The sequence below is a fragment of the Hoplias malabaricus genome, chromosome Y (genome assembly GCF_029633855.1).
Source record: "Hoplias malabaricus isolate fHopMal1 chromosome Y, fHopMal1.hap1, whole genome shotgun sequence".
Lineage (NCBI taxonomy): Eukaryota > Metazoa > Chordata > Actinopteri > Characiformes > Erythrinidae > Hoplias > Hoplias malabaricus.
The window spans coordinates 36,480,981-37,436,401 of NC_089820.1; the positions used below are offsets into that span (position 1 = coordinate 36,480,981).

General features: G+C 40.2%; 2 protein-coding genes across 4 annotated transcripts; one reads left to right on the forward strand and one right to left on the reverse strand.

The window, feature by feature from the left end:
• Nucleotides 1–415,191: 415,191 nt before the first annotated feature.
• Nucleotides 415,192–925,120, reverse strand: LOC136679069 (otogelin-like). The gene is made up of 58 exons (XM_066657350.1): nt 925,045–925,120; nt 924,568–924,625; nt 924,101–924,155; nt 920,998–921,061; nt 919,419–919,520; nt 918,920–919,077; nt 918,282–918,403; nt 886,807–887,015; nt 886,020–886,150; nt 877,440–877,546; nt 877,041–877,150; nt 876,081–876,206; nt 874,991–875,099; nt 844,924–844,970; nt 843,186–843,331; nt 841,653–841,785; nt 841,356–841,533; nt 834,336–834,460; nt 833,857–834,069; nt 721,996–722,161; nt 695,843–695,917; nt 695,691–695,734; nt 690,298–690,463; nt 666,976–667,083; nt 636,364–636,502; nt 636,145–636,279; nt 635,135–635,278; nt 611,663–611,782; nt 609,773–609,889; nt 609,517–609,673; nt 548,657–548,683; nt 548,362–548,529; nt 547,665–547,940; nt 547,111–547,228; nt 545,638–545,717; nt 544,019–545,135; nt 542,782–543,949; nt 542,071–542,248; nt 539,685–539,833; nt 538,740–538,829; nt 538,392–538,578; nt 533,318–533,538; nt 532,896–533,034; nt 531,176–531,364; nt 519,747–519,956; nt 516,096–516,200; nt 491,991–492,095; nt 491,256–491,357; nt 491,047–491,145; nt 466,722–466,762; nt 465,138–465,213; nt 464,747–464,925; nt 462,906–463,010; nt 458,268–458,387; nt 458,040–458,085; nt 456,624–456,695; nt 454,946–455,025; nt 415,192–415,392 (listed from the first exon to the last, which is right to left on the reverse strand). Exons 1-58 carry the CDS (start codon nt 925,118–925,120, stop codon nt 415,192–415,194), a joined length of 9,288 nt encoding a protein of 3,095 aa, XP_066513447.1.
• On the forward strand, nt 658,070–666,461 carry LOC136679796 (uncharacterized). Of its 3 annotated transcripts, none has more exons than XM_066658473.1 (7): nt 658,070–660,492; nt 660,948–661,179; nt 662,185–662,453; nt 662,560–662,707; nt 663,551–663,660; nt 663,948–664,083; nt 665,157–666,461. In XM_066658473.1, exons 1-7 carry the CDS (start codon nt 660,277–660,279, stop codon nt 665,378–665,380), a joined length of 1,335 nt encoding a protein of 444 aa, XP_066514570.1. In that variant the 5' UTR covers nt 658,070–660,276; the 3' UTR covers nt 665,381–666,461. The 3 variants fall into 3 exon arrangements, with proteins under 3 accessions (XP_066514570.1, XP_066514571.1, XP_066514572.1); XM_066658474.1 differs by having other exon boundaries at nt 662,188–662,453; XM_066658475.1 differs by having other exon boundaries at nt 665,146–665,333.
• Nucleotides 925,121–955,421: the final 30,301 nt, after the last annotated feature.

A 955,421-nucleotide genomic window follows, 5' to 3' on the forward strand; every position in this document is an offset into this window, starting at 1 on the left:
CAGAATTGTATTGAAATGTCCACATCACAGGCCAAAAGAGTCTTAAAAGCAAAAAAAAGATGGCCAATACATTTTAAATACCACCTTAATAAAAATTCCACCTTAAGAAACCCACAGTTGTATTGACACGTCCACCTTTAAAAATGACCACTTGAAATAAAGCTTAAAATGTCGAAAAGACAGGCAGTATATTGTGAATGAGGTATTCTTAAAAAATTCCACCTTAAGAAACCCTGGATAATTAAGACGTCCCCCTTAAAAATGACCTTTAAAGTGTTACAGACTGCCTGTGTATTTCTGTGGCCCTCACAGCTCTTCCCCTCAGTCTCTGCTTCTGCCCCTCCCCCTCCCCCCTCTGTCTCTCTCACACGCACGCTCACAGAATACAACTGACAGACTCATGATTCAATGAATTTCGACCGGGGAGCACCCTCCAAAAAATGACCCGTAGCTCGAAAACTTTTCCCAACCAAAATTGAACGAAGCATACCGTAGCGACAAGGAGAGTCTGGCGCTCGAGATGGTGTAAAAATTTTTTCAGTTTGAGCGAGAATTGATGGTGTAAAAATGAGTTAAAAAAGGGCAAATTTGAGAAAATTTGGCTTTCTGAAAATACATTGAACTCTATGGGAGCCGAAACGTCCTACTGCCAAACAAATCTTCATAACTCCAGAACCGTATCTTCAAATGATTTCAAATCTACATATTTTAGAAAGGAGAAGTTTCTCTACCATTTGAAAGTAAAATGAAGTCTGTAGGTGAAAGTATAAGGAAGTTATGGCAAAATGTTCGGCTAAAAGTTGAATATCGAAAAAGGACAGGCATATTCATTTCAATGTATTCCTATGGGAGCGTACCCACCCTCCGAACAAATGCTTATAGCTCAGAAATGATATCCCAAATGGCTAAACTGCATATACCGTTGCGACAAGGAGAGTCTAAGGAAGAAGCTGGTATAAAAAATTAGCAGTTTGAGCGAGAATTGACCGTGTTATGACGAGTTAAAAACAGGAGAAAAATTTAGAAACCGCACTCTGAGCCGCTCCAAAAATACATTGAACTCTATGGGAGCCAAAACCCTCCCTAGTGCCGAACAAAAATTCATAACTCAAAAACCGTATTATCGATTATGTTCAAATTTACAGATGCTAGAAAGGACAAGTTTCTCTACCATTTCAAATTTAAATGAAGTTTCTAGGTGAAAGTATGAGGACGTTATGGCGAATTGTTCGGCTGAAAAGTGAAAAAACGGTTTTGGCCAGTGAACCCAGAGTGTCTATGATGTCACCCACTCTAAATGTCTTCCATACAAGTGAATGGAGGGATATTCAAGGAGGAATAGAAAGAGAAGGATGAGTCCGAGAGGTCCAAAAACGGAAGTGACGGGTCACGGTGCGCCCGGGTCCGACCGTCTGAAATCTCGTGTCCGTAGCTTGAAAATTGACCGAGTTAGAGCAGTTCGAAAATTAATTCCATAGAAATGACTGGGGAAAAACGGAGCGATAAACGAGTGTAGCGGACGAACGAGTGCGGGTATCGGAAAGCTGTATACAAGCCCACATCGTCGCTATAGGACGCACGATTTCCAGGTGGAACGGAGTCGATAGCTCGAAAGCTGCGGGACTAGTTAGGCGGACAAGGAAACGCGGAATAATAAGAATAATAATAATAATAATAATATGACTTAAGAAGAACAGTATATTGCGCGCTGCTGAAGCAGCTTGCGCAACATAACTAGAGGTCTGCATTTCCAGGAGGAAACGTGAGATGTTGCGCCGCCTAAACCCCTGCCCCCCGATCCGCGTCTTTCCCGCTTAAAGCGAGGTCCTCGACACGGTAAACCCGCGTGGGTCACTAGGCGACGCTTATGGTGAAGGAGTTTACTGCTAAGCTGTTGGTAGTGGGATGTTAAGAGAGCACTCTCCCACAGCAGTTTACATTGGACTATGTGGAGCTGTGTAGGCCGTGAATGGAAAACGGGGTCAAAGGTCATGAAGCGGGTGGGCTATCGGCCCATAATTTCACGTGGTGGGACCTTGGACTCTCGGGTCTGCCCGTTTGAGTTCTGGTGTCTCTAGCTCGAAAACTGAGCGTGTGACAGTAGTTTGAAAGTTTGACAAAAGTTTATGGACATTTTTCCATTCATTCCTATGGGAGAAAAGATGAAACTTCAAATGCTTACTGTGCGAAAACTATGCAAATTTTCCAAAAGCTGTATACAAGCCCGCATCCCACAGGGAAGCTCTACGAATGAAACTTTGAACGGAGTCGATATCTCGAAAACTGTGGGCGGAGTTAACCGGACAAGAATGAACGATCCTCAGAATGAAGGGCAGCAAACGTAACACTAGAGGTCTGCATTTCCAGGAGGAAACGCGAGATGTTGCGCCGCCTAAACCCCCGCCCCCCGATCCGCGTCTTTCCCGCTTAAAGCGAGGCCGTCGGTAGGTAAACCCTCGTGGGTCACTAGGCGACGCTTATGGTGAAGGAGTTTACTGCTAAGCTGTTGGTAGTGGGATGTTAAGAGAGCACTCTCCCACAGCAGTTTACATTGGACTCTATGGAGCTCTGTAGGCCGTGAAAGGAAAACGGGGTGAAAGGTCATGAAGCGGGTGGGCTATCGGCCTATAATTTCACGTGGCGGGACCGTGGACTCTCGGGTCTGCCCGTTTGAATTCTGGTGTCTCTAGCTCGAAAACTGACCGTGTGACAGCAGTTTGAATGTTTGACAAAAGTTTATGGACATTTTTCCATTCATTCCTATGGGAGTAAAGATGAAACTTCAAATGCTTACTGTGCGAAAACTATGCAACTTTTCCAAAAGCTGTATAAAAGCCCGCATCCCACAGGGCAGCTCTACGAAACAAACTTTGAACGGAGTCGATATCTCGAAAACTGTGGGCGGAGTTAACCGGACAAGAACGAACGATCCTCAGAATGAAGGGCAGCAAACGTAACACTAGAGGTCTGCATTTCCAGGAGGAAACGCGAGATGTTGCGCCGCCTAAACCCCCGCCCCCCGATCCGCGTCTTTCCCGCTTAAAGCGAGGTCCTCGATACGGTAAACCCGCGTGGGTCACTAGGCGACGCTTATGGTGAAGGAGTTTACTGCTAAGCTGTCGGTAGTGGGATGTTAAGAGAGCTCTCTCCCACAGCAGTTTACATTGGACTCTATGGAGCTGTGTAGGCCGTGAATGGAAAACGGGGTCAAAGGTCATGAAGCGGGTGGGCTATCGGCCCATAATTTCAGGTGGTGGGACCGTGGACTCTCGGGTCTGACCGTTTGAGTTCTGGTGTCTCTAGCTCGAAAACTGACCGTGTGACAGCAGTTTGAAAGTTTGACAAAAGTTTATGGACATTTTTCCATTCATTCCTATGGGAGTTAAGATCAAACTTCAAATGCTTACTGTGCGAAAACTATGTAACTTTTCCAAAAGCTGTATACAAGCCCGCATCCCACAGGGAAGCTGTACGAATGAAACTTTGAACGGAGTCGATATCTCGAAAACTGTGGGCGGAGTTAACCGGACAAAAATGAACGATCCTCAGAATGAAGGGCAGCAAACGTAACACTAGAGGTCTGCATTTCCAGGAGGAAACGCGAGATGTTGCGCCGCCTAAAGCCCCGCCCCCCGATCCGCGTCTTTCCCGCTTAAAGCGAGGTCCTCGATACGGTAAACCCGCGTGGGTCACTAGGCGACGCTTATGGTGAAGGAGTTTACTGCTAAGCTGTTGGTAGTGGGATGTTAAGAGAGCACTCTCCCACAGCAGTTTACATTGGACTCTATGGAGCTCTGTAGGCCGTGAATGGAAAACGGGGTCAAAGGTCATGAAGCGGGCGGGGTATCGGCCCATAATTTCACGTGGTGGGACCGTGGACCCTCGGGTCTGCCCGTTTGAGTTCTGGTGTCTCTAGCTCGAAAACTGACCGTGTGACAGCACTTTGAAAGTTTGACAAAAGTTTATGGACATTTTTCCATTCATTCCTATGGGAGAAAACACGAAACTTCAAATGCTTACTGTGCAAAAACTATGTAACTTTTCCAAAACCTGTATACAAGCCCGCATCCCACAGGGAAGCTGTACGAAACAAACTTTGAACGGAGTCGATATCTTGAAAACTGTGGGCGGAGTTAACCGGACAAGAATGAACGATCCTCAGAATGAAGGGCAGCAAACGTAACACTAGAGGTCTGCATTTCCAGGAGGAAACGCGAGATGTTGCGCCGCCTAAACCCCTGCCCCCCGATCCGCGTCTTTCCCGCTTAAAGCGAGGTCCTCGATACGGTAAACCCGCGTGGGTCACTAGGCGACGCTTATGGTGAAGGAGTTTACTGCTAAGCTGTCGGTAGTGGGATGTTAAGAGAGCACTCTCCCACAGCAGTTTACATTGGACTCTATGGAGCTCTGTAGGCCGTGAATGGAAAACGGGGTCAAAGGTCATGAAGCGGGCGGGGTATCGGCCTATAATTTCACGTGGTGGGACCGTGGACTCTCGGGTCTGCCCGTTTGAGTTCTGGTGTCTCTAGCTCGAAAACTGACCGTGTGACAGCAGTTTGAAAGTTTGACAAAAGTTTATGGACATTTTTCCATTCATTCCTATGGGAGTTAAGATGAAACTTCAAATGCTTACTGTGCGAAAACTATGTAACTTTTCCAAAAGCTGTATACAAGCCCGCATCCCACAGGGAAGCTGTACGAAACAAACTTTGAACGGAGTCGATATCTCGAAAACTGTGGGCGGAGTTAACCGGACAAGAATGAACCATCCTCAGAATGAAGGGCAGCAAACGTAACACTAGAGGTCTGCATTTCCAGGAGGAAACGCGAGATGTTGCGCCGCCTAAACCCCCGTCCCCCGATCCGCGTCTTTCCCGCTTAAAGAGAGGCCGTCGGTACGGTAAACCCGCATGGGTCACTAGGCGACGCTTATGGTGAAGGAGTTTACTGCTAAGCTGTTGGTAGTGGGATGTTAAGAGAGCACTCTCCCACAGCAGTTTACATTGGACTCTATGGAGCTGTGTAGGCCGTGAATGGAAAACGGGGTCAAAGGTCATGAAGCGGGTGGGCTATCGGCCTATAATTTCACGTGGTGGGACCTTGGACTCTCGGGTCTGCCCGTTTGAATTCTGGTGTCTCTAGCTCGAAAACTGAGCGTGTGACAGCAGTTTGAAAGTTTGACAAAAGTTTATGGACATTTTTCCATTCATTCCTATGGGAGTAAAGATGAAACTTCAAATGGTTACTGTGCGAAAACTATGCAACTTTTCCAAAAGCTGTATACAAGCCCGCATCCCACAGGGAAGCTCTACGAAACAAACTTTGAACGGAGTCGATATCTCGAAAACTGTGGGCGGAGTTAACCGGACAAGAATGAACGATCCTCAGAATGAAGGGCAGCAAACGTAACACTAGAGGTCTGCATTTCCAGGAGGAAACGCGAGATGTTGCGCCGCCTAAACCCCCGTCCCCCGATCCGCGTCTTTCCCGCTTAAAGAGAGGCCGTCGGTACGGTAAACCCGCATGGGTCACTAGGCGACGCTTATGGTGAAGGAGTTTACTGCTAAGCTGTTGGTAGTGGGATGTTAAGAGAGCACTCTCCCACAGCAGTTTACATTGGACTCTATGGAGCTGTGTAGGCCGTGAATGGAAAACGGGGTCAAAGGTCATGAAGCGGGTGGGCTATCGGCCTATAATTTCACGTGGTGGGACCTTGGACTCTCGGGTCTGCCCGTTTGAATTCTGGTGTCTCTAGCTCGAAAACTGAGCGTGTGACAGCAGTTTGAAAGTTTGACAAAAGTTTATGGACATTTTTCCATTCATTCCTATGGGAGTAAAGATGAAACTTCAAATGGTTACTGTGCGAAAACTATGCAACTTTTCCAAAAGCTGTATACAAGCCCGCATCCCACAGGGAAGCTCTACGAAACAAACTTTGAACGGAGTCGATATCTCGAAAACTGTGGGCGGAGTTAACCGGACAAGAATGAACGATCCTCAGAATGAAGGGCAGCAAACGTAACACTAGAGGTCTGCATTTCCAGGAGGAAACGCGAGATGTTGCGCCGCCTAAACCCCCGTCCCCCGATCCGCGTCTTTCCCGCTTAAAGAGAGGCCGTCGGTACGGTAAACCCGCATGGGTCACTAGGCGACGCTTATGGTGAAGGAGTTTACTGCTAAGCTGTTGGTAGTGGGATGTTAAGAGAGCACTCTCCCACAGCAGTTTACATTGGACTCTATGGAGCTGTGTAGGCCGTGAATGGAAAACGGGGTCAAAGGTCATGAAGCGGGTGGGCTATCGGCCTATAATTTCACGTGGTGGGACCTTGGACTCTCGGGTCTGCCCGTTTGAATTCTGGTGTCTCTAGCTCGAAAACTGAGCGTGTGACAGCAGTTTGAAAGTTTGACAAAAGTTTATGGACATTTTTCCATTCATTCCTATGGGAGTAAAGATGAAACTTCAAATGGTTACTGTGCGAAAACTATGCAACTTTTCCAAAAGCTGTATACAAGCCCGCATCCCACAGGGAAGCTCTACGAAACAAACTTTGAACGGAGTCGATATCTCGAAAACTGTGGGCGGAGTTAACCGGACAAGAATGAACGATCCTCAGAATGAAGGGCAGCAAACGTAACACTAGAGGTCTGCATTTCCAGGAGGAAACGCGAGATGTTGCGCCGCCTAAACCCCTGCCCCCCGATCCGCGTCTTTCCCGCTTAAAATGAGGTCCTCGATACGGTAAACCCACGTGGGTCACTAGGCGATGCTTATGGTGAAGGAGTTTACTGCTAAGCTGTTGGTAGTGGGATGTTAAGAGAGCACTCTCCCACAGCAGTTTACATTGGACTCTATGGAGCTCTGTAGGCCGTGAATGGAAAATGGGGTCAAAGGTCATGAAGCGGGTGGGCTATCGGCCCATAATTTCACGTGGTGGGACCGTGGACTCTCGGGTCTGCCCGTTTGAATTCTGGTGTCTCTAGCTCGAAAACTGAGCGCGTGACAGCAGTTTGAAAGTTTGACAAAAGTTTATGGACATTTTTCCATTCATTCCTATGGGAGAAACGATGAAACTTCAAATGCTTACTGTGCGAAAACTATGCAAATTTTCCAAAAGCTGTATACAAGCCCGCATCCCACAGGGAAGCTCTACGAATGAAACTTTGAACGGAGTCGATATCTCAAAAACTGTGGGCGGAGTTAACCGGACAAGAATGAACGATCCTCAGAATGAAGGGCAGCAAACGTAACACTAGAGGTCTGCATTTCCAGGAGGAAACGCGAGATGTTGCGCCGCCTAAACCCCCGTCCCCCGATCCGCGTCTTAAAATGTTGAAAAGACAGCCAGTATATTGTGAATGAGGTATTCTTTAAAAATTCCACCTTAAGAAACCCTGGATAATTAAGACGTCCCCCTTAAAAATGACCTTTAAAGTGTTACAGACTGCCTGTGTATTTCTGTGGCCCTCACAGCTCTTCCCCTCAGTCTCTGCCTCTGCCCCTCCCCCTCCCCCCTCTGTCTCTCTCACACGCATGCTCACAGAATACAACTGACAGACTCATGATTCAATGAATTTCGACCGGGGAGCACCCTCCAAAAAATCACCCGTAGCTCGAAAACTTTTCCCAACCAAAATTGAACGAAGCATACCGTAGCGACAAGGAGAGTCTTGTGCTCGAGATGGTGTAAAAATTTTTGCACTTTGAGCGAGATTTGATGGTGTAATTACGAGTTAAAAACAGGCAAAGTTTTGAAAATCTGCGTGCCGACCCGCTCTTAAAATACATTGAGCTCTATGGGAGGAAAACCCTCCCAAGTGTCAAACAAAAATTCATAACTCAAGAACGGTATTCTCAAACGGTCTGAAACTTACAAGTTTGAGAAAGGGGAATATTCTCTACCATTTAAAATTTAAATGAAGTCTGTAGGTGAAAGTATAAGGAAGTTATGGTGAAATGTTCGGCAGAAAATTGAAAAAGAAAAAAAATAATTTCAATGGGTTCCTATGGGAGCGTACCCACCCTCCGAACAAATGCTTATAGCTCGGAAAGTTTTCCCCACATCACTTAACCGTATATACCGTTGCGACAAGGAGAGTCTGGGGATCGATATGGTATAAAAAATTTGCAGATTAAGTGAGAATTGAGCATGTTATGACGAGTTAAAAACAGGAGAAAATTTTAGAAACCGCACTCTGAGCTGCTCCAAAAATACATTGAACCCTATGGGAGCCGAAACCGTCCCTAGTGCCGAACAAAAATTCATAACTCAAAAACCGTATTTTCAATAATGTTCAAATTTAGAGGTCTCAGAAAGGACAAGTTTCTCTACCATTTAAAATTTAAATGAAGTTTCTAGGTGAAACTATGAGGAAGTTATGGCGATTTGTTCGGCTGAAAAGTGAAAAAACGGCTTTTTGCCACTGAAACTACAGTGGATGACATCACCCCCACTCTAAGAGCCTCCCATTGAAATGAATGGAGGGATTTTGAAGGAGGAAAAGAAAGGGAAGGATGAGTGCAAAAATTCCGAAAACGGAAGTGATGGGAGCCGGTACGCCCGGGTCCGACCGTCTGAAATCCCGTGTCCGTAGCTTGAAAAATGACCGAGTTAGAGCACTTTGAAAATTAATTCCATAGAAATGACTGGGGAAAAACAGAGCGAAAAACGAGTGTAGCGGACGAACGAGTGCGGGTATCGGAAAGCTGTATACAAGCCCACATCGTCGCTATAGGACGCACGATTTCCAGGTGGAACGGAGTCGATAGCTCGAAAGCTGCGGGACTAGTTAGGCGGACAAGGAAACGCGGAATAATAAGAATAAAAATAATAATAATATGACTTAAGAAGAACAGTATATTGCGCCGCTGCTTAAAGCAGCAGGCGCAACATAACTAGAGGTCTGCATTTCCAGGAGGAAACGCGAGATGTTGCGCCGCCTAAACCCCCGTCCCCCGATCCGCGTCTTTCCCGCTTAAAGCGAGGTCCTCGGTACGGTAAACCCGCGTGGGTCACTAGGCGACGCTTATGGTGAAGGAGTTTACTGCTAAGCTGTCGGTAGTGGGATGTTAAGAGAGCACTCTCCCACAGCAGTTTACATTGGACTCTATGGAGCTGTGTAGGCCGTGAATGGAAAACGGGGTCAAAGGTCATGAAGCGGGTGGGCTATCGGCCTATAATTTCAGGTGGTGGGACCGTGGACTCTCGGGTCTGACCGTTTGAGTTCTGGTGTGTCTAGCTCGAAAACTGACCGTGTGACAGCAGTTTTAAAGTTTGACAAAAGTTTATGGACATTTTTCCATTCATTCCTATGGGAGTAAAGATGAAACTTCAAATGCTTACTGTGCGAAAACTATGTAACTTTTCCAAAAGCTGTATACAAGCCCGCATCCCACAGGGAAGCTCTACGAATGAAACTTTGAACGGAGTCGATATCTCGAAAACTGTGGGCGGAGTTAACCGGACAAGAATGAACGATCCTCAGAATGAAGGGCAGCAAACGTAACACTAGAGGTCTGCATTTCCAGGAGGAAACGCGAGATGTTGCGCCGCCTAAACCCCTGCCCCCCGATCCGCGTCTTTCCCGCTTAAAGCGAGGTCCTCGATATGGTAAACCCGCGTGGGTCACTAGGCGACGCCTATGGTGAAGGAGTTTACTGCTAAGCTGTTGGTAGTGGGATGTTAAGAGAGCACTCTCCCACAGCAGTTTACATTGGACTCTATGGAGCTGTGTAGGCCGTGAATGGAAAATGGGGTCAAAGATCATGAAGCGGGCGGGGTATCGGCCTATAATTTCACGTGGTGGGACCGTGGACTCTCGGGTCTGACGGTTTCAGTTCTGGTGTCTCTAGCTCGAAAACTGAGCGTGTGACAGCAGTTTGAAAGTTTGACAAAAGTTTATGGACATTTCTCCATTCATTCCTATGGGAGAAAACACGAAACTTCAAATGCTTACTGTGCGAAAACTATGTAACTTTTCCAAAAGCTGTATACAAGCCCGCATCCCACAGGGAAGCTGTACGAAACAAACTTTGAACGGAGTCGATATCTCGAAAACTGTGGGCGGAGTTAACCGGACAAGAACGAACGATCCTCAGAATGAAGGGCAGCAAACGTAACACACGAGATGTTGCGCCGCCTAAACCCCCGTCCCCCGATCCGCGTCTTTCCCGCTTAAAGCGAGGTCCTCGATACGGTAAACCCGCGTGGGTCACTAGGCGACGCTTATGGTGAAGGAGTTTACTGCTAAGCTGTCGGTAGTGGGATGTTAAGAGAGCACTCTCCCACAGCAGTTTACATTGGACTCTATGGAGCTCTGTAGGCCGTGAAAGGAAAACGGGGTCAAAGGTCATGAAGCGGGTGGGTTATCGGCCCATAATTTTACGTGGTGGGACCGTGGACCCTCGGGTCTGCCCGTTTGAGTTCTGGTGTCTCTAGCTCGAAAACTGACCGTGTGACAGCAGTTTGAATGTTTGACAAAAGTTTATGGACATTTTTCCATTCATTCCTATGTGAGAAAAGATGAAATTTCAAATGCTTCCTGTGCGAAAACTATGTAACTTTTCTAAAAGCTGTATACAAGCCCGCATCCCACAGGGAAGCTCTACGAAACAAACTTTGAACGGAGTCGATATCTCGAAAACTGTGGGCGGAGTTAACCGGACAAGAATGAACGATCCTCAGAATGAAGGGCAGCAAACGTAACACTAGAGGTCTGCATTTCCAGGAGGAAACGCGAGATGTTGCGCCGCCTAAACCCCCGTCCCCCGATCCGCGTCTTTACCGCTTAAAGCGAGATCCTCGATACGGTAAACCCGCGTGGGTCACTAGGCGACGCTTATGGTGAAGGAGTTTACTGCTAAGCTGTTGGTAGTGGGATGTTAAGAGAGCACTCTCCCACAGCAGTTTACATTGGACTCTATGGAGCTCAGTAGGCCGTGAATGGAAAACGGGGTCAAAGGTCATGAAGCGGGCGGGGTATCGGCCTATAATTTCACGTGGGTGGACCGTGGACTCTCGGGTCTGACCGTTTGAGTTCTGGTGTCTCTAGCTCGAAAACTGACCGTGTGACAGCAGTTTGAAAGTTTGACAAAAGTTTATGGACATTTTTCCATTCATTCCTATGGGAGTTAAGATGAAACTTCAAATGCTTACTGTGCGAAAACTATGTAACTTTTCCAAAAGCTGTATACAAGCCCGCATCACACAGGGCAGCTCTACGAAACAAACTTTGAACGGAGTCGATATCTCGAAAACTGTGGGCGGAGTTAACCGGACAAGAACGAACGATCCTCAGAATGAAGGGCAGCAAACGTAACACTAGAGGTCTGCATTTCCAGGAGGAAACGCGAGATGTTGCGCCGCCTAAACCCCCGTCCCCCGATCCGCGTCTTTCCCGCTTAAAGCGAGGCCCTCGATACGGTAAACCCGCGTGGGTCACTAGGCGACGCTTATGGTGAAGGAGTTTACTGCTAAGCTGTCGGTAGTGGGATGTTAAGAGAGCACTCTCCCACAGCAGTTTACATTGGAATCTAAGGAGCTCTGTAGGCCGTGAATGGAAAACGGGGTCAAAGGTCATGAAGCGGGTGGGCTATCGGCCTATAGTTTCACGTGGTGGGACCGTGGACCCTCGGGTCTGCCCGTTTGAGTTCTGGTGTCTCTAGCTCGAAAACTGACCGTGTGACAGCAGTTTTAAAGTTTGACAAAAGTTTATGGACATTTTTCCATTCATTTCTATGGGAGAAAACACGAAACTTCAAATGCTTACTGTGCGAAAACTATGTAACTTTTCCAAAAGCTGTATACAAGCCCGCATCACACAGGGCAGCTGTACGAAACAAACTTTGAACGGAGTCGATATCTCGAAAACTGTGGGCGGAGTTAACCGGACAAGAATGAACGATCCTCAGAATGAAGGGCAGCAAACGTAACACTAGAGGTCTGCATTTCCAGGAGGAAACGCGAGATGTTGCGCCGCCTAAAGCCCCGCCCCCCGATCCGCGTCTTTCCCGCTTAAAGCGAGGTCCTCGATACGGTAAACCCGCGTGGGTCACTAGGCGACGCTTATGGTGAAGGAGTTTACTGCTAAGCTGTTGGTAGTGGGATGTTAAGAGAGCACTCTCCCACAGCAGTTTACATTGGACTCTAAGGAGCTCTGTAGGCCGTGAATGGAAAACGGGGTCAAAGGTCATGAAGCGGGCGGGGTATCGGCCCATAATTTCACGTTGTGGGACCGTGGACCCTCGGGTCTGCCCGTTTGAGTTCTGGTGTCTCTAGCTCGAAAACTGAGCGTGTGACAGCAGTTTTAAAGTTTGACAAAAGTTTATGGACATATTTCCATTCATTCCTATGGGACAAAAGATGAAACTTCAGATGCTTACTGTGCTAAAACTATGCAACTTTTCCAAAAGCTGTATACAAGCCCGCATCCCACAGGGAAGCTCTACGAATGAAACTTTGAACGGAGTCGATATCTCGAAAACTGTGGGCGGAGTTAACCGGACAAGAACGAACGATCCTCAGAATGAAGGGCAGCAAACGTAACACTAGAGGTCTGCATTTCCAGGAGGAAACGCGAGATGTTGCGCCGCCTAAACCCCCACCCCCCGATCCGCGTCTTTCCCGCTTAAAGCGAGGCCCTCGATACGGTAAACCCGCGTGGGTCACTAGGCGACGCTTATGGTGAAGGAGTTTACTGCTAAGCTGTCGGTAGTGGGATGTTAAGAGAGCACTCTCCCACAGCAGTTTACATTGGACGCTATGGAGCTCTGTAGGGTGTGAATAGAAAACGATACATTTTGAATTCCACCTTTAAAAACAATTCCACCTTAAGAAACCCAGAATTGTATTGAAATGTCCACATCACAGGCCAAAAGAGTCTTAAAAGCAAAAAAAGATGGCCAATACATTTTAAATACCACCTTAATAAAAATTCCACCTTAAGAAACACACAGTTGTATTGACACGTCCACCTTTAAAAATGACCACTTGAAATAAAGCTTAAAATGTCGAAAAGACAGCCAGTATATTGTGAATGAGGTATTCTTTAAAAATTCCACCTTAAGAAACCCTGGATAATTAAGACGTCCCCCTTAAAAATGACCTTTAAAGTGTTACAGACTGCCTGTGTATTTCTGTGGCCCTCACACCTCTCCCGGTCAGTGTCTGCCTCTGCCCCTCCCCCTCCCCCCTCTGTCTCTCTCACACGCACGCTCACAGAACACAACTGACAGACTCAGGATTCAATGAATTTCGACCGGGGGGACCCTTCAAAAAATGACCCGTAGCTCGAAAACTTTTCCCAACCAAAATTGAACGAAGCATACCGTAGCGACAAGGAGAGTCTGGCGCTCGAGATGGTGTAAAAATTTTTTCAGTTTGAGCGAGAATTGATGGTGTAAAAATGAGTTTAAAAAGGGCAAATTTGAGAAAATTTGGCTTTCTGAAAATACATTGAACTCTATGGGAGCCGAAACGTCCTACTGCCAAACAAATCTTCATAACTCCAGAACCGTATCTTCAAATGATTTCAAATCTACATATTTTAGAAAGGAGAAGTTTCTCTACCATTTGAAAGTAAAATGAAGTCTGTAGGTGAAAGTATAAGGAAGTTATGGCAAAATGTTCGGCTAAAAGTTGAATATCGAAAAAGGACAGGCATATTCATTTCAATGTATTCCTATGGGAGCGTACCCACCCTCCGAACAAATGCTTATAGCTCAGAAATGTTATCCCAAATGGCTAAACTGCATATACCGTTGCGACAAGGAGAGTCTAAGGAAGAAGCTGGTATAAAAAATTAGCAGTTTGAGCGAGAATTGACCGTGTTATGACGAGTTAAAAACAGGAGAAAAATTTAGAAACCGCACTCTGAGCCGCTCCAAAAATACATTGAACTCTATGGGAGCCAAAACCCTCCCTAGTGCCGAACAAAAATTCATAACTCAAAAACCGTATTATCGATTACGTTCAAATTTACAGATGCTAGAAAGGACAAGTTTCTCTATCATTTAAAATTTAAATGAAGTTTTTAGGTGAAAGTATGAGAACGTTATGGTGAATTGTTCGGCTGAAAAGTGAAAAAACGGTTTTGGCCAGTGAACCCAGAGTGTCTATGATGTCACCCACTCTAAATGTCTTCCATACAAGTGAATGGAGGGATATTCAAGGAGGAATAGAAAGAGAGGGATGAGTGCGAGAGGTCCGAAAACGGAAGTGACGGGTCACGGTGCGCCCGGGTCCGACCGTCTGAAATCTCGTGTCCGTAGCTTGAAAATTGACCGAGTTAGAGCAGTTCGAAAATTAATTCCATAGAAATGACTGGGGAAAAACGGAGCGATAAACGAGTGTAGCGGACGAACGAGTGCGGGTATCGGAAAGCTGTATACAAGCCCACATCGTCGCTATAGGACGCACGATTTCCAGGTGGAACGGAGTCGATAGCTCGAAAGCTGCGGGACTAGTTAGGCGGACAAGGAAACGCGGAATAATAAGAATAATAATAATAATAATAATATGACTTACGGATAACAATATATCGCGCCGCTGCTTACAGCAGCAGGCGCAACATAACTAGAGGTCTGCATTTCCAGGAGGAAACGCGAGATGTTGCGCCGCCTAAACCCCCGTCCCCCGATCCGCGTCTTTCCCGCTTAAAGCGAGGTCCTCGATACGGTAAACCCGCGTGGGTCACTAGGCGACGCTTATGGTGAAGGAGTTTACTGCTAAGCTGTCGGTAGTGGGATGTTAATAGAGCACTGTCCCACAGCAGTTTACATTGGACTCTATGGAGCTCTGTAGGCCGTGAATGGAAAACGGGGTCAAAGGTCATGAAGCGGGTGGGCTATCGGCCCATAATTTTACGTGGTGGGACCGTGGACCCTCGGGTCTCCCCGATTGAGTTCTGGTGTCTCTAGCTCGAAAACTGACCGTGTGACAGCAGTTTGAAAGTTTGACAAAAGTTTATGGACATTTTTCCATTCATTCCTATGGGAGTAAGGATGAAACTTCAAATGCTTACTGTGCGAAAACTATGCAACTTTTCCAAAAGCTGTATACAAGCCCGCATCCCACAGGGAAGCTCTACGAAACAAACTTTGAACGGAGTCGATATCTCGAAATCTGTGGGCGGAGTTAACCGGACAAGAACGAACGATCCTCAGAATGAAGGGCAGCAAACGTAACACTAGAGGTCTGCATTTCCAGGAGGAAACGCGAGATGTTGCGCCGCCTAAACCCCCGCCCCCCGATCCGCGTCTTTCCCGCTTAAAGCGAGGTCCTCGGTACGGTAAACCCGCGTGGGTCACTAGGCGACGCTTATGGTGAAGGAGTTTACTGCTAAGCCGTTGGTAGTGGGATGTTAAGAGAGCACTCTCCCACAGCAGTTTACATTGGACTCTATGGAGCTCTGTAGGCCGTGAATGGAAAACGGGGTCAAAGGTCATGAAGCGGGCGGGGTATCGGCCTATAGTTTCACGTGGTGGGACCGTGGACCCTCGGGTCTGCCCGTTTGAATTCTGGTGTGTCTAGCTCGAAAACTGACCGTGTGACAGCAGTTTAAAAATTTGACAAAAGTTTATGGACATTTTTCCATTCATTCCTATGGGAGTAAAGATGAAATTTAAAATGCTTCCTGTGCGAAAACTATGTAACTTTTCCAAAAGCTGTATACAAGCCCGCATCCCACAGGGAAGCTCTACGAAACAAACTTTGAACGGAGTCGATATCTCGAAAACTGTGGGCGGAGTTAACCGGACAAGAATGAACGATCCTCAGAATGAAGGGCAGCAAACGTAACACTAGAGGTCTGCATTTCCAGGAGGAAACGCGAGATGTTGCGCCGCCTAAATCCCTGCCCCCCGATCCGCGTCTTTCCCGCTTAAAGCAAGGTCCTCGATACGGTAAACCCGCGTGGGTCACTAGGCGACGCTTATGGTGAAGGAGTTTACTGCTAAGCTGTTGGTAGTGGGATGTTAAGAGAGCACTCTCCCACAGCAGTTTACATTGGACTCTATGGAGCTCTGTAGGCCGTGAATGGAAAACGGGGTCAAAGGTCATGAAGCGGGTGGGCTATCGGCCCATAGTTTCACGTGGTGGGACCGTGGACTCTCGGGTCTGCCCGTTTGAATTCTGGTGTCTCTAGCTCGAAAACTGAGCGTGTGACAGCAGTTTGAAAGTTTGACAAAAGTTTATGGACATTTTTCCATTCATTCCTATGGGAGAAAACACGAAACTTCAAATGCTTACTGTGCGAAAACTATGCAACTTTTCCAAAAGCTGTATACAAGCCCGCATCCCACAGGGAAGCTCTACGAATGAAACTTTGAACGGAGTCGATATCTCGAAAACTGTGGGCGGAGTTAACCGGACAAGAATGAACGATCCTCAGAATGAAGGGCAGCAAACGTAACACTAGAGGTCTGCATTTCCAGGAGGAAACGCGAGATGTTGCGCCGCCTAAACCCCCGTCCCCCGATCCGTGTCTTTCCCGCTTAAAGAGAGGCCGTCGGTACGGTAAACCCGCATGGGTCACTAGGCGACGCTTATGGTGAAGGAGTTTACTGCTAAGCTGTTGGTAGTGGGATGTTAAGAGAGCACTCTCCCACAGCAGTTTACATTGGACTCTATGGAGCTGTGTAGGCCGTGAATGGAAAACGGGGTCAAAGGTCATGAAGCGGGTGTGCTATCGGCCTATAATTTCACGTGGTGGGACCTTGGACTCTCGGGTCTGCCCGTTTGAATTCTGGTGTCTCTAGCTCGAAAACTGAGCGTGTGACAGCAGTTTGAATGTTTGACAAAAGTTTATGGACATTTTTCCATTCATTCCTATGGGAGTAAAGATGAAACTTCAAATGGTTACTGTGCGAAAACTATGCAACTTTTCCAAAAGCTGTATACAAGCCCGCATCCCACAGGGAAGCTCTACGAAACAAACTTTGAACGGAGTCGATATCTCGAAAACTGTGGGCGGAGTTAACCGGACAAGAATGAACGATCCTCAGAATGAAGGGCAGCAAACGTAACACTAGAGGTCTGCATTTCCAGGAGGAAACGCGAGATGTTGCGCCGCCTAAACCCCCGCCCCCCGATCCGCGTCTTTCCCGCTTAAAGCGAGGTCCTCGATACGGTAAACCCGCGTGGGTCACTAGGCGACGCTTATGGTGAAGGAGTTTACTGCTAAGCTGTCGGTAGTGGGATGTTAAGAGAGCACTCTCCCACAGCAGTTTACATTGGACTCTATGGAGCTCAGTAGGCCGTGAATGGAAAACGGGGTCAAAGGTCATGAAGCGGGTGGGCTATCGGCCTATAATTTCAGGTGGTGGGACCGTGGACCCTCGGGTCTGACCGTTTGAATTCTGGTGTCTGTAGCTCGAAAAATGACCGTGTGACAGCAATTTGAAAGTTTGACAAAAGTTTATGGACATTTTTCCATTCATTCCTATGAGAGAAAAGATGAAACTTCAAATGCTTACTGTGCGAAAACTATGCAACTTTTCCAAAAGCTGTATACAAGCCCGCATCCCACAGGGAAGCTCTACGAATGAAACTTTGAACGGAGTCGATATCTCGAAAACTGTGGGCGGAGTTAACCGGACAAGAATGAACGATCCTCAGAATGAAGGGCAGCAAACGTAACACTAGAGGTCTGCATTTCCAGGAGGAAACGCGAGATGTTGCGCCGCCTAAACCCCCGCCCCCCGATCCGCGTCTTTCCCGCTTAAAGCGAGGTCCTCGATACGGTAAACCCGCGTGGGTCACTAGGCGACGCTTATGGTGAAGGAGTTTACTGCTAAGCTGTCGGTAGTGGGATGTTAAGGGAGCACTCTCCCACAGCAGTTTACATTGGACTCTATGGAGCTCTGTAGGCCGTGAAAGGAAAACGGGGTCAAAGGTCATGAAGCGGGTGGGCTATCGGCCCATAAATTCACGTGGTGGGACCGTGGAGTCTCGGGTGTGCCCGTTTGAATTCTGGTGTCTCTAGCTCGAAAACTGACCGTGTGACAGCAGTTTTAAAGTTTGACAAAAGTTTATGGACATTTTTCCATTCATTCCTATGGGAGAAAAGATGAAACTTCAAATGCTTACTGTGCGAAAACTATGTAACTTTTCCAAAAGCTGTATACAAGCCCGCATCCCACAGGGCAGCTCTACGAGACAAACTTTGAACGGAGTCGATATCTCGAAAACTGTGGGCGGAGTTAACCGGACAAGAATGAACGATCCTCAGAATGAAGGGCAGCAAACGTAACACTAGAGGTCTGCATTTCCAGGAGGAAACGCGAGATGTTGCGCCGCCTAAACCCCCGTCCCCCGATCCGTGTCTTTCCCGCTTAAAGAGAGGCCGTCGGTACGGTAAACCCGCATGGGTCACTAGGCGACGCTTATGGTGAAGGAGTTTACTGCTAAGCTGTTGGTAGTGGGATGTTAAGAGAGCACTCTCCCACAGCAGTTTACATTGGACTCTATGGAGCTGTGTAGGCCGTGAATGGAAAACGGGGTCAAAGGTCATGAAGCGGGTGTGCTATCGGCCTATAATTTCACGTGGTGGGACCTTGGACTCTCGGGTCTGCCCGTTTGAATTCTGGTGTCTCTAGCTCGAAAACTGAGCGTGTGACAGCAGTTTGAATGTTTGACAAAAGTTTATGGACATTTTTCCATTCATTCCTATGGGAGTAAAGATGAAACTTCAAATGGTTACTGTGCGAAAACTATGCAACTTTTCCAAAAGCTGTATACAAGCCCGCATCCCACAGGGAAGCTCTACGAAACAAACTTTGAACGGAGTCGATATCTCGAAAACTGTGGGCGGAGTTAACCGGACAAGAATGAACGATCCTCAGAATGAAGGGCAGCAAACGTAACACTAGAGGTCTGCATTTCCAGGAGGAAACGCGAGATGTTGCGCCGCCTAAACCCCCGCCCCCCGATCCGCGTCTTTCCCGCTTAAAGCGAGGTCCTCGATACGGTAAACCCGCGTGGGTCACTAGGCGACGCTTATGGTGAAGGAGTTTACTGCTAAGCTGTCGGTAGTGGGATGTTAAGAGAGCACTCTCCCACAGCAGTTTACATTGGACTCTATGGAGCTCAGTAGGCCGTGAATGGAAAACGGGGTCAAAGGTCATGAAGCGGGTGGGCTATCGGCCTATAATTTCAGGTGGTGGGACTGTGGACCCTCGGGTCTGACCGTTTGAATTCTGGTGTCTGTAGCTCGAAAAATGACCGTGTGACAGCAATTTGAAAGTTTGACAAAAGTTTATGGACATTTTTCCATTCATTCCTATGAGAGAAAAGATGAAACTTCAAATGCTTACTGTGCGAAAACTATGCAACTTTTCCAAAAGCTGTATACAAGCCCGCATCCCACAGGGAAGCTCTACGAATGAAACTTTGAACGGAGTCGATATCTCGAAAACTGTGGGCGGAGTTAACCGGACAAGAATGAACGATCCTCAGAATGAAGGGCAGCAAACGTAACACTAGAGGTCTGCATTTCCAGGAGGAAACGCGAGATGTTGCGCCGCCTAAACCCCCGCCCCCCGATCCGCGTCTTTCCCGCTTAAAGCGAGGTCCTCGATACGGTAAACCCGCGTGGGTCACTAGGCGACGCTTATGGTGAAGGAGTTTACTGCTAAGCTGTCGGTAGTGGGATGTTAAGGGAGCACTCTCCCACAGCAGTTTACATTGGACTCTATGGAGCTCTGTAGGCCGTGAAAGGAAAACGGGGTCAAAGGTCATGAAGCGGGTGGGCTATCGGCCCATAAATTCACGTGGTGGGACCGTGGAGTCTCGGGTCTGCCCGTTTGAATTCTGGTGTCTCTAGCTCGAAAACTGACCGTGTGACAGCAGTTTGAAAGTTTGACAAAAGTTTATGGACATTTTTCCATTCATTCCTATGAGAGAAAAGATGAAACTTCAAATGCTTACTGTGCGAAAACTATGCAACTTTTCCAAAAGCTGTATACAAGCCCGCATCCCACAGGGAAGCTCTACGAATGAAACTTTGAACGGAGTCGATATCTCGAAAACTGTGGGCGGAGTTAACCGGACAAGAATGAACGATCCTCAGAATGAAGGGCAGCAAACGTAACACTAGAGGTCTGCATTTCCAGGAGGAAACGCGAGATGTTGCGCCGCCTAAACCCCCGCCCCCCGATCCGCGTCTTTCCCGCTTAAAGCGAGGTCCTCGATACGGTAAACCCGCGTGGGTCACTAGGCGACGCTTATGGTGAAGGAGTTTACTGCTAAGCTGTCGGTAGTGGGATGTTAAGGGAGCACTCTCCCACAGCAGTTTACATTGGACTCTATGGAGCTCTGTAGGCCGTGAAAGGAAAACGGGGTCAAAGGTCATGAAGCGGGTGGGCTATCGGCCCATAAATTCACGTGGTGGGACCGTGGAGTCTCGGGTGTGCCCGTTTGAGTTCTGGTGTCTCTAGCTCGAAAACTGACCGTGTGACAGCAGTTTGAAAGTTTGACAAAAGTTTATGGACATTTTTCCATTCATTCCTATGGGAGAAAAGATGAAACTTCAAATGCTTACTGTGCGAAAACTATGTAACTTTTCCAAAAGCTGTATACAAGCCCGCATCCCACAGGGCAGCTCTACGAGACAAACTTTGAACGGAGTCGATATCTCGAAAACTGTGGGCGGAGTTAACCGGACAAGAATGAACGATCCTCAGAATGAAGGGCAGCAAACGTAACACTAGAGGTCTGCATTTCCAGGAGGAAACGCGAGATGTTGCGCCGCCTAAACCCCCGCCCCCCGATCCGCGTCTTTCCCGCTTAAAGCGAGGTCCTCGATACGGTAAACCCGCGTGGGTCACTAGGCGACGCTTATGGTGAAGGAGTTTACTGCTAAGCTGTCGGTAGTGGGATGTTAAGAGAGCACTCTCCCACAGCAGTTTACATTGGACTCTATGGAGCTCTGTAGGCCGTGAAAGGAAAACGGGGTCAAAGGTCATGAATCGGGTGGGCTATCGGCCCATAGTTTCACGTGCTGGGACCGTGGACCCTCGGGTCTGCCCGTTTGAGTTCTGGTGTCTCTAGCTCGAAAACTGACCGTGTGACAGCAGTTTTAAAGTTTGACAAAAGTTTATGGACATTTTTCCATTCATTCCTATGGGAGTAAAGATGAAACTTCAAATGCTTCCTGTGCGAAAACTATGTAACTTTTCCAAAAGCTGTATACAAGCCCGCATCCCACAGGGAAGCTCTACGAAACAAACTTTGAACGAAGTCGATATCTCGAAAACTGTGGGCGGAGTTAACCGGACAAGAATGAACGATCCTCAGAATGAAGGGCAGCAAACGTAACACTAGAGGTCTGCATTTCCAGGAGGAAACGCGAGATGTTGCGCCGCCTAAAGCCCCGCCCCCCGATCCGCGTCTTTCCCGCTTAAAGCGAGGTCCTCGATACGGTAAACCCGCGTGGGTCACTAGGCGACGCTTATGGTGAAGGAGTTTACTGCTAAGCTGTTGGTAGTGGGATGTTAAGAGAGCACTCTCCCACAGCAGTTTACATTGGACTCTATGGAGCTCTGTAGGCCGTGAATGGAAAACGGGGTCAAAGGTCATGAAGCGGGTGGCCTATCGGCCCATAATTTTACGTGGTGGGACCGTGGACTCTCGGGTCTGACCGTTTGAGTTCTGGTGTCTCTAGCTCGAAAACTGACCGTGTGACAGCAGTTTGAAAGTTTGACAAAAGTTTATGGACATTTTTCCATTCATTCCTAAGGGAGTTAAGATGAAACTTCAAATGCTTACTGTGCGAAAACTATGTAACTTTTCCAAAAGCTGTATACAAGCCCGCATCACACAGGGCAGCTCTACGAAACAAACTTTGAACGGAGTCGATATCTCGAAAACTGTGGGCGGAGTTAACCGGACAAGAATGAACGATCCTCAGAATGAAGGGCAGCAAACGTAACACTAGAGGTCTGCATTTCCAGGAGGAAACGCGAGATGTTGCGCCGCCTAAACCCCTGCCCCCCGATCCGCGTCTTTCCCGCTTAAAGCGAGGTCCTCGATACGGTAAACCCACATGGGTCACTAGGCGACGCTTATGGTGAAGGAGTTTACTGCTAAGCTGTCGGTAGTGGGATATTAAGAGAGCACTCTCCCACAGCAGTTTACATTGGACTCTATGGAGCTGTGTAGGCCGTGAATAGAAAACGGGGTCAAAGGTCATGAAGCGGGTGGGCTATCGGCCCATAATTTCATGTGGCGGGACCGTGGACTCTCGGGTCTGCCCGTTTGAATTCTGGTGTCTCTAGCTCGAAAACTGAGCGTGTGACAGCAGTTTGAAAGTTTGACAAAAGTTTATGGACATTTTCCCATTCATTCCAATGGGAGTAAAGATGAAACTTCAAATGCTTACTGTGCAAAAACTATGCAACTTTTCCAAAAGCTGTATACAAGCCCGCATCCCACAGGTAAGCTCTACGAAACAAACTTTGAACGGAGTCGATATCTCGAAAACTGTGGGCGGAGTTAACCGGACAAGGAATGAAGATCCTCAGAATGAAGGGCAGCAAACGTAACACTAGAGGTCTGCATTTCCAGGAGGAAACGCGAGATGTTGCGCCGCCTAAACCCCCGCCCCCCGATCCGCGTGTTTCCCGCTTAAAGCGAGGTCCTCGGTACGGTAAACCCGCGTGGGTCACTAGGCGACGCTTATGGTGAAGGAGTTTACTGCTAAGCTGTCGGTAGTGGGATGTTAAGAGAGCACTCTCCCACAGCAGTTTACATTGGACTCTATGGAGCTGTGTAGGAAAACGGGGTCAAAGGTCATGAAGCGGGTGGGCTATCGGCCTATAGTTTCACGTGGTGGGACCGTGGACCCTCGGGTCTGCCCGTTTGAGTTCTGGTGTCTCTAGCTCCAAAACTGACCGTGTGACAGCAGTTTGAAAGTTTGACAAAAGTTTATGGACATTTTTCCATTCATCCCTATGGGAGTAAAGATGAAACTTCAAATGCTTACTGTGCAAAAACTATGCAACTTTTCCAAAAGCTGTATACAAGCCCGCATCCCACAGGGCAGCTCTACGAAACAAACTTTGAACGGAGTCGATATCTCGAAAACTGTGGGCGGAGTTAAGCGGACAAGAACGAACGATCCTCAGAATGAAGGGCAGCAAACGTAACACTAGAGGTCTGCATTTCCAGGAGGAAACGCGAGATGTTGCGCCGCCTAAACCCCTGCCCCCCGATCCGCGTCTTTCCCGCTTAAAGCGAGGTCCTCGATACGGTAAACCCGCGTGGGTCACTAGGCCACGCTTATGGTGAAGGAGTTTACTGCTAAGCTGTCGGTAGTGGGATGTTAAGAGAGCAGTCTCCCACAGCAGTTTACATTGGACTCTATGGAGCTCTGTAGGCCGTGAATGGAAAACGGGGTCAAAGGTCATGAAGCGGGTGGGCTATCGGCCCATAATTTCACGTGAGGGGACCGTGGACTCTCGGGTCTGCCCGTTTGAGTTCTGGTGTCTCTAGCTCGAAAACTGACCGTGTGACAGCAGTTTGAAAGTTTGACAAAAGTTTATGGACATTTTTCCATTCATTCCTATGGGAGAAAAGATGAAACTTCAAATGCTTACTGTGCGAAAACTATGCAACTTTTCCAAAAGCTGTATACAAGCCCGCATCCCACAGGGAAGCTCTACGAATGAAACATTGAACGGAGTCGATATCTCGAAAACTGTGGGCGGAGTTAACCGGACAAGGAATGAAGATCCTCAGAATGAAGGGCAGCAAACGTAACACTAGAGGTCTGCATTTCCAGGAGGAAACGCGAGATGTTGCGCCGCCTAAACCCCCGCCCCCCGATCCGCGTCTTTCCCGCTTAAAGCGAGGTCCTCGATACGGTAAACCCGCGTGGGTCACTAGGCGACGCTTATGGTGAAGGAGTTTACTGCTAAGCTGTCGGTAGTGGGATGTTAAGAGAGCACTCTCCCACAGCAGTTTACATTGGACTCTATGGAGCTCTGTAGGCCGTGAATGGAAAACGGGGTCAAAGGTCATGAAGCGGGCGGGGTATCGGCCTATAATTTCACGTGGTGGGACCGTGGACCCTCGGGTCTGCCCGTTTGAGTTCTGGTGTCTCTAGCTCGAAAACTGAGCGTGTGACAGCAGTTTGAAAGTTTGACAAAAGTTTATGGACATTTTTCCATTCATTCCTATGGGAGAAAAGATGAAACTTCAAATGCTTACTGTGCGAAAACTATGCAACTTTTCCAAAAGCTGTATACAAGCCCGCATCCCACAGGGAAGCTCTACGAATGAAACTTTGAACGGAGTCGATATCTCGAAAACTGTGGGCGGAGTTAACCGGACAAGAATGAACGATCCTCAGAATGAATGGCAGCAAACGTAACACTAGAGGTCTGCATTTCCAGGAGGAAACGCGAGATGTTGCGCCGCCTAAACCCCTGCCCCCCGATCCGCGTCTTTCCCGCTTAAAGCGAGGTCCTCGATACGGTAAACCCGCGTGGGTCACTAGGCGACGCTTATGGTGAAGGAGTTTACTGCTAAGCTGTCGGTAGTGGGATGTTAAGAGAGCACTCTCCCACAGCAGTTTACATTGGACTCTATGGAGCTCTGTAGGCCGTGAATGGAAAACGGGGTCAAAGGTCATGAAGCGGGCGGGGTATCGGCCTATAATTTCACGTGGTGGGACCTTGGACTCTCGGGTCTGCCCGTTTGAATTCTGGTGTCTCTAGCTCGAAAACTGAGCGTGTGACAGCAGTTTGAAAGTTTGACAAAAGTTTATGGACATATTTCCATTCATTCCTATGGGACAAAAGATGAAACTTCAAATGCTTACTGTGCTAAAACTATGCAACTTTTCCAAAAGCTGTATACAAGCCCGCATCCCACAGGGAAGCTCTACGAATGAAACTTTGAACGGAGTCGATATCTCGAAAACTGTGGGCGGAGTTAACCGGACAAGAACGAACGATCCTCAGAATGAAGGGCAGCAAACGTAACACCAGGAGGAAACGCGAGATGTTGCGCCGCCTAAACCCCCGTCCTCCGATCCGCGTCTTTCCCGCTTAAAGCGAGGTCCTCGGTACGGTAAACCTGCGTGGGTCACTAGGCGACGCTTATGGTGAAGGAGTTTACTGCTAAGCTGTCGGTAGTGGGATGTTAAGAGAGCAGTCACCCACAGCAGTTTACATTGGACTCTATGGAGCTGTGTAGGCCGTGAATGGAAAACGGGGTCAAAGGTCATGAAGCGGGTGGGCTATCGGCCCATAGTTTCACGTGCTGGGACCGTGGACCCTCGGGTCTGCCCGTTTGAGTTCTGGTGTCTCTAGCTCGAAAACTGACCGTGTGACAGCAGTTTTAAAGTTTGACAAAAGTTTATGGACATTTTTCTATTCATTCCTATGAGAGAAAAGATGAAACTTCAAATGCTTACTGTGCGAAAACTATGCAACTTTTCCAAAAGCTGTATACAAGCCCGCATCCCACAGGGCAGCTCTACGAGACAAACTTTGAACGGAGTCTATATCTCGAAAACTGTGGGCGGAGTTAACCGGACAAGTATGAACGATCCTCAGAATGAAGGGCAGCAAACGTAACACGAGATGTTGCGCCGCCTAAACCCCCGCCCCCCGATCCGCGTCTTTCCCGCTTAAAGCGAGGTCCTCGATACGGTAAACCCGCGTGGGTCACTAGGCGACGCTTATGGTGAAGGAGTTTACTGCTAAGCTGTCGGTAGTGGGATGTTAAGAGAGCACTCTCCCACAGCAGTTTACATTGGACTCTATGGAGCTGTGTAGGCCGTGAATGGAAAACGGGGTCAAAGGTCATGAAGCGGGTGGGCTATCGGCCTATAGTTTCACGTGGTGGGACCTTGGACTCTCGGGTCTGCCCGTTTGAATTCTGGTGTCTCTAGCTCGAAAACTGACTGTGTGACAGCAGTTTGAAAGTTTGACAAAAGTTTATGGACATTTTCCCATTCATTCCTATGGGAGTAAAGATGAAACTTCAAATGCTTACTGTGCAAAAACTATGCAACTTTTCCAAAAGCTGTATACAAGCCCGCATCCCACAGGTAAGCTCTACGAAACAAACTTTGAACGGAGTCGATATCTCGAAAACTGTGGGCGGAGTTAACCGGACAAGGAATGAAGATCCTCAGAATGAAGGGCAGCAAACGTAACACTAGAGGTCTGCATTTCCAGGAGGAAACGCGAGATGTTGCGCCGCCTAAACCCCCGTCCCCCGATCCGCGTCTTTCCCGCTTAAAGCGAGGTCCTCGATACGGTAAACCCGCGTGGGTCACTAGGCGACGCTTATGGTGAAGGAGTTTACTGCTAAGTTGTCGGTAGTGGGATGTTAAGAGAGCACTCTCCCACAGCAGTTTACATTGGACTCTATGGAGCTCTGTAGGCCGTGAAAGGAAAACGGGGTCAAAGGTCATGAAGCGGGTGGGCTATCGGCCTATAATTTCACGTGGCAGGACCGTGGACTCTCGGGTCTGCCCGTTTGAATTCTGGTGTCTCTAGCTCGAAAACTGACTGTGTGACAGCAGTTTTAAAGTTTGACAAAAGTTTATGGACATTTTTCCATTCATTCCTATGGGAGTTAAGATGAAACTTCAAATGCTTACTGTGCGAAAACTATGTAACTTTTCCAAAAGCTGTATACAAGCCCGCATCCCACAGGGAAGCTCTACGAGACAAACTTTGAACGGAGTCTATATCTCGAAAACTGTGGGCGGAGTTAACCGGACAAGAATGAACGATCCTCAGAATGAAGGGCAGCAAACGTAACACTAGAGGTCTGCATTTCCAGGAGGAAACGCGAGATGTTGCGCCGCCTAAACCCCCGTCCCCCGATCCGCGTCTTTCCCGCTTAAAGCGAGGTCCTCGATACGATAAACCCACGTGGGTCACTAGGCGACGCTTATGGTGAAGGAGTTTACTGCTAAGCTGTCGGTAGTGGGATGTTAAGAGAGCACTCTCCCACAGCAGTTTACATTGAACTCTATGGAGCTCTGTAGGCCGTGAATGGAAAACGGGGTCAAAGGTCATGAAGCGGGTGGGCTATCGGCCCATAATTTTACGCGGCGGGACCGTGGACCCTCGGGTCTGCCCGTTTGAGTTCTGGTGTCTCTAGCTCGAAAACTGACCGTGTGACATCAGTTTGAAAGTTTGACAAAAGTTTATGGACATTTTTCCATTCATTCCTATGGGAGTAAAGATGAAACTTCAAATGCTTCCTGTGCGAAAACTATGCAACTTTTCCAAAAGCTGTATACAAGCCCGCATCCCACAGGGCAGCTCTACGAATGAAACTTTGAACGGAGTCGATATCTCGAAAACTGTGGGCGGAGTTAACCGGACAACAATGAACGATCCTCAGAATGAAGGGCAGCAAACGTAACACTAGAGGTCTGCATTTCCAGGAGGAAACGCGAGATGTTGCGCCGCCGAAACCCCTGCCCCCTGATCCGCGTCTTTCCCGCTTAAAGCGAGGTCCTCGGTACGGTAAACCCACGTGGGTCACTAGGCGACGCTTATGGTGAAGGAGTTTACTGCTAAGCTGTCGGTAGTGGGATGTTAAGAGAGCACTCTCCCACAGCAGTTTACATTGGACTCTGTGGAGCTCTGTAGGCCGTGAATGGAAAACGGGGTCAAAGGTCATGAAGCGGGTGGGCTATCGGCTCTTAATTTTACGTGGTGGGACCGTGGACCCTCGGGTCTGCCCGTTTGAATTCTGGTGTCTCTAGCTCGAAAAACTGACCGTGTGACAGCAGTTTGAAAGTTTGACAAAAGTTTATGGACATTTTTCCATTCATTCCTATGGGAGTAAAGATGAAACTTCAAATGGTTACTGTGCGAAAACTATGCAACTTTTCCAAAAGCTGTATACAAGCCCGCATCCCACAGGGCAGCTCTACGAAACAAACTTTGAACGGAGTCGATATCTCGAAAACTGTGGGTGGAGTTAACCGGACAAGAATGAACGATCCTCAGAATGAAGGGCAGCAAACGTAACACTAGAGGTCTGCATTTCCAGGAGGAAACGCGAGATGTTGCGCCGCCTAAACCCCTGCCCCCCGATCCGCGTCTTTACCGCTTAAAGCGAGGTCCTCGATACGGTAAACCCGCGTGGGTCACTAGGTGACGCTTATGGTGAAGGAGTTTACTGCTAAGCTGTCGGTAGTGGGATGTTAAGAGAGCACTCTCCCACAGCAGTTTACATTGGACTCTATGGAGCTCTGTAGGCCGTGAATGGAAAACGATACATTTTGAATTCCACCTTTAAAAACAATTCCACCTTAAGAAACCCAGAATTGTATTGAAATGTCCACATCACAGGCCAAAAGAGTCTTAAAAGCAAAAAAAGATGGCCAATACATTTTAAATACCACCTTAATAAAAATTCCACCTTAAGAAACCCACAGTTGTATTGACACGTCCACCTTTAAAAATGACCACTTTAAATAAAGCTTAAAATGTCGAAAAGACAGCCAGTATATTGTGAATGAGGTATTCTTTAAAAATTCCACCTTAAGAAACCCTGGATAATTAAGACGTCCCCCTTAAAAATGACCTTTAAAGTGTTACAGACTGCCTGTGTATTTCTGTGGCCCTCACAGCTCTTCCCCTCAGTCTCTGCCTCTGCCCCTCCCCCTCCCCCCTCTGTCTCTCTCACACGCATGCTCACAGAATACAACTGACAGACTCATGATTCAATGAATTTCGACCGGGGAGCACCCTCCAAAAAATCACCCGTAGCTCGAAAACTTTTCCCAACCAAAAATGAACAAAGCATACCGTAGCGACAAGGAGAGTCTTGTGCTCGAGATGGTGTAAAAATTTTTGCACTTTGAGCGAGATTTGATGGTGTAATTACGAGTTAAAAACAGGCAAAGTTTTGAAAATCTGCGTGCCGACCCGCTCTTAAAATACATTGAGCTCTATGGGAGGAAAACCCTCCCAAGTGTCAAACAAAAATTCATAACTCAAGAACGGTATTCTCAAACGGTCTGAAACTTACAAGTTTGAGAAAGGGGAAATTTCTCTACCATTTAAAATTTAAATGAAGTCTGTAGGTGAAAGTATAAGGAAGTTATGGTGAAATGTTCGGCAGAAAATTGAAAAAGAAAAATAATAATTTCAATGGGTTCCTATGGGAGCGTACCCACCCTCCGAACAAATTCTTATAGCTCGGAAAGTTTTCCTCACATCACTTAACCGTATATACCGTTGCGACAAGGAGAGTCTGGGGATCGATATGGTATAAAAAATTTGCAGATTAAGTGAGAATTGAGCATGTTATGACGAGTTAAAAACAGGAGAAAATTTTAGAAACCGCACTCTGAGCTGCTCCAAAAATACATTGAACCCTATGGGAGCCGAAACCGTCCCTAGTGCCGAACAAAAATTCATAACTCAAAAACCGTATTTTCAATAATGTTCAAATTTAGAGGTCTTAGAAAGGACAAGTTTCTCTACCATTTAAAATTTAAATGAAGTTTCTAGGTGAAACTATGAGGAAGTTATGGCGATTTGTTCGGCTGAAAAGTGAAAAAACGGCTTTTTGCCACTGAAACTACAGTGGATGACATCACCCCCACTCTAAGAGCCTCCCATTGAAATGAATGGAGGGATTTTGAAGGAGGAAAAGAAAGGGAAGGATGAGTGCAAAAATTCCGAAAACGGAAGTGATGGGAGCCGGTACGCCCGGGTCCGACCGTCTGAAATCCCGTGTCCGTAGCTTGAAAAATGACCGAGTTAGAGCACTTTGAAAATTAATTCCATAGAAATGACTGGGGAAAAACAGAGCGAAAAACGAGTGTAGCGGACGAACGAGTGCGGGTATCGGAAAGCTGTATACAAGCCCACATCGTCGCTATAGGACGCACGATTTCCAGGTGGAACGGAGTCGATAGCTCGAAAGCTGCGGGACTAGTTAAGCGGACAAGGAAACGCGGAATAATAAAAATAATAATAAAAATAATAATAATATGACTTACGGATAACAATATATTGCGCCGCTGCTTAAAGCAGCAGGCGCAACATAACTAGAGGTCTGCATTTCCAGGAGGAAACGCGAGATGTTGCGCCGCCTAAACCCCCGTCCCCCGATCCGCGTCTTAAAATGTTGAAAAGACAGCCAGTATATTGTGAATGAGGTATTCTTTAAAAATTCCACCTTAAGAAACCCTGGATAATTAAGACGTCCCCCTTAAAAATGACCTTTAAAGTGTTACAGACTGCCTGTGTATTTCTGTGGCCCTCACAGCTCTTCCCCTCAGTCTCTGCCTCTGCCCCTCCCCCTCCCCCCTCTGTCTCTCTCACACGCATGCTCACAGAATACAACTGACAGACTCATGATTCAATGAATTTCGACCGGGGAGCACCCTCCAAAAAATCACCCGTAGCTCGAAAACTTTTCCCAACCAAAAATGAACAAAGCATACCGTAGCGACAAGGAGAGTCTTGTGCTCGAGATGGTGTAAAAATTTTTGCACTTTGAGCGAGATTTGATGGTGTAATTACGAGTTAAAAACAGGCAAAGTTTTGAAAATCTGCGTGCCGACCCGCTCTTAAAATACATTGAGCTCTATGGGAGGAAAACCCTCCCAAGTGTCAAACAAAAATTCATAACTCAAGAACGGTATTCTCAAACGGTCTGAAACTTACAAGTTTGAGAAAGGGGAAATTTCTCTACCATTTAAAATTTAAATGAAGTCTGTAGGTGAAAGTATAAGGAAGTTATGGTGAAATGTTCGGCAGAAAATTGAAAAAGAAAAATAATAATTTCAATGGGTTCCTATGGGAGCGTACCCACCCTCCGAACAAATTCTTATAGCTCGGAAAGTTTTCCTCACATCACTTAACCGTATATACCGTTGCGACAAGGAGAGTCTGGGGATCGATATGGTATAAAAAATTTGCAGATTAAGTGAGAATTGAGCATGTTATGACGAGTTAAAAACAGGAGAAAATTTTAGAAACCGCACTCTGAGCTGCTCCAAAAATACATTGAACCCTATGGGAGCCGAAACCGTCCCTAGTGCCGAACAAAAATTCATAACTCAAAAACCGTATTTTCAATAATGTTCAAATTTAGAGGTCTTAGAAAGGACAAGTTTCTCTACCATTTAAAATTTAAATGAAGTTTCTAGGTGAAACTATGAGGAAGTTATGGCGATTTGTTCGGCTGAAAAGTGAAAAAACGGCTTTTTGCCACTGAAACTACAGTGGATGACATCACCCCCACTCTAAGAGCCTCCCATTGAAATGAATGGAGGGATTTTGAAGGAGGAAAAGAAAGGGAAGGATGAGTGCAAAAATTCCGAAAACGGAAGTGATGGGAGCCGGTACGCCCGGGTCCGACCGTCTGAAATCCCGTGTCCGTAGCTTGAAAAATGACCGAGTTAGAGCACTTTGAAAATTAATTCCATAGAAATGACTGGGGAAAAACAGAGCGAAAAACGAGTGTAGCGGACGAACGAGTGCGGGTATCGGAAAGCTGTATACAAGCCCACATCGTCGCTATAGGACGCACGATTTCCAGGTGGAACGGAGTCGATAGCTCGAAAGCTGCGGGACTAGTTAAGCGGACAAGGAAACGCGGAATAATAAAAATAATAATAAAAATAATAATAATATGACTTACGGATAACAATATATTGCGCCGCTGCTTAAAGCAGCAGGCGCAACATAACTAGAGGTCTGCATTTCCAGGAGGAAACGCGAGATGTTGCGCCGCCTAAACCCCCGTCCCCCGATCCGCGTCTTAAAATGTTGAAAAGACAGCCAGTATATTGTGAATGAGGTATTCTTTAAAAATTCCACCTTAAGAAACCCTGGATAATTAAGACGTCCCCCTTAAAAATGACCTTTAAAGTGTTACAGACTGCCTGTGTATTTCTGTGGCCCTCACAGCTCTTCCCCTCAGTCTCTGCCTCTGCCCCTCCCCCTCCCCCCTCTGTCTCTCTCACACGCATGCTCACAGAATACAACTGACAGACTCATGATTCAATGAATTTCGACCGGGGAGCACCCTCCAAAAAATCACCCGTAGCTCGAAAACTTTTCCCAACCAAAATTGAATGAAGCATACCGTAGCGACAAGGAGAGTCTTGTGCTCGAGATGGTGTAAAAATTTTTGCACTTTGAGCGAGATTTGATGGTGTAATTACGAGTTAAAAACAGGCAAAGTTTTGAAAATCTGCGTGCCGACCCGCTCTTAAAATACATTGAGCTCTATGGGAGGAAAACCCTCCCAAGTGTCAAACAAAAATTCATAACTCAAGAACGGTATTCTCAAACGGTCTGAAACTTACAAGTTTGAGAAGGAGGAAAAGAAAGGGAAGGATGAGTGCAAAAATTCCGAAAACGGAAGTGATGGGAGCCGGTACGCCCGGGTCCGACCGTCTGAAATCCCGTGTCCGTAGCTTGAAAAATGACCGAGTTAGAGCACTTTGAAAATTAATTCCATAGAAATGACTGGGGAAAAACAGAGCGAAAAACGAGTGTAGCGGACGAACGAGTGCGGGTATCGGAAAGCTGTATACAAGCCCACATCGTCGCTATAGGACGCACGATTTCCAGGTGGAACGGAGTCGATAGCTCGAAAGCTGCGGGACTAGTTAAGCGGACAAGGAAACGCGGAATAATAAAAATAATAATAAAAATAATAATAATATGACTTACGGATAACAATATATTGCGCCGCTGCTTAAAGCAGCAGGCGCAACATAACTAGAGGTCTGCATTTCCAGGAGGAAACGCGAGATGTTGCGCCGCCTAAACCCCCGTCCCCCGATCCGCGTCTTTACCGCTTAAAGCGAGGTCCTCGGTACGGTAAACCCGCGTGGGTCACTAGGCGACGCTTATGGTGAAGGAGTTTACTGCTAAGCTGTTGGTAGGTGGATGTTAAGAGAGCACTCTCCCACAGCAGTTTACATTGGACTCTATGGAGCTCAGTAGGGTGTGAATAGAAAACGATACATTCTGAATTCCACCTTTAAAAACAATTCCACCTTAAGAAACCCAGAATTGTATTGAAATGTCCACATCACAGGCCAAAAGAGTCTTAAAAGCAAAAAAAGATGGCCAATACATTTTAAATACCACCTTAATAAAAATTCCACCTTAAGAAACCCACAGTTGTATTGACACGTCCACCTTTAAAAATGACCACTTGAAATAAAGCTTAAAATGTCGAAAAGACAGGCAGTATATTGTGAATGAGGTATTCTTAAAAAATTCCACCTTAAGAAACCCTGGATAATTAAGACGTCCCCCTTAAAAATGACCTTTAAAGTGTTACAGACTGCCTGTGTATTTCTGTGGCCCTCACAGCTCCTCCCCTCAGTCTCTGCTTCTGCCCCTCCCCCTCCCCCCTCTGTCTCTCTCACACGCACGCTCACAGAATACAACTGACAGACTCATGATTCAATGAATTTCGACCGGGGAGCACCCTCCAAAAAATCACCCGTAGCTCGAAAACTTTTCCCAACCAAAATTGAACGAAGCATACCGTAGCGACAAGGAGAGTCTTGTGCTTGAGATGGTGTAAAAATTTTTTCAGTTTGAGCGAGAATTGATGGTGTAAAGATGAGTTAAAAAAGGGCAAATTTGAGAAAATTTGGCTTTCTGAAAATACATTGAACTCTATGGGAGCCGAAACGTCCTACTGCCAAACAAATCTTCATAACTCCAGACCCGTATCTTCAAATGATTTAAAATCTACATATTTTAGAAAGGGGAAGTTTCTCTACCATTTGAAAGTAAAATGAAGTCTGTAGGTGAAAGTATAAGGAAGTTATGGCAAAATGTTCGGCTAAAAGTTGAATATCGAAAAAGGACAGGCATATTCATTTCAATGTATTCCTATGGGAGCGTACCCACCCTCCGAACAAATGCTTATAGCTCAGAAAAGATATCCCAAATGGCTAAACTGCATATACCGTTGCGACAAGGAGAGTCCAAGGAAGAAGCTGGTATAAAAAATTAGCAGTTTGAGCGAGAATTGACCATGTTATGACGAGTTAAAAACAGGAGAAAAATTTAGAAACCGCACTCTGAGCCGCTCCAAAAATACATTGAACTCTATGGGAGCCAAAACCCTCCCTAGTGCCGAACAAAAATTCATAACTCAAAAACCGTATTATCGATTACGTTCAAATTTACAAATGCTAGAAAGGACAAGTTTCTCTATCATTTAAAATTCAAATGAAGTTTTTAGGTGAAAGTATGAGAACGTTATGGTGAATTGTTCGGGTGAAAAGTGAAAAAACGGTTTTGGCCAGTGAACCCAGAGTGTCTATGATGTCACCCACTCTAAATGTCTTCCATACAAGTGAATGGAGGGATATTCAAGGAGGAATAGAAAGAGAGGGATGAGTGCGAGAGGTCCGAAAACGGAAGTGACGGGTCACGGTGCGCCCGGGTCCGACCGTCTGAAATCTCGTGTCCGTAGCTTGAAAATTGACCGAGTTAGAGCAGTTCGAAAATTAATTCCATAGAAATGACTGGGGAAAAACAGAGCGAAAAACGAGTGTAGCGGACGAACGAGTGCGGGTATCGGAAAGCTGTATACAAGCCCACATCGTCGCTATAGGACGCACGATTTCCAGGTGGAACGGAGTCGATAGCTCAAAAGCTGCGGGACTAGTTAAGCGGACAAGGAAACGCGGAATAATAAAAATAATAATAAAAATAATAATAATATGACTTACGGATAACAATATATCGCGCCGCTGCTTACAGCAGCAGGCGCAACATAACTAGAGGTCTGCATTTCCAGGAGGAAACGCGAGATGTTGCGCCGCCTAAACCCCTGCCCCCCGATCCGCGTCTTTCCCGCTTAAAGCGAGGTCCTCGATACGGCAAACCCACGTGGGTCACTAGGCGACGCTTATGGTGAAGGAGTTTACTGCTAAGCTGTCGGTAGTGGGATGTTAAGAGAGCACTCTCCCACAGCAGTTTACATTGGACTCTGTGGAGCTCTGTAGGCCGTGAATGGAAAACGGGGTCAAAGGTCATGAAGCGGGTGGGCTATCGGCTCTTAATTTTACGTGGTGGGACCGTGGACCCTCGGGTCTGCCCGTTTGAATTCTGGTGTCTCTAGCTCGAAAACTGACCGTGTGACAGCAGTTTGAAAGTTTGACAAAAGTTTATGGACATTTTTCCATTCATTCCTATGGGAGTAAAGATGAAACTTCAAATGGTTACTGTGCGAAAACTATGCAACTTTTCCAAAAGCTGTATACAAGCCCGCATCCCACAGGGCAGCTCTACGAAACAAACTTTGAACGGAGTCGATATCTCGAAAACTGTGGGCGGAGTTAACCGGACAAGAATGAACGATCCTCAGAATGAAGGGCAGCAAACGTAACACTAGAGGTCTGCATTTCCAGGAGGAAACGCGAGATGTTGCGCCGCCTAAACCCCTGCCCCCCGATCCGCGTCTTTCCCGCTTAAAGCGAGGTCCTCGATACGGTAAACCCGCGTGGGTCACTAGGCGACGCTTATGGTGAAGGAGTTTACTGCTAAGCTGTCGGTAGTGGGATGTTAAGAGAGCACTCTCCCACAGCAGTTTACATTGGACTCTATGGAGCTCTGTAGGCCGTGAATGGAAAACGGGGTCAAAGGTCATGAAGCGGGCGGGGTATCGGCCTATAATTTCACGTGGTGGGACCTTGGACTCTCGGGTCTGCCCGTTTGAATTCTGGTGTCTCTAGCTCGAAAACTGAGCGTGTGACAGCAGTTTGAAAGTTTGACAAAAGTTTATGGACATTTTTCCATTCATTCCTATGGGAGTAAAGATGAAAGTTCAAAGGCTTCCTGTGCAAAAACTATGCAAGTTTTCCAAAAGCTGTATACAAGCCCGCATCCCACAGGGCAGCTCTACGAAACAAACTTTGAACGGAGTCGATATCTCGAAAACTGTGGGCGGAGTTAACCGGACAAGAATGAACGATCCTCAGAATGAAGGGCAGCAAACGTAACACTAGAGGTCTGCATTTCCAGGAGGAAACGCGAGATGTTGCGCCGCCTAAACCCCTGCCCCCCGATCCGCGTCTTTCCCGCTTAAAGCGAGGTCCTCGATACGGTAAACCCGCGTGGGTCACTAGGCGACGCTTATGGTGAAGGAGTTTACTGCTAAGCTGTCGGTAGTGGGATGTTAAGAGAGCACTCTCCCACAGCAGTTTACATTGGACTCTATGGAGCTCTGTAGGCCGTGAATGGAAAACGGGGTCAAAGGTCATGAAGCGGGCGGGGTATCGGCCTATAATTTCACGTGGTGGGACCTTGGACTCTCGGGTCTGCCCGTTTGAGTTCTGGTGTCTCTAGCTCGAAAACTGAGCGTGTGACAGCAGTTTGAAAGTTTGACAAAAGTTTATGGACATATTTCCATTCATTCCTATGGGACAAAAGATGAAACTTCAAATGCTTACTGTGCGAAAACTATGTAACTTTTCCAAAAGCTGTATACAAGCCCGCATCCCACAGGGCAGCTCTACGAGACAAACTTTGAACGGAGTCTATATCTCGAAAACTGTGGGCGGAGTTAACCGGACAAGAATGAACGATCCTCAGAATGAAGGGCAGCAAACGTAACACTAGAGGTCTGCATTTCCAGGAGGAAACGCGAGATGTTGCGCCGCCTAAACCCCTGCCCCCCGATCCGCGTCTTTCCCGCTTAAAGCGAGGTCCTCGATACGGTAAACCCGCGTGGGTCACTAGGCGACGCTTATGGTGAAGGAGTTTACTGCTAAGCTGTCGGTAGTGGGATGTTAAGAGAGCACTCTCCCACAGCAGTTTACATTGGACTCTATGGAGCTCTGTAGGCCGTGAATGGAAAACAGGGTCAAAGGTCATGAAGCGGGCGGGGTATCGGCCTATAATTTCACGTGGTGGGACCTTGGACTCTCGGGTCTGCCCGTTTGAATTCTGGTGTCTCTAGCTCGAAAACTGAGCGTGTGACAGCAGTTTGAAAGTTTGACAAAAGTTTATGGACATATTTCCATTCATTCCTATTGGACAAAAGATGAAACTTCAAATGCTTACTGTGCTAAAACTATGCAACTTTTCCAAAAGCTGTATACAAGCCCGCATCCCACAGGGAAGCTCTACAAATGAAACTTTGAACGGAGTCGATATCTCGAAAACTGTGGGCGGAGTTAACCGGACAAGAATGAACGATCCTCAGAATGAAGGGCAGCAAACGTAACACCAGGAGGAAACGCGAGATGTTGCGCCGCCTAAACCCCCGTCCCCCGATCCGCTTCTTAAAATGTTGAAAAGACAGCCAGTATATTGTGAATGAGGTCTTTTTTAAAAATTCCACCTTAAGAAACCCTGGATAATTAAGACGTCCCCCTTAAAAATGACCTTTAAAGTGTTACAGACTGCCTGTGTATTTCTGTGGCCCTCACAGCTCTTCCCCTCAGTCTCTGCTTCTGCCCCTCCCCCTCCCCCCTCTGTCTCTCTCACACGCACGCTCACAGAATACAACTGACAAACTCACGATTCAATGAATTTCGACCGGGGAGCACCCTCCAAAAAATCACCCGTAGCTCGAAAACTTTTCCCAACCAAAATTGAACGAAGCATACCGTAGCGACAAGGAGAGTCTGGTGCTCGAGATGGTGTAAAAATTTTTGCACTTTGAGCGAGATTTGATGGTGTAATTACGAGTTAAAAACAGGCAAAGTTTTGAAAATCTGCGTGCCGACCCGCTCTTAAAATACATTGAGCTCTATGGGAGGAAAACCCTCCCAAGTGTCAAACAAAAATTCATAACTCAAGAACGGTATTCTCAAACGGTCTGAAACTTACAAGTGTGAGAAAGGGGAAATTTCTCTACCATTTAAAGTTTAAATGAAGTCTGTAGGTGAAAGTATAAGGAAGTTATGGTGAAATGTTCGGCAGAAAATTGAAAAAGACAAAAAATAATTTCAATGGGTTCCTATGGGAGCGTACCCACCCTCCGAACAAATGCTTATAGCTCGGAAAGTTTTCCCCACATCACTTAACCGTATATACCGTTGCGACAAGGAGAGTCTGGGGATCGATATGGTATAAAAAATTTGCAGATTAAGTGAGAATTGAGCATGTTATGACGAGTTAAAAACAGGAGAAAATTTTAGAAACCGCACTCTGAGCTGCTCCAAAAATACATTGAACCCTATGGGAGCCGAAACCCTCCCTAGTGCCGAACAAAAATTCATAACTCAAAAACCGTATTTTCAATAATGTTCAAATTTAGAGGTCTTAGAAAGGACAAGTTTCTCTACCTTTTAAAATTTAAATGAAGTTTCTAGGTGAAACTATAAGGAAGTTATGGCGATTTGTTCGGCTGAAAAGTGAAAAAACGGCTTTTGGCCACTGAAACTACAGTGGATGACATCACCCCCACTCTAAGAGCCTCCCATTGAAATGAATGGAGGGATTTTGAAGGAGGAAAAGAAAGGGAAGGATGAGTGCAAAAATTCCGAAAACGGAAGTGATGGGAGCCGGTACGCCCGGGTCCGACCGTCTGAAATCCCGTGTCCGTAGCTTGAAAAATGACCGAGTTAGAGCACTTTGAAAATTAATTCCATAGAAATGACTGGGGAAAAACGGAGCGATAAACGAGTGTAGCGGACGAACGAGTGCGGGTATCGGAAAGCTGTATACAAGCCCACATCGTCGCTATAGGACGCACGATTTCCAGGTGGAACGGAGTCGATAGCTCGAAAGCTGCGGGACTAGTTAGACGGACAAGGAAACGCGGAATAATAAGAATAATAATAATAATATGACTTACGGATAACAATATATTGCGCCGCTGCTTAAAGCAGCAGGCGCAACATAACTAGAGGTCTGCATTTCCAGGAGGAAACGCGAGATGTTGCGCCGCCTAAACCCCCTTCCCCCGATCCGCGTCTTTCCCGCTTAAAGCGAGGTCCTCGACACGGTAAACCCGCGTGGGTCACTAGGCGACGCTTATGGTGAAGGAGTTTACTGCTAAGCTGTCGGTAGTGGGATGTTAAGAGAGCACTCTCCCACAGCAGTTTACATTGGACTCTATGGAGCTCTGTAGGCCGTGAAAGGAAAACGGGGTCAAAGGTCATGAAGCGGGTGGGTTATCGGCCCATAATTTTACGTGGTGGGACCGTGGACCCTCGGGTCTGCCCGTTTGAGTTCTGGTGTCTCTAGCTCGAAAACTGACCGTGTGACAGCAGTTTGAAAGTTTGACAAAAGTTTATGGACATTTTTCCATTCATTCCTATGGGAGTTAAGATGAAACTTCAAATGCTTACTGTGCGAAAACTATGTAACTTTTCCAAAAGCTGTATACAAGCCCGCATCACACAGGGCAGCTCTACGAAACAAACTTTGAACGGAATCGATATCTCGAAAACTGTGGGCGGAGTTAACCGGACAAGAACGAACGATCCTCAGAATGAAGGGCAGCAAACGTAACACTAGAGGTCTGCATTTCCAGGAGGAAACGCGAGATGTTGCGCCGCCTAAACCCCCGTCCCCCGATCCGCGTCTTTCCCGCTTAAAGCGAGGTCCTCGATACGGTAAACCCGCGTGGGTCACTAGGCGACGCTTATGGTGAAGGAGTTTACTGCTAAGCTGTTGGTAGTGGGATGTTAAGAGAGCACTCTCCCACAGCAGTTTACATTGGACTCTATGGAGCTCAGTAGGGCGTGAATAGAAAACGATACATTTTGAATTCCACCTTTAAAAACAATTCCACCTTAAGAAACCCAGAATTGTATTGAAATGTCCACATCACAGGCCAAAAGAATCTTAAAAGCAAAAAAGATGGCCAATACATTTTAAATACCACCTTAATAAAAATTCCACCTTAAGAAACCCACAGTTGTATTGACACATCCACCTTTAAAAATGACCACTTTAAATAAAGCTTAAAATGTCGAAAAGACAGGCAGTATATTGTGAATGAGGTATTCTTAAAAAATTCCACCTTAAGAAACCCTGGATAATTAAGACGTCCCCCTTAAAAATGACCTTTAAAGTGTTACAGACTGCCTGTGTATTTCTGTGGCCCTCACAGCTCTTCCCCGTCAGTCTCTGCCTCTGCCCCTCCCCCTCCCCCCTCTCTCTCTCTCACACGCACGCTCACAGAATACAACTGACAGACTCAGGATTCAATGAATTTCGACCGGTGGCGCACCTTCCAAAAAACCTCAAATATCTCAAAAACTTTTCCAGGTCCAAAAATGAACGAAGCATACCGTAGCGACAAGGAGAGTCTGGTGCTCGAGATGGTGTAAAAATTTTTGCACTTTGAGCGAGATTTGATGGTGTAATTACGAGTTAAAAACAGGCAAAGTTTTGAAAATCTGCGTGCCGAGCCGCTCTTAAAATACATTGAGCTCTATGGGAGGAAAACCCTCCCAAGTGTCAAACAAAAATTCATAACTCAAGAACGGTATTCTCAAACGGTCTGAAACTTACAAGTGTGAGAAAGGGGAAATTTCTCTACCATTTAAAGTTTAAATGAAGTCTGTAGGTGAAAGTATAAGGAAGTTATGGTGAAATGTTCGGCAGAAAATTGAAAAAGAAAAAAAATAATTTCAATGGGTTCCTATGGGAGCGTACCCACCCTCCGAACAAATGCTTATAGCTCGGAAAGTTTTCCCCACATCACTTAACCGTATATACCGTTGCGACAAGGAGAGTCTGGGGATCGATATGGTATAAAAAATTTGCAGATTAAGTGAGAATTGAGCATGTTATGATGAGTTAAAAACAGGAGAAAATTTTAGAAACCGCACTCTGAGCTGCTCCAAAAATACATTGAACCCTATGGGAGCCGAAACCCTCCCTAGTGCGGAACAAAAATTCATAACTCAAAAACCGTATTTTCAATAATGTTCAAATTTAGAGGTCTTAGAAAGGACAAGTTTCTCTACCATTTAAAATTTAAATGAAGTTTCTAGGTGAAAGTATGAGGAAGTTATGGCAATTTGTTCGGCTGAAAAGTGAAAAACCCGTTTTCTGAGAAGGAATCTACAGTGTATGATGTCACCCACTCTAGGAGCCTCCCATTGAAATGAATGGAGGGATTTTGAAGGAGTGATAGAAAGGGAAGGATGAGTGCAAAAATTCCGAAAACGGAAGTGATGGGAGCCGGTACGCCCGGGTCCGACCTTCTGAAATCCCGTGTCCGTAGCTTGAAAAATGACCGAGTTAGAGCACTTTGAAAATTAATTCCATAGAAATGACTGGGGAAAAACGGAGCGATAAACGAGTGTAGCGGACGAACGAGTGCGGGTATCGGAAAGCTGTATACAAGCCCACATCGTCGCTATAGGACGCACGATTTCCAGGTGGAACGGAGTCGATAGCTCGAAAGCTGCGGGACTAGTTAAGCGGACAAGGAAACGCGGAATAATAAAAATAATAATAAAAATAATAATAATATGACTTACGGATAACAATATATTGCGCCGCTGCTTAAAGCAGCAGGCGCAACATAACTAGAGGTCTGCATTTCCAGGAGGAAACGCGAGATGTTGCGCCGCCTAAACCCCTGCCCCCCGATCAGCGTCTTTCCCGCTTAAAACGAGGTCCTCGATACGGTAAACCCACGTGGGTCACTAGGCGACGCTTATGGTGAAGGAGTTTACTGCTAAGCTGTTGGTAGTGGGATGTTAAGAGAGCACTCTCCCACAGCAGTTTACATTGGACTCTATGGAGCTCTGTAGGCCGTGAAAGGAAAACGGGGTCAAAGGTCATGAAGCGGGTGGGCTATCGGCCCATAATTTCACGTGGTGGGACCGTGGACCCTCGGGTCTGCCCGTTTGAGTTCTGGTGTCTCTAGCTCGAAAACTGAGCGTGTGACAGCAGTTTTAAAGTTTGACAAAAGTTTATGGACATTTTTCCATTCTTTCCTATGGGAGTAAAGATGAAATTCAAATGCTTCCTGTGCGAAAACTATGCAACTTTTCCAAAAGCTGTATACAAGCCCGCATCCCACAGGGCAGCTCTACGAAACAAATTTTGAACGGAGTCGATATCTCGAAAACTGTGGGCGGAGTTAAACGGACAAGAATGAACGATCCTCAGAATGAAGGGCAGCAAACGTAACACTAGAGGTCTGCATTTCCAGGAGGAAACGCGAGATGTTGCGCCGCCTAAACCCCCGCCCCCCGATCCGCGTCTTTACCGCTTAAAGCGAGGTCCTCGATACGGTAAACCCGCGTGGGTCACTAGGCGATGCTTATGCTGAAGGAGTTTACTGCTAAGCTGTTGGTAGTGGGATGTTAAGAGAGCACTCTCCCACAGCAGTTTACATTGGACTCTATGGAGCTCAGTAGGGCGTGAATGGAAAAGGATACATTTTGAATTCCACCTTTAAAAACAATTCCACCTTAAGAAACCCAGAATTGTATTGAAATGTCCACATCACAGGCCAAAAGAGTCTTAAAAGCAAAAAAAGATGGCCAATACATTTTAAATACCACCTTAATAAAAATTTCACCTTAAGAAACCCACAGTTGTATTGAGACATCCACCTTTAAAAATGACCACTTGAAATAAAGCTTAAAATGTCAAAAAGACAGCCAGTATATTGTGAATGAGGTATTCTTAAAAAAATCCACCTTAAGAAACCCTGGATAATTAAGATGTCCCCCTTAAAAATGACCTTTAAAGTGTTACAGACTGCCTGTGTATTTCTGTGGCCCTCACACCTCTCCCCCTCGGTCTCTGACTCTGCCCCTCCCCCTCCCCCCTCTGTTTCTCTCACACGCACGCTCACAGAATACAACTGACAGACTCATGATTCAATGAATTTCGACCGGTGGCGCACCTTCCAAAAAACCTCAAATATCTCAAAAACTTTTCCAGGTCCAAAAATGAACGAAGCATACCGTAGCGACAAGGAGAGTCTGGTGCTCGAGATGGTGTAAAAATTTTTGCACTTTGAGCGAGATTTGATGGTGTAATTACGAGTTAAAAACAGGCAAAGTTTTGAAAATCTGCGTGCCGACCCGCTCTTAAAATACATTGAGCTCTATGGGAGGAAAACCCTCCCAAGTGTCAAACAAAAATTCATAACTCGAGAACGGTATTCTCAAACGGTCTGAAACTTACAAGTGTGAGAAAGGGGAAATTTCTCTACCATTTAAAGTTTAAATGAAGTCTGTAGGTGAAAGTATAAGGAAGTTATGGTGAAATGTTCGGCAGAAAATTGAAAAAGACAAAAAATAATTTCAATGGGTTCCTATGGGAGCGTACCCACCCTCCGAACAAATGCTTATAGCTCGGAAAGTTTTCCCCACATCACTTAACCGTATATACCGTTGTGACAAGGAGAGTCTGGGGATCGATATGGTATAAAAAATTTGCAGATTAAGTGAGAATTGAGCATGTTATGACGAGTTAAAAACAGGAGAAAATTTTAGAAACCGCACTCTGAGCTGCTCCAAAAATACATTGAACCCTATGGGAGCCGAAACCGTCCCTAGTGCCGAACAAAAATTCATAACTCAAAAACCGTATTTTCAATAATGTTCAAATTTAGAGGTCTTAGAAAGGACAAGTTTCTCTACCATTTAAAATTTAAATGAAGTTTCTAGGTGAAACTATAAGGAAGTTATGGCGATTTGTTCGGCTGAAAAGTGAAAAAACGGCTTTTTGCCACTGAAACTACAGTGGATGACATCACCCCCACTCTAAGAGCCTCCCATTGAAATGAATGGAGGGATTTTGAAGGAGGAAAAGAAAGGGAAGGATGAGTGCAAAAATTCCGAAAACGGAAGTGATGGGAGCCGGTACGCCCGGGTCCGACCGTCTGAAATCCCGTGTCCGTAGCTTGAAAAATGACCGAGTTAGAGCACTTTGAAAATTAATTCCATAGAAATGACTGGGAAAAACAGAGCGAAAAACGAGTGTAGCGGACGAACGAGTGCGGATATCGGAAAGCTGTATACAAGCCCACATCGTCGCTATAGGACGCACGATTTCCAGGTGGAACGGAGTCGATAGCTCAAAAGCTGCGGGACTAGTTAAGCGGACAAGGAAATGCGGAATAATAAAAATAATAATAAAAATAATAATAATAATATGACTTACGGATAACAATATATCGCGCCGCTGCTTACAGCAGCAGGCGCAACATAACGCGCCGCTGCTTACAGCAGCAGGCGCAACATAACTAGAGGTCTGCATTTCCAGGAGGAAACGCGAGATGTTGCGCCGGCGAAACCCCCGTCCCCAGATCCGCGTCTTTCCCGCTTAAAGCGAGGTCCTCGATACGGTAAACCCGCGTGGGTCACTAGGCGACGCTTATGGTGAAGGAGTTTACTGCTAAGCTGTCGGTAGTGGGATGTTAAGAGAGCACTCTCCCACAGCAGTTTACATTGGACTCTATGGAGCTCTGTAGGCCGTGAAAGGAAAACGGGGTCAAAGGTCATGAAGCGGGTGGGCTATCGGCCCATAATTTCACGTGGTGGGACCTTGGACTCTCGGGTCTGCCCGTTTGAGTTCTGGTGTCTCTAGCTCGAAAACTGAGCGTGTGACAGCAGTTTGAAAGTTTGACAAAAGTTTATGGACATTTTTCCATTCATTCCTATGGGAGAAAAGATGAAACTTCAAATGCTTACTGTGCGAAAACTATGCAACTTTTCCAAAAGCTGTATACAAGCCCGCATCCCACAGGTAAGCTCTACGAAACAAACTTTGAACGGAGTCGATATCTCGAAAACTGTGGGCGGAGTTAACCGGACAAGGAATGAAGATCCTCAGAATGAAGGGCAGCAAACGTAACACTAGAGGTCTGCATTTCCAGGAGGAAACGCGAGATGTTGCGCCGCCTAAACCCCCGCCCCCCGATCCGCGTCTTTCCCGCTTAAAGCGAGGTCCTCGATACGGTAAACCCGCGTGGGTCACTAGGCGACGCTTATGGTGAAGGAGTTTACTGCTAAGCTGTCGGTAGTGGGATGTTAAGAGAGCACTCTCCCACAGCAGTTTACATTGGACTCTATGGAGCTCTGTAGGCCGTGAAAGGAAAACGGGGTCAAAGGTCATGAAGCGGGTGGGCTATCGGCCTATAATTTCACGTGGCGGGACCGTGGACCCTTGGGTCTGCCCGTTTGAGTTCTGGTGTCTCTAGCTCGAAAACTGAGCGTGTGACAGCAGTTTGAAAGTTTGACAAAAGTTTATGGACATTTTTCCATTCATTCCTATGGGAGTAAAGATGAAACTTTAAATGCTTACTGTGCGAAAACTATGCAACTTTTCCAAAAGCTGTATACAAGCCCGCATCACACAGGGCAGCTCTACGAAACAAACTTTGAACGGAGTCGATATCTCGAAAACTGTGGGCGGAGTTAACCGGACAAGAATGAACGATCCTCAGAATGAAGGGCAGCAAACGTAACACTAGAGGTCTGCATTTCCAGGAGGAAACGCGAGATGTTGCGCCGCCTAAACCCCTGCCCCCCGATCCGCGTCTTTCCTGCTTAAAGCGAGGTCCTCGATACGGTAAACCCACGTGGGTCACTAGGCGACGCCTATGGTGAAGGAGTTTACTTCTAAGCTGTTGGTAGTGGGATGTTAAGAGAGCACTCTCCCACAGCAGTTTACATTGGACTCTATGGAGCTCTGTAGGCCGTGAAAGGAAAACGGGGTCAAAGGTCATGAAGCGGGTGGGCTATCGGCCTATAATTTCACGTGGCGGGACCGTGGACCCTTGGGTCTGCCCGTTTGAGTTCTGGTGTCTCTAGCTCGAAAACTGAGCGTGTGACAGCAGTTTGAAAGTTTGACAAAAGTTTATGGACATTTTTCCATTCATTCCTATGGGAGTAAAGATGAAACTTTAAATGCTTACTGTGCGAAAACTATGCAACTTTTCCAAAAGCTGTATACAAGCCCGCATCCCACAGGGAAGCTCTACGAAACAAACTTTGAACGGAGTCGATATCTCGAAAACTGTGGGCGGAGTTAACCGGACAAGGAATGAAGATCCTCAGAATGAAGGGCAGCAAACGTAACACTAGAGGTCTGCATTTCCAGGAGGAAACGCGAGATGTTGCGCCGCCTAAACCCCCGTCCCCCGATCCGCGTCTTTCCCGCTTAAAGCGAGGTCCTCGATACGGTAAACCCGCGTGGGTCACTAGGCGACGCTTATGGTGAAGGAGTTTACTGCTAAGCTGTTGGTAGTGGGTTGTTAAGAGAGCACTCTCCCACAGCAGTTTACATTGGACTCTATGGAGCTCAGTAGGGCGTGAATAGAAAACGATACATTTTGAATTCCACCTTTAAAAACAATTCCACCTTAAGAAACCCAGAATTGTATTGAAATGTCCACATCACAGGCCAAAAGAATCTTAAAAGCAAAAAAGATGGCCAATACATTTTAAATACCACCTTAATAAAAATTCCACCTTAAGAAACCCACAGTTGTATTGACACGTCCACCTTTAAAAATGACCACTTTAAATAAAGCTTAAAATGTCGAAAAGTCAGGCAGTATATTGTGAATGAGGTATTCTTAAAAAACTCCACCTTAAGAAACCCTGGATAATTAAGATGTCCCCCTTAAAAATGACCTTTAAAGTGTTACAGACTGCCTGTGTATTTCTGTGGCCCTCACACCTCTTCCCCGTCAGTCTCTGCCTCTGCCCCTCCCCCTCCCCCCTCTGTCTCTCTCACACGCACGCTCACAGAACACAACTGACAGACTCATGATTCAATGAATTTCGACCGGGGAGCACCCTCCAAAAAATCACCCGTAGCTCGAAAACTTTTCCCAACCAAAATTGAACGAAGCATACCGTAGCGACAAGGAGAGTCTTGTGCTGGAGATGGTGTAAAAATTTTTGCACTTTGAGCGAGAATTGATGGTGTAATTACGAGTTAAAAACAGGCAAAGTTTTGAAAATCTGCGTGCAGACCCGCTCTTAAAATACATTGAGCTCTATGGGAGGAAAACCCTCCCAAGTGTGGAACAAAAATTCATAACTCAAGAACGGTATTATCAAACGGTCTGAAACTTACAAGTTTGAGAAAGGGGACATTTCTCTACCATTTAAAATTTAAATGAAGTCTGTAGGTGAAAGTATAAGGAAGTTATGGTGAAATGTTCGGCAGAAAATTGAAAAAGAAAAAAAATAATTTCAATGGGTTCCTATGGGAGCGTACCCACCCTCCGAACAAATGCTTATAGCTCGGAAAGTTTTCCCCACATCACTTAACCGTATATACCGTTGCGACAAGGAGAGTCTGGGGATCGATATGGTATAAAAAAATTTCAGATTAAGTGAGAATTGAGCATGTTATGACGAGTTAAAAACAGGAGAAAATTTTTGAAACCGCACTCTGAGCTGCTCCAAAAATACATTGAACCCTATGGGAGCCGAAACCGTCCCTAGTGCCGAACAAAAATTCATAACTCAAAAACCGTATTTTCAATAATGTTCAAATTTAGAGGTCTTAGAAAGGACAAGTTTCTCTACCATTTAAAATTTAAATGAAGTTTCTAGGTGAAAGTATAAGGAAGTTATGGCGATTTGTTCGGCTGAAAAGTGAAAAAACGGCTTTTTGCCACTGAAACTACAGTGGATGACATCACCCCCACTCTAAGAGCCTCCCATTGAAATGAATGGAGGGATTTTGAAGGAGGAAAAGAAAGGGAAGGATGAGTGCAAAAATTCCGAAAACGGAAGTGATGGGAGCCGGTACGCCCGGGTCCGACCGTCTGAAATCCCGTGTCCGTAGCTTGAAAAATGACCGAGTTAGAGCACTTTGAAAATTAATTCCATAGAAATGACTGGGGAAAAACAGAGCGAAAAACGAGTGTAGCGGACGAACGAGTGCGGATATCGGAAAGCTGTATACAAGCCCACATCGTCGCTATAGGACGCACGATTTCCAGGTGGAACGGAGTCGATAGCTCAAAAGCTGCGGGACTAGTTAAGCGGACAAGGAAATGCGGAATAATAAAAATAATAATAAAAATAACTAGAGGTCTGCATTTCCAGGAGGAAACGCGAGATGTTGCGCCGCCTAAACCCCCGTCCCCCGATCCGCGTCTTTCCCGCTTAAAGCGAGGTCCTCGGTACGGAAACCCTCGTGGGTCACTAGGCGACGCCTATGGTGAAGGAGTTTACTGCTAAGCTGTCGGTAGTGGGATGTTAAGAGAGCACTCTTCCACAGCAGTTTACATTGGACTCTATGGAGCTGTGTAGGCCGTGAATGGAAAACGGGGTCAAAGGTCATGAAGCGGGTGGGCTATCGGCCTATAGTTTCACGTGGTGGGACCGTGGACCCTCGGGTCTGCCCGTTTGAGTTCTGGTGTCTCTAGCTCGAAAACTGACCGTGTGACAGCACTTTGAAAGTTTGACAAAAGTTTATGGACATTTTTCCATTCATTCCTATGGGAGAAAACACGAAACTTCAAATGCTTACTGTGCAAAAACTATGTAACTTTTCCAAAAGCTGTATACAAGCCCACATCCCACAGGGAAGCTGTACGAATGAAACTTTGAACGGAGTCGATATCTCAAAAACTGTGGGCGGAGTTAACCGGACAAGAATGAACGATCCTCAGAATGAAGGGCAGCAAACGTAACACTAGAGGTCTGCATTTCCAGGAGGAAACGCGAGATGTTGCGCCGCCTAAACCCCCGTCCCCCGATCCGCGTCTTTCCCGCTTAAAGCGAGGTCCTCGATACGGTAAACCCGCGTGGGTCACTAGGCGACGCTTATGGTGAAGGAGTTTACTGCTAAGCTGTCGGTAGTGGGATGTTAAGAGAGCACTCTCCCACAGCAGTTTACATTGGACTCTATGGAGCTGTGTAGGCCGTGAAAGGAAAACGGGGTCAAAGGTCATGAAGCGGGTGGGCTATCGGCCTATAGTTTCGCGTGGTGGGACCGTGGACTCTCGGGTCTGCCCGTTTGAGTTCTGGTGTCTCTAGCTCGAAAACTGACCGTGTGACAGCAGTTTAAAAGTTTGACAAAAGTTTATGGACATTTTTCCATTCATTCCTATGGGAGTAAGGATGAAACTTCAAATGCTTACTGTGCGAAAACTATGCAACTTTTCCAAAAGCTGTATACAAGCCCGCATCCCACAGGGAAGCTCTACGAAACAAACTTTGAACGGAGTCGATATCTCGAAAACTGTGGGCGGAGTTAACCGGACAAGAACGAACGATCCTCAGAATTAAGGGCAGCAAACGTAACACTAGAGGTCTGCATTTCCAGGAGGAAACGCGAGATGTTGCGCCGCCTAAACCCCTGCCCCCCGATCCGCGTCTTTCCCGCTTAAAGCGAGGTCCTCGACACGGTAAACCCGCGTGGGTCACTAGGCGACGCTTATGGTGAAGGAGTTTACTGCTAAGCTGTTGGTCGTGGGATGTTAAGAGAGCACTCTCCCACAGCAGTTTACATTGGACTCTATGGAGCTCTGTAGGCTGTGAATGGAAAACGGGGTCAAAGGTCATGAAGCGGGCGGGCTATCGGCCCATAATTTTACGTGGTGGGACCGTGGACCCTCGGGTCTACCCATTTGAATTCTGGTGTCTGTAGCTCGAAAACTGACCGTGTGACAGCACTTTGAAAGTTTGACAAAAGTTTATGGACATTTTTCCATTCATTCCTATGGGAGTAAAGATGAAACTTCAAATGGTTACTGTGCGAAAACTATGCAACTTTTCCAAAAGCTGTATACAAGCCCGCATCCCACAGGGAAGCTGTACGAAACAAACTTTGAACGGAGTCGATATCTCGAAAACTGTGGGCGGAGTTAACCGGACAAGAATGAACGATCCTCAGAATGAAGGGCAGCAAACGTAACACTAGAGGTCTGCATTTCCAGGAGGAAACGCGAGATGTTGCGCCGCCTAAACCCCTGCCCCCCGATCCGCGTCTTTCCCGCTTAAAGCGAGGTCCTCGATACGGTAAACCCGCGTGGGTCACTAGGCGACGCTTATGGTGAAGGAGTTTACTGCTAAGCTGTTGGTAGTGGGATGTTAAGAGAGCAGTCTCCCACAGCAGTTTACATTGGACTCTGGAGCTGTGTAGGCCGTGAATGGAAAACGGGGTCAAAGGTCATGAAGCGGGTGGGGTATCGGCTCATAATTTTACGTGGTGGGACCGTGGACCCTCGGGTCTGCCCGTTTGAGTTCTGGTGTCTCTAGCTCGAAAATTGACCGTGTGACAGCAGTTTGAAAGTTTGACAAAAGTTTATGGACACTTTTCCATTCATTCCTATGGGAGAAAATTTGAAATTTCAAATGCTTACTGTGCAAAAACTATGTAACTTTTCCAAAAGCTGTATACAAGCCCGCATCCCACAGGGAAGCTCTACGAAACAAACTTTGAACGGAGTCGATATCTCGAAAACTGTGGGCGGAGTTAACCGGACAAGAATGAACGATCCTCAGAATGAAGGGCAGCAAACGTAACACTAGAGGTCTGCATTTCCAGGAGGAAACGCGAGATGTTGCGCCGCCTAAACCCCCGCCCCCCGATCCGCGTCTTTCCCGCTTAAAGCGAGGTGCTCGATACGGTAAACCCGCGTGGGTCACTAGGCGACGCTTATGGTGACGGAGTTTACTGCTAAGCTGTCGGTAGTGGGATGTTAAGAGAGCACTCTCCCACAGCAGTTTACATTGGACTCTATGGAGCTGTGTAGGCCGTGAATGGAAAACGGGGTCAAAGGTCATGAAGCGGGTGGGCTATCGGCCCATAATTTCACGTGGTGGGACCGTGGACTCTCGGGTCTGCCCGTTTGAATTCTGGTGTCTCTAGCTCGAAAACTGACCGTGTGACAGCAGTTTGAATGTTTGACAAAAGTTTATGGACATTTTTCCATTCATTCCTATGGGAGAAAAGATGAAACTTAAAATGGTTACTGTGCGAAAACTATGTAACATTTCCAAAAGCTGTATACAAGCCCGCATCCCACAGGGAAGCTCTACGAATGAAACTTTGAACGGAGTCGATATCTCGAAAACTGTGGGCGGAGTTAACCGGACAAGAATGAACGATCCTCAGAATGAAGGACAGCAAACGTAACACTAGAGGTCTGCATTTCCAGGAGGAAACGCGAGATGTTGCGCCGCCTAAACCCCCGTCCCCCGATCCGCGTCTTTCCCGCTTAAAGCGAGGTCCTCGATACGGTAAACCCGCGTGGGTCACTAGGCGACGCTTATGGTGAAGGAGTTTACTGCTAAGCTGTCGGTAGTGGGAAGTAAAGAGAGCACTCTCCCACAGCAGTTTACATTGGACTCTATGGAGCTCTGTAGGCCGTGAAAGGAAAACGGGGTCAAAGGTCATGAAGCGGGTGGGCTATCGGCCCATAAATTCACGTGGTGGGACCGTGGACTCTCGGGTCTGCCCGTTTGAATTCTGGTGTCTCTAGCTCGAAAACTGACCGTGTGACAGCAGTTTGAAAGTTTGACAAAAGTTTATGGACATTTTTCCATTCATTCCTATGGGAGTAAAGATGAAACTTCAAATGCTTCCTGTGCGAAAACTATGCAACTTTTCCAAAAGCTGTATACAAGCCCGCATCCCACAGGGCAGCTCTACGAAACAAACTTTGAACGGAGTCGATATCTCGAAAACTGTGGGCGGAGTTAACCGGACAAGAACGAACGATCCTCAGAATGAAGGGCAGCAAACGTAACACTAGAGGTCTGCATTTCCAGGAGGAAACGCGAGATGTTGCGCCGCCTAAACCCCCGTCCCCCGATCCGCGTCTTTCCCGCTTAAAGCGAGGTCCTCGATACGGTAAACCCGCGTGGGTCACTAGGCGACGCTTATGGTGAAGGAGTTTACTGCTAAGCTGTCGGTAGTGGCATTGGACTCTATGGAGCTGTGTAGGCCGTGAATAGAAAACGGGGTCAAAGGTCATGAAGCGGGTGGGCTATCGGCCCATAATTTCACGTGGCGGGACCGTGGACTCTCGGGTCTGCCCGTTTGAATTCTGGTGTCTCTAGCTCGAAAACTGACCGTGTGACAGCAGTTTGAAAGTTTGACAAAAGTTTATGGACATTTTTCCATTCATTCCTATGGGGGTAAAGATGAAACTTCAAATGCTTACTGTGCGAAAACTATGTAACTTTTCCAAAAGCTGTATACAAGCCCGCATCACACAGGGAAGCTCTACGAATGAAACTTTGAACGGAGTCGATATCTCGAAAACTGTGGGCGGAGTTAACCGGACAAGAATGAACGATCCTCAGAATGAAGGGCAGCAAACGTAACACTAGAGGTCTGCATTTCCAGGAGGAAACGCGAGATGTTGCGCCGCCTAAACCCCCGTCCCCCGATCCGCGTCTTTCCCGCTTAAAGCGAGGTCCTCGATACGGTAAACCCGCGTGGGTCACTAGGCGACGCTTATGGTGAAGGAGTTTACTGCTAAGCCGTCGGTAGTGGGATGTTAAGAGAGCACTCTCCCACAGCAGTTTACATTGGACTCTATGGAGCTCTGTAGGCCGTGAAAGGAAAACGGGGTCAAAGGTCATGAAGCGGGTGGGCTATCGGCCCATAAATTCACGTGGTGGGACCGTGGAGTCTCGGGTGTGCCCGTTTGAATTCTGGTGTCTCTAGCTCGAAAACTGACCGTGTGACAGCAGTTTTAAAGTTTGACAAAAGTTTATGGACATTTTTCCATTCATTCCTATGGGAGAAAAGATGAAACTTCAAATGCTTACTGTGCGAAAACTATGTAACTTTTCCAAAAGCTGTATACAAGCCCGCATCCCACAGGGCAGCTCTACGAGACAAACTTTGAACGGAGTCGATATCTCGAAAACTGTGGGCGGAGTTAACCGGACAAGAATGAACGATCCTCAGAATGAAGGGCAGCAAACGTAACACTAGAGGTCTGCATTTCCAGGAGGAAACGCGAGATGTTGCGCCGCCGAAACCCCCGCCCCCCGATCCGCGTCTTTCCCGCTTAAAGCGAGGTCCTCGGTACGGTAAACCCGCGTGGGTCACTAGGCGACGCTTATGGTGAAGGAGTTTACTGCTAAGCTGTTGGTAGTGGGATGTTAAGAGAGCACTCTCCCACAGCAGTTTACATTGGACTCTATGGAGCTGTGTAGGCCGTGAATGGAAAACGGGGTCAAAGGTCATGAAGCGGGTGGCCTATCAGCCCATAATTTTACGTGGTGGGACCGTGGACCCTCGGGTCTGCCCGTTTGAGTTCTGGTGTCTCTAGCTCGAAAACTGACCGTGTGACAGCACTTTGAATGTTTGACAAAAGTTTATGGACATTTTTCCATTCATTCCTATGGGAGAAAAGTTGAAACTTCAAATGCTTACTGTGCTAAAACTATGTAACTTTTCCAAAAGCTGTATACAAGCCCGCATCCCACAGGGAAGCTGTACGAATGAAACTTTGAACGGAGTCGATATCTCGAAAACTGTGGGCGGAGTTAACCGGAAAAGAACGAACGATCCTCAGAATGAAGGGCAGCAAACGTAACACTAGAGGTCTGCATTTCCAGGAGGAAACGCGAGATGTTGCGCCGCCTAAACCCCCGTCCCCCGATCCGCGTCTTTCCCGCTTAAAGCGAGGTCCTCGATACGGTAAACCCGTGTGGGTCACTAGGCGACGCTTATGGTGAAGGAGTTTACTGCTAAGCTGTCGGTAGTGGGATGTTAAGAGAGCACTCTCCCACAGCAGTTTACATTGGACTCTATGGAGCTGTGTAGGCCGTGAATGGAAAACGGGGTCAAAGATCATGAAGCGGGTGGGCTATCGGCCTATAGTTTCACGTGGTGGGACCGTGGACCCTCGGGTCTGCCCGTTTGAGTTCTGGTGTCTCTAGCTCGAAAACTGACCGTGTGACAGCAGTTTAAAAGTTTGACAAAAGTTTATGGACATTTTTCCATTCATTCCTATGGGAGTAAGGATGAAACTTCAAATGCTTACTGTGCGAAAACTATGCAACTTTTCCAAAAGCTGTATACAAGCCCGCATCCCACAGGGAAGCTCTACGAAACAAACTTTGAACGGAGTCGATATCTCGAAAACTGTGGGCGGAGTTAACCGGACAAGAACGAACGATCCTCAGAATGAAGGGCAGCAAACGTAACACTAGAGGTCTGCATTTCCAGGAGGAAACGCGAGATGTTGCGCCGCCTAAACCCCTGCCCCCCGATCCGCGTCTTTCCCGCTTAAAGCGAGGTCCTCGATACGGTAAACCCGCGTGGGTCACTAGGCGACGCTTATGGTGAAGGAGTTTACTGCTAAGCTGTCGGTAGTGGGATGTTAAGAGAGCACTCTCCCACAGCAGTTTACATTGGACTCTATGGAGCTGTGTAGGCCGTGAATGGAAAATGGGGTAAAAGGTCATGACGCGGGTGGGCTATCGGCCTATAGTTTCACGTGGTGGGACCGTGGACTCTCGGGTCTGCCCGTTTGAGTTCTGGTGTCTCTAGCTCGAAAACTGACCGTGTGACAGCAGTTTGAAAGTTTGACAAAAGTTTATGGACATTTTTCCATTCATTCCTATGGGAGTAAAGATGAAACTTCAAATGCTTACTGTGCGAAAACTATGTAACTTTTCCAAAAGCTGTATACAAGCCCGCATCCCACAGGGAAGCTCTACGAAACAAACTTTGAACGGAGACGATATCTCGAAAACTGTGGGCGGAGTTAACCGGACAAGAACGAACGATCCTCAGAATGAAGGGCAGCAAACGTAACACTAGAGGTCTGCATTTCCAGGAGGAAACGCGAGATGTTGCGCCGCCTAAACCCCTGCCCCCCGATCCACGTCTTTCCCGCTTAAAGCGAGGTCCTCGATACGGTAAACCCGCGTGGGTCACTAGGCGACGCTTATGGTGAAGGAGTTTACTGCTAAGCTGTCGGTAGTGGGATGTTAAGAGAGCACTCTCCCACAGCAGTTTACATTGGACTCTATGGAGCTCAGTAGGCCGTGAATGGATAACGGGGTCAAAGGTCATGAAGCGGGTGGGCTATCGGCCCATAAATTCACGTGGTGGGACCGTGGACTCTCGGGTGTGCCCGTTTGAATTCTGGTGTCTCTAGCTGGAAAACTGACCGTGTGACAGCAGTTTGAAAGTTTGACAAAAGTTTATGGACATTTTTCCATTCATTCCTATGGGAGTAAAGATGAAAGTTCAAATGCTTACTGTGCGAAAACTATGTAACTTTTCCAAAAGCTGTATACAAGCCCGCATCCCACAGGGCAGCTCTACGAAACAAACTTTGAACGGAGTCGATATCTCGAAAACTGTGGGCGGAGTTAACCGGACAATAAGGAACGATCCTCAGAATTAAGGGCAGCAAACGTAACACTAGAGGTCTGCATTTCCAGGAGGAAACGCGAGATGTTGCGCCGCCTAAACCCCCGTCCCCCGATCCGCGTCTTTCCCGCTTAAAGCGAGGTCCTCGATACGGTAAACCCGCGTGGGTCACTAGGCGACGCTTATGGTGAAGGAGTTTACTGCTAAGCTGTTGGTAGTGGGATGTTAAGAGAGCACTCTCCCACAGCAGTTTACATTGGACTCTATGGAGCTCAGTAGGGCATGAATAGAAAACGATAAATTTTGAATTCCACCTTTAAAAACAATTCCACCTTAAGAAACCCAGAATTGTATTGAAATGTCCACATCACAGGCCAAAAGCAAAAAAAGATGGCCAATACATTTTAAATACCACCTTAATAAAAATTCCACCTTAAGAAACCCACAGTTGTATTGACACGTCCACCTTTAAAAATGACCACTTTAAATAAAGCTTAAAATGTCGAAAAGACAGCCAGTATATTGTGAATGAGGTATTCTTTAAAAATTCCACCTTAAGAAACCCTGGATAATTAAGACGTCCCCCTTAAAAATGACCTTTAAAGTGTTACAGACTGCCTGTGTATTTCTGTGGCCCTCACAGCTCTTCCCCTCAGTCTCTGCCTCTGCCCCTCCCCCTCCCCCCTCTGTCTCTCTCACACGCATGCTCACAGAATACAACTGACAGACTCATGATTCAATGAATTTCGACCGGGGAGCACCCTCCAAAAAATCACCCGTAGCTCGAAAACTTTTCCCAACCAAAATTGAACGAAGCATACCGTAGCGACAAGGAGAGTCTTGTGCTCGAGATGGTGTAAAAATTTTTGCACTTTGAGCGAGATTTGATGGTGTAATTACGAGTTAAAAACAGGCAAAGTTTTGAAAATCTGCGTGCCGACCCGCTCTTAAAATACATTGAGCTCTATGGGAGGAAAACCCTCCCAAGTGTCAAACAAAAATTCATAACTCAAGAACGGTATTCTCAAACGGTCTGAAACTTACAAGTTTGAGAAAGGGGAAATTTCTCTACCATTTAAAATTTAAATGAAGTCTGTAGGTGAAAGTATAAGGAAGTTATGGTGAAATGTTCGGCAGAAAATTGAAAAAGAAAAAAAATAATTTCAATGGGTTCCTATGGGAGCGTACCCACCCTCCGAACAAATGCTTATAGCTCGGAAAGTTTTCCTCACATCACTTAACCGTATATACCGTTGCGACAAGGAGAGTCTGGGGATCGATATGGTATAAAAAATTTGCAGATTAAGTGAGAATTGAGCATGTTATGACGAGTTAAAAACAGGAGAAAATTTTAGAAACCGCACTCAGCTGCTCCAAAAATACATTGAACCCTATGGGAGCCGAAACCGTCCCTAGTGCCGAACAAAAATTCATAACTCAAAAACCGTATTTTCAATAATGTTCAAATTTAGAGGTCTCAGAAAGGACAAGTTTCTCTACCATTTAAAATTTAAATGAAGTTTCTAGGTGAAACTATGAGGAAGTTATGGCGATTTGTTCGGCTGAAAAGTGAAAAAACGGCTTTTTGCCACTGAAACTACAGTGGATGACATCACCCCCACTCTAAGAGCCTCCCATTGAAATGAATGGAGGGATTTTGAAAGAGGAAAAGAAAGGGAAGGATGAGTGCAAAAATTCCGAAAACGGAAGTGATGGGAGCCGGTACGCCCGGGTCCGACCGTCTGAAATCCCGTGTCCGTAGCTTGAAAAATGACCGAGTTAGAGCACTTTGAAAATTAATTCCATAGAAATGACTGGGGAAAAACAGAGCGAAAAACGAGTGTAGCGGACGAACGAGTGCGGGTATCGGAAAGCTGTATACAAGCCCACATCGTCGCTATAGGACGCACGATTTCCAGGTGGAACGGAGTCGATAGCTCGAAAGCTGCGGGACTAGTTAAGCGGACAAGGAAACGCGGAATAATAAAAATAATAATAAAAATAATAATAATATGACTTACGGATAACAATATATTGCGCCGCTGCTTAAAGCAGCAGGCGCAACATAACTAGAGGTCTGCATTTCCAGGAGGAAACGCGAGATGTTGCGCCGCCTAAACCCCCGCCCCCCGATCCGCGTCTTTACCGCTTAAAGCGAGGTCCTCGATACGGTAAACCCGCGTGGGTCACTAGGCGACGCTTATGGTGAAGGAGTTTACTGCTAAGCTGTTGGTAGTGGGATGTTAAGAGAGCACTGTCCCACAGCAGTTTACATTGGACTCTATGGAGCTGTGTAGGCCGTGAATGGAAAACGGGGTCAAAGGTCATGAAGCGGGTGGGCTATCGGCCTATAGTTTCACGTGGTGGGACCGTGGACCCTCGGGTCTGCCCGTTTGAATTCTGGTGTCTCTAGCTCGAAAACTGAGCGTGTGACAGCACTTTGAAAGTTTGACAAAAGTTTATGGACATTTTTCCATTCATTCCTATGGGAGTAAAGATGAAACTTCAAATGCTTACTGTGCAAAAACTATGCAACTTTTCCAAGAGCTGTATACAAGCCCGCATCCCACAGGGCAGCTCTACGAATGAAACTTTGAACGGAGTCGATATCTCGAAAACTGTGGGCGGAGTTAACCGGACAAGAATGAACGATCCTCAGAATGAAGGGCAGCAAACGTAACACTAGAGGTCTGCATTTCCAGGAGGAAACGCGAGATGTTGCGCCGCCTAAACCCCCGCCCCCCGATCCGCGTCTTTCCCGCTTAAAGCGAGGTCCTCGGTACGGTAAACCCGCGTGGGTCACTAGGCGACGCTTATGCTGAAGGAGTTTACTGCTAAGCTGTCGGTAGTGGGATGTTAAGAGAGCACTCTCCCACAGCAGTTTACATTGGACTCTATGGAGCTCTGTAGGCCGTGAATGGAAAACGGGGTCAAAGGTCATGAAGCGGGCGGGGTATCGGCCTATAGTTTCACGTGGTGGGACCGTGGACTCTCGGGTCTGCCCGTTTGAATTCTGGTGTCTGTAGCTCGAAAACTGAGCGTGTGACAGCACTTTGAACGTTTGACAAAAGTTTATGGACATTTTTCCATTCATTCCTATGGGAGTAAAGATGAAACTTCAAATGGTTACTGTGCGAAAACTATGCAACTTTTCCAAAAGCTGTATACAAGCCCGCATCCCACAGGGCAGCTCTACGAAACAAACTTTGAACGGAGTCAATATCTCGAAAACTGTGGGCGGAGTTAACCGGACAAGAACGAACGATCCTCAGAATGAAGGGCAGCAAACGTAACACTAGAAGTCTGCATTTCCAGGAGGAAACGCGAGATGTTGCGCCGCCTAAACCCCCGTCCCCCGATCCGCGTCTTTCCCGCTTAAAGCGAGGTCCTCGATACGGTAAACCTGCGTGGGTCACTAGGCGACGCTTATGGTGAAGGAGTTTACTGCTAAGCTGTCGGTAGTGGGATGTTAAGAGAGCACTCTCCCACAGGAGTTTACATTGGACTCTGTGGAGCTCTGTAGGCCGTGAATGGAAAACGGGGTCAAAGGTCATGAAGCGGGCGGGGTATCGGCCTATAGTTTCACGTGGTGGGACCGTGGACTCTCGGGTCTGCCCGTTTGAATTCTGGTGTCTCTAGCTCGAAAACTGAGCGTGTGACAGCAGTTTGAAAGTTTGACAAAAGTTTATGGACATATTTCCATTCATTCCTATGGGACAAAAGATGAAACTTCAAATGCTTACTGTGCTAAAACTATGCAACTTTTCCAAAAGCTGTATACAAGCCCGCATCCCACAGGGAAGCTCTACGAATGAAACTTTGAACGGAGTCGATATCTCGAAAACTGTGGGCGGAGTTAACCGGACAAGAATGAACGATCCTCAGAATGAAGGGCAGCAAACGTAACACTAGAGGTCTGCATTTCCAGGAGGAAACGCGAGATGTTGCGCCGCCTAAACCCCCGTCCCCCGATCCGCGTCTTTCCCGCTTAAAGCGAGGTCCTCGATACGGTAAACCCGCGTGGGTCACTAGGCGACGCTTATGGTGAAGGAGTTTACTGCTAAGCTGTCGGTAGTGGGATGTTAAGAGAGCACTCTCCCACAGCAGTTTACATTGGACTCTGTGGAGCTCAGTAGGCCGTGAATGGAAAACGGGGTCAAAGGTCATGAAGCGGGTGGGCTATCGGCCTATAATTTCACGTGGTGGGACCTTGGACTCTCGGGTCTACCCGTTTGAATTCTGGTGTCTGTAGCTCGAAAACTGAGCGTGTGACAGCACTTTGAACGTTTGACAAAAGTTTATGGACATTTTTCCATTCATTCCTATGGGAGTAAAGATGAAACTTCAAATGGTTACTGTGCGAAAACTATGCAACTTTTCCAAAAGCTGTATACAAGCCCGCATCCCACAGGGCAGCTCTACGAAACAAACTTTGAACGGAGTCAATATCTCGAAAACTGTGGGCGGAGTTAACCGGACAAGAACGAACGATCCTCAGAATGAAGGGCAGCAAACGTAACACTAGAAGTCTGCATTTCCAGGAGGAAACGCGAGATGTTGCGCCGCCTAAACCCCCGTCCCCCGATCCGCGTCTTTCCCGCTTAAAGCGAGGTCCTCGATACGGTAAACCTGCGTGGGTCACTAGGCGACGCTTATGGTGAAGGAGTTTACTGCTAAGCTGTCGGTAGTGGGATGTTAAGAGAGCACTCTCCCACAGCAGTTTACATTGGACTCTGTGGAGCTCTGTAGGCCGTGAATGGAAAACGGGGTCAAAGGTCATGAAGCGGGCGGGGTATCGGCCTATAGTTTCACGTGGTGGGACCGTGGACTCTCGGGTCTGCCCGTTTGAATTCTGGTGTCTCTAGCTCGAAAACTGAGCGTGTGACAGCAGTTTGAAAGTTTGACAAAAGTTTATGGACATATTTCCATTCATTCCTATGGGACAAAAGATGAAACTTCAAATGCTTACTGTGCTAAAACTATGCAACTTTTCCAAAAGCTGTATACAAGCCCGCATCCCACAGGGAAGCTCTACGAATGAAACTTTGAACGGAGTCGATATCTCGAAAACTGTGGGCGGAGTTAACCGGACAAGAATGAACGATCCTCAGAATGAAGGGCAGCAAACGTAACACTAGAGGTCTGCATTTCCAGGAGGAAACGCGAGATGTTGCGCCGCCTAAACCCCCGTCCCCCGATCCGCGTCTTTCCCGCTTAAAGCGAGGTCCTCGATACGGTAAACCCGCGTGGGTCACTAGGCGACGCTTATGGTGAAGGAGTTTACTGCTAAGCTGTCGGTAGTGGGATGTTAAGAGAGCACTCTCCCACAGCAGTTTACATTGGACTCTGTGGAGCTCAGTAGGCCGTGAATGGAATACGGGGTCAAAGGTCATGAAGCGGGTGGGCTATCGGCCTATAGTTTCACGTGGTGGGACCGTGGACCCTCGGGTCTGCCCGTTTGAACTCTGGTGTCTCTAGCTCAAAAACTGACCGTGTGACAGCACTTTGAAAGTTTGACAAAAGTTTATGGACATTTTTCCATTCATTCCTATGGGAGAAAAGTTGAAACTTCAAATGCTTACTGTGCTAAAACTATGTAACTTTTCCAAAAGCTGTATACAAGCCCGCATCCCACAGGGAAGCTCTACGAAACAAACTTTGAACAGAGTCGATATCTCGAAAACTGTGGGCGGAGTTAACCGGACAAGAATGAACGATCCTCAGAATGAAGGGCAGCAAACGTAACACTAGAGGTCTGCATTTCCAGGAGGAAACGCGAGATGTTGCGCCGCCTAAACCCCCGTCCCCCGATCCGCGTCTTTACCGCTTAAAGCGAGGTCCTCGGTACGGTAAACCCGCATGGGTCACTAGGCGACGCTTATGGTGAAGGAGTTTACTGCTAAGCTGTTGGTAGGTGGATGTTAAGAGAGCACTCTCCCACAGCAGTTTACATTGGACTCTATGGAGCTCAGTAGGGTGTGAATAGAAAACGATACATTCTGAATTCCACCTTTAAAAACAATTCCACCTTAAGAAACCCAGAATTGTATTGAAATGTCCACATCACAGGCCAAAAGAGTCTTAAAAGCAAAAAAAAGATGGCCAATACATTTTAAATACCACCTTAATAAAAATTCCACCTTAAGAAACCCACAGTTGTATTGACACGTCCACCTTTAAAAATGACCACTTGAAATAAAGCTTAAAATGTCGAAAAGACAGGCAGTATATTGTGAATGAGGTATTCTTAAAAAATTCCACCTTAAGAAACCCTGGATAATTAAGACGTCCCCCTTAAAAATGACCTTTAAAGTGTTACAGACTGCCTGTGTATTTCTGTGGCCCTCACAGCTCTTCCCCTCAGTCTCTGCTTCTGCCCCTCCCCCTCCCCCCTCTGTCTCTCTCACACGCACGCTCACAGAATACAACTGACAGACTCATGATTCAATGAATTTCGACCGGGGAGCACCCTCCAAAAAATGACCCGTAGCTCGAAAACTTTTCCCAACCAAAATTGAACGAAGCATACCGTAGCGACAAGGAGAGTCTGGCGCTCGAGATGGTGTAAAAATTTTTTCAGTTTGAGCGAGAATTGATGGTGTAAAAATGAGTTAAAAAAGGGCAAATTTGAGAAAATTTGGCTTTCTGAAAATACATTGAACTCTATGGGAGCCGAAACGTCCTACTGCCAAACAAATCTTCATAACTCCAGAACCGTATCTTCAAATGATTTCAAATCTACATATTTTAGAAAGGAGAAGTTTCTCTACCATTTGAAAGTAAAATGAAGTCTGTAGGTGAAAGTATAAGGAAGTTATGGCAAAATGTTCGGCTAAAAGTTGAATATCGAAAAAGGACAGGCATATTCATTTCAATGTATTCCTATGGGAGCGTACCCACCCTCCGAACAAATGCTTATAGCTCAGAAATGATATCCCAAATGGCTAAACTGCATATACCGTTGCGACAAGGAGAGTCTAAGGAAGAAGCTGGTATAAAAAATTAGCAGTTTGAGCGAGAATTGACCGTGTTATGACGAGTTAAAAACAGGAGAAAAATTTAGAAACCGCACTCTGAGCCGCTCCAAAAATACATTGAACTCTATGGGAGCCAAAACCCTCCCTAGTGCCGAACAAAAATTCATAACTCAAAAACCGTATTTTCGATTATGTTCAAATTTACAGATGCTAGAAAGGACAAGTTTATCTACCATTTAAAATTTAAATGAAGTTTCTAGGTGAAAGTATGAGGACGTTATGGCGAATTGTTCGGCTGAAAAGTGAAAAAACGGTTTTGGCCAGTGAACCCAGAGTGTCTATGATGTCACCCACTCTAAATGTCTTCCATACAAGTGAATGGAGGGATATTCAAGGAGGAATAGAAAGAGAAGGATGAGTCCGAGAGGTCCAAAAACGGAAGTGACGGGTCACGGTGCGCCCGGGTCCGACCGTCTGAAATCTCGTGTCCGTAGCTTGAAAATTGACCGAGTTAGAGCAGTTCGAAAATTAATTCCATAGAAATGACTGGGGAAAAACGGAGCGATAAACGAGTGTAGCGGACGAACGAGTGCGGGTATCGGAAAGCTGTATACAAGCCCACATCGTCGCTATAGGACGCACGATTTCCAGGTGGAACGGAGTCGATAGCTCGAAAGCTGCGGGACTAGTTAGGCGGACAAGGAAACGCGGAATAATAAGAATAATAATAATAATAATAATATGACTTAAGAAGAACAGTATATTGCGCGCTGCTGAAGCAGCTTGCGCAACATAACTAGAGGTCTGCATTTCCAGGAGGAAACGTGAGATGTTGCGCCGCCTAAACCCCTGCCCCCCGATCCGCGTCTTTCCCGCTTAAAGCGAGGTCCTCGACACGGTAAACCCGCGTGGGTCACTAGGCGACGCTTATGGTGAAGGAGTTTACTGCTAAGCTGTTGGTAGTGGGATGTTAAGAGAGCACTCTCACACAGCAGTTTACATTGGACTATGTGGAGCTGTGTAGGCCGTGAATGGAAAACGGGGTCAAAGGTCATGAAGCGGGTGGGCTATCGGCCCATAATTTCACGTGGTGGGACCTTGGACTCTCGGGTCTGCCCGTTTGAGTTCTGGTGTCTCTAGCTCGAAAACTGAGCGTGTGACAGTAGTTTGAAAGTTTGACAAAAGTTTATGGACATTTTTCCATTCATTCCTATGGGAGAAAAGATGAAACTTCAAATGCTTACTGTGCGAAAACTATGCAAATTTTCCAAAAGCTGTATACAAGCCCGCATCCCACAGGGAAGCTCTACGAATGAAACTTTGAACGGAGTCGATATCTCGAAAACTGTGGGCGGAGTTAACCGGACAAGAATGAACGATCCTCAGAATGAAGGGCAGCAAACGTAACACTAGAGGTCTGCATTTCCAGGAGGAAACGCGAGATGTTGCGCCGCCTAAACCCCCGCCCCCCGATCCGCGTCTTTCCCGCTTAAAGCGAGGCCGTCGGTAGGTAAACCCTCGTGGGTCACTAGGCGACGCTTATGGTGAAGGAGTTTACTGCTAAGCTGTCGGTAGTGGGATGTTAAGAGAGCACTCTCCCACAGCAGTTTACATTGGACTCTATGGAGCTCTGTAGGCCGTGAATGGAAAACGGGGTCAAAGGTCATGAAGCGGGTGGGCTATCGGCCCATAATTTCACGTGGCGGGACCGTGGACTCTCGGGTCTGCCCGTTTGAATTCTGGTGTCTCTAGCTCGAAAACTGAGCGTGTGACAGCAGTTTGAAAGTTTGACAAAAGTTTATGGACATTTTTCCATTCATTCCTATGGGAGAAAAGATGAAACTTCAAATGCTTACTGTGCAAAAACTATGCAACTTTTCCAAAAGCTGTATACAAGCCCGCATCCCACAGGGCAGCTCTACGAAACAAACTTTGAACGGAGTCGATATCTCGAAAACTGTGGGCGGAGTTAACCGGACAAGAACGAACGATCCTCAGAATGAAGGGCAGCAAACGTAACACTAGGCGACGCTTATGGTGAAGGAGTTTACTGCTAAGCTGTCGGTAGTGGGATGTTAAGAGAGCACTCTCCCACAGCAGTTTACATTGGACTCTATGGAGCTCTGTAGGCCGTGAATGGAAAACGGGGTCAAAGGTCATGAAGCGGGTGGGCTATCGGCCCATAATTTCACGTGGCGGGACCGTGGACTCTCGGGTCTGCCCGTTTGAATTCTGGTGTCTGTAGCTCGAAAACTGAGCGTGTGAAAGCAGTTTGAAAGTTTGACAAAAGTTTATGGACATTTTTCCATTCATTCCTATAGGAGAAAAGATGAAACTTCAAATGCTTACTGTGCAAAAACTATGCAACTTTTCCAAAAGCTGTATACAAGCCCGCATCCCACAGGGCAGCTCTACGAAACAAACTTTGAACGGAGTCGATATCTCGAAAACTGTGGGCGGAGTTAACCGGACAAGAATGAACGATCCTCAGAATGAAGGGCAGCAAACGTAACACTAGAGGTCTGCATTTCCAGGAGGAAACGCGAGATGTTGCGCCGCCTAAACCCCCGCCCCCCGATCCGCGTCTTTCCCGCTTAAAGCAAGGTCCTCGATACGTTAAACCCGCGTGGGTCACTAGGCGACGCTTATGGTGAAGGAGTTTACTGCTAAGCTGTCGGTAGTGGGATGTTAAGAGAGCACTCTCCCACAGCAGTTTACATTGGACTCTATGGAGCTCTGTAGGCCGTGAATGGAAAACGGGGTCAAAGGTCATGAAGCGGGTGGGCTATCGGCCCATAATTTTACGTGGTGGGACCGTGGACCCTCGGGTCTGCCCGTTTGAGTTCTGGTGTCTCTAGCTCGAAAACTGACCGTGTGACAGCAGTTTGAAAGTTTGACAAAAGTTTATGGACATTTTTCCATTCATTCCTATGGGAGAAAAGATGAAACTTCAAATGCTTACTGTGCAAAAACTATGTAACTTTTCCAAAAGCTTTATACAAGCCCGCATCCCACAGGGAAGCTGTACGAATGAAACTTTGAACGGAGTCGATATCTCAAAAACTGTGGGCGGAGTTAACCGGACAAGAATGAACGATCCTCAGAATGAAGGGCAGCAAACGTAACACTAGAGGTCTGCATTTCCAGGAGGAAACGCGAGATGTTGCACCGCCTAAACCCCTGCCCCCCGATCCGCGTCTTTCCCGCTTAAAGCGAGGTCCTCGATACGGTAAACCCACGTGGGTCACTAGGCGACGCTTATGGTGAAGGAGTTTACTGCTAAGCTGTCGGTAGTGGGATGTTAAGAGAGCACTCTCCCACAGCAGTTTACATTGGACTCTATGGAGCTCTGTAGGCCGTGAATGGAAAACGGGGTCAAAGGTCATGAAGCGGGCGGGGTATCGGCCTATAATTTCACGTGGTGGGACCTTGGACTCTCGGGTCTGCCCGTTTGATTTCTGGTGTCTCTAGCTCGAAAACTGAGCGTGTGACAGCAGTTTGAAAGTTTGACAAAAGTTTATGGACATATTTCCATTCATTCCTATGGGACAAAAGATGAAACTTCAAATGCTTACTGTGCTAAAACTATGCAACTTTTCCAAAAGCTGATATACAAGCCCGCATCCCACAGGGAAGCTCTACGAATGAAACTTTGAACGGAGTCGATATCTCAAAAACTGTGGGCGGAGTTAACCGGACAAGAATGAACGATCCTCAGAATGAAGGGCAGCAAACGTAACACTAGAGGTCTGCATTTCCAGGAGGAAATGCGAGATGTTGCACCGCCTAAACCCCTGCCCCCCGATCCGCGTCTTTCCCGCTTAAAGCGAGGTCCTCGATACGGTAAACCCACGTGGGTCTCTAGGCGACGCTTATGGTGAAGGAGTTTACTGCTAAGCTGTCGGTAGTGGGATGTTAAGAGAGCACTCTCCCACAGCAGTTTACATTGGACTCTATGGAGCTCTGTAGGCCGTGAATGGAAAACGGGGTCAAAGGTCATGAAGCGGGCGGGGTATCGGCCTATAATTTCACGTGGTGGGACCTTGGACTCTCGGGTCTGCCCGTTTGATTTCTGGTGTCTCTAGCTCGAAAACTGAGCGTGTGACAGCAGTTTGAAAGTTTGACAAAAGTTTATGGACATATTTCCATTCATTCCTATGGGACAAAAGATGAAACTTCAAATGCTTACTGTGCTAAAACTATGCAACTTTTCCAAAAGCTGATATACAAGCCCGCATCCCACAGGGAAGCTCTACGAATGAAACTTTGAACGGAGTCGATATCTCGAAAACTGTGGGCGGAGTTAACCGGACAAGAACGAACGATCCTCAGAATGAAGGGCAGCAAACGTAACACTAGAGGTCTGCATTTCCAGGAGGAAACGCGAGATGTTGCGCCGCCTAAACCCCGCCCCCCGATCCGCGTCTTTCCCGCTTAAAGCGAGGTCCTCGATACGGTAAACCCTCGTGGGTCACTAGGCGACGCTTATGGTGAAGGAGTTTACTGCTAAGCTGTTGGTAGTGGGATGTTAAGAGAGCACTCTCCCACAGCAGTTTACATTGGACTCTATGGAGCTCTGTATGGTGTGAATAGAAAACGATACATTTTGAATTCCACCTTTAAAAACAATTCCACCTTAAGAAACCCAGAATTGTATTGAAATGTCCACATCACAGGCCAAAAGAGTCTTAAAAGCAAAAAAAGATGGCCAATACATTTTAAATACCACCTTAATAAAAATTCCACCTTAAGAAACACACAGTTGTATTGACACGTCCACCTTTAAAAATGACCACTTGAAATAAAGCTTAAAATGTCGAAAAGACAGCCAGTATATTGTGAATGAGGTATTCTTTAAAAATTCCACCTTAAGAAACCCTGGATAATTAAGACGTCCCCCTTAAAAATGACCTTTAAAGTGTTACAGACTGCCTGTGTATTTCTGTGGCCCTCACACCTCTCCCCGTCAGTCTCTGCCTCTGCCCCTCCCCCTCCCCCCTCTGTCTCTCTCACACGCACGCTCACAGAACACAACTGACAGACTCAGGATTCAATGAATTTCGACCGGGGGGACCCTTCAAAAAATGACCCGTAGCTCGAAAACTTTTCCCAACCAAAATTGAACGAAGCATACCATAGCGACAAGGAGAGTCTGGCGCTCGAGATGGTGTAAAAATTTTTTCAGTTTGAGCGAGAATTGATGGTGTAAAAATGAGTTAAAAAAGGGCAAATTTGAGAAAATTTGGCTTTCTGAAAATACATTGAACTCTATGGGAGCCGAAACGTCCTACTGCCAAACAAATCTTCATAACTCCAGAACCGTATCTTCAAATGATTTCAAATCTACATATTTTAGAAAGGAGAAGTTTCTCTACCATTTGAAAGTAAAATGAAGTCTGTAGGTGAAAGTATAAGGAAGTTATGGCAAAATGTTCGGCTAAAAGTTGAATATCGAAAAAGGACAGGCATATTCATTTCAATGTATTCCTATGGGAGCGTACCCACCCTCCGAACAAATGCTTATAGCTCAGAAAAGATATCCCAAATGGCTAAACTGCATATACCGTTGCGACAAGGAGAGTCAAAGGAAGAAGCTGGTATAAAAAATTAGCAGTTTGAGCGAGAATTGACCGTGTTATGACGAGTTAAAAACAGGAGAAAAATTTAGAAACCGCACTCTGAGCCGCTCCAAAAATACATTGAACTCTATGGGAGCCAAAACCCTCCCTAGTGCCGAACAAAAATTCATAACTCAAAAACCGTATTATCGATTACGTTCAAATTTACAGATGCTAGAAAGGACAAGTTTCTCTATCATTTAAAATTTAAATGAAGTTTTTAGGTGAAAGTATGAGAAAGTTATGGTGAATTGTTCGGCTGAAAAGTGAAAAAACGGTTTTGGCCAGTGAACCCAGAGTGTCTATGATGTCACCCACTCTAAATGTCTTCCATACAAGTGAATGGAGGGATATTCAAGGAGGAATAGAAAGAGAGGGATGAGTGCGAGAGGTCCGAAAACGGAAGTGACGGGTCACGGTGCGCCCGGGTCCGACCGTCTGAAATCTCGTGTCCGTAGCTTGAAAATTGACCGAGTTAGAGCAGTTCGAAAATTAATTCCATAGAAATGACTGGGGAAAAACGGAGCGATAAACGAGTGTAGCGGACGAACGAGTGCGGGTATCGGAAAGCTGTATACAAGCCCACATCGTCGCTATAGGACGCACGATTTCCAGGTGGAACGGAGTCGATAGCTCGAAAGCTGCGGGACTAGTTAGGCGGACAAGGAAACGCGGAATAATAAGAATAATAATAATAATAATAATATGACTTACGGATAACAATATATCGCGCCGCTGCTTACAGCAGCAGGCGCAACATAACTAGAGGTCTGCATTTCCAGGAGGAAACGCGAGATGTTGCGCCGCCTAAACCCCCGTCCCCCGATCCGCGTCTTTCCCGCTTAAAGAGAGGCCGTCGGTACGGTAAACCCGCATGGGTCACTAGGCGACGCTTATGGTGAAGGAGTTTACTGCTAAGCTGTTGGTAGTGGGATGTTAAGAGAGCACTCTCCCACAGCAGTTTACATTGGACTCTATGGAGCTGTGTAGGCCGTGAATGGAAAACGGGGTCAAAGGTCATGAAGCGGGTGGGCTATCGGCCTATAATTTCACGTGGTGGGACCTTGGACTCTCGGGTCTGCCCGTTTGAATTCTGGTGTCTCTAGCTCGAAAACTGAGCGTGTGACAGCAGTTTGAAAGTTTGACAAAAGTTTATGGACATTTTTCCATTCATTCCTATGGGAGTAAAGATGAAACTTCAAATGGTTACTGTGCGAAAACTATGCAACTTTTCCAAAAGCTGTATACAAGCCCGCATCCCACAGGAAAGCTCTACGAAACAAACTTTGAACGGAGTCGATATCTCGAAAACTGTGGGCGGAGTTAACCGGACAAGAATGAACGATCCTCAGAATGAAGGGCAGCAAACGTAACACTAGAGGTCTGCATTTCCAGGAGGAAACGCGAGATGTTGCGCCGCCTAAACCCCCGTCCCCCGATCCGCGTCTTTCCCGCTTAAAGAGAGGCCGTCGGTACGGTAAACCCGCATGGGTCACTAGGCGACGCTTATGGTGAAGGAGTTTACTGCTAAGCTGTTGGTAGTGGGATGTTAAGAGAGCACTCTCCCACAGCAGTTTACATTGGACTCTATGGAGCTGTGTAGGCCGTGAATGGAAAACGGGGTCAAAGGTCATGAAGCGGGTGGGCTATCGGCCTATAATTTCACGTGGTGGGACCTTGGACTCTCGGGTCTGCCCGTTTTAATTCTGGTGTCTCTAGCTCGAAAACTGAGCGTGTGACAGCAGTTTGAAAGTTTGACAAAAGTTTATGGACATTTTTCCATTCATTCCTATGGGAGTAAAGATGAAACTTCAAATGGTTACTGTGCGAAAACTATGTAACTTTTCCAAAAGCTGTATACAAGCCCGCATCCCACAGGGAAGCTCTACGAAACAAACTTTGAACGGAGTCGATATCTCGAAAACTGTGGGCGGAGTTAACCGGACAAGAATGAACGATCCTCAGAATGAAGGGCAGCAAACGTAACACTAGAGGTCTGCATTTCCAGGAGGAAACGCGAGATGTTGCGCCGCCTAAACCCCTGCCCCCCGATCCGCGTCTTTCCCGCTTAAAGCGAGGTCCTCGATACGGTAAACCCGCGTGGGTCACTAGGCCACGCTTATGGTGAAGGAGTTTACTGCTAAGCTGTCGGTAGTGGGATGTTAAGAGAGCAGTCTCCCACAGCAGTTTACATTGGACTCTATGGAGCTCTGTAGGCCGTGAATGGAAAACGGGGTCAAAGGTCATGAAGCGGGTGGGCTATCGGCCCATAATTTCACGTGGGGGGACCGTGGACTCTCGGGTCTGCCCGTTTGAGTTCTGGTGTCTCTAGCTCGAAAACTGAGCGTGTGACAGCAGTTTGAAAGTTTGACAAAAGTTTATGGACATTTTTCCATTCATTCCTATGGGAGAAAAGATGAAACTTCAAATGCTTACTGTGCGATAACTATGCAACTTTTCCAAAAGCTGTATACAAGCCCGCATCCCACAGGGAAGCTCTACGAATGAAACTTTGAACGGAGTCGATATCTCGAAAACTGTGGGCGGAGTTAACCGGACAAGGAATGAAGATCCTCAGAATGAAGGGCAGCAAACGTAACACTAGAGGTCTGCATTTCCAGGAGGAAACGCGAGATGTTGCGCCGCCGAAACCCCCGTCCCCCGATCCGCGTCTTAAAATGTTGAAAAGACAGCCAGTATATTGTGAATGAGGTCTTTTTTAAAAATTCCACCTTAAGAAACCCTGGATAATTAAGACGTCCCCCTTAAAAATGACCTTTAAAGTGTTACAGACTGCCTGTGTATTTCTGTGGCCCTCACAGCTCTCCCCGTCAGTGTCTGCCTCTGCCCCTCCCCCTCCCCCCTCTCTGTCTCTCTCACACGCACGCTCACAGAACACAACTGACAGACTCATGATTCAATGAATTTCGACCGGGGAGCACCCTCCAAAAAATCACCCGTAGCTCGAAAACTTTTCCCAACCAAAATTGAACGAAGCATACCGTAGCGACAAGGAGAGTCTTGTGCTCGAGATGGTGTAAAAATTTTTGCACTTTGAGCGAGATTTGATGGTGTAATTACGAGTTAAAAACAGGCAAAGTTTTGAAAATCTGCGTGCCGACCCGCTCTTAAAATACATTGAGCTCTATGGGAGGAAAACCCTCCCAAGTGTGGAACAAAAATTCATAACTCAAGAACGGTATTCTCAAACGGTCTGAAACTTACAAGTTTGAGAAAGGGGACATTTCTCTACCATTTAAAATTTAAATGAAGTCTGTAGGTGAAAGTATAAGGAAGTTATGGTGAAATGTTCGGCAGAAAATTGAAAAAGAAAAAAAATAATTTCAATGGGTTCCTATGGGAGCGTACCCACCCTCCGAACAAATGCTTATAGCTCGGAAAGTTTTCCCCACATCACTTAACCGTATATACCGTTGCGACAAGGAGAGTCTGGGGATCGATATGGTATAAAAAAATTCAGATTAAGTGAGAATTGAGCATGTTATGACGAGTTAAAAACAGGAGAAAATTTTAGAAACCGCACTCTGAGCTGCTCCAAAAATACATTGAACCCTATGGGAGCCGAAACCGTCCCTAGTGCCGAACAAAAATTCATAACTCAAAAACCGTATTTTCAATAATGTTCAAATTTAGAGGTCTTAGAAAGGACAAGTTTCTCTACCATTTAAAATTTAAATGAAGTTTCTAGGTGAAAGTATGAGGAAGTTATGGCGATTTGTTCGGCTGAAAAGTGAAAAAACGGCTTTTTGCCACTGAAACTACAGTGGATGACATCACCCCCACTCTAAGAGCCTCCCATTGAAATGAATGGAGGGATTTTGAAGGAGGAAAAGAAAGGGAAGGATGAGTGCAAAAATTCCGAAAACGGAAGTGATGGGAGCCGGTACGCCCGAGTCCGACCGTCTGAAATCCCGTGTCCGTAGCTTGAAAAATGACCGAGTTAGAGCACTTTGAAAATTAATTCCATAGAAATGACTGGGGAAAAACAGAGCGAAAAACGAGTGTAGCGGACGAACGAGTGCGGGTATCGGAAAGCTGTATACAAGCCCACATCGTCGCTATAGGACGCACGATTTCCAGGTGGAACGGAGTCGATAGCTCGAAAGCTGTGGGACTAGTTAAGCGGACAAGGAAACGCGGAATAATAAAAATAATAATAAAAATAATAATAATATGACTTACGGATAACAATATATTGCGCCGCTGCTTAAAGCAGCAGGCGCAACATAACTAGAGGTCTGCATTTCCAGGAGGAAACGCGAGATGTTGCGCCGCCTAAATCCCTGCCCCCCGATCCGCGTCTTTCCCGCTTAAAGCCAGGTCCTCGATACGGTAAACCCGCGTGGGTCACTAGGCGACGCTTATGGTGAAGGAGTTTACTGCTAAGCTGTTGGTAGTGGGATGTTAAGAGAGCATTCTCCCACAGCAGTTTACATTGGACTCTATGGAGCTCTGTAGGCCGTGAATGGAAAACGGGGTCAAAGGTCATGAAGCGGGTGGGCTATCGGCCCATAATTTCACGTGGTGGGACCGTGGACTCTCGGGTCTGCCCGTTTGAATTCTGGTGTCTCTAGCTCGAAAACTGAGCGTGTGACAGCAGTTTTTATGTTTGACAAAAGTTTATGGACATTTTTCCATTCATTCCTATGGGAGTAAAGATGAAACTTCAAATGCTTACTGTGCAAAAACTATGTAACTTTTCCAAAAGCTGTATACAAGCCCGCATCCCACAGGGAAGCTCTACGAAACAAACTTTGAACGGAGTCGATATCTCGAAAACTGTGGGCGGAGATAACCGGACAAGAATGAACGATCCTCAGAATGAAGGGCAGCAAACGTAACACTAGAGGTCTGCATTTCCAGGAGGAAACGCGAGATGTTGCGCCGCCTAAACCCCCGCCCCCCGATCCGCGTCTTTCCCGCTTAAAGCGAGGTCCTCGGTACGGTAAACCCGCGTGGGTCACTAGGCGACGCTTATGGTGAAGGAGTTTACTGCTAAGCCGTTGGTAGTGGGATGTTAAGAGAGCACTCTCCCACAGCAGTTTACATTGGACTCTATGGAGCTGTGTAGGCCGTGAATGGAAAACGGGGTCAAAGGTCACGAAGCGGGCGGGGTATCGGCCTATAATTTCATGTGGTGGGACCGTGGACCCTCGGGTCTGCCCGTTTGAGTTCTGGTGTCTCTAGCTCGAAAACTGACCGTGTGACAGCAGTTTGAATGTTTGACAAAAGTTTATGGACACTTTTCCATTCATTCCTATGGGAGAAAACACGAAACTTCAAATGCTTACTGTGCGAAAACTATGTAACTTTTCCAAAAGCTGTATACAAGCCCACATCCCACAGGGATGCTCTACGAATGAAACTTCGAACGGAGTCGATATCTCGAAAACTGTGGGCGGAGTTAACCGGACAAGAACGAACGATCCTCAGAATGAAGGGCAGCAAACGTAACACTAGAGGTCTGCATTTCCAGGAGGAAACGCGAGATGTTGCGCCGCCTAAACCCCTGCCCCCCGATCCGCGTCTTTCCCGCTTAAAGCGAGGTCCTCGATACGGTAAACCCACATGGGTCACTAGGCGACGCTTATGGTGAAGGAGTTTACTGCTAAGCTGTCGGTAGTGGGATGTTAAGAGAGCACTCTCCCACAGCAGTTTACATTGGACTCTATGGAGCTGTGTAGGCCGTGAATAGAAAACGGGGTCAAAGGTCATGAAGCGGGTGGGCTATCGGCCCATAATTTCACGTGGCGGGACCGTGGACTCTCGGGTCTGCCCGTTTGAATTCTGGTGTCTCTAGCTCGAAAACTGACCGTGTGACAGCAGTTTGAAAGTTTGACAAAAGTTTATGGACATTTTTCCATTCATTCCTATGGGAGTAAAGATGAAACTTCAAATGCTTACTGTGCGAAAACTATGTAACTTTTCCAAAAGCTGTATACAAGCCCGCATCCCACAGGGAAGCTGTACGAATGAAACTTTGAACGGAGTCGATATCTCGAAAACTGTGGGCGGAGTTAACCGGACAAGAACGAACGATACTCAGAATGAAGGGCAGCAAACGTAACACTAGAGGTCTGCATTTCCAGGAGGAAACGCGAGATGTTGCGCCGCCTAAACCCCCGTCCCCCGATCCGCGTCTTTCCCGCTTAAAGCGAGGTCCTCGATACGGTAAACCCGCGTGGGTCACTAGGCGACGCTTATGGTGAAGGAGTTTACTGCTAAGCTGTTGGTAGTGGGATGTTAAGAGAGCACTCTCCCACAGCAGTTTACATTGGACTCTATGGAGCTGTGTAGGCCGTGAATGGAAAACGGGGTCAAAGGTCATGAAGCGGCTGGGCTATCGGCCCATAGTTTCACGTGCTGGGACCGTGGACCCTCGGGTCTGCCCGTTTGAGTTCTGGTGTCTCTAGCTCGAAAACTGAGCGTTTGACAGCAGTTTGAATGTTTGACAAAAGTTTATGGACATTTCTCCATTCATTCCTATGGGAGAAAACACGAAACTTCAAATGCTTACTGTGCAAAAACTATGTAACTTTTCCAAAAGCTGTATACAAGCCCGCATCCCACAGGGAAGCTCTACGAAACAAACTTTGAACGGAGTCGATATCTCGAAAACTGTGGGCGGAGTTAACCGGACAAGAACGCACGATCCTCAGAATGAAGGGCAGCAAACGTAACACTAGAGGTCTGCATTTCCAGGAGGAAACGCGAGATGTTGCGCCGCCTAAACCCCTGCCCCCCGATCCGCGTCTTTCCCGCTTAAAGCGAGGTCCTCGATACGGTAAACCCGCGTGGGTCACTAGGCGACGCTTATGGTGAAGGAGTTTACTGCTAAGCTGTCGGTAGTGGGATGTTAAGAGAGCACTCTCCCACAGCAGTTTACATTGGACTCTATGGAGCTCTGTAGGCCGTGAAAGGAAAACGGGGTCAAAGGTCATGAAGCGGGTGGGCTATCGGCCCATAGTTTCACGTGCTGGGACCGTGGACCCTCGGGTCTGCCCGTTTGAGTTCTGGTGTGTCTAGCTCGAAAACTGACCGTGTGACAGCAGTTTGAAAGTTTGACAAAAGTTTATGGACATTTTTCCATTCATTCCTATGGGAGTAAAGATGAAACTTCAAATGGTTACTGTGCGAAAACTATGTAACTTTTCCAAAAGCTGTATACAAGCCCGCATCCCACAGGGAAGCTCTACGACACAAACTTTGAACGGAGTCGATATCTCGAAAACTGTGGGCGGAGTTAACCGGACAAGAATGAACGATCCTCAGAATGAAGGGCAGCAAACGTAACACCAGGAGGAAACGCGAGATGTTGCGCCGCCTAAACCCCTGCCCCCCGATCCGCGTCTTTCCCGCTTAAAGCGAGGTCCTCGATACGGTAAACCCACGTGGGTCACTAGGCGACGCTTATGGTGAAGGAGTTTACTGCTAAGCTGTCGGTAGTGGGATGTTAAGAGAGCACTCTCCCACAGCAGTTTACATTGTACTCTATGGAGCTGTGTAGGCCGTGAATGGAAAACGGGGTCAAAGGTCATGAAGCGGGTGGGCTATCGGCCTATAGTTTCACGTGGTGGGACCGTGGAGTCTCGGGTCTGCCCGTTTGAGTTCTGGTGTCTGTAGCTCGAAAACTGACCGTGTGACAGCAGTTTGAAAGTTTGACAAAAGTTTATGGACATTTTTCCATTCATTCCTATGGGAGAAAAGATGAAACTTCAAATGCTTACTGTGCAAAAACTATGTAACTTTTCCAAAAGCTGTATACAAGCCCGCATCCCACAGGGAAGCTCTACGAATGAAACTTTGAACAAAGTCGATATCTCGAAAACTGTGAGCGGAGTTAACCGGACAAGGAATGAACGATCCTAAGAATGAAGGGCAGCAAACGTAACACTAGAGGTCTGCATTTCCAGGAGGAAACGCGAGATGTTGCGCCGCCTAAACCCCTGCCCCCCGATCCGCGTCTTTCCCGCTTAAAGCGAGGTCCTCGGTACGGTAAACCCGCGTGGGTCACTAGGCGACGCTTATGGTGAAGGAGTTTACTGCTAAGCTGTCGGTAGTGGGATGTTAAGAGAGCAGTCTCCCACAGCAGTTTACATTGGACTCTATGGAGCTCTGTAGGCCGTGAATGGAAAACGGGGTCAAAGGTCATGAAGCGGGCGGGGTATCGGCCTATAATTTCATGTGGTGGGACCGTGGACCCTCGGGTCTGCCCGTTTGAGTTCTGGTGTCTCTAGCTCGAAAACTGACCGTGTGACAGCAGTTTGAATGTTTGACAAAAGTTTATGGACACTTTTCCATTCATTCCTATGGGAGAAAACACGAAACTTCAAATGCTTACTGTGCGAAAACTATGTAACTTTTCCAAAAGCTGTATACAAGCCCACATCCCACAGGGATGCTCTACGAATGAAACTTTGAACGGAGTCGATATCTCGAAAACTGTGGGCGGAGTTAACCGGACAAGAACGAACGATCCTCAGAATGAAGGGCAGCAAACGTAACACTAGAGGTCTGCATTTCCAGGAGGAAACGCGAGATGTTGCGCCGCCTAAACCCCTGCCCCCCGATCCGCATCTTTCCCGCTTAAAGCGAGGTCCTCGATACGGTAAACCCACATGGGTCACTAGGCGACGCTTATGGTGAAGGAGTTTACTGCTAAGCTGTCGGTAGTGGGATGTTAAGAGAGCACTCTCCCACAGCAGTTTACATTGGACTCTATGGAGCTGTGTAGGCCGTGAATAGAAAACGGGGTCAAAGGTCATGAAGCGGGTGGGCTATCGGCCCATAATTTCACGTGGCGGGACCGTGGACTCTCGGGTCTGCCCGTTTGAATTCTGGTGTCTCTAGCTCGAAAACTGACCGTGTGACAGCAGTTTGAAAGTTTGACAAAAGTTTATGGACATTTTTCCATTCATTCCTATGGGAGTAAAGATGAAACTTCAAATGCTTACTGTGCGAAAACTATGTAACTTTTCCAAAAGCTGTATACAAGCCCGCATCCCACAGGGAAGCTGTACGAATGAAACTTTGAACGGAGTCGATATCTCGAAAACTGTGGGCGGAGTTAACCGGACAAGAACGAACGATACTCAGAATGAAGGGCAGCAAACGTAACACTAGAGGTCTGCATTTCCAGGAGGAAACGCGAGATGTTGCGCCGCCGAAACCCCCGTCCCCCGATCCGCGTCTTTCCCGCTTAAAGCGAGGTCCTCGATACGGTAAACCCGCGTGGGTCACTAGGCGACGCTTATGGTGAAGGAGTTTACTGCTAAGCTGTCGGTAGTGGGATGTTAAGAGAGCACTCTCCCACAGCAGTTTACATTGGACTCTATGGAGCTCTGTAGGCCGTGAAAGGAAAACGGGGTCAAAGGTCATGAAGCGGGTGGGCTATCGGCCCATAGTTTCACGTGCTGGGACCGTGGACCCTCGGGTCTGCCCGTTTGAGTTCTGGTGTGTCTAGCTCGAAAACTGACCGTGTGACAGCAGTTTGAAAGTTTGACAAAAGTTTATGGACATTTTTCTATTCATTCCTATGGGAGTAAAGATGAAACTTCAAATGGTTACTGTGCGAAAACTATGTAACTTTTCCAAAAGCTGTATACAAGCCCGCATCCCACAGGGAAGCTCTACGACACAAACTTTGAACGGAGTCGATATCTCGAAAACTGTGGGCGGAGTTAACCGGACAAGAATGAACGATCCTCAGAATGAAGGGCAGCAAACGTAACACCAGGAGGAAACGCGAGATGTTGCGCCGCCTAAACCCCTGCCCCCCGATCCGCGTTTTTCCCGCTTAAAGCGAGGTCCTCGATACGGTAAACCCACGTGGGTCACTAGGCGACGCTTATGGTGAAGGAGTTTACTGCTAAGCTGTCGGTAGTGGGATGTTAAGAGAGCACTCTCCCACAGCAGTTTACATTGTACTCTATGGAGCTGTGTAGGCCGTGAATGGAAAACGGGGTCAAAGGTCATGAAGCGGGTGGGCTATCGGCCTATAGTTTCACGTGGTGGGACCGTGGAGTCTCGGGTCTGCCCGTTTGAGTTCTGGTGTCTGTAGCTCGAAAACTGACCGTGTGACAGCAGTTTGAAAGTTTGACAAAAGTTTATGGACATTTTTCCATTCATTCCTATGGGAGAAAAGATGAAACTTCAAATGCTTACTGTGCAAAAACTATGTAACTTTTCCAAAAGCTGTATACAAGCCCGCATCCCACAGGGAAGCTCTACGAATGAAACTTTGAACAAAGTCGATATCTCGAAAACTGTGAGCGGAGTTAACCGGACAAGGAATGAACGATCCTAAGAATGAAGGGCAGCAAACGTAACACTAGAGGTCTGCATTTCCAGGAGGAAACGCGAGATGTTGCGCCGCCTAAACCCCTGCCCCCCGATCCGCGTCTTTCCCGCTTAAAGCGAGGTCCTCGGTACGGTAAACCCGCGTGGGTCACTAGGCGACGCTTATGGTGAAGGAGTTTACTGCTAAGCTGTCGGTAGTGGGATGTTAAGAGAGCAGTCTCCCACAGCAGTTTACATTGGACTCTATGGAGCTCTGTAGGCCGTGAATGGAAAACGGGGTCAAAGGTCATGAAGCGGGTGGGCTATCGGCCTATAGTTTCACGTGGTGGGACCGTGGACTCTCGGGTCTGCCCGTTTGAGTTCTGGTGTCTCTAGCTCGAAAACTGACCGTGTGACAGCAGTTTGAAAGTTTGACAAAAGTTTATGGACATTTTTCCATTCATTCCTATGGGAGTAAAGATGAAACTTCAAATGCTTACTGTGCGAAAACTATGTAACTTTTCCAAAAGCTGTATACAAGCCCGCATCCCACAGGGAAGCTCTACGAATGAAACTTTGAACGGAGTCGATATCTCGAAAACTGTGGGCGGAGTTAACCGGACAAGAATGAACGATCCTCAGAATGAAGGGCAGCAAACGTAACACTAGAGGTCTGCATTTCCAGGAGGAAACGCGAGATGTTGCGCCGCCTAAACCCCCGCCCCCCGATCCGCGTCTTTACCGCTTAAAGCGAGGTCCTCGATACGGTAAACCCGCGTGGGTCACTAGGCGACGCTTATGGTGAAGGAGTTTACTGCTAAGCTGTTGGTAGTGGGATGTTAAGAGAGCACTGTCCCACAGCAGTTTACATTGGACTCTATGGAGCTGTGTAGGCCGTGAATGGAAAACGGGGTCAAAGGTCATGAAGCGGGTGGGCTATCGGCCTATAATTTCACGTGGTGGGACCTTGGACCCTCGGGTCTGCCCGTTTGAGTTCTGGTGTCTCTAGCTCGAAAACTGAGCGTGTGACAGCAGTTTGAAAGTTTGACAAAAGTTTATGGACATTTTTCCATTCATTCCTATGGGAGTAAAGATGAAAGTTCAAAGGCTTCCTGTGCAAAAACTATGCAACTTTTCCAAAAGCTGTATACAAGCCCGCATCCCACAGGGCAGCTCTACGAAACAAACTTTGAACGGAGTCGATATCTCGAAAACTGTGGGCGGAGTTAACCGGACAAGAATGAACGATCCTCAGAATGAAGGGCAGCAAACGTAACACTAGAGGTCTGCATTTCCAGGAGGAAACGCGAGATGTTGCGCCGCCTAAACCCCTGCCCCCCGATCCGCGTCTTTCCCGCTTAAATCGAGGTCCTCGATACGGTAAACCCGCGTGGGTCACTAGGCGACGCTTATGGTGAAGGAGTTTACTGCTAAGCTGTTGGTAGTGGGATGTTAAGAGAGCATTCTCCCACAGCAGTTTACATTGGACTCTATGGAGCTCTGTAGGCCGTGAATGGAAAACGATACATTTTGAATTCCACCTTTAAAAACAATTCCACCTTAAGAAACCCAGAATTGTATTGAAATGTCCACATCACAGGCCAAAAGAGTCTTAAAAGCAAAAAAAGATGGCCAATACATTTTAAATACCACCTTAATAAAAATTCCACCTTAAGAAACACACAGTTGTATTGACACGTCCACCTTTAAAAATGACCACTTGAAATAAAGCTTAAAATGTCGAAAAGACAGCCAGTATATTGTGAATGAGGTATTCTTTAAAAATTCCACCTTAAGAAACCCTGGATAATTAAGACGTCCCCCTTAAAAATGACCTTTAAAGTGTTACAGACTGCCTGTGTATTTCTGTGGCCCTCACAGCTCTCCCCGTCAGTGTCTGCCTCTGCCCCTCCCCCTCCCCCCTCTCTGTCTCTCTCACACGCACGCTCACAGAACACAACTGACAGACTCATGATTCAATGAATTTCGACCGGGGAGCACCCTCCAAAAAATCACCCGTAGCTCGAAAACTTTTCCCAACCAAAATTGAACGAAGCATACCGTAGCGACAAGGAGAGTCTTGTGCTCGAGATGGTGTAAAAATTTTTGCACTTTGAGCGAGATTTGATGGTGTAATTACGAGTTAAAAACAGGCAAAGTTTTGAAAATCTGCGTGCCGACCCGCTCTTAAAATACATTGAGCTCTATGGGAGGAAAACCCTCCCAAGTGTGGAACAAAAATTCATAACTCAAGAACGGTATTCTCAAACGGTCTGAAACTTACAAGTTTGAGAAAGGGGACATTTCTCTACCATTTAAAATTTAAATGAAGTCTGTAGGTGAAAGTATAAGGAAGTTATGGTGAAATGTTCGGCAGAAAATTGAAAAAGAAAAAAAATAATTTCAATGGGTTCCTATGGGAGCGTACCCACCCTCCGAACAAATGCTTATAGCTCGGAAAGTTTTCCCCACATCACTTAACCTTAAAAATTAAAAATTCAGATTAAGTGAGAATTGAGCATGTTATGACGAGTTAAAAACAGGAGAAAATTTTAGAAACCGCACTCTGAGCTGCTCCAAAAATACATTGAACCCTATGGGAGCCGAAACCGTCCCTAGTGCCGAACAAAAATTCATAACTCAAAAACCGTATTTTCAATAATGTTCAAATTTAGAGGTCTTAGAAAGGACAAGTTTCTCTAACATTTAAAATTTAAATGAAGTTTCTAGGTGAAAGTATGAGGAAGTTATGGCGATTTGTTCGGCTGAAAAGTGAAAAAACGGCTTTTTGCCACTGAAACTACAGTGGATGACATCACCCCCACTCTAAGAGCCTCCCATTGAAATGAATGGAGGGATTTTGAAGGAGGAAAAGAAAGGGAAGGATGAGTGCAAAAATTCCGAAAACGGAAGTGATGGGAGCCGGTACGCCCGAGTCCGACCGTCTGAAATCCCGTGTCCGTAGCTTGAAAAATGACCGAGTTAGAGCACTTTGAAAATTAATTCCATAGAAATGACTGGGGAAAAACAGAGCGAAAAACGAGTGTAGCGGACGAACGAGTGCGGGTATCGGAAAGCTGTATACAAGCCCACATCGTCGCTATAGGACGCACGATTTCCAGGTGGAACGGAGTCGATAGCTCGAAAGCTGTGGGACTAGTTAAGCGGACAAGGAAACGCGGAATAATAAAAATAATAATAAAAATAATAATAATATGACTTACGGATAACAATATATTGCGCCGCTGCTTAAAGCAGCAGGCGCAACATAACTAGAGGTCTGCATTTCCAGGAGGAAACGCGAGATGTTGCGCCGCCGAAACCCCTGCCCCCCGATCCGCGTCTTTCCCGCTTAAAGCGAGGTCCTCGATACGGTAAACCCGCGTGGGTCACTAGGCGACGCTTATGGTGAAGGAGTTTACTGCTAAGCTGTTGGTAGTGGGATGTTAAGAGAGCATTCTCCCACAGCAGTTTACATTGGACTCTATGGAGCTCTGTAGGCCGTGAATGGAAAACGATACATTTTGAATTCCACCTTTAAAAACAATTCCACCTTAAGAAACCCAGAATTGTATTGAAATGTCCACATCACAGGCCAAAAGAGTCTTAAAAGCAAAAAAAGATGGCCAATACATTTTAAATACCACCTTAATAAAAATTCCACCTTAAGAAACCCACAGTTGTATTGACACGTCCACCTTTAAAAATGACCACTTGAAATAAAGCTTAAAATGTCGAAAAGACAGCCAGTATATTGTGAATGAGGTATTCTTTAAAAATTCCACCTTAAGAAACCCTGGATAATTAAGACGTCCCCCTTAAAAATGACCTTTAAAGTGTTACAGACTGCCTGTGTATTTCTGTGGCCCTCACAGCTCTTCCCCTCAGTCTCTGACTCTGCCCCTCCCCCTCCCCCCTCTGTCTCTCTCACACGCATGCTCACAGAATACAACTGACAGACTCATGATTCAATGAATTTCGACCGGTGGGGCACCCTCCAAAAAACCTCAAATATCTCCAAAACTTTTCCAGGTCCAAAAATGAACGAAGCATACCGTAGCGACAAGGAGAGTCTGGTGCTCGAGATGGTGTAAAAATTTTTGCACTTTGAGCGAGATTTGATGGTGTAATTACGAGTTAAAAACAGGCAAAGTTTTGAAAATCTGCGTGCCGACCCGCTCTTAAAATACATTGAGCTCTATGGGAGGAAAACCCTCCCAAGTGTCAAACAAAAATTCATAACTCAAGAACGGTATTATCAAACGGTCTGAAACTTACAAATTTGAGAAAGGGGACATTTCTCTACCATTTAAAATTTAAATGAAGTCTGTAGGTGAAAGTATAAGGAAGTTATGGTGAAATGTTCGGCAGAAAATTGAAAAAGAAAAAAAATAATTTCAATGGGTTCCTATGGGAGCGTACCCACCCTCCGAACAAATGCTTATAGCTCGGAAAGTTTTCCCCACATCACTTAAGCGTATATACCGTTGCGACAAGGAGAGTCTGGGGATCGATATGGTATAAAAAATTTGCAGATTAAGTGAGAATTGAGCATGTTATGACGAGTTAAAAACAGGAGAAAATTTTAGAAACCGCACTCTGAGCTGCTCCAAAAATACATTGAACCCTATGGGAGCCGAAACCGTCCCTAGTGCCGAACAAAAATTCATAACTCAAAAACCGTATTTTCAATAATGTTCAAATTTAGAGGTCTTAGAAAGGACAAGTTTCTCTACCATTTAAAATTTAAATGAAGTTTCTAGGTGAAACTATAAGGAAGTTATGGCGATTTGTTCGGCTGAAAAGTGAAAAAACGGCTTTTTGCCACTGAAACTACAGTGGATGACATCACCCCCACTCTAAGGGCCTCCCATTGAAATGAATGGAGGGATTTTGAAGGAGGTATAGAAAGGGAAGGATGAGTGCAAAAATTCTGAAAACGGAAGTGATGGGAGCCGGTACGCCCGGGTCCGACCGTCTAAAATCCCGTGTCCGTAGCTTGAAAAATGACCGAGTTAGAGCACTTTGAAAATTAATTCCATAGAAATGACTGGGGAAAAACGGAGCGATAAACGAGTGTAGCGGACGAACGAGTGCGGGTATCGGAAAGCTGTATACAAGCCCACATCGTCGCTATAGGACGCACGATTTCCAGGTGGAACGGAGTCGATAGCTCGAAAGCTGCGGGACTAGTTAGGCGGACAAGGAAACGCGGAATAATAAAAATAATAATAATAATATGACTTAAGAAGAACAATATATTGCGCGCTGCTGCTTAAAGCAGCAGGCGCAACATAACTAGAGGTCTGCATTTCCAGGAGGAAACGCGAGATGTTGCGCCGCCTAAACCCCCGCCCCCCGATCCGCGTCTTTCCCGCTTAAAGCGAGGTCCTCGATACGGTAAACCCGCGTGGGTCACTAGGCGACGCTTATGGTGAAGGAGTTTACTGCTAAGCTGTCGGTAGTGGGATGTTAATAGAGCACTGTCCCACAGCAGTTTACATTGGACTCTATGGAGCTCTGTAGGCCGTGAATGGAAAACGGGGTCAAAGGTCATGAAGCGGGTGGGCTATCGGCCCATAATTTTACGTGGTGGGACCGTGGACCCTCGGGTCTGCCCGTTTGAGTTCTGGTGTCTCTAGCTCGAAAACTGACCGTGTGACAGCAGTTTGAAAGTTTGAGAAAAGTTTATGGACATTTTTCCATTCATTCCTATGGGAGAAAATATGAAACTTCAAATGCTTACTGTGCAAAAACTATGTAACTTTTCCAAAAGCTGTATACAAGCCCGCATCCCACAGGGAAGCTCTACGAATGAAACTTTGAACGGAGTCGATATCTCGAAAACTGTGGGCGGAGTTAACCGGACAAGAATGAACGATCCTCAGAATGAAGGGCAGCAAACGTAACACTAGAGGTCTGCATTTCCAGGAGGAAACGCGAGATGTTGCGCCGCCTAAACCCCCGCCCCCCGATCCGCGTCTTTCCCGCTTAAAGCGAGGTCCTCGATACGGTAAACCCGCGTGGGTCACTAGGCGACGCTTATGGTGAAGGAGTTTACTGCTAAGCTGTCGGTAGTGGGATGTTAAGAGAGCACTCTCCCACAGCAGTTTACATTGGACTCTATGGAGCTCAGTAGGCCGTGAATGGAAAACGGGGTCAAAGGTCATGAAGCGGGTGGGCTATCGGCCTATAATTTCAGGTGGTGGGACCGTGGACCCTCGGGTCTGACCGTTTTAATTCTGGTGTCTGTAGCTCGAAAAATGACCGTGTGACAGCAATTTGAAAGTTTGACAAAAGTTTATGGACATTTTTCCATTCATTCCTATGAGAGAAAAGATGAAACTTTTCAAACTTTTTTTTTTGGTTGGAATCACAGGGACAGCCCTATTATGGTTCAAATCTTACTTAACGGAACGTTATCAATTCGTAAAAGTAAACAATCTAAATTCAAATTATTCTAAAGTAAGATTTGGAATTCCACAAGGCTCTATTTTAGGACCATTATTATTTACATTATACATGTTACCGCTAGGCACAGTTATAAGAAACCATGACATTAACTTTCACTGTTACGCAGACGACACACAATTGTATATTTCAGCCAAGCCCGATGACAAACACAGATTAAAGAAAATAGAGGACTGTGTAAAAGACGTGAAAGGCTGGATGTTGCGTAACTTCCTCCTTCTAAACAGCAACAAAACAGAGGTCCTGCTTTTGGGTCCAAAAGTGACAAGAAATAAATTATCAGATTTAATTTTAGATCTAGCTAACTTTCCAGTTAAACCTGGTTCAGCAGCAAAAAATCTTGGTGTCATAATTGACCCGGATTTATCATTTGATCAACACATAGGTAGTATCACTAGGACAGCTTTTTTACATCTTCGCAATATTGCTAAGATTAGAAATGCCTTATCCCTCCAGGACGCAGAAACATTAGTACATGCCTTTATTACTTCAAGGCTTGACTACTGTAACGCACTACTGTCAGGATGCACCAGCAGCAATTTAAGAAAACTTCAACTAGTTCAAAATGCTGCAGCTAGGGTCCTCACTAAAACTAGAAAATTTGAACATATCAGCCCAGTTTTATCATCACTTCATTGGCTGCCTGTTAAATTCCGCATTGACTACAAAATTTTGTTATTAACATATAAAGCTCTACATGGGCTTGCTCCTGAATATCTTCAAGATACAATTTCCTATTATGAGCCTCCACGTTCACTCAGATCACAGAATACTGGATTTTTAAATGTTCCCAGAATTCAGAAGGCCTCAGCTGGGGGAAGAGCCTTTTCTTATAAAGCCCCCCAACTCTGGAATGATCTTCCAAAAAATGTTCGGGACTCAGACACAGTCGCAATCTTCAAATGTAGGCTAAAAACTCATTTGTTTACTTTATCATTTGGTAGCTAATGCTCCCCCATAGATAAAGGCGGCAGAGCCGGGGGGTCCATGGACACAGGGAATTATAGTATACTGAGAGGCTGGTGCTGTCGTCCCGCCGCTTTTCGCGATCACTCAGGTTTGTTGACGGTGGAGCGGAGGGATGCCAGTGTTTCAGGATGCTCCCGTGTCTGTGTGTCCTTCTGGTTCTCTCCTTTTAGTTAATGCTGTCATAGTCAGATCTGCCGGAGTCATTAGCCACACTCTGGAAATTTTCATATTTTCTACTTTACAAACACAAAACAGTTCAAAACTAATTCCATCCCTTTACATCTTTCCGAGTAAACGACTGCCCACCTGTCTGTCTGGACACTGATGGATGACTGTCGAGATCCTCCTCCACGCTTCAGACCAGCTGCCCACGCTCCAGCAACCACCAAGTGCCTTGAAGCTGTCCCTACACTGAAGTTCTCATGGACTACTAACTATCATCACCAGTAGATTGACCAGAGGAGGATGGGTCACCCCTTGTGAGCCTTGGTTCCTCCCAAGGTTTCTTCCTCAGCTGGGGGAGTTTTTCCTTGCCACTGTCGCCCCTGGCTTGCTCACTTGAGGGTTTTACATTTGTCTTTACATTTCATGTCAAATCTTGTCTTACTGGAATTCTGTGAAGCTGCTTTGTGACAACATCAGTTGTGAAAAGCGCTATATAAATAAATTTGATTTGATTTGATTTGATGAAACTTCAAATGCTTACTGTGCGAAAACTATGCAACTTTTCCAAAAGCTGTATACAAGCCCGCATCCCACAGGGAAGCTCTACGAATGAAACTTTGAACGGAGTCGATATCTCGAAAACTGTGGGCGGAGTTAACCGGACAAGAATGAACGATCCTCAGAATGAAGGGCAGCAAACGTAACACTAGAGGTCTGCATTTCCAGGAGGAAACGCGAGATGTTGCGCCGCCTAAACCCCCGTCCCCCGATCCGCGTCTTTCCCGCTTAAAGCGAGGTCCTCGATACGGTAAACCCGCGTGGGTCACTAGGCGACGCTTATGGTGAAGGAGTTTACTGCTAAGCTGTTGGTAGGTGGATGTTAATAGAGCACTGTCCCACAGCAGTTTACATTGGACTCTATGGAGCTCTGTAGGCCGTGAATGGAAAACGGGGTCAAAGGTCATGAAGCGGGTGGCCTATCGGCCCATAATTTTACGTGGTGGGACCGTGGACCCTCGGGTGTGCCCGTTTGAATTCTGGTGTCTCTAGCTCGAAAACTGACCGTGTGACAGCAGTTTTAAAGTTTGACAAAAGTTTATGGACATTTTTCCATTCATTCCTATGGGATTAAAGATGAAACTTCAAATGGTTACTGTGCGAAAACTATGTAACTTTTCCAAAAGCTGTATACAAGCCCGCATCCCACAGGGAAGCTCTACGAAACAAACTTTGAACGGAGTCGATATCTCGAAAACTGTGGGCGGAGTTAACCGGACAAGAATGAACGATCCTCAGAATGAAGGGCAGCAAACGTAACACTAGAGGTCTGCATTTCCAGGAGGAAACGCGAGATGTTGCGCCGCCTAAACCCCCGTCCCCCGATCCGCGTCTTTCCCGCTTAAAGCGAGGTCCTCGATACGGTAAACCCGCGTGGGTCACTAGGCGACGCTTATGGTGAAGGAGTTTACTGCTAAGCTGTTGGTAGTGGGATGTTAAGAGAGCACTCTCCCACAGCAGTTTACATTGGACTCTATAGAGCTCAGTAGGGCGTGAATAGAAAACGATACATTTTGAATTCCACCTTTAAAAACAATTCCACCTTAAGAAACCCAGAATTGTATTGAAATGTCCACATCACAGGCCAAAAGAATCTTAAAAGCAAAAAAGATGGCCAATACATTTTAAATACCACCTTAATAAAAATTCCACCTTAAGAAACCCACAGTTGTATTGACACGTCCACCTTTAAAAATGACCACTTTAAATAAAGCTTAAAATGTCGAAAAGACAGGCAGTATATTGTGAATGAGGTATTCTTAAAAAATTCCACCTTAAGAAACCCTGGATAATTAAGATGTCCCCCTTAAAAATGACCTTTAAAGTGTTACAGACTGCCTGTGTATTTCTGTGGCCCTCACACCTCTTCCCCGTCAGTCTCTGCCTCTGCCCCTCCCCCTCCCCCCTCTCTCTCTCTCACACGCACGCTCACAGAATACAACTGACAGACTCAGGATTCAATGAATTTCGACCGGTTGCGCACCTTCCAAAAAACCTCAAATATCTCAAAAACTTTTCCAGGTCCAAAAATGAACGAAGCATACCGTAGCGACAAGGAGAGTCTGGTGCTCGAGATGGTGTAAAAATGTTTGCACTTTGAGCGAGATTTGATGGTGTAATTACGAGTTAAAAACAGGCAAAGTTTTGAAAATCTGCGTGCCGAGCCGCTCTTAAAATACATTGAGCTCTATGGGAGGAAAACCCTCCCAAGTGTCAAACAAAAATTCATAACTCAAGAACGGTATTCTCAAACGGTCTGAAACTTACAAGTGTGAGAAAGGGGAAATTTCTCTACCATTTAAAGTTTAAATGAAGTCTGTAGGTGAAAGTATAAGGAAGTTATGGTGAAATGTTCAGCAGAAAATTGAAAAAGAAAAAAAATAATTTCAATGGGTTCCTATGGGAGCGTACCCACCCTCCGAACAAATGCTTATAGCTCGGAAAGTTTTCCCCACATCACTTAACCGTATATACCGTTGCGACAAGGAGAGTCTGGGGATTGATATGGTATAAAAAATTTGCAGATTAAGTGAGAATTGAGCATGTTATGACGAGTTAAAAACAGGAGAAAATTTTAGAAACCGCACTCTGAGCTGCTCCAAAAATACATTGAACCCTATGGGAGCCGAAACCGTCCCTAGTGCCGAACAAAAATTCATAACTCAAAAACCGTATTTTCAATAATGTTCAAATTTAGAGGTCTTAGAAAGGACAAGTTTCTCTACCATTTAAAATTTAAATGAAGTTTCTAGGTGAAAGTATGAGGAAGTTATGGCAATTTGTTCGGCTGAAAAGTGAAAAACCCGTTTTCTGAGAAGGAATCTACAGTGTATGATGTCACCCACTCTAAGAGCCTCCCATTGAAATGAATGGAGGGATTTTGAAGGAGTGATAGAAAGGGAAGGATGAGTGCAAAAATTCCGAAAACGGAAGTGATGGGAGCCGGTACGCCCGGGTCCGACCGTCTGAAATCCCGTGTCCGTAGCTTGAAAAATGACCGAGTTAGAGCACTTTGAAAATTAATTCCATAGAAATGACTGGGGAAAAACGGAGCGATAAACGAGTGTAGCGGACGAACGAGTGCGGGTATCGGAAAGCTGTATACAAGCCCACATCGTCGCTATAGGACGCACGATTTCCAGGTGGAACGGAGTCGATAGCTCGAAAGCTGCGGGACTAGTTAGGCGGACAAGGAAACGCGGAATAATAAGAATAATAATAATAATAATATGACTTACGGATAACAATATATTGCGCCGCTGCTTAAAGCAGCAGGCGCAACATAACTAGAGGTCTGCATTTCCAGGAGGAAACGCGAGATGTTGCGCCGCCTAAACCCCCGCCCCCCGATCCGCGTCTTTCCCGCTTAAAGCGAGGTCCTCGATACGGTAAACTCGCGTGGGTCACTAGGCGACGCTTATGGTGAAGGAGTTTACTGCTAAGCCGTTGGTAGTGGGATGTTAAGAGAGCACTCTCCCACAGCAGTTTATATTGGACTCTATGGAGCTGTGTAGGCCGTGAATGGAAAACGGGGTCAAAGGTCATGAAGCGGGTGGGCTATCGGCCCATAAATTCACGTGGCGGGACCGTGGACCCTCGGGTCTGCCCGTTTGAATTCTGGTGTCTCTAGCTCGAAAACTGACCGTGTGACAGCAGTTTTAATGTTTGACAAAAGTTTATGGACATTTTTCCATTCATTCCTATGGGAGTAAAGATGAAAGTTCAAAGGCTTCCTGTGCAAAAACTATGTAACTTTTCCAAAAGCTGTATACAAGCCCGCATCCCACAGGGCAGCTCTACGAAACAAACTTTGAACGGAGTCGATATCTCGAAAACTGTGGGCGGAGTTAACCGGACAAGAACGAACGATCCTCAGAATGAAGGGCAGCAAACGTAACACCAGGAGGAAACGCGAGATGTTGCGCCGCCTAAACCCCCGTCCCCCGATCCGCGTCTTTCCCGCTTAAAGCGAGGTCCTCGGTACGGTAAACCCGCGTGGGTCACTAGGCGACGCTTATGGTGAAGGAGTTTACTGCTAAGCTGTCGGTAGTGGGATGTTAAGAGAGCACTCTCCCACAGCAGTTTACATTGGACTCTATGGAGCTCTGTAGGCCGTGAATGGAAAACGGGGTCAAAGGTCATGAAGCGGGTGGGCTATCGGCCTATAATTTCACGTGGTGGGACCTTGGACTCTCGGGTCTGCCCGTTTGAATTCTGGTGTCTCTAGCTCGAAAACTGAGCGTGTGACAGCAGTTTGAAAGTTTGACAAAAGTTTATGGACATTTTTCCATTCATTCCTATGGGAGTAAAGATGAAACTTCAAATGGTTACTGTGCGAAAACTATGCAACTTTTCCAAAAGCTGTATACAAGCCCGCATCCCACAGGAAAGCTCTACGAAACAAACTTTGAACGGAGTCGATATCTCGAAAACTGTGGGCGGAGTTAACCGGACAAGAATGAACGATCCTCAGAATGAAGGGCAGCAAACGTAACACTAGAGGTCTGCATTTCCAGGAGGAAACGCGAGATGTTGCGCCGCCTAAACCCCCGTCCCCCGATCCGCGTCTTTCCCGCTTAAAGAGAGGCCGTCGGTACGGTAAACCCGCATGGGTCACTAGGCGACGCTTATGGTGAAGGAGTTTACTGCTAAGCTGTTGGTAGTGGGATGTTAAGAGAGCACTCTCCCACAGCAGTTTACATTGGACTCTATGGAGCTGTGTAGGCCGTGAATGGAAAACGGGGTCAAAGGTCATGAAGCGGGTGGGCTATCGGCCTATAATTTCACGTGGTGGGACCTTGGACTCTCGGGTCTGCCCGTTTGAATTCTGGTGTCTCTAGCTCGAAAACTGAGCGTGTGACAGCAGTTTGAAAGTTTGACAAAAGTTTATGGACATTTTTCCATTCATTCCTATGGGAGTAAAGATGAAACTTCAAATGGTTACTGTGCGAAAACTATGCAACTTTTCCAAAAGCTGTATACAAGCCCGCATCCCACAGGGAAGCTCTACGAATGAAACTTTGAACGGAGTCGATATCTCAAAAACTGTGGGCGGAGTTAACCGGACAAGAATGAACGATCCTCAGAATGAAGGGCAGCAAACGTAACACTAGAGGTCTGCATTTCCAGGAGGAAACGCGAGATGTTGCGCCGCCTAAACCCCCGTCCCCCGATCCGCGTCTTAAAATGTTGAAAAGACAGCCAGTATATTGTGAATGAGGTATTCTTTAAAAATTCCACCTTAAGAAACCCTGGATAATTAAGACGTCCCCCTTAAAAATGACCTTTAAAGTGTTACAGACTGCCTGTGTATTTCTGTGGCCCTCACAGCTCTTCCCCTCAGTCTCTGCCTCTGCCCCTCCCCCTCCCCCCTCTGTCTCTCTCACACGCATGCTCACAGAATACAACTGACAGACTCATGATTCAATGAATTTCGACCGGGGAGCACCCTCCAAAAAATCACCCGTAGCTCGAAAACTTTTCCCAACCAAAATTGAACGAAGCATACCGTAGCGACAAGGAGAGTCTTGTGCTCGAGATGGTGTAAAAATTTTTGCACTTTGAGCGAGATTTGATGGTGTAATTACGAGTTAAAAACAGGCAAAGTTTTGAAAATCTGCGTGCCGACCCGCTCTTAAAATACATTGAGCTCTATGGGAGGAAAACCCTCCCAAGTGTCAAACAAAAATTCATAACTCAAGAACGGTATTATCAAACGGTCTGAAACTTACAAGTTTGAGAAAGGGGACATTTCTCTACCATTTAAAATTTAAATGAAGTCTGTAGGTGAAAGTATAAGGAAGTTATGGTGAAATGTTCGGCAGAAAATTGAAAAAGAAAAAAAATAATTTCAATGGGTTCCTATGGGAGCGTACCCACCCTCCGAACAAATGCTTATAGCTCGGAAAGTTTTCCCCACATCACTTAACCGTATATACCGTTGCGACCAGGAGAGTCTGGGGATTGATATGGTATAAAAAATTTGCAGATTAAGTGAGAATTGAGCATGTTATGACGAGTTAAAAACAGGAGAAAATTTTAGAAACCGCACTCTGAGCTGCTCCAAAAATACATTGAACCCTATGGGAGCCGAAACCGTCCCTAGTGCCGAACAAAAATTCATAACTCAAAAACCGTATTTTCAATAATGTTCAAATTTAGAGGTCTTAGAAAGGACAAGTTTCTCTACCATTTAAAATTTAAGTGAAGTTTCTAGGTGAAAGTATGAGGAAGTTATGGTGAATTGTTCGGCTGAAAAGTGAAAAAACGGCTTTTTGCCACTGAAACTACAGTGGATGACATCACCCCCACTCTAAGAGCCTCCCATTGAAATGAATGGAGGGATTTTGAAGGAGGAAAAGAAAGGGAAGGATGAGTGCAAAAATTCCGAAAACGGAAGTGATGGGAGCCGGTACGCCCGGGTCCGACCGTCTGAAATCCCGTGTCCGTAGCTTGAAAAATGACCGAGTTAGAGCACTTTGAAAATTAATTCCATAGAAATGACTGGGGAAAAACGGAGCGATAAACGAGTGTAGCGGACGAACAAGTGCGGGTATCGGAAAGCTGTATACAAGCCCACATCGTCGCTATAGGACGCACGATTTCCAGGTGGAACGGAGTCGATAGCTCGAAAGCTGCGGGACTAGTTAGGCGGACAAGGAAACGCGGAATAATAAAAATAATAATAATAATATGACTTAAGAAGAACAATATATTGCGCGCTGCTGCTTAAAGCAGCAGGCGCAACATAACTAGAGGTCTGCATTTCCAGGAGGAAACGCGAGATGTTGCGCCGCTGAAACCCCCGCCCCCCGATCCGCGTCTTTCCCGCTTAAAGCGAGGTCCTCGATACGGTAAACCCGCGTGGGTCACTAGGCGACGCTTATTGTGAAGGAGTTTACTGCTAAGCTGTTGGTAGGTGGATGTTAAGAGAGCACTCTCCCACAGCAGTTTACATTGGACTCTATGGAGCTCTGTAGGCCGTGAAAGGAAAACGGGGTCAAAGGTCATGAAGCGGGTGGGCTATCGGCCCATAATTTTACGTGGTGGGACCGTGGACCCTCGGGTCTGCCCATTTGAGTTCTGGTGTCTCTAGCTCGAAAACTGACCGTGTGACAGCAGTTTTAAAGTTTGACAAAAGTTTATGGACATTTTTCCATTCATTCCTATGGGAGTAAAGATGAAATTTCAAATGCTTACTGTGCGAAATCTATGTAACTTTTCCAAAAGCTGTATACAAGCCCGCATCCCACAAGGAAGCTCTACGAAACAAACTTTGAACGGGGTCGATATCTCGAAAACTGTGGGCGGAGTTAACCGGACAAGGAATGAAGATCCTCAGAATGAAGGGCAGCAAACGTAACACTAGAGGTCTGCATTTCCAGGAGGAAACGCGAGATGTTGCGCCGCCTAAACCCCTGCCCCCCGATCCGCGTCTTTCCCGCTTAAAGCGAGATCCTCGATACGGTAAACTCACGTGGGTCACTAGGCGACGCTTATGGTGAAGGAGTTTACTGCTAAGCTGGCGGTAGGTGGATGTTAAGAGAGCACTCTCCCACAGCAGTTTACATTGGAATCTATGGAGCTGTGTAGGCCATGAATGGAAAATGGGGTCAAAGGTCATGACGCGGTTGGGCTATCGGCCCATAATTTTACGTGGTGGGACCGTGGACCCTCGGGTCTGCCCGTTTGAGTTCTGGTGTCTCTAGCTCGAAAACTGACCGTGTGACAGCAGTTTGAAAGTTTGACAAAAGTTTATGGACATTTTTCCATTCATTCCTATGGGAGTAAAGATGAAACTTCAAATGCTTACTGTGCGAAATCTATGTAACTTTTCCAAAAGCTGTATACAAGCCCGCATCCCACAAGGAAGCTCTACGAAACAAACTTTGAACGGGGTCGATATCTCGAAAACTGTGGGCGGAGTTAACCGGACAAGGAATGAAGATCCTCAGAATGAAGGGCAGCAAACGTAACACCAGGAGGAAACGCGAGATGTTGCGCCGCCTAAACCCCCGCCCCCCGATCCGCGTCTTTACCGCTTAAAGCGAGGTCCTCGATACGGTAAACCCGCGTGGGTCACTAGGCGACGCTTATGGTGAAGGACATTTTTCCATTCATTCCTATGGGAGTAAAGATGAAAGTTCAAAGGCTTCCTGTGCAAAAACTATGCAACTTTTCCAAAAGCTGTATACAAGCCCGCATCCCACAGGGCAGCTCTACGAAACAAACTTTGAACGGAGTCGATATCTCGAAAACTGTGGGCGGAGTTAACCGGACAAGAATGAACGATCCTCAGAATGAAGGGCAGCAAACGTAACACGAGATTTTGCGCCGCCTAAACCCCCGCCCCCCGATCCGCGTCTTTCCCGCTTAAAGCGAGGCCCTCGATACGGTAAACCCGCGTGGGTCACTAGGCGACGCTTATGGTGAAGGAGTTTACTGCTAAGCTGTCGGTAGTGGGATGTTAAGAGAGCACTCTCCCACAGCAGTTTACATTGGACTCTATGGAGCTCTGTAGGCCGTGAAAGGAAAACGGGGTCAAAGGTCATGAAGCGGGTGGGCTATCGGCCCATAGTTTCACGTGCTGGGACCGTGGACCCTCGGGTCTGCCCGTTTGAGTTCTGGTGTCTCTAGCTCGAAAACTGACCGTGTGACAGCAGTTTTAAAGTTTGACAAAAGTTTATGGACATTTTTCCATTCATTCCTATGGGAAAAAAGATGAAATTTCAAAGGCTTACTGTGCAAAAACTATGCAACTTTTCCAAAAGCTGTATACAAGCCCGCATCCCACAGGGCAGCTCTACGAAACAAACTTTGAACGGAGTCGATATCTCGAAAACTGTGGGCGGAGTTAACCGGACAAGGAATGAAGATCCTCAGAATGAAGGGCAGCAAACGTAACACTAGAGGTCTGCATTTCCAGGAGGAAACGCGAGATGTTGCGCCGCCGAAACCCCCGTCCCCCGATCCGCGTCTTAAAATGTTGAAAAGACAGCCAGTATATTGTGAATGAGGTCTTTTTTAAAAATTCCACCTTAAGAAACCCTGGATAATTAAGACGTCCCCCTTAAAAATGACCTTTAAAGTGTTACAGACTGCCTGTGTATTTCTGTGGCCCTCACAGCTCTCCCCGTCAGTGTCTGCCTCTGCCCCTCCCCCTCCCCCCTCTCTGTCTCTCTCACACGCACGCTCACAGAACACAACTGACAGACTCATGATTCAATGAATTTCGACCGGGGAGCACCCTCCAAAAAATCACCCGTAGCTCGAAAACTTTTCCCAACCAAAATTGAACGAAGCATACCGTAGCGACAAGGAGAGTCTTGTGCTCGAGATGGTGTAAAAATTTTTGCACTTTGAGCGAGATTTGATGGTGTAATTACGAGTTAAAAACAGGCAAAGTTTTGAAAATCTGCGTGCCGACCCGCTCTTAAAATACATTGAGCTCTATGGGAGGAAAACCCTCCCAAGTGTGGAACAAAAATTCATAACTCAAGAACGGTATTCTCAAACGGTCTGAAACTTACAAGTTTGAGAAAGGGGACATTTCTCTACCATTTAAAATTTAAATGAAGTCTGTAGGTGAAAGTATAAGGAAGTTATGGTGAAATGTTCGGCAGAAAATTGAAAAAGAAAAAAAATAATTTCAATGGGTTCCTATGGGAGCGTACCCACCCTCCGAACAAATGCTTATAGCTCGGAAAGTTTTCCCCACATCACTTAACCGTATATACCGTTGCGACAAGGAGAGTCTGGGGATCGATATGGTATAAAAAAATTCAGATTAAGTGAGAATTGAGCATGTTATGACGAGTTAAAAACAGGAGAAAATTTTAGAAACCGCACTCTGAGCTGCTCCAAAAATACATTGAACCCTATGGGAGCCGAAACCGTCCCTAGTGCCGAACAAAAATTCATAACTCAAAAACCGTATTTTCAATAATGTTCAAATTTAGAGGTCTTAGAAAGGACAAGTTTCTCTACCATTTAAAATTTAAATGAAGTTTCTAGGTGAAAGTATGAGGAAGTTATGGCGATTTGTTCGGCTGAAAAGTGAAAAAACGGCTTTTTGCCACTGAAACTACAGTGGATGACATCACCCCCACTCTAAGAGCCTCCCATTGAAATGAATGGAGGGATTTTGAAGGAGGAAAAGAAAGGGAAGGATGAGTGCAAAAATTCCGAAAACGGAAGTGATGGGAGCCGGTACGCCCGAGTCCGACCGTCTGAAATCCCGTGTCCGTAGCTTGAAAAATGACCGAGTTAGAGCACTTTGAAAATTAATTCCATAGAAATGACTGGGGAAAAACAGAGCGAAAAACGAGTGTAGCGGACGAACGAGTGCGGGTATCGGAAAGCTGTATACAAGCCCACATCGTCGCTATAGGACGCACGATTTCCAGGTGGAACGGAGTCGATAGCTCGAAAGCTGTGGGACTAGTTAAGCGGACAAGGAAACGCGGAATAATAAAAATAATAATAAAAATAATAATAATATGACTTACGGATAACAATATATTGCGCCGCTGCTTAAAGCAGCAGGCGCAACATAACTAGAGGTCTGCATTTCCAGGAGGAAACGCGAGATGTTGCGCCGCCTAAATCCCTGCCCCCCGATCCGCGTCTTTCCCGCTTAAAGCCAGGTCCTCGATACGGTAAACCCGCGTGGGTCACTAGGCGACGCTTATGGTGAAGGAGTTTACTGCTAAGCTGTTGGTAGTGGGATGTTAAGAGAGCATTCTCCCACAGCAGTTTACATTGGACTCTATGGAGCTCTGTAGGCCGTGAATGGAAAACGGGGTCAAAGGTCATGAAGCGGGTGGGCTATCGGCCCATAATTTCACGTGGTGGGACCGTGGACTCTCGGGTCTGCCCGTTTGAATTCTGGTGTCTCTAGCTCGAAAACTGAGCGTGTGACAGCAGTTTTTAAGTTTGACAAAAGTTTATGGACATTTTTCCATTCATTCCTATGGGAGTAAAGATGAAACTTCAAATGCTTACTGTGCAAAAACTATGTAACTTTTCCAAAAGCTGTATACAAGCCCGCATCCCACAGGGAAGCTCTACGAAACAAACTTTGAACGGAGTCGATATCTCGAAAACTGTGGGCGGAGATAACCGGACAAGAATGAACGATCCTCAGAATGAAGGGCAGCAAACGTAACACTAGAGGTCTGCATTTCCAGGAGGAAACGCGAGATGTTGCGCCGCCTAAACCCCCGCCCCCCGATCCGCGTCTTTCCCGCTTAAAGCGAGGTCCTCGGTACGGTAAACCCGCGTGGGTCACTAGGCGACGCTTATGGTGAAGGAGTTTACTGCTAAGCCGTTGGTAGTGGGATGTTAAGAGAGCACTCTCCCACAGCAGTTTACATTGGACTCTATGGAGCTGTGTAGGCCGTGAATGGAAAACGGGGTCAAAGGTCACGAAGCGGGCGGGGTATCGGCCTATAATTTCATGTGGTGGGACCGTGGACCCTCGGGTCTGCCCGTTTGAGTTCTGGTGTCTCTAGCTCGAAAACTGACCGTGTGACAGCAGTTTGAATGTTTGACAAAAGTTTATGGACACTTTTCCATTCATTCCTATGGGAGAAAACACGAAACTTCAAATGCTTACTGTGCGAAAACTATGTAACTTTTCCAAAAGCTGTATACAAGCCCACATCCCACAGGGATGCTCTACGAATGAAACTTTGAACGGAGTCGATATCTCGAAAACTGTGGGCGGAGTTAACCGGACAAGAACGAACGATCCTCAGAATGAAGGGCAGCAAACGTAACACTAGAGGTCTGCATTTCCAGGAGGAAACGCGAGATGTTGCGCCGCCTAAACCCCTGCCCCCCGATCCGCGTCTTTCCCGCTTAAAGCGAGGTCCTCGATACGGTAAACCCACATGGGTCACTAGGCGACGCTTATGGTGAAGGAGTTTACTGCTAAGCTGTCGGTAGTGGGATGTTAAGAGAGCACTCTCCCACAGCAGTTTACATTGGACTCTATGGAGCTGTGTAGGCCGTGAATAGAAAACGGGGTCAAAGGTCATGAAGCGGGTGGGCTATCGGCCCATAATTTCACGTGGCGGGACCGTGGACTCTCGGGTCTGCCCGTTTGAATTCTGGTGTCTCTAGCTCGAAAACTGACCGTGTGACAGCAGTTTGAAAGTTTGACAAAAGTTTATGGACATTTTTCCATTCATTCCTATGGGAGTAAAGATGAAACTTCAAATGCTTACTGTGCGAAAACTATGTAACTTTTCCAAAAGCTGTATACAAGCCCGCATCCCACAGGGAAGCTGTACGAATGAAACTTTGAACGGAGTCGATATCTCGAAAACTGTGGGCGGAGTTAACCGGACAAGAACGAACGATACTCAGAATGAAGGGCAGCAAACGTAACACTAGAGGTCTGCATTTCCAGGAGGAAACGCGAGATGTTGCGCCGCCTAAACCCCCGTCCCCCGATCCGCGTCTTTCCCGCTTAAAGCGAGGTCCTCGATACGGTAAACCCGCGTGGGTCACTAGGCGACGCTTATGGTGAAGGAGTTTACTGCTAAGCTGTTGGTAGTGGGATGTTAAGAGAGCACTCTCCCACAGCAGTTTACATTGGACTCTATGGAGCTGTGTAGGCCGTGAATGGAAAACGGGGTCAAAGGTCATGAAGCGGCTGGGCTATCGGCCCATAGTTTCACGTGCTGGGACCGTGGACCCTCGGGTCTGCCCGTTTGAGTTCTGGTGTCTCTAGCTCGAAAACTGAGCGTTTGACAGCAGTTTGAATGTTTGACAAAAGTTTATGGACATTTCTCCATTCATTCCTATGGGAGAAAACACGAAACTTCAAATGCTTACTGTGCGAAAACTATGTAACTTTTCCAAAAGCTGTATACAAGCCCGCATCCCACAGGGAAGCTCTACGAAACAAACTTTGAACGGAGTCGATATCTCGAAAACTGTGGGCGGAGTTAACCGGACAAGAACGCACGATCCTCAGAATGAAGGGCAGCAAACGTAACACTAGAGGTCTGCATTTCCAGGAGGAAACGCGAGATGTTGCGCCGCCTAAACCCCTGCCCCCCGATCCGCGTCTTTCCCGCTTAAAGCGAGGTCCTCGATACGGTAAACCCGCGTGGGTCACTAGGCGACGCTTATGGTGAAGGAGTTTACTGCTAAGCTGTCGGTAGTGGGATGTTAAGAGAGCACTCTCCCACAGCAGTTTACATTGGACTCTATGGAGCTCTGTAGGCCGTGAAAGGAAAACGGGGTCAAAGGTCATGAAGCGGGTGGGCTATCGGCCCATAGTTTCACGTGCTGGGACCGTGGACCCTCGGGTCTGCCCGTTTGAGTTCTGGTGTGTCTAGCTCGAAAACTGACCGTGTGACAGCAGTTTGAAAGTTTGACAAAAGTTTATGGACATTTTTCCATTCATTCCTATGGGAGTAAAGATGAAACTTCAAATGGTTACTGTGCGAAAACTATGTAACTTTTCCAAAAGCTGTATACAAGCCCGCATCCCACAGGGAAGCTCTACGACACAAACTTTGAACGGAGTCGATATCTCGAAAACTGTGGGCGGAGTTAACCGGACAAGAATGAACGATCCTCAGAATGAAGGGCAGCAAACGTAACACCAGGAGGAAACGCGAGATGTTGCGCCGCCTAAACCCCTGCCCCCCGATCCGCGTCTTTCCCGCTTAAAGCGAGGTCCTCGATACGGTAAACCCACGTGGGTCACTAGGCGACGCTTATGGTGAAGGAGTTTACTGCTAAGCTGTCGGTAGTGGGATGTTAAGAGAGCACTCTCCCACAGCAGTTTACATTGTACTCTATGGAGCTGTGTAGGCCGTGAATGGAAAACGGGGTCAAAGGTCATGAAGCGGGTGGGCTATCGGCCTATAGTTTCACGTGGTGGGACCGTGGAGTCTCGGGTCTGCCCGTTTGAGTTCTGGTGTCTGTAGCTCGAAAACTGACCGTGTGACAGCAGTTTGAAAAATTGACAAAAGTTTATGGACATTTTTCCATTCATTCCTATGGGAGAAAAGATGAAACTTCAAATGCTTACTGTGCAAAAACTATGTAACTTTTCCAAAAGCTGTATACAAGCCCGCATCCCACAGGGAAGCTCTACGAATGAAACTTTGAACAAAGTCGATATCTCGAAAACTGTGAGCGGAGTTAACCGGACAAGGAATGAACGATCCTAAGAATGAAGGGCAGCAAACGTAACACTAGAGGTCTGCATTTCCAGGAGGAAACGCGAGATGTTGCGCCGCCTAAACCCCTGCCCCCCGATCCGCGTCTTTCCCGCTTAAAGCGAGGTCCTCGGTACGGTAAACCCGCGTGGGTCACTAGGCGACGCTTATGGTGAAGGAGTTTACTGCTAAGCTGTCGGTAGTGGGATGTTAAGAGAGCAGTCTCCCACAGCAGTTTACATTGGACTCTATGGAGCTCTGTAGGCCGTGAATGGAAAACGGGGTCAAAGGTCATGAAGCGGGTGGGCTATCGGCCTATAGTTTCACGTGGTGGGACCGTGGACTCTCGGGTCTGCCCGTTTGAGTTCTGGTGTCTCTAGCTCGAAAACTGACCGTGTGACAGCAGTTTGAAAGTTTGACAAAAGTTTATGGACATTTTTCCATTCATTCCTATGGGAGTAAAGATGAAACTTCAAATGCTTACTGTGCGAAAACTATGTAACTTTTCCAAAAGCTGTATACAAGCCCGCATCCCACAGGGAAGCTCTACGAATGAAACTTTGAACGGAGTCGATATCTCGAAAACTGTGGGCGGAGTTAACCGGACAAGAATGAACGATCCTCAGAATGAAGGGCAGCAAACGTAACACTAGAGGTCTGCATTTCCAGGAGGAAACGCGAGATGTTGCGCCGCCTAAACCCCTGCCCCCCGATCCGCGTCTTTCCCGCTTAAAGCGAGGTCCTCGGTACGGTAAACCCGCGTGGGTCACTAGGCGACGCTTATGGTGAAGGAGTTTACTGCTAAGCTGTCGGTAGTGGGATGTTAAGAGAGCAGTCTCCCACAGCAGTTTACATTGGACTCTATGGAGCTCTGTAGGCCGTGAATGGAAAACGGGGTCAAAGGTCATGAAGCGGGCGGGGTATCGGCCCATAATTTCACGTGGTGGGACCGTGGACCCTCGGGTCTGCCCGTTTGAGTTCTGGTGTCTCTAGCTCGAAAACTGAGCGTGTGACAGCAGTTTTAAAGTTTGACAAAAGTTTATGGACATATTTCCATTCATTCCTATGGGACAAAAGATGAAACTTCAAATGCTTACTGTGCTAAAACTATGCAACTTTTCCAAAAGCTGTATACAAGCCCGCATCCCACAGGGAAGCTCTACGAATGAAACTTTGAACGGAGTCGATATCTCGAAAACTGTGGGCGGAGTTAACCGGACAAGAACGAACGATCCTCAGAATGAAGGGCAGCAAACGTAACACTAGAGGTCTGCATTTCCAGGAGGAAACGCGAGATGTTGCGCCGCCTAAACCCCCGCCCCCCGATCCGCGTCTTTCCCGCTTAAAGCGAGGTCCTCGGTACGGTAAACCCGCGTGGGTCACTAGGCGACGCTTATGGTGAAGGAGTTTACTGCTAAGCCGTTGGTAGTGGGATGTTAAGAGAGCACTCTCCCACAGCAGTTTACATTGGACTCTATGGAGCTGTGTAGGCCGTGAATGGAAAACGGGGTCAAAGGTCATGAAGCGGGCGGGGTATCGGCCTATAATTTCATGTGGTGGGACCGTGGACCCTCGGGTCTGCCCGTTTGAGTTCTGGTGTCTCTAGCTCGAAAACTGACCGTGTGACAGCAGTTTGAATGTTTGACAAAAGTTTATGGACACTTTTCCATTCATTCCTATGGGAGAAAACACGAAACTTCAAATGCTTACTGTGCGAAAACTATGTAACTTTTCCAAAAGCTGTATACAAGCCCACATCCCACAGGGATGCTCTACGAATGAAACTTTGAACGGAGTCGATATCTCGAAAACTGTGGGCGGAGTTAACCGGACAAGAACGAACGATCCTCAGAATGAAGGGCAGCAAACGTAACACTAGAGGTCTGCATTTCCAGGAGGAAACGCGAGATGTTGCGCCGCCTAAACCCCTGCCCCCCGATCCGCGTCTTTCCCGCTTAAAGCGAGGTCCTCGATACGGTAAACCCACATGGGTCACTAGGCGACGCTTATGGTGAAGGAGTTTACTGCTAAGCTGTCGGTAGTGGGATGTTAAGAGAGCACTCTCCCACAGCAGTTTACATTGGACTCTATGGAGCTGTGTAGGCCGTGAATAGAAAACGGGGTCAAAGGTCATGAAGCGGGTGGGCTATCGGCCCATAATTTCACGTGGCGGGACCGTGGACTCTCGGGTCTGCCCGTTTGAATTCTGGTGTCTCTAGCTCGAAAACTGACCGTGTGACAGCAGTTTGAAAGTTTGACAAAAGTTTATGGACATTTTTCCATTCATTCCTATGGGAGTAAAGATGAAACTTCAAATGCTTACTGTGCGAAAACTATGTAACTTTTCCAAAAGCTGTATACAAGCCCGCATCCCACAGGGAAGCTGTACGAATGAAACTTTGAACGGAGTCGATATCTCGAAAACTGTGGGCGGAGTTAACCGGACAAGAACGAACGATACTCAGAATGAAGGGCAGCAAACGTAACACTAGAGGTCTGCATTTCCAGGAGGAAACGCGAGATGTTGCGCCGCCTAAACCCCCGTCCCCCGATCCGCGTCTTTCCCGCTTAAAGCGAGGTCCTCGATACGGTAAACCCGCGTGGGTCACTAGGCGACGCTTATGGTGAAGGAGTTTACTGCTAAGCTGTTGGTAGTGGGATGTTAAGAGAGCACTCTCCCACAGCAGTTTACATTGGACTCTATGGAGCTGTGTAGGCCGTGAATGGAAAACGGGGTCAAAGGTCATGAAGCGGCTGGGCTATCGGCCCATAGTTTCACGTGCTGGGACCGTGGATCCTCGGGTCTGCCCGTTTGAGTTCTGGTGTCTCTAGCTCGAAAACTGAGCGTTTGACAGCAGTTTGAATGTTTGACAAAAGTTTATGGACATTTCTCCATTCATTCCTATGGGAGAAAACACGAAACTTCAAATGCTTACTGTGCGAAAACTATGTAACTTTTCCAAAAGCTGTATACAAGCCCGCATCCCACAGGGAAGCTCTACGAAACAAACTTTGAACGGAGTCGATATCTCGAAAACTGTGGGCGGAGTTAACCGGACAATAATGAACGATCCTCAGAATGAAGGGCAGCAAACGTAACACTAGAGGTCTGCATTTCCAGGAGGAAACGCGAGATGTTGCGCCGCCTAAACCCCTGCCCCCCGATCCGCGTCTTTCTCGCTTAAAGCGAGGTCCTCGATACGGTAAACCCGCGTGGGTCACTAGGCGACGCTTATGGTGAAGGAGTTTACTGCTAAGCTGTCGGTAGTGGGATGTTAAGAGAGCACTCTCCCACAGCAGTTTACATTGTACTCTATGGAGCTGTGTAGGCCGTGAATGGAAAACGGGGTCAAAGGTCATGAAGCGGGTGGGCTATCGGCCCATAAATTCACGTGGCTGGACCGTGGACCCTCGGGTCTGCCCGTTTGAATTCTGGTGTCTCTAGCTCGAAAACTGACCGTGTGACAGCAGTTTTAAAGTTTGACAAAAGTTTATGGACATTTTTCCATTCATTCCTATGGGAGTAAAGATGAAAGTTCAAAGGCTTCCTGTGCAAAAACTATGTAACTTTTCCAAAAGCTGTATACAAGCCCGCATCCCACAGGGCAGCTCTACGAAACAAACTTTGAACGGAGTCGATATCTCGAAAACTGTGGGCGGAGTTAACCGGACAAGAACGCACGATCCTCAGAATGAAGGGCAGCAAACGTAACACTAGAGGTCTGCATTTCCAGGAGGAAACGCGAGATGTTGCGCCGCCTAAACCCCTGCCCCCCGATCCGCGTCTTTCCCGCTTAAAGCGAGGTCCTCGATACGGTAAACCCGCGTGGGTCACTAGGCGACGCTTATGGTGAAGGAGTTTACTGCTAAGCTGTCGGTAGTGGGATGTTAAGAGAGCACTCTCCCACAGCAGTTTACATTGGACTCTATGGAGCTCTGTAGGCCGTGAAAGGAAAACGGGGTCAAAGGTCATGAAGCGGGTGGGCTATCGGCCCATAGTTTCACGTGCTGGGACCGTGGACCCTCGGGTCTGCCCGTTTGAGTTCTGGTGTGTCTAGCTCGAAAACTGACCGTGTGACAGCAGTTTGAAAGTTTGACAAAAGTTTATGGACATTTTTCTATTCATTCCTATGGGAGTAAAGATGAAACTTCAAATGGTTACTGTGCAAAAACTATGTAACTTTTCCAAAAGCTGTATACAAGCCCGCATCCCACAGGGAAGCTCTACGACACAAACTTTGAACGGAGTCGATATCTCGAAAACTGTGGGCGGAGTTAACCGGACAAGAATGAACGATCCTCAGAATGAAGGGCAGCAAACGTAACACCAGGAGGAAACGCGAGATGTTGCGCCGCCTAAACCCCTGCCCCCCGATCCGCGTTTTTCCCGCTTAAAGCGAGGTCCTCGATACGGTAAACCCACGTGGGTCACTAGGCGACGCTTATGGTGAAGGAGTTTACTGCTAAGCTGTCGGTAGTGGGATGTTAAGAGAGCACTCTCCCACAGCAGTTTACATTGTACTCTATGGAGCTGTGTAGGCCGTGAATGGAAAACGGGGTCAAAGGTCATGAAGCGGGTGGGCTATCGGCCTATAGTTTCACGTGGTGGGACCGTGGAGTCTCGGGTCTGCCCGTTTGAGTTCTGGTGTCTGTAGCTCGAAAACTGACCGTGTGACAGCAGTTTGAAAGTTTGACAAAAGTTTATGGACATTTTTCCATTCATTCCTATGGGAGAAAAGATGAAACTTCAAATGCTTACTGTGCAAAAACTATGTAACTTTTCCAAAAGCTGTATACAAGCCCGCATCCCACAGGGAAGCTCTACGAATGAAACTTTGAACAAAGTCGATATCTCGAAAACTGTGAGCGGAGTTAACCGGACAAGGAATGAACGATCCTCAGAATGAAGGGCAGCAAACGTAACACTAGAGGTCTGCATTTCCAGGAGGAAACGCGAGATGTTGCGCCGCCTAAACCCCTGCCCCCCGATCCGCGTCTTTCCCGCTTAAAGCGAGGTCCTCGGTACGGTAAACACGCGTGGGTCACTAGGCGACGCTTATGGTGAAGGAGTTTACTGCTAAGCTGTCGGTAGTGGGATGTTAAGAGAGCAGTCTCCCACAGCAGTTTACATTGGACTCTATGGAGCTCTGTAGGCCGTGAATGGAAAACGGGGTCAAAGGTCATGAAGCGGGTGGGCTATCGGCCTATAGTTTCACGTGGTGGGACCGTGGACTCTCGGGTCTGCCCGTTTGAGTTCTGGTGTCTCTAGCTCGAAAACTGACCGTGTGACAGCAGTTTGAAAGTTTGACAAAAGTTTATGGACATTTTTCCATTCATTCCTATGGGAGTAAAGATGAAACTTCAAATGCTTACTGTGCGAAAACTATGTAACTTTTCCAAAAGCTGTATACAAGCCCGCATCCCACAGGGAAGCTCTACGAATGAAACTTTGAACGGAGTCGATATCTCGAAAACTGTGGGCGGAGTTAACCGGACAAGAATGAACGATCCTCAGAATGAAGGGCAGCAAACGTAACACTAGAGGTCTGCATTTCCAGGAGGAAACGCGAGATGTTGCGCCGCCTAAACCCCTGCCCCCCGATCCGCGTCTTTCCCGCTTAAAGCGAGGTCCTCGGTACGGTAAACACGCGTGGGTCACTAGGCGACGCTTATGGTGAAGGAGTTTACTGCTAAGCTGTCGGTAGTGGGATGTTAAGAGAGCAGTCTCCCACAGCAGTTTACATTGGACTCTATGGAGCTCTGTAGGCCGTGAATGGAAAACGGGGTCAAAGGTCATGAAGCGGGCGGGGTATCGGCCCATAATTTCACGTGGTGGGACCGTGGACCCTCGGGTCTGCCCGTTTGAGTTCTGGTGTCTCTAGCTCGAAAACTGAGCGTGTGACAGCAGTTTTAAAGTTTGACAAAAGTTTATGGACATATTTCCATTCATTCCTATGGGACAAAAGATGAAACTTGAAATGCTTACTGTGCTAAAACTATGCAACTTTTCCAAAAGCTGTATACAAGCCCGCATCCCACAGGGAAGCTCTACGAATGAAACTTTGAACGGAGTCGATATCTCGAAAACTGTGGGCGGAGTTAACCGGACAAGAACGAACGATCCTCAGAATGAAGGGCAGCAAACGTAACACTAGAGGTCTGCATTTCCAGGAGGAAACGCGAGATGTTGCGCCGCCTAAACCCCCGCCCCCCGATCCGCGTCTTTCCCGCTTAAAGCGAGGCCCTCGATACGGTAAACCCGCGTGGGTCACTAGGCGACGCTTATGGTGAAGGAGTTTACTGCTAAGCTGTCGGTAGTGGGATGTTAAGAGAGCACTCTCCCACAGCAGTTTACATTGGACGCTATGGAGCTCTGTAGGGTGTGAATAGAAAACGATACATTTTGAATTCCACCTTTAAAAACAATTCCACCTTAAGAAACCCAGAATTGTATTGAAATGTCCACATCACAGGCCAAAAGAGTCTTAAAAGCAAAAAAAGATGGCCAATACATTTTAAATACCACCTTAATAAAAATTCCACCTTAAGAAACACACAGTTGTATTGACACGTCCACCTTTAAAAATGACCACTTGAAATAAAGCTTAAAATGTCGAAAAGACAGCCAGTATATTGTGAATGAGGTATTCTTTAAAAATTCCACCTTAAGAAACCCTGGATAATTAAGACGTCCCCCTTAAAAATGACCTTTAAAGTGTTACAGACTGCCTGTGTATTTCTGTGGCCCTCACACCTCTCCCGGTCAGTGTCTGCCTCTGCCCCTCCCCCTCCCCCCTCTCTGTCTCTCACACGCACGCTCACAGAATACAACTGACAGACTCAGGATTCAATGAATTTCGACCGGGGGGACCCTTCAAAAAATGACCCGTAGCTCGAAAACTTTTCCCAACCAAAATTGAATGAAGCATACCGTAGCGACAAGGAGAGTCTGGCGCTCGAGATGGTGTAAAAATTTTTTCAGTTTGAGCGAGAATTGATGGTGTAAAAATGAGTTAAAAAAGGGCAAATTTGAGAAAATTTGGCTTTCTGAAAATACATTGAACTCTATGGGAGCCGAAACGTCCTACTGCCAAACAAATCTTCATAACTCCAGAACCGTATCTTCAAATGATTTCAAATCTACATATTTTAGAAAGGAGAAGTTTCTCTACCATTTGAAAGTAAAATGAAGTCTGTAGGTGAAAGTATAAGGAAGTTATGGCAAAATGTTCGGCTAAAAGTTGAATATCGAAAAAGGACAGGCATATTCATTTCAATGTATTCCTATGGGAGCGTACCCACCCTCCGAACAAATGCTTATAGCTCAGAAATGTTATCCCAAATGGCTAAACTGCATATACCGTTGCGACAAGGAGAGTCTAAGGAAGAAGCTGGTATAAAAAATTAGCAGTTTGAGCGAGAATTGACCGTGTTATGACGAGTTAAAAACAGGAGAAAAATTTAGAAACCGCACTCTGAGCCGCTCCAAAAATACATTGAACTCTATGGGAGCCAAAACCCTCCCTAGTGCCGAACAAAAATTCATAACTCAAAAACCGTATTATCGATTACGTTCAAATTTACAGATGCTAGAAAGGACAAGTTTCTCTATCATTTAAAATTTAAATGAAGTTTTTAGATGAAAGTATGAGAACGTTATGGTGAATTGTTCGGCTGAAAAGTGAAAAAACGGTTTTGGCCAGTGAACCCAGAGTGTCTATGATGTCACCCACTCTAAATGTCTTCCATACAAGTGAATGGAGGGATATTCAAGGAGGAATAGAAAGAGAGGGATGAGTGCGAGAGGTCCGAAAACGGAAGTGACGGGTCACGGTGCGCCCGGGTCCGACCGTCTGAAATCTCGTGTCCGTAGCTTGAAAATTGACCGAGTTAGAGCAGTTCGAAAATTAATTCCATAGAAATGACTGGGGAAAAACGGAGCGATAAACGAGTGTAGCGGACGAACGAGTGCGGGTATCGGAAAGCTGTATACAAGCCCACATCGTCGCTATAGGACGCACGATTTCCAGGTGGAACGGAGTCGATAGCTCGAAAGCTGCGGGACTAGTTAGGCGGACAAGGAAACGCGGAATAATAAGAATAATAATAATAATAATAATATGACTTACGGATAACAATATATCGCGCCGCTGCTTACAGCAGCAGGCGCAACATAACTAGAGGTCTGCATTTCCAGGAGGAAACGCGAGATGTTGCGCCGCCTAAACCCCTGCCCCCCGATCCGCGTCTTTCCCGCTTAAAGCGAGGTCCTCGATACGGTAAACCCGCGTGGGTCACTAGGCGACGCTTATGGTGAAGGAGTTTACTGCTAAGCTGTCGGTAGTGGGATGTTAAGAGAGCACTCTGCCACAGCAGTTTACATTGGACACTATGGAGCTCTGTAGGCCGTGAATGGAAAACGATACATTTTGAATTCCACCTTTAAAAACAATTCCACCTTAAGAAACCCAGAATTGTATTGAAATGTCCACATCACAGGCCAAAAGAGTCTTAAAAGCAAAAAAAGATGGCCAATACATTTTAAATACCACCTTAATAAAAATTCCACCTTAAGAAACCCACAGTTGTATTGACACGTCCACCTTTAAAAATGACCACTTTAAATAAAGCTTAAAATGTCGAAAAGACAGCCAGTATATTGTGAATGAGGTATTCTTTAAAAATTCCACCTTAAGAAACCCTGGATAATTAAGACGTCCCCCTTAAAAATGACCTTTAAAGTGTTACAGACTGCCTGTGTATTTCTGTGGCCCTCACAGCTCTTCCCCTCAGTCTCTGCCTCTGCCCCTCCCCCTCCCCCCTCTGTCTCTCTCACACGCATGCTCACAGAATACAACTGACAGACTCATGATTCAATGAATTTCGACCGGGGAGCACCCTCCAAAAAATCACCCGTAACTCGAAAACTTTTCCCAACCAAAAATGAACGAAGCATACCGTAGCGACAAGGAGAGTCTTGTGCTCGAGATGGTGTAAAAATTTTTGCACTTTGAGCGAGATTTGATGGTGTAATTACGAGTTAAAAACAGGCAAAGTTTTGAAAATCTGCGTGCCGAGCCGCTCTTAAAATACATTGAGCTCTATGGGAGGAAAACCCTCCCAAGTGTCAAACAAAAATTCATAACTCAAGAACGGTATTATCAAACGGTCTGAAACTTACAAGTTTGAGAAAGGGGACACTTCTCTACCATTTAAAATTTAAATGAAGTCTGTAGGTGAAAGTATAAGGAAGTTATGGTGAAATGTTCGGCAGAAAATTGAAAAAGAAAAAAAATAATTTCAATGGGTTCCTATGGGAGCGTACCCACCCTCCGAACAAATGCTTATAGCTCGGAAAGTTTTCCCCACATCACTTAACCGTATATACCGTTGCGACAAGGAGAGTCTGGGGATCGATATGGTATAAAAAATTTGCAGATTAAGTGAGAATTGAGCATGTTATGACGAGTTAAAAACAGGAGAAAATTTTAGAAACCGCACTCTGAGCTGCTCCAAAAATACATTGAACCCTATGGGAGCCGAAACCGTCCCTAGTGCCGAACAAGAATTCATAACTCAAAAACCGTATTTTCAATAATGTTCAAATTTAGAGGTCTTAGAAAGGACAAGTTTCTCTACCATTTAAAATTTAAATGAAGTTTCTAGGTGAAACTATAAGGAAGTTATGGCGATTTGTTCGGCTGAAAAGTGAAAAAACGGCTTTTTGCCACTGAAACTACAGTGGATGACATCACCCCCACTCTAAGAGCCTCCCATTGAAATGAATGGAGGGATTTTGAAGGAGGAAAAGAAAGGGAAGGATGAGTGCAAAAATTCCGAAAACGGAAGTGATGGGAGCCGGTACGCCCGGGTCCGACCGTCTGAAATCCCGTGTCCGTAGCTTGAAAAATGACCGAGTTAGAGCACTTTGAAAATTAATTCCATAGAAATGACTGGGGAAAAACGGAGCGATAAACGAGTGTAGCGGACGAACGAGTGCGGGTATCGGAAAGCTGTATACAAGCCCACATCGTCGCTATAGGACGCACGATTTCCAGGTGGAACGGAGTCGATAGCTCGAAAGCTGCGGGACTAGTTAGGCGGACAAGGAAACGCGGAATAATAAAAATAATAATAATAATATGACTTACGGATAACAATATATTGCGCCGCTGCTTAAAGCAGCAGGCGCAACATAACTAGAGGTCTGCATTTCCAGGAGGAAACGCGAGATGTTGCGCCGCCTAAACCCCTGTCCCCCGATCCGCGTCTTTCCCGCTTAAAGCGAGGTCCTCGATATGGTAAACCCGCGTGGGTCACTAGGCGACGCATATGGTGAAGGAGTTTACTGCTAAGCTGTCGGTAGTGGGATGTTAAGAGAGCACTCTCCCACAGCAGTTTACATTGGACTCTATGGAGCTGTGTAGGCCGTGAAAGGAAAACGGGGTCAAAGGTCATGAAGCGGGTGGGCTATCGGCCTATAGTTTCACGTGGTGGGACCGTGGACCCTCGGGTCTGCCCGTTTGAGTTCTGGTGTCTCTAGCTCGAAAACTGACCGTGTGACAGCAGTTTAAAAGTTTGACAAAAGTTTATGGACATTTTTCCATTCATTCCTATGGGAGTAAGGATGAAACTTCAAATGCTTACTGTGCGAAAACTATGCAACTTTTCCAAAAGCTGTATACAAGCCCGCATCCCACAGGGAAGGTCTACGAAACAAACTTTGAACGGAGTCGATATCTCGAAAACTGTGGGCGGAGTTAACCGGACAAGAACAAACGATCCTCAGAATGAAGGGCAGCAAACGTAACACTAGAGGTCTGCATTTCCAGGAGGAAACGCGAGATGTTGCGCCGCCTAAACCCCTGCCCCCCGATCCGCGTCTTTCCCGCTTAAAGCGAGGTCCTCGATACGGTAAACCCGCGTGGGTCACTAGGCGACGCTTATGGTGAAGGAGTTTACTGCTAAGCTGTCGGTAGTGGGATGTTAAGAGAGCACTCTCCCACAGCAGTTTACATTGGACTCTATGGAGCTCTGTAGGCCGTGAATGGAAAACGGGGTCAAAGGTCATGAAGCGGGCGGGGTATCGGCCTATAATTTCACGTGGTGGGACCTTGGACTCTCGGGTCTGCCCGTTTGAATTCTGGTGTCTCTAGCTCGAAAACTGAGCGTGTGACAGCAGTTTGAAAGTTTGACAAAAGTTTATGGACATATTTCCATTCATTCCTATGGGACAAAAGATGAAACTTCAAATGCTTACTGTGCTAAAACTATGCAACTTTTCCAAAAGCTGTATACAAGCCCGCATCCCACAGGGAAGCTCTACGAATGAAACTTTGAACGGAGTCGATATCTCGAAAACTGTGGGCGGAGTTAACCGGACAAGAACGAACGATCCTCAGAGTGAAGGGCAGCAAACGTAACACTAGAGGTCTGCATTTCCAGGAGGAAACGCGAGATGTTGCGCCGCCTAAACCCCCGTCCCCCGATCCGCGTCTTTCCCGCTTAAAGCGAGGTCCTCGATACGGTAAACCCGCGTGGGTCACTAGGCGACGCTTATGCTGAAGGAGTTTACTGCTAAGCTGTTGGTAGTGGGATGTTAAGAGAGCACTCTCCCACAGCAGTTTACATTGGACTCTATGGAGCTCTGTAGGCCGTGAATGGAAAACGGGGTCAAAGGTCATGAAGCGGGTGGGCTATCGGCCCATAATTTTACGTGGCGGGACCGTGGACCCTCGGGTCTGCCCGTTTGAGTTCTGGTGTCTCTAGCTCGAAAACTGACCCTGTGACAGCAGTTTGAAAGTTTGACAAAAGTTTATGGACATTTTTCCATTCATTCCTATGGGAGTAAAGATGAAACTTCAAATGGTTACTGTGCGAAAACTATGCAACTTTTCCAAAAGCTGTATACAAGCCCGCATCCCACAGGGCAGCTCTACGAATGAAACTTTGAACGGAGTCGATATCTGGAAAACTGTGGGCGGAGTTAACCGGACAAGAATGAACGATCCTCAGAATGAAGGGCAGCAAACGTAACACCTGGAGGAAACGCGAGATGTCGCGCCGCCGAAACCCCCGTCCCCCGATCCGCGTCTTAAAATGTTGAAAAGACAGCCAGTATATTGTGAATGAGGTCTTTTTTAAAAATTCCACCTTAAGAAACCCTGGATAATTAAGACGTCCCCCTTAAAAATGACCTTTAAAGTGTTACAGACTGCCTGTGTATTTCTGTGGCCCTCACAGCTCCTCCCCGTCAGTGTCTGCCTCTGCCCCTCCCCCTCCCCCCTCTGTGTCTCTCTCACACGCACGCTCACAGAATACAACTGACAAACTCACGATTCAATGAATTTCGACCGGGGAGCACCCTCCAAAAAATCACCCGTAGCTCGAAAACTTTTCCCAACCAAAATTGAACGAAGCATACCGTAGCGACAAGGAGAGTCTGGTGCTCGAGATGGTGTAAAAATTTTTGCACTTTGAGCGAGATTTGATGGTGTAATTACGAGTTAAAAACAGGCAAAGTTTTGAAAATCTGTGTGCCGACCCGCTCTTAAAATACATTGAGCTCTATGGGAGGAAAACCCTCCCATGTGTCAAACAAAAATTCATAACTCAAGAACGGTATTTTCAAACGGTCTGAAACTTACAAGTGTGAGAAAGGGGAAATTTCTCTACCATTTAAAGTTTAAATGAAGTCTGTAGGTGAAAGTATAAGGAAGTTATGGTGAAATGTTCGGCAGAAAATTGAAAAAGAAAAAAATTAATTTCAATGGGTTCCTATGGGAGCGTACCCACCCTCCGAACAAATGCTTACAGCTCGGAAAGTTTTCCCCACATCACTTAACCGTATATACCGTTGCGACAAGGAGAGTCTGGGGATCGATATGGTATAAAAAATTTTCAGATTAAGTGAGAATTGAGCATGTTATGACGAGTTAAAAACAGGAGAAAAATTTTGAAACCGCACTCTGAGCTGCTCTAAAAATACATTGAACCCTATGGGAGCCGAAACCGTCCCTAGTGCCGAACAAAAATTCATAACTCAAAAACCGTATTTTCAATAATGTTCACATTTACAGGTGCTAGAAAGGATAAGTTTCTCTACCATTTAAAATTTAAATGAAGTTTCTAGGTGAAAGTATGAGGAAGTTATGGTGATTTGTTCGGCTGAAAAGCGAAAAAACGGCTTTTGGCCAGTGAACCTAGAGTGTATGACATCACCCCCACTCTAAGGGTCTCCCATTGAAATGAATGGAGGAATTTTGAAGGAGGAAAAGAAAGGGAAGGATGAGTGCAAAAATTCCGAAAACGGAAGTGATGGGAGCCGGTACGCCCGGGTCCGACCGTCTGAAATCCCGTGTCCGTAGCTTGAAAAATGACCGAGTTAGAGCACTTTGAAAATTAATTCCATAGAAATGACTGGGGAAAAACGGAGCGATAAACGAGTGTAGCGGACGAACGAGTGCGGGTATCGGAAAGCTGTATACAAGCCCACATCGTCGCTATAGGACGCACGATTTCCAGGTGGAACGGAGTCGATAGCTCGAAAGCTGCGGGACTAGTTAGGCGGACAAGGAAACGCGGAATAATAAGAATAATAATAATAATATGACTTACGGATAACAATATATTGCGCCGCTGCTTAAAGCAGCAGGCGCAACATAACTAGAGGTCTGCATTTCCAGGAGGAAACGCGAGATGTTGCGCCGCCTAAACCCCTGCCCCCCGATCCGCGTCTTTCCCGCTTAAAGCGAGGTCCTCGACACGGTAAACCCGCGCGGGTCACTAGGCGACGCTTATGGTGAAGGAGTTTACTGCTAAGCTGTCGGTAGTGGGATGTTAAGAGAGCACTCTCCCACAGCAGTTTACATTGGACTCTATGGAGCTCTGTAGGCCGTGAATGGAAAACGGGGTCAAAGGTCATGAAGCGGGTGGGCTATAGGCCTATAATTTCACGTGGTGGGACCTTGGACTCTCGGGTCTGCCCGTTTGAATTCTGGTGTCTCTAGCTCGAAAACTGAGCGTGTGACAGCAGTTTGAAAGTTTGACAAAAGTTTATGGACATTTTTCCATTCATTCCTATGGGAGAAAAGATGAAACTTCAAATGCTTACTGTGCTAAAACTATGCAACTTTTCCAAAAGCTGTATACAAGCCCGCATCCCACAGGGAAGCTCTACGAATGAAACTTTGAACGGAGTCGATATCTCGAAAACTGTGGGCGGAGTTAACCGGACAAGAATGAACGATCCTCAGAATGAAGGGCAGCAAACGTAACACTAGAGGTCTGCATTTCCAGGAGGAAACGCGAGATGTTGCGCCGCCTAAACCCCCGCCCCCCGATCCGCGTCTTTACCGCTTAAAGCGAGGTCCTCGATACGGTAAACCCGCGTGGGTCACTAGGCGACGCTTATGGTGAAGGAGTTTACTGCTAAGCTGTTGGTAGTGGGATGTTAAGAGAGCACTGTCCCACAGCAGTTTACATTGGACTCTATGGAGCTGTGTAGGCCGTGAATGGAAAACGGGGTCAAAGGTCATGAAGCGGGTGGGCTATCGGCCTATAATTTCACGTGGTGGGACCTTGGACCCTCGGGTCTGCCCGTTTGAGTTCTGGTGTCTCTAGCTCGAAAACTGAGCGTGTGACAGCAGTTTGAAAGTTTGACAAAAGTTTATGGACATTTTTCCATTCATTCCTATGGGAGTAAAGATGAAAGTTCAAAGGCTTCCTGTGCAAAAACTATGCAACTTTTCCAAAAGCTGTATACAAGCCCGCATCCCACAGGGCAGCTCTACGAAACAAACTTTGAACGGAGTCGATATCTCGAAAACTGTGGGCGGAGTTAACCGGACAAGAATGAACGATCCTCAGAATGAAGGGCAGCAAACGTAACACTAGAGGTCTGCATTTCCAGGAGGAAACGCGAGATGTTGCGCCGCCTAAACCCCTGCCCCCCGATCCGCGTCTTTCCCGCTTAAAGCGAGGTCCTCGATACGGTAAACCCGCGTGGGTCACTAGGCGACGCTTATGGTGAAGGAGTTTACTGCTAAGCTGTTGGTAGTGGGATGTTAAGAGAGCATTCTCCCACAGCAGTTTACATTGGACTCTATGGAGCTCTGTAGGCCGTGAATGGAAAACGATACATTTTGAATTCCACCTTTAAAAACAATTCCACCTTAAGAAACCCAGAATTGTATTGAAATGTCCACATCACAGGCCAAAAGAGTCTTAAAAGCAAAAAAAGATGGCCAATACATTTTAAATACCACCTTAATAAAAATTCCACCTTAAGAAACACACAGTTGTATTGACACGTCCACCTTTAAAAATGACCACTTGAAATAAAGCTTAAAATGTCGAAAAGACAGCCAGTATATTGTGAATGAGGTATTCTTTAAAAATTCCACCTTAAGAAACCCTGGATAATTAAGACGTCCCCCTTAAAAATGACCTTTAAAGTGTTACAGACTGCCTGTGTATTTCTGTGGCCCTCACAGCTCTTCCCCTCAGTCTCTGACTCTGCCCCTCCCCCTCCCCCCTCTGTCTCTCTCACACGCATGCTCACAGAATACAACTGACAGACTCATGATTCAATGAATTTCGACCGGTGGGGCACCCTCCAAAAAACCTCAAATATCTCCAAAACTTTTCCAGGTCCAAAAATGAACGAAGCATACCGTAGCGACAAGGAGAGTCTGGTGCTCGAGATGGTGTAAAAATTTTTGCACTTTGAGCGAGATTTGATGGTGTAATTACGAGTTAAAAACAGGCAAAGTTTTGAAAATCTGCGTGCCGACCCGCTCTTAAAATACATTGAGCTCTATGGGAGGAAAACCCTCCCAAGTGTCAAACAAAAATTCATAACTCAAGAACGGTATTATCAAACGGTCTGAAACTTACAAGTTTGAGAAAGGGGACATTTCTCTACCATTTAAAATTTAAATGAAGTCTGTAGGTGAAAGTATAAGGAAGTTATGGTGAAATGTTCGGCAGAAAATTGAAAAAGAAAAAAAATAATTTCAATGGGTTCCTATGGGAGCGTACCCACCCTCCGAACAAATGCTTATAGCTCGGAAAGTTTTCCCCACATCACTTAAGCGTATATACCGTTGCGACAAGGAGAGTCTGGGGATCGATATGGTATAAAAAATTTGCAGATTAAGTGAGAATTGAGCATGTTATGACGAGTTAAAAACAGGAGAAAATTTTAGAAACCGCACTCTGAGCTGCTCCAAAAATACATTGAACCCTATGGGAGCCGAAACCGTCCCTAGTGCCGAACAAAAATTCATAACTCAAAAACCGTATTTTCAATAATGTTCAAATTTAGAGGTCTTAGAAAGGACAAGTTTCTCTACCATTTAAAATTTAAATGAAGTTTCTAGGTGAAACTATAAGGAAGTTATGGCGATTTGTTCGGCTGAAAAGTGAAAAACCGGCTTTTTGCCACTGAAACTACAGTGGATGACATCACCCCCACTCTAAGGGCCTCCCATTGAAATGAATGGAGGGATTTTGAAGGAGGTATAGAAAGGGAAGGATGAGTGCAAAAATTCTGAAAACGGAAGTGATGGGAGCCGGTACGCCCGGGTCCGACCGTCTAAAATCCCGTGTCCGTAGCTTGAAAAATGACCGAGTTAGAGCACTTTGAAAATTAATTCCATAGAAATGACAGGGGAAAAACGGAGCGATAAACGAGTGTAGCGGACGAACGAGTGCGGGTATCGGAAAGCTGTATACAAGCCCACATCGTCGCTATAGGACGCACGATTTCCAGGTGGAACGGAGTCGATAGCTCGAAAGCTGCGGGACTAGTTAGGCGGACAAGGAAACGCGGAATAATAAAAATAATAATAATAATAATATGACTTAAGAAGAACAATACATTGCGCGCTGCTGCTTAAAGCAGCAGGCGCAACATAACTAGAGGTCTGAATTTCCAGGAGGAAACGCGAGATGTTGCGCCGCCGAAACCCCCGTCCCCCGATCCGCGTCTTTCCCGCTTAAAGCGAGGTCCTCGATACGGTAAACCCGCGTGGGTCACTAGGCGACGCTTATGGTGAAGGAGTTTACTGCTAAGCTGTCGGTAGTGGGATGTTAAGAGAGCACTCTCCCACAGCAGTTTACATTGGACTCTATGGAGCTCTGTAGGCCGTGAAAGGAAAACGGGGTCAAAGGTCATGAAGCGGGTGGGCTATCGGCCCATAATTTTACGTGGTGGGACCGTGGACACTCGGGTCTGCCCATTTGAGTTCTGGTGTCTCTAGCTCGAAAACTGACCGTGTGACAGCAGTTTTAAAGTTTGACAAAAGTTTATGGACATTTTTCCATTCATTCCTATGGGAGTAAAGATGAAACTTCAAATGCTTACTGTGCGAAATCTATGTAACTTTTCCAAAAGCTGTATACAAGCCCGCATCCCACAAGGAAGCTCTACGAAACAAACTTTGAACGGGGTCGATATCTCGAAAACTGTGGGCGGAGTTAACCGGACAAGGAATGAAGATCCTCAGAATGAAGGGCAGCAAACGTAACACTAGAGGTCTGCATTTCCAGGAGGAAACGCAAGATGTTGCGCCGCCGAAACCCCTGCCCCCCGATCCGCGTCTTTCCCGCTTAAAGCGAGGTCCTCGGTACTGTAAACCCACGTGGGTCACTAGGCGACGCTTATGGTGAAGGAGTTTACTGCTAAGCTGTCGGTAGTGGGATGTTAAGAGAGCACTGTCCCACAGCAGTTTACATTGGACTCTATGGAGCTGTGTAGGCCGTGAATGGAAAACGGGGTCAAAGGTCATGAAGCGGGTGGGCTATCGGCCTATAGTTTCACGTGTTGGGACCGTGGACCCTCGGGTCTGCCCGTTTGAGTTCTGGTGTCTCTAGCTCGAAAACTGAGCGTGTGACAGCAGTTTGAAAGTTTGACAAAAGTTTATGGACATTTTTCCATTCATTCCTATGGGAGTAAAGATGAAATTTCAAATGCTTACTGTGCAAAAACTATGCAACTTTTCCAAAAGCTGTATACAAGCCCGCATCCCACAGGGCAGCTCTACGAAACAAACTTTGAACGGAGTCGATATCTCGAAAACTGTGGGCGGAGTTAACCGGACAAGAATGAACGATCCTCAGAATGAAGGGCAGCAAACGTAACACTAGAGGTCTGCATTTCCAGGAGGAAACGCGAGATGTTGCACCGCCTAAACCCCTGCCCCCCGATCCGCGTCTTTCCCGCTTAAAGCGAGGTCCTCGATACGGTAAACCCGCGTGGGTCACTAGGCGACGCTTATGGTGAAGGAGTTTACTGCTAAGCTGTCGGTAGTGGGATGTTAAGAGAGCACTCTCCCACAGCAGTTTACATTGGACTCTATGGAGCTGTGTAGGCCGTGAATGGAAAACGGGGTCAAAGGTCATGAAGCGGGTGGGCTATCGGCCTATAGTTTCACGTGGTGGGACCTTGGACTCTCGGGTCTGCCCGTTTGAATTCTGGTGTCTCTAGCTCGAAAACTGAGCGTGTGACAGCAGTTTGAATGTTTGACAAAAGTTTAGGGACATTTTCCCATTCATTCCTATGGGAGTAAAGATGAAACTTCAAATGCTTACTGTGCAAAAACTATGCAACTTTTCCAAAAGCTGTATACAAGCCCGCATCCCACAGGGCAGCTCTACGAAACAAACTTTGAACGGAGTCGATATCTCGAAAACTGTGGGCGGAGTTAACCGAAAAGGAATGAAGATCCTCAGAATGAAGGGCAGCAAACGTAACACTAGAGGTCTGCATTTCCAGGAGGAAACGCGAGATGTTGCGCCGCCGAAACCCCCGTCTCCCGATCCGCGTCTTTCCCACTTGAAGCGAGATCCTCGATACGGTAAACTCACGTGGGTCACTAGGCGACGCTTATGGTGAAGGAGTTTACTGCTAAGCTGTCGGTAGTGGGATGTTAAGAGAGCACTCTCCCACAGCAGTTTACATTGGACTCTATGGAGCTGTGTAGGCCATGAATGGAAAATGGGGTCAAAGGTCATGACGCGGTTGGGCTATCGGCCCATAATTTTACGTGGTGGGACCGTGGACCCTCGGGTCTGCCCGTTTGAGTTCTGGTGTCTCTAGCTCGAAAACTGACCGTGTGACAGCAGTTTGAAAGTTTGACAAAAGTTTATGGACATTTTTCCATTCATTCCTATGGGAGTAAAGATGAAACTTCAAATGCTTACTGTGCGAAATCTATGTAACTTTTCCAAAAGCTGTATACAAGCCCGCATCCCACAAGGAAGCTCTACGAAACAAACTTTGAACGGGGTCGATATCTCGAAAACTGTGGGCGGAGTTAACCGGACAAGGAATGAAGATCCTCAGAATGAAGGGCAGCAAACGTAACACCAGGAGGAAACACGAGATGTTGCGCCGCCTAAACCCCCGCCCCCCGATCCGCGTCTTTACCGCTTAAAGCGAGGTCCTCGATACGGTAAACCCGCGTGGGTCACTAGGCGACGCTTATGGTGAAGGACATTTTTCCATTCATTCCTATGGGAGTAAAGATGAAAGTTCAAAGGCTTCCTGTGCAAAAACTATGCAACTTTTCCAAAAGCTGTATACAAGCCCGCATCCCACAGGGCAGCTCTACGAAACAAACTTTGAACGGAGTCGATATCTCGAAAACTGTGGGCGGAGTTAACCGGACAAGAATGAACGATCCTCAGAATGAAGGGCAGCAAACGTAACACTAGAGGTCTGCATTTCCAGGAGGAAACGCGAGATGTTGCGCCGCCTAAACCCCCGTCCCCCGATCCGCGTCTTTCCCGCTTAAAGCGAGGTCCTCGGTACGGTAAACCCGCGTGGGTCACTAGGCGACGCTTATGGTGAAGGAGTTTACTGCTAAGCTGTCGGTAGTGGGATGTTAAGAGAGCACTCTCCCACAGCAGTTTACATTGGACTCTATGGAGCTCTGTAGGCCGTGAATGGAAAACGGGGTCAAAGGTCATGAAGCGGGTGGGCTATCGGCCTATAGTTTCACGTGGTGGGACTGTGGACCCTCAGGTCTGCCCGTTTGAGTTCTGGTGTCTCTAGCTCGAAAACTGAGCGTGTGACAGCAGTTTTAAAGTTTGACAAAAGTTTATGGACATTTTTCCATTCATTCCTATGGGAGTAAAGATGAAACTTCAAATGCTTACTGTGCAAAAACTATGCAACTTTTCCAAAAGCTGTATACAAGCCCGCATCCCACAGGGCAGCTCTACGAGACAAACTTTGAACGGAGTCTATATCTCGAAAACTGTGGGCGGAGTTAACCGGACAAGAATGAACGATCCTCAGAATGAAGGGCAGCAAACGTAACACTAGAGGTCTGCATTTCCAGGAGGAAACGCGAGATGTTGCGCCGCCTAAACCCCCGTCCCCCGATCCGCGTCTTAAAATGTTGAAAAGACAGCCAGTATATTGTGAATGAGGTCTTTTTTAAAAATTCCACCTTAAGAAACCCTGGATAATTAAGACGTCCCCCTTAAAAATGACCTTTAAAGTGTTACAGACTGCCTGTGTATTTCTGTGGCCCTCACAGCTCTCCCCGTCAGTGTCTGCCTCTGCCCCTCCCCCTCCCCCCTCTCTGTCTCTCTCACACGCACGCTCACAGAACACAACTGACAGACTCATGATTCAATGAATTTCGACCGGGGAGCACCCTCCAAAAAATCACCCGTAGCTCGAAAACTTTTCCCAACCAAAATTGAACGAAGCATACCGTAGCGACAAGGAGAGTCTTGTGCTCGAGATGGTGTAAAAATTTTTGCACTTTGAGCGAGATTTGATGGTGTAATTACGAGTTAAAAACAGGCAAAGTTTTGAAAATCTGCGTGCCGACCCGCTCTTAAAATACATTGAGCTCTATGGGAGGAAAACCCTCCCAAGTGTGGAACAAAAATTCATAACTCAAGAACGGTATTCTCAAACGGTCTGAAACTTACAAGTTTGAGAAAGGGGACATTTCTCTACCATTTAAAATTTAAATGAAGTCTGTAGGTGAAAGTATAAGGAAGTTATGGTGAAATGTTCGGCAGAAAATTGAAAAAGAAAAAAAATAATTTCAATGGGTTCCTATGGGAGCGTACCCACCCTCCGAACAAATGCTTATAGCTCGGAAAGTTTTCCCCACATCACTTAACCGTATATACCGTTGCGACAAGGAGAGTCTGGGGATCGATATGGTATAAAAAAATTCAGATTAAGTGAGAATTGAGCATGTTATGACGAGTTAAAAACAGGAGAAAATTTTAGAAACCGCACTCTGAGCTGCTCCAAAAATACATTGAACCCTATGGGAGCCGAAACCGTCCCTAGTGCCGAACAAAAATTCATAACTCAAAAACCGTATTTTCAATAATGTTCAAATTTAGAGGTCTTAGAAAGGACAAGTTTCTCTACCATTTAAAATTTAAATGAAGTTTCTAGGTGAAAGTATGAGGAAGTTATGGCGATTTGTTTGGCTGAAAAGTGAAAAAACGGCTTTTTGCCACTGAAACTACAGTGGATGACATCACCCCCACTCTAAGAGCCTCCCATTGAAATGAATGGAGGGATTTTGAAGGAGGAAAAGAAAGGGAAGGATGAGTGCAAAAATTCCGAAAACGGAAGTGATGGGAGCCGGTACGCCCGAGTCCGACCGTCTGAAATCCCGTGTCCGTAGCTTGAAAAATGACCGAGTTAGAGCACTTTGAAAATTAATTCCATAGAAATGACTGGGGAAAAACAGAGCGAAAAACGAGTGTAGCGGACGAACGAGTGCGGGTATCGGAAAGCTGTATACAAGCCCACATCGTCGCTATAGGACGCACGATTTCCAGGTGGAACGGAGTCGATAGCTCGAAAGCTGTGGGACTAGTTAAGCGGACAAGGAAACGCGGAATAATAAAAATAATAATAAAAATAATAATAATATGACTTACGGATAACAATATATTGCGCCGCTGCTTAAAGCAGCAGGCGCAACATAACTAGAGGTCTGCATTTCCAGGAGGAAATGCGAGATGTTGCGCCGCCGAAACCCCTGCCCCCCGATCCGCGTCTTTCCCGCTTAAAGCGAGGTCCTCGATACGGTAAACCCACGTGGGTCACTAGGCGACGCTTATGGTGAAGGAGTTTACTGCTAAGCCGTCGGTAGTGGGATGTTAAGAGAGCACTCTCCCACAGCAGTTTACATTGGACTCTATGGAGCTCTGTAGGCCGTGAATGGAAAACGGGGTCAAAGGTCATGAAGCGGGTGGGCTATCGGCCCATAATTTCACGTGGCGGGACCGTTGACTCTCGGGTCTACCCGTTTGAATTCTGGTGTCTCTAGCTCGAAAACTGAGCGTGTGACAGCAGTTTGAAAGTTTGACAAAAGTTTATGGACATTTTTCCATTCATTCCTATGGGAGAAAAGATGAAACTTCAAATGCTTACTGTGCAAAAACTATGCAACTTTTCCAAAAGCTGTATACAAGCCCGCATCCCACAGGGCAGCTCTACGAAACAAACTTTGAACGGAGTCGATATCTCGAAAACTGTGGGCGGAGTTAACCGGACAAGAACGAACTATCCTCAGAATGAAGGGCAGCAAACCTAACACCAGAGGTCTGCATTTCCAGGAGGAAACGCGAGATGTTGCGCCGCCTAAACCCCCGCCCCCCGATCCGCGTCTTTCCCGCTTAAAGCGAGGTCCTCGGTACGGTAAACCCGCGTGGGTCACTAGGCGACGCTTATGGTGAAGGAGTTTACTGCTAAGCCGTTGGTAGTGGGATGTTAAGAGAGCACTCTCCCACAGCAGTTTACATTGGACTCTATGGAGCTCTGTAGGCCGTGAATGGAAAACGGGGTCAAAGGTCATGAAGCGGGCGGGGTATCGGCCTATAATTTCACGTGGTGGGACCGTGGACCCTCGGGTCTGCCCGTTTGAGTTCTGGTGTCTCTAGCTCGAAAACTGACCGTGTGACAGCAGTTTGAATGTTTGACAAAAGTTTATGGACACTTTTCCATTCATTCCTATGGGAGAAAACACGAAACTTCAAATGCTTACTGTGCGAAAACTATGTAACTTTTCCAAAAGCTGTATACAAGCCCACATCCCACAGGGAAGCTCTACGAATGAAACTTTGAACGGAGTCGATATCTCGAAAACTGTGGGCGGAGTTAACCGGACAAGAATGAACGATCCTCAGAATGAAGGGCAGCAAACGTAACACTAGAGGTCTGCATTTCCAGGAGGAAACGCGAGATGTTGCGCCGCCTAAACCCCTGCCCCCCGATCCGCGTCTTTCCCGCTTAAAGCGAGGTCCTCGATACGGTAAACCCGCGTGGGTCACTAGGCGACGCTTATGGTGAAGGAGTTTACTGCTAAGCTGTTGGTAGTGGGATGTTAAGAGAGCATTCTCCCACAGCAGTTTACATTGGACTCTATGGAGCTCAGTAGGCCGTGAATGGAAAACGGGGTCAAAGGTCATGAAGCGGGTGGGCTATCGGCCTATAATTTCAGGTGGTGGGACCGTGGACCCTCGGGTCTGACCGTTTTAATTCTGGTGTCTGTAGCTCGAAAAATGACCGTGTGACAGCAATTTGAAAGTTTGACAAAAGTTTATGGACATTTTTCCATTCATTCCTATGAGAGAAAAGATGAAACTTTTCAAACTTTTTTTTTTGGTTGGAATCACAGGGACAGCCCTATTATGGTTCAAATCTTACTTAACGGAACGTTATCAATTCGTAAAAGTAAACAATCTAAATTCAAATTATTCTAAAGTAAGATTTGGAATTCCACAAGGCTCTATTTTAGGACCATTATTATTTACATTATACATGTTACCGCTAGGCACAGTTATAAGAAACCATGACATTAACTTTCACTGTTACGCAGACGACACACAATTGTATATTTCAGCCAAGCCCGATGACAAACACAGATTAAAGAAAATAGAGGACTGTGTAAAAGACGTGAAAGGCTGGATGTTGCGTAACTTCCTCCTTCTAAACAGCAACAAAACAGAGGTCCTGCTTTTGGGTCCAAAAGTGACAAGAAATAAATTATCAGATTTAATTTTAGATCTAGCTAACTTTCCAGTTAAACCTGGTTCAGCAGCAAAAAATCTTGGTGTCATAATTGACCCGGATTTATCATTTGATCAACACATAGGTAGTATCACTAGGACAGCTTTTTTACATCTTCGCAATATTGCTAAGATTAGAAATGCCTTATCCCTCCAGGACGCAGAAACATTAGTACATGCCTTTATTACTTCAAGGCTTGACTACTGTAACGCACTACTGTCAGGATGCACCAGCAGCAATTTAAGAAAACTTCAACTAGTTCAAAATGCTGCAGCTAGGGTCCTCACTAAAACTAGAAAATTTGAACATATCAGCCCAGTTTTATCATCACTTCATTGGCTGCCTGTTAAATTCCGCATTGACTACAAAATTTTGTTATTAACATATAAAGCTCTACATGGGCTTGCTCCTGAATATCTTCAAGATACAATTTCCTATTATGAGCCTCCACGTTCACTCAGATCACAGAATACTGGATTTTTAAATGTTCCCAGAATTCAGAAGGCCTCAGCTGGGGGAAGAGCCTTTTCTTATAAAGCCCCCCAACTCTGGAATGATCTTCCAAAAAATGTTCGGGACTCAGACACAGTCGCAATCTTCAAATGTAGGCTAAAAACTCATTTGTTTACTTTATCATTTGGTAGCTAATGCTCCCCCATAGATAAAGGCGGCAGAGCCGGGGGGTCCATGGACACAGGGAATTATAGTATACTGAGAGGCTGGTGCTGTCGTCCCGCCGCTTTTCGCGATCACTCAGGTTTGTTGACGGTGGAGCGGAGGGATGCCAGTGTTTCAGGATGCTCCCGTGTCTGTGTGTCCTTCTGGTTCTCTCCTTTTAGTTAATGCTGTCATAGTCAGATCTGCCGGAGTCATTAGCCACACTCTGGAAATTTTCATATTTTCTACTTTACAAACACAAAACAGTTCAAAACTAATTCCATCCCTTTACATCTTTCCGAGTAAACGACTGCCCACCTGTCTGTCTGGACACTGATGGATGACTGTCGAGATCCTCCTCCACGCTTCAGACCAGCTGCCCACGCTCCAGCAACCACCAAGTGCCTTGAAGCTGTCCCTACACTGAAGTTCTCATGGACTACTAACTATCATCACCAGTAGATTGACCAGAGGAGGATGGGTCACCCCTTGTGAGCCTTGGTTCCTCCCAAGGTTTCTTCCTCAGCTGGGGGAGTTTTTCCTTGCCACTGTCGCCCCTGGCTTGCTCACTTGAGGGTTTTACATTTGTCTTTACATTTCATGTCAAATCTTGTCTTACTGGAATTCTGTGAAGCTGCTTTGTGACAACATCAGTTGTGAAAAGCGCTATATAAATAAATTTGATTTGATTTGATTTGATGAAACTTCAAATGCTTACTGTGCGAAAACTATGCAACTTTTCCAAAAGCTGTATACAAGCCCGCATCCCACAGGGAAGCTCTACGAATGAAACTTTGAACGGAGTCGATATCTCGAAAACTGTGGGCGGAGTTAACCGGACAAGAATGAACGATCCTCAGAATGAAGGGCAGCAAACGTAACACTAGAGGTCTGCATTTCCAGGAGGAAACGCGAGATGTTGCGCCGCCTAAACCCCCGTCCCCCGATCCGCGTCTTTCCCGCTTAAAGCGAGGTCCTCGATACGGTAAACCCGCGTGGGTCACTAGGCGACGCTTATGGTGAAGGAGTTTACTGCTAAGCTGTTGGTAGGTGGATGTTAATAGAGCACTGTCCCACAGCAGTTTACATTGGACTCTATGGAGCTCTGTAGGCCGTGAATGGAAAACGGGGTCAAAGGTCATGAAGCGGGTGGCCTATCGGCCCATAATTTTACGTGGTGGGACCGTGGACCCTCGGGTGTGCCCGTTTGAATTCTGGTGTCTCTAGCTCGAAAACTGACCGTGTGACAGCAGTTTTAAAGTTTGACAAAAGTTTATGGACATTTTTCCATTCATTCCTATGGGATTAAAGATGAAACTTCAAATGGTTACTGTGCGAAAACTATGTAACTTTTCCAAAAGCTGTATACAAGCCCGCATCCCACAGGGAAGCTCTACGAAACAAACTTTGAACGGAGTCGATATCTCGAAAACTGTGGGCGGAGTTAACCGGACAAGAATGAACGATCCTCAGAATGAAGGGCAGCAAACGTAACACTAGAGGTCTGCATTTCCAGGAGGAAACGCGAGATGTTGCGCCGCCTAAACCCCCGTCCCCCGATCCGCGTCTTTCCCGCTTAAAGCGAGGTCCTCGATACGGTAAACCCGCGTGGGTCACTAGGCGACGCTTATGGTGAAGGAGTTTACTGCTAAGCTGTTGGTAGTGGGATGTTAAGAGAGCACTCTCCCACAGCAGTTTACATTGGACTCTATAGAGCTCAGTAGGGCGTGAATAGAAAACGATACATTTTGAATTCCACCTTTAAAAACAATTCCACCTTAAGAAACCCAGAATTGTATTGAAATGTCCACATCACAGGCCAAAAGAATCTTAAAAGCAAAAAAGATGGCCAATACATTTTAAATACCACCTTAATAAAAATTCCACCTTAAGAAACCCACAGTTGTATTGACACGTCCACCTTTAAAAATGACCACTTTAAATAAAGCTTAAAATGTCGAAAAGACAGGCAGTATATTGTGAATGAGGTATTCTTAAAAAATTCCACCTTAAGAAACCCTGGATAATTAAGATGTCCCCCTTAAAAATGACCTTTAAAGTGTTACAGACTGCCTGTGTATTTCTGTGGCCCTCACACCTCTTCCCCGTCAGTCTCTGCCTCTGCCCCTCCCCCTCCCCCCTCTCTCTCTCTCACACGCACGCTCACAGAATACAACTGACAGACTCAGGATTCAATGAATTTCGACCGGTTGCGCACCTTCCAAAAAACCTCAAATATCTCAAAAACTTTTCCAGGTCCAAAAATGAACGAAGCATACCGTAGCGACAAGGAGAGTCTGGTGCTCGAGATGGTGTAAAAATGTTTGCACTTTGAGCGAGATTTGATGGTGTAATTACGAGTTAAAAACAGGCAAAGTTTTGAAAATCTGCGTGCCGAGCCGCTCTTAAAATACATTGAGCTCTATGGGAGGAAAACCCTCCCAAGTGTCAAACAAAAATTCATAACTCAAGAACGGTATTCTCAAACGGTCTGAAACTTACAAGTGTGAGAAAGGGGAAATTTCTCTACCATTTAAAGTTTAAATGAAGTCTGTAGGTGAAAGTATAAGGAAGTTATGGTGAAATGTTCAGCAGAAAATTGAAAAAGAAAAAAAATAATTTCAATGGGTTCCTATGGGAGCGTACCCACCCTCCGAACAAATGCTTATAGCTCGGAAAGTTTTCCCCACATCACTTAACCGTATATACCGTTGCGACAAGGAGAGTCTGGGGATCGATATGGTATAAAAAATTTGCAGATTAAATGAGAATTGAGCATGTTATGACGATTTAAAAACAGGAGAAAATTTTAGAAACCGCACTCTGAGCTGCTCCAAAAATACATTGAACCCTATGGGAGCCGAAACCCTCCCTAGTGCCGAACAAAAATTCATAACTCAAAAACCGTATTTTCAATAATGTTCAAATTTAGAGGTCTTAGAAAGGACAAGTTTCTCTACCATTTAAAATTTAAATGAAGTTTCTAGGTGAAAGTATGAGGAAGTTATGGCAATTTGTTCGGCTGAAAAGTGAAAAACCCGTTTTCTGAGAAGGAATCTACAGTGTATGATGTCACCCACTCTAAGAGCCTCCCATTGAAATGAATGGAGGGATTTTGAAGGAGTGATAGAAAGGGAAGGATGAGTGCAAAAATTCCGAAAACGGAAGTGATGGGAGCCGGTACGCCCGGGTCCGACCGTCTGAAATCCCGTGTCCGTAGCTTGAAAAATGACCGAGTTAGAGCACTTTGAAAATTAATTCCATAGAAATGACTGGGGAAAAACGGAGCGATAAACGAGTGTAGCGGACGAACGAGTGCGGGTATCGGAAAGCTGTATACAAGCCCACATCGTCGCTATAGGACGCACGATTTCCAGGTGGAACGGAGTCGATAGCTCGAAAGCTGCGGGACTAGTTAGGCGGACAAGGAAACGCGGAATAATAAGAATAATAATAATAATAATATGACTTACGGATAACAATATATTGCGCCGCTGCTTAAAGCAGCAGGCGCAACATAACTAGAGGTCTGCATTTCCAGGAGGAAACGCGAGATGTTGCGCCGCCTAAACCCCCGCCCCCCGATCCGCGTCTTTCCCGCTTAAAGCGAGGTCCTCGATACGGTAAACTCGCGTGGGTCACTAGGCGACGCTTATGGTGAAGGAGTTTACTGCTAAGCCGTTGGTAGTGGGATGTTAAGAGAGCACTCTCCCACAGCAGTTTATATTGGACTCTATGGAGCTGTGTAGGCCGTGAATGGAAAACGGGGTCAAAGGTCATGAAGCGGGTGGGCTATCGGCCCATAAATTCACGTGGCGGGACCGTGGACCCTCGGGTCTGCCCGTTTGAATTCTGGTGTCTTTAGCTCGAAAACTGACCGTGTGACAGCAGTTTTAATGTTTGACAAAAGTTTATGGACATTTTTCCATTCATTCCTATGGGAGTAAAGATGAAAGTTCAAAGGCTTCCTGTGCAAAAACTATGTAACTTTTCCAAAAGCTGTATACAAGCCCGCATCCCACAGGGCAGCTCTACGAAACAAACTTTGAACGGAGTCGATATCTCGAAAACTGTGGGCGGAGTTAACCGGACAAGAACGAACGATCCTCAGAATGAAGGGCAGCAAACGTAACACTAGAGGTCTGCATTTCCAGGAGGAAACGCGAGATGTTGCGCCGCCGAAACCCCTGCCCCCCGATCCGCGTCTTTCCCGCTTAAAGCGAGGTCCTCGATACGGTAAACCCGCGTGGGTCACTAGGCGACGCTTATGGTGAAGGAGTTTACTGCTAAGCCGTCGGTAGTGGGATGTTAAGAGAGCACTCTCCCACAGCAGTTTACATTGGACTCTATGGAGCTCTGTAGGCCGTGAATGGAAAACGGGGTCAAAGGTCATGAAGCGGGTGGGCTATCGGCCCATAATTTTACGTGGTGGGACCGTGGACCCTCGGGTCTGCCCGTTTGAGTTCTGGTGTCTCTAGCTCGAAAACTGAGCATGTGACAGCAGTTTGAAAGTTTGACAAAAGTTTATGGACATTTTTCCATTCATTCCTATGGGAGAAAAGATGAAACTTCAAATGCTTACTGTGCAAAAACTATGCAACTTTTCCAAAAGCTGTATACAAGCCCGCATCCCACAGGGGAGCTCTACGAAACAAACTTTGAACGGAGTCGATATCTCGAAAACTGTGGGCGGAGTTAACCGGACAAAAATGAACGATCCTCAGAATGAAGGGCAGCAAACGTAACACTAGAGGTCTGCATTTCCAAGAGGAAACGCGAGATGTTGCGCCGCCTAAACCCCCGCCCCCCGATCCGCGTCTTTCCCGCTTAAAGCGAGGTCCTCGATACGGTAAACCCGCGTGGGTCACTAGGCGACGCTTATGGTGAAGGAGTTTACTGCTAAGCTGTCGGTAGTGGGATGTTAATAGAGCACTGTCCCACAGCAGTTTACATTGGACTCTATGGAGCTCTGTAGGCTGTGAATGGAAAACGGGGTCAAAGGTCATGAAGCGGGTGGGCTATCGGCCCATAATTTTACGTGGTGGGACCGTGGACCCTCGGGTCTGCCCGTTTGAGTTCTGGTGTCTCTAGCTCGAAAACTGACCGTGTGACAGCAGTTTGAAAGTTTGAGAAAAGTTTATGGACATTTTTCCATTCATTCCTAAGGGAGAAAATATGAAACTTCAAATGCTTACTGTGCAAAAACTATGTAACTTTTCCAAAAGCTGTATACAAGCCCGCATCCCACAGGGAAGCTCTACGAATGAAACTTTGAACGGAGTCGATATCTCGAAAACTGTGGGCGGAGTTAACCGGACAAGAATGAACGATCCTCAGAATGAAGGGCAGCAAACGTAACACTAGAGGTCTGCATTTCCAGGAGGAAACGCGAGATGTTGCGCCGCCGAAACCCCCGTCCCCCGATCCGCGTCTTTCCCGCTTAAAGCGAGGTCCTCGATACGGTAAACCCGCGTGGGTCACTAGGCGACGCTTATGGTGAAGGAGTTTACTGCTAAGCTGTCGGTAGTGGGATGTTAAGAGAGCACTCTCCCACAGCAGTTTACATTGGACTCTATGGAGCTCTGTAGGCCGTGAATGGAAAACGGGGTCAAAGGTCATGAAGCGGGCGGGGTATCGGCCTATAATTTCACGTGGTGGGACCGTGGACTCTCGGGTCTGCCCGTTTGAGTTCTGGTGTCTCTAGCTCGAAAACTGACCGTGTGATAGCAGTTTGAAAGTTTGACAAAAGTTTATGGACATTTTTCCATTCATTCCTATGGGAGAAAAGATGAAACTTCAAATGCTTACTGTGCGAAAACTATGTAACTTTTCCAAAAGCTGTATACAAGCCCGCATCCCACAGGGAAGCTCTACGAAACAAACTTTGAACGGAGTCGATATCTCAAAAACTGTGGGCGGAGTTAACCGGACAAGAATGAACGATCCTCAGAATGAAGGGCAGCAAACGTAACACTAGAGGTCTGCATTTCCAGGAGGAAACGCGAGATGTTGCGCCACCGAAACCCCTGCCCCCCGATCCGCGTCTTTCCCGCTTAAAGCGAGGTCCTCGATACGGTAAACCCGCGTGGGTCACTAGGCGACGCTTATGGTGAAGGAGTTTACTGCTAAGCCGTCGGTAGTGGGATGTTAAGAGAGCACTCTCCCACAGCAGTTTACATTGGACTCTATGGAGCTCTGTAGGCCGTGAATGGAAAACGGGGTCAAAGGTCATGAAGCGGGTGGGCTATCGGCGCATAATTTTACGTGGTGGGACCGTGGACCCTCGGGTCTGCCCGTTTGAGTTCTGGTGTCTCTAGCTCGAAAACTGACCGTGTGACAGCAGTTTTAAAGTTTGACAAAAGTTTATGGACATTTTTCCATTCATTCCTATGGGAGTTAAGATGAAACTTCAAATGCTTACTGTGCGAAAACTATGTAACTTTTCCAAAAGCTGTATACAAGCCCGCATCCCACAGGGAAGCTCTACGAGACAAACTTTGAACGGAGTCTATATCTCGAAAACTGTGGGCGGAGTTAACCGGACAAGAATGAACGATCCTCAGAATGAAGGGCAGCAAACGTAACACTAGAGGTCTGCATTTCCAGGAGGAAACGCGAGATGTTGCGCCGCCTAAACCCCCGCCCCCCGATCCGCGTCTTTCCCGCTTAAAGCGAGGCCCTCGATACGGTAAACCCGCGTGGGTCACTAGGCGACGCTTATGGTGAAGGAGTTTACTGCTAAGCTGTCGGTAGTGGGATGTTAAGAGAGCACTCTCCCACAGCAGTTTACATTGGACGCTATGGAGCTCTGTAGGGTGTGAATAGAAAACGATACATTTTGAATTCCACCTTTAAAAACAATTCCACCTTAAGAAACCCAGAATTGTATTGAAATGTCCACATCACAGGCCAAAAGAGTCTTAAAAGCAAAAAAAGATGGCCAATACATTTTAAATACCACCTTAATAAAAATTCCACCTTAAGAAACACACAGTTGTATTGACACGTCCACCTTTAAAAATGACCACTTGAAATAAAGCTTAAAATGTCGAAAAGACAGCCAGTATATTGTGAATGAGGTATTCTTTAAAAATTCCACCTTAAGAAACCCTGGATAATTAAGACGTCCCCCTTAAAAATGACCTTTAAAGTGTTACAGACTGCCTGTGTATTTCTGTGGCCCTCACACCTCTCCCGGTCAGTGTCTGCCTCTGCCCCTCCCCCTCCCCCCTCTGTCTCTCTCACACGCACGCTCACAGAACACAACTGACAGACTCAGGATTCAATGAATTTCGACCGGGGGGACCCTTCAAAAAATGACCCGTAGCTCGAAAACTTTTCCCAACCAAAATTGAACGAAGCATACCGTAGCGACAAGGAGAGTCTGGCGCTCGAGATGGTGTAAAAAATTTTTCAGTTTGAGCGAGAATTGATGGTGTAAAAATGAGTTAAAAAAGGGCAAATTTGAGAAAATTTGGCTTTCTGAAAATACATTGAACTCTATGGGAGCCGAAACGTCCTACTGCCAAACAAATCTTCATAACTCCAGAACCGTATCTTCAAATGATTTCAAATCTACATATTTTAGAAAGGAGAAGTTTCTCTACCATTTGAAAGTAAAATGAAGTCTGTAGGTGAAAGTATAAGGAAGTTATGGCAAAATGTTCGGCTAAAAGTTGAATATCGAAAAAGGACAGGCATATTCATTTCAATGTATTCCTATGGGAGCGTACCCACCCTCCGAACAAATGCTTATAGCTCAGAAATGTTATCCCAAATGGCTAAACTGCATATACCGTTGCGACAAGGAGAGTCTAAGGAAGAAGCTGGTATAAAAAATTAGCAGTTTGAGCGAGAATTGACCGTGTTATGACGAGTTAAAAACAGGAGAAAAATTTAGAAACCGCACTCTGAGCCGCTCCAAAAATACATTGAACTCTATGGGAGCCAAAACCCTCCCTAGTGCCGAACAAAAATTCATAACTCAAAAACCGTATTATCGATTACGTTCAAATTTACAGATGCTAGAAAGGACAAGTTTCTCTATCATTTAAAATTTAAATGAAGTTTTTAGGTGAAAGTATGAGAACGTTATGGTGAATTGTTCGGCTGAAAAGTGAAAAAACGGTTTTGGCCAGTGAACCCAGAGTGTCTATGATGTCACCCACTCTAAATGTCTTCCATACAAGTGAATGGAGGGATATTCAAGGAGGAATAGAAAGAGAGGGATGAGTGCGAGAGGTCCGAAAACGGAAGTGACGGGTCACGGTGCGCCCGGGTCCGACCGTCTGAAATCTCGTGTCCGTAGCTTGAAAATTGACCGAGTTAGAGCAGTTCGAAAATTAATTCCATAGAAATGACTGGGGAAAAACGGAGCGATAAACGAGTGTAGCGGACGAACGAGTGCGGGTATCGGAAAGCTGTATACAAGCCCACATCGTCGCTATAGGACGGACGATTTCCAGGTGGAACGGAGTCGATAGCTCGAAAGCTGCGGGACTAGTTAGGCGGACAAGGAAACGCGGAATAGTAAGAATAATAATAATAATAATAATATGACTTACGGATAACAATATATCGCGCCGCTGCTTACAGCAGCAGGCGCAACATAACTAGAGGTCTGCATTTCCAGGAGGAAACGCGAGATGTTGCGCCGCCTAAACCCCTGCCCCCCGATCCGCGTCTTTCCCGCTTAAAGCGAGGTCCTCGATACGGTAAACCCGCGTGGGTCACTAGGCGACGCTAATGGTGAAGGAGTTTACTGCTAAGCTGTCGGTAGTGGGATGTTAAGAGAGCACTCTCCCACAGCAGTTTACATTGGACTCTATGGAGCTCTGTAGGCCGTGAATGGAAAACGATACATTTTGAATTCCACCTTTAAAAACAATTCCACCTTAAGAAACCCAGAATTGTATTGAAATGTCCACATCACAGGCCAAAAGAGTCTTAAAAGCAAAAAAAGATGGCCAATACATTTTAAATACCACCTTAATAAAAATTCCACCTTAAGAAACCCACAGTTGTATTGACACGTCCACCTTTAAAAATGACCACTTGAAATAAAGCTTAAAATGTCGAAAAGACAGCCAGTATATTGTGAATGAGGTATTCTTTAAAAATTCCACCTTAAGAAACCCTGGATAATTAAGACGTCCCCCTTAAAAATGACCTTTAAAGTGTTACAGACTGCCTGTGTATTTCTGTGGCCCTCACACCTCTTCCCCGTCAGTCTCTGCCTCTGCCCCTCCCCCTCCCCCCTCTGTCTCTCTCACACGCATGCTCACAGAATACAACTGACAGACTCATGATTCAATGAATTTCGACCGGTGGGGCACCCTCCAAAAAACCTCAAATATCTCCAAAACTTTTCCAGGTCCAAAAATGAACGAAGCATACCGTAGCGACAAGGAGAGTCTGGTGCTCGAGATGGTGTAAAAATTTTTGCACTTTGAGCGAGATTTGATGGTGTAATTACGAGTTAAAAACAGGCAAAGTTTTGAAAATCTGCGTGCCGAGCCGCTCTTAAAATACATTGAGCTCTATGGGAGGAAAACCCTCCCAAGTGTCAAACAAAAATTCATAACTCAAGAACGGTATTATCAAACGGTCTGAAACTTACAAGTTTGAGAAAGGGGACACTTCTCTACCATTTAAAATTTAAATGAAGTCTGTAGGTGAAAGTATAAGGAAGTTATGGTGAAATGTTCGGCAGAAAATTGAAAAAGAAAAAAAATAATTTAAATGGGTTCCTATGGGAGCGTACCCACCCTCCGAACAAATGCTTATAGCTCGGAAAGTTTTCCCCACATCACTTAACCGTATATACCGTTGCGACAAGGAGAGTCTGGGGATCGATATGGTATAAAAAATTTGCAGATTAAGTGAGAATTGAGTATGTTATGACGAGTTAAAAACAGGAGAAAATTTTAGAAACCGCACTCTGAGCTGCTCCAAAAATACATTGAACCCTATGGGAGCCGAAACCGTCCCTAGTGCCGAACAAAAATTCATAACTCAAAAACCGTATTTTCAATAATGTTCAAATTTAGAGGTCTTAGAAAGGACATGTTTCTCTACCATTTAAAATTTAAATGAAGTTTCTAGGTGAAACTATAAGGAAGTTATGGCGATTTGTTCGGCTGAAAAGTGAAAAAACGACTTTTTGCCACTGAAACTACAGTGGATGACATCACCCCCACTCTAAGAGCCTCCCATTGAAATGAATGGAGGGATTTTGAAGGAGGAAAAGAAAGGGAAGGATGAGTGCAAAAATTCCGAAAACGGAAGTGATGGGAGCCAGTACGCCCGGGTCCGACCGTCTGAAATCCCGTGTCCGTAGCTTGAAAAATGACCGAGTTAGAGCACTTTGAAAATTAATTCCATAGAAATGACTGGGGAAAAACGGAGCGATAAACGAGTGTAGCGGACGAACGAGTGCGGGTATCGGAAAGCTGTATACAAGCCCACATCGTCGCTATAGGACGCACGATTTCCAGGTGGAACGGAGTCGATAGCTCGAAAGCTGCGGGACTAGTTAGACGGACAAGGAAACGCGGAATAATAAGAATAATAATAATAATAACTAGAGGTCTGCATTTCCAGGAGGAAACGCGAGATGTTGCGCCGCCTAAACCCCTGCCCCCCGATCCGCGTCTTTCCCGCTTAAAGCGAGGTCCTCGATACGGTAAACCCGCGTGGGTCACTAGGCCACGCTTATGGTGAAGGAGTTTACTGCTAAGCTGTCGGTAGTGGGATGTTAAGAGAGCACTGTCCCACAGCAGTTTACATTGGACTCTATGGAGCTGTGTAGGCCGTGAATGGAAAACGGGGTCAAAGGTCATGAAGCGGGTGGGCTATCGGCCTATAATTTTACGTGGTGGGACCTTGGACCCTCGGGTCTGCCCGTTTGAGTTCTGGTGTCTCTAGCTCGAAAACTGAGCGTGTGACAGCAGTTTGAAAGTTTGACAAAAGTTTATGGACATTTTTCCATTCATTCCTATGGGAGTAAAGATGAAACTTCAAATGCTTACTGTGCAAAAACTATGCAACTTTTCCAAAAGCTGTATACAAGCCCGCATCCCACAGGGAAGCTCTACGAAACAAACTTTGAACGGAGTCGATATCTCGAAAACTGTGGGCGGAGTTAACCGGACAAGAATGAACGATCCTCAGAATGAAGGGCAGCAAACGTAACACTAGAGGTCTGCATTTCCAGGAGGAAACGCGAGATGTTGCGCCGCCTAAACCCCTGCCCCCCGATCCGCGTCTTTCCCGCTTAAAGCGAGGTCCTCGACACGGTAAACCCGCGTGGGTCACTAGGCGACGCTTATGGTGAAGGAGTTTACTGCTAAGCTGTTGGTAGTGGGATGTTAAGAGAGCACTGTCCCACAGCAGTTTACATTGGACTATGTGGAGCTGTGTAGGCCGTGAATGGAAAACGGGGTCAAAGGTCATGAAGCGGGTGGGCTATCGGCCCATAATTTCACGTGGTGGGACCTTGGACTCTCGGGTCTGCCCGTTTGAGTTCTGGTGTCTCTAGCTCGAAAACTGAGCGTGTGACAGCAGTTTGAAAGTTTGACAAAAGTTTATGGACATTTTTCCATTCATTCCTATGGGAGTAAAGATGAAACTTTAAATGCTTACTGTGCGAAAACTATGCAACTTTTCCAAAAGCTGTATACAAGCCCGCATCCCACAGGGAAGCTCTACGAAACAAACTTTGAACGGAGTCGATATCTCGAAAACTGTGGGCGGAGTTAACCGGACAAGAATGAACGATCCTCAGAATGAAGGGCAGCAAACGTAACACTAGAGGTCTGCATTTCCAGGAGGAAACGCGAGATGTTGCGCCGCCTAAACCCCCGTCCCCCGATCCGCGTCTTTCCCGCATAAAGCGAGGTCCTCGATACGGTAAACCCGCGTGGGTCACTAGGCGACGCTTATGGTGAAGGAGTTTACTGCTAAGCTGTCGGTAGTGGGATGTTAAGAGAGCACTCTCCCACAGCAGTTTACATTGGACTCTATGGAGCTCTGTAGGCCGTGAAAGGAAAACGGGGTCAAAGGTCATGAAGCGGGTGGGTTATCGGCCCATAGTTTCACGTGCTGGGACCATGGACCCTCGGGTCTGCCCGTTTGAGTTCTGGTGTCTCTAGCTCGAAAACTGAGCGTGTGACAGCAGTTTGAAAGTTTGACAAAAGTTTATGGACATTTTTCCATTCATTCCTATGGGAGTAAAGATGAAACTTCAAATGCTTCCTGTGCGAAAACCATGTAACTTTTCCAAAAGCTGTATACAAGCCCGCATCACACAGGTAAGCTCTACGAAACAAACTTTGAACGGAGTCGATATCTCGAAAACTGTGGGCGGAGTTAACCGGACAAGAATGAACGATCCTCAGAATGAAGGGCAGCAAACGTAACACTAGAGGTCTGCATTTCCAGGAGGAAACGCGAGATGTTGCGCCGCCTAAACCCCTGCCCCCCGATCCGCGTCTTTCCCGCTTAAAGCGAGGTCCTCGACACGGTAAACCCGCGTGGGTCACTAGGCGACGCTTATGGTGAAGGAGTTTACTGCTAAGCTGTCGGTAGTGGGATGTTAAGAGAGCACTCTCCCACAGCAGTTTACATTGGACTCTATGGAGCTCTGTAGGCCGTGAATGGAAAACGGGGTCAAAGGTCATGAAGCGGGCGGGGTATCGGCCTATAATTTCACGTGGTGGGACCTTGGACACTCGGGTCTGCCCGTTTGAATTCTGGTGTCTCTAGCTCGAAAACTGAGCGTGTGACAGCAGTTTGAAAGTTTGACAAAAGTTTATGGACATTTTTCCATTCATTCCTATGGGACAAAAGATGAAACTTCAAATGCTTACTGTGCTAAAACTATGCAACTTTTCCAAAAGCTGTATACAAGCCCGCATCCCACAGGGAAGCTCTACGAATGAAACTTTGAACGGAGTCGATATCTCGAAAACTGTGGGCGGAGTTAACCGGACAAGAACGAACGATCCTCAGAATGAAGGGCAGCAAACGTAACACTAGAGGTCTGCATTTCCAGGAGGAAACGCGAGATGTTGCGCCGCCTAAACCCCCGTCCCCCGATCCGCGTCTTTTCCGCTTAAAGCGAGGTCCTCGATACGGTAAACCCGCGTGGGTCACTAGGCGACGCTTATGGTGAAGGAGTTTACTGCTAAGCTGTCGGTAGTGGGATGTTAAGAGAGCTCTCTCCCACAGCAGTTTACATTGGACTCTATGGAGCTCTGTAGGCCGTGAATGGAAAACGGGGTCAAAGGTCATGAAGCGGGCGGGGTATCGGCCTATAATTTCACGTGGTGGGACCTTGGACTCTCGGGTCTGCCCGTTTGAATTCTGGTGTCTCTAGCTCGAAAACTGAGCGTGTGACAGCAGTTTGAAAGTTTGACAAAAGTTTATGGACATATTTCCATTCATTCCTATGGGACAAAAGATGAAACTTCAAATGCTTACTGTGCTAAAACTATGTAACTTTTCCAAAAGCTGTATACAAGCCCGCATCCCACAGGGAAGCTCTACGAATGAAACTTTGAACGGAGTCGATATCTCGAAAACTGTGGGCGGAGTTAACCGGACAAGAACGAACGATCCTCAGAATGAAGGGCAGCAAACGTAACACTAGAGGTCTGCATTTCCAGGAGGAAACGCGAGATGTTGCGCCGCCTAAACCCCCGTCCCCCGATCCGCGTCTTTCCCGCTTAAAGCGAGGTCCTCGATACGGTAAACCCGCGTGGGTCACTAGGCGACGCTTATGGTGAAGGAGTTTACTGCTAAGCTGTCGGTAGTGGGATGTTAAGAGAGCACTCTCCCACAGCAGTTTACATTGGACTCTATGGAGCTGTGTAGGCCGTGAAAGGAAAACGGGGTCAAAGGTCATGAAGCGGGTGGGCTATCGGCCCATAAATTCACGTGGTGGGACCGTGGACTCTCGGGTCTGCCCGTTTGAATTCTGGTGTCTCTAGCTCGAAAACTGACCGTGTGACAGCAGTTTTAAAGTTTGACAAAAGTTTATGGACATTTTCCCATTCATTCCTATGGGAGAAAAGATGAAACTTCAAAGGCTTACTGTGCGAAAACTATGCAACTTTTCCAAAAGCTGTATACAAGCCCGCATCCCACAGGGAAGCTCTACGAAACAAACTTTGAACGGAGTCGATATCTCGAAAACTGTGGGCGGAGTTAACCGGACAAGAATGAACGATCCTCAGAATGAAGGGCAGCAAACGTAACACCAGGAGGAAACGCGAGATGTTGCGCCGCCTAAACCCCCGCCCCCCGATCCGCGTCTTTCCCGCTTAAAGCGAGGCCGTCGGTAGGTAAACCCTCGTGGGTCACTAGGCGACGCTTATGGTGAAGGAGTTTACTGCTAAGCTGTTGGTAGTGGGATGTTAAGAGAGCACTCTCCCACAGCAGTTTACATTGGACTCTATGGAGCTCTGTAGGCCGTGAAAGGAAAACGGGGTCAAAGGTCATGAAGCGGGTGGGCTATCGGCCTATAGTTTCACGTGCTGGGACCGTGGACCCTCGGGTCTGCCCGTTTGAGTTCTGGTGTCTCTAGCTCGAAAACTGACCGTGTGACAGCAGTTTGAAAGTTTGACAAAAGTTTATGGACACATTTCCATTCATTCCTATGGGAGAAAAGATGAAACTTCAAATGCTTACTGTGCAAAAACTATGCAACTTTTCCAAAAGCTGTATACAAGCCCGCATCCCACAGGGCAGCTCTACGAAACAAACTTTGAACGGAGTCGATATCTCGAAAACTGTGGGCGGAGTTAACCGGACAAGAACGAACGATCCTCAGAATGAAGGGCAGCAAACGTAACACTAGAGGTCTGCATTTCCAGGAGGAAACGCGAGATGTTGCGCCGCCTAAAGCCCCGCCCCCCGATCCGCGTCTTTCCCGCTTAAAGCGAGGTCCTCGATACGGTAAACCCGCGTGGGTCACTAGGCGACGCTTATGGTGAAGGAGTTTACTGCTAAGCTGTCGGTAGTGGGATGTTAAGGGAGCACTCTCCCACAGCAGTTTACATTGGACTCTATGGAGCTCTGTAGGCCGTGAAAGGAAAACGGGGTCAAAGGTCATGAAGCGGGTGGGCTATCGGCCCATAAATTCACGTGGTGGGACCGTGGACTCTCGGGTCTGCCCGTTTGAATTCTGGTGTCTCTAGCTCGAAAACTGACCGTGTGACAGCAGTTTTAAAGTTTGACAAAAGTTTATGGACATTTTTCCATTCATTCCTATGGGAGAAAAGATGAAACTTCAAATGCTTACTGTGCTAAAACTATGTAACTTTTCCAAAAGCTGTATACAAGCCCGCATCCCACAGGGCAGCTCTACGAGACAAACTTTGAACGGAGTCGATATCTCGAAAACTGTGGGCGGAGTTAACCGGACAAGAATGAACGATCCTCAGAATGAAGGGCAGCAAACGTAACACTAGAGGTCTGCATTTCCAGGAGGAAACGCGAGATGTTGCGCCGCCTAAACCCCCGTCCCCCGATCCGCGTCTTTCCCGCTTAAAGCGAGGTCCTCGATACGGTAAACCCGCGTGGGTCACTAGGCGACGCTTATGGTGAAGGAGTTTACTGCTAAGCTGTCGGTAGTGGGATGTTAAGAGAGCACTGTCCCACAGCAGTTTACATTGGACTCTATGGAGCTGTGTAGGCCGTGAATGGAAAACGGGGTCAAAGGTCATGAAGCGGGTGGGCTATCGGCCTATAGTTTCACGTGGTGGGACCGTGGACTCTCGGGTCTGCCCGTTTGAGTTCTGGTGTCTCTAGCTCGAAAACTGACCGTGTGACAGCAGTTTAAAAGTTTGACAAAAGTTTATGGACATTTTTCCATTCATTCCTATGGGACAAAAGGTGAAACTTCAAACGCTTACTGTGCGAAAACTATGTAACTTTTCCAAAAGCTGTATACAAGCCCGCATCCCACAGGGAAGCTCTACGAAACAAACTTTGAACGGAGTCGATATCTCGAAAACTGTGGGCGGAGTTAACCGGACAAGAATGAACGATCCTCAGAATGAAGGGCAGCAAACGTAACACCAGGAGGAAACGCGAGATGTTGCGCCGCCTAAACCCCTGCCCCCCGATCCGCGTCTTTCCCGCTTAAAGCGAGGTCCTCGATACGGTAAACCCGCGTGGGTCACTAGGCGACGCTTATGGTGAAGGAGTTTACTGCTAAGCTGTCGGTAGTGGGATGTTAAGAGAGCACTCTCCCACAGCAGTTTACATTGGACTCTATGGAGCTCTGTAGGCCGTGAAAGGAAAACGGGGTCAAAGGTCATGAAGCGGGTGGGCTATCGGCCCATAGTTTCACGTGCTGGGACCGTGGACCCTCGGGTCTGCCCGTTTGAGTTCTGGTGTCTCTAGCTCGAAAACTGACCGTGTGACAGCAGTTTGAAAGTTTGACAAAAGTTTATGGACATTTTTCCATTCATTCCTATGGGAGTAAAGATGAAACTTCAAATGCTTACTGTGCGAAATCTATGTAACTTTTCCAAAAGCTGTATACAAGCCCGCATCCCACAAGGAAGCTCTACGAAACAAACTTTGAACGGGGTCGATATCTCGAAAACTGTGGGCGGAGTTAACCGGACAAGGAATGAAGATCCTCAGAATGAAGGGCAGCAAACGTAACACTAGAGGTCTGCATTTCCAGGAGGAAACGCGAGATGTTGCGCCGCCTAAACCCCCGTCCCCCGATCCGCGTCTTTCCCGCTTAAAGCGAGGTCCTCGATACGGTAAACCCGCGTGGGTCACTAGGCGACGCTTATGGTGAAGGAGTTTACTGCTAAGCTGTCGGTAGTGGGATGTTAAGAGAGCACTCTCCCACAGCAGTTTACATTGGACTCTATGGAGCTCAGTAGGGCGTGAATAGAAAACGATACATTTTGAATTCCACCTTTAAAAACAATTCCACCTTCAGAAACCCAGAATTGTATTGAAATGTCCACATCACAGGCCAAAAGAGTCTTAAAAGCAAAAAAAGATGGCCAATACATTTTAAATACCACCTTAAGAAACACACAGTTGTATTGACACATCCACCTTTAAAAATGACCAGTTGAAATAAAGCTTAAAATGTCGAAAAGACAGCCAGTGTATTGTGAATGAGGTATTCTTAAAAAATTCCACCTTAAGAAACCCTGGATAATTAAGACGTCCCCCTTAAAAATGACCTTTAAAGTGTTACAGACTGCCTGTGTATTTCTGTGGCCCTCACAGCTCTTCCCCTCAGTCTCTGCTTCTGCCCCTCCCCCTCCCCCCTCTGTCTCTCTCACACGCACGCTCACAGAATACAACTGACAGACTCATGATTCAATGAATTTCGACCGGGGAGCACCCTTCAAAAAATGACCCGTAGCTCGAAAACTTTTCCCAACCAAAATTGAACGAAGCATACCGTAGCGACAAGGAGAGTCTGGCGCTCGAGATGGTGTAAAAATTTTTTCAGTTTGAGCGAGAATTGATGGTGTAAAGATGAGTTAAAAAAGGGCAAATTTGAGAAAATTTGGCTTTCTGAAAATACATTGAACTCTATGGGAGCCGAAACGTCCTACTGCCAAACAAATCTTCATAACTCCAGAACCGTATCTTCAAATGATTTCAAATCTACATATTTTAGAAAGGGGAAGTTTCTCTACCATTTGAAAGTAAAATGAAGTCTGTAGGTGAAAGTATAAGGAAGTTATGGCAAAATGTTCGGCTAAAAGTTGAATATCGAAAAAGGACAGGCATATTCATTTCAATGTATTCCTATGGGAGCGTACCCACCCTCCGAACAAATGCTTATAGCTCAGAAAAGATATCCCAAATGGCTAAACTGCATATACCGTTGTGACAAGGAGAGTCCAAGGAAGAAGCTGGTATAAAAAATTAGCAGTTTGAGCGAGAATTGACCATGTTATGACGAGTTAAAAACAGGAGAAAAATTTAGAAACCGCACTCTGAGCCGCTCCAAAAATACATTGAACTCTATGGGAGCCAAAACCCTCCCTAGTGCCGAACAAAAATTCATAACTCAAAAACCGTATTATCGATTACGTTCAAATTTACAGATGCTAGAAAGGACAACTTTCTCTATCATTTAAAATTTAAATGAAGTTTTTAGGTGAAAGTATGAGAACGTTATGGTGAATTGTTCGGCTGAAAAGTGAAAAAACGGTTTTGGCCAGTGAACCCAGAGTGTCTATGATGTCACCCACTCTAAATGTCTTCCATACAAGTGAATGGAGGGATATTCAAGGAGGAATAGAAAGAGAGGGATGAGTGCGAGAGGTCCGAAAACGGAAGTGACGGGTCACGGTGCGCCCGGGTCCGACCGTCTGAAATCTCATGTCCGTAGCTTGAAAATTGACCGAGTTAGAGCAGTTCGAAAATTAATTCCATAGAAATGACTGGGGAAAAACGGAGCGATAAACGAGTGTAGCGGACGAACGAGTGCGGGTATCGGAAAGCTGTATACAAGCCCACATCGTCGCTATAGGACGCACGATTTCCAGGTGGAACGGAGTCGATAGCTCGAAAGCTGCGGGACTAGTTAGGCGGACAAGGAAACGCGGAATAATAAGAATAATAATAATAATAATAATATGACTTACGGATAACAATATATCGCGCCGCTGCTTACAGCAGCAGGCGCAACATAACTAGAGGTCTGCATTTCCAGGAGGAAACGCGAGATGTTGCGCCGCCTAAATCCCTGCCCCCCGATCCGCGTCTTTCCCGCTTAAAGCAAGGTCCTCGATACGGTAAACCCGCGTGGGTCACTAGGCGACGCTTATGGTGAAGGAGTTTACTGCTAAGCTGTTGGTAGTGGGATGTTAAGAGAGCACTCTCCCACAGCAGTTTACATTGGACTCTATGGAGCTCTGTAGGCCGTGAATGGAAAACGGGGTCAAAGGTCATGAAGCGGGTGGGCTATCGGCCCATAATTTCACGTGGTGGGACCGTGGACTCTCGGGTCTGCCCGTTTGAATTCTGGTGTCTCTAGCTCGAAAACTGAGCGTGTGACAGCAGTTTTTAAGTTTGACAAAAGTTTATGGACATTTTTCCATTCATTCCTATGGGAGTAAAGATGAAACTTCAAATGCTTACTGTGCAAAAACTATGTAACTTTTCCAAAAGCTGTATACAAGCCCGCATCCCACAGGGAAGCTCTACGAAACAAACTTTGAACGGAGTCGATATCTCGAAAACTGTGGGCGGAGATAACCGGACAAGAATGAACGATCCTCAGAATGAAGGGCAGCAAACGTAACACTAGAGGTCTGCATTTCCAGGAGGAAACGCGAGATGTTGCGCCGCCTAAACCCCCGCCCCCCGATCCGCGTCTTTCCCGCTTAAAGCGAGGTCCTCGGTACGGTAAACCCGCGTGGGTCACTAGGCGACGCTTATGGTGAAGGAGTTTACTGCTAAGCCGTTGGTAGTGGGATGTTAAGAGAGCACTCTCCCACAGCAGTTTACATTGGACTCTATGGAGCTCTGTAGGCCGTGAATGGAAAACGGGGTCAAAGGTCATGAAGCGGGCGGGGTATCGGCCTATAATTTCACGTGGTGGGACCGTGGACCCTCGGGTCTGCCCGTTTGAGTTCTGGTGTCTCTAGCTCGAAAACTGACCGTGTGACAGCAGTTTGAATGTTTGACAAAAGTTTATGGACACTTTTCCATTCATTCCTATGGGAGAAAACACGAAACTTCAAATGCTTACTGTGCGAAAACTATGTAACTTTTCCAAAAGCTGTATACAAGCCCACATCCCACAGGGAAGCTCTACGAATGAAACTTTGAACGGAGTCGATATCTCGAAAACTGTGGGCGGAGTTAACCGGACAAGAATGAACGATCCTCAGAATGAAGGGCAGCAAACGTAACACTAGAGGTCTGCATTTCCAGGAGGAAACGCGAGATGTTGCGCCGCCTAAATCCCCGCCCCCCGATCCGCGTCTTTCCCGCTTAAAGCGAGGCCCTCGATACGGTAAACCCGCGTGGGTCACTAGGCGACGCTTATGGTGAAGGAGTTTACTGCTAAGCTGTCGGTAGTGGGATGTTAAGAGAGCTCTCTCCCACAGCAGTTTACATTGGACTCTATGGAGCTCTGTAGGCCGTGAAAGGAAAACGGGGTCAAAGGTCATGAAGCGGGTGGGCTATCGGCCCATAGTTTCACGTGCTGGGACCGTGGACCCTCGGGTCTGCCCGTTTGAGTTCTGGTGTCTCTGGCTCGAAAACTGACCGTGTGACAGCAGTTTTAAAGTTTGACAAAAGTTTATGGACATTTTTCCATTCATTCCTATGGGAGTAAAGATGAAACTTCAAATGCTTACTGTGCGAAAACTATGTAACTTTTCCAAAAGCTGTATACAAGCCCACATCCCACAGGGAAGCTCTACGAAACAAACTTTGAACGGAGTCGATATCTCGAAAACTGTGGGCGGAGTTCACCGGACAAGAATGAACGATCCTCAGAATGAAGGGCAGCAAACGTAACACTAGAGGTCTGCATTTCCAGGAGGAAACGCGAGATGTTGCGCCGCCGAAACCCCTGCCCCCCGATCCGCGTCTTTCCCGCTTAAAGCGAGGTCCTCGATACGGTAAACCCGCGTGGGTCACTAGGCGACGCTTATGGTGAAGGAGTTTACTGCTAAGCTGTTGGTAGTGGGATGTTAAGAGAGCACTCTCCCACAGCAGTTTACATTGGACTCTATGGAGCTCCGTAGGCCGTGAATGGAAAACGGGGTCAAAGGTCATGAAGCGGGTGGGCTATCGGCCCATAATTTCACGTGGCGGGACCGTGGACTCTCGGGTCTGCCCGTTTGAATTCTGGTGTCTCTAGCTCGAAAACTGACCGTGTGACAGCAGTTTGAAAGTTTGACAAAAGTTTATGGACATTTTTCCATTCATTCCTATGGGAGTAAGGATGAAACTTCAAATGCTTACTGTGCGAAAACTATGCAACTTTTCCAAAAGCTGTATACAAGCCCGCATCCCACAGGGAAGCTCTACGAATGAAACTTTGAACGGAGTCGATATCTCGAAAATTGTGGGCGGAGTTAACCGGACAAGAATGAACGATCCTCAGAATTAAGGGCAGCAAACGTAACACAAGAACAAACGATCCTCAGAATGAAGGGCAGCAAACGTAACACTAGAGGTCTGCATTTCCAGGAGGAAACGCGAGATGTTGCGCCGCCTAAACCCCCGTCCCCCGATCCGCGTCTTAAAATGTTGAAAAGACAGCCAGTATATTGTGAATGAGGTCTTTTTTAAAAATTCCACCTTAAGAAACCCTGGATAATTAAGACGTCCCCCTTAAAAATGACCTTTAAAGTGTTACAGACTGCCTGTGTATTTCTGTGGCCCTCACAGCTCCTCCCCGTCAGTGTCTGCCTCTGCCCCTCCCCCTCCCCCCTCTGTGTCTCTCTCACACGCACGCTCACAGAATACAACTGACAGACTCACGATTCAATGAATTTCGACCGGGGAGCACCCTCCAAAAAATCACCCGTAGCTCGAAAACTTTTCCCAACCAAAATTGAACGAAGCATACCGTAGCGACAAGGAGAGTCTGGTGCTCGAGATGGTGTAAAAATTTTTGCACTTTGAGCGAGATTTGATGGTGTAATTACGAGTTAAAAACAGGCAAAGTTTTGAAAATTTGCGTGCAGACCCGCTCTTAAAATACATTGAGCTCTATGGGAGGAAAACCCTCCCATGTGTCAAACAAAAATTCATAACTCAAGAACGGTATTCTCAAACGGTCTGAAACTTACAAGTGTGAGAAAGGGGAAATTTCTCTAGCATTTAAAGTTTAAATGAAGTCTGTAGGTGAAAGTATAAGGAAGTTATGGTGAAATGTTCGGCAGAAAATTGAAAAAAAAAAAAAAAAATTTCAATGGGTTCCTATGGGAGCGTACCCACCCTCCGAACAAATGCTTATAGCTCGGAAAGTTTTCCCCACATCACTTAACCGTATATACCGTTGCGACAAGGAGAGTCTGGGGATCGATATGGTATAAAAAATTTGCAGATTAAGTGAGAATTGAGCATGTTATGACGAGTTAAAAACAGGAGAAAATTTTAGAAACCGCACTCTGAGCTGCTCCAAAAATACATTGAACCCTATGGGAGCCGAAACCGTCCCTAGTGCCGAACAAAAATTCATAACTCAAAAACCGTATTTTCAATAATGTTCAAATTTAGAGGTCTTAGAAAGGACAAGTTTCTCTACCATTTAAAATTTAAATGAAGTTTCTAGGTGAAAGTATGAGGAAGTTATGGTGATTTGTTTGGCTGAAAAGTGAAAAACCCGTTTTCTGAGAAGGAATCTACAGTGTATGACGTCACCCACTGTAAGAGCCTCCCATTGAAATGAATGGAGGGATTTTGAAGGAGGAATAGAAAGGGAAGGATGAGTGCAAAAAATCTGAAAACGGAAGTGATGGGAGCCGGTACGCCCGGGTCCGACCGTCTGAAATCCCGTGTCCGTAGCTTGAAAAATGACCGAGTTAGAGCACTTTGAAAATTAATTCCATAGAAATGACTGGGGAAAAACGGAGCGATAAACGAGTGTAGCGGACGAACGAGTGCGGGTATCGGAAAGCTGTATACAAGCCCACATCGTCGCTATAGGACGCACGATTTCCAGGTGGAACGGAGTCGATAGCTCGAAAGCTGCGGGACTAGTTAAGCGGACAAGGAAACGCGGAATAATAAAAATAATAATAAAAATAATAATAATAATATGACTTACGGATAACAATATATTGCGCCGCTGCTTAAAGCAGCAGGCGCAACATAACTAGAGGTCTGCATTTCCAGGAGGAAACGCGAGATGTTGCGCCGCCTAAACCCCCGCCCCCCGATCCGCGTCTTTCCCGCTTAAAGCGAGGTCCTCGATACGGTAAACCCGCGTGGGTCACTAGGCGACGCTTATGGTGAAGGAGTTTACTGCTAAGCTGTCGGTAGTGGGATGTTAAGGGAGCACTCTCCCACAGCAGTTTACATTGGACTCTATGGAGCTCTGTAGGCCGTGAAAGGAAAACGGGGTCAAAGGTCATGAAGCGGGTGGGCTATCGGCCCATAAATTCACGTGGTGGGACCGTGGAGTCTCGGGTGTGCCCGTTTGAATTCTGGTGTCTCTAGCTCGAAAACTGACCGTGTGACAGCAGTTTTAAAGTTTGACAAAAGTTTATGGACATTTTTCCATTCATTCCTATGGGAGAAAAGATGAAACTTCAAATGCTTCCTGTGCGAAAACTATGTAACTTTTCTAAAAGCTGTATACAAGCCCGCATCCCACAGGGAAGCTCTACGAAACAAACTTTGAACGGAGTCGATATCTCGAAAACTATGGGCGGAGTTAACCGGACAAGAATGAACGATCCTCAGAATGAAGGGCAGCAAACGTAACACTAGAGGTCTGCATTTCCAGGAGGAAACGCGAGATGTTGCGCCGCCTAAACCCCCGTCCCCCGATCCGCGTCTTAAAATGTTGAAAAGACAGCCAGTATATTGTGAATGAGGTCTTTTTTAAAAATTCCACCTTAAGAAACCCTGGATAATTAAGACGTCCCCCTTAAAAATGACCTTTAAAGTGTTACAGACTGCCTGTGTATTTCTGTGGCCCTCACAGCTCTTCCCCTCAGTCTCTGACTCTGCCCCTCCCCCTCCCCTCTCTGTTTCTCTCACACGCACGCTCATAGAACACAACTGACAGACTCATGATTCAATGAATTTCGACCGGGGAGCACCCTCCAAAAAACCTCAAATATCTCCAAAACTTTTCCAGGTCCAAAAATGAACGAAGCATACCGTAGCGACAAGGAGAGTCTGGTGCTCGAGATGGTGTAAAAATTTTTGCACTTTGAGCGAGATTTGATGGTGTAATTACGAGTTAAAAACAGGCAAAGTTTTGAAAATCTGCGTGACGAGCCGCTCTTAAAATACATTGAGCTCTATGGGAGGAAAACCCTCCCAAGTGTGGAACAAAAATTCATAACTCGAGAACGGTATTATCAAACGGTCTGAAACTTACAAGTGTGAGAAAGGGGAAATTTCTCTACCATTTAAAATTTAAATGAAGTCTGTAGGTGAAAGTATAAGGAAGTTATGGTGAAATGTTCGGCAGAAAATTGAAAAAGACAAAAAATAATTTCAATGGGTTCCTATGGGAGCGTACCCACCCTCCGAACAAATGCTTATAGCTCGGAAAGTTTTCCCCACATCACTTAACCGTATATACCGTTGCGACAAGGAGAGTCTGGGGATCGATATGGTATAAAAAATTTGCAGATTAAGTGAGAATTGAGTATGTTATGACGAGTTAAAAACAGGAGAAAATTTTAGAAACCGCACTCTGAGCTGCTCCAAAAATACATTGAACCCTATGGGAGCCGAAACCGTCCCTAGTGCCGAACAAAACTTCATAACTCAAAAACCGTATTTTCAATAATGTTCAAATTTAGAGGTCTCAGAAAGGACAAGTTTCTCTACCATTTAAAATTTAAATGAAGTTTCTAGGTGAAACTATGAGGAAGTTATGGCGATTTGTTCGGCTGAAAAGTGAAAAAACGGCTTTTTGCCACTGAAACTACAGTGGATGACATCACCCCCACTCTAAGAGCCTCCCATTGAAATGAATGGAGGGATTTTGAAGGAGGAAAAGAAAGGGAAGGATGAGTGCAAAAATTCCGAAAACGGAAGTGATGGGAGCCGGTACGCCCGGGTCCGACCGTCTGAAATCCCGTGTCCGTAGCTTGAAAAATGACCGAGTTAGAGCACTTTGAAAATTAATTCCATAGAAATGACTGGGGAAAAACGGAGCGATAAACGAGTGTAGCGGACGAACGAGTGCGGGTATCGGAAAGCTGTATACAAGCCCACATCGTCGCTATAGGACGCACGATTTCCAGGTGGAACGGAGTCGATAGCTCGAAAGCTGCAGGACTAGTTAGGCGGACAAGGAAACGCGGAATAATAAGAATAATAATAATAATAATAATAATATGACTTAAGAAGAACAATATATTGCGCGCTGCTGCTTAAAGCAGCAGGCGCAACATAACTAGAGGTCTGCATTTCCAGGAGGAAACGCGAGATGTTGCGCCGCCTAAACCCCTGCCCCCCGATCCGCGTCTTTCCCGCTTAAAGCGAGGTCCTCGATACGGTAAACCCGCGTGGGTCACTAGGCGACGCTTATGGTGAAGGAGTTTACTGCTAAGCTGTTGGTAGTGGGATGTTAAGAGAGCACTCTCCCACAGCAGTTTACATTGGACTCTATGGAGCTCTGTAGGCCGTGAAAGGAAAACGGGGTCAAAGGTCATGAAGCGGGTGGGCTATTGGCTCATAATTTTACGTGGTGGGACCGTGGACCCTCGGGTCTGCCCGTTTGAGTTCTGGTGTCTCTAGCTCGAAAACTGAGCGTGTGACAGCAGTTTTAACGTTTGACAAAAGTTTATGGACATTTTTCCATTCATTCCTATGGGAGTAAAGATGAAACTTCAAATGCTTACTGTGCAAAAACTATGCAACTTTTCCAAAAGCTGTATACAAGCCCGCATCCCACAGGGAAGCTCTACGAAACAAACTTTGAACGGAGTCTATATCTCGAAAACTGTGGGCGGAGTTAACCGGACAAGAATGAACGATCCTCAGAATGAAGGGCAGCAAACGTAACACCAGGAGGAAACGCGAGATGTTGCGCCGCCTAAACCCCTGCCCCCCGATCCGCGTCTTTCCCGCTTAAAGCGAGGTCCTCGATACGGTAAACCCGCGTGGGTCACTAGGCGACGCTTATGGTGAAGGAGTTTACTGCTAAGCTGTTGGTAGTGGGATGTTAAGAGAGCATTCTCCCACAGCAGTTTACATTGGACTCTATGGAGCTCTGTAGGCCGTGAATGGAAAACGATACATTTTGAATTCCACCTTTAAAAACAATTCCACCTTAAGAAACCCAGAATTGTATTGAAATGTCCACATCACAGGCCAAAAGAGTCTTAAAAGCAAAAAAAGATGGCCAATACATTTTAAATACCACCTTAATAAAAATTCCACCTTAAGAAACCCACAGTTGTATTGACACGTCCACCTTTAAAAATGACCACTTTAAATAAAGCTTAAAATGTCGAAAAGACAGCCAGTATATTGTGAATGAGGTATTCTTTAAAAATTCCACCTTAAGAAACCCTGGATAATTAAGACGTCCCCCTTAAAAATGACCTTTAAAGTGTTAGACACTGCCTATGTCCTTCATACCTCTCCCCCTCGGTCTCTGACTCTGCCCCTCCCCCTCCCCCCTCTGTTTCTCTCACACGCACGCTCACAGAATACAACTGACAGACTCATGATTCAATGAATTTCGACCGGTGGCGCACCTTCCAAAAAACCTCAAATATCTCAAAAACTTTTCCAGGTCCAAAAATGAACGAAGCATACCGTAGCGACAAGGAGAGTCTGGTGCTCGAGATGGTGTAAAAATTTTTGCACTTTGAGCGAGATTTGATGGTGTAATTACGAGTTAAAAACAGGCAAAGTTTTGAAAATCTGCGTGCCGACCCGCTCTTAAAATACATTGAGCTCTATGGGAGGAAAACCCTCCCAAGTGTCAAACAAAAATTCATAACTCAAGAACGGTATTCTCAAACGGTCTGAAACTTACAAGTGTGAGAAAGGGGAAATTTCTCTACCATTTAAAGTTTAAATGAAGTCTGTAGGTGAAAGTATAAGGAAGTTATGGTGAAATGTTCGGCAGAAAATTGAAAAAGACAAAAAATAATTTCAATGGGTTCCTATGGGAGCGTACCCACCCTCCGAACAAATGCTTATAGCTCGGAAAACTTTTCCCCACATCACTTAACCGTATATACCGTTGCGACAAGGAGAGTCTGGGGATCGATATGGTATAAAAAATTTGCAGATTAAGTGAGAATTGAGCATGTTATGACGAGTTAAAAACAGGAGAAAATTTTAGAAACCGCACTCTGAGCTGCTCCAAAAATACATTGAACCCTATGGGAGCCGAAACCCTCCCTAGTGCCGAACAAAAATTCATAACTCAAAAACCGTATTTTCAATAATGTTCAAATTTAGAGGTCTTAGAAAGGACAAGTTTCTCTACCTTTTAAAATTTAAATGAAGTTTCTAGGTGAAACTATAAGGAAGTTATGGCGATTTGTTCGGCTGAAAAGTGAAAAAACGGCTTTTGGCCACTGAAACTACAGTGGATGACATCAACCCCACTCTAAGAGCCTCCCATTGAAATGAATGGAGGGATTTTGAAGGAGGAAAAGAAAGGGAAGGATGAGTGCAAAAATTCCGAAAACGGAAGTGATGGAGTTAGAGCACTTTGAAAATTAATTCCATAGAAATGACTGGGGAAAAACGGAGCGATAAACGAGTGTAGCGGACGAACGAGTGCGGGTATCGGAAAGCTGTATACAAGCCCACATCGTCGCTATAGGACGCACGATTTCCAGGTGGAACGGAGTCGATAGCTCGAAAGCTGCGGGACTAGTTAGACGGACAAGGAAACGCGGAATAATAAGAATAATAATAATAATATGACTTACGGATAACAATATATTGCGCCGCTGCTTAAAGCAGCAGGCGCAACATAATAATATGACTTACGGATAACAATATATTGCGCCGCTGCTTAAAGCAGCAGGCGCAACATAATAAAACTCTTTCTGCCTTTCATTGCAAGCGAGCCCGAAAGTGTTTTTATGCTTCATAATGGGTTGTAAAAGCAAAGATGCAGTTTGCTGAAAACAAGTTGTTCTTTGACAGTCTTGAATACTGAGTGCGGTTCAGTTAATAAAACTGTCTTTCTGGTGCTCATTGCAAGCAAGCCAGAAAGTGTTTTTCTGTGTTCCAATTGCTAGTATAAAGAAATACGCAGTCTGCTGAAAGCAAGCTGTTCTCTGACAGTCTTACTTATGGAGTGCAGTTCAGCTAATAAAACTCTTTCTGCCTTTCATTGCAAGCGAGCCCGAAAGTGTTTTTATGCTTCATAATGGACTGTAAAAGCAAAGATGCAGTTTGCTGAAAACAAGTTGTTCTGTGACAGTCTTGAATACTGAGTGCGGTTCAGTTAATAAAACTGTCTTTCTGGTGCTCATTGCAAACACGCCAGAAAGTGTTTTTCTGTGTTCCAATTGTTAGTATAAACAAATACGCAGTCTGCTGAAAGCAAGCTGTGCTCTGACAGTCTTTCTTATGGAGCGCAGTTCCGCTAATAAAACTCTTTCTGCCTTTCATTGCAAGCGAGCCCGAAAGTGTTTTTATGCTTCATAATGGACTGTAAAAGCAAAGATGCAGTTTGCTGAAAACAAGTTGTTCTTTGACAGTCTTGAATACTGAGTGCGGTTCAGTTAATAAAACTGTCTTTCTGGTGCTCATTGCAAACAAACCAGAAAGTGTTTTTCTGTGTTCTACTTGTTAGTATAAACAAATATGCAGTCTGCTGAAAGCAAGCTGTGCTCTGACAGTCTTTCTTATGGAGCGCAGTTCCGCTAATAAAACTCTTTCTGCCTTTCATTGCAAGCGAGCCCGAAAGTGTTTTTATGCTTCATAATGGGTTGTAAAAGCAAAGATGCAGTTTGCTGAAAACAAGTTGTTCTTTGACAGTCTTGAATACTGAGTGCGGTTCAGTTAATAAAACTGTCTTTCTGGTGCTCATTGCAAACAAACCAGAAAGTGTTTTTCTGTGTTCTACTTGTTAGTATATACAAATACGCAGTCTGCTGAAAGCAAGCTGTGCTCTGACAGTCTTTCTTATGGAGCGCAGTTCCGCTAATAAAACTCTTTCTGCCTTTCATTGCAAGCGAGCCCGAAAGTGTTTTTATGCTTCATAATGGATTGTAAAAGCAAAGATGCAGTTTGCTGAAAACAAGTTGTTCTTTGACAGTCTTGAATACTGAGTGCGGTTCAGTTAATAAAACTGTCTTTCTGGTGCTCATTGCAAGCAAGCCAGAAAGTGTTTTTCTGTGTTCCAATTGCTAGTATAAAGAAATACGCAGTCTGCTGAAAGCAAGCTGTTCTCTGACAGTCTTTCTTATGGAGTGCAGTTCAGCTAATAAAACTCTTTCTGCCTTTCATTGCAAGCGAGCCCGAAAGTGTTTTTATGCTTCACAATGGACTGTAAAAGCAAAGATGCAGTTTGCTGAAAACAAGTTGTTCTTTGACAGTCTTGAATACTGAGTGCGGTTCAGTTAATAAAACTGTCTTTCTGGTGCTCATTGCAAGCAAGCCAGAAAGTGTTTTTCTGTGTTCCAATTGTTAGTATAAACAAATACGCAGTCTGCTGAAAGCAAGCTGTGCTCTGACAGTCTTTCTTATGGAGCGCAGTTCCGCTAATAAAACTCTTTCTGCCTTTCATTGCAAGCGAGCCCGAAAGTGTTTTTATGCTTCATAATGGACTGTAAAAGCAAAGATGCAGTTTGCTGAAAACAAGTTGTTCTTTGACAGTCTTGAATACTGAGTGCGGTTCAGTTAATAAAACTGTCTTTCTGGTGCTCATTGCAAAACGCCAGAAAGTGTTTTTCTGTGTTCCATTGTTAGTATAAACAAATACGCAGTCTGCTGAAAGCAAGCTGTGCTCTGACAGTCTTTCTTATGGAGCGCAGTTCCGCTAATAAAACTCTTTCTGCCTTTCATTGCAAGCGAGCCCGAAAGTGTTTTTATGCTTCATAATGGACTGTAAAAGCAAAGATGCAGTTTGCTGAAAACAAGTTGTTCTTTGACAGTCTTGAATACTGAGTGCGGTTCAGTTAATAAAACTGTCTTTCTGGTGCTCATTGCAAGCAAGCCAGAAAGTGTTTTTCTGTGTTCCAATTGCTAGTATAAAGAAATACGCAGTCTGCTGAAAGCAAGCTGTTCTCTGACAGTCTTTCTTATGGAGTGCAGTTCAGCTAATAAAACTCTTTCTGCCTTTCATTGCAAGCGAGCCCGAAAGTGTTTTTATGCTTCATAATGGACTGTAAAAGCAAAGATGCAGTTTGCTGAAAACAAGTTGTTCTTTGACAGTCTTGAATACTGAGTGCGGTTCAGTTAATAAAACTGTCTTTCTGGTGCTCATTGCAAACAAACCAGAAAGTGTTTTTCTGTGTTCTACTTGTTAGTATAAACAAATATGCAATCTGCTGAAAGCAAGCTGTGCTCTGACAGTCTTTCTTATGGAGCGCAGTTCCGCTAATAAAACTCTTTCTGCCTTTCATTGCAAGCGAGCCCGAAAGTGTTTTTATGCTTCATAATGGGTTGTAAAAGCAAAGATGCAGTTTGCTGAAAACAAGTTGTTCTTTGACAGTCTTGAATACTGAGTGCGGTTCAGTTAATAAAACTGTCTTTCTGGTGCTCATTGCAAACAAACCAGAAAGTGTTTTTCTGTGTTCTACTTGTTAGTATAAACAAATACGCAGTCTGCTGAAAGCAAGCTGTGCTCTGACAGTCTTTCTTATGGAGCGCAGTTCCGCTAATAAAACTCTTTCTGCCTTTCATTGCAAGCGAGCCCGAAAGTGTTTTTATGCTTCATAATGGACTGTAAAAGCAAAGATGCAGTTTGCTGAAAACAAGTTGTTCTTTGACAGTCTTGAATACTGAGTGCGGTTCAGTTAATAAAACTGTCTTTCTGGTGCTCATTGCAAGCAAGCCAGAAAGTGTTTTTCTGTGTTCCAATTGCTAGTATAAACAAATACGCAGTCTGCTGAAAGCAAGCTGTTCTCTGACAGTCTTTCTTATGGAGTGCAGTTCAGCTAATAAAACTCTTTCTGCCTTTCATTGCAAGCGAGCCCGAAAGTGTTTTTATGCTTCATAATGGACTGTAAAAGCAAAGATGCAGTTTGCTGAAAACAAGTTGTTCTTTGACAGTCTTGAATACTGAGTGCGGTTCAGTTAATAAAACTGTCTTTCTGGTGCTCATTGCAAACAAACCAGAAAGTGTTTTTCTGTGTTCTACTTGTTAGTATAAACAAATACGCAGTCTGCTGAAAGCAAGCTGTGCTCTGACAGTCTTTCTTATGGAGCGCAGTTCCGCTAATAAAACTCTTTCTGCCTTTCATTGCAAGCGAGCCCGAAAGTGTTTTTATGCTTCATAATGGACTGTAAAAGCAAAGATGCAGTTTGCTGAAAACAAGTTGTTCTTTGACAGTCTTGAATACTGAGTGCGGTTCAGTTAATAAAACTGTCTTTCTGGTGCTCATTGCAAGCAAGCCAGAAAGTGTTTTTCTGTGTTCCAATTGCTAGTATAAAGAAATACGCAGTCTGCTGAAAGCAAGCTGTTCTCTGACAGTCTTTCTTAAGGAGTGCAGTTCAGCTAATAAAACTCTTTCTGCCTTTCATTGCAAGCGAGCCCGAAAGTGTTTTTATGCTTCATAATGGGTTGTAAAAGCAAAGATGCAGTTTGCTGAAAACAAGTTGTTCTTTGACAGTCTTGAATACTGAGTGCGGTTCAGTTAATAAAACTGTCTTTCTGGTGCTCATTGCAAACAAACCAGAAAGTGTTTTTCTGTGTTCTACTTGTTAGTATATACAAATACGCAGTCTGCTGAAAGCAAGCTGTGCTCTGACAGTCTTTCTTATGGAGCGCAGTTCCGCTAATAAAACTCTTTCTGCCTTTCATTGCAAGCGAGCCCGAAAGTGTTTTTATGCTTCATAATGGATTGTAAAAGCAAAGATGCAGTTTGCTGAAAACAAGTTGTTCTTTGACAGTCTTGAATACTGAGTGCGGTTCAGTTAATAAAACTGTCTTTCTGGTGCTCATTGCAAGCAAGCCAGAAAGTGTTTTTCTGTGTTCCAATTGCTAGTATAAAGAAATACGCAGTCTGCTGAAAGCAAGCTGTTCTCTGACAGTCTTTCTTATGGAGTGCAGTTCAGCTAATAAAACTCTTTCTGCCTTTCATTGCAAGCGAGCCCGAAAGTGTTTTTATGCTTCACAATGGACTGTAAAAGCAAAGATGCAGTTTGCTGAAAACAAGTTGTTCTTTGACAGTCTTGAATACTGAGTGCGGTTCAGTTAATAAAACTGTCTTTCTGGTGCTCATTGCAAGCAAGCCAGAAAGTGTTTTTCTGTGTTCCAATTGTTAGTATAAACAAATACGCAGTCTGCTGAAAGCAAGCTGTGCTCTGACAGTCTTTCTTATGGAGCGCAGTTCCGCTAATAAAACTCTTTCTGCCTTTCATTGCAAGCGAGCCCGAAAGTGTTTTTATGCTTCATAATGGACTGTAAAAGCAAAGATGCAGTTTGCTGAAAACAAGTTGTTCTTTGACAGTCTTGAATACTGAGTGCGGTTCAGTTAATAAAACTGTCTTTCTGGTGCTCATTGCAAAACGCCAGAAAGTGTTTTTCTGTGTTCCATTGTTAGTATAAACAAATACGCAGTCTGCTGAAAGCAAGCTGTGCTCTGACAGTCTTTCTTATGGAGCGCAGTTCCGCTAATAAAACTCTTTCTGCCTTTCATTGCAAGCGAGCCCGAAAGTGTTTTTATGCTTCATAATGGACTGTAAAAGCAAAGATGCAGTTTGCTGAAAACAAGTTGTTCTTTGACAGTCTTGAATACTGAGTGCGGTTCAGTTAATAAAACTGTCTTTCTGGTGCTCATTGCAAGCAAGCCAGAAAGTGTTTTTCTGTGTTCCAATTGCTAGTATAAAGAAATACGCAGTCTGCTGAAAGCAAGCTGTTCTCTGACAGTCTTTCTTATGGAGTGCAGTTCAGCTAATAAAACTCTTTCTGCCTTTCATTGCAAGCGAGCCCGAAAGTGTTTTTATGCTTCATAATGGACTGTAAAAGCAAAGATGCAGTTTGCTGAAAACAAGTTGTTCTTTGACAGTCTTGAATACTGAGTGCGGTTCAGTTAATAAAACTGTCTTTCTGGTGCTCATTGCAAACAAACCAGAAAGTGTTTTTCTGTGTTCTACTTGTTAGTATAAACAAATATGCAATCTGCTGAAAGCAAGCTGTGCTCTGACAGTCTTTCTTATGGAGCGCAGTTCCGCTAATAAAACTCTTTCTGCCTTTCATTGCAAGCGAGCCCGAAAGTGTTTTTATGCTTCATAATGGGTTGTAAAAGCAAAGATGCAGTTTGCTGAAAACAAGTTGTTCTTTGACAGTCTTGAATACTGAGTGCGGTTCAGTTAATAAAACTGTCTTTCTGGTGCTCATTGCAAACAAACCAGAAAGTGTTTTTCTGTGTTCTACTTGTTAGTATAAACAAATACGCAGTCTGCTGAAAGCAAGCTGTGCTCTGACAGTCTTTCTTATGGAGCGCAGTTCCGCTAATAAAACTCTTTCTGCCTTTCATTGCAAGCGAGCCCGAAAGTGTTTTTATGCTTCATAATGGACTGTAAAAGCAAAGATGCAGTTTGCTGAAAACAAGTTGTTCTTTGACAGTCTTGAATACTGAGTGCGGTTCAGTTAATAAAACTGTCTTTCTGGTGCTCATTGCAAGCAAGCCAGAAAGTGTTTTTCTGTGTTCCAATTGCTAGTATAAACAAATACGCAGTCTGCTGAAAGCAAGCTGTTCTCTGACAGTCTTTCTTATGGAGTGCAGTTCAGCTAATAAAACTCTTTCTGCCTTTCATTGCAAGCGAGCCCGAAAGTGTTTTTATGCTTCATAATGGACTGTAAAAGCAAAGATGCAGTTTGCTGAAAACAAGTTGTTCTTTGACAGTCTTGAATACTGAGTGCGGTTCAGTTAATAAAACTGTCTTTCTGGTGCTCATTGCAAACAAACCAGAAAGTGTTTTTCTGTGTTCTACTTGTTAGTATAAACAAATACGCAGTCTGCTGAAAGCAAGCTGTGCTCTGACAGTCTTTCTTATGGAGCGCAGTTCCGCTAATAAAACTCTTTCTGCCTTTCATTGCAAGCGAGCCCGAAAGTGTTTTTATGCTTCATAATGGACTGTAAAAGCAAAGATGCAGTTTGCTGAAAACAAGTTGTTCTTTGACAGTCTTGAATACTGAGTGCGGTTCAGTTAATAAAACTGTCTTTCTGGTGCTCATTGCAAGCAAGCCAGAAAGTGTTTTTCTGTGTTCCAATTGCTAGTATAAAGAAATACGCAGTCTGCTGAAAGCAAGCTGTTCTCTGACAGTCTTTCTTAAGGAGTGCAGTTCAGCTAATAAAACTCTTTCTGCCTTTCATTGCAAGCGAGCCCGAAAGTGTTTTTATGCTTCATAATGGACTGTAAAAGCAAAGATGCAGTTTGCTGAAAACAAGTTGTTCTTTGACAGTCTTGAATACTGAGTGCGGTTCAGTTAATAAAACTGTCTTTCTGGTGCTCATTGCAAACAAACCAGAAAGTGTTTTTCTGTGTTCTACTTGTTAGTATAAACAAATATGCAATCTGCTGAAAGCAAGCTGTGCTCTGACAGTCTTTCTTATGGAGCGCAGTTCCGCTAATAAAACTCTTTCTGCCTTTCATTGCAAGCGAGCCCGAAAGTGTTTTTATGCTTCATAATGGGTTGTAAAAGCAAAGATGCAGTTTGCTGAAAACAAGTTGTTCTTTGACAGTCTTGAATACTGAGTGCGGTTCAGTTAATAAAACTGTCTTTCTGGTGCTCATTGCAAACAAACCAGAAAGTGTTTTTCTGTGTTCTACTTGTTAGTATAAACAAATACGCAGTCTGCTGAAAGCAAGCTGTGCTCTGACAGTCTTTCTTATGGAGCGCAGTTCCGCTAATAAAACTCTTTCTGCCTTTCATTGCAAGCGAGCCCGAAAGTGTTTTTATGCTTCATAATGGACTGTAAAAGCAAAGATGCAGTTTGCTGAAAACAAGTTGTTCTTTGACAGTCTTGAATACTGAGTGCGGTTCAGTTAATAAAACTGTCTTTCTGGTGCTCATTGCAAGCAAGCCAGAAAGTGTTTTTCTGTGTTCCAATTGCTAGTATAAACAAATACGCAGTCTGCTGAAAGCAAGCTGTTCTCTGACAGTCTTTCTTATGGAGTGCAGTTCAGCTAATAAAACTCTTTCTGCCTTTCATTGCAAGCGAGCCCGAAAGTGTTTTTATGCTTCATAATGGACTGTAAAAGCAAAGATGCAGTTTGCTGAAAACAAGTTGTTCTTTGACAGTCTTGAATACTGAGTGCGGTTCAGTTAATAAAACTGTCTTTCTGGTGCTCATTGCAAACAAACCAGAAAGTGTTTTTCTGTGTTCTACTTGTTAGTATAAACAAATACGCAGTCTGCTGAAAGCAAGCTGTGCTCTGACAGTCTTTCTTATGGAGCGCAGTTCCGCTAATAAAACTCTTTCTGCCTTTCATTGCAAGCGAGCCCGAAAGTGTTTTTATGCTTCATAATGGACTGTAAAAGCAAAGATGCAGTTTGCTGAAAACAAGTTGTTCTTTGACAGTCTTGAATACTGAGTGCGGTTCAGTTAATAAAACTGTCTTTCTGGTGCTCATTGCAAACAAACCAGAAAGTGTTTTTCTGTGTTCTACTTGTTAGTATAAACAAATATGCAATCTGCTGAAAGCAAGCTGTGCTCTGACAGTCTTTCTTATGGAGCGCAGTTCCGCTAATAAAACTCTTTCTGCCTTTCATTGCAAGCGAGCCCGAAAGTGTTTTTATGCTTCATAATGGGTTGTAAAAGCAAAGATGCAGTTTGCTGAAAACAAGTTGTTCTTTGACAGTCTTGAATACTGAGTGCGGTTCAGTTAATAAAACTGTCTTTCTGGTGCTCATTGCAAACAAACCAGAAAGTGTTTTTCTGTGTTCTACTTGTTAGTATAAACAAATACGCAGTCTGCTGAAAGCAAGCTGTGCTCTGACAGTCTTTCTTATGGAGCGCAGTTCCGCTAATAAAACTCTTTCTGCCTTTCATTGCAAGCGAGCCCGAAAGTGTTTTTATGCTTCATAATGGACTGTAAAAGCAAAGATGCAGTTTGCTGAAAACAAGTTGTTCTTTGACAGTCTTGAATACTGAGTGCGGTTCAGTTAATAAAACTGTCTTTCTGGTGCTCATTGCAAGCAAGCCAGAAAGTGTTTTTCTGTGTTCCAATTGCTAGTATAAACAAATACGCAGTCTGCTGAAAGCAAGCTGTTCTCTGACAGTCTTTCTTATGGAGTGCAGTTCAGCTAATAAAACTCTTTCTGCCTTTCATTGCAAGCGAGCCCGAAAGTGTTTTTATGCTTCATAATGGACTGTAAAAGCAAAGATGCAGTTTGCTGAAAACAAGTTGTTCTTTGACAGTCTTGAATACTGAGTGCGGTTCAGTTAATAAAACTGTCTTTCTGGTGCTCATTGCAAACAAACCAGAAAGTGTTTTTCTGTGTTCTACTTGTTAGTATAAACAAATACGCAGTCTGCTGAAAGCAAGCTGTGCTCTGACAGTCTTTCTTATGGAGCGCAGTTCCGCTAATAAAACTCTTTCTGCCTTTCATTGCAAGCGAGCCCGAAAGTGTTTTTATGCTTCATAATGGACTGTAAAAGCAAAGATGCAGTTTGCTGAAAACAAGTTGTTCTTTGACAGTCTTGAATACTGAGTGCGGTTCAGTTAATAAAACTGTCTTTCTGGTGCTCATTGCAAACAAACCAGAAAGTGTTTTTCTGTGTTCTACTTGTTAGTATAAACAAATATGCAGTCTGCTGAAAGCAAGCTGTGCTCTGACAGTCTTTCTTATGGAGTGCAGTTCAGCTAATAAAACTCTTTCTGCCTTTCATTGCAAGCGAGCCCGAAAGTGTTTTTATGCTTCATAATGGACTGTAAAAGCAAAGATGCAGTTTGCTGAAAACAAGTTGTTCTTTGACAGTCTTGAATACTGAGTGCGGTTCAGTTAATAAAACTGTCTTTCTGGTGCTCATTGCAAGCAAGCCAGAAAGTGTTTTTCTGTGTTCCAATTGCTAGTATAAACAAATACGCAGTCTGCTGAAAGCAAGCTGTTCTCTGACAGTCTTTCTTATGGAGTGCAGTTCAGCTAATAAAACTCTTTCTGCCTTTCATTGCAAGCGAGCCCGAAAGTGTTTTTATGCTTCATAATGGACTGTAAAAGCAAAGATGCAGTTTGCTGAAAACAAGTTGTTCTTTGACAGTCTTGAATACTGAGTGCGGTTCAGTTAATAAAACTGTCTTTCTGGTGCTCATTGCAAACAAACCAGAAAGTGTTTTTCTGTGTTCTACTTGTTAGTATAAACAAATATGCAGTCTGCTGAAAGCAAGCTGTGCTCTGACAGTCTTTCTTATGGAGTGCAGTTCAGCTAATAAAACTCTTTCTGCCTTTCATAGCAAGCGAGCCCGAAAGTGTTTTTATGCTTCATAATGGACTGTAAAAGCAAAGATGCAGTTTGCTGAAAACAAGTTGTTCTTTGACAGTCTTGAATACTGAGTGCGGTTCAGTTAATAAAACTGTCTTTCTGGTGCTCATTGCAAGCAAGCCAGAAAGTGTTTTTCTGTGTTCCAATTGCTAGTATAAACAAATACGCAGTCTGCTGAAAGCAAGCTGTTCTCTGACAGTCTTTCTTATGGAGTGCAGTTCAGCTAATAAAACTCTTTCTGCCTTTCATTGCAAGCGAGCCCGAAAGTGTTTTTATGCTTCATAATGGACTGTAAAAGCAAAGATGCAGTTTGCTGAAAACAAGTTGTTCTTTGACAGTCTTGAATACTGAGTGCGGTTCAGTTAATAAAACTGTCTTTCTGGTGCTCATTGCAAACAAACCAGAAAGTGTTTTTCTGTGTTCTACTTGTTAGTATAAACAAATATGCAGTCTGCTGAAAGCAAGCTGTGCTCTGACAGTCTTTCTTATGGAGTGCAGTTCAGCTAATAAAACTCTTTCTGCCTTTCATTGCAAGCGAGCCCGAAAGTGTTTTTATGCTTCATAATGGGTTGTAAAAGCAAAGATGCAGTTTGCTGAAAACAAGTTGTTCTTTGACAGTCTTGAATACTGAGTGCGGTTCAGTTAATAAAACTGTCTTTCTGGTGCTCATTGCAAGCAAGCCAGAAAGTGTTTTTCTGTGTTCCAATTGCTAGTATAAAGAAATACGCAGTCTGCTGAAAGCAAGCTGTTCTCTGACAGTCTTTCTTATGGAGTGCAGTTCAGCTAATAAAACTCTTTCTGCCTTTCATTGCAAGCGAACCCGAAAGTGTTTTTATGCTTCATAATGGGTTGTAAAAGCAAAGATGCAGTTTGCTGAAAACAAGTTGTTCTGTGACAGTCTTGAATACTGAGTGCGGTTCAGTTAATAAAACTGTCTTTCTGGTGCTCATTGCAAACACGCCAGAAAGTGTTTTTCTGTGTTCCAATTGTTAGTATAAACAAATACGCAGTCTGCTGAAAGCAAGCTGTGCTCTGACAGTCTTTCTTATGGAGCGCAGTTCCGCTAATAAAACTCTTTCTGCCTTTCATTGCAAGCGAGCCCGAAAGTGTTTTTATGCTTCATAATGGACTGTAAAAGCAAAGATGCAGTTTGCTGAAAACAAGTTGTTCTTTGACAGTCTTGGATACTGAGTGCGGTTCAGTTAATAAAACTGTCTTTCTGGTGCTCATTGCAAGCAAGCCAGAAAGTGTTTTTCTGTGTTCCAATTGCTAGTATAAAGAAATACGCAGTCTGCTGAAAGCAAGCTGTTCTCTGACAGTCTTTCTTATGGAGTGCAGTTCAGCTAATAAAACTCTTTCTGCCTTTCATTGCAAGCGAGCCCGAAAGTGTTTTTATGCTTCATAATGGACTGTAAAAGCAAAGATGCAGTTTGCTGAAAACAAGTTGTTCTTTGACAGTCTTGAATACTGAGTGCGGTTCAGTTAATAAAACTGTCTTTCTGGTGCTCATTGCAAACAAACCAGAAAGTGTTTTTCTGTGTTCTACTTGTTAGTATAAACAAATATGCAGTCTGCTGAAAGCAAGCTGTGCTCTGACAGTCTTTCTTATGGAGCGCAGTTCCGCTAATAAAACTCTTTCTGCCTTTCATTGCAAGCGAGCCCGAAAGTGTTTTTATGCTTCATAATGGGTTGTAAAAGCAAAGATGCAGTTTGCTGAAAACAAGTTGTTCTTTGACAGTCTTGAATACTGAGTGCGGTTCAGTTAATAAAACTGTCTTTCTGGTGCTCATTGCAAGCAAGCCAGAAAGTGTTTTTCTGTGTTCCAATTGCTAGTATAAAGAAATACGCAGTCTGCTGAAAGCAAGCTGTTCTCTGACAGTCTTTCTTATGGAGTGCAGTTCAGCTAATAAAACTCTTTCTGCCTTTCATTGCAAGCGAGCCCGAAAGTGTTTTTATGCTTCATAATGGACTGTAAAAGCAAAGATGCAGTTTGCTGAAAACAAGTTGTTCTTTGACAGTCTTGAATACTGAGTGCGGTTCAGTTAATAAAACTGTCTTTCTGGTGCTCATTGCAAACAAACCAGAAAGTGTTTTTCTGTGTTCTACTCATCTGTATAAGCAAAGATGCAGTCTGCTGAAAGCAAGCTGTTCTTTTATGGTCTCTCTTATGGAGTGCAGTTCAGCTAATAAAACTCTTTCTGCCTTTCATTGCAAGCGAGCCCGAAAGTGTTTTTATGCTTCATAATGGACTGTAAAAGCAAAGATGCAGTTTGCTGAAAACAAGTTGTTCTTTGACAGTCTTGAATACTGAGTGCGGTTCAGTTAATAAAACTGTCTTTCTGGTGCTCATTGCAAACAAACCAGAAAGTGTTTTTCTGTGTTCTACTTGTTAGTATAAACAAATATGCAATCTGCTGAAAGCAAGCTGTGCTCTGACAGTCTTTCTTATGGAGCGCAGTTCCGCTAATAAAACTCTTTCTGCCTTTCATTGCAAGCGAGCCCGAAAGTGTTTTTATGCTTCATAATGGGTTGTAAAAGCAAAGATGCAGTTTGCTGAAAACAAGTTGTTCTTTGACAGTCTTGAATACTGAGTGCGGTTCAGTTAATAAAACTGTCTTTCTGGTGCTCATTGCAAACAAACCAGAAAGTGTTTTTCTGTGTTCTACTTGTTAGTATAAACAAATACGCAGTCTGCTGAAAGCAAGCTGTGCTCTGACAGTCTTTCTTATGGAGCGCAGTTCCGCTAATAAAACTCTTTCTGCCTTTCATTGCAAGCGAGCCCGAAAGTGTTTTTATGCTTCATAATGGACTGTAAAAGCAAAGATGCAGTTTGCTGAAAACAAGTTGTTCTTTGACAGTCTTGAATACTGAGTGCGGTTCAGTTAATAAAACTGTCTTTCTGGTGCTCATTGCAAACAAACCAGAAAGTGTTTTTCTGTGTTCTACTTGTTAGTATAAACAAATATGCAGTCTGCTGAAAGCAAGCTGTGCTTTGACAGTCTTTCTTATGGAGTGCAGTTCAGCTAATAAAACTCTTTCTGCCTTTCATTGCAAGCGAGCCCGAAAGTGTTTTTATGCTTCATAATGGACTGTAAAAGCAAAGATGCAGTTTGCTGAAAACAAGTTGTTCTTTGACAGTCTTGAATACTGAGTGCGGTTCAGTTAATAAAACTGTCTTTCTGGTGCTCATTGCAAGCAAGCCAGAAAGTGTTTTTCTGTGTTCCAATTGCTAGTATAAAGAAATACGCAGTCTGCTGAAAGCAAGCTGTTCTCTGACAGTCTTTCTTATGGAGTGCAGTTCAGCTAATAAAACTCTTTCTGCCTTTCATTGCAAGCGAGCCCGAAAGTGTTTTTATGCTTCATAATGGACTGTAAAAGCAAAGATGCAGTTTGCTGAAAACAAGTTGTTCTTTGACAGTCTTGAATACTGAGTGCGGTTCAGTTAATAAAACTGTCTTTCTGGTGCTCATTGCAAACAAACCAGAAAGTGTTTTTCTGTGTTCTACTTGTTAGTATAAACAAATATGCAGTCTGCTGAAAGCAAGCTGTGCTCTGACAGTCTTTCTTATGGAGTGCAGTTCAGCTAATAAAACTCTTTCTGCCTTTCATTGCAAGCGAGCCCGAAAGTGTTTTTATGCTTCATAATGGGTTGTAAAAGCAAAGATGCAGTTTGCTGAAAACAAGTTGTTCTTTGACAGTCTTGAATACTGAGTGCGGTTCAGTTAATAAAACTGTCTTTCTGGTGCTCATTGCAAGCAAGCCAGAAAGTGTTTTTCTGTGTTCCAATTGCTAGTATAAAGAAATACGCAGTCTGCTGAAAGCAAGCTGTTCTCTGACAGTCTTTCTTATGGAGTGCAGTTCAGCTAATAAAACTCTTTCTGCCTTTCATTGCAAGCGAGCCCGAAAGTGTTTTTATGCTTCATAATGGACTGTAAAAGCAAAGATGCAGTTTGCTGAAAACAAGTTGTTCTGTGACAGTCTTGAATACTGAGTGCGGTTCAGTTAATAAAACTGTCTTTCTGGTGCTCATTGCAAACACGCCAGAAAGTGTTTTTCTGTGTTCCAATTGTTAGTATAAACAAATACGCAGTCTGCTGAAAGCAAGCTGTGCTCTGACAGTCTTTCTTATGGAGCGCAGTTCCGCTAATAAAACTCTTTCTGCCTTTCATTGCAAGCGAACCCGAAAGTGTTTTTATGCTTCATAATGGGTTGTAAAAGCAAAGATGCAGTTTGCTGAAAACAAGTTGTTCTGTGACAGTCTTGAATACTGAGTGCGGTTTAGTTAATAAAACTGTCTTTCTGGTGCTCATTGCAAACACGCCAGAAAGTGTTTTTCTGTGTTCCAATTGTTAGTATAAACAAATACGCAGTCTGCTGAAAGCAAGCTGTGCTCTGACAGTCTTTCTTATGGAGCGCAGTTCCGCTAATAAAACTCTTTCTGCCTTTCATTGCAAGCGAGCCCGAAAGTGTTTTTATGCTTCATAATGGACTGTAAAAGCAAAGATGCAGTTTGCTGAAAACAAGTTGTTCTTTGACAGTCTTGGATACTGAGTGCGGTTCAGTTAATAAAACTGTCTTTCTGGTGCTCATTGCAAGCAAGCCAGAAAGTGTTTTTCTGTGTTCCAATTGCTAGTATAAAGAAATACGCAGTCTGCTGAAAGCAAGCTGTTCTCTGACAGTCTTTCTTATGGAGTGCAGTTCAGCTAATAAAACTCTTTCTGCCTTTCATTGCAAGCGAGCCCGAAAGTGTTTTTATGCTTCATAATGGACTGTAAAAGCAAAGATGCAGTTTGCTGAAAACAAGTTGTTCTTTGACAGTCTTGAATACTGAGTGCGGTTCAGTTAATAAAACTGTCTTTCTGGTGCTCATTGCAAACAAACCAGAAAGTGTTTTTCTGTGTTCTACTTGTTAGTATAAACAAATATGCAGTCTGCTGAAAGCAAGCTGTGTTCTGACAGTCTTTCTTATGGAGTGCAGTTCAGCTAATAAAACTCTTTCTGCCTTTCATTGCAAGCGAGCCCGAAAGTGTTTTTATGCTTCATAATGGACTGTAAAAGCAAAGATGCAGTTTGCTGAAAACAAGTTGTTCTTTGACAGTCTTGAATACTGAGTGCGGTTCAGTTAATAAAACTGTCTTTCTGGTGCTCATTGCAAGCAAGCCAGAAAGTGTTTTTCTGTGTTCCAATTGCTAGTATAAAGAAATACGCAGTCTGCTGAAAGCAAGCTGTTCTCTGACAGTCTTTCTTATGGAGTGCAGTTCAGCTAATAAAACTCTTTCTGCCTTTCATTGCAAGCGAGCCCGAAAGTGTTTTTATGCTTCATAATGGACTGTAAAAGCAAAGATGCAGTTTGCTGAAAACAAGTTGTTCTTTGACAGTCTTGAATACTGAGTGCGATTCAGTTAATAAAACTGTCTTTCTGGTGCTCATTGCAAACAAACCAGAAAGTGTTTTTCTGTGTTCTACTTGTTAGTATAAACAAATATGCAGTCTGCTGAAAGCAAGCTGTGCTTTGACAGTCTTTCTTATGGAGTGCAGTTCAGCTAATAAAACTCTTTCTGCCTTTCATTGCAAGCGAGCCCGAAAGTGTTTTTATGCTTCATAATGGGTTGTAAAAGCAAAGATGCAGTTTGCTGAAAACAAGTTGTTCTTTGACAGTCTTGAATACTGAGTGCGGTTCAGTTAATAAAACTGTCTTTCTGGTGCTCATTGCAAGCAAGCCAGAAAGTGTTTTTCTGTGTTCCAATTGCTAGTATAAAGAAATACGCAGTCTGCTGAAAGCAAGCTGTTCTCTGACAGTCTTTCTTATGGAGTGCAGTTCAGCTAATAAAACTCTTTCTGCCTTTCATTGCAAGCGAGCCCGAAAGTGTTTTTATGCTTCATAATGGACTGTAAAAGCAAAGATGCAGTTTGCTGAAAACAAGTTGTTCTGTGACAGTCTTGAATACTGAGTGCGGTTCAGTTAATAAAACTGTCTTTCTGGTGCTCATTGCAAACACGCCAGAAAGTGTTTTTCTGTGTTCCAATTGTTAGTATAAACAAATACGCAGTCTGCTGAAAGCAAGCTGTGCTCTGACAGTCTTTCTTATGGAGCGCAGTTCCGCTAATAAAACTCTTTCTGCCTTTCATTGCAAGCGAGCCCGAAAGTGTTTTTATGCTTCATAATGGACTGTAAAAGCAAAGATGCAGTTTGCTGAAAACAAGTTGTTCTTTGACAGTCTTGGATACTGAGTGCGGTTCAGTTAATAAAACTGTCTTTCTGGTGCTCATTGCAAGCAAGCCAGAAAGTGTTTTTCTGTGTTCCAATTGCTAGTATAAAGAAATACGCAGTCTGCTGAAAGCAAGCTGTTCTCTGACAGTCTTTCTTATGGAGTGCAGTTCAGCTAATAAAACTCTTTCTGCCTTTCATTGCAAGCGAGCCCGAAAGTGTTTTTATGCTTCATAATGGACTGTAAAAGCAAAGATGCAGTTTGCTGAAAACAAGTTGTTCTTTGACAGTCTTGAATACTGAGTGCGGTTCAGTTAATAAAACTGTCTTTCTGGTGCTCATTGCAAACAAACCAGAAAGTGTTTTTCTGTGTTCTACTTGTTAGTATAAACAAATATGCAGTCTGCTGAAAGCAAGCTGTGCTCTGACAGTCTTTCTTATGGAGCGCAGTTCCGCTAATAAAACTCTTTCTGCCTTTCATTGCAAGCGAGCCCGAAAGTGTTTTTATGCTTCATAATGGATTGTAAAAGCAAAGATGCAGTTTGCTGAAAACAAGTTGTTCTTTGACAGTCTTGAATACTGAGTGCGGTTCAGTTAATAAAACTGTCTTTCTGGTGCTCATTGCAAGCAAGCCAGAAAGTGTTTTTCTGTGTTCCAATTGCTAGTATAAAGAAATACGCAGTCTGCTGAAAGCAAGCTGTTCTCTGACAGTCTTTCTTATGGAGTGCAGTTCAGCTAATAAAACTCTTTCTGCCTTTCATTGCAAGCGAGCCCGAAAGTGTTTTTATGCTTCATAATGGACTGTAAAAGCAAAGATGCAGTTTGCTGAAAACAAGTTGTTCTTTGACAGTCTTGAATACTGAGTGCGGTTCAGTTAATAAAACTGTCTTTCTGGTGCTCATTGCAAACAAACCAGAAAGTGTTTTTCTGTGTTTTACTTGTTAGTATAAACAAATATGCAGTCTGCTGAAAGCAAGCTGTGCTCTGACAGTCTTTCTTATGGAGTGCAGTTCAGCTAATAAAACTCTTTCTGCCTTTCATTGCAAGCGAGCCCGAAAGTGTTTTTATGCTTCATAATGGGTTGTAAAAGCAAAGATGCAGTTTGCTGAAAACAAGTTGTTCTTTGACAGTCTTGAATACTGAGTGCGGTTCAGTTAATAAAACTGTCTTTCTGGTGCTCATTGCAAGCAAGCCAGAAAGTGTTTTTCTGTGTTCCAATTGCTAGTATAAAGAAATACGCAGTCTGCTGAAAGCAAGCTGTTCTCTGACAGTCTTTCTTATGGAGTGCAGTTCAGCTAATAAAACTCTTTCTGCCTTTCATTGCAAGCGAGCCCGAAAGTGTTTTTATGCTTCATAATGGACTGTAAAAGCAAAGATGCAGTTTGCTGAAAACAAGTTGTTCTGTGACAGTCTTGAATACTGAGTGCGGTTCAGTTAATAAAACTGTCTTTCTGGTGCTCATTGCAAACACGCCAGAAAGTGTTTTTCTGTGTTCCAATTGTTAGTATAAACAAATACGCAGTCTGCTGAAAGCAAGCTGTGCTCTGACAGTCTTTCTTATGGAGCGCAGTTCCGCTAATAAAACTCTTTCTGCCTTTCATTGCAAGCGAGCCCGAAAGTGTTTTTATGCTTCATAATGGACTGTAAAAGCAAAGATGCAGTTTGCTGAAAACAAGTTGTTCTTTGACAGTCTTGGATACTGAGTGCGGTTCAGTTAATAAAACTGTCTTTCTGGTGCTCATTGCAAGCAAGCCAGAAAGTGTTTTTCTGTGTTCCAATTGCTAGTATAAAGAAATACGCAGTCTGCTGAAAGCAAGCTGTTCTCTGACAGTCTTTCTTATGGAGTGCAGTTCAGCTAATAAAACTCTTTCTGCCTTTCATTTCAAGCGAGCCCGAAAATGTTTTTATGCTTCATAATGGACTGTAAAAGCAAAGATGCAGTTTGCTGAAAACAAGTTGTTCTTTGACAGTCTTGAATACTGAGTGCGGTTCAGTTAATAAAACTGTCTTTCTGGTGCTCATTGCAAGCAAGCCAGAAAGTGTTTTTCTGTGTTCCAATTGCTAGTATAAAGAAATACGCAGTCTGCTGAAAGCAAGCTGTTCTCTGACAGTCTTTCTTATGGAGTGCAGTTCAGCTAATAAAACTCTTTCTGCCTTTCATTGCAAGCGAGCCCGAAAGTGTTTTTATGCTTCATAATGGACTGTAAAAGCAAAGATGCAGTTTGCTGAAAACAAGTTGTTCTTTGACAGTCTTGAATACTGAGTGCGGTTCAGTTAATAAAACTGTCTTTCTGGTGCTCATTGCAAACAAACCAGAAAGTGTTTTTCTGTGTTCTACTTGTTAGTATAAACAAATATGCAGTCTGCTGAAAGCAAGCTGTGCTCTGACAGTCTTTCTTATGGAGTGCAGTTCAGCTAATAAAACTCTTTCTGCCTTTCATTGCAAGCGAGCCCGAAAGTGTTTTTATGCTTCATAATGGGTTGTAAAAGCAAAGATGCAGTTTGCTGAAAACAAGTTGTTCTTTGACAGTCTTGAATACTGAGTGCGGTTCAGTTAATAAAACTGTCTTTCTGGTGCTCATTGCAAACACGCCAGAAAGTGTTTTTCTGTGTTCCAATTGTTAGTATAAACAAATACGCAGTCTGTTGAAAGCAAGCTGTGCTCTGACAGTCTTTCTTATGGAGCGCAGTTCCGCTAATAAAACTCTTTCTGCCTTTCATTGCAAGCGAGCCCGAAAGTGTTTTTATGCTTCATAATGGGTTGTAAAAGCAAAGATGCAGTTTGCTGAAAACAAGTTGTTCTTTGACAGTCTTGAATACTGAGTGCGGTTCAGTTAATAAAACTGTCTTTCTGGTGCTCATTGCAAGCAAGCCAGAAAGTGTTTTTCTGTGTTCCAATTGCTAGTATAAAGAAATACGCAGTCTGCTGAAAGCAAGCTGTTCTCTGACAGTCTTTCTTATGGAGTGCAGTTCAGCTAATAAAACTCTTTCTGCCTTTCATTGCAAGCGAGCCCGAAAGTGTTTTTATGCTTCATAATGGACTGTAAAAGCAAAGATGCAGTTTGCTGAAAACAAGTTGTTCTTTGACAGTCTTGAATACTGAGTGCGGTTCAGTTAATAAAACTGTCTTTCTGGTGCTCATTGCAAACAAACCAGAAAGTGTTTTTCTGTGTTCTACTTGTTAGTATAAACAAATATGCAATCTGCTGAAAGCAAGCTGTGCTCTGACAGTCTTTCTTATGGAGCGCAGTTCCGCTAATAAAACTCTTTCTGCCTTTCATTGCAAGCGAGCCCGAAAGTGTTTTTATGCTTCATAATGGGTTGTAAAAGCAAAGATGCAGTTTGCTGAAAACAAGTTGTTCTTTGACAGTCTTGAATACTGAGTGCGGTTCAGTTAATAAAACTGTCTTTCTGGTGCTCATTGCAAACAAACCAGAAAGTGTTTTTCTGTGTTCTACTTGTTAGTATAAACAAATACGCAGTCTGCTGAAAGCAAGCTGTGCTCTGACAGTCTTTCTTATGGAGCGCAGTTCCGCTAATAAAACTCTTTCTGCCTTTCATTGCAAGCGAGCCCGAAAGTGTTTTTATGCTTCATAATGGACTGTAAAAGCAAAGATGCAGTTTGCTGAAAACAAGTTGTTCTTTGACAGTCTTGAATACTGAGTGCGGTTCAGTTAATAAAACTGTCTTTCTGGTGCTCATTGCAAGCAAGCCAGAAAGTGTTTTTCTGTGTTCCAATTGCTAGTATAAAGAAATACGCAGTCTGCTGAAAGCAAGCTGTTCTCTGACAGTCTTTCTTATGGAGTGCAGTTCAGCTAATAAAACTCTTTCTGCCTTTCATTGCAAGCGAGCCCGAAAGTGTTTTTATGCTTCATAATGGACTGTAAAAGCAAAGATGCAGTTTGCTGAAAACAAGTTGTTCTTTGACAGTCTTGAATACTGAGTGCGGTTCAGTTAATAAAACTGTCTTTCTGGTGCTCATTGCAAACAAACCAGAAAGTGTTTTTCTGTGTTCTACTTGTTAGTATAAACAAATATGCAGTCTGCTGAAAGCAAGCTGTGCTCTGACAGTCTTTCTTATGGAGTGCAGTTCAGCTAATAAAACTCTTTCTGCCTTTCATTGCAAGCGAGCCCGAAAGTGTTTTTATGCTTCATAATGGACTGTAAAAGCAAAGATGCAGTTTGCTGAAAACAAGTTGTTCTTTGACAGTCTTGAATACTGAGTGCGGTTCAGTTAATAAAACTGTCTTTCTGGTGCTCATTGCAAGCAAGCCAGAAAGTGTTTTTCTGTGTTCCAATTGCTAGTATAAAGAAATACGCAGTCTGCTGAAAGCAAGCTGTTCTCTGACAGTCTTTCTTATGGAGTGCAGTTCAGCTAATAAAACTCTTTCTGCCTTTCATTGCAAGCGAGCCCGAAAGTGTTTTTATGCTTCATAATGGGTTGTAAAAGCAAAGATGCAGTTTGCTGAAAACAAGTTGTTCTTTGACAGTCTTGAATACTGAGTGCGGTTCAGTTAATAAAACTGTCTTTCTGGTGCTCATTGCAAGCAAGCCAGAAAGTGTTTTTCTGTGTTCCAATTGCTAGTATAAAGAAATACGCAGTCTGCTGAAAGCAAGCTGTTCTCTGACAGTCTTTCTTATGGAGTGCAGTTCAGCTAATAAAACTCTTTCTGCCTTTCATTGCAAGCGAGCCCGAAAGTGTTTTTATGCTTCATAATGGACTGTAAAAGCAAAGATGCAGTTTGCTGAAAACAAGTTGTTCTGTGACAGTCTTGAATACTGAGTGCGGTTCAGTTAATAAAACTGTCTTTCTGGTGCTCATTGCAAGCAAGCCAGAAAGTGTTTTTCTGTGTTCCAATTGCTAGTATAAAGAAATACGCAGTCTGCTGAAAGCAAGCTGTTCTCTGACAGTCTTTCTTATGGAGTGCAGTTCAGCTAATAAAACTCTTTCTGCCTTTCATTGCAAGCGAGCCCGAAAGTGTTTTTATGCTTCATAATGGACTGTAAAAGCAAAGATGCAGTTTGCTGAAAACAAGTTGTTCTTTGACAGTCTTGAATACTGAGTGCGGTTCAGTTAATAAAACTGTCTTTCTGGTGCTCATTGCAAACAAACCAGAAAGTGTTTTTCTGTGTTCTACTTGTTAGTATAAACAAATATGCAGTCTGCTGAAAGCAAGCTGTGCTCTGACAGTCTTTCTTATGGAGCGCAGTTCCGCTAATAAAACTCTTTCTGCCTTTCATTGCAAGCGAGCCCGAAAGTGTTTTTATGCTTCATAATGGATTGTAAAAGCAAAGATGCAGTTTGCTGAAAACAAGTTGTTCTTTGACAGTCTTGAATACTGAGTGCGGTTCAGTTAATAAAACTGTCTTTCTGGTGCTCATTGCAAACAAACCAGAAAGTGTTTTTCTGTGTTCTACTTGTTAGTATAAACAAATATGCAGTCTGCTGAAAGCAAGCTGTGCTCTGACAGTCTTTCTTATGGAGTGCAGTTCAGCTAATAAAACTCTTTCTGCCTTTCATTGCAAGCGAGCCCGAAAGTGTTTTTATGCTTCATAATGGGTTGTAAAAGCAAAGATGCAGTTTGCTGAAAACAAGTTGTTCTTTGACAGTCTTGAATACTGAGTGCGGTTCAGTTAATAAAACTGTCTTTCTGGTGCTCATTGCAAGCAAGCCAGAAAGTGTTTTTCTGTGTTCCAATTGCTAGTATAAAGAAATACGCAGTCTGCTGAAAGCAAGCTGTTCTCTGACAGTCTTTCTTATGGAGTGCAGTTCAGCTAATAAAACTCTTTCTGCCTTTCATTGCAAGCGAGCCCGAAAGTGTTTTTATGCTTCATAATGGACTGTAAAAGCAAAGATGCAGTTTGCTGAAAACAAGTTGTTCTGTGACAGTCTTGAATACTGAGTGCGGTTCAGTTAATAAAACTGTCTTTCTGGTGCTCATTGCAAGCAAGCCAGAAAGTGTTTTTCTGTGTTCCAATTGTTAGTATAAACAAATACGCAGTCTGCTGAAAGCAAGCTGTGCTCTGACAGTCTTTCTTATGGAGCGCAGTTCCGCTAATAAAACTCTTTCTGCCTTTCATTGCAAGCGAGCCCGAAAGTGTTTTTATGCTTCATAATGGACTGTAAAAGCAAAGATGCAGTTTGCTGAAAACAAGTTGTTCTTTGACAGTCTTGAATACTGAGTGCGGTTCAGTTAATAAAACTGTCTTTCTGGTGCTCATTGCAAACAAACCAGAAAGTGTTTTTCTGTGTTCTACTTGTTAGTATAAACAAATATGCAGTCTGCTGAAAGCAAGCTGTGCTCTGACAGTCTTTCTTATGGAGTGCAGTTCAGCTAATAAAACTCTTTCTGCCTTTCATTGCAAGCGAGCCCGAAAGTGTTTTTATGCTTCATAATGGGTTGTATAAGCAAAGATGCAGTTTGCTGAAAACAAGTTGTTCTTTGACAGTCTTGAATACTGAGTGCGGTTCAGTTAATAAAACTGTCTTTCTGGTGCTCATTGCAAGCAAGCCAGAAAGTGTTTTTCTGTGTTCCAATTGCTAGTATAAAGAAATACGCAGTCTGCTGAAAGCAAGCTGTTCTCTGACAGTCTTTCTTATGGAGTGCAGTTCAGCTAATAAAACTCTTTCTGCCTTTCATTGCAAGCGAGCCCGAAAGTGTTTTTATGCTTCATAATGGACTGTAAAAGCAAAGATGCAGTTTGCTGAAAACAAGTTGTTCTGTGACAGTCTTGAATACTGAGTGCGGTTCAGTTAATAAAACTGTCTTTCTGGTGCTCATTGCAAGCAAGCCAGAAAGTGTTTTTCTGTGTTCCAATTGTTAGTATAAACAAATACGCAGTCTGCTGAAAGCAAGCTGTGCTCTGACAGTCTTTCTTATGGAGCGCAGTTCCGCTAATAAAACTCTTTCTGCCTTTCATTGCAAGCGAGCCCGAAAGTGTTTTTATGCTTCATAATGGACTGTAAAAGCAAAGATGCAGTTTGCTGAAAACAAGTTGTTCTTTGACAGTCTTGGATACTGAGTGCGGTTCAGTTAATAAAACTGTCTTTCTGGTGCTCATTGCAAGCAAGCCAGAAAGTGTTTTTCTGTGTTCCAATTGCTAGTATAAAGAAATACGCAGTCTGCTGAAAGCAAGCTGTTCTCTGACAGTCTTTCTTATGGAGTGCAGTTCAGCTAATAAAACTCTTTCTGCCTTTCATTGCAAGCGAGCCCGAAAGTGTTTTTATGCTTCATAATGGACTGTAAAAGCAAAGATGCAGTTTGCTGAAAACAAGTTGTTCTTTGACAGTCTTGAATACTGAGTGCGGTTCAGTTAATAAAACTGTCTTTCTGGTGCTCATTGCAAACAAACCAGAAAGTGTTTTTCTGTGTTCTACTTGTTAGTATAAACAAATATGCAGTCTGCTGAAAGCAAGCTGTGCTCTGACAGTCTTTCTTATGGAGCGCAGTTCCGCTAATAAAACTCTTTCTGCCTTTCATTGCAAGCGAGCCCGAAAGTGTTTTTATGCTTCATAATGGATTGTAAAAGCAAAGATGCAGTTTGCTGAAAACAAGTTGTTCTTTGACAGTCTTGAATACTGAGTGCGGTTCAGTTAATAAAACTGTCTTTCTGGTGCTCATTGCAAGCAAGCCAGAAAGTGTTTTTCTGTGTTCCAATTGCTAGTATAAAGAAATACGCAGTCTGCTGAAAGCAAGCTGTTCTCTGACAGTCTTTCTTATGGAGTGCAGTTCAGCTAATAAAACTCTTTCTGCCTTTCATTGCAAGCGAGCCCGAAAGTGTTTTTATGCTTCATAATGGACTGTAAAAGCAAAGATGCAGTTTGCTGAAAACAAGTTGTTCTTTGACAGTCTTGAATACTGAGTGCGGTTCAGTTAATAAAACTGTCTTTCTGGGGCTCATTGCAAGCAAGCCAGAAAGTGTTTTTCTGTGTTCCAATTGTTAGTATAAACAAATACGCAGTCTGCTGAAAGCAAGCTGTGCTCTGACAGTCTTTCTTATGGAGCGCAGTTCCGCTAATAAAACTCTTTCTGCCTTTCATTGCAAGCGAGCCCGAAAGTGTTTTTATGCTTCATAATGGACTGTAAAAGCAAAGATGCAGTTTGCTGAAAACAAGTTGTTCTTTGACAGTCTTGAATACTGAGTGCGGTTCAGTTAATAAAACTGTCTTTCTGGTGCTCATTGCAAACAAACCAGAAAGTGTTTTTCTGTGTTCTACTTGTTAGTATAAACAAATATGCAGTCTGCTGAAAGCAAGCTGTGCTCTGACAGTCTTTCTTATGGAGCGCAGTTCCGCTAATAAAACTCTTTCTGCCTTTCATTGCAAGCGAGCCCGAAAGTGTTTTTATGCTTCATAATGGGTTGTAAAAGCAAAGATGCAGTTTGCTGAAAACAAGTTGTTCTTTGACAGTCTTGAATACTGAGTGCGGTTCAGTTAATAAAACTGTCTTTCTGGTGCTCATTGCAAACAAACCAGAAAGTGTTTTTCTGTGTTCTACTTGTTAGTATAAACAAATACGCAGTCTGCTGAAAGCAAGCTGTTCTCTGACAGTCTTTCTTATGGAGTGCAGTTCAGCTAATAAAACTCTTTCTGCCTTTCATTTCAAGCGAGCCCGAAAATGTTTTTATGCTTCATAATGGACTGTAAAAGCAAAGATGCAGTTTGCTGAAAACAAGTTGTTCTTTGACAGTCTTGAATACTGAGTGCGGTTCAGTTAATAAAACTGTCTTTCTGGTGCTCATTGCAAGCAAGCCAGAAAGTGTTTTTCTGTGTTCCAATTGCTAGTATAAAGAAATACGCAGTCTGCTGAAAGCAAGCTGTTCTCTGACAGTCTTTCTTATGGAGTGCAGTTCAGCTAATAAAACTCTTTCTGCCTTTCATTGCAAGCGAGCCCGAAAGTGTTTTTATGCTTCATAATGGACTGTAAAAGCAAAGATGCAGTTTGCTGAAAACAAGTTGTTCTTTGACAGTCTTGAATACTGAGTGCGGTTCAGTTAATAAAACTGTCTTTCTGGTGCTCATTGCAAACAAACCAGAAAGTGTTTTTCTGTGTTCTACTTGTTAGTATAAACAAATATGCAGTCTGCTGAAAGCAAGCTGTGCTCTGACAGTCTTTCTTATGGAGTGCAGTTCAGCTAATAAAACTCTTTCTGCCTTTCATTGCAAGCGAGCCCGAAAGTGTTTTTATGCTTCATAATGGGTTGTAAAAGCAAAGATGCAGTTTGCTGAAAACAAGTTGTTCTTTGACAGTCTTGAATACTGAGTGCGGTTCAGTTAATAAAACTGTCTTTCTGGTGCTCATTGCAAACAAACCAGAAAGTGTTTTTCTGTGTTCTACTTGTTAGTATAAACAAATATGCAGTCTGCTGAAAGCAAGCTGTGCTCTGACAGTCTTTCTTATGGAGCGCAGTTCCGCTAATAAAACTCTTTCTGCCTTTCATTGCAAGCGAGCCCGAAAGTGTTTTTATGCTTCATAATGGGTTGTAAAAGCAAAGATGCAGTTTGCTGAAAACAAGTTGTTCTTTGACAGTCTTGAATACTGAGTGCGGTTCAGTTAATAAAACTGTCTTTCTGGTGCTCATTGCAAGCAAGCCAGAAAGTGTTTTTCTGTGTTCCAATTGCTAGTATAAAGAAATACGCAGTCTGCTGAAAGCAAGCTGTTCTCTGACAGTCTTTCTTATGGAGTGCAGTTCAGCTAATAAAACTCTTTCTGCCTTTCATTGCAAGCGAGCCCGAAAGTGTTTTTATGCTTCATAATGGACTGTAAAAGCAAAGATGCAGTTTGCTGAAAACAAGTTGTTCTTTGACAGTCTTGAATACTGAGTGCGGTTCAGTTAATAAAACTGTCTTTCTGGTGCTCATTGCAAACAAACCAGAAAGTGTTTTTCTGTGTTCTACTTGTTAGTATAAACAAATATGCAATCTGCTGAAAGCAAGCTGTGCTCTGACAGTCTTTCTTATGGAGCGCAGTTCCGCTAATAAAACTCTTTCTGCCTTTCATTGCAAGCGAGCCCGAAAGTGTTTTTATGCTTCATAATGGGTTGTAAAAGCAAAGATGCAGTTTGCTGAAAACAAGTTGTTCTTTGACAGTCTTGAATACTGAGTGCGGTTCAGTTAATAAAACTGTCTTTCTGGTGCTCATTGCAAACAAACCAGAAAGTGTTTTTCTGTGTTCTACTTGTTAGTATAAACAAATACGCAGTCTGCTGAAAGCAAGCTGTGCTCTGACAGTCTTTCTTATGGAGCGCAGTTCCGCTAATAAAACTCTTTCTGCCTTTCATTGCAAGCGAGCCCGAAAGTGTTTTTATGCTTCATAATGGACTGTAAAAGCAAAGATGCAGTTTGCTGAAAACAAGTTGTTCTTTGACACTCTTGAATACTGAGTGCGGTTCAGTTAATAAAACTGTCTTTCTGGTGCTCATTGCAAACAAACCAGAAAGTGTTTTTCTGTGTTCTACTTGTTAGTATAAACAAATATGCAGTCTGCTGAAAGCAAGCTGTGCTCTGACAGTCTTTCTTATGGAGTGCAGTTCAGCTAATAAAACTCTTTCTGCCTTTCATTGCAAGCGAGCCCGAAAGTGTTTTTATGCTTCATAATGGACTGTAAAAGCAAAGATGCAGTTTGCTGAAAACAAGTTGTTCTTTGACAGTCTTGAATACTGAGTGCGGTTCAGTTAATAAAACTGTCTTTCTGGTGCTCATTGCAAGCAAGCCAGAAAGTGTTTTTCTGTGTTCCAATTGCTAGTATAAAGAAATACGCAGTCTGCTGAAAGCAGGCTGTTCTCTGACAGTCTTTCTTATGGAGTGCAGTTCAGCTAATAAAACTCTTTCTGCCTTTCATTGCAAGCGAGCCCGAAAGTGTTTTTATGCTTCATAATGGACTGTAAAAGCAAAGATGCAGTTTGCTGAAAACAAGTTGTTCTTTGACAGTCTTGAATACTGAGTGCGGTTCAGTTAATAAAACTGTCTTTCTGGTGCTCATTGCAAACAAACCAGAAAGTGTTTTTCTGTGTTCTACTTGTTAGTATAAACAAATATGCAGTCTGCTGAAAGCAAGCTGTGCTCTGACAGTCTTTCTTATGGAGCGCAGTTCCGCTAATAAAACTCTTTCTGCCTTTCATTGCAAGCGAGCCCGAAAGTGTTTTTATGCTTCATAATGGACTGTAAAAGCAAAGATGCAGTTTGCTGAAAACAAGTTGTTCTTTGACAGTCTTGAATACTGAGTGCGGTTCAGTTAATAAAACTGTCTTTCTGGTGCTCATCGCAAGCAAGCCAGAAAGTGTTTTTCTGTGTTCCAATTGCTAGTATAAACAAATACGCAGTCTGCTGAAAGCAAGCTGTTCTCTGACAGTCTTTCTTATGGAGTGCAGTTCAGCTAATAAAACTCTTTCTGCCTTTCATTGCAAGCGAGCCCGAAAGTGTTTTTATGCTTCATAATGGACTGTAAAAGCAAAGATGCAGTTTGCTGAAAACAAGTTGTTCTTTGACAGTCTTGAATACTGAGTGCGGTTCAGTTAATAAAACTGTCTTTCTGGTGCTCATTGCAAACAAACCAGAAAGTGTTTTTCTGTGTTCTACTTGTTAGTATAAACAAATATGCAGTCTGCTGAAAGCAAGCTGTGCTCTGACAGTCTTTCTTATGGAGTGCAGTTCAGCTAATAAAACTCTTTCTGCCTTTCATTGCAAGCGAGCCCGAAAGTGTTTTTATGCTTCATAATGGGTTGTAAAAGCAAAGATGCAGTTTGCTGAAAACAAGTTGTTCTTTGACAGTCTTGAATACTGAGTGCGGTTCAGTTAATAAAACTGTCTTTCTGGTGCTCATTGCAAGCAAGCCAGAAAGTGTTTTTCTGTGTTCCAATTGTTAGTATAAACAAATACGCAGTCTGCTGAAAGCAAGCTGTGCTCTGACAGTCTTTCTTATGGAGCGCAGTTCCGCTAATAAAACTCTTTCTGCCTTTCATTGCAAGCGAGCCCGAAAGTGTTTTTATGCTTCATAATGGGTTGTAAAAGCAAAGATGCAGTTTGCTGAAAACAAGTTGTTCTGTGACAGTCTTGAATACTGAGTGCGGTTCAGTTAATAAAACTGTCTTTCTGGTGCTCATTGCAAACACGCCAGAAAGTGTTTTTCTGTGTTCCAATTGTTAGTATAAACAAATACGCAGTCTGCTGAAAGCAAGCTGTGCTCTGACAGTCTTTCTTATGGAGCGCAGTTCCGCTAATAAAACTCTTTCTGCCTTTCATTGCAAGCGAGCCCGAAAGTGTTTTTATGCTTCATAATGGACTGTAAAAGCAAAGATGCAGTTTGCTGAAAACAAGTTGTTCTTTGACAGTCTTGGATACTGAGTGCGGTTCAGTTAATAAAACTGTCTTTCTGGTGCTCATTGCAAGCAAGCCAGAAAGTGTTTTTCTGTGTTCCAATTGCTAGTATAAAGAAATACGCAGTCTGCTGAAAGCAAGCTGTTCTCTGACAGTCTTTCTTATGGAGTGCAGTTCAGCTAATAAAACTCTTTCTGCCTTTCATTGCAAGCGAGCCCGAAAGTGTTTTTATGCTTCATAATGGACTGTAAAAGCAAAGATGCAGTTTGCTGAAAACAAGTTGTTCTTTGACAGTCTTGAATACTGAGTGCGGTTCAGTTAATAAAACTGTCTTTCTGGTGCTCATTGCAAACAAACCAGAAAGTGTTTTTCTGTGTTCTACTTGTTAGTATAAACAAATATGCAGTCTGCTGAAAGCAAGCTGTGCTCTGACAGTCTTTCTTATGGAGCGCAGTTCCGCTAATAAAACTCTTTCTGCCTTTCATTGCAAGCGAGCCCGAAAGTGTTTTTATGCTTCATAATGGGTTGTAAAAGCAAAGATGCAGTTTGCTGAAAACAAGTTGTTCTTTGACAGTCTTGAATACTGAGTGCGGTTCAGTTAATAAAACTGTCTTTCTGGTGCTCATTGCAAGCAAGCCAGAAAGTGTTTTTCTGTGTTCCAATTGCTAGTATAAACAGATACGCAGTCTGCTGAAAGCAAGCTGTTCTCTGACAGTCTTTCTTATGGAGTGCAGTTCAGCTAATAAAACTCTTTCTGCCTTTCATTGCAAGCGAGCCCGAAAGTGTTTTTATGCTTCATAATGGACTGTAAAAGCAAAGATGCAGTTTGCTGAAAACAAGTTGTTCTTTGACAGTCTTGAATACTGAGTGCGGTTCAGTTAATAAAACTGTCTTTCTGGTGCTCATTGCAAACAAACCAGAAAGTGTTTTTCTGTGTTCTACTTGTTAGTATAAACAAATATGCAGTCTGCTGAAAGCAAGCTGTGTTCTGACAGTCTTTCTTATGGAGTGCAGTTCAGCTAATAAAACTCTTTCTGCCTTTCATTGCAAGCGAGCCCGAAAGTGTTTTTATGCTTCATAATGGACTGTAAAAGCAAAGATGCAGTTTGCTGAAAACAAGTTGTTCTTTGACAGTCTTGAATACTGAGTGCGGTTCAGTTAATAAAACTGTCTTTCTGGTGCTCATTGCAAGCAAGCCAGAAAGTGTTTTTCTGTGTTCCAATTGCTAGTATAAAGAAATACGCAGTCTGCTGAAAGCAAGCTGTTCTCTGACAGTCTTTCTTATGGAGTGCAGTTCAGCTAATAAAACTCTTTCTGCCTTTCATTGCAAGCGAGCCCGAAAGTGTTTTTATGCTTCATAATGGACTGTAAAAGCAAAGATGCAGTTTGCTGAAAACAAGTTGTTCTTTGACAGTCTTGAATACTGAGTGCGGTTCAGTTAATAAAACTGTCTTTCTGGTGCTCATTGCAAACAAACCAGAAAGTGTTTTTCTGTGTTCTACTTGTTAGTATAAACAAATATGCAGTCTGCTGAAAGCAAGCTGTGCTTTGACAGTCTTTCTTATGGAGTGCAGTTCAGCTAATAAAACTCTTTCTGCCTTTCATTGCAAGCGAGCCCAAAAGTGTTTTTATGCTTCATAATGGGTTGTAAAAGCAAAGATGCAGTTTGCTGAAAACAAGTTGTTCTTTGACAGTCTTGAATACTGAGTGCGGTTCAGTTAATAAAACTGTCTTTCTGGTGCTCATTGCAAGCAAGCCAGAAAGTGTTTTTCTGTGTTCCAATTGCTAGTATAAAGAAATACGCAGTCTGCTGAAAGCAAGCTGTTCTCTGACAGTCTTTCTTATGGAGTGCAGTTCAGCTAATAAAACTCTTTCTGCCTTTCATTGCAAGCGAGCCCGAAAGTGTTTTTATGCTTCATAATGGACTGTAAAAGCAAAGATGCAGTTTGCTGAAAACAAGTTGTTCTGTGACAGTCTTGAATACTGAGTGCGGTTCAGTTAATAAAACTGTCTTTCTGGTGCTCATTGCAAACACGCCAGAAAGTGTTTTTCTGTGTTCCAATTGTTAGTATAAACAAATACGCAGTCTGCTGAAAGCAAGCTGTGCTCTGACAGTCTTTCTTATGGAGCGCAGTTCCGCTAATAAAACTCTTTCTGCCTTTCATTGCAAGCGAGCCCGAAAGTGTTTTTATGCTTCATAATGGACTGTAAAAGCAAAGATGCAGTTTGCTGAAAACAAGTTGTTCTTTGACAGTCTTGGATACTGAGTGCGGTTCAGTTAATAAAACTGTCTTTCTGGTGCTCATTGCAAGCAAGCCAGAAAGTGTTTTTCTGTGTTCCAATTGCTAGTATAAAGAAATACGCAGTCTGCTGAAAGCAAGCTGTTCTCTGACAGTCTTTCTTATGGAGTGCAGTTCAGCTAATAAAACTCTTTCTGCCTTTCATTGCAAGCGAGCCCGAAAGTGTTTTTATGCTCCATAATGGACTGTAAAAGCAAAGATGCAGTTTGCTGAAAACAAGTTGTTCTTTGACAGTCTTGAATACTGAGTGCGGTTCAGTTAATAAAACTGTCTTTCTGGTGCTCATTGCAAACAAACCAGAAAGTGTTTTTCTGTGTTCTACTTGTTAGTATAAACAAATATGCAGTCTGCTGAAAGCAAGCTGTGCTCTGACAGTCTTTCTTATGGAGCGCAGTTCCGCTAATAAAACTCTTTCTGCCTTTCATTGCAAGCGAGCCCGAAAGTGTTTTTATGCTTCATAATGGATTGTAAAAGCAAAGATGCAGTTTGCTGAAAACAAGTTGTTCTTTGACAGTCTTGAATACTGAGTGCGGTTCAGTTAATAAAACTGTCTTTCTGGTGCTCATTGCAAGCAAGCCAGAAAGTGTTTTTCTGTGTTCCAATTGCTAGTATAAAGAAATACGCAGTCTGCTGAAAGCAAGCTGTTCTCTGACAGTCTTTCTTATGGAGTGAAGTTCAGCTAATAAAACTCTTTCTGCCTTTCATTGCAAGCGAGCCCGAAAGTGTTTTTATGCTTCATAATGGACTGTAAAAGCAAAGATGCAGTTTGCTGAAAACAAGTTGTTCTTTGACAGTCTTGAATACTGAGTGCGGTTCAGTTAATAAAACTGTCTTTCTGGTGCTCATTGCAAACAAACCAGAAAGTGTTTTTCTGTGTTCTACTTGTTAGTATAAACAAATATGCAGTCTGCTGAAAGCAAGCTGTGCTCTGACAGTCTTTCTTATGGAGTGCAGTTCAGCTAATAAAACTCTTTCTGCCTTTCATTGCAAGCGAGCCCGAAAGTGTTTTTATGCTTCATAATGGGTTGTAAAAGCAAAGATGCAGTTTGCTGAAAACAAGTTGTTCTTTGACAGTCTTGAATACTGAGTGCGGTTCAGTTAATAAAACTGTCTTTCTGGTGCTCATTGCAAGCAAGCCAGAAAGTGTTTTTCTGTGTTCCAATTGCTAGTATAAAGAAATACGCAGTCTGCTGAAAGCAAGCTGTTCTCTGACAGTCTTTCTTATGGAGTGCAGTTCAGCTAATAAAACTCTTTCTGCCTTTCATTGCAAGCGAGCCCGAAAGTGTTTTTATGCTTCATAATGGACTGTAAAAGCAAAGATGCAGTTTGCTGAAAACAAGTTGTTCTTTGACAGTCTTGGATACTGAGTGCGGTTCAGTTAATAAAACTGTCTTTCTGGTGCTCATTGCAAGCAAGCCAGAAAGTGTTTTTCTGTGTTCCAATTGTTAGTATAAACAAATACGCAGTCTGCTGAAAGCAAGCTGTGCTCTGACAGTCTTTCTTATGGAGCGCAGTTCCGCTAATAAAACTCTTTCTGCCTTTCATTGCAAGCGAGCCCGAAAGTGTTTTTATGCTTCATAATGGACTGTAAAAGCAAAGATGCAGTTTGCTGAAAACAAGTTGTTCTTTGACAGTCTTGAATACTGAGTGCGGTTCAGTTAATAAAACTGTCTTTCTGGTGCTCATTGCAAGCAAGCCAGAAAGTGTTTTTCTGTGTTCCAATTGTTAGTATAAACAAATACGCAGTCTGCTGAAAGCAAGCTGTGCTCTGACAGTCTTTCTTATGGAGCGCAGTTCCGCTAATAAAACTCTTTCTGCCTTTCATTGCAAGCGAGCCCGAAAGTGTTTTTATGCTTCATAATGGACTGTAAAAGCAAAGATGCAGTTTGCTGAAAACAAGTTGTTCTTTGACAGTCTTGGATACTGAGTGCGGTTCAGTTAATAAAACTGTCTTTCTGGTGCTCATTGCAAGCAAGCCAGAAAGTGTTTTTCTGTGTTCCAATTGCTAGTATAAAGAAATACGCAGTCTGCTGAAAGCAAGCTGTTCTCTGACAGTCTTTCTTATGGAGTGCAGTTCAGCTAATAAAACTCTTTCTGCCTTTCATTGCAAGCGAGCCCGAAAGTGTTTTTATGCTTCATAATGGACTGTAAAAGCAAAGATGCAGTTTGCTGAAAACAAGTTGTTCTTTGACAGTCTTGAATACTGAGTGCGGTTCAGTTAATAAAACTGTCTTTCTGGTGCTCATTGCAAGCAAGCCAGAAAGTGTTTTTCTGTGTTCCAATTGCTAGTATAAAGAAATACGCAGTCTGCTGAAAGCAAGCTGTTCTCTGACAGTCTTTCTTATGGAGTGCAGTTCAGCTAATAAAACTCTTTCTGCCTTTCATTGCAAGCGAGCCCGAAAGTGTTTTTATGCTTCATAATGGACTGTAAAAGCAAAGATGCAGTTTGCTGAAAACAAGTTGTTCTGTGACAGTCTTGAATACTGAGTGCGGTTCAGTTAATAAAACTGTCTTTCTGGTGCTCATTGCAAACACGCCAGAAAGTGTTTTTCTGTGTTCCAATTGTTAGTATAAACAAATACGCAGTCTGCTGAAAGCAAGCTGTGCTCTGACAGTCTTTCTTATGGAGCGCAGTTCCGCTAATAAAACTCTTTCTGCCTTTCATTGCAAGCGAGCCCGAAAGTGTTTTTATGCTTCATAATGGACTGTAAAAGCAAAGATGCAGTTTGCTGAAAACAAGTTGTTCTTTGACAGTCTTGGATACTGAGTGCGGTTCAGTTAATAAAACTGTCTTTCTGGTGCTCATTGCAAGCAAGCCAGAAAGTGTTTTTCTGTGTTCCAATTGCTAGTATAAAGAAATACGCAGTCTGCTGAAAGCAAGCTGTTCTCTGACAGTCTTTCTTATGGAGTGCAGTTCAGCTAATAAAACTCTTTCTGCCTTTCATTGCAAGCGAGCCCGAAAGTGTTTTTATGCTCCATAATGGACTGTAAAAGCAAAGATGCAGTTTGCTGAAAACAAGTTGTTCTTTGACAGTCTTGAATACTGAGTGCGGTTCAGTTAATAAAACTGTCTTTCTGGTGCTCATTGCAAACAAACCAGAAAGTGTTTTTCTGTGTTCTACTTGTTAGTATAAACAAATATGCAGTCTGCTGAAAGCAAGCTGTGCTCTGACAGTCTTTCTTATGGAGCGCAGTTCCGCTAATAAAACTCTTTCTGCCTTTCATTGCAAGCGAGCCCGAAAGTGTTTTTATGCTTCATAATGGATTGTAAAAGCAAAGATGCAGTTTGCTGAAAACAAGTTGTTCTTTGACAGTCTTGAATACTGAGTGCGGTTCAGTTAATAAAACTGTCTTTCTGGTGCTCATTGCAAGCAAGCCAGAAAGTGTTTTTCTGTGTTCCAATTGCTAGTATAAAGAAATACGCAGTCTGCTGAAAGCAAGCTGTTCTCTGACAGTCTTTCTTATGGAGTGAAGTTCAGCTAATAAAACTCTTTCTGCCTTTCATTGCAAGCGAGCCCGAAAGTGTTTTTATGCTTCATAATGGACTGTAAAAGCAAAGATGCAGTTTGCTGAAAACAAGTTGTTCTTTGACAGTCTTGAATACTGAGTGCGGTTCAGTTAATAAAACTGTCTTTCTGGTGCTCATTGCAAACAAACCAGAAAGTGTTTTTCTGTGTTCTACTTGTTAGTATAAACAAATATGCAGTCTGCTGAAAGCAAGCTGTGCTCTGACAGTCTTTCTTATGGAGCGCAGTTCCGCTAATAAAACTCTTTCTGCCTTTCATTGCAAGCGAGCCCGAAAGTGTTTTTATGCTTCATAATGGGTTGTAAAAGCAAAGATGCAGTTTGCTGAAAACAAGTTGTTCTTTGACAGTCTTGAATACTGAGTGCGGTTCAGTTAATAAAACTGTCTTTCTGGTGCTCATTGCAAGCAAGCCAGAAAGTGTTTTTCTGTGTTCCAATTGCTAGTATAAAGAAATACGCAGTCTGCTGAAAGCAAGCTGTTCTCTGACAGTCTTTCTTATGGAGTGCAGTTCAGCTAATAAAACTCTTTCTGCCTTTCATTGCAAGCGAGCCCGAAAGTGTTTTTATGCTTCATAATGGACTGTAAAAGCAAAGATGCAGTTTGCTGAAAACAAGTTGTTCTGTGACAGTCTTGAATACTGAGTGCGGTTCAGTTAATAAAACTGTCTTTCTGGTGCTCATTGCAAACACGCCAGAAAGTGTTTTTCTGTGTTCCAATTGTTAGTATAAACAAATACGCAGTCTGCTGAAAGCAAGCTGTGCTCTGACAGTCTTTCTTATGGAGCGCAGTTCCGCTAATAAAACTCTTTCTGCCTTTCATTGCAAGCGAGCCCGAAAGTGTTTTTATGCTTCATAATGGACTGTAAAAGCAAAGATGCAGTTTGCTGAAAACAAGTTGTTCTTTGACAGTCTTGGATACTGAGTGCGGTTCAGTTAATAAAACTGTCTTTCTGGTGCTCATTGCAAGCAAGCCAGAAAGTGTTTTTCTGTGTTCCAATTGTTAGTATAAACAAATACGCAGTCTGCTGAAAGCAAGCTGTGCTCTGACAGTCTTTCTTATGGAGCGCAGTTCCGCTAATAAAACTCTTTCTGCCTTTCATTGCAAGCGAGCCCGAAAGTGTTTTTATGCTTCATAATGGACTGTAAAAGCAAAGATGCAGTTTGCTGAAAACAAGTTGTTCTTTGACAGTCTTGAATACTGAGTGCGGTTCAGTTAATAAAACTGTCTTTCTGGTGCTCATTGCAAGCAAGCCAGAAAGTGTTTTTCTGTGTTCCAATTGTTAGTATAAACAAATACGCAGTCTGCTGAAAGCAAGCTGTGCTCTGACAGTCTTTCTTATGGAGCGCAGTTCCGCTAATAAAACTCTTTCTGCCTTTCATTGCAAGCGAGCCCGAAAGTGTTTTTATGCTTCATAATGGACTGTAAAAGCAAAGATGCAGTTTGCTGAAAACAAGTTGTTCTTTGACAGTCTTGGATACTGAGTGCGGTTCAGTTAATAAAACTGTCTTTCTGGTGCTCATTGCAAGCAAGCCAGAAAGTGTTTTTCTGTGTTCCAATTGCTAGTATAAAGAAATACGCAGTCTGCTGAAAGCAAGCTGTTCTCTGACAGTCTTTCTTATGGAGTGCAGTTCAGCTAATAAAACTCTTTCTGCCTTTCATTGCAAGCGAGCCCGAAAGTGTTTTTATGCTTCATAATGGACTGTAAAAGCAAAGATGCAGTTTGCTGAAAACAAGTTGTTCTTTGACAGTCTTGAATACTGAGTGCGGTTCAGTTAATAAAACTGTCTTTCTGGTGCTCATTGCAAACAAACCAGAAAGTGTTTTTCTGTGTTCTACTTGTTAGTATAAACAAATATGCAGTCTGCTGAAAGCAAGCTGTGCTCTGACAGTCTTTCTTATGGAGCGCAGTTCCGCTAATAAAACTCTTTCTGCCTTTCATTGCAAGCGAGCCCGAAAGTGTTTTTATGCTTCATAATGGGTTGTAAAAGCAAAGATGCAGTTTGCTGAAAACAAGTTGTTCTTTGACAGTCTTGAATACTGAGTGCGGTTCAGTTAATAAAACTGTCTTTCTGGTGCTCATTGCAAACAAACCAGAAAGTGTTTTTTCTGTGTTCTACTTGTTAGTATAAACAAATACGCAGTCTGCTGAAAGCAAGCTGTGCTCTGACAGTCTTTCTTATGGAGCGCAGTTCCGCTAATAAAACTCTTTCTGCCTTTCATTGCAAGCGAGCCCGAAAGTGTTTTTATGCTTCATAATGGATTGTAAAAGCAAAGATGCAGTTTGCTGAAAACAAGTTGTTCTTTGACAGTCTTGAATACTGAGTGCGGTTCAGTTAATAAAACTGTCTTTCTGGTGCTCATTGCAAGCAAGCCAGAAAGTGTTTTTCTGTGTTCCAATTGCTAGTATAAAGAAATACGCAGTCTGCTGAAAGCAAGCTGTTCTCTGACAGTCTTTCTTATGGAGTGCAGTTCAGCTAATAAAACTCTTTCTGCCTTTCATTGCAAGCGAGCCCGAAAATGTTTTTATGCTTCATAATGGACTGTAAAAGCAAAGATGCAGTTTGCTGAAAACAAGTTGTTCTTTGACAGTCTTGAATACTGAGTGCGGTTCAGTTAATAAAACTGTCTTTCTGGTGCTCATTGCAAGCAAGCCAGAAAGTGTTTTTCTGTGTTCCAATTGCTAGTATAAAGAAATACGCAGTCTGCTGAAAGCAAGCTGTTCTCTGACAGTCTTTCTTATGGAGTGCAGTTCAGCTAATAAAACTCTTTCTGCCTTTCATTGCAAGCGAGCCCGAAAGTGTTTTTATGCTTCATAATGGACTGTAAAAGCAAAGATGCAGTTTGCTGAAAACAAGTTGTTCTTTGACAGTCTTGAATACTGAGTGCGGTTCAGTTAATAAAACTGTCTTTCTGGTGCTCATTGCAAACAAACCAGAAAGTGTTTTTCTGTGTTCTACTTGTTAGTATAAACAAATATGCAGTCTGCTGAAAGCAAGCTGTGCTCTGACAGTCTTTCTTATGGAGTGCAGTTCAGCTAATAAAACTCTTTCTGCCTTTCATTGCAAGCGAGCCCGAAAGTGTTTTTATGCTTCATAATGGGTTGTAAAAGCAAAGATGCAGTTTGCTGAAAACAAGTTGTTCTTTGACAGTCTTGAATACTGAGTGCGGTTCAGTTAATAAAACTGTCTTTCTGGTGCTCATTGCAAACACGCCAGAAAGTGTTTTTCTGTGTTCCAATTGTTAGTATAAACAAATACGCAGTCTGCTGAAAGCAAGCTGTGCTCTGACAGTCTTTCTTATGGAGCGCAGTTCCGCTAATAAAACTCTTTCTGCCTTTCATTGCAAGCGAGCCCGAAAGTGTTTTTATGCTTCATAATGGGTTGTAAAAGCAAAGATGCAGTTTGCTGAAAACAAGTTGTTCTTTGACAGTCTTGAATACTGAGTGCGGTTCAGTTAATAAAACTGTCTTTCTGGTGCTCATTGCAAACAAACCAGAAAGTGTTTTTCTGTGTTCTACTTGTTAGTATAAACAAATATGCAGTCTGCTGAAAGCAAGCTGTGCTCTGACAGTCTTTCTTACGGAGTGCAGTTCAGCTAATAAAACTCTTTCTGCCTTTCATTGCAAGCGAGCCCGAAAGTGTTTTTATGCTTCATAATGGGTTGTAAAAGCAAAGATGCAGTTTGCTGAAAACAAGTTGTTCTTTGACAGTCTTGAATACTGAGTGCGGTTCAGTTAATAAAACTGTCTTTCTGGTGCTCATTGCAAGCAAGCCAGAAAGTGTTTTTCTGTGTTCCAATTGCTAGTATAAAGAAATACGCAGTCTGCTGAAAGCAAGCTGTTCTCTGACAGTCTTTCTTATGGAGTGCAGTTCAGCTAATAAAACTCTTTCTGCCTTTCATTGCAAGCGAGCCCGAAAGTGTTTTTATGCTTCATAATGGACTGTAAAAGCAAAGATGCAGTTTGCTGAAAACAAGTTGTTCTGTGACAGTCTTGAATACTGAGTGCGGTTCAGTTAATAAAACTGTCTTTCTGGTGCTCATTGCAAACACGCCAGAAAGTGTTTTTCTGTGTTCCAATTGTTAGTATAAACAAATACGCAGTCTGCTGAAAGCAAGCTGTGCTCTGACAGTCTTTCTTATGGAGCGCAGTTCCGCTAATAAAACTCTTTCTGCCTTTCATTGCAAGCGAGCCCGAAAGTGTTTTTATGCTTCATAATGGACTGTAAAAGCAAAGATGCAGTTTGCTGAAAACAAGTTGTTCTTTGACAGTCTTGAATACTGAGTGCGGTTCAGTTAATAAAACTGTCTTTCTGGTGCTCATTGCAAGCAAGCCAGAAAGTGTTTTTCTGTGTTCCAATTGCTAGTATAAAGAAATACGCAGTCTGCTGAAAGCAAGCTGTTCTCTGACAGTCTTTCTTATGGAGTGCAGTTCAGCTAATAAAACTCTTTCTGCCTTTCATTGCAAGCGAGCCCGAAAGTGTTTTTATGCTTCATAATGGACTGTAAAAGCAAAGATGCAGTTTGCTGAAAACAAGTTGTTCTTTGACAGTCTTGAATACTGAGTGCGGTTCAGTTAATAAAACTGTCTTTCTGGTGCTCATTGCAAACAAACCAGAAAGTGTTTTTCTGTGTTCTACTTGTTAGTATAAACAAATATGCAGTCTGCTGAAAGCAAGCTGTGCTCTGACAGTCTTTCTTATGGAGCGCAGTTCCGCTAATAAAACTCTTTCTGCCTTTCATTGCAAGCGAGCCCGAAAGTGTTTTTATGCTTCATAATGGACTGTAAAAGCAAAGATGCAGTTTGCTGAAAACAAGTTGTTCTTTGACAGTCTTGAATACTGAGTGCGGTTCAGTTAATAAAACTGTCTTTCTGGTGCTCATTGCAAACAAACCAGAAAGTGTTTTTCTGTGTTCTACTTGTTAGTATAAACAAATATGCAGTCTGCTGAAAGCAAGCTGTGCTCTGACAGTCTTTCTTACGGAGTGCAGTTCAGCTAATAAAACTCTTTCTGCCTTTCATTGCAAGCGAGCCCGAAAGTGTTTTTATGCTTCATAATGGGTTGTAAAAGCAAAGATGCAGTTTGCTGAAAACAAGTTGTTCTTTGACAGTCTTGAATACTGAGTGCGGTTCAGTTAATAAAACTGTCTTTCTGGTGCTCATTGCAAGCAAGCCAGAAAGTGTTTTTCTGTGTTCCAATTGCTAGTATAAAGAAATACGCAGTCTGCTGAAAGCAAGCTGTTCTCTGACAGTCTTTCTTATGGAGTGCAGTTCAGCTAATAAAACTCTTTCTGCCTTTCATTGCAAGCGAGCCCGAAAGTGTTTTTATGCTTCATAATGGACTGTAAAAGCAAAGATGCAGTTTGCTGAAAACAAGTTGTTCTGTGACAGTCTTGAATACTGAGTGCGGTTCAGTTAATAAAACTGTCTTTCTGGTGCTCATTGCAAACACGCCAGAAAGTGTTTTTCTGTGTTCCAATTGTTAGTATAAACAAATAAGCAGTCTGCTGAAAGCAAGCTGTGCTCTGACAGTCTTTCTTATGGAGCGCAGTTCCGCTAATAAAACTCTTTCTGCCTTTCATTGCAAGCGAGCCCGAAAGTGTTTTTATGCTTCATAATGGACTGTAAAAGCAAAGATGCAGTTTGCTGAAAACAAGTTGTTCTTTGACAGTCTTGAATACTGAGTGCGGTTCAGTTAATAAAACTGTCTTTCTGGTGCTCATTGCAAACAAACCAGAAAGTGTTTTTCTGTGTTCTACTTGTTAGTATAAACAAATATGCAGTCTGCTGAAAGCAAGCTGTGCTCTGACAGTCTTTCTTACGGAGTGCAGTTCAGCTAATAAAACTCTTTCTGCCTTTCATTGCAAGCGAGCCCGAAAGTGTTTTTATGCTTCATAATGGGTTGTAAAAGCAAAGATGCAGTTTGCTGAAAACAAGTTGTTCTTTGACAGTCTTGAATACTGAGTGCGGTTCAGTTAATAAAACTGTCTTTCTGGTGCTCATTGCAAGCAAGCCAGAAAGTGTTTTTCTGTGTTCCAATTGCTAGTATAAAGAAATACGCAGTCTGCTGAAAGCAAGCTGCTCTCTGACAGTCTTTCTTATGGAGTGCAGTTCAGCTAATAAAACTCTTTCTGCCTTTCATTGCAAGCGAGCCCGAAAGTGTTTTTATGCTTCATAATGGACTGTAAAAGCAAAGATGCAGTTTGCTGAAAACAAGTTGTTCTGTGACAGTCTTGAATACTGAGTGCGGTTCAGTTAATAAAACTGTCTTTCTGGTGCTCATTGCAAACACGCCAGAAAGTGTTTTTCTGTGTTCCAATTGTTAGTATAAACAAATACGCAGTCTGCTGAAAGCAAGCTGTGCTCTGACAGTCTTTCTTATGGAGCGCAGTTCCGCTAATAAAACTCTTTCTGCCTTTCATTGCAAGCGAGCCCGAAAGTGTTTTTATGCTTCATAATGGACTGTAAAAGCAAAGATGCAGTTTGCTGAAAACAAGTTGTTCTTTGACAGTCTTGAATACTGAGTGCGGTTCAGTTAATAAAACTGTCTTTCTGGTGCTCATTGCAAGCAAGCCAGAAAGTGTTTTTCTGTGTTCCAATTGCTAGTATAAAGAAATACGCAGTCTGCTGAAAGCAAGCTGTTCTCTGACAGTCTTTCTTATGGAGTGCAGTTCAGCTAATAAAACTCTTTCTGCCTTTCATTGCAAGCGAGCCCGAAAGTGTTTTTATGCTTCATAATGGACTGTAAAAGCAAAGATGCAGTTTGCTGAAAACAAGTTGTTCTTTGACAGTCTTGAATACTGAGTGTGGTTCAGTTAATAAAACTGTCTTTCTGGTGCTCATTGCAAACAAACCAGAAAGTGTTTTTCTGTGTTCTACTTGTTAGTATAAACAAATATGCAGTCTGCTGAAAGCAAGCTGTGCTCTGACAGTCTTTCTTATGGAGCGCAGTTCCGCTAATAAAACTCTTTCTGCCTTTCATTGCAAGCGAGCCCGAAAGTGTTTTTATGCTTCATAATGGGTTGTAAAAGCAAAGATGCAGTTTGCTGAAAACAAGTTGTTCTTTGACAGTCTTGAATACTGAGTGCGGTTCAGTTAATAAAACTGTCTTTCTGGTGCTCATTGCAAGCAAGCCAGAAAGTGTTTTTCTGTGTTCCAATTGTTAGTATAAACAAATACGCAGTCTGCTGAAAGCAAGCTGTTCTCTGACAGTCTTTCTTATGGAGTGCAGTTCAGCTAATAAAACTCTTTCTGCCTTTCATTGCAAGCGAGCCCGAAAGTGTTTTTATGCTTCATAATGGACTGTAAAAGCAAAGATGCAGTTTGCTGAAAACAAGTTGTTCTTTGACAGTCTTGAATACTGAGTGCGGTTCAGTTAATAAAACTGTCTTTCTGGTGCTCATTGCAAGCAAGCCAGAAAGTGTTTTTCTGTGTTCCAATTGTTAGTATAAACAAATACGCAGTCTGCTGAAAGCAAGCTGTGCTCTGACAGTCTTTCTTATGGAGCGCAGTTCCGCTAATAAAACTCTTTCTGCCTTTCATTGCAAGCGAGCCCGAAAGTGTTTTTATGCTTCATAATGGACTGTAAAAGCAAAGATGCAGTTTGCTGAAAACAAGTTGTTCTTTGAAAGTCTTGAATACTAAGTGCGGTTCAGTTAATAAAACTGTCTTTCTGGTGCTCATTGCAAACACGCCAGAAAGTGTTTTTCTGTGTTCCATTGTTAGTATAAACAAATACGCAGTCTGCTGAAAGCAAGCTGTGCTCTGACAGTCTTTCTTATGGAGCGCAGTTCCGCTAATAAAACTCTTTCTGCCTTTCATTGCAAGCGAGCCCGAAAGTGTTTTTATGCTTCATAATGGACTGTAAAAGCAAAGATGCAGTTTGCTGAAAACAAGTTGTTCTTTGACAGTCTTGAATACTGAGTGCGGTTCAGTTAATAAAACTGTCTTTCTGGTGCTCATTGCAAGCAAGCCAGAAAGTGTTTTTCTGTGTTCCAATTGCTAGTATAAAGAAATACGCAGTCTGCTGAAAGCAAGCTGTTCTCTGACAGTCTTTCTTATGGAGTGCAGTTCAGCTAATAAAACTCTTTCTGCCTTTCATTGCAAGCGAGCCCGAAAGTGTTTTTATGCTTCATAATGGACTGTAAAAGCAAAGATGCAGTTTGCTGAAAACAAGTTGTTCTTTGACAGTCTTGAATACTGAGTGCGGTTCAGTTAATAAAACTGTCTTTCTGGTGCTAATTGCAAACAAACCAGAAAGTGTTTTTCTGTGTTCTACTTGTTAGTATAAACAAATATGCAGTCTGCTGAAAGCAAGCTGTCCTCTGACAGTCTTTCTTATGGAGTGCAGTTCAGCTAATAAAACTCTTTCTGCCTTTCATTGCAAGCGAGCCCGAAAGTGTTTTTATGCTTCATAATGGGTTGTAAAAGCAAAGATGCAGTTTGCTGAAAACAAGTTGTTCTTTGACAGTCTTGAATACTGAGTGCGGTTCAGTTAATAAAACTGTCTTTCTGGTGCTCATTGCAAGCAAGCCAGAAAGTGTTTTTCTGTGTTCCAATTGCTAGTATAAAGAAATACGCAGTCTGCTGAAAGCAAGCTGTTCTCTGACAGTCTTTCTTATGGAGCGCAGTTCCGCTAATAAAACTCTTTCTGCCTTTCATTGCAAGCGAGCCCGAAAGTGTTTTTATGCTTCATAATGGACTGTAAAAGCAAAGATGCAGTTTGCTGAAAACAAGTTGTTCTTTGACAGTCTTGAATACTGAGTGCGGTTCAGTTAATAAAACTGTCTTTCTGGTGCTCATTGCAAACAAACCAGAAAGTGTTTTTCTGTGTTCTACTTGTTAGTATAAACAAATATGCAGTCTGCTGAAAGCAAGCTGTGCTCTGACAGTCTTTCTTACGGAGTGCAGTTCAGCTAATAAAACTCTTTCTGCCTTTCATTGCAAGCGAGCCCGAAAGTGTTTTTATGCTTCATAATGGGTTGTAAAAGCAAAGATGCAGTTTGCTGAAAACAAGTTGTTCTTTGACAGTCTTGAATACTGAGTGCGGTTCAGTTAATAAAACTGTCTTTCTGGTGCTCATTGCAAGCAAGCCAGAAAGTGTTTTTCTGTGTTCCAATTGCTAGTATAAAGAAATACGCAGTCTGCTGAAAGCAAGCTGTTCTCTGACAGTCTTTCTTATGGAGTGCAGTTCAGCTAATAAAACTCTTTCTGCCTTTCATTGCAAGCGAGCCCGAAAGTGTTTTTATGCTTCATAATGGACTGTAAAAGCAAAGATGCAGTTTGCTGAAAACAAGTTGTTCTTTGACAGTCTTGAATACTGAGTGCGGTTCAGTTAATAAAACTGTCTTTCTGGTGCTCATTGCAAGCAAGCCAGAAAGTGTTTTTCTGTGTTCCAATTGCTAGTATAAAGAAATACGCAGTCTGCTGAAAGCAAGCTGCTCTCTGACAGTCTTTCTTATGGAGTGCAGTTCAGCTAATAAAACTCTTTCTGCCTTTCATTGCAAGCGAGCCCGAAAGTGTTTTTATGCTTCATAATGGACTGTAAAAGCAAAGATGCAGTTTGCTGAAAACAAGTTGTTCTGTGACAGTCTTGAATACTGAGTGCGGTTCAGTTAATAAAACTGTCTTTCTGGTGCTCATTGCAAACACGCCAGAAAGTGTTTTTCTGTGTTCCAATTGTTAGTATAAACAAATACGCAGTCTGCTGAAAGCAAGCTGTGCTCTGACAGTCTTTCTTATGGAGCGCAGTTCCGCTAATAAAACTCTTTCTGCCTTTCATTGCAAGCGAGCCCGAAAGTGTTTTTATGCTTCATAATGGACTGTAAAAGCAAAGATGCAGTTTGCTGAAAACAAGTTGTTCTTTGACAGTCTTGAATACTGAGTGCGGTTCAGTTAATAAAACTGTCTTTCTGGTGCTCATTGCAAGCAAGCCAGAAAGTGTTTTTCTGTGTTCCAATTGCTAGTATAAAGAAATACGCAGTCTGCTGAAAGCAAGCTGTTCTCTGACAGTCTTTCTTATGGAGTGCAGTTCAGCTAATAAAACTCTTTCTGCCTTTCATTGCAAGCGAGCCCGAAAGTGTTTTTATGCTTCATAATGGACTGTAAAAGCAAAGATGCAGTTTGCTGAAAACAAGTTGTTCTTTGACAGTCTTGAATACTGAGTGCGGTTCAGTTAATAAAACTGTCTTTCTGGTGCTCATTGCAAACAAACCAGAAAGTGTTTTTCTGTGTTCTACTTGTTAGTATAAACAAATATGCAGTCTGCTGAAAGCAAGCTGTGCTCTGACAGTCTTTCTTATGGAGCGCAGTTCCGCTAATAAAACTCTTTCTGCCTTTCATTGCAAGCGAGCCCGAAAGTGTTTTTATGCTTCATAATGGGTTGTAAAAGCAAAGATGCAGTTTGCTGAAAACAAGTTGTTCTTTGACAGTCTTGAATACTGAGTGCGGTTCAGTTAATAAAACTGTCTTTCTGGTGCTCATTGCAAGCAAGCCAGAAAGTGTTTTTCTGTGTTCCAATTGTTAGTATAAACAAATACGCAGTCTGCTGAAAGCAAGCTGTTCTCTGACAGTCTTTCTTATGGAGTGCAGTTCAGCTAATAAAACTCTTTCTGCCTTTCATTGCAAGCGAGCCAGAAAGTGTTTTTATGCTTCATAATGGACTGTAAAAGCAAAGATGCAGTTTGCTGAAAACAAGTTGTTCTTTGACAGTCTTGAATACTGAGTGCGGTTCAGTTAATAAAACTGTCTTTCTGGTGCTCATTGCAAGCAAGCCAGAAAGTGTTTTTCTGTGTTCCAATTGTTAGTATAAACAAATACGCAGTCTGCTGAAAGCAAGCTGTGCTCTGACAGTCTTTTTTATGGAGCGCAGTTCCGCTAATAAAACTCTTTCTGCCTTTCATTGCAAGCGAGCCCGAAAGTGTTTTTATGCTTCATAATGGACTGTAAAAGCAAAGATGCAGTTTGCTGAAAACAAGTTGTTCTTTGACAGTCTTGAATACTAAGTGCGGTTCAGTTAATAAAACTGTCTTTCTGGTGCTCATTGCAAACACGCCAGAAAGTGTTTTTCTGTGTTCCATTGTTAGTATAAACAAATACGCAGTCTGCTGAAAGCAAGCTGTGCTCTGACAGTCTTTCTTATGGAGCGCAGTTCCGCTAATAAAACTCTTTCTGCCTTTCATTGCAAGCGAGCCCGAAAGTGTTTTTATGCTTCATAATGGACTGTAAAAGCAAAGATGCAGTTTGCTGAAAACAAGTTGTTCTTTGACAGTCTTGAATACTGAGTGCGGTTCAGTTAATAAAACTGTCTTTCTGGTGCTCATTGCAAGCAAGCCAGAAAGTGTTTTTCTGTGTTCCAATTGCTAGTATAAAGGAATACGCAGTCTGCTGAAAGCAAGCTGTTCTCTGACAGTCTTTCTTATGGAGTGCAGTTCAGCTAATAAAACTCTTTCTGCCTTTCATTGCAAGCGAGCCCGAAAGTGTTTTTATGCTTCATAATGGACTGTAAAAGCAAAGATGCAGTTTGCTGAAAACAAGTTGTTCTTTGACAGTCTTGAATACTGAGTGCGGTTCAGTTAATAAAACTGTCTTTCTGGTGCTAATTGCAAACAAACCAGAAAGTGTTTTTCTGTGTTCTACTTGTTAGTATAAACAAATATGCAGTCTGCTGAAAGCAAGCTGTCCTCTGACAGTCTTTCTTATGGAGTGCAGTTCAGCTAATAAAACTCTTTCTGCCTTTCATTGCAAGCGAGCCCGAAAGTGTTTTTATGCTTCATAATGGGTTGTAAAAGCAAAGATGCAGTTTGCTGAAAACAAGTTGTTCTTTGACAGTCTTGAATACTGAGTGCGGTTCAGTTAATAAAACTGTCTTTCTGGTGCTCATTGCAAGCAAGCCAGAAAGTGTTTTTCTGTGTTCCAATTGCTAGTATAAAGAAATACGCAGTCTGCTGAAAGCAAGCTGTTCTCTGACAGTCTTTCTTATGGAGCGCAGTTCCGCTAATAAAACTCTTTCTGCCTTTCATTGCAAGCGAGCCCGAAAGTGTTTTTATGCTTCATAATGGACTGTAAAAGCAAAGATGCAGTTTGCTGAAAACAAGTTGTTCTTTGACAGTCTTGAATACTGAGTGCGGTTCAGTTAATAAAACTGTCTTTCTGGTGCTCATTGCAAACAAACCAGAAAGTGTTTTTCTGTGTTCTACTTGTTAGTATAAACAAATATGCAGTCTGCTGAAAGCAAGCTGTGCTCTGACAGTCTTTCTTACGGAGTGCAGTTCAGCTAATAAAACTCTTTCTGCCTTTCATTGCAAGCGAGCCCGAAAGTGTTTTTATGCTTCATAATGGGTTGTAAAAGCAAAGATGCAGTTTGCTGAAAACAAGTTGTTCTTTGACAGTCTTGAATACTGAGTGCGGTTCAGTTAATAAAACTGTCTTTCTGGTGCTCATTGCAAGCAAGCCAGAAAGTGTTTTTCTGTGTTCCAATTGCTAGTATAAAGAAATACGCAGTCTGCTGAAAGCAAGCTGTTCTCTGACAGTCTTTCTTATGGAGTGCAGTTCAGCTAATAAAACTCTTTCTGCCTTTCATTGCAAGCGAGCCCGAAAGTGTTTTTATGCTTCATAATGGACTGTAAAAGCAAAGATGCAGTTTGCTGAAAACAAGTTGTTCTTTGACAGTCTTGAATACTGAGTGCGGTTCAGTTAATAAAACTGTCTTTCTGGTGCTCATTGCAAACAAACCAGAAAGTGTTTTTCTGTGTTCTACTTGTTAGTATAAACAAATATGCAGTCTGCTGAAAGCAAGCTGTGCTCTGACAGTCTTTCTTATGGAGCGCAGTTCCGCTAATAAAACTCTTTCTGCCTTTCATTGCAAGCGAGCCCGAAAGTGTTTTTATGCTTCATAATGGGTTGTAAAAGCAAAGATGCAGTTTGCTGAAAACAAGTTGTTCTTTGACAGTCTTGAATACTGAGTGCGGTTCAGTTAATAAAACTGTCTTTCTGGTGCTCATTGCAAACAAACCAGAAAGTGTTTTTCTGTGTTCTACTTGTTAGTATAAACAAATACGCAGTCTGCTGAAAGCAAGCTGTGCTCTGACAGTCTTTCTTATGGAGCGCAGTTCCGCTAATAAAACTCTTTCTGCCTTTCATTGCAAGCGAGCCCGAAAGTGTTTTTATGCTTCATAATGGATTGTAAAAGCAAAGATGCAGTTTGCTGAAAACAAGTTGTTCTTTGACAGTCTTGAATACTGAGTGCGGTTCAGTTAATAAAACTGTCTTTCTGGTGCTCATTGCAAGCAAGCCAGAAAGTGTTTTTCTGTGTTCCAATTGCTAGTATAAAGAAATACGCAGTCTGCTGAAAGCAAGCTGTTCTCTGACAGTCTTTCTTATGGAGTGCAGTTCAGCTAATAAAACTCTTTCTGCCTTTCATTGCAAGCGAGCCCGAAAGTGTTTTTATGCTTCATAATGGACTGTAAAAGCAAAGATGCAGTTTGCTGAAAACAAGTTGTTCTTTGACAGTCTTGAATACTGAGTGCGGTTCAGTTAATAAAACTGTCTTTCTGGTGCTCATTGCAAACAAACCAGAAAGTGTTTTTCTGTGTTCTACTTGTTAGTATAAACAAATATGCAGTCTGCTGAAAGCAAGCTGTGCTCTGACAGTCTTTCTTATGGAGTGCAGTTCAGCTAATAAAACTCTTTCTGCCTTTCATTGCAAGCGAGCCCGAAAGTGTTTTTATGCTTCATAATGGGTTGTAAAAGCAAAGATGCAGTTTGCTGAAAACAAGTTGTTCTTTGACAGTCTTGAATACTGAGTGCGGTTCAGTTAATAAAACTGTCTTTCTGGTGCTCATTGCAAACACGCCAGAAAGTGTTTTTCTGTGTTCCAATTGTTAGTATAAACAAATACGCAGTCTGCTGAAAGCAAGCTGTGCTCTGACAGTCTTTCTTATGGAGCGCAGTTCCGCTAATAAAACTCTTTCTGCCTTTCATTGCAAGCGAGCCCGAAAGTGTTTTTATGCTTCATAATGGGTTGTAAAAGCAAAGATGCAGTTTGCTGAAAACAAGTTGTTCTTTGACAGTCTTGAATACTGAGTGCGGTTCAGTTAATAAAACTGTCTTTCTGGTGCTCATTGCAAGCAAGCCAGAAAGTGTTTTTCTGTGTTCCAATTGTTAGTATAAACAAATACGCAGTCTGCTGAAAGCAAGCTGTGCTCTGACAGTCTTTCTTATGGAGCGCAGTTCCGCTAATAAAACTCTTTCTGCCTTTCATTGCAAGCGAGCCCGAAAGTGTTTTTATGCTTCATAATGGACTGTAAAAGCAAAGATGCAGTTTGCTGAAAACAAGTTGTTCTTTGACAGTCTTGAATACTAAGTGCGGTTCAGTTAATAAAACTGTCTTTCTGGTGCTCATTGCAAACACGCCAGAAAGTGTTTTTCTGTGTTCCATTGTTAGTATAAACAAATACGCAGTCTGCTGAAAGCAAGCTGTGCTCTGACAGTCTTTCTTATGGAGCGCAGTTCCGCTAATAAAACTCTTTCTGCCTTTCATTGCAAGCGAGCCCGAAAGTGTTTTTATGCTTCATAATGGACTGTAAAAGCAAAGATGCAGTTTGCTGAAAACAAGTTGTTCTTTGACAGTCTTGAATACTGAGTGCGGTTCAGTTAATAAAACTGTCTTTCTGGTGCTCATTGCAAGCAAGCCAGAAAGTGTTTTTCTGTGTTCCAATTGCTAGTATAAAGAAATACGCAGTCTGCTGAAAGCAAGCTGTTCTCTGACAGTCTTTCTTATGGAGTGCAGTTCAGCTAATAAAACTCTTTCTGCCTTTCATTGCAAGCGAGCCCGAAAGTGTTTTTATGCTTCATAATGGGTTGTAAAAGCAAAGATGCAGTTTGCTGAAAACAAGTTGTTCTTTGACAGTCTTGAATACTGAGTGCGGTTCAGTTAATAAAACTGTCTTTCTGGTGCTCATTGCAAGCAAGCCAGAAAGTGTTTTTCTGTGTTCCAATTGTTAGTATAAACAAATACGCAGTCTGCTGAAAGCAAGCTGTTCTCTGACAGTCTTTCTTATGGAGTGCAGTTCAGCTAATAAAACTCTTTCTGCCTTTCATTGCAAGCGAGCCCGAAAGTGTTTTTATGCTTCATAATGGACTGTAAAAGCAAAGATGCAGTTTGCTGAAAACAAGTTGTTCTTTGACAGTCTTGAATACTGAGTGCGGTTCAGTTAATAAAACTGTCTTTCTGGTGCTCATTGCAAACAAACCAGAAAGTGTTTTTCTGTGTTCTACTTGTTAGTATAAACAAATATGCAGTCTGCTGAAAGCAAGCTGTGCTCTGACAGTCTTTCTTATGGAGCGCAGTTCCGCTAATAAAACTCTTTCTGCCTTTCATTGCAAGCGAGCCCGAAAGTGTTTTTATGCTTCATAATGGGTTGTAAAAGCAAAGATGCAGTTTGCTGAAAACAAGTTGTTCTTTGACAGTCTTGAATACTGAGTGCGGTTCAGTTAATAAAACTGTCTTTCTGGTGCTCATTGCAAACAAACCAGAAAGTGTTTTTCTGTGTTCTACTTGTTAGTATAAACAAATACGCAGTCTGCTGAAAGCAAGCTGTGCTCTGACAGTCTTTCTTATGGAGCGCAGTTCCGCTAATAAAACTCTTTCTGCCTTTCATTGCAAGCGAGCCCGAAAGTGTTTTTATGCTTCATAATGGATTGTAAAAGCAAAGATGCAGTTTGCTGAAAACAAGTTGTTCTTTGACAGTCTTGAATACTGAGTGCGGTTCAGTTAATAAAACTGTCTTTCTGGTGCTCATTGCAAGCAAGCCAGAAAGTGTTTTTCTGTGTTCCAATTGCTAGTATAAAGAAATACGCAGTCTGCTGAAAGCAAGCTGTTCTCTGACAGTCTTTCTTATGGAGTGCAGTTCAGCTAATAAAACTCTTTCTGCCTTTCATTGCAAGCGAGCCCGAAAGTGTTTTTATGCTTCATAATGGACTGTAAAAGCAAAGATGCAGTTTGCTGAAAACAAGTTGTTCTTTGACAGTCTTGAATACTGAGTGCGGTTCAGTTAATAAAACTGTCTTTCTGGTGCTCATTGCAAACAAACCAGAAAGTGTTTTTCTGTGTTCTACTTGTTAGTATAAACAAATATGCAGTCTGCTGAAAGCAAGCTGTGCTCTGACAGTCTTTCTTATGGAGTGCAGTTCAGCTAATAAAACTCTTTCTGCCTTTCATTGCAAGCGAGCCCGAAAGTGTTTTTATGCTTCATAATGGGTTGTAAAAGCAAAGATGCAGTTTGCTGAAAACAAGTTGTTCTTTGACAGTCTTGAATACTGAGTGCGGTTCAGTTAATAAAACTGTCTTTCTGGTGCTCATTGCAAACACGCCAGAAAGTGTTTTTCTGTGTTCCAATTGTTAGTATAAACAAATACGCAGTCTGCTGAAAGCAAGCTGTGCTCTGACAGTCTTTCTTATGGAGCGCAGTTCCGCTAATAAAACTCTTTCTGCCTTTCATTGCAAGCGAGCCCGAAAGTGTTTTTATGCTTCATAATGGGTTGTAAAAGCAAAGATGCAGTTTGCTGAAAACAAGTTGTTCTTTGACAGTCTTGAATACTGAGTGCGGTTCAGTTAATAAAACTGTCTTTCTGGTGCTCATTGCAAGCAAGCCAGAAAGTGTTTTTCTGTGTTCCAATTGTTAGTATAAACAAATACGCAGTCTGCTGAAAGCAAGCTGTGCTCTGACAGTCTTTCTTATGGAGCGCAGTTCCGCTAATAAAACTCTTTCTGCCTTTCATTGCAAGCGAGCCCGAAAGTGTTTTTATGCTTCATAATGGACTGTAAAAGCAAAGATGCAGTTTGCTGAAAACAAGTTGTTCTTTGACAGTCTTGAATACTAAGTGCGGTTCAGTTAATAAAACTGTCTTTCTGGTGCTCATTGCAAACACGCCAGAAAGTGTTTTTCTGTGTTCCATTGTTAGTATAAACAAATACGCAGTCTGCTGAAAGCAAGCTGTGCTCTGACAGTCTTTCTTATGGAGCGCAGTTCCGCTAATAAAACTCTTTCTGCCTTTCATTGCAAGCGAGCCCGAAAGTGTTTTTATGCTTCATAATGGACTGTAAAAGCAAAGATGCAGTTTGCTGAAAACAAGTTGTTCTTTGACAGTCTTGAATACTGAGTGCGGTTCAGTTAATAAAACTGTCTTTCTGGTGCTCATTGCAAGCAAGCCAGAAAGTGTTTTTCTGTGTTCCAATTGCTAGTATAAAGAAATACGCAGTCTGCTGAAAGCAAGCTGTTCTCTGACAGTCTTTCTTATGGAGTGCAGTTCAGCTAATAAAACTCTTTCTGCCTTTCATTGCAAGCGAGCCCGAAAGTGTTTTTATGCTTCATAATGGACTGTAAAAGCAAAGATGCAGTTTGCTGAAAACAAGTTGTTCTTTGACAGTCTTGAATACTGAGTGCGGTTCAGTTAATAAAACTGTCTTTCTGGTGCTCATTGCAAACAAACCAGAAAGTGTTTTTCTGTGTTCTACTTGTTAGTATAAACAAATACGCAGTCTGCTGAAAGCAAGCTGTGCTCTGACAGTCTTTCTTATGGAGTGCAGTTCAGCTAATAAAACTCTTTCTGCCTTTCATTGCAAGCGAGCCCGAAAGTGTTTTTATGCTTCATAATGGGTTGTAAAAGCAAAGATGCAGTTTGCTGAAAACAAGTTGTTCTTTGACAGTCTTGAATACTGAGTGCGGTTCAGTTAATAAAACTGTCTTTCTGGTGCTCATTGCAAGCAAGCCAGAAAGTGTTTTTCTGTGTTCCAATTGCTAGTATAAATAAATACGCAGTCTGCTGAAAGCAAGCTGTTCTCTGACAGTCTTTCTTATGGAGTGCAGTTCAGCTAATAAAACTCTTTCTGCCTTACATTGCAAGCGAGCCCGAAAGTGTTTTTATGCTTCATAATGGACTGTAAAAGCAAAGATGCAGTTTGCTGAAAACAAGTTGTTCTTTGACAGTCTTGAATACTGAGTGCGGTTCAGTTAATAAAACTGTCTTTCTGGTGCTCATTGCAAACAAACCAGAAAGTGTTTTTCTGTGTTCTACTTGTTAGTATAAACAAATATGCAGTCTGCTGAAAGCAAGCTGTGCTCTGACAGTCTTTCTTACGGAGTGCAGTTCAGCTAATAAAACTCTTTCTGCCTTTCATTGCAAGCGAGCCCGAAAGTGTTTTTATGCTTCATAATGGGTTGTAAAAGCAAAGATGCAGTTTGCTGAAAACAAGTTGTTCTTTGACAGTCTTGAATACTGAGTGCGGTTCAGTTAATAAAACTGTCTTTCTGGTGCTCATTGCAAGCAAGCCAGAAAGTGTTTTTCTGTGTTCCAATTGCTAGTATAAAGAAATACGCAGTCTGCTGAAAGCAAGCTGTTCTCTGACAGTCTTTCTTATGGAGTGCAGTTCAGCTAATAAAACTCTTTCTGCCTTTCATTGCAAGCGAGCCCGAAAGTGTTTTTATGCTTCATAATGGACTGTAAAAGCAAAGATGCAGTTTGCTGAAAACAAGTTGTTCTGTGACAGTCTTGAATACTGAGTGCGGTTCAGTTAATAAAACTGTCTTTCTGGTGCTCATTGCAAACACGCCAGAAAGTGTTTTTCTGTGTTCCAATTGTTAGTATAAACAAATACGCAGTCTGCTGAAAGCAAGCTGTGCTCTGACAGTCTTTCTTATGGAGCGCAGTTCCGCTAATAAAACTCTTTCTGCCTTTCATTGCAAGCGAGCCCGAAAGTGTTTTTATGCTTCATAATGGACTGTAAAAGCAAAGATGCAGTTTGCTGAAAACAAGTTGTTCTTTGACAGTCTTGAATACTGAGTGCGGTTCAGTTAATAAAACTGTCTTTCTGGTGCTCATTGCAAGCAAGCCAGAAAGTGTTTTTCTGTGTTCCAATTGCTAGTATAAAGAAATACGCAGTCTGCTGAAAGCAAGCTGTTCTCTGACAGTCTTTCTTATGGAGTGCAGTTCAGCTAATAAAACTCTTTCTGCCTTTCATTGCAAGCGAGCCCGAAAGTGTTTTTATGCTTCATAATGGACTGTAAAAGCAAAGATGCAGTTTGCTGAAAACAAGTTGTTCTTTGACAGTCTTGAATACTGAGTGCGGTTCAGTTAATAAAACTGTCTTTCTGGTGCTCATTGCAAACAAACCAGAAAGTGTTTTTCTGTGTTCTACTTGTTAGTATAAACAAATATGCAGTCTGCTGAAAGCAAGCTGTGCTCTGACAGTCTTTCTTATGGAGCGCAGTTCCGCTAATAAAACTCTTTCTGCCTTTCATTGCAAGCGAGCCCGAAAGTGTTTTTATGCTTCATAATGGACTGTAAAAGCAAAGATGCAGTTTGCTGAAAACAAGTTGTTCTTTGACAGTCTTGAATACTGAGTGCGGTTCAGTTAATAAAACTGTCTTTCTGGTGCTCATTGCAAACAAACCAGAAAGTGTTTTTCTGTGTTCTACTTGTTAGTATAAACAAATATGCAGTCTGCTGAAAGCAAGCTGTGCTCTGACAGTCTTTCTTACGGAGTGCAGTTCAGCTAATAAAACTCTTTCTGCCTTTCATTGCAAGCGAGCCCGAAAGTGTTTTTATGCTTCATAATGGGTTGTAAAAGCAAAGATGCAGTTTGCTGAAAACAAGTTGTTCTTTGACAGTCTTGAATACTGAGTGCGGTTCAGTTAATAAAACTGTCTTTCTGGTGCTCATTGCAAGCAAGCCAGAAAGTGTTTTTCTGTGTTCCAATTGCTAGTATAAAGAAATACGCAGTCTGCTGAAAGCAAGCTGTTCTCTGACAGTCTTTCTTATGGAGTGCAGTTCAGCTAATAAAACTCTTTCTGCCTTTCATTGCAAGCGAGCCCGAAAGTGTTTTTATGCTTCATAATGGACTGTAAAAGCAAAGATGCAGTTTGCTGAAAACAAGTTGTTCTGTGACAGTCTTGAATACTGAGTGCGGTTCAGTTAATAAAACTGTCTTTCTGGTGCTCATTGCAAACACGCCAGAAAGTGTTTTTCTGTGTTCCAATTGTTAGTATAAACAAATAAGCAGTCTGCTGAAAGCAAGCTGTGCTCTGACAGTCTTTCTTATGGAGCGCAGTTCCGCTAATAAAACTCTTTCTGCCTTTCATTGCAAGCGAGCCCGAAAGTGTTTTTATGCTTCATAATGGACTGTAAAAGCAAAGATGCAGTTTGCTGAAAACAAGTTGTTCTTTGACAGTCTTGAATACTGAGTGCGGTTCAGTTAATAAAACTGTCTTTCTGGTGCTCATTGCAAGCAAGCCAGAAAGTGTTTTTCTGTGTTCCAATTGCTAGTATAAAGAAATACGCAGTCTGCTGAAAGCAAGCTGTTCTCTGACAGTCTTTCTTATGGAGTGCAGTTCAGCTAATAAAACTCTTTCTGCCTTTCATTGCAAGCGAGCCCGAAAGTGTTTTTATGCTTCATAATGGACTGTAAAAGCAAAGATGCAGTTTGCTGAAAACAAGTTGTTCTTTGACAGTCTTGAATACTGAGTGCGGTTCAGTTAATAAAACTGTCTTTCTGGTGCTCATTGCAAACAAACCAGAAAGTGTTTTTCTGTGTTCTACTTGTTAGTATAAACAAATATGCAGTCTGCTGAAAGCAAGCTGTGCTCTGACAGTCTTTCTTATGGAGCGCAGTTCCGCTAATAAAACTCTTTCTGCCTTTCATTGCAAGTGAGCCCGAAAGTGTTTTTATGCTTCATAATGGACTGTAAAAGCAAAGATGCAGTTTGCTGAAAACAAGTTGTTCTTTGACAGTCTTGAATACTGAGTGCGGTTCAGTTAATAAAACTGTCTTTCTGGTGCTCATTGCAAACAAACCAGAAAGTGTTTTTCTGTGTTCTACTTGTTAGTATAAACAAATATGCAGTCTGCTGAAAGCAAGCTGTGCTCTGACAGTCTTTCTTACGGAGTGCAGTTCAGCTAATAAAACTCTTTCTGCCTTTCATTGCAAGCGAGCCCGAAAGTGTTTTTATGCTTCATAATGGGTTGTAAAAGCAAAGATGCAGTTTGCTGAAAACAAGTTGTTCTTTGACAGTCTTGAATACTGAGTGCGGTTCAGTTAATAAAACTGTCTTTCTGGTGCTCATTGCAAGCAAGCCAGAAAGTGTTTTTCTGTGTTCCAATTGCTAGTATAAAGAAATACGCAGTCTGCTGAAAGCAAGCTGCTCTCTGACAGTCTTTCTTATGGAGTGCAGTTCAGCTAATAAAACTCTTTCTGCCTTTCATTGCAAGCGAGCCCGAAAGTGTTTTTATGCTTCATAATGGACTGTAAAAGCAAAGATGCAGTTTGCTGAAAACAAGTTGTTCTGTGACAGTCTTGAATACTGAGTGCGGTTCAGTTAATAAAACTGTCTTTCTGGTGCTCATTGCAAACACGCCAGAAAGTGTTTTTCTGTGTTCCAATTGTTAGTATAAACAAATACGCAGTCTGCTGAAAGCAAGCTGTGCTCTGACAGTCTTTCTTATGGAGCGCAGTTCCGCTAATAAAACTCTTTCTGCCTTTCATTGCAAGCGAGCCCGAAAGTGTTTTTATGCTTCATAATGGACTGTAAAAGCAAAGATGCAGTTTGCTGAAAACAAGTTGTTCTTTGACAGTCTTGAATACTGAGTGCGGTTCAGTTAATAAAACTGTCTTTCTGGTGCTCATTGCAAGCAAGCCAGAAAGTGTTTTTCTGTGTTCCAATTGCTAGTATAAAGAAATACGCAGTCTGCTGAAAGCAAGCTGTTCTCTGACAGTCTTTCTTATGGAGTGCAGTTCAGCTAATAAAACTCTTTCTGCCTTTCATTGCAAGCGAGCCCGAAAGTGTTTTTATGCTTCATAATGGACTGTAAAAGCAAAGATGCAGTTTGCTGAAAACAAGTTGTTCTTTGACAGTCTTGAATACTGAGTGCGGTTCAGTTAATAAAACTGTCTTTCTGGTGCTCATTGCAAACAAACCAGAAAGTGTTTTTCTGTGTTCTACTTGTTAGTATAAACAAATATGCAGTCTGCTGAAAGCAAGCTGTGCTCTGACAGTCTTTCTTATGGAGCGCAGTTCCGCTAATAAAACTCTTTCTGCCTTTCATTGCAAGCGAGCCCGAAAGTGTTTTTATGCTTCATAATGGGTTGTAAAAGCAAAGATGCAGTTTGCTGAAAACAAGTTGTTCTTTGACAGTCTTGAATACTGAGTGCGGTTCAGTTAATAAAACTGTCTTTCTGGTGCTCATTGCAAGCAAGCCAGAAAGTGTTTTTCTGTGTTCCAATTGTTAGTATAAACAAATACGCAGTCTGCTGAAAGCAAGCTGTTCTCTGACAGTCTTTCTTATGGAGTGCAGTTCAGCTAATAAAACTCTTTCTGCCTTTCATTGCAAGCGAGCCCGAAAGTGTTTTTATGCTTCATAATGGACTGTAAAAGCAAAGATGCAGTTTGCTGAAAACAAGTTGTTCTTTGACAGTCTTGAATACTGAGTGCGGTTCAGTTAATAAAACTGTCTTTCTGGTGCTCATTGCAAGCAAGCCAGAAAGTGTTTTTCTGTGTTCCAATTGTTAGTATAAACAAATACGCAGTCTGCTGAAAGCAAGCTGTGCTCTGACAGTCTTTCTTATGGAGCGCAGTTCCGCTAATAAAACTCTTTCTGCCTTTCATTGCAAGCGAGCCCGAAAGTGTTTTTATGCTTCATAATGGACTGTAAAAGCAAAGATGCAGTTTGCTGAAAACAAGTTGTTCTTTGACAGTCTTGAATACTAAGTGCGGTTCAGTTAATAAAACTGTCTTTCTGGTGCTCATTGCAAACACGCCAGAAAGTGTTTTTCTGTGTTCCATTGTTAGTATAAACAAATACGCAGTCTGCTGAAAGCAAGCTGTGCTCTGACAGTCTTTCTTATGGAGCGCAGTTCCGCTAATAAAACTCTTTCTGCCTTTCATTGCAAGCGAGCCCGAAAGTGTTTTTATGCTTCATAATGGACTGTAAAAGCAAAGATGCAGTTTGCTGAAAACAAGTTGTTCTTTGACAGTCTTGAATACTGAGTGCGGTTCAGTTAATAAAACTGTCTTTCTGGTGCTCATTGCAAGCAAGCCAGAAAGTGTTTTTCTGTGTTCCAATTGCTAGTATAAAGAAATACGCAGTCTGCTGAAAGCAAGCTGTTCTCTGACAGTCTTTCTTATGGAGTGCAGTTCAGCTAATAAAACTCTTTCTGCCTTTCATTGCAAGCGAGCCCGAAAGTGTTTTTATGCTTCATAATGGACTGTAAAAGCAAAGATGCAGTTTGCTGAAAACAAGTTGTTCTTTGACAGTCTTGAATACTGAGTGCGGTTCAGTTAATAAAACTGTCTTTCTGGTGCTAATTGCAAACAAACCAGAAAGTGTTTTTCTGTGTTCTACTTGTTAGTATAAACAAATATGCAGTCTGCTGAAAGCAAGCTGTCCTCTGACAGTCTTTCTTATGGAGTGCAGTTCAGCTAATAAAACTCTTTCTGCCTTTCATTGCAAGCGAGCCCGAAAGTGTTTTTATGCTTCATAATGGGTTGTAAAAGCAAAGATGCAGTTTGCTGAAAACAAGTTGTTCTTTGACAGTCTTGAATACTGAGTGCGGTTCAGTTAATAAAACTGTCTTTCTGGTGCTCATTGCAAGCAAGCCAGAAAGTGTTTTTCTGTGTTCCAATTGCTAGTATAAAGAAATACGCAGTCTGCTGAAAGCAAGCTGTTCTCTGACAGTCTTTCTTATGGAGCGCAGTTCCGCTAATAAAACTCTTTCTGCCTTTCATTGCAAGCGAGCCCGAAAGTGTTTTTATGCTTCATAATGGACTGTAAAAGCAAAGATGCAGTTTGCTGAAAACAAGTTGTTCTTTGACAGTCTTGAATACTGAGTGCGGTTCAGTTAATAAAACTGTCTTTCTGGTGCTCATTGCAAACAAACCAGAAAGTGTTTTTCTGTGTTCTACTTGTTAGTATAAACAAATATGCAGTCTGCTGAAAGCAAGCTGTGCTCTGACAGTCTTTCTTACGGAGTGCAGTTCAGCTAATAAAACTCTTTCTGCCTTTCATTGCAAGCGAGCCCGAAAGTGTTTTTATGCTTCATAATGGGTTGTAAAAGCAAAGATGCAGTTTGCTGAAAACAAGTTGTTCTTTGACAGTCTTGAATACTGAGTGCGGTTCAGTTAATAAAACTGTCTTTCTGGTGCTCATTGCAAGCAAGCCAGAAAGTGTTTTTCTGTGTTCCAATTGCTAGTATAAAGAAATACGCAGTCTGCTGAAAGCAAGCTGTTGTCTGACAGTCTTTCTTATGGAGTGCAGTTCAGCTAATAAAACTCTTTCTGCCTTTCATTGCAAGCGAGCCCGAAAGTGTTTTTATGCTTCATAATGGACTGTAAAAGCAAAGATGCAGTTTGCTGAAAACAAGTTGTTCTTTGACAGTCTTGAATACTGAGTGCGGTTCAGTTAATAAAACTGTCTTTCTGGTGCTCATTGCAAACAAACCAGAAAGTGTTTTTCTGTGTTCTACTTGTTAGTATAAACAAATATGCAGTCTGCTGAAAGCAAGCTGTGCTCTGACAGTCTTTCTTATGGAGCGCAGTTCCGCTAATAAAACTCTTTCTGCCTTTCATTGCAAGCGAGCCCGAAAGTGTTTTTATGCTTCATAATGGGTTGTAAAAGCAAAGATGCAGTTTGCTGAAAACAAGTTGTTCTTTGACAGTCTTGAATACTGAGTGCGGTTCAGTTAATAAAACTGTCTTTCTGGTGCTCATTGCAAACAAACCAGAAAGTGTTTTTCTGTGTTCTACTTGTTAGTATAAACAAATATGCAGTCTGCTGAAAGCAAGCTGTGCTCTGACAGTCTTTCTTATGGAGCGCAGTTCCGCTAATAAAACTCTTTCTGCCTTTCATTGCAAGCGAGCCCGAAAGTGTTTTTATGCTTCATAATGGGTTGTAAAAGCAAAGATGCAGTTTGCTGAAAACAAGTTGTTCTTTGACAGTCTTGAATACTGAGTGCGGTTCAGTTAATAAAACTGTCTTTCTGGTGCTCATTGCAAGCAAGCCAGAAAGTGTTTTTCTGTGTTCCAATTGTTAGTATAAACAAATACGCAGTCTGCTGAAAGCAAGCTGTTCTCTGACAGTCTTTCTTATGGAGTGCAGTTCAGCTAATAAAACTCTTTCTGCCTTTCATTGCAAGCGAGCCCGAAAGTGTTTTTATGCTTCATAATGGACTTTAAAAGCAAAGATGCAGTTTGCTGAAAACAAGTTGTTCTTTGACAGTCTTGAATACTGAGTGCGGTTCAGTTAATAAAACTGTCTTTCTGGTGCTCATTGCAAGCAAGCCAGAAAGTATTTTTCTGTGTTCCAATTGTTAGTATAAACAAATACGCAGTCTGCTGAAAGCAAGCTGTGCTCTGACAGTCTTTCTTATGGAGCGCAGTTCCGCTAATAAAACTCTTTCTGCCTTTCATTGCAAGCGAGCCCGAAAGTGTTTTTATGCTTCATAATGGACTGTAAAAGCAAAGATGCAGTTTGCTGAAAACAAGTTGTTCTTTGACAGTCTTGAATACTAAGTGCGGTTCAGTTAATAAAACTGTCTTTCTGGTGCTCATTGCAAACACGCCAGAAAGTGTTTTTCTGTGTTCCATTGTTAGTATAAACAAATACGCAGTCTGCTGAAAGCAAGCTGTGCTCTGACAGTCTTTCTTATGGAGCGCAGTTCCGCTAATAAAACTCTTTCTGCCTTTCATTGCAAGCGAGCCCGAAAGTGTTTTTATGCTTCATAATGGACTGTAAAAGCAAAGATGCAGTTTGCTGAAAACAAGTTGTTCTTTGACAGTCTTGAATACTGAGTGCGGTTCAGTTAATAAAACTGTCTTTCTGGTGCTCATTGCAAGCAAGCCAGAAAGTGTTTTTCTGTGTTCCAATTGCTAGTATAAAGAAATACGCAGTCTGCTGAAAGCAAGCTGTTCTCTGACAGTCTTTCTTATGGAGTGCAGTTCAGCTAATAAAACTCTTTCTGCCTTTCATTGCAAGCGAGCCCGAAAGTGTTTTTATGCTTCATAATGGACTGTAAAAGCAAAGATGCAGTTTGCTGAAAACAAGTTGTTCTTTGACAGTCTTGAATACTGAGTGCGGTTCAGTTAATAAAACTGTCTTTCTGGTGCTCATTGCAAACAAACCAGAAAGTGTTTTTCTGTGTTCTACTTGTTAGTATAAACAAATACGCAGTCTGCTGAAAGCAAGCTGTGCTCTGACAGTCTTTCTTATGGAGCGCAGTTCCGCTAATAAAACTCTTTCTGCCTTTCATTGCAAGCGAGCCCGAAAGTGTTTTTATGCTTCATAATGGACTGTAAAAGCAAAGATGCAGTTTGCTGAAAACAAGTTGTTCTTTGACAGTCTTGAATACTGAGTGCGGTTCAGTTAATAAAACTGTCTTTCTGGTGCTCATTGCAAGCAAGCCAGAAAGTGTTTTTCTGTGTTCCAATTGCTAGTATAAAGAAATACGCAGTCTGCTGAAAGCAAGCTGTTCTCTGACAGTCTTTCTTATGGAGTGCAGTTCAGCTAATAAAACTCTTTCTGCCTTTCATTGCAAGCGAGCCCGAAAGTGTTTTTATGCTTCATAATGGACTGTAAAAGCAAAGATGCAGTTTGCTGAAAACAAGTTGTTCTTTGACAGTCTTGAATACTGAGTGTGGTTCAGTTAATAAAACTGTCTTTCTGGTGCTCATTGCAAACAAACCAGAAAGTGTTTTTCTGTGTTCTACTTGTTAGTATAAACAAATACGCAGTCTGCTGAAAGCAAGCTGTGCTCTGACAGTCTTTCTTATGGAGTGCAGTTCAGCTAATAAAACTCTTTCTGCCTTTCATTGCAAGCGAGCCCGAAAGTGTTTTTATGCTTCATAATGGGTTGTAAAAGCAAAGATGCAGTTTGCTGAAAACAAGTTGTTCTTTGACAGTCTTGAATACTGAGTGCGGTTCAGTTAATAAAACTGTCTTTCTGGTGCTCATTGCAAGCAAGCCAGAAAGTGTTTTTCTGTGTTCCAATTGCTAGTATAAAGAAATACACAGTCTGCTGAAAGCAAGCTGTTCTCTGACAGTCTTTCTTATGGAGTGCAGTTCAGCTAATAAAACTCTTTCTGCCTTTCATTGCAAACGAGCCCGAAAGTGTTTTTATGCTTCATAATGGACTGTAAAAGCAAAGATGCAGTTTGCTGAAAACAAGTTGTTCTTTGACAGTCTTGAATACTGAGTGCGGTTCAGTTAATAAAACTGTCTTTCTGGTGCTCATTGCAAGCAAGCCAGAAAGTGTTTTTCTGTGTTCCAATTGTTAGTATAAACAAATACGCAGTCTGCTGAAAGCAAGCTGTGCTCTGACAGTCTTTCTTATGGAGCGCAGTTCCGCTAATAAAACTCTTTCTGCCTTTCATTGCAAGCGAGCCCGAAAGTGTTTTTATGCTTCATAATGGACTGTAAAAGCAAAGATGCAGTTTGCTGAAAACAAGTTGTTCTTTGACAGTCTTGAATACTAAGTGCGGTTCAGTTAATAAAACTGTCTTTCTGGTGCTCATTGCAAACACGCCAGAAAGTGTTTTTCTGTGTTCCATTGTTAGTATAAACAAATACGCAGTCTGCTGAAAGCAAGCTGTGCTCTGACAGTCTTTCTTATGGAGCGCAGTTCCGCTAATAAAACTCTTTCTGCCTTTCATTGCAAGCGAGCCCGAAAGTGTTTTTATGCTTCATAATGGACTGTAAAAGCAAAGATGCAGTTTGCTGAAAACAAGTTGTTCTTTGACAGTCTTGAATACTGAGTGCGGTTCAGTTAATAAAACTGTCTTTCTGGTGCTCATTGCAAGCAAGCCAGAAAGTGTTTTTCTGTGTTCCAATTGCTAGTATAAAGAAATACGCAGTCTGCTGAAAGCAAGCTGTTCTCTGACAGTCTTTCTTATGGAGTGCAGTTCAGCTAATAAAACTCTTTCTGCCTTTCATTGCAAGCGAGCCCGAAAGTGTTTTTATGCTTCATAATGGACTGTAAAAGCAAAGATGCAGTTTGCTGAAAACAAGTTGTTCTTTGACAGTCTTGAATACTGAGTGCGGTTCAGTTAATAAAACTGTCTTTCTGGTGCTCATTGCAAACAAACCAGAAAGTGTTTTTCTGTGTTCTACTTGTTAGTATAAACAAATAAGCAGTCTGCTGAAAGCAAGCTGTGCTCTGACAGTCTTTCTTATGGAGTGCAGTTCAGCTAATAAAACTCTTTCTGCCTTTCATTGCAAGCGAGCCCGAAAGTGTTTTTATGCTTCATAATGGGTTGTAAAAGCAAAGATGCAGTTTGCTGAAAACAAGTTGTTCTTTGACAGTCTTGAATACTGAGTGCGGTTCAGTTAATAAAACTGTCTTTCTGGTGCTCATTGCAAGCAAGCCAGAAAGTGTTTTTCTGTGTTCCAATTGCTAGTATAAAGAAATACGCAGTCTGCTGAAAGCAAGCTGTTCTCTGACAGTCTTTCTTATGGAGTGCAGTTCAGCTAATAAAACTCTTTCTGCCTTTCATTGCAAGCGAGCCCGAAAGTGTTTTTATGCTTCATAATGGACTGTAAAAGCAAAGATGCAGTTTGCTGAAAACAAGTTGTTCTTTGACAGTCTTGAATACTGAGTGCGGTTCAGTTAATAAAACTGTCTTTCTGGTGCTCATTGCAAACAAACCAGAAAGTGTTTTTCTGTGTTCTACTTGTTAGTATAAACAAATATGCAGTCTGCTGAAAGCAAGCTGTGCTCTGACAGTCTTTCTTATGGAGTGCAGTTCAGCTAATAAAACTCTTTCTGCCTTTCATTGCAAGCGAGCCCGAAAGTGTTTTTATGCTTCATAATGGACTGTAAAAGCAAAGATGCAGTTTGCTGAAAACAAGTTGTTCTGTGACAGTCTTGAATACTGAGTGCGGTTCAGTTAATAAAACTGTCTTTCTGGTGCTCATTGCAAGCAAGCCAGAAAGTGTTTTTCTGTGTTCCAATTGTTAGTATAAACAAATACGCAGTCTGCTGAAAGCAAGCTGTTCTCTGACAGTCTTTCTTATGGAGTGCAGTTCAGCTAATAAAACTCTTTCTGCCTTTCATTGCAAGCGAGCCCGAAAGTGTTTTTATGCTTCATAATGGACTGTAAAAGCAAAGATGCAGTTTGCTGAAAACAAGTTGTTCTTTGACAGTCTTGAATACTGAGTGCGGTTCAGTTAATAAAACTGTCTTTCTGGTGCTCATTGCAAGCAAGCCAGAAAGTGTTTTTCTGTGTTCCAATTGCTAGTATAAAGAAATACGCAGTCTGCTGAAAGCAAGCTGTTCTCTGACAGTCTTTCTTATGGAGTGCAGTTCAGCTAATAAACCTCTTTCTGGCTTTCATTGCAAGCAAGCCCGAAAGTGTTTTTATGCTTCATACTGGATTGTAAAAGCAAAGTTGCAGTTTGCTGAAAACAAGTTGTTCTTTGACAGTCTTGAATACTGAGTGAAGTTCAGTTAATAAAACTGTCTTTCTGGTGCAAATTGCAAACAAGCCAAAAAGTGTTTTTCTGTGTTCTACTTGTTAGTATAAACAAACATGCAGTCTGCTGAAAACAAGCTGTTCTTTTATGGTCTTTCTTATGGAGTGCAGTTCAGCTAATAAACCTCTTTCTGGCTTTCATTGCAAGCAAGCCCGAAAGTGTTTTTATGCTTCATACTGGATTGTAAAAGCAAAGTTGCAGTTTGCTGGAGACAAGTTGTTTTTTGACAGTCTTGAATACTGAGTGCAGTTCAGTTAATAAAACTGTCGTTCTGGTGCTCATTGCAAACAAGCCAGAAAGTGTTTTTCTGTGTTCTACTTGTTAGTATAAACAAATATGCAGTCTGCTGAAAGCAAGCTGTTCTTTTATGGTCTTTCTTATGGAGTGCAGTTCAGCTAATAAACCTCTTTCTGCTTTTCATTGCAAGCAAGCCAAAAAGTGTTTTTATGCTTCATACTGGATTGTAAAAGTAAAGTTGCAGTTTGCTGAAAACAAGTTGTTCTTTGACAGTCTTGAATTCTGAGTGCAGTTTACTTAATAAAACTGTCTTTCTGGTGCTCATCGCAAACAAGCCAGAAAGTGTTTTTCTGTGTTCTACTCATCTGTATAAGCAAAGATGCAGTTTGCTGGAAACAAGCTGTTGTTTGACAATCTTGAACTCTGACTGCAGTTCATGCAATAAAAATGCATTTCTGTCATTCATTGGAAACAAGCCAGAAAGTGTTTTTCTTTGCTCTTCTTGTCTGTATAAGCAAAGATGCAGTTTGCTGGAAATAAGCTGTACTCTAACAGTCTTTCTTATGGAGTGCAGTTCAGTTAATAAAACTCTTTCTGCTTTTCATTGCAAGCAAGCCCGAAAGTGTTTTTATGCTTCATACTGGATTGTAAAAACAAAGTTGCAGTTTGCTGAAAACAAGTTGTTCTTTGACAGTCTTGAATACTGAGTGCAGTTTAGTTAATAAAACTGTCTTTCTGGTGCTCATTGCAAACAAGCCAGAAAGTGTTTTTCTGTGTTCTACTTGTTAGTATAAACAAATATGCAGTCTGCTGAAAGCAAGCTGTTCTTTTATGGTCTTTCTTATGGAGTGCAGTTCAGCTAATAAACCTCTTTCTGGCTTTCATTGCAAGCAAGCCCGAAAGTGTTTTTATGCTTCATACTGGATTGTAAAAGCAAAGTTGCAGTTTGCTGAAAACAAGTTGTTCTTTGACAGTCTTGAATACTGAGTGAAGTTCAGTTAATAAAACTGTCTTTCTGGTGCTCATTGCAAACAAGCCAGAAAGTGTTTTTCTGTGTTCTACTCATCTGTATAAGCAAAGATGCAGTCTGCTGAAAGCAAGCTGTTCTTTTATGGTCTTTCTTATGGAGTGCAGTTCAGCTAATAAACCTCTTTCTGCTTTTCATCGCAAACAAGCCAGAAAGTGTTTTTCTGTGTTCTACTCATCTGTATAAGCAAAGATGCAGTTTGCTGGAAACAAGCTGTTCTTTGACAATCTTGAATTCTGACTGCAGTTCAGGCAATAAAAATGCATTTCTGTCATTCAATGGAAACAAGCCAGAAAGTGTTTTTCTTTGCTCTTCTTGTCTGTATAAGCAAAGATGCAGTTTGCTGGAAATAAGCTGTACTCTAACAGTATTTCTTATGGAGTGCAGTTCAGTTAATAAAACTCTTTCTGCTTTTCATTGCAAGCAAGCCCGAAAGTGTTTTTATGCTTCATACTGGATTGTAAAAGCAAAGTTGCAGTTTGCTGAAAACAAGTTGTTGTTTGACAGTCTTGAATACTGAGTGCAGTTCAGTTAATAAACCTGTCTTTCTGGTGCTCATTGCAAACAAGCCAGAAAGTGTTTTTCTGTGTTCTACTCATCTGTATAAGCAAAGATGCAGTTTGCTGGAAATAAGCTGTACTCTAACAGTCTTTCTTATGGAGTGCAGTTCAGTTAATAAAACTCTTTCTGGCTTTCATTGCAAGCAAGCCCGAAAGTGTTTTTATGCTTCATACTGGATTGTAAAAGCAAAGTTGCAGTTTGCTGAAAACAAGTTGTTCTTTGACAGTCTTGAATACTGAGTGCAGTTCAGTTAAGAAAACTGTCTTTCTGGTGCTCATTGCAAACAAGCCAGAAAGTGTTTTTCTGTGTTCTACTTGTTAGTATAAACAAATATGCAGTCTGCTGAAAACAAGCTGTTCTTTTATGGTCTTTCTTATGGAGTGCAGTTCAGCTAATAAACCTCTTTCTGCTTTTAATCGCAAACAAGCCAGAAAGTGTTTTTCTGTGTTCTACTCATCTGTATAAGCAAAGATGCAGTTTGCTGGAAACAAGCTGTTCTTTGACAATCTTGAATTCTGACTGCAGTTCAGGCAATAAAAATGCATTTCTGTCATTCAATGGAAACAAGCCAGAAAGTGTTTTTCTTTGCTCTTCTTGTCTGTATAAGCAAAGATGCAGTTTGCTGGAAATAAGCTGTACTCTAACAGTCTTTCTTATGGAGTGCAGTTCAGTTAATAAAACTCTTTCTGCTTTTTATTGCAAGCATGCCCGAAAGTGTTTTTATGCTTCATACTGGATTGTAAAAGCAAAGTTGCAGTTTGCTGAAAACAAGTTGTTGTTTGACAGTCTTGAATACTGAGTGCAGTTCAGTTAATAAACTTGTCTTTCTGGTGCTCATTGCAAACAAGCCAGAAAGTGTTTTTCTGTGTTCTACTCATCTGTATAAGCAAAGATGCAGTTTGCTGGAAATAAGCTGTACTCTAACAGTCTTTCTTATGGAGTGCAGTTCAGTTAATAAAACTCTTTCTGGCTTTCATTGCAAGCAAGCCCGAAAGTGTTTTTATGCTTCATACTGGATTGTAAAAGCAAAGTTGCAGTTTGCTGAAAACAAGTTGTTCTTTGACAGTCTTGAATACTGAGTGCAGTTCAGTTAATAAAACTGTCTTTCTGGTGCTCATTGCAAACAAGCCAGAAAGTGTTTTTTCTGTGTTCTACTCATCTGTATAAGCAAAGATGCAGTTTGCTGGAAATAAGCTGTACTCTAACAGTCTTTCTTATGGAGTGCAGTTCAGTTAATAAAACTCTTTCTGGCTTTCATTGCAAGCAAGCCAAAAAGTGTTTTTATGCTTCATACTGGATTGTAAAAGCAAAGTTGCAGTTTGCTGAAAACAAGTTGATCTTTGACAGTCTTGAATACTGAGTGCAGTTCAGTTAATAAAACTGTCTTTCTGGTGCTCATTGCAAACAAGCCAGAAAGTGTTTTTCTGTGTTCTACTTGTTAGTATAAACAAATATGCAGTCTGCTGAAAGCAAGCTGTTCTTTTATGGTCTTTCTTATGGAGTGCAGTTCAGCTAATAAACCTCTTTCTGCTTTTCATTGCAAGCAAGCCAAAAAGTTTTTTTATGCTTCATACTGGATTGTAAAAGCAAAGTAGCAGTTTGCTGAAGACAAGTTGTTCTTTGACAGTCTTGAATACTGAGTGCAGTTCAGTTAATAAAACTGTCTTTCTGGTGCTCATTGCAAACAAGCCAGAAAGTGTTTTTTCTGTGTTCTACTCATCTGTATAAGCAAAGATGCAGTTTGCTGGAAAAAAGCTGTACTCTAACAGTCTTTCTTATGGAGTGCAGTTCAGTTAATAAAACTCTTTCTGGCTTTCATTGCAAGCAAGCCAAAAAGTGTTTTTATGCTTCATACTGGATTGTAAAAGCAAAGTTGCAGTTTGCTGAAAACAAGTTGTTCTTTGACAGTCTTGAATACTGAGTGCAGTTCAGTTAATAAAACTGTCTTTCTGGTGCTCATTGCAAACAAGCCAGAAAGTGTTTTTCTGTGTTCTACTTGTTAGTATAAACAAATATGCAGTCTGCTGAAAACAAGCTGTTCTTTTATGGTCTTTCTTATGGATTGCAGTTCAGTTAATAAAACTCTTTCTGGCTTTCATTTCAAGCAAGCTCGAAAGTGTTTTTATGCTTCATACTGGATTGTAAAAGCAAAGTTGCAGTTCGCTGAAGACAAGTTGTTCTTTGACAGTCTTGAATACTGAGTGCAGTTCAGTTAATAAAACTGTCTTTCTGGTGCTCATTGCAAACAAGCCAGAAAGTGTTTTTCTGTGTTCTACTTGTTAGTATAAACAAATATGCAGTCTGCTGAAAACAAGCTGTTCTTTTATGGTCTTTCTTATGGAGTGCAGTTCAGCTAATAAACCTCTTTCTGCTTTTAATCGCAAACAAGCCAGAAAGTGTTTTTCTGTGTTCTACTCATCTGTATAAGCAAAGATGCAGTTTGCTGGAAACAAGCTGTTCTTTGACAATCTTGAATTCTGACTGCAGTTCAGGCAATAAAAATGCATTTCTGTCATTCAATGGAAACAAGCCAGAAAGTGTTTTTCTTTGCTCTTCTTGTCTGTATAAGCAAAGATGCAGTTTGCTGGAAATAAGCTGTACTCTAACAGTCTTTCTTATGGAGTGCAGTTCAGTTAATAAAACTCTTTCTGCTTTTTATTGCAAGCATGCCCGAAAGTGTTTTTATGCTTCATACTGGATTGTAAAAGCAAAGTTGCAGTTTGCTGAAAACAAGTTGTTGTTTGACAGTCTTGAATACTGAGTGCAGTTCAGTTAATAAACTTGTCTTTCTGGTGCTCATTGCAAACAAGCCAGAAAGTGTTTTTCTGTGTTCTACTCATCTGTATAAGCAAAGATGCAGTTTGCTGGAAATAAGCTGTACTCTAACAGTCTTTCTTATGGAGTGCAGTTCAGTTAATAAAACTCTTTCTGGCTTTCATTGCAAGCAAGCCCGAAAGTGTTTTTATGCTTCATACTGGATTGTAAAAGCAAAGTTGCAGTTTGCTGAAAACAAGTTGTTCTTTGACAGTCTTGAATACTGAGTGCAGTTCAGTTAATAAAACTGTCTTTCTGGTGCTCATTGCAAACAAGCCAGAAAGTGTTTTTTCTGTGTTCTACTCATCTGTATAAGCAAAGATGCAGTTTGCTGGAAATAAGCTGTACTCTAACAGTCTTTCTTATGGAGTGCAGTTCAGTTAATAAAACTCTTTCTGGCTTTCATTGCAAGCAAGCCAAAAAGTGTTTTTATGCTTCATACTGGATTGTAAAAGCAAAGTTGCAGTTTGCTGAAAACAAGTTGATCTTTGACAGTCTTGAATACTGAGTGCAGTTCAGTTAATAAAACTGTCTTTCTGGTGCTCATTGCAAACAAGCCAGAAAGTGTTTTTCTGTGTTCTACTTGTTAGTATAAACAAATATGCAGTCTGCTGAAAGCAAGCTGTTCTTTTATGGTCTTTCTTATGGAGTGCAGTTCAGCTAATAAACCTCTTTCTGCTTTTCATTGCAAGCAAGCCAAAAAGTTTTTTTATGCTTCATACTGGATTGTAAAAGCAAAGTAGCAGTTTGCTGAAGACAAGTTGTTCTTTGACAGTCTTGAATACTGAGTGCAGTTCAGTTAATAAAACTGTCTTTCTGGTGCTCATTGCAAACAAGCCAGAAAGTGTTTTTTCTGTGTTCTACTCATCTGTATAAGCAAAGATGCAGTTTGCTGGAAAAAAGCTGTACTCTAACAGTCTTTCTTATGGAGTGCAGTTCAGTTAATAAAACTCTTTCTGGCTTTCATTGCAAGCAAGCCAAAAAGTGTTTTTATGCTTCATACTGGATTGTAAAAGCAAAGTTGCAGTTTGCTGAAAACAAGTTGTTCTTTGACAGTCTTGAATACTGAGTGCAGTTCAGTTAATAAAACTGTCTTTCTGGTGCTCATTGCAAACAAGCCAGAAAGTGTTTTTCTGTGTTCTACTTGTTAGTATAAACAAATATGCAGTCTGCTGAAAACAAGCTGTTCTTTTATGGTCTTTCTTATGGATTGCAGTTCAGTTAATAAAACTCTTTCTGGCTTTCATTTCAAGCAAGCTCGAAAGTGTTTTTATGCTTCATACTGGATTGTAAAAGCAAAGTTGCAGTTCGCTGAAGACAAGTTGTTCTTTGACAGTCTTGAATACTGAGTGCAGTTCAGTTAATAAAACTGTCTTTCTGGTGCTCATTGCAAACAAGCCAGAAAGTGTTTTTTCTGTGTTCTACTCATCTGTATAAGCAAAGATGCAGTTTGCTGGAAAAAAGCTGTACTCTAACAGTCTTTCTTATGGAGTGCAGTTCAGTTAATAAATCTCTTTCTGGCTTTCATTGCAAGCAAGCCAAAAAGTGTTTTTATGCTTCATACTGGATTGTAAAAGCAAAGTTGCAGTTTGCTGAAAACAAGTTGATCTTTGACAGTCTTGAATACCGAGTGCAGTTCAGTTAATAAAACTGTCTTTCTGGTGCTCATTGCAAACAAGCCAGAAAGTGTTTTTCTGTGTTCTACTTGTTAGTATAAACAAATATGCAGTCTGCTGAAAGCAAGCTGTTCTTTTATGGTCTTTCTTATGGAGTGCAGTTCAGCTAATAAACCTCTTTCTGGCTTTCATTGCAAGCAAGCCCGAAAGTGTTTTTATGCTTCATACTGGATTGTAAAAGCAAAGTTGCAGTTTGCTGAAAACAAGTTGATCTTTGACAGTCTTGAATACTGAGTGCAGTTCAGTTAATAAAACTGTCTTTCTGGTGCTCATTGCAAACAAGCCAGAAAGTGTTTTTCTGTGTTCTACTTGTTAGTATAAACAAATATGCAGTCTGCTGAAAGCAAGCTGTTCTTTTATGGTCTTTCTTATGGAGTGCAGTTCAGCTAATAAACCTCTTTCTGCTTTTCATTGCAAGCAAGCCAAAAAGTGTTTTTATGCTTCATACTGGATTGTAAAAGCAAAGTAGCAGTTTGCTGAAGACAAGTTGTTCTTTGACAGTCTTGAATACTGAGTGCAGTTCAGTTAATAAAACTGTTTTTCTGGTGCTCATTGCAAACAAGCCAGAAAGTGTTTTTTCTGTGTTCTACTCATCTGTATAAGCAAAGATGCAGTTTGCTGGAAAAAAGCTGTACTCTAACAGTCTTTCTTATGGAGTGCAGTTCAGTTAATAAAACGCCTTCTGGCTTTCATTGCAAGCAAGCCAAAAAGTGTTTTTATGCTTCATACTGGATTGTAAAAGCAAAGTTGCAGTTTGCTGAAAACAAGTTGTTCTTTGACAGTCTTGAATACTGAGTGCAGTTCAGTTAATAAAACTGTCTTTCTGGTGCTCATTGCAAACAAGCCAGAAAGTGTTTTTTCTGTGTTCTACTTGTTAGTATAAACAAATATGCAGTCTGCTGAAAGCAAGCTGTTCTTTTATGGTCTTTCTTATGGAGTGCAGTTCAGCTAATAAACCTCTTTCTGCTTTTCATTGCAAGCAAGCCAAAAAGTGTTTTTATGCTTCATACTGGATTGTAAAAGCAAAGTAGCAGTTTGCTGAAGACAAGTTGTTCTTTGACAGTCTTGAATACTGAGTGCAGTTCAGTTAATAAAACTGTCTTTCTGGTGCTCATTGCAAACAAGCCAGAAAGTGTTTTTTCTGTGTTCTACTCATCTGTATAAGCAAAGATGCAGTTTGCTGGAAATAAGCTGTACTCTAACAGTCTTTCTTATGGAGTGCAGTTCAGTTAATAAAACTCTTTCTGGCTTTCATTGCAAGCAAGCCCGAAAGTGTTTTTATGCTTCATACTGGATTGTAAAAGCAAAGTTGCAGTTTGCTGAAAACAAGTTGATCTTTGACAGTCTTGAATACTGAGTGCAGTTCAGTTAATAAAACTGTCTTTCTGGTGCTCATTGCAAACAAGCCAGAAAGTGTTTTTCTGTGTTCTACTTGTTAGTATAAACAAATATGCAGTCTGCTGAAAGCAAGCTGTTCTTTTATGGTCTTTCTTATAGAGTGCAGTTCAGCTAATAAACCTCTTTCTGCTTTTCATTGCAAGCAAGCCAAAAAGTGTTTTTATGCTTCATACTGGATTGTAAAAGCAAAGTAGCAGTTTGCTGAAGACAAGTTGTTCTTTGACAGTCTTGAATACTGAGTGCAGTTCAGTTAATAAAACTGTCTTTCTGGTGCTCATTGCAAACAAGCCAGAAAGTGTTTTTTTCTGTGTTCTACTCATCTGTATAAGCAAAGATGCAGTTTGCTGGAAAAAAAGCTGTACTCTAACAGTCTTTCTTATGGAGTGCAGTTCAGTTAATAAACCTCTTTCTGGCTTTCATTGCAAGCAAGCCAAAAAGTGTTTTTATGCTTCATACTGGATTGTAAAAGCAAAGTTGCAGTTTGCTGAAAACAAGTTGTTCTTTGACAGTCTTGAATGCTGAGTGCAGTTCAGTTAATAAAACTGTCTTTCTGGTGCTCATTGCAAACAAGCCAGAAAGTGTTTTTCTGTGTTCTACTTGTTAGTATAAGCAAATATGCAGTCTGCTGAAAACAAGCTGTTCTTTTATGGTCTTTCTTATGGAGTGCAGTTCAGTTAATAAAACTCTTTCTGGCTTTCATTGCAAGCAAGCCCGAAAGTGTTTTTATGCTTCATACTGGATTGTAAAAGCAAAGTTGCAGTTCGCTGAAAACAAGTTGTTCTTTGACAGTCTTGAATACTGAGTGCAGTTCAGTTAATAAACCTGTCTTTCTGGTGCTCATTGCAAACAAGCCAGAAAGTGTTTTTCTGTGTTCTACTCATCTGTATAAGCAAAGATACATTTTGCTGGAAATAAGCTGTACTCTAACAGTCTTTCTTATGGAGTGCAGTTCAGTTAATAAAACTCTTTCTGGCTTTCATTGCAAGCAAGCCCGAAAGTGTTTTTATGCTTCATACTGGATTGTAAAAGCAAAGTTGCAGTTTGCTGAAAACAAGTTGTTCTTTGACAGTCTTGAATACTGAGTGCAGTTCAGTTAATAAAACTGTCTTTCTGGTGCTCATTGCAAACAAGCCAGAAAGTGTTTTTTCTGTGTTCTACTCATCTGTATAAGCAAAGATGCAGTTTGCTGGAAATAAGCTGTACTCTAACAGTCTTTCTTATGGAGTGCAGTTCAGTTAATAAAACTCTTTCTGGCTTTCATTGCAAGCAAGCCAAAAAGTGTTTTTATGCTTCATACTGGATTGTAAAAGCAAAGTTGCAGTTTGCTGAAAACAAGTTGTTCTTTGACAGTCTTGAATACTGAGTGCAGTTCAGTTAATAAAACTGTCTTTCTGGTGCTCATTGCAAACAAGCCAGAAAGTGTTTTTCTGTGTTCTACTTGTTAGTATAAACAAATATGCAGTCTGCTGAAAGCAAGCTGTTCTTTTATGGTCTTTCTTATGGATTGCAGTTCAGTTAATAAAACTCTTTCTGGCTTTCATTGCAAGCAAGCCCGAAAGTGTTTTTATGCTTCATACTGGATTGTAAAAGCAAAGTTGCAGTTCGCTGAAAACAAGTTGTTCTTTGACAGTCTTGAATACTGAGTGCAGTTCAGTTAATAAAACTGTCTTTCTGGTGCTCATTGCAAACAAGCCAGAAAGTGTTTTTTCTGTGTTCTACTCATCTGTATAAGCAAAGATGCAGTTTGCTGGAAATAAGCTGTACTCTAACAGTCTTTCTTATGGAGTGCAGTTCAGTTAATAAAACTCTTTCTGGCTTTCATTGCAAGCAAGCCCGAAAGTGTTTTTATGCTTCATACTGGATTGTAAAAGCAAAGTTGCAGTTTGCTGAAAACAAGTTGATCTTTGACAGTCTTGAATACTGAGTGCAGTTCAGTTAATAAAACTGTCTTTCTGGTGCTCATTGCAAACAAGCCAGAAAGTGTTTTTCTGTGTTCTACTTGTTAGTATAAACAAATATGCAGTCTGCTGAAAGCAAGCTGTTCTTTTATGGTCTTTCTTATGGAGTGCAGTTCAGCTAATAAACCTCTTTCTGCTTTTCATTGCAAGCAAGCCAAAAAGTGTTTTTATGCTTCATACTGGATTGTAAAAGGAAAGTAGCAGTTTGCTGAAGACAAGTTGTTCTTTGACAGTCTTGAATACTGAGTGCAGTTCAGTTAATAAAACTGTCTTTCTGGTGCTCATTGCAAACAAGCCAGAAAGTGTTTTTTCTGTGTTCTACTCATCTGTATAAGCAAAGATGCAGTTTGCTGGAAAAAAGCTGTACTCTAACAGTCTTTCTTATGGAGTGCAGTTCAGTTAATAAAACTCTTTCTGGCTTTCATTGCAAGCAAGCCAAAAAGTGTTTTTATGCTTCATACTGGATTGTAAAAGCAAAGTTGCAGTTTGCTGAAAACAAGTTGTTCTTTGACAGTCTTGAATACTGAGTGCAGTTCAGTTAATAAAACTGTCTTTCTGGTGCTCATTGCAAACAAGCCAGAAAGTGTTTTTCTGTGTTCTACTTGTTAGTATAAACAAATATGCAGTCTGCTGAAAGCAAGCTGTTCTTTTATGGTCTTTCTTATGGATTGCAGTTCAGTTAATAAAACTCTTTCTGGCTTTCATTGCAAGCAAGCCCGAAAGTGTTTTTATGCTTCATACTGGATTGTAAAAGCAAGGTTGCAGTTTCCTGAAAACAAGTTGATCTTTGACAGTTTTGAATGCTGAGTGCAGTTCAGTTAATAAAACTGTCTTTCTGGTGATCATTGCAAACAAGCCAGAAAGTGTTTTTTCTGTGTTCTACTCATCTGTATAAGCAAAGATGCAGTTTGCTGGAAATAAGCTGTACTCTAACAGTCTTTCTTATGGAGTGCAGTTCAGTTAATAAAACTCTTTCTGGCTTTCATTGCAAGCAAGCCCGAAAGTGTTTTTATGCTTCATACTGGATTGTAAAAGCAAAGTTGCAGTTTGCTGAAAACAAGTTGTTCTTTGACAGTCTTGAATACTGAGTGCAGTTCAGTTAATAAAACTGTCTTTCTGGTGCTCATTGCAAACAAGCCAGAAAGTGTTTTTCTGTGTTCTACTTGTTAGTATAAACAAATATGCAGTCTGCTGAAAGCAAGCTGTTCTTTTATGGTCTTTCTTATGGAGTGCAGTTCAGCTAATAAACCTCTTTCTGCTTTTCATTGCAAGCAAGCCAAAAAGTGTTTTTATGCTTCATACTGGATTGTAAAAGCAAAGTTGCAGTTTGCTGAAAACAAGTTGATCTTTGACAGTCTTGAATACTGAGTGCAGTTCAGTTAATAAAACTGTCTTTCTGGTGCTCATTGCAAACAAGCCAGAAAGTGTTTTTCTGTGTTCTACTTGTTAGTATAAACAAATATGCAGTCTGCTGAAAGCAAGCAGTTCTTTTATGGTCTTTCTTATGGAGTGCAGTTCAGCTAATAAACCTCTTTCTGCTTTTCATTGCAAGCAAGCCAAAAAGTGTTTTTATGCTTCATACTGGATTGTAAAAGCAAAGTAGCAGTTTGCTGAAGACAAGTTGTTCTTTGACAGTCTTGAATACTGAGTGCAGTTCAGTTAATAAAACTGTCTTTCTGGTGCTCATTGCAAACAAGCCAGAAAGTGTTTTTTCTGTGTTCTACTCATCTGTAAAAGCAAAGATGCAGTTTGCTGGAAAAAAGCTGTACTCTAACAGTCTTTCTTATGGAGTGCAGTTCAGTTAATAAATCTCTTTCTGGCTTTCATTGCAAGCAAGCCAAAAAGTGTTTTTATGCTTCATACTGGATTGTAAAAGCAAAGTTGCAGTTTGCTGAAAACAAGTTGTTCTTTGACAGTCTTGAATACTGAGTGCAGTTCAGTTAATAAAACTGTCTTTCTGGTGCTCATTGCAAACAAGCCAGAAAGTGTTTTTCTGTGTTCTACTTGTTAGTATAAACAAATATGCAGTCTGCTGAAAACAAGCTGTTCTTTTATGGTCTTTCTTATGGATTGCAGTTCAGTTAATAAAACTCTTTCTGGCTTTCATTGCAAGCAAGCCCGAAAGTGTTTTTATGCTTCATACTGGATTGTAAAAGCAAAGTTGCAGTTTGCTGAAAACAAGTTGTTCTTTGAAAGTCTTGAATACTGAGTGCAGTTCAGTTAATAAAACTGTCTTTCTGGTGCTCATTGCAAACAAGCCAGAAAGTGTTTTTTCTGTGTTCTACTCATCTGTATAAGCAAAGATGCAGTTTGCTGGAAAAAAGCTGTACTCTAACAGTCTTTCTTATGGAGTGCAGTTCAGTTAATAAAACTCTTTCTGGCTTTCGTTGCAAGCAAGCCCGAAAGTGTTTTTATGCTTCATACTGGATTGTAAAAGCAAAGTTGCAGTTTGCTGAAAACAAGTTGATCTTTGACAGTCTTGAATACCGAGTGCAGTTCAGTTAATAAAACTGTCTTTCTGGTGCTCATTGCAAACAAGCCAGAAAGTGTTTTTCTTTGTTCTACTTGTTAGTATAAACAAATATGCAGTCTGCTGAAAGCAAGCTGTTCTTTTATGGTCTTTCTTATGGAGTGCAGTTCAGCTAATAAACCTCTTTCTGGCTTTCATTGCAAGCAAGCCCGAAAGTGTTTTTATGCTTCATACTGGATTGTAAAAGCAAAGTTGCAGTTTGCTGAAAACAAGTTGATCTTTGACAGTCTTGAATACTGAGTGCAGTTCAGTTAATAAAACTGTCTTTCTGGTGCTCATTGCAAACAAGCCAGAAAGTGTTTTTCTGTGTTCTACTTGTTAGTATAAACAAATATGCAGTCTGCTGAAAGCAAGCTGTTCTTTTATGGTCTTTCTTATGGAGTGCAGTTCAGCTAATAAACCTCTTTCTGCTTTTCATTGCAAGCAAGCCAAAAAGTGTTTTTATGCTTCATACTGGATTGTAAAAGCAAAGTAGCAGTTTGCTGAAGACAAGTTGTTCTTTGACAGTCTTGAATACTGAGTGCAGTTCAGTTAATAAAACTGTCTTTCTGGTGCTCATTGCAAACAAGCCAGAAAGTGTTTTTTCTGTGTTCTACTCATCTGTATAAGCAAAGATGCAGTTTGCTGGAAAAAAGCTGTACTCTAACAGTCTTTCTTATGGAGTGCAGTTCAGTTAATAAAACGCCTTCTGGCTTTCATTGCAAGCAAGCCAAAAAGTGTTTTTATGCTTCATACTGGATTGTAAAAGCAAAGTTGCAGTTTGCTCAAAACAAGTTGTTCTTTGACAGTCTTGAATACTGAGTGCAGTTCAGTTAATAAAACTGTCTTTCTGGTGCTCATTGCAAACAAGCCAGAAAGTGTTTTTTCTGTGTTCTACTTGTTAGTATAAACAAATATGCAGTCTGCTGAAAGCAAGCTGTTCTTTTATGGTCTTTCTTATGGAGTGCAGTTCAGCTAATAAACCTCTTTCTGCTTTTCATTGCAAGCAAGCCAAAAAGTGTTTTTATGCTTCATACTGGATTGTAAAAGCAAAGTAGCAGTTTGCTGAAGACAAGTTGTTCTTTGACAGTCTTGAATACTGAGTGCAGTTCAGTTAATAAAACTGTCTTTCTGGTGCTCATTGCAAACAAGCCAGAAAGTGTTTTTTCTGTGTTCTACTCATCTGTATAAGCAAAGATGCAGTTTGCTGGAAATAAGCTGTACTCTAACAGTCTTTCTTATGGAGTGCAGTTCAGTTAATAAAACTCTTTCTGGCTTTCATTGCAAGCAAGCCCGAAAGTGTTTTTATGCTTCATACTGGATTGTAAAAGCAAAGTTGCAGTTTGCTGAAAACAAGTTGATCTTTGACAGTCTTGAATACTGAGTGCAGTTCAGTTAATAAAACTGTCTTTCTGGTGCTCATTGCAAACAAGCCAGAAAGTGTTTTTCTGTGTTCTACTTGTTAGTATAAACAAATATGCAGTCTGCTGAAAGCAAGCTGTTCTTTTATGGTCTTTCGTATAGAGTGCAGTTCAGCTAATAAACCTCTTTCTGCTTTTCATTGCAAGCAAGCCAAAAAGTGTTTTTATGCTTCATACTGGATTGTAAAAGCAAAGTAGCAGTTTGCTGAAGACAAGTTGTTCTTTGACAGTCTTGAATACTGAGTGCAGTTCAGTTAATAAAACTGTCTTTCTGGTGCTCATTGCAAACAAGCCAGAAAGTGTTTTTCTGTGTTCTACTTGTTAGTATAAACAAATATGCAGTCTGCTGAAAGCAAGCTGTTCTTTTATGGTCTTTCTTATGGATTGCAGTTCAGTTAATAAAACTCTTTCTGGCTTTCATTGCAAGCAAGCCCGAAAGTGTTTTTATGCTTCATACTGGATTGTAAAAGCAAGGTTGCAGTTTCCTGAAAACAAGTTGATCTTTGACAGTTTTGAATGCTGAGTGCAGTTCAGTTAATAAAACTGTCTTTCTGGTGATCATTGCAAACAAGCCAGAAAGTGTTTTTTCTGTGTTCTACTCATCTGTATAAGCAAAGATGCAGTTTGCTGGAAATAAGCTGTACTCTAACAGTCTTTCTTATGGAGTGCAGTTCAGTTAATAAAACTCTTTCTGGCTTTCATTGCAAGCAAGCCCGAAAGTGTTTTTATGCTTCATACTGGATTGTAAAAGCAAAGTTGCAGTTTGCTGAAAACAAGTTGTTCTTTGACAGTCTTGAATACTGAGTGCAGTTCAGTTAATAAAACTGTCTTTCTGGTGCTCATTGCAAACAAGCCAGAAAGTGTTTTTCTGTGTTCTACTTGTTAGTATAAACAAATATGCAGTCTGCTGAAAGCAAGCTGTTCTTTTATGGTCTTTCTTATGGAGTGCAGTTCAGCTAATAAACCTCTTTCTGCTTTTCATTGCAAGCAAGCCAAAAAGTGTTTTTATGCTTCATACTGGATTGTAAAAGCAAAGTTGCAGTTTGCTGAAAACAAGTTGATCTTTGACAGTCTTGAATACTGAGTGCAGTTCAGTTAATAAAACTGTCTTTCTGGTGCTCATTGCAAACAAGCCAGAAAGTGTTTTTCTGTGTTCTACTTGTTAGTATAAACAAATATGCAGTCTGCTGAAAGCAAGCAGTTCTTTTATGGTCTTTCTTATGGAGTGCAGTTCAGCTAATAAACCTCTTTCTGCTTTTCATTGCAAGCAAGCCAAAAAGTGTTTTTATGCTTCATACTGGATTGTAAAAGCAAAGTAGCAGTTTGCTGAAGACAAGTTGTTCTTTGACAGTCTTGAATACTGAGTGCAGTTCAGTTAATAAAACTGTCTTTCTGGTGCTCATTGCAAACAAGCCAGAAAGTGTTTTTTCTGTGTTCTACTCATCTGTAAAAGCAAAGATGCAGTTTGCTGGAAAAAAGCTGTACTCTAACAGTCTTTCTTATGGAGTGCAGTTCAGTTAATAAATCTCTTTCTGGCTTTCATTGCAAGCAAGCCAAAAAGTGTTTTTATGCTTCATACTGGATTGTAAAAGCAAAGTTGCAGTTTGCTGAAAACAAGTTGTTCTTTGACAGTCTTGAATACTGAGTGCAGTTCAGTTAATAAAACTGTCTTTCTGGTGCTCATTGCAAACAAGCCAGAAAGTGTTTTTCTGTGTTCTACTTGTTAGTATAAACAAATATGCAGTCTGCTGAAAACAAGCTGTTCTTTTATGGTCTTTCTTATGGATTGCAGTTCAGTTAATAAAACTCTTTCTGGCTTTCATTGCAAGCAAGCCCGAAAGTGTTTTTATGCTTCATACTGGATTGTAAAAGCAAAGTTGCAGTTTGCTGAAAACAAGTTGTTCTTTGAAAGTCTTGAATACTGAGTGCAGTTCAGTTAATAAAACTGTCTTTCTGGTGCTCATTGCAAACAAGCCAGAAAGTGTTTTTTCTGTGTTCTACTCATCTGTATAAGCAAAGATGCAGTTTGCTGGAAAAAAGCTGTACTCTAACAGTCTTTCTTATGGAGTGCAGTTCAGTTAATAAAACTCTTTCTGGCTTTCGTTGCAAGCAAGCCCGAAAGTGTTTTTATGCTTCATACTGGATTGTAAAAGCAAAGTTGCAGTTTGCTGAAAACAAGTTGATCTTTGACAGTCTTGAATACCGAGTGCAGTTCAGTTAATAAAACTGTCTTTCTGGTGCTCATTGCAAACAAGCCAGAAAGTGTTTTTCTTTGTTCTACTTGTTAGTATAAACAAATATGCAGTCTGCTGAAAGCAAGCTGTTCTTTTATGGTCTTTCTTATGGAGTGCAGTTCAGCTAATAAACCTCTTTCTGGCTTTCATTGCAAGCAAGCCCGAAAGTGTTTTTATGCTTCATACTGGATTGTAAAAGCAAAGTTGCAGTTTGCTGAAAACAAGTTGATCTTTGACAGTCTTGAATACTGAGTGCAGTTCAGTTAATAAAACTGTCTTTCTGGTGCTCATTGCAAACAAGCCAGAAAGTGTTTTTCTGTGTTCTACTTGTTAGTATAAACAAATATGCAGTCTGCTGAAAGCAAGCTGTTCTTTTATGGTCTTTCTTATGGAGTGCAGTTCAGCTAATAAACCTCTTTCTGCTTTACATTGCAAGCAAGCCAAAAAGTGTTTTTATGCTTCATACTGGATTGTAAAAGCAAAGTAGCAGTTTGCTGAAGACAAGTTGTTCTTTGACAGTCTTGAATACTGAGTGCAGTTCAGTTAATAAAACTGTCTTTCTGGTGCTCATTGCAAACAAGCCAGAAAGTGTTTTTTCTGTGTTCTACTCATCTGTATAAGCAAAGATGCAGTTTGCTGGAAAAAAGCTGTACTCTAACAGTCTTTCTTATGGAGTGCAGTTCAGTTAATAAAACGCCTTCTGGCTTTCATTGCAAGCAAGCCAAAAAGTGTTTTTATGCTTCATACTGGATTGTAAAAGCAAAGTTGCAGTTTGCTCAAAACAAGTTGTTCTTTGACAGTCTTGAATACTGAGTGCAGTTCAGTTAATAAAACTGTCTTTCTGGTGCTCATTGCAAACAAGCCAGAAAGTGTTTTTTCTGTGTTCTACTTGTTAGTATAAACAAATATGCAGTCTGCTGAAAGCAAGCTGTTCTTTTATGGTCTTTCTTATGGAGTGCAGTTCAGCTAATAAACCTCTTTCTGCTTTTCATTGCAAGCAAGCCAAAAAGTGTTTTTATGCTTCATACTGGATTGTAAAAGCAAAGTAGCAGTTTGCTGAAGACAAGTTGTTCTTTGACAGTCTTGAATACTGAGTGCAGTTCAGTTAATAAAACTGTCTTTCTGGTGCTCATTGCAAACAAGCCAGAAAGTGTTTTTTCTGTGTTCTACTCATCTGTATAAGCAAAGATGCAGTTTGCTGGAAATAAGCTGTACTCTAACAGTCTTTCTTATGGAGTGCAGTTCAGTTAATAAAACTCTTTCTGGCTTTCATTGCAAGCAAGCCCGAAAGTGTTTTTATGCTTCATACTGGATTGTAAAAGCAAAGTTGCAGTTTGCTGAAAACAAGTTGATCTTTGACAGTCTTGAATACTGAGTGCAGTTCAGTTAATAAAACTGTCTTTCTGGTGCTCATTGCAAACAAGCCAGAAAGTGTTTTTCTGTGTTCTACTTGTTAGTATAAACAAATATGCAGTCTGCTGAAAGCAAGCTGTTCTTTTATGGTCTTTCTTATAGAGTGCAGTTCAGCTAATAAACCTCTTTCTGCTTTTCATTGCAAGCAAGCCAAAAAGTGTTTTTATGCTTCATACTGGATTGTAAAAGCAAAGTAGCAGTTTGCTGAAGACAAGTTGTTCTTTGACAGTCTTGAATACTGAGTGCAGTTCAGTTAATAAAACTGTCTTTCTGGTGCTCATTGCAAACAAGCCAGAAAGTGTTTTTTCTGTGTTCTACTCATCTGTATAAGCAAAGATGCAGTTTGCTGGAAATAAGCTGTACTCTAACAGTCTTTCATATGGAGTGCAGTTCAGTTAATAAAACTCTTTCTGGCTTTCATTGCAAGCAAGCCCGAAAGTGTTTTTATGCTTCATACTGGATTGTAAAAGCAAAGTTGCAGTTTGCTGAAAACAAGTTGTTCTTTGACAGTCTTGAATACTGAGTGCAGTTCAGTTAATAAAACTGTCTTTCTGGTGCTCATTGCAAACAAGCCAGAAAGTGTTTTTCTGTGTTCTACTTGTTAGTATAAACAAATATGCAGTCTGCTGAAAACAAGCTGTTCTTTTATGGTCTTTCTTATGGAGTGCAGTTCAGCTAATAAACCTCTTTCTGGCTTTCATTGCAAGCAAGCCCGAAAGTGTTTTTATGCTTCATACTGGATTGTAAAAGCAAAGTTGCAGTTTGCTGAAAACAAGTTGTTCTTTGACAGTCTTGAATACTGAGTACAGTTCAGTTAATAAAACTGTCTTTCTGGTGCTCATTGCAAACAAGCCAGAAAGTGTTTTTCTGTGTTCTACTCATCTGTATAAGCAAAGATGCAGTTTGCTGGAAATAAGCTGTACTCTAACAGTCTTTCTTATGGAGTGCAGTTCAGTTAATAAAACTCTTTCTGGCTTTCATTGCAAGCAAGCCCGAAAGTGTTTTTATGCTTCATACTGGATTGTAAAAGCAAAGTTGCAATTTGCTGAAAACAAGTTGTTCTTTGACAGTCTTGAATACTGAGTGCAGTTCAGTTAATAAAACTGTCTTTCTGGTGCTCATTGCAAACAAGCCAGAAAGTGTTTTTCTGTGTTCTACTTGTTAGTATAAGCAAATATGCAGTCTGCTGAAAACAAGCTGTTCTTTTATGGTCTTTCTTATGGAGTGCAGTTCAGCTAATAAACCTTTTTCTGGCTTTCATTGCAAGCAAGCCCGAAAGTGTTTTTATGCTTCATACTGGATTGTAAAAGCAAAGTTGCAGTTTCCTGAAAACAAGTTGTTCTTTGACAGTCTTGAATACTGAGTACAGTTCAGTTAATAAAACTATCTTTCTGGTGCTCATTGCAAACAAGCCAGAAAGTGTTTTTCTGTGTTCTACTCATCTGTATAAGCAAAGATGCAGTTTGCTGGAAATAAGCTGTACTCTAACAGTCTTTCTTATGGAGTGCAGCTCAGTTAATAAAACTCTTTCTGGCTTTCATTGCAAGCAAGCCCGAAAGTGTTTTTATGCTTCATACTGGATTGTAAAAGCAAAGTTGCAGTTTGCTGAAAACAAGTTGTTCTTTGACAGTCTTGAATACTGAGTGCAGTTCAGTTAATAAAACTGTCTTTCTGGTGCTCATTGCAAACAAGCCAGAAAGTGTTTTTCTGTGTTCTACTTGTTAGTATAAGCAAATATGCAGTCTGCTGAAAACAAGCTGTTCTTTTATGGTCTTTCTTATGGAGTGCAGTTCAGTTAATAAAACTCTTTCTGGCTTTCATTGCAAGCAAGCCCGAAAGTGTTTTTATGCTTCATACTGGATTGTAAAAGCAAAGTTGCAGTTTGCTGAAAACAAGTTGTTCTTTGACAGTCTTGAATACTGAGTGCAGTTCAGTTAATAAAACTGTCTTTCTGGTGCTCATTGCAAACAAGCCAGAAAGTGTTTTTCTGTGTTCTACTTGTTAGTATAAACAAATATGCAGTCTGCTGAAAGCAAGCTGTTCTTTTATGGTCTCTCTTATGGAGTGCAGTTCAGCTAATAAAACTCTTTCTGCTTTTCATTGCAAGCAAGCCAAAAAGTGTTTTTATGCTTCATACTGGATTGTAAAAGCAAAGTAGCAGTTTGCTGAAGACAAGTTGTTCTTTGACAGTCTTGAATACTGAGTGCAGTTCAGTTAATAAAACTGTCTTTCTGGTGCTCATTGCAAACAAGCCAGAAAGTGTTTTTCTGTGTTATACTTGTTAATATAAACAAATATGCAGTCTGCTGAAAGCAAGCTGTTCTTTTATGGTCTTTCTTATGGAGTGCAGTTCAGCTAATAAACCTCTTTCTGCTTTTCATTGCAAGCAAGCCAAAAAGTGTTTTTATGCTTCATACTGGATTGTAAAAGCAAAGTAGCAGTTTGCTGAAGACAAGTTGTTCTTTGACAGTCTTGAATACTGAGTGCAGTTCAGTTAATAAAACTGTCTTTCTGGTGCTCATTGCAAACAAGCCAGAAAGTGTTTTTTCTGTGTTCTACTCATCTGTATAAGCAAAGATGCAGTTTGCTGGAAATAAGCTGTACTCTAACAGTCTTTCATATGGAGTGCAGTTCAGTTAATAAAACTCTTTCTGGCTTTCATTGCAAGCAAGCCCGAAAGTGTTTTTATGCTTCATACTGGATTGTAAAAGCAAAGTTGCAGTTTGCTGAAAACAAGTTGTTCTTTGACAGTCTTGAATACTGAGTGCAGTTCAGTTAATAAAACTGTCTTTCTGGTGCTCATTGCAAACAAGCCAGAAAGTGTTTTTCTGTGTTCTACTTGTTAGTATAAACAAATATGCAGTCTGCTGAAAACAAGCTGTTCTTTTATGGTCTTTCTTATGGAGTGCAGTTCAGCTAATAAACCTCTTTCTGGCTTTCATTGCAAGCAAGCCCGAAAGTGTTTTTATGCTTCATACTGGATTGTAAAAGCAAAGTTGCAGTTTGCTGAAAACAAGTTGTTGTTTGACAGTCTTGAATACTGAGTGCAGTTCAGTTAATAAAACTGTCTTTCTGGTGCTCATTGCAAACAAGCCAGAAAGTGTTTTTCTGTGTTCTACTCATCTGTATAAGCAAAGATGCAGTTTGCTGGAAATAAGCTGTACTCTAACAGTCTTTCTTATGGAGTGCAGTTCAGTTAATAAAACTCTTTCTGGCTTTCATTGCAAGCAAGCCCGAAAGTGTTTTTATGCTTCATACTGGATTGTAAAAGCAAAGTTGCAATTTGCTGAAAACAAGTTGTTCTTTGACAGTCTTGAATACTGAGTGCAGTTCAGTTAATAAAACTGTCTTTCTGGTGCTCATTGCAAACAAGCCAGAAAGTGTTTTTCTGTGTTCTACTTGTTAGTATAAACAAATATGCAGTCTGCTGAAAGCAAGCTGTTCTTTTATGGTCTTTCTTATGGAGTGCAGTTCAGCTAATAAACCTCTTTCTGCTTTTCATTGCAAGCAAGCCAAAAAGTGTTTTTATGCTTCATACTGGATTGTAAAAGCAAAGTAGCAGTTTGCTGAAGACAAGTTGTTCTTTGACAGTCTTGAATACTGAGTGCAGTTCAGTTAATAAAACTGTCTTTCTGGTGCTCATTGCAAACAAGCCAGAAAGTGTTTTTTCTGTGTTCTACTCATCTGTATAAGCAAAGATGCAGTTTGCGGGAAATAAGCTGTACTCTAACAGTCTTTCTTATGGAGTGCAGTTCAGTTAATAAAACTCTTTCTGGCTTTCATTGCAAGCAAGCCCGAAAGTGTTTTTATGCTTCATACTGGATTGTAAAAGCAAAGTTGCAGTTTGCTGAAAACAAGTTGTTCTTTGACAGTCTTGAATACTGAGTGCAGTTCAGTTAATAAAACTGTCTTTCTGGTGCTCATTGCAAACAAGCCAGAAAGTGTTTTTCTGTGTTCTACTTGTTAGTATAAACAAATATACAGTCTGCTGAAAGCAAGCTGTTCTTTTATGGTCTTTCTTATGGAGTGCAGTTCAGCTAATAAACCTCTTTCTGCTTTTCATTGCAAGGAAGCCAAAAAGTGTTTTTATGCTTCATACTGGATTGTAAAAGCAAAGTAGCAGTTTGCTGAAGACAAGTTGTTCTTTGACAGTCCTGAATACTGAGTGCAGTTCAGTTAATAAAACTGTATTTCTGGTGCTCATTGCAAACAAGCCAAAAAGTGTTTTTCTGTGTTATACTTGTTAATATAAACAAATATGCAGTCTGCTGAAAGCAAGCTGTTCTTTTATGGTCTTTCTTATGGAGTGCAGTTCAGCTAATAAACCTCTTTCTGCTTTTCATTGCAAGCAAGCCAAAAAGTGTTTTTATGCTTCATACTGGATTGTAAAAGCAAAGTAGCAGTTTGCTGAAGACAAGTTGTTCTTTGACAGTCTTGAATACTGAGTGCAGTTCAGTTAATAAAACTGTCTTTCTGGTGCTCATTGCAAACAAGCCAGAAAGTGTTTTTTCTGTGTTCTACTCATCTGTATAAGCAAAGATGCAGTTTGCTGGAAATAAGCTGTACTCTAACAGTCTTTCATATGGAGTGCAGTTCAGTTAATAAAACTCTTTCTGGCTTTCATTGCAAGCAAGCCCGAAAGTGTTTTTATGCTTCATACTGGATTGTAAAAGCAAAGTTGCAGTTTGCTGAAAACAAGTTGTTCTTTGACAGTCTTGAATTCTGAGTGCAGTTCAGTTAATAAAACTGTCTTTCTGGTGCTCATTGCAAACAAGCCAGAAAGTGTTTTTCTGTGTTCTACTTGTTAGTATAAACAAATATGCAGTCTGCTGAAAACAAGCTGTTCTTCTATGGTCTTTCTTATGGAGTGCAGTTCAGCTAATAAACCTCTTTCTGGCTTTCATTGCAAGCAAGCCCGAAAGTGTTTTTATGCTTCATACTGGATTGTAAAAGCAAAGTTGCAGTTTGCTGAAGACAAGTTGTTCTTTGACAGTCTTGAATACTGAGTACAGTTCAGTTAATAAAACTATCTTTCTGGTGCTCATTGCAAACAAGCCAGAAAGTGTTTTTCTGTGTTCTACTCATCTGTATAAGCAAAGATGCAGTTTGCTGGAAATAAGCTGTACTCTAACAGTCTTTCTTATGGAGTGCAGTTCAGTTAATAAAACTCTTTCTGGCTTTCATTGCAAGCAAGCCCGAAAGTGTTTTTATGCTTCATACTGGATTGTAAAAGCAAAGTTGCAATTTGCTGAAAACAAGTTGTTCTTTGACAGTCTTGAATACTGAGTGCAGTTCAGTTAATAAAACTGTCTTTCTGGTGCTCATTGCAAACAAGCCAGAAAGTGTTTTTCTGTGTTCTACTTGTTAGTATAAACAAATATGCAGTCTGCTGAAAGCAAGCTGTTCTTTTATGGTCTTTCTTATGGAGTGCAGTTCAGCTAATAAACCTCTTTCTGCTTTTCATTGCAAGCAAGCCAAAAAGTGTTTTTATGCTTCATACTGGATTGTAAAAGCAAAGTAGCAGTTTGCTGAAGACAAGTTGTTCTTTGACAGTCTTGAATACTGAGTGCAGTTCAGTTAATAAAACTGTCTTTCTGGTGCTCATTGCAAACAAGCCAGAAAGTGTTTTTTCTGTGTTCTACTCATCTGTATAAGCAAAGATGCAGTTTGCGGGAAATAAGCTGTACTCTAACAGTCTTTCTTATGGAGTGCAGTTCAGTTAATAAAACTCTTTCTGGCTTTCATTGCAAGCAAGCCCGAAAGTGTTTTTATGCTTCATACTGGATTGTAAAAGCAAAGTTGCAGTTTGCTGAAAACAAGTTGTTCTTTGACAGTCTTGAATACTGAGTGCAGTTCAGTTAATAAAACTGTCTTTCTGGTGCTCATTGCAAACAAGCCAGAAAGTGTTTTTCTGTGTTCTACTTCTTAGTATAAACAAATATGCAGTCTGCTGAAAACAAGCTGTTCTTTTATGGTCTTTCTTATGGAGTGCAGTTCAGCTAATAAACCTCTTTCTGGCTTTCATTGCAAGCAAGCCCGAAAGTGTTTTTATGCTTCATACTGGATTGTAAAAGCAAAGTTGCAGTTTGCTGAAAACAAGTTGTTCTTTGACAGTCTTGAATACTGAGTACAGTTCTGTTAATAAAACTGTCTTTCTGGTGCTCAGTGCAAACAAGCCAGAAAGTGTTTTTCTGTGTTCTACTCATCTGTATAAGCAAAGATGCAGTTTGCTGGAAATAAGCTGTACTCTAACAGTCTTTCTTATGGAGTGCAGTTCAGTTAATAAAACTCTTTCTGGCTTTCATTGCAAGCAAGCCCGAAAGTGTTTTTATGCTTCATACTGGATTGTAAAAGCAAAGTAGCAGTTTGCTGAAGACAAGTTGTTCTTTGACAGTCTTGAATACTGAGTGCAGTTCAGTTAATAAAACTGTCTTTCTGGTGCTCATTGCAAACAAGCCAGAAAGTGTTTTTTTCTGTGTTCTACTCATCTGTATAAGCAAAGATGCAGTTTGCTGGAAAAAAAGCTGTACTCTAACAGTCTTTCTTATGGAGTGCAGTTCAGTTAATAAACCTCTTTCTGGCTTTCATTGCAAGCAAGCCAAAAAGTGTTTTTATGCTTCATACTGGATTGTAAAAGCAAAGTTGCAGTTTGCTGAAAACAAGTTGTTCTTTGACAGTCTTGAATACTGAGTGCAGTTCAGTTAATAAAACTGTCTTTCTGGTGCTCATTGCAAACAAGCCAGAAAGTGTTTTTCTGTGTTCTACTTGTTAGTATAAGCAAATATGCAGTCTGCTGAAAACAAGCTGTTCTTTTATGGTCTTTCTTATGGAGTGCAGTTCAGTTAATAAAACTCTTTCTGGCTTTCATTGCAAGCAAGCCCGAAAGTGTTTTTATGCTTCATACTGGATTGTAAAAGCAAAGTTGCAGTTTGCTGAAAACAAGTTGTTCTTTGACAGTCTTGAATACTGAGTGCAGTTCAGTTAATAAAACTGTCTTTCTGGTGCTCATTGCAAACAAGCCAGAAAGTGTTTTTCTGTGTTCTACTTGTTAGTATAAACAAATATGCAGTCTGCTGAAAGCAAGCTGTTCTTTTATGGTCTTTCTTATGGAGTGCAGTTCAGCTAATAAACCTCTTTCTGCTTTTCATTGCAAGCAAGCCAAAAAGTGTTTTTATGCTTCATACTGGATTGTAAAAGCAAAGTAGCAGTTTGCTGAAGACAAGTTGTTATTTGACAGTCTTGAATACTGAGTGCAGTTCAGTTAATAAAACTGTCTTTCTGGTGCTCATTGCAAACAAGCCAGAAAGTGTTTTTTCTGTGTTCTACTCATCTGTATAAGCAAAGATGCAGTTTCATTGCAAGCAAGCCAAAAAGTGTTTTTATGCTTCATACTGGATTGTAAAAGCAAAGTAGCAGTTTGCTGAAGACAAGTTGTTCTTTGACAGTCCTGAATACTGAGTGCAGTTCAGTTAATAAAACTGTATTTCTGGTGCTCATTGCAAACAAGCCAGAAAGTGTTTTTCTGTGTTATACTTGTTAATATAAACAAATATGCAGTCTGCTGAAAGCAAGCTGTTCTTTTATGGTCTTTCTTATGGAGTGCAGTTCAGCTAATAAACCTCTTTCTGCTTTTCATTGCAAGCAAGCCAAAAAGTGTTTTTATGCTTCATACTGGATTGTAAAAGCAAAGTAGCAGTTTGCTGAAGACAAGTTGTTCTTTGACAGTCTTGAATACTGAGTGCAGTTCAGTTAATAAAACTGTCTTTCTGGTGCTCATTGCAAACAAGCCAGAAAGTGTTTTTTCTGTGTTCTACTCATCTGTATAAGCAAAGATGCAGTTTGCTGGAAATAAGCTGTACTCTAACAGTCTTTCATATGGAGTGCAGTTCAGTTAATAAAACTCTTTCTGGCTTTCATTGCAAGCAAGCCCGAAAGTGTTTTTATGCTTCATACTGGATTGTAAAAGCAAAGTTGCAGTTTGCTGAAAACAAGTTGTTCTTTGACAGTCTTGAATACTGAGTGCAGTTCAGTTAATAAAACTGTCTTTCTGGTGCTCATTGCAAACAAGCCAGAAAGTGTTTTTCTGTGTTCTACTTGTTAGTATAAACAAATATGCAGTCTGCTGAAAGCAAGCTGTTCTTTTATGGTCTTTCTTATGGAGTGCAGTTCAGCTAATAAACCTATTTCTGCTTTTCATTGCAAGCAAGCCAAAAAGTGTTTTTTATGCTTCATACTGGATTGTAAAAGCAAAGTAGCAGTTTGCTGAAGACAAGTTGTTCTTTGACAGTCTTGAATACTGAGTGCAGTTCAGTTAATAAAACTGTCTTTCTGGTGCTCATTGCAAACAAGCCAGAAAGTGTTTTTTCTGTGTTCTACTCATCTGTATAAGCAAAGATGCAGTTTGCGGGAAATAAGCTGTACTCTAACAGTCTTTCTTATGGAGTGCAGTTCAGTTAATAAAACTCTTTCTGGCTTTCATTGCAAGCAAGCCCGAAAGTGTTTTTATGCTTCATACTGGATTGTAAAAGCAAAGTTGCAGTTTGCTGAAAACAAGTTGTTCTTTGACAGTCTTGAATACTGAGTGCAGTTCAGTTAATAAAACTGTCTTTCTGGTGCTCATTGCAAACAAGCCAGAAAGTGTTTTTCTGTGTTCTACTTGTTAGTATAAACAAATATGCAGTCTGCTGAAAACAAGCTGTTCTTTTATGGTCTTTCTTATGGAGTGCAGTTCAGCTAATAAACCTCTTTCTGGCTTTCATTGCAAGCAAGCCCGAAAGTGTTTTTATGCTTCATACTGGATTGTAAAAGCAAAGTTGCAGTTTGCTGAAAACAAGTTGTTCTTTGACAGTCTTGAATACTGAGTACAGTTCTGTTAATAAAACTGTCTTTCTGGTGCTCAGTGCAAACAAGCCAGAAAGTGTTTTTCTGTGTTCTACTCATCTGTATAAGCAAAGATGCAGTTTGCTGGAAATAAGCTGTACTCTAACAGTCTTTCTTATGGAGTGCAGTTCAGTTAATAAAACTCTTTCTGGCTTTCATTGCAAGCAAGCCCGAAAGTGTTTTTATGCTTCATACTGGATTGTAAAAGCAAAGTAGCAGTTTGCTGAAGACAAGTTGTTTTTTGACAGTCTTGAATACTGAGTGCAGTTCAGTTAATAAAACTGTCTTTCTGGTGCTCATTGCAAACAAGCCAGAAAGTGTTTTTTTCTGTGTTCTACTCATCTGTATAAGCAAAGATGCAGTTTGCTGGAAAAAAAGCTGTACTCTAACAGTCTTTCTTATGGAGTGCAGTTCAGTTAATAAACCTCTTTCTGGCTTTCATTGCAAGCAAGCCAAAAAGTGTTTTTATGCTTCATACTGGATTGTAAAAGCAAAGTTGCAGTTTGCTGAAAACAAGTTGTTCTTTGACAGTCTTGAATACTGAGTGCAGTTCAGTTAATAAAACTGTCTTTCTGGTGCTCATTGCAAACAAGCCAGAAAGTGTTTTTCTGTGTTCTACTTGTTAGTATAAGCAAATATGCAGTCTGCTGAAAACAAGCTGTTCTTTTATGGTCTTTCTTATGGAGTGCAGTTCAGTTAATAAAACTCTTTCTGGCTTTCATTGCAAGCAAGCCCGAAAGTGTTTTTATGCTTCATACTGGATTGTAAAAGCAAAGTTGCAGTTTGCTGAAAACAAGTTGTTCTTTGACAGTCTTGAATACTGAGTGCAGTTCAGTTAATAAAACTGTCTTTCTGGTGCTCATTGCAAACAAGCCAGAAAGTGTTTTTCTGTGTTCTACTTGTTAGTATAAACAAATATGCAGTCTGCTGAAAGCAAGCTGTTCTTTTATGGTCTTTATTATGGAGTGCAGTTCAGCTAATAAACCTCTTTCTGCTTTTCATTGCAAGCAAGCCAAAAAGTGTTTTTATGCTTCATACTGGATTGTAAAAGCAAAGTAGCAGTTTGCTGAAGACAAGTTGTTATTTGACAGTCTTGAATACTGAGTGCAGTTCAGTTAATAAAACTGTCTTTCTGGTGCTCATTGCAAACAAGCCAGAAAGTGTTTTTTCTGTGTTCTACTCATCTGTATAAGCAAAGATGCAGTTTCATTGCAAGCAAGCCAAAAAGTGTTTTTATGCTTCATACTGGATTGTAAAAGCAAAGTAGCAGTTTGCTGAAGACAAGTTGTTCTTTGACAGTCCTGAATACTGAGTGCAGTTCAGTTAATAAAACTGTATTTCTGGTGCTCATTGCAAACAAGCCAGAAAGTGTTTTTCTGTGTTATACTTGTTAATATAAACAAATATGCAGTCTGCTGAAAGCAAGCTGTTCTTTTATGGTCTTTCTTATGGAGTGCAGTTCAGCTAATAAACCTCTTTCTGCTTTTCATTGCAAGCAAGCCAAAAAGTGTTTTTATGCTTCATACTGGATTGTAAAAGCAAAGTAGCAGTTTGCTGAAGACAAGTTGTTCTTTGACAGTCTTGAATACTGAGTGCAGTTCAGTTAATAAAACTGTCTTTCTGGTGCTCATTGCAAACAAGCCAGAAAGTGTTTTTTCTGTGTTCTACTCATCTGTATAAGCAAAGATGCAGTTTGCTGGAAATAAGCTGTACTCTAACAGTCTTTCATATGGAGTGCAGTTCAGTTAATAAAACTCTTTCTGGCTTTCATTGCAAGCAAGCCCGAAAGTGTTTTTATGCTTCATACTGGATTGTAAAAGCAAAGTTGCAGTTTGCTGAAAACAAGTTGTTCTTTGACAGTCTTGAATACTGAGTGCAGTTCAGTTAATAAAACTGTCTTTCTGGTGCTCATTGCAAACAAGCCAGAAAGTGTTTTTCTGTGTTCTACTTGTTAGTATAAACAAATATGCAGTCTGCTGAAAACAAGCTGTTCTTTTATGGTCTTTCTTATGGAGTGCAGTTCAGCTAATAAACCTCTTTCTGGCTTTCATTGCAAGCAAGCCCGAAAGTGTTTTTATGCTTCATACTGGATTGTAAAAGCAAAGTTGCAGTTTGCTGAAAACAAGTTGTTCTTTGACAGTCTTGAATACTGAGTACAGTTCTGTTAATAAAACTGTCTTTCTGGTGCTCAGTGCAAACAAGCCAGAAAGTGTTTTTCTGTGTTCTACTCATCTGTATAAGCAAAGATGCAGTTTGCTGGAAATAAGCTGTACTCTAACAGTCTTTCTTATGGAGTGCAGTTCAGTTAATAAAACTCTTTCTGGCTTTCATTGCAAGCAAGCCCGAAAGTGTTTTTATGCTTCATACTGGATTGTAAAAGCAAAGTAGCAGTTTGCTGAAGACAAGTTGTTCTTTGACAGTCTTGAATACTGAGTGCAGTTCAGTTAATAAAACTGTCTTTCTGGTGCTCATTGCAAACAAGCCAGAAAGTGTTTTTTTCTGTGTTCTACTCATCTGTATAAGCAAAGATGCAGTTTGCTGGAAAAAAAGCTGTACTCTAACAGTCTTTCTTATGGAGTGCAGTTCAGTTAATAAACCTCTTTCTGGCTTTCATTGCAAGCAAGCCAAAAAGTGTTTTTATGCTTCATACTGGATTGTAAAAGCAAAGTTGCAGTTTGCTGAAAACAAGTTGTTCTTTGACAGTCTTGAATACTGAGTGCAGTTCAGTTAATAAAACTGTCTTTCTGGTGCTCATTGCAAACAAGCCAGAAAGTGTTTTTCTGTGTTCTACTTGTTAGTATAAGCAAATATGCAGTCTGCTGAAAACAAGCTGTTCTTTTATGGTCTTTCTTATGGAGTGCAGTTCAGTTAATAAAACTCTTTCTGGCTTTCATTGCAAGCAAGCCCGAAAGTGTTTTTATGCTTCATACTGGATTGTAAAAGCAAAGTTGCAGTTTGCTGAAAACAAGTTGTTCTTTGACAGTCTTGAATACTGAGTGCAGTTCAGTTAATAAAACTGTCTTTCTGGTGCTCATTGCAAACAAGCCAGAAAGTGTTTTTCTGTGTTCTACTTGTTAGTATAAACAAATATGCAGTCTGCTGAAAGCAAGCTGTTCTTTTATGGTCTTTCTTATGGAGTGCAGTTCAGCTAATAAACCTCTTTCTGCTTTTCATTGCAAGCAAGCCAAAAAGTGTTTTTATGCTTCATACTGGATTGTAAAAGCAAAGTAGCAGTTTGCTGAAGACAAGTTGTTCTTTGACAGTCTTGAATACTGAGTGCAGTTCAGTTAATAAAACTGTCTTTCTGGTGCTCATTGCAAACAAGCCAGAAAGTGTTTTTTCTGTGTTCTACTCATCTGTATAAGCAAAGATGCAGTTTCATTGCAAGCAAGCCAAAAAGTGTTTTTATGCTTCATACTGGATTGTAAAAGCAAAGTAGCAGTTTGCTGAAGACAAGTTGTTCTTTGACAGTCCTGAATACTGAGTGCAGTTCAGTTAATAAAACTGTATTTCTGGTGCTCATTGCAAACAAGCCAGAAAGTGTTTTTCTGTGTTATACTTGTTAATATAAACAAATATGCAGTCTGCTGAAAGCAAGCTGTTCTTTTATGGTCTTTCTTATGGAGTGCAGTTCAGCTAATAAACCTCTTTCTGCTTTTCATTGCAAGCAAGCCAAAAAGTGTTTTTATGCTTCATACTGGATTGTAAAAGCAAAGTTGCAGTTTGCTGAAGACAAGTTGTTCTTTGACAGTCTTGAATACTGAGTGCAGTTCAGTTAATAAAACTGTCTTTCTGGTGCTCATTGCAAACAAGCCAGAAAGTGTTTTTTCTGTGTTCTACTCATCTGTATAAGCAAAGATGCAGTTTGCTGGAAATAAGCTGTACTCTAACAGTCTTTCATATGGAGTGCAGTTCAGTTAATAAAACTCTTTCTGGCTTTCATTGCAAGCAAGCCCGAAAGTGTTTTTATGCTTCATACTGGATTGTAAAAGCAAAGTTGCAGTTTGCTGAAAACAAGTTGTTCTTTGACAGTCTTGAATACTGAGTGCAGTTCAGTTAATAAAACTGTCTTTCTGGTGCTCATTGCAAACAAGCCAGAAAGTGTTTTTTCTGTGTTCTACTTGTTAGTATAAACAAATATGCAGTCTGCTGAAAACAAGCTGTTCTTTTATGGTCTTTCTTATGGAGTGCAGTTCAGCTAATAAACCTCTTTCTGGCTTTCATTGCAAGCAAGCCCGAAAGTGTTTTTATGCTTCATACTGGATTGTAAAAGCAAAGTTGCAGTTTGCTGAAAACAAGTTGTTCTTTGACAGTCTTGAATACTGAGTACAGTTCAGTTAATAAAACTATCTTTCTGGTGCTCATTGCAAACAAGCCAGAAAGTGTTTTTCTGTGTGCTACTCATCTGTATAAGCAAAGATGCAGTTTGCTGGAAATAAGCTGTACTCTAACAGTCTTTCTTATGGAGTGCAGTTCAGTTAATAAAACTCTTTCTGGCTTTCATTGCAAGCAAGCCCGAAAGTGTTTTTATGCTTCATACTGGATTGTAAAAGCAAAGTTGCAATTTGCTGAAAACAAGTTGTTCTTTGACAGTCTTGAATACTGAGTGCAGTTCAGTTAATAAAACTGTCTTTCTGGTGCTCATTGCAAACAAGCCAGAAAGTGTTTTTCTGTGTTCTACTTGTTAGTATAAACAAATATGCAGTCTGCTGAAAGCAAGCTGTTCTTTTATGGTCTTTCTTATGGAGTGCAGTTCAGCTAATAAACCTCTTTCTGCTTTTCATTGCAAGCAAGCCAAAAAGTGTTTTTATGCTTCATACTGGATTGTAAAAGCAAAGTAGCAGTTTGCTGAAGACAAGTTGTTCTTTGACAGTCTTGAATACTGAGTGCAGTTCAGTTAATAAAACTGTCTTTCTGGTGCTCATTGCAAACAAGCCAGAAAGTGTTTTTTCTGTGTTCTACTCATCTGTATAAGCAAAGATGCAGTTTGCGGGAAATAAGCTGTACTCTAACAGTCTTTCTTATGGAGTGCAGTTCAGTTAATAAAACTCTTTCTGGCTTTCATTGCAAGCAAGCCCGAAAGTGTTTTTATGCTTCATACTGGATTGTAAAAGCAAAGTTGCAGTTTGCTGAAAACAAGTTGTTCTTTGACAGTCTTGAATACTGAGTGCAGTTCAGTTAATAAAACTGTCTTTCTGGTGCTCATTGCAAACAAGCCAGAAAGTGTTTTTCTGTGTTCTACTTGTTAGTATAAACAAATATGCAGTCTGCTGAAAACAAGCTGTTCTTTTATGGTCTTTCTTATGGAGTGCAGTTCAGCTAATAAACCTCTTTCTGGCTTTCATTGCAAGCAAGCCCGAAAGTGTTTTTATGCTTCATACTGGATTGTAAAAGCAAAGTTGCAGTTTGCTGAAAACAAGTTGTTCTTTGACAGTCTTGAATACTGAGTACAGTTCTGTTAATAAAACTGTCTTTCTGGTGCTCAGTGCAAACAAGCCAGAAAGTGTTTTTCTGTGTTCTACTCATCTGTATAAGCAAAGATGCAGTTTGCTGGAAATAAGCTGTACTCTAACAGTCTTTCTTATGGAGTGCAGTTCAGTTAATAAAACTCTTTCTGGCTTTCATTGCAAGCAAGCCCGAAAGTGTTTTTATGCTTCATACTGGATTGTAAAAGCAAAGTTGCAGTTTGCTGAAAACAAGTTGTTCTTTGACAGTCTTGAATACTGAGTGCAGTTCAGTTAATAAAACTGTCTTTCTGGTGCTCATTGCAAACAAGCCAGAAAGTGTTTTTCTGTGTTCTACTTGTTAGTATAAGCAAATATGCAGTCTGCTGAAAACAAGCTGTTCTTTTATGGTCTTTCTTATGGAGTGCAGTTCAGCTAATAAACCTCTTTCTGGCTTTCATTGCAAGCAAGCCCGAAAGTGTTTTTATGCTTCATACTGGATTGTAAAAGCAAAGTTGCAGTTTGCTGAAAACAAGTTGTTCTTTGACAGTCTTGAATACTGAGTGCAGTTCAGTTAATAAAACTGTATTTCTGGTGCTCATTGCAAACAAGCCAGAAAGTGTTTTTCTGTGTTCTACTTGTTAATATAAACAAATATGCAGTCTGCTGAAAACAAGCTGTTCTTTTATGATCTTTCTTATGGAGTGCAGTTCAGCTAATAAACCTCTTTCTGCTTTTCATTGCAAGCAAGCCAAAAAGTGTTTTTATGCTTCATACTGGATTGTAAAAGCAAAGTAGCAGTTTGCTGAAGACAAGTTGTTCTTTGACAGTCTTGAATACTGAGTGCAGTTCAGTTAATAAAACTGTCCTTCTGGTGCTCATTGCAAACAAGCCAGAAAGTGTTTTTTCTGTGTTCTACTCATCTGTATAAGCAAAGATGCAGTTTGCTGGAAAAAAGCTGTACTCTAACAGTCTTTCTTATGGAGTGCAGTTCAGTTAATAAAACTCTTTCTGGCTTTCATTGCAAGCAAGCCCGAAAGTGTTTTTATGCTTCATACTGGATTGTAAAAGCAAAGTTGCAGTTTGCTGAAAACAAGTTGTTCTTTGACAGTCTTGAATACTGAGTGCAGTTCAGTTAATAAAACTGTCTTTCTGGTGCTCATTGCAAACAAGCCAGAAAGTGTTCTTTCTGTGTTCTACTCATCTGTATAAGCAAAGATGCAGTTTGCTGGAAATAAGCTGTACTCTAACAGTCTTTCTTATGGAGTGCAGTTCAGTTAATAAAACTCTTTATGGCTTTCATTGCAAGCAAGCCCGAAAGTGTTTTTATGCTTCATACTGGATTGTAAAAGCAAAGTTGCAGTTTGCTGAAAACAAGTTGATCTTTGACAGTCTTGAATACTGAGTGCAGTTCAGTTAATAAAACTGTCTTTCTGGTGCTCATTGCAAACAAGCCAGAAAGTGTTTTTCTGTGTTCTACTTGTTAGTATAAACTAATATGCAGTCTGCTGAAAACAAGCTGTTCTTTTATGGTCTTTCTTATGGATTGCAGTTCAGTTAATAAAACTCTTTCTGGCTTTCATTGCAAGCAAGCCCGAAAGTGTTTTTATGCTTCATACTGGATTGTAAAAGCAAAGTTGCAGTTTGCTGAAAACAAGTTGTTCTTTGACAGTCTTGAATACTGAGTGCAGTTCAGTTAATAAAACTGTCTTTCTGGTGCTCATTGCAAACAAGCCAGAAAGTGTTTTTCTGTGTTCTACTTGTTAGTATGAACAAATATGCAGTCTGCTGAAAGCAAGCTGTTCTTTTATGGTCTTTCTTATGGAGTGCAGTTCAGCTAATAAACCTCTTTCTGCTTTTCATTGCAAGCAAGCCAAAAAGTGTTTTTATGCTTCATACTGGATTGTAAAAGCAAAGTAGCAGTTTGCTGAAGACAAGTTGTTCTTTGACAGTCTTGAATACTGAGTGCAGTTCAGTTAATAAAACTGTCTTTCTGGTGCTCATTGCAAACAAGCCAGAAAGTGTTTTTTCTGTGTTCTACTCATCTGTATAAGCAAAGATGCAGTTTGCTGGAAATAAGCTGTACTCTAACAGTCTTTCTTATGGAGTGCAGTTCAGTTAATAAAACTCTTTCTGGCTTTCATTGCAAGCAAGCCCGAAAGTGTTTTTATGCTTCATACTGGATTGTAAAAGCAAAGTTGCAGTTTGCTGAAAACAAGTTGATCTTTGACAGTCTTGAATACTGAGTGCAATTCAGTTAATAAAACTGTCTTTCTGGCTTTCATTGCAAACAAGCCAGAAAGTGTTTTTCTGTGTTCTACTTGTTAGTATAAACAAATATGCAGTCTGCTGAAAACAAGCTGTTCTTTTATGGTCTTTCTTATGGAGTGCAGTTCAGCTAATAAACCTCTTTCTGGCTTTTCATCGCAAACAAGCCAGAAAGTGTTTTTCTGTGTTCTACTCATCTGTATAAGCAAAGATGCAGTTTGCTGGAAACAAGCTGTTCTTTGACAATCTTGAATTCTGACTGCAGTTCAGGCAATAAAAATGCATTTCTGTCATTCAATGGAAACAAGCCAGAAAGTGTTTTTCTTTGCACTTCTTGTCTGTATAAGCAAAGATGCAGTTTGCTGGAAATAAGCTGTACTCTAACAGTCTTTCTTATGGAGTGCAGTTCAGTTAATAAAACTCTTTCTGCTTTTCATTGCAAGCAAGCCCGAAAGTCTTTTTATGCTTCGTACTGGATTGTAAAAGCAAAGTTGCAGTTTGCTGAAAACAAGTTGTTTTTTGACAGTCTTGAATACTGAGTGCAGTTCAGTTAATAAACCTGTCTTTCTGGTGCTCATTGCAAACAAGCCAGAAAGTGTTTTTCTGTGTTCTACTCATCTGTATAAGCAAAGATGCAGTTTCCTGGAAATAAGCTGTACTCTAACAGTCTTTCTTATGGAGTGCAGTTCAGTTAATAACTCTTTCTGGCTTTCATTGCAAGCAAGCCCGAAAGTGTTTTTATGCTTCATACTGGATTGTAAAAGCAAAGTTGCAGTTTGCTGAAAACTAGTTGTTGTTTGACAGTCTTGAATACTGAGTGCAGTTCAGTTAATAAACCTGTCTTTCTGGTGCTCATTGCAAACAAGCCAGAAAGTGTTTTTTCTGTGTTCTACTCATCCGTATAAGCAAAGATGCAGTTTGCTGGAAATAAGCTGTACTCTAACAGTCTTTCTTATGGAGTGCAGTTCAGTTAATAAAACTCTTTCTGGCTTTCATTGCAAGCAAGCCCGAAAGTGTTTTTATGCTTCATACTGGATTGTAAAAGCAAAGTTGCAGTTTGCTGAAAACAAGTTGTTCTTTGACAGTCTTGAATACTGAGTGCAGTTCAGTTAATAAAACTGTCTTTCTGGTGCTCATTGCAAACAAGCCAGAAAGTGTTTTTCTGTGTTCTACTTGTTAGTATAAACAAATATGCAGTCTGCTGAAAGCAAGCTGTTCTTTTATGGTCTTTCTTATGGAGTGCAGTTCAGCTAATAAACCTCTTTCTGCTTTTCATTGCAAGCAAGCCAAAAAGTGTTTTTATGCTTCATACTGGATTGTAAAAGCAAAGTTGCAGTTTGCTGAAAACAAGTTGTTCTTTGACAGTCTTGAATACTGAGTGCAGTTCAGTTAATAAAACCGTCTTTCTGGTGCTCATTGCAAACAAGCCAGAAAGTGTTTTTCTGTGTTCTACTTGTTAGTATAAACAAATATGCAGTCTGCTGAAAGCAAGCTGTTCTTTTATGGTCTTTCTTATGGAGTGCAGTTCAGCTAATAAACCTCTTTCTGCTTTTCATTGCAAGCAAGCCAAAAAGTGTTTTTATGCTTCATACTGGATTGTAAAAGCAAAGTAGCAGTTTGCTGAAGACAAGTTGTTCTTTGACAGTCTTGAATACTGAGTGCAGTTCAGTTAATAAAACTGTCTTTCTGGTGCTCATTGCAAACAAGCCAGAAAGTGTTTTTTCTGTGTTCTACTCATCTGTATAAGCAAAGATGCAGTTTGCTGGAAATAAGCTGTACTCTAACAGTCTTTCTTATGGAGTGCAGTTCAGTTAATAAAACTCTTTCTGGCTTTCATTGCAAGCAAGCCCGAAAGTGTTTTTATGCTTCATACTGGATTGTAAAAGCAAAGTTGCAGTTTGCTGAAAACAAGTTGATCTTTGACAGTCTTGAATACTGAGTGCAGTTCAGTTAATAAAACCGTCTTTCTGGTGCTCATTGCAAACAAGCCAGAAAGTGTTTTTCTGTGTTCTACTTGTTAGTATAAACAAATATGCAGTCTGATGAAAACTAGCTGTTCTTTTATGGTCTTTCTTATGGAGTGCAGTTCAGCTAATAAAACTCTTTCTGCTTTTCATTGCAAGCAAGCCAAAAAGTGTTTTTATGCTTCATACTGGATTGTAAAAGGAAAGTAGCAGTTTGCTGAAGACAAGTTGTTGTTTGACAGTCTTGAATACTGAGTGCAGTTCAGTTAATAAACCTCTTTCTGGCTTTCATTGCAAGCAAGCCCGAAAGTGTTTTTATGCTTCATACTGGATTGTAAAAGCAAAGTTGCAGTTTGCTGAAAACAAGTTGTTCTTTGACAGTCTTGAATACTGAGTGCAGTTCAGTTAATAAAACTGTCTTTCTGGTGCTCATTGCAAACAAGCCAGAAAGTGTTTTTCTGTGTTCTACTCATCTGTATAAGCAAAGATGCAGTCTGCTGAAAGCAAGCTGTTCTTTTATGGTCTTTCTTATGGAGTGCAGTTCAGCTAATAAACCTCTTTCTGGCTTTTCATCGCAAACAAGCCAGAAAGTGTTTTTCTGTGTTCTACTCATCTGTATAAGCAAAGATGCAGTTTGCTGGAAACAAGCTGTTCTTTGACAATCTTGAATTCTGACTGCAGTTCAGGCAATAAAAATGCATTTCTGTCATTCAATGGAAACAAGCCAGAAAGTGTTTTTCTTTGCACTTCTTGTCTGTATAAGCAAAGATGCAGTTTGCTGGAAATAAGCTGTACTCTAACAGTCTTTCTTATGGAGTGCAGTTCAGTTAATAAAACTCTTTCTGCTTTTCATTGCAAGCAAGCCCGAAAGTCTTTTTATGCTTCATACTGGATTGTAAAAGCAAAGTTGCAGTTTGCTGAAAACAAGTTGTTTTTTGACAGTCTTGAATACTGAGTGCAGTTCAGTTAATAAACCTGTCTTTCTGGTGCTCATTGCAAACAAGCCAGAAAGTGTTTTTCTGTGTTCTACTCATCTGTATAAGCAAAGATGCAGTTTGCTGGAAATAAGCTGTACTCTAACAGTCTTTCTAAAGGAGTGCAGTTCAGTTAATAAAACTCTTTCTGGCTTTCATTGCAAGCAAGCCCGAAAGTGTTTTTATGCTTCATACTGGATTGTAAAAGCAAAGTTGCAGTTTGCTGAAAACAAGTTGTTCTTTGACAGTCTTGAATACTGAGTGCAGTTCAGTTAATAAAACTGTCTTTCTGGTGCTCATTGCAAACAAGCCAGAAAGTGTTTTTCTGTGTTCTACTTGTTAGTATAAACAAATATGCAGTCTGCTGAAAACTAGCTGTTCTTTTATGGTCTTTCTTATGGAGTGCAGTTCAGCTAATAAACCTCTTTCTGGCTTTCATTGCAAGCAAGCCCGAAAGTGTTTTTATGCTTCATACTGGATTGTAAAAGCAAAGTTGCAGTTTGCTGAAAACAAGTTGTTCTTTGACAGTCTTGAATACTGAGTGCAGTTCAGTTAATAAAACTGTCTTTCTGGTGCTCATTGCAAACAAGCCAGAAAGTGTTTTTCTGTGTTCTACTCATCTGTATAAGCAAAGATGCAGTCTGCTTAAAGCAAGCTGTTCTTTTATGGTCTTTCTTATGGAGTGCAGTTCAGCTAATAAACCTCTTTCTGGCTTTTCATCGCAAACAAGCCAGAAAGTGTTTTTCTGTGTTCTACTCATCTGTATAAGCAAAGATGCAGTTTGCTGGAAACAATCTGTTCTTTGACAATCTTGAATTCTGACTGCAATTCAGGCAATAAAAATGCATTTCTGTCATTCAATGGAAACAAGCCAGAAAGTGTTTTTCTTTGCACTTCTTGTCTGTATAAGCAAAGATGCAGTTTGCTGAAAACAAGTTGTTCTTTGACAGTCTTGAATACTGAGTGCAGTTCAGTTAATAAAACTGTCTTTCTGGTGCTCATTGCAAACAAGCCAGAAAGTGTTTTTTCTGTGTTCTACTTGTTAGTATAAACAAATATACAGTCTGCTGAAAACAAGCTGTTCTTTTATGGTCTTTCTTATGGAGTGCAGTTCAGCTAATGAACCTCTTTCTGGCTTTCATTGCAAGCAAGCCCGAAAGTGTTTTTATGCTTCATACTGGATTGTAAAAGCAAAGTTGCAGTTTGCTGAAGACAAGTTGTTCTTTGACAGTCTTGAATACTGAGTACAGTTCAGTTAATAAAACTATCTTTCTGGTGCTCATTGCAAACAAGCCAGAAAGTGTTTTTCTGTGTTCTACTCATCTGTATAAGCAAAGATGCAGTTTGCTGGAAATAAGCTGTACTCTAACAGTCTTTCTTATGGAGTGCAGTTCAGTTAATAAAACTCTTTCTGGCTTTCATTGCAAGCAAGCCCGAAAGTGTTTTTATGCTTCATACTGGATTGTAAAAGCAAAGTTGCAATTTGCTGAAAACAAGTTGTTCTTTGACAGTCTTGAATACTGAGTGCAGTTCAGTTAATAAAACTGTCTTTCTGGTGCTCATTGCAAACAAGCCAGAAAGTGTTTTTCTGTGTTCTACTTGTTAGTATAAACAAATATGCAGTCTGCTGAAAGCAAGCTGTTCTTTTATGGTCTTTCTTATGGAGTGCAGTTCAGCTAATAAACCTCTTTCTGCTTTTCATTGCAAGCAAGCCAAAAAGTGTTTTTATGCTTCATACTGGATTGTAAAAGCAAAGTAGCAGTTTGCTGAAGACAAGTTGTTCTTTGACAGTCTTGAATACTGAGTGCAGTTCAGTTAATAAAACTGTCTTTCTGGTGCTCATTGCAAACAAGCCAGAAAGTGTTTTTTCTGTGTTCTACTCATCTGTATAAGCAAAGATGCAGTTTGCGGGAAATAAGCTGTACTCTAACAGTCTTTCTTATGGAGTGCAGTTCAGTTAATAAAACTCTTTCTGGCTTTCATTGCAAGCAAGCCCGAAAGTGTTTTTATGCTTCATACTGGATTGTAAAAGCAAAGTTGCAGTTTGCTGAAAACAAGTTGTTCTTTGACAGTCTTGAATACTGAGTGCAGTTCAGTTAATAAAACTGTCTTTCTGGTGCTCATTGCAAACAAGCCAGAAAGTGTTTTTCTGTGTTCTACTTGTTAGTATAAACAAATATGCAGTCTGCTGAAAACAAGCTGTTCTTTTATGGTCTTTCTTATGGAGTGCAGTTCAGCTAATAAACCTCTTTCTGGCTTTCATTGCAAGCAAGCCCGAAAGTGTTTTTATGCTTCATACTGGATTGTAAAAGCAAAGTTGCAGTTTGCTGAAAACAAGTTGTTCTTTGACAGTCTTGAATACTGAGTACAGTTCTGTTAATAAAACTGTCTTTCTGGTGCTCAGTGCAAACAAGCCAGAAAGTGTTTTTCTGTGTTCTACTCATCTGTATAAGCAAAGATGCAGTTTGCTGGAAATAAGCTGTACTCTAACAGTCTTTCTTATGGAGTGCAGTTCAGTTAATAAAACTCTTTCTGGCTTTCATTGCAAGCAAGCCCGAAAGTGTTTTTATGCTTCATACTGGATTGTAAAAGCAAAGTAGCAGTTTGCTGAAGACAAGTTGTTCTTTGACAGTCTTGAATACTGAGTGCAGTTCAGTTAATAAAACTGTCTTTCTGGTGCTCATTGCAAACAAGCCAGAAAGTGTTTTTTTCTGTGTTCTACTCATCTGTATAAGCAAAGATGCAGTTTGCTGGAAAAAAAGCTGTACTCTAACAGTCTTTCTTATGGAGTGCAGTTCAGTTAATAAACCTCTTTCTGGCTTTCATTGCAAGCAAGCCAAAAAGTGTTTTTATGCTTCATACTGGATTGTAAAAGCAAAGTTGCAGTTTGCTGAAAACAAGTTGTTCTTTGACAGTCTTGAATACTGAGTGCAGTTCAGTTAATAAAACTGTCTTTCTGGTGCTCATTGCAAACAAGCCAGAAAGTGTTTTTCTGTGTTCTACTTGTTAGTATAAGCAAATATGCAGTCTGCTGAAAACAAGCTGTTCTTTTATGGTCTTTCTTATGGAGTGCAGTTCAGTTAATAAAACTCTTTCTGGCTTTCATTGCAAGCAAGCCCGAACGTGTTTTTATGCTTCATACTGGATTGTAAAAGCAAAGTTGCAGTTTGCTGAAAACAAGTTGTTCTTTGACAGTCTTGAATACTGAGTGCAGTTCAGTTAATAAAACTGTCTTTCTGGTGCTCATTGCAAACAAGCCAGAAAGTGTTTTTCTGTGTTCTACTTGTTAGTATAAACAAATATGCAGTCTGCTGAAAGCAAGCTGTTCTTTTATGGTCTTTCTTATGGAGTGCAGTTCAGCTAATAAACCTCTTTCTGCTTTTCATTGCAAGCAAGCCAAAAAGTGTTTTTATGCTTCATACTGGATTGTAAAAGCAAAGTAGCAGTTTGCTGAAGACAAGTTGTTATTTGACAGTCTTGAATACTGAGTGCAGTTCAGTTAATAAAACTGTCTTTCTGGTGCTCATTGCAAACAAGCCAGAAAGTGTTTTTTCTGTGTTCTACTCATCTGTATAAGCAAAGATGCAGTTTCATTGCAAGCAAGCCAAAAAGTGTTTTTATGCTTCATACTGGATTGTAAAAGCAAAGTAGCAGTTTGCTGAAGACAAGTTGTTCTTTGACAGTCCTGAATACTGAGTGCAGTTCAGTTAATAAAACTGTATTTCTGGTGCTCATTGCAAACAAGCCAGAAAGTGTTTTTCTGTGTTATACTTGTTAATATAAACAAATATGCAGTCTGCTGAAAGCAAGCTGTTCTTTTATGGTCTTTCTTATGGAGTGCAGTTCAGCTAATAAACCTCTTTCTGCTTTTCATTGCAAGCAAGCCAAAAAGTGTTTTTATGCTTCATACTGGATTGTAAAAGCAAAGTAGCAGTTTGCTGAAGACAAGTTGTTCTTTGACAGTCTTGAATACTGAGTGCAGTTCAGTTAATAAAACTGTCTTTCTGGTGCTCATTGCAAACAAGCCAGAAAGTGTTTTTTCTGTGTTCTACTCATCTGTATAAGCAAAGATGCAGTTTGCTGGAAATAAGCTGTACTCTAACAGTCTTTCATATGGAGTGCAGTTCAGTTAATAAAACTCTTTCTGGCTTTCATTGCAAGCAAGCCCGAAAGTGTTTTTATGCTTCATACTGGATTGTAAAAGCAAAGTTGCAGTTTGCTGAAAACAAGTTGTTCTTTGACAGTCTTGAATACTGAGTGCAGTTCAGTTAATAAAACTGTCTTTCTGGTGCTCATTGCAAACAAGCCAGAAAGTGTTTTTTCTGTGTTCTACTCATCTGTATAAGCAAAGATGCAGTTTGCGGGAAATAAGCTGTACTCTAACAGTCTTTCTTATGGAGTGCAGTTCAGTTAATAAAACTCTTTCTGGCTTTCATTGCAAGCAAGCCCGAAAGTGTTTTTATGCTTCATACTGGATTGTAAAAGCAAAGTTGCAGTTTGCTGAAAACAAGTTGTTCTTTGACAGTCTTGAATACTGAGTGCAGTTCAGTTAATAAAACTGTCTTTCTGGTGCTCATTGCAAACAAGCCAGAAAGTGTTTTTCTGTGTTCTACTTGTTAGTATAAACAAATATGCAGTCTGCTGAAAACAAGCTGTTCTTTTATGGTCTTTCTTATGGAGTGCAGTTCAGCTAATAAACCTCTTTCTGGCTTTCATTGCAAGCAAGCCCGAAAGTGTTTTTATGCTTCATACTGGATTGTAAAAGCAAAGTTGCAGTTTGCTGAAAACAAGTTGTTCTTTGACAGTCTTGAATACTGAGTACAGTTCTGTTAATAAAACTGTCTTTCTGGTGCTCAGTGCAAACAAGCCAGAAAGTGTTTTTCTGTGTTCTACTCATCTGTATAAGCAAAGATGCAGTTTGCTGGAAATAAGCTGTACTCTAACAGTCTTTCTTATGGAGTGCAGTTCAGTTAATAAAACTCTTTCTGGCTTTCATTGCAAGCAAGCCCGAAAGTGTTTTTATGCTTCATACTGGATTGTAAAAGCAAAGTAGCAGTTTGCTGAAGACAAGTTGTTTTTTGACAGTCTTGAATACTGAGTGCAGTTCAGTTAATAAAACTGTCTTTCTGGTGCTCATTGCAAACAAGCCAGAAAGTGTTTTTTTTCTGTGTTCTACTCATCTGTATAAGCAAAGATGCAGTTTGCTGGAAAAAAAGCTGTACTCTAACAGTCTTTCTTATGGAGTGCAGTTCAGTTAATAAACCTCTTTCTGGCTTTCATTGCAAGCAAGCCAAAAAGTGTTTTTATGCTTCATACTGGATTGTAAAAGCAAAGTTGCAGTTTGCTGAAAACAAGTTGTTCTTTGACAGTCTTGAATACTGAGTGCAGTTCAGTTAATAAAACTGTCTTTCTGGTGCTCATTGCAAACAAGCCAGAAAGTGTTTTTCTGTGTTCTACTTGTTAGTATAAGCAAATATGCAGTCTGCTGAAAACAAGCTGTTCTTTTATGGTCTTTCTTATGGAGTGCAGTTCAGTTAATAAAACTCTTTCTGGCTTTCATTGCAAGCAAGCCCGAAAGTGTTTTTATGCTTCATACTGGATTGTTAAAGCAAAGTTGCAGTTTGCTGAAAACAAGTTGTTCTTTGACAGTCTTGAATACTGAGTGCAGTTCAGTTAATAAAACTGTCTTTCTGGTGCTCATTGCAAACAAGCCAGAAAGTGTTTTTCTGTGTTCTACTTGTTAGTATAAACAAATATGCAGTCTGCTGAAAGCAAGCTGTTCTTTTATGGTCTTTATTATGGAGTGCAGTTCAGCTAATAAACCTCTTTCTGCTTTTCATTGCAAGCAAGCCAAAAAGTGTTTTTATGCTTCATACTGGATTGTAAAAGCAAAGTAGCAGTTTGCTGAAGACAAGTTGTTATTTGACAGTCTTGAATACTGAGTGCAGTTCAGTTAATAAAACTGTCTTTCTGGTGCTCATTGCAAACAAGCCAGAAAGTGTTTTTTCTGTGTTCTACTCATCTGTATAAGCAAAGATGCAGTTTCATTGCAAGCAAGCCAAAAAGTGTTTTTATGCTTCATACTGGATTGTAAAAGCAAAGTAGCAGTTTGCTGAAGACAAGTTGTTCTTTGACAGTCCTGAATACTGAGTGCAGTTCAGTTAATAAAACTGTATTTCTGGTGCTCATTGCAAACAAGCCAGAAAGTGTTTTTCTGTGTTATACTTGTTAATATAAACAAATATGCAGTCTGCTGAAAGCAAGCTGTTCTTTTATGGTCTTTCTTATGGAGTGCAGTTCAGCTAATAAACCTCTTTCTGCTTTTCATTGCAAGCAAGCCAAAAAGTGTTTTTATGCTTCATACTGGATTGTAAAAGCAAAGTAGCAGTTTGCTGAAGACAAGTTGTTCTTTGACAGTCTTGAATACTGAGTGCAGTTCAGTTAATAAAACTGTCTTTCTGGTGCTCATTGCAAACAAGCCAGAAAGTGTTTTTTCTGTGTTCTACTCATCTGTATAAGCAAAGATGCAGTTTGCTGGAAATAAGCTGTACTCTAACAGTCTTTCATATGGAGTGCAGTTCAGTTAATAAAACTCTTTCTGGCTTTCATTGCAAGCAAGCCCGAAAGTGTTTTTATGCTTCATACTGGATTGTAAAAGCAAAGTTGCAGTTTGCTGAAAACAAGTTGTTCTTTGACAGTCTTGAATACTGAGTGCAGTTCAGTTAATAAAACTGTCTTTCTGGTGCTCATTGCAAACAAGCCAGAAAGTGTTTTTCTGTGTTCTACTTGTTAGTATAAACAAATATGCAGTCTGCTGAAAACAAGCTGTTCTTTTATGGTCTTTCTTATGGAGTGCAGTTCAGCTAATAAACCTCTTTCTGGCTTTCATTGCAAGCAAGCCCGAAAGTGTTTTTATGCTTCATACTGGATTGTAAAAGCAAAGTTGCAGTTTGCTGAAAACAAGTTGTTCTTTGACAGTCTTGAATACTGACTACAGTTCTGTTAATAAAACTGTCTTTCTGGTGCTCAGTGCAAACAAGCCAGAAAGTGTTTTTCTGTGTTCTACTCATCTGTATAAGCAAAGATGCAGTTTGCTGGAAAAAAAGCTGTACTCTAACAGTCTTTCTTATGGAGTGCAGTTCAGTTAATAAACCTCTTTCTGGCTTTCATTGCAAGCAAGCCAAAAAGTGTTTTTATGCTTCATACTGGATTGTAAAAGCAAAGTTGCAGTTTGCTGAAAACAAGTTGTTCTTTGACAGTCTTGAATACTGAGTGCAGTTCAGTTAATAAAACTGTCTTTCTGGTGCTCATTGCAAACAAGCCAGAAAGTGTTTTTCTGTGTTCTACTTGTTAGTATAAGCAAATATGCAGTCTGCTGAAAACAAGCTGTTCTTTTATGGTCTTTCTTATGGAGTGCAGTTCAGTTAATAAAACTCTTTCTGGCTTTCATTGCAAGCAAGCCCGAAAGTGTTTTTATGCTTCATACTGGATTGTAAAAGCAAAGTTGCAGTTTGCTGAAAACAAGTTGTTCTTTGACAGTCTTGAATACTTAGTGCAGTTCAGTTAATAAAACTGTCTTTCTGGTGCTCATTGCAAACAAGCCAGAAAGTGTTTTTCTGTGTTCTACTTGTTAGTATAAACAAATATGCAGTCTGCTGAAAGCAAGCTGTTCTTTTATGGTCTTTCTTATGGAGTGCAGTTCAGCTAATAAACCTCTTTCTGCTTTTCATTGCAAGCAAGCCAAAAAGTGTTTTTATGCTTCATACTGGATTGTAAAAGCAAAGTAGCAGTTTGCTGAAGACAAGTTGTTCTTTGACAGTCTTGAATACTGAGTGCAGTTCAGTTAATAAAACTGTCTTTCTGGTGCTCATTGCAAACAAGCCAGAAAGTGTTTTTTCTGTGTTCTACTCATCTGTATAAGCAAAGATGCAGTTTCATTGCAAGCAAGCCAAAAAGTGTTTTTATGCTTCATACTGGATTGTAAAAGCAAAGTAGCAGTTTGCTGAAGACAAGTTGTTCTTTGACAGTCCTGAATACTGAGTGCAGTTCAGTTAATAAAACTGTATTTCTGGTGCTCATTGCAAACAAGCCAGAAAGTGTTTTTCTGTGTTATACTTGTTAATATAAACAAATATGCAGTCTGCTGAAAGCAAGCTGTTCTTTTATGGTCTTTCTTATGGAGTGCAGTTCAGCTAATAAACCTCTTTCTGCTTTTCATTGCAAGCAAGCCAAAAAGTGTTTTTATGCTTCATACTGGATTGTAAAAGCAAAGTTGCAGTTTGCTGAAGACAAGTTGTTCTTTGACAGTCTTGAATACTGAGTGCAGTTCAGTTAATAAAACTGTCTTTCTGGTGCTCATTGCAAACAAGCCAGAAAGTGTTTTTTCTGTGTTCTACTCATCTGTATAAGCAAAGATGCAGTTTGCTGGAAATAAGCTGTACTCTAACAGTCTTTCATATGGAGTGCAGTTCAGTTAATAAAACTCTTTCTGGCTTTCATTGCAAGCAAGCCCGAAAGTGTTTTTATGCTTCATACTGGATTGTAAAAGCAAAGTTGCAGTTTGCTGAAAACAAGTTGTTCTTTGACAGTCTTGAATACTGAGTGCAGTTCAGTTAATAAAACTGTCTTTCTGGTGCTCATTGCAAACAAGCCAGAAAGTGTTTTTCTGTGTTCTACTTGTTAGTATAAACAAATATGCAGTCTGCTGAAAACAAGCTGTTCTTTTATGGTCTTTCTTATGGAGTGCAGTTCAGCTAATAAACCTCTTTCTGGCTTTCATTGCAAGCAAGCCCGAAAGTGTTTTTATGCTTCATACTGGATTGTAAAAGCAAAGTTGCAGTTTGCTGAAAACAAGTTGTTCTTTGACAGTCTTGAATACTGAGTACAGTTCAGTTAATAAAACTATCTTTCTGGTGCTCATTGCAAACAAGCCAGAAAGTGTTTTTCTGTGTGCTACTCATCTGTATAAGCAAAGATGCAGTTTGCTGGAAATAAGCTGTACTCTAACAGTCTTTCTTATGGAGTGCAGTTCAGTTAATAAAACTCTTTCTGGCTTTCATTGCAAGCAAGCCCGAAAGTGTTTTTATGCTTCATACTGGATTGTAAAAGCAAAGTTGCAATTTGCTGAAAACAAGTTGTTCTTTGACAGTCTTGAATACTGAGTGCAGTTCAGTTAATAAAACTGTCTTTCTGGTGCTCATTGCAAACAAGCCAGAAAGTGTTTTTCTGTGTTCTACTTGTTAGTATAAACAAATATGCAGTCTGCTGAAAGCAAGCTGATCTTTTATGGTCTTTCTTATGGAGTGCAGTTCAGCTAATAAACCTCTTTCTGCTTTTCATTGCAAGCAAGCCAAAAAGTGTTTTTATGCTTCATACTGAATTGTAAAAGCAAAGTAGCAGTTTGCTGAAGACAAGTTGTTCTTTGACAGTCTTGAATACTGAGTGCAGTTCAGTTAATAAAACTGTCTTTCTGGTGCTCATTGCAAACAAGCCAGAAAGTGTTTTTTCTGTGTTCTACTCATCTGTATAAGCAAAGATGCAGTTTGCGGGAAATAAGCTGTACTCTAACAGTCTTTCTTATGGAGTGCAGTTCAGTTAATAAAACTCTTTCTGGCTTTCATTGCAAGCAAGCCCGAAAGTGTTTTTATGCTTCATACTGGATTGTAAAAGCAAAGTTGCAGTTTGCTGAAAACAAGTTGTTCTTTGACAGTCTTGAATACTGAGTGCAGTTCAGTTAATAAAACTGTCTTTCTGGTGCTCATTGCAAACAAGCCAGAAAGTGTTTTTCTGTGTTCTACTTGTTAGTATAAACAAATATGCAGTCTGCTGAAAACAAGCTGTTCTTTTATGGTCTTTCTTATGGAGTGCAGTTCAGCTAATAAACCTCTTTCTGGCTTTCATTGCAAGCAAGCCCGAAAGTGTTTTTATGCTTCATACTGGATTGTAAAAGCAAAGTTGCAGTTTGCTGAAAACAAGTTGTTCTTTGACAGTCTTGAATACTGAGTACAGTTCTGTTAATAAAACTGTCTTTCTGGTGCTCAGTGCAAACAAGCCAGAAAGTGTTTTTCTGTGTTCTACTCATCTGTATAAGCAAAGATGCAGTTTGCTGGAAATAAGCTGTACTCTAACAGTCTTTCTTATGGAGTGCAGTTCAGTTAATAAAACTCTTTCTGGCTTTCATTGCAAGCAAGCCCGAAAGTGTTTTTATGCTTCATACTGGATTGTAAAAGCAAAGTTGCAGTTTGCTGAAAACAAGTTGTTCTTTGACAGTCTTGAATACTGAGTGCAGTTCAGTTAATAAAACTGTCTTTCTGGTGCTCATTGCAAACAAGCCAGAAAGTGTTTTTCTGTGTTCTACTTGTTAGTATAAGCAAATATGCAGTCTGCTGAAAACAAGCTGTTCTTTTATGGTCTTTCTTATGGAGTGCAGTTCAGCTAATAAACCTCTTTCTGGCTTTCATTGCAAGCAAGCCCGAAAGTGTTTTTATGCTTCATACTGGATTGTAAAAGCAAAGTTGCAGTTTGCTGAAAACAAGTTGTTCTTTGACAGTCTTGAATACTGAGTGCAGTTCAGTTAATAAAACTGTATTTCTGGTGCTCATTGCAAACAAGCCAGAAAGTGTTTTTCTGTGTTCTACTTGTTAATATAAACAAATATGCAGTCTGCTGAAAACAAGCTGTTCTTTTATGATCTTTCTTATGGAGTGCAGTTCAGCTAATAAACCTCTTTCTGCTTTTCATTGCAAGCAAGCCAAAAAGTGTTTTTATGCTTCATACTGGATTGTAAAAGCAAAGTAGCAGTTTGCTGAAGACAAGTTGTTCTTTGACAGTCTTGAATACTGAGTGCAGTTCAGTTAATAAAACTGTCCTTCTGGTGCTCATTGCAAACAAGCCAGAAAGTGTTTTTTCTGTGTTCTACTCATCTGTATAAGCAAAGATGCAGTTTGCTGGAAAAAAGCTGTACTCTAACAGTCTTTCTTATGGAGTGCAGTTCAGTTAATAAAACTCTTTCTGGCTTTCATTGCAAGCAAGCCCGAAAGTGTTTTTATGCTTCATACTGGATTGTAAAAGCAAAGTTGCAGTTTGCTGAAAACAAGTTGTTCTTTGACAGTCTTGAATACTGAGTGCAGTTCAGTTAATAAAACTGTCTTTCTGGTGCTCATTGCAAACAAGCCAGAAAGTGTTCTTTCTGTGTTCTACTCATCTGTATAAGCAAAGATGCAGTTTGCTGGAAATAAGCTGTACTCTAACAGTCTTTCTTATGGAGTGCAGTTCAGTTAATAAAACTCTTTATGGCTTTCATTGCAAGCAAGCCCGAAAGTGTTTTTATGCTTCATACTGGATTGTAAAAGCAAAGTTGCAGTTTGCTGAAAACAAGTTGATCTTTGACAGTCTTGAATACTGAGTGCAGTTCAGTTAATAAAACTGTCTTTCTGGTGCTCATTGCAAACAAGCCAGAAAGTGTTTTTCTGTGTTCTACTTGTTAGTATAAACTAATATGCAGTCTGCTGAAAACAAGCTGTTCTTTTATGGTCTTTCTTATGGATTGCAGTTCAGTTAATAAAACTCTTTCTGGCTTTCATTGCAAGCAAGCCCGAAAGTGTTTTTATGCTTCATACTGGATTGTAAAAGCAAAGTTGCAGTTTGCTGAAAACAAGTTGTTCTTTGACAGTCTTGAATACTGAGTGCAGTTCAGTTAATAAAACTGTCTTTCTGGTGCTCATTGCAAACAAGCCAGAAAGTGTTTTTCTGTGTTCTACTTGTTAGTATAAACAAATATGCAGTCTGCTGAAAGCAAGCTGTTCTTTTATGGTCTTTCTTATGGAGTGCAGTTCAGCTAATAAACCTCTTTCTGCTTTTCATTGCAAGCAAGCCAAAAAGTGTTTTTATGCTTCATACTGGATTGTAAAAGCAAAGTTGCAGTTTGCTGAAAACAAGTTGTTCTTTGACAGTCTTGAATACTGAGTGCAGTTCAGTTAATAAAACCGTCTTTCTGGTGCTCATTGCAAACAAGCCAGAAAGTGTTTTTCTGTGTTCTACTTGTTAGTATAAACAAATATGCAGTCTGCTGAAAGCAAGCTGTTCTTTTATGGTCTTTCTTATGGAGTGCAGTTCAGCTAATAAACCTCTTTCTGCTTTTCATTGCAAGCAAGCCAAAAAGTGTTTTTATGCTTCATACTGGATTGTAAAAGCAAAGTAGCAGTTTGCTGAAGACAAGTTGTTCTTTGACAGTCTTGAATACTGAGTGCAGTTCAGTTAATAAAACTGTCTTTCTGGTGCTCATTGCAAACAAGCCAGAAAGTGTTTTTTCTGTGTTCTACTCATCTGTATAAGCAAAGATGCAGTTTGCTGGAAATAAGCTGTACTCTAACAGTCTTTCTTATGGAGTGCAGTTCAGTTAATAAAACTCTTTCTGGCTTTCATTGCAAGCAAGCCCGAAAGTGTTTTTATGCTTCATACTGGATTGTAAAAGCAAAGTTGCAGTTTGCTGAAAACAAGTTGATCTTTGACAGTCTTGAATACTGAGTGCAGTTCAGTTAATAAAACCGTCTTTCTGGTGCTCATTGCAAACAAGCCAGAAAGTGTTTTTCTGTGTTCTACTCATCTGTATAAGCAAAGATGCAGTCTGCTGAAAGCAAGCTGTTCTTTTATGGTCTTTCTTATGGAGTGCAGTTCAGCTAATAAACCTCTTTCTGGCTTTTCATCGCAAACAAGCCAGAAAGTGTTTTTCTGTGTTCTACTCATCTGTATAAGCAAAGATGCAGTTTGCTGGAAACAATCTGTTCTTTGACAATCTTGAATTCTGACTGCAGTTCAGGCAATAAAAATGCATTTCTGTCATTCAATGGAAACAAGCCAGAAAGTGTTTTTCTTTGCACTTCTTGTCTGTATAAGCAAAGATGCAGTTTGCTGGAAATAAGCTGTACTCTAACAGTCTTTCTTATGGAGTGCAGTTCAGTTAATAAAACTCTTTCTGCTTTTCATTGCAAGCAAGCCCGAAAGTCTTTTTATGCTTCATACTGGATTGTAAAAGCAAAGTTGCAGTTTGCTGAAAACAAGTTGTTCTTTGACAGTCTTGAATACTGAGTGCAGTTCAGTTAATAAAACTGTCTTTCTGGTGCTCATTGCAAACAAGCCAGAAAGTGTTTTTTCTGTGTTCTACTCATCTGTATAAGCAAAGATGCAGTTTGCTGGAAATAAGCTGTACTCTAACAGTCTTTCTTATGGAGTGCAGTTCAGTTAATAAAACTCTTTCTGGCTTTCATTGCAAGCAAGCCCGAAAGTGTTTTTATGCTTCAAACTGGATTGTAAAAGCAAAGTTGCAGTTTGCTGAAAACAAGTTGATCTTTGACAGTCTTGAATACTGAGTGCAGTTCAGTTAATAAAACTGTCTTTCTGGTGCTCATTGCAAACAAGCCAGAAAGTGTTTTTCTGTGTTCTACTTGTTAGTATAAACAAATATGCAGTCTGCTGAAAACTAGCTGTTCTTTTATGGTCTTTCTTATGGAGTGCAGTTCAGCTAATAAACCTCTTTCTGGCTTTCATTGCAAGCAAGCCAAAAAGTGTTTTTATGCTTCATACTGGATTGTAAAAGCAAAGTTGCAGTTTGCTGAAAACAAGTTGTTCTTTGACAGTCTTGAATACTGAGTGCAGTTCAGTTAATAAAACTGTCTTTCTGGTGCTCATTGCAAACAAGCCAGAAAGTGTTTTTCTGTGTTCTACTTGTTAGTATAAACAAATATGCAGTCTGCTGAAAGCAAGCTGTTCTTTTATGGTCTTTCTTATGGAGTGCAGTTCAGCTAATGAACATCTTTCTGCTTTTCATTGCAAGCAAGCCAAAAAGTGTTTTTATGCTTCATACTGGATTGTAAAAGCAAAGTTGCAGTTTGCTGAAAACAAGTTGTTCTTTGACAGTCTTGAATACTGAGTGCAGTTCAGTTAATAAAACCGTCTTTCTGGTGCTCATTGCAAACAAGCCAGAAAGTGTTTTTCTGTGTTTTACTTGTTAGTATAAACAAATATGCAGTCTGCTGAAAGCAAGCTGTTCTTTTATGGTCTTTCTTATGGAGTGCAGTTCAGCTAATAAACCTCTTTCTGCTTTTCATTGCAAGCAAGCCAAAAAGTGTTTTTATGCTTCATACTGGATTGTAAAAGCAAAGTAGCAGTTTGCTGAAGACAAGTTGTTCTTTGACAGTCTTGAATACTGAGTGCAGTTCAGTTAATAAAACTGTCTTTCTGGTGCTCATTGCAAACAAGCCAGAAAGTGTTTTTTCTGTGTTCTACTCATCTGTATAAGCAAAGATGCAGTTTGCTGGAAATAAGCTGTACTCTAACAGTCTTTCTTATGGAGTGCAGTTCAGTTAATAAAACTCTTTCTGGCTTTCATTGCAAGCAAGCCCGAAAGTGTTTTTATGCTTCATACTGGATTGTAAAAGCAAAGTTGCAGTTTGCTGAAAACAAGTTGTTCTTTGACAGTCTTGAATACTGAGTGCAGTTCAGTTAATAAAACTGTCTTTCTGGTGCTCATTGCAAACAAGCCAGAAAGTGTTTTTCTGTGTTCTACTCATCTGTATAAGCAAAGATGCAGTCTGCTGAAAGCAAGCTGTTCTTTTATGGTCTTTCTTATGGAGTGCAGTTCAGCTAATAAACCTCTTTCTGGCTTTTCATCGCAAGCAAGCCAAAAAGTGTTTTTATGCTTCATACTGGATTGTAAAAGCAAAGTTGCAGTTTGCTGAAAACAAGTTGTTCTTTGACAGTCTTGAATACTGAGTGCAGTTCAGTTAATAAAACCGTCTTTCTGGTGCTCATTGCAAATAAGCCAGAAAGTGTTTTTCTGTGTTCTACTTGTTAGTATAAACAAATATGCAGTCTGCTGAAAGCAAGCTGTTCTTTTATGGTCTTTCTTATGGAGTGCAGTTCAGCTAATAAACCTCTTTCTGCTTTTCATTGCAAGCAAGCCAAAAAGTGTTTTTATGCTTCATACTGGATTGTAAAAGCAAAGTAGCAGTTTGCTGAAGACAAGTTGTTCTTTGACAGTCTTGAATACTGAGTGCAGTTCAGTTAATAAAACTGTCTTTCTGGTGCTCATTGCAAACAAGCCAGAAAGTGTTTTTTCTGTGTTCTACTCATCTGTATAAGCAAAGATGCAGTTTGCTGGAAATAAGCTATACTCTAACAGTCTTTCTTATGGAGTGCAGTTCAGCTAATAAACCTCTTTCTGCTTTTCATTGCAAGCAAGCCAAAAAGTGTTTTTATGCTTCATACTGGATTGTAAAAGCAAAGTTGCAGTTTGCTGAAAACAAGTTGTTCTTTGACAGTCTTGAATACTGAGTGCAGTTCAGTTAATAAAACCGTCTTTCTGGTGCTCATTGCAAACAAGCCAGAAAGTGTTTTTCTGTGTTCTACTTGTTAGTATAAACAAATATGCAGTCTGCTGAAAGCAAGCTGTTCTTTTATGGTCTTTCTTATGGAGTGCAGTTCAGCTAATAAACCTCTTTCTGGCTTTTCATCGCAAACAAGCCAGAAAGTGTTTTTCTGTGTTCTACTCATCTGTATAAGCAAAGAGGCAGTTTGCTGGAAACAAGCTGTTCTTTGACAATCTTGAATTCTGACTGCAGTTCAGGCAATAAAAATGCATTTCTGTCATTCAATGGAAACAAGCCAGAAAGTGTTTTTCTTTGCACTTCTTGTCTGTATAAGCAAAGATGCAGTTTGCTGGAAATAAGCTGTACTCTAACAGTCTTTCTTATGGAGTGCAGTTCAGTTAATAAAACTCTTTCTGCTTTTCATTGCAAGCAAGCCCGAAAGTCTTTTTATGCTTCATACTGGATTGTAAAAGCAAAGTTGCAGTTTGCTGAAAACAAGTTGTTTTTTGACAGTCTTGAATACTGAGTGCAGTTCAGTTAATAACCCTGTCTTTCTGGTGCTCATTGCAAACAAGCCAGAAAGTGTTTTTCTGTGTTCTACTCATCTGTATAAGCAAAGATGCAGTTTGCTGGAGATAAGCTGTACTCTAACAGTCTTTCTTATGGAGTGCAGTTCAGTTAATAAAACTCTTTCTGGCTTTCATTGCAAGCAAGCCCGAAAGTGTTTTTATGCTTCATACTGGATTGTAAAAGCAAAGTTGCAGTTTGCTGAAAACTAGTTGTTGTTTGACAGTCTTGAATACTGAGTGCAGTTCAGTTAATAAACCTGTCTTTCTGGTGCTCATTGCAAACAAGCCAGAAAGTGTTTTTTCTGTGTTCTACTCATCTGTATAAGCAAAGATGCAGTTTGCTGGAAATAAGCTGTACTCTAACAGTCTTTCTTATGGAGTGCAGTTCAGTTAATAAAACTCTTTCTGGCTTTCATTGCAAGCAAGCCCGAAAGTGTTTTTATGCTTCATACTGGATTGTAAAAGCAAAGTTGCAGTTTGCTGAAAACAAGTTGTTCTTTGACAGTCTTGAATACTGAGTGCAGTTCAGTTAATAAAACTGTCTTTCTGGTGCTCATTGCAAACAAGCCAGAAAGTGTTTTTCTGTGTTCTACTTGTTAGTATAAACAAATATGCAGTCTGCTGAAAGCAAGCTGTTCTTTTATGGTCTTTCTTATGGAGTGCAGTTCAGCTAATAAACCTCTTTCTGCTTTTCATTGCAAGCAAGCCAAAAAGTGTTTTTATGCTTCATACTGGATTGTAAAAGCAAAGTTGCAGTTTGCTGAAAACAAGTTGATCTTTGACAGTCTTGAATACTGAGTGCAGTTCAGTTAATAAAACTGTCTTTCTGGTGCTCATTGCAAACAAGCCAGAAAGTGTTTTTCTGTGTTCTACTTGTTAGTATAAACAAATATGCAGTCTGCTGAAAGCAAGCTGTTCTTTTATGGTCTTTCTTATGGAGTGCAGTTCAGCTAATAAACCTCTTTCTGCTTTTCATTGCAAGCAAGCCAAAAAGTGTTTTTATGCTTCATACTGGATTGTAAAAGCAAAGTAGCAGTTTGCTGAAGACAAGTTGTTCTTTGACAGTCTTGAATACTGAGTGCAGTTCAGTTAATAAAACTGTCTTTCTGGTGCTCATTGCAAACAAGCCAGAAAGTGTTTTTTCTGTGTTCTACTCATCTGTATAAGCAAAGATGCAGTTTGCTGGAAATAAGCTGTACTCTAACAGTCTTTCTTATGGAGTGCAGTTCAGTTAATAAAACTCTTTCTGGCTTTCATTGCAAGCAAGCCCGAAAGTCTTTTTATGCTTCATACTGGATTGTAAAAGCAAAGTTGCAGTTTGCTGAAAACAAGTTGATCTTTGACAGTCTTGAATACTGAGTGCAGTTCAGTTAATAAAACTGTCTTTCTGGTGCTCATTGCAAACAAGCCAGAAAGTGTTTTTCTGTGTTCTACTTGTTAGTATTAACAAATATGCAGTCTGCTGAAAACTAGCTGTTCTTTTATGGTCTTTCTTATGGAGTGCAGTTCAGCTAATAAAACTCTTTCTGCTTTTCATTGCAAGCAAGCCAAAAAGTGTTTTTATGCTTCATACTGGATTGTAAAAGGAAAGTAGCAGTTTGCTGAAGATAAGTTGTTGTTTGACAGTCTTGAATACTGAGTGCAGTTCAGTTAATAAACCTCTTTCTGGCTTTCATTGCAAGCAAGCCCGAAAGTGTTTTTATGCTTCATACTGGATTGTAAAAGCAAAGTTGCAGTTTGCTGAAAACAAGTTGTTCTTTGACAGTCTTGAATACTGAGTGCAGTTCAGTTAATAAAACTGTCTTTCTGGTGCTCATTGCAAACAAGCCAGAAAGTGTTTTTCTGTGTTCTACTCATCTGTATAAGCAAAGATGCAGTCTGCTGAAAGCAAGCTGTTCTTTTATGGTCTTTCTTATGGAGTGCAGTTCAGCTAATAAACCTCTTTCTGGCTTTTCATCGCAAACAAGCCAGAAAGTGTTTTTCTGTGTTCTACTCATCTGTATAAGCAAAGATGCAGTTTGCTGGAAACAAGCTGTTCTTTGACAATCTTGAATTCTGACTGCAGTTCAGGCAATAAAAATGCATTTCTGTCATTCAATGGAAACAAGCCAGAAAGTGTTTTTCTTTGCACTTCTTGTCTGTATAAGCAAAGATGCAGTTTGCTGGAAATAAGCTGTACTCTAACAGTCTTTCTTATGGAGTGCAGTTCAGTTAATAAAACTCTTTCTGCTTTTCATTGCAAGCAAGCCCGAAAGTCTTTTTATGCTTCATACTGGATTGTAAAAGCAAAGTTGCAGTTTGCTGAAAACAAGTTGTTTTTTGACAGTCTTGAATACTGAGTGCAGTTCAGTTAATAAACCTGTCTTTCTGGTGCTCATTGCAAACAAGCCAGAAAGTGTTTTTCTGTGTTCTACTCATCTGTATAAGCAAAGATGCAGTTTGCTGGAAATAAGCTGTACTCTAACAGTCTTTCTTATGGAGTGCAGTTCAGTTAATAAAACTCTTTCTGGCTTTCATTGCAAGCAAGCCCGAAAGTGTTTTTATGCTTCATACTGGATTGTAAAAGCAAAGTTGCAGTTTGCTGAAAACTAGTTGTTGTTTGACAGTCTTGAATACTGAGTGCAGTTCAGTTAATAAACCTGTCTTTCTGGTGCTCATTGCAAACAAGCCAGAAAGTGTTTTTTCTGTGTTCTACTCATCTGTATAAGCAAAGATGCAGTTTGCTGGAAATAAGCTGTACTCTAACAGTCTTTCTTATGGAGTGCAGTTCAGTTAATAAAACTCTTTCTGGCTTTCATTGCAAGCAAGCCCGAAAGTGTTTTTATGCTTCATACTGGATTGTAAAAGCAAAGTTGCAGTTTGCTGAAAACAAGTTGTTCTTTGACAGTCTTGAATACTGAGTGCAGTTCAGTTAATAAAACTGTCTTTCTGGTGCTCATTGCAAACAAGCCAGAAAGTGTTTTTCTGTGTTCTACTTGTTAGTATAAACAAATATGCAGTCTGCTGAAAGCAAGCTGTTCTTTTATGGTCTTTCTTATGGAGTGCAGTTCAGCTAATAAACCTCTTTCTGCTTTTCATTGCAAGCAAGCCAAAAAGTGTTTTTATGCTTCATACTGGATTGTAAAAGCAAAGTTGCAGTTTGCTGAAAACAAGTTGTTCTTTGACAGTCTTGAATACTGAGTGCAGTTCAGTTAATAAAACTGTCTTTCTGGTGCTCATTGCAAACAAGCCAGAAAGTGTTTTTCTGTGTTCTACTTGTTAGTATAAACAAATATGCAGTCTGCTGAAAACTAGCTGTTCTTTTATGGTCTTTCTTATGGAGTGCAGTTCAGCTAATAAAACTCTTTCTGCTTTTCATTGCAAGCAAGCCAAAAAGTGTTTTTATGCTTCATACTGGATTGTAAAAGGAAAGCAGCAGTTTGCTGAAGACAAGTTGTTGTTTGACAGTCTTGAATACTGAGTGCAGTTCAGTTAATAAACCTCTTTCTGGCTTTCATTGCAAGCAAGCCCGAAAGTGTTTTTATGCTTCATACTGGATTGTAAAAGCAAAGTTGCAGTTTGCTGAAAACAAGTTGTTCTTTGACAGTCTTGAATACTGAGTGCAGTTCAGTTAATAAAACTGTCTTTCTGGTGCTCATTGCAAACAAGCCAGAAAGTGTTTTTCTGTGTTCTACTCATCTGTATAAGCAAAGATGCAGTCTGCTGAAAGCAAGCTGTTCTTTTATGGTCTTTCTTATGGAGTGCAGTTCAGCTAATAAACCTCTTTCTGCTTTTCATTGCAAGCAAGCCAAAAAGTGTTTTTATGCTTCATACTGGATTGTAAAAGCAAAGTTGCAGTTTGCTGAAAACAAGTTGTTCTTTGACAGTCTTGAATACTGAGTGCAGTTCAGTTAATAAAACCGTCTTTCTGGTGCTCATTGCAAACAAGCCAGAAAGTGTTTTTCTGTGTTCTACTTGTTAGTATAAACAAATATGCAGTCTGCTGAAAGCAAGCTGTTCTTTTATGGTCTTTCTTATGGAGTGCAGTTCAGCTAATAAACCTCTTTCTGGCTTTTCATCGAAAACAAGCCAGAAAGTGTTTTTCTGTGTTCTACTCATCTGTATAAGCAAAGATGCAGTTTGCTGGAAACAAGCTGTTCTTTGACAATCTTGAATTCTGACTGCAGTTCAGGCAATAAAAATGCATTTCTGTCATTCAATGGAAACAAGCCAGAAAGTGTTTTTCTTTGCACTTCTTGTCTGTATAAGCAAAGATGCAGTTTGCTGGAAATAAGCTGTACTCTAACAGTCTTTCTTATGGAGTGCAGTTCAGTTAATAAAACTCTTTCTGCTTTTCATTGCAAGCAAGCCCGAAAGTCTTTTTATGCTTCATACTGGATTGTAAAAGTAAAGTTGCAGTTTGCTGAAAACAAGTTGTTCTTTGACAGTCTTGAATACTGAGTGCAGTTCAGTTAATAAAACTGTCTTTCTGGTGCTCATTGCAAACAAGCCAGAAAGTGTTTTACTGTGTTCTACTCATCTGTATAAGCAAAGATGCAGTCTGCTGAAAGCAAGCTGTTCTTTTATGGTCTTTCTTATGGAGTGCAGTTCAGCTAATAAACCTCTTTCTGCTTTTCATTGCAAGCAAGCCAAAAAGTGTTTTTATGCTTCATACTGGATTGTAAAAGCAAAGTTGCAGTTTGCTGAAAACAAGTTGTTCTTTGACAGTCTTGAATACTGAGTGCAGTTCAGTTAATAAAACCGTCTTTCTGGTGCTCATTGCAAACAAGCCAGAAAGTGTTTTTCTGTGTTCTACTTGTTAGTATAAACAAATATGCAGTCTGCTGAAAGCAAGCTGTTCTTTTATGGTCTTTCTTATGGAGTGCAGTTCAGCTAATAAACCTCTTTCTGGCTTTTCATCGCAAACAAGCCAGAAAGTGTTTTTCTGTGTTCTACTCATCTGTATAAGCAAAGAGGCAGTTTGCTGGAAACAAGCTGTTCTTTGACAATCTTGAATTCTGACTGCAGTTCAGGCAATAAAAATGCATTGCTGTCATTCAATGGAAACAAGCCAGAAAGTGTTTTTCTTTGCACTTCTTGTCTGTATAAGCAAAGATGCAGTTTGCTGGAAATAAGCTGTACTCTAACAGTCTTTCTCATGGAGTGCAGTTCAGTTAATAAAACTCTTTCTGCTTTTCATTGCAAGCAAGCCCGAAAGTCTTTTTATGCTTCATACTGGATTGTAAAAGCAAAGTTGCAGTTTGCTGAAAACAAGTTGTTTTTTGACAGTCTTGAATACTGAGTGCAGTTCAGTTAATAAACCTGTCTTTCTGGTGCTCATTGCAAACAAGCCAGAAAGTGTTTTTCTGTGTTCTACTCATCTGTATAAGCAAAGATGCAGTTTGCTGGAAATAAGCTGTACTCTAACAGTCTTTCTTATGGAGTGCAGTTCAGTTAATCAAACTCTTTCTGGCTTTCATTGCAAGCAAGCCCGAAAGTGTTTTTATGCTTCATACTGGATTGTAAAAGCAAAGTTGCAGTTTGCTGAAAACTAGTTGTTGTTTGACAGTCTTGAATACTGAGTGCAGTTCAGTTAATAAACCTGTCTTTCTGGTGCTCATTGCAAACAAGCCAGAAAGTGTTTTTTCTGTGTTCTACTCATCTGTATAAGCAAAGATGCAGTTTGCTGGAAATAAGCTGTACTCTAACAGTCTTTCTTATGGAGTGCAGTTCAGTTAATAAAACTCTTTCTGGCTTTCATTGCAAGCAAGCCCGAAAGTGTTTTTATGCTTCATACTGGATTGTAAAAGCAAAGTTGCAGTTTGCTGAAAACAAGTTGTTCTTTGACAGTCTTGAATACTGAGTGCAGTTCAGTTAATAAAACTGTCTTTCTGGTGCTCATTGCAAACAAGCCAGAAAGTGTTTTTCTGTGTTCTACTTGTTAGTATAAACAAATATGCAGTCTGCTGAAAGCAAGCTGTTCTTTTATGGTCTTTCTTATGGAGTGCAGTTCAGCTAATAAACCTCTTTCTGCTTTTCATTGCAAGCAAGCCAAAAAGTGTTTTTATGCTTCATACTGGATTGTAAAAGCAAAGTTGCAGTTTGCTGAAAACAAGTTGATCTTTGACAGTCTTGAATACTGAGTGCAGTTCAGTTAATAAAACTGTCTTTCTGGTGCTCATTGCAAACAAGCCAGAAAGTGTTTTTCTGTGTTCTACTTGTTAGTATAAACAAATATGCAGTCTGCTGAAAGCAAGCTGTTCTTTTATGGTCTTTCTTATGGAGTGCAGTTCAGCTAATAAACCTCTTTCTGCTTTTCATTGCAAGCAAGCCAAAAAGTGTTTTTATGCTTCATACTGGATTGTAAAAGCAAAGTAGCAGTTTGCTGAAGACAAGTTGTTCTTTGACAGTCTTGAATAGTGAGTGCAGTTCAGTTAATAAAACTGTCTTTCTGGTGCTCATTGCAAACAAGCCAGAAAGTGTTTTTTCTGTGTTCTACTCAACTGTATAAGCAAAGATGCAGTTTGCTGGAAATAAGCTGTACTCTAACAGTCTTTCTTATGGAGTGCAGTTCAGTTAATAAAACTCTTTCTGGCTTTCATTGCAAGCAAGCCCGAAAGTCTTTTTATGCTTCATACTGGATTGTAAAAGCAAAGTTGCAGTTTGCTGAAAACAAGTTGATCTTTGACAGTCTTGAATACTGAGTGCAGTTCAGTTAATAAAACTGTCTTTCTGGTGCTCATTGCAAACAAGCCAGAAAGTGTTTTTCTGTGTTCTACTTGTTAGTATAAACAAATATGCAGTCTGCTGAAAACTAGCTGTTCTTTTATGGTCTTTCTTATGGAGTGCAGTTCAGCTAATAAAACTCTTTCTGCTTTTCATTGCAAGCAAGCCAAAAAGTGTTTTTATGCTTCATACTGGATTGTAAAAGGAAAGTAGCAGTTTGCTGAAGATAAGTTGTTGTTTGACAGTCTTGAATACTGAGTGCAGTTCAGTTAATAAACCTCTTTCTGGCTTTCATTGCAAGCAAGCCCGAAAGTGTTTTTATGCTTCATACTGGATTGTAAAAGCAAAGTTGCAGTTTGCTGAAAACAAGTTGTTCTTTGACAGTCTTGAATACTGAGTGCAGTTCAGTTAATAAAACTGTCTTTCTGGTGCTCATTGCAAACAAGCCAGAAAGTGTTTTTCTGTGTTCTACTCATCTGTATAAGCAAAGATGCAGTCTGCTGAAAGCAAGCTGTTCTTTTATGGTCTTTCTTATGGAGTGCAGTTCAGCTAATAAACCTCTTTCTGGCTTTTCATCGCAAACAAGCCAGAAAGTGTTTTTCTGTGTTCTACTCATCTGTATAAGCAAAGAGGCAGTTTGCTGGAAACAAGCTGTTCTTTGACAATCTTGAATTCTGACTGCAGTTCAGGCAATAAAAATGCATTTCTGTCATTCAATGGAAACAAGCCAGAAAGTGTTTTTCTTTGCACTTCTTGTCTGTATAAGCAAAGATGCAGTTTGCTGGAAATAAGCTGTACTCTAACAGTCTTTCTCATGGAGTGCAGTTCAGTTAATAAAACTCTTTCTGCTTTTCATTGCAAGCAAGCCCGAAAGTCTTTTTATGCTTCATACTGGATTGTAAAAGCAAAGTTGCAGTTTGCTGAAAACAAGTTGTTTTTTGACAGTCTTGAATACTGAGTGCAGTTCAGTTAATAAACCTGTCTTTCTGGTGCTCATTGCAAACAAGCCAGAAAGTGTTTTTCTGTGTTCTACTCATCTGTATAAGCAAAGATGCAGTTTGCTGGAAATAAGCTGTACTCTAACAGTCTTTCTTATGGAGTGCAGTTCAGTTAATAAAACTCTTTCTGGCTTTCATTGCAAGCAAGCCCGAAAGTGTTTTTATGCTTCATACTGGATTGTAAAAGCAAAGTTGCAGTTTGCTGAAAACTAGTTGTTGTTTGACAGTCTTGAATACTGAGTGCAGTTCAGTTAATAAACCTGTCTTTCTGGTGCTCATTGCAAACAAGCCAGAAAGTGTTTTTTCTGTGTTCTACTCATCTGTATAAGCAAAGATGCAGTTTGCTGGAAATAAGCTGTACTCTAACAGTCTTTCTTATGGAGTGCAGTTCAGTTAATAAAACTCTTTCTGGCTTTCATTGCAAGCAAGCCCGAAAGTGTTTTTATGCTTCATACTGGATTGTAAAAGCAAAGTTGCAGTTTGCTGAAAACAAGTTGTTCTTTGACAGTCTTGAATACTGAGTGCAGTTCAGTTAATAAAACTGTCTTTCTGGTGCTCATTGCAAACAAGCCAGAAAGTGTTTTTCTGTGTTCTACTTGTTAGTATAAACAAATATGCAGTCTGCTGAAAACTAGCTGTTCTTTTATGGTCTTTCTTATGGAGTGCAGTTCAGCTAATAAAACTCTTTCTGCTTTTCATTGCAAGCAAGCCAAAAAGTGTTTTTATGCTTCATACTGGATTGTAAAAGCAAAGTTGCAGTTTGCTGAAAACAAGTTGATCTTTGACAGTCTTGAATACTGAGTGCAGTTCAGTTAATAAAACTGTCTTTCTGGTGCTCATTGCAAACAAGCCAGAAAGTGTTTTTCTGTGTTCTACTTGTTAGTATAAACAAATATGCAGTCTGCTGAAAGCAAGCTGTTCTTTTATGGTCTTTCTTATGGAGTGCAGTTCAGCTAATAAACCTCTTTCTGCTTTTCATTGCAAGCAAGCCAAAAAGTGTTTTTATGCTTCATACTGGATTGTAAAAGCAAAGTAGCAGTTTGCTGAAGACAAGTTGTTCTTTGACAGTCTTGAATAGTGAGTGCAGTTCAGTTAATAAAACTGTCTTTCTGGTGCTCATTGCAAACAAGCCAGAAAGTGTTTTTTCTGTGTTCTACTCAACTGTATAAGCAAAGATGCAGTTTGCTGGAAATAAGCTGTACTCTAACAGTCTTTCTTATGGAGTGCAGTTCAGTTAATAAAACTCTTTCTGGCTTTCATTGCAAGCAAGCCCGAAAGTCTTTTTATGCTTCATACTGGATTGTAAAAGCAAAGTTGCAGTTTGCTGAAAACAAGTTGATCTTTGACAGTCTTGAATACTGAGTGCAGTTCAGTTAATAAAACTGTCTTTCTGGTGCTCATTGCAAACAAGCCAGAAAGTGTTTTTCTGTGTTCTACTTGTTAGTATAAACAAATATGCAGTCTGCTGAAAGCAAGCTGTTCTTTTATGGTCTTTCTTATGGAGTGCAGTTCAGCTAATAAACCTCTTTCTGCTTTTCATTGCAAGCAAGCCAAAAAGTGTTTTTATGCTTCATACTGGATTGTAAAAGCAAAGTAGCAGTTTGCTGAAGACAAGTTGTTCTTTGACAGTCTTGAATAGTGAGTGCAGTTCAGTTAATAAAACTGTCTTTCTGGTGCTCATTGCAAACAAGCCAGAAAGTGTTTTTTCTGTGTTCTACTCAACTGTATAAGCAAAGATGCAGTTTGCTGGAAATAAGCTGTACTCTAACAGTCTTTCTTATGGAGTGCAGTTCAGTTAATAAAACTCTTTCTGGCTTTCATTGCAAGCAAGCCCGAAAGTCTTTTTATGCTTCATACTGGATTGTAAAAGCAAAGTTGCAGTTTGCTGAAAACAAGTTGATCTTTGACAGTCTTGAATACTGAGTGCAGTTCAGTTAATAAAACTGTCTTTCTGGTGCTCATTGCAAACAAGCCAGAAAGTGTTTTTCTGTGTTCTACTTGTTAGTATAAACAAATATGCAGTCTGCTGAAAACTAGCTGTTCTTTTATGGTCTTTCTTATGGAGTGCAGTTCAGCTAATAAAACTCTTTCTGCTTTTCATTGCAAGCAAGCCAAAAAGTGTTTTTATGCTTCATACTGGATTGTAAAAGGAAAGTAGCAGTTTGCTGAAGATAAGTTGTTGTTTGACAGTCTTGAATACTGAGTGCAGTTCAGTTAATAAACCTCTTTCTGGCTTTCATTGCAAGCAAGCCCGAAAGTGTTTTTATGCTTCATACTGGATTGTAAAAGCAAAGTTGCAGTTTGCTGAAAACAAGTTGTTCTTTGACAGTCTTGAATACTGAGTGCAGTTCAGTTAATAAAACTGTCTTTCTGGTGCTCATTGCAAACAAGCCAGAAAGTGTTTTTCTGTGTTCTACTCATCTGTATAAGCAAAGATGCAGTCTGCTGAAAGCAAGCTGTTCTTTTATGGTCTTTCTTATGGAGTGCAGTTCAGCTAATAAACCTCTTTCTGGCTTTTCATCGCAAACAAGCCAGAAAGTGTTTTTCTGTGTTCTACTCATCTGTATAAGCAAAGATGCAGTTTGCTGTAAACAAGCTGTTCTTTGACAATCTTGAATTCTGACTGCAGTTCAGGCAATAAAAATGCATTTCTGTCATTCAATGGAAACAAGCCAGAAAGTGTTTTTCTTTGCACTTCTTGTCTGTATAAGCAAAGATGCAGTTTGCTGGAAATAAGCTGTACTCTAACAGTCTTTCTTATGGAGTGCAGTTCAGTTAATAAAACTCTTTCTGCTTTTCATTGCAAGCAAGCCCGAAAGTCTTTTTATGCTTCATACTGGATTGTAAAAGCAAAGTTGCAGTTTGCTGAAAACAAGTTGTTTTTTGACAGTCTTGAATACTGAGTGCAGTTCAGTTAATAAACCTGTCTTTCTGGTGCTCATTGCAAACAAGCCAGAAAGTGTTTTTCTGTGTTCTACTCATCTGTATAAGCAAAGATGCAGTTTGCTGGAAATAAGCTGTACTCTAACAGTCTTTCTTATGGAGTGCAGTTCAGTTAATAAAACTCTTTCTGGCTTTCATTGCAAGCAAGCCCGAAAGTGTTTTTATGCTTCATACTGGATTGTAAAAGCAAAGTTGCAGTTTGCTGAAAACTAGTTGTTGTTTGACAGTCTTGAATACTGAGTGCAGTTCAGTTAATAAACCTGTCTTTCTGGTGCTCATTGCAAACAAGCCAGAAAGTGTTTTTTCTGTGTTCTACTCATCTGTATAAGCAAAGATGCAGTTTGCTGGAAATAAGCTGTACTCTAACAGTCTTTCTTATGGAGTGCAGTTCAGTTAATAAAACTCTTTCTGGCTTTCATTGCAAGCAAGCCCGAAAGTGTTTTTATGCTTCATACTGGATTGTAAAAGCAAAGTTGCAGTTTGCTGAAAACAAGTTGTTCTTTGACAGTCTTGAATACTGAGTGCAGTTCAGTTAATAAAACCGTCTTTCTGGTGCTCATTGCAAACAAGCCAGAAAGTGTTTTTCTGTGTTCTACTTGTTAGTATAAACAAATATGCAGTCTGCTGAAAACAAGCTGTTCTTTTATGGTCTTTCTTATGGAGTGCAGTTCAGCTAATAAAACTCTTTCTGCTTTTCATTGCAAGCAAGCCAAAAAGTGTTTTTATGCTTCATACTGGATTGTAAAAGCAAAGTTGCAGTTTGCTGAAAACAAGTTGTTCTTTGACAGTCTTGAATACTGAGTGCAGTTCAGTTAATAAAACTGTCTTTCTGGTGCTCATTGCAAACAAGCCAGAAAGTGTTTTTCTGTGTTCTACTTGTTAGTATAAACAAATATGCAGTCTGCTGAAAGCAAGCTGTTCTTTTATGGTCTTTCTTATGGAGTGCAGTTCAGCTAATAAACCTCTTTCTGCTTTTCATTGCAAGCAAGCCAAAAAGTGTTTTTATGCTTCATACTGGATTGTAAAAGCAAAGTTGCAGTTTGCTGAAAACAAGTTGTTCTTTGACAGTCTTGAATACTGAGTGCAGTTCAGTTAATAAAACTGTCTTTCTGGTGCTCATTGCAAACAAGCCAGAAAGTGTTTTTCTGTGTTCTACTTGTTAGTATAAACAAATATGCAGTCTGCTGAAAACTAGCTGTTCTTTTATGGTCTTTCTTATGGAGTGCAGTTCAGCTAATAAAACTCTTTCTGCTTTTCATTGCAAGCAAGCCAAAAAGTGTTTTTATGCTTCATACTGGATTGTAAAAGGAAAGTAGCAGTTTGCTGAAGACAAGTTGTTGTTTGACAGTCTTGAATACTGAGTGCAGTTCAGTTAATAAACCTCTTTCTGGCTTTCATTGCAAGCAAGCCCGAAAGTGTTTTTATGCTTCATACTGGATTGTAAAAGCAAAGTTGCAGTTTGCTGAAAACAAGTTGTTCTTTGACAGTCTTGAATACTGAGTGCAGTTCAGTTAATAAAACTGTCTTTCTGGTGCTCATTGCAAACAAGCCAGAAAGTGTTTTTCTGTGTTCTACTCATCTGTATGAGCAAAGATGCAGTCTGCTGAAAGCAAGCTGTTCTTTTATGGTCTTTCTTATGGAGTGCAGTTCAGCTAATAAACCTCTTTCTGCTTTTCATTGCAAGCAAGCCAAAAAGTGTTTTTATGCTTCATACTGGATTGTAAAAGCAAAGTTGCAGTTTGCTGAAAACAAGTTGTTCTTTGACAGTCCTGAATACTGAGTGCAGTTCAGTTAATAAAACCGTCTTTCTGGTGCTCATTGCAAACAAGCCAGAAAGTGTTTTTCTGTGTTCTACTTGTTAGTATAAACAAATATGCAGTCTGCTGAAAGCAAGCTGTTCTTTTATGGTCTTTCTTATGGAGTGCAGTTCAGCTAATAAACCTCTTTCTGGCTTTTCATCGAAAACAAGCCAGAAAGTGTTTTTCTGTGTTCTACTCATCTGTATAAGCAAAGAGGCAGTTTGCTGGAAACAAGCTGTTCTTTGACAATCTTGAATTCTGACTGCAGTTCAGGCAATAAAAATGCATTTCTGTCATTCAATGGAAACAAGCCAGAAAGTGTTTTTCTTTGCACTTCTTGTCTGTATAAGCAAAGATGCAGTTTGCTGGAAATAAGCTGTACTCTAACAGTCTTTCTTATGGAGTGCAGTTCAGTTAATAAAACTCTTTCTGCTTTTCATTGCAAGCAAGCCCGAAAGTCTTTTTATGCTTCATACTGGATTGTAAAAGCAAAGTTGCAGTTTGCTGAAAACAAGTTGTTTTTTGACAGTCTTGAATACTGAGTGCAGTTCAGTTAATAAACCTGTCTTTCTGGTGCTCATTGCAAACAAGCCAGAAAGTGTTTTTCTGTGTTCTACTCATCTGTATAAGCAAAGATGCAGTTTGCTGGAAATAAGCTGTACTCTAACAGTCTTTCTTATGGAGTGCAGTTCAGTTAATAAAACTCTTTCTGGCTTTCATTGCAAGCAAGCCCGAAAGTGTTTTTATGCTTCATACTGGATTGTAAAAGCAAAGTTGCAGTTTGCTGAAAACTAGTTGTTGTTTGACAGTCTTGAATACTGAGTGCAGTTCAGTTAATAAACCTGTCTTTCTGGTGCTCATTGCAAACAAGCCAGAAAGTGTTTTTTCTGTGTTCTACTCATCTGTATAAGCAAAGATGCAGTTTGCTGGAAATAAGCTGTACTCTAACAGTCTTCCTTATGGAGTGCAGTTCAGTTAATAAAACTCTTTCTGGCTTTCATTGCAAGCAAGCCCGAAAGTGTTTTTATGCTTCATACTGGATTGTAAAAGCAAAGTTGCAGTTTGCTGAAAACAAGTTGTTCTTTGACAGTCTTGAATACTGAGTGCAGTTCAGTTAATAAAACCGTCTTTCTGGTGCTCATTGCAAACAAGCCAGAAAGTGTTTTTCTGTGTTCTACTTGTTAGTATAAACAAATATGCAGTCTGCTGAAAGCAAGCTGTTCTTTTATGGTCTTTCTTATGGAGTGCAGTTCAGTTAATAAAACTCTTTAAGGTTTTCATTGCAAGCAAGCCCGAAAGTGTTTTTATGCTTCATACTGGATTGTAAAAGCAAAGTTGCAGTTTGCTGAAAACAAGTTGATCTTTGACAGTCTTGAATACTGAGTGCAGTTCAGTTAATAAAACTGTCTTTCTGGTGCTCATTGCAAACAAGCCAGAAAGTGTTTTTCTGTGTTCTACTTGTTAGTATAAACAAATATGCAGTCTGCTGAAAACTAGCTGTTCTTTTATGGTCTTTCTTATGTAGTGCAGTTCAGCTAATAAACCTCTTTCTGGCTTTCATTGCAAGCAAGCCCGAAAGTGTTTTTAGGCTTCATACTGGATTGTAAAAGCAAAGTTGCAGTTTGCTGAAAACAAGTTGTTCTTTGACAGTCTTGAATACTGAGTGCAGTTCAGTTAATAAAACTGTCTTTCTGGTGCTCATTGCAAACAAGCCAGAAAGTGTTTTTCTGTGTTCTACTCATCTGTATAAGCAAAGATGCAGTCTGCTGAAAGCAAGCTGTTCTTTTATGGTCTTTCTTATGGAGTGCAGTTCAGCTAATAAACCTCTTTCTGGCTTTTCATCGCAAACAAGCCAGAAAGTGTTTTTCTGTGTTCTACTCATCTGTATAAGCAAAGATGCAGTTTGCTGGAAACAAGCTGTTCTTTGACAATCTTGAAATCTGACTGCAGTTCAGGCAATAAAAATGCATTTCTGTCATTCAATGGAAACAAGCCAGAAAGTGTTTTTCTTTGCACTTCTTGTCTGTATAAGCAAAGATGCAGTTTGCTGGAAATAAGCTGTACTCTAACAGTCTTTCTTATGGAGTGCAGTTCAGTTAATAAAACTCTTTCTGCTTTTCATTGCAAGCAAGCCCGAAAGTCTTTTTATGCTTCATACTGGATTGTAAAAGCAAAGTTGCAGTTTGCTGAAAACAAGTTGTTTTTTGACAGTCTTGAATACTGAGTGCAGTTCAGTTAAAAAACCTGTCTTTCTGGTGCTCATTGCAAACAAGCCAGAAAGTGTTTTTCTGTGTTCTACTCATCTGTATAAGCAAAGATGCAGTTTGCTGGAAATAAGCTGTACTCTAACAGTCTTTCTTATGGAGTGCAGTTCAGTTAATAAAACTCTTTCTGGCTTTCATTGCAAGCAAGCCCGAAAGTGTTTTTATGCTTCATACTGGATTGTAAAAGCAAAGTTGCAGTTTGCTGAAAACTAGTTGTTGTTTGACAGTCTTGAATACTGAGTGCAGTTCAGTTAATAAACCTGTCTTTCTGGTGCTCATTGCAAACAAGCCAGAAAGTGTTTTTTCTGTGTTCTACTCATCTGTATAAGCAAAGATGCAGTTTGCTGGAAATAAGCTGTACTCTAACAGTCTTTCTAATGGAGTGCAGTTCAGTTAATAAAACTCTTTCTGGCTTTCATTGCAAGCAAGCCCGAAAGTGTTTTTATGCTTCATACTGGATTGTAAAAGCAAAGTTGCAGTTTGCTGAAAACAAGTTGTTCTTTGACAGTCTTGAATACTGAGTGCAGTTCAGTTAATAAAACTGTGTTTCTGGTGCTCATTGCAAACAAGCCAGAAAGTGTTTTTCTGTGTTCTACTTGTTAGTATAAACAAATATGCAGTCTGCTGAAAGCAAGCTGTTCTTTTATGGTCTTTCTTATGGAGTGCAGTTCAGCTAATAAACCTCTTTCTGCTTTTCATTGCAAGCAAGCCAAAAAGTGTTTTTATGCTTCATACTGGATTGTAAAAGCAAAGTTGCAGTTTGCTGAAAACAAGTTGTTCTTTGACAGTCTTGAATACTGAGTGCAGTTCAGTTAATAAAACCGTCTTTCTGGTGCTCATTGCAAACAAGCCAGAAAGTGTTTTTCTGTGTTCTACTTGTTAGTATAAACAAATATGCAGTCTGCTGAAAGCAAGCTGTTCTTTTATGGTCTTTCTTATGGAGTGCAGTTCAGCTAATAAACCTCTTTCTGCTTTTCATTGCAAGCAAGCCAAAAAGTGTTTTTATGCTTCATACTGGATTGTAAAAGCAAAGTAGCAGTTTGCTGAAGACAAGTTGTTCTTTGACAGTCTTGAATACTGAGTGCAGTTCAGTTAATAAAACTCTTTCTGGTGCTCATTGCAAACAAGCCAGAAAGTGTTTTTTCTGTGTTCTACTCATCTGTATAAGCAAAGATGCAGTTTGCTGGAAATAAGCTGTACTCTAACAGTCTTTCTTATGGAGTGCAGTTCAGTTAATAAAACTCTTTCTGGCTTTCATTGCAAGCAAGCCCGAAAGTGTTTTTATGCTTCATACTGGATTGTAAAAGCAAAGTTGCAGTTTGCTGAAAACAAGTTGATCTTTGACAGTCTTGAATACTGAGTGCAGTTCAGTTAATAAAACTGTCTTTCTGGTGCTCATTGCAAACAAGCCAGAAAGTGTTTTTCTGTGTTCTACTTGTTAGTATAAACAAATATGCAGTCTGCTGAAAACTAGCTGTTCTTTTATGGTCTTTCTTATGGAGTGCAGTTCAGCTAATAAACCTCTTTCTGGCTTTCATTGCAAGCAAGCCCGAAAGTGTTTTTATGCTTCATACTGGATTGTAAAAGCAAAGTTGCAGTTTGCTGAAAACAAGTTGTTCTTTGACAGTCTTGAATACTGAGTGCAGTTCAGTTAATAAAACTGTCTTTCTGGTGCTCATTGCAAACAAGCCAGAAAGTGTTTTACTGTGTTCTACTCATCTGTATAAGCAAAGATGCAGTCTGCTGAAAGCAAGCTGTTCTTTTATGGTCTTTCTTATGGAGTGCAGTTCAGCTAATAAACCTCTTTCTGCTTGTCATTGCAAGCAAGCCAAAAAGTGTTTTTATGCTTCATACTGGATTGTAAAAGCAAAGTTGCAGTTTGCTGAAAACAAGTTGTTCTTTGACAGTCTTGAATACTGAGTGCAGTTCAGTTAATAAAACCGTCTTTCTGGTGCTCATTGCAAACAAGCCAGAAAGTGTTTTTCTGTGTTCTACTTGTTAGTATAAACAAATATGCAGTCTGTTGAAAGCAAGCTGTTCTTTTATGGTCTTTCTTATGGAGTGCAGTTCAGCTAATAAACCTCTTTCTGGCTTTTCATCGCAAACAAGCCAGAAAGTGTTTTTCTGTGTTCTACTCATCTGTATAAGCAAAGATGCAGTTTGCTGGAAACAAGCTGTTCTTTGACAATCTCGAATTCTGACTGCAGTTCAGGCAATAAAAATGCATTTCTGTCATTCAATGGAAACAAGCCAGAAAGTGTTTTTCTTTGCACTTCTTGTCTGTATAAGCAAAGATGCAGTTTGCTGGAAATAAGCTGTACTCTAACAGTCTTTCTTATGGAGTGCAGTTCAGTTAATAAAACTCTTTCTGGCTTTCATTGCAAGCAAGCCCGAAAGTGTTTTTATGCTTCATACTGGATTGTAAAAGCAAAGTTGCAGTTTGCTGAAAACTAGTTGTTGTTTGACAGTCTTGAATACTGAGTGCAGTTCAGTTAATAAACCTGTCTTTCTGGTGCTCATTGCAAACAAGCCAGAAAGTGTTTTTTCTGTGTTCTACTCATCTGTATAAGCAAAGATGCAGTTTGCTGGAAATAAGCTGTACTCTAACAGTCTTTCTTATGGAGTGCAGTTCAGTTAATAAAACTCTTTCTGGCTTTCATTGCAAGCAAGCCCGAAAGTGTTTTTATGCTTCATACTGGATTGTAAAAGCAAAGTTGCAGTTTGCTGAAAACAAGTTGTTCTTTGACAGTCTTGAATACTGAGTGCAGTTCAGTTAATAAAACTGTCTTTCTGGTGCTCATTGCAAACAAGCCAGAAAGTGTTTTTCTGTGTTCTACTTGTTAGTATAAACAAATATGCAGTCTGCTGAAAGCAAGCTGTTCTTTTATGGTCTTTCTTATGGAGTGCAGTTCAGCTAATAAACCTCTTTCTGCTTTTCATTGCAAGCAAGCCAAAAAGTGTTTTTATGCTTCATACTGGATTGTAAAAGCAAAGTTGCAGTTTGCTGAAAACAAGTTGTTCTTTGACAGTCTTGAATACTGAGTGCAGTTCAGTTAATAAAACCGTCTTTCTGGTGCTCATTGCAAACAAGCCAGAAAGTGTTTTTCTGTGTTCTACTTGTTAGTATAAACAAATATGCAGTCTGCTGAAAGCAAGCTGTTCTTTTATGGTCTTTCTTATGGAGTGCAGTTCAGCTAATAAACCTCTTTCTGCTTTTCATTGCAAGCAAGCCAAAAAGTGTTTTTATGCTTCATACTGGATTGTAAAAGCAAAGTAGCAGTTTGCTGAAGACAAGTTGTTCTTTGACAGTCTTGAATACTGAGTGCAGTTCAGTTAATAAAACTGTCTTTCTGGTGCTCATTGCAAACAAGCCAGAAAGTGTTTTTTCTGTGTTCTACTCATCTGTATAAGCAAAGATGCAGTTTGCTGGAAATAAGCTGTACTCTAACAGTCTTTCTTATGGAGTGCAGTTCAGTTAATAAAACTCTTTCTGGCTTTCATTGCAAGCAAGCCCGAAAGTCTTTTTATGCTTCATACTGGATTGTAAAAGCAAAGTTGCAGTTTGCTGAAAACAAGTTGATCTTTGACAGTCTTGAATACTGAGTGCAGTTCAGTTAATAAAACTGTCTTTCTGGTGCTCATTGCAAACAAGCCAGAAAGTGTTTTTCTGTGTTCTACTTGTTAGTATAAACAAATATGCAGTCTGCTGAAAACTAGCTGTTCTTTTATGGTCTTTCTTATGGAGTGCAGTTCAGCTAATAAAACTCTTTCTGCTTTTCATTGCAAGCAAGCCAAAAAGTGTTTTTATGCTTCATACTGGATTGTAAAAGGAAAGTAGCAGTTTGCTGAAGATAAGTTGTTGTTTGACAGTCTTGAATACTGAGTGCAGTTCAGTTAATAAACCTCTTTCTGGCTTTCATTGCAAGCAAGCCCGAAAGTGTTTTTATGCTTCATACTGGATTGTAAAAGCAAAGTTGCAGTTTGCTGAAAACAAGTTGTTCTTTGACAGTCTTGAATACTGAGTGCAGTTCAGTTAATAAAACTGTCTTTCTGGTGCTCATTGCAAACAAGCCAGAAAGTGTTTTTCTGTGTTCTACTCATCTGTATAAGCAAAGATGCAGTCTGCTGAAAGCAAGCTGTTCTTTTATGGTCTTTCTTATGGAGTGCAGTTCAGCTAATAAACCTCTTTCTGGCTTTTCATCGCAAACAAGCCAGAAAGTGTTTTTCTGTGTTCTACTCATCTGTATAAGCAAAGAGGCAGTTTGCTGGAAACAAGCTGTTCTTTGACAATCTTGAATTCTGACTGCAGTTCAGGCAATAAAAATGCATTTCTGTCATTCAATGGAAACAAGCCAGAAAGTGTTTTTCTTTGCACTTCTTGTCTGTATAAGCAAAGGTGCAGTTTGCTGGAAATAAGCTGTACTCTAACAGTCTTTCTCATGGAGTGCAGTTCAGTTAATAAAACTCTTTCTGCTTTTCATTGCAAGCAAGCCCGAAAGTCTTTTTATGCTTCATACTGGATTGTAAAAGCAAAGTTGCAGTTTGCTGAAAACAAGTTGTTTTTTGACAGTCTTGAATACTGAGTGCAGTTCAGTTAATAAACCTGTCTTTCTGGTGCTCATTGCAAACAAGCCAGAAAGTGTTTTTCTGTGTTCTACTCATCTGTATAAGCAAAGATGCAGTTTGCTGGAAATAAGCTGTACTCTAACAGTCTTTCTTATGGAGTGCAGTTCAGTTAATAAAACTCTTTCTGGCTTTCATTGCAAGCAAGCCCGAAAGTGTTTTTATGCTTCATACTGGATTGTAAAAGCAAAGTTGCAGTTTGCTGAAAACTAGTTGTTGTTTGACAGTCTTGAATACTGAGTGCAGTTCAGTTAATAAACCTGTCTTTCTGGTGCTCATTGCAAACAAGCCAGAAAGTGTTTTTTCTGTGTTCTACTCATCTGTATAAGCAAAGATGCAGTTTGCTGGAAATAAGCTGTACTCTAACAGTCTTTCTTATGGAGTGCAGTTCAGTTAATAAAACTCTTTCTGGCTTTCATTGCAAGCAAGCCCGAAAGTGTTTTTATGCTTCATACTGGATTGTAAAAGCAAAGTTGCAGTTTGCTGAAAACAAGTTGTTCTTTGACAGTCTTGAATACTGAGTGCAGTTCAGTTAATAAAACTGTCTTTCTGGTGCTCATTGCAAACAAGCCAGAAAGTGTTTTTCTGTGTTCTACTTGTTAGTATAAACAAATATGCAGTCTGCTGAAAACTAGCTGTTCTTTTATGGTCTTTCTTATGGAGTGCAGTTCAGCTAATAAAACTCTTTCTGCTTTTCATTGCAAGCAAGCCAAAAAGTGTTTTTATGCTTCATACTGGATTGTAAAAGCAAAGTTGCAGTTTGCTGAAAACAAGTTGATCTTTGACAGTCTTGAATACTGAGTGCAGTTCAGTTAATAAAACTGTCTTTCTGGTGCTCATTGCAAACAAGCCAGAAAGTGTTTTTCTGTGTTCTACTTGTTAGTATAAACAAATATGCAGTCTGCTGAAAACTAGCTGTTCTTTTATGGTCTTTCTTATGGAGTGCAGTTCAGCTAATAAAACTCTTTCTGCTTTTCATTGCAAGCAAGCCAAAAAGTGTTTTTATGCTTCATACTGGATTGTAAAAGCAAAGTTGCAGTTTGCTGAAAACAAGTTGATCTTTGACAGTCTTGAATACTGAGTGCAGTTCAGTTAATAAAACTGTCTTTCTGGTGCTCATTGCAAACAAGCCAGAAAGTGTTTTTCTGTGTTCTACTCATCTGTATGAGCAAAGATGCAGTCTGCTGAAAGCAAGCTGTTCTTTTATGGTCTTTCTTATGGAGTGCAGTTCAGCTAATAAACCTCTTTCTGGCTTTTCATCGCAAACAAGCCAGAAAGTGTTTTTCTGTGTTCTACTCATCTGTATAAGCAAAGTTGCAGTTTGCTGAAAACAAGTTGTTCTTTGACAGTCTTGAATACTGAGTGCAGTTCAGTTAATAAAACTGTCTTTCTGGTGCTCATTGCAAACAAGCCAGAAAGTGTTTTTCTGTGTTCTACTTGTTAGTATAAACAAATATGCAGTCTGCTGAAAACTAGCTGTTCTTTTATGGTCTTTCTTATGGAGTGCAGTTCAGCTAATAAAACTCTTTCTGCTTTTCATTGCAAGCAAGCCAAAAAGTGTTTTTATGCTTCATACTGGATTGTAAAAGGAAAGTAGCAGTTTGCTGAAGACAAGTTGTTGTTTGACAGTCTTGAATACTGAGTGCAGTTCAGTTAATAAACCTCTTTCTGGCTTTCATTGCAAGCAAGCCCGAAAGTGTTTTTATGCTTCATACTGGATTGTAAAAGCAAAGTTGCAGTTTGCTGAAAACAAGTTGTTCTTTGACAGTCTTGAATACTGAGTGCAGTTCAGTTAATAAAACTGTCTTTCTGGTGCTCATTGCAAACAAGCCAGAAAGTGTTTTTCTGTGTTCTACTCATCTGTATGAGCAAAGATGCAGTCTGCTGAAAGCAAGCTGTTCTTTTATGGTCTTTCTTATGGAGTGCAGTTCAGCTAATAAACCTCTTTCTGCTTTTCATTGCAAGCAAGCCAAAAAGTGTTTTTATGCTTCATACTGGATTGTAAAAGCAAAGTTGCAGTTTGCTGAAAACAAGTTGTTCTTTGACAGTCCTGAATACTGAGTGCAGTTCAGTTAATAAAACCGTCTTTCTGGTGCTCATTGCAAACAAGCCAGAAAGTGTTTTTCTGTGTTCTACTTGTTAGTATAAACAAATATGCAGTCTGCTGAAAGCAAGCTGTTCTTTTATGGTCTTTCTTATGGAGTGCAGTTCAGCTAATAAACCTCTTTCTGGCTTTTCATCGAAAACAAGCCAGAAAGTGTTTTTCTGTGTTCTACTCATCTGTATAAGCAAAGAGGCAGTTTGCTGGAAACAAGCTGTTCTTTGACAATCTTGAATTCTGACTGCAGTTCAGGCAATAAAAATGCATTTCTGTCATTCAATGGAAACAAGCCAGAAAGTGTTTTTCTTTGCACTTCTTGTCTGTATAAGCAAAGATGCAGTTTGCTGGAAATAAGCTGTACTCTAACAGTCTTTCTTATGGAGTGCAGTTCAGTTAATAAAACTCTTTCTGCTTTTCATTGCAAGCAAGCCCGAAAGTCTTTTTATGCTTCATACTGGATTGTAAAAGCAAAGTTGCAGTTTGCTGAAAACAAGTTGTTTTTTGACAGTCTTGAATACTGAGTGCAGTTCAGTTAATAAACCTGTCTTTCTGGTGCTCATTGCAAACAAGCCAGAAAGTGTTTTTCTGTGTTCTACTCATCTGTATAAGCAAAGATGCAGTTTGCTGGAAATAAGCTGTACTCTAACAGTCTTTCTTATGGAGTGCAGTTCAGTTAATAAAACTCTTTCTGGCTTTCATTGCAAGCAAGCCCGAAAGTGTTTTTATGCTTCATACTGGATTGTAAAAGCAAAGTTGCAGTTTGCTGAAAACTAGTTGTTGTTTGACAGTCTTGAATACTGAGTGCAGTTCAGTTAATAAACCTGTCTTTCTGGTGCTCATTGCAAACAAGCCAGAAAGTGTTTTTTCTGTGTTCTACTCATCTGTATAAGCAAAGATGCAGTTTGCTGGAAATAAGCTGTACTCTAACAGTCTTCCTTATGGAGTGCAGTTCAGTTAATAAAACTCTTTCTGGCTTTCATTGCAAGCAAGCCCGAAAGTGTTTTTATGCTTCATACTGGATTGTAAAAGCAAAGTTGCAGTTTGCTGAAAACAAGTTGTTCTTTGACAGTCTTGAATACTGAGTGCAGTTCAGTTAATAAAACCGTCTTTCTGGTGCTCATTGCAAACAAGCCAGAAAGTGTTTTTCTGTGTTCTACTTGTTAGTATAAACAAATATGCAGTCTGCTGAAAGCAAGCTGTTCTTTTATGGTCTTTCTTATGGAGTGCAGTTCAGTTAATAAAACTCTTTAAGGCTTTCATTGCAAGCAAGCCCGAAAGTGTTTTTATGCTTCATACTGGATTGTAAAAGCAAAGTTGCAGTTTGCTGAAAACAAGTTGATCTTTGACAGTCTTGAATACTGAGTGCAGTTCAGTTAATAAAACTGTCTTTCTGGTGCTCATTGCAAACAAGCCAGAAAGTGTTTTTCTGTGTTCTACTTGTTAGTATAAACAAATATGCAGTCTGCTGAAAACTAGCTGTTCTTTTATGGTCTTTCTTATGTAGTGCAGTTCAGCTAATAAACCTCTTTCTGGCTTTCATTGCAAGCAAGCCCGAAAGTGTTTTTAGGCTTCATACTGGATTGTAAAAGCAAAGTTGCAGTTTGCTGAAAACAAGTTGTTCTTTGACAGTCTTGAATACTGAGTGCAGTTCAGTTAATAAAACTGTCTTTCTGGTGCTCATTGCAAACAAGCCAGAAAGTGTTTTTCTGTGTTCTACTCATCTGTATAAGCAAAGATGCAGTCTGCTGAAAGCAAGCTGTTCTTTTATGGTCTTTCTTATGGAGTGCAGTTCAGCTAATAAACCTCTTTCTGGCTTTTCATCGCAAACAAGCCAGAAAGTGTTTTTCTGTGTTCTACTCATCTGTATAAGCAAAGATGCAGTTTGCTGGAAACAAGCTGTTCTTTGACAATCTTGAAATCTGACTGCAGTTCAGGCAATAAAAATGCATTTCTGTCATTCAATGGAAACAAGCCAGAAAGTGTTTTTCTTTGCACTTCTTGTCTGTATAAGCAAAGATGCAGTTTGCTGGAAATAAGCTGTACTCTAACAGTCTTTCTTATGGAGTGCAGTTCAGTTAATAAAACTCTTTCTGCTTTTCATTGCAAGCAAGCCCGAAAGTCTTTTTATGCTTCATACTGGATTGTAAAAGCAAAGTTGCAGTTTGCTGAAAACAAGTTGTTTTTTGACAGTCTTGAATACTGAGTGCAGTTCAGTTAATAAACCTGTCTTTCTGGTGCTCATTGCAAACAAGCCAGAAAGTGTTTTTCTGTGTTCTACTCATCTGTATAAGCAAAGATGCAGTTTGCTGGAAATAAGCTGTACTCTAACAGTCTTTCTTATGGAGTGCAGTTCAGTTAATAAAACTCTTTCTGGCTTTCATTGCAAGCAAGCCCGAAAGTGTTTTTATGCTTCATACTGGATTGTAAAAGCAAAGTTGCAGTTTGCTGAAAACTAGTTGTTGTTTGACAGTCTTGAATACTGAGTGCAGTTCAGTTAATAAACCTGTCTTTCTGGTGCTCATTGCAAACAAGCCAGAAAGTGTTTTTTCTGTGTTCTACTCATCTGTATAAGCAAAGATGCAGTTTGCTGGAAATAAGCTGTACTCTAACAGTCTTTCTAATGGAGTGCAGTTCAGTTAATAAAACTCTTTCTGGCTTTCATTGCAAGCAAGCCCGAAAGTGTTTTTATGCTTCATACTGGATTGTAAAAGCAAAGTTGCAGTTTGCTGAAAACAAGTTGTTCTTTGACAGTCTTGAATACTGAGTGCAGTTCAGTTAATAAAACTGTGTTTCTGGTGCTCATTGCAAACAAGCCAGAAAGTGTTTTTCTGTGTTCTACTTGTTAGTATAAACAAATATGCAGTCTGCTGAAAGCAAGCTGTTCTTTTATGGTCTTTCTTATGGAGTGCAGTTCAGCTAATAAACCTCTTTCTGCTTTTCATTGCAAGCAAGCCAAAAAGTGTTTTTATGCTTCATACTGGATTGTAAAAGCAAAGTTGCAGTTTGCTGAAAACAAGTTGTTCTTTGACAGTCTTGAATACTGAGTGCAGTTCAGTTAATAAAACCGTCTTTCTGGTGCTCATTGCAAACAAGCCAGAAAGTGTTTTTCTGTGTTCTACTTGTTAGTATAAACAAATATGCAGTCTGCTGAAAGCAAGCTGTTCTTTTATGGTCTTTCTTATGGAGTGCAGTTCAGCTAATAAACCTCTTTCTGCTTTTCATTGCAAGCAAGCCAAAAAGTGTTTTTATGCTTCATACTGGATTGTAAAAGCAAAGTAGCAGTTTGCTGAAGACAAGTTGTTCTTTGACAGTCTTGAATACTGAGTGCAGTTCAGTTAATAAAACTCTTTCTGGTGCTCATTGCAAACAAGCCAGAAAGTGTTTTTTCTGTGTTCTACTCATCTGTATAAGCAAAGATGCAGTTTGCTGGAAATAAGCTGTACTCTAACAGTCTTTCTTATGGAGTGCAGTTCAGTTAATAAAACTCTTTCTGGCTTTCATTGCAAGCAAGCCCGAAAGTGTTTTTATGCTTCATACTGGATTGTAAAAGCAAAGTTGCAGTTTGCTGAAAACAAGTTGATCTTTGACAGTCTTGAATACTGAGTGCAGTTCAGTTAATAAAACTGTCTTTCTGGTGCTCATTGCAAACAAGCCAGAAAGTGTTTTTCTGTGTTCTACTTGTTAGTATAAACAAATATGCAGTCTGCTGAAAACTAGCTGTTCTTTTATGGTCTTTCTTATGGAGTGCAGTTCAGCTAATAAACCTCTTTCTGGCTTTCATTGCAAGCAAGCCCGAAAGTGTTTTTATGCTTCATACTGGATTGTAAAAGCAAAGTTGCAGTTTGCTGAAAACAAGTTGTTCTTTGACAGTCTTGAATACTGAGTGCAGTTCAGTTAATAAAACTGTCTTTCTGGTGCTCATTGCAAACAAGCCAGAAAGTGTTTTACTGTGTTCTACTCATCTGTATAAGCAAAGATGCAGTCTGCTGAAAGCAAGCTGTTCTTTTATGGTCTTTCTTATGGAGTGCAGTTCAGCTAATAAACCTCTTTCTGCTTGTCATTGCAAGCAAGCCAAAAAGTGTTTTTATGCTTCATACTGGATTGTAAAAGCAAAGTTGCAGTTTGCTGAAAACAAGTTGTTCTTTGACAGTCTTGAATACTGAGTGCAGTTCAGTTAATAAAACCGTCTTTCTGGTGCTCATTGCAAACAAGCCAGAAAGTGTTTTTCTGTGTTCTACTTGTTAGTATAAACAAATATGCAGTCTGTTGAAAGCAAGCTGTTCTTTTATGGTCTTTCTTATGGAGTGCAGTTCAGCTAATAAACCTCTTTCTGGCTTTTCATCGCAAACAAGCCAGAAAGTGTTTTTCTGTGTTCTACTCATCTGTATAAGCAAAGATGCAGTTTGCTGGAAACAAGCTGTTCTTTGACAATCTTGAATTCTGACTGCAGTTCAGGCAATAAAAATGCATTTCTGTCATTCAATGGAAACAAGCCAGAAAGTGTTTTTCTTTGCACTTCTTGTCTGTATAAGCAAAGATGCAGTTTGCTGGAAATAAGCTGTACTCTAACAGTCTTTCTTATGGAGTGCAGTTCAGTTAATAAAACTCTTTCTGGCTTTCATTGCAAGCAAGCCCGAAAGTGTTTTTATGCTTCATACTGGATTGTAAAAGCAAAGTTGCAGTTTGCTGAAAACTAGTTGTTGTTTGACAGTCTTGAATACTGAGTGCAGTTCAGTTAATAAACCTGTCTTTCTGGTGCTCATTGCAAACAAGCCAGAAAGTGTTTTTTCTGTGTTCTACTCATCTGTATAAGCAAAGATGCAGTTTGCTGGAAATAAGCTGTACTCTAACAGTCTTTCTTATGGAGTGCAGTTCAGTTAATAAAACTCTTTCTGGCTTTCATTGCAAGCAAGCCCGAAAGTGTTTTTATGCTTCATACTGGATTGTAAAAGCAAAGTTGCAGTTTGCTGAAAACAAGTTGTTCTTTGACAGTCTTGAATACTGAGTGCAGTTCAGTTAATAAAACTGTCTTTCTGGTGCTCATTGCAAACAAGCCAGAAAGTGTTTTTCTGTGTTCTACTTGTTAGTATAAACAAATATGCAGTCTGCTGAAAGCAAGCTGTTCTTTTATGGTCTTTCTTATGGAGTGCAGTTCAGCTAATAAACCTCTTTCTGCTTTTCATTGCAAGCAAGCCAAAAAGTGTTTTTATGCTTCATACTGGATTGTAAAAGCAAAGTTGCAGTTTGCTGAAAACAAGTTGTTCTTTGACAGTCTTGAATACTGAGTGCAGTTCAGTTAATAAAACCGTCTTTCTGGTGCTCATTGCAAACAAGCCAGAAAGTGTTTTTCTGTGTTCTACTTGTTAGTATAAACAAATATGCAGTCTGCTGAAAGCAAGCTGTTCTTTTATGGTCTTTCTTATGGAGTGCAGTTCAGCTAATAAACCTCTTTCTGCTTTTCATTGCAAGCAAGCCAAAAAGTGTTTTTATGCTTCATACTGGATTGTAAAAGCAAAGTAGCAGTTTGCTGAAGACAAGTTGTTCTTTGACAGTCTTGAATACTGAGTGCAGTTCAGTTAATAAAACTGTCTTTCTGGTGCTCATTGCAAACAAGCCAGAAAGTGTTTTTTCTGTGTTCTACTCATCTGTATAAGCAAAGATGCAGTTTGCTGGAAATAAGCTGTACTCTAACAGTCTTTCTTATGGAGTGCAGTTCAGTTAATAAAACTCTTTCTGGCTTTCATTGCAAGCAAGCCCGAAAGTGTTTTTATGCTTCATACTGGATTGTAAAAGCAAAGTTGCAGTTTGCTGAAAACAAGTTGATCTTTGACAGTCTTGAATACTGAGTGCAGTTCAGTTAATAAAACTGTCTTTCTGGTGCTCATTGCAAACAAGCCAGAAAGTGTTTTTCTGTGTTCTACTTGTTAGTATAAACAAATATGCAGTCTGCTGAAAACTAGCTGTTCTTTTATGGTCTTTCTTATGGAGTGCAGTTCAGCTAATAAAACTCTTTCTGCTTTTCATTGCAAGCAAGCCAAAAAGTGTTTTTATGCTTCATACTGGATTGTAAAAGGAAAGTAGCAGTTTGCTGAAGACAAGTTGTTGTTTGACAGTCTTGAATACTGAGTGCAGTTCAGTTAATAAACCTCTTTCTGGCTTTCATTGCAAGCAAGCCCGAAAGTGTTTTTATGCTTCATACTGGATTGTAAAAGCAAAGTTGCAGTTTGCTGAAAACAAGTTGTTCTTTGACAGTCTTGAATACTGAGTGCAGTTCAGTTAATAAAACTGTCTTTCTGGTGCTCATTGCAAACAAGCCAGAAAGTGTTTTTCTGTGTTCTACTCATCTGTATAAGCAAAGATGCAGTCTGCTGAAAGCAAGCTGTTCTTTTATGGTCTTTCTTATGGAGTGCAGTTCAGCTAATAAACCTCTTTCTGGCTTTTCATCGCAAACAAGCCAGAAAGTGTTTTTCTGTGTTCTACTCATCTGTATAAGCAAAGATGCAGTTTGCTGGAAACAAGCTGTTCTTTGACAATCTTGAATTCTGACTGCAGTTCAGGCAATAAAAATGCATTTCTGTCATTCAATGGAAACAAGCCAGAAAGTGTTTTTCTTTGCACTTCTTGTCTGTATAAGCAAAGATGCAGTTTGCTGGAAATAAGCTGTACTCTAACAGTCTTTCTTATGGAGTGCAGTTCAGTTAATAAAACTCTTTCTGCTTTTCATTGCAAGCAAGCCCGAAAGTCTTTTTATGCTTCATACTGGATTGTAAAAGCAAAGTTGCAGTTTGCTGAAAACAAGTTGTTTTTTGACAGTCTTGAATACTGAGTGCAGTTCAGTTAATAAACCTGTCTTTCTGGTGCTCATTGCAAACAAGCCAGAAAGTGTTTTTCTGTGTTCTACTCATCTGTATAAGCAAAGATGCAGTTTGCTGGAAATAAGCTGTACTCTAACAGTCTTTCTTATGGAGTGCAGTTCAGTTAATAAAACTCTTTCTGGCTTTCATTGCAAGCAAGCCCGAAAGTGTTTTTATGCTTCATACTGGATTGTAAAAGCAAAGTTGCAGTTTGCTGAAAACTAGTTGTTGTTTGACAGTCTTGAATACTGAGTGCAGTTCAGTTAATAAACCTGTCTTTCTGGTGCTCATTGCAAACAAGCCAGAAAGTGTTTTTCTGTGTTCTACTCATCTGTATAAGCAAAGATGCAGTTTGCTGGAAATAAGCTGTACTCTAACAGTCTTTCTTATGGAGTGCAGTTCAGTTAATAAAACTCTTTCTGGCTTTCATTGCAAGCAAGCCCGAAAGTGTTTTTATGCTTCATACTGGATTGTAAAAGCAAAGTTGCAGTTTGCTGAAAACTAGTTGTTGTTTGACAGTCTTGAATACTGAGTGCAGTTCAGTTAATAAACCTGTCTTTCTGGTGCTCATTGCAAACAAGCCAGAAAGTGTTTTTTCTGTGTTCTACTCATCTGTATAAGCAAAGATGCAGTTTGCTGGAAATAAGCTGTACTCTAACAGTCTTTCTTATGGAGTGCAGTTCAGTTAATAAAACTCTTTCTGGCTTTCATTGCAAGCAAGCCCGAAAGTGTTTTTATGCTTCATACTGGATTGTAAAAGCAAAGTTGCAGTTTGCTGAAAACAAGTTGTTCTTTGACAGTCTTGAATACTGAGTGCAGTTCAGTTAATAAAACTGTCTTTCTGGTGCTCATTGCAAACAAGCCAGAAAGTGTTTTTCTGTGTTCTACTTGTTAGTATAAACAAATATGCAGTCTGCTGAAAGCAAGCTGTTCTTTTATGGTCTTTCTTATGGAGTGCAGTTCAGCTAATAAACCTCTTTCTGCTTTTCATTGCAAGCAAGCCAAAAAGTGTTTTTATGCTTCATACTGGATTGTAAAAGCAAAGTTGCAGTTTGCTGAAAACAAGTTGTTCTTTGACAGTCTTGAATACTGAGTGCAGTTCAGTTAATAAAACCGTCTTTCTGGTGCTCATTGCAAACAAGCCAGAAAGTGTTTTTCTGTGTTCTACTTGTTAGTATAAACAAATATGCAGTCTGCTGAAAGCAAGCTGTTCTTTTATGGTCTTTCTTATGGAGTGCAGTTCAGCTAATAAACCTCTTTCTGCTTTTCATTGCAAGCAAGCCAAAAAGTGTTTTTATGCTTCATACTGGATTGTAAAAGCAAAGTAGCAGTTTGCTGAAGACAAGTTGTTCTTTGACAGTCTTGAATACTGAGTGCAGTTCAGTTAATAAAACTGTCTTTCTGGTGCTCATTGCAAACAAGCCAGAAAGTGTTTTTTCTGTGTTCTACTCATCTGTATAAGCAAAGATGCAGTTTGCTGGAAATAAGCTGTACTCTAACAGTCTTTCTTATGGAGTGCAGTTCAGTTAATAAAACTCTTTCTGGCTTTCATTGCAAGCAAGCCCGAAAGTGTTTTTATGCTTCATACTGGATTGTAAAAGCAAAGTTGCAGTTTGCTGAAAACAAGTTGATCTTTGACAGTCTTGAATACTGAGTGCAGTTCAGTTAATAAAACTGTCTTTCTGGTGCTCATTGCAAACAAGCCAGAAAGTGTTTTTCTGTGTTCTACTTGTTAGTATAAACAAATATGCAGTCTGCTGAAAACTAGCTGTTCTTTTATGGTCTTTCTTATGGAGTGCAGTTCAGCTAATAAAACTCTTTCTGCTTTTCATTGCAAGCAAGCCAAAAAGTGTTTTTATGCTTCATACTGGATTGTAAAAGGAAAGTAGCAGTTTGCTGAAGACAAGTTGTTGTTTGACAGTCTTGAATACTGAGTGCAGTTCAGTTAATAAACCTCTTTCTGGCTTTCATTGCAAGCAAGCCCGAAAGTGTTTTTATGCTTCATACTGGATTGTAAAAGCAAAGTTGCAGTTTGCTGAAAACAAGTTGTTCTTTGACAGTCTTGAATACTGAGTGCAGTTCAGTTAATAAAACTGTCTTTCTGATGCTCATTGCAAACAAGCCAGAAAGTGTTTTTCTGTGTTCTACTCATCTGTATAAGCAAAGATGCAGTCTGCTGAAAGCAAGCTGTTCTTTTATGGTCTTTCTTATGGAGTGCAGTTCAGCTAATAAACCTCTTTCTGGCTTTTCATCGCAAACAAGCCAGAAAGTGTTTTTCTGTGTTCTACTCATCTGTATAAGCAAAGATGCAGTTTGCTGGAAACAAGCTGTTCTTTGACAATCTTGAATTCTGACTGCAGTTCAGGCAATAAAAATGCATTTCTGTCATTCAATGGAAACAAGCCAGAAAGTGTTTTTCTTTGCACTTCTTGTCTGTATAAGCAAAGATGCAGTTTGCTGGAAATAAGCTGTACTCTAACAGTCTTTCTTATGGAGTGCAGTTCAGTTAATAAAACTCTTTCTGCTTTTCATTGCAAGCAAGCCCGAAAGTCTTTTTATGCTTCATACTGGATTGTAAAAGCAAAGTTGCAGTTTGCTGAAAACAAGTTGTTTTTTGACAGTCTTGAATACTGAGTGCAGTTCAGTTAATAAACCTGTCTTTCTGGTGCTCATTGCAAACAAGCCAGAAAGTGTTTTTCTGTGTTCTACTCATCTGTATAAGCAAAGATGCAGTTTGCTGGAAATAAGCTGTACTCTAACAGTCTTTCTTATGGAGTGCAGTTCAGTTAATAAAACTCTTTCTGGCTTTCATTGCAAGCAAGCCCGAAAGTGTTTTTATGCTTCATACTGGATTGTAAAAGCAAAGTTGCAGTTTGCTGAAAACTAGTTGTTGTTTGACAGTCTTGAATACTGAGTGCAGTTCAGTTAATAAACCTGTCTTTCTGGTGCTCATTGCAAACAAGCCAGAAAGTGTTTTTTCCGTGTTCTACTCATCTGTATAAGCAAAGGTGCAGTTTGCTGGAAATAAGCTGTACTCTAACAGTCTTTCTTATGGAGTGCAGTTCAGTTAATAAAACTCTTTCTGGCTTTCATTGCAAGCAAGCCCGAAAGTGTTTTTATGCTTCATACTGGATTGTAAAAGCAAAGTTGCAGTTTGCTGAAAACAAGTTGTTCTTTGACAGTCTTGAATACTGAGTGCAGTTCAGTTAATAAAACTGTCTTTCTGGTGCTCATTGCAAACAAGCCAGAAAGTGTTTTTCTGTGTTCTACTTGTTAGTATAAACAAATATGCAGTCTGCTGAAAGCAAGCTGTTCTTTTATGGTCTTTCTTATGGAGTGCAGTTCAGCTAATAAACCTCTTTCTGCTTTTCATTGCAAGCAAGCCAAAAAGTGTTTTTATGCTTCATACTGGATTGTAAAAGCAACGTTGCAGTTTGCTGAAAACAAGTTGTTCTTTGACAGTCTTGAATACTGAGTGCAGTTCAGTTAATAAAACTGTCTTTCTGGTGCTCATTGCAAACAAGCCAGAAAGTGTTTTTCTGTGTTCTACTTGTTAGTATAAACAAATATGCAGTCTGCTGAAAACTAGCTGTTCTTTTATGGTCTTTCTTATGGAGTGCAGTTCAGCTAATAAAACTCTTTCTGCTTTTCATTGCAAGCAAGCCAAAAAGTGTTTTTATGCTTCATACTGGATTGTAAAAGGAAAGTAGCAGTTTGCTGAAGACAAGTTGTTGTTTGACAGTCTTGAATACTGAGTGCAGTTCAGTTAATAAACCTCTTTCTGGCTTTCATTGCAAGCAAGCCCGAAAGTGTTTTTATGCTTCATACTGGATTGTAAAAGCAAAGTTGCAGTTTGCTGAAAACAAGTTGTTCTTTGACAGTCTTGAATACTGAGTGCAGTTCAGTTAATAAAACTGTCTTTCTGGTGCTCATTGCAAACAAGCCAGAAAGTGTTTTTCTGTGTTCTACTCATCTGTATAAGCAAAGATGCAGTCTGCTGAAAGCAAGCTGTTCTTTTATGGTCTTTCTTATGGAGTGCAGTTCAGCTAATAAACCTCTTTCTGCTTTTCATTGCAAGCAAGCCAAAAAGTGTTTTTATGCTTCATACTGGATTGTAAAAGCAAAGTTGCAGTTTGCTGAAAACAAGTTGTTCTTTGACAGTCTTGAATACTGAGTGCAGTTCAGTTAATAAAACCGTCTTTCTGGTGCTCATTGCAAACAAGCCAGAAAGTGTTTTTCTGTGTTCTACTTGTTAGTATAAACAAATATGCAGTCTGCTGAAAGCAAGCTGTTCTTTTATGGTCTTTCTTATGGAGTGCAGTTCAGCTAATAAACCTCTTTCTGGCTTTTCATCGAAAACAAGCCAGAAAGTGTTTTTCTGTGTTCTACTCATCTGTATAAGCAAAGATGTAGTTTGCTGGAAACAAGCTGTTCTTTGACAATCTTGAATTCTGACTGCAGTTCAGGCAATAAAAATGCATTTCTGTCATTCAATGGAAACAAGCCAGAAAGTGTTTTTCTTTGCACTTCTTGTCTGTATAAGCAAAGATGCAGTTTGCTGGAAATAAGCTGTACTCTAACAGTCTTTCTTATGGAGTGCAGTTCAGTTAATAAAACTCTTTCTGCTTTTCATTGCAAGCAAGCCCGAAAGTCTTTTTATGCTTCATACTGGATTGTAAAAGCAAAGTTGCAGTTTGCTGAAAACAAGTTGTTTTTTGACAGTCTTGAATACTGAGTGCAGTTCAGTTAATAAACCTGTCTTTCTGGTGCTCATTGCAAACAAGCCAGAAAGTGTTTTTCTGTGTTCTACTCATCTGTATAAGCAAAGATGCAGTTTGCTGGAAATAAGCTGTACTCTAACAGTCTTTCTTATGGAGTGCAGTTTAGTTAATAAAACTCTTTCTGGCTTTCATTGCAAGCAAGCCCGAAAGTGTTTTTATGCTTCATACTGGATTGTAAAAGCAAAGTTGCAGTTTGCTGAAAACTAGTTGTTGTTTGACAGTCTTGAATACTGAGTGCAGTTCAGTTAATAAACCTGTCTTTCTGGTGCTCATTGCAAACAAGCCAGAAAGTGTTTTTTCTGTGTTCTACTCATCTGTATAAGCAAAGATGCAGTTTGCTGGAAATAAGCTGTACTCTAACAGTCTTTCTTATGGAGTGCAGTTCAGTTAATAAAACTCTTTCTGGCTTTCATTGCAAGCAAGCCCGAAAGTGTTTTTATGCTTCATACTGGATTGTAAAAGCAAAGTTGCAGTTTGCTGAAAACAAGTTGTTCTTTGACAGTCTTGAATACTGAGTGCAGTTCAGTTAATAAAACCGTCTTTCTGGTGCTCATTGCAAACAAGCCAGAAAGTGTTTTTCTGTGTTCTACTTGTTGGTATAAACAAATATGCAGTCTGCTGAAAGCAAGCTGTTCTTTTATGGTCTTTCTTATGGAGTGCAGTTCAGTTAATAAAACTCTTTCTGGCTTTCATTGCAAGCAAGCCCGAAAGTGTTTTTATGCTTCATACTGGATTGTAAAAGCAAAGTTGCAGTTTGCTGAAAACAAGTTGATCTTTGACAGTCTTGAATACTGAGTGCAGTTCAGTTAATAAAACTGTCTTTCTGGTGCTCATTGCAAACAAGCCAGAAAGTGTTTTTCTGTGTTCTACTTGTTAGTATAAACAAATATGCAGTCTGCTGAAAACTAGCTGTTCTTTTATGGTCTTTCTTATGGAGTGCAGTTCAGCTAATAAACCTCTTTCTGGCTTTCATTGCAAGCAAGCCCGAAAGTGTTTTTATGCTTCATACTGGATTGTAAAAGCAAAGTTGCAGTTTGCTGAAAACAAGTTGTTCTTTGACAGTCTTGAATACTGAGTGCAGTTCAGTTAATAAAACTGTCTTTCTGGTGCTCATTGCAAACAAGCCAGAAAGTGTTTTTCTGTGTTCTACTCATCTGTATAAGCAAAGATGCAGTCTGCTGAAAGCAAGCTGTTCTTTTATGGTCTTTCTTATGGAGTGCAGTTCAGCTAATAAACCTCTTTCTGGCTTTTCATCGCAAACAAGCCAGAAAGTGTTTTTCTGTGTTCTACTCATCTGTATAAGCAAAGATGCAGTTTGCTGGAAACAATCTGTTCTTTGACAATCTTGAATTCTGACTGCAGTTCAGGCAATAAAAATGCATTTCTGTCATTCAATGGAAACAAGCCAGAAAGTGTTTTTCTTTGCACTTCTTGTCTGTATAAGCAAAGATGCAGTTTGCTGGAAATAAGCTGTACTCTAACAGTCTTTCTTATGGAGTGCAGTTCAGTTAATAAAACTCTTTCTGCTTTTCATTGTAAGCAAGCCCGAAAGTCTTTTTATGCTTCATACTGGATTGTAAAAGCAAAGTTGCAGTTTGCTGAAAACAAGTTGTTCTTTGACAGTCTTGAATACTGAGTGCAGTTCAGTTAATAAAACTGTCTTTCTGGTGCTCATTGCAAACAAGCCAGAAAGTGTTTTACTGTGTTCTACTCATCTGTATAAGCAAAGATGCAGTCTGCTGAAAGCAAGCTGTTCTTTTATGGTCTTTCTTATGGAGTGCAGTTCAGCTAATAAACCTCTTTCTGCTTTTCATTGCAAGCAAGCCAAAAAGTGTTTTTATGCTTCATACTGGATTGTAAAAGCAAAGTTGCAGTTTGCTGAAAACAAGTTGTTCTTTGACAGTCTTGAATACTGAGTGCAGTTCAGTTAATAAAACCGTCTTTCTGGTGCTCATTGCAAACAAGCCAGAAAGTGTTTTTCTGTGTTCTACTTGTTAGTATAAACAAATATGCAGTCTGTTGAAAGCAAGCTGTTCTTTTATGGTCTTTCTTATGGAGTGCAGTTCAGCTAATAAACCTCTTTCTGGCTTTTCATCGCAAACAAGCCAGAAAGTGTTTTTCTGTGTTCTACTCATCTGTATAAGCAAAGATGCAGTTTGCTGGAAACAAGCTGTTCTTTGACAATCTTGAATTCTGACTGCAGTTCAGGCAATAAAAATGCATTTCTGTCATTCAATGGAAACAAGCCAGAAAGTGTTTTTCTTTGCACTTCTTGTCTGTATAAGCAAAGATGCAGTTTGCTGGAAATAAGCTGTACTCTAACAGTCTTTCTTATGGAGTGCAGTTCAGTTAATAAAACTCTTTCTGCTTTTCATTGCAAGCAAGCCCGAAAGTCTTTTTATGCTTCATACTGGATTGTAAAAGCAAAGTTGCAGTTTGCTGAAAACAAGTTGTTTTTTGACAGTCTTGAATACTGAGTGCAGTTCAGTTAATAAACCTGTCTTTCTGGTGCTCATTGCAAACAAGCCAGAAAGTGTTTTTCTGTGTTCTACTCATCTGTATAAGCAAAGATGCAGTTTGCTGGAAATAACCTGTACTCTAACAGTCTTTCTTATGGAGTGCAGTTCAGTTAATAAAACTCTTTCTGGCTTTCATTGCAAGCAAGCCCGAAAGTGTTTTTATGCTTCATACTGGATTGTAAAAGCAAAGTTGCAGTTTGCTGAAAACTAGTTGTTGTTTGACAGTCTTGAATACTGAGTGCAGTTCAGTTAATAAACCTGTCTTTCTGGTGCTCATTGCAAACAAGCCAGAAAGTGTTTTTTCTGTGTTCTACTCATCTGTATAAGCAAAGATGCAGTTTGCTGGAAATAAGCTGTACTCTAACAGTCTTTCTAATGGAGTGCAGTTCAGTTAATAAAACTCTTTCTGGCTTTCATTGCAAGCAAGCCCGAAAGTGTTTTTATGCTTCATACTGGATTGTAAAAGCAAAGTTGCAGTTTGCTGAAAACAAGTTGTTCTTTGACAGTCTTGAATACTGAGTGCAGTTCAGTTAATAAAACTGTGTTTCTGGTGCTCATTGCAAACAAGCCAGAAAGTGTTTTTCTGTGTTCTACTTGTTAGTATAAACAAATATGCAGTCTGCTGAAAGCAAGCTGTTCTTTTATGGTCTTTCTTATGGAGTGCAGTTCAGCTAATAAACCTCTTTCTGCTTTTCATTGCAAGCAAGCCAAAAAGTGTTTTTATGCTTCATACTGGATTGTAAAAGCAAAGTTGCAGTTTGCTGAAAACAAGTTGTTCTTTGACAGTCTTGAATACTGAGTGCAGTTCAGTTAATAAAACCGTCTTTCTGGTGCTCATTGCAAACAAGCCAGAAAGTGTTTTTCTGTGTTCTACTTGTTAGTATAAACAAATATGCAGTCTGCTGAAAGCAAGCTGTTCTTTTATGGTCTTTCTTATGGAGTGCAGTTCAGCTAATAAACCTCTTTCTGCTTTTCATTGCAAGCAAGCCAAAAAGTGTTTTTATGCTTCATACTGGATTGTAAAAGCAAAGTAGCAGTTTGCTGAAGACAAGTTGTTCTTTGACAGTCTTGAATACTGAGTGCAGTTCAGTTAATAAAACTCTTTCTGGTGCTCATTGCAAACAAGCCAGAAAGTGTTTTTTCTGTGTTCTACTCATCTGTATAAGCAAAGATGCAGTTTGCTGGAAATAAGCTGTACTCTAACAGTCTTTCTTATGGAGTGCAGTTCAGTTAATAAAACTCTTTCTGGCTTTCATTGCAAGCAAGCCCGAAAGTGTTTTTATGCTTCATACTGGATTGTAAAAGCAAAGTTGCAGTTTGCTGAAAACAAGTTGATCTTTGACAGTCTTGAATACTGAGTGCAGTTCAGTTAATAAAACTGTCTTTCTGGTGCTCATTGCAAACAAGCCAGAAAGTGTTTTTCTGTGTTCTACTTGTTAGTATAAACAAATATGCAGTCTGCTGAAAACTAGCTGTTCTTTTATGGTCTTTCTTATGGAGTGCAGTTCAGCTAATAAACCTCTTTCTGGCTTTCATTGCAAGCAAGCCCGAAAGTGTTTTTATGCTTCATACTGGATTGTAAAAGCAAAGTTGCAGTTTGCTGAAAACAAGTTGTTCTTTGACAGTCTTGAATACTGAGTGCAGTTCAGTTAATAAAACTGTCTTTCTGGTGCTCATTGCAAACAAGCCAGAAAGTGTTTTACTGTGTTCTACTCATCTGTATAAGCAAAGATGCAGTCTGCTGAAAGCAAGCTGTTCTTTTATGGTCTTTCTTATGGAGTGCAGTTCAGCTAATAAACCTCTTTCTGCTTTTCATTGCAAGCAAGCCAAAAAGTGTTTTTATGCTTCATACTGGATTGTAAAAGCAAAGTTGCAGTTTGCTGAAAACAAGTTGTTCTTTGACAGTCTTGAATACTGAGTGCAGTTCAGTTAATAAAACCGTCTTTCTGGTGCTCATTGCAAACAAGCCAGAAAGTGTTTTTCTGTGTTCTACTTGTTAGTATAAACAAATATGCAGTCTGCTGAAAGCAAGCTGTTCTTTTATGGTCTTTCTTATGGAGTGCAGTTCAGCTAATAAACCTCTTTCTGGCTTTTCATCGCAAACAAGCCAGAAAGTGTTTTTCTGTGTTCTACTCATCTGTATAAGCAAAGATGCAGTTTGCTGGAAACAAGCTGTTCTTTGACAATCTTGAATTCTGACTGCAGTTCAGGCAATAAAAATGCATTTCTGTCATTCAATGGAAACAAGCCAGAAAGTGTTTTTCTTTGCACTTCTTGTCTGTATAAGCAAAGATGCAGTTTGCTGGAAATAAGCTGTACTCTAACAGTCTTTCTTATGGAGTGCAGTTCAGTTAATAAAACTCTTTCTGCTTTTCATTGCAAGCAAGCCCGAAAGTCTTTTTATGCTTCATACTGGATTGTAAAAGCAAAGTTGCAGTTTGCTGAAAACAAGTTGTTTTTTGACAGTCTTGAATACTGAGTGCAGTTCAGTTAATAAACCTGTCTTTCTGGTGCTCATTGCAAACAAGCCAGAAAGTGTTTTTCTGTGTTCTACTCATCTGTATAAGCAAAGATGCAGTTTGCTGGAAATAAGCTGTACTCTAACAGTCTTTCTTATGGAGTGCAGTTCAGTTAATAAAACTCTTTCTGGCTTTCATTGCAAGCAAGCCCGAAAGTGTTTTTATGCTTCATACTGGATTGTAAAAGCAAAGTTGCAGTTTGCTGAAAACTAGTTGTTGTTTGACAGTCTTGAATACTGAGTGCAGTTCAGTTAATAAACCTGTCTTTCTGGTGCTCATTGCAAACAAGCCAGAAAGTGTTTTTCTGTGTTCTATTCATCTGTATAAGCAAAGATGCAGTTTGCTGGAAATAAGCTGTACTCTAACAGTCTTTCTTATGGAGTGCAGTTCAGTTAATAAAACTCTTTCTGGCTTTCATTGCAAGCAAGCCCGAAAGTGTTTTTATGCTTCATACTGGATTGTAAAAGCAAAGTTGCAGTTTGCTGAAAACTAGTTGTTGTTTGACAGTCTTGAATACTGAGTGCAGTTCAGTTAATAAACCTGTCTTTCTGGTGCTCATTGCAAACAAGCCAGAAAGTGTTTTTTCTGTGTTCTACTCATCTGTATAAGCAAAGATGCAGTTTGCTGGAAATAAGCTGTACTCTAACAGTCTTTCTTATGGAGTGCAGTTCAGTTAATAAAACTCTTTCTGGCTTTCATTGCAAGCAAGCCCGAAAATGTTTTTATGCTTCATACTGGATTGTAAAAGCAAAGTTGCAGTTTGCTGAAAACAAGTTGTCCTTTGACAGTCTTGAATACTGAGTGCAGTTCAGTTAATAAACCTGTCTTTCTGGTGCTCATTGCAAACAAGCCAGAAAGTGTTTTTCTGTGTTCTACTTGTTAGTATAAACAAATATGCAGTCTGCTGAAAGCAAGCTGTTCTTTTATGGTCTTTCTTATGGAGTGCAGTTCAGCTAATAAACCTCTTTCTGCTTTTCATTGCAAGCAAGCCAAAAAGTGTTTTTATGCTTCATACTGGATTGTAAAAGCAAAGTTGCAGTTTGCTGAAAACAAGTTGTTCTTTGACAGTCTTGAATACTGAGTGCAGTTCAGTTAATAAAACCATCTTTCTGGTGCTCATTGCAAACAAGCCAGAAAGTGTTTTTCTGTGTTCTACTTGTTAGTATAAACAAATATGCAGTCTGCTGAAAGCAAGCTGTTCTTTTATGGTCTTTCTTATGGAGTGCAGTTCAGCTAATAAACCTCTTTCTGCTTTTCATTGCAAGCAAGCCAAAAAGTGTTTTTATGCTTCATACTGGATTGTAAGAGCAAAGTAGCAGTTTGCTGAAGACAAGTTGTTCTTTGACAGTCTTGAATACTGAGTGCAGTTCAGTTAATAAAACTGTCTTTCTGGTGCTCATTGCAAACAAGCCAGAAAGTGTTTTTTCTGTGTTCTACTCATCTGTATAAGCAAAGATGCAGTTTGCTGGAAATAAGCTGTACTCTAACAGTCTTTCTTATGGAGTGCAGTTCAGTTAATAAAACTCTTTCTGGCTTTCATTGCAAGCAAGCCCGAAAGTGTTTTTATGCTTCATACTGGATTGTAAAAGCAAAGTTGCAGTTTGCTGAAAACAAGTTGATCTTTGACAGTCTTGAATACTGAGTGCAGTTCAGTTAATAAAACTGTCTTTCTGGTGCTCATTGCAAACAAGCCAGAAAGTGTTTTTCTGTGTTCTACTTGTTAGTATAAACAAATATGCAGTCTGCTGAAAACTAGCTGTTCTTTTATGGTCTTTCTTATGGAGTGCAGTTCAGCTAATAAACCTCTTTCTGGCTTTCATTGCAAGCAAGCCCGAAAGTGTTTTTATGCTTCATACTGGATTGTAAAAGCAAAGTTGCAGTTTGCTGAAAACAAGTTGTTCTTTGACAGTCTTGAATACTGAGTGCAGTTCAGTTAATAAAACTGTCTTTCTGGTGCTCATTGCAAACAAGCCAGAAAGTGTTTTTCTGTGTTCTACTTGTTAGTATAAACAAATATGCAGTCTGCTGAAAACTAGCTGTTCTTTTATGGTCTTTCTTATGGAGTGCAGTTCAGCTAATAAACCTCTTTCTGGCTTTCATTGCAAGCAAGCCCGAAAGTGTTTTTATGCTTCATACTGGATTGTAAAAGCAAAGTTGCAGTTTGCTGAAAACAAGTTGTTCTTTGACAGTCTTGAATACTGAGTGCAGTTCAGTTAATAAAACTGTCTTTCTGGTGCTCATTGCAAACAAGCCAGAAAGTGTTTTTCTGTGTTCTACTCATCTGTATAAGCAAAGATGCAGTCTGCTGAAAGCAAGCTGTTCTTTTATGGTCTTTCTTATGGAGTGCAGTTCAGCTAATAAACCTCTTTCTGGCTTTTCATCGCAAACAAGCCAGAAAGTGTTTTTCTGTGTTCTACTCATCTGTATAAGCAAAGATGCAGTTTGCTGGAAACAATCTGTTCTTTGACAATCTTGAATTCTGACTGCAGTTCAGGCAATAAAAATGCATTTCTGTCATTCAATGGAAACAAGCCAGAAAGTGTTTTTCTTTGCACTTCTTGTCTGTATAAGCAAAGATGCAGTTTGCTGGAAATAAGCTGTACTCTAACAGTCTTTCTTATGGAGTGCAGTTCAGTTAATAAAACTCTTTCTGCTTTTCATTGCAAGCAAGCCCGAAAGTCTTTTTATGCTTCATACTGGATTGTAAAAGCAAAGTTGCAGTTTGCTGAAAACAAGTTGTTTTTTGACAGTCTTGAATACTGAGTGCAGTTCAGTTAATAAACCTGTCTTTCTGGTGCTCATTGCAAACAAGCCAGAAAGTGTTTTTCTGTGTTCTCCTCATCTGTATAAGCAAAGATGCAGTTTGCTGGAAATAAGCTGTACTCTAACAGTCTTTCTTATGGAGTGCAGTTAAGTTAATAAAACTCTTTCTGGCTTTCATTGCAAGCAAGCCCGAAAGTGTTTTTATGCTTCATACTGGATTGTAAAAGCAAAGTTGCAGTTTGCTGAAAACAAGTTGTTCTTTGACAGTCTTGAATACTGAGTGAAGTTCAGTTAATAAAACTGTCTTTCTGGTGCTCATTGCAAACAAGCCAGAAAGTGTTTTTCTGTGTTCTACTTGTTAGTATAAACAAATATGCAGTCTGCTGAAAACAAGCTGTTTTTTTATGGTCTTTCTTATGGAGTGCAGTTCAGCTAATAAACCTCTTTCTGCTTTTCATTGCAAGCAAGCCCGAAAGTGTTTTTATGCTTCATACTGGATTGTAAAAGCAAAGTTGCAGTTTGCTGAAGACAAGTTGTTTTTTGACAATCTTGAATACTGAGTGCAGTTCACTTAATAAAACTGTCGTTCTGGTGCTCATTGCAAACAAGCCAGAAAGTGTTTTTCTGTATTCTACTTGTTAGTATAAACAAATATGCAGTCTGCTGAAAGCAAGCTGTTCTTTTATGGTCTTTCTTATGGAGTGCAGTTCAGCTAATAAAACTCTTTCTGGTTTTCATTGCAAGCAAGCCAAAAAGTGTTTTTATGCTTCATACTGGATTGTAAAAGCAAAGTTGCAGTTTGCTGAAAACAAGTTGTTCTTTGACAGTCTTGAATACTGAGTGCAGTTCAGTTAATAAAACTGTCTTTCTGGTGCTCTTTGCAAACAAGCCAGAAAGTGTTTTTTCTGTGTTCTACTCATCTGTATAAGCAAAGATGCAGTTTCCTGAAAATAAGCTGTACTCTAAAAGTCTTTCTTATGGAGTGCAGTTCAGTTAATAAAACTCTTTCTGCTTTTCATTGCAAGCAAGCCCGAAAGTGTTTTTATGCTTCATACTGGATTGTAAAAGCAAAGTTGCAGTTTGCTGAAAACAAGTTGTTCTTTGACAGTCTTGAATACTGAGTGCAGTTCAGTTAATAAAACTGTCTTTCTGGTGCTCATTGCAAACAAGCCAGAAAGTGTTTTTTCTGTGTTCTACTCATCTGTATAAGCAAAGATGCAGTTTGCTGGAAATAAGCTGTACTCTAACAGTCTTTCTTATGGAGTGCAGTTCAGTTAATAAAACTCTTTCTGGCTTTCATTGCAAGCAAGCCCGAAAGTGTTTTTATGCTTCATACTGGATTGTAAAAGCAAAGTTGCAGTTTGCTGAAAACAAGTTGTTCTTTGACAGTCTTGAATACTGAGTGCAGTTCAGTTAATAAAACTGTCTTTCTGGTGCTCATTGCAAACAAGCCAGAAAGTGTTTTTCTGTGTTCTACTTGTTAGTATAAACAAATATGCGGTCTGCTGAAAGCAAGCTGTTCTTTTATGGTCTTTCTTATGGAGTGCAGTTCAGTTAATAAAACTCTTTCTGGCTTTCATTGCAAGCAAGCCCGAAAGTGTTTTTATGCTTCATACTGGATTGTAAAAGCAAAGTTGCAGTTTGCTGAAAACAAGTTGTTCTTTGACAGTCTTGAATACTGAGTGCAGTTCAGTTAATAAAACTGTCTTTCTGGTGCTCATTGCAAACAAGCCAGAAAGTGTTTTTCTGTGTTCTACTTGTTAGTATAAACAAATATGCAGTCTGCTGAAAGCAAGCTGTTCTTTTATGGTCTTTCTTATGGAGTGCAGTTCAGCTAATAAACCTCTTTCTGCTTTTCATTGCAAGCAAGCCAAAAAGTGTTTTTATGCTTCATACTGGATTGTAAAAGTAAAGTTGCAGTTTGCTGAAAACAAGTTGTTCTTTGACAGTCTTGAATACTGAGTGCAGTTTACTTAATAAAACTGTCTTTCTGGTGCTCATCGCAAACAAGCCAGAAAGTGTTTTTCTGTGTTCTACTTGTTAGTATAAACAAATATGCAGTCTGCTGAAAACAAGCTGTTCTTTTATGGTCTTTCTTATGGATTGCAGTTCAGTTAATAAAACTCTTTCTGGCTTTCATTGCAAGCAAGCCCGAAAGTGTTTTTATGCTTCATACTGGATTGTAAAAGCAAAGTTGCAGTTTGCTGAAAACAAGTTGTTCTTTGACAGTCTTGAATACTGAGTGCAGTTCAGTTAATAAAACTGTATTTCTGGTGCTCATTGCAAACAAGCCAGAAAGTGTTTTTCTGTGTTCTACTTGTTAGTATAAACAAATATGCAGTCTGCTGAAAGCAAGCTGTTCTTTTATGGTCTTTCTTATGGAGTGCAGTTCAGCTAATAAACCTCTTTCTGCTTTTCATTGCAAGCAAGCCCGAAAGTGTTTTTATGCTTCATACTGGATTGCAAAAGCAAAGTTGCAGTTTGCTGAAAACAAGTTGTTCTTTGACAGTCTTGAATACTGAGTGCAGTTCAGTTAATAAAACTGTCTTTCTGGTGCTCATTGCAAACAAGCCAGAAAGTGTTTTTTCTGTGTTCTACTCATCTGTATAAGCAAAGATGCAGTTTGCTGGAAATAAGCTGTACTCTAACAGTCTTTCTTATGGAGTGCAGTTCAGTTAATAAAACTCTTTCTGGCTTTCATTGCAAGCAAGCCCGAAAGTGTTTTTATGCTTCATACTGGATTGTAAAAGCAAAGTTGCAGTTTGCTGAAAACAAGTTGTTCTTTGACAGTCTTGAATACTGAGTGCAGTTCAGTTAATAAAACTGTCTTTCTGGTGCTCATTGCAAACAAGCCAGAAAGTGTTTTTCTGTGTTCTACTTGTTAGTATAAACAAATATGCAGTCTGCTGAAAGCAAGCTGTTCTTTTATGGTCTTTCTTATGGAGTGCAGTTCAGCTAATAAACCTCTTTCTGCTTTTCATTGCAAGCAAGCCAAAAAGTGTTTTTATGCTTCATACTGGATTGTAAAAGCAAAGTTGCAGTTTGCTGAAAACAAGTTGTTCTTTGACAGTCTTGAATACTGAGTGCAGTTCAGTTAATAAAACCGTCTTTCTGGTGCTCATTGCAAACAAGCCAGAAAGTGTTTTTCTGTGTTCTACTTGTTAGTATAAACAAATATGCAGTCTGCTGAAAGCAAGCTGTTCTTTTATGGTCTTTCTTATGGAGTGCAGTTCAGCTAATAAACCTCTTTCTGCTTTTCATTGCAAGCAAGCCAAAAAGTGTTTTTATGCTTCATACTGGATTGTAAAAGCAAAGTAGCAGTTTGCTGAAGACAAGTTGTTCTTTGACAGTCTTGAATACTGAGTGCAGTTCAGTTAATAAAACTCTTTCTGGTGCTCATTGCAAACAAGCCAGAAAGTGTTTTTTCTGTGTTCTACTCATCTGTATAAGCAAAGATGCAGTTTGCTGGAAATAAGCTGTACTCTAACAGTCTTTCTTATGGAGTGCAGTTCAGTTAATAAAACTCTTTCTGGCTTTCATTGCAAGCAAGCCCGAAAGTGTTTTTATGCTTCATACTGGATTGTAAAAGCAAAGTTGCAGTTTGCTGAAAACAAGTTGATCTTTGACAGTCTTGAATACTGAGTGCAGTTCAGTTAATAAAACTGTCTTTCTGGTGCTCATTGCAAACAAGCCAGAAAGTGTTTTTCTGTGTTCTACTTGTTAGTATAAACAAATATGCAGTCTGCTGAAAACTAGCTGTTCTTTTATGGTCTTTCTTATGGAGTGCAGTTCAGCTAATAAACCTCTTTCTGGCTTTCATTGCAAGCAAGCCCGAAAGTGTTTTTATGCTTCATACTGGATTGTAAAAGCAAAGTTGCAGTTTGCTGAAAACAAGTTGTTCTTTGACAGTCTTGAATACTGAGTGCAGTTCAGTTAATAAAACTGTCTTTCTGGTGCTCATTGCAAACAAGCCAGAAAGTGTTTTACTGTGTTCTACTCATCTGTATAAGCAAAGATGCAGTCTGCTGAAAGCAAGCTGTTCTTTTATGGTCTTTCTTATGGAGTGCAGTTCAGCTAATAAACCTCTTTCTGCTTTTCATTGCAAGCAAGCCAAAAAGTGTTTTTATGCTTCATACTGGATTGTAAAAGCAAAGTTGCAGTTTGCTGAAAACAAGTTGTTCTTTGACAGTCTTGAATACTGAGTGCAGTTCAGTTAATAAAACCGTCTTTCTGGTGCTCATTGCAAACAAGCCAGAAAGTGTTTTTCTGTGTTCTACTTGTTAGTATAAACAAATATGCAGTCTGCTGAAAGCAAGCTGTTCTTTTATGGTCTTTCTTATGGAGTGCAGTTCAGCTAATAAACCTCTTTCTGGCTTTTCATCGCAAACAAGCCAGAAAGTGTTTTTCTGTGTTCTACTCATCTGTATAAGCAAAGATGCAGTTTGCTGGAAACAAGCTGTTCTTTGACAATCTTGAATTCTGACTGCAGTTCAGGCAATAAAAATGCATTTCTGTCATTCAATGGAAACAAGCCAGAAAGTGTTTTTCTTTGCACTTCTTGTCTGTATAAGCAAAGATGCAGTTTGCTGGAAATAAGCTGTACTCTAACAGTCTTTCTTATGGAGTGCAGTTCAGTTAATAAAACTCTTTCTGCTTTTCATTGCAAGCAAGCCCGAAAGTCTTTTTATGCTTCATACTGGATTGTAAAAGCAAAGTTGCAGTTTGCTGAAAACAAGTTGTTTTTTGACAGTCTTGAATACTGAGTGCAGTTCAGTTAATAAACCTGTCTTTCTGGTGCTCATTGCAAACAAGCCAGAAAGTGTTTTTCTGTGTTCTACTCATCTGTATAAGCAAAGATGCAGTTTGCTGGAAATAAGCTGTACTCTAACAGTCTTTCTTATGGAGTGCAGTTCAGTTAATAAAACTCTTTCTGGCTTTCATTGCAAGCAAGCCCGAAAGTGTTTTTATGCTTCATACTGGATTGTAAAAGCAAAGTTGCAGTTTGCTGAAAACTAGTTGTTGTTTGACAGTCTTGAATACTGAGTGCAGTTCAGTTAATAAACCTGTCTTTCTGGTGCTCATTGCAAACAAGCCAGAAAGTGTTTTTCTGTGTTCTATTCATCTGTATAAGCAAAGATGCAGTTTGCTGGAAATAAGCTGTACTCTAACAGTCTTTCTTATGGAGTGCAGTTCAGTTAATAAAACTCTTTCTGGCTTTCATTGCAAGCAAGCCCGAAAGTGTTTTTATGCTTCATACTGGATTGTAAAAGCAAAGTTGCAGTTTGCTGAAAACTAGTTGTTGTTTGACAGTCTTGAATACTGAGTGCAGTTCAGTTAATAAACCTGTCTTTCTGGTGCTCATTGCAAACAAGCCAGAAAGTGTTTTTTCTGTGTTCTACTCATCTGTATAAGCAAAGATGCAGTTTGCTGGAAATAAGCTGTACTCTAACAGTCTTTCTTATGGAGTGCAGTTCAGTTAATAAAACTCTTTCTGGCTTTCATTGCAAGCAAGCCCGAAAATGTTTTTATGCTTCATACTGGATTGTAAAAGCAAAGTTGCAGTTTGCTGAAAACAAGTTGTCCTTTGACAGTCTTGAATACTGAGTGCAGTTCAGTTAATAAACCTGTCTTTCTGGTGCTCATTGCAAACAAGCCAGAAAGTGTTTTTCTGTGTTCTACTTGTTAGTATAAACAAATATGCAGTCTGCTGAAAGCAAGCTGTTCTTTTATGGTCTTTCTTATGGAGTGCAGTTCAGCTAATAAACCTCTTTCTGCTTTTCATTGCAAGCAAGCCAAAAAGTGTTTTTATGCTTCATACTGGATTGTAAAAGCAAAGTTGCAGTTTGCTGAAAACAAGTTGTTCTTTGACAGTCTTGAATACTGAGTGCAGTTCAGTTAATAAAACCATCTTTCTGGTGCTCATTGCAAACAAGCCAGAAAGTGTTTTTCTGTGTTCTACTTGTTAGTATAAACAAATATGCAGTCTGCTGAAAGCAAGCTGTTCTTTTATGGTCTTTCTTATGGAGTGCAGTTCAGCTAATAAACCTCTTTCTGCTTTTCATTGCAAGCAAGCCAAAAAGTGTTTTTATGCTTCATACTGGATTGTAAGAGCAAAGTAGCAGTTTGCTGAAGACAAGTTGTTCTTTGACAGTCTTGAATACTGAGTGCAGTTCAGTTAATAAAACTGTCTTTCTGGTGCTCATTGCAAACAAGCCAGAAAGTGTTTTTTCTGTGTTCTACTCATCTGTATAAGCAAAGATGCAGTTTGCTGGAAATAAGCTGTACTCTAACAGTCTTTCTTATGGAGTGCAGTTCAGTTAATAAAACTCTTTCTGGCTTTCATTGCAAGCAAGCCCGAAAGTGTTTTTATGCTTCATACTGGATTGTAAAAGCAAAGTTGCAGTTTGCTGAAAACAAGTTGATCTTTGACAGTCTTGAATACTGAGTGCAGTTCAGTTAATAAAACTGTCTTTCTGGTGCTCATTGCAAACAAGCCAGAAAGTGTTTTTCTGTGTTCTACTTGTTAGTATAAACAAATATGCAGTCTGCTGAAAACTAGCTGTTCTTTTATGGTCTTTCTTATGGAGTGCAGTTCAGCTAATAAACCTCTTTCTGGCTTTCATTGCAAGCAAGCCCGAAAGTGTTTTTATGCTTCATACTGGATTGTAAAAGCAAAGTTGCAGTTTGCTGAAAACAAGTTGTTCTTTGACAGTCTTGAATACTGAGTGCAGTTCAGTTAATAAAACTGTCTTTCTGGTGCTCATTGCAAACAAGCCAGAAAGTGTTTTTCTGTGTTCTACTTGTTAGTATAAACAAATATGCAGTCTGCTGAAAACTAGCTGTTCTTTTATGGTCTTTCTTATGGAGTGCAGTTCAGCTAATAAACCTCTTTCTGGCTTTCATTGCAAGCAAGCCCGAAAGTGTTTTTATGCTTCATACTGGATTGTAAAAGCAAAGTTGCAGTTTGCTGAAAACAAGTTGTTCTTTGACAGTCTTGAATACTGAGTGCAGTTCAGTTAATAAAACTGTCTTTCTGGTGCTCATTGCAAACAAGCCAGAAAGTGTTTTTCTGTGTTCTACTCATCTGTATAAGCAAAGATGCAGTCTGCTGAAAGCAAGCTGTTCTTTTATGGTCTTTCTTATGGAGTGCAGTTCAGCTAATAAACCTCTTTCTGGCTTTTCATCGCAAACAAGCCAGAAAGTGTTTTTCTGTGTTCTACTCATCTGTATAAGCAAAGATGCAGTTTGCTGGAAACAATCTGTTCTTTGACAATCTTGAATTCTGACTGCAGTTCAGGCAATAAAAATGCATTTCTGTCATTCAATGGAAACAAGCCAGAAAGTGTTTTTCTTTGCACTTCTTGTCTGTATAAGCAAAGATGCAGTTTGCTGGAAATAAGCTGTACTCTAACAGTCTTTCTTATGGAGTGCAGTTCAGTTAATAAAACTCTTTCTGCTTTTCATTGCAAGCAAGCCCGAAAGTCTTTTTATGCTTCATACTGGATTGTAAAAGCAAAGTTGCAGTTTGCTGAAAACAAGTTGTTTTTTGACAGTCTTGAATACTGAGTGCAGTTCAGTTAATAAACCTGTCTTTCTGGTGCTCATTGCAAACAAGCCAGAAAGTGTTTTTCTGTGTTCTCCTCATCTGTATAAGCAAAGATGCAGTTTGCTGGAAATAAGCTGTACTCTAACAGTCTTTCTTATGGAGTGCAGTTAAGTTAATAAAACTCTTTCTGGCTTTCATTGCAAGCAAGCCCGAAAGTGTTTTTATGCTTCATACTGGATTGTAAAAGCAAAGTTGCAGTTTGCTGAAAACAAGTTGTTCTTTGACAGTCTTGAATACTGAGTGAAGTTCAGTTAATAAAACTGTCTTTCTGGTGCTCATTGCAAACAAGCCAGAAAGTGTTTTTCTGTGTTCTACTTGTTAGTATAAACAAATATGCAGTCTGCTGAAAACAAGCTGTTTTTTTATGGTCTTTCTTATGGAGTGCAGTTCAGCTAATAAACCTCTTTCTGCTTTTCATTGCAAGCAAGCCCGAAAGTGTTTTTATGCTTCATACTGGATTGTAAAAGCAAAGTTGCAGTTTGCTGAAGACAAGTTGTTTTTTGACAATCTTGAATACTGAGTGCAGTTCACTTAATAAAACTGTCGTTCTGGTGCTCATTGCAAACAAGCCAGAAAGTGTTTTTCTGTATTCTACTTGTTAGTATAAACAAATATGCAGTCTGCTGAAAGCAAGCTGTTCTTTTATGGTCTTTCTTATGGAGTGCAGTTCAGCTAATAAAACTCTTTCTGGTTTTCATTGCAAGCAAGCCAAAAAGTGTTTTTATGCTTCATACTGGATTGTAAAAGCAAAGTTGCAGTTTGCTGAAAACAAGTTGTTCTTTGACAGTCTTGAATACTGAGTGCAGTTCAGTTAATAAAACTGTCTTTCTGGTGCTCTTTGCAAACAAGCCAGAAAGTGTTTTTTCTGTGTTCTACTCATCTGTATAAGCAAAGATGCAGTTTCCTGAAAATAAGCTGTACTCTAAAAGTCTTTCTTATGGAGTGCAGTTCAGTTAATAAAACTCTTTCTGCTTTTCATTGCAAGCAAGCCCGAAAGTGTTTTTATGCTTCATACTGGATTGTAAAAGCAAAGTTGCAGTTTGCTGAAAACAAGTTGTTCTTTGACAGTCTTGAATACTGAGTGCAGTTCAGTTAATAAAACTGTCTTTCTGGTGCTCATTGCAAACAAGCCAGAAAGTGTTTTTTCTGTGTTCTACTCATCTGTATAAGCAAAGATGCAGTTTGCTGGAAATAAGCTGTACTCTAACAGTCTTTCTTATGGAGTGCAGTTCAGTTAATAAAACTCTTTCTGGCTTTCATTGCAAGCAAGCCCGAAAGTGTTTTTATGCTTCATACTGGATTGTAAAAGCAAAGTTGCAGTTTGCTGAAAACAAGTTGTTCTTTGACAGTCTTGAATACTGAGTGCAGTTCAGTTAATAAAACTGTCTTTCTGGTGCTCATTGCAAACAAGCCAGAAAGTGTTTTTCTGTGTTCTACTTGTTAGTATAAACAAATATGCGGTCTGCTGAAAGCAAGCTGTTCTTTTATGGTCTTTCTTATGGAGTGCAGTTCAGTTAATAAAACTCTTTCTGGCTTTCATTGCAAGCAAGCCCGAAAGTGTTTTTATGCTTCATACTGGATTGTAAAAGCAAAGTTGCAGTTTGCTGAAAACAAGTTGTTCTTTGACAGTCTTGAATACTGAGTGCAGTTCAGTTAATAAAACTGTCTTTCTGGTGCTCATTGCAAACAAGCCAGAAAGTGTTTTTCTGTGTTCTACTTGTTAGTATAAACAAATATGCAGTCTGCTGAAAGCAAGCTGTTCTTTTATGGTCTTTCTTATGGAGTGCAGTTCAGCTAATAAACCTCTTTCTGCTTTTCATTGCAAGCAAGCCAAAAAGTGTTTTTATGCTTCATACTGGATTGTAAAAGTAAAGTTGCAGTTTGCTGAAAACAAGTTGTTCTTTGACAGTCTTGAATACTGAGTGCAGTTTACTTAATAAAACTGTCTTTCTGGTGCTCATCGCAAACAAGCCAGAAAGTGTTTTTCTGTGTTCTACTTGTTAGTATAAACAAATATGCAGTCTGCTGAAAACAAGCTGTTCTTTTATGGTCTTTCTTATGGATTGCAGTTCAGTTAATAAAACTCTTTCTGGCTTTCATTGCAAGCAAGCCCGAAAGTGTTTTTATGCTTCATACTGGATTGTAAAAGCAAAGTTGCAGTTTGCTGAAAACAAGTTGTTCTTTGACAGTCTTGAATACTGAGTGCAGTTCAGTTAATAAAACTGTATTTCTGGTGCTCATTGCAAACAAGCCAGAAAGTGTTTTTCTGTGTTCTACTTGTTAGTATAAACAAATATGCAGTCTGCTGAAAGCAAGCTGTTCTTTTATGGTCTTTCTTATGGAGTGCAGTTCAGCTAATAAACCTCTTTCTGCTTTTCATTGCAAGCAAGCCCGAAAGTGTTTTTATGCTTCATACTGGATTGCAAAAGCAAAGTTGCAGTTTGCTGAAAACAAGTTGTTCTTTGACAGTCTTGAATACTGAGTGCAGTTCAGTTAATAAAACTGTCTTTCTGGTGCTCATTGCAAACAAGCCAGAAAGTGTTTTTTCTGTGTTCTACTCATCTGTATAAGCAAAGATGCAGTTTGCTGGAAATAAGCTGTACTCTAACAGTCTTTCTTATGGAGTGCAGTTCAGTTAATAAAACTCTTTCTGGCTTTCATTGCAAGCAAGCCCGAAAGTGTTTTTATGCTTCATACTGGATTGTAAAAGCAAAGTTGCAGTTTGCTGAAAACAAGTTGTTCTTTGACAGTCTTGAATACTGAGTGCAGTTCAGTTAATAAAACTGTCTTTCTGGTGCTCATTGCAAACAAGCCAGAAAGTGTTTTTCTGTGTTCTACTTGTTAGTATAAACAAATATGCAGTCTGCTGAAAGCAAGCTGTTCTTTTATGGTCTTTCTTATGGAGTGCAGTTCAGCTAATAAACCTTTCTGCTTTTCATTGCAAGCAAGCCAAAAAGTGTTTTTATGCTTCATACTGGATTGTAAAAGCAAAGTAGCAGTTTGCTGAAGACAAGTTGTTCTTTGACAGTCTTGAATACTGAGTGCAGTTCAGTTAATAAAACTGTCTTTCTGGTGCTCATTGCAAACAAGCCAGAAAGTGTTTTTCTGTGTTCTACTTGTTAGTATAAACAAATATGCAGTCTGCTGAAAACAAGCTGTTCTTTTATGGTCTTTCTTATGGAGTGCAGTTCAGCTAATAAAACTCTTTCTGCTTTTCATTGCAAGCAAGCCAAAAAGTGTTTTTATGCTTCATACTGGATTGTAAAAGCAAAGTTGCAGTTTGCTGAAAACAAGTTGTTCTTTGACAGTCTTGAATACTGAGTGCAGTTCAGTTAATAAAACTGTCTTTCTGGTGCTCATTGCAAACAAGCCAGAAAGTGTTTTTTCTGTGTTCTACTCATCTGTATAAGCAAAGATGCAGTTTGCTGGAAATAAGCTGTACTCTAACAGTCTTTCTTATGGAGTGCAGTTCAGTTAATAAAACTCTTTCTGGCTTTCATTGCAAGCAAGCCCGAAAGTGTTTTTATGCTTCATACTGGATTGTAAAAGCAAAGTTGCAGTTTGCTGAAAACAAGTTGATCTTTGACAGTCTTGAATACTGAGTGCAGTTCAGTTAATAAAACTGTCTTTCTGGTGCTCATTGCAAACAAGCCAGAAAGTGTTTTTCTGTGTTCTACTTGTTAGTATAAACAAATATGCAGTCTGCTGAAAACAAGCTGTTCTTTTATGGACTTTCTTATGGATTGCAGTTCAGTTAATAAAACTCTTTCTGGCTTTCATTGCAAGCAAGCCCGAAAGTGTTTTTATGCTTCATACTGGATTGTAAAAGCAAAGTTGCAGTTTGCTGAAAACAAGTTGTTCTTTGACAGTCTTGAATACTGAGTGCAGTTCAGTTAATAAAACTGTCTTTCTGGTGCTCATTGCAAACAAGCCAGAAAGTGTTTTTCTGTGTTCTACTTGTTAGTATAAACAAATATGCAGTCTGCTGAAAGCAAGCTGTTCTTTTATGGTCTTTCTTATGGAGTGCAGTTCAGCTAATAAACCTCTTTCTGGCTTTCATTGCAAGCAAGCCCGAAAGTGTTTTTATGCTTCATACTGGATTGCAAAAGCAAAGTTGCAGTTTGCTGAAAACAAGTTGTTCTTTGACAGTCTTGAATACTGAGTGCAGTTCAGTTAATAAAACTGTCTTTCTGGTGCTCATTGCAAACAAGCCAGAAAGTGTTTTTTCTGTGTTCTACTCATCTGTATAAGCAAAGATGCAGTTTGCTGGAAATAAGCTGTACTCTAACAGTCTTTCTTATGGAGTGCAGTTCAGTTAATAAAACTCTTTCTGGCTTTCATTGCAAGCAAGCCCGAAAGTGTTTTTATGCTTCATACTGGATTGTAAAAGCAAAGTTGCAGTTTGCTGAAAACAAGTTGTTCTTTGACAGTCTTGAATACTGAGTGCAGTTCAGTTAATAAAACTGTCTTTCTGGTGCTCATTGCAAACAAGCCAGAAAGTGTTTTTCTGTGTTCTACTTGTTAGTATAAACAAATATGCAGTCTGCTGAAAGCAAGCTGTTCTTTTATGGTCTTTCTTATGGAGTGCAGTTCAGCTAATAAACCTTTCTGCTTTTCATTGCAAGCAAGCCAAAAAGTGTTTTTATGCTTCATACTGGATTGTAAAAGCAAAGTAGCAGTTTGCTGAAGACAAGTTGTTCTTTGACAGTCTTGAATACTGAGTGCAGTTCAGTTAATAAAACTGTCTTTCTGGTGCTCATTGCAAACAAGCCAGAAAGTGTTTTTCTGTGTTCTACTTGTTAGTATAAACAAATATGCAGTCTGCTGAAAGCAAGCTGTTCTTTTATGGTCTTTCTTATGGAGTGCAGTTCAGCTAATAAACCTCTTTCTGCTTTTCATTGCAAGCAAGCCAAAAAGTGTTTTTATGCTTCATACTGGATTGTAAAAGCAAAGTAGCAGTTTGCTGAAGACAAGTTGTTCTTTGACAGTCTTGAATACTGAGTGCAGTTCAGTTAATAAAACTGTCTTTCTGGTGCTCATTGCAAACAAGCCAGAAAGTGTTTTTTCTGTGTTCTACTCATCTGTATAAGCAAATATGCAGTTTGCTGAAAATAAGCTGTACTTTAACAGTCTTTCTTATGGAGTGCAGTTCAGTTAATAAAACTCTTTCTGGCTTTCATTGCAAGCAAGCCCGAAAGTGTTTTTATGCTTCATACTGGATTGTAAAAGCAAAGTTGCAGTTTGCTGAAAACAAGTTGTTCTTTGACAGTCTTGAATACTGAGTGAAGTTCAGTTAATAAAACTGTCTTTCTGGTGCACATTGCAAACAAGCCAGAAAGTGTTTTTCTGTGTTCTACTTGTTAGTATAAACAAATATGCAGTCTGCTGAAAACAAGCTGTTCTTTTATGGTCTTTCTTATGGAGTGCAGTTCAGCTAATAAACCTCTTTCTGGCTTTCATTGCAAGCAAGCCCGAAAGTGTTTTTATGCTTCATACTGGATTGTAAAAGCAAAGTTGCAGTTTGCTGGAGACAAGTTGTTTTTTGACAGTCTTGAATACTGAGTGCAGTTCAGTTAATAAAACTGTCGTTCTGGTGCTCATTGCAAACAAGCCAGAAAGTGTTTTTCTGTGTTCTACTTGTTAGTATAAACAAATATGCAGTCTGCTGAAAACAAGCTGTTCTTTTATGGTCTTTCTTATGGAGTGCAGTTCAGCTAATAAAACTCGTTCTGCTTTTCATTGCAAGCAAGCCCGAAAGTGTTTTTATGCTTCATACTGGATTGTAAAAGTAAAGTTGCAGTTTGCTGAAAACAAGTTGTTCTTTGACAGTCTTGAATACTGAGTGCAGTTTACTTAATAAAACTGTCTTTCTGGTGCTCATCGCAAACAAGCCAGAAAGTGTTTTTCTGTGTTCTACTTGTTAGTATAAACAAATATGCAGTCTGCTGAAAACAAGCTGTTCTTTTATGGTCTTTCTTATGGATTGCAGTTCAGTTAATAAAACTCTTTCTAGCTTTCATTGCAAGCAAGCCCGAAAGTGTTTTTATGCTTCATACTGGATTGTAAAAGCAAAGTTGCAGTTTGCTGAAAACAAGTTGTTCTTTGACAGTCTTGAATACTGAGTGCAGTTCAGTTAATAAAACTGTCTTTCTGGTGCTCATTGCAAACAAACCAGAAAGTGTTTTTCTGTGTTCTACTTGTTAGTATAAACAAATATGCAGTCTGCTGAAAGCAAGCTGTTCTTTTATGGTCTTTCTTATGGAGTGCAGTTCAGCTAATAAACCTCTTTCTGGCTTTTCATCGCAAACAAGCCAGAAAGTGTTTTTCTGTGTTCTACTCATCTGTATAAGCAAAGATGCAGTTTGCTGGAAACAATCTGTTCTTTGACAATCTTGAATTCTGACTGCAGTTCAGGCAATAAAAATGCATTTCTGTCATTCAATGGAAACAAGCCAGAAAGTGTTTTTCTTTGCACTTCTTGTCTGTATAAGCAAAGATGCAGTTTGCTGGAAATAAGCTGTACTCTAACAGTCTTTCTTATGGAGTGCAGTTCAGTTAATAAAACTCTTTCTGCTTTTCATTGCAAGCAAGCCCGAAAGTCTTTTTATGCTTCATACTGGATTGTAAAAGCAAAGTTGCAGTTTGCTGAAAACAAGTTGTTTTTTGACAGTCTTGAATACTGAGTGCAGTTCAGTTAATAAACCTGTCTTTCTGGTGCTCATTGCAAACAAGCCAGAAAGTGTTTTTCTGTGTTCTCCTCATCTGTATAAGCAAAGATGCAGTTTGCTGGAAATAAGCTGTACTCTAACAGTCTTTCTTATGGAGTGCAGTTCAGTTAATAAAACTCTTTCTGGCTTTCATTGCAAGCAAGCCCGAAAGTGTTTTTATGCTTCATACTGGATTGTAAAAGCAAAGTTGCAGTTTGCTGAAAACAAGTTGTTCTTTGACAGTCTTGAATACTGAGTGAAGTTCAGTTAATAAAACTGTCTTTCTGGTGCTCATTGCAAACAAGCCAGAAAGTGTTTTTCTGTGTTCTACTTGTTAGTATAAACAAATATGCAGTCTGCTGAAAACAAGCTGTTTTTTTATGGTCTTTCTTATGGAGTGCAGTTCAGCTAATAAACCTCTTTCTGCTTTTCATTGCAAGCAAGCCCGAAAGTGTTTTTATGCTTCATACTGGATTGTAAAAGCAAAGTTGCAGTTTGCTGAAGACAAGTTGTTTTTTGACAATCTTGAATACTGAGTGCAGTTCACTTAATAAAACTGTCGTTCTGGTGCTCATTGCAAACAAGCCAGAAAGTGTTTTTCTGTATTCTACTTGTTAGTATAAACAAATATGCAGTCTGCTGAAAGCAAGCTGTTCTTTTATGGTCTTTCTTATGGAGTGCAGTTCAGCTAATAAAACTCTTTCTGGTTTTCATTGCAAGCGAGCCAAAAAGTGTTTTTATGCTTCATACTGGATTGTAAAAGCAAAGTTGCAGTTTGCTGAAAACAAGTTGTTCTTTGACAGTCTTGAATACTGAGTGCAGTTCAGTTAATAAAACTGTCTTTCTGGTGCTCTTTGCAAACAAGCCAGAAAGTGTTTTTTCTGTGTTCTACTCATCTGTATAAGCAAAGATGCAGTTTCCTGAAAATAAGCTGTACTCTAAAAGTCTTTCTTATGGAGTGCAGTTCAGTTAATAAAACTCTTTCTGCTTTTCATTGCAAGCAAGCCCGAAAGTGTTTTTATGCTTCATACTGGATTGTAAAAGCAAAGTTGCAGTTTGCTGAAAACAAGTTGTTCTTTGACAGTCTTGAATACTGAGTGCAGTTCAGTTAATAAAACTGTCTTTCTGGTGCTCATTGCAAACAAGCCAGAAAGTGTTTTTTCTGTGTTCTACTCATCTGTATAAGCAAAGATGCAGTTTGCTGGAAATAAGCTGTACTCTAACAGTCTTTCTTATGGAGTGCAGTTCAGTTAATAAAACTCTTTCTGGCTTTCATTGCAAGCAAGCCCGAAAGTGTTTTTATGCTTCATACTGGATTGTAAAAGCAAAGTTGCAGTTTGCTGAAAACAAGTTGTTCTTTGACAGTCTTGAATACTGAGTGCAGTTCAGTTAATAAAACTGTCTTTCTGGTGCTCATTGCAAACAAGCCAGAAAGTGTTTTTCTGTGTTCTACTTGTTAGTATAAACAAATATGCAGTCTGCTGAAAGCAAGCTGTTCTTTTATGGTCTTTCTTATGGAGTGCAGTTCAGTTAATAAAACTCTTTCTGGCTTTCATTGCAAGCAAGCCCGAAAGTGTTTTTATGCTTCATACTGGATTGTAAAAGCAAAGTTGCAGTTTGCTGAAAACAAGTTGTTCTTTGACAGTCTTGAATACTGAGTGCAGTTCAGTTAATAAAACTGTCTTTCTGGTGCTCATTGCAAACAAGCCAGAAAGTGTTTTTCTGTGTTCTACTTGTTAGTATAAACAAATATGCAGTCTGCTGAAAGCAAGCTGTTCTTTTATGGTCTTTCTTATGGAGTGCAGTTCAGCTAATAAACCTCTTTCTGCTTTTCATTGCAAGCAAGCCAAAAAGTGTTTTTATGCTTCATACTGGATTGTAAAAGTAAAGTTGCAGTTTGCTGAAAACAAGTTGTTCTTTGACAGTCTTGAATACTGAGTGCAGTTTACTTAATAAAACTGTCTTTCTGGTGCTCATCGCAAACAAGCCAGAAAGTGTTTTTCTGTGTTCTACTTGTTAGTATAAACAAATATGCAGTCTGCTGAAAACAAGCTGTTATTTTATGGTCTTTCTTATGGATTGCAGTTCAGTTAATAAAACTCTTTCTGGCTTTCATTGCAAGCAAGCCCGAAAGTGTTTTTATGCTTCATACTGGATTGTAAAAGCAAAGTTGCAGTTTGCTGAAAACAAGTTGTTCTTTGACAGTCTTGAATACTGAGTGCAGTTCAGTTAATAAAACTGTATTTCTGGTGCTCATTGCAAACAAGCCAGAAAGTGTTTTTCTGTGTTCTACTTGTTAGTATAAACAAATATGCAGTCTGCTGAAAGCAAGCTGTTCTTTTATCGTCTTTCTTATGGAGTGCAGTTCAGCTAATAAACCTCTTTCTGCTTTTCATTGCAAGCAAGCCCGAAAGTGTTTTTATGCTTCATACTGGATTGCAAAAGCAAAGTTGCAGTTTGCTGAAAACAAGTTGTTCTTTGACAGTCTTGAATACTGAGTGCAGTTCAGTTAATAAAACTGTCTTTCTGGTGCTCATTGCAAACAAGCCAGAAAGTGTTTTTTCTGTGTTCTACTCATCTGTATAAGCAAAGATGCAGTTTGCTGGAAATAAGCTGTACTCTAACAGTCTTTCTTATGGAGTGCAGTTCAGTTAATAAAACTCTTTCTGGCTTTCATTGCAAGCAAGCCCGAAAGTGTTTTTATGCTTCATACTGGATTGTAAAAGCAAAGTTGCAGTTTGCTGAAAACAAGTTGTTCTTTGACAGTCTTGAATACTGAGTGCAGTTCAGTTAATAAAACTGTCTTTCTGGTGCTCATTGCAAACAAGCCAGAAAGTGTTTTTCTGTGTTCTACTTGTTAGTATAAACAAATATGCAGTCTGCTGAAAGCAAGCTGTTCTTTTATGGTCTTTCTTATGGAGTGCAGTTCAGTTAATAAAACTCTTTCTGGCTTTCATTGCAAGCAAGCCCGAAAGTGTTTTTATGCTTCATACTGGATTGTAAAAGCAAAGTTGCAGTTTGCTGAAAACAAGTTGTTCTTTGACAGTCTTGAATACTGAGTGCAGTTCAGTTAATAAAACTGTCTTTCTGGTGCTCATTGCAAACAAGCCAGAAAGTGTTTTTCTGTGTTCTACTTGTTAGTATAAACAAATATGCAGTCTGCTGAAAGCAAGCTGTTCTTTTATGGTCTTTCTTATGGAGTGCAGTTCAGCTAATAAACCTCTTTCTGCTTTTCATTGCAAGCAAGCCAAAAAGTGTTTTTATGCTTCATACTGGATTGTAAAAGTAAAGTTGCAGTTTGCTGAAAACAAGTTGTTCTTTGACAGTCTTGAATACTGAGTGCAGTTTACTTAATAAAACTGTCTTTCTGGTGCTCATCGCAAACAAGCCAGAAAGTGTTTTTCTGTGTTCTACTTGTTAGTATAAACAAATATGCAGTCTGCTGAAAACAAGCTGTTATTTTATGGTCTTTCTTATGGATTGCAGTTCAGTTAATAAAACTCTTTCTGGCTTTCATTGCAAGCAAGCCCGAAAGTGTTTTTATGCTTCATACTGGATTGTAAAAGCAAAGTTGCAGTTTGCTGAAAACAAGTTGTTCTTTGACAGTCTTGAATACTGAGTGCAGTTCAGTTAATAAAACTGTATTTCTGGTGCTCATTGCAAACAAGCCAGAAAGTGTTTTTCTGTGTTCTACTTGTTAGTATAAACAAATATGCAGTCTGCTGAAAGCAAGCTGTTCTTTTATCGTCTTTCTTATGGAGTGCAGTTCAGCTAATAAACCTCTTTCTGCTTTTCATTGCAAGCAAGCCCGAAAGTGTTTTTATGCTTCATACTGGATTGCAAAAGCAAAGTTGCAGTTTGCTGAAAACAAGTTGTTCTTTGACAGTCTTGAATACTGAGTGCAGTTCAGTTAATAAAACTGTCTTTCTGGTGCTCATTGCAAACAAGCCAGAAAGTGTTTTTTCTGTGTTCTACTCATCTGTATAAGCAAAGATGCAGTTTGCTGGAAATAAGCTGTACTCTAACAGTCTTTCTTATGGAGTGCAGTTCAGTTAATAAAACTCTTTCTGGCTTTCATTGCAAGCAAGCCCGAAAGTGTTTTTATGCTTCATACTGGATTGTAAAAGCAAAGTTGCAGTTTGCTGAAAACAAGTTGTTCTTTGACAGTCTTGAATACTGAGTGCAGTTCAGTTAATAAAACTGTCTTTCTGGTGCTCATTGCAAACAAGCCAGAAAGTGTTTTTCTGTGTTCTACTTGTTAGTATAAACAAATATGCAGTCTGCTGAAAGCAAGCTGTTCTTTTATGGTCTTTCTTATGGAGTGCAGTTCAGCTAATAAACCTTTCTGCTTTTCATTGCAAGCAAGCCAAAAAGTGTTTTTATGCTTCATACTGGATTGTAAAAGCAAAGTAGCAGTTTGCTGAAGACAAGTTGTTCTTTGACAGTCTTGAATACTGAGTGCAGTTCAGTTAATAAAACTGTCTTTCTGGTGCTCATTGCAAACAAGCCAGAAAGTGTTTTTCTGTGTTCTACTTGTTAGTATAAACAAATATGCAGTCTGCTGAAAACAAGCTGTTCTTTTATGGTCTTTCTTATGGAGTGCAGTTCAGCTAATAAAACTCTTTCTGCTTTTCATTGCAAGCAAGCCAAAAAGTGTTTTTATGCTTCATACTGGATTGTAAAAGCAAAGTTGCAGTTTGCTGAAAACAAGTTGTTCTTTGACAGTCTTGAATACTGAGTGCAGTTCAGTTAATAAAACTGTCTTTCTGGTGCTCATTGCAAACAAGCCAGAAAGTGTTTTTTCTGTGTTCTACTCATCTGTATAAGCAAAGATGCAGTTTGCTGGAAATAAGCTGTACTCTAACAGTCTTTCTTATGGAGTGCAGTTCAGTTAATAAAACTCTTTCTGGCTTTCATTGCAAGCAAGCCCGAAAGTGTTTTTATGCTTCATACTGGATTGTAAAAGCAAAGTTGCAGTTTGCTGAAAACAAGTTGATCTTTGACAGTCTTGAATACTGAGTGCAGTTCAGTTAATAAAACTGTCTTTCTGGTGCTCATTGCAAACAAGCCAGAAAGTGTTTTTCTGTGTTCTACTTGTTAGTATAAACAAATATGCAGTCTGCTGAAAACAAGCTGTTCTTTTATGGACTTTCTTATGGATTGCAGTTCAGTTAATAAAACTCTTTCTGGCTTTCATTGCAAGCAAGCCCGAAAGTGTTTTTATGCTTCATACTGGATTGTAAAAGCAAAGTTGCAGTTTGCTGAAAACAAGTTGTTCTTTGACAGTCTTGAATACTGAGTGCAGTTCAGTTAATAAAACTGTCTTTCTGGTGCTCATTGCAAACAAGCCAGAAAGTGTTTTTCTGTGTTCTACTTGTTAGTATAAACAAATATGCAGTCTGCTGAAAGCAAGCTGTTCTTTTATGGTCTTTCTTATGGAGTGCAGTTCAGCTAATAAACCTCTTTCTGGCTTTCATTGCAAGCAAGCCCGAAAGTGTTTTTATGCTTCATACTGGATTGCAAAAGCAAAGTTGCAGTTTGCTGAAAACAAGTTGTTCTTTGACAGTCTTGAATACTGAGTGCAGTTCAGTTAATAAAACTGTCTTTCTGGTGCTCATTGCAAACAAGCCAGAAAGTGTTTTTTCTGTGTTCTACTCATCTGTATAAGCAAAGATGCAGTTTGCTGGAAATAAGCTGTACTCTAACAGTCTTTCTTATGGAGTGCAGTTCAGTTAATAAAACTCTTTCTGGCTTTCATTGCAAGCAAGCCCGAAAGTGTTTTTATGCTTCATACTGGATTGTAAAAGCAAAGTTGCAGTTTGCTGAAAACAAGTTGTTCTTTGACAGTCTTGAATACTGAGTGCAGTTCAGTTAATAAAACTGTCTTTCTGGTGCTCATTGCAAACAAGCCAGAAAGTGTTTTTCTGTGTTCTACTTGTTAGTATAAACAAATATGCAGTCTGCTGAAAGCAAGCTGTTCTTTTATGGTCTTTCTTATGGAGTGCAGTTCAGCTAATAAACCTTTCTGCTTTTCATTGCAAGCAAGCCAAAAAGTGTTTTTATGCTTCATACTGGATTGTAAAAGCAAAGTAGCAGTTTGCTGAAGACAAGTTGTTCTTTGACAGTCTTGAATACTGAGTGCAGTTCAGTTAATAAAACTGTCTTTCTGGTGCTCATTGCAAACAAGCCAGAAAGTGTTTTTCTGTGTTCTACTTGTTAGTATAAACAAATATGCAGTCTGCTGAAAGCAAGCTGTTCTTTTATGGTCTTTCTTATGGAGTGCAGTTCAGCTAATAAACCTCTTTCTGCTTTTCATTGCAAGCAAGCCAAAAAGTGTTTTTATGCTTCATACTGGATTGTAAAAGCAAAGTAGCAGTTTGCTGAAGACAAGTTGTTCTTTGACAGTCTTGAATACTGAGTGCAGTTCAGTTAATAAAACTGTCTTTCTGGTGCTCATTGCAAACAAGCCAGAAAGTGTTTTTTCTGTGTTCTACTCATCTGTATAAGCAAATATGCAGTTTGCTGAAAATAAGCTGTACTTTAACAGTCTTTCTTATGGAGTGCAGTTCAGTTAATAAAACTCTTTCTGGCTTTCATTGCAAGCAAGCCCGAAAGTGTTTTTATGCTTCATACTGGATTGTAAAAGCAAAGTTGCAGTTTGCTGAAAACAAGTTGTTCTTTGACAGTCTTGAATACTGAGTGAAGTTCAGTTAATAAAACTGTCTTTCTGGTGCACATTGCAAACAAGCCAGAAAGTGTTTTTCTGTGTTCTACTTGTTAGTATAAACAAATATGCAGTCTGCTGAAAACAAGCTGTTCTTTTATGGTCTTTCTTATGGAGTGCAGTTCAGCTAATAAACCTCTTTCTGGCTTTCATTGCAAGCAAGCCCGAAAGTGTTTTTATGCTTCATACTGGATTGTAAAAGCAAAGTTGCAGTTTGCTGGAGACAAGTTGTTTTTTGACAGTCTTGAATACTGAGTGCAGTTCAGTTAATAAAACTGTCGTTCTGGTGCTCATTGCAAACAAGCCAGAAAGTGTTTTTCTGTGTTCTACTTGTTAGTATAAACAAATATGCAGTCTGCTGAAAACAAGCTGTTCTTTTATGGTCTTTCTTATGGAGTGCAGTTCAGCTAATAAAACTCGTTCTGCTTTTCATTGCAAGCAAGCCCGAAAGTGTTTTTATGCTTCATACTGGATTGTAAAAGTAAAGTTGCAGTTTGCTGAAAACAAGTTGTTCTTTGACAGTCTTGAATACTGAGTGCAGTTTACTTAATAAAACTGTCTTTCTGGTGCTCATCGCAAACAAGCCAGAAAGTGTTTTTCTGTGTTCTACTTGTTAGTATAAACAAATATGCAGTCTGCTGAAAACAAGCTGTTCTTTTATGGTCTTTCTTATGGATTGCAGTTCAGTTAATAAAACTCTTTCTAGCTTTCATTGCAAGCAAGCCCGAAAGTGTTTTTATGCTTCATACTGGATTGTAAAAGCAAAGTTGCAGTTTGCTGAAAACAAGTTGTTCTTTGACAGTCTTGAATACTGAGTGCAGTTCAGTTAATAAAACTGTCTTTCTGGTGCTCATTGCAAACAAACCAGAAAGTGTTTTTCTGTGTTCTACTTGTTAGTATAAACAAATATGCAGTCTGCTGAAAGCAAGCTGTTCTTTTATGGTCTTTCTTATGGAGTGCAGTTCAGCTAATAAACCTCTTTCTGCTTTTCATTGCAAGCAAGCCAAAAAGTGTTTTTATGCTTCATACTGGATTGTAAAAGCAAAGTAGCAGTTTGCTGAAGACAAGTTGTTCTTTGACAGTCTTGAATACTGAGTGCAGTTCAGTTAATAAAACTGTCTTTCTGGTGCTCATTGCAAACAAGCCAGAAAGTGTTTTTTCTGTGTTCTACTCATCTGTATAAGCAAATATGCAGTTTGCTGAAAATAAGCTGTACTTTAACAGTCTTTCTTATGGAGTGCAGTTCAGTTAATAAAACTATTTCTGGCTTTCATTGCAAGCAAGCCCGAAAGTGTTTTTATGCTTCATACTGGATTGTAAAAGCAAAGTTGCAGTTTGCTGAAAACAAGTTGTTCTTTGACAGTCTTGAATACTGAGTGAAGTTCAGTTAATAAAACTGTCTTTCTGGTGCACATTGCAAACAAGCCAGAAAGTCTTTTTCTGTGTTCTACTTGTTAGTATAAACAAATATGCAGTCTGCTGAAAACAAGCTGTTCTTTTATGGTCTTTCTTATGGAGTGCAGTTCAGCTAATAAACCTCTTTCTGGCTTTCATTGCAAGCAAGCCCGAAAGTGTTTTTATGCTTCATACTGGATTGTAAAAGCAAAGTTGCAGTTTGCTGGAGACAAGTTGTTTTTTGACAGTCTTGAATACTGAGTGCAGTTCAGTTAATAAAACTGTCGTTCTGGTGCTCATTGCAAACAAGCCAGAAAGTGTTTTTCTGTGTTCTACTTGTTAGTATAAACAAATATGCAGTCTGCTGAAAACAAGCTGTTCTTTTATGGTCTTTCTTATGGAGTGCAGTTCAGCTAATAAAACTCTTTCTGCTTTTCATTGCAAGCAAGCCCGAAAGTGTTTTTATGCTTCATACTGGATTGTAAAAGTAAAGTTGCAGTTTGCTGAAAACAAGTTGTTCTTTGACAGTCTTGAATACTGAGTGCAGTTTACTTAATAAAACTGTCTTTCTGGTGCTCATCGCAAACAAGCCAGAAAGTGTTTTTCTGTGTTCTACTTGTTAGTATAAACAAATATGCAGTCTGCTGAAAACAAGCTGTTCTTTTATGGTCTTTCTTATGGATTGCAGTTCAGTTAATAAAACTCTTTCTGGCTTTCATTGCAAGCAAGCCCGAAAGTGTTTTTATGCTTCATACTGGATTGTAAAAGCAAAGTTGCAGTTTGCTGAAAACAAGTTGTTCTTTGACAGTCTTGAATACTGAGTGCAGTTCAGTTAATAAAACTGTCTTTCTGGTGCTCATTGCAAACAAGCCAGAAAGTGTTTTTCTGTGTTCTACTTGTTAGTATAAACAAATATGCAGTCTGCTGAAAGCAAGCTGTTCTTTTATGGTCTTTCTTATGGAGTGCAGTTCAGCTAATAAACCTCTTTCTGCTTTTCATTGCAAGCAAGCCCGAAAGTGTTTTTATGCTTCATACTGGATTGTAAAAGTAAAGTTGCAGTTTGCTGAAAACAAGTTGTTCTTTGACAGTCTTGAATTCTGAGTGCAGTTTACTTAATAAAACTGTCTTTCTGGTGCTCATCGCAAACAAGCCAGAAAGTGTTTTTCTGTGTTCTACTCATCTGTATAAGCAAAGATGCAGTTTGCTGGAAACAAGCTGTTGTTTGACAATCTTGAACTCTGACTGCAGTTCATGCAATAAAAATGCATTTCTGTCATTCATTGGAAACAAGCCAGAAAGTGTTTTTCTTTGCTCTTCTTGTCTGTATAAGCAAAGATGCAGTTTGCTGGAAATAAGCTGTACTCTAACAGTCTTTCTTATGGAGTGCAGTTCAGTTAATAAAACTCTTTCTGCTTTTCATTGCAAGCAAGCCCGAAAGTGTTTTTATGCTTCATACTGGATTGTAAAAACAAAGTTGCAGTTTGCTGAAAACAAGTTGTTCTTTGACAGTCTTGAATACTGAGTGCAGTTTAGTTAATAAAACTGTCTTTCTGGTGCTCATTGCAAACAAGCCAGAAAGTGTTTTTCTGTGTTCGACTTGTTAGTATAAACAAATATGCAGTCTGCTGAAAGCAAGCTGTTCTTTTATGGTCTTTCTTATGGAGTGCAGTTCAGCTAATAAACCTTTCTGCTTTTCATTGCAAGCAAGCCAAAAAGTGTTTTTTATGCTTCATACTGGATTGTAAAAGCAAAGTAGCAGTTTGCTGGAGACAAGTTGTTTTTTGACAGTCTTGAATACTGAGTGCAGTTCAGTTAATAAAACTGTCGTTCTGGTGCTCATTGCAAACAAGCCAGAAAGTGTTTTTCTGTGTTCTACTTGTTAGTATAAACAAATATGCAGTCTGCTGAAAACAAGCTGTTCTTTTATGGTCTTTCTTATGGAGTGCAGTTCAGCTAATAAAACTCGTTCTGCTTTTCATTGCAAGCAAGCCCGAAAGTGTTTTTATGCTTCATACTGGATTGTAAAAGTAAAGTTGCAGTTTGCTGAAAACAAGTTGTTCTTTGACAGTCTTGAATACTGAGTGCAGTTTACTTAATAAAACTGTCTTTCTGGTGCTCATTGCAAACAAGCCAGAAAGTGTTTTTTCTGTGTTCTACTTGATAGTATAAACAAATATGCAGTCTGCTGAAAGCAAGCTGTTCTTTTATGGTCTTTCTTATGGATTGCAGTTCAGCTAATAAACCTCTTTCTGCTTTTCATTGCAAGCAAGCCAAAAAGTGTTTTTATGCTTCATACTGGATTGTAAAAGCAAAGTAGCAGTTTGCTGAAGACAAGTTGTTCTTTGACAGTCTTGAATACTGAGTGCAGTTCAGTTAATAAAACTGTCTTTCTGGTGCTCATTGCAAACAAGCCAGAAAGTGTTTTTTCTGTGTTCTACTCATCTGTATAAGCAAATATGCAGTTTGCTGAAAATAAGCTGTACTTTAACAGTCTTTCTTATGGAGTGCAGTTCAGTTAATAAAACTCTTTCTGGCTTTCATTGCAAGCAAGCCCGAAAGTGTTTTTATGCTTCATACTGGATTGTAAAAGCAAAGTTGCAGTTTGCTGAAAACAAGTTGTTCTTTGACAGTCTTGAATACTGAGTGAAGTTCAGTTAATAAAACTGTCTTTCTGGTGCACATTGCAAACAAGCCAGAAAGTGTTTTTCTGTGTTCTACTTGTTAGTATAAACAAATATGCAGTCTGCTGAAAACAAGCTGTTCTTTTATGGTCTTTCTTATGGAGTGCAGTTCAGCTAATAAACCTCTTTCTGGCTTTCATTGCAAGCAAGCCCGAAAGTGTTTTTATGCTTCATACTGGATTGTAAAAGCAAAGTTGCAGTTTGCTGGAGACAAGTTGTTTTTTGACAGTCTTGAATACTGAGTGCAGTTCAGTTAATAAAACTGTCGTTCTGGTGCTCATTGCAAACAAGCCAGAAAGTGTTTTTCTGTGTTCTACTTGTTAGTATAAACAAATATGCAGTCTGCTGAAAACAAGCTGTTCTTTTATGGTCTTTCTTATGGAGTGCAGTTCAGCTAATAAAACTCGTTCTGCTTTTCATTGCAAGCAAGCCCGAAAGTGTTTTTATGCTTCATACTGGATTGTAAAAGTAAAGTTGCAGTTTGCTGAAAACAAGTTGTTCTTTGACAGTCTTGAATTCTGAGTGCAGTTTACTTAATAAAACTGTCTTTCTGGTGCTCATCGCAAACAAGCCAGAAAGTGTTTTTCTGTGTTCTACTCATCTGTATAAGCAAAGATGCAGTTTGCTGGAAACAAGCTGTTGTTTGACAATCTTGAACTCTGACTGCAGTTCATGCAATAAAAATGCATTTCTGTCATTCATTGGAAACAAGCCAGAAAGTGTTTTTCTTTGCTCTTCTTGTCTCTATAAGCAAAGATGCAGTTTGCTGGAAATAAGCTGTACTCTAACAGTCTTTCTTATGGAGTGCAGTTCAGTTAATAAAACTCTTTCTGCTTTTCATTGCAAGCAAGCCCGAAAGTGTTTTTATGCTTCATTCTGGATTGTAAAAACAAAGTTGCAGTTTGCTGAAAACAAGTTGTTCTTTGACAGTCTTGAATACTGAGTGCAGTTTAGTTAATAAAACTGTCTTTCTGGTGCTCATTGCAAACAAGCCAGAAAGTGTTTTTCTGTGTTCTACTTGTTAGTATAAACAAATATGCAGTCTGCTGAAAGCAAGCTGTTCTTTTATGGTCTTTCTTATGGAGTGCAGTTCAGCTAATAAACCTCTTTCTGGCTTTCATTGCAAGCAAGCCCGAAAGTGTTTTTATGCTTCATACTGGATTGTAAAAGCAAAGTTGCAGTTTGCTGAAAACAAGTTGTTCTTTGACAGTCTTGAATACTGAGTGCAGTTCAGTTAATAAAACTGTCTTTCTGGTGCTCATTGCAAACAAGCCAGAAAGTGTTTTTTCTGTGTTCTACTCATCTGTATAAGCAAAGATGCAGTTTGCTGAAAATAAGCTGTACTCTAACAGTCTTTCTTATGGAGTGCAGTTCAGTTAATAAAACTCTTTCTGCTTTTCATTGCAAGCAAGCCCGAAAGTGTTTTTATGCTTCATACTGGATTGTAAAAGCAAAGTTGCAGTTTGCTGAAAACAAGTTGTTCTTTGACAGTCTTGAATACTGAGTGCAGTTCAGTTAATAAAACTGTCTTTCTGGTGCACATTGCAAACAAGCCAGAAAGTGTTTTTCTGTGTTCTACTTGTTAGTATAAACAAATATGCAGTCTGCTGAAAACAAGCTGTTCTTTTATGGTCTTTCTTATGGATTGCAGTTCAGTTAATAAAACTCTTTCTGGCTTTCATTGCAAGCAAGCCCGAAAGTGTTTTTATGCTTCATACTGGATTGTAAAAGCAAAGTTGCAGTTTGCTGAAAACGAGTTGTTCTTTGACAGTCTTGAATACTGAGTGCAGTTCAGTTAATAAAACTGTCTTTCTGGTGCTCATTGCAAACAAGCCAGAAAGTGTTTTTTCTGTGTTCTACTCATCTGTATAAGCAAAGATGCAGTTTGCTGAAAATAAGCTGTACTCTAACAGTCTTTCTTATGGAGTCCAGTTCAGTTAATAAAACTCTTTCTGCTTTTCATTGCAAGCAAGCCCGAAAGTGTTTTTATGCTTCATACTGGATTGTAAAAGCAAAGTTGCAGTTTGCTGAAAACAAGTTGTTCTTTGACAGTCTTGAATACTGAGTGCAGTTCAGTTAATAAAACTGTCTTTCTGGTGCTCATTGCAAACAAGCCAGAAAGTGTTTTTCTGTGTTCTACTTGTTAGTATAAACAAATATGCAGTCTGCTGAAAGCAAGCTGTTCTTTTATGGTCTTTCTTATGGAGTGCAGTTCAGCTAATAAACCTCTTTCTGCTTTTCATTGCAAGCAAGCCAAAAAGTGTTTTTATGCTTCATACTGGATTGTAAAAGCAAAGTAGCAGTTTGCTGAAGACAAGTTGTTCTTTGACAGTCTTGAATACTGAGTGCAGTTCAGTTAATAAAACTGTCTTTCTGGTGCTCATTGCAAACAAGCCAGAAAGTGTTATTTCTGTGTTCTACTCATCTGTATAAGCAAATATGCAGTTTGCTGAAAATAAGCTGTACTCTAACAGTCTTTCTTATGGAGTGCAGTTCAGTTAATAAAACTGTCTTTCTGGTGCTCATTGCAAACAAGCCAGAAAGTGTTTTTCTGTGTTCTACTTGTTAGTATAAACAAATATGCAGTCTGCTGAAAACAAGCTGTTCTTTTATGGTCTTTCTTATGGATTGCAGTTCAGTTAATAAAACTCTTTCTGGCTTTCATTGCAAGCAAGCCCGAAAGTGTTTTTATGCTTCATACTGGATTGTAAAAGCAAAGTTGCAGTTTGCTGAAAACAAGTTGTTCTTTGACAGTCTTGAATACTGAGTGAAGTTCAGTTAATAAAACTGTCTTTCTGGTGCACATTGCAAACAAGCCAGAAAGTGTTTTTCTGTGTTCTACTTGTTAGTATAAACAAATATGCAGTCTGCTGAAAGCAAGCTGTTCTTTTATGGTCTTTCTTATGGAGTGCAGTTCAGCTAATAAACCTCTTTCTGCTTTTCATTGCAAGCAAGCCAAAAAGTGTTTTTATGCTTCATTCTGGATTGTAAAAGCAAAGTAGCAGTTTGCTGGAGACAAGTTGTTCTTTGACAGTCTTGAATACTGAGTGCAGTTCAGTTAATAAAACTGTCTTTCTGGTGCTCATTGCAAACAAGCCAGAAAGTGTTTTTTCTGTGTTCTACTCATCTGTATAAGCAAATATGCAGTTTGCTGAAAATAAGCTGTACTTTAACAGTCTTTCTTATGGAGTGCAGTTCAGTTAATAAAACTCTTTCTGGCTTTCATTGCAAGCAAGCCCGAAAGTGTTTTTATGCTTCATACTGGATTGTAAAAGCAAAGTTGCAGTTTGCTGAAAACAAGTTGTTCTTTGACAGTCTTGAATACTGAGTGAAGTTCAGTTGATAAAACTGTCTTTCTGGTGCACATTGCAAACAAGCCAGAAAGTGTTTTTCTGTGTTCTACTTGTTAGTATAAACAAATATGCAGTCTGCTGAAAACAAGCTGTTCTTTTATGGTCTTTCTTATGGAGTGCAGTTCAGCTAATAAACCTCTTTCTGGCTTTCATTGCAAGCAAGCCCGAAAGTGTTTTTATGCTTCATACTGGATTGTAAAAGCAAAGTTGCAGTTTGCTGGAGACAAGTTGTTTTTTGACAGTCTTGAATACTGAGTGCAGTTCAGTTAATAAAACTGTCGTTCTGGTGCTCATTGCAAACAAGCCAGAAAGTGTTTTTCTGTGTTCTACTTGTTAGTATAAACAAATATGCAGTCTGCTGAAAACAAGCTGTTCTTTTATGGTCTTTCTTATGGAGTGCAGTTCAGCTAATAAAACTCTTTCTGCTTTTCATTGCAAGCAAGCCCGAAAGTGTTTTTATGCTTCATACTGGATTGTAAAAGTAAAGTTGCAGTTTGCTGAAAACAAGTTGTTCTTTGACAGTCTTGAATACTGAGTGCAGTTTACTTAATAAAACTGTCTTTCTGGTGCTCATCGCAAACAAGCCAGAAAGTGTTTTTCTGTGTTCTACTCATCTGTATAAGCAAAGATGCAGTTTGCTGGAAACAAGCTGTTGTTTGACAATCTTGAACTCTGACTGCAGTTCATGCAATAAAAATGCATTTCTGTCATTCATTGGAAACAAGCCAGAAAGTGTTTTTCTTTGCTCTTCTTGTCTGTATAAGCAAAGATGCAGTTTGCTGGAAATAAGCTGTACTCTAACAGTCTTTCTTATGGAGTGCAGTTCAGTTAATAAAACTCTTTCTGCTTTTCATTGCAAGCAAGCCCGAAAGTGTTTTTATGCTTCATACTGGATTGTAAAAACAAAGTTGCAGTTTGCTGAAAACAAGTTGTTCTTTGACAGTCTTGAATACTGAGTGCAGTTTAGTTAATAAAACTGTCTTTCTGGTGCTCATTGCAAACAAGCCAGAAAGTGTTTTTCTGTGTTCTACTTGTTAGTATAAACAAATATGCAGTCTGCTGAAAGCAAGCTGTTCTTTTATGGTCTTTCTTATGGAGTGCAGTTCAGCTAATAAAACTCTTTCTGCTTTTCATTGCAAGCAAGCCAAAAAGTGTTTTTATGCTTCATACTGGATTGTAAAAGCAAAGTTGCAGTTTGCTTAAAACAAGTTGTTCTTTGACAGTCTTGAATACTGAGTGCAGTTCAGTTAATAAAACTGTCTTTCTGGTGCTCATTGCAAACAAGCCAGAAAGTGTTTTTTCTGTGTTCTACTCATCTGTATAAGCAAAGATGCAGTTTGCTGAAAATAAGCTGTACTCTAACAGTCTTTCTTATGGAGTCCAGTTCAGTTAATAAAACTCTTTCTGCTTTTCATTGCAAGCAAGCCCGAAAGTGTTTTTATGCTTCATACTGGATTGTAAAAGCAAAGTTGCAGTTTGCTGAAAACAAGTTGTTCTTTGACAGTCTTGAATACTGAGTGCAGTTCAGTTAATAAAACTGTCTTTCTGGTGCTCATTGCAAACAAGCCAGAAAGTGTTTTTCTGTGTTCTACTTGTTAGTATAAACAAATATGCAGTCTGCTGAAAGCAAGCTGTTCTTTTATGGTCTTTCTTATGGAGTGCAGTTCAGCTAATAAACCTCTTTCTGCTTTTCATTGCAAGCAAGCCAAAAAGTGTTTTTATGCTTCATACTGGATTGTAAAAGCAAAGTAGCAGTTTGCTGAAGACAAGTTGTTCTTTGACAGTCTTGAATACTGAGTGCAGTTCAGTTAATAAAACTGTCTTTCTGGTGCTCATTGCAAACAAGCCAGAAAGTGTTATTTCTGTGTTCTACTCATCTGTATAAGCAAATATGCAGTTTGCTGAAAATAAGCTGTACTCTAACAGTCTTTCTTATGGAGTGCAGTTCAGTTAATAAAACTGTCTTTCTGGTGCTCATTGCAAACAAGCCAGAAAGTGTTTTTCTGTGTTCTACTTGTTAGTATAAACAAATATGCAGTCTGCTGAAAACAAGCTGTTCTTTTATGGTCTTTCTTATGGATTGCAGTTCAGTTAATAAAACTCTTTCTGGCTTTCATTGCAAGCAAGCCCGAAAGTGTTTTTATGCTTCATACTGGATTGTAAAAGCAAAGTTGCAGTTTGCTGAAAACAAGTTGTTCTTTGACAGTCTTGAATACTGAGTGAAGTTCAGTTAATAAAACTGTCTTTCTGGTGCACATTGCAAACAAGCCAGAAAGTGTTTTTCTGTGTTCTACTTGTTAGTATAAACAAATATGCAGTCTGCTGAAAGCAAGCTGTTCTTTTATGGTCTTTCTTATGGAGTGCAGTTCAGCTAATAAACCTCTTTCTGCTTTTCATTGCAAGCAAGCCAAAAAGTGTTTTTATGCTTCATTCTGGATTGTAAAAGCAAAGTAGCAGTTTGCTGGAGACAAGTTGTTCTTTGACAGTCTTGAATACTGAGTGCAGTTCAGTTAATAAAACTGTCTTTCTGGTGCTCATTGCAAACAAGCCAGAAAGTGTTTTTTCTGTGTTCTACTCATCTGTATAAGCAAATATGCAGTTTGCTGAAAATAAGCTGTACTTTAACAGTCTTTCTTATGGAGTGCAGTTCAGTTAATAAAACTCTTTCTGGCTTTCATTGCAAGCAAGCCCGAAAGTGTTTTTATGCTTCATACTGGATTGTAAAAGCAAAGTTGCAGTTTGCTGAAAACAAGTTGTTCTTTGACAGTCTTGAATACTGAGTGAAGTTCAGTTGATAAAACTGTCTTTCTGGTGCACATTGCAAACAAGCCAGAAAGTGTTTTTCTGTGTTCTACTTGTTAGTATAAACAAATATGCAGTCTGCTGAAAACAAGCTGTTCTTTTATGGTCTTTCTTATGGAGTGCAGTTCAGCTAATAAACCTCTTTCTGGCTTTCATTGCAAGCAAGCCCGAAAGTGTTTTTATGCTTCATACTGGATTGTAAAAGCAAAGTTGCAGTTTGCTGGAGACAAGTTGTTTTTTGACAGTCTTGAATACTGAGTGCAGTTCAGTTAATAAAACTGTCGTTCTGGTGCTCATTGCAAACAAGCCAGAAAGTGTTTTTCTGTGTTCTACTTGTTAGTATAAACAAATATGCAGTCTGCTGAAAACAAGCTGTTCTTTTATGGTCTTTCTTATGGAGTGCAGTTCAGCTAATAAAACTCTTTCTGCTTTTCATTGCAAGCAAGCCCGAAAGTGTTTTTATGCTTCATACTGGATTGTAAAAGTAAAGTTGCAGTTTGCTGAAAACAAGTTGTTCTTTGACAGTCTTGAATACTGAGTGCAGTTTACTTAATAAAACTGTCTTTCTGGTGCTCATCGCAAACAAGCCAGAAAGTGTTTTTCTGTGTTCTACTCATCTGTATAAGCAAAGATGCAGTTTGCTGGAAACAAGCTGTTGTTTGACAATCTTGAACTCTGACTGCAGTTCATGCAATAAAAATGCATTTCTGTCATTCATTGGAAACAAGCCAGAAAGTGTTTTTCTTTGCTCTTCTTGTCTGTATAAGCAAAGATGCAGTTTGCTGGAAATAAGCTGTACTCTAACAGTCTTTCTTATGGAGTGCAGTTCAGTTAATAAAACTCTTTCTGCTTTTCATTGCAAGCAAGCCCGAAAGTGTTTTTATGCTTCATACTGGATTGTAAAAACAAAGTTGCAGTTTGCTGAAAACAAGTTGTTCTTTGACAGTCTTGAATACTGAGTGCAGTTTAGTTAATAAAACTGTCTTTCTGGTGCTCATTGCAAACAAGCCAGAAAGTGTTTTTCTGTGTTCTACTTGTTAGTATAAACAAATATGCAGTCTGCTGAAAGCAAGCTGTTCTTTTATGGTCTTTCTTATGGAGTGCAGTTCAGCTAATAAAACTCTTTCTGCTTTTCATTGCAAGCAAGCCAAAAAGTGTTTTTATGCTTCATACTGGATTGTAAAAGCAAAGTTGCAGTTTGCTTAAAACAAGTTGTTCTTTGACAGTCTTGAATACTGAGTGCAGTTCAGTTAATAAAACTGTCTTTCTGGTGCTCATTGCAAACAAGCCAGAAAGTGTTTTTTCTGTGTTCTACTCATCTGTATAAGCAAAGATGCAGTTTGCTGAAAATAAGCTGTACTCTAACAGTCTTTCTTATGGAGTGCAGTTCAGTTAATAAAACTCTTTCTGCTTTTCATTGCAAGCAAGCCCGAAAGTGTTTTTATGCTTCATACTGGATTGTAAAAGCAAAGTTGCAGTTTGCTGAAAACAAGTTGTTCTTTGACAGTCTTGAATACTGAGTGCAGTTCAGTTAATAAAACTGTCTTTCTGGTGCTCATTGCAAACAAGCCAGAAAGTGTTTTTCTGTGTTCTACTTGTTAGTATAAACAAATATGCAGTCTGCTGAAAGCAAGCTGTTCTTTTATGGTCTTTCTTATGGAGTGCAGTTCAGCTAATAAACCTCTTTCTGCTTTTCATTGCAAGCAAGCCAAAAAGTGTTGTTATGCTTCATACTGGATTGTAAAAGCAAAGTAGCAGTTTGCTGAAGACAAGTTGTTCTTTGACAGTCTTGAATACTGAGTGCAGTTCAGTTAATAAAACTGTCTTTCTGGTGCTCATTGCAAACAAGCCAGAAAGTGTTTTTTCTGTGTTCTACTCATCTGTATAAGCAAATATGCAGTTTGCTGAAAATAAGCTGTACTCTAACAGTCTTTCTTATGGAGTGCAGTTCAGTTAATAAAACTCTTTCTGGCTTTCATTGCAAGCAAGCCCGAAAGTGTTTTTATGCTTCATACTGGATTATAAAAGCAAAGTTGCAGTTTGCTGAAAACAAGTTGTTCTTTGACAGTCTTGAATACTGAGTGAAGTTCAGTTAATAAAACTGTCTTTCTGGTGCACATTGCAAACAAGCCAAAAAGTGTTTTTCTGTGTTCTACTTGTTAGTATAAACAAACATGCAGTCTGCTGAAAACAAGCTGTTCTTTTATGGTCTTTCTTATGGAGTGCAGTTCAGCTAATAAACCTCTTTCTGGCTTTCATTGCAAGCAAGCCCGAAAGTGTTTTTATGCTTCATACTGGATTGTAAAAGCAAAGTTGCAGTTTGCTGGAGACAAGTTGTTTTTTGACAGTCTTGAATACTGAGTGCAGTTCAGTTAATAAAACTGTCGTTCTGGTGCTCATTGCAAACAAGCCAGAAAGTGTTTTTCTGTGTTCTACTTGTTAGTATAAACAAATATGCAGTCTGCTGAAAGCAAGCTGTTCTTTTATGGTCTTTCTTATGGAGTGCAGTTCAGCTAATAAACCTCTTTCTGCTTTTCATTGCAAGCAAGCCAAAAAGTGTTTTTATGCTTCATACTGGATTGTAAAAGCAAAGTAGCAGTTTGCTGAAGACAAGTAGTTCTTTGACAGTCTTGAATACTGAGTGCAGTTCAGTTAATAAAACTGTCCTTCTGGTGCTCATTGCAAACAAGCCAGAAAGTGTTTTTTCTGTGTTCTACTCATCTGTATAAGCAAAGATGCAGTTTGCTGGAAATAAGCTGTACTCTACCAGTCTTTCTTATGGAGTGCAGTTCAGTTAATAAAAATCTTTCTGGCTTTCATTGCAAGCAAGCCCGAAAGTGTTTTTATGCTTCATACTGGATTGTGAAGGCAAAGTTGCAGTTTGCTGAAAACAAGTTGTTCTTTGACAGTCTTGAATACTGAGTGCAGTTCAGTTAATAAAACTGTCTTTCTGGTGCTCATTGAAAACAAGCCAGAAAGTGTTTTTTCTGTGTTCTACTCATCTGTATAAGCAAAGATGCAGTTTGCTGGAAATAAGCTGTACTCTAACAGTCTTTCTTATGGAGTGCAGTTCAGTTAATAAAACTCTTTCTGGCTTTCATTGCAAGCAAGCCCGAAAGTGTTTTTATGCTTCATACTGGATTGTAAAAGCAAAGTTGCAGTTTGCTGAAAACAAGTTGTTCTTTGACAGTCTTGAATACTGAGTGCAGTTTAGTTAATAAAACTGTCTTTCTGGTGCTCATTGCAAACAAGCCAGAAAGTGTTTTTCTGTGTTCTACTTGTTAGTATAAACAAATATGCAGTCTGCTGAAAGCAAGCTGTTCTTTTATGGTCTTTCTTATGGAGTGCAGTTCAGCTAATAAACCTTTCTGCTTTTCATTGCAAGCAAGCCAAAAAGTGTTTTTATGCTTCATACTGGATTGTAAAAGCAAAGTAGCAGTTTGCTGAAGACAAGTTGTTCTTTGACAGTCTTGAATACTGAGTGCAGTTCAGTTAATAAAACTGTCTTTCTGGTGCTCATTGCAAACAAGCCAGAAAGTGTTTTTCTGTGTTCTACTTGTTAGTATAAACAAATATGCAGTCTGCTGAAAACAAGCTGTTCTTTTATGGTCTTTCTTATGGAGTGCAGTTCAGCTAATAAAACTCTTTCTGCTTTTCATTGCAAGCAAGCCAAAAAGTGTTTTTATGCTTCATACTGGATTGTAAAAGCAAAGTTGCAGTTTGCTGAAAACAAGTTGTTCTTTGACAGTCTTGAATACTGAGTGCAGTTCAGTTAATAAAACTGTCTTTCTGGTGCTCATTGCAAACAAGCCAGAAAGTGTTTTTTCTGTGTTCTACTCATCTGTATAAGCAAAGATGCAGTTTGCTGGAAATAAGCTGTACTCTAACAGTCTTTCTTATGGAGTGCAGTTCAGTTAATAAAACTCTTTCTGGCTTTCATTGCAAGCAAGCCCGAAAGTGTTTTTATGCTTCATACTGGATTGTAAAAGCAAAGTTGCAGTTTGCTGAAAACAAGTTGTTCTTTGACAGTCTTGAATACTGAGTGAAGTTCAGTTAATAAAACTGTCTTTCTGGTGCACATTGCAAACAAGCCAGAAAGTGTTTTTCTGTGTTCTACTTGTTAGTATAAACAAATATGCAGTCTGCTGAAAACAAGCTGTTCTTTTATGGTCTTTCTTATGGAGTGCAGTTCAGCTAATAAACCTCTTTCTGGCTTTCATTGCAAGCAAGCCCGAAAGTGTTTTTATGCTTCATACTGGATTGTAAAAGCAAAGTTGCAGTTTGCTGGAGACAAGTTGTTTTTTGACAGTCTTGAATACTGAGTGCAGTTCAGTTAATAAAACTGTCATTCTGGTGCTCATTGCAAACAAGCCAGAAAGTGTTTTTCTGTGTTCTACTTGTTAGTATAAACAAATATGCAGTCTGCTGAAAACAAGCTGTTCTTTTATGGTCTTTCTTATGGAGTGCAGTTCAGCTAATAAAACTCGTTCTGCTTTTCATTGCAAGCAAGCCCGAAAGTGTTTTTATGCTTCATACTGGATTGTAAAAGTAAAGTTGCAGTTTGCTGAAAACAAGTTGTTCTTTGACAGTCTTGAATACTGAGTGCAGTTTACTTAATAAAACTGTCTTTCTGGTGCTCATCGCAAACAAGCCAGAAAGTGTTTTTCTGTGTTCTACTCATCTGTATAAGCAAAGATGCAGTTTGCTGGAAACAAGCTGTTGTTTGACAATCTTGAACTCTGACTGCAGTTCATGCAATAAAAATGCATTTCTGTCATTCATTGGAAACAAGCCAGAAAGTGTTTTTCTTTGCTCTTCTTGTCTGTATAAGCAAATATGCAGTTTGCTGAAAATAAGCTGTACTTTAACAGTCTTTCTTATGGAGTGCAGTTCAGTTAATAAAACTCTTTCTGGCTTTCATTGCAAGCAAGCCCGAAAGTGTTTTTATGCTTCATACTGGATTGTAAAAGTAAAGTTGCAGTTTGCTGAAAACAAGTTGTTCTTTGACAGTCTTGAATACTGAGTGCAGTTTACTTAATAAAACTGTCTTTCTGGTGCTCATCGCAAACAAGCCAGAAAGTGTTTTTCTGTGTTCTACTTGTTAGTATAAACAAATATGCAGTCTGCTGAAAACAAGCTGTTCTTTTATGGTCTTTCTTATGGATTGCAGTTCAGTTAATAAAACTCTTTCTGGCTTTCATTGCAAGCAAGCCCGAAAGTGTTTTTATGCTTCATACTGGATTGTAAAAGCAAAGTTGCAGTTTGCTGAAAACAAGTTGTTCTTTGACAGTCTTGAATACTGAGTGCAGTTCAGTTAATAAAACTGTCTTTCTGGTGCTCATTGCAAACAAGCCAGAAAGTGTTTTTCTGTGTTCTACTTGTTAGTATAAACAAATATGCAGTCTGCTGAAAGCAAGCTGTTCTTTTATGGTCTTTCTTATGGAGTGCAGTTCAGCTAATAAACCTCTTTCTGCTTTTCATTGCAAGCAAGCCAAAAAGTGTTTTTATGCTTCATACTGGATTGTAAAAGCAAAGTAGCAGTTTGCTGAAGACAAGTTGTTCTTTGACAGTCTTGAATACTGAGTGCAGTTCAGTTAATAAAACTGTCTTTCTGGTGCTCATTGCAAACAAGCCAGAAAGTGTTTTTTCTGTGTTCTACTCATCTGTATAAGCAAATATGCAGTTTGCTGAAAATAAGCTGTACTTTAACAGTCTTTCTTATGGAGTGCAGTTCAGTTAATAAAACTCTTTCTGGCTTTCATTGCAAGCAAGCCCGAAAGTGTTTTTATGCTTCATACTGGATTGTAAAAGCAAAGTTGCAGTTTGCTGAAAACAAGTTGTTCTTTGACAGTCTTGAATACTGAGTGAAGTTCAGTTAATAAAACTGTCTTTCTGGTGCACATTGCAAACAAGCCAGAAAGTGTTTTTCTGTGTTCTACTTGTTAGTATAAACAAATATGCAGTCTGCTGAAAACAAGCTGTTCTTTTATGGTCTTTCTTATGGAGTGCAGTTCAGCTAATAAACCTCTTTCTGGCTTTCATTGCAAGCAAGCCCGAAAGTGTTTTTATGCTTCATACTGGATTGTAAAAGCAAAGTTGCAGTTTGCTGGAGACAAGTTGTTTTTTGACAGTCTTGAATACTGAGTGCAGTTCAGTTAATAAAACTGTCGTTCTGGTGCTCATTGCAAACAAGCCAGAAAGTGTTTTTCTGTGTTCTACTTGTTAGTATAAACAAATATGCAGTCTGCTGAAAACAAGCTGTTCTTTTATGGTCTTTCTTATGGAGTGCAGTTCAGCTAATAAAACTCGTTCTGCTTTTCATTGCAAGCAAGCCCGAAAGTGTTTTTATGCTTCATACTGGATTGTAAAAGTAAAGTTGCAGTTTGCTGAAAACAAGTTGTTCTTTGACAGTCTTGAATTCTGAGTGCAGTTTACTTAATAAAACTGTCTTTCTGGTGCTCATCGCAAACAAGCCAGAAAGTGTTTTTCTGTGTTCTACTCATCTGTATAAGCAAAGATGCAGTTTGCTGGAAACAAGCTGTTGTTTGACAATCTTGAACTCTGACTGCAGTTCATGCAATAAAAATGCATTTCTGTCATTCATTGGAAACAAGCCAGAAAGTGTTTTTCTTTGCTCTTCTTGTCTGTATAAGCAAAGATGCAGTTTGCTGGAAATAAGCTGTACTCTAACAGTCTTTCTTATGGAGTGCAGTTCAGTTAATAAAACTGTTTCTGCTTTTCATTGCAAGCAGGCCCGAAAGTGTTTTTATGCTTCATTCTGGATTGTAAAAACAAAGTTGCAGTTTGCTGAAAAAAAGTTGTTCTTTGACAGTCTTGAATACTGAGTGCAGTTTAGTTAATAAAACTGTCTTTCTGGTGCTCATTGCAAACAAGCCAGAAAGTGTTTTTCTGTGTTCTACTTGTTAGTATAAACAAATATGCAGTCTGCTGAAAGCAAGCTGTTCTTTTATGGTCTTTCTTATGGAGTGCAGTTCAGCTAATAAACCTCTTTCTGGCTTTCATTGCAAGCAAGCCCGAAAGTGTTTTTATGCTTCATACTGGATTGTAAAAGCAAAGTTGCAGTTTGCTGAAAACAAGTTGTTCTTTGACAGTCTTGAATACTGAGTGCAGTTCAGTTAATAAAACTGTCTTTCTGGTGCTCATTGCAAACAAGCCAGAAAGTGTTTTTTCTGTGTTCTACTCATCTGTATAAGCAAAGATGCAGTTTGCTGAAAATAAGCTGTACTCTAACAGTCTTTCTTATGGAGTGCAGTTCAGTTAATAAAACTCTTTCTGCTTTTCATTGCAAGCAAGCCCGAAAGTGTTTTTATGCTTCATACTGGATTGTAAAAGCAAAGTTGCAGTTTGCTGAAAACAAGTTGTTCTTTGACAGTCTTGAATACTGAGTGCAGTTCAGTTAATAAAACTGTCTTTCTGGTGCACATTGCAAACAAGCCAGAAAGTGTTTTTCTGTGTTCTACTTGTTAGTATAAACAAATATGCAGTCTGCTGAAAACAAGCTGTTCTTTTATGGTCTTTCTTATGGATTGCAGTTCAGTTAATAAAACTCTTTCTGGCTTTCATTGCAAGCAAGCCCGAAAGTGTTTTTATGCTTCATACTGGATTGTAAAAGCAAAGTTGCAGTTTGCTGAAAACAAGTTGTTCTTTGACAGTCTTGAATACTGAGTGCAGTTCAGTTAATAAAACTGTCTTTCTGGTGCTCATTGCAAACAAGCCAGAAAGTGTTTTTTCTGTGTTCTACTCATCTGTATAAGCAAAGATGCAGTTTGCTGAAAATAAGCTGTACTCTAACAGTCTTTCTTATGGAGTGCAGTTCAGTTAATAAAACTCTTTCTGCTTTTCATTGCAAGCAAGCCCGAAAGTGTTTTTATGCTTCATACTGGATTGTAAAAGCAAAGTTGCAGTTTGCTGAAAACAAGTTGTTCTTTGACAGTCTTGAATACTGAGTGCAGTTCAGTTAATAAAACTGTCTTTCTGGTGCTCATTGCAAACAAGCCAGAAAGTGTTTTTCTGTGTTCTACTTGTTAGTATAAACAAATATGCAGTCTGCTGAAAGCAAGCTGTTCTTTTATGGTCTTTCTTATGGAGTGCAGTTCAGCTAATAAACCTCTTTCTGCTTTTCATTGCAAGCAAGCCAAAAAGTGTTTTTATGCTTCATACTGGATTGTAAAAGCAAAGTAGCAGTTTGCTGAAGACAAGTTGTTCTTTGACAGTCTTGAATACTGAGTGCAGTTCAGTTAATAAAACTGTCTTTCTGGTGCTCATTGCAAACAAGCCAGAAAGTGTTATTTCTGTGTTCTACTCATCTGTATAAGCAAATATGCAGTTTGCTGAAAATAAGCTGTACTCTAACAGTCTTTCTTATGGAGTGCAGTTCAGTTAATAAAACTGTCTTTCTGGTGCTCATTGCAAGCAAGCCCGAAAGTGTTTTTATGCTTCATACTGGATTGTGAAGGCAAAGTTGCAGTTTGCTGAAAACAAGTTGTTCTTTGACAGTCTTGAATACTGAGTGCAGTTCAGTTAATAAAACTGTCTTTCTGGTGCTCATTGAAAACAAGCCAGAAAGTGTTTTTTCTGTGTTCTACTCATCTGTATAAGCAAAGATGCAGTTTGCTGGAAATAAGCTGTACTCTAACAGTCTTTCTTATGGAGTGCAGTTCAGTTAATAAAACTCTTTCTGGCTTTCATTGCAAGCAAGCCCGAAAGTGTTTTTATGCTTCATACTGGATTGTAAAAGCAAAGTTGCAGTTTGCTGAAAACAAGTTGTTCTTTGACAGTCTTGAATACTGAGTGCAGTTTAGTTAATAAAACTGTCTTTCTGGTGCTCATTGCAAACAAGCCAGAAAGTGTTTTTCTGTGTTCTACTTGTTAGTATAAACAAATATGCAGTCTGCTGAAAGCAAGCTGTTCTTTTATGGTCTTTCTTATGGAGTGCAGTTCAGCTAATAAACCTTTCTGCTTTTCATTGCAAGCAAGCCAAAAAGTGTTTTTATGCTTCATACTGGATTGTAAAAGCAAAGTAGCAGTTTGCTGAACACAAGTTGTTCTTTGACAGTCTTGAATACTGAGTGCAGTTCAGTTAATAAAACTGTCTTTCTGGTGCTCATTGCAAACAAGCCAGAAAGTGTTTTTCTGTGTTCTACTTGTTAGTATAAACAAATATGCAGTCTGCTGAAAACAAGCTGTTCTTTTATGGTCTTTCTTATGGAGTGCAGTTCAGCTAATAAAACTCTTTCTGCTTTTCATTGCAAGCAAGCCAAAAAGTGTTTTTATGCTTCATACTGGATTGTAAAAGCAAAGTTGCAGTTTGCTGAAAACAAGTTGTTCTTTGACAGTCTTGAATACTGAGTGCAGTTCAGTTAATAAAACTGTCTTTCTGGTGCTCATTGCAAACAAGCCAGAAAGTGTTTTTTCTGTGTTCTACTCATCTGTATAAGCAAAGATGCAGTTTGCTGGAAATAAGCTGTACTCTAACAGTCTTTCTTATGGAGTGCAGTTCAGTTAATAAAACTCTTTCTGGCTTTCATTGCAAGCAAGCCCGAAAGTGTTTTTATGCTTCATACTGGATTGTAAAAGCAAAGTTGCAGTTTGCTGAAAACAAGTTGTTCTTTGACAGTCTTGAATACTGAGTGAAGTTCAGTTAATAAAACTGTCTTTCTGGTGCACATTGCAAACAAGCCAGAAAGTGTTTTTCTGTGTTCTACTTGTTAGTATAAACAAATATGCAGTCTGCTGAAAACAAGCTGTTCTTTTATGGTCTTTCTTATGGAGTGCAGTTCAGCTAATAAACCTCTTTCTGGCTTTCATTGCAAGCAAGCCCGAAAGTGTTTTTATGCTTCATACTGGATTGTAAAAGCAAAGTTGCAGTTTGCTGGAGACAAGTTGTTTTTTGACAGTCTTGAATACTGAGTGCAGTTCAGTTAATAAAACTGTCATTCTGGTGCTCATTGCAAACAAGCCAGAAAGTGTTTTTCTGTGTTCTACTTGTTAGTATAAACAAATATGCAGTCTGCTGAAAACAAGCTGTTCTTTTATGGTCTTTCTTATGGAGTGCAGTTCAGCTAATAAAACTCGTTCTGCTTTTCATTGCAAGCAAGCCCGAAAGTGTTTTTATGCTTCATACTGGATTGTAAAAGTAAAGTTGCAGTTTGCTGAAAACAAGTTGTTCTTTGACAGTCTTGAATACTGAGTGCAGTTTACTTAATAAAACTGTCTTTCTGGTGCTCATCGCAAACAAGCCAGAAAGTGTTTTTCTGTGTTCTACTCATCTGTATAAGCAAAGATGCAGTTTGCTGGAAACAAGCTGTTGTTTGACAATCTTGAACTCTGACTGCAGTTCATGCAATAAAAATGCATTTCTGTCATTCATTGGAAACAAGCCAGAAAGTGTTTTTCTTTGCTCTTCTTGTCTGTATAAGCAAATATGCAGTTTGCTGAAAATAAGCTGTACTTTAACAGTCTTTCTTATGGAGTGCAGTTCAGTTAATAAAACTCTTTCTGGCTTTCATTGCAAGCAAGCCCGAAAGTGTTTTTATGCTTCATACTGGATTGTAAAAGTAAAGTTGCAGTTTGCTGAAAACAAGTTGTTCTTTGACAGTCTTGAATACTGAGTGCAGTTTACTTAATAAAACTGTCTTTCTGGTGCTCATCGCAAACAAGCCAGAAAGTTTTTTCTGTGTTCTACTTGTTAGTATAAACAAATATGCAGTCTGCTGAAAACAAGCTGTTCTTTTATGGTCTTTCTTATGGATTGCAGTTCAGTTAATAAAACTCTTTCTGGCTTTCATTGCAAGCAAGCCCGAAAGTGTTTTTATGCTTCATACTGGATTGTAAAAGCAAAGTTGCAGTTTGCTGAAAACAAGTTGTTCTTTGACAGTCTTGAATACTGAGTGCAGTTCAGTTAATAAAACTGTCTTTCTGGTGCTCATTGCAAACAAGCCAGAAAGTGTTTTTCTGTGTTCTACTTGTTAGTATAAACAAATATGCAGTCTGCTGAAAGCAAGCTGTTCTTTTATGGTCTTTCTTATGGAGTGCAGTTCAGCTAATAAACCTCTTTCTGCTTTTCATTGCAAGCAAGCCAAAAAGTGTTTTTATGCTTCATACTGGATTGTAAAAGCAAAGTAGCAGTTTGCTGAAGACAAGTTGTTCTTTGACAGTCTTGAATACTGAGTGCAGTTCAGTTAATAAAACTGTCTTTCTGGTGCTCATTGCAAACAAGCCAGAAAGTGTTTTTTCTGTGTTCTACTCATCTGTATAAGCAAATATGCAGTTTGCTGAAAATAAGCTGTACTTTAACAGTCTTTCTTATGGAGTGCAGTTCAGTTAATAAAACTCTTTCTGGCTTTCATTGCAAGCAAGCCCGAAAGTGTTTTTATGCTTCATACTGGATTGTAAAAGCAAAGTTGCAGTTTGCTGAAAACAAGTTGTTCTTTGACAGTCTTGAATACTGAGTGAAGTTCAGTTAATAAAACTGTCTTTCTGGTGCACATTGCAAACAAGCCAGAAAGTGTTTTTCTGTGTTCTACTTGTTAGTATAAACAAATATGCAGTCTGCTGAAAACAAGCTGTTCTTTTATGGTCTTTCTTATGGAGTGCAGTTCAGCTAATAAACCTCTTTCTGGCTTTCATTGCAAGCAAGCCCGAAAGTGTTTTTATGCTTCATACTGGATTGTAAAAGCAAAGTTGCAGTTTGCTGGAGACAAGTTGTTTTTTGACAGTCTTGAATACTGAGTGCAGTTCAGTTAATAAAACTGTCGTTCTGGTGCTCATTGCAAACAAGCCAGAAAGTGTTTTTCTGTGTTCTACTTGTTAGTATAAACAAATATGCAGTCTGCTGAAAACAAGCTGTTCTTTTATGGTCTTTCTTATGGAGTGCAGTTCAGCTAATAAAACTCGTTCTGCTTTTCATTGCAAGCAAGCCCGAAAGTGTTTTTATGCTTCATACTGGATTGTAAAAGTAAAGTTGCAGTTTGCTGAAAACAAGTTGTTCTTTGACAGTCTTGAATTCTGAGTGCAGTTTACTTAATAAAACTGTCTTTCTGGTGCTCATCGCAAACAAGCCAGAAAGTGTTTTTCTGTGTTCTACTCATCTGTATAAGCAAAGATGCAGTTTGCTGGAAACAAGCTGTTGTTTGACAATCTTGAACTCTGACTGCAGTTCATGCAATAAAAATGCATTTCTGTCATTCATTGGAAACAAGCCAGAAAGTGTTTTTCTTTGCTCTTCTTGTCTGTATAAGCAAAGATGCAGTTTGCTGGAAATAAGCTGTACTCTAACAGTCTTTCTTATGGAGTGCAGTTCAGTTAATAAAACTGTTTCTGCTTTTCATTGCAAGCAGGCCCGAAAGTGTTTTTATGCTTCATTCTGGATTGTAAAAACAAAGTTGCAGTTTGCTGAAAAAAAGTTGTTCTTTGACAGTCTTGAATACTGAGTGCAGTTTAGTTAATAAAACTGTCTTTCTGGTGCTCATTGCAAACAAGCCAGAAAGTGTTTTTCTGTGTTCTACTTGTTAGTATAAACAAATATGCAGTCTGCTGAAAGCAAGCTGTTCTTTTATGGTCTTTCTTATGGAGTGCAGTTCAGCTAATAAACCTCTTTCTGGCTTTCATTGCAAGCAAGCCCGAAAGTGTTTTTATGCTTCATACTGGATTGTAAAAGCAAAGTTGCAGTTTGCTGAAAACAAGTTGTTCTTTGACAGTCTTGAATACTGAGTGCAGTTCAGTTAATAAAACTGTCTTTCTGGTGCTCATTGCAAACAAGCCAGAAAGTGTTTTTTCTGTGTTCTACTCATCTGTATAAGCAAAGATGCAGTTTACTGAAAATAAGCTGTACTCTAACAGTCTTTCTTATGGAGTGCAGTTCAGTTAATAAAACTCTTTCTGCTTTTCATTGCAAGCAAGCCCGAAAGTGTTTTTATGCTTCATACTGGATTGTAAAAGCAAAGTTGCAGTTTGCTGAAAACAAGTTGTTCTTTGACAGTCTTGAATACTGAGTGCAGTTCAGTTAATAAAACTGTCTTTCTGGTGCACATTGCAAACAAGCCAGAAAGTGTTTTTCTGTGTTCTACTTGTTAGTATAAACAAATATGCAGTCTGCTGAAAACAAGCTGTTCTTTTATGGTCTTTCTTATGGATTGCAGTTCAGTTAATAAAACTCTTTCTGGCTTTCATTGCAAGCAAGCCCGAAAGTGTTTTTATGCTTCATACTGGATTGTAAAAGCAAAGTTGCAGTTTGCTGAAAACAAGTTGTTCTTTGACAGTCTTGAATACTGAGTGCAGTTCAGTTAATAAAACTGTCTTTCTGGTGCTCATTGCAAACAAGCCAGAAAGTGTTTTTTCTGTGTTCTACTCATCTGTATAAGCAAAGATGCAGTTTGCTGAAAATAAGCTGTACTCTAACAGTCTTTCTTATGGAGTGCAGTTCAGTTAATAAAACTCTTTCTGCTTTTCATTGCAAGCAAGCCCGAAAGTGTTTTTATGCTTCATACTGGATTGTAAAAGCAAAGTTGCAGTTTGCTGAAAACAAGTTGTTCTTTGACAGTCTTGAATACTGAGTGCAGTTCAGTTAATAAAACTGTCTTTCTGGTGCTCATTGCAAACAAGCCAGAAAGTGTTTTTCTGTGTTCTACTTGTTAGTATAAACAAATATGCAGTCTGCTGAAAGCAAGCTGTTCTTTTATGGTCTTTCTTATGGAGTGCAGTTCAGCTAATAAACCTCTTTCTGCTTTTCATTGCAAGCAAGCCAAAAAGTGTTTTTATGCTTCATACTGGATTGTAAAAGCAAAGTAGCAGTTTGCTGAAGACAAGTTGTTCTTTGACAGTCTTGAATACTGAGTGCAGTTCAGTTAATAAAACTGTCTTTCTGGTGCTCATTGCAAACAAGCCAGAAAGTGTTATTTCTGTGTTCTACTCATCTGTATAAGCAAATATGCAGTTTGCTGAAAATAAGCTGTACTCTAACAGTCTTTCTTATGGAGTGCAGTTCAGTTAATAAAACTGTCTTTCTGGTGCTCATTGCAAACAAGCCAGAAAGTGTTTTTCTGTGTTCTACTTGTTAGTATAAACAAATATGCAGTCTGCTGAAAACAAGCTGTTCTTTTATGGTCTTTCTTATGGATTGCAGTTCAGTTAATAAAACTCTTTCTGGCTTTCATTGCAAGCAAGCCCGAAAGTGTTTTTATGCTTCATACTGGATTGTAAAAGCAAAGTTGCAGTTTGCTGAAAACAAGTTGTTCTTTGACAGTCTTGAATACTGAGTGCAGTTCAGTTAATAAAACTGTCTTTCTGGTGCTCATTGCAAACAAGCCAGAAAGTGTTTTTCTGTGTTCTACTTGTTAGTATAAACAAATATGCAGTCTGCTGAAAGCAAGCTGTTCTTTTATGGTCTTTCTTATGGAGTGCAGTTCAGCTAATAAACCTCTTTCTGCTTTTCATTGCAAGCAAGCCAAAAAGTGTTTTTATGCTTCATACTGGATTGTAAAAGCAAAGTAGCAGTTTGCTGAAGACAAGTTGTTCTTTGACAGTCTTGAATACTGAGTGCAGTTCAGTTAATAAAACTGTCTTTCTGGTGCTCATTGCAAACAAGCCAGAAAGTGTTTTTTCTGTGTTCTACTCATCTGTATAAGCAAATATGCAGTTTGCTGAAAATAAGCTGTACTTTAACAGTCTTTCTTATGGAGTGCAGTTCAGCTAATAAACCTCTTTCTGCTTTTCATTGCAAGCAAGCCAAAAAGTGTTTTTATGCTTCATACTGGATTGTAAAAGCAAAGTAGCAGTTTGCTGGAGACAAGTTGTTCTTTGACAGTCTTGAATACTGAGTGCAGTTCAGTTAATAAAACTGTCTTTCTGGTGCTCATTGCAAACAAGCCAGAAAGTGTTTTTTCTGTGTTCTACTCATCTGTATAAGCAAATATGCAGTTTGCTGAAAATAAGCTGTACTTTAACAGTCTTTCTTATGGAGTGCAGTTCAGTTAATAAAACTCTTTCTGGCTTTCATTGCAAGCAAGCCCGAAAGTGTTTTTATGCTTCATACTGGATTGTAAAAGCAAAGTTGCAGTTTGCTGAAAACAAGTTGTTCTTTGACAGTCTTGAATACTGAGTGAAGTTCAGTTGATAAAACTGTCTTTCTGGTGCACATTGCAAACAAGCCAGAAAGTGTTTTTCTGTGTTCTACTTGTTAGTATAAACAAATATGCAGTCTGCTGAAAACAAGCTGTTCTTTTATGGTCTTTCTTATGGAGTGCAGTTCAGCTAATAAACCTCTTTCTGGCTTTCATTGCAAGCAAGCCCGAAAGTGTTTTTATGCTTCATACTGGATTGTAAAAGCAAAGTTGCAGTTTGCTGGAGACAAGTTGTTTTTTGACAGTCTTGAATACTGAGTGCAGTTCAGTTAATAAAACTGTCGTTCTGGTGCTCATTGCAAACAAGCCAGAAAGTGTTTTTCTGTGTTCTACTTGTTAGTATAAACAAATATGCAGTCTGCTGAAAACAAGCTGTTCTTTTATGGTCTTTCTTATGGAGTGCAGTTCAGCTAATAAAACTCTTTCTGCTTTTCATTGCAAGCAAGCCCGAAAGTGTTTTTATGCTTCATACTGGATTGTAAAAGTAAAGTTGCAGTTTGCTGAAAACAAGTTGTTCTTTGACAGTCTTGAATTCTGAGTGCAGTTTACTTAATAAAACTGTCTTTCTGGTGCTCATCGCAAACAAGCCAGAAAGTGTTTTTCTGTGTTCTACTCATCTGTATAAGCAAAGATGCAGTTTGCTGGAAACAAGCTGTTGTTTGACAATCTTGAACTCTGATTGCAGTTCATGCAATAAAAATGCATTTCTGTCATTCATTGGAAACAAGCCAGAAAGTGTTTTTCTTTGCTCTTCTTGTCTGTATAAGCAAAGATGCAGTTTGCTGGAAATAAGCTGTACTCTAACAGTCTTTCTTATGGAGTGCAGTTCAGTTAATAAAACTCTTTCTGCTTTTCATTGCAAGCAAGCCCGAAAGTGTTTTTATGCTTCATTCTGGATTGTAAAAACAAAGTTGCAGTTTGCTGAAAAAAAGTTGTTCTTTGACAGTCTTGAATACTGAGTGCAGTTTAGTTAATAAAACTGTCTTTCTGGTGCTCATTGCAAACAAGCCAGAAAGTGTTTTTCTGTGTTCTACTTGTTAGTATAAACAAATATGCAGTCTGCTGAAAGCAAGCTGTTCTTTTATGGTCTTTCTTATGGAGTGCAGTTCAGCTAATAAACCTCTTTCTGGCTTTCATTGCAAGCAAGCCCGAAAGTGTTTTTATGCTTCATACTGGATTGTAAAAGCAAAGTTGCAGTTTGCTGAAAACAAGTTGTTCTTTGACAGTCTTGAATACTGAGTGCAGTTCAGTTAATAAAACTGTCTTTCTGGTGCTCATTGCAAACAAGCCAGAAAGTGTTTTTTCTGTGTTCTACTCATCTGTATAAGCAAAAATGCAGTTCGCTGAAAATAAGCTGTACTCTAACAGTCTTTCTTATGGAGTGCAGTTCAGTTAATAAAACTCTTTCTGCTTTTCATTGCAAGCAAGCCCGAAAGTGTTTTTATGCTTCATACTGGATTGTAAAAGCAAAGTTGCAGTTTGCTGAAAACAAGTTGTTCTTTGACAGTCTTGAATACTGAGTGCAGTTCAGTTAATAAAACTGTCTTTCTGGTGCACATTGCAAACAAGCCAGAAAGTGTTTTTCTGTGTTCTACTTGTTAGTATAAACAAATATGCAGTCTGCTGAAAACAAGCTGTTCTTTTATGGTCTTTCTTATGGATTGCAGTTCAGTTAATAAAACTCTTTCTGGCTTTCATTGCAAGCAAGCCCGAAAGTGTTTTTATGCTTCATACTGGATTGTAAAAGCAAAGTTGCAGTTTGCTGAAAACAAGTTGTTCTTTGACAGTCTTGAATACTGAGTGCAGTTCAGTTAATAAAACTGTCTTTCTGGTGCTCATTGCAAACAAGCCAGAAAGTGTTTTTTCTGTGTTCTACTCATCTGTATAAGCAAAGATGCAGTTTGCTGAAAATAAGCTGTACTCTAACAGTCTTTCTTATGGAGTGCAGTTCAGTTAATAAAACTCTTTCTGCTTTTCATTGCAAGCAAGCCCGAAAGTGTTTTTATGCTTCATACTGGATTGTAAAAGCAAAGTTGCAGTTTGCTGAAAACAAGTTGTTCTTTGACAGTCTTGAATACTGAGTGCAGTTCAGTTAATAAAACTGTCTTTCTGGTGCTCATTGCAAACAAGCCAGAAAGTGTTTTTCTGTGTTCTACTTGTTAGTATAAACAAATATGCAGTCTGCTGAAAGCAAGCTGTTCTTTTATGGTCTTTCTTATGGAGTGCAGTTCAGCTAATAAACCTCTTTCTGCTTTTCATTGCAAGCAAGCCAAAAAGTGTTTTTATGCTTCATACTGGATTGTAAAAGCAAAGTAGCAGTTTGCTGAAGACAAGTTGTTCTTTGACAGTCTTGAATACTGAGTGCAGTTCAGTTAATAAAACTGTCTTTCTGGTGCTCATTGCAAACAAGCCAGAAAGTGTTATTTCTGTGTTCTACTCATCTGTATAAGCAAATATGCAGTTTGCTGAAAATAAGCTGTACTCTAACAGTCTTTCTTATGGAGTGCAGTTCAGTTAATAAAACTGTCTTTCTGGTGCTCATTGCAAACAAGCCAGAAAGTGTTTTTCTGTGTTCTACTTGTTAGTATAAACAAATATGCAGTCTGCTGAAAACAAGCTGTTCTTTTATGGTCTTTCTTATGGATTGCAGTTCAGTTAATAAAACTCTTTCTGGCTTTCATTGCAAGCAAGCCCGAAAGTGTTTTTATGCTTCATACTGGATTGTAAAAGCAAAGTTGCAGTTTGCTGAAAACAAGTTGTTCTTTGACAGTCTTGAATACTGAGTGCAGTTCAGTTAATAAAACTGTCTTTCTGGTGCTCATTGCAAACAAGCCAGAAAGTGTTTTTCTGTGTTCTACTTGTTAGTATAAACAAATATGCAGTCTGCTGAAAGCAAGCTGTTCTTTTATGGTCTTTCTTATGGAGTGCAGTTCAGCTAATAAACCTCTTTCTGCTTTTCATTGCAAGCAAGCCAAAAAGTGTTTTTATGCTTCATACTGGATTGTAAAAGCAAAGTAGCAGTTTGCTGAAGACAAGTTGTTCTTTGACAGTCTTGAATACTGAGTGCAGTTCAGTTAATAAAACTGTCTTTCTGGTGCTCATTGCAAACAAGCCAGAAAGTGTTTTTTCTGTGTTCTACTCATCTGTATAAGCAAATATGCAGTTTGCTGAAAATAAGCTGTACTTTAACAGTCTTTCTTATGGAGTGCAGTTCAGCTAATAAACCTCTTTCTGCTTTTCATTGCAAGCAAGCCAAAAAGTGTTTTTATGCTTCATACTGGATTGTAAAAGCAAAGTAGCAGTTTGCTGGAGACAAGTTGTTCTTTGACAGTCTTGAATACTGAGTGCAGTTCAGTTAATAAAACTGTCTTTCTGGTGCTCATTGCAAACAAGCCAGAAAGTGTTTTTTCTGTGTTCTACTCATCTGTATAAGCAAATATGCAGTTTGCTGAAAATAAGCTGTACTTTAACAGTCTTTCTTATGGAGTGCAGTTCAGTTAATAAAACTCTTTCTGGCTTTCATTGCAAGCAAGCCCTAAAGTGTTTTTATGCTTCATACTGGATTGTAAAAGCAAAGTTGCAGTTTGCTGAAAACAAGTTGTTCTTTGACAGTCTTGAATACTGAGTGAAGTTCAGTTGATAAAACTGTCTTTCTGGTGCACATTGCAAACAAGCCAGAAAGTGTTTTTCTGTGTTCTACTTGTTAGTATAAACAAATATGCAGTCTGCTGAAAACAAGCTGTTCTTTTATGGTCTTTCTTATGGAGTGCAGTTCAGCTAATAAACCTCTTTCTGGCTTTCATTGCAAGCAAGCCCGAAAGTGTTTTTATGCTTCATACTGGATTGTAAAAGCAAAGTTGCAGTTTGCTGGAGACAAGTTGTTTTTTGACAGTCTTGAATACTGAGTGCAGTTCAGTTAATAAAACTGTCGTTCTGGTGCTCATTGCAAACAAGCCAGAAAGTGTTTTTCTGTGTTCTACTTGTTAGTATAAACAAATATGCAGTCTGCTGAAAACAAGCTGTTCTTTTATGGTCTTTCTTATGGAGTGCAGTTCAGCTAATAAAACTCTTTCTGCTTTTCATTGCAAGCAAGCCCGAAAGTGTTTTTATGCTTCATACTGGATTGTAAAAGTAAAGTTGCAGTTTGCTGAAAACAAGTTGTTCTTTGACAGTCTTGAATACTGAGTGCAGTTTACTTAATAAAACTGTCTTTCTGGTGCTCATCGCAAACAAGCCAGAAAGTGTTTTTCTGTGTTCTACTCATCTGTATAAGCAAAGATGCAGTTTGCTGGAAACAAGCTGTTGTTTGACAATCTTGAACTCTGACTGCAGTTCATGCAATAAAAATGCATTTCTGTCATTCATTGGAAACAAGCCAGAAAGTGTTTTTCTTTGCTCTTCTTGTCTGTATAAGCAAAGATGCAGTTTGCTGGAAATAAGCTGTACTCTAACAGTCTTTCTTATGGAGTGCAGTTCAGTTAATAAAACTCTTTCTGCTTTTCATTGCAAGCAAGCCCGAAAGTGTTTTTATGCTTCATACTGGATTGTAAAAACAAAGTTGCAGTTTGCTGAAAACAAGTTGTTCTTTGACAGTCTTGAATACTGAGTGCAGTTTAGTTAATAAAACTGTCTTTCTGGTGCTCATTGCAAACAAGCCAGAAAGTGTTTTTCTGTGTTCTACTTGTTAGTATAAACAAATATGCAGTCTGCTGAAAGCAAGCTGTTCTTTTATGGTCTTTCTTATGGAGTGCAGTTCAGCTAATAAAACTCTTTCTGCTTTTCATTGCAAGCAAGCCAAAAAGTGTTTTTATGCTTCATACTGGATTGTAAAAGCAAAGTTGCAGTTTGCTTAAAACAAGTTGTTCTTTGACAGTCTTGAATACTGAGTGCAGTTCAGTTAATAAAACTGTCTTTCTGGTGCTCATTGCAAACAAGCCAGAAAGTGTTTTTTCTGTGTTCTACTCGTCTGTATAAGCAAAGATGCAGTTTGCTGAAAATAAGCTGTACTCTAACAGTCTTTCTTATGGAGTGCAGTTCAGTTAATAAAACTCTTTCTGCTTTTCATTGCAAGCAAGCCCGAAAGTGTTTTTATGCTTCATACTGGATTGTAAAAGCAAAGTTGCAGTTTGCTGAAAACAAGTTGTTCTTTGACAGTCTTGAATACTGAGTGCAGTTCAGTTAATAAAACTGTCTTTCTGGTGCTCATTGCAAACAAGCCAGAAAGTGTTTTTCTGTGTTCTACTTGTTAGTATAAACAAATATGCAGTCTGCTGAAAGCAAGCTGTTCTTTTATGGTCTTTCTTATGGCGTGCAGTTCAGCTAATAAACCTCTTTCTGCTTTTCATTGCAAGCAAGCCAAAAAGTGTTGTTATGCTTCATACTGGATTGTAAAAGCAAAGTAGCAGTTTGCTGAAGACAAGTTGTTCTTTGACAGTCTTGAATACTGAGTGCAGTTCAGTTAATAAAACTGTCTTTCTGGTGCTCATTGCAAACAAGCCAGAAAGTGTTTTTTCTGTGTTCTACTCATCTGTATAAGCAAATATGCAGTTTGCTGAAAATAAGCTGTACTCTAACAGTCTTTCTTATGGAGTGCAGTTCAGTTAATAAAACTCTTTCTGGCTTTCATTGCAAGCAAGCCCGAAAGTGTTTTTATGCTTCATACTGGATTATAAAAGCAAAGTTGCAGTTTGCTGAAAACAAGTTGTTCTTTGACAGTCTTGAATACTGAGTGAAGTTCAGTTAATAAAACTGTCTTTCTGGTGCACATTGCAAACAAGCCAAAAAGTGTTTTTCTGTGTTCTACTTGTTAGTATAAACAAACATGCAGTCTGCTGAAAACAAGCTGTTCTTTTATGGTCTTTCTTATGGAGTGCAGTTCAGCTAATAAACCTCTTTCTGGCTTTCATTGCAAGCAAGCCCGAAAGTGTTTTTATGCTTCATACTGGATTGTAAAAGCAAAGTTGCAGTTTGCTGGAGACAAGTTGTTTTTTGACAGTCTTGAATACTGAGTGCAGTTCAGTTAATAAAACTGTCGTTCTGGTGCTCATTGCAAACAAGCCAGAAAGTGTTTTTCTGTGTTCTACTTGTTAGTATAAACAAATATGCAGTCTGCTGAAAGCAAGCTGTTCTTTTATGGTCTTTCTTATGGAGTGCAGTTCAGCTAATAAACCTCTTTCTGCTTTTCATTGCAAGCAAGCCAAAAAGTGTTTTTATGCTTCATACTGGATTGTAAAAGCAAAGTAGCAGTTTGCTGAAGACAAGTAGTTCTTTGACAGTCTTGAATACTGAGTGCAGTTCAGTTAATAAAACTGTCCTTCTGGTGCTCATTGCAAACAAGCCAGAAAGTGTTTTTTCTGTGTTCTACTCATCTGTATAAGCAAAGATGCAGTTTGCTGGAAATAAGCTGTACTCTAACAGTCTTTCTTATGGAGTGCAGTTCAGTTAATAAAACTCTTTCTGGCTTTCATTGCAAGCAAGCCCGAAAGTGTTTTTATGCTTCATACTGGATTGTAAAAGCAAAGTTGCAGTTTGCTGAAAACAAGTTGTTCTTTGACAGTCTTGAATACTGAGTGCAGTTCAGTTAATAAAACTGTCTTTCTGGTGCTCATTGCAAACAAGCCAGAAAGTGTTTTTCTGTGTTCTACTTGTTAGTATAAACAAATATGCAGTCTGCTGAAAACAAGCTGTTCTTTTATGGTCTTTCTTATGGAGTGCAGTTCAGCTAATAAACCTGTTTTTGGCTTTCATTGCAAGCAAGCCCGAAAGTGTTTTTATGCTTCATACTGGATTGTAAAAGCAAAGTTGCAGTTTGCTGAAAACAAATTGTTCTTTGACAGTCTTGAATACTGAGTGCAGTTCAGTTAATAAAACTGTCTTTCTGGTGCTCATTGCAAACAAGCCAGAAAGTGTTTTTCTGTGTTCTACTCATCTGTATAAGCAAAGATGCAGTTTGCTGGAAATAAGCTGTACTCTAACAGTCTTTCTTATGGAGTGCAGTTCAGTTAATAAAACTCTTTCTGCTTTTCATTGCAAGCAAGCCCGAAAGTGTTTTTATGCTTCATACTGGATTGTAAAAGGAAAGTTGCAGTTTGCTGAAGACAAGTTGTTCTTTGACAGTCTTGAATACTGAGTGCAGTTCAGTTAATAAAACTGTCTTTCTGGTGCTCATTGCAAACAAGCCAGAAAGTGTTTTTCTGTGTTCTACTCATCTGTATAAGCAAAGATGCAGTGTGCTGAAAGCAAGCTGTTCTTTTATGGTCTTTCTTATGGAGTGCAGTTCAGCTAATAAACCTCTTTCTGCTTTTCATCGCAAACAAGCCAGAAAGTGTTTTTGTGTGTTCTACTCATCTGTATAAGCAAAGATGCAGTTTGCTGGAAACAATCTGTTCTTTGACAATCTTGAATTCTGACTGCAGTTCAGGCAATAAAAATGCATTTCTGTCATTCAATGGAAACAAGCCAGAAAGTGTTTTTCTTTGCTCTTCTTGTCTGTATAAGCAAAGATGCAGTTTGCTGGAAATAAGCTGTACTCTAACAGTCTTTCTTATGGAGTGCAGTTCAGTTAATAAAACTCTTTCTGCTTTTCATTGCAAGCAAGCCCGAAAGTGTTTTTATGCTTCATACTGGATTGTAAAAGGAAAGTTGCAGTTTGCTGAAGACAAGTTGTTCTTTGACAGTCTTGAATACTGAGTGCAGTTCAGTTAATAAAACTGTCTTTCTGGTGCTCATTGCAAACAAGCCAGAAAGTGTTTTTCTGTGTTCTACTCATCTGTATAAGCAAAGATGCAGTCTGCTGAAAGCAAGCTGTTCTTTTATGGTCTTTCTTATGGAGTGCAGTTCAGCTAATAAACCTCTTTCTGCTTTTCATTGCAAGCAAGCCCGATAGTGTTTTTAAGCTTCATACTGGATTGTAAAAGGAAAGTTGCAGTTTGCTGAAGACAAGTTGTTCTTTGACAGTCTTGAATACTGAGTGCAGTTCAGTTAATAAAACTGTCTTTCTGGTGCTCATTGCAAACAAGCCAGAAAGTGTTTTTTCTGTGTTTTACTCATCTCTATAAGCAAAGATGCAGTTTGCTGGAAATAAGCTGTACTCTAACAGTCTTTCTTATGGAGTGCAGTTCAGTTAATAAAACTCTTTCTGGCTTTCATTGCAAGCAAGCCCGAAAGTGTTTTTATGCTTCATACTGGATTGTAAAAGCAAAGTTGCAGTTTGCTGAAAACAAGTTGTTCTTTGACAGTCTTGAATACTGAGTGCAGTTCAGTTAATAAAACTGTCTTTCTGGTGCTCATTGCAAACAAGCCAGAAAGTGTTTTTCTGTGTTCTACTTGTTAGTATAAACAAATATGCAGTCTGCTGAAAGCAAGCTGTTCTTTTATGGTCTTTCTTATGGAGTGCAGTTCAGCTAATAAACCTCTTTCTGCTTTTCATTGCAAGCAAGCCAAAAAGTGTTTTTATGCTTCATACTGGATTGTAAAAGCAAAGTAGCAGTTTGCTGAAGACAAGTAGTTCTTTGACAGTCTTGAATACTGAGTGCAGTTCAGTTAATAAAACTGTCCTTCTGGTACTCATTGCAAACAAGCCAGAAAGTGTTTTTTCTGTGTTCTACTCATCTGTATAAGCAAATATGCAGTTTGCTGAAAATAAGCTGTACTTTAACAGTCTTTCTTATGGAGTGCAGTTCAGTTAATAAAACTCTTTCTGGCTTTCATTGCAAGCAAGCCCGAAAGTGTTTTTATGCTTCATACTGGATTGTAAAAGCAAAGTTGCAGTTTGCTGAAAACAAGTTGTTCTTTGACAGTCTTGAATACTGAGTGAAGTTCAGTTGATAAAACTGTCTTTCTGGTGCACATTGCAAACAAGCCAGAAAGTGTTTTTCTGTGTTCTACTTGTTAGTATAAACAAATATGCAGTCTGCTGAAAACAAGCTGTTCTTTTATGATCTTTCTTATGGAGTGCAGTTCAGCTAATAAACCTCTTTCTGGCTTTCATTGCAAGCAAGCCCGAAAGTGTTTTTATGCTTCATACTGGATTGTAAAAGCAAAGTTGCAGTTTGCTGGAGACAAGTTGTTTTTTGACAGTCTTGAATACTGAGTGCAGTTCAGTTAATAAAACTGTCGTTCTGGTGCTCATTGCAAACAAGCCAGAAAGTGTTTTTCTGTGTTCTACTTGTTAGTATAAACAAATATGCAGTCTGCTGAAAACAAGCTGTTCTTTTATGGTCTTTCTTATGGAGTGCAGTTCAGCTAATAAAACTCTTTCTGCTTTTCATTGCAAGCAAGCCCGAAAGTGTTTTTATGCTTCATACTGGATTGTAAAAGTAAAGTTGCAGTTTGCTGAAAACAAGTTGTTCTTTGACAGTCTTGAATACTGAGTGCAGTTTACTTAATAAAACTGTCTTTCTGGTGCTCATCGCAAACAAGCCAGAAAGTGTTTTTCTGTGTTCTACTCATCTGTATAAGCAAAGATGCAGTTTGCTGGAAACAAGCTGTTGTTTGACAATCTTGAACTCTGACTGCAGTTCATGCAATAAAAATGCATTTCTGTCATTCATTGGAAACAAGCCAGAAAGTGTTTTTCTTTGCTCTTCTTGTCTGTATAAGCAAAGATGCAGTTTGCTGGAAATAAGCTGTACTCTAACAGTCTTTCTTATGGAGTGCAGTTCAGTTAATAAAACTCTTTCTGCTTTTCATTGCAAGCAAGCCCGAAAGTGTTTTTATGCTTCATACTGGATTGTAAAAACAAAGTTGCAGTTTGCTGAAAACAAGTTGTTCTTTGACAGTCTTGAATACTGAGTGCAGTTTAGTTAATAAAACTGTCTTTCTGGTGCTCATTGCAAACAAGCCAGAAAGTGTTTTTCTGTGTTCTACTTGTTAGTATAAACAAATATGCAGTCTGCTGAAAGCAAGCTGTTCTTTTATGGTCTTTCTTATGGAGTGCAGTTCAGCTAATAAAACTCTTTCTGCTTTTCATTGCAAGCAAGCCAAAAAGTGTTTTTATGCTTCATACTGGATTGTAAAAGCAAAGTTGCAGTTTGCTGAAAACAAGTTGTTCTTTGACAGTCTTGAATACTGAGTGCAGTTCAGTTAATAAAACTGTCTTTCTGGTGCTCATTGCAAACAAGCCAGAAAGTGTTTTTTCTGTGTTCTACTCGTCTGTATAAGCAAAGATGCAGTTTGCTGAAAATAAGCTGTACTCTAACAGTCTTTCTTATGGAGTGCAGTTCAGTTAATAAAACTCTTTCTGCTTTTCATTGCAAGCAAGCCCGAAAGTGTTTTTATGCTTCATACTGGATTGTAAAAGCAAAGTTGCAGTTTGCTGAAAACAAGTTGTTCTTTGACAGTCTTGAATACTGAGTGCAGTTCAGTTAATAAAACTGTCTTTCTGGTGCTCATTGCAAACAAGCCAGAAAGTGTTTTTCTGTGTTCTACTTGTTAGTATAAACAAATATGCAGTCTGCTGAAAGCAAGCTGTTCTTTTATGGTCTTTCTTATGGCGTGCAGTTCAGCTAATAAACCTCTTTCTGCTTTTCATTGCAAGCAAGCCAAAAAGTGTTGTTATGCTTCATACTGGATTGTAAAAGCAAAGTAGCAGTTTGCTGAAGACAAGTTGTTCTTTGACAGTCTTGAATACTGAGTGCAGTTCAGTTAATAAAACTGTCTTTCTGGTGCTCATTGCAAACAAGCCAGAAAGTGTTTTTTCTGTGTTCTACTCATCTGTATAAGCAAATATGCAGTTTGCTGAAAATAAGCTGTACTCTAACAGTCTTTCTTATGGAGTGCAGTTCAGTTAATAAAACTCTTTCTGGCTTTCATTGCAAGCAAGCCCGAAAGTGTTTTTATGCTTCATACTGGATTATAAAAGCAAAGTTGCAGTTTGCTGAAAACAAGTTGTTCTTTGACAGTCTTGAATACTGAGTGAAGTTCAGTTAATAAAACTGTCTTTCTGGTGCACATTGCAAACAAGCCAAAAAGTGTTTTTCTGTGTTCTACTTGTTAGTATAAACAAACATGCAGTCTGCTGAAAACAAGCTGTTCTTTTATGGTCTTTCTTATGGAGTGCAGTTCAGCTAATAAACCTCTTTCTGGCTTTCATTGCAAGCAAGCCCGAAAGTGTTTTTATGCTTCATACTGGATTGTAAAAGCAAAGTTGCAGTTTGCTGGAGACAAGTTGTTTTTTGACAGTCTTGAATACTGAGTGCAGTTCAGTTAATAAAACTGTCGTTCTGGTGCTCATTGCAAACAAGCCAGAAAGTGTTTTTCTGTGTTCTACTTGTTAGTATAAACAAATATGCAGTCTGCTGAAAGCAAGCTGTTCTTTTATGGTCTTTCTTATGGAGTGCAGTTCAGCTAATAAACCTCTTTCTGCTTTTCATTGCAAGCAAGCCAAAAAGTGTTTTTATGCTTCATACTGGATTGTAAAAGCAAAGTAGCAGTTTGCTGAAGACAAGTAGTTCTTTGACAGTCTTGAATACTGAGTGCAGTTCAGTTAATAAAACTGTCCTTCTGGTGCTCATTGCAAACAAGCCAGAAAGTGTTTTTTCTGTGTTCTACTCATCTGTATAAGCAAAGATGCAGTTTGCTGGAAATAAGCTGTACTCTACCAGTCTTTCTTATGGAGTGCAGTTCAGTTAATAAAACTCTTTCTGGCTTTCATTGCAAGCAAGCCCGAAAGTGTTTTTATGCTTCATACTGGATTGTAAAGGCAAAGTTGCAGTTTGCTGAAAACAAGTTGTTCTTTGACAGTCTTGAATACTGAGTGCAGTTCAGTTAATAAAACTGTCTTTCTGGTGCTCATTGAAAACAAGCCAGAAAGTGTTTTTTCTGTGTTCTACTCATCTGTATAAGCAAAGATGCAGTTTGCTGGAAATAAGCTGTACTCTAACAGTCTTTCTTATGGAGTGCAGTTCAGTTAATAAAACTCTTTCTGGCTTTCATTGCAAGCAAGCCCGAAAGTGTTTTTATGCTTCATACTGGATTGTAAAAGCAAAGTAGCAGTTTGCTGAAGACAAGTTGTTCTTTGACAGTCTTGAATACTGAGTGCAGTTCAGTTAATAAAACTGTCTTTCTGGTGCTCATTGCAAACAAGCCAGAAAGTGTTTTTTCTGTGTTCTACTCATCTGTATAAGCAAATATGCAGTTTGCTGAAAATAAGCTGTACTCTAACAGTCTTTCTTATGGAGTGCAGTTCAGTTAATAAAACTCTTTCTGACTTTCATTGCAAGCAAGCCCGAAAGTGTTTTTATGCTTCATACTGGATTATAAAAGCAAAGTTGCAGTTTGCTGAAAACAAGTTGTTCTTTGACAGTCTTGAATACTGAGTGAAGTTCAGTTAATAAAACTGTCTTTCTGGTGCACATTGCAAACAAGCCAAAAAGTGTTTTTCTGTGTTCTACTTGTTAGTATAAACAAACATGCAGTCTGCTGAAAACAAGCTGTTCTTTTATGGTCTTTCTTATGGAGTGCAGTTCAGCTAATAAACCTCTTTCTGGCTTTCATTGCAAGCAAGCCCGAAAGTGTTTTTATGCTTCATACTGGATTGTAAAAGCAAAGTTGCAGTTTGCTGGAGACAAGTTGTTTTTTGACAGTCTTGAATACTGAGTGCAGTTCAGTTAATAAAACTGTCGTTCTGGTGCTCATTGCAAACAAGCCAGAAAGTGTTTTTCTGTGTTCTACTTGTTAGTATAAACAAATATGCAGTCTGCTGAAAGCAAGCTGTTCTTTTATGGTCTTTCTTATGGAGTGCAGTTCAGCTAATAAACCTCTTTCTGCTTTTCATTGCAAGCAAGCCAAAAAGTGTTTTTATGCTTCATACTGGATTGTAAAAGCAAAGTAGCAGTTTGCTGAAGACAAGTAGTTCTTTGACAGTCTTGAATACTGAGTGCAGTTCAGTTAATAAAACTGTCCTTCTGGTGCTCATTGCAAACAAGCCAGAAAGTGTTTTTTCTGTGTTCTACTCATCTGTATAAGCAAAGATGCAGTTTGCTGGAAATAAGCTGTACTCTACCAGTCTTTCTTATGGAGTGCAGTTCAGTTAATAAAACTCTTTCTGGCTTTCATTGCAAGCAAGCCCGAAAGTGTTTTTATGCTTCATACTGGATTGTAAAGGCAAAGTTGCAGTTTGCTGAAAACAAGTTGTTCTTTGACAGTCTTGAATACTGAGTGCAGTTCAGTTAATAAAACTGTCTTTCTGGTGCTCATTGAAAACAAGCCAGAAAGTGTTTTTTCTGTGTTCTACTCATCTGTATAAGCAAAGATGCAGTTTGCTGGAAATAAGCTGTACTCTAACAGTCTTTCTTATGGAGTGCAGTTCAGTTAATAAAACTCTTTCTGGCTTTCATTGCAAGCAAGCCCGAAAGTGTTTTTATGCTTCATACTGGATTGTAAAAGCAAAGTTGCAGTTTGCTGAAAACAAGTTGTTCTTTGACAGTCTTGAATACTGAGTGCAGTTCAGTTAATAAAACTGTCTTTCTGGTGCTCATTGAAAACAAGCCAGAAAGTGTTTTTCTGTGTTCTACTTGTTAGTATAAACAAATATGCAGTCTGCTGAAAACAAGCTGTTCTTTTATGGTCTTTCTTATGGAGTGCAGTTCAGCTAATAAACCTGTTTTTGGCTTTCATTGCAAGCAAGCCCGAAAGTGTTTTTATGCTTCATACTGGATTGTAAAAGCAAAGTTGCAGTTTGCTGAAAACAAGTTGTTCTTTGACAGTCTTGAATACTGAGTGCAGTTCAGTTAATAAAACTGTCTTTCTGGTGCTCATTGCAAACAAGCCAGAAAGTGTTTTTCTGTGTTCTACTCATCTGTATAAGCAAAGATGCAGTTTGCTGGAAATAAGCTGTACTCTAACAGTCTTTCTTATGGAGTGCAGTTCAGTTAATAAAACTCTTTCTGCTTTTCATTGCAAGCAAGCCCGAAAGTGTTTTTATGCTTCATACTGGATTGTAAAAGGAAAGTTGCAGTTTGCTGAAGACAAGTTGTTCTTTGACAGTCTTGAATACTGAGTGCAGTTCAGTTAATAAAACTGTCTTTCTGGTGCTCATTGCAAACAAGCCAGAAAGTGTTTTTCTGTGTTCTACTCATCTGTATAAGCAAAGATGCAGTCTGCTGAAAGCAAGCTGTTCTTTTATGGTCTTTCTTATGGAGTGCAGTTCAGCTAATAAACCTCTTTCTGCTTTTCATTGCAAGCAAGCCCGATAGTGTTTTTAAGCTTCATACTGGATTGTAAAAGGAAAGTTGCAGTTTGCTGAAGACAAGTTGTTCTTTGACAGTCTTGAATACTGAGTGCAGTTCAGTTAATAAAACTGTCTTTCTGGTGCTCATTGCAAACAAGCCAGAAAGTGTTTTTTCTGTGTTTTACTCATCTCTATAAGCAAAGATGCAGTTTGCTGGAAATAAGCTGTACTCTAACAGTCTTTCTTATGGAGTGCAGTTCAGTTAATAAAACTCTTTCTGGCTTTCATTGCAAGCAAGCCCGAAAGTGTTTTTCTGTGTTCTACTTGTTAGTATAAACAAATATGCAGTCTGCTGAAAGCAAGCTGTTCTTTTATGGTCTTTCTTATGGCGTGCAGTTCAGCTAATAAACCTCTTTCTGCTTTTCATTGCAAGCAAGCCAAAAAGTGTTGTTATGCTTCATACTGGATTGTAAAAGCAAAGTAGCAGTTTGCTGAAGACAAGTTGTTCTTTGACAGTCTTGAATACTGAGTGCAGTTCAGTTAATAAAACTGTCTTTCTGGTGCTCATTGCAAACAAGCCAGAAAGTGTTTTTTCTGTGTTCTACTCATCTGTATAAGCAAATATGCAGTTTGCTGAAAATAAGCTGTACTCTAACAGTCTTTCTTATGGAGTGCAGTTCAGTTAATAAAACTCTTTCTGACTTTCATTGCAAGCAAGCCCGAAAGTGTTTTTATGCTTCATACTGGATTATAAAAGCAAAGTTGCAGTTTGCTGAAAACAAGTTGTTCTTTGACAGTCTTGAATACTGAGTGAAGTTCAGTTAATAAAACTGTCTTTCTGGTGCACATTGCAAACAAGCCAAAAAGTGTTTTTCTGTGTTCTACTTGTTAGTATAAACAAACATGCAGTCTGCTGAAAACAAGCTGTTCTTTTATGGTCTTTCTTATGGAGTGCAGTTCAGCTAATAAACCTCTTTCTGGCTTTCATTGCAAGCAAGCCCGAAAGTGTTTTTATGCTTCATACTGGATTGTAAAAGCAAAGTTGCAGTTTGCTGGAGACAAGTTGTTTTTTGACAGTCTTGAATACTGAGTGCAGTTCAGTTAATAAAACTGTCGTTCTGGTGCTCATTGCAAACAAGCCAGAAAGTGTTTTTCTGTGTTCTACTTGTTAGTATAAACAAATATGCAGTCTGCTGAAAGCAAGCTGTTCTTTTATGGTCTTTCTTATGGAGTGCAGTTCAGCTAATAAACCTCTTTCTGCTTTTCATTGCAAGCAAGCCAAAAAGTGTTTTTATGCTTCATACTGGATTGTAAAAGCAAAGTAGCAGTTTGCTGAAGACAAGTAGTTCTTTGACAGTCTTGAATACTGAGTGCAGTTCAGTTAATAAAACTGTCCTTCTGGTGCTCATTGCAAACAAGCCAGAAAGTGTTTTTTCTGTGTTCTACTCATCTGTATAAGCAAAGATGCAGTTTGCTGGAAATAAGCTGTACTCTACCAGTCTTTCTTATGGAGTGCAGTTCAGTTAATAAAACTCTTTCTGGCTTTCATTGCAAGCAAGCCCGAAAGTGTTTTTATGCTTCATACTGGATTGTAAAGGCAAAGTTGCAGTTTGCTGAAAACAAGTTGTTCTTTGACAGTCTTGAATACTGAGTGCAGTTCAGTTAATAAAACTGTCTTTCTGGTGCTCATTGAAAACAAGCCAGAAAGTGTTTTTTCTGTGTTCTACTCATCTGTATAAGCAAAGATGCAGTTTGCTGGAAATAAGCTGTACTCTAACAGTCTTTCTTATGGAGTGCAGTTCAGTTAATAAAACTCTTTCTGGCTTTCATTGCAAGCAAGCCCGAAAGTGTTTTTATGCTTCATACTGGATTGTAAAAGCAAAGTTGCAGTTTGCTGAAAACAAGTTGTTCTTTGACAGTCTTGAATACTGAGTGCAGTTCAGTTAATAAAACTGTCTTTCTGGTGCTCATTGAAAACAAGCCAGAAAGTGTTTTTCTGTGTTCTACTTGTTAGTATAAACAAATATGCAGTCTGCTGAAAACAAGCTGTTCTTTTATGGTCTTTCTTATGGAGTGCAGTTCAGCTAATAAACCTGTTTTTGGCTTTCATTGCAAGCAAGCCCGAAAGTGTTTTTATGCTTCATACTGGATTGTAAAAGCAAAGTTGCAGTTTGCTGAAAACAAGTTGTTCTTTGACAGTCTTGAATACTGAGTGCAGTTCAGTTAATAAAACTGTCTTTCTGGTGCTCATTGCAAACAAGCCAGAAAGTGTTTTTCTGTGTTCTACTCATCTGTATAAGCAAAGATGCAGTTTGCTGGAAATAAGCTGTACTCTAACAGTCTTTCTTATGGAGTGCAGTTCAGTTAATAAAACTCTTTCTGCTTTTCATTGCAAGCAAGCCCGAAAGTGTTTTTATGCTTCATACTGGATTGTAAAAGGAAAGTTGCAGTTTGCTGAAGACAAGTTGTTCTTTGACAGTCTTGAATACTGAGTGCAGTTCAGTTAATAAAACTGTCTTTCTGGTGCTCATTGCAAACAAGCCAGAAAGTGTTTTTCTGTGTTCTACTCATCTGTATAAGCAAAGATGCAGTCTGCTGAAAGCAAGCTGTTCTTTTATGGTCTTTCTTATGGAGTGCAGTTCAGCTAATAAACCTCTTTCTGCTTTTCATTGCAAGCAAGCCCGATAGTGTTTTTAAGCTTCATACTGGATTGTAAAAGGAAAGTTGCAGTTTGCTGAAGACAAGTTGTTCTTTGACAGTCTTGAATACTGAGTGCAGTTCAGTTAATAAAACTGTCTTTCTGGTGCTCATTGCAAACAAGCCAGAAAGTGTTTTTTCTGTATTTTACTCATCTCTATAAGCAAAGATGCAGTTTGCTGGAAATAAGCTGTACTCTAACAGTCTTTCTTATGGAGTGCAGTTCAGTTAATAAAACTCTTTCTGGCTTTCATTGCAAGCAAGCCCGAAAGTGTTTTTATGCTTCATACTGGATTGTAAAAGCAAAGTTGCAGTTTGCTGAAAACAAGTTGTTCTTTGACAGTCTTGAATACTGAGTGCAGTTCAGTTAATAAAACTGTCTTTCTGGTGCTCATTGCAAACAAGCCAGAAAGTGTTTTTCTGTGTTCTACTTGTTAGTATAAACAAATATGCAGTCTGCTGAAAGCAAGCTGTTCTTTTATGGTCTTTCTTATGGAGTGCAGTTCAGCTAATAAACCTCTTTCTGCTTTTCATTGCAAGCAAGCCCGAAAGTGTTTTTATGCTTCATACTGGATTGTAAAAGCAAAGTTGCAGTTTGCTGAAAACAAGTTGTTCTTTGACAGTCTTGAATACTGAGTGCAGTTCAGTTAATAAAACTGTCTTTCTGGTGCTCATTGCAAACAAGCCAGAAAGTGTTTTTCTGTGTTCTACTCATCTGTATAAGCAAAGATGCAGTCTGCTGAAAGCAAGCTGTTCTTTTATGGTCTTTCTTATGGAGTGCAGTTCAGCTAATAAACCTCTTTCTGCTTTTCATTGCAAGCAAGCCCGATAGTGTTTTTAAGCTTCATACTGGATTGTAAAAGGAAAGTTGCAGTTTGCTGAAGACAAGTTGTTCTTTGACAGTCTTGAATACTGAGTGCAGTTCAGTTAATAAAACTGTCTTTCTGGTGCTCATTGCAAACAAGCCAGAAAGTGTTTTTTCTGTGTTTTACTCATCTCTATAAGCAAAGATGCAGTTTGCTGGAAATAAGCTGTACTCTAACAGTCTTTCTTATGGAGTGCAGTTCAGTTAATAAAACTCTTTCTGGCTTTCATTGCAAGCAAGCCCGAAAGTGTTTTTCTGTGTTCTACTTGTTAGTATAAACAAATATGCAGTCTGCTGAAAGCAAGCTGTTCTTTTATGGTCTTTCTTATGGCGTGCAGTTCAGCTAATAAACCTCTTTCTGCTTTTCATTGCAAGCAAGCCAAAAAGTGTTGTTATGCTTCATACTGGATTGTAAAAGCAAAGTAGCAGTTTGCTGAAGACAAGTTGTTCTTTGACAGTCTTGAATACTGAGTGCAGTTCAGTTAATAAAACTGTCTTTCTGGTGCTCATTGCAAACAAGCCAGAAAGTGTTTTTTCTGTGTTCTACTCATCTGTATAAGCAAATATGCAGTTTGCTGAAAATAAGCTGTACTCTAACAGTCTTTCTTATGGAGTGCAGTTCAGTTAATAAAACTCTTTCTGACTTTCATTGCAAGCAAGCCCGAAAGTGTTTTTATGCTTCATACTGGATTATAAAAGCAAAGTTGCAGTTTGCTGAAAACAAGTTGTTCTTTGACAGTCTTGAATACTGAGTGAAGTTCAGTTAATAAAACTGTCTTTCTGGTGCACATTGCAAACAAGCCAAAAAGTGTTTTTCTGTGTTCTACTTGTTAGTATAAACAAACATGCAGTCTGCTGAAAACAAGCTGTTCTTTTATGGTCTTTCTTATGGAGTGCAGTTCAGCTAATAAACCTCTTTCTGGCTTTCATTGCAAGCAAGCCCGAAAGTGTTTTTATGCTTCATACTGGATTGTAAAAGCAAAGTTGCAGTTTGCTGGAGACAAGTTGTTTTTTGACAGTCTTGAATACTGAGTGCAGTTCAGTTAATAAAACTGTCGTTCTGGTGCTCATTGCAAACAAGCCAGAAAGTGTTTTTCTGTGTTCTACTTGTTAGTATAAACAAATATGCAGTCTGCTGAAAGCAAGCTGTTCTTTTATGGTCTTTCTTATGGAGTGCAGTTCAGCTAATAAACCTCTTTCTGCTTTTCATTGCAAGCAAGCCAAAAAGTGTTTTTATGCTTCATACTGGATTGTAAAAGCAAAGTAGCAGTTTGCTGAAGACAAGTAGTTCTTTGACAGTCTTGAATACTGAGTGCAGTTCAGTTAATAAAACTGTCCTTCTGGTGCTCATTGCAAACAAGCCAGAAAGTGTTTTTTCTGTGTTCTACTCATCTGTATAAGCAAAGATGCAGTTTGCTGGAAATAAGCTGTACTCTACCAGTCTTTCTTATGGAGTGCAGTTCAGTTAATAAAACTCTTTCTGGCTTTCATTGCAAGCAAGCCCGAAAGTGTTTTTATGCTTCATACTGGATTGTAAAGGCAAAGTTGCAGTTTGCTGAAAACAAGTTGTTCTTTGACAGTCTTGAATACTGAGTGCAGTTCAGTTAATAAAACTGTCTTTCTGGTGCTCATTGAAAACAAGCCAGAAAGTGTTTTTTCTGTGTTCTACTCATCTGTATAAGCAAAGATGCAGTTTGCTGGAAATAAGCTGTACTCTAACAGTCTTTCTTATGGAGTGCAGTTCAGTTAATAAAACTCTTTCTGGCTTTCATTGCAAGCAAGCCCGAAAGTGTTTTTATGCTTCATACTGGATTGTAAAAGCAAAGTTGCAGTTTGCTGAAAACAAGTTGTTCTTTGACAGTCTTGAATACTGAGTGCAGTTCAGTTAATAAAACTGTCTTTCTGGTGCTCATTGAAAACAAGCCAGAAAGTGTTTTTCTGTGTTCTACTTGTTAGTATAAACAAATATGCAGTCTGCTGAAAACAAGCTGTTCTTTTATGGTCTTTCTTATGGAGTGCAGTTCAGCTAATAAACCTGTTTTTGGCTTTCATTGCAAGCAAGCCCAAAAGTGTTTTTATGCTTCATACTGGATTGTAAAAGCAAAGTTGCAGTTTGCTGAAAACAAGTTGTTCTTTGACAGTCTTGAATACTGAGTGCAGTTCAGTTAATAAAACTGTCTTTCTGGTGCTCATTGCAAACAAGCCAGAAAGTGTTTTTCTGTGTTCTACTCATCTGTATAAGCAAAGATGCAGTTTGCTGGAAATAAGCTGTACTCTAACAGTCTTTCTTATGGAGTGCAGTTCAGTTAATAAAACTCTTTCTGCTTTTCATTGCAAGCAAGCCCGAAAGTGTTTTTATGCTTCATACTGGATTGTAAAAGGAAAGTTGCAGTTTGCTGAAGACAAGTTGTTCTTTGACAGTCTTGAATACTGAGTGCAGTTCAGTTAATAAAACTGTCTTTCTGGTGCTCATTGCAAACAAGCCAGAAAGTGTTTTTCTGTGTTCTACTCATCTGTATAAGCAAAGATGCAGTCTGCTGAAAGCAAGCTGTTCTTTTATGGTCTTTCTTATGGAGTGCAGTTCAGCTAATAAACCTCTTTCTGCTTTTCATTGCAAGCAAGCCCGATAGTGTTTTTAAGCTTCATACTGGATTGTAAAAGGAAAGTTGCAGTTTGCTGAAGACAAGTTGTTCTTTGACAGTCTTGAATACTGAGTGCAGTTCAGTTAATAAAACTGTCTTTCTGGTGCTCATTGCAAACAAGCCAGAAAGTGTTTTTTCTGTGTTTTACTCATCTCTATAAGCAAAGATGCAGTTTGCTGGAAATAAGCTGTACTCTAACAGTCTTTCTTATGGAGTGCAGTTCAGTTAATAAAACTCTTTCTGGCTTTCATTGCAAGCAAGCCCGAAAGTGTTTTTATGCTTCATACTGGATTGTAAAAGCAAAGTTGCAGTTTGCTGAAAACAAGTTGTTCTTTGACAGTCTTGAATACTGAGTGCAGTTCAGTTAATAAAACTGTCTTTCTGGTGCTCATTGCAAACAAGCCAGAAAGTGTTTTTCTGTGTTCTACTTGTTAGTATAAACAAATATGCAGTCTGCTGAAAGCAAGCTGTTCTTTTATGGTCTTTCTTATGGAGTGCAGTTCAGCTAATAAACCTCTTTCTGCTTTTCATTGCAAGCAAGCCCGAAAGTGTTTTTATGCTTCATACTGGATTGTAAAAGCAAAGTTGCAGTTTGCTGAAAACAAGTTGTTCTTTGACAGTCTTGAATACTGAGTGCAGTTCAGTTAATAAAACTGTCTTTCTGGTGCTCATTGCAAACAAGCCAGAAAGTGTTTTTCTGTGTTCTACTTGTTAGTATAAACAAATATGCAGTCTGCTGAAAGCAAGCTGTTCTTTTATGGTCTTTCTTATGGAGTGCAGTTCAGCTAATAAACCTCTTTCTGCTTTTCATTGCAAGCAAGCCAAAAAGTGTTTTTATGCTTCATACTGGATTGTAAAAGCAAAGTTGCAGTTTGCTGAAGACAAGTAGTTCTTTGACAGTCTTGAATACTGAGTGCAGTTCAGTTAATAAAACTGTCCTTCTGGTGCTCATTGCAAACAAGCCAGAAAGTGTTTTTTCTGTGTTCTACTCATCTGTATAAGCAAAGATGCAGTTTGCTGGAAATAAGCTGTACTCTACCAGTCTTTCTTATGGAGTGCAGTTCAGTTAATAAAACTCTTTCTGGCTTTCATTGCAAGCAAGCCCGAAAGTGTTTTTATGCTTCATACTGGATTGCAAAGGCAAAGTTGCAGTTTGCTGAAAACAAGTTGTTCTTTGACAGTCTTGAATACTGAGTGCAGTTCAGTTAATAATACTGTCTTTCTGGTGCTCATTGAAAACAAGCCAGAAAGTGTTTTTTCTGTGTTCTACTCATCTGTATAAGCAAAGATGCAGTTTGCTGGAAATAAGCTGTACTCTAACAGTCTTTCTTATGGAGTGCAGTTCAGTTAATAAAACTCTTTCTGGCTTTCATTGCAAGCAAGCCCGAAAGTGTTTTTATGCTTCATACTGGATTGTAAAAGCAAAGTTGCAGTTTGCTGAAAACAAGTTGTTCTTTGACAGTCTTGAATACTGAGTGCAGTTCAGTTAATAAAACTGTCTTTCTGGTGCTCATTGCAAACAAGCCAGAAAGTGTTTTTCTGTGTTCTACTTGTTAGTATAAGCAAATATGCAGTCTGCTGAAAACAAGCTGTTCTTTTATGGTCTTTCTTATGGAGTGCAGTTCAGCTAATAAACCTCTTTCTGGCTTTCATTGCAAGCAAGCCCAAAAGTGTTTTTATGCTTCATACTGGATTGTAAAAGCAAAGTTGCAGTTTGCTGAAAACAAGTTGTTCTTTGACAGTCTTGAATACTGAGTGCAGTTCAGTTAATAAAACTGTCTTTCTGGTGCTCATTGCAAACAAGCCAGAAAGTGTTTTTCTGTGTTCTACTTGTTAGTATAAACAAATATGCAGTCTGCTGAAAGCAAGCTGTTCTTTTATGGTCTTTCTTATGGAGTGCAGTTCAGCTAATAAACCTCTTTCTGCTTTTCATTGCAAGCAAGCCAAAAGGTGTTTTTATGCTTCATACTGGATTGTAAAAGCAAAGTAGCAGTTTGCTGAAGACAAGTTGTTCTTTGACAGTCTTGAATACTGAGTGCAGTTCAGTTAATAAAACTGTCTTTCTGGTGCTCATTGCAAACAAGCCAGAAAGTGTTTTTTCTGTGTTCTACTCATCTGTATAAGCAAATATGCAGTTTGCTGAAAATAAGCTGTACTCTAACAGTCTTTCTTATGGAGTGCAGTTCAGTTAATAAAACTCTTTCTGGCTTTCATTGCAAGCAAGCCCGAAAGTGTTTTTATGCTTCATACTGGATTGTAAAAGCAAAGTTGCAGTTTGCTGAAAACAAGTTGTTCTTTGACAGTCTTGAATACTGAGTGAAGTTCAGTTAATAAAACTGTCTTTCTGGTGCACATTGCAAACAAGCCAGAAAGTGTTTTTCTGTGTTCTACTTGTTAGTATAAACAAATATGCAGTCTGCTGAAAACAAGCTGTTCTTTTATGGTCTTTCTTATGGAGTGCAGTTCAGCTAATAAACCTCTTTCTGGCTTTCATTGCAAGCAAGCCCGAAAGTGTTTTTATGCTTCATACTGGATTGTAAAAGCAAAGTTGCAGTTTGCTGAAAACAAGTTGTTCTTTGACAGTCTTGAATACTGAGTGCAGTTCAGTTAATAAAACTGTCTTTCTGGTGCTCATTGCAAACAAGCCAGAAAGTGTTTTTCTGTGTTCTACTTGTTAGTATAAACAAATATGCAGTCTGCTGAAAGCAAGCTGTTCTTTTATGGTCTTTCTTATGGAGTGCAGTTCAGCTAATAAACCTCTTTCTGCTTTTCATTGCAAGCAAGCCAAAAAGTGTTTTTATGCTTCATACTGGATTGTAAAAGCAAAGTAGCAGTTTGCTGAAGACAAGTAGTTCTTTGACAGTCTTGAATACTGAGTGCAGTTCAGTTAATAAAACTGTCCTTCTGGTGCTCATTGCAAACAAGCCAGAAAGTGTTTTTTCTGTGTTCTACTCATCTGTATAAGCAAAGATGCAGTTTGCTGGAAATAAGCTGTACTCTACCAGTCTTTCTTATGGAGTGCAGTTCAGTTAATAAAACTCTTTCTGGCTTTCATTGCAAGCAAGCCCGAAAGTGTTTTTATGCTTCATACTGGATTGTAAAGGCAAAGTTGCAGTTTGCTGAAAACAAGTTGTTCTTTGACAGTCTTGAATACTGAGTGCAGTTCAGTTAATAAAACTGTCTTTCTGGTGCTCATTGAAAACAAGCCAGAAAGTGTTTTTTCTGTGTTCTACTCATCTGTATAAGCAAAGATGCAGTTTGCTGGAAATAAGCTGTACTCTAACAGTCTTTCTTATGGAGTGCAGTTCAGTTAATAAAACTCTTTCTGGCTTTCATTGCAAGCAAGCCCGAAAGTGTTTTTATGCTTCATACTGGATTGTAAAAGCAAAGTTGCAGTTTGCTGAAAACAAGTTGTTCTTTGACAGTCTTGAATACTGAGTGCAGTTCAGTTAATAAAACTGTCTTTCTGGTGCTCATTGAAAACAAGCCAGAAAGTGTTTTTCTGTGTTCTACTTGTTAGTATAAACAAATACGCAGTCTGCTGAAAACAAGCTGTTCTTTTATGGTCTTTCTTATGGAGTGCAGTTCAGCTAATAAACCTCTTTCTGCTTTTCATTGCAAGCAAGCCCGATAGTGTTTTTAAGCTTCATACTGGATTGTAAAAGGAAAGTTGCAGTTTGCTGAATACAAGTTGTTCTTTGACAGTCTTGAATACTGAGTGCAGTTCAGTTAATAAAACTGTCTTTCTGGTGCTCATTGCAAACAAGCCAGAAAGTGTTTTTTCTGTGTTCTACTCATCTGTATAAGCAAAGATGCAGTTTGCTGGAAATAAGCTGTACTCTAACAGTCTTTCTTATGGAGTGCAGTTCAGTTAATAAAACTCTTTCTGGCTTTCATTGCAAGCAAGCCCGAAAGTGTTTTTATGCTTCATACTGGATTGTAAAAGCAAAGTTGCAGTTTGCTGAAAACAAGTTGTTCTTTGACAGTCTTGAATACTGAGTGCAGTTCAGTTAATAAAACTGTCTTTCTGGTGCTCATTGCAAACAAGCCAGAAAGTGTTTTTCTGTGTTCTACTTGTTAGTATAAACAAAGATGCAGTCTGCTGAAAGCAAGCTGTTCTTTTATGGTCTTTCTTATGGAGTGCAGTTCAGCTAATAAACCTCTTTCTGGCTTTCATTGCAAGCAAGCCCGAAAGTGTTTTTATGCTTCATACTGGATTGTAAAAGCAAAGTTGCAGTTTGCTGAAAACAAGTTGTTCTTTGACAGTCTTGAATACTGAGTGCAGTTCAGTTAATAAAACTGTGTTTCTGGTGCTCATTGCAAACAAGCCAGAAAGTGTTTTTCTGTGTTCTACTCATCTGTATAAGCAAAGATGCAGTCTGCTAAAAGCAAGCTGTTCTTTTATGGTCTTTCTTATGGAGTGCAGTTCAGCTAATAAACCTCTTTCTGCTTTTCATCGCAAACAAGCCAGAAAGTGTTTTTCTGTGTTCTACTCATCTGTATAAGCAAAGATGCAGTTTGCTGGAAACAAGCTGTTCTTTGACAATCTTGAATTCTGACTGCAGTTCAGGCAATAAAAATGCATTTCTGTCATTCAATGGAAACAAGCCAGAAAGTGTTTTTCTTTGCTCTTCTTGTCTGTATAAGCAAAGATGCAGTTTGCTGGAAATAAGCTGTACTCTAACAGTCTTTCTTATGGAGTGCAGTTCAGTTAATAAAACTCTTTCTGCTTTTCATTGCAAGCAAGCCCGAAAGTGTTTTTATGCTTCATACTGGATTGTAAAAGGAAAGTTGCAGTTTGCTGAAGACAAGTTGTTCTTTGACAGTCTTGAATACTGAGTGCAGTTCAGTTAATAAAACTGTCTTTCTGGTGCTCATTGCAAACAAGCCAGAAAGTGTTTTTCTGTGTTCTACTCATCTGTACAAGCAAAGATGCAGTCTGCTGAAAGCAAGCTGTTCTTTTATGGTCTTTCTTATGGAGTGCAGTTCAGTTAATAAAACTCTTTCTGGCTTTCATTGCAAGCAAGCCCGAAAGTGTTTTTATGCTTCATACTGGATTGTAAAAGCAAAGTTGCAGTTTGCTGAAAACAAGTTGTTCTTTGACAGTCTTGAATACTGAGTGCAGTTCAGTTAATAAAACTGTGTTTCTGGTGCTCATTGCAAACAAGCCAGAAAGTGTTTTTCTGTGTTCTACTCATCTGTATAAGCAAAGATGCAGTCTGCTGAAAGCAAGCTGTTCTTTTATGGTCTTTCTTATGGAGTGCAGTTCAGCTAATAAACCTCTTTCTGCTTTTCATCGCAAACAAGCCAGAAAGTGTTTTTCTGTGTTCTACTCATCTGTATAAGCAAAGATGCAGTTTGCTGGAAACAAGCTGTTCTTTGACAATCTTGAATTCTGACTGCAGTTCAGGCAATAAAAATGCATTTCTGTCATTCAATGGAAACAAGCCAGAAAGTGTTTTTCTTTGCTCTTCTTGTCTGTATAAGCAAAGATGCAGTTTGCTGGAAATAAGCTGTACTCTAACAGTCTTTCTTATGGAGTGCAGTTCAGCTAATAAACCTCTTTCTGCTTTTCATTGCAAGCAAGCCCGAAAGTGTTTTTATGCTTCATACTGGATTGTAAAAGCAAAGTAGCAGTTTGCTGAAGACAAGTTGTTCTTTGACAGTCTTGAATACTGAGTGCAGTTCAGTTAATAAAACTGTCTTTCTGGTGCTCATTGCAAACAAGCCAGAAAGTGTTTTTTCTGTGTTCTACTCATCTGTATAAGCAAAGATGCAGTTTGCTGGAAAAAAGCTGTACTCTAACAGTCTTTCTTATGGAGTGCAGTTCAGTTAATAAAACTCTTTCTGGCTTTCATTGCAAGCAAGCCCGAAAGTGTTTTTATGCTTCATACTGGATTGTAAAAGCAAAGTTGCAGTTTGCTGAAAACAAGTTGTTCTTTGACAGTCTTGAATACTGAGTGCAGTTCAGTTAATAAAACTGTCTTTCTGGTGCTCATTGCAAACAAGCCAGAAAGTGTTTTTCTGTGTTCTACTTGTTAGTATAAACAAATATGCAGTCTGCTGAAAGCAAGCTGTTCTTTTATGGTCTTTCTTATGGAGTGCAGTTCAGCTAATAAACCTCTTTCTGCTTTTCATTGCAAGCAAGCCAAAAGGTGTTTTTATGCTTCATACTGGATTGTAAAAGCAAAGTAGCAGTTTGCTGAAGACAAGTTGTTCTTTGACAGTCTTGAATACTGAGTGCAGTTCAGTTAATAAAACTGTCTTTCTGGTGCTCATTGCAAACAAGCCAGAAAGTGTTTTTTCTGTGTTCTACTCATCTGTATAAGCAAATATGCAGTTTGCTGAAAATAAGCTGTACTCTAACAGTCTTTCTTATGGAGTGCAGTTCAGTTAATAAAACTCTTTCTGGCTTTCATTGCAAGCAAGCCCGAAAGTGTTTTTATGCTTCATACTGGATTGTAAAAGCAAAGTTGCAGTTTGCTGAAAACAAGTTGTTCTTTGACAGTCTTGAATACTGAGTGAAGTTCAGTTAATAAAACTGTCTTTCTGGTGCACATTGCAAACAAGCCAGAAAGTGTTTTTCTGTGTTCTACTTGTTAGTATAAACAAATATGCAGTCTGCTGAAAACAAGCTGTTCTTTTATGGTCTTTCTTATGGAGTGCAGTTCAGCTAATAAACCTCTTTCTGGCTTTCATTGCAAGCAAGCCCGAAAGTGTTTTTATGCTTCATACTGGATTGTAAAAGCAAAGTTGCAGTTTGCTGGAGACAAGTTGTTTTTTGACAGTCTTGAATACTGAGTGCAGTTCAGTTAATAAAACTGTCGTTCTGGTGCTCATTGCAAACAAGCCAGAAAGTGTTTTTCTGTGTTCTACTTGTTAGTATAAACAAATATGCAGTCTGCTGAAAGCAAGCTGTTCTTTTATGGTCTTTCTTATGGAGTGCAGTTCAGCTAATAAAACTCTTTCTGCTTTTCATTGCAAGCAAGCCAAAAAGTTTTTTTATGCTTCATACTGGATTGTAAAAGCAAAGTTGCAGTTTGCTTAAAACAAGTTGTTCTTTGACAGTCTTGAATACTGAGTGCAGTTCAGTTAATAAAACTGTCTTTCTGGTGCTCATTGCAAACAAGCCAGAAAGTGTTTTTTCTGTGTTCTACTCATCTGTATAAGCAAAGATGCAGTTTGCTGAAAATAAGCTGTACTCTAACAGTCTTTCTTATGAAGTGCAGTTCAGTTAATAAAACTCTTTCTGCTTTTCATTGCAAGCAAGCCCGAAAGTGTTTTTATGCTTCATACTGGATTGTAAAAGCAAAGTTGCAGTTTGCTGAAAACAAGTTGTTCTTTGACAGTCTTGAATACTGAGTGCAGTTCAGTTAATAAAACTGTCTTTCTGGTGCTCATTGCAAACAAGCCAGAAAGTGTTTTTCTGTGTTCTACTTGTTAGTATAAACAAATATGCAGTCTGCTGAAAGCAAGCTGTTCTTTTATGGTCTTTCTTATGGAGTGCAGTTCAGCTAATAAACCTCTTTCTGCTTTTCATTGCAAGCAAGCCAAAAAGTGTTTTTATGCTTCATACTGGATTGTAAAAGCAAAGTTGCAGTTTGCTGAAAACAAGTTGTTCTTTGACAGTCTTGAATACTGAGTGCAGTTCAGTTAATAAAACTGTCTTTCTGGTGCTCATTGCAAACAAGCCAGAAAGTGTTTTTCTGTGTTCTACTTGTTAGTATAAACAAATATGCAGTCTGCTGAAAGCAAGCTGTTCTTTTATGGTCTTTCTTATGGAGTGCAGTTCAGCTAATAAACCTCTTTCTGCTTTTCATTGCAAGCAAGCCAAAAAGTGTTTTTATGCTTCATACTGGATTGTAAAAGCAAAGTAGCAGTTTGCTGAAGACAAGTAGTTCTTTGACAGTCTTGAATACTGAGTGCAGTTCAGTTAATAAAACTGTCCTTCTGGTGCTCATTGCAAACAAGCCAGAAAGTGTTTTTTCTGTGTTCTACTCATCTGTATAAGCAAAGATGCAGTTTGCTGGAAATAAGCTGTACTCTACCAGTCTTTCTTATGGAGTGCAGTTCAGTTAATAAAACTCTTTCTGGCTTTCATTGCAAGCAAGCCCGAAAGTGTTTTTATGCTTCATACTGGATTGTAAAGGCAAAGTTGCAGTTTGCTGAAAACAAGTTGTTCTTTGACAGTCTTGAATACTGAGTGCAGTTCAGTTAATAAAACTGTCTTTCTGGTGCTCATTGAAAACAAGCCAGAAAGTGTTTTTTCTGTGTTCTACTCATCTGTATAAGCAAAGATGCAGTTTGCTGGAAATAAGCTGTACTCTAACAGTCTTTCTTATGGAGTGCAGTTCAGTTAATAAAACTCTTTCTGGCTTTCATTGCAAGCAAGCCCGAAAGTGTTTTTATGCTTCATACTGGATTGTAAAAGCAAAGTTGCAGTTTGCTGAAAACAAGTTGTTCTTTGACAGTCTTGAATACTGAGTGCAGTTCAGTTAATAAAACTGTCTTTCTGGTGCTCATTGAAAACAAGCCAGAAAGTGTTTTTCTGTGTTCTACTTGTTAGTATAAACAAATACGCAGTCTGCTGAAAACAAGCTGTTCTTTTATGGTCTTTCTTATGGAGTGCAGTTCAGCTAATAAACCTCTTTCTGCTTTTCATTGCAAGCAAGCCCGATAGTGTTTTTAAGCTTCATACTGGATTGTAAAAGGAAAGTTGCAGTTTGCTGAATACAAGTTGTTCTTTGACAGTCTTGAATACTGAGTGCAGTTCAGTTAATAAAACTGTCTTTCTGGTGCTCATTGCAAACAAGCCAGAAAGTGTTTTTTCTGTGTTCTACTCATCTGTATAAGCAAAGATGCAGTTTGCTGGAAATAAGCTGTACTCTAACAGTCTTTCTTATGGAGTGCAGTTCAGTTAATAAAACTCTTTCTGGCTTTCATTGCAAGCAAGCCCGAAAGTGTTTTTATGCTTCATACTGGATTGTAAAAGCAAAGTTGCAGTTTGCTGAAAACAAGTTGTTCTTTGACAGTCTTGAATACTGAGTGCAGTTCAGTTAATAAAACTGTCTTTCTGGTGCTCATTGCAAACAAGCCAGAAAGTGTTTTTCTGTGTTCTACTTGTTAGTATAAACAAAGATGCAGTCTGCTGAAAGCAAGCTGTTCTTTTATGGTCTTTCTTATGGAGTGCAGTTCAGCTAATAAACCTCTTTCTGGCTTTCATTGCAAGCAAGCCCGAAAGTGTTTTTATGCTTCATACTGGATTGTAAAAGCAAAGTTGCAGTTTGCTGAAAACAAGTTGTTCTTTGACAGTCTTGAATACTGAGTGCAGTTCAGTTAATAAAACTGTGTTTCTGGTGCTCATTGCAAACAAGCCAGAAAGTGTTTTTCTGTGTTCTACTCATCTGTATAAGCAAAGATGCAGTCTGCTAAAAGCAAGCTGTTCTTTTATGGTCTTTCTTATGGAGTGCAGTTCAGCTAATAAACCTCTTTCTGCTTTTCATCGCAAACAAGCCAGAAAGTGTTTTTCTGTGTTCTACTCATCTGTATAAGCAAAGATGCAGTTTGCTGGAAACAAGCTGTTCTTTGACAATCTTGAATTCTGACTGCAGTTCAGGCAATAAAAATGCATTTCTGTCATTCAATGGAAACAAGCCAGAAAGTGTTTTTCTTTGCTCTTCTTGTCTGTATAAGCAAAGATGCAGTTTGCTGGAAATAAGCTGTACTCTAACAGTCTTTCTTATGGAGTGCAGTTCAGTTAATAAAACTCTTTCTGCTTTTCATTGCAAGCAAGCCCGAAAGTGTTTTTATGCTTCATACTGGATTGTAAAAGGAAAGTTGCAGTTTGCTGAAGACAAGTTGTTCTTTGACAGTCTTGAATACTGAGTGCAGTTCAGTTAATAAAACTGTCTTTCTGGTGCTCATTGCAAACAAGCCAGAAAGTGTTTTTCTGTGTTCTACTCATCTGTACAAGCAAAGATGCAGTCTGCTGAAAGCAAGCTGTTCTTTTATGGTCTTTCTTATGGAGTGCAGTTCAGTTAATAAAACTCTTTCTGGCTTTCATTGCAAGCAAGCCCGAAAGTGTTTTTATGCTTCATACTGGATTGTAAAAGCAAAGTTGCAGTTTGCTGAAAACAAGTTGTTCTTTGACAGTCTTGAATACTGAGTGCAGTTCAGTTAATAAAACTGTGTTTCTGGTGCTCATTGCAAACAAGCCAGAAAGTGTTTTTCTGTGTTCTACTCATCTGTATAAGCAAAGATGCAGTCTGCTGAAAGCAAGCTGTTCTTTTATGGTCTTTCTTATGGAGTGCAGTTCAGCTAATAAACCTCTTTCTGCTTTTCATCGCAAACAAGCCAGAAAGTGTTTTTCTGTGTTCTACTCATCTGTATAAGCAAATATGCAGTTTGCTGAAAATAAGCTGTACTCTAACAGTCTTTCTTATGGAGTGCAGTTCAGTTAATAAAACTCTTTCTGACTTTCATTGCAAGCAAGCCCGAAAGTGTTTTTATGCTTCATACTGGATTATAAAAGCAAAGTTGCAGTTTGCTGAAAACAAGTTGTTCTTTGACAGTCTTGAATACTGAGTGAAGTTCAGTTAATAAAACTGTCTTTCTGGTGCACATTGCAAACAAGCCAAAAAGTGTTTTTCTGTGTTCTACTTGTTAGTATAAACAAACATGCAGTCTGCTGAAAACAAGCTGTTCTTTTATGGTCTTTCTTATGGAGTGCAGTTCAGCTAATAAACCTCTTTCTGGCTTTCATTGCAAGCAAGCCCGAAAGTGTTTTTATGCTTCATACTGGATTGTAAAAGCAAAGTTGCAGTTTGCTGGAGACAAGTTGTTTTTTGACAGTCTTGAATACTGAGTGCAGTTCAGTTAATAAAACTGTCGTTCTGGTGCTCATTGCAAACAAGCCAGAAAGTGTTTTTCTGTGTTCTACTTGTTAGTATAAACAAATATGCAGTCTGCTGAAAGCAAGCTGTTCTTTTATGGTCTTTCTTATGGAGTGCAGTTCAGCTAATAAACCTCTTTCTGCTTTTCATTGCAAGCAAGCCAAAAAGTGTTTTTATGCTTCATACTGGATTGTAAAAGCAAAGTAGCAGTTTGCTGAAGACAAGTAGTTCTTTGACAGTCTTGAATACTGAGTGCAGTTCAGTTAATAAAACTGTCCTTCTGGTGCTCATTGCAAACAAGCCAGAAAGTGTTTTTTCTGTGTTCTACTCATCTGTATAAGCAAAGATGCAGTTTGCTGGAAATAAGCTGTACTCTACCAGTCTTTCTTATGGAGTGCAGTTCAGTTAATAAAACTCTTTCTGGCTTTCATTGCAAGCAAGCCCGAAAGTGTTTTTATGCTTCATACTGGATTGTAAAGGCAAAGTTGCAGTTTGCTGAAAACAAGTTGTTCTTTGACAGTCTTGAATACTGAGTGCAGTTCAGTTAATAAAACTGTCTTTCTGGTGCTCATTGAAAACAAGCCAGAAAGTGTTTTTTCTGTGTTCTACTCATCTGTATAAGCAAAGATGCAGTTTGCTGGAAATAAGCTGTACTCTAACAGTCTTTCTTATGGAGTGCAGTTCAGTTAATAAAACTCTTTCTGGCTTTCATTGCAAGCAAGCCCGAAAGTGTTTTTATGCTTCATACTGGATTGTAAAAGCAAAGTTGCAGTTTGCTGAAAACAAGTTGTTCTTTGACAGTCTTGAATACTGAGTGCAGTTCAGTTAATAAAACTGTCTTTCTGGTGCTCATTGAAAACAAGCCAGAAAGTGTTTTTCTGTGTTCTACTTGTTAGTATAAACAAATATGCAGTCTGCTGAAAACAAGCTGTTCTTTTATGGTCTTTCTTATGGAGTGCAGTTCAGCTAATAAACCTGTTTTTGGCTTTCATTGCAAGCAAGCCCAAAAGTGTTTTTATGCTTCATACTGGATTGTAAAAGCAAAGTTGCAGTTTGCTGAAAACAAGTTGTTCTTTGACAGTCTTGAATACTGAGTGCAGTTCAGTTAATAAAACTGTCTTTCTGGTGCTCATTGCAAACAAGCCAGAAAGTGTTTTTCTGTGTTCTACTCATCTGTATAAGCAAAGATGCAGTTTGCTGGAAATAAGCTGTACTCTAACAGTCTTTCTTATGGAGTGCAGTTCAGTTAATAAAACTCTTTCTGCTTTTCATTGCAAGCAAGCCCGAAAGTGTTTTTATGCTTCATACTGGATTGTAAAAGGAAAGTTGCAGTTTGCTGAAGACAAGTTGTTCTTTGACAGTCTTGAATACTGAGTGCAGTTCAGTTAATAAAACTGTCTTTCTGGTGCTCATTGCAAACAAGCCAGAAAGTGTTTTTCTGTGTTCTACTCATCTGTATAAGCAAAGATGCAGTCTGCTGAAAGCAAGCTGTTCTTTTATGGTCTTTCTTATGGAGTGCAGTTCAGCTAATAAACCTCTTTCTGCTTTTCATTGCAAGCAAGCCCGATAGTGTTTTTAAGCTTCATACTGGATTGTAAAAGGAAAGTTGCAGTTTGCTGAAGACAAGTTGTTCTTTGACAGTCTTGAATACTGAGTGCAGTTCAGTTAATAAAACTGTCTTTCTGGTGCTCATTGCAAACAAGCCAGAAAGTGTTTTTTCTGTGTTTTACTCATCTCTATAAGCAAAGATGCAGTTTGCTGGAAATAAGCTGTACTCTAACAGTCTTTCTTATGGAGTGCAGTTCAGTTAATAAAACTCTTTCTGGCTTTCATTGCAAGCAAGCCCGAAAGTGTTTTTATGCTTCATACTGGATTGTAAAAGCAAAGTTGCAGTTTGCTGAAAACAAGTTGTTCTTTGACAGTCTTGAATACTGAGTGCAGTTCAGTTAATAAAACTGTCTTTCTGGTGCTCATTGCAAACAAGCCAGAAAGTGTTTTTCTGTGTTCTACTTGTTAGTATAAACAAATATGCAGTCTGCTGAAAGCAAGCTGTTCTTTTATGGTCTTTCTTATGGAGTGCAGTTCAGCTAATAAACCTCTTTCTGCTTTTCATTGCAAGCAAGCCCGAAAGTGTTTTTATGCTTCATACTGGATTGTAAAAGCAAAGTTGCAGTTTGCTGAAAACAAGTTGTTCTTTGACAGTCTTGAATACTGAGTGCAGTTCAGTTAATAAAACTGTCTTTCTGGTGCTCATTGCAAACAAGCCAGAAAGTGTTTTTCTGTGTTCTACTTGTTAGTATAAACAAATATGCAGTCTGCTGAAAGCAAGCTGTTCTTTTATGGTCTTTCTTATGGAGTGCAGTTCAGCTAATAAACCTCTTTCTGCTTTTCATTGCAAGCAAGCCAAAAAGTGTTTTTATGCTTCATACTGGATTGTAAAAGCAAAGTTGCAGTTTGCTGAAGACAAGTAGTTCTTTGACAGTCTTGAATACTGAGTGCAGTTCAGTTAATAAAACTGTCCTTCTGGTGCTCATTGCAAACAAGCCAGAAAGTGTTTTTTCTGTGTTCTACTCATCTGTATAAGCAAAGATGCAGTTTGCTGGAAATAAGCTGTACTCTACCAGTCTTTCTTATGGAGTGCAGTTCAGTTAATAAAACTCTTTCTGGCTTTCATTGCAAGCAAGCCCGAAAGTGTTTTTATGCTTCATACTGGATTGCAAAGGCAAAGTTGCAGTTTGCTGAAAACAAGTTGTTCTTTGACAGTCTTGAATACTGAGTGCAGTTCAGTTAATAATACTGTCTTTCTGGTGCTCATTGAAAACAAGCCAGAAAGTGTTTTTTCTGTGTTCTACTCATCTGTATAAGCAAAGATGCAGTTTGCTGGAAATAAGCTGTACTCTAACAGTCTTTCTTATGGAGTGCAGTTCAGTTAATAAAACTCTTTCTGGCTTTCATTGCAAGCAAGCCCGAAAGTGTTTTTATGCTTCATACTGGATTGTAAAAGCAAAGTTGCAGTTTGCTGAAAACAAGTTGTTCTTTGACAGTCTTGAATACTGAGTGCAGTTCAGTTAATAAAACTGTCTTTCTGGTGCTCATTGCAAACAAGCCAGAAAGTGTTTTTCTGTGTTCTACTTGTTAGTATAAGCAAATATGCAGTCTGCTGAAAACAAGCTGTTCTTTTATGGTCTTTCTTATGGAGTGCAGTTCAGCTAATAAACCTCTTTCTGGCTTTCATTGCAAGCAAGCCCAAAAGTGTTTTTATGCTTCATACTGGATTGTAAAAGCAAAGTTGCAGTTTGCTGAAAACAAGTTGTTCTTTGACAGTCTTGAATACTGAGTGCAGTTCAGTTAATAAAACTGTCTTTCTGGTGCTCATTGCAAACAAGCCAGAAAGTGTTTTTCTGTGTTCTACTTGTTAGTATAAACAAATATGCAGTCTGCTGAAAGCAAGCTGTTCTTTTATGGTCTTTCTTATGGAGTGCAGTTCAGCTAATAAACCTCTTTCTGCTTTTCATTGCAAGCAAGCCAAAAGGTGTTTTTATGCTTCATACTGGATTGTAAAAGCAAAGTAGCAGTTTGCTGAAGACAAGTTGTTCTTTGACAGTCTTGAATACTGAGTGCAGTTCAGTTAATAAAACTGTCTTTCTGGTGCTCATTGCAAACAAGCCAGAAAGTGTTTTTTCTGTGTTCTACTCATCTGTATAAGCAAATATGCAGTTTGCTGAAAATAAGCTGTACTCTAACAGTCTTTCTTATGGAGTGCAGTTCAGTTAATAAAACTCTTTCTGGCTTTCATTGCAAGCAAGCCCGAAAGTGTTTTTATGCTTCATACTGGATTGTAAAAGCAAAGTTGCAGTTTGCTGAAAACAAGTTGTTCTTTGACAGTCTTGAATACTGAGTGAAGTTCAGTTAATAAAACTGTCTTTCTGGTGCACATTGCAAACAAGCCAGAAAGTGTTTTTCTGTGTTCTACTTGTTAGTATAAACAAATATGCAGTCTGCTGAAAACAAGCTGTTCTTTTATGGTCTTTCTTATGGAGTGCAGTTCAGCTAATAAACCTCTTTCTGGCTTTCATTGCAAGCAAGCCCGAAAGTGTTTTTATGCTTCATACTGGATTGTAAAAGCAAAGTTGCAGTTTGCTGAAAACAAGTTGTTCTTTGACAGTCTTGAATACTGAGTGCAGTTCAGTTAATAAAACTGTCTTTCTGGTGCTCATTGCAAACAAGCCAGAAAGTGTTTTTCTGTGTTCTACTTGTTAGTATAAACAAATATGCAGTCTGCTGAAAGCAAGCTGTTCTTTTATGGTCTTTCTTATGGAGTGCAGTTCAGCTAATAAACCTCTTTCTGCTTTTCATTGCAAGCAAGCCAAAAAGTGTTTTTATGCTTCATACTGGATTGTAAAAGCAAAGTAGCAGTTTGCTGAAGACAAGTAGTTCTTTGACAGTCTTGAATACTGAGTGCAGTTCAGTTAATAAAACTGTCCTTCTGGTGCTCATTGCAAACAAGCCAGAAAGTGTTTTTTCTGTGTTCTACTCATCTGTATAAGCAAAGATGCAGTTTGCTGGAAATAAGCTGTACTCTACCAGTCTTTCTTATGGAGTGCAGTTCAGTTAATAAAACTCTTTCTGGCTTTCATTGCAAGCAAGCCCGAAAGTGTTTTTATGCTTCATACTGGATTGTAAAGGCAAAGTTGCAGTTTGCTGAAAACAAGTTGTTCTTTGACAGTCTTGAATACTGAGTGCAGTTCAGTTAATAAAACTGTCTTTCTGGTGCTCATTGAAAACAAGCCAGAAAGTGTTTTTTCTGTGTTCTACTCATCTGTATAAGCAAAGATGCAGTTTGCTGGAAATAAGCTGTACTCTAACAGTCTTTCTTATGGAGTGCAGTTCAGTTAATAAAACTCTTTCTGGCTTTCATTGCAAGCAAGCCCGAAAGTGTTTTTATGCTTCATACTGGATTGTAAAAGCAAAGTTGCAGTTTGCTGAAAACAAGTTGTTCTTTGACAGTCTTGAATACTGAGTGCAGTTCAGTTAATAAAACTGTCTTTCTGGTGCTCATTGAAAACAAGCCAGAAAGTGTTTTTCTGTGTTCTACTTGTTAGTATAAACAAATACGCAGTCTGCTGAAAACAAGCTGTTCTTTTATGGTCTTTCTTATGGAGTGCAGTTCAGCTAATAAACCTCTTTCTGCTTTTCATTGCAAGCAAGCCCGATAGTGTTTTTAAGCTTCATACTGGATTGTAAAAGGAAAGTTGCAGTTTGCTGAATACAAGTTGTTCTTTGACAGTCTTGAATACTGAGTGCAGTTCAGTTAATAAAACTGTCTTTCTGGTGCTCATTGCAAACAAGCCAGAAAGTGTTTTTTCTGTGTTCTACTCATCTGTATAAGCAAAGATGCAGTTTGCTGGAAATAAGCTGTACTCTAACAGTCTTTCTTATGGAGTGCAGTTCAGTTAATAAAACTCTTTCTGGCTTTCATTGCAAGCAAGCCCGAAAGTGTTTTTATGCTTCATACTGGATTGTAAAAGCAAAGTTGCAGTTTGCTGAAAACAAGTTGTTCTTTGACAGTCTTGAATACTGAGTGCAGTTCAGTTAATAAAACTGTCTTTCTGGTGCTCATTGCAAACAAGCCAGAAAGTGTTTTTCTGTGTTCTACTTGTTAGTATAAACAAAGATGCAGTCTGCTGAAAGCAAGCTGTTCTTTTATGGTCTTTCTTATGGAGTGCAGTTCAGCTAATAAACCTCTTTCTGGCTTTCATTGCAAGCAAGCCCGAAAGTGTTTTTATGCTTCATACTGGATTGTAAAAGCAAAGTTGCAGTTTGCTGAAAACAAGTTGTTCTTTGACAGTCTTGAATACTGAGTGCAGTTCAGTTAATAAAACTGTGTTTCTGGTGCTCATTGCAAACAAGCCAGAAAGTGTTTTTCTGTGTTCTACTCATCTGTATAAGCAAAGATGCAGTCTGCTAAAAGCAAGCTGTTCTTTTATGGTCTTTCTTATGGAGTGCAGTTCAGCTAATAAACCTCTTTCTGCTTTTCATCGCAAACAAGCCAGAAAGTGTTTTTCTGTGTTCTACTCATCTGTATAAGCAAAGATGCAGTTTGCTGGAAACAAGCTGTTCTTTGACAATCTTGAATTCTGACTGCAGTTCAGGCAATAAAAATGCATTTCTGTCATTCAATGGAAACAAGCCAGAAAGTGTTTTTCTTTGCTCTTCTTGTCTGTATAAGCAAAGATGCAGTTTGCTGGAAATAAGCTGTACTCTAACAGTCTTTCTTATGGAGTGCAGTTCAGTTAATAAAACTCTTTCTGCTTTTCATTGCAAGCAAGCCCGAAAGTGTTTTTATGCTTCATACTGGATTGTAAAAGGAAAGTTGCAGTTTGCTGAAGACAAGTTGTTCTTTGACAGTCTTGAATACTGAGTGCAGTTCAGTTAATAAAACTGTCTTTCTGGTGCTCATTGCAAACAAGCCAGAAAGTGTTTTTCTGTGTTCTACTCATCTGTACAAGCAAAGATGCAGTCTGCTGAAAGCAAGCTGTTCTTTTATGGTCTTTCTTATGGAGTGCAGTTCAGTTAATAAAACTCTTTCTGGCTTTCATTGCAAGCAAGCCCGAAAGTGTTTTTATGCTTCATACTGGATTGTAAAAGCAAAGTTGCAGTTTGCTGAAAACAAGTTGTTCTTTGACAGTCTTGAATACTGAGTGCAGTTCAGTTAATAAAACTGTGTTTCTGGTGCTCATTGCAAACAAGCCAGAAAGTGTTTTTCTGTGTTCTACTCATCTGTATAAGCAAAGATGCAGTCTGCTGAAAGCAAGCTGTTCTTTTATGGTCTTTCTTATGGAGTGCAGTTCAGCTAATAAACCTCTTTCTGCTTTTCATCGCAAACAAGCCAGAAAGTGTTTTTCTGTGTTCTACTCATCTGTATAAGCAAAGATGCAGTTTGCTGGAAACAAGCTGTTCTTTGACTTTCTTGAATTCTGACTGCAGTTCAGGCAATAAAAATGCATTTCTGTCATTCAATGGAAACAAGCCAGAAAGTGTTTTTCTTTGCTCTTCTTGTCTGTATAAGCAAAGATGCAGTTTGCTGGAAATAAGCTGTACTCTAACAGTCTTTCTTATGGAGTGCAGTTCAGCTAATAAACCTCTTTCTGCTTTTCATTGCAAGCAAGCCCGAAAGTGTTTTTATGCTTCATACTGGATTGTAAAAGCAAAGTAGCAGTTTGCTGAAGACAAGTTGTTCTTTGACAGTCTTGAATACTGAGTGCAGTTCAGTTAATAAAACTGTCTTTCTGGTGCTCATTGCAAACAAGCCAGAAAGTGTTTTTTCTGTGTTCTACTCATCTGTATAAGCAAAGATGCAGTTTGCTGGAAAAAAGCTGTACTCTAACAGTCTTTCTTATGGAGTGCAGTTCAGTTAATAAAACTCTTTCTGGCTTTCATTGCAAGCAAGCCCGAAAGTGTTTTTATGCTTCATACTGGATTGTAAAAGCAAAGTTGCAGTTTGCTGAAAACAAGTTGTTCTTTGACAGTCTTGAATACTGAGTGCAGTTCAGTTAATAAAACTGTCTTTCTGGTGCTCATTGCAAACAAGCCAGAAAGTGTTTTTCTGTGTTCTACTTGTTAGTATAAACAAATATGCAGTCTGCTGAAAGCAAGCTGTTCTTTTATGGTCTTTCTTATGGAGTGCAGTTCAGCTAATAAACCTCTTTCTGCTTTTCATTGCAAGCAAGCCAAAAGGTGTTTTTATGCTTCATACTGGATTGTAAAAGCAAAGTAGCAGTTTGCTGAAGACAAGTTGTTCTTTGACAGTCTTGAATACTGAGTGCAGTTCAGTTAATAAAACTGTCTTTCTGGTGCTCATTGCAAACAAGCCAGAAAGTGTTTTTTCTGTGTTCTACTCATCTGTATAAGCAAATATGCAGTTTGCTGAAAATAAGCTGTACTCTAACAGTCTTTCTTATGGAGTGCAGTTCAGTTAATAAAACTCTTTCTGGCTTTCATTGCAAGCAAGCCCGAAAGTGTTTTTATGCTTCATACTGGATTGTAAAAGCAAAGTTGCAGTTTGCTGAAAACAAGTTGTTCTTTGACAGTCTTGAATACTGAGTGAAGTTCAGTTAATAAAACTGTCTTTCTGGTGCACATTGCAAACAAGCCAGAAAGTGTTTTTCTGTGTTCTACTTGTTAGTATAAACAAATATGCAGTCTGCTGAAAACAAGCTGTTCTTTTATGGTCTTTCTTATGGAGTGCAGTTCAGCTAATAAACCTCTTTCTGGCTTTCATTGCAAGCAAGCCCGAAAGTGTTTTTATGCTTCATACTGGATTGTAAAAGCAAAGTTGCAGTTTGCTGGAGACAAGTTGTTTTTTGACAGTCTTGAATACTGAGTGCAGTTCAGTTAATAAAACTGTCGTTCTGGTGCTCATTGCAAACAAGCCAGAAAGTGTTTTTCTGTGTTCTACTTGTTAGTATAAACAAATATGCAGTCTGCTGAAAGCAAGCTGTTCTTTTATGGTCTTTCTTATGGAGTGCAGTTCAGCTAATAAAACTCTTTCTGCTTTTCATTGCAAGCAAGCCAAAAAGTGTTTTTATGCTTCATACTGGATTGTAAAAGCAAAGTTGCAGTTTGCTTAAAACAAGTTGTTCTTTGACAGTCTTGAATACTGAGTGCAGTTCAGTTAATAAAACTGTCTTTCTGGTGCTCATTGCAAACAAGCCAGAAAGTGTTTTTTCTGTGTTCTACTCATCTGTATAAGCAAAGATGCAGTTTGCTGAAAATAAGCTGTACTCTAACAGTCTTTCTTATGAAGTGCAGTTCAGTTAATAAAACTCTTTCTGCTTTTCATTGCAAGCAAGCCCGAAAGTGTTTTTATGCTTCATACTGGATTGTAAAAGCAAAGTTGCAGTTTGCTGAAAACAAGTTGTTCTTTGACAGTCTTGAATACTGAGTGCAGTTCAGTTAATAAAACTGTCTTTCTGGTGCTCATTGCAAACAAGCCAGAAAGTGTTTTTCTGTGTTCTACTTGTTAGTATAAACAAATATGCAGTCTGCTGAAAGCAAGCTGTTCTTTTATGGTCTTTCTTATGGAGTGCAGTTCAGCTAATAAACCTCTTTCTGCTTTTCATTGCAAGCAAGCCAAAAAGTGTTTTTATGCTTCATACTGGATTGTAAAAGCAAAGTTGCAGTTTGCTGAAAACAAGTTGTTCTTTGACAGTCTTGAATACTGAGTGCAGTTCAGTTAATAAAACTGTCTTTCTGGTGCTCATTGCAAACAAGCCAGAAAGTGTTTTTCTGTGTTCTACTTGTTAGTATAAACAAATATGCAGTCTGCTGAAAGCAAGCTGTTCTTTTATGGTCTTTCTTATGGAGTGCAGTTCAGCTAATAAACCTCTTTCTGCTTTTCATTGCAAGCAAGCCAAAAAGTGTTTTTATGCTTCATACTGGATTGTAAAAGCAAAGTAGCAGTTTGCTGAAGACAAGTAGTTCTTTGACAGTCTTGAATACTGAGTGCAGTTCAGTTAATAAAACTGTCCTTCTGGTGCTCATTGCAAACAAGCCAGAAAGTGTTTTTTCTGTGTTCTACTCATCTGTATAAGCAAAGATGCAGTTTGCTGGAAATAAGCTGTACTCTACCAGTCTTTCTTATGGAGTGCAGTTCAGTTAATAAAACTCTTTCTGGCTTTCATTGCAAGCAAGCCCGAAAGTGTTTTTATGCTTCATACTGGATTGTAAAGGCAAAGTTGCAGTTTGCTGAAAACAAGTTGTTCTTTGACAGTCTTGAATACTGAGTGCAGTTCAGTTAATAAAACTGTCTTTCTGGTGCTCATTGAAAACAAGCCAGAAAGTGTTTTTTCTGTGTTCTACTCATCTGTATAAGCAAAGATGCAGTTTGCTGGAAATAAGCTGTACTCTAACAGTCTTTCTTATGGAGTGCAGTTCAGTTAATAAAACTCTTTCTGGCTTTCATTGCAAGCAAGCCCGAAAGTGTTTTTATGCTTCATACTGGATTGTAAAAGCAAAGTTGCAGTTTGCTGAAAACAAGTTGTTCTTTGACAGTCTTGAATACTGAGTGCAGTTCAGTTAATAAAACTGTCTTTCTGGTGCTCATTGAAAACAAGCCAGAAAGTGTTTTTCTGTGTTCTACTTGTTAGTATAAACAAATACGCAGTCTGCTGAAAACAAGCTGTTCTTTTATGGTCTTTCTTATGGAGTGCAGTTCAGCTAATAAACCTCTTTCTGCTTTTCATTGCAAGCAAGCCCGATAGTGTTTTTAAGCTTCATACTGGATTGTAAAAGGAAAGTTGCAGTTTGCTGAATACAAGTTGTTCTTTGACAGTCTTGAATACTGAGTGCAGTTCAGTTAATAAAACTGTCTTTCTGGTGCTCATTGCAAACAAGCCAGAAAGTGTTTTTTCTGTGTTCTACTCATCTGTATAAGCAAAGATGCAGTTTGCTGGAAATAAGCTGTACTCTAACAGTCTTTCTTATGGAGTGCAGTTCAGTTAATAAAACTCTTTCTGGCTTTCATTGCAAGCAAGCCCGAAAGTGTTTTTATGCTTCATACTGGATTGTAAAAGCAAAGTTGCAGTTTGCTGAAAACAAGTTGTTCTTTGACAGTCTTGAATACTGAGTGCAGTTCAGTTAATAAAACTGTCTTTCTGGTGCTCATTGCAAACAAGCCAGAAAGTGTTTTTCTGTGTTCTACTTGTTAGTATAAACAAAGATGCAGTCTGCTGAAAGCAAGCTGTTCTTTTATGGTCTTTCTTATGGAGTGCAGTTCAGCTAATAAACCTCTTTCTGGCTTTCATTGCAAGCAAGCCCGAAAGTGTTTTTATGCTTCATACTGGATTGTAAAAGCAAAGTTGCAGTTTGCTGAAAACAAGTTGTTCTTTGACAGTCTTGAATACTGAGTGCAGTTCAGTTAATAAAACTGTGTTTCTGGTGCTCATTGCAAACAAGCCAGAAAGTGTTTTTCTGTGTTCTACTCATCTGTATAAGCAAAGATGCAGTCTGCTAAAAGCAAGCTGTTCTTTTATGGTCTTTCTTATGGAGTGCAGTTCAGCTAATAAACCTCTTTCTGCTTTTCATCGCAAACAAGCCAGAAAGTGTTTTTCTGTGTTCTACTCATCTGTATAAGCAAAGATGCAGTTTGCTGGAAACAAGCTGTTCTTTGACAATCTTGAATTCTGACTGCAGTTCAGGCAATAAAAATGCATTTCTGTCATTCAATGGAAACAAGCCAGAAAGTGTTTTTCTTTGCTCTTCTTGTCTGTATAAGCAAAGATGCAGTTTGCTGGAAATAAGCTGTACTCTAACAGTCTTTCTTATGGAGTGCAGTTCAGTTAATAAAACTCTTTCTGCTTTTCATTGCAAGCAAGCCCGAAAGTGTTTTTATGCTTCATACTGGATTGTAAAAGGAAAGTTGCAGTTTGCTGAAGACAAGTTGTTCTTTGACAGTCTTGAATACTGAGTGCAGTTCAGTTAATAAAACTGTCTTTCTGGTGCTCATTGCAAACAAGCCAGAAAGTGTTTTTCTGTGTTCTACTCATCTGTACAAGCAAAGATGCAGTCTGCTGAAAGCAAGCTGTTCTTTTATGGTCTTTCTTATGGAGTGCAGTTCAGTTAATAAAACTCTTTCTGGCTTTCATTGCAAGCAAGCCCGAAAGTGTTTTTATGCTTCATACTGGATTGTAAAAGCAAAGTTGCAGTTTGCTGAAAACAAGTTGTTCTTTGACAGTCTTGAATACTGAGTGCAGTTCAGTTAATAAAACTGTGTTTCTGGTGCTCATTGCAAACAAGCCAGAAAGTGTTTTTCTGTGTTCTACTCATCTGTATAAGCAAAGATGCAGTCTGCTGAAAGCAAGCTGTTCTTTTATGGTCTTTCTTATGGAGTGCAGTTCAGCTAATAAACCTCTTTCTGCTTTTCATCGCAAACAAGCCAGAAAGTGTTTTTCTGTGTTCTACTCATCTGTATAAGCAAAGATGCAGTTTGCTGGAAACAAGCTGTTCTTTGACAATCTTGAATTCTGACTGCAGTTCAGGCAATAAAAATGCATTTCTGTCATTCAATGGAAACAAGCCAGAAAGTGTTTTTCTTTGCTCTTCTTGTCTGTATAAGCAAAGATGCAGTTTGCTGGAAATAAGCTGTACTCTAACAGTCTTTCTTATGGAGTGCAGTTCAGCTAATAAACCTCTTTCTGCTTTTCATTGCAAGCAAGCCCGAAAGTGTTTTTATGCTTCATACTGGATTGTAAAAGCAAAGTAGCAGTTTGCTGAAGACAAGTTGTTCTTTGACAGTCTTGAATACTGAGTGCAGTTCAGTTAATAAAACTGTCTTTCTGGTGCTCATTGCAAACAAGCCAGAAAGTGTTTTTTCTGTGTTCTACTCATCTGTATAAGCAAAGATGCAGTTTGCTGGAAAAAAGCTGTACTCTAACAGTCTTTCTTATGGAGTGCAGTTCAGTTAATAAAACTCTTTCTGGCTTTCATTGCAAGCAAGCCCGAAAGTGTTTTTATGCTTCATACTGGATTGTAAAAGCAAAGTTGCAGTTTGCTGAAAACAAGTTGTTCTTTGACAGTCTTGAATACTGAGTGCAGTTCAGTTAATAAAACTGTCTTTCTGGTGCTCATTGCAAACAAGCCAGAAAGTGTTTTTCTGTGTTCTACTTGTTAGTATAAACAAATATGCAGTGTGCTGAAAGCAAGCTGTTCTTTTATGGTCTTTCTTATGGAGTGCAGTTCAGCTAATAAAACTCTTTCTGCTTTTCATTGCAAGCAAGCCAAAAAGTGTTTTTATGCTTCATACTGGATTGTAAAAGCAAAGTAGAAGTTTGCTGAAGACAAGTTGTTCTTTGACAGTCTTGAATACTGAGTGCAGTTCAGTTAATAAACCTGTCTTTCTGGTGCTCATTGCAAACAAGCCAGAAAGTGTTTTTCTGTGTTCTACTTGTTAGTATAAACAAAGATGCAGTCTGCTGAAAGCAAGCTGTTCTTTTATGGTCTTTCTTATGGAGTGCAGTTCAGCTAATAAACCTCTTTCTGGCTTTCATTGCAAGCAAGCCCGAAAGTGTTTTTATGCTTCATACTGGATTGTAAAAGCAAAGTTGCAGTTTGCTGAAAACAAGTTGTTCTTTGACAGTCTTGAATACTGAGTGCAGTTCAGTTAATAAAACTGTGTTTCTGGTGCTCATTGCAAACAAGCCAGAAAGTGTTTTTCTGTGTTCTACTCATCTGTATAAGCAAAGATGCAGTCTGCTGAAAGCAAGCTGTTCTTTTATGGTCTTTCTTATGGAGTGCAGTTCAGCTAATAAACCTCTTTCTGCTTTTCATCGCAAACAAGCCAGAAAGTGTTTTTCTGTGTTCTACTCATCTGTATAAGCAAAGATGCAGTTTGCTGGAAACAAGCTGTTCTTTGACAATCTTGAATTCTGACTGCAGTTCAGGCAATAAAAATGCATTTCTGTCATTCAATGGAAACAAGCCAGAAAGTGTTTTTCTTTGCTCTTCTTGTCTGTATAAGCAAAGATGCAGTTTGCTGGAAATAAGCTGTACTCTAACAGTCTTTCTTATGGAGTGCAGTTCAGCTAATAAACCTCTTTCTGCTTTTCATTGCAAGCAAGCCCGAAAGTGTTTTTATGCTTCATACTGGATTGTAAAAGCAAAGTAGCAGTTTGCTGAAGACAAGTTGTTCTTTGACAGTCTTGAATACTGAGTGCAGTTCAGTTAATAAAACTGTCTTTCTGGTGCTCATTGCAAACAAGCCAGAAAGTGTTTTTTCTGTGTTCTACTCATCTGTATAAGCAAAGATGCAGTTTGCTGGAAAAAAGCTGTACTCTAACAGTCTTTCTTATGGAATGCAGTTCAGTTAATAAAACTCTTTCTGGCTTTCATTGCAAGCAAGCCCGAAAGTGTTTTTATGCTTCATACTGGATTGTAAAAGCAAAGTTGCAGTTTGCTGAAAACAAGTTGTTCTTTGACAGTCTTGAATACTGAGTGCAGTTCAGTTAATAAAACTGTCTTTCTGGTGCTCATTGCAAACAAGCCAGAAAGTGTTTTTCTGTGTTCTACTTGTTAGTATAAACAAATATGCAGTGTGCTGAAAGCAAGCTGTTCTTTTATGGTCTTTCTTATGGAGTGCAGTTCAGCTAATAAAACTCTTTCTGCTTTTCATTGCAAGCAAGCCAAAAAGTGTTTTTATGCTTCATACTGGATTGTAAAAGCAAAGTAGAAGTTTGCTGAAGACAAGTTGTTCTTTGACAGTCTTGAATACTGAGTGCAGTTCAGTTAATAAACCTGTCTTTCTGGTGCTCATTGCAAACAAGCCAGAAAGTGTTTTTCTGTGTTCTACTTGTTAGTATAAACAAATATGCAGTCTGCTGAAAGCAAGCTGTTCTTTTATGGTCTTTCTTATGGAGTGCAGTTCAGCTAATAAACCTCTTTCTGCTTTTCATTGCAAGCAAGCCAAAAAGTGTTTTTATGCTTCATACTGGATTGTAAAAGCAAAGTAGCAGTTTGCTGAAGACAAGTTGTTCTTTGACAGTCTTGAATACTGAGTGCAGTTCAGTTAATAAAACTGTCTTTCTGGTGCTCATTGCAAACAAGCCAGAAAGTGTTTTTTCTGTGTTCTACTCATCTGTATAAGCAAAGATGCAGTTTGCTGGAAATAAGCTGTACTCTAACAGTCTTTCTTATGGAGTGCAGTTCAGTTAATAAAACTCTTTCTGGCTTTCATTGCATGCAAGCCCGAAAGTGTTTTTATGCTTCATACTGGATTGTAAAAGCAAAGTTGCAGTTTGCTGAAGACAAGTTGTTCTTTGACAGTCTTGAATACTGAGTGCAGTTCAGTTAATAAAACTGTCTTTCTGGTGCTCATTGCAAACAAGCCAGAAAGTGTTTTTCTGTGTTCTACTTGTTAGTATAAACAAATATGCAGTCTGCTGAAAGCAAGCTGTTCTTTTATGGTCTTTCTTATGGAGTGCAGTTCAGCTAATAAACCTCTTTCTGCTTTCCATTGCAAGCAAGCCAAAAAGTGTTTTTATGTTTCATACTGGATTGTAAAAGCAAAGTAGCAGTTTGCTGAAGACAAGTTGTTCTTTGACAGTCTTGAATACTGAGTGCAGTTCAGTTAATAAAACTGTCTTTCTGGTGCTCATTGCAAACAAGCCAGAAAGTGTTTTTCTGTGTTCTACTTGTTAGTATAAACAAATATGCAGTCTGCTGAAAACAAGCTGTTCTTTTATGGTCTTTCTTATGGAGTGCAGTTCAGCTAATAAACCTCTTTCTGCTTTTCATTGCAAGCAAGCCAAAAAGTGTTTTTATGCTTCATACTGGATTGTAAAAGCAAAGTAGCAGTTTGCTGAAGACAAGTAGTTCTTTGACAGTCTTGAATACTGAGTGCAGTTCAGTTAATAAAACTGTCCTTCTGGTGCTCATTGCAAACAAGCCAGAAAGTGTTTTTTCTGTGTTCTACTCATCTGTATAAGCAAAGATGCAGTTTGCTGGAAATAAGCTGTACTCTAACAGTCTTTCTTATGGAGTGCAGTTCAGTTAATAAAACTCTTTCTGGCTTTCATTGCAAGCAAGCCCGAAAGTGTTTTTATGCTTCATACTGGATTGTAAAAGCAAAGTTGCAATTTGCTGAAAACAAGTTGTTCTTTGACAGTCTTGAATACTGAGTGCAGTTCAGTTAATAAAACTGTCTTTCTGGTGCTCATTGCAAACAAGCCAGAAAGTGTTTTTTCTGTGTTCTACTCATCTGTATAAGCAAAGATGCAGTTTGCTGGAAATAAGCTGTACTCTAACAGTCTTTCTTATGGAGTGCAGTTCAGTTAATAAAACTCTTTCTGGCTTTCATTGCAAGCAAGCCCGAAAGTGTTTTTATGCTTCATACTGGATTGTAAAAGCAAAGTTGCAGTTTACTGAAAACAAGTTGTTCTTTGACAGTCTTGAATACTGAGTGCAGTTCAGTTAATAAAACTGTCTTTCTGGTGCTCATTGCAAACAAGCCAGAAAGTGTTTTTCTGTGTTCTACTTGTTAGTATAAACAAATATGCAGTCTGCTGAAAACAAGCTGTTCTTTTATGGTCTTTCTTATGGAGTGCAGTTCAGCTAATAAACCTCTTTCTGCTTTTCATTGCAAGCAAGCCCGAAAGTGTTTTTATGCTTCATACTGGATTGTAAAAGGAAAGTTGCAGTTTGCTAAAGACAAGTTGTTCTTTGACAGTCTTGAATACTGAGTGCAGTTCAGTTAATAAAACTGTCTTTCTGGTGCTCATTGCAAACAAGCCAGAAAGTGTTTTTTCTGTGTTCTACTCATCTGTATAAGCAAAGATGCAGTTTGCTGGAAATAAGCTGTACTCTAACAGTCTTTCTTATGGAGTGCAGTTCAGTTAATAAAATTCTTTCTGGCTTTCATTGCAAGCAAGCCCGAAAGTGTTTTTATGCTTCATACTGGATTGTAAAAGCAACGTTGCAGTTTGCTGAAAACAAGTTGTTCTTTGACAGTCTTGAATACTGAGTGCAGTTTAGTTAATAAAACTGTCGTTCTGGTGCTCATTGCAAACAAGCCAGAAAGTGTTTTTCTGTGTTCTACTCATCTGTATAAGCAAAGATGCAGTTTGCTGGAAACAAGCTGTTCTTTGACTATCTTGAATTCTGACTGCAGTTCAGCCAATAAAAATGCATTTCTGTCATTCATTGGAAACAAGCCAGAAAGTGTTTTTCTTTGCTCTTCTTGTCTGTATGAGCAAAGATGCAGTTTGCTGGAAATAAGCTGTACTCTAACAGTCTTTCTTATGGAGTGCAGTTCAGTTAATAAAACTCTTTCTGCTTTTCATTGCAAGCAAGCCCGAAAGTGTTTTTATGCTTCATACTGGATTGTAAAAGCAAAGTTGCAGTTTGCTGAAAACAAGTTGTTCTTTGACAGTCTTGAATACTGAGTGCAGTTCAGTTAATAAAACTGTCTTTCTGGTGCTCATTGCAAACAAGCCAGAAAGTGTTTTTCTGTGTTCTACTCATCTGTATAAGCAAAGATGCAGTTTGCTGGAAACAAGCTGTTCTTTGACAGTCTTGAATTCTGACTGCAGTTCAGCCAATAAAAATATATTTCTGTCATTCATTGCAAACAAGCCAGAAAGTGTTTTTCTGTGTTCTACTTGTTAGTATAAACAAATATGCAGTTTGCTGAAAGCAAGCTGTTCTTTTATGGTCTTTCTTATGGAGTGCAGTTCAGTTAATAAATCTCTTTCTGGCTTTCATTGCAAGCAAGCCCGAAAGTGTTTTTATGCTTCATACTGGATTGTAAAAGCAAAGTTGCAGTTTGCTGAAAACAAGTTGTTCTTTGACAGTCTTGAATACTGAGTGCAGTTCAGTTAATAAGACTGTCTTTCTGGTGCTCATTGCAAACAAGCCAGAAAGTGTTTTTGTTTGCTCTTCTTGTCTGTATAAGCAAAGATGCAGTTTGCTGGAAATAAGCTGTACTCTGACAGTCTTTCTTATAAAGTGCAGTTCAGCTAATAAAACTCTTTCTGCCTTTCATTGCAAGCAAGCCAGAAAGTGTTTTTATGCTTCATACTGGATTGTAAAAGCAAAGTAGCAGTTTGCTGAAAACAAGTTGTTCTTTGACAGTCTTGAAAACTGAGTGCAGTTCAGTTAATAAAACTGTCTTTCTGGTGCTCATTGCAAACAAGCCAGAAAGTGTTTTTCTGTGTTTTACTTGTTAGTATAAATAAATATGCAGTCTGCTGAAAGCAAGCTGTTCTTTTATGGTCTTTTGTATGGAGTGCAGTTCAGCTAATAAAACTATTTCTGCTTTTCATTGCAAGCAAGCCAAAAAGTGTTTTTATGCTTCATACTGGATTGTAAAAGCAAAGTAGCAGTTTGCTGAAAACAAGTTGTTCTTTGACAGTCTTGAATACTGAGTGCAGTTCAGTTAATAAAACTGTCTTTCTGGTGCTCATTGCAAACAAGCCAGAAAGTGTTTTTTCTGTGTTCTACTCATCTGTATAAGCAAAGATGCAGTTTGCTAGAAACAAGCTGTTCTTTGACAATCTTGAATTCTGACTGCAGTTCAGCCAATAAAAATGCATTTCTGTCATTCATTGGAAACAAGCCAGAAAGTGTTTTTCTTTGCTCTTCTTGTCTGTATAAGCAAAGATGCAGTTTGCTGGAAATAAGCTGTACTCTAACAGTCTTTCTTATGGAGTGCAGTTCAGTTAATAAAACTCTTTCTAGCTTTCATTGCAAGAAAGCCCGAAAGTGTTTTTATGCTTCATTCTGGATTGTAAAAGCAAAGTTGCAGTTTGTTGAAAACAAGTTGTTCTTTGACAGTCTTGAATACTGAGTGCAGTTCAGTTAATAAAACTGTCTTTCTGGTGCTCATTGCAAACAAGCCAGAAAGTGTTTTTCTGTGTTCTACTTGTTAGTATAAATAAATATGCAGTCTGCTGAAAGCAAGCTGTTCTTTTATGGTCTTTCGTATGGAGTGCAGTTCAGCTAATAAACCTCTTTCTGCTTTTCATTGCAAGCAAGCCCGAAAGTGTTTTTATGCTTCATACTGGATTGTAAAAGCAAAGTAGCAGTTTGCTGAAAACAAGTTGTTCTTTGACAGTCTTGAATACTGAGTGCAGTTCAGTTAATAAAACTGTCTTTCTGGTGCTCATTGCAAACAAGCCAGAAAGTGTTTTTTTCTGTGTTCTACTCATCTGTATAAGCAAAGATGCAGTTTGCTAGAAACAAGCTGTTCTTTGACAATCTTGAATTCTGACTGCAGTTCAGCCAATAAAAATGCATTTCTGTCATTCATTGGAAACAAGCCAGAAAGTGTTTTTCTTTGCTCTTCTTGTCTGTATAAGCAAAGATGCAGTTTGCTGGAAATAAGCTGTACTCTAACAGTCTTTCTTATGGAGTGCAGTTCAGTTAATAAAACTCTTTCTAGCTTTCATTGCAAGCAAGCCCGAAAGTGTTTTTATGCTTCATTCTGGATTGTAAAAGCAAAGTTGCAGTTTGCTGAAAACAAGTTGTTCTTTGACAGTCTTGAATACTGAGTGCAGTTCAGTTAATAAAACTGTCTTTCTGGTGCTCATTGCAAACAAGCCAGAAAGTGTTTTTCTGTGTTTTACTTGTTAGTATAAATAAATATGCAGTCTGCTGAAAGCAAGCTGTTCTTTTGTGGTCTTTTGTATGGAGTGCAGTTCAGTTAATAAAACTCTTTCTAGCTTTCATTGCAAGCAAGCCCGAAAGTGTTTTTATGCTTCATACTGGATTGTAAAAGCAAAGTTGCAGTTTGCTGAAAACAAGTTGTTCTTTGACAGTCTTGAATACTGAGTGCAGTTCAGTTAATAAAACTGTCTTTCTGGTGCTCATTGCAAACAAGCCAGAAAGTGTTTTTTCTGTGTTCTACTCATCTGTATAAGCAAAGATGCAGTTTGCTAGAAACAAGCTGTTCTTTGACAATCTTGAATTCTGACTGCAGTTCAGCCAATAAAAATGCATTTCTGTCATTCATTGGAAACAAGCCAGAAAGTGTTTTTCTTTGCTCTTCTTGTCTGTATAAGCAAAGATGCAGTTTGCTGGAAATAAGCTGTACTCTAACAGTCTTTCTTATGGAGTGCAGTTCAGTTAATAAAACTCTTTCTAGCTTTCATTGCAAGAAAGCCAAAAAGTGTTTTTATGCTTCATTCTGGATTGTAAAAGCAAAGTTGCAATTTGCTGAAAACAAGTTGTTCTTTGACAGTCTTGAATACTGAGTGCAGTTCAGTTAATAAAACTGTCTTTCTGGTGCTCATTGCAAACAAGCCAGAAAGTGTTTTTCTGTGTTCTACTTGTTAGTATAAACAAATATGCAGTCTACTGAAAGCAAGCTGTTCTTTTATGGTCTTTCTTATGGAGTGTAGTTCAGTTAATAAAACTCTTTCTGGCTTTCATTGCAAGCAAGCCCGAAAGTGTTTTTATGCTTCATACTGGATTGTAAAAGCAAAGTTGCAGTTTGCTGAAAACAAGTTGTTCTTTGACAGTCTTGAATACTGAGTGCAGTTCAGTTAATAAAACTGTCTTTCTGGTGCTCATTGCAAACAAGCCAGAAAGTGTTTTTTCTGTGTTCTACTTATCTGTATATGCAAAGATGCAGTTTGCTGGAAATAAGCTGTTCTTTGACAGTCTTGAATTCTGACTGCAGTTCAGCCAATAAAAATGTATTTCTGTTATTCATTGCAAACAAGCCAGAAAGTGTTTTTCTGTGTTCTACTTGCTAGTATAAACAAATATGCAGTCTGCTGAAAGCAAGTTGTTCTTTTATGGTCTTTCTTATGGAGTGCAGTTCAGCTAATAAAACTCTTTCTGGTTTTCATTGCAAGCAAGCCCGACAGTGTTTTTATGCTTCATACTGGATTGTAAAAGCAAAGTAGCAGTTTGCTGAAAACAAGCTGTTCTTTGACAGTCTTCAATACTGAGTGCACTTCAGTTAATAAAACTGTCTTTCTGGTGCTCATTGCAAACAAGCCAGAAAGTGTTTTTTCTGTGTTCTACTCATCTGTATAAGCAAAGATGCAGTTTGCTGGAAATAAGCTGTACTCTAACAGTCTTTCTTATGGAGTGCAGTTCAGTTAATAAAACTGTCTTTCTGGTGCTCATTGCAAACAAGCCAGACAGTGTTTTTCTGTGTTCTACTCATCTGTATAAGCAAAGATGCAGTTCAGAAAATATGTACTCTATTCTACTCATCTGTATAAGCAAAGATGCAGTTTGCTGGAAATAAGCTGTACTCTAACAGTCTTTCTTATGGAGTGCAGTTCAGTTAATAAAACTCTTTCTGGCTTTCATTGCAAGCAAGCCCGACAGTGTTTTTATGCTTCATACTGGATTGTAAAAGCAAAGTTGCAGTTTGCTGAAAACAAGCTGTTCTTTGACAGTCTTGAATACTGAGTGCAGTTTAGTTAGTAAAACTGTCTTTCTGGTGCTCATTGCAAACAAGCCAGAAAGTGTTTTTCTGTGTTCTCCTTGTTAGTATAAACAAATATGCAGTCTGCTGAAAGCAAGCTGTTCTTTTATGGTCTTTCTTATGGAGTGCAGTTCAGCTAATAAAACTCTTTCTGCTTTTCATTGCAAGCAAGCCAAAAAGTGTTTTTATGCTTCATACTGGATTGTAAAAGCAAAGTTGCAGTTTGCTGAAAACAAGTTGTTCTTTGACAGTCTTGAATACTGAGTGCAGTTCAGTTAATAAAACTGTCTTTCTGGTGCTCATTGCAAACAAGCCAGAAAGTGTTTTTTCTGTCTTCTACTCATCTGTATAAGCAAAGATGCAGTTTGCTGGAAATAAGCTGTACATATCATCCAAAGTTGAATGTCAGCGTGTAATGCGTAGATTTTAGAGCTCCTTGATATACTGAGTCACTTATCGTAAACTTTTCTGACGTACAGCGAGGAGGAGGGTTTAGGAGGGGCAGCGTTAAGACATCTTCAAATGTCATTTTTATCGTATGAAAACAGTATGTTTTTGGGGTGTGGGTCATAGACCGGGGGAGAAAATGAACGATTTTAAAACAATCTTAAACACTAGAACTACCAAACCGCTGCCATTTGGCAATTATACCTTTAAATCCCAAAGAACTGCCATTTGGCAGGTGTGAACAGCTCTTCTCACCTCCAGTGTTATTTAAATGAGGCCTTTACATTTGAAACGAGACACTCTACTGCACTCCACACTCTTTTCTGCAGCAAGTTGGTGAACCCCCACCCCCAAAAAAGTCAACATTACCAGACATTTAGATTCAAGGTAGTTTTATTGGTATATGAACAGGAAAGGAACATTTTGCTTGGTTTCCCTGTACAATGAAATAGTAATAAAGGAAGTAATAAAAGATAAAATAAGCATGCAACTATATGATAACAAAAGTATTCATAAATAGAAATGTAAACTATACAGAAATATAAACTATGTTCTTCATGCCACACTGAGCCATCTTTTGCCGTCTCTGTCAGCCACTCGTGTGTCTCCATGCGACCTCTCTTTCCTGGAGGTGGTGAAGTCTCCTCATCTACAGGACCATATGTTTGAGATTTGATTAGTGAAAGGTTAAAATAATGTGAAATTTACACAAACATGGTATTTGAATTATAAATCCAAAACATCTCAAATCTGCCTCCTTTGTACTAATTTTGGATTGTTTTTTCACTGATGATTTATCTAAACAGAGCCTGTGCACGCGTGTGTGTGTGATAAAGGGGTGGGGGGCTCGCGTATGTGCGCGCGCGATAAAGGGGTTCATCGTGGGGGGTCGTAGATCGTAGATATCTATAATAAAACAGAGCGAAGGGCGGGAATTACGGTTAAAATACACGTTTATGATTGGTTGAGGGGAGGGCGGGAAATCCGTGGGTAAAATACACGCTTGTGATTGGACGAAGCGAGGGCAGGACTTTTGATCAAGGGCGGGAAAATACACGCTTATGATTGGTCGATGACAGGGCGGGACTTCCGATCAAATACACGCTTCTGATTGGACAAGGGGACGGGACTGCCCTTCCAAAAGGGGGCGGGGCTTGACGTGGCACGCTCTGATTGGCCCAAATGACCTGTCAAAACGAAGTTACATAAAGTGCCTCATATATCTCTCTGCTAATAAAGCTCAGGTTAGCCAAAATTGTTGTTTGCATATTAGCTTGATATATTATAACTGGAAATTATGGAACTTAAGGAATTATTGGAAAGATGTGCAGTATGTATGTCAAACTTAGTTGACTTGGTGCAAAATCCTATGCTTGCGACCATATTCAAGATCCGCTAAAACGCAGCTCCATTAGCTTTGTGCTACCTTAATAACATAGCTCATAGCTAAGTTACATATTTCATGTGGATTCTTTAGAAATCTGAATAGAGCCAGTGATAGATATAGAGTCAAGCTCTGTTACATTAATCAGATGGCCTCAGTATTTAAAAATAGGATGAAGCCAAAATGGTATCATTCTGCCTTAATTGGCCAAGAGTAAATTCAAGCTAAAGCTCAGCCTGTCCAAAACCCATTGTGTCTTTGCTTAAAATATTAAAGGGTTGTAAGTGCAAATAATAATAATAATAATGTGCAGTTGTATGTTTGTCTTGTTTTTTTTTTTTTTTGGAAGTTGTTACAGTGAATTAATTGTGATCATTTGAAACAACATCTTGGTCTTAGAAATATCTAGAATAAATTTTTACATGAAATGAACAATGAAATAACTTATACTACAAATAATGCATGTCTTACGAATTCTGCTGCATTCTTAACAATGAATTCATTCATTCATTATCTGTAACCGCTTATCCAGTTCAGGGTCGCTGTGGGTCCAGATCTGGAATCATTGGGTGCAAGGCAGGATTACACCCTGGAGGGCGCCAGTCCTTCACAGGGCAACAAGCACACATTCACTATGAACACTTTTGACTCGCCAATCCACCTACCAGCGTGTGTTTTTTGACTGTGGGAGGAAACCGGAGCACCCAGAGGAAACCCACACAGACACAGGGAGAACACACCAAACTCCTCAAATCAAATCAAATCAAATCAAATTTATTTATATAGAGCTTTTCACAACTGATGTTGTCACAAAGCAGCTTCACAGAATTCCAGTAAGACAAAGATTTGACATGAAATGTAAAAACAAATGTAAAACCCTCAAGTGAGCAAGCCAGGGGCGACAGTGGCAAGGAAAAACTCCCCCAGCTGAGTAAGAAACCTTGGGAGGAACCAAGGCTCACAAGGGGTGACCCATCCTCCTCTGGTCAATCTACTGGTGATGATAGTTAGTAGTCCATGAGAACTTCAGTGTAGGGACAGCTTCAAGGCACTTGGTGGTTGCTGGAGCGTGGGCAGCTGGTCTGAAGCATGGAGGAGGGTCTCGACAGTCATCCATCAGTGTCCAGACAGACAGGTGGGCAGTTGTTTACTCGGAAAAATGTAAAGGGATGGAATTAGTTTTGAACTGTTTTGTGTTTGTAAAGTAGAAAATATGAAAATTTCCAGAGTGTGGCTAATGACTCCGGCAGATCTGACTATGACAGCTTTAACTAAAAGGAGAGAACCAGGAGGACACACAGACACGGGAGCATCCTGAAACACTGGCATCCCTCCGCTCCACCGTCAACAAACCTGAGTGATCGCGAGAAGCGGCGGGACGACAGCACCAGCGTCTCAGTTTACTATAATTCCCTGTGTCCATGGACCCCCCGGATCTGCCGCCTTTATCTATGGGGGAGTATTAGCTACCAAAAGATAAACTAAACAAATGTGTTTTTAGCCTAGATTTGAAGATTGCGAATGTGTCTGAGTCCCGAACACTTTCTGGAAGATCATTCCAGAGTCTGGGGGCTTTATAAGAAAAGGCTCTTCCCCCAGCTGAGGCCTTCTGAATTCTGGGAACAATTAAAAATCCAGTATTCTGTGATCTGAGTGAACGTGGAGGCTCATAATAGGAAATTGTATCTTGAAGATATTCAGGAGCAAGCCCATGTAGAGCTTTATATGTTAATAACAAAATTTTGTAGTCAATGCGGAATTTAACAGGCAGCCAATGAAGTGATGATAAAACTGGGCTGATATGTTCAAATTTTCTAGTTTTAGTGAGGACCCTAGCTGCAGCATTTTGAACTAGTTGAAGTTTTCTTAAATTGCTGCTGGTGCATCCTGACAGTAGTGCGTTACAGTAGTCAAGCCTTGAAGTAATAAAGGCATGTACTAATGTTTCTGCGTCCTGAAGGGATAAGGCATTTCTAATCTTAGCAATATTGTGAAGATGTAAAAAAGCTGTCCTAGTGATACTACCTATGTGTTGATCAAATGATAAATCAGGGTCAATTATGACACCAAGATTTTTTGCTGCTGAACCAGGTTTAATTTTCAGCGAGATTTAAAATTTAATCTGATAATTTATTTCTTGCCACTTTTGGACCCAAAAGCAGGACCTCTGTTTTGTTGCTGTTTGGAAGGAGGAAGTTACGCAACATCCAGCCTTTCACGTCTTTTACACAGTCCTCTATTTTCTTTAATCTGTGTTTGTCATCGGGCTTCGCTGAAATATACAATTGTGTGTCGTCTGCGTAACAGTGAAAGTTAGTGTCATGGTTTCTTATAACTGTGCCTAGCGGTAACTTGTATAATGTAAATAATAATGGTCCTAAAATAGAGCCTTGTGGAATTCCAAATCTTACTTTAGAATAATTTGAATTTAGATTGTTTACTTTTACGAATTGATAACATTCCGTTAAGTAAGATTTGAACCATAATAGAGCTGTCCCTGTGATTCCAACCATGTTTTCTAACCTTTCTATGAGAATATTGTGGTCTATTGTATCGAAGGCTGCGCTTAGGTCAAGAAGCACCAACAGGGATACGTGGCCTTGATCAGAGGCAAGAAGAAGATCATTTGTTATCTTGACTAGAGCTGCTTCTGTACTATGATGTTGCCTGAATCCAGATTGGAATTTTTCATATATATGATTCTTATGTAGATATGAACTAAGTTGTTGGGCAACAGCTCTTTCTAAGATCTTGGAGAGAAATGGCAAATTAGAAATAGGCCTGTAATTAAACAGTGTACTAGCATCAAGATTTGGTTTCTTGATCATCGGTTTAATAACTGCTAGTTTAAAAGCTTTGGGTACATGGCCCAGACTAAGGGATGAGTTTACTATAGTTAAAAGAGGATCAATAATAGCTGGTAGTACTTCTTTGAGCAACTTTGTGGGACTTGCATCAAGTGTGCAAGTTGTACAGTTTGCGGAGGTGATAATCTTCTCTAGTTCTAATTGTGGGAGTGGGTAAAAGGTTTCAAGTCTTTCTTTTACAGTTATATTATGTTTTATATCATTCACATCGGGTGGCAGCCAGGATGGATTTGATCCTGTGGCTTGAGTTTGTTGTCTAATATTCTCAATTTTATTATTAAAAAAGTCCATAAAATCTTTACTGGTGAGAGTTGCTGGAATTAGTTGTTCAGAACCTGCTTGATTTTTTGTAATTCTAGAAAACACACTAAACAGTGCTCTCGGATTATTTTTATTATTGGAGATCAGCGAGGCCAGATATGCTGAGCGAGCTTTAGTGAGGGCATTTCTATACTCTATAAGGCTGTCCTTCCAGGCAGAATGGAACACTTCCAGCTTGGTTGATCGCCATTTCCGTTCTAGTTTTCGTAATGTTTGTTTTAAAGTACGGGTCTTATCATTATACCATGGTGCGAGCTTTTTCTATCTTATACTTTTATGTTTAAGTGGTGCTACCTTTTCTAAAGTAGATCGACAGGTATCTTTTAGGTAATCAGTTAGTACATCTAGGTCCATTGGGTCTGATGGAGTTGGAACTGGGGTCGATAGTTCTGGTAGGTTTTCTATAAATTGTAGGGCGGTAGATGGTTTTACTATACGCCTTGTAGAATAGCGAGGGTTCCTACATATATTATGGCTAAAACGTAGCTCATATGAAATTAAGTAATGATCGGAGATTGCTGAGGATTGCGGTAAGATATTAATTTTGTCAATGTTAAGACCTAGTGTCAGAACTAAGTCTAAAGTGTGGCTGCAGTAGTGTGTAGGCCCTGTTACATTTTGAGTAATACCAATAGACACACAGACAGTCACCCGGAGGAAACCCATGCGGACACGGGGAGAACACACCAACTCCTCACCTGGAGTGGGAATCGAACTCACAGGTCCCTGGAGCTGTGCGACTGCGACACTACCTGCTGCGCCACCCACCATGCTGCCCACTGTGGGAGGAAACCGGAGCACCCAGAGGAAACCCACACAGACACAGGGAGAACACACCAACTCCTCACAGACAGTCACCTGGAGCGGGAATCAAACCCACAGGTCCCTGGATCTGTGTGACTGTGACACTACCTGCTGCGTCACCATGCTGCCCTAACAATGAATCACCTTAAGTAATTTTACAAACATTAAAACTATTACAGGGCGGCATGGTGGAGTGCTCCCATGTGGTTTCCTCCCACGGTCCAAAGACCCAGGTTGTTAGGTGGATTGGTGACTCAAAATTGTCCATAGGCGTGAGTGAGTGTAGCCTCAGAAGGACTGGCGCCCCCTCCGGGGTGTGTTCCTGCTTTGCGCCCAATGATTCCAGGTGGGCTCTGGACCCACAGCGACCCTGAACTGGATAAGTGCTTTCATTCATTGTCTAATGAATGAATGAATGAAAACCATTACACAAAACTTGTAACATTTATTAGGTCCGTCTTATGTTTCCCTGTACTACAATATCACATAAAATAAAAAAAGATCTCTAATAAGCAGGATATGTATTTTCTATACTACCTTCACATTGTTGAAATTGCCCGTATGCCTGAATTGACTGTATGCCCTGTATGACATTCATACATTCAAGTTATTCATCTTTTCCTTATGAAACAATGACAGGAAATAAAATGCTTATGAAACAAAGACTGCAGGAATCTGTATTAATATTGCAGAATATTGCTTTAATAATAACTCCACACATTCAGTATATTTCATCATATCTCTACTGAATCCGGACATATCAACAGTTTAAATTCAGAATCAGTCTGGGTAATATCCATGTTTTGGCAGGGTCCAAAAATCATTATATTTTTAGTGCTTTAGCAAAGAAAAAAAACTTCAATATATATGCAGTATCCTTCATGGATTTTTAAATTGTTTGTAAAAAGAAACTGCCAATACAATAGCTTGATATTATTTAAAGAAGGAAATGACTATTCACACATATAATGTCAGAATTCTTATACTAACACATCAATTTATTTCTTCATTAAAACATTTCTTTATTGAATTTGTTCCCATATTCTTAAAAAAGTGTCAATTTAGCTATGTACAAACAAAGAGACAAAACTGCCCTTAAAAAACTACTGGTGCATTTATTCATGTCTGCCATGACAGATGTCAAACGAACTCAAGAACAGATGCAACATTTTACTTCCTTTCTTGTCCCTGTAAAATTTAAGTAAATTTTCAAGTTCAGTTCTTAAAGAATAATACTTTTAATTTAAGTAACAAAAGTGAAGAATGACAGTTGGTATTCAAAATAATATGAACATACAGTCGTGAGGCTGACCATTTTAGATGAGGCAAGCCTGAGTCTGTGTCAGTTTTAGGACCACTGGCAGTAACAGTCTGTGGGTTCCTGTATGGAGTAGCTGACCCATGTGGAGTTTCCACTGCAGTACAGCTGAACTGAGCGACGCTGAAGGCCCATCTCCCTGCAACACTTACAGAACCGTGCATATGTGTTGATATTGTAGTTGTAAATACTTGCTGAAGGACATTTTCCATCACATGACACTATGTTTACCTAGAAAAAAATACATGCAAGACAGTTAAGTTTTTATACTCATTTATACATTTTTTATAAGTTTTTATACTTATGAATGTTTGTCATAAGCCAAATTTTAAAATAAAGCTTAACCAAAATATGCCAATATTTCATGGTTTAATTTTTCAAATAAAAGGGAAAAATACATTTGAACCAAATTCTGCCACCCTGAAATGGGAACAAGATGGAAACCATCTCTGGGAGTCTAAACTGGGTTCCAACTAAACTGACTAATATATTTTTACTGATAAATAGTAGTTGTATTAATTTTTTTTCAGTGTCCAACTGAATACAGCATACAGTCAATGGGAGTTAAGTCTGCAGCAGTCCTACCCTTGTGAAACAAATGTGTGTATTAAAGTGTACTATTTTGGAACCATTAATTGGTACTAAATCATTATTAATATGTCATTTAAATTACATAAATTTACACTTAATTTGTACTGAGTGTACTATTCATGTTATTTTTTAAAATATTTTTTAATGCTTAGTGTTGTATGTCAAATTCTTCTCATTTACAGATTTTGTAAAGTGCAATACTGTATGTTTTGTGCTACTGCATAGATTTTATCAGTGATAATATTGAAACGGTCTGATTGTTTAAATTAGTGACATTTATTTTATATTTTATTGTATCAGAAGAGTGAAAAAAATAACATGTAACTAGTATCATTATCCATCCATCCATTATTTGTAACCGCTTATCCAATTTAGGGTCGCGGGGGGTCCAGAGCCTACCTGGAATCATCGGGCGCAAGGCTGGAATACACCCTGGAGGGGACGCCAGTCCTTCACAGGGCAACACAGACACACACACGGACACTTTCGAGTCGCCAATCCACCTGCAACGTGTGTTTTTGGACTGTGGGAGGAAACCGGAGCACCCGGAGGAAACCCACGCGGACACGGGGAGAACACACCAACTCCTCACAGACAGTCACCCGGAGCTGGAATCGAACCCACAACCTCCAGGCCCCTGGAGCTGTGTGACTGCGACACTACCTGCTGCGCCACCGTGCCACCCTAGTATCATTATATATTAAATATATATTAAATTAAATTGTTACATAATTACATATTTGTAGTGATTTAGTACAACTTAGTGGTTCCAAGATATAATAATATATAGATAACATACTTCCTTTTTTGACAAGGGTAAAAATTAATTATTCATGATAGATTTAAAATAATATTTTCCTTAAAATGTGTGCATTGGTTTTGTAAGTTTGCAAATATATAGAACCTTAAATACATTTAAATAAATCATTGGATAAAAATGTCACATTAGACTAATTTGTGCAAGACTAAAAGGATATGTAGCAAAATTCAAGAATGCTGAATGTTTCTCAACATAAAATAGCAAATATTTCATCATCTATGTTACATAATAGCTTTAAATCTCAGAGAATTCAGAGAATATCTGCATTGGCCACCTAAATTTCCTCTATGACCCTCCCAAACCAGCTGAACCAAACAAAAAGGTTTTTTTTTCTTTGCTTATTTCTGATTGGCTCTTTGAGAAGTATTAAATCGACAGAATGTTTTTTTTTCAGCTCAGCAGAGTAACTGAGAACAGGAGTGTCACGGAGGCGTGATGAGAGGACTTATGGAGGCGGACACACTCGCTACAACACAGAGATTATAGCAAATAGACAAACGAACTTTGATGAGAAACACGAATTAGAAACATAGGCAAAGAGCACGAACGAGAACGAGAAACGAGAAACGAACGCTAATAATAACAATACAAACTAGAGCCGCTAGCGGCTATCTGCGGGTTCAAGCACTAACTGGCTTAATATGGCAGTCAAGTCAAATCTGACAACTCCTGTAGTATGAATTGATCGGGAGAGGATGTATTGACATTTGTGGCTATGGCAAAATTGTTAGAAATTGAGCCAAGTAGGTATGTGCAGTGTCAGATTATTTTTGTAATAGGTGCTTGTGTTTGTGACTTGTGTTCTACAGTCTCTGAGGTGTGTTTGTTTCTGAGTGATGTGTGTGATGTAAGAGGGTCTTTGTGTGAGGTATATAATGTGTGAGCAGTGCTTACTTTAAAGTTGAATATTACAGGTGTTGGTCATAAAATTAGAATATCATGAAAAAGTTGATTTATTTCCGTAATTCTATTCAAAGAGTTAAACTTGTATATTATACTCATTCATTAGTCACAGACTGATATATGTCAAGTGTTTATTTCTTTTAATTTGATGATTATAAATGACAATTTATAATTTGAATTTTGTGAAAAGGTTCAATATTGAAGACAACTGGTGCGACACTCTAATCAGTGAATTAACTCAAAACACCTGCAAAGGCCTTTAAATGGTCTCTCAGTCTAATTATGTAGGCTCCACAATCATGGGGAAGACTGCTGACTTGACAGTTGTCCAAAAGATGACCATTGACACCTTACACCAGCAGAGCAAGACACAAATGGTCATTACTAAAAATGCTGGCTGTTCACAGAACTCTGTGTCCAAGCACATTAATAGAGAGGAGAAGGGAAGAAAAGATGTGGTAGAGGATTGTTAAATAAAACCCATTCAAAAATGTCAGGGAGATTCTCAAAGACTGGACTGCAGCTGGAGTCAGCGCTTCAAGAACCACCATGCACAGATGTATGCAAGACATGGGTTTCAGCGTCACATTCCTTGTGTGAACCCACTCTTGAACAAGAGACAGCATCAGAAGCGTGTGGCTTGGGCCAGTGTAAAGTTTCCACAGTTGGTGATGGTTTGGGTTGCCATGTCATCTGCTCGAGTTGGTCCACTGTGTTTTCTGAGGGCCAAGATCAATGCAGCCGTCTACCAGGATGTTTTAGGGCATTTCATGCTTCCTGCTCTGACCAACTTTATGGAGATGCAGGTTTCATTTTCCAACAGGACTTGGGACTTGCACACAGTGCCAAAGCTACCAGTACCTGGTTTAAGGACCATGGTCTCACTGTTCTTAATTGGCCAACAAACACGCCTGACCTTAACCCCATTGAAAATCTACAGGGTATTGTGAAGAGTAAGATGCAATACGCCAGACCCAACAATGCAGAAGAGCTGAAGGCCACTATCAGAGCAACCTGTGCTCTGGACAGGCTACTATAGAATAGTTATATATAAATGTAAAATATTTAAATGCAGGTGGGCATTTAAATGCAGGAGGCGGTGTGGGGGAGGAGGTTGTCTCGCACTACAGCCAGACAGAGTGCAGCTCTTGCCTTTTAACATGTCAGGCATTAAATGGGACACTGTACTCTGTGAGAAACAAGTGTAAACATCAGAAACTCAGTACATCAGAATAAAACACACAATAACAAAGGGTATTTCCTGACTGGTGAGGGTAAATGGCCACTTGAAAAGGTATAGAAGACTTTATAATTTTTAATTATGGTATGACCATTAACCTTTGCAGGTGAATAGGATCTTAACCTCCATATAGATCAACAAAACAATATTTAGTTTTGTAGTTCTATCTGGTGGTGAAAGAATTTACTACTGTAACATAGTGTTGCTAAGCAGTTACAGTCTTTCATGTTAGAACTGTTTAAGGGAGTACTACTCTATGGATATTTTCCTAACATGGACATATGTGGTATCAGTGGAATCCTAAAGACCTGGCATATAATAATTATCAATAAAATGTTGAACTTTCATCACTATGTGGCTTACAGGCCCCTCCAAATAATAGAGCTCCAGCATGAATTCTAGAAATCACAAATGCACCTGTAACTCAAAAAAGCTTTCCCCAAAAATTTCAAAACTGCACATGCTTGATCAGTAAGAGGATCAGATGACATGATTAAATTGTGGTACCACTGCAATCCTAGATGGCGCTATAACACAAAAAAGCTAATTTTATCAGTTATTGTCCAATTTTAGCGCCCCCTTTTGGTGGATTGGAGTCATATTGTATATGCTTCTTCATAGTAAGGCCCTACATACGTATGTCAAATTTAGTCTTGATTGGGCTTAATTTGTTTGAGTTACAGCTGAAAGAATATTTAAAGCTCCACACACTTCAATTTATTGATTAATTACAACAAAAGTTTGTCCAAATGTTGAACTTTTTTTGATAATTATTGACCTACAGGCTCTGCAGATTCTAACAAGGTCAATTATTTGGGAATAGAGCAAAATTCCATGGACTAGTTCGAAAAAGTTCAATTTTAAACAACTGGCAATTGAGAAAATACAATGCATTTTTTGACAACACTTGCAACTTTAAAGTTGTGATGCCCTCTGCAGAGTATACAGAGAAGTAAACTGCGTGTCGATACGCTTAATTTTCGCTGAGAAATATCATATTTTCTTGATATAGCGCCCCCTAATGGCTATCGTTACGAACATTTTTATGCACTTAGGGAGTGCTCCCAGGAACATACCAGTCAAATGCCATGATGATTGGACCTTGTTAAGGTAGTCAAACAGGTGCTAACATCTGATTGGCCGATGACGATCACAATTTTGCCCGAATCTAATTGTCCTTAATTTTCCACTTATAGCCTTGCCCACAGAAGCAGCATGCCAAACAGCGGTCCGATCCGCCTTGCGGATGCTGAGATATACACTTGTAGCATTTACAGCGCCCCCTATATGAATATTGGCTCCTCATTTGACATGCTACCTCAGAATCATATCTGGAAGTAGAATATGAAATTTGAACACACTGGAGTAAAGTATGAAATTGTTATAAATTTGTAAGTAAAACATACGATAAGCCGAAGAGGTTCATTTGCATATGGCGGCCATATTGAATCGGAATTTCAACTTTTTTTTGATAATTATTAACCTTCAGACTCCTGCGAACATTTTGGCACCAAGCTCAAGAGAATTGGACAAAAATCCCCGGACTAGTTTGCAAAAGTAGGTTTTGCAAATTATGCAAATTAGCGTGATAATAACGTTGGAAAAATGAAATTTTGACTAACCCGTTTTTGATTTGTCTGGACCCAAAGTATCAGTAGAAAAAAAGATTTTGTCTCTATGCCTCACGGTGTAGGAGATATGAACCTAAACGCGTTTCACTTCGCTATAGCGCCACCATTAGGCCAATCAGTGTAATTTTTGTTGTCCTCCGAGATGCACACAAACTACATCTACCCTCCAAGTGGGAAGTCTGTACGACCTACGGTCTCTTCCGCACAATGACTTTTACAGGAGAAAAAGAATAATAAGAATATAGCCGCAAGCGACAATTCCCGGGGTCCAAGCTGGTATTCGCTGGTAGGAGAACAATGTGCTAGCATATGAGCTGTCCTGAGATAGTAGGGGCTTTTGGGGAAGTTTGTGTAGTGTTTGTAAGGTGTTCTATGCATATGAGCTGTCCTGAGATAGTAGGGGCTTTTGGGGAAGTTTGTGTAGTGTTTGTAAGGTGTTCTACGCATATGAGCTGTCCTGAGATAGTAGGGGCTTTTGGGGAAGTTTGTGTAGTGTTTGCAAGGTGTTCTATGCATATGAGCTGTCCTGAGATAGTAGGGGCTTTTGTGGAAGTTTGTGTAGTGTTTGTAAAGTGTTCTATGCATATGAGCTGTCCTGAGATAGTAGGGGCTTTTGGGGAGGTTTGTGTAGTGTTTGTAAGGTGTTCTATGCATATGAGCTGTCCTGAGATAATAGGGGCTTTTGGGGAAGTTTGTGTAGTGTTTGTAAGGTGTTCTATGCATATGAGCTGTCCTGAGATAGTAGGGGCTTTTGTGGAAGTTTGTGTAGTGTTTGTAAGGTGTTCTATGCATATGAGCTGTCCTGAGATAGTAGGGGCTTTTGGGGAGGTTTGTGTAGTGTTTGTAAGGTGTTCTATGCATATGAGCTGTCCTGAGACAATAGGGGCTTTTGGGGAAGTTTGTGTAGTGTTTGTAAGGTGTTCTATGCATATTAGCTGTCCTGGGATAATAGGGGCTTTTGGGGAAGTTTGTGTAGTGTTTATAAAGTGTTCCATGCTGTTCTGGCATCTCTTTGGAGGTGTAGCATGAGATGGAGGAGTAGTGGATGACAGAGACAGCATAGAGCACAGAAGTCACTCTGGAGTTGCACTCTGGTTTCTCACCCTAATGTTCAGGACCCCCAAACAGCAGATATGATGTGGAGTAGCTTGTACTCGAGTCAGTCATCAGTTGACAGAAGACATTCTCTGCTGGCAGTGTTTGGTTGTGGACTATTCTCTGTCCAGCAGTGATGCTGAGGGATTTAAAATGCCAACACCTGAGTCATGCCTGCTGTATGGAGGTATGGGTGTCCAGACCATTGAAGAGCAGGTTGAAAGCGAGCAGTCTTTGCAGAGCAGGAGCGTAGCATATGACAGTTCCTGATACAGGAGCCACACTAAGATAGAATTTGTAGTGCTTTAAAATGTGATCCTTGGTGCTCTGGATTGTAAGAAGAAGGGGTAGTAGATGAGTGGGTGAATTTCTGTTCTGCAGGCAGGTGAACATGGGGCTTGGGTTACAGAGACAGCACAGAGCACAGAACTGACTCTGGAATTTCACCCTGGATTCTGACCAGTATATTTAATATGGGTGGTGGATAATTCTCAGCACTGCAGTGACACTGACATTGTGGTGCTATGTCAGTGTGAATTGTGCTCTTATGAGCGGATCAGACAGAACAGTGCTGCTGGATAATTTTAAAACCTGTGTCCACTCACTGTCTACACTGTTACACACACATACTCTGTTGGTCCACATTATAGATAAAAAAGGCAGAGACAGTAGGTCATACATTTTCAGCATATCTGCTCTGTATGTGTCCTGACCATTGAAGAACATGTGAAAGGGAGCAATGAAAGTATGCAGAGCAAGAGGTGCACCCCTCCCTGTAATGTTAGATCTACAAAGTGCTACTTTGGACAGTGGAGCTGAAAACATGGATACTGAAACTAAAATAAGGAGGTGGTCATTATGTTACTGTTGATTTGTTTAAAACTGCTTTCAATTGTCTGTGTCCTCTGGCCCTCTCTGACTGGCAGGGGGGAGGGGAGGGGGAGAGGTGACAGTCTGTGTGTGAGAAGGAGAAGGAGGGGCTGAGGGGGGATTCAGCAAAAAAGAGAAGACTCCAGGCAGGTGAGTGGGAACAGACATGTATTTGAGCATGAACTAGTGCTTGGATCAAAAGCCAATATGGACATATGTGTTATCATGAGATTCATAAGAACCTGAACTTTAATAATTATCAACACACTTCACATAACTAACAGCTGAAACTGAAAAATGCTTTAGCCAAATGATATGAAAACGCACAAGCTCCTTTCCCATGGTCATCAGAATATAACTGTCTCATCTTGCTGGTACTGCATCTCTAGGTGGCAGTGTAATCAATTATGAACCTATGCAACCAGTTGTTGTCTAATTGTAGCGCCCCCTTTCTGTGCAATGCGGGCATATTTAGCAGACTGCTTCAGAGTAATGACGTACATATGTGCACCAAGTTGTGTTTGATTTGGGTGAAGTTTGTTGTAGTTATAGCTCAAAGAGTGCATGGAGCCCCGCCCATGCACATTTGTTAAATTACTGCCGCAACAGAATGTCAAAAGTTCAAACTTTTGTGAATAATTATTGACCTACAGTCTATACAGACTGCAAAAATACCAGTTGTTTATTGATAAGACAAATTTCCAGGGAGGAGTACGAAAAGCTCCATTTTCACATACCTGACTATTGTGGATAAACTATGCATTTTTTGACAATAGTTGGAATTGCAAAGTTGTAAGACACTATGCAGAGTATGCAATAAAGCAAACTGCTTGTCAATATGTTTATATTTCGCTGAGATATTCCATATTTTCATGTAGAAAATTTGGAATGCGCCCCCTAGTGGCTATCGTAATGAAAATTGTTATGTGCTTAGGAAGTGCTGCCATGGACATACCATGCAAGTGTCATGATGATAGGACCTTGTTAAGGTCATGAAACAGCTGCTGAAATTTGATTGGTCGATGGCAGCCATGTTTTTTCGAATATGACATCATCTTCATAGAATCATAGTCAGCTCATCACCCACTACACGCATACCAATCGGCATGTCAATCGGACAATCCTGTGAAGCGTAACAATTTTTTTTTGCTTTTATAGCGCCCCCTAGGCTTGCAGTTGCACAGCCAAGTACTTATGGCTTCCATCCCTTATAGGGATCAAGCATGTGAAGTATCGTAACATTCGGAGAAAGCGTTTGTGAGTTACAGCTGTATTTGTGTGATTTTTGGAACTCGAGCTCCACCCCTGTATTTGGGCGGAGTCTGGAAGCCGACCAGTGATGAAATTCCAACTTTTTTTGAATAATTATTAAAGTTCAGGTTCTTAGGATTCTGCTGATACCACATATGTCCATATTGGGTACATTTCCAGAGACTAGTTCGCGCTCAAAAATGTGTGCAATTTTGCATATTATGCAAATTAGCTCAAAATCTAAGTAGGCGGAGCTTATGGGTTCTTGAGGCTTTTTTGTAGGGTCTGACCTGAGGAATCAGGGAAAAAAAGAATTTCGTCTCTACGCTACACGGGGCAGGAGATATAGGCAGCGACGCGTTCCGTGTCGCTATAGCGCCACCATCAGGCTGATCGGGCTGATTCTTTGCGCCTGAGTAGCGGGAGGGTTTACTACCAGTTGACCAAACGACAAGTCTGTAGGACCTACGGTTTGGGCTGCCCATCGCGTTTCATCGGAGAAAAAGAAGAAGAAGAAGAAGAAGAAGAGGAAACAGAGCAAAAACAATAGGGCTCCAGCACTTGCAGTGCTTGGACCCCTAAATATAGCCGCAAGCGACAATTCCCGGGGTCCAAGCTGGTATTCGCTGGTAGAAGAACAATGTGCTAGCATATGAGCTGTCCTGAGATAGTAGGGGCTTTTGGGGAAGTTTGTGTAGTATTTGTAAGGTGTTTTATTCATATGAGCTGTCCTGAGATAATAGGGGCTTTTGGGGAAGTTTGTTTAGTGTTTGTAAGATGTTTTATTCATATGAGCTGTCCTGAGATAGTAGGGGCTTTTGGGGAAGTTTGTGTAGTGTTTGTAAGGTGTTTTATTCATATGAGCTGTCCTGAGATAGTAGGGGCTTTTGGGGAAGTTTCTTTAGTGTTTGTAAGATGTTTTATTCATATGAGCTGTCCTGAGATAGTAGGGGCTTTTGGGGAAGTTTGTGTAGTGTTTGTAAGGTGTTTTATTCATATGAGCTGTCCTGAGATAGTAGGGGCTTTTGGGGAAGTTTGTGTAGTGTTTGTAAGATGTTTTATTCATATGAGCTGTCCTGAGATAGTAGGGGCTTTTGGGGAAGTTTGTGTAGTGTTTGTAAGATGTTTTATTCATATGAGCTGTCCTGAGATAGTAGGAGCTTTTGGGGAAGTTTGTGTAGTGTTTGTAAGATGTTTTATTCATATGAGCTGTCCTGAGATCGTAGGGGCTTTTGGGGAAGTTTGTGTAGTGTTTGTAAGGTGTTTTATTCATATGAGCTGTCCTGAGATAGTGGGGGCTTTTGGGGAAGTTTGTGTAGTGTTTGTAAGGTGTTCCATGCTGTTCTGGCATCTCTTTGGAAGTGTAGCGTGAGATGGATTAGTAGCGGATGACAGACACAGTATAGAGCACAGAAGTCACTCTGGAGTTGCACTCTGGTTTCTCACCCTAATGTTCAGGAGCCCCAAACAGCAGATATGATGTGGAGTGGCTTGTACTCGAGTCTGTTATCAGTGGACAGAAGACACTCTCTGCTGGCAGTGTTTGGTTGTGGACTATTCTCTGTCCAGCAGTGATGCTGAGGGATTTAAAATGCCAACACCTGAGTCATACCTGCTGTATGGAGGTATGGGTGTCCAGACCATTGAAGAGCAGGGTGAAAGCGAGCAGTCTTTGCAGAGCAGGAGCGTAGCATATGACAGTTCCTGATACAGGAGCCACACTTTAATATAGATTTTGTAGTGCTTTAAAATGTGATCCTTGGTGCTCTGGATTGTAAGAAGAAGGGGTAGTAGATGAGTGGGTAAATTTCTGTTCTGCAGGCAGGTGAACATGGGGCTTGGGTTACAGAGACAGCACAGAGCACAGAACTGACTCTGGAATTTCACCCTGGATTCTGACCCAATGTTCAGGACATCCACAAAGTATATTTAATATGGGTGGTGGATAATTCTCAGCACTGCAGTGACACTGACATTGTGGTGATAGGTCAGTGTGTGTAGTGCTCTTATGAGTGGATAAGACACAGCAGTGCTGCTAGACATTTTAACACCTGTGTCAACTCACTGTCCACACTGAGATACATATATGTTATTGGTCAAACTTATAGACATAAATTCAGACACAGTTGCTCATACATTCTCAGCATTGTAGTGACACTGACATTGTGATGCTATGTCAGTGTTTATTGTGCTCTCATGAGTGGATCAGACAGAACAGTGCTGCTGGATAATTTTAAAACCTGTTTCCACTCACTGCCTACACAGTTACACACACATACTCTGTTGGTCCACATTATAGATAAAAAAGGCAGAGACAGTAGGTCATACATTTGCAGCATATCTGCTGTGTGTGTGTCCTGACCATTGAAGAACATGTGAAAGGGAGCAATGAAAGTATGCAGAGCAAGAGGTGCACCCCTTTCTGTAAAGTGCTCCTTCGGACAGTGGAGCTGAAAACCTGGACACTGAAACAAAAATAAGGAACCAATCATGATGTTATTGTTGATTTGTTTAGATATGTTTTCAATTGTCTCTGTCCTCTGGCCCTCTCTGACTGGCAGGGGGGAGGGGAGGGGGAGAGGTGACAGTCTGTGTGTGAGAAGGAGAGGGAGGGGCTGAGGGGGGAATCTGCATAGCTAGTCTGCAGGGGTGGGTATAAATGAGATATAACGGACATATATTTGATCAAGAACTAGTCCTTGGATCAAAACCCAATAAAGACATATGTGGTATCATGAGAATCGTAAGAACCTGAACTTTAGTAATTATCAAAAAAATGTGGAACTTTCATTACTGTGTGATTGCAGCCTCTGCTTAAATAGAGATGTGCAGCTTGCCGTTGGAACATCACATAAAAAACAGCTGTAACTCAAAAATGCTTTAGGCATATGTTATGAAAATGCACGAGGTCCTTTTCCATGATGTTCAGAATATATCTATCTCATCTTGCTGGTACTGCATCTCTAGGTGGCGGTGTAATCAATTAATAACCTGTGCAACCAGTTGCTGTCTAATTGTAGCGCCCCCTTTCTGTGCAATGTGGTCACATTTGGCATACTACTTCAGAGTAATGATGTACATATGTGTACCAAGTTGTGTTTGATTTGGGTGAAGTTTGTTGTAGTTATAGCTCAAAGAGTGCATCGAGGCCCGCCCATGCATATTTGTTAAATAACTGCCACAACAGCGTGTCAAAAGTTCTAGATTTTTTTGATAATTATTTACCTACAGGCTATACAGACTTCAAAAATACCAGTTGTTTATTGATAAGACAAATTTCCAGGGAGGAGTGCGAAAAGCTCCATTTTCACATACCTGACTATTGTGGATAAACTATGCATTTTTTGACAATAGTTGTAAATACAAAGTTGTAAGGCAATTTGCAGAGTATGAAATAAAGCAAACTGCTTGTTAATATGTTTATATTTCGCTGAGATATTCCATATTTGCATGTTGATAAATTTAATTGCGCCCCCTAGTGGCTATCGTTATGAAACATTTTATGTGCTCAGGAAGTGGGGCCATGGACATACCATGCAAGTGTCATGATGATAGGACCTTGTTAAGGTCATGAAACAGCTGCTGAAATTTGATTGGCCGATGGCGGACATGTTTTTTTGAATATGACATCATCGTCATATAATCTGTGTCAGCTCATCACACACCACATGCATACCAAGCGGCATGTCAATGGGACAATCCTGTGAAGCGTAACAAATTCTTTGCTGTTATAGTGCCCCCTAGGCTTGCAGTTGCACAACCAAGTACTCATGTCTTCCGGCCCTTATAGGGATCAAGCATGTGAAGTATCGTAGCATTTGGAGAAAGCGTTTGCGAGTTATAGCTGTATTTGTCTGATTTTTGGAACACGAGCTGTACCCCTGTATTTGGGCGGAGTCTGGAAGCCAAGCAGTGATGAAATTCCAACTTTTTTTGGATAATTATTAAAGTTCAGGTTCTTAGGATTCTGCTGATACCACATATGTCCATATTGGGTACATTTCCAGAGACTAGTTCGCGCTCAAAAATTTGTGCGATTTTGCATATTATGCAAATTAGCTCAAAATCTAAGTAGGCGGAGCTTATGGGTTCTTGAGGCTTTTTTGTAGGGTCTGACCAGAGGAATCTGGGAAAAAAAGAATTTCGTTTCTACGCCACACGGGGAAGGAGATATAGGGAGCGACGCGTTCCGCGTCGCTATAGCGCCACCATCAGGCTGATCGGGCTGATTCTTTGCGCCTGAGTAGCGGGAGGGTTTACTACCAGTTGACCAAACGACAAGTCTGTAGGACCTACGGTTTGGGCTGCCCATCGCGTTTCATCGGAGAAAAAGAAGAAAAAAACAAAACAAAATATAGCCGCAAGCGGCAATTAACGGGGTTCTCGCTTAACAGGCCTGTTTGGAAGCAATAGGCCTACATCGCTGCCATGCTACCTTTAAAAGCATTTCTATAAGTAGAATCTGAAATTTGAACCCATTTGAGCAAAGTATGGAGTTAGAGATGTTCAAGTAAAACCTGTGATAAGCTGAAGAGGTTCATTTGCCATCATGAATCAAAATGTCAATTAATTCTATAATTACCTAGGGTCAGACTCATGTGAACGTTTTGGCACCAAGCTCAAGGGACTTGAAAGGGAAAAATTCATAGACTTATTGACAAAAGTATGTTTTGCAAATTATGCAAATTAGCTCAAAATCTAAGTGGGCTGAGCTTTATGATCCAACAGCAAATTAGTTTGTCTTAAGCCAAGGAATAAGGGACAAAAAGATTTAATCTCTAGGCCTTACGGTGTAGGAGATATAGACCTCAATGCTTTTCCCTTTGCTATAGCGCCACCATCTGGCCAAAGAATGTCATTTTCCTTGGCTGAGTCATTTTACACCTGCTGGACCTTGCTGCCAAGGGAGGTGTTTCTGGGCCTTATGGTCTTTGCTCCACATTGCATTTTGCATAATGTCTCAGAGCCACTGTAGTTCAACAGCACAATGTATAGTCTTAGACTGCCATCTGCTGGTGAGAAATGACTACTTTCCCATATTTTTAGATCAGCCATGAAAGCACATACAGAAAGATTTAAGCATGTACTCCTATGTGGATATTTACCTAACATGGGCATGTACGGTATCAGCTGAATCCTAAGGATCTGAACTTTAACAAAAAAATGTTGCACTTTTATTACTATGTAGCTTACAGGCCACTCCCAATAACACAGATCTAGCATGTATTCCTCAAGTCAAATATAAGCTATATGTGTACACTAATATACACCTATAACTCAAAAATGCTTTCCCCAAAAATTTTAAAACGTCACATACTTGATCAGACTGAGGACCAGATGTCATAATTAAGTTGGGGTGCCACTGCAATCCTAGATGGCGCTATAACATAAAAAAGCCCATTTAATCAGTTTTTGTCCAATTGTAGCGCCCCCTTTTGGTAAATTTTGATCATATTGTACATACGTCTTCAGGACAAGACCATACATACTTCTGTCACGTTTGGTCTTGATTGGACTTAATTTGTTTGAGTTATAGCTAAAAGAATGTTTAAAGCTCCCCACACTTCAATTAATTGTTTTATTACAACAAAAGTTTGTCCAAATGTTGAACTTTTTTTGATAATTATTTACCTACAGACTCTGCAGATTCCAACAAGGTCAACTGTTTGTGAATATCGCAAAATTCCACGGACTAGTTCGAAAAGCTTCAATTTTGAACATTTGGAAACTGAGAAAAAGCAAAGCATTTTTTGACAACACTTGCAATTACAAAGTTGTTAGGCCCTCTGCAGAGTATAAAAAGAAGCAAACTGCGTGTCAATATGCTTAATTTTCACAGAGATATATAATATTTTCTTGATATAGCGTCCCCTAGTGGCTATCGTTATGACAATTTTTCTGCTCTTAGGGAGGCCTCCCAGGGACATACCAGTCAAATCCCATGATGATTGGACCTTGTTAAGGTTGTCAAACAGCTGATGACAGCTGATTGGTCGATGACAATCACAATTTTGCTCGAATCGAGTTGTCCTTAATTTTCCCTCTACAGCCTTGCCCATAGAAGCAGCATGCCAAGCGGCGGTCCGATCCGCCTTACGGATGCTGAGATATAAACTTGAAGCATTTACAGCGCCCCCTATATGAATATTGGCTTCTCCTTTGACAAGCTACCTCAGAATCATGTCTGAAAGTAGAATATGAAATGTAAACACATTTGAGTAAACCATGAGTTTGTTATAGATTTTTAAGTAAAACATAAAATAAGCCGAAGAGGTTCATTTGCATATGGCGGCCATCTTGAATCGAAATTTCAACGTCTTTTTGATAATTATTAAACTACAGGCTCCTGCGAACATTTTGACACCAAGCTCAAGAAAATTGGACAAAAATCCACGGAGGAGTACACAAAAGTAGGTTTTGCAAATTATGCAAAATAGCAAAAAATCTAAGTAGGCGGAGCTTAGTGGTTGTATGTACCTTTTTGATTCGGCAGGACCCAAGGAATCAGGGAAAAAAAGATTTCGTCTCTACGCCACACGGGGTGGAAAATCTTTTAATGAAAGCGTTTTCCTTCGCTGTAGCGCCCCCTTGAGGCCAATTGGGCTGATATTTTGCGCCTGAGTAGCGAGACCGACTACTACCTATTGACCAAGTCTCAAGTGTCTAGGCCTTACGGTTTGGGCTGTGCGATTCGTTTTATGGCAGAAAAAGAAAAAGAATAATAATAATAACAAAATATAGCCGCAAGCGACAATTAACGGGGTTCTCGCAGAATAGGCCTGTTTGGAAACAATAGGCCTACATCGCTGATATGGTACCCTTAAAATCATGTCCTTAAGTAGAATCTGAAATTTGAACCCATTTGAATAAAGTATGGAGGAGTTACAGACGTTCAAGTAAAACTTGTGATAAGCCGAAGAGGTTCATCTGCATATGGAGGCCATCTTGAATCAAAATGTCAACATTGTTTCTATAATTACCTAATGTCAGACTCATGTGAATGTTTTGGCACCATGCTCAAGAGAATTGGACAAAAATGCACAGACTTATTGACAAAAGTATGCTTTGCATTTCGTGCTCGAACCCCTAAATATAGCTGCAAGCGGCAATGGCATGGTCCTAACACGAATGGGCCTAATTGGGACCTTTGGCCAGTCTGAGAGGTCAATGAGGCCTTAGGACACATGAACCATTTAGGCCAAACAAGGTAAAAATGAATCTATGATTTTGTTATATCTTCAATTAGCAGCTAACATTTGGAAATGTCTCATGTACTTACGAAGTGCCCCATAGACACCCTGTAAATATTTCTTTATGATTGGGCCTTGTTGGGCCTTTCAAAGAGCTGCTGAAACCTCAGTGGCCAATGGCAGCCATTGTGTATAGTAAATATCAACAACAACATGGAATCGGATTAAGTACATCACTCACTAACTGCATGTCACGTGTCCATGAGGTGTCCATTAAAGCAAGGATCTGCACAATGAGGCCTTAGTGTTGGTGTAAGGAGCATCAGTACAGAGAGACCATAAGCAGTTTTGGACAGTGAGGTTTCACAAGTGCTAATGAACCATTTGTTTTAGTTTAGCAAAGGACATGATATGACTGGTGAGCACCGTTTTTAATTATGATAAATATTTTTGTTCATATGTTATGACTTTTGACCTGTACAGAGAAATAAGTTCTTGAATGTAGATGAACAAAGCAATATATGGTCTTAGAGTGCCACCTGCTGGTGAAACAATTTACTACTGTCCCATAGAGGAGCTGAGCTGTTACAAATGCACATACAGATTTTTCAATCAGGTACTGCTCTTTGAATATTTCACTCACATGGACATATATGGTATCAGAGTAATCCTAAGGACCTGAACTTTAATTATTGATAATAAAATGTGGAACTTTCATCACTATGTGGCTTACAGGCCCCTCCCAATTACAGAAATCCAGCATGAACACAGAAACTGCACATAACATGTAATTGTGCAATTGTAGCTCTCCCTTTTAATGGATTTCTGTCATATTGTACAGGCTCCTTCAGGGTAAGACTCTACATATGTATGTAAATTGTGGTCTTAATTGGGCTTCATTTGTTTGAGATACAGCTGAAAGAATGTAAAAACTCAGCACACTTGGACTAATTGATTTATTGTTTCAACAGTGTGTCCAAATGTTGTACTTTTTTGGATAATTATTTACCTACAGACTCTGCAGATTCCAACAAAGTCAATTGTTTTGGAATAGAGCCAAATTCCACGGACTAGTTCGAAAAAGTTCAATTTTGAACAACTGGTTATTGAGAAAAAACGATGCATTTTTTCACAACACTTGCAATTACAAAGTTGTTAGGCCATCTGCAGAGTATACAAAGCTGCAAACTGCGTGTCGATACACTTAATTTTTGCTTAGATATATCACATTTTCTTGATATAGCGCCACCTAGTGGCTATCGTTACGTAATTTTTTATGCACTTAGGAAGTGACCCCAGGAACATACCAGTCAAGTCTCATGATGATTGGACCTTGTTAAGGTAGTCAAACAGCTGCTGAAAACTAATTGGCCGATGACGATCACAATTTTGCCCGAATCGCGTTGTCCTTAATTTTCCACTTATAGCTTTGCCCATAGAAGCAGCATGCCAAAGGATGGTTCAAACTGCCTTGCGGATGCTGAGATATACACTTGTAGCATTTACAGCGCCCCCTATATGAATATTGGCTCCTCCTTTGACTTGGTACCTCAGAATCATGAGAGTAAGTTCAATATGCAAATTGAACACATTTGAGTAAAGTATACAATTGTTATGAATTTTTAAGTAAAACAGACGAAGAGCCGAAGAGGTTCATTTGCATATGGCGGCCATCTTGAATCCGAATTCTAACATTTTTTGGATAATTATTAACCTCCAGACTCTTACAAACAATTTGGCACCATGCTCAACAGAATTGGACAAAAATCCACAGACTAGTTCGCAAAAGTAGGTTTTGCAAATTATGCAAAATAGCAAAAAATCTAAGTGGGCGGAGCTTAGTGGTTGTATTGACCTTTTTGATTCGGCAGGACTCAAGGAATCAGGGGGAAAAAAAATTTCGTCTCTACGCCTCACGTGGTAGGAGCCCCGTAAGAAAATGCGTTGTCCTTCGCTGTAGCGCCCCCATGAGGCCAATCAGTCTGATTTTTTGCGCCTGAGTAGCGGGAGGGTTTACTACCTACTGACCAAGCCTCAAGTCTGTAGGCCTTACGGTTTGGGCTGTGCGATCGTTTGTAGTGCAGAAAAAGAACCGGAAGAATAATAATAAAAATAAAAATCCTAACAATTATAATAGGGTTTCAAGCACTTTGTGCTCGAACCCCTAATTAAAATCAGAACAAACACAATAGGGTTTCAAGCACTTCGTGCTCGAACCCCTAATAATAACAAATTAAAATCAGAACAAACACAATAGGGTTTCAAGCACTTCGTGCTCGAACCCCTAATTAAAATCAGAACAAACACAATAGGGTTTCAAGCACTTCGTGCTCGAACCCCTAAATATAGCCGCAAGCGACAATTCCCGGGGTCCAAGCTGGTATTCGCTGGTAGGAGAACAATGTGCTAGCATATGAGCTGTCCTGAGATAGTAGGGGCTTTTGGGGAAGTTTGTGTAGTGTTTGTAAGATGTTTTATTCATATGAGCTGTCCTGAGATAGTAGGGGCTTTTGGGGAAGTTTGTGTAGTGTTTGTAAGGTGTTTTATTCATATGAGCTGTCCTGAGATAGTAGGGGCTTTTGGAGAAGTTTGTGTAGTGTTTGTAAGATGTTTTATTCATATGAGCTGTCCTGAGATAGTAGGGGCTTTTGGGGAAGTTTGTGTAGTGTTTGTAAGGTGTTTTATTCATATGAGCTTTCCTGAGATAGTAGGGGCTTTTGGGGAAGTTTGTGTAGTGTTTGTAAGGTGTTCCATGCTGTTCTGGCATCTCTTTGGAAGTGTAGCATGAGATGGATGAGTAGCGGATGACAGACACAGTATAGAGCACAGAAGTCACTCTGGAGTTGCACTCTGGTTTCTCACCCTAATGTTCAGGACCCCCAAACAGCAGATATGATGTGGAGTGGCTTGTACTCGAGTCCGTTATCAGTGGACAGAAGACAATCTATGCTGGCAGGGTTTGGTTGTGGACTATTCTCTGTCCAGCAGTGATGCTGAGGGATTTACAACTCCAACACCTGAGTCATACCTGCGGTATGGGTGTCCTGACCATTGAAGAGCAGGCTGAAAGTGAGCAGTCTTTGCAGAGCAAGAGCATAGCATATGACATTTCCTGATACAGGAGCCACACTTTAAGATAGATTTTGTAGTGCTTTAAAATGTGATCCTTGGTGCTCTGGATTGTAAGAAGAAGGGGTAGTAGATAAGTGGGTGAATTTCTGGTCTGCAGACAGGTGAACATGGGGCTTGGGTTACAGAGACAGCCCAGAGCACAGAACTGAATCTGGAATTTCACCCTGGATTCTGACCCAATGTTCAGGACCCCACAAAGCAGATATGATTTGGGTGGTGGATAATTCTCAGCACTGCAGTGATAGTGACGTTGTGGTGATATGGCAGTGTGTGTAGTGCTCTTATGAGTGGATCAGAAAGAGCAGTGCTACTGGATAATTTTAAAACCTGTGTCCACTCACTGTCTACACAGTTACACACACATACCCTGTTGGTCCAGATTATAGATAAAAAAAGCAGAGACAGTAGATCATACATTTTCAGCATATCTGCTTTATAGGTGTCCTGACCATTGAAGAACATGTGAAAAGGAGCAATGAAAGTATGCAGAGCAAGAGGTGCACCCCTCTCTGTAGTTTTAGATCTACAAAGTGCTCTTGTGTACAGTGGAGCTGAAAACATGGACACTGAAAGTAAAATGAGGTGGTCATGATGGTATTGTTGATTTGTTTAGATCTGCTTTCAAATGTCTGTGTCCTCTGGCCCTCTCTGACTGGCAGGGGGAGGGGAGGGGGAGAGGTAACAGTCTGTGTGTGAGGAGGAGAAGGAGGGGCTGAGGGGGGATTCTGCATAGAGAGGATCTGCAGGATGAGATATAACAGACATATATTTGATCATGAACTAGTGCTTGGATCAAAAGCCAATATGGACATATGTGGTATCATGAGATTCATAAGAACCTGAATTTGAATAATTATCAACAAAGTGTGGAACTTTCATTACTGAGTGATTGCAGCCTCTGCTTAAATAGAGCTGTGCAGCTTGCCTTTGAAACACTGCATAAGAAACAGATATAACTCAAAAATGCATTAGTCATATGTTATGAAAATGCAAAAGCTCCTTTCCCATGGTCTTTGGAATATATCCGTCTCATCTTGCTGGTACTGCATCTCTAGGTGGCAGTGTAAACAATTAATAACCTATGCAACCAGTTGCTGTCTATTTGTAGCGCCCCCTTCCTGTGCAATGCGGGCATATTTACCAGAGTACTTCAGAGTAATGACATACATATGTGCACCAAGTTGTGTTTGATTTAGGTGAAGTTTGTTGTAGTTATAGCTCAAAGAGTGCATCGAGCCCCGCCCATGCATATTTGTTAAATTACTGCCACAACAGCGTGTCAAAAGTTCTACATTTTTTTGATAATTATTTACCTACAGTCTATACGGACTTCAAAAATACCAGTTGTTTATTGATAAGACAAATTTCCAGGGAGGAGTTCGAAATGCTCCATTTTCACATACGTGACTATTGTGGATAAACTATGCATTTATTGACAATAGTTGCAATTGCAAAGTTGTATGACACTATGCAAAGTATGCAATAAAGCAAACTGCTTGTCAATATGTTTATATTTCGCTGAGATATTCCATATTTTCCTATAGAAAATATGAATTGCGCCCCCTAGTGGCTATCGTAATGAAAATTGTTATGTGTTTAGGAAGTTCTGCCATGGTTATACTATGCAAGTGTCATGATGATAGGACCTTGTTAAGATCATGAAACAGCTGCTGAAATTTGATTGGTCGATGGCGGCAATGTTTTTTCGAATATGACATCATCGTCATAGAATCTAAGTCAGCTCATCACACACTACATGCATACCAATCGGCATGTCAATCGGACAATCCTGTGAAGCGTAACAATTTTTTTTGCTGTTATAGCACCCCCTAGGCTTGCAGTTGCACAGCCAAGTACTTATGGCTTCCAGCCCTTATAGGGATCAAGCATGTGAAGTATCATAACATTCGGAGAAAGCGTTTGTGAGTTATAGCTGTATTTGTGTGATTTTTGGAACACGAGCTCTACCCCTGTATTTGGGCGGAGTCTGGAAGCAAAGCAGTGATGAAATTCCAACTTTTTTTGGATAATTATTAAAGTTCAGGTTCTTAGGATTCTGCTGATACCACAGATGTCCATATTGGGTACATTTCCAGAGACTAGTTCGCGCTCAAAAATTTGTGCGATTTTACATATTATGCAAATTAGCTCAAAATCTAAGTAGGCGGAGCTTATGGGTTCTTGAGGCTTTTTTGTAGGGTCTGACCTGAGGAATCTGGGAAAAAAAGAATTTCGTCTCTACGCCACACGGGGTAGGAGATATAGGGAGCGACGCGTTCCGCGTCGCTATAGCGCCACCATCAGGCTGATTGGGTTGATTCTTTGCGCCTGAGTAGCGGGAGGGTTTACTACCAGTTGACCAAATGACAAGTCTGTAGGACCTACGGTTTGGGCTGCCCATCGCGTTTCATCGGAGAAAAAGAAGAAAAAATATAGCCGCAAGCGACAATTAACGGGGTTCTCGCTTAACAGGCCTGTTTGGAAGCAATAGGCCTACATCGCTGCCATGCTACCTTTAAAAGCATTTCTATAAGTAGAATCTTAAATTTGAACCCATTTGAGCAAAGTATGGAGTTAGAGATGTTCAAGTAAAACCTGTGATAAGCTGAAGAGGTTCATTTGCCATCATGAATCAAAATGTCAATTAATTCTATAATTACCTAGGGTCAGACTCATGTGAACGTTTTGGCACCAAGCTCAAGGGACTTGGTGAAAAATTCATAGACTTATTGACAAAAGTATGTTTTGCAAATTATGCAAATTAGCTCAAAATCTAAGTGGGCTGAGCTTTATGATCCAACAGCAAATTAGTTTGTCTTAAGCCAAGGAATAAGGGACAAAAAGATTTCATCTCTAGGCCTTACAGTGTAGGAGATATAGACCGCAATGCTTTTCCCTTTGCTATAGCGCCACCATCTGGCCAAAGAGTGTCATTTTCCTTGGCTGAGTCATTTCACACCTGCTGGATGTTGCTGCCAAGGGAGGTGTTTCTGGGCCTTATGGTCTTTGCTCCACATTGCATTTTGCATAATGTCTCAGAGCCACTGTAGTTCAACAGCACAATGTATAGTTTTAGACTGCCATCTGCTGGTGAGAAATAACTACTTTCACATATATTTAGCTCTGCCATGAATGCACATATTTGCCCTGTGAAGGTCTGGCGTCCCCTCCAGGGTGTATTCCCGCCTTGCGCCCGATGATTCCAGGTAGGCTCTGGACCCCCCGCGACCCTAAGTTGGATAAGCAGTTACAGATAATGGATGGATGGATGGATGAATGCACATATAGAAACATTTGAGCGTGTACTCCTATGTGGATATTTACCTAACATGGACATATGTGGTATTAGCTGAATCCTAAGGATCTGAACTTTAATACTGATCAAAAAATTGTTGCCTTGCGCCCAATGATTCCAGGTAGGCTCTGGACCCACCGCGACCCTGAACTGGATAAGCGGTTACAGATAATGAATGAATGAAAAAATTGTTGCACTTTTATTACTATGTAGCTTACAGGCCCCTCACAATAACACAGATCTAGCATGTATTCCACAAGTCAAATATTTGCAATATGTGTACACTAATATACACCTATAACTCAAAAACACTTTCCCCAAAAATTTTAAAACTTCACATGCTTGATCAGACTGAGGAGCAGATGTCATAATTAAGTTGGCGTGCCACTGCATTCCTAGATGGCGCTATAACATAAAAAAGCCAATTAAATCAGTTTTTGTCCAATTGTAGCGCCCCCTTTTGGTAAATTTTGATCATATTGTACATATTCCTTCAGGGTAGGACCATACATACGTCTGTCATGGTTGGTCTTGATTAGACTTAATTTGTTTGAGTTATAGCTAAAAGAATGTTTAAAGCTCCACACGCTTCAATTAATTGTTTTATTACAACAAAAGTTTGTCCAAATGTTGAACTTTTTTTGATAATTATTTACCTACAGACTCTGCAGATTCCAACAAGGTCAACTGTTTGGGAATATCGCAAAATTCCACGGACTAGTTCGAAAAGGTTCAATTTTGAACATTTGGAAGCTGAGAAAAAGCAAAGCATTTTTTGACAACACTTGCAAATACAAAGTTGTTAGGCCCTCTGCAGAGTATAAAAAGAAGCAAACTGTGTGTCAATATGCTTAATTTTCACAGAGATATATAATATTTTCTTGACATAGCGCCCCCTAGTGGCTATCGTTATGACAATTTTTCAACTCTTAGGGAGGCCTACCAGGGACATACCAGTCAAATCCCATGATGATTGGACCTTGTTAAGGTTGTCAAACAGCTGATGACAGCTGATTGGTCGATGACAATCACAATTTTGCTCGAATCGAGTTGTCCTTAATTTTCCCTCTACAGCCTTGCCCATAGAAGCAGCATGCCAAGCGGCGGTCCGATCCGCCTTACGGATGCTGAGATATAAACTTGAAGCATTTACAGCGCCCCCTATATGAATATTGGCTTCTCCTTTGACAAGCTACCTCAGAATCATGTCTGAAAGTAGAATATGAAATGTAAACACATTTGAGTAAACCATGAGTTTGTTATAGATTTTTAAGTAAAACATAAAATAAGCCGAAGAGGTTCATTTGCATATGGCGGCCATCTTGAATCGAAATTTCAACGTTTTTTTGATAATTATTAAACTACAGGCCCCTGCGAACATTTTGACACCAAGCTCAAGAAAATTGGACAAATATCCACGGAGGAGTACACAAAAGTAGGTTTTGCAAATTATGCAAAATAGCAAAAAATCTAAGTAGGCGGAGCTTAGTGGTTGTATGTACCTTTGTGATTCGGCAGGACCCAAGGAATCAGGGAAAAAAAGATTTCGTCTCTACGCCACACGGGGTGGAAAATCTTTTAATGAAAGCGTTTTCCTTCGCTGTAGCGCCCCCTTGAGGCCAATTGGGCTGATATTTTGCGCCTGAGTAGCGAGACCGACTACTACCTATTGACCAAGTCTCAAGTCTCTAGGCCTTACGGTTTGGGCTGTGCGATTCGTTTTATGGCAGAAAAAGAAAAAGAATAAATATAGCCGCAAGCGGCGATTTACGGCTTCCTCGCTGTCCATGCAATGCATTTGCTTACTTTTGCCACTTTGAGATCATACACAACATTGCATACTCACTGCTGACTTAGGAGATCCAAAATTTCTGATTTTGATCTGTCTGTGAGCCTCAAGCACCATTGCTAAGCATTATGAGATGGGTGGTGGATTATTCACAGTGCAACACTGCCATCTGGTGGTGATGTTTTGTACTGGACCTTATAGATCAAACCAAGCAGTGCTGTTGGAGCTTTACCCACATACATTTGAACATGAACTACAATCTGAATTATGACCTGATATGCACATATCAGCAGAATCACAAGAACCTGAACCTTAATGATTATTAAAATAATGTGGAATTCCATTACTGCATGGCATCCAGATGCTACTAAAAGAGGTCTGTGACTTGCCTTAAAAATATCACACATGAACAGCTGTAACTAAAAAATGCTTTTGTCAAATGTTATGAAACGTCACAAGCTTCTTTCATATGTGCTCCAAAACAAATCATTACATTTTGTTAATAATAAGATAAGATAAGATAATCCTTGGATGATGGGCTCCCAGCCCTCTTCACTGCACAGTGTGTATCAGTCTGTCACTGCCTGAGAGACAGTGGGTAGCACCGACCTCAGTATAACCCATGCATCACTACTTACAACATATACACAATAAGTATGTATGTATATGCTATACAGGTACACATATACAGCTTGTGTATATATATATATATATATTCATATGTTACATCAATTTGTAAATGTTGGAAAAATATATATTTGAATTATTATTTTTATTATTAACTACTGTTGTCTCTTAGTAAAGCTATTAGAATCTGTGAGAGCGAATGAGAGAGAGAGAGAGAGAGAGAGAGAGAGAGATAAGAGGCAGAGAGCATGTCAGAAGGAATAGGAGGGAAGGGGGGAAGGGGGACTCTTCAATAATGCCTTTGAATACATTGCTGAGAATAACTCACATATGTTTGACCGCGAACTAGTCTGTGCTTAATGACTTAATATGGACATATGTGGTATCAGCAGAATCACAAGAACCTGAACTTTAATAATTATCAAAAAAAAGTTGAAATTTCATTACTGCGTGGCATCCAGGCTCTGCTTAGCACTGGTGTGTAACTTGCATTCTAAACATGACACATAAAGAGCTGTAAGTCAAAAATGCTTTTGCCAAATGTTATGAAAAAACACAAGCTTCTTTCATATGTGCTTCAGAACAGATCAATACATTTTGTTGGTACTGCATCCATAGGTGGCGCTATAACAAATTAAAAAACATATTTTTAAGTAGTTTTTCCAATTCTAGCACCCCCTGTATGTGCATTTTGATCATAATTGATACACTTCTTCAGAGTCATACCATGCACATGTGTACCAATTTTGGTTTGATTTGAGTGAAGTTTGAATGAGTTATAGCTAAAAGAGTGCATTGGGCTCCGCCCACTTGTGTTCGTTGACGTATTGCAGCAACAGCGTGTCCAAATCTAAACATTTTTTTGATAATTATTTACCTACAGGCAATACACATTGCAATGAGACCAATTGTGTGTTGATAGGATCAAAACTCACGGACTAGTACGATAAATTCCATAATCACATACCTGACAACTGAAGAAAATCTATAATTTTTTTTTAAATACTTGCAATTGCAATATTGTTAGACACTACGTACAGTATATTATGAAACTATTAACATGTCGATAGGGTAAATTTTCACTGAGATATTCCATATTTCATGTTTAAAAAATAAATTGCGCCCCCTTGTGGCTATCAACACGAAAATTTTTCTGCAAATACTAAGTGTGTCCATGAACATACTATGCCAATGTCATGATGATTGGGCATTGTTAAGCCTGTCAAAAAAATGATGAAATAAAACTGAAATTTGATTGGCTGTTGACATCATTAAACGTGCCCGTATTGAGTCGTCCTTAATTTCCCATATGTAGGCATGCTCACTGAACCAGCATGCCAAATGTCAACTTAATTAGCCTTGTAGATGCTGAGATATTAGCCAAAAGACATTGCTAGCTATAACAGCGCCCCCTATAATATTTCAGGCAACAGCAAATGCATGCTACCTCAGAATCATGTCTAGAAGCAACGTGTGAAAGGTCATCAGATTTGAGTTAAGCATGAAGGAGTTACAGATTTTTAAGTAAAATTTGCAATTCACGGTACACATTCATTTGCATATGTCGGCCATCTTGTTTCGAAATGTCAGGATGTTTTTGATAATTATTGACCAGCTCACTCCTGTGAATGTTTTGACACCAAGGTCATGGGGATCAGAAAAAAATCCAGGGACTAGTTCGCGAAAATAGATTTTGCGAATTATGCTAATTAGCAAAAAATCTAAGTAGGCGGAGCTTAGTGGTTGTATGTACCTTTTTGATTCATCAGGACCCAAGGATCATGTAGAAAAAAAAATTTCATCTCTACGCCACACGGCGTGGAAAATCCTTTAATGAAAGCGTTTTTCTTTGCTGTAGCGCCCCCTTGAGGCCAAATACGCTGTTATTTTCCACGATCGTAGAGTGTGACCTTATTTATCTGGTGACCCAGTACCAAGTCTGTAGGCCTTACGGTTTGGGCTGTGCGATCCGTTTCAGGCGAAATTTGGGGGAAGAATAATAATAATAATAAATATAGCCGCAAGCGGCAATTAACGGGGTTCTCGCTTAACAGGCCTGTTTGGAAGCAATAGGCCTACATCGCTGCCATGCTACCTTTAAAAGCATTTCTATAAGTAGAATCTTAAATTTGAACCCATTTGAGCAAAGTATGGAGTTAGAGATGTTCAAGTAAAACCTGTGATAAGCTGAAGAGGTTCATTTGCCATCATGAATCAAAATGTCAATTAATTCTATAATTACCTAGGGTCAGACTCATGTGAACGTTTTGGCACCAAGCTCAAGGGACTTGGTGAAAAATTCATAGACTTATTGACAAAAGTATGTTTTGCAAATTATGCAAATTAGCTCAAAATCTAAGTGGGCTGAGCTTTATGATCCAACAGCAAATTAGTTTGTCTTAAGCCAAGGAATAAGGGACAAAAAGATTTCATCTCTAGGCCTTACGGTGTAGGAGATATAGACCTCAATGCTTTTCCCTTTGCTATAGCGCCACCATCTGGCCAAAGAATGTCATTTTCCTTGGCTGAGTCATTTTACACCTGCTGGACCTTGCTGCCAAGGGAGGTGTTTCTGGGCCTTATGGTCTTTGCTCCACATTGCATTTTGCATAATGTCTCAGAGCCACTGTAGTTCAACAGCACAATGTATAGTCTTAGACTGCCATCTGCTGGTGAGAAATGACTACTTTCCCATATTTTTAGATCAGCCATGAAAGCACATACAGAAAGATTTAAGCATGTACTCCTATGTGGATATTTACCTAACATGGGCATGTACGGTATCAGCTGAATCCTAAGGATCTGAACTTTAACAAAAAATTGTTGCACTTTTATTACTATGTAGCTTACAGGCCACTCCCAATAACACAGATCTAGCATGTATTCCTCAAGTCAAATATAAGCTATATGTGTACACTAATATACACCTATAACTCAAAAATGCTTTCCCCCAAAATTTTAAAACGTCACATACTTGATCAGACTGAGGACCAGATGTCATAATTAAGTTGGGGTGCCACTGCGTTCCTAGATGGCGCTATAACATAAAAAAGCCCATTTAATCAGTTTTTGTCCAATTGTAGCGCCCCCTTTTGGTAAATTTTGATCATATTGTACATACGTCTTCAGGACAAGACCATACATACTTCTGTCACGTTTGGTCTTGATTGGACTTAATTTGTTTGAGTTATAGCTAAAAGAATGTTTAAAGCTCCCCACACTTCAATTAATTGTTTTATTACAACAAAAGTTTGTCCAAATGTTGAACTTTTTTTGATAATTATTTACCTACAGACTCTGCAGATTCCAACAAGGTCAACTGTTTGTGAATATCGCAAAATTCCACGGACTAGTTCGAAAAGCTTCAATTTTGAACATTTGGAAACTGAGAAAAAGCAAAGCATTTTTTGACAACACTTGCAATTACAAAGTTGTTAGGCCCTCTGCAGAGTATAAAAAGAAGCAAACTGCGTGTCAATATGCTTAATTTTCACAGAGATATATAATATTTTCTTGATATAGCGCCCCCTAGTGGCTATCGTTATGACAATTTTTCTGCTCTTAGGGAGGCCTCCCAGGGACATACCAGTCAAATCCCATGATGATTGGACCTTGTTAAGGTTGTCAAACAGCTGATGACAGCTGATTGGTCGATGACAATCACAATTTTGCTCGAATCGAGTTGTCCTTAATTTTCCCTCTACAGCCTTGCCCATAGAAGCAGCATGCCAAGCGGCGGTCCGATCCGCCTTACGGATGCTGAGATATAAACTTGAAGCATTTACAGCGCCCCCTATATGAATATTGGCTTCTCCTTTGACAAGCTACCTCAGAATCATGTCTGAAAGTAGAATATGAAATGTAAACACATTTGAGTAAACCATGAGTTTGTTATAGATTTTTAAGTAAAACATAAAATAAGCCGAAGAGGTTCATTTGCATATGGCGGCCATCTTGAATCGAAATTTCAACGTCTTTTTGATAATTATTAAACTACAGGCTCCTGCGAACATTTTGACACCAAGCTCAAGAAAATTGGACAAAAATCCACGGAGGAGTACACAAAAGTAGGTTTTGCAAATTATGCAAAATAGCAAAAAATCTAAGTAGGCGGAGCTTAGTGGTTGTATGTACCTTTTTGATTCGGCAGGACCCAAGGAATCAGGGAAAAAAAAGATTTCGTCTCTACGCCACACGGGGTGGAAAATCTTTTAATGAAAGCGTTTTCCTTCGCTGTAGCGCCCCCTTGAGGCCAATTGGGCTGATATTTTGCGCCTGAGTAGCGAGACCGACTACTACCTATTGACCAAGTCTCAAGTGTCTAGGCCTTACGGTTTGGGCTGTGCGATTCGTTTTATGGCAGAAAAAGAAAAAGAATAATAATAATAATAATAATAACAAATTAAAATCAGAACAAACACAATAGGGTTTCAAGCACTTCGTGCTCGAACCCCTAAAAAAATCAGAACAAACACAATAGGGTTTCAAGCACTTCGTGCTCGAACCCCTAAAAATCAGAACAAAAACAATAGGCTTCCTTTGCACGTTGTGCTCGGAAGCCTAATAATAATAATAATAACAAATTAAAATCAGAACAAACACAATAGGGTTTCAAGCACTTCGTGCTCGAACCCCTAAAAAAAAAAAAAAAAAAAGCGGAAAAAACGGAACAAAAACAATAGGGCTCCAGCACTTGCAGTGCTTGGACCCCTAAAAAAGCGGAAAAACCGGAACAAAAACAATAGGGCTCCAGCACTTGCAGTGCTTGGACCCCTAAAAAACCGGTACAAAAAAACAATAGGGTTCTACGCACTGAGTGCTTGAACCCTAATGACTAGGAATGACGGCACGACTGGGATAGGAAACAAACAATACCAAAATCTTGTAACAAGCATTGTGTGTGGTTATTCTTCTGAAGAAAAACTCTGGTGTGTTTAGATATTGCTAAAGAAATAATAGATATGTGGAAATGTTCATATTAAAAGACATTTAAAAATCCTCATGAGCAAGTGAAACAGAAAAAAGCCAGAACATGATAGGTATATAAAATATATGCATTATTGAAAAAATGTTTGGTCGTTAGCTTGTTGCTAGCCACAATGATAATCTGGGCAGAGACCTTCATATTCGTCTCTATGTCAAATAATCAAATCAAAGGATTTAGGTTGAAATATTCTCATGTATTGATTCATTGTTTATTTCGAGTTGAATATGCTTGAAGTATAGCTTTACTGAACAAAGCACTGCATCATGCATTTCTTTCTTCTTTTTTTTTAAATGGAAAATTGACTGACTCCCAGATTCAAGAATCCGAGCTAAGAACTACAACTCCCAGCAAGCTGTGTGGGTGACCTCAGAAGTACATGCACACAATCAGTGCAGCAGAGCTAAAGCAAATACGCACATTGTCTGCTTGTGCTGTAACAATCTATCTGATACACAAAGACCATTTAAAAAAAGAAAATATTTGGCCAAACGTGGTTTATGCATATTGCTTTTCTTGTTTGTTGAGATATCTAATCATGTATACACTATTTGCAATGTCTGAATGGATTTTGGGAGGGAGAACAGAGAGAGTGTTGGTAAAAGAGTGAATGGGAAATCTAGTTATATTCAGCATTTATTTTAACATAGCCTAATACGAAAAGAGCCATCAAGATAGGACCATATGTGAGCTCTTGCAGATCTTTCTTAAATATTTCTTAATTGAAATTTAAATTTAACCTGTCACATGATTAGAAAGCATGATATGACATCACTACTGGTCGTACAGTGTCTGTAAGTGTCACAATGAAAAGAAAATCTAGCAGAGCTTCTAGCTAGAGGAATAAGTTCTGTCACCATGCACTATGGTCACACAGCTTGTGGAAAGCAACTGTAGAACCTGGTTCTGAAACCTTCAGCCACCTAGAAAGTGTAAGATTGTAATGGTGTATGTAATTGTGACACATCTGCTTCACCGGGGTAAACACTCACTAACACTGCACATGTTGCATGGTTAGGTAAAACAAACCTTTTGGAAGCTGCTGTTTGTTACAACTAATGTTCTAAATACTGCCACCTGCTTTACCAGAGGGGAATGTAATGAATACAAGTGGTTATGGGCCAACTAGGCTTTAAATTGCTCCATGAGGAAAATTATACATTTTACTACAGGAAAAAGTTTTTAAGTAATCCAGTCAAAATTTACTTCTTTTTTCTATAGCAAATTTGTAATAATAATAAAGAATTTAACTGAGGACATTCTAATAGGTAATTTCACCAATTTAATCAGCGTGTGAATTTGAATCTAGGCCGTTAAGATGACTAATAGATAGGTTGCTCCACTTGTGGCTGGAGGCTTTTTTTGTTTTTTCTTTACACCATTTGGTTTAGGATCAATATGCAATCAAACATGAAACACACCAAATGAATCAGCCACTGGATTCAAACCCAAGTCTTTTGGTCCAGCACTAACAGTGTGCACCACACAATTCCTTACGCTTTTCTCATGCTATTTTAAACTTATTGATCCAGATTTTGCAATATTACTTCCCTTTCTGTTTAACTGTGTACCTTAATAAAAAAATAAAACTCTAAATAAAATAAAACTTGAAGATTTCTGCATGGACGTGTTCATCTCACCATTCCTGATAATCCAGCATAGCTCATCAAGGAAGATGACAGGAATGAAAATGGAACTGTTGCTTCTTCTACTAACTGTATGGAATACATGTGCTGCAGTTCCCATCTCAGATGAGGAAAATGTATTTCAGAACTTATTCAAATTAACAAGACAGACATTATTCCCAGGACAAAATGTCTGCATCCCTCATCCAGTCAGTGTATCTGCTGCTATAGCCTGCAGATACACTGCCACATGCAATTTCTGAATGCGATACATGTGCTTTGCTTCACACAAACATCCCTTTAGTTAACATAAGTTCCTGTCATAACATTACACAACCACGAACCACACAGTGTTGTACACCAGGTTTACCCACATGTGATCAGTTATATGCTCCAGCTCATAATGTAACTGACATAATTACTCCTTTTAGGTTCCCTTTTAAGTTCCTGGTGCTTCCAGATCCTGTTTAGGTAAAGATCAATCCTTGTGTGAAGTTGTAAACCCCTTTTAAAGATGTGTGCCACTTACAAACCACTTAGATCATTGCCACTTAGATCAGTCTGAGATTCAGCCTGTGACCAGATCATTCTGAGATCAATCTGAGGATCAACCAAAGTGCTCAATAAGCAGCATTATATCCAGACTAGTATCCTCTCTTCACTTTGAAACCACCAGAAGACAAGTTTACAACACATGTCATATGCTGGTGTTTGTCCAAATCATTCATTCATTCATTCATTCATTGTATGTAACCGCTTATCCAATTCAGGGTCGCAGTGGGTCCAGAGCCTACCTGGAATCATTGGGCGCAAGGCAGGAATACACTCTGGAGGGGGCAGCAATCCTTCACAGGGCAACACAGACACACACACACACACACATTCACTCACACACTCACACATACAGACACTGAGTCGCCAATCCACCTACCAACGTGTGTTTTTGGACTGTGGGAGGAAACCGGAGCACCCGGAGGAAACCCATGCGGACACGGGGAGAACACACCAACTCCTCACAGACAGTCACCCGGAGCGGAAATCGAACCCACAACCTCCAGGCCCCTGGAGCTGTGTGACTGTGAGGTAGTGACCTGCTGCGCCACTGTGCCGCCCTGGTCCAAATCAAATCAAATTAAATTTATTTGTATGGCGCTTTTTACAACTGATGTTGTCACAAAGCAACTTCACAGAATTACGGTAAGACAAAGTTTTGACATGAAATGTAAAATTGTAAAGAATGTAAAAATCCCCCAAGTGAGCAAACCAAGGGCGACAGTGGTAAGGAAAAACTTCCTCAGCTGAGGAAGAAATTTTGGGAGGAACCAAGGCTCACAAGGGGTGACCTATCCTCCTCTGGTCAGTCTACTGGTAATAATAGTTAGGAGTCAGTGAAAACTTCAGTGTAAGGTGGGCAGCTCCAAGGCACTTGATTGTGACTGGAGCGTGGGTGTCCAGCCGGACAGTCGTTTACTCGGAAAAAGGTAAAGGGATGGAATTAGTTTTAATCTGTATGGTAAAGCAGAAAATGTGAACATTTCCAGAGTGTGGCTAATGACTCTGGCAGATCAGACTATGACAGCTTTATCTAAAAGGAGAGAACCAGAAGGAAACACAGATGCGGCAGCATCCTGAAACACTGGCATTCCTCTGCTCCACCATCAATAACCTGACTGATCACGTGAAGCCGTAGGACAACAGCACCAGCATCTCAGTTTGCTGTAAGTCCCTGTGTGTATGGACACCCTGGACATGCACACAGGGAGAGCATTAACTACCAAAAGCTAAACTAAACAAATGGGTTTTTAGCCTAGATTTGAGTCCTGAACATTTTTTTGTGTTTTCTGAGATCCAAGGTCAACGCAGCCGTCTACCAGGAAGTTTTACAGCACTTCATGCTTCCTGCTGCTGACCAACTTTATGGAGATGCAGATTTCATTTTCCAACCAGACTTGACACCTACACACAGTGCCAAATGTACCAGTAACTGGTTTAAGGACCATGGTATCCCTGTTCTTAATTGGCCAGCAAACTCACCTGACCTTAACCCCATAGGAAATCTATGGGGTATTGTGAAGAGGAAGATGCAATACACCAGACCCAACAATGCAGAAGAGCTGAATGCCACTATCAGAGTAACCTGGGTTCTCATAACACCTGAGCAGTGCAACAAACTGATCGACTGATATTTCTGTACTTATTTCTGTTTTTACAACTTACTAACCATCCATAAATCTATCTTATAGATTGTCTCTGCAGGTATATTTATTACAGAGGCACTAAAACTGCCACTGGACCCTGGAGTAACATTTCTGGTGTAAGATACTAAAATCAACAAAAAGCGGTAAGTACCTGCAATTCCATGGCTACTACTGGCTGTTTGCCTGCTCAGTGTGGCATGTTCAGTTTAACCCCCTTTTCCCCCTCTAGCGATAATGATAGTGGTTGTGTTTGTGCTAAGTGTCAGCTAGTTAGCTCTCTGGTGGATAAAGTGGACCAGCTAGAAGTGCGCATCCGAAGCTTATTATTATCAAGGGATAAACAGCGAGATTCAATTCTAGCAACTCTGGGTGCCTTAGGGAGAGTTGGCACCCCCTCGACTCCGGTTTTAGAGTCCTCACAGCGGGGTGAATGGGTGACATCTCGGTGACATAGCCGGAAAGCTAAGGCTGATGCTAACGCTGAGGCCAAAGCTAGCCCACCGGGACACCACGCTCCTCCGATTCACGTGTCAAACAGGTTTGCCCCGCTCAGCGAAGCACCCGCTGAGGAGCCTGTTAAGAGTGCTCTGGTTATAGGTGACTCTATTGTTCGACACGTGAAATTAGCTACTCCTTTAGGGGCGCCAGCAGTAACAGTTAGCTGTTTATTGGGAGCCAGAGCGCCGGATATTAATGACAACCTTAGACTGTTAGCTAATAGGAGATATTCGAGGATAGTCATTCATGTAGGGGCCAATGATATTCGTCTGCGGCAGTCTGAGGTAACTAAGGGTAATATTAGAGAGGTGATTAAACTGGCCCAGATGATATCCGATGCCGTAATCTGCTCTGGTCGCATCCTAATACGGCGCAGCGCTGAAACCTACAGCAGACTTTCGGCGTAAAACTGCTTGATGTCCAAGTGGTGTTCCGAAAATCAAGTGGGCTTTATAGACAATTGGTTACATTTCAAGGGCAAGCCTGGTCTTATAGGTAGGGATGGTATCCACCCCACGCAGGAGGGTGCTGCCTTACTTTCTTGCAGCATAGCACATAGTCTTTTAGTTAGTCAGCAGAGTAGTGTAGACAGCTGCTGACAATCCAGAGCCGGGACCAGGCCGCAGACAGACAGGCTAAACCGACCGTCTGCGAACTGCCTTGAGGCGTCACCTAGGTTCAACTGTATTGAGACTGTCTTTCCCCCGAACTAAATGTAAAAGTAGAAAAACTAAATCAGCCTCTTTCAGCAACCTAATCAATATTAAATCATACACATATGGTTGCAGCAACACCTCAGAACTAAAATTTGGGTTACTCAACATAAGATCTAAACTCAAAAGCAATCATCCTAAATAATATCATAAGTGATCATAAATTCAACGTTTTCTGTCTCACGGAAACGTGGGTTAGACCAAATCAATATTCAGCACTAAATGAAGCCACCCCCCTAGGCTATAATTATGTACATAGCCCAAGATTATAAGGCAAAGGAGGTGGAGTATGTGTAGTTTACCAAAATACCCTAGAAATTAGTCCTAAACAATGTGACACCTTCCCTTATTTTGAGGTTCTCTCCACCATTATTACAAATCCGGTCACAAAAAAGGACGTTATTATGTCATGTTATTATGTCAACATTTACAGACCACTAGGACCTTACTTAGAATTTATGAAAGAATTCAGCGATTTTGCTGCAAACCTAGCAATCATAAAGTTATAATTGTAGGAGATTTCAATATCCATTTTGAGAAGGAAAGTGACCCACTAAAAAAGGCATTTACCTCAATCTTAGACTCTATTGGTATTACTCAAAATGTAACAGAGCCTACACACTACTGCAGTCACACTTTAGACTTAGTTCTGGCACTAGGTCTTAACCTCGACAAAATTAATATCTTACTGCAATCCTTAGCAATCTCCAACCATTACCTAATTTCATATGAGCTACGTCTTAGCCATAATATATGTAAGACCCCTCGCTATTCTGCAAAGCGTATAATAAAACAATCTACCGCCCTACAATTTATAGAAAACCTCCCAGAAATATCAACACCAGTTCCCACTCCATCAGACCCAATGGAGCTAGATGTACTAACTGACTATATAGAAAATACCTGTCAATCTACTTTAGAAAAGGTAGCACCACTTAAACATAAAAGTATAAGACAGAAAAAGCTCGCACCATGATATAATGATAAAAGCCGTACTTTAAAACGAACATCACGGAAACTAGAGCGGAAATGGCGATCAACCAAGCTGGAAGTGTTCCATTCTGCCTGGAAGGACAGCCTTATAGAGTATAGAAATGCTCTCACTAAAGCTCGCTCAGCATATCTGGCCTCGCTGATCTCCAATACTGTTTAGTGTGTTTTCCAGAACTACAAAAAATCAAGCAGGATCCAACTAATTCCAGCAACAGTATCCCTATTGGTGCTTCTTGACCTCAGCGCAGCCTTCGATACAATAGACCAGAATATTCTCCTAGAAAGGTTAGGAAAGGTTAATTCCAACAATGGTTGGAATTACAGGGACAGCCCTATTATGGTTCAAATCTTACTTAAGGGAATGTTATCCATTCGTAAAAGTAAACAATCTAAATTCAAATCATTCTAAAGTAAGATTTGGAATTCCGCAAGGCTCTATTTTCGGACCACTATTATTTACATTATACATGTTACCACTAGGCACAGTTATAAGAAACCATGACATTAACTTTCACTGTTACGCAGACGACACGCAATTGTATATTTAAGCGAAGCCCGATGACAAACACAGATTAAAGAAAATAGAGGACTGTGTAAAAGACGTGAAAGGCTGAATGTTGCGTAACTTCCTCCTTCCAAACAGCAACAAAACAGAGGTCCTGCTTTTGGGTCCGAAGGTGGCAAGAAATATATTATCAGATTTAATTTTAAATCTCGCTGACTTTCCAGTTAAACCTGGTTCAGCAGCAAAAAATCTTGGTGTCATAATTGACCCTGATTTATCATTTGATCAACACATAGGCAGTATCACTAGGGCAGCTTTTTTACATCTTCGCAATATTGCTAGGATTAGAAATGCCTTATCCCTGTAGGACGTAGAAACATTAGTACATGCCTTTATTACTTCAAGGCTTGACTACTGTAACACACTACTGTCAGGATGCACCATATATATATATATCAGTGGCGGATGCTGGTCTTTCAAGGAGGGGAAGCTCAATTTCGGCCTACATCATAAAATGTGTCGGTTTATTTATCTGTCGTACCAACAAGGCGTCTTTTCCAGGGACTTGACTAGTGTCCTCTCTAGTGCCTTAAGGAGGCATACAGCTGCTCCCCCCTCCCCCCTCTGGGTGGATCTGACCATAACTTGGTCAACCTTAGTTCAAAGTATGTGCCTCAGGTGAAGAGTCAGCCTGTGACCATGAGGACAGTGAGGAGATGGTCAGTGGAGACTTCTGAAGTGCTGCAGGACTGCTTTGAGACCACAGACTGGACAGCACTCTATAAGCCTCATGGAGAGGACATTGACAGGCTCACAGAGTGCATCACAGATTACATCAACTTCTGTGTAGAATCCACTGTCCCAACTAGGACTGTTAAATGTTACCCAAACAACAAGCCGTGGGTAACAAAAGACATTAAAGCACTCCTCAACAAGAAGAAGAGGGCTTTCAGAGCTGGAGACCGGGAGGAGGTGAGAACGATTCAGAGGGAACTGAAGAGAACCATCAGGGAGGCTAAGGAAAGATACAGGAGGAAGCTGGAGTGGAAACTCCAGCAGAACAAAATGAGGGAGGTCTGGAGTGGTATGAGGACCATCTCTGGCTTAAGGTCCAGCAACAACAGGGGAGTAGAGGGCAGTGTGGACAGGGCCAACGAGTTAAATTTGTTTTTTAACAGATTTGACACTGTGAGCCCTGATCTCCCCCTCCCTGACTCCTCTGCTGTCGGGCCTCAACAGCCCACTCCACTCCCTCCCCTTCCTGATAGCCTCACCCCCTCCTGTGATAGTCCACGTCACACCTCCTCTCCTCCCCCACCAGGGACCTCTACAGTGAATCTCACAGCTGACCAGGTGAGAAGACAGCTACAGAGACTCCACACAAACAAGGCTGCAGGCCCTGATGGTGTTCCCCCCAGGGTGCTTAAAGCCTGTGCCACCCAACTTTGTGGAGTCCTGCAGCATGTCTTCAACATGAGCCTGAGTCTCCAGAGGGTCCCGGTGATGTGGAAGACGTCCTGCATTGTTCCTGTGCCAAAGACTCCGCGGCCCAGTGACATCAAGGACTACAGGCCGGTGGCACTGACGTCCCACATCATGAAGACCATGGAGAGACTTGTCCCATGGTCCAGCCACTTCTAGACCCCCTCCAGTTCGCCTACCAGCCTCGTCTGGGGGTTGAGGATGCCATCATCTACCTGCTGAACCGAGCGTATGCTCTCCTGGATAAGCCAGGCGGCACTGTGAGGGTCATGTTTTTTGACTTCTCCAGTGTGTTTAACACCATTCAGCCTGCTCTTCTGGGAGACAAGATGAACGTGATGCAGGTTGACGCCCCCCTCGTGTCCTGGATTGTTGACTACCTTGACTGGCAGACCACAGTATGTACGTCTGCAGCACTGTGTGTTAGACAGAGTGGTCAGCAATACTGGAGCCCCACAGGGAACCTCTCTCCCTTCCTCTTCACCCTCTACACCACTGATTTCAACTACTGCACAGAGACTTGCCACCTCCAGAAGTTTTCTGACTCTGCACTTGTTGGATGTATCAGCAGGGGTGATGAGGATGAGTACAGAAGACGGTGAACGACTTTGTTGCATGGTGTGAGCTGAACCATCTGCAGCTCAACGTGACAAAGACAAAGGAGCTGGTGGTGGACCTGAGGAGGGACAAAACGCCGGTGACCCCTGTGTCCATCAGGGGGGTCAGTGTGGACATTGTGGAGGACTATAAATATCTGGGCGTACACATTGACAATAAACTGGACTGGGCTAAAAACACTGACGCCCTTTACAAGAAGGGCCAAAGTCGTCTCTATTTTCTGAGGCGTCTGAGGTCCTTCAACATCTGCAGAACTATGCTGAGGATTTTTTATGAGTCAGTTGTGGCCAGTGCCATCCTATATGCTGTTGCATGTTGGGGCAGCGGGTTGAAGGTGGCAGATGCCAACAGACTTAATAAATTGATCCGTAGAGCCAGTGAGGTTGTGGGTGTAGAGCTGGACTCGCTGACGGCAGTGTCTGAGAGGAGGATGCTGTCTAAACTGCAGGCTATTATGGATAATGGCTCCCACCCTCTTTATCACATGGTAATGAGACACAGGAGCAAGTTCAGTGCAAGACTCATTCAGCCAAAATGCACTACAGAGCGCCACAGGAGGTCATTCCTACCAGTGGCTACCAGATTTTATAACTCCACACTTAAAGCACGACATCTTTCACATGTACAGTAATAACAATAGAACAATTTTTTTAATTATGAGTGTAACAACTCAAATGTGCAATACTCTTACTGCTGTATACAGTATATCTGTATTTATTATTATAGATGTGTACATAATGTAAATTTCCTTTTGTGTTAAATTTTTATTAGAGTGTTTATTCTTTTACAACGGTTGCTACTGTAATAATTGCAATTTCCCCCTGGGATCAATAAAGTATTTCTGATTCTGAATCAGTGGCCAGCAGAGCTAGGCTGCTTAAACGGCCTTGGCCCATGTGAAGTGTGCCCGCCTGTGCTCCCACGGATCTTTACACCAAAGGATCGCTGATTCGCTCATTTCGCTGTCAATCAAAAAGATATTCAGCCTCAGACAGATCATCCAATCATCATGCAGAAGCTAAGCGTCCGGGCCAGTCGTAGCCAGCCCACTGCCCCTTAGACCCCCAGAGACGCTGAGCGTCTGATAGGCGGGACAAAGCCCAGCTTTGGGCTCGTCTCGTTTCGCTGCCCTTCGCTGCTTCGCTATTGAACTCTGTGGACGCTCAGCGTCCACTGTTTAAAGCACTGTGAAACTGCGGGAATGATTGAGAGGAAAGCTGCGTCTTTACCAGTGATAAGAAGCAGATTCTGAACAAATGTTGAGCGCGCTGTAGTGCATATTTATTCAATGAAATGTACACACAACAGTATGTATTTGATCACTTACTTTTTTACATTTTAGGGGAAGCTGAGCTTCCCTTGCAGTCTTAGAGCAATCGCCACTGATATATATATATATATATATATATATATATATATATATATATATGATATATATATATATATGATATATATATATATATATATATATATAGTAAAACTCTAGAAATTACTTAGTCAGGCAATGAGGATGAATAGTATATATAAATTACAGTTGCAAAAACTGGCTAGACCTATGCATTTTTAAAAATAAAATTCAATGTTAATGAGCATATTAGGAAGCAGTCTTAGTTTAAAAAAATCCCCAACTAGAATTCCCTTAGTAAAATATAGCCATTTCCACACCTTTGCAAATTGACTTATGTAAGCTGAAAAGACACACACATGAAAGATAAATGCCTGCAGTCAACTCACCGGTCTGTTGCTACGGCAATCGTTTTTCCGTATTGTCATTCTCACTGTCACCTTCTGACATGATTTTCCATCCTCTTTGCCTATTAGTCAGCAAAAGTGGTGAAATTCTATTAGCCTTACTGTGCCACATCATAGGCATTTCAAATATTTTAAACATACAAAGTTTACAAATTCTAAAAAAAAAAGAAATAATGAAAAGTTGGCTGTATTTAAACATAAATAAATATTTGGAATAATATATTGTACCCACAATAATTACTGAGGAATCATGAGGTGTAGATAAGCATTCTGATGTCAGAACTATACATAGTTAATATGATCATAATGCTTTCCCCACTTGGCTGCAAACTACGACGAGTTTTAGGGCCACGGTGTTGAAAAAGAAAAAAACAAGATTCAGAGAATAAAGTCTGAATTCTGTGAATATTCTCTGAATAATTCTGAGAAAAAATCTTGGAATAATTCTGAGAAAATTCTCAGAATAATTGGCTGCGTATAATTGGGCAGACACACAGTGTAATTGTGGAATGCAGTGTTTTGCTTAAGTCATGGTACAGATTTCAGGAATAAACTCTCAGTTCTATTCCATATTAGAACCAGATCGTGATTAGTATTTAAACCCTGAATCAGTGCACGAACCCATGGCATGTAGTTTCACATGATACAATTAATGATCACAAAAATGATTGATCCAGCGCGAGTGGAACTCCGAGTGCCCACGAGGCTCCATCGCGTTACGGCTCTGACTCGTACAATAAACTTATGCCTTATGCATCGCAGTCAGGGGCTGCACTGATGGGGTCATCATGTCGTGTGAATGTGTTTAATAAATAATTCTGTTCAATTATTCTTCACTGACTGCTTCTTTCACAACTTATTCATGGCACACAGACCTGTTAGTCTGACTGTCTACATATTAAAATAAATAATAACCCAAACAGTGTTTCTCTACATATTCTGATTATATTCTTGGAATTATACAGATCTTTTTTACTCAAATATTCTGAGATTTTTTCTCAGAATTATTTCTGACTTTCTGAATTTTCTCTGAATACTTTTTTTTTTCCTCAACGCTGCGGCCCTAAAACTCCGTCATAGCAAACATTTATCATCAACCTATATTTGTGATAAAAAAAAAAAGTGTTCTATAATGGACATACAAATATATCCCATCACCCCAAGCAAAACAAATAAAGCTATTGATTTTTTTTAATAATGCTACAGATATATAAACTATGAATCAGATTCAAAAGGAAGTAGATCTAGAAGTGCAAGTAGAGCTACAATCTAGAGCTAGTAAGCAGAGTAATAGCTTGGGTAATGTAGCATAAATATCATTGTGCCTTATCACCCAAAAGATTACTGGGCCCCATAAACACAGAGAATACATGCACACATATAAAAAATACAGTGGGTCTAACTCATGCAATAATTGTATCAACATTCACTATTTGGCCACTACCAACAGTACATTGTTGGCAATCAACAATGCACTGCCCAATTGCGCAAAATGGGGAAAGATTACAAAACATTTGAGCAATATTTAAAAAATTGATTAAAAAAGACATTTCAGTTATGAGCTCTTTTCAAAGCTATTTAGAGTCTTGTATTTTAATGGGGAAGTACATTGCTGGGAAACAACAATGTTGATGGGAAGCCTTATTGTCTTGCTGTGTACCTTGTTCACAGTTTGTGCTTATTGTGGGTTTCAGTGTGCTAACAGAGAAGGGGAAGGGTGTGTATCCAGTGCCTGAGGAGATAGGCACAGTGTTTTATATTCTGAATAATACAGGAAACTAACTCACCTGTATTTCACAATTGTTTGATTGAGGAACACAATGATAAAGTTCATCAAATTGAAAGGACAAACATTCATTTGCATGCAAACTTTTGGACTCAACAGATCAAATTATAAGCATTTATAATAGAGCAAAGAGCATTTAATTTTTTTTCATGTAAACATTCTACAACTATATAAAAAAATAGCACTTTTGCTAATTAATACTTTTGCACAGGGCACATTTAACATTTCTTCCCCTAGTAGACTAAATCCTGGAAATTTTGTTTTAAAATGTGTAAATACTGTAGAGAATATGAAAGTACTTAAAACTTCCATTCGAAAAACATTGGAACATTTAAAAGCTAAATACATAATGTGTGAGAACTGAGGAGACAAATTGCTATAATTTTGAAATCCTTGCTTGTTATATGATTTCAACTGTTGAAAAGCTCAGGGTCTCAGTTAGGTTTTTGTTTTATAATGAACCAGTTTTACTTCAGTGGGTGATAGGTTGGAATATTTAAGCACCTGGAAGCCATGCTGATGTAATTAATGTACAATGTGGACTGGCCTTTTTGTAATTAAATCAGCAATGTCTTTCCAGGAGAAAACAAACAAACAAACAAAAACATTCAGCATTAATAGTGCCTTCACAGATGTGCAAGTCACACATGCCAGGTGCACTAACCAACCCTAATACCATCAAGGATGCTGGCTTTTGAACTGTGCGTTTATGCGCACAGCTCAAAAGTCAGCATCCATGTTTACAACAGCAAGTGTCCTTAGTAAAGAAGTCCAGGAGCTAGTCCAGACCTGTCATGCACTGAAAAAACTATTATAAAATGATAAACACTATACCATAAACCTTGAAATGTTGAGCATCCGAGATCCTAAAACACTTGACCTTTAGCCTCTTTTTATTCAAGATATAACAGTGTACATAATGGTGGTATTTTAAAAATGATTACAGGAGCCCTTGAGCAAAACCATTACATATTTATTATTTTTGCAGTCAGTACTGCAGTAGTTGTGCAGTAGTAGGTGTACTAGTTAAATAGTGAATAATTCACTGTGATTTTTATATACAAATATTTTATAGTGTACAATAAAATCATCTGTAAAGGTTATATTAAAAACTATAATATATTTAAGAGAATTTTGCCAAAATATTAAGTGAAATAATGATAATTATAATCTATAACATCATATTATAAATATGATATAAATATAATCATATAATAAATTATAACATGTATTATAATAAATAATAGAATTATTAACTGAAAAGCACTACAGTGCAAGTTCATAACTCACAAGTTTTGCAGCATCCATCCATATAGGTCAGTACCGTCCCTCCAATCTATGAAAAGTGAATTTGTTAAGAACAGAGGACAACCAGCAACTGCTAGAAAATTAAACCATTTACAAACACATTATAGATCTGCATATATGTATGTGAGATGCAGAATGCAAATGAAAGCTCATCAAAAAAAATTCAGCCATTTGATTTTAGCTTAGCAGACAGAATTTATATTAATTTACCTTAAAGCATTCTGTTTCATTGAAGGGGGGGCAGCTGTAGGAGTAGGATACCAGCACTGGTCCAGACTGTGTGTCTAAACAGTCATAGTGCATGCAGTCAGACAACCAGCTCTTCCCTGGCTGCAGGATGAACACATTACACTAATTCATTATTCAGTTATTACAAACAGAATGCCATTACATAGCACAGCCAGGTGATGTATTCTCCATCTAAAATACCATAATTTTATTCATTACAACATGACCTAATTCTCCTGGAAATTAGTTGTTTTTCTTTGTATGACTGTGCTAAATTTGAGTTTTGTGGCTCTAAAATCTCTTGCACTGTGAAATGCATTACACAGAATCTTCAGTCATACCCAGACATATTAGGCCAGTTATGGAAGCACTGAAGCACTGCTTTCTTACTTTTGAAACACTTACAAATCTGATTTCACTTTTAAACACAGATAACTGTCTCCAGAACAAGCTTTTTGTATTAAACCTTGAATAGATTTTAATGCACTACTCAGTGGCACTGTAAATCTAATAACCTTCCAAGGAATCTCAAAACAACAGTTATGTAGAATGTAGTTTTCTACTTTTATGTAGAAAAGTAAACTAGACCCATCAAATCAGAACAGTTATAGACCAATAGCCAATATTCCATATAAATTTACTTAAACAGCAATGAATTAAATGTGACTTTTCAGTCTGGCTTCAGAGGTTATTACATACAACACAGAAACCACACAAAGGTCCTAAATGATCTTAGGTCAAACATAAAATCCTGTGTATACTGGTTTCTTAGAGCTGCATTTGAAACGTCGGACCATTGTATACTTTTAAAACCACCCGCATGTGGTTTGGTAATGTTCTTTAATGCATTGATGCAACAAAATAACTCGTTAAGCCTTAACCCTTTAACACTTTTGTTGATATTTTGCAGTATTCTGCTGTATTCATTTAAAACAACATATTAATTTATTAGGTATTGCTTAAGTATTAAATATTGCTAGAAAGAGATTTGTACCTGAGCAACACCCTGTAAATATTTTGGAATTGTGCAGACCAATTACTGTAGTTTTGAACATGAAATGTTTATCCATTCTTCCTTGATATAGGATCTCAGCAGGTCAACACCTTGGGGTCCCCATTATAGTGATTTTGTTTGATAATGCACCAATTATTTTCGATAGTTTAGCACCCAGAGTGTTTTACTGAGGAGCCATACTGTTTTAATCCATTGGTATTGGATTGGCCTTGTCTTACTGTAATAAGCAATAAGCCTTCTCAGAAAAAAGAGGTCTGGATTTTACTCCAAATCTCCTGAATTTATCTCCAAATCTATTGTTTAGAATTAACTGTGCCACCTACATACTGTCACCTCACCACTTTAGCCTGCAGGATGCATCATTCGTAGCTTCCAAAAAGAATTTCAAATTTTGATAAGTGACCACAGGACACATTTTCCCTTCTCAGAGCCTAGACCCAGAGAAGGCAGCATAATTTTTGGATCCTGTCTATTTTAACATGATAGTACTTAAACTTGCATTTTGGAATGCAAACTGTATTTTCAGAGAATTTTGGGAAGTATCTAAGCCCATGCATAAAGTTTATTTTTCAAGCCAACTAAGGAGCCGAAAATCACAGCCAGACAACATAGGTTTTGGGATTTGTCCATTGCATATAGAGATTTATCCAGATTCCTGAATATATTAATGATACCATCCACTATAAATTATAAAGTTCTTTATTATTTTAAGTTGAGAAATTTAATTCTTCAATTGTTACAGAATTTGCTCATGTGTTTTTTCACAGAATGGTGGAGCACTCCCCATATATACTTCTGAAAGATTTAGCCTCTCAAAAGTCTTTTTAAACCAAATCATGTTGTCACGCACTCGTCCTGTCATGCCTGTTTTCCCCGCCATGTGCTCTCTCTGCACATGGCTCTGTCTGTTATTGTCCATGTCCCCGCACTTGTCCCCCCTTTGTTCCACCTCCTTGTCCTTAAGTCTTGTTATCTGTTTCAGGTGTGTCTCGTCTATTCATGTATTTAAGCTCCCTTGTGTCACTTCCGTGTATCGGTCATTCGTGTTGTTTCTTTCCCACTCCAAGTCAAGTCGTTTTGTTTCCTAGTCCTGTCATTTTGTTTCATTCTCATTCCTAGTCATGTCGTTTTGTTTCCTTTCAATTCCAAGTCATGTCTTTTCTTTCCTGTAAGTCTTGTTATTTCGCCTCCAATGTTTCCCTGTCATGTTGCTTAGTCCGGTCTGTTTGTCTCTGTCGTTTCCTCGTTTTATTTCCTTTATCTTGTCGTTTCTGTTGTTGCCTGTCTATGTTTTGTTATATATTTTGTTTAACATTTTGTTCGTGACAGAATGACCGATCCCAAAAAGGACGCAGCTAACACGGACATATCACCGGATAAAACCATGAAAATAGCAGAGGATATACGGGCCATAAGGGTGGGTGATCAACCTGATATTTTGCAATCATATCTGGGAGTACCGGCGGAATTTGAAGGAGGTACCAATTGCAAAGGATTTATATTCCAATGCAAAAATTATAAATTATTTTGAATATTTAACCTGTCCTCCTCCTCCTGACTTTATATAAGTCATGTTTATGAAATTTCTCCTTGGAGGAGAGGCGTTATGGTGGGCTGAAACCTTAATTAAGGAAAGAACCCATGATATTAACGTAGAGACATTTTTTGAACTCTTAACCGAGAGATTTTCCCGTTCTGCTCCCGAGGATTACCCCCGCAGGTCCGGGGAATTTTTTTTTTTGGGGGGGGGGGGGTTAGGGTAGGGGCTGTTAGCCTCAAACCACTGGACACGGGAGGTGATGCTAACAGGGGTGCATCTCCGGGGGAACCACGGTTGAAGAAGTCTCTCAAGAGTGCGCCAATCAGTCCCCCTAAACCCAAAAAAACTCCAGCACGTGCCCAGTGAGCAGCACAAACCCCTGACTCTGTGGACGTCTCCACTCCTGTTCCTGAGATGGCGGCTTCCACGGCCACTCCTGTCCCTGTGAAGGCGGCTTCCACGGCCGCTCCTGTCCCCAAGAAGGCGGCGAACCCAGCCGCTCCTGTCCTGTTCCTCGCCGCTTGTGTTCCTGCGAAGGCGCCGTCCCCGGCCACTTCTGCATCCGTGACTGTGGCCCTGGCCGCTTCTGCACCCGTGATTGTGGCTCCGGCTGCATCAGGTCATTTCCGTAGGTCGGCCCCTAGGACTTTGGGGCCGTTTCCTAAAATTGTGCCCAGGCTGGCTTCTCGGACAGCGCCACAGACTTGTGCCAGTCCTGGACACCCCCTGGTTGTTTTGGTTCCCCTGTCTGTTCCTGTCCTGGTTCCTGTCTCTATCCAAGTCCCTGTACCTGTGTCTGTCTTTGTCCCTGTTACTATGTTCGTGTCTGTCCCCGTGAATATCCTGGTCCCTGTTCCCCTGCCAAGTCCTGTCCAGTCCTATGTCCAGTCCCAGTCCCCAGTCCCATCACCTGTCCTGTCTCCATTCAAATCCCCAGTTTGTAATCAAGTCCAGTCCCCTGTCCATTCCCAGTTCTCCATTCCGTCACCTGTTCCGTCTCCTGTCCAGTCCCAGCACCCAGCCTCAGTCCAGTCACCTGTCTTGTCTCAAGTTCAATCACCCGTCCTGTCTCAAGCCTCAGTCCTGTCTCCATTCCAGTCCCCTGCCCCTGTCCAGTCTTCTGTCTCTAAACCTGTTCAGTCCCCAGTATTGTCTCAATTCTTGTCCAGTGTGCCACCTCAATCTCATGTCAAGTCTTGTGTTTCCACTCCCGTCCTGTCTAGTCTGTTCCAGTCCCTAGTCCCGTCTCCTGTTTCATTTTGTAAGTTACCTGTCCAGTCTCTTGTTTAGTCTCCTATATCCGGTCCTGTCGTGTCCCCAGTTCCTGTGTCTGTTCCTGTCTTGTCCTGAGTCCTGTTTCCTGATGTTTCCATTCCTAGTCATGTCGTTTTGTTTCCTTTCAATTCAAGTCATGTCGTTTCTTTCCTGTAAGTCTTGTTATTTCACTTCCAATGTTTCCCTGTCATGTTGCTTTGTCCGGTCTGTTTGTCTCTGTCGTTTCCTCGTTTCATTTCCTTTATCTTGTCGTTTCAGTAGTTGCCTATCTTTGTTTTGTTATATCTTTTGTTTAATTAAAATTACTGTGTTTTAGCGTGTGCGTCCATCTCCATCAGTCCGCCGCCCCGTGAATTGTGATACATTTCACTGACGTTGCCAAATAATCTAATTTATATTTTGATTGCATTACAAAAATTTACCAGTGTTTTGTAGCCTCATCCCAAAAATTTTGCAATTTTTTTACTGGTATAATATTCAATGGATACATTTTAAAATCAATTAAATAAACCAAACAAATTCCACTTTCAAAATTCAAAAATATTTGTATCAGTTCAATTAAGCATACTTTAAATTATTTTAATATAATTTCATTTTGGTTTTAATTATATTTGGCAGAGTGTTGCACCCTTTCTGGAAATGTGGTTTGTAGAATTTTTTCCCTTCAGAAAATATTTATTATACACTCTTATTAGGTATGTATGAGATTACAGTGTCAAAAAAATTGGACAAGTTTTCATCTGCTCTTTACTGCTAAACTGTACAGCAGGGTTTACTGAAATTGTCTTACCTTGTACAAGATTAGAGACCCGTTGTCACTGTGGTGCACACAAGACACATTCTTACACACTCCACAACACACACTCTGGTCTTTAGGGGGCACATAAATCTGGTTCTGTGAAACATATCCAAATCAGTTTGAAAATATTTACTTGCACAAACACACACACAATATCAAGGCTTGGTGAAAATAAATATTTTGTGCTTTAAAATTATATTACTTCTTTGAAGTCCCCATAATCAATATTTAATCATTTAAATATTAAACATTAAATACAGCCTAAGATACCAAAATGTAATGTTTATTTTGTCCACAAATGGTGCTGCGAATATATTTGTTTTTTCTTTACATATAAAGGAGTATGCATATATAAAAGTGGTTTGACAGTGTAATACCCTGAATTATAAAGCTTCCTTCATCGAGTCCAGTAAATTTCTTTGGCTGAAAATATGTTATAGATTACTGCAAACAAAATTCTCCATTTAAATCTGATATTAAATCAAAATGACCATTCATAAGGTATGCTTTTTTAAGCTCTAAGACATATCAGAAAAAAATAGAGCACTGTGAAGGTAAAGTGAGTAAGAAAAAAATTTTAGGGAACAACTTGTTTGCATATTTTCCTAATTTTTAACCACAAGTAATCTACCTCCCCCCTCTCTCATCTTCTCTAAATTGATTTTAAATTGAGTAGACATTAATACTTCCATTGGCATATGTTTCAAACTGGTGGGTTCCACTGTCAGCATGTTGACTAAAACTAGAAAGAATGTCAGGAAAGAGTGAAAAAAGGCACTAGTAAACATAGTCACATAGGAAGGATTTTCTTTTACTTTTATTCACTTTTTTCACTGAAGTTCTTTATGACTTTGCACCAGACAAATAATCTGACCATTTAAGTTTATATGTTCTGGATCTAATGCAGCGATGTAATAATATTTCAAATCTGCAGGCCCCTAAATTTCAACATAAAAATTATTATGGGTTAATGAGTTAACATGTTTGTTAACATGTTTGTAACATGCTAATGAGCTGTGGTTACATTGTTTCTGAAATCTTTGTTATGTTTCTTCTTGTATTCAACTATTCTGCTTTTCAAAATATTTTAAATCACTGTTTTTAATGTCAAAATAGGAAATATTGTATGTTAATTTGGAAATACTGTTTGAATTTCCAAGACAGTTAACACATTTCTCTCTTGGCTGTGTCATGCCAGCTCAATGATCTTGAGTAAGCATGCTACTAATGTAACTGGAAACACGTTGCATATTAAGAGTTTCTAGAAAGTACATGATCGCTGTAATTTATTTGACAGTGCATGACCAAACTGAACATGACCTTTATGTAACCCAGTACACTGCAACTGTATTGGAATGAAGATACTTATGTTTTGTATTCTAAATACATAATGCCATTCTGTTACTCCCCTTTACTGTTTGCATAACATAAAAATAAATCTTAAAATATCCACACACATTGCATCATGGTTCACACCTCAATAATATTTTATAATGGGGTATCTAGCAATTTTCATTTCAATAAAGCTTGGTGTAAAAATGTCATCACTGCCAAAGAAAAACATATATCTTCAAAATAGTAACTTTATAGAAGAAGGAGAAAACCATCTTAACCTTCAATGTAAAATAGATTTTATTCCAAGCAATTTTTAAGAATTTGGTCTATTCATCATATACATTTTTAACACATTTTGAATGACAGCTGTGTTTAAATGATGCAGTAAAAATAAATTCTGCGAGAGATTATTGTTCATTATTGGATAGAGACAATATGAAATTTATTATGAGGAACTTTATGACTTTCGTGTGCATTTATTTGTTATGTGTACTTACAGGCTGACATTGTTTTGTGCAGTTAGTGCTGGTTGCTTGTATGTAGAAGAAGCCAGTGGCAGAGTCAAAAGTGTGTGTGCACTTCATTGTGTAACATATATCCTGGGCACTACGCTCCATCAGAATTTGTCCAGGGCGCATGACACCACTCTCTCCATGGACACACACTCCACTTCGTACTGTATTTGCACATATATAAATATACAAATAATAATACGTGATTTGGTCTTCCAGCATGCCTTTCTCATCCAGGTAGCCAAGATACAACGTGGCAAAACTAAATAATAGGGTGTGACTTAATCAGTAAACTGCAAAAGTCAGTTTATCAGTGCAGCAAATTTGAATGATAAAAAAGGAATTAAATACTCAAACTTCAAATATTTTCTCTCACCACACGTATATCTTTTACAGCCACAGTGGTTCAAAGAGTCTGTCAGAAACTCTCTGTCTAACTCCAAAGTATCACCCTTAAACAGAACACAGAGAAAATGTTAGACTGAAACAATTTATGGATTATCAGGCCTCATTAGTCATAAAAACATTGTGTAATTTGATTAAATATGTCTTTCTAGCATATACTTGAAATAATCAATGGCATTTATCTAGACTGAAAACTGAAGTAGAAAAGGATATCCTTAATTTCATGTGTTTGATAAAAAGTGGTTGTGCATATTAGTTTGTGTAAAGAAAAAAATCTCATCCTTTATATTTTTGCAGACTCAAACTTACTGATACAGTGCTAAGTATATACAAAATTTAAATTGATGTAACTCAATATGTAAAAAATATATTAACATTTAATCACAAATTTGCTATAAAATTATAACGCGAAATTCAATTTTTAAACACCTTACTGACACCTAGCATAATTTGTATGACACAACATATCCAAATCTCCAAAACACACAATTTTACTCTTGTGCATGTATCAATTTCCTACTCAAAATAACAGAACTGCCTGCAGGCATTGTGTTTGCATTCATCATAATATTGTATTCAAACAATCTTTTTCATTCTCATTATTTTGCCTTTCTCCATTTGTTAGATGTCCTCAGAAGTCAAGTACTTTGGCTGCTTTGTGTTTTAATTTTGATACTCAAGTAGTTATTGGTTTTATTTAAGTTTGGGGTGGGTAAAGGCCATATCTGTCAGAGAATGCTATTAATGTAAAAAAACTGCTGGTTGAGTGACCAAGGACAAAGGGAATCATTGAAGGCTGTCCGTCAAAAAAAACAGCACTGCCAGTGTAAATCCAGCTGCAGCTCTGCATGCTGTCACTCAACAGTGACATGGGTATATTCTTTTTAAACTGGTGCCCTCTAATTGTGACATTGATGTTTCATGTTGTGTTTATACTCAATTCACATATTATTATGACCATTCATATTTGATAGAAATTGGCAAAACAGAATTATTACTATACTTGCTCTTTCTTGAACTAGAACTGTGGAAGATATGCAGGTCTCTGCAGTCAAAAATTAATGTTGTCAAAACTACAACCAAATAAATAAATGATTCTCTTTGTATAAGCTTTATCATTAGAATATATTTGTATGCATTGCATTTGTTTGTCTTTCAAAGAATACAGGGAATTTGATGTGTGTGAGTGAGTGAGACTCTGTGTTCAGGCTTTAGCTTAGTTATCTGGGTAATACATAACTGTTTTATAGACTGTCCCCACCCCAAAACTGTCTAAAATTTGAGAGGGTTAAAAAAAAGTGATTAATTCAGGATATGATCAGGATATGATTCAGATCAAATCCTCTCTCTGTGCTTGTGAGTTTCACATTTGGGCTTATGAGAGGGACATTTACACATGCACAATATTAAAAGTTACAGGTTTATATTTTTCACCAGGTGTTTTTGCACTCTTTAATTTTGATATTGATGTGACACCATATTTATAGAATTAAAAATTTAGTCAAACAATGGAAAACAGAGAAAGAGAGAAAAAGAAAACAAACTGCAGCCTCACCAAGTTACATTTAGGTTGAGTGATTCTCTCACATGCACATTCTGAAAGAGAATAAGAAAATTAAAGTTATGAAAAATATGGATCTGTAAAGCAATTTGCAAATGATTTATCTGTCCAGTTTGCACATTACAATATATTTGCTGTCCAATGAAAAAACATGTATTTCCACATATTCCATTTACTACATCAATTGAATGTCCTTCACACTGTGTGAAAATTTCATGAAGGATGGATCTTGGAGAAATGCTCAAAAACTGAAGTTTATGTTTTTTCCTGCTCCTCAAAAGTTGTTATTTTGTAGATAAATGTTATTCATAGGACAGCAATGATATATCACATCAGTTGTATCTTCAATGCACAACAATTAGTCCTACTGGAGTGCCAGCTCACATTCTAATTATTCTTTTAGTGTTCAGTTACCCAGAATTACATATCAGAACTAACTATCTATGTTTCTTTGATGAACAGAAAAATTGCCAGTCAATCTGCCTTGACGATGGATAAAGATGGTCTGAATTGGAATTCCCTACCTGCCTGCTATCCAGCTCATTTTTATCACAAGACAGCACCTACACATCTCCAAGTACATGCATATTTGTGGATTCTGGCTCATCTCTTGTGGAGTCTTCAGCATATGCCAGAGTGTATCACTTTCATGTTACCAGCTAACTGCTGACACTGAGCTTTAACTTGAATTGCTCAATCTTCACCTGCTTCAGGCTGCTCCTCCTTGACACAGTACTTATGAAGCTCAGAACAGGCATTGTACACACATTGTGATTCTATTATTCTTCTAATAAGCTGGTCCCTGATTATAAAATGGCAGATGTTTGTTCATAGTTTTGCTCCAGTATCAAGAAGTGGAGTATGGTTACCCACTTTGGGTTTGTATCAAGGTTTCTCTTAACAATCCAGGCCTTTTTTCCATTTTCCATCTGAAATTACATACCCAAATCTGCTCAAGCAGTTAATAAACTAGAGGCATTATCATGATTTATTTTTACAGAAAACCCTTCAAATTTGTATAAGAAACCATTTAGAGATCCTGAAATATATATATGAAGTGGTCAAAAGCTTATGAAAACCACAAAAAAAATGTAGCCACTTGTATTATTTTAGAACTTTTTCTTTTTTTCTTTTAAAAATTGTGTCTCCTGGGGTCTACTTTCATCAGGTAAAATTTGGAGTTGATTTGAAGTTATTCATGCTGGAGCAGACAGTGGACAGATGGCCTCTCCAAGTGTCTCTTTAGGCCCCAAGCCCCATAAGTAAAATTATTACTTTTACTGCAAAAATACAGTGTATATATATATATATATATATATATATATATATATATATATATATATATATATATATATATATATATATAGTCTAGACCTAGTGCCCCTTTAAATGTCTGATGGGTTAAAAGGTGAGAGCTGCACTCTGATTGGCTGTAGAACAAGGCAACCTCCCCCACAGCCCTGCTGCATTTAAATGCCCTCAGTGGGGGAAATGTAACTAGTAAAAGACATCTAAGCTTTAAAACATGTTTATTGAATTTGTTTGTTGATTATTGTTTGTGGAGCTTGTGGCTGTCAAACAGAACCGTTTGAGTCTCTCTCACGGTGTCTGGGTCTGTTAGGCGATGAAAACATATGCGCTCTGCTACGTGTTTGTCCCTCCTCCTTGGGTGCGCAACACCATAACTCTGCCCCTGATTGGTCTACAGAATTGATTGATATGTCATTGGAAGGTTCAGAGCCTAAGCTACGTGGCAGTAGGTAGCATGGCAGTGTTCCACGGGGATCATATTTTAATTATTTTTTGAAAATGTGTACTATTTTTTCGGAAATTTTTTTTCCGGCCAGTACTCTTGACACAAACATGAGGATTACTCACGAACGGTTTGACAGAGACACTAGGATTTAGTCTTGTTTTGAAGGGGACTATCTTAAGGTACGCGCTGCTTTGCTAACTTGGTGTGTGAGACGCTTGTGGGCCCTTCAGGCTTCAAGACGCAGTGGTTTTGTCATTAGTGAAGGAAGAAACCTGAAGTTTGAAATATCTTGTTCTTTCGGCTTTAATTCCTTGGTCCTACATTTTAGCGTATAATGGCTTATATCCTCGTGATCCTGAGAGTCGATCCTGTTCGATTGGTGTATGATATGTACACATTGACTCAAATATGATGCTGTGAAAAATCTGAAAATCTGTACTGTCACTAATATTTATTCATAACAATTTCCTGGCAAGGTATATTTCGACCAAAAATACTTATTTATCAAGTGAGAGTATATATAAAATGATTAAATCAACGAAAAGCAGTGACTTTAAGCTTTAATTTGGTACTTTGGTTGTCGACTTTGGACTTGTAGTACTTGAGATATACTGACGGATATAACAATGAGTCATTTTTTTGGCGCTGGTGACCAGTGAGCTAAATATGAGGTTAAAGGAACAATTATTTGCCACTGCAGTATCAGCTTGCTCACTTGGGGACAGGAATTATGTAAGGCCTCTTTGAGACAAAACCTGTAGTAAAATTCATTCATTCACTCATGGTCTGTAACTGCTTATTTAGTTCAGGGTCAAAGTGGGTCCACTAAACCCCTCACAGACAGGACCCTGGAGCTGTGTGACAGCAACACTATTGTGCCACAGTGCCATCCTTGTTGTAAAATTGGTTCTATAAATAAAACAGAATTAATCTGAACCTGAACGACAAATGTTCATTCATTCATTCATTCATTCATTGTATTCAGTCTGTAACTGCTTATTCAGTTGAGGGTCGTGGTGAGTCTGAAGCCTACCAGGAATCATTGGGCGCAAGGCAGGAACACACCCTGGAGGGGGCACCATGGGGAGAACACACCAAATAGCCATGTCATAATAAATGTTTAAGTGACAAATAATTGCCATATACACAAATTAGCCATAAGATTAAAAATCTCATTTTTTCTGCACCCATATTCCAATTAATTAGCTACACATACCACAGAGATGCACTTTGTTGTTACAAAATTAGACATATGTTATAGTGCATATTATGTAGGTCTAATTTTACCCTGTTCCGCAAGGGTCAGGACTCCCACAGGAGGAAAATAGAGCAGATATTTGGGTGGTGACTTATTGAGTACTAGAGTAACCCTGATGTATTGATGGTGATTTAGTGTTTGTTGTTGTTATGGGTGATTCAGGCAGAGACTGAGAAGTGTTACCAACCAAACATATCATACCAAGTGTCCAGGTGATCAGTTAAGAAGGACTAACATGTTTCATATTTCACACAATGCAGAAGCAGTTGAGCTCTGTCTTCAAATGGTGGACAAACATGGTGGGTTTGTTAAAAAGATTGGCCTCTCGTCAAAGCGTTTAACACTAAAAGTATAGAGAACCAGTCATTTGACTGCTGTCACCACCTGTTTTTTACCTACTCATTTGACCACAGAGCATTTAGAATTGTGGTGTTTATAATCAGTGACCGTTTCACTGCATGCAACCCAGTCACAGGGAACATCACTATATGAATTCAAATTAAAGATTCCAACTCACCATTATATATGGAGCATTAAAGTTGTCTTGGTTAAAAAAAAATAAGAATAAAAATGTAAAAGGGTGTTAACAAATACCTTACTTTTTATTTTTATTTCGTCATATAAGATTTTTGGTATAATCAGTGTTATGTAATTCAGCAACAAAATAGAAAATAATTTAATAGAATAAGCACTTTCATGATAACAGGACAAGATAAAAGCAATTAAAATAATTAGGAGAGTTAGTACTTTAATATTTAATATAATGTATCAAGTTCTACAATATATATAACATAACAAAAATGAATAATATGAATGATAATTCTTTAATTCATTCATTCATTATCTGCAACCCTTATCCAGTTCAGGGTCACGGTGGGTCCAGAGCCTATCTGGAATCATTGGGTGCAAGGCAGGAATACACCCTGGAGGGGGCACCAGTCTTCACAGGGCAACACACACTCACACATTCACTCAAACCTACGGACACTTTTGAGTCGCCAATCCATCTACCAATATTTAAAACTGCTATTTTGTGTAACGAAAATCAAATAGTTCTAAATAGTCATGGCATCTACAGCTTTTGTGTGTAATGACCCTATATATGAAGCTTGGGAACAGTTGTCTCTAAATTTTATTTTATTTTTTCTAATTTTGTTTTGTCTCTAAAAAAAATATTGTTTTATGGACGTGTATGACATGGCTATTAGCAAGGCTAACAGTAATAGTTTTTAACAAACACCAAGTCAAATATCACAAACACAACTGGAAAATTTTGTAGCAATAATGATATTGGCAGCCAGTCTACAGCTTTGTGTCTGACAGCTTTGTGTGTAATGACCCTATATATGAATCAAGGGGAATGTTGTCTTTAAGTGAAAAAATGAGTAAAAAAGATGTATAAAAAATGTATAATACTAATGCTAACAGTAATTAAGGCACATGGCTTTTTACAAACTACATTGGATAAACGGTTGACAAACACAACCTGCGAAGCGCTGTAGATATGGTGATCGTTGTGGTCAGTCTACAGCTTTTGTGTGTAATGACACTATATGTGAAACATGGGAACAGGTGGACGCAAATGCTAAAACACAAAGGACTTTTATTTACAAAATATAACAAAACTAAGACAGACTAACATTACAAAACAAGTGGACTAAACGAAGAACAGCAGAGATGGACAGACTAGACTGAGAAACATGACCTGGGAAACAAACAGAAGGAAACAACAACTGGAAACGTAACGAATGATAGTAGAGACAGACATACTTGACCAAGCAACACGATGACTGAGAAACGAATGACCAACAACCAGGAAGTAAGACATGGGGACTTAAATACCTAACATAGACAACGGACACCTGGAACAGATAATGAAGGGGCAGCATACAAATAACACTGACGAGGAGGAGAAACAAAGGCGGAGACATGGACAATAACAAACAGAGCCATGTGCTAAGAGAGCACACGGCAGGGAAAACAGACACGACACGACAAGGGCGTGACAATTGGGATTTATTCATCTTATATATGGATTTAACGACTGTAAGTTAAATACATTTTAATAGTTTGTTTAATTTTTTCTGTGGGGAATTTTATGACTGAGCATTGCCAGTAAACACAAAAACAAAAACAACACTTTCATCCTTCAAATCTAGGTTAGATTACATCAGGGAATCATGAATGCAAGAAAGTTTTTAAGATGATACAACCTTGATTAAAAAGGATTAATCATTATACAAATAATGTAATGTATATTTTAGCAGGCGCATCAATGAAGAACTCTTTGAAGTCGTGTGTTATTCTATTTTCCCATGATGCCCGAAGTTTATTTTTGGGATAAGCATTCTTATTAAAGACACTTTTTTTTTTTTTTACTTTTACGTGAAGTCTCAGTGTTTGGTTGTAATACCCATTCCATATTGAACATGGTAAAAGAGATTTTGAATGTTGAAATGGTAGTCTGCATACACTTTGGCTCACTCAGCTGATGGGATTATCTCAAGGTGTGAAGAGGGTGCTCCATGTAACCATGAACCATGTGTTCATGAAAATAGATTAAAAGTTCTGTTCAAAGGTTGGGGGGGGGGGGATGTCTCCTCTATATATATATATATATATATCAGAGGCAATTGCTCTAAGACTGCAAGGGAGGCTCAGCCTCCCCTAAAATGTCAAAAAATAAGTGATCAAATACACACTGTTGTGTGTACATGTCATTGAATAAATATGCCCTACAACGCGCTCAACTTTTGTTCAGAATCAGCTTCTAATGGTAAAGACGCGGCTTTCCTCTCAATCATTCCCGCATTTCACAGTGATTTAAACAGTGAGGACGCTGAGCATCCACAGAGTTCAATAGCGAAACAGCGAAGTGCAGTGAAACGAGACGAGTCATTGGATAAATGCTGGGCTCAGCGTCTCTGGGGGTCTATGGGGCAGTGGGCTGGCCTCGGCTGGCCCGGACGCTCAGTTTCTGCATGATGATTGGACGATCTGTCTGAGGCTGAATCCTTTTTTGATTGACAGCGAAATGAGCAAATCAGCGATCCTTTGGTGTAAAGATCCGTGCGAGCATTACATTTTCATTCTGTTCTGAGTTGAACCGGAGACTTTCTAAGTCCTCTTAGCGGCATTTTCTTTGTTAAAAAAGACTAGCGACAAATCAAGCTTCTATTTCTGGTGGGTTTTTTTTTGTAGCTGCTTGTGTTTGGAGACTGACTTCTATCACACTTTCTGACTTCAATCGCAGTTTCTGTCCAGCGGGTGCTGCTGAGCCCCTCCACCGTCACAAAGCACTCACAGGCGGACACACTTCACATGGGCCAAGGCCGTTTAAGCAGCCTAGCTCTGCTGGCCGTTGAGAGGACACTAGTCAAGTCCCTGGAAAGATGCCTTGTTGGTACGACAGGGTCACAGATCATTTTCTTGAAAAGGAACGGAGGGTAGAATTTACGTATAAATAAACCAACACATTTTATGATGTAGGCCGAAATTGAGCTTCCCCTCCTTGAAAGACCAGCATCCGCCACTGATATATATATACAGCCCTAGAAAGCGACATACAAAATAACACCCAACACGTAAACACAGAACAGACATGTGGCATGCTGGATGGATATCCAACACTGGATCCAACAGCTCATAACTTTGGTTTATCTGAAGGTAACATAGCAGAACTGGTGAGAAATGGTCGTGTTATATATGATTATACAACACACCACATAGAAAACAGTAAGGCGGCCGAAAGGGCGTGAGTCAAAGTGTCGCTTAGGAAAAGAGTCATTTAGAGAGTTGAGCTGCTTAACGGAGTCGACATATATCGGATCAACTAAAGGCAGAGTGATCTCTGGCTCGATACATTCTGAAAAACTCTGAGAACGGACCAGTCTCATAAAACTGAACAAGGGACGCTTTAGTCACTTTTGCATTGCGTAATTTAGAGACTGAGTCAGCTAGTTAAATCGGTAGAAATAACTCGTCAGCTAGCCTCAAATTACTTTGTTGTTTTTCGTTGTTGTTGCCCAGTCAAAGCCTCGTTTTTACAGCTGATCAAAGCAGGTGAAACTTATTTTTGGCCAGAATAAGATACCATCTCTGAGAATGGTGAATTTTTATTATATGAACTTTAAACACGGACTTCAAGACATCCTCTGAAAATTCGAGACAAAGGGAGCCTCTTTCGACACCCCCTTTTGGGGACTCCCAACCAGGACAGCAATAACTATCCATTTTGGACGTCCACTGACGTTATTGATTGGTCACCACCATCACGTCCATTGACGTTTAAAATAAGTCCTTGATGGACAGACTACTTTTAGACCTATTTTGAACGTCCAGGGACATTCCTTGTTTACTGGGTAAAGTCCAATTGATCCAACGTTTTTAGTTAGCTGTACATACCCTGTAATGTAGAATTGATATATCATTGTTGGCGTGTTTGTTTGTTTAGAGGCTAGCAATAATGTCTACATGTATAGTAACAGTTGTTTTAATAAAAAAGTTGCAGATTTTGAAGCCCAAGCAAAGAATACTGTACTTGCTTGACTCACTTTGCATTTCTGGCTTCAGCGATGCCAGATACATTCAGATATACAGGTTTTAAGATAATTCAAGAATTAAACTGCAGTATGTTATTTGCATTTATTATCTTGATTTATTATATTTTATACATTATTTTATTTAGCATTTTGAAAACATACAATGAAAATAAGTTATATCATTTATGTTTTCTCAAAGACAATCAAATACTGGGCAACAGAAGAAGAGGGCCAATACAGATGATATTTTATATTTCTTGTAATATTATATATTAAAGTTGTATTTAAGATCAAGGCCAAACATACCACCACTTTTACTTACATTTCCACCCCATATACTAAAACAAGGGTAGATAATTAATATGGTTTTAGCTGTTTAAATGAGTTAGGTGCAATATTGAGGTTTCTAAAAAGAATATTACTTCACCATTTCTGTGGAAAGTCTAAGAAGTTAAACATTGTTTGTGATATATCATCATGCCTCCAATAACTGCATGCAACTCTAATATTCTGTTTATTTTCATTCAGACTCGGTGAGGCTGAGACTAAATTTGATTATCACTCAAATATTCTTCTGCCCCTCATGCAGGAACCAGTCGTGCGAGATCTACCCATTGCTATGAGGGATCTACCCATTGCTATACAGGAACCAGCAATTGTCAGGCATCTACCCATTGCTATACAATGGATAGATCAAAACTCTGCACTTTTTCAGGGGCAGATATCAGGGCCAAGATTTTTGAATATGAATGAGAAGGACCGCATGAAGGCTCTGGATGAGGTCATGTATGAAGATGACCCAGAAGCTAAAGAACCCTTTTTAATTTTTTTTTGAAAACAGGGATGATATGGATTAGTCAGATCTTTCTGAAAGGTTGTGTTGATGAGCAGGGTCTCAGGGTCAATGCAATGTTTGTTGTTACACCATGCCCCTGACCCCAGAATTTTTAAGGCATGGAAACTGGACTGTAGTTGGCCCCTAATTCTCAAGTTCTTTGGGACATTGTGTTCTGTTTTTAGTATTAATATTGTACATTGTAAACATTGAGTACATTATGTGATTTACAGACTTGTTTGTGGTTCACTTAATATGTGAAATTCTTGCAATAAATAAAGAGAATAATTGAGAATAACATTGAACTGAGGCCACATGTACTGAGAATGATAATGTTTGCTTACATATAGGCTACTACTCACTTCCTAACAAGAGACATGACAGTAAATATGGGTTCATCAGCACAACTCAGTGCTGGGGTGCTATATATTCTTCGCTGGCATTAGGTTCATGTTTCTCTACTCCAGAGAATCCAATTCTATTGTCAGTATTTCTCTACAGGGATTAGAGAGGCAGTGTGTGCATGTCTGCACATCTGTGTTAGTAATGGGTGCAACTTAATGTAGAATACATTCATTACAAATATTTGTACATATGGTGTGTTTCTGAAATAAATTAAACTGAATAAATTAACTATATTAAAATAAATTGATAGCCCTCTGGGCGGCACAGTGCTGCGGCAGGAAGTGTTACAGTCACACAGCTCCACGGACCTGGAGGTTGTGGGTTTGAGCCACACGCCACGTGAGTCTGTGAGGAGTTGGTAGGTGGATTGGTGACTCGGCGTGAGTGAATGTGTGTGTGTGTGTGTGTGTTACCCTGTGAGGGACTGGTGTGTTCCTGCCTTGCACCTAGTGATTCCGGTTAGGCTCTGGACTGGACACACCGTGACCCTGAATAGGATAAGCAGTTTCAGACAATGAATGAATGATAGTCCTTCTACAATTTCACATGAACAATCCTGGTAAGAAGAAAGCGAGGCTTTCTGACAGTCTAAGCCAGTGTTATCCAACTCTGATCCTATTCTACCTGTTCAAACAAACATGATTCAATTAATTTTGTGAGTAGGGTGTTCCAGGACCTGGTTCTGATGCCAAATCAAAGCATGTGTGATCATCTGAACGCAAAGAGTAATAAATAATTTAATCATTTAAAACATTGCAAAGGAACTAGATGAAGTACAGCAAACTTCTCTGAATGTCTATTTATATTCTTAGTTTTAAGTTGAGCCAAATTTCCTGAAAGGTTGCACCACTATCTTGGAATTCATTAAACCATAACTACATTACAGTGAATTTCCATCTTATTAAGTTCACCTAACTTGTAGCTACATGCACTGACTCTATTGTCATATACACCCACAACAACTGAGTGCTCATGGTAGGTTTGCTGAATATTATGATTATTTGCAAATTATTAGCACCATTTCTACTTAAGGGTTTACAAATTTAAACTGATTATAATCCAATACTGTGCAGAGTACAAAACAAATAATACAGTCCTATAGTTCTGTAATCAAATTAAAATAATGATTGTAGACATGAGAGACCTAATGGATTTCATAAGTTTGCAGTTCACCCCATAATCAAATTAACAAAAATATATAATTAAAATATCAGAAGTGCTATGTATTTAATTTTCACTGAAACCTAATATTTTAAACTATAACTAGTAGAGGGTACCAAGTTCTGTTGGATAGAAATTATGCCCTTTTTTCAAATCACAAAGGAGTCTTTTCCTATATTCGCCTATCAACAAAACATAAATCGCCCACTTGCTGGTTTCTGCCCACTTGCTGGTTTCCGGCCTGCAGAGATATGTACTTGTCCAGAGAAGGGAATCACAACTGACGTCACCGTTCAAAGGACACCGAGAGCGGCCAGCTCACCTTGGAGATGATGCTTTGTTAGCAAACCCAGCCTCAGCAGCTCCCTCTGGGAGAACAGGACGAGCCAGGGCTTGGACCCTCTTCTGCCACCACAAGGGAACCACTGTGCCCATTGGTTGGCCGACCTGCTCTAAGAGTAAGCTCCAAAAATATAATTTTCAGAGCTGATATCTCTTGATAAATTTACATGTTAATCATTAATTATATTTTATTTAGAGCAAACTATATTATCCACACAAGCCAGATAGCCTAGCCACTTATTAGAGTCATAAGGAAGTGTTCTTTGATTTGAAATAATACTGTGTAGAGAGTTTGTTCATAAAGTCTGAAGATCCTGAAAACTCGCATCCTAGTGTGAATAGTATCCAAATTTCTGATAAATTATTATCTAAAATTATAATATAATATAATATAATAATCACAATTAAGCAGAAATAATTCAAATACTGTTACCTATAATAATGTGTTGTCAGAAATAGTGTAATTCTCCAGGGTATTGGCTGGTGATGGTGCGTTATTGACATCACCCTAAGAGGTAGTAGTTTAACATCTGATGTAAACGCTGTGTTGTCTTCAAGAGATGGTTACAGCGTAGACAGGTTTTCAGATGCTATTGAAAGGGTTATTGGAGATGGTGTGTGGCTGCCATATTTATGTGGCAGAGAGTGTTGACGGAAATATAGAGTTCTGTGATTTGTTGGTCTGATGCAGGGGTATGGCTTATAAGCCTCAAGATCAGCTGCCTCTGGGCTTCTCCACCTTCCTTCAGTTTTCCAACCAGCCAGACCATGCCAATACTGTGTGGAGAAATTTGGGCATGCTCTTATGTTTCATAGACATGCAGAGGCACAGAGCTCAGCTGATAGAGGGGGAAAAACAGGTTGAGTGCCCTCTGCTGTTTTCAAGCAGTCGTCTGAATCTGATATGTATGGCTTCCAAAATAGTCTGTGTTTCGGCTAAATAAATAAATACCACTGTTTACAAATGATTCATGGAGGGAGATTATTTCTCACTTGTGTTTCACACCTATCTCATGAATAGTCAATTTGTGAGCCACAGGTATAGAAAAATAGTGTCAGATCAGATTCAGAGCAAAATAGTAGAAAAACTAAAAAATCAGAAAGCTGTAAACACCCATGTGTAGCCAACACCCATATTGTCAGAGTTCAGAGTGCTAAAGAAAACTTAATAAATGTTCACAATGTGTTTTTCATTATATATCAGCACCTTTGAAAATAGGTTTTTGGGAAGTCTATTATTAGATGAATTACATACAGACTTCTCGCTAGGGCTGTGCCATATCGTATCTTTCACAATAATATCATCATCCTTTTAAAAACAATTTTAAAATGTCAATATCGTGATATCCTAACATGTTTACCTAACGACTTCAAGTAATTATCCATAATATGGCATATATTCTTTACATGAGTTGTTTAGGCACAGTGAAGTACGGTGGAAAGCGGCTCTCAATGATTTAAATTACATTTGTAGTAATTTAAAGTAAAATAAAATAGAAGTAAAATAAAACATTTTAATAAATAAAACCATTTAATACTTTGAAAAAATCTTCAAATATTGTGATATTATATTACAGCCATATTGCCTACCCCTACTTCTCTCACATTATTGTTGCTGGGTTTGTGCTGAATATTAGCATGTGTACATTTTCAGAACAAATTTACTTATGTAGGTGAAATTTGTTAAAATATCAAGGCATGTGAGATCACCTCAGACTCCAGGGGGTTCAATGAGATAAAGGTTTCTTCTCTTGCAGGTGCGGCTGTGTTGGACTTAGTAAATAGATTTTTCATAACCTGTTCAATAAGAGCATCTGCTGGATTGGATTAAAAAAAATTAAATTTGCAAGAGCAATTTCTACTGCTCCGATGGAAAATTAGGTATTATCTAGGGATGTCCCGATCTGGTCTAACAGATTGGAATTAGGCCGATCAAGGCATATCTTAATATGCTTTACTGAACTCAAACCTAAGCCCGATCCTTTGTTTTACGTAGGCAGCCATGTAGGTGTCATAAACGGAGAACGCAATATGTGGTAGGAAGTGACTATCATGCCTGCAGCGTGGAGCTATTTTAAACTGGAAAACGAAACAAGTCCAACAGCCAAATGTAACGTGTGCAATGTGAGCGTTTCACAAGGCGGTAGTAGCAGAGCTGCATTCAATGCTACTAATTTTATACGACATCTAAAACACAGTTTTCTAGAGACAGCAACATGGCCAAAAAGATTACAGTGAAGGTCGTTGAATTCATCGCTCTGAATGACCAGCCTACTACCATGGTAGAAAATACAGGTTTTCGTCGTCTTTTGGAGGAACGGAATTGGAGGAACCCTTGAGGCACTACATTTCAGAAACTGCTCTGCTGGGGCTTTACCAAAAAGTTGGCAACTACCTGCGAGGTATTTTGTCAGACGTGACTGCTATTGAATTTACCACCAACATTTGGAGCTGTGATGTTTCTCCAATGTCATTACTTAGCCTCACTGCACACTCGATTGACTCCGCTTTTGATTTAAAGCGTGCATTATTGCATGCTCATCCGTTTCGCGGGTCTCATACAGCAGAGCACGTAAAACAAGCAATAGTGAAGAGGCTGAACACTTGGGAAATAGACAAGCAATGGGCCTACGTTATTTTGCGTGACAATGCAAGAAATATGAAAAAGCATAAGATAATATGGGGGTACCAAACATGGGCTGCATCGCCCATACACTTGCTTGTTGTACACAAGGGGCTGCTCTCTCAGCGCAGCATCACAGACACACTGGTTAACGCTAGAAAGATCATAGGACCTTTCAAGTACTCACCACAGGCCTACGCACAGGTCATTCTCATGAAATTCTGTTTCAAAGGGCATCGAACATGGAAATTTTCAAAAGGCATTTAAAGGTAAAGTTCCTTTTGATGATTTAAGATTAAGGTCTAAACTTTATATGAGTATTAATTTCAGAACATTTCTTGGGATTCTTTTTGCATATTTATTCGCGTTTTTCAAGATTAAAGTTTTAAAGAACTCCACAGAAAATTTCCGCAATGTGACATTACATCAAATATATGATTAAAGATTTTTTTATTTGCAATTTTGAAAGTAGATTAACAACACATCTACTGAGCTACATAAATTAATGCAGTGTTAATTTTTTTATATTTATTATTCTTAAAATATTCTTAATTTCCCAACATACTGCATGATTTAACTTGTTTCTTTAGAATATTCAATTGAAAACATTATTTTTTTTTTAATAAACAGAGATTAAATAAAAAGTTTTATGAATAATCTGATAATTAATTAATTTGAAAATAAACAACGATGAACGATCATTAATGTCTTCCTCTGACACCTATAGCACGGGTGTCAAACCAAATCCACGGAGGGCCGTGTGGGTGCAGGTGTACGGTATACATTTTAGGACCAGGCATTGAACAGAACGGCATCATTCCTCACACGACGTCAAGTCTCGGGAAAACCATCGTCATGTCTAAGACTTCAGACCAAACGGCCTCAGCCCAAACACCCTCAGAAAAAAAAAGTTTCAGACCAAACGCCCTCAGACCAAATGCCCTCGGAAAAAACCGTCAGACCAAACGCCCTCAGACCAAACTCCATCGAAAAAAAAGCTTCAGACCAAAGTCTTTCAGAAAAAAAAGAAAAGTCTTCAGACCAAACTCGACTGACAAAACGCCCTTAGCCCAAACACCCTCAGAAAAAAAAATCTTCAGACCATATTCCCTCGGAAAAAAAGGCTTCCGACCAAACTCCCTCAGACAAATAGACATCAGACCAATATGCTTCAACCCAAATTCCCTCAGGCAAAATACTATCAGAAAAAAGGGCGTCAGAATATCCAACAACAACCGCTGTCCATGCCACTGACAACACAGCCTCTCATTTTTATATTCAATATTGGACACACATTAGTATTTCCGATGTTAGTGTTGTTAAAAGTGAGCTCATTACAAGATTTCCACTTTTATTCCTTCTCCAGAGGACACAAGTTCAAGGCTACACTTTCGTTTTATTTTTATTGTTCGTTTCAAGAAAGTCTGAACACAGTTTTACGAACTGAACTGAGAACTCAGCGGGTCTTCAGGCGCCAATGTAAGGGACCATCATCAAAGTGCACATCCTTAAGTCCTGTGCTGAACTTCAAAATCTCAATAGTTACTGTAGTACGCAAACTTTAAAACCAGTTACGGCGTACTATACTGCTCTTTGCTTTTACAATTTTGTGTCCTACATTAAAGATTTGTTAACATTGGAACTGGTAATTGAAATTAAACGCTAATATCTACTCCCATATGGCTTACTGTAGGCTGCATTTACGTGTGATAATGAGGCAGGCTTTAAAGCAATTTATTTTAAATTGATGGTCCTACAGTGACGATATATTTTGAAATTCAACACTAAGGATGTGCACTTTGATGGTGGTCCCTTACATTGGTCTGCACATTCTCTGAGCACTCTGCCAGGAATGTTGTCTGGTCCAGCAGCTTTCCGCGGGTCGACTCTGCATAGAGTTTTCCTCACGTAGGCTGCAGTAAAAGACAGCACCTGGTCGCTGGGAGAAGGGGTGGACTTTCTCGCCGTTACATTGTTCTGTGCCTCAAACCGTGCGTAGAAATGGTTCAGCACGTCTGGTAGGGAAGCATATCCATCACAAGCAGGTGGTGTAGTCTTGTAGCTGGTGATGCTCTGGATGCCCAGCCACATGCGCCGAGTGTCTCTACTGCTCTGGAAGTGGCTGTGAATGATCTGGCCGTGTGCACGCTTTGCCTCTCTGATAGCTCTGGAGAGTTTGGCCTTCGCTGTTCTCAGGGCCGCCTTATCACCTGATTTGAAAGCAACGTCTCTAGCCTTCAGCAGCGCACGCACCTCTGCATTCATCCTCGGCTTCTGTTTGGAGCGGATGGTGATGGTCTTGGAGATGGTCACATCATCGATGCACTTCTCTATGTAGCTGGTCACTGATGATGCGTACTCCTCCAGGTTGATTGTGTTGCTGTAAGTTGCAGACTCTCTAAACATGTCCCAGTCAGTGCACTCGAAACAGTCCTGAAGAGTAGAGATTGCTTCTGATGGCCAGATTTTCACCTCTTTCAGGACAGGTTTCGATCGCCTGATGATGGGTCTGTATGCAGGAATTAGCATAACAGACATGTGATCTGAGTGTCCGAGGTGGGGGCGGGGCTCTGCCCTGTACGCATCTGGAACGTTTGTGTAAACAAGATCCAGCGTGTTCGCTCCTCTCGTAGCAAAGTTCACATACTGGTGGAATTTAGGGAACACTTGTCTGGAATGCTTGTTCCATACGAGACAATTAGTTTTCACTATAATCTACATGTACTGCCACATCAGTTTCTGGGAGGGCCTCTCTCAAAGTTTTGCGTGCCACAAATTGGTGCTTTATGTTAAATAGATGGACTCAAAAATTTGAGAGATTCTCAATGGTCAGGGCCACCAACGTTTCAATTGAAGTGTGCTTGTTTTCAAGGAAAGTGTTTTTCACCTCCTTCTCTTCAGCAGATCCATCTTTGCCTGTCTTTACAATGCTGATAGGCCTTGTCACCCACTCCTGCCATGTGACAATTTTCCTTGGGTCAAAGGATCCACTGATGTGGGAAATATCTTTTCTTTGCAGTGTGGACATCGGCTATACATGCAGGATATGCTGTTTGTGTCACACACACTGGACTCTACAATGTCTCTTGTGTTTGCTGTTTGATGACCCCAAGCTGCTGCAACTTTTTAATTTTTGCATGCACGTGTCCCTGTATGTGACTTTGAGCCTAACTATCCAAAATGGCCTCAATTTGAAGAACTGAGATTTGGACACACATTGCTCTGGGTTCTCTGCACAAAATCTTTTATGAAGATTACCCAGGGTGTCAGACAGGGTCCTTTTTCTGTAGATTTGTCCTTTTCACCTAATCTCTCCAGCTTTACTATTGAGAGCAGTGGAGACATTGTCTTGGTGCAGAAAATCGCTTACAAGTTTTGTCATTTGCCTTCTCTTGCTGTTTTTCTTACTTGTTTTCCTCAAGTTTCTCTTCAGCATATCATAACTTTGATCTTAATTTGCTTACAAGCTTTGCTCTCCTTACTTTTTTTCTTGTGGATGATCCCACTGGTCCAGTCAGGTATAAGTATTTTTCTCCTGTTGTTGTTGTTGAACTGATGGTGAACTGTGATGTGACTGGGATGTGTTCTGTTGAGGACATATGTTCTTCAGCATTTTCACTGTTGGACTTTTTGAGTTCTTGACTGTTAATTTCCTCATGCGGAAAGGAATTTTCTGTCTCACTTAGTGAGGAGGGTGGGGTAATGTCCAGAAGTGTTTGAAGTAGTTTGTTTTTTCTGTAATATTTGGCCTCCATTGCTTTTTCTTTTTGTCATGCTGCTTTTTGGTTAGATCTTGAGTGGTCTTTATTTTCCCATTTTGCTTACGTTCCTGATATCTGGAAATGGAAAATTATAGGAATGAACAAAATGTGAAATGCATTACTAAGTGTGGATTGTACACAAATAATATGATGTGAAAGTAACTTTTCAGCTGGAACAATTGCGTGTCTGTGTTTTTAGTCAAGTGTTTTTCTGAATGACAGTTATAATAATTTCCCATAATCACTTTGTCCCCTAACCTCTTTCTCTCTTTTCTTCTGTACTCCTCAAGCAGCTCAGGATTGCTGTAAACTTTCTCCCTAAACTTAGACAACCTAGCTTTTGCTGCTCTCTTTTTTTCTCAACTGCTACCTGTCTGTAAGGAAATAGGCATTGCATGTTATAATAAACATTTCATATGAACTAAAATTACATTTTTATCCATGTGGTCTGACATCTAATTCTGTACACAGAATGTATGTTTTGACAATTAGGAACTAAACATCTGTATAGTGCTTCATAGTTAAGTTCTCATTACCGAAACTATGCAAACATTTAACTTTTATCTAGAGAGATATGAGAGGAGCTGCTTACCTGGTTGCCATCTTGAGTGTCACAGCCAATGTCTTCCCTTACTGCGAAAATGCCTTGAAAATTTAAGTTCCTTTTGGATTTAAACAGTGATTGAAAATTGTTGCGGAGGATGAGAAAATTGGTGTTGGACAAATTCCTTTCCCTTATTAATTTTATTTATTTAACTAAAAAATATCACATTTGCATGTTTTATTTACTACCAGTGTTTAAAATATGACATGCATTGAAGTTTTTATTTATTTATTTTAAATATTACAATTTCTACACAACATACTTAAATTCTGAGATGGACACATTGCGGAAATGAGAATTTTACCCTAAAATTTGAAAAAATAACAAAACATATATGTATAATGTCCATTTCAAAACATGTGCAAGACAGACCACAGAAAGATGTTGATGATTTTATATTTATTATTTTGTTCAAATTAAATTTGTTTATCAAAATTCTTCATGCCAACTCATAAGACTGATTTCATGAGAATAACCCACCATCTGGAGGATATACACATTGATATGAAAATGCCAGCAAAGCACCTACAACAGAATGTGCAGTTTAGATGGAACAGCACTCACTACATGATGCAGAGTCTTTTTGAGCAAACGCGTCCTCTCAGTGTCTATGCAGCTGACCACAACCTTCCAGCTACACTGTCGATAAACCAGTGGACACTGATGCAGAAGACTTTAAAAACTGACGAGGGTAGTGAGCACTGAGACGGCAACTGCAGTTGATGTGATCACTGCCAAAACAGTCCTTAAGTGTGTTCTTTCTCAAGAGCAGAGCACTGACCATGGTATCAAGACAATGAGCACTCTCCTGGAGGCAGTGGATAGACATTTCAGCATTTCAGAGGATCCCAGATACAAGTCTATTAAATGCACTTTTCATATGCTATGATAAAGTCATGCTGTACAATGAATCAAAGGTCATTCACCAGTATCATTTACATTTTTTTTTTAAAGATTTAGTTCTGTTAATGGCTATGGCCTCTTATTTAAGTATGCTATTTATCTCTTTTCAGATATTTTAGAAATTCAGGTTTTGGTATTCAGGTTTTACTTTAATGCTGCCAAGTAACTTATTTTTTAAATGTTTAAATGTTTTTTTTATGTTGATGTTAAGCTTCTGCTACACCAGTTTTGAGTGGATTGTTTGTGTTTATTTTTAGTACACTATTTTTTTTTAACTCTATCCCTGCATTAAACAGCAGAATTGAGTTGTTTTTTGTGTTGTGACTGTGGATGTTAAGTTCAAAGTGGAACTGTGATTATCTTGCTTATTTTAGGTGTTCTAGTCATGCTATTGCAATGCTGCAATAAGTGGAATTTGTACAAAAAATTGGTTTAATTTTATGTTTAAAAAAAAATAACAATAAGCAATTGCTTGGATGCAGGCAGTGTTTTCTAAATTAATGACTCGAATCGGAATCGGGGACAAAAAAAACATGATCCGGACATCCCTAGTATTATCTAGGGTGAATCAAAAGGCAAATTGGTTGGGTGAATCTGATGTTTGTTTTTACTGCTGTAAAACAGGGCACCTAGTGGTGGAGTGTAGAGGCAACAGAAGAAAAACAAACAATGTTAATAGTGTTGGTTCTGTTCAACCTGTTGTGGTTTCTCAGTTACTAGAGTCTAGCATAGTGTATGATTACGGTTATAAGCCTTTTTCCTAGGTGGGTGGGTTTCTTTCTCTGATCAGGGACATCAGCTTGTTATCATCTTGCATGACACTGGAGCAACGCAGGCTTTCATCCTGGATTTTGTGTCAGGGTTTATGCAGGTTTCTGTGCCGTCTGAATTGCCTGTTGTAGGGATCTCTTTAATACTTGGGAAAGTCTTAACAGGAGGAAAAGTGTTTCCTTTGCCAGAGGTGAATAAAACTCATGAAACTGGGTATGGGGACAAGGAGTTTCTTTCCATGTTTTCAGCTTGTGCAGTAACAAGAGCCCCCGGCTTGAAATAGATTTGTCAGATACATTTATGGTGTCACCGCATGTAGAAACTGTTTTAAAGAAGTCAGCACATGAGATCAGTGAACAAAGGTTTCTGTAGGTTTTGCGATTGACTTATTGACTTAAAAATCAGTGAGGTACAGCTTATTGAGGCTAAGCTTGGTGACATATCTTTAGCTTTGTGCTTTTCAAACATTATTCCTAAGAGTGAAATTGCTAGTCAGTCTGTTGCTTTTTATTTGAATGAGGGAGTGCTAATGCAAAGGTGGATGCTTTCAAATGCACCAGACTTGGAGTGGAATACTGTTATCAAATTATTATTCCTGAGGGTTACAGGTAATCTGTTTTGAGCTTAGTACATGACAATGCCCATATTCTGAAGAATGTTTTTATTTAAATTTTTTTTGGCCAGGACTTAAATCAGCAGTTTCAAAATACTGTCAGTCATGTCTGTCAGATTGCAGGTAAGCATAATCAAAAGATTCCTTCTGCCCCTCTTAAACCAATTCTAATTATAGTGGTACCTTTTGAGAAAATTATTCTTTATTGTGTTGATCCATTGCCAAAAACATTCATGGTATGAATATCTTTTAACCATCATGTGTGCTGCTAAGCGTTTACCCAATACCAAGCGTGGCAATACCATTGTGCACCATTAATTCTAAAGCAATAGTGAAATTTTGTTCTGTCTTTGGCCTGCCCAAAGTCATTCAAACAGACCAGGGCACTAATTTTAGGTTTTTTCTCAGGTACTTCATAAGATGGCTGTCAAACATGAAGTACAGTGGGTACGGAAAGTACTCAGACCCCTTTAAACTTTTCACTTTTTGTTTCATTGCAGCCATTTGCTAAAATCAAAAAAGTTCATTTTATTTCTCATTAACTCACTATTCTATCTTTACAGAGAAAAAAAACAAATGTAGAATTCTTTTGCAAATTTATTAAAAAAGAAAAACTGAAATTTCACATGATCATAAGTATTCAGACCCTTTGCTGTGACACTCATATTCAACCCACATGCTGTCTATTTCTTCTGATCCTCCTTGAGATGGTTCTACTCCTTCATTGGAGTCCAGCTGTGTTTAATTAAACTGATTGGACTTGATTAGGAAAGGCACACACCTATCTATACAAGACCTCACAGCTCACAATGCATGTCACAGCAAATGAGGATCATGAGGTCGAAGGAACTGTCCAAGGAGCTCAGAGACAGAATTGTGGCAAGGCACAGATCTGGCCAGGGTTACACATGAATTTCTGCGGCACTCAGGGTTCTTAAGGGTACAGTGACTGCCATAACTCTTAAATGAAGGAAGTTTGGGACAACAAGAACTCTATCTAGACCTGGCCTTCCAACCAAACAGAGCAATTGTGGGAGAAGAGTCTTAGTGAAAGAGGTAAAGAAGAACCCAAATATTACTGTGGCTGAGCTCCAGAGATGCAGTAGGGAGTTGGGAGAAAGTTCCACAAAGTCAACTATCACTGCAGCCCTCCACCAGTCGGGGCTTTATGGCAGAGTGACAATACATATGAAAGCCCATATAGAGTTTGCCAAAAAAAAAACACATGAAGGACTCCCAGACTACGAGAAATAAGATTCTCTGGTCTGATGAGATGAAGATTGAACTTCTTGGTGTTAATTCTAAGCCTTATGTGTGAAGAAACCAGGCAATGCTAATCACCTGCAATAACATCCCAACAGTGAAACATGGTGGTGGCAGCAGCATGATATGGGGGTGTTTCTCAGCTGCAGGGACAGGACGACTGGTTGCAACTGAAGGAACGAAGAATGCGGCCAAGTACAGAGATATCTTGGACGAAAACCTTTTCCAGAGTCCTCTGGACCTCAGACTGGGCCAAGGGTTCACCTTCCAACAAGACAATGACCATAAGCACACAGCTAAAATAACAAAGGAGTGGCTTTGGAACAACTCTGTGACAGTTCTTGACTGGCCCAGCCAGAGTCCCAGTTGAGCAACCTGAAAATGGCTGTCCACAAACGTTCACCATCCAACCTGACAAAACTGGAGAGAATCTGCAAGGAAGAATGACAGAGGATCCCCAAATTGAGTGCTTCTACTCAATAATGAGCAAAGGGTCTGAATACTTATGATCATGTCAAAATTCAGTTTTTCTTATTTAATAAATTTGCAAAAATTTCTACAATTCTGTTTTGTTTCTGTCAAAATAGGGTAGTGAGTGTACATTTAATGAGAAATAAAATGAACTTTTTTATTTTAGCAAATGGCTGCAATGAAACAAAGAGTGAAAAATTTAAAGGGGTCTGAATAGCATATTGAAGGCATATCTGCTTTGTCACCCAGTGGAAACCAACTCCTACAAAAAGCAATTTGACTTCTGCTGCACCTGCTATTGTGATTCCCTCTGTGTAAAATCCTGATGTGGATGGGTTAACTCTCGGTAGTGCCCCTATTGTAACTGCTTATTTGCCAAAATCTAATATCTTTCCCAACCTTCTTCTTATTTGAGTGACTTGACTGATGATATGTGATTGCACTTATTCAAGCTTATTTACCAATATATTCAGAAATCCCTACTCAAACATCTGTTGTGACACATGACATTTAAGTAAATAATCATGCCCCAATAAAGCATAATGCATACAGTGTTAAGTCATTTAAAATGATTTTTTAAGGATTATAGGAGAATTAATTTGGTCACAAAACCTGATTCATTTCCGCTTCCTAGGATTGTGTTGTTTCTGCAAGATTTGTTGCTAAGCTTGATTTACTCCAGGGCTATTGGCAAGCTACACTGACATCTTGTGCTTCAGATATTTCAGCATTTGTGTCACCTGAATTTGTTTTTAAAGTATACAGTTCTGCCACTTGGTTTACCGAATGCCCCTGCCACTTTCCAAAGACTAATGAAACTGGTACTTGCTGGAGTGAATAATTGTGCAGTATATCTAGATGAAATAGTTATTTATTCAGACACTGGGGCAGAACATGTACAGATGCTCTCTGAGGTCTTTTCTTGCAGACAGCGTCCCTCACTTTGAACTTGTCTAAATGTGAATTTGCCAAAGATGCAGTTACCTGTCCAGATTATGTTGTTGTGCAAACGTTAAATTCACTTCAGCATGCTTTTTCTTCAGCAATATTGGGTATTGGGTGGTGAATATGCATACAGGCCATGGCAGTTGGGTGCATTATTTATTGCTTTCTTTTAAACTATTGTACCTGCTTATTCCAGGTCTTTCTGTAGCTCTCCACAAGTGGACAAATCACAATTCTGATAATTTTTTTTACCCCTGTTTGAAATCTTGCAGGGAGCACTTGGTTGTTTCCAGTTTATGGTCAAATGATGTGAAATGCTTGTCTTTGTGGTGGGGAGACATTTTTTGGAGATAGTGTGTTTATAAAACTCCATTTAGCTGCGCACAGCCACATTAAATTTCATGTGTTTTACTCTAAACCAGTTACATTGAATAAATAAGTAAAAGTAATTTTTTAAATCAACAGAACATTCTCGGTCTTCTTGGTTCTTTGGTGGTAGATCATCTAGTATTTATCTTAAAAATAAATAAAATGAATTATTCATAAAATTAATAAGAAAAGCACTGATGCCAGTGTTATATATTATGAACAAAACTTTTTGCTCTTTTTTTAATTTCTGCATTTATTACCTGCCCTCCATTTTTTTCTGTACAACACAATCACGTAATAAAAGCCACATGTGAACAAAGACATTGATATGAAGCACCAAAGCGTCTCCAGACCTTCCAATAACAAGAGTATGTCAGAAACATCAATGTGACAATGGCTTTATAGTCATAGGCTTGCTTCGTTTGTCTTTGCTCTTGTTTTTCTCATCTGCAGAACTTTTCATTCTAACTTAAATGGCACAGAGTTTATAATGTGAGTTCTGAGAAGGGGGGGGGCAATGTTGAAAATTTTGACTTTCTATGGAATGGAAGGGAATGGATGCATGCTGTCAATGCTTCTACATTCATTGTGATGACTGATTGGTGTTCTTAATATGGATAAAATGGCTATATAATCCTAAGTTTAAATTTAGATTTTCCACTCATAAATGCAAGTTTGAGGTCAAAATTCTATTTTCTTTTTTAATTTAATTTATATTTTCAGTTTCATAGACTTCTATTGATTGTTTCAGTGACAAAGAATTTAAATGTTTTCATGTGATCATGTGGCATCACGTGACCTTATTTTGTAAAAATGCAAATACTTCATTTCCATAGACTTCTCCACTAATCAGTCATCCCATCAGGGAAGGACCAAAGACATCCTCAGTGAGCATGGTTTTAACTAAAAAAAGATGTGATGCTTAATTATATACACCATAAGAATATGTTTAATCAACTCATTTAACAATTGGCTTGATAAAAATGAGGCTATTTATATTTGTAATTTTCCTTTCCACCTTAAACAGTACATTAATTATGTTCATAGTGCCTCACTGCATCCAAATATTACAGCAGCACTGTTTAAGGTGGAACAGAAAACTAGAAAAAGACAAAGGAACATTGATGTCTCCTCTCTCAATAAATGGAGGAAATGCCCTTGCAAGGACCTAATCCCCAACTGCTCCACTTGCATGGGTGGGTTAACTGCAGAAAACATCTTTCATTGTATGTTGCAACAATGACAAATATATGCACGTTTACTGGCCTCAAGCCAGCAGATGAGTATATACTAAATATGCATTCTGTTTGTTATGACATTAAATACATGATTGTGAAAGCCAACTGTGAAAAATACTGTAGTCAATTTAAATGGCTATATTCACTTCAAAAAATTGTGACAGACATAATATGCTTAGGAACAAAACTTAGGAACAAAAAGCAAAGACTGACAAACAGAGTATTGGTTTCATCAATGGCAGAATGAAATTTACTCTAGAATTATTGCTGTTCACCTTTTTAGTAAAAACTAAAAAAATATTTCAGATTTAAAAAAAATTATAGACAAATATTAGAATAGTAAACTTAAAGAAATTTGCTTAAAGAAATAATAATAATTAACAGTATCCCACAGATCAAATTTATCTACCAGGGCTATATTTGCCTTTCATCCATAAACACATATTATAAGGAGTCCTACCGCATATTTGTGAAGGACAGCACTGTCCTGGAGTCACAGTTGATACAACAGCCATTCCAATTGGACAAGTGATAGGTGAACATCGAGAAGGCTCACATACTGCGCACACATACCAACAAAAATGTGATAAAATCTATTTTATTTATTTATTACTCATACTTTTATATGAGTGTGATATAATGTGAGAAAATTGATGGAATTTCACTCACGGCATTGGTAAATTGGGCAGCAAAGTTCTGAAATGTTTGTGACCACGGTGAGCAGCTCTCCATCTTTACAATCAGGAAATGTTTCAGAACATATATCACACACTGCAGAAGACACAAACCAAACCAACACAAGCTTGATTTTCTGTAAGTTTCACTGAAATATTTGGAAATGTTTATATTAAATGTTTTTTAATGAGTAAATATTTGCTTACAGTAATAACAAATATAGGTCACATTAGCATTCAATTTGATATGATTTCTGTCACTGTACTTAACAGTTGCAGAACGAATGAAAACAACTTTTCTGTAACAAATACATTTTCAAACTTGTTGCACAAATCTGAATGTGTTGTTATACTTACTATTTTGATCCTGTAAGTATAATTGTAAGTCTTTCATCTGACCATCAGCCACACTGTTGTGTTTTACTGTTATATAAGGATTTTTTTTTCATGTTTTACGTGAGTCACTCAGCACAAATTTAATATATCCTGCAAATCTCAAATGTTCACAAGACTTAGAGCTGAAATAGTGTTATTCTGTTGGTAAATAATCCTTCTTTATAGACTTGCTTGGACTACAGCCATTTTTATAGAAAGCTACCAAATAACACTGAATTTGTTTGCCTGGTTGTAAAAGATGGAGAGAAATCAATACAAAAGTGGCATCCAGAATATGTGATAATAACAGAAGACTCAAATTTTGTATTTGGTTCTTGACTTGGTAATGACTCACTGCAAATATGTGCCAGACAGCAGTTTCCTTCAGTATGAGTAGCTATTAATGTCTGATCCTCATGGCAAGCAGGAACATCCAGCACACACTGGTCAGGATCACACACTGTTGAGAGGGTATCTAGTTACAGTACCATGTTAACGTAAGATAACATTCTTTCAATTCTTTGATTTCAAAAAACACATTAATTACACTTTAAAGGGAATGTGCATCTCAAAATCTAAAGATTTTATTTTATTGTCTACTAAAACATGGCAGGAGCAAATGTCTTTAAAGTGTAAAGTGATAAAAATAATTTTGTTAAGAAAATATTAATTTTGCTTTGAATGGGGTAAGTTAAAATATTTGTAAAATAACTGTGGTTATGCTGCTTTTTACCAGATTAAGTATACTTATCATTAAGTATGTTTTATGTAATCGAAATCTGATTGTCAGCTATGGCAGGGTTTTTATACAAACCTATTTTCCAGAAAAGTTGGGGGTGCATGTGTTAGCATGTGCTTAGTCTCAGCCACAGATGCTCTGTCCACAGGTTGATGGAGTCTTATACTTTCAGTGCACTCACCTGATCTCACTGTCCGGATTTTGCCAGTTGCATTTTGACTGGCTCCCTCTACCTCCGCCTATATGCACTTTTGTGTATCATTTTGTACTGGGTCTTATTGGTCCAACGTGAATCATAAAGACTGCCTCCGTCATGTTGAAATAGCACATGTGTGAATGGTTCTTTTGCTTGTCAGTTAAATCTTTTTCCTGCAGTAGTAGGCAGTTCTTGCCCATGTTAAATGGTGAAAGACACCAGACTCTCCCTAAAGAATTTGGCAATGTGAGACTAGCATGTGCTTAATTAGCGTGCTTGCAATTACAGACATTCAACAGTTTATATCCACAGCTCCAAAATTTAAAATAAATACGTGTAATGGAAATAAATAAAAGTTGACATAACTCAGGACATGCATCTGTCCTAAATTTTTGCGTGTGCTGAAGGCTAATTAATATATAAGTATAATATGTATTATATATAAGTACAATGTTCATGGGTGAAAACACTACAAAACATTCTTGTTTTTATAGAATTTTACAAAAATTGCCAACTTTTCTGGATATGGAGTTTGTATGTGTCTTAGCACCTCACATGGGAACACATGAGGATGAAAACGTCAAGGCAGCTGAGGTGTGTTTAGGTTAATGTTAGGAATTAGTGAAGTATATTATGATTTCTTGGGTAATAGCTATTATTAGTAGGACACATGAGTAATTTGATGGTAAACCTGGCAGCATGCTTGGCAGAAAGGAAAGTTTGTAGCAGGACAAAAGTAAAGACTTGCCAAGTTAAATGGTAATAGAGCAGAATATATACATTTTTAAATAAATACATTAATTAATAATAATAAATTATTATATATAAAAAATCCAAATAACCTGAATATAAATGTATAAATGAAATCAGTACAACAATAATTACACTTTATTGTCTTTTTGGGAGATATATGCTCATTGTAAAATTGATGCTGGCATCATGTTCTAAATTTTTGGCCCAGTTTCAAATTTATTAATGTGCTGCAATACTGCTATACTGCTTTACACAAAATAATAAAATCTAACAAGAAAATTCTTAGAATCAAGAGGAGTAAGTACTGTTGCATCTGAATAAATTAGAATGTCATCAAAACTAATTAATTTGAGTAATTCAATTAAAAATGTGAAACTCATATTATATAGATTAATTACAATCAGAGTGATCTATTTCAAGCATTTATTTCTTTTAATTTTTATGATTATCCAAATGGATTAACCAATGAAAACCCAAAACACATTATCTCAGAAAATTAGAATATTATATAAGACCAATTTAAAAAAAAGTTTTTTTAATACAGAAATATTGGCTTACTATAAAGTATGTACAGTATATGCACTCAATACTTAGTCGGGGCTTCTTTTGCATTACTTCTTTTGAATTACTCCATCAATGCAGCGCTGCTGAGGTGTTATTGAAACCCAGGTTGCTTTGATAGTAGCCTTCAGCTCGTCTGCATTGTTGGGTATGTTGTCTCTCATCTTCCTCTTAACAATACTCCTTAGATTCTCTATGGGGTTTGAGTGAGGCGAATTTGCTGGCCAATCAAGCACAATGATACTGTGATTATTAAACCAGGTATTTGTGGACAGGTGCTGAGTCCTGCTGGAATAAGAAATCCTCATCTCCATAAAGCTTGTCAGCAGAGGGAAGCATGAAGTGCTCTAAAATTTTCTAGCAGACAGCTGCGCTGACTTTGGATTTGATATAACACAGTGGACCAGCACCAGCAGATGACATGGCTCCCCAAACCATCACTGATTGTGTAAACTTCACACTAGACTCAAGCAGCTTGGATTGTGTGCCTCTCCACTCTTCCTCCAGACTCTGGGTCTTTGATTTCCAAATGAAATGCAAAATGTACATTCTGTAACCAAGAATTTGGACACTGAGCAACAGTCCAGTTCTTTTCCTCCTTGGCCCAGATAAGACTCTTCTGGTGTTGCCTCTGGGTCATGAGTGGCTTGACACAAGGAATGCGACAGTTGTGGACAAATGTCCTAGATGCATCTGTGAGGTGGCTCTTGAAGCACTGACTCTAGAATCATCCACACCTTGTGAATATCCCCCAAATTTTTGAAAGGCCTTTTCTTGACAATACATTCATGGCTGTAGTTTTCCCTATTGCTTGTGCACCTTTTTCTACCACACTTTTCCTTCCATTCAACTTTCCATTATTATGCGTTGATACAGCAGGACAGTGTCAGCACCGTGTCAGGAGAGTTTAAAGTCAGCAGTCTTCCCTATGATTGTGTAGCCTCCTTAACCAAACTAAGGGACCATTTAAAAGGCTTAGGAAACATTTGCAGCTGTTTTGTGTTGATTATTATAATTTTCTGAGATAATGTCTTTTGGGTTTTTATTGGATGTAATCAACATTAAAAGAAATAAACACTTGAAATAGATCACTCTTTAATGCCTATATATAATGTGTTTCATGTTTTGAATTGTATTAGTGAAATAAATTAACTTTATGGTAATATTCTAATTTATTAAGATGCACCTATATATGTTGTGAATGCAAAACAAAAAACATTTCTTTCTGATGAGGACGTTTGCTTCTGGATCTTCCATTTGCTTCTGATTCTTTTTGTTCTCTTTGTGGGTGGGTTTTGGAAGAAGGCATTCATCTTGAATCTCCATTGGTCAACTGATTTTGAACTGACAGGTGCCTACCCCGCCAACAGAATAAGCAGTTTCCAATACACAGCAGCAGGTAAATGGAATTTTAGCATTAACTAGATGTCTCCATTTCCAGGGAGAAAACATGAGATGGTTGTGGAGCAACCATCATCATTCCTTCTTCTTGTGAGGCCATCTATGATAAATGTGTTGGTTCCTAAGGTGTTGCTATGGTACAGGTATTGACTGCTCATGTGTCGCTAGTTGGTTTTTAAGCAAATACTGACCCATGGACAGTGGACATTGGAAATCCAAAACTCTGCCACATTAAGATAACTGCCAATAACCTCTGAATCTGCTTCCTGCTTCCTTGCCATTCAGACGCTTTGCTGCTCAGCTCTGCTATCTTTTATTTCTTTCCATTTTATTTTTTTGAAACCAACTTGTTTTTCTGTGATAGAGTGTCTGAGCTTGTAAATATACACAAGTCAGCAGCACTACGAAGCCAAAACTGGATATTTTCTGCTTTTGATACTTTTTAAAGTAGTGTGATTGCTCTAGGAAACAGGACTGTTCCAACAACCAGGACAATTTCAACAGGCTACAGTAGAAGAAACTTGTGAATTGCCTCATCATTTTGTTCAACACGTGCTGTCAGACTTCTACAGAGAATGTCAGCTTTGGAAAGGTATTTTTGGAACCTGCTATCAGAGTATAAGACCTGGCATTTCGGAGCTGTGCGAAGAGTAACAGTGAGTGGGAGTACGGGCAGCAGACAGTGGCTGAACACTTAACAGAACAGCGGACAGTGGAGGGACACAGATCCAAACAGAGGATTGTGTGGATGGCAACACTGCCGTGAGTACAGTGAGTACAGTATGGGCAATGGGTGCAGATTGAAGCTAGACCCAAACACTGTGCTCTGTAGTCTTCTACTCCTGGTACAACAGCTGGTCCAGGAAATTCAGCTGCTAAACCTCACACTGCTACTGAGAGATCACAGCACAGAACCAGACCAGAATATCGGTCTTACTCACTTCAATTGAAAAACAGATTTGAACCACTATATGCCCTTTCTGAGAATCACAAACAGAGTGAACACAACACAGAAAGTGCCAGAAGTGTCAGCCGGTCACAACACCTTAACAAACCTACAGCAGACATCCTGATCTTTGGAGATGACAGTTAATGGGGTAACAAACCCAAAACTCATAGTGCGTTGTGAGCCAAACATCACAGTCCCTGAACTTACTGCAAAGCTTCCAGCTGTACTGGCTGAGTACACGAATGTGAAGCAGATTATTGTACACGTTGGAAAGAATGAAACTGTCAAGCAGGAGTCTGAAGTTTTAAAAAGAGAATTTAATGACCTCCTTAACACACTCAGCAAGTTCAACATACAATTTTTCATCAGTGGACCTCTACCTGCAGGAGGCAGGTTACTGGGATTAAACACCTGGCTACAGAACAGCTGCAGGTCAAATGGACTGAACTTCATTGACAACTTTAACTTGTTTTGGGAAGAGAGAACTTTTTAGGAGAGATGGACTGCACACAAATAAGAGGGGTGTTAAATGTCTGACAAGACAACCTCATTTTCTCAGTGTTATCCACTTCTCTTGGTGGTGGCACATCAGCACCAACATCCAGGAACTCTCCTGTACAAGCTGATGACACAATGTCAGAGCCAGAACATCCTTCCCCCACTGAGGACGCCCTGAGGGAGCAGCAGACACTGGACATGAGTGGCAATGACCAATTCTATCAGCTTCCATAGATACCAAAAGCCTAAGAGGAAACCTCCATGTCTGCTATCAGCCCCCCACATCACCCCAACCTGCCAGCAGCCATGGAGAAGCTGGTATCAGCTGGGACAATGCTGTTACTTTCCCTGTCAGCCAGCCATGAGGTGCAAAGAAGAACCACCCAAGCTTCTTCTCCACCCTCATCTACTGCCACTTCCCAACTGCAGCCCCCCAGATTGTCCCCTAAGAAAATCATGCTCCATCACCACTTAGAGCACCTCAAAGGAAGAGACAAGCTCCTTGACCCCAGAACCCTCACCGCCAAGAGCTCCACAAAGCTTCGTCAGCAGATGGTGTTGAAGAAAAGTGATGTTTTTTGGGTCCTGGCTGCTGCAGTGATGATGTCAGCAGTAACATGTTTTCAAAATAAGCTTGGACCCTGGGTGCCTGTAATCTTTCCCATTCCAGTACTTATCAGAGAGAAAGAACAGGGAATTCAGGTCAGATTCTATGAATGAAGCCAATCTACAGCATATAAAATGTGAGACAGAGATTCTGTGGCAAAATGTACAAGTTATTAAGTTAGCTCTTCTAAATATCAGATCTCTCACAAACAAATCACACTTAATTAATGATTTAATTACAGCACATGGGCTTGATTTTATACTCTTAACTTGGCTAAATGAATGTAAGGCTGCAACTGTTTTATTGGAGTCGGCTGCTCCAGATTTTCATTTTTTAAATGTATCTCGTGCCAGTAGAAAAGGTGGAGGTCTAGCTGCTCTGTTCCATGGTTCTTTTCAGTGCGAGCAGTTATCATTTGGTGACTTCTCAACATTCGAGTACCTCTGTGCAGTTCTGAATGGGACACCACAGATATTACTATTAAATCTCTACAGGTCTCCAACATACAGTGCTAATTTTAATGATGAATTTACAGAGATGCTGTCTTTTTTTCTACTGACGTTTACTAGTTGCTAGTGACTTTAACATATCGACAATCCCAAGGACTGTTTTGCCAAGGAACTATACGCCATATTGAACTCTTTTGGTCTTTCACAGCATGTACAGGCAGTACACATTGTCATGGTCATGGCTGGATGTCGTTATCTAGTCTCAGCATATTGGCCACTGTGAAGGATGTCGCGTTGTCAGATCACTACTGTGTGTTCTTTGATACGTGGACCTTACCAGTCATCAGGGACAGAAGAGTTTGTGTCAAGAAAAGAATTATAAAGGACTGCACAGCTACACTTTTCATGAGTAAAATGTGCACTACACACAAAGTTGGAACAATCCAACTCTGTTGATGATCTGCTGAATAGTTTTAACTCAAAAATCTTCAGTGTTACGGATGAGATTGCGCCAGTTAAATTGAAGGCTTTGTCTTGCAAACAGAAAGCACCATTGAGAAATGCTTCTGTTGTTCAAATCCAAAAGAGGGAATGTCACAAGGCAGAATGCAGATGACGTAAAACGAGTCTTCTTAGAAGAAATCTACAAAGATAGGCTATGTGAATACAATGCTATAATATGCAAAACATGACAATCCTACTTCCCTAGCATCATCAACAATAACAACAGCAAAATCCTCTTCACCGTGGTCGACAGACTTACTAACTCACCCACACCAATGGCCCCTTTCAATAACAAATGAAAGATTTAATGAGTTTGCATTATTTTTTAACACTAAAATCAAGAATATCAGACAAGGGATTAGTACATCTATATCCAACAATAAGTCTTTACCCTCTACATCACCTCATAGACCTCAAGACTCCTTAGTCTCTACTAAAAAAGAAAAATTTAGAATCATCTCTGATAAGTGACTACAGACCAATTTCTAATTTACCGTTCATTGGCAAAATAATTGAGAAAATTGTTTTTAGGCAAATAACTAGTTTCTTGTCCATAAACAGTAGCCTAGACAAATTCTAGTCTGTGTTCCAGTCCAATCACAGCACCAAGACTGATCTAATCAAGGTAATTAATGATATTCACTTAAGAATGGAGGCTGGAAGGGTATCACTTCTATTACTTCTTGATCTTAGTGCTGCCTTTGATACCACTGACCATAAGATTCTTATAGATAGACTCGCAAACTGGGTTGTACTCTCAGGAAAAGTCCTGAAGTGGTTTGTTTCTTACCAGGAAGGCAGGAACTACTGTGTAAATATAGAAAATAATAATTCAGAGAACATGCCAGTGAGCTGTGGTGTCCCCCAGGGTTCTATTCTTGGTCCACGTTTATTTAATTTATACATGCTTCCTCTTGTGCAGATTCTACAGGGCTATGGGCTGTCCTATCACAGCTATGCAGATGATATGCAGATTTACATGGCCCTGTCCCCAAACGACTCTGGTCCAGTTGACTCATTAAGCAAGAACCTTGAACACATCACTAACTGGATGGGATACAATTTTCTGCAGCTGAATAAAGATAAAGTGAGATTATACAATTTGGGAACTGCACTGAGAGACAAAGATTGGCTGTGGAACTGGACAAGAGAGCTCTCAGATCTAAAGAACTGGCTCGCAAACCTTGGTGTATTAATGGACTCAGATTTCATATTAAAGAGGTTACTAGATCAGCATTTTACCATCTTAAGAAAATCAGTAAGATTAGAGATTTTCTGGCTAAACCAGACCTGGAGAAACTTATCCATGCTTTTATTTCTTGCAAGATTGATTACTATAATGGTCTCTTAACTGGACTTCCAAAAAAGACCATTAAACTGCTTCAAAATGCAGCTGCCAGAGTTCTCACTAGGAGCAAAAGAAGAGATCACATCACCCCCATCCTCAAATCCTTACACTGGATACCAGTCTGTTACAGAATAGACTTCAAAGTGTTATTACTGGTCTATAAATGTCTTAATGGGCTAGGACCAGTGTATTTATTAACAACATCCCTTTACTCATTTGGATGAATTGTTTTGATGATTGAAATGGGTTTACCAGACTCCTAAGGTCACAGAAAATAGATGATTGTATTAATTAAATACTGTGCATAAATATGTAATGTGTCTAAAATTAAATTTTGTAAATGTTTTATTTATTTATTTAATTTATTTACTAAAATTCATTTAGTAAAAGTGCCATCTCTCCCTCTACAGGACAAAATGTTCATTTAACTTTGAAAAAATGAACCAGTAATAACACTTACTTTACTGTGTAAATGTGAATTGTCTGTTTCTTAGTAAAATTTAACATTTAAGAGTTCATTGTCTGTCCATTATTAAATGTTTAATGTGTAAATATTCATGGCCTGTCCAATAGTAGCTATATGTTAACTTTACTGTGTGAAAGGTCATTATAAAAAAAAAAAACCCTACCTCCAAGTTTGTTCATTTGTATTTCTTGCCTGTGAGATCATTTTAGCAGCCTGTTTGTTTATTTATTTATTTTATTTTTTTTGAGAGAGAGTTTTTGTTCAGTTTGTACAGGGAAGTAAAGTTTGACCACGTCATGTGGTGTAAAGGGGGTAGAAATGGAACTGAGCTGTGGCCCTGGTGTCCGAACTGGTTGAAGCCTGGAGATAAAGGGACTGGTGTCTAGGTCTTTTTCTGCCTTTCAGGACAGCATAGCTGGCTGCAATATAGGTGGGGGCACTGTAGCATGATGTTACTTGTGTCTGAGTGGATTAGGGGCCTCTTTGCTGGCCAGGCTGGTGATGACTGTGTGACTGCTAAGGTGATGATGGCTGGTGTAGACATCCAACAAGTGGTCCACTGGGCCCTGAGAGCTGGGAATCCTCTCTGTAAAAAAAATACGGGACATTTTGAACAGACATTTTCAGTATTAAGTCATAGTTGCAGACAGCCAAATAAATACATTTATAAAATATAGCCGCTATAAGCTATCTGAGTGTTCAAGCAAAGACTAGCAACAAAGTCAAAACTGACAACTCTTATAGTATACGTTGATTGGGAAAATATGTATTGATAGTAGTTGCTATGGCAAAACTGTTAGACACTGGGCCAAGTGGGGCTGTGCAGTGTGAAGTGTATAATGTGTGATTTATCTGACAGCCTGTGTGAGGTTTAGGTGATTGTGTTAGTGTCTGACAGTCTGTGAGGTGTGTCAGTTACTGTGTGATGTGTGTACATTCAGAGGGTCTGTGTGTAATGTATAAAGACGTGCTCTTAAAATCACACATGCTCCTTCAGAGTAGTAAAATATATATTATATTGATGCCCCTTATATTGCTTGAGTTTTAGCGTAATTGATTTATACAGATCCACCTATGTAGACTGTTTGACATTGTGGTGGAGGATGGATCCAGATCAAGAAATGAAAAGTTAAGACCCTGACTCACCATTCTCTTTTATATAAAAGGATAAGATGGGACCTGCATTCCACAGAGTGTGCGTGCTGAAAGACTACGCACCCCAACCCCCCCCCCCCCCCCCCCCCCCACACACACACACACACAACACACAAACTCACGCACACGCCTATACTGTAGCACTATCTATCACTGTAGCATCACTTGAGGCCCATTGGGCTTAGTGACAGTAGAAAGTACCAACCAAGTAGAAAGAGTTGACTAAGTTCCATTTCTTTAGACCTTAATTTTTTTGGTCTGTGTCATTTATATTATGGCAGAAAACTTTGGAAAAATAAATGGTAATATTTTATTTTTCAATATGTATCTTTTTCATAAGCATGCCAAAATAATGCCCAATGGACAAGAAGGGGTCATCCATAATCTTGTATACAAAATAATAATAAATTATGTAACACAATCTGATGTCTTTACTACTGTCACATTACCTGTAATATTTAATTTGACCACCAGAGATTTAATAATTACTGCGTAATCTGCTGAAAAGTTATAGGTGTGTGTGTGCCAAAGCTTTATGACAACCTCCTTGTTTCTACAATCACTTTCTTTTGTCTGATTTCTACAGACCATAAAGGAGTCCTTTGTAGTTTTATAATTAAATAATACAGAGCATTTGTTGCTCTGTATACTTTATTTCCCTTCTTTCACCCTGTTCTTCAGTGGTTGGGTCCTGCACTGGGCCCCCATTTAGCAGGAATTATTTGGGTCGTGGATCATTTACTGCCATCTGGTGGTGATGTATTAGTGTGTGTTATGTGGAAAAAGTAGATCAGACAAAGCAGTGCTGCTGGTGTTTTTCATTACTGAGTCCACTCACTGTCCACTTTGTTAAACACACACCTTGTTGGTCCAAGTTGTAGATGTAAAGTCAGAGACATTAGCTCGTCTGATGCTGCACAGTGTGTTGTTCAACCTGTAGTCCTTCATTAGTGGACACGAGGGATGTCATCTAGATATTGTTTTTGGTGTATTCTCTGTCCAGCACTCACACCGAGATTTAAAAACTCCACCACCCAAACCATACATGCTCTGTGGAGTTCCTGACCATTGATAAATAGAGTGAAAGGGTACAATCAAGATATGTAGAGCAAGAGGCAGACTCCAGTGTGTACCTGTAGAACTACAAAGTTCAGTCAGTGGAGCTGAATTATTGGACAGTGAGTGTAGAAACAAAGGAAGTGTTCATAATTTTATGGCTGATCATTGTATATGCATTATTGGTGGGTCTCTGCTCTCATTATCTTTTATCACTCAGTCAGTATGTGAGAAGGAGTAGGAGGGAGTGGGGAAAGGGGATTCTTCCATAAAAGACTTTGGTTTGAATATATTGCTGAGATTAAACCCACACATGTTTGAATGAGAACTAATCTCCAAATTTTAACCAAATATGGACATATGTAGTATCAGCAAAATCATAAGAATCTGAACTTTAATAATTATCAAAAAAAAAAAAAAAATGTTGGCATTCCATTACTGCATGACATCCAGGCCTGGCTCATGATCTTCTAAGAATCTGTGGTGGCAAGTGCTATTCTATATTGTTACGCTGCGCTGTGTATGTGTGTGTTTTCTCTCTCTCACTATCTCTGTAAATGTATAGGTTCTGCAATCTGTTCCATTCCATGTTCCAGTTCGTGTATTTGTTCACCGTCCAGAGTCCGGTCCACCATCCAGTCCACCATCCAGTCCATGTGTTGTCTGTCATTACTTCGTCTACGTCCGGTCCACCATCCAGTCCATGTGTTGTCTGTCATCACTTCGTCTACGTCATCTCGGCGGGAGTCATAAATACGCGTCTGTGTACGATGTTAGGAAGCTTTGTTTTGTGCTGTGATTTGTATTGTGTATATTGAATTCTGTTTGCCTGGTTTTGACTTTGATCCATTCCAATTTCGACTACGAGTTTGTTTTTGCCCTTTTGAACACTGATGCTAGATCTATCTTTTGTAAATTTTGTGTATATATTTCACCAGAGTAGGGTTGGCTGCCGTTTGTTTTGGGAGTGGGTTTTGTGTGTGTTTTTGTGTATAGACAGGGAGGAAGGTAAGGTGTTGTCTTTTGTTTCCTTTTGTTTACACTTAGGTAAGTTAGAGCTGTTTGTGGGTCAGTTAGGAGGGGTGTTTGTTTGTTGTTTTTGTCGGCTAAAGGCCATCCTGAAGTTCACTGGTGTTTGGTTTCGTTGTACATATCACATTTATAATATATATTCTATTCATTATCCATTCTGTGTTTCCGTTTGTGTCCTTTTTGTTTCACCATTTACATCTGTTACAGTTATTCTCTTCACATATATTAATTTCAACCCATTCCTCATTCTGTTACGGCTCAACCCTAGACTGGGTCGTAACAGAATTTGGGGGCTCGTCCTATTTTCATTTTCTGGTTGTTTTTTGTTGGTTTTTCTGGCTGGTGGTTTTCTTTTTTGTGGGGGGGTGAGGATGACTAGTTTTGATTTGTCCGCGTTTGCTCTTTGCCCCACTTTGGAGGTGTTTGATACATGTCGTGTTGTCGATCTGCTTTTGATAGCGGATTTGTTTTCCGTAAGTGTCCCTCGCTCTGCTCCAAAACGGGAGATTAAGGAGGCCTTGGAGGCCCAGTTAGTTAGCAGGGGAATTTTGCCTGAGAGGGGGGGTTCTCCGGGTGTTGCTTTAAGTCCAGCTCGGAGTACGGACGCGGCGGAGGCCGTGGACGACTCTGAGTTTCTGCCGCGCATAGATCCCGGTGTTTCCCTCTCTCCTGTGTTAGATCCGCGCTTGGCCATTCGACTTAAAGAGCTAGAGCTGGAAATAAAGATTCAGGAGCGTGAGGCAGAGTTACTCCGGTTTAAGGCAGTGCAAGTTTAAGCTGAGAAGGAGCTTGCGTTAAAAAGAATGAGTCTGGGGGATTATAAGCCTGTCCCTCTCCCTCGCAGTGCGGCCTCTCCCACGGCGCACTCTCCTGCTCCTGATAGTGTTCAGGCACCGGCCACGCCACCAGTTCCCAAGCCCCGCTCTCCAGCTCGCTCATCGGCCGTACGTACAGCGCGGGATTTTGATGTGAGTCGGCAGATCGGTCTGGTTCCTGCTTTCAGGGAAAATGAGGTGGATGCTTATTTTCCGATTTTTGAGCGGATCGCTACCACTCTTAGTTGGCCTAAAGGCTTGTGGTCTCTGCTGCTCCAGTGTAAGTTAGTGGGCAAGGCTCAGGAGGTTTGTTCGTCTCTGTCGCTGGAGCAGAGCTTGGATTATGACGTCGTGAAAAGCACAATTCTTCGGGCGTATGAGTTAGTTCCAGAAGCCTACAGGCAGAATTTTAGACGTCTTACAAAAACCCCCAGCCAGACGTATGTGGAATTTGCCAGAGAAAAGTCTCTGTTGTTTGATCGATGGTGTGCGGCTAGTAACGTTACGACATTCGAGCAGCTTAAGGAGTTGGTGCTCCTGGAAGATTTTAAAAACAATCTTCCGGATAAAATAGTGGTATACATCAATGAACAAAACGTCACTAATCTGTCTGTTGCAGCTACTTTGTCTGATGAATTCGTTCTCACACATAAAACAAACTTTGTCCCGAGTTCTCAGCGTGACATGTCTCGCCGCACCCCCACTTCACAACCTGCTGTTAGTTCCTCTCAGTCTAATGTTTCTGAAAATAGAGAATGTTTCTATTGCCATGCTGTTGGTCATTTAATTGCTGCTTGTCCCGTTTTAAAACGTAAAGAAGCCCGCAATTTAGCCCCAAAGAAAGTTAACGCTGTTAGTTCGTTACATAAGACCCCTGATATTGACGCCTCGTTTGATCAGCCCTCGGTAGAATCACTGTTTAAACCGTTTACATTTTCTGGGTTTGTTTCTTTTGGTGATACTGGAGATAAAAAGTCTATTCAGATTTTAAGAGACACTGGTGCTGCACAGTCTCTTATTTTAGACAGCGTTTTACCTTTTTCTGACTCTAGTTATTGTGGTAGTGACGTTTTAATCCAAGGGATTGAGTTAGGAGTTGTCCGTGTGCCGCTCCATAGAGTTTATTTGGTAACGCCTGAGTTTTCAGGTGTCGTTAAAGTTGCAGTTCGTTCACAACTTCCAGTAAATGGAGTATCGTTTATTTTAGGTAATGACCTGGCTGGTGATAAATTGTTTACACTACCTGAGGTGGTTTCTGAACCCCTCTCTGCTGTAGAGAACTCATCTATTTTTCCATCCTGTGTTCTCACTCGGGCTCAAAAGAGAAAGTTTGAGGATGTAGTGGGGTTATCAGACTCCTTTTTCAGTAAAGATGACCCATTGTCTGATGCTTCTGTTACGACTAGTGGTGATAAAGGGACAGATATTTGTAACATTAATTACACCGATACGCGAATTACTCGTACGGAGCTTGCTGCTGCTCAGAAGTCAGATCCCACAATTAAACGCTGTTTTGATTCTGCACTTGATGTTGGTCCTGATAAACGCTTTAGTCCCTATTATGTTGACAATGATGTCTTAATGAGAAAATGGTCTCCCCCTTCTTCGTTGGATGGTTGTGCTGATGTGTATCAAATAGTTGTTCCCCAGCCCTTTAGATCTCAAGTTTTGTCCCTAGCTCATGACCATCCCTGTTCTGGACATCTCGGCATTCGTAAACGTATCAGCCGTGTCCTTGGGTAATGTTGTTGCAGATGCTCTGTATAGGTGTTAATGTTTTGTTCCTACTATGGGTTTGTATTTGTGGGAGGGGGTGTTACGCTGCGCTGTGTATGTGTGTGTTTTCTCTCTCTCACTATCTCTGTAAATGTATAGGTTCTGCAATCTGTTCCATTCCATGTTCCAGTTCGTGTATTTGTTCACCGTCCAGAGTCCGGTCCACCATCAAGTCCACCATCCAGTCCATGTGTTGTCTGTCATTACTTCGTCTACGTCCGGTCCACCATCCAGTCCACCATCCAGTCCATGTGTTGTCTGTCATCACTTCGTCTACGTCATCTCGGCGGGAGTCATAAATACGTGTCTGTGTACGATGTTAGGAAGCTTTGTTTTGTGCTGTGATTTGTATTGTGTATATTGAATTCTGTTTGCCTGGTTTTGACTTTGATCCATTCCAATTTCGACTACGAGTTTGTTTTAGCCCTTTTGAACACTGATGCTAGATCTATCTTTTGTAAATTTTGTGTATATATTTCACCAGAGTAGGGTTGGCTGCCGTTTGTTTTGGGAGTGGGTTTTGTGTGTGTTTTTGTGTATAGACAGGGAGGAAGGTAAGGTGTTGTCTTTTGTTTCCTTTTGTTTACACTTAGGTAAGTTAGAGCTGTTTGTGGGTCAGTTAGGAGGGGTGTTTGTTTGTTGTTTTTGTCGGCTAAAGGCCATCCTGAAGTTCACTGGTGTTTGGTTTCGTTGTACATATCACATTTATAATATATATTCTATTCATTATCCATTCTGTGTTTCCGTTTGTGTCCTTTTTGTTTCACCATTTACATCTGTTACAGTTATTCTCTTCACATATATTAATTTCAACCCATTCCTCATTCTGTTACGGCTCAACCCTAGACTGGGTCGTAACAATATGCTGTTGCATGGTGGGGCAGCAGGCTGCGGGTAGTAGACGCCAACAGACTTAAAAAACTGATCCGTAAGACCTGTGATATGGGTGTGGAGCTGGACTTGCTGGTGGCAGTGTCGGAGAGGAGGATGCTATCTAAGCTACAGGGCATTATGGACAATGGCTTCCACCCACTCTTCGACAACTCCTCCCTCAATGTGTGACACCATGGTTCATCCGTGCAATACTCAATACCACATTACACTGTTCATAAGTACAATAACAACGTGATTGATTTTTCTTAATGTGTGCAATAATTCAGAGGTGCAATAATCTATACAATATATTTATTATCACAGCCAATGCCACTTAACTGTATTTTTAAGAATGTAAATGGGTACATATTGCAAATTTCTCTTTTGTTTTAATTGTTTTTCTTTTTAAATTATCATTAGTTTTTATTCTTTACATAAATGGTTGCAACTCTAACAGCAGCAATTTCCCTTTGGGATCAATAAAATATTTCTGAATCAGAATCTGAATAATTATTCACCTACCGGCAATATAGATTGCAATGAAATCAATTGTTTGTTGACAGAGCGGAAATCCTGGGACTAGTTTGTAAAGCTCAATTTTCACACGTGGCCAATACGGAAATACTACATTTTTTGTCAACGTTTGCAATTATAAAATTGTGAGGTATTATGCAGAGTATATTACAAAGCGACTTATCTGTTGATAAGTTTGATTTTGACTGAGATATTCCATATTTTCTTAAATTGTGCCCCCTAGTGGCGATCAACATGAAACTTTGTACACACTTACGAAGCATGCTCACAGAACCTGCATGCCAAAGTTCATCAGGACCCAAGGATTATATAGGGAAAGAAAATAATCTCTATGCCTCTTGGGGTGGAAAATATTTTAATGAAAGTGTTTTCCTTTGCTGTAGCGCCAAAACGTGTCAGCATATGACGTTTCCTGAGACAGAAGCCACATTTAGGGTAGTAGTTTTTGTAGTGTTTTTAAGGTGGTCCTTGGTGTTCTGTTTTGCCTGTGGAGATGGAGGGGTAGTGGATGATTGGTTGAATTTGGCATCTGCAGACAGGTGAAGATGGTTGGGTTACAGGGACAACATAAACCACAGAACTCACTCTGGAGTTTCACCATGGATTCTCACACACTATTCAGGGCCCCCACAGAGTAGATATAATTTGGGTTGTGGATCCTTCTTAGCACAGTAGTGACTCTGACATTGTGGTGATATGTCAGTGTGTATTGTGCTTTTATGAGTGGATCAGACAGAGCATTCCTGCTGGACATTTTAAAACCTGTGTCCACTCACTGTTCGCACTGTTAGATACACCTACCTTGTTAGTCCACCTTATAGAAGACAGAGACTATAGCTCAACTGTTGCATCACAATTTGTGTTGATTGTCCTCTAGTCCTTCATTAGTGGACGCGGGACACTGTCAGCTGGAGGACTATTCTCAGTCCAGCAGTGATGCTGAGGGGTTTAAAACTCCAACACATAAATTATACCTGCAGTGTGAGTATCCTGACCATTGAAGAACGGGGTGAAAGGGAGCTATGAAAGCATGCAGAGCAAGAGGTGGACACCTTTCTGTCTTTGTAGAAGTAAATCCTGCTCTAATTTTCAGGTATGAGGCCTTATATGCAATTACATCATTGCTGGGTGTTTCTGTATAGCGCTTCTGATTTTGTGATCATTGGCACTCTAAGTCTGTGAGTATGGAGGTACAGAGAGAGAAGATGGGAGAGGGTCTATAGTGATCGTGGGCTCTCTTTGCCCTTGTCATTCGGTGTGGAGAAGCAGCAGTGGGCAGAAGGGATTCTTTCATAACAGACTGTGTGGTTTAAATGTACAGGGGAATATATATTGCTTACATTTTCAAGTTTGAGGCCTTATATGTAATTGCAATGTTGTTGGGTAGTGTGTGTGTGTTTGTGTCACCCATCAACCATAACTTCATGACCACCTCCTGTTTTCTACCATCACCTTCCATTTCTGAGTTCCACTGACAACACAGGAGCACTTTGAAATTTTAAAATTACAGGCTACAATACATTTGTTGCTCTGTGTACTTTATTTTTTGCATATTCACACTGTTTTTCAATGGTCAGAGCCCCCAAACAGCAGATAATTTGATTTGATGATTTCATTCTCAATGCTGTAGTGACACTGATATGGTGGTGTTGTGTTAGTGTGTTGCGCTGGTATGAGTGGATCAGGCACAGCACTCTGTCCACATTGTTGGCTGGATGTTTTTGGTTGTGAACTGTTCTCAGTTCAGCAGTGACACTGAGGGGATAAAAAATTCCACCACCCAAATCATACCTGCTCTATAAGGGTTGGGTAGCATTCCTGACCATTCTGCATAACCGAGCGTTGTTTGAATGCATTGGTGAGATTAAACGCATGTATTTTTGGCCATGAACTAGTATGCACATGTCACCCCACAGCATCTCGGTAGGATTAAGATCCTGGCTCTGATTTGGCCATTCCCGAACTCTCCATTTCTTACTTTTAAGACAATCCTTGTGAATTTACTGGAGTGTTTTGGCTCATGGTTGTGCTGGTCGTCTTCTGTTCACAAATAATTCAGCTTTGGATTCATCTGTCCAAAGAACACTGTTCCAAAACTCCTGGTTTTTGTCTGTGTGATTTCTGGCAAATTTTAGTCTTGGACTGATGACTTTTTTGACAGCAAGGGTTTCCTCCTTGTGCAATCACTGATGGTACATGCATGTACCTTGACATCAGCTCCAACATTTTAGGATTGTTGGAGACTTCTTTATGCATCTTACGGTCTGCTCTTGGACTGTACTTGTTAGGATGGCCTAACCTGGCCATGTTGGTAGGTGGTTTAAATGTTCTCCACTTAGAAATCCGCCATTCTACTGTCCGGAAAATAATTTTCAATTGTTTTGAGATCTTTTTACATCCATTCCCAGACCCAGAGATCTCTTTAGATCTGGGCATGGTGATATCACTCACCTCAGCAACCAAAGGCAAATCAAACTAATGTCTGAGGTTTGAATAAGAGCCTCCTCCAGTGTCCTCTTTAATGAGGGTCTATTCTTTTGCAGCTGATGTGGTGCGTCTGATTCTAAATATAGACATTTTAAACAGTAATGAATATAGGAGTGTCCGAAATTTTTCCTCAAAAGAAACGTACAATTTTGTTCATTAAATTTTACAACTTGTGTTTCTAAGTAATTCCTTCAGTGTTATTTGTTTATTATATAAGCTCCATCTCTCAATACTGCTCAAATGAAACTCATATGTCCATATGTTTAAAAAGGTTCAAAAAGACAAAGGAGTGTCCTAACTTTTTCACATGGCTGTACGTCATATGGATCTCATCATGCTGTAACTGCATCCCTAGGTGGGGTTATAATCAATATAAAATCTCTGCCACCAGTTACTGTTTTGAAGTTACTAGTTACTACTTTTTGAAAATGTGAATTGAGCCCCTTAGTGGCTATCATTATGGATTTTTTTTGCCTAGGAAGTGCTGCCATAGACGTACTATTCAAGTATTATGATGATTGGACCTTGTTAAGGTTGTCAAACAGCTGCTGAAAACTGATTGGCAGATGACAGCCATGTTTGTTTTGAATATGACAGCATCATCATAGAATCTGATTCAGGACATCACCTGCATACCAACTGGCATGACAATCGGACAATCCTGTGATGCGTGTCAGTTTTCTGTTGTTATAGCCCTCTCTAGGCTTGCAGTTGCACCATGATGCAATAATATCTACCAACCCTTATAGGGATCAACCGCGTGAAGTGTCGTAACTTTCAGGGAAAGCGTTTCTGAGTTATAACTGTTTTTGTCAGAATTTTTTGGACGCAAGTTCCACCTGTTTGGGTGGAGCCTGGAAGCTAAGCAGTGATGAAATTCTTGCATTTTTCAGCTTGATAGTTCAGCTTGAAATTCCTGCATAATTATTAACGTTCAGGTTCTTAGGATTCTGAAGATACCACATATGTCCACATTGGGCAAATTTCTAAGGACTAGTTCAATCTCAAATTTGTGTGATTTTGCATATTAAGCAAATTAGCTCAAAATCTAAGTGGGTGGAGCTTATGGGGCTTGAGCCTTTTTATTGTAGGGTCTGAACTGAGGAATGAAGGAAAAAAAGAATTTTGTTTCTACATCAGATGAGGTAGGATATATGGAGTTCAACGCGTTCTGCTTTGCTATGGTGCCAACATCAGGCCATTTGAGCTGATTCTTTGTGCCTGAGTAGTGTAGAGTAGGGTTTACTACCAGTTGATTTGGGCTGCCCGTCTCATTTTATCGGAGAAAAAGAAGAAGAAGAAGAAGTGCTTTCAGTGTGTGAACTCCTAATAATAATAATAATAGTAATAATAGTAATAATAATCTGAACAATTACAATAGATTTCCTTGCACCGTAGTGCTAGGATCCCTAAAAATCTGAACAATTACTATTGGGTTCCTTGCACTGCAGTGATCGGACCCCTGATAATAAAAATAACAACCAAAAAAATAGTAACAGTAGGGTCCTTGCACTATATTCTAGGACCCTAATAAGAAGAAAAAGAAGAAAACAATTGCAATTGTTTTTTGTACAATTGCAAATACAGTAGTCTTTATGCACGTAAAGTCTTCTGTACAGGTAAGATGAAAAAGTCTATAGTCAAAACATTTTCAAGGGAAGCTTATGTTACACAAGGAAGTAAGTTGTACACAGTAAACATTTCTTAGGTAGACTATGAATCATTACTAATAGACATATTACAAACTTTTACAGAACAAAGTACACATTAGTAAGGGACAAACTGAATTTTTGCGACAAGAATTAAACATTACTCAGGGACAGACTATGAACTTTTACTGAGTGAAGTATACATTGCTAATGGACAGACTGCATTTTCACAAGAAGTAAACATTACTAAAGGGACAGACTATGACTTTTTACTATGTGAAGTAAACTTTACTAAAAGGACAAACTGAACTTTTACAGTGTAAAGTAAACATTACTAAGGGACAGAGAATTAATTTTTGCAATGAGAAATAATCATTACTAAGGGACAGATGATTTTTTACAATGAGAAGTAAACATAACTAAAGGACAGAATTAATTTATACAGTGTGAAGTAAATATTACTAAGGCACAGACTATGAATTTTTGCAATAAGAACTAAACATTACTAAGGGAAAGAATTTTGTCAAACTTCATGGCTACTGAATCACATTAGTTTCATGTGTTGTGCTAAGATGTTAAGGGAAAAAGTTTTGTATAATACACTTACCCATCTTCAAATGGATAAAATTTGCTTTCGTATTCCTCTTCATCATATGACTACAACCCCTTGGTCTCTGAAGCTCCTTGATGCTTTTAAAAAGTGCTGCACCAACAGTGGAAATAAACATTTTCAAGCCATTTCTCAGACGTCGACTGAATTTTTGGAGAGACTGAAGGTTGGAGGTTACTGAAGGGATGGGTAAGTCCTTAGTGATTTCTTCATATTCTATTGGTCAGTTTCAAACAAAACACAACATTGATGGATGCACAAATAAACCAATAAGCCTTTTTTCACACAGAGCCTACCTGGAATCATTGGGCGCAAGGCGGAAATACACCCTGGAGGGGGCGCCAGTCCTTCACAGAGCAACACAGACACACATACACATTCACACCTATGGACACTTTTGTGTCGCCAATCCACCTACCAACGTGTGTTTTTGGACTGTGGGAGGAAACCGGAGCACCTGGAGGAAACCTACGCGGACACGGGGAGAACACACCAACTCCTCACAGACAGTCACCCGGAGCGGGAATCGAACCCACAACCTCCAGGCACCTGGAGCTGTGTTAGTGCAACACTACCTACTGCGCCACCGTGCCTGGTCAGAACGGATATGGTCAGAACCATTGATGAACTTGAGCAGTATATTTTTGATCATGAAGGTCTCTGATTCCAATTCCATATTCCAATGATTCAGTGCTTGAACATTTAGTAATTTTTTGGTCACAAAAATCAATTATTTGAGTATGTAAGTATGAAGTATGTTCTTCAAGATAAGCAATGTCTTGAGCGGAAAACAAAATAATTAGCTGACATACTTCTAAACATGCTTTTTTAAATAACAAGACTGAGAAAAATGCAAATTCTTCTGTGATGCTGGGTTTCTCGTGTTACAACTATCAACTCAGTTGTTTATGACAGCAGTGAGAATAGACTAGACAATAGTGAGAGCTGAAGAAGAGAAAATAATTCATACCGTTTCCTCTAATGAGATGGCATGCAGCTACAGGTTCGAGGCTTGTACTCCTGTACTTGTGCTCAATGGTGTCTGCCTGTAAGATGACAAAATGGACACAAGGGGCGCTCTAACAGTCAGAATGACGGAGCTGCCCACAGCATTGCCTGTGTGCATTCTGTATATATCGTCTTGCGCTAATATATCAGCGGATGCCGATTACATAAAAAATGCCAAAAATCAGCCAATTAATCGGCCGGCCTATATATCGGTCGATCACTATTCAAGGCACCTTTAGTTGAACCTTTAGAGTGCAGGGCAGGCGTGCCTGTGATTCACCAATTATAGGGAGATCCAGCAATGGAGAAGGCCACAGGCTCATTCGTATTGGTCGCCCCATTACGGTTGTGTCTCTGGCAAATAGCTCTGGGACAAAAGAGGAATAGCGGATGGCTGCAATACAAAAAGGCTCCAGAAAGTTCTAAGTGTCTGGGAAGTTCTCTGTTCACACTGTCCCAGCATCATCTCCTTCTTAATAACTCTCCCAAACCTAGTTCTAGAAGTAGACGGCAGTTCTGGAATGTCATACGTTGGCAGCGGTTGAACTGTTGGATCCTGCTCCTGAACAGGGGTTGAAAACTGCACATGTGCAGGGCTGCTGCTACCCTCTACATCTGTGTGCATAGAAATTAGATAGCATTGGTTGCGTCTCACTGTGTCATTGTGACTGAAACTATTGTACAGTGGTGTGGCTCTATTAGCAAGCGGAGCAAAATAAGGATTTACAGCTTTCTTGAGAAGAGACTTTACAGTTTATACAGCACACGTAGCCTCACCGCTACTTTGGGGAAACTTGGGGCTGCTGGTAAGGTGGTGGAACCCATAGAATTCAACGAAGAATACAAAGCCTTACCCAGAGAAATATGATCTGTTGTCAGTCATCTGCGTCTCCAGAACTCCATCACATGCAAATATAGATTTTAAATACACAATCACATCTTTACACCTTTAACGAGTTAAGTGGGCAATCTCCACATAACTGGAGTAATAGTCCACTACCAGCAGGTAAGTTTTGCTTCCCAGCATAAACAAATCTGCTTCTAAGATCTGCCATGGTCAGTTAAGTAAGTGAGGCAGCATGAGAGGCTCTTTAGGGTTCTGGGGCCCCTTGATGCATGTTCTACAGTTGAGTAGCATTTTGTTTAGCTGCTAGTTCAGGCCAAGCCACCACACTGACTGATGTGCCCACTCTCTGCATGTCAAGCCCTGGTGACCTTTATTGCAGTTTTGCCAGGATCTCATTCTTCTCTTCTTCTCATTGGGGAAGTGATAACAAGCCTTGTTCCTTTCAACTGAAGACCATCTTGTACTGTGAGAAATGCAAGTTCTGACAAATATTGTTCCAAAGCAGGTTTTTCAAGATTATACTCTGACCATTCATTAGCGCACAACTTCATAACATTAGAGCACACACAGTCACCCTTGAGCTCCTCTCTTAGGTGGTCCAAGGGTTAGGGTTAGGTTCCGTCATTGGGAGATGACGGAATTGATATATATGCTTGCGTCTTATAGAAACTCCCTTTATTCCTGCCTCACATTTCCCCCCATTGGAGCATGTGACAGTGTATCCACTGTCCACAAACGTTTCCCCTGTACATGTAAGAATATTACATCAGCCACATTCTGAACCACTGAATAAGAGGAGGAAGGGTATCTAATGCTTGCAATTCAAAAGGTTTCAGCAATGGTTTATGGTCTGTTTCCAGTTGAAAATGCTTGCCAATAAGGAAATAACTAAATCTTTTACACACCCAGGTTAGACTCAAAGCCTTTTTCTCCACCTGTGCATATCATTGTTCTGTCAGGCTAAGAGACCTTGACACACAGGCCACTGGTTTTCACTCCTTGTGTTTGCACATGATGAACCTCGCTTGCTCATAAATTTTCTTACCAATAAAAGGAGCTTGAAATCCATCATGTACATCACAGTACTTTTTCTGTTGGGCTTCAGTTAGGGGCAAGCCATGCAGAATGTCACCCGTCTCGTCACTCATACAGTAAATAAACGTGTTCACCTGGTTTTCCTCACAATGTTCATGCAGATTACTTGCCAGTCTGAACAGCTCAAACCATCTAGTTCATTTCCCACAATCTTGAGGCTTTGGCTGTATGCTGAATGTTGCGCTGTGCCCTACTGTGCTCTGTGTAACAGCTGCACTTTGGCTTTTTGCCATTTTATTCTGTTCCATTCTGCTCCTCTGTTGCTTGCACTTCAGGAACCATAGTACTCAGTCTCTGCTTTAGCTAAGCTACAGAACTTCTGACACCATGTTCTGTTTTATAACAATAAACATAGTGAGTCAGAGCAGTAATTTGGCCATTAATTTGAGCTTGAATTTTCTTATCTCACAGTTTTCACAAAACATACTTACACATACAAAACATACAAGTTAACCTTCACTCTCCCAACTCCCCCATGCATGCCCTTAAAGGTTCAGCAACACTACACAGAGCACCAGTATGTCCAAAATCATGACCAATGGAGATTTGAGGTGATTTAAACTGTGTTAAAACTCAAAAACCAATCAGGTACAAAAATCAACATATGCTGCCATATTCCTTGTTTCAGTAAAACGATACCAAGCCATATTCTCTGTTACACCAGAGTGGCTTTGTAATCAAAGACTGCATGTGCCAAACCAGGTGAAAAATATCAATGTATACATAAACTAATAATAATAATTAATAAATAATCTTTTTTCTGTTCTCAGTTGATTACTAAATGTAAAATGAAGGTTAGTCCATGGAACACAGTGGTAAAGCTATCCCAGCACTTTTGCAACATTGCAAGCATAAATTTTATATAAGCAAAAATATAACAAACCTAAAAATGTAACTGTTCAAAACACTAAATATCTTGTACTGTTTTCATCTGAACATAATCAATACATTTTTGCATCTTACATCTTATGGTTAACAAGTATTGGGATTTAGTTTTTTTTTTTAAGTACTACTAACTTGCATGCACAACCAAAGACCATTTTTGAGCTTACCGCATGCATACTCTGGACAGCAGGAGTCATGTCTGAAGTATGACACCAACTTCTCTCCAAATTTACACTGCAGAGGAGCTGCCTCACACACACTGTGGTTGCAGACTGGAACACAACACAATGTTCAGAAAATATAGCATGTATATACAAACCAGATTCCAAAAAAGTTGGGACACTAAACAAATTGTGAATAAAAACTGAATGCAATGATGTGGAGGTGGCAAATGTCAATGTTTTATTCATAATAGGACATAGATGACAGATCAAAAGTTTAATGTAACATTTTAAAGGAAAAATATGTTGATTCAAAATTTCACAGTCAACAAATCCCAAAAAAGTTGGGACAAGTAGCAATAAGTGACTGGAAAAAGGAAATTGAGCATATAACGAACAGCTGGAAGACCAATTAACACCAATTAACACTAATTAGGTCAATTGACAACATGATTGGGTATAAAAAGAGCTTCTCAGAGAGTGTCTCTCTGAAGCCAAGATGGTAAGAGGATCACCAATTCCACCACTGTTGCACAGAAAGATGCAGCAATACCAGAATGGTGTTACCCAGTGTAAAATAGCAAAGACTTTTAAGTTATCATCATCAGTCGTGTATAACATCATCAAAAGATTCAGAGAATCTGGAACAATTGCTGTGCATAAGGGTCAAGGCCGTAAAACTCTACTGGATGCTCGTGATCTCCGGGCCCTTAAACGTCACTGCACCTCAAACAGGAATGCCACTGTCAAGGAAATAACAGAATGGGCTCAGGAATACTTCCAGAAAGCATTGTCAGTGAACACAATCCACCGTGCCATCCGCCACTGCCAGCTGAAACTCTACAGTGCAAAGAGGAAGCCATTTCTAAGCAAGCTCCACAAGCTCAGATGTTTTCACTGGACCAGGGGTCTTTTAAAATGGAGTGTGGCAAAATGGAAGACTGTTCTGTGGTCAGATGAGTCACGATTTGAAGTTATTTATGGAACACTTGGACGCCATGTCATCCGGACCAGAGAGAACAAGGATAACCCAAGTTGTTATCAATGCTCCGTTCAGAAGCCTGCATCACTGATGGTAAGGGGTTGCATGAGTGCTTGTGGCATGGGCAGTTTGCATGTCTGGAAAGGCACCATTAATGCAGAGAACTATGTTCAGGTTCTAGAACAACATATGCTCCCATCTAGATGTCATCTCTTTCAGGGAAGACCCTGCATTTTTCAACAAGATAATGCCAGACCACATTCTGCAGCAATCACAACATCATGGCTACGTAGGATAAGGATCCGGGTACTGAAATGGCCAGCCTGCAGTCCAGATCTTTCACCTACAGAGAACATTTGGCGCATCATAAAGAGGAAGGTGCAACAAAGAAGGCCCAAGATGATTGAACAGTTAGAGGCCTGTATTACACATGAACTTGAGAAACTGGTCTCCTCTGTCCCCAGACGTCTGAGTGTTGTAAGAAGAAGGGGGGATGCCACACAGTGGTAAAAAATTGCCTTTTCCCTACTTTTTTGGGATTTGTTGACACCATGAAATTTTGAAACAACATATTTTTCCCTTAAAATTATATATTCTCTCAGTTTAAACTTTTGATCTGTGATTTGTGTTCTATTCTGAATATAATATTAGATGTTGGCACCTCCACATCATTGGATTCAGTTTTTATTCACAATTTGTTTAGTGTCCCAACTTTTTTGGAATCCGGTTTGTACATAAGAACATGCCTTTGTGCATTGGTAAACTTGCTCTTTGCGATGGTCTTAAATGTAATAAAGTCCTGGATGGGGTCTTTGATTAGCTACACTTTTGTATCCCAGATTCATTGGGCCTTATTCAATAAATAATACAGAATGAATACATGGTCTAGGAAAAGAAATTTAGTGTCTATAATTGCTGATTTTGTCCTGGAGCTGAATTTAGCAGACAGAGCTCTGTTGAGAAAATATTTAGAGTACTGTACTCTTTTGTAAGTTGCTTTCAACTTCGTAGACTAGGGCTATTTTATTCAAATTCAACTGCTTCCAGCAAACATCCAAACCTTCATCCCATAGTTGGCTGAATATAATCAAAAACCTAAACAATTGATTAAACCTGTTTATTTCACTGTTGGCATGTTGATGGCATTGCATGTTTCTCTGAGGTATTTAAACACACCTTTTATGCATAACAATGCTTCATTAAGGTTAATTCATTCATAATCTGTAACCGCTTATACAGTTCAGGGTCGTGGTGTGTCCTACCTGGAATCACTGGGCACAATATGCCCTGGAGTTTATTTATTGCTATTCCAGTTTGAATCATTTTGCTTTGGTCCTAAAAGGGGTAAAGCATTAAGCACTGGTCGTTTGGAGGGTGCGTCACAGTGGCGCAGCAGGTAGTGTCGCAGTCACACAGCTCCAGGAACCTGGAGGCTGTGGGTTCGATTCCCACTCCGGGTGACTGAGTGTGAGGAGTTGGTGTGTTCTCCCTGTGTCTGTGTGTGTGTCTGTGTTGCCCTGTGAAGGACTGGCGTGCCCTCCAGGGTGTATTCCCTGCCTTGCGCCCAATGATTCCAGGTAGGCTCTGGACCCGCTGTGACCCTGAATTGGATAAGTGGTTACAGACAATGAATGATTGAATGTTTGGAGGGTGAACAGATGCAGACTGGAGAACGATAATTGGGTGGGAGAGGATGATTTAGGCATCTGCTTCCCTGAGAAATACTAATACTTCTACTATTAATAATAAAAATAATAATAAAAAAAAACAATACAAATGAATATTTTGATGAAGCATACTTACTGTTTGTGCAAATTAAAATGTATTTCATTCAATATAATTTTTATTATGTAACTATGTTGGAAGCTTTCTGCTGTGATACATAAGATTCACGAGTGCTTCCTTATATGGTGGTCTTTTGAAATTCCTGGGCATAGTTTAATGTAATTTTATCCATCCATTATCCATCCATTATCTGTAACCGCTTATCCAATTTAGGGTCGCGGGGGGTCCAGGAATCATTGGGCGCAAGGTGGGAATACACCCTGGAGGGGACGCCAGTCCTTCACAGGGCAACACAGACACACACACACACACATTCACACCTACGGACACTTTCGAGTCGCCAATCCACCTGCAACGTGTGTTTTTGGACTGTGGGAGGAAACCGGAGCACCCGGAGGAAACCCACGCGGACACGGGGAGAACACACCAACTCCTCACAGACAGTCACCCGGAGCTGGAATCGAACCCACAACCTCCAGGCCCCTGGAGCTGTGTGACACTACCTGCTGCGCCACCGTGCCGCCCCATGTAATTTTATGCAGTCTGTAAATTATTCTACAAGCGCCCAACTGTATTCACAGATATTTGTTAACTTTTATTCATTCACATGTTCCTCTAATAAATCAGAAGAATATGCAGCATTCATGAATCTAGTTAAATGTTTTCAGGAATGTCCATTTTCCTCCAAATTCCATCCATTTTTATCTGTCATGAGGCAAACTGTTAAATTGTTTCTCTGTAAAGTGTGTTAGCTCCCCTTTACCCCTTTTAGGACCTTCTCAGTGTTATTGCTGTACTAAGTTTGAATCCGTTTTCCAAATAATACATGCTCAGTGGTGGTACAGTGGATGTCCTGATACATGTGGATTTTGAAAATGTGAGTAACTGACCACAGACTCTTTTTGGACAGCAGCTGTTGTCATCTGCAAGGCTAATGCTGAATTCTCCTGTTCGTGTGCAGGCTGGCTGGGAAATGTCACTGCAGTTCAATTCTACAGGTACAATGCCATCACTATCACACCTGTACATACAGCAGCCATTCTCTGATGCCTTCCAAACTTCACCCAGAGCATGTGGTGCTCCAAAACTGTCTGTACAGGCTGCAAAATACATCATCAAGTAAAGGAAGTGAAAGAAAATGAAAAAGAACATAAAACACTATGAAAAAACACAAACTGCATTTAAAAAAAATATAAGGATTATATGAAAAATGTAAAAATAAAAATAATGAAATGGCATACAAATCATTTACACTGTATATTTAATTGAAAATAAAGTAAAATCTTTCAAATATTGAAACAGAGGTTTTTTTTTTTTTTTTTTTTTTTTTTTTTAATGTTTTGAATACATTCTAAATTTGATGATAGCAACATGTTGTTGGGAAGAGCCAAAGAAAAAAAAAGTATTGATTGGCAGAAGGTCAGCCAACATGGGTCTTTCAGAAATATTTATGAGGAGGGATTCACCAATGTATAGGCAAATAGTTCAACAATTCAAGAATAACACTTTTGTAATGTTATAAAATACTAAAGAACTTGACGATTCTTATGGATTTCTACAGTACATAATATCATTAAAAGATTTAGAAAATCTGGATAATTCTTTAAATGCATTGGACCAGGCCCAAAACTGATAATTGTTGGCTATAATCATAAAGGCTTTTGTAGTGGAAATCACTGCAAACCAATGTTTGTTTACACAGTTCATCCCTGCATACAGAAATTACTGAAATTTTGCATACTACAAAATAGTCCCCATACATAAAGAGGATCCTGAATTTGCACACATGGCATGCATGACTTGAAAGTCAGTGAATGCAACAATAATAGTGCACAGTATATACAGGATTTGAAGCAACATGCTGCCATACAGACATCTTTTTCCTTTTTCTTTTCAGTTGGATTACAAATCCTTGCTACTAAACTATTCCAGACATCTCACCCACTGAAAAACAACTGGAGCATTATGAAGTGAAAAACACTGTGATAGAGACCCCAAGCTGTTGAGCAGCTGAAGTTCTGTAACAAGGAAGAATGGGGAAACATTCCACTTTCAGAACTACAGCAACTGGTCTCTTCAGTTCCCAAATACTTACAAATATTTGTTAATAAAAAAGGAGGTGCTGCAACAAAGTGGTAAACATGACCCTGTTGCTAATATCAAATTCAGGCAATATAGGCAAATGAGTTCTTCCTCAGCTTCAACATTTAAAAATGCCCTCTTTATACTATTTTCATATAAACCCATAAAATATATGATTTGCACATCATTTAATTTTTAATCTACATTTTGCAGTGTCCCAATTTTCTAAAAGTGGGGTTTGTATTTGCCCCTTCTCAGATTATTCTATTTTGCAATTTGTCCCACTCATTTCAGATCAATACATTTTTTAAATAATAGACCAGGCTAACTGTCATGATCACGAAGCGGACTGACTGAGGGCGGAAGCACTCGCTAAAACACAGTAATAAACTTTAATAAAGGAAAATAACAAAACAAAGAGACTTGTAACAGAAGGAAAACAGGCTAAACTGGACACTAGGAAATAAACAGGGCAAACGGGACAGACAGATAACAAAGCGAAACAACGACTAAGGTAATGAAATGACGACGGGGGAAACTTCGGAGACAGACAGATAACATGACCGACTTGACATATAACAATGGAGAAATGTTCGACAAACAGGACGTGAGACAAGGGGGCTTAAATACTAGACACAGACAAGATGCACCTGGACAGATAACGAGGGGGCAGGTTAACAAATGACACAGACGAGGAGGCGGAACAAAGGCAGAGACAAGGACAATAACAGACAAAGCCATGTGCAGATAAAGCACATGGCGGGGACCACAGAACTGACAGGACAAGGGTGTGACAGATGCCCCCCCCCCGAACACGCAACTCCCGGGGCGCGTACACCTAAATACCCCAGGAGCTGGCACAGGAGAGGGCATGAAAAACAAGACAAGACAACAAACCAACGGGTGACAGGACTCAGGACAATACGGGAACAGACACTGGAGCTGGGGACATGATAGGAGACTGAACAAGAGACTGAAAAAAGGGAAAAGGAGACAGGACTTGGGATTGGAAAGGACTCGACTTGACAGGAGTGGACACATGAGACTTGACAGGAGACTGGACAGGGTTTTTGACATTGGACATGACAGAAGACGGGACAGGTGACAGGACTTGAGACAGGACAGAGGGTTGAAACGGGGACTGGACTGGAAATGGGACTTGAGAAAAGACAGAGGGTTGAAAGGGAGACTGGACTGGAGACAAGACAGGTGACTGAACGCTGGACGGATATGGAGACTGGACATGTTTGGGGACAGAAGACTGGACATGGGCAGGTGACAGGACAGGGGACTGGAATGGAGACAAGACAGGTGACTGAACACTGGACAGATACGGAGACTGGACATGACAAATAGGGGACTGAACATGATACAGGACAGAGGGTTGAAATGGGGCCTGGACAGGACTAACAGGGGACTGGACAGGACTTGGCAGGGAAACGGGGACCAGAACATTGACGGGAACAGACACAAACACAGTGACAGGGACTGGGACAGAGACAAAGGCAGACATAGGTACTGGGATGAGGACAGAGACAGTGACCAGGACAGGGACAGACAGGGGAACCAAAATAACTGGAGGGTGCCCAGGACTGGCAAATGTCTGTGGGACAGTCTGAGGAACCAGCCTGGGCACAGTTCTGGTCACGAAGCGGACTGACTGAGGGGGGACGCACTCGCTAAAACACAGTAAAGTTTAATAAAGGAAAATAACAAAACAAAGAGACTTGTAACAGAAGGAAAACAGGCTAAACTGGACACTAGGAAATAAACAGGGCAAACGGGACAGACAGACAACAAAGCGAAACAATGACGGGAGAAACTTCGGAGACAGACAGATAACATGACCGACTTGACATATAACAATGGAGAAATGTTCGACAAACAGGACGTGAGACAAGGGGGCTTAAATACTAGACACAGACAAGATGCACCTGGACAGATAATGAGGGGGCAGGTTAACAAATGACACAGACGAGGAGGCGGAACAAAGGCGGGACAAGGGCGGAGACAAGGACAATAACAGACAAAGCCATGTGCGGATAAAGCACATGGCGGGGACAACAGAACTGACAGGACGAGGGCGTGACACTAACACATAACACAACATGCTGTTTTTAAATGATGACTTCATTAATACAGGGGAAACTGGTGCTCAGCCCAGCCTCATCTGATGTGAAAAATTATTATCCTTAAGCTACATTAGTTAACCAAATTCAGTTCAACTAGACACACCAAGACATAACTGCTGCTAGAATCCATAAAATCTATTAGTTTGGCCAGGGTTTCAAATCAGAGTTACCAAGTTTCATTACTGGGACTCCAGGCAATCACAGTGCCTATTTCTGTGCCTATTATCGACAAATGGAAAATAAATGACAAACATTCCCAGAAGTCACCCGAAAATTTCTCCAAATATGAAAAAAAAAGTTAAGGCCTCACTTAGGGTCAGGGTAGGAAATTGCACAATGAGAAAGACAATGAGCAAAAATGACATGTATGGGAGATTTGGAAAGAGCAAATCACTGCTGAGTAAAAAGAACATTACACTAAATAAATAAGTAATTGTAATTCTTAAAATCAACAGAATGTTCTTGGTCATCTTTTTTCTTTGGTGGTAGATCATCTAGTATTTATTTTTAAATAAAATGAACAAGAAAAACACTGATGCCAGTCTTACATACTATGAACAAAATTTTTATTTTCTGCATTTTTCTAGTACAGACCACACCCGTAGAGGCTGAAACCGGGAGGTGAACTCAAGTTGTTGGGCAGGAGTTTAGGGTGGCTTATGAATGCCTATGAAGCCAGACCCCCAAAAATTTACAGGAATGCTGGTCATTAAGTGTTACAGAATGGACAGGTTCAGGTACTCTGGCCGAGGGTTTCATTGGTGTTCTGAATGAAAGGGGTTAGTGAGTCTATGAATGAACTAATAAGCACCTTGTGAGGTGGTAGAGGAATAGCATTAGGCTGAATAAATTGAATGTCTTTTATTGATTATGATGACTGGTAATTTGAGTATTTAAATGTCGCAGCGGTAAAGGGGTAATATTTGCACAATGCGATAGAATCAGAGTTGGTCTTAAGATGGCCAAGATTATCGCACCAACGGAAATCAAACTGACCAACTACTGATTTTAAAGTATCACCAGCTAAATGTGATTAAGCTACAGTGTAAGAATAATAGTGACATTAATCTGGGGCCACCATGATAGTGCATCAGACTGAATGCATTGGACAGAGTGTTACTAAGTCCTCAATGTAATTGATGGTGGTTGTGTAATGGTGAGGGGTGTGAGGCTGGCAACAATAGATGAAAAATGGATTAGTAGCAGCCTTGTAGTAGAGTACTACAGAGCATTAATAAAGCAATTAATACAGCGAGATATCCTTCGTTGGCAGGTATTGACATGATGGTGCCTTTCGAATGGCATAAAGGGAATTGAGAATGTAAGGGTGATCTAGAGGGATGACAGATGAAGCCAAATAAGAAGCCCAAAAAGGGTCAGCACTGCAGGAACGGTGAGACAGAGAGAAGGCAGTTTGTCACAGAGGAGCAAGCCCTGAAAGAGACAAAATCCAAAAGGTGCTGACGAGCTCAAGCAAGGTGGCAAGGTAGAAAGTTGACTCAAAGATAGCAAAGATGCCTAGATGGTGATGAAAAAAAAAACAGGTGCCAGAGGAGGTTAGAAGCCAAGAGCAAAGTGGCTGCATGTGAAAGGGTGAACTGAATTTGAGGTAGCGTCAAGTGGTGGGTAGGGGGGCTGGTCCAAGGCAACGCCTGAGAAGAGAACATAAGCTGAAACTTAGGGGCTCAGAGCAGCGTGGTTGCGAAGAGGAGAGGCTAGGTTGAAGGCCCACAGCAGCTGGAGGAATCAGTATGAACAGTACCATAAGAGGCAGGGTGAGTTGCAGTCACTAGCAGAGAGATGAAGGATTAAGGTCCTCGGAGGCACTAGCTGGAAAGTTAGATGCTGAGAGCAACTTGGTTGCCAAGAGGAGAGAATGGGGCGAAGGTTCATGGCAGAACCTGATAAGGAGTGAGGGCTGAAATTATAAGATAGGAGTAGTGTAATTGGAAAGAAGCGAGGCTGGGCCAAAGGTCTGTGATAGGAGAAAGCACGAGCTGCAAAGCTAGGTGAGAGTGCAAGCCGTACAGTGGACGCAGGGTGCTGTTTGTTTGTGAGGGATGAGTGTCCACAGCAGCTTCTGAGGAGAGAGCGCAAGCTGCAAATTTGGAGGCGGGCGGTGCGGCCACAAAGCTAGGGGTTGGAACGAAGGTCTGCGGCATGAAAGAGGAGGGCTATAAAGGAAAATGCAGGATGCAGCGAAACCACAAGGGGATTAAGATGAAAGTCCATATTAGGTAGATGGTGTGCTGCAAAGGAAGGGGCGGGGTGTGGGACAGCCGCAAAAGGGAGAGGATTAGGACATGGTTTGTAACAGCACCTGAGAAGACGATGAACTGGAAAGTCAGAGAGAGTGCTGCAGCAAAAAAAGGGGGGGGGGGGGATGAAGGTCCACCGAAGCACCTGAAAATAGAGCAGGGGCTAGAAGCTGTAGAGCAGCACAGGGGAGGAGTACAATAGTGAACAGCAGCATCTAAAAAGAGAGCATAAGCTGGAAGCCGGAGGGTGGGAGAAGCACAGAAGCAGAGGAGTCGGGATGAGGGTCTGCAGCAGCACCGATTAGGAGGAGCCGATTTAGAATGAAGGCTTAAACATGCTGCCTGCTTTCTTTTCCAACATTTTCAAATAGGACCATCTTGGCAAGCAGTGTAGGTGAACTGGTGCTCTGGTAATGTGCGTAAATATTGCAGCTTCCAAGCCATTATCTAATGCAGCTCAGGTAGTTATATTATTATCAAAACAGCCCTCTAAGGCACCGACTTTTGAGACAGCAAAGACTATAAGACATTGAGGCTAATGCCTCCAGCTTAGACAGGGTAGACGAAGAATGCTCCAGCAGGGGGCGTTGAGTCTGAGATAGGAGGTTGTGACGTCATTGCATTGCTGCACAGGGGCTCCATACGCTGACAGATGGGTTTCTCTCATTAGCTGAGTGAGCGAAGGGGACGTCATTGTTTCAGAGCACGTTACTTGAATGTTTGGCCGGAGAGGAGGAAATGGGAGGCTCAAGACACAGCAGAACTCTTAACAGTGCAGCAGCAGCCATGACGATGATAGATTCGTATTCCCCAAACATGAGGCAGTCCTGTAGCAGCGTAGCTGGAGATGAAGGTAAGAGGAGGCACAAAATCCAGCGTCGGAGGCAGATGCGGAGGGTCACTCAGGAAGCCGGTTGCAGTGGGAGGAGAAGCAAGACACTGGAGCACCGATCCGGAGTGGGAAAGACCGCAGAGCATAGAACAGACGAAGCGCGACAACGGCCGTTTGTAACTTCAAATACCAGGCAGTCCCATAGCTGTTTGGCCAGAGAAAGGGAAAAACAGGAGGATAGGTGGGCTTGATAATGGCCAAACACGGCTCCAAATATGAGGATCAGCAGAAATGGCCCAGCGCGGAGGAGTGAGCTGACGTAGTGAAGCAGTCAAGTCTGTCTCCTGAACTAAACGTAGCAAGTATCACGGATCACAGGCGGACTGACGGAGACGGACGCACTTGCTAAAACACAGAAAACGTTTAATTATAACGAAAGAAATAACAAAACAACGACAGGCGACAGTTGATACAACAAAACACGAAATGAAACGAAACTAACACATAGACAGACTAGACTGGGGAACGAAACGGTGAAAGGAAATGAAACAACTGGATTTGAAACAACTAAAGTCAAACTGCAGAGACAGACAGACAAACTAAATAACACGACTGATACGACTAAGGACAAAGGAGAAATGTACGACAAACAGGACATGAAACAAGAGGGCTTAAATACTGACACAAACGAGACACACCTGGACAGATAACGAGGAGGACGGGTTAACACATGACATGGACGAGGAGGCGGATCAAAGGTGGGACGAGGGCGGAGACAAGGAAATAAACAAAACATAGCCATGTGCTAAAAGGAGCACATGACCGGGGACAACAGACTAGACAGGACGAAGGTGTGACAGATGCCCCCCCCATGAACGCGCAACTCCCGGGGTGCGTACTCCTAAACCTCCCAGGAGTTGGCACAGGAGAGGGCACGGAAAACAAAACGACGGAAGACAACACTCAAGACTAGACAGGAACAGACACAGGAACTGGGGACACGACAGGACCGGATAAATGAGATGGGACATGGGACATGACGGGAGACTGACAAAGGGGGAAAACAAGAGACTGAAAAAGAGACGAGAACGGACTGGACAGGACGGGAGTGGACACATGAGACTTGACGGGAGACTGAACAGGGTTTTTGACATTGGACATGACACTGGATGGGAACAGGGACTGGACAGAAGACGGGACAGGTGACAGGACTTGAGACAAGACAGAGGGTTGAAAGGGAGACTGGACTGGAAACAAGACAGGTGACTGAACACTGGACGAACACGGGGACTTGACATGTTTGGGGACAGAGGACTGGACATGATTAACAGGGGACTGGACATGTTTGGGGACAGACAACTGGACATGGACAGGTGACAGGAAATGGGACTGGAGTGGGGACAAGACATGTGACTGAACATTGGACTGATACGGGAACTGGACAGATGACAGGACTGGGTGCTGGGAATGGACAGGAGCAGAGACTGGTGACAAGACACTGGACCGGACAGAAACTTTAGACTGTAAAGGGGTCTGTGACTGGACAGAAGACAGGACAGGTGACATGACACTAGACTGCAACGGGGACTGGACTGGAGACGGGACAGAGGGTTGAAACGGGCTGGACAGGACTAACAGGGAACTGGACATGAGACAAGACAGGTGATTGAACACTGGATGGATACAGGGACTGAACATGTTTGGGGACAGATGACTGGACATGATTAACAGGGGACTGGACCTGAGACGAGACAGAGGGTTGAAATGGGACCTGGACAGGAGACGGGACAGAGGGTTGAAACAAGGACTGGACTGGGGGCAAGACAGGGGACTGGACTGGACTAGGCAGGGGAACAGGGACCAAGACATTCAGGGGGACAGACACGAATACAGTGACCGGGACAGGGACAGAGACAAAGGCAGACAAGGGCACAGGGACAAGGACAGAGACAGGAACCAGGACAGGGACAGACAAGGGAACCAATATAACAGGGGGGTGCCCAGGACTGGCAAATGTTTGTGGGGCAGTCTGAGAAGCCAGCCTGGGCACAACTCTAGGGATCGGCCCCGAAGTCCTTCGGGCCGACCTACGGACATGACGGCCACAGTCACGGGGACAGGAGCGGCCGTAGCCACAGTCACGGGGACAGGAGCGGCCGTAGCCACAGTCACGGGGACAGGAGACCCTGCAGTGACGTCCACGGAGACAGGGGGCCCTGCAGTGACGTCCACGGAGACAGGGGGCCCTGCACTGACGTCCATGGAGACAGGGGAGCCTGCAGTGACGTCCACGGAGACAGAGGAGCCTGCAGTGACGTCCACGGAGACAGGGGAGCCTGCAGTGACGTCGTCCACGGAGACAGGGGAGCCTGCAGTGACGTCGTCCACGGAGACAGGGGAGCCTGCAGTGACGTCTTCCACGGAGACAGGGGAGCCTGCAGTGACGTCGTCCACGGAGACAGGGGAGCCTGCAGTGACGTCGTCCACGGAGACAGGGGAGCCTGCAGTGACGTCGTCCACGGAGGCAGGGGAACCTGCGACGACGTCCACGGAGGCAGGGGAACCTGCGACGACGTCCACGGAGGCAGGGGAACCTGCGACGATGTCCACGGAGACAGAGGAACCTGCGACGACGTCCACGGAGACAGGGGAACCTGCGACAACGTCCACGGAGACAGGAGAAACAGCGACGACGTCCACGGAGGCAGAGGAATCTGCGACGTCGTCCACGGAGACAGGAGAAACTGCGACGATGTCCACGGAGGCAGAGGAATCTGCGACGTCATCCACGGAGACAGGAAAAACTGCGACGACGTCCACGGAGGCAGAGGAATCTGCGACGTCGTCCACGGAGACAGGAAAAACTGCGACGACGTCCACGGAGGCAGAGGAATCTGCGACGTCGTCCACGGAGACATGAGAGACTGCAACGACGTCTACGGAGGCAGAGGAATCTGCGACGTCGTCCACAGAGACAGGAACGGCGGGTACCGCACTCACGGAGACGTGAGCGGCGGACGCCGCCTTCAAGGAGACCTCCAGGCGTGCCATGAGGCTTGTAAGCTTCTCCTGGAGGTCAGGAGGGAGTACAGAGAGGTGCTTGGGAACTGGGGGCCTAGCGACGACGTCCATGGAAACAGGAGAAACTGCGACGACGTCCACGGAGGCAGAGGAATCTGCGACGTCGTCCACGGAGACAGGAGAAACTGTGACGACGTCCATGGAGGCAGAGGAATCTGCGACGTCGTTCACGGAGACAGGAGAAACTGTGACGACGTCCACGGAGGCAGAGGAATCTGCGACGTCGTCCACGGAGACACGAGAGGCGGGCGTCGCGCTCACGAAGACAGGCGCGGCAGGAGACGCCGCGTTCATGAATACAGAAGTGGCTGGAGACGCCGCTTTCAAGGAGACCGGAGCGGCCGTAGGCGCCGCTTTCAAGGAAACCGGAGCGGCCGTTGGCACCGCGCTCACGAAGACAGGCGCGGCCGTAGGCGCCGCGCTCACGAAGACAGAAGCGGCTGGAGACGCCGCTTTTACGAGGACAGGGGTTTGAACTGCTCGCCGGGCTCGCGCTGGAGCTGTAGAGGGTTTAGCGGGTTTCACAGGCGCACCCATTAGATCCCTCAGTGGTGCGCCCCTGTTAGCCCCACCTCCGTCGTCCCCCTACCCTTAACCCCCCCAAAAAAATTTCTCCGGACCTGAGGGGGTAATCGACCATCGAGGGGGTGACTCCACCACGTTTCTTTCGGCGATTCCTTCTACTCGCGCTGGCGCAATCACTCGATTCATGGATCACGGGCGGACTGACGGAGACGGACGCACTTGCTAAAACACAGAAAACGTTTAATTATAACGAAAGAAATAACAAAACAACAACAGGCGACAGTTGATACAACAAAACACGAAATGAAACGAAACTAACACATAGACAGACTAGACTGGGGAACGAAACGGTGAAAGGAAACGAAACAACTGGATTTGAAACAACTAAAGTCAAACTGCAGAGACAGACAGACAAACTAAATAACACGACTGATACGACTAAGGACAAAGGAGAAATGTACGACAAACAGGACATGAAACAAGAGGGCTTAAATACTGACACAAACGAGACACACCTGGACAGATAACGAGGAGGACGGGTTAACACATGACACGGACGAGGAGGCGGAACAAAGGCGGGACGAGGGCGGAGACAAGGAAATAAACAAAACATAGCCATGTGCTAAAAGGAACACATGACCGGGGACAACAGACTAGACAGGACGAAGGCGTGACAGCAAGTTTGTCCGATGCGAAAATGACGTGAATTTGCGGGGTGTATATTTAGGGCTGAGAGGCGGACTTCGGGCTTGGTCGTACTCCCAAAATTATGTTATCACATAACTTCAATTATTAGTCCTGCCCTCCATATTTTCTGTACAACACAATCACAAAATAAAAACCACAAGTAAACAAAGACACTGATATGAAGCACAAAAGCTGCTCCAGCCCTTCCATTTCCTGTTTTTGAAATGTCAGAAACACCTCTGTGACCATGCTATATGGATAATGGTGGTCCTGCAAAACTAGGTTTGCCTAGTTTCTCTTTGCTCTTGTTTCATTATGGGTTATATAGGTTTAAAATAAAAATGTACCATTAATAAATGCAATGACCATTACAAAGTTATTTTTGTTTAATATCATTGTTTTAATATTATATCACAATTAGTTTGATGATCTAAAATATCTGAGTGTGACAAATATACAAACTTTTTCATAGAACTGTCTATATTCAGAAAAATGGAGAGAGAGATAAGACAAGAGAATAATGAGACTTTAAAGAGGAAATGAGGGGGAGTGAGAAAACATGACATGGATAGAGAGATAGATAGATAAATAGATAGAGAGAGAGAGATAAAGGAAGAACATTGAATGAAAGAAATATGCAGAAAGAGAAACAGAACGCACAAGAGAAAGGCATAAAATAAACTGACAGACAACAAGAAAAAGTAAAGGGAAGTGGGGCATACCACACTTAATAGGTGGAATGCAGAGTGTGGAGTGTAGGCGATGAAGGAGAGTTCCCTCAGGACAAACACAGCCCTCAGCCATGCCTGAGAAATGCTCAGCATCAAATTCAAAATCCTGGTTTGGACAAGACGGAGCTGTGCAAGCAGGCAGACATGCTTGGTAACGCAATGTCTCAGGGCACACAAACGCTACAGAGAACAAACACCAACACACATCCTTAAACACAAAATCATACCAAAATAACCTATCTGCACTATGAGATAATTTATGAAAATCTTTTCATGATAACAATTGATTAAACTTCCTTTTATTTTTATAATATAGTACTACATTTTAGTTCAGTTCAAATTTATTTTTATTGCTTATTAAAAATGCTTATTTTTTATTTCTAAACACAAACTGAGCCTAGTGATTCCAGGTAGGCTCTGGACCCAAAACAACCCTAAATTACAGAAATGAATAAACGATTAACGATTAAGCTGAGGTGATTCTGTCAAGAATAACATCCCTCCAATGGAAGAAAGAAACCTTGAACAGATACAAGACTCTACATGGGAATCAATGGGTTTGATATCAAATAATTAAATGATGCATGGCAGGAGCAATATAAACTAAAAGAGGGCATTTTTCATCATTCACTGTTTGTAACTTATGCAGTTCAGGGTCGCAGTGGGTCCAGACCTACCCAGAATAACTGGGCACAGGGTGGTAACACACCCTGGAGAGGGCCCCAGTCCCTCACAGGGCAACACAAATACATTTGCTCACATACTCACACCTACAAACATTTTCGGCTAGCCTAAAAGAGTGCTTTGCTAGAGAAAATGCAAAATGGTAGCACATTTCAAGTGGTTTCCATGTGTTGTAAGGGCACTCATGTTATTCTGGGTATAAGATGTTTCAGGTGGTTACTATGGTTTCTGCTATGGTATTTCAGGTGAATAGCTGTCAGGGATTTCTCCTGCATTTCAAAACTGTAATTACCCATTCAGCCAGTGGGTGTTCACTCACCATCAACCGCATGGGTAATGGCTGACTTTGATAAAATCTGTAGTAGTGACAGTGAATATTAATCCATGATGTATATCTGCATAGTGAGTTTATGATTCTGTAAGTTATTAATTTGTAATGGGTATCTGAGTAACAACCAGACAGAGTGAAAAAATGAGTAGCTGCGGCAATCATCTAGCTATTATCATTCCACCTATATTTTGAAGTCTATATTCCTCTTACAGTCTTCAAGATATTAAAATTTTAAAAAGCAGAGTTTGAAACCATGACCCAAGCCACACAGACTGAGATGGGGCTGCAGCCACAGCACCACAACATCAACCAAGTGGGATATAATAGGAAACACCTAACAACAACCTAGCAATCACTAAGCAACATCCTAGCAGCCACAAGCCACAAATGCCATAGCAGATACCTAACTAGAACCTACAAATACCCTTGTGCAGCATGTATTACCAGTAATCACATTTCATGAGATTTTCCCAACCCGCTGGCACATGGAAGCCTAATATTGAGGAAGCTAAAACACTTGATTCAGTGTTTATTGTACAACAAGAATTTTGTCCTTAAGACAACAAACAAAAACAAAATTGAGCTGGCAATTTTGGTTTCAGATTGTTTTCAACATATAAGTTAATTAATATTGCTTCTTCAGAAATATGATTTTTGACAGTAATTTGTGAAAATGTATTTCCTGTTGAAACTTACGACAGAATTCTGGGCTTCTCCACTCAATGCAGATGTTGAACTTGTGGCAGGAAGCAACATATGCAGCTAGAGCCACACAGGGATTATTTACATACTCTGCATCACGTACCCAAACTTCACAGAATATGCCTGGTGGAACCTGATACAATGCACACACACAAAGCACAGCTTTAGCATATGTGAGATTTGTATGTTTGAGTGATGTTGTGCATCTGAAATGGGTGAGCATATTATGGGTTTAAACTTCAGGTCAAAGATGTCAAGATTTTTGTTTCACAAAAGCACACTTAAAATAGTCATAGTTATGAAGCTAAACAAAGTTACAAAAAAGATTAAAAAGCTTCATAAGAATATATATATATATATATATATATATATATATATATATATATATGGGAAAATAGGTTTAAGATGTTATGTACATATGGATGACAGGCAATGAAGGTGAGGTTGTTGAGCATGTTAATGCAGTTGGAGCAGTCACTGGTAGAGCAGTTGAAATCCCTCCTCCTATTTTGACTAATATAACTGGTGGTGTTAGGAACCTGCCAGCTATCAATGAACGCTGCTGGATCTTCAATATCATCCATAACAGTACCGTTGGACAAAGTCAGATCATTTAATGGGTTACCGTCACAACAACCTGCAGGAATAGATGAAACAGCAATTAAGTTTGGATTTCAGAATGAAAAGAAATTGTAGAATATTTTTCTTAATTTTATTTTATGCTGAATATTCCCAATAGTAAGGTTTTTGGATCCAATGAGGCTGGTTGGATGTGTATGTTAAGGGCTTGGCAGTATGCCCAAAAATGTGTTTTTGTATTATAAAGATTTCTGGCAGTTTCAAGGTATGTATATTTTTTCTTTGTGTCTGTGTGAGAGAGTTATTTTCTGTTTCTCAAAGTTGCTGGTAAACAACCCCTCTTTCATAACCTCAAGTCAGTCGCAGTGTGGGTGGGTTTATTTTAAATCATGAAGAAGCTAAAACCACCCTGGTTTTTCTGTACATGCACTAGCCTATTGCCACTAGCAAAAGGAGTGCTAACTGTTTGTGCTCTGTGCTTTTTTGTTGCATACTGTATTATGGTATGTAAAAAATGCAGATCGTAGGACAAATTTTAGATGGTATACTGAATTAAACAGTATACTGGATAGCATCAGTATGTGTGAAAAAAGGAGTGTAGTGCTATGTTGTTCTGTCATTGGCACTCACAGATTGAGCACAGTGGCCTCCCATCATCTGTAAATTGAAGATGTTTGAAACCACTGGGACTCTTCCTAGAGCTGGCCAACCGGCCAATCTGAGTGATCTAGGTAGAAGAGCCTTAGTCAGGGAGGTGACCAAGAACTCTAAGGTCACCTTCTTGACTAAGAAGGAAAGAGGAGGACCTTCCAGATGGATACCATTTCTCTCCTCTGTAAATGTCACGTCAGGATTTTTTGGAGTTTGACAAAAGGCACCATAAAGACTCTGAGACCATGAGAAACAAAATCATCTGGTCTGATGAAACAAAGATTGAATTCTTTGGCCTGAATGCCAAGCATCATATCTGGAGGAAATTAGGCCTGCATGTAAGCACATATGCGGTTTGTGTGCTACATGATCAGGTATGGCTAGCCCCTGTCAGAACTCAGGTGCAGTGCACTGTCCTCATGCAAGGTGTGCGCTGTTTTATTTTCCCTGCTCACGATTAGATCTGATACTATAGATGAGGCTGCTTCTCTTGGTAAAAAACATGCTAGATATTCATTCATTCATTCATTGTCTGTAACCACTTATCCTGTTCAGGGTCACGGTGGGTCCGGAGCCTACCCGGAATCACTGGGTGCAAGGCAGGAACACACCTTGGAGCGGGCGCCAGTCCTTCACAGGGCGACACAGACTAACACATTCACTATGTGTCTATGGACACATTTGAGTTGCCTATCCACCTACCAACGTGGGAGGAAACCGAAGCACCTAGAGGAAACCTACGCAGACAAAGGGAGAACACAACAAACTCTTCACAGACCCAGAGCAGGGCTCAAACCCACAACCACAGGACCCTGAAGCTGTGTCACTGTGCCACCCCATGCTAGAAATTTATTGCAAAAAGCATTCTAGTTTTCCCACTATTAAAAGCTTTCTAATGGTATAAGTGCAATATGTTTAAAGTTCTGTGACCAGATACATTAAAGTGGAAAAGTTCCCTTAAGGTTGCCCTTAAACCTCCCTTAAAAGTTAAGTGTGTTGCAGAATGCTTTAAGTGAAACCTATTTTTTTTTTCATAAGGAAATCATCATAAACCCCTAGATGTTCCCTTAAATTCCTTAATCCAGTTCCATAATCCAAGGTTAAGTGTTCCAAAATGCTCCTTAACTGTTAAATATCTTAGAATTATTTAATATATAAAATAGGATAATAATATAAAATTATATATATATATATTATCCTATAAAAAGGATAATAAAAATGATTTACATCATTCCAGTTTTTGTGTATTTTAGCAATTTGCATGCTATATGCATTTATATTGTTGTCTGATAATAAAAATTTAAATGTAGTATTATAATGAACATACAGTTCATTATAATACACAGTTGATACACAGAAAATCAAATTGTAAGATTTTTAAATAATAAATAGAATAATTTGCATTTTATTGCATGAACTATGTATTTGTTCACCTACCAACCAGCATGAATTCTGGCTCTCACAGACCTATTCTGCATTAATTACCTGTATTAATTGCACCTGTTTCAACACGTTACCTGTATTAAAGACAACTGTCCACACATTCAAACAATCACACTCCAAACTCTCCACCATGCCCAAGACCAAAGAGCTGTCTAAGGACTCCAGGGACAACATTGTACACCTGCAACTCCATGGGCTACAGGACAATAGGCAAGCAGCTTGGTGAGAAGGCAACAAGTGTCGGCACAATTATTAGAAAATTGAAGAAACACAAGATGAATCAGTCTTTATTTGTCTAGGGCTCCATGCAAGATCTCACCATGTGGGGTAAGGATGATTCTGAGAAAGGTCAGGAATCAGCCCAGAACTACATGTGAGGACCTGGTCAATGACCTTAAGAGAGCTGGGAACACAGTCTCAAAAATGACCGTTAGTAACACACTACGGCCATCATGGATTAAAATCCTGCAAGACAGGCAAGGTCCCCCTGCTTACACAAGCAAATGTCCAGGCCTGTTTGAATTTCACCAGTGACCATCTGGATGATCCAGAAGAGGCATGGGAGAAGGTCATGTGGTCAGATGAGACCAATATAGAGCTTTTTGGTATCAACTCCACTTGCAGTGTTTGGAGGAAGGAGAAGGGTGAGTACAACCCCAAGAATACTGTCCCAACCGTGAAGCATGGGGGTGGAAACATCATATTTTGGGGTGCTTTTTGCAAAGGGGACAGGACGACTGCACCGTATTGAAAGGAGGCTGGATGGGATCATATATTGCAAGATTTTGGCCAACAAGCTCCTTCACTCAGTAAGAGCATTGAAAAGATGGGCATGGCTGGGCCTTCCAGCCTGACAATGACTTTAAAAACACACACCCAGGGCAACTAAGGAGTGGCTCGATAAGAAGCATTTCAAGATCATGGCGTGGCCTAGCCAGTCTCCAGACATGAACCCGATAGAAAATCTTTGGAGGGAGCTGAAACTCGATGTTGCCCAGTGGCAAACCTGAAACCTGAAAGATCTTGAGAATATCTGTATGGAGGAGTGGGCCAAAATCCCTGCTGCAGTGTGTACAAAATTGGTTAAGAAACAAAATTTTCTGTACCAAACATTAAGTTGTTTTTCTATTGTATCAAATACATATTATATGCAATTATGTACAATGTGATTTTTTTTTTTAATCTGTCTCTCAGAGTTGAAGTGTACCTACAATAAAAATTACAGACCTCTCCATTCCTTGTAGGTGGGAAAACTTGCAAATTCGGCAGTGTATCAAAGACTTATTTTCCCCACTGTATGGTGTAATGTATGTTTTTGAAAGGGTGTTCTCTAAAAATTATAACAGTGTGACAAATTTTTATATCATGACAAATATTGAGATTTATATGGTGACAACATTTTTGAACATATTGTGCAGCTCTAGTGCTATGTGAACCATCTTTAATGTTCTTTTAACAGCTCCTGTCAGGCCCTTGTCAGGAAATAATTTCATACAAAAAAAAATAATAAAATAGATAAATAAATAGAATACATTGCTCTGCTGGAGGCAAAGTCAAAATGTAAGAGACATTTTATACTATTAGTTTGATTATCCCTTCCCAATAATTACTTATGCCCTAATGCCCCTCAAATGCGCACGCCCACCTAAGTGTGCAAAGCTTTAGGGTATTCTATCCTCCCGGAAATACGCAGCAGACAACAGTTTTTGAAGGGAATTACCAATCTGTGTTTGGATCCAACCTGAGGTGTCTTTATAAAAGTGAAGAACAACCTGAAGCATAGGGAAGTTTGTATCTTCAGAGTTATATAAAGCTCTGAACTTTAATTATAGTAATTTTTTTCATTATGTTACTGAAGACTGATAGGACTAATAATGTTTGATAGAGCTAATAATTAAGGTAGTCCTTAGAAAACTTGTACACATACAACATTGTGAGGTTATGTTTATCTTCAAATAGCCATACTGTTATTATTTTATTAGATTATTTTATCTGTTTCTAATAATGATAATGCAAAAAAAAACTAAAACAAAAAATAAATTAGTGATTGATTCCTTAATAATCCCAACTTTTAAGTAGTGTGCATGAATGCATGCAAAGCCATGTGCTGCACTTTTTGCACTTTTTTTTACTTTTTTACTGGCCAGTCTGTGTTCGACCCCCTAAGCTGTCTTTATAAAAGTGAAGAACAATCTGTAGAATAATGAAGTTTGTATGATGAGAGAAGTATAAGACACTGAAGCTCAAAAAAGATCAAGAATTTAATATATTGTGTTAAGACTGATAAAATAATTGATAGGACTAATAAAGACTGGTAATGCTTGGACCTCTATGACTGCCACTTTTGGCTATATTATCAAGTAGACTTGGTAAAATTACAATTATTCATAAAACAACACAAAATTACTTCAGCTATTAGAGCATTAAAGCATTATTTGGTGATATTGGATGGTTACTTCTGGATTATAAATGCCAATTCAGCTCATCTCAGAGCTAATGCTAACAACCTAATGCTGTAGAATATTTCCAATGAGGATTATAACTTTCTGGTAAAACCAGGTCCATGTCTGCTGCCCCAGAATGTTTCATTCTACAGGCAATACTTTGCTTTGGAGATTATAAAGCGTTTTTGCACTATTCAGCAACTGGAGCATTTTAAATTAGCTGTATTTTTGGCAATGACCGTTTAGCTTAGAGACTCAGAAGTGAACAGTACATGGTAAAAGTAAATTTGCTTTTATACTACATTATATTTAGAAAAGTGAGGAGAATATGGTGTTCCATTGTATTGTATTCTTGTGATAATTTGCTGCATACCGCATAGCCCCATGGTGGGGAGTTTGTTGTTGTAAGGCTCTGTCTCAATCACCATCATGCCTGTGCTGTGGAACCACTGGATCCTCAGGCCAGAAGGACTCCGTATCAGATACATGTTCCCTGTATCTAAAACCTCAAATCCATACTTCTTAAACCATGGCTTTGCATACCTAGTGTTTACATAAACCTGTGAAAGTTGGATATCAGCACCATTTATATTCAGCATACAGTCACACAAAGCTTATAGATTAGAAACACATTTGCACATGTACAATATGGATGATTGGTTTGTGGATATGACTTTTACTTACAATCACATGATTTCTTCCTACAGATACAGATACTCACACGTCTCTGTAGGCGATTGATGAGCACTTGCTGGGATTCATAGGTAATGTTCAGCGCTGCCAAGCAAAGGTGTGTGAAGGTCCACATAAGCTGTGTAGATATCCAGAATAAGTTACATATATTCTGAAAAATAGTACCTGAAAAATGCAGTTCTGACCAGTTAGAATGAGTGTAGATACAAGTTAGGTGTTCCTAATAAAGTGATCAATCAGTGTATACATAAAGTTTATATTTTTTCCCCCAATATAAAAAACTGTAATAAAGGAACTGAAATAAAAAAATAATGACTGAAATAAAAATTCAAGAAACTTGAAATAATTAATCCCATGTAGAAGGTGTGTTGTTTTTAAGTTATATAATCAAGAACACATGTGACCTGGGCTATCTTGACTTTTAAATATGACTATGTAATTCAGGTGCACTACTGATATCCTAGTGCACCTAGTACTGAACTGCTAGTGGCTGGACATGGAGCTCCTCATTCAATGTTAGCAGCTACTAGTGGCAGTGTCATGGGCCGGATATACAGGCCCCCTGTCAATGTTAGTAGTTGCTTGAATCAGTGTTACGGGCCACTAGCTAGGCACAGAGGCACTTGGTTTATGTTAGTAGCTACTAGCAGCAATGTTACAGGCCACAGGATCGAGTAGCTTGTTCAAAATTAGCACCGGTGACTTATGCTGTAAAGTTCTAGCGAGATATTTACAACCGGGCTACTAAAGTTACATAAAGTGCATTTTATACCATTCTAAGTTAAGAATAGCCACGAGAGAAGCCTTTCTCCCTATTAAAGGCATGTGGAGAATTACAATGATTTCAAAGCTGTAATTTTATGTAAAAAAATGTATATACAGTTGCTTTAAACTAGAGTGAGGGAAGAGAATGGGAGTAGGTTAAAAGGAGAAAAGCAATAATGTAAAAAAAAAAAAGGAAAAATTGTCTTACTGTGTTGTCTGAGCTTGGGCAGTCCTGGACCAGGATACTGACCGTCTCATTAGGAATTTTTGTAATAATATATGAGGCAGCTTTATACATGGCCACATTGTTTCCATCAAATGTGACCACATTCAGATCAGGAAAGACTGAACACCGACCTACAGAATAGACATTAAACAGAACACAAATTCTCGCTTATATGAAGCAGAGTAGAACACCCCCATAAGAATCATTCTCCAAACTTGAGTATTTGAAAAACAGCACCACTTGTGAAGCAATTCCTAAGGATGGAAACATACATGCTTCAGCTTCAGATGCTTTGAGCTATGCAGATTATGTTTCACGTGTAATTGCTTTCAAAATGTGTCACAAGCTGCATACTGAGCGTTGACGCAAGGGGAACGACAGTGAAACTCAAGCTGTCTATAAGTCAACTGTCATGGCAGGCCAGCAAGACTTGCCTTCCAAAGCATGCCAGAGGAAACGAATGATGGAGCTACAAAAGGACAATTTGAGAGTAATTCTCCATTTACTCCCATTCATTTCAGGGTGTGTTTGAACTAATAATAAAGGTATCTCTGAGTCGTTTCCAATTACGACACGACCCAGGTTCTCTTCTACAGAGAATGAAACTTATGTCATTTGACCCATAAGCCTAACAATCTCATCATAATTTAAAAATGTACATTTTTCCACAACAATGCTAAAGATGACATGATAAAGCTATGACTAAATACACCATCCTGTAATGTTTGTAGAAGAAACTCTTCAAACTTTTTAGCATAATCCAGAAGCACAGAGATTTGCCCAGTGCTGCTCAAACTTATTTCACTGGCAATGAAATGTAGTCTCTTAATCGTGGTGAAAAGTGTATATTTATATTACACACCTTAAAACAGCTGTTCATGAAGCAATGCCATTGATTATATTGCCAACATTTGCGGCTGTTCATTTTAAGAATTCTTGTATGATGTCTCCCATAATCTTTGACTGACTTGTAATTATATGTGTGTGCATGTTTGTGATTGTGTATACATATATACATGTTAATATGGGGCAGTCAGTGTCTGGTTCAAGAAAATTATATAAGAATCTTGCTAAATACAGAGAGAATAAAGAAAATGCCATTGCAGTGATAAGCAAGTATTACGAGAATTATAATTTATGATTTAAACTAAACTTATATTTTCACATATATTTCAAAATTCATACAGACAGTTTATGACTAGAACAGAAATATTCTCCAGTAACGGTTATGTCAAATGCCAAATGTAGTGCAGAAGGCTTACTTTAGTCTATGCTTAATCGTGTGCATCAGTACATAAACATCTCAGTTCTGGACAAGACTTTTTTTTTTTTTTTTTTACAGCACAGCTTCTACAGGATGTTTGAATAGCACACTAGAGATTCACCAAGTACTCCTCACTGCAGAACCAGAAATCCACTGGGTGCTGTTGGATCACATCCAGCTCAGCACACATCCAACTCCTGCTTCATGGGAGGTTAAGGTTAGGGCTAGGGTAAGTGTTAGGATGTACTGTGAGGAGTCAGTCTAATCCATTGAAAACACAGTGAGGGAGGAGCTGGGTCATATCCAACTCCTCCCTATGGATTTCTGGTTCTGCAGCACCAACCTTTTCAAGATTCATGTACGCGCTTGCGCGGTCTCTCCCATTCCCCATGTTCATTGCATGAGAAGCCAATCAGGAAACAACACCACAGGTTTCCCCATTGAAAGCTGGATTATTGGGTCCAGTTTATATATACAATTGGTTCACTCATATAAATGTATATTCCACCGAGAGAGATTCAGAAGCCCCATACCACAGCATCTAATGAGTCTTTCTTTTTTTCACCTATGCAACAGGTAAAGCAGCAGGCACTCCTGTACTATTGACATGTTTAACCCTATACTGTTTACAGAGGCTAAGATTTGTTCTCTATCGGTCCCCTGAATACTACGTGTTTTAAATGTAACAGTAAAATAAGAGTGCATGATGAGTTTGTACAGCAGGAACATGCATTTTCAGAGCATTGGCATTTGCTCCCATTCAAGAAGTATATTTCAAGCCTAACTGAGATTTTGTAACTATACTATTTCCTAAATTATACAGTACATATATGGGAATTAAGCTGCAACCAGTTTTAGGACATCACAAAATCTTTTTTTATTATTATTTTTTTATGAGGGACAGAATGGGTGATTTTTACATCAGTCTTACAAGCACAGTAACCTAAACCTCCTTTTGTACACATAAAAGTGAATGACATTTTCAGGTTTTAGAACATAAACCTACACAAATTGACTTCAAAAATTAACAGTGAGAAATGCACTATAACACATGACCTCAAGATTTATTGTGTGTGTATGTGTGTATATTTTTGTATGACTCACATGGGCATTTCCACTTTGGACAGCACTTGTCTCCATTAACCAGTACAGCAAAACCAAGCAGGCCGCAGTTTGGAGGGCTAGAGTCATATGGGCAGCTCTGGGACTTATTAAACAAAAGCATCTTGCCATTGATACAAATGTGCTTGACACACTCATCTACCACTTCATAGTATGGTGGCTACAAAGACACACATCATGGCATCACAAAGAACACACAATATTATTACTGTCTTAAATACATTACTGAATTGATTATACATATGATACAAAGTGTGATTATATTTTTAAAGGTTTAATGACTTACACTGCTGCAGTTAAATAATATATAATGATGATTGGGAATAACCATACTACAGCCAGAGCAGAAGAATAGTCTTTTTTAGATTTGCTATATAACTCTTATAATTGTGCTTATTTATTTTGTAACATGGGTTTTCCTGAGTAAAATAGGAAGATAAATTGTACAATAAACAAAATTACACAATAGCCCAAAATACATATGAAAAGCACAGACTAGCATATATTTTCATTTTAAATAATTATGCGAAAACAGATCATATCCGCAGTTTTGTTTTTGGATTTTAATTGACGGTATTAACTGAGCAAGAATAATCTTTAAAGAGAGGTACAAAATTGATGTGAGGTTTTAAAATGTGCTATTAATGTGCATTAACACCAAAGACTACATATACAAATGTTATTTGGACTTACAGTGCAGGCATTGCTGGGGGTAGCACCATCTGCAGTGGTGGATGAAACTGTAATCAAACTAGAGTTATCTGAGGTAGTCCTCCAGTGAGTTGTCTCTGTAGCATGGCCAGAGGAAGATGGCATAAATACTGCAGTGGTGGCTATTTGATACAAGTGTAGAGTAGATGGCTGTTTTGTGGTCTTTTGTAATCCTGACATTATCCAATCTCGTGGATGTTCTGATGAAGTTGTTGAGGAAATATTTTTTTCAGGGACAGTTGTAGTATCATATGCCACTGTGGGAATGGTAGTTAATGTGGTAGTGACTGGTGCTTTGGTAGGGCCCATTACCACTGTGTACTCAGTCTTTTGTTGTGATGTCTTTGTGCTAGGAATGTTTGAGGATGGGCTTGAAGGGTCAGATGGAGAAACAGTTATTTTGTCCAAAAGACCAAAAGTAGATGGTACTATATCTTTGGATATCTTTGTGATCTTTTCACTGCCTGTTAAAAGAGATTCATGTTTGGACGCAGTGACCCTGGCTGTTTCTTGTGTAACTCTTGTGGTCTCTGTTGACACAATCATTCTATAAAGTGATGTCAAGGAGCTGTAAGATGGATGTGACCTCCATGATGGTTGTGTGGCTTCTGTAGTAGAGAGTGAGGTTCTATCAGAATGCAGAAATGCATGAGTTGTCTCTGGTTCTGGCTGGAATGTGTCTGAGCTTAGAGTAGATGTGCCATAAATGAAATACTTCTCACTGATTGTTGAAGTTGTGTGAGGTTCCTCTGTTTTATTGATGGTCTCAGCTGTGGTGACCATGATATTTGAAATGGTTTTAGGAAACTCTGTTGCTGCTGAGATTGCTGAGGTAGAGATTTCAACTTTAAGTGACACTGGTTTATAAGCATGAGATGCTGCCATTGGCTTGGTCTCATCTGTAACTGCAGAGGATGTGCTGACTTTATCTGTCAGGTAAGGAGTTGGTGAAGATGACTCTGGGAAAGGACTCATGTATGGCTCTGTGTAGCTCATTGTGGTGACTGTAGATACACTAGTAGTCACCTGTGGAGTTCTCGTAGTTTTATAAATTGGTGAAGCATGTGATAGTGCTTGTGCTGACGTTATATTAGCTGTAGGTGAAGGATAAAAAGAGGTGTGTGGGGTTAGAGGAGGCTTTGTGGGGCTTGTGGAGGAAGTGTCTGCTGAAATGTTGGTGCTTGTTTGAGAAGGTTCTACTGAAATGGGATCAGTGGATTTGGTTGGTGTGGTCCCAAATGTGGCTGTGTGCAAAATCTCAAAAGTTGGGAAACTAGGAGACCAAGGTGAGAGAGAAGTATAAATCAAAGGTGATGGCTTAAATGTTGAGGTCGCTGTCGTTTCTATTGGCCTTAACATAGATGCATAAGACACTCTTGTAATTTTGGCAGTAGACTGGTGTGTTTCTTTATATAAGGATGATTTTTCAGAGGTTGCACTTTGCTCAGAATCAGAACCTGCAGGCACTGATTGTGTTGGGAGTAATGTCGGAGTGGTTTTCATTGGGTGGGATGTTGCGGAACTTTTTGCCACAATATGGAATGTGGGAATAATTTTCTCAGTAGTTTGAGCAACCAATGTATCTATTGTTTCAGGGCTATCCACTGGTGTTGATTTCAGTGTGCTTAAGGAGCTGGCTGCTGTGTTAAATACTGTGGTATGTGTTGGACTGCTCGTAGGGGTCATGAGAGTGAGTGTTTGTAATTGGGCAGATTCAGCTGCAGGTGCTGTGGTAGCAGACATACTTGCCAAAGCTTTAGTTACTGGAGAGGATATAGTGAGCTTTGAAATCCTCGGAGTAATGGTGGAAATTTGTGTGAGTGTGGTGCGTTCAGTCCTGGTGGTATCAATAGGTAACACATGAAACATGGGCTCTGCAGTGCTTCTGGTGGTAGAAAGTGGAGCAGATATTGTATTTATTCTAGTGGAAGGATCTGTAGAGCCAGGGGTGAAGGCACTAGACATCAGAGTATAGCTGAATCTAGTAGATAATAAAGAAGACACTGTTGGTTTTAAAGTTGTAGAGGTTAATAGAGGCAAGATTGAAACTGGTGGTGTTCTTGTCCTAACTGTGAAGAGGGGAGTAAATGATGTCATACTGGGTATTTTAGTGATTCTCTGAGTGGAAGCTTGTGCCTTTGAGGATGATGCAGTCATTTTCACAGTTGTCACAGTTTCTTCTGCTACAAGAGCAGTGCTTGGTAGGGGTGTTAAAGTTTGGTTGATAGTTGTAGTTGCCTTACTGCTTTGCTCTGGAGAAGATGGAGTGGTTGTTGTGTTGAGTGCTTCTGTTACTTGGCTACTAATGGAGACTTGCATTACTGGAGGCTTAATACCTAAATACAGACACAACATCTATTAGACAAATATACATGGCATGGAATTGGAGAGTGGAAACAAAACAACATAAGTAAAATTCCACAGATATTTTAAATCACTGAATAATCTGAGTAAATTACACACTTAAAAATGATGATTCTATAGTAAAGAAAATGGTGCTATTTGCATCACAAAGGAATTCTTCAGATTGATGGCCAATGTGTTAGACATGGTTCTATATAGCACTGTTTAGAAAAGGGTTCTATATGGCACCACAAAGGTTCTTCAATTTTTACAATATCAAGCTTGTAATAATAGAAGAACCCTTTTTGATGTTATAAAAATGTTTGTTCATTCTTCAAGGATCTATATAGCACCATTTTGTTTTACTAAAGAAACATTGAAGAACAACCGTTTTTAAGTGTTTAGAGTAATTCTAAAGCAGAAATATCAAAGACAGTTTTGCTATATACTTGAGAATATTTACTTACTACAGGATACTGAGATACATTTACTTACAGTCTTCCAGATAGACACATTTTTGAGTGACCTCATCTAGAACCATGTAATCTGGGCACTGAGGAACACATCCTTCAACCCTGCAGAGAAAACCACACAAGCTTCAATCCGGCCAGTGACAGTATCATATGATCTATTTTGCAGCCTTCTGCAGCAGTTAATGTTCTGTCAGTACAGCCCATTAAAAGGTCTGTGCATCATTCCGGGACTGTGCAGATACAGCTATAGTATGAGAGATGAATGCACAATTGAAACACCTATAAGACACTATATTATCTTTGTTCACTCTCTCTGGTATATCTCCCAGTTTGTAAAGCCTCACAGTTTATGATTGTGCTGGTTTTATCAGTGGATAATTGAGGTCATTGCTCTGTACTTGGGCCCTGTATAACAAGATGAAAATCTTCATTTAATTCCTTGTGTTCCTTGTTTATTTTCCTTCATTTAACTGAAGTAATAAATTCAGCTTTTCACTGAACATCCATGAGAAGTCATTTTCATGCCTCTATAATCGACCAGAATGTTTCTTTTGAAAGAAATTATAATGCATGCACTTGGAAAGTAACACTCCTCGGACCATAACTCTACCAGATTTAAGAGATGTTTTCATGGAATTCTTATTTCCAAGTCCTGGAAACATTTCATTCTGCCCCAGCTCCAAACTGCCAACAGCATGCCAAAGAACAGAAACTCATCAAATGTTAGACTGTCTGAATCTTTCTAGTATAAGGATTAGTTCTACTATTTAGATTATTTTGAATCATATTATTGTGGTTCCTTTAATTGGTGAAGTCGTTGTTGATCAGCTAGTAGGCAAATATCAGCTTGTGGATTTGATCATCTCTTCCCTCCTTTTCTATTTCTCAGGATATGCTGTGTGATTTTTTTCCCTCATTTGAAAACAGCCACTTGCCAGTCAATCTGCAGTTAGAGTTAAGTTTGAATAACAATATTAGGTTTAATTCAGTACTATTTCAAATTGGTCCTTGCTACAAGTTTCTCGATGGGCTGATCATGTCATGAAAGTATTTTACTAATCTCCCTCCAGGGGTTAAGATATTGTCCTAACACTATTTTTAGACATACTTTTTTTGTTCATACATGTAGGTTTGGTTTGATGTGCATAACTCTACATGACTCTTCACCAATGTGGATGCAGATATTAATCCCTCAATGCAAAAGACACACACACACACCTCTTTAGGCACAGCCCGGTATTATCTGTGGTTGTCATCCATTTCCTGCCATTCATTTATCCCTAGGTTATTTATTGCTGAATTAAATGATTACCATATAATGAAACATAATGAAAATGTGAGAATTTTTTTTTATTTTTACTTACTATTATATGTTAAAAAAGAGTTTTTAAAACTTGTTTTTAGACTTAATAGGAAAATATGCATAATATGTATTATTTTCGTGACAAATATATTATCATACTTTTTGTATTACAAGTATGATCTGTATTCTTACTTTAGAATGTTAGCACAGCTCAAAGCCATTGGATCACTGCATGTCCTAAAACATGGATCCATACAGGACTCATATCGCCACTGGCAGCGAAGACCCATGGGATAGTCTCGGGTGATACCTGACAGAGAAAATCTTTCAAAGTTACTAAAGAACAGCATATCCAGTAAAACAATGTTGAGTATCACAATATTTATATTTCATTTTAGTGGTATTGATAAAGAAGTGCTAGAAGTGTTTTGAACAGTTCAAAATTTATATAAAAAATATAAATATAGCATAAAAATAAATATCAAATAACAAAGCTATAAGTAAATAAAAGAGGTTTTAATGCCTGGTTAAAATTTAGTGTAATAAATTTTAAATGCTGTCTGAATCATAAAAAATATTTTATTTTGATCAATATTTCAAAGATATATTGGTGCTCTCGGCTACTGTGCTAAATATTTGTAATTTAACCATATCACTGAATTGTAATATATAGGAATAGTATTAGGACCATCTTTATAATGGATATCTGAGTGTACATGATATCCTGTGTCCATGTACTGACTTACTAGCAAATTTGAAGAGAGTGGCTCTACGGTAAAGATCAGAGTGGCTGTACTTCAAAATCCGTAGACTTGACATGTAGTGCAGAAAATATCCAGGCCACATGAGTGACTCTAGTGAATCAAATCCAGAGATCCAAGTGCCCCTATGCAATTTAAATGTTGCTGCATCCCAGAATTCCTTGCTTTCCTCCCACTTGCGCAGTTTCAGTCGGCCACTGCGTTCTGTATGGAGAAAATAATTTGGCCTGTCTGATGCTTCCAGTGATACTAGTGATGAATCTGAAGAAAAGTATAAAAAAAGCAAATAAATAAATACAAAAAACCCTATACTCATAAACATAAAAATAAATGATAAACAATATCTCAGATCTCAGTTACTGGGAGCTTGTTTTACTACAACTATTACATCAGTTACAGACTAAAATCAGATGCATTCCTCCCATGTTCTGAACTAAAGGGGAATCAGTGAGTTTACTAGATTAAGGTAGTATGTTGTGGCTGGTATATCACCACATTGATGGATCACAGTCTGTATCCCAGGAGCATCTCTAATTAGAAGTGCTGATCTATGATCTGTTCATTTCAATACAACTAGAGTATAATAAATTATCCTAGATTGGCACTACTATACTCAGAAGCTTTGTGATTCCAAGAATAATCACCACTGATAAAGATAGTCTGTATATCATGTATGTTTCACCGTGCGGTCGGGCTCTGCTAAGTCCTGGAGTCATCATGAACGTAGACACAATGTCATCAGCGCTGGCCAATCCTCTATTCATGAACACCAGTCCACTTGTCTGATTTGCCGCCAACATGAATTTCCTCTGCTTAAACGTTATTAGCTTGAAAGGACCTTTACCTACAACTGATAACAACAGAAATACATACCTCTATAATTATCATACATTTTATATTATGCATAATATATCATTATATTTCATATTATGCATTTGTTTTTGAAAACAAAAGATAGTAGATTAATATTGGCTTACCTTTACTGTAGTATTCACAATCATATGCTGTAATCAGAAAGATAAATAAAGTTACTATTTTCTTGCTATTGCTCGAATTTTTAGGGGTTCGAGCACGAAGTGCTTGAAACCCTATTGTGTTTGTTCTGATTTTAATTTGTTATTAGGCTTCCGAGCACAAAGTGCAAAGGAAGCCTATTGTTTTTGTTCTGATTTTTATTATTATTATTATTATTAGGGGTTCGAGCATGAAGTGCTTGAAACCCTATTGTGTTTGTTCTGATTTTAATTAGGGGTCCAAGCACTGCAAGTGCTGGAGCCCTATTGTTTTTGTTCTGTTTTTTCTGCTTTTTTTTTTGTTTTTTGTTTTTTTTTTTCTTCTTTTTGCATAGATGCATAGTTTATCCACAATAGTCAGGTATGTGAAAATGGAGCTTTTCGCACTCCTCCCTGGAAATTTGTCTTTTGAAGTCTGTATAGACTGTAGGTAAATAATTATCAAAAAAATCTAGAACTTTTGACACGCTGTTGTGGCAGTTATTTAACAAATATGCATGGGCGGGCCTCGATGCACTCTTTGAGCTATAACTACAACAAACTTCACCCAAATCAAACACAACTTGGTACACATATGTACGTCATTACTCTGAAGTAGTGTGCCAAATGTGACCACACTGCACAGAAAGGGGGCGCTACAATTGGACAGCAACTTGTTGCACAGGTTATTAATTGATTACACCGCCACCTAGAGATGCAGTACCAGCACAATGCGATAGATATATTCTGAACATCATGGAAAAGGACCTTGTGCATTTTCATAACATATGCCTAAAGCATTTTTGAGTTACAGCTGTTTTTATGTGATGTTTCAACGGCAAGCTGCACATCTCTATTTAAGCAGAGGCTGCAATCACACAGTAATGAAAGTTCCACATTTTTTTGATAATTACTAAAGTTCAGGTTCTTACGATTCTCATGATACCACATACGTCTATACTGGGTTTTGATCCAAGGACTAGTTCTTGATCAAATATATGTCCGTTATATCTCATTTATACCCACACCTGCAGACTCACTATACCCTCAGCCCCTCCCTCTCCTTCTCACACACAAACTGTCACCTCTCCCCCTCCCCTCCCCCCTGCCAGTCAGAGAGGGCCAGAGGACAAATCAACAATAACATCATGACTGGTTCCTTATTTTTGTTTTAGTGTCCAAGTTTTCAGCTCCACTGGCCGAAGGAGCACTTTACAGAAAGTAAAGCAGGGGTGCACCTCTTGCTCTGCATACTTTCATTTCTCCCTTTCACATGTTCTTCAATGGTCAGGACACCTACAAAGCAGATATGCTGCAAATGTATGACCTACTGTCTCTGCCTTTTTTATCACAATAAACACTGACATAGCATCACAATGTCAAAATACAATGCTGAGAATTTATGAGCAACTGTGTCTGAATTTATAAGTTTGACCAATAAAATATATGTATCTCAGTGTGGACAGTGAGTTGACACAGGTGTTAAAATCTCTAGCAGCACTGCTGTGTCTTATCCACTCATAAGAGCACTACACACACTGACCTATCACCACAATGTCAGTGTCACTGCAGTGCTGAGAATTGTCCACCACCCACATTAAATATACTTTGTGGATGTCCTGAACATTGGGTCAGAATCCAAGGTGAAATTCCAGAGTCAGTTCTGTGCTCTGTGCTGTCTCTGTAACCCAAGCCCCATGTTCACCTGCCTGCAGACCAGAAATTCACCCACTCATCTACTACCCCTTCTTCTTACAATCCAGAGCACCAAGGATCACATTTTAAAGCACTACAAAATCTATATTCAAGTGTGGCTCCTGTATCAGGAACTGTCATATGCTACGCTCCTGCTCTGCAAAGACTGCTCGCTTTCACCCTGCTCTTCAATGGTCTGGACACCCATACCTCAATACAGCACGTATGACTCAGGTGTTGGCATTTTAAATCCCTCAGCAACACTGCTGGACAGAGAATAGTCCACAACCAAACACTGCCAGCAGAGAGTGTCTTCTGTCAACTGATGACTGACTCGAGTACAAGCTACTCCACATCATATCTGCTGTTTGGGGGACCTGAACATTAGGGTGAGAAACCAGAGTGCAACTCCAGAGTGACTTCTGTGCTCTATGCTTTCTCTGTCATCCGCTACTCCTCCATCTCATGCTACACCTCCAAAGAAATGCCAGAACAGCATGGAACACCTTATAAACACTACACAAACTTCCCCAAAAGCCCCTATTATCTCAGGACAGCTCTTATGCATAGAACACCTTACAAACACTACACAAACTTCCCCAAAAGCCCCTACTATCTCAGGACAGCTCATATGCATAGAACACCTTACAAACACTACACAAACTTCCCCAAAAGCCCCTATTATCTCAGGACAGCTCATATGCATAGAATACCTTACAAACACTACACAAACTTCCCCAAAAGCCCCTACTATCTCAGGACAGCTCATATGCATAGAACACCTTACAAACACTACACAAACTTCCCCAAAAGCCCCTACTATCTCAGGACAGCTCATATGCATAGAACACGTTACAAACACTACACAAACTTCCCCAAAAGCCCCTACTATCTCAGGACAGCTCATATGCATAGAACACGTTACAAACACTACACAAACTTCCCCAAAAGCCCCTATTATCTCAGGACAGCTCATATGCATAGAACACGTTACAAACACTACACAAACTTCCCCAAAAGCCCCTACTTTCTCAGGACAGCTCATATGCATAGAACACCTTACAAACACTACACAAACTTCCCCAAAAGCCCCTACTAACTCAGGACAGCTCATATGCATAGAACACCTTACAAACACTACACAAACTTCCCCAAAAGCCCCTACTAACTCAGGACAGCTCATATGCATAGAACACCTTACAAACACTACACAAACTTCCCCAAAAGCCCCTACTATCTCAGGACAGCTCATTTGCTAGCACATTGTTCTCCTACCAGCGAATACCAGCTTGGACCCCGGGAATTGTCGCTTGCGGCTATATTTAGGGGTCCAAGCACTGCAAGTGCTGGAGCCCTATTGTTTTTGTTCTGTTTTTTCTGCTTTTTTTTTTTTTTTTTTTCTTCTTTTTCTCCGATGAAACGCGATGGGCAGCCCAAACCGTAGGTCCTACAGACTTGTCGTTTGGTCAACTGGTAGTAAACCCTCCCGCTACTCAGGCGCAACAAATCAGCCCGATCAGCCTGATGGTGGCGCTATAGCGACGCGGAACGCGTCGCTCCCTATATCTCCTACCCCGTGTGGCGCAGAAACGAAATTCTTTTTTTCCCAGATTCCTCAGGTCAGACCCTACAAAAAAGCCTCAAGAACCCATAAGCTCCGCCTACTTAGATTTTGAGCTAATTTGCATAATATGCAAAATCGCACAAATATTTGAGCGCGAACTAGTCTCTGGAAATGTACCCAATATGGACATATGTGGTATCAGCAGAATCCTAAGAACCTGAACTTTAATAATTATTCAAAAAAAGTTGGAATTTCATCACTGCTTGGCTTCCAGACTCCGCCCAAATACAGGGGTAGAGCTCGCGTTCCAAAAATCAGACAAAAACAGCTATAACTCGCAAACGCTTTCTCCAAATGCTACGATACTTCACATGCTTGATCCCTATAAGGGCCGGAAGACATGAGTACTTGGTTGTGCAACTGCAAGCCTAGGGGGCGCTATAACAACAAAAAATATGTTACGCTTCACAGGATTGTCCCATTGACATGCCGCTTGGTATGCATGTAGTGTGTGATGAGCTGACTCAGATTATATGACAATGATGTCATATTCGAAAAAACGTGTCCACCATTGGCCAATCAAATTTCAGCAGCTGTTTCATGACCTTAACAAGGTCCTATCATCATGACACTTGCATGGTATGTCCATGGCCCCACTTCCTGAGCACATAAAAAGTTTCATAACAATAGCCACTAGGGGGCGCAATTAAATTTTTCAACATGCAAATATGGAATATCTCAACGAAATATAAACATATTGACAAGCAGTTTGGTTTATTTCATACTCTGCAAATTGCCTTACAACTTTGCAATTACAACTATTGTCAAAAAATGCATAGTTTATCCACAATAGTCAGGTATGTGAAAATGGAGCTTTTCGCACTCCTCCCTGGAAATTTGTCTTATCAATAAACAACTGGTATTTTTGAAGTCTGTATAGACTGTAGGTAAATAATTATAAAAAAAATCTAGAACTTTTGACATGCTGTTGTGTCAGTTATTTAACAAATATGCATGGGCGGGCCTCGATGCACTCTTTGAGCTATAACTACAACAAACTTCACCCAAATCAAACACAACTTGGTACACATATGTACATCATTACTCTGAAGTAGTGTGCCAAATGTGACCACATTGCACAGAAAGGGGGCGCTACAATTGGACAGCAACTTGTTGCACAGGTTATTAATTGATTACACCGCCACCTAGAGATGCAGTACCAGCACAATGCGATAGATATATTCTGAACATCATGGAAAAGGACCTTGTGCATTTTCATAACATATGCCTAAAGCATTTTTGAGTTACAGCTGTTTTTTATGTGATGTTTCAACGGCAAGCTGCACATCTCTATTTAAGCAGAGGCTGCAATCACACAGTAATGAAAGTTCCACATTTTTTTGATAATTACTAAAATTCAGGTTCTTACGATTCTCATGATACCACATATGTCTATATTGGGTTTTGATCCAAGGACTAGTTCTTGATCAAATATATGTCCGTTATATCTCATTTATACCCACACCTGCAGACTCACTATACCCTCAGCCCCTCCCTCTCCTTCTCACACACAGACTGTCACCTCTCCCCCTCCCCTCCCCCCTGCCAGTCAGAGAGGGCCAGACGACAGAGACAATTGAAAGCAGATCTAAACAAATCAACAATAACATCATGACTGGTTCCTTATTTTTGTTTCAGTGTCCAAGTTTTCAGCTCCACTGTCCGAAGGAGCACTTTACAGAAAGAGGTGCACCTCTTGCTCTGCATACTTTCATTGCTCCCTTTCACATGTTCTTCAATGGTCAGGACACCTACAAAGCAGATATGCTGACCTACTGTCTCTGCCTTTTTTATCTATAATGTGGACCAACAGAGTATGTGTGTGTAACTGTGTAGGCAGTGAGTGGAAACAGGTTTTAAAATTATCCAGCAGCACTGTTCTGTCTGATCCACTCATGAGAGCACAATGAACACTGACATAGCATCACAATGTCAAAATACAATGCTGAGAATGTATGAGCAACTTTGTCTGAATTTATAAGTTTGACCAATAAAATATATGTATCTCAGTGTGGACAGTGAGTTGACACAGGTGTTAAAATCTCTATCAGCACTCCTGTGTCTTATCCACTCATAAGAGCACTACACACACTGACCTATCACCACAATGTCAGTGTCACTGCAGTGCTGAGAATTATCCACCACCCATATTAAATATACTTTGTGGATGTCCTGAACATTGGGTCAGAATCCAGGGTGAAATTCCAGAGTCAGTTCTGTGCTCTGTGCTGTCTCTGTAACCCAAGCCCCATGTTCACCTGCCTGCAGAACAGAAATTCACCCACTCATCTACTACCCCTTCTTCTTACAATCCAGAGCACCAAGGATCACATTTTAAAGCACTACAAAATCTATATTCAAGTGTGGCTCCTGTATCAGGAACTGTCATATGCTACGCTCCTGCTCTGCAAAGACTGCTCGCTTTCAACCTGCTCTTCAATGGTCTGGACACCCATACCTCCATACAGCAGGCATGACTCAGGTGTTGGCATTTTAAATCCCTCAGCAACACTGCTGGACAGAGAATAGTCCACAACCAAACACTGCCAGCAGAGAGTGTCTTCTGTCAACTGATGACTGACTCGAGTACAAGCTACTCCACATCATATCTGCTGTTTGGGGGTCCTGAACATTAGGGTGAGAAACCAGAGTGCAACTCCAGAGTGACTTCTGTGCTCTATGCTGTCTCTGTCATCCACTACTCCTCCATCTCATGCTACACCTCCAAAGAGATGCCAGAACAGCATGGAACACTTTATAAACACTACACAAACTTCCCCAAAAGCCCCTATTATCCCAGGACAGCTAATATGCATAGAACACCTTACAAACACTACACAAACTTCCCCAAAAGCCCCTATTGTCTCAGGACAGCTCATATGCATAGAACACCTTACAAACACTACACAAACCTCCCCAAAAGCCCCTACTATCTCAGGACAGCTCATATGCATAGAACACCTTACAAACACTACACAAACTTCCACAAAAGCCCCTACTATCTCAGGACAGCTCATATGCATAGAACACCTTACAAACACTACACAAACTTCCCCAAAAGCCCCTATTATCTCAGGACAGCTCATATGCATAGAACACCTTACAAACACTACACAAACCTCTCCAAAAGCCCCTACTATCTCAGGACAGCTCATATGCATAGAACACTTTACAAACACTACACAAACTTCCCCAAAAGCCCCTACTATCTCAGGACAGCTCATATGCATAGAACACCTTGCAAACACTACACAAACTTCCCCAAAAGCCCCTACTATCTCAGGACAGCTCATATGCGTAGAACACCTTACAAACACTACACAAACTTCCCCAAAAGCCCCTACTATCTCAGGACAGCTCATATGCATAGAACACCTTACAAACACTACACAAACTTCCCCAAAAGCCCCTACTATCTCAGGACAGCTCATATGCTAGCACATTGTTCTCCTACCAGCGAATACCAGCTTGGACCCCGGGAATTGTCGCTTGCGGCTATATTATTATTAGGGGTTCGAGCACGAAGTGCTTGAAACCCTATTATAATTGTTAGGATTTTTATTAGGGGTTCGAGCACGAAGTGCTTGAAACCCTATTGTGTTTGTTCTGATTTTAATTTGTTATTAGGGGTTCGAGCACGAAGTGCTTGAAACCCTATTGTGTTTGTTCTGATTTTAATTAGGGGTTCGAGCACGAAGTGCTTGAAACCTTATTGTGTTTGTTCTGATTTTAATTTGTTATTATTAGGCTTCCGAGCACGAAGTGCAAAGGAAGCCTATTGTTTTTGTTCTGATTTTTATTAGGGGTTCGAGCACGAAGTGCTTGAAACCCTATTGTGTTTGTTCTGATTTTAATTTGTTATTATTATTATTCTTTTTCTTTTTCTGCCATAAAACGAATCGCACAGCCCAAACCGTAAGGCCTAGACACTTGAGACTTGGTCAATAGGTAGTAGTCGGTCTCGCTACTCAGGCGCAAAATATCAGCCCAATTGGCCTCAAGGGGGCGCTACAGCGAAGGAAAACGCTTTCATTAAAAGATTTTCCACCCCGTGTGGCGTAGAGACGAAATCTTTTTTTTCCCTGATTCCTTGGGTCCTGCCGAATCAAAAAGGTACATACAACCACTAAGCTCCGCCTACTTAGATTTTTTGCTATTTTGCATAATTTGCAAAACCTACTTTTGTGTACTCCTCCGTGGATTTTTGTCCAATTTTCTTGAGCTTGGTGTCAAAATGTTCGCAGGAGCCTGTAGTTTAATAATTATCAAAAAGACGTTGAAATTTCGATTCAAGATGGCCGCCATATGCAAATGAACCTCTTCGGCTTATTTTATGTTTTACTTAAAAATCTATAACAAACTCATGGTTTACTCAAATGTGTTTACATTTCATATTCTACTTTCAGACATGATTCTGAGGTAGCTTGTCAAAGGAGAAGCCAATATTCATATAGGGGGCGCTGTAAATGCTTCAAGTTTATATCTCAGCATCCGTAAGGCGGATCGGACCGCCGCTTGGCATGCTGCTTCTATGGGCAAGGCTGTAGAGGGAAAATTAAGGACAACTCGATTCGAGCAAAATTGTGATTGTCATCGACCAATCAGCTGTCATCAGCTGTTTGACAACCTTAACAAGGTCCAATCATCATGGGATTTGACTGGTATGTCCCTGGGAGGCCTCCCTAAGAGCAGAAAAATTGTCATAACGATAGCCACTAGGGGGCGCTATATCAAGAAAATATTATATATCTCTGTGAAAATTAAGCATATTGACACGCAGTTTGCTTCTTTTTATACTCTGCAGAGGGCCTAACAACTTTGTAATTGCAAGTGTTGTCAAAAAATGCTTTGCTTTTTCTCAGTTTCCAAATGTTCAAAATTGAAGCTTTTCAAACTAGTCCGTGGAATTTTGCGATATTCACAAACAGTTGACCTTGTTGGAATCTGCAGAGTCTGTAGGTAAATAATTATCAAAAAAAGTTCAACATTTGGACAAACTTTTGTTGTAATAAAACAATTAATTGAAGTGTGGGGAGCTTTAAACATTCTTTTAGCTATAACTCAAACAAATTAAGTCCAATCAAGACCAAACGTGACAGAAGTATGTATGGTCTTGTCCTGAAGACGTATGTACAATATGATCAAAATTTACCAAAAGGGGGCGCTACAATTGGACAAAAACTGATTAAATGGGCTTTTTTATGTTATAGCGCCATCTAGGATTGCAGTGGCACCCCAACTTAATTATGACATCTGGTCCTCAGTCTGATCAAGTATGTGACGTTTTAAAATTTTTGGGGAAAGCATTTTTGAGTTATAGGTGTATATTAGTGTACACATATAGCTTATATTTGACTTGAGGAATACATGCTAGATCTGTGTTATTGGGAGTGGCCTGTAAGCTACATAGTAATAAAAGTGCAACATTTTTTTGTTAAAGTTCAGATCCTTAGGATTCAGCTGATACCGTACATGCCCATGTTAGGTAAATATCCACATAGGAGTACATGCTTAAATCTTTCTGTATGTGCTTTCATGGCTGATCTAAAAATATGGGAAAGTAGTCATTTCTCACCAGCAGATGGCAGTCTAAGACTATACATTGTGCTGTTGAACTACAGTGGCTCTGAGACATTATGCAAAATGCAATGTGGAGCAAAGACCATAAGGCCCAGAAACACCTCCCTTGGCAGCAAGGTCCAGCAGGTGTAAAATGACTCAGCCAAGGAAAATGACATTCTTTGGCCAGATGGTGGCGCTATAGCAAAGGGAAAAGCATTGAGGTCTATATCTCCTACACCGTAAGGCCTAGAGATTAAATCTTTTTGTCCCTTATTCCTTGGCTTAAGACAAACTAATTTGCTGTTGGATCATAAAGCTCAGCCCACTTAGATTTTGAGCTAATTTGCATAATTTGCAAAACATACTTTTGTCAATAAGTCTATGAATTTTTCACCAAGTCCCTTGAGCTTGGTGCCAAAACGTTCACATGAGTCTGACCCTAGGTAATTATAGAATTAATTGACATTTTGATTCATGATGGCAAATGAACCTCTTCAGCTTATCACAGGTTTTACTTGAACATCTCTAACTCCATACTTTGCTCAAATGGGTTCAAATTTCAGATTCTACTTATAGAAATGCTTTTAAAGGTTGCATGGCAGCGATGTAGGCCTATTGCTTCCAAACAGGCCTGTTAAGCGAGAACCCCGTTAATTGCCGCTTGCGGCTATATTTATTATTATTATTATTCTTCCCCCAAATTTCGCCTGAAACGGATCGCACAGCCCAAACCGTAAGGCCTACAGGCTTGGTACTGGGTCACCAGATAAATAAGGTCACACTCTACGATCGTGGAAAATAACAGCGTATTTGGCCTCAAGGGGGCGCTACAGCAAAGAAAAACGCTTTCATTAAAGGATTTTCCACGCCGTGTGGCGTAGAGATGAAATTTTTTTTTCTACATGATCCTTGGGTCCTGATGAATCAAAAAGGTACATACAACCACTAAGCTCCGCCTACTTAGATTTTTTGCTAATTAGCATAATTTGCAAAATCTATTTTCGCGAACTAGTCCCTGGATTTTTTTCTGATCCCCATGACCTTGGTGTCAAAACGTTCACAGGAGTGAGCTGGTCAATAATTATCAAAAACATCCTGACATTTCGAAACAAGATGGCCGACATATGCAAATGAATGTGTACCGTGAATTGCAAATTTTACTTAAAAATCTGTAACTCCTTCATGCTTAACTCAAATCTGATGACCTTTCACACGTTGCTTCTAGACATGATTCTGAGGTAGCATGCATTTGCTGTTGCCTGAAATATTATAGGGGGCGCTGTTATAGCTAGCAATGTCTTTTGGCTAATATCTCAGCATCTACAAGGCCAATTAAGTTGACATTTGGCATGCTGGTTCAGTGAGCATGCCTACATATGGGAAATTAAGGACGACTCAATACGGGCACGTTTAATGATGTCAACAGCCAATCAAATTTCAGTTTTATTTCATCATTTTTTTGACAGGCTTAACAATGCCCAATCATCATGACATTGACATAGTATGTTCATGGACACACTTAGTATTTGCAGAAAAATTTTCGTGTTGATAGCCACAAGGGGGCGCAATTTATTTTTTAAACATGAAATATGGAATATCTCAGTGAAAATTTACCCTATCGACATGTTAATAGTTTCATAATATACTGTACGTAGTGTCTAACAATATTGCAATTGCAAGTATTTAAAAAAAAATTATAGATTTTCTTCAGTTGTCAGGTATGTGATTATGGAATTTATCGTACTAGTCCGTGAGTTTTGATCCTATCAACACACAATTGGTCTCATTGCAAAGTGTATTGCCTGTAGGTAAATAATTATCAAAAAAATGTTTAGATTTGGACACGCTGTTGCTGCAATACGTCAACGAACACAAGTGGGCGGAGCCCAATGCACTCTTTTAGCTATAACTCATTCAAACTTCACTCAAATCAAACCAAAATTGGTACACATGTGCATGGTATGACTCTGAAGAAGTGTATCAATTATGATCAAAATGCACATACAGGGGGCGCTAGAATTGGAAAAACTACTTAAAAATATGTTTTTTAATTTGTTATAGCGCCACCTATGGATGCAGTACCAACAAAATGTATTGATCTGTTCTGAAGCACATATGAAAGAAGCTTGTGTTTTTTCATAACATTTGGCAAAAGCATTTTTGACTTACAGCTCTTTATGTGTCATGTTTAGAATGCAAGTTACACACCAGTGCTAAGCAGAGCCTGGATGCCACGCAGTAATGAAATTTCAACTTTTTTTTGATAATTATTAAAGTTCAGGTTCTTGTGATTCTGCTGATACCACATATGTCCATATTAAGTCATTAAGCACAGACTAGTTCGCGGTCAAACATATGTGAGTTATTCTCAGCAATGTATTCAAAGGCATTATTGAAGAGTCCCCCTTCCCCCCTTCCCTCCTATTCCTTCTGACATGCTCTCTGCCTCTTATCTCTCTCTCTCTCTCTCTCTCTCTCTCTCTCTCATTCGCTCTCACAGATTCTAATAGCTTTACTAAGAGACAACAGTAGTTAATAATAAAAATAATAATTCAAATATATATTTTTCCAACATTTACAAATTGATGTAACATATGAATATATATATATATATATATATACACAAGCTGTATATGTGTACCTGTATAGCATATACATACATACTTATTGTGTATATGTTGTAAGTAGTGATGCATGGGTTATACTGAGGTCGGTGCTACCCACTGTCTCTCAGGCAGTGACAGACTGATACACACTGTGCAGTGAAGAGGGCTGGGAGCCCATCATCCAAGGATTATCTTATCTTATCTTATTATTAACAAAATGTAATGATTTGTTTTGGAGCACATATGAAAGAAGCTTGTGACGTTTCATAACAATTGACAAAAGCATTTTTTAGTTACAGCTGTTCATGTGTGATATTTTTAAGGCAAGTCACAGACCTCTTTTAGTAGCATCTGGATGCCATGCAGTAATGGAATTCCACATTATTTTAATAATCCTTAAGGTTCAGGTTCTTGTGATTCTGCTGATATGTGCATATCAGGTCATAATTCAGATTGTAGTTCATGTTCAAATGTATGTGGGTAAAGCTCCAACAGCACTGCTTGGTTTGATCCACAAGGTCCAGTACAACACACCACCACCAGATGGCAGTGTTGCACTGTGAATAATCCACCACCCATCTCATAATGCTTAGCAATAGTGCTTGAGCCTCACAGACAGATCAAAATCAGAAATTTTGGATGTCTTAAGTCAGCAAAGAGTATGCAATGTTGTGTATGATCTCAAAGTGGCAAACGTAAGCAAATTTATTGCCTACAAAGCGAGGAAGCCGTAAATTGCCGCTTGCGGCTATATTTAGGGGTTCGAGCACGAAGTGCTTGAAACCCTATTGTGTTTGTTCTGATTTTAATTTGTTATTATTATTATTCTTTTTCTTTTTCTGCCATAAAACGAATCGCACAGCCCAAACCGTAAGGCCTAGACACTTGAGACTTGGTCAATAGGTAGTAGTCGGTCTCGCTACTCAGGCGCAAAATATCAGCCCAATTGGCCTCAAGGGGGCGCTACAGCGAAGGAAAACGCTTTCATTAAAAGATTTTCCACCCCGTGTGGCGTAGAGACGAAATCTTTTTTTTCCCTGATTCCTTGGGTCCTGCCGAATCAAAAAGGTACATACAACCACTAAGCTCCGCCTACTTAGATTTTTTGCTATTTTGCATAATTTGCAAAACCTACTTTTGTGTACTCCTCCGTGGATTTTTGTCCAATTTTCTTGAGCTTGGTGTCAAAATGTTCGCAGGAGCCTGTAGTTTAATAATTATCAAAAAGACGTTGAAATTTCGATTCAAGATGGCCGCCATATGCAAATGAACCTCTTCGGCTTATTTTATGTTTTACTTAAAAATCTATAACAAACTCATGGTTTACTCAAATGTGTTTACATTTCATATTCTACTTTCAGACATGATTCTGAGGTAGCTTGTCAAAGGAGAAGCCAATATTCATATAGGGGGCGCTGTAAATGCTTCAAGTTTATATCTCAGCATCCGTAAGGCGGATCGGACCGCCGCTTGGCATGCTGCTTCTATGGGCAAGGCTGTAGAGGGAAAATTAAGGACAACTCGATTCGAGCAAAATTGTGATTGTCATCGACCAATCAGCTGTCATCAGCTGTTTGACAACCTTAACAAGGTCCAATCATCATGGGATTTGACTGGTATGTCCCTGGGAGGCCTCCCTAAGAGCAGAAAAATTGTCATAACGATAGCCACTAGGGGGCGCTATATCAAGAAAATATTATATATCTCTGTGAAAATTAAGCATATTGACACGCAGTTTGCTTCTTTTTATACTCTGCAGAGGGCCTAACAACTTTGTAATTGCAAGTGTTGTCAAAAAATGCTTTGCTTTTTCTCAGTTTCCAAATGTTCAAAATTGAAGCTTTTCAAACTAGTCCGTGGAATTTTGCGATATTCACAAACAGTTGACCTTGTTGGAATCTGCAGAGTCTGTAGGTAAATAATTATCAAAAAAAGTTCAACATTTGGACAAACTTTTGTTGTAATAAAACAATTAATTGAAGTGTGGGGAGCTTTAAACATTCTTTTAGCTATAACTCAAACAAATTAAGTCCAATCAAGACCAAACGTGACAGAAGTATGTATGGTCTTGTCCTGAAGACGTATGTACAATATGATCAAAATTTACCAAAAGGGGGCGCTACAATTGGACAAAAACTGATTAAATGGGCTTTTTTATGTTATAGCGCCATCTAGGATTGCAGTGGCACCCCAACTTAATTATGACATCTGGTCCTCAGTCTGATCAAGTATGTGACGTTTTAAAATTTTTGGGGAAAGCATTTTTGAGTTATAGGTGTATATTAGTGTACACATATAGCTTATATTTGACTTGAGGAATACATGCTAGATCTGTGTTATTGGGAGTGGCCTGTAAGCTACATAGTAATAAAAGTGCAACATTTTTTTGTTAAAGTTCAGATCCTTAGGATTCAGCTGATACCGTACATGCCCATGTTAGGTAAATATCCACATAGGAGTACATGCTTAAATCTTTCTGTATGTGCTTTCATGGCTGATCTAAAAATATGGGAAAGTAGTCATTTCTCACCAGCAGATGGCAGTCTAAGACTATACATTGTGCTGTTGAACTACAGTGGCTCTGAGACATTATGCAAAATGCAATGTGGAGCAAAGACCATAAGGCCCAGAAACACCTCCCTTGGCAGCAAGGTCCAGCAGGTGTAAAATGACTCAGCCAAGGAAAATGACATTCTTTGGCCAGATGGTGGCGCTATAGCAAAGGGAAAAGCATTGAGGTCTATATCTCCTACACCGTAAGGCCTAGAGATTAAATCTTTTTGTCCCTTATTCCTTGGCTTAAGACAAACTAATTTGCTGTTGGATCATAAAGCTCAGCCCACTTAGATTTTGAGCTAATTTGCATAATTTGCAAAACATACTTTTGTCAATAAGTCTATGAATTTTTCACCAAGTCCCTTGAGCTTGGTGCCAAAACGTTCACATGAGTCTGACCCTAGGTAATTATAGAATTAATTGACATTTTGATTCATGATGGCAAATGAACCTCTTCAGCTTATCACAGGTTTTACTTGAACATCTCTAACTCCATACTTTGCTCAAATGGGTTCAAATTTCAGATTCTACTTATAGAAATGCTTTTAAAGGTAGCATGGCAGCGATGTAGGCCTATTGCTTCCAAACAGGCCTGTTAAGCGAGAACCCCGTTAATTGCCGCTTGCGGCTATATTTATTATTATTATTATTCTTTTTCTTTTTCTGCCATAAAACGAATCGCACAGCCCAAACCGTAAGGCCTAGACACTTGAGACTTGGTCAATAGGTAGTAGTCGGTCTCGCTACTCAGGCGCAAAATATCAGCCCAATTGGCCTCAAGGGGGCGCTACAGCGAAGGAAAACGCTTTCATTAAAAGATTTTCCACCCCGTGTGGCGTAGAGACGAAATCTTTTTTTTCCCTGATTCCTTGGGTCCTGCCGAATCAAAAAGGTACATACAACCACTAAGCTCCGCCTACTTAGATTTTTTGCTATTTTGCATAATTTGCAAAACCTACTTTTGTGTACTCCTCCGTGGATTTTTGTCCAATTTTCTTGAGCTTGGTGTCAAAATGTTCGCAGGAGCCTGTAGTTTAATAATTATCAAAAAAACGTTGAAATTTCGATTCAAGATGGCCGCCATATGCAAATGAACCTCTTCGGCTTATTTTATGTTTTACTTAAAAATCTATAACAAACTCATGGTTTACTCAAATGTGTTTACATTTCATATTCTACTTTCAGACATGATTCTGAGGTAGCTTGTCAAAGGAGAAGCCAATATTCATATAGGGGGCGCTGTAAATGCTTCAAGTTTATATCTCAGCATCCGTAAGGCGGATCGGACCGCCGCTTGGCATGCTGCTTCTATGGGCAAGGCTGTAGAGGGAAAATTAAGGACAACTCGATTCGAGCAAAATTGTGATTGTCATCGACCAATCAGCTGTCATCAGCTGTTTGACAACCTTAACAAGGTCCAATCATCATGGGATTTGACTGGTATGTCCCTGGGAGGCCTCCCTAAGAGCAGAAAAATTGTCATAACGATAGCCACTAGGGGGCGCTATATCAAGAAAATATTATATATCTCTGTGAAAATTAAGCATATTGACACGCAGTTTGCTTCTTTTTATACTCTGCAGAGGGCCTAACAACTTTGTAATTGCAAGTGTTGTCAAAAAATGCTTTGCTTTTTCTCAGTTTCCAAATGTTCAAAATTGAAGCTTTTCGAACTAGTCCGTGGAATTTTGCGATATTCACAAACAGTTGACCTTGTTGGAATCTGCAGAGTCTGTAGGTAAATAATTATCAAAAAAAGTTCAACATTTGGACAAACTTTTGTTGTAATAAAACAATTAATTGAAGTGTGGGGAGCTTTAAACATTCTTTTAGCTATAACTCAAACAAATTAAGTCCAATCAAGACCAAACGTGACAGAAGTATGTATGGTCTTGTCCTGAAGACGTATGTACAATATGATCAAAATTTACCAAAAGGGGGCGCTACAATTGGACAAAAACTGATTAAATGGGCTTTTTTATGTTATAGCGCCATCTAGGAATGCAGTGGCACCCCAACTTAATTATGACATCTTGTCCTCAGTCTGATCAAGTATGTGACGTTTTAAAATTTTTGGGGAAAGCATTTTTGAGTTATAGGTGTATATTAGTGTACACATATAGCTTATATTTGACTTGAGGAATACATGCTAGATCTGTGTTATTGGGAGTGGCCTGTAAGCTACATAGTAATAAAAGTGCAACAATTTTTTGTTAAAGTTCAGATCCTTAGGATTCAGCTGATACCGTACATGCCCATGTTAGGTAAATATCCACATAGGAGTACATGCTTAAATCTTTCTGTATGTGCTTTCATGGCTGATCTAAAAATATGGGAAAGTAGTCATTTCTCACCAGCAGATGTCAGTCTAAGACTATACATTGTGCTGTTGAACTACAGTGGCTCTGAGACATTATGCAAAATGCAATGTGGAGCAAAGACCATAAGGCCCAGAAACACCTCCCTTGGCAGCAAGGTCCAGCAGGTGTAAAATGACTCAGCCAAGGAAAATGACATTCTTTGGCCAGATGGTGGCGCTATAGCAAAGGGAAAAGCATTGAGGTCTATATCTCCTACACCGTAAGGCCTAGAGATGAAATCTTTTTGTCCCTTATTCCTTGGCAAAACTTGACAAACTAATTTGCTGTTGGATCATAAAGCTCAGCCCACTTAGATTTTGAGCTAATTTGCATAATTTGCAAAACATACTTTTGTCAATAAGTCTATGAATTTTTCACCAAGTCCCTTGAGCTTGGTGCCAAAACATTCACATGAGTCTGACCCTAGGTAATTATAGAATGAATTGACATTTTGATTCATGATGGCAAATGAACCTCTTCAGCTTATCACAGGTTTTACTTGAACATCTCTAACTCCATACTTTACTCAAATGGGTTCAAATTTAAGATTCTACTTATAGAAATGCTTTTAAAGGTAGCATGGCAGCGATGTAGGCCTATTGCTTCCAAACAGGCCTGTTAAGCGAGAACCCCGTTAATTGCCGCTTGCGGCTATATTTATTAGGGGTTCGAGCACGAAGTGCTTGAAACCCTATTATAATTGTTAGGATTTTTATTTTTATTATTATTATTATTATTCTTCCGGTTCTTTTTCTGCCCTACAAACGATCGCACAGCCCAAACCGTAAGGCCTACAGACTTGAGGCTTGGTCAGTAGGTAGTAAACCCTCCCGCTACTCAGGCGCAAAAAATCAGAATGATTGGCCTCATGGGGGCGCTACAGCGAAGGACAACGCCTTTTCTTACGGGGCTCCTACCACGTGTGGCGTAGAGACGAAATCTTTTTTCCCCCTGATTCCTTGGGTCCTGCCGAATCAAAAAGGTCGATACAACCACTAAGCTCCGCCCACTTAGATTTTTTGCTATTTTGCATAATTTGCAAAACCTACTTTTGCGTACTAGTCCGTGGATTTTTGTCCAATTTTCTTGAGCTTGGTGTCAAAACGTTCGTAAGAGTCTGAAGCTTAATAATTATCAAAAAAACGTTGACATTTCGATTCAATGTAGCTGCCATATGCAAATGAACCTTATCGGCTTATCGCCCGTTTTACATGAACAGCTGTTACTCCTGCATACTTTACTCAAATGGGTTGCAATTTCAGACTCTGCTTAGGGACATGATTTTGAGGTAGCATGTCGTCGGTGGTGCCAAAATTCACATAGGGGGCGCTCTAAATACTAGAAATTCATATCTCAGCATCCGCAAGTCCCATCGGTCCGCCGCTTGGCATACAGCTGCTTTAGGCAAGGCTCTAAGTGGAAAATAAAGGACAAGTCGATACTCGCCAAATTGTAACGTCATCGGCCAATCAGAACTCAGCAGCTTCCTGACAAGCTTGACAAAGGTCAATCATTATGATACTTGACTGGCATGTCCATGGAGGCACTTCCTAAGAGCAGAAGACGTTTCGTAACGATAGCCACTAGGGGGCGCTATAACAAGAAAATATGTAATATCTCAGCGAAAATTAAGCATATTGACATGCAGTTTGCTGGACTCTGTACTCTTTATATTGCCTAACAACTTTGTAATAGCAAGTATTGTCAAGAAATGTATTAATTTTTCTCAATGGCCAGTTGTTTGAAAATTGAGGTTTTCGAACTAGTCCGTGGAATCTGATGCTATTCCCAAACATTTGGTCTTGTTGGAATCTGTAGAGTCTGTAGGTAAATAATCTTTAAAAAAAGTATGACTTTTTAACATTGTGTTGTTACAACATGTCAACAAACTGAAGTGTGAGCTGCTTTATAGGTTCTTTCATCTATAACTCCAAGAAAAGAAGCCCAATCCAGACCAAACTTTATAAGATTATGTAAGACCATACCCTGAAGGAGCATGTCTATTATGGCTTAAATCCACCCAAAGGGGGCGCTACAATTGGACAATAACTTATTAAAAAGTATTTTTTGTGTTATAGCGCCATCTAGGATTGCAGTGGCACCACAATTTAATTATGACATCTGCTCCTCAGGCTTATCAAGCTTGTGAAATTTTGAAATTTTTGGTGAAAGTGTTTTTGAGTTATAGGTGTATATATGTGTACATATATAGCATATATTTGACTTGTGGAATACATGCTGGATCTCTCTTTTTGGGAGGGGCCTGTAAGCTACATAGTAATAGAAGTGCAAGTTTTTTTTGATAATTATTAAAGTTCAGATCCTTAGGATTCAGCTGATACCACATATGTCCATGTAAGGTAATTATCCACATAGGAGTACACGCTCAAATATTTCTGTTAGTGAAATATTTCTGATCCAAACAGACTGCCATCTGCTGGTGAGAAATAACAGCTTTCTCATATAAGACTATACATTGTGATGTTGAACTACAGTGGATCTGAGGCAAAATGCAATGTTGAGCAAAGACCATAAGGTCCAGAAACACTTCACTTGCCAGCAAGGTACAGCAGGTATGACATGACTCAGCCAAGGAAAATGACACTCTTTGGCCAGATGGTGGCAATATAGAAAAGGGATACGCGTTTAGGTCTATATATCCTACACCGTAAGGCCTAGAGACGAAATCTTTTTTTTCCCTGATTCCTTGGCTTAATTCAAACTAATCTGCCATTTGGACCATTTACCTCCGCCCACTTAGATTTTGAGCTAATATGCATAATTAGCTAAACTTACTTTTTTCCACAAGTCTGTGAATTTTTGTCCAATTCTCTTGAGCTTTGTTCACAAGAGTCTGACCATGTCTAATTATAGAATGAATGTTGACATTTCGATTCAAGAAGGCTGCCATGTGCAAATGAACCTCTTCGGCTTATCGTATGTTTTACTTGAACGTCTGTAACTCCTCCATATTTTATTCAAATGGGTTCAAATTTCAGATTCTACTTAAGGACATGATTTTAAGGGTACCATATCAGCGATGTAGGCCTATTTTTTCCAAACAGGCCTATTTTGCGAGAACCCCGTTAATTGTCGCTTGCGGCTATATTTATTATTATTATTATTCTTCCGGTTCTTTTTCTGCCTTACAAACGATCGCACAGCCCAAACCGTAAGGCCTACAGACTTGAGGCTTGGTCAGTAGGTAGTAAACCCTCCCGCTACTCAGGCGCAAAAAATCAGAATGATTGGCCTCATGGGGGCGCTACAGCGAAGGACAACGCCTTTTCTTACGGGGCTCCTACCACGTGTGGCGTAGAGACGAAATCTTTTTTCCCCCTGATTCCTTGGGTCCTGCCGAATCAAAAAGGTCGATACAACCACTAAGCTCCGCCCACTTAGATTTTTTGCTATTTTGCATAATTTGCAAAACCTACTTTTGCGTACTAGTCCGTGGATTTTTGTCCAATTTTCTTGAGCTTGGTGTCAAAACGTTCGTAAGAGTCTGAAGCTTAATAATTATCAAAAAAACGTTGACATTTCGATTCAATGTAGCTGCCATATGCAAATGAACCTTATCGGCTTATCGCCCGTTTTACATGAACAGCTGTTACTCCTGCATACTTTACTCAAATGGGTTGCAATTTCAGACTCTGCTTAGGGACATGATTTTGAGGTAGCATGTCGTCGGTGGTGCCAAAATTCACATAGGGGGCGCTCTAAATACTAGAAATTCATATCTCAGCATCCGCAAGTCCCATCGGTCCGCCGCTTGGCATACAGCTGCTTTAGGCAAGGCTCTAAGTGGAAAATAAAGGACAAGTCGATACTCGCCAAATTGTAACGTCATCGGCCAATCAGAACTCAGCAGCTTCCTGACAAGCTTGACAAAGGTCAATCATTATGATACTTGACTGGCATGTCCATGGAGGCACTTCCTAAGAGCAGAAGACGTTTCGTAACGATAGCCACTAGGGGGCGCTATAACAAGAAAATATGTAATATCTCAGCGAAAATTAAGCATATTGACATGCAGTTTGCTGGACTCTGTACTCTGTATATTGCCTAACAACTTTGTAATAGCAAGTATTGTCAAGAAATGTATTAATTTTTCTCAATGGCCAGTTGTTTGAAAATTGAGGTTTTCGAACTAGTCCGTGGAATCTGATGCTATTCCCAAACATTTGGTCTTGTTGGAATCTGTAGAGTCTGTAGGTAAATAATCTTTAAAAAAAGTATGACTTTTTAACATTGTGTTGTTACAACATGTCAACAAACTGAAGTGTGAGCTGCTTTATAAGTTCTTTCATCTATAACTCCAAGAAAAGAAGCCCAATCCAGACCAAACTTTATAAGATTATGTAAGACCATACCCTGAAGGAGCATGTCTATTATGGCTTAAATCCACCCAAAGGGGGCGCTACAATTGGACAATAACTTATTAAAAAGTATTTTTTGTGTTATAGCGCCATCTAGGATTGCAGTGGCACCACAATTTAATTATGACATCTGCTCCTCAGGCTTATCAAGCTTGTGAAATTTTGAAATTTTTGGTGAAAGCGTTTTTGAGTTATAGGTGTATATATGTGTACATATATAGCATATATTTGACTTGTGGAATACATGCTGGATCTCTCTTTTTGGGAGGGGCCTGTAAGCTACATAGTAATAGAAGTGCAAGTTTTTTTTTGATAATTATTAAAGTTCAGATCCTTAGGATTCAGCTGATACCACATATGTCCATGTAAGGTAATTATCCACATAGGAGTACACGCTCAAATATTTCTGTTAGTGAAATATTTCTGATCCAAACAGACTGCCATCTGCTGGTGAGAAATAACAGCTTTCTCATATAAGACTATACATTGTGATGTTGAACTACAGTGGATCTGAGGCAAAATGCAATGTTGAGCAAAGACCATAAGGTCCAGAAACACTTCACTTGCCAGCAAGGTACAGCAGGTATGACATGACTCAGCCAAGGAAAATGACACTCTTTGGCCAGATGGTGGCAATATAGAAAAGGGATACGCGTTTAGGTCTATATATCCTACACCGTAAGGCCTAGAGACGAAATCTTTTTTTTCCCTGATTCCTTGGCTTAATTCAAACTAATCTGCCATTTGGACCATTTACCTCCGCCCACTTAGATTTTGAGCTAATATGCATAATTAGCTAAACTTACTTTTTTCCACAAGTCTGTGAATTTTTGTCCAATTCTCTTGAGCTTTGTTCACAAGAGTCTGACCATGTCTAATTATAGAATGAATGTTGACATTTCGATTCAAGAAGGCTGCCATGTGCAAATGAACCTCTTCGGCTTATCGTATGTTTTACTTGAACGTCTGTAACTCCTCCATATTTTATTCAAATGGGTTCAAATTTCAGATTCTACTTAAGGACATGATTTTAAGGGTACCATATCAGCGATGTAGGCCTATTTTTTCCAAACAGGCCTATTTTGCGAGAACCCCGTTAATTGTCGCTTGCGGCTATATTTATTATTATTATTCTTTTTCTTTTTCTGCCATAAAACGAATCGCACAGCCCAAACCGTAAGGCCTAGACACTTGAGACTTGGTCAATAGGTAGTAGTCGGTCTCGCTACTCAGGCGCAAAATATCAGCCCAATGGGCCTCAAGGGGGCGCTACAGCGAAGGAAAACGCTTTCATTAAAAGATTTTCCACCCCGTGTGGCGTAGAGACGAAATCTTTTTTTTCCCTGATTCCTTGGGTCCTGCCGAATCAAAAAGGTACATACAACCACTAAGCTCCGCCTACTTAGATTTTTTGCTATTTTGCATAATTTGCAAAACCTACTTTTGTGTACTCCTCCGTGGATTTTTGTCCAATTTTCTTGAGCTTGGTGTCAAAATGTTCGCAGGAGCCTGTAGTTTAATAATTATCAAAAAAACGTTGAAATTTCGATTCAAGATGGCCGCCATATGCAAATGAACCTCTTCGGCTTATTTTATGTTTTACTTAAAAATCTATAACAAACTCATGGTTTACTCAAATGTGTTTACATTTCATATTCTACTTTCAGACATGATTCTGAGGTAGCTTGTCAAAGGAGAAGCCAATATTCATATAGGGGGCGCTGTAAATGCTTCAAGTTTATATCTCAGCATCCGTAAGGCGGATCGGACCGCCGCTTGGCATGCTGCTTCTATGGGCAAGGCTGTAGAGGAAAAATTAAGGACAACTCGATTCGAGCAAAATTGTGATTGTCATCGACCAATCAACTGTCATCAGCTGTTTGACAACCTTAACAAGGTCCAATCATCATGGGATTTGACTGGTATGTCCCTGGGAGGCCTCCCTAAGAGCAGAAAAATTGTCATAACGATAGCCACTAGGGGGCGCTATATCAAGAAAATATTATATATCTCTGTGAAAATTAAGCATATTGACACGCAGTTTGCTTCTTTTTATACTCTGCAGAGGGCCTAACAACTTTGTAATTGCAAGTGTTGTCAAAAAATGCTTTGCTTTTTCTCAGTTTCCAAATGTTCAAAATTGAAGCTTTTCAAACTAGTCCGTGGAATTTTGCGATATTCACAAACAGTTGACCTTGTTGGAATCTGCAGAGTCTGTAGGTAAATAATTATCAAAAAAAGTTCAACATTTGGACAAACTTTTGTTGTAATAAAACAATTAATTGAAGTGTGGGGAGCTTTAAACATTCTTTTAGCTATAACTCAAACAAATTAAGTCCAATCAAGATCAAACGTGACAGAAGTATGTATGGTCTTGTCCTGAAGACGTATGTACAATATGATCAAAATTTACCAAAAGGGGGCGCTACAATTGGACAAAAACTGATTAAATGGGCTTTTTTATGTTATAGCGCCATCTAGGAACGCAGTGGCACCCCAACTTAATTATGACATCTGGTCCTCAGTCTGATCAAGTATGTGACGTTTTAAAATTTTTGGGGAAAGCATTTTTGAGTTATAGGTGTATATTAGTGTACACATATAGCTTATATTTGACTTGAGGAATACATGCTAGATCTGTGTTATTGGGAGTGGCCTGTAAGCTACATAGTAATAAAAGTGCAACAATTTTTTGTTAAAGTTCAGATCCTTAGGATTCAGCTGATACCGTACATGCCCATGTTAGGTAAATATCCACATAGGAGTACATGCTTAAATCTTTCTGTATGTGCTTTCATGGCTGATCTAAAAATATGGGAAAGTAGTCATTTCTCACCAGCAGATGGCAGTCTAAGACTATACATTGTGCTGTTGAACTACAGTGGCTCTGAGACATTATGCAAAATGCAATGTGGAGCAAAGACCATAAGGCCCAGAAACACCTCCCTTGGCAGCAAGGTCCAGCAGGTGTAAAATGACTCAGCCAAGGAAAATGACATTCTTTGGCCAGATGGTGGCGCTATAGCAAAGGGAAAAGCATTGAGGTCTATATCTCCTACACCGTAAGGCCTAGAGATGAAATCTTTTTGTCCCTTATTCCTTGGCTTAAGACAAACTAATTTGCTGTTGGATCATAAAGCTCAGCCCACTTAGATTTTGAGCTAATTTGCATAATTTGCAAAACATACTTTTGTCAATAAGTCTATGAATTTTTCACCAAGTCCCTTGAGCTTGGTGCCAAAACGTTCACATGAGTCTGACCCTAGGTAATTATAGAATTAATTGGCATTTTGATTCATGATGGCAAATGAACCTCTTCAGCTTATCACAGGTTTTACTTGAACATCTCTAACTCCATACTTTGCTCAAATGGGTTCAAATTTAAGATTCTACTTATAGAAATGCTTTTAAAGGTAGCATGGCAGCGATGTAGGCCTATTGCTTCCAAACAGGCCTGTTAAGCGAGAACCCCGTTAATTGCCGCTTGTGGCTATATTTAGGGGTTCGAGCACGAAGTGCTTGAAACCCTATTATAATTGTTAGGATTTTTATTTTTATTATTATTATTATTATTCTTCCGGTTCTTTTTCTGCCCTACAAACGATCGCACAGCCCAAACCATAAGGCCTACAGACTTGAGGCTTGGTCAGTAGGTAGTAAACCCTCCCGCTACTCAGGCGCAAAAAATCAGAATGATTGGCCTCATGGGGGCGCTACAGCGAAGGACAACGCCTTTTCTTACGGGGCTCCTACCACGTGTGGCGTAGAGACGAAATCTTTTTTCCCCCTGATTCCTTGGGTCCTGCCGAATCAAAAAGGTCGATACAACCACTAAGCTCCGCCCACTTAGATTTTTTGCTATTTTGCATAATTTGCAAAACCTACTTTTGCGTACTAGTCCGTGGATTTTTGTCCAATTTTCTTGAGCTTGGTGTCAAAACGTTCGTAAGAGTCTGAAGCTTAATAATTATCAAAAAAACGTTGACATTTCGATTCAATGTAGCTGCCATATGCAAATGAACCTTATCGGCTTATCGCCCGTTTTACATGAACAGCTGTTACTCCTGCATACTTTACTCAAATGGGTTGCAATTTCAGACTCTGCTTAGGGACATGATTTTGAGGTAGCATGTCGTCGGTGGTGCCAAAATTCACATAGGGGGCGCTCTAAATACTAGAAATTCATATCTCAGCATCCGCAAGTCCCATCGGTCCGCCGCTTGGCATACAGCTGCTTTAGGCAAGGCTCTAAGTGGAAAATAAAGGACAAGTCGATACTCGCCAAATTGTAACGTCATCGGCCAATCAGAACTCAGCAGCTTCCTGACAAGCTTGACAAAGGTCAATCATTATGATACTTGACTGGCATGTCCATGGAGGCACTTCCTAAGAGCAGAAGACGTTTCGTAACGATAGCCACTAGGGGGCGCTATAACAAGAAAATATGTAATATCTCAGCGAAAATTAAGCATATTGACATGCAGTTTGCTGGACTCTGTACTCTGTATATTGCCTAACAACTTTGTAATAGCAAGTATTGTCAAGAAATGTATTAATTTTTCTCAATGGCCAGTTGTTTGAAAATTGAGGTTTTCGAACTAGTCCGTGGAATCTGATGCTATTCCCAAACATTTGGTCTTGTTGGAATCTGTAGAGTCTGTAGGTAAATAATCTTTAAAAAAAGTATGACTTTTTAACATTGTGTTGTTACAACATGTCAACAAACTGAAGTGTGAGCTGCTTTATAGGTTCTTTCATCTATAACTCCAAGAAAAGAAGCCCAATCCAGACCAAACTTTATAAGATTATGTAAGACCATACCCTGAAGGAGCATGTCTATTATGGCTTAAATCCACCCAAAGGGGGCGCTACAATTGGACAATAACTTATTAAAAAGTATTTTTTGTGTTATAGCGCCATCTAGGATTGCAGTGGCACCACAATTTAATTATGACATCTGCTCCTCAGGCTTATCAAGCTTGTGAAATTTTGAAATTTTTGGTGAAAGCGTTTTTGAGTTATAGGTGTATATATGTGTACATATATAGCATATATTTGACTTGTGGAATACATGCTGGATCTCTCTTTTTGGGAGGGGCCTGTAAGCTACATAGTAATAGAAGTGCAAGTTTTTTTTGATAATTATTAAAGTTCAGATCCTTAGGATTCAGCTGATACCACATATGTCCATGTAAGGTAATTATCCACATAGGAGTACACGCTCAAATATTTCTGTTAGTGAAATATTTCTGATCCAAACAGACTGCCATCTGCTGGTGAGAAATAACAGCTTTCTCATATAAGACTATACATTGTGATGTTGAACTACAGTGGATCTGAGGCAAAATGCAATGTTGAGCAAAGACCATAAGGTCCAGAAACACTTCACTTGCCAGCAAGGTACAGCAGGTATGACATGACTCAGCCAAGGAAAATGACACTCTTTGGCCAGATGGTGGCAATATAGAAAAGGGATACGCGTTTAGGTCTATATATCCTACACCGTAAGGCCTAGAGACGAAATCTTTTTTTTCCCTGATTCCTTGGCTTAATTCAAACTAATCTGCCATTTGGACCATTTACCTCCGCCCACTTAGATTTTGAGCTAATATGCATAATTAGCTAAACTTACTTTTTTCCACAAGTCTGTGAATTTTTGTCCAATTCTCTTGAGCTTTGTTCACAAGAGTCTGACCATGTCTAATTATAGAATGAATGTTGACATTTCGATTCAAGAAGGCTGCCATGTGCAAATGAACCTCTTCGGCTTATCGTATGTTTTACTTGAACGTCTGTAACTCCTCCATATTTTATTCAAATGGGTTCAAATTTCAGATTCTACTTAAGGACATGATTTTAAGGGTACCATATCAGCGATGTAGGCCTATTTTTTCCAAACAGGCCTATTTTGCGAGAACCCCGTTAATTGTCGCTTGCGGCTATATTTATTATTATTCTTTTTCTTTTTCTGCCATAAAACGAATCGCACAGCCCAAACCGTAAGGCCTAGAGACTTGAGACTTGGTCAATAGGTAGTAGTCGGTCTCGCTACTCAGGCGCAAAATATCAGCCCAATTGGCCTCACCCCCGTGTGGCGTAGAGACGAAATCTTTTTTTTCCCTGATTCCTTGGGTCCTGCCGAATCAAAAAGGTACATACAACCACTAAGCTCCGCCTACTTAGATTTTTTGCTATTTTGCATAATTTGCAAAACCTACTTTTGTGTACTCCTCCGTGGATTTTTGTCCAATTTTCTTGAGCTTGGTGTCAAAATGTTCGCAGGAGCCTGTAGTTTAATAATTATCAAAAAAACGTTGAAATTTCGATTCAAGATGGCCGCCATATGCAAATGAACCTCTTCGGCTTATTTTATGTTTTACTCAAAAATCTATAACAAACTCATGGTTTACTCAAATGTGTTTACATTTCATATTCTACTTTCAGACATGATTCTGAGGTAGCTTGTCAAAGGAGAAGCCAATATTCATATAGGGGGCGCTGTAAATGCTTCAAGTTTATATCTCAGCATCCGTAAGGCGGATCGGACCGCCGCTTGGCATGCTGCTTCTATGGGCAAGGCTGTAGAGGGAAAATTAAGGACAACTCGATTCGAGCAAAATTGTGATTGTCATCGACCAATCAGCTGTCATCAGCTGTTTGACAACCTTAACAAGGTCCAATCATCATGGGATTTGACTGGTATGTCCCTGGTAGGCCTCCCTAAGAGCAGAAAAATTGTCATAACGATAGCCACTAGGGGGCGCTATGTCAAGAAAATATTATATATCTCTGTGAAAATTAAGCATATTGACACACAGTTTGCTTCTTTTTATACTCTGCAGAGGGCCTAACAACTTTGTAATTGCAAGTGTTGTCAAAAAATGCTTTGCTTTTTCTCAGCTTCCAAATGTTCAAAATTGAACCTTTTCGAACTAGTCCGTGGAATTTTGCGATATTCCCAAACAGTTGACCTTGTTGGAATCTGCAGAGTCTGTAGGTAAATAATTATCAAAAAAAGTTCAACATTTGGACAAACTTTTGTTGTAATAAAACAATTAATTGAAGCGTGTGGAGCTTTAAACATTCTTTTAGCTATAACTCAAACAAATTAAGTCTAATCAAGACCAACCATGACAGACGTATGTATGGTCCTACCCTGAAGAAGTATGTACAATATGATCGAAATTTACCAAAAGGGGGCGCTACAATTGGACAAAAACTGATTTAATTGGCTTTTTTATGTTATAGCGCCATCTAGGAATGCAGTGGCACGCCAAATTAATTATGACATCTGCTCCTCAGTCTGATCAAGCATGTGAAGTTTTAAAATTTTTGGGGAAAGTGTTTTTGAGTTATAGGTGTATATTAGTGTACACATATTGCAAATATTTGACTTGTGGAATACATGCTAGATCTCTCTTATTGTGAGGGGCCTGTAAGCTACATAGTAATAAAAGTGCAACAATTTTTTCATTCATTCATTATCTGTAACCGCTTATCCAGTTCAGGGTCGCGGTGGGTCCAGAGCCTACCTGGAATCATTGGGCGCAAGGCAACAATTTTTTGATCAGTATTAAAGTTCGGATCCTTAGGATTCAGCTAATACCACATATGTCCATGTTAGGTAAATATCCACATAGGAGTACACGCTCAAATGTTTCTATATGTGCATTCATCCATCCATCCATCCATTATCTGTAACCGCTTATCCAACTTAGGGTCGCGGGGGGTCCAGAGCCTACCTGGAATCATCGGGCGCAAGGCGGGAATACACCCTGGAGGGGACGCCAGACCTTCACAGGGCAAATATGTGCATTCATGGCAGAGCTAAATATATGTGAAAGTAGTTATTTCTCACCAGCAGATGGCAGTCTAAAACTATACATTGTGCTGTTGAAGTACAGTGGGTCTGAGACATTATGCAAAATGCAATGTGGAGCAAAGACCATAAGGCCCAGAAACACCTCCCTTGGCAGCAACATCCAGCAGGTGTGAAATGACTCAGCCAAGGAAAATGACACTCTTTGGCCAGATGGTGGCGCTATAGCAAAGGGAAAAGCATTGCGGTCTATATCTCCTACACCGTAAGGCCTATAGGTGAAATCTTTTTTTTCCCTTATTCCTTGACTTTAGACAAACTAATTTGCTATTGGATCATTTAGCTCAGCCCACTTAGATTTTGAGCTAATTTGCATAATTTGCAAAATATACTTTTGTCAAATAAGTCTTTGAATTTTTGACCAATTCCCTTGAGCTTGGTGCCAAAACGTTCACGAGTCTGACCCTAGGTAATTATAGAACGAATGTTGACATTCTGATTCAAGATGGCCGCCATATGCAAATGAACCTCTTCAGCTTATCACAGGTTTTACTTGAACATCTCTAACTCCTTCATACTTTGCTCAAATGGGTTCAAATTTCAGATTCTACTTATAGAAATGCTTTTAAAGGTAGCATGTCAGCGATGTAGGCCTATTGCTTCCAAACAGGCCTGTTAAGCGAGAACCCCGTTAATTGCCGCTTGCGGCTATATTTAGGGGTTCGAGCACGAAGTGCTTGAAACCCTATTATAATTGTTAGGATTTTTAGGGGTTCGAGCACGAAGTGCTTGAAACCCTATTATAATTGTTAGGATTTTTAGGCTTCCGAGCACTAAGTGCAAAGGAAGCCTATTGTTTTTGTTCTGGTTTTTATTATTATTATTCTTCCTAATAAAATTCTGCCTTAAAACGGATCGCACAGCCCAAACCGTAAGGCCTACAGACTTCATATTTGGTCAAAAATTAGTAAACCCCCCCGCTACTCAGGCGCAAAATATCAGCTTGATTGGCCTCAAGGGGGCGCTACAGCGAAAGAAAACGCTTTCATTAAAAGATTTTCCACGCCGTGTGGCGTAGAGACGAAATTGTTTTTTCTACATGATCCTTGGGTCCCGATGAACCAAAAAGGTCGATAGAACCACTAAGCTCCGCCTACTTAGATTTTTTGCTAATTAGCATAATTCGCAAAATCAATTTTCGTGAACTAGTCCCTGGATTTTTGTCTGATCCCCATGACCTTGGTGTCAAAACGTTCACAGGAGTGAGCTGGTCAATAATTATCACAAACATCCTGACATTTCGAAACAAGATGGCCGACATATGCAAATGAATGTGTACCGTGAATTGCAAATTTTACTCAAACATCTGTAACTCCTTCATGCTTAACTCAAATCTGATGACCTTTCACACGTTGCTTGTAGACATGATTCTGAGGTAGCATGCATTTGCTGTTGCATGAAATATTATAGAGGGCGCTGTTCTAGCTACCAATGTCTTTTGGCTAATATCTCAGGATCTACAAGGCCAATTAAGTTGACATTTGGCATACTGGTTCAGTGAGCAAGCCTACATATGGGAAATTAAGGACGACTCAATACGGGCACGTTTAACGATGTCAACAGCCAATCAAATTTCAGTTTTATTTCATCATTTTTTTGACAGGCTTAACAATGCCCAATCATCATGGCATTTGCATGGTATGTTCATGGACACACTTTGTATTTGCAGAAAAATTTTCGTGTTGATAGCCACAAGGGGGCGCAATTTATTTTTTAAACATGAAATATGAAATATCTCAGTGAAAATTTAACCTATCGACATTCTAATAGTTTCATAATACACTCTACCTAGTGTCTAACAATATTGCAATTGCAACTATTTAGAAAAAAATTATAGATTTTCTTCAATTGTCAGGTATGTGATTATGGAATTTATCGTACTAGTCCGTGAGTTTTGATCCTATCAACACACAATTGGTCTCATTGCAAAGTGTATTGCCTGTAGGTACATAATTATTAAAAAAATGTTTAGATTTGGACACGCTGTTGCTGCAATACGTCAACAAACACAAGTGGGCGGAGCCCGATGCACTCTTTTAGCTATAACTCATTCAAACTTTACCCAAATCAAACCAAAATGGGTACACATGTGCAATATGTTCCTCTGAAGAAGTGTTTCAAATATGATCAAAATGCACATACAGGGGGCGCTACAATTGGAAAAAATGCTTAAAAATAAGTTTTTAATTTGTTATAGCGCCACCTATGGATGCAGTACCAACAAAATGTATTGATCTGTTCTGAAGCACATATGAAAGAAGCTTGTGTTTTTTCATAACATTTGGCAAAAGCATTTTTGACTTACAGCTGTTTATGTGTTATGTTTAGAATGCAAGTTACACACCAGTGCTAAGAAGAGCCTGGATGCCACGCAGTAATGAAATTTCAACTTTTTTTTAATAATTATTAAAGTTCAGGTTCTTGTGATACTGCTGATACCACATATGTCCATATTAAGTCATTAAGCACAGACTAGTACGCGGTCAAACATATGTGAGTTATTCTCAGCAATGTATTCAAAGGCATTATTGAAGAGTCCCCCTTCCCCCCTTCTCCTTCTGACATGCTCTCTGCCTCTTATCTCTCTCTCTCTCTCTCTCTCTCTCTCTCTCTCAGATTCAAATAGCTTTGCTAAGAGACAACAGTAGTAAATAATAAAAATAATAATTAAATAATATATTTTTCCAACATTTACAAATTGATATAACATATGAATATATATATATATATATATATATATATATATATATTTTTTTTTTACACACACACAAGCTGTATATGTGTACCTGTATAGCATATACATACATACTTATTGGGCATATGTTGTAAGTAGTGATGCATGGGTTATACTGAAGTCGGTGCTACCCACTGTCTCTCAGGCAGTGACAGACTGATACACACTGTGCCGTGAAGAGGGCTGAGAGCCCATCATCCAAGGATTATCTTGTCTTATCGTATTATTAACAAAATGTAATGATTTGTTTTGGAGCACATATGAAAGAAGCCTGTGACGTTTCATAACATTTGACAAAAGCATTTTTGAGTTACAGCTGTTCATGTATGATATTTTTAAGGCAAGTCACAGAACTCTTTTAGTAGCATCTGGATGCCATGCAGTAATGGAATTCCACATGTTTGTTAATAATCCTTAAGGTTCAGGTTCTTGTGATTCTGCTGATACCAAATATGTGCATATCAGGTTATAATTCAGATTGTACTTCATGTTCAAATATATGTGGGTAAAGCTCCAACAGCACTGCTTGGTTTGATCCACAAGGTCTAGTACAACACACCACCACTAGATGGCAGTGTTGCACTGTGAATAATCCACCACCCATCTCATAATGCTTAGCAATGGTGCTTGAGGCTCACAGACAGATCAAAATCAGAAATTTTGGATGTCTTTATCCAGCAGAGAGTATGCAATGTTGTGTATGATCTCAAAGTGGCAAAAGTAAGCAAATTTATTGCCTACGAAGCGAGGAAGCCGTAAATTGCCGCTTGCGGCTATATTTATTATTATTATTATTATTATTCCGAACAAAAATTCTGCCTTAAAACGGATCGCACAGCCCAAACCGTAAGGCCTACAGACTTGGTACTTGGTCAAAAGATAGTAAACCCTCCCGCTACTCAGGCGCAAAATATCAGCCTGATTGGCCTCAAGGGGGCGCTACAGCGACAGAAAACGCTTTCATTAAAGGATTTTCCACGCCGTGTGGAGTAGAGACAAAATTTTTTTTTCTTCATGATCCTTGGGTCCCGATGAATCAAAAAGGTACATAGAACCACTAAGCTCCGCCCACTTAGATTTTTTGCTAATTAGCATAATTTGCAAAATCTATTTTCGCGAACTAGTCCCTGGATTTTTGTCTGATCCCCATGACCTTGGTGTCAAAACGTTCACAGGAGTGAGCTGGTCAATAATTATCACAAACATCCTGACATTTCAAAACAAGATGGCCGACATATGCAAATGAATGTGTACCGTGAATTGCAAATTTTACTCAAACATCTGTAACTCCTTCATGCTTAACTCAAATCTGATGATCTTTCACACGTTGCTTCTAGACATGATTCTGAGGTAGCATGCATTTGCTGTTGCATGAAATATTATAGGGGGCGCTGTTATAGCTAACAATGTCTTTTGGCTAATATCTCAGGATCTACAAGGCCAATTAAGTTGACATTTGGCATGCTGGTTCTGTCAGCAAGCCTACATATGGGAAATTGAGGACGACTCAATATGGGCACGTTTAACGATGTCAACAGCCAATCAAAGTTCAGTTTTTTTTCATAATTTTTTTGACAGGCTTAACAATGCCCAATCATCATGGCATTTGCATGGTATGTTCATGGACACACTTTGTATTTGCAGAAAAATTTTCGTGTTGATAGCCACAAGGGGGCGCAATTTATTTTTTAAACATGAAATATGAAATATCTCAGTGAAAATTTAATCTATCGACATGTTAATAGTTTCATAAGACACCCTACCTAGTGTCTAACAATATTGCAATTGCAACTATTTAGAAAAAAATTATAGATTTTCTTCAATTGTCAGGTATGTGATTATGGAATTTATCGTACTAGTCCGTGAGTTTTGGTCCTATCAACACACAATTGGTCTCATTGCAAAGTGTATTGCCTGTAGGTATACAATTATTAAAAAAATGTTTAGATTTGGACACGCTGTTGCTGCAGTACGTCAACAAACATGAGTGGGCGGAGCTCGATGCACTCTTTTAGCTATAACTCATTCAAACTTTACCCAAATCAAACCAAAATGGGTACACATGTGCAAGGTATTACTCTGAAGAAGTGTATCAATTATGATCAAAATGCACGTACAGGGGGCGCTACAATTGGAAAAAATGCTTAAAAATATGTTTTTAATTTGTTATAGCGCCACCTAAGGATGCAGTACCAACAAAACGTATTGATCTGTTCTGAAGCACATATGAAAGAAGCTTGTGTTTTTTCATAACATTTGGCAAAAGCATTTTTGACTTACAGCTGTTTATGTGTCATGTTTAGAATGCAAGTTACACACCAGTGCTAAGCAGAGCCTGGATGCCACGCAGTAAAGAAATTTCAACTTTTTTTTGATAATTATTAAACTTCAGGTTCTTGTGATTCTGCTGATACCACATATGTCCATATTAAGTCATTAAGCACAGACTAGTTCACAGTCAAACATATGTGAGTTATTCTCAGCAATGTATTCAAAGGCATTATTGAAGAGTCACCCTTCCCCCTTCCATCCTATTCCTTCTGACATGCTCTCTGCCTCTTATCTCTCTCTCTCTTTCTCTCTCTCTCTCTCTCTCTCTCTCTCTCTCTCAGATTCAAATAGCTTTACTAAGAGACAACAGTAGTAAATAATGAAAATAATAATTAAAATAAATATTTTTCCAACATTTCCAAATTGATATAACATATGAATATATATATATATATATATATATACACATACACACAAGCTGTGTATGTGTACCTGTATAGCATATACATACATACTTATTGGGCATATGTTGTAAGTAGTGATGCATGGTGTATACTGAAGTCGGTGCTACCAACTGTCTCTCAGGCAGTGACAGACTGATACACACTGTGCAGTGAAGAGGGCTGAGAGCCCATCATCCAAGGATTATCTTGTCTTATCTTATTTTTAACAAAATGTAATGATTTGTTTTGGCACACATATGAAAGAAGCTTGTGACGTTTCATAACATTTGACAAAAGCATTTTTGAGTTACTGCTGTTCATGTATGATATTTTTAAGGCAAGTCACAGAACTCTTTTAGTAGCATCTGGATGCCATGCAGTAATGGAATTCCACATTTTTGTTAATAATCCTTAAGGTTCAGGTTCTTGTGATTCTGCTGATACCAAATATGTGCATATCAGGTCATAATTCAGATTGTAGTTCATGTTCAAATGTATGTGGGTAAAGCTCCAACAGCACTGCTTGGTTTGATCCACAAGGTCCAGTACAACACACCACCACCAGATGGCAGTGTTGCACTGTGAATAATCCACCACCCATCTCATAATGCTTAGCAATAGTGCTTGAGCCTCACAGACAGATCAAAATCAGAAATTTTGGATGTCTTAAGTCAGCAGAGAGTATGCAATGTTGTGTATGATCTCAAAGTGGCAAACGTAAGCAAATTTATTGCCTACAAAGCGAGGAAGCCGTAAATCGCCGCTTGCGGCTATATTTATTTTTATTATTATTATTATTATTCTTCCGGTTCTTTTTCTGCCCTACAAACGATCGCACAGCCCAAACCGTAAGGCCTACAGACTTGAGGCTTGGTCAGTAGGTAGTGAACCCTCCCGCTACTCAGGCGCAAAAAATCAGAATGATTGGCCTCATGGGGGCGCTACAGCGAAGGACAACGCCTTTTCTTACGGGGCTCCTACCACGTGTGGCGTAGAGACGAAATCTTTTTTCCCCCTGATTCCTTGGGTCCTGCCGAATCAAAAAGGTCGATACAACCACTAAGCTCCGCCCACTTAGATTTTTTGCTATTTTGCATAATTTGCAAAACCTACTTTTGCGTACTAGTCCGTGGATTTTTGTCCAATTTTCTTGAGCTTGGTGTCAAAACGTTCGTAAGAGTCTGAAGCTTAATAATTATCAAAAAAAACGTTGACATTTCGATTCAATGTAGCTGCCATATGCAAATGAACCTTATCGGCTTATCGCCCGTTTTACATGAACAGCTGTTACTCCTGCATACTTTACTCAAATGGGTTGCAATTTCAGACTCTGCTTAGGGACATGATTTTGAGGTAGCATGTCGTCGGTGGTGCCAAAATTCACATAGGGGGCGCTCTAAATACTAGAAATTCATATCTCAGCATCCGCAAGTCCCATCGGTCCGCCGCTTGGCATACAGCTGCTTTAGGCAAGGCTCTAAGTGGAAAATAAAGGACAAGTCGATACTCGCCAAATTGTAACGTCATCGGCCAATCAGAACTCAGCAGCTTCCTGACAAGCTTGACAAAGGTCATCATTATGATACTTGACTGGCATGTCCATGGAGGCACTTCCTAAGAGCAGAAGACGTTTCGTAACGATAGCCACTAGGGGGCGCTATAACAAGAAAATATGTAATATCTCAGCGAAAATTAAGCATATTGACATGCAGTTTGCTGGACTCTGTACTCTGTATATTGCCTAACAACTTTGTAATAGCAAGTATTGTCAAGAAATGTAATAATTTTTCTCAATGGCCAGTTGTTTGAAAATTGAGGTTTTCGAACTAGTCCGTGGAATCTGATGCTATTCCCAAACATTTGGTCTTGTTGGAATCTGTAGAGTCTGTAAGTAAATAATCTTTAAAAAAAGTATGACTTTTTAACATTGTGTTGTTACAACATGTCAACAAACTGAAGTGTGAGCTGCTTTATAGGTTCTTTCATCTATAACTCCAAGAAAAGAAGCCCAATCCAGACCAAACTTTATAAGATTATGTAAGACCATACCCTGAAGGAGCATGTCTATTATGGCTTAAATCCACCCAAAGGGGGCGCTACAATTGGACAATAACTTATTAAAAAGTATTTTTTGTGTTATAGCGCCATCTAGGATTGCAGTGGCACCACAATTTAATTATGACATCTGCTCCTCAGGCTTATCAAGCTTGTGAAATTTTGAAATTTTTGGTGAAAGCGTTTTTGAGTTATAGGTGTATATATGTGTACATATATAGCATATATTTGACTTGTGGAATACATGCTGGATCTCTCTTTTTGGGAGGGGCCTGTAAGCTACATAGTAATAGAAGTGCAAGTTTTTTTTGATAATTATTAAAGTTCAGATCCTTAGGATTCAGCTGATACCACATATGTCCATGTAAGGTAATTATCCACATAGGAGTACACGCTCAAATATTTCTGTTAGTGAAATATTTCTGATCCAAACAGACTGCCATCTGCTGGTGAGAAATAACAGCTTTCTCATATAAGACTATACATTGTGATGTTGAACTACAGTGGATCTGAGGCAAAATGCAATGTTGAGCAAAGACCATAAGGTCCAGAAACACTTCACTTGCCAGCAAGGTACAGCAGGTATGACATGACTCAGCCAAGGAAAATGACACTCTTTGGCCAGATGGTGGCAATATAGAAAAGGGATACGCGTTTAGGTCTATATAACCTACACCGTAAGGCCTAGAGACGAAATCTTTTTTTTCCCTGATTCCTTGGCTTAATTCAAACTAATCTGCCATTTGGACCATTTACCTCCGCCCACTTAGATTTTGAGCTAATATGCATAATTAGCTAAACTTACTTTTTTCCACAAGTCTGTGAATTTTTGTCCAATTCTCTTGAGCTTTGTTCACAAGAGTCTGACCATGTCTAATTATAGAATGAATGTTGACATTTCGATTCAAGAAGGCTGCCATGTGCAAATGAACCTCTTCGGCTTATCGTATGTTTTACTTGAACGTCTGTAACTCCTCCATATTTTATTCAAATGGGTTCAAATTTCAGATTCTACTTAAGGACATGATTTTAAGGGTACCATATCAGCGATGTAGGCCTATTTTTTCCAAACAGGCCTATTTTGCGAGAACCCCGTTAATTGTCGCTTGCGGCTATATTTATTATTATTATTCTTCCGGTTCTTTTTCTGCACTAAAAGTGATCGCACAGCCCAAACCGTAAGGCCTACAGACTTGAGGCTTGGCCAGTAGGTAGTAAACCCTCCCGCTACTCAGGCGCAAAAAATCAGACTGATTGGCCTCATGGGGGCGCTACAGCGAAGGACAACACCTTTTCTTACGGGGCTTCTACCACGTGAGGCGTAGAGACGAAATTTTTTTTCCCCCTGATTCCTTGAGTCCTGCCGAATCAAAAAGGTCGATACAACCACTAAGCTCCACCCACTTAGATTTTTTGCTATTTTGCATAATTTGCAAAACCTACTTTTGCGTACTAGTCTGTGGATTTTTGTCCAATTTTCTTGAGCTTGGTGTCAAAACGTTCGCAGGAGTCTGAAGCTTAATAATCATCAAAAAAACGTTGACATTTCAATTCAATGTAGCTGCCATATGCAAATGAACCTTATCGGCTTATCGCCCTTTTTACATGAACAGCTGTTACTTCTGCATACTTTACTCAAATGGGTTGCAATTTCAGATTCTGCTTAGGGACATGATTTTGAGGTAGCATGTCGTCGGTGGTGCGAAAATTCACATAGGGGGCGCTCTAAATACTAGAAATTCATATCTCAACATCCGCAAGTCCGATCGATCCGCCGCTTGGCATACAGCTGCTTTAGGCAAGGCTCTAAGTGTAAAATAAAGGACAAGTCGATACTCGCCAAATTGTAACGTCATCGGCCAATCAGATCTCAGCAGCTCCCTGACAAGCTTGACAAAGGTCAATCATTATGATACTTGACTGGCATGTCCATGGACGCACTTCCTAAGAGCAGAAGACGTTTCGTAACGATAGCCACTAGGGGGCGCTATAACAAGAAAATATGTAATATCTCAGCGAAAATTAAGCATATTGACATGCAGTTTGCTGGACTCTGTACTCTGTGTATTGCCTAACAACTTTGTAATAGCAAGTATTGTCAAGAAATGTATTGTTTTTTCTCAATGGCCAGTTGTTTGAAAATTGAGGTTTTCGAACTAGTCCGTGGAATCTGATGCTATTCCCAAACAATTGGTCTTGTTGGAATCTGTGGAGTCTGTAGGTAAACAATCTTTAAAAAAAGTATGACTTTTTAACATTGTGTTGTTACAACTTTTCAATAAACTGAAGTGTGAGCTGCTTTATAGGTTCTTTCATCTATAACTCCAAGAAAAGAAGCCCAATCCAGACCAAACTTTATAGGATTAAGTAAGACCATACCCTGAAGGAGCATGTCTATTATGGCCTAAATCCACCGAAAGGGGGCGCTACAATTGGACAATAACTTATTAAAAAGTTTTTTTTGTGTTATAGCGCCATCTAGGATTGCAGTGGCACCACAATTTAATTATGACATCTGCTCCTCAGGCTTATCAAGCTTGTGAAATTTTGAAATTTTTGGTGAAAGCGTTTTTGAGTTATAGGTGTATATATGTGTACATATATAGCATACATTTGACTTGTGGAATACATGCTGGATCTCTCTTTTTGGGAGGGGCCTGTAAGCTACATAGTAATAGAAGTGCAAGTTTTTTTTGATAATTATTAAAGTTCAGATCCTTAGGATTCAGCTGATACCACATATGTCCATGTAAGGTAATTATCCACATAGGAGTACACGCTCAAATATTTCTGTTTGTGAAATATTTCTGATCCAAACAGACTGCCATCTGCTGGTGAGAAATAACAGCTTTCTCATATAAGACTATACATTGTGATGTTGAACTACAGTGGATCTGAGGCAAAATGCAATGTTGAGCAAAGACCATAAGGTCCAGAAACACTTCACTTGCCAGCAAGGTACAGCAGGTATGACATGACTCAGCCAAGGAAAATGACACTCTTTGGCCAGATGGTGGCGATATAGAAAAGGGATACGCGTTTAGGTCTATATCTCCTACACCGTAAGGCCTAGAGACGAAATCTTTTTTTTCCCTGATTCCTTGGCTTAATTCAAACTAATCTGCCATTTGGACCATTTACCTCCGCCCACTTAGATTTTGAGCTAATACGCATAATTAGCTAAACTTACTTTTTTCCACAAGTCTGTGAATTTTTGTCCAATTCTCTTGAGCTTTGTGCCAAAACGTTCACAAGAGTCTGACCATGTATATTTATGAAATGAATGTTGACATTTCGATTCAAGAAGGCTGCCATGTGCAAATGAACCTCTTCGGCTTTTCGTATGTTTTACTTGAACGTCTGTAACTCCTCCATATTTTATTCAAATGGGTTCAAATTTCAGATTCTACTTAAGGACATGCTTTTAAGGATACCATATCAGCGATGTAGGCCTATTGTTTCCAAACAGGCCTATTCTGCGAGAACCCCGTTAATTGTCGCTTGCGGCTATATTTATTAGGGGTTCGAGCACGAAGTGCTTGAAACCCTATTATAATTGTTAGGATTTTTATTATTATTATTCTTCCGGTTCTTTTTCTGCACTAAAAGTGATCGCACAGCCCAAACCGTAAGGCCTACAGACTTGAGGCTTGGCCAGTAGGTAGTAAACCCTCCCGCTACTCAGGCGCAAAAAATCAGACTGATTGGCCTCATGGGGGCGCTACAGCGAAGGACAACACCTTTTCTTACGGGGCTTCTACCACGTGAGGCGTAGAGACGAAATTTTTTTTCCCCCTGATTCCTTGAGTCCTGCCGAATCAAAAAGGTCGATACAACCACTAAGCTCCGCCCACTTAGATTTTTTGCTATTTTGCATAATTTGCAAAACCTACTTTTGCGTACTAGTCTGTGGATTTTTGTCCAATTTTCTTGAGCTTGGTGTCAAAACGTTCGCAGGAGTCTGAAGCTTAATAATCATCAAAAAAACGTTGACATTTCAATTCAATGTAGCTGCCATATGCAAATGAACCTTATCGGCTTATCACCCTTTTTACATGAACAGCTGTTACTTCTGCATACTTTACTCAAATGGGTTGCAATTTCAGATTCTGCTTAGGGACATGATTTTGAGGTAGCATGTCGTCGGTGGTGCGAAAATTCACATAGGGGGCGCTCTAAATACTAGAAATTCATATCTCAGCATCCGCAAGTCCGATCGGTCCGCCGCTTGGCATACAGCTGCTTTAGGCAAGGCTCTAAGTGTAAAATAAAGGACAAGTCGATACTTGCCAAATTGTAACGTCATCGGCCAATCAGAACTCAGCAGCTCCCTGACAAGCTTGACAAAGGTCAATCATTATGATACTTGACTGGCATGTCCATGGACGCACTTCCTAAGAGCAGAAGACGTTTCGTAACGATAGCCACTAGGGGGCGCTATAACAAGAAAATATGTAATATCTCAGCGAAAATTAAGCATATTGACATGCAGTTTGCTGGACTCTGTACTCTTTATATTGCCTAACAACTTTGTAATAGCAAGTATTGTCAAGAAATGTATTGTTTTTTCTCAATGGCCAGTTGTTTGAAAATTGAGGTTTTCGAACTAGTCCGTGGAATCTGATGCTATTCCCAAACAATTGGTCTTGTTGGAATCTGTAGAGTCTGGAGATAAATAATCTTTAAAAAAAAGTATGACTTTTTAACATTATGTTGTTAAACCATGTCAACAAACTGAAGTGTGAGCTGCTTTATAGATTCTTTCATCTATAACTCCAAGAAAAGAAGCCCAATCCAGACCAAACTTTATAGGATTATGTAAGACCATACCCTGAAGGAGCATGTCTATTATGGCCTAAATCCACCCAAGGGGGGCGCTACAATTGGACAATAACTTATTAAAAAGTTTTTTTTGTGTTATAGCGCCATCTAGGATTGCAGTGGCACCACAATTTAATGATGACATCTGCTCCTCAGGCTTATCAAGCTTGTGAAATTTTGAAATTTTTGGTGAAAGCGTTTTTGAGTTATAGGTGTATATATGTGTACATATATAGCATATATTTGACTTGTGGAATACATGCTGGATCTCTCTTTTTGGGAGGGGCCTGTAAGCTACATAGTAATAGAAGTGCAAGTTTTTTTTGATAATTATTAAAGTTCAGATCCTTAGGATTCAGCTGATACCACATATGTCCATGTAAGGTAATTATCCACATAGGAGTACACGCTCAAATATTTCTGTTAGTGAAATATTTCTGATCCAAACAGACTGCCATCTGCTGGTGAGAAATAACAGCTTTCTCATATAAGACTATACATTGTGATGTTGAACTACAGTGGATCTGAGGCAAAATGCAATGTTGAGCAAAGACCATAAGGTCCAGAAACACTTCACTTGCCAGCAAGGTACAGCAGGTATGACATGACTCAGCCAAGGAAAATGACACTCTTTGGCCACATGGTGGCGATATAGAAAAGGGATACGCGTTTAGGTCTATATCTCCTACACCGTAAGGCCTAGAGACGAAATCTTTTTTTTCCCTGATTCCTTGGCTTAATTCAAACTAATCTGCCATTTGGACCATTTACCTCCGCCCACTTAGATTTTGAGCTAATATGCATAATTAGCTAAACTTACTTTTTTCCACAAGTCTGTGAATTTTTGTCCAATTCTCTTGAGCTTTGTGCCAAAACGTTCACAAGAGTCTGACCATGTCTAATTATAGAATGAATGTTGACATTTCGATTCAAGATGGCTGCCATGTGCAAATGAACCTCTTCGGCTTATCGTATGTTTTACTTGAACGTCTGTAACTCCTCCATACTTTATTCAAATGGGTTCAAATTTCAGATTCTACTTAAGGACATGATTTTAAGGGTACCATATCAGCGATGTAGGCCTATTTTTTCCAAACAGTCCTATTCTGCGAGAACCCCGTTAATTGTCGCTTGCGGCTATATTTATTATTATTATTCTTCCGGTTCTTTTTCTGCACTAAAAGTGATCGCACAGCCCAAACCGTAAGGCCTACAGACTTGAGGCTTGGCCAGTAGGTAGTAAACCCTCCCGCTACTCAGGCGCAAAAAATCAGACTGATTGGCCTCATGGGGGCGCTACAGCGAAGGACAACACCTTTTCTTACGGGGCTTCTACCACGTGAGGCGTAGAGACGAAATTTTTTTTCCCCCTGATTCCTTGAGTCCTGCCGAATCAAAAAGGTCGATACAACCACTAAGCTCCGCCCACTTAGATTTTTTGCTATTTTGCATAATTTGCAAAACCTACTTTTGCGTACTAGTCCGTGGATTTTTGTCCAATTTTCTTGAGCTTGGTGTCAAAACGTTCGCAGGAGTCTGAAGCTTAATAATCATCAAAAAAACGTTGACATTTCAATTCAATGTAGCTGCCATATGCAAATGAACCTTATCGGCTTATCGCCCTTTTTACATGAACAGCTGTTACTTCTGCATACTTTACTCAAATGGGTTGCAATTTCAGATTCTGCTTAGGGACATGATTTTGAGGTAGCATGTCGTCGGTGGTGCGAAAATTCACATAGGGGGCGCTCTAAATACTAGAAATTCATATCTCAGCATCCGCAAGTCCGATCGGTCCGCCGCTTGGCATACAGCTGCTTTAGGCAAGGCTCTAAGTGTAAAATAAAGGACAAGTCGATACTCGCCAAATTGTAACGTCATCGGCCAATCAGAACTCAGCAGCTCCCTGACAAGCTTGACAAAGGTCAATCATTATGATACTTGACTGGCATGTCCATGGACGCACTTCCTAAGAGCAGAAGACGTTTCGTAACGATAGCCACTAGGGGGCGCTATAACAAGAAAATATGTAATATCTCAGCGAAAATTAAGCATATTGACATGCAGTTTGCTGGACTCTGTACTCTTTATATTGCCTAACAACTTTGTAATAGCAAGTATTGTCAAGAAATGTATTGTTTTTTCTCAATGGCCAGTTGTTTGAAAATTGAGGTTTTCTAACTAGTCCGTGGAATCTGATGCTATTCCCAAACAATTGGTCTTGTTGGAATCTGTAGAGTCTGGAGATAAATAATCTTTAAAAAAAAGTATGACTTTTTAACATTATGTTGTTAAACCATGTCAACAAACTGAAGTGTGAGCTGCTTTATAGATTCTTTCATCTATAACTCCAAGAAAAGAAGCCCAATCCAGACCAAACTTTATAGGATTATGTAAGACCATACCCTGAAGGAGCATGTCTATTATGGCCTAAATCCACCCAAGGGGGGCGCTACAATTGGACAATAACTTATTAAAAAGTTTTTTTTGTGTTATAGCGCCATCTAGGATTGCAGTGGCACCACAATTTAATGATGACATCTGCTCCTCAGGCTTATCAAGCTTGTGAAATTTTGAAATTTTTGGTGAAAGCGTTTTTGAGTTATAGGTGTATATATGTGTACATATATAGCATATATTTGACTTGTGGAATACATGCTGGATCTCTCTTTTTGGGAGGGGCCTGTAAGCTACATAGTAATAGAAGTGCAAGTTTTTTTTGATAATTATTAAAGTTCAGATCCTTAGGATTCAGCTGATACCACATATGTCCATGTAAGGTAATTATCCACATAGGAGTACACGCTCAAATATTTCTGTTAGTGAAATATTTCTGATCCAAACAGACTGCCATCTGCTGGTGAGAAATAACAGCTTTCTCATATAAGACTATACATTGTGATGTTGAACTACTGTGGATCTGAGGCAAAATGCAATGTTGAGCAAAGACCATAAGGTCCAGAAACACTTCAATTGCCAGCAAGGTACAGCAGGTATGACATGACTCAGCCAAGGAAAATGACACTCTTTGGCCACATGGTGGCGATATAGAAAAGGGATACGCGTTTAGGTCTATATCTCCTACACCGTAAGGCCTAGAGACGAAATCTTTTTTTTCCCTGATTCCTTGGCTTAATTCAAACTAATCTGCCATTTGGACCATTTACCTCCGCCCACTTAGATTTTGAGCTAATATGCATAATTAGCTAAACTTACTTTTTTCCACAAGTCTGTGAATTTTTGTCCAATTCTCGTGAGCTTTGTGCCAAAATGTTCACAAGAGTCTGACCATGTCTAATTATAGAATGAATGTTGACATTTCGATTCAAGATGGCTGCCATGTGCAAATGAACCTCTTCGGCTTATCGTATGTTTTACTTGAACGTCTGTAACTCCTCCATACTTTATTCAAATGGGTTCAAATTTCAGATTCTACTTAAGGACATGATTTTAAGGGTACCATATCAGCGATGTAGGCCTATTTTTTCCAAACAGGCCTATTCTGCGAGAACCCCGTTAATTGTCGCTTGCGGCTATATTTAGGGGTTCGAGCACGAAGTGCTTGAAACCCTATTGTGTTTGTTCTGAATTTAATTTGTTATTAGGGGTTCGAGCACGAAGTGCTTGAAACCCTATTGTGTTTGTTCTGATTTTAATTTGTTATTATTATTATTCTTTTTCTTTTTCTGCCATAAAACGAATCGCACAGCCCAAACCGTAAGGCCTAGACACTTGAGACTTGGTCAATAGGTAGTAGTCGGTCTCGCTACTCAGGCGCAAAATATCAGCCCAATGGGCCTCAAGGGGGCGCTACAGCGAAGGAAAACGCTTTCATTAAAAGATTTTCCACCCCGTGTGGCGTAGAGGCGAAATCTTTTTTTTCCCTGATTCCTTGGGTCCTGCCGAATCAAAAAGGTACATACAACCACTAAGCTCCGCCTACTTAGATTTTTTGCTATTTTGCATAATTTGCAAAACCTACTTTTGTGTACTCCTCCGTGGATTTTTGTCCAATTTTCTTGAGCTTGGTGTCAAAATGTTCGCAGGAGCCTGTAGTTTAATAATTATCAAAAAAACGTTGAAATTTCGATTCAAGATGGCCGCCATATGCAAATGAACCTCTTCGGCTTATTTTATGTTTTACTTAAAAATCTATAACAAACTCATGGTTTACTCAAATGTGTTTACATTTCATATTCTACTTTCAGACATGATTCTGAGGTAGCTTGTCAAAGGAGAAGCCAATATTCATATAGGGGGCGCTGTAAATGCTTCAAGTTTATATCTCAGCATCCGTAAGGCGGATCGGACCGCCGCTTGGCATGCTGCTTCTATGGGCAAGGCTGTAGAGGGAAAATTAAGGACAACTCGATTCGAGCAAAATTGTGATTGTCATCGACCAATCAGCTGTCATCAGCTGTTTGACGACCTTAACAAGGTCCAATCATCATGGGATTTGACTGGTATGTCCCTGGGAGGCCTCCCTAAGAGCAGAAAAATTGTCATAACGATAGCCACTAGGGGGCGCTATATCAAGAAAATATTATATATCTCTGTGAAAATTAAGCATATTGACACACAGTTTGCTTCTTTTTATACTCTGCAGAGGGCCTAACAACTTTGTAATTGCAAGTGTTGTCAAAAAATGCTTTGCTTTTTCTCAGCTTCCAAATGTTCAAAATTGAACCTTTTCGAACTAGTCCGTGGAATTTTGCGATATTCCCAAACAGTTGACCTTGTTGGAATCTGCAGAGTCTGTAGGTAAATAATTATCAAAAAAAGTTCAACATTTGGACAAACTTTTGTTGTAATAAAACAATTAATTGAAGCGTGTGGAGCTTTAAACATTCTTTTAGCTATAACTCAAACAAATTAAGTCTAATCAAGACCAACCATGACAGACGTATGTATGGTCCTACCCTGAAGAAGTATGTACAATATGATCAAAATTTACCAAAAGGGGGCGCTACAATTGGACAAAAACTGATTTAATTGGCTTTTTTATGTTATAGCGCCATCTAGGAATGCAGTGGCACGCCAACTTAATTATGACATCTGCTCCTCAGTCTGATCAAGCATGTGAAGTTTTAAAATTTTTGGGGAAAGTGTTTTTGAGTTATAGGTGTATATTAGTGTACACATATTGCAAATATTTGACTTGTGGAATACATGCTAGATCTCTCTTATTGTGAGGGGCCTGTAAGCTACATAGTAATAAAAGTGCAACAATTTTTTCATTCATTCATTATCTGTAACCGCTTATCCAGTTCAGGGTCGCGGTGGGTCCAGAGCCTACCTGGAATCATTGGGCGCAAGGCAACAATTTTTAGAGCTAGATCTGTGTTATTGGGAGTGGCCTGTAAGCTACATAGTAATAAAAGTGCAACAATTTTTTGTTAAAGTTCGGATCCTTAGGATTCAGCTAATACCACATATGTCCATGTTAGGTAAATATCCACATAGGAGTACACGCTCAAATGTTTCTATATGTGCATTCATCCATCCATCCATCCATTATCTGTTACCGCTTATCCAACTTAGGGTCGCGGGGGGTCCAGAGCCTACCTGGAATCATCGGGCGCAAGGCGGGAATACACCCTGGAGGGGACGCCAGACCTTCACAGGGCAAATATGTGCATTCATGGCAGAGCTAAATATATGTGAAAGTAGTTATTTCTCACCAGCAGGTGGCAGTCTAAAACTATACATTGTGCTGTTGAACTACAGTGGCTCTGAGACATTATGCAAAATGCAATGTGGAGCAAAGACCATAAGGCCCAGAAACACCTCCCTTGGCAGCAACATCCAGCAGGTGTGAAATGACTCAGCCAAGGAAAATGACACTCTTTGGCCAGATGGTGGCGCTATAGCAAAGGGAAAAGCATTGCGGTCTATATCTCCTACACCGTAAGGCCTATAGATGAAATCTTTTTTTTCCCTTATTCCTTGACTTTAGAAAAACTAATTTGCTATTGGATCATTTAGCTCAGCCCACTTAGATTTTGAGCTAATTTGCATAATTTGCAAAATATACTTTTGTCAATAAGTCTTTGAATTTTTGACCAATTCCCTTGAGCTTGGTGCCAAAACGTTCACGAGTCTGACCCTAGGTAATTATAGAACGAATGTTGACATTCTGATTCAAGATGGCCGCCATATGCAAATGAACCTCTTCAGCTTATCACAGGTTTTACTTGAACATCTCTAACTCCTTCATACTTTGCTCAAATGGGTTCAAATTTCAGATTCTACTTATAGAAATGCTTTTAAAGGTAGCATGTCAGCGATGTAGGCCTATTGCTTCCAAACAGGCCTGTTAAGCGAGAACCCCGTTAATTGCCGCTTGCGGCTATATTTATTATTATTATTCTTCCGGTTCTTTTTCTGCACTAAAAGTGATCGCACAGCACAAACCGTAAGGCGTACAGACTTGAGGCTTGGCCAGTAGGTAGTAAACCCTCCCGCTACTCAGGCGCAAAAAATCAGACTGATTGGCCTCATGGGGGCGCTACAGCGAATGACAACACCTTTTCTTACGGGGCTTCTACCACGTGAGGCGTAGAGACGAATTTTTTTTTTCCCCTGATTCCTTGAGTCCTGCCGAATCAAAAAGGTCGATACAACCACTAAGCTCCGCCCACTTAGATTTTTTGCTATTTTGCATAATTTGCAAAACCTACTTTTGCGTACTAGTCCATGGATTTTTGTCCAATTTTCTTGAGCTTGGTGTCAAAACGTTCGCAGGAGTCTGAAACTTAATAATCATCAAAAAAACGTTGACATTTCATTTCAATGTAGCTGGCATATGCAAATGAACCTTATCGGCTTATCGCCCTTTTTACATGAACAGCTGTTACTCCTGCATACTTTACTCAAATAGGTTGCAATTTCAGATTCTGCTTAGGGACATGATTTTGAGGTAGCATGTCGTCGGTGGTGCGAAAATTCACACTCTAAATACTAGAAATTCATATCTCAGCATCCGCAAGTCCGATCGGTCCGCCGCTTGGAATACAGCTGCATTAGGCAAGGCTCTAAGTGGAAAATAAAGGACAAGTCGATACTCGCCAAATTGTAACATCATCGGCCAATCAGAACTCAGCAGCTCCCTGACAAGCTTGACAAAGGTCAATCATTATGATATTTGACTGGCATGTCCATGGTGGCACTTCCTAAGAGCAGAAGACGTTTCGTAACGATAGCCACTAGGGGGCGCTATAACAAGAAAATATGTAATATCTCAGCGAAAATTAAGCATATTGACATGCAGTTTGCTGGACTCTGTACTCTGTATATTGCCTAACAACTTTGTAATAGCAAGTATTGTCGAGAAATGTATTGTTTTTTCTCAATGGCCAGTTGTTTGAAAATTGAGGTTTTCGAACTAGTCCGTGGAATCTGAAGCTATTCCCAAACAATTGGTTTTGTTGCAATCTGTAGAGTCTGTAGGTCAACAATCTTTAAAAAAAAGTATGACTTTTTAACATTGTCTTGTTACAACATGTCAATAAACTGAAGTGTGAGCTGCTTTATAGGTTCTTTCATCTATAACTCCAAGAAAAGAAGCCCAATCCAGACCAAACTTTATAGGATTATGTAAGACCATACCTTGAAGGAGCATGTCTATTATGGCCTAAATCCACCCAAAGGGGGCGCTACAATTGGACAATAACTTATTAAAAAGTATTTTTTGTGTTATAGCGCCATCTAGGATTGCAGTGGCACCACAATTTAATTATGACATCTGCTCCTCAGGCTTATCAAGCTTGTGAAATTTTGAAATTTTTGGTGAAAGCGTTTTTGAGTTATAGGTGTATATATGTGTACATATATAGCATACATTTGACTTGTGGAATACATGCTGGATCTCTCTTTTTGGGAGGGGCCTGTAAGCTACATAGTAATAGAAGTGCAAGTTTTTTTTGATAATTATTAAAGTTCAGATCCTTAGGATTCAGCTGATACCACATATGCCCATGTAAGGTAATTATCCACATAGGAGTACACGCTCAAATATTTCTGTTTGTGAAATATTTCTGATCCAAACAGACTGCCATCTGCTGGTGAGAAATAACAGCTTTCTCATATAAGACTATACATTGTGATGTTGAACTACAGTGGATCTGAGGCAAAATGCAATGTTGAGCAAAGACCATAAGGTCCAGAAACACTTCACTTGCCAGCAAGGTACAGCAGGTATGACATGACTCAGCCAAGGAAAATGACACTCTTTGGCCAGATGGTGGCGATATAGAAAAGGGATACGCGTTTAGGTCTATATCTCCTACACCGTAAGGCCTAGAGACGAAATCTTTTTTTTCCCTGATTCCTTGGCTTAATTCAAACTAATCTGCCATTTGGACCATTTACCTCCGCCCACTTAGATTTTGAGCAAATATGCATAATTAGCTAAACTTACTTTTTTCCACAAGTCTGTGAATTTTTGTCCAATTCTCTTGAGCTTTGTGCCAAAACGTTCACAAGAGTCTGACCATGTATAATTATAGAATGAATGTTGACATTTCGATTCAAGAAGGCTGCCATGTGCAAATGAACCTCTTCGGCTTATCGTATGTTTTACTTGAACGTCTGTAACTCCTCCATATTTTATTCAAATGGGTTCAAATTTCAGATTCTACTTAAGGACATGATTTTAAGGATACCATATCAGCGATGTAGGCCTATTTTTTCCAAACAGGCCTATTCTGCGAGAACCCCGTTAATTGTCGCTTGCGGCTATATTTATTATTATTATTCTTCCGGTTCTTTTTCTGCACTAAAAGTGATCGCACAGCCCAAACCGTAAGGCCTACAGACTTGAGGCTTGGCCAGTAGGTAGTAAACCCTCCCGCTACTCAGGCGCAAAAAATCAGACTGATTGGCCTCATGGGGGCGCTACAGCGAAGGACAACACCTTTTCTTACGGGGCTTCTACCACGTGAGGCGTAGAGACGAAATTTTTTTTCCCCCTGATTCCTTGAGTCCTGCCGAATCAAAAAGGTCGATACAACCACTAAGCTCCGCCCACTTAGATTTTTTGCTATTTTGCATAATTTGCAAAACCTACTTTTGCGTACTAGTCCGTGGATTTTTGTCCAATTTTCTTGAGCTTGGTGTCAAAACGTTCGCAGGAGTCTGAAGCTTAATAATCATCAAAAAAACGTTGACATTTCAATTCAATGTAGCTGGCATATGCAAATGAACCTTATCGGCTTATCGCCCTTTTTACTTGAACAGCTGTTACTTCTGCATACTTTACTCAAATGGGTTGCAATTTCAGATTCTGCTTAGGGACATGATTTTGAGGTAGCATGTCGTCGGTGGTGCGAAAATTCACATAGGGGGCGCTCTAAATACTAGAAATTCATATCTCAACATCCGCAAGTCCGATCGGTCCGCCGCTTGGCATACAGCTGCATTAGGCAAGGCTCTAAGTGGAAAATAAAGGACAAGTCGATACTCGCCAAATTGTAATGTCATCGGCCAATCAGAACTCAGCAGCTCCCTGACAAGCTTGACAAAGGTCAATCATTATGATATTTGACTGGCATGTCCATGGTGGCACTTCCTAAGAGCAGAAGACGTTTCGTAACGATAGCCACTAGGGGGCGCTATAACAAGAAAATATGTAATATCTCAGCGAAAATTAAGCATATTGACATGCAGTTTGCTGGACTCTGTACTCTGTATATTGCCTAACAACTTTGTAATAGCAAGTATTGTCGAGAAATGTATTGTTTTTTCTCAATGGCCAGTTGTTTGAAAATTGAGGTTTTCGAACTAGTCCGTGGAATCTGATGCTATTCCCAAACAATTGGTCTTGTTGGAATCTGTAGAGTCAGTAGGTAAATAATCTTTAAAAAAAGTATGACTTTTTAACATTATGTTGTTACAACATGTCAATAAACTGAAGTGTGAGCTGCTTTATAGATTCTTTCATCTATAACTCCAAGAAAAGAAGCCCAATTCAGACCAAACTTTATAGGATTATGTAAGACTATACCCTGAAGGAGCATGTCTATTATGGCCTAAATCCACCCAAAGGGGGCGCTACAATTGGACAAAAACTTATTAAAAAGTTTTTTTTGTGTTATAGCGCCATCTAGGATTGCAGTGGCACCACAATTTAATTATGACATCTGCTCCTCAGGCTTATCAAGCTTGTGAAATTTTGAAATTTTTGGTGAAAGCGTTTTTGAGTTATAGGTGTATATATGTGTACATATATAGCATATATTTGACTTGTGGAATACATGCTGGATCTCTCTTTTTGGGAGGGGCCTGTAAGCTACATAGTAATAGAAGTGCAAGTTTTTTTTGATAATTATTAAAGTTCAGATCCTTAGGATTCAGCTGATACCACATATGTCCATGTAAGGTAATTATCCACATAGGAGTACACGCTCAAATATTTCTGTTAGTGAAATATTTCTGATCCAAACAGACTGCCATCTGCTGGTGAGAAATAGCAGCTTTCTCATATAAGACTATACATTGTGATGTTGAACTACAGTGGATCTGAGGCAAAATGCAATGTTGAGCAAAGACCATAAGGTCCAGAAACACTTCACTTGCCAGCAAGGTACAGCAGGTATGACATGACTCAGCCAAGGAAAATGACACTCTTTGGCCAGATGGTGGCGATATAGAAAAGGGATACGCGTTTAGGTCTATATCTCCTACACCGTAAGGCCTAGAGACGAAATCTTTTTTTTCCCTGATTCCTTGGCTTAATTCAAACTAATCTGCCATTTGGACCATTTACCTCCGCCCACTTAGATTTTGAGCTAATATGCATAATTAGCTAAACTTACTTTTTTCCACTAGTCTGTGAATTTTTGTCCAATTCTCTTGAGCTTTGTGCCAAAACGTTCACAAGAGTCTGACCATGTCTAATTATAGAATGAATGTTGACATTTCGATTCAAGAAGGCTGCCATGTGCAAATGAAACTCTTCGGCTTATCGTATGTTTTACTTGAACGTCTGTAACTCCTCCATATTTTATTCAAATGGGTTCAAATTTCAGATTCTACTTAAGGACATGATTTTAAGGGTACCATATCAGCGATGTAGGCCTATTTTTTCCAAACAGGCCTATTCTGCAAGAACCCCGTTAATTGTCGCTTGCGGCTATATTTAGGGGTTCGAGCACGAAGTGCTTGAAACCCTATTATAATTGTTAGGATTTTTATTTTTATTATTATTATTATTATTATTATTCCGGTTCTTTTTCTGCACTACAAACGATCGCACAGCCCAAACCGTAAGGCCTACAGACTTGAGGCTTGGTCAGTAGGTAGTAAACCCTCCCGCTACTCAGGCGCAAAAAATCAGAATGATTGGCCTCATGGGGGCGCTACAGCGAAGGACAACGCCTTTTCTTACGGGGCTCCTACCACGTGTGGCGTAGAGACGAAATTTTTTTTCCCCCTGATTCCTTGGGTCCTGCCGAATCAAAAAGGTCGATACAACCACTAAGCTCGGCCCACTTAGATTTTTTGCTATTTTGCATAATTTGCAAAACCTACTTTTGCGAACTAGTCTGTGGATTTTTGTCCAATTCTGTTGAGCATGGTGCCAAATTGTTTGTAAGAGTCTGGAGGTTAATAATTATCCAAAAAATGTTAGAATTCGGATTCAAGATGGCCGCCATATGCAAATGAACCTCTCCGGCTCTTCGTCTGTTTTACTTAAAAATTTATAACAATTGTATACTTTACTCAAATGTGTTCAAATTGCATATTCAACTTACTCGCATGATTCTGAGGTACCAAGTCAAAGGAGGAGCCAATATTCATATAGGGGGCGCTGTAAATGCTACAAGTGTATATCTCAGCATCCGCAAGGCAGTTTGAACCATCCTTTGGCATGCTGCTTCTATTTGCAAAGCTATAAGTGGAAAATTAAGGACAACGCGATTCGGGCAAAATTGTGATCGTCATCGGCCAATTAGTTTTCAGCAGCTGTTTGACTACCTTAACAAGGTCCAATCATCATGAGACTTGACTGGTATGTTCCTGGGGGCACTTACTAAGTGCATAAAAAATTACGTAACGATAGCCTCTAGGTGGCGCTATATCAAGAAAATGTGATATATCTAAGCAAAAATTAAGTGTATTGACACGCAGTTTGCAGCTTTGTATACTCTGCAGATGGCCTAACAACTTTGTAATTGCAAGTGTTGTGAAAAAATGCATCGTTTTTTCTCAATAACCAGTTGTTCAAAATTGAACTTTTTCGAACTAGTCCGTGGAATTTGGCTCTATTCCAAAACAATTGACTTTGTTGGAATCTGCAGAGTCTGTAGGTAAATAATTATCCAAAAAGTACAACATTTGGACACACTGTTGGAACAATAAATCAATTAGTCGAAGTGTGCTGAGTTTTTACATTCTTTCAGCTGTAACTCAAACAAATGAAGCCCAATTAAGACCACAATTTACATACATATGTAGAGTCTTACCTTGAAGGAGCATGTACAATATGACAGAAATCCATCAAAAGGGAGAGCTACAATTGCACAATTAAATGTTATGTGCAGTTTCTGTGTTCATGCTGGATTTCTGTAATTGGGAGGGGCCTGTAAGCCACATAGTGATGAAAGTTCCACATTTTATTATCAATAATTAAAGTTCAGGTCCTTAGGATTCCTCTGATACCATATATGTCCAAGTGAGTGAAATATTCAAAGAGCAGTACCTGATTGAAAAATCTGTATGTGCATTTGTAACAGCTCAGCTCCTCTATGGGACAGTAGTAAATTGTTTCACCAGCAGGTGGCACTCTAAGACCATATATTGCTTTGTTCATCTACATTCAAGAACTTATTTCTCTGTACAGGTCAAAAGTCATAACATATGAACAAAAATATTTATCATAATTAAAAACGGTGCTCACCAGTCATATCATGTCCTTTGCTAAACTAAAACAAATGGTTCATTAGCACTTGTGAAACCTCACTGTCCAAAACTGCTTATGGTCTCTCTGTACTGATGCTCCTTACACCAACACTAAGGCCTCATTGTGCAGATCCTTGCTTTAATGGACACCTCATGGACACGTGACATGCAGTTAGTGAGTGATGTACTTAATCCGATTCCATGTTGTTGTTGATATTTACTATACACAATGGCTGCCATTGGCCACTGAGGTTTCAGCAGCTCTTTGAAAGGCCCAACAAGGCCCAATCATAAAGAAATATTTACAGGGTGTCTATGGGGCACTTCGTAAGTACATGAGACATTTCCAAATGTTAGCTGCTAGTTGAAGATATAACAAAATCATAGATTCATTTTTACCTTGTTTGGCCTAAATGGTTCATGTGTCCTAAGGCCTCATTGACCTCTCAGACTGGCCAAAGGTCCCAATTAGGCCCCTTCGTGTTAGGACCATGCCATTGCCGCTTGCAGCTATATTTAGGGGTTCGAGCACGAAATGCAAAGCATACTTTTGTCAATAAGTCTGTGCATTTTTGTCCAATTCTCTTGAGCATGGTGCCAAAACATTCACATGAGTCTGACATTAGGTAATTATAGAAACAATGTTGACATTTTGATTCAAGATGGCCTCCATATGCAGATGAACCTCTTTGGCTTATCACAAGTTTTACTTGAACGTCTGTAACTCCTCCATACTTTATTCAAATGGGTTCAAATTTCAGATTCTACTTAAGGACATGATTTTAAGGGTACCATATCAGCGATGTAGGCCTATTGTTTCCAAACAGGCCTATTCTGCGAGAACCCCGTTAATTGTCGCTTGCGGCTATATTTATTATTATTATTCTTCCGGTTCTTTTTCTGCACTACAAACGATCGCACAGCCCAAACCGTAAGGCCTACAGACTTGAGGCTTGGCCAGTAGGTAGTAAACCCTCCCGCTACTCAGGCGCAAAAAATCAGACGGATTGGCCTCATGGGGGCGCTACAGCGAAGGACAACGCCTTTTCTTGCGGGGCTTCTACCACGTGAGGCGTAGAGACGAAATTTTTTTTCCCGCTGATTCCTTGGGTCCTGCCGAATCAAAAAGGTCGATACAACCACTAAGCTCCGCCCACTTAGATTTTTTGCTATTTTGCATAATTTGCAAAACCTACTTTTGCGTACTAGTCGGTGGATTTTTGTCCAATTTTCTTGAGCTTGGTGTCAAAACGTTCGCAGGAGTCTGAAGCTTAATAATCATCAAAAAAAACGTTGACATTTCAATTCAATGTAGCTGCCATATGCAAATGAACCTTATCGGCTTATCGCACTTTTTACATGAACAGCTGTTACTTCTGCATACTTTACTCAAATGGGTTGCAATTTCAGATTCTGTTTAGGGACTTGATTTTGAGGTAGCATGTCGTCGGTGGTGCGAACATTCACATAGGGGGTGCTCTAAATAATAGAAATTCATATCTCAGCATCCGCAAGTCCGATCGGTCCGCCGCTTGGCATACAGCTGCTTTAGGCAAGGCTCTAAGGGGAAAATAAAGGACAAGTTGATTCTCGCCAAATTGTAACGTCATCGGCCAATCAGAACTCAGCAGCTCCCTGACAAGCTTGACAAAGGTCAATCATTATGATACTTGACTGGCATGTCCATGGAGGCACTTCCTAAGAGCAGAAGACGTTTCGTGACGATAGCCACTAGGGGGCGCTATAACAAGAAAATATGTAATATATCAGAGAAAATTAAGCATATTGACATGCAGGTTGCTTGACTCTGTACTCTGCATAGCTCCTCACAAATTTGTAATAGCAAGTGTTGTCAAAAAATGTATTGTTTTTTCTCAATGGCCAGTTGTTTGAAAACTGAGGTTTTCGAACAAGTCCATGGAATCTGATTCTACTGCCAAACAATTGGTGTTGTTGGAATCTGTAGAGTCTGTAGGTAAATAATCTTTAAAAAAACAGTATGACTTTTTAACAATGTGTTGTTACAACATGTCAATAAATTGAAGCGTGAGCAGCTTTATAGGTTCTTTCATCTATAACTCCAAGAAAAGAAGCCCAATCCAGACCAAACTTCTAGGACTTATGTAGGACCATACTCTGAGTGAACATGTGAATTATGACCTAAATCCACTCAAAGGGGGCGCTACAATTAGACAATAACTGATTAAAAGACTTTTTTTCTGTTATAGCGCCACCTAGGATTTCAGTGGCACCACAATTTAATTATGACACCTGCTCCTTAGACTGATCAAGCATGTGAAGTTTTGAAATCTTTTTGGGAAAGCGTTTTTGAGTTATAGGTGTATATATCTGTACATATATAGCATATATTTGACTTGTGGAATACATGCTGGATCTCTCATTTTGGGAGGGTCCTATAAGCTACATAGTAATAAAAGTGCAAATTTTTTTTGATAATTATTAAAGTTCAGATTCTTAGGATTCAGCTGATACCACATATGTCCATTTTAGGCCTATATCCACATAGAAGTACACGCTCAAAAATTCTGTATGTGCTCTCATGGCTGATCTAAAAGTAAAGGAAAGTAGTTATTTCTCACCAGCAGATGGCAGTCTAACACTTTACATTGTGATGTTGAACTACAGTGGATCTGAGGCAAAATGCAATGTGGAGCAAAGACCATAAGGCCCAGAAACACCTCACTTGCCAGCAAGGTACAACAGGTGTGACATGACTCAGCCAAGGAAAATGACACTCTTTGGCCAGATGGTGGCGCTATAGCAAAGGGATACGTGTTTAGGTCTACACCTCCTACACCCTAAGGCCTAGAGACAAAATCATTTTTTCCCTGATTCCTTTGATTAAGTCAAACTAATCTGCCATTTGGACTATTTAGCTCCGCCCACGTAGATTTCGAGCTAATTTGCATAATTAGCTAAACTTAAAATTTACTTAAAGACTGTAAATTTTTGTCCAATTCTCTTGAGCTTGGTGCCAAAATGTTCACATGAGTCTGTCCCTGGGTAATTATAGAATGAATGTTGACATTTCGATTCAAGATGGCCTCCATATGCAAATGAACCTCTTCGGCTTATTGCATGTTTTACTTGAACGTCTGTAACTCTTCCATACTTTATTCAAATGGTTTCAAATTTCAGATTCTACTTAAGGACATGATTTTAAAAGGTACCATGTCAACGATGTAGGCCTAGTGCTTCCAAACAGGCCTATTCTGCGAGAACCACGTTAATTGCCGCTTGCGGCTATATTTTATTATTATTATTTTTTTTTTCTTCTCCACTAAAACAGTTTGTGGAGCCCAAACCATAAGTCATCCAGACCCCATATTTGGAAGGTAGGTGCAGTTGGTCACCCACTACTCAGGCAAATGAAATGATTCCAATCAGCCTGATGGTGGCGCTATAGAGCAATGTTTTACGTTTTGGCCCATATCTCTTAAACAGTACCTACTAGACTGAAAATTCTTACTCCATTTTGTTCATTCAAGTTTTTTGCATTTTTGCCTCATTGGGTGTGTTTAGCTCCTCCCACATCCACCACTGCCATATTTGGCAAAATCCACAAAACCATAATTTTTCTACTAGTCCTAAATTTTTTTAAATACCCCAACAATATAGATATCAAAATGTTCAGGGGAGTCTCTTGATTAAAAATGATCAAATTAAATTAGAAATTTGTCAACAATATGGCGGCCACATGCCAATTAGTCCCTCTGGGGCGGAGCTTATTTCACATAAATGGCTATAGATCAGGATCGCTGGCTCATATGCTAATAAAATTTAGAATTCTTGTTAGGCACATGATTCTGTGGAACCCATCCAAATGCCGTGTCAGTTAACCCATAGGGGGCGCTGTAAAATCCAAAAATCTGTTTCTCAGATGGTCCTACTGAAATGTAACCTTCCATGGTGCATCCATGAGTTACCTGTTGACCAGTCCATTAAGGGCAACACGTTCAATTGAAAAATATGGCCACCATTAGCCAATTAGTTTATAAAAGCTATTTGGGAGACTTAACATAGCCCAATCGTCATGAAATTCGATAGGTATATATATATTTCCTCATGTTTTAATAGCCTGTTAAATTTCATGTCTATCAACCTCAAGGTGGCGCTATTCAGAAAAACCAAGCATAACAACTTCTGTCTTTACCTTGTGCACAAATGTTTTATGTCATTTTATACAGTGCACCAAGCTTGACAATTTTGTATATACATGTCCATTATAAAAGTCTAGTTTTTGTTCAGCTCATGAGAGTTTGAAAAATGCCCATTTCGAACTAGTCACTGGGCTTTCACCATATATGTTCAAACCTTGTATTAAAATAATCTGTGGAGTCTCAAAGTAAATAATTATCAAAAAATTGTTGAGATTTTTGCATCTTTTGACTGGAGTACAACAATTAATCAGTGTGGTGTTGGGTGTTTTTAACTGCTTCTATGACTTTACTTTTGATGTTCAAATTGTGATGAAATTTAAAACCCATTTCCCCAATATCAGCCTGAAACAGAATGTTAAATAAATTTTCATAAGCATTTTGTTATAATGATAACAATTTGAAATATTTGAAATGCTTGCAAAAATGATGCTTTATTCCATATTACTCCACCATTTAAACAGGCTCAAAATGTGGTAGGTGTTCACAGGTCCTTTGTGGCGTGACATATAAGCAACTGCCTCCTTGACCCATAGGATTGGGGTTTGAGTCCCAAGCTGGGCCGCAGTGACAGAAAAATGCTTTCATGAATGCAGTTAGATCTGTGTGCTGCAATGTTCTGGCAAGGTGTTTTATTCTTGCTAATAACACCACAATCCTGAAATGATGAATAAATTCCTATTTTTTCCTTGCATAAAACAGTTAGCACAGAGCAATCCATAAGATGTAGAGACATGAAACATGGTCAACTAGTAGTACTCTTCTCCCACTACTAAATTAAATTACCTCAATCAGCCTGATGTTTGCACTTTAGAGAAACAGTTTGGCCCATTTTGTATAATTATTTATAATGCTAATATTTCAAAATATTTGAAATGCTTGCAGCAATGGTGCTTGGTTCCATATTACTCCACCATTTAAAGAGGCTCAAGATGAGACTAGATATTCACAGTTCCCTTGTGGCATAACATGCAAGCAACTGCTTTCGTGACCCATATGTTTGGGGTTCGAATCACAAGCTGGACTGCTGTTACAGAAAAACGCTTTTATGAATGCTGTGAGGACCTTGCATCAAATCAAATCAAATCAAATTTATTTATATAGCGCTTTTCACAACTGATGTTGTCACAAAGCAGCTTCACAGAATTCCAGTAAGACAAGATTTGACATGAAATGTAAAGACAAATGTTATACCCTCAAGTGAGCAAGCCAGGGGCGACAGTGGCAAGGAAAAACTCCCCCAGCTGAGGAAGAAACCTTGGGAGGAACCAAGGCTCACAAGGGGTGACCCATCCTCCTCTGGTCAATCTACTGGTGATGATAGTTAGTAGTCCATGAGAACTTCAGTGTATTGCATGCTGCAATGTTCTGATAGGGTGTTTTATTCTTGCTATTAATACCACAAAACTGAAATGTTGAGTAAATTCCTTTTTTTCCCCTGCATAAAAAAAGTTTGCCCAGACCAAACAATAAAATTTAGCTTGTTTCCATATTACTCCACCCTTTCAAGATGCTCAAAATGGGGCTCTGCAGAAGTCACTTGTGGCTTAACCTCAGAGCAACTTCCTCCTGACCCATGGGTTCAGGGTTTGAATCCTGAGCTGGGCCACAGTGATTGAAAAATTAGGTTTCCGTGAGAGTGTTATATGTAGAGTACGTTACAGGAAGGTGTTAGAATCAAAATACTTCCAATGCTTATAGGAATTGCAAAATCTTAAACAATAACTGAATTTGTGCTTGATTCCTTACTGATATTCAGTGCCAAACAGTGTAATGAATGATTGAGAAAGGCTGTGGTGCAAGCTTTTAGTGATTTACTTTGAATGCCTCTAGTCAGTGGTTTGAATCCTCTGGCTGTTTAGTTTGGTGCGTTTCATGCATGAATCCTTATTCATCCCAACATTAAAAGAGTGCAATGAAAAAGTGTCACAAATTGAACATGAATGAAGTACATTTTGATGGAATTACTTCAAAAATTGCTACTCTGAAATGATAAATATATTCATGCATGACTACATATTGATTCAAAATTTTAATAGTATAATGAATGAAGTGAAACGCCAAGCATGCAAGTAATGCTACCTGATAGCAGGTGGCTTTGTAACTGAATGGTCTTGGGTTCAAATCCAGCAGCTGGGTGATGTGCTGAACTGAAGCATTTTCAATGCAAAATGTCACATGTTGAAAATTTCACAGGTGTATCCAAATCAGAAAAAAAATCAGTTAAAGCAAAAAGAGTTGCAGTGAAACCCATGGTGCCAAGTAATGCCATGTCTTGCTTGGCCCCCTATAATCGCCGCTTGCGGCTATTTTTATTCTTAGATCTGTAATTAACTCCTTCTATAAACAAGTATTTTCCTTCATCACTCTCTAACCAGTAAATGTCATTATTGTAGCAGTTCCAAAGAGAACAATGAGGCAGACAACCAAAACATATGCAAAGATATGTAATAAATTTCTGATGGTATACAGAACAAATATATGCAAAACTCCCATTGATAAAGATAATTTGTGACAGTTTATAGGGCAAGAAACCTATTTCTTTTTTTAATAAAACATTGAGGTAATTAATAGAAACACAACTGTTAGGCATTCTGGAAAGTTCTGCCTTTTGTGCTACTTTATTAATATTGAGATACGCTTATATTTACATCTTATATCTGCCCTTTAATAATTATAGTCTGTTTTATTTTGGAAAACTAATTTTAGGAAAACCATTAGTATTTCTAGTAATTGTATATGAGTTAGACCACAAAATCAGATCCCTTTTACAGTTACTCACGGCAGAGTGAGGGGGAGCGCCAATCAATAATTATTCCCTGATGGCAGCAGTGTTGAGCATATGCTGCCAAACTTGTACAGAAGCACTCACAATCTCCACCACGGCTACAGACACATGTGTCTGCCAGGCAGTTCATATAGAACCATGTGACATCCACCTACAGAACATAACACATATTAGGCGTATTTCAAGAACTTCAGTAAATTTAAAGTACAGTTAAATCTCATAACTACATGACTACAATTCATACACTCACCACTGGGTGACAGACTTGAAACATTTCGCTGAGCAGAATTAAACATTGCCTCTTAGCAATGGGTTCATGCAGAGGATTCAAACTGCATGGGTGTCTTATGTCAGGACTGTTAACACACTAAAGACATGAATGTGCAAGTGAGTGCGCACACACAGACGGTTTCAAAATACCTTTATTAAAATATATTTTAAATACATTTAAAATGAAACTATATGTTAAGTTACTTAGCCCTTGCCAATTCCACTTGCTAGCTAGGTTGGTGATACCATTGTAGAAAGGTGAAGGCTAGCATTTTTTTCCTCCAAGAATCAAAATGAAAGCTCAAGAATATTAATTCTTGTACATCTGCTACTTGGATGGCAAACCACCTAGAAAACTGAAGCAAGGCCTATTATGGTTTCCCAGACATCTGGCCATAGATGAATGTAGCATAAGCAAGGACAAACCTCTCAATAATAGGGACATTGCATAAGTTGTTGGGCCTGTCTGAAGCCTCATAAAAAGATAACACAATTAAAATTCACGCTGGTTTTGCAAACAGGATTTAGAAATGAATACAGGTATTCTTAACACAAAGTAAGCTCAATTTAGAATGAGCTCATCTGCAAGGGAAAAGTTGGCTTCCATCACTGAGACCACTTCCTAGATGTAAAAACCAAGCACATTATTTCTGAATACTGGTTTATTTAATGTTTACATGTTTTTACATTACATTAAAAAAAATTTTTTTTTTAAGTTTTAAATTACATGTTTTTCAGAATCCTTTTTTGATATATTATATATACATTGACCTTTAAATATAGCCAGTTTATTTTTTAATTAAAAGCATAAAAGGTGTGTGTCAGGATCATGGGGCAGACTGACGGAGGCGGACGCACTTGTTAAAACACAGACTTTATAAAACAATAAATAACAAAACAAAGACAGACTAGGGTAACACAAAACGAAGGTGGAGAGCAAACTAAAACAAGGACCAAACAAGACAAAACAACAGAGACTGGACAGAGTAAAAACAACAACAGGGGAAATAACAACAGAGAAAACGAAACAAGGAACAGCAGGGACATACTAGACTGGGCAGCATGATGATAGGAAACGAAACGAGTAATAGCAAAAACAGACAGACTAGACTGGGCAACATCACATAGGAAACAAATGACTGACAAACAGCAAGTGACACATGGGAACTTATATACATAACACAGACAAAGGACACCTGGAAAAGATAACGAAGGGGCAGGATTACAAATAACACTGACGAGGAGGAGGAAGAAAGGCGGGACTAGGGCAGAGACATGAACAAAAACAAACACTCACTTAGCACATGGTGGGGAAAACAGACACAACAGGACAAGGGCGTGACAGTGTGGTTTACAATTACTATAAATTCTATCTGGTAGCCTGAATGATAGTTTAATGGACAGTGCAACAGTAATTCCCTCTAGACTCCTCTCTAACTAATAATTGTGTGGTAAGGGTACTGGGATTGATTGGGTGCCATCATACCATCCAAGTGGATGCTGCAATTAGTGGTGGTTGAGGTAATCCCTAATGTTCCAGATCTATTAACACTGAGATCTTCTCCTTCAGAAAGAGTTTGGGTGCTGCTGAGAGTATTACCTAACAGTCTTGAAGGATGGCATAAGAAGTAATTCTTAGGATTTCTAATTACCATTTAATGGATGAATCCAGAGGCCCCTACATATCATTTATGAAATCATATCAAATAGAACAAATAACATATTGTCTTTACATCACCAATTATATTTAGCAATTAGCAGGCAGGCTTTATCTACTTTTATCTACTTTCTTGTGACAAAACAGTGTTTATTACAACATTTGCATGGAAAGGTAACATTATATTTGCAACTGAGTGTTTGTTTAACTTACACTGGCTGCTGTCCAGCTGTTCCCAAACTCCAATGGTGTTGCTGAATCCATGTTGTCTGGTGTCTTCATTTCATTCACAGTTTTTAAATCAAAGTTTCCACACAAACCAGAGAGTTTACCCTGAAAGTACAAGAATCTATAAATCAGAGTTTATACATTGCAATCATTATTCATTAAATCTTTGACTGATTAAAATTTACATTTTCAGAGGAACAGCTATGATTAATTGGCAAGATGATCAGTTCTCCTACTATATAAAACTTGCTATAATAAATCTGTTTATGCATTTATACTTTTCATAATATTCATAAATATATATCCGTTTTTGGTGGAAAATATTTGAAGCACTGTATTTTGTCACCCCTTATTAAAAACGTAGAGAATTATGTTCAGTTAAATTTAAGAAGTGACCAGTCTTAAATATTTTTTTATGTTACACTTCATTGCTATATTCTGTGGTCTGTTTCATACTGATTGATGACTAAGCGAATTTGGCCTGTATGTCACCTCACATTATACACCTGAGAAACAGAAATTGATACTTGACCCATTTAACTCTTAAACTTCCAAGTGAACTTTACCACCTAAAATAATAAAAACTTAAATTAGATTTAATTCATTAGATCTTTTAGGGATGTCAACAATTTTACTGTCTCTGGATCCAGCTGAGTATCAAGATCTACATTAGGATTTAGCTGCTCATGAAAGCTTCTAGGAATCTTGAACAGCACCTACGGTTATTAAATGCTTCCAACCTTAACTATCAAGTGTCGCTCCATAGAATTGCTGTCCCATAGAAGTTGCTTTTACAGTACTGAGTGAAACTTCATCCTGCCAGAGCATCTGCATTGTCATTCTTCTGGATTTTTCTGCTGCCTTTGCTATAATTAACCAAAATACAATCCTTTCCATTCTTTCCAAAGAAGGAAGCAATAGCATTGTAAAGAAATGGTTCTTATCATATGTGGAAGAGCGGTTCTATCAGCTAACATGAAGAGGATCCACATCTCCACTAGTGCTACTCAGGGCTCAGTGCTGGGTCCTCTTCTCTTCTCACTCGCTTTCTTGGGAATGTGATTGGTTTCTGCAACCCCAGGCTAAAATGTACTAATCTTCCCACGTTTGAATCTTAGGTTTCCAGTCACATCCCTGCATTTTATCATTGTATAATTGATAATGGATCACCACTTGAACCTCAGTATGACTGACTTGCTCTACAGCCTGATGTCTACTGGTGAACATGAGCTCACAGACTGTTTGAGAATTCACTGTTCATTGCATCTGAAATTTCACCTTGGTGTAACTCTGGATCTTGACTCATTTAAACCTAACCTGGTCTGTAATGGAAATTTTATATGTCTCTGTTGAAAGACCCTGTCTGCTTGTTTTGTCTGTATATTCATTTCTAATCTTCAACAGAACTCACAAACTAAGTATATTTCAGGTCAGTTTCGAGGTCAGTGCTTTATCAGAACAAAACATTCTGTCCCTCATCTTGTATATCAAACTGAGATGTCTCTAAGGAAACTAAGCTTGCAAAAACTTAGAGTGATTATCTTATGCTTATAACATATAAACGTCATATATAATCTCTATGTGAAAACATCTTCTTTGTCCACATTCATATAGTACTCTGTGCTATTGTGTGTTGACCACCTTAAGGTTAATAAACTACATTCTGATTGCTAATGCTCTGTTAGATTTCAATTCTTAATACTTGTATTTATTTTCTCCACCACAATTTGGTGTTGTTGGCAGGATTTGACCCTGTTTTGGAGTGGAGGTGTTTCTAGTGGAAAGGGACTGATCACCCCTTGAACCCCATCTCACCTGTTTGAGGAACGGGACACAGACTGACCTCCCATGACATGCTGAAATTCGGGAAAGAACCTGGTGGTTGAAAACTTTTTTTCAAAGTTCCTTGGTGAGTATCTTGCATTTCAGAAGTAGCTTATACGTGTGACAACAGTAGAATACTGTCTGTGTGAAGGTATTCAATTCTTGGTCGCTCCAAGAATCTCAGAAATGGGTCAAGGTAATTCAAAGGGAGGGAAAGGGAAACCTTTCCCAGCCCCAATAGTGCATTGCAATGAACCTCCTTTTGGTGAATTAATAGAGGGCATGAAACAAAGGGAACCAGATAGCTGCGTTCAATTAGATGAATGGGTAAAATACTGCCACTTTCCCCCGAGGGGACATTAAATATAAATGAACTGGTCAACTTTAAACAACAATTACAAGCTCAAGAAGGCAGGTATGATAAAGCTGAAGAACATTGTAATAGTAACAAAATAAAAAATAGACCAGAGAATTTCCCATGGAAACCAAATTGGCATGCTTATGGGAAGTGGAGACAGGCAGCGCAAAAAGAGGCAGATAAGGAAAAGGCCCAGGCACGTAAGCACACATCAGACACCTCACCTAAAAAATAAACAGTAATCTCTGGTCAGTTTTTGAATTTGCAGAAAGAATCCCTGGATGATTGGCCTCCTCCTTCTCCTGAGCCAAATAATGATGCAGATGAAACAGCAGAAGAGGGAGAAGAGAATGCTGGCAATGAAGTCGTTATCAACCCTCCTCTAACCTCAGCTACTCCCCGGCCCCCAAAAGCTAAGCCCCACACCAAAGTGGTAAAAGGGATGAAGACGAGAGGAATCTTCCTCCGACTGCAAAAGGATGAAGAATTTGAACATTTACAGCAATGTGCTGAAGTCCTGGAGGAGCAAATCAGAGAGCTGGAAGAAAGAGGCAGCAAAAAGAAAGAAGCAAGACCTCCTCCCACTGCACCACCTTAGGAAAGCCCAGAGGGACCCAGCACCTCTCTTCAAATGCAGAGTATCCAGGTGATGGGACCTAATGGGGCAGATTATGTTTTTAGACCATGGACAATAGAACACAAACACTGTATGTGAAGATCTCCCACCGATTTCAGAGGGAGGACCAAAGTTTGTAGTCAAGCTGAAGCTTTTTGTGAATGGGTGAAAACCCTCTGTGAATGAACTGACAAAGGCATGTGCACACAAGATGAAACTGGAATAGACTAAAGTACAAGAGAATCTTCCTTTTCCTGAAGACATACAGTATGGGGGGCACTCTGGATCACCCTTTCAAGTCGCAGTGGCTGCCCTCATACAAGAATCGAAGCAGAATTTCCAGTTAGACTGAAACTGTCTCAGTGCAAGCAGAAAGAAGGACATACTGTCGTTGATTATCTACATGAACTGGAACAAATCCACAGAGCTCACTCCGGACTTCAGAAACCCGCTGACCATCCCGGAAACGACATGAGCCTGTGGGAAAGCCACTTAAAAGAACGCGTCCTAAGTGGTTTGAAATCCGACATTCAGACAAAGGTGAGAGATAATTGTGTGGAAGTGGACACAGGAAGACTACAGACCGTCCTTGCCTTTGCAGTGCATGTCGATAAAAGACTGAATGAGAACATGAAGACAGGACAACAAAAGAGAGAAAACTAGCAGCACCAACTGCAGTGTGCTGTGCTGGAGGTGGCAAAAGCTGGTTTCAGAGGAGACAAAAGAAGAGGAAGACGGCGAGGGAGAGGTAGAGGATGTGGAAGAGGTGGCACTGGCTTCAGAGACTTCTCTCAATACAAGTGTTACAACTGTAATGAAACGGGACACATTGCTGTTAATTGTCCTGAGAAACAGTAGGCAAGAGACACACAGTTGGAGGAAGAGGAGGCATGAACACACACACATCTGGATACTGGCAAGATTGTTTTAAATTATCACATGCTTCTAACAAAACCCTCTGCCTTGCCGACAAATGATTTACAGATTTTTACTTTTTTAGTTGACGCTGGGGCTACAATTCCTGTTCTAAATACAGGGGCCTTACACCCCAAACCATTTATTGATATGGAACAAATATGTGTGTTCCAAGGTAGAGACAATGTGTTAGTCTCTGCAACCACCCAATTTGCTGGAGAGCAATGGCCCGGCTGTGCAGTAAATTTAACCCCAGATCAGAGTCAATGGTTTCACATTTCCTTAGCAAAGGGAAAAAATAAACAATGGAAAGACATGTCAAATGTCATTTTAACTTGTTTAACAATCACTGATTGGCAACTTAGTGAAATTGAAAATGAGGAATATCCAGAGACATCCAAAACATATAGAACAACAGTAAATTTGTCATTCTCGGCCCAAGCTAAAATGTCACTTTTGTCCCAGTAAATCAGCATCACAAACGAAGCAGATTTTCTAGATGCAATAGAGCCTTGGCTGTGGTCCAAAGGCAAATATGATGTTGGTCTTATGAAAGGAGCTCCAGGAAGAGGGATTATTATATAATGCCCGGACTCACCATGTAGATCTCCAGTTTGGCCTTTAAAAAAATCCACAGCTCCAGGAAAACGCTTTGGTGCTTTGTTCAAGACTTGCAAGCAGTAAACAAGGCTATTCATGCTCGAGCATGTTCTCAGTGATAGATTTGGCAAATGCTTTTTTCAGTCTGAAAGTGCACAAAGACTCTCAATTTTGGTTTGCTTTTTAAGGGAAATCATACACATTCACACGTGTCCCACAAGGATACGCTGAGTCCCCATCTTTTTTCAATAAAGCCCTGAGGGATAACTTAGCTAAGCTCTCTTTCCCAGGTACACTTCTACAGTATGTAGATCAGGGGTCTCAAGCTCGCGGCCCACGGGCCAACTGCGGCCCTCAGGACGATAGTTTGTGGTCCCACCTTAATATGAAAGTTTAATGTTAGCGCACGAGTTTGATATGATTGGCACTTTTCAGTGTTGTGTGCGGAGCTGAACGAACCTACCAATCACGGTGGGATATATTCAGGGTGCGATTTGCCGGTGGGGATGGTGGGGACTTTCCCACCCTCTGGTTTACACGTCCCACCTTCTGCTGAATTATTTTTATCCTCCTATGATCTGTGCATCAGCGCTTGTATAGCCGGGTCAACGGAGATCCAAAGCGCTCTCTCTCTCAAATAAAACTTTTGGCCCGAATTCAATTTTCCCTCTATTGATGTAAACAACGTGAAGTGAGGAGAGAGAGAGAGACAGGAGGTGGCTCCTTCCCAACCCAGGGCTTCTCTCTCCCTCCGATCCGCCGGAATAGAGAAGCACCTTCTCAGTGTTCCGAGTTCCTCAAAATAGGCTCTGCAAGAGGAAGTGCTGCCAGATCTCTAGCAGTAAGAAGTAGGCAGAAGAAGCCATGTTCATAACTGTTTATGTTCAATGTTCCATTCATGTTCAGAAAGTTAAAGGTTAAAGAACTGTTAATACAGATGTTTGAATCTGAATAATAATAATTACATTTCTCTAGTCAGCAACTATATGTGGTTTCTTCAGTGTTCTATATCTGCTGTATTATTATTATCATTTTTATTATTTTCATTTTATTTATTTATTACTGATTGATTTTTTTTTTCTTATGAATTGTTCATTTATTTATTTGATAATAAGCTAGGTTGCGTTTCTTATGTATTAGTTCTCCTGGTACCAGTATTGAAATAAATACTTTGGTTTGCTTTGAACTTCACTCGACTGGTATTTGTAACGCTTCCGGAACGAGCACGCCTCCCTCAGGAGAGAGGGTGTATTTTGGATCTTTTGGAGATCTTCTAAATTTTAATTACTTTGGGAACGGTCCAAAAAGAACATTTAATTCTTCAATTGGTGACCCCGGACGTGCGGAAGTGTGAGAACAAGACCGACTTCGGACTCCTTTCCACTCGCGGCCGCAATTTATTGAGGTGGGTGAGCAGACCCTGTTTTATTCAAATTCTGCATATTGGAAATTCTAAATCAGAGTGGTGCGGAGGTCTGAAGGCGGTCTGGAGTGAGGTAATGAGCAAATCTATTTATTTTAATTATGTTTTTATAATTTGTTATTGGTTTATACATTTGGGGTTGCTTGGTTATGGAATTAAAAATGGAATTTATAATGGTTTAGATGGATGTTGTGCCCATCATGGAATTTATAATGGAATTTAATATGGAATAGATGGATGATTGGTTCCCATCTTCAAACTGAGTAGTGGCGTCCTCCACTGGAACCTGACGAGGTGTCCAGTTAATTGCCCGGTCGGGAAGGCCGTCCGAAAGGGGTGGTTCCCTTTGAAGTGTATTAATAAGAGCGGAAGTTGTTCCCGCCACGGTTTGAAGTGTATTTTAATGCAACCTGATTGTGTATTAGTGTGTTCTATGTTCTAAGAGGCTGTGTTATTTTTTGGGGCTATTTGCATGACTGTTGTGTATGTCTCTGCTCGCTAGAGGGCGATAGAGGTGTGTCTTGCTGTGTATGTGTATGTGTGTGTGTGTGTCAGCTGAAAGAATTTTTTTTTGGGAGAGAATGGAGAAAGTGGGGGACTGATCAACCCCCTTTTCTTCTGCGGTTGTTTTTGACTGTGCCATAAATTTTATGTGAGTGTGTTTAGAGAAAAGGGGGGAAAGGACATCTCTGTTTTTAGAGTGTCAGTGAGAGAGTGTGTTTAAAAAGAACGGAAAGTGTCAGAAAGAGAGATTTAGAAATTAATAGGGACAGAAATTTGTAATGGTATAAATTTATGAGCTTCGTTCAAGGACAGTTATTTAAAGAATATGAACCTCAATAAAATGAGGGGTTTGTTTATTTATGACAATGAGCCTGAACGGAAGACGTTTTAAAGTAAAATATATAAAGTGAATTAAATGAGCTTTCTTGGAGACTATACATTAAGAAAATATAGACAATGAGCTCCAGAAAGACGTTTTTAGAGGTTGAGAATAGGTTAAAGGAGAGCAAGGTGTAAAGCTGAGTTATTAATAGGATATATTGAGGTAATTGTAAGGTTTAAACATGGGAATTAAAGGGAAAATTGTTAATTGAACACTTGCTCTAATTTTGAATCTGGTTTCTTTGATATTGTTAATTTAGGCTGGTGGTGGATAAAATATATTTTGTTTACTGCTTATTGTCCTAAGAATCTTATTTTTCTGGTTTAGTTAGTATTTTTAACTACGGTAATTAGTCTAAAAAAATATATATAATAATAATTTTATTTTCTGCCACGGTTTGAATTTTTCGTTAATCATAACATATTTTGTAACCTGCTTGCTATTTCTCTAGTTCATTAAATTTTGCTTTCACTTGCTATAATATATCTTGTGATTTCACTGTGGCTTGAGGACTGTTGAGTGTCTATGGACATTTGTTTTGTTCCTAAAATATAGTCGTTGGTTTAATTCTGTGTTGTGAGATCTTAGTCCTGCTTTTCTTGCTTTTTCGTTTCCTACAAATTTTGTTTCATATATTGGCGTGTTATTTCCTTCTGACTAATAAGCTTTTTTCTCTCTCTCCGTGGGTCGGTTTCATACTTCATGTAAATTAGGCTTGACTTGCTTTTAAATATTATACTGTGTTTGAAGACGAACTTATGTTTTCTATCCATCTGTGAAATTCTTCACAGGGTTGAGGAGGTTCTGCTTTTATTGGCTGAGTTTGTAAACTTGACTGTAAAACTGTGGACTTTTTCTTTTATATAAACTGAGGCGGACTGTGCTGAGAGCAGCGGCGGCTGCGTGGGCGATTTGCGTGGGTGTTGGGAAACTGTTTTAGTTCACTCTGAATTGTGATGAAACCTAACGGTGATAATTGATTTGCAATTATAGGGTGAACTAGAACGAAGACCATTTCAGGTAAGGTCCAATTTTTTAATCAGCTTCTTACTGACATTATGGCTACTACTAGAGACTTACATAATCAATTACACGCCATTTAGGGCGTGGGGAATTGGGAATGGAAACCGTTTGTACAACAAATTGACATAATAACTGAGGGATTAAAACTGGGACAAATACATTTGAAAAAGCGGGTTAATGTGCACAAAAGTGTGTTACAGAGATTTGAAACGTGGGCTAAATTACATACAGGGGAGAAAACTTGTTTAAATACCGGTATTAATCAGTTGAAAAGAGAGCTGGAGGAAAGATTATGTCAGGCTGAAGTGGAGGTTAGTAAGGCTAGCCTTTTCCAAAGACCTAAGGCAAACAAAAGTTTAAAAATAGCTAAAACGGACATTGCGGAGCTTTGTTTTAAAATGGCGTTCCTCAGTCTCATTCCGCAGCTCGTGGTATTGAAAACACCAGGTCCGTCACCTTCGGACGCTCTATCACTCAATGCCGAGATGCCGGAAGTGAATATCGCCTATACGAACCACAAGGGGGAGGAGCCTACAGCTCCTACAGCTCCGCCTCCCCCATATAACATAGGTCACGTCACACCAGTTGATAATGTCCCACCAGTTGATAATATCCTCCCTGTTTTCAGTGTTGATTCCGGCAAAGTGAGCGTACAGACAGACACAAGAGGTCGGGATTTTGCTTGTGAGCAGCCAGTTCAAAGTGACAAACAAACAAAAGCACACACAGACGACCCATTCCAATTGCGAAAGCCACATGAGTCAATTTTAAATACACATACAGATATTAATACCGACCGTTATGACATTATTGATGACACGGGAAAGCATGTAGAACAGGATAATCTGCGTCTTGTCAATAAACAAACACTAACAACATCATTTAAGAACTCGATGCCACGTAAAAATAAACAAAACATCAGGATTAAAGCAGATTTAGAGGACCATGTCACAACGGCTGACTATGATCAGGATGACGGACATATAGCAGATGATGAGGACAGTGCGAATGAACGTCGTGGTGGTAGACGGATTACTGATTTGAACAAAACATTGCGTGCCATGGAAAAACTCATACTAGCAGAACAGAGACAATTGGACTTAAAACAACAGTCTTTAGAATGCGACATGCACACCTCAGACAAAACGGACATTTTGAGACGTAGCACCGGACCTCGACACCCGCCTGACAGATATAAGACTGACACTAACGTTGACACTATGTTTCCATTAGTGGCCACTAGCACAGGAACATATAAATATGTACCATTATCATTAACTGATGCACAGACTTTGGTCGATCAGCTTCTGCCTTTATGTAGTGGAGCGGCTGCTTGGATTAGAAAGCTGGACAGTCTGACAGGTGGCGTGACTGTAGCACTTGGGGATTTTAGAAATAGTATTAAAAGATCAACTACTTCCATGGAAGCAGCTGAAATAGAGAAAAAGGCTGAGACATTTACTGAACCTGACTATGATCTTTTCTATATGAACAATCATAAGGAAAAATTAGATAATAAAGACAAGGAGATACTTAAGTTACAAAGAGACCTACTGACTGTTCAACTAGCAGAAGCCAGGAAATCTATAAATAATAATAAAAAGCAAATAAAGTCTGACACCATGATGCCTATGACTGCACTGCCACATATGCAATCACCACTAACATTTATGAACAAAAACACATATATGCCTACTCAATCAGGGCCACCACAAAACCCACCGTATAATTATGGACCAAGTCCATATTTCTCATATCGGCCCTACTCATGGGGCAGGGGGCGTGGTAATGGTGGGAGGAGGGGCAGGGCCCGCCGTCGGACAGCGGCATGTCTAAGATGTGGAGCTTTGGACCACTGGGCAGCACAATGTAGGGCACCACTGTCTACTGACACCAGCTATCCACAACAGGCACCACAACCACAGGCGGCACCAAAACCGGAGCCATCACATCTTCCTGCTGGCCAATACAGCATGGAGCCGTGGGGTGGACATTGACGGGGCCATGAGGAGCACCAGGACAGCAGGGCCAGGGCAGAACCCATGCTGTCATTAACTGTGGGGGCCTCCGAAATCTTTTTTCTGGTAGACAAGAGGAGTCACATGGTCAGCCATCAATAAAGTATTACCTGCACATCTGATGAGCGCTATTTTATGCCAACCAGATGGGATCACACTTATGTGGTTGGACGGACACAAAACTGTGGCAGTGGTGGGGTACACTGACGGTATGTACCTGATGAGACCTCAACAGGATGAGTCGATAGACATTTCCTGGGCTTTAGTGACTGGACAGAAGGACCGGTCACCACGACTCATTGCCTTGTTCCACCACTGGTCGACTTGGATTACAGCCATGGCACCCTACGTTCCTCCGCCCGACCCATTCCATGTCACCCTGTTTTATGATGTAGGGGGAGATTTAACTTATTATGAATATTTTCAAACAGAATTAGAGGGTACACAGTGGTCGGTTGACACCACAGGGATTTATGTGGGTCCTGAAGGGGTGGCATCTCCTGTTTCACTAGCACCACAACAACATTGTTGATCACCACACATTTCACTAGCTCTTGATCAAGAGACACAAGGCCAAGCAGTTGGGCCCTATGGTAAAAAGAGCAAATGAGGCCACGGATTGGGTCAGGACACAGCTGCTTGGTCTCATGTTTTCGCAGTTCACACAGACATATCACATCACTGATAACTCACCAATCTTAGTCACATTGCACCATTAATTGCTGCCTAGACACCATGGTTGTGAGGACTGTGATTATCTACAGATGGAGGTATTATTAGCATCACTACCTGACACATTGTGGTCCACAGGACCAGATGATGTATGATAGACTAATCAGACATTTGTCTATTTTTGTATGAATATTACACAACCAATTTGGATTGCCCAATATAAAAAAAAAAAAAAAAAAAAAAAAAAAAAAAAAAAAAAAAAAAAAAAAAAAAAAACCTGAAACTGTGAAAGACATGTTAGCATTTTTAGGACTGACTGGCTACAGCAGACAATACATTACTGTGTCGGACGAACATAACCTTTTAGGGACATGGTGAAATCGCTAGGGATGAGAAATTTGTCTGGTAAGCTGAATTGGACGGTGGAGTCGGTACAGGCGTTTATAGACGTTAAACAAGCCTTATCAGTTGCAGTTTACTTAGCCAGACTTGACTATTAATTACCTTTTTACACAGATGTTTCTGAAACAGACACTGTGATTAATGGTGTACTGTTTCAGAAAAAGGGGGAAGGTAGAGCAGTGTTAATGTATTTAAGTGTCCCATTGGACCTTATAGAGAGGAGACAACCACAGTGCACAAGACATGTAGCAGGACTGACTAAATTAGTTCAGAAAACAGCACATTTGGTAGCAGGATATCCATTGCGCATTCTAACCACACACGGAGTAGTAGCGTACATAAACTCACAGATGTTCACACTCACTACATTGAGACAGAGACGCATTCACAAAGCATTGACTGCACCCAACATCACCTACACACGAAGGAGTTAATATGGCGGATGGGATGATGGAAGGTCCACCACATGAGTGCGAGGAACAGGTAGAAAGGCAAGGAAAAGTAAGACCAGACTTACAAGCCACACCCATTCCAGGGTCATGGAATTTATGGACGGATGGGTGTGGTTACAGGGCAGATACAGGTGAAGTCAGAGCAGGATACGCAGTAGTTCAGGAAGCGAAGGGGGAAACACATGAGTTTCAGACAGTTATAGCAGACGAAGTGAAACAAAACCCATCGGCGCAGAAGGCAGAACTGCTAGCAGTAATTTCAGCATTAGAAGTGGCACATATAGGAAAACAACAAAACACTGGAAAATTAAAAACAATGGTGGCACCCATACATGTCAGCATTAGTGGTTGATTACATCACTAAATGTCAGATTTGTAACACTCAGAACGTAACAAAAGCATTTAAACTAGCTCCAGGAAGGTTTCCATTGCCAGATTCTCATGGACATGAGATTCAAATGGATTACACAGATATGATTGACCCCATTAGGAGATATAGATATCTCCTGGTCGTAGTAGATAGATTCTCGGGGTGGGTAGAGGCACTCCCCACTCTGAGGGAAGATGTAAAATCAGTCTGTAAGTTTCTGATTAATTGTTGGATTACGGACCATGGGTTTCCTAGGAAATTTTTTTTTTTTTTTTTTTTTTTATATTTTTTCAGATAGCGGGAGTCATTTCACAAGTAAAACACTGCAGTGGGTGGAGCAGTCGTTGGGGCTGCGCCATAGCTATGGTTGTGTGTATCATCCTGCCTCACAAGGTCAGGTGGAGAGGATGAATTAAAATTTGAAATCTAAATTAGCAAAAATCAAACTGGCCACGGGCATGAATTGGCTTGATGCCCTTCCAATTGCTTTAATTAGTGTCCGTAGTTCAGTGAACAGAAATACAGGGTTAAATCCTTTTGAATTAGGGAGGGGCATCCCTTTTTAAGGCCCCTCCAGTGCGCTTGCGTCCCCCCAGAAACTACCTCAAGCAGAGTACCGACAGCTATATGAAGAACTAAAAGCTGTTTGTAAAGATTTCTCTATACAGGTGCAGGAAAGGAGAGAAAGAGAAGAAACGGAGGAGAAGGATCCAGAAGTGACAGTCTCACCCTGGGTCCTCCTGAAGGTTATCAAGCGGAAGTGGTACGAACCTCGCTGGACAGGACCCTACCAGGTGACAGAGAGAACCAGTTGTGCAGTCCGGCTGAAGGGTAAAGGCTTATAGTGGTACCACCTCACACAGTGCAGAGCCGCACCGACACCTAACATCAAACATTCACTGAAGGAAAACAACACCTCAGAAGAGGCTGATCAAGCAGCCTCAACCAACATAGGGGCAGAATAATCCCCTGAGGCAGGGGCACGACAAGGAAGACAAGGAAAGGATGAAGAATACACTTTAACACATACACATATAGGGCTCATTGTAATCTCTTAGTCCAGAGAGTGAGTGGTAGGACAGAGGTGTCCACTCTTAACAGGAGTGGTGTAATTGCCCGCTACCACCACAATCTGCCATCACGCTCTACCTAAGTAACTCGCCAAACCGGGGGTGACCTAGGCAGACCAATTTAACATTAATTGCTTATCATTTATTTAAATGTATTGACCTGTCAGTTGGACAGGTCAAAAGGGGGAATTGTTGTGAAAAATAATTTTATTACTTTGTATTAGTGGACAAATATCATTGAATGATGATTAGTTAAAATTAGAAAGTATAATTACATATTCATTGTATGAAACCTTGTATTCATATGAATGATTAACCAGTATTTTAACCATGCATTTAAACAGTTTAGAATCTGCACACTAACTGACATGCTGACTCAGTGTTTACACCTTTCTAATTTCTTAGATCTTTAACAGATCTGCACTCAGGCTTTTAGCATAAATTACAACTGTTAGCCAAAAGGGGGAGTTGAACTTTAGGGCACCTCAGTGACCTTAAAGTCCATTACTGACCCCTCATAATCTTGGTGACAGAAAAGGAATGTGGGTAATAAAACCTACAGAGTCAGAAGGGCAGGATGAGTGTTTTGGGGTCATAGGTGCATGGGAAACATGCACGCAGAAACCTGAGTACTAACATGTCTAATTATGCATATTAATATATGTTAATCAGCCAGAAACGCCTTGCCAGCAGGGTATTCGTCATTTGGGGTATAAAAACTGTGGAGTCAGATGGGAAGGTCAGAACTTTGCGTGGAAGGGCACTAGGTTGCGTTTCTTATGTATTAGTTCTCCTGGTACCAGTATTGAAATAAATACTTTGGTTTGCTTTGAACTTCACTCGACTGGTATTTGTAACGCTTCCGGAACGAGCACGCCTCCCTCAGGAGAGAGGGTGTATTTTGGATCTTTTGGAGATCTTCTAAATTTTAATTACTTTGGGAACGGTCCAAAAAGAACATTTAATTCTTCATCTTCAATTTCTGAAAATACATATGAACTTGGATGGGTTTAGACACAACTAGTTATCTTACTAGCAAACTCATGTAGGAACATTTAAATCCCCATTCTCCATTATCATGTTGTTACAGCCTACATCATCTTGTTAACCCTACAAAAAGATTCCTATATGAGACAGAATTTTTTAAAACCACCTCCTACATCGAAACTGAACAAACAAATAACTCAGTTGAAATGTGACGACTATTACAATATTTTACTACTATTTTTTAAAATGAGAATTTATGAAACTGTTACAGAAAGTCTAACATGTAATAGTGGATGTTCAATTCTTGTAAAAAAAATTTTTTTTTTTACATATTTTGTAAACGTTTTATATATTATTTTTTCCTTTTTTAACCTATGTGTAGTAATATAAGTTTCCATTTTAGTATGCAGATTCTAAAGTTTCTGTATGTTCTTAGTGTCCTTAGAGACAAGGGAAGGGATTGTAATGGAAATTTTTATATGTCTCTGTTGAAAGATCCTGTCTGCATGTTTTGTCTGTATATTCATTTCTGACTGTCAACAGAACTCACAAACTCAGTGTATATCAGGTCAGTTTCGAGGTCAGTGCTTTATCAGAACAAAACATTCTGTCCCTCATCTTTTAAATCAAACTGGGATATCTCTAAGGAAACTAAGCTTGCAGAAACTTAGTGATTATCTTATGCTTATGATGTATAAACTTCCTATATAAACTCTGTGAAAACATCTTCTTTGTCCACATTTACATAGTAATGTGACAAAAAAAAACCTATGCACTTTAAAATGCTTAGGCTTTACAAAATAAGAATGGCTCATCTTGACCAATCATCCTTTAAGCTGCATGGGACACAAGCCTTAAGACTCTTTCCTTGTCCTGGCTCTGGTTTTCAGAACTGGTTTTGAAAACAGCAGAGTTCCGCACTTTCCAAGGCACTGGCTTATTTTGTATTTGTTTAATCAACTGAAAAGTGAATTTCTCCTCTCCAGACATCAGCAATTATTGTGATACGACACTGCACATGTGTTTAGTTTGTGTTTCTCTCTTTAGGGTTCAGTATTCCTATATCAAGCTGTGTCTTAATTAAGTATCATTTTGACTAAAAATCTGGTGAGGATGTATTCTCTGAACAAGAAGACATTTTTTGAAGTCAGTGTGGATAATAGTGTCTGCCATATATGTTAAAGTAACTGACCCCACTGTTAGCTATTCAGGTTCCTTTCTATGGCCCCACTGGTCACATTTCATGTCCCCTCAGAGAAAACCTCTATTCTTTGTCCTCTGGTCATATTGGAGCCAAACACTCCATAAACAGAGTTTACAAGCAAAGTCAGAGAGGTTTTTGACCACTCTTCCACTGACAAAGCTGGAAAATCTGGTTTGGTGTACCTGGGATCAGCTGGTTTAACTTAAACAAGAGAGTGACCATGCTGTGAACAACCTGCTGTGAGGGATAAACATGTTAGTAAATCTGTACAGAGAAGGACTCAAAGAAACTTTAAGGTCTGAATTAGCAAACAAGGGCATCTTCCTTTTCTGTAGTTAGCCCAATCGGTTGTCCATCAGAAAGGCTAATTTAATCAACTCCCATTGGTGTTATAATCCACAAAAACTAAGCTCAGTTGTGTCTTCACTGCCAATTCTGGAAAGAGCATATGGATGCAGGACAGGCAAAGAAAACAACCAATGTGAATAAAAGTGGTTTTATGTCTGTACTGTGGAGCAAGAGGCCATTTATGTTCTTTGTTGTATATAGGACCCCTATGTCCTTAATTATTCCCATATTTAAATGCAAAAAGAAAAAAAAAGTTTCTCATCCTGTAAATTTGTCTTTTGATTTTTGCTCTGTTGCCACCCTGATTCAAATTTCTGTATATTTCAGATACCTCCTGTAAAGCGGTGTAAACCCAGTCACAGACCAACCTCAACAGTAGGAATAATCCACTCTGAAAATATCACTACGTATATTCACTCCCTTGACTACCCAAACATTTTTGTTAGCCAGGCAAAATTGTCTAGCTATTGTCTGCTTTGCCACTTGCTTAAAGATCATAGAGACCCAATTTATCAGGGGTTCAAGCACTGAAAGTGCTGTTGCCCTATTGTTTTTGCTTTGTTTCCACTTCTTCTTTTTCTCAGATGAAATGTGATTTTCGTATCTCCTTTCCCGTGTGATGTGTAAACTATGGTTCGTCAGACCATACGAAAAAGCCTCAAGAACCCCTAAGCTCCATCCCGCTTAGATGTTGAGCTAATTTGCATAATAAGCCAAATCACACACATTTTTGAGTGTGAGCTAGTCCCTGGAAATGTACCCAGTATGGACATATATGGTATCAGCTGAATTCTAATATAATTATCAAAAAAAAGGTTGGAATTTCATCACTGTGTGGCTTCCAGACTCCACCCAAATATGCCTTCAAAACATCAGAAAAATATAGCTATAACTCACAAATGCTTTGCCCGAATGTTACGATACTTCACATGCTTGATCCCTATAAGGGTTGGAAGATATGATTACTTGGTTGTGCAGCTGCAAGCCTAGGGTGTGCTATTAGAACAAAAAAAATTGTTACGCTTCACAGGATTGTCCGATTGACATGATTAGTATGCATGTAGTGGGTGATGTGTTGAATCAGATTCTATGATGATGATGTCATATTCGAAAAAATATGGCCACCATCAGCCACTAGGGAGCGCAACTGAAAATTTTCACATGGAAGTATGGAATATCTCAGCTAAAATTAAGCACATTGACAAGCAATTTGTTTTACAGAATACTCTGCATACTGTCTCACAACTTTGCAATTACAATTATTGTCAAAAAATAATTATCCACAATAGTCAGGTATGTGTGTGTTCGAACTCCTCCCTGGAAATTTGTTGTGTGAATACACAACTGGTATTTTTGCAACCTGTGTAGACTGTAAGTAAATAATTATCAAAAAAAGTTGGAACTTTTGATATGTCGTTGTGGTAATTATTGAGCAAATATGCATGGGCGGAGCTCTGTGTACTCTGAACTATAACTCAAACAAACTTAGTCCAAATCAAACAAAACTTGGTACACGTGTGTGTCATTAATACATAGAAGTAGTTTGCCAAATGTGATCAAAATGCACAGAAAAGGGGTGCTACAATTGGACAGTAACTTGTTGCCTAGGTTTTTTATTGATTACACCGCCATCTAGGGATGCAGTACCAGCAAGATGTAATAAATATATTCTGAAGCCCATGGAAAAGGAGCTTGTGCATTTTTATAATTTATGGCTAAAACATTTTTGAGTTACAGCTGTTTTCGTTCAATGTTTATAAGGCAAGCTGCACAACTGTTTTTAAGTAGAGGCTGCAATCACACAATAATGAAAGTTCCACATATTGTTTGATAATTATTAAAGTTCAGGTTCTTAAGATTCTCTTAATACCACATATGTCCATATTGGGTTATTATCCAGGGACAAGTTTGCGAACAAATATCTCATCTATGCATTCAGACTTCTCTCTATTATGCAGAATTCCCCTCAACCCCTCCCTCTCCTCCTCACACACTGACTGTCACCTCTCCCCACTCACCCCCACCGCCTGAGATAGAAGGCCAGAGAACAAACGCATACATGCAGATCAACCCTAACATTATGACCAACTCCTTATTTCTACATTCACTGTCCATGTTTTCAGCTCCAGTGTCCACAGAAGGTGGACCAACAGGGTAGGTGTGTCTAACAGTGTGAACAATGAGTGGACACAGATTTTAAAATCTCCAGCAGCACAGCTGTCTGATCCACTCATAAGAGCACAATACACACTGACATATCACCACAATGTCACTGTCACTGCAGTGTTGAGAATGAACCACACAAATGATATCTGCTTTGTCCTGAACATTGGGTCACAATCCAGGTTGAAACTCCAGAGTGAGTTCTGTGCTGTCTCTGTAACTCAAGCCCCACCTTCACCTGTCTGCAGACGACCAGAAATTCACCCACTCATCCACTTCCCCTCTCTCCTATCCAGCTCCACCATCACACCAGAACACCTAGGATCGCATTTTAAACACTAAAAAAAAACTATCCTAAAGTGTGTCTTCTCTATCTGAAGATGTCTTATGCTAACCTCTTGCTCTGCAAAGATTGCTCGCTTTCACCCTGGTCTTCAATGGTCAGGACACCCATACAACAGGTATGACTTAGGTGTTGGAGTTTTAAATCCCTCAGTATCACTGCATGACTGAGAATAGTCCACAACCAAACAAATCCAGCAGACAGTGTTCTGTGTCCACTGATGAAGGACTAGAGTACAAGCAACTCCACATCATATCTGCTCTATGGGGAACATTAGGGTGAGAAACCATGGTGAAATTCCAGAGTGAGTTCTGTGCACTATGCTGTCTCTGTCATCCACTATTCCTCCATCTCACACCACCTCTCCACTGAGACACAAGGAACACCTTAAAAACACTACAAAAACTACCCAAAAAATGTGGTTTCTATCTCAGGAAAGGTCGCATTGTTCGTCTTCTAGCGAATACTTGCTTGGACCTGAGTATTGCTAATTGCAGCTATATTTATTCCTATAGCTGATGCAAGGAGGTGCAAGTTTGTATTTGGTTAAAAAGGGTCACTCAGTTAGCATCTTTAAGGCCATAGATTATTACTATTATTATTATTAATACTATGCACCACACTGAATAATAGCCTTGTTCACTACATTTTCATCCTTTCCTGGTATCACGACTGGACAGAAGGCAGACACAAGCGGCGAGCAGTATAAAGAGTTTATTGGCAACAATCCACAAGGGGTTAACAATAACTAGCACAGGTCGAATATCAGAAACAAACAGTACCTCAGAGACAAACCAACAGAGTAATCGAAAAGCCAGGCAGAGTTCATGAACCGGAGAGCAAACAAATCCAAAGGGGCAGGACAAGGACAAAAACCGAAAGACGAGCATAAGGTAGGTAACTGAAATTCAAGACAGACAGGTAAGTAGAGAACGCTTTGTATTCGGAGATAAATCACGCAATATTCAGTAATGACTCGTGAGTGAAGCTTAAATAGAGAGAGAAGCAGGTGTTCCTAATCAGAACTCTGGTGATTGAGAACGGTGTGGTGTCATGTGATTGTATATTGAATTCTGGGATCTGGAGATCAGAGAGGCCTGCGTGACACCTGGGTCCCTGGTGGCAACCCTGACTGTGCACTACTAGTTCCTCAATGCCTCTCAGAGCTCCAGATACCCAGCATAAAATACACCATGTCCCTGGTAACAATTTCTCATGGGACCTGTGTAATCTGAAATATTGCAGTTTACTTCAATTATCTTTCAACATGCACACAAAGCAAAAAGCTTAATGATTACCAGCAGAACTGCAATACGAGCACATAGGATGTGAACACAACACAAACTCTGAGAGTACAAGGACCGTATAGCTTGATGGAGTGACCCTGGCACCCCATACTCCTGGAGCAACTCCCACAGCATCTCTCAGGGAACAAGGTCATACGCCTTCTCCAAATCCACAAAGCATGTGTTGTGTGGAGTAGTAAATTCCCCTGCCCCCTCAATCACTTGTGATAAATTTAAGAGTTGGTCCATAGTTCCATGGCCTGGATGAAATCCACATTGTTCCTCCAAAATCCTAGGTTCGACTATTGAAATGATTTTTCTTTCCAGCACCCTGATCTAGACTTTCCAAGGGGGGCTGAAAAGTATGATACCTCAATAATTGGCATACATTCTAGGGTTCCCTTTTTTAAAAATGGTAACCAAAACCCAGTTTACTAATCCAAAGGCACTTTTCCAGAGGTCCACGGAATATTGTAGAGACATGTCAGCCAAGACAGCCCCACAGTATCAAGGGTCTTCAGTAACTCTGGGCGAATCTCATCCACTACAGGGCCTTTGCCACTGCATAGATTTTTAACCACCTCAGTGTCTTCACCCCAGACACTTCTGGCCCTACCTCCTGTCCAGAAGGCATGTCCCTCAGGTTAAGGAGATCCTCAAAATGCTCCTTCAAACACCCAACAATACGCTCAGTCGAGTTCAGATTTTCACCATTCTTATTGATCACAGCTTGGACAGTGTCTCCCTTCTCTCTCCTGAGCTTTCGGAGTGTTTTCCAGAACTTGTTTGAGGCTGCCTGGAAGGCATTCTCCAAGGCCTCTACAGACTCCTCCCATGTTTTGGATTTTGCTTCAAGAACTCCCACAGCTGCAGTATTTTTCGTCTGCCAGTACCCATCCACAGAATCGGAAGTTCCCCAAGCCAGTCAAGCCCGAAAAGCCTCCTTCTTCGTCTTGACAGCTTCCCTCGCCCCTGGTGTCCACCTACAGGTTCTTGGGTTGCCACCATAACAGGCACAACATGCTTTTGACCACTGCTATTTGACTGAGGTACATCACTTCGGGCTGACTGGTCGCGTGCTTAATTTGAAATTGTTTGCCATTTTTTGCTGTATATTTAGTCCTTTAGACATTTATTTACAATCCCTATTACATATTTTTTGGCATTGCTTATCTTAGTGTGCTGTCTTCATTGTTCCTAATCCACTGTGTTTCTTAACTTAATTTTTTCGTCCTTATTATTACTCATGGTTTACTTTTTCTCAGCCCTTTCTAAGTCCATCACAGAGCTTGAGCAGCTGGGTCACTGGATTTAGCATCTCCTGGAGAAGCAGACGGAGCTCCAGTGGGAGAAGATGAGACTCGAGGCAGCCCACGACACCTCCTATGTGCCACTCCGGCTCCTCTGCTGCGGCGGTTTGCGGGGGTACCCATCTACACGCCTACACTGGGATGGAAGCACCATCACTGGCCTTCACCTGCACCTGCTCTAGCACCGAAGACTAAACAGGGCGGTGTTCTTATTATTGGAGATTCAATAGTTAGACATTTAAAAGTGCCGGGCACAAAAAGTAATGCAACTGTTTATTGTCTCCCAGGCGCACGCGTCCTGGATGTTGCCAGGTGGCTTCCTTCAGCACTTTGGCAGCGTGAAGATTTCGGCACAGTCGTTTTTCATGTGGGAACGAACAACATCTCCGCCTGCCGCAGCGAGGTCTTGAAGGAGCACTACCGTTCGCTTCTGGATACCGGCTTCATCCGAGCTGCCTAGGATCCGTAGTTCTCTCTGAGTACATTGAGGTGGTTCTGCACCGGGACTGACTGGTCCTTCCCAGTCACATCGGTCAGGTAGATAAACTGGATAGCGAGCAGGTAAGTAATATTAAAGTTCGTAATGTTCCACCTGACCATCTCTCTGCAGTTAGTATGATGAGTAGCATGTCCATATCACCCACTTTGATTAACACTAATAAATTCTTCAGCATTGAGACTGTGTCTGTTCTCCACAAAGATTGTTATCACAGATGCCCAAAAATCAGTTTTCAACAGCCTAATTAAAATTAACAACAAGGCACTGCAGTGAACGCAATATTTCAGCACCTCCAGCATTAAATTAGGGCTTTTAAATATATGATTTCTAGCATCTAAAGCACTCATTGTCAGTGATATTATTACTGATAACAAACTTTATGCATTATGTCTCTTATGTCATTAAGGATCATGGGCTAAACCCAATGAATACATTGCCCTGAATGAGTTCACTCCTCTAGCTTCAGCTATTGCAGTCGCCCATGAACATCTGGTCATGGTGGTGGGTTAGCCACATTTTATGACCCTACCATAGACACAACACAGAAATCTGGTTATGACACTAAATCCTTTGAAGTGCTTACTCTTAAAGTTACTGCATCAAAATGGCAACACTCTTTTTTCTCATCACAATCTATCGTCCTCCTGGCCCTTATAGAGAATTTCTTTGTGAATTTGCTGATTTTGTAGATAGTAGATAGCGCCAGTCAAGACCAAACAATTTAGAGAGAAGAGGCCTGCTCCATGGTACAGTGACAGCACGCGTGCCTTAGAACTGGCTGCACGTAACCATGAACGTAAATGGAGACACACAAAACTAGAATGTTTCTGAATTACATGGTAGCACATCCTCACCGACTACAAACATGCCTTATCTAAAGCCAAATCACAGTACTTTTCTTATAGAATGTCTTCTCTTATAGAAGACAACCCTAGATTCCTTTTTAGCTCTGTATCAAATCAAATGGTCAACAAATAGAAAAAAACTCCATTGTCCCCTCTGATTTCTGTAGTAATGACTTTATGAGGTTTTTTAATTATATAAAATTTATTGCATTCGACTCAAAATCCAAAATCAGTCCAAAGTCGCATCAGCTCTTGTAGATGAACCCCCCGCCAGCTCTGAGGTGCACTTAGACTACTTCAATTCTGTCAATGAAAATGACTTGCTTAGTTTAATTAGCTCATCTAAATCATCTTCATGCTTACTGGATCCTATACCAACACAATTATTTAAACAAATCTTACCTAAAGTCATTAGACCATTGCTCACAATAAAAAATCATCCCTCAACATAGGATATGTAACTAAACCTCTGAAACTATCAAACCAATGGTAATCAAACCAATTATTAAAAAACCCCAATCTTGACCCTCTTGAGCTCGCAAACTACAGGCCAATATCAAACCTCCCTTTTATTGCTAAGATTCTAGAAAAAGTCATGTCACAGCAGTTGTGCTCTTACCTAAAAAACAATAACATTCATGACATTTTTCAGTCTGGATTTAGATCAAATCACAGCACAGAAACAGCTCGAACAAGAGTAACTAATGACTTACTCCTTTCACTTGATAAGGGCTGTATCTCTATTTTGGTGCTGCTTGACCTTAGTGCAGCGCTTGATACCATAGATCATGTGATGCTTCTTGATAGGCTGGAAAATCTGGTAGGAATAAAAGGATCTGCCCTCTCTTGGTTCAGATCCTATTTATCTGACCGTTATCAATTTGTTTATCTGAATAATAAATCCTCTAATCATACTTTAGTTAAATATGGTGTTCCACAAGGGTCAGTGTTTGACCCTGTATTATTCACACTCTACATGCTGCCACTGGCTAGACTAATCCATAAGCATGGTATTCAATTCCACTTTTACACTGATGACACACAACTGTATATATCAGCCAAACCTAATGATGTTGCTTGTCTACGTAACATGTAGAATGTCTAACTGAAATTAAAGACTGGATGCTGCAAAATTTTCTCATGTTAAATTCTGATAAAACTGAGGTCTTGTTAATAGGTACAGATACTCAGAAACATTCACTCAGAAATGCTGCTATTAATCTTGATAATTCAACAGTAAAACACAGTACCATCATTAAAAACTTAGGGGTAGCTTTTGATTCGAATCTCACATTTGATACCCACATATCCAATACAGTCAAAACTGCATTCTTCCACCTACGCAATTTTGCCAAAATTTGGCATATTTTATCCTTAAAAGATGCAGAGAAACTAGTGCAGGCTTTTATAACTTCATGTCTAGACTACTCCAATGCGTTCCTGGCAGGGAGCTCATGCAAAGCATTACACAAGCTTCAGTTCAAAATGCAGCAGCCAGGCCTGGCTCCAGGGGTAGGTCCTGGTAACCCTCTCTTGAGCAGGGTATATTTCATTCCTTTTAGGCTTTTCAAAGGGTTGCTTCAGAAACAAATATAAGATCAAAATATCTGTATGCTTCCCTGCTGAGCTGTATTTTGTGTTTCAGCTGCTTACTTGAGGAAATAAAAGTCTACAGACTGACATGAGCAATTTGAAATAGCAGAAAAACAAGCTGAGACCAAGCCCAAGAAAAACACAAATATATAGAGAAACTTTCTGGATATATATATATATATATATATATATATATATATATATATATATATATATATATATATATATAATACATTTGTTTGTGCCTGACCTGCCAGCGTGGTCCAGCCTGTATGTGTATGGTGGTTTTCCTGTCCCAGAGGACTGAAAGATCCTGCTGCAACAAGTGGATGATGACGAAGTAACCCGCGTTCCAGATCAACACACTCTGCCTGTCTATCACACTTGATGGGCTCTACAAAATTACATAATTGAACTCAGTGGTGCTTGAAAGTTTGTGATCTCCTTAAAATGTTCTATTTTTCTGCTTAAATGTGACCAAAAACTTCATCCAATTTTCACACAATTCTTAAAAGTTGGTAATGAGAACAAAATAAACAAATGAGACAAATATATTAGTCTTTTGTCTGTGAGCTGAATCTCATAAGAACATGGATCATGCAGCAAGACCATGACACTAAGTACAGGTCATTCTACCAAAGAATGTGTAAAGTAAAGCTGTTTTGTACAGAGGAATAAGCTAATATTCCTCCATGCTTATGTTCAGTATTAAAAATTACTGGAAATGTTCAGTTGCAACTCCACAAGAGAGTAACATGAGGTGAAGTATGTGAAAGCAAAGTATCTGATAGCACTCACAAATATGTAATATTGGATCTTTTTCCTCAATAAATAAGTCTCATATTTTTTTGTTTCTCATTTGTTGATTTAGTTCAATTTATTAATTTTTTAGGACTTTAGATTTTTTAAAAATCTGATGAGGTTTTTGATCAAATTTAGGCAAAAATATTGAAATTTCTGAAGGGTTCACACCTTTTCAAAACCTATATATATAATTTGTTGTAAATAACAGCTAGATAAAACAGAAAACAAACACAAATTATATTGGAATTGTGGTTTAAAGTAAATGTTTTGTACAGAAATGTTGTACATATACAAAGATCCCAGTGAAGGCACTAATAAAGAAACCATAATAAACTGCAAAAATTTGAACCAGATTGGAAAAACTGAGAAATATATCATGGTTTTTTTTGCCCCACCAATATATTTTTTTTCTGGTATTAAAAAGATTATATCGAATGCATTATTAGAGGCACTCACAGGTTTTCCACTTTCATCCTCAAAATGTATTATGGATTTTGCAGTTGAGATGAGGAGAGCTTTTCTGCAGATCACCCCACTTTCAAAGCAATCCACATTCTCTGCTGTGATGCTAATCATTTGTTCAGAGGAGCTCTGATACACAGAAAAGACAGAAACACACATACATGTAAACAACCTGAAATTAATTTTCAAAAAACACAAAAAGGTATATCTCACCTTTAGTAGATAAACTTTGCAAGCTCCAATATAATCAAACAGCAGTCCATCAAATGTACGATAATGCCGATCTCCATATGCAGTACACACTGACGCACATGGACGAAATTTGCACTGGAATGAACCCTGCTGACACACACTGCCAAAACATGTATAATTAAACATTTACTATTTTTAATTTACATTGTTTTTTTTATGAACACGACATAATAAAAGGTGCACCTAATGTAGTTTAATGTAGCTGTACAGTCAAACTGGTAAATTAAGTAAATAAAAATAAATGACTATAATGTGTTCCAAATACAAATGAACAAAAATAAACCAAACCAAATAAACCTAGAACCTACATATTCAGTGGCATTTTGCTATTCAATGCATTCTGGCACAGTTTTAATTGATGAGTGGGTCTTATGAAAGGCATGTGAAAGAAACATTACATGAACTGTGCACAGGTCAACTGATTTTGGAGTGTCAAGCCTTTTAACCAATTGTTTCTGCCCTCTCTATGAAATATGTATGACACATTATATAACATATTAGAACTAAAGGAAGTATAAGATTATCTGTTGACACTTGAATAAAAAAAAATAGCTTTGTGGTTTCCAAAGAAGGGCACCAATCACTTGAACGTGGAATGACCTACAAAATCAAAACCAAGTCACAGAAACAAAGAGTATATAAAGAGAAAAGTACAGTAAAGAGAAATATACTTTTTATTGTGTAATCCTACATGAAATTAATGTTTCTTTAATGTAAAAGCTCGCTATTAAACATAATGTGCCTCATTGATTAAATGAAAGCATAATATATTTGCATGTAAATTGTTTGTAAATCATTTTATTCGTAAATATCCATATTCATTAACATGTACATAGTCTTTAAATGTTCATAGGCACAAACAAAATTTACACTTGCTCTTGAAAATTAATTAAGTGTGTGTAATATCCTAAATATGCTGAAAGTGTCATTTGACATGACTACCTTTTCATTTAAATGAATAAAACAATAATTAAAATATAGTAAACAAATAATTAAATACTTAAAAATAATAATAAATCAAACTAAATTTTACAGCCTCAGTGGCTACAAGGCAAATATTTGTTAAATTATTTTGTTATTTATGTGGTCAGTCAGTTACTTCATTTATATGTATTAATTTAGTTTATTTTAGTGAAATTTGCTATTCTGTACACATTTTGAAGGCTTTTTTTTTGCAGTTATTCCTTAGTCTATGGACTTCCTTATATAGCTGTCATGTAAAGTTCATTAATTTAAGACATAGCATCATTTTTATATACAGTTTCCACAAACACACTGAATCTGTACAGAGGACAGTGAGTAATAGCTGTTGGTTGATTAGTTTTTAAAGGCCTCCTTTGCTTTTTTTTTTTTTTTTGCTTTTTTAATTAAACAAATGCTCTGAAAGTGTGGTTCAATTCAGAATTGCATATTCAAAAAAGGCATGTTTATTTAAAAATCTGGCTTAAATGCTTAAATTAGTTACTATGCAAAGGCAAGTGTTTCAGGAACATATCACAAATATATGTTGGTTAAAAAGGATGTCTTTTCCTGTTTGTTTGCTTGTTGTAAATGTATTGTTTGATTGTAATGCATGTGTGCATGTGATTAATGGCCATGTAACTTTTTTTGTTTAAAATGTATTTTTTTAAGTGTTGATTGCTAGGATGAATGGAATGATGTTGTCCAAATAATTATTTATATTACTCTAAATTCATTACATTCATTACTAAGTTCCACTCATTATTTTAGTTAAACTAAACTTGATTTCCTTGAGTTGGCCTGACATCACATTTAAAGTTGAATGAACCTTAAAGTTGAACAAAAATTGAAGTTTTTTGGTTCTATTTACTTAAAAATTCTTCATGTTGGATCTACTTAAAAAGGGCCATGCAAATTTTTCCTTTTCCTTTTCCTTTTTTTTAGTAATTCCAAAACTCTATTTTACATTTATTACAATTTATTGGTAGGTATAAATGAGTGGCAATTAGCAAGTCAACCCCTATAAAAGGGTGGTTCTGCAGGTGGTGACCACAGATCGTTTCTCTGTTCTCATTCTTCCTGGTTGATGTTGATGGAGAATTCACTTATTTATAGATCAGGCATGGGACATTTCCACAGAGGTAAAAATATAAAGACATGTGACTGCAATAAACAAATAATATAGAAAACATGTGACTGTAATAATCAAATGATATACAGATATGAGAATTATTTTAAACAAATGAGTTTTGTGGCAGAGGATATTAGAATGGTCAAAGGTACTTGAGTTCATAACTCAGGCCTGAAAAAAAGGAGAATGGTGTAGCATGGGACTGTCTGGTACGGTGTGATATATGACATCCTTAGAAGATAAGGATACCTTAGTTGGACTCCTATGATATACTGCATTCTTAAGGAGACAAGGGTACCATTTAATTGGGGTCCTATGGAATACAACCTAATAGGAGGGGCGAGATGACCTCACCCCATGTAAACTGTGTATGTAAACTGTGGTTTTCAGTATCTCATTGTGAGTGAGTCTGCAGGAGGCTTCTGAGACTGCTCTCCAATGCTTTAAGAAAATAAAGAGCCTGCTGATCTTCCAAGAAGTCATCTTCATCTTTCAAGTATTTTTAAAAAGAACTAGAAACTTTTATTTGAACTTATTCTTTTAAGTATTATAGTTTAGACTAGATATAAGATTAATACGTCGTGGTAACGACATTTTGGTGGCCCGTACTAAGGGGACTCTGAGAGACCCCGACCGGTGGCAAAAGATCGTTATCAGCACCAGAACTTGTGCATTTCGTTTTGAGGGTGAGAGAAACAACCTCATCGTAGAGCATCATAAAACGGGTAAGCAGAGCCTTTTTTCATATAAATTCTGCATGTTGATGAGCTTGTGTCTCTCTGCCACAAAAAGTTTTAATGCAGTTTGTTATGTAAAGAAGGCTTATTGGAAGAGAGGCATGATTAAAAAACTTTTGAAAAAAAGGAGTTTAAAGGAAAAAACAGCCTTAAAAAGTCCAAAATAATACAAAAAAAAAAAAGTTGTTGGTCCTTTAAAAAGCTACTGAGACTTACACAACTGCAGAGTGGAAGCTCAGGGAAAGGGCCGCAAGCATAAAAAGCCTAAAATACAAAAAAATAAAGTTGTTGGTCCTTTAAAAAGCTGCTTAGACTTACACAACTACAGAGTGGAAGCTCAGGAAAAAGGCCGCAAGCATAAAAAGTCTAAAATACTTAAAAAAAAAAAAAACCTTGGCTGAATAAAAAGTAATAATAAGAAAGAGAAAGAGCTCAGAAAAGAATAGATAAAAGAGAAGGAAAAATAAAAGTGCACAGAAAGAGAGAGAAAATGTGCATGAAAGGTACCAAGAGTTAAGTGTTGTGTGTTTGTTTGTCTATGGTCAAGTAATGGTTAATAGTTAAGTTAAATAAAGAAAGGATACTGCATATTTGGATTTAAGCCCTCTTTTTTAGAGGCGGGATTAGCCCGGCCGTAAATCCTGAAAAATTCACTAGGTGATTTTTTAGGTCAGTTTGATGAGAAACTGGAGGTGTGATACAGAGATTTAATTAGGGGTGCCCACTCGAAACACTGTTGACGAACACTGTATTGATGCTGCCTCTCTTTGAATTATTACACTTCATAAGGTAGCATAAATTAAAAATAAGGAATAAAGGTACAAGAAAATAGAGGTAGAAAATAAAAGCAGGCTGTTAAAGTGTGAATGAGTCGACTATGAGAATTGTGTTGAATGTTGAAAGTGATGAGTGTGTGTGTGTGTGTGTGTGTAAGTTTAGTGAGTTTAGAAAAAAGGAAAAGTCTTTCTGTGTGTGTGTGTTAGTGTGAGTGTGTCTAATAATCCTCCCTTTTCCCATTCTATGTGTGTGTGTGTATGGTCAGCTGAGAGACCCGAGTGCAGGTGGGGGAATGATCACCCCCCTCCTTTCTTTTGTCATCATGAGTGTGAGCAGAACTGGTCTTTTCTTTGCGCTGTAAAGGAGATAATAAATTTTCTGTGTGTGTGTTTAGAGAAAGTAGGAAAAGGACACCTCTGCCCAGAGAGTGTCAGAGAGAAAGACTGTCAGAAAGAATGAAGAAAGTGTTTAAAGAAAGTGGGAAAATGTGATAAAGCATGAAAGATTTAGAAAATCAATAGGGAAAGAAATTTGTAATGGTAAAAATTATGAGCTTCGTTCAAGGACAGGTAGTGTAAATTATTCATGAACCTCAAATTGAGGGTTTTGATTTTTGTTATGAAAATGAGCCTTGAACAGAAGACGTTTTTAAATAAAAAGTAAAAACTATGAGCTTTCTGGGAGACTGTAAAATAAAGAAAACAGCAGAAAATGAGCACCAGAAAGACGTTTTTTATGAGCTTTCTGGGAGACTAGAAAACAATGAGCTCCAGAAAGACATTTTTTAGAGAATAGAAAAATGAGAGCAAGGTTTAACAAGCTGAGAGTACATTGGGGAAATTAATATTGGAAGAAAAAAGGAGAAACATTTTGAAATCTCCAAATGATGGCTTTTGAGAATGGCAGGACTTTGATTTGTGACGTACTGATAAAAGCCACGTTGATTTGGTCTAAATAGAAAATAATAGTTATTTGGGAAAATTTTAAATATAAACATAAAACATAGTATGAAAAATATTGATGTATAGTGCTGTACAGGGGTTTGGAGCTCCTGATATTGAGTGCGTTTGAACTAGGTTTTTTTTTCTAATGGGTGTAGTGCGTGTATGGAGTTTGACTGGAATGAGGAGACTGTGCTTAACCCCAGACCCACTCAAAGGAATGCAGCTCCAGGAGAGCATTGTGTATGTACAAAGAGACAGGATGAGAATTAAGAGATACACGTGTGCTGAGCTTAAATTGTTTAAATTATAACAGTAATAATTGGAATAACATACACATAAAATAACGTAGGGAATTAATGTGGATAAATTAACATGTATATATTTTTGTCAAGCAAATTTGTGTTACAGGACCACCAGAATAAAGCTGAAAACAGGTGGTGCCATCAATACAAAGTAGAAGGAGCGAGAGCGAGAGAGAGAAAAGCCAAACTGAGTAAGGGAAGTGTGAATTTATTCTCACATATATACACAAACACAGGATTAGTTTGATTACACTACAAACACATAGTTTAAGTTGAAGTAGTGAAGTAAAAATGGGGAATAACTTAATAAATCCCGAAAAAAGATATTACACCATTTTTCCTGATGTTGTCTGAAGCAGTGGGGAAAAAAAAACAGCTAAAAAAGAAAAGCAATGGCCACTTAGAAGTTCATTTGATGTTGAATTATGTCAGGAGGTGAGAGAGCTGGTGGAAAGGAAAATTACTAGAACTAAGGCCCAGGTAGGGAGGAAATTGTGTTGCTTAGCTATAATACAAGCTTTTGAAACTCATGCAATTAAAATGAGAGAAAAAGTGCAGGAGAAAGAAAGGGAAGTTCCTGGAAAAGATAAGAGACACGGTGACGAAGGAAGATAGGGAGTTAAAGATAGACCCCCACCGTATGCCCCTGAAATAAAGTGCAGCAGACAAGACAGCCAGAAGCACAACAGTATCAGAGATCTCCTGTATACTGCTGAACTTGTGGTAAGCCAGGCCACTACAGTTGTGATTGCCAGAGTCAAGAATGGTATCGAAGGTGCCCAGGAGACCTAAGGGGGGAGTATATAAATCACAAGGCAGAGTAGAAAGACAAAATTGAATAATTTGTGCAAAGATTGTAAAAATTATGGCAGACAGTAAACAGAAAACAGAAAAAAACCTTTAGCATTGCTGAGCATGAGAATGCCAACCAACAGAGTCACTCACCTAACGCCTCATGAAATGTTAACTGGTCAACCAATGCCAGTAACATATTTGAAGGGACCCACCTGTGGCCCCAACCTTGAACAGTTGCAAAAAGAACTACAAGAGTATGTCAAAAAAAACCAAAAAAAAAAAAAAAACACTCCTATCAGCTACATCCACTGTGCAAAAGCAAAGCACAGACACAGGAGCAGAAGCAAGAGACCAGACAACGCCAGCACCAGATGTCATCGAGCCAGGTCCAAGTAGACTACAAAGACCAGTAACTAGGAGCGTCACTAGAGCTACACTACCATCAGCTGATGACTCTGACTGATTGATGTTGAGTTTAGGCAACGGCTGGCAAAGAGTCATCCAGACTCATTTTTATTTTTATTTTTTAGCTCAGTTTGAGGTGTGAGCCAAGCGCCGCCTCTGCTACAGTAACAAAATAATAGAACAACTAATTAACTCTGATTGAATAATTTGACATTATGCCTGGTTGGCATCCATTTAGACATCCTGGACTTTGTGGACTGAGGGGAACCACTTGTGCATTGATTATGTTGTCCAGTATCACTGTGATAGTCATTCTGTCTACAGGTATTTCTCACACAAGTTATGACCCACTGGGTAACTTGAATGATACACATGTGTTCACACCACTAAACACATCCACACAGGTCAGAATAAATGACACAGGTCCAGTTCTAATTTCACTTGAACGTGAGAAGCGAGCAGTAGTCTTATCTGTAGCATATTCTGCAGTAAGGCAGACCTGGAACACATCAGAAGGATTAGTTTGTGAATGATACTGTCCAATAAATAGTCAGCAGGTTTGCATGGGGACATTAAGTTTTTCACCAGGAGAATACAATGTACTTAATGCTTACATAAGCCAGGTATATCTAATTGTACTCAAATTCCAAATTGTGTTAATCAAGCTTCAACAAAACCAAGACAACAGTTTCATAAGATACGTTGTGCCTTGGCACTAATAATGGTACATCACCTACATCAGTTCAAGATAGAGCAAGATTATTTTGTGAAATATCAGAATTTAGTAGCTAATGATACAATTACAGACATAAAGGGTAAGTTCCACTCAACTGGAACTCAAAAAAATTCACAATGTTCAAGCCATGGGATTTTCACTGTTAATGCACATTGTGACTTGCTGATGTGCTATGAAAGTATACACCTTAATCATTCACACAGAGTAGTCATACTGATATATTTTGGGTTTGTGATAATGGTAAACAAATAGCTCAATCTTTAACTCCTACCTGGAAAGGATGTTGTGCTCCAGTTACTTTATCAGGTCAGGTTGCACTATTACCTGAACACATACCAACGGCTCGGAACAAGCGAGTATCTTCTTGGCTTGCAGGTAAAGACACTATATTTTCGAAACCTACTTTAACATATTCTAGAGTGCCGATTGATGTACCAGCTGAACATATGGTATTGTCTCATTCTAGTATTGACAATTGGGTAGCCTTTTTTCCATGGCATCAGACTTATAAAAATGCCCATTGGATTAATTATATTTGGTACAACCAGAAAAGGTTTATGAATATCACTATTGGTGCTTTGGCTTCTTTAGGCCAGCAGATAGATGCAACTTCTAAAATGGTGGTACAAAATAGGTTTGCTATTGATTCTATGAGAGCTCCAGATGATGGTGTTTGTGTTCTGTTTGGAGAAGAGTGTTGTACTTACATTCCTATGAACACTGCTGAAGATGGTAATTTCACTAAATTTATGACACAATTAAAGGAATTGAGAGATGAACATGTGACCAACACAAAGGGAGGAGTCCCTGGAGAGGGATTGTTGTCTTGGCTATTTTCAGGCCAATGGAAAACTGTGTTAATTAGAATGGTTATGTTTTTGCTTTTGTTTCTTCTTATTTTGTTTATATTGGGAAGTTGTGTTATGCCATTTATTCGCAGTATGGTGGGAAAGATTATGTCTGGACTCACAGGACAGTATCCCGTACTTCAGCCTGTACAATCCAGTGGATCTTCTCGAACTATTCGTGTGACATGTCATGTCCGACCTTACACCTACTCCGATCGTCAAGTCATCTGACTCAGGTGAAGTGCTAGAAACCTCTCCCTATAGTCAGCAACGTGCCTATCTACGTGATGTAAAATCACAATAGGTAGAAGACAACATCTTCAGGAGCAAACAGCTTCTTTGCATGTTTTATGTTATCCATGTATTTACTCATATGTTATTCTTTTTGTTATTATTTGCTGTAGTCAATTATCTGTATATTCATTTGCATTTACTCATGAGAAAATGCAGTTGCACATGCCATTCTTGTTTGATTAGGAACAGGGATCGTTAAGCTTGATAAATATTAACATTATATATTTACATATACATTACTCCCAGATAGACTCTGTATTGTATGGTAGTCAATATTAGGATGTAATATTATATGTATATATATGTATACATATATATATATATATATATATATATATATGTGTGTGTGTGTAATATATAGGATGTTCATCTTTCAAGTATTTTTAAAAAGAACTAGAAACTTTTATTTGAACTTATTCTTTTAAGTATTATAGTTTAGACTAGATATAAGATTAATACGTCGTGGTAACGACAATGTTTTGGTCACTTTTGCATTTTTTCAGTGCTCTCACCTATAGAGGTAGCATGAGTCTGTGTCTATAATCCACAGAAGTTGCTCAGGTAGTGCAGCTCACCCATGATGGCACATCAATGTGAGCTGTGGCAAGAAGGTGTGCTGTGTCTGTCAGCACAGTGTGCAGAGCATGGAGGAGATACTAGGAGACAGGCCAGTACACCAGGAGATGTGGAAGGGGCCGTAGGAGGGCATTAACCCATCAGCAGGGCCGCTACACTGCAAAAAGTGAAATCTAAACAAGTCAGAAAAACTTAAATTTTTTAAATAAATCTTATTTTTTTAATTTTAAGAAAAACTGACTTGAATAGATTTTTTTGTGCAAGATAAATAATCTAGTTTTTAGAAACTTTTTCTAGGATTGTTTTATTAAGAAAAAAAGAGATAATTTTAAGGACAACTTAAAATGATATAAGAAATTTGTTTTAGAGACCAGAAAAATTAAGACGATCCCCACTCCAAATTAAGAAATTCAAGAAAGCTTTACTTAAGAACTTTTTTAAACATTTCCACTCATACATTTTTCTCTTTCATGACAACACATTTTTGTGATTAAATAGTATTTTATTGCTATTTTACTTCAAGTTGAGCAAACTTTTAAACTGAGAACAAAGTTTAAAATGAGGTAACATTTCACAAAACTGTAATAAATTCAGCAAAACTCTAAAATCAAAGCATTTTTAGTAATGTAAGTTCATTAAGATTCAGACATTCTGGGTTTTATCACACAAAAACTAAAACAATGAAACTTTGATGGCCAGAATACTAGCAGACATTTGTGCATCTGTGTACTTCAATCACATCACCGAGGTAGTATTTCAGAGGAATGTAGGTATGGTTCTTAAAGCTAATGGCATAGTATGCAGTGTAGTCAACAATCTTATCTGCATCCACCAATGTAGCTTGAGCAAGATTTGGCACCTGAATTTCATAAGAGAGGAACTCAGGGTTGAAAGTTTTAGTGTTATACAGCTGACATTCAAAACAATACAATGAAGAATTTTCAATGAATATGTCTTTTATAAATCCAAATACAGGAGTGCCTTCAACTTCATTACTGATGATCATTGACTTCTGACAAACATACTTATTGCCATTTAGTTCAAGCCACTTTACAGACACAACATGATTCACGTTTTCTATGCCCAAAAAATCTCTCAATTTGTCCTGTACACACTGCACATTTCTCACCTCAGACATTGGCCCTATTACCACCTCCTTTGAGAAAATTGGGTGTTCCACACTGCTGACATTTTGACAGCATTCAAACAACTGGTTGTGCTTTACCAGGGACTTGCACACATTCTTAAAATTTAAGTTTGAAGACCACTGCTTGAAAAAACAATGTTTGGATTCAAACCTCATGCACATATGTCTTACCATTGGTCCTAAAGCTTTCATCTGTGCTGGAGTGTGTACCAGATAATGCTGCTTTGGTGTAATGGTGTTTTCAGGAAACAACTGCTTCATATGAAGTAAGTGTTGCTTGATAAGTGATTTCAAGTTTGATATAGTTGCAAGAGAAATTACTGGGGCAAACAGAATCTGAACTATCTGTATTAGTTCAGTAAGTACTTGAATATAGGCATTTCTTTCACAACTGCCCAAAACAAAGGGTAAAATCTTGAGGAGGACAAGCATTTGACCAGAAGATTGCTTCAATTTGTTGTCATTTGAGGATAAGGTTTTAACAGTGATGGGGCATGGCTTGTCTCTGACATCAACTGAGTATGGATATCCCAGTACAGCACAATTATATGTGTCCAAGTCAAGCTGCCCTGACAGCACAAGATATTTCAACACATTTTTCACTTCTAGAGGTGCTACTCCCTCTAGTACTACATGCATTATATCTTGCGGAGTTTGCTTAATTAGGTCAAAGGATGGAAAGTCAACCAATTTGCTTTTCCTGTTTACTCCATATGTTTTCAAACTATTTTTCAAGAAATCAGTTGTTGCCCTCTCAATTTCATTACACTGTTTGAGATGTCTACTTAATGTCTTTTGAACAAAGCTGTCCTCATCAAATTGAACCTGCATGTCTTCAAAACTGCACTCACAGTGTCTACATTTACAGAATGAAAATCCAACTCCCTCCTTAAACCCTGTTACTTCATGCTGAGCCAAGGTGTCACCACAAAGAGAGACTAATGCACCATATACAGTTCTCTCCTCATCACAGATTTTGATTTTCACACCATGGTACAGCATGTTCAGATCTTTGTATATTCTGTCCAATATTACATCAACACTACTCTGAGCAATATCAGTTGCCTTTGCAATGGCAAGTAAACGGATAGCAGCCAGCTTAGACCTATATTTCGGATTTATATTCCCTAAGGTATAGTACACCATTAGAAGTTTGTTTTTAGAGGCATGTGAACCCAGAGGATTACACAGTTCTATTTCATCCGTGTACAGTATCAGTTTTAAGGCATTGGGTTTAACAGAGAATAATGGATGTGATTTCATAATATCACCATCAATTATGTCTTTTAAAAATCCAGCCTTGCATTTCTCTATACCTTTGTCGAACATGGCTAGAACCACAGGATGTGAAAGTAATTGTTCCAAACTTTTGACCAAAGGTAAGTAGTAAAAGTATTGAGATCTTATAGATAAAGCCCGAGAGGATTCCTTTGTTTTATAGCATGCAGACTGGCCAATCTCGATTTCCTCTGCTTCAACTAATCCAAATAACTTCTTGATAGTTGAGTCTTGCATATATGTAATGGAAACTCTGACAAATGGGTCTTCAAACTGATCAAAAATGTCCATTGCCTCACGATGCAGTTCATCTGTAACTTGTGAATGTCTCTGAAGTACCAGTGCCATCTGATTCCGCAAGTTATCCAGCAATGATGCTTGGAATTGCTGCACTCCAGATACAATATCATTGACTGCGCTCTAAAAGGTAACAAAATATTTTTGCAAGTTATTTACTCATAATGTGTAATACAGTATTTCTCAATATTAAATCTAAGTCATGTGTAAATTTAATAAAACATTATGACCATGACTACATTCACAACCCTGTCAACATTATAGACGGTCACATAAAAAAATTATAAAAATAAAAAATTTATATGAACCTTTCCATCAATAGCATTCGACAACATCCCAATATTGCAGTGTGTGTAATTTTAAAATCAGAGCATCATTAATTTTTGCTTGTTTTGTTATGTATATGCATGTAGTACTTTCCATGTACAAAATGTAATTCAGTGATTTTCCCCCCAACATTCCCCAAGCTTTATTAGTTACTGCATAAATACATAAATTATGCAATTAAAGCCAGCCAGCAGTACTGACAAAAGTTGGTGTCAGTGTATATGCACAAGCAGCACAAATTACAAATTTTGTAGTCAGTTTTAGATGTGTAAATTTCAGCTTAGCATATTATATCTTACCTATGATAGATGATGTTTCTCTCTAGCAGAGAGCACAAGGGCAGTGGCATGTTTTCTCAGTACCATTTCCTCAAGCTCTTTATTGTGTGGCACCTCCTACCTGTTGCAATTAGATAGGTATTTTAATTATACACAAAGACGCACAGCAATTAATAAAAAACTCAGCTTTAAGTATAATAAATATTATTATTTAATAGTATTTAATAATTCAACGCTTTTGCAATTACTGCCCCGCAAATTTTACATTTTCAAAGAAAATGGTTCAGGATTGACACCGACTCCACGAAGAACCGATATATTCGAGTCAATTGTCTTTACTCCAAGTGTAGTTTTTACAGCTGTAAATACTGTTCGTAACGGTCTTTTTGCTTTTCAGTAATCCAACGCTTATGCAATTGCTATCCCACAAATTAAAATGATCAGAGAAATCGGTGGAGTCGACACCGACTAGTCCAAGAACCGACTCTTAGAAGTCAAACGTCTTAGCTCCAAGTGTAGTTTTACAGCGGAAAATGCTTTTCTTAACGGTCAATTTCTCATTACTCATGAAAACATAGTCATGAAACATGTTCTGTTTTGTCTATCATGATTCTGGTATTACACACGCTTATCTTAAATGTGCTATAAATGTTTAGCTCCGTCATAAACAAAGTGACCGAAAGTTGAACTACGACCTATATATTGCACTACAGGCATTCTAAATCTGTGGCTTATGTACCCTAACATTACATTAAATATGTAGCTAATAGTGATGATTAATAGAAAAACTTCTATTAAACACATAGCGAACTTGCTATTTTGCTATATAAAAGTTATTTAATCACACTGTGCGAAGACAGTCCAATTTGGGATGCAGCCTGCAGTCTAATTCAAACTTGGTCACCGTTTTTTTTATTTTTTTAAATAAAGCTAATAAGTACTGTAAGCTGAAAGGTACTGGTAAAAGGGTTATATAGAATTAATACTGTGTTATACAAATAAACATGTTTGTGAACTTACTTGTGTAGACTGGAGCTGTGTCGTATTTTGTTGAGTCTGGGTTGTGATTTGGGCTCCAGGAGTAGAGGGATATGGATTATCATCACGGGGAGCTGAAGCTGAGGGACCTCGGCTATATTCACCATCATTCACACAGTCAGTATTACACATAGCATGACCTGCTGCTGGTGGTCCACTTTCTTCCAACACTGACTGAATGCTAGGTATATCAAAATTCTCGAAATATCTCTCTCTCGGTTGAATTCGGAAAGTTGTAGATGCACATGGGCCTGCATCGTCCTCTGTGGCATTATCAGACCCTCGGACTCCACTCGACCTGATTCATTTGCGACTGAGAAGATGTGAAGAATGGCTCCGTTTGATAAGATAATAAATCGAGTTGTACACTCTGTATTCCTAAGTACAACCATCAATACCGCAAATTACTCGAAAATTCTGGCTACGGCTATGCACAGTATTTATGTGGTTCAGCAATGCTCTTAATGTTACTGCCACAAAAAGGCAACAAATAACACACTGCCAACTCATTTTTATTTTAGGCTCAACCACAGAGAGGAAAGCCAAAAATACATTAGCGGAAGGTTACATTACTGAGAAAGGGGGTGGCGGTAAGTCACAATTAGTCGACATTTCATTTTATATATAACGTTACCTGTATAACATAAAAAGACAGGTTAACATCTATTCTTATCATAGTCTTCATATTTTAACTTTGGCAATAGAAAAGATTTTCGGTATTTTACTATGTTAACAGCATAGGTTGAACCCTACTGATCCATCGAGTGGAATCACCCTTCTTCATCTGAGCGGGAAAGTTCGTTAAGCAGAGCTTGGAAAACCTCAACGCAAAGGTATTTGAGAATGCAAATACATTTTAGCTCTGTATAAACTGGGTAAGATAAACCAGATAAATTAATGAATTAAATATATACGTTTATTTTACTAGTTTAAGTAATGTTTAACTATAGTTTTGTATTTTCAAATCGGCAACTTGGTTTGATTAAACTAATTCAGTTAACTGTCATGCTAGCCTAGCTGAACCTAGCTAGCTATTAGCTTATTAGTCCATGCTACACTAAGTGTTGTTATTTTAACCTCACATTACTAGTGAACTTTTACCATCAACGTGACCTGTCTGGACGTTACTCCTTCAGATTATGGATGATGTAACAAGAGCTACGTTACAAGGTAAAAATCCTCCTGCCCATTCTCTAAATTGATTCTAATAAGCCATTAATGACTGTTCATTTTCATATTTGAAAGTACAGATTCGTCTTATGCTTTGGTAAAATCATTACACATTCAAGTGATATTTGTTTTTAGTCATGTCTTTAAAAAATCTTTTGACATTTTCTATTTATTTTGTTTCTTAATTAACAGAGTTTATATAATTTGCTATAAAACAATTAATACAGAACAGAAAACAGGACATATCCAGAATGGGCTTCAACCCCATACCCAAGTGCTAATACAAAACATTTAACAAAAAATATTTTCTTTTTGCATAAGATTCAATAGATTTTATAAAGCAAATTATTTTACACTAAAATGTATACTAACTTTTGTATGTGGACTTACTATAAGCTATCCCCTAATAAGTAATTAAAGTTAGTAATCATTTTTATTCCCTAGAGTAGGAAATGTTCAAGGTTTCACAGTTAAAGGAATTGGTATAAATATTTACTTAATCCAGACGAATTTAGGAAGTTAAAGACACATTTGGAGTGCATCTAATGTGGTTTTATAGTTTAGTACTGTACTTGCAAAGCTAATTTTTCTAACAGGTGCTACAAATGGATAAAGTTAATCACCCCAAAAATTCTGTTAATAAATGCCCTGCCCTTCTCTCAATCTGCTCATACATTAAGGTCAACCAGTGTTGTTTAAGACACCGTATGTGTTAGTTAAAAATAAATAAAAAACGAAAAACCATATATAGCTTAATACTGTGACAGCCATTTTAGACATAAAATTCGGAGCACCCGTTATATTCACAAAGGAATGCTACAGATGTGTGTTTTTTGTTGTCTCCTCAGTTTTTTAGATTAGATTGTATGACTTGGGCTATCCTGTTATCTTGTGGACTACTGAAATGGAAACTATAAAATAGCAAATTTGTGTCTGTATGCTTGATGCATGTGAATCTGGAAGTAAGTCAACAAATTGCCTACATTTGCTGTCATCTTCAGCTATATAATAGCAGTTGTGTTTTTTGGCTTTTATAACTTAAAAATAACTTCTTTGTCCCTGACCATGTCAACAAGGTGACGTTAATTAAAATCTGGATCTGCGGTTTGATGCGTCTGAGTTTTGGGAATATGTTTACATAGAATATTTACCTATAAATTCTTGTGTTTGTTAAAAAATGAAACTAAATTTAAAAATAACTAAATGTGTCATTCATGTGGGACTCGATGTCACTTGTTATTTAAATTTAATTATCTTACAATGAAGCTTGAATTGCCTGTGGTATTGGATAGTTATAATGTGGGAGTCCTACTGTGTAAGATCTGTTTTAAAATAAATTTTTGGTTGGGGTACAAGTCCCAGGAATATTAGGGCATTTGTGTTTGTTATTACTTATTACTACTTACTTACTAACTTACTTATTAATAGCAGCGAACATCAGTGAAGCCCTGTTACCAACCCTGTCTCGTGAAGATATACGTGATCTTTTACCTGGACCTGAACATTTTCTTAGAAGAAAGGTGATATGGGACCTCTTTCACAAGGAACAGGAGGTACACATTAAGCTCATCCTGATTGGCTTAGCATGTTTAATGTCATATTATCATTTTATTTCAATAATTTACTAATAGCTTTTTAAGTTTCACAGTAATTTGCTGTATTATATGTACTGTAATTGTTTTAATAGTCCCAGTCATATACATTAAAATATTTTGTAGTCTGCTGCATAATCAATAGCCAGGTTTCCATCCATACGTTTCATAAATTTGATCTGGATTTATGGAATTTTGTCAGAAAAAAAATGATATTTGTTTTTTGATATTTGAACAAAAGTTGTTTTCATCCATAATTAAAAGAAAGTTATTAATTGGTTATATTCGTGTAATTTTAGCTTAATACTCTTCATCAGGGCCATCAGGCAGCAACCCCCATGTTTGGCGACTTCAATAGACTTCAGAGTCGCCGAGCAGCTGAATAGGGGAAACGAATGCCCGACGCGTTCTGCTGTTCAAACACCAGTCCAAGCTTCAGTTGATGTTGCTTTATTTTATCAAATCTTCAACGTTCAAACATTAAAGTATCAATGAATCGGTCCACAGAAATCCACGATCGACAACGGTATAAAATCCAATTCAATCAGTTCACAGGCAAAAAATATTTACATCGGCCAAGGTTACAGCGTTTTGGACGGTCAGCAAAAAGTAGGCTTCCCCCATCACCCACTCACTTCCCCTCATCTAACGAGTGAACAGGTGATATTACAGACCATTACCGCCACCAACACCACGTGACCCAGTTAGCGCACGTCATCCCTTAGGTGCACACAAACCCAAAAAAAAACCCAAGCCTATGCCTGTCCTCAACATTCCGGCCCCTAATTATTACATTACCACGCAGTAATAATTATACATCTAACACCACAATCAAACACACAAAAAACACATTACATCACAGATTCTCAATGAAAAGGAAGAGAATCATAATAATAATAATAATAATAATAATACAATGCACTTAAAAATCCATCCAAGTTATTTCTTTTCTTCTTCTTCTTGTCAGTCAGTCATAGGCCAGAGGTTACCAGCACTTAGCCTAAATATCAAGTCAGTTTGTGACATATATCTGTAGTGTTGTCAACATCAAGTCATATTGTAGTCCTATCAAGTTGGTTCCAATATGTTGTCATAGGTCAGAAGCCTCCTGAAGAAGGCATAGCTTCGTGATTGGTCTACGTACAAGGCTGGTTGAGGTCTTAACCCAGACCTGACGTACAAGTCCTTTCTTGTCTGGTGCAACTGCCGTGACTCTGCCAATTATCCAGGAACCACGAGGGGCAGAGTCATCCACTATGAGAACCACATCTCCAGGAGTAAAGTTGCGTTTATTCTGTGCCCATTTCTGGCGCTGTTGAAGTTGTGGCAAATATTCTTTAACCCATCTTTTCCAGAAGAGGTCAGATATGTATTGGACCTGTCTCCATCTCTTACGTGCATAAAGATCATTTTTCTGGAACAGACCAGGTGGTAAGCATGGATTAGACTTGAGAAGGAGGAGGTGATTTGGTGTTAAAGCTTCCAAATCATTTGGATCATTGGATTCCTGTGTAATGGGCCTACTATTCAGGATTGACTCCACTTCACACAGAACAGTTTGAAGGCCCTCCTCATCCAAATACTGTGTCTGCAAGGTGGAGTTGAGAACCTTTCTGATGGAGCGAATCAACCGCTCCCATGCTCCTCCATGATGCGATCCAGTTGGAGGGTTAAAATTCCATTTAACCCCCTTCAAGGCCAATGCATCAGCAATCCTTTCCTGATTCCACTCTTCCATAGCTTGTCTCAGCTCATGCTCTGCCCCCACAAAGTTGGTACCATTGTCGGAATGCAGTTCTTGAACCTGGCCTCGTCTCGCAATGAAACGGCGTAAAGCGTTAATAAAAGAGTCAGTATCAAGAGATGAGGCAACCTCAATATGTACAGCTCTAATCGCCAAACACGTAAAGATGGCTCCATAACGCTTCACAATACTTCTCCCACGCTTTATTTCAAATGGGCCAAAATAATCCACTCCAACAAAGCTAAAGGGAGGTTTCTCAGGGGTCACTCTACTTTCAGGCAAGTCAGCCATTTGCTGCTGGCCTAAGGATCCATGAAGCCGTCTGCAGACCACACACCTTGACATGATGCTTCTTATCAAGGTGCCCGCACCAGGAATCCAATATTTCTGATGCAGCCTTGAGAGAATATGGTTCCTACCATTATGACCCACCTCTTTATGGATATGCTGTAAAATGAGATTAGAAATATGAAGATCCTTAGCGATTATGGCAGGATGTTTGGAATTTTCTGACATAACAGCCCTACTAAGACGTCCGCCAACTCTGAGCACACCATCCTCTAAAACAGGATTCAGTTTATAGATGTGGCTGCTTCGTTTCACGCTCTCTCCCCTTTGGAGGCAGGAGATTTCTTCAGCATACCTTTTCCACTGACAGAACTTTATTATTTGCATCTCAGCATCCTTAATCTCTTCCAATGAGAGAAAGTCGTTACGGAACTCCACCTTGCGATGAGCATCCTTACGCTGAGCTGCATCCGATAAAGGCTGAAAACGTGCCTTGTCCTTTCCATAATGCAAAAACAATGTCTTAAACCTCAGGATCCAACCCATCACCCTGACAAGGCGTATCCAAGAAGAGGTACGACTAATTAAATCAGTCAATGGGCCACCATCATCATCTGCTTGCAAAACATTAATAGCGGCAGACACTTTGACTTCAGGATCTTCATGTGGAAGTTCCTGCATGTTCTCTGGGTTTACAGGCCATTCTTTCTCTGGCTGCATAAGAAATGCGGGACCAGATATCCATTCAGTGTTAATTAAAAAGGGCTCTGCCCTCATACCTCTGGAAACAAGGTCTGCCGGGTTGTGTGTTGTGTTCACATATCTCCACTGGGAGGCCCTGGATACCTTTAAAATCTCGGACACTCGGTTCGCTACAAAAACACGAAACCTAGATGTCTCATTATTAATATATTTCAACACCGAGGTACTATCTGTCCAAAACACTGAATCTAAGAGAGATAGCCTTAGCTCCCTCCTCCACAGTATATCCATACGAGCTGCCACCACAGCTGCCGTCAATTCCATACGAGGAATCGTTACTAGTTTTAGGGGTGCCACCCTGGACTTCCCCATTATAAAGGAACTGTGGGTGCGTGAGCAACTGTTACGCAGGAGCAGGTAAGTAACAGCACCATACCCCTTCTCACTTGCATCTGCAAAGTGATGTAACTGAGCAGTGGTCACCTCTCCAAAGTCAGGAGGTTTTAAACATCTTCTGATGCTAATGTTGTCCAACAGATGCAACTCTCCCACCCAGTCTTTCCATTCTTGGGAAACTGCGAGTGGTATAACGTCGTCCCATCCTATCCCCTTCTGGCACAGATCTTGAAGAATCTTCTTGGCTGTGAAAATAACGGGAGCAAGAAATCCCAGAGGGTCATAAAAGGAGCTCACTGTAGAAAGGATTCCTCTGCGGGTCATTGGCCTGTTTGGGATGGATATGCAGAACTAAAATGCATCTGACTGCACACACCACCGCACTCCCAACGCTCGCTCAACGGGTAAAAGATCACAGTCCAAGTCTAAGTTTTTAACTTCCTTTGCCATTTCCTTCTCAGGTATTACGGCAAGAACACGGCGGCTATTACTTATCCACTTTGTCAGGCGGAAGCCGCCCTTAGCGCAGATGTCTCCAAGGTCCTTATAAAGGGATATGGCTTCCTCTTCTGAGGCTATTGAGGCGAGACAATCATCCACATAAAAACTGTATAGGATGGTGTCAATCACCTGCTGGCTAAACTGTGCTTTGTTATCTTCTGCACATTTCCGTAGAGCATAGTTAGCACAGCTGGGAGAAGAAGTCGCCCCAAACAAATGAACACCCATCCTATATTCTTGCATGCTCTGACTGAAATCGCCACCAGGCCACCAGAGAAATCTCAAAAGGTCAGCATCTTCCTCTGGCACACGCACTTGGTGAAACATGGCTTCAATATCAGACATCAACACAACTGGCTCCTTCCTAAACCTAGTCAACACACCAACCAATGCATTCGTCAAGTCAGGACCACTCAGAAGTTGTGCATTAAGAGAAACACCTTGAAATGATGCTGCACAGTCGAAGACAACCCGGAGTTTCCCTTTAAAAGGATGGTAAACCCCATGATGGGGAACATACCAAACCTTACCCTCACTGCACTCCAAGTCTTCGATTGGCACTCTTTGCGCGTACCCCCTGGATATAAGATCTTCCATGAAAGCGGTGTAAACCTCGTGAAAGTCTTTATCTCTGATGAACCTTCTCTTCAAACTTAAGGTGCGTTGTTCCACAATCGCACGGTTGTCAGGCATTCTCATATCTCTGTCCTTCAGAGGCAGGGCAATACTGTAGTGCCCATCACTCAGAATCGTGGTCTCACTAACCAACTTCAAGAACTTGGAATCTTCCCTTGATAGTCCCAGCTGCTCATCCTGGCTGCTCTCAGGGAAGTCCATCTTAAACTGCTGTTTCCATAACTTGTCAAGCGTAACAGCAGAAATTCTGTTGGCGGTGACTGTTGACGAACATCCTGGCCTTCCACAGCACTCCCTGCCAAGTGGCCCGTTTACCGTCCAACCAAGCACAGTCTTAATGGCAAAAGGTCCATCATCTACACTCTGGACGACCTCCAGAGGTTCCAACGCTCTGGGCATGTTCATGCCAATCAAAAGCTCCACTTGTGCCTCAATTTCTGGCAAATAAACATGCTTCAAGTGTGGCCAGTCATCCAGATCTTGTTGTCTTGGGATGTTACACACATTAACTGGCATTCTATGTTGAGTGAAGAGAGCAGGCATTTCACAGTAAACATCACTCTCCAACCCAGCAACTTCTAATCCAGTCACAACGAAACTTTCCACTACTTTCTCTTGTCCCATGGTACGCAAGAGAATCTTGGTCTTTCTTCCAGCAAGATTCAGTTTGTCCAGAAGACCCACTGTACAAAATGACGCTGAACTTCCCTGGTCCAAGAAGGCATACGTTTCCACTGTTCTTCGGCCTTTCTTTGATTTTACTTTAACTGGTACAATGGCAAGCTTACAGTCTTGTTCACCGGCCCCAGTAAGACCACTAGTCTGAACTGTAACGGGAATGTTATCTGCTTCAGTGTCAGACTCGACCTCTTTTTCCTCCTCGTGATGGATATGAAGGATACTTGGATGTCTGAAACCACAAATTTTACATAAAAGGCGTTTTCTACATTCTTTGCTGATGTGCCCAATACACAAACAGCCAAAACAAATACCATTCCTTTTAAGAAAGGAAATCTTTTCATTTTGAGGTTTCTTATCAAGCAGAGAGCATGACTCCAGCATATGTCCACCCTTACAGAACAAACAAATCTCCACAGAAGTGTGATGATCTTGGGCCTCTGTTTGATTTTTTCTCCCAAATGCAATAGCAGTTGTACCAAAGCTACTTCCTTTAACTCTTGGATAAGGACGTTTCCCTCCATCACTATCTTTTACTGTTAAATGTGTTGGAGGAGTGTCGCATAGACTTCCGAAGACAGGATCTGTTGCAATTTTAACTTGACACTCAAGAAAGAAAACAATATCAACGAATGTAGCTCTGCGATGCTGCCTCTCCTGGACGTCACACGCTACTGTTCGCCATTTGTCTTTCAACTTATATGGTAACCTTTTAATCACAGCAAGCATATTAGCAGGCGTGTTCAATTCAGAGAGGCCATGAACCTCTTCCATCGCATTGCAACACCCACGTAGAAACAAACAGTATGCTTGAAGAGCCTTTCCATCCTCTGATCTGATTAATGGCCATGAGTGGACCTTGTTCAGATAAGCAGATGCAATTACATGTTCATTTCCAAAATGATCATACAGCAGTGTCTTCGCCTTTATATATCCAGTACCATCAGACATATGTTGACAGCTCTTGACGAGTTCATTGGGCTGCCCCCTGGTATACTGTGCGAGGTAATGCAGGCAATCGTCAGCATTGCCTGTTTTTGCTTCTATGACCTGTTCAAACGAACGCATAAAGGCATGGAAGTGCAGAGGATTGCCATCAAAGACTGGAATTTCTCTTTTAGGCAGTAATGAAAGACTTTGTTGATAGACCAGCATACTAGTTAATTCACTTTGTTTCTCCATAATGGAAAAAAGATTTTCACTGGTTGCTGGGCGAACGGTTGGCTGCAGTGGCAAACCTGGGATTGCGCTACATGGTCTTAAAGGATCAGAAGGCCCCCTTAAGAGAGGTGCAGGCTTATCCCTTTTCATGCTTTGCTGCACTGGTTTAACCATAGGCTTCACATTTCTAATAGTTGTATTTCCTTTTAAATTAATTGTCTGTGGAAAAAAGGTCTCTGCGTCAGTATTGAGGATTTCAAAAAATTTTTCCTTCATTTTAAAATATGATTCCATTCCATTGGATTTCCGTGAAGCTGTACTACGCGCAGTGGATCCAATTCTCAGCACATTGACCTTTGCAACAGTTGCGGCGATGTCTGCTTCAAGTTGAAGTTGTTCTTTCTTTCTCCTCAATTTCTCCTCCTGTTCTTCAATTGCATGTTTTTCCTTGAGCATACGTTGACGTGCGAGCAAGGCAGCCATTTCTGCTTCTGCCTTGAGATGTGCAGACGTAGCTGACGATACCTTTGAGCTTAACTTGCTGCCTTGATTTGATACACTATCGGATGGCAACACATCATCATAGATGTCATGCTGAAGATTAGGAAACAATTGAGGTTCCTTTTCAGCGTGGTCTTGAAAACCCATTTCCCCCTCTAATGGGGTTTCTTGGGATGGCACAATGTCAAAAAATGGCCTGCTTGAACATTTATCGACCTCAGAAAGCCATATTTTAACATCCTCAATAAACCCTTTATTGTACTTTATGATGCTTGAAAACCATGCATTTTGCTTATCTTTCTCATCAGATGGAATTAAAGGCAGCAAGGATTCATGCAGTGCACTGGCATCCTCAAACAGATGCATTAATTCATCAAGCTGTGATTTAACCTGTGAATCATTTTTATCATCCTTCATTAGCTCTTTAAGAGACAGAATTACCCTTTTCATTTTATTCACATGCCTTTTTCTTCCTGTCTGAATTATTTCAATTTTATTTGCAATGGCTTTCCCAGTAAGAACAACTGATCTTTTATCCTGTTCAGTTTTCCCAACGACAGATGCAGCTTGTGATCCGCTCATTTTTAGCATTCAAACAAAGAACATGCAAAACCAGCTTAAAGGCGCCTTCAGTATCAGTAGCAATTTCTTAACAGCTCGCTAAGCACACGCAAAGCCACAACACACATGCCAAATTCCCAATGAACTTCAGGCCTACACACAGCTCTAAACGGCAATAGCCACAGTCCAACAACACAACGACAAGCCCGTCACAACATCTTCTCCTGGAAGTAACCAAACTGCGTTCAAACAAGCAATAGCCAAAAAAACAGCACAAGCACTGGTTACATACCACCGTTGTCTTCCCGACTCTCTCGGGCGGGCCGCTTTCGTTGGTTTAATGGCAGTGGTGTGTGGGCTCGCGTCAGCGTTCAGGCTGTACACTGAATCCGGAAGCCTCCGTTGCCGTAGTTTTTTGCTGACAAATGTTTGGCGACTTCAATAGACTTCAGAGTCGCCGAGCAGCTGAATAGGGGAAACGAATGCCCGACGCGTTCTGCTGTTCAAACACCAGTCCAAGCTTCAGTTGATGTTGCTTTATTTTATCAAATCTTCAACGTTCAAACATTAAAGTATCAATGAATCGGTCCACAGAAATCCACGATCGACAACGGTATAAAATCCAATTCAATCAGTTCACAGGCAAAAAATATTTACATCGGCCAAGGTTACAGCGTTTTGGACGGTCAGCAAAAAGTAGGCTTCCCCCATCACCCACTCACTTCCCCTCATCTAACGAGTGAACAGGTGATATTACAGACCATTACCGCCACCAACACCACGTGACCCAGTTAGCGCACGTCATCCCTTAGGTGCACACAAACCCAAAAAAAAACCCAAGCCTATGCCTGTCCTCAACACCCCACTCAAGAGAAAGGTTCAAGTGACAGAAGGCTGACTGCAGTACAAATGAACCCCAGTATGTCAGAAACTCCTAGGTCCAGCAACCCTGTCCCTTCCAGACCTGATGTACACAAATCAGTGGATCCTCCAAGAACCCTGCAGCTACCAATCCTGAATATATAGTATATACTGACAGTGAGCTAGAACATGTTAGAGGGCAGTATTTTGAAATGCAGCATGTTGGCCAAGAAGATGTATGCTCCCTGTCAAAAGAACTTCGTTGCCGATTAGTGAGAAACACAGTGACCAACATGGCGTCAATCATCAGAGCAACAACGTCTGAATTTATGTATCCATCCAAAAATGATGTCCAAGCTATGGCAAAGCGGCTTGTGGAGTATTATCCTATGCTTCGTGACAACTCTGCAAACTGCAGACACAGTTGGGTAAGTGATTGTTCTGTCTGTGAAATGAGTCTGTAACTTGTTAGTAATGTCATAGAAGACAGCCAAATTACTCTGTGATTGAAAACATATTACACCATGCCCTCTAAGTGTTGGTGTAATACCCAGCAGATTCTAACTATTGTGGAGAATAATGGCATTGAAAAATATCTTATTATTTGAATACATATTTTTGAGCAACTCAGTGTAGTGTTTACCTAAGCTGAAAGTTGAAATAATTATTTGTAATCAGAACACAGTTAAACTTCTGTAAACTTTAGATTCATGACTGTTAAACAACAACACATGGACCTTTTAAGGGGCTGACTCTGTATATTACTTTAGATAGAAAAAAAATGTACAGGGCCTTCAGTGTGTAATTAATAATATCTAGAATCTGTTGGGGATATATAGTTAAAATACGTTATTATGTCTTGTTACACATGTTTTGTTTGCAGGAACAGCTTTTCAAGCAATTAATGAAAAGACTTAACAACATAAAAACACCAAAAAAGAGGCAGGGACCTACACCACAAAGACAGAGGAAAAGAAGACAGTTGGATTTTGAGTGTTCTGATGGCGACTCAAGTGAATCCACCTTTAATACATCAGGAAGCACTGCGTCAACTGTAATCTTGGAGAGAAAAAGAACCAGCACACCATCATCAGGGGGCAATGATTCTATTGAAGGTAAATCCATTTCATTTTAAGAATATCACGTTGTCCAGTAATCAAACCTGAATGTGGCTAGAGAAATTGAACCTAATTGTCAACTGAATTTGGAAAACTGGTTGATTAATTAGGTAAGGGGCAATTTCTTGTTCACTGGGGACAGGTAGGGATGAAGAGCATTTTTTTCTTAAATAATTGGAACAATCATTTAAAATCTGCATTTTATGTTTAATCTTGTTGTATTAATCTTATATTACAGTTTTTTACATTCGCTAACATAATTTTTTCCAATCTGTAGTCACATTTATAAAACTCTAAGTTTAGTTAGGGAACATAATTATATCACACTCCTTTATAATTGTAGATTTTAAAGTTGTGTTTATTTCAGTTGTTCTTGAAGAGAAGAGAATGTAATGTACCTTTAGGGAACCCAACTGAACTCTGAACCGCTGTTGTACCTTCAAAGATACATTCACACTGTTTTTACCTTTAGTGACAATGATGCACCTGTACATTATCTTTTTTTCTCTGACAGTGTACATTTATGAATACTTTTACCATACCATGGTTGTCTACCATACAGTAAATATTATTCATTCACCTCTAGATAGTATAAATTACCATAAATGCACACATTTGACCCTAAAGCAAAAAATGTTGTAGATGTCATAACACCTATTGTTTGCTGATAGAACTGAAACATGGAAAGTAAAGCTGTTGCTGGAATGCCATTAACTGTTAGAATTATTAGAGTTGTTTTGCTGTGATTGACTATGTTCCTCTTGGACAGAAAATGTGCCAGTGTTTTGAAAGAATGACTCAATATTGAGGCATGTTTGCCATGTTTTGATAGAGTTTGTGTATGTAGAGAATGTTTTGTTTGAATATTGAAATGAAGACTTGGTATTTAATGAACAAAATCTGGTTTGGAGCAGAAAATTATCTACTTGGCTATGTGTATAAGGTAAGATGAGTTGCTGTGTTATACAGACTGTAATACAGAGTCTTATGTTTATTAAAAAGCAGAAGCTGTTGACCAGAGTGGAGAAGGTATTCATACTGAAGAACTGGAAGGCCATTCTAACACTGACAGTCAACAAAGCCAAGCGAGACATTATCGCACCCTGCAAGAATTGTATAAAAGACCAAAACCTAATAAGGAAGCAGTTTCTCAGCTGCTAGACCTTGAGTTTGATGCCCGTCGAGCCTTCATCAACTCTGACACTTTGAGAGACCAGGACAGGCCAGCTAACATACTGCAAGCATACCCCTGTTTCAAAGAATTAGATCATGCAAGTATTTATTTTAGCTATGTTCCTAACTTGAAGATTGCTTAAAATTGTATTAATTTTATTAAATCTTTGAGTATGATTTTATTTTTCCCATTTCTTATGATAGGTCATGGAAGAACTTGGTCGCATCCTTGACAGACAAAACCCTCAATTAATTTCACATCTGAAGACGCGCTGGGAGAGCTTTTATCGCAAAGCTCAGTTCTATGGGGTTTTTAAAAAGGTTTTGAGGCCACCGACAACACTTGACAAAAGTGAGAAACTTAACAGGATGTACTACTTTTCTGTTATCCTTACAGCTTAACATACACTTAACCCAGATGGTGGAATTCAATTCTGACTTAGACATGAGCTTGACTTTTGTAAAACTAAATGGAATGTTATGATAAAAATGCATTAATACGAACGGACCTTGTTATAGGCAACATTCAGGATTTTAATTTAAAAAAAAAAGAAAAAAAAAACACTTTTAACAAAATTCTGAGGATGTTTCATTTGCTGCTCCCCAGTCCATTTTCATGCTAAATCAATCTAATGTGTTTACAAACCTCCAGTGTCAGTAAATGGGGTTTAAAAAAAAAAAAGTGTCTCGGCCCGGTATGCTAGGCTTTGTTTCTGGAAGCTTTTATTCAATGAATCTACCTTTGAAAAGCATGAACTGATATGAGGTTATTGCTCTATTCTTGCTACATAGATGTATAATATTGACTTATTTTTGCTATAGATGGAACTGACTCTAAATTCAGGAGAGAGCGAACTCAAGTTACAAATGACTTTCTGTGGTAATTCCAACAGTGAATAATAACTTACAGATAAGTTTAACATCAGCCACCTACAAGCAACAATCACCCCCCCCCACGCCCCCCCCCCCCCCCCCCCCAACCATACCATTCCACCTAGACAAATGAAAGAACAGCGTTTTTCCACTTTTGTAGATGTTGCCTTTAACACGCCCTGTAAATTTGAGACACTTTATTAGATTGATAGCAAATTAGTTAGACATCAAATCTATGTCAGATCAAAACGATGAAACTGAAGTCCAATTTTAATGCATCAGTGCAGTGTATAATGTATCATACTGCTTATGTCTCAAACAGTGACCCACTGTATAGCCATGATGAAGGCTCTGCCTGGGATGTTCCCATCACCTGTGGCCCCACCCAAGAAGCTGGGACATCCAAGTGAGGCGATAGTGCATGTTCTTGAGGTAAGCAATTAATGGGAATGCTTTAAGTGAAGTTTATCAGAATCATGAATATAATGATCTGAATAACTAGGAGAGGGATTTTTAATTGCATTTTGTCAAATGATTTCTGTTTGTATATTACTGTCAGAAACAAGTCATGATCCTTACATTTTGGACCCTCTATCCTTGTCCACCTCAGCACATTTTATATTCTTTTTTGATTGATTTTAAACTTTTCTCCATTACAAATTTTGAAAGTAAAGTTCAGTTGAAGTGTTAATAACTCTAATATTTTTTTTATGTTACAGCCCACAGAAGACCCAAACACCTATCTTCAGAGAAGACCTATCTTCAGTCCTGTTTTGATGGTTTGTGATAGCAACTGCATGCTGGCCAATGGTTCTTCACCTGTGACAACATTTCCAAAAGACAACATAGACACAGGTGTGCTTTACCTTCTGGCATACTACTACACATTTCATCTGACCTATCCAAAGTGCATTGCAACACTCCTGTCAGTACTTCAGACAGAAGTCCTACAGGATGCCATTCATGATCGAGATGCAACTTCATCCTACAAAAAAGCCTTATCTGAGTGGAAAAAATTCATTGGAGAATAGGGAAATTCCATTGGCCATTCAGCAATTGCTGTGTTGCAGTATTGTTACAGTAGGGGTGTAATAATAGCATATAATTCAGTTTGATTCACAATATTGAGATTATTTGACATTCTCAGAATATTCTAAACATATTATGGTGGAGAGGGGTGTTGGTTGTCATTGGTAATTAGACAAAACAACTGCATTATATTTCATAATAATAATAAAACCCTTCTAAACAATGCACATTTATCTTATTTTTACATTAGGCTTCCAGAATTTCTTGGTGCATTGTCATACCCGAATAAAGTAAAAAGCATAATGAATATGTTGTACACACTTATGTAGTGCCTGTTGGTTTCTTGGTTTTTACAATGCATCTGATTTGTTTGTAAGCAAGTGCTATGCATATTCTGATAATAAAGCTGTTCATTATTATATTTAATTTTCCAATTTGTTTCTCATTTCAAGAAGAATTTAAAAAATGGTGTCTAATTTTAAGCATTATATTTTTAATTTAAGAAAATGTAAAATATATTTATATTTATTTTATTACAATATTTTCCATTTTAAGGTTTAAAGTGTGCTCAATGTTTCTAATTTAAAGTAAATTTTTACCAAATTAGGTTTTTTGAAAGTAAGATTATTAGGCTAGTTTTGGTGATTTTTGAATCATTATTATGAGATGGAATCCAGTGATTGTTACTTAAATCTAGCCATAATGCCTCAAATCAATACAATTTTTACTTATTTCAAGATTATAAGACCATTAACAATGCAAGATATTTTTTCTAATTTTAAGAAATCTTAACAAGATAAATTTACTCACTATATTGGCAGATAATTTTACTTGATTCAGGTAATTTTTTTCTTGATTTGTGTTTATTTTTCTTATTTTTTGACATAGATTTTTTGCAGTGTACCTCCTCCTTTGTGCAAGGAGGAACAGTGCCAGAGCCCTGCAAAATTACCTCCAGCAGGCCACTAATATCCATGAGGGTGGTGTGAGGGCCAGGCATTCACAATTGGCCAGTAATGGTGTGGGGTGGCATGTGCTAGCCATAGGTACACTGACTGCCATTAGGTACTGGGATGAGATCCTCAGACCCATTGTGAGACCATATTTTGGTGCAGTGGCCTAGCTGTTTGTCAGAAGTTCCTGAATGCTGAAGGTATTGATGCTATGGACTGGCTTACCTGTTCCCCAGACCTGAATCCAATCGAGCACATCATTCAGCAACATTCACCAAACTTTCTTGCTACAGCTCACATTGATGTGCCATCATGGATGAACGGCATTACCTGAGCAACTTCTGTGGATTGTAGACACATACCATGCTACCTCTAGAGGTGAGAGCACTGACAAAATGCAAAAGTGACCAAAACATCAACCAGAAAGGATGAGAACAGAGAAACGGTATGTGGTCCCCACCTGCAGAACCACTCTTTTATAGGGATTGTCTTGCCACTCACATTGCACCACAGACTGTCCAGGAATTGACTGATGCTTTAATCCAAGTCTATGATCCACTGCCTCATCAGGAGCATGTCCTGGCATTGTAGGGAGGTCATACAGGCACATGGAGGCCACACACACTACTGAGACTCATTTTAACTTGTCTTGAGGAATTTCCACTGAAGTTGGATCAGCCTGTAATTTGATTTTCCACTTTTATTTTGAGTATGATTACAAATCCAGACTTCTATGGGATAACAATTTTAATATACAAAGATCATTTTTATGTTAATTTGTTCCCAACGCATTCCACTATGTAATGAATGAAGATTTTCAAGTGGAATATTTCATTCATTGAGATCCAGGATGTGTAATTTTAGTGTTCCCTTTATTTTTTTGAGCAGTGTATAACATGCACACACACATGTGTGTGTCTGTGTGTGTGTATCTTGTAATTGAATTAACTGTTTGGTTTGGTAGCTAAGGAAGCAATTTATTTTTAACAACAGGCCAAGTAAAGCAAAACTGCATTTTTCTTTCGGTAAATGAAAACATTATTTAAAACCAGCATTTTTGGGTTAAATTGGCTCATCTTGAACTATACCTAAAATAGGGTGTTGACTTGAAACAATCGATCAAGACACATTAAATTTGCAAATGGAGAACAAATTGGTACTGTTCAGCAAAGTAAAGTAAACCAGCATTTTACCTAACAAATAAGGGTCGATCATGGAGTAAGGATGATTTGATGAGTGATATTTACGGATTTCAAATCTGTATTAGCAAAAGAGATGATGCAGGGCCATTTGTCTTTCTATTCATTTGGGTGCTTTGGCCCAGATTTCTTAGCATCTGTTTTTTTTTTTGTTTTTTTTTGACATATGAGGTTTTTTTTTTAATAAAGTTAAATTGAACTGTGAAGATTTTAAGTCATTTTTCAAACTTCAATATAATTTTTTAGCTCATTAATACCATTGTAGGTTCAGTTAACCTTTCAGCAAAATCCTCTAACCTAGTTAATTCTATAAGCTGGAATATTGAATGGTGTTACAGTTTTATCCCAATTAAATTCACACAATGCACTGCATTTCAGTGTTAAAATGTTTTACATTGGATAATATAGAGCAAATAGTTATTAAATATAATAAATGATATGGAAAACGGGTTAAAACTACAATACGTCTGTACAATACTGCATTTGTCAACTAGACATCTTGAAATGCAGTTTTATTAATGTTGAATTAAATAATGTTAATGTGTGTATATTAAATGAATACATACCACTGATGACAGGGAGAGGATACTTTGTCTCCTGGGTAATATTCTTTACCCTTCCATAAACATGGACATGCAGCAGGCTCAAAACACTCATCACCGTGCTTCAAAAGTCTAGAGGGTAAACACACATATTCATGCTAAACATGCTGTTTTGTGACATGCAAATAATGGGAAATGTATTCCTATTCCTTGTACTTAATTGTAGACTGAAGGATTAAGATGAAGAAAAGAGTTCCAGAGTATTATTTTTAAAAACATTATATATATTTTGTGTGTGGCATAGTAATCTGAGAACAGTCTTGAGCCCAATAAATGTATAACCTATAACAACAGGGAAAGAGAGCAGATAAGGACTACAACTAAAATAAGAACCAGGCCATACAAATATCAATGCCAAGGCAAAGATAAGGGAAAACAAGGGAATTAAAACAGACCAGGAAGCAAACAGACAAAGGCTGAGTAGAGACTGAAGAAACAAAAGAAAAGAACTAAACTCTATAATAGAGTATTAACAGGCCATATATAACACAACACTAACAATGAAAAATAAACCATGAACACAGGAATATCAACAGCAATAAATACCTACAGAAACTAAATCAACAACTACGAAGAAAAATACATTAAGAGAGAAACAATAGAACATTCATTCATTGTCTGTAACCCTTATCCAGTTCAGGGTCATGGTGGTTCCAGAGCCTATGTGGGAACACACCTTGGAGGTGGGGGGAAATATACATAACAAATAACCACCAGGAAACTTCAGAGACAACGATTACAATACACAATCACTATTAGAATAACAAAACCAGGACTGAGAAAGCCAGAAACACGGAAACAAACTGTTTAAAATTTAGAGTGTAAATGGTGGTTAAGTAATCTAGAAAAGGGGTAGCCAACCTATCAAAATAGTAGCACACACATATTACTACCAGGAGCCACAACCTATGTATGTGCATACTACAGCAACATCAACAGCAAACCGAGACTATGTCAACACCAAGAGTTTTAATTCCAAATGCTCAAATAATCTAATTTTTGGGAGTATACTCCTCTTAACTATCTGTTTACTTTGACTTTCTTACTTTTAACTTTTACTTACATACTTTCCAAAGCTCTTCCTGTAAATAGAGAATCTGCTAAGTAGGATTATCGAAGCCAGACTTTGAAAATAAATTTGAATATTTGAGGTAGAGTGTCAACACGCTACTATAAACCAGTCTCCTCACACTCCTAAACGAAAGCATTCTATCTTTCCCACAACCCTGTGATACAGTGGCGGAATTTTATATATAAAATCAGCAAAACTAGATTATTAACTCTAAAATACTAAGTGTTAAAGATACAAAAATCCAGATGTCAAATAATTTCCTTATATTCAGACACAACTGAGGTTCCTATTCTTGGTCTTAAAAAGTTCTAGAAGTAAATTGTCTAACTTCATGTTAAATTTGAATAATTTCTTTCTTTCATCTGTGAAAAACCATGGTGTCACAATTGGTTCAGATCTGTACTTTGATAACAATATAAGCAAAATTACTTTTTGAGATACTAAGTCAATACTATCTCATTATTTTGAGATTCTATGTCAATATATTGGTGTAGTATGATATCTCAGAAAAAGAAGCAAGAGTACAAGTGGAGGAGGAACAAACTGAAATGATTATCTGTGTGATTTTGGATTGTTTTTGACAATAAAAAAAATACAAACATATTTTAGATACTATATATATATATATATATATATATATATATATATATATAGCCAGAATACTATTTTAGGGCTTCAGAGCTTCAGTAAATATCCAAATATTCATGGAGGAGTGGGGAGTTATATATTGTTGCCATTAACAAAATTCACTTCCGACCCCTGCTTTAATATCTCTTTCTCCAAGCTGCACTGTGCTCACTAGCTATGTTCGTTAACTAAGGGCACAGGGTATAAACAGTTTAACCAGTTTGAGCTGAGGTGCTGTAATTTCAGGCATAAAGCTGACAAAATGAACTGTTTTGTCGCCTCGCTTCGTTGTAGGTATGTTGTTAGGCTGTTTTATATGACTTTTATATGGGGTGGGGTGAATCCCCGCAACCTGAGGACGCCGCTTCGTGCTCCTAATCTGTCTAAAGCACAGGCCTCAGCTCCTGCCAGGATCGGCCTTGTGAACGCCAGATCACTGGCAAATAAAACTTTTATCCTGAGGGACTTCTTCTCTTCTCAAAGCCTGGATTTTCTTTTTGTGACAGAGACTTGGATTGGTGCTGGTGAGTACAGTGCTCTCGTTGAACTTCTGCCGGCTGGCTGTAGTTATTTTAATACCCCGCGGACGTCAGGTTGGGGAGGAGGAACGGCGACTGTTTTTAAAAATAATTTTAAATGTAAACAGCGCGCTGTATCACCCTCATTTTCCAGTTTTGAAGTCACTTTATTTGAGGTGGGCCGCTCTGACCCGGTGCTGTGTGCTGTCATCTATCGACCCCCTAAATACAATAAGGATTTCATAAATGATTTTTCTGATTTTTTGGCGGGACATATGCCGAACTATGATCGCATCCTTATCGTCGGGGACTTTAACATTCACGTCTGCTGTCCAGATAAACCGCTGGTGAAGGACTTTGTTAACATCATTGACTCTTTTAATTTAGTGCAGTATGTGTCCGGGCCCACACACGAACATGGACATACCTTAGACCTTGTTCTGTCTTATGGGTTGTCTGTGTTAAATTTAGAGATCCATGTTAGTGGGTTTTCTGATCACATGCCTGTTTTATTTGATGTTGTTTTCTCCTGTGCTGCTTTTAAACCTTGCGCTCCTGCTCGGCTTGGTCGGAGTTTTAACTCTTTCACTGCCGGTCAGTTCACCTGCGCTTTCGACCAGCTTTGTCCTCCTCCTGACTCAGCCTCTGTTAATACGGAGGAGCTCAGCTCCTGGTTTCACTCCTCCTGCCGAACCATACTGGACTCAGTGGCTCCATTAAGAACTAAACAGCCCAAAGTTAAACCTGAGCCCTGGTTCAATGACCAAGCGCGTGCAGCAAAGCAGAAGTGTCGCAGAGCTGAACGCCGATGGAAAAAGGATAAGCTGCAGGTTTCATTTCAAATGTTAAAAGACTGCTGGCGTTCTTACCAGAGCACCATCAAAGAGGCTAAGAGAGAACACTTGTCAAATATTATTATGGCAAATTGTCATAAGCCACGTGTGTTATTTAAAACCATTGACTCTGTTCTTAAGGCCCCTCAGCCTGTCTGTTTGGAAGCATCTCCTGACATGTGTAATGACTTTCTGCACTTTTTTATTGATAAGATTGTTACTGCAAGAGCTCTTATCACAGCTCCTGCTGTTGACCCCTCTGACTCTGCCCCTTGCTTGGCTGTGTTTGATAGGTTTGAGCCGGTGACTCTGTCGCACTTGGAGGATGTGGTCGGCCATTTAAAGCCCTCAGGTTCTCCTTGTGATGTTTTGCCTCCTCACTTTCTTAAAGAGATTTTTCATACTCTAGGGCAGCAGGTTCTGGCCATTATTAACAGCAGCCTGTCTTCTGGTGTTGTTCCTGTGAGTTTTAAACATGCTGTAGGTCAACCCCTGCTCAAGAAACCTGGCCTCGACCATACAGTATTGGCTAATTATAGGCCTATTTCCAAGCTGCCTTTTATTTCAAAGATCTTGGAGAAAGTTGTTTATGCTCAACTGAAATTATTTTTGGATGAGCATAATATTCTGGAGGTTTTTCAGTCTGGTTTTAAAACCTTGCATAGTACAGAGTCAGCGTTGCTCAGGGTTTTTAATGACATTCTCCTGGCCAATGATTCTGGGGACCATGCAATTCTTGTCCTGCTGGATCTAACTGCTGCTTTTGACACAGTGGATCACAACATTTTAGTTTCCCGCTTGCAGCATCTAGTCGGCATTTGTGGTAGTGCTTTGGACTGGTTTAGGTCCTATCTGACGGACAGAACTTTGTGTGTGAGTTTTGCTGGCTCAGAATCCTCCTCAGCTCCCCTATCATATGGAGTTCCACAGGGCTCAATCTTAGGACCCCTCCTTTTCTCACTTTATCTGCTCCCATTGGGCTCTATCTTGAGAAAACATGGCATTGCATTTCACTGTTACGCTGACGACAGCCAGATATATGTCCCTTTAAAGAAGAAAGATGCTTTCTCAATTAAACCACTGTTGTTATGTCTCAATGACATTAAAGACTGGATGGCTTTAAATTTTTTACATTTTAACGAAAACAAAACAGAAGTGATGGTGTTTGGTCCCAGTGGTCCCTGTGAAGCCCCTCCAGTTGATTTGGGCCCCTTGACTTTGTATGTGAAGCCAACTATCTTAAATTTGGGTTTTAAGATGGACAGTGATTTTAAATTGGACCGCCAAATAGGCACAGTAGTTAGGTCCAGCTTTTTCCACCTGAGGCAGCTGGCAAAGGTGAAGCCAATTCTCTCTTACGAGCACTTTCAAACAGTAATCCATGCCTTCATCACATCCCGATTGGATTACTGCAATGCATTGTATTTTGGAGTCAGCCAGTCCTCCCTCAGACGTCTCCAATTGGTGCAAAATGCTGCTGCCCGACTCTTAACGGGATCACGTAAGAGGGAACATATCACTCCCATTCTGGCCTCTCTCCACTGGTTGCCTGTGCATTTTAGAGTACATTTTAAGATTCTTTTATTTGTTTTCAAATCTTTAAATGGACTCGCCCCACCTTACCTCACTGAGCTGCTACACCCCCACGTCTCTGCTCGGTGCCTCAGGTCAGCTGATCAGCTGCTCCTGGAGGTGCCGAGGTCAAAACGTAAGCTCAGAGGAGATAGAGCTTTTTCAATTGCTGCGCCGAAACTGTGGAATAGCCTATCATTACAGATTAGGCAGGCTTCTTCACTTTCGGTTTTTAAAACTTATCTTAAAACCCATTTTTATTCCTTGGCTTTCAACTCAGCATGAGACGTTTGTTTTCTTTTATTAATTTTATTAGTGTTGTTTTTATTTAAGTTATTTATTTTTCATTATTGGTTATTTTATTTTGTTTTAGTTTGTTTTATAAACATCTTTTGTACAGCACATTGTTTTAACTGTTGGTGTTTTTTAAAGTGCTCTATAAATAAAGTTGAGTTGAGTTGAGTTTATATGAGTTTTAGGCTTCATTTGCACAAAGATATATATGGAGTGGGAGAGCACTGTTTTTACTGCTGGAGCCTCACTGTACATTGAGTGGAGCATTTCCTTTATCAATAACCACATTTAGAGAGGCAGTAATAACATGAAATGGTATCTGCATCTTACGTTTGGGTGACAGTGGCATATGCCATTGACATAAGCATATTATGTACGGATGACAGCGGCATATGTCGATGGCATTGGATTTTTTTGTTTTTGTGATAGTGGTATATGTCGAAGTCATCAACATTTGTTGTTGTGACATAAATTCCATCTGCCAGGGGAGATTCTTAATGTGAAAAAAGCTTAACGTGTCTTAATGTACTAAAACAATGATCTAGGAGCACCAAAATTTTCTCAGATACTACTGATAATTAGTGGTCTCTGCTGCTGAAACAATTAACCTGTAACTCAAAAGGAAAGTAAAACAAAATAGGTTAAGCTTTTTTCTTCCCATTTAAACCCATTATAAACAAACAACTTAACGTGGCCTAATGTACTAACACAACGACCTAGGAACACCAAATATTTATTAATTACTAAGGATCACAAGTGCTCTGTATTGTTGAAACAATAAAGTGGTAACTTAATTACATTAAGCTTTTTTCCCATTTAAAGTCACTATAAGGAAACAGCTTAACATGGCTTAATGTAATAAAACAATGATCTAGGAGCTTAACTTTTTTTTCAATTACTACTGATCATAAGTGCTCTCTACTGTTGAAACAATTAACCTGTTACTCAAACTGAAAGTGAAAAAAATTAAGCTGTTTTCTTCCCATTTAAACCCATTATAAGCTTAACGTGGCATATATATGCTGTTATTTTTTCATGAATAATTTCAGTTTACTTATGATCAGTAGAGTTTGTTAAATGTAACAATTTTGTGCATGTATTTGGTATCTTGTTTTCTTTCCTGGCTCTTTCTTTTTCTCTCTTTCTCTCATTTACAATGGTAGACTGAACTGTCACTCTTCATTGACCTCATTGGCTGGTTGGGATTTGCTGCCAAACACTTCCAGGCTTCCAGGGATTGGCTGCCAAACACTTCCAGGTCCAGCCAATCCCAACCAGCCACAACAGCTTACTGCTCCTAAAAGGGTGGGGCTTAAAGGTTTTAAGCTGCACCAGGAAGTTAGAAAGGTAGCCATCTTTGGGCCCACTTCTTTGGTTGGCCATTGTTTTGACTGTCTGGTCGTATGGTTTTGTGTGTTTTATTGTACTTAACTTGAAGTCTGTAAAACTAGTTTAATGAGGTCTACTTTATATTAGTTTTGTTTTGCCTTGGGGTTATTGATGTTGTTGTGTTTGCACCCTTGTTCTAGTCCTCTTAGTTTGTCAGTTTGTTTCTGTCTCCCTAGGAGGGTGAGAGCACGCTATATGTGCGCACATTTACATGGTGCACACGTAGTTTCTGTATTGTACAGATGGTAGAGGGCAGGTACCACCCCTTGTATTTTCTTTATAGAATATAGTTATAGTGTATATTGACATAGCTTAGGTGTTAGTCTTGTTATTTTCATTTCTTTGGTACTGTCCATGTTCCTCCCACCTAAGGTTTGTCTATCTGTCATGTGTTATTGTTGTATGATCTTTGTATTAAAGTAATGTTTGTATTCCCTAAGCAACTTGGTCTCTAGCTTTGGGCTGGCTTCTCTTTTCCTCCTGCACATTTTGTTACATTTCCCTTACTACTACCACCCTAGAACCAGAAGCCCATTAGTAGGGGCGTAACGGTGATTGAGAAAAATTTAGTGTTCCTGTGTCATTGTTTTAATATTTTAAGCCACTTTAAACTGTTTCCTTATAATGGGTTTAAAGGGAAGGGAAATTTTTTTTTTTTTAAACAATATTTACCCCTTAGCTTGCCATTGTCTCCAGTACACAGTCTTTTCACAATTTGTATTTCAGGATTATGCCAAAGTGAAACATATGGTTGCTTAAAATGTGACCTATAAAATATTTTATTAAGTTTAGCCCAGACAAATTTTGAATTAGACAATATAGGATTTGAGTTTAGCTGATTCAAACTGCATTGTGATAGGATGTACATTGGGTGAAACAGCAACGTCATGCTTTGCTCTATAGTTACCCACTTTAAACTGGGATTATACTGACACCAGTGTTTTGACAACTTGGCTGTATCAAATGATAAATTATACATCCTCACATCTGGTAGACCAAGACCAGCTCTATCTCTTCAGGAACATGTCTTACTCAATTTACTTCTAGGCCTCTTGTTCTCACAAAGAATATCTTTAGCAATTTTGTCCTATTGGCTAAAAACAGATTCTGAAATATTCATGGGGATCATTAATGTAATGAGGGGAAACAATTGTAGGAAGGAACAACTATACTTTTTTTTCCATTTGTCCAAATTGTCTTTCATCTTGTCCAACAAGGGTTCATAATTTAGCAATATTACTTCCAGATTTCTACTCAAGTTTTACTCGAAAGTACTTCATGCTGACTGGGACCCATGTAAAGCCAAACTGGGTTATGCTAAATAAGCAACATATCTTATATACTGGCATAGCCTCAGATTTGTTCCGGTTTATTTGGTATCCAAACAGAGCTGTGTATGTTTGTGTGGTATGTATTAATAGTGGTACAGAACTGTGAGGGTCGCCAGCATATAACATAAATTTATGCCCCCCCCCCCCCCCCCCCCCACACACACACACACACTCCTTTCACTCACATTTTTCTAATAACTTTTTCTAATCATAGCTGCTAAAGGTTCAAGAAAAATTGTAAACAAAGGTGAGAGAGGGCATCCCTGATGTGTTCCCCTAGATATTTTGAAAAACGGAGAGTCTATAACATTTTTCATAAAACGTTGCCTTAGGGTTTATCTTATAATATATTGACCTATGACTTAAACCAGAGGCAAATCCAAAATATGTAAGGGCAGCAGACAAGAAACTCAACTCAACCCTATAAAAAGCCTTTTTGGCATTAAGGGAAATTGCTGCCCAGATGAATTGCTTGAAGGGTTCAGCCACATGAGATGTAATAATCTTCTTATATTGTCAGCTGAGGACCTGCCCCAAATAAAACCTACTTGATCTTTATATATTATATTAGGCAAGATTTTCTGTAGACAGAAAGCTAATATTTTAGTTAATATTTTGCAATCAACATTAATTAGACTTACAGGTCTAAAATGTGAATGATCTGTCATATCTCTGTCTTTTTTGGGAATAAGGATTATCAGCGTTTCATCAAAGAGGCATTTCAAATGCCTCTAAATAAACCTCTGTTAATACAGGATACATTATATCTACATATTTTTTAAATATTCGATTGGAAAGCCATCCATACCTGGAGATACACACATTCTGTTATTTTAAATATGTCATTTAACTCAAATTTAAGTTTACTTCTTGATATAAGTTGTCTTTGTGATGTTTTGCTAGGTCAGTTTATATGGTCTGTTTTGTTTTTAGAAGCTTGGTAAATTAAAATTCCTCTGGTATATGCTTTGGATGCCACTGCTACACTGACACCTTCTTTTCAGTGTATCCTGTATTAATAATAATAAAAAAAAACACAACAGGGCAGTTTCTCAGCCAATGAAGCACTGAACACATCATCTTGCAGTAACATGGTGTTCAAGCCATCTTCCTCTTTCTCCCATTCCTGTATTTAAATCTATGCAAATTTGTACTGATGCATAATCTGATGATCTGACAATGTACTCAATCCAGTTTTACAATCTATCCCCTTTTCAGTAATAGAGTTAATCGCCATAAATCAACTAAACCAATGTACTCAATCAGTGAGTCTTCTTTGTTAGATGCATATGTTAAACAGCACCATTTTAAGTCCATTAATAAGGGCTTCAATGCAATTAATCATTCCAAGAAATACAGTGGGGAAAAATAATATTTGATACACTGCTGACATTGCAAGTTTTCCCCACCTATAAAGAGGTCTGTAATTTTTATCATAGGTACACTTCAACTGTGAGAGACAGAATCGAAGAAAAAAAAAAAGCAAAGAGAAAAGTAAAGCCTAGTTTAGCCAGACCTCAATTAACCATACAGCCATTGTCAGAGGGTTTTTCTGGCATTTCAAAAACAGGAAAGCCCAAAATACATACCCATGCCATTGGAAGATCTGGAGAAGCTTTGGTGCTTCATATCAATGTCTTTATTTGCAACAATAAAAAGTAATAAACTATAAAAATAGTTTATCTTGTCAGTTGCTGACAGTGTATGTATGATCATCGAATGCCTGTTATTTACATTTACATTTATGCATTTGGCAGATGCTTTTATCCAAAGCGACTTACAAAAGAGGATCTAACATTCAAACTACAGCCCAATTATACAAAATACCTTACATTGAGTGCAATATGCCAGGAAGTAATAAGTGCATTAAAGAAAGACTTTCAGTGCAAAAGATACTCTCGGAAGAGTTGGATTTTCAAGGATTTCTTGAATGCGGAGAGGGTTTCTGTTACTCTTATAGTGCTTGGAAGCTCATTCCACCAGCGTGGTACCAGAGATGAGAATAGCCTCGACTGACCTGTACGGGGGGGTTGGCCGTGTTAGTTGGCGCTCCTTTGAGGAACGGAGAGGGCGGGCGCTAACATATGGTTTAAAGAGTCTATTGAGGTAGATGGGAGCAGAACCAGTGACTACTCTGGAGGCCATCATTAGTGATTTAAATTTGATGCAGGCAGCTAAGGGTAGCCAATGCTGCTCAACTAATAGGGGCATGACATGTGCTCTTTTAGGCTGGTTGAAAACCAGGCGTGCTGCAGCATTCTGGATCATCTGTAGTGGTCTTACAGCACAGGCTGGAAGACCTGTCAGGAGGGCGTTGCAATAGTCTAGACAGGAGATTACTAAAGTCTGAACAAGGAGCTGTGTTGCATGTTGAGTTAGATATGGCCTTGTCTTCCTTATGTTGAATAGGGAGAAGCGGTAAAATCGAGCTACAGAGGTAACGTGATCTGTGAAGATCAGCTGGTCATCAACCATGACACCCAGGTTTCTTACAACCTTGGTGGGAGCCACTGATAGGGACTCTAGCTTGATGCTGATGTTATTCTGATGATTTTCTGTTCATGCCAACTACAAAACTGAAGCACCATGTTAAGATGACATTAAAGCAACTTCTTTAGTAACAAGATAATATTTAAGTTTTAACATTTCTAAAACCAAGCTCCTTAACATTTTTTTCAACCAAGTAATCTATACTTGATAAAGGAACAGGGCATCGCTGGGAACTATATATGTATGTACTGATTTACATTTCTATAAGGGTCTGACTGATAAAAAGGTGCTGTAACAAATTCACAGCCCCATTTTTTTGAGTAACAACTCGTTCTGGTGTTCTGGCTTTAATAATCTGGAGATTTGGTCTGTTTTTGTGTGAAGTTAAAAAAAGTTGTGCAGATGTATTTTACTCGGCAGAAAGTCAGTAACGGTGAGATGTGTCTGATTTTCTGTTTATTAAATATATAGTAGAAAACAAAAAGGCTGTGTAACAGAAACATTCTCCAAACATAAATAAGAGATTATGATAAATAATACCTCAACAACATTCAACACATTTTTGTTTGAGGCTCCAGTAAAACACTGAGTGCTCACCACGCTGAATGGTGGACATACAGTGCTGAAGTGGCAGGAGTGTGTCCCAGTTCAGCTGTCAACACTCTGACACCTTAAACACGCATTTTTAGGTCCCAAAAAGAGGACCTCTGGTCACCGCTGAACGGTTCCAAGTATAGTTCACAAACTGAATTATGAAACATGGCAACACATATGCCTCTTCTATAAGCGCATATGCGTCTTCTAGACCGACCCGGCAGGCGGTCTGGCAAAAATCCAGAAAATCATGATTTTTAAATAATTAATTTGCGTTAATTACAATGATACAAATAGAAAAACAGAACTTAATATTTGGTACAGAAACCTTTGTTTACAATTACAGAGGACATACATTTCCTGTAGTTCTGACTAAGATTGCACACATTGCCACAGGGATTTTGGCCCACTTCTCCATACAGATTTTCTCAAGATCTTTCAGGTTTCGGGGCTGTTGCCCGGTAACATTCAGTTTCAGCTCCCTCCAAAAATTTTCTATTGATTTTCAGGTCTGGAGACTGGCTACGCCACTCCAGGACCTTGAAATGCTTCTTACAAAGCCAATACTTAACCTACCCTTCACTGAGGGACGGTTACTGGCCAAAACCTTATGATACAAAAGTTGTTTCCACTCCGTGCTTCAGGGTTGGGACAGTGTTCTTGGGATTGTATTCATCCTTCTTCTTCCTCCAAACACGGCAAGTGAAGTTGATACCAAAAAGCTCTATTTTGGTCTCATCTGACCACATGACTTTCTCCCATGCCATCATCCAGATGGTCACTGTGGAACTTCAAATGGGCCTGGACATTTGCTGGTGTGAGCAGGGGTCCTTGCATGCCCTGCAGGGATTAAATCCATGACGGCATAGTGTGTTACTAACGGTCATCTTTGAGACTGTGGTCCCAGCTAACTTCAGGTCATTGATCAGGCCCTCCGGTGTAGTTCTGTGCTGATCCCTGACCTTTCTCAAAATCTCAGCCTTGTGCAGTTCTACAATTTCAATTCTACAAAGTCCCTGGTGTCCTTAGACAGCTCTTTTGTCTTAAGCATGGTAGACAGGTTGGAGTGTGATTGATTGAGTATTTGGGCAGGTGTCTTTTATACAGGTAATGAGTTCAAACAGGTGCAATTAATAAAGGTAATTAGTGCAGAATAGGAGGGTTCTTAAAGAAAAATTATCAGGTCTGTTAGAGCCAGAATTCTTGCTGGTTGGTAGGTGATCAAATATTTATTTTTACTCATCTTTAAAGATGGCACCATGCGTGTGGCAGCAGCTTGTGAATTTCCCCACTGTCGGACTAAAGGTTTATTTTATCTAATTTCAGGCAATAAATAAATAAATAATTTAGAAATCATAATATGATTTTCTGGATTTTCTTTTTCCCCAATTCTGTCTCTTGCAGTTGAAGTGTACCTACGATAAAAATTACAGACATCTCCATTCTTTGTAAGTGGTAAATCTTGCAAAATCGTCAGTGTATCAAATATTATTTTTCCCACTGTATATCTTGGAAGGATTATTTGCATTGAAGCCCTTATTAATGGACTTAAAATGGTGTTATTTAACTTATATGCCCCTAACAAGAAAAACTCTTTTTTATTAATGAAGTTTTAGTTAATGCAGGATTTATTAATGAAGTTAACAAGATCATGGGTGACAAAGAGGGGCAAATTATATTAGTGGGAGATTTTAACCAAGTAATTTATGTTACCCTTGATAAAAGTCAGTTTAGGGGCTCACTGATGTCACAAGACAAGGCTGCAATACACACTGATTAAGGACATTGGTTTAGCTGCGTTATGGCAATTAGTAAACCCATGTGGCAGAGAATATACATTTTTCTCTCATTCCCACAAAACATTCTTACGAATAGATTTCCTTTTAATATCAAACTATTACTGAAAAGGTGGTAGATTGTAAAACTGGATTGAGTACATTGTCAAATCGTGCATCAGTAGAACTTTGCATAGATTTGAATACAGTAATTCAAATCTTGAGAAAGAGGAAGATGTGTGTGCGTGTGGCAGCCTGTTGCAGTAGCTTGTGAATTTCCCAAATGTGGAAATAAGGGATTATCTTATCTTCTTTGTAGGTGGGACAACTTACAAAATCTTTGCTAGCTTTTGCCAGGCAACACAGTCAGCTCCCCCAACCCACCATGCCTGAAAAAGAAATTCACAATTATGTGTTCCTTAATGAAGTGTTCCGGTTCTATGCTATCTGTGAAGACTCTTCCCTTTCCATGAAAAGCACAGAAATGCTGGGTAGATGAGTGTGTATTTTACACATTTCTGGAGCATTTTCTGTGCCATTGCGAAGGCTCTGCGCTTTTGGGCTAATTCTCTTGACAGGTCAGGGAAAAAGGAAAGATTGCAACCACTTGATTCCTCTTTTTTTGTCTGGCCACTCTCAGCAGTTTCTCACTCACTGATCTATAATGTAAGTAAGTAATTAAGTAAGTATGTATGTGTGTGTGTGTGTGTGTGTGTGATTGTGTATCTATCTATCTATCTATCTATCTATCTATCCATCCATCAATCTACCTATCTATCGAATGTAGAAATCTGATCATCACAGGCCTGGGTTGTTGATACTCAGATGGTCACGGTGTGAGAGCACGATGTGCCCTCTGTATCTCAAACTCTGAATCCAAACTAATGGCCCAGACCCGGCCAGACCCGATGTCTTGTACACACATAGACAGAATTGTTGGTAACCCTTGGTTAATGAACGAAAAACCCACAATAGTCACAGAAATAACTTGAATCTGACCAAAGTAATTATAAATCAAAATTCTGTGAAAATGAACTAATGAAAATCCGACACTGAATTTGAACCATGGTTCAACAGAATTGTTTTAAAAAGTAAACTCATTAAACAGGCCTGGACCAAAATGATGGTACCCCTGAAAGTAATGTGACCAAAGGGTTAAATGTTAAATCTAGGTGTGTCCACTAATTAGCATCACAGGTGTCTACAATCTTACCTTACACCTTACACCTTAATAAAATGGGAATGATTGGTGATATTAACTTTTTAACTGTTTGTGGCACATTAGTATCTGGGAGGTTGGAAAACTTTTCAAGATGGGTTGTGACCAGAGGCGATTGCTCTAAGACTGCAAGGCTCAGTTTCCCCTAAAATGTCAAAAAATAAGTGCTCAAATATATACTGTTGTGTGTACATGTCATTGAATAAATATGCACTACAACACACTCAACTTTTGTTCAGAATCAGCTTCTTATAACTGGTAAAGACGCACCTTTCCTCTCAATCAATCCCGCAGCTTCACATTGCTATAAAGAGTGAGGACGCTGAGCATCCACAGAGTTCAATAGCAAAGCAGCGAAGTGCAGCGAAAAGAGATGAGTCATTGGATAAATGCTGGGCTTTGCCTCGCCCATTGGACGCTCAGCGTCTCTTGGGGTCTATGGGGCAGTGGGCTGGCCTCAGCTGGCCCGGATGCCCAGCTTCTGCATGATGATTGGATGATCTGTCTGAGGCTGAATCCCTTATTGATTGACAGCGAAATGAGCGAATCAGCGATCCTTTGGTGTAAAGATCCGTGGGAGCATTACATTTTCATTCTGTGCTGAGTTGAACCTGAGTTGAACTTTCTTAATTCTCTTAGCGGCATTTTCTTTGTTAAAAACCACTAGCAACAAATCGAGCTTCTACTTCTGGTGGGTTTTTTTGTAGCTGCTTGTGTTTGGAGACTGACTTCTATCACTCTTTCTGACGTCTATCGCAGTTTTTGTCCAGCACCCCTCCACCGTCAACAAAGCACTCACAGGCGGACACACGTCACATGGGCCAAGGCCATTTAAGCAGCCTAGCTCTGCTAGCCATTGAGAAAACACTAGTCAAGTTCCTGAAAAAGACGCCTTGTTGGTACGACAGGGTCACAGATCATTTTCTTGAAAAGGAACGGAGGGTAGAATTTACATATAAATAAACCGACACATCTTATGATGTAGGCCGAAATTGAGCTTCCCCTCCTTGAAAGACCAGCATCCGCCACTGATATATATATATACATATGTATATATATACATATGTATATATGTATATATATATATATATATATATGTATTTGATAAATATACTCCAGTATACTCATTATGCTATATTCAAATATGTATGAAGTATTAATTCCAGGATGTTTTATTTTCACCAAACCATAAGTGATTTTTTTTTTATTTCTCTGGAACTTGAGACGGTCACGTGGACTCCCCAAACCCAGGAACCAATCAGAGGACGGCAACCTCCCAAGTGGGCGTGACCGTGCCACCTATGAAAAAGGAGTCAGTCGGCATTTGGACTCTGTGGCTACACTCTCGATTTTACGCTCTCATTTTACTCTCTCTGCTTTTTCTCTCTACTCTGCTTTTTCTTCTACGCTGATGGAGCCGACTCTTCCAAAAGACTCTTAAAAAGGACCGATCTTCATGCAAACTAACAGAGGACGCCTTGTGTCAGTTAGCATTGCAATAAAGAAGTTAAAAGAGTAGCAAGGTCGATTAACTGCCAGTAATCTTCAACTTATTTCTTATTTTGTGTTCGTTGTTTTGTAGCCAAATCCAAGTTTAATTTTCCGACTGATCAAAGCAGGTGAAACGTATTTTGGCCAGAATAAGAGCCACCGCTGAAATTAGTTGGAAATTTGAAATTAGTATTAGTTATTTACTTCAGAGTACATCACTTCTGAGGATCGGAGGAAAACAGCGTGCTTCCTTGCAGCGTTCTCCCTCACTCTGGAAACAAGCCAGCTAGGCCAGCAGTACTCTGTGAAGGGAATCCCCCGACTGACGTCACACCATCTAAGGACTCCGAAAGTGGCTGACTCATCCTGGAGGGCTGGACCCATCGACTTGTTTATGATAACGACAAGAGTAAGCAAGCAAGCATAAAATTAATCATTTTTAGAAGCTGATGTCTACTGAAGTTTCTTGATAAATTTACATACTAATTAAATAATTTAGCAACACCTATTGTTCACAAGTCATATAGCCTAGCCAATTATTAATTTCAAACTGGTTTCACCTGCATTGATTCCGTGAGAGTTTGATGATTTTGCTATGTTTATTAAACTTATCACTCCTCTTAATAAAGTATTTCCATTATTTAAAATTATACAGTGTGAGAGTCTATTCCTGAGAGTCTGAAAAAATCAGTGGCGGATGCTGGTCTTTCAAGGAGGGGAAGCTCAATTTCGGCCTTCATCATAAAATGTGTCGGTTTATTTATACGTAAATTCTACCCTCTGTTCCTTTTCAAGAAAATTATCTATGACCCTGTCGTACCAACAAGGCGTCTTTTCCAGGGACTTGACTAGTGTCCTCTCAATGGCCAGCAGATATAGGCTGCTTAAACGGCCTTGGCCCGTGTGAAGTGTGTCCGCCTGTGCTTCCACGGATCTTTACACCAAAGGATCGCTGATTCGCGGTCAATCAAAAAGGGATTCAGCCTCAGAAAGATCATCCAATCATCATGCAGAAGCTGAGCGTCCAGGCCAGCCGAGGCCAGCCCATTGTCCCATAGACCCCCAGAGACGCTGAGCGTCCGATGGGCGGGACAAAGCCCAGCATTTATCCAATGACTCGTCTCGTTTCGCTGCCCTTCGCTGCTTCACTTTTGAACTCTGTGGACGCTCAGCGTCCTCACTGTTTAAAACACTGTGAATCTACGGGAATGATTGAGAGGAAAGCCGCGTCTTTACCAGTGATAAGAAGCTGAATCTGAACAAATATTGAGCGCGTTGTAGTGCATATTTATTCAGTGACATGTACAAACAACAGTATATATTTGATCACTTATTTTTTGACATTTTAGGTGAAGCTGAGCTTCCCTTGCAGTCTTAGAGCAATCGCCTCTGATCAGTAGCCATTCCACGTAATGTGGAGTTAATCTGGCTGATTTCAGCAAACAGAGACAATCCATGTTAGTATCTTGACCTGCCTGTTTTTGTATTGTGGTTTTTGTGGTGTGAACTTTGTCTCCATTCGATGTGTTGCCTTGAAGTATTTTGAAGTTGAAGTAGACATTATTATGAAGTAGACAGTAGACGAGTATTATCCCTAAATTTGGTCAAAATATGGTCTCAGTTTTGTTCATTCTACAGGGACGCAAATTTGTTACAAAATCGTGGAACAAATAATTTACATTTACGGATGGGTTTTTGGAGCTGCTTTAATGTGCTGCCATCTTGCTCTGCATTCCCAGATACATGTTTTCAATTGGACAGTGACAATATACTATATCTTGTAATACACTGTAAACCAGAATCTGTAAACCAAACCAGAAACCAGAATAGAAAATTTTTATAACAGACCTAACAGTGTGAAACTAGCCCCTTGCAGTAAGTTAATAGTGAAATTTATTTCCTTCCTGAATCTAATCTCAAGTAAATCACCACATTAAGTAAATGCTTAAATGCTCATTGTGACATGGAAGGTATTTGTGTGTGTGTGTGTTTGTGTGTGTGTGAGAGAGAGAGAAAGAGAGAGAGAGAGAGAGAGAAGGGAAAAAAAAAAGAAAGGGTGAGATAATGAGCATTCAAGTGAAAGCCCCTGGAGAGCTAGTTAGAGTATCTCTAGAAGTTAATTAATTCATTCATTCATTGTCAGTAACTGCTTATCCATTTCAGGGTCACAGTGTGTCCGGAGCCTACCCAGAGACAAAGTACTGTCTCTGACTTTATATGTACAAGGGGAACCAATGAGTGGACATTAAATGTAATTTATGAAACCTTTGTAAAAAACAAGCAACAGAGTTTAATTTACGAGTAATTGGACATTCCCGAAAACTTTCTTGCTTAGATTCTTGAATGCTAGTGAATAATTAATTTTCACAATTTGGAAGGGTGTGCACCTTTCTTTATAATTAACCCATCATTACTATAATCTCCGCCCATGAATTTCAAATGACCGCCATATAAATAAAGTGCTTGCATGGAGGAATCATAGTAAAAAGCTTTAAAAACTCTGCAGAAAAGCAAAAAGATCTGAGCAGAAATTTACATGTTATTGCAGTGCATTAAAACCAGCATCCTTTATTTTGTTTTTAAGTATATTTGTTAGGGGAATATATAGCGAGGCATCAGACATATTATGCTATCTAAAGGCTGAGTTACACAGTTCTCTGCAAACCTTTTTGGCACCTGAGAAAATAAAATTTAAAAAGCTATTAATCTGAGCAGTAAACATTTATTTGCTCAAAAAAGCCCTAATATTAAAATTAAAAACAAATCCCATTTTCCAATTATTTGTGCTCTTGATTTAACAAATTCATACAATCAAGCAGAACATCTGGAAACAAACCTTTATTCACATTCATGTTTAATGAAGAAAATACTTGTACCCTTTTTGTGTTTTTGTATTTATAATTGTATATAATTATATACAAGCATCACACATAGAAGATACATTAGTTTTAAATTATGATAATTTTAGGGGCCTAAGGCATTTGCACAGTCCTGCATGTTTACTCCAGTGCATCCTGCAAGTTTCTGCTAAAGGTGGGAGCAGCTGCATGGAAGGTAAAGGCATTTGTCTTGAGACATCTCCTTCTATGGGTTTGGACCATTTGAATGTCTCTATAGTCTTTCATAGTGGGATAAATGTCTGTGGATTTATTCCTGATTTGCAAGAGCTCCTTCAAATGTCTTTGTCTTTTATTGAAGCAAGTTATAAGAGGTGCACAACCATGCACAGCGAGGGGATGCAGGCAATGCGCAAAGCTCAAGTACTGCGTTTGCCTCATATTCGCATGCACACCCTTGGGCCAGTTACAGTGCATCAAATACAACATAGCTTAAAATTCCTGGGATGATGCTTGGATGATTGAGGGCTTAAAATGCACGCATCTTAAAACAAAAGTATCTTCTATGCGTGATGCTTGTATGTAATTATATAAAATTATTAATACATATACATAAATACAGAACAGGTTGCCAGTTCCATCCTCAGGACCGGCAGGGACATCGGTAGCTGAAGTGCCCTTGAGCAAGGCGTGGAACCCCCAAATGCTCCTCGGGTGCCGGGATTGTTCACAGCTCCTATTGCACTAATGTGTTTGTGTGTGTGTGTGTGGTTGTCTGTGTGTGTGTTCACTGCCTCAGATGAGTTACATGCAGAAGACACATTTTGTTGTACAATGACAAATAATTGCACATTATCAGATTAAACAGTGATGTTCCTTCACTCCCATCACCGTCAATTTTCCAGCCGATCATGTGAATTGAACCAATGAACTTCCAGTCCTAGGCCCTCTTCTTGTGCCATTGCTGCCTAATCCGGATATTTACGAAATAACTCACAAACGATTCATGAAGATTTATGCGCTAATTCGTTCTGCTCACCTTATAAATGAAGCCCAGTGAATTGATACATTGTTTAAAAAACTCGACAAGAAGTGCTGTGACTGTTTCTCTCATGACAGCACAACACACACCAACATCACGTCCTTGTTACTGCAGCGCTGAGAATGATCCACCACTAAAATCATACCAGTCTTGTGGGGGTACTGGGAGGTCTGGACCATTGAAGAGCAGGGTCAAATACTTTATAATTGTGAACTACAAACTGCTTCTTTATCCCTGTATTAGTATCTGATATTCAATAGGTTTGGCTGAAGCTAGCCTTTGTGTTAATTGCATATGTAGCCCCTACTTCAGAAATAAGATAAAAATAAGGGCTCCTGAATTCTACGTGTATCCCCACAGGTTGAACCTGATGTATAGTAATTCATAAATAGACAAACTCAATAAACCCACAAATCGTCTTCTATATAAAATAAATTATCTGTTTACTAGGTGTTTAACAGAAGGACAGATAAAATCATTTAAATGTTTCTTTGCTGTGAATTTGGAAAAGAGCAATAATCAAAGCCTAAATGAGTTAATTAGAAAATAAGGGATATTTAAGATGTCAACATTCAAAGCACTCTAATCACATTTAACAATGTGTGGGCCCACTGTTTCAAACTAATTAACCCCACGTTGCAGGCCTGTGTCAGTGCTCCGGAACATGGAGACCCAAAACTATATGGCCACTTCACTCAACTGAGCAATGAAAGAAAAATAAACAAAGTGCCTCGCTCCAGGGGAAAATTAGCTCGACCATTAGGCTGGGTCCTTGTTAATGTTTGTCCCTCATGGCCAGAGGATCCTTGAGCCCGTTAGTGACTCAGAGCACTATCTGGGTTTCAACAAAGAAAATGTTCATTAATGTCCAGGGAAGGGAAATCAGAGCAACAGTCCAAAGTCTCAAATATATGAATATATTTCATATATATATGAAACACACGTGAAGAGAACTTAAAATCTATCTAAAGTGCGGCCTGAATAACGCAGCTAAAAAAAATTGAACAGGCTTTTCCTTAAAACACACTTAAACCACAGTTCGATTCAGGACCCAGACACTGTCCGATCCAGACCTGGACCTGTGACTGATAAATTATTAAGAGCTGTTTAATTTTTAAAGAGTATTCGTTTTAAGCAGTGTAACTCATGTAATAATAATAATAATTATAATAATAATTATAATAATAAATGGCATTTTTAAAGTGCTTTTCAGTAACCTAAAGACGCTGTTTATAATGAGATGAACACGTAAAGACAATCGGATCTGACAATCAAACAAAACAGAAAGAACAAATAACACATAATTCTACAAAACAAGGACAAGAGTAGAAACAACATGATCTAGTTATAAGTCTATAACTAGAAACAGAGAGATTAAATGCAGCAGTAAACAGGTGTGTTTTAAGATTGGATTTGAATAGTGAGAGATTTTGAGGAAGGGAGGAAGGGAGTTCCAAAGTTTCATTACATCATTCCGGTTCAGTTTTAGCCACAGACTAATCACATAGGTTTCTGCGTATCACACGTGATGCTCCGCCAATCAGATCTGTGCAATATGATGAACACTGTGACTCAAATGAGTGACACACAAAGGGCAGGCTCTAGACACCGCTGTTCTGGGGCCAGTAAAAATAGTCAAATGCATACAATAAAAGCTCTTTTGGGACACTTTCAGGACAACAGTGTGGTGTGAGTTAAAACCAGAACTTTTAATAAGGAGGGAAGGATTACCATTAGAAATTCTCATAATGCTGAACATGAATTTGGTTTACAAATAATGTCCCATCATTCAGCATTAAGAGCCAATCAGCTTGCTGTTAACGAATAAAATTCTGCCCCCCAGCAATAAGAGCTGGTTATGGAAAAGTATATGCATATGCATTTATTTTTCAAAATCACTGACTTATTTGTAAATCTTACTTGAAATAAGAAAAAGACATTTTATTTAGAGTAATTGTTATTAATAAAATTTATAAATCTTGTTAAAAAATGTTGAAATGTAATTCAAAATGTAATTTGAGTTGACATTCAGTCGTTAACAACAGAAAATGTTGCTATAACTAAAAGGTTATTTTAATGTACAGGATATGGCACTGATCACAAAGCAAGTTATACATTATGTTCTGGACCATGGCTTGAGAAAATTTTCTCTAACTGGACCTTAATGAATTTCAATTAAATACCTCTGCTCTAGAACTTTCTCACTGTTTTTAATTCCCCAAGACTTCACTCTCCCTATTTCACTTCCCCTAGAAAGAATCTATAAATAGTCAGTTTCTTTCAAATTGAACCATCAAACTGCACACTTTATACTGACTTTTATGACATTTACAAACTCTTCCTGAATTTAAAATAACTCTACAATTTTAGCTAGGGTTACACATAGATTATCAAATTTCTTGAATGTCAACTCAAATATACAACTTTGAAGGGAATTTTTAAATACATGCTTTTTTATCCTATATGAGTGCTCATTGAATCACCAGTGTTTAATGGTAATCTTAAAAAAAAATTAGTAGTAATCACTGAAAATTAATAGAAGTCTTTGTTTCATATGAAGGTGTTTTATGAAATGTATGTTGCATTATTCTGTTGTCTCAAAGTGTTTTAGTAACTGAGTCTTTCATAGAAAAGGAATGTGACGGAGGATATGGGAGTGAAGTTTGAAAGAATTACACTCCTGCATACAGGAGATCACGGACTTCTATCATATCATTGTCTGTAACAGGGCCTGAACAAACATCTTTAAAATGCCACACCAGTGCCAGCAGAATGCTCCACATAGTCTCGACAACGAATGACACTAAGCACTTAGTTCTGTTGGCTGTGTGTGCACAAGTGCTGCAGTGGCCTACCTGGTTTCATCATCATAGGAAAGAAGTGCAAGGATGGTACATTAGCAAAAAATAAGCTCAAAAACTGTCTTTGTACTGAAACCAACACAACAAACAAAAATACACATACTAAACACTATAAAACAATAAAAATAAACAATAGCAAATAACAACAAAATACCTCTTTCGCCAGGGGAACATTTTATGATGGGAAATTATTTGCGTGCCTGTGACCCTAAAATGAAATTTGACCTCACAATCGCTACAATAACTTTTAACTTGTTGATGTGGATTGTAAATGCCAGTTTAGTACACAGGACTAACTACAGCTGGCAGTATCTTGTTCCTACATATAAAGGGCTGGTTTGACAGCACCCATATTAACCAAAGCATATTATAAAATGCAGTTAATCTGTTAGAACACGGTGAAGACCAAATTGTGATTCTTTAAAGCTCAAGGATTGTAATATTGTTAAAAAAACATTGGAATGTATTACTAATAAAATCTGGCTTTGAAAATTCATGCATACAACCAACTCCCAACCTATTGTGAAGTGCATCCAGATGTCAACTAATGTATACTACAAAATAAAACAAAAAGTCATATTATTGGAAAATGAGACATAGATTTACAGGAATCATAGTCTACCATAGTGTAAATGTGTGTCTTAATAAATCTGTACTAACACTGTAGTGATTCACAATTCTCTCTCTCTCTCTCTCTCTCTCTCTCTCTCTCCCCCAATATACCCCAATGAGCTGTGTTTAATCATTAAAGGAAGTAAAACTAGTTTAAAACAATTTAATCCTGACTTCATCCATTTATCTATGGTTGTGTTTTGGTTAAATCAGAGAGGCATATTTCATCTAGACTTTGCTTAAAATAAATGTGGGGTCATTGAATTGATTATGCCATCTCCAGTTACAGAAGTCAAAATCAGAGACGCGAAAAAATCTGTAGTCGTGTATCACTGCCCTCCCCTCTTTTTTTCCAGCAGAAGGTGGAATAGTAGAGAAAATAAGGATATTTCATGAGAGATAAGGCGATGTGAGTGACTATTGACTTTCAGTATTTGTTAGCCACATCAGTCTTGTAGTTCAAGGTTTAAAATGAAAAAGCAGGTTTTGTCCAGGTTTTGTCAGATCAACTCCATCTGGGATAAGTATAATATCACATTATACATTTATTTGTGCTGTATTTTATGAAATACTGTGAACCTGTGTTGTTTTCAGGAAATACATAATAATTTAGAGTTTTTGCACCAAATTTGTTAGCTTACATATATGTCACAACATGCTGAATCAGCTCATTATTTAACATTGGATAGAAGCAATAATATATAAAATAGCAGAAGCAATTTTTCTCACCCTGAAGGGCATATGCAGCCAGGCACACAGGGCTCATGAATGGAGCAAGTGAGGTTGAGCAGGTAGGACTCACATGATCGATCACAGGCCAAACCTTTGCTAGTCAATGACCCATCCACCATATTTCCACAGTCCTCAAAAATCTGCCCAGGAGAGCAAACCTTACCTGAGGAGCAAAAAATACACAAAAGTTTTCTGTTGTTGCAAACACACATAGACTCCCATACAGTCTACAGTCTAATGTAGAGACCTTGTCAACACTGAACAATATTTTGTTGATGTTAAAACAGAAAATAAGTACACATTCTACAAAGAACACACTTCTATAATAAAAAAAAATAATAATTTAATGCGTTCCCTGGGGAAATTAAGTATTTGATACAGTGACGATTTTGCAAGAGTAGGATTCACCACTTTATGTCAAAATGACTGATGGTGTGAATTTTTCCCATGTGATGTCATCACATGATAATGCAATCATTGGGGTGTGTAACCAGGGATGTGTGGTATCAGGGACATATGGAATTTTTTCTCATGACGTTACATGTTGTGTAACCAGGGGTTGTGTGGTCTTAGGAATGTATAGAACTTTTTCCCAGGTATTTTGGTATTTTTTACATGATATCACTGGATTTGTATGAGGGGGCATTGTCCTTTTGGGAATTTATGTTAAATTTTCCCATGATATCACATAGAGGTGTGTTTTCTTAGGAATGCATGGTATTTTTCACATGATATCACTGAACTTATATGAGGGGGCATTGTCTTTTTGGGAATGTATGGAACTTTTCACATTATGTAAGCAGGTTGGGTGTAACCGTGGGATGTATCCTGAAGGAACGTATGGTATTTTTCATATGATGCAATCTTTAATGCAATAGTAGTGTAGTGGAAATAGTATGCACACGTTGCGGTGGCATAAGCACTATACAGCAGAGTCAATGATAATTAATTATTATTTGATTAATAATTAATTATTTAATTCATTTTGAATAAGCTCCATGTTTGGGAGTCATTAAATAATATGTAGTGTCTTTACCTGTCCAATTTTAGCTTGGACAAGTAAGCCATCTTCACATATTATGTAGCAGAATTAGCTAAAATTAATTATTATTAATGAATTATGCTCATTGACCTGCCATAGGTTCTTGGCTCTGAAATTGAATCTGAGCTAGAAGGAATAATTCCGTACAAGAAAAGTGCACACACAAATAACCAAGGATTGGTTTTATTACACAACTGGTTTATTAATAATGATATCGAACAATGAATATGAATTATACATTCACATAATGAAATTGATTACAGCGATGCATGAGGGAACAGGGAGATTAATATGTGAGGGAATTTCTCTATGATAATTACCCTAAATTCTAGAAAGGCTATCGTTTATCCCAGCAAGCATTCAGCACCAACCTCCTGAGCAATGAAAGAAATGAAACCATGTGACCTTACGTATCCCGGGAGATGCTGGAGATTGGAGATAGCTGGGATCATGTCACTGACGCGCTGTGCTTTCCCGCGTGGGCTTTCCGCCGTGGGCCTTGTAGCGTTGCAGTTGTGGGTGTTCCTTTTCTCGCCCTTTTCGTCATGGGGACCACTCCGTTATCTGTGGGGATTCTCTGTCATCGCTGATCTGCCGCCTTGTGGGAGACACGTCCATGCCAGTCTCTCCTGGGCAGGTGTCTCCTCATCTCAGAAGGTCATTCTGAGGGTGCGTGTGGCCGTCTTCTTCATTGCTGGTCCGGAAGCTTTGTCATCACTTTGAGGGTCAGAGGTCTTCTCATGCTCTGGGTGGCACTGAATTTTGCTAGAGTTAAACTACAGAACTATAGTTTCTACTAGAGATAAAATTAAAATAGAACTTCTGTTCTATCTGGACCATGCTTTGCCCAAGACTATTTAAGAAAGCCATGAGAGTCTGACGCCTGCAGAGGAGCCTGCAGGGTCATCTCAAAACCCATTTGAAAAAGGTTAAAAGAGAAAAAGGGTGCAAGTGAAGCGAAGGTGTGTGAAAAGACGATGCCAAAATTCCAAAGCCTGGAGTCTCTGAAGCTTTAAAGTCGTCTCATTTGGTGCCGCTGGGCTTTTTGACCAAAATTTAGAAAGCCCGCCTTAGGATTGGAGCCTCTCTTGCTCCTGACTGGCTGTTTCCTGTACCCTGGTAGTGACATCACATAAAATGTATGACCCTTGACAAGACAAAGACGATTCCTGTTGACCATCCCCTTTAAATGACTACCCCATGATGCTGAATCATCCTTTTGCAATATAAACGATTATATGTTAACACAAAGACATAATTCTTAAACACATTACACACATGGTATGTGGCTACCTTGGTTCTACATAAGTTCATAAAAAAAAGAAATGTTTTTAAACACATGTAAATTAATCCCACCTATTTTGATTGTCCAAATGGAATTAATTTCAAACAATTGTGCCCATATACAACTTCTTTTTTATGTAAGAACTTTGGGATTTTTGAGTCTTTTAGAGTTAACAGTCTTTAAAAAGGTGTAAGAGGACATGGAATCAAAGTGGAATATTATCCGAGTCTGTGTGTCTCTCTGCATGCTTCTCTTGACCCTGTGTGGCCTTGGGTCATACAAAGGGTCCCTGGAGAGTGTTTTTTATGACTCTGCTCTGTGTTATCTCAAATTCCAGCTGCTGGTGCAAGGAGGGGATGTCTCTGAGACCGAAAGTTTACTTTTTTTTTAAGGTTATTAAAATCAAATTTCAGAAAGTCAAATTTCTTATTAGAAATTAATACACATTCATCATATCACACTAAAGTAGTAATGTAATTTTAATGAAGTGAATGTGTTACAGTCACCCACAGTTATTCTAGAGTTACTGTTGTTTAAGTCATGTCCTTTAGCTGACACTGTGCTGTCCCCATGTTTTACTTGGGTAAGGGGGTTGTTTTCCAGACAAAGTCATCCTTAAATGCTAGTAGAAAAAATATTGTCAGAAATGTAATTTAAAGAATGTTATATAAAGAATTGAAAAACCAACATAACACACACACAGTCTCTCTCATTAGTTCTCATGGTTAGGCCATGGTTGGACTTTTGCAGTCAATAGGCTGCTATAGGGAGGGGGGTTTATTTGTATGTGCCAGCACAACAGGTGTTAAGAAAAGGATGAACATTTGGTGCATGAGTTCCCCCTTACTTGGGAGGAGGTTTTCCTACATGATGTCATCTCAATGCTAGTAGGAAAACATTGATAGGAATGGCATTTAAGGAATTTTATGTGACATCATCGCACATGTGCTAAGACATGTAGGTTTTCTGCTGACAGAGTGAAAGGGGGTGGTGGAAATATCAAAATGTTTCAGAGTCATGTATGGATATTAAAAAACAAAATATTTCAGCGACATGTATGGAGATTTAAAAACAACTAAATATTTCAGCAGCATGTATGGAGATTTAAAAACAACAAAATGTTTAGAGTGTGGAGATTTGAAAAGAGATGAAGGAAAGTGAAGATCATCATCAAAAAATCATTTTTGGTCTGGTATGAGAAAAAGTGTCCTAGGTGTAAAACAGATCACCTGTTACAGCAGGAGCAATCCTGTGTTGGAGGCATTCCTGTATGTTCTGGGTGTGCTAAACAAAATATTAACTTTCTGGTTAACTGTGAGCTCAAATAGGCTTACCTAGGTCTCATGCTTAAGGCATGGATGGATTTTTGCTAGGGTTAGGCATTTCAGCAACCTCTATACATGTTAAACAATATTTTGTTTTTTAATATATATATATATATATATATATATATATATATATATATATATATATATATATATATATACCAAAAGAGCATTGTGAGGAGATTATCATGTATGGAGATTAAAAAAGGGATATGAAGGAAATTTCATGTCAAGTTTTTTTTATAAGACCTTTGGCACTTGTTTTAATGACAAGGGTGTGGAATGAGAAAGAGTGTATTGAGTGTGAAACTGATCACCTGCCACAGCAGGAGCACACATGTGCTAGGCAACCAAGTGCATTTTCTGGATGTATTAAAAAATAAAAATAAAAAACGATGAACATTCTGGTTGACTGTGAGACCATCATTGGTGAGGCTTTGTTTCAGCAGTTTGGGGTTACCAGCGAACCAGATGCATTTGTTATGAGCAAATCAAAAAGTGCATTTACAACCAACTGCAAGAAGATTGGCGTGATTATGATCCTTTTTCTGAGGACTTCGACAAAGATCCCTCTGAGGTTTTGTTACAGTACATGGATAGATCTGTCACATTTTATGAAACTAAAATGTCAATGAAAGTGTAAGACAAAAGTATATGCATATACTTTTACATATAAGTTTTTATAAACTAAATAACTTGATACAAGTTTTTTTGTAATTAATGAATGACAAAATTCACAAATAGACAAAGAAAAACATTTATGTAATTAATATATAAAATTAATCAATGTGTGCATAAGCAATAATCAAGATTATGTATTATTATTCAGCATACAGAAAAACACCAGTAGCCATCTTTCTTGTTTTTCATCTGTTAGTCCTTCACAAACTGATGCAGCAAGCTTTTTACCCCTTTTGACAATTCTATCCATGTACTGTGACAAAACCTCAGACGGATCTTTGTTGAATGACTAGATTTTTTGTGATCAGGAAGAGGAGGCATGGTATGCAACAGCAGCATCATGGGCAAAACAAGGCCAATGGCTTCACTGGGAGAATTTAGAGAAGCAGAAGATCACTTGGCAAGAACTGTGGGCAATGTAGGCAAGTTGTATTTTTTGATTGGAGCAACTTATGATGTCCTTCCAACTTCACAAAAAAGTCTGCCACGTCCCTGCTCATGCAGTTCAGCATTAGAGGCCGGAAACTAAGGGCAGCTGTGAAGGAGTCATCAGAAGCAGTAGAAAGGTCTAGTCAGTGGCTGAGCGTAAGGAGAACACAGATTAGTTGGGGAAATGCACTGTAGAGGTGGTGTTGTGATGGTTGGTAATGTAGCACGTAAAGATCACATGAAACTGGTGGCACTGAGCATGCATTGTGTGGCTGCTGGTAGGAAGAGAGTGGGGTGGACCCTATGTGAAGCTCTAATGGATTGGCATAGGATATTTTACATCTTATCTTGTATATGATTATTATTATATATAAAAATCACACAATGTGATTTTCTGGATTTTTTTAGATTCTGTCTCTCTGTAGGTGGGAAAACTTGCAAAACAGTCAGTGTATCAAATACATATTTTCCCCACTGTATTTATAATGAACAAATCCAGGCTTATACCAAAATCAACAGAACTTGAGGCTAAAAGAAGATATCCTGCAAAAAAGGACAAAACATCAAACAACTGACTATCCTTGATCTCAGATTTAAAACCAAAAATAATCAGAAATGTGCCACTCACCAGTTATATTGCTTTTCACAACCAGTTTTCCATCCTGACAAATTCTGAATAATGAAAAAAAGATCAAAGTTGAACTTACGTAATAAAATGAGACATATAGCAAGAGGTTAAGTGCCATTTAATTTTACACTGTGTCCAAAAAAAGAGCTTACTTTACACCCGATGGTGTCATGATCACATCTCCAGGAGAGTAATCAGCTCCCAGAAGACTGCATGGGCAATGGCCCCTATTGAGTACACAAGCAAAATTATTCAGAGTAGTTTGGTGTAAAATGTGCTGTTTCAGGCAAACCTACCACATACATATTATTCATAGTAGCCATAATAAGAACCTAAAATCTTTCACCCTTCATTGTCTATAACCGCGTATCCCATTCAGGTTGGTGGTGGGTCTGGAGCCTACCCAGAATCACTGACCGCAAGGCGGGAACTCACCCTGGAGCAGCCCTTCACAGGTTGACACATACTCACACATTAACTCACACACTCACACATTCACTCAAACCTATGGACACTTATGAGTCTCCAATCCACCTACAAATGTGTGTTTTTGGACTGTGGGAGGAAACTGGAGCCCCCGGTTAATGAATAATTTATGAATAATTATGATAATAACATAATTTTGGAAGTAGGACCACATCCAACTCCTCCCCTCAGCCCTATATACAGTCATGTGAAAAAGTTAGGACACCCCATTAAAACCTTTTTGAACATTTTTAAACATATGGACATATGGGGTTCATTTGAACCATACTGAGAGATGGAGCTTATATAACTAAACAAATAAAACTGAAGAAATTACTTGTTATTACTTATAAAGACATTTAAACACAAAATTTAATGAATAAAATTGTACATTTCTTGTGAGGAAAAAGTTAGGACACCCCTACATTTATTACTGTTTAAATGTCTATATTTAGAATCAAATACACAACATCAGCTACAAATGATTAGACCATCATTAAAGAGGACATTAGAGGAGGCTCTTATTTAAACCTCAGATATTAGTTTGATTTGCCCTTGGTTGCTGAAGTGAGTGGTATCAACATGCCGAGATTTAAAGAGATCCCTAAATCCTTCTGAAAAAAGTTTATATATGTATATGAGTCTGGAAATGGATGTAAAAACATCTGAAAACAATTGTAAATTATATTCTGGACAGCAGAATGGCTGATTTGTAAGTGAAGGACATTTAAACCACCTTCTAAAATGACCAGGTTAGGCCATCTTAATAAGTTCAGTCCAAGAGAAGACCGCATGATGCATAAAACAGGACCTACAAGAAGCTCTTGCCACTGATGTTTTCAAGGTACATGCATCAAGAAACAACTGCACAAGGAGGAAACCCTTGCTGTCAAAAAGACATCAGGGCAAGACTAAAGTTTGCCAGAAAGAACAAGACCAAGACCAAAGACAGAGACTTCAGGAACAATGTGCTTTGGACAAATGAATCCAAAGCTGAATTATTTGGGCACAGTAACAAATGACAACCAGCACAGAATTTGAGCACAAGAACCCCACAGTAACCGTGAAGCAGGGAGGTGGAAATGTGATGGTTTGGGGATGCTTTGCTGCAGCAGGGCCTGGCAAGCTCCCCATCATAGAATCTACTATTAATTCTTCACTGTATCAGAGGGTGCTTGAGGAAAATGTGAGACTATCCAAACTGTCCAAAAACTGAAGCTGAAGTGGACCATGCAACATGACCATGAGCCAAAACATTCCAGTAAATTCACAAGGAATGGCTCAAAAGTAAGAAATTAGTTTTGGAATGGCCAAATCAGAGCCCGGATCTTAATCCTACTGGGATTCTGTGGGGTGATCTGTGTATTCAAGAAACGCCACAAATATCACACAGCTGAAAGGATTCTGCATGGAGGAATGGGAAAAACCATCTCCCAGTCGATGTTGGAGACTGGTAAATGGTTACAAGAAACATCTAATTGAAATTACTTGAGCCAAAGCGGGAAATACGAGATATTAGGGCACAGGGTGTACTAACTTTTTCCTCACAAGAAATGTAAATTTTTGTTCATTACATTTTACAAATTATGTTTATTAATCATTTCTTCCATTTTATTTCTTGAATATAAACACGAAGCTCAAATGTTTATATGTTAAAATATGTTCAAAAAGACAAAGATTATCATGGAGTGTGCTAACTTTTTCACGACTGTATACTCTGCAAACTCACGTCATTTCAACGTTGGTCAAACTTGCTGCATTTGTCTCAAGGTGCGGACATAGACTCAACTGCATTGCAATATCAGCTCACTCTTCCACTCTGGGTTCATTTTTGCTGATCCTCTGCCTCATGTTTGCAGCCGCATTTGGTCATCATCAAGTCCACTGAGTCTCCTATTCCTCCTCTTCTTCAGCCAAACAGCTGAGAGCCTGTATTCTATTTGAGGCTGCTCTAATATCTCAGTGGCACATTCCAGCCTCTCCTCCCACTGCAACCGGCCTCCTGAGTGAACCCCTGCATCTGCCTTAGACTGACTTTGTGCCTCCCCATTACCTCCATCTCCTGCTAAACTGCTACAGGTGTACCTTGTGTTTGGGGAAGGCAAATCTGCCATCGTCATGCCTGCTTACTCACTCACTGCTCTAACTGCTTCAAACTCTTCAATTTCCTTTCTTCAGCAGAAACAGCAATCAGACTGCCTCATGTTTGGGGACGCAATCAGCTGATGTCATGCCTGCTTCCCCAATGCTCCCACTGCTACAAGCTTTTAAGCACACTTGCTTCTGCACAAACTGTTGTCCTGTTTCTCCTTTCACTGTGACCTGCATGAAACCGTACCTCTTTCTCCACCCACCGGCGTGCAGCCTCCTCTCCGGCTGAACCGTCACGGTGTTCCAGTAACAAGCTCCAAAACAACAGCATCCCCTTCGCTCATTCAGCTAATGACAGGAACTCTCTCTCGCCTCCACTGCCCCTGCACAGCAATGAGATGACTTCACAACCTCCTCTCTCCCAACTCAACGCCCCCTGCTGGAGCGTTCCTCCTCTTCCTATTACTCTTCCTGGTTGTGTATGAGCTGGAAGGCATTAGCCTCAATGTCTTATTGTCTTTGCTGTCCTGCAAATCGGTGCCTTAGAGGGCTGCTTTCAAATAGTTTTACCTAAGCTGCATTAGACAATGGCTTGGAATCTGCATATTTCTGCACATTAGCAGGGCATTATTTCACAGTGTTCGCCAAGATGATTGCATTTTGAAATACTTGAAGAAAAATCATGCATTCTGAATTGGCTCCTTCTTCCCTCCTGCCTCTACTCATCATCCTAAACCCCCTCCCTATATCATTTCACACTCTCCACCAGGAAGCAACCGCTTCATGGATCAAAGTTTCTAGCTTGCACCCCTCCACAGTTGCTGCTGCAGGCTTGCCTCATGGCCAGAACTCTGGGCCCTCAATGCAGTCTTCTCATTGCACGACATCCTCGTTGCTGATTCGCTCTCATCTCATCATCCCACAACTCCCCTCATCATCTCACCCTCTCCCCCTGCAGCAGCTGCCACTCCATGCCTCAAGCACATTTGTCCACTCCTCAAGGTCTCCTCAAGGACAGTGGCAGCATCTCGAGGTAGCTCCGTCTCTGTCTCTTTGTGTTTTTTCTAAGTCTTTGTTTACTTTTTTATCTTGCAAATTTTTAGTTACATACTTTGAGGAGTGTTTTATTCTATCCTATGGATATGGACCGATCGCAACCACCCAGTGACAGCAAACTTGTGCACACAAGGAATCAGCTGATCGCACTACGGAAGAATGCTGGTAGAGTTAACGCCAACAATCCGGAGGAGCTATGGTGTTTAAGAGGGTGCCGTGCGGGGATAAAAGTGAAGACAAGGCGGAAAGATAGATAGATAAATAGATACTTTATTGATCCCCAGGGGAAATTCAAGGTCTCAGTAGCTCACAGACATCACATACAACAATCACTAACAGCAATGACAGCAGTTCCTTCGATGGTGATGGGAATCATGAACTCTCTGGCTAACAAGTCTGACGAATGGCTGCCTTGGTAAGAAACCAGAAGTTATACAGAGAGTGTAGCCTGCTATGCTTTACGGAGACATGGCTAACTAGCCAAATCCCCACTGCTAACGTTGAGCTGCCCGGCTTCAGTATAGCTCACTTGGACAGAGACTTCAAACTGTCTGACAAGAAGAAGGGAGGTGGACTGGTGATGTACATTAACAACAGATGGTGCAATCCCAGACATGTTACAGTGAAGGAGACTGTAAGGATGTGGAGTTATTGGCGGTCAGTCTCCGACTTGCACGCCATTGTGGTGTGTGTTTATGTTCCGCTGCGTGCTCTTCCGGACAGAGCATGTGACGTCATCTACTCAACAATCGCAAGGCTGCAAACTCAACACACTGATGCCTTTTTTTGTGATCTCGGGCAACTTCAATCACATAACATTGGACTCCACTCTCACGAATTTCTACCAGTTTGTCAACTGCCCTACTAGGAAAAACAGAACAATAGACCTCATGTATGCAAACTTGAGGGATGCATACAGTGCCACACCCCTCCCCCTGCTGGGGAAGTCAGACCACAACCTCATTCATCTACAGCCAGTGTACAAGCCCAAAGTACAGAGGCTACCAGCCACCACACGCACCTTCAGGAAATGGACACCTGAAGCAGGTGAGCTTCTGAGGGACTGCTTTGGATCCACAGACTGGAGCGTGTTACAGAGTGGCAAGGACCTCTCTCACATTGGTCACACATTACTACCTGAACTTCTGTATGGACATTGTTGTTCCCACGAGAATTGTATGCTGCTTTCCCAGCAACAAGCCTTGGATAACCAGCAATGTCAAAGCCCTTCTCAATAGGAAGAAAATGGCATTTAGAGAGGGAGACATGGCAGAGCTGAGGTGCGTACAAGGGTAACTCAAAGTCAAGCTGAAAGAGGCTGAGGACTATAGAAGGAAGGTGGAACAGAAGCTGCAGGAGAACAACATGAGGGAGGTTTGGGATGGTATGAAGACCATCACTGGCCTCAAGAAGAGCAGCAGTTCTGTGGAGGGGGATCTGGACATGGCGAATCAACTGAACCAGTTACATGGTGAATCAGCTGAACCAGTTCTACTGCAGGTTTGACCGCCCTGATCCTGATCCAGCTCCAATGACAGTGGTATACCAGCCACCCACTGCTCTTCTGTGCATGCCTGACCAACCAACACCACCTTCGTCACACTCTGGGCGACCCCCATCACAGGCTATCACACCCCTCCCCCACATGGTGTTAATGGCTTCAGTCAACAGCCATCAGTCTCCAGCCATCCAACTACCCCCCGAGACAATCACCTCCCCCGGCTCTCCCCCCCTTCCCCCCATCATCACAGCTGATCAGGTCAGAGGACAGCTGAGGAGACTGTGACCTTCCGCAGGTCAAAGCCTGTCCTGCTACCAGTCACCATTGATGGGGTCGATGTAGAGGTGGTGGACATCAAGTATCTGGGCTTACACCTAGACAATAAACTGGACTGGTCAGCCAATGCTGAAGCACTCTACAAGAAAGGGCAGAGCGTGCTGTACTTCCTGAGGAGGTTGGGGTACTTCGATGTCTGCAGTAAGCTCTTCAGGATGTTTTACCAGACTGTTGTTGCCAGTGTCCTCTTCTATGCTGTGGTATGCTGGGGAGGAAGCATAAAGAACAGGGATGCTGGGTGACTAGACTGGCTGGTTAAGAAAGCTGGCTCTGTAGTGGGGGCTAAGTTCATAACTAAGCAGAAGAGCTTGATCAGCTGGAGACTTCACTCACTGCCAGGCTCAACTGACAGACTGAGGAAGTAATTTGTCCCCAGGGCTATTGATGGACATCTCTGCATAGTATGTCTGCCCATCCACCTCCTCCATATTTGTACGTGTACCTAACTGGACCATAGACAAGTCAACCACTGGACAAGTCAACCAACTCATCTACCTCATGTGTGCTTTAACCTGAGAGCTACAATAGTAGTTTTATACTTAATACAGGATCATTGCACAGAACTGCCTTGCCTTGTACTATTTATTTTACTATATTTATTTCTAATTCCAAACCTCAGTCTATACTGATATTGCACATTCCATACCCCTTGCACTATCCACGCTTTTTCAACTTTTAAACTATATACTGCACTCAAGAGATCATCCTCAGCTGCTCACTGTATCACAGATTCTTGCCAGGCTATGTTTGATCATTCTTAAGCACACTATGTTAATTTTTTGGTATTTGATATTTTGATATATGACTCCATAGCCTATATAGTATATTTAAGTACTCTATGTCGATTTTGATATTTGTTTTAGGTGATAAAGTATTTTTAGCATTTAATATTTTAGTATCATGTTCTATCTTCTATTGTCTCTTATGTACAGTGGAATTTTTTTCTTTATATTAGTCCATTGCTTTTAGTGCTTGTTGTATGTGATGTCTGTAAGCTACTGAGACCTTGAATTTCCCCTGGGGATCAATAAAGTATGTATGTATGTATCTATCTATCTATCTTTTCAGCTTGCAACCCCTCCACAGGTGCTGCTGCATGCCTGCCTCCTGCCCAGCACTTTTGGCATTCGAAGTCGTCATCCCGCCCTCGCCTCATTCTCCCAACCTCGAACTTGACAGCTTGCATGTATTGTGGACATTCATACCAACCCCTTCACTTTGTGACTGTGCCATACCCAGCCTCTTACTTTATGACTCTCACTTACTCTTTTCAGGTGCTGCTACAGACACATGTCCTGACCCCACTGCTGCTGTGCTTTTCTCACCGTCTAGCTTCCTGCTCATGCTCTCTCTTCATGTCCTGCTGTGGACCATTGTCCCAAGCCCTCCCCTCTTTTGTTGTGCTGCTCCAGCGTTCTAGCTCATGCTCTCTTTTCCGGTGCTGCTGTGGACCTTAGTCCCCCCTCCGCCCTTTTTTGCTGCTGTACTACTCCCAGCTTCCAACTTTCTAGCTCATCCTCTTTTAATGTGGTGCTGTGGACCTTCATCCTAATCACCTTCTCTTTGCGGCTTTCCCACACCCCCACCTCTTCCTTTACAGCCCACCCTCTCTCCTGATATGGTACTTCATCCTAGTCCCCTCCCCCTTGCAGTTTCGCTGCACCCTGCCTCTTCTTTTACAGCCAATCGTCTCTCATACTGCTGACCTTCGTCCCAGCCTCTTGCTTTGTGGCCACACCGCCCCACCTCCAACTTCACAACTTATGCTCTATCCTCAGAAGCAGCTATGGACCCTCATCCATAGCTGCCCCTAGATGCCCTCCCCCTCACAAAAATAGCAGCACCCTGTGCCCACTGTAAGGCTCACATGCTCTCCTGCTGCATCTTACTTCCTGGCTCTCTTACTCATCTTTCTTCTCTGCACCCAGCTTTGCAGCTCACACATTCTCCTACCACAGACCTTCGACCCAACCTCTCTCCTTTCCAGCACTGTTTCCTCTAGCTGCTGTGAGCCTTCATCCTGAACACTCACCTGTGCAGCCACCCTCAGGCGATGCCTTGGACCAGCCCCCTGCCCAGCCTTCAGGCACCCAACGACACCTCATATTCAATTCACCCTCTCATATGCTGCATCTCCTCTGGCACCTTCTTTTCGCCATCCAGGCATCTCTGTCATCCTTGAGTCAACCTTTCTACCTTGCCACCATGCTTGAGTTCCTCAGCAGTATTAATTAATTGAGATGTTCCTCAGAGGAGGACATCTCTATTAATTAATACTACTGCCCCTCTGTAGTATTTGACTTTCAGGGCTGCTACTGCTGACTTTTTAGGGCTGCTACATTGTGCACAACACAATGACTCTGTCGTGTTGTGCAACCCCTTGATTGCTCCTGTACTTTGAGAACTTGGATTACCAGTCATGCCATCTCTCGTCACATTAGAATTTCTGTCATCATAATCGTTAAGTTTACTCAACCTCTACCTTCTCACATGGCGCCCAGTCATGCATGAGTTATTTAAAGGCAGGTCATTTGTGGATTTGACCAGTATACCTCAACCTGTACATTCTGTAGCACTTAATGACTAGTATTCCTGCCTTCACACTTCACACCCAACCAAGCACTTTATTTCAAATAAAGGCTTTAAAACCAGTAAATCCTAACCACATCCCTCATGGCATCAGCTCAGAGGAAAGACCGTTTACCTACCCTAATTTTTTAACAATAAATGAGAATGTTGCACCAATAAACTGTACTAATAAATGCAACAAACCACACCAATAAGTGCCAGAACCACCAAAGGCATGCTTTGACATTGAGGTGGTGGCCCTAGCCAGGATGAAGAGCAGGGTGAAATGGGGATTAATAAAGTATGAAAGGAAACAGGTAGATTGCAGTCTGTAATTTTAGAACTACAAAGTGCTCCTGTATAGTCAGGAGACATGTAAGCATAGATTCCTAATTCAGTGTATTTAGAATTACTGAAGAAAGACCTCAAGGCTGAGACAGAATTTCATGATAAAATGACTTAAGACAGCAAGGTGAATATGTATTGGTATAGCCATTGTAAAGTCCTGACCTTAATCCCATAGAAAAATTTTGTGGGCAAACTTGAACCAACTTAACTACAGAATTAATTTACAGAAGCTCTGTCAAGAGGGGGTGCTTAAAACTCCAGTACAGCACCAGACTCCAAGGCTATCCTCAGCATTTTAAGTTAAGCCATTTAAACATAAAGCCAACAAATACTGTCTGTAAACTTTTAATAATTTTAAAATCTGATACAGTAAATAAAATCTGAAATAAAAGAGTCGTTTCCCTCTTTTAGTTCAGCACACAATTCCAGTACAAAATGTTGTTTTGGAAAGGGATGTACTAATGACATAATGCTTTCTGGAGTCCAATAGACACTTAATTTTAACCAAAGATTGTTTAAATAAATTTTCTATGTTTTAACCAAGACATCACAACAAGCTGTTCCTCCTGAATCTGAGGTTCAATGATTGGACAGATTCTCCTTTCCAGTATATTGGAATAGAATTTCTAATGGAAGCTGAGAAGTGTTATGACCAGCCCCCTTTTTTAAAAATGAAAAAACACAACTAGTTTGCCCATTTCATACCATTGTTCCTGATGTACTATCAATATTGTAGAGGCATATCAGTCAAAACAGTACCCCCAGTATGGAAGCCTTCATAATTTCTGGGAAAATCCACTCAAAGCTGAAGCTTTCCAACTTCCTCAGTGACTTTGTCCAAGGAAATGGAACAATAAAAACAATTATATAAACACATAAAAAAGCAACCAAAAACATATAAAACAATAATTAAATTGGGACTATATTTTAAAAGTTAATAAAAAATACAATATAAAAAAGAATTTAAAAAAGGAAACTAAAATAAAATTCAATTATTTAAAATAAATATAACAACAACAACAACAACAACAACAATAATAATAATAATTATAAAAATAAACCTAAGGTATGAACATGTTAATTAAAATAAGAACGGAATACAAATAACTATAATTAATGAAAATATAACATAAAGTAACTAAAATAGAGCTTTTAGCTGATTCTGTCAACTAACTACAGAACTAATGTGTTGGATTTTCCATATAAAAAAATTGCTATTTTGTGTTTATTTTTAAATTATTTTCTATATGTACACTTAAAACTACATTTAAAAAAAATCATGTGTCAGTTTTTCTCCCAAGAATCTCTAAAATATATATAAAAGGGAGAAGTCAATGAAAAATCAGATCCCTGAACTTAATGAAAGGTTCTGACAAACATTGGTATTTTAGCTATCATTAGACAATCCAACAAGCTGGCTAATAAGAAACAGCATTGCATCTTCATTGGCTTTATAGTGACGGATAAAGTTAGATGCTGTATTGAGTGTGGAACTTATTTTTAAACAGCAGAGCTTGCATGATCCTGCTCTTAATACCATTATCAGCAATATAATTTTCCCCTTCTATGACAACTTCCTATTATTCTGGCATTGGCTGCTCTTCTGCATCCTGGTGGGTTGTCAATTTAAAACATATATCACCCAGTCACATTTCAAAACAAAACCAATTCTCAAAAACAAAACAAATGCAAACAATTCATAAAAATCTCAAACCCTTTTGAGTCATTTCTATCAAGTCATGAATACCAAGTCTAAATCTTTTTTATCCATGTTAGTCAAACAAATCTGAAAAGGTACGTCTATGATTGTAGGGAAACACTATTTGTGAAAAAAAAAACTGTTTTTAGTACATGGCTGAAGCTTAATCTGTCTTAATCTTTTAGTTTTGTAGCACTTGCAATTATGCAATTATGCAATTATCCATCTTCCAATTTCTATGGGTTCACATCGTTGTAAACATTTGAGGGGACAAAAACACCAGGTGGAAAATATAAACCTGCTAGTATTAATATTTCACTTGTGTAAATATCCCTCTCGCCATGGCAATGCGACAACTTGTGAGCACAAAGAGAGGCCTTTTTTAAGCTAAATCAATGACAAATATCTGAATCAGAAATTTGAATATTTTAATTATATTTAATATTTTAATTATATATATATTGTGTCTTAATTAGGGTTCAAGCACTCAGTGTGTAGAACCCTATTGTTTTTGTACTGGTTTTTTAGGGGTCCAAGCACTGCAAGTGCTGGAGCCCTATTGTTTTTTTTTGTTTGTTCCGTTTTTTTTGTTTTTTTTTTCTTCTTTTTCTTCGATGAAACGCGATGGGCAGCCCAAACCGTAGGTCCTACAGACTTGTCGTTTGGTCAACTGGTAGTAAACCCTCCCGCTACTCAGGCGCAAAAAATCTGCCCGATCAGCCTGATGGTGGCGCTATAGCGACGCGGAACGCGTCGCTCCCTATATCTCCTACCCTGTGTGGCGTAGAAACTAAATTCTTTTTTTCCCAGATTCCTCAGGTCAGACCCTACAAAAAAGACTCAAGAACCCAAAAGCTCCGCTATAACTCATTCAAACTTCACCCAAATCAAACCAAAATGAGTACACATGTGCATGGTATTACTCTGAAGAAGTGTATCAATTATGATCAAAATGCACATACAGGGGGTGCTAAAATGGGAAAACATACATAAAAATAGGTTTTTAATTTGTTATAGCGCCACCTAAGGATGCAGTACCAACAGAATGTAATGAGTTGTTCTGGAGCACATATGAAAGAAGCTTGTAATGTTTCATAACATTTGGCAAAAGCATTTTTGAGTTACAGGTATTTATGTGTGATATTTTATGGAAACATACAGACCTATTTTAAGCAGCATCTGGATGCCATGCAGTAATGGAATTCCACTTTATTTTTAATAATTATTAAGGTTCAGGTTCTTGTGATTCTGCTGATACCAAATATGTGCATATCGGGTCATAATTCACATTGTAGTTCATGTTCAAATGTATGTGGGTAAAGCTCCAACAGCACTGCTTGGTTTGATCCATAAGGTCCAGTACAAAACACCACCACCAGATGGCAGTGTTGCACTGTGAATAATCCACCACCCATCTCATATAATGCTTAAAACTGCAGCTTGTAACTCCTTCATGCTTAACTCAAATCTGATGACCTTTCACAAGTTGCTTCTAGACATGATTTGGAGGTAGCATGCATTTGCTGTTGCTTGAAATATTATAGGGGGCGCTGTTATAGCTAACAATGTCTTTTGGCTAATATCTCAGGATCTACAAGGCCAATTAAGTTGACATTTGGCATGCTGGTTCAGTGAGCAAGCCTACATATGGGAAATTAAGGACGACTCAATACGGGCACGTTTAACGATGTCAACAGCCAATCAAAGTTCAATTTTTTTTCACCATTTTTTGACAGGCTTAACAATGCCCAATCATCATGGCATTTGCATGGTATGTTCATGGACACACTTTGTATTTGCAAAACAATTTTCGTGTTGATAGCCACAAGGGGGTGCAATTTGATAACCTTCGCTCTCTATATCACACATCCACACCCATAACCAATTCCTTCTCAATAGGTATATGGAACTGTCAGTCTGCAGTAAACAAAGCAGACTTCATCTCCGCCTATGCAAACCATCTTTCACTAGACATCCTAGCCCTCACTGAGACTTGGATCAAACCGGAAATCAGCGCTACCCCCACTGCTCTCTCCATCAACTACAGATTCTCCCATACACCACGGCCTGGTAAACGAGGTGGTGGTACGGGGCTGTTGATTTCCAACACATGGAAATATACCCAGTTCGAATCATCGGTCTCATACAGCTCCTTCGAATTCCATGCCATCCTGATGACTGCACCAGTAAAAATGTATGTGGTCGTTGTATACCGTCCCCCAGGGCAACTGGGTGATTTCCTAGAAGAACTAGACACCCTGCTTTCATCCATCCCTGAACATGACTGTCCCATGCTTATTCTCGGTGACATGAACATCCACCTTGATACTCCGGCTGCTGCTGACTTCTTCTCTCTGACCCACTCCTTTGAGCTACAGCAGGTATGCACCCCCTCAACTCACAAAGCAGGTAATGCACTTGATCTCATTCTCACCAAACACTGCCTAATTAACTCTGTAAATGTTACTCCTCTACATCTCTCCTCTAATGCTTGTCTCCCTCAGCAACCCACTGTGTCCGCTCCCCCTGTCCCCGTCCGGCGCAATCTCCGCAACCTATCTCCCACCCACTTCTCTGCCCTTGTGACTTCTGCTCTCCCACCCCCCAGCACCTTCTCATCTCTTGAGGTCAATGACGCCACAGAGTCACTCTGCACAACACTGAGCTCCTGCTTAGATCGCCTGTGCCCTCTGACTACCAGACCCGCAAGACCCATGCAGCCCCACCCGTGGCTTACTGACTCCCTTCGATCAATGCGCACTAACCTCAGAGCTGCTGAGAGGAGATGGCGAAAAACAAAAGACCCATCACACCTGACACAACTACAATCCCTGCTCTCAGCCTTCTCAACAAATGTCACCATTGCAAAAAAGAAATTCTATCAAGACAAAATCAACAATGCTACTGACACCCGGAAGCTGTTTTCAACCTTCAAGTCTCTGCTGAACCCTCCACCTCCACCCCCTGCAACCAACCTCACCGCTGACGCATTTGCTGACTTCTTCACCAGCAAAGTTGCTGCAATCAGCAGCCGGTTTTCTGACCCCTCTACACAGCCTTCGGCTCCCCCTTTGAATCCTCCTAAACCTACTGCTTCCTTCCCTTCTTTCACTCCTCTCACAGAAGACGAGGTATCAAATCTTCTTAGAGGTGGCCGTCCCACATCCTGTTCACTGGATCCCATTCCTACCACCCTACTGCAAACAATAGCCCCGTCCATTGTGTCCGCAGCCACTCATGTAATCAATTCCTCACTAACCTCTGGAACATTTCCAAACACCTTCAAGCAAGCTCAAGTAAGACCTCTACTCAAAAAACCTGCTCTTGCTCCTTCTATAGTAGAGAACTACCGACCAGTCTCTCTCCTCCCCTTCCTGTCTAAAATCATTGAAAGAGCTGTCTTTAAGCAGGCAACAAAATTCCTCTCCCAACATAACCTTCTTGACTCGAACCAGTCCGGCTTCAAGAGCGGCCACTCGACGGAAACTGCACTTCTGTCAGTAATGGAAGCTCTTAAAGATGCAAAAGCAACAGGTCAATCCTCAGTTCTCATTCTGCTCGACCTATCAGCAGCGTTTGATACGGTCAACCACCACATCTTACTAAACAAACTCACTGACATGGGCTTCAAGAACAATGCACTCTCCTGGTTTGAGTCTTATCTCACTGGACGATCCTTCAGTGTGTCATGGCTTGGACAAACATCAGCGCGACACCACCTCACCACAGGTGTGCCCCAAGGCTCGGTGCTGGGACCCCTCCTCTTTGCCTTGTACACTACCTCTCTAGGCCCAATCATACATTTGCACGGCTTCTCCTATCACTGCTATGCAGATGACACACAGCTCTATTTATCCTTTCCTCCAGGAGACACTTCAGTGGCAACTCGAATCTCTGACTGTCTCTCTGACATATCTACATGGATGAAGGAACATCACCTCCAATTGAATTTATCCAAAACTGAACTACTGGTCCTCCCAGCCAAGCAAGCTATTCTCCACAACATCAGCATCAAGCTAGGGTCCCTATCAGTGGCTCCCACCAAGGTTGTAAGAAACCTAGGTGTCATGGTTGACGACCAGCTGACCTTCGCAGATCATGTTACCGCTGTAGCTCGATCGTGCCGCTTCTCCCTATTCAACATAAGGAAGATTAGGCCATACCTAACTCAACATACAACACAGCTCCTCGTTCAGACGTTAGTAATCTCCCGTCTAGACTATTGCAACGCCCTCCTGACAGGTCTTCCGACCTGTGCTGTGAGACCGCTACAGATGATCCAGAATGCGGCAGCACGCCTGGTCTTCAACCAACCAAAAAGAGCACATGTCACGCCCCTATTAGTTGAGCTGCATTGGCTACCCTTAGCTGCTCGCATCAAATTCAAATCACTAATGATGGCCTTCAGAGTATTCACTGGTTCTGCTCCCATCTACCTCAATAGACTCTTAAAACCATACGTTAGCGCCCGCCCTCTCCGTTCCTCAAAGGAGCGCCTACTAACACGACCAACCCTCCGTACAGGTCAGTTGAGGCTATTCTCATCTCTGGTACCATGCTGGTGGAACGAGCTTCCAAGCACTATCAGAGCAACAGAAACCCTCTCTGCATTCAAGAAATCATTGAAAACCCAGCTCTTCCGAGAGTATCTTTTGCACTGAATGTCTTTCTTAATAATGCACTTATTACTTCCTGGCATACTGCACTTAATGTAAGGTATTTTGCATAATTTGTGCTGTAGTTCGAATGTTAGCTCCTCTTTTGTAAGTCGCTTTGGATAAAAGCGTCTGCCAAATGCATAAATGTAAATGTAAATGTAAATTTATTTTTAAAACATGAAATATGAAATATCTCAGTGAAAATTAACCCTATCGACATGCTAATAGTTTCATAATACACTCTACATAGTGTCTAACAATATTGCAATTGTCACTATTTAAAAAAATATTATAGATTTTCTTCAATTGTCAGGTATGTGATTATGGAATTTATCGTACTAGTCTGTGAGTTTTAGTCCTATCAACACACAATTGGTCTCATTGCAAAGTGTATTGCATGCAGGTACATAATTATCAAAAAAACCTTTACATTTGGACAAGCTGTTGCTGCAATATGTCAACAAACATGAGTGGACGGAGCTCGATGCACTCTTTTAGCTATAACTCATTCAAAGTTCACCAAAATCAAACCTAAATGGGTACACATGTGCAAGGTATTACTCTGAAGAAGTGCATCAATTATGATCAAAATGCACATACAGGGGGCGCTAGAATTGGAAAAAATACATAAAAATAGGTTTTTAAATTGTTATAGCGCCACCTAAGGATGCAGTACCGACAGGATGTAAGGAGTTGTTCTGGAGCACATATGAAAGAAGCTTGTAATGTTTCATAACATTTGGCAAAAGCATTTTTGAGTTACAGGTATTTATGTGTGATAATTTTATGGAAACTTACAGACCTATTTTAAGCAGCATCTGGATGCCATGCAGTAATGGAATTCCATTTTATTTTTAATAATTATTAAGGTTCAGGTTCTTGTGATTGGGTCATAATTCACATTGTAGTTCATGTTCAAATGTATGTGGGTAAAGCTCCAACAGCACTGCTTGGTTTGATCCATAAGGTCCAGTACAAAACACAACCACCAGATGGCAGTGGTGCACTGTGAATAATCCACCACCCATCTCATATAATGCTTACAAATGCAGCTTGAGGCTCACAGACGGATCAAAATCAGAAATATGCTATGTCAGCTGTGACTATGCAATGTTGTGTATGATCTCGAAGTGGCTAAAGTAAGCAAATTTATTGCATACAAAGCGAGGAAGCCGTAAATCGCCACTTGCGGCTATATTTAGGCTTCCGAGCACTAAGTGCAAAGGAAGCCTATTGTTTTTGTTCTGGTTTTTATTATTATTCTTCCTAATAAAATTCTGCCTTAAAACGGATCGCACAGCCCAAACCGTAAGGCCTACAGACTTCATATTTGGTCAAAAATTAGTAAACCCTCCCGCTACTCAGGCGCAAAATATCAGCTTCATTGGCCTCAAGGGGGTGCTACAGCGAAAGAAAATGCTTTCATTAAAGGATTTTCCACGCCATGAGGCGTAGAGACGAAATTGTTTTTTTTTTTTACATGATCCTTGGGCCCCGATGAATCAAAAAGGTCGATACAACCACTAAGCTCCGCCTACTTAGATTTTTTGCTAATTAGCATAATTCGCAAAACCTATTTTTGTGAACTAGTCCCTGGATTTTTGTCTGATCCCCATGGCCTTGGTGTCAAAACGTTCACAGGAGTGAGCTGGTCAATAATTATCACAAACATCCTGACATTTCGAAACAAGATGGCCGACATATGCAAATGAATGTGTACCGTGAATTGCAAATTTTACTCAAACATATGTAACTCCTTCATGCTTAACTCAAATCTGATGACCTTTCACACGTTGCTTCTAGACATGATTCTGAGGTAGCATGCATTTGCTGTTGCATGAAATATTATAGGGGCGCTGTTATAGCTAACAATGTCTTTTGGCTAATATCTCAGCATCTACAAGGCAAATTAAGTTGACATTTGGCATGCTGGTTCTGTGAGCAAGCCTACATATGGGAAATTAAGGATGACTCAATACGGGCACGTTTAACGATGTCAACAGCCAATCAAAGTTCAGTTTTATTTCATCATTTTTTGACAGGCTTAACAATGCCCAATCATCATGGCATTTGCATGGTATGTTTGTGGACACACTTTGTATTTGCAGAAAAATTTTCGTGTTGATAGCCACAAGGGGGCGCAATTTATTTTTTAAACATTTTTTAAAATTTATGGAATATCTCAGTGAAATTTTAACCTATCAACATGTTAATAGTTTCATAATACACTCTACCTAGTGTCTAACAATATTGCAATTGCAACTATTTAAAAAAAATTATAGATTTTCTTCAATTGTCAGGTATGTGATTATGGAGTTTATCGTACTAGTCTGTGGATTTTGATCCTATCAACACACAATTGGTCTCATTGCAAAGTGTATTACCTGTAGGTAAACAATTATTAAAAAAATGTTTAGATTTGGACACGCTGTTGCTGCAGTACATCAACAAACATGAGTGGGCGGAGCCCGATGCACTCTTTTAGCTATAACTTATTCAAACTTTACCCAAATCAAACCAAAACGGGTACACATGTGCAAGATATTACTCTGAAGAAGTGTTTCAAATATGATCAAAATGCACATACAGGGGGCGCTAGAATTGGAAAAAGTACTTAAAAATAAGATTTAATTTGTTATAGCGCCACCTATGGATGCAGTACTAACAAAATGTATTGATCTGTTCTGAAGCACATATGAAAAAAGCTTGTGTTTTTTCATAACATTTGGCAAAAGCATTTTTGACTTACAGCTGTTTATGTGTCATGTTTAGAATGCAAGTTACACACCAGTGTTAAGCAGAACCTGGATGCCACGCAGTAATGAAATTTCAACTTTTTTTTTGACAATTATTAAAGTTCAGGTTCTTGTGATTCTGCTGATACCACATATGTCCATATTAAGTCATTAAGCACAGACTAGTTTGCGGTCAAACATATGTGAGTTATTCTCAGCTATGTATTCAAAGGCATTATTGAAGAGTCCCCCTTCCCCCCTTCCCTCCTATTCCTTCTGACATGCTCTCTGCCTCTTATCTCTCTCTCTCTCTCTCAGATTCAAATAGCTTTACTAAGAGACAACAGTAGTAAATAATACAAATAATAATTAAAATATATATGTTTCCAACATTTACAAAGTGATATAACATATGAATATATATATATACACACAAGCTGTATATGTGTACCTGTATAGCATATACATACATACTTATTGTGTATATGTTGTAAGTAGTGATGCATGGATTATACTGAGGTCGGTTCTACCCACTGTCTCTCAGGCAGTGACAGACTGATACACACTGTGCAGTGAAGAGTGCTGAGAGCCCATCATCCAAGGATTATCTTATCTTATTATTAACAAAATGTAATGATTTGTTTTGGAGCACAAATGAAAGAAGCTTTGACGTTTTATAACATTTGACAAAAGCATTTTTGAGTTACAGCTGTTCATGTGTGATATTTTTAAGGCAAGTCACAGACCTATTTTAGTAGCATCTGGATGCCATGCAGTAATGGAATTCCACATTTTTAAAATAATCATTAAGGTTCAGGTTCTTGTGATTCTGCTGATACCAAATATGTGCATATCAGGTCATAATTCACATTGTAGTTCATGTTCAAATGTATGTGGGTAAAGCTCCAACAGCACTGCTTGGTTTGATCCATAAAGTCCAGTACAAAACACCACCACCAGATGGCAGTGTTGCACTGTGAATAATCCACCACCCATCTCATATAATGCTTAGCAATGGTGCTTGAGGCTCACAGACAGATCAAAATCAGAAATTTTGGATCTCCTAAGTCAGCAGTGAATACGCAGTGTTGTGTATGATCTCAAAGTGGCAAAAGTAAGCAAGTTTATTGAATAGAAAGCAAGGAAGCCGTAAATCGCCGCTTGTGGCTATATTCTTATTATTCTTTTTCTCCTGTAAAAGTCATTGTGTGCATCTCGGAGGACAACAAAAATTACACTGATTGGCCTAATGGTGGCGCTATAGCAAAATGAAACGCGTTTAGGTTCATATCTCCTACACCGTGAGGCGTAGAGACAAAATCTTTTTTTCCACTGATTCTTTGGGTCCTGACAAATCAAAAACGGGTTAGTCAAAATTTCATTTTTCCAACGTTATTATCACGCTAATTTGCATAATTTGCAAAACCTACTTTTGCAAACTAGTCTGGGGATTTTTGTCCAATTCTCTTGAGCTTGGTGCCAAAAGTTTGCAGGAGTCTGAAGGTTAATAATTATCAAAAAAATTTAAATTTGGATTCAATATGGCCGCCATATGCAAATGAACCTCTTCGGCTTATCGTATGTTTTACTTACAAATTTATAACAACTTCATACTTTACTCCAATGTGTTCAAATTTCATATTCTACTTCCAGATATGATTCTGAGGTAGCATGTAAAATGAGGAGCCAATATTCATATAGGGGGCGCTGTAAATGCTACAAGTGTATATCTCAGCATCCGCAAGGCGGATCGGACTGCCGTTTGGCATGCTGCTTCTGTGGGCAAGGCTATAAGTGGAAAATTAAGGACAATTTGATTCGGGCAAAATTGTGAACGTCATCGGCCAATCAGATGTTAGCACCTGTTTGACTACCTTAACAAGGACCAATCATCATGGGATTTGACTGGTATGTTCCTGGGAGCACTCCCTAAGTGCATAAAAATGTTCGTAACGATAGCCACTAGGGGGCGCTATATCAAGAAAATATGATATTTCTCAGCGAAAATTAAGCGTATCGACACGCAGTTTACTTCTCTGTATACTCTGCAGAGGGCCTCACAACTTTATATTTGCAAGTGTTGTCAAAAAATGCATTGTATTTTCTCAATTGCCAGTTGTTTAAAATTGAACTTTTTCAAACTAGTCTGTGGAATTTTGCTCTATTCCCAAATAATTGACCTTGTTAGAATCTGCAGAGCCTGTAGGTCAATAATTATCAAAAAAAGTTCAACATTTGGACAAACTTTTGTTGTAATAAATCAATAAATCGAAGTGTGGGGAGCTTTAAACATTCTTTCAGCTGTAACTCAAACAAATTCAGCCCAATCAAGACTAAATTTGACATACATATGTAAGGCCTTACTATGAAGAAGCATATACAATATGACTCCAATCCACCAAAAGGGGGCGCTACAATTGGACAATAACTGATAAAATTTGCTTTTTTGTGTTATAGCGCCATCTAGGATTGCAGTGGCACCACAATTTAATCATGTCATCTAATCCTCATACTGATCAAGCATGTGCAGTTTTGAAATTTTTGGGGAAAGCGTTTTTGAATTATAGGTGCATTTGTGATTTCTAGAATTCATGCTGGATCTCTATCATTTGGAGCGGCCTGTAAGCCACATAGTGATGAAAGTTCAACATTTTAGTGATAATTATTATATGCCAGGTCTTTAGGATTCCACTGATACCACATATGTCCATGTTAGGAAAATATCCATAGAGTAGTACTCCCTTAAACAGTTCTAACATGAAAGACTGTAACTGCTTAGCAACACTATGGTACAGTAGTAAATTCTTTCACCACCAGATAGAACTACAAAACTAAATATTGTTTTGTTGATCTATATGGAGGTTAAGATCCTATTCACCTGCAAAGGTTAATGGTCATACCATAATTAAAAATTATAAAGTCTCCTATACCTCTTCAAGTGGCCATTTACCCTCAAAAGTCAGAAAATACCCTTTGTTATTGTGTGTTTTATTCTGATGTACTGAGTTTCTGATGTTTACACTTGTTTCTCACAGAGTACAGTGTCCCATTTAATGCCTGACATGTTAAAAGGCAAGAGCTGCACTCTGATTGGCTGTAGTGCGAGGCAACCTGCATTTAAATGCCCACCTGCATTTAAATATTTTATATTTATATATAACTACTCTATAGTAGCCTGTCTAGAGCACAGGTTGCTCTGATAGTGGCCTTCAGCTCCTCTGCATTGTTGGGTCTGGCGTATTGCATCTTACTCTTCACAATACCCTGTAGATTTTCAACGGGGTTAAGGTCAGGCGTGTTTGTTGGTCAATTAAGAACAGGGAGACCATGGTCCTTAAACCAGATACTGGTAGCTTTGGCACTGTGTGCAAGTCCCAAGTCCTGTTGGAAAATGAAACCTGCATCTCCATAAAGTTGGTCAGAGCAGGAAGCATGAAATGCCCTAAAACATCCTGGTAGATGGCTGCATTGATCTTGGCCCTCAGAGAACACAGTGGACCAACTCCAGCAGATGACATGGCAACCCAAACCATCACTAACTGTGGAAACTTTACACTGGTCCAAGCCACACGCTTCTGACGCTGTCTCTTGTTCAAGAGTGGGTTCACACAAGGAATGCAACGCTGAAACCCATGTCTTGCATACATCTGTGTGTGGTGGTTCTTGAAGCACTGACTCCAGCTGCAGTCCAGTCTTTGAGAATCTCCCTGACATTTTTGAATGGGTTTTATTTAACAATCCTCTACCATATCTTTTCCTTTCCTTCTCCTCTCTATTAATGTGCTTGGACACAGAGTTCTGTGAACAGCCAGCATTTTTAGCAATGACCATTTGTGTCTTGCTCTGCTGGTGTAAGGTATCAATGGTCGTCTTTTGGACAACTGTCAAGTCAGCAGTCTTCCCCATGATTGTGGAGCCTACAGAATCAGAATCAGAATCTCTTTATTTCGCCAGGTATGTTAGACATACTAGGAATTTGTCTTGGTGACAGCAACACATGTATGACATGTAACACGTACACAGACTGTTAACAAAACTTTAAAAGAGGTACAATAAACAATAAATAGACTAAAAAAATACAGTTAAGTACTGGAAAAAAAGAGCGTTAAGACATAAATTAGACAACGTAAAATATAAAATCTATACTGTACAGATATGCGTATGAATATAAATGTTTCCAGATATTCCTAAAGTAGGTTATATTATATATTGTTGTAGAAGTTACAGAAATAGAACTTCTGTACAGCTGTGCAAAATAGCATAGTGCAAGTGAGTAAAGTGTCCTGTTCAGTGCAGTTATGTCCAGTCGGTTTAGTTCAGTGGTTTGGAGACTCAGAGGTGTTCACTGTGGTTGAGGAGAGCTACAGCTCTGGGAAAGAAGCTGTTAGCATGTCGTGTTGTGCTGCTTTTGATGATCCTTAGTCTTCTACCAGAAGGGAGAGTCTGGAAGAGGTGATGTCCAGGATGTGAGGGGTCAAGCATAATTTTGCGAGCGCGTTTCCTCACCCTGCTGGTGTGGATCTCCTGAAGCGTTGGCAGGTTACATCCAATGATCTTCTCTGCTGATCTGATGATGCGCTGGAGCCTGGCTCTTTCTTGTGAGGTAGAGGAACCAAACCAGGTGGTTATGGATGAGGTGATGATGGACTCGATGATCGCTGTGTAGAACTGGATCATCAGGGTCTGTGGCAGGTCAAATTTCTTGAGCTGTCTCAAGAAGAACATTCTCTGCTGAGCTTTCTTGGTGATGGAGACGGTGTTCCTCTCCCACTTCAGGTCCCTGGATATGGTGGTGCCCAGGAACTTGAGTGACTCTACAGTGGAAACTGCGGTGCCCTTGATGTAGAGGGGGGATACAGGGGGTGGGTTGCGTCGGAAATCCACCACCATCTCTACAGTCTTGTCTGTGTTCAGCAGCAAGTGGTTGTCACTGCACCAGGACACCAGCTGACCAACCTCCTTTCTGTAAGCAGACTCATCACTATTGGCTATGAGGCCCACCAGAGTGGAATCATCTGCAAACTTCAGGAGCTTTACAGCTGGTTCCTTGGAGACACAGTCGTTGGTGTAAAGGCTGAAGAGAAGGGGTGAAAGAACACACCCTTGTGGAACTCCAGTACTGAGTGTTCGAAGGTCTGAGGTGTGTTTCCCAAGCCGCACATACTGTCTTCTGTCTGTGAGGAAGTTTGCAATCCACTGACACATGGAGTCCGGCACTGACAGCTGGGACAGTTTGCTTTGAAGTAGCTGCGGCACAACGGTGTTGAAAGCCGAGCTAAAGTCAACAAACAGAACCTGAGCGTAGGTTCCAGAGCTGTCTAGATGCTGAAGGATGAAGTGGAGAGTTAGGTTGACCACATCATCAACAGATCTGTTTGCTCTGTATGCAAACTGCAGGGGGTCCAGCAGGGGGTCTGTAATGGTCTTTAGGTAGGCTAAGACCAGGCGTTCAAAGACCTTCATGACCACAGATGTCAGGGCGACAGGTCTGTAATCATTAAATCCAGTGATGGTGGATTTCTTGGGGACTGGAATGATGGTGGAGGTCTTGAAGCAGGCTGGAACACAATGGAGCTCCAGTGATCTGTTGAAGATGCTGGTGAAGACTGGTGCTAGTTGGTCACAGCAGTGTTTTAGGATGGATGGAGAAACTGAATCAGGTCCCGGGGCTTTCTTCACCTTCTGTCTGCTGAAGAGTCTGTGGACGTCCTGCAGGCTGATGGTGAGACAAGCTGGGGGTGGAGGTGTGAGAGCCAGTGTGGGGGAGGAGGGGGGTTGATGATGGGGTGAGAGAGTCTGCTGATTGTCTATTGTTTGAAATCTGCAGAAGAACTCATTCAGGTCGTTGGTGAGCTGACGGTCGTTCAGGTGGAGGGGGGTATTTCTCACCTTGTAGCCAGTGAGAAGCTGAAGACTGTTCCAGGCTGACGATGGGTCGTTAGCTGTGATGTGGTTATTCAGCTGCTCTGAGAACTTTCTTTTCGCTGCTTTAACCCCTTTCTCCAATCTGTACTTGGCTTTTTTGTAGACAGCTCTGTCTCCACTCCTGAATGCGGCCTCCTTCTCTCGCCTAAGCTGTTTCAGTTCTATAGAAAACCAGGGTTTGCTGTTACTGTATTTAACACATGTTCTAGTTGAAATACAGCTGTCTTCACAGAAGCTTATATATGACGTCACAGCGTCTGTGTATTCGTCCAGTCCGTCTGTCACCTCCTCAAACACAGCCCAGTTTGTGGATTCGAAGCAGCCCTGCAGCTTCTCTATATCTCCACTGGTCCACCTCTTCACTGTTGTAATGGCCGGCTTGTTGGTTTTGAGTTTCTGCCGGTACGTGGGAATGAGGTGAACGAGGCTGTGATCGGAGAGCCCGAGAGCGGCGCGCGCAACAGCGCGATAGGCATTCTTGATGCTTGTGTAGCATTTGTCTAGTGTGTTGCCTTCACGTGTAGCGCACGCGATATGTTGCCTGTATTTGGGCATCTCCTTCGTGAGATTAGCGCTGTTAAAGTCCCCCAGAATGATCAGCAGTGAGTCTGGATGGTCTCTCTCTAGTTCCATTATCTGTTCGGCCAGTTGTCTCTGCGCGTCGGTGGTGCACGCACTCAGCCTAATGTACACGCCGGCCAGAATGAAGGAGCTGAATTCTCTGGGAGAGTAAAACGGCCGACAGTTAATGAAGAGAGACTCCAGATGAGGAGAGCATGATGTTAACAATACTGTAGTGTCTCTACACCAGCGCTCGTTGATGTAGAAGCAGATTCCTCCTCCCCTACTCTTCCCGCTACGTTCCACGTCTCTGTCCGCTCTCAGTAGCTGGAAGCCCGGTACGTCCAACGCACTGTCCGGGATCAGCTCGTTCAGCCAGGTCTCCGTGAAGCAGAGGGCAGAAGCAGAGGAGAAGTCCTTGTTGGTCCGGTGGAGCAGGAGTAGTTCCTCAGTTTTGTTGCTGAGAGATCGGAGGTTGGAGAGGAATAATGATGGTAGAGGTGTGCGAGGCCCGCGCCGCCTGAGACGCACGAGCGCGCCCGCGCGTCTGCCCCTTCGTCTGCGACTCCAGCGTCTCCTTGCGAGGCCGAGCAGCGTCAGCGCGGCCGTTGTAAAGATTTCCACACACTCTGAAGGTTTTTGAATAAATTCCGGCATAAAATCAGGAGAAATGTTGTCCCTGGTGGTTAATAACTGTTCTCTGTTCCAGCTGACCAAGTTTGAGGTACAATAGACAACATTAATTAACAAAAACAAACATAACACGGAGGAGCTCGTCACCGTGGCTGCCGTCCTCGGCGCCATCTTGAACTAGACTGAGAGATTATTTAAAGGCCTTTGCAGGTGTTTTGAGTTAATTCACTGATTAGAGTGTCGCACCAGTTGTCTTCAATATTGAACCTTTTCACAATATTCAAATTTTCTGACATACTGAATTTGGGGTTTTCATTAGTTGTCATTTATAATCATCAAATTAAAAGAAATAAACACTTGACATATATCAGTCTGTGAGTAATGAATGAGTGTAATATACAAGTTTAACTTTTTGAATAGAAGTATGGAAATAAATCAACTTTTTCATGATATTCTAATTTTATGACCAACACCTGTAATATTCAAGTTTATAGTAAGCACTGCTCACACATTATATACCTCACACAAAGACCCTCTTACATCACACACATCACTCAGAAACAAACACACCTCAGAGACTGTAGAACACAAGTCACAAACACAAGCACTTATTACAAATAATCTGACACTGCACATACCTACTTGGCTCAATGTCTAACAATTTTGCCATAGCCACAAATGTCAATACATCCTCTCCCAATTAATTCATACTACAGGAGTTGTCAGATTTAACTTGACTGCCATATTAAGCCAGTTAGTGCTTGAACCCGCAGATAGCCGCTAGCGGCTCTAGTTTGAATTATATTTGTCTGGCATTTGATAAACTTGAATGTTTGAGGTGGTGAAATATTCATATTTAAAAAAAACAAACCCATAAATGCCCTGTGAAGGACTGGCGCCCCTCCAGTGTGTGTTCCCCTTGCACCCAGTGATTCAGGTTAGGCTCCGGAGCCACCACGAACCTCGACTGGATAAGCGGTTACAGACAATGAATGAATGATTGAAAAAACACATAAATTCAAATCTAAAAATGCAGATTGCAAAACTAGGAATATAGGCCAGATTTCAACCAGGGCTTCTGAGAAAAAGTTCCACAGTGAGATCTGAATATTTCACGATATGAAATTTTGAAATCAAATCAAATGCCATACAAATATAATTGAAATATAAAATATTCAGACAAATATATATTGAATAATCAAAATTCAGACAAATATAATAGAAATATTTTAAAATGTATGTAATTGATTTAGCTCCATAAGAATTGCGTATGCACTGATCATCTCGCTTTTCACATGTCATTTTTTTTTCTCGAATGTTTAATACCCTCTCAAATTAAAGTCCCCCAACTGCCAGCAGTTCAGATCTCTCTCTTATGGTGCAACATTTAGAGAAGAATTACAAGCAATGGCTTCATAAAATGGCAATCACAAGTATCAAGCAAAAATTTGCAACATTTACTCTTGCAAAACAACAACAATTAGTGTCCTCATTTCCAAAATGTAATTGTAAAAGCCTATGATGTGTATGATGTTTTTAAACACAGTTTTCTTGGCAATGACTAAAGATTTTTATTTGTCGTCTTATGCCTCAATTATACAGATATTAAAGATATTTTTCCCCTTGAAATAGGTGTAATAGCACAGCTCACAATAATGCTGTGCAACTTTGCTCATAATTTTAAAAAGTATTATAATATGAAGCTACGAATATGAATATGTCACTGTACCTTGTAACACAGGTGTTAGTCAGTGTGCTGTAGTAGGTTCCTTGTGGACAGACACAGCCTTCTTCACACTCTTCCCCACATGACAGTGGCACTGACAAAGACAGGCAGTGGTGCTGACATGATGATACACACAATCCATATTCCATTGTTGGTGGACATGTCACAGCTGCAAAAATATGCAAAGATATTATCAAGGACTGGTTTTTTAGTGAGAGACATGGACATCTCATCATTGATTGTTTATCATCATCATGGACATTTCCTTTTATCATTTATTTGTCTGCAAATGTTTTAAGATAAATGCATTTGAGATTTTATATTACACAACCCTACAGAGAAGATAATTTAATACTAATGTTTCTGTCATTCAATTTGAATCAGTCAGCCTTCGTTTAAACCAGGAGTCACCGATCGTTTTGAAGCTGAGAGCTACTTCAAGGGTACAGAGTAATACAAAGGGCTACATATATGATACAAACTTCCTGAATAACAAAGTTGCATGGTTCACCACTAATGATAATATTATTAATAATAATAATATTAAATATTAATATGTTAATGATTCCTCACAATAATTATTAATAATAATTCAGGATAGGAAACAAATATTTAATCATTTAACATTAGTTATTTCTGTTAAACACAATCCGTTTTAACATTTGACAGTTGTTTATGGGCAAATTTGTAGCATTTTCCTCTTAATCATGCCTGCTATATTTCTGTACAAATGTACACCTCTGTAACATTTTTTAGGAAATCATTAACTGTCACATCTTAATATCATGTCCCGTTTTTACTCACTGAATATTTCTGCCCGTAGCGTGCTGCTATGTTGATAGCTAGCATGGAAACTTTTGTGACACGTACTGAAGTGCCTCTCCACATTGTACCGCTTTGCTATTGCCAGAGTTGCTGAGACATACACACTTTCCTTTCACTGTTGTAAAAAAGAACTCTTCCTCCCAATCATTGTGAAAATAGTAACTTTTGCTTTCCTACCATGTTTCTGGGGGTAAAAACCTAATCTTGCTGCCCATCGTAGCTGCCCCCGGAGGTTTGTCTTGCGTACAACATTGAACTTTTACCCCAGACCCAAGTTCATTCGTTCATACATTCATTCAATGTCTGTAACCGCTTATCCAGTTCAGGGTCGCTGTGGGTCCGGAACCTACCTGGAATTATTGGGTGCAAAGCAAGAACACACCTTGGAGGGGGTGCCACACACACACACACCTATGGATGCTTTTGAGTCACCAATCCACCTACCAGCATGTTTTGGACCATTGGAGGAAACCCACACGGAAAAAAAAACATTACCTGCTGCACCACTGTGTCGCCCCCAAGTACATAAAATACATAAAATATTGTGGTGTGGTGTACGAGGAAGGAGACTTAGAAGGATTCAACATAGTGCAGAATGGTCGTTTATTCCTCTTTCAGTGAATAACATATTCCACCTGAATAAAAACCTCCCTTACACTGAGTGGCTGAAAACACCAAAACATTACCACAACACAGAATGAAAGCTAAAACGACGAAGACCCACATAAACCACTACATAAATTGAAACACATTTACATTAAAACACGACTATTTACAACCCGGGTGTAAATGACATATGATGTATGTAGGCTGCCTAATCCACATGGCTGATGCCACAATATTTTTGTTTTTAAATTCTTTTATTCAATATCATATCATCATTTCCAAATATACATACACGCAAATGTTGTTGGTTTAAAAAAAAAAAAAAAAAAAAGCAACACAATTAAACACAGTTAAATACAGATGGAGATCCATGGCGACCAGTGTTATTTTAAGAACATGCCCCACAGGTGACTCACGTGGTCCTTGCAGGCTACCAGGTGCCCATGGGCATTGGACAACGTGTTGGCTACCTCTGATTCAAACTTAAGTATACCGAGGTTCATTTAATAGTTAGTATTAATAGTGGTACGTGAATTAGATTCTACATATGGAGAGGAGTGGGACTTGAGTGTGAAAAGAACACTGGAGGGGTTATATTAGGTGTATAAATTTTACTCCCTGAGTTCCCTGCTGGAATTGTTGACCAAGGGATTACGTTTTCATCTAGTGACTCAGGGAACAGCTTCATCCCATAACTATTTCAATTTAACCTTGTATTTTTGGATACATAAGTATTTTGGTATCGCCCAAATGTAGTTAGCATCGTTAATGTTATGTATGTTATTCTATGTGGTGGCACGGTGTCGCAGCAGGTAGTGTCGCAGTCACACAGCTCCAAGGACTTGGAGGTTGTGGGTTCGATTCCCCCTCCGGGTGACTGTCTGTGAGGAGTTGGTGTGTTCTCCCTGTGTCTGCATGGGTTTCCTCCGGGTGCTCCAGTTTTCTCCCACAGTCCAAAAACACACGTTGGTAGGTGGATTGGTGACTCAAAACTTCCGTGTGTGTGTGTCTGTGTTGCCCTGTGAAGGACTGGCACCCCCTCCAGGGTGTATTCCTGCCTTGCGCCCAATGATTCCAGGTAGGCTCTGGACCTACCGCGACCCTGAATTGGATAAGCGGTTACAGATAATGAATGAATGAATTAATGTTATTCTATCAACTGCTATATGTTACATACGTAATATTGAACTGTTTTTCGAGAGCCAGCTGTAGCTGAGATGTTACTCCAATTTTTTGTCTTCTCTTTTTTACTTATTGGAACTGCTTACACATCAGAAAAAATATGTTGGGCAGGTAAATTTCAAAATAATGATTACAGCAAAAACAGCAAGCCTACACCAAAAAACAAACAAACAAACAAATAAATAAAAACTTCAGGGGGGCCCCATTAATCTATATTAAATCTCTCAGCATCACTGCTGGACAGAGAATAGTCCACAACCAAACACAGCCAGCAGACAGTGTCCTGTGTCCACTGATGACAGACTCAGGTACAAGCAACTCCACATCATATCTGCTGTTTGGGGGTCCTGAACAGTAGGGTGAGAAACCAGAGTGCAACTCCAGAGTGACTTCTGTGCTCTATGCTGTCTTTGTCATCCACTACTCCTCCATCTCACGCTACACCTCCAAAGAGATGCCAGGACAGCATGGAACACCTTACAAACACTACTCCAACGTCCCCAAAAAGCCCCTACTATGTCAGGACAGCTCATATGATAGCACATTGTTCTTCTACCAGCGAATACAAGCTCGGACCCTGGGAATTGTTGCTTGCGGCTATATTTAGGGATTCGAGCACTGCAAGTGCTGGAGCCCTATTGTCTTTGGTCTGTTTCCTCTTCTTCTTCTTCTTCTTCTTCTTCTTTTTCTCCAATGAAACGCGATGGGCAGCCCAAACCGTAGGTTCTACAGACTTGTCGTTTGGTCAACTGGTAGTAAACCCTCCTGCTACTCAGGCGCAAAGAACCAGCCCGATCAGCTTGATGGTGGCGCTATAGCGACGCGGAACGCGTTGCTCCCTATATCTCCTACCCGGTGTAGCGTAGAGACAAAATTCTTCGTCCTAGAAACCCTATTATAATTGTTAAGATTTTTGGGGTTCAAGCACGAAGTGCAAAGAAGCCTATTGTTTTTGTTCAGATTTTTATTATTAGGGGTTCGAGCACGAAGTGCTTGAAACCCTATTGTGTTTGTTCTGATTTTAATTAGGGGTCCAAGCACTGCAAGTGCTGGAGCCCTATTGTTTTTGGTCTGTTTCCTCTTCTTCTTCTTCTTCTTTTTCTCCGATGAAACGCGATGGGCAGCCCAAACCGTAGGTCTTACAGACTTGCCGTTTGGTCAACTGGTAGTAAACCCTCCCGCTACTCAGGCACAAAAAATCAACCCAATCAGCCTGATGGTGGCGCTATATCTCCCTATATCTCCTACCCCGTGTGGCGTAGAGACGAAATTGTTTTTTTTCCTGATTCCTCAGGTCAGACCCTACAAAAAAGCCTCAAGAACCCATAAGTTCCGCCTACTTAGATTTTGAGCTAATTTGCATAATATGCAAAATCGGACAAATTTTTGAGCGCGAACTAGTCTCTGGAAATGTACCCAATATGGACATATGTGGTATCAGCAGAATCCTAAGAACCTGAACTTTAATAATTATCCAAAAAAAGTTGGAATTTCATCACTGCTTAGCTTCCAGACTCCAGAATTACAGGGGTAGAGCTCGCGTTCCAAAAATCAGACAAATACAGCTATAACTCGAAACTCGCAAACGCTTTCTCCAAATGCTGCGATACTTCACATGCTTGATCCCTATAAGGGCCGGAAGACATGAGTACTTGGTTGTGCAACTGCAAGCCTAGGGGGCGCTATAACAACAAAAAATATGTTACGCTTCACAGGATTGTCCCATTGACATGCCGCTTGGTATGCATGTAGTGTGTGATGAGCTGACTCAGATTATATGACGATGGTGTCATATTCGAAAAAACGTGTCCACCATCGGCCAATCAAATTTCAGCAGCTGTTTCATGACCTTAACAAGGTCCTATCATCATGACACTTGCATGGTATGTCCATGGCCCCACTTCCTGAGCACATAAAAAGTTTCATAACAATAGCCACTAGGGGGCGCAATTCAATTTTTCAACATGCAAATATGGAATATCTCAGCGAAATATAAACATATTGACAAGCAGTTTGCTTTATTTCATACTCTGCAAATTGCCTTACAACTTTGCAATTACAACTATTGTCAAAAAATGCATACTTTATCCACAATAGTCAGGTATGTGAAAATGGAGCTTTTCGCACTCCTCCCTGGAAATTTGTCTTATCAATAAACAACTGGTATTTTTGAAGTCTGTATAGACTGTAGGTAAATAATTATCAAAAAAATCTAGAACTTTTGACATGCTGTTGTGGCAGTTATTTAACAAATATGCATGGACGGGCCTCGATGCACTCTTTGAGCTATAACTACAACAAACTTCACCCAAATCAAACACAACTTGGTACACATATGTACGTCATTACTCTGAAGTAGTGTGCCAAATGTGACCACATTGCACAGAAAGGGGGCGCTACAATTAGACAGCAACTGGTTGCACAGGTTATTAATTGATTACACCGCCACCTAGAGATGCAGTACCAGCACAATGAGATAGACATATTCTGAACATCATGGAAAAGGACCTTGTGCATTTTCATAACATATGCCTAAAGCATTTTTGAGTTACAGCTGTTTTTTATGTGATGTTTCAACGGCAAGCTGCACATCTCTATTTAAGCAGAGGCTGCAATCACACAGTAATGAAAGTTCCACATTTTTTTGATAATTACTAAAGTTCAGGTTCTTACGATTCTCATGATACCACATATGTCTATATTGGGTTTTGATCCAAGGACTAGTTCTTGATCAAATATATGTCCGTTATATCTCATTTATACCCACACCTGCAGACTCACTATACCCTCAGCTTTGTCCTTGGCTTTAGACAAACTAATTTGCTATTGGATCATTTAGCTCAGCCCACTTAGATGTTGAGCTAATTTGCATAATTTGCAAAATATAATTTTGTCAATAAGTCTTTGAATTTTTGACCAATTCCCTTGAGCTTGGTGCCAAAACGTTCACAATTGTTAACGATTGTTGACATTTTGATTCAAGATGGCTGCCATATGCAAATGAACCTCTTCAGCTTATCACAGGTTTTACTTGAACATCTCTAACTCCTTCATACTTTACTCAAATGGGTTCAAATTTCAGATTCTACTTATAGAAATGCTTTTAAAGGTAGCATGTCAGCGATGTAGGCCTATTGCTTCCAAACAGGCCTGTTAAGCGAGAACCCCGTTAATTGACGCTTGCGGCTATATTTATTATTAGGGGTCCAAGCACTGCAAGTGCTGGAGCCCTATTGTTTTTGCTCTGTTTCCTCTTCTTCTTCTTCTTCTTCTTTTTCTCCGATGAAACGCGATGGGCAGCCCAAACCGTAGGTCCTACAGACTTGTCGTTTGGTCAACTGGTAGTAAACCCTCCCGCTACTCAGGCGCAAAGAATCAGCCCGATCAGCCTGATGGTGGCGCTATAGCGACACGGAACGCGTCGCTGCCTATATCCCCTGCCCCGTGTAGCGTAGAGACGAAATTCTTTTTTTCCCTGATTCCTCAGGTCAGACCCTACAAAAAAGCCTCAAGAACCCATAAGCTCCGCCTACTTAGATTTTGAGCTAATTTGCATAATATGCAAAATTGCACACATTTTTGAGCGCGAACTAGTCTCTGGAAATGTACCCAATATGGACATATGTGGTATCAGCAGAATCCTAAGAACCTGAACTTTAATAATTATTCAAAAAAAGTTGGAATTTCATCACTGGTCGGCTTCCAGACTCCGCCCAAATACAGGGGTGGAGCTCGAGTTCCAAAAATCACACAAATACAGCTATAACTCACAAACGCTTTCTCCGAATGTTACGATACTTCACATGCTTGATCCCTATAAGGGATGGAAGCCATAAGTACTTGGCTGTGCAACTGCAAGCCTAGGGGGCGCTGTAAAAGCAAAAAAATTGTTACGCTTCACAGGATTGTCCGATTGACATGCCGATTGGTATGCGTGTAGTGGGTGATGAGCTGACTTAGATTCTATGACGATGATGTCATATTCGAAAAAACATGGCCGCCATCGACCAATCAAATTTCAGCAGCTGTTTCATGACCTTAACAAGGTCCTATCATCATGACACTTGCATGGTATGTCCATGGCAGCACTTCCTAAGCACATAACAATTTTCATTACGATAGCCACTAGGGGGCGCATTTCAAATTTTCTACATGAAAATATGGAATATCTCAGCGAAATATAAACATATTGACAAGCAGTTTGCTTTATTGCATACTCTGCAGTGTCTTACAACTTTGCAATTGCAACTATTGTCAAAAAATGCATAGTTTATCCACAATAGTCAGGTATGTGAAAATGGAGCTTTTTGTACTCCTCCCTGGAAATTTGTCTTATCAATAAACAACTGGTATTTTTGCAATCTGTATAGACTGTAGGTCAATAATTATTCACAAAAGTTTGAACTTTTGACATGCTGTTGCGGCAGTAATTTAACAAATGTGCATGGGCGGGGCTCCATGCACTCTTTGAGCTATAACTACAACAAACTTCACCCAAATCAAACACAACTTGGTGCACATATGTACGTCATTACTCTGAAGCAGTCTGCTAAATATGCCCGCATTGCACAGAAAGGGGGCGCTACAATTAGACAACAACTGGTTGCATAGGTTCATAATTGATTACACTGCCACCTAGAGATGCAGTACCAGCAAGATGAGACAGTTATATTCTGATGACCATGGGAAAGGAGCTTGTGCGTTTTCATATCATTTGGCTAAAGCATTTTTCAGTTTCAGCTGTTAGTTATGTGAAGTTTTGAATACAAGCTGTACTGCTCTTTTTAAGCAGATCCTGCTATCACACAGTAATGAAAGTTCCACATTTTGTTGATAATTATTAAAGTTCAGGTTCTTATGAATCTCATGATAACACATATGTCCATATTGGCTTTTGATCCAAGCACTAGTTCATGCTCAAATACATGTCTGTTCCCACTCACCTGCCTGGAGTCTTCTCTTTGTTGCTGAATCCCCCCTCAGCCCCTCCTTCTCCTTCTCACACACAGACTGTCACCTCTCCCCCTCCCCTCCCCCCTGCCAGTCAGAGAGGGCCAGAGGACACAGACAATTGAAAGCAGTTTTAAACAAATCAACAGTAACATAATGACCACCTCCTTATTTTAGTTTCAGTGTCCATGTTTTCAGCTCCACTGTCCAAAGTAGCACTTTGTAGATCTAACATTACAGAGAGGGGTGCACCTCTTGCTCTGCATACTTTCATTGCTCCCTTTCACATGTTCTTCAATGGTCAGGACACATACAGAGCAGATATGCTGAAAATGTATGACCTACTGTCTCAGCCTTTTTTATCTATAATGTGGACCAACAGAGTATGTGTGTGTAACAGTGTAGACAGTGAGTGGACACAGGTTTTAAAATTATCCAACAGCACTGCTCTTTCTGATCCACTCATAAGAGCACAATACAAACTGAGATAGTACCACAATGTCAGTGTCACTACAGTGCTGAGAATGTATGAGATACTGTCTGAATTTATGTCTATAAGTTTGACCAATAAAATATATGTATCTCAGTGTGAACAGTGAGTTGACACAAATGTTAAAATCTCTAGCAGCACTGCTGTGTCTTATCCACTCATAAGAGCACTACAAACACTGCCATATCACCACAATGTCAGTATCACTGCAGTGCTGCGAATTATCCACTACCCAAATTATATATGCTTTGTGGGGTCCTGAACATTGGGTCAGAATCCAGGGTGAAATTCCAGATTCAGTTCTGTGCTCTGGGCTGTCTCTGTAACCCAAGCCCCACGTTCACCTGTCTGCAGACCAGAAATTCACTCACTCATCTACTACCCTTTCTTCTTAGAAGTCAGAGCACCAAGGATCACATTTTAAAGCACTACAAAATCTATCTTAAAGTGTGGCTCCTGTATCAGGAAATGTCATATGCTACTTTCTTGCTCTGCAAAGACTGCTCACTTTCAACCTGCTCTTCAATGGTCTGGACACCTATTCAGCAGGTATGACTCAGGTGTTGGAGTTGTAAATCCCTCAGCATCACTGCTGGACAGAGAATAGTCCACAGCCAAACACAGCCAGCAGAGAGTGTCCTGTGTCCACTGATGACAGACTCGAGTACAAGCTACTTCACATCATATCTGCTGTTTGGGGGTCCTGAACATTAGGGTGATAAACCAGAGTGCAACTCCAGAGTGACTTCTGTGCTCTATGCTGTCTCTGTCATCCGCTACTCCTCCAGCTCATGCTACACCTCCAGCTCATGCTACACCTCCAAAGAGATGCCAGAACAGCATGGAACACCTTATAAACACTACACAAACTTCCCCAAAAGCCCCTACTATCTCAGGACAGCTCAAATGCTAGCACATTGTTCTTCTACGAATACCAGCTTGGACCCCGGGAATTGTCGCTTGCGGCTATATTTAGGGGTTCGAGCACGAAGTGCTTGAAACCCTATTATAATTGTTAGGATTTTTATTATTAGGGGTTCGAGCACGAAGTGCTTGAAACCCTATTATAATTGTTAGGATTTTTAGGGGTTCGAGCACGAAGTGCTTGAAACCCTATTATAATTGTTAGGATTTTTATTAGGGGTTCGAGCACGAAGTGCTTGAAACCCTATTATAATTGTTAGGATTTTTATTTTTATTATTATTATTATTATTCTTCCGGTTCTTTTTCTGCCCTACAAACGATCGCACAGCCCAAACCGTAAGGCCTACAGACTTGAGGCTTGGTCAGTAGGTAGTAAACCCTCCCGCTACTCAGGCGCAAAAAATCAGAATGATTGGCCTCATGGGGGCGCTACAGCGAAGGACAACGCCTTTTCTTACGGGGCTCCTACCACGTGTGGCGTAGAGACGAAATCTTTTTTCCCCCTGATTCCTTGGGTCCTGCCGAATCAAAAAGGTCGATACAACCACTAAGCTCCGCCCACTTAGATTTTTTGCTATTTTGCATAATTTGCAAAACCTACTTTTGCGTACTAGTCCGTGGATTTTTGTCCAATTTTCTTGAGCTTGGTGTCAAAACGTTCGTAAGAGTCTGAAGCTTAATAATTATCAAAAAAACGTTGACATTTCGATTCAATGTAGCTGCCATATGCAAATGAACCTTATCGGCTTATTGCCCATTTTACATGAACAGCTGTTACTCCTGCATACTTTACTCAAATGGGTTGCAATTTCAGACTCTGCTTAGGGACATGATTTTGAGGTAGCATGTCGTTGGTGGTGCCAAAATTCACATAGGGGGCGCTCTAAATACTAGAAATTCATATCTCAGCATCCGCAAGTCCCATCGGTCCGCCGCTTGGCATACAGCTGCTTTAGGCAAGGCTCTAAGTGGAAAATAAAGGACAAGTCGATACTCGCCAAATTGTAACGTCATCGGCCAATCAGAACTCAGCAGCTTCCTGACAAGCTTGACAAAGGTCAATCATTATGATACTTGACTGGCATGTCCATGGAGGCACTTCCTAAGAGCAGAAGACGTTTCGTAACGATAGCCACTAGGGGGCGCTATAACAAGAAAATATGTAATATCTCAGCGAAAATTAAGCATATTGACATGCAGTTTGCTGGACTCTGTACTCTGTATATTGCCTAACAACTTTGTAATAGCAAGTATTGTAAAGAAATGTATTAATTTTTCTCAATGGCCAGTTGTTTGAAAATTGAGGTTTTCGAACTAGTCCGTGGAATCTGATGCTATTCCCAAACATTTGGTCTTGTTGGAATCTGTAGAGTCTGTAGGTAAATAATCTTTAAAAAAAGTATGACTTTTTAACATTGTGTTGTTACAACATGTCAACAAACTGAAGTTTGAGCTGCTTTATAGGTTCTTTCATCTATAACTCCAAGAAAAGAAGCCCAATCCAGACCAAACTTTATAAGATTATGTAAGACCATACCCTGAAGGAGCATGTCTATTATGGCTTAAATCCACCCAAAGGGGGCACTACAATTGGACAATAACTTATTAAAAAGTATTTTTTGTGTTATAGCGCCATCTAGGATTGCAGTGGCACCACAATTTAATTATGACATCTGCTCCTCAGGCTTATCAAGCTTGTGAAATTTTGAAATTTTTGGTGAAAGCGTTTTTGAGTTATAGGTGTATATATGTGTACATATATAGCATATATTTGACTTGTGGAATACATGCTGGATCTCTCTTTTTGGGAGGGGCCTGTAAGCTACATAGTAATAGAAGTGCAAGTTTTTTTTTGATAATTATTAAAGTTCAGATCCTTAGGATTCAGCTGATACCACATATGTCCATGTAAGGTAATTATCCACATAGGAGTACACGCTCAAATATTTCTGTTAGTGAAATATTTCTGATCCAAACAGACTGCCATCTGCTGGTGAGAAATAACAGCTTTCTCATATAAGACTATACATTGTGATGTTGAACTACAGTGGATCTGAGGCAAAATGCAATGTTGAGCAAAGACCATAAGGTCCAGAAACACTTCACTTGCCAGCAAGGTACAGCAGGTATGACATGACTCAGCCAAGGAAAATGACACTCTTTGGCCAGATGGTGGCAATATAGAAAAGGGATACGCGTTTAGGTCTATATATCCTACACCGTAAGGCCTAGAGACGAAATCTTTTTTTTCCCTGATTCCTTGGCTTAATTCAAACTAATCTGCCATTTGGACCATTTACCTCCGCCCACTTAGATTTTGAGCTAATATGCATAATTAGCTAAACTTACTTTTTTCCACAAGTCTGTGAATTTTTGTCCAATTCTCTTGAGCTTTGTTCACAAGAGTCTGACCATGTCTAATTATAGAATGAATGTTGACATTTCGATTCAAGAAGGCTGCCATGTGCAAATGAAACTCTTCGGCTTATCGTATGTTTTACTTGAACGTCTGTAACTCCTCCATATTTTATTCAAATGGGTTCAAATTTCAGATTCTACTTAAGGACATGATTTTAAGGGTACCATATCAGCGATGTAGGCCTATTTTTTCCAAACAGGCCTATTTTGCGAGAACCCCGTTAATTGTCGCTTGCGGCTATATTTATTATTATTATTATTATTATTATTCCGGTTCTTTTTCTGCACTACAAACGATCGCACAGCCCAAACCGTAAGGCCTACAGACTTGAGGCTTGGTCAGTAGGTAGTAAACCCTCCCGCTACTCAGGCGCAAAAAATCAGACTGATTGGCCTCATGGGGGCGCTACAGCGAAGGACAACGCCTTTTCTTACGGGGCTCCTACCACGTGAGGCGTAGAGACGAAATTTTTCTTTCCCCTGATTCCTTGGGTCCTGCCGAATCAAAAAGGTCGATACAACCACTAAGCTCCGCCCACTTCGATTTTTTGCTATTTTGCATAATTTGCAAAACCTACTTTTGCGTACTAGTCCGTGGATTTTTGTCCAATTTTCTTGAGCTTGGTGTCAAAACGTTCGCAGGAGTCTGAAGCTTAATAATCATCAAAAAAACGTTGACATTTCAATTCAATGTAGCTGGCATATGCAAATGAACCTTATCGGCTTATCGCCCGTTTTACATGAACAGCTGTTACTTCTGCATACTTTACTCAAATGGATTGCAATTTCAGATTCTGCTTAGGGACATGATTTTGAGGTAGCATGTCGTCGGTGGTGCGAAAATTCACATAGGGGGCGCTCTAAATACTAGAAATTCATATCTCAGCATCCGCAAGTCCGATCGGTCCGCCGCTTGGCATACAGCTGCTTTAGGCAAGGCTCTAAGTGGAAAATAAAGGACAAGTCGATACTCGCCAAATTGTAACGTCATCAGCCAATCAGATCTCAGCAGCTCCCTGACAAGCTTGACAAAGGTCAATCATTATGATACTTGACTGGCATGTCCATGGACGCACTTCCTAAGAGCAGAAGACGTTTCGTAACGATAGCCACTAGGGGGCGCTATAACAAGAAAATATGTAATATCTCAGCGAAAATTAAGCATATTGACATGCAGATTGCTGGCCTCTGTACTCTTTATATTGCCTAACAACTTTGTAATAGCAAGTATTGTCAAGAAATGTATTGTTTTTTCTCAATGGCCAGTTGTTTGAAAATTGAGGTTTTCGAACTAGTCCGTGGAATCTGAATCTACTCCCAAACAATTGGTTTTGTTGCAATCTGTAGAGTCTGTAGGTAAACAATCTTTAAAAAAAGTATGACTTTTTAACATTGTGTTGTTACAACATGTCAATAAACTGAAGTGTGAGCTGCTTTATAGGTTCTTTCATCTATAACTCCAAGAAAAGAAGCCCAATCCAGACCAAACTTTATAGGATTATGTAAGACCATACCCTGAAGGAGCATTTCTATTATGGCCTAAATCCACCCAAAGGGGGCGCTACAATTGGACAATAACTTATTAAAAAGTATTTTTTGTGTTATAGCGCCATCTAGGATTGCAGTGGCACCACAATTTAATTATGACATCTGCTCCTCAGGCTTATCAAGCTTGTGAAATTTTGAAATTTTTGGTGAAAGCGTTTTTGAGTTATAGGTGTATATATGTGTACATATATAGCATACATTTGACTTGTGGAATACATGCTGGATCTCTCTTTTTGGGAGGGGCCTGTAAGCTACATAGTAATAGAAGTGCAAGTTTTTTTTGATAATTATTAAAGTTCAGATCCTTAGGATTCAGCTGATACCACATATGTCCATGTAAGCTAATTATCCACATAGGAGTACACGCTCAAATATTTCTGTTAGTGAAATATTTCTGATCCAAACAGACTGCCATCTGCTGGTGAGAAATAACAGCTTTCTCATATAAGACTATACATTGTGATGTTGAACTACAGTGGATCTGAGGCAAAATGCAATGTTGAGCAAAGACCATAAGGTCCAGAAACACTTCACTTGCCAGCAAGGTACAGCAGGTATGACATGACTCAGCCAAGGAAAATGACACTCTTTGGCCAGATGGTGGCGATATAGAAAAGGGATACGCGTTTAGGTCTATATCTCCTACACCGTAAGGCCTAGAGACGAAATCTTTTTTTTCCCTGATTCCTTGGCTTAATTCAAACTAATCTGCCATTTGGATCATTTACCTCCGCCCACTTAGATTTTGAGCTAATATGCATAATTAGCTAAACTTACTTTTTTCCACAAGTCTGTGAATTTTTGTCCAATTCTCTTGAGCTTTGTGCCAAAACGTTCACAAGAGTCTGACCATGTCTAATTATAGAATGAATGTTGACATTTCGATTCAAGAAGGCTGCCATGTGCAAGTGAACCTCTTCGGCTTATCGTATGTTTTACTTGAACGTCTGTAACTCCTCCATATTTTGTTCAAATGGGTTCAAATTTCAGATTCTACTTAAGGACATGATTTTAAGGGTACCATATCAGCGATGTAGGCCTATTTTTTCCAAACAGGCCTATTCTGCGAGAACCCCGTTAATTGTCGCTTGCGGCTATATTTAGGGGTTCGAGCACGAAGTGCTTGAAACCCTATTGTGTTTGTTCTGATTTTAATTTGTTATTATTAGGGGTTCGAGCACGAAGTGCTTGAAACCCTATTGTGTTTGTTCTGATTTTAATTTGTTATTAGGGGTTCGAGCACGAAATGCTTGAAACCCTATTGTGTTTGTTCTGATTTTAATTAGGGGTTCGAGCACGAAGTGCTTGAAACCCTATTGTGTTTGTTCTGATTTTAATTAGGGGTTCGAGCACGAAGTGCTTGAAACCCTATTGTGTTTGTTCTGATTTTAATTTGTTATTATTATTATTATTAGGGGTTCGAGCACGAAGTGCTTGAAACCCTATTGTGTTTGTTCTGATTTTAATTTGTTATTATTAGGGGTTCGAGCACGAAGTGCTTGAAACCCTATTATAATTGTTAGGATTTTTATTTTTATTATTATTCTTCCGGTTCTTTTTCTGCACTACAAACGATCGCACAGCCCAAACCGTAAGGCCTACAGACTTGAGGCTTGGTCAGTAGGTAGTAAACCCTCCCGCTACTCAGGCGCAAAAAATCAGACTGATTGGCCTCATGGGGGCGCTACAGCGAAGGACAACGCATTTTCTTACGGGGCTCCTACCACGTGAGGCGTAGAGACGAAATTTTTTTTCCCCCTGATTCCTTGAGTCCTGCCGAATCAAAAAGGTCAATACAACCACTAAGCTCCGCCCACTTAGATTTTTTGCTATTTTGCATAATTTGCAAAACCTACTTTTGCGAACTAGTCTGTGGATTTTTGTCCAATTCTGTTGAGCATGGTGCCAAATTGTTTGTAAGAGTCTGGAGGTTCATAATTATCCAAAAAATGTTAGAATTCGGATTCAAGATGGCCGCCATATGCAAATGAACCTCTTCGGCTCTTCGTCTGTTTTACTTAAAAATTCATAACAATTGTATACTTTACTCAAATGTGTTCAAATTGCATATTCAACTTACTCGCATGATTCTGGGGTACCGAGTCAAAGGAGGAGCCAATATTCATATAGGGGGCGCTGTAAATGCTACAAGTGTATATCTCAGCATCCGCAAGGCAGTTTGAACCATCCTTTGGCATGCTGCTTCTATTGGCAAAGCTATAAGTGGAAAATTAAGGACAACGCGATTCGGGCAAAATTGTGATCGTCATCGGCCAATTAGTTTTCAGCAGCTGTTTGACTACCTTAACAAGGTCCAATCATCATGAGACTTGACTGGTATGTTCCTGGGGGCACTTCCTAAGTGCATAAAAAATTACGTAACGATAGCCACTAGGTGGCGCTATATCAAGAAAATGTGATATATCTAAGCAAAAATTAAGTGTATTGACACGCAGTTTGCAGCTTTGTATACTCTGCAGATGGCCTAACAACTTTGTAATTGCAAGTGTTGTGAAAAAATGCATCGTTTTTTCTCAATAACCAGTTGTTCAAAATTGAACTTTTTCGAACTAGTCCGTGGAATTTGGCTCTATTCCAAAACAATTGACTTTGTTGGAATCTGCAGAGTCTGTAGGTAAATAATTATCCAAAAAAGTACAACATTTGGACACACTGTTGAAACAATAAATCAATTAGTCGAAGTGTGCTGAGTTTTTACATTCTTTCAGCTGTATCTCAAACAAATGAAGCCCAATTAAGACCACAATTTACATACATATGTAGAGTCTTACCCTGAAGGAGTATGTACAATATGACAGAAATCCATCAAAAGGGAGAGCTACAATTGCACAATTACATGTTATGTGCAGTTTCTGTGTTCATGCTGGATTTCTGTAATTGGGAGGGGCCTGTAAGCCACATAGTGATGAAAGTTCCACATTTTATTATCAATAATTAAAGTTCAGGTCCTTAGGATTCCTCTGATACCATATATGTCCATGTGAGTGAAATATTCAAAGAGCAGTACCTGATTGAAAAATCTGTATGTGCATTTGTAACAGCTCAGCTCCTCTATGGGACAGTAGTAAATTGTTTCACCAGCAGGTGGCACTCTAAGACCATATATTGCTTTGTTCATCTACATTCAAGAACTTATTTCTCTGTACAGGTCAAAAGTCATAACATATGAACAAAAATATTTATCATAATTAAAAACGGTGCTCACCAGTCATATCATGTCCTTTGCTAAACTAAAACAAATGGTTCATTAGCACTTGTGAAACCTCACTGTCCAAAACTGCTTATGGTCTCTCTGTACTGATGCTCCTTACACCAACACTAAGGCCTCATTGTGCAGATCCTTGCTTTAATGGACACCTCATGGACACGTGACATGCAGTTAGTGAGTGATGTACTTAATCCGATTCCATGTTGTTGTTGATATTTACTATACACAATGGCTGCCATTGGCCACTGAGGTTTCAGCAGCTCTTTGAAAGGCCCAACAAGGCCCAATCATAAAGAAATATTTACAGGGTGTCTATGGGGCACTTCGTAAGTACATGAGACATTTCCAAATGTTAGCTGCTAATTGAAGATATAACAAAATCATAGATTCATTTTTACCTTGTTTGGCCTAAATGGTTCATGTGTCCTAAGGCCTCATTGACCTCTCAGACTGGCCAAAGGTCCCAATTAGGCCCATTCGTGTTAGGACCATGCCATTGCCGCTTGCAGCTATATTTAGGGGTTCGAGCACGAAATGCAAAGCATACTTTTGTCAATAAGTCTGTGCATTTTTGTCCAATTCTCTTGAGCATGGTGCCAAAACATTCACATGAGTCTGACATTAGGTAATTATAGAAACAATGTTGACATTTTGATTCAAGATGGCCTCCATATGCAGATGAACCTCTTCGGCTTATCACAAGTTTTACTTGAACGTCTGTAACTCCTCCATACTTTATTCAAATGGGTTCAAATTTCAGATTCTACTTAAGGACATGATTTTAAGGGTACCATATCAGCGATGTAGGCCTATTGTTTCCAAACAGGCCTATTCTGCGAGAACCCCGTTAATTGTCGCTTGCGGCTATATTTTGTTATTATTATTATTCTTTTTCTTTTTCTGCCATAAAACGAATCGCACAGCCCAAACCGTAAGGCCTAGACACTTGAGACTTGGTCAATAGGTAGTAGTCGGTCTCGCTACTCAGGCGCAAAATATCAGCCCAATTGGCCTCAAGGGGGCGCTACAGCGAAGGAAAACGCTTTCATTAAAAGATTTTCCACCCCGTGTGGCGTAGAGACGAAATCTTTTTTTCCCTGATTCCTTGGGTCCTGCCGAATCAAAAAGGTACATACAACCACTAAGCTCCGCCTACTTAGATTTTTTGCTATTTTGCATAATTTGCAAAACCTACTTTTGTGTACTCCTCCGTGGATTTTTGTCCAATTTTCTTGAGCTTGGTGTCAAAATGTTCGCAGGAGCCTGTAGTTTAATAATTATCAAAAAGACGTTGAAATTTCGATTCAAGATGGCCGCCATATGCAAATGAACCTCTTCGGCTTATTTTATGTTTTACTTAAAAATCTATAACAAACTCATGGTTTACTCAAATGTGTTTACATTTCATATTCTACTTTCAGACATGATTCTGAGGTAGCTTGTCAAAGGAGAAGCCAATATTCATATAGGGGGCGCTGTAAATGCTTCAAGTTTATATCTCAGCATCCGTAAGGCGGATCGGACCGCCGCTTGGCATGCTGCTTCTATGGGCAAGGCTGTAGAGGGAAAATTAAGGACAACACGATTCGAGCAAAATTGTGATTGTCATCGACCAATCAGCTGTCATCAGCTGTTTGACAACCTTAACAAGGTCCAATCATCATGGGATTTGACTGGTATGTCCCTGGGAGGCCTCCCTAAGAGCAGAAAAATTGTCATAACGATAGCCACTAGGGGGCGCTATATCAAGAAAATATTATATATCTCTGTGAAAATTAAGCATATTGACACGCAGTTTGCTTCTTTTTATACTCTGCAGAGGGCCTAACAACTTTGTAATTGCAAGTGTTGTCAAAAAATGCTTTGCTTTTTCTCAGTTTCCAAATGTTCAAAATTGAAGCTTTTCGAACTAGTCCGTGGAATTTTGCGATATTCACAAACAGTTGACCTTGTTGGAATCTGCAGAGTCTGTAGGTAAATAATTATCAAAAAAAGTTCAACATTTGGACAAACTTTTGTTGTAATAAAACAATTAAATGAAGTGTGGGGAGCTTTAAACATTCTTTTAGCTATAACTCAAACAAATTAAGTCCAATCAAGACCAAACGTGACAGAAGTATGTATGGTCTTGTCCTGAAGAAGTATGTACAATATGATCAAAATTTACCAAAAGGGGGCGCTACAATTGGACAAAAACTGATTAAATGGGCTTTTTTATGTTATAGCGCCATCTAGGAACGCAGTGGCACCCCAACTTAATTATGACATCTGGTCCTCAGTCTGATCAAGTATGTGACGTTTTAAAATCTTTGGGGAAAGCATTTTTGAGTTATAGGTGTATATTAGTGTACACATATAGCTTATATTTGACTTGAGGAATACATGCTAGATCTGTGTTATTGGGAGTGGCCTGTAAGCTACATAGTAATAAAAGTGCAACAATTTTTTGTTAAAGTTCAGATCCTTAGGATTCAGCTGATACCGTACATGCCCATGTTAGGTAAATATCCACATAGGAGTACATGCTTAAATCTTTCTGTATGTGCTTTCATGGCTGATCTAAAAATATGGGAAAGTAGTCATTTCTCACCAGCAGATGGCAGTCTAAGACTATACATTGTGCTGTTGAACTACAGTGGCTCTGAGACATTATGCAAAATGCAATGTGGAGCAAAGACCATAAGGCCCAGAAACACCTCCCTTGGCAGCAAGGTCCAGCAGGTGTAAAATGACTCAGCCAAGGAAAATGACATTCTTTGGCCAGATGGTGGCGCTATAGCAAAGGGAAAAGCATTGAGGTCTATATCTCCTACACCGTAAGGCCTAGAGATGAAATCTTTTTGTCCCTTATTCCTTGGCTTAAGACAAACTAATTTGCTGTTGGATCATAAAGCTCAGCCCACTTAGATTTTGAGCTAATTTGCATAATTTGCAAAACATACTTTTGTCAATAAGTCTATGAATTTTTCACCAAGTCCCTTGAGCTTGGTGCCAAAACGTTCACATGAGTCTGACCCTAGGTAATTATAGAATTAATTGACATTTTGATTCATGATGGCAAATGAACCTCTTCAGCTTATCACAGGTTTTACTTGAACATCTCTAACTCCATACTTTGCTCAAATGGGTTCAAATTTAAGATTCTACTTATAGAAATGCTTTTAAAGGTAGCATGGCAGCGATGTAGGCCTATTGCTTCCAAACAGGCCTGTTAAGCGAGAACCCCGTTAATTGCCGCTTGAGGCTATATTTATTATTATTATTATGCTTTTTCTTTTTCTGCCATAAAACGAATCGCACAGCCCAAACCGTAAGGCCTAGACACTTGAGACTTGGTCAATAGGTAGTAGTCGGTCTCGCTACTCAGGCGCAAAATATCAGCCCAATTGGCCTCAAGGTGGCGCTACAGCGAAGGAAAACGCTTTCATTAAAAGATTTTCCACCCCGTGTGGCGTAGAGATGAAATCTTTTTTTTCCCTGATTCCTTGGGTCCTGCCGAATCAAAAAGGTACATACAACCACTAAGCTCCGCCTACTTAGATTTTTTGCTATTTTGCATAAATTGCAAAACCTACTTTTGTGTACTCCTCCGTGGATTTTTGTACAATTTTCTTGAGCTTAGTGTCAAAATGTTCGCAGGAGTCTGTAGCTTAATAATTATCAATAAAAAATTGAAATTTCGGTTCAAGATGGCCGCCATATGCAAATGAACCTTTTCGGCTTATTTTATGTTTTACTTAAAAATCTATAACAAATTCATGCTTTACTCAAATGTGTTTACGTTTAATATTCTACTTTCAGACATGATTCTGAGGTAGCACGTAAAAGGAGAAGCCAATATTCATATAGGGGGCGCTGTAAATGCTTCAAGTTTATATCTCAGCATCCGTAAGGCGGATTGGACCGCCGCTTGGCATGCTGCTTCTATGGGCAAGGCTGTAGAGGGAAAATTAAGGACAACTCGATTCGGGCAAAATTGTGATCGTCATCGACCAATCAGCTGTCATCAGCTGTTTGACAACCTTAACAAGGTCCAATCATCATGGGATTTGACTGGTATGTCCCTGGGAGGCCTCCCTAAGAGCAGAAAAATTGTCATAACGATAGCCACTAGGGGGCGCTATATCAAGAAAATATTATATATCTCTGTGAAAATTAAGCATATTGACACGCAGTTTGCTTCTTTTTATACTCTGCAGAGGGCCTAACAACTTTGTAATTGCAAGTGTTGTCAAAAAATGCTTTGCTTTTTCTCAGTTTCCAAATGTTCAAAATTGAAGGTTTTCGAACTAGTCCGTGGAATTTTGCGATATTCCCAAACAGTTGACCTTGTTGGAATCTGCAGAGTCTGTAGGTAAATAATTATGAAAAAAAGTTCAACATTTGGACAAACTTTTGTTGTAATAAAACAATTAATTGAAGCGTGTGGAGCTTTAAACATTCTTTTAGCTATAACTCAAAGAAATTAAGTCTAATCAAGACCAACCTTGACATACTTATGTATGGTCCTACCCTGAAGAAGTATGTACAATATGATCAAAATTTACAAAAAGGGGGCGCTACAATTGGACAAAAACTGATTAAATGGGCTTTTTTATGTTATAGCGCCATCTAGGAATGCAGTGGCACACCAACTTAATTATGACATCTGCTCCTCAGTCTGATCAAGCATGTGAAGTTTTAAAATTTTTGGGGAAAGCGTTTTTGAGTTATAGGTGTATATTAGTGTACACATAAAGCATATATTTGACTTGTGGAATACATGCTAGATCTCTCTTATTGTGAGGGGCCTGTAAGCTACATAGTAATAAAAGTGCAACAATTTTTTCATTCATTCATTCATTCATTATCTGTAACCGCTTATCCAGTTCAGGGTCGCGTTGGGTCCAGAGCCTACCTGGAATCATTGGGCGCAAGGCAACAGTTTTTTGATCAGTATTAAAGTTCGGATCCTTAGGATTCAGCTAATACCACATATGTCCATGTTAGGTAAATATCCACATAGGATTACACGCTCAAATGTTTCTATATGTGCATTCATGGCAGAGCTAAATATATGTGAAAGTAGTTATTTCTCACCAGCAGATGGCAGTCTAAAACTATACATTGTGCTGTTGAACTACAGTGGCTCTGAGACATTATGCAAAATGCAATGTGGAGCAAAGACCATAAGGCCCAGAAACACCTCCCTTGGCAGCAACATCCAGCAGGTGTGAAATGACTCAGCCAAGGAAAATGACACTCTTTGGCCAGATGGTGGCGCTATAGCAAAGGGAAAAGCATTGCGGTCTATATCTCCTACACCGTAAGGCCTATAGATGAAATCTTTTTTTTCCCTTATTCCTTGGCTTTAGACAAACTAATTTGCTATTGGATCATTTAGCTCAGCCCACTTAGATTTTGAGCTAATTTGCATAATTTGCTAAATATACTTTTGTCAATAAGTCTTTGAATTTTTGACCAATTCCCTTGAGCTTGGTGCCAAAACGTTCACATGAGTCTGACCCTAGGTAATTATAGAACGAATGTTGACATTTTGATTCAAGATGGCCGCCATATGCAAATGAACCTCTTCAGCTTATCACAGGTTTTACTTGAACATCTCTAACTCCATACTTTGCTCAAATGGGTTCAAATTTAAGATTCTACTTATAGAAATGCTTTTAAAGGTAGCATGGCAGCGATGTAGGCCTATTGCTTCCAAACAGGCCTGTTAAGCGAGAACCCCGTTAATTGCCGCTTGCGGCTATATTTTGTTATTATTAGGGGTTCGAGCACGAAGTGCTTGAAACCCTATTGTGTTTGTTCTGATTTTAATTTGTTATTAGGGGTTCGAGCACGAAGTGCTTGAAACCCTATTGTGTTTGTTCTGATTTTAATTTGTTATTATTATTAGGCTTCCGAGCACAACGTGCAAAGGAAGCCTATTGTTTTTGTTCTGATTTTTAGGGGTTCGAGCACGAAGTGCTTGAAACCCTATTGTGTTTGTTCTGATTTTTTGTTATTAGGCTTCCGAGCACAACGTGCAAAGGAAGCCTATTGTTTTTGTTCTGATTTTTATTATTATTATTATTATTATTATTATTATTCCGAACAAAAATTCTGCCTTAAAACGGATCGCACAGCCCAAACCGTAAGGCCTACAGACTTGGTACTTGGTCAAAAGATAGTAAACCCTCCCGCTACTCAGGCGCAAAATATCAGCCTGATTGGCCTCAAGGGGGCGCTACAGCGACAGAAAACGCTTTCATTAAAGGATTTTCCACGCCGTGTGGAGTAGAGACGAAATTTTTTTTTCTTCATGATCCTTGGGTCCCGATGAATCAAAAAGGTACATAGAACCACTAAGCTCCGCCCACTTAGATTTTTTGCTAATTAGCATAATTTGCAAAATCTATTTTCGCGAACTAGTCCCTGGATTTTTGTCTGATCCCCATGACCTTGGTGTCAAAACGTTCACAGGAGTGAGCTGGTCAATAATTATTACAAACATCCTGACATTTCAAAACAAGATGGCCGACATATGCAAATGAATGTGTACCGTGAATTGCAAATTTTACTCAAACATCTGTAACTCCTTCATGCTTAACTCAAATCTGATGATCTTTCACACGTTGCTTCTAGACATGATTCTGAGGTAGCATGCATTTGCTGTTGCATGAAATATTATAGGGGGCGCTGTTATAGCTAACAATGTCTTTTGGCTAATATCTCAGGATCTACAAGGCCAATTAAGTTGACATTTGGCATGCTGGTTCTGTCAGCAAGCCTACATATGGGAAATTGAGGACGACTCAATATGGGCACGTTTAACGATGTCAACAGCCAATCAAAGTTCAGTTTTTTTTCATAATTTTTTTGACAGGCTTAACAATGCCCAATCATCATGGCATTTGCATGGTATGTTCATGGACACACTTTGTATTTGCAGAAAAATTTTCGTGTTGATAGCCACAAGGAGGCGCAATTTATTTATTTATTTTTTAAACATGAAATATGAAATATCTCAGTGAAAATTTAATCTATCGACATGTTAATAGTTTCATAAGACACCCTACCTAGTGTCTAACAATATTGCAATTGCAACTATTTAGAAAAAAATTATAGATTTTCTTCAATTGTCAGGTATGTGATTATGGAATTTATCGTACTAGTCCGTGAGTTTTGGTCCTATCAACACACAATTGGTCTCATTGCAAAGTGTATTGCCTGTAGGTATACAATTATTAAAAAAATGTTTAGATTTGGACACGCTGTTGCTGCAGTACGTCAACAAACATGAGTGGGCGGAGCTCGATGCACTCTTTTAGCTATAACTCATTCAAACTTTACCCAAATCAAACCAAAATGGGTACACATGTGCAAGGTATTACTCTGAAGAAGTGTATCAATTATGATCAAAATGCACGTACAGGGGGCGCTACAATTGGAAAAAATGCTTAAAAATATGTTTTTAATTTGTTATAGCGCCACCTAAGGATGCAGTACCAACAAAACGTATTGATCTGTTCTGAAGCACATATGAAAGAAGCTTGTGTTTTTTCATAACATTTGGCAAAAGCATTTTTGACTTACAGCTGTTTATGTGTCATGTTTAGAATGCAAGTTACACACCAGTGCTAAGCAGAGCCTGGATGCCACGCAGTAAAGAAATTTCAACTTTTTTTTGATAATTATTAAACTTCAGGTTCTTGTGATTCTGCTGATACCACATATGTCCATATTAAGTCATTAAGCACAGACTAGTTTGCAGTCAAACATATGTGAGTTATTCTCAGCAATGTATTCAAAGGCATTATTGAAGAGTCACCCTTCCCCCTTCCATCCTATTCCTTCTGACATGCTCTCTGCCTCTTATCTCTCTCTCTCTTTCTCTCTCTCTCTCTCTCTCTCTCTCTCAGATTCAAATAGCTTTACTAAGAGACAACAGTAGTAAATAATGAAAATAATAATTAAAATAAATATTTTTCCAACATTTCCAAATTGATATAACATATGAATATATATATACATATATATATATATATATATATATATATATATATATATATATATATACACATACACACAAGCTGTGTATGTGTACCTGTATAGCATATACATACATACTTATTGGGCATATGTTGTAAGTAGTGATGCATGGTGTATACTGAAGTCGGTGCTACCAACTGTCTCTCAGGCAGTGACAGACTGATACACACTGTGCAGTGAAGAGGGCTGAGAGCCCATCATCCAAGGATTATCTTGTCTTATCTTATTTTTAACAAAATGTAATGATTTGTTTTGGCGCACATATGAAAGAAGCTTGTGACGTTTCATAACATTTGACAAAAGCATTTTTGAGTTACTGCTGTTCATGTATGATATTTTTAAGGCAAGTCACAGAACTCTTTTAGTAGCATCTGGATGCCATGCAGTAATGGAATTCCACATTTTTGTTAATAATCCTTAAGGTTCAGGTTCTTGTGATTCTGCTGATACCAAATATGTGCATATCAGGTCATAATTCAGATTGTAGTTCATGTTCAAATGTATGTGGGTAAAGCTCCAACAGCACTGCTTGGTTTGATCCACAAGGTCCAGTACAACACACCACCACCAGATGGCAGTGTTGCACTGTGAATAATCCACCACCCATCTCATAATGCTTAGCAATAGTGCTTGAGCCTCACAGACAGATCAAAATCAGAAATTTTGGATGTCTTAAGTCAGCAGAGAGTATGCAATGTTGTGTATGATCTCAAAGTGGCAAACATAAGCAAATTTATTGCCTACAAAGCGAGGAAGCCGTAAATCGCCGCTCGCGGCTATATTTATTATTATTATTCTTTTTCTTTTTCTGCCATAAAACGAATCGCACAGCCCAAACCGTAAGGCCTAGACACTTGAGACTTGGTCAATAGGTAGTAGTCGGTCTCGCTACTCAGGCGCAAAATATCAGCCCAATTGGCCTCAAGGGGGCGCTACAGCGAAGGAAAACGCTTTCATTAAAAGATTTTCCACCCCGTGTGGCGTAGAGACGAAATCTTTTTTTTCCCTGATTCCTTGGGTCCTGCCGAATCAAAAAGGTACATACAACCACTAAGCTCCGCCTACTTAGATTTTTTGCTATTTTGCATAATTTGCAAAACCTACTTTTGTGTACTCCTCCGTGGATTTTTGTCCAATTTTCTTGAGCTTGGTGTCAAAATGTTCGCAGGAGCCTGTAGTTTAATAATTATCAAAAAAACGTTGAAATTTCCATTCAAGATGGCCGCCATATGCAAATGAACCTCTTCGGCTTATTTTATGTTTTACTTAAAAATCTATAACAAACTCATGGTTTACTCAAATGTGTTTACATTTCATATTCTACTTTCAGACATGATTCTGAGGTAGCTTGTCAAAGGAGAAGCCAATATTCATATAGGGGGCGCTGTAAATGCTTCAAGTTTATATCTCAGCATCCGTAAGGCGGATCGGACCGCCGCTTGGCATGCTGCTTCTATGGGCAAGGCTGTAGAGGGAAAATTAAGGACAACTCGATTCGAGCAAAATTGTGATTGTCATCGACCAATCAGCTGTCATCAGCTGTTTGACAACCTTAACAAGGTCCAATCATCATGGGATTTGACTGGTATGTCCCTGGGAGGCCTCCCTAAGAGCACAAAAATTGTCATAACGATAGCCACTAGGGGGCGCTATATCAAGAAAATATTCTATATCTCTGTGAAAATTAAGCATATTGACACGCAGTTTGCTTCTTTTTATACTCTGCAGAGGGCCTAACAACTTTGTAATTGCAAGTGTTGTCAAAAAATGCTTTGCTTTTTCTCAGTTTCCAAATGTTCAAAATTGAAGCTTTTCGAACTAGTCCGTGGAATTTTGCGATATTCACAAACAGTTGACCTTGTTGGAATCTGCAGAGTCTGTAGGTAAATAATTATCAAAAAAAGTTCAACATTTGGACAAACTTTTGTTGTAATAAAACAATTAATTGAAGTGTGGGGAGCTTTAAACATTCTTTTAGCTATAACTCAAACAAATTAAGTCCAATCAAGACCAAACGTGACAGAAGTATGTATGGTCTTGTCCTGAAGACGTATGTACAATATGATCAAAATTTACCAAAAGGGGGCGCTACAATTGGACAAAAACTGATTAAATGGGCTTTTTTATGTTATAGCGCCATCTAGGAACGCAGTGGCACCCCAACTTAATTATGACATCTGGTCCTCAGTCTGATCAAGTATGTGACGTTTTAAAATTTTTGGGGAAAGCATTTTTGAGTTATAGGTGTATATTAGTGTACACATATAGCTTATATTTGACTTGAGGAATACATGCTAGATCTGTGTTATTGGGAGTGGCCTGTAAGCTACATAGTAATAAAAGTGCAACAATTTTTTGTTAAAGTTCAGATCCTTAGGATTCAGCTGATACCGTACATGCCCATGTTAGGTAAATATCCACATAGGAGTACATGCTTAAATCTTTCTGTATGTGCTTTCATGGCTGATCTAAAAATATGGGAAAGTAGTCATTTCTCACCAGCAGATGGCAGTCTAAGACTATACATTGTGCTGTTGAACTACAGTGGCTCTGAGACATTATGCAAAATGCAATGTGGAGCAAAGACCATAAGGCCCAGGAACACCTCCCTTGGCAGCAAGGTCCAGCAGGTGTAAAATGACTCAGCCAAGGAAAATGACATTCTTTGGCCAGATGGTGGCGCTATAGCAAAGGGAAAAGCATTGAGGTCTATATCTCCTACACCGTAAGGCCTAGAGATGAAATCTTTTTGTCCCTTATTCCTTGGCAAAACTTGACAAACTAATTTGCTGTTGGATCATAAAGCTCAGCCCACTTAGATTTTGAGCTAATTTGCATAATTTGCAAAACATACTTTTGTCAATAAGTCTATGAATTTTTCACCAAGTCCCTTGAGCTTGGTGCCAAAACATTCACATGAGTCTGACCCTAGGTAATTATAGAATGAATTGACATTTTGATTCATGATGGCAAATGAACCTCTTCAGCTTATCACAGGTTTTACTTGAACATCTCTAACTCCATACTTTGCTCAAATGGGTTCAAATTTAAGATTCTACTTATAGAAATGCTTTTAAAGGTAGCATGGCAGCGATGTAGGCCTATTGCTTCCAAACAGGCCTGTTAAGCGAGAACCCCGTTAATTGCCGCTTGCGGCTATATTTATTATTATTATTATTATTCTTCCCCCAAATTTCGCCTGAAACGGATCGCACAGCCCAAACCGTAAGGCCTACAGACTTGGTACTGGGTCACCAGATAAATAAGGTCACACTCTACGATCGTGGAAAATAACAGCGTATTTGGCCTCAAGGGGGCGCTACAGCAAAGAAAAACGCTTTCATTAAAGGATTTTCCACGCCGTGTGGCGTAGAGATGAAATTTTTTTTTCTACATGATCCTTGGGTCCTGATGAATCAAAAAGGTACATACAACCACTAAGCTCCGCCCACTTAGATTTTTTGCTAATTAGCATAATACGCAAAATCTATTTTCGCGAACTAGTCCCTGGATTTTTTTCTGATCCCCATGACCTTGGTGTCAAAACGTTCACAGGAGTGAGCTGGTCAATAATTATCAAAAACATCCTGACATTTCGAAACAAGATGGCCGACATATGCAAATGAATGTGTACCGTGAATTGCAAATTTTACTTAAAAATCTGTAACTCCTTCATGCTTAACTCAAATCTGATGACCTTTCACACGTTGCTTCTAGACATGATTCTGAGGTAGCATGCATTTGCTGTTGCCTGAAATATTATAGGGGGCGCTGTTATAGCTAGCAATGTCTTTTGGCTAATATCTCAGCATCTACAAGGCCAATTAAGTTGACATTTGGCATGCTGGTTCAGTGAGCATGCCTACATATGGGAAATTAAGGACGACTCAATACGGGCACGTTTAATGATGTCAACGGCCAATCAAATTTCAGTTTTATTTCATCATTTTTTTGACAGGCTTAACAATGCCCAATCATCATGACATTGGCATAGTATGTTCATGGACACACTTAGTATTTGCAGAAAAATTTTCGTGTTGATAGCCACAAGGGGGCGCAATTTATTTTTTAAACATGAAATATGGAATATCTCAGTGAAAATTTACCCTATCGACATGCTAATAGTTTCATAATATACTGTACGTAGTGTCTAACAATATTGCAATTGCAAGTATTTAAAAAAAAATTATAGATTTTCTTCAGTTGTCAGGTATGTGATTATGGAATTTATCGTACTAGTCCGTGAGTTTTGATCCTATCAACACACAATTGGTCTCATTGCAAAGTGTATTGCTTGTAGGTAAATAATTATCAAAAAAATGTTTAGATTTGGACACGCTGTTGCTGCAATACGTCAACGAACACAAGTGGGCGGAGCCCAATGCACTCTTTTAGCTATAACTCATTCAAACTTCACTCAAATCAAACCAAAATTGGTACACATGTGCATGGTATGACTCTGAAGAAGTGTATCAATTATGATCAAAATGCACATACAGGGGGTGCTAGAATTGGAAAAACTACTTAAAAATATGTTTTTTAATTTGTTATAGCGCCACCTATGGATGCAGTACCAACAAAATGTATTGATCTGTTCTGAAGCACATATGAAAGAAGCTTGTGTTTTTTCATAACATTTGGCAAAAGCATTTTTGACTTACAGCTCTTTATGTGTCATGTTTAGAATGCAAGTTACACACCAGTGCTAAGCAGAGCCTGGATGCCACGCAGTAATGAAATTTCAACTTTTTTTTGATAATTATTAAAGTTCAGGTTCTTGTGATTCTGCTGATACCACATATGTCCATATTAAGTCATTAAGCACAGACTAGTTCGCGGTCAAACATATGTGAGTTATTCTCAGCAATGTATTCAAAGGCATTATTGAAGAGTCCCCCTTCCCCCCTTCCCTCCTATTCCTTCTGACATGCTCTCTGCCTCTTATCTCTCTCTCTCTCTCTCTCTCTCTCTCTCTCTCTCTCTCTCTCTCTCTCATTCGCTCTCACAGATTCTAATAGCTTTACTAAGAGACAACAGTAGTTAATAATAAAAATAATAATTAAAATATATATTTTTCCAACATTTACAAATTGATGTAACATATGAATATATATATATATATATATATATATATATACACAAGCTGTATATGTGTACCTGTATAGCATATACATACATACTTATTGTGTATATGTTGTAAGTAGTGATGCATGGGTTATACTGAGGTCGGTGCTACCCACTGTCTCTCAGGCAGTGACAGACTGATACACACTGTGCAGTGAAGAGGGCTGGGAGCCCATCATCCAAGGATTATCTTATCTTATCTTATTATTAACAAAATGTAATGATTTGTTTTGGAGCACATATGAAAGAAGCTTGTGACGTTTCATAACAATTGACAAAAGCATTTTTTAGTTACAGCTGTTCATGTGTGATATTTTTAAGGCAAGTCACAGACCTCTTTTAGTAGCATCTGGATGCCATGCAGTAATGGAATTCCACATTATTTTAATAATCATTAAGGTTCAGGTTCTTGTGATTCTGCTGATATGTGCATATCAGGTCATAATTCAGATTGTAGTTCATGTTCAAATGTATGTGGGTAAAGCTCCAACAGCACTGCTTGGTTTGATCTATAAGGTCCAGTACAAAACATCACCACCAGATGGCAGTGTTGCACTGTGAATAATCCACCACCCATCTCATAATGCTTAGCAATGGTGCTTGAGGCTCACAGACAGATCAAAATCAGAAATTTTGGATGTCTTAAGTCAGCAGTGAGTATGCAATGTTGTGTATGATCTCAAAGTGGCAAAAGTAAGCAAATGCATTGCATGGACAGCGAGGAAGCCGTAAATCGCCGCTTGCGGCTATATTTATTATTATTATTATTCTTTTTCTTTTTCTGCCATAAAACGAATCGCACAGCCCAAACCGTAAGGCCTAGACACTTGAGACTTGGTCAATAGGTAGTAGTCGGTCTCGCTACTCAGGCGCAAAATATCAGCCCAATTGGCCTCAAGGGGGCGCTACAGTGAAGGAAAACGCTTTCATTAAAAGATTTTCCACCCCGTGTGGCGTAGAGACGAAATCTTTTTTTTCCCTGATTCCTTGGGTCCTGCCGAATCAAAAAGGTACATACAACCACTAAGCTCCGCCTACTTAGATTTTTTGCTATTTTGCATAATTTGCAAAACCTACTTTTGTGTACTCCTCCGTGGATTTTTGTCCAATTTTCTTGAGCTTGGTGTCAAAATGTTCGCAGGAGCCTGTAGTTTAATAATTATCAAAAAAACATTGAAATTTCGATTCAAGATGGCCGCCATATGCAAATGAACCTCTTCGGCTTATTTTATGTTTTACTTAAAAATCTATAACAAACTCATGGTTTACTCAAATGTGTTTACATTTCATATTCTACTTTCAGACATGATTCTGAGGTAGCTTGTCAAAGGAGAAGCCAATATTCATATAGGGGGCGCTGTAAATGCTTCAAGTTTATATCTCAGCATCCGTAAGGCGGATCGGACCGCCGCTTGGCATGCTGCTTCTATGGGCAAGGCTGTAGAGGGAAAATTAAGGACAACTCGATTCGAGCAAAATTGTGATTGTCATCGACCAATCAGCTGTCATCAGCTGTTTGACAACCTTAACAAGGTCCAATCATCATGGGATTTGACTGGTATGTCCCTGGTAGGCCTCCCTAAGAGTTGAAAAATTGTCATAACGATAGCCACTAGGGGGCGCTATGTCAAGAAAATATTATATATCTCTGTGAAAATTAAGCATATTGACACACAGTTTGCTTCTTTTTATACTCTGCAGAGGGCCTAACAACTTTGTAATTGCAAGTGTTGTCAAAAAATGCTTTGCTTTTTCTCAGCTTCCAAATGTTCAAAATTGAACCTTTTCGAACTAGTCCGTGGAATTTTGCGATATTCCCAAACAGTTGACCTTGTTGGAATCTGCAGAGTCTGTAGGTAAATAATTATCAAAAAAAGTTCAACATTTGGACAAACTTTTGTTGTAATAAAACAATTAATTGAAGCGTGTGGAGCTTTAAACATTCTTTTAGCTATAACTCAAACAAATTAAGTCTAATCAAGACCAACCATGACAGACGTATGTATGGTCCTACCCTGAAGAAGTATGTACAATATGATCAAAATTTACCAAAAGGGGGCGCTACAATTGGACAAAAACTGATTTAATTGGCTTTTTTATGTTATAGCGCCATCTAGGAATGCAGTGGCACGCCAACTTAATTATGACATCTGCTCCTCAGTCTGATCAAGCATGTGAAGTTTTAAAATTTTTGGGGAAAGTGTTTTTGAGTTATAGGTGTATATTAGTGTACACATATTGCAAATATTTGACTTGTGGAATACATGCTAGATCTCTCTTATTGTGAGGGGCCTGTAAGCTACATAGTAATAAAAGTGCAACAATTTTTTCATTCATTCATTATCTGTAACCGCTTATCCAGTTCAGGGTCGCGGTGTGTCTAGAGCCTACCTGGAATCATTGGGCGCAAGGCAACAATTTTTTGATCAGTATTAAAGTTCGGATCCTTAGGATTCAGCTAATACCACATATGTCCATGTTAGGTAAATATCCACATAGGAGTACACGTTCAAATGTTTCTATATGTGCATTCATCCATCCATCCATCCATTATCTGTAACCGCTTATCCAACTTAGGGTCGCGGGGGGTCCAGAGCCTACCTGGAATCATCGGGCGCAAGGCGGGAATACACCCTGGAGGGGACGCCAGACCTTCACAGGGCAAATATGTGCATTCATGGCAGAGCTAAATATATGTGAAAGTAGTTATTTCTCACCAGCAGATGGCAGTCTAAAACTATACATTGTGCTGTTGAACTACAGTGGCTCTGAGACATTATGCAAAATGCAATGTGGAGCAAAGACCATAAGGCCCAGAAACACCTCCCTTGGCAGCAACATCCAGCAGGTGTGAAATGACTCAGCCAAGGAAAATGACACTCTTTGGCCAGATGGTGGCGCTATAGCAAAGGGAAAAGCATTGCGGTCTATATCTCCTACACCGTAAGGCCTATAGATGAAATCTTTTTTTTCCCTTATTCCTTGACTTTAGACAAACTAATTTGCTATTGGATCATTTAGCTCAGCCCACTTAGATTTTGAGCTAATTTGCATAATTTGCAAAATATACTTTTGTCAATAAGTCTTTGAATTTTTGACCAATTCCCTTGAGCTTGGTGCCAAAACGTTCACATGAGTCTGACCCTAGGTAATTATAGAACGAATGTTGACATTCTGATTCAAGATGGCCGCCATATGCAAATGAACCTCTTCAGCTTATCACAGGTTTTACTTGAACATCTCTAACTCCTTCATACTTTGCTCAAATGGGTTCAAATTTCAGATTCTACTTATAGAAATGCTTTTAAAGGTAGCATGTCAGCGATGTAGGCCTATTGCTTCCAAACAGGCCTGTTAAGCGAGAACCCCGTTAATTGCCGCTTGCGGCTATATTTAGGGGTTCGAGCACGAAGTGCTTGAAACCCTATTGTGTTTGTTCTGATTTTAATTTGTTATTAGGGGTTCGAGCACGAAGTGCTTGAAACCCTATTGTGTTTGTTCTGATTTTAATTTGTTATTATTATTATTCTTTTTCTTTTTCTGCCATAAAACGAATCGCACAGCCCAAACCGTAAGGCCTAGACACTTGAGACTTGGTCAATAGGTAGTAGTCGGTCTCGCTACTCAGGCGCAAAATATCAGCCCAATTGGCCTCAAGGGGGCGCTACAGCGAAGGAAAACGCTTTCATTAAAAGATTTTCCACCCCGTGTGGCGTAGAGACGAAATCTTTTTTTTCCCTGATTCCTTGGGTCCTGCCGAATCAAAAAGGTACATACAACCACTAAGCTCCGCCTACTTAGATTTTTTGCTATTTTGCATAATTTGCAAAACCTACTTTTGTGTACTCCTCCGTGGATTTTTGTCCAATTTTCTTGAGCTTGGTGTCAAAATGTTCGCAGGAGCCTGTAGTTTAATAATTATCAAAAAGACGTTGAAATTTCGATTCAAGATGGCCGCCATATGGAAATGAACCTCTTCGGCTTATTTTATGTTTTACTTAAAAATCTATAACAAACTCATGGTTTACTCAAATGTGTTTACATTTCATATTCTACTTTCAGACATGATTCTGAGGTAGCTTGTCAAAGGAGAAGCCAATATTCATATAGGGGGCGCTGTAAATGCTTCAAGTTTATATCTCAGCATCCGTAAGGCGGATCGGACCGCCGCTTGGCATGCTGCTTCTATGGGCAAGGCTGTAGAGGGAAAATTAAGGACAACTCGATTCGAGCAAAATTGTGATTGTCATCGACCAATCAGCTGTCATCAGCTGTTTGACAACCTTAACAAGGTCCAATCATCATGGGATTTGACTGGTATGTCCCTGGGAGGCCTCCCTAAGAGCAGAAAAAATGTCATAACGATAGCCACTAGGGGGCGCTATATCAAGAAAATATTATATATCTCTGTGAAAATTAAGCATATTGACACACAGTTTGCTTCTTTTTATACTCTGCAGAGGGCCTAACAACTTTGTAATTGCAAGTGTTGTCAAAAAATGCTTTGCTTTTTCTCAGTTTCCAAATGTTCAAAATTGAAGCTTTTCGAACTAGTCCGTGGAATTTTGCGATATTCACAAACAGTTGACCTTGTTGGAATCTGCAGAGTCTGTAGGTAAATAATTATCAAAAAAAGTTCAACATTTGGACAAACTTTTGTTGTAATAAAACAATTAATTGAAGTGTGGGGAGCTTTAAACATTCTTTTAGCTATAACTCAAACAAATTAAGTCCAATCAAGACCAAACGTGAAAGAAGTATGTATGGTCTTGTCCTGAAGACGTATGTACAATATGATCAAAATTTACCAAAAGGGGGCGCTACAATCGGACAAAAACTGATTAAATGGGCTTTTTTATGTTATAGCGCCATCTAGGATTGCAGTGGCACCCCAACTTAATTATGACATCTGGTCCTCAGTCTGATCAAGTATGTGACGTTTTAAAATTTTTGGGGAAAGCATTTTTGAGTTATAGGTGTATATTAGTGTACACATATAGCTTATATTTGACTTGAGGAATACATGCTAGATCTGTGTTATTGGGAGTGGCCTGTAAGCTACATAGTAATAAAAGTGCAACATTTTTTTGTTAAAGTTCAGATCCTTAGGATTCAGCTGATACCGTACATGCCCATGTTAGGTAAATATCCACATAGGAGTACATGCTTAAATCTTTCTGTATGTGCTTTCATGGCTGATCTAAAAATATGGGAAAGTAGTCATTTCTCACCAGCAGATGGCAGTCTAAGACTATACATTGTGCTGTTGAACTACAGTGGCTCTGAGACATTATGCAAAATGCAATGTGGAGCAAAGACCATAAGGCCCAGAAACACCTCCCTTGGCAGCAAGGTCCAGCAGGTGTAAAATGACTCAGCCAAGGAAAATGACATTCTTTGGCCAGGTGGTGGCGCTATAGCAAAGGGAAAAGCATTGAGGTCTATATCTCCTACACCGTAAGGCCTAGAGATGAAATCTTTTTGTCCCTTATTCCTTGGCTTAAGACAAACTAATTTGCTGTTGGATCATAAAGCTCAGCCCACTTAGATTTTGAGCTAATTTGCATAATTTGCAAAACATACTTTTGTCAATAAGTCTATGAATTTTTCACCAAGTCCCTTGAGCTTGGTGCCAAAACGTTCACATGAGTCTGACCCTAGGTAATTATAGAATTAATTGACATTTTGATTCATGATGGCAAATGAACCTCTTCAGCTTATCACAGGTTTTACTTGAACATCTCTAACTCCATACTTTGCTCAAATGGGTTCAAATTTAAGATTCTACTTATAGAAATGCTTTTAAAGGTAGCATGGCAGCGATGTAGGCCTATTGCTTCCAAACAGGCCTGTTAAGCGAGAACCCCGTTAATTGCCGCTTGCGGCTATATTTTGTTATTATTATTATTATTCTTTTTCTTTTTCTGCCATAAAACGAATCGCACAGCCCAAACCTTAAGGCCTAGACACTTGAGACTTGGTCAATAGGTAGTAGTCGGTCTCGCTACTCAGGCGCAAAATATCAGCCCAATTGGCCTCAAGGGGGCGCTACAGCGAAGGAAAACGCTTTCATTAAAAGATTTTCCACCCCGTGTGGCGTAGAGACGAAATCGTTTTTTTCCCTGATTCCTTGGGTCCTGCCGAATCAAAAAGGTACATACAACCACTAAGCTCCGCCTACTTAGATTTTTTGCTATTTTGCATAATTTGCAAAACCTACTTTTGTGTACTCCTCCGTGGATTTTTGTCCAATTTTCTTGAGCTTGGTGTCAAAATGTTCGCAGGAGCCTGTAGTTTAATAATTATCAAAAAAACGTTGAAATTTCGATTCAAGATGGCCGCCATATGCAAATGAACCTCTTCGGCTTATTTTATGTTTTACTTAAAAATCTATAACAAACTCATGGTTTACTCAAATGTGTTTACATTTCATATTCTACTTTCAGACATGATTCTGAGGTAGCTTGTCAAAGGAGAAGCCAATATTCATATAGGGGGCGCTGTAAATGCTTCAAGTTTATATCTCAGCATCCGTAAGGCGGATCGGACCGCCGCTTGGCATGCTGCTTCTATGGGCAAGGCTGTAGAGGGAAAATTAAGGACAACTCGATTCGAGCAAAATTGTGATTGTCATCGACCAATCAGCTGTCATCAGCTGTTTGACAACCTTAACAAGGTCCAATCATCATGGGATTTGACTGGTATGTCCCTGGGAGGCCTCCCTAAGAGCAGAAAAATTGTCATAACGATAGCCACTAGGGGGCGCTATATCAAGAAAATATTATATATCTCTGTGAAAATTAAGCATATTGACACGCAGTTTGCTTCTTTTTATACTCTGCAGAGGGCCTAACAACTTTGTAATTGCAAGTGTTGTCAAAAAATGCTTTGCTTTTTCTCAGTTTCCAAATGTTCAAAATTGAAGCTTTTCGAACTAGTCCGTGGAATTTTGCGATATTCACAAACAGTTGACCTTGTTGGAATCTGCAGAGTCTGTAGGTAAATAATTATCAAAAAAAGTTCAACATTTGGACAAACTTTTGTTGTAATAAAACAATTAATTGAAGTGTGGGGAGCTTTAAACATTCTTTTAGCTATAACTCAAACAAATTAAGTCCAATCAAGACCAAACGTGACAGAAGTATGTATGGTCTTGTCCTGAAGACGTATGTACAATATGATCAAAATTTACCAAAAGGGGGCGCTACAATTGGACAAAAACTGATTAAATGGGCTTTTTTATGTTATAGCGCCATCTAGGAACGCAGTGGCACCCCAACTTAATTATGACATCTGGTCCTCAGTCTGATCAAGTATGTGACGTTTTAAAATTTTTGGGGAAAGCATTTTTGAGTTATAGGTGTATATTAGTGTACACATATAGCTTATATTTGACTTGAGGAATACATGCTAGATCTGTGTTATTGGGAGTGGCCTGTAAGCTACATAGTAATAAAAGTGCAACAATTTTTTGTTAAAGTTCAGATCCTTAGGATTCAGCTGATACCGTACATGCCCATGTTAGGTAAATATCCACATAGGAGTACATGCTTAAATCTTTCTGTATGTGCTTTCATGGCTGATCTAAAAATATGGGAAAGTAGTCATTTCTCACCAGCAGATGGCAGTCTAAGACTATACATTGTGCTGTTGAACTACAGTGGCTCTGAGACATTATGCAAAATGCAATGTGGAGCAAAGACCATAAGGCCCAGAAACACCTCCCTTGGCAGCAAGGTCCAGCAGGTGTAAAATGACTCAGCCAAGGAAAATGACATTCTTTGGCCAGATGGTGGCGCTATAGCAAAGGGAAAAGCATTGAGGTCTATATCTCCTACACCGTAAGGCCTAGAGATGAAATCTTTTTGTCCCTTATTCCTTGGCTTAAGACAAACTAATTTGCTGTTGGATCATAAAGCTCAGCCCACTTAGATTTTGAGCTAATTTGCATAATTTGCAAAACATACTTTTGTCAATAAGTCTATGAATTTTTCACCAAGTCCCTTGAGCTTGGTGCCAAAACGTTCACATGAGTCTGACCCTAGGTAATTATAGAATTAATTGACATTTTGATTCATGATGGCAAATGAACCTCTTCAGCTTATCACAGGTTTTACTTGAACATCTCTAACTCCATACTTTGCTCAAATGGGTTCAAATTTAAAATTCTACTTATAGAAATGCTTTTAAAGGTAGCATGGCAGCGATGTAGGCCTATTGCTTCCAAACAGGCCTGTTAAGCGAGAACCCCGTTAATTGCCGCTTGCGGCTATATTTATTATTATTATTATTCTTTTTCTTTTTCTGCCATAAAACGAATCGCACAGCCCAAACCGTAAGGCCTAGAGACTTGAGACTTGGTCAATAGGTAGTAGTCGGTCTCGCTACTCAGGCGCAAAATATCAGCCCAATTGGCCTCAAGGGGGCGCTACAGCGAAGGAAAACGCTTTCATTAAAAGATTTTCCACCCCGTGTGGCGTAGAGACGAAATCGTTTTTTTCCCTGATTCCTTGGGTCCTGCCGAATCAAAAAGGTACATACAACCACTAAGCTCCGCCTACTTAGATTTTTTGCTATTTTGCATAATTTGCAAAACCTACTTTTGTGTACTCCTCCGTGGATTTTTGTCCAATTTTCTTGAGCTTGGTGTCAAAATGTTCGCAGGAGCCTGTAGTTTAATAATTATCAAAAAAACGTTGAAATTTCGATTCAAGATGGCCGCCATATGCAAATGAACCTCTTCGGCTTATTTTATGTTTTACTTAAAAATCTATAACAAACTCATGGTTTACTCAAATGTGTTTACATTTCATATTCTACTTTCAGACATGATTCTGAGGTAGCTTGTCAAAGGAGAAGCCAATATTCATATAGGGGGCGCTGTAAATGCTTCAAGTTTATATCTCAGCATCCGTAAGGCGGATCGGACCGCCGCTTGGCATGCTGCTTCTATGGGCAAGGCTGTAGAGGGAAAATTAAGGACAACTCGATTCGAGCAAAATTGTGATTGTCATCGACCAATCAGCTGTCATCAGCTGTTTGACAACCTTAACAAGGTCCAATCATCATGGGATTTGACTGGTATGTCCCTGGGAGGCCTCCCTAAGAGCAGAAAAATTGTCATAACGATAGCCACTAGGGGGCGCTATATCAAGAAAATATTATATATCTCTGTGAAAATTAAGCATATTGACACGCAGTTTGCTTCTTTTTATACTCTGCAGAGGGCCTAACAACTTTGTAATTGCAAGTGTTGTCAAAAAATGCTTTGCTTTTTCTCAGTTTCCAAATGTTCAAAATTGAAGCTTTTCGAACTAGTCCGTGGAATTTTGCGATATTCACAAACAGTTGACCTTGTTGGAATCTGCAGAGTCTGTAGGTAAATAATTATCAAAAAAAGTTCAACATTTGGACAAACTTTTGTTGTAATAAAACAATTAATTGAAGTGTGGGGAGCTTTAAACATTCTTTTAGCTATAACTCAAACAAATTAAGTCCAATCAAGACCAAACGTGACAGAAGTATGTATGGTCTTGTCCTGAAGACGTATGTACAATATTATCAAAATTTACCAAAAGGGGGCGCTACAATTGGACAAAAACTGATTAAATGGGCTTTTTTATGTTATAGCGCCATCTAGGAACGCAGTGGCACCCCAACTTAATTATGACATCTGGTCCTCAGTCTGATCAAGTATGTGACGTTTTAAAATTTTTGGGGAAAGCATTTTTGAGTTATAGGTGTATATTAGTGTACACATATAGCTTATATTTGACTTGAGGAATACATGCTAGATCTGTGTTATTGGGAGTGGCCTGTAAGCTACATAGTAATAAAAGTGCAACAATTTTTTGTTAAAGTTCAGATCCTTAGGATTCAGCTGATACCGTACATGCCCATGTTAGGTAAATATCCACATAGGAGTACATGCTTAAATCTTTCTGTATGTGCTTTCATGGCTGATCTAAAAATATGGGAAAGTAGTCATTTCTCACCAGCAGATGGCAGTCTAAGACTATACATTGTGCTGTTGAACTACAGTGGCTCTGAGACATTATGCAAAATGCAATGTGGAGCAAAGACCATAAGGCCCAGAAACACCTCCCTTGGCAGCAAGGTCCAGCAGGTGTAAAATGACTCAGCCAAGGAAAATGACATTCTTTGGCCAGATGGTGGCGCTATAGCAAAGGGAAAAGCATTGAGGTCTATATCTCCTACACCGTAAGGCCTAGAGATGAAATCTTTTTGTCCCTTATTCCTTGGCTTAAGACAAACTAATTTGCTGTTGGATCATAAAGCTCAGCCCACTTAGATTTTGAGCTAATTTGCATAATTTGCAAAACATACTTTTGTCAATAAGTCTATGAATTTTTCACCAAGTCCCTTGAGCTTGGTGCCAAAACGTTCACATGAGTCTGACCCTAGGTAATTATAGAATTAATTGACATTTTGATTCATGATGGCAAATGAACCTCTTCAGCTTATCACAGGTTTTACTTGAACATCTCTAACTCCATACTTTGCTCAAATGGGTTCAAATTTAAAATTCTACTTATAGAAATGCTTTTAAAGGTAGCATGGCAGCGATGTAGGCCTATTGCTTCCAAACAGGCCTGTTAAGCGAGAACCCCGTTAATTGCCGCTTGCGGCTATATTTATTATTATTATTATTCTTTTTCTTTTTCTGCCATAAAACGAATCGCACAGCCCAAACCGTAAGGCCTAGAGACTTGAGACTTGGTCAATAGGTAGTAGTCGGTCTCGCTACTCAGGCGCAAAATATCAGCCCAATTGGCCTCAAGGGGGCGCTACAGCGAAGGAAAACGCTTTCATTAAAAGATTTTCCACCCCGTGTGGCGTAGAGACGAAATCGTTTTTTTCCCTGATTCCTTGGGTCCTGCCGAATCAAAAAGGTACATACAACCACTAAGCTCCGCCTACTTAGATTTTTTGCTATTTTGCATAATTTGCAAAACCTACTTTTGTGTACTCCTCCGTGGATTTTTGTCCAATTTTCTTGAGCTTGGTGTCAAAATGTTCGCAGGAGCCTGTAGTTTAATAATTATCAAAAAAACGTTGAAATTTCGATTCAAGATGGCCGCCATATGCAAATGAACCTCTTCGGCTTATTTTATGTTTTACTTAAAAATCTATAACAAACTCATGGTTTACTCAAATGTGTTTACATTTCATATTCTACTTTCAGACATGATTCTGAGGTAGCTTGTCAAAGGAGAAGCCAATATTCATATAGGGGGCGCTGTAAATGCTTCAAGTTTATATCTCAGCATCCGTAAGGCGGATCGGACCGCCGCTTGGCATGCTGCTTCTATGGGCAAGGCTGTAGAGGGAAAATTAAGGACAACTCGATTCGAGCAAAATTGTGATTGTCATCGACCAATCAGCTGTCATCAGCTGTTTGACAACCTTAACAAGGTCCAATCATCATGGGATTTGACTGGTATGTCCCTGGTAGGCCTCCCTAAGAGCAGAAAAATTGTCATAACGATAGCCACTAGGGGGCGCTATGTCAAGAAAATATTATATATCTCTGTGAAAATTAAGCATATTGACACACAGTTTGCTTCTTTTTATACTCTGCAGAGGGCCTAACAACTTTGTAATTGCAAGTGTTGTCAAAAAATGCTTTGCTTTTTCTCAGCTTCCAAATGTTCAAAATTGAACCTTTTCGAACTAGTCCGTGGAATTTTGCGATATTCCCAAAAAGTTGACCTTGTTGGAATCTGCAGAGTCTGTAGGTAAATAATTATCAAAAAAAGTTCAACATTTGGACAAACTTTTGTTGTAATAAAACAATTAATTGAAGCGTGTGGAGCTTTAAACATTCTTTTAGCTATAACTCAAACAAATTAAGTCTAATCAAGACCAACCATGACAGACGTATGTATGGTCCTACCCTGAAGAAGTATGTACAATATGATCAAAATTTACCAAAAGGGGGCGCTACAATTGGACAAAAACTGATTTAATTGGCTTTTTTATGTTATAGCGCCATCTAGGAATGCAGTGGCACGCCAACTTAATTATGACATCTGCTCCTCAGTCTGATCAAGCATGTGAAGTTTTAAAATTTTTGGGGAAAGTGTTTTTGAGTTATAGGTGTATATTAGTGTACACATATTGCAAATATTTGACTTGTGGAATACATGCTAGATCTCTCTTATTGTGAGGGGCCTGTAAGCTACATAGTAATAAAAGTGCAACAATTTTTTCATTCATTCATTATCTGTAACCGCTTATCCAGTTCAGGGTCGCGGTGGGTCCAGAGCCTACCTGGAATCATTGGGCGCAAGGCAACAATTTTTTGATCAGTATTAAAGTTCGGATCCTTAGGATTCAGCTAATACCACATATGTCCATGTTAGGTAAATATCCACATAGGAGTACACGCTCAAATGTTTCTATATGTGCATTCATCCATCCATCCATCCATTATCTGTAACCGCTTATCCAACTTAGGGTCGCGGGGGGTCCAGAGCCTACCTGGAATCATCGGGCGCAAGGCGGGAATACACCCTGGAGGGGACGCCAGACCTTCACAGGGCAAATATGTGCATTCATGGCAGAGCTAAATATATGTGAAAGTAGTTATTTCTCACCAGCAGATGGCAGTCTAAAACTATACATTGTGCTGTTGAACTACAGTGGCTCTGAGACATTATGCAAAATGCAATGTGGAGCAAAGACCATAAGGCCCAGAAACACCTTTTTTCCCTTATTCCTTGACTTTAGACAAACTAATTTGCTATTGGATCATTTAGCTCAGCCCACTTAGATTTTGAGCTAATTTGCATAATTTGCAAAATATACTTTTGTCAATAAGTCTTTGAATTTTTGACCAATTCCCTTGAGCTTGGTGCCAAAACGTTCACGAGTCTGACCCTAGGTAATTATAGAACGAATGTTGACATTCTGATTCAAGATGGCCGCCATATGCAAATGAACCTCTTCAGCTTATCACAGGTTTTACTTGAACATCTCTAACTCCTTCATACTTTGCTCAAATGGGTTCAAATTTCAGATTCTACTTATAGAAATGCTTTTAAAGGTAGCATGTCAGCGATGTAGGCCTATTGCTTCCAAACAGGCCTGTTAAGCAAGAACCCCGTTAATTGCCGCTTGCGGCTATGTTTAGGGGTTCGAGCACGAAGTGCTTGAAACCCTATTGTGTTTGTTCTGATTTTAATTTGTTATTATTAGGCTTCTGAGCACGAAGTGCAAAGAAGCCTTTTGTTTTTGTTCTGATTTTTATTATTATTATTATTATTATTATTATTATTAGGGGTTCGAGCACGAAGTGCTTGAAACCCTATTATAATTGTTAGGATTTTTATTATTATTATTCTTCCGGTTCTTTTTCTGCACTAAAAGTGATCGCACAGCCCAAACCGTAAGGCGTACAGACTTGAGGCTTGGCCAGTAGGTAGTAAACCCTCCCGCTACTCAGGCGCAAAAAATCAGACTGATTGGCCTCATGGGGGCGCTACAGCGAAGGACAACACCTTTTCTTACGGGGCTTCTACCACGTGAGGCGTAGAGACGAATTTTTTTTTCCCCTGATTCCTTGAGTCCTGCCGAATCAAAAAGGTCGATACAACCACTAAGCTCCGCCCACTTAGATTTTTTGCTATTTTGCATAATTTGCAAAACCTACTTTTGCGTACTACTCCGTGGATTTTTGTCCAATTTTCTTGAGCTTGGTGTCAAAACATTCGCAGGAGTCTGAAACTTAATAATCATCAAAAAAACGTTGACATTTCATTTCAATGTAGCTGGCATATGCAAATGAACCTTATCGGCTTATCGCCCTTTTTACATGAACAGCTGTTACTCCTGCATACTTTACTCAAATAGGTTGCAATTTCAGATTCTGCTTAGGGACATGATTTTGAGGTAGCATGTCGTCGGTGGTGCGAAAATTCACATAGGGGGCGCTCTAAATACTAGAAATTCATATCTCAGCATCCGCATGTCCGATCGGTCCGCCGCTTGACATACAGCTGCATTAGGCAAGGCTCTAAGTGGAAAATAAAGGACAAGTCGATACTCGCCAAATTGTAACGTCATCGGCCAATCAGAACTCAGCAGCTCCCTGACAAGCTTGACAAAGGTCAATCATTATGATATTTGACTGGCATGTCCATGGTGGCACTTCCTAAGAGCAGAAGACGTTTCGTAACGATAGCCACTAGGGGGCGCTATAAAAAGAAAATATGTAATATCTCAGCGAAAATTAAGCATATTGACATGCAGTTTGCTGGACTCTGTACTCTGTATATTGCCTAACCACTTTGTAATAGCAAGTATTGTCGAGAAATGTATTGTTTTTTCTCAATGGCCAGTTGTTTGAAAATTGAGGTTTTTGAACTAGTCCGTGGAATCTGAAGCTATTCCCAAACAATTGGATTTCTTGCAATCTGTAGAGTCTGTAGGTAAACAATCTTTAAAAAAAGTATGACTTTTTAACATTGTGTTGTTACAACATGTCAATAAACTGAAGTGTGAGCTGCTTTATAGGTTCTTTCATCTATAACTCCAAGAAAAGAAGCCCAATCCAGACCAAACTTTATAGGATTATGTAAGACGATACCCTGAAGGAGCATGTCTATTATGGCCTAAATCCACCCAAAGGGGGCGCTACAATTGGACAATAACTTATTAAAAAGTATTTTTTGTGTTATAGCGCCATCTAGGATTGCAGTGGCACCACAATTTAATTATGACATCTGCTCCTCAGGCTTATCAAGCTTGTGAAATTTTGAAATTTTTGGTGAAAGCGTTTTTGAGTTATAGGTGTATATATGTGTACATATATAGCATACATTTGACTTGTGGAATACATGCTGGATCTCTCTTTTTGGGAGGGGCCTGTAAGCTACATAGTAATAGAAGTGCAAGTTTTTTTTGATAATTATTAAAGTTCAGATCCTTAGGATTCAGCTGATACCACATATGTCCATGTAAGGTAATTATCCACATAGGAGTACACGCTCAAATATTTCTGTTTGTGAAATATTTCTGATCCAAACAGACTGCCATCTGCTGGTGAGAAATAACAGCTTTCTCATATAAGACTATACATTGTGATGTTGAACTACAGTGGATCTGAGGCAAAATGCAATGTTGAGCAAAGACCATAAGGTCCAGAAACACTTCACTTGCCAGCAAGGTACAGCAGGTATGACATGACTCAGCCAAGGAAAATGACACTCTTTGGCCAGATGGTGGCGATATAGAAAAGGGATACGCGTTTAGGTCTATATCTCCTACACCGTAAGGCCTAGAGACGAAATATTTTTTTTCCCTGATTCCTTGGCTTAATTCAAACTAATCTGCCATTTGGATCATTTACCTCCGCCCACTTAGATTTTGAGCTAATATGCATAATTAGCTAAACTTACTTTTTTCCACAAGTCTGTGAATTTTTGTCCAATTCTCTTGAGCTTTGTGCCAAAACGTTCACAAGAGTCTTACCATGTCTAATTATAGAATGAATGTTGACATTTCGATTCAAGAAGGCTGCCATGTGCAAATGAACCACTTCGGCTTATCGTATGTTTTACTTGAACGTCTGTAGCTCCTACATATTTTATTCAAATGGGTTCAAATTTCAGATTCTACTTAAGGACATGATTTTAAGGATACCATATCAGCGATGTAGGCCTATTTTTTCCAAACAGGCCTATTCTGCGAGAACCCCGTTAATTGTCGCTTGCGGCTATATTTATTATTCTTTTTCTTTTTCTGCCATAAAACGAATCGCACAGCCCAAACCGTAAGGCCTAGACACTTGAGACTTGGTCAATAGGTAGTAGTCGGTCTCGCTACTCAGGCGCAAAATATCAGCCCAATTGGCCTCAAGGGGGCGCTACAGCGAAGGAAAACGCTTTCATTAAAAGATTTTCCACCCCGTGTGGCGTAGAGACGAAATCTTTTTTTTCCCTGATTCCTTGGGTCCTGCCGAATCAAAAAGTTACATACAACCACTAAGCTCCGCCTACTTAGATTTTTTGCTATTTTGCATAATTTGCAAAACCTACTTTTGTGTACTCCTCCGTGGATTTTTGTCCAATTTTCTTGAGCTTGGTGTCAAAATGTTCGCAGGAGCCTGTAGTTTAATAATTATCAAAAAAACGTTGAAAGTTCGATTCAAGATGGCCGCCATATGCAAATGAACCTCTTCGGCTTATTTTATGTTTTACTTAAAAATCTATAACAAACTTATTGTTTACTCAAATGTGTTTACATTTCATATTCTACTTTCAGACATGATTCTGAGGTAGCTTGTCAAAGGAGAAGCCAATATTCATATAGGGGGCGCTGTAAATGCTTCAAGTTTATATCTCAGCATCCGTAAGGCGGATCGGACCGCCGCTTGGCATGCTGCTTCTATGGGCAAGGCTGTAGAGGGAAAATTAAGGACAACTCGATTCGAGCAAAATTGTGATTGTCATCGACCAATCAGCTGTCATCAGCTGTTTGACAACCTTAACAAGGTCCAATCATCATGGGATTTGACTGGTATGTCCCTGGGAGGCCTCCCTAAGAGCAGAAAAATGGTCATAACGATAGCCACTAGGGGGCGCTATATCAAGAAAATATTATATATCTCTGTGAAAATTAAGCATATTGACACGCAGATTGCTTCTTTTTATACTCTGCAGAGGGCCTAACAACTTTGTAATTGCAAGTGTTGTCAAAAAATGCTTTGCTTTTTCTCAGTTTCCAAATGTTCAAAATTGAAGCTTTTCGAACTAGTCCGTGGAATTTTGCGATATTCACAAACAGTTGACCTTGTTGGAATCTGCAGAGTCTGTAGGTAAATAATTATCAAAAAAAGTTCAACATTTGGACAAACTTTTGTTGTAATAAAACAATTAATTGAAGTGTGGGGAGCTTTAAACATTCTTTTAGCTATAACTCAAACAAATTAAGTCCAATCAAGACCAAACGTGACAGAAGTATGTATGGTCTTGTCCTGAAGACGTATGTACAATATGATCAAAATTTACCAAAAGGGGTCGCTACAATTGGACAAAAACTGATTAAATGGGCTTTTTTATGTTATAGCGCCATCTAGGAACGCAGTGGCACCCCAACTTAATTATGACATCTGGTCCTCAGTCTGATCAAGTATGTGACGTTTTAAAATTTTTGGGGAAAGCATTTTTGAGTTATAGGTGTATATTAGTGTACACATATAGCTTATATTTGACTTGAGGAATACATGCTAGATCTGTGTTATTGGGAGTGGCCTGTAAGCTACATAGTAATAAAAGTGCAACAATTTTTTGTTAAAGTTCAGATCCTTAGGATTCAGCTGATACCGTACATGCCCATGTTAGGTAAATATCCACATAGGAGTACATGCTTAAATCTTTCTGTATGTGCTTTCATGGCTGATCTAAAAATATGGGAAAGTAGTCATTTCTCACCAGCAGATGGCAGTCTAAGACTATACATTGTGCTGTTGAACTACAGTGGCTCTGAGACATTATGCAAAATGCAATGTGGAGCAAAGACCATAAGGCCCAGGAACACCTCCCTTGGCAGCAAGGTCCAGCAGGTGTAAAATGACTCAGCCAAGGAAAATGACATTCTTTGGCCAGATGGTGGCGCTATAGCAAAGGGAAAAGCATTGAGGTCTATATCTCCTACACCGTAAGGCCTAGAGATGAAATCTTTTTGTCCCTTTTTCCTTGGCTTAAGACAAACTAATTTGCTGTTGGATCATAAAGCTCAGCCCACTTAGATTTTGAGCTAATTTGCATAATTTGCAAAACATACTTTTGTCAATAAGTCTATGAATTTTTCACCAAGTCCCTTGAGCTTGGTGCCAAAACGTTCACATGAGTCTGACCCTAGGTAATTATAGAATTAATTGACATTTTGATTCATGATGGCAAATGAACCTCTTCAGCTTATCACAGGTTTTACTTGAACATCTCTAACTCCATACTTTGCTCAAATGGGTTCAAATTTAAGATTCTACTTATAGAAATGCTTTTAAAGGTAGCATGGCAGCGATGTAGGCCTATTGCTTCCAAACAAGCCTGTTAAGCGAGAACCCCGTTAATTGCCGCTTGCGGCTATATTTATTATTATTATTATTCTTTTTCTTTTTCTGCCATAAAACGAATCGCACAGCCCAAACCGTAAGGCCTAGAGACTTGAGACTTGGTCAATAGGTAGTAGTCGGTCTCGCTACTCAGGCACAAAATATCAGCCCAATTGGCCTCAAGGGGGCGCTACAGCGAAGGAAAACGCTTTCATTAAAAGATTTTCCACCCCGTGTGGCGTAGAGACGAAATCTTTTTTTTCCCTGATTCCTTGGGTCCTGCCGAATCAAAAAGGTACATACAACCACTAAGCTCCGCCTACTTAGATTTTTTGCTATTTTGCATAATTTGCAAAACCTACTTTTGTGTACTCCTCCGTGGATTTTTGTCCAATTTTCTTGAGCTTGGTGTCAAAATGTTCGCAGGAGCCTGTAGTTTAATAATTATCAAAAAAACGTTGAAATTTCGATTCAAGATGGCCGCCATATGCAAATGAACCTCTTCGGCTTATTTTATGTTTTACTTAAAAATCTATAACAAACTCATGGTTTACTCAAATGTGTTTACATTTCATATTCTACTTTCAGACATGATTCTGAGGTAGCTTGTCAAAGGAGAAGCCAATATTCATATAGGGGGCGCTGTAAATGCTTCAAGTTTATATCTCAGCATCCGTAAGGCGGATCGGACTGCCGCTTGGCATGCTGCTTCTATGGGCAAGGCTGTAGAGGGAAAATTAAGGACAACTCGATTCGAGCAAAATTGTGATTGTCATCGACCAATCAGCTGTCATCAGCTGTTTGACAACCTTAACAAGGTCCAATCATCATGGGATTTGACTGGTATGTCCCTGGGAGGCCTCCCTAAGAGCAGAAAAATTGTCATAACGATAGCCACTAGGGGGCGCTATATCAAGAAAATATTATATATCTCTGTGAAAATTAAGCATATTGACACGCAGTTTGCTTCTTTTTATACTCTGCAGAGGGCCTAACAACTTTGTAATTGCAAGTGTTGTCAAAAAATGCTTTGCTTTTTCTCAGTTTCCAAATGTTCAAAATTGAAGCTTTTCGAACTAGTCCGTGGAATTTTGCGATATTCACAAACAGTTGACCTTGTTGGAATCTGCAGAGTCTGTAGGTAAATAATTATCAAAAAAAGTTCAACATTTGGACAAACTTTTGTTGTAATAAAACAATTAATTGAAGTGTGGGGAGCTTTAAACATTCTTTTAGCTATAACTCAAACAAATTAAGTCCAATCGAGACCAAACGTGACAGAAGTATGTATGGTCTTGTCCTGAAGACGTATGTACAATATGATCAAAATTTACCAAAAGGGGGCGCTACAATTGGACAAAAACTGATTAAATGGGCTTTTTTATGTTATAGCGCCATCTAGGAACGCAGTGGCACCCCAACTTAATTATGATATCTGGTCCTCAGTCTGATCAAGTATGTGACGTTTTAAAATTTTTGGGGAAAGCATTTTTGAGTTATAGGTGTATATTAGTGTACACATATAGCTTATATTTGACTTGAGGAATACATGCTAGATCTGTGTTATTGGGAGTGGCCTGTAAGCTACATAGTAATAAAAGTGCAACAATTTTTTGTTAAAGTTCAGATCCTTAGGATTCAGCTGATACCGTACATGCCCATGTTAGGTAAATATCCACATAGGAGTACATGCTTAAATCTTTCTGTATGTGCTTTCATGGCTGATCTAAAAATATGGGAAAGTAGTCATTTCTCACCAGCAGATGGCAGTCTAAGACTATACATTGTGCTGTTGAACTACAGTGGCTCTGAGACATTATGCAAAATGCAATGTGGAGCAAAGACCATAAGGCCCAGAAACACCTCCTTTGGCAGCAAGGTCCAGCAGGTGTAAAATGACTCAGCCAAGGAAAATGACATTCTTTGGCCAGATGGTGCCGCTATAGCAAAGGGAAAAGCATTGAGGTCTATATCTCCTACACCGTAAGGCCTAGAGATGAAATCTTTTTGTCCCTTATTCCTTGGCTTAAGACAAACTAATTTGCTGTTGGATCATAAAGCTCAGCCCACTTAGATTTTGAGCTAATTTGCATAATTTGCAAAACATACTTTTGTCAATAAGTCTATGAATTTTTCACCAAGTCCCTTGAGCTTGGTGCCAAAACGTTCACATGAGTCTGACCCTAGGTAATTATAGAATTAATTGACATTTTGATTCATGATGGCAAATGAACCTCTTCAGCTTATCACAGGTTTTACTTGAACATCTCTAACTCCATACTTTGCTCAAATGGGTTCAAATTTAAGATTCTACTTATAGAAATGCTTTTAAAGGTAGCATGGCAGCGATGTAGGCCTATTGCTTCCAAACAGGCCTGTTAAGCGAGAACCCCGTTAATTGCCGCTTGCGGCTATATTTAGGCTTCCGAGCACAACGTGCAAAGGAAGCCTATTGTTTTTGTTCTGATTTTTATTATTATTATTAGGCTTCTGAGCACAAAGTGCAAAGAAGCCTATTGTTTTTGTTCTGATTTTTATTATTATTATTAGGGGTTCGAGCACGAAGTGCTTGAAACCCTATTGTGTTTGTTCTGATTTTAATTTGTTATTATTATTATTCTTTTTCTTTTTCTGCCATAAAACGAATCGCACAGCCCAAACCGTAAGGCCTAGACACTTGAGACTTGGTCAATAGGTAGTAGTCGGTCTCGCTACTCAGGCGCAAAATATCAGCCCAATTGGCCTCAAGGGGGCGCTACAGCGAAGGAAAACGCTTTCATTAAAAGATTTTCCACCCCGTGTGGCGTAGAGACGAAATCTTTTTTTTCCCTGATTCCTTGGGTCCTGCCGAATCAAAAAGGTACATACAACCACTAAGCTCCGCCTACTTAGATTTTTTGCTATTTTGCATAATTTGCAAAACCTACTTTTGTGTACTCCTCCGTGGATTTTTGTCCAATTTTCTTGAGCTTGGTGTCAAAATGTTCGCAGGAGCCTGTAGTTTAATAATTATCAAAAAGACGTTGAAATTTCGATTCAAGATGGCCGCCATATGCAAATGAACCTCTTCGGCTTATTTTATGTTTTACTTAAAAATCTATAACAAACTCATGGTTTACTCAAATGTGTTTACATTTCATATTCTACTTTCAGACATGATTCTGAGGTAGCTTGTCAAAGGAGAAGCCAATATTCATATAGGGGGCGCTGTAAATGCTTCAAGTTTATATCTCAGCATCCGTAAGGCGGATCGGACCGCCGCTTGGCATGCTGCTTCTATGGGCAAGGCTGTAGAGGGAAAATTAAGGACAACTCGATTCGAGCAAAATTGTGATTGTCATCGACCAATCAGCTGTCATCAGCTGTTTGACAACCTTAACAAGGTCCAATCATCATGGGATTTGACTGGTATGTCCCTGGGAGGCCTCCCTAAGAGCAGAAAAATGGTCATAACGATAGCCACTAGGGGGCGCTATATCAAGAAAATATTATATATCTCTGTGAAAATTAAGCATATTGACACGCAGATTGCTTCTTTTTATACTCTGCAGAGGGCCTAACAACTTTGTAATTGCAAGTGTTGTCAAAAAATGCTTTGCTTTTTCTCAGTTTCCAAATGTTCAAAATTGAAGCTTTTCGAACTAGTCCGTGGAATTTTGCGATATTCACAAACAGTTGACCTTGTTGGAATCTGCAGAGTCTGTAGGTAAAGAATTATCAAAAAAAGTTCAACATTTGGACAAACTTTTGTTGTAATAAAACAATTAATTGAAGTGTGGGGAGCTTTAAACATTCTTTTAGCTATAACTCAAACAAATTAAGTCCAATCGAGACCAAACGTGACAGAAGTATGTATGGTCTTGTCCTGAAGACGTATGTACAATATGATCAAAATTTACCAAAAGGGGGCGCTACAATTGGACAAAAACTGATTAAATGGGCTTTTTTATGTTATAGCGCCATCTAGGAACGCAGTGGCACCCCAACTTAATTATGACATCTGGTCCTCAGTCTGATCAAGTATGTGACGTTTTAAAATTTTTGGGGAAAGCATTTTTGAGTTATAGGTGTATATTAGTGTACACATATAGCTTATATTTGACTTGAGGAATACATGCTAGATCTGTGTTATTGGGAGTGGCCTGTAAGCTACATAGTAATAAAAGTGCAACAATTTTTTGTTAAAGTTCAGATCCTTAGGATTCAGCTGATACCGTACATGCCCATGTTAGGTAAATATCCACATAGGAGTACATGCTTAAATCTTTCTGTATGTGCTTTCATGGCTGATCTAAAAATATGGGAAAGTAGTCATTTCTCACCAGCAGATGGCAGTCTAAGACTATACATTGTGCTGTTGAACTACAGTGGCTCTGAGACATTATGCAAAATGCAATGTGGAGCAAAGACCATAAGGCCCAGAAACACCTCCCTTGGCAGCAAGGTCCAGCAGGTGTAAAATGACTCAGCCAAGGAAAATGACATTCTTTGGCCAGATGGTGGCGCTATAGCAAAGGGAAAAGCATTGAGGTCTATATCTCCTACACCGTAAGGCCTAGAGATGAAATCTTTTTGTCCCTTTTTCCTTGGCTTAAGACAAACTAATTTGCTGTTGGATCATAAAGCTCAGCCCACTTAGATTTTGAGCTAATTTGCATAATTTGCAAAACATACTTTTGTCAATAAGTCTATGAATTTTTCACCAAGTCCCTTGAGCTTGGTGCCAAAACGTTCACATGAGTCTGACCCTAGGTAATTATAGAATTAATTGACATTTTGATTCATGATGGCAAATGAACCTCTTCAGCTTATCACAGGTTTTACTTGAACATCTCTAACTCCATACTTTGCTCAAATGGGTTCAAATTTAAGATTCTACTTATAGAAATGCTTTTAAAGGTAGCATGGCAGCGATGTAGGCCTATTGCTTCCAAACAGGCCTGTTAAGCGAGAACCCCGTTAATTGCCGCTTGCGGCTATATTTTTTATTATTATTATTATTATTATTATTATTCCGAACAAAAATTCTGCCTTAAAACGGATCGCACAGCCCAAACCGTAAGGCCTACAGACTTGGTACTTGGTCAAAAGATAGTAAACCCTCCCGCTACTCAGGCGCAAAATATCAGCCTGATTGGCCTCAAGGGGGCGCTACAGCGACAGAAAACGCTTTCATTAAAGGATTTTCCACGCCGTGTGGAGTAGAGACGAAATTTTTTTTTCTTCATGATCCTTGGGTCCCGATGAATCAAAAAGGTACATAGAACCACTAAGCTCCGCCCACTTAGATTTTTTGCTAATTAGCATAATTTGCAAAATCTATTTTCGCGAACTAGTCCCTGGATTTTTGTCTGATCCCCATGACCTTGGTGTCAAAACGTTCACAGGAGTGAGCTGGTCAATAATTATTACAAACATCCTGACATTTCAAAACAAGATGGCCGACATATGCAAATGAATGTGTACCGTGAATTGCAAATTTTACTCAAACATCTGTAACTCCTTCTTGCTTAACTCAAATCTGATGATCTTTCACACGTTGCTTCTAGACATGATTCTGAGGTAGCATGCATTTGCTGTTGCATGAAATATTATAGGGGGCGCTGTTATAGCTAACAATGTCTTTTGGCTAATATCTCAGGATCTACAAGGCCAATTAAGTTGACATTTGGCATGCTGGTTCTGTCAGCAAGCCTACATATGGGAAATTGAGGACGACTCAATATGGGCACGTTTAACGATGTCAACAGCCAATCAAAGTTCAGTTTTTTTTCATAATTTTTTTGACAGGCTTAACAATGCCCAATCATCATGGCATTTGCATGGTATGTTCATGGACACACTTTGTATTTGCAGAAAAATTTTCGTGTTGATAGCCACAAGGGGGCGCAATTTATTTTTTAAACATGAAATATGAAATATCTCAGTGAAAATTTAATCTATCGACATGTTAATAGTTTCATAAGACACCCTACCTAGTGTCTAACAATATTGCAATTGCAACTATTTAGAAAAAAATTATAGATTTTCTTCAATTGTCAGGTATGTGATTATGGAATTTATCGTACTAGTCCGTGAGTTTTGGTCCTATCAACACACAATTGGTCTCATTGCAAAGTGTATTGCCTGTAGGTATACAATTATTAAAAAAATGTTTAGATTTGGACACGCTGTTGCTGCAGTACGTCAACAAACATGAGTGGGCGGAGCTCGATGCACTCTTTTAGCTATAACTCATTCAAACTTTACCCAAATCAAACCAAAATGGGTACACATGTGCAAGGTATTACTCTGAAGAAGTGTATCAATTATGATCAAAATGCACGTACAGGGGGCGCTACAATTGGAAAAAATGCTTAAAAATATGTTTTTAATTTGTTATAGCGCCACCTAAGGATGCAGTACCAACAAAACGTATTGATCTGTTCTGAAGCACATATGAAAGAAGCTTGTATTTTTTCATAACATTTGGCAAAAGCATTTTTGACTTACAGCTGTTTATGTGTCATGTTTAGAATGCAAGTTACACACCAGTGCTAAGCAGAGCCTGGATGCCACGCAGTAAAGAAATTTCAACTTTTTTTTGATAATTATTAAACTTCAGGTTCTTGTGATTCTGCTGATACCACATATGTCCATATTAAGTCATTAAGCACAGACTAGTTCGCAGTCAAACATATGTGAGTTATTCTCAGCAATGTATTCAAAGGCATTATTGAAGAGTAACCCTTCCCCCTTCCATCCTATTCCTTCTGACATGCTCTCTGCCTCTTATCTCTCTCTCTCTTTCTCTCTCTCTCTCTCTCTCTCTCTCTCTCTCTCTCTCTCTCAGATTCAAATAGCTTTACTAAGAGACAACAGTAGTAAATAATGAAAATAATAATTAAAATAAATATTTTTCCAACATTTTCAAATTGATATAACATATGAATATATATATATATATATATATATATATATATATATATATATATATATACACATACACACAAGCTGTGTATGTGTACCTGTATAGCATATACATACATACTTATTGGGCATATGTTGTAAGTAGTGATGCATGGTGTATACTGAAGTCGGTGCTACCAACTGTCTCTCAGGCAGTGACAGACTGATACACACTGTGCAGTGAAGAGGGCTGAGAGCCCATCATCCAAGGATTATCTTGTCTTATCTTATTTTTAACAAAATGTAATGATTTGTTTTGGCGCACATATGAAAGAAGCTTGTGACGTTTCATAACATTTGACAAAAGCATTTTTGAGTTACTGCTGTTCATGTATGATATTTTTAAGGCAAGTCACAGAACTCTTTTAGTAGCATCTGGATGCCATGCAGTAATGGAATTCCACATTTTTGTTAATAATCCTTAAGGTTCAGGTTCTTGTGATTCTGCTGATACCAAATATGTGCATATCAGGTCATAATTCAGATTGTAGTTCATGTTCAAATGTATGTGGGTAAAGCTCCAACAGCACTGCTTGGTTTGATCCACAAGGTCCAGTACAACACACCACCACCAGATGGCAGTGTTGCACTGTGAATAATCCACCACCCATCTCATAATGCTTAGCAATAGTGCTTGAGCCTCACAGACAGATCAAAATCAGAAATTTTGGATGTCTTAAGTCAGCAGAGAGTATGCAATGTTGTGTATGATCTCAAAGTGGCAAACGTAAGCAAATTTAATGCCTACAAAGCGAGGAAGCCGTAAATCGCCGCTTGCGGCTATATTTAGGCTTCTGAGCACGAAGTGCAAAGAAGCCTTTTGTTTTTGTTCTGATTTTTATTATTATTATTATTATTATTATTATTATTATTATTATTATTATTATTATTATTCCGAACAAAAATTCTGCCTTAAAACGGATCGCACAGCCCAAACCGTAAGGCCTACAGACTTCATACTTGGTCAAAAGATAGTAAACCCTCCCGCTACTCAGGCGCAAAATATCAGCCTGATTGGCCTCAAGGGGGCGCTACAGCGACAGAAAACGCTTTCATTAAAGGATTTTCCACGCCGTGTGGCGTAGAGACGAAATTTTTTTTTCTACATGATCCTTGGGTCCTGATGAATCAAAAAGGTACATAGAACCACTAAGCTCCGCCTACTTAGATTTTTTGCTAATTAGCATAATTTGCAAAATCTATTTTCGTGAACTAGTCCCTGGATTTTTGTCTGATCCCCATGACCTTGGTGTCAAAACGTTCACAGGAGTGAGCTGGTCAATAATTATTACAAACATCCTGACATTTCGAAACAAGATGGCCGACATATGCAAATGAATGTGTACCGTGAATTGCAAATTTTACTCAAACACCTGTAACTCCTTTATGCTTAACTCAAATCTGATGACCTTTCACACGTTGCTTCTAGACATGATTCTGAGGTAGCACACATTTGCTGTTGCATGAAATATTATAGGGGGCGCTGTTATAGCTAACAATGTCTTTTGGCTAATATCTCAGGATCTACAAGGCCAATTAAGTTGACATTTGGCATGCTGGTTCAGTGAGCAAGCCTACATATGGGAAATTAAGGACATCTCAATACGGGCACGTTTAACGATGTCAACAGCCAATCAAAGTTCAATTTTTTTTCATCATTTTTTTGACAGGCTTAACAATGCCCAATCATCATGGCATTTGCATGGTATGTTCATAGACACAATTTGTATTTGCAAAAAAATTTTCGTGTTTATAGCCACAAGGGGGCGCAATTTATTTTTTAAACATGAAATATGGAATATCTCAGTGAAAATTTAACCTATCGACATGCTAATAGTTTCATAATACACTCTACCAAGTGTCTAACAATATTGCAATTGCAACTCTTTTAAAAAAATGTATAGATTTTCTTCAATTGTCAGGTATGTGATTATGGAATTTATCGTACTAGTCCATGAGTTTTGGTCCTATCAACACACAATTGGTCTCATTTCAAAGTGTATTGCCTGTAGGTACATAATTAATAAAAAAACATTTAGATTTGGACACGTTGTTGCTGCAATAGGTCAACAAACACGAGTGGGCGGAGCCCGATGCACTCTTTTAGCTATAACTCATTCAAACTTCACCCAAATCAAACCAAAATGGGTACACATGTGCATGGTATTACTCTGAAGAAGTGTATCAATTATGATCAAAATGCACATACAGGGGGCGCTAGAACTTGAAAAAATACTTAAAAATAAGTTTTTAATTTGTTATAGCGCCACCTAAGGATGCAGTACCAACAGAATGTAATGAGTTGTTCTGGAGCACATATGAAAGAAGCTTGCAATGTTGCATAACATTTGGCGAAAGCATTTTTGAGTTACAGGTATTTATGTGTGATATTTTTATGGAAACTTACAGACCTATTTTAAGCAGCATCTGGATGCCATGCAGTAATGGAAATCCACTTTATTTTTAATAATTATTAAGGTTCAAGTTCTTGTGATCCTGCTGATACCAAATATGTGCATATCAGGTCATAATTCAAATTGTAGTTTATGTTCAAATGTATGTGGGTAATGCTCCAACAGCACTGCTTGGTTTGATCCATAAGGTCCAGTACAAAACACCACCACCAGATGGCAGTGTTGCACTGTGAATAATCCACCACCCATCTCATATTATGGTTACAAATGCAGCTTGAGGCTCACAGACGGATCAAAATCAGAAATGTGCTATGTCAGCAGTGAGTATGCAATGTTGTGTATGATCTCGTAGTGGCAAAAGTAAGCAAATTTAGTGCATTGAAAGCGAGGAAGCCGTAAATCGCCGCTTGCGGCTATATTTATTATTATTATTATTCTTTTTCTTTTTCTGCCATAAAACGAATCGCACAGCCCAAACCGTAAGGCCTAGAGACTTGAGACTTGGTCAATAGGTAGTAGTCGGTCTCGCTACTCAGGCACAAAATATCAGCCCAATTGGCCTCAAGGGGGCGCTACAGCGAAGGAAAACGCTTTCATTAAAAGATTTTCCACCCCGTGTGGCGTAGAGACGAAATCGTTTTTTTCCCTGATTCCTTGGGTCCTGCCGAATCAAAAAGGTACATACAACCACTAAGCTCCGCCTACTTAGATTTTTTGCTATTTTGCATAATTTGCAAAACCTACTTTTGTGTACTCCTCCGTGGATTTTTGTCCAATTTTCTTGAGCTTGGTGTCAAAATGTTCGCAGGAGCCTGTAGTTTAATAATTATCAAAAAAACGTTGAAATTTCGATTCAAGATGGCCGCCATATGCAAATGAACCTCTTCGGCTTATTTTATGTTTTACTTAAAAATCTATAACAAACTCATGGTTTACTCAAATGTGTTTACATTTCATATTCTACTTTCAGACATGATTCTGAGGTAGCTTGTCAAAGGAGAAGCCAATATTCATATAGGGGGCGCTGTAAATGCTTCAAGTTTATATCTCAGCATCCGTAAGGCGGATCGGACCGCCGCTTGGCATGCTGCTTCTATGGGCAAGGCTGTAGAGGGAAAATTAAGGACAACTCGATTCGAGCAAAATTGTGATTGTCATCGACCAATCAGCTGTCATCAGCTGTTTGACAACCTTAACAAGGTCCAATCATCATGGGATTTGACTGGTATGTCCCTGGTAGGCCTCCCTAAGAGCAGAAAAATTGTCATAACGATAGCCACTAGGGGGCGCTATGTCAAGAAAATATTATATATCTCTGTGAAAATTAAGCATATTGACACACAGTTTGCTTCTTTTTATACTCTGCAGAGGGCCTAACAACTTTGTAATTGCAAGTGTTGTCAAAAAATGCTTTGCTTTTTCTCAGTTTCCAAATGTTCAAAATTGAACCTTTTCGAACTAGTCCGTGGAATTTTGCGATATTCCCAAACAGTTGACCTTGTTGGAATCTGCAGAGTCTGTAGGTAAATAATTATCAAAAAAAGTTCAACATTTGGACAAACTTTTGTTGTAAAAAAACAATTAATTGAAGCGTGTGGAGCTTTAAACATTCTTTTAGCTATAACTCAAACAAATTAAGTCTAATCAAGACCAACCATGAGAGACGTATGTATGGTCACACCCTGAAGAAGTATGTACAATATGATCAAAATTTACCAAAAGGGGGCGCTACAATTGGACAAAAACTGATTTAATTGGCTTTTTTATGTTATAGCGCCATCTAGGAATGCAGTGGCACGCCAACTTAATTATGACATCTGCTCCTCAGTCTGATCAAGCATGTGAAGTTTTAAAATTTTTGGGGAAAGTGTTTTTGAGTTATAGGTGTATATTAGTGTACACATATTGCAAATATTTGACTTGTGGAATACATGCTAGATCTCTCTTATTGTGAGGGGCCTGTAAGCTACATAGTAATAAAAGTGCAACAATTTTTTCATTCATTCATTATCTGTAACCGCTTATCCAGTTCAGGGTCGCGGTGGGTCCAGAGCCTACCTGGAATCATTGGGCGCAAGGCAACAATTTTTTGATCAGTATTAAAGTTCGGATCCTTAGGATTCAGCTAATACCACATATGTCCATGTTAGGTAAATATCCACATAGGAGTACACGCTCAAATGTTTCTATATGTGCATTCATCCATCCATCCATCCATTATCTGTAACCGCTTATCCAACTTAGGGTCGCGGGGGGTCCAGAGCCTACCTGGAATCATCGGGCGCAAGGCGGGAATACACCCTGGAGGGGACGCCAGACCTTCACAGGGCAAATATGTGCATTCATGGCAGAGCTAAATATATGTGAAAGTAGTTATTTCTCACCAGCAGATGGCAGTCTAAAACTATACATTGTGCTGTTGAACTACAGTGGCTCTGAGACATTATGCAAAATGCAATGTGGAGCAAAGACCATAAGGCCCAGAAACACCTCCCTTGGCAGCAACATCCAGCAGGTGTGAAATGACTCAGCCAAGGAAAATGACACTCTTTGGCCAGATGGTGGCGCTATAGCAAAGGGAAAAGCATTGCGGTCTATATCTCCTACACCGTAAGGCCTATAGATGAAATCTTTTTTTTCCCTTATTCCTTGACTTTAGACAAACTAATTTGCTATTGGATCATTTAGCTCAGCCCACTTAGATTTTGAGCTAATTTGCATAATTTGCAAAATATACTTTTGTCAATAAGTCTTTGAATTTTTGACCAATTCCCTTGAGCTTGGTGCCAAAACGTTCACGAGTCTGACCCTAGGTAATTATAGAACGAATGTTGACATTCTGATTCAAGATGGCCGCCATATGCAAATGAACCTCTTCAGCTTATCACAGGTTTTACTTGAACATCTCTAACTCCTTCATACTTTGCTCAAATGGGTTCAAATTTCAGAATCTACTTATAGAAATGCTTTTAAAGGTAGCATGTCAGCGATGTAGGCCTATTGCTTCCAAACAGGCCTGTTAAGCGAGAACCCCGTTAATTGCCGCTTGCGGCTATATTTATTATTAGGCTTCCGAGCACAACGTGCAAAGGAAGCCTATTGTTTTTGTTCTGATTTTTATTATTATTAGGCTTCCGAGCACAACGTGCAAAGGAAGCCTATTGTTTTTGTTCTGATTTTTATTATTATTAGGCTTCCGAGCACAACGTGCAAAGGAAGCCTATTGTTTTTGTTCTGATTTTTATTATTATTATTATTATTATTATTATTCCGAACAAAAATTCTGCCTTAAAACGGATCGCACAGCCCAAACCGTAAGGCCTACAGACTTGGTACTTGGTCAAAAGATAGTAAACCCTCCCGCTACTCAGGCGCAAAATATCAGCCTGATTGGCCTCAAGGGGGCGCTACAGCGACAGAAAACGCTTTCATTAAAGGATTTTCCACGCCGTGTGGAGTAGAGACGAATTTTTTTTTTCTTCATGATCCTTGGGTCCCGATGAATCAAAAAGGTACATAGAACCACTAAGCTCCGCCCACTTAGATTTTTTGCTAATTAGCATAATTTGCAAAATCTATTTTCGCGAACTAGTCCCTGGATTTTTGTCTGATCCCCATGACCTTGGTGTCAAAACGTTCACAGGAGTGAGCTGGTCAATAATTATTACAAACATCCTGACATTTCGAAACAAGATGGCCGACATATGCAAATGAATGTGTACCGTGAATTGCAAATTTTACTCAAACATCTGTAACTCCTTCATGCTTAACTCAAATCTGATGATCTTTCACACGTTGCTTCTAGACATGATTCTGAGGTAGCATGCATTTGCTGTTGCATGAAATATTATAGGGGGCGCTGTTATAGCTAACAATGTCTTTTGGCTAATATCTCAGGATCTACAAGGCCAATTAAGTTGACATTTGGCATGCTGGTTCTGTCAGCAAGCCTACATATGGGAAATTGAGGACGACTCAATATGGGCACGTTTAACGATGTCAACAGCCAATCAAAGTTCAGTTTTTTTTCATAATTTTTTTGACAGGCTTAACAATGCCCAATCATCATGGCATTTGCATGGTATGTTCATGGACACACTTTGTATTTGCAGAAAAATTTTCGTGTTGATAGCCACAAGGGGGCGCAATTTATTTTTTAAACATGAAATATGAAATATCTCAGTGAAAATTTAATCTATCGACATGTTAATAGTTTCATAAGACACCCTACCTAGTGTCTAACAATATTGCAATTGCAACTATTTAGAAAAAAATTATAGATTTTCTTCAATTGTCAGGTATGTGATTATGGAATTTATCGTACTAGTCCGTGAGTTTTGGTCCTATCAACACACAATTGGTCTCATTGCAAAGTGTATTGCCTGTAGGTATACAATTATTAAAAAAATGTTTAGATTTGGACACGCTGTTGCTGCAGTACGTCAACAAACATGAGTGGGCGGAGCTCGATGCACTCTTTTAGCTATAACTCATTCAAACTTTACCCAAATCAAACCAAAATGGGTACACATGTGCAAGGTATTACTCTGAAGAAGTGTATCAATTATGATCAAAATGCACGTACAGGGGGCGCTACAATTGGAAAAAATGCTTAAAAATATGTTTTTAATTTGTTATAGCGCCACCTAAGGATGCAGTACCAACAAAACGTATTGATCTGTTCTGAAGCACATATGAAAGAAGCTTGTGTTTTTTCATAACATTTGGCAAAAGCATTTTTGACTTACAGCTGTTTATGTGTCATGTTTAGAATGCAAGTTACACACCAGTGCTAAGCAGAGCCTGGATGCCACGCAGTAAAGAAATTTCAACTTTTTTTTGATAATTATTAAACTTCAGGTTCTTGTGATTCTGCTGATACCACATATGTCCATATTAAGTCATTAAGCACAGACTAGTTCGCAGTCAAACATATGTGAGTTATTCTCAGCAATGTATTCAAAGGCATTATTGAAGAGTCACCCTTCCCCCTTCCATCCTATTCCTTCTGACATGCTCTCTGCCTCTTATCTCTCTCTCTCTTTCTCTCTCTCTCTCTCTCTCTCTCTCTCTCTCTCAGATTCAAATAGCTTTACTAAGAGACAACAGTAGTAAATAATGAAAATAATAATTAAAATAAATATTTTTCCAACATTTCCAAATTGATATAACATATGAATATATATATATATATATATATATATATATATATATATATATATATATATACACATACACACAAGCTGTGTATGTGTACCTGTATAGCATATACATACATACTTATTGGGCATATGTTGTAAGTAGTGATGCATGGTGTATACTGAAGTCGGTGCTACCAACTGTCTCTCAGGCAGTGACAGACTGATACACACTGTGCAGTGAAGAGGGCTGAGAGCCCATCATCCAAGGATTATCTTGTCTTATCTTATTTTTAACAAAATGTAATGATTTGTTTTGGCGCACATATGAAAGAAGCTTGTGACGTTTCATAACATTTGACAAAAGCATTTTTGAGTTACTGCTGTTCATGTATGATATTTTTAAGGCAAGTCACAGAACTCTTTTAGTAGCATCTGGATGCCATGCAGTAATGGAATTCCACATTTTTGTTAATAATCCTTAAGGTTCAGGTTCTTGTGATTCTGCTGATACCAAATATGTGCATATCAGGTCATAATTCAGATTGTAGTTCATGTTCAAATGTATGTGGGTAAAGCTCCAACAGCACTGCTTGGTTTGATCCACAAGGTCCAGTACAACACACCACCACCAGATGGCAGTGTTGCACTGTGAATAATCCACCACCCATCTCATAATGCTTAGCAATGGTGCTTGAGCCTCACAGACAGATCAAAATCAGAAATTTTGGATGTCTTAAGTCAGCAGAGAGTATGCAATGTTGTGTATGATCTCAAAGTGGCAAACGTAAGCAAATTTATTGCCTACAAAGCGAGGAAGCCGTAAATCGCCGCTTGCGGCTATATTTATTATTATTATTATTCCGAACAAAAATTCTGCCTTAAAACGGATCGCACAGCCCAAACCGTAAGGCCTACAGACTTGGTACTTGGTCAAAAGATAGTAAACCCTCCCGCTACTCAGGCGCAAAATATCAGCCTGATTGGCCTCAAGGGGGCGCTACAGCGACAGAAAACGCTTTCATTAAAGGATTTTCCACGCCGTGTGGAGTAGAGACGAAATTTTTTTTTCTTCATGATCCTTGGGTCCCGATGAATCAAAAAGGTACATAGAACCACTAAGCTCCGCCCACTTAGATTTTTTGCTAATTAGCATAATTTGCAAAATCTATTTTCGCGAACTAGTCCCTGGATTTTTGTCTGATCCCCATGACCTTGGTGTCAAAACGTTCACAGGAGTGAGCTGGTCAATAATTATCAAAAACATCCAGACATTTCAAAACAAGATGGCCGACATATGCAAATGAATGTGTACCGTGAATTGCAAATTTTACTCAAACATCTGTAACTCCTTCATGCTTAACTCAAATCTGATGATCTTTCACACGTTGCTTCTAGACATGATTCTGAGGTAGCATGCATTTGCTGTTGCATGAAATATTATAGGGGGCGCTGTTATAGCTAACAATGTCTTTTGGCTAATATCTCAGGATCTACAAGGCCAATTAAGTTGACATTTGGCATGCTGGTTCTGTCAGCAAGCCTACATATGGGAAATTGAGGACGACTCAATATGGGCACGTTTAACGATGTCAACAGCCAATCAAAGTTCAGTTTTTTTTCATAATTTTTTTGACAGGCTTAACAATGCCCAATCATCATGGCATTTGCATGGTATGTTCATGGACACACTTTGTATTTGCAGAAAAATTTTCGTGTTGATAGCCACAAGGGGGCGCAATTTATTTTTTAAACATGAAATATGAAATATCTCAGTGAAAATTTAATCTATCGACATGTTAATAGTTTCATAAGACACCCTACCTAGTGTCTAACAATATTGCAATTGCAACTATTTAGAAAAAAATTATAGATTTTCTTCAATTGTCAGGTATGTGATTATGGAATTTATCGTACTAGTCCGTGAGTTTTGGTCCTATCAACACACAATTGGTCTCATTGCAAAGTGTATTGCCTGTAGGTATACAATTATTAAAAAAATGTTTAGATTTGGACACGCTGTTGCTGCAGTACGTCAACAAACATGAGTGGGCGGAGCTCGATGCACTCTTTTAGCTATAACTCATTCAAACTTTACCCAAATCAAACCAAAATGGGTACACATGTGCAAGGTATTACTCTGAAGAAGTGTATCAATTATGATCAAAATGCACGTACAGGGGGCGCTACAATTGGAAAAAATGCTTAAAAATATGTTTTTAATTTGTTATAGCGCCACCTAAGGATGCAGTACCAACAAAACGTATTGATCTGTTCTGAAGCACATATGAAAGAAGCTTGTGTTTTTTCATAACATTTGGCAAAAGCATTTTTGACTTACAGCTGTTTATGTGTCATGTTTAGAATGCAAGTTACACACCAGTGCTAAGCAGAGCCTGGATGCCACGCAGTAAAGAAATTTCAACTTTTTTTTGATAATTATTAAACTTCAGGTTCTTGTGATTCTGCTGATACCACATATGTCCATATTAAGTCATTAAGCACAGACTAGTTCGCAGTCAAACATATGTGAGTTATTCTCAGCAATGTATTCAAAGGCATTATTGAAGAGTCACCCTTCCCCCTTCCATCCTATTCCTTCTGACATGCTCTCTGCCTCTTATCTCTCTCTCTCTTTCTCTCTCTCTCTCTCTCTCTCTCTCTCTCTCTCAGATTCAAATAGCTTTACTAAGAGACAACAGTAGTAAATAATGAAAATAATAATTAAAATAAATATTTTTCCAACATTTCCAAATTGATATAACATATGAATATATATATATATATATATATATATATATATATATATATATATATATACACATACACACAAGCTGTGTATGTGTACCTGTATAGCATATACATACATACTTATTGGGCATATGTTGTAAGTAGTGATGCATGGTGTATACTGAAGTCGGTGCTACCAACTGTCTCTCAGGCAGTGACAGACTGATACACACTGTGCAGTGAAGAGGGCTGAGAGCCCATCATCCAAGGATTATCTTGTCTTATCTTATTTTTAACAAAATGTAATGATTTGTTTTGGCGCACATATGAAAGAAGCTTGTGACGTTTCATAACATTTGACAAAAGCATTTTTGAGTTACTGCTGTTCATGTATGATATTTTTAAGGCAAGTCACAGAACTCTTTTAGTAGCATCTGGATGCCATGCAGTAATGGAATTCCACATTTTTGTTAATAATCCTTAAGGTTCAGGTTCTTGTGATTCTGCTGATACCAAATATGTGCATATCAGGTCATAATTCAGATTGTAGTTCATGTTCAAATGTATGTGGGTAAAGCTCCAACAGCACTGCTTGGTTTGATCCACAAGGTCCAGTACAACACACCACCACCAGATGGCAGTGTTGCACTGTGAATAATCCACCACCCATCTCATAATGCTTAGCAATGGTGCTTGAGCCTCACAGACAGATCAAAATCAGAAATTTTGGATGTCTTAAGTCAGCAGAGAGTATGCAATGTTGTGTATGATCTCAAAGTGGCAAACGTAAGCAAATTTATTGCCTACAAAGCGAGGAAGCCGTAAATCGCCGCTTGCGGCTATATTTATTATTATTATTATTCCGAACAAAAATTCTGCCTTAAAACGGATCGCACAGCCCAAACCGTAAGGCCTACAGACTTGGTACTTGGTCAAAAGATAGTAAACCCTCCCGCTACTCAGGCGCAAAATATCAGCCTGATTGGCCTCAAGGGGGCGCTACAGCGACAGAAAACGCTTTCATTAAAGGATTTTCCACGCCGTGTGGAGTAGAGACGAAATTTTTTTTTCTTCATGATCCTTGGGTCCCGATGAATCAAAAAGGTACATAGAACCACTAAGCTCCGCCCACTTAGATTTTTTGCTAATTAGCATAATTTGCAAAATCTATTTTCGCGAACTAGTCCCTGGATTTTTGTCTGATCCCCATGACCTTGGTGTCAAAACGTTCACAGGAGTGAGCTGGTCAATAATTATCAAAAACATCCAGACATTTCAAAACAAGATGGCCGACATATGCAAATGAATGTGTACCGTGAATTGCAAATTTTACTCAAACATCTGTAACTCCTTCATGCTTAACTCAAATCTGATGATCTTTCACACGTTGCTTCTAGACATGATTCTGAGGTAGCATGCATTTGCTGTTGCATGAAATATTATAGGGGGCGCTGTTATAGCTAACAATGTCTTTTGGCTAATATCTCAGGATCTACAAGGCCAATTAAGTTGACATTTGGCATGCTGGTTCTGTCAGCAAGCCTACATATGGGAAATTGAGGACGACTCAATATGGGCACGTTTAACGATGTCAACAGCCAATCAAAGTTCAGTTTTTTTTCATAATTTTTTTGACAGGCTTAACAATGCCCAATCATCATGGCATTTGCATGGTATGTTCATGGACACACTTTGTATTTGCAGAAAAATTTTCGTGTTGATAGCCACAAGGGGGCGCAATTTATTTTTTAAACATGAAATATGAAATATCTCAGTGAAAATTTTATCTATCGACATGTTAATAGTTTCATAAGACACCCTACCTAGTGTCTAACAATATTGCAATTGCAACTATTTAGAAAAAAATTATAGATTTTCTTCAATTGTCAGGTATGTGATTATGGAATTTATCGTACTAGTCCGTGAGTTTTGGTCCTATCAACACACAATTGGTCTCATTGCAAAGTGTATTGCCTGTAGGTATACAATTATTAAAAAAATGTTTAGATTTGGACACGCTGTTGCTGCAGTACGTCAACAAACATGAGTGGGCGGAGCTCGATGCACTCTTTTAGCTATAACTCATTCAAACTTTACCCAAATCAAACCAAAATGGGTACACATGTGCAAGGTATTACTCTGAAGAAGTGTATCAATTATGATCAAAATGCACGTACAGGGGGCGCTACAATTGGAAAAAATGCTTAAAAATATGTTTTTAATTTGTTATAGCGCCACCTAAGGATGCAGTACCAACAAAACGTATTGATCTGTTCTGAAGCACATATGAAAGAAGCTTGTGTTTTTTCATAACATTTGGCAAAAGCATTTTTGACTTACAGCTGTTTATGTGTCATGTTTAGAATGCAAGTTACACACCAGTGCTAAGCAGAGCCTGGATGCCACGCAGTAAAGAAATTTCAACTTTTTTTTGATAATTATTAAACTTCAGGTTCTTGTGATTCTGCTCATACCACATATGTCCATATTAAGTCATTAAGCACAGACTAGTTCGCAGTCAAACATATGTGAGTTATTCTCAGCAATGTATTCAAAGGCATTATTGAAGAGTCACCCTTCCCCCTTCCATCCTATTCCTTCTGACATGCTCTCTGCCTCTTATCTCTCTCTCTCTTTCTCTCTCTCTCTCTCTCAGATTCAAATAGCTTTACTAAGAGACAACAGTAGTAAATAATGAAAATAATAATTAAAATAAATATTTTTCCAACATTTCCAAATTGATATAACATATGAATATATATATATATATATATATATATATATATATATATATATACACATACACACAAGCTGTGTATGTGTACCTGTATAGCATATACATACATACTTATTGGGCATATGTTTTAAGTAGTGATGCATGGTGTATACTGAAGTCGGTGCTACCAACTGTCTCTCAGGCAGTGACAGACTGATACACACTGTGCAGTGAAGAGGGCTGAGAGCCCATCATCCAAGGATTATCTTGTCTTATCTTATTTTTAACAAAATGTAATGATTTGTTTTGGCGCACATATGAAAGAAGCTTGTGACGTTTCTTAACATTTGACAAAAGCATTTTTGAGTTACTGCTGTTCATGTATGATATTTTTAAGGCAAGTCACAGAACTCTTTTAGTAGCATCTGGATGCCATGCAGTAATGGAATTCCACATTTTTGTTAATAATCCTTAAGGTTCAGGTTCTTGTGATTCTGCTGATACCAAATATGTGCATATCAGGTCATAATTCAGATTGTAGTTCATGTTCAAATGTATGTGGGTAAAGCTCCAACAGCACTGCTTGGTTTGATCCACAAGGTCCAGTACAACACACCACCACCAGATGGCAGTGTTGCACTGTGAATAATCCACCACCCATCTCATAATGCTTAGCAATAGTGCTTGAGCCTCACAGACAGATCAAAATCAGAAATTTTGGATGTCTTAAGTCAGCAGAGAGTATGCAATGTTGTGTATGATCTCAAAGTGGCAAACGTAAGCAAATTTATTGCCTACAAAGCGAGGAAGCCGTAAATCGCCGCTTGCGGCTATATTTATTTTTATTATTATTATTATTATTCTTCCGGTTCTTTTTCTGCACTACAAACGATCGCACAGCCCAAACCGTAAGGCCTACAGACTTGAGGCTTGGTCAGTAGGTAGTAAACCCTCCCGCTACTCAGGCGCAAAAAATCAGAATGATTGGCCTCATGGGGGCGCTACAGCGAAGGACAACGCCTTTTCTTACGGGGCTCCTACCACGTGTGGCGTAGAGACGAAATTTTTTTTCCCCCTGATTCCTTGGGTCCTGCCGAATCAAAAAGGTTGATACAACCACTAAGCTCCGCCCACTTAGATTTTTTGCTATTTTGCATAATTTGCAAAACCTACTTTTGCGAACTAGTCTGTGGATTTTTGTCCAATTCTGTTGAGCATGGTGCCAAATTGTTTGTAAGAGTCTGGAGGTTAATAATTATCCAAAAAAATGTTAGAATTCGGATTCAAGATGGCCGCCATATGCAAATGAACCTCTTCGGCTCTTTTTCTGTTTTACTTAAAAATTCATAACAATTGTATACTTTACTCAAATGTGTTCAAATTGCATATTCAACTTACTCGCATGATTCTGAGGTACCAAGTCAAAGGAGGAGCCAATATTCATATAGGGGGCGCTGTAAATGCTACAAGTGTATATCTCAGCATCCGCAAGGCAGTTTGAACTGTCCTTTGGCATGCTGCTTCTATTGGCAAAGCTATAAGTGGAAAATTAAGGACAACGCGATTCGGGCAAAATTGTGATCGTCATCAGCCAATTAGATTTCAGCAGCTGTTTGACTACCTTAACAAGGTCCAATCATCATGAGACTTGACTGGTATGTTCCTGGGGGCACTTCCTAAGTGCATAAAAAATTACGTAACGATAGCCACTAGGTGGCGCTATATCAAGATAATGTGATATATCTAAGCAAAAATTAAGTGTATTGACACGCAGTTTGCAGCTTTGTATACTCTGCAGATGGCCTAACAACTTTGTAATTGCAAGTGTTGTGAAAAAATGCATCGTTTTTTCTCAATAACCAGTTGTTCAAAATTGAACTTTTTCGAACTAGTCCGTGGAATTTGGCTCTATTCCAAAACAATTGACTTTGTTGGAATCTGCAGAGTCTGTAGGTAAATAATTATCCAAAAAAGTACAACATTTGGACACACTGTTGAAACAATAAATCAATTAGTCGAAGTGTGCTGAGTTTTTACATTCTTTCAGCTGTAACTCAAACAAATGAAGCCCAATTAAGACCACAATTTACATACATATGTAGAGTCTTACCCTGAAGGAGCCTGTACAATTTGACAGAAATCCATCAAAAGGGAGAGCTACAATTGCACAATTACATGTTATGTGCAGTTTCTGTGTTCATGCTGGATTTCTGTAATTGGGAGGGGCCTGTAAGCCACATAGTGATGAAAGTTCCACATTTTATTATCAATAATTAAAGTTCAGGTCCTCTGATACCATATATGTCCAAGTGAGTGAAATATTCAAAGAGCAGTACCTGATTGAAAAATCTGTATGTGCATTTGTAACAGCTCAGCTCCTCTATGGGACAGTAGTAAATTGTTTCACCAGCAGGTGGCACTCTAAGACCATATATTGCTTTGTTCATCTACATTCAAGAACTTATTTCTCTGTACAGGTCAAAAGTCATAACATATGAACAAAAATATTTATCATAATTAAAAACGGTGCTCACCAGTCATATCATGTCCTTTGCTAAACTAAAACAAATGGTTCATTAGCACTTGTGAAACCTCACTGTCCAAAACTGCTTATGGTCTCTCTGTACTGATGCTCCTTACACCAACACTAAGGCCTCATTGTGCAGATCCTTGCTTTAATGGACACCTCATGGACACGTGACATGCAGTTAGTGAGTGATGTACTTAATCCGATTCCATGTTGTTGTTGATATTTACTATACACAATGGCTGCCATTGGCCACTGAGTTTTCAGCAGCTCTTTGAAAGGCCCAACAAGGCCCAATCATAAAGAAATATTTACAGGGTGTCTATGGGGCACTTCCGAAGTACATGAGACATTTCCAAATGTTAGCTGCTAGTTGAAGATATAACAAAATCATAGATTCATTTTTACCTTGTTTGGCCTAAATGGTTCATGTGTCCTAAGGCCTCATTGACCTCTCAGACTGGCCAAAGGTCCCAATTAGGCCCATTCGTGTTAGGACCATGCCATTGCCGCTTGCAGCTATATTTAGGGGTTCGAGCACGAAATGCAAAGCATACTTTTGTCAATAAGTCTGTGCATTTTTGTCCAATTCTCTTGAGCATGGTGCCAAAACATTCACATGAGTCTGACATTAGGTAATTATAGAAACAATGTTGACATTTTGATTCAAGATGGCCTCCATATGCAGATGAACCTCTTTGGCTTATCACAAGTTTTACTTGAACGTCTGTAACTCCTCCATACTTTATTCAAATGGGTTCAAATTTCAGATTCTACTTAAGGACATGATTTTAAGGGTACCATATCAGCGATGTAGGCCTATTGTTTCCAAACAGGCCTATTCTGCGAGAACCCCGTTAATTGTCGCTTGCGGCTATATTTAGGCTTCTGAGCACGAAGTGCAAAGAAGCCTTTTGTTTTTGTTCTGATTTTTATTATTATTATTATTATTATTATTATTATTATTATTATTCCGAACAAAAATTCTGCCTTAAAACGGATCGCACAGCCCAAACCGTAAGGCCTACAGACTTCATACTTGGTCAAAAGATAGTAAACCCTCCCGCTACTCAGGCGCAAAATATCAGCCTGATTGGCCTCAAGGGGGCGCTACAGCGACAGAAAACGCTTTCATTAAAGGATTTTCCACGCCGTGTGGCGTAGAGACGAAATTTTTTTTTCTACATGATTCTTGGGTCCTGATGAATCAAAAAGGTACATAGAACCACTAAGCTCCGCCTACTTAGATTTTTTGCTAATTAGCATAATTTGCAAAATCTATTTTCGTGAACTAGTCCCTGGATTTTTGTCTGATCCCCATGACCTTGGTGTCAAAACGTTCACAGGAGTGAGCTGGTCAATAATTATTACAAACATCCTGACATTTCGAAACAAGATGGCCGACATATGCAAATGAATGTGTACCATGAATTGCAAATTTTACTCAAACACCTGTAACTCCTTTATGCTTAACTCAAATCTGATGACCTTTCACACGTTGCTTCTAGACATGATTCTGAGGTAGCACGCATTTGCTGTTGCATGAAATATTATAGGGGGCGCTGTTATAGCTAACAATGTCTTTTGGCTAATATCTCAGGATCTACAAGGCCAATTAAGTTGACATTTGGCATGCTGGTTCAGTGAGCAAGCCTACATATGGGAAATTAAGGACATCTCAATACGGGCACGTTTAACGATGTCAACAGCCAATCAAAGTTCAATTTTTTTTCATCATTTTTTTGACAGGCTTAACAATGCCCAATCATCATGGCATTTGCATGGTATGTTCATAGACACAATTTGTATTTGCAAAAAAATTTTCGTGTTGATAGCCACAAGGGGGCGCAATTTATTTTTTAAACATGAAATATGGAATATCTCAGTGAAAATTTAACCTATCGACATGCTAATAGTTTCATAATACACTCTACCAAGTGTCTAACAATATTGCAATTGCAACTCTTTTAAAAAAATGTATAGATTTTCTTCAATTGTCAGGTATGTGATTATGGAATTTATCGTACTAGTCCATGAGTTTTGGTCCTATCAACACACAATTGGTCTCATTTCAAAGTGTATTGCCTGTAGGTACATAATTATTAAAAAAACATTTAGATTTGGACACGTTGTTGCTGCAATAGGTCAACAAACACGAGTGGGCGGAGCCCGATGCACTCTTTTAGCTATAACTCATTCAAACTTCACCCAAATCAAACCAAAATGGGTACACATGTGCATGGTATTACTCTGAAGAAGTGTATCAATTATGATCAAAATGCACATACAGGGGGTGCTAGAACTTGAAAAAATACTTAAAAATAAGTTTTTAATTTGTTATAGCGCCACCTAAGGATGCAGTACCAACAGAATGTAATGAGTTGTTCTGGAGCACATATGAAAGAAGCTTGCAATGTTGCATAACATTTGGCGAAAGCATTTTTGAGTTACAGGTATTTATGTGTGATATTTTTATGGAAACTTACAGACCTATTTTAAGCAGCATCTGGATGCCATGCAGTAATGGAAATCCACTTTATTTTTAATAATTATTAAGGTTCAAGTTCTTGTGATCCTGCTGATACCAAATATGTGCATATCAGGTCATAATTCAAATTGTAGTTTATGTTCAAATGTATGTGGGTAATGCTCCAACAGCACTGCTTGGTTTGATCCATAAGGTCCAGTACAAAACACCACCACCAGATGGCAGTGTTGCACTGTGAATAATCCACCACCCATCTCATATTATGGTTACAAATGCAGCTTGAGGCTCACAGACGGATCAAAATCAGAAATGTGCTATGTCAGCAGTGAGTATGCAATGTTGTGTATGATCTCGTAGTGGCAAAAGTAAGCAAATTTAGTGCATTGAAAGCGAGGAAGCCGTAAATCGCCGCTTGCGGCTATATTTAGGCTTCCGAGCACAACGTGCAAAGGAAGCCTATTGTTTTTGTTCTGATTTTTATCAGGGGTTCGAGCACGAAGTGCTTGAAACCCTATTATAATTGTTAGGATTTTTATTATTATTATTCTTCCGGTTCTTTTTCTGCACTAAAAGTGATCGCACAGCCCAAACCGTAAGGCCTACAGACTTGAGGCTTGGCCAGTAGGTAGTAAACCCTCCCGCTACTCAGGCGCAAAAAATCAGACTGATTGGCCTCATGGGGGCGCTACAGCGAAGGACAACACCTTTTCTTACGGGGCTTCTACCACGTGAGGCGTAGAGACGAAATTTTTTTTCCCCCTGATTCCTTGAGTCCTGCCGAATCAAAAAGGTCGATACAACCACTAAGCTCCGCCCACTTAGATTTTTTGCTATTTTGCATAATTTGCAAAACCTACTTTTGCGTACTAGTCTGTGGATTTTTGTCCAATTTTCTTGAGCTTGGTGTCAAAACGTTCGCAGGAGTCTGAAGCTTAATAATCATCAAAAAAACGTTGACATTTCAATTCAATGTAGCTGCCATATGCAAATGAACCTTATCGGCTTATCACCCTTTTTACATGAACAGCTGTTACTTCTGCATACTTTACTCAAATGGGTTGCAATTTCAGATTCTGCTTAGGGACATGATTTTGAGGTAGCATGTCGTCGGTGGTGCGAAAATTCACATAGGGGGCGCTCTAAATACTAGAAATTCATATCTCAACATCCGCAAGTCCGATCGGTCCGCCGCTTGGAATACAGCTGCTTTAGGCAAGGCTCTAAGTGGAAAATAAAGGACAAGTTGATACTCGCCAAATTGTAACGTCATCGGCCAATCAGAACTCAGCAGCTCCCTGACAAGCTTGACAAAGGTCAATCATTATGATACTTGACTGGCATGTCCATGGACGCACTTCCTAAGAGCAGAAGACGTTTCGTAACGATAGCCACTAGGGGGCGCTATAACAAGAAAATATGTAATATCTCAGCGAAAATTAAGCATATTGACATGCAGTTTGCTGGACTCTGTACTCTTTATATTGCCTAACAACTTTGTAATAGCAAGTATTGTCAAGAAATGTATTGTTTTTTCTCAATGGCCAGTTGTTTGAAAATTGAGGTTTTCGAACTAGTCCGTGGAATCTGATGCTATTCCCAAACAATTGGTCTTGTTGGAATCTGTAGAGTCTGGAGATAAATAATCTTTAAAAAAAAGTATGACTTTTTAACATTATGTTGTTAAACCATGTCAACAAACTGAAGTGTGAGCTGCTTTATAGATTCTTTCATCTATAACTCCAAGAAAAGAAGCCCAATCCAGACCAAACTTTATAGGATTATGTAAGACCATACCCTGAAGGAGCATGTCTATTATGGCCTAAATCCACCCAAGGGGGGCGCTATAATAATAACTTATTAAAAAGTTTTTTTTGTGTTATAGCGCCATCTAGGATTGCAGTGGCACCACAATTTAATGATGACATCTGCTCCTCAGGCTTATCAAGCTTGTGAAATTTTGAAATTTTTGGTGAAAGCGTTTTTGAGTTATAGGTGTATATATATGTGTACATATATAGCATATATTTGACTTGTGGAATACATGCTGGATCTCTCTTTTTGGGAGGGGCCTGTAAGCTACATAGTAATAGAAGTGCAAGTTTTTTTTGATAATTATTAAAGTTCAGATCCTTAGGATTCAGCTGATACCACATATGTCCATGTAAGGTAATTATCCACATAGGAGTACACGCTCAAATATTTCTGTTAGTGAAATATTTCTGATCCAAACAGACTGCCATCTGCTGGTGAGAAATAACAGCTTTCTCATATAAGACTATACATTGTGATGTTGAACTACAGTGGATCTGAGGCAAAATGCAATGTTGAGCAAAGACCATAAGGTCCAGAAACACTTCACTTGCCAGCAAGGTACAGCAGGTATGACATGACTCAGCCAAGGAAAATGACACTCTTTGGCCACATGGTGGCGATATAGAAAAGGGATACGCGTTTAGGTCTATATCTCCTACACCGTAAGGCCTAGAGACGAAATCTTTTTTTTCCCTGATTCCTTGGCTTAATTCAAACTAATCTGCCATTTGGACCATTTACCTCCGCCCACTTAGATTTTGAGCTAATATGCATAATTAGCTAAACTTACTTTTTTCCACAAGTCTGTGAATTTTTGTCCAATTCTCTTGAGCTTTGTGCCAAAACGTTCACAAGAGTCTGACCATGTCTAATTATAGAATGAATGTTGACATTTCGATTCAAGATGGCTGCCATGTGCAAATGAACCTCTTCGGCTTATCGTATGTTTTACTTGAACGTCTGTAACTCCTCCATACTTTATTCAAATGGGTTCAAATTTCAGATTCTACTTAAGGACATGATTTTAAGGGTACCATATCAGCGATGTAGGCCTATTTTTTCCAAACAGGCCTATTCTGCGAGAACCCCGTTAATTGTCGCTTGCGGCTATATTTATTATTAGGGGTTCGAGCACGAAGTGCTTGAAACCCTATTGTGTTTGTTCTGATTCTAATTTGTTATTATTATTATTATTCTTTTTCTTTTTCTGCCATAAAACGAATCGCACAGCCCAAACCGTAAGGCCTAGACACTTGAGACTTGGTCAATAGGTAGTAGTCGGTCTCGTTATTATTATTATTATTATTCCGAACAAAAATTCTGCCTTAAAACGGATCGCACAGCCCAAACCGTAAGGCCTACAGACTTGGTACTTGGTCAAAAGATAGTAAACCCCCCCCGCTACTCAGGCGCAAAATATCAGCTTGATTGGCCTCAAGGGGGCGCTGCAGCGAAAGAAAACGCTTTCATTAAAGGATTTTCCACGCCGTGTGGCGTAGAGACGAAATTTTTGTTTCTACATGATCCTTGGGTCCCGATGAATCAAAAAGGTCGATAGAACCACTAAGCTCCGCCTCCTTAGATTTTTTGCTAATTAGCATAATTTGCAAAATCTATTTTTGTGAACTAGTCCCTGGATTTTTGTCTGATCCCCATGACCTTGGTGTCAAAACGTTCACTGGAGTGAGCTGGTCAATAATTATCAAAAACATCCAGACATTTCGAAACAAGATGGCCGACATATGCAAATGAATGTGTACCGTGAATTGCAAATTTTACTCAAACATCTGTAACTCCTTCATGCTTAACTCAAATCTGATGACCTTTCACACGTTGCTTCTAGACATGATTCTGAGGTAGCATGCATTTGCTGTTGCATGAAATATTATAGGGGGCGCTGTTATAGCTAACAATGTCTTTTGGCTAATATCTCAGGATCTACAAGGTCAATTAAGTTGACATTTGGCATGCTGGTTCTGTCAGCAAGCCTACATATGGGATATTAAGGACGACTCAATACGGGCACGTTTAACGATGTCAACAGCCAATCAAATTTCAGTTTTATTTCATCATTTTTTGACAGGCTTAACAATGCCCAATCATCATGGCATTTGCATGGTATGTTCATGGACACACTTTGTATTTGCAGAAAAAATTTCGTGTTGATAGCCACAAGGGGGCGCAACTTATTTTTTAAACATGAAATATGGAATATCTCCGTGAAAATTTAACCTATCGACATGTTAATAGTTTCATAATATACTGTACGTAGTGTCTAACAATATTGCAATTGCAACTATTTAAAAAAAATGTATAGATTTTCTTCAATTGTCAGGTATGTGATTATGGAATTTATCGTACTAGTCCGGGAGTTTTGATCCTATCAACACACAATTGGTCTCATTGCAAAGTGTATTGCCTGTAGGTCAATAATTATTAAAAAAATGTTTAGATTTGGACACGCTGTTGCTGCAATACGTCAACAAACACAAGTGGGCGGAGCTCGATGCACTCTTTTAGCTATAACTCATTCAAAGTTCACCCAAATCAAACCAAAATGGGTACACATGTGCAATATGTTCCTCTGAAGAAGTGTTTCAAATATGATCAAAATGCACATACAGGGGGCGCTACAATTGGAAAAAATGCATAAAAATAAGTTTTTAATTTGTTATAGCGCCACCTATGGATGCAGTACCAACAAAATGTATTGATCTGTTCTGAAGCACATATGAAAGAAGCTTGTGTTTTTTCATAACATTTGGCAAAAGCATTTTTGACTTACAGCTGTTTATGTGTCATGTTTAGAATGCAAGGTACACACCAGTGCTAAGAAGAGCCTGGATGCCACGCAGTAATGAAATTTCAACTTTTTTTTAATAATTATTAAAGTTCAGGTTCTTGTGATTCGGCTGATACCACATATGTCCATATTAAGTCATTAAGCACAGACTAGTACGCGGTCAAACATATGTGAGTTATTCTCAGCAATGTATTCAAAGGCATTATTGAAGAGTCCCCCTTCCCCCCTTCTCCTTCTGACATGCTCTCTGCCTCTTATCTCTCTCTCTCTATCTCAGATTCAAATAGCTTTACTAAGAGACAACAGTAGTAAATAATAAAAATAATAATTAAATAATATATTTTTCCAACATTTACAAATTGATATAACATATGAATATATATATATATATATATATATATACACACACACACACACACAAGCTGTATATGTGTACCTGTATAGCATATACATACATACTTATTGGGCATATGTTGTAAGTAGTGATGCATGGGTTATACTGAAGTCGGTGCTACCCACTGTCTCTCAGGCAGTGACAGACTGATACACACTGTGCCATGAAGAGGGCTGAGAGCCCATCATCCAAGGATTATCTTGTCTTATCTTATTATTAACAAAATGTAATGATTTGTTTTGGAGCACATATGAAAGAAGCCTGTGACGTTTCATAACATTTGACAAAAGCATTTTTGAGTTACAGCTGTTCATGTATGATATTTTTAAGGCAAGTCACAGAACTCTTTTAGTAGCATCTGGATGCCATGCAGTAATGGAATTCCACATTTTTGTTAATAATCCTTAAGGTTCAGGTTCTTGTGATTCTGCTGATACCAAATATGTGCATATCAGGTCATAATTCAGATTGTAGTTCATGTTCAAATGTATGTGGGTAAAGCTCCAACAGCACTGCTTGGTTTGATCCATAAGGTCCAGTACAAAACACCACCACCAGATGGCAGTGTTGCACTGTGAATAATCCACCACCCATCTCATATAATTCTTACAAATGCAGCTTTTAACTCCTTCATGCTTAACTCAAATCTGATTACCTTTCACACGACGCTTCTAGACATGATTTGGAGGTAGCATGCATTTGCTGTTGCTTGATTTATTATAGGGGGCGCTGTTATAGCTAACAATGTCTTTTGGCTAATATCTCAGGATCTACAAGGCCAATTAAGTTGACATTTGGCATGCTGAATCAGTGAGCAAGCCTACATATGGGAAATTAAGGACGACTCAATACGGGCACGTTTAACGATGTCAATAGCCAATCAAATTTCAATTTTAATTCACCATTTTTTTTGACAGGCTTAACAATGCCCAATCATCATGGCATTTGCATGGTATGTTCATGGACACACTTTGTATTAGCAAAAAAAATTTCGTGTTGATAGCCACAAGGGGGCGCAATATATTTTTTAAACATAAAATATGGAATATCTCAATGAAAATTTACCCTATCGACATGCTAATAGTTTCATAATACACACTACGTAGTGTCTAACAATATTGCAGTTGCAACTATTTAAAAAAAATTATAGATTTTCTTCAATTGTCAGGTATGTGATTATGGAATTTATCGTACTAGTCCGTGAGTTTTGGTCCTATCAACACACAATTGGTCTCATTGCAAAGTGTATTGCCTGTAGGTACATAATTATCAAAAAAACATTTAGATTTGGACACGCTGTTGCTGCAATACGTCAACAAACACAAGTGAGCGGAGCCCAATGAACTCTTTTAGCTATAACTCATTCAAACTTCACCCAAATCAAACCAAAATGGGTACACATGTGCATGGTATTACTCTGAAGAAGTGTATCAATTATGATCAAAATGCACATACAGGGGGCGCTAGAATTGGTAAAAATACTTAAAAATATATTTTTAATTTGTTATAGCGCCACCTAAGGATGCAGTACCAACAGAATGTAATGAGTTGTTCTGGAGCACATATGAAAGAAGCTTGTAATGTTTCATAACATTTGGCAAAAGCATTTTTGAGTTACAGGTATTTATGTGTGATATTTTTATGGAAATTTACAGACCTATTTTAAGCAGCATCTGGATGCCATGCAGTAATGGAATTCCACTTTATTTTTAATCATTATTAAGGTTCTGGCTCTTGTGATTCTGCTGATACCAAATATGTGCATATCGGGTCATAATTCACATTGTAGTTCATGTTCAAATGTAGTAAAGCTCCAACAGCACTGCTTGGTTTGATCCATAAGGTCCAGTACAAAACACCACCACCAGATGGCAGTGTTGCACTGTGAATTATCCACCACCCATCTCATATAATGTTTACAAATGCAGCTTGAGGCTCACAGACGGATCAAAATCAGAAATCTGCTATGTCAGCTGTGAGTATGTAATGTTGTGTATGATCTCGAAGTGGCAAAAGTAAGCAAATTTATTTCATACAAAGCGAGGAAGCCGTAAATCGCCGCTTGCGGCTATATTTTTAGGGGTTCGAGCACGAAGTGCTTGAAACCCTATTGTGTTTGTTCTGATTTTAATTTGTTATTATTAGGCTTCCGAGCACAACGTGCAAAGGAAGCCTATTGTTTTTGTTCTGATTTTTATTATTATTAGGCTTCTGAGCACGAAGTGCAAAGAAGCCTTTTGTTTTTGTTCTGATTTTTATTATTATTATTATTATTATTATTATTATTATTATTATTCCGAACAAAAATTCTGCCTTAAAACGGATCGCACAGCCCAAACCGTAAGGCCTACAGACTTCATACTTGGTCAAAAGATAGTAAACCCTCCCGCTACTCAGGCGCAAAATATCAGCCTGATTGGCCTCAAGGGGGCGCTACAGCGACAGAAAACGCTTTCATTAAAGGATTTTCCACGCCGTGTGGCGTAGAGACGAAATTTTTTTTTCTACATGATCCTTGGGTCCTGATGAATCAAAAAGGTACATAGAACCACTAAGCTCCGCCTACTTAGATTTTTTGCTAATTAGCATAATTTGCAAAATCTATTTTCGTGAACTAGTCCCTGGATTTTTGTCTGATCCCCATGACCTTGGTGTCAAAACGTTCACAGGAGTGAGCTGGTCAATAATTATTACAAACATCCTGACATTTCGAAACAAGATGGCCGACATATGCAAATGAATGTGTACCGTGAATTGCAAATTTTACTCAAACACCTGTAACTCCTTTATGCTTAACTCAAATCTGATGACCTTTCACACGTTGCTTCTAGACATGATTCTGAGGTAGCACGCATTTGCTGTTGCATGAAATATTATAGGGGGCGCTGTTATAGCTAACAATGTCTTTTGGCTAATATCTCAGGATCTACAAGGCCAATTAAGTTGACATTTGGCATGCTGGTTCAGTGAGCAAGCCTACATATGGGAAATTAAGGACATCTCAATACGGGCACGTTTAACGATGTCAACAGCCAATCAAAGTTAAATTTTTTTTCATCATTTTTTTGACAGGCTTAACAATGTCCAATCATCATGGCATTTGCATGGTATGTTCATGGACACACTTTGTATTTGCAGAAAAATTTTCGTGTTGATAGCCACAAGGGGGCGCAAATTATTTTTTAAACATGAAATATGGAATATCTCAGTGAAAATTTAACCTATCGACATGGTAATAATTTCATAATACACTCTACGTAGTGTCTAACAATATTGCAATTGCAACTATTTAGAAAAAAATTATAGATTTTCTTCAATTGTCAGGTATGTGATTATGGAATTTATCGTACTAGTCCGTGAGTTTTGGTCCTATCAACACACAATTGGTCTCATTGCAAAGTGTATTGCCTGTAGGTACATAATTATCAAAAAAATGTTTAGATTTAGACACGCTGTTGCTGCAATAGGCCAACAAACGCGAGTGGGCGGAGCCCGATTCACTCTTTTAGCTATAACTCATTCAAACTTCACCCAAAACAAACCAAAATGGGTACACATGTGCAAGATGTTCCTCTGAAGAAGTGTTTCAAATATGATCAAAATGCACATACAGGGGGTGCTAGAATTGGAAAAAATGCTTTAAAATAAGTTTTTTATTTGTTATAGCGCCACCTATGGATGCAGTACCAACAAAACGTATTGATCTGTTCTGAAGCACATATGAAAGAAGCTTGTGTTTTTTCATAACATTTGGCAAAAGCATTTTTGACTTACAGCTGTTTATGTGTCATGTTTGGAATGCAAGTTACACACCAGTGTTAAGCAGAACCAGGATGCCATGCAGTAATGAAATTTCAACTTTTTTTTGATAATTATTAAACTTCAGGTTCTTGTGATTCTGCTGATACCACACATGTCCATATTATGTCATTAAGCACAGACTAGTTCGCGGTCAAACATATGTGAGTTATTCTCAGCAATGTATTCAAAGGCATTATTGAAGAGTCCCCCTTCCCCCCTTCTCCTTCTGACATGCTCTCTGCCTCTTATCTCTCTCTCTCTCTCTCTCTCTCACATTCAAATAGCTTTACTAAGAGACAACAGTAGTAAATAATAAAAATAATAATTAAATTATATATTTTTCCAACATTTACAAATTGATATAACATATGAATATATATGTATATATATATATATATATATATATATATATATATATATATATATATATACACACACAAGCTGTATATGTGTACCTATATAGCATATACATACATACTTATTGGGCATATGTTGTAAGTAGTGATGCATGGGTTTTACTGAATTCGGTGCTACCCACTGTCTCTCAGGCAGTGACAGATTGATACACACTGTGCAGTGAAGAGGGCTGAGAGCCCATCATCCAAGGATTATCTTGTCTTATCTTATTATTAGCAAAATGTAATGATTTGTTTTGGAGCACATATGAAAGAAGCTTGTGACGTTTCATAACATTTGACAAAAGCATTTTTGAGTTACAGCTGTTCATGTATGATATTTTTAAGGCAAGTCACAGAACTCTTTTAGTAGCATCTGGATGCCATGCAGTAATGGAATTCCACATTTTTGTTAATAATCCTTAAGGTTCAGGTTCTTGTGATTCTGCTGATACCAAATATGTGCATATCAGGTCATAATTCAGATTGTAGTTCATGTTCAAATGTATGTGGGTAAAGCTCCAACAGCACTGCTTGGTTTGATCCACAAGGTCTAGTACAACACACCACCACCAGATGGCAGTGTTGCACTGTGAATAATCCACCACCCATCTCATAATGCTTAGCAATGGTGCTTGAGGCTCACAGACAGATCAAAATCAGAAATTTTGGATCTCTTAAGTAAGCAGAGAGTATGCAATGTTGTGTATGATCTCAAAGTGGCGAAAGTAAGCAAATTTATTGCCTAAAAAGCGAGGAAGCCGTAAATCGCCTCTTGTTATTATTATTATTATTATTCCGAACAAAAATTCTGCCTTAAAACGGATCGCACAGCCCAAACCGTAAGGCCTACAGACTTGGTACTTGGTCAAAAGATAGTAAACCCTCCCGCTACTCAGGCGCAAAATATCAGCCTGATTGGCCTCAAGGGGGCGCTACAGCGACAGAAAACGCTTTCATTAAAGGATTTTCCACGCCGTGTGGAGTAGAGACGAAATTTTTTTTTCTTCATGATCCTTGGGTCCCGATGAATCAAAAAGGTACATAGAACCACTAAGCTCCGCCCACTTAGATTTTTTGCTAATTAGCATAATTTGCAAAATCTATTTTCGCGAACTAGTCCCTGGATTTTTGTCTGATCCCCATGACCTTGGTGTCAAAACGTTCACAGGAGTGAGCTGGTCAATAATTATTACAAACATCCTGACATTTCGAAACAAGATGGCCGACATATGCAAATGAATGTGTACTGTGAATTGCAAATTTTACTCAAACATCTGTAACTCCTTCATGCTTAACTCAAATCTGATGATCTTTCACACGTTGCTTCTAGACATGATTCTGAGGTAGCATGCATTTGCTGTTGCATGAAATATTATAGGGGGCGCTGTTATAGCTAACAATGTCTTTTGGCTAATATCTCAGGATCTACAAGGCCAATTAAGTTGACATTTGGCATGCTGGTTCTGTCAGCAAGCCTACATATGGGAAATTGAGGACGACTCAATATGGGCACGTTTAACGATGTCAACAGCCAATCAAAGTTCAGTTTTTTTTCATAATTTTTTTGACAGGCTTAACAATGCCCAATCATCATGGCATTTGCATGGTATGTTCATGGACACACTTTGTATTTGCAGAAAAATTTTCGTGTTGATAGCCACAAGGGGGCGCAATTTATTTTTTAAACATGAAATATGAAATATCTCAGTGAAAATTTAATCTATCGACATGTTAATAGTTTCATAAGACACCCTACCTAGTGTCTAACAATATTGCAATTGCAACTATTTAGAAAAAAATTATAGATTTTCTTCAATTGTCAGGTATGTGATTATGGAATTTATCGTACTAGTCCGTGAGTTTTGGTCCTATCAACACACAATTGGTCTCATTGCAAAGTGTATTGCCTGTAGGTATACAATTATTAAAAAAATGTTTAGATTTGGACACGCTGTTGCTGCAGTACGTCAACAAACATGAGTGGGCGGAGCTCGATGCACTCTTTTAGCTATAACTCATTCAAACTTTACCCAAATCAAACCAAAATGGGTACACATGTGCAAGGTATTACTCTGAAGAAGTGTATCAATTATGATCAAAATGCACGTACAGGGGGCGCTACAATTGGAAAAAATGCTTAAAAATATGTTTTTAATTTGTTATAGCGCCACCTAAGGATGCAGTACCAACAAAACGTATTGATCTGTTCTGAAGCACATATGAAAGAAGCTTGTGTTTTTTCATAACATTTGGCAAAAGCATTTTTGACTTACAGCTGTTTATGTGTCATGTTTAGAATGCAAGTTACACACCAGTGCTAAGCAGAGCCTGGATGCCACGCAGTAAAGAAATTTCAACTTTTTTTTGATAATTATTAAACTTCAGGTTCTTGTGATTCTGCTGATACCACATATGTCCATATTAAGTCATTAAGCACAGACTAGTTCGCAGTCAAACATATGTGAGTTATTCTCAGCAATGTATTCAAAGGCATTATTGAAGAGTCACCCTTCCCCCTTCCATCCTATTCCTTCTGACATGCTCTCTGCCTCTTATCTCTCTCTCTCTTTCTCTCTCTCTCTCTCTCTCTCTCTCTCTCAGATTCAAATAGCTTTACTAAGAGACAACAGTAGTAAATAATGAAAATAATAATTAAAATAAATATTTTTCCAACATTTCCAAATTGATATAACATATGAATATATATATATATATATATATATACACATACACACAAGCTGTGTATGTGTACCTGTATAGCATATACATACATACTTATTGGGCATATGTTGTAAGTAGTGATGCATGGTGTATACTGAAGTCGGTGCTACCAACTGTCTCTCAGGCAGTGACAGACTGATACACACTGTGCAGTGAAGAGGGCTGAGAGCCCATCATCCAGGGATTATCTTGTCTTATCTTATTATTAACAAAATGTAATGATTTGTTTTGGAGCACCTATGAAAGAAGCTTGTGACGTTTCATAACATTTGACAAAAGCATTTTTGAGTTACAGCTGTTCATGTATGATATTTTTAAGGCAAGTCACAGAACTCTTTTAGTAGCATCTGGATGCCATGCAGTAATGGAATTCCACATTTTTGTTAATAATCCTTAAGGTTCAGGTTCTTGTGATTCTGCTGATACCAAATATGTGCATATCAGGTCATAATTCAGATTGTAGTTCATGTTCAAATGTATGTGGGTAAAGCTCCAACAGCACTGCTTGGTTTGATCCACAAGGTCCAGTACAACACACCACCACCAGATGGCAGTGTTGCACTGTGAATAATCTACCACCCATCTCATAATGCTTAGCAATGGTGCTTGAGCCTCACAGACAGATCAAAATCAGAAATTTTGGATGTCTTAAGTCAGCAGAGAGTATGCAATGTTGTGTATGATCTCAAAGTGGCAAACGTAAGCAAATGTATTGCCTACAAAGCGAGGAAGCCGTAAATCGCCGCTTGCGGCTATATTTATTATTATTCTTTTTCTTTTTCTGCCATAAAACGAATCGCACAGCCCAAACCGTAAGGCCTAGACACTTGAGACTTGGTCAATAGGTAGTAGTCGGTCTCGCTACTCAGGCGCAAAATATCAGCCCAATTGGCCTCAAGGGGGCGCTACAGCGAAGGAAAACGCTTTCATTAAAAGATTTTCCACCCCGTGTGGCGTAGAGACGAAATCTTTTTTTTCCCTGATTCCTTGGGTCCTGCCGAATCAAAAAGGTACATACAACCACTAAGCTCCGCCTACTTAGATTTTTTGCTATTTTGCATAATTTGCAAAACCTACTTTTGTGTACTCCTCCGTGGATTTTTGTCCAATTTTCTTGAGCTTGGTGTCAAAATGTTCGCAGGAGCCTGTAGTTTAATAATTATCAAAAAAACGTTGAAATTTCGATTCAAGATGGCCGCCATATGCAAATGAACCTCTTCGGCTTATTTTATGTTTTACTTAAAAATCTATAACAAACTCATGGTTTACTCAAATGTGTTTACATTTCATATTCTACTTTCAGACATGATTCTGAGGTAGCTTGTCAAAGGAGAAGCCAATATTCATATAGGGGGCACTGTAAATGCTTCAAGTTTATATCTCAGCATCCGTAAGGCGGATCGGACCGCCGCTTGGCATGCTGCTTCTATGGGCAAGGCTGTAGAGGGAAAATTAAGGACAACTCGATTCGAGCAAAATTGTGATTGTCATCGACCAATCAGCTGTCATCAGCTGTTTGACAACCTTAACAAGGTCCAATCATCATGGGATTTGACTGGTATGTCCCTGGTAGGCCTCCCTAAGAGCAGAAAAATTGTCATAACGATAGCCACTAGGGGGCGCTATGTCAAGAAAATATTATATATCTCTGTGAAAATTAAGCATATTGACACACAGTTTGCTTCTTTTTATACTCTGCAGAGGGCCTAACAACTTTGTAATTGCAAGTGTTGTCAAAAAATGCTTTGCTTTTTCTCAGCTTCCAAATGTTCAAAATTGAACCTTTTCGAACTAGTCCGTGGAATTTTGCGATATTCCCAAACAGTTGACCTTGTTGGAATCTGCAGAGTCTGTAGGTAAACAATTATCAAAAAAAGTTCAACATTTGGACAAACTTTTGTTGTAATAAAACAATTAATTGAAGTGTGGGGAGCTTTAAACATTCTTTTAGCTATAACTCAAACAAATTAAGTCCAATCAAGACCAAACGTGACAGAAGTATGTATGGTCTTGTCCTGAAGACGTATGTACAATATGATCAAAATTTACCAAAAGGGGGCGCTACAATTGGACAAAAACTGATTAAATGGGCTTTTTTATGTTATAGCGCCATCTAGGAACGCAGTGGCACCCCAACTTAATTATGACATCTGGTCCTCAGTCTGATCAAGTATGTGACGTTTTAAAATTTTTGGGGAAAGCATTTTTGAGTTATAGGTGTATATTAGTGTACACATATAGCTTATATTTGACTTGAGGAATACATGCTAGATCTGTGTTATTGGGAGTGGCCTGTAAGCTACATAGTAATAAAAGTGCAACAATTTTTTGTTAAAGTTCAGATCCTTAGGATTCAGCTGATACCGTACATGCCCATGTTAGGTAAATATCCACATAGGAGTACATGCTTAAATCTTTCTGTATGTGCTTTCATGGCTGATCTAAAAATCTGGGAAAGTAGTCATTTCTCACCAGCAGATGGCAGTCTAAGACTATACATTGTGCTGTTGAACTACAGTGGCTCTGAGACATTATGCAAAATGCAATGTGGAGCAAAGACCATAAGGCCCAGAAACACCTCCCTTGGCAGCAAGGTCCAGCAGGTGTAAAATGACTCAGCCAAGGAAAATGACATTCTTTGGCCAGATGGTGGCGCTATAGCAAAGGGAAAAGCATTGAGGTCTATATCTCCTACACCGTAAGGCCTAGAGATGAAATCTTTTTGTCCCTTATTCCTTGGCTTAAGACAAACTAATTTGCTGTTGGATCATAAAGCTCAGCCCACTTAGATTTTGAGCTAATTTGCAAAACATACTTTTGTCAATAAGTCTATGAATTTTTCACCAAGTCCCTTGAGCTTGGTGCCAAAACGTTCACATGAGTCTGACCCTAGGTAATTATAGAATTAATTGACATTTTGATTCATGATGGCAAATGAACCTCTTCAGCTTATCATAGGTTTTACTTGAACATCTCTAACTCCATACTTTGCTCAAATGGGTTCAAATTTAAGATTCTACTTATAGAAATGCTTTTAAAGGTAGCATGGCAGCGATGTAGGCCTATTGCTTCCAAACAGGCCTGTTAAGCGAGAACCCCGTTAATTGCCGCTTGCGGCTATATTTAGGGGTTCGAGCACGAAGTGCTTGAAACCCTATTATAATTGTTAGGATTTTTATTATTATTATTCTTCCGGTTCTTTTTCTGCACTAAAAGTGATCGCACAGCCCAAACCGTAAGGCCTACAGACTTGAGGCTTGGCCAGTAGGTAGTAAACCCTCCCGCTACTCAGGCGCAAAAAATCAGACTGATTGGCCTCATGGGGGCGCTACAGCGAAGGACAACACCTTTTCTTACGGGGCTTCTACCACGTGAGGCGTAGAGACGAAATTTTTTTTCCCCCTGATTCCTTGAGTCCTGCCGAATCAAAAAGGTCGATACAACCACTAAGCTCCGCCCACTTAGATTTTTTGCTATTTTGCATAATTTGCAAAACCTACTTTTGCGTACTAGTCTGTGGATTTTTGTCCAATTTTCTTGAGCTTGGTGTCAAAACGTTCGCAGGAGTCTGAAGCTTAATAATCATCAAAAAAACGTTGACATTTCAATTCAATGTAGCTGCCATATGCAAATGAACCTTATCGGCTTATCACCCTTTTTACATGAACAGCTGTTACTTCTGCATACTTTACTCAAATGGGTTGCAATTTCAGATTCTGCTTAGGGACATGATTTTGAGGTAGCATGTCGTCGGTGGTGCGAAAATTCACATAGGGGGCGCTCTAAATACTAGAAATTCATATCTCAACATCCGCAAGTCCGATCGGTCCGCCGCTTGGAATACAGCTGCTTTAGGCAAGGCTCTAAGTGGAAAATAAAGGACAAGTTGATACTCGCCAAATTGTAACGTCATCGGCCAATCAGAACTCAGCAGCTTCCTGACAAGCTTGACAAAGGTCAATCATTATGATACTTGACTGGCATGTCCATGGACGCACTTCCTAAGAGCAGAAGACGTTTCGTAACGATAGCCACTAGGGGGCGCTATAACAAGAAAATATGTAATATCTCAGCAAAAATTAAGCATATTGACATGCAGTTTGCTGGACTCTGTACTCTTTATATTGCCTAACAACTTTGTAATAGCAAGTATTGTCAAGAAATGTATTAATTTTTCTCAATGGCCAGTTGTTTGAAAATTGAGGTTTTCGAACTAGTCCGTGGAATCTGATGCTATTCCCAAACATTTGGTCTTGTTGGAATCTGTAGAGTCTGTAGGTAAATAATCTTTAAAAAAAGTATGACTTTTTAACATTGTGTTGTTACAACATGTCAACAAACTGAAGTGTGAGCTGCTTTATAGGTTCTTTCATCTATAACTCCAAGAAAAGAAGCCCAATCCAGACCAAACTTTATAAGATTATGTAAGACCATACCCTGAAGGAGCATGTCTATTATGGCTTAAATCCACCCAAAGGGGGCGCTACAATTGGACAATAACTTATTAAAAAGTATTTTTTGTGTTATAGCGCCATCTAGGATTGCAGTGGCACCACAATTTAATTATGACATCTGCTCCTCAGGCTTATCAAGCTTGTGAAATTTTGAAATTTTTGGTGAAAGCGTTTTTGAGTTATAGGTGTATATATGTGTACATATATAGCATATATTTGACTTGTGGAATACATGCTGGATCTCTCTTTTTGGGAGGGGCCTGTAAGCTACATAGTAATAGAAGTGCAAGTTTTTTTTGATAATTATTAAAGTTCAGATCCTTAGGATTCAGCTGATACCACATATGTCCATGTAAGGTAATTATCCACATAGGAGTACACGCTCAAATATTTCTGTTTGTGAAATATTTCTGATCCAAACAGACTGCCATCTGCTGGTGAGAAATAACAGCTTTCTCATATAAGACTATACATTGTGATGTTGAACTACAGTGGATCTGAGGCAAAATGCAATGTTGAGCAAAGACCATAAGGTCCAGAAACACTTCACTTGCCAGCAAGGTACAGCAGGTATGACATGACTCAGCCAAGGAAAATGACACTCTTTGGCCAGATGGTGGCGATATAGAAAAGGGATACGCGTTTAGGTCTATATCTCCTACACCGTAAGGCCTAGAGACGAAATCTTTTTTTTCCCTGATTCCTTGGCTTAATTCAAACTAATCTGCCATTTGGACCATTTACCTCCGCCCACTTAGATTTTGAGCTAATATGCATAATTAGCTAAACTTACTTTTTTCCACAAGTCTGTGAATTTTTGTCCAATTCTCTTGAGCTTTGTGCCAAAACGTTCACAAGAGTCTGACCATGTCTAATTATAGAATGAATGTTGACATTTCGATTCAAGATGGCTGCCATGTGCAAATGAACCTCTTCGGCTTATCGTATGTTTTACTTGAACGTCTGTAACTCCTCCATACTTTATTCAAATGGGTTCAAATTTCAGATTCTACTTAAGGACATGATTTTAAGGGTACCATATCAGCGATGTAGGCCTATTTTTTCCAAACAGGCCTATTCTGCGAGAACCCCGTTAATTGTCGCTTGCGGCTATATTTTTTTATTATTATTATTATTATTATTATTCCGGTTCTTTTTCTGCACTACAAACGATCGCACAGCCCAAACCGTAAGGCCTACAGACTTGAGGCTTGGTCAGTAGGTAGTAAACCCTCCCGCTACTCAGGCGCAAAAAATCAGACTGATTGGCCTCATGGGGGCGCTACAGCGAAGGACAACGCCTTTTCTTACGGGGCTCCTACCACGTGAGGCGTAGAGACAAATTTTTTTTTCCCCCTGATTCCTTGGGTCCTGTCGAATCAAAAAGGTCGATACAACCACTAAGCTCCGCCCACTTAGATTTTTTGCTATTTTGCATAATTTGCAAAACCTACTTTTGCGTACTAGTCCGTGGATTTTTGTCCAATTTTCTTGAGCTTGGTGTCAAAACGTTTGCAGGAGTCTGAAGCTTAATAATCATCAAAAAAACGTTGACATTTCAATTCAATGTAGCTGGCATATGCAAATGAACCTTATCGGCTTATCGCCCGTTTTACATGAACAGCTGTTACTTCTGCATACTTTACTCAAATGGATTGCAATTTCAGATTCTGCTTAGGGACATGATTTTGAGGTAGCATGTCGTCGGTGGTGCCAAAATTCACATAGGGGGCGCTCTAAATACTAGAAATTCATATCTCAGCATCCGCAAGTCCGATCGGTCCGCCGCTTGGCATACAGCTGCTTTAGGCAAGGCTCTAAGTGGAAAATAAAGGACAAGTCGATACTCGCCAAATTGTAACGTCATCAGCCAATCAGATCTCAGCAGCTCCCTGACAAGCTTGACAAAGGTCAATCATTATGATACTTGACTGGCATGTCCATGGAGGCACTTCCTAAGAGCAGAAGACGTTTCGTAACGATAGCCACTAGGGGGCGCTATAAGAAGGAAATATGTATTATCTCAGCGAAAATTAAACGTATTGACATGCAGTTTGCTGGACTCTGTACTCTGTATATTGCCTAACAACTTTGTAATAGCAAGTATTGTCAAGAAATTTATTGTTTTCTCTCAATGGCCAGTTGTTTGAAAATTGAGGTTTTCGAACTAGTCCGTGGAATCTGATGCTATTCCCAAACAATTGGTCTTGTTGGAATCTGTAGAGTCAGTAGGTAAATAATCTTTAAAAAAAGTATGACTTTTTAACAGTATGTTGTTACAACATGTCAATAAACTGAAGTGTGAGCTGCTTTATAGATTCTTTCATCTATAACTCCAAGAAAAGAAGCCCAATTCAGACCAAACTTTATAGGATTATGTTAGACTATACCCTGAAGGAGCATGTCTATTATGGCCTAAATCCACCCAAAGGGGGCGCTACAATTGGACAAAAACTTATTAAAAAGTTTTTTTTGTGTTATAGCGCCATCTAGGATTGCAGTGGCACCACAATTTAATTATGACATCTGCTCCTCAGGCTTATCAAGCTTGTGAAATTTTGAAATTTTTGGTGAAAGCGTTTTTGAGTTATAGGTGTATATATGTGTACATATATAGCATATATTTGACTTGTGGAATACATGCTGGATCTCTCTTTTTGGGAGGGGCCTGTAAGCTACATAGTAATAGAAGTGCAAGTTTTTTTTGATAATTATTAAAGTTCAGATCCTTAGGATTCAGCTGATACCACATATGTCCATGTAAGGTAATTATCCACATAGGAGTACACGCTCAAATATTTCTGTTAGTGAAATATTTCTGATCCAAAGAGACTGCCATCTGCTGGTGAGAAATAGCAGCTTTCTCATATAAGACTATACATTGTGATGTTGAACTACAGTGGATCTGAGGCAAAATGCAATGTTGAGCAAAGACCATAAGGTCCAGAAACACTTCACTTGCCAGCAAGGTACAGCAGGTATGACATGACTCAGCCAAGGAAAATGACACTCTTTGGCCAGATGGTGGCGATATAGAAAAGGGATACGCGTTTAGGTCTATATCTCCTACACCGTAAGGCCTAGAGACGAAATCTTTTTTTTCCCTGATTCCTTGGCTTAATTCAAACTAATCTGCCATTTGGACCATTTACCTCCGCCCACTTAGATTTTGAGCTAATATGCATAATTAGCTAAACTTACTTTTTTCCACTAGTCTGTGAATTTTTGTCCAATTCTCTTGAGCTTTGTGCCAAAACGTTCACAAGAGTCTGACCATGTCTAATTATAGAATGAATGTTGACATTTCGATTCAAGAAGGCTGCCATGTGCAAATGAAACTCTTCGGCTTATCGTATGTTTTACTTGAGCGTCTGTAACTCCTCCATATTTTATTCAAATGGGTTCAAATTTCAGATTCTACTTAAGGACATGATTTTAAGGGTACCATATCAGCGATGTAGGCCTATTTTTTCCCAAACAGGCCTATTCTGCGAGAACCCCGTTAATTGTCGCTTGCGGCTATATTTATTATTATTATTCTTCCGGTTCTTTTTCTGCACTACAAACGATCGCACAGCCCAAACCGTAAGGCCTACAGACTTGAGGCTTGGTCAGTAGGTAGTAAACCCTCCTGCTACTCAGGCGCAAAAAATCAGAATGATTGGCCTCATGGGGGCGCTACAGCGAAGGACAACGCCTTTTCTTACGGGGCTCCTACCACGTGAGGCGTAGAGACGAAATTTTTTTTCCCCCTGATTCCTTGGGTCCTGCCGAATCAAAAAGGTCGATACAACCACTAAGCTCCGCCTACTTAGATTTTTTGCTATTTTGCATAATTTGCAAAACCTACTTTTGCGAACTAGTCTGTGGATATTTGTCCAATTCTGTTGAGCATGGTGCCAAATTGTTTGTAAGAGTCTGCAGGTTAATAATTATCCAAACAATGTTAGAATTCGGATTCAAGATGGCTGCCAAATGCAAATGAACCTCTTCGGCTCTTCGTCTGTTTTACTTAAAAATTCATAACAATTGTATACTTTACTCAAATGTGTTCAAATTGCATATCCTACTTACTCGCATGATTCTGAGGTACCAAGTCAAAGGAGGAGCCAATATTCATATAGGGGGCGCTGTAAATGCTACAAGTGTATATCTCAGCATCCGCAAGGCAGTTTGAACCATCCTTTGGCATGCTGCTTCTATTGGCAAAGCTATAAGTGGAAAATTAAGGACAACGCGATTCGGGTAAAATTGTGATCGTCATCGGCCAATTAGGTTTCAGCAGCTGTTTGACTACCTTAACAAGGTCTAATCATCATGAGACTTGACTGGTATGTTCCTGGGGGCACTTCCTAAGTGCATAAAAAATTACGTAACGATAGCCACTAGGTGGCGCTATATCAAGAAAATGGGATATATCTAAGCAAAAATTAAGTGTATTGACACGCAGTTTGCAGCTTTGTATACTCTGCAGATGGCCTAACAACTTTGTAATTGCAAGTGTTGTGAAAAAATGCATCGTTTTTTCTCAATAACCAGTTGTTCAAAATTGAACTTTTTCGAACTAGTCCGTGGAATTTGGCTCTATTCCAAAACAATTGACTTTGTTGGAATCTGCAGAGTCTGTAGGTAAATAATTATCCAAAAAAGTACAACATTTGGACACACTGTTGAAACAATAAATCAATTAGTCGAAGTGTGCTGAGTTTTTACATTCTTTCAGCTGTATCTCAAACAAATGAAGCCCAATTAAGACCACAATTTACATACATATGTAGAGTCTTACCCTGAAGGAGCATGTACAATATGACAGAAATCCATCAAAAGGGAGAGCTACAATTGCACAATTACATGTTATGTGCAGTTTCTGTGTTCATGCTGGATTTCTGTAATTGGGAGGGGCCTGTAAGCCACATAGTGATGAAAGTTCCACATTTTATTATCAATAATTAAAGTTCAGGTCCTTAGGATTCCTCTGATACCATATATGTCCATGTGAGTGAAATATTCAAAGAGCAGTACCTGATTAAAAAATCTGTATGTGCATTTGTAACAGCTCAGCTCCTCTATGGGACAGGAGTGAAATTGTTTCACCAGCAGGTGGCACTCTAAGACCATATATTGCTTTGTTCATCTACATTCAAGAACTTATTTCTCTGTACAGGTCAAAAGTCATAACATATGAACAAAAATATTTATCATAATTAAAAACGGTGCTCACCAGTCATATCATGTCCTTTGCTAAACTAAAACAAATGGTTCATTAGCACTTGTGAAACCTCACTGTCCAAAACTGCTTATGGTCTCTCTGTACTGATGCTCCTTACACCAACACTAAGGCCTCATTGTGCAGATCCTTGCTTTAATGGACACCTCATGGACACGTGACATGCAGTTAGTGAGTGATGTACTTAATCCGATTCCATGTTGTTGTTGATATTTACTATACACAATGGCTGCCATTGGCCACTGAGGTTTCAGCAGCTCTTTGAAAGGCCCAACAAGGCCCAATCATAAAGAAATATTTACAGGGTGTCTATGGGGCACTTCGTAAGTACATGAGACATTTCCAAATGTTAGCTGCTAGTTGAAGATATAACAAAATCATAGATTCATTTTTACCTTGTTTGGCCTAAATGGTTCATGTGTCCTAAGGCCTCATTGACCTCTCAGACTGGCCAAAGGTCCCAATTAGGCCCATTCGTGTTAGGACCATGCCATTGCCGCTTGCAGCTATATTTAGGGGTTCAAGCACGAAATGCAAAGCATACTTTTGTCAATAAGTCTGTGCATTTTTGTCCAATTCCCTTGAGCATGGTGCCAAAACATTCACATGAGTCTGACATTAGGTAATTATAGAAACAATGTTGACATTTTGATTCAAGATGGCCTCCATATGCAGATGAACCTCTTCGGCTTATCACAAGTTTTACTTGAACGTCTGTAACTCCTCCATACTTTATTCAAATGGGTTCAAATTTCAGATTCTACTTAAGGACATGATTTTAAGGGTACCATATCAGCAATGTAGGCCTATTGTTTCCAAACAGGCCTATTCTGCGAGAGCCCCGTTAATTGTCGCTTGCGGCTATATTTAGGCTTCCGAGCACAACGTGCAAAGGAAGCCTATTGTTTTTGTTCTGATTTTTATTATTATTATTATTATTATTATTATTCCGAACAAAAATTCTGCCTTAAAACGGATCGCACAGCCCAAACCGTAAGGCCTACAGACTTGGTACTTGGTCAAAAGATAGTAACCCCTCCCGCTACTCAGGCGCAAAATATCAGCCTGATTGGCCTCAAGGGGGCGCTACAGTGAAAGAAAACGCTTTCATTAAAGGATTTTCCACGCCGTGTGGAGTAGAGACGAAATTTTTGTTTCTCCATGATCGTTGGGTCCCGATGAATCAAAAAGGTACATAGAACCACTAAGCTCCGCCCACTTAGATTTTTTGCTAATTAGCATATATTGCAAAATCTATTTTCGTGAACTAGTCCCTGGATTTTTGTCTGATCCCCATGACCTTGGTGTCAAAACGTTCACAGGAGTGAGCTGGTCAATAATTATCACAAACATCCTGACATTTCGAAACAAGATGGCCGACATATGCAAATGAATGTGTACCGTGAACTGCAAATTTTACTCAAACATCTGTAACTCCTTCATGCTTAACTCAAATCTGATGACCTTTCACACGTTGCTTCTAGACATGATTCTGAGGTAGCACGCATTTGCTGTTGCATGAAATATTATAGGGGGCGCTGTTATAGCTACCAATGTCTTTTGGCTAATATCTCAGGATCTACAAGGCCAATTAAGTTGACATTTGGCATGCTGGTTCTGTCAGCAAGCCTACATATGGGAAATTAAGGACGACTCAATACGGGCACGTTTAACGATACGTACATATCATACGTACATAACATACGTTCATAATACACTCTACGTACTGCCTAACAATATTGCAATTGCAACTATTTAAAAAAAATTTATAGATTTTCTTCAATTGTCAGGTATGTGATTATGGAATTTATCGTACTAGTCCGTGAGTTTTGATCCTATCAACACACAATTGGTCTCATTGCAAAGTGTATTGCCTGTAGGTAAATAATTATTTAAAAAATGTTTAGATTTGGACACGCTGTTGCTGCAATACGTCAACAAACACAAGTGGGCGGAGCCCGATGCACTCTTTTAGCTATAACTCATTCAAACTTCACCCAAATCAAACCAAAATGGGTACACATGTGCAAGATGTTCCTCTGAAGAAGTGTTTCAAATATGATCAAAATGCACATACAGGGGGCGCTAGAATTGGAAAAAATATTTAAAAATAAGTTTTTAATTTGTTATAGCGCCACCTATGGATGCAGTACCAACAAAATGTATTGATCTGTTCTGAAGCACATATGAAAGAAGCTTGTGATTTTTTCATAACATTTGGCAAAAGCATTGTTGACTTACAGCTGTTTATGTGTCATATTTATAATGCAAGTTACACGCCAGTGTTAAGCAGAGCCTGGATGCCACGCAGTAATGAAGTTTCAACTTTTTTTTGATAATTATTAAAGTTCAGGCTCTTGTGATTCTGCTGATACCACATATGTCCATATTAAGTCATTAAGCACAGACTAGTTCGCGGTCAAACATATGTGAGTTATTCTCAGCAATGTATTCAAAGGCATTATTGAAGAGTCCCCCTTCCCCCCTTCTCCTTCTGACATGCTCTCTGCCTCTTATCTCTCTCTCTCTCTCTCTCACTCCCTCTCAGATTCAAATAGTTTTACTAAGAGACAACAGTAGTAAATAATAAAAATAATAATTAAATTATATATTTTTCCAACATTTACAAATTGATATAACATATGAATATATATATATATATATATATATATATATATATATATATATATATATATATATATATACACACACAAGCTGTATTTGTGTACCTGTATAGCATATACATACATACTTATTGGGCATATGTTGTAAGTAGTGATGCATGGGTTATACTGAAGTCGGTGCTACCCACTGTCTCTCAGGCAGTGACAGACTGATACACACTGTGCAGTGAAGAGGGCTGAGAGCCCATCATCCAAGGTTTATCTTGTCTTATCTTATTATTAACAAAATGTAATGATTTGTTTTGGAGCACATATGAAAAAAGCTTGTGACGTTTCATAACATTTGACAAAAGCATTTTTGAGTTACAGCTGTTCATGTATGATATTTTTAAGGCAAGTCACAGAACCATTTTAGTAGCATCTGGATGCCATGCATTAATGGAATTCCACATTTTTGTTAATAATCCTTAAGGTTCAGGTTCTTGTGATTCTGCTGATACCAAATATGTGCATATCAGGTCATAATTCAGATTGTAGTTCATGTTCAAATGTATGTGGGTAAAGCTCCAACAGCACTGCTTGGTTTGATCCACAAGGTCCAGTACAACACACCACCACCAGATGGCAGTGTTGCACTGTGAATAATCCACCATCCATCTCATAATGCTTAGCAATGGTGCTTGAGGCTCACAGACTGATCAAAATCAGAAATTTTGGATGTCTTAAGTCAGCAGAGAGTATGCAATGTTGTGTATGATCTCAAAGTGGCAAAAGTAAGCAAATTTATTGCCTACAAAGTGAGGAAGCCGTAAATCGCCGCTTGCAGCTATATTTATTATTATTTTTCTTGGCTAAAACTCATTCTAGAGCAAAGACCGTAAGGCCCAGAGCCACCAAACTTTAAGGCAAAGTACAGCTGAGGTGCATTGAAAGAACTCTGGAAAATTACAGCTATTGGCCTCAAGGTGGCACTATAGCAATACCAAACGCCTTTACATAGATATCTCCTAAACCGTATAACGTAGAAAAAAATTCTTTTTTTTTTCCCTGATTCCTTGCATCTTGTTGTATCTAAAATCTGTCAAAACCTAGCCCCGCCCACAATATCTTTGAGCTAAAATTGATAAATTGCAAAATTTACTTTTGTGAACTAGTCCCTGGATTTTAGTCCATTTCTCTAGAACTTGGTACCAAAATGTTCACAGATTTCTCAAGGTCAGGAATTATCGAAAAAAATTTGGAATTTCGATTCAAAATGGCCGCTATATGCAAATGAACCTTTTCGGCTTTTTGTATGTTTTACTTAAAAGTTCATAACAATTTCATACTTAACTTAAATGTGTTCAAATTTCAGATTCCACTTTCAGACATGATTCTGAGGTACCATGTCAAAGGACGAGCCAATATTCATATAGGGGGCGCTGTAAATGCAACAATTTTATATCTCAACATCCGTACAGCGGATCGGAATGCCCTTTGGCACGCTGCTTTTATCTGCAAGGCTATACATAGAAATTTAAGAACAACGCGATTCGGAAAAAATTGTGATCGTCATTGGCCAATTAGATTTCAGCAGCTGTTTGACATCTTTAACAAGGTCCAATCATTATGAGACTTGGCTGATTTGTCCCTGAGGGCACTTCCTAAGTGCACAGAAAGTTACGTAACGACAGCCACTAGGGGGCGCTCTATCAAGTAAATTTGATATTTCTCAGCAAAAATTAAGCGTATCGACACGCAGTTTGATTCTTTGTATACTCTGCACAGGGCCTAACAACTTTGTAATTGCAAGTGTTGTCAAAAAATGCATTGTCTTTTCTCAATAACCAGTTGTTCAAAATTGAACATTTTTGAACTAGTCCCTGGATTTTCACTCTGTTCCCAAACAATTGACCTTGTTGTAATCTGCAGAGTTTGTTGATCAATAATTATCAAAAAAAGTTCAACATTTAGTCAAACCGTTGCCACAATAAATTAATTAATTGAGCCGTGCTGCGATTTATAAATTATTTCAGCTATAGCTTAAACAAACTAAGCCCAATCAAGACCATACTTGACATAAGTATTTAGGGCCTTTCCCTGAAGCAGTGTATAATATGACTCAAATCTACCAAAAGGGGAGATTCAATTTGTTATATGCTGTTTTTGTGTTCATGCTGGATTTCTATTATTTGGAGGGGCCTATAACCCACATGGTGATGAAAGTTTAACATTTTATTGATAAATATTAAAGTTCAAGTCCTTAGGATTCCACTGATACCACATATGTCCATGTTAGTTAAATATTCAAAGAGCAGTAGGCGATTAAAAAGTATGTGTGTGCATTTCTAACATTAATGACTTGACTCCTCTGCAGCTCCATGAGTCAAAAGTACACGCTTTCACCAGCAGGTGGCACTCTAAGACCAAATATTGCTTTGTTCATCTACATTCATGAAATCCTATTCAGTGAAAGGTCATAACATATGAACATAAATATTTATCATAATTTGAAAACAGCACTCACCAGTCATAACATGTCTTTTGCTAAACATTATAAAAACATCTACAACAATATCTTACACCCAATTTTCCCTTGTTTGGCCAAACAGGCCCATGCTCCCTAAGGCCTCATTGTTGGCTCAGACTGTCAAAGTGCTCTGATGTGCCTTATTCGTGCTAGGACCCGCGATTGCTGCTTGCGGCTATATTTAGTACAGAGCCTGTAGTAGCAATGCCACAGTGTTTTTGAAGGTGTAATTTTAAGGAAAATACTTATTATACCTATTCCTTATTTCTTAGATTGGCTTGTAAAATATGTTATATAAACAATTTAACAATGTTAAATAAATAGCTTGTAGTTCAAGAATTTTCTGATGTTTTACTGGTCAACACACATTAATAATAAAAAGTCAGTATTACCTGTTAACAGCCAAAATATATGTCACTACTTTTACATAACTTCAAGCCCTGTGGGTATTAAAAAAACAGGATTACTCATTTATACTTTTACTCATTTATACATTTATTTTACTCATCAGATAACTTTAACATTATCCATGAAGAATATTCAGTTCTTCTACAACTGCACAAGCTTAATTTTAGAAATCCATACTCTAGTTTGGTTTTCCCACCTGTGCTAAATGAATATTGTTAGTTAATAATCTTGAGACAAAATGTGAGCATAGCAGGAAAAAGAAGGTACCGTGCAGAAAGCCAGCTGCATGGTAGTGTCAATATCTGTCTATTATAAATGTCGCTGTAAAGGTCGCCATAACCAACTACAAATTATATTGCATAAAAAAAATACAATTATTTGTATAATATTGACATTCGCCCTGCAAAGGACAGGTCTCTCGTAGATACTGAACTGAGGTAAATGCACAGTGATGTCTGTGTTTACTCAGGATAAAACAGAATAAATGAGCATTTATTTTTGTTTATTTGTAAAATATTATGAGTGCTTGAGCTACTGTTCAGAATCCCGTGTACTAGCGTACTGAACCTATTCCACAAAGGCTTATTATGGTTATTATTTAAATGCTCATTTTATTTTGATGATCAGATTTCATATGTGCATTTTGTGTTGCATGAGGTCGGAGAAAAGAAAAACATGACAATAAGGAGTGTGAGAGATGTTCCTATTCCTTTAATGAATGCAAATTTAATAAAGTTGTATTTAACTTCTGCAACGTCCATTGTCATTTTTCACATTTTGTGAGGAAATGTGAATGATTCATTAAAAAATATTTAATCATTATTAGCAACCAGCAATAATTATAATAATAAGTATTATTAATATTAATAAACAAGAACAGGTGAAGTGAAAAAAAAATGTAAAATGTTCTAACAGTATGCAGTATAAGCAAAGAAAGTCTATATGTTTAAATATTAGTGAGAGAAACTGTCTTTCATCATACACCTCCCCTCACACCTCTTGTTCTAGCTTATTTCCTTGACCATCACCCTTATCATCAGTCTTGTCCTTCACCAATAGGCCATCTACAAAAGAGGTCTTGTAACTCAGATTTAAATCCTCCAGCAACAGCCAGATTGTATCCACAAATGGTTGCAACCAGCATGGGTGACGAGACTAACTATTCTGATGGCAGTGACCATTCATCTCCTGAGGAGGACTCTGAGCATGGGCTAAGTACTAGCCATGGTAAAGTGATTGTCAGAAGAAAAGCTGAAATGAGGCCAGTTACAATCACATCCGCTGAGGTACTTCACAAGAGAGGTGAAGTTAATAAAACCAGGCTAGACATTGGCTATGTTCCTTTAGATGCAGCAACCCTGGACAACCTGTCCAAGGAGTTTAAACCTCCAAAGCATATGGGTCTTGAATTTATAGATCTCATGCAGAAAAAAAGAATGCTGTACTCTCTGCACCCCAGTGATGCTGTGGCCATAGCAAGCCAAGTCCTCAACTTAACAGACAGCAGACATCTTGCTAAAAAGGTGTCAGATGGTTTAGGTGACAAAGGTCAGAACATTGAAAAAGGCTGGAAAGCTTTCAATGACTGGATTAGCAACAAATGCCGCAAAACTACTGAACGGGGCCAAATAACTAAATGCAGGCAGAAAAAGGGAGAGTCAGCTGCAGATTTCTGTAAAAGGTTTGAAAGAGTTTTCTTGCGTCACTCAGGTATAGGTACATACAATAGTGGCAACTTTGATGATACAACTGAAGGTCCTCATTTTATACAGCTGGTAGAATCTTTGAGACCAGATCTTAGACAGGCCCTGGTGACATCACTTCCTAACTGACATGATGTTAAATGGGGTAAAAATTAAAAGTGAACTTGACAGGCTGGACCTTGACTTAGAAGCAGGCCATGTGCCAGCTCCCATACATGTCCTCTCAGAAAATAGTTCTAACTCAGGTTCCAGTAAGAAGTTCCCTAGCCAGAAGAATGAGTGCCATTATTGTCATACAATAGTCATGACATTTTGGAAGAGTCTGTCGCAGAAAGCAGGCAGATAACCCCAAAAAGGGTGTGGGGGTGAACATGAATCTTAATGGTTTTTCACAGGGCAGCACAGCAGGAGCTCCTTTTAAGGGAACCTCACATCAGCAGTTGTCACTGATGATTAAATTAATGCTTGGAGTCACAGAGCAGTTGTCTTTGATATCCAAAACTCTGTTAGGAGTCACAGGGATATCAAACTGACCAACAACAGCTTAAGATCATCTGTTTTCTATAAACTTTCCAGAATCTTTACATTACTTGAGAACACAGATGAAGAGTTCACCATGTTTTTCAACAAACATGCCATCAATAACCTTCATGTTAATGATTCCCTGATGATTTAGAATAAGAAATCCTGATACATATATAAGGGCACTTACTGATTTAATTTTCAAGCACAAATTTTTTGGGTTGATGTAATTAAGGCAGATGATAATTAAGAAAAGCTTTTTGAAGAAATTTGCCTTTTAGGTCTAATATTAATAAACTGTTTTTACCTGATTACATTTCGATATATTTAAGGCCTTCTTAGGTCTTGAAAATATTCTAACACTGATATTTCCAAAACCACTATACGATCTGCTTAACTTGGATAACATGATATTGTACTCCTTTAGTGCAACAAATTTGTCCATTTGGTCCTGGTGTCTGGACCAAAGGGGGAACATTAGTTAAAATAAAGGCAGGGCTGTAGGTAGCCATAAAATAAATACTGGCCAAAGGGCCATGGTGAAGCAACATGATAAGTTTTCCTGGGTTTATTACATATGAATGTAAGGAAACATTTCTTACTGTAAATAGATCAACGTTGCCCCAGAACGTACTGCTAGGGAAAGCTGTAAGAGGAGGTGGGTGAAGCACAGAGCCTCAGGGAAGATCCATGGCTTTTAGGCTGTGGTGGCTACCCCTGTTGGTGAAGATTTCAACACACCATACCAGCCCCCTCTGAGGGACATATGGTGGGGCAGAGTATCATTTAATTGCAGATAAACTTCCTGTGAACAGTTTACTGTGGAAGTATCTCTTTTGTGTTGGTTACAGATAAACCAGAGCCAGACAGTGCTCCTGCCTAACCAGCATGGTCTGAATGATCTTCAAACTTCTGAACAAAACTACAACAGCTGAAGAGCTGACTGTCTACAGCTTCAACCAGACTTTAAGATCTCTCATCAAATGATGTTCTTCAATGCATCAATGCATCTTGGCCATTTGATGCTTACAGAGCTGAGGGGCTGTAGAAGCATGCGCTACGAAAAATGGCCATTTCATACTTGTAATGATGATACAATTTTGTGATTCTCCATTAGAGAGAATCAAAGGGCGGATTGAGAGAAACTGTCTTTCATCATACACCTCTTGTTCTAGCTTATTTCCTTGACCATCACCCGTATCACACCTACCCCTCCTCTCACCCCATTCTTCCTCCTATCCCTCCCCTGATTTCCATTTTCTCTCACCTTTCCCCCCTTCCTTTGTCTTACATGTTCTTCATCACCCTCATTCTACATACCCCTCCTCTCACTCCTCTTCTTCCTCCAATTCCCTTCCCCCACTACTCCAATGTATATAAGGCCCTGCTAAAATATTTGGTGTTAGACTGGATCAGGACCAGACTGGATTGGGAACAGAGAACTGGTGACAAACTGATGACCAAGCTGTGCCCGTGCTTTTCTGCATGCACGTGAAGGAAACCTCTGAACCTCCAGTTTCTAAACTTCAGATCATCCTGAGATAGACTGAGATCATCCAGCTGTACTCATACATGGTCCTGTGTATGTGTAAATAAACTCCACTCAACGCCGAACTGTGTATAGAAATAAACTATTACAACCGATAATGAGACAGATGTGGGCCGAGTTTGGCGCTAATGGTGTCCTTCTGGCTCAAACTCAGCCATGGTCCAGTTATCGCAATTTAGTTATGGATTGCTGGACAAGGGCAGAGTCATTTCAGCCGCGCCTCAGCCACATCGGCATCGGGCCGAGGGTTTTTGTTCCGGCTTGCGTGATTCTGCCCGAGTTATGATGCAGATTATTGAGTGTATGTTACTAAGAGGAGCCAGTAACAAATACTGAAGTACTGAAAAAGCTGAAGAAGAAAAAATAATTCATACCATATCGACCGATACCGATTATATAAAAAATGCCAAAAACCGGCCAGCTGAACATCGGTCGATCACTATTACTACCCACTACCCTGTTGAAGCACTTTTATGTACTCTTGGGCAAGACCCAGTGTCTAATCATGTAATCATTCATATATATGCATGCCGAATTTTGCATCTTTTTTGTAATCCAATGGCATGCCCCCCAGTGTGTCTAGTGAGTGTACAAGCTTTACTCATTAATTAGTCTTGAAATCAAAATAAAAAAAATGTATATGGCTGTTGTTAGGAATGTTTAAATTAAATGGGCTAGTACCATACAGAAATTTCATAAGGTTTTTTGCTTATTAATTAATTAACCAGTATGCATACTTCTGTCAGTGCATCTGACAGTACAAATTAGTTAAGTTTTAGTTAACGGTAGGTTAACAAAATATAATAAGAACGCAAAAAATAATAATAAATATTTATATAGTGCAGGGAGCATGTGAGTTTTGATTTGTGAGAAATCTGATGGCGGTAAAAACCTAGAGTGGTACCTGTAGCTATACTCCTGTATCCTCTCCCAGGTAGTAACAAGAACAACTTCTGTAGAGAGTGTCTGTTGTCATAGATGATGATGTGTACCTTCCATTGGCACTATTAATACAACATCCCTTGAATACCCAAAAGTTTTAATAATATATTTTGCCTACTCTATTTGTCTCTGTAGTGATTTGCGACCATGAGCAGAGTATTTACCATACCAGACACACAACCTGTCAGCATCCCTTTGATGGTACACCTGTATATACTTGTAAGAATGCTGGTGCTTAGGCCAAACTTCTTTAGTATCCCAAGGAAACAGAACTGCTGCCAAACTTTCTTGATCATGGTATCCATGTGTACAATCCAAGTAAAATTCTTGTTAATATACACAAAAAGAAGCCTAAAAACAGCTGATCATTCACCTGCATCACCAATATACAGTGTAGAAAATAAGTATTTTATACACTGCTGACTTAAGTTTTGAAGTTTTTTTCCACCTAAAAATATTAAAGTGTGTCATTTTTATTATAGACACACTAACTGTGAGAGACATAATCTAAAACAAAATCCAGAAAATCACAATTAAATAATTAATATGCATATTATTGCATATAATAATTATTTGATACAATAGAAAAACAGAACCTAATATTTGGTACAGAAACCCTTGCTTGCAATTACAGACGTCAGACATTTCCTGTAGTTCTTGACCAAGTTTGCACACACTGCAGCAGGGATTTTGGCCCACCCCTTCATATAGATCTTCTCCCAATCTTTCAGGGTTTGGGGCTTTTGCTGGGCAACATTGAGTGTCAGCTCCCTCCAAAGATTTTCTATTGGGTTCAGGTCTGAAGACTGGCTAGGCCACCCCAGGACTTTGAAATGCTTCTTATGGAGCCACTCCTTAGTTACCCTGGCTGTGTGTTTCTGGTCATTGTCATGCTGGAAGACCCAGCCATGACACATCTTCAGTGCTCTTACTGAGTGAAGGAAGTTGTTGGCCAAAATTATGCGATACATGACTCCATCCATCCTCCCTTCAAAACGGTGCAGTCGTCCTCTCCCCTTTGCAGAAAAGCACCACCAAAGAATGATGTTTCCACCTCCATGCTTCACAGCTGGGACAGCGTTCTTAGGGTTGTACTCATCCTTCTTCTTCCTCCAAACACGGCAAGTGAAATGGCCTGGACATTTGCTGGCGTGAGCTGGGGGACCTTGCATACCCTGCAGGATTTTATTCCATCACAGCGGAATGTGTCATCTTGTGTTTCATCCATTTTCTAATAATTGCACCAACAGTGGTTGCCTTCTCACCAATCTGCTTGCCTATTGTCCTGTATCCCATCCCAGCCTTGTGCAGGTCTACAATTTCATCCCTGGTGTCCTTAGACAGCTCTTTGGTCTTGGGCATCATGGGTGTAATTTATTGTGTGTCAGAACAGGTGTCTTTTATACAGGTAACAAGTTCAAACAGGTGCAACTATTACAGGTAATTAGTGCAGAACAGGAGGGCTTCTTAAAGGAAAACTAACAGGTCTGTGAGAGCCACATTTCTTTCTTGGTAGGTGATCAAATATTTATTTCATGCAATAAAATGCAAATTAAATATTTAAAAATCATACAATGTCATTTTCTGGATTTTTCCCGTCTCTCACAGTTGAAATGTATCTACGATAATAATTACAGACCTCTCTATTCTTTGTAAGTGGGAAAACTTGCAAAATTGGCAGTATATCAAATATTTATTTTCCCCACTGTAAATGCCAAGGTGTATACGCCCTTCTGTCTCCAAAAGTACACAATATTCTCTTTAGTTTTACATCTGAACTATGGGCTATTTACTTAACATCGTCTGTGAAGCAAACACAGACAGTCATATCATCAGATAAATTAATGATGAAAACCTACCCGTGTATGACCCTTGCTTACGTTTCTCTGGACTCTGTGTTTTTGATTACGGACTGCTACTATTTACTACGTTGTGTTTCTGACCCTAGCCTGTCCCTCACTATTCTTTGGATTGCCCCTTTTGTTGTAATTGTTTTCTCTTTACGGTGTGCTTTGCACATCCTTAAAGTAAATCTCTTTTTGTTAAACACCCGCGAGCGTCTCTGTTGTTTACCAGGCCTGACAGAATACTTCGCCTTTAAAATGCAGACGGCGGGTTCTGGTGATTTAACAACTGCGATCGGTAACCAAGGTCAGTTGTTAGGAGAACATCACTCGATATTGCAGCAATTGTCTGAGTCGGTCACTCTATTGAGACAACAGCAGAGCCAGCAACAAGAGCAGATGGCGGTGATTTCTGAACATTTAAAGAATCTTGTTCCCCAGTGACATTTTGCTCCTCTGCTCGAGCCTACGCCAACCTCGAGTGAAGTTTCACCTGTTTCTGTTCCATCATCTCCGTATAGCGTGAGTAAACCGGAGAAGTATGATGGTTGTATGGACAAATGTCGGGGATTTTTGTTGCAGTGCTCATTATATTTCAATAGCTCCCTTCCATGCTCTGATTTCGCTCAGATATCATTTCTAGTATCGCGCTTAACTGGTAAAGCTCTCAATTGGGCTACGGCCGTTTGGCCTAACATACAGAGCATTTCCTACGATCGTTTTGAAAAGGACTTTAAGACTGTTTTTGATCGTCCTAATGAGGGGAGATCTAATGGCGAAATAATCGCAAAGATTCGTCAAGGCAGCAGATCGGTGGCTGACTATATTTTAGAATTCCGTATCCTCGCTGCTGGTAGCGGCTGGAATGAACCAGCATTAATCATTGTTTTTCGTAACGGACTTAACGGGGATATCCAGTCGGAATTAGCCTGTCGGGATGAGAATCTCTCACTGGAAGGATTATTTGACCTGGCTATTCGTCTGGACCATCTTTTAAGTGCTCGTAAAAGTCGCAATAGTGGAAAGACATCCCAGGTTACCCACATTTCTAACTCACGGCAACAGCACCACAAAGCAACTACTACACTTGGTTCTTACAATCATCAAGCATCCGAGTATCCTACTCCCATGCAATGTGATTCGTCACGGCTTACACCAGAAGAGAGGCTTCACCGTCAAGACAACGGTTTATGCATGTACTGTGGCGCAGCTGATCACGTACTTCGTCAGTGTTCAGCTCGGCCACGCAAATATCAAGCACCTCTTCCTGGAAAGCACGCGACAACTCCACAGAAAAGATTGGTGAGTACCATCACAAAGGGACTCATTTCGAGGTCATTCACTATTCCTGTGGACATTCACTGCTCTCAGGCTTGTTCTTCTATATTTCCAGCGTTGATTGATTCGGGAGCAGAGGGAAACTTCACTGCGGCTGTGGTAAAAGACTTGAAGATTCCTGTTATTTCCATGGAGCAATCTCTACAAATATCAACTATTGATGGAGACCCTCTAGGAACTGGTTTGGTGTCCCAAATGACTGCTCCTGTACTGTTAGAGACCAGTGCTTTGCATAAAGAAAAGATCAGTTTCTTTGTGATAGACTCATCAGACTACCCTATAATTTTGGGCTTACCTTGGTTAGTGAAACACAATCCTGTTATCTCTTGGTCCGAAAGGGAGATTTTGTCTTGGTCTCTGCACTGTTTTAAGCATTGTCTGTCTAAACCCCAGATCAATATTCATTCCACTTCTATTGAGAGCCCTGAGACTAGTATCCGGTGTGATATTCCTCATGCATATAGAGACATTAGTGAAGTCTTCAGCAAACTCAAGGCCATATCACTTCCCCCGCATCGTTCATACGATTGTGCTATAGATCTCATTGAGGGAGCTGATCTTCCTAAAGCTCGGATTTATCCACTTACACAAAAGGAAAATCAAGCTATGGAGGAGTACATAAAGGAAGCCTTACAACAGGGTTTTATTCGTCCCTCTACTTCACCAGTATCGGCGGGATTTTTCTTTGTCGAGAAAAAAGATGGGGGTTTGAGACCTTGCATTGATTATAGAGGCTTAAACCAAATAACTAAGAGATTTACATACCCTTTACCCTTAGTGCCTGAAGCCTTGGAACAAATTAGAGGAGCAAGTGTCTTTACTAAACTAGACCTCCGTAGCGCTTATAATCTAATAAGAATTAAGGAGGGAGATGAATGGAAGACAGCTTTTTCAACTAGCAATGGACATTATGAGTACCTAGTAATGCCTTTTGGTCTGGCAATCGCGCCTTCGGTCTTTCAATCGTTTATTAATGATGTTCTGAGAGAGATGCTGGGAAAGTTTGTTATCGCATATTTAGAGGATATATTAAGTTACTCACCTGACATTAAAACACATGTTCAACAGGTTTGTCAAGTCCTCAATAGATTACTAGACCACCAGTTATACGTAAAAAGAGAAAAATGTGAGGTCCATGTACCCAGAATCTCGTTCCTAGGATATATAATAAGTAATCAAGGGGTAGTCATGGATGACAATAAGGTGGACGCTGTTATTAACTGGCCAGTTCCCACTACGATAAAGGGTCTACAAAGTTTTTTGGGGTTCGCTAACTTTTACCGCCGTTTTATTAGAGATTATAGCACAATTGCGGCTCCTTTGACCTCATTACTTAAAGGGTCCCCTAGAAAGCTCCAATGGAACAGTTCTGCTGTCACTGCCTTCCAAAAACATAAAGAGGCTTTTACTACAGCACCCATCCTTCATCATCCCAATCCGAAGATGCCTTTCGTGGTGGAAGTAGATGCTTCCGATGTCGGGATTGGAGCAGTTCTCTCCCAACGTTCAGAAAGTGATAAGAAACTACATCCCGTAGCATTTTATTCCCATAAATTAACGTCTACGGAGAGAAACTACGGTATAGGGGACAGGGAATTATTAGCCATTAAATTGGCTCTCGAGGAATGGCGTCATTGGTTGGAGGGGTCACTACATCCCTTCCTAGTTTTAACGGATCATAAGAACTTAGAATATTTACGTAATGCAAAGAGACTCAATCCTTGTCAGGCTCGTTGGTCTCTTTTTTTTTCACGTTATCAATTTACCATTACTTACCGCCCGGGTTCGCGTAATACCAAAGCTGATACTCTGTCTTGACAATTTGTCACGGAAGAGGACTTGGAGAAACAGACGGAAGAAATACTGTCACCCGGGGTGGTAGTAGCTACAGTTAGATGGGAGATTGATGAGAGAATTGATAAGGCATTAGAAACCACAAATATTCCTTCTCAGTGCCCTGTCGACAAGAAATACGTCCCTATGGAATTCCGAGACTATTTAATCACGTGGGCTCATTCTTCAATTTCCTCTGGTCATCCAGGAGAGAAACGTACTCAGGAACTCGTAAAGGCTAGGTATTGGTGGGAGAACATGTCAGTTGATATTCACCGTGTTGTTGCCTCCTGCTCAGTTTGCGCACAATGCAAGACACCAAAGACTTTACCTGCCGGAAAGTTGCATCCATTACCTGTTCCTAACCGTCCATGGTCTCATATCGCAATTGACTTTATCACTGATTTACCTCTTTCACAACATTTCACCACTATATTAACAGTGGTAGATAGATTCTCTAGAGCGGTGAGGTTCATTCCATTTTCTCAGATTCCTACGGCCTTCGAAACTGCAGACGTTTTGTTCAATTATGTGTTCAGAATGTTTGGAATTCCGGAAGACATTGTGTCAGACCGTGGTCCACAGTTTACTTCCCAGGTTTGGTCCGCATTTTTTGAACATTTGGGAGTAAATGTAAGCTTAACTTCTGGTTACCACCCTCAGTCCAATGGACAATGTGAAAGAGTTAACCAGGAATTGGGTAAATTTCTTAGAATATATTGCCACAAGAACAAAACAGATTGGGTTTGTTTCCTCCCTTGGGCCGAAATGGCACAAAATTCCCTTGTAAACTCCACAACAGGTATTACACCATTTGAATGTGTGTTGGGTTATCAACCTCCGATCATGCCTTGGACAGCGGTGACTACTGAAGTTCCAGCTGTGGACAGCTGGATGAAAAGGAGTGAACAGGTATGGGAACTTACTCATCAGCATATTGAAAGAGTTATAGGAAGACTTTGCTGATCGTCACAGAAAAGAGACTCCAATTTATCAGCCGGGAGATCGGGTCTGGCTTTCTACAAGGGACTTCAGATCTGAAGGCGGTTGTAAAAAATTGACTTCTAAATATATTGGTCCGTTTAAGATTATTGAAAGAATCAATGATGTTACATATAAGTTGGACTTACCTAAACAATATAAGGTTTCTAGATCTTTTTATGTGTCCCTTTTAAAGCCTGTGGTTCCAGGTCCGTTGGACGAAGAGATACCAGGTGAGACACCTCCGCCTCCGGTGTTCATGGATGGAGATCCAGTGTACCAGGTTCGTGGTTTGCTGGATTCCAGGAGGAGGAGTGGTCAACTGGAATACCTGGTAGACTGGGAGGGTTATGGTCCAGAGGAGAGGAGTTGGGTTCCTGCCAAGGATGTTCTGGATCCTGCTTTAGTTTTAGAATTTCACCATCTCCACCGTGACAAACCAGCCCCTCGTCTTAGAGGACGCCCCAGGTCTCAACCACTTGGCTCGGGCAGGGTGCCTACTGCTCGACGTTCTGGGAATCGTCATGGGAGGACTTCTTCAGGTCAACACTAACTTGACTCAGGTGGTTCAGGAGGCTTACCTCGTTGTTCCGGTGCGAGTCGTCCTGTTCGACCTCGTCCTTCAACTGCGCCGGACTCCTTGGGGGGGGGGGGGGGGTACTGTCACGCCTGTAGTGGCGGACGTCTCGCTTCCTCCCTCAGTTCAGGACACTTCAATACTTGAGTCTGGGAAAGACTCAGAGAACTTCAACTCCCATGATTCAGCTGATGGTCACCTGATATCACCAACCAATAGAACTCCTCTCACACGTTCCAAGTCACCTGAGTTCTAATTTACAGCTGTTTCGGTTTTAGCTTAATCACTCAATCACCATATAAACCCGGACTCTTACCTTCACTCTTTGCGAAGTATTGCTAACCCATGTTACTTACCGAGCGAACCTTATCTCTGAAAACCTACCCGTGTATGACCCTTGCTTACGTTTCTCTGGACTCTGTGTTTTTGATTACGGACTGCTACTATTTACTACGTTGTGTTTCTGACCCTAGCCTGTCCCTCACTATTCTTTGGATTGCCCCTTTTGTTGTAATTGTTTTCTCTTTACGGTGTGGTTTGCACATCCTTTAAGTGAATCTCTTTTTGTTAAACATCCGCGAGCGTCTCTGTTGTTTACCAAGCCTGACACAAACCTAATTTACAGCAAGAAATTAAAGGGAGTCTTTGAAACTTCTAAAACACAATTTAGCGTAGACTAGTAAAAACAAAGCAAAATGTATACCAAAATCTTACATACATAAATTAATATATCATGTAAAATTAATACAAATCTAAGTAAAATCATTTTTGAAGATTAAATTAGGAAATTTATATCAAAATGATATATTCCCTGTACAGCATGAATACATATTTTCACTAAGAGACTGAACAAAACATGTAATTTATCCAAGAGTATCTCAATTTTTATGCACAACAGGGCATGAGCACTGCACTTTTAGGTTTGTACATCAGTCCTGCACAGAACCTGTATGATTTAGACAGAATGTATAATATATTAGTTTGATTCCTGGTAAAACAACCTATTACATAACATGCCTATGTGTTTATGTGTATTTGATTCATGGTGAGACTCACAGCACTCCGGAATGTATGAGCGGAACTCAATGATGATGCCATGTTTCCTACAGGTTCGAGCATAGTGGGCAAGGGCTGAACAGAGACATGATGTTCCACACCTGCACACATCAGCACGGCACTGCAGCTGGTAGCTCACTGGACTTACATGTTCATGGCACACAGCAAATGCCTCCTGCATCAACACCTTACACTTCTCCACTGCATAAGAAGCTAAAATCAAACAAATAAAAACAGAATTTATTTGGTATGTTCAAATAAAGAACAATTTTGGCCATATCTGTTGAGGAATAATTTAAGTATTGGCAGAGCACTCAAGCGTTTCTTGCTTTTAACTCTATTTAAAAACTTGAAATATCACATCCTGAGACATATTCTCATAGCATCACAATTACTATACATTTTTATCCCAGATAATTTAAAGTATCTGGTAGCCCATTTAAATATATCCCAATTTTTGTGAATTTTTTAGACATTACCTGCTTGCTGATGAGTATCACAGGGATCGAGCTGTGGTGAGCTAGGTGGTGGTACACAGGCTGACGAGACACGCCAAGCATTCCCAAACAATTGTGGAGTACTCTCAATCATGCCTGAAGGTGAGCTACAGTCCCAGCAAAAGAAAATAAATAAGCAGGGGAGACCTTAAGGAACAGCATCAACAAGTGAGTATGAAGTCAGTCCTACTAGGTGTGTAATTAAGTCATGAGTCCCCCATTTGAACACACTTACATATCTATTGCTTACAGGGTCCTATTAAATATATTTTAATTATTGAAATGCATACAGAACTGGAACTTATTTTTTAACAAAACAAAATATTATAGTGAAATTTTTACAAGTGACATCTTGCATCTCATTCATTTGCCTGGTTTCCCTTGCAATAGCCCTGCCCCACCCAGGTTGCATAACCCTAACTTTGACAACCACAATATTAAGATATTGTTTGTCAGTTGCTGGAATGTTGCTTTGGTTGTTTTCCAGACTCATAGCTGTGCTATAAATCTGTAAACAGTAAACATACAGAGCAAAAATAGTAAAACTTGATTTGTTCTATAAAAAGTGAGTTTACTGTGAAGCAGACTGTGTACTCCTGTACATCTAGTTCTCTGTGTAAATAACAAAACACGTAAACAGACTTAATTAAATAAAAAATTCTATCCTTCAATCGTCAGTAGGGCTAGACGATATGGACCAAAAAAAAAATCATATCTTGATATATTTTAGTTGAATGGTGATATACTATATATGTTGTGAAATATAATGTGAAAAAATGTTTTATGGACATTTTATAAACAGGACATTCAGTTTTGTGTGTTAGCTCAACCTCATCTCTCAATATTCAAATGAAAATCAAATGTCCATGTATGTTTAAGACAAACTATTTCATTAACTATTGCCCATAACTGTACATTGAAAAAAAAATCAGTTGTAAAGGAAGGCAAAAAAATGTCAGAAAAACATTATTCATCAGAATAAAGACTGAAGTACATGTCAAATAAGGAACAGTGTGAAGGTTTTGACTATGTGCTCCCAGTGTGGACTTTTGGGAAATAGCTCATCTGCAGACATGCATTTTAATCTCCCAGTGTTCAATAAAGCAGATAGTCACACTCAAATATAGCTCACAGGTGTGTAGTGGAGTATGGACCGAATATGAATAACGGATGAAAAATTAAAATGAAAAATGAAGAAATGAAAAGTTTTGAATTAAAACTTTTCCAGTCTGAAGGGGACCTTTCGTCTGAATCCAACATTCCACAAACCGCAGGGGGCAAAGACCCCGCAACACGCACACACCTAACATCAAAGACTGGAGAAGAACACTTTCAAGTGACACATGGCCCCAACACCCCCTTTTCTCTTTTAACTAACAGGAACAAAGAAGAGAGCTTTTACGGCCCGTTTTTATGACAATGGCACCTAAATGTCTCTCCTTATCTCGAGCCCACTAAACAGAGCCAGCAAATGTTTAAACCAAAAGTGACCTCGGTTGAACCCCCGTGAATCACCCATCAACAACGTGGACCAACAGCGACCCCAAATGGACACTGGCGAAACCACGCCTCGCTCGGGGTCGTCTAAACAATAACGAAAAATAATCAAACTCTGATTATGTGTGTATAAACAAATGTATTAATGTCACTTTCTGTACCCTCAGATGAATGCCTACCTCCTAATGAAATGTTGTATATTGCTGATTGTTTCTATCATGAAAAGAAGTTCTACCTCTGAATAAGAGAATACGGATTAATATTTTTTTTCCAGCGTATCATCATGAATTGGACGTAAAACAACGTACTAAAGATGAAACCTTATGTAACTGTTTGATATTAATAACCCAGTATACTCATTGTTGTATGTTACTAATATGAATAGGAAATTTAGATACGGGAAATGTCTATCTTATTACTTATTGTTTAAATCTCTGATCCAGCCTTCCCCCTTTTCTGTCTCATGAAGTCAGTCACGTGAGCCTGAATTTGTGCCCAATCAGGAAAAGGACACCTCCCGTTAGGGCGTGACCGCGCTAGCTTTGAAAACACAGAGCAGCTCAACGGAGATCAGTGAAGAGTGGAGTGCAGTTCAAAAGAGTTCAGTTACGAGAGCTCGACAGAAGTAACGGACCACGAAAGAAAGCGAAAAAGAGAGGACGCCGACGACAACAACAACGAGAAGATCCGAGAAACTTTGAAACAACAAAGAAACGCTTTCTTCTCCACGCCGACAACGAAACAAAGTAAAATCTCAGACTTCAGAAAAAGCTCACAAGAGACGTCTTGAATTAGCTGATCGTATGAAGTTTTAATAATGCGTCGAGCGTTTTGAATATCTCTTTTCTTTTAATCTTGTTTATGTTTTATTACCCATCGAAGTGTGATCTCACGAGTGATCAAAGTAGGTGAAACTTATTTGTGGCCAGAATAAGATATCAACCTTTTGATTAGTCGATAGCAGATATATTAACGTTATAAGCTGATTCCTGAAGACATTACTCCTGGAAAACTGAACAACGAGACGAGCTAATACTCGGAGAAAGCCGCTCCATTCCGGTGGAAACCAGCCACGCCTGTGAAACTCTAAAAGAGGGGAAACCTCGATCGACGCAGCTCTGCCTGAAAGCCGAGAGCTTACAACTCAACAGGAAAGAAATCTCCTCCACAAGCGGGCCTGTCTCTCACGTGGGAACGACGAGAACAACCCCAGAACTCGAAGATTAAACAGCAGGACACGACGGCTCGGTGAAACGGCGAACGAGTAAGCTAGCGTATTTCACACTTTTCCAGGAGCTGATGTCTAAGTAAATCCCTTTATAATTTACCATTTATTAAACCTTAGTTAGCCACAATTTAATCACAAGCCAGCAGTGCCTAGCCCACCTTAAGGTCAAAATCGGGTTTCCCTGCGGTGATACCGTGAGATTATAAGGCTAAGCTATGTTAATTAAATATCTTCTCTTTATTAATAAAACTCTCATTATTTGAAATCACAGTGTTTGCAATTTGTTCATTATTTTCCTGAAAATCCTGACGTACTCATTTAGCATGATTATTATTCATTCTCAAACTAATTATTAATGTTTTAATTGCCTAAGCCAATTATAAATTTTAATTAATATCATTAAGTCAAATATCAGAGATTGGAGGAGTTTGAATAAGGTCAACGCTATAAAACAAATTATAAATTAATATATATATGTTACTCTACAGGTGTTACTTGACCATATATCTGTCATCAAGGCAAAATGTTTTACTCTCACGAGCCGGTTGGAAAGGGTCGGACTTGAATGTACGTTAGGTAGCGCTTCTCGTGCAAAGAAAGTGTGACTGGACAACTGGTATCATGGGAGCCCTTGATATTTTTGGAGCCCTTTTTCTCTACAGCTTTAGTAATACCAGGCCACTTTGTACTTTTCTTTTCGTAAGCTAATGAATCTTGCAATGCTGTCTGAACTAGTTTAGAGGAACTGTACTAGGACGTGAATACTTCAGAAGTCTTCTGTACTTCATGCAGAAGTTTGTGCTGCTGTTGTAAGTGGTGAAATAGTCTTGGGGTATCCCCGCATTTTGATACTACATCCTTTCCGCATTCCCTGCAGATAGTCAGTTTCTGCTACTCACCTGACCGGTAAAATCCGAACCATTTACATATAACAGAACCGCTTTTCTTCTTTTTCATGCTCTGTGTTAATCGGCTCCATTGTGTGTGTGCGTGTGTGTGAGTGTGTTTGTGTGAGAGAGAGAGAGAGTGTGAAGATGTTGCGTGTATCAATAACTGGCAGAGGTACAGTCACTGCAGAGTAAGTTTATTTTTTTTGTTTTATTTGGTGAGATTACCAAAACAAAGAGACAAAAAAGGAAAAGAAAAAAAAAACATCAAAAGAAAACACAAATTTCTTGAGCTATCTTGGGTGCAGCCTCTCCTCAAGCTGGCCCACTCCAACTCTCCTTTCCTCCTCACACCCCATGCTTAAATACCTTCCCCTCATTAACCCTACCTGGGATATACCATCCATGAAGAATATGGTAAGCCAGGAGCATGCAGTTCCTAAAGAAACAACAATCACTTTTTATCACTTTAAAATAACACCAAGCACCCAAAAACAACACATTATTCATATTATTGAACTGAGAAATTAAAACATGCACAATGTAAATACCACCGTCATGTTAGAGATAAATTACACCCCTCCTTCTAAAACCGACATCTTCCACCCCAGAACCTCCAATAAAGGGCCATTAACCCCCTGGAGTCTGAGGGGTTTTCTGACACTCTGGTGTAGTCTGACATGCCTTGATTGTTTTACAAATTGTACGCATCTGAAATAATTTTTTCTCAAAGTGTTACACATGCATTTTTCAGAACTATCTCTGCAACAAAAATGTTGAATCAGTAAGAGTGTCATACATCTATATTTTGATTAAATTTACTCTAAACTTAGACTTTCCAAAAACCTGTTTTCAGAAGTGCTGATATACTGTGAATAAACACATTCTAAACATTTCTCACCGGGACCTTTGAGGTCAAAACTTTGTGAACACGGGTCTTGGCAACACACTGCTGATTCTACTTTTCATAAATTGTATGTAATTTTATACTTAGGACATAACAAATGTGAGGTGACACTCTGTTTTTCTCAGTCACTGGCTCCTACATTGCATATGTATGAAGATAGGTGCGAAAAACCAAGGTGCGAGGTCCCCACCCCACTGCCTAATGAATGGCCCATTAGCTGTCACTGCCACAGCTGTCAAAAGAGAAGAGACCAGAGGCAGAGTTTATCACAGTTTATTTAAAAAAAAGAGAACTAAACAAGCAATAAAAATAAAAAAATAAATAACTGGCATGAATTAAAATAAATGGAAAATGTGTTCACATGTAAAGATAGTGATAACATACTAAAGATAGTCATACTGTATATCCTTGTGTGTGTATATATGTTTGAGTCAGTTCAACAAAAGATGCCAGTCTCTAAAACAGTTTCTGTCTGGCTGCATGCAAAGGTAGACATCACACTATTCACATTTCCATGGGGTTTTTGCATACCACACAGCTGTTCAACAAGGCCTTGTGGGTCAGGCTGTCCTGTTGCATAAGTTGTTGACTTATGTTGTAGAATGTAGGCATTGGTAGCAGCAATGTCCAAGAAGTGAAGAAACAGTTTTCTGTACCACTTCAAAGTTTTGTGCTGAGTTGTGTAATGCAAAATGCTAAACTTACAGAGCAGATGTGGAAGGACCATGTGTTTACACGTTGGTGGTTGCAGACTTGGTTGACGCCGTTGTCTTTGCTTGGAGGTGGAGTATTTTCCACATTTCTGAAAGAAAAATAATAAGAAATGTGAGCTTCTGAGCAGTTACAAAGAATATCTATACATGCCAACAGTCACTACAACTAATAATTACTTGTATTTCAAATACAGTACTTACATATGACCTATGTATAGCAGTACATAGCATAACAAGGCATACATAGGATGACTATCACATTCACACAGGCCATTTACACATGACATTACCACACTAGGCTAAACATATACAGCCATTTAGCACTCTCAGCATGCACACTCAGATTAGCAACAGGCTACACTTGAATGTCCCGTTTACACAACAGCAGTTTGTTTGTTTTTTTTACATTCATTTATGCTTTCATATACAAAGTAATACTTATTTAATTTATTCTTTATGTTAATTTACCCGGAATTCGCGGAGTTTACACAGTAAGCGCGAAGCGTGGGTTTGTTTCATTTGAAAGGAAATATTTCACTTACCTATCACAAAAATCCTCCTTCGGATCAATCCGCATCTCAAAATAAATCTTTCTTCGTCACTGTCCTCCCCGCTTTCGTCAGATTAGCTGAAATACTCTTCATTTTCCAGAACAAAGCTCTCCTCTGCAGCTTCCGTGAGTGCGACACGACGAAGCTCCACGAAAATAATTCCGCGACATGTGCTCTGTGTTTGTAAGAAGCGAATGGGCGTTTTCATGCAAATTATCAGCCAATGATCCTCCACTAGCAGCTGCCGAATTACCATAGTGTCAACATATGAATGGCAGAACGCGTCTATGGGCGGAACAAAAAAGCTTGTGCCTCAAAAAAGTGCCGGTTGTTGTTTACGCTTCTCTCACAAGAATATAAATATATATATCGTTTCATCCTATATATAGTTGGAAAGTAGACCCTTCAAGGTTTCCGAGGTATGTTGTATTTTTTTAGGATAAAATCTCGCAGGGTTATATACGTGTTTATGTGGAATTTCAATTTTATCTCTTAACCGACCTCAGAGGGTTAAGAGCAGCGCGCGTGTTCCAACCCGGTCCCTAATAATGGATGTGGAAGTGGGAAACGCCGGCATCAGTGTGGGTGCAAGTTTTAACAGCGGTATTTTAAAACATGACCATCGTTTAAATGGAGCGTGTGGTAGTGGGTACCACACTAGCCACACGTCCACCTATCACCATACAGAAAACGGCATTATGAAAACAAATGGCCACAAGCTGAAAGGATACCCGATGTTAATAAAAACACCGATTCATATAACATGGCGAAAACTGAAGCGACCACGAGACCAACGCGCCCCGTGAGGAACAATGTGAGTTTTAGCAGGCACTTACCCAGATATTATTAAACAAAGTGATTTTTATATATGAAATGCGTGTGTGTAAATAGTGTCTCGTCTCTCATAAGCATATGTCCAGGCTCATGGGGCTGTGAGCCAGTGAGAGGGGTTTATTCACCCCTTTCACAGAGAGAGTGAAGCAGATGAGTTGAGCAGAGAACAGAATGGCCCTGTACAAGATTTAGACTTTAAAAACTTAAAATATCGATATAAGAGATATAGCCTCACTCCATATCCCGCTCTGTTCTATCTCAATATATTTTAATATATTGATATATTGCCCAGCCCTAAGTCCATCCACACATGCAACTCAAAGTGGGAGATCAAGCATCAAGTGCCCTCTTGCAACAGGAAATCAAAATGTGATAGGTTACTCACAGAAAATCATCCTGTATATTGCCGTTGAAGGTACCACAGAGACCCACTGTGTCATTTTTCCACAACTCCCCAAGCTGCAGATACAGCCGGAATTCTTTCCAGTTGTACAGCAGCAGTAAACCATGCACTGTCTTCACTTGAATGAACATGGATGAAAGCTCTTGGATCTGAAACACATCTGTATGCATGCATAAAGGCAAGAACACAGCCAGGTGATTCAGTATAGAAACACAGAATTTGTAACACTGATCTACTTAGACAAAGTTTTTAATCACAGTAGGAAAAACAGCACATTACCATCAGAATATGGTAGAGAGGCACGGAACTGGCTGGCTATGTATACCTCTCCACTGTTGCTGAGTGTGACTTCAGTGCGAGGATCCTCATTCAGTAATATGTTCACTGACTGTATACAAGCTCCATCTAGATTCTAAAAAGGTGCACACATAGACAAACACAGATGTACAGGGCATTTGCACACTTTCATAAACAGTGCGGTACATGTTCTTTGTTCACCAGAGGTAAAAACAGTGTGAATGTATCATCAAAGATACAAACAGTACTTTTAAAAATACCCCAAATTACATGAGCAGTGTCACCTCAATTCAGCACCTTTTATTCTGAGAGTAAAGCAAGTTAAAAGTGAAACAAATTGACTAAAATATTGCATAAATGTTTCAACTTGAGAAAATTCTGTAGAAAATCGTTTAGGCATGTACAGTCTGTGAGGAAATCTGCGTGCATGAGTGTACTGTTCACATGGAGATAACCCTGCCTGAGTATGAATTGTTTCATTCATGAGCACTACAGACACTACTGGTGCAGTCTGCCCACACATCTCAAACCAAGCACTTTACTGAAATGCTTCTCAATGTCTCTCTATAAAGTCTTTGGTTCTGTCATTTTGAAACACAGATAAGCTGAAATGCTTGTTCAAATTCTAAACAGGTGACACAGGATACCATGTCGAGGTCTCCATGCTGAGTTTTACCATCATCAACCAGTTATGAAAAGAAGGCTTTGAAAAAGAGAAGGTTTTTATTGTTTCAGCCTATTCATGTATAGTCCTAGACTTTCATAAATCTCCCCTGAAACACTGCACTGGAGAACACAAAGTAATTAATTAAGAACAGATTTCAGAATCTAACTGCAAATTGCTCTCATTTAACTTAATTTGAACAGGCAATTATTGTTACCACACTGGGAGGTGGTGGTGAAGATTTATTAAAGCTGTGCATTGCTTAAGCATTTTTTTGTTGTTATGTTATACATGTCCTTAAATAAAACACAAAGGCAGAGTGTTTGTTTAAAGAATTTTACAGGTATACCATGGGGAGGAACAGAAATTTGTGGAAAAACACTGTGGTTGGAGAAAAAAGACCAACAATGACCCAAAAATGGCCTACTGAAACAAATTATATTTCCATTCCTGGAAGCAACCAAAGAAATGTAATTTTTCATTTTCTTTTTTTTTTTTTTGATAGAAACTTTAACTTTTAGTTTATTTGCTGGCTTTCTCTTGTTTTCCATTCTGTTTTTTCTCCAGTTTTCTATCTGTTCTCTTTTCACAAACTATGAACTACATGTGTGCTCATTCAGTGCTGATTAACTTAGCAAGGATTTTGGGAATTCTCTGAGAACATACTCTCCTTGTGTCCTGCCTAAACCCTTTTTACTTACAACTATTAGAGATTCATTATACTGAAATATATTAAATAGTAATATTCAGTTGAATATAGGGTTAATGTTTAAATATATGCATACTGAATACATGTGTGATGTGGTGTGATGATACTTTGATAAATAATATAAAAATGTTAAGAGACTTACATGGCCACACGGAGCATTCTGGATCATCACAAGGAACCCGCCAGAGTTTTGGCTCTTGGCTAAAACATACTGACATGTGGCTGGGAATGTGTAAACGCGACCATCAAATGACTGGAAGTACATATCTCCCGTAACTGAGCACTCCCCTACATTATCCAAAACAAAGAAAATTCTTATCAGTCATGTTGTACACTTTTTTCTAGTTTCTACTTTTACAAGCATGAATTGTCTACTGCAACAGAAAAAAAAAATGTGGTGTAAAGAAGCAGATGTATATATGACAATGCTTATTTTATGAACAAAAATAAAACTGAAAGGAAACAGACAGAAGACATAAGCAGAAAGTGGATAACAAAAAATAATATAACCAACATTCCTGCCTTGTGCCCAGTGATTCCAGGTAGGCTCCGGACCCACCGAGACCCTGAACTGGATAAGCGGTTTCAGACAATGAATGAATATAACCAACAAAGGGAGAGAACAAATTTAAAAAAATTTAGACTAGAAAACAAAATCTAATAAAGTAGAACAGAAGATTGTTAAAACGAATAATAAACAGTCCCATAGATAATTAACCAACAGCTAAACAGAGACAGACTCAACCTGGGCACACAGAAAGAAACCTGGAATAAGGACAGCTAAGCTGAGACCAGACACCAACAGGAATACCTACAAAAAATACAGCCGAGACCAGGGAAGTGGCAGAAAGGTATAATGACCCGATTAAAACAAAGCCAGTGTTTAAGCCAGATAAATAAAACAGTTAAATAGAATAGTTTTCTAGGCTAAAAGTACCATTTTAGAAAATGCTTCCAACACAGAAATAAGCAGCATATGTGTACAGCCTAAATCCCTATATGAGGGTAAAGATAGGGTAATTACAGTGATAAAATTAATATATTTGTATATTTTGTTAATGCAGGTACAGTTATGGAACAGTTCATATAACATAACATTTAACATAATATAACAGTTAAATAATAACAGTAAGTTAAGATTGTATAATTCAGCCAAGTTAAAACAGATCTATTATGATCAACACACAGAGACATTCAACAATGGGTGTCTGAGCATGTACAGAGCTGTAGCACATATCGATGGGTAGGGCAACAAGACAGAATAACTGGACAGTAATCAACACAGAAGAAAAGCTAAATGAATAAAAGTAGTGAGTGACACAGACACAGTATGGGAATTGTTAAAATAAAACAAATGGCAAAATCCAACTTAAGATCATCAAAACGAACAGAGAGTTTAAAAAAGAAAACAGAAATTTAGAAAATCTTGAAATCTAGAAAATTAAGATAAATATACAACAAAGACAATACAAATGATAACTGACAAACATTGACAAAAAGAGATGCCTGGAGCAGTATCATGAAGACAGGGCAGGGCTAGGGCAGACACAAGGAGACAAGCACATGGAAAAAGCAAACAAGTAACAGGCAGAAGACAAGATAGGCAAAGCAGGGAGAAATACAAAAAGAATAAAACAAACCAAAGAACAAAACAAAACAGAACAGGAAGAGAAGGAATGTCAGTCATAAGAAATGTACATTTTTGATATTTCACAATAACATAATACAGAATAAGCCATTTAAATTAATTTGATGTCCAACCCATTATAAACATTTTGAGTGTATATTATATATTTAAATGTAATTTTGTAGAATATTAAATACAGTAATTTATCCCATGTTAATTTATTAGAATTATATAGAAATAGAAAGTGAGTGACCTGGACAACTCTGCTCCATGCAGTTCCACACAGCACCAACACATGTGCTGAAAGAGAGACATGAGAGAATACAGGTATAATGTGTATCTATTCAATATATCATTGCTGTTCAAAGAAAAACATGTATATATATTTTTATCCATTTTTAGTTTACTCTATAATTTGGACTAAGCTGTTCTTAAGATTATGTGGAAATTTCGTGATGAATTGACCAATAAAAACACACAGTTCCATCTTAAGACTGAAGCTTTTAATAATATATATTTCAATGTAAAATAAATGTATGAATGTACAATATTCATTCATTATCCTTAATCGCTTTTCCAATTCAGGGTCGCATTGGGACCTTCTGGAGCCTTCCTGGAATCACAGGGCGCAAAGTGGGAACACACTGTGGAGGGGGTGCCAGTTCTTAACAGGGCGACACACACTCACGCATTCACGCACATCTATGGACACTTTTTTGAGTAGCCAATTCACCTACCAACATGTGTTTTTGGACAATGGGAGGAAACCGAAGCACCCAGAGGTAACACACGCGGACACGGGGAGAACACACTACACTCCTCACAGTCACCCAGAGTGGGACTTGAACCCACAACCTCCAGGTCCTTGGAGGTATGTGACTGTGACACTACCTGCTGCACCATCGTGCTGCCCTGAATGTACAATAATGTAAGATAATTCCATGTTATGTTAGTTGTACCACTACCTGCTTCCTTGCCGTTCAGACGCTTTGCTGATTAGCTCTGCTATCTTCTATTTCTTTCCTTTTATTTTCTCAAAACCTAGTTGTTTTTCTGTGATAGAGTGTCTGAGCTTTAAATATAACAAGTCAGCAGCACTATGAAGACAAAACTGGATATTTTCTGGTTTTGATACTTTTTAAAGTAGTGCGATTTCTCTAGGAAACAGGACTGTTCCAACAACCAGGACAGTTTCAACAGGCTACAGTAGAAGAAACTTGTGAAATGCCTTATCATTTTTTTCAACACGTGCTGTAAGTATTGTTATGGACTTCTATAGAGAATGTCTGCTTTGGAAAGGGATTTTTGGAACCTGCTATCAGAGTTTAAGGACTGGCATTTCGGAGCTGTGTGAGGAGTAACAGTGAGTGGGAGTACGGGCAGCAGACAGCGGGCTGAAGACTTAACAGAGCAGCGGACAGTGGAGGGACATAGATCCAGACCAGAGGATCGTGTGGATGACAACACTGCCGTGAGTACCGTGCTTTGTATAGCTCTGTAGTCTTTTCTTCTACTCCTGGTACCACAGCTGGTCCAGGAAATTCAGCTGCTAAACCTCACACTGCTGCTGAGAGGTCACAGCACAGAATCAGACCAGAATATCGGTCTTACTCACTTCAGCTGAAAAACAGATTTGAACCACTACATGCCCTTCATAAGAATCACAAACGCAATGAACACAATGCAGAAGGTGCCAGAAGTGTCAGCCGGTCACAAAACCCTAACAAACCTACAGCAGATACTTTGATCTTTGGAGATGACACTGTTAATGGGGTAACAAACCCAAAACTCATAGTGAGATGTGAGCCAAACATCACAGTCCCTGAACTTAATGCAAAGCTTCCAGCTGTACTGGCTGAGTACACGACTGTGAAGTGGATTATTTACATGTTGGAAAAAATTACACTGTCAAGCAGGAGTCTGAAGTTTTAAAAAGAGACTTTAATGACCCCCTTAACACACTCAGTAAGTTCAACTTTCAATTTTTCATCAGTGGACCTCTACCTGCAGGAGGCACCAATATGTTCTGAAGGTTACTGGGATTAAACACCTGGCTACAGAACAGCTGTCAATGAAGTTCATGGACTGAACTTCATTGACAACTTTAACTTGTTTTTTGGGATGAGAGAACTTTTTAGGAGCGATGGACTGCACAAAAACAAGAGGGGTGTTAAACTTCTGACAGACAATCTCATTTTCTCAGTGTGTAATCTATTCTCTTGGTGGTGGCACATCAACACCAACATCTAGAAACTATGCTGTACAAGCTGATGACACTATGTCCTCCCCCCACTGAGGACAACCTGAGGGAGCAGCAGACACTGGACATGAGTGGCAATGACCAATTCTATCAGCTGCCAGAGACACCAAAACCCCAAGAGGAATCTTCCATGTCCTCTATTTCCTCTCCCACATCACCCCACCTGAACCTCCCAGCAGCCATAGAGAAGCTGGTATTGGCTGGGACAAGCTTGTCACTTTCCCTGTCAGCCAGCCCTCAGGTGCAAAGAAGAACCACCCTAGCTTCTACTACACCCTCATCTACTGCCACTTCCCCACTGCAGTCCCCCAGATTGTCCCCTAAGAAAATTCACGCTCCATCACCACCTAGAGCACCTCAACGGAAGAGACAAGCTCCTCGACCCTCAGAAAGGCAGCTTCGTTCATGGCCCCATCACCAGCAGGAGCTCCACACAGCTTCGTCAGCTGATAAGAGCAAGGAAAAGTGATGTTTTTCAGGTCCTGGCTGCTGCAGTGATGATGTCAGCAGTACATGTTTACAAAATAAGCTTGGACCTTTGGTGCCTGTAATCTTTCCCAGTACTTATCAGAGAGAGAAAGAACAGGGAGTTCAGGTCAGATATTGTGAATGTAGCCAATCTACAGCATATAAAATGTAAGACAGAGAGTCTGTGGCAAAGTGCACAAATTATTAAGTTAGCTCTTCTAAATATCAGATCTCTCACAAACAAATCACACTTAATTAATAATATTACTACAGCACATGGGCTTGATTTTATACTTTTAACTGAGACTTGGCTAAATGAATGTAGTGCTGCAACTGTTTTAATGGAGTCGGCTCCTCCAGATTTTCATTTTTAAAATGTATCTTGTGCCAGTAGAAGAGGTGGAGGTCTAGCTGCTTTATTCCATGTTTCTTTTCAGTGCAAGCAGTTATCATTTGTTGACTTCACAACATTTGAGTACCTCTGTGCAGTTCTGAAAGGGACAAAACAGAAGTACAGTGCTAATTTTATTGATGGATTTACAGAGATGCTGTATTTTTATTTCTACTGACTTTGACCATTTTGTTATTGCTGGTGACTTTAACATACATATCAACAATCCCAAGGACTGAATCCCAAGATCTACATGCCACATTGGCCTCTTTTGGTCTTTCACAACATGTTACAGGGATTATACATTGTCATGGTCACACGCTGGATATTGTTATCTCAAAGAGTCTCAGCATATCAGTGACTGTGAAGGATGTCATGTTGTCTGATCACTACTGTGTTATTTGATATGTGGGCCTCACCAGTCATCAGAGACAGAAGAGTTTGTGTCAAGAAAAGGATTATAAAAAGGACTGCACAGCTACACTTTTCATGAGTAAAATGTGCACTACACCATGTGAATGATCCAATTCTGTGGATGATCTGTTGAATAGTTTTAAAAAATTGTCAGTGTTATGAATGAGATTGCGCCAGCTAAAGTGAAGGCGTTGTCTTGCAAACAGAAAGCACCTTTGAGAAATGGTTCGGTTGTTCAAATCCAAAAGAGGGAATGCCGCAAGGCAGAACACAGATGGCGTAAAACAAGTCTTCATATTCACAAAGAAATCTACAAAGATAGGCTACGTGAATACAACACGATAATATGCAAAACACGAAAATCCTACTTCTCTAGCATCATCAACAATAACATTAACAACAGCAAAATCCTCTACACCATGGTCAACAGACTTACTCACCCACAAAAAATGGCACCTGAATTATTAACAACTGAAAGATGTAATGAGTTTGCATTATTTTTTAACACTAAAATCAAGAATATCAGACAAGCAATTAGTACATCTATATCCTACAATGAGTCTGTACCCTCTCCATCATCTCATAAAGGCTCCTTAGCTAAAATGTCAGAGTTCAGTACTGTAAACAGTGAAATTTTAATTGACACAGTTAGTCATATCAGACCATCCACTTGCAGTCTTGACACACTACCAACCAAATTTTCAAAGTGTGTGTTTCACACTTTAGCACCAGACATACTCCACATTGTAAACACCTCACTCATGTCGGGGATCTTTCTGAGCTCACTAAAAACTGCAGTTGTAAAGCCTCTTTTAAAAAAGAAAAATTTAAAATAATCTCAGATTAGTAACTACAGACCAATTTCTAATTTACCGTTCATTGGCAAAATCATTGAATAGTTTTCAGGCAAATCACTAGTTTCTTGTCCATAAATAGTAGCCTAGACAAATTCCAGTCCGGGTACAATCTAATCACAGCACTGAGACTGCTCTAATCAAGGTAATTAATGACATTCGCTTAAATACAGAGGCTGGAAAGGTATCTCTTCTATTACTTCTTGACCTTAGTGCTGCCTTTGATACCATTGACCATAAGTTTCTTATAGATAGATTCGCAAACTGGGTTGGACTCTCAGGAACAGTCCTGAAGTGGTTTGTTTCTTACCTGGAAGGCAGGAACTACTTTGTAGAAATAGAAAATAATATTTCAGAGAACACGCCAGTGACCTGTGGTATCCCCCAGGGCTCTATTTTTGGTCCACTTTTATTTAATTTATATATGCTTCCTCTTGGCCAGATTCTACAAGACTATGGGCTGTGCTATCACAGCTATGCAGATGATACTCAGATTTACATGGCCCTGTCCCCAAACGACTCTGGTCCAGTTGACTCATTAAGCCAATGCCTTGAACACATCACAAACTGGATGGGACACAACTTTCTGCAGCTGAATAAAGACAGAACTGAGATAATACTATTTGAGAACAGCAATGAGTGACAATGATTGGCTACGTATCGGGACTCGAAAACCCTCAAATCTAAAGAACTGGTTCGCAAACTTTGTGTATTAATGGACTCAGATCTCAGTTTCAGTAGTCATATTAAAGCAGTTACTAGATCTGCATTTTACCATCTTAAGAACATCAGTAAGATTAGAGAATTTCTGACGAAACCAGACCTGGAGAACCTTATCTATGCCTTTATTTCTAGCGGGTTGGTTACTGTAATGGTCTCTTAACTGGGCTTCCAAAAAAGACCTTTAAACAGCTTCAGCTGATTCAAAACACAGCTGCCAGGATTCTCACTAGGAGCAAAAGAAGAGATCACACCCACCCACCCTCCCCCATCCTAAAATCCTTACACTGGATACCAGTCTGTTACAGAATAGACCATAAGGTGTTATTACTGGTCTATAAATGTCTAATTGGGGTAGGACCAGCGTATTTATCAGATCTGCTACAGAGATATGAGCCGAGCAGAGCTCTCAGATCTTTAGGAACTAGTCAGTTAGTCCTGCCTCAGATCAAAACTAAACATGGAGAGGCAGCGTTTAGCTACTATGCCGCTTTTAAATGGAACCAGCTGACTGAGAATATTAGAAGAGTCCTGACTTTAGATACTTAAATCTAGACTTAAAACATTCCTGTTTGAGCAGGCTTACAGCTCAGTTTAAAATATTCTGCACTTTTATTTCTGTAACAGCATTTTATTTCTTTTCTTTTATTGTATCATTTTAAATTGTTTTATTCATTTTTAATAATTTAATCATTTTACTCTTTTTTATGTAGTTTTTTTTATTTGACTTTTATTATTTTATTCTGGCTTTTAATTTAACTGTTTTTTTTTTTCTGTAAAACACTTTGATTGCTTCTGTATGAAAGGTGCTCTATAAACAAACTTGCCTTGCCCTGCCTAGTATATATGAGTTAAAAAATTTAATCATGACAAAAAAGAGGTTAAAATAAAAGTACTCCTTTGTAGTTTTGGGAGTTAAGAGTTTTTAAAGGCCTCAGTGTCAACACCACCAACCAAAAACCAACCAACTGCATCCTGTGTCAACTGATAAAGGACTAGAAGACCACAACCACTGTGTAACAGATGAGCTACTGTCTCTGATTTTACATCTACAAGGTGGACCAATGAAGTAGGCGTGTCTAACAGAGTGGAGCACTGCTGTGTCTGATCCACTCGTTCCAGTGCACACCTGCACTGTACAGGGATAAAATATTAAAAAATAAAATAGGGATAAAGTATGCAGAGAACAGGTTGAGTACAATCTGTAGAAGTTTGAACAACTTGAGTGTAATCTAGGGTTACAAAGTGCTCTTCTATGGTGAGTAGTGCTGGAAAATTAAATTAGATACAAGGTAGATTTTCCTAATCCAGTGATCATTTACTGTAAAATCTTATTGAAATTTTGATGATTTTTTAAAGATTAGCCTCACTTAATTTGCTGTGATAAAAATTCAAGGAGAGGTATAGCATCGGACACAGAAGCTTTAATACATACATACATACATACATCTTCTTTTCTGCTTTTCCAGGGTCGTGGTAGAAGCTTTAATAGAGAGCTGAAAAAATAATATACTATACAGTACTAACACCATCAAGCCTCATTTGAACTCTGATAATTCACCTTCCATTGAAATGAATACTTAAAGACATGAATGAGCGAGTTTGGTGTGGAAGAACTAGACTGGCCTAACCCCAACCCAAAAATTTGTATATATTCATATAAAATAACTGCTGTAATCGGTTTCATGTGTAATTAATATTCATTATTTGATATTACCTTTAAAAACCATGTTCCACGATAAAACCAGTCCTTGGTTATTTATTTGTGTGTGCACATTTCTGGCACAGAATTATTACTTTACCCAGAACCAAGAACCTTCAGAGGATCAATGAGTATAATAATTCATTAATAATTATAAATTCTAGCTAATTCTGCTATATTATATGTAATGTCGCTCAACATGAAGGCCTACTTGATGTTTTGATTTTATGGTTAGTGTGAACATGCTTTTTATTTGTTAAATTTTTAGGCTGCTGCCATGCACCTAATGTTGAAGTAATACTGTGGTTTTATCAGCTGCACTGCGTCACTGTTAATCGCATACATGAAAAACATACAACATTCCTCCCAAAAGTCTGCGAAACCCAGCTTTTGAAATTTTGTATCTCTGAAATACGGCTTGTTAAAAGACATGTGTAAATGCAGGACTAGTTTGTGAGCAGTGTTGATTCAACCCTTGATACAAAAATGAGACCGCAAATCCCGGCTTGTGAAAAATTGCACGCAGAATCCTGTGCCTTGAATTTGTAAAACAGTATTAATAGTGAACTTCTTCTAAAGTGAGAGACTGCCCACCATTAAAGGCCCAAAACAGGAGTCAAAAGGTTCCTTCCCTTTAAGTCTTGCAGTGGTGTGTGTTTCTCTGTCAGTGTCTGAACTGAAATGGTTCCCGTGAAGCTAAACCAGTGACCCCACTCTAGGGGAGGAGTTAAGTAAATAGGTGTCAGCACTGAGCCATTGTGTCTGACTTGTGCTAATGCAACTGAAGTCAATTTAGGATGCCTCCTCTCTACTGCATTTGAAGTCTCTCTGGTGCACTCTTGTGTATGACTTCTGTAATTGCAAGTTAATTAAAAACAGTTTGTTTTTCCTATGGCATACTGAGGTATGTTAATTATATTTTATTTTTTATTTACTGCTTCTGTCCTTTACTCAGTCTTCCATAAGTGGAAGTAAGTAACAAATTATTGATTATTAAATCTATATTGCTTGTGGTGAAATAAAATAAAACAGCATATTTAATTAAGCATTAAGTAGTAATAAATTTGGCACACAACCCCAGTCACCAAGTATCAGTTGTAAGACCCCATGAATGAGTGTATTTGGAATTAGCAAGTGCAACAGGAGCCACAGTGTCAGAATATACAGCAATGATCCATGGTGCTGAGCCCTCCTCTCGCATGGCAAATTTGATGTCACAGTTGATGGTCCTCCACTTAATGGAGGAGCCTAAAGACAAGGCCTTAATCAAGGTAGCCAGCCAAATGGCTACACTAGCAACAGGATAGGCCTCCTAAAGCCAGCTGAATGAAGCTAAAGAACAACATGAAATAGACACTTTGACACGCCTACAAAGAGAGTTTGAAAATAGTTTTTTTTCAGCCACTAGAGCTGAATCATGGTATCCGGCCCGCGCTACATCTCAAATCTACTTTCCTAACTCAACTTACAAGAACAGTGTAGAGAACTGGTGTGATGGCTTTGGCACTGAAAATAAATCAGAATTACCTCAAATTAGCACAGAAATTCCAGAAACCGCTGAACAGGTGATTTTACATCTGTATAAAGAGGAGTGTCAGACAGCTGACCCCTTCTCAGACACCTCAGATGAAACTGAGCATATCCCAAGGACCCCTGCAACTCAACTCAGACTGTCAAATCTGACCAACTTAATCAGGGGGGTGAAAATCAGACTCCTCTAATGTCATGGTTGTTCAAGGTGATCCACCTGTCCCACAGTTCCTGGGTCATTTAAAAGAAAAGGGGTTGCTCTTAAACTACAATTGACCACAGTCCTGGAAAAGAAGTCTGTACAAGAAGCTCTCTTGGACACTGCATCAGATATCACTGTTATGCTATCCACACACTTCTATGAAGTGTGGGCTGCAGCATACAAATGGAAATTGCAGCTAAAAAACTGTTCCCTGGTATCACTATAAAGTCTATGGCAAGAGTGCTCATAACTATAGGGCCCATCAGTCTGGTTCACCATGTACATGTACAGGTGTTGGTCATAAAATGACAATATCATGAAGAAGTAGATTTATTCCTGTAATTCCATTCAAAAAGTGAAGCTTGTATATTATACTCATTCATTACACACAGACTGATATATTTGTATATATATATGTATGATATACATATGTTTATTTCTTTTAATTTGATGATTATACCCGGCATCTTATGAAAACCCCAAATTAGTATCTCAGAAAATTAGAATATCACTTAAGACCAATAGAAAAAAAAGGATTTTTAGAAATGCGGGTCAACTGAAAAGTATGAACATGAAAAGTATGAGCATGTACTGCACTCAATACTTAGTTGGGGCTCCTTTAGCCTGAATTACTGCAGCAATGCGGTGTGGCATGGAGTCGATCAGTCTGTGGCACTGCTCAGGTCTTATGAGAGCCCAGGTTGCTCTGATAGTGGCCTCCAGGTTGTCTGCATTGTTGGGTCTGGCATATTACCTCTTCACAATACCTCATAGATGTTCTATGGGATTAAGGTCAGGCAAGTTTGCTGGCCAATTAAGAACAGGGAGACCATGTTCCTTAAACCAGGTACTGGTAGTTTTGGCACTGTGTGCAGGTGTCAAGTCCTTTTGGAATATGAAATCTGCATCTCCATAAAGTTGGTCAGCAGCAGGAAGCATGAAGTGCTCTAAAACGTCCTGGTAGATGGCTGTGTTGACCTTGGACCTCGGAAAACACAGTGGACCAACACCAGCAGATGACATGGCACTCCAAACCATCACTGACTGTGGAAACTTTACACTGGACCTCAAGCAGTATGTATTCTGTGCCTGTCCTCTCTTCTGGGACCTTGATTTCCAAATGAAATACTTTCATCTGAGAACATAAATATAGACCACTCAGCAGCAGTCCAGTCCTTTTTCTCTTTAGCCCAGGGGTGAGACACTTCTGACGCTGTCTCTTGTTCAAGAGTGGCTTCACACAAGGAACATGAAGCTGAAACCCATGTCTTGCATACATCTGTGTGTGGTGGCTCTTGAAGCACTGACTCCAGCTGCAGTCCAGTCTTTCTGAATCTCCCCCACATTTTTGAATGTGTTTTGTTTCACAATCCTCTCCATGGTGCGGTTATCCCTATTGCTTGTACACTTTTTTTTACCACATCTTTTCCTTACCGTCGCCTCTCTATTAATGTGCTTGGACACAGAGCTCTGTGAAGAGTGTGGCACCAGGTGTCTTCAATATTGAACCTTTTCACAATATTCTACTTTTCTGAGATACTGAATTTGGGGTTGTCATTAGTTGTCAGTTATAATCATCAAATTAAAAGAAATAAACACTTCAAGAGGAGTTGGTGTGTTCTCCCCGTATCCGCGTGGGTTTCCTCCGGGTGCTCCGGTTTCCTCCCACATTCCAAAAACACACGTTGCAGGTGGATTGGCGACTCGAAAGTGTCCGTAGGTGTGAGTGTGTGAGTGAATGTGTGTGTGTGTCAGTGTTGCCCTGTGAAGGACTGGCGTCCCCTCCAGGGTGTATTCCCGCCTTGCGCCCAATGATTCCAGGTAGGCTCTGGACCCCCCGCGACCCTAAAATTGGATAAGCGGTTACAGATAATGGATGGATGGATAAACACTTCAAATATATCAGTCTGTATGTAATGAATGAGTTTAATATACCAGTTTCACTTTTTGAATGGAACTACTGAAATAAATCAATTTTTTCATGATATTCTAACTTTACAACCAGCAAATTTATCCCCTATTGATAACATTCCTTTCGTTATTGGCAAGGACCTGCTCAACAGGCTTGAGCCACTGATTGACTTCAAGTGTTTGAGGATCTGGGCACAGGTTTGAGGATCTGCCCAGCTCCCACTAACATAACTTTGAAACTCAGTGCAGTCATCTAAACACCAGGCCCACTGGGAACATCAGCACATTTCCCACTCCAACAATGGCAAAGGATGCCACCAGCCAGAGAAGCGCAGCTCATGATGAACAAATGACTGTCCAGACAGTAACAGTTCTTTCTCTTAACTCATATTCAGACGTCACATGGCCTCCGGAAAGAGATAAAAAACTAAAAGATCTGACAAACCAGGGTAACCACAAGAACATCCCCTGTGATCCTACTCAATTCCCAAGTGCAAAACAAAATGAGACTAAAGGAAAACATTACTTAGTCCATAAATTGGTATACAGCACACATCAGGATAGGGACAGTTGGCAAAATTAATCAGAGCCGCAATTCACTGGGTCCCCATGATTAAAGTAGATAAAAATCAGCAGGTGCTTCAAAGGGGTTCATCACAGCCAGATGGAAACTCGCCAAAACCCCATGGGACTTGTAGGGGACAACAGAGCAGCAGACACCCAAAATACCTTTAATGGTGTTAATTGTACCTTTAATGGTGATAACCCAGTATAATCCAATAAACTTCCATCTGCACTCACATTGCAATCTGTGGTATATAATTCCAGCTTGTGTATCACCATCTGTTGCTATGCACAGCTAAGTCATTAAGCCACAACAAACTATTCACAAGGGAGTAACACAGCCAGCACAGACAGTACTGCTCTTTTTTTTTTTTTTTTTTTTTTTTTTAACTTAACTGTAAAAAAATTGTTTCTTTTTTTCTTCGGTAGTCTAAGGTGATAGCTGTGAAGGGAAAATTTTAAATGTGTGTGTTTCTTTTACAAACGTGCTCATTGAATCACTAGTATTTAGTAGTAATCATTAGTATTTAGTAGTAATTAGTAGCAATCATTGATGATTAGTAAAGGTCTTTGTTTTATATAAAGATGAGCTGTTTTATGAAATGTAAGTTGTATTATTCTGTCTTTAGACTCTTTCACCAACTCACTGTTTTAGTAGAAAAGGAATTTGATGGGAGTACATAGGAGTGCAGCTTGAAAGAGCTACACTCCTGCATCCACGGTATCAAGGACATTTTTCTTTTTTTTAATGAGCACGAGATGTAGCTGGTTCCTAGAACTTTGTTTCTAACTATTATCTTTTTCTCCTTGATATGTGGCTCAGCTAAGAAAAAAGGTTTTTTTTTGTTCTCTGTCTCAAAGCAGAGCGGGGCAGAGCAGAGCGTTAGTGGATGCTTTTAGCTGCTCTCAATAAAAGTTACTCAAAGACCACCTTCAGTCTCATTTCTTATTAGCTGATAATTTCCATGACAAACTTGGCATCACGAACAGGATGACTATACCCCTCGCATGCAGAAGGAACAGAGCCGCTGGGAGGACACTCTTCAGGAGAAAACCCTGAATCAGGAGGGAACACTGCTTGAACGGGAAAGTACCGCTGAAAAGTGGGCTCTTTCCCTGATGCACCCGAGGACCCGTCATCCGACTAAAAAACAAAAAATTTTTTTCCCCTTCAGTTTTCATAGTATCTCAGCAGAACTATAGAACTGTTAGGCATAACAGGGCTGTCTGGGACAGTTTGGTATACGACGGTATAGCCGCATGGGGCAGACCATCCCTTGAAATTGGTTTTCTAGTATTAGACGTGTGCTAGAATAACACAGAGGCCTCTGGGTTTCGCGAGAACAAAGTGTGTGTATTGAAAACCGTGTGAGGTCCTTATTGCACTAAGTGAACTAAATTACACTGAAGTAAAAGGTCTTTGAGAAAACTGATTATGAGATCCCATAGTAGTAAATGGGCCCACATGACTTCAACTTGGACTTGGATAGCTTTTAAAAAGCTATGTTTTTAAATATGAGAAACAATATGGTAAAGCTTCCTTGAAATATATGGAAATATGGATCAATTGTTATGGGTTTCCTGAGTTGGGAACTTTAAGTGTAAAAAGGTTGCATGCCTTTAAAAAGGCACTCTCAGCGCACCAGATCTCGGGACAGACAGGAGAGGAGAGAATCTGCTTTTATGAAGGACCAGCCATGTCATCACCAAAGTATCGGTGGTATGAGAAGACCATTCAGCTCCCACTGGTCACAGTATCTGGACCAGAGCACCCTATACTGGTCCATAGATACTGGACAGAGGACGACCTGACTGAAGTGGCCAAGTCCCTGCCTAATCACAGAGAGGTGGGGGGACAACGATTCTCAGAACAGATACTCAGCTTCTGTCAGTCCTTTATGCCAATCACTCATGAACTGAGATGAATCCTGATGTGGAAAATGGGGACTGACTTCTCCTGAATAGATAGAAACTGGCCAGAAGTCACCTGATGGGAAAGTAATTAATCATAATTATTCTTTATATGCTAAACAGTTGAGCTCCACCCCTTTTGGGCTCCCGCTAATTACAATAAACGTACATGGCAAGTCATTAAAGTTTTTGGTACACTCAGGAGCTGCATGTTCTGTGATTCAGACTAAACAATTTAAACTGCCCCTGTCAGGGAAAACTGTAAATACCCTCGGGGCAGGGGGGCATGTTACTGTAGAGAAATATTCCATACCTGTACAGTGTAATATAGCATACAGACAGATCACTCATTCCTTTCTAATGTCCAATGTATGCCCTATAAACTTAATAGCACGAGATTTAATGTGCAAATTGGGATGTGTATTGACTAGCACCCCAGAAAGAGTTCAAATGGAGATGAGTGATCTTCAATTAGTACAATATAATGCCCACACCCCCTTGTATGCAGCTGGCAGCTGATAAAGGGAACCTCGGACCCAGCTGAACACCTGCTTTGGCAGGCCCAGGCTGTGACCGAGTTTCCAGATTACATGTGTTTTGACCAGCTTCACTGTACTTCGTATGTGCATGAAGGGCCTAACCAGGAATTTGAAAAAGAATTCCTGGAATGAGACTCTCCTGACGAAACCCTCCACAGCACTCTTCTCTTTTGGAGTGAGGAGTGGGTGGCTGCCAGTGTCTCGCTAAATTCTAAACAAAATGCATTTTTTTATGTGGATGAGTCAGTACCCCACATTTCATTGGGAAAGGCATCCACCTCAGCTCAATGGAAGGAGGTGTGGCCATGGATGTTCAGAGTCACCCAGAGTTCCCAATGGGAACCTGGGACCACACTGGCGGTTAAATACTGTGCCCATTACAAGGCATGGAGAAAACCTCTGGGCTGTACTATGCTCGTGCACCGAGCAGTGCAGCTGGTATCAGAACATCAATGGGACTTTCGGACACCTCAGCTGGAACACCCTTTTGAGGAGGAGCTAGCTGGGATCCCTGAAACACTGTGGGCTAAATCTAAGGGTGATGTGGGGTTAATTAAAAGGTGTGCTCACTCCAAAGAGCTCATATAGAATCAGAATCAGAATCTCTTTATTTCGCCAGGTATGTTAAACATACTAAGAATTTGTCTTGGTGACAGCAACACATGTATGACATGTAACACAGACTGTTAACAAACATAACTCTAAAAGAGGTACAATAAACAATAAATAAACTAAAGAATACAGTTAAGTACTAGAAAAAAAAGAGCGTTAAGACATAAATTAGACAACATAAAGTATAAAATCTATACTGTGCAGATATGAGTATGAATATAAATGTTTCCAAATATTCCTGAAGTAGGTTATATTATATATTGTTGTAGGAGTTACAGAAATAGAACTTCTGTACAGCTGTGCAAAATAGCAAAGTGCAAGTGAGTAAAGTGTCCTGTTCAGTGCAGTTAAGTCCAGTCGGTTTAGTTCAGTGGTTTGGAGACTCAGAGGTGTTCACTGTGGTTGAGGAGAGCTACAGCTCTGGGAAAGAAGCTGTTAGCATGTCGTGTTGTGCTGGTTTTGATGGTCCTTAGTCTTCTACCAGAAGGGAGAGTCTGGAAGAGGTGATGTCCAGGATGTGAGGGGTCAAGCGTAATTTTGTCAGCGCGTTTCCTCACCCTGCTGCTGTGGATCTCCTGAAGCGTTGGCAGGTTACATCCAATGATCTTCTCTGCTGATCTGATGATGCGCTGGAGCCTGGCTCTTTCTTGTGAGGTAGAGGAACCAAACCAGGTGGTTATGGATGAGGTGATGATGGACTCGATGATCGCTGTGTAGAACTGGATCATCAGGGTCTGTGGCTGGTCAAATTTCTTGAGCTGTCTCAAGAAGAACATTCTCTGCTGAGCTTTCTTGGTGATGGAGATGGTGTTCCACTCCCACTTCAGGTCCCTGGATATGGTGGTGCCCAGGAACTTGAGTGACTCTACAGTGGAAATTGCGGTGCCATTGATGTAGAGGGGGGATACAGGGGGTGGGTTGCGTCGGAAATCCACCACCATCTCTACAGTCTTGTCTGTGTTCAGCAGCAAGTGGTTGTCACTGCACCAGGACACCAGCTGACCAACCCCCTTTCTGTAAGCAGACTCATCACTATTGGCTATGAGGCCCACCAGAGTGGAATCTTCTGCAAACTTCAGGAGCTTTACAGCTGGTTCCTTGGAGACACAGTCGTTGGTGTAAAGGCTGAAGAGAAGGGGTGAAAGAACACACCCTTGTGGAACTCCAGTGCTGAGTGTTCGAAGGTCTGAGGTGTGTTTCCCAAGCCGCACATACTGTCTTCTGTCTGTGAGGAAGTTTGCAATCCACTGACGCATGGAGTCCGGCACTGACAGCTGGGACAGTTTGCTTTGAAGTAGCTGTGGCACAACGGTGTTGAAAGCCGAGCTAAAGTCAACAAACAGAACCTGAGCGTAGGTTCCAGGGCTGTCCAGATGCTGAAGGATGAAGTGGAGAGTTAGGTTGACCACATCATCAACAGATCTGTTTGCTCTGTATGCAAACTGCAGGGTGTCCAGCAGGGGGTCTGTAATGGTCTTTAGGTGGGTTAAGACCAGGCGTTCAAAGACCTTCATGACCACAGATGTCAGGGCGACAGGTCTGTAATCATTAAATTCAGTGATGATGGATTTCTTGGGGACTGGAATGATGGTGGAGGTCTTGAAGCAGGCTGGAACACAACGGAGCTCCAGTGATCTGTTGAAGATGCTGGTGAAGACTGGTGCTAGTTGGTCACAGCAGTGTTTTAGGATGGATGGAGAGACTGAATCAGGTCCCGGGGCTTTCTTCACCTTCTGTCTGCTGAAGAGTCTGTGGACGTCCTGCAGGCTGATGGTGAGACAAGCTGGGGGTGGAGGTGTGAGAGCCAGTGTGGGGGAGGAGGGGGGTTGATGATGGGGTGAGAGAGTCTGCTGATTGTCTATTGTTTGAAATCTGCAGAAGAACTCATTCAGGTCGTTGGTGAGCTGACGGTCGTTCAGGTGGAGGGGGGTATTTCTCACCTTGTAGCCAGTGAGAAGCTGAAGACTGTTCCAGGCTGACGATGGGTCGTTAGCTGTGATGTGGTTATTCAGCTGCTCTGAGAACTTTCTTTTCGCTGCTTTAACCCCTTTCTCCAATCTGTACTTGGTTTTTTTGTAGACAGCTCTGTCTCCACTCCTGAATGCGGCCTCCTTCTCTCGCCTAAGCTGTTTCAGTTCTATAGAAAACCAGGGTTTGCTGTTACTGTGTTTAACACGTGTTCTAGTTGAAATACAGCTGTCTTCACAGAAGCTTATATATGACGTCACAGCGTCTGTGTATTCGTCCAGTCCATCTGTCGCCTCCTCAAACACAGCCCAGTTTGTGGATTCGAAGCAGCCCTGCAGCTTCTTTATGTCTCCACTGGTCCACCTCTTCACTGTTGTAATGGCCAGCTTGTTGGTTTTGAGTTTCTGCCGGTACGTGGGAATGAGGTGAACGAGGCTGTGATCGGAGAGCCCGAGAGCGGCGCGCGCAACAGCGCGATAGGCATTCTTGATACTTGTGTAGCATTTGTCTAGTGTGTTGCCTTCACGTGTAGCGCACGCGATATGTTGCCTGTATTTGGGCATCTCCTTCGTGAGGTTAGCGCTGTTAAAGTCCCCCAGAATGATCAGCAGCGAGTCTGGATGATCTCTCTCTAGTTCCATTATCTGTTCGGCCAGTTGTCTCTGCGCGTCGCTGGTGCACACGCTCGGCCTAATGTACACGCCGGCCAGAATGAAGGAACTGAATTCTCTGGGAGAGTAAAACGGCCGACAGTTAATGAAGAGAGACTCCAGATGAGGAGAGCATGATGTTAACAATACTGTAGTGTCTCTGCACCAGCGCTCGTTGATGTAGAAGCAGATTCCTCCTCCCCTACTCTTCCCGCTACGTTCCACGTCTCTGTCCGCTCTCAGTAGCTGGAAGCCCGGTACGTCCAGCGCACTGTCCGGGATCAGCTCGTTCAACCAGGTCTCCGTGAAGCAGAGGGCAGAAGCAGAGGAGAAGTCCTTGTTGGTCCGGTGGAGCAGGAGTAGTTCCTCAGTTTTGTTGCTGAGAGATCGGAGGTTGGAGAGGAATAATGATGTTAGAGGTGTGCGAGGCCCGCGCCGACTGAGACGCACGAGCGCGCCCGCGCGTCTGCCCCTTCGTCTGTGCCTCCAGCGTCTCCTTGCGAGGCCGAGCAGCGTCAGCGCGGCCGTTGTAAAGATTTCCACACACTCTTAAGGTTCTTGAATAAATTCCGGCATAAAATCAGGAGAAATGTTGTCCCTCAAGCAAAGAGGCAATCAGTTCATGATGTTTTATGTGCTTACCTGAACTTGTCAAAAATTTTCTTTGTTTCCAAATGCACCCAAAATCTGTGGCCACACCCCAAGCATACCTTGAATCAGTGTACACTGTTACTGATTTATATGCTGCCAACTCACATGCTTTGGTCAGGGCTACCAGGTCTGACGCCTGTGCAGAATAGGAGCTTGGAAGTGGTGCACTTTGTACAGTTTCATGATCTGACACAACTGCATATCCTACTCTATTAATACCTGTTTCATCTTTTGATGCTGATCCATCCACATAGTAGACAACATCTGGGTTAGGGAGGGGCTCATCAATGAGGTCTGACCTTGGTGAACAGACCTCAGTGATGATTGGCATACAATCATGTGGCTCTCCCTCTCCTTTCAGGGGGAGAAGCTAAACCGAGGGGGGAAATTCAAAACACCCCCAAGACAGAGGAAGCCTATCTCCCTCTCGTGGTTAAAGTGCACAATTACAGGGAAACCACTTCATAACTAGCGTGAATTGAAGGGTGTATTTTCCCGTGCTTTCCCGTAACTTTCCCTCCTCACTCTCCCACTAGCAGTCTTCCTTTTAGAACTTGAACACCATACAGACTAGCATTTGTCCTTAAGGTACTTAGTGCAGGTGATTTTAATTCAGGTGAATTTAAAAAGGATTAACAAGATCAATCCTAGTTAAATAGAATTAAAGTACAACACACAGTTTGGCACAGCTAACATGGCAGAAGGGACTTCTCCCTCGGAAGTACATGGAGATAACTTATGGGATGAGGCATTCTCTGTCCTGACCAGCCAGCCATGCAGTGATGTGATACCCAGACTCACAGAAATAGTGCAAAAAGCCTCACAGGTCAGTCATGAACACATGGAGGCCAAATGGGTAGATGACCACTTAACAGACATACTCAAGGGCAAGCCCCTAACTGAGGCATTAGGTCAAAAAGCCATCCTAGCTATAGTACAGCTCAGGGCCAGTGAACATGAACTTGATGTGTCACGGTGACAGCGGGAAAAGGTGGAGGCAGAATTAAGTCAGCTTCAGCAAAAAATGGCTGAAGGGAACACCCTGCCATATGTCACTCCTAATGTGCCACCTAGTGTGGCTACTGAAAGACAGGATTAGCAGGAAGACAGTGAGGATCAGGGACCATAAACTTTAGAGCTGCTACAGCACCTCCTCTGGTATCAACAGGTATTGCGCCTGCCCCTGCATTTCCTGTCAGCCGTGCATTCCAACAACCTGCTAGACCCAGTGCACTGCAAACCAGTGCCTGGCCCCCTCAGACTCTACACTCTCCTGGCCCCTCATACAAGGACCTGGGCAAAATTGCATGCAATATAACACGCTTTGATCCCAAACCAGATGGTGCTAATGATATCTTTTCTTATCTGAAAGGTATTGATTTCTATCTGCAATGGTTCCCCGGAATCACAGTAGATGACAAACTTTATGTGATTAAACTGAACTTTAGCCGAGACGCCAGTAACTTCATTGAACGCCAGCAAGATTATGTGAAAGCGCGACATGAAGTGCTTTGCCAAGCATTGGAGGAAGAATTCTCCAATTACCTGTCACAGACAGGACTGGCCGCTGCCTTGAATGTAAAACAGCAACGCCAGGAATCCCCTCAGCAGTATTATAACAGACTCAGGCAGGCATATCTCGGACCTAGAAATGACTCCGGAATGGAGGAAAAGTAAAATTTTAAATCATTATTTATCCAAAACCTCCATCCCCACACTAGTCAGCTGGGAGTCTCAGCTTGCCCTTGTACCCTGTCTAGCAGACAGTTGCATGACTTAGCTCTTAGAGGTTTCCTAAAATCCCAACAAAATGCAAATAAACGGCCTGAAATACCCCTAGTCCTAAATGTCAATACCACCTTTAGAGTTGGAGTAGCACACCCATGCTGATCCACCAAGATCCTTCACAGACGCTGTGGTCCAGAGAGGGCCCGAAAGATCCTCTCCCTCACAACACTACAAATGCTACCCTCCTCGCAGGTCAGACAGGAATCGAGGCAAATATTTCTGGAACCCTCGGGACAGGTCTGGATATGGTTGTGACTATTACCCTGCAGAAAACCATGGTGCGGGCCACGGAAAACCAGCATATCCCCCTAAGTGATAAAAGCAAACAGCTCAGAACCAGCCTTCTGATTCTACTAAAGAAAAGAAGGAGAAATACTGGTATCAAAATAAAGAAAATCATGTCAAAGACAAGTCCAATGGCAATGAACTAGGAAATCCGCAGAATGCTTGCAATGATTTGTAAAGAGAAAAAGAAAAAACCTGACATTCTCTCTATCAACTCTGTGCAATCTGACTTAGAGTCATCCTCTAAAACCCCAGAAATGATAGAAAGTTGTAGAAAGATGTGAGCAGGGTGACAAGCGAAGCTCCATCTTCCAGTGTATAGTGCGATGTCCTTGTGACCCAGACAACTACTGAGAACAAAATGGTACAAGGGGGTGACTATCAAACACCATCAAGTGCTGTCTTGGTTGTTCTGTTAGATGGCAGTAAAGGTTTAATGCCAGATGACCCTTCTGACACCTGTCCAACAGTTAATTGGAAATTTAACTGAAAAAGGAGTTGCACATAAGTTCTACTTGTCCACCATTGTGGAAGGAAGTTTAATGCATGAGGCCCTGCTGGACACTGCATCAGATGTCACTCTATTGTTTTCCACCTTGTTCCACCAGATTTGAGCTATTGCTTGATGTGAGAATCGTGAGCTACAGCTCCAAGACTGTGCTCTTAAAATTCAGCCGTACTCACATGCAGGCCTCACAATTCAATCCATGGCGTTAATACACTTAGCCATCGGACCGATGACTTTGGTGCATCCAGTTCACGTGTCTCCTCTTGAAACAATTCCCTTCCTCATCGGCAAAGACCTCCTTAACCAATTTGAACCACTGATTGACTTCAAAAGGTCAAAGATCATGAGCCTTTGCCCATCTGCACCCCACACCACCGGGAAGCTCAGTGTTGCCACCTCGAAATCTAACCTGAATCGGTAGGAGGTCCACCAAGTCCGACCTCTCACATTGAGGAGGAGGAAATTGAGCTCATGGTGGCCACACCAGAGACCACAATCTCTTCTTGGCCTGCTACTGCCATGTTAGAACAGCGGAGCACGTTTCTTTGCACTTTTGCTACGCCTTCCACAACAGATACTCCTGGCCTTCCCATCATGAACGGCCTCACAGTACAAGAGCATCACGTTGACAATGCAGTTCTGCTTCTGTGGATTGACAAGTCCGCCATAAGCAGAACACTCTTTGAGACCCTGTGCCTCACTCAGCCAAATATTCCTTTGGTGAGCAGTCCTTGTCACTTTCTTCTCGACCCAAAGTCAAAAGTAATGTCACCCACTGAAAAGGGTATTCACCCATTACTTCTTGGTCATCCCTAGCTTGCCACATGACACTTACATTGGAAGTGATTTCTTGGTGCGCCTTGATGTCCATGTAGACACCCTCAGTAATGTGCTTGACTGAAGGTTCTTGACTGAAATTTCAACAGAAAACTTGTCCTCAGATACCAGCAACCTTGGCTCAGGACAAACTATTCATGAGGTATGTCAGGTTACTAACCAAGGTTCCCTTGTGGTGCCTGCGAACACCGCAAATGTACCCATCCGCTTGGTCACACCTTTGGTGGAAACACGAGCAAGATCCACCTATCTGTTCGTACGAAATGAAACCGCTCATCCCTTAACGATTCCTCATTCATCTCCTTTGGGTTGGTTGGTCAGTACAAAATTCCATGATTTTGCATGGCAAATCCCTATTATAGGACCAATGCCTGAGTCCTTGAGCACCCAGAACCAAAGGTGTACTATACTGAACCAACATGAGCCGATGCTCTCTTCTCGGCTCTGGACATGAGCAAAGATGCCATTTGCGGAATAGATTTAGCTGATGATAATCAAATGACGGTCATGGTCCTTTCTTTGGACTCATCCCTGGAATCATCCTGGGAACCATCCCACTTTGGGGGCACTTTGAGTCACCACAATCCTAAAGAACTATCTGACTCTGAATATATGATTCAAGTTGAACAAGTTCTCAAGGAAGCCGATGCACTCCAAAGCAAAGAAGAACGCGAGAAACTCTGTGGTGTGCTTCGTAAATATCAAAAATCTTTTGCCAAAGATTCCATGGACTGTGGTCTCACTGACATTCACTCAGTGCGCATTCCCACTTGTCCAGGACCACCACCCACGTTTGTCCGCCAATACAAAATCCCGCTGGCATCATATGGACCGGTACAGGAAATCATTGATGACTTGCTGGAAAAGGGCATCATTCGACCCTGCAACAGCACATACTCTGTACCATTATGGCCTGTCATAAAACCCAATGGTAAATGGCAACTGACCATTGATTATAGGAAACTTAATCAACAGGTTCCATTGTATCGGTGGCGATGTCACAATTAGAGCAAGAACTTCCCTCAGTCTGAAACACTAAATAATTTTCCACCATCGATGTAGCCTCTGGAATCTGGACACAAGCTAGCTTTCACCTTCGCGAACCGACAGTATACATTCACTCTCTGCCCCTTCAGGTACGCCAACTCACCAGAAGAGTTCAACATTTTCTTGAACAAAGCATGCCCTGATACCCACGAGCGAGGCACCCTGATAAATGTGGATGTCATCTTCATGCGTAATCACCCCTCACAGCCACATATTGAAGAGATTGATCATGTTCTTGACCAGCTCATGACATCAGGTGCGAAAACATCACTCACCAAATGTCGGTGGTGCAGAACAAAGGTGAATTACGTCGGTCTACTCGTTGGTGTTGAACCACAAGTGAGTCAAGTGCAAGGGGTAACAGACCTTGCAGCACCAACCAATCTTAAGGAACTCCGTAGTTTCTTAGGGGTATGCAACTACACACACCAGTTCATTGAAATCTATGAGGACCTAGCCTGTCCACTTTATGACCTACTAAAAAAGGATACCCAATTCACCTGGGTCGAAGCCCAGGAACACGGCATGCAAGCACTGAAATCAAAACTGTGCACAGCCCCATGCCTTGCCTATCCTAGCAAAGAATTCTACCTAGAAGTGGGATTTTCTGACCACTGTCTCAACTCCGGTCTGTATCAATTACATGACCAAGACAAACATGTCATAGCCTCTGCTAGTAAAACTATGCTGGCTGCTGAACACAAATATTGTGACTGCGAAAAAGCATTACTAGCAACAGTGTGGGCAGTCAAACATTTCTCCAGCTATCTAGGTGGTCAGAAGGTGATTGTTGAAACTCACCCTCAGCCAGTCGCTTTCCTGAACAGCCAACAAATTCGAGAGGGTATAGTGACTAATGCTCGATTAGCCTCCTGGCTAATGGCTTCTCAAAGCTTTGACTTGGAGGTATGGTAGAGCGAGTCAACTGTTGTTAGCATACTGAAAAAGTATGTAGTAAGCAAACCAGCGAGACTGGGATGTCAAGCTACCCCTTGTACTGATGGCCATATGTGCGGCACTACATGATACAGTCGGGGTCTCACTCTTTGAGTTGATGAAAGTTATATCAGCCAGGTGAATCTAGCATAGCAGTAGCCTACACCACTCATCAGTATATGGAGGATTTGCGGAAACACCTCAAAGCCACTTTTACATTTGCCCAGCAGAAGCTGGAAAAATGTGCAGAAGGTTGCAAAGCATAATATGATGTTGTGTACCAGATTAAAATCAACAAAGGTCAGGGCAGTACTGATCTCAGATGGGTCCACTGCAACCAATTCAGTCCACACAAAACCCCCATTGGTCCTGTAGGGGACACTAATGTTTGTGTTAGGTCATAAAACAAAAGAACCAAAGGCAAGAAGGGTGTTGGTTAACAACCAGCTACAGCCTCCTACTCCCAACCTTAGTTGCGCTATCTCTCTTCCCCTCTACCTCTCACTCTTCAGCAGGTAACAAGCTTCTAGCCAGGCTGAGGACACTCAGGACCCTAGCAAGACCCTAGTCCCTCATTGTTAATTATTTGTGTTTATCGTAGATATAAAACCTTTATCAAAAGTGGGGTATAGCGGTAAATTTTTCTAAAAGTGACTCGTCGTAATTACTCAAATCTAATCATGAGCATTTTTCCCGGTAGGATGGCCCCGCTGCTCATTCTCCTGATCATCAGCTCCCTAGGAACCGGCTTACTTCCTGAAGTGATTGAACCAAGTCCTGACTCTGGAATAATCCTGAAAGACCAGCCAGGATTGCAAATCACTAACTGTCAACTACATACCCAGAGAGTATTTGTACGGTTGAATCCCGCCGAAGTATGTAGGAAAAACCTACCTATAACCGCTTTGCAAACTGGCCAGCTATGGACTGAGGAATGGAGCTAGATGGACTGAGGAAGCTATCAGCCATGCAGAAGCTGATGTAACTCATATGCTCCACAAAAGTTTACAGTAATGCAATCAGAATTAAGTGGTTTTAATAAATGACCTAAATGTTTCATAGGGGGATTGCTAATGGCAGCTGCAACTGTGGGATCAGTACTGAGCCTTGGAATGTCCACCGTCAACGCTGTCAACTTAGCCACTGTCAAACGTCAAGTAGGGGAATTGTAGGCTGAAATTCCAAAAATTAAAACCCAATTAAACAAGCAGCAACAACACCTGCAAACAACTGGGCAAACCCTAGAAGGCACCGTCGTGGTACTCAATGCTCACAGTGTCGCTTTGAACAAAACTCTCCAGACGGTTAAGTCTTTGCTTTCAGTAGTGAATATGCTATTGTCTGATATGCTACAAGAAATCAGCTCCTCTGTGGACAGCTTAGCTATGGGGAGGATTCCCCCCTATCTGGTTCCTCTATCCTTAGTACAGGAGATTCTGTCTACAGCAATTCAAGAAATAGTCACTGATCTCCAGGCCCACCTAGCTTATACCTTAGGTAGTGCCATCCCAATTTATGTCATTCCCCAAGACAGAGAATTAGCATTCATTATTAACCTTCCCATAATGGCGCCAGAAAAAATCTACTGATTGAAAGATGTTGATCTTGGCAGGATTCTGCCTATGTTTGAGTAAAGACAACACCTCTTTTAGCATACCAAGATGATAACCCTGATCTATACTTGGTGCCTAATTTGTTCATGTGCACACTCACCAAAGACATCCACTACTTGTGCCCTAGCAAACCTTTTATTTGTGACAGCGTGAATGGGATCTGTGGCCTTAAGCCTACGATGAGTAATACTTAGTGGCCAGTGGTCGTCACATCCCAACGTTTGGTAACCAGTACCCAAACTGAGATTGTTGGAAACCATTCGTTGGTTAACACTCCAGAAGGTTAATTACTCTATAATAACTAGAATAGTTTGTGTAACTACATCAGTATACTCAATATGTTAACATTCAATAAGATATTACGAGTTAATACATCGTATATAAATGTATAAATATTTTGTCCGGAGCAGAGTTAAACATATTCTTTGGGAAACTTGAGACAGTCATGTGTACTTCCCAAACCCAGTAGCCAATCAGAGAACGGCTACCTCCCAAGTGGGCTTAATGGCACCACATAGGAAACAGTAACACGGCCAAAAGGGCGTGTCAGAGTCAGAGTCATAGAAACCGAGAAGCTGAGCTGCCAGAATACGTAAACTGGGTGGAAAATGTAAAACGGATGGAAAAAGCAATACACCGCACAAAGCCAACCATTTTCAGGAAAAGTTTGAGCGGGAAGGGGAAAACAAAGGAAGAACCCCTAGCCTTCTGGGAAAACAGAGAAGAGATGAACAGACAAATACCAAAATTACCAACCAGATTCTCTAACATGTGAGACTGCTTCGAGTGAGTCTTTATAGACCTGTCACCAGGTGTGGGGTGTCATGGCTGATTGGCCACCTGCTGCTGCTCTCTGGTGGCCGGAGTGAGGACCCCCCCTTCGAGGGGCGGCTCCCAACGTCCCCAACCCAGTGGCAGAGCCCTGCCAAAAAGCTTGGATCAAGTCAGGGTCCAAAATACGGTGAGCAGGAACCCAAGACCATTCTTCTGGATTGTAGCCCTCCCAATCCACCAGAATTTGCATATGAACCCGCACACGCTGAGCATCAAGCAGGCATCGGACTGTGTAAGCAGGGCCACCACTTACCATACAGGGACCTGATGGGTCAGGAGCTCTGGTGGAGCAGAGCACAGACTCAAGACAGGACCACGTGGAAGGTGGTATTGACCCTCAAAGAGGGAGGCAAGGCCAGGTGGTAGGAAACTGGGTTAACTCTGTGCACAATCTTGAAAGGTCCGAGGTAATGAGGTGCTAATTTGCTGGCAACGACTCGAGATGGGGGGTCCTTCGCTGACAGCCCCGGACGAAAGGTGCAGGACACCGTCTTTTGTCAGCATTTCTGGGAGGTGACAGCAGCCTAGATAGCTCACCTGGCTTTCCGGCACTGCCTGACAAACCGTTGGGCTGTTGGGACTCCAGCATCCACCTCCTGTTCTGGGAACATAGCCGGAGCGTAACCACTCTGGCACTCAAAAGGGGGCATAGCCAGAGACGAGTGCCATAGAGTGTTATGTGCCACCTCCGCCCATAGTAATTGATCAGACCAGGAAGTGGGTCTGGCTGAGACCAAGCATCGTAGGGTCCTCTCTAGGTCTTGGTTGACCCATTCTGTTTGCCTGTTAGATTCTGGATGAAATCCAGACGACAGACTTACATCAGCCCCAAGGTTGTGACAGAAGGCTTTCCAAAACCGACTGGCAAATTGTGGACCTCTGTCAGATACCACATCCCTGGGCAACCCATGCAATCTCATGACATGCTTGAGGAAAAGAGCTGTCTCCCTAGCTGATGGCAGTTTTTGCAGTGTGATGAAGTGGCATGCTTTTGAGAAATGGTCAACCACCACCAGGATCACTGTGTTCCCCTTAGATTAGGGTAATCCAGTAATGAAGTCAAGGGAGACATGAGACTATGGACGAGATAGAATGGGCAAGGGATGTAGAAGTACAGTCGGTTTGGTTCATGGGTCCTTATTGCGAGCACAAACCTCGCAGGCTGCAATGAATGCTCTAGTGTTCGGGTTACCCCAGGATGAGCTGTAAATAGGGAAGTAAGGACTGCAGTGGGGGCAGAGCCTCCCTGGAGGGCCACCTTCTGGGTCAGGCTCAGTGCATGATGCCTGGATAACCGCATCTTCTACTCCCCAATGGACAGGTGCCACAATACAGGACTCTGGAATTATGGTCTGCAGCACCCGGTCAACAGGGGGTCCTCCCACTGGCGAGAGAGGGCACCTGGCTGGTATGACAACCTGTCAAGAGTTTAAACGCCTGGCCTGGATGCAAGTTAGATTTTTATGGTCTGTCCAGACCAAGTAGGTATGTTTGGCCCCCTCTAGCCAGTGCCTCCACTCCTCTAATGCCAGTTCCACTGCTTACAGTTCTCTGTTACCCATGTCATAATTACGTTCCGCAGGAATGAGACGGTGGGAGAAGCTTCCTGTGGTAACTGGAGAACCAGAGCTGTTGTCAAGCATCGCTTGATCTCCTCGAATGCCTCCTGGGCCTCTGTGGTCCACTGAAATTGGCCAGATGTCTTACAAGTTAAGGTGGTCAAAGGCGCAGCCACAGAGCAGAAATTCTTGATGAACCTGCGAAAGAATTTTGCAATACCCAGGAATCGTAGGACCAAGCAAAGTGACATCGGCCTGGGCCAGTTCGCCACAGCTCTGAGGTGACCAGGATCCATCTCCAAGCGGTTGTGAGCAACCACAAAGCCTAAGAAGGAGACAGACTGGGTATGGAACTGGGATTTCTCCAGCTTTACAAAAAGATGGTTCTCCAGCATCAGCTGGAGAATCCGTCTGACATGGGTGACGTGTTCATCTACTGTTCAACTATATATTAAAATGTCATCCAGATAGACAAACACATATTGGTCAATGGCTTCCCTTAAAACCTTGTTGATGAGTCTTTGGAAGACAGATGGGGCATTCATGAGCCTGAAGGGCATTGCTAAATATTCATAGTGGCCCGACGGGGTGATGAAGGCTGTCTTCCACTCATCACCACACCTTATGCGAACCAGGTTATAGGCACTGCGCAGGTCCAGTCCGATCCTTGACTGTGATCTTAATGAGACCTCTGTAGTCAGTACATGGACGGAGGCCACGGTCCTTCTTCCCTACAAAGAAGAAGCCAGCTCCTGCTGGGGAGGTTGATGGCCTTATAAACCCTAAGGCCAGGGCCTCCTGTATGTATTATTCCATTTCTTTTCTTTCTGGCCTGGACAAAGAAGAGTCTACCCCAGGGTGGACTTGTATTCAGGAGTAGTTCAATGGCCATATCAAATGAGCAATGGGGTGGAAGGAGCTGGGCTTAGGAGCAAAAGCCCTAAGGTGTCTCTCTGAGGTCCCCCATGGTAGGGCTGTATGGAGCAATACACCAGATGTGCGAGGGGAACATGAATGGTCTGCCCGGGTTCCCCCAGAGCCCGATGGACCTATTTGTTTCTCTGCGGCTGGGGACATTTTGAGCAATCCTGCCCTGTCTGCCCACAGTACAAGCAGCGACCACCCCGTATATGGGAGAGACGAGCATGGCCCAACTGTATTTGCTGGGGTTTCAGGTTCTATCGATGAGACTGGAGGAGCTACTCGACGTGGATTGAGGAGACCAGTGGTTTCCTTATGTCTCTTGTGGTCTCGCAGCGTGTTGTCAACACTTACAGCGAGATCTATAAGACTGTCCAGGGAGGCAGGACAGTCCCGGAGGGCCAACTCGTCTTTCAGCTCCTCAGTCAATCCCTGCTGGAATGCAACGAGCAGAGCAGCTATGTTCCACCTGCTGTCAGCAGCCAGTGTGCTAAACTCAATTGCGCAATCAGCTACTGGACGCCTTCCTTGCCGTAGGTGCAAAAGACAAGAGCCCACCTCTCTGCCCTCTGCTGGGTGGTTGAATGTGCAGTGGAGTGCACATTCGACCATGAACAGTGAAAGGGAGGAACACACCTCAGGTTGGTTCTTCCATACCGGAGTGGCCCAAGCAAGGGCTCGAGCCAAAAGAAGGGTCATAATATAGGCCACCTTAGCCCATTCAGATGTGAACCGTGATGGTTGTTGTTCAAAGATGAGAGAACACTCAAGGAGAAACCCATGACACCCTCCTGGTTCTCCTGAGTACCGCTCAGGAGCAGGCAAGTTGGGTTCTACCCTAGGGCCCGGCTCGGGGGCATTAACTGAAGGCCCTGGCTGCTGGGGTTGGCTTGCCGTAGGGGCCCCAAGGGTGGCCTCGGCTAAAGTCTCTGACAGACCCTGCAGTTGGGTCAAGATCTGCTGCAAGGCCTGCTCATGTCTGCCTATGGCAGCTCCCTGAGCAGTTAAGGCCACTCTCAACTGATCCTCATTAGACTCCTCAGCTGGGTCCATGCTGAGGCTGGTTCTTTCTGTAATGGTAGCCCCCAGTGAGGTTGGAACTTGCAATTCCTGGATGTTATTCAGAAATCCTACTGGGTGAGCTGCCAGCATAATTGAGTGGACCCAAGTGCCAAGCAGTCAAGGAGTGGAACAGAAAAAAAAAAAAAAGGTATGATGTAAACGTAAAAAAACTGGGTGGAAAACGTGAAATGGGTGTTAAAAGCAATACACCACACAAACCCACCCATTTTCTGGAAAAGTTTGAGCAGGAAGGGGATAACAAGGGATGCCAGGGGAGACTGGCTACCTCGAGAAACATTGAGGTTTGGTGGGTAGCTCCCAAATGAAGAAAACACAAAAACAGTAGAGGAAAGAGTGTGAGACCACTCAGCCTTTTAAAAAAACAGAGAAAAAGAAGGGGAGGGCACGACCTCTCAGCCTTCTGAGAAAACAGAGAAGAGATGAACAGACAGATACCAAAATTACCAGCCAGATTCTCTAACATGTGAGACTGCTTCTAGTGAGTCTTTATAGACCTGTCACCAGGTGTGGGGTGTCATGGCTGATTGGCCACCTGCTGCTGCCCTCTGGTGGCCGGAGTGAGGTTGGCACCCATGCCAACCCTTACAGGACCCCCCCTTCGAAACAGAGAAGAGATGAACAGACAGATACCAAAATTACAAGCCAGACTCTCTTTGTAGTTCCAAAGAACCAGCAATTCAGACTGCTTCTAGTGAATCTTTATACAACAGGTGTGGGGTGTTATGGCTGATTGGCCACCTGCCACTGCCCTCTGGTGGCTGGAGTGGGGTTGGCACCCATGTCAACCCTTACACCATCAGCTTGGTGATAACAGCGTCATGTAAGCTCATAAAAATATAATTTTCAGAAGCTGATGTCTAATTAAGTCTCTTGATAAATTTACATATTAATCATTAGTTAAACTTCATTTAGCAACACATATTAGTCACTAACCAATTATTAAAATCATAATAAGGGCTTCATCTGCGTTGATCAACTCATTATTATTCCTTTTCAATAAAGTATTCTTTGATTTGAAATAATACTGTGCAGAGAGTTTGTCCATAAAATCTGTAGATCCTGAAACTCACACCCTATTGTGAATAGTATCCACATTTCTGATAAATTATTAATATTGTTATTATCTAAAATTAGTAATAATCATAATAATTTATAATTGATAACCACAATTAAACAGAAATAATTAAAATACTGTTAGCACGCTACAACAAGTTTGATAAATTGAAGGAGACAGATCAGAATGAAACTGACAGAATCCTGACAGAGAGGCCAAATTAATGCATTGAAAGTATCAGACAGTCTGTCAACTTGAGAGCAGAGCGTCTGTGGCTGAGAATATGATAGAAGCAACTGAAAATGGGAAAGAATTCAGAAACAAGGTGAATGTAGCTAGAAAAACAGCAATATATATGTTTTACTTGTACTTGTAAACTTTCAGTGTACATCAAAATGATATCTTTGTTTTGCATATACAATTCTAATATGTCTAATGTCTAATATGTATCACTAATGACGATTGAGACACTGTATAGACAATGTATGAAATTTTGTTTGTGTCTAACCAGTTCTTGCACTGCTCCTGTATAGTGTGTCCTGATGGGAAGACCATTCCACGGTGCTCACATGGACAGTTGGATGGCTTCACACACAACCCATCCTCATATATCAGATCTGCACCATAACATGCATGCACACAGAGACACACAGACACACAAATGCAAACACACATACACTCAGAAATTTTGTTTTCTAACCACACACTATGTTAAGCAGTTTAAGTCATAGCATATAAAAAAATTCTTTGCAAGCATTTTGCCAGTCAAGTAATGCCTTTGGATCTTTGGCAATGCCCACTCCTCAAAACATTCATTCATTATCTGTAACTGCTTATCCAGTTCAGGGTGGCGGTGGGTCCAGAGCCTACCTGGAATCATTGGGCCCAAGGCGGGAATACACCCTGGAGGGGGCGTCAGTCCTTCACAGGGAAATACACACACTCACACCTACGGACACTTTTTTGAGTCGCCAATCCACCTACCAGCGTGTATTTTTGGACCTGAGCACCTGGAAGAAACCCATGCGGACACGGGGAGAACACACCAAACTCCTCACAGACAGTAACCCAGAGCGGGAATCGAAGCCACAACCTCCAGGTCCCTGGAGCTGTGTGACTGCGACACTACCTGCTGCGCCACCGTAATATTATACTATATTTTACATTCATTAACATTAATATTATATGTGGAAATTCATGAATATTACAAAATATTGAGATATTTTGGTAAAATGTTACATCTATTACATTTGCATTTTGCAACTACTAGCACTAATCATTAACCATCCACACTGCTAGTACCATGAAAACTAATACTCTTCAGTTGACAAACTACCTGGTTTGATAAAGAAGTTATTTATGATTATATGTATTATAATATTTTATAGCACTTGATTTCAATGCATACAGAGTAAAGTTTAATGTTATATAATATGTTTTTGTTTAAAACATGACCAGAAGCTAATGAAACACATTTGATTGTGTTTTGTAACACAGTTTTTAATATTACAATTTAAAATATCTCAAAACATCTCAAAATCTCAAAAGAGCAAACTACTATGCAATTTCATAATATAATGGCTTTCTTTCTTGCTCACCATCTGGACAGTAGCAGCCATCAAGGCACTGCAGCTTGCTATCAATGCACATGTTTTCAGTATTGCAGCGCACAGGACAACATGTGATGCACTCTCTGTAATGCAAATCTGCAGGGCAGTCAGCACCTATACCAACAAAATTTCAACTTTTCCCATGAAAGCATACATATGATAAAATATTCACATCACACTAAACCATATATGGAATTACAACAACAACAACTACTACTACTAATAAGAAGAAGAAGGAGGAGAAGAAGAAGAATTTTATTATTATTATTATTATTATTATTAACATATTTACATTAAATACTAATCATATTTCACTTTTTGTGGGTTTAATATTATCAGTTAACTTGTTAAATTTGAACAACAAAGATATCTAAAGAAGGCTTGTTTGTGAAGAAGTTTTGCTTCTATTTCAAATAATATATGTATGTAATTTTCTAATGTCTTGTATGTCCTAGTAAAGTGTATGAATGTTACAGACTGTGAAAAAAATTTCCACCTATCTATCTGTCTAACTATCCGTCTTTTTCATTCCCACCACAAACTCTATATTAATGGTGACCAGAAGTGACCAAAACTACTTGCTATGGTTAACATCTCAAGCAGAAAATCTGAAGAATTAAAGAATAAAAAAGAGGTTGTTTTTTTTTCATTAAACTGTCTATATATAGGCCAAGAATGCTGCAGAGACAAGAAGGTGCCAGAAAGTATATTCTTTTGGCCACTTGATGAAGTTTTGAAAGCTGAGTGAGTACGAATTTCCCAGTTCAAACTTTCATGTTCTTATATAACAACACATAATTGGGTCACTTAAATGTGCATGAAAAAAAACAATGTGAGATCGACAGGCTACTGGGAAAGCGAGAGAGAGAGTGAGAGATAATGAAAGAGTGAGAAAGACAGAGAGAGGGGAGAGAGGGGGGTGTGGAAATATATTTATGTATCACATACCACACACAGGAAAATGTATTCTCCAGTTATGTAAAGGGTGATCGGCATGGGCACAGGCTCTTGCATATTCAGTGAATACTTGGCAAACCATATCGCCATTGGGTTCAGACCTATTCATTGGGAATAAACAATGTGTGAAAAATATATCTAATTCACTAGTATATGTGCAAATATAAATAACAGAATCACTGCTATTTATAACACTTGAATAAACATAATCAAATTAAATCAATTATAAACCTGCACTGTTATCCCCAAACATAAAAACCCATATGTGAGAGTCACTTTGAAGTAGTTTGTAAGATAGTTATTTAATTAGAAAATAATATTTACATTATTATCAAAGTGGGATCTGTACTGTAATACATTAACATTTTTGCAATGACCTACTATACTTACAGGCAAAGGTCATTGGAGCAACTGGCCATGTAAGAATATGGACTGACAAATTCATGACAGGATTTAAATGGCACTTTCAGTAATGATGAACATATGTCCTCCACCTTCTGTAGTAAACAGCAAAAATTTGAAATTACCAAAGCATCATATACATAATTAATGTAAGAGCTATCAACACATTCCTGGTTGCAAAAATTACTTACAAACTGTCACACCCCTGCCCTCTTTGGGATTTTTTCTGCTCTGTCTGTGTCTGAGTTCCTTAGCACATGGCTCTGTTTTTGTTTTGTTGAAGTCTCCTCCCTTAGCTCTGCCCTAGCCCCAACCCACCTTGTCATGAGTGTTCCCACCTATGTCTCCTTTGTTGCCCTGCCCTCATGTTATCTCTCCCAGGCTCCTTGTATATATACCACTTTGGTTTTAGTGCTCCTTTGTATGGTCTTGTGTGTAGACATACGTTTCTTTGTTTGAGTGTCTTTATGTATGTCTACCCTGCTTCAGGACTGTTCCCTTTTTGTTCCTAAAGCTATATGGTGAACTTAGAGACTCTAATACAAGACACTTGTCTGGGGATATTTAAAATAATAGCTTTCATAAGTATTCAAAATGACTGTAATAATAAAAAATATATATTTTTCTTAAGTTCAGAAACTTTTTTCACTGTTTACTAGCTCTCCAATCTGTTGCCATGCTGGAAACCTGTCTAATAATTTAATCAAGCCCTGGTATTAGTAAAAGATAGAAAAAAAATGACTCAGTCTGACATGCTAGGTTTTCTCTCTCTCTGTTCATGGCAGAAAAAGGCCCTCCAAACATTGAAAAACATGAAAAGAGATGAGGATATTGCTTTATTCCTGTTCCATAGGTGGGTATTATTGACTTATTTTTGCTGTTTCTGTTTATGTAGGTAGGAACCCACACTAAATTCAGGAGACTGTATCTGCATGAAAGTAAAGACTGAAAGTGCTACAAAATTAAACATCTTGAGGTACAGATGAGTTTCTGTGGCAATTCAAACACTGAAACTTACAGAAATTTCACCTTCAGTCACAAACAATCGGTTTTCTCCTTGAACTTATCATTCCACCTTAAAATATGCAGAGCTTCTGAATGTAAACAAACCAGAGAGAACAGCAGTTTCCCATAGTTGTAAACATTCCCCTTAACTGACCTGTAATAGGGAGAACAAAGCCTCTATATTTGTTGCTATTTTGGCTCAGCGCTGCAGAAACTGCACTATGTAACTTTTGGAGTTGGGTACGAAAATACCCTGCTCAATTCATGAACGTTTGTGGTGCACATCTTATTGTTTTACCCTTACTTCTAGGCTCTCTCAGCAAGTCTTATATTTTCACCCTCTCTGCTTGACTCTCTCATGTGTGTGTTTGTGTTAACTATAATGGAGCAAGGCAGAGTTGAAATACAAGAAAACAAAGTTTCTGAAGTTGTTGAAAAATCGACTACTGAGAAACATGGCTCTGCAACTCCAGAAGTTTCAACAGATGAGATGCTTGAATGTTTAAGCCAATATTTTGATGCAAAGTTTGGCTTGAATGAGCAATGTGAAAATTTTCGTAATAAATACACTATCACTCAGAAAGAAGATGGGAGTAGGGGGGCTGAAAAATAAAATAAATGCAGAACAGGCAAAGGTTTCTGCATTGGCAGGACAGATCCAGACAAGGAAGGTTGAAAAAAATGAGCTTGTTGCTGACATTAACAGAAAGAAGTCAGAAATTTCTCAGTTAAAACAAGAGCTGAGAGAAACTTGGTAACTGCTGCATCCAAAATGCCTGACAATTTCACTGCTCAGACCCTCAAAGGGCGGAGTAAAAAAGACATGTCAGAAACCCTTGTTTCTTGTTTCTGGAGGAGGTTCATCATTTCAGACAAAACAAAAAGGGGATCAAAGATAAGAACAAGCATCTAGATCACAAGTTCAAAGGCGAAAGAAAGCCTGTTATGAACCAGGTACTATCATGAATTCCTGATTTGGCTGACAACTGGTCAAAAACACTGCCAAATATTTATAGAAGCCCAAGAAAAGCATGGGACAAATTACAATGCCTGAAGCATATTTATCATCTGCATCCTTTTTATACTGTGATGATCTTGTCTGTCCTGTTGAAAGACAAAGAGCAGACATAGTTGTCTGATGAAGTTAATCATGTTGTGGAGGAAAGTTGTGATGAAGGAGGGGGATTCATCAGACTCTTTGATAGCCCTGAAACCAGAAGAGATCAACTGGAACACAATTGCAGAGTGTACACAAAATTTCAATGAAACAGTTAGAGTCTATGAAGAAACAAATATGGTTGGAGCATGCTGGTAACAACACTGAGTAAGACTCTCTGGATGAAGTCACTGTCCCTCCCATTAGGTGCGGATTTATCAATGGCTTGAGACCAGATATTGTTGTTTGCCCTGGCAACAAAACACACAGGATGGAATGAATGAACCAGAAGGTTTGGGCATGTGATACTGAGATGGCTCCAGAAGTGAGAATTATAGCTCTGAAGCTCAGTGGACCTGCAACTGCGAAACTGCAAAGCAGTTCCATAGAAGTAAAGGAAAATCAAGAGGACAAGGGGACAATCAAGAAAATGGTGATTTTTCCAACAAGAAAATGAAGACGTTCAGAAACTGTCATTACTGTAAAACACAAGGACATGGGAAAAGAGAATGTAGGAAGAAGTTTAAAGATAAACAAAATGCAACTCCTAATGATTCAGACCTTTAAGGTCTTAAGGCATGCCTAACATAAGATCAGTTTTTATCCAATTTGTGGATATTTTGATTGCTTTCAATAATGAAGGTGGGCATGAAACTGATGTTAAAGCCCTTCTCAACTACTTGAGTACCAAAGTTCCTGGATAAAGCTCAAGATATGCAGAAAGAAATTATCTATCTGGGACAGAAAATTTCACAAGGGCCAGGTGCAACCACTCCAGGTCATACCAAAGCAATCTGTAAAACCTCAGAGCTGAGAACTATCCATAAGTTGAGATCATTTTTGGGCCTATGCAATTACAGCCATGCAGGAGTGAATGCCTACACTGAATTAGCTCAACCACTGTTTGAACTCCTTCAAGGGAATTCCCATCCAAAGGACAGAATTGTCCTCCATGACAAGGCACAATCAGCATTTAAAGTACTGCAGAAGTAAAGTTGTGTAATAACATAATTTTGGGAGTAGGACCACACCCAAACTCCTCCTCTCAGCCCTATATATACCCTGCAAATTCATGTCATTTCCACGTCGGACAAACTCGCCTCATTTAGTTCAGGACATGGATCTCAACTCGACTGCTTCACGAGGTCAGCTCGCTCCTCCGCGCTGGGTCATTCCTGCTGATCCCCATATTCAGAGCCGTGTTCGGCCTTTCTCAAGCCCACTGAGCCTCGTTTTTAAACTCGCTCCGGCTAAACAGCTATGGGACTGCCCGTTATCTGAAGTTACGTACGGCCGTTGTCGCGCCTGCAACCGCTTCAACTTTTATATGTTCTGCTGTCTTACCCGTTTCGGATCGGTGCTCTGTTCTCCTGCTTTTCGCTGCATTCGGCCTCCCGACTGACCCCCTGCATCTGCCTCCGACGCTGGCGCAAGGCTTCGAGCCTCCCCTTATCTTCATTTCCGGCTACGCTGCTACGGGACTGCCTCGTGTTTTGGGGAACGCGAATCAACCGTCGTCACGGCTGCTGCTCCACAGCTACGAGATCTACAGCACCTTGAGACTCCCATTTCCTCCTCTCTGGCAGGACAGCCTCGGCGTTCCAGCAACGTGCTCCGAAACAATGGAGTCCCCTTCGCTCACTCAGCTAAAGAGAGAAACCCGTCTGCCAGTGTAAGGACCCCCTGTGCAGCAATGCGATGTCGTCACAACCTTCTATCTCCGACTCAACGCCCCCTGCTGGAGCATTCTTCGTATTCCTGTTACCCTTTCTGGTTGTGTCTAAGCTGGAGACATTAGCCTCAATGTCTTATAGTCTTTGCTGTCTCACAGGTTGGTGCCTTAGAGGGCTGTTTTGATAATAATATAATTATCTGAACTGAATTGGACAATGGCTTAGAATCTGCAATATTTATGCACATCTCCAGGGCAGTAGTTTACCTACACTGCTTGCCAAGATGGTCCTATCTGAAATGTTGGAGAAAAAAAAAAAGAAAAAAAAAGCAGGCAGCATGTTTAAGCCTCCATTCCAAATCGGCTCCTGTTTCCATCTGAACACTGCCATGATTGACAGCATTGCACCCATTTAGACACAGCCCTCCAAGTTCATTTCGTTCTCTCTTATCCTCTCTACGCATCATCCCACCCCTCCCCCTTTTTCTTCCTCTACATCTGTCTCTACGCATCATCCCACCCCTCCCTTTATCATCCCACCGCTCCCCCTTTTTCCTCCTCTAGCTGCATGCCTCAGACCTTCTAGCTCGCACCCCTCTATAGGTACTGTGGCAGGCCTGTCTCCTGTCCAGCGCTCTGACAACTCGACGCGGTCTACTCTTCATAGGTCTACTCTACACATCATCCCACCCCTCCCTTCATCATCCCCCCTCTTCCCCTGTTTCAGCTGCAGCTGCATGCCTCAGACCTTCCAGCCTGCACCCCTCTATAGGTGCTGCGGTGGGCCTGTCTCCTGTCCAGCGCTCTGGGCACTCGATGCGGTCTTCTCACTGCAAATCTTCCTCATTGCTGATTCATTTTCTTTCCACCCTCTACCCCTGCTACTGCTCTATGTCTCATACTTTCCAGCTCACACGCCCTCCACAGGTTGCTGTTGCGGGCCTGTCTTCTACCTGGCACTCTGGGCATTCTATGCAGTCTCCTTGCTGCACAGCTTCATCCGATCGTCTCATTCTCCTAGCCTCTACATCAGCAGCTTGCATACTTCATGGATGCTCATCCCAACCACTTCGATTTGCGGCCACGCCATACCCTGCCTCTAACATTACAATTCTCATTTTTCTATTTAGGTGCTGCTGCAGACCCCCATCCTGACTCCTCTGCTGATATGCTTCTCCCACCCTCCGGCTTCCAGTTTATACTCTCTTTTCAGATGCTGCTGTGGACTATCGTACCGGATCCTCCTCTGTGCTGCTTTGCTGCTCACACTCTACAGCTTCTAACTCCTGCTCTGTTTTCAGGTGCTTCGGTGGACCTTCATCCCCCACTTCTTGCTGCTGCACTACTCAGAGTCTCTGACTTTCCAGCTCATCGTCTTCCCGGGTGCCATTACTGGCCATGTCCTAATCCTCTCCTTTGCAGCTGACCCGCACCCCGCCTCTTCTTTTACAGCACACCCTCTCTCCTGATTTGGACCTTCATCCTAATCCCCTTCCCCTTGTGGTTTCGCTGCATCCTGCCTTTTCCTTTACAGCCCTCCTCTCTGATGCCACAGAACTTCGTCCCAACCCCATAGCTTTGCGGCCGCACCGCCCGCCTCAGCTTGCACTCTCTCCTCAGAAACTGCTGTGGATGCTCATCCCTATGCCTTCCCCTCACAAACAAATGGCCCCCTGCGTCCACTGCATGGCTTGCACTCTCTCCTGCTGGATCTTACCTTCTGCTTCTGCTTGTAGCTAAGCTTCTCCTAGCGACTGCACTTCGCACTGCCTTTTATGGTACTGTTCGTACTAATTCTTCCAGCAGCTGCGGGCTTTCAACCTGACCTCTCCTCTTTGCGATCATGCTGCTCTGAGCCCCTAAGTTCCAGCTTATGCTCTCTTCTCAGGCGTGGCCTTAGACCAGCCCCCCTATGCAGCACTCAGGCCCTTGACGCCACCTCAAATTCAATTCACCCTCTCACATGCAGCCTTGTTGCTCCCAGCTTCTAACTTTCCAGCTCGTGCCAGTGAGGACCTTAATATTTCATCTCTCGGCTAGCAACAGCACCTCACCCTGCCTCCTATGGTACTGTTCGCACTGATTCCTCCAGGTGCTGTGGACCTTCAACCTGTCCTCATATCTTCTGTTTTAAACTCGCTCCCGCCTCCACCCCGTCTCCACCCTTTTCTCATATTCATTTATCCAACGGGGGGGTCTGGCTTCATACGCATTCATAAGCCACCCTGAACTCTTCCCCAAAAACTTCTCAGTTCACCTCCTCATTTCAGCCTCTACAGGCGTGGTCTGTACTAGCAAAATCCCTGTGTGAAGCACCTGCACTGGTATTCCTAACATTGACAGGCCATTCACTCTGTCAATGAAAGAGGTGGCTTCAAGACAGCCATATTGACACAAGATCATGGTGGTGAGCAATGTCCAGTGGGTTATTACTCAGCAAAATTGGACCACATAGCTCTGGGTTTTGGGCCATGTTTGAGAGCTGTCCAAGCAGTTTATTTGACAGTAAAAATGGCGGCTGGACTGGTGCCTGACCAAAAGCTAACATTGAAATTGTCCTCATGCTGTTCTTGCTCTGTTGACAATGAGCAGAGCCACTCAAGTAACCACAAGCAGATGGGGAAATTGTTTAGTGGTCTTGGAAGCATCCCACATTATCCAGTGTGTTCAACCCTTCCACTTTGATGATGCCTGGACAGGTCGACAACCATGAGTGCGAAGAATTTGTGACAACACTGGAAGTGGACCAGCACATCAAAGAACCACCTTTGTAAAATGCTGACTTCACACTTTTCACTAATGATTCTTCCACAATTGAAGATGAGGTGAGACGAGCTGGATGGCCAGTGACATCAGAAGTGGATATCCTGGCAAAAGGTCAAGTGCCACCAGGAACATCATCAGATCAACAAGCTGAACTGAAAGCTCTAACTGAAGCATGTAAACTGGCGAAAGACCACACTGCCAACATTTACACCGATTCCTGTTATGTTTTATTAAACTACCACTGCAGGAACAACCGTGCAAAATGGACAATCAGTCCAAGAAATTTAGGAAGCATTAAGACTGCCCATAGAAGTCACAGTCTTAAAGGTCAGACACAAATGAAATTACATCTACAGCTCGAGGAAATGCACTAGCAGATGCCACTGCAAAACTCACTGCCAGAGAGGGAGACACCAACAATGAACATGGTGGCAATGACAATGGAAACACGAATAAAGACAACACCAAAGTCTGTCTGTCCTAAACTCAAACAAGACAAGGAAATTCAAGCTATTTCTGATATCAAACAGTTGTAATAGGATGCACCAAGAAAGGAAGTTTGGAGCTGGATGGAGAATGGTGTCAAGTTACATAAAGATGCAATCTGGCGACATGGGACACGCCTAGTGCCTCTGGAATGTCTGCTTCCCTACCTAGCAACTCACTTGCTCACACATGTGGCGGTTGACAAAATGACTCAACGTTTCAATCAAGTCTGGTGGAACCCGAAGTTTAGAGCACATCATGTTCTTCAAAGCTCTGCTACATGTGAAAAAACAATCCTGGCACAAGGGGTGCAAACATTTGCTGTGTAATAACCTGCCCCACCTGATACATTCAGACATCTTCAAATTGATTAAATCACTCTGCCAAAATGTGGAAGGTTTCAAGACGTCTTACAGGTTGTGGACAATTTCTCAAGGTATGTGGAATATTATTTTTCCAACAAGATGGGGAATGGCAAGCTATACAGCAAAGTGTTAGTGAAAGACATCATCCCAAGATGAGGCCTTCCAGACCCAATTGATTCTGATCAAGGAACACACTTCACATGCACGGTGTGTAGTGAAGTAAGTTGAATGCTGAATATCCGCTGGGCATTTCACTGTCCTTACTGTCCTCAAGCCTCAGGTCAGATGGAAAGAATGTGCCATCAAGGAACGCAAAAATGCATCAGGAAGACATTCCACTGTCTGAAGCCCTTCCAGCAGTACTTTGTATCATCTGTGCCACTCACAACAAGGAAACTGGCTTGAGTCCATTTGAGGTAATTACTGGATGACCAATGTCACTAGGAACTATTGATCTGTGCAAAGCTGGTGTCCACCTCTGACGTTTTGATTAAATACTGTGAAGCTCTTAGCAGTGTGGTCCAACAAGTAGAATGTCAAGTTCATGATGCATGGGAAGAGCCACCTCAAGGGGGACATAGTTTAGTGCCAGGTCAATGGGTAATGGTGCATAAACCTCAAAGAATGGCTCTTGAAACTAACTGGGAAGGCCCTTATCAAGTTTTGTTGATAACAAATGCAGCCGCAATGTTAAAAGGAAAAGATAAATGACTTCCTAACTAGATCAAGTTTGGGCAGTATGCCAGTCAGAGTCTGGAAACAGAACCAGCATTCTTATGGCTGGGGGTTGCTAGAAGGATGAAGATACATTATGTACACTCACAAGACGAGGGCTCATTATGTCCCACTGCTGGTATATTAGTCTACTCTATCTATCATCTACTGTAATATATTCCAGTTTGTGTGTCCCTGCTCAATAGCCCTGTGATTAGTTTTGATCCTGGCAGAGCACCTGAAGAAGCAGTCAAGATTTGGCATTTTCTGCTTACCTACTATGGAGCCATCTGCATGTATCAGACACCTGTGTGGTGTACAATCCCTAATGATGGCACTGGGCCTACATGGCCTTTAATTAAAACTGTTTGTTATAAGCCCTTCATCACAAGGTTATACAATACCAGCAAAATGTGGGGCTCTTGTGCAGAACAGGGAGACGGGTACATATATGAGATGACCAAACACGTGGCCTGCTGTGGATTTTCCTCTATCCAGCTGTTTCCAAATATAGTGAGATCTTCTGTGAATATTCCTGGAACACACCCATCAAAGCACAAGATTAAATTCTACCCTTCAATTTAACTCGAAAAAAAAAAAAAGAATGTCTAAGGGCAATCTCTTAGAAAGTCAGGACTACCTGCACCCATGAATGCAGAGACAAACTATGGATGCAGCAACTTTTTTTCATTAATAAGCACATGAAGATAATGGTGTAGATGGTAATAGTTTGGTGTTAAGTTGTAACTATTCACAAATGCAATGTTGCTTGCCTAGTTAAATATAATATTCAGTTTCTGTAACTTCAACCGATGTTGCAATATTAGGGTTATTTTCCCAAAAAACAATAGGATAAAATTAACTCGTTTTTACTTTCTGACCTGCTATGTCAGACAGAGTATGTGCAGACATCTCCCTGCATCTCCCATCAGGTCATAACATTCACTATTACAGATCTAGGAATTAGACATGTCCTCTGCACATACATATATCTATTCCTGACAATTTCTAAACATACTGAGTGTGAAGCAAACTAGAAGTAAATTAATTAGTGTTTTACACTATTACTTGCTAAATGCTACACAAATTTCAGTGGTAGGTTAAAAAAAATTACTGATCAGATTTGTACAGTACTTCTGTTAAAATACAAAGAAATTGTTGTCTGATGTTGTATGCAGGACAGAAACTTGCCATAACTGGTCTTTAGTTCATCTTGAATGTCTGCATTGAAATTGCCGCACAATCCACAGGTCCGTCCCACAAATTCTGGACTCAGCTTGATGTAGACTGAGCTATTAAGTCCATGCCATGCCAATGTGAATCCGCGAGGTTGTGATACTAGGATATAGTCAGCAATCCGCTCCAGTTCAATATCATGGATATTATGAGGCAGCGTCACACTACAGAACAAATATGAATATAATATATAGAGTGAGACTCAAATATACCTATTATTTTCAGTCTCTGTCCAGTGCTATTACACCACGCAGTACATATTTGCTTTGCAAGCACTGCAATTACAGTTTAGTATTTTGAAGTGGTCCATGTTACTGTGCTTTTGCAAATGTGTGATTGTATATAAATAAGGATACAATAGGGTTGAATGTTCAAAACACACTCTCCTTATTCAACTATTGATAAGATTTAAATCTTAACTATTGAAATTCTTCTAACATGACAAAAACAGATCTCCTGTCCTGAACTTTACTCATCCTCATTAATGTTGAAACTAGGGGTGGACGATAAAATATTGTTCATGATAATACCGTGTTTCCCCGAATGTAAGACAGTGTCTTACATTCTTTTTACCCCCGAAAGTCCCACTATGTCTTACTTTCGGGGTATGTCTTATATTGGTAAAAAATGTCGATTTTTGTTTTAACCATAAAATTAACATTTATTAACAACCTGAACAGTATGGTATTCACCATAAAACAGTTTTATAAAAGCAAGTGCCAAGAATGTCTTGTTACAACCGTATCATGACGGTATTTCCATGTATAACATGTAAAACAATGAAAAACGGTAAGAACGAACAGTTTGAATATGTTATACTGGAAGATAAAACAGATTTATTCCATGACAACCATGGCCATGCCAATCAGAGCGGCCACCAGCGGCTGCACGTGAGGACACTGAGGCTGCGTGTTGGACCACGGACAACATTACTGCTGCTCCCGCGGCCGCCACATCCCTCCGCTCATTCCGCTCCAGATCCGTCCGCATCCCGCAGTTAATGCAGCAAAAGGTACCGGTACTATGGCTTATATTTTTCCAACGTACAGTTTACTATGTCTTACTTTCGGGGTACGTCTTACATTAGCCGACCCCCCTAAAACCCACACTGCGTCTTACTATCGGGGGTGTCTTACTATCGGGGAAACACGGTATGGGTATGTTTTTTAATACTATAAGACTTTTGTCATATCACGATAGTGACGTAAGTGCTAGCTAACGCAGGCGCATGAACATGATTTGGGCTCAAGTTAGAGCTAGGGGTCTTTCAATCTGATTACATTTAAAACAGTCCACAAATGTCCCGTCCAGCTCTCATGTTTTTCTCTCTCAATCCACCTACCAACGTGAGTTTTTGGACTGTGGGAGGAAACTGGAGCACCTGGAGGAAACCCACGCCAACACAGGGAGAACACACCAAACTCCTAACAGACAGTCACCCAGAGCGGGACTTGAACCCACAACCTCCAGGTCCATGGAGCTGTGTGACTACGACACTACCTGCTGTGCCATCCCCCTGCAAGATAATACTAATTTAAAAATGTTACAAATATATAGCTTCCAGCAGGATTCAAACCCAGGTCTGTCAGGGTGATAGGCCAATACCCAACCAAGTGAGCTACCAGATATTATGAGATTAGACCCAAACACTAAGCAGGCAGTAGTTGAACAAAGGTGAGTAAAACAATAGAAAATTATTTAATTTGTATGTTTTTATACATTCATTCATTATAAAGAGAGAAAGAAATATTTTTGAAGAGAACCAAGAATTAACCACTCTCATAAAGAATGATGTGATCTCATCTCAAATGAGATTTGAACCCAGGTCATCATGGTAAATGTCTGCTAATGGTAAAAAAAACGCTAAAAGGAAACATGATGTAACACAGAGGTAAACAAGCCCCTATCCCAAATTTCTTGGAACATGTTCCAGGCCACAAATTCAAAATGATTTAATATTTGCAAAAAAAACAAAAACAAAAAAAGTTTATCCATTTTGTCACGCTCCGTCCTGTCATGTCTGTTTTCCCCGCCCGGCTCTGTTTGTTATTGTCCATGTCTCTGCCCTTGTCCCGCCTTTGTTCCGCCCCCTTATCCGTCCTCCTCATTATCTGTCTCAGGTGTGTCTTGTCTGTGTCATGTATTTAAGTTCCCTTGTCTCATTTCTTGTCTGTCGGACATTCGTTTCATTCCTCTAGTCATGTTCCTCTTCCAATGTTGCTGTGTCATGTTACCCAGACCAGTCTGTCTGTCTCAGTTGTTTCCTTTGTCATGTTATTACGTTTGCTCTAGCCCTCCGTGTTTAGTTTCTGATTTAGCACTATGTTTATGTTTAGTGTTAGCTATCTGTGTTTATTTACCTTTCTGGGTCTTAGTGAAGTATCTATGTCTAGGTCTCTGTCAAACATCTGTCTAGATCTTTAGTCTGTCTGTATTTCCTGTTTGCTATAGTTCTCCGTTTTAGGTTTAGTTTGTCAAGCTCTTTGTATTTTAGTTTAGCCTGCTTAGCTCCCTTTGTCTGTCTCTGTTAGCTCCCTGTGTGTTGCCTTTCTTTTAAAGTCTCTGTTTTGTTATAGTCTTTTGTTAATAAAGTATTTGTGTGCGTCCACCCCTGTGAGACCGCCATCCATGATTCCTGACAGAATGACTGACCCACTAAAGGACGCAGCTAACATGGCCATGTCACTGGATAAAGCCATTAAAATAGCAGAGGAATTACTGGCCATATGGGTGGGTGATCAACCTGCTATTTTTGCAATCCTTCCTGGGAGTACCTGCGGAGTTTGAAGGAGGTCCCAACTGTAAGGGATTTATACTGCAGATATATTTTGAATATTTGACCTGTCCTACTCCTCCTGAATTTATCCAGGTCATGTTTATGAAATCTCTCCTTAGAGGAGAGGCGTTACGGTGGTCAGAAAAATTAATTAAGGAAAATGCCCAGGATCTTACTGTAGAGACATTTTTTGAACTCTTAAACAAGAGATTCTCCCGTTCTGCTCCCGAGGATTACCCCCTCAGGTCCGAGGAAATATTTTGGGAGGAGGTTGAGGGTAGGGGATGTTAGCCTCAAACTGCTGGACATGGGAGGTGAGGCTAACAGGGGAGCATCTCCGGGGGAACTACGGTTGAAGAAGTCCCTCAAGACTGCGTCCATCAGTCCCCCTAAACCTGCAATAACTCCAGCACGTGCCCAGCGAGCAGCACAAGCCCCTGCCTCTGTGGACGTCTCCGCTCCTGTTCCTGAGATGGTGGTGAACCCCGCCACTCCTGTCCCTGCGAAGGCGGCTTCCACAGCTGCTCCTGTCCCTGAGAAGGTGGCTTCCACAGCTGCTCCTGTCCCCGCGAAGGCGGCAACCGCTGCTCCTGTCTGTGTGAAGGCGGCGAACCCAGCCACTCCTGTCCCCAAGAATGTGGATTCCACGGCCGCTCCTGTCCCCGAGAATGTGGCATCCATGGCCACTCCTGTTCCCGAGTAGGCATCTTCCATGGCCGCTCCTGTCCCTGTGAAGGCGGTCACCCAGGCTGCTCCTGTCCCTGAGAAAGCGGCTTCCTCAGCCGCACCTGCTCCAGAGAAAGCGGCGTCCCCCGCCGCTTCTGTTCCAGCGAAGGCGGCCACCCAGGCCGCTTCTGCACCCGTGACTGTGGCCCCGGCCGCTTCTGCACCCGTGACTGTAGATCGGCTCCAAGGACTTCGGGGCCGATCCCCAGAGTTGTCCTCAGACTGGCTTCTCGGACATCCCCATAGACTTCGTCCAGTCCTGGGCACCTCCGTTTTGATTCCTCTGTCTGTTCTCTATCCAAGTCCCTGTACCTGTGTCTGCCTTTGTGTCTGTTCCTGTCCCTGTCACCGTGTTCGTGTCTGTCCCCGTGAACGTCCTGGTCCCTGTTCCCCTGGCAAGTCCTGTCCAGTCCCCGTTGCTATCCAGTACCTTGTCTCCTGTCTTGTCTCCAGTCCAGTCCCCGTTTCAACCGTCTGTCTTGGCCCAAGTCCAGTCCCCTGTTCAGTCCCAGTACCCAGTTCTGTCACCTGTCCTGTCTCCATTCCAGTCCCCAGTCTTTAATCAAACCCTGTCCCCTGTCCAGTCACCTTCTTCTGTCCAGCCTTCTGTCTCTAGTCCCGTTCTGTCCCCAAAGTTGTCTCCATTGTCTACGCCTGTCCAGTCTTGATCCCCATCCAGTATCCAGCCCCATGTCCAACACCCTGTCCTGTCACATGCCACTGTCCAATCTTCTGTCTCTGGTTCTGTCCTGTCCTCAGTCTTGTCTCCCTTTCCTAATACTGTCCTGTCCCCAGTCATGTCTCCCTCACCTACATCTGTTCTGTCTCAGTCCCCGTCCAGAGTTCAAGCCCAGTCTCCTGTCTCGTATAATGCTCTGTCTCAAGATCAGTCCAAGTACCTGGCCTAAGTCCCGTCTTCTGTCCTGTCTCCCGTCCAGTGTCATGTCCAATGTCAAGCACCCTGTCCAGTCACCTGCTCCTGTCCAGTCTCATGTGTCCACTCCCGTCCTGTCTAGTCCTTTCCAGTCCCAAGTCCTGTCTCCTGTTCCCTTTTATCAGTCACCTGTTCAGTCCCCTGTCTGCTCTCCGATTTTGTCTCCAGTCCGTCACCCTCTTCATTTCAGTGCTTCATCACCCGTCTCTAGTTCTGTCTTGTACCAAGTTTCTTCTCCTGTTTCCACCCTTTGTCAGTCTCCTGTCCTGAGTTCAGTCCCCAGTTTCCGGTCCTGTCAAGTCCCCAGCTCCATTTCCTGTGTCTGTTCCTGTCTTGTCCTGAGTCCTGTCTCCTGTTGGTTTGTTGTTTTGTTTTCCATGCCCTCTCCTGTGCCAGCTCCTGGGGGGTTTAGGTGTACGCGCCCCGGGAGTTGCGCGTTCAGGGTGGTGGGCATCTGTCACGCCCTCGTCCTGTCATGTCTGTTTGCCCGCAATGTGCTCTCTGTTTGTTATTGCCCTTGTTCCGCCTCCTTGTCCGTCCTCCTTGTTATCTGTCTCAGGTGTGTCTTGTCTGTGTCATGTATTTAAGTTCCCTTGTCTCACTACTTGTTTGTCGGTCATTCGTTTCATTCCTCTAGTCATCTTCCTCTTCCAATGTTGCTGTGTTGTGTTACCCAGTCCGGTCTGTCTCTCTCAGTCATGTCCTTTGTCATGTTATTAAGTCTGTCTGTCTTGTTTGCTCTAGCCCTCTGTGTTTAGTTTCTGATTTAGCACTGTGTTTATGTTTAGCGTTAGCTATCTGTGTTTATTTACCTTTCTAGGTCTTAGTGAAGCTCTGTCTAGGTCTCTGTCAAATATCTCTGCCTAGGTCTTTAGTCTGTCTGTCTTTCCTGTTTGCTTTAGTTCTCCGTTTTAGGTTTAGTCTGTCCAGCTCTTTGTATTTTAGTTTAGCCTGCTTAGCTCCCTTTGTCTGTCTCTGTTAGCTCCCTGTGTGTTGCCTTTCTGTTAAAGTCTCTGTTTTGTTATAGTCTTTTGTTAATAAAGTATTTGTGTTTTAGCGTGTGCGTCCGCCTCCGTCAGTTCACCACCCGTGATTCCTGACACATTTGAATATTACATATTTTGTCTTTGTATTCAATTGAATATAGGTTGAAGGGTATTTGCAAATCATCATATTCTGTTTTTATTTATGTTTTACACAATGCTCCAACTTCATTGGAATCATCAGGTCATTTGGACATTAAACACTTAATACACATGAACCATTCTGCTCTAAACACAGACTATCAATCTGTGGCAGATGCTGGTCTTTCAAGGAGGGGAAGCTCAATTTCGGTCTACATCATAAAATGTGTTGGTTTATTTATACGTAAATTCTACCCTCTGTTCCTTTTCAAGAAAATGATCTGTGACCCTGTCGTACCAACAAGGTGTCTTTTCCAGGGACTTGACTAGTGTCCTCTCAATGGCCAGCAGAGCTAGGCTGCTTAAACAGCCTTGGCCCATGTGAAGTGTGTCCGCCTGTGAGTGCTGGACAGAAACTGCGATAGAAGTCAGAAAGAGTGATAGAAGTCAGTCTCCAAACACAAGCTGCTACAAAAAACCCCACCAGAAATAAAAGCTTGATTTGTCGCTAGTCGTTTTTAAAAAAGAAAATGCCGCTAAGAGGAATGAAAATGTAATGCTCTCACGGATCTCTGCACCAAAGGATCGCTCATTTCGCTGTCAATCAAAAAGGGATTCAGCCTCAGACAGATCATCCAATCATCTGCAGAAGCTGAGCGTCCAGGCCAGTCGAGGCCAGCCCACTGCCCCATAGACCCCCAGAGACGCTGAGCATCCGATGGGAGGGACAAAGCCCAGCATTTATCCAATGATTTGTCTCGTTTCACTGCACTTCGCTGCTTCGCTATTGAACTCTGTTTAAAGCACTGTGAAGCTGCAGGAATGATTGGGAGGAAAGCTGCGTCTTTACCAGTGATAAGAAGCTGATTCTGAACAAAAGATGAGCGCGTTGTAGTGAATATTTATTCAATGACATGTAAACACAACAGTATATATTTTATAACTTATTTTTTGACATTTTAGGGGAAGCTAGGGGAAGGAACAGTCACTTTTCATTTGACTGTATATTTGTACCTGTTTCAAATTCTATGTGACAAATAAAAAAATGTTGAATCTTTAATCTTTACACACTAACTTAACACCATTTCTCTAACATTGTTCTTCTTTTCTTCTTAATGTTGTCTTTGATTAGACCGAGAGAGCATTTATAGCTTGAGTGCTTGGTTCTTATGGGCCATTCGCCCTCATGAGAAAAGCTATTGTTCTGGTTGGTTAGTGAGCATAGAGGAAGCTTTAGGTTCCTTGTGATTGTTTGAAACCCATAGGCTGTATCTCAATACACAGGCAATACAAGTGAGTTATTTTTTTATTCTGGTCCCAAGCGCAACATGAATTCACCAGTTTAATCATTCAATCATTGTCTGTAAATGCTCATCAAGTTCAGGGTCACGGCGGGTTCAGAGCCCATTCAGAATCACTGGGCGCAATCACCTGTGGACAGTTTTGAGTCGCCAATCCACCTACCAACAGCATCATATATGTTTAAATTTCATCAACGCAGGATCATACACATGCATAATATTTGTCTTTAGATATACAAGTACATGAAAAAAGAGACCCCTGCCAAATTATCAGTTTCTCGATGGGTATGAGTTTGGCCAGGCTGAGCAGTTTTGTTTTATATGAACTAATGGCAACATTTATTTCAAATTCCAAATAGAAATACTGCATTTTAGACCATCTGTTTTTTTTTTTAGAAAATTACTAATGCTCCAAATGACAAAACATACAGAATGCTACATATTGCATGCTTTCCACCAGTTTTTTACATTGCTGTTGGTTAATGTTATGCCACTCCTGGCATAACAGACTCCTTCTGTCTTCCTCTTGATCACATTCCAGAGGTTTTCAATGGCCTACCCAGGTTTCCGTCTAACCATGACCAGGTGTTGGAAAAAGCTGAAAATTGTACTCATCTGAGAAAATGACCTTACTCCAGTCCTCTACAGTCCAATCCTTATTGTCTTTTGCAAACTTCAGTCTGGCTCTTCCTTGCTTCTTTTGACCAAGGGCTTTTATTCTAACTTTGCATGATTTCAGCCCAGCTTCCAGAAGCGTGTCTCGAACTGTCCTTGCTGTGCAGTTCCCCCCAGCTGCCACTTGCCTTTTATTTTTTGTAGGTCACTTGATGTCATTTTATGATTAAGTCACATTCGAATGAGGTGGTGCTCATCACTGTTAGTAGAGAGTTGTTTTAGACCTCTGCCAGTCTGTAGCTTTGTTGTCCCATGTTTTTGCTGCTTGACCTTGTACTTATGTAGTGGAGGTAGGACAGATGTGCTGATCACCTTCAAGATTATGGATTATTCAAATCATTTGATCAAGTAAACTGAGATTGTCACCCCGCTCTCCAAAATCCACTAGCACACACGTCCTCTCTGTAATGACTGCCATAAAACCACCTCCACATGCACGCAAACACATATAGTCTGTTTTGGAGATCAGATACTCATAAAACTCCCTTTCCAATTTAACCCTGTGATGTTCACGAGAAGATTCATCCATACACTAAAGGGTCTGTACACACTGCTTATGACCATCAGACCATCATTAGACCATCAGATAGCTCTTTTAAATCAGTCATGATTTCTAAACCATTTGTCACCCTAACTGTCAGACCTAATCTAGGAAACAGATCAGCAGATGGCTCAAAGGAGAATAAGTCGACCACCCTCTCAAGGCTCCTCTAAAGAAAACCATTGAAAGCTCTAAGATATAAAAGAGGTTTTGTCCACTAAGCAAAATTAGATTCAATTCATGTGGAACTCCAGACTCAGATCACATGATGGTCACACTCATTCTCCAGGTGCAGCAGCCAATCAGAGAACAGCTCCCTCTCAAGTGGGAGAAACCACGCCAACTAGAAAACAGTCAGGCAGCCAACAGATAAGTGAGTCAAAAAAGAGTCAAACGTGAGTAGAACGTGAGTCAAAAAGAGTCGTAGAGAAAAACAATGTGAGAACAAGAGAACAAGTGAGAACAAGAGAAGTGAGAAGTGAGAACAAGATCTAGAACTAAGCTCTGGCACTGACTCCAACTCACTTAGAGAAAGAAAATAAAAGAGCCCTGACTCCCAATCACTCTGAGGAAAGACGCACCAAGATCACCAAGGACTCATCTGAGAACTGACCAAGGGATGCTCTGATCAGGTCTAGGATTGAGCTTACATTTAGATATACTGAGCATCAGATATTTAAGCCTTTTTAGAAATAACTCCGTCAGTGTCAGCCTTAACTTGTTTTCTTATTTGTTGTTTTGTTTTCTTGTATTGACCAGTCAAAGCATTTTTACTAATGGCTGATCAAAGCAGGTGAAACTTATTTTTGGCCAAAATAAGGACTCACTCCTGAGATTAGTAAATAGATAAGATTCTGAACTCAACTCTGAACTTGATCAATGAGGCATCTCCAGACGTGCCTGTTCAGGAGATTTTCCACACAGAATAGCTACATCATGAGTCCGTCTAGACAAGGAATCCCAACTAAATCACCCTGCTCAGAAGAATGCTGGAAACGGCCTGCTCATATTGGAGGGAATCCCTCCTCAACAACACCATACTCAGCCGCACCCACAGTGGGGACAGGAAAGAGCCCAGGGCTTGGATACCATGCTTCAACTGGGACAGAGTTGCTGTATCCATCGGTTGGTTAAACAATGTCACAGTAAGCCTCAGATCTAATTTTCAGAGCTGATGTCTAATTAGTCCCTGGGTAAACTTCTACTTTAACCACTAGTTAACTTACATTAGAGTTAGATCATATTTAGTCACACTATCTGTATCACCTAGAAACTAATAAGACTCATGAGATGGATTTCATCTGCATTGATCCCAGTTTGTGAGGTTATAACCATTGTGCTATTTCTAACAAGTGATTATTGTTTCTTTACAATAAAGCATAATTTATAATTTGAAGTATTTTTGTTGTATAAGACTGTTCATTAAGATGAAAATTTAAACCCACAATCTAGCGGGGAATTTTAACCACATTTATGATAAATTATTAATATTATTATTGTCTAAAAAGATAATAATAATAATAATAATAATCACCATCAACATCATCATCATCCATAGTTAATAACCACAATTAAGCATAAATAATCTAAATACTGTTCCCACGCTACACTTGTGAAATTAGGTTTTTGAAATTTTCAAGATGGAAGCAAACTGGCACTCACTGTATTCCTCTCCCAGTAAACCTACAATTACCTTTTCTTTTCCTCATTAAGAACCTTTCTTTTTAATGCTTTTGGCATTGTCTATAGTTGTATTATGACTGCACTTATTTTTGGGTAGTTCTAGCACTGCTTTTTGCATCTTTTTTGCACTAGTTTTATAACATGTGAATAGTGATGACAGCAGCGGTGTTTTTTATGCTGATGCTCATTAGAAAAGGATTTTGTTCAGGTGATCAGCATCTCAAAGTAGAATGAAATGTGTCTGTGATGGTATTCAACAAACACTTGAGTAGTCTCTTATTTTTTTTCAGAGCTGTGAAGTATTGTTTTCCAGACTGTCCATTTGGTCCATACTGGTTTCTCTGAGTTTCCATTCTGTATGCTTGAATTTGACTGAAATGAAAATTCTTTACCCACAAGTGATATCAGTCTATTCATTACACAATGTTCTGTTGCTAAAAATGGGAAGGTTTTTAATGTTGAAAATATCAAAAAGCTCTCTATAGGCTCATACAGATGTGAAAGCAAGGTCAATCTGGTCCTAATTTAAAGCAACAGGACTCTTCTTTGCAGTGAATGCATGTGAGGGTGTTAAGTCACATGATTGACCCCTTCTGGTGATAATGTTTGACCTCCTGATTGTCACAAGGATTTCCTGTGGGGAAGAGATGGGCTGTTTGTTTTAAAAGGCTCTGGTTATCAGTTTGTTTAGTTTTAAGGCCATAAACCATGAAACAGGGAGGAACTGTCAGGTATTTATGGTGAGGGCAACACATTTAGGTGCCTTAGGACATTATCCTTAAAAAAATTCTCAAGGGTAGATGTTTAAAGAGTGCCAAAATTATTGCTTCAGAGTCTGGATAGGGTTTTCTATGATGGTCATAAACAGGGGCAGATGCCAGAGAGAATATTCATGTGCCTGTTTATGACTTTCACATCTCAAACTGGTGACCATGGAATTCCAGCTTGAGGTTAAAAAGGGAGAGAGTTCAGATCCTGTCTCACCCATGTGGGTTGAATTAATCCATGATCATAAATGCGATCTGCTGTCGGCCCACCGCTATGCTGCTATTGGCCTGGTGCGTCAAGGTTTTGTTCTGATGACTCTTGCATGAAGACCATATTTGTGCAGGTGTTGCTGAACAGTAGAACAATGTAACACATTTCCAGAGACTGCTAAATCTTCCTGAATGTCTTTTGCAATCAAGGGTTTGTTTCTGATTTGCCTTACTAGCAATCCTACGAGCAGCACTCTCTGAAATTTTTCTTGGTCTTCCAGACTTTATTTTGTCCTCCTTCCTGTTAACTGCCATTTCTTAATTACATTTCGACCTGAGGAAATGGCGACCTTAAAACATTTTGCTATGATTTTGCTTTGAACGCCTTTTGCTGCATTGTGGACTTCAACCATTTAGATTTTTAGCATGCTAGGCAGCTGTTTTTGACACTAATACCTATGGCAGCTGTTTTAACACTAATATTGACCATGGGCGCCCAATCTGTTGCATGCCACTGTATATAATCAATATTTGTTTTCACAGAAGACATCAATGCATGTTCTGCTGTTGTCTAAATATATAGACAAAAATATGATAAAAAGTAACTTATTTCTCAGAAAAAAAGACATAAATCTTCACCTGATGGTGCTGCCAGACAACTGGCAGTGCTGACAAACAACTGATAGAGATGAAAAGAGATGTTGTAGCGTGGTAAAAGTATTTGACTTATTTCTGCTTAATTGTGGTTATTAATTATAAATTATTATTATTATTAATTTTAGATAATAACAATATTAATAATTCATCAAAAAATTGGATACTCTTCATGCTAGAATGTGTTTTTTCCGGATCTTCAGACTTCAGTGACAGGTTCTATACACAATATTACTTCAAATCAAAGAACACTTTATTGGAAAGAAATAATTCATTTAATAGACATAGCACAATTATTATAACCTCACAAATGGGGATCAATGCAGATGAAACCCTTCTTATGAGTCTACTCAGTGGCTAGGCTATATTGCTTGTGTGACTAATATGATCTAATCTAATGAAGGTTAACCTGTGATTAAATTGTAAGTTTACCAAGGGACTAATTAGACATCAGCTCTGAAAATTATATCTGAGGCTTACTTTGACGCAGTTCTAATCAACCAATGGGCACAGCGATTCAGTCACAGTTTCAGCAGAGGGTCCAGGCCCTGGCTCGGTTCTGTCCTCACAGTGGAAGCAGCTGAGGATGGGCTTGCTAAGGAGGTGTTACTTCCAGGATGAGCAGGATGCTTCCGGAGTCCTTGGAGCAGGGTGATGTAAGTTGGGATTTCCTGAGGGAATCACTGGTCCTGTCCTGGTTGTGAATTCCCCGAAAGGGTGCGCTGAACGATGCCTCATTTTTGGTCAAGTTCAGAGGTGGCGTCTGAAAATCCTATGAACGTGAAGGTGAAATTCCTATATTAACTATTTACTAATCTCAGGGGTGATTCTTTATTCTGGCCAAAAATAAGTTTCACCTGCTTTGATCAGCCATATGTAAAAATGCCTTGACTGGGCAATAAAAGAAAAACAACAAACAAACAATAGTAAATTGAGCATGGTGCTGACAGAGTTATTTCTAAAGGTTTAAATATCTGACACAGAACGCTAAAATTGACCAGAGCATCCCCTGTCCAGTTCTAAGATTGGTCCTTGTTCTCAGAGTCTTTCTCAGAATGAGCGGGAGCCAGCACTCTCTTCTAGTCTTTTTTTTTCTTTGTTGAACCGATATAGCGCCTCCGTTCAGTGACTCAGACCTATTTCAACTGTTTCTTTTCTGAAAGCGACTCCTTTTCTATTTAGCGCCGTTACACCCACTTGAGAGGTAGCTGTTCTCTGAATGGCTACTGGTTTGGGAAGTACACGTGACCATCTCAAGTTCCCCAGAGATCAAGTTTTACCTCTGCTGCGGTGAATAAAACATCGTGTATATTTGAGCGTTAATTCCTTTCTTGAGTTAATACATCAAGTATATTGATGTAGGTACATAAACAAATTCTAGTAATTAGAGATTAATTAGCATTCTTTTAAATTGAGAAAGGAATTGGTCTTCTTGTTTGCTGAAATTCATATAAATTCATGCAGACATGGTTAGTATATGCGATCTTCCTTAGATTAAGTCAGAACATTAGTTTGACAAATGTTCTTTGGAGAGTTCTGAGTTTATCAGGTGATAGCTTTAGTGTCCATTTCCAGGATTACTTGGCTGATTTAAAAGAGCTATCTGCTGGCCTAATGGTGGTCTGGTGGTCACAAACCTTTTTGGGAACATCCCAGGGTCAAACTGGTAAGGGGGTTTCATGACTTTCTGGTCTCCAAACAGACTATGTGTGTGTGGGGGTAGTTTCATGGTGGTCATCATAGCTCACCCTGAGAAACGTAGAATTCCTCTTGACCATAAAAATGGAAAGCCAGAGGGCGAATTCTTTAATTTCTCAATCACCAGGTCTGGATGATCCATAATCTTGAAAAGGTTCAGCATACCTTCCCCTACATTCCCCTCCTTTATTTGCAGTTTTGTGGTCCAGTAGGGAGCATGGAGCTGCAAAAAGATTGCTGTGGAGGGAAGTGAGATCAGCAAACACATTCACATCCATTTTCAAAGCTGATGTCTTCATATCCGTGTGTATGGGTGCATATTAAGTGTCATTGCTTGTGTAATGAAGGAATTCTAATTACTTATGGGTAGGTCTTGTTCAAATGCTACCTTGAGGACTGGTTCTTAGATATTGCCCTCGGCTTCATATCTAAACTCTGAGGGCCCACCTCTCTGGGCTCTCTTATGTCTAACAAACTTAACCATTTTATCATACCAAGTTTCTAATTTGCTCTGTAGGGCTTGAGTGTGTTTGAAATAGAACCCAGCTATACCAAAGGTTAAAAGATATATTAATCCTACCAGTGCAACTAGCAAGGTGTCTGGAGTGGACCATGCATAGGTGACAGGCTGTACTGACCAGAGGGGTTGAGACAACGGCGGGATAAAATTGAAATTCCACATAAACATGTATATAACTCTGCGAGATTTTATCCTAGAAAAAAATACATCATACCTCGGAAACCTTGAAGGGTCTACTTTCCAACTATATATAGGATGAAACGATATATATATTTATATTCTTGTGAGAGAAGCGTAAACAACAACCGGCACATTTTTGAGGCACAAGCTTTTTTGTTCCGCCCATAGACGCGTTCTGCCATTCATATGTTAACACTATGGTAATTCAGCAGCTGCTAGTGGAGGATTATTGGCTGATAATTTGCATGAAAACGCCCATTCGCTTGTTATAAACAGAGAGCACATGTAGGGGAATTGTTTTCGTGGAGCTTCGTCATGGCGCACTCACGGTTAACAGCTGCGGAGGCACTGCTACACATCCAGGAGAGCTTTGCTTTGGAAAGTGAAGAGGATGTCAGCTCGTCTGACGAAAGCGGGGAGGACAGTGACGAAGAAAGACTTTATTTTGAGAAGCGGATTGATCCCAAGGAGGTGTGATAGGTAAGTGAAATATTTTCTTTCAAATGAAACAAACCCACGCTTTGCGCTTACTGTGTACACTCCGCGAATTCCGGGTAAATTAAAATAAAGAATAAATTAAATAAGTATTACTTTGTATATGAAAGCATAAATGAATGTAAAAAAAAAAACATGTAAGATGTATAATTTATGTAAGAACGAGTTCATTAATGCTTATGTAAATACACTGAATGCTGCTGTTGTGTAAACGGCACATTCAAATGTAGCCTGTTGCTAATCTGAGTGTGAATGGCATGTTGTACATTAGTATGCGAGGCTCCAGTACCATAAGTGTGGCTTATTGTCATGCTATAATGTGTAAATGGCTGTATATGTTTAGCCTAGTGTGGTAATGTAATGTGTAAATGGCCTGTGTGAATGTGATAGTGTCATCCTATGTAGCTTGTTATGCTATGTACTGATATGTAAATTTTTGTAACTGCTCAGAAGACAATTACTATGCTATACATAGGTCATATGTAAGTACTTTATTTGAAATACAAGTCATTAGTTGTAGTGACTGTTGGCATGTATAGATAATCTTTGTAACTGCTCAAAAGAGAGTTTCTCACATTTATTATTATTTTTCTTTCAGAAATGTGGAAAATATTCCACCTCCAGGCAAAAGAAAACGTCGTCGGCCCAGTCTGCAACCACCAACACGTAGGGCAGGAGCTCATGGTCCTTCCACATCTGCACTGTAAGTTTAGCATTTTGCTATACATAGGTCATGTGTAAATACTGTACTTGAAATATTAGTAAATATTTGTAGAAGCTGCTGGAATTTATACTGATATGTAAATCTTTGTTACTGCTCAGAAAACAATTGCTCACATTTCTTATTATTTTTCAGAAATGTGGAAAATATTCCACCTCCAGGCAAAAGACAACGTCGTCGGCCCAGTCTGCAACCACCAACACGTAGGGCAGGAGCACATGGTCCTTCCACATCTGCACTGTAAGTTTAGCATTTTGCTATACATAGGTCATGTGTAAATACTGTATTTGAAATATTAGTAAATATTTGTAGGAGCTGCTGGAATTTATACCAATATGTAAATCTTTCTTACTGCTCACAGGGCAACTACTCACATTTCACATTTATTGTTTTTCAGTGTACAGCCACCATCATGGGAAAATGAAGTAGTTGAGGATGTCTGTCCACCACCACTGCGCTTTCTTCCTGCAAGGGAGCCTGGTGTTCAACTGAGGAAAGGGGACTGCTACACACCCCTATCCCTCTTCAAGTTGTTCTTTCCAAAGGATGCTGTGGAAGTCCTCTGCCGGAACACAAACAAGCAAGCTGCCAAGAACATTGCAAGAGGTGCAAAATACAGATGGCTGGACGTTGACGTTGCTGAATTTTACAAGTACATTGGACTCATAATCTACATGTCCATGGTCAATTTGAAGCACATCTCTGACTTCTGGCGTAAAAGCAATATCTTCTCCATCCATTTCCCATCAACAGTGATGTCAAGGGACAGGTACCGGTCAATATCCTGGAACATACACATGAGTGATCCAGATGAGGACAGACTAAATGATGCCAAGAGGGGAACATCAGAGCATGACAGACTGTTCCGTTGCAAACCTCTGATGAACACAGTACAGAATGCCTGCCAAGTCATTCTACCATCCACACAGGAATCTTGCTGTGGATGAACGCATGGTGCCTTGCAGAGGACACACCAGCATGACACAGTACATGAAGGACAAACCTACAAAGTGGGGTTTCAAGTTGTTTGTTCTTGCAGACTCCAGCAATGGTTACACTGTGGACTTCTCTGTGTACACTGGAAAGAACAACTTCCCCACTGGCCAGGGACTCTCTTATGACTCTGTCATGTCCTTGGTTGACAAGAGTTTTTTGGGGTCTGGGTACCATGTGTACATGGATAATTTCTATACAAGCCCAAAGCTTTTTAAAGACTTGTATGCCTGTAAGTTTGGTGCTTGTGGAACATACAGAGAGTCCAGGAAAGACTGCCCTCGTACTACTGTCAATGCCCTAACAAAGAAGTCACCAAGAGGAACTTTCCACTGGATAAGAGATGGTCCTCTTCTCTTTGTGAAGTGGATGGACACGCGAGAGGTAGCAATTTGCTCTACCATCCACACAGCTTTCAAAGGGGATACAGTTCAAAGGAGAGTAAAATCCAAACTGGGAATCTGGACCACAGAGTTCTTTCCATGCCCAACACCATTGATTGAATACAACAAGTTCATGGGAGGTGTGGATTTGTCAGACCAGCTGATCCAGTATTACACAACTCAGCACAAAACTTTGAAGTGGTACAGAAAACTGTTTCTTCACTTCTTGGACATTGCTGCTACCAATGCCTACATTCTCCACAAACAACTTATGCAGCAGGACAGCCTGACCCACAAGGCATTCATGGAAGAGCTTGTTGAACAGCTGTGTGGTATGGAAAATGAGCCCCCTGCAAAACCAGCCAGTGGTCTTCATTTGCCGATTCCTGGGAGTGATGTCACTAACCAAAGTATGAAAGCTACTGCTGGCCGAAAGACCTGTGCATACTGCAGGAAGCACAGGGAAAAGCAAACAAAAACTCCATGGAAGTGTGAACAGTGTGATGTCTACCTTTGCATGCAGCCAGACAGAAACTGTTTTAGAGACTGGCATCTTTTGTTGAACTGACTCATACATATATACACACACAAGGATATGTATCTATCTATCTATCTATCTATCAATATGACTATCTTTAGTATATTATCACTATCTTTACATTTATTTTGCCAGTTATTTATTTTTTTGTTTTTATTGCTTGTTTAGTTCTTTTTTTTCCCAATAAACTGTGATAAACTGTGACCATCTGCCTCTGATCTCTTCTCTTTTGACAGCTGTGGCGGTGACAGCTAATGGGCCATTCATTAGGCAGTGGGGTGGGGACCTCGCACCTCGGTTTTCGCACCTATCTTCATGCATATGCAATGTAGGAACCAGTGACTGAGAAAAACAGAGTGTCACCTCACATTTGTTATGTCCTAAGTATAAAATTACATACAATTTATGAAAAGTAGAATCAGCAGTGTGTTGCCAAGACCCGTGTTCACAAAGTTTTGACCTCAAAGGTCCCGGTGAGAAATGTTTAGAATGTGTTTTTTCACAGTATATCAGCACTTCTAAAAATAGGTTTTTGGAAAGTCTAAGTTTAGAGTAAATTTAATCAAAATATAGATGTATGACACTCTTACTGATTCAACATTGTTGTTGCAGAGATAGTTCTGAAAAATGTATGTGTAACACTTTGAGAAAAAATAATTTCAGATGCGTACAATTTGTAAAACAATCAAGGCATGTCAGACTACACCAGAGTGTCTGAAAACCCCTCAGACTCCAGGGGGTTAAGGGTGCTATCAATGGGGGTTAGGTCAATGACTTGAATTCCCTCATATTCTAGGCGAGTTAGTGTTTTGACATCTAGCTCGATGGTCTGTTTGGAGAAGAAATCTGAGACTTTTATGTCACTCTCATATTGGTCAGGGTTCAGATGATACAGTGCCAGGTGTCCCACATGTAGGATTGCGTTAACGGGGACGTCTACCCAAAAAGTCTGGCTAGGCAGGTGTACCCTTTCTGAGGTGTTATGCTGAGGGCCTCTCTTAAGGTAGTGTTAACCAACTAACGTTTTCCAACAATCTCAGCTTGGGTACTGGTTACCAAATGTTGGGGTGTGACCACCACCGGGCACTTGGTATTACTCATTACAGGCTTAAGGCCACAGATTCCATTCGTGCTGTCACGAATAAAAGGTTTGCTTGGACATAAGTAGTGGATGTCTTTGGTGAGTGTGCACATAAGCAAGTTAGGTACCAAGTATAGTATAGGGTTATCATCTTGGTATGCTACAAGAAGTGTTGTCTTTACTCAAACATAGGCAGAATCCTGCCAGAACCCAATGTTAACAACATCTTTCAAATGGTAGATATTTTCGGGCACAATTATGGGAAGGTTAATGATGAATGCTAAGTCTCTGTCTTGGGGATTGGTAGCTTACTCTGTCCTTCTAGATCCATTCCGGATTGGATTGCAAATCCTTTAGAGGTAGGTTTTTCCTACACGCTTCAGCAGGACAATTGTACAAATACCGGAAAATGAGTGGCCCCTCATTTTCTTCCAGTAGATCTGTAGGTCATGCGTGTCTACTAAGTGTTCACATGCCGTGAAAAGCTCTTTGTGTTTGACTGGCTTTTTGTTTGATGTGGTGTAGTTGTTGGTTTTCACAGTTTCAAGTGGCATTTGAAGCTTAGGTGTACATATTAGGTGCGCATGTTTATGCTTTAAATGGGAATTGTGAAGAGAATTTCTGCTATTTCAGCATATTGGGAGGACTGAGCTACCAATTTGAAAATTAGGGGTTCGTAAGGCCACCCGTTTATTCCAACAATGCCCACTCCTGCCATTAGTGTGCGTTCTTGGCGGAATGAACAACCATCTACGTATGCAGTGACAAGGTCTTTGCATGTGGTAGAGTCGAAATAATGGTGGTTAGCCACGAGGGTTTCAGGAGTTTGTGGTACTTGGGAAGGGATATCTCCTTCACATCATCTGCAGGAGGCAAGTCCCATGCCTAGAGGGCTCTTGCAGTTTTGTGCATAATGTACCTCCAAGTCAAAGCTTTGAAGAGCCATTAGCCAGGAGACTACCCAATCGTTAGTCACTACGCCCTCTCAAATTCGTTGGCTGTTCAGGAAAGTGACTGAAAGAAAAGCACAGTTTTGATTTTAGTGCTTGCATGGCTTGTTCCTGGGCTTCGCCCCAGGTGAACTGGGTATCCTTTTTTAGTAGATCATAAAGTGGACGGGCTAGGTCCACATAGTTTTCAATGAACTGTCATGAGTAATTGCATACCCCTAAGAAACTACAGAGTTCCTTAAGATTGGTTGATGCTGTGAGGTCTGTTACGTTACCCCTTGCACTCGACTTACTTGTGGTTCAGCACCATCAGTGCTTACAAGTAGGCCGATGTAATTCACCTTTGTTCTGCACCACTGACATTTGGCGAGTGATATTTTCGCACCTGCTGTCATGAGCTGACCAAGAACATGATCAGTCTCTTCGATGTGTGCCTGCAAGGAGTGGTTACGCATGAGGATGTTATCCACATATATCAGGGTGCCTTGCTTGCAGGCATCAGGGCATGCTTTGTTCAAAAAAATGTTGAACACTGCTGGAAAGTTGGCATACCCGAAGTGGCACCGAGTGAATGTATACTGTCGGTTCACAAAGATGAAAGCTAGCTTGTGTTGGTCTTCTGCTAGTACCAGGATAGTCCAGAATCCAGAGGCTACATCAATGGTAGAAAAGTATTTAGTGTTTCAGACAGAGGGAAGTTCTTGCTCTAATTTTGTCATTGGCCACAGAGACAATTGGACCTGTTGACTAAGTTTCCAATAATCAATGGTCAGGCGCCATTTGCCATGGGTTTTACAACAGGCCATAATGGTGCAGAGTATGTGCTGTTGCAGGGATGAATGATGCCCTTTTTCAACAAGTCGTCGATTATTTCCTGTACCGGTCTTATGATGCCAACAGGATTGTGTATTGGCAGACAAATGTGGGTGGTGCCCCTGGACAAGTGGGAATGCACACTGAGTGAATCTCACTGAGACCACTGTCTGTTGAATCTGTTGCAAAAGATTTTTGATATTTACAAAACACCCCATGGAGGTTCTTGCGTTCTTCTTCGTTTCGGAGTGCATCGGTTTCCTTTAGAATTTGTTCGACTTGAATCATAAATTCAGAGTCATAGTTATTTGGGATTGTGTGGACTCATAATGTCCTCGCCCATATCTGGGAGAAGGGATGGTTCCAGGGAGGATTCCAGGCATGAGTCCAAGGAAAGGACCATGACTGTCATTTGATTATCATCAGCTAAGTCTGCAAATCATTCTGCCAATGGCATCTTTGCTCATGTTCAGAGCTGAGACGAGAGCGACGGCTCGTGTGGGTTGAGTATAGAACACCTTTGGTTCTGGGTGCTTGAGGAGCAGGGACATAGGCATTGGTGCTATAATAGGGATTCACAATTCAAAGTCATGGAATCTAGTACTGACTAGCCAACCCAAAGGAGATGACTGAGAAATCGTTAAGGGTTGAGCGGTTTCATTTTGTACAAACAGATTTTTTTGTACAAAATGGATCTTGCTTGTGTTTCCACCAAAGGTGTGGCTTCTAGGGTGAGGCCTAGTACAAAGAACTGTGGTGACAGTTGTAAAAGTGCATGAGCGTGACTTAAGAGTTTGCCAGGCCGCATGACCAAGCGGGTACATTTGTGGTTTTCGCGGGTACCACAAGGGAACATTGGTTGGCCACCTGACATACCTCAGGAATAGTTTGTCCTGACCCTAGGGTGCTGGGATCTGAGGACAAAGTTTTTGTTGAAATTTCAGTTAAGGACCACAGCATACTATTGGGGGTGTCTACATGGACATCAAGACATACCAATAAATCACTTCCAATGTAAGCATGTGCTAAGCTAGGGATGACCAAAAAGTAATAGGTGAATACCCTTTTGTTCCACTGGACGGTTAGAGCACAAATTCCATCATTTGGGGACATTATTTTTGACTTTGGGTCAAGAGGAAAGCGACAAGGACTGCTAACCAAAGGAATATTCGGTTTAGTGAGGCACATGGTCTTAAAGAGTGTTCTGCTTATGATGGACTTATGGGTCAGTCCACAGAGCCAGAGAGCAGCATTGTCAACATGATGATCTTGTATTGTGAGGCCGTTCACAATAGGATGCCCAGGTGTATCTGCTGCAGAAGGCATAGCGAAAGTGCAAAGAAATGTGCTCCGCTGTTCTAACACGGCAGTAGCAGGCCAAGAAGAGATCTCTGGTGTGGCCTCCATGTGCTCAGTTTCCTCCTCCTCAATGTGAGAGATCAGAGTGGGTGGACCTTCTATTGATTCAAGTTGGATTTCGAGGCGGTAATACTGAGCTTCCTGGTGGTGTGGGGTGCAGATGGGCAAAGGCTCACGCACCTCTGCCCAGATCTTTGACCTTTTGAAATCAATCAGTGGTTTGAATCAGTTAGGGAGGTCTTTGCCGATGAGGAAGGGAATTGTTTCAAGAGGAAAGTGCAAGAGGATGCACCAAAGTCATCGGTTCGATGGCTAAGTCTATTAGCACCATAGATTGAATTGTGAGGCCTGCACGTGAGTATGGCTGAATTTTAAGAGCACAGTCTTAGAGCTGTAGCTCATGATTTTCATGCCGAGCAATAGCTTGAACCTGGTGGAATAAGGTGGAAGACATTAGAGTGACATCTGATGCAGTGTCCAGCAGGGCCTCATGCATTAACTTACCTTACACAATTGTGGACAAATAGAACTCACATGCAACCCCTTTTTTCAGGTAAGTGTCCCATGAACTGTTGGATGGGTCATCTGGCATTAAACCCTCTCTGGCATCTAACTGAACAACTAAGACAGCACTGGAGGGTGTTTGTGAGTCACCCCCCTGTACAATTTGATTCTCAGTGTTTGTCTGGGTCATGGGGAGATCGCACTGAAAGATGGCTTGTCACCTCTCCTACATAACTCTCTACTGTTTCTGGGGTGTTAGAAGATGGCACAGAGTCAGGTTGCACAGAGGTGAGGGTTTTTTTCTTTTTCTCTTTACAAATCATTGTGAGCATTCAGCGGATTTCTTCTAACTTAAGTTCCTTAGTTTTAGACTTGTCTTTGTCATTATTTTCTTTATTTTGGTACCAGTATTTCTCCTTCCTTTCTTTAGGAGAATCAGAAGGCTGGTTCTGAGCTGGTTGCTCATATCACTTAGGGGGATATGCTAGTTTTCCATGGCGCACACCTCTGTTTCCTGCAGGGTAATTAATAGTCACGACCATACCCAGGCCTGTGCCGCGGGTTCCAGAAATTTTGCCTTGATTGCTGTCTGGCCTGCGAGGAGGGAAACGTTTGTAGTGTTTTGAGGGCAGAGGAGCTTTCGGGCCCTCTCTCAACCACAGCGTTTGTGAAGGGTCCTGGGCGGATCTTGGTGAGTAGCACCCTCCAACTCTAAAGGTGGAGAATTAGCATTGACATTTAGGACTTTAGGACATTTCAAGCCATTTATTTGCTTTTTGTTGAGATTTTAGGGAGTCATTTCTGGGTCCGAAATATGCCTGCCTGAGTCTGAATTGCCTGCCTGAGTCTGCTGAGGGAATTCCTCGCGTTGCTGTTTTACATTCAAGGCAGCAGCCAGTCCTCTATGTGACAGGTAATTGGAGAATTCTTCTTCCAATGCTTGGCAAAGCAATTCATATTGCACATTCACATAATCTGGCTGGCATTCAATTATGTTACTGAGTTCTCGGCCAGAGGTCAGTTTAATCAAATAAAGTCATCTACTCTGATTCCGGGGAAACGTTGTAGATAGAATATAATACAATATCTTTCAAATAAGAAAAGATATCATAAGAGCCATCTGGTTTGGGATAAAAGCGTGTTATATTGCGTGCAATTTTGTCCAAGCCTTTGTATGAGGGACCCAGAGGGTGTAGAGATGTGTGACTGGTTTGCAGTGCACTGGGTCTAGCAGGGTGTTGGAGTGGATGGCTGACAGGAGACACAGGGTCAGGCGCAATACCTGTTGATACCAGAGGAGGTGCTGCAGCAGCTCTAAAGGTTATGATCCCTGAGTCTGGTTCCTGATCCTCGCTGTCTTCCTGCTGGTCCTGTCTTTCGCTAGCGGCACTAGGTGGCACATTAGGCGTGACATGTGGCAGGGTGTTCCCTTCAGCCATTTCTTGCTGAAGCTGACTTAATTCTGTCTCCACCTGTGCTCGCAGTCGCCGAGACACATCAAGTTCACATTCATTGGCCCTGAGCTGTACTATATCTAGGATGGCTATTTGACCTAATGCTTCAGTTAGGGGCTTGCTCTTGAGTATATCTGTTTAGTGGTCACCTATTCACTTGCCCACCATGTGTTCATGACTGGCCTGTGAAGCCTTTTGCACAATTTCTGCGAGTCCAGGTATCACATCACTGGTGAGGCTTGTCAGGACAGAGAATGCCTCATCCCATAGGCTATCTCCATGTGCTTCCAATGGAGAAGTCCCTTCTGCAATGTTAGCTGTGCTTTAATTCTATTCAACCAGGATTAATCTTGTCAATCCCTTTTAAATTCACCTGAATTAAAAATCACCTGCACTGCGTATCTTAAGGACAAATGCTAGGATTTGTATGGTGTCCAAGTTCACTTGTGAATTTCTAAAAGGAAGACTGCTAGTGGTAGAGTGAGGAGGGGAAGTTGCTATATACAAGTGAGCAGTAAGGGAGAAAAAATAAAATACAATTATTCAATATATAATATATATAATGGTGATTGCTCTAAGACTGCAAGGGAAGCTCAGCTTCCCCTAAAATATCAAAAAATAAGTGATCAAATCCTGTTTGTGTGTACATGTCATTGAATAAATATGCACTACAATGCGCTCAACTTTTGTTCAGAATCAGCTTCTAATCGCTGGTAAAGACGCGGCTTTCCTCTCAATCATTCCCGCAGTGATTTAAACAGTAGAGTTCAATAGTGAAGCAGCGAAGTGCATGATGATTGGATGATCTGTCTGAGGCTGAATCCCTTTTTGATTGACAGCGAAATGAGCGAATCAGCGATCCTTTGGTGTAGAGCTCCGTGAGAGCATTACATTTTCATTCTGTTCTGAGTTGAACCGGAGACATTCTTAAACCTCTTAGCGGCATTTACTTTGTTAAAAAAACGATTTTTTCTATTTCTGGTGGGTTTTTTGTAGCTGCTTGTGTTTGGAGAATGACTTCTATAACTCTTTCTGACTTCTATCGCAGTTTCTGTCCAGCGGGTGCTGCTGAGCCCCTCCACCGTCACAAAGCACTCACAGGCGGACACACTTCACGTGGGCCAAGGCCGTTTAAGCAGCCTAGTAGTGATGGGAATTTCGGCTCTTTTTGGGGAGCCGGCTCTTTTGGCTCTGCTCTTCATAAAGAGCCGGCTCATTCGGCTCTTAAATGGCTCTTTGTTTTACCACTTATTTCCACTGGTACAGAACAATATTACCTTTTACATTTTACATGACTATATGGACAAAATATTATTGTTCAATATTAAAAATAAATAGTGTTGCAATGGCCAATTGTTTTTATGGCTGTCTTGTAATAACTCACTGATTGCACTCACACATTCAATTGTATAAATAACTTTAAATAATAACTTTAAATTATAAATAACTTTAAATTTTTATTTAAACACCTTAATAAAAAATCACTTGTAAACTCTGAAATGGAAACTCTGAAAAGCCAATGGAACCCAAAAGGTAGGCATTACAAAATAACTTATTATATTAAATAATCATCCATTTCTGGGTAATAAAATAAACAAATAGTCTGCAAAGTGCAAAACAGCAGCATTCAATGGTAGTGATTAAAACAACCACAACTGTCAACAAACATTTAACTGATTTAACATATTCTTAATCTATTTTTTGGAAGGCAGAAGTGTCCAAATGTCTCAGCTTGGAGGGTTGGAGCTTGCTTGTTGTTCTCTGATTGGTTGAATGACAAGACTTAGAAAAAAATGGCTCGGTCTTAGATGGGAACCCGCTCTCATCGTTCACTTACAAGAGCCGGCCCTTTGAACTGGTTTGTTCGCAACCGACACATCACTACAGCCTAGCTCTGCTGGCCATTGAGAGGACACTAGCCGAGTCCCTGGAAAAGACGCATTGTTGGTACGACAGGGTCACAGATCATTTTCTTGAAAAGGAATGCAGGGGAGAATTTTAGTAATAATAAACCGACACATTTTATGGTGTAGGCCGAAATTGAGCTTCCCCTTCTTGAAAGACCAGCATCCGCCACTGATATATACAGCGGTTGGACAATCACACTGAAACACCTGTCATTTTAGTGTGGGAGGTTTCATGAATAAATTGGACCAGCCTGGTTGCCAATCTTCATTAATTGCACATTGCACCAGTAAGAGCAGATTGTGAAGGTTCAATTAACAGGGTAAGAGCACAGTTTTACTCAAAATATTTTAATGGACACAACATTATGGGTGACATACCAAAGTTCAAAAGAGGACAAATTGTTGGTGCACGTCTTGCTGGCACATATGTGACCAAGACAGCAAGTCTTTGTGATGTATCAAGAGCCACGGTATCCAGGGTAATGTCAGCATACCACCAAGAAGGATGAAATACATCCAACAGGATTAACTGTGGATGCAAGAGGAAGCTGTCTGAAAGTGATGTTCGGGTGCTAACCCGGATTGTATCCAAAAAACATAAAACCATGCCTGCCCAAATCACAGCAGAATTAAATGTGCACCTCAATTCTCCTGTTTCCAGCAGAACTGTCCATCGGGAGCTCCACAGGGTCAATATACACGGCCGGGCTGCTATAGCCAAACCTTTGGTCACTCATGCCAATGCCAAACGTCGGTTTCAATGGTGCAAAGAGTGCAAATCTTGGGCTGTGGACAATGTGAAACATGTATTGTTCTCTTTTTTCACCTTTTGTTCACCTTTACTGTTTTCCCCACATCCATGGGGGAGTTACGGTGTGGAGAAGCCCCAAAGAAGCGTACATGTCTTGTCACTGTATTGGCTGCAAAAGGAGGCCCTACTCCATACTAATAAATTATTGTGGTCTAAAACCAGGTGTTTCAGTTTCATTGTTAAACCCCTATATATATATATATATATATATATATTCGTTTATTAATTAACCCCGTGGTTCAACACATTTGTTTGGTGTTGTGTAGAGGTGTGTTTCATCATTTCAGTGTTTCATGTGCATCTACACCAGTTCACAGTCATTTTCTATTTTGTTTCTGTACTAGTTTGTTTCTAGTGTCCTGGTTGTATTTTTTCTATAGTATTTTTCTAGTATTTAATAAGATTGTTTATGTGTAAGTCTGCTTCCATCATCCTCCCTGCAATTATGACAATATTATTTATACAAGCATCACGCTTATTGAGAAGATAAATTATTTTAAATAATAATAACAATAATTTTAGGTGCCTTAGACATTTGCACTGCACTGCAGTTTGTCCTAAGAAATTTTGCTAATGGAGGGGGAAGCTGAATGGAAGCTAAAGGCATTGCATTATCGTTGACACGAACTCCTTCTATGAGTTTGGGCCATTTAACTGTCTCTATAGCTTTAAGAACTCCTTTAAATATGTTTGTTTGTATATAGCAAGTTTTATAAAACATTGGGCACAGTGACAGGATGCAGTGTAACCACACAATCTGGCACTGCACTTCTATAATTTTGGCACACACACCATCGCACCAGTTACAGTGTATTCAGTGTAACATAGCTTAAAAATCCTGGGACAAATCTTGGATGTTTTGGGCTTAAATACTCCTGTCTTAAATGTTCCAATGTCTCAGGAGTATGGAAGCAAATCTGTCTCATCAGATTTTGAAATATTACCTTTGAATTTGTAGCACTGAGTTTATGTTGCACTGAAATTATGCATCTGAATTTTCAAAAGTTGCTTTTGAATTTAAGTCTTCAGATATCCACCTCTGAATATTTTTCTTTTCAATTATGCATCTGAATATAATTGCTCTTGAATTGAACTCGTGAAATTTCAAGAACACATTTTCACTGTTATTATTCAAGGTTAATAAATTAAGATTTAAAAATATTCAAGCTTAAAAAAATTCAAACACTATAATTTGAAGTTGCTCGAATTCTATAGACCAAATTCAGATGCCAAAATACGAGTTAAAAAATTCAGAGCACACATCCAGTATACAATGGATAAGCAACCGATTGATTAAGATTTTGTTTCACCTTAAATGGTGCCCTAGTTGCTTTCTGTCGCTGCTAGATGGCAAAATACAACACAAAAAAACAACACAACTTTGGCAAAAAACACAACTTTCATACAGTGGAAAAACTACACGTTTAGCTTCTTCCGCGGATATTATCTCTTTATTTTCAAAATGTCTCACAAATCTAAAAGGCTCACTGAAGACACAACATAACAGACTATTGATATCCTGAAGATGAAGGAATTTTACTGTGGAATTTTTTTTTATGTGAACATAGCATGTGATATATCAGAATGTGGAAACATGAACTTTGGGGATACTGTCATGTGAAAATTAGGACACCCCATGAAAGCCTTTGTCTTTTTTAACATATTTAAACATATGGACATTTGACTTTCATTTGAACAGCACTGAGAGATGGAGCTAATACAAATTAAACCGAAGAAATTACTTATAAACATAAGTTGTACAATGTAATTGGCTTTGGCCAAGAGATTTTGGCAAATCTTTCATGGGTGCAACCCACATACTCAGCTCTACTCATCCTACAAATGCATGTTCCTGTAAGGGATAAATTGGGCCAATAGACAGACTAAATGTTATAGTTTTAAATTGTTTAACCTTTTAAATTTTAGTTTTATTCTGGCAGAAGTCCAAACATTTAAGGGATTTACTGTTCATTGTTTATTACCACAAATATTGATCCTGATTTATGATTGGTTGAAGAAGTCATGTGATGTAAGGATAAAGGGGAAGTGAGTAGAGTAGAGAGTGAGTTTGTGGCTTCTGATGGCTTCTTTAGTGTACTTGGACGATATTCTGATTTTCAGCCGTTCATTTGGAAGAGGTTTTCTCCAGATTTCAAGCAACTGGTCTCAAGTTAAACCCTGCTAAATGCTATTTGGCCAAAGACCATTTCCAGTTCCTAGGTCACATTGTTTCTAATAATGGCACTCAGCCAGATCCACAGAATGTACAGTGTGTTGCTGATTGGGGAAGTGAGTAGAGTAGAGAGTGAGTGTGTGGCTTCTGATGGTGGAAAAATAGAAGAGCACTGCCCGGAAATTATCCGTCTCATCTGGTTTCTTTTTGAATGAAGAGTAATCCAACCACCCTATATCGAACCGCCACGTGTACATTCCTTACAAATGTGGCACAATTGAAAAGGGAAATTAACAGGCTTTTCAATGGTATAATATGTATTGCCAAAAAGCATTGTTACAATAAAGAAATGATCTACCAACAAACACAACTTTATTAATTAAACTCTGCACTTTGGGATATTATATTTTTACTACACCTTCTGTAATATCAATTTCAGATTCTTGATAATCTGTCAATTAAAAAAATAAAAATGTCATAGGAAATATACTCCAAAGTTCATGTTTCTACATATTCATCATGTCACTTGCTATGTTCACAGGACCATGACAAAAATTCCACATTGACATTTCTTCATACTCAGGATATCAATAGTTTGTTATATTGTGTCTTCAGTGATCCTTTCAGGATGCAACTAGTGCACCATTTAAGGTAAAAGAGAAAATCCAAATCAATCGGTTGCTTATCCTTTGTATCCTGGATGTGTACTCTGAATTTTTTATCTCGTATTTTGGCATCTGAATTTGGTCTATAGAATTTGAGCAACTTCAAAATATGTTGTTTGAATTGTTTTAAGCTTGAATATTTTTAAATCTGAATTTATTAACCTTGAATAATAAGAGTGAAAACGTGTTCTTGAAATTTCACGAGTTCAATTCAAGAGCAATTATATTCAGATGCCTAATTGAGAATCAAAATATTCAGAGGTGGAAATCTGAAGATTTAAATTCAAAAGCAACTTTTGAAAATTCAGATGCATTATTTCAGTGCAAATAATATCAGTGCTACAAATTCAAAGGTGGTAATATTTCAAAGTCTGATGAGACAGATGTGCTTCCATACAGGAGCCAAGCACAGACAGCAGCTAAACCATTTGGGAACTGCACAGGATTTGTTGGACACCTTTCTCAAAGTTGGCTTTAAAATGTTGCCCTCATACCAAAGAATTGATCTCGATTATTAACTAACCCAAATGCCATCACCCAGCTTATAAACCAGAAACATGTTAAGATCTGTCTATTTAATCCACCAGTTCAACACAAGTGGGGTATTACAAACCCTAATGTAACATTGCAATGATCCACATACACTGTATTAGGAAGAGGCATGTTTTGAGAAATTCAATTAGATTTTTTATTTATTTCATGCATTTATTTGCATTTCATTCATTTATTATTAATAAATGCTATTTACAGTTCAGTCATATCAGACGATACTTTGTGCCTTTCAGAGATTACTCACATGTAAATTTTGTTAGTACTTATGAACATTTTGAGACTATGAACATTTTGATGAATCAGATAAAAGTGATTTATTAATGATTTAAGTACAAATTCGTTCCACTCGCATTTCATGAATGAAGGACACTGCACATGCTGGAGAACGAGACTGAGATTGTAGAGAGAGGAATTCTGCATATACATAGAATGTAGATAATCTCAGTCATAGATGATCCACCCACAAGTACACAGATGCAGTTGCATTCTGTACATCTGCTTCTGTATCGTTTCGTTCCAATGGGTACTGGTCCAATGTGAATCGTTCATTCATTCATTATCTGTAACCGCTTATCCAATTCAGGGTCGCGGTGGGTCCAGAGCCTACCTGGAATCATTGGGCGCAAAGCGGGAATACACCCTGGAGGGGGCGCCAGTCCTTCACAGGGCAACACAGACACATACACACACACACACACTCACGGACACTTTTGAGTCGCCAATCCACCTACCAACGTGTGTTTTTGGACTGTGGGAGGAAACCGGAGCACCCAGAGGAAACCCACGCAGACACAGGGAGAACACACCAACTCCTCACAGACAGTCACCCGGAGCGGGAATCGAACCTCCAGGTCCCTGGAGCTGTGTGACTGCGACACTACCTGCTGCGCCACCATGCCGACAAAATATCATCTTACATCTTACATCTTACATCTGAAATATCATCATGTCATGTCAGTCAAATTTCTTTTCTTGCCGTAGTAGGAGGTTCTAGGCCAGGTTAACTGGTGAAAGGTATTTGAGACTAGGTAGTAGAAAACACTGTATATTTTAATTCGAGTACAGCATTTATTTTTCTTTCATAAAATGTAAGAATCCTTGCATAATAAATTAATATCTATCAAATGTATTAAGTTTCTATATGTACAAAAAAATCCTTCTTTTTCACTCAAAATATCTGCACAGAATTGTGGCACCGAGTTCAAAGGTCAACATTATGTGAGGGTGCATTAATGCACATGCCATGGGTGACTTGAAGGTTTGTAAGAGCAGGTACCATTATTGCTGAATTACATATACAGATTTTAGAGCAATATATGCTGCCATTTGTAAGGGGTGTGTGAAAAAGGCATTTGGTTGCTTAGGAGTTACCTTGGGTTCTTTGTGACCTCTTGGAGCATTACACACCTTGTTTTGTTGGTTGAATACTCATGGGGAGGATATTAAGTCTTGAAATTTCTCCATTTGTACACTATCTCTCTGACTGCATTAGTGAAGTTCAAACATTTTAGAGATGAGTTTGTAATATTTTTCAGCCTGATGAGCTTCAACAACTCTTCTTCTGAAGTCATCGCCCTTCTCTTTTCTTTGTAACATCATGCCCTTCCATCAATGTGTTGTGAAGTTCATATTTTGATAGACCTGAGTACTTGCTTAAGGTTCACATATTTTTGACACTTGCATGTATGTAATATTGAATTGCTTTCCTTGAATTACGTGACTAGGTCTAATATTTTTGTGTCATTTGTTTCATATTAAAACTAATTTTAGGATTTTGAATGTATGAATATCTGATTAAGTTTTAGGTCAAATTTTTAAAAGGGTTCACAATATTTCAAGGGTCACTGTAATATATGGTGGATACCCCTGGTAAACTTACAAATTTTTACTTGATTGCTGGGGACATTTTAAGGTCCTGTGCACTGTCCCTATCACAATGCTTCAAGATTTATAATAGGATTACAAAGTAATTTATTTTTATTTTATGTTAATGTATATTCCATAATGTTCACATGTGCTTTAGGCAGTTGATACATCTTTACATTATTATTTTTTAAGATTATATTTAGTCTTTCCCTATTAATGATTTATTCATTTATTTTCACTAAGAAAATAAAACACATTTTACAATGAGTTTGGTTTCTGAAACTAAACAAACATAAAACAGTCATAGAAACTCACTCTGTGGAAAATCCATTGCTTTAGTGTTGAGTTAATGGAAATGTTTGTAAGTATTTGTTACCTTTGACCTTTAAAAGTGACGTTGAAGTTCTGTAACCTAATCTCGTCTTTCCACGGCAAGAAAAGGCTTACTGAACGGGTGCAGGAATATGGGAGAGAAGTGCATTCTGGATCATTATGTACCTGCAATGCCATAAAGAGTTGAAATATCAGTTGTGCATTCTGTAATTAAATGCAGAGTGCTGGCATGCTCAATGTCCTGAATTACCTTCGGCCATCCCTTTAATTCATTGACAAACAATATTGGCACTTAAGCAAATGGCCCATAGAATGTCTAAAGCAGCTTGAATACCCTGGATTACCATTAGCTCAGGGAACAAAGCTAAATCTGTTTTGGCACAGCCCATAATTACTGTATTCAACTACAATGGATATAAATGTCTGTAATAATGAGTATTCTCTAAGCTGGCCAACAAATATCTTCCCAGGCAAGAGAGACAGACACACACACATACACACTACAGCCCATGTAGCAAACATACTGCAAGAACTCAAACCAGTGCTAATTGCCAAAAAAATCTATAACCCTAAAAACCGAAACAATTAAAAATAACTTGAGTTAATATTAAACATAACATGTCACATAATATAGAAGCATCAAATAAGATATTCAGAGGCATTTTTACAGTGTGAATATACCTGTATGGACACACTCGCTTGTGTGTTATCTTCACAGTCCTTCATCAGTGTGTAGCTGCACTTGCCAGGAAAGTAGTAGTAAAGCCCATCAAAGGTCTCATAATTGTATTGCCCCCATGAGCGACATGTCATCTCCCTCTCCATCCCTCTATTAGGAACTAAAATATATATTACTTGAACAAACAGCCATATTTTTCAATACAAAGGAAAGCACATACATTAAGTAATACATAATTTTTCAGCTTCAGGAACACACATTAACAGGACATTAAACAGAAAAATAAAAACAAACAACACATGTAAAATATAATTTCTATATGTTACTGCATTTATTATGTTACGATGTCACCTTTTCATTTTCTTTTTAAAAATGACTCTCTTCAGATTTTTAGAATTGTCTTCTCAGGGTGGAAGGATGGAGAGTAGACTTGTGCCTGATTTCAGGTCTGAAGGTAGAGTGACTTTTGTGCAGCAATTGATGCTATATTTTGGTAGTTACCTGTTTGGCAGTGTGATCCAGTTGCCTGATACAAAGAGCAGTTGCAGGACTCAGGATATACACACTGACCCCCATTCAAGCAGAAGAATGTACAGTTCTTTCCTGCACACATTAAATACAAGAAGTGTCAGTATGTTATATTCTGCACATTCATATTGTATGAATTACATTCATAATGTAATTGTAAAGTGTCCTTGAGTGTTAGAAAGGCGCTATTAAATAAAATGTATTATTATTATTATTATATGTTATAGCTATCAACATATTCTGCTATCAGGTATGTGTAATAAGTAACACATTGTTTTCCATAACAAACTTTTTATATTTTATTTGTTAAAAATATAAACTGATTAAGAAATAAATGCCTGCAACATACTCACAAAAGCTGGAATGTATGCATGTTTTCCACTGTGTCACTGGATCATTTTTGCATTTAATTATTCTTCTTAATAGTTTGGGAATTGAAGATAGAAAGTGTTGCAATTTTGCAAGTGGAATTTTTGTCAAGTCTTGCTGTATATAAGAATTGAGTTACTCTGCAGTTTGTAGTCACTGTTGTCTGATTCTAATCATTTTGATGCACCATACATTATTGATAGGAGACAGACTTGGACTGGAGACAGGCCAGTCAAGCACAAAAATTTTATACATACAAATGCTTGCTATTGTAACTCATACAAACTGTCATTGTCCTGCTGAAAGAGTAATGGAGCAAATTGGAAAAGATGTCATAGACATCAGCCTGTGTTCAAAATACCAATATACATCAATGGTACATTCACATATATGCAGCTGACATTCACTGATACACCCCCATGCTATCAGAGATGCTGTTTTTTGCACTTTTTGTTGGTAGCAGTCTGTTGGTCTCTCATCTTTGGCACATAGAATCTGGTGTCCGTTTTTCCCAAAAAAACAAAATGAAGTGGACTTGTTTGACCAGAGAACATATTTCCACCATCTTTCACCCTATCTCAAATTACTTCCAGATCAGAGGATGTTTTATGAAAATTCTTCTTTGTATAAGAGTTGCAGGTTGCATTTCTTGATTCAGTGGTGGACTGTGTTAAGTGAGTATGGCTTTGCAAAATACACTCGAGCCCATATGGCTATGTCCATCACAATTATACAGTCTCTCAAATACTACCTGCAGTGTTTTCTGCTCTTGGCCTTTATGCTAAGATTTGCTGACTTCCTGAAATTTGCCACATTATGTATTCTAGATGGTGAAAGATCTTTTTTGCAATCTTCCACTGAAAAGGTTCTCTTGGAACAAGTTGACGTTCTCACAAATTATGGCATAGTGATTGGATTGTTTATTACTGGAAAAGTGTTATCTGATCTGAAGATTATTGTTTTTGCTTATATGTGTAAATCCCCAGATTTGAGTCTACCAGGGAAGGCAACCTCGAAATCTAGATGAAGAATGGCTGAACATCAATGATGCCTAAATCCACCTACCCTACTTTTCCAGTCCATGCCAAACTGAATAGCAGCTTTTACTGGTGCTTGTGGAGGCATTATATCAATGGCTATGGCCCTCTACACTGACTTTACTGCACACATGTGCCCTTACCACTGGCTCTGCGGCCTGCCCACTTCAGTGCTTCATTTTGTTCTGTTGTGTTGCTCAGCAGGACTTCCTATGGACAGAAGTAAAGCAAACCTAACATGATTCAGGGCCTTGCTTTCATGAATCAATTTATTTGAAAATAGCTGATGTGTGAGACATTGAGACACTGATATTTATAGGTCTGTCCCAAAACCTAGCAGGCTGTCTAATTAGAGAACATTTTACGTCAGTGTGCATCCTCCCAACTTGTAGGCTGTCCTAATTCTTAAACACCTCATTATGCTTCCTACTAATATCTTCCATCCATCCATCCATTATCTGTAACCGCTTATCCAATTTAGGGTCGCGGGGGGTCCAGAGCCTACCTGGAATCATTGGGCGCAAGGCGGGAATACACCCTGGAGGGGACGCCAGTCCTTCACAGGGCAACACAGACACACACACATTCACTCACACACTCACACCTACGGACACTTTCGAGTCGCCAATCCACCTGCAACGTGTGTTTTTTTGGACTGTGGGAGGAAACCGGAGCACCCGGAGGAAACCCACGCGGACACGGGGAGAACACACCAACTCCTCACAGACAGTCACCCGGAGCGGGAATCGAATCCACAACCTCCAGGCCCCTGGAGCTGTGTGACTGCGACACTACCTGCTGCGCCACCGTGCCGCCCTACTAATATCTTAATTTGGCCAAATTTTAAAGCATCAAACCCTTCCTAAGCCACAAAGGCAATCCCAGGATGCAACGCAAGAACAACTCCCATCCATTTCACTGTTCTTCCAAAGTAAAATTAATTAAAATCGCGCTAAAAACGGAAAGTCTAGAATCTACCACGCTGAAACACAGAGGTAAAAGAAAAAAAACGGTGGGAGGGGAAAACCCGTGATACAATCACTCTTATGGAATGCGGTTGGGCTCTAAATGTGCGTGTTAACACGTTATTAAAATTTTGCGCCCTTACGCGTAAAATTGAGTCGTGACCAAAAAGAACATGTTTACATGCTTTTTAAGGTTTCTGCCAATAGGAGGCCTCACATCCGGGTATACTTACATATTCATAATAGGACTTGCGTCACACACTGTAGCTGACAACGAAACATAAATCCTCTGTGAATGTAGCCCCTATGTTTCATCTGAATTATTCATAACATAGTGAGCTAAGCACTGCCCCATGGCTACATTGAGCCCTACGTGAGCAGTGTGAAGATAGCAAAAATAGTGAGCTATTCCCCATGTCAACTGGAAATTTATTTTCCACAATAAATATCTATGGTGTTTAATACCTTAACATTTGTAAACATGCATATTATTATAAACCTTCATAAAATGCTCTAAGACTTTGCATAATATTATATCAAACAAGCATTACTATTCTCTCACACTGTGTGTGACACATATTGAGGCATAATTCATTCACACTGATAAATTATGTACATTCTTTTAACGGCATACTGTGAAACAAAACAGTGTCAATAGAAACAATCTTTCCAGATCCTTCTCTTTCTGAAAGTGTGTTCAAAAATACATATACAATAATTTACTCATGTTTTATTTATGTATATCTACTTCTATATATACATTAAAAACGTGAGAGGTTAAATCTCCAAAATGGAATTGAACGAAATATTTGTGTGTGTGTGTGTGTGTGTGTGTGTGTGTGTGAACTATGCTTTATGCTTTAAAATGTTCAACAATGTATTTATGTTTATACAAAATCCCCCAAAGGACATTGTTCAGAACATTAAACACTGGATTTTTCCATGATTTGGTAAGTTAAGTTTTTATGTTGTTTCAGCAATAATGGCATACACCAGTGGGTGGCAGTAAAGCATCATGAACATCATGATTCCCCACAGCGAAAAAATCCAAATACACAAACTTAACGTGTTAACACGCTCGAAACGTGTTAACATGTAAATGCAAAAAACATGTAAGCATATTAACATGAAATTATACGTTACGTGTTAATACGGAGGATCCAACATGTTTTGAGCCCAACGATGTTCCATACGCTCTCTAACTACAGTCTCAATATGTTGCCTCATGAGAACAGACAACCTTAGAATGCTGTCTACTTAAAAAGGGTTTTCGACAGACCCATTGTTTGACATGAAATTAGTTTTTGTTAAACATTTTGTATAAAGTGGTTTTCTCTTATCTGACTGAAACTGCTGGCTTATTCTTGCACATCACAACTGATATCTGAGAGTTCAGCAATTTCATGAGGCTTACACGACTACAAAGGGGATGAATTCTGACAACACATTATGAAGGAGGCCAGTGTCTCCAGGAATGGGTTGGGGGGCGGGGGGTTGGGGGGCTGTCAATAGCAGCTCAGCAGCTTGTTGGGACACCTGAAACCAGCTTACTGTACTGAAACGATGGCCTTTATTCACAAAACAAAACAAGCTGTGCTTTTTGTGTTTGCTGCTCATTTATTAAACATCACTTAAGAATGCTTTGTCTATTCATGTAAAAAATTCTAAATCTTCTAAATTTTCTAAAAACAGATTTCTGTACATTTAACAATGAATACAATGTTACTTCATGAAGTACATACCAGCCCACAGAAAATGTGTCTTTTGTACATGGACAATGAGCCTTGAATAGGTTACCCAACAGTTGTTGGGTGGGGATGGAATCATTAATGGGACATTGTGGAAAAACATCCAAATAGTACCTTACATATTTTAACAAGAAATATATTTAGTGGAAAATTTTCAAGCCTGTATGCAGTGTTACAGGAAGTTCATAACTCTGTGAAAGTAGTACACTGAAAAATTAGTTAGGTGTTAGGAAATTTCTATTTTGGTGTTAGATTTCTATTAGCTGTAACTGAGTTCACCCAAAATAATTTCAATTATCAGTAGGTAAAATAATATTTGGTTGTTTTATCTGAAAATAGTTTTTGTTTCCTGAAAACTCATCTCATCTCAAACATTCTAAAATCTATTTGGATTTATTTATTTGAATTAGTAATAGTATGCCACATTTCTATCTGTAATTATATGCATTTAACCTTATGTAACTGTATTTAGTCCAGGTGTCTGGACCCATTGTGTTTCAGTGCAGCGCTTCAGCGCAACTCTGCATCCCTCCTACCTGCTCCGCTTGGGAACCAGGGTCCCATTTCGCCACCATTATCCTGCTGCTTTCGCTGCGTGACACACAGAGAACAAGGCATTGTTTGTTCTTCACAGGTAATCAGCACTTGGGTTAGACGGAAAAGCAAGCACTAGACTGAAAGAGACTTTCCACTTCCAATTATATAAATATAAATTATATACTACATACACCATGCAATCAAAGAATGTAATAATAAATATATTATTAATTAAAAATGTAAATAATACAATAATTATACATTTGCAACATTACAAAATAAAATTAAAAAAAGGTTTGTAAGATGAACACCTATAAAATGTCTCCCTTAAAATTGATATATTTAGACATACAGATTGGCAAGACAACATAAGGAATATGGCCTGACAAAAAATTCATTTATCATTCCACTGTACCCAGTTATTACTGAAATCATGAACATTTTAAAAGAAATTGTTTACACTTACTGTTCAAGACCATAATGTCTAGTTAAATTCATGGTGTCAATGCCCCAAGAAAAACATGCTGAAAAGAAAATCAATGGTAAAAACTGCATCTGGGGACAGATTTATATAGAGGCAACGCCTTACAAAATTTGCTGCATTTGATGTCACATGCATTGCATTTATTTATTGATTTACATACAGTTGTAATACAAAGGTTTGGGCAGTCCTTTTTAAGATATATGAAAAGCACTTTATAAATGGTATTTATTATTTCGATTATAATTATTAATATAGTATGAATTTATTCATTATGTACAGAAAATTAATTTCAGAGTTGTAAAATGCCATATTTATGTTTGTTGAGAGGATGTTAACATTTTCACTTAGACAATGAATAAAACATTTTTACAAATCATCTTTTGCATACCAATATACCCAACAGAGAATTTAGGCTTGTAGAGAAAATCTTTGTAAATATTAAAATTTTCAAGCTCTTACCTTGATGTATTAAGCAAAAATAAAACAAAAAAACATACGAACGTTTTTTGTGAGGAAGATATATATCAGGATCCATTTCTCGTTCCAACATAAGTGGAACCAAAAAAAATAAATAAATAAAATATCCTTTACAGCCTCAGAGCAAGTGCACCAAACTAACACATATTTTGAGAAAGTTCCTTCTCAGTCTGAGCCTCGTGCTCCCCGTATGTATGCATGAGCAGCAGCTTCTTGCTTCTCCTGATCTCTAGGAGGGGCGTAACTAAATCATTAGGACATCAGGGGCTGAACCATGGCAATTATATATTTAAACAGCCTGTCCTCTAGATTCTATATTGCCTCCACTGTAGACTGTAAAAGCTGGCAGTTTGACACAAATAGTTATATCATGTACAATTAAACAGTTTTACTGGATTTAGCCAATGTATTACATCTTTACATCAATTTAAAGGGCAACCACTCCTGTACCTGCGGGCTTGCTGATAGCAAGGAGACCACTGTTGTCCCACTGAGAGCAAAGTTGGAGGTCCACTAGTGTTTTACACCGCGTTTTTCTGGGCGGACCGCTGGTGATTAAACAGAATTTTAGACAAAATGCCACACTTTAGCAATTTTCCATTCACAGTCCAATTTACATTTTTTTCCTTCATTAGTTTATTTTGTTATCCTTTATAAATAAGATTAGTAAATAAGTTTAATCCAGCACAGTGTCAACATTTTTATCATAATCATTATATCAGACTTATACTCATTATTATATCTCTCATATTTGTATTAGTTTGTTTTCCAGAACAAAAGTCTCTGTGAATTTAAAATCTGTTTGAGAGTATATATGAGTTATATCCTGTACAGGACAGTAATCTGAGTGGTCCGATGGTGGACCATCGGTGGTGTACAGTCAGTGGTGTGCCAACCTTTTCATGCCAGTGGACCGATATATGGTCGCTGTCGGGGCTGAGACGACGCTGAAGTTAGCTAGCTCCTTATTCGCAAATGCAGATTCAGTGAGCCATGGTGAACGAAAGCGTTTAATGCGCACCTAATACTGCGTGCATTGCTTTTAACGTTTCATGGACAAAAGCAGAAAGTAACGAACAGTTTACCTTCACAACACATAAAGCAAGCCAAAATCATGAAATAAATATTTTCTTTGTTTTACAAAATCGCTGACAAGCTTTGTGTGTGGTATCCCAGCTAGCAAAATTGTATCGGCCCACACTTTGGGCTGAATCACGCACGCCGGTGTTGTGCCGAAAACAGACTCCCTGCCAGAATCCGACTCCCCTTCGCGTGCACGCGCCCCACGAAGACGTACACGGACTTAACGGGTTACTGTTATTCCTGTTTATAAAAAAATTGTTAATCTTTTATTTTCACTCACAGAAAACAGTGCCAAGTGGCATCAAGCACTAGTTTCATTTTTATTTATTTATTTACTTTTACACTCAACCTATTTTTTACACAACCTTGTACAACCACCAAGGGAATCTCTCATCATTGTCTGACATCCTGTAATTTTCAGAGCTTTTGAAAAGAAATAATTAAACTATATGAAAATAGCTGTGTTATAATAAATCAACTGTGCTTACTGAGCTGGGTTATACACATTTCATTATGGTGAGCAGTAAACCAAAAAGCACTGCACTACCTAAACAAGAATCTGTCAAAGGAAAGAAAGTATATATATTTAGGCACAGTCTTCAGACTAAACCCTCAAACCCCTGGTTAAAAACATCAGTTTAGATCAGCATGAAATAAATGCTGGGGTAAACTGCTTCATGTAGGTTTTGCTGGTGAAATTGCTGGTTTAACTATGTTCTTTTTCTATCCTGTTAACACTGTTGCATGTAACTGGGTTCCAAATATGTTTTTCTGTGTGTGGTGTGTAAAGCCCCACAAATGTTAAATGTCGATATTACTCAATGCATTTTGTAGCTTATATAGGGGGGGTATCTGAAGGGGGAGTACTATTTTGGCAATGCTATCATTACACCTGCCGAAATTATACTCCCCTCTTATCTGTGGAATGTAAAGCCTGATACACTTCCAATTTATTTTGGTGACATGTCATGGTGTGTAGAAGTTACCCTCAAATGCATTTTAATGTAGCTTATATACGGAGGATTACTGAAGGGGGAGTACTATTTTGGCAATGCTATTATTACGCCTGCCGAAATAATACTCCCCTCTTATCTCTGGAATGTAAAGCCTGATACACTTCCAATTTATTTTGGTGACATGTCATGGTGTGTAGAAGTTACCCTCAAATGTATTTTACTGTAGCTTATATAGGGGGGATTTCTGAAGGGGGAGTACTATTTTGGCAATGGTGTTGTTACACCTGCCAAAATAAAAACCTTCTCTTATCTCTGAACTGTAAGGCCTAATACACATAAAGCACAGTCTGTGCTTAACCCTACCTCTAATTTAATTTTGCTTAGAACTGCAGCTATACCAGAAGGATATTTATTATACAAATAACCAAAACCATACATTTTTTTTTAGAAATTATATTGTCCTCTTTACTGAATACATTATATATTACAACTTTCAACATTTATCCCTCCAATTACCCAAAACTCAATAATATAAAATATATATAAATAAATCCAATTAACAACTCCAAATAAAAAACAAACAAGAAAGAATAAAATGTTACATAAAATACACATGTAATCATAACTATTTACTCTTTTAACAGTCAATTATATTCAGTGTATGTGGCAAGCATCGCAAATGTAGTCTGTGTCCACTGCAGGCATTCTTACACAGCTCACGTGATACCATTGTGGGCATCGCTCACATCCAATCTGAATGTTTAAATATAAATATATTAAAGTTTCACATTATGGCTGTTGGTCATTAGAATAATAAGCTAATATCAGAATAATATTTTATTATATTGTACACTTTTGTAAATAAAATAACAAAAAGATTAAGATAAAATAATGGTAATTACCCAGTCAGTGTTTTCATGGGTGTTTTCCCTCTCCCCACAGAAGTGACACAAATCGTTTAGGTCATCTAGTAAAACACCATGACAAGTGTTTTGTGAAAAAGAATATGATTAAACTTTCAGCGGCTATATAATTCAGTGTGGTTAAAAAAAAAATTAAAGGGCCCATATTATGAGTAAATTAATTCTCGTAATTGTGTTTTAAATGAAATTATATGTAGTAGGTTAATTCATTAAAATTGTCAAAATGTCTGTATATTGAAACGAATCTGCAAAAGTAAACTAATCAGCCTGTTGTGTGTTACTTGTTTTTGTGATATCATGAACGCCAGCTATTAGAAATGTTTCAGCCTGGACTGCTTTTTGAATGAGGTGCAATATAGCACTGCCAATCAGAAGAGAGGCCATTTACAAATATTGCTTTGATAAGCAGAGTAAAAATCATTGTGCTTACTTTTAAAGGATAGTGATGGTTTATGAAATGGTCATGTAAAATTAATAGTTTATAAAACAGCACAACACACAGCACAGCACATTTCAAGTAGATTATAAAATAAAAGAGTATACAATACAAAAATGCAGGACATGGGCCACTTAAAGAAGTAAAATAACTGCATATTTCATGCTTAAAATAGATTCACCAACCAGTACTCTGAAGAAGAGCAGTCGCTATTTCCTTCCTTAACTCTTCCAAGCCTTTCACAGTTGTGCAGAAGTTAACAGGCTTCTCTTTAAGGATACATTCAGCAAACCGAAAGTAACCAAAAGAATATATGACTTTGCCCATTTTTATTGAAAATGAGAAAAATACTCTCATGCTGTGAAATACCTAGACAAAAAAAATTTGCTTTTAAATCAAATATGTAACAATTTTGAATTTGTAATCTGAATTAGAAAACCATTTCATTTCACATGTCCAGTAATACTAACTTTCAATACAAAGGGCCCACAGGAAGTGCTGTCCTTTTGGCATGGATGTGAAACAGAGTTGCATTCCCACCTGGACACGTTCAGGCCCTTTTGTCTCATAAATGATCTGAAATATATAGAAATTACTAAGTTGAAAAACATTTAACACCATTTTCACAGAACACCACCAGTACTAGATTTACCTTGTGACCTCTTGACACTTCTTTAGCTCGGCAGTATTCTCTCCTAGTGGATCTAGGTAGAGAACCTTTTTCTGTGATGGGATCACAACCTTTAACATGTTAAAATTAGTTTTGAAATTAATAATGTTATATAAACATCACTTGAAAAAATGTTTGACAGAATAAATTTAAAAAATGAACTGGATAAGCAGTTACAGATAATGAATTAATGAATGAATGAACTACTGCATGAACAAGCTATGACAGTTCGTTAAAAATGCTATTAGAGTTTAATTCAAACCGCCATAAAACATTACCATCAGTGTCCAGTGACAGTTCTCATTGATGATCCCAAGAATGTATCTGTACTGAAGTGGAGCCAGCTAAAAGTTACAACAGTTATGTTTTATTATATATTATTATTATTATTTATTATTATTTATTATATATACATGAAATAACTTTTACGCTCCCACTAAATATTATTTAGTACATAGCAAGTAAATCCATCAAAGAATATTAATAGAGTAATCGATATTTTTCTAAAATGTAGTAGATGTTTTGTGAGAGAGTGTGACGAACAAAGTTTGTTTCCAGACGTTCTCCTTGATCGTATGGATTTGTTACATCAACAGAACACTGGATTTAACATAATTACATTTTTAAGCTCAGTTAACTAAACACTGGTAGATAAAGTCAAATAATACTGTACTGCCATGAGGAAATATTTGGAAAGGGTTTTACCAACACAGTCATATACATAATATCACTACTTACTGCTGCTTTGTGACAACGTCATTTGATTTGATACTTACTGTAATAACATTATTTGTTATGATTGTAGTAAGTTTTTTTTTTTTTTTTAAAGTAAATAAACTCTTACTACTTAGATAAATAGGTTTTTAAATCTCATTTTCTCAGGTGTCTAAAACATTTGCAATGTACAAAATATTAATAACTGGCCAAGACATAAACAACAACAACAACAACAACAACTCAGACAATGTTAGGGGACTGAGATTAGTTTGAGAACCACCACCCTATAGCCAACTATCCTGATAAACTGAAATTTTCAAAATTTTGATCAAATAAAAATCTGAAATGTGTGAGGTGCAAAAGTATTCAGCCCCCTTTACTCTGATACCCCTCAATAAAATCCAGTGCAATCAATTGCCTTCAGAAGTCACTTCATTATTTAAGAGTCCAGTTGAGTGTAATTTAGTCTCAGTATAAACAGACCTGTTCTGTGAAGGCTTCCGTGGTTTTTGTTAGAGAAAACTAGTGAAGAAACAGCATCATGAAGACCAATGAACTCACCAGACAGGTCAGAGATAAAGTTGTTGAGAAGTTTAAAGCAGGGTTAGGTTATAAAAAACATATCCCAAGCTTTGAGCATCCCAAGAAGCACTGTTCAATCCATCATCCAAAAATGGAAAAAGTATTGTACAACTGCAAATCTACCAAGACATGGCTGTCCACCCAAACAGAAAAATCAAGCAAGAAGAGCATTGGTCAGAGAAGCAGCCAAGAGGCCCATGGGCACTCTGGAGGAGCTGCAGAAATTCACAGTTCAGAGAAACATGTGGAAGAAGGTGCTCTGGTCAGATGAGAGCAAATTAAACTTTTTGGCCTAAATGCAAAGCGCTATGTGTGACGGAAAGGTAATACTGCTCTTCACCCTGAACACACCATTCCCACTGTGAAACATAGTGGTGGTAAGATAGTGGTGGGGATGCTTTTCTTTAGCAGGGACAGGGAAGCTGGTCAGAGTTGATGGGAAGATGGATGGAGCTGAATACAGTGCAATCCTGGAAGAAAACCTGTTGGAGGCTGCAAAAGACTTTAGAAGGAGATTCACTTTCTAGCAACACAATGACCCTAAACATACAGCCAGAGCTACTGTGGAATGGTTTAGATCAAAGAATATGCATGTGTTAAACTGGCCCAGTCAAAGTCCTGACCTAAATCCCATTGAGCATCTGTGGCAAGACCTCCATCCAACCTGGCTGAACTTGAGCTATTTGCAAAGAAGAATGGTTAGAAATCTCAGTCTCTAAATGCACAAAGCTGGTAGAGACATACCCCAAAAGACTTGCAGCTGTAATTGCAGCGAAAGGTGGCTCTACAAAGTATTGATATAGGAGGGCTGAATACTTTTGCACGCCACACTTTTCAGATTATTATTTGATTAAAATTTTGAAAACCATGTATCATTTTTTTCGTTGGTCTATCTTTTGGGTAAATTTGTGTTGGTCTATCACTTAAAATCTCAATAAAATACATTAAAGTTTGTGGTTGTAAGGTGACTGTCAGGATCACGGAGCAGACTGACTGAGGGCGGACGCATTCGCTAAAACACAGTAAACGTTTATTAAAGGAAAAATAACGAAACAAAGACTTTTAACATAAGGAAAACAGGCTAAACTGGACACTACGAAATACACAGGGCAAACGGGACAGACAGACAACAAAGCGAAACAACGACCAAGGAAATGAAACGACGGGGGAAACTGATAGACAGACAGATAACACGACCGACTTGACATATAACAAAGGTGAAATGTTCGACAACCAGGACGTTAGACAAGAGGGCTTAAGTGCTTGACACAAACGAGACCTGGACAGATAACGAGGGGACAGGTTAACAAATGACAGACGAGGAGGCGGGACAAAGGTGGGACTAGAATAATAACAAACATAGCCATGTGCTAAAAGAGCAAATGACCGGGGAAAACAGACATGACGAGACGAGGGCGTGACAGTGACAAAATGTGAAAAAGTTCAATGGGTATGAACACTTTTGCAAGCCACTGTATATTTATGACAGACATAATTATTTACCTCTTACATTACAGGAGCCTTCGTGTCAATAATTTACTCTCTTGACTATATAACCGATACTTAGTGATTTCTATACTATTTTCGAGAAGTCACAAGTGCTTGTCAATTTGGAACAAAAAATATTATATTGTTTCTTAAACAGGTCCTGTATCAGATAGTGATATCAGATGATATTTGTGATGATGTTGTATGATTAAAATAATTATTTATATTCTTTGAAACATGATTCTGTTTTTTTATATTTGTGTGCTATTTTCTTAATATTTTAAGAAACAGTATTATGAATGCAAAACAGGAACCATATTTTCTGAAACTTACTATACAGTGGCATGCAAACACTTCTGTTAAATGCAAAAATATGCAATGCAAAAATTTATTTTAAACAGTAAGCCTGCAATATGAATATATAGGCATGACTATCTTACCTCACTTTCAACCTCCATATTAGGGGCAGTCCTACGTATGTCAGCAAAGTATATTTTGTATGGCCCTATTTTTGATAGGAGCACATACACATCCTTGCCCTGCCATGCTTCTCTCAGACCTGTAAAATTCAAGGTAAGACAAATAATTATTCTCTAGGGTATATTACACTTTTAGTTCAGGACTAAGCCTAAACACTGTCCAACACTTTATTTCACAGTAATAAAAAATGAGCAGAATCATTGTGAACCCCTTTCCAGATTTTGTTTCAGAAAATGCATAACCATACATATTTCTTTATCAATAACAGCAACTGTAGAGACTGCAGTGGAGGCTTGAGAGACTGAATGGGCAGTGGAGGCTTGAGAGACTGAAGGGGCCACGGTGGCTTGAGAGACTGAAGGGGCCGCGGTGGCTTGAGAGACTGAAGGGGCCGCGGAGGCTTGAGAGACTGAAGGAGCCACGGAGGCTTGAGAGACTGAAGGAGCCAGGGAGACGGGAGAGACTGAAGGAGCCACGGAGACGGGAGAGACTGAAGGGGCCGCGGAGGCTTGAGAAACAGAAGGGGCTGCGGAGACGGGAGAGACTGAAAGGGCCGCAGAAATAGGAGAGATTAGAGGTGCTGCAGAGACACAACAGACTGAAGGGGCTGCAGAGGGAGAGACTGAAGGGGCCGCAGAGATGGGAGAGATTAGAGGTGCTGCAGAGACACGACAGACTGAAGGGGCTGTAGAGATGGGAGAGACTGAAGGGACTGGAGAAGCTACAGTGACTGGAGATACAGTGGTGACAGGAATGGCATGTACTTCTGTGGAAGTAATTTCTTGCTTGTATGAGTCTTTCTGCAGCTTGTGGGGAATTCGAGGCGTGTCCTCCCGATGATGCCGCAAATGATCTATATTAATTTTTGGAAATGTAACACCATCGTCATCTTCTAGGTCAGCACTTTTTCCATATAAGTTTGTAATGGTGAAAGGACCCAAGTAGTTTGGATCCAACTTGCCTCCTTTTCTTTGCTGGCTTCTAACATTCAGCCTCCATACTCTGTCACCCACATGAAATTTGGGGAGTGATGACTTTTTCTGCTGTGTCTTCACTTTCTCCTGAGCACTTTCAATGTTTTCCCTTGCACTAGACAGAATTTCATGTAGCTTTAGGGCACATTCTGTGACATCCTCAGTGGCCACTACCTCCTCTACACTGCTATCAATCTGAAAAAATATATATATTGTATTAATTTTTACATATTTGGTGATTTAAAACAACTGAATTAAAAGTTATGCATTTAATATGAATATGTATTGCTAAAATATAAAAAAAATATTCTAACCCTGTAGTGTTCAGGGATCTCTGAAGGGTAGTGTGCTTCTCTTCCAAACAGAGACTCCTTTTGATTTGTAAAATCTTGCAAACATGCTTGTTCAGCTATCATTATAAAGAATAGAAGTTATAAATATTAGGTAACAAATCCTCTATGGGCTTTTTAAAATAAAAAAAAGTATATACAAATATACAGTAATATTTTTATGTTCCCAGTGCTTACATATACAGAACTTGTATTACTTACATTATTTACAAACTCTTTTCCCTGGTCAGTAAGCACTCTTTTAGGTACACAAATTTCAGCAAGCAGTCAGTGACTTCTGTAGCAGATTTTGATCTCAGTGCATATGCTTGCGGCCATTTTGTTAGATAATCTATTATAACACATATATACTGGTTACCACTATCTGTTGCTGACAGCTTGCCAGTAAGGTCCATTGCAATGATTTCAAATGGTTGGTTCACCTTAAAGAAATAAAACACAAAACGTAATTAATCCTGTTTATGTTACAAGTGTGATTTTTATTATTATAAATCTTTATTCTGGACCTTTCCAGGTTTTACATTTGTAGATTACGTCTGCACAAAAAAACTAAGTAGATATAAACTATAAAACTTTAAATTTATAGCTAAGGATCAGATACTTGGGATTTCAATATGTCAATGAAAAATATGTAGAGCTGCCATGTATGAATTATATATAACATGTAACAAAGGGTAACATGATTATAAATATTGTATTCAGTTGCAAGAAAAAGTAAGTGAACACTCTGGAATCAGCTGGATTTATTTTAGTATCAACAAAATGTGGTCTGATTGCTAGGTATTTTAAATTAATTTGCACAACATTGAGGAGAAATTTTGGGCCATTCCTTCGTGCAATGTGTTTTAATTCACATGCTTCACAATTTGGTGTGCAATGTTCTCTTTCATCCAAATACTGTTTTGTGTATTTATGTCAAAAACATCCACTTTTGTCTAGTCATAAAATATTTAACCACTGTGTAACGTCCAAGTGGTCTTAAGCAAACTTAAGATCAGCATAATATTTTTGGCCAGCTGCTTCTTTCATAACCTTCTTCCAAGAACACCATTTTTGATTAGTGTTTTTCTAATAGTGCACACATGAATAAAGATACTTGCATTTTGTAGAGGCTTAGGTAGGTCATCTACTTTTAACGTTTTTAGGATTGTGCTTTGTGCTCTTAACAGGATATGCACTCCTAGGGAGGTTAGTAACAGGCCTGATTTTTCTCCATTAGATTTTCTTTTATCTAACCACAGACCGGTGTACACCAGTGGCGATTGCTCTAAGACTGCAAGGGAAGCTCAGCTTCCCCTAAAATGTCAAAAAAATATGTGACCAAATATATACTGTTGTGTGTACATGTCATTGAATAAATATGCACTACAACGCGATTAACTTTTGTTCAGAATCAGCTTCTAATCACTGGTAAAGACGCGGCTTTCCTCACAATCATTCGCGCAGATTCACAGTGATTTAAACAGCGCGGACGCTGAGCGTCCACAGGGTTCAATGGAGAAGCAGCGAAGTGCAGGGAACCGAGACGAGTGATTGGATAAATGCTGGGCTTTGTCCCGCCCATCGGACGCTAAGCGTCTCTGGGGGTCTCTGGGGCAAGGGGCTGGCCTCGGCTGGCCCAGACGCTCAGCTTCTGCATGATGATTGGATGATCTGTCTGAGGCTGAATCCCTTTTTGATTGACAGCGAAATGAGCGAATCAGCGATCCTTTGGTGTAAAGATCCGAGGGAGCATTTCATTTTCATACTGTTCTGCGTTGAACCAGACTTTCTTTAACCTCTTAGTGGCATTTTCTTTGTTAAAAACGACAAGAGACAAATCGAGCTTCTATTTCTGGTGGGTTTTTTGTAGCTGCTTGTGTTTGGAGACTGACTTCTATCACTCTTTCTGACTTCTATCGCAATTTCTGTCCAGCGGGTGCTGCTGAGCCTCTCCACCGTCACAAAGAACTCACAGGCAGACACACTTCACATGGGCCAAGGCCGTTTAAGCAGCCTAGCCCTGCTGGCCATTGAGAGAACACTAGTCAAGTCCCTGGATAAGACGCCTTGTTGGTACGACAGGGTCACAGATCATTTTCATAAAAAGGAATGGAGGGTAGAATTTATATATATGTAGCCCGGTTAAAAAAAGCGAATGTTCCCACAGAGAAAAGCGGCGGCGGATAGTGGAGAGTTTAAAGGGCCCTGCGCTTGAGATAGTAAAGGCTGTAAAGTGCACTGATCCTGATGCCAGCCCTGAAGTTTACCTTAATGCAATAAATAGTGCATTTGGAACTACTGAGTCTGAAGAAGACTTATATTTTGCTTTCCGGCTATTACATCAAAATCCTGGTGAGAAGTTGTCGGTCTTTCTAAGGAGATTGGAACAAGCTCTAGCCAAGGTAGTACAAAAGGGCGGTCTCTCAGCCACAGATAAAGACAGGGTACGTATTGAACAGCTTTTGAGGGGAGCAGTAACTTCTGATCTCATGTTAGTGCAGTTGAGACTGCGTGAGAGAAAAAGTCATCCTCCTAGTTTTTTAGATTTGCTCAGCGAGATACGCATGGAGGAAGAGTACCAAGCTTCTCGTCAGAAAGTGAATGCCACAGTGCGCAAGGTTCAAGCTGCTGGTAATTATGATACCCAAAATTCTGAAGTGCAAAGTCTGAGAGCTGAACTGAAAGAGCTAAAGTACCAAATTGCTGAAATGGCAAAGCAAAACACCACCTGTCCAAAGGAAGACACGCAGCCAAGCCAAGCTATGCCAAGCGCATCCCCAGACTGTAGGTCTACCCCAGATGTCACTGCACTGAAAAAACAAGTCAAGAGATTACAGAACAAGGTGGATGGGATGGGGGTAAAGACTACTGAAACCTCAGCTTCTTCACTGAAAGTGACCACCTCTGAAAATGTTGCACCTAACACTAGAAAGCCTGTAGTAAAGAATTCTGATGATTACTTTTGTTACAGATGTGGCGAGAATGGGCACATTTCTACCAAGTGTCATGCCCCTGAGAATACTCAGAAAGTGATCCAGAAACTTATTCGCTCATTGCGAAATGCTCAAGTGGCAAAGCCTAACAACTCCAACTCTACTGACCACTCCTGTTCTGTTAAGAAAAGTTCAGTGGCAGTCATACAGACGGAGACATTTCCAAAAGGTCTGATCGGACCTACTTCTGTAGTGAAGGTGACAGTAAATGGTAAGCCGTGCAGTGCTTTATTGGATAGTGGGTCGCAAGTGACCATCATATTTGAGAATTGGTATCAGGAGCATCTGTCCGACGTGCCTATTCAGCCAGTGTCTGGTTTAGCAGTGTGGGGTCTCAGCGAATCCAATTATCCTTACCTTGGGTATATAGTTGTAGAGATGCAGTTCCCCAAAGAACTGATGAGAGTCCAAGAAAGTATTACAGTGCTGGCCTTAGTCTGTCCAGGTCCGAAAAGTCCAGATCAAACACCCATTATAATTGGCACAAATGCTAGTTTTTTCAAGAGATTGGCAGAATTGTTCAGAGACAAGTGTGGGTTCCATATCTCAGGCAGAGATCTCAGGTTGGGAGATCAGACTAACTGCAAGAGAGTGAACGCAATTGAGAAACCAGTGGGACACGTGAAGTGGATGGGTCCTGAATCATTGGTCATTCCTCCTAATGGCAGTTGCTGTGTACCCAGCCAAGTGACTTTCTTTCAGTCATTAGCTAAAGATATACTAGTACTGGAGCCACCAGCTGTACCTCTACCATGTAGGGTTATCGCACTCTAGAACCATACTACCCTGAGAATTGATGATGCGCTGGACTGCCTAGCTGGAAATAGGTGGTTCACTGTTCTTGATCTTCGCAGCGGCTACTACCAAATCACCATGGCGGAGGAAGATAAAGAAAAAACAGCATTTATATGTCCGCTAGGTTTCTACCTGTTTGAGCGAATGCCACAAGGCATCATGGGGGCCCCATCTACCTTTCAAAGACTTATGGAAAAGGCTGTGGGAGACATGAACCTGCTCCAGGTATTAGTGTACCTAGATGACTTGATTGTTTTTGGCAGAACGCTAGAAGAGCATGAAGAACGGCTCTTAAAAGTTCTTGATCGTTTGGAAGAGACAGGGCTTAAGATTTCGCTTGACAAGTGTCAGTTTTGCCAGTCCAAGGTAAAGTACATTGGCCACATTGTGTCTTCCAGTGGTATCTCTACAGATCCGGCCAAGGTGGAGGCAGTCACCAACTGGCCACAGCCTACTAATTTGAAGTCTCTAAGGTCTTTTCTTGGTTTCTGTGGCTATTATCGCCGCTTCATAGCAAATTATGCAGCAATTGTCAATCAGAATCAGAATCAGAATCAGAAATACTTTATTGATCCCAGGGGGAAATTGCAGTTATTACAGTAGCAGCCAGTTGTAAAAGAATAAACACTCTAATAAAAATTTAACACAAAAGGAATTTTTTACAAATATGTACACATCTATAATAATAAATACGGATATACTGTATACAGCAGTATGAGTATTGCACATTTGAGTTGTTACACTCATAATTAAAAAATTTGTTCTATTGTAATTACTGTACATGTGAAAGGTGTCGTGCTTTAAGTGTGGAGTTATAAAGTCTGGTAGCCACTGGTAGGAATGACCTCCTGTGGCGCTCTGTAGTGCATTTTGGCTGAATGAGTCTTGCACTGAACGTGCTCCTGTGTCTCATTACCATATGATAAAGAGGGTGGGAGCCATTATCCATGATAGCCTGCAGTTTAGACAGCACCCTCCTCTCAGACACTGCCGTCAGCGAGTCCAGCTCTACCCCCACAACCTCACTGGCTCTACGGATCAATTTATTAAGTCTGTTGGCATCTGCCACCCTTAACCCGCTGCCCCAACATGCAACAGCATAAAGGATGGCACTGGCCACAACTGACTCATAAAAAATCCTCAGCATAGTTCTGCAGATGTTGAAGGACCTCAGACGCCTCAGAAAATAGAGACGACTTTGGCCCTTCTTGTAAAGGGCGTCAGTGTTCTTAGCCCAGTCCAGTTTATTGTCAATGTGTACGCCAAGATATTTATAGTCCTCCACAATGTCCACATTGACCCCCCTGATGGACACAGGGGTCACCGGCGTTTTGTCCCTCCTCAGGTCCACCACCAGCTCCTTTGTCTTTGTCACGTTGAGCTGCAGATGGTTCAGCTCACACCACGCAACAAAGTCGTTCACCGTCTCCCTGTACTCATCCTCATCACCCCTGCTGATACATCCAACAAGTGCAGAGTCATCAGAAAACTTCTGGAGGTGGCAAGTCTCTGTGCAGTAGTTGAAATCAGTGGTGTAGAGGGTGAAGAGGAAGGGAGAGAGGACAGTTCCCTGCGGGGCTCCAGTATTGCTGACCACTCTGTCTGACACACAGTGCTGCAGACGTACATACTGTGGTCTGCCAGTCAGGTAGTCAACAATCCAGGACACGAGGGGGGCGTCTACCTGCATCGCATTCATCTTGTCACCCAGAAGAGCAGGCTGAATGGTGTTAAACGCACTGGAGAAGTCAAAAAACATGACCCTCACAGTGCCGCCTGGCTTATCCAGGTGAGCATACGCTCGGTTCAACAGGTAGATGATGGCATCCTCAACCCCCAGACGAGGCTGGTAGGCGAACTGGAGGGGGTCTAGAAGTGGCTGGACCATGGGCCGGAGGTGATCCAGGACAAGTCTCTCCATGGTCTTCATGATGTGGGACGTCAGTGCCACCGGCCTGTAGTCCTTGATGTCACTGGGCCGCGGAGTCTTTGGCACAGGAACAATGCAAGACGTCTTCCACATCACCGGGACCCTCTGGAGACTCAGGCTCATGTTGAAGACATGTTGCAGGACTCCACAAAGTTGGGTGGCACAGGCTTTAAGCACCCTGGGGGGAACACCATCAGGGCCTGCAGCCTTGTTCGTGTGGAGTCTCTGTAGCTGTCTTCTCACCTGGTCAGCTGTGAGATTCACTGTAGAGGTCCCTGGTGGGGGAGGAGAGGAGGTGTGACGTGGACTATCACAGGAGGTGTGACGTGGACTATCACAGGAGGGGGGGAGGGGGAGTGGAGTGGGCTGTTGAGGCCCGACAGCAGAGGAGTCAGGGCTCACAGTGTCAAATCTGTTAAAAAACAAATTTAACTCGTTGGCCCTGTCCACACTGCCCACTACTCCCCTATTATTGCTGGACCTTAAGCCAGAGATGGTCCTCATACCACTCCAGACCTCCCTCATGTTGTTCTGCTGGAGTTTCCACTCCAGCTTCCTCCTGTATCTTTCCTTAGCCTCCCTGATGGTTCTCTTCAGTTCCCTCTGAATCGTTCTCACCTCCTCCCGGTCTCCAGCTCTGAAAGCCCTCTTCTTCTTATTGAGGAGTGCTTTAATGTCTTTTGTTACCCACGGCTTGTTGTTTGGGTAACATTTAACAGTCCTGGTTGGGACAGTGGATTCTACACAGAAGTTGATGTAATCTGTGATGCACTCTGTGAGCCCGTCAATGTCCTCTCCATGAGGCTCATAGAGTGCTGTCCAGTCTGTGGTCTCAAAGCAGTCCTGCAGTACTTCAGAAGTCTCCTCTGACCATCTCCTCACTGTCCTCATGGTCACGGGCTGACTCTTCACCTGAGGCACATACTTTGAACTAAGGTTGACCAAGTTATGGTCAGATCCACCCAGAGGGGGGAGGGGGGAGCAGCTGTATGCCTCCTTAACATTAGCATACATCAGGTCTAATGTTCTCTCCTCTCTGGTAGGACAGTCCACATACTGAGTGAAGTTTGGTAATGTCCTGGCCATAGTGACATGGTTAAAGTCACCTGATATGGCAATGAAGGCAGTCGGGTGTTGAGTTTGGAGACGCGCTATGGTGGAGTGAATGACGTCACACGCCGACGTCGGGTTGGCAGAGGGGGGGATGTACACAGCGACCACAACAACATGGGAAAATTCCCTCGGCAAATAATATGGCCTGAGTCCAACAGCCAACAGCTCAATGTCCGGACAACAGATACGCTCCTTGATGGTAAGACCGCTGAAAGACCTTACCAAGGGCTACGCGCCAAGCAGACCGACAAAGAAAATCACCCCTGCTAAAGCTCAGTCTTACTACAAGGAATCTGATCCATTTGGAGAGACGTGGAGTGAAGAGTGTGCAAATGCGTTTCATCAGATTATACACTGCCTCACAAATGCCCCACTACTGGCTTTCGCTAACCCACAAAAGCCTTATGTACTGCACGTGGATGCAAGTCTGAGTGGTCTTGGTGCTGTACTCTACCAGGAGCATCCCGAAGGCATGAGACCTGTTGCGTTTGCAAGCAGAGGTCTGAGCAACTCGGAACGAAACTATCACATACACCAGTTGGAATTCTTAGCGCTGAAGTGGGCAGTGGTCGATAAGTTTCACGACTACTTATACGGAGCCAAATTTGTAGTGAGAACGGACAACAACCCGCTAACGTACGTATTAACAACTGCCAAGCTAAATGCAACGGGACACAGATGGCTAGCAAGCCTGGCTTCATACAATTTTGATGTTCTGTATCGTCCAGGGAAGGCTAATGTGGATGCAGATGTACTGTCACGGAGGCAGGAAACGGCCAAAGTCGAAGAATGGAAAGTAATCCCTCGTTCTGAGGTGAGAGCTCTGTCTCAGGGTATCTGTGTGAGGAACCCATCTCAAGCTCCTACGCGATTGGCTGATCAGCTGGGAGTTAGACCAGAAGGAATTCCATATGTATATGCTTTTCCTACTCACCTTGAAATAGGTCAGATGGAACAACTCACCAAGGAAGATCTAAAGAGAGCACAAAATGAAGATCCACTTATTCACAAGGTGAAAGGCTCTTTGAGTACAGGACACTGGTCAGTTGGTGCGGATGAGAAAGATTCTGCTATGTCACTGATCAGGCGTGAGAGCGGAAAACTGATAGTTAAGAATCGACTGCTGTATCGAATTTCTGATAGAGGTACAGGGACAGACATTATTCAGTTAGTGTTACCGGAAGTGTACAGGCATACCGTGATGAAATCATTGCATGATGATTTAGGACTTCTAGGCACAGATAGAGCTATAGAATTGTTAAGGAAACGGTTCTATTGGCCAAAAATGGCTCATGACATGGAACACTACATTAAGAGCTGTGGGGAATGTGTTGCTCGCAAAAGTCCAAGCCCACGTGCTGCCCCTTTACATCAGATAGTCAGCAGTGGCCCTATGGAGCTAGTGTGTATAGATTTCCTGTCCCTAGAGCCAGTTAGCAAAGGGATAGCCAATATTTTAGTGGTCACAGACCATTTCAGTAGATATGCCCAAGCTTATGTAACCACAGATCAGAAGGCACATACAGTTGCCAAAGTTTTAGTTGAAAAATTCTTTGTCAACTATGGCTTACCTGCACGCCTTCATACTGACCAGGGCCGCGACTTTGAAAGTCGAGTCATAAAGGGACTTCTGCTGATGATGGGCATAAGGAAATCTAGGACCAGCCCATACAGACCGCAAGGCGATCCACAGCCGGAACGCTTTAACCGGACCTTGTTATCTATGCTGGGAACGCTTCCACCAGCCAGGAAACGAGAGTGGAGTCAATATGTGAGTCAGTTAGTGCATGCATATAATTGCACTAAGAGTGATGTCACTGGCTACAGCCCCTACTTTTTAATGTTTGGAAGAGAGGCTCGTTTGCCTGTGGACGTGTGTTTTGGAACTTCCCCAGATGGTGGAAGTGAAGTGACACACACCCAATATGTAAACAGGCTGTGGCAGGATTTACACCAAGCTTTCAAGCTCGCCTCTCAGGCAGCTGATCAAAGACACCAGCGAAACAAAGTAGCATATGACAAGCTTGTCCGACATCAAGTTCTGAATGATGGAGACCGGGTGCTTGTTAAAAACCTGGGTCTACCGGGAAAGCACAAGCTACAAAGTAAGTGGAATCCAATGCCCTATGTAGTACTGAAAAAAATTCCAGACATCCCTGTGTACAAAGTGAAACCAGAGAGTGGAATGGGTGGTATAAGGACTCTTCATAGAGACCACTTGTTGGCGATTGGGCAGTGGGTAAGGATGTATTCTTCCCCCGATACAGTGCCTTCCGCTTCTCGACCCATTACATGCAGTAAAAAAACCCAAACCTGTCCTGCGGTTGTCCAGGGAAAACACTGCGGAAGAGCGACAGTACTGCACAAGTTCTCAAACGGAAGATTCTGATGTTGACGTTCATTATGAGCTGTCGAGAAAGAGGACAAGTGAAAGAACTTCTCCTGTAGGTGAGACTGTGGAGAAAGACTCCAGTTTTGTTCAAGTTCCTATTGGTGAAGAGACCAGTGATGGAGATCCAGAGGAGAATTACTCTGTGAATGATGAAACTGATGGTGAGATGCCATATGACCAAGAGGAGCCTGTAGAACTAGAACATGAGTTTGAAACCCCAGCAGATGTTGAAAGGGAAGAGCAAAGGTCTAGTATTGAGACACCTTCAAATTGTAGGGACCAGTGTGAAAAAAACACCAGGAAAAAGAAAAGTGAAGCCCATAATTCGACTCACTTATGAACAGCCAAGAAAGTCCACTGATCAGCCCATGACTATTATACATCGGGGCATAGTGATAAGGTTGGGCTAGTGCTCTGATAAAAACCTTATCATTGGTAGGATAGATTACCTTATGTTCAGTGTCTGTATGGGGACACCCAGACCATTTAAAGGGGGGAGGGTGTAGCCCGGTTAAAAAACTAACAGTTAATATTTTATATATTTTATTTAAAAGTGGTGTATATGTTCTGATACATGTTCCAGTGAATTCAATGTGTTTGTTTATCTGGTTATGTACCTTTCTATTAGTTTTAGTCTCTTTCTCTTTGGTGAGCCAATAACATTCAAGGGTCAGAGGTCTAGGAGCCTATCAGCTTGGAGGGGGGCAGGAGAGAGAAGGGAGTGGAAAGAAAGAAAGGGAAAGCAAGGGAGTCGAGAGGGAACACGAGGGAATGGCGGAGAAGGTGGACGAGTATGAGTGAACAACACGCAGTAACGTTTATTATTCTCAAGCGGGCATGTGACTGACTGTACGTGAGTACATTCCGCTGTATGGTTGTCAGTGCTAGCAGACTAGCTCGGGCTGCTAATTTTCCCCCTCGTGTTCCACTCGGATATATCTATAGTATGCTAATTCAGGCTGCTATTTTAAGTGCTCTATAGTATGCTAATTCAGGCTGCTATTTTATGTGCTCTATAGTAGGCTAGTTCAGGCTGCTATCGTTAGCGGGAACACTGCTAACAGAGACTTTGAGCCCGGTTAGCTCAGTCGGACTTTATTTCTCTGCTGAATGCATGAACGTAGCCGTCCAGTTCCATTGGCTGATTGAACTTTCTAGTTAGTGACCTGCAGGGTTTCATCTCTACCGGTGGTATAGGATGGCGGATGCCCAAGACCCGGTGTAGGTGACTGCATGACAACAGGCTCAACCCTACGACCGAGAGAGAGAGAAAATCAAAGTAAAGGCATACAGTGCAGAGGTAACTTTCTTTTATTTCTGGCTCTTCGGAGTGAAGGGGCCAATTTGTGTTTTACCCGGCCACTACGCACTCGAGCAACGGTATCAGGCCTACAACAAAAAGGGGGTTAGAGAACTGTTGAGTGAGACAGTTAACTGCTTCTCTTGGGGAGCTAGGTGTCTGAGAGTGTGAGTGTGGGCCCTGTTTTTTATTTTTCTTTATTTTTGGATAAGTCAATACATTCCAAACCGTTGATATATATATTGGTGTTGTGTGTATTTCTTTCTGTGTGCTTTGATTTGCATTTCCCGGTGTCTAGGTTGTGTATGTCGTTTTGCTGTGCAGTTCGTTTGAGGGTAATGGTCCATTCATTCAGATAACTTTAATATATCTATTGTTAACAACATATACCCAACCATATAATATAGAAGAACCAGGGCCCCAGCTATATTTAATTCATTAAATAGCCGTACCTTATCGCAGTACCTGGTTGGGGCGCTACATATAAATAAATCAAATAAAATTTATTTATATAGCGCTTTTCACAACTGATGTTGTCACAAAGCGGCTTCACAGAATTCCAGTAAGACAAGATTTGACATGAAATGTAAAAACAAAATGTAAAACCCTCAAGTGAGCAAGCCAGGGGCGACAGTGGCAAGGAAAAATTCCCCCAGCTGAGGAAGAAACAAGGGGTGACCCATCCTCCTCTGGTCAATCTACTGGTGATAATAGTTAGTAGTCCGTGAGAACTTCAGTGTAGGGGCAGCTTCAAGGCACTTGGTGGTTGCAGGAACGTGGGCAGCTGATCTGAAGCGTGGAGGAGGATCTCGACAGTCATCCATCAGTGTCCAGACAGACAGGTGGGCAGTCGTTTACTCGGAAGGATGTAAAGGGATGGAATTAGTTTTGAACTGTTTTGTGTTTGTAAAGTAGAAAATATGAGAATTTCCAGAGTGTGGCTAATGACTCCGGCAGATCTGACTATGACAGCTTTAACTAAAAGAAGAGAACCAGAAGGACACACAGACATGGGAGCATCCTGAAACACTGGCATCCCTCTGCTCCACCGTCAACAAACCTGAGTGATCGCGAGAAGCGGCGGGACGACAGCACCAGCGTCTCAGTTTACTATAATTCCCTGTGTCCATGCCCCCCCCCCCCCCCGGATCTGCCGCCTTTATCTGTAGGAGAACATTAGCTACCAAATGATAAACTAAACAAATGAGTTTTTAGCCTACATTTGAAGATTGCGACTGTGTCTGAGTCCCGAACATTTTCTGGAAGATCATTCCAGAGTTTGGGGGCTTTATAAGAAAAGGCTCTTCCCCCAGCTGAGGCCTTCTGAATTCTGGGAACAATTAAAAATCCAGTAGCCTGTGACTTGAGTGAACGTGGAGGCTCATAATAGGAAATTGTATCTTGAAGGTATTCAGGAGCAAGCCCATGTAGAGCTTTATATGTTAATAACAAAATTTTGTAGTCAATGCGGAATTTAACAGGCAGCCAATGAAGTGATGATAGAACTGGGCTAATATGTTCAAATTTTATAGTTTTAGTGAGGACCCTGGCTGCAGCATTTTGAACTAGTTGAAATTTTCTTAAATTGCTGCTGGTGCATCCTGACAGTAGTGCGTTACAGTAGTCAAGCCTTGAAGTAATAAAGGCATGTACTAATGTTTCTGCATCCTGAAGTGATAAGACATTTCTAATCTTAGCAATATTGCGAAGATGTAAAAAAGCTGTCCTAGTGATACTGCCTATGTGTTAATCAAATGATAAATCCGGGTCAATTATGACACCAAGATTTATTGCTGCTGAACCAGGTTTAACTGGAAAGTCAGCGAGATTTAAAATTAAATCTGATAATTTATTTCTTGCCACTTTTGGACCCAAAAGCAGGACCTCTGTTTTGTTGCTGTTTAGAAGAAGGAAGTTACGCAACATCCAGCCTTTCACGTCTTTTACACAGTCCTCTATTTTCTTTAATCTGTGTTTGTCATCGGGCTTGGCTGAAATATACAATTGTATGTCGTCTGCGTAACAGTGAAAGTTAATGTCATGGTTTCTTATAACTGTGCCTAGCGGTAACATGTATAATGTAAACAACAATGGTCCTAAAATAGAGCCTTGTGGAATTCCAAATCTTACTTTAGAATAATTTGAATTTAGATTGTTTACTTTTACGAATTGATAACGTTCCATTAAGTAAGATTTGAACCATAATAGGGCTGTCCCTATGATTCCAACCATGTTTTCTAACCTTTCTATGAGAATATTGTGGTCTATTGTATCGAAGGCTGCGCTTAGGTCAAGAAGCACCAACAGGGATACGTGGCCTTGATCAGAGGCAAGAAGAAGATCATTTGTTATCTTGACTAGAGCTGTCTCTGTACTATGATGTTGCCTGAATCCAGATTGGAATTTTTCATATATATGATTCTTATGTAGATATGAACTAAGTTGTTGGGCCATGGCTTTTTCTAAGATCTTGGACAGAAATGGCAAATTTGAAATAGGCCTGTAATTAGACAGTGTACTAGCATCAAGATTTGGTTTCTTGATCATAGGTTTAATAACTGCTAGTTTAAAAGCTTTGGGTACATGGCCCAGGTTAAGGGATGAGTTTACTATAGTTAAAAAAGGATCGATAATAGCTGGTAGTACTTCTTTGAGCAATTTTGTGGGAATTGCATCAAGTGTGCAAGTTGTACAGTTTGCGGAAGTGATAATCTTCTCTAGTTCTAATTGTGAGAGTGGGTAAAAGGTTTTAAGTCTTTCTTTTACAGTTACATTATATTTTATACCATTTACATCGGGTGGCAGCCAGGATGGATTTAATCCTGTGGCTTGAGTTTGTTGTCTAATATTCTCAATTTTATTATTAAAAAAGTCCATAAAATCTTTACTGGTGAGAGTTGCTGGAATTAGTTGTTCGGAACCTGCTTGATTTTTTGTAATTCTAGAAAACACACTAAACAGTGCTCTCGGATTATTTTTATTATTGGAGATCAGCGAGGCCAGATATGCTGAGCGAGCTTTAGTGAGGGCATTTCTATACTCTATAAGGCTGTCCTTCCAGGCAGAATGGAACACTTCCAGCTTGGTTGATCGCCATTTCCGCTCTAGTTTTCGTAATGTTTGTTTTAAAGTACGGGTCTTATCATTATACCATGGTGCGAGCTTTTTCTGTCTTATACTTTTATGTTTAATTGGTGCTACCTTTTCTAAAGTAGATCGACAGGTATTTTCTAGGTAATCAGTTAGTACATCTAGGTCCATTGGGTCTGATGGAGTTGGAACTGGGGTTGATAGTTCTGGGAGGTTTTCTATAAATTGTAGGGCAGTAGATGGTTTTATTATACGCCTTGTAGAATAACGAGGGTTCTTACATATATTATGGCTAAGACGTAGCTCATATGAAATTAAGTAATGGTCGGAGATTGCTGAGGATTGCGGTAAGCTATTAATTTTGTCAATGTTAAGACCTAATGTCAGAACTAAGTCTAAAGTGTGACTGCAGTAGTGTGTAGGCCCTGTTACATTTTGAGTAATACCAATAGAGTCTAAGATTGAGGTAAATGCCTTTTTAGTGGGTCACTTTCCTTCTCAAAATGTATATTGAAATCTCCTACAATTATAACTTTATGATTGCACACCGCTAGGTTTGTAGCAAAATCGCTGAATTCTTTCAGAAATTCTAAGTAAGGCCCTGGTGGTCTGTAAATGTTGCATAATAAAAATGCGTCCTTTTTTGTGACCAGATTTGTAATAATAGTGGAGAGAACCTCAAAAGAAGACAAGGTGTCACATTGTTTAAGACTAATTTCTAGGGTATTTTGGTAAATTACACATACTCCGCCTCCTTTGCCTGATAATCTTGGGCTATGTTCATAATTATAGCCTAGGGGGGTGGCTTCATTTAGTGCTGAATATTCATTTGGTCTAACCCACGTTTCCGTGAGACAGAGAACATTGAATTTATGATCACTTACAATATCATTTACGATGAGTGCTTTTGAGTTTAGTGATCTTATGTTGAGTAACCCAAATTTTAGTTCTGAGGTGTTGCTGCTAGGTGTTGTGTATGATTTAATATTGATTAGGTTGCTGAAACAGGCTGATTTTGTTTTTCTACTTTTACATTTAGTTCGGGGGAAAGACACAGTCTCAATACAGTTGAACCTGGGTGACGCCTCAAGACAGTTCGCAGACGGTCGGTTTAGCCTGTCTGTCTGCGGCCTGGTCCCGGCTCTGGATTGTCAGCAGCTGTCTACACTACTCTGCTGACTAACTAAAAGACTATGTGCTATGCTGCAAGAAAGTAAGGCAGCACCCTCCGCGTGGGGTGGATACCATCCCTACCTATAAGACCAGGCTTGCCCTCGAAACGTAACCAATTGTCTATAAAGCCCACTTGATTTTTGGAACACCACTTGGACATCCAGCAGTTTAACGCCCAAAGTCTGCTGTAAGCTTCGTCGCCACGCTGCATTGGTATAGGACCAGAGCAGATTATGGCTTCGGACATCGTCTGGGCCAGTTTAATCACCTCTGTAATATTACCCTTAGTTACCTCAGACTGCCGCAGACGAATATCATTGGTCCTTACATGAATGACTACCCTCGAATATCTCCTATTAGCTAACAGTCTAAGGTTGCCACTAATATCCGGTGCTCTGGCTCCCAATAAACAGCTAACTGTTACTGCCGGCGCCCCTAAAGGAGTAGCTAATTTCACGTGTCGAACAATAGAGTCTCCTATAACCAGAGAGTCGTCGGGGTGCTAACTCTCCCTAAGGGACCCGGAGTTGCTAACACTGAATCTCGCTGTTTATCCCTTGACAATAATAAGCTCCGGATGCGCACTTCTAGCTGGTCCACTTTATCCACCAGAGAGCTAACTAGCTGACACTTAGTACAAACACAACCACTATCTTTGTCGCTAGAGGTGGAAAAGGGGGTTAAACTAAACATGCCACACTCTGAGCAGGCAAAACAGCCAGTAGTAGCCATGGAATTGCAGGTACTTACCGCTTTTAGTTGATTTTAGTAACTTACACCAAGAACATTACTCCAGGGTCCGGTGGCAGTTTTAGAACCTCTTTAATATTCCTGCGGAGACAATCTAAAAGATAGATCTATGGATGGTTAGTAGGTTATAAAAACAGATATAAATACAGAAATAACAGTAGAAACGAGTAAACAGGAAAACCCGAGCGATCAAAACAGCTTCTTCTAAACGGGTACAGGAACAGCCAGACGGGTTGCCAGATCAGTTTTTTCAGGTCTGTCACAGATAAAGCAAATAAACTGATTTTATGATGTAGGCCGAAATTGAGCTTCCGCTCCTTGAAAGACCAGCTTCCGCCACTGGTGTACACCCAGGTCTTTAACAATGCTTTTGTAGCTTTTCCAGCTTCATGGGTCTCTAAAACACATCTTCTCAAAAATTTGTTAGCTTTAAGACATAGTTCACACTAACCAGTCTAGAAGAACAGATTTATCAGTAATCAGGCTTTGGGTGCCTTAATTTAATGGGCAAATGACATTTGAAACCCACACTTCCAATCTCCTCTCTTTAAATGAAACATATTTTGCCTAATATTCCTTAGAGGTTTCATTAACACAGAGGTTAATTTACTTTGTATTGCACTATGAATATTTACACAATATTGTTAATAACAAATGAATAACAAATGGAAAATACAACTGTTTTATTTGTTAGTGTTATGTATAATTTTATTGTACTGGTCTATAATCATCACAGGTAATAATCAGAATACATTTTATATGTCATCAATGCAAAAATACAGGTAATTCCTAAGGATACTTTTTTTCTTGCAACTGTATCTGTGTTTGATTAATACTTTTACCAGTGAATAATCCTTACTGTGTTTATAACTTAATTATATTTTTAAACGTGTTATTAAAAATATAAGTTATGACACTATAATAGACCATATATGAAAGAAAACATACCACAATAGATGTGTATTCTGCCTCTTGTTTTATGGATGTTTGGCTGGCCTGACATGGAACACACTGTGCCACCTTATTGAAAAAAGGACCATTTTAATGCTTAAAATATAATGTTAGGTGTATATTTTTAAACAATATCAAAATGGAACAGTTGTAAGACTCACAAAATATTGAGAAATTTAAGAGCCTGTTTGCAGGTTTAGACCAGTACTATGTGCCTTTGTCAGTCCACATATTAGGAGTAATGTTTATGGTCTTTAATGCAATCCATTTTATCCCATATTACAGTGGTATTTGAACATTTGTGGACCCTTTAGCAAGTTCCATTTCTATTTTTTGTTCCTTCCTAAATTAGACCTAAAACTTCAGCAGATTTTCATACAAGTCCTAAAAGTTGATAAGGAGAACGTTCTCATTTATTTAATTAAGAAAATTATCCAACATTACATATCTATGAATGGCAAAAATATGTCAACCTTTTCTTTCAGTATCTGGTGTGACCTCATGAAGCAATAACTGCAACTAAATGCTCAGTAGGTTGTGACTTTGTTGTTGATCTTTGATTATCAACAATAATTACATTCTGTATGTGAAAACTGCACTGAATGATCACTAGATTAGGAACACATATCTTGTTTCTACATTCATTGTCCATTGTATGAGCTCCACTTACCATACAGGAGCACTTTGTAGTTTTACAATTACAGACAGTAGTCTACATGTTGTTCTGCATACTCTCATATCCCACTTTCACCCTGTTCTTTAATGGTCAGGACCCCCACAAGACCACCACAGAGCAGGGTGGATCATTCTTAGTACACAGCAGTGATGCAGTAGTTTTTAAAGCCTCAGTCTCATTGCTGGACTGAGACTAGTCCACCAAACAAAAACATCAACCCAACAGCATCCTGTGTCCACTGATGAAGAACTAGGACCAACATAGTAACAGCAACAGATGAGCTACTGTCTCTGCTTTTACATCTATAAGTTGGTCAACGTAGGAGGTAGATATGTCTAACAGGGAGAACAGAGAGTGGGCATAGTGTTTAAAAACTCTAGCAGAAACTGTTGTGTCTTATCCACTCATACCAACACAACACACACTAACACACCACCACCACGTCAGTGTCACTGCAGCGCTGGGAAAGATCCACCACCCAAATCATACCTGCTTGGGGGCCTGACCACTAAAGAACAGGTGGACTACAGTCTGTAATTGTACATCTACAAAGTGCTCCTGTGTAGCCAGTGGAGCTGAGAGAGTGGACAATGAGTATAGATACAAGGTAGGTGTTCCTAATCCAGTGATAGTTCAGTATATGCATTATAGATTAGTAGTTGTTTTAAATTTCATGTAGTGTTTAAGGAAGTCATTGTTTAAAAAAATATATAATCACCCATGTGTCAATGTCTGAAGACATGCCAGGCCAATAAAACCTCTTGGAGATGGCATCTCTTGTCTTCTTCTGCCCACAGTGTGCTCCAAGGCTGCTGGCATGAAATTCTGTGAAAATGGCATTTGCATCTTCTGTACCGCACAGAACTTTTGCTTTCAGAGCCCTGGAAGTGCCTTTGTACCTGATGTAAAATAACTGACCATCTGCAAAATAAAGTAATATATCAAAACAGATGAGAATAAATCCAACAGACTTAGTCATAAACTTACACTAAATTTCCAGCTTGTAGATAAAATTAATTATCTACAAAAATACAAATACTGAATGGAATTGCACAGACTAAAATATTGTAATAGAGTAAAAACAACTAAGGGAAAAAGGTGTGGTCAAAAACGCAAAGTATTAACTCTCACAAATTAAACATGTTGTGGGTAGGTATTGGCTGTTCTTGATGATTAAATTGTTGTATAAAAAAGGTTTGTTATCGGATTGTTTATGGCCTCAAATGTACTGTATTACTACAATGTATAAGGCTTAAACCTAGGCTACAAAGTGGAAAGAGATCGCTGTAGGGGCCAGACATCTTGAAACACGCGCAACAGTTTCAAACAATGTTTGTATAATCATTGCATTCAGTTTTTATTCACAATTTGTTTAGTGTCCCAACTTTTTTGTTATCCGGTTTGTATTTAAAGGGTCATGTTCAACACAAAACTGACTCTAAGTCAGTAACCTGTTGGGTTCACTGATGATATTTGAAATACAAAGTTTTAGTAGTCCAGATTACATATTTTTTTTATTACATTTTTCATGATGTTTTACGGTCACTATTTGTGTTTTGGTTAGAAAAAAAAGCAAATATCATAAGGGGCAAAAATATAAAATTCAAGTAAAAACATAAATGATTTGAACATGTTATGTAGTACTTGAAACTTGTCTACATTTTGCATATATTCAGTTTTAATAAAGCATGTTACTGATTTTCATTTAATAGTAACACTATAATCTTAATACAAAAATATTACGTGCTGGTATTGTTCAGTATACATAAAGAATTGAATGTAATTTAGATACTGTTTTAGATATAGTTTTCCTCTGTAAAAAGGTATTGTTTCTGAAAAAAGGCAGTAAATGGCTGGCAATTCTGTTGAAAGTATTACTGTACATTTAAATATTTAGAGTAAAACATTGTATTATGCAATTACAGTAGTATTCTGTAAATTTTAAATACAATCTTGTTCCTGTAAAGATGCCTGTTGCTGTAATGACTTTGATGTATGATTACTAACCATATATCAACGTCTAACCAACGTTGAGTCTTGACGTCACATCAATGTTGGGTTTAGACGTCAACCCGATTTTCATTTCCAACTAAAAATCAACATCTACACAACGTTGGAGTTTGACGTCATCCTGACGTAAATTTTTTGAGTAATGTCTGACTTTAATTACTAACCATATTTCAACGTCTAACCAACGTTGAGTCTTGACGTCGCATCAATGTTAAGTTTAGACGTCAACCCGATTTTCATTTCCAACTAAAAATCAACATCTACATAACGTTGGAGTTTGACGTCATCCTGACGTTAATTTTTGAGTAATATCTGACTTTGATTACTAACCATATTTCAATGTCTAACCAACGTTGAGTCTTAACGTGTCACGCCTTCGTCCTGTCAGTCTGTTGTCCCCGCCATGTGCTTTATTCGCACATGGCTATGTTTTGTTTATATCCTTGTCTCCGCCCTCGTCCCGCCTCCTCGTCCGTGTCTTGGTTAGCCCGTCCTCGTTATCTGTCCAGGTGTGTCTCGTTTGTGTCTGTATTTAAGCCCTCTTGTGTCACGTCCTTTTTGTCGTTCATTTCACATTCTCATTTCACCTTTGTTCAGTCGCGTTGGTTTACCTTTCTCATTTCACATTTATCCTATGTCTAGTCGGTCGTGTTTCCTGGTCTGTCCGTCTGTCTCCAGTTTCTCCATGTTTGTTTTCTTAGTCGTTGTTTCATGTCGCAGTTTCCTTTCCTATCGTTATTTTGTGAACTCTTTAGTCTGTCAGTCCGGTTTGCCCTGTTTAGTTTCCCTTGTTTAATTTAGCCTGCCTTGTTTCCCTGTATGTTCTCGTTCTTAGTTTTGTTATCTCCCTTTATTAAAAAACTGTGTTTTAGCGAGTGCGTCCGCCCTCCTTCTATTCGCCCCTCGCTCCTGACATAACGTCACATCAATGTTGGGTTTAGACGTCAACCCGATTTTCATTTCCAACTAAAAATCAACATCTACACAACGTTGGAGTTTGACGTCATTCTGACGTTAATTTTTGAGTAATATCTGACTTTGATTACTAACCATGTTTCAATGTCTAACCAACGTTGAGTCTTGACGTCACATCAATGTTGGGTTTAGACGTCAACCCGATTTTCATTTCCAACTAAAAATCAACATCTACACAACGTTGGATCTTGATGTCATCCTGACGTTCATTTTTGAGTAATATCTGATTTTGATTACTAACCATATTTCAACGTCTAACCAACGTTGAGTCTTGACGTCACATCAATGTTGGGTTTAGACATCAACCCGATTTTCATTTCCAACTAAAAATCAACGTCTGTCCAACGTTGAAAATTGTTGTCAAGGCAACATCGGGCTATGACGTCAACCCGATTTAATTTCCAACAAAAATTCAACGTCTGTCCAACGTTGAAGCTTGTTGTCAAGGCAACGTTGGGTTTAGACGTCAACCCGATTTTCATTTCCAACTAAAACTCAGCATCTGTCCAACGTTAGAGACCAACGCCTTTCTGACGTCAAATTGACGTCCTGTTCCTGCTGGGAGGCTAATGGTGCTATCACTGCTTTATTATCAGCTATATAGTATTTAGTATTTAGTTATTTAACTTACAAAAACTTACTTACTCAGAAAAAAAAGTTACATTATTGGTCACTAAACCCAGCTAGCAAGGTAGATCTGGGCCGATTCTGGCTCAGGCTCTGCACTGTCAGCTGACTGCTGTCGTCTGGCCCAATTCTGGCTGCACGGTGGCACTGTCAGCTGGCTGCCGTCTCAGCGTGAATGCGGCACCCTGTATCTGGCCTAGTTCCGGCTGCACGTTGGCACTGTCGGCTGACTGCCGTCTCGGCGTGAATGCGGCACGCCGTGTCTGGCCCAATTCTGGCTGCACGTTGGCACTGTCGGCTGGCTGCCATCTCGGCGTGAATGCACCCTGTATATGGCCCAAGTCCGGCTGCACTCTCGGCTAGCTGAGGCTCGGCGTGAACGCGGCACCCTGTATCTGGCCCAATTGCGGCTGCATGTTGGCACTGTCAGCTGGCGAGGCGATTGCCATTGCAGTTAGCACACTACACTGATCAGAGCATTTTATTAAATACTGCGTATTAATCGTATGTGGCACACATCTAAAAATGAAAGAAAATATTGGTAACTGTCTGGAAAACGATGTAATAAAGGTTAAGTAAATAGAATCATTGTTTTTACTTGTTAAATGCCATGCAGTTATAGGTAAGTTCTGTATTGTAATATTTTAGAATATTGATGTAATGACTGGGACACGAACGACAGAAATGATTGATAAATAGGGTTAATAAGGAGACAGTGCCATGCTGAAGGGAGGAAATTGGTATTTAAGTTTTTGAAGACGACAGCTTTAAAATGAATGAACTCTGAATGAGAAAACGGAAGATGGCAGAAGCGAACCACTGTAAAAACACAGAAGAAGAAGAAGACGATGAAGATTCGCGCTCTTTTCTGTGACCGCGGCATGCGAGCAGCTCTCATCGGCCTCAGGGAACAGCTTCATCCCGTAAATATTTCAATTTAACC

What these genes read in the sequence shown, in the direction of transcription:
- LOC136679796 (XM_066658473.1), top strand. Translation starts at nt 660,277, where the DNA reads ATGCAGCATGTTGGCCAAGAAGATGTATGCTCCCTGTCAAAAGAACTT. An exon ending in GGGCAATGATTCTATTGAAG is followed by an intron (nt 661,180 to 662,184) that starts GTAAATCCATTT and finishes TTTATTAAAAAG; the next exon opens with CAGAAGCTGTTGACCAGAGT. An exon ending in ACCGACAACACTTGACAAAA is followed by an intron (nt 662,708 to 663,550) that starts GTGAGAAACTTA and finishes TGTCTCAAACAG; the next exon opens with TGACCCACTGTATAGCCATG.
- LOC136679069 (XM_066657350.1), bottom strand. Translation starts at nt 925,120, where the DNA reads ATGGATCCTGATATATATCTTCCTCACAAAAAACGTTCGTATGTTTTT. An exon ending in TCCTCTCCCTGTCATCAGTG is followed by an intron (nt 636,503 to 666,975) that starts GTATGTATTCAT and finishes ATGTTTTGGCAG; the next exon opens with TGTGTGTCAGCAGGGTTCAT. An exon ending in CTGCCCAATTTACCAATGCC is followed by an intron (nt 491,146 to 491,255) that starts GTGAGTGAAATT and finishes ATGTGTGCGCAG; the next exon opens with TATGTGAGCCTTCTCGATGT.